This window comes from Sus scrofa, chromosome 7 (assembly GCF_000003025.6).
Source record: "Sus scrofa isolate TJ Tabasco breed Duroc chromosome 7, Sscrofa11.1, whole genome shotgun sequence".
Taxonomy (NCBI): Eukaryota; Metazoa; Chordata; class Mammalia; order Artiodactyla; family Suidae; genus Sus; species Sus scrofa.
The window spans coordinates 99,108,097-100,261,529 of record NC_010449.5 but is presented as its reverse complement, the minus strand read 5'-3'; the positions used below and the strand labels follow the sequence as shown (position 1 = coordinate 100,261,529).

Here is a 1,153,433-nt window from a genome sequence, read left to right as displayed (position 1 = left end):
GTGGGGGACTGACAGCTGTTCCTTTAGAAAGGTCCTGTGGTAAGTGGAAAGAACATGGTCTTTGGATCCAGTTGCATCTTGGTTCAAATCTGGGCTCTGCCTCTTATTAGCTATGTGATCTTGTACTAGTTACTTAACCATGCTGAGATCATGAATGTGTACCCATTTTCACATATGTAAAATGGGTACCATGATGCAAATAAAAGGAGTCCAATAATAGTACCTACATCATAGAGTTACCATGAATATAAAATGCATGTAAGGGAGTTCCTGTCGTGGCGCAGTGGTTAACGAATCCGACTAGGAACCATGAGGTTGCGGGTTCGGTTCCTGCCCTTGCTCAGTGGGTTAACGATCCGGGGTTGCTGTGAGCTGTGGTGTAGATTGCAGACGCGGCTCGGATCCCGCGTTGCTGTGGCTCTGGCGTAGGCCGGGGGCTACAGCTCTGATTCAACCCCTAGCCTGGGAACCTCCATATGCCGTGGGAGCGGCCCAAGAAATAGCAACAGCAACAACAACAACAACAACAAATAAATAAATAAATAAAAATAAAATGCATGTAAGGTACTTAGCTCAGTTTTTCACAAACAGAGTCAGCCTGGTCAATGTTAATCTCTCCCTTCCAGGAAGGACCTAGACAGACTGGAAGGGAGACCCTAGCACTGAAATTTCTGGGCATCCTTGACGGAGTGTCCTGTGAGGAGACTGGCTAGGGGGTATTCTAGCCCAGACCCAGACCTGGTGCCAGCAGCTCTCCAAGCCCCCTTGGCAAGGCGCCATTCACACAGAACCTGTGAGCCAGCCTCCCTGGATGCACATGGCCTCTGCTGGGAGCTGAGGCTGGAATGGGAGGCTGCAAGCAGGTCTTGAAAGGCTTCACACACAAGGCTCAGGAGTTTAGACTTGACTTAGTAGGCAAAGGGAGCCATGGGGAGCTTTTGAACAGCAGCCACAGGATAAAATTGTTGAGCTCACACCCAACCCATTCCAGTTCCCAGAGCTGAGACCTGACAGGCATCAAGGCTGTACAATAAAGGGAGATACAGAAGTGGGGGAGAACCTATGGGAATACAGGGTGGGCTGTTTGGTGGGACAAAGAGATGACCCAGTATGTCAACCAACTGAACATCAAGACCTAGATGAATGTCAGGCTGGTAGCAGGTGCTTGGTGAAAGAGTAAAGGTGTGGGGGAATCATTAGCTGAGACTTTGTGGCCTTGAGAAGCTTTCAAAAGAAAGGTGCTTCTGGCCTGAGGGTGCCAAGAACATTTTTTTGTGCTCTAATTCATGTGAATTGAGGTGGAAGATCTCAGAAAGATGACGAGTGCTGTTGTCTTCGTGACTGCTTTCTTAACCTCCAGCGTCGTGTCTGGGAACATAATCCAGAAGAACAACAAAGACACAAAAGGCCTCTGAGCAACCTGTCAAAATCAGATGATTTTTCTGCAGAAAAGCGCCTCGTGTCTTTAATGACAGCCTACCTACATTGACTTCATACACAATTTCAATAGATCCGATGTGGCAGAGACTGCTAAGCATCCACTTAAATGCATTCTTTCCCTCTTCCTTTTAGTAGTAGAGCTTCCATGGGGATGGAGGTGGGGGCAACTTTGGTGATGCTGAGAATAGCACCCTCAGGTTGGCCAGTAAACAAGACCTTAAGAACCTGAGTTTCAGGATGACCTGGAGGAGAAGAACCCTGGACTGTTGACACCTTGGTTTCTATGACAGCAGTTGAACCAGTAACTGAACTGAGAAAGCTAGTTTCCTGATTTTCAAGCCCAAAAGCAGATGAGCAGGAGCATGCTGGAAGGAGAAAGAGCGTATTAAAAGCTAGCATGGGAGTTCCTGTTGTGGCGCAGTGGAAACGAATCTGACTAAGAATCATGAGGTTGCGGGTTCGATCCCTGGCCTTGCTCAGTGGGTTAAGGATCTGGCATTGCTGTGGCTCTGGTGTAGGCTGTTAGCAACAGCCTCGATTAGACCCATAGCCTGGGAACCTCCATATGACATGGGTGCGGATCTAAGAAGACAAAAGACAAAAAAAAAAAAAAAGCTAGCGTGGTGAAATCAGCCAAAGCCTGAGCAAGAGGAGAGAGAACAACTGTAAAACAAACTCAGAGTTTGGATCATTTAGTTGAGGGACATGCCAGAAGGGCTTGTAGGCCCATTGTATTCCAGGATAAAGTTGGAAATGCTCAGAGTAACAATCTTGAATCATTAATCATGGAATATTCTGATGGAATATTTTATTTTTAAAAAGGAAAGCAATTATACGATATATTTAGAAATTATTTCTGATCGAAAATAGTGAACATAAAATAAAACCTGTGTACTTCAGGGTAGAAAACCAACATTCAGGCAACTTAGCCATCAGAGTGCTGCTTTCCTGATAGGGCAGACAGTAGACAGTAGAGGGTTTTTTTTTTCTTCCTTTTTTTAGGGCTGCACCTGGGGCATATGGAAGTCCCAGGCTAGGGGTCGGATTGGCGCTGCAGCCACAGCCACCGGCCACAGCCACAGCCACAACAATTCGGGATCTAAGTGGCATCTGCGACCTACACCACAGCTCACGGCAACACCGGATCGTTAACCCACTGATCAAGGTGAGGGATGGAACCCATGTTCTCATGGATACTAGTCAGGTTCGTTGCCACTGAGCAACAGTGGGAACTCCAGAAAGTAGAGGTTTTGATTGATTGATATGGACCTTCTCCCCATTAGCTTATAAATCCTTTTAAGATCAGATTGTATCTCCTTTCTGTTTTTATTCCCAGTATCTAGCACGGTGCTGACTGGAATAAGTCCTTTCTTAATGGCTGAGGGGGTGAAGTTTGTTACCTAGATGCTTGAGTTTTGTAGGGTCCCACCAGCTGATGTGGAATCTTGAGCAGGGGAATTGCCTCAGGTCCCAGAACATTCTTTGAAGAGCTGCAGGCACACAGCCCTCACAGCCAAAAGTGCTAAGAGCCCACAGTGACCCTACCCCTGTCGCCTGGAAATTATTCCATCAGAAACACTCCCCTGAGCTCACAAAGACCAACCTTCCCAGGGTCTTCATTGCAGAACTGGTTGTAATAATTCCCAAACCAGATACCACTGTACACAACCTACACACCCGTTCATGGCCTTTCTGCACTGCCCGGATGAGATGTTCAGGAAAACTCGAAATGAGAGGGGAAAGGCGGGAGGCCCAGGGAAGAGTCAGCTAGCTGTGCTCACTGCTTGTTTCACATCAGTTCTACTCCTGGGATTTTCGGCTTCGAGGCAGGAGAGTTACCCTCGTGTCCCCATCATCGCAAGGCCTGGTGCTGAGTGAGACCCCTAGGTAGGGGTACGTGGGGGCGGCCGATCTGGAGATAATGGCCCTGAGGTCTGCAGTTTCTGCTATAGGAGCCAGAAGATAAATTTATGCCACTGACAGGGAAAGTACTTTCAAGGCAGAACCACATCATTACTCACAGTTTAAGTGACAGTCTAGATGCTCGAGAGCCCAATCAAGACCCCCTCAGAAAGCTCAGGCTCTGTCACACACTCTCTTCTGCCTTTCCAAACAGAAGGGAGTTTGATTTCCTGTTCAGAGGTAAGGGAGCAATGTATTGGGATGGAAAACTATTTTTTTCAGTGTCCTCTGTCTAATCAGACATGGGGTTGCGAGTTATGAGAGACACACAGATCTGACCCCACACTGAAAGCTGGCATGCAACAAGCTGGACGGGCCAGAGTGGAAAAGTCAGGACCCTCTAACCACGTGGTCCTCAGGGCAAAGAATCTAGGTCTTCCTATCTCCTGGGACTCCCTGCCCTCCCTCATCCCTGGCCTCAGGCTGGGTCCCCACTCACCAAGGCCCTCAGGTAGATGTGCTTAGCTAGCAGTGGCCTCTTTCAGTCGTACTCCTGGACTGGTGGGAGGTCACTGTAGTCTACCACCAACTGCCACCACCACTTATCAATATTGGAAACTTCCGGTGGGCGAGGTCCCGAGCAAATGCTGATGACATCACAAAGGAAGCATCACTGCGGTTCTTGGAACCCTGCAGACACATTAGACGGAGGGTTTCCCCATCCAGAACGGAGGGAAACTGAACATTTCCAGGAAAGATCCGGAGGTCTGAAGCCTGCATAACCTCACCTCAGTTCTGACGTGAGCCTGGCTGATGCCTTGCAGGATTATGTCTTTCAAGAATATTTTGAAACTAAATTATGAGCATTCTGTAGTGTATACTGAAGTAGAAATAGAATGTATATGTGAAATACGTTAACCAATGTTATCTCAATAAAAAAAATTTTAAAAAGAATACTTGGGTCTTCATGTTGATATTTATTGAGGTTATAGACCCCTCCCCCCCAAGCAGATCCTCATGGGGTAGAAATATGGTTTTTCTATTGGGTTCCTTGGGGCTGCAAAGTGAGAATCCCATCTCCATGGTCAGGCTCTTGAAAGCAGCTCTGTTGTACTCTAGGTGTTGGTATCTGTTTCCAGTAATGAACACGCTCTTTGTTTTATAACCTTTATTAACTTTGTGAATATACTACATATACGGAAAAGTGTATGTCGAACAGCAACGAGGGCTCTAACAAATAATCAGCAAGTAAACTCTTATGTAACCACTACCCAAGACAGGAGACAGAACATGATCACCAGACATTTCCTGGTGCTCTGGCCTAATCACTCTGGCCCTTTCTCCTCCACCTGCCTGCAACCCAGAGATCGCCGTCTCTTGACCTTAGTGGTAACCTTAACTTCCTTTTCTTTATACTTTTACCACCTGATTATTCATCCCTAATCAATAGAGTTTGATTGGGTCTCTTTTTTAAATGGATGTTAATGGAGTCTTATACTTTGTGTTGAGCTTCTTTTACTCAACATTTTTTTTCCTTTTAGGGCTGCACCTGCGGCATACGGAGGTTCCCAGGCTAGGGGTCGAATCAGAGCTGCAGCTGCCAGCCTATACCCCAGCTACAGCAACATGGGATCCCAGCTACATCTGCAGCCTACACCACAGCTCACGGCAACACCAGATCCCCAACCCACTGAGCAAGGCCAGGGATCAAACCTGCATCCTCGTGGATACTAGTCAGATTCATTTCCACTGTGCCACAATGGGAATTCTCTCAACATTGTATTTTAAAGTTTCATCCAAGTTGTGGCATGCAGTTGTAGTTTACTGATTGTTATTGCTATATAGTAGTCTATTGTTTGCTCTGCCATAATTAATTTATCTTGGTTGTTGGAAAGTGCAGTTGTTAATGGTTTTTTGTTTGTTAGCTTGTTTTCCAAAACAATGCTGTGATGCCCAGTACACATGTGCTCCAGTTTCTGTAGACCAAGAGTAAAGTCTTGGGGATGACCATCCACATTGGGCATGTGTATCTTCAGCATTACTAATAAATGCTAAGATGTTTTCTAAAGTAGGGTTGTATCAATTTGTACTTCCACCAGCAGTGGGTAAGAGTTCCTCAGGCTCCACATCCTCCTCAATATTTGGCATTGATCATCTTTGTTACCATCCTGCTGGGGTTTTAGTAATTTATTTCTAGCTATAGTTTTAATATGTGTTTTTATGTATTTTCATGAATTTTTAATTAGATGAGGTATATGATCATATATTTCTTGGCCATTTGGAATTCCTTTTTTGGAGGTACCCGGTCAAGTCTTTAACACATTTTAAAAAATTGGTCTGTTTTTCTATTTGATTTGAAAGATATTTCAAATATCCTTGCAATTATCTGCTCCTGTTTTGTGGCCTGCTTTTCCAGTCTATGGCATTCTTGGATTAACAAGAGTTTTAAATTTTAATTTAGTAAAATATATCTATCTCATATTTAAGAAATATTTCCCAGCACTGAGGACTTAAAGACATTTTTCTACACTATTTTCTAAACATTTGAAATTTTTTGCATTTTACATTTAAGTTTAAAATCTGTAAGGAGGGATGTCAGTTACAATGGCAGAGGAGGTAACTCCAAAAGTCTGTCCCTCTTCAAACGCAATGAATGAAACTGCAAAAAATTATCAGAGTCAAATTTTTGGTAACTCTGGAAACTAACTGAAGGTTTGCAGCACCCAGAGAATACTTATTTGAGAAAAAAAAAAAACAAAAAATAAAAAAACAGCCAAATCTCAGTAAGAAAGCTTTATTTAAAAAACATGCTTTAGTTTTTTAGAGCAGCTTTAGGATCACAGCAAAACTGAGCAGCATTTTCCCTGCATCCACCATGTGCTCAGCCTCCCTGCTATCAAAATCCTCCAGCAGAATGGTACATTTTTTTGTAATTGATGAATCTCCACTGACTTGTCTTTATCATACAAAGTCCATAATTTATAGTCAGGTTCACTCTTGGCATTGTACATCCTATGGGTTTTGACAAATGTATATTGACGTTATCCATCATTGTAATATCATCATTATTTGTTTGAAATGAGTAGTTTCATTTTTTTAAGTTTATTCTTCTCTTTTAATATTGTACTGGTTGTTATTAATCTTTTGTCTCTTCAAAGTTTAGAATCATTTTGTCAATGTCCACAAAGTAACTTGTTAGGATTTTAATTGGGATTGAGTTGAATCTATAGATCAAGTTGTGAAGAACTGACTTTTTGACAATATTGAATCCTCTTATCCATAAACATTGAATATCTCTCCATTTCTATAGTTATTCTTTTAGCCTTTCATCAGAGTTTTGCAGTTTTCCTTATACAGATCTCCTACATGCTTTATAGTGTTTTCACTTATCCTGGTGCCAACAGCCTGAATTCCCAGTACCAGCACTGGGAGGTTAGTAGTACTGATTCCATCTTTAAGAAACACTATAGTTAGTTATTTCAACCAGTTTGGTGGCTCCCAGGAGAACTGGCTCAAAAGACTTACATTTATTTCACCTAATAAGAATTCTCCCAATCCTGAAATGGATACCTGGAGGTGTTCGTTGAAAACACTTAAAGCCAATGAATTAATCACTACTGCCTGGAGTACTGGACAACAGTTGGGGCAAAAGATAGACTAACCAAAAAGCTTGGGAGGAAAACTGGGAAATGTAAGTTCCTAAGCTCTCACCTCTGTCTGGTCTTCAGTGTCTGTGCATGTGGAAAGTGAAGGTTAAGGCAGAGTTGTGAACTACTGGCTAAGTTTTGAAAACATGTCCCAAGAGAAACATAGAGCCCACCCAAAGAGACTGTGAGATATCTTTGCTGTTGTAGTTCCAGATGTTTAAAGAAATCTCTGTCCAATCACTAGCTGACCACAAAGCTAATAGAATAGAGACTTCAGGGGCCACACATAACAAAACAAATATATTTTACAAGATCTATTCAGAAAAGATATTAAGCAAACAAATATCTACTGAAATAAAGAGTAACAATAATGTTTGGGAAGGGGGAGAATCTTATCCCCAGAGTTGCCACATTATAATATTCTAATTTATGGTTTTCAACAAAAAATTATAAAGCAAGAAAAGAAACAAGAAAGTATGGCCCATATACAAGAAAAGAAGCAATTAATAGAGGAAGCCCAAACATAGGATTTCATTAAAAGATTTTTTTTTTTTTTTTTGCCACATCCATGGCATATGGAAGTTCGTAGGCCAAGGATTGACTCTAATCCTGTGGTGTAGATCACAGCTGTGGCAATGCTAGATTTTTAACCCACTGTGCTGGTCTGGGGATCAAACACATGCCTCAGCAAATACCTGAGCCACTGCAGAGACAATGGTGGATCCTTAAACCACTCCACCACAGCAGGAACTCCATCATTGAGAAGATAAATCATTTTAAATATGCTCAAAGAGCTAAAGGAAATCAAGTGCAAAGAACTAAAGGAAACCATGAGAATGGATGCCTCACCAAATACAAATATCAATAAAGAGACAGAAACTATAAATAAAGAACCAAATAGAAACTCTGGAGTTGAAAAGTATAATAGCTGAAATAAAAAATTTACTAGAGGGGCTCAACAAATTTGTGTAAACAAAAGAAAGTATAAATAAACCTGAAGATAGGTCAATTGAGATTATCCATTCTGAGAATAAAGAAAAATGAAGACCAAGAGACCTATGGGACAACAAGCATGTTCATAAAAGGAGTGCCAGAAGCAAAAGAGGGAGAGAGAGAGAGACAGAAAAGTATTTGAAGAAATAATGGCCAAAATCTTCTCAAATTTGATGGAAAACATTAATTTATCCATCCAAGAAATTCAATAACTACAAGTAGGGCAAACTCAAAGAGATCCATAGCAATACACATTATAATTAAATTGTTGAAAGACAAAGAATCTTGAAAGAGTTAAGAGAGAAGCAACACATTATGTACAGCAATGCTTAATTAACAGCTGACTTATCATTAGAAGCCATGGAGTTCAGAAGGCAGTGAGATGACATATTCAAAGGGCTGAAAGAAAAAAACCTATCAACTAAGAATTTCATATCCAGCAAAATTATTCTCCAAAGAAAGAGAAATAAAAACATTTCCAAATAGATAAAAACTAATATAGTTCATCGCTAGAAGACCTTTATAACAAATGTTGAAGGGAGGCCTGTGGGTGGCAATGAAAAGATAATAAACAGTAATTCAGCTTCACATGAAGAAATAAAGAACACAAAGTTTCCTAGTGGCCTAGAGTTTAAGGGTCTAGCATTTTCACTTCCATGGCTCAGATCCCTGCTGTGGAACAGGTTTGATCCCTGGCCCAGGAACTTCTGTATGCCATGCATGTGGCAAAAAAAAAAAAACACAGGTAAAGGTAACTGCACAGATAAATATGAACATCAGTATTGATGTATTTTTGGTTTGTAGTTCCTCTTTTTCCTATATGATTTAAAAGACAACTGCATATAACCAAAATTACAAATCTATGTTGATAAGCACAGAATGCATAAAGGTGTATTTTGTGACAATACAACATAAAGGTGAGTATAGAGCTATAAGGAACAAAGTTTTTGCATACTATCGAAAATAAATTGATATTAATCTGTAATCTGTAACAATAGATTGTTATAATTAAGATGTTAATCATAACCCTCAGGGCAACCATTAAGAAAATAAATCAAAATACATACCAAAAAGAAATAGCATGGAAATTAAAATAGAATACTAGAAAATAAATATATACATAACACAAAAGAGTAGTTTTGGGAGTTCCTGTCATGGCTCAGTGGTTAACGAACCCAACTAGGAACCATGAGGTTGCAGGTTCGATCTCTGGCCTTCCTCAGTGGGTTAAGGATCCAGCATTGCCATGAGCTGTGGTGTAGATCACAGACATGGCTCAGATCTGGCATTGCAGTGGCTCTGGCATAGGTTGGTGGCTACAGCTCTGCTTAGACCCCTAGCCTGGGAACCTCCATATGCTGCAGGTGCGGCCCAAGAAAAGACAAAAAGACAAAAAAAAAAAAAAAAAAAAGAGTATTGCTGGATAAAATAAAGAACAAAATGGTATAAGACATAGAAAATAGGTAGCAAAATGGCAGAGGTAAGTTTTTTCTTATCAGTAATTACTTTAAATATAAATGAATTAAACTCTGAGTGAAAGGCAGAACTGGCTGAGCAGTCTGCCCTGGTGGCTGAGCAGTTAAGGATTTTGTGTTGTCACTGCTGTGGCTCAAATCATATACCTGGCCCAGGAACTTCTGCATGCTATGGGCATGGCAAAAAAAAAAAAAAAAAAAAAAAAAAGACAGAGACTAAGAAAATAATTTTTTTTTCCTTCTTTTTTTTTAGGGCCTCACCTGCAGTGTATGGAAGTTCATAGACTAGAGGTCAAATCAGAGCTGCAGCTGCAGACCTACGCCACAGCCACAACAACATGGGATCCAAGCCATGTCTGTGGCTTACACCACAGCTCATGGTAATGCCAGATCCTTAACCCACTGAGCAAGGCCAGAGATCAAACCTGCAACCTCGTGGATACCAGTCAGGTTCTTAACCTGCTGAACCACAATGAGAACTCCCAGAATAAATGTTTTAAAAAGACATGATCTGGGAGTTCCCTGGTGGTCTAGTGGTTAGGACTTGACACTCACCACTGCAGCCCAAATTCAATCCTGGTCTGGGAATTTAGATATCACATCAAGCCACTGTTTACCATGGGAAAAAAAAAAAATCCAAATATAAGCTTTCTACAAGAGATTCACTTTAGATCCAAAGATATGAATAGATTTAAAGTAGAAAGATAGATAAAGATAGTCTATGCAAAAAACAATCAAAAGGAGTTGGAATAGCTATATTATATAAGAAAAAATAAATTTTAAGACAAAAGTATTATAAGAGATAAAAATGCATGATATAATGATAAAAGCATCATTCCATCAAGAAGATATAACAAGTATAAACATACACGTATCTAGCAATAGAGGCACCAAAGTGTATGAAGCAAAAACTGACAAGATTAAAGGGAAAATGGTTTGATAATAAGAACTGGATACTTCAGTACTCCACTTTGAATAATGGATAGAACAACTAGATATATATCAGCAAAGATATAGAAGATTTAAACAATGTTATGAAACAACTAGCCTTAGCAGACATCTGTAGAACATTCCACCCAACAACAACAGTATACACATTCTTCTCAATGTGTATTGAAAACACAAACACAAACAAATGTATTGAACATTCTCCAATATAAACCACATGTTAGGACACAAAACAAAATCTCAATACATTTAAAAAGATTAAAAGTATACAAAATATCTTCTCTGACCACATGGAATAAAATTAGAAACCAGGAGTTCCCGTTGTGGCGCAGTGGTTAACGAATCCGACTAGGAACCATGAGGTTGCGGGTTTGGTCCCTGCCCTTGCTCAGTGGGTTAACGATCTGGCGTTGCCGTGAGCTGTGGTGTAGGTTGCAGACGCGGCTCAGATCCCGCGTTGCTGTGGCTCTGGCGTAGGCCGGTGGCTACAGCTCTGATTCAACCCCTAGCCTGGGAACCTCCATATGCCACAGGAGCGGCCCAAGAAATAGCAACAACAACAGCAACAACAACAACAACAAAAAAAGACAAAAAAAAGACAAAAAAAAAATTAGAAACCAATAATAAAAAGAAATCTGGGAAACTCACAAATATGTAGAAATTAAATAACACATGCTTAAATAAACAATGGGTCAAAATAGAAATCTCAGAAGAATTTAGAAAACACTTTAAGTTGAATGAAAATAAAAATACAATATACCACAACTTATGAGATGTGGTGAAAGCAATGCTCAGAGGGAATTTTATACCTGTAGATTTATTGATTAAAAAAGAACAAAGATATCTAATCAATAACTTATATTTCCAACTTATGAAAACAGAAAAAGAAGAGTTAAACTCAAAGCAAGTAGAAAGAAGGTAAAGATTAGAGCGGAGGTAAATGAAATAGAGAATAGAAAAGCAATAGAAAGAATCAACAAGACCAAAAGTTGGTGCTTAAAAAAAAATCAACAAAATTGATAAATCTTTAGCTACACTGGACAAGAAACAAAAAGACTCAAGTTACTAAAATTAAGAATAAATGTGGGAGAGATCTCCTTGCGGCTCAGTGGGTTAAGAACCTGACTAGTATCCATGAGGACATTGGTTTAATCCCTGGCCTTGCTCAGTGGGTTAAGAATCTGGTGTTGCTGTGGCTGCGGTATAGGCTGGCAGCTGAAGCTCCAATTTGACCCCTAGCCTGGGAACTTCCATATGCCACAGGTGCAGTTCTAAAGAGACAATAAAATAATAAAATAAAAATAAATATGAGGATACATCATATTAAAGAATTATACATTGTAATCAAGTGGAATTTCTGTAGTGATGCAAGTATGGTTCCGTATACAAAAATCAATCCCTGTGATCCGCTTTATTAATAGGTGGAAGAAAAAAAAATATAATCATCTCAATTGATGCAGAAAAATCACTTGACAAAATCCAACACTCTTTCATGATAAAAGCATTTAGCAGACTGGCAATGGAAAGAACATCCTCAACCTGATAAAAGGCATCTATGAAAAACCAAAGACCAATATCATACTTAATGATGAAAGACTATAAGTTTTCCCCCTAAGATTATAAACAAGCCATCAGGATATCAGCTCTCACTTCTTCTTTTTTTTGGTCTTTTTGTCTTTTAGGGCTGCACCCACAGCATATGGAGGTTCCCGGGCTAAGGGTCCAATTGGAACTGTAGCCACTAGCCTACACCACAGCCACTTGGGATCTGAGCCAAGTATGCGACCTACACCACAGCTCACGGCAAAGCTCTTGCTACTGCTATGGAACATTTTAGAAGCAGTTCTGTCCAATTAAGCAAGAAAAATTAATGAAAGACATTCAGATTGAAAAGGAAGAAGTAAAACTACCTCCATTTTGCAGATGCAATGCTCTTATGCCTAGAAATCCTAAAGAAGCAACCAAAAACTATTAAAGCTAATAAACAAGTCCAGCAACATTGCAGGATACAAGATCAACATACAAAAAGCAGTTGTATTTCTACGCAATAGCAATGAACAAGTTGAAAATGAAATTAGAAAAACAATTCCATTTGCAATAGCATTGAAAATTAAATACTTAGTAATAAATTTGACCAAGGAAGTAAAAGATTTTAAGGTTTTTAAAGGCATTTAGTCCTTTAAAAATGGTGTGTATTTTGTAGCCTGTGATCAAGAATTCCGATGCTTCAAGTCTCTGAGTCTGTTTCTGTTGGTGTTACTGCTGGTTCTTGCTCATACTGTCATGTTTCCTTGAGCGCTTGGTTATCTTTTACTGGATTGTGTGCTCTACAAATGGACATTGCATTCAGAAAGTATTTGCTGAGATACTCTGAGGCCTAGGATGATAGTACGCCCCCCAGAGGGATTTTCATTTGATTTTGCTGAATGCTTAAGGACTGCCATACTGGAAATACCTTAAGTCAAGTTAAAGTATGGAGGTTTTCTTGATCACAGATGTGACAAAATCCATGGCTAAAAACTTATGCAAGAACTGATTTATTTCCAATTCATTGTTATACTTGGAGGACTTGTCCTTTTGGATGCCAGCTTAAAGTAGCAGAGTTCTTAAACTCACCATTTTGGTTGGCTTCGCAGCCAAAAACACAGCCCAAGTTTGTATCTTTCTCTTTTAGTTTAGCAATGTCTATAGTGTTAAAGCAGCTTCCTCACCCTCTTATTAGCTCTTTGATGACTTTAATTTAGAATGTTTAGATCATTTACTTTTAAGGAAACACCTTTGGAGTTCCTGTCGTGGCACAGCAGAAGTGAATCCCGCTAGGAACCATGATGTTGTGGGTTCGATCCCTGGTCTCACTCAGTGGGTTAAAGATCCGGCATTGCCATGAGCTGTGGTGTAGGTTGCAGATTTGGTTTGGATCTGACGTTGCTGTGGCTGTGGCTGTGGCTGTGGCTGGCAGCTACAACTCTGATTAGACTCCTAGCCTGGGACCCTCCATATGTCCTGGGTGTGGCCCTAAAAAGCAAAAAAAAAAAAAAAAAAAAAAAAGGAGAAGAAGAAAACACCTTTATGGAGATATAATTCATGTGCCATAAAAAGCATCCATTTAAAGTGTACAATTTAAAGGTTTTAGTAGAATTGTGCAAATCATCACCATAACCTAAAAAGATACTCCATGCCAATTAGCTGTCACTTCCATTTCCCTATCACATTCCTCCCCAGCCTAGGAAACCACTCATCTACTTTCTATTTTTGTAGATGTCCCTATTCTGGACATTTCATAAAAAATGGAATCATCCAGTAGGTGGTCTTTTAAGACTAGCTTCTTTCAGTTAACATAATATTTTCTAGGTTCATCTCTGTAGTTCACTTATTTTTCTTTTTTGCTCCCAAGGCATGAAGAAATTCCCAGGCCAGGGATTGAACTCACACCACAGCAGTGACAGTACTGGCTCCCTAAGCTCTAGGCCAGTAGGGAACTCCGGTCCACTTACTGTTTTTTTAATGGATGCCCCCATGGCATATAGAAGTTCCCAGACCAGAGAGTGAACCTGAGCCACAGCTGCGACCTACATCACAGCTGTGGTAAAGCCGGATCCTTTAACCTACTGCATCAGGCCGGGGGAATCGAACCTGCACCTCAGCAATGACCCTAGCCACTGCAGTCAGAGTATTAACCCACTGCGCCACAGAGGGAACTCCAGTCCACTTACTTTTAATGTAATTATTTATAATTTTTATTTATTTATTTATTTGCTTTTTAGGGCCGCACCCGTGGCATATGGAGGTTCCCAGGCTAGGGGTCCAGTTGGAGCTACAGCTGCCGGCCTACACCACAGCCACAGCAATGCCAGATTCTTAACCCACTGAGCGAGGCCAGGGATCGAACCCGCAACCTCGGTTCCTAGTTGGATTCGTTTCCACTGTGCCACGATGGGAACTCCTTTTTAAATGTAATCGTTTATATGGTTGTGTTTAAAGCTACCATCTTGCTGTTTTTCCTCATTTGTCCTCATGTTCTTTGTTCTTTTTTTGCTTCCTTTCCTGCCTTCTTTGGGACTGAATATTTTTTGGGAGTTCATTTTATCTGTTGGCTTATTAGTTATTCCTTTCTCTTTTTTTAGTGGCAGCTCCAAAGTTTATAATGTGCATCTTTAATTTCCACCTTTAAATAATATTCTACCACTTCACATATTACAAAAGAAACAACACTGTAGTTCCTTTTCTTCCTCTCTTCTCCTTCGTGCCTTTTTTTCATCTATTCTACTTCTATATTTATCATAAAATCCTCAGTACATGGTTATTATTTTTGTTTGAACTCTTTTTATCTTTAACATAAACTTTACAATGAGGGGAAACATCTTCTACTTTTACCACAAAAGTGGTTTTTTTTTCTTTCTATTTATTTCTTTGTAGAGATTTGAATTTCCACCTGGTATCATTTCCCTCAAGCCTTCAACAGGTCTGCTGGTAAGGAATTCCCTCAGCTTTATCACTGGAAACAGCATATCGGGTTGACAGTTTTTTCTTTTTTCTTGTAGAAGGATGATTATTTAATTCCATAGTCTTCTCACATGTATATTTCTAAGGAGAAGTCAGAGATTATTTTCATATTTTCCCTCTTGTATGTGATGTTTCTTTTTTCCTCTGGCTCCTAAAACAATTTTTCTATCATTGGTTTTCAGCAATTTAAATATGATGTGCCTTGGTGTCATGTTCTTTTGCTTGGCATTGATTCACTTCTTGGATCTGTAGGCTTATATTTTTCATCAAATTTGGAAACTTTTCATTATTTTTTTCAAGTATGTGCCCCCCCGAGTCTAATTACATATATTTTTCCAGTTGATATTGTCACACACTATTGAGACTCTGTTCCTTTTTTCAGCCTCCCCCCCAACCCCCCAGATCTTTTGTAGCCTCTTTAGAAGTCATCCAAATCCTACTGGAGAATTTAAAACCCTTCACTGAAACTCAAATCTCTATAAAGTAACCTATCCTTTCTATCAGGTTTATTTGTGTATTTGAAAAAAAAAAATTTTAAAAGAGTGTGGCAGAGTTCCCTGGTGGCTCGGCAGGTTGAGGACCTGGTGTTGTCACTGATGTGGTTCAAGTCACAGCTGTGGTGCCAGTTTGATCCCTGGCCCTGGAACTTTTGCATGTTGTGGGTGCAACCAAAATATTTTCAAAATTAAGAGTAAACTTTAAAAAAGAGTGTAAGAATATAATCAACCTCAGGGTTCAGCATAGTGGTTACCGCTTATGAGATGTAGGAAAAGATGATGAGAAATTATGTCGGAAAATTTGACTACGCTAGCAATGTTTTATTTCTTAAGCTGGTTTTATTGTGTTTGTTTTAAATATTGCATAATTTTTAAAGAGACGCAAGGACATGAATCTGGACATGTTAGCATCTCTCAGAGTGTCATGAAAGAATTGAAACAAGACATTTGGGGCACAGAAAGCCATCAGGGTCTTAGCTTCCTGATACTGTTTCTCCCATCCTTCAAAGACGCTTCTTTGGTTCTCATCCTCTTCTCTCTGTTCTTTGTAGAAAGGGCCCCTATGATAGAGCAGGGATAGAGGCAGTGGGTACTCATGGGTCATTCACTGAGTCTGTCCCTCTAGGCTGGCACTACGTGCCTTCTGGCATATTGTTTTAGTGGTTTTTTTTAAGGGCCGCTCCCATGACATATGGAAGTTCCCAGGCTAGGGGTCAAATCAGAGCTACAATTGCTGGCCTACACAGCCATAGCAATGCCAGGTTAGAGACATGTCTGACCTATACCACAGCTCCTGGCAACGCCAGATCCTTAACCCACTGAGTGAGGCCACGGATCAAACCTGCATCGTCATGGATACTTACAGCTGAACCACGACAGGTGCTCCCTTTCCGGCATATTTTAATCCTGACTTTATTACCAGCATGTTATTAGTATGCAGGAAAATATGGCTAACAAGCAAGTTACCTTCATATTGCAGCAAGATGACTTTCCCCCAAGCATTCATTTCCCCTTTGGCTGAGCAATGCTTAATACTCTCAGCTGTGTTCTCTGCATCCTTTCAGATCCTTCTATTCCCAGCAGAAATCCTCCCTCCCTCCTGTGTCTCATAGTCTAATGAGCTGGAGAATCAGCTACCTCCCTGCCCCAGCAATTCCCACCCCATTATCCTCTCCTCTGGGTTCTAGTCATCAACTCCAGGCACATAAGAGTTAATAGCTAACATTTGTTATGCTTTTGCCATATTAACTCATTTAATCCTCATAACAACCCTACATGGTAGGTATTATTATTATAGTTGTCATTTAATTCAAAATATTTCAGATTAGGGAGACATCACGGTTAGCATCTGTCACACTTTACAGATGAGGAGTCTGAGGGTCAATAACTTGGCCAATGTCACGCAAGCAGGAAATGGCTCAGTGAACACCAGAACCTGGTTTTTCTCTTTCTAGTTTTTGGGTTTCTTGTGGATTCTCAGGACTGTCTGGTCAACCCATAGAATAATGAGAAATAATTAATCACTATTGATTTAAGCCCTGGGTTTAGAATGACTTGTAGTGCAGCAATGGGTAACTGAAACAGATGTTGAAAATTAGATTGTAGATGAATATTTTCTCCATGAAAATATATTTACAATGTGTTGTCAAGTGAAAAAAGTAGGCTATAAAACAATATATGCAGCATCAGAGTTCCCCTCATGGCTCAGCGGAAATGAATCTGACTAGTATCCATGAGGATGGGAGTTCGATCCCTGGCCTCGCTCAGTGGGTTAAAGATCCAGGGTTGCCGTGAGCTGTGGTGTATGTAGGTTGCAGATGTGGCTGGGATTTGGCATTGCTGTGGCTGTGGCATAGGCTGGTGGCTACAGCTCCAATTCGACCCTTAGCCTAGGAACCTCCATATGATATGCTGCAGGTGCAGCCTTAAAAGACCAAAAAAGAAAAGCAACATAATTTCATTGTTGTAAAAAAAAAAAAAAAAAGGTGCATAATCTGAACGTATTCAACTCCCAGTTTGGATAGTGTGTTTGATGTCAAAGGATGCTTGTATTCCTAACAGGATGCTGCTTCGTTCATATTCTCTGGCCTGGGAGTTGATGACTGGAACCCAAAGAGGAGGATAATGGGGTGGGGAGCACCCCTCACTCTTAGCAGAGGTGGAACTCACTGTGAGGGTGGTGCTTCCCAGGGCATTTGCAGCCTCCAGAACCAGCCCTGCTGCACTAACCAGCACCACCAGCCCTCCCCTCCTTTCTACAAGCAGATGAGCATGATCAGAGCAGTCAGTCCGAGGGGGGACCAGCCACATAATTTTTTTTTTTTTTTGGTCTTTTTGCCTTTTCTAGGGCCTCCCCTGAGGCACATGGAGGTTCCCAGGCTAGAGGTCCAATTGGAGCTGCAGCCACTAGCCTACGCCACAGCCACAGCAACGCAGGATCTGAGCCGCATCTGTGACCTACACCACAGCTCATGGCAACGCTGGATCCTCAACCCACTGAGCGAGGCCAGGGACTGAACCCGAAACCCCATGGTTCCTAGTTGGATTCGTTTACCACTGAACCAAAAAGGGAACTCCCAGCCACATAATTTTCAGGGCCAGTGAAAAATGAAAATGAGTGGCTTCTTGTTCAAAGGTAATGAGGAATTTCAAGAGGGCAGAGCACTAGACCAGGTGCGGGGCATTCCTGGGCATGGGGACCGCGCTGATCGACTATTCCCAGGCTAGGGCCGGAGTGCTCTGGCTTTCCCTCCGCTTTCTGGATGTGGAGAGAGGACTATTAGAGATTACTTCCAGAAGGTGGGGTGCCTGGGAAGGGAAGGATGGGCATGCCATTCCTCAGTTGAGTGCTGGCCGACTGGATGCCTATAGGAGGGGAGATGGGGAGGAGAATGGACAGAGACAGCAAGGCAGAGCCCAGGTAGTGAGGTGGGCCTCCATGCCCCCAGTTGGCCAGCCAAGGATGAAGGAGTTTCCTGTAGGTCAGGTACCTCCTAAGGAGGATGCTGAGGAGGGATTCCAATGACAGAGCTTCAGGGGTGAGTAGACAGGTGTGTTGGAAAAAGTCTAGCCAGATGACCCGTCTCCCCAGAGAACTCAACCACTCCTCCCACTTGGAAGCCTTCCTGATCCAAGGAGGCACTGGTCATCCAGCAGTGTCGGCCAAGAGAACAAGACCTGTGGCTGCTCCCCTCCCAGTTCTCACCACCCCCATTATACCCCAACCTCAAACCTGGAGGTAAAAGCATTCTGCCTGGGAGGGAGAGAAGAGAGTGCCTTGCTGGGCACTGGGGGGAGGGGAAGGATCATCCTATATTTGCATATATTTGCATATGATGTTTAATGTTCAAATTTGAACCAGACTAACCTCAACTGTTTTTTTGGGGGGGGAGGCACTCTTAGGGCATGCTGAAGTTCCTGGGACAAGGATCCAACCAGTGCCACAGCTGTAACCAGAGCCAGAGCAGTGACAACGCCAGATGCTTAACCTGCTAAGCCACCAGGGAATTCCCAAGGGTTCATTTTCTAAAAGTAAGCTACTCTCTTGCATAACCACAGTACAAATATTAAACTCAGAAATTTTTTTTGGTCTTTTTATCTTTTTTTTTTAGGGCCCCACCTGTGGCATATGGAGGTTCTCAGGCCAGGAGTCCAATCAGAGCTGTAGCCACTGGCCTACCCAAGAGTCACAACAACGCAGAATCTGAGTGTGTCTGCAACCTACACCAAAGCTCACAGCAATGCCAGTTCCCTAACCCACTGAGCAAAGCCAGGGATCAAACCTCATGAATAGCAGTGTTCGCTAACTGCTGAGCCACAACAGGAACGCCCAAATTCAGATATCTTAATATTGATACAATACAGCTCATATTCCAATTTCACCAGTTACTTCATGTCTCTAGCCAGAATGTAATCCTGTTCCTTATATCAAATCAGTTGGTAGGTATCTTTTTTTTTTTTTGGCCAGGGATCAAACCCATGCCACGGTTGCAGCCTGCACCACAGCTGCAGCAACCCCAGGTCCTTAACCCACTGTGCCACAAGGGAACTTCCCTGGAATTTTTTTCTTTTTTTTTTTTAGGGCCACACCCACAGCATATGGAAGTTCCCAGGTTAGAGGTCCAACTGGAGCTGCAGCTGCCAGCCTACACCACAGCCACAGCTACACCAGATCTGAGCCGTGTCTTCGACCTACACCACAGCTCATGGCAACACTGGATCCTGAACCCTCGGAGCGGTGCCAGGGATTGAACCTGCATCTTCATGGATACTAGTTGGGTTCATTACCACTGAGCTGCAAGAGGAGCTCCCTGAGTTTTTTTTTTTTTTTTTTTTTTTTTTTTTTTTTTTTGTCTTCTTGCTATTTCTTTGGGCCGCTCCCGCGGCATATGGAGGTTCCCAGGCTAGGGGTTGAATCGTAGCTGTAGCCACCGGCCTACGCCAGAGCCACAGCAACGCGGGATCCGAGCCGCGTCTGCAACCTACACCACAGCTCACGGCAACGCCGGATCGTTAACCCACTGAGCAAGGGCAGGGACCGAACCCGCAACCTCATGGTTCCTAGTCGGATTCGTTAACCACTGCGCCACGACGGGAACTCCCCTGAGTTTTTAATAATTAAAAAAAAAAAAAAAAACGAGCAAGTTTGATCAGAAAACTAGAATCTGCCAGGAATATTGTTCAAGGCCAGGAGAGGGGATTTGACAAAGCATGGTTAAAAGCTGTGATGAGCGAAAAAGCAAAAACACATTCTGTTGGAATCCTGTCAATTTCAGACTTTTCATAAACCGGGTCCATAGGAATGAATAGGAACATGTCTGGAAAGGTATAGAGCTGGGTGTTACATAACATCGTGCTTGGGGATTTTGTATGAAGACAAAAAGCGGTTTTTAGCGAGGGAAGACGTCCGTCTTCCATCCCGCCTGCCTTCTGAGCATCCAGCCCACTCAGACTCCCCTTCGGTCACTTACAGGCAGCCCCGCCCCACAGGGGCCCAGCTCTCAGGCAGGTGTGGGGGAGGTCACAGCCCCACCCCACAGGAACCAAGCCCCTCTGGGCACAGGGATGCACCCTCATTCATCTCTGTCTCCCACAGCCCCGGGACAAGTCTCATAAAAGCCCGTTACCTCAAAGCCCCCCCTCAGAGCCCGGAACACTTCTGTCAAATGAGAGCAGCCAGGTGGGTGTGACTCACGGGGACTGCGGGTTTTTTTTGGGGGGGGGGGCGGTGCTCAGCATGAGAGAAGATGGAGATGGGCAAGTAGAGGGAGCATCTTGTTCCTGGACCTGTCCATCATCCATCCTGGGTGTACAGGACCGCCGGTGGCCCTCGGGCAGGGTGGGGGCTGGGCGGAGCAGAGGGCTGGCAGAAAGGGGTGAGGACAGAGAGGGCCGCCGAGATGGCAGCTGAGGGATGGGGCAGTGAGAGCTGCCTTCCCTTTGTTTCCTCAGCTTCTACATCTCATGGGGAACAAAGCCTCTCTCTGCTGGGAGGGGCTCCTTTCCCTTAAGCTGGGAGAGGGCGCTGTGTGTGTGTGTGTGTGTGTGTGTGTGTGTGTGTGTGTTTGTGTGTGTGTGTGTGTGTGTGTGTGCGCGCGCGCGCAGCATGTGCAAAAGCTCTCTCTCCCTCCCTCTCCCGTCTCTCCCTCCCTCCTTCCCTCACAACAGGCCTGCCCCCCTCCTTGGAAGCTTCCATGGGAATGACTCAGCAGGAAAGCCAGGCCTGCTCCTTGCTCAGGCTCCAGTGCAGGTGCTGCCCCCCTCCACCGGCTCCCTGCCCCCTGCTTCTTCCTGTGGCACCCCCCAGGCTGGCCAGCTTGAGGCATGGATCTCTCTGACCTGATCACAAGGCTTCCCAGGCTGGAGGCCCTGTGATATTACTTGGCCTTGAGGAGGGGAGCAGGGCAGCCGCTGCCAGTCAGCACAGACCCCCACTCACCCCAGTCCCACGCTCTCCCCGCAGGGGCTAACCTTTCTGGTTCCTGTGCCAGGCACTGTGCCAGGAGCTCAGCACTCAGCGTGCATGGCTTCATTTCATCCTTTCCTAGTGAGCTCGGGGCTCTGATTGTGGTCACTTACAGATTCAGAAAATGAGGCACAAGAGGCCGAACAAGTGGGCCGAGTCACACTCCTCATACCCAGCTCTGACAGTCCGCCAGCCCGGGTGGGCGAGTGTCGGCCAGCACCGCGAAAGAACGGGAGCGAGCGGCAAATACAGCAAAGCAACAGCAGGGAACCCCCCATGCTCACCCAGCAGGGCACCCTCAATCCATCCCGTGCCTCTGCGAGATGAGCCACCAGGCCGCCATCAGAAAGGATGAGGCACTCTGTACATGCAGACGGGAGCAGATACATGGGGCCAGAAATGGTGACAGGCCAGCTCTCAGCAGCTTGGAGGGCTGCGAGAGAGATGGGCCTGACTCTGGCGAGCCCAGACACAGACTCTGCACACACCAGAAATAAAGCAGCTTGCAGAGCGGAGTCCCCGAGGGCTGCCGTGTGTGTGTGTGTGTGTGTGTGTGTGTCTCTGTATGTGTGTGTGTGTCTCTGTATGTGTGTGTGTTACACGCACACTTGGCTAGAGGCTCTAGAAGCAGAGACAAGGAAGTGGTGACAGAAGTTGCCCCCCCCCCAGGGGGAAGGAGAACAGAGACTGGCAGCAGAGGGAGGAGGAAGACCAGCACTGAGGCACCTCTGCAGGTCAGACCTCCCACAGAGCCTTCGGAAGATGAGAAACGGCTGTTTAGAAACTATCACGCGGCTGTTTAGAAACTATCACGCGTAGGTAAAAGCCAGCTCTGGGTCTGCCTAACCCAGCGCTCAGACGCTGAGCCTTAAGAGTGGACAACAGTGTATGTGTGTGTGTGTGTATTTGTGAATGTATGATTGGGTGAGTACGTGCGTGCTTGTGTGCCTGAGTGAGAGTGTGTTTGTAGGTAGGAGCAGTTGTCTGCGTGTGAACTTCCAGAGTATCCAGCTCCTGGTCCGGAAGTCCAGTTTTTAGGATGCGGGCTGAGAAGCTCTTAACCCCTAACGGCCCTCCCGGCCCTCTCCCCATCCTGCCTCCTTTGATTGCCACGGGGAGGGGAGCAGGCTGCCCAGATAGCTGCCCCCCCACCTTTTAGGGCCCTCTGGGAGGGTCCTGGCACTAGACTAATTTAGTGGCCCTGGGCTAAGATGCGGGGAGAGAGGACGACAAAGCCAGAGCCAAGGGCAGGGATGGGGAACCAAAGGCACGGGTATGAGGCCATCCTTGCTGAGTGGGAGGGTGATTTTTCTGATTGGAGACAGGCTGGTGCCCTGGAGATCAGGGGTCAGGAATGGGGGTGGGGGCGGCAGCCGCCCACAGCTCTGTGTCTCACAGCGATCACCAAACCACAGGCCAGGTATATGGCTTATTGCCAACATTACCTCTTTTCTCCCTCTGCTCCAAACCTACCCCTGAGAAGCTGGGGGTGACCAGGCAGTGCTGTGAACATTCTCTTGCCCCTGAAGTTGCCGCCACTGCCTGGTAGCCTGCTTAGAGTTTCTCCATCAGAGCCCTGCCCAGGCTGGGTAACTCATGAAGGTGCCCTGGGCTTTAGAGTCAGAGAGCTGGTTCCTGCTGCAGGGCTGCCACCTACCAGCTGGGTGGCCAGGCCAGTGCCTGGCAGCCCTCAGGCTCAGTGGCCTGATCTGTCAAGTGGGGATGAGGCTGGGGTGAGGGTGCAGAGGAAAACAACGTTAACGTCTGATCCCTCATCTGCACCCTAGGGTGCCTGGGTCCTTCTCACAGGAGCAAGCGAGGAGCAGGCGATAGGTATTTTTAAAGGAGGTGGAGGAGAGAACAAGGGGGGACTGAGGGGCCTCAGCCCTCAGAGGTGTCTTCTAAGAGGGAAGAGAAGACGTGAGGGGTCAAGAGAAAACGCTCAGCAGCATCCTAGAAACCTCTTTGCCCAACTCACCAAGGCAGCCACCGCTGTGCAGCAGCCACTGTCACCGGGCCTCCCACTCACTGTCACTTCAGCTGGACTCCATTCTAGAAAGGGAGGAGGGGACAGTGTCGGGGGCATGGGGTCGGGGAGGGGGATGGATAGGCAGGGAGAGGAGTTCAAACACTGTGTGTGTGTGTGTGTGTGTGTGTGTGTGTGTACAGTATTGAATGCTGGCAACGGTGATAATTACAACAGCACCCAAATGTCATTTATACACAGAGAGGAAATAACCTCATTGCTGTCTTTGGGTAATTCTTTTTCTGTTGTCTTACGGGTGTTGATTAATTCCCTTGTTAATTTATGCTGAGGGGCCTTCTAGGTAGAGGCATCCTCTGTAGGCAGGGAATGGTACCTGAGGCACGACGTGGTAGAGAATTCTCATGGTGCCTCAGTAACCATCCTCCTTTTCTTCCCCATAAATTGGATGCTCTTAGAATAAATATTCATTTCCTAGCCTTCTTTTCACCTAGATATGGTCATGTGACTAAGTTCTAGCCAATGCAAGATAAATAGAAGTATCACAACTTCCATGGAGGGTACTTAGGCAGAGAGGGTATGTCTTTGCTCAGGCTTCTTTTATTCTTCTTGCTGGTGGAATGTTGGCTTTGATGGCTGGAACTTGAGCAGCCATTTTAGACCAGGAGGTACATACTAAGAATGGTGGGGAAATGCTATAGAAGGAGCCTGGGTCCTGATACCATGAAGAACTTTTCCAGCCCTGAACTGCCACTTTCACCTTGAGAATGATGACAGAAGTGGAAAGTGCTTGGGTCCTCCCTGACTCTGTAGAGTGACTAGGCTGTGGACAGCCTGCCTCTAGATGTAATTTACATGGGAGATCAATGCTGTGTGTCTTTCTCATTTAAGCCAATACTACTTTGAACTTCTTGTCCCTTCACAGTCAGACCAAGTTCTAAGTGAAACCCATAGTGAGTTTGTTCTCTGCTTCCTCTACTTAGGCTCTCCCCAGAATGAGATGGGCAGGCAAGCCCCCAGCTAAGCCTCTCTTGATCTGGACTTTGGAGAATATTTAGTGATGGGGGCCAGACAGTGTCCAGTCAGTGAGTGGCCTAGGAAGCAGAAAGGGAGGGCCTGGGTAAGGCCTCTTTTTCTTCAGGATCCCAGCAGAGAGAAACCTTGATTTTAGCCCAGTAGGACAGACTTCTGACCCCCAGAACTGGGTGGTTAGTGGATGCTTACATGTGTTGGAATAGAAAACACGAGTGTATGATCCTTCCTTCATGGAAGATCCAACAGTCATGGAAGGTGAACATGTGGAAATACAGTTCTGAAATCACCTGACAGCCAGCTGAAGAGAAATAGAGCCACTGCTTCCAGAAGAACTAAGTTTCCATTTCCAGTATTGACAATTTTGAGCTGAATTTCCCTCTGCCACATTTAAACAAGACAGTTCCTCATTGAAGGAACTTTAATCGAAGAGCAATAGAAGACCTAGAAGAAAGAGTATATTTGAATATATTCTGGCATCTAATTGTTTTCTACAAAAATATAATCCCTTCCACTTAAAAACTTTATGTAACAACATTCAAAATTATTTCTAAAATGGGATCAGGTCTGGGGAGCTCCCGTCGTGGCTCAGCGGAAATGAATCCAACTAGGGACCATGAGTTTGCGGGTTTGATCCCTGGCCTTGCTCAGTGGGTTAAGGATCCAGCGTTGCCATGAGCTGTGGTGTTGGTCACAGAAGTGGCTCGAATCCAGCATTGCTGTGGCTGTGGCATAGGCTGGCAGCTGTAGCTCCAATTGGACCCCTAGCCTGGGAATCTCCTTATGCCTTGGGGATGGCCCTAAAAAGCAAAAGAAAAAGAGGATCAGATCTGAAGACTCAGAAACAAGATGGAGATTATACCAACTTTATTGCCCCCATGGGACTATGAGAAACTAAAAGGTAGAGACCAGTCCAGCACCCATGGCATGGAAGATGCTCAGCGCACATTTGTTTACTGGCAGACCGACTGTACTGTACTGAGGAGTTTGGTGCAGAGACGGAAGGGGGCCAAAGCACCTTGGGGAGAAAATGATGGTGGAGGCCAGGAGAGAGATACGGCAGGACGAGATGATGCTGGCAGTTGGGGCAGTGGTCAAACAGGTCTGTAGTACAGCCCTGCCCCAATAGTGCACTTTCCTCCTGGGGTCAGCTGGGGAAACTCTGCACGTTATTAAGGCAGGATATTCCTGAGAAGAGGTGCTTTATGGCTAACAGTGCACAGCCGCGTTTAGGGTGGCATTTATTTCTTATAGCCTCAAGGGCAGGGATTATTACTGCACTCTTTCTAGAAGGTAAAGTGGGTCCCAGAACTGCAGAATCATTTGCCCAAGACCACCCACCGGGAAACGCAGCAGCTGGAATTGGAACCCAGGGCTTCTGATCACACACACGATCTTCTTTGGAACAAAGGATGCAACTGAGGATTTCTGGCTCTAATGGTTCCCTCCCCTAAAGTCCCCAAGCCAATACTAAGGCTCTGGGGGTGGTTTGTAAAGCTCTGAAGTGAAGAGGAGGTGGGACAAGGCTGGAGATGTCAGGCAACCTCTCAGCAGATTGGAGGGCTGGTAGACAGATGCACCCAGCACAGCAGAGAACCCAAACAGTGCATTTGCACAAACAGGAAAAAAAAAAAAGAAAAAAAAAAAAAAATACCCCTAGCTCAAGATGCTTTACTGCCATCTACTGGAAAATTGTCATAATAACCATGCCAATCTATGAGGACTGAAGGATGAAAATGATGCCCCCTGGAGTTGTAAAGTGCAGAACCTGAACAACTGTACTAGGTGGCCCTAGAGACTTGCCTGCAAGAATGAAAAAAAAAAAAAAAAAAAAAGGGTCTCCACTACCATGGTAACTAAACTCCTGCCCTAGTCTTTTTCTAACTGGGAGGCTCTGTCTGAAACAGGTTCTGACAGCCTCCCATAGTTTTGCTACTCAGGCCTCTGTAGGCTGTATTCATCCTTTCTCCTACTTTGTGCACATGTCCTGAGCATCAGCTCAAGGCCAAGTTCCGTGCTGGCGCTGTGAGTACAACATGGGCAGAACCTAGTCCCTGCCCTTCATGAGCTCACACTTCAATGGGGGACAATTGAACAGGCCATGAAAATTTGGTGCAGAGAGACACCTGAGGGCTGGCCTTGGGGCCTTTGGGAAGGTTTCCCGGAGAGAAGGGCAGCTCTGTGGAGCCTGAAGGCTAGTTCAACAAGGCAGGCAGAGGGGCGGGAAGTGTGTTCCAGGCCAGGGCCACAGTACATGCGAGGGCCTGCAGGCTAGAGGAAGCACACAGCATATGAGGCTTTGGGATGGGCTCCTGGAGGGCCCCACGTGGAACCTCGGTGCTCCAGGGGTCCCAGGCGGCTGCCCAGTCCCTGCACAGGTGGGCCCTGGAGACAATGGGGCAGGGGCTGGCTTCTGGCTGAGGCAGCAGTGGGGCTGGGGCATTAGCTCTCGAAATCCTCACAACCACTGATTAAGACCTGTGACCACACCCACATTCTGTGGCCTAAGTTGAGACTCAGAGAGGTTAAGTAACTTGCTCAGAGTCACAGAGCTGGAGAGCGACGGACTCAGATTGGATCCAGATCCCTGACTCCCAAGTTCTGGCAGCGGCACCCATGGTTCTTGTATGTGTCTCTGCTGAAAGATGCCAGGGAGGAGAGGACACCACGGCCACCCTCACCTCCCTTAGGCTTTCGGGTCTCACTTCCTGAGGCCCAGACCTGGAAAAGGAGAGGAAGGGGCAGGTCCTCAGATGAGAGGACAACACCCCCTGCTGCTGCCTGCTCCGTCCAGGCAGCGCTGCTCTAGGCTGCAAGGTTGGGGTGCAGTACCCTCCCCAGGCAGCACCCCCTCGGGTGGCCCCCTCAGCTCAGGGACAATGGGCTCCTCCTCTGCAAGGCCTCAGAACAACTGCCTTCCTGTGCCTGGGGGGCTTCTGAAGACTCATTGTTTCTCTCTCAAGGCTTCGGGCTCTTACAAGGGTAATAGAAACGTCCCAGCTGTATTTTCCCATCTGGATCAGAGAAAGTGGGAGTTTCTGCCCGGGACTCTTTGGGGCCTTCACCCCTTACTGTGAATGTTTTTTTGTTTTAGCTGTGAGTTCTTGAACATTTTCCTAAAGCCTCTGGCTCCTCTCAGGTTAAGATGGGGATGGTATCTCACCTGGCAGTTTGAGATCTACGTGAGATAATGTGTGTAAAGTCCCCAAAGGGTCAACTGTCAACTGGCTATGGTGGGCGACTCAGTGGCCAGCAATCTTGACCTGCGGGCACTGCCAGAGTCTGAGCACACACACACACACACACACACACGCACACACACGCACACACACGCACACACACACACACAGAGGCTCTGGTGCAGTTGCCGTTTCCTTCAGAAACAACCAAGAAGTGATGGGCATGCATGCTCGTCAAGTGGCCTGGGTTCAGTCAGCTCTGCCCTCACCTTCCTTCCGCCTTCAAGGCCTGGCTGGAGATGGATGCAGGTAGGAAGGCTCGGGGAGCCGGTCAGCCTCCAGGGCCTGAACAGTTGGCGTAATGGGTTTGGGGTTTATAGTTTCATTTACTTGCAGGAAAATGCTTTCTGTCCGCTGCTTGGCCAGCCTCTGGCGGTTTCCATTAGGGCGGGGAGCAGGGCCACCCAACCCTTGAGCTTCAATTTCCTCATCTATCAAAATGAGGCCAGTAATATTTACTAAGACCATCGCCGTGAGGCTTAAAATGCAAGAAGTACCTAAAGGGTCTCCCACAATGCCAGAACCAAGAGAAACCCCAAAGAAAGTATAGCTATGATGGCAACGGTGGGATCCAGCAGGGTTTGGAGCTATTTGAAAGTTGCTACTCTCAACCATCCAATAGCCAAGTGCCATGGGAAGTTGAGAAGGCAGGGGCCGCAGCTGCGGAGAAGCCAGGAGATAACCTCTCCTTGCCCCACTGCTCTCATGGGAGGGAAGCTGGTACAAACTTGATGAGGGGTAGTATGGCAATAGGGTGGCTTCTGACCCAGCCACTCCACTTCCAGGAATTCGGCCAAGGAAATAATCATAGAGCCCCATAGAGTTGTTTGCAATGTTATTCTTTGCAATGTTACTAATAATAGTGAGAAATTGGAAGTATTCTAAAGTTAGAGATGCATGCAATACACACTTTGGCTGAATGCCAGATGGCCAAGCTCGGAACTGTTCAGCTGAAGTCCAGGCCAATGTCTAATATGACCTTCATGGAACAAACGTCTTTGGTAAAGAAGTGTATCCAAAATTTTATCAGAGATTATTTGTGATGATAATTTCTTTATCAATGAATGTCACTGTCAATGCATATAATGTTAACAGATTAACATATAGCACAGGAAGAAATCATTTCCCAGGGCTGGCAGTAGCCAGCTTGCTCCTGTATTTTATATATTATGCATGTTTGTGTTAATAAATGATTGCTTGCTCTCAGCTGAGGGGGGTGAAGGAGTGGGATCCTCCACTTGTCCTACGAATGTCTTCTTTTCTTCATATTCTTTGCATTCCTTCCCATTTGGGTCAACTATGATTTATCCATGGTAATGGATATTGTTACATACCATTGTAGAAGTTTGCCTCCTCATGAAATTGGGAGTTTGGGTGACATTCTGGTTTATCTTTATCATTTTGGTTTATCTTTACAAAGTGTAAATAATTTCCCTAGGGCTTTTTATTAAAGTTTCGTGCCCTAAAGAGAATAAAGTAATTACAAATGACTTTTTGGGGGGCTCTTTTTAGGGCCATGCCTGCAGCATATGGAGGTTCCCAGGCTAGGGGTCGAATCAGAGCTGCAGCTGCCAGCCTATACCACCGCCACAGCAACGCCGGATCCTTAACCACTGAGTGAGGCCAGGTGTCAAACCCATGTCCTCATGGATACTAGTTGGGTTCGTTACCACTGAACCACAATGGGAATTCAAAAAAAAAAAAAAAGACTATATTTTTAAAGGTTATTTGTCTAGTGTTACAAATGTTAGTATCATAAGCAATTCTACAAAGATTAGATCTATGATATAATCTAATCTCTATTATTCTCCTTTGTATGACTATTTTAATGTTTTATTTTTGTTGCCTCAACAAATATCTCCTAAAAGTATTTGGCTGACATGCTTTCTCAATATTTGTATTAGCTATCAATGTTTCCTTCTATATTTAAGCACTTGAAACTCTTAACAATTATTTCTGTACAAAAAAGGGACGGTATTTGCAATTATGAGTGATACAGCATTTTACTTTTGCAATAATAAATAAACATTTATTCTTTAACGGACAGGACCTCAACAAATAGAGCACAAAAGATTAGTCATTACCAGTTACATGTAGAAGGTTACCTACATTTAAAGGGATCATTAGCAGCAAAGCCAAATGACGTGCCATGTGTGTAATGGAGATTATTTTGCTTCTTGGATGCAAAAGTTATGTAACATGATCACAGGCTCATGGGTCATACACAAGCACAGGGAACCTAGAAATGATGCTAAAGTCTGAACTTGGCTATTCAGCCTTCCAAAAACCAAGGCTGAAGATGAAGCCAAAAAGCATATTTTGACCAAATTGTGATGCACTGCTGCTAAACCTTGTCCCTTCTTAAGAGACACATACAAGCTGTCCATTGAAAATCATGCTGGGGTGGGGGAGTTCTCTTGGAGCACAGTGGGTTATCACTGCAGCAGCTTGGGTTGCTGCTGTGTTCCATCCCCGGTCCAGGAGCTTCTACATGCCATGCGTGTGACAAAAAAAAAAAAAAAAAAAGAAAGAAAGAAAGAAGATAATGCTGGGCAAATGTAATTATCAACAAGGATGGATTTTATTATTTCTGAATTTTAAATGCTAGTTACAAAAGAGGACGAAGTTGTGAGCACAAATTTGTAATTAAGGGGAAGAATCTGAATTGATAAAAGACTAAATAAATAGAAGACACATACAAAATATCAATGATGATTAACATCATAATAATAAACACAATTGGTTTAGGATTAAAGGTGTTCTGCTTTGTTTTTAATTTTTTGAATTTTTTTTTTTTTTTTACTTTTTAGGGCCACACCCACGGCATATGGAAGGTCCCAGGCTATGGGTTGAATCAGAGCTATAGCTGCTGGTCTACACCAGAGACACAGCAACGCCAGATCCGAGCCCTTCTGCAACCTACAACATAGCGCACAGCAACACTGGATCCTTAACCCATTGAGCAAGGCCAGGGATCGAACCTGCAACCTCATGGTTCTTAGTTGGATTTATTTCCACTGCGCCACTATGGGAACTCCTGGTATTTTCTTATAAAACATCATACTCATATGATTTTTTAAAATAAAAATGATATAAAATGCATCTTTTCTCTCTCCTTTCTATTTCATCCAAGGCCTATTTCAAGCTTGCTGAGCTGGCCAGATGGTCTGAGACACTGACCACAGCTGCCTGCAGTGCTCACTGTCCATGTTCATTTGAGGTCAAGGCTTTGGCAGGATGGAGCCACCTTTTCTGGGCTGTTTCTGGGAGGAGTGATGCCAAGAGAAAGGCAAAGGTCAGTGGGGGTTGGGAAGGGCAGGGGTGGTAGCTCCAATTTCCAATGAGGAACTGGAAACTGAGGCTAGAAGTGCTAGGAAGATCTTGTGACTATCCTGAGATCTGGTGAATAAATAAGTTATGTGTCTAAATTTTTCCGCAGTGGAAGAAAGAACTCCAAGGTTGTCTCCTACATGAATTTTCCTTTTCCGCTTTGTCAATACAATTCAAAAATTTTAGCTGGTGACCTAGCTACCTGTGGCTAGATTTGGCCACGTGATTAAGTTCTGGGCAATGAGAGATACATGGATATGTTGTACGCAACTTCCAGGAAATGTCCTTAAAGAGAGAAACCTGTCCTTCCTCCTTTTCTCCTTCTGGCTGGTTGGAATATGGATATGATGGCTGGGGCAGGAGCAACCCTTCTGGACCATGAGGTGACATACTTGGGCTGACAGAGCAACAAGGTAGAAAGAGTCTGGGCACATGATCATGAAACCTCCATAGCCACCCCGGACTGGCTCCTTTAAATGTCATTGATGTGAGCGTGAAGTAAACTTCCATCTTAATTTTAACCAGTGTTTTCTTGGGGTTTCTGCCACACGACATAGAACCTGATCTTAATTAATTACGATGGCTATCTGTTATGTAATACTTCTATGCCAGCCATTATTCTAAGTACTTTGCAGACATTATCTTGTTTAATCTATATAATAATCCTAAGAGATGGAACTGTGATTTACATTGTTTTACAAATCAGGAACCTGAGACACAGAGAGGTTGACTGGCGTCCTCAAGGTCACACGAGTGACTGGTGGATCACCTGGCCCCAGAGTCTGTCCTCTGACCGCTCTTCTGGACCCTTTCTTTTGGCTCCTTTCTACCCTCTGGTCTTGGCTGACACTCCTGTCCCCTGCCGCAGGCCTCTTTGTGTTACCTCTAGTCCCCATTGCATTCTATTTCCGGTCTCCAGCAAAAAGCCCATTCTCTTTACATCCTGTTTCGCTGAGAAAAGATTCAGGATGGCTAATTCAGGCTAAAGTGTAAGAGATCAACATCAGCATAACAGGTTCCCTCTCCACAAGAAAAGCAGGCTCTTTATGTCTGTATCAGTGTGAGGCTTTTGGTGTGAGCAACACAAAGGGAACCACCTTGGGTGAGGTTTGGGCACTGGAACCAAGGAACCTGAACTTTATATCTGCTGCCAGCAAGCTGTGCAACCCTGGCAAATCTCATAACCACTCTGGGCCTCCATCTCCCCCTCTACAAGATAGGTAGGATCAGACTCTCAGTAGGCCGGGTGCTGAAAAGATTAAATGAAATGACTGAGGTGGAGGCACCTGCCTCCCAGCAGCTGAGCATGTAATAGGTGTCAGTAAATAACAATCTCGATTTAGTGGAATGCTGTTTATCTGTTGCTCCCTCTGGCCTATCATTATTATTAGTATTGTTATTATTAGGGCCACAGGTGCAGCATATGGAAGTTCCCAGGCTAGGGGTCAAATCAGAGCTGCGGCTACCAGTCTACACCACAGCCACAGCAATGCCAGATTTGAGCCATGTCTTCCACCTACACCACCGCTCATGGCAATCCTGGATCCTTAACCCACTGAGCAAGGCCAGGGTACTAGTCGAGTTTGTTTCTGCTGTGCCACAACGGGAACTCCCTAGCCTATTTTTAAAAGTCAGCTATTGGGGTATAATTTACATATAGTAAGGCCCACTCTCTTGAAGGGTTCAGTTCTATAAGTATGGACAAATGTGTAGTTATGTAACTACCACCACAAGGTATAGACTTTCACAACCCCCCCCCAGAGTTCCCTCAGTAGCCTTTGCCCCCCAAGACTGTTTCTTATTCTAATACTGATTGAGCACCCACTGGGTGCCAGGCCCTGTGCTGGGTCTAGGCTACAGAAACAAAGCTGACGTGGAAGTTCCTGCCCTTAAAGGTTTATAGTTTATCTGATGGAAAGAGACAATAAAGAAGCAAAGAAACATACAAACAGGTTCAGTGCAGAAGCAGTAAGTGCTTTGCAGCAGGCAGGATTGTTTGGTAGTTAGTAGCTGGAAGACTATTTCAGTAGAAAAGGCAGGTGCTATCTTTGTCATTTAAAATTCACGACAAATGCTGCAGGTTAGTTAAAAATTCCCACTTAATGGACAGGGTATTTGAGGCTCAGAGGCTTAGGAACTTGCTCCTGGTTACGCAGCATATGAATGGGAAAACAAGGGTTCCAGCCCAAGTCAGCAGACACCAAAAGCTCACACCAAAAGCTCGTGCTTTTTTCATCACACCACCCTGGGCCCTGGGCCATCTCTGCTGGAGCAGTGGGGAGATGGAGGCAGCGGGGTTCGGGAGTGTGAGGTCTGGGCTGCCTGCTGCTCTGTAGCCGTAACAACATAGCCAAGAGTCCTAGGAACAGCAAGGGCACTGCAGGGCCCTCACTCTCCTGGTCCCCCTCCCTGCTCCTCTAATTGAGATGTCAACCTTCTGCCTCCTTGCCTCCCACCCTGGACACCTGGCACGGCAGGGCTCTCCGCGGAGACAGCTCATCTCTCCCGCGCCTCCTGAGCGCCCTCCATCATGAAGACGTAAACCGGGGTTGGGTCAGACAGGTGAACGTCCACGCTCTCAGCACTCGTTCCTTTCTTCCCCCTTTTCCTCATTCTCCCCTCCGCCTTCTACTTCCTTCTTCCTTTCCCTCCCCATCCCCCTTCTTTCTCTCTCCCTCTGCCTCTCGCCCCGCATCCTTTGAGACGCGAGGACCAATTAATCTTGCTGCCACTGCCTCCGCTAAGCTTAGTGTCCAGGTCCACAGGCAGAGGCATTCCTACCAGGATTGCCCGAGCAGTCCCCGGAAACCACAGCTAATGGGTAAATGATCACGTTCGTTTTCCTACTGCCGAACACTTCAGAGGAGGCTCTGCCAGGTCAAGCCAAGCCAAGGTTTCCACCCTGATGCATCAATCACCAGGGAGACTGCTGAGCTTACCTGTCACCCAGAGGGTGACATTCAGACCTGCTGTTTCTGCCCTGACAGGCGGTCTGGGATGATAAGCATCACTGGCCCTCATCACGTCCGCACCCCAGCGCTCCAAGCAGCAGAGCGTGTGAGAGCATTTGATTAATGTGCTGACTTTATTTGTGTACTTTTACATAAATATCTTACACAAAGCAAGGTGACGCAGCTCTCTCTTACTCTGAGGGAGGGTATTAGGCAAGGGACATGGTCCAGAAAAGTTAAGTATCAATGAGGTTTTTGCATGGGAGGTCACATTTTTAAATCGAAAATTAAAATAGGCAAGGCCTGCAAATCAGCAGGGCAGAAAATCTCAGAACCTCAGTTTCCTCATAAGAAAAATGGGTTTAATACTTTTTCCCCAGCTCGCCTTACAGGACTGTTGAGAGACTTGTGGAATGAAATTTTAATTTTGTGGATGTACTTTCTAAGCTGCAAAGCACTTTATTACATCAAAGTAATGTTATTGTTGTTAAAATGAAGATGTACTTGGCCAAGTAAATTCCCACCTCCGAATAGAAATTCTGTGATAATCTAATTGTCATGTATTCGGTTGGCCAAGAGGAAGATTACAGTGGTCTGTTTGTTGAATCCAGGCAGGCAGAGATGGCGTCTCATTAAACCTTCTGAGACTTGGGGAGCACTTTGTGGTTGCCTCTGGCTATGACTTCCTATTGGCAGGAAAGAGTATCTTGTCTGAAGATGTTTATTAAAATCTTAATTTCAGAGCACCAGTTAACCTTGAGACCCCAGTCTATCTTCACCCTTATTAATATGAAATAAAAACATGAGAATGAAAGGAAAATCCACTCCCCCCCCCAAACCTCCTTAGGTGTGGCCCTTGCATCTTGGAATGTTCTCTGTTCAAAACAGAGACAGACAGACATGTGTGTTGTATGGCCAGGCGGACACATGTGGGGTTCCCCACCCAAGGGAGAAGCCGCTTGGTGCATAGAGTTCCTCTCTTTGTACACAACGTTTTGAGGCAAACCGAATGGTTGCCACTGGGGAGGGAATTCATTTTATCCGAATAACATCACCAAATAGCAAGATTTGTAGCACATTATTTCTGGGAAAGTGCTTGGCAGCCATCAGATGCCTGTCTGTGTTCCTGGCCCCTTGGGATCGCCTGCAGGTATAGTCATAGCTTAATTATGAGAATATATGATAAGGGCGATGGAGACTGTGGTGTATACATTAGTTTCTGACACCGTTTATGGAGAATGAGACTATCGTGGGGGTGGGTGGCGACGGAATGCAAGATCAATGGGAAGCATGTCCTCACCAGACATTTCAAAGATCTTGGAACACAGCTTTTCCAAAACTCTCAGACAAGACAGGTATCAACTCATCATGGATACACTTTTACTCTGTGTCTTTTCTGGGCAAATTATAGTGTTAGGAGATATGGAGGAGACCCCAAAATATTTTCAATGTAGACGGGGAGCTCTCACTTTCCTTAGAAAGACAAGATGTTCTCGTGGATAAAGATATCAGCCCAGAAGAGAGACAGGACAAAGAAGAAGCTAACGCTGTCCACTGTCCTGTCGGATCCCACGTGATCACCATCACCGCGTGGTACCATCTTCATCCCATTTTATGGGTAAGAACAACTGAGAGCAGAGAGGTTAGGTGGCTTGCTCCAGGTTCCACAGCTGGTAAGCGGCAACCAAGTGTCTGTTCTTAGTCTGCTTAATTCTCAAGGGGACAGAATTCAAGTTTTCAAATTGCCTTCCCTATTGATTTTGTCAGGGATAATCACCCAGTGAGAAAAGCAAAACAACATTTGGCTGTACTTCCACTTACCCAATTCACTTAGGGGGATTGCGGAAGAACTATTAGCTCTAGATCTGCAGCTTTAATGTTGTTTTCTAGTGATAAACTCTATTTGTAAATAAATAATTGGTCCTGTTCATTTGCCTTTCCAAGGCCATATCTCTGTCTCGTTCCTGGCTGATGCTCCCTTCCCCCACCGACATCTTCCCACGTTCGTTGTTCGTTTGTATAGCGTCTCCTCTCTCTCTTTCCCTCCCCTCACACACACACAAATTCAGACACACACCTTCCCACCACACACCCATATGCAAAATAAAATTAGAAATACTGCCCGACTCTCAAGGTATTTAGGGAATGGAGATCTTCAATCAACACAGCCAAAACCAGTGCTCCACTCTCTCCCTCCCCAGCCAGTGTTAGAGACAGGCAGAGCTTGTGAAAAGGGTCTAGACAGCCATGATCTTGACACAAAGAGGCTCTAAAGGGAAAAAAAGGCCATTTGTGCTTTCCTGTGTCTGCCCTGTGGCCACCGGAACTCACAGGGGCTACCGGATTCCCAGAGACCAGCACCTCGCAAGCTGTTCTTTTCCTTCTATGTAAGAGCCTTTCAGAACACGAAAAGGTTTCCTGGTCCCTTTTTATTTTTGATAAAATACGGAGAAAACAGTATCTGAGGATTTAAAAATATAGGCTGAGTTGATAAGCATATGGTCCTTATTTTAAGGGATTGCTCCCTTTTTAATCAATCAACTGAGAAAGCAATGCACAACTGTTTAGAATGTTTGCCATCACCCAGAGCAGTGGCATAGGGCAGGCATGTGAGCCCTGACAGCCCAGGGAACTGAGGTGGTAGGGACACCAATATTCCTGCAGTGGTTCTAAAGCTTTCTCTGCTTCCCCCAGCCTCTATGTGACACACACTGGCCAACTGTCCCCACCCTCTTGGTGCCTCTCAGTACCCACCTTGGACTAGTGGGTCAGAAAAAGAAAGGAACTAGGAACTGAGAGGTGGGGGCAGGACTCCAGGCAGAAGCTCCTGGTCCAAGCTATTCAAGCTCTGTATCGGGATAAACTGCTCAGTTGTCCTCCCTTCTCCCCAAATCAGGGCTTCCTCTGGGTCTCAGGGTGATGCAGCCTTGTGTCGAGGCTGAGAGCAGGTGCAATAGTTCAAATCCAGGCTCTGTCGCTTACCCACTCTATGTCCTTGGGCATGTGACTTAGCTTCTCTGTGGCTCAACCTCCTCATTCATACAATGGGGATCATGGAGCTTCTGCTGAAAGGATTCAGAAAGCTGCCTTATGCTAAAGGCTTAGCACAGGGCCTGGTTCACAGCAAGGGCCAAATAAATAGAGTCACAATTATAAACTAATGTTCAAATAGTGCTCACTATGGACAGGCCCGGTTCAAGGGCTTTACGTATATTTTTGTCATGTAATCCTCACACCTCTGTTTTACAGATGGGAAAACTGCAATCTGAGGATCACCCAGAAGGGAACGATGGCTATTCAGACCCAGGCAGACAGGCTCCTGAGTTGGGACTCCCAACCCCTCTGTGTACAATGACGTTGTTCTTTATGGGTGTTGCCCCTGGCAAGCTGAGCTCCTAAGCCCCCAGGTTTTCCTCCGGAGAAGGGAGAGCAGGGAGGGTTGTCAGCCACGGTGGGGAGGAAAGGAGCAGACGATGGTTAGAGCATCTACAGCAGGGTTGAATCCAGAGCCCCCGGCTGGAACCAGGGGCTCAGGTCAGGCGGGCTCCCCTGCCTGCTCCAGAGGAGCGAGGGGAGGAAGGGGGGCAAGTCCACGATGCTGAGAGGGGTGGCCAGAGCGCCGCCCCCAGGAGGAGAAGGGAGGGTTGGCAGGGCTGGGGGGTGCCCAGCTGCCATTCCCGCCGTCTCCTGGCCCCCACTCGCTGGCGCCCAAGTGGGAGGACGGCAGCTGCCCGCTCCCTCCTCCCCACACCCCCGCTACCTGCCCAGTGCCCGAAGCGAAGCGTGAGGAGGCTGCGAGCCAGAGGGGCCGAGCCCACAACTTTGCAGCCTCGGGGAGGGCGAGAGCCGGCGTCCAGGGCTCCTCTTATCCGCGACCAGAGCTTGGTGAGTTCATTTCCCCAACCTTCCGTGGCGGTGCGGCGGCGGCGGCAGCGGCAGTGGCGCGGGGGGCGGCTTCCCGGGCGTCCGGGAGGCGGTGGCCGAGAAGCCGGCGGCCGCCCGCGCTGCCTGTCTCGCTAGGGCTTCGGCTGTGCCACCCGCCGCCGCGGGCGAGGCCGGCGCCAGCGCTGAACGGACAGCTCTCGGCGCCCGCGGGCCGCCCGGGCGGTCTCTGTGGTCCCTCTTCCCGGGCCGGGGCTGCTGCTGCTCGCCGTGCGCCCCTCACTCCCCCAGCCCGTCCTTAGCCTTCCAGGCGCCGCGGCGCATCTGGAGGCTGCTCCCGCGGCCCCCCTGGCGACCGGCGTGGGGAAGACACTTGCTTCACCGGAGCCCGGGCCTCGGGCTCCCTGGGGTGGGTAGCGCCGCCGCAGCCCCCGGGAGCGCCTGGAGGGGGGCCAGTGCGGAGTCCCCAGTGACCAGCCCGGGCTGTGCCCTGAGCCGAGCCCCTGTGGCAGAGAGAGGCCCGCATTCCCCACGGAGGCCGCGGGTCCCCAGGGACACTGGCACCTGCAAAGGGGACTCCAAGGTGACCAGTCACCCAATCGCGACGGGACAGCCTGGACGGAGGCCCCGTGGCATTCGCCCATCCTAGGTGCAGCAGCCTTCCCAGAACTTTCCTCGCGCCTTGGGCTCGCCTACTCCTTAGCCCCTGGAAAAGTTCTCGCGGGCGCTCGAATTGTATTTTTCTAAGGCTTCCAAAGCTGGGCAGGACCCAGGGCTGCGGGGGTCGATCCGCTGAAAGGTTGGCAGAGCAGCCCCTCTTGGGCCCAGAGCGAGCTTGTTGGCATCGAAAGGGTTTCAGCGCCAACGGGGTTGTTTGGGTTTGTCGCTCCAGGAGGGCGGGAGGCAGGCGCGAAGGGGGGATTTTAATTTCATCGCCTCAAATGAAAACGCTTTTTGAAAGAAATTAGCCAGGGCAGCCAGCGTCGGAGAGATGGGCTGACCAGGACCGGCTGGCACAGGAATTCCTGCCTCGCCCCCCCGCCCCATCTCACCCGTTGCCTAAGCGCTTGTGTGAATGTATCTATCGATTGTTGTAATTGATTTTTCTAAAAACCCAGGTGGCAGCGGCTGCGTCTGTGTACACACAGATACACACATACACAAACACAGATAGCCAGACACACACAGATTACACATACAGAATCACACACAAGGGAAACGCCCCTCTCCACACAAACATCATGGGACTCACTGGCACACATACCCTCAAAGCCTTTGGGTTACAGTAAGGTCCCTGAGTGTTGCCCAAATGGAGGGGGGTGGGGAGGTGAAACAGGACTTCCAGTAGGTCATTTCTCTCTGTCCCCACCCCAAATCTTCTGCTTTCTCCTCCCAGGGGGTCTGAAGGAGAAAGCCCCAACCTGGGCACTCTTTCCACTGCCATAAAAGAGCAAAGGTCCAGTCCCCCTCCCCCACCCCCCACAAACTGAGAACAAGCCCCAACCCTGCTCTCCATGTGCCTGTCCCCAGGGCACTGGGGCACCACGTTCCCTCAAAAACCGAAGAGGCGGGCACCAGGAGTCAGGGCTTGGCCCTTAGAGCCGTGAAGGTCTCGAGGTCTCAGGCCTGCTTGGTCACGGGCTGGGGATGAGAGGAGGGGTGATCCAAGGGACATGGACTTGCGTGGGGCAGGACAGACCGACAGCACTGGGAGGGCTGTAGGGTGCCCTCTGACACCCAGTAAGTCTTCCTTTCACCCTGGGCCCTTTAGGAATGTAATCAAAGATGCTGGCCCTGAGGCTGCTCAACGTGGTGGCCCCTGCCTACTTCCTGTGCATCTCCCTGGTGACCTTCGTGCTGCAGCTCTTCCTCTTCCTGCCCAGCATGCGCCAGGACCCTGCTGCCGCTCGGATCTTCTCACCCGCGCTGCTCCATGGGGCTCTCTTCCTGTTCCTCTCCACCAACGCCCTGGGCAATTACGTTCTGGTCATCCAGAATTCCCCGGACGACCTGGACGCCTGCCAGGGGGCTGCGGCCAGGAGGGCCCCATGCCCCCACCCAGCACCCACTTCTGCCGAGTGTGCGCCAGAGTCACCCTGAGGCACGACCATCACTGCTTCTTCACTGGCAACTGCATCGGGAGCAGGAACATGCGCAACTTCGTCCTGTTCTGCCTCTACACCTCCCTGGCCTGCCTCTACTCCATGGTGGCTGGTGTGGCCTACATCTCCGCAGTCCTTTCCATCTCCTTCGCCCACCCTTTGGCCTTCCTCACGCTCCTGCCCACCTCCATCAGTCAGTTCTTCTCTGGTGAGTGGGCTTTGGCAGGCAGATTGGGCTCTACACAAAGACCCCCCATCCCAGCCCCAAGGTAGCACGTAATATACAGGGTGCCCAGTTAAATTGTCCTTTCAGATCCACAACGCATAACTTTTTAGGGGATCCCATGTGGCTCTGCAGTAACGAACCCGACCAGTATCCTTGTGGACGAAGGTTTGATCCCTCGCCCTGCTCAGTGGGTTAAGGATCCAGCGTTGCCGTGAGCAGTGGTGAAAGTCACAGACACAGCTCAGATCTGGTGTTGCTGTGGCTGTGGAGTTGGCCAGCAGCTGTAGCTCCAACAGGACTCCTAGCCTGGGAACCTCCATATGCTGCAGGTGTGGCCCTACAAAAAAGAAACAAACAAAAAAAAACTAACAATAAGGCATAACTTTTTAGTATAAGTATTTCCTAAATATTGCAAGGGACTTACTTATATTAAAGATTTTTACTGTTGTCTATTTGAAAGTCAAACTAATTGGACAAGCTGTATTTCATCTGGCATCCTCCCTTCTTGCCGCCAGCCATCCTCATTCATCATCTCCTCCTTGCTCGCCCCTGTCCATTTGCTCTTAGAATGATGGTGATCCAGGTACTACCCCTGCTCTGTGCCAGGCATTGCTGAGTGCTGGCCATCCCTCCACGCAGTGAGTGAGGTATGCCCGAGCTACGACCTTCCTCTGCCTGGACCCCAGTCTTGCTCACGCATTCTTCCAAGGACCTTGCCTTTCAAAGGTCTTGCCAACCAACCACAGTTGACCAGGGTGCCAGGCCAGCCCCAGCAGAATACTGACCCTTGTGCTCCTACTCACCATACATGGACACCCCCCGCCCCAAGGCTGTTCTCCCATCTGCAGATGGCTCCGAGCTGGGTCTGGTTGGAGACAACGCCATATTTAATGACTCTATCTTCCCACCACAAAGCAGGAGCCAGGCATGTGGGCCTTCATATGGGCTCCTGTGGGCATCCTGGTGAGGACTGTCCTTTGTTTAGTGTACCCCGAGGAGAGGCCCCTGATACCAGGCCTAGAGGGCCCCTCTTCCTGGTGGCAGTTCTTACCACTCAATCTGGCCTTGAAATTTGCCCCCACCTCATTTCCTTCACTCCACCAAGCCTGGCCTTTGACTGACTTGGTTCTTAAACCTGGTAGCATGCACACCTGTGTATATGATATTGTTATCTCCATTTTTATGAAGAAACTGGGGCTCAGATGGGATTAAATGGCTGGCAGGGTCTTACTACTTCCAAGCAGCTGCCTCTAGCCTGCCTCGCAGGTATTTATTTATTTATCGATCTGGCTTTTTAGGGCTGCACCCACGGTATATGGAAGTTCCCAGGCTAGGGGTCAAATCAGAGCTGCACCTGCTAGCCTATGCTAGAGCCACAGCAACACCAGATCCGAGCTGCATCTGTGACCTACACCACAGCTCATGGCAACGTGGGATCCTTCACCCACTGAGTAAGGCCAGGGATCGAACCCACATCCTCACGGATACTAGTCGGGTTCACCACCGCTGAGCCACAACAGGAACTCCCAGCCTCCCAGGTCTTTAGACAACCTGCAGCAGCACAAGGAATCCAGCATGTTTCCTCCCCCATTGACCTTTCAGGGACAAAGAAAGACAGAGCGCAGCTCCTTCCACTGAGAACCCCACATTGTCCTGATCCGCCTGGACTGGACCGCCTTAAAATTCTGCCCCACCCTGGGGGAGCCATCATTTCAGTCTTGGTTGGGGTTGTAGCCCTGTCCTTCGCAGGCATAGAACGTGGTGCCATTTGGCAGTGGGAACACAGAGACCCAGGAAGGAGCCAGCTATGGGGGCTGGCTTGAGGGCTGGTGGTTGAGCTGGGCCCAGAACTCTGAGCTCTAGGGCCTTCTGGATCCTGGCGCCGGTAGAAAAGGCTGCCGGGACGGAAATAACCAGGAAGGGGGAGGGTAGGTGGGCGGGCTAGGGGGTGGAGTGTGAGCACAGGCAGGTGGAGGGATGAGGAAAGCCTGGTTCCACTTTCTTTTCCAAGTGGTTTCATCACATAAAAATGGATGATTCCAAAGGGAGGAGCTTGAAATGGTTTGATGTGAGATAAGCCTGGGCTTGAAGCCTGTCCATCTGTGCTTGGTTTGGGAGATAGGAAAGTAAGGAAGAGGGACCTCTTGCTTTGATCTGAGGAGGGAACCAAGTCAGGCAGTTGCCCACCTTGGGGCCCAGATCCCTGTTCCAGCAGAAAAATCACCCCACTATCACTTACCTCCTCAGCATACCCACGAGGGAAAGGACGCATGATTTCTAATCCCCAGCTCTCCCGTCTCATGGTCCTCCTTTGCCAACCTGTCATCTTTCCCCTCGCCAGCCCTCCGCGCTCCTGCCCTGACACGCACCTCACCTGTCCAGCTTCTCCCTTCCTGTCCCTTCTGCCCCTGCTCTCAACCCAAACAGCTGAGGGTGCCCCCTCTCTCATCTGCTCAGGAGGCCAGGTGGACAGGAGGGCATAAAAAGGGACAAATCCTTTAACAGAGCTGTCCCCAACTGTGGTACTGGCCCTGAGGAAGATCTGCCACCAGAGCAGGGGATGGCTCTGAGTGTGGGCCCTGTGAGCTAGAAGTGTGTGTGGGGGGTCTTCTGGTGGCTGCTGCCCACACCCCCTCAGTTGATGCCAGAAAGGAGGGAGATTGGCCAGTTAGATTTTAGAAGTTGTCCTTTCTTTTGGCTTCATGGGACTAGTACAGGTTTGTGTCACCTCTCTGAGCCTTAATTCTTCCCATTCAGGAAGTGGAGATGATGCCACCTGACCTGGGTCCTGGCATTTGGATTAGTATGCCAGTGTGCTGGGTGTCAGAAAGCCCAGAAGAAGAGAAAAGCAGCTAATGTTTGTTGAGCAACTATTATGTGCTACCCACTATGTAGGAGTCAATTCACCCAGTCCTTAGGACACATCTGTGAGGTAATACTACATCCATTTTAAATGTTCAGGAACCAAAGGCTTAAGATTAAGTTGCTTCAAAATCACACAGTTAGTATGATTCCAACCCCAAATTTAGACTCAGGGCTGCTCTGCCTCCAGAGCATCCATATTCTTCCCAGCACACTGCACTGTCTCTCTAGGGCTGCCTCTCTCAAGTTGCTGCTGCTGCTTCTTTTTTTTTTTTCTGCTGTTTTTATGGTCACACCCTTGGCATATTGAAGTTCCCAAGCTAGGGGTCAAATGAGAGCTGCAGCTGGTGGCCTATGCCACAGCCATAGCAACGCCAGATCCAAGCCACATCTGCAACCTATACCACAGCTTGTGGCAATGCCGGATTCTTAACCCACTGAGTGGGGCCAGGGATCAAACCCGCATACTCATGGATACTAGTCAGGCTCATTTCTGCTGAGCCACAACGACACTCTGAAATTGCTTCTTTTTTGTGTGTGTGTTTTTTTTTTTTTTTTTTTGTCTTTTTGCCATTTCTTGGGCCACTCCCGCGGCATATGGAGGTTCCCAGGCTAGGGGTCGAATCGGAGCTGTAGCTGCCAGTCTATGCCAGAGCCACGCGGGATCCAAGCCGCGTCTGCAACCTACACCACAGCTCATGGCAACACCGGATCGTTAACCCACTGAGCAAGGGCAGGGACTGAACCCGCAACCTCATGGTTCCTAGTCGGATTCGTTATCCACTGCGCCACGACGGGAGCTCCTGAAATTGCTTCTTGATGAAAGAGCCGTTTAGGGATGGAGGGAGCCTCTTGCCCCCGATGTCTATTATATAGATGTTGGGTGATCTGCCAAAGGTGTTGTAGGTGTTAGGTGGGAAGCAGGGGCGAGGAGATTGGATGGTGTGACCATTCTGGCCCGTGAGGAAAATTCTGTGATTTTCTAAAAGAAGCATAACTATTATTAAATAGTTCAGGGGAGCTGAGGCAGCCAGGCTAGGCAGCTTCAAACACTTTTAGAGAAAGCAGGTGCCCAGAATAGCCCTTTGTAGCTGCTGCGAGGGGCCAGGGAAAGGCCACCAGGTCTTTTCCGCATGCCTTGATTTAGTGCCAAAAGGGAAAAAAAAAAAAAAAAAAGCCTGTGGAAAACAGTTTCCATCAGTCCGGGCTTGTCCCTCAGGCTGAGCTGCTTGACAGCTCTGATGTTTGCATATCCCAGCTTGAGGGCCACCTCTGCCTGGCAGCATTTCTGCCCCCCAGAGAGCAACCCTGGTCCCAGGATCCTTCATCCTGCATGTGGCTGCCTGGACCAACCTGTGCTGATGAGGAAGAAGTGGGTCAGAGGCATGGCACAGCCCCAGGTGAGCCCTGTCCCACGGGTGCCCCCCGGGCAAGCAGAGAGGCTGCTCAAAATGCCAGCTGAACCGAGCTTCTCATCCCCTGGGCAGCGGGACTTATTTGTCCCCAAGTTTGCAAAGAGAAACTGGCTATCAAAGCTCGTGAGGCTGAGGGCAAGACTGCTAATGAGCAAACCTGAATCACATCCACCTCCTTCTGGCCGCTGGGTCTACCACTGCTCAGAGTGGAAAAGTTTTTCTTTTTTTTTAAGGGCCGCACCCATGGCATACAGAGGTTCCCAGGCTAGGGGTCCAATTGGAGCTACAGCTACTGGCCTACACCACAGCCAGAGCAATGCCAGATCCAAGCTGCATCTGTGACTTACACCACAGCTCACAGCAATGCCGGATCCTTAACCCACTGAGTGAGGCCAGGGATCGAACCTGCGTCATCATGGTTATTAGTCAGATTTGTTTCTGCTGCGCCAGGACGGGAGCTCCAGACTGGAAAAGTTTTAAGAGCCCAGCCTTCAGGGGTCTGGAAACGGAAGCCTGGGGAGATGAGAAGAGGTATATGGCGGTCAGGGGAAGCTGGGGAAGGGAGGGATCTGCTGAGTTTTGCAGAGAGGTTCAATAGGCTGTAAGATGGGGTCTCTGGCAGGTACCCTCATCTCAGGAGGAGGTGGTGGTGAGCTTGCCTGCAGGAGAGAGGGGCTTAAGAGGGCTTCTGAGTTCTCTCCTGGGCACATCCACCCTGGCTGCTGGGCAGGTCAAGGCTGCCAAAGTTGCAGCCCAGCCAGGACTGCAAGCCCTGGGGAGGAGCAGGAGAAAGCTTGACGGTCTTAGGCATTAAACTCGAGCCCCCTTTGGAGGAAGTCTCCTTGTTTGTAAATGATGCTCAGTGGTGAGGGCTGCTCTGAGAGCGAACCAGAACCCCAGCCACTGCGCACACACTTCCCCTGAGTCACGCGATCCTACAGAATCGTGATTATTATGTCCGTTTTCTATTATGAGCAAACCGCAACTGGGAGAGGTTCAGAAACTTGTGCAAGGTCACAGAGCTGGGAGATTCAGACCTAGCATGGACTGTCCACACCAACTCTGAAGAAGAGCAAGGAATCAATTACTCGGCGTATGTTTAAACCACTCATGGAGAGTGCTGTAAGTTTAGAGGGGCTTAGGGGAGGTCTGGCACGAGGCAAGGGGTTAGACTGATGCCTTTGGGGGCCTCTTCCAGCCTTAGCAAGCTCTGACAGGACAGCTCTGGCTGGAAGGCCCAGTGGCCACACTGTTCTCTTTGTAACACTGATGACTGAATTCTCCTCTGCGTTGCCTTGAAGCTCGTGACTTATTCTCTTGATGACTAGGTCCCATTCTCCATCATGCTGTCACTTTCCTGAGTCCTCCCAGGGCTCGCAGCTCTAAAGAGAGAAGGCACTGCAGTCTAGACAGCTGCTCAGACATGGGCCCCCTCTTACGGTCCTCAGCTCACCCCTCTCTCCTCCTGAGAAAAACCCCCTTCCCTCGTTTCTGGCCCAAAAAGAGAAGGCAGAGAGAGACAGGCATCGCCGACCCTGAGGGATTGTTAGCGTCTAGGCGCTGCCCAGAGATGTTACCCCCCTCCTCTCCCATGTCCTCAGTTCTCCTTTCTTGCCTCAGCACGCAGAAAAAGTTAGGACAACTAGTTCCTTTCCCGGGCTGCAGGGCTGCAGCGCGGAGACTCCTACAAAATGTAGCTTCAATCTCATTAAGCGCCTGGATCATAGTTCTGTACGTGGCCTGGGTGTAAAGCGAGTCTGGTGTTTCCCCGCCCCCACCCCTGCAGGAGCTGTCCTCGGTTCTGAAATGTTCGTCATCCTCATGCTCTACCTCTGGTTTGCCATCGGCCTGGCCTGCGCTGGCTTCTGCTGCCATCAGCTGCTGTTGATCCTCCGGGGGCAGACCCGCCACCAGGTGCGGAAGGGGGTGGCCGTGAGGGCCCGGCCCTGGCGCAAGAACTTACAGGAGGTCTTCGGGAAGAGGTGGCTGCTGGGGCTGCTGATCCCCATGTTCAATGTCGGAAGTGAGAGCTCCAAGCAGCGGGACAAGTAGCAGGCACTCCCATCGTTTCTCTGTGTGTGCGTCTTGACCCCTGAGGAACGTAAGACCACAGTACTCTTGTCTCCACCCGTGTCCCATTGCAGCTTTGGATTGGTAAGGTCCTAGCATCCATCCTTGGTCTTGAACATATAGAGCACAGCATTGGCTGGTGGACCATGACAAGGAGGAGAGATGGCCACCCAGGCATTGCTAGGCTCCCCATGAGCCAGCCAGGGGGCTGCTAACTGTTCAGAAGCCTCGGCTTTTGTTTCTCCCCCTTGGGGCACCTGCTTTCCCCGTCTGTCTGGCTCATCCACTCTCTACCAAGTCTCATGTCATCATTGCTACCTGCTAGAGCTTTTCCTCTCAGCCCCGTGTTAGTAGTGGGGAGTGGATTTTTACGGCTGGTATGATGCTCCCCAGGACTTGGAGGCTGGCAAAAATGTTTAAAATTACCATGGGTGAGAGGCAGCCAAGTCAGCTCTGCCAACTGCTAGTGAGGCTGGCAAAGGAGGGGTGTGTGTCCTCATCCCCTCTGTGGAATTGTAGACGGTGGAAAGAAAAAAGAACTCAGGAGCTTACTGCCCAAGGCTCTTTCTCTGGGAGACAGCAGCCAATGGCTTGGGGTTTCCAGCTGCTGTCCCTGTCCACCTTGCCCCAGCTGGCCACCCAGCCTAATCCAAGACCTGGCTGGATGCTTCCTTTCTCTGACACTTTTCCAGCCTTTCCCATTGGTCCAGCCTCCAGGTCTTTACCAGATGCTAGGAAGGCAAGGAAGAAGGGAAAAGGAAGGGGAGATCCTGATAAATGAGAGAGAGTATGTGACATAACTGTACAGAAGGGGATGTGGTGGGGAGGGAGGGAGGAAGAGGAAGATGGAGAGAGGTATTGTTAGGAAAATAGAGAAATAATGCTTAAGGGATGGGGGAGAGAGAGGGTCACAGACGTTATTTGGGGAATGAAAATGAGAGGAGCAAGTGGGTTCATTTCTGAAGGATATTCTAGCAGCTAAAGCTGTTGGGTGTGTGACAATTTCCTGGGAGGTAGTGAGTATCTTACAAATGGAGATAGTCCAGAAGGAATAGGCAGTCACCTGGCAGGCATGCTGTGGGAAGAATTTTTGCATAGGATCAGAGAAAGGAAGATCCTTTTGCACCTCCAGATGCCAATGTTCTCTTCCTGATTATTAGGGGCAAGATGTCTCTCTATTTTATTTTTTATTTTTCATTTTTGGCCGCCCTGCAGCATAGGGAGCTCCCGGGCCAGGGATCAGATCCAAGCTGCAGTTGCAGTTGCAACCTAAGCCCCAGCTGCAGTGGATCCTTAACCCACTGTGCCAGGTTGGGGATTGAACCTGCATCCTGGTGCTCCCAAGATGCCACTGATCCCGTTGTGCCATGACGGGACCTCTGCAAGATGTCTCTTGAGAGACAGAACTACTAGGTATTAATGCTAGTTGAGGGGATTAGCATTTGAGGATGGGGAGATGGAGCATTGCCAGGGGCAGGTGGGGGCAGTGGTGGGTAGAACAGAGCTGAAAGATCACGCTCAACTCTGAGGAGTGAGATTGGGAGAGTTGAGGCTCAGGAAAAGGGAGACAGAGTATAGGGGTACCGTTGTGTGACCAGTGCTGACTGGCTCTGGATGGGGGTACTGCTATGTGTTCTGGGACCCAGAAGACCAGACTCCTGGAGCATATGAGGGAGTGAGGACAACACAAGGGCCCCCTTTGACTGGGTCCCAAGGCTAGTCTGCCATCCAGTCTGCTCTAGGCCAGCTGGTGGTCACAGCGACCCCAGCCATTGGGGCACAACACACTGAGTTCTTGAGCAGAGCTTGGGAGAACTTTATCTTGGTCCTGCCTTCATGCCCCCTAGAGAACTAATGTAGTAATGGTGCCATCGGCTCATACTTCTCCCTCCTATATTCATTCATTCATGTATCCTACATGCATTTATTGAGCACCAACTATGTGCCAAGTCTCTATCAGGCACTGGTATACAGTGATGAACAAGACGAGATCCCTGCTGCCAGGAGCATTTGTCACTGTCCCTATGCACTGACGCCCACCCTTTAAAAAATGGTCACTCTGCCATCATGCTGGTGAACAGGGCAAGGTTGCTTGGAGGAGAAGGATGTGGCAGAGAGGGTTGAAGGAGAGCCTAGGCTTCCTGGATGGGGGGGTGTCAGTGGGTGGGTGTCCTCCACCTCCGTTCCGGCCACACTTCAGCAGTGGGAGTGGAAGGGGAGCAGGGAGAGGGTCTGGGCAATCCAGGCCTTGCCTCTTTCCTGACTCCAAAGCTCAAGCTTGGAAGCCAGTCCTGTCACCCTCAGCCTCCTGGAGGCTCTGCACGGTAAGGAAGCAAAAGGATTTCCTTCCCGGCTGACTGGTCAGTGGGGGGGGACAGTGGGGAGGTCGCCAGGTGTGGCTCTGTATTTTCCATGAAGAACATCAATAAAATGTGTGGTTTTAAATTGGATTCGAAGTGATCACTTTGGCACTGTGGTCAGTAGCAGGGCTGGCAAGGCTGGAACATACTGACACAGTCGTACTAGTTGTTAAAATATTAAAGTAAGTATTAAAAATACTTCTGTTCCAGCCAGTAAAGGACTGTGTCCAGACTCCCTGGGTAAAATCTATCCCTACTGTCTCAGCTGCTCCTGCTCCTCCCCAGGGATCCCTGGATCACCTCACAATCCAGCATTGCACAGGGCGATGCCCGGCACCTGTCTGGGATCTCCAAGACCCTGCTCCAGCCCCCCGGCCAGTGTCCCTTATGAGTGGGCAGGGTGGTGATGTGTGACTGGTAGCAGGACCACGTGCTGGCATCTGTAGACCTACTACAGGTGGAATGTCTAACCTGGGAACTTTCTTCCTCTTCCCTCTTCCAGTGCTCCTCCCCCACTCCTCCCCATATCAGAGGACAGTTGCGGAGCAAATGCAGAGGGGAGTCCACCTGGTCCTCGATCTCAGCCAGGGCTGACCACCACTGAGGCTCAGCCAGGGCCCCCTGCCTTCTCAGTCCCCACAACACCTGGACGCCTTGAGCTGCGCAGCCCTGGAGAGGGCAGCTGAGAGGGTGTTGAGCCCAGTAGGGAGGGAGTAGTCCCCGAGCAGGTGAATGAGCATGACTTCCAAAGACCGTGCAAGCCTGGAGGGATGGAGGACACAATGGCAAAGTGCTAGTTCTACCTGGGCTGTTGAAGAAGCTGCAGCCTAGGCCAGTGTTGTATATGGGACTGCATTCCCTGAACACACGCCCACAGGCAACCAACAAGGCAGCCCCTAGATCTGCTGGGAGGGAGGGCAGGTGAGAAGGGAACAAAGGGAGCTGCGGCTGATCCTCAGCACCTCCTAGAGCATAAGCTGTCTATACTCCACAGGGCAGATGCACTTGCTTTGTTCACCATGGTACCCTGGATGCCAGGCAGGGGCTAAGTACACTGCAGGTGCTCAATAAACATTGACCCCATGGCTGTGCAGGCCAATGCTCTTTCACTCCCTCTGTACCTCTTCTTCCCCTGATGTGCCCAGGACTAGACTCTGCGCACAGTGGGGCTAAAAGACAGATAAGACCACTCTGTTCTCCAGGGTTTCACATCCTGGGAGAGGTTCCTGGGAGTGCTCAGAGGAAGAAGAGAGCACATCCAGATGCAAGGACCAGGGAGCTTCCACTTATACAGAGAGTCTGGAAGGACGGATGAGGTCTCAGCAGGTGGAGAGGGGCAGGGTGGGCTTTCCAGGCCTGGAGCCTTGGAGTGATCATGGAATGATAAGTGTAGGGCACCACGGAGAAGCAGAGGGAGTTAAGGCTAAGAGATGGGCCCTGGGCAGAGGGGGCCTGGAATGCTGAGCTAAGAGAGGGGTGCTGGGGAAAGGGTCTAAGGTGATCCTGAAGGTTGGGACAGGGTGACCTCAAAGGCCAGGCTGTCAGGAGCACTGAAATTAAGAAGAGAACATGATCCCGGCTGGGGTTCAGGGCCTGCTGAAGCACTCGCCACTGTCCTTGGTCCATGGGCTGGCAGTTGATGGTGTCACTCTTAACTAACCTCTCTGTAAGCTCGAGTGGAGGAAGGGGTTCAGAGCTTCCTTTACACACACGTCTCTGACTCCCAAAGCCAGGGGGAACCATCTGCCTGCGGCAATAGACGTCATAGGTCCTCTGGCCTCCACACTCAGTGGCAGATGGAGGGAAACCCTGGGCTCCCCAGTGCCTCAGTATTTCCATGCAGCCAATGGGCAGTCTGACCCATGCCCTAGTGCTGGCTTAGGTGAAACGCACTGTCGCACTCCAGGGCTCAGGAACCAAAGGAGCTTTGGGAAGAGGATGTACTGAAGAATGAAACCACATCCTCCTCCACCGTGAGGCCGGTCTGTAGGTCCTGGCAGCCATCGTTCAGTCAGTCCCCTCCCCTAAGAACATGCTTGTCCCTGTCACTCCATGCATTTGGTTCCCCAAATATCTTGGCTCCTCTGTGTACCCCGTGTCCTCCAACTGGCCTCACTGCTCCCCCTCATGCCCCTCCTGACCCGCTTCTGGACATGCTCTCAGGGATGCTAGGGAGGCAACCGCTCCTGCTGGGAAGAAAGGAGGATGGGCAGGGAGCAAGGATGCTCTGCTCCTGCCTTATCTCAGGCGCTTTAGAGAGGAAGTAAGCCTTCTGATGGGGTGGGGGGGTGTCTGGGGTAGCTCAGCTGCTCTTGGTGCTGGCCTCTGTCTCTGCCCTATTCCTCTTTTTGGGTGGTGCTGGCCCAGCTCCTCCATTCATCCTTCAAACATGTACCAATGCTGACTCAATGCCAGGCATGATGCCAAGAACCAAGAATGCCAAGATGGATGAGACCCATTACCTGACCTGGCTGAGCTCACAAGGAAGAGGACCAATCACAGACAGGCTGTGGCATGAAGCAGGGAGGGAGCAGGATAGGCTGCTACAGAAGCCTGGAGGAGAGCTAGGCTATGGTAGGCTGGAAGACTTCCAGAGGGGGTGACATCTGGGTCACACAGGATGAATAGGAGTTGGGTAAGCAGAAAAGCAGGGCTGTGGGTAGAAGCGGGGATGGGAAGGACTATGCAGAGGCAGGGAGGCCAGGAGATTTCTGAAAACTGTGTCTCCACTGAGGAAGGTTGGGAGCAAGAGCATGTGACATGCAGCTGCGGCTGGAGAAGATTTGAGTCCTGAGGGCACGCTCCCCATGGACCCCGTCCTCTCCCTCTGACAACTTCTTACAAAACCTTGGCTCCTCCAAGGTCAAGGGTGCCCCACTTGGGTGCGTGAGGCACAAACCGATGTCTAGTTTTTCTGAAGGATCAGCAGCCTCCTCCTCCAGGGTGGAGACCAAGGCAGAGGGTCATGTTCGTTGCCCAGAGTTTTAGCCCGAAGCTGCTGGAGAGCTCAACTGGGAACATCAGAGATCCCCGGACCTCTCTCTCGGGTCCAAGGAAGGGCCTCTGGGAGCTCCCCGTCACTCTTTCCTTCCCACCCAGCCCCAGAAAATGGGGTTGGAAGGAAACCGTTTCTACCAAGACAGCTTCCAGGAGCTGGAAATCCGGAAGTGTAGAGACGACCTGCGTGGCATATGATCTCCCATCTGCCTGGTAAGGCCCACGGCCTCTTCGTGGCCCCTTGCACCCCGGTGGGTACGCCCGTGCCACATGCCTCTTGCACCAGCCTAGGCCTCTCTCAGCCTCGCTACATCCCACAGGGCCTTTCCTCCACTGGTCCAGCCCTGGGGGGACCGTCCCTGGTGCTTGGCAGCTCTAATGTTCTCCCTCCCGTGTGAGTTTCATCTCCCAGCTCTGCCATAAACCTTAGAAGGCCGCAATGGAAAGGACGGAATCCCCCGTGACGAGCACAGGGCACTGACACTATTGCAGTAATTCTACTGTTGATGACAACGGCCAACATTTACTGAGCATCCTCTGCAGGGCAGGCCCTGTGGTACACACTTTACCTGCCCTACTTATCCCTCATAGCAACCCCTGAGGGAGGTTTTATTATCACCCCCTATTTTCCAGATAAAGAAACCGCGGCACAAAGAGGTTATCTAACTTGCCCAAAGCCTTGTGGCTCGTAAGTGGCAGCGCTGGGATTCACACGCAGGCTGCCCGCTGCTGAGTTTATCCTTTGAAGCCAGACGGTAGATTGTCTTCTACTGTGGACTGTTGCAGATATTTGATAAATTCCCTGCCGAAAGTAACGAGGAGCTGAGTTTTTATTCATCAATGGATGGATTGATTGATTAATTGATTCAACACATTTCTTGAGCACCTGCCACACGGCAGGCACTGGTGGGGGCAGAGAAAGGAACTAGGCTCTGCCTGGGTTCACAGAGCAGACAGTCAGCTGTGCAAGATGACTGTGGGGGTGAAAACAGGCTGATTTCAGGGCCTCTGAGGTGTACCTGGTCCCCCCCAGACCGGGGTTATGACAGGTTGCCCTGGATGAAGCAGCTTCTTCCAGAGGATGATTGTGGACATCTGAGGACAGTCCAGGCTGGGGACCCTCCCCCAGGGCTCAGGGACAGTGCCTCACCAGGGAAAAAGGCCTGAGCGATTTCTGGGCTGCTGCCCTCCCAGGCAGTGTCCGGGCGCCTGCAGGAGGGGACCAGACACTTCGGGAAGCTGAGCGCAGCCAGGCGTGCCTCACACCCGCCCCTGGAGATGGGGCAGGGGAGGCAGCAAGGACCCCAGCGTGGAGTGGACTCTGAGGGGAAAGAAACCCGTCTGCCAGAGCTCACCTACAGCATATGGGAAAAGAGAAGCCTTGGGTAGGCCCGAAGGACGGTTGATGAAGCAAGATCACACGCTCATGTCCTTTGCACTGAAGCAGCATTCGCCCAAAGCTGGGTGGGCAGGGAGCAGGCTGCTGACCTGGGACCCTGGGCTGAGAGAGCGGAGAGCCAGTGCTAGGAGGCTTCCAGACGCAGGCGGTCACGTGTGCGGATTCCTTCCCAGAGTCCCTGTCCACAAATGCCCCTTCCTGCCCTGCTTGTGATGCCTGAAATCCCCATCACCAGTATCTCCTTAAAAATAGCACTGGCCCCCCAAACTCCTTTCAAATTCCGGGATTTGCTTGAGATGCCTTTTTTTTTTTCCTGCCTGATTGTGAGCTGAGAGTTGGGCTGGAAGTGGTCTGAATGGGGGAGGAGGGGTAGGTAGAGAGGAGGGGGTGGTGGCGTCCAAGGTATGAGGTACTCTGAGGGGCAGGGGGGCCCTGCAGGAGCAGAGTGGGAGGGTGCCAGCCTGGAAAGGTCTCCCAGCATAGCCTGGAGCTAGGCCTTGGATGGGCAGAGGGTGGCAGGGTCGGGGGCTCACATATCCCCTATCCAGTAAGTGGCATCTTAGAAAAGGTCACCACACAGTGAGTCCAGAGTGCCCAGTGGTTCTGCTGCTGAGTCCCTGTCATGCTCGGACATTGGACTCACTCTTAAGACTTAATCAAGAATTGCGGGAGTTCCCGTCGTGGCGCAGTGGTTAATGAATCCGACTAGGAACCATGAGGTTTCGGGTTCGGTCCCTGCCCTTGCTCAGTGGGTTAAGGATCCGGCGTTGCCGTGAGTTGTGGTGTAGGTTGCAGACGCGGCTCGGATCCAGCATTGCTGTGGCTCTGGCATAGGCCGGTGGCTGCAGCTCTGATTCGACCCCTAGCTTGGGAACCTCCATATGCTGTGGGAGCGGCCCAAGAAATAGCAAAAAGACAAAAAAGAAAAAAAAAAGAAAAGAAAAAAAAGAATTGCACATTCTCGGACCTCAATAGGGCACATTGTCTGAATGACCCCCCCAAAGGGGCAAGTACAGTCCTTTGCCGCAGACCACTCCTCCCCACTGTCCTACCCAGAGCTACCCACACTTTTCCTCTGCCTGTTTGGGCCCTGGAGGCTTCTGAGCTTGTGACCGCTGAGAGGCTAAGTTTTAGGAGAGCTGAGTTCTACTCCCACCTATACCCTAGATATGCTGCGTGAGCTCCACAAGCCACCAGGCCCAGCCTGGCAAACCTCTGCCTAGTGTGTTGTGTGGCAGACACGCGGGAAAAGGCAGGAAGGGTGCTTGGGATGAAGAGTATGACCTCTGAGTTGGAAAGACAGGGAGGTGAAATGACATGAATTTGATTTTGAGGGATTCCAAGCCAGCAGAGGTCACCAGCAGCAGGAAAAGGGCTGCTCCTGGTTACATTTTTGTTTTTTCCTTTTAGGGGTGCACTTGTGGCATGTGGAAGTTCTGAGGCTAGAGGTCAGGTAAGAACTGCAGCTGCAGGCCTACACCACAAGCACAACAGCTCTGGATCCAAGGTGCATCGGGAAGCTGCACTGCAGCTTGCATCAAGGCTGGATTCTTAACCCACTGAGCGAGGCCAGGGACTGAACCTGAATCCTCATGGATACTACTCAGGTTCTTAACCCACTGAGCCTCAATGGGAACCCCTGTTCCTGCTTTTAATCAGACTTACAAGGACTGTCCACGTGGTCCTGTTGGAAAGAGCCCTGGGCAACACAAGCAGGTGGCCAGAGAGGGCAAACAGCAGGGCCCATGTGCCTGGCACCTGGCAGCTGGGGCGAGAACTCCGGGCAGTGCTGGGTGATTAATAAAGAGAGGAGCAGGAGAGGGGGGCAACGGCTCACTGCCAGAGAAAGAATTTCATTAGCAACTCTTTCAGAAGAGAAAATTATATTATAGGAAGCAATGGTTTGAAAAACATCAACCCCCTAAACCTATTCCTCGGACCCCCACACAGGCCAGGGCCTTGATTCCACAGCCGGGGGCCCACTCCATGGGACCAGGCCCGCGCAGGGCTGGGTCTCAGCCAGAGCTTGACTGGGTTTTCCCTTCACACTTGGCATCCCTGGAGCCTGCCAGGGCCTGCTGCCGTGACCCAGTTTCGCCGAAAGGGGGCGCCCTTGCTCCGCAAGACAAGGTAAGGTGCAGGCGAGGACCTGGGTTAACCAAGGCCAAGTCTGGAGGGGCTGCTGGGTTTCTAACTCCGCAGAGCCACAGTGGGTTTCAGAATACAAAGCGCGAGAGCTGGACTCAGATTCGTGCTGCTGATAGTGGTCTGATTCATCTGCTCTCCTGAAAAGTGGGGAGAGCAGGCCCGATCCAGAGAAACAGGGCCAGGGAGTAGGACAGGGCAGCCTGGTCTACACCCGGCCCCTCCCGCACTCACCACCTCCTGGGAGGTTCTTGGCGCTTAGAACCCACAACCCCGCTCTTAGCTCTGCCGCCCTCTCAGGCACCACCGTGGCCTGACGTCCCTCTCCCCCAGCCCACCCCCACCTCCTCTCCACAACCTGCTGGTATTATTACTTGTAACAATAGTAACCATTCTTGAGCTCATACTAGATCCAGGCCTTCTGGTGAGTACTTGGCTTAGGGAAAGTCAGTGAATCACCAGCACAGCCCAGATCAGCACAAGAGTAAAGCAGAGCTCGGAGACGCTGAGAAAGTTGCCCAGGAACACAGAGCTGTTAAGTGATGACCGAGACATCAAACCCTACGGGCTTCTGGGCGATTATCCAGCACAGAGCACTTTTTTTTTTTTTTTTTTTTTTTTTTTGTCTTTTTAGGGCTACACCCGCAGCATATGGAGGTTCCCAGGCTAGGGGTCAAATCGGAGCTATCGCTGCTGGCCTACACCACAGCCACAGCGATGCCAGATCCGAGCCGCATCTGCCAACTTCACCACAGCTCATGGCAACACGAGATCCTTAATCCACTGAGTGGGGCCAGGGATCGAACCTGTGTCCTCATGGATGCTCGTCAGATTCCGTTCCACTAGCCACAACGGGAACACCGGAAGCACTCATTTTGATCCCCAGACCCTAGCTCAGAGCTTCTTTCTCTCATAGTAGTTAGTAAGAATTTGCTGAATGAATGGCAGGTGTTTTCGTACTTGTCAGAGGGGATGCTAAGAGCTGAGCGCTCTGAGGATGGAATGAGAGGGTGTGTGTACATACCTGGCACCACACATGGACCACTGCAAGCGTCTAGTAAAAGCTGGTGCCAGTGCTGCTCAAATTTGACAGTGTGTGGAAATCACCTGCAAACCTGGTAAAAATGCAGATTCAGAATCAGCTGGGCCTATGATTCTGCATTTCTGACAAGCTCCCAGGGGTGACAGTGCTACCAATCACACTTACGGCACGGTACAGGGCTAGTCCCTTCTCCTCCTTGCCAGTCCCAAGCCCAATCCCACAATGGGGAGGCACTGCCCTCGTTCCCAGTTGTGGCTGCACATTTGCAATCCTCTGAGAACCTTTAATTACTGATGGTGGTGGGGAAGGGGTGGGGCTCCTACCTCTCAGAGAATCTGACAGAATTGGTCTGGGGTGTGGTCTGGGCATCAGGATTTTAAGAGCTTCCCATACAGCTGAGGCTAGACTTGCTGCCCTAGAGGTGCCTGTGGAGGGCAGTAACACACGCAAAAGGGTTTGGAGAAGTTCACCCAGCACAGGTGTGGGGGACAGCATTTGCAGATACTGGAGGCTGAGTCACCAGCTAGGAGGCTGGGCCAGAGATTAAAGATCCTGGCCAGGGTGGGGCCTGCAATCAATACTGAGTCCTCGATAGCTCCCCATGCCCTGGCTGGATAGCCCTAAAAAGGAGTGAGGCCTAGGATGGGCTGGGAGAGGGTGCTGGGCTTGCCAAGGACTGTGCAGGGTGTGTACTAAGGAGAGGCTCCATTTGGGTGCAGCAGGGTGTGGGGGCTGGCAGGGAGCTGGGCTGATTGCTGCTCACTGCCTCTTCGGTGCTACGTGAAAGGCTGGCCCCGGACTGAAGGCAGCTCCGCTGGCCCCATACTCATCCCTCCAATTGCAAACTGCTTCACTGGCAGTAATGATTTTAGGATTACCGCTTCCTGTGCACCCCTTAGCTGGGGCCACTGAACTAGACACGTTTCACCTTACGGCACAAGAACCTTTTAGACTCGACAGCAACCTAACAAATGAGGATCTGAAGCTCAGGGAGGTTATGTAACTTGCCAGGATCACACAGAAACCAGATCCAGATATGAAGCCATATTTCCATCTCACCATGATGCCTCTCCTCACGCTTTCCTTTGGCTGAAATGCTCTTCCCCTTCCTCTCCACCTCTCTAAACTCCAGCCGGTGCCAAGGCTGAGCTCCAATCTCACCTCGCCATGTGTTCCTTTCGAGGTCTTGGAGAGCTCCTGCAGCTCTGGTCTGTAGTTGGCTTTGGGCCACACTAGCTTGTGTTGCCACTCTCCCCATGAGTCACATCTCCGGGCTCAGCTGTGAGGGCTCCAAGGCCGGGGACCACATGTGCCTTTCTGTAGGCCCTGGGCCTCAGGAAGTGTTGGGTGCTGCTAGGGTTGGACCTAGGGTGAGGCAGGCGAGGTGCCTATGGTGCAAAACTTGAGGTTGTGCAAATGCTTCTGGCAGCAGCTACGGGGAGGCTGAGGAAAGGAGAGCAGGTGCTGTGGTGTGTGAGCCCAGAGTCTGAAAGTGTCACCAGACAGGATGGCCTGCTCCCTAGAACTCTCTGTGTGCTGGCTGATGGAGTGAACTTATCAACTAATTTATCTTTTGTCTTTTTTTTTTAAGGGTCGCACCTGCGGCATATGGAGGTTCCCAGGCTAGGGGTCGAATCGGAGCTGTAGCCGCCGGCCTACACCACAGCCACAGCAAGGCAGGATCCAAGTGGAGTGTGCGACCTACACCACAGCTCAGGGCAACGCAGGATCCTTAACCCACTAAGTGAGGCTAGGGATCGAACCTGAAACCTCATGGGTCCTAGTCGGATTCGTTAACCACCGAGCCATGATGGAAACTCCATTATCAATTAATTTATATATTGTGCCCCTATCAACACTTCTGTTCTCAACTAGCGGTTTAATGCGAAGGACTCTTGCCCTAATCAAAGGATGAGCAAGACCTAAAACCAAAGGTTATCAAAATGTTAATTCTGAAATAAAAGTAGAGGTGAGTCTGCCCTATCACCTCGCCCAGGCTGACACACCCAACTCTGGATGTACGAGAACTGGTGAGACCCAAACCATCAAAGAAGTGATTGACTAATGGATGGTGGTTGCTATCCTCCCATTAGAACAGAAGCAAGGACCATGTCTGTTTCATTCACCATTTCATGCCCTCCAACGAGGTCAGCACCTGGGACATGAGTGTGTTCATAACTTTATGTATTTGTTACTCTTAAGTAACAATGACAATGTCTCTGTCAGAAAAGCTTCAGGAAACAGTAACACTTTCAAGAGTGGAAATGATCAGGGTTTAAGAATATATAAAATTTAGGGGGGGTGTGGTGAGTGAAAATCTGAGAAGTGAGGATCACTTTTGAGAATTTTTTTTTTTTGGTCTGTTTTAGGGCCACACCCTAAAAAGAGTGAGGTTCCCATACAGAGGTTCCCAGGCCAGGGGTCGAATCAGAGCTGTAGCCGCTGGCCTACGCCACAGCCACAGCCACAGCCACAGCCATGCGGGATCCGAGCCATGTCTGTGACCTACACCCCAGCCTACGGCAATGCCCGATCCTTAACCCACTGAGCGGGGCCAGGGATCAAACCTGTGTCCTCTTGGATGCTAGTCAAATTCGTTTCCACTGAGCCATGATGGGAACACCCCCTTTTGAGAATTCTAAAGGTCCCCAAAGTGGGACCTCCTGTGGGGCTGACCTGTGCTGTCAGGTCCCTGATCACCTCTGTGGGTCCCCAAGCACTTTGCCCTTTGATTAAAAAAAAAAAAAAAAAAAAAAAAACCAATGCGACGGAGACATTTACCAGCAGGCACATGCTCTGCCACATTTCCCAATCCCCTGCAGGGAGGCCTGTCCTGTCACTGAGCCTGACCTGACTAGCACAACTGGCAACACTGGTGACTGACTAGTTAGGGGCTTTGTAGCATAACTGAGCCTCAGAAAATGCTTCAAGAATGCAAGCAGCACAAACTTGTAAATACATCTTGACTAGACAAGCATTGGCTTGAAGGCTTTAAAAGAAAAAAAAAAAAAAGGTTTCCACCCTGCAGTTATCCTGGGCCTGCTCGGCGTGCCAGGACCACCAGTGAAAGCCTACTGTCTGAACCAAGCCTGTGACGACCTTGTCAGCCGCGGGTATCCTGCACTGTTGGTTTGGCTGGTTCACTGCCCTTCCTCTGTGGGTTTTGCTTAAGTGAACTCTCATTTGCATTTCCTGAGGAGCCCAGTGACAGGCGGGAAGCCCAGAAGCCTTCTGAAGAAACAGAGGGGAGTCAGAATTAATCATTCTCGGGGCGGGGGGGGGGGGCACCTGACCTCCGGAACCAGGCTCTCCAGCCTCTGTTAAATAGCACGCAGGGCCTACCAAGGGGGCAGGTTTTTACTTGTGGGTATCTTTAAGCTTCTTCTCTTCCCCTGACTCTAGAGGGGGGCCTTAAGAATTTGTATCAGGGGTCATTCCAGCCCAGATCTCTGGAGGGGTATTATTATGGTCTTACTGTCAACTACTAGTAGCAGCTCTGAGTTTTTCGGCCGTGCTCTCAGCCCCAGGCGGAGGATGGGCTCCAGGCCAAGCACTACCATCTGCCCAGCCATCGGCCAAAGGCTTGAGGTGCCCCCGGAGAACGGAAGCCCTGACCCGCCGCTGTTAGAGACATTTACCAGAATTCCTGAGCAGTCCTCCAAGGCCACTGCAATTCCTGAGATAAAGTGAGGCTTTAGGAAAATGAAAGGCAGCTATTTTTACTCTCATGCTCCCCAGCCATCCTGAAGGCTTCGCTCATCGTTCGACCTGACCAGGGCCCTCACGCGGGCTGGCCTCGGGACCCTGCTTGCAGTTTTCCTTCCCTTTCATTTCCTTACAGCTTCTACCCACTCACTGTGTTACTCCACAGGCTTTTCTCTTTCTTTTCATCTCCTCCAGATGCTGTCATTTGAGGCAGGAACCACACAGACTGTTCTTTCAAGCAATTCTCTAATGTCTTGCATAACCATCCTTCAGAAAGAGATAGGAAAGCCACGTGTTATAGGAATGAAGGAAGAATTCTAAGAGGGAAAAAAGTCACAGTGGTCACAGGAGTCCATGGACCCACTGAGTCCCTCCTTCCAGACCAGTCAAAGGCTGGGTTGAAGTCTGCTCTCCTCCTGTCAGCTGTCAGATTTTGGTAGAAGGTAGCCTTAACTGTCCCAAGCAAATGACAACCCTTCAGGGGTGGATGCCGTCACCTGAACCCCACCGCCGGGTTTGTTGCGCAGGGAGGATGCCCTGCTCTGTGGAGCAATTTAAAACCCTTTAGAGGGGTTCCCGTCGTGGCGCAGTGGTTAACGAATCCGACTAGGAACCATAAGGTTGCGGGTTCGGTCCCTGCCCTTGCTCAGTGGGTTAACGATCTGGCGTTGCCGTGAGCTGTGGTGTAGGTTGCAGATGCGGCTCAGATCCTGTGTTGCTGTGGCTCTGGTGTAGGCCAGTGGCTACAGCTCCAATTAGACCCCTAGCCTGGGAATCTCCATATGCCGCGGGAGCGGCCCAAGAAATAGCAAGAAGACAAAATAAATAAATAAATAAAAAATAAAACCCTTTAGAAACAGCATTTTTTAGTACTTCACCTTAATCTCAGGATGTCAAGTGGACAGCAAAGATTACCCCCCTTCCCGATGATACAGGAAATGGAGATAAAGCTGCTTCCTGCTGCCTCTTCCTCCCAGTCACCCAGATGGTGCTCACCAGGCAGACCTCTGCTCCTCTCTAATCGCTCCTCCGGGGTGGGGGTGGGGGGGAGATGAAAGGTGGTACCCAGACCTTGCTGGGACCAGAGTCAGGTCCTCACAAAGCACCACCACAGCCACAGAGTGTATGACTCTCTACCGTTAAAATGATGTTAAACCAGCCTAAGGGCTCCTTACAACACACGCAGAAACATCCTCTCTGCCAAAAGGGAAGCTTCCTGGCATGGCGTGCAGGGCAGAGCTGCTGTGGCACCACTCAGATTCAGGGGAGGTAAAGGGAGTGGGGGGCCAGGAGGAAAATTTTAAAGGGTAGTGGGGAGAGAAATTTGGAATGAAATAAAAGCAAATTGACATACTCTCTCCAATATAAAAGCTGTTATGTCGTTCACTTCACATGAAAGTGCTATTTGCAGATGACTAGGAAAGGACATAATTAGATTTAACTCCACAATTCTCTCCTTTAGGGCCAATAATTCTTCATTTGAGAGTAGTCTTTAACAGTGAATCCACGTCAGCTTCAACCAGGTAATCATTAGAAAGGCAATGCAGACTGGCAAAATGCTTCTCCCAGAGTCACATATAATAAGTTTAAAACCTGACAGATTAAAATCAATTTACCAGAGCACTAGGAACCTACTTTGAAGGCAACCCAGGATTTTCTCTAAAATTAAATCCATTACAGATGGTCCCCAACTTACGATGGTTCGACATAAGGTTTCTGGATTTTACAATGGCGTGAAAGATAGGTATTCTGTAGAAACTGTGTCTTGCAATTTGAGCTCAACCGAACTCTGAATCTGGATCTTCTCCCTGGGCCAGCGATGTGTGGTACAATCATGACAACAGCAGATCCATGACCCTCTGCACCACAAGAGAACTCAGGTTACGTGCTTTTTTTTTTTTTTTTTTTTTTTTTTTTAATCTCATGCCTTTTTGACTCAGAATATGTTCAACTTATGATGATGGGCTTATCAGGATGTAACCCCAAGGTAAAGTGAGGAAGACCCATACTTTTATGGCTTAGCTGTGACACAGCTAGAGATCTCGCAAATGGTTAGTCAGGAAGCACCGCAGACAGAACCAACTCCAATTCTTTATTATTCAACCTTGAGGTTCAGTGACCTACACAGAGCCACCCAGTTAATGAGTGACAGCTACAACAGGAGCATGCAGGTCTTAAGACCCCCCCCCCCCCGCGCGCCAGGCAACAACCTGTAGCAATGCCACACAAGATGCGCCTAGACGCCTGTAGCAGGGCTCTCCCCAGCCTCGCAGCAACCACTCTGGGCTCCCGTGTCCCTGGATTCCATCTCTTATGGGAGGGTGGTTCTAGTTCAGGAGCGGCCTCTTCTAGCCATCTTTACTCAGTTTTATTTCATTTCAGTGGTCTTACAGCCATATTTTTAAAAGTTACTTAGAAAATTCTGTAGGACAAAAATAAAGCTGTAAGAATTAGACTATGGCAAACCTCCAGGCCTGTAAACGAGGATAAGCTTTTTACTTTTCCACTGACAAGAATCCCGGGAGAGGTGTCCTGACTGGCCGGGAGAGCAGGGGAGACTCTACACACGTCCCTGCTGAGACTCGGTCGCTCAACCTTGAGGAGGAGGAGCAGAGCCTTCAGAGGCAACTCGGAGAAGCATGAAGGAAGGGGCTAGAGATGTACTCACTCAGGACCACTCTGCTGTAGAAAGAACTTCACCTGGTGGCTTTTTTTTCCCCCCACTGTACAGCAAGGGGATCAAGTTATCCTTACATGCATACATTTTTTCCCCCCACCCTTCGTTCTGCTGCAATATGAGTATCTAGACATAGTTCTCAATGCTACTAAAGTGGCTTTAGTTTAGCCTGGTAGACAACTGCAGGAACTCTGTCATTGAAAAATTGTTTGATACAACTTATATCTGGAATCCAATATACAGCACAAATGAACCTTTCCACAGAAAAGAAAATCATGGACATGAGAACTTGTGGTTGCCAAGGGGGAGGAGGAGGGAGTGGGATGAATGGGGAGCTTGGGGTTAAGAGACGCAGACTATTCCCTTTGGAATGGATTAGCAATGAGACCCTGCTGTGTAGCACTCGGAAATGTCTGGTCACTTAGGATGGAGCCTGATAATGTAAGAAAAAAGAATGTATGCATGTATGTGTCACCATGCTGTACAGTAGAAAATGGACAGAACACTGTAAACCAGGTATAATGGAAAAAATAAACTGTATTAAATATATATATATATATATAAATCAAAAAAAATTAGTATGTAGAAAAATTCTGTTTGTGAAAGTGTCATTATCAGATGGAAGAAACCACTGGATTATACCCTCCTCTCTCCTCCCAACCTACCCAATACAAACCTCCACGATTCGAGGGAACGCTGGACTATCCATTTGCCTTAAGAGTGCCTGCATCTCTTTGAAATTCACACTGGTGAGAGTCTGAACAAAGAATTTCCCCAAGTTCAGTATCTAATTCCAATACCCACAAATGACATGAGTAAGACGGTGAAGCCTAAATGGGACTTTTACTCTTGACATCCCTTAGTATTCTAAGTGGTTATAAAGCCAAAAGGTCAAGCAGTCTTCAAGTAAGTGACTTTTATTATTCTCTGACATTTCACAGTTAATTTCTACAAAACTTCATACTTCCTCAAAAGACTTCACATTTGGTAAATAAATCTCTATCCTAAAGAATTCATAGCTGGAAAAACACTTCAACATACGCACGAGAGTTACTTTTCGGCAGAAGGAATCAGAGTAAGGTCAGACAACGCCATACTCAATAAAGAGCAATGAGAGTGTAATAAGTTACAAACGCCACTCAACTCCGTTCCCATAACCGATTCAATCAGCAGCTTTTTCTACATGTTTCCAAACTGCTGACACGATTTGCCAAAACTTCTCTTAAGCGTTGGGTTGAGCTGAGAATGGCTTCTCACTTTCAGAAACAGCAGCTTTGCCACAGAGCTCCACGCCAGATCAGATCACGCATCGCCACCACCATCGCTACTTACAGCCTCGTGAAAACAACGGAGATCCTTCTGGTCAACTCCGAGGTGCCTCCATTGCTGATCTGGCTTCTGGCCCCACGTGAGGCTTCTGCTAGCCTCAATGGATCTTTCCTTCCACGGCCTAGCTTCTCTACTTGGCTTCATCAGTTTATTGCTCCATCCACTAGGAAAAGAACACCCATGCTAACAGCCTTGAGAGAATTCCAGCACCGAGTTACAGGACCATAAGTGCTGGGGATGGTGCTGCTTCTCCCTGCCACACAGCAGCGAGGGTCGGTGGCTTTCAATGCCTTTTACTGTGACAGGAGGGAAATGCAAACCTTCATCTAGGAAGAAGAGTCCAAGAGGTGTGCAGCTCCACAGAGGGTTTTTCCAGTGGAATCAGTTTGGTTCTCAGCAAGTGCTCAGATTTTTGACTCGGTAAGACTCATAACTGGTGCCCAGACTGTTCTAAATGCACCTGTTTCTATAGCTTTGCTGCCAAACATATTCTGCCAAAAAGGAAGCTTCCTAGCATGGTGTGCAGGGCAGAGCTGCTGTAGCACCACACAGATTCAGGGCAGGCACAGGGAGTGGGCCAGGAGAAAAATATTAAAAGGAGCCAAGTCTGCTCACAGACACATTTGCTCTGATTTTTGAAATTCTTACAGAAAGCAAATGGCAGGTAATAATTCTGCACTGATCAGGAGAGTCTAGAGATTTTACCGAGTTATTTCTAAATTGGTCATATCTAAACCACACAGACTTGAAAACAAAATGCAAGAAATCGGAAGCCTTGTAATTCTGAAAGTATGTCAGAGTTACAACTAGCTTGTAAATTTGAAGATCAGCTTCTGGCCTTGGTAGAACTTTAAGAACATTTTCCTTGCAGAAAAGATAAAGGTGGTCATACAAAACTTCTCATGAATCTGAACAAAGATTTTCAAGAGGATGAAATTTTTACATGGGAGGATAAAAAGTTGGCAACTTTACTACTTAGAAATCTGGTCTACAATGAGGCTAAAGAGTGTGTATAATATGGAAGTTCCTATAATACTCTCCCGTTCTAGATGGACTTCACCTGACTCACTACGCATGTGGCTTTGCTGCCAAAATCCAAAGCATAAGGGAAACACGGAAGCCTCCACTCCACATCCCTGTGGCATAAGACAAATGAAAACTCTGGATGTGGAAACAACATAACAAGAATGGTTTCCAATTTTTCGGTGAACTTATATGCCATAACCTTATGATAATTTTAATTCAAAGTTTATCAAGCTTAATAATCATCTCTTTCCCCTTCTGTTTTTACAGAAGGTGGTAGCAGAGGGCTGACTTGTATTATACTACCAGGAACCATGAGGCTGTCTTTAAGATTTTCACACATAAAACAGGTTGCATTGTTTCAAAAGAAGAGAGAGACAAAAAGACAAAAAAAGCATAAATTACCAGAATCTTCCAGCTCCCAGCCAAGAGATGCTAGCCATTCCTCCTTTCTTCAGAGTCTAAGTCAAAAAAGCAATTCATCAACTGTAGCTCCAGATGGACCTAAATGCATTCCATACTTCGCAAATCTCAGTTTAAGAGGAATCTGGCTTGTCATTAAAGTGTAAAAGTTAAATGGTACTACCCTTTCCCCTTGACTTTCGAGTTAAAAAAAACCAAAGCTTTAAGTGCTTATACCCAAGGGCCAATCCATGCCCAAAGCATTTAGGTTCCTCCCAAACTGTCCCATGCCTGGGGGATGCAAAAACCCTCCTCTTATTTTTCCTCTGCAACTAAGGCCTTCAAGGGACGATCCACAGAAGGCTCCTGATGTCACCTACTCCCTGGCTTAACAGGTGTCGCTCTGTATGCTCACCCATGTCACTGCATCCTTGATCAGGGTTAGTGAGTGGGAGGGTGGGAGGTGACAGCTAGGCGGGCCCCACACAGTCATCTCTCCCGCTCTGCCCTGTGATCCATCTAAGTGCCTGCAGGCTAAAGAAGAGGGACTCAAGGACACCCCAATCTGAGGTCCTCGGTGGAACGGAGACAAAGGTAAACTGCATAGACCTCAGGGTGAGAGCAGCCAGGTACTGGCACGTGGCTTCATAAGTGAACTGCTGAACAGTTTAAGTTTAGAGGGAAAGCTCTTACGTAGGCTTTGGAAATAGAAGTGGGTAACAGTAAAAGAGTTAAAAAGAACCACTCAAGTAACAGGAAAACATGTTTTCTACGTTATATATCTGGCTGATCAGAGAACATGTCTAGGTTGCTGCCAGCATGACCTGACCTTGACATTAAAGATGCCTGCAGCTTGGCCCAAGCCTGAGGGCCCTGCTCTTGGCGGCCTCTACCAACAGCCGGGTCTGCTCCTTCAGCTGGTCTAGTTCCACCTGAGTTGCCTGGTTCTGACGAATCAACTCCTTGGTTTTCAAAGTGATCTCCAGCAAACCAGACCTGTGCAGGACCACGAGTGTATTCTGAAAGCGCCTGTGTTTGCTCTGCCGCTGCTCTGCAAAGCTATCTGGGCTGCGGCAGAGGTGCTCCGCGGCCCACAGAGGGGAGCTGTAACTGGCTGACAGGGGGGACAGCGGCGGGTGGCTCTCCACCCCATGCAGAGAACTGTCTGACGCGCAGACAGGGCTGGCGGGGGAAGCGAAGGTCAGGCTGGGGGCCTTAGCCACGTGGCTGCTGGACACCGGCTGAAGAGTCTGTGGACTTCCGCCCGCCACCAGGGAGGGCACGCCCCGTAGAGCCGAGTCCTCGGCGAGCTTGGCACTGGGGGGCACGGGGGTCGGGGGCCTGGACGGCACAGCGCCAGGCTTGGTCGGCTCACCAGAGGACAGGCTCGGCCCGAGTCTCTCCGTGCAGATCTTCTTCTGCATTCCGCCCTCTCCTCTGTCTTCCGGGCCGAGGGGAAGGCCCCTCTTGCCTGGGTGTGGGGCTATTTTGGTGTAAGAATTCAGAATGGGCAGGTAGTTCCTGGAGTCCGACTTTTTCTCACCCGCGTGACGGGGGCTGACAGGAGACGGTACGGGCGGATGGAGGAAAAGGAGCTGCGGCTGTGCCGAGATCACCTCAAAGGAGGGCTGGACGGTCCACGACTGGAGCTGCGATGAGCTGCCGCCCTGAGACAGAGGAGGAGGGCAGCGTGTTACTCATTCATCACCTGCTGCTGAGGAAGGGGCAAGGCCAGCCCTCGGGTGTCTGCAGCCAGCTCAAGGACAGAGCTTCCCTCACACACGGGACAGCCCTTCGGAACATGACTGGACATGTGGCTTAAAAAGCTACTGGGGTCTGGCCTATTTTTTTTTTTTTTCTTAAGGGAAAACTGGAAGAAATAGCTATTTTTATTCAAGTGCTATCACTCAAGAAAAAGAAACTATAAGTCGGTAAAGTAATGACAGAGTTCAAGTCACAAGAGAGGCAATGCTAGTGTGGACAGTACGATTTCCCGCATAAGTTCAAATGTGCTAGGAGTTCCCATTGAGGCTCAGGGGAAACAAATCTGACTAGCATCCATGAGGACGCAGGTTCGATCCCTGGCCTCACTCAGTGGGTTAAGGATCTGGCATTGCCGTGAGCTGTGGTGTAGGTTGCAGATGCAGCTCAGATCTGGCATTGCTTTAGCTGTGGTGTAGGCCAGCGGCTATAGCTCCAATTCGACCCCTAGCCTGGGAACCTCCATATGCCATGGGTGCGGCTCTAAAAAGACAAAAAAATAAAAAAAAATTTTTAAAAAGGTTCACATGTGCTGATCTCGACACTATAAATGTGACTTTACATCAAAGTCTATCTTCATTTAGTTACATCTGGAACCTGTTTTTAAAGCAATGACGCCCAACAACCACAACGCTCTCCAAGGCACGAAATGCCGCCATGTATGGGTGCTGACTACAGGCCGACGCTGTGTGGCACTTCACATGGGTTGTCTCATTTAATCTCCATAATGACCCCATGAGGTGGTTGTCATTTCCCTCCACAAACAGGAAACTGAGGTTTAGAAGGTTGAACTAACTTGCTTTCAGTCCCCAAGCTACTTTATGTAAGGAAGCTAGGATTCCATCCTCTGACGCTAAAACCCAGCCTGACTATTCCACTACACCGCTTTTGTTGTACTCCTCCATTATAATTTTAATGTTTAATTAACGATTCACACAGAAATCTAATAAAGAAGGGCATGGCTATCTGTCTCGAAAATTTCAAAGCCAATCCAATTCCAACCTGGGCCCAAAGACCTGAGTGCAGATGAGGCTGGGCAGAGAGAGCCTGACAGAGGTTCTTACCTTTGGAGAAGTCACGTGATTTGTCTGAGGAAAGCGAAGGACGATGCTCCCTCACAGGCACACTCATTTGCATACATTTCAGCTTCTTGGATACCTGGCTAGGATCTTTAAGCCAAGATCTACTATAGTTCATCTCCTGTGCAAAGGCTGGGATGACCTGAAGAGTGCATCCTGGAGCCCTCTTGGTGTTCAAACACACCCTGCGATGTACACAGGCAAGCAGTGCCAGGCCCGGCAACCGCACTCCCCCGTCAGAGGACACAGAGAGTCAGAGGTCAGTCCAGGAACGTCAGCCTGGTTCAGCTCAGTCAGAAGCTAAACTTCAGACTGTCCCTAGTCACTCGTGCCTTAAGAGGTGACCTACCAGGCAAATGGATCCAGAAAAGACCTAATTCATTGCTTTTCCAAAATGATTTCACTGGATTGCTCCTCTAAGGCTGCGGCTATGCCTACTCAAGACACTCAGCTTATTTATTCTCATTTTTAGCTTTTACAGTGTATCATTCTTGTTGAGATCACCTGAGGGAATACCAGACAAGACTTTAGACTTGAATAGGATCTCAGAATCATTTCACCTAAGATCTCATGCTAAAGATGAGGAAACTGAAGTCCACAGTGATTAAGTAATTGTGTGTAAGATCACATAGTGTGGTGGTAGAACTGGAATTACACCCTCAAAAGAAAAATACCTAAAACCAAGGCAGCAATAATTAAGACATGACACAAAAGTATTTAATTCTTTTAAATTTGGAATGTGCTGGAGTCTAGCCCATGTGAAAAATAACTAAGCTCCTAGATGGCTCCCTTAGGTCAGTCTGCTCCCATGTGTCCTGTCCCCTGATCAAGCCCAGTGGCCTCCCCAGTGGCTCTCTCTCCTAAAGATGACGCCTTCACTGGGGCCGCCTACACCCTCTGCATGTGGGCTGTTCCCAGGCCTCTGCAGCTGCCAGCCTTGCCCATGACAAACAAAGACGCCCAAGAAAAAGTGGCCAGGGGCCAGAGAGGAAGGCAGGGAGGAAAGAGCAGGAGACGGAAGCCCTGAGAAGCACCACGGCCCTGGTGGGGCCTGGACAATCTCATTTGGGTTCCATTTCATGTTTTTATTCTCTAGCCTCAGCGCAGTGAGGGGAGCTGTGCTTCCAGCTGAGAGGTGATTTGCCAAGCAAATACCTTTAAATTCTTCTTCCAAACTCACCAGGCTGCCTTGTCAAAAATCAGTTTGTGTTCCTCAGCAAAAAACTAAGTAATAGTTAAGACGTTAAGGTTTCTTGTCAGGCTGCAGCCATGTTCTTCTGAGGCAGGCAGGTCAACCACATAAAGCCAGATTTCAAACTTACTAGCTTCGAGCAGCCTCGAGCAAAGGGGGGTTAAGGTTACATGCTCTTTAACCAAGTTCATATATATGATTGAGATCTCTGTTTCAAACACTGGGGCTTAGCTTAGATCTTCACCTAAATCTTTTCTTTCATATCTAGGCAATAATCACATAATTTGCATAGTTATGGTGCTTTTTCTTCTTCTCTCTCTTTTTTGCAGCACTCAAGGCATGTGGAAGTTCTTGGGCCAGGGATCAAACCTGTGCCACAGCAGTGACCTGAGCCACTGTGGTGACAATGCTGAATCCTTAAGCTGCTGTGCCACATGGCAACTCCAATTTGCATAGTGATGTAATCAAGCCTGAAACAGGGTATGTTCCAACTCCACAGCAATGCCACGTGGGCTCTGCTGGTAGAGCCATACCTAAACCAAAGAGCCGCTTTCTCACTAATGACATAGCTTTGGCTGATTACTAGAAAATGCTCAGAATGCAACATGAGAAATTGTTCTACTGCTTCTATAGAGTAGAAATTGCTTCTATTTCCCAAATATTTCTAAATTCCCAGGGCAATTCAAATTAAAAGGAGATCCTCTTGTTCCTGCCCTAAATTCTGCCACATATTAGAATGCACAACAGAGGTTAGACATTTCTGCCTGGTTCCTTTAAATATGACTAAAGAATTCCAGATCACTTTGGACACACTGGGGATGTGGAAATACAATAGTCTTTCGGTCTGGAAAATGAGAACACGTGTCACGACTCTCATAATCCAAGGGCACGTCCTCCTCCCAGGACAGAAACGCAGTGGGTGCGGTCCTGGTGCCCTGCTTCTCACCTCTCTCCCTGGCAGAGGGAGAGGCTCTGGACACAGGCAGCTCAGAGACTCTAGTCTGAAGAAGTCAGGAGAGATGAGCCCTCCTCACCTGTTTGACCAGCACGTTCTTCATGACAACCATGGGGGACAGCGTCGGGAAGGCAGCGCTCACAGGCTTGGAGCTCGGCCTCGGCCGGTCCTCTGGGCTCCAGCCTAAGGCGCCCAGCACGTCCTCGGACTCCATCTGCTCTGCCGAGCTCAGGCATTCTGAGCTCCCATCTGGTGGCAGAAGAAGAGTCAGGTCACTTGGGCTCTTAACCAGTCCTGGGGAGTCATGGACCCCCTTTCAATGGACCAGAACACTTGCGATATATGTTGTCGTGAATTTTTCTGAGAAGGTCTTTAGCTTTCATTGGATTCTCAATGGATCCATAATTATCCTCCCACCCCCGAAAGGTTCCGAACCACCACCTTAGGACAGTAGACTTCCTTTCTAACTCCCCTCCAGACCCGGGTTCCTGTGAAAGTTACCATCCCGTCTGCAGCAAGGATGGGTGAAGGCTTCAAAACTAGCACAGCACCTTCAAGAATGTGTTGCTGAAAGGGGAGAGGAGTGTGTGTGTGTGACCTGGGGCAGGAGTAAGACCTTTAGAGGCTGGGAGCACCACATGATATGACAATAAAAACAAAGCCAACCCATAAAACCTCAAAACTTATCTGCATGCTAAAATTAAAACAGCTTCCTCCTAAGTTTTCTAATTGTAAAATGCTGGATAAGTCCATCAAGCTAAGATTTACAACGGGTCTCTCTGTTATTCCCCTCCACCCAGTTAACCGCCTCCTGTTAGTGTCCTACATGCATGTCGAGGGTGCCCCTGGGGATCCTGCGTGAAGGGTGATGGAAAGATTCTCTCCAGGCAAAGACAAGGAGGTTGCCCTACGTGAAATCCATACAGAAAGGACGTAATTAGCTCCCCACTGGAGTAACCAAGAGACTGCTGTCACCCTGCCAGTGAGGAGGCTGGGAACACCCTAAATGCTCATTAAAACCTCACAGTAATCTGGATGAGGCCGGACTGGAATGTGACTATGATTTAAGAGTGCAAATGTCAACACTTGCATTTAATCCGATTCTCCAGAGAAGCTTTTTAGAAATAAATTATGGGTGTTGGGGGGTCCTCTCCTCAATCTAGCAAACTGGTTTATCTGGAGGCCAGCCATGCACTTTCACAAAGCACCATAAGTCATCCAAATATGCAACTAGTTAAGAATCATTAGGCCAGAAATAAAGGACTTCAGAGACAAAGTGCATACTCTAATACAGGAATCTTAGTTTCTAAATGTCATTCTGCATAAAAAAGGAACTGGGGCTCCCTAGAGAAATGGCTGATGCCAAGTTTGTGGCAGGGAAGGGTGCAAGATGGGCCTGGACATATGGTCCCAGAAAGCAAGGAAGTGCTCAACGAATGGGGACATGTCAAAAGGACAGGTGCTGTCTAGAAGGGACCCCAGTGACCAAATGCAGGATGATTTGAGTATCAAAAAGAATGATGATAATGGACTGACAAACCAAGCTACAAAAGAATCCCATGAATCCACAGTGACACTCAAAAAAGGGGGTGGAGGAGAGAAAGTGCTTCTTTATGGAAGACTGTCGGCTAATAAAATGCACAGGGAATGACAGAATTAGATCACCATTTTCAAACCCCCAGTGCAGTCACTGATTCAGGCAAAGATCATCAATGGATACTAAAACCACTAGTCAGGAGTCAGTTGGGGAATGGGATAGTCACATAGTCTCAAAGTATCATCCCACAAATTGCTTGTGAATTACAAAGAGAACAGGGTACGTTTGCAATAAAGAGATCTGGTATACAGACACACTCCCTTAACCAAGTGATCAACCACAGCGCCACCAAGAATGAGACAAATTTAGGATCACCTTATATGTCGCAATGAGAAGAATATAGTAATATAAAAAAATGTAATATTCTATTTTTTTAAAGTTTACCTTGATTCCCCTAATGGGGAAGCTACTATAGAAACCGGGTATAAAACATTTCTATAAAACAACAAGCCTCATTTAAAGATGCTGATGTCCAAGAAAAAAAAAAAAAGAAAGAAAAGGGAGACGAGGAAGCACTTCTAGACTAAATAAGATTAAGAAGACAGGACAAAAAAATGAAATACACAGCTCTCACTTGGATTCTGGACCCTAAACAAACCAATATACAAAGAGACTAACAGCTATAAAAGACACTATCTAGACAACGGGAAAAATCTATGGGTTGTAGCTAATGATTAATAGCAAATTACATCATATCCCAAGGTAACCAGAATGGTAACTCAGGCATGACGGAATCACTGGCACCTGGCCCAGGTGTGGCTGGAGGCAGTCACTGGGGCCACTTTCTGGGGCATAATAACTTTGATTAGTTTTAATACTGCCTTATGTTTGAAGAGCACAATACTTCTTAAAGCATTTCTACAAAGAGAAGAGGAAACTTTCAGAAAAACTATCCAGACTTTGGGACATGTTGTAGAATAGCTGGCCTGACAAAGCTGCAGCTATCAGAATAAGCACGAGACTGTCCACAGTATTGGGAATAATAAACAGGGAGCAGGATTACGGACAATGTTTATTCTCTTCTTTGCATGTACCTAAACTTCTAAGCTTCTACAACAAGCAATGTGTTACCTTCGTGATATGAAAAACATACAAGAAACAAACATGATGTTAAAAGAGGGAAAAAAAGACACTTAGGCCTGCAAGGTTTCCCAAATCTGTCTGATCACACGCATCACCAGACACTTGTAAAGTATAAAACCCACACTCCAGGCCTTCCCCCAGACTCTGGGTATCACAATCTCCAGGACGGGGTCTGGTGGTCAGTACTTAACAAACGCCTGAGATGAGCCTTATGATGAGGTAACCTTGGGAAACAACGCTAAAAGCTCAAGAAGAAAAACCCAAAGGGCTGTGAGCTGGCCTCCCTTTCCTGGACTGTCCTCATTCTAATCCCTAGGACAGTGCTCTGTTCCTCGCCGAGCAGCGGTCTATTTATAATTTGGCTTCCTGGTAGCATACCTACAAGAGAAAATAAACCAATCTAAGGATGCGTGTCCTCGTTTCCCTAACAGCTGCACTTCTCACTATAAATTAATAAATCAACACAATGGATTGATAAATCTCCATCTGGATAATATAAATCTTCCTCTGGGAGAGGGGTCCACTCTCAGGATGCTGACCCAGCCAGAATCCCTTGGGCCAAAAATGTTGACACTAGAGCCGTATTTAAGGCACTACTCACAGACCTGGAAATAAAAAAGCCTCAGCACAGAATTAAAAGATTTACTGGGAATGCAGCTAGTCCTTTCAGATAAGGCTTAAGACAAACCAGTCAGAAAAACTACCCTTTCTTATCTTTAACAGATACTCAAGCTTGGAACTGGGCCAGGAGGCTCATAGTCAAAATACAAAATACATAAATACTGGGAGGAATGGGTTTGAGAGGGAGAGGTTTTTAAACAGAGCAAATTACTTTCTTAACAAAAAAAGTTACCTTAATAAATTATATACTGCCTTTGTTTAATTTGTTACATGTGATGATAACATGCAGGGTTTTTTTCCCTGCAATGTGACTATTCCTATGAAAAACGAAGACAACAGAATTATGAGTATTTAGATATTTTTTCCTAGTAACCACTTGCCACAGTTGGAAATATAACATTTAAAGTTGAGAGTCTGGAGTTCCTGTCGTGGCACAGCAGAAACAAATCCGACTAGGAACCATGAGATTTCGGGTTCAACCCCTGGCCTCGATCAGTGAGTCAAGGATCCGGTGTTGCTGAGAGCTGTGGTGTAGGTCACAGGTGCAGCTGGGATCTGATATTGCTGTGGCTGTGGTGTAGGCTGGCAGCTGTAGCTCCGATTTGACCCCCTAGCCTGGGAGCCTCCATATGCCAAGGGTGCAGCTCTAAAAAGACAAAAACAAAAACAAACAAAAAATAAAGTTGAGAGTCTGGATTTCCCTTCGTGGCTCAGCCAAAACAAATCTGACTAGCATCCATGAGGACACAGGTTCGATCCCTGGCCTTACTCAGTGTGTTAAGGATCTGGCATTGCCGTGAGCCGTGGTGTAGGTCGCAGACATGGCTCAGGTCTGGCATGGCTGTGGCTGTGGTATAGACCAGCACCCACAGCTCCAATTTGACCCCTAGCCTGGGAGCTTCCATATGCCACGGGTGTGGCCCTAAAAATAAATAAATAAATAAAATAAAATAAATTTAAGAGTCTGAGTCGAAAAAAGATGTGCAATCATTCCTTCAGAACTAAGCCCACTGTGACTCCTGACGACCCAGCCATATGGGAAGAGTCACCATTTTAAGAGATCAGAGAGCTGTTTCTCCAGTGGGTGAAATCTTCCCATCCTTACCACACAAGTGAGTTTTAGGAGGACATTTTTCAGGCAAACCATTCATTATAATGTAGAAAGGATGAGGTATTTTTAACCTGAAAATCCAGAGTCCTTATCTGACTCAGCAGCTGCCATGCCGAGTTGACGAGACACTTTTTTCATCTCTGTGCCTTTGCTTAGTTTGGCCGAGAGCCTTCTAGGGCCCTCTCTGGATGAGCTCTTCCTCTCCATGTTTTACTGGGCTGGAACTGGACGCATCAGGACTCTTTTCATCTGGACTTCCCTGTGAAAAACAACAATTACATAAGAAGTCACTGCCTGGAGCGCTGAGACAGGTGATCTACAACGGCAAGCAAAGTAAGGGCAAAGGACACTGGCCTCGCCCACTTCCTCGGCGTGCATTTTCTCAGAGGTCTCAACTGACAGAGGCTACAGGTTACACAACAGTGGAATGGTTTCCACCCCAGAGGAGGTTCACTGTCCTGGCACTGCCCTCTCAATCCATTACAAATGCAAAGCACACAACCACATTCAGTGGCAGCTTTGTAAACTGCGAACAAAGGCACATCTGACTGGGCTTTCTGGAATGTTCCCTGAGGGAGGGGAGGAGAGGTGATGCTCGCCTTGGACCAGGCCTGCTTCCCAGGATGCATTTGCAGACTCCGGACCTCCTGCCACCTCCCAGAGTGTGTAGTTTCTCAAATTAACCTTTCACTTTTTGGATGAGACGTTGAACGGAGTGAAAAACAATGCCTTATATATGCATGCTACATTTTGGCTTAAAGAGTACTTCTATGCACACATAAGACCATATATAATAGTGCTCTGATTCCACAAATGCCCACAACGTTACTGCCGATCAGGTTCTCTCACTTGAGACTCACAACATCCTTCTCAGTGGCTATTCCATTCTACAGAGGAGGAAGTTGAGGCTCAGATATGTTACATTCGGCCATTTAAAATTATTTATCAAGTCCTGCTATGAACCAGGTATCATGCTAGGAACGGAGGTACAGAGTGAATCAAAGAGACTGGGTCACCCCCTTCCTGAAGAGAAGCCTAGGTTTGATCCAGTGACACACAGCTGGTAGAGCAGACCCAGAACTAGGCTAACAGTGCAAAGCATGAGACCAGTAAGCCCTTCAAAGGGCTGGCAGAGGCTGAGGACCTTCCAGATATTTTAACAGGGCCCTCTGCATCACCAAGGAATGGCAGCTGTAAGGGTGGCATGGTAAGAACACAAGGATACCGCAGGGATAAAGAGAACAGGGACCAAGAGCAAAGATGAAGATAATAATGGGATGCATTAAGAGTTATTGTCTGAATGTTTGTGTTCCCTCAGATTCATATATTGAAATCCTAAGCCCTAAAGATGATGGCATTAGGAGGTGGGGCCTATGGGAGGTGCTTAAGTCATGAGGGCGTCGCCTCATGGGATTAGCACCTTAGAGGAGGCTCTAGAAAGGCCCTAATCCCTCCCACCGCGTTGAGACAGTGAGAAGTCTGTGACCCAGAAGAGGGCCTTCGCTGGACCATCCCAGCATCTAGAACTGTGAAGAGTACAATTCTGTTGTTTACAAGCCACCCGGTCTGTGTTTTGTCACGGCAGCTCAAATGGACTAAGACGGTTTAAGCAACACCTGGTGACGTTTTTTTCCCACCCCACCTTGGACTTCATTTGCTTGTCCTTCTGGGTCGAAGGAAACATGGGCCCCCTGGCAAACAGCATCGTATCTGAAATACCCTGGAAATGCCAAGTGTGAAAATTCCTGCTAATACAGAATCTACTGAAGAATAACGACTACTCCAGAAGCAGAGGAGGGTTTCAAAATGAAATCACAAAGAAGACAAGGATGCTTACAGGCACCCTTGAGAGAGCCTCCTGCTCATACTTTGCATACAGGAGAAGTGGACTAGAGGGAATGCGCAGTCAGTGATCAGAATGAGGCTGAATTTTAAACACTGTTCCAAGTAAAAATTATTTTGTATCATACCTGACTCATCTAAGAGGGCTGGCTTCCCCAATCAATCCATGTCAAGCTGAATACTCTTTGACGGGCCACGTTTAGGGTTACTTTGGCATTATGTGCAATGAAAGATAAACAGTGGCACTGTCACAACTTGCATGGCACTTTGCAAAAGCAACATCTCTCTACTGGATGGCTGTAAGTTTGACAGTTTAAAAAGCAGAATAAAATGTAGAACTATCTCTAATTAAATCAGCACCCTTTTGTATGAAACCCAACAAATGTACACTTCATTTTCCTGAAATAATACTGTCTGCAAGTGAATAGGGGGCTTCTTCAAAATGGAGGCAGATGACGCTGGTGGACGGGCAAACAGGTTTAACTCAGGTTGGACCCTGAATGCTGATTTAGATTAGGAAGGTAGCTCCTGTTAGATGCAATGAATTAAGAACTTGAGGGGTTCCTGTTGTGGCTCATCGGGTTAAGAACCTGCCACGGTTTCCGTGAGGACGTGGGTTTGATCCCTGGCCTCGCTCACTGGGTTAGGGATCTGGCGTTGCCACAAGCTGCAGTGTAGACTGCAGGTAGGGCTTGAATCCAGCATTGCAGCTAGGCTGGCAGCTGTAGCTCCGTTTTGACCCCTAGCCCAGGAACTTCCACACGCTACAAGTGTGGCCTTAAAACAAAACAAAACAAAAATTAGCAAAACTTCACCTTATCCTATGAAACGTGGATTATCTTACAGGCATTTTAGAGAAAGCATCCCAACTTTTCACAACCCTTGTGACGAGACAACAAACAAAGTCTTGCTACTGTTATTAAAGTGCAGTAAGTGGAGCTATAGGAATTTATCTGGATCATCTGAGAATCTGCTGGACAATACTGATTGTGGAATCAAAATCCCAAAACACTGACGTATCAGTTAAAAGGAGAGCAGATGCTAGAAGTTTAGAGCCTGGGGAACTGGTGGCACTTGGAAATAAAGAATGCATAATCTACTTTAGAATAGTAAATGGACTACTTTGAATGTTCAAGTGATAAAAAATATAAAAGCCTCTGTCCTAAGTAAAGTTCTCTTAAAGCAGCAGAAAGCCCTAGTGTTGCAAGAAGTTCAAGTGCGAAAGAGAATGGAGGGCTACATGCCATCTTGACCTGTTCTCTCTGAGAGGCACTTCCCTCCGGGAGTGGTGCTGAGGATGTCAATTAGCCAGTGAACAACAGACCCATTCATACACAGCACCAGATGAGGCCCTCGACCAGAGAGAAGCAGAATGATGGCATTCACTAGCAGTGCTCTCAAACCCAGGGCCACACCAATGGCAAGGTCTGAAAACCTCAACAGATTTTTTTTTTTCTCTTTGGTGTTATTTTATGATAAAGTCAGATGCTCATTAGATGACCATGGGTTGAAATGGGTTACCAAGCTCATACCTACTGTGCCATCTGTGCTTCCTGGCGCAGACTGGAAACCACTATGACTGCCTTACAAACATCTCAGGTCCTCATGAGCCGAACTCTGCAGCAGGACTCCAAGTTAAGCTGGGATCAAACGGGCCTCTTATTAGAGTGCACATGTAAAACACTGTCCAAGAGGTTCCCAGAGCGAACAGGACACACTAAAACTCACAATGGAAAGTGAACCAGTACATAGAGGTTTATACAAATTGTTATAAAAGTCTCGTGGGTGCTCCACAGCACTTGGTGCTTACTTCTACTTATGCACTTCTTACATTAGCGTCTAGTTATCCGTTTGTCTCTTCCACCTCAAGGGTTATCTTTTCGTCTCTATGACTCAGCCCCCAACAATTAATGTATGAGGGACTCAAAAGAATAATAAATTCCAACAAATCTTCTGTCCTGCTGAGTCTCACTGACAGTCCTAGCAGCTTAGCTGTCACCAAAATACCCGAACAGCTTGAAGGTCAGGAGTGTGCACTTTCAAACACCACGGTCACCTAAAGATCTAACGGCCAGTCTGGTCTCCTGCGGGAAACAGAGCTCATCTACCCTTTATTCTAAACTGAAACCTTGCGGGTAAATCTAGCAACCAAATTAAAGGTTGGTCAAATCCACAAACAATCTCTATGAAGATTTTGGCTGATGATGAAAAGGAGAACCAAGGTGTAGAAGGAAAGGATCTGAAATGCTGCTCGCACATCTCTCCTTTTATAGATACTTGGCAACTTGCCTGAGAGCTCAAGTTCCCTTTAAAATGTGTCACATGTATAACAAGCGTGCATGGGCAGAGGTGTGAGGTGAGAACCCAAGCAGAGGCTTAAACCCAATAAAAAGACAAGGCCATAGAAAACTAAGATCATACCACCCAGAAAGCCGTGAGTAATCTCAGCTGGAATTATAAATACAGTATTAGGGTTTCTCCGAAGTCATTTCCTCTTAGTCTGCATATTCAGAGATACCATTCTGGGGGAATGTCTGTGTATTTTAACAAAGGAGTGAAAACAAAAAACAAAACAAAAAAAACCCAGCTACCTAAATCTCTAATACTCATCTATCTTCCCCTTCACATCCATTTTCATGCTCCAACCTGGCTGCAAATTCATGTCAAAGATCCTGAACCTCAATTCCATACAACATCCTCTGTTTGGCACCAGGTACGGCTCAGTCCATTCTTCTCTCTCAAAGAGTTGATAAGATTACTTTCTCAAATCCCCTGCTTGGAGAAGGGTTCAGTGCCCACCCACCCCGCATTCACACCAGCCCACGATGCATCTGTGCCAGACAGCAGGAGCGCCCTCCAGGCATCCACAAGCCTGCCAGCTCAGCAGGGCAGAACTGGGCAGACCCCAGGACTGTGCTGTGACTGGCATACCACCAGCCTCCCAGAGCAAACTGCCAGGACTGGGCAATAATAGAGAGCCTGGCTGCGGCCTGGGCCCTGGGCCTGGATCAGAGCTCTCCCCAGCCCACCCACACTAACCACTAACTCCTTACTTGGCTCTGCCCACCTTCTCTCCACTTCCCCACCTCCTGGCACCACGCCTGGAAAGGTGGTCACCCTGAAGAAATAACCAGCAAAGTGGGTGACAGCAGGTCTCTGGGAAAGACAGCACACCTGTGCCCCGGGCTCAGAACGGAGCACTATCTCCCATCACCAAATTGGACGCCCAAGACCCTCAGAGGGTTGCCAGCCTTGGCGTCCACTCACCTGCCCGTTCCCTGCCCCTCTGCTCACAGCTCGGCTGGCCTCCAGACTGTCCCCCAACGCCCGGAAGCCCAGCAGGCTGCTGCCCCCAGGGCCAGACCTGAACCCACCGGCCCAAACGGTCTCATCCCATTTCCGCCCCACCCCCACAACCCCCTCCTCACCCGCGATTTCCTCTCCTACGCAGGCTCGACCCTCGCAGCAAAACCAACCAACTGAATGAGGGAGGGACGCACCACCCCCAGGTCCCACCGTTTGGCCCTCGGTCCCCCGAAAGTGCCCACTCTCCCTCTTGCTTACCTCGCCTCCCTTCTCTCCCCTCCTCCCACCTCCTTTCCCCGTGTTCCTCGCTCAAATCCTTTCCCTTTCCCCTCAAGCCTCCCCTTTCTCACCTAGGACCGGGGTCGCCGCTCCACGACCAGACAACTCAGGACTAAGGTGGCGCATGCGCAAGCCCGGCCCAGCAACTCCATGACAACCCCGTCGTCGTGGGATCTCAAGCTATCCCCGGGCCTCCTGCCCATTTCTCCTCCCCCAGCCTCCGCCGCGGGTTTCGCCGGCCACGTGACCCAGCTCGGAGGACCCGGCACCACCGAGACGGCTCATTGGTCTAGAAAGGCACTCGGAGGCGCACGGTGTTCCCGCCCCCTCGGCAAGAGGGCGCCGACACGCCTCTCCGGGAGGGGCAAACGCCCTTACGAGCCGGCGCTCTGTCTTTGGAAGGCGGGAGTCTCTATGGTTGGTTCCGCAGGCCTGGCCGCCATTTTGTACAGGGACCTAGAGCCCTGAGCGGCGGCGGGCGGGGGCGGTTCCGAGGCGGGGCCTGGGGAAGCCGGGCTGCGCCGGCTTCTAGCTGACAAGGCAGGCGGCGTGATTTTCCTGGGGGTGGGGGTGGGGGTTGCCTGGGGGAAATGACTCTTTCGGCTTGTAAGCCAGGACGCCTTTAGGGTTCGGGAGCGTAGCAGGCCATGCTGACTTGCACGCGAGCAAGAGCGGAAGCGGCCGGCGTGGGAGGGCAGGCGGGTAGCCTGGCCTTGTCTCCGCCCGAAGGAGGCTGGCCCGGACCGCCCAGCTCACAGCTCACGTGGTTGCCACGCCTGGCACGGCGGCTGGTTTGCGTTCCCTGCCAGCCCTCCCGGTGCTTCACGAGGCAGCGATGCAATCAGTATTTTTGTCTGCTGATTTCATGTCATTTGATGTATGACTCACTTTGTCCTGTGCAGCAAACCTTAGTGCTGGGTTTCACATGGATTCTCTTTCTCACGCCACTTCTTGAAGTATTACAAGGAGCACATGTGTATTAGCTGAAGAAAAGGTTAAGATCAGTTGAAGTTCTGATGTGCTGAATCAGTGAAGGTTACTTCTTAGACTAGGAAAAACTTCGCAGTTGAAAAAGAGGACATGGGTGAATTTAACAGTGTTAATTAGCCCAGGCAAATTCCAGAGGTACCCTGTCCAGTAGGATAGCCACTAATCATTAGGGGACAATTGAAACTAATTTTTAAACATGCAAAAATTGGGTTTCACATTCAAACTGTCCACTTTTCAAGTCCTCAGTAACCACATGTAGCTAATGGCTACTTTGGGGACAGTGCAGATTTTGTACAGCACATTGCCAGCATCACAGAAAGTTATATTGGAGGGCGCTGATCTAGATGATGAGGCAGGGGGAATCACCCTATGTTGGTAATCCAAGCCTTGCCAAGTTGCGAGCGCTAGGTCATGGGTAATCATGTTAGTCCTCCAGATACAGAGAGTGCTAACACATTACTGGGCATGAATGTATTTATTAGGATAAGGGCCACCAACGAATAGCCTACAGCATGTAAGGCTTTTGTTTGGGGCATGGAGGGAGTGAAAACCATAGTTAAAAATTAGCAAGTCATTAAGAGCCAAGCAGTTTTCACGAATTCTCTTGTGATGCCTGTACAAATTAATGAAGTTGCTGTTAACGTTTCCATTTTATAGAGGAGGGCACTGAAGTTTATGCCGATGATGACGAAACTACTAAGCCCTGGTCCTAAACCATTAAGCCATATTGCCTCATCTTGAGGCAGACTAAAACAGTTTTTGCCTTCAGTTACCTTAGAATCTGGTATGGGGAATAAAGACGTTCTGATAAACAGTATGAGCGAGAATGTGATAAATGCCAGGGGGATCTGAACAAAATCTAGTTAATAAAATCAAGGGAGTAAAGAATAACCTGCTTGTTTTGTTTGTTGTTGGCAGTGGAGAGACCAGAAGGTAAAGCTTTAAGGACAGGTAGAGGTTCCCACAGTGGCTCCAAGGTAACAACCCAACTACTGTCCATGAGGATGCAGGTTGGATCCCTGGCCTCACTCGGTGGGTTAAGTATCTGTGGTGTAGGTCACAGACGTAGTTGGCTTTGCTGTGACTGTGTAGGTCACAGACGTAGTTGGCGTTGCTGTGACTGTGGCAAGAGGCTACAGCTCTGATTCGACCCCTAGCTTGGGAACTTCTGCATGCTGCAGGTGTGGCCCTTAAAAAAATAAAAAAAGGACAGGTAAAAGGGTATACAGTAAGGAAGGAGATGAAAGCAGAATGCATACCAGCCCAAAGAGAACAGATGAAATAAGCAAAGGTGTGAGGATTATTTTAGCCCTCCAAAAATGAAAATAAGTCAGACTTCCCTGATTTTACCTATCTTCTGACCAGATGGCCATATTATATCAATAATTTAAATTTCTGAAGACAAATTTAGTAGTAGAACCAAATGAATCAGACTAATTTACTGAGAGGCCTAGTTTTTATCAAGCTACTGTATGGTTCTATATAGGTAGATACATAGAATAAGCAATTCATGAAAATGAATAATGAATATTTTTATGTAGCCAAAGCAATGTAAACATTTTTCTTTCTTTGCTGATTCACCAGGGTTTGTAAATCAGCATCTCTGTGGATAGTTTCCTGTCAAAGTACTGTGGGTTCTTTCGATCTTTGCTGTCACATTCTTGCTGAGGCTAAAGTTTCTGCAACGGAGTGTGGTTTTCCAAGCACCATTTCTTCGTGCTGTAGAATCTTGAGACAGTACCAGCTGTGGTTCAAGACTCCTTTTGCCACCAGTACTGCCAGCAGGGGGAGACCTGCTCCTTTAAACGCCACACTTATGGATGTGCAATTCGGCTTCTTTTTCTTTTCTGCTGTCAAAGGGTGTCGCAGACTGCAGGTCAGAAATGACACCTCTGGCAACCCACTGCATTAAGTTCTCACCTGCCCTGTCCATGCGAGGCTTTAAGATTTCAGTCCCGTACAGGGTACCACAGAGTTAACCTTGTGCTGAGTTTTATTTGAAGATATTTTAAAGTATACAATATCCTATGTCATTTACAGTATTCATAAATAATTCTCTAATCCTTATTTTAACATTTAAAGTTGAATTTAAAATTAAAGTTATTTGAAATAAGTTTAAAGTAATTAAAATAGGATAAAAGCAGTAGAAGTATGCAAAAGATCTAGTTTCAAATCCCAGCTCCTTATCAATCTCATTTTATAAAAGATAGGGCATTTCAACATCTTCCCCCACTTATACACAGGAAGGAAGATGGGCCATAATCTCGCAATTCAAAAATTGAATCATTTCTGCTTTAGGAAAAACTCACTGCTTTATTTTCCCAGTTTTGCAGAGGGCCAGTGAAAACGTTGCTACAAGGACTCGCAGCAGTTCCTGGATGTACACTTGACAACCATGTTTTTTGGTTTTTTTTATTTCCTGAACCTTAGTTTGGCCACCTGTAACAGTTACTCTCTAGTCTGAATCTGGCACCCAGCATGGACTGCTGCTGACCACTTCGTGGTTTTTGTTTTTATTTAAAAAAGATTTTTTTTTTTTTTGTCTTTTTAGGGCCACACCCATGGCACATGGAAATTCCCAGGCTAGAGGTCACATTGTAGCTGGAGCTGCCAGCCATAGCCACAGCCACAGCAACGCCAGATCCTTAACCCAGTGATCGGGGCCAGGGATCAAACCCGCATCCTCATGGATACTAGTTGGTTTCATTACCGCTGAGCCACAACAGGAACTCCCACTTCACGGTTTTTAAAGAGGATCTGATGGGATGGCAGGTGTGTGTGTGTCCCAGAGTCCCGGCGCCATGGTCATTGAGAGGAGAGGGGAGGAGAGGGGCTCAGCCTGTGTGTGAGAGGGACCTGCAGGTCCCGGGCTGGCAGAGGCAAAGCTGGACCATAGCAGGATGTCAGGCCACGAGGCCCCCCACCAGCCAGGTTCGTTCTTGGCTCACACTTTTAGGGCTATCTGGAAGAGCAGAGACAATAAAGGGATGTTTTGGGTTACAGTCAGGCTGTTCACATGTAGGCACAGGTTTGATTTCAGGGATGATGGAAACCCATCCCGAATAGCTCTCCATTTCTTGCCCAAACCTAGAATTCTTTAAGTAGAATTGCTCGACACGCACATACTTTAGAACCCAAGACAAATTTGCTCACGACAGCTGACACAGAGTGCTTACTCTTTCCAGACACTGTCCTACGTGATTTGCCCAGATTTACTCATTTAATCCTCCCACAGTCCTGTGACAGGGTCGTGGTATCATCAGCCTCGTTTTACAGAGGAGCAAACTAAGATAAAGAGGCCATGTCGCCTGCCAGGGTCACTGGTGGTGAGCGGTGGAGCCAGGAATTGAATTCCAGAGTCCTTGCTTTTGGCTGCTCTTGTAGGCTGTGTCGTCAGTGTTCCAGTGGAAATGGTGCTCCCACACCCCTTCCTGTTCTGCGGAGGAGGAGGCCAGCGGGGAGTGGGGCCGGAAGGTACTGGGTTGGAGCACCTGTGTGGGAAAGGATGCAGGAATGGTGACCGGGCACCGTGAAGGCGAAGCGTGCAAAAAATACCTCCACCTGATGCTCGCTTTCATGCTACACACGGCAGAGATATTTGTTGTGCGTGGGGGGCGGGGGTAAATGCTGATTTCAACCCACATATGTTTCCAAGCCACTCAGCAGCTGCCTTTTACTTATTAGAGCCCTTACAGAGAATCTTTTGAGTGGGAAGATTTTTTTGTGGTTTAATGGCTGCACCCATGGCATATGGAAGTTCCTGGACCAGGGATTGAATCCAAGCTGCAGCTGTGACCTATGCTGCAGCTGTAGCAACACCAGATCCTTAACCTGGCTCTGCCACAGCGGGAACCCCTACGTAGGATTTTTAACATGGCATCTCCCCCCACTGAATATGAGGTCTTCAATTTAAACTCACAACTTCTTTCTCTAGATGACTCAGAAAGCTGTTCAGTTTCCCTTTGTGTGGACCACTTGATTTTTCACTTCGACCTTCTCCTTGACATCCTGTCTTGCCCTGTGGACCTCCCTCCCTTCTGTAAACAGGTTTTGGATCACAGCCTAGCTCCCCAGCCTGGGCTCACCACAAGGCAGGGGACACAGGCCTCCACGGCAGAAAGCCAGACAGAGCCGGGGCTCTTCGGTGGACCCTGACATGCCAGTGACAGCAAACTGGCCCAAGATCGGGCAGCCTCCACACAGACATTAATTATTCCTGCAGCGGAACACTTTCTCTCTCTTGTGGCTTGGTGCAGACTGACTTGCATTGTCATTTCTTGCGTACCTATCTTCTCCTCCACTGGAGCCTGCAGGGCAAGGCTTTTATTGAATGTTTTTCTCCCACAAATCAACGTCTACATAGTTAAGTGTTCAAACCAACTTAACATTGCTGGGACCCCAGGTTCCTGAAAATTTACCGGCAGGCTTCCCCATCACTGACTCCATAGACGGAAGACGCCACCAATCAGGAGGGTGAGTTACTTCCTGGGCCAAATAAAGCTCTCCTTTTCTTTTGTTGGTTCCGTGACACACTCTGCTCTCACCCACCTCCAGGTCTTTTGCACGTAATTGTATGTTTCATTGGGGCATGTTGAAAACATGGATGGAAGGTAGCTAGCTGCCCATAGTTTTGCTCCACACTTGTAATTCTGGCAAAGAAATTCCAGAGCCTCTGTCCCTCCTTCTACGCATCCCCCACCCCCACCCCCAGCCCAGCCCACTCCACCCCCAGTCAATGGAGGGTCTTTTGAGCATTTGCTCAAGAATGCCCTTGGAGTTCCTGTCGTGGCTCAGTGGGTTAAGAATCCAACTAGTATCCATGAGGACGTGGATTCAATCCCTGGCGTCGATCAGTGGGTTAAGGATCTGGCGTTGCTGTGAGCTATGGTGTAGGCCAGCAGCTGCAGCTCCAATTCGACCCCTAGCCTGGGAACCGCCATATGCCAGGGGCACAATCCTAAAAAAAAAGAAGAAAAGAAAAGATTGCCCTTGAAGCCTCCTTCATATTTGATTTGGCTCATGGCTGACTCTATTTGGAACTGCATGAAGAGCCTTGTAAAAGCTGGTAGTCAGTAGAGATGACAGATGCCATGGCTCTCCTCTGCAGAGACGTGCTCAGGAACTTCTCAACCAGTGCTTCCCTTTCCAGCACTGGAGAGGCAGGGCTGGTGGTTTCGACAGCTTTCACTCTGCAGGGTTGGCCAGCTGGGCTTAAGTCAGCATCACAGCAGGTTGGACAAGCCAGGTTGGTACCGGATGTTGAGTTGAAGCCTTGCTCCGTTGTTTGTCAAAACTACCTGGTTGATTTTGTGCCCAGCTGATTGCCTGATCCCAGAGTCCAAGATCCTAAATCTCAAACAGGAGACCAAAAAGCAAGTCATTACTGAAAATAGCTTAAATATGTGATGCTCATGGGAATAGGGAGTGGGCAAATACTCTCATTTCTTTTACTCTGGGGGTTGGTCCTTTTGAAATTCATATGACAAAGATGAGTACTCTTACTTAGCCTTCCAAATTTGAAGTGGCATTTAAATTTAAGTTGAGAATGTCAGAGACACTTTCAGACATTCCTCATGCATTCTCCAAAGCTTCTTTGGGTTTTCCATCTATTTCAAAGACAATGATATCAGTACCTGCAGTGGATAAGTGGGGTCTTTACAAGGCAGCTCATTTGCCTAAAATGTCTGGAAAGTCATGTCCAAAGAAATTACTAAGAGCATTTTCTTCTGATGTAAAAGCGTAGGGTTTGTTCACCCAGAATGTGGGTTTCTTTGAGATGTTGAGTGTCCCTTTTAAGACTTAAAAGGCTGCTTTTATCTGGTAAAATTCCATCCCAGCTGGAGGCATGGGACCCGCAGATCTGGAGCCCCTGCTGAATTGAGAGCCATCCGCGTGCAGGACTTGAGGTCTTTTGGTCCCCTGCTTTATGGACAGGAATAACAGGATAACCCTCGGGATTTACCCACAGGGTAAATCCAAGAAAATTCACCTGATGTCTAATGCTAATAGTTTAACAAAATTCTCCCTCCAGCACTTTCTGACAGGGCTTGGGGGTTTTCTCCAGTGTCATCACACTTCAGGAGTGATTGTGACAACCAGGTGTAGGTGTTCTTGGCTGTCCTTTACCTGTTGTCTCCTCGAGTCCCAGATAGCCGAGAAAGCAGATGACAGGTTCATCTCTATTATATGGGGAATTACCAAGTGGTTGCCTAGCAACACACACAGCACAACCAACACAGTCCCGTGTAGTAGAATGTAGAGTGGTTGGCTTGCCTTTTAAGAATGACTGTATTTGCATATTTCTTTTGGGCTTCTGGAAAAATAGGTATGTTTTTCTGGATCTGAGGCTATTAAAATGGCCTTTTGTATTGCTTATTCCTAATATTCATTTTATAATGGCCCATTATTGTTAAAAATGACAATGATCTGATTAAAGCATTAATACAGCAATTGCTTCAGTTAAATTCAATCCAGTAAGCAACTTCTATGTGCCAGACACGATGCTAAATACTGTCAGGAGTTATAAGGATGAACAGGTATGGTCCCTGTCTCAGGGAACTTATGTGTTTAATAGATGTGTACAAATTATTTGTTTACACATGTGAAACTGACAGCTATGATGTGTGTGTCAAATAAAGGTATTTTTATTTGGAAGAGTTCTTTTGTGTTTGATCAAAGGATTTTTCACCTTTATTTAGAGTCTTTGCTTTATAGTTTACAGCAGCAATCAGTTCAAAAAGCTGCAATCAGTTCAAAAATCACTTTTAAGACAGAGCTCTTACTGGAATCTCAGTAATTAGCAGCTCTTAAACAGCTCTTTTGGAGTCTGACACTGCTGGCGTCTTGGGGTGGGGAGGTGCCACCCTGGGTCTGTATTGCAGTCCTTCTGTGGAACTGCTGCCCTGGTGTTCTCAGCCTCTCACCTCTATTTTACACGCCCCAGTTGAAAAGAACTCCCATGTTTTTGTCTAGCTTGCGGCAGTGCCATTAGCCTCCCTCCACTTAAGAAGGGACTTTGGAATGATCCAGATCTTGCATTAAGGAGTCTTTTGGTCCCTTGAGTGAAGTTCTTTCCTGCTGGGGAGCCGATGGCTGGACTGACCCTGGGGTTTGACTAGCCCCTTTCCTTTGAGTTCATTCCTCTCTCGGGGATTGGTTTGGCATCTTTTCTTCCTCAGGAAGGCACCGGGCTGTGGTGTGAAGGAGCTGTTCCTGATAGCCCTTGTGCCAGTCCTGCGCACACCCGCTGGCTGCCCCTCCTGAGTGGACTGGATCCACAGCGGAAGGAGGAAGCTCCTGGGGGTAGCTGTGCTCTGGCACCAGAACTGTCCCCCATCCCACCTCACTGCCATTTTTGTGAGCACACTTGGTTTCTCTTCTTGCTCCCCCGATCCCAGTGCAGGACCTGCATCTTGCTCATCTTCTCCGTCATCAGTTCCCTCAGGCCCTTTGCCCTTCTTGAGAAATTGTTCAGATCTCCTCTCTCTCTTCTTTTTCTTTTTAGGGCCGCACCTGCCGCACAGGAAGATTCCCAGGCTAGGGGGTTGGATTGGAGCTGCAGCTGCCAGCCTATACCACAGCCACAGCAACGCCAGATCCAGCCACATCTGCAATGTACACCATTGCTCATGGCAACGCCAGATCCTTAACCCACTGAGCGAGACCAGGGATCGAACCCGCATTTTTATGGATACTAGTTGGGTTTATAACCCACTGAGCCACAACAGGAACTCCCTTTTTTTTTTCAGATCTCTCGTGTTTGCATAGAGCCCCGACCTTTGCTTTGAGACTCAATGTCAGGCTGAAGGAAGGGGACAGAGGGAAGAAAAGCACTGTATGAGACCAGACGCGGTAGAGATATTTTCCTGATGCTTCCTCATTGAGGCCTCATAACGGCTTCTAGTAGCTTCTCACGGTCCATTCCCTGGGTGAGGCTCAAAAGTGTGAACACATATACCCTATGGAGCACTAACGTATCCTCCTGTCTCAAGGCAGCTTGTCACTTATGATCGAACCAACCAACATTTACCGTGTGTGTTGCACCTCCTAAGGGCCAAGGACACATCAAAGAATACGACACAGTCTCTACCCCTGAGAAGTTCACAGCTGAGTGTTGTTAAATGCTGAAATGAAGATGTGGGACCCAGACAGATGACCAGTGAACTTAAGGACAGGATGGGAATTCAGGAAAAGCCATGTTGAGAGCCATTTCAAGATCTGGAAGGCTGGCAAACAAGGGAGGCCTCTCTGTTTCCCTTAAAAATGGTCCCAGAGCAGAGCAGAGAATCCATTCCCTTTGATGTTGGGAAATCCTTTGCTGCTTTCATCTAAATCCTGTATGATGCTGTCGATTCCACGGATCCTCTCCTTCCAATTTCAGTTGTAGTAGCAAAAAATCTTTGCCCAGTAGCCTCATCACTCAGAAGTCTTTAGCAAATCGTGTCTGGTACTGTCCTCTAACATAGAAATAGAGGTATTTCTTTTCCTCTTAGCCCCAAACCCAACAGCTAGACTTCTCCAGCTGCTGCCCGAGGAAGTTTCTGAGAGGTTCCCCCTTGACTAGGGCCTCTGTGGAAGGGACGCCAGAGGGGCCAGGCCATCAGCTCGTGGGAGAATTGCACGGGAAGCACGTTCATGGCCTCTTCTCCAAAGGCAGGATCCGGAGGTTGAATGGCATAGAGAAAAAGAACGTGCAGGGTGTCACAACCCAGAACCACCAGACTTCAGCAGCCTGCGGTGCCAGTGGGGTCCTGCTGACATCCAGACTCAATTTCATTAGCTCGGAGCCCCTCTCGAAGGACTGTGCAAGTTTCTACTTATCCTCTGCCCTGCCACCTCTTCCTCAGATACCTCTGGAGGTTCCTGAAGTGTCTCCCATAGGACACAGGGCAGATGCACTGTGTTCTTCTACCGCAAACTCCCACCAATGGTCACTCTTCACAGCCCCTCAAAAGGGCACCCCATAAGGAGTTCCCATCATGGCTCAGCAGAAACGAACCTGACTAGCGTCCATGAGGATGCAGGTTAGATCCCTGGCCTCGATCAGTGGGTTAAGGATCTGGTGTTGGAGTTCCCGTCATGGCTCAGTGGTTAATGAATCCGACTAGGAACCATGAGGTTGCGAGTTCGATCCCTGGCCTTGCTCAGTGGGTTAGGGATTCGGCGTTGCCGTGAGCTGTGGTATAGGTCGCAGATGGCTCGGATCCCGAGTTGCTGTGGCTCTGACATAGGCCGGCGGCTGCAGCTCTGATTCGACCCCTAGCCTGGGAACCTCCATATGCCATGGATGCTGCCCTAGAAAAGGCAAAAAGACAAAAAAAAAAAAAAAAAAAAAAAAAAGATCTGGCATTGCTGTGAGCTGTGGTGTTGGTCCCAGACTTGGCTTAGATCTGACATTGCCTTGGCTGTGGTGTAGGCCTGCAGCTACAGCTTGTATTTGACCCGTAGCCTGGGAACCTCCATATGCGCAGGTGTGGCCCTAAAAAGAAAGAGAAAAAAGGGGTACACACATGTGTTCTTGTAGCAATCACTCCTGTTGCCTGGACATGGCATTGTCTCCTGGGACCACTCTGTACCACTAACTTGCTGGTATGAGGGCAGGATGGAGCAGTGGGCAACAGATGGTCTTCTCCCCGAATGGCGGCCCCTTGCTGCCTGGGTCCCAAGGCAGAACCACTTGTATCTTTAGTCGCTTCTTACATGATGACTCCTCTCTCCATTTATCATCCTAATCTGTCCCTCCCGGGGGCTGGAAATGAGTCTCCCAGGCAAGTTGGGGGTGGCAGCTCACAACCCTCCATGCCTCTCCTGAATTCCTTCAGCTCGCCCTTAGAAAATTATGCTCTCCCCACAGAATTTGGCACCCAAACAAAACAAACTGAAGAAAACTCAAAACCCTTCTGCTTCAATAAAAAATAACAAAAATGTGCCAATGGAGGCAAATAGATACTAATACTTGGGTGGGGGGGTAGTTGGTGGTGTTCTGTCAACTCCATCCCATGGTTCAGAAAACCCAAGTATACTGAGGGTTTCTTGTATAACTTGAAAATGAGGTGAAGACTACCCACCCCCTTCTTAAAAGCACCCCCTGCTTCCATAAGGGATACGATGCATGAACCAGGCTATCTCGTGGGCAATCTGTGAGAACATCATTGAGCAGAAAGTGTCTGCAATGTTTGCGGTCAAATGGGGTTCTGGCTCTACCAGAATTTTCATTGTAGACTGGAAACATCCTTAGCACAAAAACAAACCCCAAAACAAACAAACAGAAAACAACGAACACAAAACAAGCTAGATCCAGATCATGCAAAAGACCAAGATAGAAATGCGATTTCCCTGAAAGTAGACTTCATGGTATGGTGGACAGATCCCAGGATGTGGCATTAAAGATCTCAGTCAAATAAATCCAGGCTTTGTGACAACCCAGGGTCTCCTGATTAAGTCCCTTTACCTCTCAGAGCTGCTCTTTTCATTGCTAAAACGGAGTGCTGCTAACATCTGCCTTCCTTTTCAGGGTGGTGAGGATGGAACAAGTGAAAACAGGCAAAAGTGCTTTACAAACTGTCAAGGGTCAGTTATTCTCTAAGGGCAAGCTGGAGGAATTCGCAGCAGCTGTCACATCTATGTGGCTTTTACTAGCTGACTAGTAAGACTAGTGGGGTGGGGTCTTTCCAGGGATGGCTCTGCACCCACACATGGTGTGTCTTCAGCACAGCCTGCAACTGACCGAACACATGTTGATACATAACTTTGTCTGAAGGCCAGTGGAAAACAACCCAGCCTGGTGAGGCCAGTCCTCTAGGGCCAGAGACAAGGGGACTGCCTGTGCCTAGTGACTGTGTGTGCTCACTGACGTCAGGCAGCCGATCCTTCTGAACCATTTTTCATCCCACAATCATTGCTATGTTTTCCCCAACAATGTCAATCTTCATGCCAAGAGCATCAGTGATTGATGCAGCATATCTTAAAAGAGTATTTCTCTATTATCTTTGGGATTATTTTTCCAAGTGAGGGACACCCAGGTTTTGCTGCTGGCACTTTCCTGATCTTGCCAGAAGGATCCTGCAGAGGCAGGAAGTGACTAACCCTGGTACCAGGAAAAGCAGAGCCCCTGCCCCTGCCTGGAGTTCATTCAATGTTGGCACAAAGATTTATTATGATAAGAAAGGAATGCTGTATTGCATCATGTCCTTGGAAAGTCCAGCCTGTGTCACTAAATGGTCATGACTTTGGCATTAACAAAGGTTTTGAGGCATGACCGACCTCCATCAAAGATCCAACCCCAGCAGCAAAGGCTTTCTAAGTCTGGGTGTCCCCCACCTACCTTCCAAATTTTGTCTAGATTCATGAACATAAGTGAAGCTTTGGATATTGGACGATGATTGCAGTTACAGTAATAGATAGATTAGTGCTTTTTTTCTTTTTTTTCCTGAAAGATTAGCCTTAAATTTTAGTTTATTTTTTGGCCACACTGTGCAGTGGCTTGACGTGGGATCTCAGTTCCCAGACCAGAGGTTGAACCGGGCAGCAGTGAAAGCAATGCATTCTAACCACTAGACCACCAGGGAACTCCCAGACTTAAATTGATTTTGATATAAAGGTTCTGCTGACTCAAGATCTTGTCCCATTATCTGCCATTTCCCACTTGGAACTTGTCCCTTTTGCTATTTCTGTATAATGTGACCCTGCATACCTTGTGGGCTGTGGCTCACCAGTCACTGGCTCCTTTGCTGGCCCTTGGGTGGTCTTGCAGCAGCCCCCAAGGGGAAAGTTTCAATCCTGGGGAGGGGGAGGGGGAGAGGAGGGTGAGGGAGGGTCCAGTAGGCCTGCAATTTCCCCCAGCTGGCTGCACTCTAGCGCCCCTCCTCACAGCGCTGCCTCCAAGCTATTCTAAGAGCCCAGCCGCCTGGGAGCACTCTGGGTGGAGCTGAGTAAGGGCACAGCAGACAGGACCTCCCAAGTCCCAGGCACATTTGCTGGAGGGCACCACGCTGCCCTAGGACTTGGGCAGAGGCTAGCGCTCTGCTACTGGGAAAACCAGACTCTTGGGTGGTGGGACCTGCCCGAGGTCTGGAAATCAACTCACTTTACACTTTCAAGTGGTGAAAGAGACTGGCTTTTACAGTCTAAGCGTATTCTAAATTCAAAACCCCAGGATTCTGTTACCACTGTTACTTGTTTAAAAAAAATCCCTTTTTCGGAGTTCCCTAGTGGTCTACTGGTTAAGGATTCAGCCTTGCCACTGCTGTGGCTTGGGTGTGATCCCTGGCCCAGGGAACTTCCACATGCTGCGAGATGCAGCAAAGAAGAAAAAAAAAATAACTCCATCCTTCAACATTAGCTTTGGTCAGCGAAGGTGTCTGGGACCGGACACACATAGGATTGCTATCACATGAACACAAAATATCCCTTCCACGCAATGTGCAGTTTCCAGAATGGCGATGAAGCTGCAGTAAACATCTAACAGGTCAACAGTATGCGACAAAAGCCAGTGAAGTCTGAAATAGCACTTTGGCACTCTGTCCTTTAATAATATTTTGTGTCCAGTATTTCCTCAACATAACGATGTGTTGTCATTGTTTTCTCTTGGTGGGAGATGCGAAATTATGAAGAAGTAGATTTCTGGCTCTAAACAAGAGAGATGGTGCCTGGCCAGGAGGAAAGGTCTCCATGTGCACTGATGAGACAATAAGCAAATACATATGCAGCTCGTCTCTACTCATTATTCTAAATCTTCATTGATAAATCATTATGCCTCACACAGACTTATGAATTTTATAAAGTGTTGATTTTAAGTTACTTTGTTTATACAGGCAAGAGCCTCACAAAAATATTTTTCTGGGGCCTGACTTAAGGGTGGCCACTCCCTGCCCAATAGTGTCATGGATTTCAGAGATAATAGAATATGGGAAAAACTTACAACTTAAAATAGAGGAAATGCGATAATGTAATGACATAGAAAAGACAGAAATTTCTTTCTTTTCCACTTGAGGTACTCATTCCAGGCTGGAGGGAGGCTCTGCTCCACCTGGTGATTCAGGGATCCAGGTTCCTCTGCATTTTCCTCTGTCATCCCTTAAGGCATCATTCTCACTTGCATAATCACAGCTGGGTCTCAGGCAAGGTCATGTTCTGGTTCAAGAGAAGGAGAAAGAGTGTGGATGAGATGCCCCCTATCTTCTAGCATATGTCCGGTCATCTCTTCTGTTCATATAGTGTGAACTTAGTCTGATGGTCACACTTAACTGCAAAGGAGGCTTGGAGATGCTGTGCCCAGCTGGGCAGCTATAGGCTCAATCGCAAGTATGTTACCATGGAAGAAAGGGAGGAAGAATCATGGTGAAAGTCTGGTGGTCTCCCTTTCAGGAAGCCATTTAAATGAATCATGTCAGTTGCTAGATTGTCCTAGTGACAAATAAGAGAGTTTTGTTCATCACCTGGTTGCTGACTTGGGTGGTCTTAGCACAGCCTTTGCACTGCCATTCAGCAAATTCTCCTTATACTGTTAACCTCTCACCTTGATGGATGTGTGTTCCGAGCTGCTTTTTGGGATGGACTGTGGAAGCTACCTGTTGCTTTTTTGTCATCTGGAATCCTTTTGCCTGTTCTCTGGTCATTGTACCCTGAGTTTCCTCTTGGGAACTCTCACGTTTCCATCTTTGATGACGAGCAGGCAGAGCTGACTGTACTCCCAAATCCCGGGTGGGCATGTGATGACAGCTTGGCTAACGAGGCCAGCACATTCCCAGGCTTTGGTATTTTGCTTGGTAACAGACTTGACCCAATCAGAGCCAAGGAAGTGCAATGAAGCTTCTGCTGGGGTGGCAGAAAGAAAACATCTTCCCATTTTTAACTCCATGAGTCTTCAACCTAGGGAAATGCAGGACTGGAGCGCGGGCAGCCGTCTCGCCCCTCCAGTAAGACAGACTGGAGAAGAGCAAAATCCAGAATCAAGTCCTGGCAATATTGTTTGAGTCCCTGGTTCAAGCTGGGCCTGAGTCAGCACCATGCCTAAGTCCCTGGTCTGCTCTGCTACTCCTGATCCCTCTTAAGTCATTTAGGGTTGACTTTTCTGTCACATAGTGCATCCAACAGAGCACTAACTGATACAGGGGCTGTGTAGACTTGGCCTTTGCACTGCCATTCAGCAAATTCTCCTTATACTGTTAACCTCTCACCTTGATGGATGTGCTTCTGGAGCTTCATTTGGGGATGGACTCCTTTGTCCTGGAGGGAAAAGTCCCCTGGGATACGTGTGGCCCAGCTTGTCCTTGATCTCCTTAGCTGTCTAGTTGCTGAATGAGGACAGCTCTCAGCTTCTCAACCAGGAATGATTTTTGACCCTGAGGACACTTGGCGATATCTGGGAGTAGGTTTTTCCTGTTGTTTTTTTTTTTCTTTTTAGGGCCGCAAGTGCAGCATATGGAAGTTCCCAGGCTACCTGTTGAATTGGAGCTGCGGCTGCTGGCCTACAGCCACAGCCACAGCCACACCAGATCTGAGCTGCATCCATGACCTACACCACAGCTCATGACAACACCAGGTCCTTTTTAAAATTATTATTATTATTATTTGCTTTTTAGGGCCACACCCACGGCATATGGAGGGTCCCAGGCTAGGGGTCGAATAGGAGCAGCAGCTGCCAGCCTACACCACAGCAATGCGGAATCCGAGTGGCATCTGCAGCCTACACCACAGCTCATGGCAATGCCGGATCCTTAACCCACTGAGCAAGACCAGGCATAGGACGTGCGTCCTCATGGATGCTAGTCAGACTCGTTAACTGCTGGGCCACAACGGGAACTCCCAAAGCCAGATCCTTTAACCCACTGAGCTGGGCCAGGGATCACAACCATGTCCTCATGGATACTAGATGAGTTCTTAACCTGCCGAGCCACAAAGGGAACTCCCTGTCTGGGGATAGTTTTGATTGTCTCAATAAGGGAAAATGGGGAGAGGAAGCTACTGGCATCTTGGTGATGGAGGCCAGGCATGGCCCTAAACATCCCACAAGGCACAGGGCTACGCCCACAACACAGAATTATCCACCCAAAGGCCATTAGTGCTGGAGCCGAGAAGCCCCACTAACTCTACAGGGTGCTCGGCTCTCTGGAGTGACTCCCCCATGTAAACAAGCACTGAAAAGCCGAGGCTCCCGGAAGACCTGTGTTCTCCCCAGGGAAGGCCTGGTCCTGAAACTCTCCTGGGCTTGTCAGCTGCAGGCGAAGTGACAGCAATTTGTTCATGATTAAGCTCTTCGGGAAACTCATCCAAGAAGTGCTGCCATTGGCTGATGGGGGGTTTTGACTGCTTCTTGGCACCAGTGCCTGAGAGAGAGAGAGAGACATGGTGGCCTGGTGACATAAGGATTTTATTTAGGGCCTAGCATCCTTTGAAGAGTGTTGGGAGCCCTCTGTCCTAGAGTCTGTGAAAAACTAGACTTCTTTAGGCCCTGAAATACCACTGACATCATCAGCACAATAAGTGCTTTTTATGATACAGAGAACCAGAGTCTCGGCTCCCTGGAGCCTCCGGGCTGGGGAAGACAGGCTTTTCTGGAATGCCCCTCCTTTCCAGGCTCACGGCCCCACTCGCATTCCGGCCCACGCCTCTGCTCAGCTGGGTCCTTCCTGGGAGCTGCACCCTTCCTGGTGGGTGTCTGATCAGCAGGTCTGTAAGCTGAAGACCCTGGACTCTTTGGCTGCAGAACCCCAGCCCCTGCCTCGTCCTACTGCCTTCTCTTCAGGGCCCTTCCTTTCTGAGCCTGACTCTTAAAGAAGGAAAGGGCTAGTCCCGAGCTTGGTACAAGGCTAGTGAGAAAGGGAAGGTTCATAAGCAGCCTCCCACGCCCCCCAAGAATAGCAAGATCCTAAAAGGATTGATCAGATCACAGTTCCAGCATCCCTGGGGAATTTTAAGTTTTTTTTGCAGAACTCCCCCCTCCATGCTTCCTCTAGTCTTTGCTCAGACTCCTCCCCCTCCAGTGCACAAAAAGCTTTCGAAATCAGCTTTTGTTCCCGGGCCAAGCTTATCCTCCCAAGAACCTTTCCGCCAACCTCATACCTCGCCATCCTGGGGTGAAGTCAGACGGCGGCAGGGTGAAGAGTTCAGAGGGTGTGGGTGTTTTGCACGGGGACAAGGAGTCCTTTTTTTTTTTTCTTGTTTTTAGTGTCATTTCCAGGCAAATAGGAAGGAAAAATTAGTAAACATTCCTCAATTCTGGACGAAAGCGGAGGAAGAATTTTCTTCCGGAACCTCCCTGTGGGTCAAGGCTGTGCCTCTGGGGGATGACAGGGGTGGGGAGTGTCAGGCCCAATGTGAAGGCTTGAGCTCAGTGACACCAGTCCCGGAATCGGGGACGTCATCTCAATGCCGCTCGGGCTTTGCCTCTCACTGTCCCCTCGAACTAGTCAGCGGGGGAGGCCTTTCCCCTTCACCCACCTGCACGAAAGCCCTACTGACCCCAGGTCTTTTCTGTCAGCTTCAGGTGTGGTCATTCTATGTCCCCAAACTCACGACCCATTCAGGGGGTTAAAGCATCTGATCAGATAGGAAGGGACAGTTTCATCGTCCCTCAGAAATCAATCTTCCTCTTTCTGCTCCAAGGTCAGGAGTGGGGCTGCTGCCTTCAGGGACTGGGCTGTGGGAGGTTTTGTCTGTTTTCTCACCTGACTGTCTCCCCTCCCCTTGTGCTGGTTGCTTGCAGGGTCCAAGTGGGAGGGGTTTGGGGGGGGGATGAGGGAATAGAGGACTAGGGCAGTTTGTCTATGGTTGCAGAATTGCCAGCATTCTGGGCCTGGCAGATGGTGGGTGCCGTTTCCCAGGGGGAGGAGTCTCATGGGTTCCTCAGAAGTTCCCCTCTCAGAGGCTTCCCGCTGAGGTTCCAGATCTGCGCCTTGTTCCAGGTAATGGCCGTGACTTCATCTTCAGCCCCGAGAATCCAGCATCCGCCTCTACCTGCTTCCTGCCAAGATCCTTTCGCCCATTAGGAGGCGCTACAGGACTTATGATGACACCATGCGGGCTTTCTAGCCCCAGAGGCCCCTGCCCCAGCCCGGTGCAGCCCCTCCTCTTGGCACTAGTCCATTGGAGCCCAGGGCCTGAATGGCTTCCTGGAAGCCCCCATCACAGGGTTGGAGGCGGAGGTGGTAGAGCCCCGACCCTGTTGAGGGTGGAGCTCTCAGCAGAGCTTTACTCTCTCGAATAATTTCTACTTCCAGACCCTTCAGTTCCCCACACACCGCCCCCCTCCTTTTTTTGTCTTTTTAGGGCCATACCCAGGGCATATGGAGGTTCCCAGGGTAGGGGTTGAATCGGAGTTGTAGCCACCAGCCTACACCACAGCCACAGCAACGTGGGATGTGAGCCATGTCTTCGACACACGCCACAGCTCAGGGCAACGCCAGATCCTTAACCCACTGAGCGAGGCCAGGGATCAACCTTGCGTCCTCATGGATGCTAGTCGGATTCATTTCCACTGAGCCACGATGGGAACTCTGCCCCTTTTTATATTCTTGACAGTATGTGGGGCCCAAGTGCTGTGCAACCCATTTTCCATTGTTTCCTTTGTGAATAGTGCATATGGGGGGGTGGGGGCTAATGCTCAATGTGCCATCTGATGTCCTGGCAGCCAGGCTCCAAGATGGCTCCAGTTATCCTGACCTCCTGGTAGTCACCCCCTGTGGGGTCTTTTCCCATCCTGAACAGCGCTGACCCTTGAAATCACTTGCTTCTACAGAAATGATGGTGTGTGACTTCTGAGGTTAGGTCCTTGCTGTGGGCGGATCGTGTGCCCCAGAACGGTATGGTGATGTCCTAACCCCTCCCTGTACCTGTGCATGTGCCCTCTTTGGGGAGTAGGGTCTTGGCAGATGTCATCGAGGGTTATAATGGATTAGCTCTGGGCCCTAAATCCAATGACCAGTGTCTTTATAAGAGAGACACAGAACAGAGAGACACAAGGGAGAAGCCATGTGAAGATGGAGGCAGAGCCTGGAGTTATGCCACCATGAGCTAAGGAACATCAGGGCACCAGAAGCTGGACGAGGCAGGAAAGGATGCTGCCATAGATCCGTTGGCAGAAGTGTGGCCTGCTGACACCTGGGTTTCAGACTTCTGGCCTCCAAAATATTGAGAGTATATTGCGATTGTTTTAAGCCACTTCCTATTTGTGGGATTCCGCTACAGCAGCCCTAAGAAACTAACATGGTCGTAAGAGACACCACGACTTCCTCCTGGCTCTCCCTTGAACCATGCATTCTGGGGGAAGCCAGCCGCCTTGTCACAAGGCTACTTAAGCAGCGCCATTTGAGATCCGCATGGCAAGGACTTGAGGCATCCTGTCAACAGCCAGCACCTACATGTCACCTCGTGAGTGAGCCACCTCATGAGTGAGCCACCTCAGTAGCAGATCCAACAGCCCCTGTCGAACCTTCAGATGACGGCAGCCCTTGGTGACATCTGAGTGCTACTTCCTAAGAAGCCTGGAGCCAGAACAGCCAGTTAAATCTTTCTCCAGTTCTTGGCCCACAAAAACAGTAAGGTAATTGATGTGTATTATTGTTTTAAACTCTAAGTGTTTGGAGTCATCTGTTATGCAGCCACAGATAACTAATAGTGATATTTATCATGTTGGGGCCTTGGTATAACCTGAAACAGAAAATCCTCATACATCACTTGAAGTGAATCAGGGGTCTCAGTAACGTTCTCTTTGGGGGCGCTTTCAGTAGGGGTCTCTATGGTTGTCCCTCTTATTCATTTCTCCATGAGCACCTTCCATGGGCTGGACACTGGGTTAGGGGCCGGGGCTATAGATGTGAGTAGTCATGGTCATGGCCAGTGGCCACTGTGGCCATAGCTCTGCTAGCAGACAGATACAGGAAGAAGGACAGCACTCATTTGCAGCAGGAGGAGGAGGGGGCATCGGGACACTGAAAGAAGCCTTTGGCACTGTGACCTTGCAGAGGCAGAAAGAGAGTTGGGTTCAAGGGTCCACAAGAACAGTGGGAGGTAGAGGCAACAAGGATCCAGACTTCCCACTTCCAGTCTTGAATTTGTGCTTCCTGAACTACAGAGGCTGTCTTACGGCACCAGAGTCTCTACAGATACCTGGAGGCAGGGACTTGACTCCTGCCAGGACCCTGTTCTTTGTTTAGTTGTGTCCCTGTGGAAAGATGGGGCCAGAGTCACAGGATCTTGTGTCTGCCCTGCCAACTTGGTTAAGTCACTCCCTTGGGGGATCCTTTGAGCCCTGACACAGGAGCTGCTCCCTCTGAAATAGCACAAGTCCTAGGTGAGAAAGCTGGCCCTCACCTTCATCCAAGTCCTGGCCCTTCTTGGTTGGTGGTGTTTTCTGAAGAGCTCGAATCGGAATTTGCCACCTACAGAAATCTTCCAGGCTGGCTTCTCCCAAGGTCAACGTGTACACCCTGCAGATAAGAATAGCCACCATTTCTGGAGCATCTAGGCAGGACGAAATGATTTCTCTAACTATCACAGCACCCTGCAGAGCAAGGATTCCCCACACTTGACAGATCAGGAGAGTGAAATTCAAGAATAAGGCCAGGGTCACCTAGCTAATGAGGGGCAGAGCTCAGACTCCAACCCAGGCCTGTTGAACCCTAAAGCCCCCTGTTTTCACCCACTTTGCACTGTCCCAGAGGGTAACTCAGGAACGTCCAGTCTGAGGATTCAAACCAGTGCCCCAGGAATTGGGATTTTCTCCAGCCTAAAAGGATTATTGTGGTGGGTAGACACTGGGGGTGGCGGGGGGAGGGGGTGAGGTTGCATAAACAGATGGTTAAAGAGAATGGGATCTGGTGCCAGATCGCCCAAGTTTGCAACCTAACTTCCCTTTAAGCTCCAAGTCTCCAGTTCCTCCTCTGAATGTTGGGGATAAGAACACGTATGTACACGGTTTGTTGGGATAAATAAATGAGATAATGCGTGAAATTCATAGAAAGAGTAAACATTCCTTTACATTTTTCTTCTATTGCTATCTCTGTTGACATTACTCTCCCTCCATGGCTGTTAGACACTTCTATCAGGTCAATACTTGAAAAGGCACAAATTTAAATGAAACAGGTATCTAGCTGAAGGCTGATGGAAACGTGTGGCTGGAGGGTTGTTTTGTAGGCTTGGGAGGGATTCTTTTTCAGCTCTAAGACAGCTCCCTGTGTAAGGTGATGAGCATGATTAATTGCAATCAAGTCCTCTCCACATAATGAGGAAAGCTGGATGTCATCCTGTGGCTTCCGTCCAGGAGGTGCAGTTACACTTTATGTCCACAGGGTGTCGCTGTCAATCACACAGGTAGCCCACAAACGGAGATGCTCAGGACTTGGAACGCATTACCAGACCGCCATTCAGGGAAGAGAGTAGCCAGGGGCTGAGCACTCTTCAGCAACACCCTTTGAACCTTTCTTAAAACCACAACACTGTGTAAGTAGGAGGGGAGGTGTGGTGATGAGAAGTGACTTAGCCTAGGTGACCCAGATGGCTAGGTACAGGCCTGGGAATACTAGGGAGATTCTCCCACCTCCCAATTTAGCTGTGCCAGTCCCCACATCTGTCCTATGTGTGTATGAGGCTTGGCGGGGATGGGAGCCTGGTTTCTGGCTCTCTAGGGGTGGCGACCTCAAGGAGTGTGATTTGAAGATGGGGCTTCAGTGTGACACCAAAGTTCCCCCACGCACCTTTCCCTTGAACCTAGGTTCTGCTGGGTGGCAGGGCAGCTCTTGGGCTCTCTAGGCTGCTTTTCTGATGGCTGCTATTCCAATAGCCAGAACGATGCCACTAACAACCTTCGTCGTTAAATTAGCAGGCACTCAGAGAGCCAGGCCCCTTGGTCTGGTCCCAGCCTCTGCTCCAGAGCAGAGGGGTGCTTATGGCTCTTGGGGAATCTGGACAGGGGCTAACATAGGGGAGAAGATGCTGTCCACCAACACTAATTTCTCCATTCAGAGACATTTTCAGCAGCCTAATCTTTCTTTTTTTTTTTTTTTTTTTTTTTTTGTCCAAACCCGCAGTCTGCAGAAGTTCCCAGGCCAGGGATCGAACCTGTGCCACAGCTTTGGCAATGCCAGAACCTTAACCTGCTGTGCCACAAGGAAACAGCCTCAGGAGCCTATTCTGATGTGAGATGCTATGTGAAGCCTCAGAGATACACAAGCCAAGGCCCGGGTGTCCCCTGCCTCAACGGCCTCACAAGCACAAAGGGAGTGGCACGGGCGCACATGTGGCGGGCCCAGTGTCTGGATGTAGGAGCTGCTCTGGAAGCTCCTTTTCCAGCTCCTTCTTAGTGTCCTCGGATGCTCTAGGAGGGGCCAGCATAGACCTGTCCTGGAGCACTGCTCTTTCTTTGCTGACCTTCAGGAGCTTCTGAGATTTCTTTCCCTTCATGCTTCATTTTGCCATAATCACCTCCAGGCAGCGGGGCCATTTGCCCTGGGGCTCCTGTCCCTGTGAGGGGGGCGGGCCCTGCCTCTGAGCATCTGGGCCTCGGGGAAGTGGGCCCAGCCCGCAGAAGCAAACAATGCGGTAGAAAGCAGAGCATGTCCTCCTCTGCGACCGGGCAGGGGAGGGCCTCCGGCACTGTGCATCTGCGCAGAGCTGGCTGCGGGAGAAAAGGCCCCCAGGGGCCTCCTGGACCAGGCGGGAACCCTCCCACCCCCCTCTGGGATGCTGAAATGACAGAAGGGAGACGGGAAGGTCCAAGATTATGGATTTGTGATTTTTTTTTGGGGGGGGAGCTGTTGGGGGTAGGAATAAGGACAGGAAGATGGACAGACAGATTGGGTTTGGTTTATTTTTCTGCTTTTTAAAATTATGTGGGTAATCATCGTTCACTAAAAAGAAAGGAAGGAAGAAGAAAGAGAGAGAGAGAGAGAGAGGGAAAGAGAGAGAGAAAGAAAAAGAAAACACAGATAAGCCAAGAGAAAACAATCAAAATCATCTGTTAACAACTTGGCAAATATCCTTTTTTTATGCTTAGATACATAGAGAATCTTTTTTTTTTTTTAAGATTGAGATTTTATTTATTTATTTTATTGAAAAAAAATTTTTTTTGTCTTTTTAGGGCCACACCTGCAGCATATGGAAGTTCCCAGGCTAAGGGTTGAATCGGAGCTGCAGCTACCAGCCTACCCCACAGCCACAGACACGTAGGATCCGAGCTGCATCTGCAACCTACACCACGGCTCGGGGCAATGCCGATCCTTAACCCCCTGAGCAGGGCCAGGGATCGAACCCGTGACCTCATAGACACTAGACAGGTTTGTCCCCACAGCCACAACCAGAACTCCTTTTGCTTTATTAATAGAGTTTTCTTGCTACACAGCTTCTACACAGCTTTAAAACCTTTCTTCCTTTGTCTTTTTCTTTTCTTCTTTTAGCAGAATATACTGGGACATCTTTTTAGGCCAACAGGTAAGTATGCTTCATCTCCGTTGATGTCACCAGCTCCGGGTGTTAGCTGGTGCTTGGGACGTTTCCTGCTCTTTCTGCCTCCCTCTCCTCAGCAGCAAAAATGACCTGGGCACCTGCAAAAGGCTTGGGACTGGATGTGGGTCTTTGGCAGCTGGGCAGACTGGCAAGGAGGAAGGAGGGCCATGCAGGCCGCACTGGAATGGGGGCCTGCCTCCCTCTCCCCCTTCCCAGGCTACCTGCAGATGGGCCGCCCTGAAACCAGCCCCTTCTGGGCCCAGGTGGGGAGGTGCTGCCCCGAGGGAGTTCCACGGTTCTCAGGCTGAGCTGGGTCCCCCAAGCCAAAGTGTTCCCTGATCTTACTGGCCCAGAGGGGGTGTGCTTGTGAGCGAGTCAGAGAATCTGGTCCTGGGAGAGATGAGAAAGCCTTTCCTCCGCCAGGAATGCACACAAGTTCCAGGAGCCAGAAGAGGCACCGCACCCAGCCACGGGGGCAGCCCTGGGAAATGGCCCAGCTCGACCTGGTCTTTGGGACAACCCAGAAGGGGGAATGGAGGGAAGGAAGTGGGAGCCCGGGTAGCGCAGTGGTTAAGCCCACAGCCTCGGAGGCTGATGGGCACCTGGCTCCCCATCCTGGCTCTGGCACTCACCAGCTGTGGGACCTAGAGCAAGTCACTTAACCTCTCTGAGCCTCCATTTCCCCATCTGTAAATCGTAGCTGTACCTACCGTGTAGGGTTTGTAAAAATTAAGTCGGAAAATATACGGAAAGCACTTGGCACACTGCCCAATCAATATAGCTGGAGTTAGTTTAATCATCATGGGGTAAGTTGGCCTGGAGAGCCGAGAGACAGCTGCATGTAGAAAATGACTGCGTTATTTTCCCGAGTTCATTGCTACGGCTGGGTTTTCTGCGCGGGGCCAGGTGAGAGGGCGGGTGGTGGGGACAGAAGGGAAGGAATGGAGGGTGAGGGCTTATGAATCTAGCCGCTTTGAGGAAGGTCCCTTCATGGCACAGCAGAAACGAATCCGACTAGGAACCAGGAGGTTGCGGGTTCAATCCCTGACCTCGCTCAGTGGGTTAAGGATCCGGCGTTGCCATGAGCTGTGGTGTAGGTCACAGATGTGGCTCGGATCTGGTGTGGCTGTGGCGTAGGCTGGCAGCTACAGCTCCGATTCAACCCCTAGCCTGGGAACCTCCATATGCGAACCTCCATGTGCCCTGGGTGCGGCCCTAAAAAGACAAAACAAACAAAAAAACCTAGCTGCTTTGAAACCAGGTATAGGCTCCAGTCGCCCTCCAGTTTAAGGAACATGCTGGATTTGTCCACACCACACTTCCTTCCCTGATGCTGCCCTCCAGAAGCCCCCTCCTCCTGGAGGTGCAGGGCAAGGGTGTCACCTGGATGCAGCGTGAGGAAAAAAGGGATGTGTGCCCAGCTGCAGGATCCACTGACCTGGGGAATGCGTACAGAAGGGAGTCTCGGGAGGACTGCTGCCTGGCTGCCAGATGGTCTCTCTCGGGGGTGGCAGAAGGGGGTGGGTACCTTGACCTTGAGCAGCAAAGGGCCCTGGAGTCCACTGGATCCACCCGCCAGGGAAGCAGGCACCCCCTGCTGGCCCCCTGGCCTGCACAGCAGCAGCCTGGCCCTGGACCAGCCTCCCCCTTCCTGCCAATCCTGCTAATGAGGAGCGACTCCTCCAAGGACAGAGGGCTGTGCTCCCGGCAGGTGGACGGGAGGCGGATGACGGAGGGCGAGTGTCGGCCTGCGTTCTTTTAACTTCTCCAGAAAGGTCGCCAAGGGGTCGCCGTTACACGCGGTCTTCAGCCGGGTGTGATTTTCTCCTACAATTTAATCCAGTCCCTGGATGGCCCCCAGTGTGCGAGCTGCTGACAATCTTCCGTCTGTGCGATTGATTTCCTGGAAGTGCCGGCTGAGCCAGCAGCCCATGATGGATTTGTGCTGGGAGGACTGGGGTGGAGGAGGCTGTAAGCAGGGTCTGTCAAGTGTCGAACGCGTGCACGGTGCCCACTCGCTCCAGCCCGAGGTATCCACACCTATGGGACTACTTGTGTATGTGCATCCAGAGGCATGGTGAGGATGCTGGTCGCAGACCTGTTTGCACTGGGGAGAAACTGGAGAGCCTTTATCTGTTCATGGCGGGGGGAGGGGCTGCTGCATTCTGAGTGTGGATGGCCACCCCTGATTGTGCCGGGGGGCACCGGTTACCATCAACACCCTTTGACCCCTGCCCCGCAGGGTCGGGCCAGCAGCAGGGACCCTGAATGAGGGTGTGAGTGGCAAAGGAGTGGTTGAATCAACTGTGTTACAGCCACACCTGCAACACTATGCAGACATTAGGAAAAAAAAAATCAGTAGGCGGGGATGCTCTGTATATGTGGTTGTGAAAAAATATCTAAGGTATATGGGGGGGGGAGCTGTAGGACAATACAGTCAGCCTGATCGCATTTATATAAAGCAAAGAAAAACAAAGATTATGACGTCATACACATATGGGTGTGTGTGTGTGTGTGTGTGTGTGTGTGTGTGTGTAAACGCCCAGAAAAATCTGGGATGATATATAGCCAGCTGCTCACATGGGTTACTGCTGGAGAAGCAGAGGTATTGGTGAAAGATGGGGAAAAAAGGAACTTTTTCTTTGGACTATGTTCACTTGTTTTTAATGGAGTTTTTCAACTCAGGGAAAAAAGAAGTACCCCCCCGCCCTGTCCTCTGTGCTCCTTGCCTGGCTCCCTCATCCACATCCTTCTCCAAGTTCTCATTCCTTGTCGGACTTCTCGGGACAGTGAGTTTCTCCAAAGTCCTTTAGTTTCTCCTCTCAAAGGAGGAACCTTGGCTGGGAGAGCTGGACATGACCTGGATCCATATCAAAGGCCCCTGTGACATTGGGGGGCCCCTATGACGTTGGAGGGACCCAACATCCATCCTGGACTTCTGACCCGAGGCCCCACTGAGACAACTCATGGGGCTGAACCCCCTTCCAAGTGGGCCTGTGGCAGGGGACATATGTGGAAAGGAGCCCAGCAAGGCCAAGGGGGCTGCAGGGCTGGAGCTGTGTCAGCTAAAGCTCCTTTTTGTCTAGGGACCACCCCCCTGCCAGCAGATCCCTCCATCCTGGGAGGATGGTGGGAAGGGGTAGAATGGCTTTGTCTTCGCTGCAGGCGCCCCTGAGATGCTGGCGGAGCCTTCAGCCAGTGAGGCGAGACCACAGCCCCCTCCCCAGTGGCTTCTAGATCAAAGAGACTCTGCTAATCAAGGAGTCAGGACTGCCCCCATTGCTGAGCCAGGGCCCCTCAATCCCCTCCCTGGCCTGGCACTGCCTGCCTCGACCTGCCAGGCCCTCCACCCACCAGGGCTCTGCTTAAGGGCGGGGCCTTCCATCCTGGAGACCTGTGTGTCTGCCAGGCCTGCTACAGGCCCAGCCCCACTGTGTGGGAGACTTGGCTCCCCTTTTCCTTGTTCTAGGAGGAAGAACAGAGGCAGGACACATGGGTCACACACTTCTCCTGTCCCAGAGCTCACCTGGGTTCTCTTATTTAAGTTTATTATTTTATTTTATGGGTGCACCCGCGGCACGTGGATGTTCCCAGGCCAGGGATTAAATCCAAGCCACAGCTGAGGCCATGCTGGATCCTTTCACCCACTGTGCCAGACGGGGGATCGAAACTGCACCTCCACAGCCAGCTGAGATGCCACAGTCAGATTCTTAACCCACTGTGCCACAGCAGGAACTCCCTGCCTGGGTTCTTAACACTTAGCTCACGCGCATCTCTTAGCCATGCCTCCTGTAGATGAAACTCACAGACATGGGGGTGGGGGGGACCTGGCCACCCTGCAAACATGGAGCTGCGTGCCCAGGCCCCTCTGCGCCCAAGGGCCACTCACTTCCACCGTACCGGTGCAGCCGCACTGCTCGGTGGGCTTCAGGAAGGTGTGCTTGTCGTTCAGGAGGTGTGCCAGCACTTCAGGACCTAAGCTGAGCAAGGAACTCAAGGAGTAAACCTGCCTCCAGGGTCTCCTGAGGGCTCCCACCACTCCCTAACTAGCTCTCCCAGGAGGCCGCCTCCAAGGGGTCCTCCTTGCTTTCCACCCTCCCTGTGGGTGCTTCTGGCTTGTGCCAATTTCCCTTCCTGGGCTTAGACCCTGCTTGGTTGGAGGCAGGTCGGCCAGCCTCGCCCTTTACATGGGTTTGTAACCTTTCCTCTGGCATCCCTCCCCTGTCCAGATGGGCGGGATCCCTCTTCTAAACTCTCACCTCTTCCTGCCCACAGCTTTTGGCCAAGATTGGGTTTACCCAATGATGGACAGTAGGGCTCAGATCCAGCTCTGCCACCAGTAGCCATGTGACCTCAAGAATGTCTCTAAACACCTCTGCATCTCAGTGTCTCCATCTGTGAAATGGGGATGATGCTAGCGGTACCCCTAGGGCTGCCACAAGCAGCACCTTCCATGTCATCAGATCTCTGGGCCAGGGGTTGGTGCTCTGTGTCGCCACAGTGACTGCTGCCTCTCTCTCCTTCCGTGTGCCTCGCGCAGGTTGGGTCCCTCTGCAGACCCACAGCTAGAGGAAATCAGAGTGGGCTAGATGGAAACCAGTGGGCCTGATAGAACTGCCATGTGGTGCTTTTCACAGAGCTGTATGAGGATACGGGAAAGACCAAGAAGAGAAATAGGATGTGTTTTTAAATGTCCGATCGTGTTTCTCCATACCTTTCCCCAAAGCTCGTGGCCTCCAATACTTGGGTTGCAGGGCTCCACGCCAGGAGGGAAGATGGAGGTATTATTTCTGCAGGTAGATGTAGGAATTCTTGAGCATCCCGTGAAAAAGCAGCACGGAGAGATGGGCCAGCTGGGGAGGGGGTGGTGAACCCTCACCAGGCTGCCCTTAGAGATGCAGAGTGCCTGGCTCTTTGATGAGCTCAATCTCCCACCCGCTGCCTGGTCCTACAGGCATGGCTAAGAGCAACTGGGGGCTAAAGCAAATGCCAGCATCTGTAGCAGGCTGTGTTTCTCCTGGTTTCTTTTGCCCTGCGACAGACACTTGAAGAAGTGAAGTGTTTCTTTAAAAAAAAAACAATACTCAGAACCCTCACAGTTATCCTTGAAAATACCCAGTGTGTCTGCATTTATCTCTCTTCCCCACTAGGCTGCCCCTGAGGGCAAGACGCATCTGTCTGCTTACCGCTTTGTCCTATGGCACCGGGTCCTAACAAAGCGTCAGTATGTGTCTGTGGAAAGAATGATGGGAGGAGGGATCTGAAAGCCTGGAAGTTCTGAGAGTGAGCATACGTGAAAGGGCCTCCTCCAGTGTCCAGCACACGGCAAGGCCTCCGGAAATGCCACCCGACTCTGAGTCAGGGGCTTTTTGGTCATTGCCAACTCTGATCTATTTCTGGGGGACACTGCTGCAAGCAGGTATGACCATACCTGGTACATCCAGGCTCAGGTGGGGAACTTTACCTGGTCCTCCCCTTGCAATGAACCTGGCTCAGTGGGTCATAGCTTCTGGCTGCTGGTGGTGCTTTACTGGATCCAGATGCTTCTGGAGGATAAGAAGTTTCCGTCCTGAGTTCCTTTCCCAGCATTGAGGACAGAGGCACTTCCCCAGCAACTAGATTCACCATCTCACCAGTGCTTCCTGGAAGGCAAAACATGGGTGAGGTCAGGTGGCAGGGGTGCCTCTAGAAGGCATCTGATGCCGCCACTCCCTTCCCCTCGCCTTGGCCAGACTGGATGCTCAGGTGACCTGCTACTTCTGAGGGTCCCCAGGGCCTAGGAGCCCCCCTGCTGGGCTTCTCGGTGATGGGAGCCAATGCAGGGCTGTATCGTTTGGGAGGCACACAAGGCCCACTCCTTCATCTGTGAGCTCCTCTCTGGCCATTCCGTCCCTGCCCCCACACCACCGGCAGGCCTCCCTCCAGTTACACCAGCGTGCTTGCTCTTGCTTACCTTGGGGTCTTTGCATTAAGCCAGAGGTCTCAAACTGGAGCCAGCATCAGCCCGTGGGCTCCTTGAAATAGACCTCTCTGCCTCACCCTCAGGTCTCTGACTACTCAGTAGGTCTGGGCAAGGCCCAAGAATCTGCATTTTCAACAAGTTCCCAGCTGATATCATGCGGCCGGTCTAGGGACCACACTTTGAGAAGCACGGGTATGAATCATTCCCTCATCTGTCACTTCCTCGGGAAGCCTCCCTGGACTTTCTAAGAGAGATGCGTGTCCCCCACTAGATGCTTTTGTGGGACCTGGTACTCATGACATTTTGCCATTACTGTACATTTGTGAACATGTTAAATTGATGCCTGTCTCGTCTCCGCCTTACGCTTATGTCTGCTTTGGTTCTCATTGTCTCCCTGGTGCCCAGCACACTGCCTTGTACATAGTAGGTCTCAACAAATAGTTGCTGTGTGAGTGAAAGAGTGAATGAATGAATGAACACATGCGGGAGACACTCAGAGGCTGGCCATGGTTACCACCAGCTCAGGCAACTCTGAGCTCTAAGAGCACAATGAGGGCAAGTGGGGAGTGGTTTTGGAGCACAGCTGGGGGGGCTCAAACCCAGGTGGTTACTAGCTGTGTGACCTTGGGTTGGTCGCTTAACCTCTCTGTGTGTTATCTTGCTCATCTGCTGTGTGACCTTGGGTTGGTCGCTTAATTTCTCTGTGTGTTATCTTGCTTATCTGCAGTGGGGCTAGTAGTGGTACCCAGTTCTAGGCTTGTATGAGGATTAACCGAGGAATCCATCTAGAGCACTTACATGTATGCCTGTCACATGTTAAGTGGTATCTAAAGTTCAAGGTGCCCAGCAGTGAGGTCCTTCTTGCTTTTATCAGACACTGGATCAGGGATCAGCTTCTGGAGAGCTCCCTCTTGTAGACTTAGTTAAGACCTAGACCCAAGGAAGTAGCCCAGGGTCTGTGTTTGGATGAGCTTTCCCAGAATTTGCTAAGCCCACCTGCCAGGACCTCAATGATGGCTATGTGCGGTGTGTGTCTGGGTGTGCATGGAGTGGGTGGGGGAGGCTGCCACCCCTCTGGCTGTCCCCACGCCCATGGAGCGGGCATTTCTGGCCTTCCCTCACTGCCTGCCTGCCTGGCATGGAGCTGACTCACTGCCAGGAGGGGGTGGTGATTAGTATGCAGGGCAGGTACTGGGAGGAAAGCTGCCTCCACGCAACAGCCCTTGATGTGTTTCTCTGATTAATGTGGCAGAGAGAACATTGCAGCTTTTTCCTGAATGGTCGCCACGTGGAGCCGGAGTCATTAGCATCGCGTCTCCTGCTTGCCACGACCTGCTGACCACCCTAAGTAGATAAAAATGAAAATGGCCAAGACAGCTGCAAGGCTCAGAGACAAACTGCCTGGTGGCTCTGCAGCCGCAGGAGAGTCTTTTATGTGGCAGGTTTCCGGAACAGCCCTGCCTTCCCCATCCTCTGGCACCCCTATAAAGCTGCCCTTAAAATTTCCACTTCTGTCATTGCTGGTCCCCTGTGGGGGCAGGACCCCTTTTTGGGCAATGGAGCCCAGTATGAGCGTAAGCATCATTGCTTCCCCCAAAGGTGCGTGTCCAGGTGAGAGGATGGGAGGAGGGGAAAGGGGTTCCAGGTAGACGGATCAGTTCAGTGAAAAATGGGTGATGGGAGTACCTCGAGCGCTGAGGGGTCTGTGCTGGACAGAGAGGGAGGCGGGGTGAAGCAAGAAAGGAGGCTGGGGTCCCAGATGTCATCCTGAGGGCGTCACTCGGTGTATCTCTGCGGGAGAAAAACCAGGTGTTGTTAAGGTCCCTCCATCTCCAGCATGATGGATATTGGGGGCCCATGTAGAAATGGGGAGGGAGGAACAGTAGGGGGCCATTGCCATAATCCAGCTGTGTGATGCTGCTGCCGTGAATGAACACCTTCCTCAGGGTACTTCCTCCACCACCCCGAGCCCACCCGGAGCTGGGGCATCTATTTGCCACCTCTGGACAGTAAGAGCATGCATTGCTCAGGGAAACCAAGCCAAGCAGCAGTGACCTTAAAAGCCTCCGCAGGATGGGAGTGACAGGGGGAGGGGTCCTTCTATATCTTTGCTCTTTCCTTGGCTCGGTGGGATTGGGCTCATATTGCCATGTTGTTCTGAATTATTGGTTGGGGCATTTATTTTTTTTCTTCCTCATTTGCCGCTTTCCCTCTCTGGGTCTCAGTTTCCCCACCCATGCAGTGGGGGAGGGGCAGGGAGCACAGAGAATGGCCCCTGGGCTTCCTGGGAAGGACGATGATAAGACAGTTCCAGGAGGCCCCAGTTCTCAGCAAGCTCCAGCTCATGCCAGCCCCACGGCCCGGCCGTGGCACTTCTGCCATCGCCCCCCTGACCCCATGCATTTGGGTAGTGGTCCTCAAAGCCAGCCCCGCCACAGCCACTTGCCAGAAAGCGGGCCTCTGAACTCAGCACAGGCTGGAAGGGAATGAGCAATGGCGCTAATTGCAGAGTCGGCAGGAGAGGCTGGGAGGAGGCAGCCGAGAGGGGAAGAGAGAGAGAGAGAAATCATCCTGTGATGCGCCAATTACTGATCAGCTGGGACATAATTGCGGGGCTGCCATCCCGGCTGCTGGAGGTACCAGGCCTCCCTCTCGTTAATCAACGATAATCCAGAATTACGACCCTTAATGATTTGCAAAGACACTTATGCACACACGCACACATGCTCTCACACGGACACAAGTAATTGATAATCAACCATGTAATTTGAGGCAATAATTCTGTCCAGGCCAGATGACAGGCTCCACCCCGCCAGCAGAACAGAGCCCAAATCGAGGCCAACCTCCGTGATGGGTTTCAGCTTCTCTGGGCGGGGTCGGGGTCGGGGGCGGTCCTTCCCTTCTCCACGGCAGGTGCCCAGGGGCCTCCACATATCTTTAGGCAATGGAAATACAGAGACTTTTTCTGTTTCCCACTTTTACTTGTCTATATTTTCTAATTTTTGCCCATTATACTTTGTAGTATTTTTAAAATGTCATTGCCATTGTTGTCACTTATTTATGGCCTCTAACATCAGTGTACATTCAGATCCCGTGGGAGATTTAGACTCAAAAACCTGGTGTGGGACCCAGGAATCTGTATATTTTACCAGTGTTCCAAGTGATTTGGGTGTAGATGGTCCACAGATGACACTCTAAGAACAAATACCTTGGAATTTTGGGGTGGATCAGCGGGTTAAGGATCCAGTGTTGTCACTGCTGTGGCTCAGGTCACTGCTGTGACCACAGGTTCGATCCCTGGTCGGGGAACTACTGCATGCCTCAGGTGAGGCCAAAAAAAAAAAAGAAACAAATACCCTAAACCAATGACTCCCAACACTGATTATACATTAAAGTCACTAGAGATATTAGAAAATTCTGATGCCTGGGCTCCACCCCCCAGAGATCTAAGACTTAATTGATCGGGGCACACACTGGGCATCAGGATTTTTTTCCTTTTTATGGCCACACCAGCGGCATATTGAAGTTCCCAGGTTAGGTGTCCAATCGGAGTAGCAGCTTGAGCCTATGCGACAGCCACAGCAACACCAGATCCGAGCCCCATCCACCACCTACACCATAGCTTGCGGTAGCACTGGATCCTTAACCCACTGAGTGAGGCCAGGGGTCGAACCCGAGTCCTCAGAGAGACAGCATCCGTCTCCCAACCCGCTAAACCACAAAGGGAACTCCAGGATTTTTTAAGCACTGCAGGTGATTCGAACCATCAGCCAAGGATGAGGCCCATGCCTTATCATTCCAGGTGGGCTCAGCTGACATCTGTCTTCCCAGCCTGTTCTTGCTCTTTGCCTGGAGAACCTCTACCTTCAGTTGTCTTGAACTTTAACAAGCATATGGATCACGCAGGCATTTGTTAAAATGCAAGTTCCGGTTCAGGAGGTGGGGGTGGGAGGTCTACGATCCTAGATACGTTTCCAGGCAAGGGTGATGCTGCTGATCCTGGAGAAGTAAGACTCTCTTTTCCTTTGTTCAAAGCCCAGGGACATGAATTTTGGTGCCAGAAAGTCCCGTTTACAGAGCTCTCCTTCTGGGGAAAGCTTGGGGCGGGGGCAGGCTCTGCCAAGGTGACTCCAACCTGCTGTTCTCCAGGAGGCTGGTTGTGGGTAAGCCACACACTGGGCTTCTCTAGGGTTCTGAGAATAAGACATGCTCCAGCTAACTCAGGTGATGGGGCCCCAGCAAGTAGAGGAAAGGATGTCTGCCCTGGAGGAGACAAGACAAATTCTTCTGCAGCTGGACACAGAGCATGACGCAGTCTTTGAGGGGCCAGGTAAGACAGAACCTGGGCATGCGCCCTGTGGTGGGGGCCTGGCTGGCTTTAGCCAGTCCCTGGAATGAGAGCTTCCTGGTGTTAGGCATGGGAAGGAGGAAGCCTGGCCATGGGGAGGCTGGGGATGGTCACTAGCCTCCCACTAGGACCACGCGCGTCTCCCACTCCAGGCTGAGCATGCTGCTGTGTCATCTAGGGAGAAATCCTGGGCTGGCCTCCTGACTTGCTTTGACCAGTAGAAGGCGGGGCAAGTGACACTATGCCAGCGCCATGGCCAACCCTTAAGGAGCCTGACAGCTTCTGCTTTCATTCCTTCGGAAGCCTGCGCCATGTAAGAAGTCCAACCACCTGAAGCTACCATGCTGGCCACGTGGGGAGGCCACACGGAGGTGTGCTTAGATGCCTGGCCTGTGAGGAAGCCTTCTCGGCCCTTCCCTCCTCATCCAGCTGCCAGAATGATCCCAGCTAAGGCCACGTGCTGCAGAAGAACCAACAGCTGAGCCCTGCCCCAGATTCCTGACTTACAAAATCATGAGAACTAATATATTGTTGTTGAAAGTCACTAACATATCAAGTCCATTCTTTTTATTTATTTATTTATTATTTTTTCGTCTTTTAGGGCTGCACCCGCAGCATATGGAGGTTCCCAGGCCAGGGGTTGAATTGGAGCTTTATCTGCCGGCCTACACCACAGCCACAACAACACCATATCCAAGCCATGTCTGGGACCTACATCACAGTTCATGGCAACACCGGATCCTTAACCAACTGAACAAGGCCCGGGATCAAACCTGCATCCTCATGGATGCTAGTCAGAATCGTTTCTGCTGAGCCGTGACAGGAACTCCTCAAGTCCACTTTTAGGCATCAACAGATAACCAAAACACTTGGGTTCTTGTCTCAGATCTGACACTCATGGGTGAGCCCATCGCCCTTGTCAGACCTCAATTTCCTGATCTGCAAAATGAGGGTTAAATGCAATCATGCATTTGATACCTGGAGCACAGAGTCTGGCACACTGCTCTGCTCACACTGGGAATCTGTGATTGTTAGCAAGACTGTGCCAAGTTTCCCATACCTGTGCTCCACCTGGACTGAGTGGCTGTCATTCGGATCCTCCTGGCCCAGGTCCTCATATGAATGGGCATCGTTCTCCTCTGATGGGAATGGCCTGTCACCATGGTAGCACCTGGCGAAGAGCAGTGGCTTCTGAGCCAGAAAAGCATGGATGTCCCCTGCCCGTTTCTAGCTTTGAGACCTCAGGCAAGTGTTTTAATTATCACTGAGCCTTAGTTTCTTTGCCTGAAAAGAGAGGAAGTCAGCCAAATTCCTCTTCCAGGAAGCCTACCTTGATTAACCTCTCCCGCCACATTTCTCTTAGTAGAGCTTCTTCATGTCCCGCTTATAAGACAGGTGCTGATTTCTGAACTTTCAGAAGAGGTCTGAAATGACTATATGGGCTGGAAAAAGAGTATGAGGGACCCTTGACCATGCCTCATTCATAAAAATAGCTCCTCTTTATCTAGTCCCAAAGATTTGCTAAGTGCTTTGCACGTATTGACTTCACAACACACCTGTGAGGGAAGTACCACTGTCACCATTCCCCTGTGGGGTGTGAGGGTGCCACCTCAGGAGCCAGGTGGGGCCTTGCAGTAGAACCCACTGTGTCAAGTGTGTGTGTGTATGAACACCACTGCGTCTCCCTACCTTAGGGACTAATAACAAAATAGGCAAGGGAAATATTTACAGAAATCAAAATGGATGATTTCTGGAGTTCTTATCATGGCTGAGTAGTAACAAACCCAACTAATATCCATGAGGATGTGGGTTCAATCCCCGGCCTTGCTCAGCCGGTTAAGGATCCAACATTGCCGTGAGCTGTGGTGTCGTTTGCACACTCAGCTTGGATCCTGTGTTGCTGTGGCTGTGGTGTAGGCCAGCGGCTGCAGCTCCAATTCGACTCCTAGCCTGGGAACCTCCATATGCAGCAGGTGTGGCCCTAAGAAAAACCTTCAGTGGCTCCCATCTCACTCAGCATAGACATCAGTGTACTCCCAATGGCCCTCTCTGACCAGGAACGTTCCAGTGCCGTGTCCTCTGCCTGGAATCCTCTTTTACTAAATAGCTGCCTGGTCCGTGATCCTTTAGCTCTTTACTTAAATGTCATCTTTTCAATAAGGCCTTCCCTGACCACTCCATTTATAATTTCCCCCTAGTCCTGGGGTGCCCAACCCCCTCTTCTGCTTTGGTTTTCTCCATAGCACATTACCACTAAATGTTATGTCTGTGCCACTTGCTTATTTGTTTTTCTATCTTTTGCCCCCAACTCCACACACACACACACACACACACACACACGAATGTAAGCTCTGTGTGGGATTTGTGTCTCTTTTATTTACTGCTATTGCTTCCATACTTGGCAATAGCTCAATTAAACCTTGCTACATGAATGAGTGTGAAGCACACATACACGCAGACTGTGAGATGATACTATAGAATCCTCAAAAAATAAACCAGACCCAACTCGGGTAGTTTCGATAGGGGTGTTAAAACATTCCTGTGGCATCGATCAGTTTCCAACCCTCACCCTTGCTTTATGTGTGTGTGTATATGTGTGTGGGGGGGTGTGCATGTGTGTATATCCATGCACATCTACAGTAAAGGCCGTGGGGAGTGGAAATTTATTGAGGTGTTAGTGATGTTGGATGTTAATAAAAATTCATTGAGAATCTGGGGAGCCTGGCATGCCCCAGGAGGGTGACACGGTCCCTTCCGAATAAAGCAGAGCCACAGCCCAGGTTCAGAGGGATGAGGTTTCCCTTGAGAAGACACAGCTGTTGGTGGTGACTTCCAACTCCCCCCAGATGACAGAGGCCTTGGGATCCAGACCCGGGGTCTCTACCTTCTGGAATGGGGGGAAGGAGTAGAGGAGCCTGACATGTTACAGATGAGGAAACTGAAGCTCAGAGGCATTATATGGCCTATCCAAGGTCACCGCACACACTCCAAGTCCCAGATGCAAGGAACTTTGCTCACTGCTGAATCCGACACAGGCGGTTGGTTCTGGGGTGGTCTCTGAGCTTGAACTGATGCCTGGTTGACTCTAAATCTAATTGGCTCCAAAAAGCTAGCTTACCTTTCCACTCATTTTGTCTGTCGCTCACTGTCAGTCCTCCCTCCAAAAACCTGGCGCATTGCCAGGTGGGTGACACCTTATGGGTACTCTGGAATACTGGGTTCCAACCACCAGGCAGCAGCGGGTCGTGCTAACAACCACCCCCTTCATCGCCTGAGCGGGCAGGCCTGCATCTTTGCTCACGGCCAGCAGGGGGCGCACACACATTGTTTCTAGTGGGCTTCTCACCAACTTCCCCAGTCCCCCTCCTGTAGTTGAGCGTGGGTTGCACATACAGGGGCACTACTCCAACCAGCCCATTTAATGTCAGGAGCCTTTACACTGTGTAGTTTTCCCTAACAGGCAGCCCCCTCGGCAACGAATAGGATCTAATATTTACTAAGTGGTTCCTATACCAGACACCAGGCCAGGCACTTGACAAGCATGATCTCATTTCACCATCTAAGATACTGAAATGATCACTTTTACAAATAAGAGTACCAAGTGTCTACTTTTACCTCATTTAAGAAGCTGGAAGGAGTTCCCCTCGTGGCTCAGCGGAAACGAATCTGACCAGCATCCATGAGGACGTAGGTTCGATTCCTGGCCTCACTCAGTGGGTTAAGGATCTGGTGTTGCCGTGAGCTGTGGTGTAGGTCGCAGACACTGTGGTGTAGGCTGGCAGCTGCAGCTCTGATTCAAGCCCTAGCCTGAGAACCTCCATATGCCACTGGTGCGGCCCTAAAAAAAGGGGGGGGGGAGGGAATACTGAGGTTTGGGGCTAAGTGGCATATCACCCCTACCCTCCAGACCTCCCCTTTCTGCTCCCAGGTGGTGGGCATGGGAGAGGGCACTGAATGAGGCCTGGGCCTCCAGAGAGGGCTGGGTTGGAAAGGACCCTTCCCAGAAGAGGAATAGTTCCTGCCCTAGTTCTGCCTCGGCTCCTGCCTCCTCCTTGTGTTTTGTCACTGTTCCCCAAAGCTCTGGGCGGGCCCCTTGAGCAGGCCTGCCAGCTCCATGCTGCTCTGATGGGGCACCCCAGGACACTTCCTCTTGGTATCAATTCCAGCCACCTGGCACACACCAGGGAGTGTCCTAGGTGGTGACGTTGGTAGTGGTGGTGGGTAAGGGAGAGCCAACCTCTTGGGAGGAGACAAGGGGTCAGGACATGTCACAGTGGGACCAGCTAGCCCACCCCATCTGCCATTTTACATGCAAGGAAGCAAACCCAGACGGGGGAGGCCTCTGACCCAAGGTCACCTCGCTTGTAGTGGCAGAGCCAGGGTGGGCAGATCTCTGAGCTGCCAGGCTTTCTTCAGGCATTAACTGATCATGTTCTCCAGGGCCTGGAATTGCCTCTTTCCCACACATCCCCTCCATGCTCCGTGTCAAACCCTGCCCGTCCTGACCTAGGATGCATCCAGTCTCCTGACCCTCTGTGGTGAAGGCTTCTCTCCCTGCAGTGGAATCATCGCTCTTTAACTGGCCCGGAGCCCATGCACTCTGTTCCAGGTTGACTTGCCTCTTCTTCCCAGCAGATCTTTGAGACAAGTGCCAAGGGGTAGGGCAGTACAATGGAGAGGGCACTGGGCCAGGCGCGCAGACACCTGAATTTGAACTTGGCAGAACCACTAACTTGCAGGGTGTCTCAGGAAGGTCACTCTACTTCCTCGGGCCTCCGTTTCCCCTCTGGTCTTGATCAGGGCTTCTCAGACTCTGTCTGTGGAGTTGGCCTCTGGCCGGAGTGGACCAGGCCCTGCACTGAACTCAATGGTAGCAATCTCGCTTTTTTTCTTTCTTAAATACATGGGTTTTTGTGAAGGGGAGTGGGAGAAGTTTCTGAGGCTGAGAGAAGTTTGAAAACCAGAGTTCCTATTGTGGCTCAGTGGGTTACAAGACTGACTAGCATCCATGAGGATGCAGGTTTGATCCCTGGCTTGCTCAGGGGGTTAAGGATCCGGCGTTGCTGTGAGCTGTGGTGTAGGTCACAGACTCGGCTGGTATCCGGTGTTGCTGTGGCTGTGGTGTAGGCTGGCGGCTGCAGCTCCTACTCGACCCTTAGCCTGGGAACTTCTAGATGCCACAGGTGTGGTCCTAAAAAAAAAAAGTTCAAAAATCATTTTGAGGTCCTTTCTACTCTTATTTTGCTGTTCTTTGTCTCTCTTTCATCCCTCAGCCGCTAGCAGGAATATAGCATCTTGCATAGAAAAATCTAAGGAAGTATTTGGTGGGTGGAATTGAAGGTCAGGGCTGGGAAGCTGGGCTGTGCTGAACCTGGCTGGGCAGGGGAGGGGCCAAGCAGGAAGCACAGGCCAGAAGACAGGTGGAGGGAAAGGGGCCTGGAACCAGCTTCCAAGGGGAAGAGAGCCTTTGCAAAGGGGGCTGAGCTTGCGTCTGCAGCTTCTGCTCCCCGCCTCCTCCAGGCTCCCCCTGCCCCCACTTGCCCCTCAAGCGAGCTTCCACCTCCCCCACAACCCTGCTGCAGGGGCCACAGTGTCCTTGCACAAACCCTGCTCCCTGCCCCGCTGCCAGGGCCGCCCACACAGCTGGGCGCACATGAGCCTGGAAGACACTGATGTGGCTGAGCTCTCCCGGAATGAGGTTCAGAAGGGCCATGGGGCTGGCGTGGAGGAAAACTCTGGCCTGGACAGCCAGCCAGGCGGCATGCCCGGCCCCAACCCCCGGAGGCAGACCTTCTGAGCTGCAGGGGTCTGTGGGGCCTCTCTGGGCACCGGCACTCTCTGAGGGGGCGGATGTTGTGTGCTTTTGTCAGTGGCAGGCCATGTTCTCCGTGGTGTGGGTATGTCAGTTCTGCTTCCAAATCTTTGTTGCTCCTGGAGCTACAAATTACACTCCAGCCTTCATCCTGGAGCAGTGCTTCCATGCCCCAGGGTAATGAGGGACCACCCCCGCTCACAATGAGAAAAGCCTGTGTCATGCAGTGTTTAACCAGGGTAAGAAGAGGCCTGAGAAGTGCAAAGGAAAGCCATTGTTACAGCCCCAAGAAGCTCCATCAGGATGCTTACTAACATAATGTTTAAATTTCACTGTCATTGTCATCTCTGTTGTCACTCCAGTACCCACCCACCTCTGCACAGCTCTAAACCTGACTTCGTTACCGTCTGCTGTGTCTTTAGGGTCATGCATTCGCCTCAGAATGTCTGAGCAGGAATGGCTTTAATCTTTGTTAAGAACCAAACACATGCCAGATACTGTGTTAGGTACTTTATCAACTTTATTTTATTTAGTCATCCCAGCTCTATGAAACTGATCTGTTAGAATCCTTTCAGCTGCAACTAACAGCAACCTCAACAATACTGGATTGAGCCGGGGGTCCCTCACTGAGCGGTGAAGGAACTGATGATCTCAGGGAAAGGTTCAGAGATGGGCGGCTCCAGGTGCTGAATGGTTCCACCAGGACCTGGGTTCTTTCCACAGTTCCGTTCTGTCATCTTTAGTGTGTTGGCTTGGAGCTCTGAGTAATTGCCTTCATCACAACAAGAAGGCTGCTGCGGCCCCAGCCATCACTCCAGACGTAACATCCATCTGCAAAGGACAATTGTTTCCCTCATGTTTTAAGAGCAAAGGAATATTTCCTAGAATAACTCTCCAGACACTGCCCCCACCCCCCACGCCTAAGATCCCTCCCTGTATCTCATTGGCCAGACATGAGCCACAAAATGAATCACTGGCCAGGGGAATAGGATACCAAGATTTGTTGAGATGAATCAGTATTTTCCCCTTCCCCACCATGGGCATGAGGGAGAGGGGGTGGATTCCTGAAAAAAATAATTCAGGGCACTGAGGAAGAAAGCAGGAGTGATTACTGGGTGGAAGTCAACAGTGTCTGCCACACAGGTAATCATTGTCATCCCATTTTACAGATGGGAAAACAGAGGCCAAAGGAGACAAAGCAATGACTTAATGTTACAGTAAGAGGCCAAGTTAGGATCTGAAGCCACAACTGTTTGACTCCAGATGCACCAAGCACTACTTTATATCTGCTTGTGAGTAAGAGGGATTGTTATAGCCACAGCTACTGCAAATTCTTGCTAAAATGTGGGAGGGTATAAATCACATACGGATACACTCACGCATTATTTTTTGCCAATAAAATTATAAGAATTGAAATTAAAGTATGTGTTTATTAGCATTTATTTAGGGCCTTCTAGATGACTTTGGGGCAAGAAGGGTAAGCCCTGGTCTTGAACTTCACAAGTGCCCAATGGGGGAGTTGTATGAACAGATAACTACAACTCTGTGTTACAGATTCAGGGCAGACCGTCATGGAGTAAGAGCAGGGAAATGCTGGAGACCAGTTTCATAGGAAAGGTGAAAACCGAGTTGGGTTTTTTGAAAGATGCGTAGAAGTTTGCTCAAAGAAGAAGACGGGAAAGCATTCTTTCCAGGCAAAGCAAAGAGCCCTGCAAAGGCGTGGGCTTGAGAGTTCATGTCGGTTCAGAACAAAGAGGGATTTAACGTGGTCAGAAAGGAATTAAGGGCAGGCAGGAAGAGGCAGAAAGGGGGCTTGGAGGCAGTTTCCCAGGAGCCTTGTGTGCCAAGCTAAGGAGTTTGTCTAGATTCTGTTAGGTGCCTGGAAGGAGGTTTTGCAGCAGGAAATAAAGCCATCAGCTTTGAATGATTTTGAAGACTGGAACCCTCTAATGAACCCAACTGAACGTGAGTGGGCAACGTGGAAGAGAGGGATCAATGGCTCAGACATAGATGTGTGCTCCAGGTGTGTGGGTTCCGGCACAAGTTAAAAGAAGTCACAGAGAAGGTACGAGGCGTGGTTCTCCCCGCATCAGCACCACGTCCAGCTGTCCTTGGGGTCCGATGTCCCACTCAGGGCTGCGCGGGTCCTTCCAAAGGCTTGAGACCCTGAAACTTGACAAACACATGCTGAACAAACACACTGACTCAGATTACTCGTAAAAGGTAGCATCCGTGTTCACTACATTCGAGGCAGTCTGCTAAGTACTATATATACGTTATCTTATTTAACGCTCACGGCTGCCTTATAAATAAAATTTAGGCTAAATTACATGAAATTTCCAAAGTTCGATATGTTTGGTTTATGAAAACAGAAGAATCTGGAGGTTGGCACAGATCACACAATCACACAGGGCCCACTCAGGATTCAAACTCAGGTCTGTCTGATAAGGACTCTAGAATAGGGTAACCTTGAGTTCTAAATACAGCCGCCATTTACTAGCTGTGTGGCCTGGGATAGGTTGCTTAACCTCTCTGAGCTTCCTTTTCTTGACCTACACAGAGGGAATAATAACAAACCCCCCTTTGCTAGGTGCCGATTGGAAGACAGCAGGCATTAAAACTCTTAGCACAACGCCAGACACAAAAGTGCTCAATGAGAGGTGGCTGTGCCTCCATTGTTGCTGTTAATATGCCAAAATCTGGGCTGTGAAGCACCTTCCCAACCTGCTGTGGGGTGGGGGTGGGGGGTGCCTTCTGAAGTCAGTGTGTCTCCTGGGCAGAAAGGAAAGAGATTTTCCTGCAGGAACCAGGACAGTCCTACTAGTAAATAGTCCTCAGATTCACGGGGAGAGAGAGCCAGGAGCTGTGTCCTCCGGGTCCCAGCACTGCAGGCCCCCTGCTAGTTCCTCCCTCTCTTAAGGGCTCTGGGACCTCACAGCCACAGGGGACTGACCCAGGAGGAAGCAGCCTTGGCATTGGAGAGTGGCTGGGGCACCTCTGCCCTCATTCGGGGCGGCCCTCCTAGGGACCTCTTTCTGCTCCTTTTCCCATGAACCAGCCCGAATGGCGTGTATTTCCAGGAAAGCCCAGCTGCCTTTGCTACCGCTGAGGGGGCACTGCGAGTACCCATCACCCTCGGGTCTCATGTGGGCGCTCTCTGCTTTTCTGTATTGATGTTTCTGATACATGCATGCATGCAGCTGGGTTTGTGTTTCTGGGACCAAGGGGAGCACGGGCTGGGGGCTGGCACCACCCTTGGCAGCCAGCATCCCAGGGTACATTTTGCCCATTCCATTCCATGCCTGGATGGGACCCCCGCCTGCTGGGTGAGTATTGCTTGACCCCTGCAATTTTCCAGCTAAATTTCCAAGGGTTCTTTGGGCAAGAAATTACAAAGGCTGCTAACTTGAGAATGAAGTTCCAACCCTGGCCCCCAGCTGTCCTCAGCCCATCTCCTGGGGTGCTGCTTCACACACGAACTGACATCGAGGCAGCTGCAGTAATGAAAGACTGAGAGAAGAGCACAGGCGAGCCGGCTGAACCACACCTTCGTTTCAGCACTTTGGGAAACGCACAGCCCCTTCCGTGCAGTCTGCCCTTTTGCTTGGCTGGCCTCTTGCATAAGACGGGCTGCCCCCAGCTCCATCGCTCTGAAAAACATGTTTTACCCCCTCCAGAGAAACTCAAAACACAGACACTCCTTAGGCATTTTCCTGGAAGCATTCTATAGCTCCAGTCTGGGAAGGCTTCCAAAAGATTTCCGAACCAAAGATAATAATAATAATATTTTTCAAAGACGTGGGGAAAGAGAGAAGCTTGGGCAAAATGCTCCTGTGGATTAATGTTCAAGGGAACAGACTTGGATTGCAGGGAAAGGAAAAAGGAAGGGTTTTCCAGGTCAATTTAAACATTTGTGCTGTTTGCTTGAAAGGCAATTTCAAAAATAGTTGGCCTCCCCAAAGCGATTTTTTGGAATCTGCCCAGAGGGCAAAAACTTACCCTTCCTTCCCCCATCTGGAAAGCTCTGCACATCAGAGGCCCCACTCATTCCTGAGCTCTGGCTTTAGAAACAAGGACTTTCCCAACCTTCCAAGAGTCCTTGCCCTCCCTCACCCGGCTGACCCACAAAGAGTTTGTGTTTGTTCCACCCTGCGGCAGCTGCATTCCAGCTGTGGTGCTGTGAGGAAACATTTAGGAATCCTCCATCCTCCGGCTGGAAAGGTAAATGTGAAACGTGTCCTCAGATACCTGAAGGCTGGTGACACTCTGCAGAGACACCCAAGGAACAGATTCTGGCCTTTGGGTTCCGTTTACAATTCTACTGTGCCAAGCGCCAGCTGTCCGTCAAACAGGAAAAGCATTTAGTGGTCTTACCCCTAAAAGTGCTGACCAGCCTGGCCACCCCCTACTGTGAAATGCAAGAAACGAAACTCAAACATCTTTGTGAAGCATCAAAAATCATCGGTTCCCTTACGCGCGCTCATCTTTTTAATTAAAGCACAGCTTCTCGTTCCACACAAGCCTTTGGAACAACAGAGTAGAGAGAACCTCCATTTAGGAATTGAGGCTGAACTTGACTGCTGTGGGAAGGTTATGGCAGCAGCTCAGAGGCAGATGGTAGGGGAAATGTCTCCTAGGAAGTTCCTGGCTTTCAAAGATACAGCAGCTTTGCCAGAGGATGCGGGTGCAGAGGTGGGCCTCAGACAGCAACAAGGAGCCTTTAAAGGCATAGAGGCTGGCCGGACGGGGCGGGCAGAGCAAATGGCCTTGTAGGCAGCTGAAGCTCTCAGCAACTGTGAGGACAAATGCCACCAAGCCCTCCTGGTTGCCAGGAGTGCTGCAGCCTTAACCAGGGTCTTTCCCCTCAGTCTCTTTGCCATCACCGTGTGTCTTCTGGGACTGCACCATGCCCCACAGGTAAATGACAGCCTGTCTCTCTACCTGGTTTTAGAACGGCCGGCAGCAGCTGCCGAGCTACACGCTATCTCATCCGAGCTTCTTCATTTCCTGTCTCTTGAGATTCCGTACCTTTTCCCTAGCATCATCGGCCACCTAGCCAGAGAGCAACAATTAAGCGCCATGGAAATGCTTCGAGGAGCCAGTCTCCAGGGTGAGGACCCCTAGAAAGTCCTCCATTAATTCCTGGTGCTGAAAGCAGATAATGGAAACTCAGTAGGAGAGCTTGGTGGCCTGGGGAGGGGGGGCACCCAGCAATTATGAACGCTTCCTTCTCCCTGCTTCTTCCTGCTCCTGCTGTCCCCCGACAAGCACTCCCTGCCATCTGCCTTTTAACACCTCCAAGGCCACCACTGCCACTGCCCCCACCCGCCCAGCCACTCACTTCCCATCCAGGTCCTTTCAGACGACGGCCTGCATGGTTACCATGGAGAGGGCCACCCCCCCACCTTTGGGGGCTCTGAGACCCTAGAAGGAAAGCACCAGGAAACCCCAAACCGTCTCCCTCCCGAAAACAATGGCTTCCAGGGTCTGTGCCAGACACAGTCAGAGCACCCGAAATAGACTCATTGTCCTCTTGTGCAATATCCAGGAATTTGGTGAAACTCATCATTTTTCAGGTTACCGATAATGCAAGTTTGGAAACTGAAACAGGAAGGAACACAGGCTGAAAAAGCTTTTATCCAGCCCACAGCATTTCTCTCTCCAGATGCAAGACAGTTTTTTTTTTTTTTTCGGTTGTTGTTGTTTTTTTGTTTTTTTCCCAGCCGTACTTTGGTGGGGTTAAAATTAGCTGGCAGCATTCTGGTCACATGCTAGACAGCAACACAAAAGGGAGTTGTTCCCTGGCAGCCCCTGAAGCAGACCTTCCTAATCCACCGACTTCTGGGAAGCAGGCTCCTCAGGCCCCGGGACAGGGACGCCACACCACCGGCTCCCCTCTGTCGTCATCGTCATCGGGCTGAACCTGGGGAGTGTCTAGGCTGTTCGGAATCTCAGAGCGTGCCTCCCTTTGGGAAGACACTCGAGGGCCCCCACATGGCTTGTTCAAACTTCCCATTTGGGAGAGGAAGGAAGGCTGAAAAAAGGAAGAACTTTTGAAGGTAACAAAGAAGCAGACACCACAAGGACAGAGAGAGAAAGAGGGAGGGAGAGAGAGAGAGGAAGGGGGGGGGGTGTTGGGGGTGGGGATGGAAAATAGTTTCTGAAATATGAGCACGGCCTTGGGGGGCAAGGACCGCTCCGGGCTTGACTAAAACGTAAAATCACCCATCTGCGCTCTACGGAGCCAGCTCTTTGGATAGAGTCTTTCTCTCTGGACGCTGCTGAGAGGGGCTCATCATGCTCTGCTTTGTTCTTCCAGCTTTAAACCGTCACCAGAAGCCCTAGATGAAAAATAGAGCCTCTGATGCGTGCACACAGTCAGGAAACATCCCTTGCGCTCAGTACAGAAACATGTCGGTCAACCTGGGAAAGGAATCACCACCATGAAATATGCTTTGGGCTTGCCAAAGCCCAGCAGCTGCAAGAGCCAAAAACTCAGCTGCCTGGATTTTCTGGGGAAGGTGGGGGCTGAAGTTGGGGTGGGGGGAGGCTGGAGGAGAAAGAGTCACCTGATTTCTGCCTCCACCTCCTGTTTAATTCCAAGCCAAAACCCATCTCGAAATGTCTCAAGGGCCAATTGCTCCTCAAAATTGCATTCAACGCTACCCCTTCCAGTTCTGCGCCTGCTGGTGAGGTGAAGCAGATGGCTTTTATTGATTAATGTATTTATTTGGAAGAGGCCACTGGAAGTAAAGAAATTCCAGTGAAACGGAATGCCCTGGCCAGAACTGCCCTGACAATATAGCTGACAGCCAGAGAGAGGCAGGTTAAAAGACATCACAGTTAAGCCCCCAGAACCTGGGGCATTTTCTGTCTTTCTCCCGTCTGGCCTCCATGTCAGCTGTGCACGTATGAAGAAATACCTCATTTGGTTCAACCTTCTGTGGTATTCAAGGGTTTGTGTGAGCTCTAGGGCCCGCTTTGTCAAAAGGGCTTCACAAACCAAACAGGCCTCTGACTTGGATCTCATCCTGCAGCCCTCATTATACACAGACCCAACAGAAATTCCCACTGCCTTAACGCCCAGCACATAAAGTCCTCTTTAATAAACATACACCATTTTTCAGTGGAGCAGCCACAAGGTGTCAAAAGTACATAAAGGTCTGAAAGCTGAAACCCTAGATAAACAGCGCACCGAAATATATTTAGCAGAAAATATTGAAAGCCACAGGAAAAATATGTTCTCTTCCTGGGATGTTAACGAAGGTTTAGGTTCAGGAAACCTTCAGGAAATAGCGAGTTGGGTTGAGAAGGAATACTGCTCAATGTAAATAAATCACTAAACCTCTTTGGCCTCCATAGGCCTTGGCTGGAATGGAGTATTTCATTTTTCCCCCATTAAACAGGCCACCCGGAGAGTTGGCATTACAGACCTGAACATGTACCAAATCTGCGTGTATTTTGTTTCTGTACATCGACTCAGGCTGTTTCAAATAGCAGCTTGTGCAAAATGGAGGGGCCGGCCATCCAGACTGGTTCCATCCCTTCCCCTCAGCATAAATGAAAGACCTGTTTGCACTCCGATCCCAAACCCAAGGTCTTGTCTCTGACAGGAACACACCCTTGTGTTGTTGCCCAGGGTGATGTCATGCTCATTCTGAAGCCTGTCATTCTGTTCGAAGGGACCCGGTCGCCTCTGCTGCAATACGATGCCTTCAGAAAGACCCAGATTTCCTGTGGTCTCAGGGCAGGGAGAGAGAGAACCGGGAAAGGACAGGCGGCCACTCTCCCCAAGATGGATGCTTCATGATGTAAGCGGCTGGCTAAAGTATCTGGCATCCTTGCCGTTTCAAGTTGCCAGCTAAATATTATTAAAAAGATAAAATACACGCAAACTGTGCAGAATGTAGGGCTGCTGTGTTTACATCCGGGTTGTGATGACTCAAAGACTTACACTTGGGCTTGCTGAAAAGCTCTATTAAAAACACAGCTTTGTGAGAGCCCCCAGGGAGCAGGAAGCAGGGCTTGGGGTGTGTGAGACTGTTTGGGTGGTTGGGGGGGGTGGGGAAGCTGGGCATATGGTGACCCGCCCGAGGGCGGTGCTGAAGACTGCGGTCCCGTCCCGGGTGGCACTTCAGGCCGGCGAAGTGCTCAGAGGTTAACCTCCGCTTGGCTTCGGCACCAGAGCCGGGAGGGTTAACCTTTTTCCAGAACATTTATTTCACCATCTCACTGACTAGAGGGAGGAGGGGCGGGAGGCAGAGCGAGAGCCTGCCGCGCTGAGAGGCTGCGGATCACAAGGCCATTCTGATAGCCTCCTGTCCCCATGGCAACCGCAACGGCATTTATCAGTTCCTTCTGCGCACAGGCACAGCAAATCTGCATTGCACATGGCAGGCTTCCAGCATTTCAAATGAAAGAGCACTTTGAACCGCTGCCAAGTTTGGAAGGAGCAGAACTGTCAGGGCTGCTTAAAGCTGGCAGTTTATACTGGGGAGGTTTTCGCTTCCCAGAATCCTCCGGGCCTGGCGAGCTGCCAAGTACTTAGCGGAAGCTAAAAAGTAACTCGCTCCCCTCCCTCCTCCCCTCCCCCCGCTCACGCTCCCCCTCCACGCCATTCACCGCAGTGCTCTCAAAATTTTCCACATGTCCTGTGTCACCAGTGCAGACTGTACAATGAAAACCAGAACGCCGGCTACCCATGACCAGGCTTTTATTAATAGTGGGGGGAGGGAGGGCAGGCTGGGATCAGACACTGACAGCCGGGGCACCAGGCTCCGCTGTACCTGCCATAACCACTGGGCGTGAACCTATGTGGAGTGTGCGCGTGTGTGCCTTTCAGCCTTAAAAATACATTAATAAAAATACGAGCAGCTTCAGAACTGTAGACACCCTGAATAGCGGGGTCTGGGTAGGGGGTGGGTTTCCCTTGGGTGCTTTGGAGCTTCATTTAGGATGGGGAATTGAGGTCACGCAGGCAGCGTTGTTCAGATCCAGCCTTTCTAAGAGCCCTCGGGAAGAGGGCTGTTATTGAGAACAGAGCCTGTTTCTAGAGCTTTCCTTGAATCTCTCGGGTGGGGGTGTCGTGGTCAGAGCTCTGAGGCCACCGATGGGGAGGGAGCTCCGAGATGGTTTTCAATGGAAAGTTTACCAGATAACTTCTGACTGTCAGGCACCCCAGAGCACTAGGGCTTCTACTAGCAAAAACTGGAAATTGGCATTGCGTTCACTCTGCTGAATTAAAAAAAAAAATTATAATCTACACTGAGATCAAGAGCCCGGGCTTTATTTTCTAGCACAAATAGAACGAAAATTGTCTGCTGCTTAGGCGGTTGGATAGAGTTCAGGAAAACTATGTCTGGCATTAATTCCAAAGTGGAGGTTTTGGTTCAAGCGAGGCCCATTAATTTCAGTAAACTGTTTTCACTAGTCCAGACCCTGCTGTGCAAGGACTATTTATTACCTTTTGCTAACCTGATGTCTGCAGAGTTGTAAAGCAAAGGTAAAAAAAAAAAAAAAAGAAAAAAGAAAAAAAAGAAAATCCAGGGTGGAGATATCTATACATTGGATCAAATGGGTTTTGCACCTTCCCTTTGGGGGTACGTTTTATGGGGTGTTTTCTATCCCTGGTTTTTCTTTATCAGACTTTTTTTTTTTTTTTTTTTTTACTCCATCTTGCAATGAAGTTGAGAAAAAAATCCTGATGGAGAGGAATCTGGTAAGAGCAAATATCTATCTCCTGCCTCTTTCAGAAAGGTACCTCCCAGCCACGGGGATGTTTTGTGTGTCTGTTCTTCTTGGCTTCCAGGCTGCGGGTCCAGTGCAAAGTCCTGACATGATTCACCCTGCCGATCAGGTCTAAAATACACCAAAACAGTCAATTTTGGCATTTGTTCTCCCTGAGGAATTTTACTAGCTGCCTTAGAAAAGCACATAAATTGCTTCCCCTTCCCTCTTTTTTTTCCCATGTCTTCTCTCCTCATCCCCACCTCCCCCCAAGTCCATCTTGATGTCATTTCAAAGGGAAGGATGAAAAGGGGGGATTTGTCAGGCGGTCAGGTTTGTGAATGTGTCTTTCCAGCCCCCAATTCACACACACACACACACACACACACACTCTCTCTCTCTCTCTCTCTCAGCTGAGAATGTTAATCAGAATTAAAAGCCAGTCAGTACTATTAAAGCATCAAACATGAAGCCTTAAAGAAGGAGGGGGAATATGGAGGTAGAGGGGGGCGGGAATGGAATATATGGAATATAACGGAATATAATTCAGTCCTTTACGCTGACTTTCTAAAATAAATGAGGGGAATGGTAGCGCCAACTTTGGTCAGCTTGTCAAATGTCAAAATCATTGGTCTTTCCTTTTAACGACGCTCCCCCCTCGCCCCCCGCTGCCCCGCCCCAACGCAGGCAAGTTGTGCCTTTCCCAAGTGTGATTAATCTCTGGCAGAGGCCAGAAACAGGAGTAGATTTCTTGGCTGCCCGTTCTGATAAACAATCTGTTCTTGGGAAGAGTAGGTGAAGGTGGCGTAAGGGGAGGGGGGTAAACCTCCGGGCTTCGTTGGGGGGGGGGAATGGGGAAAGAGGAGAAGAGGAGTCGAGGCTGGGCTCTGGGAAAAGGCAACTGCCCCGCCTTAGGAGCGCTTGGTTTTGGGGTGGGCCAGGTTTCCTGGCCTTAAGAATGTGAGCCTCTCAAACACAGTGGATCCTTTCTTGCGGCCGTTCACAACATCCAGAAAACATCGCAGGGACACAGAGGGCTGGAGGAGAAGGGGGCAGAGGGGAGGGAAGCCCCAGCGCCGGGTGGCTGCAGCACCACTGCGGATGCTCTCACCGCGGCGTCGCAGACCTAGGGCTCATGCGCAGAGAGACTGCTCGTCGTCGGGGAAACCGAGGCAGCCGCGGGGGAAGGCTGGGTGGGGAGGTGGCACAGCCGGCCAGGGAAAAGCGGTAGACGTTCAAGACAAAAGGAGGGACTCTTTGGCGGCGTCGGAGGTCGCTGGTATGGAAACTCCGTAGGCAAGATCACTGGCTGTGGATTTTGCAGTGGGTTCATTGTGTGGGCAACCAGGCAGAAAGCCGCGATATGAAAAAATGGGGAGGGGGAGGATCTACGGTTGAAGAGAAATCAGTGAGAGAAAGCTGCTCAGGGCTGGGAAATGTCACCAAGGAGAGTGCAGTGGCACCGAATAAAAGATGAATAATCGGCTACCTTTTGGAAAAGGAGTGTAAAGATATTAATAAAGGCGAGAAACTCGCTGCTTCTCAGCCTGAACGCAAACCCTTTCTCACCTCCTGCCTCTCCTGCCCATCCCAACACACCCAACACACACACACACACACACACACACACACACACACACACACACACCCTCCTGTCTACCCTGCATCCAAGCAGCCTGGGCCAGGCTCGCTTTCCTTTGGATTTAATTACATGAAAATGCTGAACAAAAAACCTGTAATTACACCCTTAGTCCCTGCCACTCAGGCCTAGCACACTTCCTGCCTAGTTTTGTTTTTTTAAAGAAGAGGTCATTGCCTCTTTTCATTCCAAATTGACCAAAACAAAAAAAAGTAAAAGCCCTAAATAAATCCAACTGCTGAGAGCTGCAGCACCACGGGGGATCTGGGGATGGGCCTGGGAAGGCATCGTGGGTCTAGGAGAGGTGAGCAGTCGGTCCAGGAGAAGTGATTGTCTCCCTCTAGCTCTTAGGTACAGAGGCAGTCACTCCTTATTTGTTTGTCCATCAGCCCAGAGCAACAGAGATGCTGGGCTGGCCCCCCAGGAGGAAACCCTCTAAGGGCAGGATGAACAGTGTGGATCAAGTCTCCATTTTTTCCAGCTATTTTACCTAGAAAGGTTTAGCGCTGGAAGAGATTCCTGACAAAGGCTTGCCTTTCTATAGCCCTAGGTATGGGCATCCAGAATTTCGCTGTAAGGCCCCAAAGTAGGGAAAACAGGTTGACAGATGAGGAAACTGAGGTCCAGAGAGAACAAACAGATTGCTCTAAGTCAGTCCCCACGTGGCTGGTGGGAGTATTGTACAAGCGCTGTCTCTGATGACTTTGGGGCTATTGCATCAGGAAACTAGGACACCCAGGAGGAAATGGTAGTTTCTAGATTCTGGGCTGGAGCCACTCTGGCTTAGTTTATCACTAGATCCCTAGGACTGAGAAAGTCCTCTCTAAATAAACAGCTGAGCAGCTCGTTGGTGGCTCAGCAGGTTAAGGATCCAGTGTTGTCACTGCTGTGGCTCTGGCTGTGCCCGTTTGATCCCTGGCCCGGGAACTTCTGCATGCCATGGATGCAGCCGTAAAAAAAATAAATAAATAGTTGAATAACTGAATGAATGGTAAAGGACAGGCACAAGTTAAGGGGCTGGAGAATGGAAAGGCAGCAGGCCATCTGGCACCCAAGTTTCAGCTCTGAAATAAAATGTAAGTGATGAGAATAGCTTCATAGCCATAGGGACACATCAGACTTGGTTCCTCCAGGTCTGGCCAGAGAGAATTTCAGGTATCTAGATGGTGGTCTTCTAGATGAGTGGGGGTTGAGGGCTCTCTTATTCTCTTCATTTCTTGTGATACCTAGGCCAGGCTTGATTGTCAGGGTATAGACCTTTCCTAAGCTAGAAGTGTTTTCAAGGGTAGCCTGCCATGGTCATCAAGTGGTCCCCAGCCCAAGTATAGGACAGTACATATTGGGTGGGTACACACACAATCAGTGTGACCTGAATTGGGTGAGAACAAAAGGTCATTTGTGTGATACGACTTGTGGGTTTGGAAAGAGGCTACTTCCACTCTAAAATGCACCTTCTCCACTTCCTTCCCTTTCATGATACAGCCTGGGGTGCTCCGCAAGTGTGACATGTAAACAGCTCTTCTTAGGAAGAGTAACTCAGTAAATTCCTAAATATTTTAGGGTATGTTCTAGGGCCTCAGGTTCTCCTCCATCACCCCTTTCTGGGGCCAGGGTATAGACAACCTAGGAAGGTCTGGGGGAAGCCAGGAAAGCATGGCAACACAATTTTGCTCAAAGCTGAATGGTGATGGATTTTAACTCCAAAATAACTGGTGCTAATTTATGCATACTCATGTATCTACTGGGACAGTAGTGGCATTCTTCACTTGCAAGCTCCTATAGAGGAGGCATTTTATTTTCCTGCAGTTTCTTAGATACAGCTAGGATCCCCCCCCCAAAAAAAAAGACGCTAGCAACCGCAGGGACTAGAAGAAGGAAGTCAGAGGTCCTGGTTTCCAGTAATTCTGGACTAGTTCTGGACCTGCTTTCCTCACCTATACAGGAGGGTGATGAAAGTAACACCTACCTCACAGGGCTGGTGTGGGGACTGGTGAGATAATGTCTGGGAATGCACTTTCAGAGCTCTAGACAAATGCTGGTCATTGTATTGTTCACAATCTTTTACAATTTGTCAAGTACGGTATAATATTTATCTTCCATACACACCAGTGAGACAATTATTCCCATTTTACAGACTAAGAAATCGGAACGTTAAAGGGATTTGCTCAAGGTCCCACTGCTCCCTAGGGTCAGCCAAGTCCAAGTTGAACAACAAAATGTGAGCACGCACTCAAAGCTGCGCGCCCTCCCTTCCTCCTTCTTTGCTAAGTTTCCAGTTGAACCGTCCAGCTACGTAAGGCAAGTCAAAATATTTGGCGACTCTGGCCCATCCACCCTAACCAGGGACAGCGGCGATGGCTGCCCTTCCGCACCAGACTTGACCAAAGGGCAGCAGAGGGACAGCAAGGCCGCAGGGACGGCTTCCCGCTCCCAGGCCCCGCCTTCTGGCGGCCCGGGCAGGAAAGCGCCGGCGGCGTCGGGTCTCCATAGGCGGGTGGTGGAAATCCCCAGCTCTGGTGCCGGCCGGTGGGAACCTGCGGGCACTCGGGCTCCCTGCTGAGGCCAGGCGCACGCGGGGTGGAGCCGGAGGGTCCCAGGGTGTGAGCACCTGGGGCCTCGACTGCCCCCCTCCCGCCTCTCTGCCCACCCTGGGCCTCCAAGCCCCTCTTCCCGGCTACCCCCCTTCTTGGGGTGTGGGCGTGTGTCTTAACCCACCCGGGTCCCTGAGTAGCACCCTTGTCTGGCGCTTCCCTTTTTTTCCCCTCTAGGACGGGTCCCTGAGAGGCTCATTCCAGGGTTCCCTTATTTGGGGACCTGAAAAAACACACTAGCTTTTGCTGAGGACAGCGCTGGGCTCCCCCGTGCCCTGGCACGCTGGCAAGGAGAGGAAGCGGGGAGGAGGCAGGAACCAGACGCGACTCCCCCCGCCCCCCTTCTTCTCTTCCCTGCTCCCCGCCCCTTCAGGAAGAAAGCAGTCAGAGATCTGATCGCTTGCTGCGGCCGCTGTGCCAGGAGGCTGTGCTACGGCCTCCTTTCCCTTCCACCCAATTTTGCACGGAGCGCCCGGCTTCCCGCGCGCCCCGGGCTGGGCAGGTCCTGGCGGGCGGCGCAGCCTCCCCTCCCCGGGGGTTCTTAGCGAATCACACTGTTCCTAGGATTTCACGATCGAGTGGCTCTTGCGTAACCCTATGTCCTGGCCTAAGTTAATACTTTAAAAAAATTTTTTTTAATACCAGAATTAATCCTTTAGGTAAAGGCAGATACTTCCGCCACGGAACCGGCCCGGGAGTAAATGTGTAAATCACAGAGCTGACTCGGTTCCTCCAACCCTACAGCCCCCCGGGGAGCCTCCCAGGAGAAGCCAGAGGGCCCAGCCCAGACGTTTGTTTTCATCTACTTCGAGACGGCTCAAGCGGGCCAAAGAACCGGGTCCTGCTTACTGCTGGCTTGAGTGTTACCAAAAAAGGCCTTTCTCTTGCCCGAGAGCTTGGACCGCGCGTTGCAGTGGGGTGACGCGAGGTTCAGCCCGGGCCTCCTCGAAGGCTGAGCCAGCTGGCTGCAGGATGCCAGGCCAGAGTCCCCCGCCCGCCCCATCTCTACCACAAACCTGAAGGGGTCGGGGTTGGGGGGGAGGACATGAGGCGGAGTGCAGGGAGTTTCGAAGTGCGTGGGCCCGCGGCGACCTCCTCCCTCCTAACGCTGGGCTGTGGCCTCCGGAAAGGCCCAGTGGAGGGCTGACCTTTTGCTCCAGTTTAAAGCTGGGTCCTCTGAGGATGCCAGCTCAGATGGCAATTCTGGGGGCCGGCGGGGGGGGGGAACAGCAGCTGTTGGAAGGAACTTTGGGAAGACTGCGGGCATTTCGCCCTGTGCCAGATTGACCTCTAGCTCTGCCAGTCTCCCAGACCCCACAGGGAGCGTTCTGTCTGATCTGTCGGCTTCTCACCTAGTGTCTTAGGTTTAAGCTTGCCGGGCCTCCCCACACCTTGCTCAGTTACTTTCCATTGTGGACCCAGTACTGTCACATGGGATGCTCCTTCAAGGGAAATTTATCTCCAAAATATTGGTGTTCTTGCCTCTCACAATCCCTGACACATCCCCTAACAGGGCCATCTTTGACAAGCAATTAAGAGGAAATTTATCGCCATAAATGACGGTGATGCTTTGAGGGGGAAGGGTATCAAGAGAGCTATGCCTTTTAAATTAAAGGATTATGAGACTGTAATGGAAGTTTGTTTAAATGCATGTTTATTTCTAACTCCGGGTGTCTGAAGACACCCGGCATGTGTGTGTGTGTGTGTGTGTGTGTGTGTGTGTATCTCCTTTAGTAACAGCGAAGACAGAGACAGACAAGGAGATGGAGACATATGTGTGTGCATACCAAACATAACACTATGACACAGAATCCGACTTGCTTTCTCTAGCAGCCTGGCTAGAGGGTTGGGGCTAAGTTGCTATTCTTCAGTATTGGGGGTTTAATAAAGGGAAAGGCTGAATAAATATAAGTGTAAAGAAACAGGTTAACCAGTCAAGTCAAAGGTAAGGAGCCTCGAGCCTGGGGCTGGTGGGGATGTCACTCCAGTTCCTAGCCCTGTGTTTTTGACTCACTCCAGGGTGGCTGTGCTGTGGGGAGAGATGAAGTCTGGGAGGGTGAGGCAATGCTCCCAGCAGCTCTTACAGAAGAATCACTGCCGGGAGCCAGCCAGCCGGGGAAAGTTTATTATTGTTGGGGAGTGCACAGTGAGCTCACTGTTTTGCAAAAACAGAAATCTGGCTGCTTTCAGATGAAAGAGGGGCTCCCTTGGATTCTTCCATCCCCCTTTCTCCCTATTCTTAAAAGCTCCCCTTCTTTTGCACGTAGGGCCCCAGAATGAGTGGGAGATTGGGGTGCTGAGAAGGGCTGGACTGGGGGAACAGGTTCTGAAGGTCAAGTAGCAAAATAAAAATAAATACTCCTTGTTGCTTCAACTGAACTTTATTATAATTAGTAGTAATAGCAGTGACAAGAGCTGGGATCCCTACATTCTGTGCAATTTACAAAGTACTTCCACATGTTAATCTGTCATAGTACCAATATTAATATCAATACTAATAATAACCAACCCTTTCTGATGACTTCCTGTGAACCTGACTCTGTGCTACAGTCTGGGCAGTGGCAGATCCACCACTTCTGTATGTGGAAGAATTCAGTGGCACAATCTATTTGGAAGGGGAGGATGGGGGGGGTTAATTATGAAGATGTATTTGCACAGAACTTTACATGAGATTGTATGCAACAAATGGGGGGGGGGCATGATGGACATTTTGAGCACTCCCAAACCATCTCTGAGAACCTAAGCTTGTCAAAGCCACCTTTCAAAGCAGATTTTTCTGGATTCGGATCCCAGTTCTGTCTCTAATGGCTGTGTGACCTTGGGCAACTTATTTAACCTCTCTACTTTCGGAACTTGTAAAACAGAGTTAATAATAGAATCTACCTTGCAGATAATACTGAGAATGTAATGATGATGCAACTAAACCACCTAACAGTATCTGGCTTCCAACAAGTCTCAGTGAGTTGCCTCCCATCAGGACAAGAAACAAAATGAAATCTTAAAACAGTTCTAATAAGCTGGGAGCTCTGATCCCATTTTACAGATGGAAAACAGATGTTATTATCTTAGGGTAAGTAACTAACTCAAGGTCACAAAGCCAGTAAGTGATAGAGAGGAAATTCCAACCTAGTGTGCCAGGCTCCGGAACCTGAAATTCCATTATATTGTCTGCCCCCACTCCAGCCTTGTCCAGGATTGTCTCAATTTTCATGGTGGGGGGAAAGCAGACCCAATACTTAGAAAAATCAATTGAAATGCCCCAACTAGCCCTATGACCAACACATCTGGTCTGCAATCAACAATAATGATGAGAAGTGATGGGGGCCTTGCTCAGCCTTCTGGAGCACTATGGAATGAAATCACAGCACATGAGAAGGAACTTTGAAAACTGCGGCTGTTTTACAAAGAGATATCAATACTATTAAATGTTGAGCCCACCTTTTTTTTTTTTTTTTTAAATCAAACCCGGAAAAACCACTCACCTGTTTGGTCTCTCCAGCACCTCCCCCTCCCTGCCCCCAGCTGCAGCTGTGTGCAGCCAGTGGACTGTTTTCCTTAAAGGCCTCCGGGTGCTCATAGCTTCTTTAGACATTCAGCCAAAATTTTTAGAGTGCGGCTTGGGGGAGGGGTATCTCCCCCTGAATTCATTTAGCTCCGTTGTTGAAGCGCAGGTTCCTAGACCAGGGCACAAAAACAAAGCGAAAAGGCAATTTTTGGAAGACTGGAACACAGCTAATTTTACAGGTGCTTCGGCATCAGTGGTAGCAAAGATGTGACCTCCACAGGGGGGGCGGGGGGAAAGGTTTGATTGCCGATGAAATGGATAATACCTACGTGGAATTCAAGGCGAAAATCTTGAAACAGGACATTTAAATCCGCTGCCAGGGGTGGGGTGGGGAGCGGGATCGGAAACGACGCTTGTGGTTTTTAAATGCGTTTTTACTTGGGAAAGCCGGGCGGGGAAAGGAAAGGTCATCGTCTGTTTAATTTCCACCCCCAGCCCTGGACTTCCAGCCTTAGCTCGCGGGGCCTCAGCTGTTGTACACACACGGCGAGGGGGGAGGGGAGGGCGGAGGCGCGGAGGAGGGGCCGACTGGGAGGAATCTGGGCTCTCTGCCGCGCATGCGCCTTTCCCGAGCAACAAGTGGGCTCCACAGAGGAAGTGTAAAGGGGAGGGGGGGAGAACTGGTGCAGAGCATGGCGGTGACGTCAGCGCTCCGCCCGGGCGGCATCCCGCGCGGCCAAGCCCGGGACAGCGCGAGCCGCAGCGCGAGCGGGAGCGCCGAGACGCGCCTCCGGAACGTAGAGTAACAATCACAACCCCACATTCCGGGCGAGTGTGAGCGGGAAGGGATGCGACCCGGGCCGAGGCGCCGCGCGAGCGCCCTGCAGCCAACGTGAGCGCCGCCAGCCGCGGCGGCCCGGGCGCCCGCCAGGCCTGGGGGCGGCGGGAGCCTGCGTGCGTGCACTCCTCTACTCTGCTCGCGTGCATCCTGGAAGCAGTGGCCGCGGCGGCTCCCTCCGGCCGTGCAAACCCAGCCGCCGCCAGCGGAACGGCCGACGCTGCGGAGGGGAGAAGCTCCTCTCTCGGCTGCCAACCCCTCCCCCGGCCCTCCCGGGAAGCAGCGACTTCAGCAAGATTGGACCCGGGCACCGGGTGGCACTGAACCCTCTATAGCCTTCGCCCCAGGGAGCCTGGCGGGGAGAGGACGCAGGTCGTAGGGCGCCCCCCCTCCAAGAGGAGAGGAAGAGACAGCCCCTTTCGAGCTTCCACGCACCAGCCACTCCGGGGAGGGGGCCAAGAACCCACAGCGGCCAGCACCCGGCACCCTCGCCCCCTCCCCCCGGGCCCGGAGCTTCCAGTCCAGGTCCGCGACACCAGGAAGAAGGCGCCTGAGCTACCCTCCCGACGAGACAGCCGCAGTAGGAGGTGGGGGCGAGGAGCGGGCTGGACTCGTCCGCCGCCCAGGCGCTGGAGCCCCCGCGGAGAGGCGCTGCGCCGGCGGTGGAGACTCGCGCTCCCTCCAGCCCCTGGGGCAGAACTTTCTCGCCCCCCCTCCCTCCCCCGCAGCCAGACTCCCTCCCCAGCCGGCCAGCCCTCCGGGAGGAGAAGGCGCCGCGGAGACAGCCCGGGCGGGGGCCTACCTTCCCCAGGGCCGGCATCATGTCGGCGGCGCAGGTGTCCTCGTCCCGGAGACAATCTTGCTACCTGTGCGACCTGCCCCGCATGCCCTGGGCCATGATCTGGGACTTCTCGGAACCCGTATGCCGCGGTTGCGTCAACTACGAGGGCGCGGATCGCATCGAGTTTGTGATCGAGACCGCGCGCCAGCTGAAGCGGGCGCACGGCTGCTTCCAGGACGGCCGCTCCCCCGGGCCGCCGCCGCCCGTCGGGGTCAAGACGGTGGCCCTGTCGGCTAAGGAGGCGGCGGCGGCTGCGGCGGCGGCAGCGGCCGCTGCGCAGCAGCAACAACAGCAGCAGCAGCAACAGCAGCAGCAGCAACAACAGCTCAACCACGTCGATGGTTCCAGCAAGCCCGCGGTGCTGGCGGCCCCGTCAGGCCTGGAGCGCTATGGCCTGAGCGCTGCTGCCGCCGCAGCCGCCGCCGCTGCCGCGGTGGAACAGCGCAGCCGCTTCGAGTACCCGCCACCTCCAGTGAGCCTGGGAAGCAGCAGCCACGCCGCGCGGCTGCCCAACGGCCTGGGAGGCCCCAACGGCTTCCCCAAGCCCACCCCCGAGGAGGGACCCCCGGAGCTGAACCGCCAGAGCCCCAACTCGTCTTCAGCTGCGGCGTCGGTGGCGTCTCGGCGCGGGACACACGGTGGGTTAGTGACTGGGCTTCCTAACCCGGGGGGTGGCGGAGGCCCCCAGCTCACGGTGCCCCCCAACCTGCTGCCGCAGACGCTGCTTAACGGCCCGGCCAGCGCTGCTGTGCTGCCCCCACCGCCCCCTCACGGTCTGGGCAGCCGTGGGCCCCCGACGCCCGCGCCCCCAGGGGCACCCGGGGGCCCAGCTTGTCTCGGGGGCACTCCCGGCGTATCTGCCGCATCGTCCTCCGCGTCGTCCTCGACCTCGTCGTCCGTGGCCGAGGTGGGCGTGGGTGCTGGTGGCAAAAGGCCCGGCTCGGTGTCCAGCACCGACCAGGAGCGCGAGCTGAAGGAAAAGCAGCGTAACGCGGAGGCCCTGGCGGAGCTGAGCGAGAGCCTGCGCAACCGCGCCGAGGAGTGGGCCAACAAGCCCAAAATGGTCCGCGACACGCTGCTCACGCTGGCGGGCTGCACGCCCTACGAGGTGCGTTTCAAGAAGGACCACTCGCTGCTGGGCCGCGTCTTCGCCTTCGACGCCGTCTCCAAGCCTGGCATGGACTATGAGTTGAAGCTATTCATTGAGTACCCCACGGGCTCGGGCAACGTGTACTCCAGCGCATCTGGTGTGGCCAAGCAGATGTACCAGGACTGTATGAAGGACTTCGGCCGGGGACTCTCCTCCGGCTTCAAGTATCTGGAGTATGAGAAGAAGCACGGCTCCGGGGACTGGCGCCTACTTGGAGACTGCTGCCCGAGGCTGTGCGCTTCTTCAAGGAGGGCGTGCCCGGCGCAGACATGCTGCCCCAGCCCTACCTGGACGCCAGCTGTCCCATGCTGCCCACGGCTCTGGTGAGTTTAAGCCGCGCCCCCAGCGCACCCCCGGGGACCGGGGCCCTGCCGCCCGCTGCCCCCTCGGGCCGGGGCGCAGCCGCCAGCCTGCGCAAGAGGAAGGCGTCTCCCGAGCCCCCGGATTCCGCTGAGGGCGCGCTGAAGCTAGGCGAGGAGCAGCAGAGGCAGCAGTGGATGGCAAACCAGAGCGAGGCACTTAAGCTCACCATGTCGGCCGGGGGCTTTGCAACGCCTGGTCATGCGGCAGGGGGTCCGCCCCCGCCGCCCCCACCCCTGGGACCCCATTCCAACCGGACCACCCCACCTGAGTCAGCCCCTCAGAATGGTCCGTCCCCCATGGCCGCCCTCATGTCGGTGGCAGACACTCTGGGCACGGCGCACTCGCCCAAGGACGGCAGTTCCGTGCACTCCACCACTGCGTCTGCCCGGCGCAACAGCAGCAGCCCGGTGTCGCCGGCCTCCGTACCCGGGCAGCGCCGCTTGGCATCACGGAACGGGGACCTGAATTTACAAGTGGCGCCCCCGCCACCTAGCACCCACCCAGGCATGGACCAAGTACACCCCCAAAACATTCCGGATTCCCCTATGGCCAACAGCGGGCCCCTGTGCTGTACCATTTGCCACGAACGTTTGGAGGACACACATTTCGTTCAGTGCCCATCCGTTCCCAGCCACAAATTCTGCTTCCCTTGCTCTAGAGAGAGTATCAAGGCCCAGGGGGCCACTGGCGAGGTGTACTGCCCCAGCGGAGAGAAATGCCCCCTAGTTGGGTCGAATGTACCTTGGGCCTTCATGCAGGGCGAAATCGCGACGATCTTAGCTGGGGATGTTAAAGTGAAAAAGGAGAGAGACCCTTGAGCCACAAGACAGCCACTCCTTTGCCCCAGACCAGCTCCTCACCCGTCCAGAGGGCCCCTCCCCTCCCACAATCGACCCTTTCTTCCCTCGCCCCCAAGATGTAGAATTGTGAATATATCAAACTGCAAAAAGTTAGTCTTATGTATAGACATTATTTTCGTCGTATGTTTCTATATTTTGAAACAAAGGTATGTAACTTCTTCATTTGAAGGATAAGCTGGTTTGTGTTAAGCAGTATAATATTGGTTGGGTCTTTTGCATCATATTCGTTAGCATTTATTGGTGGCAGAGTGTTTGCCTAGGTACAGAATTAATAGCCCTTAGCAACGACTGCTGCTGGTGTGTATTTTTGTAAATGTTATGCACTCACTGAAAGGAAAAAAAAACATACACAAAAGAAAACGACTTCTTTTTTTTTTTTTTTTTTTTTTTTTGCCAAGGCCAGTGTTGCTGCCTAAAAAAAAAAAAAAAAAAAAAAAAAATGCTATAAAATGGTGAGAGCTTCTTTCTAAACAGCCCCAAGTGTTGAAGTCTTCACTTTATTTTGTTCTGTTCTGTTCTGTTCTGTTTTCCTGTTTTTGCAAAATGGTAAGGGGGGTGTTGGGGGGGTGTTTTCTGTTGCAAGTTTGTGAGGGAAAATGTTTTGGTTTGTTTCTACTGACCTGAATGTGTTGGATCTTCACGTGTTGTTTTGTTTTTGCTTTATTGATGCACGGATGCTTTTGAACAGTAGAGCGAAATGCTAGACATGGAGAATCTGCTCTGTTTGTCCTTTATACATTTCTGTAGTTAACAGAACACTGTAATGTGCCTTGGAGCTTAGTAACTTGTAATAAATTCAATTGATATTAATTCTGCCCCGAGTCAGCAAGTGTGTTTTTCTAGGACGAAGACCACACAGCTCCAACACGGGGGACACCTTCCCTAACCCAACAAGGAACACAAATGCTGGTGCCTTTGAAAGCCATCAGGGGTGGCATCTGTAGAAAGCCCTGTGCGAGCTGACTGCCCCTCCTCCTCAGTACCAGGCTATTTACAGTCACCTCTTGGGGCTCCCGGACAGTTGCTGACTAAGCGATTTCTGTTTACTCCTCAGCGTCTCTGTTTGAGCCTGGATGTGCACCACAGCTGCAGATGGCATTGTCGGGAATGCTTTTGGGTGCCTCACCCTGTGGTCCTGAGCATGTGCAGATAGCCAGTGCAGCTGCGACTTGGGCACTTGGGGTGGGGGGAACAGGAAAAAACTGGGGTCCTTTGCCGTCTAGGTGTGGCAGAAATTACTGTTACTGCGCATTTAAAGCAGAAATTGCCACAGAGCTGGGAGCGGGCGCTGGAGGCAGGAGGGGTGTGGGAAGTGGGAAGCAAATCCATGTCCTCAGCCAGGAGGTTTCCCGGCAGCTTCCAGCGGATGCATTGAAGAGCAGTTTCACCTCATTCATAACGTGTTTTTTCCTTTCTCCACTCTTTGATAATAATTTTTGAAGGCTGGACCCTTAGCTGGTTGCAGAGAGTGGGAGAGAGAGAGAACCCCAAACTCAGTTCCTGGGCAGAGATCGCTTTTGACACCAAATAGAACCCATTCCCGGGGTGAAGAAATGCAGTTATTCATCTAATGGACTTTTTGGCGGCATTTGAGAGGTACAGAGGGAAGGGGATGGGAGTGAACTGTCCTTCAGGGCTCTGGGCCCCTTGGTTGAGACCAGATGGGAGCCCTCCTGGAGCTCAGGGAAGGCAAACACCTGGTTTGAACCTTGTACTTTCCTGGGAGGTAAACGGAAGGAGAGTAGGACACAGGAGGGAGAAGGCACAACCCTGGATCCTAGCAGAAATCCATCCCTTGGCCACACCCCACTTGTGGTCGGGGCAAGTGGGCCAGGATGGTCCCCACAGGGCCAGAGGAATAGCAAATGAGCGGAGAGACTTGGCGACCCCCCACCCTGCTCCCATCGAAGGGGGAGCCGGGAGGGTTGGGAGGTGGGTAGGGGCGCAGCAGCATTTGGGGAAAAACAAATCACTAACCAGCCCAGCACACCGGTGTAGAGGTTGGGTTGGTGTTCAGACTTGCTTGTTAATAACACCCTTTTAGTTTCTGTTCCTGCTTTGCCACCATCACTGAAGCAGTGGAAAGCATATGACTGCGTTGTGTGTGTTTGGAGGTATAGATAAATGGCAGTTGATGGATCTGCCGCAGCTTCTTAATCCTGGTACCCGGGAGGTGCCTGTCTCACCTCTTTAAGAATCTCCCCACATATAAATAGATGTGCGTGTCAGCTTCCTGCAAATGTGTCCTTGCATTTTCATCTGCTGCCAAGTGTTGTATTGGTGCTTATGAGTCATGAAACCTATTTTCATCCTCAGGGGTAATTAACTTGGGGGTGATAATGTATAGCAGACTGTAAGAAGAGTTAATTCTAAAACCTATCCTCGCCTGGCTACCAATCACACGTTTCACTTAAAGGTCTGGGTTGGCTTTTCTCATAAGCTCATTAATAAAAACCAAGCATGTTTCGCCTGGAAGATCCTCGGAGGTGCTCCCAACCCCCACTCCCACTGCACACACTCATAAAATGGGCAAAGCTCAGCAGCCTGAGAACACAGAGATAGGGTGTCACGGGTGTAATTAAACCACCACTGAATGAAGGCGCAGTGGGTGCAGCCACAGCGTTGAGCTGTGTGTGTTAATTTCCACGTGTGACTGATCCGTCCTGGTGTGAACGCTGGGAGTACAGTCCAGTGGCTCCAAGTGGGAACTGGCCCTGTTACCTGCCTCCGTGTGCACATCCGTTCCTGCTGGCCTGCCACTGTCTCGTCATTGCTTTCAGGTATTACTTTCAGGAACTTTTAGGATTACGAGACCCTTGATTTAGTGCACGTAGGTAGGAAAGTGGCCTGTCATTAAGAGTTGAAAACTGTAGTTTTCTCTCTCTTCTTGTTGCTGGCTGCCTTCTTAGCGGGAGAGGCAGGAGCTGTAATAATGAAGCATCCAGCACAGGCTGGCCAGTTGGGTTTCACTAAGGAAAGCTGCTTTGGTGAGACCTGGGGGAGGAGAAGGGACAGGTTGGAGTGGAAGTGAATTATAATGGTGCGTTTAATTAAAGTTTACCGTCGCCGGGGGCCATTTGTTAAATGGCGGCTGCCCCTTCTCTTTTTTAGGAACCGTGTGATCTTTCTCTTTGCTCTGACCCATTCAGCTGCTAGACTGTTTGCCTTCACCAGTCTTGCCTTGATCCCTCGGTTAGATTTCCCCCTACCCTGGAGCTTCGCACATTGCGTGCCCAGGACTCATTTTCCTCTTCGGTGCAAGAGGATTCTTGTGGGTTTCAGAGATGCAGACGGAGGTCTCTGGATGAGTCTAGTCATTCTTCGTCTGCAGTCACCCTGGATCACCCCACCTCTTCCATTTCCTCCTTCTCATTCCCTTCCCCCTCTGAGCCAAAGTGGCCAACGTTTAAAAATCCATATCGTTTTAATCTATATGCATTGTGTGTGCAACTCATTTAAGCTGAGTGTTTCTTTGAGTGGGCACAGGGGTGGGGCAAGGAGGACCTAATTCAGCAGCTTTGAGAGACTGGGCTGATGGCGGTCATTTTTTGACCTTGATCTCTGAAAGCTCTAAGAGGGGAGAACTCCAGTGAGGTTAGCTCACCGTGTCAAGCCCGGCACTCACGTCTGCACCTGCCAGGCTCATGTGGGCGGGCGCGGCTATGTTGTTAAATGTGATCCGAGGACACGTTTTCATGTTCATCCATCCAGCCCAGGCTGTTAACGTGTGAGTACTGAAATTCACTTTTGTTTTTCTCTTATACTTTGTCAAATCAAGGAAATTGGGACAGGGAATGGCCCTTAAGGGCAGCTAGTGAAATGCTTTTGAAACCTTTCTGGGGTCAGAGATATCTTAGAAAAAATTGATGAAAATGATGGATCCTTCTTCAGAAAGTATAGGTGTTCTGCCCCCCCACACACACACATGGACTTGCATACATTTCTTTTTAATATAAACTATTTTTGAATAGCTCATACATTCCTTTGGTTCAAAATTTGAAAGATACAGAAGGGAATATGGTACAATGGTAAGCGGCCCCTGGGCTACCTAGTTCGCTGCTGGGATGCAGCCAGCATTACCCAATTTTTAAAGTCCATCCATGGAACTTGAGGTTGGAACCTAGGTCTAGTTCATCCATGTTTAAAAATGTAGATTCCAAGCACAGAGAGATGGAGGAACTTGCCTAAAGTCACAGTGGCAGAGCCTGGGCTAGAATTCTATTAGGGAACAACTCTAATGGACATTTTTAAAAAATTAAGTTCATTTGGCTTCACGAGAGCGCTGCATGAGAAAAGGTGATGATGAGGGCAAGAGAAGAGCGAGCATCTGGTGGAGGAAGCTTGGGGTTTTTGCTAGGTCTTGGAGGACAGTGAACAAGCATTTGTCCCTTGGTCTCTTTTGTAGCCATGCCTTTGGGGAGGGAATGTTCAGAAGATCAACTAGGTTTCTGACTGTAATTATCAGATGGGCCTTAATTAGTGGCGACCTTTCGTAACCTTTGGGCCATAGGCCCTCACACCCCGCCCCTCTTGGCTGATGGGCAACTTCTGAAGGTTTAAAGACTGTCAAGGGACCATTTGGGCAGAGGTCAGAGGTAGGGAGACCAGGACTCCTCCCACTTTCCCTTGAGCTTGGAGCTTCTCTCCTCTCTCTCTCCCTGTCACCCACATCTGCCTGGCCCTCTCCCCCTCTGCTGAAGAGGGAACTGAAGGTAACGGGTGGCATGCCAGCTGCTGTGTGATGATGCACGCTTCAGGCCAGCCTACGAGGAAAGTATGATGAGGCCCGTTAGGCAGATGTGCCAGGTGAGCTCAGAGAGGTTACATACCCAAGGCAGTCCGTGGGATTCTGCTCAAGCCCAGGACAGCCTAGAATGTGGACTCCTCTTCCCAGGCTCCTATGTAGCTCCATGCAGGGGGCCTCTGACTTTGGACCTACAGGGCTGGTCCCCCAGCCCTTTCCCCATTTCCCAGTCTCACACTGTGAGCCTGCCCCATGCCAATGAGCAAAGCTGTCCCCAGGAGGGACTGTTGGGAAGCCCCCAGAAGAGGGCACTTCCTAGGCTTGGTGTGCTGGGGACACACCGCCGAGCTGTCCAAGCCCTTGTTCCAGTCAGGGATTCTGGAGCAAGGCTGTTCTTCTGAAGTCTCCCTTAAGCTGCCTCCTGTCTCTGAAGTAGTAAAGAATGATCTGGAGTTCCCGTGGTGGCTCAGCAGTAACAACGCTGACTAGTATCCATGAGGATGCGGGTTCGATCCCTGGGCTCCCTCAGTGGGTTAAAGATCCTACACTGCAGCTGGAAAGATGCGGCTCGGGTCCTGCATTGCGGTGGCTGTGGCGTAGGCCAGCAGCTGAGGCTTGGATTCGAGCCCTAGCGTGGGAACTTTCATATGCTGCAGGTACAGCCCTGAAAAGCAAAAAAAAAAAAAAAAAAAAAAAAAGAAGAAAAAAGAAAGAAAATCCAGGAAAGCTTACCTCCCCATGGGCACCACATTGAGGACCCACAATTGATGGGTCCCCGCTTAAGGCTACACTCCAGGGACGAGTCGCAACGGGTCTCCTGGGGGCCCTGTCTCCGCCCACTCCAGGCCAGCGCTCTGTAGCCGTCAATCCTTTTACACATCTGAACATGTCATCTCCTTGCCTGGAAACCTCCCCTGGCTCCCTGTTGCCTCTGGGATAAAGTCCAAATTCCTTAGCCCAGCAAGCAGAGCCCTCCACCATTTCTCCATCCCAGGGGTAGAGTATCTTCATTTTTAAAAAAAGGAATTAAGTATACATGGAAAAAAAAAAAAAAGAAGGAAGAAAGAAAGGATGGAGGGAGGAAGGAAGGAACGGAAAGATCAAACAGCATGAAAAGATACTTGGTGAAAAGTCGACCAGCCCCCTTCCTTCCAGGCCCTCCTGGTCCCTGGCTGAGGGAGCGCTGTCCGCAGTTACTCCGTGTATACTTTGTGTTCCTAGGTGCACAAAGAAGCTTAGATTTATTCTGGATGTCCCCTGGAGGGAGATCTTAGGATGAGCCAAAGACAGGAAGGAAGGTCCAGGGCAAGAAACTGGACTGCAGTCAGAGCCCCGGTCTGGGTCTGGGTGTCCCTCACCCTCACGCTAGGGAGTAGCTATTATTCTTCATAGGCTCCTGGGCAAGGGGTGGGGTGTGCTCTGGTGACAACGTTGGGCTCCCTAAGCCAGCCCTGCTGTGGCTTGGGAAGGGTTCTCTGGAAGGAACGGGCGGGAGCAGGAAAGGATGGGCAGTGGCTGTGGAGTCCAGGTCTCCCCTGCAGTTTCCAGCACTTCGCTCACCTGTAGCCCACATTCCCCTCCCTCTCCAGGCCCCACAGCAGCTTGGTGAAGCCGGCAGAACTGCTTCCTTAGGCGACAGACCGGGAAACTGCGGCTGAGGAAACAGCAAGGGAGAAATGTTATGGAGCGTAACCTCTGCACTGGACAGTGGGCTAGGCATTGTCATATACTATTGTTCCTTTATCGTGGTAAGCCTTTGAGGCTGCTTGTTGCTATGATTCTCCTTTGACAGGCAAATAACCATAGTAGTTACTATTTTTTTTTTTTTCCTTTTTGTCTTTTTAGGGCTGCACCTATGGCATATGGAGGTTCCCAGGCTAGCGGTAGAATTGGAGCTGTAGCCACTGGCCTACGCCACAGCCATAGCAATGCCAGATCCAAGCTACGTCTATGACCTACACCACAGCTCACAGAAGCGCCAGATCCTTAACTCACTGAGCCAGGCCAGGGATCGAACCCACAACCTCATGGTTCCTAGTCGATTTGTTTCCGCTGCGCCACGACGGGAACTCCCCATAGTAGGTACTATTATTATTCCCATTTTACAGCCAAGGCAGCCAAGGCACGGAGCATGAATAACTTGCCCCTGCCTGGCCTCACTCCCTCTCCCACATCGTTCCCAGCCTCCCCAGGCCCACGCCCCAGACCTCACTCTCCACCAGAGCAAACCCTTGGTGGGAGGGCCTGGGTTTTCATTGCAAGGAGGAGCCAGCATGTGAAATTCAGAGCCATGGGCAGTGGTTCCGGAAGCACAGCTCCAGGAGACCCAGCTGCCTGTGAGAACAGGTTTGGGTCACAGGGGATGCCCAGGGCCATGCTGGCGGCCAGCACCCTGGAGAGGCAGCTCCGGAATGCTGGGCCATGTGAACACGACGGAATTAACTCTGTGGCCCTGGGTCTTCGCCCGGACAGCCATGTGACCATCTCCCACAAAACCCTCCCCCCGCCCCCAACCAGTTCCTGACTCGGGAAGTTGCCGACGTGCCCACTCTGGTGGGACAAAGAGACCCAGGGACGTGGAGAGGGAGCTTTCTGGAATTAGGCTTATTTGGGGAGAGGGGGAGAGCTTCCCAGGGCAGGACAGAAACAGGGGAGCAGGAGGGCCCAGAGGAGGAGATGCAGGGAGGTTGCTCACCTGGGGTGAAAATAGGAGGCCAAGCCATGGGCTGGAGGTGGCGCCTCAGGCTCCAGGCGGCTTCCTGCCCCAGAAGGGCCTCCATGCTGCCTCGGTGATTGAGTAACACAGCGTGGCTGGGGGAGGCAGGGCGCCTTCGCCAACTCCTACCTGTCCTCGGGCCGCCCCTCCCCCACAGGGGCAGAAGGGGTCAGCAGGTGTCTGGGGGTGGGGCAGGGAGGGCCTCAGGGAGCCTGCGCCTCCTTTTCTTAATCCTGCAGGGCCCAGGTCAAGCCCTTCTCCCTGGGAACCAGCTGAGTCAGAGCCTGCGGCCTCCTTATCCCTTCATCTCCTGTCCCACCTGCAGTGGCTTCTTCCCAGGGCTCTCTCTCTCTCTCTCTCCTCCCTGTGGAGGCTAAGCGCCTGCAGCCAGGTTCCTGGGCCCTCAGGACGGCAGCGGTTTGCTGGAGAAGCCCAGAGCCTAGGCCGTGGGGGGCCCGCAGCCAGGCTCCTGCTTCTGTCTTCTCCCCACTCCTGTGTCTTCCTCTCACCCTATGATTCCAACCTCAACATTTATTGAAGGACCACGCTCCACTGACCACTTGTGTGCGCCCAACAGACATTGACCAATAGACATTTGGGTTCAAACCCTGGCTCTGCTGTTTGGGCAAATTGCCTGATCTCTCAGGGCCTCGGTGTCCTCTGTATGGGTGGGAATATGCCCTGCCAGGTTGTTGGAAGACTTAAAACAAATAGTGCATGTCAGGGTCAGCCTGGTCCAAGCTGGTTGGCTCTCAGGGCATGTTGGCTATTGCTAGCACTCATATTCGTGCATTCGTGCCTGGCTCAGGCCCCGCCAGTCCCCACCTCCACCCCCACTCCCAGTGCTGGGAGGGGCAGGGGATGGTTAAGGGCTGTGACCACGGGCGCCCCAGGAGCACAGATCTGGGTCACCGGGGAAGACTCTTTCCAGAAGGAGGAGCCTGTCAAGGAAGGAGAGAGGGGAGAAAAGGGCTAGAAGGCAGAAGAGTAAGTTTCCGATGGAGAAGGACGAAGTGTTAGCTTGATTTGGCTGGACTGTGGGGAGAGGGGAGGCAGGACCAGCAAACAAGACCCCCGCTCAGCTGGTGTGCTGTTTGGAAAGCTCTTTCTGGCAGTGTGAGGACTAGATTCTCTGGTAGGAGAAGCGAGCATGGGGAACCAAGTAGGAGGTGACTGCAGTGATCCAGGCAAGAGGTGACGAAGCCAAAGTCAGGAGGGGCTGTGGTGTGTGGGGATCTGAGAGCCAGTAGGAAGAGAGCTGACTGGTGCCTGCGGGCGAGGCCGAGGAAGGAAGGAGATAGGCTAGTTCTCAGCTCGGATGCCCAAGGAATGCAGCAGGTACAGGAGTAGCAAAAGAGGTCTGGTCAGTTTGGGACGCTGGCCTGATGTGCCATAGGCCAGCTTGGGGGAGATGCCAGGTAAGCAGGTGGACCTGCAGGCCTGGGCTCTGCAGACAGGTCTGGGCAGGAACCGAGAGGCGCTGTGTGCCTTGTGGGTGGTAGTCAGAGGTGTGAGTTGAGGCGAGGTTCCTCAGGGAAAGCGGGCAGAAAATGAGAAGATGATGGAATGCTAGGAACCCTCCCCGTCCAGGGTTCAGGGGAGGAGCGGAGCAGCAGGAGAGAAGGGAGGACAGTCGCAGGCAGTGTGCTCTGCCTGCAGAAGCAGATGCTTGGGGTGGGGTCCTCAACAGGGTCGGGTTGGGCTGAGACGGAGGAAGAGAAGTCCCCCAAAGTGTCTGGAGAACCTGGCCAGAGAGGTGCATGCAGAATGGAGGGGACAGAGGCTAGGACACAGCTTACTGAGAGGACAGCAGAAGGCCCAGCTTGTCCCAGGGTCTTGGCTCGGAAGGGAAGGAAAGAGCCTGGCAGCCAGGGGGCAGGTGGCAGGATTCTCTCTGATGCAAGTTGAGGGAGACAGAAGCTGCCTGTTTATAGGGACAGAACTAGAAGGAGTGTTCGAATATAGCAGGGGGGGGGATGGGTATGAAGGAGTGACGGGCTTGCAGAGGGGAGGAGACAGCAGGAGAGGCAGGGTAGGGTACTGGAAAGTCACACTCATAATAGCTGCCACTGAAGTACTGCTTCCTGTGTGCAGGGCGCTGTTCTCAGCGCTTTGCATATGCTCATCCATCTAGTCCACAAGCAGCCTATGCAGTAGGTGCTGTTATTATCTGTGTTTTACAGATGAAGAACCCAGATACAGAAACGTTACATAGCTTGCCCAGCGTTACCACAGCTAACATGCGGTGCTGCCAGTGTGCCAGGATTTGAGCCCAGGCTGGGTGCCTGCAAGGGTGTGTGGTCAAGAGCATGGATTCTGGGGCCAGACCGCCTAGCTTTGAATCCGAGCTCCTCCACTCATTTGCTTTGCCCTCCTGTGCCTTAGTTTCCCCCCACCCCAGGAAAATGGGCCTGAGAATTGTACCCATGTCATAGTGCAATTGGGTGCATCAGATATAGAAATATCCATAAAGCCCTCGGAGCAGGGCTTGGTGCACAGAAAGCACAGGTAGAGGGACTCACCTGGGGTGGAACTGGGGGTCTCCTACACTGGGAGCAGAGGAGGAAGCCAGCACAGGGTGATGGAGGGATTTGTGGAGGTCCTTGGCCTTTGTGCAGTGTTTATTTATGCATCCTCTCCAGGGCCAGACACGGCTCCTCGTGGGCAGTGTAAGAGCAGCTTGTGCTGGGGTTGAAGCAGCCCTTGGACCAGACCCCAGTCCCTTTGCTCCACTCAGTTGCCATGGGACCTTCCGCACGTTAGCCTCAGAGCCTTAGTCTCTCCTGGGCCAAGGATGCCCACCTCCCGGGAAGGATGGAAGGAGATCACATGTGTGAGCAGCATGCCCAGAGTGATACCAGGCACCCAGGTGATGCTTGTTATTTTATTTTCTATATTTTTAAAAATTTCATGGCCGCCCCTGTGGCATATTGAAGTTTCTGGGCCAAGGATCAAGTCTGAGCCATAGCTGAAACCTACACTGCAGTTGTGGCAATGCCAGATTCTTTAACCCCCTGGGCTGCGGCGGGGATTGAATCTACCTCCACAGCGACCCGAGCCACTGCAGTCAGGATCCTTAAACCACTGGGTCATGGGGGAACTCCCAGCTGATATTCATGATATAGGAGCTACCTCCATCACGTCTACAAATGTCGATGGGGCAGGGGCCAGGCACTGTTCTAGAATGAAAAAAAAATTTTGGGGGGGCCATGCCCATGGCATGTGGAAGTTTCCAGGCCAGGGATCGAACCCATGCCACAGCAGAAGCCCTAGCCACAGCAGTGACAACGCTGGATCCTTACCCCTCTGAGCCACCAGGGAACTCTATAGAATGAAATTATTAATATTTTCCCTGGGGCCTCAGCAGAGTACCTAGATGGTCACTAACTGTAGGTGAGATGGGGAGAGAGGGTATCTCTAGCAAGGAGTAAGGACCAGGTGAAGGAGGAGGGGATAGGATGAATTAGTCAGAAATGGAAAGTGGGGCCTTTGCTTGGTAACCCGCTGGCTCCCCATAACTGTCTCACACCTTAGTTTCCCCAGATCCTCTCCGATCCTCTCCGGCGAAACCAGCTTCCCCCGTGCAGTAGGGCAGTGCCCTCTTCCCTCTGGGGGCCTCCCTGTCCAGGGGATATAGCTGTGGGCTGAGGTCACATGCTCCCTCCTCCTCAACACCCCGCTGTCCCCTCTCCACCCCCTTTCTGATCCTTGACTTAACCCTGAGCTGGATTAAGACCTTTAGCTGCCCTGAGAGCTGAGAGGTTAATGTGCACCTCCCCCCCCCATCCCCTCTTGGACAAACTCAAAATAAAAACCACCCTAAACCTTAAAATCAGTGGGACAAGGTCCAACAAATTTCTGATTTTTTTCCCAGGACCACGACTTCCTTGCTATTTCTGAAATACTAAGAATTAGCTCTTTAAAAAAAAAAAAAAAAAACAACCCAAACCAAAACACTTTGTTGATGCCCTTTTACTGCCAGTGTCCTGAGCACATGCTTTATCTGCCTGTAAGGTAACCTGGCCTTGCCTGCCCCCTCCCCTGTGCCAGAGCGGGATGGAGGCCTAGCCTGCAATACGGGGCATTGGGCCACTCCGCCCAGAGCCTTCCCCAGGGGAGAGGGAGGCCCTGGGCCAATCAGCCCCTCCCGGAGAGGTGATGTCAGGAAAGCCCAGAAGGTTCCACTCCACCCCTGCCATGGGTGTACCCTGTCCTCCCCACCAGAGCTGCCAGGGCTAGTCTGGGCCCCCTTCCAGTCCTCCAGCTGGCCAGGGACGGCTGGCCTGCATCAGTGCCCAGCCTGCTGCCCTTCACACCTGCGGCCAGGTCTCCCTGCCCAAGCTGCTCCTCTCCCGCGGTGGGGGAGCGAGTAAGCAAGTGCTGGAACTTCTGCAGACTGGCTTTCCCGGATCCTGCTTATGAACTCTGGTTAAAAATAAACCCCGTGGGTCTGAGCAGGAGAGGGTGGGAGGGTGAGGTACTTAGAGACGGAAAAGGCAGGGAGCCGGCCATGAACATGCAGGAAGGCACCTTCGGGGAGTGTCCCAAAGAAAGGGGCTGAGCATTCCACGTGGGAGGACTTTTCGGAGCCCTTGGTTTCACCTAGAAAACAGGCCCAGAACGAGGGCAGGTCTTTTCCCTAATGTCGGCAGCAAACAAGTGGCAGTTGGGACAGAGCCCTCTTGGCCTTGCTCTGGCTCCTCCCCTTTTCCTGAGTGAGGCTTGAGGACCGCTCTCCCCATCCTGAGCAGCCCCTGCTAAAGCCAGAAAGCACCTCTGCCTCCCTTACCCACCTGCCGCTGCCCACTCTCCTGCTCAGCTCTTTCTGTCCCCGCACCATCCAGCTTGTCCCCTTTCACCTCTTCAAGGGAAGGGACATTTATTATTGTGTCCAGTGTGGCACATCCGAAGCCATGTATTCCTCTTGATGATAAACCAAAGCCGGAGGTTAGATGTTTTCCGAAGGAAATTTCACATTCCAGGAGAGAGAAGGAAAGGAACTAGTGGATTCGGAGCTTGACATGCGCAGGGCATTTCCCCTACATGACTCGCAAGCCTTAGGGCAGCGCTGGAAAGCATCTTCCATCTGCGAGATGAGCCCTCAAGCCCAAGAGTTTTAAGGCCTTAGCTTAAGGTCTCGGAGCAGCAGGGCTCGGCTGGAACCTGTCTCCCCACCCACTGGTTTGCTCCTGCAGCATCACAGCTTAGAGCAAGCCTGCAGGGAGTGCTCTCTGGGCACTTCTCGCATCATCCTCGCACACCCACGAGAGAGCTTCTTGTCCCCTCCTTTTACAGCGGAGGAAGCTGAAGAAGGTTAAGAGACTATGACCCCGACTAGACAGAAGTGGAGAGGGAATTTGAACCCAGGGACTCTGCTCAGGCCCATCTGTTAATCGGGCACAATCCAAGCCCTTCCCTGTACTTCCCTCTTCGCCTTGGCCTTGAGGATGTGGGTTTCAGACCGGCCTCCTGAGTCTCCCTGGGGAGGACAGGGGCTGCAGGTTCTCTCTCTGCAGCTGCTCTGGCTAAAGGCTCAGGGAAGGAGGAAGCAAAGATACGGACTGAGAGTGGAGTGTGAGATTTATGTCGTGTCCTTTTTCAGAGTTTTAGCTTTGTCCCCACTGGTCTGGGAGATTAAGGTTGTATATTTCTTTCCTCAATAAGTGCTTCCACCAGAAAAGCCCAGGAAATACACATATAGGGTATTTCCTCGAGAGAGTTCAGGCAGGCTTTGGGGTTAGACAGAAGGGTTCCCTTTCTTCTGTAATTGTGATCTTGGAGAACTCACTCCGAGCCTTGAATTTCTTTTCTGCCACGTTGAAAGCATAGCGCCTCCAAAGAATTATAACGGGGGTCAATGAGACAACAGATAACTATAAACTGTGCAGTCATCTATGGTTGTCAGTAAGACCCATTGAAGCTACGATCTTCTTAAAGGAAGATATCAGTTTGAGGGGGAGTGAAGGTGGCCGGGGAGTGACAAGCCAGGCAGAGAGGCTGGTGGTACAGTGAATGTTGTCCCAGAGCCCTGAGACCTCTGAGTTACAGGGGAGAGGCTGCAGGTGGGTCAAGATTTGCTTTACCTGTGCCCTGTCCCCTGTGCCCCAGGGGATCAGGAAACTGTCTCTGCCTGGGCTGCGGAGGGAGCAGCCAGCGCCTGCATATCGCCCGTGGGTGGAATGCACCCATTGCCCTTCCAAAGTGCAGGGCCCTCAGGCTCATTGTCAGACAAGAGCAGTGACATTCTCCTAGCTGATTCCACCCCAGGGTCCCCCGAAGGGGAGGGGCTCCTGGCCAGTCTGGAAAGCTGAATGGCTATGCCTGTCAGGGGTCCTCGTTTCCAAACTGCCCAGGTGGCTGCGGGGAGATGGGGGGCTGGGAGGAGGGAGACACGAGGAAATGTCGCCTAAATGGAGCCTGGTCTGTGGCACCAGGAGGAAGGGGCTGCAACAGGCGGATGCGGTCTCCTGGTTGCCACTTACGTAACCATTTCGCTCAGCCCCCCACAGAGTACGCACAAACAATAACTTGGAATAGATACCAATCTGGTTGAGGCAGGTCATCAAAACCTGGAACAGTCCCTGCCAAACAGGAACGTCCTGCCTCTTCAGTTGAGTAGATGCCTGGGCTGGGGGGTTGCGGGGCAACGAGAGATGTAGTCGTGTCCTCAGAGTCAGGAAGTGCGGATTGTCCTTGCTTTGGTAGGTCATCTGGTCAGTTATCATTTTTCAGCATTCAGAATGTGGGCACAAATAAGCCAAAGTCCTTGTTGATATGCCCCCAGGCTCGTGGGGGAGAGTTCCAGAAATGCCCACATTAGAAAAGGAGAGGCAACAACTGCTTTAACTTGGGCAGTTTGGCTTGGATTTTGACAAGTGAATAGGAGTTCACTGAACAGAGAAGGGAAAATCCCAGGTCTTGGTTGTCCACTAGTTTAAGAAGAAAAACCACCCCTGTGCAAAATACATGAGTTCTGGAAGGTGATCTAAGGTGGAAGGAAAGTATGACTCAGGAAATGAGGCCCTTCTGGGTCTGATGGTGAATCTTCCTGATACTGTAATTTTGGTCTCTGCCCCACTGGGCAGGCCTCCAATTCTTCCCTGGACTCTGCCGGAAGAATACGTAACCAAACCAAATTTCTCTCTCTGAGTGGGCCATTCAGTGCTTGATAACTGGGAGCAGAGACCAAGAGAGGACATTTTATTGGTGCTGTGGAGAGTCAAAATACACACAGATAGGAGGCCTTTCCCATCTCTCTGCCCCCGTGCCCTCTTCTTCTCTTGCCCTGACCAAAACCACCAGGCCCCCTCATCTCTCTTAACCTGCTTTTGCTTGGTCCTGAGATAGCCTGGCTGAGTCCTTGACCTGTCATTTTCTAGATCTCTCGGCTCAGTGGTTCAGGACCCAGACTCCTACATGGCCATCCCCAGTTATTCCTTAGGTCCTGACCTTGCGCTCTCAACTTGATTGATCCTGCAGCCCCATAAGGACTCACAGGTAAGTCCTCTCGCATAGCAAAAGGCCACCAATAGCAAAATCCCAAACCAGCTGTGGGCCCGCAGGCAATCTCCCACTTGAACATGGCAGAGCCCATGTTCACCATTTCCAGGACCAGAGGGACCAGCTGTTTGTGACCTTAGCCCCTCATCGCTTAAACAGCAGGCAATGCAAAGCCATGCAGGCATTTGGTCTCAGCTGAATTTATTTGCATCTACCTTTGGATGAGTCAAAAGCATGTCTGGGATGTTCTCTTGTGGCGCAGTGGGTTAAGGATCCAGTGTTGTCACTGCAGCAGCTTGGGTCACCACTGTGGCTCAGGTTCTATCCCTGGCCCAGGGAATGTCTGCATGCCATGGGCGTGGCCAAAAAAAAAAAAGCATGTCTGATTATCATGTATTATCTCTTTTTTAAGTTAGAGTTCCCCCACATGGAAGGAAGGAATAGGGCTTTGTCACCTATTTCACCAAAGGGATGGTCAAGGCATTAAAGTGTGATTGGCTCCAAGTTCCTTTATTTAGCAGACCCCTGAAGGAGCACCTTACCACCTGCTGTGGCTGCAAGCACAGGGCACTCAGGAGGAAGCAAAACAAAGGGCCTGTCCTCAGGAATCTTGCATTCTGGTGGGGGCAGACCAACAATCATTATCCCTGCCAGGATGTCAGCCTAAGTCATGTGCTATTCAGCCGGATAACGTAGGGAGGAGGAGAGTGATTGACAGGACGGAGAGAGTGTTGTTTTATACAAACGGTTCTGGAAGGCCTTACCGACGAGGTGACGTCATCAGAGAAGAGACCTGGTGTGTAGATGAGGCTCGGGGGTTCCAAGCCGAGTGAAGATAACCACACTGCAGGCCCTCACGCCTTTATCTCTCGGCCGCTGGCTCCCTGCAGCGAAGCAGTGCCTCTTTGAAAAAAGGAATGACAACTATTCGTCTCTGGGTCTTGGGTTCTGAATGTGGTCCAAACACTCTTTGCGCGTTTCCCCTCCCCCTCCAGAAGGTCTCGCGTGAGTACGAATGTCCAGTCCAGGAACAGTGCCTGGAACAGAGGAGAGTGTTTTTGACTGTGTTGCAGATAGAAGGCATGATCAGAGGCCTGTAGCTGGAGGTGACGCGTGGGCCTGGGGATAAAATACGTCCCAGGACAGAGGCAGGAGGGGTCTCTAATTTCAGTCCCTGGGGTTGATTCAGTGGCATCATCTTTGTCTTCTACAGAAAAATAATTGCAAACATCGATATTGTGCTAGCCACTGTTCTAAACACTTTGTATACATGAATGCATCTTGTCCTCATCAAAGCCCTATGTGACAGGTGGTACTATCATCCCTATTTTACAAGTCAAAGTTCTGAAGTACAGAGAGGTTAAGTGACTTAGCTGAGGTCACACAGCTAATAACTGGCAGCGCCAGGAGGTAAACCCAAGAATTCCTGTTCTTAACCTTATGATAGTTCCATACCCTATATCCTTACCCCATAGACTGGCTCCCTAGATCTTTAACTGGGGTGTTTGTGCCCGCAAGAGTCTCTGGATGAGCCAGAGGGTTTTTGAGCCTCCCCTTCCACGAAGGTAATACTTAAGCAAAGATTTCAGAAAAAAATTGTGTTTAATTATAAGTAATTTAAGACATTTTCATACTGAGATGATGAGACAGATATAATGCCAAAAGCCAGGCAGAATTTTAAGATAAAAAAGGAGAGCTCTTTCTAGGAAATGCCACCTTGATGGTGGGTTGCAGGGTTTCTGTCCCCAGATGCCCTCTTTGGCCCCTAGAGCCGAGGGTGAACTGTGCTTGTCTGTGACTTCCCCGTTGCAGCACAAGTGCATGAGTACACACACACACACACACACACACACACACACACACACACACGGTCTGTGACTATTGGATGGAAGGGAGTCCTGGGCCATGTCGGGCTTGGCTGCAGTGGGAAGTGCCCCTTTCTGGTTATTCTTCTGTGGGCCCTGGGCCGCCGAGGCCAAGGGGACTGGGCAGGGGGAAGGCTGGATCCTGGCTGCCCGAGGGAGATCTGTGCCTCTGGGCTGGTGTAAGGCTGATCCTACCTAATGTCACCAAGACAGTCACAGGAGAGGCAGAAGGAGGCCTGGCCCCCTGTGCTGTGAAATACCCCTCGGGCCAGCATCGGATTCACAGAGCCAGTCCTTTGCCTGTTCCCTCCCGCAGAGTGAGAGGCGTGTTCAGTGGCCCATGTTTTCCATGTGTCTGTGTGTGTCAAGCCCAGGGACGAGGGTCCTCACTGCCATGTGCCACAGAATGGGTCCCCTTGGGGTGGCAATGCCCACAGGAGCTTCAAAGGCAGGAGAGGAAGGCAAGCTGACACTTCCCCCCGCTATTGACAGGGAGCTGAGGTGCCTCACAGAGGACAGGCCTCGTAATTAATGTGCCGGCGTCTTCACTGACAAAGCAGAAAAGCAAACACACAGGCGAAGGGGGGGAGTCACGGAGGGAGACGGCGGTGCTGGAGGAAAAGGGCAGGGATGTGTGGCGTGTGTCTGGGGGTGGGAGGGCTCGGCAGGGCGATCTGAGGGGGAGAGAGAGGGAGAGAGAAGGGGCTGTCTGTGCATCTGGGAGGAAACGCATGTGTGAGAGGGAGAGAAGCGGGAGAGAGAGAGGGTGTCTGAGAGCGATGCGTGTGACTGACAGGTGGAGGGCGGGAGGCCGGCAGGGCTGGCAGGCGGGCGGCGGGCCTCTCACCCTCCTTCAGCCACAGGGGCTTCTGGAAAGCCCTGCAGTTTGGAGTGAGGGACGTGCCGGAGAGGTGAGATTTCATTACCTTTCCCTTTGTGTGATATTTTCGTGTTAGAAATGTAAGACTGGAGCTATAAATAATCCAGTCACAGCTGCAGCATCCTGGAGATTTATGGCGCATGCCAATGCCAGCCGGCTTTGGGCTGGGGTGGGGGTGCTTGACAAAGCCAAGAGGAAAGCTGCCTCTCCCACACTCGGTACCCCCTAATCCCAGTCAGCCCCCACCGACCCGATCCCTCCCTCCGGACCCACAGAACCAGGGGAGAGAGAAGCTCATAAATGCTCAGACCCGCCTTGCCCTGGGCAGCCAGGAGCGTGGCGGGAGCCGAGTTCCGAGCAGGCAGCTTGGGAGCGTGGGGACAGTGTGGCGGGGGGAGCAGAGTGGGCAGGGGGTTGTGCCTGGTGGGGCCGACAGGTGGCTCAAACACAGACGGGCTCTGGCCTGATGAAGTCCCTGGGGCAAAGGCCCCCCGATCCTTGTCCTCCTCTGCGGGCGGGGTCCTTGTCTCTGCTTCCCCAGCAGACTGCCCAGCTGTGCTTGGTGCCGGCCTGAGACGGGGTTGCGGGAGAGGAGACATACCCTGTTGGCCTGGGAAGGGGCCATTCTCCAAATCATGGGGGCTGCTGGGTGGGACAGTGACACTGCGGGGCAGAGGCAGCTAGTGTGTCAGGGACAGTGAGCGGGCAGGGAGGAGGCGTCCCGATCTTCCCAGGCTACCTCCTGGGACCTGTCTCCAGCCCCGTCGTGAGGGCCGAGGGAGGTGGTGAGGGGAGCCATTCGGGAGCCCAGCCATAGGCTTGTCCTCGGGACCCACAGCACTGGAGAAAAGGAGGAAGGTCGGGGTCCTGGGGAGAGGAGCCGGTTCGAGGCGCCCCAGTGACAAGCCGGTGCCTCTGGGGACCAGAGCACTTATCCAGCTGTGGCCCTCATGAGCCCGAGCCTTTCTGAGCGGCTCTTACTGCAGCCTGGTGATTGCCTGGGCCCTGGCCCCTGTGTGCTGGGCATCAGGCCTACTGACCAGTCAGACCCTGGAGCTGACATGTGCACCTGCCCCGTGGGTCGCAGCCCCTGGAGGGTTGTGCGGAGGGAGAGGCCAGAGCCCCCCAGGTCTCTGGACTCTACCTGCTTCCCTCCGGCCTGTCCTTGAGCTGCCCTGCCCCCGGGCCTCCTGCCCTCTCTATGGCCCAGTTACTTCAGGCACCAGCCTGTCACCTTGGTGGTTTCCGCTTTGCTCTTCTAACTCCATGAGCAAATATTGAACATCCAGAGGGACGCCCGAATCCTGGGTGGGGGTGGAGGGGGCAGCACAGCTGGCTACTTTTGGGGGCAGCTCAGTCAAGATAAACACAGCTCAGCTGCAGGCCTTGGGCCCAGGGCGGCTGTGAAGGGGGAGTGGGAGGGTGCAGTGGGCAGGGTGGGCACGGGGCTCCGAGGATCCCTCCCGGAAGGGGAGTCTGTCGAAGGACAGCTGACTTCAGGGCAGCCACCTGCGGGCTGTGACAGGGTCTTTTGTTTTGGGGCCGGGGCAGTCTGTCCTTCTTCAGCTTCCAAAGGCAAACCAGGTCTGGGAGTGGGACACGCACCATAGGATTCTCACTCCAGGGGTGTCCTGGAGGCAGCTTGTGCAGCTGAAAACACAAATGACCTCAGAGCAAGCTGGCCTAATTTCACGAATGGCAGAGCCATGACGTTCAGAAAGGAAGCTGGAGCCTCTGAGGACCTCCCTGGCATTCAGCCGGGATGCGTCCTCCCCTGACGCATTCCTGGTGCACCTGTCAGGGACCACCTATCACATATGCATCATCCCTCTGTCCCGGTGCCAGTCCGGGTTCTTATTCCAAGCAACTCACATGGACCCTGACACTCTTAAGCAGAAGAAAGACTTGTTGGAAGCATTGCTGGAAGCACAGCATCAGCAGGAAGGCTGGAGACCCAGCTCGGAAGATCAGCCGGATCCAAGTGATGCTAAGTAGTCAGCATCATTGCCAAGGGCACCCCACAGGGCAGTCTGCTTAGGATGGCTTTGTTGGCACCACCTCTCTGCCATCCATAGTGTGATGATGATTAATTTTACGTGTCAACCTGACTGGGTCACAGGATGCCCAGACATGTAGTCAAACATGCTTCTGGGTATTTCTGTGAGGGTGTTTCTGGATAAGATTAGCATTTAAGTCTGTAGGCTGAGTAACGCATATTGTCCTTCCCAATGTTGGTGGACTTAATCCAATCTGTCGAGGGCCCAAATGGAACAAAAAGGTCGAGGAAGGGAGAATTTTCTCTCTCTGCCCTTGGACTTGAGTGGAGACGTTGTCTTCTCCTGCCCTTGAACCAAGACTTAAACCATCAGCCCATAGACACTCCTCAGGAAGGGAAATTTCCATCCTCAGCCCCCAAGCAGAAAGGAATATTCTAGATGGCATTCTCAGTTTGCTCATCTAGACCTCCATCCTTCTAGCCTTCCCCTCAACTCTGAAGCCGAGAAAGCTGACCTGTTCAGCACATTAGCTGAACTCTCATGCCTTCTGGCTTCTGGTTGGGTTTGGCCAATGGAAGGCACCACTGGACAAGACTGGAGGGTGGAGGAGACAGGTTGGGGTCTGTGTTCCCCTTGCCATTTCCTTTGCTGCCATGGCTCTCTCCAGCTTCCAGTCATCTTCCTGTCTGTCCCATCAGGGTCTTACCATTCTTCCTGGTATCCCTTGGCACAGCCCACCCTTGGTAAACATTCCCTTACTGAAAGACTCCTCAATTGCCCTGTTTGAGGGAAACACCTCTTTTCTTCTGAACCTCAAATGATGCAGGAAGTTTGGAGGTTGGGAGGCAAAGAAGCCCCAACAAATGCCCACCACATGGTGGTCCAGGTGCTCAGAGGAGGCAGGCAGAAATATAAAGTGGAAGACCATGGACTCTGCAGAGAGACCTACTGCAGTGTGAATTTTCACCCCAACTCTTATGACCTGTGTGAACTTGCTCAAGTTCCTCAACCAGGCTGACCCTTCTTTTTCTTCATCTGGGAAATAAACATTAATTGTTACTCCTGGATTTGTTGTGGGAACTGAATAACAGATGTATTGAGCATCAGCACTTAGGAGATGGGTGATGGCAAAAAGGGTCCACCTTAGATGGCTGCTCCAATGGATCAGTAAGGGCTCCTTGGAGCACTGTGCCAAGAAGAGTTCTGACTCCCCATCCTGACCGGGAGGTGGTGGGTGCACTCATGATTGGTAGTGGCTGTCATCGTGTGGACCCGGAAGGGGCAGTGGAAAGGGCTTGCCTTCTCTGGCGTAGACACTAAACAATAGCTCTCAGTTCTCACATGTCTCTGCTACTTGGGAAGAGAAGTAGGATTCTGCTGGGGTCAGAAAGGCTAGGATTCCTGATTGACTAGTGTCCATTCCACCAGCACTGCCCAATCCTGAGTCAGCTGTCCTGGCCCAGCACAGACTTCTCGGAGGTAAGGATGCTCCAGGCAGCCCTTTCCTTTAATCGGCAAACCACGGCAGCCCTGCTCAAATTGTTTAAGGTATTCTTCCTCCTGGGATTTTCTCTTGCTCTTTTCAATCCTCAAATGCTAAGCTATCCTCCTCGCCAACAGATACAACACACACACACACACACACACACACACACACACACAGGCTTTCACGTTCACCACCTCCTCCCCATAGTAAGTTATAGGGAATTATTTACATGAACTTGAATTTCTCCACCCCATGTCACTCTGTTATCCAAATCTCCCCCATTATCTCCTGCCCCAACATCATTCCAGCAACACATATCAGTGTTGGGCGAAGGTAGAAGAGACAGAAGAGAAATCATGGCTATGGGCATCCTCTGATAGAGCTGGAGGCTTTGTGATCACCCAGCGGCCCCTGGAGTAACAAAGAAAGAAAAGGGAACATAAAGAAAAGAAATCCTTTTCAAAAATAATTTTTTTTCTAGCTTCACTGGCACATAGGCTCAATCTTCATTTATTCATTTATTCAAGAAGTATTTCTTGAGTATCTCCTATGTTCGAGGCAGCAGTGCACAAAACAGATATGCTCTCTGCCCTGAAGGGGAGACAGACAGGTGTAATCCAGTGGGTGCTGGGCAGTGCAGGGAGCGCTGAGATGGAGGGGAACACGGAGGGACTGATGATTGGCTCGGCGCAGTGGGACAATCAGGGAAGACTTTCCTGAAAAGGTGGCTCCTCAGCCGAGTCTGGAAGCATCAGGAAGCTGTTCCAGGAGGCGGAGGGGCAGCATGTGCAGAGATCTGAAGGTGCGTGTTTGAAGAGCTGCTGGTGGCTGGCAGGGTGCTGTGGCTGAGGCTCAGGGACCGAAGGGAGATGAGTTGGAGAGGAGCTGCTGGCCGGAGAGGTGGGTCCTCCAGCGGCTTGAAATGGCCTTTCTGAGGAGTCTAGATTTTCCCAAAGGAGCCCCTGCCTCACAACCTCCCATTGCCCAGTCTGTGTTCTGCCCTCTGCCTGCCTTGTCAAGTGAGGTCCTGGAGGAAACCTCCCATTCCTCCCCCTGCCATGGGGCCTGGGAGTCATAGGACTTCCCAGATAGTTGGGAGCAGATGCCTGCCACCCGTGCCCATGCCCTCTGTGTCCCCAGAATGTAGTGGAGCTGATGGATACTGGAGTGGGTGATCCCAGGCAGTGATGCCTGAGTGAGGAAGAACTACAGAGATGGAGGTGGGGGCAACCTGCTGAATGAAAGCTTTGATGCAGTCTCCCTAATAACCGGCTGACCCAACCATCAGGTGCAATTTAGGGTAAAAATTCGTTCAGGCATTTTTTAATCCAATGACTAAGTAGGTTCACAATGACCTCCTCATAAACCCCTAAACCTTTTCCCAGCCACCTCTATTCCTCAGACCTGCTTCTCTTTGGAAAATGGGAAATGGTTCATCTATGTAGCTGTGCAGAAATATGTGTGTGCAAGAAAGTCTCTCGTACATGTGTGAGGAAGTGTGCGTATAAATGAGAGTGAGTGTTCTTGCACGTGCATGAAAGTCAGTGCTGGTGCCATGTGTGGGAGAACGTGTACACGGGACTTATACACCTCTGGACACATCAGGGGATGCAGCATGCATGTGAACATGTCTCCAGGAGTGTTTGGGTTTATGCGTGTGGAGCACAGTGATGTGTGTGTGTGTGTAGAGTGTGCACGATTCTGTGCAAATGGCCAGCATGATCGCCTTTGCAGGGGAGCAGCTGGGCTGAGACACCCCATTAACCAGAGCCTACCAGTGCCCAGCAGGTCTCCCTGCTTTCCCTCTTGCTTCCTTGTAAGCCAGCAGCCAGTGTGAGTTTTCAAACGTGCACATCAGATCATGTCCCTTCTGGGCTGAAAATCCTCCAGTGGCTACGCCCTGCCGCTGGAATAAATCCAAACTTCTGATTATGGCCTGCAGGATGTGCCCCCGTTCCAATCTTGACCGTTTGTGGCTTCTTCTCCTTCCACTCCTCAGGCAACGCCCCCTGCTTCAGTCACATAGGCAAAGAGCCTTTGCATCTGCTCTTCCCTCCTCTGGATCCCTTGGCTGCCGGCGTGACTGTCCTTGCTCTCAGTCTCAGCCCAACATGGTGATGTCATCCCAGATTTCCCCCAGTCCCTCTACGTCCTATGCCCCATCACCCCGACTTCTTTCCTCCCCAGCATTAGGTCAGTTGGGTCTGAAGCAGACGCTGACACAAAGTTAGGTATATACAGGGCTTCGTGGGGAGCAGCCCTTGGGAAGGAAGAGCGAGAACTCCAGATTGGGCTGGGCAGGGAGGGGCTGGCAGACCACAGGGTGGATCTGTAAGATTTCTGCCAGCCTCCGAGGTGGCTGGAGTAAAGACAGTCCATCAGCGGAGTCCTGAATTGGGTGGGAAATGGCTAAAGCCTATACCACATCTGGCTTAGTCAAGGTCTGGAACCATCAACTCAAAATCTGAGGTTTAAGAGAATGAGAAGACAAAACACAGATGAGAGAAAGATCTATTCGCAAAGGACAGATCTCAGAAAGGACTGGTATCCAAAATATGCAAAGTACTCTTAAACTCAGTAATCAGAAAACAAACAACTTGATTAAAAACTGGGCCAAAACCCCAAACAGATACCTCACTAAAGAAAACACACAGCTGGCAAATAAGCATATGAAAAAATACCTCACATCATATATCACGAGGGAACAGCCGATTACGACAACAATGAGATACTGCCACACACCTATTAGAAAGGCCACATCTCAGAACCCTGACTACACCAAATGCTGGTGGGGAGGTGGAGCAACAGGAACTCTCATTGGAAGACAGTTTGGCTGTTTATTATGAAACTAAACATGCTCTTCCCTCACTGTTCAGCCCCTTCACCTCTTAGTATTTACCCAAAGAAACGGAAACGTCTGTCCACACAACAACCTAGACACAGATGCTTATAGCAGCTTTATTTTATTCATAACTGCCAAAATTTGGAAGCAACCAAGATGTCTTTCAGTAGGAATCGAATGGACAAATAAACTATGGTACATCCAGATAAAGGAATATCATTCAGCGCTAAAAAGAAATGAGACTTCAAGCCATGAAAAGAAAAGGAAGAAACTTAAAGGCACATTTACTAAGTGAAAGGAGCCAAGCTGAAAAGGCTACAGGTTGATTTTAGCTCCACGACATTCTGGAAAAGGCAAAACTATGGAGATGGCCAAAAGATCAATGGTTGCCAGGGATTTGGTGGGAGAGAGAAAGGAACCCACAGATCACAGAGGATCCTCAGGGCAGGGAAACTCTTCTGTGTCATAGCGCAGTGGTGCATTTATTGTCCAAACCCATAGATGGTACATCCGTAAAAGTGAACCCTAGTAAACACTATGGACTTCGGGTGGTAATGACGAGCCGGTGCAGGTTCACGGATGTAGCAAATAGACCGTCGCCATGGGGACGTTGATGTGGGGAGGAGGCTGTGCTGGAGCAGGGGCAAGAGCAGGTGGGAACTCTGTGCCCTTTCTGCTCGATTTTGCTGCGGACCTAAAAATGCTCTTTAAAAAGTCTACCAAAAAGGAAAGGAAAAAAGAAAGAAAAAAATCCTCAGACCTTCCCCCAGGCTCCTCTCCTCTTCCCTCAGTCGCATTCTTTCCATTTGCTGTCCAAGTGTCCTCTGACTTTCTCACGGGGGGACGTGTTTGCTGGGCATGTCTACCTGCCTATCCTTTTCTCCTGTGTTTGGGCTGGAGCCTTTGTTAAAGATTTTCCTGCTCAGGAGCCAGCCTGGCTGGAGCATCTTCATCTCTGCAGTTCCTCTGCCAACTTTGCAGCCCCCCTCCCCAGCTTCCTCCCAGCCCACCCCTCTTCTAGAAAGAATTTTACCAACAAATGGCATTGATCTGCTCCGTGAGCCCTGTATAAACATGGAGCCTGCAGCCAGCTGAGGAGAAGGAGATTCAGGATTGGAGAGAGAAGAAAATCCTGGCTATGTCATTAGCAGCATCTCCTACCGAGCTTACTCTTGCTTCCTTTGGTGTCAGACTGAAGCAGGAGGAAGACAGCGTCCCTCTGTCTCCAGGGACAGACTTGGAGGGGTCCCATAGACTGTGCGTCCCATTCCCATTTCCCAGGCTGTGATGAAAACTTCCATGAGTTCTCCCGTGGTGCAGTGGGATAAGGATCTGGTGTTGTCATTGCAGCCGCTTGGGTTGCTGCTGTGGCATGTGTTCGATTTTTTGGCCTGGGAACTTCTGCATGCCACAGGCATAGCCCAAAGAAAGAAAGAAAGAAAGAAAAGAAAAAAACTTCTAAAGGCACCAGACTCTGAGATTAGGCCATCCCCCTGAGCAGTACAAAATAAATCAATACTAAACCACAGAATAAGTCTGGGGAAGTCCTTCAACATTTGGAATTTTCCCATGATGTGTTTGGAAGTTTTGGATTTTTTGAAATATAGAATATAAAATTCCTGAATGCTTTCCTTCTTTGCTGCTTCCTTAAGTGTGGGTTTGGTCTTGCCCTTATCTGCAATCAGCCTCGCTGAATTTCCTGTCCCCCACCAGCCCTGCCCAGGGCTGAGGCTGCAGAGGGTGGCTCTAGACTTGACCCTGTGGACTTCAGGGATCCTTCCATGAAAACAGGCCTGGTGTGGAGTGGGTAGGTCATGCAGTCAAGCTCAGGGTTGACAGCGAATGAAATAATTCGGGATCAAGGAGGGCAGAGTCCTGGATGGGAGTCAGATAGTTGCTGGGATCCATATTGGAGGCAAAAGTCTCGTTGGGCTGGAGTGTGAGGCCAGCAGAGGGGTCTTATCATGTCTGGGGTAGTAGCCTTGGGGGTCCCCTGACCTGAGGGTGGCCCAGATGGCAGAACGGAATGGCCAGGTGCCCACCGTGGTGCTGCCCATCAGCTAAGGTATATTCCCTCCTATAAGGATTGGAGGATCGCTCCTGCACCATAAAGGGGCAAACCAAGGCCAAGGTCACATGCGAAGTGAGGAAGAACCTGGCTCTCTGACTGGGTCAGTATTGAGATTTCGCCTCACTGTGACCCTCAGAGGCCCCAGAGTCTGGGGCTCCTCATTTGTGACTCTCTTCCCTTGTCTGGCTCTTTCTGAGGCTGGAGGGAAAGGGGAACAGCCTACAGGCCTTTATGTCCTCATGGCACATTTAGTCCTACTGTGTGCTGGGCACCCAGGTAAATGCTTCAAGTCTATTGTCTCATCTGCACAGCCCCATTGTGCAAAATGGGCCCCGTTTTGCAGATGAGCTCAGAAAGGGAAAGGGACTTGCCTGAGGTGACACAGAAAGTACGTGGTGGGGCCTTCCGGCCCATGGGTGCATCTGCAGAGCCCAGCTGGCTTGCAGCTAAAACCCAGGCTGCAGCATCTAGTGCAGTGACTAGCATGTTGTGGGCAAGCAATAATTATCTGGTAAAAAGATGAATAAAGAAATGATCAATTAATTCCTTTTGGTCCCAAATCTGTGTTCTTTCCTGGCTTCCACCTCATCTGGGGATCTGGCAGCTGAAAGCAGAAGCCCTAGGTCTTTCTGGTGGAAAGGCTTCCAAGGCATGTTGGTGAAAGTACCCTGGGTGAGAGGCTGCAGAAGGCCAGGGTCTCCTGGCCTGGCCAATTCAGGGAACCCCTGCCCTCACCCTTGCCAGGCATAGCCGTTCCTGGTGGCCACGTGCAGTCCCAGAGGGCCCTGGAAGGGGCTCACTGCAGAATAAACACAGGGGCTGTACATCCAGTGATTCAGAAGATCCTGCTGCGCTGGCCTCCCTCTCCCCCAAACCTTGCTGTTGCCATGACAACCGGCCTTGCCAAACTGAGCTCGCTGAGGGCATCCCAATTAACCCCTTCCTGGCATAGCCGGGCCCTTGGTTACACCAGGTCGCCTGTCTGTGTGGCCTGAATGCCCATGTCACTGATGCTCAAGGGCCACCAGGAGAGGTAGGGTGGCACTGTGGGCAGAAGTAGAGGCTTCAGGGGCCAGAGGGCCAGGGATTGAATTTGGGAGTCAACCGTGTGAACTAAAACATTCCGGTCCACTGTAAAGCCTTAGTTTAATGCAGGGAATGGTGTGTGCCCTCGTGGGGTGGCTGTAGGGGTGGCTGAGGACTGCACCGTAATGCCCAGCGGGATACTTGGCACAGAGTGTACTGCCGTTAACTCCAGTCCTGGGAGGAGCTGCAGAGCCCCAGGGCACATTGCGGGGGGGCAGGGGGAGGGCACACACAGTCACAGACACACAGAGCAGTGATTCATCTGGAAAAAAGGAAGCCCACAGCCACTCAAACTGTGTGAAGCCTGGAGGTTGCCCCGGGAGATCACCGTCAAACAGCCCATTCATTCCACCTTGAACTCAAACCCTCCAGGCCCCCTGGGCTCTGGAGCTCCCAGAAGGAAACTGACGGAGAAGGGGTGGGTCTGTGTTCACTGAGAGCCCGGCTGAGTGGGGCCAGGGGAGAAGGTGGGGCTGGGCCTGGATCTCTGGGAGTCAGCTCAGCAGAGGGGAGCATGGGGCTGCCTGCTGTCAACTCCAATTGAGCAAACAGGCCCCTAAGGGAAAGGACAGCGGAGAGTCGGACAGACAAGGCAGTATTAATGGCCACTGTCTATGGAGGGTCAGCCAGGGCCCAGAGTGAAAAACGCAAATAAGGCCACATCCCCCCCACCAACTGCTTAAAGCCCTTTGATGGCTTCCCCCTGCTGTTGTCTCCAAGACTCAAACCCTCGATGTGGCGTGCAAGACCCCCACGTCCTGGCCCCTGCCCACCACTCAGCTCACTCTTCCCCCAGCACACAGGCTTTCCTTGGTGTTTGCTTTTTTTTTTTTTTTTTTTTTTTGGTCTTTTTTTTTGTCTTTTCTAGGGCCGCTCCCTTGGCATAGGGAGGTTCCCAGACTAGGGGTCTAATCGGAGCTGTAGCCGCCGACCTATGCCAGAGCCAGAGCAACTCGGGATCCGAGCCGTACGGCTCACGGCAACACCACATCCTTAACCCACTGAGCAAGGCCAGGGATCAAACTCGCAACCTCATGGTTCATAGTCGGATTCGTTAACCACTGAGCCATGACGGGAACTCCTTGCTGTTTGTTTTTATTTTCAAGTGAATTGTGCTTCTCCAGCCTCAGCATGTTTGCTCAGGCAGGTGCTTCTACTTGGATGCTCATTTACTATCTTTCTGCGGTTTTATCAATTGTAGGAGATGCACTTAAAAAGACCAACTTGCAGTTCCCGTCATGGCTCAGCGGTAATGAACCCCACGAGGATCCACAAGGGTGAGGGTTCCATCTCTGGCCTCTCGCTCAGTGCGTTAAGGATCCCGCATGGCCGTGGCTGTGGGATAGACTGGCAGCTGTAGCTCTGACTTGACCCCTAGCCTGGGAACTTCCACATGCTATGGGTGCTGCCCTAAAAGGACAAAAATAAATGAACAAAAGATGATCTTTTTGGAGTTCCCGATGTGGCACACCATTGACATCTCTGCAGCACCTGGACACAGCTTTGATCCCCGGCACGGCCCGACATGGCCACGGCTGTGGTGTGGGTCACAGCTGCGGCTCAGATCTGATCCCCTAGCCGGGAATCCATATGCTGCAGGGTGGCCAAAAAAAAAAAAGCCAACTTTTTACTATAAAATAATTTTGGATTACGCAAAAGTTGTAAAAAAGTAGTGCAAATAACTCCCATACTCCCTTCCCTCAGTTTCCCCAAATGTTGGCTTTTCCACATGTTTATTTTTGCACTGGTATATTGGATGCTAGAGCCATTTGTGTGTATCTCTTCCCAACTCCCTGTGCTGTGACTTCATGTTGGTGGCTTGAAACAGGCTGTGGAGGCAGAGCATCTATATCCCAGAAATTGGTAACCAGGGCCTTTTCCCCTAGGAAAAGCTGTTAAACATTCACCACCACGCTAGCCTTTTCTTACTCTCTTTTCCTTCTCCTATGGGTTGTATACACACTTGTAGTTCTTTTTTTTCCCCTGAACTATTTGAGACTAGGTGACAGGTGCGTCCCTTTACCCCTAAATTCCTTAAAAAAGGACATTCTCATGTAATAACCACAGTACATTTATCAAAATCAGAAAACTAGTATTTCTACAACTGTACTTTCTGATTTATAGACCTTTTCCAAACATCTCCAGATGTCCTACTAGTGTCCTTTATAGCAAAAAAAGAAAAAAGAAAACAAGAAAAAAATTCCTGCTTTGTGTACTATGTAAACATCTCGTTTCCTATCCCCTGCTATTTGTAGCATTCATTTATGATTCTTGCCTAAAACAATTAGTATCATGTGATGGGCAAATGATGATTTTCCTAATTCTATTATTTCTTCTACATTTGTTCCTTAGCATTCCTTGTTAAGAAAGAACATTCTTTTCTTTCCCATTTATTTGTTTATTCATTAATTTATGTCATGATGGACTCATGGATTCTTATTTTGTTCTTTGGGTGACAATCTATAACTTTCATTATTTATTTCAGTGCTCAAATTATGCCAGATTTGCCCAGGAGAAACCCCTTCAAGTTGGCTCATTCTTATTCACATGTCCCCATTTTTTTGAAAGCACATCATCACTTTCTGGCACAACAAGCTGTTCCAGGGTCATCTTGTACTTTCCCTGAGTCAGCCCTGGAATTGGCTGTTTTCCCAAAGTGCCCTGGTTCCTGTTAGTGGAGAATGGCATTTAGAAACCAAGAACTAGGAATTGGGGTGCTTTCTGCTTCTGGGGAAGATACATCTTTTATTTTTTAATTTTTCAAATTTTTTGGCCTATGGAGTGCCTGGGCCAGGGATCAGATCCAAGCCATAGTGGCGACCTAAACCACAGCTGCAGCAACAACAGATCCTTAACCCAGGGTGCCGGGCTGGGGATCGAACCTGCATTCCAGCGTTCCGGAGATGCCACCCATCCCGTTGTGCCACAGCGGGAACACCAAGATACATCTTTTAAATCTCTGACAACAGGATGCATTTTACAGACTATAGTGTGTATGGTTCGCCAGCCCGGCATTTGGCTCTTTTCCTTCTGGCCGCTTTTCTACTCAACCTGAGGCTGAGCCCAGCAGTCAGCCCTCTGCCAGGGCCCCTTCCCCACCCTTCCTGCCCATCTCTCTGCCCAGTTCACACACCCTTTGGCCCTGTCTCCTCTTTCTGCCGAACTATAGGCTGGAAGCCTATCTGCTACCAATTCGGCCTGGAGATTTGACACAGGCAAGCTCCCAGCAGGGCAAGGTGGATTTCTCTCGGTTTTGACCTATTCCAATCTCAGCCATGACAGACCTTCTTTGTTTTAAATTGGGTGGGAGATAGGAAACTCCTCTGGGGCTGAAGGAAAGTCTAAAAGAGTTCTTTCAATAAGCACAAGACATTCTAAGGGTAAGAATGCTCTGTGTCACGGTTAATTAGTAGAGTTTTTCTTGCTGTTTCCTAAAATAACAGTGTTTTAGATTCAGTGAAATAGATCACACCTAGTTATCCTTCAGAGCGGAGCTGGAGCTCCGAGGACTTCCTCATGAAGAATTTCCTCCATAAAATTCAACACCATGGGTAACACAGATTTCGGGGGGCACGCTTGGTTGATATCTGTCTGAGGGCCCTGTTATGTGTGCCCTGTCTCTCCTGTATTCATAGCTACCTCATCGATGCCTAGCTACCTCATCGGTGCGCAATAAAAATTTGTCGAGTGAATGGCTGAATTAATTTAATCTTCTTAAGAATCCACAAAGCAGAGATGACACTCCTTACTTAACAGTCAGGGAAACTGAGGCTCTAAGAGCCAAGGTTTGTTCAATGTGGTTCTCTCAGTGAAGTGGTGGAATGGGGACTCCAATCTGGATTTGCTGGAATCCAACATCTGTGCAAAGTGTTTCAACAGAGGAAATGCTTTTAGCGGAGAATTGAATTGAGTTTTAATTCCCTTGATGAGTTTGGTCGCCAAGGAGTTTTCTAAATTCTTCAAAATTAGGGCAGCACAAAAATGTTCCAAAAGAGGGCACGCCACAGGGGCTGGCGCTGCAAAACTGGCCGAGAGGGGCTCTCTGGGTGGCCGTGGTCCCTGAGCTCATCCTTTGCCATGTTCCCACTGGGCCAGCCTGGACTGCCCTGCGCCGTCATGGAAGGTCAGGCAGAGGTACAGGCCAGGGACTTGTCCCGCCCATGAGCCCCACCCCAGCTCCCCGACTAGCCCTTGGCCCTGCCACGCTGCCGTCTAGGGCAGAACACAGGCCTCTCAAGGGCTCCACCATCCTACCTACCTTCCCCACTTTCTACATGTGCCCAGCAGCTAGGTGGAATGGAGGTTACGCCTCTGCTTCGAAGATGGGAGACAATCTCAGAGGACATAGTTGTGGGGGGGCTTTTGTGTATTTCTAGTGCTGTACCCGCGGCATGTGGAAGTTTGCAGGCCAGGTGTTGAATCGGAGCTGCAGCTGCTGGCTTACCCCACAGCCACAGCCACAGCAACACAGGATCTGAGCTGCGTCTGTGACCTACACCACAGCTCACGGCAACGCCAGATCCTTAACCCACTGAATGAGGCCAGGGATCGAACCTGCATCCTCCTGGATACTAGTCAGGGTCATTACCTCTGAGCCATGATGGGAACTCCTCTCATCATGGCTCAGAGGACATACTTACCTGAGAGTAAGGTACTGCACCTGAACAAGGGAGGGTTGGATTTGGCGGTGTCACAGGCTGCTTCAGTTCTCCCGGTAGTTGTTCGATGACCAGTGGCCTCTTCCTCCCCTTCCCCTCCCCACAACCTCAGGGCTTTCCTGCCTGCTTGTCAGGGAAAACAGCGCTTCCAAACACTTCCCTTTGAATTGGCAGAGTCCAAAACACAATCCTCATTGATGTTTCAAATCCCGATTGCCTCATCCAGGTCGGACACCGCATCCACCTGGTCTCTCAAAGTCCCTGCTGCCAGGCAGCTGGGTTGGCCTTTCACGAGAAGAGGAAAGCACCTGCGGAGATGGTTTGAGAGGCACTGAAAGATATTTCCGCTTCTAAACATTTCTCCATCCTAGAAATATCACAAAATATAATAGCCACACACACCTAGATGTGTATACATTAGGTGCCAAGGACTCATTTAATCCTTTCCCACAACCCTGTGACAGGGGTGTTATTACTTCTCCATGTTACAGATGAGGACACAAAGGCACAAGGAGGTCATTTGATTTGCCCAAGGTCAAGGTCGGGCATTTGAAATTCTTGAGTTGCAAGTTCACAACCACTGAGCTCCACTACCTGAAATCCCACTCTTGTGGACCCAGCTTCTCACTTGGAATGCAAACCCCAACACCGTGGAAGACAGCCTTGGAACACCAGCCCCTCAGTGAACAGTTAGATGGGGCCAACCGGGATGCAGCCCAACCCGGATGCTTTTAGGAGTTTCAGGCCCTGGGCAGCCTCTGGCCAGCTCCACCTCTGGCTGTCCCCTCCCTCCTCACTGCCCAAGGGCCATCAATAGACCAGACACGCACCCAGGCCTGCACCCAGATCCTCACAGGTGAGAGGGGCTGCCCGTGCCTAGAAATCACTTCCCGGTGTTCAGACAGGCCTGGAGTTCCAGGCGCATTGAAATGTCAAGGGCATGCCCCAGCCTCCTCGTCCAGAGGGACCAAGGTCCTTGCTTCAGTCATGAGCTCGGGTTCCCTGGGATGAGAGACCAATGTGTTCAGTAAAGATGGCTTTAGAAGTTCCCGTTGTGGTGCAGTGGGTTAATGATCTGGCTTTACTCTGTGGAGGCTCTGGTTTGATCCCCAGCCTGGTGCAGTGGACTAAGGATCTGGTGTTGCTGCAGCTGTGGCGTAAGTGGCAGCTATGGCTTGGATTTGATTTCTGGTCTGGGGGCTTCCATATGCTGCAGATGCGGCTAAAAACAGAAAAAAAAGATGGCTTTAAAATGAACTCCTGGCCAGTAGAGACACTGTGTGTCCTGCTTGGAACACACAAATACAGCTTAAATAGAGTTTAAATACACACTCTCCTGTCCCCTTTTGCTTCCTGTCCACACAAGTCCTGCATTCTGCAGAGGCTGTACCACTGACACCTGTGAGCACACTCAAGCCATGCTCACATCTGCATTTGTACACACACACACACACACACACGAGTTAAGCCCCCAGGCCCAGCAGGCACCCATGGGTGACAGAAAGAGCGTCCCATATTCCTGTGACATCATCTCCTATTGGGTGGAGGCACCAGCAGGAGAAACCACCTGATGCTACTCAAGTGGAAAGTGACGCTTCCCTCTTCAACACCCCTCACCCCACTCAGAAAGCCGCTCCTATAGGGGGTGTGGCATCTGGAGAGGAGAGAGGGTGTTGGGGGGCAGAGGCTGTGTGTGTGTCTTTAGCTTTTCCTTCTTTTTAAAAAATATTGCAATATAGGACTTCCTGTCTTGGCTCAGCAGAAATGAATCTGACTAGTATCCATGAGGACGCAGGTTCGATCCCTGGCCTCGCTCAGTGGGTTCAAGATCCAGCGTTGCCTTCAGCTGTGGTGTAGGTCACAGATGTGGCTCGGATCGGACATGGCTGTGGCTGTGGTGTGGGCCAGCAGCTACAGCTCCGATTCGACCCTTCGCCTGGGAACCTCTGTATGCCTTGGGCGTGGCCCTGAAAAAAAAGACCAAAAAAAACCTTTGCACTCAGGATTTCCCGCGGCGCAGATCCAGGTTAAGTATTATGAGGACTTGGGTTCGATCCCTGGCCTCAGTCTCAAGGCCAGGGATCAAACCTGCATCCTCATGGATACTAGTCAGATTCATTTCCGATGCGCCACGATAGGAACGCCTTACACCCCATCTTCTTAAACCAGTCATCTGTTAATGGACACTTGGGTTGCTTCCTATCTTGGCTATTTTAAATAAAGCTGCTATGAACATTGAAGTGCATGTATCTTTTTGAATTAGAATTTTCATTTTTTCCAGATATATACCCAGGAGTGGGATTACAGGCTCCTTTGGTAACTTTAGTTTTCTAAGGTACCTCCATACTGTTCTCCATAGTGGCTGCACCAGTTTACATTCCCTTCAGCAGTGTAGGAGAGGTCCCTTTTCTCCACAACCCCTCCAACATTTATTTGTTTCCATGATGGTCCTTCTGACCCATGTGAGGGTTTACCTCCTTGTGGTTTTGATTTGTATTTCTCTGAAAATTAGCGATGTTGAGCATCTTTTCATGCTGTTGGCCATCTATATGCTTTTCTTATTCTTTCTTTTTTTTTTTTTTTTTGTCTTTTCTCTTTTTAGTGCCTCACCTGTGGCATATGGAGGTTCCTAGGCTAGGGGATCTAATAGGAGCTGTTACTGCTGGTCTACACCACAGCTCACAGCAAGGCCAGATCCTTAACTCACTGAGCGAGGCCAGGGATCGAACCCACAACCTCATGGTTCCTAGTCGGATTTTTTTTTTTTTTTTTTTTGGTCTTTTCTAGGGCCACTCCCGTGGCATATGGAGGTTTCCAGGCTAGGGGTCTAATTGGAGCTGTAGCCGCCGGCCTGCACCACAGCCACAGCAACACGGGATCCGAGCCGCATCTGCGACCTACACCATAGCTCACGGCAATGCCAGATCATCAGCCCACTGAGCAAAGCCAGGGATCAAACCCTTAACCTCATGGTTCCTAGTTGGATTCGTTAACCACTGCGCCACGACGGGAACTCCCCTAGTCGGATTTGTTTCCGCTGGGCCACGATGGGAACACCTGTATGTTTTCTTTTGAAAAACATCTCTTTAGGTCTTTTGCTCAAGCACCGCTATTTTAGCCCCTATTCCATACCAAAAACTCGCAGACTGAGGAAACCTGGAGTCCTGACAGAGGAAAAGGGCTGGCATTTAAATTCATCCAGTCATGACATTCAGCAGCAGCTAGTGAGTGCCAGGCGCTGGGGAGCCAGCAGTGAACAGATGAGATAAAGTCTTCGCTCTCATGGAAGCACCAACCATAGACAATGGGAGGCCCTCTTGGGGGCCTTTGTGTCTTTCTGCCCCGGCTGGTGGTGAACAGTTGTCCCCAGCCCCTCTCCCCACCCTGAGAGCCTGGGGAACAGAGGCAGGATTCAGTGTTGCTCACTGCACATTTGTCTTCTGTCGAGTCCCCTCGCGGCTGGGCCTGGTCCTGCACCTGTCCTAGCGCCTCTGCACTCTTCCCCGGGCAACTGTCTCTCCTTGCCCCCTCCTGTCTTGCTTACTTCCTCTCTCCCCTACCTCTGGGCACCGGCCACGGTTCTCCATCCAGCCACTCACATCCCTGAAAGAAACTTTACAGAGCACAGGGCCTGCCTGGGATGGTCAGACTCTGCAGGGTGGTGTGGGTCCTGGATTCTGATGTTTTTAAGCTCTCCAGGTCTTTCTAAAGTAATTCCAGGTTGAGATCTTGCCTCCAAGGGCCTAAAGGGGAGGCCTAAGGGCAATTTTCCCCAGCTTTGGCTTGGGGCTTGAGTGCATGAAGGATGGACCAAGGGGATTTTGAAGGAGACTGGGCACCTCCAAGCCAGCTCAGAGGAGATAGCACGGAGCCCAGCAGGTCCAGAGGGAGCTGGTATTTATTCCAGGAGGGGAGAGGAGGGTGGGGACCCTTCTGCCTCCTTCCCAGGCCTCTTCCAGAGCTCTCCATCCCCAAGGCTGCAGAGACTCATAGGGAAGAGCCCAGTTCTCTGAAGTCAAGGAGGCAAAAGTGGAAGAGTGAACGAATGGGGGCAGTCAGTTTTCTTTCTCTCCTTTCCCTCATAAATCCTGCTCATCTTTCAAGGCATAATTCAAATTTTACTACCCGCAGGAAGCCTTTCTTTATCGCCCAGATGAAAACCAACCAATCAATTCCTCAGAGGACTTGCCCAAGGACTTCCTTTGGATTCCCTCTGTATACTTGACTCATCAGACTTAGATGTGGAAATGACCTTGAAGTTGGCCAACTCTCCCTACTTCAGGCAGGCCCATGGACATATATCTCGTATGTATGTACCCTTATCCTGAGGTCAGAGCCCCTGATACTTGGGGCCACTTGCAGGTATAGGAGCTCAGTTCCTTTGGCCACCACATTCCTATGTGGAACCAGGAACATGGCTCTCTTGGGTCCCTTTGACTCCCAGCCCCAGGCCAGGACTCCAGCTTTGAGGGCTTTTGTCTGGGGAAACCAGGTAAAGCTTTGCCCTATCCAGAGGGACTGGATGCTTCAACCCCAAACCTGCTGCATGATTTTGGGCAACCAGCTCTCTTTGTGGCTGTGTGGAGTCAGACCAGGGCACTGCCTGGAAAGGGTCACGGGGCTTCTTCACCTTACGTGTAATAAGAAAAACCCCATCCAAAAACAAGCAAAGGAGCCCAATGAAGATTCTGATTTTCCCCATGCTGACCTTTTCATCTTTCTTTCTCCCTTTCCTTTCTCCCTTTCCTTTCTTTCTTTCCGTCTTTCCTTCTTTCTTTCTTTCTTTCTTTCTTCTTCTTTCTTTCTTTCTTCTTTCTTTCTTTCTTTCTTTCTTTCTTTCTTTCTTTCTTTCTTTCTTTCTTCCTTCCTTCCTTCCTTCCTTCCTTCCTTCCTTCCTTTCTTTCCTTCTTTCTTTTTTTTTTGCTTTTTAGGGCTGCACCCATGGCTCGGGGTCAAATCGGAGCTGTAGCCGCCAGCCTATGCCAGAGCTACAGCCACAGCCACAGGCACGCAGGATCCGAGCCGCATCTGCGACCTACACCACAGCTCATGGCAACACCGGATCCTTAACCCACTGAGTGAGGCCAGGGATTGAACCCACAACCTCGTGGTTCCCAGTTGGATTCGTCAACCACTGAGCCACAAAGGGAACTCCCCACCTTTTCATTTTAAAATATCCGTTCTAAATTTTTTTTCTCTTTTGTGGATGTCTTGCTTTGCTGTCATGTGTGTTACTTCGTGTGTTGGGAAATCCAGGTTCACATGCTGTGTGTGTCTTCGTGTAGGTGTTTCCATGCCTGGGTTATATACGCATGCGGCAGGTGTACACATACTCCCATCATATTGCATGGACTAGTGATTCTCAACTGTGGCTGCATGTTGGGAAGACTTAGGGAGGAACAAAATCCCAGTGCTCAGGCTACCTCCAGTTGAAATAAATCAGAACCACACGGGGTAGGGCCCAGGTGTCAGGAGTGTGCACATCTCCCCAGGTGATGCTTCTGTGCCATCCTGGTACAGATGGCAACTTGCCTGCTGGAATTCCTTTATTGAACAGTTAACATGAGTGAGCTTTCTGACTCTAAAATTAAGGGACCCCACTTGGAAAGAAGCAGATGGCAAAGGCTTGGCCTGGATGCAGTGTTCTCACCTGCAAAGAGAGACCTTCGGCCAAGACCATCTCTAGGGTCCCACCCCATTCTTAGAAAATGCTTGGACTGCAATGGATGTGCTCGGTAGGAGAGGAGGAAATCTGCTCTTGGGGAGAAGCCGAGCCCCAGTGCTACAGGCTGACATGACCTGGAGTTCTGAGCCTCCAAAGGGCCACAGCTGCTGCTTTTTTTATGATGGCTATAAACCTAGGGACTCCTGCCCACCTCCCCCAGGAGCAGACAGCAGCCGGGTTGAGCTGCTGGGGAGCTGGGATTAGGGAGGGATTAGTGTGGTTTGGAGGGGCCCTGGAGTCTTGCAGCCAGCTCAGGAGTCTGAGGTCCAAAGATAGCAAAGAGTAGAAGGAGGCACGACTGCGTGTGGAAGGGAGGGGGAGATGAGGGAGGGGGGACAGCCGGCAAGCTGATGCTCGGGCCATGAAAAGTTCATTTATTAACCATCAATTTTTAAAACAGTTTACAGAGTTCCTGTTGGGGCTCAGTGGTAACAAACCCGACCAGTATCTAGGAGGATGCGGGTTTGATCCCTGGCCCCACTCGGTGGGTTAAGAATCCGTGTTGCTGTGAGCTGTGGTGTAAGTCACAGACGTGGCTCATATCTTGCGTTGAGGTGGCTGTGTCGCAGGCTGGCAGCTGCAGCTCTGATTCAGCCCCTAGCCTGGGAACTTCCATATGCCAAGGGCCGCAAAAAAATTTAATTACAAATCTCAAGATACTTTGTTTGTTTGCTGTTTGGTTTTGGCCACACCCATGGCTTGTGGAAATTCTAGGGCCAGGGATCAAAGCAGTGACAACACCGGCTCCTTAACCCACTGTGCCAGAAGAGAACTCCGTAAGCTAAGAATTCTTATAGCAAATGTGGACAGGATTGCAACAGACAGATAAAAAAGGAAAAGTTCATTTTCTCCTCCCATTTCCTCCTGAATTCTGCTTCCCACCCTCATTATTTCAGCATCTATGCTTTCAGACCACTTTCTATATATACATGTTTTCTATACACATTGTTTTTATCTTGCAACTTGTTTTTTAAACAGTATACCACGGACATCTTCTGTGCCTGTTCCTAAAGCAAAGTTAACTTCATTCCTTTTGACAGCTGCCTAGAATTCCCCAGCCTGTGACAATTTATGGGAATGTGGCCGTCTGCATTTTAGCTTGTTTCCATAGGATGCTTTCCTAAAAGCGGAGTGGCTGGTTCTGAGGGTCTGTGTGTTTCCAGCGGGGATGGATTTTATCCAGTTGTCCCCGCCCTTCCACCCAGAGCAGTGCAGTCCCACGGGAACACCCTCTTCCTCCTCGTAACCTCACCTACAGCGCATGTAGTCAATTCTTTCTGCCTTTCCCAGCGTAAAGGGGGCGTATAAACAGAGCCTAAACAAAACGCAGTGCCACGAGGGCTGGTCGGCCTTCGGTTTCCTGTTTGCAGGTGAGATAAGGTGGGTCGGGAGGGGTGACCCTCAGCTAAGTGCTGGGAAAGACAGGAGACCCTGGCTCTGTGAAAAAGGGGTGCCAGTGCAGGACGGGGGCCCAGCAGCCCCGCTCAGGGGGTCAGAATGGTGAGATAATGCCCTGTGTAAGGACAGGCCACCTGAAGCCAAACTGGCTCCGCTCCGCCCTCACTAGCTGCTCCTTCGAGCCTCTTTGCCCATCTATGAAGTCGAGGTGATGGGGGTGGACTTGCTCAGCCCCGGGCCTGAAGGGTAAGTGAGTGGCTGCTGTAGAACAGGGCCTGGCAATAAGCACTCACGTGCTGTGAGCTTCCAGTGGATAAGCTCTTCCCTGCTACACACACACACACACACACACACACACACACACTCCAACTCCTCTCCCTTGGGGTAACCACTACGAACAGTTTGGGGTATATCATTCCAGACTTTCAGGGACATTTAGACACATGACTTGTGTGTGCCTCCAGGTACGTGTGACAGTTATAAAATTCCCACGTGCACCCTCTCTCATTTAGGAGTCTTCTTTATAAAAATCTTTTTAAAACTACCTTTATTTTCTGAACAGGTATTCCATACACATGATATAAAACACAAAAAGCGAACGAGAGTATACAGTGAAAGAGAAGCATCCTTCTCCTCTTGGTTTCCTAGCTCTTTAGGTTCCTGTTGTTATCAATTTCTTGAGTATCCTTCAAGAGATATTGCAAGCATTTTTAGAAACATAATCATTATATATTTTTTTCTCACATAAATGGTAGCATACTTTACATAATCTCCACTTTTTTACGCTTAATGAAATATCTTGGGTATATCTTTTTATATCACCACATACAGTGATTTTAAAAAATATATCGGTTGCATAGTATTTCATGGTTAGAAATACCTCACTTCTTTAACCTGTTTTTAAACTGAACTTTTAAATAATTTGCTTATTAATAAGTTACAACAAATAGCTTTATAAGGAGTCTTCTTTTTACTTAAAAAAATTTTTTTTTCTTTTTAGAGCCATACCTGCAGCATATGAAAGTTCCCGAGCTAGGGGTCAAATCGGAGCTTCAGCTGCCGGCTTACACCACAGCCACAGCGACACCAGATCCCAGCTGCTTCTGTGAGCTATGCAGCAGTTTGCAGCAATCCTGGACACTTAACCCACTGGCCTCACTCAGTCTTCTTTTTAAAGCAAAGGAAAACCTAGCTAAAATGCGCTTAAACCAATGAACGAATGGAGTTTGAAGGCTCCGTATGTGCACACAGTCAGATCCAAGGCTGACTTTGATTCAGGCTTGACCCAGCCCCTCAGCGTCCCCGCAGGCCGGTTCTCCCTCTCTTTTTGGTCTCTCTATAGGTTCTATGCAGCATTTGCTCCCCTCTGCCTTCACCAAATCTAGGGTCTTTCCTTTTGGAACAAAGAGGCTGCTGCTGTTGTAGACCCCCAGCCTCAAACCCCACCATCCAAGGCAGAATGTGATTTCTGTAGTTTCTACAGGAGAGGGAAGAAGGTACTTGTCCCCAGAAACCTAGAAACTACAGCATCTTCTACATTGTTTTATCACTTTCGTTTTTCATTTTAATAGTCTATCAAGAACATATGTCTATTTCATTCTCTCTTTTTTTTTTTTTTTTTTTTGGCATATGAAAGTTTCTGGACCAGGGATCGAATCTGAGCCACAGCTGCAACCTATGCCAGAGCTGCAGCAACACCAGATCCTTGACCCACGGTGCCACAGCAGGAGCTCCTATTTCATTCTTTTCTCCAATGACTTCATGTACTTAATTGTATGGAGTTACCCTGGCTCCTATACGCATCCTCTCTTTGAGGGACATTTAGGCATTTCCATTAAAAGCAAACAAACAAACCGGAAGTCCACGTGTGGCTCAGTGGGTTAAGGATCCGGCATTGACATAGCTGCAGTGCAGGCTGCATCTGTGGCGTGGGTTCAATCCCTGACACAGGAACTTTCACAGGCTGTGGGTGCAGCCAAAAACAAAAGCAAAAACAAAAACAAATTTATAAACAATGTTGAATGTTTGCGTTAGGATACAGTTCAGTTGTTTTAACAGAGACTGACAATAACAGATGCTTAAATAAGACAAACGTTATAGGCATTCCCGTCATGGCACAGCAGAAACGAATCCGACTAGGAATCATGAGGTTGCGGGTTTGATCCCAGGCCTCGCTCAGCGGGTTAAGGATCCGGTGTTGCGGTGAGCTGTGGTGTAGGTGGCAGACACAGTTCGGATCTGGCGTGGCTGTGGCCGTGGTGTAGGCTGGTGGCTACAGCTCCTATTAGACCCCCTAGCCTGGGAACCTCCGTATCCCATGGGTGCGGTCCTAAAAAGACAAAAAAAAAAAAAAAAAAAAAGTTGTCTCACAGGTTTCAGTAGGTGTTTAAGCAGTTCACGTTTGACAGGGTGGCTCTGTTTATCAGGGACAGATTCCCTTTATCTGGGAGCCTTCATCTACACGGTCAAAGAAAACTCACACCGTATCTTCTGGGTCCATACTCCAGCCATGGGCAGTGGAGGAGAGGGGAAAATGGAAGACCCTTCCCTCTCAGCACGGAACCCACAAGTGGCACCTCGGTATGCTCACACCCACTGGCCACACCTGGCTGTGCATGTAATCTTTATGCTGAATAGGTTGTGCCTCACTCAGAGTTGGGGGTTCTATTACTAAAAGAAGAGGAGAAACTGTATTACGGAATAATTAGCTATCTCTGATACAACATCCTTAAACATTTATCTGTAAACAGACATTTCTATAGACTAGAATTCTTTTTGACTCCTCCCCGCCAAAGTTTCCCCTAGTACATGTTTTCCAAGACCCTGTCACCATGACTGCTGCCACCGCAACCCTGGCCACAAGCTTACCCTGGGCCATCGCTGGCTGTGCCCACAGCATGGGCCAGTGGCTCTGATTGTTCACCTCACAATCTCTAGCTCTGTGGCCTTGGCGGTTCTCGGTTTCTGTATCTATAAAATGAAGATATTGAACTCTTGGAGTTCCCGTCATGGCCCAGCAGGCTAAGAACCCAACTAGTATCTATGATGTTCGCTCAGTGGGTTAAAGGCCTGGAGTTGCTGCAGGGATCGGTGGTGTAGGTCACAGATGCGGCTTGGATCCTGTGTGGCTGTGGCCGTGGTGTAGGCTGGCAGCTGTGGCTCTGATTCAACCCCTAGGCCTGGGAACTTCCATGTGCTGCGGGTGCAGCCAGAAAAAAGAAATAAAATAAAATAAAATAAAATAAAATAAAAGACTTTGAACTTGAGTCCAGGTCTTAAAGAATCTCAGGCTCTCTCTCAGTTTTATTAGAGTTCGTTGTACAATTGAGGGCAATGCAGCCACGGGAGAGGCAGCTTGGCAGAAAATGGCATCTAGAAAGAGGGAGGTGACGTCCCACCTTGCATGCCGGCAGGACCCACCCAGGTGGGTGGAGTTCAGATCTGAGCAGGACTCTAACAGCCAACAGACTGGGCCGTGGTCAGAGGAGAGCAACCGGGTCCAAAAACCGGCTTAAGAATGACAAGGACGGGTCAGGCTCCATGTGGCCCCCCAGAAGTAGCTGGTTTGGGCACAAGATAAAAAAGAATCTCTAAGAAACATAAAGACATTGAAATGATACTTGACTGAAGGTGAAGAGGATGTTTGGGACCCATCAGGCTGCTCCTCTCTTCACCTGCTACTCCTCAGCCTCCAAACTAAGCTGCTACCTGTCACTCTCCCTCTGCCGCCCCCACGGAACCCGCTCTCACTACCCAAACATCCCTCCATCTCCCAGAAGTTTTCTGGCCTCATCTTACCCGCCCTCTGAGCAGCACGCCACACCTGGGCCACATCCCTCTCCTTCTGCGGCCTTTCTGGTCCTTTGTGGGGTCGGTCATTCTCTGCCAGCAGCTTCTGTGCTGTAGGCCTTCACATCTTCGCATCTTCTCACCAGCTGTGTGTAGGGGGCGGCCAGTCTGGAACTTTGCCCCAGGCTCCTGTTTGGGGGCACAGAGCACTATAGCTCAAGGCTTAGTGTCCAGTAGACATGTAGATTTCGACCTGTCCAGAAGGACCTTGTCACTGCCCTGTTCTTCCTCCTGTAGGGAACAGAGACGGCCACCATTTATGCAGAAACTGTGGGCCAGCCCTGCCTGCGTCCTTTCTAACCCATCCCACATCCTTAGTATCTCTTATGTCCATCCACTCCCTCCCACTGCAACTACCACCTGCTGTGACTGATTTCTCTGTGTCAACTCTTTTATTATTATTATTATTTTTTGGTCTTTTCAGGGCCACACCAGGCTAGGGGTTGAACAGGAGCCACAGCTGCCCGCCTACCCCACAGCCACAGCAACGCAGGATCCAAGCCATGTCTTCCCCCTACACCACAGCTCACAGCAATGCTGGATCCTTCACCCACTGAGCGAGGCCAGGGATCAAACTCGCGTCTTCATGGATACTAGTCCATGAAGCTGAGCCACAATGGGAACTCGTCTGTGCCCACTCTTGCCCCCTAACCCCATTCTATGCAATGACGCCACTCTGGCTTAACACCCTCCAATGGCCTCTCATCACACTCCGGACAGAATCCAAGTGGCTTAGCAGGCTTTCAAGGTTCTTCTAGATCTACCTCCTTCCTGCCTTTGGGGATCCCAGCTCCTCCCATTACCTCCTCTCTCGGTGGGCTCCAGCCAGCATCACCAAAAATGGGACCACTCATGCGCTGTTCCCTGGCCTGGAATGACTCCTCCCTTTCTTCCTCTGAGTAACAGCCAACTCCAAGTCCTTCAGGCCTCTGTGCGGACTTCTCCCCCTCCAGGGAACCCGCCCTGGCTGCCCCGGGCCGGCTCAGCTGACCTTACTAGCACCGTGGATCAAGCCGCAGCGCCTTTATGCCCTGTTTCGAATTGTTGGATTGTGTCTCTGCACTACCAGGCTTCTAGAAGCTGTGTGTGCAGGAACCTTGCCCGGCTCGCTATCACTGCTTGCTTGAAGCCTGGAACAGAATGCATTGGATAAATATTTGTTGCCTGGCGTGGCATCAAAACCTGACTAATTGGGTGCAGCTCAGGGCTTCAGCGTGGCCCCCGTCTTGAGGAAGGGCCAGGGCTCCAGGGTTAGGAAACCCAGGACGGAGAGTGAGAACGACTAGAAAGTGAAAGCAAAGCTGAGCGGGGAGGAAAGAACCACCAAGGGTACAGTCTGGGGAGGAGGGGCCAGGCCAAGAGTTCATTCAACCCCGTCTAGCGAGGGAGCCGGCGGGCAGCGTAGGGGGGAGGCGCTGTGGGCGGGAAGCGAGCGGAATGAAAAAGAGAGAAAATGTGTTTTGTAATTAGTCATCGCCCCCTGGGGTGATGCTGGGAGTTTTCACCGGAGGTGGGTAGACCAGATTTGCAAAATGACAAACAGGGGCTAACCACCAGCTGGGGCCACAGTGGGGCTTCCGGCTCGGGTGGCAGAAGTCAAGCTTTCTAGTTTTTTCTCTGTCCCGCCCCGCTACATTCAAGATTCTGCCAAGTTGTGGAAATGGGAGGGGAAGGCATCTGAGGGAAGACTGCCCCGAGGGGCCAAACCTGTCTTTCCTGACTTCCTGGGTGGCTGGTCTCTGCCTCGCTGCAGGTTCTTAGGACAAGGAAGGGGACAGGTTGGCGCTCGCCGCTGGGAAGACTCTGAAATGAGCTTGTATTCAAAGATCTTGACCGATGTGCCCAAGGGAGGTTCCTGGGAAAACCGAAAACATCCCAGAGATGGGGAACCTGGTCGAAGCCCTACCCTCCCCTCCTGCTAAGGAAAGCAGTGGGATTCAGCTCACGGAGGCGGAAAGGGGACACCCCTTCTATGCTCAAGAAAGTGGGGTCAGTTGCTCCCCACGGATACTCTTGGGGACGCTGGAGCCAAATGTCAGGACAAAGAGACCCCTGCCCCTCGTACACGCCAAGAACGTCCCATGGGTTTCTTGCCTTTGCATCCAGAGCAGCGGCTTCCAAACTTTTAAAACCAACACCCTCAGTAGGAAATGCATTTCACATCACAACCCATTTCTCAAGTGAACAACTGTTTACATGTGCGTTTCCGTTTGCATTCTGTGCAACAAGCTATACGAAATTATACTTTCCTTCTACCACATGTAACTTGCTCTTATATTTTTCCATTCTATTTCTTTTTTTAAAAAATCCTGGGGAGTTCCCGTTGTGGTACAGTGGGTTAAAGATCCGACTTGTCTCTGTGGAGGCACCAGTTCCAGCCCCAGCCCGGCGCAGTGGGTTAGGGATCCGGCATTGCTGCACCTGTAGGGTAGGTTGTAGCTCCAGCTTGGATTTGATCCCTGGCTGGGGGAACTTTCATATGCTGTGGGTGTGGCTGAAAAAACATTTTTTTGGGGGGGTGCAACCCACTAAACTGATTGCATGACCCCTGGTGGATCTCAACCCACAGTTGCTCTGGGGATGTTGATTCTTCACTCTGCAGGGTCTTCAACCCCTGACATCTGGAATTTGGGCCCAATTTTCCTGATGCGTTCCTCCCTCTATAGTCCCAAATGTCACCACCTTCACCAGGTGACCACCTCTGATACCCCCAGACCCTCAGCCCCTCCAGGATAGGCAAGGAGCCCTGTTACTGGCAAATCATCTAAGATAAGGATAACCCTCCCAGAAGGCCCATTAGGTTCATATGCGGGAGGGGGAGGGGGCTGCTCGGGGCTGCACGAATACTGCAAAAGCAACTTTAACAGGAAGGAGTTGGTTAATAAAATCACACACCAGGGAGCCCAGAGGAAGGCGGTTCCAGAGTTGGTTGAGTGACCACATGGCTTTCTGTTTACTTGGCCTGTTGGTTGTCATCTGCCAGCCTTTGGAAATGTCTTTCCCTACCTGAGACTCCATGTGACAGGAGTGCTATGTTAAGGGGCTTTTGTGGGTAGCAGGAGAAGGGAAGGGTGGGGCCTGGGTTTTAGCTGGCTGGGTGAGTGAGTGAGTCACTGGGTAGCTGGGCCCCTTCAGCCCCATGTAAGGACAGGCTGCAGCCGCCCACTGCCCGCCCCACTGTGTCTGGACAGAAATGGGCATGTCTGCTTTGCAAGGGGCCCCACCTCATGCTCGAGTAACCCTGTGAATCAGGAAGGCCAGAGATGCTTATCATCCCCTTTCTGCCCACGAGTCACAGGCCCCCAAAGTGGAGATGACGCCTGGCCTCACCTACAGATTCAGGCCCGAGCTGAGCACAGAACCCGTGTCCTGTCTCCAGCCTGGTGCTGAATTCCCTGGAGCAGGAAGGGCCAATCAGGAGTGAAAGGAGCTCTGTGGTGCGCTCCTGCGATGGGCCCCGTCTCCAGGCACCCAGACCCCCCGTGCTGGCTCCTGCCTGCGTGGCCAGTTGTCTGCTGGTTTCCCAGGGTGACTCTGAGGCAGGGCTAGGGCAGGTCGTGGTGGTGATGGAGCGTCCCCTGCTATCTAGGTCTTTGGTAACATCTGATAGTATAGACTAGTGGCCTCTGGGTCGGAGTGCGAGCTGGAAGGAGCCTGAGCGCAAACAGCCTCATTTCATAGCTGTAGACACTCAGGCCCCGAGTGTCTTGCCCAAAGCCACACAGCTAGTTAGCAGCAGAGGCATGAACTGGGGTCCCTTGCCCTCCAAGCCCCTACTCTTTCATTACTCTCATCTGCCTGGATCCCTGGTTTGCCCTTCAGTTGGCTCCACCCTGCCACCTCTGAATCCAGGACAAAGCCAAAGTGGTAGCTCTGAAGTGAGGGGCTGCCCACCCCAGGCTCCCCTGCCACCAGAGGAAGGCCCCGTGTCCCAATCCCAGGCTGGTGTGCCTCTCTCTTCCTGGACCTAGCATAGGCTGGAGAAAGAATCCACACTGCAGGCCCTGAGATAATAAATATTTGCCTTTCCAAATAAAGTCCTTCCTTTAACAAAAGGCAGCAGGAATTGGCTGGCCTGGGAGGAATTCGCTGCAGGAGCTGGAGCTACGGGGAGTGTGGTGTCAGCATGTGTGGGTGCCTGTGGGTGGGAGCTGGCATATATGTGTGTTGAGAGGGAGGAGGGCAGGTGGTGTAGACATCCAGGGAGTACTGGGCTGGGAATTGGAATGCCAGGGTTCTCTCTGCCACATCTCAGCCCTGTGACCTTGGGAATTAACTTCCCAGAGTCTCAGTTTTCCCAGCTGCGAAGTGGGAATGCTAAGAATCTCTACACAAGGTCGTAAAGAAGATTCGAACATGGAGTTCCCATCGTGGCTCAGTGGTAATGAACCTGACTAGTATCCATGAGGACTCGGGTTTGATCCCTGACCTCCCTGAGTGGGTTAAGGATCCTGCGTTGCTGTGACTGTGGTGCAGGCCAGCAGCTGCAGCTCTGTTTTGACCCCTAGGCTGGGAACTTCTGTATGCCACAGATGCGGCCCTAAAAAGAAAGAAAGAAACAAACAAACAAAAGAAGAAGATTCAAACAAATGGATGTGGGACGTGAGTGGTCTCCCAGGGACACGGCAGGAAGGCTGCTCTGGGGGTGCCTTGTGGGAGGAGTTCTGCTGCTCCCCTTGGGCCCTCACTGGAGCTGGGGTCTCAGGCAGCGCTTGGTTTGGGAAAGGTTAGGGCCGGGCAGCCCCAAGCCCCTGGCCTGCGCCTTCCTCCTTTGTTCCTCGGCTGCCCCAGGCAGCACTAAATCAGGTCACCACTTGTCTTTCCCTGCTTTAGCTGTCATGCACACAGCTCCTGCCCAGCTTCCAATCCAGGTCACCATCCCCCTGCCCCTCCCTCCCCAGCAGCCCAGGAGATGGCCTCTCAGTACTTTTGTTCTTGAGAGCTGTTCATTAGACCCTGGCCGTGTGCCTGACACTGGGCCGGTCGCTTTAGGAAGAAAGCGTACCCTTTGCAGCATGCGACACGCCAGGCTCTGTCATGAGATTATCTCTTCAGGAGATATGATCATTTCCATTTTACAAGTGAGGGAACTGAGTCTCAGAAAAGGTGAGCATCTCAATCAAGGTCACTCAGCTGGCAAGTGCAGAGCCAGGGCTGAAACCTAGATCTGATTCCAGAGCCTGTGCTTTTAATCCCCGAGGTCCTGTGTTAAGAGAACAGAAGATAGAGGTTCAGGCAGGACCGGGGCGGGGGGGGGGGGGGCGGCGGTTGGGGAGGAAGGTGGAGGTCATTCGGGAAGTCAGGGGGAGGTCTGAGGGGAGGATGCTAGGACTGAGGGAGGAGGGAAAAGTCTGCAGTGTGATGAGGAAGCACACACACTCCCCCAGACACACACACACAGCTCTACAACACCCAGGCGCACACACAGACATGCACAACGACCTATAGGACACACACACACACACACACCTCTAGAAGACACGCACAGACCCAGAAATGCACACTCATCTTGGCACACACCAGACACACACACACACCCCGCGATACTCAGACTCACAGACACAGAGGGAAGGGAGGGCAGACCAGGGCCGCCTCCTTTCCCAGCCTCCTCCTCCGAGGCGCAAGGAAAGCCTTCCCTAGAATTGCTGAGTCAGCAGCGGGTGACAAATGAGCCTGGGGCAGCGGGTTCGGGTAGGAGCACTTAGCATGCAGAGCATGTCGTGCCAGCGCCAGCCTCGGCCAGCGCGGGGGGCAGGGAGCGGCCACTGGCTGCTGCCCGCTCAGGGGGAGGCCCCGGGGAGGAAGTGACTCACTTTGACTTTGCAAATGCCACCGGACTTGCAGCCCAAGGTCAAGCAGCAGGGCTGCCAGCTGGCTTCCTGCAGAGGGGAGGCGGGGTGGGCCTGGCTGGTGGGGGGCTAGCGGGCCGGGCCTGGGAGGGGCTGGATGAGGCAGGCAGGGGCCTGGCACTCCCCACTGTGGCCAGGCTCCTCTGGGACAGACCTGGGAAGGTGGGGAGAGGTCCCTGAGCCCTGAGGCTTGTCTCAGAAATGGCTGGGTCTGGCTGGGGGAGAGGCCGATCCTTGAGGTCCTACCCCCCCCCGCCCCCTGCCGTCTAACACCCCCATGGAATCCAGTGCTAGTTCACCTCATAGCACTCCTGGGTGGCCAGGCTCTTCTGCCCTCTTGTCCCCTAATTTGCCCCAGTGAGATCCTTTCAAGACATCAATCACACTGTTTCCTCCAGTGGCTTCCCGCTGCCCTGAGAATAAATTTAACCCCTCCTGAGGCCCATCTCCCAGATGGGCCACTCTTGACAGTGACAAAAGGAACTGCTAAAAATGACACCAGAGGAGTTCCCGTCATGGCTCAGCGGAAATGAATCTGACTTGCATCCATAGGACACAGGTACAATCCCTGGCCTCGCTCAGTGGGTTAAGGATCTGGTGTTGCCGTGAGCTGTGGTGTAGATCGCAGACAAGGCTCGGATCTGGCATTGCTGTGGCTCTGGCACAGGCCGGTGGTTACAGCTCCTAATGGATCCCTAGGGAACTTCCATATGCGTTGGGTGTGGCTCTAAAAAAAGAAAAAAAAGACACCAAAATTACATGTGTGTTGGGAGGGCTGTCCTGGGCTACTATGGGTTTGTTCCCACGTCAGAGCCTCTGTCCCCACCCCCACCTTTGCCTGGCAGCTCTAATCTCAGCATAAGTGTCAGTCACCTCCTCAGAGAGGCCATACATACTGCTTGATTTCTCTCATGGCATTTACTGCCACCTGAGTTTATCTTTTTGTTGGTCTGTATACTTCTTTTTTGTTTGTCTACTTCTCCCTCCATAAAAGCTTCCCAACAGCAAAGAAAGACTTTTTGTGTTTGCTGCCGCTGTGTCGCCTGTGCCTAGAACAGCGTCTGGGACAAGTGATGCTGAGATACATGGAGGGGTAGGCCTGAAAGGGAGCACAAGACCTCAAAGGGCGGGCTTGGAGGGACTCAGGGAAAGGGACAGGGCCTGAGAAGGGCCTATGGATGCCAGCTACAGGGGTAGCCACAGTCCTGGAACCAGCGAGAAGGCTTCAGAATGACCAGATCTGGCCGAGAAATGACCCGCTCTCAGTTGCTCGCTCTCTGCCTTTAGGCCAGTTATTTACTATCTAGAAGATGAGAATGAACACAATTTCTCTCCTAGGTTTTTTTCCCTTTTCTTTTTTAGGGCTGTACCTGCAGCATATGGAGGTTCCCAGGCTAGGGGTCCAATCTGATGCAGCTGCCAGCCTACGCCACAGCCACAGCAAAGCAGGATCGGAGCTGTGCCTTTAACCTTCACCACAGATCACAGCAACATGGATCCTTAACCCACTGAGCAAAGCCAGGGATCGAACCCACATCCTCATGGATACTAGTTGGGTTCTTAACCTGCTGAGCCACCACAGGAATGCCTCTCCTAGAGTTACTGATGGCTCTGGGTCCCCTCCCAGATATCACCTCTTCTCCTGAGAGGCACTTGGCTCTGCCTGCTGATCCAGAAGTGGAGAATTCCTTTCCTTAAGGAGCATCCGAGAGGTGCCAGCCCTAGTTCCACTCTGGGTCCTGCCAGGCCACATGCCTTAGTTTCCTCCTAGGAGGACAGGGATTGAGCAGGGCTCCCTGTTCAAAGGCGGAACCTGCTTACAGCGAGAAAATCTGGCAGAATAGAATCCCTCTGAAGTGTTTGCGTCTGGGCTCTGCCTTGGTCACCAAATCGCTTTCTGCTTTTGATTTTTCACTTCTATCTTCTCCATCCCGCGCTCCCCTCCAGTGTGGATCCAGTAAGGTAATGATCACAAAGGGGGGACTTTGGAAAGTCTCTCTGCCAGAGGAGTGTCCTTAGCTGAGATCTCCTTCCAGTGGAACAGGGCACAGAAAGCTCCTGAGTCTCCTCTCTCCCCTTACCCAGAAGGGCCCCATGGGATCTTTCTGATCCCTGAGCCCCCACTCCATCTCTTTGAGCTGGTGCTGCGGCCCCAGCCTGGCCCGTGCTGCTTTGGTAGGGAAAATAGAAAGTGAAAGTGGCCTGGTGGAGGAGGCGCCCCCGGGAGCACACAGCCTGCCAGCTGCCAGCAGAGGGACCCCAGTAAGGCAGGGCAGCTCTTCGCCCCAGGCCCCCTGCCCTGGGCTGCACGCACAGCGATCAGCCTGCCTGAGCAGGGGGCTCCTTCCTGCTGCAGCCCCGGGTGAGCAGAGCCAGTGGGATGACTGCGCAGTGAGAGGGTGCCCTGAGGCCACTGTTCCCCAGTCTTGTGTCCTGACTCAACCTCTCCCTGGGTGAGCGGAGGGGAGGGAGGGCCTGGGAGCTGGGGCTGTCCCATGGGATGGGTCAGAAGCTGGGAGTGACACGCCCTCTGTGGGCCTCCAAGGGCGCCACTGGGAGGTCCAAGGTGTGAGCGCAAGCAGAGGAAAGTGAGGAGCAAGACAATAGCAGCCCCCGATTTCCAGCCAATCACTGGCCAGGCCCCTTGCCAGGCGCCTCGAAATCACAACCCGCAAAGGGACAAGTGCCACTGGCCCAACCTCATATTCATCCATTTATTTAAAAAAATGTACACACACATACACACATACAGACATATATATTTTGTCTTTTTGTCTTTTCTAGAGCTGCACCCATGGCATATGGAGGTTCCCAGGCTAGGGGTCTAATCGGAGCTGTAGCCGCTGGCACACACAACAGCAGAGCCACAGCAACATGGGATCCGAGCTGCGTCTGCGACCCACACCACAGCTCATGGCAACGCCAGATCCTTAAGCCACTGAGCGAGGCCAGGGGTTGAACCCGCAACTTCATGGTTCCTCGTCGGATTCGTTAACAACGGAGCCACAACAGGAACTCCCAAAAATATGTTTTGAGTGCCCTCTGTGCACCAGTCTTCTAGACACGGGACACAGCCACAGGAGATTTTTTTTAAAATCCCTTCCTTCATGGAGCTTACATTCTAGTGGAGGGAAGACAGCAATGACCAAAGGAAATAACCGAAAGAGTCCGTAAGATGCTGATATATGCTGGAAAGCAATAAAGCGGGGGCGAGGGAGGGGTGCCAGGGTGGGAGCAGGTTTGTAATTTTAAGTGGGGAGGGTGGGGAAGGCCTTGCTGAGAAGGTGACGCAGATTCTTTTTCCTTTTTTTTTTTTTTTTTTGGTCTATTTAGGGCTGCACCCAAGCACATGGAGGTTCCAGGCTAGGAGTTGAATTGGAGCTGTCGCCACTGGCCACCACCACAACCACGGCAACGCTAGATGCGAGCCGCGTCTTCCACCTACATCATAGCTCACGGCAACGCCGGATCCTTAATCCACCGAGTGAGGCCAGGAGGTCAAACCTTGGTCCTCATGGATACTGGTCAGGTTCGTTTCTGCTGAGCCGTGACAGGAACTCTGGTGACGCTGATTCTGATTCAGTAAGTCTTTTTAATTCACATAAAAGTCAAGGATGCAGATATGATTATTATCATCCCTATGAAGAACAAGGAAATCAAACCCAAGGACAAGTCCAAGGTCAAATGTCTGGGAAGGAGAAGAACTAAAATTTGAGCTCTGGCTCTGTCTGTGTCTGTAAAACCATCACATGCTACTGGGCAGCAGACAAAGAGAGGACAGAATGGAAGAGAAAAGGGAAATAAAGGCCGAATGGGGGCCTTGCAAGGGTGGCCATCTGTTTTCCAAACTGAAAATTAGGACACAATCTGAAAAGATTTTCCTGCTGCTCGTAATGAGAGTGGCTGTCTGGGAGATGTGGTTTGGATGCTGGCCTGAAGGGTGGGATTTCTGAGACATTCCAGTGGCTTGTGGGGCTCACGAGGCAGTCCAGGGGTAGGGCATTGCCATGGCAACCCCAGCCTGCCTCCGGGCCAAGAGCCTGGTGCAGGGCCACATGGCAGAGAAGCTGCTGGGCATGGACCCGAGCCTCTGTGGGCCAAGGGGCAGCCAATGCCAAGGAGGCAGTGGAAAAGGGAGAGAGGTAAAGCCTGCAGCCCACGTTCTGGACCAATGTGTGTGGGGGCGGGTGCTGGCAGATACCAGGAAGCCCCTGGGGCAGGAGTCTGAGAGGCCTGTGGGGCAAGAACCAGGCTTTCCAGTTAGTCAGGTCTGGGTTTGAATCTTGCAGCTCTCTGGCCCTCGTCAAGTCACACAATTCCGTCCGATGTGCTTGTGTCTCCGACTGTGAAATGGGGAAAAGCATTCGCCTCGGAGACGGTTGCAAAGATGATCCCATTTTGAGATAACACGTGAATTGCACACAGCAGACGGCAGACTTCATACATGATTCCTGCTCTTTCCCTCCGCCCAGTGCGTTGTTGGGGGCATGCCAAGGTGGTGAGCTGGTGGAACGGGAAGAATGGTGGGGCTTGGGAAACGGATGACCCAGTCAACCAGGGCAGTGGCAGGTTCCCAGCCAAGCCCTGCACGTGGGCTGGGGCTTAGTCAGCAACAAAGGAACAATGCCTTTCCCCAACAGCCCTGCCCACAGCCCAAGCCCTTCCCCCAGCTCCCCCCAGTAGGCTACTGCCCTGGTGGAACTGCATTTCCACCCCCTCCCCCTTGCGCTCGCCTGCTGGGGGCTCCAGGATCCACAGCGCCCTCTGCTGGGGTGGGCAGCAAGGTGCTCCCAAGGTGGAACAGGGGCATGCCCACTGCTCCTGCTGCGGACACTCTCCTTTCTGCCCCGCTGCCTGGCCCCACTACTTCTTCTGAAGATTGTGCCTAAAGAAGAGAAAGAACAAGAAGGAACTTCAAGGCTTTTGCATCCCCCCATTTCCAGGGGCTGAGCTGCACTCCTCTGGCCATGGCCATGGCAGCGTCAAGGACCTGCTGGAATCCAGCCCGGCTTTTACCAAAAATTTATTGTGTGACCTTGAGCCCCCTCTCTGGATCGCCTTTCTTTCATTTGTAAAGTGAGAGGTTTTAAACTAGATCATGTCTAAGGTCTAGTGACGTCTAAATGATAGCATTCATGGATTTGTCATCTGTTTGTTCATTCATTTGTAGCGCTTATCACATCCCCACATGGTATCTTTTCTGTTTGTTTGCTTCTTGTCTGTCTTGCTCCATGCCAGCTCTATGAGGGAAAGGGTTTTTGGTTGCTTTGTTCCCTGATGTATTCCTGCCACCTACAAGAAGGTATGATAGAGAGAAGGAGCTCATGTTTGACCCTGTCATGGCAGGAAACAGACAACTGCAGGGTGGAACAGCATGATGGGGGCAGCTCCACAAGAGCACAATTTCTAAGTGGTGGACAAGGTAAGAACTGAAAAGCATCCCAGGGCTCAAGACAGGGTGGTGGTGGGGGCGCCAAGAGAGTGTATCGGAGGTGAGCTGTAGGAGGGGGTAATGGGATAGGAGCTGAGGCCGTTGGTAAAGGAAAGCCACTGCCAACCCATGGTCCAGCAGAGAACTGAGGGGGAATAAAGACCCCCACCCGCTTCTAACCTCTGGCTGCAGGGTCCATTGGCTAAATCCAAGCAGAAGCCAGAGAGCAAGAGAGCTCCCTGATGGTCCTTAGCGGTCAGGCTCCGGGGCACAGAGTGGGTGGGAAAGGGTGGACTTGTATATGGGCCAGACAACAGAGGACATTCAGCGCACGCGCAATCAGCATGCACTGAGCACTTGCTCAGGGTCAGAGTTTGTATGTTAGAGACAAAAATGTGACATGAATGTCGGCAGAGCAAGGGCTCTGCCCTGCAGGCCGCACAAACTTGCCTTGACTGGGTCTGGAAGAGCCCTCTTGTCCCCACCCACCCCCGCTTCCCTCTGCCCAAGGGTCTCCCATCTCTATCTGATTTGGGGGCAGCCAGCAGATGAATCACTCTGATTTGCAAAATTACACTGACAAATGGAAATGAGGAAGAGCTGTCAGAGGGAGGCTGAGGGCTGAGAGGAGGGGTGGAGAGGAGGTGGGGGGTTGGGGGTCCGGGTGACACAAACTGGCGGCAGAGCCACGAATCAGCCCTCAGGCAGGTGACCTTGAAGTTGTGGTTCAGGCTCCAGAGTTTGAAGTGTTTAAATCCCATTCCATCAGTCACTTACTGTGTGATCTGGGGCCCCTGTTCTGTTTCATCATCTAGAAAAACAAGGGGTGGGGGGGAAATAGGGCCTCGGAACTTGGGGGAGATTCAACAAGAATCTGTGCACAGGGCCTAGCCCAGTGTCTGGGCACAGAGCGAACACTATTATTATATTAGAGACAAGGGCCACCCCCCACCCCCCACTATTTCTTTTCTCGCTGGCGAGGGATCTCCACCCCGTCTCCAGCTCCATTTAGTTCTGAATGTTTTAGGTCATTCTATGCCTGGCGTTCCGCCAAGCCTCTGACAAAGACAGGAATTTCTGCTCATTCATCCTAATGCAAGTTCCTGCGTTTATGATAATAGGGGGGAAAATGCATGAAAGGGCTCGCTGCCTGTGGAGGGGAAATCTGCTTAGAATTGAAAATCGGAGTCCTTCGTTGGCCCAGCTCTCCCCCCTCCCCGCCCCCAGCGCTTTGGCAAAGGCTGCCGAAGGGAGGGTGACTGGGAGGAAGAGGAGGGGGAGGAAGGGGTGGGGGAGGAAGAGCGGGCCGCGGCGCGGACCGACCGCCGGGCGGGGGCAGGGGCGAGGCCCTGGCTCGCCGGGGTGAATGGGTTTCAGGGTGGCTGAGGAAGCCTGCCAAAAAGGCCCCGCGAAAAGGCCAGGCCCCGCGAGGCGCTGCGCGGTTTCCATGGCGACATCCGCTGCCGCCTGGGCCTGGCGGGCTGGCTCCTTCCGCGGGGCCGCGTCTGCCTCCACATGGTTACCCAGCTCGCTGAGGGGGAAAGATCTGACCGGTCGCCATGGCCCAGCGCGTCACCAGCCAGTGCCACCATGTTCTAGGCACCGTGCTGCGCTCCCTGGGGGAGACTGCGGGTCCAGCGAGGTGCCGCGCGAACCTCTGGAAGATCGAGCTTCAGCCCGTCCAGCGTGGAGGGAGGGGCTGCCGTGGCACTAGTCCAGCGGGGGACAGGGGACGGGGATGGGGACACGCCAGGCTCTGGGAGGCCCTTCGGTGAGGAACGGTGAGGCCAGATGTGCTAGTGAAAGACGGCTGCGCCTGCGGAGGGCCTCGAGGAGGGTGGAGGAGCGGGCGGAGGTGAGGGGGATGGTGAGGGTTAGATGGATGAGAGGTTAAGGGGGGGTGCCATGCAGCAATCTGGCAGAGGAACAATGGCCTGACCTAGGGCACCAGCAGGAGGTGGGGAGGAGCTCAGAGCTCTTTAAGAAGTCGAAGCGACTCTCTGGGGCTTGGGTGGAAAGGATGATGAAGGGCAGGAGTCTAGACAGCAGGTGGGTAGGGCTGTGCTCCCAGGACGGAAAATAGGGACAGGAACCTCCCAAAGAGGTTCTCTTCTGTCTTTCATGCCTTTTTTTGTTTGGCCACACCCACAGCATTCGTAAGTTCCCGGGGCCAAGGATTGAACCCATGCCACAGCAGTGACACTGAGCCATCGAGGAACTCCCTTCGTGCCATTCTTGTCTAGATTCTCCCCCACCTCCCAGAGCCCACCAAGGACTAGGGCACAGTGGGCTTGCTTACATTTGATGAAAAGGGAAGCGATAAGAAAGTACTGGGAGTTCCTGTTGTGGCGCAGTGGTTAAGGAATCCAACTAGAAACCATGAGGTTGCAGGTTCGATCCCTGGCCTCGCTCAGTGGGTTGAGGATCCGGCATTGCCGTGACTGTGGTGTAGGTCGTAGACACGGCTTGGATCTGGCATTGCTGTGGCTGTGGTGTAGGCTGGCAGCTTCAGCTCCGATTAGACCCCCCAGCCTGGGAACCTCCATATGCCTAAGGTGTGGCCTAGAAAAGGCAAAAAGACAAAAAAAAAAAATAGTACTGGAAACAAGAAGTGGGGGGCGGGGGTGTTCCACCCAAACATACACTGTCCTCAGATGCCCATGGCCCAAGAGAGCAGGTGCCCAGACAAAGTGGTACTGGTCCTCACACACAGACGTGCGTTTGTAACCTAGATGCGCCCTTGTTTTGTTTTGTTTTGACCATCTTAGTGTCCAAATCAGGTATGCAGGTTTATTGCAGTTCTGTTGGTTTGTACTCCCTACAGAGCTTCTTTTACGAGCCCTTGTTTGCTGAGCCATGGCTACTGGGGAGGGTGTTGATTTGCAGGCCCTCCTTTAAGTAAGCAGATGAGGTGAGTAGATATTGAATGCAGAGGACCTGGCCACACTGGCCACATGCTCCATAGAAGGCATCTCTGGCACTTTCCTTTACACACAAGCCCCACAAGGCTGAGACTGTCTGGAGGTTCTAAGGGGCTCAGTGGACACAGAGCTTCCCAGGGACACAGTACCTGTGTCATTTTTATGGGGGCCCAGCTGGCCAGGGGTACACTTCATTGGCTCCCTCCCACCTCCTCTTGTCTTCCTACTCATAGCTTCTTGATATTTGGTGATAAATTTGGAGTGGGTTGGAATTCCCATGGTAGCTCATCAGTAATGAACACAACTAATATCTATGAGGATGCAAATTTGATCCCTGGCCTTGCTCAGTGGGTTAAGGATCCGGGGTTGCCATGAGCTGCAGCTGGGATCCCATGTTGCTTAGGCCAGCACCTGTAGCTCGGATTCGACCCCTAGCCAGCCTGGGAACTTCCATATGCCGTGGATACCGCCCTAAGAAGACAAAAAAAAATTTTTTAATTGGAGGGGCTAAAGGAGAGTTCATGCATATCCAGGCCTGCCTTGTGTTTATTGACCTCAGATCTCCTCTGACCACTTTCCCTAACACACTACCTCCCTCAAACACTCTTCTCAGGACCCAGTTTCAGTTTCCGTTCTACCCTTACCTCCATCTGTAATTGTTTCGGTGTTTACTTGGTTATGATCGAAGGTTTATTGTGTGAACAGGAACAGTCCTGGAGGCAGGGACTTTTGTCAGTATGGTTCACCACGGAAGTTTCAGTCCCTAGAATGGTTTCAGGCTATCGGAAGCGCTCAGTTTTTGCTGAAGGAATTTTTAAGTGAATGAGTGAACAGATAAACCCAGGAGAACTGACTGTTTTTTCTTTGATGCATCCTTCCCCTGATGGGGTTCAGGAGGCCCTTGGGTGGTTTCCATGGCCATCTCTGTTTCCAAGGAGGGCTGGATTCCAAACGCCCTTGGACACTGGGCAAGGGTAAGGGCGTTATTTATCATCCAACAGATATTCGCTGTGTGCCTGCAGGTGCCAGCTCAATGTGGGACGCAGCAGGTCCAGCAGGGGGCAAGACAGACTTCCTGTTTTCCGTGTGGTAGGCAGACAATAACATAAATGAATAAGTAAGTGGGGAGTTCCCATCAGGGCTCAGCGGTAACAAACCTGACTAGTATCCTTGAGGATGCAGGTTTGATTTTTGGCTTCGCTCAGTGGGTTAAGGTTCCAGCGTTGCTGTGAACTCTGGTGTAGGTCACAGATTCGGCTCCTATTCGATCCCTAGCCTGGAAACTTCCATATGCCGCAGGTGTGGCCCTAAAAAGAAAAAACGAGTGAATAAATATATTGATGCAGGTGAAATGAAAAAAGCCTATAGCAGAGAATCTAATTAACGTAGGGTGATCAGGGGCGGTGTCTCCAAGAAAGTAACACAGAGAGCTAAGTCCTAAAGGTTGAGGAGGAGCCAGGTCTGTGAAGAGCTAATGCGAGGATGTTCCAGGGAGAGGGACCAGCAAGTGCAAAGGCCCTGAGGCAGGAAAGACTTATTTAGCATGCTCCAGAAGGCCACTGCTCAGGGAGGTGGGGCATAACCTGGTGTTGAAAGGCTCAAGGTGGGGAGTTCCTTTCTTTTTTTAATCGAGGCCCACTGACAACCACTGTCAGGCTTACCCAGGTGAATGGCAGGCTCTGACCCAGGCTCTGGATTCTGGGTGGAGAATGAATTGGAGGTGGGGTAGAAAGCAGGATCCACAAGTGGAGAGCGTGGTGAGGAGGTGGGCGGTAAAGGCAAGCGTGCTGGCCTTAAGGATGGAGAAAAGAGGGCAGAAATGAGACCTGGCTGGGGTGGGGTCAGAGAGAACCCGTTCAGGGTGAGGGCGGAGAGGTAATGCCTGGAGTCTCTAGGATGCCCATTCTCTGGCCTGAGAAATCCAGTCCATCTGTAAAGCACGTCAGAGAAAGACCTGGCATCTACTGGACACATGAGAACCTTTCCTCCAGAGTCTGCCGGGGTTGGGCAGTAAAAGGATCCAGTCCTGCTGCATGACATGCTGCACGGGGTCGCGGGCAGAGCTGGGAAGCACTCTGATCCACAGGGCGGCGTGGTTTGGAATCATCTAATCCCCTCCCCAGTTCTGGCATTTGAAAGCCTGCCTGGATCCAGTCATTGGAGAGACAGCGCCCTACCTCTGAAAGGCCTTCCTGCTTAAGGGGAGCAGCTTCATGGCTCCAGAGGGCAGAACCAGATGATGAGGGGCCCAGGGATGGAGATTCTAGCTCAAGGCAACAAGGAAGAGCTTGCTAGTAACTAGGGCTGGACCTCCCATCACTGGGTGTATTCAAGCAGAGGCTGGCAGGGGGCTGAGGCATCCCCCCTCCCCAGGGGAAGCTAGTCAACAAAGAGGCTGGCTTCCTGCGGCTGTGAGCACCCCTTTTCCCTAGCGGCCCTGCGGCTCAAGAGGACGGCATCTGCCTCCTGTGGCCGCTACAGAGACCCCTCTGCCGGCTGGCTGAAGACCAAGCAACCAAGTCACAGTTAAGCCTGCTCTGCTTGCTCCTGGTTTAACAAGCTCTGTTTCATCCTGTGGCCAGAAGAGTAAACCCCAGTGTGGGCGGAGCTGTGGGGCTGGGCTGACGCTGTGCAGGCCTGTCCAAGGCCTCCCAGCTTTTCAGGAAAGGGCGTCCGTGTGTCTGTGGCACTATTGGAGCCAGGCGTGGCTGCCTGAAACTGCTCCACTCTCAGGCCAGACCCCCGCACGGACACTCCGAGAGTATCAGGATGTGAGGTGGGGGCTCTCCTGCCTCAGCTGTAGGGGCAGCCTGGGCCTCTTCCCAGCCATGCTCCCCAGCAGAGCCACACCTGCCCCCAGGTGGACAGAACTCTACCCCAAGAAGTCCTCGGGGCTGGGGGCCCGCACAGGCCAGGATGCAGGCTACCTGGTCCCAGCTGTGGCGGAGAGTGGGCTAACACTTCCAGAAAGCTCTGAACTCTGGCGGGCATGATGGCTTTGCTCCAGGGCTGATCTCCGCCACTGTGATGGATCCCTGTGAGCTGCTGGAAGGGAGAGAGTTGGCATCCGGGGGCCGGGGTGTGATGCTTGAGATGAGATCCTTCACCTGCAGGTGTCCTCCTTTGCTGATAGGGCTGCAAACTCCTCTTTTGTCAAAATAATGATGAGGAGATGGGGATGGCGGGGATGACGAAGATGACATGGTGGTGCTGATGATGAGAGAAGGCAGGAGGGAGGGTCAGTTGCTGTGCTGCGGCCCCACTAGAGCTGCCATGGAGGTGGAGGACCTGGCTGAGGTGGGCTCCCATCTCCCTTGCTTTTGGCCCCAAACCTGGGGCCAGTGGGTGTTCCAAGGTCTCATATGGGAGGCCCAGTTGAGAGCTGGGGGAAGGAGGAGGAGGGGGCCTGGCTGGGGGCCGCCCAGCAGGGGTGGGGTGGGGGGCTGGAGGCCTCCTAGCTTTTCCAGCCAGCTGACCTTGTTATTTTTAGCTCTGGACTGCTCCTCCCAAGCCCCCTTCAGCTCTGTTTATCTTGCTTTTGTGTGCCTGTTCCTCTCCAGGAAACTCTGCAGCAGGAGTGGGATAGATGGGGGGAGGGGGTGGGGGCGCAGAAAGGAGAGATTGGGGGGGGCCAGGCTGGAGGAAGCGCGGTAGCTGCTCCACCACTGCCCCTCCCCTGGGTCCGGAGGCTGCCTTTCTCCTTTCTGCGTTTCTTGGCTTTGGGGCCACTAGGTAGCCCCTCTTCCTTCTCCACCCCCCCCGAAAAGCCTTCCTTTGTGCTTGTCAATGTCCCCTGCCCCAACCCAGGCCTTGGGCAGCCACATCCTCTCCCCTTTCCTCCCAGGACCTCGGGTGAGGTTAGATGGAGGGTGGGGTGGGAGGAGGGTCAGCCCTCGGACCCCCGAGCCTGAGTCAGGACACGCCACGATCCCTTGAAGGAACCCCTACGTGAGAAGGCAGAGCAGGCGCAGAGGACTGGAGACAGAGCTGGTGTGAGCTGGGACCTCAGTCACATCCTCCGTAAAAGGAGAATGACAGCGGTCCCTCTCCGAGGCAACTGTTTTCAGGACTGCATGAAATGGCCGCTGTGAAGCACTGTGGACACGTGGAAGCTGCCAGCGGTTGGAGGGGGTGGTCAGTCACGTCCCATGGAGCTGCTTGCGAGGCTGACAGGCCTGCGTCTCCTGGAGGCCTTTTAGCAGCCCTTGGACAAAGCCACATCCCTCCCCACAGCCCCCCTTAGTCACCCCCTGGCTGCTGAAGCTCTGGTTACATGGGTGTGTCTGTCACTCACGCACTGGCTCCTCTCCCTTGTCCCCCAGCACAGGGGTGATGGCGGCTGGAGGGACACCTGTTGGCTCCCTGGGCCAGGGGTTGGGGGGGGGATCCAGAGGACCACCTCCTGCCGCCCCCCGTCACAGACACCAGACCTCAGGGCCAGCAGCAGAGAGGGGGCAGCGGCTGGAGGCGCTGAGGAGTGGGAGAGGCGGGGAGTGTGATGACTTCCTGACGGGGGTGGGCATGTGCCGTCCCTTCCTGTCCTTCTTTAAGCCCCTTAGAGGGAAAGCCCATTGGCCCTCATGGAGGGCCTGGCGTCATCTGGACGGCCTGGCATCACCTGGAGCTGGCACTCAGCAGAGGCCCTGGGGGTCAGCAGTGAGCCTCGGCAGTCCCGGGGCTGAGGGAGCAGCAGCAGCATTCTGGTCACTGGCTGCGATCAGTGAGTCAGTCGATCAGTGGCTATGCTCCAGGCAGAGTGGTGGCCTTGGAAAACCCTGTGGAAAGTGGGGTGGGCACGCCCAGGCTAGTCCTAGGTAAAGGCAAGAACTCTCTAGGGCGACCACTATCCCTGGGCATGGGCCTGGCACTCTTAGAGGTGGCGAAGAGGCAGCAGCTGCCCTAACCCGGAAAAGGCCTTGACCTTTAGAGAAGGAGACAGAAATAGCTGGGGGAAGACAGAACCTGTGCGGAGAGATGTCCAGGCCGGGCCGGGCAGGCCAGAACATGAAGAAGGAAGAAAGGACTGATGCTCCAGATACCATGTGGGGCGCTGCAGGGACTTTCACTTATTTCCCACCTCCAGCGTGTGGGATGTGTCTTACCATCTCCATTTCACAGATGAGAACACTGAGGCTCAGAGGGGGGCGTGGGGCCAGGCTGGTGATCAGCAGAGTGCGCATGGAGCCAAGCCCAGCCGGTCTGACAGTCTGCTCCCCTACACCGCCTGCCCCCTGCCCCCATTCCCAATTACTGCTGCCACTGTGGGGTTGGGAACATTCAGCCCAGCTGGCACTCACGCGCTGCTGGTCTGATGTGGGGGAAGAGGAAATCCTCTCAACGAGGCCCCAAAAGGTGAATCTCCACTACTGTCGCTTCTTAGGTCACCCCAGAACCCCCGCACCTTGGCAGCCTGTGACCAGCACTCCTTCGCTTCCCTCCTGACAGAAGAGGGAGGTCAGCAGTCCTGGCAGGGCCCCAGGAGACCCCTCCCCTGCAGCGGTGGCAAGGGCAGGCTGGGGGCAAGGCCCTCGCTCAAGCCAAGCTGAGGTCCGGGAAGGAAGGGGAGAAGAACAGGCTCTAAATAACGCCGCCTGGCTGGCTCCCCATTCTCCCTCCCCACCGAGAGCGTCCCAGCCTGGGCAGCTCCCAGCTGTTTCTGCTTATCTGAAGCCAGGGAGGCTGGTTGCCTGGATACCAGTGCTTCTGATTAGCAGTTGGGTCCTTCTGGGGCAGGCAGGACTGCAGGCACGGCTGCATCCCCAGCCAGCTGGGCGTGGCAGCCCCAGGCTCTGCTGAACTGGCCCTTGGAAAGGTGGCAAGGGAGGATTTGGGAGGGCATGGGGAATGCTGACAAAAGATCCCCCCCCCTGTTGCCAGGAGTTGGCTCAAAGCAGTGCTTTAGAGTCAGAGACGTGGGCTTTGCCACTTGCGGACTGGGTGACTTTGAACGCATTAACTTCTCTGAGCCTGTTCTTCATCTGTGAAGAGGGATAAATATCTCCTGATGCAAAAAGTTGTTTAAAGAGTCAGTGTGGTGGAGTTTCCTTCGTGGTGCAGCGGGAACGAATTCGACTGGAAACCATGAGGTCCCTGGCCTCAGTGTGGGTGAAGGATCCAACGCTGCTGTGAGCTGTTGTGCAGGTCACAGACAAGGCTTGGATCCTGCTCTGCTGTGGTTGTGGTGTAGGTTGGCAGCTGTAGCTCCCATTAGACCCCATATGCCGTGAATGTGGCCTTTAACAAAAATGTGATGCTATTATCTATAAAATCGATAGGTAACAGGGACCAACTGTACAGCACAGGGAAATCTACTCACTGCTGTGTGATAACCTCTATGGGAAAAGTATCCGAAAAGGAATGGATATATGTACATGTGTAATTGACTCACTTTGTTGTGCACTTGAAACTAACACAGTGTAAGTCAAGTAGATGCCAATTTAAAAAAAAAGAAAAGGAAAACGAGTAAAACAATGCTCAGATGACCTTAACCCTTTGCACTCACCTGCCACAGCTGGACCCTTCTGGACCCTGTTGTCTGTCCTTGTCCTCCAGGGAAGCCCTGTGGGGTCACCGAGGCAGGCAGCTGTGGAATCTTGGAGGAGGTGGCACAGCTCCTATTTCAGGACAAGGGCCACCACACCTGCCTGGCGTCCCCAGAGCTTAGCGGGGCTGGGGATGGGCCCTGGAATGGAGCAGGAAAGACTGGACAGGAGAAATGCCCCTGGGAGTGGGGCTAACATGGCCAGTGGTGGGAGCGGGGCTGGGGGTGGGCGCGGAGGAGAGCAAAGCCACGGAGCAGAAACTGGACCAACAACACCTGCCCTTCTGCCTCCTTAGATCCAGTGGGCCCCAGAGGACCTTCTCCACTGGAAAGTCAGAGCCCAGGGCTGTGAGCTGGATGGGAGAAATTCGAATCCACTATGCAGAAAGGATTTTCCCAAGCTCACCCCGCAGCTCTCCCGAAACCCTCCATGGAGCCAGGCCCATGGAGTGGGCAGTGGGTCTGGATGAGAAGCAGCAAATGGCTCAAGGGCCCCAGTGCCCCCTGGAGGTGTGTGTGGCCCTCACAGACCCTCTTCTTGACCCTCTCGACTTAAGAAAAAGACAGAGAAGAAAAGGGATGGCAGGAGGGGCAGGGAGGGGGCACCATTTCACCAGGACCTTTACTCTCTCACCTTCTGAATAGAGCATGAGATCAGCCTGCGCCTGTGCCCGTAGCAAAGGGAACGGAGCCCATGAATAATGCAGAGAGGAGCGTGGGCGGCTGGAGAATGGTCACCAGTCCATCAAAGTGGGGAATGGGCCTTGAATACACAGTGGAGGGGAGACTGGACTGAGAGACTCACGGCCTCTCCCCTGGGCGCAGGTCTTGGACGGGCCTCCCTGTGGCACCTGCGGCAGCCCTTGGGGCCAGCAGACCGGCCCAGGTGCTCCAGTCCTGGCCTTCCGGCTGGTTAGAACAAAAGGATGCAGTCCCTACCTGTCTGTACCTTCCAGCGAGCTAGGTGGAAGGAAGGCTTAGAGATACGCCTCCTCAGGGAAACTAAGGGCGCTTCGGGAGATGCAGGGTCACTCCCAGCAGCCTGGGAATTTGGAGAACCCTAAGGCAGAGGCGTTGCTTAAGAGTCAAAAGAAGAAAGTAAATCCCACAAGGAGGGGTCTAGGGCAGGTCTGGGTGGGAAAGGCTCCCAGCTCTCCACCCCCCAAAAGGCCATCTTGCCCCAGGAGGCCTCAAAAGTTACACCTCTGGATGGTTTTTCTGAGATCAGTGGAAACCTACAGAGGATTTGAATAGGACAGAGATAAGGTAGGATGTGCATGAGTGAATCCACCAGGGCTACTAGGTGGAGACAGCAGGATGGCCAGAAAACCTGGAGACGTGGACAGTATGACGGTGTCGTGTGTCGTCCTGAAAGATTTATCCATACGCGCCACTGCCTCCGGCCTTGATGGTCATGCTGTGATTTGGGAAAGAGGGACACAGGGGCGAGGGAAGAGTGGACTCCGCAGTGCAGGGCTAGAGGCTGCCATGGCCAGGGGCCTGGGCAGCAGCCAGGGGCAGGGTTCCCGGCGTCAAACATCCACCCTTGGTGACTAGCACCCTGGATGACTGACTCAATGTGCATGGTAGGGCGAGATCCCGGCTTGGGTCCCTGGGAGCCGGGTGGGCGGGGTTGTATCCAAGAGAGAAGCCCTGAGGCTCTGGCACTGGGAGGGGCAAGAAGATGCCGAGCTTGGGATTCTTGAGGGGTGACCAGCTGGCCTTGGAAGTTGGGTGAGGAGTTTGAGACGGGGTCTTCCTGCCACGATGGGCCCTCTGAGAAGAGACAGGCAGCCCTGCTCCTGCCTCCCCCAGCCCTCGGGAAGAAAGGGGTCAGGGGAGGCGCCATGAAAGTCCTTCCTGGTAATTCTGTCACCCTCAGCTGCCTCCCAGCCAGGAGGGGACTCCCACCCCCTGCCTCGCTCCTCCAATTTCTGAAGCCCAGGCACCTCGAGGCCTCTCTTCTCTTGCTGGCAGTCGGGCCCTGGAGCAGCCCCACGAGGCTCTTTCCCAAGGGCAAGGCCCCAGAGGAAGGCTTCCTTCTCTGGCTGCAAAGCGCCCTGAGGGGCTCGTGCGCCCTGGCAAGCACTGAACAGTGCCCTTGGGTGTTGCCCTGGGGTGGGCGGGGTGTTGAGAGCAAGCCCCACCCCAGCCCCTGGGGGGGTGAGTGTTTACTTTCTCTGTTGCCTCCTGGCCCCCCACCCCCACCCTGGGTCTCCTGGGTCTTCTGCTGGCACCCAACCCACACGACAGTGCTAGGAAAGGGTTTCCCATGAACGCGTGCAGGTACACGCAAACCAGCCAATTACAGGAGCAAAAAGAAGCCTGGAGAGAGGGGTAACCAGGAGTGGCCCAAGCCAGGGAAGAGAGGAAGCAGGTTTAGCTGAAATTGGAGGCATTGGGTCTCAAGCAGGCTGTCTGGGGAGGCCCAGAATGCGGGACGGCAGGAAGCTGGGGAGGAGGAGGCCTGGGGCTGGCGGGAGACACAGAGTCCCAGGGACCTGGTGAAGACAGGTGGGTATCAAGTTGGATGGGAAGTAGAGGAAGGCCCATCAGAGCAGGGTCTGGAGAATATGGTGTCATTTCTTCATGTGTGCTTCGTTCACATCCACACCTGCTGTGTCCCAGGGAATGTTCTGAAGGTGCAGAGAAAGTCTAGGACAGTCCTGGTCCTGGAGTAACTCAGGGCTGTGAGGGACAGAGACAGGGCAGGGCCCCCGAAGACAGAGCCCGGATGCAGGCTGGAAGGCTGTGGGTCGGGGGTCCGTGTCCTGGAGATGGTGGATCCAGCTTAATCTGCCTGGAGGGAGAAGAGGCAGACACCTGGGCAGAAGAGCAGACGTAAAGGGCCAGAGGCAGGAGAGAGGCGGGTGCTTCCCAAGACAGAGGTCACAGCAGGCTTGAGAGAGCTATGAGAGAGTGTGTGTGTGTGTGTGTGTGTGTGTGTGTTTGCACTTGTATGTGCATGTGTGTTGCACGTGAACCTACATGCATAGGACTTTGAGGGGTGAGATACGGCTGCACAAGCAGGTCAGAGCCACCTTGCCAGAGGTCCTGTGCTCTCCGCTGCAGATTTTTGGACCTTTACTGAAGGCCGTGGACCCCTTTAGATGACACGGAGCGGAGCGATGGGTGTAAGATTCGTGTTTCAAGGACCAGTTGGAACTGGGAAGCAACTGGGTAGGTAGCCGCTACAGTGATCCATGCCGGAAATGACGAAGGCCCGAAATGACACTTCACCCTTCTCCAGCCTGTCTGTGCCAGGCTTCGCTCTTCTTTTTACAAAGAGGAATTCACTGACTCATCACAGCAATCCTATAAAGCAGGTCCTATTATCCCTACTTTGCAGGCCAGGTGACTGAGGCTGGGGTGGTGAAGCAGCATTCACAGGTCCTCCCCATGGGAGCAGGGAAGCCAGTCTGGCCCCAGAGTTGGCACTGAAGGGAAAAGGCCCAGCGGTCAGGATGGTGTAGACGGGGCTGGCAGGATGTCAAGGAGGAAGAACTGGGGGAAAGGCTAACAGGAAAGCTTTCGGGGCTGTGGAAGTAAGCAGTACACTAGGCCAAACAGTCGTAGGCACCAGGCGCCTGTAAATATAGCCTTATTTAGAAATAGGGTCTTTGCAGATATGATCAAGCTAAGATGAAGTCCCACTAGAGCAGTGTGGTCCCTAAGTCCAAAGACTGTATCCTTATAAGAAGGAGGAAATCTGGATGCGGGCTCAGAGGGACCCACAGGGGGAAGCCATGCGATGATGGAGGCAGAGATAGGAGCAATCGGTCCACAAGCCACGGAACCACAAGGATTGGTCGCAAACACCAGCAGCTGGAAGACGCTAGGAAGGATTCTTCCCTAGAGCCTTCAGAGGGAGCGTGGCCCTGCTGACGCCTTGGTTTCAGACGTCGGGCCCCAGGCTGGGAGAGAATACAAGTCTGCCGTGTTAAGCCGCCCAGCTTGTGGTAATTTGTCACGGCAGCCCCATGAAACAAACATACTCTCCCACTTCAAAGAAACTGAGAGGAGGATGTTAGTGTATCCAACCTGGTTAGGTGACACTTAAAACACAGGTGGAGGAGTTCCCATTGTGGCACAGCGGAAACAATCCAACTAGGAACCATGACATTGAGGGTTCGATCCCTGGCCTCGCTCAGTGGGTTAAGGAGCCGGCGTTGCCGTGCACTGTAGTGTAGGTTGCAGACACGGCTCGGATCTGGTGTTGCTGTGGCCGTGGCGTAAGCCAGTGGCTACAGCTCTGATTAGACCCCTAACCTGGGACCCTCCACATGCTGTGGGTGTGGCCCTAAAAAGACAAAAAATAAAATAAAATAAAACCCAGGTGGAAAAGGCAGGCATGATCCTTTAGGTGAGCCTTAAAAGAAGACTGTTGAGCTGGTCTGGGAAGCCCTCAGAAATGACATTCCGACTGAGTAATCATGAAAGGTCCTGATGGAAGGAGAAGGGGAGGGGCCCGAGAGATGAAGTGCGGCATCGCAGAGCTGGCAGATGAGCTCAGACTGGAGAAGGACACATTCAAAGCTGGAGGAAGGGCACAGAACCAAGGGCAAGAATAAAGGAGCATCTGAGATGGCAAGAATAGAACCCAGCCCGCGGCACCCACGTGGGGCTGAGGCTTGCAGACAGGGCCAAGAGCAAAACAGTGTGTTAGAAGGTGGGAGGGAAGTTTTAACATTTTGCTAGAATCAGGAAAACCTGCTGGGGGTGAGGGCTAATTTAGCCTTCACGGATGACATATATACCCAGATGCTATTTGTCATTGATCTTCTCTGTAAAGATAATGGAAGGGAAAGCACAGGGTTATTATTATTATTTTTTTAATGGAAAGAATAGTACAAATATTAGAGAAACTGAAACCCGGGACTGGGGCGAGGAGATGTCTGTTAAGGAGGCGAGGTCCCCGTCACAGGAGGCATTCAAGCAGAGGGTGGAGAAACCTCTCATCAGAGGTGTGGTAGAGGCGATTTCTCTGAGACCTTAGAGTGGACACAACCCATCACTCGTTTCCAGGCCCTCTGACCCTTGGTCCCCCTGCACCATAGTGAAGGGAAGCGGGACAATACCCTAGAGGCCCTCTTGCTTGGCTTTGGTGAGGAGGCAGCAGAAACACAGCGCTGCTCCAGGGCCTTGGCTCGGACTGATTTGTACCGGGCAAATCAGAACCTTGTTACATGGTGGTTTTCTTTCTTTTTTTTTTTTTTTTTTTGTCTTTTTGCCATTTCTTGGGCCGCTCCTGTGGCATATGGAGGTTCCCAGGCTAGGGGTCTAATCGGAGCTGCAGCTGCCAGCCTATGCCAGAGCCACAGCAACGCAGGATCCGAGCCGCATCTGTGACCTACACCACAGCTCACGGCAACGCTGGATCCTAAACCCACTGAGCAAGGCCAGGGATCGAACCCGCAACCTCATGGTTCCTAGTCGGATTCATTAACCACTGCTCCACGACGGGAACTCCTGGTGATTTTCTTGCTATGAAGGTTCTGTGACCTTAAAAGTACAGAACTAACTTGTCAGTTTTGTCAGTTACCAAGCACTGAATACAACCCCCATCATGAAAAATCCGGACCCTCCCCCAGTTCATGCCCCCCTCCCTCGCTTCAGCGCCTCCCCATTCACAGTGGCCTCACAGAAGGGCACGGAGGAACAAGGTGAGGCCCTCTCCTGGTGGCGGCCGGCCGGTGGCAGGGAGACAGGGAGAGCGGGTCCCCTCCTTCTCCGGTTTTCCCTCCCTCCTCGCCTCTCCTCTTTGTTCTCCTCTCCTCCCTCTCTCTCTGGCTTGAAGGCTGGCAGGATCAGCTGCCGGCAAGAGCCAGGGCGAGCCCTCGCCTCCTCTGCCGTCTGTCTGTCCATCACATGGGGGAGAACATCTCATGGTGTCTCACCCTTGCCACCCCGGGTGCTCGGATTTCCAAGGCACCTGGATCCACTCCCAGTGTGTTGACTTGACTGCAGGTGGGGGAAGGAGCCAGAGAGGGTGCCCTTGGCTGAGGACAAGAATCTGCATGACACTTCCTTTAACCTTGAGAAGGCCTTCCGCCCACCCTGTGTGGGGGAGCTGGAACTTGCCCCCTTGGCACCGTCAGCCCCCTGCCGTTGTCACACGTGCTCTGGCACAGCAGAGCCAAATTCCTCGTCTAAGGCCTGAGAGACAGGCTGGGGACAGGCTGTGGGCAGAGGGTGTCAGTGCCCACCTTGGGCTGAAATACAGAGGGGCGAGGCCTGCCTGGGCTGCTGCTGTGTGTCCTGGGCCTCACAGCCCCACGGCTGTCACATCAATACACGCAGATGCCAGAGTCCCAGTCGCCAGCCCTTACCTGAGGTGACAGCCTTTCCCTTCTGCTCTGACTTGAGATCCCTGGCACCTGTTTCTGAGCGGCCTCACCAACCTGGGCCCCAGCATGTGACACGAGAGGCCAGGTCAGACAGCCATGCCGCCACCTGCTCCAGCCTTTAGGGAGAAGAGCCTCCGACTTGGCTGCAATCTCTGGCTTCTTTCAAGTTCTCTTCCCTTTTTTCTCCCAGATCAAACAAACTAGTTGTTTATTCTTTTTACACATTTAATGCATGTCGGCTGAAGAAAAGTAGCAAAAAGGCTATAATAAGAATCACCAGGAGTTCTCTTGTGGCTCAGCGGGCTAAGGATCCGGCGTTGTCACTGAAGCGGTTTGGGTCATTGCTGTGGCATGGGTGCGATCCCTGGCCTGGGGAGCTTCCACATGCCAAGGGTGCAGCCAAAAAAAAAAAAAAAAAAAAATTTAGCAGCACCTAATAGAACAGTCACCGTGAACATTCTGGTATATGGTATTTTTTCTCTCTCCCCTGACACTGAGGGTTCATCAGTGACAAATGAGGCAGGACTCCTACCCTTTAGGAGCTTACATGTCAGTGGGAAAAATGACCCATAACCTGTACAAATCTGCTGAATACCCCCGCGTGCTCCCTCTCTCCTCTGCCTGCATCTCTACTGCCATTGATCCCGCCCCCCCGCCCTGGAGAATCCTTCCTTTTATTTTGCACGTCTCTGCTGTGGCAGGAAGAGGCTTCCTATGTAACATGAGGTGCTCGACTAGCACCTAGGCTTTGTCCTGGGCAGGGAGAAGGCAGCCCCCATCCCATCAGTGGCAAGATTTGCCTGGCTCCTCAGGGCTGCTTGTGCCCTTTGCCTGAGATCTGAATAGCCACATCCCAGCATGTGGAAGAAGGGCCCCTGCAGATGCCACCTTCCCCTCGCCCCGGGGCCCAGTCACAGGGGTGAGCCTACATGGCGCTGGCCCAGCCAGAGGCCAAGACCCAGATGGCCCCCGTGGCACTGGGGCCCCCCGTTGCTCTTTCTTGCCTCCCAAGTGGCGTGAAGGAGAAGCAGGGGGTGATGAGGTGATGAGGAAGGCAGGGAAAGTGAGAGGGGAGGGAAGAGACAAGAACCAGCCTTGTTGCCATAGCAACCACACATGTGAGCCAGCTGCTGTTGCCATGGAAACAAGGGGAGCCTGCTCAGAGGCTGTGCTATCTCAGGGGAGACACAATTTTTGACAAAAAAATACCCTTTGATAAAAATAAAGAAAAAATAATGAAAGCCACCCTCTCTGGGATTCAGGGGCACTGCCGAATGAGGTGACAAAGAAAAAGAGGAGGCTGGGCTGTGGGGGAGGAGGTTGCAGGCCAGGCACTTCTGCCAGCTGCAGAGAGTTGCCGAGTCAGTGTTTTAGAGCCAAGGGGGCCTCGGAGATCACCCCCACTTGATGGATGAGGGAGGGAGGCCCGGGGCGGGAGGCAGGTGGCTCACTCAGGGTTCCGGGGCTTGAGGAAGCAGCTCGGGAAAAACCAGAGGGCTCTCTGGGAAAGGCAAGGGACACACTGGTTCTAAGGGGTCGCTGAGTGCAGGCTTCAGGATTCCTCCTGAGCCAGTGTGTGGAAATTGGGGAGGAAGAGAGAGACAAATGACCAAGCTGAAGCCCCTTTTGCTGGGATAGGGAGTGAGGTGGGCATTCTGACCTCTTCCTTCCTCTCCCTTTACCCCATTCCCTGCTAAGCTCGGCTTCCCAGGGTTTGGGCTTTGTCTCAGGAGACCAAGTCCAGGTGAATCCCCACGAGCAGGGCTGGCAAGAAGCTGCCAGCCAGAGACCACAAGGGAGCCTCCCAGTCTAAAAACAGGAGGGGAGAAAGGGTGGAAACGCCCAGAGAAGGCTGTGCTGTCTTCTCCAGGGAAAGCCTCATCAGTGTGATGGAGGCAGGGTAGGGTAGCACGTTCACGGGGCACTTGGTTCAAGACTAAATGCTCTTGGTAGGGGTCAAGTCCAGGAGAGATCAATCAAGACACAGTTAATGCAGGAAGTGAGGGCTTTAAAAAAAAAAAAATCAGGGCTTTAATACAAGAGTTTCTCAACTGCAGGGTCCTTGTAGTTCAGCTGGGCACTTGGCCAGACAGGGAGGCAGAGGGTGGGCCCTGCGCACCCTCCCATTTCGCCCGGAACATCTCTGCTTCTCTCTCTTTTACACGTTTCTTTTTTCACACAGCACTTTTGTAAATGTCATCTCCTGTGTCCCCCTCTGACAACACCGAGAAGAGGATGTGCCTATCCCCACTGCAAAGAGGAAGATACAGTCGCAGAGAGGTTAAGCCCCTTGCCCAAGGTCACACAGCTCACAGCCGCTGAGCAAGAATTCAAGTGCCAGCTTTAGAAAAGGAGGCCAAGCCTGTTCCCCAGGAAGGGGAGATGACACACAACCGGAGGCCCGCTCCTGTTCAGGTGTTCAGGGTCCCCCCCCCCCCGCCCCCACCTCTCCTGGAAATGAACAGAGGTGTGACCAGAGGCTGCCCCAGGGCCCATGGCGGTCCAAGGATGGCCCATGCCAGGGACACCTTTGGGGGAAGTGATCCTGCCACCTCTTTGGGAGTTCCCTCTTCCCTCTCCTTGGGGGCTTTGTGGGACCTCAGCTGGGGGCCAGAGGGAAGGTGGGGGCCTGGGAGGGTGTGACTCTGCCCTCACCTTCCAGGAGTACATCCTGCCTCCCGATAGCTGCCCTTCACAGCTCCCCCCTCCAGCCTCCAAGGCAGAGACCACGTGGGGCAGTTGCCACGGCAACTGCGGAGTTCTATTTGCAAGCAGGCTGGGTGTAATCTGAGCTGGCTGGGGGAAGGGTACTGGGCTGGGTACCGAGGTGGGGCAGCTACACCTGTTTGGCTACTGTCTTCCTGGCTCACCTTTCTCACCAGAAACTGCCTGTTGTTGTAAAGTTTCACCACCCCCTCTCTCCCTAAATTCCCTGCCTCCCCGCGGCCCCAGGACCACTGCCCTCTCTCCCCAGCCGGTTGGTAATCTCAGGCAGTAGCCCGCAGGCCCTGTCCTGATTCCCCAGAGGAGCCGATTATCCCCGTTACACAACACAGGGTGGCAAAAACCCAGGAGAGATCATTTTTGCCACGCAAGGGGCGGGACGGAACCTTGGGAATTATCAGGATTACAGGGTGTGTGCGTGCAGGAAGGAGGGGAGAGTGGGGGGGACCTGGTGCTCCAGAGAGGGGAATGGGGACCCTATCCCCTGCTCCCCACCTGGTTCAATAGCAAGGATGCTGACAGGCCAGCCACGGGGCTGTGCTCTGACTCAGGAAATGGGGAAGGCTCTGAGTCTGACCCAAGGTGGAGAAGTGGCCTCGATTAGAATTTCTCCTTAGCCACACCCAGGGCCTCACTGTCCCCTGCTCAGTGCCTGGTTTAGGAGGCTGCCCTCTGGTCTGCCGGTCTGTCCATCTTGCCAGCTGTCTGTCACTCTGCTCTGCTGCCCACTCCCACCCCAAATGACAGTAGAGGTGTGAAGAATTTTGCTTCTCCACTTTGCTGTGTGATTTGGGGCAAATTGCTTAGCCTCGCTGAGCTTCAACTTCCATCCACAGAGATTAAAAAAAAAAAAATAACTGCCTCATAGCGTTGCTGGGGATTAAACCAGACAATGCATTCAAAGTGCTTAGCATAGCGCCTGGTGTCAACAAAAATAGAAGTATGATTACTATTATTATCCATCCCTCAACACCCAGAACAAGCCCCATCTCCTCCACGAAGCCTTCTTTCTGGAAGGAGAGAAAATTGGTGCTTGGGTAGGAGCAGCCACGGAGCGCCAGGCTCTTCCTCTGAGCTCTCTCTTTGCATCCTGGGGAGGGGATGCTCTTCACTGTCCCCACTGTGCAGAGGCGGACGCTGAGGTGCAGGCAGTGTCTTGCTCAAGGTCATTGGCTGTTAAGAAGTAGGGGTCAACATTTGAGGTCCACCTGTCTGGTTCAAAGCCTCATGCTTTTTCACCACGTGCCCCTCATCCGTGGAATTACCCTCCCCCAGCCATTTCCTTCCAGTTTGAAGCGGGTTATTACTGCTACTGATGACTTTCTGGCTGCCTGGACTCCCTACACCAGGCAGAGTAAGGAGGTAAGCAGTTAACGGGGAGGGTCAGGAGTCAGACAGTCCTGGCAGGGAGCTAGGAGCCAGGCAGGGTGTTTGTAAGAAGCAGGTGGCCTGGCACAGGAACCCCCAGGTCTGGAGAGGGTTCCAAGGGCCAGAGGGGTTGTCTGGACCCGAGACAGACTCTCCCCAACACAACTCTGATTTTCTGCTCGGCTCTGACCTTGGTTTCTGGACCCCCATCTCTCCAGCTGGGGCTGGGGAGGGCTTGATGACCTTGACCTGGCTTTGTAGGTTCGGGGATTCAAAGTGTCTCCTTTAAATGAAGAAGAGAGAGAGAAGGTGGAGGATAAGGGGCGATAGAAAGGAGAAACAGGAGGAAAGGAGGAGGAGGGAGGAAGTAGAGAGCGGAGGGAAGAGAAGCTGCTAGAGGAGAGGGCGGAGGGAAGGACACAGGGGAGGGAGGGAGGGGGAGGGGAGGACTGGCTGCCAAGAGTGATGCTGAGCTTGGAGGAAGAAGAAAGGATGAGAAAGCAAGAAATCGGCTTCAAGGGAAGGATGAAAGGGGGAGGGAACTGAGAAAGGGTGAGAAAATGAGTGAGGGAGGGAGAAGGCTGGGGAAACGGAAAAGAAAGGATGAGGAGAGGCCACGGGGAAAGAGGAACAAAGAGGAGATTGAGCAGCTGCCCCGCCCGCCCTCCCCCCCTCCCGCCACGTGAAGGCCTCCGAGGGCCAAGCGAGGCTGAATGGACGGGGAACCAGCTGTACACAGGCACCAAATCCTTTCTGGCTCAGCAGTTTCCACGGGGAGGATGCCGCAGTTCCCACAGCATCCTCCACAGTCGGCTCCTTTTCTGGAGCAGCACCTTCTCTGGGGTCCCAGTGACCTCTCAGGCCTTTTTGGCTGGTGCCTGTCCTCAGAGTTCTTCCAGGTGCACTGGCCCGGACAAGCCTTCTAGAACCTTCTAAAGAGGCAGAAACCAGTTGCTGCTTGGAGGGCGGGGAGTGGGGTGGGAGGCAGGTGTACATGCAGCCTAAGGAATTCCCCCTTCTCTCACTGCTGAAACCTGATTCCTTTCTCAGGAGGCAGTGCCCAGCGACTGGCTCCACTTTCATAAAAGAACTGAAATGTACTGAGATCGTCACAGGAGCTCAGCATGTTATGTGTTTTATCTCATCCAGTGCTCACAGCCACCCTAAGAGGTCCGTACTCTTATAGTTTTCATTTTCCAGAAGGGGAAGGAGCGCTAAGGAGGTCTGGTTATTTGCCCAGCTCACATAGGGAGGCACCTGGGGGTCTAACTGGTGGGCACGGAGATTGTGGCCCTCCTGGGGTTTACGTCCAGGCAGGAGCTGAGGCTGGAGGTTGTGGGTATGGGCTGGGCAGCTCTGAGGGGCCACAGAAGAGCTAATAGTCTGTGATGGTTCAGGCAGGTCTCTGAAATCTGTTTCCCCATCTCACATCACTCTTGCTGTGGGGATGTGTTGGGGAGGAGCTGGCCAGAGAAGCTAGGGTGCAGAGTCAGTGAGACACTCTGGGAGGGTGGGTGTCCACATGCAGGGAGAAGAGCTGGCCCGTGGAAGGAAAGCTTGTCAATGGCGGCATTTCCCTCCCATCAGCGTCTCCAGGGGCGGCCAGGTGGGTGGTAACAGGGCTCTGCTCTCATGGGGCTTCCATGAAGCTTTCTCTAAAGGCTTGGATCTGTGGGCACGCACGCACATGTGCGCGTGCGCGTGCGCGCGCGCACACACACACACACACACACACACACACACACACACGCGCACGCCATTCTTATCTTCGTAGCCACCTTCCATGGCACATAAAGTATGCCTGGCTTTATTTTATGAAGCTGGAGGAAGCCAAGGTCACTCAACTGGCGGCAGGGAGAGCAGATACCTCCCGGAGGCAAGGGCAGTATGAAGTTTCTGCCCTCAGGGCACCGTGTGGACTCTCAGGGAAACAGCAGGCACTCAGCACCTGCTCTATTCCCAGGCCCCACCCCATTTCCCACCTCCACAAGGCCCAGCGGTCATTGCCAAGACCCTACCCATACCACTGCTCCCTTGGCACCGTCTGGCCGCCTCTCTCAGCCCCTCTCCAGCCTGAGTGAGGAGCTGTGCCTGCACCTTTCCTGCCCCAGGACCGCTATAGATTCCTCTGTCACCTGCAGTCAGGGTCTACATTAGAGGGTGAGTTCGGAAAAGGGCTTCCCCTCCTACCCCCCGCCACCCCCGCCCAGATGGCAGCTCTCCTTCCCCAGGGACCAGGGATGCAGCCGCTCTGGTAGCCTGGTTTCCATGGCAATGGCCCTCCCTTAGATTTCCATGGGGGCGATGAGGAAGGATGACAAGGAGGGTGTGTGTGCGCCTGGGTGTGTCCATTTTCAGCTCCAGGTGAGGGGGCCTCAGGGAGTGGGACCCCCTCCTCCTAGGGTGGGGTTGATCTTTCCTCCCAGCTCATCGCTAGCCAGCTCAGGGGCATCCTGGTGGAAGGGAAGGTTACCTGACAAATAGAGAGACACTGGAGTGAAGAAAGATGCCCCAGAAGGAAAACTGCAGTGGGGGGGTGGGTAGAATGGGCATCAGCAGAGCCATCAAAGGAGGAAGACCTGGTGGGGGTGGGGTGGAGGGAGCCAGGGCAGCAGAGAGGGCACAGTGACGGATCCAGAGCCTTCGAGGGGGAGACCCGGAAGGGGTGGGCCCCTCCTTCCTGCGATCCACACCCCCTTCGGGGGTCTCCCGCTGCGCTTCCCCAGCCGAGAGAAGGCCCCTCTGCTCCTCCAACATGATCTGTAATTTCCGGCAGACATTTGAGGTCCCTGACATCTGCATAATGTGGGCCAGTCTCTTAGCAACGGGGAACAGCTGTCTGGCATTTCCAAGATTAAACTGTAACTATACACGGTCCTTGCCAGGGGAGGGGGAGGGAGAAGGGGATAAACACTGCCTCCTGGCATTTTCAAACTCATTTAGCTTTTATTCATTTCCTGCCTCCAGTAAAGAGGCCAGGGATTCAGGCTGGGCCAGGCTGTTCCTGCCCCTGCTTCCACCGCCGCTGCTGAGGTTGCAGATGGCTTTTCACCCAGATCTGATTTGCTTGGGAGGGGAGAGGGAGCAGGGACAGCACCAGGCTTTTTTGTTTTTATTGTATTTAGTTTTTGTAGGTGCAGTGATCCTGGCACACGCAGGGTAGGTGAAGCCTGGGAAGAAAGAAAGGCTGTGTGGTCTGTCCGTTAAAGCCCCCGAGGCGGCTCCAGCCGGGTTTCATTCCATCCAGCTCCATTGCTAATAGCTGCGTGACCTTGGGCCAAATCCCTTTACCTGTCTACACCTCCATCTCCCCATCTGTAAACGGAGATAATTCTACCACTCCAAGGGCTGCTGGGTAGATAAAATGAACACGCACTCAGGCAATAGAGCCGTGATTAATCTTGGTGCTTCTCTTCCTCTGCTCACCCTCCGCCCGCCCTTCATCTGTGTTCGCAACCTCGGGCTCTGCTAGGGGCAGAGGGAGATACCGTGGAGCCACCACTTGAACTCGTGTTCCCTGGAGCCCCAGGCAATGACACTTTAGCCCCCTCAGGACTTAAGCCCAACTCAGCAGTCCCCAGTAGGGCCCTTGGCAGCCAGACAGGAGGCATCCTCAACCCCCAGCCTCCTTGGGCCCCGGCAGCTCCTGGTCCCAACCTCTCCACCGCCGGTTCCTGCCATCTGGCTGCAGTTCTTGAACTCGAGAGTGCGGTGTTTTGGTTTTGCAGCAAGAAGGAAAAATAAAAGGGCGGGTGTGGGGCGGGACAGAATGGGCGAGGAGAGGAGAGGGAGGAGGAGGGAAAAACCCTTGAGCGGCCTGTGCTGGCCAGTTCCAGGAATGTGTGCTGGGACATCGGTGCCAAAGCAGTGACCCAGGCGAGGCGGCCAGGCCGGGGGAGGGGGAGGCCGGCTCCGGGGTGAGAGCTCTCCGCCTCCCACGGCCGCCTCTGCTGACTCATCGCAGCTCCAGTTGGCAGGAGCCTTTTCTGGGGATGGCTGTTGCTAAGATTCCTCGGAGATGACTGATTGCTTCTCCTTGAGCTTGGTGAAAACATGTTTGGGGACTGCACGCAAACACATGTACCCACTCCTGTGAATACCTGCACAGGTGGGTTTTGTGCCTAAATGTGTGTCTGCACACAGAGCACCGAACACGTGTGCACTGCTCCCCTGGCCTTCGTAACCCTTCGGTACCCACACTGCACACATGTGTGGACCAGCCCCCCCCCCCCCCCCCCGCCCACACACACACCAGGAGGGCGGAGACACGCCAGGTTTTCTCGGCCAGTAACTCAGGCCGTGGGGAAACCGCCAGTGTCTGGGCCTGCTTTAATCTCAAGGAGTTTTCAGGTTGCCTTGAAACATTCTTGGCCTCTGTCCCTCCACCCCCCTCCGTTTCTCCGCTGCCTTCATTCTGCTGGAATGATCTAATCTTCCCTTCTTCCTCCGCCTGCCAGGTTTTTGATGTCTGCTGTTCCAGGCACTCAGCTGGGAGCTGGAATGCTCTAAGCTGGATTCCGGGCCTGGACCTGATGCCCCAGGGGGCTCCTGGGGTGGGGGTGGGGGCTCAGAGGTTCTATTTCCCTTGGAGAGAGGGGACCACAGTGAGGACTCATGGATGGAAAGCTCTGGGCCTTTCTCTGGGCTCCGCTGCCGACAGGAATCTGGGAAACATTTGTTCCCGCTCTGTGCCAGGCCCAGAGCCTTGGCTAGGGTGGCCCAAGGGCTCAGGGCTCAGCGTGCAGCCCTGGACGCCTGGCCTCTGGTTGTCAGCCCTGTGCGTGAGCTTGGTCACACTGGGCTCTTGCTGCCTTGGTTTCCCCACCCGCTGGGCTGAAATTGGACTCCTTGCTGAGGCTGCCAGGGTTTTACTGCTACAGGGCTTGGCAGGCGCTTGGGCACCAGGCAAGGTTGTTTGTCACGGGTTCTCGCGGGGGCGGAGGGGCAGACGGCCCTGTGCCAGCACAGAGCCCACGTGCTTCCTCTCGCCAGCCCTGCCAGGCTCTCAAGTATGGCTTCTTTACAGGGACCCACCCAGGGGGCCAGATCCCACGAGCAAGAGCTCTCTGCCATGATTCAGCGGCGGTTGCTAAGGAAGGCCGGGTACCCTGCCTCGAGGGATGAGCGGTGGCCAGCCCGGATTAGCAGGCTCGGCGAGGCGCCCACCAGCCACAAGAAAAATATTCGTCTGGGCTCAGGGTCCTTAGACCTAAAATGCAGACAAGGCCGGCTCCACGGTTCCTGATGGTTTTGACATGCAACGATGCAGGGCAGGGGTGGAAATTAAGAGAGTAGAGCAAATGACAAAAATTAAAATGAGCTGAACAAAGAGACCACTTTCTGTGCGCATGTCAACAGCTAGTGTAAGCTCCAGACTGCAGAAACCCTCTACTGAACGTGCATTTTGTACAGCGCTGCATGAGTCCGACAGAGTCAACAAGCCCAGGACAGGAGAATACACGGCCTCGGGTTCTGAGGACACCAGCCTCCCCACTCGGGGTGCATCGGTCTGTCGCCTAATGCTCCTGGCCCGCCCCTGCCCCCCGACTCCAGCCAAGGGACAAAGCTGGCACCCAGCCACCTGCCTGCTCTCCTTACTTTCACCAGGAGGTGGCTAGAGCTTCTATGTGTGTTGTCTGCGGCTCAGGTTTGGGAATTATAAGGTAAATCAGTAAAAAGGAAGCTTGTGAGCTGGGAAGCCCAGAGGTTTGAGCTCTGAGCCCCAAGCCGCAGCCTCTGGCGAGGCGGGCTTGCTGGAATCCTGCTGGCCAGCAGAGAATAATTGCAACAACGCAGCTCGATTCAGCTCTTCCTGCATGCCAGGCAGCTTTCTACATCTGTGGCATTTCTCCATCTGATTTTCACAACAGCCCAGTGAGGTAGGCAGTGTCCTTGTCCCTATTTTCCGGATGAGGAAACCAAGGTGCAAGGATGTTGAGAAGTCTCTAGTAAGTAGTAAGGCCAGGAGTCCAGCCACTGAAGTTGGTCTCCAGAGCCCAGCCCTTAACCACTTCCCTTCCTTGTCTCCGCCTGACTGTGGTCCCCAAGTTGGCACAGTGACACCGCGTGCCCCCACCATCTCCACTGTTGCCATAGGCAGAAGAGAAACAAGCATCCCACAGACCCCTTCCAACACCGCTTCTGCCTCTGACCTCTGATGAGGACACATCGCCTCACAGGAAATAAGCCTCAAGGCCAATTTCACTGCTGAGTGACCCCATGCGTATGACTCAGCCCCTCGGACTTTCCTCCTCCCCTTCCGTCTAGTGAGAGGCCTCAAGGCCCCCTGGGTTCCTCTGCTGCTCTGACACGCAACAGTTCTGAAAAACTCCTTCCAGGGCTCCTAAGCATAGAGCTGCAGATGCTACTGACGTCTGAGCCTGGTCTCACACACGCAAACACACACACACACATACGCACACATGCACACACACACGTGAGGGACAAAATCCTGAACAGAGTCATAGACACTGTGGAGATCAGGCAGGGCTTCTGGGAGTCTTGTGTGGTGGTTGTATTTTTTTATGCTAGGAAAGACCAGGGAGCAGCTATGAGCAAACATTTGATGGTTGTACAGTTATCACCCGCTTTCTCAGCCAGTGTTGCCTGCAATGCACACAAGTGTTCTTGTTTCTTAAGTCTTGTCATCCTGCCTAGACCTAGACGGTAATGCCTCTGGGAACAGCAGGCTTTCTAGTGTCTCCCCTATGTTTCGGACACAGTGTAGCCTCCAGGGGGTGATCAGTTTGTATCTGCTTTGAGGTATAAAGGAAGGAAGGACAGCGGGTGACTGATACTAACAGGATTTTTCGGTTAGATGCCTCCAGCATCCCCGTGATACCTTCAGCAGCCATCACCCAGACCAAACCTCTCAACTGCCGTCTAAGCTGACGCCTCACTCAGCCATCCCACGCCTGCCTCCCAAAACCTGCAAAAGGCACACCCTATATCCCCTGCTGTTCTAGGGCCCCTGCCTTCCTTCCCCAACCCACACAGGGGGCTTTTGAGTCACTCACTGAACTGCTGCCTCCTTGCCCAGCCCCCAACCCCTTTGATTTTTCTTTCCAGGGAAGAGCTAGGTGGAGGCCTCTGCGTGGCTGTCAGAGAGGGGACTTGGAGCTGGAAGGGCTGAGCTCCAGGCCTGCAGGGCGCCTCCATCCCTCATTTTCTCATCTCCTCCTCTGAGGCCCACCTGGGGAATCAGAAGTGCCCCGAACTGTTTATCTCAACCTCAGGGAGTGCGAAGTGAGTCCTCAGGTGGGTGGGGCCAGAGGAAATTAAAATGCTCCGATTCCTTCCACTGCAATACCCAGGGCCTCCAGTGGGTGGAGCCTCAGGGTTTAGAGACTGGAACAGGTGAGGCCAAGAACACGTGCTTCCTCCAGCCAGCCTCTCTCCGTGGTCCGAACAGGATTAGGAAGGAAGCCAGCGTTGGGACCTGCTGGTTTCTGGGTGACAAGCCGTCGGAACTCTGGTTAGGCTGGAAGTGGCCAATCTGAGCCTCCCAGCCCTGCCTTCCAGCCCCGCCTGGCTTTGAACCGGCTTTGCTTGGGGGTGAGGCTGGAGGCCTCTGCTCTCACAAGCTGAAGAGGTGCACAGTCTGCACGGCCCACAGGACTCTTTTGTGGTTGGGGCCAGGGTGGCCCCAGGCAGGCTGGAGAGGGGCGCGACGAGGATGGAGGCCATTTCCAGTCGCCGCCCGCCCGGTGGCTTGCTGGGACAGGGAGGCGTGACCTGGCTGAGTGGTCCTCTATTGCTTTCCTACCTCCCCCTTATCTCATTTCAGGCCTTGGATGACATCTGCTGTCCCCGAGCTCATGGACCAAGAAAGATGCCTTCGTGGGGGTGCTTCTGCTGGCCTTGAGATCGGGGAACAAGGCCACCGCTCTGCTCCACCTAGGCCTCCTGCCTTTGCTTTCCCAGTCTCTAGGGTGGGTGCTGGAGAAACGCCTCCGACCATCACCTTTCATCCCGCCGGCTACAGAGCGACACCTGGTGGGTCTTGGACGCCATTACAAGGAGACTTCAGCGTCCCTTCATGGGTTCCAGCATCCCACAGGGCCTCTTAGCCAGGGGGGAGGTGGATGGGGGGCCCAAGCTCCTTTTTCAGTCCATTCCTGCATGGGGCTGAAACCCATCATTTCCCCCCGGCCCTGGGGACCACTGGAGACAAGAAGTGAGTCTGGGAAGGATTCATTGCCCCGCCCATTGCCAGAAGACTTTGGGGGGCCTGGCTGGGGGGGGGTGCTGTTGTGGCACTTAGAAACTAGAATTGGATGAGGCTTCCAGAAAGGTCTCAGAGGGAATGGGCCTGGGGTAAGCTCTCAGCTCCAGCGCCTGGGGATGTGTGGGGGCAAAGCAGATTCTGCCACCCTCAAGGGTGAGTCAGAATCCGAGTGCCAGGCCCTGAGCCTGCCTTAACAGACCCCAGGGGGACCCACTGGGTGATCTGATTCTGGAAATTGCTCTGGCAACACCGCGCACACTGAGGGCCTGCGCCTGCGTGCTTTTAGGACCACGGAATGAATGAGAAGGGCTTTGAGCTGTCTCGTATTTTTTACATGATTTAGGCAAGGTCACAGGGCTACTGAATGGAGAGCTACCCTGAAGGCACCTCCCTGGAGGGCACGTGGTGGCAGGTGCCTTCCTGTGGGCTGAGTGAAGCTGGGCACCAAGTCCGCTCCTCCACTCAGCTCTGGGCGTGTGCATAGGGGCCTTCCATCCCTGCTGCTTCTGTTGGTGGTCGGTCGTGGGCAGTCTTGTCTTTCTCTCCCTGTCAGTTTCTCAGTGCTGAGGGGTGCTGCATTTAGACTGCTGGGCTGGAACCCAGTTTCACAGTGCTAGCCTATGATCCTGGTTCCCCAAGATCTTTGTGTCTCAGTTACCTCATCTGCATAATGGTTATACAAGGATCTCCCACTTTTTGAAAGTTTGTTTTTATGCCATTTTTACAAAACACCCACATTAGTACCTGTTTTCTTTCTTTTTTTGTTTGCTTTTTAGGGCCATACCCACGGCATATGGAGGCCCCCGGGCTAGGGGTCAAATCAGAGCTGCAGCTGCCAGCCTACACCACAGCCACAGCAATGTGAGATCCAAGTTGCATCTTCGACCTACCCCACAGCTCATGGCAATGCCGGATCCTTAACCTACTGAGCAAGGCCAGGGATTGAACCTGCGTCCTCATGGATGCGAGTCAGATTCCTTAACCACTGAGCCACGACGGGAACTCCAGTACCTGGTTACATTAACCGAACTCCAAAGAGGATTTTTGCTTTCGTGAAAAAAGGCATAAAGTGAAAGTAGCGGCAGCGTTGGTTTTGCAGTTAGCGTTGATAATAGAGGCAGCGGCCCCACGAGCAGTGAGAGTGGCAGTGCCAAGCTCCTTCCCAGGAACCACACTCAGCATCCAATCACCATGGCTTTGAACTGTGTCTGTGAGCATCTGTGCTTCATCTCACTTTATTTAGTGCCTCCTTTGGCAAGGTGTGTCCCAGGGTAATTCCTTCTTTGGTTTATGCCAGTTCAGCTTACTGAGGGCTTTCGGATAGCGGGGGAAACCCGTACTGTTGCCTGCTTCACACTGTTGTCCTGAGGATCTGATGCGTTGAGGTATGGAAAGCGCTTAGAATAGCTGGGCATATGCTAACTGCTGAGAACGCTTGGCTAAAAATTATTTCCCCACCCCCACAGAAGGGCGACCACGGGGCTTTCTGCCGGGGGTGGAGAGCCGCGTGTCTTGGTCAGCTCGGGCTGTCATAACGAAATACCACAGATTGGCTGGCTCAACCAGCACGCATTTCCTCTCTCGCCGATCTGGAGGCTGTAAGTCTGAGAGGAGGATTCCAGTATGGTCAGGTTCTGGTGAGCGCCCTCTTCTTGGTGAGCAGATGGCTGCCTGCTGGCTTCGAGCTCACGTGGCCTTTCCTCTGAGCCTGTGCTTGAAGAGAGATGTCTCTCTTTTCGTCTTCTTTTTTTTGGGCTGTGCCCCGCACACAGAAGTTCTGGGGTTAGGGATCGAACCCACGCCACAACAGCAACCCAAGCCACCAGAGTGACAACGCTGGATCTAGGGAAGTCCCCCCTTTTCCTCTTCTTAAAAGGACACCAAGTCTATTGATCAGGACCCTACTCTTATGGCCTCATTTAACCTTAATTTCCTCCTAATGGCCTTATCTCCAAATGCAGTCATATTGGGGATTAGGGCTTCAGCGTATGAATTTTGAGAGGACCCAATTCAGCCCTTAGCAGAGTGGAACACTGTTCCAAGAACCTGGGTGCTGTACGCATACCAGCCAGTGACACAAAGCCCAGACACTTCTTGGCCTCCTGGCGGCAGCTGGTTTTCCCAGTTGGCAATTGTGGCAGCAGGAAGGACAGTTACAACCTTCTAGGCATCAACCAGGTGTGATGGGCTGATCTAAGCCCCAGGCCCCTGCAATCCCAGTGGGGGGTGGGGGTGGGCAGCTTTCCCCTGATGGGGTGAGCATGAGTGCCCAGCCCATGCTGATGGGTACTACATGCCAAGAATCCCTGCTCCCCATCTCTCCAACCTGGGGAGAATCCACTGCTGGAAGCTGAGCATTATAGATTCCACTCACCCGTTTCCCTGGATGCTGTGTGGCTGGGAGCAACGACACCTTTTTTCAAGGCTGCTATCAAATTTGAGCTTGGGGAGTTCCCATTGCAGTGCCGCAGAAACAAATCGGACTAGTGTCCATGAGGATGCGGGTTCGATCCCTGGCTTTGTTCACTGGGTTAAGGATCCGGCATTGCCGTGAGCTGTGGTGTAGGTTGCAGACAAGGTTCGAATCCCACGTTGCTGTGGCTGTGGCATAGACCAGTGGCCATGGCTCTGATTGGACCCCCTAGCCGGGAACCTCCATATGCCATGGGTGTGGCTCTAAAAAGCAAAAAAAAAAAAAGGAGCTTGAAACATGTGCATAGTGGCAGTGGGCCATGGATTGAATTAGGAGTGCTCCCCTCCATAAGGCTGAAGCTGAGGGACTGTCAGAGCACATGGCTAGGAGATGCACAGGGTGGGGGTGGGGTACTGAGGTTTGTTGCCTCAGGCTAGAGGTATAAACTGGCAGATTCTACCTTCCATATGCTCACTACCCCCTCTCTCAGCCTTACTGTTGAGGGGCTGTATTGGTGAGGACTGTTTCAGTTGTAAGTGATAGAAACCCAAATTAAACTAGCTTAAGCAAAAAAGGGAATTAACCCACAACTGGGTATCACTTTCAGGCACAGTTTGATCCAGGCATGCAAACAATGTCATCAAGGCTTTATCTCTCTCTTGGGCTTTGAGCTTTGTTGGGCTCTGTAGACTGGTTTTTTCTGTGTCAGGAGATGACAGCTGACTCACATCTTTCCAGCCTCATAAATCCCTAGAAACATCATTTCTGTCTTCTGTATCCCAGGGAGGGTCTTCACTGGCTTGTACAGGAGCATGTCCATTAATGAACCAAACATCCTAGGGAGGGTCCCCTATTGGACACTCACTCACCCCTGCCCTCTTGGAAGGGGGTGGGGCACCATGATTGACAGCTGCCTCAGTGCCACCTGGGGAAGGAGAGCAGCTCAAGAGAGGCTTGCTGGGAAAGCAGAGGAAGGGGATAGGAAGTGAGGTTGAGTATGCAAAGCCATGGCTGCCACATTCTTCCAAGAGGGACTTGCCCAGGCTTTCATCTTCAAATCAGAATGGCAGTGCAGGAGTGTTAAAAACTTATATCGAGGCCACCCCAATTCACTAGACAAAGAAGAGCTGAGGCCACAAGTAAGTGCTTTGCTCAAAGTCATCTTCTAGTCTCCCGCAGAGGGGTGACGTCATTCCTGGCTGCGTCTCTAATTATTCCAGTCAAGAGCCAAGTGCAGTGGCCAGAGGGTTGTCTGAGAATCCCCTCTTCCCCCAGAGGGACTCAGCTGAGAGCCAAAAGATGAGGGGGATTTGCAGGGCTTCTCGCTGATCAGTCCAAGGCATGATCTCCCCTGTTCCTCGCCCTGCTCAGGGTCGCAGACCAGGAGCCCCCACCCCCACCCCCCAACATCCTGCCTGTGAGGACAAGGAGACTGCACAGGGCTCTCAGTGCTCAAGAAGGTGTGGCTGGGAGCCGGCTAAAAGTGAGGGAAGGTTACAAAACAGGGGGAGGGAGCTCCTTGTGTGGGAGTGATTCATCTGAGTGTCGGAAAGCCATGCAAAGCCTATGAAATTCTGATCAATGTGGGATTCTCAACCAATGTCATTTTCAATGCCATCTTTTTTTTTCCAGCCATGCCTGTGGCATACGCAAGTCCCCAAGCCAGGGATCAAACCCCTGCCACAGCAGCAACCTGAGCCGTAGCAGTGATGACATCAGATCCTTAACCTGCCGAGCTACCAGGGAACTCTGCTGTCTAATCAGGGATCCTCACTCAGGACAGGACGTGAAGTGGTGAAGTTGGGAAAGGAACTAGGAAGGAAGGCGGCTTCGCTTCCTTCTGGCCACAGGATCTCAACGTTTCTCTTTATCTCTGTGCACAGGGCCACCCAGATGGCTTTCACATGTCCTCCGTGTGGCCACCCACCTCCTGCCATACCCATGTCATTCCCGCCCCTCTCCCTGGAGCACTGCCCTGCTTTTCTCCAGATCTAGAAATTCTCCCACATCTGCAGACCTGACTCAGGTTGTGCCTCTTCTAGATTCTGCTGGGGTCACCCTGACCCAGTGGCTCTTGACTGCAGTTTTGCCCCCCCAGGGGACATGTGGCAATGTCTGGAGACACTTTGGTTGTTGGAAATGGGCGGGGTGTTACTGGCATCTAGTGGGTTGAAGCCAGGGATGCTAAACCCCTAATAGAGCATGGGATGGCTCCCACAACAAAGAATTAGCCAGCGCACACTCTGAACAGTGCCGAGGCTGAGAAACACTGCAGGGTTGAGTGTTTGCGGCAGCGCCCCTCAGCCGTGACCCAGTTCCCTCAGGCTGAGCCTCCAGGCCCAGGAAAGCCAGTTTGCCTGGGTTCAAATCCCAGTTGCCCTGATTCCTAGCTGTGTAACCTTTGGCAAGAAATTAACCTCTCTGGTCCTCTGTTTCTCTTCTGTAAAATGGGCCTTTATCTATATCTATACCTATATCTGTATCTATCTATCTATCTATCTATCCATCCGTACCCTGCCTTTGAGAAAGCATTCACTATATGCCAGTGATTTTGAGGTGAGGGTGTTGTTGGCTTGTACTGTAGTCTTGCCAGAGCGTCTACATATTGAAATACTTGTTTTATTATAAACTATGTTAGGGCATCAGATGGACTAAAAAACTATTATGTCTCTAGATAGGTTATATTATTACCAAATTTACTTTCAGCTTGTTAAATTATTACAAAATATTTTAATGTTAGAAGGCGTGTTGTTAGGGCTCATAAGTTTGAAAGCCCCAGCTCCAGATGACTGAGGTCATACGGTCACTCTTGTGGTTTTTGAGTGAGCCCCCAACCCCTGCAAACGGAAGGCTTGGCTCAAGGGCGCCCTTTTAAGCAACGCTCGCCAGCTCTCCCCACGCCCTCCGTGCACACCCAGGATAAACCCTCTCCCCTCTGCCCTCTCCCCTGGTGGCTGGAGCCCCCAGCTCTGCAAGTACAGGCCCAGAGGAGTGGAACTCAATCACCTGTGCACGCAGAGCGGGCAGGGGTACCCCCAGCCCCCTTCGTGCTGCCTGATGTAGAAAAAGTCCAAGCGCTCTGAGGGAGGGTGTGGCTTCCTTCGACACCCTCCAGTCCACTCAGCCCTCGGCTCCCGCATTTCAGCGTAGACTTGCACTCCAGCCACCTTCCTCCCCCCAGAAACACAACCTGGACTCTTGTCAGTTTTGTCTTCATTACTTCATGATCGTTTTAAGAAAATAATGGACAAAGTCGCAGGATGGAGATTACACCTACTCCTATTATCCAGACATAGCCTCTGCTGATGTTCTGATTTTTTCCCCTTGGAAATCCCACTTCTGTGTCTCATTTATTTATTTTTATTTTATTTATTTTTTTGGCTGCACACACAAGTATGGAGTTCCTGGGCCAGGGATCAAAGCCGAGCTTCAGCTGCAGCTGAGGCAATGCCTGATCCTTAACCCACCATGCGCAGTGGGAACTCCCTGTTTATTTATTATTTACTTATTATTTTTTTTTTTTTTTTTTTTTTCTTATATGATTAGTTAATATTTAAGATGAGGTTGCAACATTTATTTCAGGTTCTCTCTTGGGATTTTTGGTTTTTTTTTTTTTTTTTTTTTTTTTTTTTTTTTTTTTTTTTTCTTTTTTTGCCACACAGGCAGTATGTGGGAATTCCTGGGCCAGGGACTGAACCTATGCCGCACAGCAGCAACCAGAGCCACAGTGGTGAGAACGCAGGAGCCTCAACCCTCTAGGCCATCAGAGAACTCCCTCCCTGTTTATTTTTTAACAATCCATTTGCACATGCTGTTTTGTGACCTGCTTTTTTTCTCCCACCCAACTCTATATCTTAAATATCTCTCTGGGTCATTAAATATTCTTCTACCAAGACATGTCAATGGCCATCCAGTATTCTATAAATAAACCATTGCTTATTTAACCAGTCTATTGATTGGTGGACACTTTGCATCTCATTCTTGACCTTGTTTGAATGCTGGCTCTGCTACTTAATAGCTGTGTGATATTAGGAAAGTCACCTCCTCTTTCTGAGCCTCGGTTTGCTTATCTGTCCATTAAATTGTCTAATGTCCCATTGCCCTTGGGCCTGGCCTTGAAGATCCCCCCAGTTGGTGTGTGATGCAGTGCTTGGCACAGTGCCTGGGACACGTCCCCCAAAGTATGTTCTCACTGTGAATCCTCATCCCTTTTTGCCGCTTGTTCAGGAGCACCTGGTTCATCTTGGCCACCTGAAGGATTGTCCCAGGGTGACCTTCCTGTGACTGTCACTCTCAGTGTCTGGCCCCTGGCTGCAGGGACAAGAGTTTGTCATGGCTTCTGCACTGGAAACTAGCACCCACGGTGACTTTGGGTTTCAGATCATATCTCTTAGGGTAGAGCCTTTGGGAACTCCCATGCAAATTTCCCTGCTACTCCACATCTTCCAAGGTGACCGTAAAGATGTCAGGTCCCTGGGCACATGTCGGGGTGTGTGCTCCCACCATGATGTCTAGAGATGCAACCTTCCTGTCTCGTGGTCACGGTCCATGGGCCATTCTCTCCCGGGCTGCCCCTGAGGAAGGTCAACTGTTGCCTGGACCAGCTCCCAGAGCCTTGGTTCTCCAGCCCAGCTTCCCACTGTCCAGCCACTGGCGTGGCTAATCACAGCACCTGCTTCTACGACAAAAGGAGATGCCCAGGCTCAGAAAGAGGCCTCACAGCTGAGGTATCTGCTTCCAACAACTAAACGCAGGCCTTGGAGTACCTGTCATGGCTCAGCGGAAACGAATCTGGCTAGTATCCATGAAGGCACAGGTTCGATCCCTGGCCTTGCTTAGTGGGTTAAGGATCTGGTGTTGCCGTGAACTGTGGTGTAGGTCGCAGAGGAGGCTCGGATCCCACGTTGTGTGGCTGTGGTGCAGGCCAGCGGCTACAGCTCTGATTCGACCCCTAGCCTGGGAACTTCCATGTGCCCTGAGTGCAGCCCTAAAATGCAAAAAAACCCAAAAAACCACGCAGGCCTTGAAAAACCCCCAGCAGAAACCTCGCGTTCCGACCCTGTGTGCACATGCGCACACGCAACATAGTCCCACATCCTCCCATCCTCTCTCAAGCACGCCCGCAGATACACATTTTCACACACACACGTGCACACACACAACCATCGTGATCAGGTGCCAGATAGCAGTCAGTCAAACTCAGCTCAGGTTTTTGGTCGTGATATTCTGAGGAAAAAGAGGAGACTAGGGTTTGCGAGAGGCCATATGCCGACTGCAGGGCTTCTTCACAAATCAGGACTCCGAGGGTCTGCCCGCCATCCTGCACACCCCTTCAGGGGAGGGAGAGGGGGCACGCGCTGCACGAGGAGATGGGGCCTGCCCTCAACTCACCCTGTGTATCTGACCATATGCAAGGTTCTGACTATGAGGCGCTTACCTCCTCTTGTCCTACAAGGTCAGCCCCAAGGTCAAGGTGCTGGGAGAGGTGGGAAGGTCATGGGGGAGAGGACCCAGGGTCGGGAGGCAGAATTGCAGGAGGGCCTCTGTGTATTGAGAGGAACTTGTCCTCCAAAGGGTCCCAAAATAATATGGAGTCAGTATAGAAACCTTTCAAACCGAATCGAACTCATCTCAGTTTAGCTAGGGCCTGCTATGCGCCAGGCACTGTCAAAGGATGCCGAGGAGAGGCAAGGAAGTCCTATGTGCCATCTTCCCCAGGGATGTGCAGTCATCTTTTGGGGGCACATTTCCTCCACATTTTTTCTGAGGCCAGGCTTTCTGAAAGGCAATGGTTGGCGCCACTCTGCCACTGGAGTGGAATTTCCATCAGCAAGGCAGAGGGGCAGGGGAGCTGGGCAAGGGGAGCTCTGGGTCAGAGGCAAGCACGGTGTGACTCTGCCATAAACGACTCGCCCTGAAAGGCCAGGGCTGGATGTTGGGCTCTGTCCCTTTAACTAACTGGCCTGGGCTGTTGAGGGTTTGTTTTTGTTTTGTTTGTTTAGCCAGGGACTAAACTGGTGCCAGGCCACAGCAGCAACCTGAGCCACAGCAGTGACAATGCTGGATCCTTAACCCACTGTGCCACCAGGGAACTGCCTCTCATTTTCTTCCTGTAGCACAGTGCTTCTCTGCCTGAAATGATTTTTATTTCCCCAGAGACATGTGGCCATATTAGGGCCTTTTTTTGTCTTTTTTTTGGGGGGGGCTGCACACGATGTATATGGAGGTTCCCAGGCTAGGGGTCAAATTGGAGCTACAGCTGCCGGCCTATGCCACAGCCACAGCCACACCAGATCCGAGCCATGTCTGTGACCTACACCACAGCTCACAGCAACGCTAGATCCTTTAATCCACTGAGCGAGGCCAGGGATCAAACCTGCATCCTCATGGATACTCATCAGATTCATCTTTGCTGAGCCACGACAGGAAATCCACTGGGGACATTTTTGATTGATACAGTGGAAGAAGTGCTACTGGCATCCAGTGGGCAGACGGATGCTGGTAAACATGGTACAATGCACAGGACAGGTCCCGAAACAAAGAATTGTCTGGCCCCGAATGTCATTTGTGCTGAGGTAGAGGAGCCCTGCTGTTCCGGCCACTGTCTTGTGATTACTCTAGTAGCGTCTCTCCCATTTCTTTTTTTTCTTTTTTTTAATTTTTTAAAAATTAAAAAAAATTTTAATTTTAATTTTTATTTATTTATTTAGTCTTTTTGCCTTTTCTAGGGCTGCTCCCACGGCATATGGGGGTTCCCAGGCTAGGAGTCGAACCAGAGCTGTAGCTGCCAGCCTATGCCAGAGCCACAGCAACTCTGGATCCAAGCTGCATCTGTGACCTACACCACAGCTCACAGCAACACCAGATCCTTGACCCACTGAGCAAAGCCAGGGATCGAACCCGCAACCTCATGGTTCCTAGTCGGATTCATTAACCACTGTGCCACAACGGGAACTCCATCTCTCCCATTTCTAATGTGGGATTTCCAATCCATAGTGGGCTGGGAAACTGGTTAATCAAACTTGCCAGGACTGCTTCCTAAATAAGAGTAAAGAAGTGTGGAACTCAGCCCCATGGACGGAGAAATGTGGAAAGAAATGCGGACCTCAGCTCACAGGACAAGTACATGAGCTTTGTGAGTCTGACTTAAGCTTGACTGGGCCTTGGCCTTCAGTGGCGCTAGCAGACAGGGGAGGTGCCAGTGACAATGGTCCTGGGCCTTCAAGAGGTGTGTCCACTCAGAGAGAACAGAGCTGGCCCCGGACATTCATCAGGTGCCCAGAGGGCAGCTTCCTCCCACCTGCTCGGACCCTGCCCCACTTCTCTTTGGTTTCTGCCTATTCTTTTTAACCACTAGATCCTGGCCTCTGTGGCTTCTGCTCCCAGCGTTCCAATCCATGGCCATCTCCCGAGCTGCACTCCGCTCCATGATTTGGCTCCTCCTGGCCCCACCCTGCAGGGTGGCAAACAGAACAAGAGGCCCTCTTTCTTCCTTCTGGGTTTTCCAGTGTCCTTCGTGGGCAAGGGGTCATGCCGGCGACCTCTGGGTAAGTGAGACTTACCACATTTGGTTTGGGAACTCACCATATATGTGATGTACCAGCATTGTGTTCAATCTGTTCCAAATATTTGAGGACTTCTTTGGTTGCGAGGGGTGGAAATGAACTCTGGCTGAGCTAAGCAAAACAGGAAATCTGTTGGAAACCTCAGAGGTATCTCAAGAATCTCGGGGCAGCCTTGCACTAGGCCTCAAGGATGCACTGAAATCAGGGATGGGAACGAGGAAACACAGAGAGTCTTCCCCCCGCCCCACCCTCTGCTTCCTGCTTCTCCTTCCCCATTTGTGGTCCTGTTTTCTGGGGTGTACAGAATTGGGGGAGAAAATGTCCAGTGAAAATAACAGCAGCTGGGTTTACATGTCCTCCATTCAAAGGAGCAACGAGTCTGGGCTGGAAACTCTTGGTTCTGATTCAAAACTCCTGGGGATGTACTTGGATTGTAGGTATGCAAATAAAACATGGGGTATCCATGGAAATGTTTATATCGATGGCCAATACAGACACTGGATGAGAGCTTGTCAAAGATGCAGAGGGTGATGAGCTGTGAACAGCTGGGCTGGGTTGGGTTGAAATGAAAGCAGAGACACTCAATTGTGCCAGTGTGGGATGGGGAGGGCCTGGCTTAACTCTACTTGATTCAACTCACTTTTAGAAGCAATTACTATAGCTTCAATTTCCAAGGAGCTTCCCCTCTGATGAGAGAGTCAGACAGACCCACAGAAGAAAATTACATACCGAGTTGGGATGTTCAGAACAGCAGTGTAGACAGAGTGCCCTGTGCTTCCAGGGAGCAGAGAACAGCTAACTCTGCCAGGTCAAGTTAGCCAGGAAAAGACACACAGGGGAACGACCTTGAACTGAGCTTGAAGGATGGAGGAAGCCTCTGGTTGGCAGACCCAGCGAAGAAGGGCATGTCTGAGCTTGTGGAAAGCCCTGGAGTCCTGGGCAAAGGCTCCTTCCTTGGAGGACTTTTTTGCTTCCTTTTCTTACGGTTCTCTCTTTTCAGTCCCACGGTAGTTTCTTATCACTGCTGTAACAAAGTACCACCGACTTAGTGGCTTGAAACAATACACATTTGTTCTTTCACTGTCCTAGAGGCCAGAAGTCTGAAATGAGTCTTAAGGGGCTAAAATCAAGGGGGAGAATCCATGGGGTCAGAGGAGAATGGATGTCCTTGTCTTTTCCAGCTTCTAAAGACCACCTACATTCCTTGGCTTGTGGCCCCTTCCTCTGTCTTCAAAGCGCATCACTCCAGAGTTGTTACACCAGCTGCCCAGCCCTGTTGCAATATGAAGAAATGTTGATCTCAGCATTCAGTCAAGCTGCTGTAGTCTGGTTTCTGTTTCATGCAGCTGAACTCAATTCCTGTCAGTAAAATGGGACATGACAGCTCTCCTTACATGAAAGACAGTCTTTGTTTTGTTTGCTTTTCTTTTTTTTTTCTTTTTGGCCATACCTGCAGCATATGGGAGGTCCTGGGGCAAGGGGTCGAATCAGAGCTCCTCCTGGGGCCTATGCCACAGCCATGGCAACCCTGGAACCCAGCCACATCTGTGACCCACAGCTTATAGCCATGCTGGATCCTTAACCTACTGAGCCAGGCCAGGGATCAAACCCACATCCTCATAGAGACAATGCTGGGTCCTTAAATGGCTGAGCCACCGTGGGAACTCCTGTTGTTGTTTTTTTTTTCATTTTTATTGAAATATAGTTGATTTACAATGTTGTGTTGGTTTTGGTGTACAGCAAAGTGATTCATATATATATATATATATATATATATATATATATATATACACATATATACACACACACACACATTTTTCACATTCTCTTCCATTATAGGTTATTACAAGATATTGAGTATAGTTCCCTGTGCTGTACAGTAGGTCCTTATTGGTTATCTATTTTATATGGAGTAATACGTATTTCTTATCCCAAACTCCTAATTTCTCCCTCCTTCCCTCCCCTTTGGTAACCATAAGTTTGTTTTCTGTGTCTGTGAATCAGTTTCGGTTTTGTAAATAAGTTCACTTGTATCCCGTGCTTTAGAAATGCCACATACAAGCCATGTCGTATGATATCTGTGTTTGTCTGACCTACCTCACTGAGTATGATCATCTCTAGGTCCTGAAGGACTGTCTTTGGACATGGGTTTGGACTTTTTCTGTGTTGCTAGGGACTGTGGAAGGTTCAGGGAAACAGAAACTGGCTCAGCGAGATGGAAGAAGAACCTCTGAGCTGTATTCTTGGTTCTTGGCCTCAGTGGAAAAGATAACAGGGAGTCAGGGCAGCCCTCACCCCCGGAAGAGTCTGAGCAGAAGCTGAATGGCCCTAAGCAGGGCGAGCTGGAGAGATGATGTTGGAACAGATAAGGGCTGAACTTGATGAGGTCTATACCTCTGAGCAGGTGAGAGGCTCAGCTATGCTGTCACATGATCCTCCTAATTACGAGTCTTTGCAGGGTTGCACATGTAAGGGCATAAGACTTCCTTGCTAAAACAACCGCTAGCCCTGGGCTAGCCCTGGAAGAAGAATCACAGAGGTGTGTGGATTAGATGACGTGGTTATGCTGACTTCATGTTTTACTTTTTCCTTGGGGTCTCCCACTTTCATCATCATGTTGTCTCCTGAGACGTGTTATCACTCAAAAATCTCAGTGATAAGTGCATAAAATCCCAAAAGGGAATTTCTTAAGTCTTAGAGGTTGCTGTTTTCAGGCTGACCAGATCAGGTACACAGATAATGTCATCATGAGCCTCCTTCTGTCTCTTCCTGCTTATTCTGGCGCAGGCTTCATTCTCAGGCAGTTTTTGCCAGGTAGTGACCAAAGAGCTCTCAGCAAACTCAAACTTACATCAGAGCAACACCCTGCCCTCCTCCCAGTGAGATAGCACTTTTTCTCCCATCACTCAGCAAAAATGCTGAGAAGGGCTGCCATTGGCCCAGCTTAGGTCACATGCCCAGTTTTGACCAATCATGGGGGTCAAGGACTCCCAGTCCTTTCATTGATAAGGTCTGGGTTATGTGCTCCCCTTTGTAGGCCTGCAGAGCGCTTAGCCCCCTGTGGGCAGACAGAGGAGGAGGCCGTGGACCCACCAGGAAGAAGAATTAGGTGCTGGACAGGCTAAAGCAACAGACATTTCTCTACATCTGTTGCTCCCCCTTTCTCTCATTGGATGAAGGCTAGACTCTGATTTGGTGCCCATTTACATGGTTGAAACCTTCTAAATCTTTCCAAGATCTTCCTTCCTATGTCTAAGGAAGAAAAGGGGGACGATTTCAGGACCCTTTGGAAGGCAGGCCCAGGTTGGCTTACTAGGTAAAAGCTTATGACTTCAGTTCAACTGGACTGGACTACTGCTTGGAAAGATCTTTACTTGGCTTCCTTTGCTCTTATTCTTCACCTGCCGCTACCCAGAGGCCACTGATCCAAAAGGAAGGAGCTAGACCTTTTGACATTAGGATTTGTTGTGTCCTTTGTTTTTTAAATTTTTTAATCTTTTTGCTTTTTATGGCCGCGCACACAGAATATGGAAGTTCCCAGGCTAGAGGTGGAATCAGAGCAGCAGCTGCCAACCTATGCCACAGCAATGCTGGATCCAAGCTGCATCTGCTCTACATCATAGGTCCAGATCTTTAACCCACTGAGCAAGGCCAGGGATGGAACGCACATCCTCATGGATACTAGTTAGGTTCATAACCCGCTGAATCACAAGAGGAACTCCTTGGACTTGTTGTGACCTAACCAAAAGGCTTCTAATTCTGCTGCCCACTTCAACCCTGCTCTCCGGGTTCTAGAGACCATTCCCTTCAAGGAGAAGGGCAGAGTTGTCTACATATGCTGGCTAGACTTCCCTCACCAACTAGCTATTCTGTCTTTATTTGTTTACTTTTATCGTGTTGGTCAAAGTAATAGATATATGTGTTTTTTAAAAATCAAACATACTAGGGAGTTCCCATGGTGTCGCAGTGGTTAACGAATCTGACTAGGAACCATGAGTTGAGGGTTCGATCCCTGGCCTTGCTCAGTGGGTTAACGATCCAGCATTGCCGTGAGCTGTGGTGTAGGTGGAAGACGCGGCTCGGATCCTGCGCTGCTGTGGCTCTGGTGTAGGCCAGCGGCTATAGCTGTGATTCGACCCCTAGCCTGGGAACCTCCATATGCCGTGGGAGCGGCCCAAGAAATAGCAAAAAGACAAAAAAAAAAAGAAAAATCAAACTAGAAGGCTTACAGCGTAACTTCCCTACCCCAATTTCTCTTCCCCAGAGACACTGCATTTAACTTTTTTACCTGTTTACTTCCAGATTTCTAAATATTAGAAACTACCTATCTATCTACATAATTTTAGATATTATCAATTGACTTTCTATCAGTGGAATCTTAGGATACAGCTCTCTAATCACATATCCTATTCTTAATCCCAACACACTTCCTCTACACCTGTCCATTTTTGGTTAAACCATTATTTATTTATTTTTATTTATTTATTTTTTTGGTAAGTATTTTATGTTTTATTTTCACATTATTTTAATAGTTCTTGTGCTTTATTCTGCATTGTTTTGAGATGGGTAGAAAAGCAGCTAAATGTGTATTTTTAAAATACAGGGTGTTTTTAAATTTTTTTTTAATTTTTTTTTTTTTTATTTTCCCACTGTACAGCAAGGGGGTCAGGTTACATGTATACATTACAATTACATTTTTTCCCCCACCCTTTCTTCTGTTGCAACATGAGTGGTTAAACCATTATTTAGTGTTTAGATTATTATGTGTGTGTGAAACTTGTTCACAGATGAGCCCTGTAGAGCACTGTGGTTATATTTCCTCTCTTAAGCCTCTTGGAGTTACTAAGTTTCCTTCCTTGCCTCCTTCCTTCCTTCCTTCTTTCTTTTTCTTTCCTTCCTTCTTTCCTTCCTTCCTTCCTTCCTTCCTTCCTTCCTTCCTTCCTTCCTTCCTTCCTTCCTTCCCTCCTTCCCTCCTTTCTTTTTCTTTCTTTCTTTCTTTCTTTCTTTCTTTCTTTCTTTCTTTCTTTCTTTCTTTCTTTCTTTCTTTCTCTTCTTTCTCTTTCATTCTTTTCTTGCTTCCTTCCTCCTCCTTCCTTCTTTTCTTTTCCTTCCTTCCTTCTTTATTTTCCTCTCTCCTGGATCCCTGTCCCGCTTCTGCTTCAAATTGAACTTGTTGACTCAGGTGTCATTCTCGAGTGTTCCTTTCTTCCACCATCCTGGGAATTCTTTCTCTTTCTCTTTTTGGTTCCACATCTTCCTGAGAAAACATCTATTAGAAATAAGCCTTCGAGGTCTTGCTTGTCTGAAACAGTTGCATTCTCCCCTCACACTGATTGATAGTTTGGCTGGATATAGAATTCAGGTTGGACATACTTTTCTCTTGGAACTTTGAAAATATTGCTTCCTTGTCTTACAGCTTCCAGCATCACTGTTGAGAAGACTGGTGCCATTTAATTCTTTTTTTTTTTTTTCTTCGAAGGGCCTAGCAGAATGCTGGAACGTGGTGACATTCAGCAAACATCGCTGAGTGAATGAGTGTATGCATGCATGCTTGCCTCATCCTGGGTGGTTGGGAAAATTGTAGCACTTAACATACTGACTCAGAGCGTGTTGCTCTGCCATCATTATTGTCCACCTGTGGTTTCTATATTCTATGAGTTGCAGCTGCTCTCATCCTAACCTTATTTTGGAGGGAAAGATTCTAAGGATTCTCACCACTGGGCTCTAGGAAGCTATCAGCCTAGTTAGTGCTGTTTCCACCCCCCAAGCTACTGCAGAAACCTGCTAGGATCCAAACACTCATGGCAGCTGTTGGGTGCCTGCCATTCTCTTTCCATTTGCAGGTGGAGGCACTTCAAGCTGCGCCTGCATGCCAGGGGTCCTGTGTTCACAGGGGTGTGCTCCACAGGCTGTTCCTGCCAGCTGGCTCCTGACTCATCATAGTTCCCTGTGCCACATAAGCCATCCATGTAAGATGCCCCCCCATCCCTGCTCCCCCTGCCTTGGTTCAGACCTTGAAGTCTATCTCCTGGAAAACACCTGTAGCCTCCTAACTGGTCTCTGAGCCACAGGCTAACCAACCACCTAGGGCAGTTTTAAAACATGCCCACAGGAGTTCCCGTCGTGGCTCAGTGGTTAACGACCCCGACCAGTATCCATGAGGATGTGGATTGGATTGAATCCCTGGCCTCACTCAGTGGGTTCAGGATCCAGCGTTGCTGTGAGCTGTGATATAGGTTGCAGACTCGGCTCGGTGTAGGCTGGCAGCTGTAGCTCCAGTTCATCCCCTAGCTGGGGAACCTCAATATGCTATGGGTGTGGCCCTAAAAAGAAAAAAGACAAAACACACACAAAGAAAACCCCACCAAAAACCGTGTCCACAAATCTTTGAGTCTTCCTTCCAAAAAGTGGAGGCTAATTCCCCTTCCCTTGAGCGTGGGCTGGACTCACAGACTCCCTTCTCGCAAAGAGATTTATGGCAGAGTGACTTGGGTCATTAAGCCACTGTGGCTTCCTTTTCATCCGCTCTGGGGTCTCTGGCTCTGATGTTGGCAGAGCGTTGTGAGTAGCTCTAAGGAGGGGCCCACATGGGGAGGAACTGAGGCCATCAGCGCAGGAGTGAGCCATCATGACGAAGCTCTTCCAGCCCCAGTCAGGCCTTCAGACAACTTGACTGTGACCTCAGGAGAGACCCTGATCTAAGGACCACCATTAGGCTGCGCCCAGATTCCTGACCCTCAGAAACCATGTCAGATAATATATGCTCATTGTTTTAAGCTGCCAAGTTTTAGAGTAATACATTATGCAGCAGTAAATACCTTATACACCACTTCCCAAATGACCCTCCAAACCACTGTCGGAGTCATCTTTCAAAAATGAAAATCTGATCAAGTAATTTTCCTTTTAAAATCCTTCTGTGGCTGGCCACACCTTTCAAGGTAAAACCCTAACTCCTGTGCTTCGGGTGCAAGACCGTCTGTATGCCCATGATCTCGCTGCCTGGCTCCCGGGCTTCCTTTCCTCTTCACTCTCCTTTGTGTAGAACTACCGGCACTTCCTTAACCCAGCCGTGCTCCCTTTGGTCCCAGGCCATGTTCTTCTCTCTGCCTGGGCTGCCCCCAATTTTTCTTTTTCTAGCTGACTCACCAACCAGCCAACTAATTAATTAACAAGAATGGCTTAGGCACTTGTAGCTCCTGAGCCCTGCCAGCCCTTGGGGTCTGTGGCAGGACTCTAGTTGGGCCCACTGACCTTCACTTCCTGGTATTTTAGCCAAGAAAATATGGAAAAGGCAGGGGTAGGGAGTAGAGAGGGTACCTAGAAAGGAATTCCTGTGCAGACTCCCTGTATGACTTGTCCTCTGGGATAACCAAGAGATGCTGGCTGGTTTGGGCATGCTGACACATCCCTCTGTAATTTCTCTCAAGTTGGCTCACGCCCGTGCATCTTATTTTCATAATACAAGCTCCATGGTGAGACCTATTTATTTTCCCTTCTTCCTCCGCCATGCCCACTCCACCCCCTCCACCCCGAGGGTGTCTGTTGCCCATGGTGCACCCACCCAATAAACACGAGAGAGGGCTGAGTGAAGGGGAGAGGCTGGATGGTTTGCTGGCTTGGGCAGGAGGCCCCTGTGTCTGTTCCTCTACCTGTCACACACAGCCTCGCTCACCTACTATTTTAGGTCAGGTTGCCTAGAAGCAGATACTGAGGCTGGGATATTTGTGCCAGTGAGTTTTTTTTTTTTGGATTTTTGTTTATTTGTTTGTTTTTTGCTTTTTAGGGCCACACCTGCAGCATATGGAGGTTCCCAGGCTAGGGGTCTAACCGGAGCTACAGCTGCTGGCCTACACCACAGCCACAGCAACTTGGGATCCAAGCTGTGTCTGCGACCTACACCGTAGCTCATGCAACGCTGGATCCTTAACTCACTGAGCAAGGCCAGGGATGGAACCTGCAACCTCATGGTTCCTAGTCATTCGTTTCCGCTGTGCCACGATGGGAACTCCGCAAGTAAGTTTTTGAAAGAGGGCTGTAAGTTAGTGAGGGAAGCAGAAGCAGTAGAGAGGATGCTTAGCAAACAGGTGGTTTCAGCGGAGGCCTTCCCTTGGCTGGTCCCATGAGGAGCTCTGGAGTATGAATAGCATCACGGAATGTGTCCCTCCTGGAGCCCGGAGACTGGCCTTTTGAATCCCAGTATCGTTCATTTGTTGCTTCTGTCCGGAAATAGCCAGCATTTCAGGCCAGGCATCTCCAGTCGGCTGGGGCAATTCTCAGAAGTCAACAGCTCACACTCACAGCAGCTGGGGTTGGGGGGGCCTGCCTGGCACAGGGGAGCTGGGTCACTGTGCCCAGCAACTTGAATGTGCAGCTCCTGGCCTGAACCACCTCCCCACCTCCCCAGGTCCATTGGCCCCAAGGTTTAAGGCTGCCAGAAGCCTCTGAGGCTGGGGGTTAGGAGCCCAAAGCAGGCCTCCAGTCTGTCCATGGATCTCTTTATGAAGAAAGGCTTTGTCATGGGTTGAATAACCACACTCTTGCCACCCTTCATGTCCACCTGGAGCCTGAGAATGTCACCTTATTTGGAAATAGAGTCTTTGCAGTGCGATATTTTAAGGATCTCGAGGTATAATTATCGTAGATTTAGGGTGGGCTGTACATCCAATGACTACTGTCCTTGTAAGAAGAGAGGACACCTGCAGACACACGGAGCAGAAGGCCATGTGACGACGGGGGCAGAGGGTGGAGGGATGTGTCCACAAAGCAAGGAACACTGGGAGTATCCAGAAGCTGGAAGAGGAGGGGACAGACCCTCCCCAGGCCCTTCAGGAATAGCTGCCAAGCTACACCACAGCCACAGCCACATAAGATCCCAGCCTCATCTGCGACCTACACCACAGCTCACGGCAATGCTGGATCCTTAACCCACTGAGCGAGGCCAGGGATGGAAGCTGCATCCTCACGGACGCTAGTCAGATTCGTTTTCGCTGAGCCATGATGGGAACTCCTTCCACTCCCTTCGTGTGTGACTCCCTTCAGTCCTTTCCCCTCCCCGAGCCTGAGTTTGCTCACTCGTAACTAGTGAGGAGTAAGCAACCTGCCAGGGCCTGAGGCTCACCAGAGATTCCCAGACTGAGACGTTCTAAAGAAATGCCAATTCCCAGGTGCCCTCTCACTAACCCCCGGCCAGGGTGTGGCCTTGGATCTGGCCATCCCTGGAGAAGCCAGTGTCTGGGGAAATTTCCAACTCTGGATCCATGAGAAGGAAGGTCCTGAGAGGGGTCCATGAGAGCAGGGAGCTGGCTGCAGGTTTGCTGTAAAAACAGAAGCGGCAAATTACCCAAGGGGCGTGCAGTGCATTCTCATGGGAGTGAGAACGATAGGAGAGACCCACACAGAAATACCTGTAGATGCATAGCCGTCTTGAAAAGAAGGGAGGAGTGGGTGTCTCCAAAGGCGACAAGACACCGTCTTCTTAGTAAGGGACACATTTTTTTTTTTTTTGTCTTTTTTTCTAGGGCCACACTCACGGCATATGGGGTTTCCCCAGCTAGGGGTTGAATAGGAGCTGTAGCCACTGGCCTACACCACAGCCACAGCAACGCCAGATCCTGAACCTGCTGAGTGAGGCCAGGTCGAACCTCCGTCCTCATGGATACTAGTCAGATTCGTTACCACTGAGCCACAACGGGAACTCCGGCACATTTTCATACAGTATGTTAAAGTGAAGGTTACGAAGAGCAAGATGAAGAGACATGTGGAGCAGAGCTTCCCCGGTGTTCTGTGGTCGAGGGCCAATTGTTTTCTTTGTCATTTCTAATCAATGACAAGCTATCTTCTTTTGCAAAATATAACACAAAAGAACTGCTGAAGGAGTTCCCTGGTGGCCTAGTGGTGAAGGATCCAAAGCTGTTACTGTTATGGCTCAGGTCACTGCTGTGGTATAGGTTTGATCCCTGGCCTGGCAACTTCTGCATACCGTGGATTTGACCAAAAAAAAAAAAAAAAAAAAATGGCGATGAAGAACTGCTGAAAAAAGATGAAATGAACAAGAGACATACAAAATACAAGCTAATTTTTAAAATTACTATTAGATTCAGCTGCTATGAAATGATTCTGTTGAATTGCTAGGAAAGTATCATGATGCTTGCAGACATTCTCCGTACTTGTTCCATCCTGGATCTGAGCAAACGCTTTGCAGAAAGGCCCCAGGTGGCGCTTTGTGTAGCCCTGGGCCAGAGACAGCCTCAGAAGGCAGATTCAGAGAAGGTGGCCACATTGCTTCCCAGCCCCCACCCCGCCCCTACCCGCTTCCAGTTTCTCCCCTGACTTGGCATCTGACTCCACTTCTGCTGGGAGCTGCCCCTAGGGAGGCAGGAGGACCCAGATGGGAAGTGGCATCTTGACCTGTTAATAACTCAGCATGCCTTCCCGGTGTATCGCTCAAGCATTTCTTCCACATTAGTTTGAAGGAGGGCGTGCCCATTGTGGCTCAACGGGTTCAGAACCTGATTAGCATCCATGAGGATGTGGGTTCGATCCCTGGCCTCGCTCAGTAGGTTAAGGATCCGGTGTTGCTGTGAGCTGTGGTGTAGGCTGCAGACTCAGCTTGGATCCTGAGTTGCTGTGGCGGTGGTGTAGGCCGGCAGCTGTAGCTCCAATTCAACTCCTAGCCTGGGAAGCTCCATATGCCTCAGGTGAGCCCCTAAAAAGCAAAAAACCCAAACAAACAGACATGAATTTGAAGGAGAGGTGGAGCCCTGCCTGGGGGGTGTGGGGGAGAGGAGGGGGAGGCTGACAGCCACATCCCATCTTGGTCCTCCTGCCTTCCTAGGGGTCCTTCAGGGAAGGGTCACTTGGCATCTGTGATTGTGGGGCTGGACGTGGCACCAGGGAAGGTGAAGGGGGGAGACAGGGGTGCCACAGCGCTGTGGGCCAGAGAGCCAGCGGGGGCCTGGGGACCTCTTCCTAGGGCGCGTCCGGATCCAGCTTGCCAACATCCTGGGTCTGGAACCAGGCTGGAGTGGCCACGGGGCGGTGGGGATGGTCTTGGGTGGAAGTAGGCAGAGTTACGGCCGATGGAAAAGGCCAGTGTCAGCGGGGAGCACGTCTGCCGAGCCAGGCAAGGCGCTGAGCACCCAGACCCCTTTGTGAGGTCTGCCTTCAAAGTGACCCTGTTAGGGGACCACTAGCTTCCCCTTTACAGGTGACGAAGCTGCAGCAGGGAGATGTCACATGCCCAGTGTCCTGAGGCCAGTCGGGGGCAAAGCTGGGCTCTGACTCCAGAGCCCTGGTCTACTCTGTGCCGTCGGCACCCTGCCCAGCCAAGCCCTCACAGCCGGCAGCCCTGGTGGCAAAGCCCACTTAGCAAACAGTTTGGAAACAAGCAAGTTCTTCCACCGTTTTGGCCCCTTCCTACCTTCCTCCCCTGAAGAAGCAGGTCTCGCTGCCAGTTTCACTGAGTTCCCTCTGCGACCCTCTTCTCTGGGTTTGACTTAGGTCACTGGCCTCGGCTTCCCAGGAGCTGACAATGAAAGGCTGATGCTGACTGGGACGGTGGCCACTCTTGGCCTCCAGAGAAAATTTGCCTCTTAATGGAGAGGGGATTAGCAGCCTGGGATCCGGGGAGATGCTGGGGAAGGGGTCTGCGGTGGCCCAGTTCTCAGCCTGGGGACAGAACATCGGGGGCGGGGGCGTTGCTGGGGCAGGCCCTGGCCAGGACTCCTGGATCACGCCTGGTGGTCTCTGCCAGGGACTCTGCTGGGCTGGCTCTGAGAACTGGGCCAGACTCCAGGCGGGGCCTCAGGCTCATCCCCAGGCTAAGTCTCGCCTCTTTCCCCCACTGCACACGCAGCCCTGGGCCTCTTCTCCACCCACGTCTGTGAAGCCTGGGCCTGGCTGGGGACCGGGGCCAGCTCCGCTCCTGCCAGCCCATTTCCCAGCACCATCTGACCCTGGACCAGCTGCGAGCAAGGGGGGCAGCTGCAGGAGCAGCTGGCTGGCCTCTGGGAGGTGGAAACCAGGAGTCGGCCCGGCGCTGGCAGGCTGGCTCAGGCTGGGGAGACAGGCGAGCAGGCCCAGGCAGCGTTCTGGAGGAATTTCTGAATTACCAACTGGCTGCAGACCAGAGGCCGGAGCGGGCCTGGGCTGGCCCTCCTGGCTGAGGCCCCTGAAGAGTCTTCCTCCTGGATCTGAGGCCTCACCACCTCCAGCCCCTCTCTGCCCATCTGTCTCTGAACCACAGCGTCCTCCAAGGGCTAGAACTCAACCTCAAGCAGGGGGGTCAGTGCTCCTCTCCCCTGTGGTGGGCTTAAGGGGGAGGGCCGTGTCCTCCCCAGACCCCAGCCTCCTTCCTCCTGGCCTCACCTGTAACCTGTTGAGTCGGGGCTGCTCCGCATGTCTCCTCCCCTCCAGAAGCACGCAGTCCATGTGGTCCAGGTCAGGGAGGCCCGAGGTCCTTCATCCTTTGCTAGAGTTGTTGATGATGGATTGGCTGCTCCAACACCTTCCAACTCTGTCTCCAGCCCTTTGTGTATAAACATCCCCGCCCTCATACAAGACCCGCTGCAGAGTCTGTGGGGCTGTTTGCTAAAAAATTATTAAGAATTTAAGAGCGTGACAACAGAGCATGAAAGCAAGTCCAGGCCCTTCTAAGTATGGGCACTGTGTGTCAGCGCAGGCTGCACCCATAAAACCAGCCCTGGCCCCCGAAAATCCATGGCCCTCCTTGGCTCACCCTATCTCCCTTCTGGGCCTCATCTTTGAGGCCTTGGCTGGAAGGCAGGTCTGAGGAGGGACCCCACTGCCCACCCCCTGCTCTGCTCCTTCACCTCTCAGGCTATCCTCAGTGGCAGTGTCCGATGCCCCACAGGGACCCTCCTCCCAGGGACAATGAGGCAGCAGGAAGGCCTGGCGCCTCACCATCCTGTGGCACTGCCCATCCCAGACAGCTGGGGGGGCGCTGGTGGTGGCGGCGGAGTCTGGGGGTCCCCTCAGCTGCCTATGGTGTGCCAAGTCAGGGCTCTGGTCGGGGCTGGGTGGTGGGGAAGCTCCTTCTGCTCCCCATCAGTGCCTTTCCCCCGGAGGGGAGCGAGCAGGGGCGTTCAGGGCCACTCTGTCAGCTCCAGACCAGGCCTCCGTGCGCAGCCAAGCCTGGTTGCTCTGTTCTTTGTCTCGGCTGCACAGCAGCTGGCCCAGCCGCCAGCTGGCAGGGGGACTGCCCTTGGGGGCTTGTGGGGCCTGGGTCCAGGAGTGTCCTGACTTGGGAACTTGGAAATTGTGCTGCACTCTGGCAGCAGCCGCCAGTGGGGTCAGGGAGAGCAGACGCCCCCACGGGGACGGGCAACCCCTCCTCCAGCTGCAGGGAAAGGCCGGGTCGGGAGGGAAAGTGGGTCTGACAGCAGCCAGACACCAGGCGCTGCTCTGCCCTGGCTGGTCCCTCGGGCCACAGCCTGGGCGAGACATTCTGTGGTGTCATCCCCAGGCCCCCACCAGCCTCAGGGGCAAGAAAGCCCACCACCCTGGGTCCCTTCAGAGCCTGGGGAGGGGCCCAAGTGGGCCGTGTACAGGGTCCCATTTATGCTCACAAAAGCCGTAGGAGGTGGGTCCTGTTATTACAATCATAAGAGTCAGATTAACCGAAAAGCTGGTTCCGGGCCACAGGGCGGCCACGTCGTCGCTGGCGCTGCCCTTTCTGTGCAGAAGTCATCGCGGTGACATTTGCAGGGCTGTCTGTCTACTGTGCCTAAGCTCTGCTTAAGCAGAGGCGCCCTTTGAATTCACATCTGGCCCATTGTGATGCTCAGGGTTGTGACCCCGGTGCCACACACAGGGCCTGCCACATAGTAGGAGCTCCATAAGGAACAAGGGAAGGAAGGAAGGAGGGGGCTGAGTTGGGATTGCAGGATAGGGTGGCCTGACACCCAGCCTGTGCCTGTGCCCCTACCTGGCTTCATGGCCTCCCTCTCAACTGAGCGCCCTTGACAAATGGCAGCCAGGCCAGAGTAGGCCCAGAAGGGGCCCTGCATCTAGCTCAGGCTGGGCAGGGGCGGGACTGAGCTCGGCTCCCTGGAAGGAGCCACCCTCTCCACCGCCAGTCAGAGAGCCTCACCCCCGAGGCTCCAAGGGGGCCCTTCCCGGGAGATGCTGGCCCACTGGCTTCCGGCTGGGTTATTGCCTTGCAAGGCAGGGATCGTGCAGCTGGGAGAGTCGTCTCTATCTCCATGTGGTTGGGTGGCATCACCAGGGAGGCCTCTTCTGGGAGAAATGCCTGCCTTGACTGCCTGCTCTGGTCTTGCCCCATGAGCAACGCAGTCCTCAGCTTCTCGTGGGCCCCTGGAAGTCTGCTTCCGCAGAGGGGCTGGAGCCGCAGCCGCTGGGCCAGTACCCCCGCCATCTGGAGCATCTGTGGGCATTCACCCCAGCCACCTTTGCAGTGGGCACTGCCAGGCCGCTGGGCACTGTATCTGTTGGAACAGCTCTCGGAAGGGGGTGCTGAGGGCAGGGATCCCTCCACTCTCTCTCCTGCCCTTTCACTGTATCCACTCAATATCTCTGAGCCCCACCCTGTCCCAGGCCTGGTGCTAATTGTACAGGAAGCTCAGCTCAGACTTAAGGGACTTGCAGTCCAGTCTGGAGGGCCCTGCGTCACCGGTGGGGACACAGATTGATGGCCAGCACTGAGAGCCTGGGGAGGTTGGCTAGTACCTCCTAGGAGGCTTCGGGCTGCACGAGGCAGAGGGTGGGGGCCTGCTGGGAGATTGGCTATTTAGTGGCCGCTCCCCCATGCCTTTCCTCTGTCACCTTTGCCCTCAGCCCACCTGGGCTCTCCCTGTCCTGCCCACCTCTCCACATTGTTCTTGGGAAAGACTTGGGGGCGGGTCTTTTTGGCTTGGCCACTTTCTTCAACTGCCTTCCGGAACCCCACACTCTGGGGACCCCACTTCCTGGCCGGTCTCTCCCCCTCAGTCCCCTCTGCTGGTTCTTCCTCTGCCCTTTAAGGGTTTTGGGGTTCCCCAGGGCTCAGGCCTGGTCCCTTCACCCCACTCCAGAACCTCATCTAGTTTCCTGATGTTCAACCCCCAGGACTTGCAAATGCCCCCCCCCTCCAGACCCCTCCTCCAAGCCCACTCTGGGATTCCAACACCTGCTCCAGTCCCCTGGGCAGTATCTAACAGACATCCCTAAATCTGCAGTCTCCTCTCTCCACCCTGAACACCCACATCTGCTCCAGCAGCACCCCACTAGCTCAGTGATGAGACTTCTTTCCTCCGCTGCTCTGGCCAAAACTTGGGGTCATGGTGAAGCCTCTCTTTCTTGAACAGCCAGTATCCCATCTCTCGCAATAGCCTCCCTGTTGATTTTTCTCATCCCTAAAGTCTATTCTTTTTTTCTTTTCAGGGCCACACCTGCAGCACGTGGAGATTCCCAGGCTAGGGGCTGAATAGGAGCTGTCACTCCTGGCTTATGCCACAGCCACAGCCATGCCAGATCTGAGCCGTGTCTGCGACCGACACCCCAGCTCACAGCAATGCCGGATCCTTAACTCACTGAGCGAGGCAAGGGATCGAACCCACATCCTCATGGATACTAGTGGGGCTCATAACCCACTGAGCCACAGTGGGAACTCCCTAAAGTCTATTCCTAATACAGCAGCCAGAACACCCTTTTCAAAGATGTTGGTGTACATCCCTCCTCTGCCCCAGACCTGGCAAGGGTCCATCTCACTCTCACTCACACCCATGTTTCTGAGGCCTTCAAGGCCCCCCTGATGCGACCCTGCTCGCTCTGCTCTCCTTCCCTCTCTGCTCCAGCCAAGCCTTGGGCTGCCTTACGGAGCCTCAGATGCACCAGAATGGCACCTGTCGTGGAACCTGTGCTCAGCCTGAAAATCTCTCACCCCAGATCCACTCTCTGTCTCAAGGTTCTCCCTCACTGCCTTCAAGTTGTGCTCAAATAGCACTCCTCACCTGTTTAAAATTCCCCCATGCCCCCCAGAAATGACCCTCCTTTCCCAGATCTGTTTTCCCCCATAGCACCTATTATCTTCTAACACTGTGGGTGATGCACTCATTTATTATATTTGTTGATTGTGCTCAGTCTCTTCCTGCTGGAATGTGAGCTCCGTGTAAAGGATGGGTCCTGTCATTTTTATTCACTGATGTATCCCAAATACACCCACAGCAGCACTGGACACATGGTAAGCCCTTAATAAATGTTTATTGAATTTACTTGAAGTCACTTACACTTTAGTATAAATAAATGTACATGATTTCCCTCCCCATCACATTCTAAGTTTGTTTGTTTCTTTGTTTGGCCATGCCTGCGGCATGTGGAAATTCCCAGAGCCAGGGAGCAAACCCATGCCACAGCAGCCCCTTGAGCTACAGCAGTGACAATGCCTGATTCTTCAACCACTGAGCCACCAGGGAACTCTTTAAGTTTTCCCCCACTGCTTTAAGAAGGTTTTGTTTGTTTGTTTGTTTTTGGTTTTTTCTCCTGCATCACAGGGCCCTTGGGAAAAGCATTTTGGGGGCTGTGAGTTTTATAGTCTTGAAATAATGCTGAGTGGTTGGAGGACCCACAGTGGAGCCAGGACTCAAGGAAGGAGAAGCCCTGAGAACTACCTCATGCCTCCCAAAAAGCAGGGGGTGGAGGTGGCAGCCTCCTGGGTGAGACAGAGAGAAAAGGGACAGTGCCCCACACAGGCTTATGAGGTGACTGCAAGCGACTGCCTCAAAGACAGTGGTGAGGAGAGAGGCGGGAAGAACCCGACAAGGGGGAATCTTTGGGGTTCAGTCCTCCAGCCCATTTTCATGGCAGGATGGGCTCAGGAAGCAAACTGGACTTTCCATCAGGAAGGGGTCTGATCCCTGCTGACTGACATGCAGGCGGGGGCCCAGTTACAGAGAAGCTACTCAGTGGGCCCCCTTTCAAGGCGCGGGGTAGATTCAATCCTTATGCCATTGTCAGCTATTTATTTATTTATTTTCTCTTTTTGCTATTTCTTGGGCCACTCCCTCGGCATATGGACATTCCCAGGCTAGGGGTCGAATCGGAGCTGTAGCAGCCAGCTGAAGCCAGAGCCACAGCAATGCGGGATCCGAGCCGCGTCTGCAAACTACACCACAGCTCATGGCAACGCCAGATCCTTAATCCACTGAGCAAGGCCAGGGATCGAACCCGCAACCTCATGGTTCCTAGTCGGATTCATTCACCACTGCACCACGACGGGAACTCCAGCTCTTTAAAATTCTTCATTTGTTGTGACTTTTTTCCTCATCCAAAATATACATCCACTTTCTATATCTTATTTATATTTGTAAATATGTTTTTAAGAGAGGGTCCCCAATTTGTACAAACTCAGGCTCCACAGAAGCTGTATCTGCCCATGTGGGCAGATTGAGGGCTCTGGCCCAGGCTCCCTTGACGTGAGCTGTGTCCCTGAAGCCAGCTGCGTTGCTTCCCTTTTCAGCCATCTAATAAGAGTCTGATTTCCCTGAGCCAGTCTGGAGTTCTATTTTCTTTTTCTGTGCTTCCCCCAACCCTGCCTTAGAGCTGAAGCGCTGTGCAGAGTCGGAGGACTTGTGGGGTTGGAGCTCCCTCTGCTGGGAAAATAGAGGTACAGCCGGGAGAGAGGGGCTGGCTGGGAGGGGCTGTATTGAAAGCAGGCAGGTGGGGGTTAGTACCTGGGAGAGCCGTTTCTGTTGAGCATGGACACCCTTGCATACACATATCACGTCCTGTGATTCAAATGTGAGCATGATTTTTTTGTACACGTGTTCCATTTCCACTGCACCTGGGATAACACCGCCTGGGGTGAAACTGCAGTGCAATTCTGACGCTAACCTCCTGGAGTTAACATCAGATTCCACAGGTTAAAGTCTCAGCCCCCTCCCCAGGACACCTGCATTTCTGACAAGCCAGCTACAAAGCAGAGGGTTTCTATGACCCCTTAGATTTGATAATTCACTGTGTGACCTATAGAACTCTCTCAAAAAAATGATAGCAATTTCATTATAAAGGATATGACTCGTGAGCAGCCCAAGGTAAGAGATTCGCAGGGCAAGATATGAGAGGGAGGGCAGAGCTCCTATGCCCTCGCCCCTTGGAGTCGGGGGAAGTCATCTCCCGGGAAGCCTCCACTGAGCCTCAGGGTTCAGCATTTTCACTGGGGCTTCATCACTCAGGACTGATTGAACTGGGGCTAATAAGAGAACACAGACTCCACCCCCCTGTGCTCCTATTGGCTGAAAGTTCCAACATCTGCTCACGTGATTGGTCTAGCCTTCTAGGGCCCCAATCTGAGTCACCTTATTAGCATAAAGACAACACTCCTGTCACTCAAGAAATTCTGAGGGTTTCTAAAGCCTGTGCCAGGAACTGGGAAAAAGACCTGTCATGCTCTTGATTATACTGTTAACACACAGAGGCCCACACAAGAGCTAGTCTCATTCATCCTGGTCAAGCAGCAGCCCGCCAGGCAGCCTCACCCCAATTCACCCACAGACTCCCTAAGAAGTGGCAAAACAACAAAACAGCCCTCCAGGGGTCATACCACTGTCCCCCCCTTAAAAGGCAATTCTGAGCCCCAGAGAGCCGCCCCCACCCCCACACTGCCCTTTTCCTCCAGGATGTCTGCTTCCCGAAGGAGAGCTCTTCCTTTCCTCTAGATCAAGTCTACTGGTCGGCAGCCAGTGTTTAGGACACAGGCTTGCCTTGCCAATCATTGTTTTCTTTTGTTTAAAACAAAACCAAACAAAACCGATCCCAAGGCCTCACTTGACAAGGCAGGTTGGTCGCCTGAGGACACTGCAGCTGCCACCATGGCCACACACCGGAGGCTGAAGTGGGCACCGCTGACCTGAAGGCCCAGCACCCAGAACCATCCCACCAGCATCGCCACCACCACTGCTTGGGGGCTCGGCCAAGCGGCAAAGGAGTTCTCTGTACTCTTTACTTCTTTGGTTGCTGGCTCCTAACCCGAGCTGAGGGAGTCCGTGTCTGGTGTGGGCATGCGCCCACATCCCAGCTGCAAGTCCCAGCTGTCCCTTCCAGGGACACCCCCAGCCCAGGAAGGGGGTTCAGACTCCAGCAGCCACGGAAAAGTCCAGGTGTCCACTGTGTCCCCTGAATGGCCTACACAGTGCAGATGGCCCCCGCCTTCCCACCACCTCCAATTTTTAAGATTCTGGAGAAATTCTTTTGATTTCACTCAGGTCTTAAGCCTTGGATTCAGGTCTTAAGGTTTAAGCCTTGGAATGTCTCCCATGGCGTTTCAAAGACCCCGTACTTGGGTGTTTCAAAAGATGGCCACACAACAGGATCGAAGGCATCTCTGCAGAGCCAGGATGCGGGTTCAATCCCCTGTGGTGGTGCGGTGGGTTATAGGATCTGGAGTTGCCTCAGCTGCAAGGTAGGTAGAAACTACAGCTCAGATCCCTGGCTGGAGAACTCTACATACCGAGGGGAGGCCAAAAAAGGGGAAAAAACCCATGGCTGCTCAGTTTGGCCATTAATGTATCCCACTGGGCCTGCAACTCCCCACACCCCCTCCCTCTTAGGAGAGGAACTCCACTGTAACGAGGCCAGGCCTGAGCCCCAGGCCTGGGCAACTCTATGCAGAAAGGTACCATTATCACCCCTATTTATATTTATTTATTTATTTATTTATTTATTTATTTTTGTCTTTTTGCTATTTCTTTGGGCTGCTCCCGCGGCATATGGAGGTTCCCAGGCTAGGGGTCTCATCGGAGCTGTAGCCGCCAGCCTATGCCAGAGCCACAGCAACACAGGCTCTGAGTCACATCTGCAACCTACACCACAGCTCATGGCAACGCCAGATCGTTAACCCACTGAGCAAGGGCAGGGACCGAACCTGCAACCTCATGGTTCCCAGTCATATTCGTTTACCACTGCGCCACGAAGGGAACTCCATTATCACCCCTATTTACAGAAAAGGAAATTGAGATTCAGGGAGATTAGTGCCTAGCTCAAACCAGACAGAATTCAAACTGAGAACTGTCGAATGCCAGAATTCGCATGCTTAACCACTTCAAGAGATTTTCCACACTCTTCCTTCCCATCTCCCCTTGGAGAATGCAAGGGGCAGGGAGGGCACATCAACCTGAACTTGAGAATTCAGCCACAATACAGCATCATCATCTCTCCCTTTGCTTCCTCCCCACTGGCTGGTCCAGCCTGGCCTGGAGCTCATGCTTGCTTATGAATTGAAGTATGCCTCTGTTTGTTGCAGAAAGGATATAAACAGAGAAGGCACATTTAAACTTCCGCTTGTAGACACAAAGCTGCGAGGGAGCTACAGAGGGACAGAGAAGCGCAGTGGTTAAGACCTCAGGGAGTCAGAGTCATACTGCCAGGGTCCGAATCTCAGCCATGCTGCTTAGTAGCAGAAGGCTCTGAGTGAGATGCTTCTCCCTGCCTGCAATTCCCCAGCTTTGAAATGGGGATGGTAACAGACTTCACCGCAAAGGAGTCTCTGTGAAGATGCAGAGTTAGTGCACAAAGCCAGACGGAGTTGGGCGTGGAAGGCGGGCACGCCCGGGGTGCCATTCCCCTGCCCTGCGGCAAACCCCCTTCAGTGCTGGTACAGGCCAATGCCTCTGGGGCATCTTTGACCTGACAGCCTCTGCTCTCCCTCCACCTTGGTCTTCAGCTCCTGCAGGTCTCCTGCCTGCCAGCCTCCTCACATGATAAAGCAGGAGTCAGCCCATTATCAGCGGGTGTGTTCCTTGTGCAGTGTTCCTTAACACTGGTCTCGCCCAGCCCCAAGGCGGGCTGGCTGGGGGAGGGGGCTCGATGTTTCTGGAGCTTGTACTGAGCACCAGATTTTCTTCCTCAGAGCGAGGGTGCAAGGGAGCGGGTAGCGATGATTCACAATGAGGACACAGAACTTAGGACAGGTCTGCTCACGTGTCAGGCTGCTGAACGCTTTGGAGCTCAGATTTCCTGCCAGACTCCTCGGGGGCGGAAGTTTGGCAGATCAGGGAAAGCGCGAGGCGAGGACTGCAAAGCCATCTGATCAGATCCAGCACAGCTCTCAAGTGGACTTTTGGAGCTGACCTGACACCTAGTGGCCGCATGTAGGAATTACTCCACCATTGGGCAGGTTCCAGGGCTGAGCAGGTCAGGTTTTGGGGGTGCCTGCGCCATGGGGGATGGCAAGTGTCAAGGGGTGGCCTGGAAGGTCCAAAGGGGTGGGGGAGATTTTGGCTTCTCCATACCCTCACCATTCCTCCAAAACTATCCAAACGAAAACTAACATTTGATAAAAAAATGTGCTTTTTATGCAAAAGATGAATAAAAGTCTTGAGAAAACATTGCCCTTTTTATTGATTCCAAACCTATAGCCCATAACATAATTTGGTACTTCATAGTCTCATAATCTTCAGGGTTCCATACTGCATCAGGGATTATTAGATGCTCAGTATGAGCATGGGCTTGGTGGAGGATTTTATGGATTATAATCGCCTAAAGAGACATGCTCCCTGACTTCAGGGGATCTAATTTATTTGGGGAGTCAGAGCAAAGACATCTATATACCTGATGGGAAGGGCGGGTGTGAGTTTCAGCCTACAAGCTCCTTACTGCATTTCCTTCTTTTCTTTTCATCATCTAACTTTGACTCTGAGCCCGTATACCATCCATTTAATGGACATTCAACTTCAGGCTAGGACCTTGAATAAGGGGAGGGAGAGGAAAATATGCCATGGGGAGGGGGACAGAGATTATTTCAAATAATGATCTTGCCACACATGCAGAGAGGGCTCAACATCACCCCACCCTCGGTGAAAAACCAGTGAGGCATTCTCTTGCGGCACAGCGGGTTCAGTGTCTGGTGGTTGTCCTGGCAGCAGCTCGGGTCACTGCTGTGGCATGGATTGGATCCCTGGCCTGGGAACTTCCCCATACCAGAGGCATTGGGCAAAAAAAAAAAAGGGGGGGGGGACCCAAAGGCTGGTGCCTCAATTCCTAGATGCCATTCCAGCACTTTGTGGGTGCTCTGCAGTGTCCTCGGTACCCCCAAACTCTCCCAGCTTTCCACCATTTGCCCCAAACAATTACCAGGTGAATTCAATTTCACAGATAATTTTTATTGAGCACCTACTATGAGCAGGCACTGTGCAGGTGCTTCAGAGGTGTACAAGAGAGTTCCTGCCCTTGTTTATCCCACAAATGACAACATTAATCACAGCCCTTGAAGGTCCCCATTCCCCTGATCTGCTCCGTGTACGCTGAGCTTGGCTAAACCTGCTCTTCTTCTGCTAAGCTCCTCATGGCCCCCTGCCCCCATTTTCTAAGGAATTTTACAAAGAACCACAGAATGGTGGGTTCCTGGAACAGATGGGCATCCTTTTTTTCAGCTGTTCCACTTTTTCAGGCGGAAGCATGAGGCTCCAAGGTGGCCAGGGGTTGTACCAAGGCCATGGCTGGATGCCAGCGCTCTCTGTCTCCTGTCCCCGGTTCTCTCCACATGACCCCCGGTATTTGCTTCTAAAGGCCCCTGTCCCCATTTCCTGAGCGTCTGTTCCCTCTGCCATGGCCTCCAGTGTCTCGGGCACTCCCCTCAACACAGTTGAAGAGCCAGCTCTGTGCTGACTGCTCTTATGCACTGACATCCTCCCCCTGCTCCTTTCCTGCCTCCTGGCAACCCCACGTCTCCCCAGTTTGTCTTCGTGGCTCTAACGAGGCCACCAAGGACATGTCCCCTCAAACCAGAGGGGAAGGGCACGCCACCAGCAGCCCGAGGTCCCAAGCCAGACTTTATTGGCTTGCTCACAGCCCTGGCCTTGGTGTCTGTCTGTCTGCCAAGGTTTCAGCCAGCTCTCCGCCTCCTCCCAGCCACCAGCCGACGTGCCAGTTCTCTGTCGCCGAGACTGCTTTCCAGACCAGACTTGTTGCTATGACTTCGCCATTTTCAAGAAACTGGTTTGAAAGGTAAGAGGATAACACTGAGCGCCAAGGCAGCCTCACAGCTGATCCACGAGCGTGTTTAGACAGCCTTGAATCCAAGTGAGACCATTTGTGAACCCGTCTCTCATCCTGGCAGAGCACTGAACGTGGTGAGGTTCAGCGTCAGCACGGGGATGCGGACGGGTTTACGTTGCCTGCAAGGCTCTGGCAGCAGATTTAAATTCAGAATGTGCATCAGCTCATCCTGGGTCCACTCTGCCAAGCCCACATTAGAGAGTCGTATGTGTGCAAACACCACATGCAAAAGAATGCTGGTGATTATTATTTGTAGTAACAGAACATTGGAAATAACTTACACGTCCATAAAATGAGATTTAAACATGAGACTTCTTTCTGCACAATGAAATGCCATGTGGCAGCTAAAAAGACTGAACTAGATCTAAACGCACCAACACGGACAGTTCGCCAAGACATGCTGTAAAGCCAAGCAGTTCAGGGGAACGCGACAGTGTGATTCTACTTATGATAAATAAGAAACTCTGTGTGTGTGTGTGTGTGTGTGTGTAAAATAACATAGTGAAAGACATTTGTACTCTAAGCCAATCACATGCCAGGTAGTGTTCTAAATGCTTCACAAGCATTAACTCATTTAATCCTCAAAAGCTCCCAGCACTGTAGGAACTTTTATTCATCCCATAACACAGATGGGGAAACTGAGGCCCAGGGAGGCTAGGTTAATTAGCCAAGGTTCCATAGGAGCGGAGCTGGGATTGGAACTCAGGTAGCCTGGTCCCAGAGCCCATGTTTTTAACAATTATAGAACATACGCATATGCATGCACACACACACACACACACACTTGACGGCAAGTACATGGGAAAAGCTTTAAAAATGTGCACCTGCCGTTGTGCACACGTGCACTCTGGGAGCAGAGGGAACCATGGGGATAAGGTAAAGCAGGACCTTCACTTTCTCCTTACTATACATCAGTGGATTTAGAATTTTTACATCATTTGTCACAAAAAATGAAAATTAAAAATTCATGCAACAATAATGATGACAACCCTGCTTTTCGACCAGAACTAACCAAGCTGGAGTGAGGGGATCCCCTGAGGGGAATTAGGAGGTGCCCACAAGAGCTCCCCACTTGCATCTTGAGACCCCAGCTCTGCCTCTTGATGGCCATGTGCCCCTGTCTGCAAAGCTGGAGGGTCGCTGGACCTGGACCTGGTTTCCTGACCTCCGCCTTGGGCTCTTGCCTGCCAGCATCCCAGGGAACAGGAGGTAGCACTTTAGGAATGGCAGGCAGGGAGGTCCAGGGCGAGCACGTGAGCAGCACAGGGCAGGGGTCCTGGGGGTATGTGTGCAAGCCTGAGCCGCCCTGGGGGAGGGGCCTGCTGGATGATGGTGTCACTCTTGAGTGACAGCACCGTGTTATTTATGTGCTTTGTCCCCACTTGACTCTTATGAAACTCTCTTGGGTCCTGTGCTTGTTATCCCATTCTAATGACCCACAGACAGAGAGCCCTGCGCATGGCCGCGTCCTTGCGGGAGAGCAGGCTCTGCAGCTGAGTCAGTCTGAGCCATGGCTTCTCCTTGGGGAGATGCGGATGGAGGCAAGGACAGAGGTACTGGGAGACGGCTTGTGGGGCAGGACCAGATGGGGGCCTCCGACAGGCTCCTTAGGGTCACAAGGCACAACGCCACAGAGCCCCATGGACCAACCTGCAGACCAGCGGGGGTCCTATGGCCTTGATGAGGGGGTCTAGCATGGTGTGGGTTCTGGAACCACACAGACCTGGGTTCTACAGCCACGGCCGCCCCTCTCTGGCCCTTCGGGCTGTGCTTTCCTTCTAAGGCTCCGTTTCATCATTCACAGTGTGGGGGTGATGAGAGTGCCTGCAGGGCACTGTGAGAATTCAGGCACCTGTCTGGTGATAGGTGGAGTGCTTGGCATGAGGCGAGGGCTCACAGATGTGGGTACTGCTGTGAATGGTAGTTATCACGGTCCTTTCTGATCTCTTCAAGGGATTCAGCCTAAGTCACAACTTGCCTGGCTGCCTGAGCCCCCGCAGAGTCGAAGGACCTGGGGTTCTCCAGCACACCCTGTAGCCTCACACTTCGGCCTTGGCACTTGCTGTCCTCTGTCCTTTTGTCTGTCTGTGTGACACCCTCAACCCTTGATGCCTCCTTTTCAGGCCACCGTGGTGCCTGTACACCCCCCTATACCACCCCTCTCTCCACGTTAGGGCCTAACTGTTTGCTCCCTGTGTCACCTCCGATCTGTCCCAGGGTGGCCCCTGGAGCTAAGGCGCCTTGGAGAGAACTGCGGGCTGGCTCAGGGTAGAAGGCAGCCCACGCGGGGCCCGGGCTGACCTGAAGTCCACCATGCCCGTCTTCTCATCCAGCCTCTTCATCAGCTCCCTGACTTGGTACCGATTTATAGGGACCTTGTTCTGCTGAAGAGGTGGATAGAACATTCGAAGTCAACGGAGCTCTCTGCATCTCCCTGCTCTAGATACCCCCCCAACACACACACACACACCAAGCACACATACACACCACACACACACACACCACACATGCACACACACACCACACCCCAACACACATACACACACACCACATGCACACACACACACACACACGCCACACACACGCCACACATACACCACACACACACACGCCACACACACACCACACACACCACACACATACACCACACACACACACACACACACACACACCACACACACACACACACACACACACGCCACACACACCACACACATACACCACACACACACACACACACACACACACACACACACACGCCACACCCCCAACACACAAATGCACACACAGACCCCACAAACACACACCACACATACACACTCCACATAACACCTCTCTCTCGGGACCACAGCTGGCAACTGAGGGCTCAGAGGACACTGAACCCCCAGCATGCAGGGCAGGAAGCCCCCGCCCGTGGGTCATCGCCCCTCTCCGGGGAGCAGCAGGGGTGAAGGGGTGAAGGAGACGGGGTCCAGGATGAGGGGGCAGCACATCCTTATCGCCCTGCTACCGAGTCCCCTTCACCACAGGCCTGGCACTGAGGGTCCTATGCCCCCTGCCTGGGCCCCCTTGGGTCCTATTCTTGCAGGGCCCAGTCCCTCCTAGGGCTGCCCTGGTGCCCGGCCTCTTCAGGTCTGCATTTCAGTGGTCCCTCCGCACCATACTGGGGGGATTTCAGGCGAGGGGATGGGGTAAAAGTGACCTGTTGGGGCTTTGGGATGCGGCCTACTCTCCCACTCCCTTTTAAAACCTGCCCAGTGGCCACACGCAGTGGGGAGAAAGACCTAGAAGATGAAGAATGTGTCCTCAGGAGGCGGCATCTCGGGTCACCAGGGGCACCCAGCCGTGCAATACAGAGAAGGACTTCGGTTGGCGACTGAAGGAGGTCTTGGGGTCCCTCTGGGTCCAGATAAAGGAGGTGGACACCCACAGCCAATCCGGGGAGCTCTACAAAGGGCTCGAGCTGTGTCTCTGTCTCTGTCTCAAGCACACACCCCCTGCCCCCCCCGCACCCACACATGCACACACACGCACAGTGCCTCTGGCCACCAGGAATCCACGCACCTGTATCATAGCTTTCCGGAACTCGCCCACAGGCATCCTCATCTCTCCACTAGGGTTCAAGCTCCTGAAGAAGTCCAGGACTGAGATTTTCTGTTGCTCCGCGTAGCTCTTAGAGAAGCAGAAGATGCCAGGAGCAAACACGTGACCTTGTAGCATCCGTACCAACCCCTACCCCACCCCTCTTTCCACCCGCATTGTGTGTTCACCCCACCCACACTGGGCAGGCTCTCCTGTGCTCCTAAGGTGGAAGGATTGGGGCGGAGGGTTAGGCTAACGTAGCATGGAGGGGATGGCGGTGATTGTATCCACCTGTATTCCTTTTTTTTTTTTTTTTTTTTGCTATTTCTTGGGCCGCTCCTGCGGCATATGGAGGTTCCCAGGCTAGGGGTCTAATCGGAGCTGTAGCCACTGGCCTACGCCAGAGCCACAGCAACGCGGGATCCGAGCCGCGTCTGCGACCTACACCACAGCTCACGGCAACGCCGGATCCTTAACCCACTGAGCAAGGGCAGGGACCAAACCCACAACCTCATGGTTCCTAGTTGGATTCATTAACCACTGTGCCACGACGGGAACTCCCACCTGTATTCTTTAATTTTCAAGTTGCCGCTGCTAAGACTAGCGACGATGGTACCCTGTGGATGTGGTGGGATGTTGTTAGCTCAGAGACCAGAAGACTACATCACAGCCTTGTCATGTGATGGGCAGGACAGGTTCCTGGAATTCCTAGAATTCTCATCGCTTTACACAAATACTTGTATGGAGTTATACTGTGCTAGAGTATTTTAAAAATAGTATTTTGTTGTTTTCATTTCAAAGATCTTACCTACTCACATTTTAAAGTAATTTTAGATTAGCAGAAACAAAGAAAATGAAAAGTAAGCCATACATCCAATCCAATCCCACCAGCCAGAGGTAACATCTTGATGTGTATTTTTTTCTTCTTCGTCTTTTTAGGGTCACGCCCACGGCATATGGAAGTTCCCAGGCTAGGGGTCAAATCAGAGCTATAGTTGCTGGCCTACAGCACAGCCACAGCAGTGTAGGATCAGAGACCTACACCACAGCTCATGGCATCGCCAGATCTTTAACCCACTGAGCGAGGTCAGGGATCAAACCCACATCCTCATGGATGCTAGTTGGGTTCATTACCACTGAGCCATGCAGGAGCTCCCTTGATGTGTATTTTTTCATCTACCTGTCTATCTATCTATATGTCTATGCATCTATCACCTTTGTACTGTATACACCGTTTTTATGACATGCACTGTATTTTTATAATGTGAACTCCTTTTCAATGTCATTAAAATATTCTTTCAGGTCCTTTTTTTAGTATCTTTTTGCTTCTCTTCCCCTCTGACTCTCCAAAGGCCACAGGCAAGCCCAGCTGTATCGACAGATATTTCTGCAGACGCCGTGCTCACGGAGGACTTCCTCAGGGATCAGTCTCCGGTTTTGCTGCTCCCCACCCGCCTCTCTCGGGGGTGCATGGCCTACCCCACCCCCTTTCCCCTGGGCTGATCCCAAACCTCCATTTCCACTTCTGCATCCCCAGCAGCCGCTCACAAGTCCATGCTGATCTCCAGTGACACCTCAATCCAACACGTCCAAATCGAACCTCAGTCAGCTGAATTCTGCACAGTTACTGAGCGCTGTGGCAGATACCAGGGGCGGCCCTCAACACCCTCTCTGTTCCTTCTTAGCATGCCTCTACAACACAGAGGCTGGAAAACTAAAATCAGCATTCCTCAAGTTCCCTTGAAGTTACAGGTCAGAATGGAGTGGGTTTCACTGAGCACTTGAATGAGACACAATATGACCCATCTGATTTGGGGAGAGCAGGCTGCTGGCAGCTGAGGGGGTGGCTTCCTGATTCAGTAGGCCATTCCTGCTTGGGCAGCTTCCTGACCGAGGCAGAAGCAACAGCCGTCTTGGCCACCCAGTTGGGGTGTTTGAGGAGTCATTTCTTTTTTTTTTTTTTTTTTTTGTCTTTTTGCTATTTCTTGGGCCGCTCCCACGGCATATGGAGGTTCCCAGGCTAGGGGTCGAATCGAAGCTGGAGCCGCCGGCTTACGCCAGAGCCACAGCAACTCAGGATCGGAGCCGCGTCTGCAACCTACACCGCAGCTCACGGCAACGCGGGATCGTTAACCCACTGAGCAAGGCCAGGGATCAAACCCGAAACCTCATGGTTCCTAGTTGGATTCGTTAACCACTGCGCCACGACGGGAACTCCAGGAGTCATTTCTGAAATCTAAATCTAGAGCTATTTTATCAGCCCTCCTAGTGTCTCTGTGTTCTATCTTTGGTAATCTATCCCTTTTCACTTAAGCTAGCTAGAGTGGATTCTGTGGTCTGCAACGAAGAACTTTGACCGGCATCAGGGCCCCTTACTTTGGTAGGTGCCTTTGATCAGAACCAAGGTAGCCCCTGCCCTGGTGGAGTCCAGAGTCCTGCAGTGAAAGGGCGAAGCACAGGGCTGCGGAGCACCTGGCCAGGGCATTTACTCTGGACCAGGGCACCTGAGAAGGGCTGTCCAGGGACATGGCCCTGGAGACCTAGAGCGTGAGTGGGAATGAGCGAGACACAGAGGGCAGGGGGAGGGGTGCTCCAGGCATAGGGACCTGGAGTTAGTCTTAAGAGAGGACTGATGCAGAAAGGAAGCGGCAAAATCTGCTGGGGCTGAAATGTGGAGCAGAAGGGGGAGAATGGGCGGGTGGGGCCAGAGCGGAAGCAGCCAGGAGGCAGCCACTTCTCCCTGCAGGGCTTCCCCACCGCCGGCAATGTTACCAGCATTCTTTCAGTCCACTGGGCTTAAATATATGGAGTTATCTTTGGCTCTGTCCTCTTCCCACAGACCTCCCTCCTCCCAACACACACACACACACACAACCACCCATCACGTCCCAGTGGCATACACCCTGCAGAACCCACATTTTCAAGGCACCATCCCAGCTCCTGCTGCCCCTGGTGGCAAACAGTCAGCACCTAGCAGCAGACCTGTCACCTGCACATCAGGGTGAGTTCTGTAACATCCCTTCCAGCGCTGACATTGTCTGAGCTTTTATATCCACTGTTACGTCTGATTCCTGTGACTGCCAGATGCAATCTAAGACTCCAGCCAGGGGCAGGAGACCCCCTACGTATAAAAGACTTGAGTTTTCCTCTTTAGCTGAAGCTGCCAAATAGCCATCCTGCCTGCAGGTTTGGGACGTCTTGGCATCCTTACCAGCTACTGGAAAGAGCCCACATTAATTTGTGTGCTTAATGCCAGACCTTGTTTTAAGCCTGTCACATAGAGCATAGAATTTAATCTTCAGGGAAGCCCTGTTGGGTGGTTGCTATTTATTATGCCCATTTTACAGGTGAAGAGACTGAGGCCAAGAGCACTTCAGGGACTTGTGTTTGGTTGCCATGGAGGAGCCAGGGTGGCAGAAACTGTCCCATTCCAAGGCCCTCCCACTTCAGCCAGTTCTCAGCCCTTGCCTTCCTCTGGGAGCAGGAAGCCCTGCTCAGGGATCTGACAGCCTAAGTCCGAGACCTTCCTGCACAGATGCTCTGGGGAAGGAGACACTCTAGGAAGCTGAGCCAAAAGTCAGCTCTCTCCAGGGGTCCCTGGGGGCTCTTAGAGGGCAGTGGGGCTCACCTGGATCAGTTTCATGGGGTTTGTCCATGTGAAGAGGGTTTTCTTGATAGAGAGGCCTTGCACCGCCTTGTACAGCACGTCCAGTTGAGGGTGGATGGCGCACACACTGTCCAATGTTTTCACAAACTGCTCGGACACCAGCACGTTCTGAAGCGGGGAGAGAGGGAACCGTCTGGGGGAGGTCACTGCCATGGTGCCATCTCCCAGACCAGCGAGCACGCCCCCCCCCGCCCCAAGAGAAGTTAAGGTGTCGTCTTTTCTAGGTTATTCTTCAGTGCTGCTCGGAGACTAGGACGGCCTTGGGGTGTGACGTGTAAGTTTCCTGCGTGATGATCAGATGTCCGAGTTGGCTGCTGGGGCCTGTCACATACTGTCAACTCAGCTCTGCTCTCCAAAGGTGAGCACTAGTGTCTGTGTGTGGCAGCTAGGACACAACTATGGGGTTGACAGATGAGACACAGCTGTGGGGTGGCAAGTTGGGTCCCCCCAAAAGGCCCTGAAAAACCCATTTCTACATCAGTGCTGGTCTTCAGAACAGGTGCCCTGGCAGAGCCCCGCTCCCACCAACCATTCCATCAAGGCTCAAAACACACTGTGAACCCGCTGTTGTGGAAGTGCCCCCCGAGCCAGGTTGGAGCTGCAGGAGAACATGTGTTCTGAGAAATAGTATTTGATGGAGTTCCTGCTGTGGCTCAGCAAAAATGAATCTGACTAGTATCCATAAGGATGCAGGTTTGATCCCTGGCCTCAATCAGTGGGTTAAGGATCCTGCGTTGCTGTGGCTGTGGTGTAGGCTGGCAGCTGCAGCTCCAATTCATCCCTAGCCTGGGAACCTCCATATGCCATGGGTGTGGCCTCCAAAATACAAAAAAAAAAAAAAAAAAAAAAAAAGCATTTGATCAAACTTGATTTCCCCGGTGTGACTGACCTGCTTCATTCCTCAGATGTGTTTCTGAGTAGTTTGCCTTTTCAAGAATTAAATCCAGGCTTCAGGGCTGAAGACTTACACCCTACCCTTTGTAGATATTCTAAAGAAAGTTCTAGAAGCATCTACCATGAAGCAATTCTAAGACTGCTGAGAATTATGGCAGCAGAGTGGACAAAAGGGAAGGAAAAGGCCGACTCAGATCTATTGGCTCTGGTCGGTTTGTTGAATGGCGGTGTGATCCCAGCTCATGGGTTTATTTACGGTCTTGGGGCTGAAAGAGCACCATGTCTGACAGCCCCTCAGACACCCCAAGGCAAGGCCAGGCTTCATACCTTCCATCCTGCCCTCTGGGGGCGGTGGGGGGGGGGGCAATGCTAATAAGACCTGGGGCCGAGGCTCAGGGCAGGGCAGGGGGCAGGGGGGCTGAGGCAGCCTCCTGGGGTGCAGGTCAGAACTGTGGGAGGAGGGTGGAGAGGACCCAGAACACAAGAAGGAGCCCGGGGCAGGGCGGCCGCAGTGAGGGAACACAATGAGAACAAAAGCAGGCTTGTTTTTATCATGGTTGATAACCTGTGACAAATCTAAACCCCAATTTTACTTTCGCTTCAGTTCCAAGAAGCTTGGGTTTCAAATGCAAAAATATCATCCCTGATAGAATCGTAAGGCATTCAAATCTTAGCCAAACAGCATATTAGGGTGGCATTAAACAAATGGAAAAGGACTTTAACACTCTACCTGTACAGAACTCTAGAGGAGAAGGCAGGAGCCCTGGGTTTACTCCTTGCTGTGTTTCTCACTTGCTGTGTGGTCCTGGGCAAGTGACCTAACCTCTCTGTTTCAGTTTCCTTACATGTAAAATGGGGGAAATGAGGGAAAGCACTTGTTATGGATTGAATTGTGCCCCCCCCCCCCAAAGATGTTGAAGTCCTAACCCTCAGGACCTGGGAATGTGGCCTTATTGGTAAAGAGGGTCTTCGCAGATGTTCAAGTTAAAACGAGGTCATGAGGGTGGGCCCTAGTCCAATCTGACCGGTGTCCTTGTGAAAAGGGAACACCGGGACACAGAGACAGACACACAGCAGAACGCCGCCTGAGGCTGCAGGCAGAGATTAGGGTGATGTTTCTACAGCCAAGGAGCAGCAGAGATTGCCAGCCAACTACCAGAAGCCAGGAGAGGAGCAAGGACCAGAGTCTTCCTCACAGCCCTCTGCAGGAACCAAGCCCACCCACACCTTGATCTTGGACTTCCAGCTTCCAGAACTGAGACCACACCGTTCTATCATTTAAGCCACCTGGTTTTGTGTCCTTTGCTATGGCGGCCCAGGTCACAAGGGCACTCTACCCACCTCCCAGAGAAGGAGCAGAGGAGCTGGTGTCGGTAAAATGGATTTGGGGTTAAAAAAAAAGAGTGTAGGATGGTAGATGAGGGTGGGATATGGTTAGCACCGGCTCCCACCACTAGGGTGATTCGGGCAAGAGTAGCCCACAGAGCAAAGTCACCTCCTCAGGCTTCTCCTCTCCATCAGATTAGTTTACCCTCAGATACAACTCTGAGTCACGTAGGCTGAGTCATAAAATGGAAACACAGGTTTGTACGTGTTAGAATACTCAGACTTAACCCTGACACCTATGGTCAGTTAATCTTTGACAAGGGAGGCAAGAACATAAAATGGGAAAAAGAAAGTCTATTCAGCAAGCATTGCTGGGAAACCTGGACAGCTGCATGCAAAGCAATGAAACTAGAACACACCCTCACGCCATGCACCAAAATAAACTCAAAATGGCTGAAAGACTTAAATATACGACAGGACACCATCAAACTCCTAGAAGAAAACATAGGCAAAACACTCTCTGACATCAACATCATGAATATTTTCTCAGGTCAGTCTCCCAAAGCAATAGAAATTAGAGCAAAAATAAACCCATGGGACCTCATCAAACTGAAAAGCTTTTGCACAGCAAAGGAAACCAAAAAGAAAACAAAAAGACAACTTACAGAATGGGAGAAAATCGTTTCAAATGATGCAACTGACAAGGGCTTAATTTCTAGAATGTATAAACAACTTATACAACCCAACAGCAAAAAAGCCAATCAATCAATGGAAAAATGGACAAAAGACCTGAATAGACTGTTCTCCAAGGAAGATACACAGATGGCCAGCAAACACATGAAAAAATGCTCAACATCTCTGATTATAAGAGAAATGCAAATCAAAACTATCATGAGATACCACCTCACACCAGTCAGAATGGCCATCATTAATAAATCCACAAATAACAAGTGCTAGAGGGGCTGTGGAGAAAAGGGAACCCTCCTGCACTGTTGGTGGGAATGTAAACTGGTACAGCCACTATGGAGAACAGTTTGGAGATACCTTAGAAATCTGTACATAGAACTTCCATATGACCCCACGATCCCATTCTTGGGCATCTATCCGGACAAAACTCTACTTAAAAGAGACACATGCACCCGCATGTTCATTGCAGCACTATTCATAATAGCCAGGACATGGAAACAACCCAAATGTCCATCGACAGATGACTGGATTCGGAAGATATGGTATATATACACAATGGAATACTACTCAGCCATAAAAAAGAATGACATAATGCCATTTGTAGCCACATGGATGGAACTAGAGAATCTCATACTGAGTGAAATGAGCCAGAAAGACAAAGACAAATACCATATGATATCACTTATAACTGGAATCTAATGTCCAGCACAAATGAACATCTCCTCAGAAAAGAAAATCATGGACTTGGAGAAAAGACTTGTGGCTGCCTGATGGAAGGGGGAGGGAGTGGGAGGGATCGGGAGCTTGGGTTTATCAGACACAACTTAGAATAGATTTACAAGGAGATCCTGCTGAGTAGCATTGAGAACTATGTCTAGATACTCATATTGCAACAGAACAAAGGGTGGGGAAAAAAATGTAATTGTAATGTATACATGTAAGGATAACTTGATCCCCTTGCTGTACAGTGGGAAAAAAAAAAAAAAAAAAGAATACTCAGACTTGTTAAAATCCTCGGATTCTGGAAGCATTCTATGCCCCAGAGCCATCGACAAAGCTGACGGTTGACAAGTCTGTTCTGGGGTCCCTTGCCTTTGTTTCTGGTGTTCCTCCTCTCTGCCCCCAGGCCCACTCTTGGGGGTGCAGGCCCTGGGGTCCCAGGTAAATAATTTCACACCAAGAGGTTATCGACTGAGTGGCTATTGCTCTGAAAGGACCCCTGGAGGGGGCAGAGTCGTACTCCGAAGGGAGTGGCCTTTTCATGGAGCATGCGTGTGAGGGCCCTGAGGGCCAGCGCTGTGGGACCTGACAGTGGCCATGAAAACTGGCCTGCTCCCCGGGGGGAGCAACTTACAGAAATGTCGATATCTTCCATCTTGGATTTGGGGTTCCTCTTGATGGACAGGATAAGTAAAAGAGCCCCATCCATACTTATAGGGTTCAGGAAAAGCTGTGGGAGAAAGGGAGAGACAGAAGGAGGCAGAGATGGGGACCGGAGAGGCTGGCTCGGAGCAGTTTCCATTTCTTCCCATCAAATCACAATCCCTGTCAGTCTGTTTGTCCAGTCGTCCATCCACCTGTCCATCTCACTGCATCCATCCATCCATCCATCCATCCAGTAAACATCTAGCAGGGGCCTCCCATCTGCCAGGCCCTGGGTGGAGGCACAGACAGACATGACAAGATCTCTGCCCTCAGCTTGCACTCTAGAGGGGGACACAGGCAAACGAGCAAATAACATCAGAAATGCGATCATGGCAATGACAGAGGGACCCACTGGTGTGGCAGAAGCAAGGAAAGGGGCATCTCGTATGGTGGAGGGAACACTGAAGCCAAGCCTTACAGGACTAATGGGGATTAGTCGGGGAGGAAGAAGGTAGGGCAGGACCAGAGGAGGGAATAAGATGCATCAAAGAAGACAAGGGAAGGCAAGTGGAAAGGGGCTGAGGTGTTTGGGCAACGCCAAACATGTGGGAGGGAGCAGAGGGAGCGAGTGAGGCCACAGAGCTGGAATGGGCTGGATCGCATAGGACCTTGTGGGCCTAGCTAAGTGCTCAGGCCTTATCCCAACAGTGCCGGGACCCACTGACTGGGGGTTAACAGCAGGGAGCTCGGAGCCCAGGGGCTCTGCTTACCAACCTTCTGGCCTCGAGATTCCCTGCCCACTGCCTACGTATTGTCTAAAGCTGCTCTGAGGATTCAGCTTCAAGCAAAGCATTCAAATGAGTGCACAGTACAGAGTAAGCCTCCCAGGAATGTTAGATATTGTTGTCGAAAGCTTTTGGTTGGTTTCCTGATGAGGCTGAAACTTTTATTTTATTTTTTTTGCCATTTTCTTGGGCCACTCCCACGGCATATGGAGGTTCCCAGGCTAGGGGTCGAATGGGAGCTGTAGCCACCGGCCTATGCCAGAGCCACAGCAATGCAGGATCCGAGCCGAGTCTGCAACCTACACCACAGCTCGCGGCAACGCCAGAGCCTTAACCCACTGAGCAAGGCCAGGGATCGAACCCGCAACCTCATGGTTCCTAGTCGGATTCGTTAACCACTGCGCCACGACGGGAACTCCTTAAAATAATTTTAAATATTAAAGTATTAAAAATAAAATATTTTGTCATTGTAGGAAAAAAATGTTAATGTTGCCTATATCCCACTAATCAGAGAAAAAGCCCTGTGGCCATTTTGCCCAGGCAGTGTTTTCAGTCTTTTTGCACTGCAGGTTCTATGAACTTTCCTTGGCTTCATCGGTCACCCAGGCTGACTCTCTTGCAGGCTGAGTCAGCCCTTCTTCTCTGAGTTACAGTTTGTGCCCCTGCAGCCAGGCTGGACTCTCAGCTCCTCCAGTCACTAGATGGCCACCTGGTCTGGTCTGCTGTCACCACCATCACCCAGCTGGTGGGATCCTGACTCCCTCTTGTCACCTCAGCAGCTCTAACGTGGCTATTCTCTCAGATGGTGGCTCATCTCCACTGATTTCTAACTCCCATTCTTCTGTCACCAGCACTCCCACATCTGTGGTCCCTCTGAGTCACCTCCACAACTTGTTTGAGTCAGAGTTGCAGTCAAAACCAGGTAGAGCTGACTTCCCTCTGCCTCTTGCTGGCTGCATGGCCTGACAAGCCATACAACCTCAGTTTTCTCATCTGATGAGTGGGACTAAGGGAGCCGGCTCTGTACGCTTGGGCCGTGAATAAGGAGGCAAATCACTTGATAAAGAACTCGCTAATAGAAGGGGAAAGGGGAGGCTGCTAAGAGACGTGCTCATCTTTCACTTGTTCTCCAACTTCCCACGGGTTTCTTTGTCATAAATTAGCATCTTTATGCAAGGTAATTTTACAATGAAATATGAATTCATTTATTCACTTAATATTCACTGGGCATCTACTACATGCCCAGGACTGCTAGGTATAAGGGGTATAAAAATGGGCAAAACCAAACACGCCTTGTCCTCATGAAGCTTTAGCCCTAGCAGGTGACAGACAGTCAAATAGTCACTCAAATGAGAGCATAAGGAGAAATTCCAGTGCAGGATAAATGGGCTGAGGGGTCAGCAGGTCCCTGTAGAATTGCTGCTCCAGCTGTGCTCTGAGGCAGAGCAGCCACTGCAGCAGGGGACCAGGGGACGGAGCAGCATAGGCCAGGCTCTGCGGGGGGGGTGGGCGGGGAGGGGATGAAAGAAGACCTTGGAGCAGCGAGGGAGAGTGGGGGAGGCGGGTAAACAGGCTGGAGAAGCACACGGGGTGAGAGGACTGGACCTGAGCAACAGAGGCCATGGGGGTCTAAGCTGGAGGAAGTGGGGTTGGGGGTGGAAGTCAGAGTTACACTCAGAGTTACACTCAGAACCCACACTCTGGCCGTAGTGGGGAGAAACTCTGGAGCAGACCCGGACCAGAGGAAGGAAGACCAGGTAGGAGATGACATGCCAGATGAGAGCAGAGGGTGATGCTGGGTTATAGCACAGAGACAGCCATGGGTGTACGCACTTGTGAAGCACAAGGTAGATTTTCTCCCCAGCAACATCCAGTGCCATTGTCCTGCTGCCCCCACCCCAACACACACAGACACACACATGCATGCACACACGTGGACGCACAGACACATAGATGGATGCAGGGACTCACACCTGGATGCACACACGCATGGATGTAGCAGAGACACACAGATGCACAGACACACACAGATATACATGCATGGATGCCCACATATGGATGTACACACACACACACATACACACCCACACCCCCACACGGGTGCGTATACAAGACGTTCCATTCCCAGCTCAGGCAGACTTTACCTTCAGAACTTTGAGGCTTTCATTCACCTCCAGGCCTTTGCTGAGTTTGGTGATCCCTTCATTACTGATGTCGTTGCAGCTGACATCTAGGTAGGCCAGGGAGCTGTTGAGTCTGAGAACCTCCCCTAGGGCCGAAGCCCCCTCGTTCCCAAAGCTGTTCATGGAGAGATCCAGTTTCTTCAGGGCCACGTTAACCTGCAGGGACAGGGCAGAACAGCACCAGCACCAAGTTTGCATGCAGCTCATCTGGCCAAAAAGGCCCGATTTTTGGCCCCTGCTGGTGGCCAGGCTCAGTGGTCCATGGGAAAGAGGTCTGCCAGGTCTTTCCAGAGCCCTCCCAGCTGGCCTCAGAGTCTCAGGTACTCCCTTTTGTTTGTTTGTTTTGTGGTGGTTTTTTTTTAGGGCCACACCTATGGCATGTGGAAGTTCCTGGGCAAGGGGTCGAGTCTGAGCTATAGCTGCTGGGCTACACCACAGGCACAGCAACACCAGATCCTTAACCAATTGAGTGAGGCCAGGCATTAAATCGGCATCCTCATGGATACTAGTCAGGTTCACTACCACTGAGCCACAACAGGAACTTCTCAAGTAGTCTTGAGATTCATTCCCTTTGGGTTCAGGTCATTCCCTATCTTCTGGCTAAAGGGCCTTGTTGAAGTTCCCCAAAGATGCCAACTAGGCCCCAGCGGGTCAAATTTACCCAGGAGGGATTTATACCAAAGAATAACATGTGTCCAGGAGCTGTGGGAGGTAGACCGACAGTGAGACGAGCAGGTGATGAGAGCTCAGCATGCTCTCATCAACAGTGACCACAAGGGAGAGGTTCAAGACAGCAGACAGGCAGAGGCCCTGGCTGTCTGCCACCTGGACTCAACACTGCTCTCCTGGAACATCTTACCCGAAGACCATTGCACAAGGCCACTGCTCCATGGATGCAGAAGTGGTTCCAGCTCAGATCCAGTGACTGGAGCCCACTGTTGAGAGCTGGGGAAGGAGGGAATCATCTCAGCATCCCCGATGTTCCAGAGGACCCACTCTTAGAGTTGGCAGATAGTCATGGCATTGAGAATAAGGATGGTTCAATCCCCATGCAAAGCAAAACACTGAGGTAATCACTTGTCAATTATTCACTTAAGTATAAAATTATAAGATGATTCCCAGTGTTGGTAACAATATAGAAAAATACTCACCTATTGCAGGTGGCCAGTAAATGGTATCATCCATTTGGCAAATACTATTTGGTCACAGACATTTTCCTATTAAAATGCGTCTACTCTATCTCACAGCAATACCACCCCTGAGACACTTCCCATGGTGATAGTACAGGATATGGACAGAGCACACACGTGCGCATGTTCACCATAGCATCACTCATAAATTAAGGTCTGTGACTCACAGGGGAAAGGGCAAAGCATATCATAAATGTCCATCCGGTGGAAAGTTACACAACCATTAAAATCGATGGAGACAGCATAGAAAACAGGGTCATATTTACGTAAGCAGACTTTGATGGGCATGGCTTGTTGCATCACATGATGTCTTTTTCAGGGACACCTACTGAAGCAGTGGTGGCCCCAGAATTTCCATCCAGGAGAGCTTTAGCAACACAACCAGATGGACATGGGGAGGCATCCGGCTTGTCTAGAAGCTGGATTTGTACAGAAAGTGCCCATTTTTAAAACTTAAAGATGCTTTTGTTACATGCCATATAGGGTTGGGAAAACATCCTACTTAACACAGATCATCACTGTCACTTTTTTTATGGCTGCACCTATGGCATATGGAAGTTCCCAGGCCAGGGATTGAATCTGAGCCACAGCTACAGCAACGCCAGATCCTTAACCACTGTGCTGCAGTGGGAGCTCCATTTCTATTTTTTTTTTTTTTTTTTTGGACAGACCACTCTGTACTGACCATGGCTTTCTCTTTTTTGTGTCGACCACCCAGACAGACTTTCAGAAAAGTGTATAACACCTGTTATATTGAGAACAAGTTTTTCTCCAGCCTTCGTTCTCTCTCCCTTCCTGTCTCACCCATTTTCTTCCTACCCTTCTTTCTTCTTCTCTGCAAGTCCCTCACTTAAGTTATACCTTGCACCCCTGCTCTAAACTCACATAGCAAACCACCTACCTGACACCTCCGTGTAGCTGTCGAACAGGCACGGAAAGCAGGACATGAGCAAAGTGGAAACCTTGACTTCTGCCCCTGCCCCTCCATACTCTTACTTGCCGAGGTTTCCCCTCTAAGTAAATGGCACACCTTCCAACCGGTAACTGAAACAAAAGAATCACGGGCCTATCTGTCCTGTCTTGCCTGGACCACCAACTGCCTCCTGACAGGCCTCGCTCTTCCAACCCCACCCTCCTCAGTTGCAGGCTTCACACAGCAGGTCTAAACCTGCAAGTTGCACTGGGTCATCGCCCCCCGCCCCGGAAACATCTGTCAGTGAGGAGCTCCCATTGTGGCTCAGTGGTAATGAACCCAACTAGTAACCTTGAGGATGTGGGTTCGATTCCTGGCCTTGCTTACTGGGTTAAGGATCCAGTGTTGCCGTGAGCTGTGAGGTAGGTCGCAGATGCAGCTCAGTTCTGGTGTTGCCGTGGCTGTGGTGTAGGCCAGCAGATGCAGCTGTGATTTGACCCCTAGCCTGGGAACGTCTAGATGCCACAGGAGTGGCCCTAAAAAGACCAAAAAAAAAAAAAAAAAAAAGAAAAAAGAAAAAGAAAAAAAAATCCTTCAGTGGATGAAACCCAGGCCCCACATGTGTCATGGTTCACAGCCCCACGTAAGGGGCTGCAGGCCACCCAACGACGTCTTCTCCTTCTCCTCTCCTCCCCCGTCCTCTCTGCTCCAGCCATGCTGTCCTCCCAGTTTCTCAAACACGCCACGCTCCATTCTTTCTGCCTAGAACTCTGTGTGTCCAGAACCTGGCTGGTTCTTCTTTGATATTCAGGTTTCAACGAAGAGCCACCTTCGCAGTGGGGCTACCTCTCGGCACGTCTCCAGGTTAGTTCCCCATCTTCACTGCTTTCCTACTCCTTTCCCCAGGGACAGACCTTTAGGGTGTTTCTTTCTTTTTTCTTTTATTGCAATTTTGCAGTGACCCTCCTCAGACATCTCTCTCTGCGCATGTGTGAGAGCATCTCTGAGACGTGCATGGAGTCAAACGGCATTGCAGAACACGTGCACGTCCCAGGTGCTGTCCAGGGTGCCTCTGCCCAGCAGCTGCTGACTGTCCTCACTGTTCCCGTGTGTTCACTGCCCTTGCTATTCTCTGACGGGGACGTATCCCAGCTCTGGTGGATGACAAGGGAGATCGTGTTTTATTTATTTATTTTGGCTGCACCCTGAGCATACAGAAGTTCCTGGGCCAGGGATCAAAACCATGCCAGAGCAGGGACAACGCTAGATCCTTAACCCACTGAGCCACCAGGGAACTCTGTTTTTGTTGTTTTATTTTGCATGTTTCTAATTACTAAGGGCTTTGGGTACTTGGTTTCCTTCTGTCACAGTCCATCTGCCTTGGCCGGTGTGGTATTAGGACTATCGATCACTGCCTAATGTAGCCAGGGGATCCTTCGGCAGTATTCTTTTATATTATACAAATACAGCAAGCGACTATCTACCTACTCTCTATCTGTGCTTGTCTTCCATCATTGCCCCATAATGTCTTTTAGCACATGCAAGTTGTAAATATATCATCAAATGTTATGAATCGTTTTTGTTGCTGTTTCGGCCCACTGTGAGTGCTTCATAATCCTGAGCCTCCTTGAAGTCAGCAAGTTATTTCTCTATATATTTTTCTATCAATTGAAAGTCTCACTTTCCACATTCAAGTGTTTGCTTTGGTTAAAATGCATTTTGAATGTGTCTTATATGACTTTGGACAATCAGAACATTCAATAACGATAGAAAAGGGGATGCAGCTTTGACAGCAACCATCCCCCATACCCCTCTCCTTTGCTGGTCCCCTCCCTCCTTGGGGGACTCACCCAGCATCTGTCCCAGGTACTCTCCTGCCTTATCAGACAACTGGTTGTGACTGAGATCCAGGGTCCTAATTCTGTAGTTGACCTAAAGAGAGAAAGAGTGGAGAGAGGTAATTTTGTCTTCTATGTGATTTCTATGTGTCTTCTATGTGACTGCCAATACCACACTTAGTGTCATAAGGGAACCCCCATATATCCCAAATTGAGGAGCCTACTGTTCTTAGACTCGGGACAATTCTTTGAGCATCTTCTGTTGAACTGTGGAGAAGCTAGCACCATCCCAACCATCCTACCACTTGCTTTGCCTTTTTTTCTCTCTCTTTTTAGGGCTGCACCTGTAGCATATGGAAGTTCCCAGGCTAGGAGACAAATTGGAGCTGTAGCTTCTGGCCTACACCACAGCCAGAGCAACATCAGATCTGAGCCACATCTTTGAACTACACTGCAGCTCATGGCGACGCTGGATCCTTAACCCACTGAGAAAGGCCAGGGATTGAACCTGCATCCTCATGGATGCTCTTCAGGTTCACTACCTCTGAGCCACAGTGGGAACGCCCCACTTGCTGTGGCTTTTGATAGGACTGGCTGAGTCCAAACACTCACCAGCTCCCTAAAGCAGGCAAGGGGCTTCCCTTCCCTATGCTCGGAGCCACCCATCTCCCAGCGACTTCTCTCACAAGGCTGGCTGCCCCCACTCCTTGCTTCTTACCGATAGGGCTTGGCAGAACAGCTCTGCAGATTCTTCCTTGAAGTTATTTCCTGTAGTGAAGGGGGGAGTTAGCCACACTTTCCAGACTAAGGCTCCCTAACCCTCCATATCCTAACCCTGGGAGTCCCTTGCCTTTGGAACAGTCAGACATAGAAAAGGTGGCAAGCGCACAGAGCAAATGTTTGGGCACCGAAGAACACGGGGCGGGGGGCGGGGGGAGGGAAAGGCAATTCATTACCATCTCTTTACCATCCTTCCCTGCTCTCTCTGCTGAGACTGTCCAGGGAGGACCAGGAGTTGGTACACCACGGCATGTGCATCCATGGACAGCACTGACCCCTAGCCTAGTGCCTAAAGTCTGCAACATTATAAAAATGCTAATCCAACTCTACGCAGCAGGGGTGGGACTAGAGGGATGAATGAGGCACTTGCTGTGCACGGAAAATCTGAGAGCGCCCTGCTGCAAAGCTCGGTAATCAAGGCGAGTAATACCTTCATAAAATATTTTGAAATCAAAATCAGTGCAAAAGCCTCTAGGAGGAACCAATGCTAAATAAAGGCAGGGTCTGACCCTGTACTTACCTGGCCAGGCCTCGCTCTCCTCATCCTAATTTGACCCTGTGGGATCTTGCTTTAAAGTGTTGCTATTTTTTTCAACATGATTTGTTTTTGCATTCATTTTGGCTTTAAAAAATTGCATTATGATATTATTTACTTGGTTACTAAAATTTTTTTGTTGCCCCTAAGTGTTGTGGGTGAGGTGAGTGCCTCCCATCTCTTACCCTCACCCAGGCCCTGCTAAGCAATCTAAATCGCTGGTGATTTCTGGGGAAGCAGAGAGGGACAGAGAGTTTGGGGTTGGTAGATGCAAACAATTACATTTAGAATGGATAAGCAGGAGTTCCTGTCGTGGCTCAGTGGTTAACTAATCCGACTAGGAACCATGAGATTGCAGGTTCGATACCTGGCCTCACTCAGTGGGTTAAGGATCTGGTGTTGCTGTGAGCTGTGGTGTAGGTTGAAGATGTGGCTTGGATCCCAAGTTGCTGTGACTATGGTGTAGCTCCAATTAGACCCCTAGCCTGGGGACCTCCATATGCCGCAGGTACAGCCCTAGAAAAACACACACAAAAAAAGAATGGATAAGCAGTGAGGTCCTACTGTGCAGCACAGGGAACTCTGTCCAATCTCTTGGGTTAGAACATGATGGAAGATAGCATTAAAAAAAGAATGTATATACATGTATGACTGGGTCACTTTGCTGTACAGCAGAAATTGAAGGCACACTGTAAATCAACTATACTTTAATAATTTTTGTAAAAAGATAAGGTCTATGTAAAAAAAAATTGGTGATTTCTGGGGAATAAATGACACAGACTCTTATCCTCAAATTTCTCCTTTGAAACATTAATAAACTCTGTGTCTCTAGTACCTAAATAGTTCTTGGCACATAACAGGTGTTCAGTAAATCCTTACTGAATGAATGAATGACCCCACTGAAACACAAATACTTCTTTGGCTGTTTCTGTTACCAGTATAATAGAATGAGATAATAATCTAGCCAATGTATGAAATTAATCCGTTATTCAAATTGTTGTGTTTACATCTGTTTTTACCAATAGTGTATTAGTTGTAAGAGAATCATCTGGGAAGCTTAATAAAATATAGATTCTTAGAACTTTCCCCCTAAATATTCTGATTCAGCAGGCTTGGGACGGGGATGGGAAATTTGTTTATTTACAAAGAGTTTCTATATTAATGTTATTTTAAAGGTCTTAGCCAGTACAACCAGAAAGCTCTCTAGGAGTTGTAAACACTGGGAAGAAAAGAGAAAAACCTCCACTGTTTGCAGATATGATCACCTACCTAAATAATTCAAGAACATTAACAAAATATTAGAACTAGTAAGATAATTTAATATAGTGATTGTTAGTAATATCGATTTACAAAAATTAATAGCTCTGAAACACACCAGAAAGAAAAAACTAGGAAGAGAAACAGGTCAGAAAGTGGGTTTTCCCCCCCTCTTCCTTCCTCCCTCCCTCTTTCCCTCCTTTCTTTCTTTCTCTTTCTTTCTTTTTCTTTTCTTTTTTTTTTTTTTTTTTTTGTCTTTTTGCCTTTTCTAGGTCTGCTTCCCGTGGCATATGGAGGTTCCCAGGCTAGGGGTTGAATCGGAGCTGTAGCCGCCGGCCTACACCACAGCCACAGCAACGTGGGATCTGAGCCGCGTCTGCGACCTACACCACAGCTCACGGCAACACTGGATCCTTAACCCATTGAGCAAGGCCAGGGATAGAACCTGTAACCTCACGGTTCCTAGTCAGATTCATTAACCACTGCGCCACGACCGGAACCCCTCTTCCTTTCTCTTTCTCTCTTTCTTTCTTTTCTTGGCTGCACCTGTCAAATGCGCATGTTCCCTGGCCAGAGATCTGACCATCACTATAGCAGCAACCCAGGCCACTGCAGTGACAATGCCGGATCCTTAACCACTACCCCACAAGGGAACTCCTAGAGAGTGATGGTTTGTTAGGTCAGAGAAATCCCCCTAAGGAGATGACCTGTGAGTGGAGATGGGAATGAAGCTGGAGCCATGCAGGTCTCTGGGGTGGAGCCTTTCAAGCAGAGGTGGGACTGTTGGAAAATGAATCAGAAGTTGCTCACCCAGGACAGCTGGGAAGCCAGTGTGGCTGTGGGGAAGGAGCGAGGACGGCTGGAAGAATCCAGCAGAGTGTAGACGCAGTGTTCTGGTCTCTGATAGCAGCAGGACCTGGCCTGGTTCCATTAGACCCTGGACCTCTCTGCCCCGACCCTTCTCTCTGCCTCCTTCCCACTGTCCTCTCCCTCCTCCTCCATGAGCTCACCTGAAAGCCGAAGACTAAAGAGTGAAGAGGTGTTATTCTGGAGGAACTCGGAGAGGATTCTGGCCCCCTCCAGACCAAGATTATTGTTGGAAATATTCTAAAAGGCAAGAGAACACCCATGTATGTAAAAATCTCACCAAAGGGCCCTCATTAACAAATGATTGGGGTTGGGGGTGCTTACATGAGGTCCATGGGCACCAAGGGAGCAGGGGTGGGGTGGGGAGAGCGGGCTGGGGTGCAAGGATGGGAAGGATTAGGGTAGTGCCCAGGGGAGGAGGAGGAGGTGGAGAGGAGCCCGGGCGTTTCTGATGCTTCACCCTGAGCACCAGGCTGGTCTCAGTTTTCTCTGAAGTTGACCTCAATGCCCCAGTTTAGCCCTGGTATTTTAGATGAGCACACTGGGTTTTTTTTCCGCTTTGTTTGGAAAGCCAAGACAGCTTTTTTTGGAGGGCTTGGCATGAAATGACTGAAAAATAAGTTTAGGAGTTCCCGTTGTGGCGCAGCAGAAACGAATCCAACTGGTATCCATGAGGATGTGGATTTGATCCCTGGCCTTGCTCAGTGCATCGGGGATCCGGGATCTGGTGTTGCCACAAGCTGTGGTGTAGGTCTCAGATACAGCTCGGATCCGAGTTGCTGTGACTGTGGTGTAGGCTGGCGCTACAGCTCCGATTCGACCTCTAGCCTGGGAAATTCCTTATGTTGGGTTCGGCCCTAAAAAAGCAAAAAAAAAGAAAAAAGAAAAAGAAAGAAAGAAAGAAAAGAAAGCAAGCAAGCAAAAACAAAAAAAAGAAAAGAAAAATAAGTTTAGACTAAGCAATCATTGCAATTCCCTTCACTGGTTCACAAAGCATGGATCATTGTGCTCGAAAGCAGTAGGGGGCTAAACGGACATAGACCTTTCCCGCTAGTCAGAGGGACTTTATATAAACCAGCCATGATTATCTTAGTTGTCTTTTCCCTTTCCTTTCTTCAGTGTTTAAAATTGTGGTACAATGGACACAGCGCAGCATCAGCCCCCTGACCGTCTGAGGTGTGGGGCTCCGAGGCGTGAAGGACTTCACATCGTAGGTAGCACAACCATCGCCATCGTCGCTGTCCAGGCATATTGTAGTTTATGAAATTATTTCACATTTGTATTCTCTTTAAGAAAGTTCACTTTAAGGCAACTCTAAAGAAATAAGTTTGGGAGTTCCCGTCGTGGAACCTGAAATTCCCGGAAATGAACCTGACTAGCATCCATGAAGACGAAGGGTCGATCCTGCCTCACTCAGTGGGTTAAGGATTCGGTGTTGCCGTGAGCTGTGGTGTGGGTCACAGATGTGGCTCGGATCTGGCGTTGCTGTGGCATAGGCCAGAGGCTGCAGCTCTGATTCAACCCCTAGCCTGGTTTTAGCCCTTAAAAGCCAAGAAAGAAAGAGAGAGAGAGAGAGAGAGAGAGAGAGAGAAGGGAGGAAGGAAGGAAGGAAGGAAGGGAGGGAGGAAGGAAGGAAGAAAAAGAAAAAATAAGTTTGTTCATTTGAGGGCTTATGATGGTTTCTCAGGGTTTCCTACGGGGAACACTGGGTCCCTGGACAGCCTCTCTGGTGTGGCTCTCCTCTGAGAAGAGGGCTAGTCAGAGGGACTTTATATAAATCAGCCATGATTATCTGACTTCCAGAGGAGAGAAGCCCCCAGCCTGATTGCAGCAGAAAGCCTGGAGGTTGGCCTGGGCTTGGGCAGGGGCCTCTGCTTGTCCCGAATGGGTTCTGAGACCCTCAGCACGGGGGTAGGAACTGGCAGAGCAGGGCACAGTACCATCTCCTGGAGGTAGTAGTTCTCCTGTAGCATCTCCACCAGGCTCAAGATACCCTCCTCCATGATACAGTTGTCTGCCAGCTCCAGCGTGAGAACAGTCGTGTTGGACTTCAGCCGCCACAAGGAGAGGGGGAGAGACAGGGGTGGTTGGTGACTTGATCAGGTCCCTGCCCTTGCCCAGAACCCATCGCCTCTCTTGAACACCCCGGCTGCATCAGAGGATACGGAGATGCAAGCTAGCAATTCGAGAGGAGTGGGTGGGAACAGGAGCAAAGTGCAGGGGACAAGCCATCCCAGTGAGTTTTGCTAGGATGATGTGCTTACTCTGGGCACCTCCCTCCCCCCTAAAAGGTTTCCAAGAGGGATTTAGAAGAGGGACATGAAAACAAAGCAGTGAGGCGTTCCCATTGGGCCCAGAGGGTGACAAAGCAAACTAGTATCCATGAGGGTGCAGGTTCAATCCCTGGCCCCTCCCGGTGGGTTAAGGATCCAGTGTTGCCACAAGCTGCAGCATAGGTTGCAGATGTGGCTTGGATCCCGCGTTGCTGTGGCTGTAGTATAGTCCTGGAAACTTCCATATGCTGCAGGTGTGGCCCTAAAAAGCAAAAAAAAAAAAAAAAAAAAAAAAAAAAAAAAAGCCTTGGAAGGGATGAGACACAAGGATGAGCTGAATAGATTTTTTAACTATTTAGCTTCAAGGAGAAAGACCTGTGACTTATTCCAAAATTAAGAAGCATGTGATGTGTTTAATAAGGGTATTTGAGGATAAAGGATTTAGCATGCCTGCTTTCCTTCAGAGGTCTTTCTTCTGGTTCCAGCTTAAGGATTATTGGCACTCTCTGATAGTCAGGGTGTTGCCTCAAGGCTGTTTAGATGAAGCTGAATTTAAATCTTAAATAAATATCTACATCCAAGCTAGTCTGCATTCCCACAAAGAGCAAGACAAGTAGAAATGACTGGCATTGCAGCAGGAGGGACTGGGCTTAGCTCTAACCAGAACTTCTCCACCTGGTTCCTGTGCAGAAAGGCACAGAGAACAGACATGTCTTTGGATGTGAGTCTTATCAAAGCACACAAAACAGTGAGAGAAGTAGCAAGTGATAGGAACTCTTGCTCCAGGCAAAGGGAAAGTGTGACGTGCATGCAACTGCGATGCAGAATGGTCCTCCAGGGCCATTGTGAAGTATCTTCTGGCTTTGGCTCTGGGTTAAGGGAGGGCAGGGTTGGTGGCAAAATGCAGTCATGTTCAAAGGCAAGTGAGATGGCTCAGCAACAACCACCCCTCTCGGCCCCGAGTCTAGGTGTCATTTAGCAGGAACACAGGCTGAAGGACCACCTCTGAGTCGTCCCGGGGACCAGCTCAGCGTGTGATGCAGCGGGCAGCCTGATCACCAAGTCCATCCCCATTCATTTCACACGGGCGAGTATCTGTCACCCTCTGTGCTCACTGCTGAGAAAACAGGGATGAACAGAGACCATTCCTTCTCTCCAGGGGCCCACAGCCTACCAAGTCCAAAGGCATGGAGCTGGCAGAGGAGGGACAGACCCAAACAGATATGACAATCCCTCCTCTTGGGGGGCTCTTCATCTAAGCTAGGGAAGCACAACATGTAAGAAGTTAAACAGTACCAAAGATAAGTAAAAGTTCAGTCCACCAGAATGTCACAATGATTAATTGTCAAGTTGGAGATACAGAGAATCAGAGAAGAAAATCTCCTCCTAAACAGAAACTGCTGCTCCTGAGAGACAAGTGGCCCACGTCCTGAGTGGATCTCATTAGTATTCATTTTTTCCACGAAGCTCATAAGGCAACGGTGCATTCCTAACACTTCATTAATCAGTCTTTCAACACTCCATAAATTTCAAGATGGCTTTGTTCTTCCTCTGCTCCCCCCGCCACCGCCCCCCACCCGCCCCCGCCGCCCAGAGCGGCACCGTCTCCTGTCATGTAACTTCTTGATGGGCATGTGCTAAGTGCAAATGTGGTTATAGTTCCAAAATTGAGTGCTTTTTAAAAAATCAAACTTTTTCTTTACTGTCCAAAGTGAACAAACACTGTAGTGCTGACACACACTTGTTAACGTTTCTATTTTCCTGGGATGGGAGTCGGTTTTGTGTATAATCAGTTACCATTACAGAAAGCTATGCTGAATTCAAGGTCAAGTCCTCGTTCACTTATGCCAAGTCGAGAGAGCACATTATTCCTTTGGGAACCCATGATCCATTCCACAGTGTGATCTTGAAGAATTACAGATAGTATGGCCAAAGGCAGACATCAAATGGAATGGCTCAGTAAAGGTGAACTTTGAAACTGAGACCTGGCTGACATTTTGTATTGTGTTCTTTCATTAGCATTTGAGCCAAACCCAGACTAGTCACTTTTTCCAGGGCCAGCTGGCTGGTGCCTCTGCTTCCTGAATAGGGAAGAGTTTAGACTGTGAAGGCCTGGGTCTCCAGCAGCCTCCTTGCCAAGAGCTAATGGGGCAGCCATGCCCGTTGGGGAAATCAAGCAGAGCCTAGGGCAAGGTGGGCAGAGAGGATGAGTTCAGGGTCCCACCGCAGTGCGGTTCTGACTCTTGGGCCCACCACGCTGTCAAGCCCCCACCTCTGCCAGGCTTCATGTGTCCCCACTGGCATGCTCACCACCAGGGCTATAGCAATAGCTTTGGTACCGTGGGGCCCAGCCCATGGTGGTTGAGGTTCACGTAGGGCTCCTCCATGTTCCGGATGAAGTAGGACACAGGCACGACGCCCACCAGTCTGCATGCTTCCAGGTACAGCTCCTTCTGTCCAGTGGTGAACAATTTCTCAGTATCTGTGGAAGCAGAGGCGAGCAGATGAGGTGAAGTTTCTCTTCCACCTTTGCTGTATCTCCCTCCTCACCCAGACCGCATTCAATTCTGACGGTGTCCCCTCTGCCTGAGGACCTGTCCCCCGGGGTGGGTGCTCCAGCTCCCACTGAAGTCAGCACGTGGTGGGAGACCCGAACTCCAGAAAGCCCTGTGGACGCCTCCCTTTGGGTAAGAGAGAAGACCCCTGGTTTTAGGACCCAAGCAACAATGTGCCCCACCCCCACCTTCCTGGGTTGGCTGCATCCAGGGACCAGTCACACAGATGTCTGGTCACATCCTTGCCAGCCTCAGGCCAGCTTTGAAGGCCAATCGGACAAAAAGCCGGGGGTTTGTGATGGCTAAGGGAGCAGTTTTAGTTTCACTACCACTTTAAAATGTGAGCTACAAACAAAGTTTTATTAAAGATTTAGAGACAAATCAACTAGAAAAAGCCCAAGTTGGACAGAGTAGGCTTCTGAAGGCAGCAAACCAGTGAAAGATGGTGAGACCCCCAATTCTGTTCAGAAACAAACTTGCATGCAAGTGGGTTTGCTTCATTCAAAGACTTGCTGGTCATCTTTCCTCACAAAAAGGACTGCATCCCTACTTTACCACTGACTGAGCTGGCCCCAAATCACACACAGCGGATCAGCGCTTAAATCAGCACACAGAATGGGGGCTGCACTTTTCCATTCCAACATCTGGGGGGCTTTTTTTTTTCCCCTCAGGCTTTAGATGAGCCTGGCTCTTAGGTGGTGGGCAGTGGGCCTTCCTGGGTTCTGATGCCCCGAGGCCGTGTCCTCATTAAGCAAGCTCTGGAGACGCAGGCCTTCCCATGGCCAGCTGGGGTCTAAGCCTTCTTCTGTTTTTCCTTCAGACCCCAGGGCCTTTGGCCAACCCACCCCAACTGTTTCTAAGGCAGACAATGAGAGCTTTGTTGGTGAAAGGACCTCTTCTTTGCAAGGAAGTTGCTTTTGCAGGCCAGGCTACAAACAGGCCTTCTCTTCCAGGCGGCTGCAGATCAGGGCTGCTCAGCTCTGCACGCTGGACATTTGAATTGGATGATTCTCTGTTGGGAGGGGCTGTCCCTCACAGTGTAAGATCTTTAGGAGGCTTCCTGACCTCTAACTGTGAGATGCCAGTAGCATCCCCCCACCCCAGTGTGCCCAACGTCCCTGGGGTGCAAAATGGCCTGTTGCCTAGAACAGCAGCGCGTGGTGGGCGACCAGCTTCTCCCTTCACTCCCTCTTCTGAAACCTCACCACCGGTTTGCTGTTCTCGCCCGGGCTCATGTCTCAGGCCAACCCCGGAAGCCCTCCTGCCCCATTCCCAGCATCTCAGCACCAGCCACAGGGGCACCAGAGGCTGGAGGGGCTGAGCCCTCAGTCACCATACAGCCCAGAATAGCTGGCACCAAATTCAGTCTTTAGGGGTTTCTGTCCCCACCCCACCCCCCACCACACACACACACACACACACACACACACACACACACTTGGATTTCTTAGGGAAAATGTGGCACTCTGAAGCAGGGGGAACAAAAACTCTCATGTGAGCAGAGGAAGGTCTCCAGGAGGCAAGGTGGACCACAAATACTCCAGGACCCCTGGAGGATGGAATACGGAAGGCAGATGGACAAGGTGGGGAGAATGTGGGATCAGCAAGCTCGTGGTGGCCTTGGGCAACTCACCCAATCTTTCTAAAGCAGGTAATAAGGTCTAACTCCTGGGACTATTGCAAAGGTGACAAGATGCCCAATGTGGAAACCCTCGGAAAATCAGAAATGCCTGATCCAGCTTCCAACAAGCGGATGTGACCCCTCTAATCACAAGGCCGGTCACAAGCATGGGACAGCCTGGAGGAGGACATGGCATCAAATCGAGCACAGGTGCTTCTGCCACAGTCCCTCTCAGCACTTCCACCAGGCAGAGCCAGGGCCCCCTGGGGAAACCTGTTTCTCCAGCTTTTGAGGAAGGAGTGAGCCAGCACCCCCCTCCCCACCAACCCTCTAAGGCCCACACTCACCTTCAATCTCGAGGTCTGTTTCTGAGCTCTCCTGGCCCGGCTTCTCTTTTTCGACAACCGTGGGGGCTTCAGCCTCACAGTAGAGTGTTTCGTCACTGCTCTGCGATGCTGACACAGTGTCACCCTCATCTGGAAGAAAAGTTCATCCCTTGATTCTGGAAATTAAACCCACTGGCCTTTCATGTGAAGCCCACCACTGGTCTCCCCGTGCCTCTGTTCTGCTCGTTTGTGACCAGGGTCCTGGCTGCAGCCTTTGTCCCCCAGCCCCACATGGCTCAAGGCGCCAAGGGACAATAAACCGTGTTCAGCCCTGCCGGTGGTGGGGGGTAGGGCTCCACCCCACAAGCCCTCCTTTCGACACAGAGCGGCCTCCTCTTGTGCTAAAGCCCCCTCGTGTTCCCTGGAGACTCGCTCCTGTGTTGGGCCTGCTCTGGACACTGGCTACTTGCTCTCTAGTTTCCTTCTTTTCGGCTTTGGGTGGGGTTCAGGGTCTGCTTTACTCTTTCAGGGAAAGGACATACGTCGCTGCCTAGGCTTCCTCATTGGCAGGCACAGACGGTGCTGCGGAGGGCAAGGGGCAGGGAGGTAGCTTGTTCAAATATAAAACAAAACAGAACAGGAGCAGTCCTGGGGAGCAAGAGGGATAACTTGCTTCCTAAGAGGTTGGCCTAGCTTCTCTTCCTTCCAATCCAAATTCATGACCATGCAGAAGGAAGGGCTTGCAAATCTCCCTGTGGTTGAAACTAATTGCTGTGATTAAATACATGTGTCCTGGGCTTCCCTCACATCAGTCCGCTGCACTGGCTAGATGGGATTTTTTTTTCTGCCATTACGCCACTGATCTGAAACCAGCCCTGGGCTTCTGCAAGCCACACCAAAGGACCAGGGCTAGTCTTCTTATGCTGGCAGGATGCAACGGTTTGGAAAGCCAGGCTGCCCCACCAGGTAGCCTGTCAAAACTCAGCCGACCTCCTCCTTGGGTGGGCAAAGCATTCCTGGTAGGGATCCCATCTTGACCACCCAGGTTCTAAGATTGAAGTTTGTATCCTTCTCAGCCCTTGTCCGTAGACCCAAGCTCCAACATTTATTTCCCAGCCTGTAAGACAAGTTCTGTGTGATAAGGGGTGGAAGTAGCAGAGGTCTGAAAGATGACATATGGCCACTTAACCATCAAACGTAGCTATCAAAAAGTGCCAATATCTGATTTTCCTCATTAGCTAAACAGTTTTAGAATTCCATCCAACCAGTGGAATGTTGGTAAATATTTAACAGCTCTCCAGGAAAAAAAAAAAAAGAAAGAAAGAATTCTGACTTGTAGTAGTAGCCAATTCAGGTGGTGTAAATATTCCCAACACGGCTGATTTCCAAATCCTAACATGACATTGACCAGCTCGCAGAATGAAAATCAAAGTCAGCCAGAGTTGGGATGAGCTGATTCCAGCACAGCATTGCATCCATGCCCTATTTGGCAAGTCCTGAAGTGCAGTCAAAGTCACATAGCCTCCCAATTCTAGAAGGTCCCAGGAGAGGAGGGAAGGGGGCTTTAGGATCCCTAGGCATTACACTGGTCACTAGGCATTACACTGAGGCAGCCAGAAGGGCCTGAGTGGTGAGAAATAGGATGCCTTTTCACCTTTTGTCTCAGGCTCAAGAGGTTCATCATTGTCCATGGTGCCAGGGCCCTCTCGGGGGCCGCTGCCAGCTTCTTGCCACCTTTCTGCTGCTTCCCCAAGAGACCACCTGTCCATTCCACACTGTCTTAAACTTTGAATACCCTACCCTCACCTACACAGATCCCGGGGGCAGGGGGCCTGTAGTTAACCTTTCATCCCAGCAAGCTCCAGGGAGAGTGGGCCTTGGAGGGACATGTGTGGATTTGACCCCAACTCTGTCTGGGAGAGGTAGCTACTTCTCAGGATCATCAAGGAGAAAGGTACAGCTCTATTCTGAGAGCCCCGTCCAGAGGATGCCCACCCACATGTGACTTTATGACTTAGGACCCACTTTCATTTCATCTGCAACATTCCATGACCTCATGCAGTCATTGTGATCCACGTGGGCGGACCTGGCAACAGCAAGCCTCCCACCCTCTTGGTGGCTCTGGCAGTCATCTTTTCTCTTATGTCCGCTGGGGCCAAGCCCAGGTTTGACTGTGAGTGTGCAGGTGCTGTGGGGGAGCCTCTCAGTGGAGCTGTATTTCTGTCTGAGTCAGGACCAAACCCAAGCCCCTTAATTAGGTGACTGTGAAGAGCCGCCACCATGTTCTTCTCTCAAGGTGGTTGTGCTTCAGGTACGAAGTATTTCAGTGATGGGTGAGGTCGGTTTTCTTCTTCCCAGTTCTTCTTCCTTTTTTCTTTCCCCCTTGGGAGAATATCCTCAACCTTGGAGCAGAAGATCAAAAGCAAAGCACGACAAACATATGTTCCATCACTACAATTTGTTGCAGCCAAAGCATTATTCAAACTACTGGGCTGCCTAACTTGAAACCAACTCAACCATCATTCCCACGCTTGGCTGTTTTCACATGTCTTGGAGTTGAAGTTCACTTGCAGTTTACTGTCAAGAGAATCTGGAGGCGTGTTTGTTCCTTCTTGATAAGCTTACAGCACTTCAACAGGCAGGTCAGTGACTGGAGGGCTTGGGGCATGAAAATCCCTTTTTGCCACTCAGAAGAATGATGAAGATCTGGGAATTTGTGTAGGGAAAACAGTTAGAACCTCGGATTGAAAGAAATATATAAATCCGAGCCATCACACATTCCTTCAGGCATTCATTCCGAAAAGTATTTATGGAGCACCTATTGTGTACAAGGCACTGAAACAGGCACCATCGTGGGGAGGGTTGGACCTTTCGACCCATGCGTAATGCAAGATAGAAATTGACAGAGCCACCCCTGGGTTGTGGGAGTCCTGGGTAGATACTCTGGGCAGAGGTCCTATTCAAAGGAACAATTCGAGCCACCCTAAATCAGCTTGGCAACATCATTCTAGTGGTCCAATCTCATGGGGTTCCATGAAAGAAATACCCATCAGGCCAGAGGGAGTGATCTCAGATCTGGGATGACTTGATAAGCACAAACCCTGAAGAACCTTGGGATATCCGGTCAATGCCATGCAGGTGCAGAGAATAAGGAATTGTCCTTAAAGGAGAAAAATGGGGACCAGAGAGTATGTAGATCTTAGTTTAAGTTTTGGGTGCTCTGCCTGGACAATACCATGTGGTCTCTGATACCAAAGGTGAATTAGAAAATTTGGAGGAAGCACGTCCAATAGCCGCTGGGGAGAGGCGCCGCTCGCCTGGGTCTAAGGGCGGTGCTGGGAACTGATAAGGGTCTCGAGGGAGATTCTCTGGAAGTTCAAGGGAGGGTGATGTTTTTTCACGCTGGGAGCATCCAGGGGCCCTGGATAAGCAAGGGTGGGGAAAAGGCAATTCTGGGAATGCAGGCTAAAGAAAGCAGCAGAACCCAAAATAGATTTGGAGGAGTAAAAAGTGCTAGAGTAGTAGGGAAAATAGAGGCCCCGGGACCACAGCCGTTTTAGAGATATATTCCAGTGCAATTAAAATGCAATAGGGGGTGTTCCTGTCATGGCTCAGTGTAAACAAATCTGACTAGTATCCTCACCAGAGGACACAGGTTCAATCCCTGGCCTCACTCAGTGGGTTAAGGATCCAGCAGTGCCGTGAGCTGTGGTGTAGGTTGCAGACGCAGCTCAGAGCTGGCGTTGCTGTGGCTGTGGTGTAGGCTGGCTGCTGTAGCTCCGATTTGACCCCTAGCCTGGGAACCTCCATATGCCGCAGGTGTGGCCCTAAAAAGGCCCCCCCCCCCCAAGGCAATAGAGGAGTTCCTGTTGCGACTCAGCAGGTTTAGGACACAACGTTGTCTCTGTGAGGATGTGGGTTCAATCCCTGACCTCATTCAGTAGATTAAGGACCTGACATTGCCATAGGTCACAGATGTGGCTCGGATCCAGTGTTGCTGTGGCTATGGAGTAGGCTGCAGCAGCTCCAATATGACCCCTGGCCCAGGAATTCTATATACTGCAGGTGTGGTCATAAAAAGAAAAAAAAAAAAAAAAAAGGGAATAAGGAGTCTTTGAAGGTTGTTAAATAAGAATGTGACTTAATCATAGCTTTATATTGGTGGACAGCAATATATATATATATATATATATATATATATATATTTGCATAAAAGTCAATTCTAGGGAAATAAAAATGCTTAAGAACCATAATTAAAATTTTTATATCTTTTGGGAGTTCCTGTTGTGGTGCAGCAGAAATGAATCTGACTAGGAACAATGAGGTTACAGGTTCGATCCCTGGCCTCACTCATCGGGTTAAGGATCTGGCGTTGCCATGAGGTGTGGAGTAGGTCACAGACGCAGCTCAGATCTGGCATTGCTGTGGCGTGGCGTAGGCCAGCAGCCACAGCTCTGATTGGACCCCTAGCCTGGGAACCTCCATATGCCGCGGGTGTAGCCCTGAAAAGAAAAGAAAAAAAAATTATAACTTTTAAAAAATCATGAAAAGTAATAAAGGCAATTTCTTTTATATACTATTATTTTAAAAATCTATTATTTAAAAGTATCCTTTTTTATTTTATTTATTTATTTATTTATTATTATTATTTTTTTTTTTTGTCTTTTGTCTTTTGTTGTTGTTGTTGTTGCTATTTCTTGGGCCGCTCCCGTGGCATATGGAGGTTCCCAGGCTAGGGGTTGAATCGGAGCTGTAGCCACCGGCCTATGCCAGAACCACAGCAACTCGGGATCCGAGCCGCGTCTGCAACCTACACCACAGCTCATGGCAACGCCGGATCGTTAACCCACTGAGCAAGGGCAGGGACTGAACCCGCAACCTCATGGTTCCTAGTCGGATTCGTTAACCACTGCGCCACGACGGGAACTCCTCCTTTTTTATTTTTATTTATTTTAGGGCCACACCAGTGGCATATGGAAATTCCCAGCCTAGGGGTCAAATTGGAGCTACAGCTGCTGGTCTACACCACAGCCACAGCAAGGTGGGATCTGTGCTGCGTCTGCAAACTACGCCACAGCTCAAGGCAAAGCCACATCCCTGATCCACTGAGTAAGGCCAGGGATTCTCATGGACTAGTTGGATTCATTTCTGCTGCACCACAACGGGAACTCCCCAAAATATCCTTTTTTAAATTAAAGGAATAATTTTAGATGACTAAAAATGTACAAAAACAGCAGAGTTCCCATATGCTCTTCACACAGCTCCCCCTTATGTCAACATCTTACATTACCATAGAGAAATGATCAAAATTAAGAAATTAATATTGGTACTCTGCTATTAACTAAACTACAGACAGTTTTTGTATTTTACCAGTTTTTTCCATTAACGTCTCTTCTCTGTGCCAGAATCCAATCCACATTGCATCATCAGATCTGTCAATCTCTTCAAATCTCTGACATTTCTTCAGTCTTTGTCTTTCATGACCTTGACACTTTTGAAGAGTTGTAGTCAGATACTGAAGAGACTGCTCCTCAATTTAGGTTTGTCTGATGTTTTGTCATGATTACCAGGGAGGGTCCCAGGGTTGCTGTGCCCTTCTCAGTGCATATCAGGGATATATGATGTCAATATGTATTACACTGGTCACTTGGTCAAGGTGGTATCTGCCAGATTTCTGTGTTGTAGACTTCCTATTTTCTCCTTTGTAGTTAACGCTTATTTTGGAAACGATTCTATGCAAATGCCCTACTTCTGCTTAAACTCTTTGCCCACTAATTTTATAATCCATTGACGGTTCTTGCCTGCAGTCCTTTCCCCTTCATTTGTTTGCTCGCTTATCTATAATTCGAGGAACTCATAGAAGTTTATTTTATTCTTTGGGTTACCATATAATACTATTGTTTATTTTGCTGTTCAGATTCCAGCTCTGGCTGTGAGGGCTCATTCACGTTGGCTCCTGTGAACTTTCACATGCCCCCTCTTTTCAATTTTTGTCTTTGATCCCTTTCTTCTCCTCTGGCACCACAGGAATTAACCATCTTTCCAAGGAGACTGAAAACCTATATCTGGGTACTGGCACGCTCATCACCATTGGGTTGTCACTGCTTCTGGTCCCTTTCAGTGGGTAAAGCTAGGAAATACATGTATGTATGTGTAATAACCCATACACTACACATCTCTCTATATATATACATATATATATGCCCATGAATCTACACTGAAACCTCCAACTCCAATCTAGCACCATAGGTGGCATTCTTGCCTTCTTTCTTTTCATATTTGCCATTTCTTTCTCCTCAAGAAAATTGGCTCTCGGAGTTCCCGTCGTGGCGCAGTGGTTAACGAATCCGACTAGGAACCATGAGGTTGCGGGTTCGGTCCCTGCCCTTGCTCAGTGGGTTAACGATCCGGCGTTGCCGTGAGCTGTGGTGTAGGTTGCAGACACGGCTCGGATCCAGCGTTGCTGTGGCTCTGGCGTAGGCCAGTGGCTACAGCTCTGATTCGACCCCTAGCCTGGGAACCTCCATATGCCGCGGGAGCGGCCCAAAGAAATAGCAAAAAGACAAAAAAAAAAAAAAAAAAAAAGAAAATTGGCTCTCATTTTCTGAACTGTATTTACTTATTTTCTCATCTCTAGTATAGATAAAAGGTAGTTTCAAAATTACTAAACATATCCCCAGAAACATATTAACTAGAGTGTAGTCTCTGATAGTATGTAGCTTTCTTTTGTGTGTTTATCCTTAGAGTATCCAGTCAAAAAATCTTTGTGTCCCAAGCTATTTGGGTCAGCTCTTTCTTCCTACTCCCTTCAGTGTGGTTATTTGACTCCTCTGCAACACAGGTTCATTTGTCTGCATTTCATCTTTCCCCCATACCCTAGTTTATTTTGTTGAATTTACCTACAGTGATATTCATTCTTCGTGGTATAGTTCTATAGGTTTTGACAGATGCATGAAGTCATGCGTCCACCAATATGGTTTCATTCGAAACAGTTCCATCACCCTAAACTTTCCCTCATGCTGCCCCTGTGTGACTATCCCCTTCCCCTCCATGTCCCCCTCCCAGCAACCACTGTTCCATTTTCTTTTTTTCTTTTTTTTTTTTTTTTGTCTTTTTGTTGTTGTTGTTGTTGCTATTTCTTGGGCCTCTCCCTTGGCATATGGAGGTTCCCAGGCTAGGGGTCAAATCGGAGCTGTAGCCACCAGCCTACGCCAGAGCCACAGCAACTCGGGATCCGAGCCGCGTCTGCAACCTACACCACAGCTCACAGCAACGCCGGATCGTTAACCCACTGAGCAAGGACAGGGACTGAACCCGCAACCTCATGGTTCCTAGTCAGATTCGTTAACCACTGCGCCACTACGGGAACTCCTCCATTTTCCATTCTTGTAGTTTTGCCTTTTCCAGAGGCTTATAGGTGATATCACACAATGTGTATTTTTTTGCGTCTTCTTTCACTTGACAAAACCATTTAAGATTCATCCATTTTCTTGCATGAAGCAGGGGCTTCTTCCTTGTTGTTGCATAGTAATATCCCATTGAGGGACATATCACACTTTATCCACTCATCTCCTAAATCTTCATACTTTCCCTTTCTTGGTGATTACGAATAAGGCAGCTGGAAACAACCCAGGCAGGTATTGGTGTGAATATAAGTTTTCATTTCTCTTGAGTAAACGCCTAGGAGTGGGATTGTTGGATCATTCAGTAGGTATATGTTCAACCTTTTAAGAAACTGCCAAGTTATTCTTCAGAGTAGCTGTCTCATTTTGAATTCCCATTAGGAATGTATGAGAGCATCGGCTGCTCCACATTCTCACCAGAGAATGATACTACCAGTTTTGTTTTCGTTCTGCTGTTCTAATAAGTATGCAGTAGGAGTTCCCGTCGTGGCGCAGTGGTTAACGAATCCGACTAGGAACCTTGAGGTTGTGGGTTCAGTCCCTGCCCTTGCTCAGTGGGTTAACGATCCGGCATTGCCATGAGCTGTGGTGTAGGTTGCAGACGCGGCTCGGATCCCTGCATTGCTGTGGTTCTGGCGTAGGCCGGTGGCTACAGCTCCAATTCGACCCTAGCCTGGGAACCTCCATATGCCATGGGAGGGGCCCAAGAAATAGCAAAAAGACAAAAAAAAAAAAAAAAAAAAAGTATGCAGTGGTGTTTTGTTGTGGTTTTAATTGGTATTTCCCTAATGACTAATGATGTTGAACCCACTTTCATAGGTTTATTGGTATTCCCTTATCTTCTTTGTTGTTTGTTCAGCTCTTTTGCCCATTTTAAATTGGGTTGTTTATTATTGAGGGTTTTTTTTCCGTTTTTTAAATTATATTATTGAGTTTTGAGAGTTCTTGATGTGCTCTAGAATAATTCTTTCATCAGAAATGTGATTTGCAGGAGTACCCACTGTGGCATGGTGGGTTGAGGATCTGGTATTGTCTCTATGGCAGTGCGGGTTTAATCCCCTACATGGTGTGTGACTTCCATCCCTGGCCTGGGAATTTCCATATGCTGCCGGTGCAACCAAAAAAGATGATTTACAAATATTTTCTCTCAGTCTGTGATTTAGCTTCTTAATCTCTCTCTCTCTCTTTTTTTTTTTTTTTTGTCTCTTTGTCTTTTTAGGGCTGCACCCCTGGCACATGGAGGTTCCCAGACTAGGGGTTCAATCAGAGCTGTAGCTGCTGGCCTATGCCACAGCCATAGCAATGCCAGATCTGAGCTGCATCTGCAACCTACACCACAGCCCATGGCAACACCAGATCCTTAACCCACTGAGCGAGGCCAGGAACTGGACCGGCAACCTCATGGATCCTAGTCAGATTCGTTTCCACTGCACCACAATGGGAACTCCATGCTTCTTACTCTTAACAGAGTCTTTCACATAGTACAAATTTTAGTTTTGATAAAATCAAATTTTATCAAAATTATCAATTTTTTTCTTTTATGGATCATGGTTTTACTTTCACATCTACACTCTGCCTAATCCAAGGTCATGTAGATTTTCTCCTGTTTTATGCTAAAAGTTTTATAGTTTTAGTTTTTACATTTAAGTCTTTGATCCATCAATTTTTTTTTTTTTAAACAAGTGGCCGCACCTGCGGCATATGGAAGTTCTCAGGCCAGGGGTCGAGCCACAGCCACTGTAGAAGCAACGCCGAGTAGTTATGTTGTGAGCCACACGGGAAGTCCTGATCCATCAATTTTTTTATCATGAAATATACAAACATAAAATTTACCGTCTTAACCCTTTTAAGCATACAATCCAGTGGCATTAATTATATTCGCAACATTGCACAACCATTACCTTATCCATTTCCAGAACTTTTCTGTGATCTATTTCACGATAATTTTTGTATAAGGTGTGCATTACACAGTATACTTATACGTGGATATGGATGTTCAAATATTCCAGCACCGTTTGTTGAAAAGACTGTCCTTTCTCCTGGTATTTTCTTCTTACCATTGTCAAAAATCAGTTAATTGGAGTTCCCTTAGTGGCTCAGTGGTTAATGAACCCCACCAGTATTCATGAGGATGCGTGTTCGATCCCTGGCCTTGCTCAGTGGGTTAAGGATATAGCGTTGCCACGAGCTGCGGTGTAGGTTGCAGACACGGCTCAGATCTGGCGTTGCTGTGGCTGTGGTGTAGGCCGGCAGCTGCAGCAGCTCTGATTAGACCCCTAGCCTGGGAACCTCCATATGCCACGGGTGTGGCCCTAAAAAGCAAAAAAAAGAAGCAGTTAATTATATATATCCTTTTGCAGGGCTAGTATTAGAAACCATATATCCAGCATTTGAGGTACCATCTTATTAAAATGTACTTTAAACTGCTAGTTTGTGAGATAAACCCCCGTAGTAGTGCTGGGAGGTGGCCCTAAGGCAGTTGGGGCCTGGAAAGTGAACCGACTCTACAGTCAATCAACAGTGCTGTGGCAAAAGAGTCTCAGGGGATGAAGGAGCTGTGATTTTTTTTTTTTTTTTTTTTTTTTTTTTTAGGGCTGCACTCGTGGCATATGGAAGTTCCTAGGCTAGGTGTTGAAGCAGAGTTGCAGCTGCTGGCCTACACCACAGCCACAGCAACACTGGATCCTTAACTCACTGAGTGGGGCCAGGGATCAAATCCACCTCCTCATGAATACTAATCAGGTTCTTAACCCACTGAGCCACAAAAGGAACTCCAGGAGCTGTGACTTTGACTTGAAGTGGGTTAAAGAGAATGTCACCTGGGGCAAAGTATGGCCAGATAAGAAAAGAATGATTATTTCCTTCCTTATTGCCAATATTCTTGCTATAATACCTCCATTAGTGGAGATCAGAGCAGAAGGACCCTTTACTATTCTATAAGCTACCATTTATATAGCACTTACAGGGGCAGGAATTGTTCTGCGATCTTTACAAGTATTAACACATTGAAGTTGTCTAACATCTATTATGAGATACTATTTTTATTTTCATTTTATAGATGAGGAAACTAAGCACAGAGAGGTTAAGTAACTGGTTCAAGGTCACACAGCTAGAAAGTGGTAGAGCTGGGATAGAAGTGAAGTCAGTCTGGTTGCTGCCTCTCTACATTGACCCCCTTGCTAGGCCTTGAACACAGCAAGGTTGTTCCCCACTTAGGGCAACTGCTGTTCATGGTTCAGAAGGATCTGAGCTCAGGTTATGTATTTCAGGAGTTGGCAAACTACAGTCTGAGGATCAAATCTGGTCTAATACTTCTTTTTGTAAATAAGGTTTTGTTGAAACACAGCCAAGATCACTCATTTAGGCATTTCTGCGACGGCCTTTATGTTACAGTAAAGGCAAGGTTGAGTAGTTGCTACAGGGACCCATGGCCTGCAAAGCCAAAAACATTTCCTGTCTGGCCCTTTAAGAAAAAGTTTGCTGTTGTATTTGATAGCCATTAGCATAGGATAATTACTGAAGGTCCTAGGTCTTCGAGGTAAAAATGGGGACAAAAAAATTAAAGAAAGGAAGTTGGCAGAAACGATGTTGGGGGGCAACAACCAAAGAAAGAAACAGGCGTCATTATTGTTAGATGAAATAATATCCAATTTTATGCCAAGGCTTTTTTTTCTTTTTTTCTTTTTTTGGTCTTTTTGCCATTTCTTGGGCCGCTCTCACGGCATGTGGAGGTTCCCAGGCTAGGGGTCTAATCGGAGCTGTAGTCACCGGCCTACGCCAGAGCCACAGCAACGCGGGATCCGAGCCGCGTCTGCGACCTACACCAAAGCTCACGGCAATGCCGGATCTTTAACCCACTGAGCAAGGGCAGGGACCGAACCCGCAACCTCATGGTTCCTAGTCGGATTCGTTAACCACTGCGCCACCACGGGAACGCCCTTTTTTTTTTTTTTTTTTTTTTTTAAGTGATCATTGTAAATCAAGTCAGATTTCAAATACGTGGGGGTACTTTGAAAGAAAGTCACTTTCAGAATTTTTTGGGGGGGCTACTCCCGTGGCATGTGGAAGATCTCAGGCCAGGGATCAAACCCATGCCACAGCAGCAATCTAAGCCACCACAGTGACAACACTCGGTCCTTCACCTGCTAGGCCATCAGGGAACTCCCAGAATTATTTCGTAAAGCAAAAAAATCTTTGGAAAATGTACAGAACTTCCCCATTATGTGTTGACTTTTGCAAGTTTTTGTTTTAGTATGTTTGATTTCCTTATGAAACCAAAACTCTTCAGAAAAAACAATTTTTCATTCATTCACTCATTCAGTCATTCATGTTTTGAATTTCCTGTTGCTGGGCTAGGCAATGGAGATAGAGTGGTGAACCTTGTGAAGCATGCAGTTTGCTGAGAGACCCTGATGGATAAATAGACAGTGACAGGGTTGAGTCCAGAGTAAGTGAATTTGCTTCAACAGCAAATAGGAGGAGGCTTCTGGTCCAGACTAGGGGTGTGGGCAGTGGTATGTCTGTGGGTGGATGGGTGTGTGTTGGAGATCTGGGAAAGCTTGCTTGAAGAAGGAAGGTCTGGGCTGAGATTCGAAGATCTGTTAGGAAATAATCAGGTGAAGGCAGAGGGATTGGGTAGACCTGGTGGGGGAGGAGAGGTATTTGAAGCTGAGAAAAAAGCATAAAAAAGTCCCTACAGCATGTTAGAAACTCAGGCAGTTTAGCAAGGCTGGAGTGTGGTTCTCACTGCAGAGAGAGTTGTAGTGGGAAAGAAGAGCTTGGAGATGAGATGGGAGGTGAGCAGAGGGTAAGACCGAAGTGCCTTTGATGCTATGCTAAGGACTTTGACCTGTATTTTGAGGATAGTGAGGGTTTGCAAAGAGGTTCTAAGTGGCTATGGGACCTGACATAATTCACATGGTAGAAAGATTGCTCTGGCTGCAGTGTGGACAGTGGATCAAGGGTAGGAGGAGGACCAACCCCAATTAGGAGTGACTGCAGGGATGGAGTGGACTGACTACATACAAAGGAGGCCAAGCGCCCTGGGCTTGGGGATAGATGGAATACGAAGGTAAAAGAGGGGATGAAAAAGCAGGAGGCCAGGATAACTTGACAGAAGATCATGCCATTCACAAAGAAGAAGTTGGAGGAGCTGGTGCAGTGGGTTTTTTGGAGGATGCTGGAGGAAGGTAATGAGTGCAACTTTGTGCATTGAGTCTTTGGGGTGCTTCTGGGTCCATAGGCAGAAAGACTCATGAGTCTATGGCCCCCCAAAAGGGCTAAAAATACAAATATGTGTTATCTCCATAGGGATGGTATCCGAAGCCATTGGAGTGTAGAACTTGTCTCAAGTAGGACCTTTAAAGTAAGGAGGATGAAATCCTAGAAACACCATCATTGAAAGCAGGGGGAGTGGGGATGTTCCGAGGAACAGAAATTAAAGGTACTAAGACAAAATGTCCACAGAGTTGGAAGGCAACTAAGAATGCTACAGAAATCAAGCGAAGAGACTCTTATACGAAGAGGGAGTTATGCAAATATACAGAATATTCAAGACATAATGAAGCCTAAGGAGTGGCTATTGAATTTGTCAACAGGGAAGGCATTGGGAACTTTGGGGAGGAATGTCAGTGGAGTGAGGAGGGTGGAAGCTATATCTCAGTGGAATAAAGATGAATGAGATGAGAGGAAGGAAACAGCAGGAGCAGACAACTCTTTCAAGAAGCCTGGCTGTGAAGGTGAGAAGGGAGACGGAGGAATGGCTGGAGGGGGAGGTGGCTTGAGGGAGTGTCTCCTGGTATAGGAGTGATTTGAGCATGACTAAATGTTTCAGGGAAGAAAAGGAGACAGATGAGCAGAAGGAGCATGATCTCTGAGGAGGCAAGAGGTGGGGATCCTAAGTATGGTGGAGTGGTCAGCCCCTGCCCTGGGACGGAAAGAGGAAAAGGTGGTTACTTGATGCTGGCCCGTGTGTTGGTGTGGCAATGCGGAGCAGAGAATTTTCACTTGGTGGTTCTATTTTTTCTCTAATGTTGGTAGGGAGATGATCTTCAGAGCAGGAAGGGAACAACAAGTTTGAAAAGAACAGTCATTGTGGAAACAGGAAAGAGAGCTATTTAAGAACACAGGAAGGAGTTCCCATTGTGGCTCAGTGGGTTAAGAACCCAACTAGTGTCCATGAGGATGCAGGTTTGATCCCTGGCCTCACTCAGTGGCCCCACCGTTGCTGTGAGCTGTGGTGTAGGTCGCAGACATGGCTTGGATCTGGCATTGCTGCGGCTATGGTGTGGACTGGCAGCTGCAGCTCCAATTTGACCCCTAGCCTGGGAAGTTCCATATTCTGCAGGAGTGGCCCCGAAAAGGCAAAATAAGAGAACAGCCGATGGCTGGGGCAGGTTGAGGGCTGAAGTGAGGTTGGAGACCAGCACCAATAGCTCCAGTCTTTGTGGCTGGTCATTGTATTCATTGGTGCTCAGCAGCCCAAAGGTAAGAGCCAAGAAAGAGAATGACCTTACCAACCTAGGCATGTGCTGTCAAAAAACATTGGGCAAGAGAGTTGATATTAGAAAGGAAGTGATTTAAAAAACAGCTCGTGGAGATTCCACGGTGGATAGAGAAAGACATGATGATTGAAAGGAAGTTTGAGGTCAGGATAGAAAACTCAAGGGGGGAGTTCCCATTGTGGCTCAGTAGCAACGAACCTGGTTAATATCCATGAGAACGTGGGTTCGATCCCCGGCCTCGCTGTGGCTGTGGCTGAGGCTACAGCTCTGATTCGACGTCTAGCTTGGGAAACTTCCATAGGCCACAGGTACAGCCCTAAAAAAAAAAAAAGAAAAAGAAAACTCAAGGATTTGATGCAGTTAAAGAACAGATGATGCTGGAGTGAAAGAGGGAGAGGCAGAAAGCCATGAAGAAATCCATCAGACTGGGTGTGTGAATTTATGATTTCAGAGGTGGAGGTGCATCAAGGTGTCTGAAGTACAGTGGGAAGGAAATGTTATGCCACCCTGTATATTGAACGTATTCCACCAATAAATTAATAAAAGCTGCCGCCATGTCGTCCTTTCATACATATCTGTTAGTATAAGTAAAGGTTGAACCCTCAAGGACTTAAATTTACCATTACAGGAAATTTCCCTCTAAAAGAACATTTTAGGAGTTCCCTGGTGGCCTAGTGGTTAAGGACCCAGTGTTGTCACTGCTGTGGCACAGGTTTGATCCCTGGCTCAGGAACTTTTGCATGCCGTGGGTGTGGCCAAAAAAAGAAAAAGAGAGAGAGAATATTTCCAATCCCTCAGAGTATTGGAAAACCTCCCACTTTCCCCATTAGGTAGGTTCTGTACCTTTGAAATCACTCAGTGGTGGAGGCAGATGTTTATCATTGCCCGCACTGTGATCACAGTTGGGATAAATTGAAGGCTCATCTGGTCACTCTTCTTGGAATATTTCTGACATGACGAGGCTGAAGATGATGCAGATTACATTTGCAATTTTCCTTTGATTGGGGAAGCCCGAGGCTGCACTTCTCCCAAGTGAGTCTCCTTGGATCTGCAGTTATGGCTTGCTTAGCAAGGCCACATTACAGTTTGGAAGGCCCTTATTTCTGCCCAGGATTGTGGCAGATGACCCTACATCAGCAGTAGTCAGAGCTGTTTTTAGCCTAAATTCAAAAAATATAATAGCAAACACTGAGAGCTTACCCTGTATTGGGCAAGGTGAGGAAACTGAGGCTCCAAGAGGTTAGGTAATTTCTCAGGTAGGAGGTGGCAGAGCCAGGATCTGAACTCAGGTGGTCTTCGAAGCTTGTGATCCTTTTCAACATAGTTGATTATGCCTCAGAAAACAAAAAGGAACAGGTCTCACTTACTTGGCCTCAGGAAAAGGCCTCTCAGAGGACGTGGCATCAGTTGGCCCAACACATTTTGGCCACATGTACACTGAGCAGCCCAGCTGAGGGTAGGTCCTTTAGCAGAGGGCATCAGGATAACTTGGTGAGTGTTAGGGCCCCATCTCCGTTCTGTTAAATTAGAACCCTGGGATGAGGACCTAGGAAGTTGTATTTTAAAAACATTCCCAAATGTTAAGGGAATCATCATTTTATAAATCTTGGTCCCTAGATAAGTACCTTGATTTAGGATCTGATTTGAATCTTGGACTTCTGGGTAATTATTTGGATAAAATGGAAGGACCTACCTGGAAGGATTATTTAAGCCATTTCAACAGAGTCAGTCTGACTTTGGGAGCTCCTTAGGTAGAGCTAACACTTGCCTGCTAGTTTCTAAGAGGCTTCACAACCTTCAGATTGTCCCTGGGGCCTCTGCTTCATCTCTGGTCCAGGTAGGAGGGCTGCTGCAGCAAGACACACACTGCCCCTAGAACTAAGGGGAAAACCTCCGCAGGCCTCAATACTGACTGTTTCCTTCCTCCTTTCAGCCTTTCAGTGTTATGATGTACCCAGCTGGTCCTGGATCTGGTGACTCTCCAGAGGGCTTCCCTGAACAACCGAGGCTCCAGCCACAAATTGGAAATGGCGCAGCTCAGACACTGGGTACTGAGATTGGGAGTGTTAAATGATCTCCCCTTCTTTACAGTGTGGTTGGGGCAGAAGACTTGAGGGTAGGATTAAGGAAGAGAGAAAGAGGTTTGGGCAGCACAGAGTTGATGGAAGAACTGGGCTTTTTTTTTAAGGGACTTATGTTTTGTTCATTCAGTCAACAAAGGTTTGTTTGGTCCCTACTATTTGCCTGGTTCTGTCACAGACGCTGCAAAGAAACCTCAAGGAAAACCAATCAACCAATCGGACTCGGTCCCCTTGCCCTTGTGGAGGGTTCACCCCCCTCTTTTGGCTCCCTTATCAATGGGACACATTTTTTTTCCAGATTAGGGGAAAAAGGGCCCATTTGGAACAAGATGAGGAGGGAGACAAAATCTTATGTGCTGAAGCAAGCTGTGGACTCAATGTGTGACTTAGAATCTGAGGTGGGGAAGAGTTAGGGAAAGGAGGAAAATGGGGGAAGAGCTTGTTCCGGCCAATCTGGGCTGGGACTGGCAAGATCAAAGAAGTCAGAGCCGGGTGAGGCCTTAGACAAAAGTCCATCACTTCACTTTACAAAAGAGGGAACTGAGGTCACGTGACAGCCCCAAAGTGGACACCTCGTTAGGTGGAAGAGGTGGAAATGAAACTGTGGACTCTAAATAATACTATGGTGCCTCGGAGGGAGGGGTTTCACTTCAAACCCTGGGCGCTTCCGCAGCTGCAAGGAGCCAGACTGGGTCGGGTCGGTTGCCTTGGGAACCGGCTTCCCGGCCCCGCGGGCGCCGGGCATTCCTTGCGCTCCCAATAAAGTTGTTGTTGAAGTACAGCGGTGCCACGTGAGCCGGCCGGGGGCGGGGCCAGGGCGGGGCTAGTCGGGGGCGGGGCCGAACCTAGGGAGACCGGCGGGCGGAGGCGAGGAGAGTAGGCAGGTGCGGGCGGGCGCGGGCGGCCGGCCATGATCGCGTCGTGCCTGTGTTACCTGCTGCTGCCGGCCGCGCGCCTCTTCCGCGCCCTCTCAGGTACCGGCCCCGCGTCCTGACAGGCGGGTGCCAGGCCCGGGCCTGCCTCGGCCGGGCCCCGCGGGGCCTGGGTCGGCGTGCGGCGTTGCCTGCCTTACGACCACCTTCCCCTGGCAGTACCAAGCCAAGGTGTTGGGAGGCAGCCCTCGGTCCCACCGTGCTCGTCCTAGAGTCCATAAGCCCCCAGGCCTGGCCGGCGACCCTCGTGGGCGGCCCTGTCCTCACGCCTGTCATTTGGAGGCGTCGGGCCACAGTTGCCTGGGAGGGGGTTGGGGGAGGGGCAGGAGCCGCCCCCTCTATGGCCTGGGGGCACAGAGAAGCTGGCGGCGGGCGGGCGGGGGGGGGGGCCGCTGAGTCACTGCCTTGGGGGTCGGGGAGGGTTGGCCACTCGGGGACGAGGCGAATGCCCGAATTCTCTGTGGACAGGGGCCAGACGGCCCTGGGGGTCTGTGGGCTGAAGACCTGGACGACCAGTTGTCCCCTGGTCAACTTCACCCTCACCTTTCACAGCCACCTCTCAGCGGAGACTTTGGTTGAAAAAACGGATGCTCAGAATCCAGAGAGACCTTGAAACCTCAGCTTTGAAGCAATGTCCCGTGCGTTTAGCGATGTAGCGGGGTGTAGGCAATGCCCAGCGGGTACCTAGAGAAGAGTTACTGACTTTGTCGGGATCTGCCTGCTGCTCCCCATTTCTGGTCTTTGACATTTCTGCGGCTCTTATGAGAGCGTCAGTTCCCCTCAGAGATCCCGCAGAATCCCGACTTTTCTCTGGCATTTAGGGAGCAGGACAGACCAAGAAGGACTTTCTTAAAAATAAGATGTCCGTATGCTATCTGTGCTTTTCCTTTTTGGAACTTTACACAGTGCGTGTGTGTAATTTTTGTCATATATTTCATATAAAATACTTATTTAATGTATTTATGTGTATGTCTGTATCTGCCACTAGAATGCAGGCTTCAGGAGAGCTGGGCCATGTCTATTTTGCTCACTGTACCTAGTGCTAGCATACTGCCCAGAGTATAGTAGGCACTCAATTTAGAGCTGTTTTGTGTGTACATACTTCTGAGGAATGAGAAACTCCACAGAAGTCACGTTTTCAGAGAACTAGTACATATTCTAACCATGTTGCTGTCCTTTCTGGAGCTTTGCCGATGTCCATAATGGTAGCCTATGTCTAGTCTGGAGGTTTCTAGACCAGCAGTCAGAGTTTTAGGTATCTCAGAGAAGGGGCTACTTCCTCCTACCCATTTACATAATGTCCTATTAAAGCAGTCTGATTTGTTTTTGGTTTCTAGAGGAGTGTGTGTGTGTGTGTGTGTGTGTGTGTGTGTGTGTGATTTTTTTTGTTTGTTTTGGGGATTTTTTTTTTTTTTTTTTTGGCTGCACCCTTGGCATGCTGAAATTCCTGGACCAGGGATTGAATCCAAGTCACAGCAGTGACCATGCTGAATCCTTAACCACCAGGCCACCAGGGAACTCCCAGAAGATTTTCTCTTAATAAAAGAATTCTGCTGAAAAGCAAACCACACCACCACCTGAACCCTGCTAAATTTGGAAACTAGTAACCTCACACATATACATCAGAGAACTCCTGCCATCTGGTATCATAGAGAGTGTTTCAAGGGATAGAGAATTAGCAAGTCCCTGAGACTAAAGCCAGCAACCCAGCCCTTGGGTTATAAAGCAGGGTTTCCCAGTTTCAGCACTGTTGACATTTGGGTCAGGATAGTTCCTTGTGGGGCTATCTCTTGCACTATAGGATGTTCAGCCATATCTTAATCCTATAACCACTAGATGCCAGTAGCATCCCCACAGTTGTGACAACCCCAGTGTCTCCAGACAATGTGAAAATGTCCCATGAAGGCAAAATCACCCAGGTTGAAAACCACTGGTGTGAGGAACATAAATCCACATAGACCATAAGTAAGATAGTGTCTTTCAACATTTGAACCAATTTAAAAGTTTTTCTTGCCTTTAAAAAAAAAAAAAAAAAGCAGTTATAAAATGAATCTCTGGTGATAGAGCATCATCGCTGTATGTGTCACTTGTCCTGGGCTGTAAATAAATGATTTAGTGTGTACTGAGAGGGGATGTTTTGCTAGCACCAAAATACTGTGCTTAGACTTCAGGGACTCTAATATTAGAGTTTTTCCTGCATGCTTTGCCTGTCATTGTAAGTTGTTGGCGCCTTCTGATTTCCAGCCTCTAGAGTGCTGTGGAATGAGAAAACTGATAATGAGGTTTGTGAAGATTTATGAGTAGGATAGCTTTTGAGAAGAAGCCTTTGCTAAGAGGTAGAGACACTTTTTGTCTACTTTGGGCCTTTTTCTTTTGGAATACATTCATAGATTAGGGGATTTATAAAACCAGAAAAGATCTTGGGGATTGTCTGGTTCATACTTCCCTTGTCCCCATTTTACAGTCAAGAGTGGGTCCATCTCATTAGGGGCCTTGTGCAAGGTCACATAATTTTGTTGTTTCGTTTTCTTTCTTTTTTTTCTTCTTTTTTTTTTTTTTTTTTTTTTTTGTCTTTTGTCTTTTTAGGGCTGCACCTGTGGCATATGGAGGTTCCCAGGCTAGGGGTCTAATTGGAGCTTTAGGTGCAGGCCTACGCCACAGCCACAGCAACTTGGGATCCGAGCTGCATCTGCAACCTACACCAGAGCTCACGGCAACGCCGGATCCTCAACCCACCGAGTGAGGCCAGGGATCGAACCCGCAACCTCATGGTTCCCAGTCGGATTCGTTTTCGCTGCGCCATGAAGGGAGCTCCAGTTTTGTTCATTTCAACTGCAGGTCATAGCCCACAGTTGTGATTCATAGTCAAGTGCTGGTTCCAGTGTGATGTGGCTCTTAGAACCAGAGAGTTGATTTTAATAGGAGTCTTAATCGCCAGATAAAAGGAGTGTGGTTAAGTGTAACCATCTCTGTCCTTGATGGTGTAGGATAGCCATTCACATAGCAAGTCACATACTGAATATTTATCAGATCCCTACCATATGAAGTAGTCAATTCTTGTAAAGTGTTTAGGACACTGCCTGGCACGTAGAAAGCCCTTTGCTCTGATGATGATGATGGTCCAGGCACTAAAATGGGCAGGCTCATTGACAGTACAAAGATGACCAGGGTAGGTATGATTCTTGCTTATGGGACTTCTATTAGAATTTGGGGGAGTTCCCATGATGGTGCAGTGGAAACAATCTGACCAGTATCCATGAGGATGCAGGTTTGATCCCTGGCCTCTCTCGGTGGGTGGGGGATCCAGCATTGCCAAGAGCTGTGGTGTAGGTCGCCGATGTGGCTTAGATCTAGCATTGCTGTGGCTGTGGGGTAGGCTGGCAGCTGCCGCTCCGATTCAACCCCTAGCCTGGGAACTTCCATATGCTGTGGATACTGGCCTAAAAAGACAAAACAAACAAACAAAAAGTTGGGAGAAGGGTGTGGGTTGGGTGATGCTGTCATCTTATAACACAGTATTTTGGCTTTCTTCTTAGATGCTTTCTTCGCATGTCGAAAAAATGCCCTTTTGGCGAAGAGCTCGTCCTCCCAGGTAGAAGGGGACTTTGCCATGGCCCCTCGGGGCCCCGACCAGGAGGAGTGTGAGGGCCTGCTGCAGCAGTGGCGAGAAGAAGGGTCGAGCCAGGTGCTCTCAACTGTGAATGAGGGTCCCCTTGTAGATAAGGGACTAGCCCAGAGCAGCCTGGCGCTCCTGATGGATAATCCTGGAGAACAGGATGCTGCTTCAGAGGACAAGTGGTCCAACAGGCAGCTGAGTGATCTTCGGGCGGCAGAGAACCTGGACGAGCCTTTCCCCGAGGTGTTAGGAGAGGAGCCACTGCCAGAGGTCGAGGGCCCAATGTGGGCACCTGTCCCTGTGCAGACTGGCGCCCCGTATGCAGACTGCGCTGTCCTCCCAATGGGTGCCCTGGCCGCAGAGCAGTGGGAAGAGGACCCTGCAGTGGTGGCCTGGAGCATAGCACCGGAGCCTGTGCCCCAGGAAGAGGCTCCCATCTGGCCCTTTGAGGGCCTGGGGCAGTTGCAACCTCCCCCAATGGAAATCCCATATCATGGTGAGTCTGACAACCGGCTGAGTGAGCCAGGGCAGTGGGTTGTCTGGGATGTCGGCAGCGCCTCTGCTAAAGCGAAGGTCCTCTTGTGGGGCGCTCTGCTGCTGCATTCTGTTTTTCTGAGACGTGAAGGGGCAGATCCAGAGGGGCCTTAGAGACCGTCTCATCCAGCCCCGTTGTCTTTCAGAGGAAGTTACGACAGCACAGAGCGGTAGTGGGGCCTCCTAAAGTCACATAGCTAGGTAGTGGCAGAACTGAAAGCAGACCCTAGTTCTGATTCTCTGCATTACTGATTCTCTGGAGGTGACCTGGGGTCGGAGTGGAGAGCTCTCAGGACCTCCACTCTCTGCCTCAATCAGAATCATTCCATTTTTATCTGTGTTAAATATTTGGCTTCCATTAAACTTTGAAGAATGAGTTCTCTGGTTCACGCAGGTTTAGAATCTACTCTGCAGCCCCTGCTCTAGGGGACATGGGGGACATACTGTGATTTCTGGCTCTAGGTTTTTCCAGGTTGAGAGGTCAGAGAACACCCAAGACTGTTAAGCACAGTCATCTGAGTTATTCCCCAGAGACACGTGGATTTATCAAAAGTAAGAAATTGTCAGCCATATTTAGTGAATGTGTACTGGATACCAGGTACTGTACTAGGTGCTGGGGATATGGTGGCAAACAGGCCAAGATCGTCTCTGGCTCGCTGGAGCTTACCGCCTAGTCTGAGAATGTCCTTAGAGTGTCCTTCAAATTGCTGCAGAAAGTAATGGATGACAGGGAAGACGAAAAGCACAGTGGGCACAGTATCCCTGAGGCAGTAGTGATGGTGGGCCCTGTGGATAACACAGACTTAGCACGGACCTCTTCGTCCCAACCCCTTTGCAGAAATCCTGTGGCGAGAATGGGAAGATTTCTCCACTCAGCCAGATGCTCAGGGCCTGGAGGCAGGGGATGGCCCTCAGTTCCAGTTCACTCTCATGTCCTATAACATCCTGGCCCAGGACCTGATGCAGCAGAGCTCGGAGCTCTATCTGCATTGCCACCCAGACATCCTCAATTGGAACTATCGCTTTGCGAATCTCATGCAGGAATTCCAGCACTGGGACCCCGATGTGAGTGAAGACGGGGGTCTGTGCCATCTTGCATTTGCTCTGGACCCTGGCTCTTTCCCAGGGCTCTTAGAAAATGAGTTCAACCCCATAGCTGTTCATATCATTGGAGTCCTGCCTCGGGCTGGAGCTTTCCTGCCTGGTGTAAATGAGGTTTTGGCAGGTCCTGAGAAGACTCTCTGTAGGTGCACACTTTCTAGCACCTTTATGCAAGAGGGAGACTCGAGGGGTTCGAGGAGCAGGAAAATCCAGGGCATGTGTCTGGTCTCAGCTTGCCTGGGCCTGTTCTTGCTGGTGGTGGCTGTTGGGAAGAGACAGCACCCAGGGGGAAGTTTCAGTGCGACCCAGCCTGAGACCTTCAGCAGCTTCCCAATGGCCTCAGTCCCTGCTCCTGGGGTGGGAGCCATGCTCCAGCACCCTCCGTTACTCTGGAGTGATTGGTTTCCTTGTTGTTTTCCCAGATCTTGTGTCTCCAGGAAGTCCAGGAAGATCATTACTGGGAGCAGCTGGAGCCCTCTCTGAGAATGATGGGTAATGCCGCTCCCTGGCGTGTTTGCCAGTCTTTCTTCCTACAGCCCTGTCTGCTTTCTCCTGAAGGTTCCATCTCTTTCTGTCATCTCAGTAAACCCTCAGTCTCACCTGTGAGCTACTCCCTTGTGTGGGCGAGGAAAGTCTTGAAGTTCTAAAGCAATCCTGACATACAGCGCCATTTAGTCCTTGAAGCAACCAACCCTGTGAAGCTTAATGTTATTATCCCCATTCTACAGTGAGGAAACTGAGGTTCAAAAAATTCATGTGTCTAGCTCAAGGTCCCAAAGCTGTAAAGCTCATAGGATGTGGAATCTGGACTCCAGCTGGTCTGGCTGCAAGAGTCCATGGTTTTCCTCTCAAGTAATTGCTTCACACCCTTCTGTCCCCCTTTTAGCCACTCGGTTACAACCGTAAGGAAATCTCTGCAGAGCAAGGAGTTGGGAAGAGCAAGGACTCCCTTGTTGAGCAGCAGGAGTGATGCATCAGGCACACACGCCTGGGCTCCTGCCATTGGTTGGAGGGGTTTAGGCTTCAAGGACTCTGACCCAGCTCCTTGGTGGTGTGTTCTTTGCAGGCTTTACCTGTTTCTACAAGAGGAGGACCGGGTGTAAGACAGATGGCTGTGCTGTCTGCTACAAGCCCACGAGATTCCGCCTGCTCTGCGCCAGCCCCGTGGAATACTTTCGGCCTGGCTCGGAGCTCCTCAATCGGGACAACGTGGGCTTAGTGCTGCTGCTGCAGCCACTCGTCCCAGAAGGCCTGGGACAAGTCTCAGTGGCCCCTTTATGTGTGGCAAATACCCATGTCCTGTACAACCCACGCCGGGGCGATGTCAAGCTGGCCCAGATGGCCATTCTCTTGGCCGAAGTGGACAAGGTGGCCAGGTTGTCTGATGGCAGCCACTGCCCCATCATCTTGTGCGGGGACCTGAATTCTGTCCCTGATTCACCTCTTTACAACTTCATCAAGGATGGAGAACTCCAGTACCATGGGATGCCAGCCTGGAAGGTAAAAATGGGAGAGGCCACTGCAGGGGTGGGAATGCAGCTTAGGGAGAGATTTGGGTGTTGGCATCCAGTGCTGCTTCTGAGGCCGGGACCTCAGTTACACTTGTTCTGGCACCCTCCTGCCTTTTTTTTTTTTTTTTTTTTTTTTTTTGTTGATAGCTGGTACTCAAACCTGGAAGTTAGGAACTTGTGAGTGCCTTTGGTATCCTTTTAGTTTTTATCATTAGTTTACAAGTACAAAAGTACTTATGTACATATAAGTATACAAGCATCCCTATAAAGAATGCAAGCAGGAGTTCCCGTCGTGGCGCAGTGGTTAACGAATCCGACTAGGAACCTTGAGGTTGCGGGTTCGGTCCCTGCCCTTGCTCAGTGGGTTAATGATCCAGCGTTGCCGTGAGCTGTGGTGTAGGTTGCAGACGCGGCTCGGATCCCGCGTTGCTGTGGCTCTGGCGTAGGCCGGTGGCTACAGCTCTGATTCGCCCCTATCCTGGGAACCTCCATATGCCACGGGAGTGGCCCAAGAAATAGCAAAAAAAAAAAAAAAAAAAAAAAAAAAAAAAAAAAAAAATGCAAGCAGGAGTTCCTCTTGTGGCTCAGTGGAAATGAATCTGGCTAGTATTCATGAGGATGAAGGTTCTATCCCTGGCCTTGCTCAGGGGTTAAAGATCCGGTGTAGGTCACAGACACAGCTAGGATTCCACATGGCTGTGGCTGTGGTGTAGGCTAGGGGCTGCAGCTCCGATTAGAGCCCTACCTGGGAATCTCCATATGCCAGAGGTGCGGCCCTAAAAAGACAAAAAAAAAAAAAAAGAATTCAAACATTTGAAAATAAGACCAAAGCCCCCTTTATTACCTCCATTCCACAGTCTCCCCTTAGACTCAAGTAATAACTGCTCAAAGTTTGGTGCTGGTCTTCCGGATCATTTTCTATGCATTTGCGGTGGTATCGAAGCTGCCATGATAATGTAATCATAATCTGCATTTATTAAGCGCTCACTCTATGCCAGGTGCTATCTTAAGCACACATTAACTCATTAATTTTCATGGTTTCTATCACTGATTCCATTTTATAAGTGAGAAAAAGAACGCACAGAGAAGTTAGGTAATTTGCTTACACTAGCTTATGCAGGTGTTTAGGGGTGGGACCAGGTTTCTTAACCAGTTGGTCTGGCCCCAGAGCTCCTGCCCTCTGTTACGATGCTGTCATTGCTTCTAAGAGCTGATAGAAGACCTGTTCTGTGCTTTTGTACACATGGTATGTCACTGCATATTTCATTTTATAGCTTTTTTTCACTCAACAATGTACATATGGATCAATCTCATTCCTTTTAACTGCTGGATGTTTATAGATGTCTTATAGTTTTATGACAGTTTATTTAGCTCCACTGAGGGGTGTTCGGCTCGTGCTGATTTCTTTATATGTCACTTAATCTCCTTGTTTTGCTGTTTTGCCCTGCTAATCCAATTTGTTGCTTAACTTTTGGCAAGGCACAGTGGAGAAAGGACATAAAATGACTGAATCGAGCACTTTGGGCTTTTATTTTAATGAGGTCACTCAAGTGCCAGCGTTATCCTGGTTGCTATGTGCGCAGAGAAAGGCATTATCCTGCTAGGAAACTGCGCTGACCGAGGGGCTCAGGGAAAGGGAAGAAGAATTACTAAGTGTCTCCCATGTGCCAGATGCCGTTAGGCATAGTGAGTAAGAGCTCTCATCTTGAAGCCAAATAGTCCTGTGTTCAGATCCCTGCTCTGCCACATTGGGCAAGTTATTTCATTTCCATAAGCTCTTTTGGCCTCTTCTCTGCACTGGAGATATAATGGGACTTACTTCCGAGGGTTTTTTGTGGTGGATTAAATAAAATAAGGCACACACAGAGTTTTCCAGTTCCTGCTTCAAAGGAAGAAATCAATAATTGGTAGTGGTGATTGTTATCAAGATTCTTAGCAAAAAAAAGGAGTTCCTCTCGTGGCTCAGCAGTAACAAACCTGACTAGTATACATGAGGATGTGGGTCCAATCCCTGGCCTCATGCAGTGGGTTAAGGATCCGGCATTGCCGTCAGCTGTGGTGTAGGTCGCAGACACGGCTTGGAACTGGCATTGCCGTGGCTGTGGTGTAGGCTGCTTGGTCTAGTTCTGATTTGACCCCTACCCTGGGAACTTCCATATGCCATGCGTGCGGCCCTAGGAAGATAAAACAACAACAACAGTAAAAAAAGATTCTTGTTTGTGATATTATTATCTCATTCAATGGTAGAGGATACTGAACCCAAAAGAATTAACTAACTTGCCCAAAGTCACACAGCCAGTAAGTGGCCATTAAACTGCAGGTGTGTTGCGTTCCTGTTGTGGCTCAGCAGATTAAGAACCGGACTAGTACCCGTGAGGAGTGGGTTCAATACCTGGCCTCACTCAGTAGGTTAAGGATCTCGTGTTGCCGTGAGCTGTGGTGTAGGTCGCAGATGCGGCTCGGGTCCCATGTTGCCATAGCTGCGGCATAAGCTGGCAGCTGCAGCTCTGACTTGACCGCTAGCCTGGGAACTTCCATATGCCACAGGTGTGGCCCTAAAAAGCAAAAAGCAAAAAACAAAACAGCAAGTGTGTTTTACTTCTGGTGACATGTTGAAAACATATGTCCTTTAGGGGCAGTGAGATTGTGTCCCTCTCTGCTCTCTCCCCGGCACTTAGCTGGTATCTTGCATGTAGTTGACACTCAAATATTTGTTGTTGTTAAATGAAACAAAGGGGGTTTTGCTGCACACGTTGGAGATGCGTACATGACCGACGTTGCCGAATGTTTCCCTACTACGTTCTGTCTCTTATTCCCAGGCAGCTCATTGGCTTTGATCGAACATGGTGACATGGATACAGTAAAGGGCTTTGGTACATTTCCCATTTGCTTTGACCCTATGGTTTCCCAGTAATAGACTTAAGATGCTAGATTTTGATCCAGAAGAGCCAAAGATCAGGATAAAGCTTTTTCCATGGCAAATGAAAGCCCCTGAATGTTCACGTTCCCTTGGCAGAATAGTGTAGATTTTTCTAAGGTAAAATTTAGGGGACCATATGTTCATACAGTTCTATTTTCTCTCTCTCTCTCTCTCTTTTTTTTTTTTTTGTCTTTTGTCTTTTCAGGGCTGCACCTGCAGCATATGGAGGTTCCCAGGCTAGGGGTCTAATTGGGGCTATAGCCGTTGGCCTACACCAGAGCTACAGCAATGCCAGATCCGAGCCGAGTCTTCGATGTACACCACAGTTCACGGCAATGCTGGATCCTTAACCCGCTGAGCAAGGCCAGGGATTGAACCTGAAACCTCATCGTTCCTAGTCGGATTTGTTTCCACTGTGCCAAAATAGGACCTCCAGTTCTATTCTCTTTGACGCGCATACCTCACTCTCTTCCCCTTATTCCTGTCTCAAGGACATTTCAGTGTTTCTAGTGAAAAAAAAATTTTTTTAAATTAGCTCCTTATTTTTAATCTTACCCTGAGACTTAGGTATTTTGCTTATGTATTTAGTGTGTGAGTAGATGTGTGTGTGTTTGTCCACACGTCCTAAAACATGGGCCATTTCCTTTTCGCATCTTGGATTCCTCCTTCCCATCTGTTCTTTCCTTGTAGGTATCTGGACAGGAGGACTTCTCCCATCAGCTTTACCAGAGGAAGCTGCAGGCCCCACTGTGGCCCAGCTCTCTGGGCATCACTGATTGCTGTCAGTATGTCACCTCCTGTCACCCCAAGAGATCAGGTGAGCACATGCCACATTCTCTGTTGGTTAAGACTCCATGCCCATTTGGGGAGAAAGCTGGCACCTCAGTCACAAGAGAAAGTGTAATTCCCTCAATTCTATTAGCACGTTCCTTTGTTTTTCTCATTGTCCTCCTTGTGGTCACCAGTGAAATGGATGTCTTTGAATAATAGCCATTGGAAAATCTCCTTGTCTTCAGAGCCTGACTTCCTCTGTGTCCCTTCACTGGACGCTCCTTTCAGCCTGTGGCCCCTCTTCCTTTCTTTCACTGTATGGCTTTTCTTGGTTTACAGAGAGACGTAAATACAGCCGAGACTTCCTGCTACGTTTCCGCTTCTGCAACATCGCCTGTCAGCGACCTATAGGACTGGTTCTTATGGAAGGAGTGACAGATATGAAGCCAGGTAATGGGAACTAAGCTTGTTTTCTTGGTCTTCTTTCCTCTTTACCTCTGATATTTGTCGTATATGTGGTTTCTTAGTCTTTCCCAGGTATAAGTCTTCGAGATCAGCTTCTGGTAATAAGAATGCTTAGCAGGAAGGTTAGTGGAGCCCACAGCCATGTGCAATGTGTTGAAAACATGGACCAGGAATCAAGAGACCTGGGTTCTAACCAGCTCTGAGACCTTGAGCAAGCCACTTGAGCTTTTTAGGCTTAAGTTGCTAATGACTAGCATGTGTACAGCATATATAGGAGAGAAAAAATATATACGATAGGGCTTTGAAAGTCATAAGGTGACAGTACCCCTGGTTGTAATAAAAAGATACTCCTACTGAGAACTTCCAGATTGTACGTAGCAGAGTATACTTGACCTTCTCCCCTTGTTGTCTCTGAAACCGCTGCAAAGCAACGGGAGAGTGGAAAAAAGAAATGCAAATGCTGTCTTTGAGAAAGCTAGGGGACCTGAAGATATCTGAAACCATGAACCACAGCACAGGCGGGATGGCTGCAGGAAGCACTGGAGACCATGCAGGGGTGCGGAGGAGGGACTTGTCTGTGGGGCCATGTGCATCTCAGAAAGAACCAGCAGAGGGCATTTCTCCAAGGTGAGGAGTATACCTTGAGGCACAAAATGCAAGTCCCTTGTTTCATCAAGAATAGGATGTACAGGTTGTTAAAGGAGATTGTCTGAAGCTGTTTTGGCCTGAAGAAGCAAAAAGGAATCAAGCCATATTCACATGAAGCAGCCTGTTTAAGTGGCAGTGGGGAGATGAAATACTTACAGAGCTGCCTACCTCTTTTGGCTGGGAGAGGTAAAGATTAAAAGGACTCAGACACAACCCTGTGTCATAGGGGAAATGCCTGTGACTTGCAATGCATACCCAGTTCCTACCTTCTGTAGGTTTTGTACAAAAAGCTGGCACAGAAACACCTCAACTAATTCAAAGCTGGGCTGCCCAAAAGGAACCAGCCTGAGATCTGTACTAAACTACTGTAAGAAAAAAAGGTGAAAGGAACAGTACAAGTGAAAGGCAGATAAAGAAAACTTGAAGGTAAAAATGGTTGCCATAGAGCATGTGAAAATTATGATTATTTTGCTATTATTTGAATTAAAAAATTAAGCAATTGGGGGCGTTCCCATCATGGCTCAGCGGAAACGAATCCGACTAGGAACCATGAAGGTTGTGGGTTCGATCCCTGGCCTCGCTCAGTGGGTTAAGGATCTGGCGTTGCCGTGAGCTCTGGTGTAGGTCGCAGATACGGGTCACATCTGGCACTGCTGTGGCTTTGGTATAAACCTGTGGATATGGCTCGGATTAGACCCCTAGCCTGGGAACCTCCATATGCTGCGGGTACAGCCCTAAAAAGACAAAACAAAACAGAAAATTAAGCAATTGCCTTTATAAAACGAGGGTACAAAAATAAAATAATTGCCTTTATAAAATAAGTTCAAGCACATGCCAAGACATCCGAAGATGAGATTTAGCCACAGAGCTCAGGAAAGAAGTGGAATTAAAAGATTTAGAAGTCATGGAGTTCCTGTTGCAGCTCAGCAGAAACTAATCTGACTAGGAACCATGATGCAGGTTCGATCCCTGGCCTTGCTCAGTGAGTTAAGGATCCGACGTTGCTGTGGCTGTGGTGCAGGCCAGCGGCTACAGCTCTGATTTGACCCCTAGCCTGGGAACCTCCATATGCCATGGGTGCGGCCCTAAAAAAAGACAAAACAAAAATTTAGAAATCAAATAAAATGAAGAGAAAATTAGCTGGAGCCCAGGAGAGAATAGGCTCTGCTGAAAATAAAATAAGAGACAAAGACCAGGAAGGATAAAAAGGACTGGAGAGAAAATGGCTGTAGTGGAAGATACGGAGCTTCAACACTCACGTAACTGGAGTTCACAAAGAAGAAAGCCAGTACAGTGGCACAAAAGGAATAGTTAAAGGTATGGTTCAAGGAGGATTTTCCCAAAATGAAAAGATTTGAATCTTTAGATTGAGAAGGATGACCATGTCTCAGTAAAAAAATGACATAGGAAAATCAGCAGTAAGATGTCTTATTGAAGTTAACAAAAGTGAAAGATAAAAGAATCCTTTGGGCTTGTTGAACTGAAAAGATCAGGCTACTTCTAAGGGTAAAAATAATTAGGTTGGCTTCAGACTTCTTCACATTAACATTCAACTCTAAAGGGGGAGCAAGGCTTCAACAAAAGAAAGTATGGCTCAAAAATTTTATGCTCAAACCAAAGCCTTTCTTGAAGAAACTGCTAGAAGAATAACTTTAGACAACCAAGCAGTGACTGAAAAAACTATTGAAGATTGATCCGACTGGTGGTAAGCAATGAATTCATTTTTTTTCTTAAAGGAATTTAACTTGAATTGGCATTTTATACAGAGCAGCAAACATTTCAATGGCTCTCTCTTTTCATTTTTTTTAAATTGTAAAGCAAAATGTATTATTACAATTGTGATGATTGCAATAATAATAGTGACAGCCACCATGCATAGAGCAGCTGGTGTGTGCCAGGCACTGGGATAAATGCTTGTATCACTTGGGCTCCAACAGGAAGGCAGTGGCTCAGTGTTTTAAAAACACCAAACCCTAAAGTTAAACAGTAGTAGGATCCCACATAATGTAATTTCATGTTAATAATAGGTTATTTTAAAAAACATCAGTACTGTACTTGAAACATAAAAGAAACGTATCAATTTAATAACAAGATAAGAACCTTTAAAATACATACTGACAATCACTTTGTGGAATCATTATGTAGGGGGAAAATATCAGTTCGCTACCAGTGCCCAGTACTAGCCGTATTTTCAAGACTGAGATTAAATTTGGCAATGGAAAAAAATAAAAATCATTAAAAAAAAAGAGATTAAATTTGGGTAAGCACACCCATCCTGCAACATACCTTCCATTTATTCAGTACCCCCACCCAGGGCTGGACAGGCTCCTGATGAATCGCTTTTGAAGACTCTAAATCTAAAAAGCTACCACCACTTTTAGACCATGAGTAGAAAGACTTAAGTGCAAACAAGGAGATCTTAGTGTGTGATGTTTTTTCTAGAGGATGTGTTTAGATGTGCTAACAAATAGTATTTCCAGTCCAATACCAGACTGTGCACACCAAAACTTGACAACTTGACTGTGGCACTCATTTTAATGGGAATCATCTGAATTGCAAAAGGAGCTACAGTGCTAAGTAGTGATGCTCTAACTTTCCCATAAATGGATAGTGCATTGCTCTGGAGTGTTCTACATCACACAAGTTGTGTAATTTAAAAACAAACATGGGGTTCCCATTGTGGCTCAGTGGTTAACGAATCTGACTAGGAACCATGAGGTTGCAGGTTCGACCCCTGGCCTTGCTCAGTGGGTTAAGGATCCAGTGTTGCCATGAGCTGTGGTGTAGGTCGCAGACACAGCTTGGCTCTGGCGTTGCTTTGGCTGTGGCGTAGGCCAGCGGCTACAGCTCCGATTGGACCCCTAGCCTGGGAACCACCATATGCCATGGGAGCGGCCCTAGAAAAGGACAAAAGACAAAAAACAAACAAACAAAAAAACCCCAAAACCCCAAGCAAACATGATTCTCACTCTCCCCAATACCCTTTGTAAAGGAATAATTCATAAGAGGGGAATCTAAATTTTAAGTCCTTATCTTGTAAATATTTTAAATTATTAATGGTTTCTTCTTTCCAGAATGGCTCTTAAAGACACTGAAAAGGGTCGGTGTGTTTTCTTTTTCATGAGTACTTACATATTCCCATTTATATCTGGGGCTTCAGGTCTTGTAACATGTAAGAATAAACCATGTGCTCAATTAAGTGCCTACTAGGAAAAACAGTTGCAAATAGATGACTTTTGTAAACTGCTATTTACAAACTGACCAGATGGCCACAGAGCAAAGTTTCTAAAGCAGGAAAGTTCTGAATCCAGCTTCTCCACTGGCCCATCCCTGCACAACTTATCATCCTCTTCCCAAGTACTTCCAGAATTTATTTGCTTCGCTGCTACCTGTGCTGAATGGGCCAGGAAGATGTTGCAGCTCAGGTGGAGGCAGCTGTGGTCCGTGTGCTCATGTGCCCTGGAGGGAAGGCGGAAGCCTTGAGTCCTGAGTAACTGACAGAGCAGTGCTGCTTGTACGCAATATCCATGGGCAGAACTGGTGTTCAGTGAAGCAGTTTTCTTTTTTGTTTTTCTTTTCATGTACTAAAACAACAACAAAGACTTTACTTTTTATCCTCACACTTATATGAAAATTTGGTAAGTATAAAGGTCTAGTTTCAAAATTAACTTAGTCCATGTTTCCCGCAGTGCTAATGAGAAGTCTGCTGCCATTCTGTTTCTTGATCCTTTTTGTGTATGTCACCTATTTTGCCTCGCTGAGATTTTCTGGTTCTTGCCTCTAATTCCTTGATTTCTGAAATTTCATGATGGTTTACCCTCATCTGAGTATTGGTTTCTCTTGTTGTTCTGGGTATTCCTCCAGGGCCCTTTCAAATTCACATAATTTCGATGGTAATATTTCTTGAATAATTTTCCTACGTTTACGTTCTCTTTCTGGAATTTCTGTTAATTGGATATTAGAATCTACCATCTGTGAAATGTTCTTACCTTGTTCATTCCTTCTAGAGATTTTAAATTTAATTTCCAAAAGTTCTTTTTAAAAGTTGCCTCTTAACAAAAAAAAAAAAAAAAAAAAAAAAAAGAATCCAGTGCTGTCTTCTGCTACTGAGGATAATTTTTTAAATTCTGTCTATTCCTTCCAAGGTTCTTTTAAGAGTCAGTTTCTTCCCAGCTCCTACCCCATCATTTGTTCTCAAAGATTCCATCAGGTGTCCATTCACATTTAGGAATGAGACATGAAAACCTGATTAAGGCTCTGTGTAAGGATGGCTGTAGCTAAATTGTGAATTCATTATGCCGGTTCTGATTTTTTACCTTCCGTCTGTCTTCTGGAGTAATGGTACCTGTTAATTCCTGACCTCTTACATGACTTAGAGGCCATAACTGGCTTGCCTCTTACTGGAAGAGAAACTATTTTCAATATCCTGCTGATCACCTTTATTTTTTCTGACTTAAAATGAAGAGATTAGTGTTAGGAACATTTATGCTCGAAATAACATCACACAATCATTACAAAGTGAAACTGCAGTATTTAACAAGAAATAATAGTCAGAAAATAACTAATGGTAGAAGGTTTAATTCTTCTTTGTCAATTCACAACAGATCAAATAGATAAAAAGTAACTAAGAATATAGAAGACTTGAGTAAAATGTTGTATGGTAAAGCTGATTGATACATATCAAACTCTGAACATTGAAAGCAGAGCAAAGACATCTTTTGAACATCCACAGAAAGTTCTCGAGAATTTGCCATGTATTAGACCACCACCACCACCACACACACACCACCACCACACACACACACACACACACAGAGAAATCAATAAATTTCAAACAAGTAGTATAGCCAGCTTTCTATGATCACAAATCCAGTAAAAATAGAAATTAATGGCAAAAATAAGAATGCTGTCATCTGGACATTTAAAAAATTTCAAACGACATTTGGGTCAAAGATGAAATTTAAACATAAACCTCAGAATATATAGAAAATAACAGTACTGCATTGCCATATATTTGTGGGATATAGCTAAAACAGCTTTCAGTGAAAAATTTATAGAATTATATATAATGTTTGGAATCAGAATTATATTGGTAAGAAAAGATGAAAGTAAGTGAATTAAGTATCCACTCAAGTTAGAAAAGAGAACAAATAAACTGAAAGCAGAAAAAGATAAAAATGGAAATAATAGAAATGTAACAGAAAAATAGAACTAATACTAATAAATGAGTTGTTTGGGGCATGAAAAAATGGCTTTCTGATTAGCTAACCTTTTATGTAACCTATTGAAAGGGGTAGGAGAGGAGCAAGCAAAAGTATCCAGATGCAGAAGAATAATAGGATTACAAGGGTTTTTTTTCTCAGCTGAGTACAAAATAAATTGAAAAGTTAGGTAGTATATATTAATTTTAGAAAATGTAATTTACTAAACTGATTTTGAAGGAAAGTGATAATATAGACACCACAGGGTGAAAAAGTAACCAAAGTTCTCAAGAGATAGAGTCCCACAAAAACACCAGGCTCATATTGATAAGAGAACATCATCAAATCTTTGAGTAGCTTGTAATTCTATTACTTCTATTGGAAAATTATTTAAGTAGTTACAGAGCACAGCAGAAGGGGACCAAGTTATTTTTATAAAATAGTATTTTGACTTTAACACCTGACAGCAATTACACACAAAAAAGAAAACTACAGACCCTAATATTCTCCACTTATGAATATTGATGCAAAAAATGTAATTAGACAATCAGGAAACAGAATCTAGCATCACGTTAAAAGAGCAATATACAATGGCCAGCTGGAATTTGTCACAAAGATAAAGATAGTTCAGTACTGGGAAATATATTAATGTATTCATCATGCTAATAAAGATATGAAATCTATTAAGATATAGAAATGCACATCATTCTAGAGATGTCAGGGATATTTGTTAAACTTAACATCTATTCCAGATTCTTTTATTTTTATTTTATTTTTATTTATTTTTATACATTTTTTATTTTTTTTAATGATTTTTTTTTTTTTTTTTTTTTTTTTTGTATTTTCTAGGGCGGCACCCATGGCATATGGGTTATAGGTGTTTGCAACCTACATCACAGCTCATGGCAATGCTGGATCCTTAACCCACTGAGCAAGGCCAGGGATCGAACCCACAACCTCATGGTTCCTAGTTGGATTCGTTAACCGCTGCGCCACGACGGGAACTCCTAATTCCAGATTCTTTTAAAAAAATACCTTCTTAAGGAAAAAAAATAGATAAATTGAATTCCTTATACCACTAAAATACATTTATCTTGATCAGGCAGTACTGAGCACTTGGGAGCATCAGTGAGGGAGGGGCATGGAGCCACCTGGTGCCTGAAAAAAATTTATCTCAACTCCAAAAATGAGCATCTTGCTTAAAGAAGATAGTCTAATAGCATTCCTATCAAAGACAAACAAGACAAGGAGACCACTTCATTATTCAGCTGTGTGTGAGAGATACCAGTCTACAGAATTTGAAGTAGAAAATGGAAATATAGCTAAGAAAATAGAAATAAACAATGGAAAGGAGGAGGTAAACTATTACTTGCTAGTATGGTTATAGAACTTGTGATCCAAGAGAATCAACTAACAACTAACGGTTATAGAAAGTAGCTAGGTAAAATATTATGCAGAAATCAACAGCTTTCATATGTTAAAATGATGTATTTATTAAAAGATGTAATTTTAAAAAGATCCTGTTTATAAAAGCAACAAAAAGAAACTAATAGGGAAAATAAATGCAAGATGTTTAAAGGAATATTTTATTTCATCTAAATTAACAAATTTATGGTCATGAAGTTGTCTATAACATTCTCTTATCCTTTTTTAAAAAAGTCTTACTGGGAGTTCCCGTCGTGGCGCGGTGGTTAACAAATCCTACTAGGAACCATGAGGTTGCGGGTTCGGTCCCTGCCCTTGCTCAGTGGGTTAAGGATCTGGCGTTGCTGTGAGCTGTGGTGTAGGTTGCAGACGCGGCTCGGATCCCGTGTTGCTGTGGCTCTGGTGTAGACCGGTGGCTATAGCTCTGATTGGACCCCTAGCCTGGGAACCTCCATATGCCGAGGGGAGGGAGCGGCCCAAGAAATGGCAAAAAGACAAAAAAAAAAAAAAAAAAAAAGGTCTTACTGAGATGGAGTTCACATCCATAAAATTCACCTATTTTAAAGTGTACAAAGCAGTGGCTTTCAATATATTCAGAGTTGCACAGTCTTCACTATGATCTAATCTTATAACATTTTCATCACCCCCAAAAGGAATCCTAAATGAATTAGTAGTCACTTTCCATTCATCCCTTTCTTTATAAAAAATCAACTAACTGGATGTATGGGTTTCTGGACTCTCAATTCTATACCGTCCTTCTATATGTCTATCCTTTTACCATTATTACAAAGCTTGATTATTTTAGTTTTGTGTTAATTTGAAATAGAGACTATAAGTCCTATAACTTCATTGTTGTTTTTCAAGATTATTTTGGCTCTTTTGGGTCCTTAAACATTTCTTTATGGATTTTAGGGTCAACATGTCCATTTCTGCAAAAAAGTCAGTTGAGATTTTAATAGGGATTTACAAATCTGTACGTCAATTTGGGAATGTTGGCATTTTAACAATGTTATCTTATGATGGATAAACATGGAAGTCTTTCCATTTATTTAGATCTTTAATTTCTTTCCACGTTTTATAGCTTTCAGTGTATAAGTCTTACACTTCCTTTGTTAAACTTACTGTAACTATTTTAAATTCCTTCGATTTACTCTTATAAATGGAAATGTTTTCTGAATTTCATTTTTGGATTATTCATTGCTATTGTGAAGGAATACAATTTTTGTATATCAATCTTGCAAATTCATTGATTAGTTCTAATAGTTTTTTACTGGGTTTCTTAGGGTTTTCTATATCGTAGATCATGTCATCTTGCAAATAGAAAGAGTATTACTTTTTCCATTCCAATTTGGATGTGTTTTATTTCTTCCATAACTGCCCCAGCTAGAACTCTCATTACAGTGTTGAGTGGTGAGAGTTCTCGTCTTGTACTTGATCTTAGGGCTTAAGTTTTCAGTCTTTTACCGTTGAGTATGATGTTAGCCATGCATTTTGTTTGTTTGTTTTTTGTGGCTTCCCTTTGCCAGATTGAAGAAGTTTTCTTTTATTCCTAGTTTTTTAAGTGTTGTGGGGTTTTTTTTTGGGGGGGGGCTTGGTCATAAAGGAGTGTTGGATTTTGTCAAATGTTTTTTTCTATGTCTATTCAGATGATCACATGCTTTGCTTTTTGATACTCTATTAATATGTATTTTATTAATTGATTTTCAGATGTTAAAGATTGTTGATTGTTCCACCTCCAGCCTCTCTTCCCTCCCCTTACATTTCTAAGATATGGTGTACTTGGTCATAGTACACAACCATTTTTCTATTTAGCCGGCTTTAGTTTGCCCGTGTATTGTTCTTTTGGTGTTCTGAGACTCAGTTTCCAATGTGGTGGAGGCGGGGTTTCCCCCAACACCTACAAACACTTCAACTCAATTCTGACACAGTCTACCCAGAGATGGCATCAGGCTTCACAGGTTAAGGGCTCAGTCCTACAAGACCTACCGCTCCCAACACTTCAGATGCCAGTCAAAACCAAGCTGTTACCTGAGCTTCTTCTGACCAGCTGAGAAGGTTGGGCAGAGGTTCCTAGAATACCCTACGTTCCAACCCTAAATCAGAGGTTCCTGCAATACTCTCCTTCCTTGGGTCAGATTAAAGTGCTAGAGCAGGGTCACAGAACTCAGAGAAACATTTCACTGGTTTATTACAAGAGGATGTAATTCAGGAATAGCCATACGGAAGAGGTGCATAGGGCAGGGTATGTCAGAAGGGTTGCAGAGTTTTTTATGCCTTATCCAGGTGCACCATTCTCCCTCAAATTTCCACAGGTTCACCACCATGGAAGCTTTCCAGACCCCCATCCTTTTTGAGTTTTATGGAAGCTTCATTATATAGGCATATTTTTTTAAATCGTTGGTCATTGTTGATTGTTCCACCTCCAGCCTCTCTTCCCTCCCCAGAGGTGGAGGTGAGACTGAAGTTTCCTCTCATCATATGGTTGGCTTTATTGGCCACCAGCCCCCATCCTTAGGTACTTCCGAATGTGGTTCATTAAAATAACAAAAGGCGCCTTGCTCTCTCTCAACACTCTGACAATTCCAAGGGTTTAGGGAGCTTTGGGTCAGGAACTGTGGACAAGACATTATGTGTGAAGACTGACTGTATATGAGAAATATGTATTTGGTCATCTGAATGATCAAATATCTGTTTCTTATAAATCACAGTGCTAAAATTGTGGAGAATTTTGCATCTATGTTCAAGGAGATTCTAGTCTGTAGTTTTCATTCTTTGTGATGTTTCTGTCTAGTTTTGATATCAGAATAATACCTCATAGCATGAGTTGGGAAGTGTACCCTTGTTCATATTTTGTAAATGTTTGTGATGGACTCAGTAGCTCCTTTTTGAAATGTTTAGCAGAATTCACCAATAAAGCTGTCCGAACCTGGGCTTTTTTGTGTGAAAACTTTTAAATTGCTAATTGAGTCTGTAATTGTTATGGAACTGATCAGATTTTTCTTCTTTTTCTTGAGTCCGTTTATGTAGGTTGTGTCTTTTTAGGCATTTGTCCAGTTTACCTAGTCATCTAATTTGTTGGTGTACAGTTGTTTATAGTATCCTTACCATTTTTTATTTCGGTAACTTTGACAGTGATGGCTCCCTCTGGTTTTAGTAACTTGGGTCCTCTCTTTTGTTCATGGTCGTCTAGCTAAGGGTTTGTCAATTTTGTTGATCTTTGTTATCCTGTTTCCTTAGTCACTTGGGGCTGTTATAACAAAATGCCACAGACTGAGTAGTTTATAAACAACAATTTACTTCTCAGAGTTCTGGAGACTGGAGGTTCTGGGTGGGGGTGAGGACCCTCCTCTGCGTTGCTGATTGCCACCTTGTTGGTGCATCCTTGGACAGCAGAAAGAGGGTGAGAGAGCGCTCCCTGGGATCTCTTTTATAAGGGCTTTTTTTTTTTTTTTTTTTTGCTTTTTAGGGCCCGCACCCACGGCATATGGAGGTTCCCAGGCTAGGGGTCTAAGCAGAGCTATAGCTGCTAGCCTACACCACAGCCACGGCGACACCAGATCCTTAACCCACTGAGCGAGGCCAGGGATTGAACCCTCAATCCCGTGGTTCCTAGTCGGGTTCGTTTCTGCTGCGCCATGATGGGAACTCCTCTTTTATAAGGGCATTAGTCTGTTCGTGAGGGTTCCACCCATCAAGACTGAATTTCCTCCCAGAGGCCCCACCTCCTAATACGGTCATATTGGGGTTTAGGGTTTCAGCATATTTTGAGGAGACACAAACATTAACTCTGTAACACTTATTAATGTCAGTAGGATCTGTATAATATCCCCCCTTTCTTTCCTGATATTGGTAATGTGTGACTTTTTTCTTTATGTATGTGTGTGTACGTATATGTGTGTATACGTGTGCATACATACGTATATGCATACTTCCATGGATATGTGTACACCACACTGGGTGGTGTGTGATAGAGGAATATTCTAAGAATTTTGTAATATTGGTTGCCTCTGGAGAGAGGAATGGAGTGGCAAGGGCCCTGGGGTGGGAGGGAGATTTTTCACTGAAAATTTTTTCTACATTTTGACTTTTGTACCATATGATTATATTACCTATTTTAAAGAATGAATTTAAATTTTTAAAAAAGTTGCTGAGCCAAGGAAGAGATGTCTGTTAGAGGCCTCTGTCTGCTTCCTGAGGTTCTTGACTTTTGTCTGTTGCTTTCTTCCTCCCTTCGCTTTTTCTCTTTTCCCTTCTGGACAAGAGATCCAGTCAAGGATCTGAGCAGGATTTCAAGGTGCAAGATTCCGACCCTGCTTCACTGTCCGTGAGTGATAAAACCTTTTCTCTTTTTCGTAGAGCGACCTGCTGGCTGGGCCGAGTTTGTCCTCGAGGAAGGCACATCCGAGCCTGAGCCCGACTTCCCCAGGTAATCTCATTCCAGGGCCCTTCTGCTTGCATTCCAGCCCCATCTAGGTGTATTGGGGGGATTCCGGTGGGCTCTCCTGGGGCTGATTTGAGGAAAGAGTTTTTGCTGAGTTCTTTCTTCCCTTAATACTTGCTAAGTTTATGGAGGGACATACAGGGGTACAGAGGCCAGAGTTTTTGCAGGTGAAAAGCCCGTGCACTTTTCTGTCGGAGTAAAGCCTCACAGAGAGCTTGCTGACCCCTGGACAAGGGCACATTAATTTTACGTTACCAGGTAGCAAGAGGAGAGTGGGGGGTGAGGATTGTCAGCAGGACTGAGTATAACTGTCTGTTTCTGGGCTGATTAGCTAAGACGGTTAGCCTCTTATTAGCATGGGAAGAAATTTGCTGAGGTTAAGTTATTTGGGATCATCTCTTTAAAAACCTTAAAAAATCCACAGAAAAAGTGACCTCGGGAAAAGTTCAGTAATGTTTGTTGACTGACATCTTCCTCTCCAACCCGGTAGGACTGTAGGCACCATCCAGCACTGCCTCCGCCTGACCTCGGTGTATACTCATTTCCTGCCCCAGCATGGCCGCCCAGAGGTCACCACAATGCCCTTGGGTCTTGGAACGACAGTGGATTACATCTTCTTCTCAGCCGAGTCCTGCGAGAATGGGAACAGAACTGGTAAGGCTGGCGGAGCCTGGATTCCTAGAAGCCAGGTCCCTGAGAACAGCTGGTGGTAGTCAGGCATTTAATCTCGGGGCTTGAGCCGCTGGGACCTGACAGCACAGGAGCGGATCTCAGACCTACCTGCACTGCTCATCCCCATTGTCCTTCCGGGAGGCCCTTGGCCTGCCTTTTCCTTTTATCCTTATAGCGTTACAGAGATGTGGGCAGAACAGCCTTCCCTCTTTTTTAGAGATGAAAATGGAGCACCAGGAGGTGATTGGATTTGTTCAATGGTCCTGGTTAGTGAGGGCCTTGGTTAGGCTGGGAACCCTATTTCTCTTCTCACCACACACCGTAGTCACAGGGTAGCAGTCTATCAGCCCCATGCCCATTTTGTTTAAAGCATGTCTTTTAAAATGTTCAGATTTTGTTTAAAAACCAGATTTTACATAGAAAATCTGGATTTTCTGCTTCTCTTGGGAAGTCAGAAGATCTTGTCATGCGGGGCTTGGGCGTGCATTACCTGGTGTGCCCCAGTCCCTCTGAGCCCACCCAGCTTCGTTTATTGATGCATCACAGAGTCCCTGAGGAAATGAGGCCTCAGCCAGAGGCTGCAGGAGGTGAGGGAGGGTGGGGCAGTTGGGGGAGGGGGTGCAGCCTCCACAAGTTGCAGCTCCCACAGGGTCCACCCGCCCCCCGGCAGGGTGGCTGTGGCTGCTGTACCCACTGGCCTCCGCTTTGTGCTCCAGATTGCAGGCTCTATCAGGATGGGACTCTCAAGCTGCTGGGCCGTCTCTCCCTCCTCTCTGAAGAGATTCTCTGGGCTGCCAATGGCTTACCCAACCCCTTCTGCTCTTCAGACCACCTCTGCCTACTGGCCAGCTTCGGGATGGAAGTCACCGCCCCATGATGGGCTCCCAGGGGAAGAGAGCTTCTCTTCCAGAAGAGCTCACTGGATCAGAGACTGTGGAATACCCCATGCTTCTGGAAACGTAGATCCCCTCCCCTCCCCCTCCGTGTTCCCTTTTCCCTGTGGTTAGATTGTCTCCAGGCCTGTGGTCCCTGCCCCACCCCAGCCTCTTCCTAATCCCGTGCCACATACTTGGTGGCCCTGGGAGAGGCGGGGGGGGGGTTCCCCCTTCCTTCCATGTATCCAGCGCTCCCCCTTGATTTTTAATTACCAGGGTTGCGGGAGCTATTGATCTCATTGGTTATTTGTTTTCAGGCCATTTCTTGGTGGTGCCTTCTGACCCAGCCTTCTCCCTGCCTGAGGCCTCTGGCCTGGCCCTCTTGCCAGATGCACACACCTGAGAGGGGTCCTGGGGTGGGACTGCTCTGTGTGGCTGGGCCTGCCTCAGACTAGCCCACTTTCCACCGTGGGGCCATCAGCCTAGGAGTAGGCGGAGGGCATGACTGGGTAGCTGTGTGCTGCCAGGCAGCAGCAGTGGCACGGGCCCTTCTCTCTTTTATCCCCTGTGTTTCATCAGGCATTCATCCTGCCAACCAGGGCATCCTCATCATCTGGGCTCTGGGCACGGGTGGGCCCCACCACCTGGAGCAGCATTCAGGGGTGTGCTCCTGTCCCAGCAGCCTCCGTGCCTCTGGCCCAGGGCTCCCCACAGGCCTGGCCTGCCTCATCTGGGGCTCCTCCCTTTCCCCAGGCTGCCCCATGGAGCAAAGGGTTGAACCCCTGTGTGTGGGGGTCAGTGGGCAGGGATGGTGGTTAGAGCTTCAGAGGTCTTTAAGGATGAGGAGAAAGAATAGCAGGCTCTGCAGGACAGGACGAGGGCGGGAGTCCCAGCATGGACGGGGCAGGTGGGCTCTGTGGCTGCCTCAGCTGGGACTTCAGACCTCAGGGACTTGTTCCTTCCCTCCACACGCCTAAGCTCTAGCTCTCTCTTCCTCCCCGCCTGCTGCTTTGTACTTTTTGCTGCCTCCCCCATTCCCATCCTTTCCCCCTAGAAAAGCCTGGTATTTAGCTCAGGCCAAACCTTCTCAGCAGAAAGGTGGCTGTGGGCAAAACTACCCCAAGAACTGGAGGTGGTGGTGCTTGAGGATGCGCTCCTGCTGGCAAGGCCTCTGCAGCTCATTGCCTCTCCTCTCCCTCTCCTGGCACAGGGGTCCTGGCCCATTCAGGGGGCTCCCTCGCCCACATGCGTCACCTGCATGCCTTAATCTTTCATGGCCGGGTGTGGCCTGGGCTGGTTCTGGGCCAGCTCCTCCTCCCCTTTCCCGTGACTCAGAGGAGCTGCTGGCCAATGCTGCTGGCCCTGCAGATTTGACTCTTTGACTTGCTGTTGGCCCATTCAGCCTCCAGAACTGCCCTGGAGGGAATAGCTGAGAGAGGCTGGAGTTAGGGACAGTTAGCCAGAGGTTAATGTTTTCTTTCCTCTCTCTCTCTCTCTCTCTCTCTCTCTCTTTTTTTTTTTTTTTTTTTTTTTTGGAGAGCCAAAGACCCAGCTTGAATTCTGCTGCTGTGTTCATGGTTATAAGCTTTCTGTGCCTAGGTTCCGGGGAATTCGTCTATTCGTGTATATTTTTAAACATTGTTTCCTGGATACTGGGCATGTCTGTCTGAGCCCTGGGCCTCTCTGTCCACACCTCACCATCCACTCTGTTTGCCTCTCCCTGGGCATCTCCTGAGATGGTCTCGACACAGTGCCCTACTGGTTCTAGGACTAGGGCCCATCACTGTTCTCTTCTGCCAGGAAATGCAGTTTAAAAATGGCTAGAGAGAGCAGGAGCTTGATAGATGATCTTTTCCATGTTTTTTTTTAATTTGTTTCTGTTTTGGAAATTAAAGGGGGGTTTTAAACGGTCATTTGAACTCTCTTTTCCAAATAAAATTTACCTTTCCCCCCTACTGTTGGTCATTTTCTTAGGACCCTAAAGGACATGGAAGGGGGAAGGCCTGGAGAACGAGGTGGGAAGAGAGGAAGAGTCTGATCCTGGGGTGGGGCCTCAAATCCTTGGTCTAGACCAGAGAAAGGGATCCTCACCCCCTCTGGTAACCAGGCAGATGCCCATGCCTCGAGGCCTGGGAGGGACAGGGCCTGAGCGCAGCCTCCTGCCCTGACTCTCACTAGGTGCAGCTCTCTTCTCCGTCCTCACTGAGCTAGAGGAGAAGAGCTTTTCCAGCTACTTTCATTCTTATTCCATCTGCTGCACCTGTACCTCCCCCTAGCAGAGCTGAGCTGCATTTCAGGAGGATCTGTGCTAAAAAAACGGCTGAGAAGTGTTTTTCTGGCCAAAGCCCTGGCAGCGGCATGGGCATGACGCCATGGCAGATGCCCCTGGCTGCGTGTCTATTTCTGGTCATCTCCTTTGTGTTCTGGAGCCAGGGCTGAGTTGTGGGCCATCTGTTGCTGGAAAGGTTTCTCCTCCTTCCCAGGAGTCACTCCACTGGGACTTCTCTCTTCCTCCAGCCTCCTCCTGCAGCAAGTCCAGCAGCCTCTGTGCCCTGTGGGGAAAGGCCCTGAGACCAAATGTGGTTTTCTCTCTCACCTGGACAGAGTCCCAGGCCCTATACCTCGGAATCAGTGCCTGAGAATCTGGGTTATTTAAAGCTACCGGGGTACCAGTTGAACCACCTGGGCTGGGATTCAGTGGAAAGAAATGTAGCCGAGGCTTAGGAATACCACTTGTCATCTTAGCCCGGTCACTTGGTGGCCGTGGGTAAGTGAACCCCTCCCTGTGTTTTTTCATATCTTGGGGAAATGGAAATTAAAGTCATAGTCTTTTCCACTTGTGAGGAATTTTCAGCTCTGAAATCATGCTGTTTGGGCTTTGGCAAGCAAGGGATGCTAAGAATCTGAATATTATTGGCAATTACATAATTGGTAATTACTGGTAACAACTGGAATTGAGGGTGGGTAGTCCTCTCCAGCCAGCCTGGACACTGGGCCCTGGGGGCTTGGAACTCTTTTATAGCTTCCAAGCTTTGAGGTGTGTCCCCAGAGACCCCTTTCCCAGCCTGGAGGGTTTCCCCCGGTGGCCTGAGTCACACAGCCTCCTGCCTGGCACTTGAAGTTTTCAGAGTGCTTCCACATCCACAATCAGCAGATAGTAGCTCTACCAAGTGGTAGCTCTACAAAGTGGCAGCTCAGGTGTGCCTGTCTTACCTTTCCATCTGAGGAAGCAGAGATCCCAAAGAGCTAAACTGAGACTCTCCTTTGCTTTTTTTCTTGTCACCCAAGCTCCTCAGAAACAGCCTTTTCTGGGAGTAGGAGTGACTGGTTGTTCTGTAAGGCAGATACACGGGGCTGGACCTGGGAGAAGGGAACCAACCAACCAGGCTGCTGTGGGCTTATTTTTAAACTGTTTTGACTCTCCAGTTCTTGCCTTGGTGTAGCTGCTAACTAGGGGATTGGTTTTTGATGGCTTCTCTTCTTCCAGGAGCAGGAGGGGCCCCTCTTCTATTCCCCCAGAGAAAGCGCGGCTGCCCTGCCGTCCTAGCTCCCACACTCGTCCTGGCCCATACCTCCCATTGCCTCTCCCCACCAAGTGGGCAAAACAAGACTGTCTCTGGCAAGGGCCAGTCAGAGGAGAGCCTGCTGGCCTGTCCATCTGGCCTGGGTTAGGAGAATGTGACCTTCAGGTACCTGGAAGGAAACTCCGCCTTCTGCCCCATCCCTGGCCCCTGCCTGGGCCCATGGGCCAGAGGCCTCATGCAGCTGCGGAGAGACAGGGGGTCTCCACCCCTAACATTCTTGGAGGCTTTGTCTTTCCCATGTCTGAATCCTTTCTGCCTGGGGGCTGGAGGGGGTGCACACGTCCATGTGGGCGGCCACCCCCACCACCTGCCAGGCCTCAATGGGCCCCTCACCCACCTTGGCAAACACAATAAAGGGTACCGGGCAGCCTGTGTCTGGGCTTGGTCTTTGGTATGACCAGCATTTCCTGTCCCCACTGCCCTCCACAGTCGTGGACAGGATGTCACATTCTGGCAGATGTGGGTGCAGAGTTTCAACCTCTTCATGTCCAAGCCTCTGAGAAGTGCCACCTGCATCCAAAGCTTCAACCCCCATTAGTCACGTGCCTAAATCAGGCACATGCCGTAAGCTTGAAAGAAAAGGAGCAGAAGGAAAGGTGATGATGCCCCCAGTAAGTTGGGTTCTGGTCCTCTTGGGAGTCCACGATGGCACCTACCCCATGTCAATTCTAAGAAAGTGGGCGGCACTGTCCATGGTGAACCTGGTTGACTCATGACAGACTCACCCGAGCACATACTCAGCCCTCGTTTGTTCGAGAGCGGTCCCGGGGCCCAGCCCTGGATGAGCTCATCTCGCTGAAGCTTGGTACTTTAGCTGGACTTGAGTGAGTGAATTTCCTTTGTATAAAGGTGTGTATAAAGGTATCAACTCTGGTCACCTTTATTGAAAGGCTCTTTTTTGGGATTAAGTGGATGTAAATGAAGCTTAAGTAGCTTAACTGCCTCTTTTTAACAGGGTACAGTCCAAAACATTCATGGGCTCCAGTGGACCACCTCTTTTCTTCCCGGTAGCCATGCCTCACCACCACACTGTGGGAAGCTTGCTGTGCTAAACTACACTTCCAGTTGGGATTTTACGGGGACTGGCTGGGGTAAGAAATAAGAAATCATGCTCTTTCCTTTTATATCTAAATTTTACTCTCAAGCTGAATGAAAAGAGGGCAGAGAAGTGGGGAGGAAGGGTTAAAGGTGAAAAAGGCTGTGGGGTCTAGAAGATACTTCTGTGCACGTCGCTCAACTGTTTGGACTTGCCTTAAAGCACAGGAAGAGGTCCAGGGCCAGAGGAAGGAGAGGTCACAAGAGGAGCCAGGGCTGTTGGCCAAAGCTGTGGCTTTAACCACCATAGATTCTGCACTGGTGACTCTGATGAGACGGGGCCTCAGATCCCTGTTGCTGTCGTTTCCTGAAATGGCCTGTCTTCCAGGAGGACAGCCCGCCTCCAGTCTGCTCCTGATGGACTGCTGGGGACAAGGACAGGAAGAGCAGGGCCCCGCACGCAGCCTGGGCCTCTGGGGGCTGAGCTGGCTGGTGAGGGAGAAGGGCTTCATTTGCAGCCACAGGAATTCTCCCCGATGAGGATTAACAGACCCCGGGCTGCTAGACCTCAGTGGCATCAGCAGGCTGAGGGTGATGAGCTGGGACCCCGAAGTTTGATCTTGACTGTAGGGCTCAGGGTATTCTGTTGGCTCGTCTGGAGCTCCCCCACCACCCTGGTCAGCAGGTTCTTCCCGAGCTGCCGAGGCAGACACTGGTGGGTAAGGAGGGAAGGAGACAAGGTTCACAAGCTGTGGTTTCCGCGCAGCCCACACAGCCGAGCTGGGGAGACTTTATTCATTTCAAGGAAAGAGTGAGAGCAGGAATGAGACCACGTGTAAAAGTAAGAGGGAGGGGGCAATACTGATATGACAAGAGGAGGAATCAGGTCCAGGACAACAGGGCAGCTGGACACAGAGCCTAAGGGCAGGGTGTCTACCACCAGGCGCCCAGGCCAAGTGCGCCCAAATTCTTCTCACCAGACTTGAAGAAAAAGGGGAACTTGGGACTCTGGAGTACCCAGATGGGCTGGGGTGGGGGGGTCAATAGTGGCGGACTTGCAGCAAGCACCACAGCGGCCCCGCCTGGCCCCCCACCCCACGCTCCTCCAGAGGACCGCCCTACCCTCCACACTGGTTTCTTGGTTTCTCAGTGAATGGGGGAGTGGGGACTTCAACACAGCCAGCCTCCGGCACAAAGAATGCGCTCAATATCCTGGGTCCAGCTGCCACCCATGCTCTGAGACCAGCCGGTGGGCCTGAGGATGCTGCTGCAGCTGAGCCCAAGACAACCCAGACAGGAGATGCAGGCGCACAGGCCTCTGGACATGCTACTGGCCAGAATTAGACCTCGTCTCAGGGCCCAAAGTCAGGTCCAAGCTGGAAGGGCTGGTGGGAGGGTGGCGTGAGATGACAGAGAAGGCCAGAAACCAGCCATGGCCAACCTCTGGGCTCTTTCTGCTCCTCAGAACCCCAGCCTGAGGCTTCATCGTCACAGCCCAGGGGCTGGGGATGCTGCTCTCCCCGCATGGCCATGTCCAGGAAGGGTGGGGTGGCTGGTGGCATGGGCGAGGGGAATGGGACTGTGCTGAAGCCACATGAGGGAGAGGACCGGCCAGCAGGCAGGCGGGAAGGCTCGAAACGCAGTTTCCCAGTGCTCTGACCTGGCAGTCAGCACAGAGCAAGGCTTTGGGGAGCAGTCACCCCCATGCTGACCCACCTTCATCCAGCAGCTTTGTCCCCTCCCCTTTCCCCCTCCTCAGCCAGCAGCCCCTGCCCCCCCGGGGCAGAGGAGCCCACTCTGCGTGCTGGAAGGCAGTCCTGAGTCAGGAGCAGCCAGGCCCAGTCCCTCACAGGAAGTGAGATGAGGTGATACTGAGGATGGTGACTAAGGCCCCAAAGTCCCTGCCTCTGCCTCCCCGGAATCTGCAGCCAGGCCAGCCCCGGGGAGCAGAGCCTGTGTAAACATGCCCAGAAGGGGAGGAGGGCTTGCTACATATGTGAAAGAGTTAAAAATAAATTAAAAAGCACCGCTGTACCCTGTGGGTGTCCACAGGCCGGAGGTCTCAGCTAGGAAGGAGGAGTTCTAGGGAGTCATCAGCTGGAGGTGGCGGGTCCCCCCCCGGGGGACAGCGGTAGGGGTTGGGGCTCATTCTGCTTCCTTCTCCCCAGACCGCTCAGGAAAGAGCCTGTAGGTCACAGTGTCCTGCTGGGCACTGGTACCAAGAGCAGCTTCCCCACGTCTCCCCGACCCCAGCTCCCTCTCGCATCTCACCCTCAAGTCTTGTGGTCCACAGGGGCATCTGGGGTCTGCTGGTGAGGAGCCTGCACGAGGCACCCACATCCAGACCCACAAAAGGTCTCGTTTTCAGTCTCATGCCTCCCAAAGGGATCCATCTCTGCCTCAGGCGAATGTGGGGACCCACCACCCCTTTCCCTGAAAACTGGGATGGATGGGATGGTGAGTTAAGGGTCATGACGGCCCTCAGAATGGTCTGGCTGGGGTGTAGCCCAGGGGGCAGGTTAGGCATCTCCCTAGGGCCCAGTGACCTATGAGAAACCCAAGGGAATGACTAGCTGGCGTCCCTGCTAGGCCTGGCTCTGGGCCAAGAGCTGCTGGTTTGAAGAGCTGCGAGCCCTGGGGCCTCTTGACAGGGACTCGCATCGGTAAACGCATCCTGTCTCCCTTCCTTTGCTTCGCGGCACCGTGCATCTCCCTGGCCGGCTGAGAACTGCACTCTTTCTCTTCCACTCCACCCCCTCTGGTGACAGAGCAACCTCCGGGAGTGCCTGGCGGGGCTCTGGTCTGCAGGGAGAGAGGGGATGAGCTAGGGGCAGCTGCCCACTCTGGGAGCAGCGTCAGCAGTGAGGCCTCTGCCCTGGCCCAGCCTGCTCCAGGAAGCCTAGAACCTTCCACCTCCACGTGTCTCAGTGGACTTCTCCCGAGCATAAGCGCCCTTGACTTCCAAGATTACACACTGTCAATCTTTCCCATTTTCTGAATGGATTGCCAACATTTAAAGATCAGCACATTTCATGTAAAAATTCAGAGTTCTGACCTTTGAAAAGAAATCAGACAAGCTGGTAATGCAGACCCTGTACTCTGAGAACAGCTGAGCGGCAGCGGCAGTGGGTGTTTTAATGGGGTATGTCTTTAGTTTGCCACTATCCCCACCCAGCCCTGCAGCTCTCCTTTCAATCACCTGCCTGGTCCTGGAGGCATCTGAGTTTATGCCTCTGGTTCTCATCCTCCCTTTTCCAGCCCCCTCAACCCCACCCCCTCTGCATCCCTACGGACAGCTGCCCCGGCTGAATCATAGCCTCTCAGCATGAAGAAACCACAGTGGCCATCTCAAACAGCTATCCTTCCATAACCTGCATCCTCTCTATAGCTTCCTGACAAGTAGCCATCTAGTCTTCGCTTGAATACCTCCAGCAATAGGGAACTCGCCATTCCTCAAGGCAGCCTGATCTTCTAAACTCTCCCCCACATTCTCTCTCACGTACACCTCCCCAGTTCTTACGCTGTGTCTCTCCTTGGTGGCCACACTGCCCTCCTGACCTACGCTGCTTTGTGGCTTGAGCCTCCAGAACCTTCCCCCAACCCCGCCAGCCTCTCTCTACCACCTCTCACTTGCCCGCCAGGTAGGCTGTGCACCTTCGAGCTGTTCAGGTTCCTCCCTGATGAGCCACCACATGTAACAGGCCTGATCACCCGCGGGCCATCCAGCCCTGGGATGCTACACAAGGGGAGGTGGGCCTGGGACACAGGGATCCTGGTCTGGTTGTCGTTTCTCCAGCAAGGGCTAAGGCAGCAGGAAGGGGGAGCAGCAGTGCCCACCCCTGGGGACTACCTACCAGGGGGACAGTCCCACCCCATCCCCAGCCATGGTTCCTGGACCCCCTAGGTCTGTTCAACCCCCACAGTCATGCTGAGCCCAGTGTACCTCTGGGCTCTCAGCAAAGCCCAGCCCCTCTACAAGGAGGCCCTGCTTCAGCAAGAGGCAGAGCTGGGCTGAGTAGGAAGACCAGGTACAGGCCCAGGAACTCTCCCCCCTGCCTCGCCCCGGAGTGGTTGTCTCCAGGGCTGTCATACAGCCCACCCCAGCACGGGCCCTGCCACTAGGCAGTGTCAGCCCACACAGCACTGTCCGTGAGGCTGCAAGGGCAGAAGGGCCCTCCTGGGTCACGCTCTCTGGCTCTTGGGGCAGATGTGGCCTGTGCCACGTGCCTGATATGGGCCACATGGACCTTTCCCGGGATGGTTCCTACCCTGCTTTCCTTTCCCTGGGTCAAGATTCTGCCAGGACAGGCAGGACTGGAGAAACACCTCCATCCTTCCCCCCCTGTCCCGCCACAGGCCTGGCAGGGCTGGGAGGTCTCCCGTAGACAGGATGGACCCAAATCCCAGAGAGACCTCAGGGACAGGGGTACCAGCAGAGCCAGCAACCCCTCCCTACCCAGCCCTGCGGCACTCAGATCTTATAAGCACTGGCCTTCCAGCCCCTGGCAGATCCATTAGTTTTAAGTTTTTTCCAAATACCTTAAATTTCAGCTGTTGAGTTAAAAACTCAAACTTGAACCCTTAACTGCTTCTTGGTCCAAAGTTAGGGGGCTTGGCCCAGCTGCAGGGGCAGCAGCTTGGGTGGCTGAGCTGGGACGAGCTCTTCCTGCTGCCCCTCGTGCCACCCCATAGTCAGCCCCACGTTCCCCAGGGGTGAGGCTGGTTCTGGCAGGTGGATCCTGGCCCCTAGAAGTGGGTGAGGCTGGGGTGCTGCCACCTGCCTCACACCCGGATCTGGTACCCATTGAGGTCTGGCATGGCTTTGGGCTCCGAAGGCTTCTTCTCACCGGAAGGCCTGCAGGGAGGAGAGAACAGGGAGGAAAGGGGTGAGTGTCCCACTATCAGGGAGGTGGCAGCAGAGGGAGCAAGTCGTGGCTGCCCCTCCCCGCCCCCTTCCCATTCTCCAAAGTGTCCTAAATGCAACAGTATGGTCTCTGTGGAAGCGTGTTTCTGCAACCCCCGAACTGCCCTGCTGTCATGAGTGTGGCCCCTGCACTCTTACAGGCTATGGCCCTTCACTCTGCTCAGCAACTCTGGCTGCAGTTAAGTAGTTAATAGCTCATGCGCGCATCTCCGTGTGGGGAATCTGTCCTCGATGAAAGCCTCCTAGGGCAAGGTGGAGGATGCGAGATACTAGAGGTCTGCTTGTGCCCCTATTCCAGAGAGGTGCCTCCAGAACAATGATATTTAAAGCAAGAGCCAGACAGACATGTAGGAGACAAATCCAAAGAGGCAGCCTGGGATACGGATGGGATGTTTCTGCCAACCAGAGAGGCAAAACCCACAAACTCACAGGGAGTAAGTTATGTTCAGAGCCATCCACCAGCTGCCATCTGCTGCTAAACCTTTCCTGATGATATTCCTGGAAAAAACTCACCATCTTCCAGGGCCCCACCCCTCACACCCTCCCTTTGGTAGTGCCCATCCTACCACTGGCTTTCGGTCCCTGTGGGTCTCCTGCTTGGCACCAGGGCCCCGCACAGGGTAACCAGTGGGCCAGTGATGTTTCCTCTGGGGAGATGGAATTGTATTGCTGCCAGGGAAGTGTAAGACACAAGCCCAAGTCCCCTCCCTCCAGGGAAGGCGCACTAGAATGAGAAGAGTGGAGGGTAAAAGCAGAGGGATCCAGAAGATGAGAGGGAAAGAAGAGCTTTTTCTGTCCCCCCCAGGCGAGCCCCATCCCTCACCGCCTTTCGCTGCGGCTGTTCCTGCGGTGGGGGCTGGACTGGCCCCGCTGAGGGGAGGATACATCCTTCTTCCGGTCCTTGGTGGGGGAGGGAGGGCCGGCCCCTTTGCCAATCTTGGTGGGAGGAAGAAACAAGACTTACTCCAGGAAGCCTCAAGCCATGCTCTGCCCTGTCTCTGAGGCTGCCCACCGCTGCCCTCAGGGTCCTGGCGAGCAGATGAGGATGTGAAAACACCGCAGTCCTGGCTGTGGCCCCGGCTGTCCGGAGGGTCAGAGCACAGGGCTGCAGTGGCTGAGCAGTGGGGAGGGGCCCGTGGGTCCCTGGGGACCCAGGGAGAGGCCAAGATCTTGCTCACTGTCAGGCTCTGGGGGCAAATGCCTCAGCAGCCCCACCCCTTCCATGACCCAAATGATAGCAGCTAAGAGTGGGCTCAGTGGGGGTGGGAAAGAGGAAGAAGGACCGTGCCCCCCTTGCCTCCCCACAGTCTGGCCTTCTTCCTTTTTCTGGCTTCCTCCTAGTCCTTTCTGAGGCCTGGGGGTCAAGAGGCAGGATACACAGGGGTGATGGAAGCTGCTTCCCGCCAGGCACTCCCATTCCCTCCACTCAGGCCACGATTTCCCGCCAGTCTTTACTCACAGTCCCCTCCACCTGGACTGTGGCACCCCTGCCCTTCTCCACGTGTCCAAGACCTGCCTTGTGCCCACATCCAGCTCCCCCTTCCAGAGCCCCCTGGCCCGCCCACCCAAAGGGGTGTCTCCACGACGACCTCTGAGCAAAGCCCGGAAACGTCCCACCCTCACCTCCCCTGATCCTTGCACCCCCTCTGCTGGCGGGGAGGGTGGGGGAAGAGGAGGAGGAAGGGGGCTTTCCTGGAAGATTGACTCCCTAGAAAGCCGCAGCCCTTCCATCACTGCCAAGGGCCTGGCCGCTGGCGAGCAGGGCGGCACGCACGGACCTTGAGCCGCATATCGCGGGCGTGCCGCTCCAGCTCCTTGCGGAGGTCCTCGCGGCCCAGCTTCTCCACATCCAGGACCGAGTGCTTCCACTCGATCTGCTCCACGCTGTGCGGGTCGTGGGACACGCACTGGCCCAGCTTCACCTTCTTCAGCACGTGCCAGCAGCGGCTGTAGGCGGCCTCGTAGTCCAGCACGAGCTCGCTGAGCGTGCGGAAGGCCGGCGGCTTGTACATCAGGTCCTCGCGCCGGCTCATGCCCAGCGCCCCGTAGCGGCCCCCGAAGTTCACCCCCAGCACGATGTGGCGGAAGTAGTTCCCTGAGAAGTAGGTCTTGAAGCTGATGGGGAAGCGTTCCAGGGTGGGCATGCTGTTGGTGAGGTAACTGGCCACGGCCCCCAGCTAAGGAAAAGGCCGCGGAGAGGCCCAAGGGCCAGTGCGCAGGGGCGGGAGGAGGCAGCCGCCACCCAGGAGAGGCTGCGGCCGGGGCCCTGGACCCCGCTCCTGAGCGCAGGCAACAGGGCTTGCTCATCTCCACCTCCTGTCCTCTGAGTTGCATGCAGTAGGTGCTCAATAAACTCCATCTCTATGGGTCAGGGCTCTTGGTGACAGACAACTGGCTGCTGCTAGGCTGTCAAGCAGGGCCCACCAAATGATAGCAGCTAAGAGTGGGCTCAACCGGCGCTCCAAACTGCAGGGCCTTGGGCAGTCCTGGGTGGAAGGAGCGACCAGAGGCCCTGCGCCCACCTCCCATCCTCACACACAGCCCCGCTCACCCCACCTTGCCTCTCACACGTCCTCTGACGTTCTTGCCCACATGCACTTGGTCACAGAGGGACAGACAATCCTGTTCTTTCTCTCACCACCCCGCGTGCACAGATATACTGCCCATTGTTCTTCAAATAAAACCAAGCTCGCTCCCACAGCCTAGGAGGCTGACAGCCGGGCCCAGCTGCTCCCTCCAGCTTCTCAACCGGCTCAGCCCACTTGCTCAGCCTCTCGGTTCAGCTGCTTTGCACGGAGAACCTTCTGCACCAGCTCTTCCCTCTGGCTCCCCACACCCCCACCAGCTCCTCCTCAGGCCTCAGACTTAGCCGTCAGGCTGATCTCCGTTTCTAAAGCATGTTCTTTGGCTCCACTAATTTCTCCCATGGCACACTCACCCCAATCTGTAATTATTTCTCCTATTTCTTGGTTTACTTGCTTATTTTTTTGGTCTCCCCAGCAAGAACGGAAACTTCTGAGAACAGGGACCTTGTTGTCATGTTCTTTGCTGTAAGACTGGGGCCCAGCACAGAGGTGGGCACGCAGCAGGTACTCAGAAAACAAACAAACAAAAAAACCCCAAAAACCTCTTCTTGAACAGGTGAGTGGAATGAGATGAATGGGATAAAAGCTTGGCCTGGACACCCTTAGGCACTGCATCTAATCCTACGTGCACCCACTCATTCAGCTGTTCTTAGAAAACTTGTGGGATGGGATTGCCACTGTCCCCTTCTGCAGAGGAGGACTCCGAGGCACAGAGACGGAAGGAACTTTCTTGGAATCACACAGCGAGTACATAGCGGAGCTAGGATTCAGGTCCAGGATGGCCTGACCCTGACGTCTGTGGTCAGACACTGCGATGCTTACTGAGCCCGACTCTTTGCAAGCAAGTGACGGGGGACACAGATGAGCAAGACGCAGGCTTGGAGTGAAGTGAGGATGAGGCCTGGGCACGAATTCAATACAGCGCCTCCACGTGCGCAGTGACTGAGGGAACTGTGGTGGTTCTGCGGGGACAGCAGGGAGGGGACCTGCCCAGATGGGGGCTGTTCCTGTTTTCTTCCTGCCCATGAGCCAGCAGGTAACCCCTGGAAGGGTTCAGGGACCACGGGGTCCTGTTGGGCCAGCTTCTCTGTGTGCTCTGGCAGGGAATTGGGGGTAAGTGTGCAGTCTCCCTCCTACAATGGGGTGGGAACCTCAATCTTGACCTGTGTCCCCCAAAGGAGAAGTGAACATGGGGTGGGGGTGTGCAGAGGCGCTGGCAGTCCTTGGGCTGGCCGCACGCTCATCCCAGCAAAGAACCCTCTGGACAGAGGCGGTGCTTATGGGACTCTTTGTCAGCAAAGGACTGCCACAGTGGGGTTAGCTCTGGGGACCCCTCAGGGAGGGGGGCTGGGGGGGCGCCCCTGTAGTCTCTTTGTATGATTTAAGGCTGGACGTCTGGGGGTAGGGGGAGTGTCCCCCGCAGAACGCAGTCCTCCTCACCTTTTACCATAGTCTTTGCCTCCCGACTGTCCCAGGGAGCAGTGTCCTCCCTGTGCCATTGGGCCCCTGCCACCCTGCCCTGCCCTGCCCTGCACAGAGCCAGGAGCCTGCCCAGGGGTGGGAGGCACAATACTTCAAAGCCTTGGGAGGTACCACTGGAAAGGGGGAACGCAAGGAGTGGGCAGAGATGAATGGAGTCGGCCTTGAATTACTAAAACTGAGTGAGGGTCACGTGGGGTCATTATATTAATCTATGTTGGTACCAGGTTAAAGTTTTCTATGACAAAGCAAAAAAGTATAGGGCTCAGGCAGGGACCCCTCACAAGAGAGAACCAGCCATAACACCAGTCTCCCTACCTTGCTCCGACTGGGGATATTAGGGGGAAATGACCAAAGAGGCTCCAGGCTTGTCTGTCCCACCACAAGCTGCTCCACTGACCCAGCTGTATGTCCCAGTTCTGCCCTTTGAGTGGGAGTGGCTGAGAAACTCTGTTTGCCTTTTGTTGTTGTTTTTTAAAGGCAGAGTCTTGTATCAAAGATCCCATCCATCATCTCCTCAGGTCAACATGTCCTGGAAATGCCAGCATCTGGACATCCAATCTGCTTCCTAGACTCTCTGGTTCTTGGAAATAGCACAACGGTCAGAGACACTGTGCCCTGACCTGGGGTTCAGAGAACGGGGTCACTGCATCCACATGACTCAAAAAAGCTGCCCAGTAAGCCTTGGAGGTTAACAACGGAGGTGTGGGACAAACCAACCCCCCACCCCCACCCCCCAATGCTCTTCCACTTTGGGGCCAAGTTCCAGACTGCTGGGAGAGAGAGCTGGGAGGGCCCTGGAGCACATGCAGCCCACCCCTTCCAGGGGAGGAAGTGAGCCCAGAGGGGCTGAGCACGTGGTCTGCCCTCTCCCAGGCCTCTTAGAGTAAGGATACATTCCCAGGATCACAGCTTCCAGGCATTTGATTGGCAGAGCCTCTTTGGTCATTTCCTTGGCCAGGTCCATCAGCCTGGGGGAAGGAGGGCAGAGTCATCAGTCCGGCGGAGGAGTTATCAGGAGGCAACTAGAAATGCTAGATGGACAGACTCCCCTCCCTTCAGCTCAGGCCTAGCACCCCCCCACCCTCCCCTCCACATCCTTTCTGAGCCTAAGGGGGTGGGAGGGGAGACCGCTGGAGAAGGAAAGAGGCCCCGCCCCCCTTCTCTCAGGCTCCTGCTCCAAAGACCTCTGGAGAATGAATGGGGGGCATGCAGTGGTAGCAGACTTTTGACAGCCCCTGGGCTGGGGGCCTTCTGTGAAGATAACCGGGAAAGCACGCCAAGGATGCTGGGGCCTTGGCATTGATCCTGTCCCTTATGGAGTACAGTGGACACCCCTGACCCAACTATGACTTCTGCAAAGAGCTTGTAATTGATTGTAATGCTCCCCCGCAGATGGCCAGCTGCCTGGGGCCTGGACATTGGTTCGCAGGCAGTTAGCTGCCCAGTGACTCCTCTGGCCTGCTCTTGAACTTGGAATTCAGGCCATTTTAAGAGCGCCTACTCCTGAAGCCTGATTCCTCCCTCCTTACCAAATGCCTGTACCCTGGGCCTGGGAATGCAGCCATGTCTCAGGCTTTCGCAGGAGGTGCCAGACTCCTCCACCCCATGAAGCTGGAGCTGCCCTCCAACTTCTTCCCCCCCACCCAACCTGCGCACACACACACAGCAGCCACAGGACAAGGGCAGAGCTTTGGGGTTAGGGAGGCTGCATTCCACCTGGGAGATGGGCCATTAGCTAATTTAGCTAATAAACCATTGAAAGCGCTTTTCCCAAGAAAATGAACATGGACGGGTTATAGGTGGAGCAGGATGTAGAATTCACGTTAATTTAAAAAGTACAAGGTTTTAAGCCTCTAGATGGCTTTGAGCTGAGCCCCCAGACCCCGCTGTGGCATTCACTCCCCACTCGGCTCTGCCCTCAGGGCGAATCCAGCCAGGGGTCTACACTGGGGGGTAGAATGGGAAGTGAGAGATGCACTGTTCTCCCCGGTGGGGGTCCCTGTTGCTCAGACACTGGGCCTTGTATTAAATGACCACAAGAGAGTCCAGTAAAGCAACTAGGGGGACGCACAAGTCCCTGATGTGGGGAGGGGCTCAGGTGGCTCCAGGGAAAGGAGAGAAGGAGGAGGGCTCACTCCTGCTAGTTGCTCCTCTTTTAAACAGGAAAAGATGAGGCTCACACACAGACATCTACCTGGATTTGCCCTCTGTCATCACCAAGGCAAGCTGGGGGCTGTCATCACCTTCCCGGCTCAGCCTGGATGTTGGGTTTCCTCTTCCTCAATGGAGCCCCGACTGCCCATCTTGGCCAGAGTTCCCTTATCTTTTTTTTTTTTTTTTTTGGTTTGCAGTGGCAATGAGGGATCTCAGTTCCCAAACCAGAGACAGAACCAGGGCCACAGTGGTGCAAGCACTGAATCCTAACCACTAGACTGCCAGGGAACTCCTGGTCAGAGTTCCCTCTTTATGACACCCTAAAGAGGGTCCCACAGTGGTACCTGCCCTGCTGGCAGCCTCCCCTGGGAAGAGCCCCTGCCTGCCTCAGAGGCTTCCACCCACAGGCTCCCAAGGGGCTCCAACCTGGCTGGACACTGTCACCTTGGTGCAGAGGGACCGAGTGCTTCGGACACTTACCCTGTCAGAGGTCTGCTCTTCTTAATTTCAAAGAACTGTGTCCCCGTGTGATTGTACCTGTGGGTCTGGTTAAGGGCTTCCTGGCTAGATCTGGAAGATGTGTGTCCCCCTGCCCCATCTGGACCCTTGGGGTCCAGCACTCCTGGGGGAGCAGGCTGGGCAAGGACTCCCAAAGAACGCTTCCACGAGGCACTACCTGGGAGGAAGTTCAAGACCCGATGGACAGAGGGGAGAGGAGGGGGCACTTCTCCATCCCCCCCAGGACAAAGGAGGACGCTGCTTCTCCATCCCCCTCAGGGCCCCCCTCCATCCTTCTCTCTCTGCTCCAGCCCTTGGTCTCCTAGGAAGGGAGCCGTGGGGCAGGCAGCCAGGCCAACCAGGGCTGGAAAGAGGCTGAGCCGTGGACAGCTCTCTGCAACACGTTGTGTTCCAACCAGTGAGAAGCAGCGCAAACCAAAAGAAGGCTGGGCTGGGATTCCAGGGTGGTGGCATTGCTGGGTGCTGCTCCCAAGCCAACTGTCCTCCTCTCTGCACCACGACTCCCCTGCCCCCTCGCAACGGAAGGGCTAGATCTGATTTTTGGTTACTAGCCTGGCTTTTCTCCTGCTCAGGACCCATGCCTGGTCCTGCCACCTCCGACTGCAGCTCCAGCACAGAGGGTCAGGGAGAGCCCAGGTCACAGAGTACCAGGCAGGGCGCAGGGGGCGGAGGGGCCCAGCACAGGGACAGGGCAGGGGGTGGGGGGAGCATCCCAGGCTCAGGGGAGTCCCTGAGGCTCTTTCCATTTTGGGTGACTGGCCTCCTGCCAGGGAAGAGAAAGGTGAAGAACTGGGAAGACTTTCCAGGATGTAGAAGTTGTACCTCCTGGAGCATAAAATCTCTTTTTATTTCTATGTACCTGCCCCCCCCCAACACTCACCCCCTTAAACCAGTATTTTTTTTTTTGTCTTTCGGGCCGAACCTGAGGCCTGTGGAGGTTCCCAGCCTAGGGGTTGAATTGGAGCTGCAGCTGCTGGCCTATGCCACAGCCACAGAAATACTGGATCTGAGTTGCAACTGCGACCTACACCACAGCTCGCGGCAATGCCAGATCCTTAACCCACTGAGCAAGGCCAGGGATCCTGACTAGATCATGGATGCCAGTCAGATTCATTTCCGTTGAGACACAATGGAACCAATTTTTTGTTTTGTGTAAAAACAGCCCCAAGGGAGCTTCTTCTCTCTCCCTCTGCTGAGGCTGCACAGCCAGCAGAGATCTGGGCTGGTGGACCTAGAGTAGGCTTCCACCCGCAGGTGGCTCAGGAGGTGTTTACCCCATCAGAAGGAGGAAATGGGTGGCAGAGAGGCCACAGTGGATTTGGCAGCCATCAGACAAAATCCCTCTGATGCCCCGGGTGGACACGGGCTGTGCTTATCCAATCCCGGGGCGCAGAGATGCCAGGTGAATGGTGCCCCTGGGGCTGTGGAGTGAGGCTGCTCTGCGGAGCCCTCTCCAGCCCTGCCTGAAAACAAGCCCCACTTTAGACCAGACTGCCAGCCAGATGGTGGCCATGACCCCGTCCAGGAAGGATACTGCAGCTCCCTGATGTAGCGCTGCACGGCTTCCAGACGCTCGGGGACAGGCGTAGAGGGCTGGAACGTAGGCACACTCGGTATGGGAATCTGGGGAAGGAGAAGAGCTCTGGTCACAAGAGGGAGGCTCACCCTGGAGCTTCCAGCCCATCCACACCCAGACCAGCCCCCAGAGAAGCCATATCCTGTGGCGGGCCCCCCTTCCCTTCTATGCTGAGCCCCTCTCCTCGGCAACCCCTTCCAGAGGCTCTTGTCAGGCTCCCACCGCGGCTACTCCTCTCCCTCCTGGCACTTGACAGCATTGCCAATTTGGAGCTTATGTTGATGCTCCAATTTTATACTTATTTAATAATTTTAGGAAAACATGGGTTGACTCACCGACCGTTTTGAATTTTAAAGTCCATCAATGTCAAGGCTTAACAAGTTGAGTTCATTTGGGTTTGGGATTCACTTGAACTCTGGTTCAAGTGCTGGATCAAAATGGGTTTATCAGGTGGCCCTGCCCGGGGCTGGGGGAGCCGGTGTGTGGGGTGAACACACCCTGGGCAGGTGGCGTCACCCCACTCCACCCCACATCACAGCACATTGACCAGGCCTTCCAGCTTCAATCTCAACCATCCAGGAGTAAGTGTCGGGGGACATGGTTTGGGACAGGTCTTGCTGTGGGTGTACTTGCCATGGACTAGCCACTTTGGAGGGGTTTCACGGAGGCAAAGGAGCCCTGGTTCCCCTTCAACACCTCCCTGTCCTGCCAGCGCCACACCTATAACAGGTAACGAGGGAGCTGGACAGCTCTCCTCAACAGAAGAGACTTTGCAGAGCCCGGCCCAGGAAGGGGAAGTGGGGTGATGGGCAGGTGCTTCCCGAGGGCTGGGAACCGCCAGGCCTGGGCTTCCTGGATGCTGGGAGTCTGGTTAGGAGCCTTGGACCCCCAGAGCTGTCCCTCGCAACCAAGCAGTTGCCAGGAAAGAGGCCACTGCTAGATGTGTGCCCTCAGGCCACCTCTCTGGCCACGGGGAGCCCAAAGGCTGGCAGTTTGGCTATACATCACTGAAGCCTCGGAAGCCACGGGAAGCATCAGCTGGGTGCTCTCAGGATACAGAGCAGACTCCACTGGGTAGAAGAGCCAGATTTCCAGGGCCAAGGCCCATCCCTCTGGGGTTCCCCCTTGGCTCCCAGCACTGCCAGCTATGAGGTGGCCTCAGGCTTGTCACATGGGGTTGGTCCCACCCGGAGCGGGGGTGACCTGGAGGGGGGGGGTCCCACCCAGGGGAATCCCACCCTCTTCACCCCAGGCCTCTGCCCAGCCCTCCTTCTCAACTGCTGAGTGTCTCCATCTGCACAGCTAAGGAAGGGCAGGGCACGAACTTCCTCTCCCTCCATGCTGGTCCCCTCCTTCCTGGCCGGGCAGTCCCAAGCATCTCTCTCTGGAGGAAGCCACTTCCCCTTTCACCCCACCCCCCCGCTGCCCAGACTGGGGCCACCACTTACAATCAGCTGGGGGGTAAAAGCCCCGGATTAGGGGCTCTCCTTTTTCCTGTCTGACCACCCTGCCAGTCAGGCTCTAGAACTCTCTGAGGGCCAGCCACCCCATGTCAAGGCTATGGGGTAGGAGAGGAATTACTGCTCAAGGTACTACAAACAGCACAGCAGCTGACTTTTTCAGGTGGAGGGTCCCAGACAGGTCATCTAGTGACTGTGAGGGCATCTAGTGACTTCCAGAAGCTTGGGTAGAGCCTCTAAGTACGCTCTCTCTGAGACACTCCAAACAAGGAGGGGGCTACTGTCCAAGAGTCCTTCGCCCAAGCTGGCAGGAGCCAGCCCCAGCCCAGGGTCGGGGTGGTACCTGTGGGGTCATTACCCGCCATCCAGACAAGGGCCCAGGAACTGGCAGCTCTGTGAGAACTAAATGGCTCCGAAAGAGTTAAAAAAGACCTGGGATTCACACACAGGGCCTTGAAGGCCACGGCCACTGAGGCTGAGCCAGAGGGAGCTGTCCAGCCGACTCAGAGCCTCCTGTTAACCCAGGTTAACTAACCACTGCAGGCAACGCCGACACTTTGCAATGTTCACACAAGCACATGCTCCTTCACTCCACACTAACAAGCAGGATTCTGTACATCCCAGGCCCACTGGAGGACCTCGGCCTGGATTTGCCCCCACCCCCACCCCAAACCAGGAGCCAAGAAATGCTCCATCACTGCTGGGGAGGTGAGGTCAAGTGGAGTACAGGGGCCTGAGTGATATGGCCCAGATCAAGTCAGGGATAATCCCTCCTCTGCTACCAAGGCCAAGGGTTACCCTTGCTCCAGGAATCCCCTAGAGTCTTGAGTTCTAGCAAGACATTCCGCTTGGTAGACTTCATCTCAGTCTAGAACAAAAAGGAGGCTTGGGGGAGGTGGTCCAGGGGCCCCAGGCTGGGCCACGTGCAGGGGCCACACAGCTAACATAAACAGGGAAGGCAGGCTGCGAGTGAGTGGTAGGGACCTGGGGAAGGAACCCACCCCTCTGCTCCAGCTGCCATGCAGGATCAGAGACTCTCTGTTCCCATATCCTCTCAATTTCTGAAAAGATGTAAAAATCTGGATCTTGATGTGAAATCTCCCAATTTTAAATTTTGGCTCAGGTGGTCTTTGAAAACATCATGCCATCCCCAAAGTCTCGGTCCCACCACAGTGTGACCCCTGTGCCAGCTCCAAGGGCGTGGCCACTCAGGGAGGGGCCGGCCCAGCGTTGGGTCTACACTGCTGGCACTCTGGGATCCACTGATGCCTCCCGGAGTCCCTGACTCCGCCCAGATGCTGTGGCTCCTTCCTACTCTGGACCGAGGCAGAGGAGGAAGCCCACACAGACCTGTGCAGGTTCTCTCTCTGGCACGCTTTTTCTGTGGTTTGACGAGGGGAAGTTTCAACTTTCCCAACCCTCTCACAAAATTCCTTGGGGACTACCACACTCCTGCCAGTCACAACACCCCGAGACAATAGCTTCATTCTTTCAGTGGTGACTTTCCTACACAAGAAGGCTGAAGACGACAAGATGACATTACAAGACCAGTTGCTAATGACCTTATGGATTTCTTTTTTTTTTTTTTTTAGTTCCCCAAAGTAGTGATAGTTTTGCAGGGAACCATTCACACTCTCCCATAGCCCGATGTAGACACCAGCAGGATGGTCGGAGAGCCATCTGCCAATTACCGACGTGCTCACGTGGCAGAAGCATGTGGTTCTGGCTTCGCTGAAACATACATTGAGTGAGATTCAGCCTCCGCTTCAGATGGAGGAACTGAACAGAGGTGGTGAACATACAGTGACCAGAACCGGTTTGAGGCTTTAGTATATATTCTCTACTTTAATCTTCACTACAATCAACCCCACCTTACAAATGAGAAAACTGTGATTCTAACAGAGGGAAGGGGCCTGCTTGAGGTCATGTAACTAAGCGGGCAATCTGAACCAATGTTCGTATCTTTTGATGTCCTATTTCCTTTTCCAGGAAATTATCCCAAGGAAATAATCAGAGATAGACCTCAAATGTATGTTTTGGAATGTGCACCACAGTGTTCATTTTAAGAATATATTATTGAAAATAAAGTCCAACCACAGGGAATTAGCTCAATTCTAAATGAGTCTGGAAGGCGATTATGTAGCCATTCAAAGTCAAACCACATCTGATTTCCCCTAGAAAAATTAGGCAGTTGCTCAACTTTCAACTTCTGAATTCAGCTTGTCCCAGAAGACAGAATCTGGTGATTCTACCAATAACTTGGTTAAAAACAAAACAGGCTACTGTTAACCACCACTCTCCCTGGGCCCCTCCTTCTCACCTGAGCAGACAGGACTAAGCATGAGGCTCTGACCTCTGTCTGATTGGCTTTTCTTTGGGGGGATCAAGACTTTACATTTGAGAGAGTGCTTCCTTAATCTTATGCTTCAGCCATAATGTTGAAGAAAAAAGAAAAAAAAAAAAAGGCATGTTTTTCCACATAGCACCATAGTGCACAGAAAGACTCAAGTACTCTTTCATTCAGCAAACACTTACAGGGGCCTGTTCTGTGCCAGGCACACAGGAGGCCTTGGAAAGACAAAGATGAACGAGACAGCTTCAGCCTTCCCGGAGACACAAATGAGGACAGCCGTCATGGAGGAGTTCCAATCATGCACAGAAAACCTGAACTCTGCTCCTCTCCAAAGGCTCTCTTGTAATTGCCCTGAACCCAGTGTACTGCCGAGCAGAGGCCCCGGAACCCGAAGACCTGGGGGTGAGACCCAGCTCTGCCGATCACCAGTTGTGGGACCCTGAGTTCCTACTTGAGTTTTCAACTTCCTTGTCTGTAAATTGGGGCCCCAGACTGCACTTAATTCACAAGGCTGCTGGAGAATTGAGTGGCAAAACACATGAAATTATTTTCTCAACATCCGAAGCCCTGGACTCTCCTTACTCATTCATTTGCTCCCTGCCCACAGTTCTCTGGCTTAGCAAATAAGATGCCAAGCCATGTCAGCATACTTGGTAGTTAATCTGCTGCTCTGCCCACAAAACATGGGCATTTTAAGAGATGGAGGAGGGCTGCCTGGAAACAAGAACAACCTCAATGGCAACTGAGAGAAAGTTCTTGGACAGGCTCCACCTGTCTGAATTTTTAACATCTTACCACACCCTCCTAGGGAAGTGTGACTTTGTTATTGAAGCCTCAATGTTATTAAAATCTTAGATAACCCCCCAACACACACACACACACACACACACCTCACCTTGGGCAGGTCCGTGGCCCCACGGATCCGCTGAGCCACCTTCTCCCCATCAGGGTGGATCTTGGCCACATGCTTCCACATCCTTTCCCAAGTGGCCTCGTCCACAGGGAGTCCACCCCGATTGACAAAGAAGGGGATGCCTCCATCTCGCAGGTCCTCTTCCCCTTCTTCCTCTGGCTCATCATCTCTCTGGGCTGAGGCCCCTTCGCTGGTCTCCAAACGCCTGACCCCAGAGGGGGCAGCAGTGGCAGTGGGGACAGCACCACTGCTGCCCCCGATCACCTTCTTCCCTCCTGGCATTCCCAAATCCTTAACGGCGTGGGAGTGTGTATCAGGAGGCAGAAAAAAAAAAAAAAAAAAAAAAAAAAGTGGCTCACAGGAGGCCTCCCACACACCAGCTGCAGAGATAACACATGGCCAAACAGAGCGCAAGGCGCCTTTAAGAAACCAGGGCGTGGCTCCTGTACAATAAAATACTATTTGATGGGGGGATAAAAAAAATCAGTGAAGTGCGGGGCAGAAGGGGTTGGTAGTCCCGGGTCAGACTTACAGGCCTTATTCTTTTTGAAAAACGGGATATAAAGAATACACCCCAACTTGGCAGCTTTCACCACGCTCTCCCATTTGACAGCGAGAACAATAACGGACAGCAGTCTCGGCTGGCAGAGGAGAAAAGTCGGAGGGAAACTGAGGCCAGGCGGCTCAGACCAGCGGCCAAGAAAGGGTCAAGGCACGAATGCCCACGCCGACTGGGCGTCCCAGCTCCCAGTTTTGGACAGAAACAAATTCCTCTACAAAATATCGTACGCTCACACCTGTGCGCTCCAGGGTCGGGGACCGAGGCGACTCCAGGCCGCGTCAGCTCGGAGCCCGGACCCCCGGGCCGAAGGGCGGCGAGGGAGCGCGATTTCTCCAAAGGGATGAGTCGGGGAGCGTAGACTCGCAGCTGGCGGGGCGCGCGCCGACGCGCACATTCCACGCCCGCAGCCAACTCCCCGCACAAAGTGGGCTTTGTCTCAGCCCCCTGTCCCCTCGGCCCCGGGAAACAGGAGAGGAGCCCCCAGAATGGGGAAGGGCGCGGCGGGGAGGCGAAGCTGGGAGGGCTAAGGCCCCGCCGGTCCCCAACCCAGCGCGTCTCAGCGGGCGGATGGCGGGCATCCGGCGCCGCGCTGCGCCAGCCGAGCCATCGCGGGGCGCAGGTCCCGCTCTGGGGCCCGAGGCTCAGCGGGGGAGGCTCGGGCGGCGCGTAGGGGCCAGGCTGAGGTCACCGAATGGCGGGCTGCGGCCACAGGGTCGCCGCCCCGGACTGGCTGCAGCATGGGCGGTGGCGCAGCGGAGGCAGGCAAAGGATGCTCGCGCAGCTGTTCGCTCGGGCTCTCGCTTACCGCCACCCCCCACCCCGCCCCCGGCCAAGGGCTGGAAACAGGACCTCGGGGCCGGGAGAGCAAGCCCAGAGGCTCGCGCACGCACGGCTGCAGCTGGAGGCAAGGGACAAAGCCTCAGCAAGGGCAGGGTGCGCTAGTCCCCGGAAAGCAGCCCATAAAAAACTGAATCCACGCGTAGATCGCGGCTCAGCGGCTCGGTGAAGCTCCGGCCACCGCTGCCCCTGCCGCCTGGGGGCCCAGCAGCCGCCGGCTGGGTCCCCTGCCCGCCCGCCGCCCACCCGGCGCGACTCCAGCCCGCGCCGCGCATGCGCTCCGTCCCCCCCTTAAAGGGCCAGTGCGTTCCCGCCCAGCTCTTCGCCTCCCGCAGCCATTCCTCTGCCTCAAGTCGTCTCTAGGACGCGGGTGGGCTTGTGCTCCCCCTCTCACCTCTCGCAAAAGGCCTTGCGACGCCGGTGCAGAGCTGCCGGGGAAGTTTACAAAGTGCCCAACCGAGCGCAAAGTCCACGGAGATTCCGGCCGGGCTCAGAAGGCCGGCGGTCGGGACTTTCCTACGGGAACTGCCTGCCTCGCTGGACTTCTCGGGGTGTAGAAACCAGAGGATGGTTTGGAAACCCAGGGTTCCAGACCGGATTCAGCGTTTGTTTTTCTGTGGGATAACGAATAGATCGCTCCCCTCTGTGGGCCTCGGTTTCCCCCTCAGCCGAGGCCTTCACCCTGGGTGAGCACAGTCCTCTTGGCGCGCGCGTTCCTAAAGAAAGATACTTAGGGGTCAGGGTCACTACCTCTGCAAGCGAAAGGGTTAAAATCACCCTAGCAGCCCCCCCCCCCACCTCCGCCAGTGAGAGCAGGTTGCGCTGGCTTCGCCCTTAGTGGGCCTCCCTGGACCCGGCTCTGGGCGCCCTCGCGCCCACCGCAGGAAGGAGGCTGCCCTCGAGTCCCAGCACCACGAGCCACGGTGCAGGGTCAGCCGGCCCAGAAAAAGGCTAAAGGTCGGCTCGTTGTGCGTGCCCAGGACTGCGGAGGCCCACGGCACCCTCCCCCTCCCACAGAGCGGTAGGCGTGAATTGGGGGCAAAAGCGAAGAACTTTCCTAAGATGTACTAAAATGAGACAGCGGTGGATGCGTGCTTTCCGACTCCTCTCCTCTCCCCCACCAGCAGTTAGTATGAAAAACAGTGTTGAGAGTAAATGCAGATTCCTGGGCCCAGGCAGGCAGATTCAGATTCTTTAGGTCTGTGATTGCCACATGTCCCACTTCCCTTGGGCTGGGACAGAGAAGGCCTCGGGGGAATCCCGAGGTCCTCAGTGATGCCCCATCTGTTCCTTAAAGTTGTTCCTGGTATCTGAATCTTAGGTTCTCTAGCTTCAGTAGCACCCTCTTGCTGCCTCCCATATCAGAAACCAGGTCTGATCATAATGCAAAGGGTCAGTGGATTTCAAGAAAGCTAGTTAAGGGGGGATCCTTTTATGCTGACTGAGGCAGGAAGACTCCAAGCCTGTAAATGCCACCAGGAACCAGCAACTACAACATACTCATTATGCAGATGGAGAAGCCCAGTCTCAGTGAGTCACTTTTTCAAGTTAACACAGCTGATGATTAGTTGAACTTGTTAGAAGGAAGGGGCAGGAAGGAGGAGGCAGAGGCTGGAGCAGTGAGATTGCAGGCACAGTTTATTGACCACCAGAGTGGTCAAGAGCTCTGAGCAAGGAAGATGCAGGCTCCCCTGCAGGGCAGTGCTTGGTTTTTTTTTATAGACAGGGGTCATTTTGTTGAGCCATGTAGTCTGGGGCCTTGAGGCTCTCTTTGTTCTAGGGAACTCAGTCTGTTACATGGGCCTGTTCCATACGAAGGTGTCTGCAGGTCTGGATTCAGCTGGGTTATGCTGATTTTTTTGGTCCTTTTAGGCCTTGTTTCATTTCCCACCTAAGAAAACGGAATTCTTCCTTCTTCAGACACTTAGCTTTCACCATGCATTTTTCTACTTGTGCTAGCTAAGTGGTGGTAGTGGTTTTAGAATATGTTTGCAAGTTTTTTTTACCACTTCTTTCAAAAGATGGAGTCTAGTTCCCCTTCCCTTGACTGCAGACTGGACTTAGTGACTGACTTCTAATGAATACAAGGTGGTGGGAGTGATGGAGTGTAGCCCTTAAACCTAGGTCATGTAAAGGAGACATTCCTCCTGTCTCTTTCTTACCCTCTCAGGATGCCCACCCTTGGAACTTACAAAGAAGCCCAGGTCCCATGGTGGAGGTGCCATGAAGTGACGTGGCTGACATCTCCAGCTGGGCTCTCAGAAGACAGCCACCCTCAACCGCAAGATAGGTGGTTAACAGCCGATTCTGGTCCCCAGCCTTTGAGTCTTCCGGCTGAGATCCCAGATACGGACCGAGACAAGTCAACCCCACTGTCCCCTGTCTGAATTTCTCTCCCATGGAACTGGGAGAAAAGAAGTGATTGTTGTTGTTTTAAGCCGGTAAGTTTTGAGATACTTTCTCACAAAGTATTAATGAACTAATATTATGGGTTTCCTGAAATGGTAAATAATAAAATAATTTGGGGTATTCAGTCAAACAGTAAGTACTTAACGAGCACCTTCTGTGTGCCTGGCTCTGTACTGGGCACTGGGGAAAGGTGGTGAATAAAGGGGACATAGGCTTTGCCCTAATAGGGTTATGGTCCCCTAGTGGAGGAGATGGTTAAATGTGATTCCAATAAAGTGCTTTGTACAGGAAGGTCTAGGAGTTCTTACCCCAGGTAACTTTATGCTCAGGTGGGTTGCTAGGGAAAGAAGAAATCACAAGGCCAGCAGGGTCTAGGCTAGAGTTTTGGGGGGTGTGTTCATAGAAATGGGAAAGGGTAGGTAGCAGGCAAGGTGGGAGGTGCATGCAAATAGGTTAGAAAATGTCAAGGCTGGGGAGTTCCCGTCGTGGCGCAGTGGTTAACGAATCTGACTAGGAACCATGAGGTTGCGGGTTTGGTCCCTGCCCTTGCTCAGTGGGTTAACAATCCGGCGTTGCCGTGAGCTGTGGTGTAGGTTGCAGACGCGGCTCAGATCCCGCGTTGCTGTGGCTCTGGCGTAGGCTAGTGGCTACAGCTCCGATTCGACCCCTAGCCTGGGAACCTCCGTATGCCGCGGGAGCGGCCCAAAGAAATAGCAAAAAGACAAAAAAAAAAAAAAAAAAAAAAAAAAAAAAAAAAAGAAAATGTCAAGGCTGGAAAGGGAGGTGTTTAACTTTCTCACTTTAGCTCAAAGCCCAGAAAGGACAGGTGTCTTGCCTGGTGTCACACAGCTTGTGAACTGGGCCCAGATACTGGGCCCTGCATCAAACCTTCCCATGACTCTTCCACACCAATACCCAGAGAGCAACACCTCTAACAGGCTTTGGATAACTCCTTATTTGGCTCAGAGCTCTTAAGAACATTATCAGTTGGAGTTCCTGTTGTGGTGTAGTGGAAACTAATCCGACTAGGAACCATGAGGTTGCAGGTTCGATCCTTGGCATCGCTCAGCAGGTTAAGGATCCGGCGTTGCTGTGAGCTGTGGTGTAGGTCCCAGATGCAGCTTGGATCTGGTGTTGCTGTGGCTGTGGCGTAGGCCAGTGTCTACAGCTCTGCTTAGACCCCTAGCCTGGGAACCTCCATATGCCACAGGTGTGGCCCTAAAAAGGACAAAAAAGACAAAAAAAAAAAAAAGAAAAAGAACATTATCAGTCTTCACAAAAACTCTGAAAGACATTAGGATGAGTTAATTCCCATCTTACAGATGAAGAAATGAGGCACAGGGAAGCTAGGCAACTTAAATACTTAGTTCAGGAGCTGGCACCTCAGAGCTGCTAGGTACCAGTGACTTTGATGATGACAAGGATGATGATGATAATGATGCCTAGCTCACATCATATATCACTGTTGTGATCATCACACTCTGGACTAATGTTCTGGAAACTAATACACAGATGCCTAGCTCACTTCATATATCACTGTTGTGATTGTCAAGCTCTGGACTAATGTTCTGGAAATTGATACACAGTGTCTTAATACCAATACCAACATTGGCATTAATCTGCTCCAACTCGTTTTCTCTTTTTGTGACACAGAAGCTAGAGTAAAATTTCTGGAGGGGAAAGTCTGGTTGACTTAGCTTGGGTCCTGGGCTCACCTCTTGGCTAAAGAAGGGCAGGGCAGCTTCATTAACTCTCCTCAAAAGACTGCAGGAAGTGGTGGCAAGGGGCTGCTCTAAGGAAGACAGGATGCTGTTAGTAAAAGATGGTCATGGAAATACCCAGATATAGATGTGTTCCTGAAAGGTAGGCTGTATGTTATTGTACAGTGGTAGCCAGAAGTTATATGGCTATTTAAATTTAATTGACATTAAATAAAATTTAAAATTGAGTTCACTGAATTTTAGCCACATTTCACTAGCCACATTTCAGATGCTCAGTAGGAGTTCCCATCATGGCTCAGTGGTCAACGAATCTGACAAGGAACCATGAGGTTGCAGGTTCGATCCCTGGCCTCGCCCAGTGGGTTGGGGAATCTGGCTTTGCCATGAGCTGTGGTGTAGGTCACAGATGCGGCTCGGATCCCGTGTTGCTGTGTCTCTGGCTTAGGCCGGCGGCTACAGCTCTGATTAGACCCATAGCCTGAGAACCTCCATATGCCGAGAATGCGGCCCTAGAAAGACCAAAAAAAAAAAAAAAAAAAAAGTCAAATACTCAGTAGCTACATATGGTTAGTACGGAACAGCACAGATTATAGATTTCCATCACTGCTAGAATTTCTATTGGACAGTTCTGCTTTAGGACTCTTACTTGGAATTCAACTCTTTTTCTTTGCTTTTTAAATTTCATACATTGTGAATAGGGAAATAGTAAAAAAAAAAGGTGAGTCAGATTCTTCATTTATTTATTCAACAAACATGCTAAATGTCTGCTCTGAATCATACATTAATGTAGGCACCAGGATGCCTGGGAGGGATCACAGAGCTCTTTTGGTCCAGTGGATCTCCCAGGAGAATCATCCAGGGAGCTTTTTAAATAAAGTACTGATACCCCACCCTACCCAGCAGAGATTCTGGTGAAATTGCTTTGGGATGGGGCTGGCACACCCATAGGTCAGAGCAACTCCTGGGCTGATGCTAATGTGTAGTTGGGCTTGAGAACCACTGCAATCTGGTCTGACCAGTGAGGTGAGCTGCTTTAGATGACCTGAAAACCCGAATCAGCTTGGGTCTGACCTCCATTCTGGGCTTCTTAACAACAGACTCAGAGTTCTCCATGCATTTGGCATCTGTCTGAATCAAATATGTAATTCTTAGAGAAGAACAAGTCTGCTCTCCCTTTTTTGTGTGTGTCTTTTTTTTCTTTTCTTTCTTTTTTTTTTTTTTTTTAGGGCTGCACCTGCGGTATATGGAGGTTCCTCAGGCTTGGGATCGAATCAGAGCTGTAGCTGCCGGCCTACACCATAGCCACAGCAATGCCAGATCTGAGCCGCATCTGCGACCTACACCACAGCTCACAGAAAGGCGGAATCCTTAACCCACTGAGTGAGGCCAGGGATTGAACCTGCATCCTCAAGGATACTAGTCAGGTTCCTTTCCACTGAGCCACGATGGGAACTCCTGCTCTCCCTTCTTTCAGTGGGAATCCAACACACTTCCAATAAAGTGCCAAAAGAAATTCTGGTTTTAAATCACTTTTTCAGATTGTTTGAATATTTGCTGTGTTTATTCAGCCAAGTTGGTGAAACCTCTATAAAAATAGCACCCCTTTCTGAGCCTAGTGTAGGTCAGTTCATTGCATCCCCAGGACTCTCTCGCAAGGTGGGCTTTGCTGACATCAGTTTGTAGACCAGCAAACTGAGATGAAAGATGACAGGATTATAGTGTGTCCAACTTGGCACAGCTGGGGTTACAAGTCTGGGCTTGGTGTTCTTTCCCCTTTGCCACCTAGAGCCTACCCCATAGCTGGAGTGCAGGGCAGCTGGCAGACAGGTGCACTGCTCTGAGTCCACACAGGAAGGAAAGCTTTATGCCGGTGAGATGCAGTCCTCTCTGTGTTAGGGAAAGCTCCAGACTGATGTGACCCAGACACTGTGCTCAGTGAGGGTCCTAGGGGCCCGGAGGGAAGAAGATTTAGGAGTAAGACAGGAGAGAGGACTTGGAGTGGAGTTCTCCTTTTTGTTGATGGTTGTGCCTGGATTCCTTTTATTAAGGGATTTGGAGAAAGCAGCTAAGAGCAATGTTGTACCTGGAGTAGTTAGTGCTTAGACACCTAGCAATTATGGGGTGTGCTTGGTATAAGCATTATCTATTCTTGGCCTGGATTCCTGGGGGATGGCAGAATGTCTCTGTCACCATGTATCTTTGCAATCTGAGTCCCTTCCTGATACTTCCTAGGCAGCCTGGCCTGGCCTCAGGGACTGAGCAGGGGCAGAACTATTGTGTCCATTCTGAAGAACTCTAACGGGGGGAGATAGTGCTCACCTGGCATTCGCTGGGGGCCACCTAGTAGAGATTCAGGTCTTGGACAGCAGCCAAGGCTGAACTCAGACTGGATCAGGGTTTGTCTGCATGACATTCAGCAGGTCTATGGGGGAGTGAAGCCACGACTGACCATAGAAAAAGTATAGGATATCACAGCTTGAAGGACCCTTCTTGTTCAGGTTTCATTTCATAGTTGGGAAACTGAGGCTCAGAGAGGTGATAGGACTGCTTAAAATCACACAGCCTGTTATTGGCAGGGATCACACCTGCATTCAGCTCTCCTTCCTGGTCCAATACGCCTTCTCTGATGCTTTCTCTACCAGAGAAGCTGGTAGTAGGTGAGCCCTTGAAAGCTGTGCAGTGGAAAGGGATAGAGATGGTCTTACATTGTTTCACAGTGTGGCCGAGCTGTGTGTCAGTGGGTGGGTGTGGGCAGGGTATGTGCATTTAGAAAAACTTTGTTCAATTTGGAGGCCTGGGTGGTGGCCCCTCTTCTTTTCCAGGCAAATCATATTAATCCAGACCTGCATGCTTCCTTTGTTAGGAAATTGGCATTTCCTTTGACTTTTTTTTTTCCAGTGGCAGGTGTTTGGCTATCCCACTGGTCAGCTGGGAATGGCTGGACTGTGGTAGCCAAGGCTCTGACTATCCCCCAAAAAATCAAAGGCCAAGGTCAGCCTCCCTGCTCACTGGAAGGACCCAAGACTTGGCAACATGAAGAGACAGATCCTGTCCTGAGATACTGATGCATCTTGAAGACCAGATCAAAACCATTTACAAGTTGCAGGACTATAGGTCCATGTGGTGGGCTATATATTTCTAGAGTCTTGGCTTCCAGGCAAGATCTCACTTTAGTTCAACAATTTCTGAGCACCTCCTATGTGCATGGCAGAGTCTAAGATGCTGCAGGTGGTGTAAAGATATGCAAGACATTACTCTGGCCCTCTGAACCCATGGGAACTCATGTCTTCCCATATCTAGGAAGACATGACCCTATAACTCACCGAGTACTTACTATGTGCCAGGTGCTCTACACCTGCTTTTATATAATCTTTATCATAATCTTGCACATCAGGAGTCAGTTCCATTTTCAAATGAGGAAATGGTCTCAGAGAAACTAAATGACCGTTTCTGGGTCCTAGTCAAGTGTGTGGCTGGGCCAGGTTTCAGAGCCTGTGCCCTTTCTTCTGTACCAAGAGGCCACCAGCTAACCACACACCTGGAGGAGCCAGGCCAGTGCCCCAACAAGGCTCAGACAAGGTATTTGAAGAGCGTAGAGAAAGGAGAGACTCCCTCTAATCCAGGCAACGATGTTTGGCTTTAGGCACTGTTGCTGCTTGGGGACCACAAAGTTCTCTATTGTGAGGAGCTGTCCTGTGCATTGTAGGATGCTGAGGAACATCCACGGCCTCTACCTACTAAAGAGTAATAGCAAGTTCCCACTTGTGACAGTCACTCCTAGTTGGGAACCGCTGGTTTTAGGTAAGCAGTGGCCTTCCACCTGGGCCTAGGAGGATCTTGTTGACAAGACAGGGATTTTGGCAACGAAGACAGGAGGAAAAAATTTATTCAATTAGTGTTCTGCTCAATGAAGAGATTCTACTCAGATTTTCCAATTTGGTCTTCCCACTGGCCCTGTGGCTTGCTCTTGCCACACGCAAAGCAAAGGACAGCCTGATGAAATTGCCATGGGACCACAATGCAGGCTGGGAGCTTCTCATTGATGGAGCAGGTTCTCTGTAACCAGCTCCTTCCTGGCTTCTGTTAGTTCATCCTGCCCTTAATGCCCATTTTTCATCCTATGGCCCCTACTCCCCTTCTAGGGGGATTTCAGGGAATCTGTTTCATCATCGACCACCACCCCCCACCAAATACAAACACCTGCACTTATTTGCAGAGATGGCTCTGTGTTAAGGACTTTATAATCATCAACTCATTAGTCCTCATAGCCCCCCTAGAAGAAGGTGTTCTTATCATCCCCATTTTACTAGGGGAACAGAGGCTAGAAGAGGGGAAGCAACAGGTCTGAGTTCACACCTCTGCTAAGTGGCAGAACCTGAACTCAGCCCTGGCTGAGTCTCCTCCCTTAATCGTTGTTCCCTGCTGTGTCCCATGGGTGCCCTTCCCCCATTGGGCTTTGTGTACTCCTGCAGTTGTTTCCTAGGGGAGTGATGGGCAGCAGCTGGCTTGGCAGGAATGGGGTGGAGTGGGGTGAGGTGGAGGGTTTGGGGCTGTGTGGTGAAGAGTGGCTAGAATGCCCTTCCCATCCTATCAGTTGTGCAGAGGAGGGGAAGGCAGAGTTTATGGCAGATCCCCCTCCAGTGAAGGGCAGTGATGGAGCTTGTGTGGCATGTGGCTGTCAGGGAGGGCTTCCTGTGAGCAGGGTAGAGCGCCCAGTCAGGCTGCAAGACAAATGGGTGGCATATGTGCTCCAGCTCAGCACACAATGGGCTTGTTATTTTGCATCTGCCAGCAATGAAATAACACTCTATTATGGTAGGAGGCAGAGAATAAATAAACACAACATTTGGGGCTGGGTTCTGAGATGGTTTTTCCTTCATGCTCATCCCTTCTCTTTGGGGTAATGGCCCCTTTGGGACCATTAGTTTTGAAGCTTGAGGGTTTTAGTCCCACAGAGTCAGACCATCAGGTGCCAACAGGCCCTAAGTGAATCCTCCCAAAGAATCCTGACTTTCATTTCTGTCCAGCTGACAAAGGATCCTTGTTCCGTCCCTTGGTGCTGCAGGGAGACAGACAGTGAGTGATGGGACAGCTGAGGCATCCTTGGAGATGAGAGAGAAGGGTGGCCTGGCCTGTTCTCATTTGTCACAGGCAGGCTATGGTAAGGACCGCATAGACTGTCAAGTTCCAAGTTTTCAACTGAGGACTAGAGAAGCATCTTGGCAGTCTTGGATGGAGATGCTAAAGCAGTGCTTCTCAGACTCGAGAGTGCAGCAGAACTTGGGGGCTCCTCACAGCATGAATAGCTGGCACCAACCCTAAAGTTTCTGATTCAGCAGGCATGGGCGAGGTCTGGGAATCTGCATCTTGAACAATTTCCCAGGTGATGCTGCAGCTGGTCCAGGTCTTTATTTTGAGAAGCACTATGCTTAATCACCCTTTTCAAATAGGTAAAAAAGAGCTCACATACATATATATAAAATGAATGTGTGTTAAAGATTTATTTATTTAATTAATCAGAGAACTAGGAAGCTGTTAGAACCAGTTGAGGGGAAAATTTGAACAGAACTGTATAATCAGTGATACTGAAATGAATTTGCCAATGGATGTTGAACTAGTGAATATTCTATAGGGCAATAACTGGAATGGAGTCATTTTTCCCCCCTAAAAAGTAGCATATTTATATTGGAAACATTAACTTTCATTTCTGTGGCTAAAAAATATTTGATTAATCAAGTTTTCTACAACTAAACTTCTATCCTTGGAGTTCCCATTGTGGCCCAGTGGGTTAAGAACCCGACATAATTTCCAGGACGATGTTGGTTTCTCAGCGGGTTAAGGATCTGGCATTGCCACAGCAACGCTGGGTCCTTAACCCACTGAGCGAAGCCAGGGATTGAACCTGTGTCCTCATGGATCCTAGTCGGTTTTGTTACTGCTGAGCCACGATGGGAACTCCTATGGTTCCCTCTTTAAAAATCCACATCCCTTTCTTGTTATTTTCGTAGAGTTTCAGAAGGGTGTGGACATCCATTGCCTGGCCTTGTGAGCCCCACAGTGGCAGTCTGTGTCATGTTGTGGCCTCATTATCACTGTCCCTTCTCTATCTTCTCACCTATGCTTCCTGGGATCACTTCCTCAATAAGCAACCTGCTCTCGAATCCTTATCTTAGGGTCTCTTTTGGAGGGAACCCAGACTAAGACCCCACGCTTCTAAAATCCTTTTGATTTGTAGCTGATGGTCCTGTTCCCCGTCCCTCTCTACCTTACCTGGGACGCAGCCCCCTGTCCTCCCAATTGGTATAAGCTGAGAGGAGGAAGGGACTTTACTATTCTCTCCACTGCTGTTATTTTGTGTTCTTAAAATGCCATCTGGTAGATGGCACGTGTTCAAAACATATTTGTTGATTCAATGAATAATGATTATTGCTACATTGATCAAGGAGGGGGTGTCTAAGAGACTGGAATAGAATGATGTGGTGGTAAATAAGGGGAAAGCCTGTCTCATTTTGTGTTTTATAAGTACTTTTAATATCCTGAAGATTTCATTCTTGGCCATTGTCTCCTCCAGACGTGCAGAAAGAGGAAGGAGGTGAGAACCCGAGCTGTGTCTGTGGCAAGCAGTGCTTGGCAGGAGGGGGAGGGCACCCGAGAGGCTGGACTCTGAAAAGCGGGTGTGAGTCACAGCTCAGACTCAGAGGCAGCTGGAAGTGAGAGCGTCAGCATTGCCAGGGACTGTTCCCAGGAAGAAGCCGGGTCTGGCCTTAGTTCTGGGCGTGAGAATTCCTGCTGAAGTTGGGAGGCAGGCGGGGAAGCTGAAGCAGGACCTCAGCTCCCGATGCAGGCTGGTCTAGGCCAGTTTTCAGTGATAGTTGCAGGAGCTCATAGAATGAATGGGATCTTGTACAAGTGTATCAAGTCCCTGAGTTTTGAGTGAAGAAGGATCTGCTTTTTGAAATCTTTTTCCCCCTGAGGCCATCTGGTGGCTGTTGGGTAAAATTCAAATTCAGACTGAGAAGTCGACTCTTTTCTAAGAGTTTGTTCCAGGCCAGTAATTCTCTTCTTGGACTTTGATATCACTCTTTTTTTTTTTTTTTTTCTTTTTTAAAAAAGCTGTTCCTGGTTCTATAGTCTTGGCATCTTAAGCTATAGCTACTGGGAAAAATGCATTATGGGTGTGTAGACTGGCTTTCCAAAATGATGTGTTCAGTAGTGTTGGTGAAAAAAGAATACCTCAGATTTGTATAAAGCTTTACATTTTGCAAAGCACTGTCAGCAGACGTTATTTCCTTTAATTCATATTTCTAATATATTAGCCTGTTACAATCACCTAAATATCACCTCTCTAGGAATAGATCTGAACAAACATATGTAAGGCCTCTTCACGGGAAATGGCATATTATTGTTGAAAGAAATTAAAGAAAACATAAATAAATGGAGGGCTAAACTATGTTCATAGATTGGAAGACTCAGTACTGCAAAGATGTCGGTTCTCTCCAAATTCATCTTTAAAAATTTTATCGAAGTGTGGTTGATTTGCAACATGTTAACTTCTGCTGTACAGCGAAGAGACTCAGTTATACATATGTATTTTCTTTTTCATATTTTCCATCATGGTTTATTACAGGATAGTGAATATAATTCCCTGTGCTATACAATAGGACCTTGTTGTTATCCACCCTATAGAAAACAAAATCAGGAGTTCCCGTCGTGGCGCAGTGGTTAACGAATCCGACTAGGAACCATGAGGTTGCGGGTTCGATCCCTGCCCTTGCTCAGCGGGTTAATGATCTGGCGTTGCCGTGAGCTGTGGTGTAGGTTGCAGACGCAGCTTGGATCCCGCGTTGCTGTGGCTCTGGCGTAGGCCAGTGGCTACAGCTCCGATTCAACCCCTAGCCTGGGAACCTCCATATGCCGTGGGAGCGGCCCAAAGAAATAGCAAAAAGACAAAAGAAAAAAAAAAAAAAGAAAAAAAGAAAACAAAATCACCTTCAGATTCAGTGCAATCCCAATCAAAATACTAGCAGGTTTTGTTTTGTGGAAATGGCCATGCTGATTCTAAAATTCATATGGAAATTTAAAGGGACAAGAAGAAGAAGAAAAAGAAATCTGGAAGATGTATGCCAGCAGGATCAAGATACATTATAAATCTATGGTTCTTAGGACAGCATGGTATCCCAGCCTCTGCTCCTTCTTGTTTCAAGATTTTCCTTGTTTGTACAAGTCTGAAGGCTGGGATGGGGAGTATGGGAAGCATAGAGGGCCCCAGTGTGTGTCTCTGCTTGCTTTCAGTTGTCTAAACCAGGCTGGAGTAAGCCTTACCAGAGGGCTTATGCTACACAACAACCATCCCCCGTCACTCAGGGCCACCACTGGCGATTCAGGCAATCCCGTCGCCACTCAGGAGCAAAGCATCCCTTTGCTTTAATCTCCGTGTTGGTTTCCCATTGGAGTGAGGACGCAGCTCCTTAACCAGACTTAAATAGTCCTTCACATTCTGGCCCCTGCCTGCCTTTTCAGCCTGACTTTGGTCCACACGCACCAACCCTTCTGGATACTTTCATTTTCTTAGTGACTCCCAGACTCTAGGCCTAGATTCTGGCCACTAGCACTTCCTTCTTCTAGGTTCATTCTTCTTCCTCCTAATCCTCCCCCTCTCGTGTTTGCCCCACTCCTACTTACCTTCCGTGTTTAGGTGTAAGATTTCATTCCTTGGGGAGAGTGGATGCTTGACTTAGCCTGGGTCCAGTCCCCTTGTAATGCACACAAGGCACCCATTGCTTCTCCCTTTTCAAAGCACTCTGCACCCTTGCTCAATCTCTCTTTTTCCCAGAAACATGAGAACAGAGAGTGTGTCTGTCTTGTTCCTCACCATGTGTCCTGTTCCTAGAATAGTGCCTGGCGTAGAGAAAATGCTAATCAATATTTATTAAACACCATGAATAAATAAGTGAATGTATAAATTAAAAATCCATACCTGAAAGGCTGACTTTGTAAAATCAAATCTCTTAAATCTTGACAAACTTCACAGTTGGGCAAGGATCTCCAGTTTATAATGCATTGGTGCCCTGAGTGAAACCTTTGTGTATCACCAAGGCCTGCCCTCTTTGTCTAAATGCTTGTCATATTGGGCCAGAGAGTGTGGCTGGAACATGGCTTACCACCTGCCCCCCCGCCACCCCAGAGAAATAATGTGGGTTGGTGGTGTCATCTTTGTATGTGAAGGATGGGGTATGGACCCATTCTCTTTGTTAAGCAGGACAACTGCTTTGTTCTGAAAACCAGGGAGTTTTGTCTTCTTGGTTGGTTATAGCGGGAAGCCATCTGATAGACCAGCACGCTGTGGATGCCAAGCTGTGTCCAGTGGGGATGCTTTGAAGTCCCTGTTAGACTTTGACTCTAGAGGCTGCGTTTGCTTTTTTTGTGTGTTGGCATTGCATAAAATGGGCCATTTATCTATGCTTACAAATTTCTGTTTGAATAATTGTTCATTATGATGAAAGATTGTCTTCCATATGGAAAATCCCTAGGAGGCATAAAGCCTAGGATCCACAAATTTTTAATTTTAATTTCTCTGAAAATAAGGAGTTCCCATCCTGGCTCAGTGGAACAAATCTGACTAGTACCCCTGAGGATGCGGGTTTGACCCCTGGCCTTGCTCAGTGGGTTAAGGATCTGACGTTGCTGAGAGCTGTGGTGTAGGTCTAAGACGCAGCTCCGGATCTGGTGTTGCTGTGGCTGTGGTGTAGGCTTTCCGCCACAGCTCTTGATTCGATCCATAGCCTGGGAACTTCCATATGCCTCGGGTACAGCCCTAAAAAAAGACACACACACAAGAAGAATGAACATAATAATAACAGACATATAACAATGAATCTAGCCTGGATTGTACTCATTTTTATACCAATGTCATCATAAAATATAATTTACAGTATATATTCTTTTTTTTTTTTTTTTTGGTCTTTTCTAGGGCCACACCCACGGCATATGGAGGTTCCCAGGCTAGGGGTCCAAATGGAGCTGTAGCCACCAGCCTACACCAGAGCCACAGCAACGTGGGATCCTTAACCCACTGAGCAAGGCCAAGAACCGAATCCACAACCTCATGGTTCCTAGGTGGATTCGTTAACCACTGCGCCACCAAGGGAACTCCTACAATATATATATATATTTAATGTAAGAGGTCCATGAAGGCAAAAGTTCCTAAGGCCCGCAAAAGTCATAATGTGATGCTGGTAAAAATAATCTTTTAAAATAATCTCTTAATATTAGTTTATAACCTTCCAGTGCCTCTGCATCCTACTCACACAACACAGTTGTTTACACATATGTGTATTTATATAGTTTTTACAAAATTAAAAAAAAATACGCTTACTTGGATTTTATATGTATTTTTATAGTAACAATATATTTTTCATGCCTTTCCATATGATCAAATGTTCTTCTAAAGTATTTTCTTCAGTTGTTTATTTTCAATTATAAAACTAACATTTAGGACATCATCATAATACCTGCATAATATACAAATGAGTGGAACCTATTTTTGCAGTTTCTAGGGTATGCTGTTATAAATGACAGTAAGATAATCATTCTTCCAGCAAAATCATTGCCTTCATCTGTGATTATTTCCTTAGGATAAATTCCTACATGTATTACTTTGAAATGTCATATTTACATTATGTATGATTTGGCAATGGATGAGCATGTGGACAACATAGATCATTTATTATGATACCTGTAAGACATCCCATGGCTTTGTCTTTCCATTGGTGACCCTGCAGTGGCCTCTCCTTGCTTTAGGATGGACACCTCTGAGTGTGTGATCACTGGGAGACTGGGGAACCACCGTGTCCTCAGGTTCCCATCCCAGTGTATGGTGGAAACTCAGAAACTATTTGTCAAATGAGCGGATGGATGAATGCATAGTTGGTGTGAATGTTAGTCCACAAATCAGATGTTCAAGAATATTAAACATCTTTGTTTTACGTCAATGTGTGTTTATCCCACATGTTGAACTAGTGGGAAGTTAAATTTCAGCGATAATTGAGTCTCCTCCAAGGCACCCCATCTTCTCCAGGTTATACGAAGATCTTGAAACCTTAAGCACTAAAGCATCATCTGAAATACCCTGCTAATCCCAAGCCCCACTGGCCACTCTTGAGACTTCTGTGTCTCTGTTGCCTGTTCCTGAGACAGGCTGGGACCTGGGACCTGAGATCCTTTGCTGCAATGCTTGTACCTGGACAAATATCTCCTGCAGCAATAAAATACAAAGGAACTCTAAGGGACTAAAAATAACTGCGTTGCATGCACCATCAGGCCAAATTGTGGACAATAAAATACAAAAAAAAAGACTACAAAAAACTAACTACCTCTTTTGAAGAGCCAAGAGCAAAATCAGGGGACTATGCATGCCCCCTGCCCACAATACCTCCAAAGGGGTAGGCAGACCACCTAGGCCACCCTTCTGGCCTGACCTCTCGACCTGCCCCTATGCTCACCTCATTTGGGAAACCATAGTGCTGCTTCTTCAGGGAGCAAGTGAGCAAGCAAACCAAGGAACGTGCTGCTTGTTTTCACTCCCTCCTGCTGCAGCAAAGGTCCAATGAAGCTGTGCCTGAATTTCTTGTCTGGCCTCATCAATCTCTCTTGATGAAGAAGGACAAGAACCCTGGTTGGTATCATTCCCTTTAGGCCCCCTTTGTGTCTGTGCCACAGTTGGAACAAGGGACTCTTGAGAGGACTTGAAGCCTTGGTGTCTGGGGCTCAGCACTCCTGGGTGTACCAGATAGTCATCTGTCCCTTCAGATCTTGCGGGAGAGCTGCATGGCTCCCCCAGCAGGTGGCCATTATCTCTTGCTACTCTTACTCCTCTGTGAGGATACACCTCTTCACTGTATTTCCTAAAAAAAAAAAAAAAAAAAAAAAAAAAAAAAAAGGAAGCGTTGAAGCACTGACTTGAAATCTTTTGCTTTCTCTTCTGCAAAGTCCAGAAGGTAAACAATTCCAAAGGGCCTGGCTACTGGCTCAAAATTAGAGGAAGGATGAATAGAATGGAGAACAAACCCAAGTTATAATCTCCTGTAGATGGAATCATGAAGTGCTAATGTTAACAATGATGCCTTAAAAAAAAGAGACTCCTCATTGTAGTAATTGAGCTGCCTTTGGGACATGCTCAGTGATGGTGCATCTTAGCACCAGAGGAGGGAGAAGTGGGGCTCCGCAGTCATTAAATAACATCTGCATTTTTGTAACAAGTACAAATTCCACAGATGCATAGCTAGGCAAAAAAAAAAAAGGGTGTTTTTCTTTTCATGTTTTTCCCAATGCCCCCTCACCCCTATTTTGGGATTGATATTCTCCTATGCAAAGTTGATCAACACACCTAACATTCTTGTAGGTTTCTTTTGGCTTTCAGGTATGTGGGAGTGAGACAATTGGAAACAGGAATATGATTTTGAGAGGAAGCTGGTGTTGTCTGAAGCCTTTGTTTTGCATGAGCTGTGACTGCACCTGCATTTCTTGCAGTTTCTTACAAAGAAACTTCCTTTTTAGAGTCAAAATGTTTCAACTGAAGTTATTTTCAACCAGAGGGAAATGTGCGAAAGTTCAGCCTTTCTTACCTCAAAGAACACTGTTTCATCTACAGTGATTGAAATAGTAATTTCCTTTGGGAAGCTGTTGCCATTGAAAGAAACTTTGATTTTAGAAGTAAATGTTTTGGCTTTAAGGATGGCTTTCAAGCCTTACAACTTCTTCTGATGGCTCTGTACCATTCATTGTAGTGCTGTGATAGAGTCTTTGGGTTTGAACAAGGAAACCTGTGCCGGCAGCGTGGTTAATGCTGAGTTCCATCGTGAGCAGCAGACCCCTCACAGCCAGGCTGCCTGGGTTTGAAGTCTTTACTGTGCCCCTTCCAAGCTGGGATTTGGGGCAAGTCATGTAACTGTTCTGAACCTCAGTCTCTGCATCTATAGAATGGGGGTAATGATAGTATTTCCCTCCCAAGATTGCTCTAATTACCAAAGAATTAATGTAATAAAAAGTCCTTAGAGAAACCCAATAAGGGCCATAGCTTAGTAGTAAATTCATCTAAATTTCCTGGTTGTGATCATTGTATTGTGAATACATAGGATTGTATTGTCATTGAAGCAAGCTGAGCAAAGGGCACATAGGAATTCTACAATATTTCTATGTGAGTCTAAAATTATTTCAGAGTCAGAAGTAAAGAAAAAGCACCTAGAGGAACTATATTTGACTGTGTGATTTTTTGTTTGTTTGTTTGTTTTATTTTTAGGGCCACACCCATGACATATGGACATTCCCAGGCTAGGGGTTGAATCAGAGCTACAGCTGCCGGCCTACACCACAGTCACAGCAATGCCAGATCCGAGCCGCCTCTTTGACCTACACCACAGCTCATGGCAACACCGGATCCCCGACCCACTGAGTGAGGCCAGGGATCAAACCCAAATCCTCATGGATACTAGATGGGTTCATTTCCAGCTGCACCACAACGGGAACTCCTGATCATGTGATTCTTTGAATAAGATTTGACATGAGCTCTCTGAAGTTAGGGACCATGATTGTTCCCCATCCTACCCCCCAGCATCTAGCATAGAGCCTGGCACATAGTAGATCTTCAATAAATATTCGTTGACTGAATGAATAAAGAAGTTGAGATGCTGAAGGCACTGGCCAGCAGGTGCCTAAGCAACAAAAGAGGGACAAACCACTTCTTGTATTTGGGAATACAGGGAAAGAGGCAAGCGGTCCATATAATGATTTTTAGTAGAGCCTCCAAATACACACACACACACACACACACACACACACACACACACACACACACACACAGAGCAAATTGGGAAAGTTGAGTCTATGGGGGAGGGAGAAATTCCCTCCCTACCCTTCTTGAATTCTTTCAGCTGGTCAAGTAATTAAATTGACACAAAACAGATTAACAGGAGAAAAAAAATTTAATTTGTACACTTGGAGGTCTCATAGGTAGGACCCCTGAAGTGACCAGAGAAGTCTGTTTTTATATCATCTTTAGATGAGGAAACACTTCTTTGTGAAGAAGATTTAACAAAGGGTCTGTGCTTGGGATACAGACTAATGAAGTAACAAAGTTAGCTTATACAGTTCTCTTAGCCTTAAATTCCCTAACTCTGGTGATAAGGATACTTTCTATCCTCCCTTTTATAGGGGGGGTGCTTTCACATGGGAGATTTATTTCCCACTTTCAGGGGAAAGACAGGGTGTCATAGCATTTTTTATATCACTCCCCCCCACACACACTCTGGCTATTTCTTAAGTAACTTTAATTCAAAATAATCATTGTGGAATATTTGGGGGTGACTTGCTCTGAGTCCTCCCAAGTCCAATGCGTGGGTGGATGGTGTGTAGGGCAATGGCAACATGAACGGGATAGCAGGATGATTCTTAAAGTCAGGTGATAACAGCCGGAGCAGCTCAGAGCCGCAGGTGACCCCAAGAATGTGGGGTGGATCAATATACAAATCTCGGGTGGCTTGGCTTGGTAATAAATGCAGACCATGGTAAGGGAGACATAACTTTACCTCTACCTGTTCAGGGTCTCTGCTGGTCTTGAGAATTAATAAGGCAGATTAACAGGAGAAACTCACACAGATTTTTGCATATACTTAGGAGCCCTTAGAGAAAAGGAAAGACCCAAAAAGACTGGCCCAAGTGCCCATATACTAGGTTGAATAAAGAGGAGCAATTGTAGGAAATTTACTAAAATACATGGGGAGACTAAAGAGAGATTAATCTTAGCAAGATCTGTTCCTGCATATTTCTCTCTGCCTTGAGTCCTTATCTCTGGTGATGATAAGGTTTCTTTCCTCCTGAAATAGAGAGTGTTAGCAAGCCCAAGCTCATACTGCTCACTATAGGATAGGCCAGTAAATTGAGGTGTATATTGTTGGGACAAGGAACAGCGACTTTATTCAGAAAGCCAGAAGACCAAGAAGATGGTGGACTAGTGGCACAAAGAACCATCTTACCTGAGTTAGAATTCAGGCTTCTTTCATACTAAAAGGGGAGAGGGTGTGGCTGGTTGTTGAAATCTTCTTGGCGCTGGAATCCTTGGCTCTTGCAGCTGTCCACATAGGTCACAGTGCTCCCATAAACTTCCAATGAGACAAATGTTATTCTCTATTCTGCATTGTTTTCTCTCTACGTGAATGGAAAAAGTGTTATACCCTTAAAGTTCAGAGCCTTGAGCATGGGTTAGCCTGTATATTTCAGGCTATAGACAACATTCCTTTATAAAAGGTGCAGGGCCAGCGTGACTAAGCACAGGCAACAGAGCACAAGGGTTAGAGCTAAAGGAATAGATTCAATATGGAGTCTTGTCCTTCTCTGTTATAGGAGGGCTTCTTTCACATGGGACTATTCCTGCTTTCAGGGGAAAAAAGGGAGGTCACAATGACATTCTTGCATCTGCTGTTCTTTAAGTGTCTTTAGCTCAAAATAGCGCTTACTGTGGCATATGTTGGAGTGACACATTCTGCTACCCTTCACCATCTTTTTCTGTACTCAAATGTCAAATGCAATCACAGTTGTTTGAATGCTGTTCTAGTCTAAAGAATGATAGAATATTACCTTTTCTTTCCTTTCTTTCTTTCTTTCTTTCTTTCTTTCTTTCTTTCTTTCTTTCTTTCTTTCTTTCTTTCTTTCTTTCTCTCTCTTTCTTTCTTTCTCTTTCTTTCTTTTTTAGTGCTAGAATATATTGGGAAACAGGGAAAGGGAGTCAAATTTAGGAATTAAGCTATGCACTGGCAGCATCGGAGTCACACCAAGTAAGGGATAAACCTATCAGAATATCACACAGATTAAGCTGATAACACATTTGAAAGTGTTTTTAGGAACTGAGAGATCCTTTGTTATATTTATGTCTCTCTAAGAAACACAAAGAGGGAGGTCCCATTTTGGCTCAGCAGGTTAAGAACCTGACTAGTATCCATGAGGATGCCGGTTTGATCCTAAGCCTCACTCAGTGTGTTAAGGATCTGGCATTGCCATGAGCTGTGGTGTAGGTCAGCAGCTACAGCTCTGATTTAAGCCCTAGCCTGAGAACTTCCATATGCTGCGAATGGGCTCCTTAAAAGAGAGAGAGAGAGAAAGAAAGAAACAAAAGTGTTTTAGTGTGAATTGTGAATTGGGTTTCTATACTATAGACAGTGTTTTATATCAGATTTTTCAATCAATTCCTAGGCAAATCTTAAAAGGCTTGAAAGCATTTCTTAGACACTATTCACAATGCCTGAATTACATACTCTGCCTATAACATACATAATACAAAAAGTTTTATTTAGAGTTATCTCCCATAGTGCCAAGTACTTACAGTTCATTGTTTTGCTTCAATATATATCTTATCATTGGCTGAGAAGTGAGGCAAATATTTTACGGCTCAGAGGACGGGGCAGAAGCATTTTACCTGTATCTGAAACTGTCTACAATCCCCCAGGTCCCTATCGTTTGAAGTAAAAGGCTTTAGTTTCCCAGGCCTCCCTTGAGTCTCAAAAGGCTCGCTCAAGAGTTAATGATTAGGAAATGTGAAGATGTAGAAACAAAGAAGAGGTGTTTGGCTGGGAAACTGGTAACACTTTAGACTATACATCTCCCACAGAGCAGAATCACCAAACTCCCAGTTCCCTGAAAGATACAGATAAGGCTTGATAGACATTCCCATGTTGTTTTTAAAGGAAGCGGATTCCCACCTGATGGAAACTGTTTACTGCAAACACATAGACGCTAGCCTGACCAGTTGAAACCAGAAGGCTGATGATGCTTAAAACTTCACTTTGATGCCATCCAACCTGAGAATTAGGCACAAGCTGATCACCCCTTACACTTTCCCTGAAAGCCGTCGAGGAGTTCAGGTCTTTTTAGGCATGAGCTGCCCGTTTTCCTTACTTGGTGCGCTGCATTAAACGCCTTACTTTTCTTTATCACCTTCTGATGTCAGTAGACTGGCGTTACTGCATGTGGGTGAGTGGACCTAAAACTGGGTTCTTTATGCCCCAAGTAGGGACCTGGCTTTTTGAAGCCATGGACTGTGTCTGGGACTGTAGATCTGTCTTGGTATTCTCCATCGCCCTCTTTATATACCACGTTGTTGTGCAAATTGTTGGCGGATTTGGTTCTATTAGCATACATAGACTTACTAATGAGTTGCATTTCTAAACATTCTTAGTGGAACTGTTAGAAACGAAATATGTTTATTGCAACAAATGCAAAAGGAACAGAAAGGCATAAAGAAAACAAAAATCAATTGTAATTTCACCATATAACAATAATCACTGCTGACAGCTTCACTTTTAACCTAGATGCAAGATATTTTTCTCCACAAACGTGGATTTACTTAATGCACAGTTACTAAACCTCCCCACAGTTATTGTCTAGAGAACTCCTATTATTAAATGTACATCAATAGCATCATCTTTAATGACTTCATCATATGTACCTATGGGCTGTAATTTCACCCGCTGCTGTTGAACATTTAGAGTACCTCCACATTTTCTCTATTATATGTTAAAGATCAGTGAGTATCTTTGAGTGTACTTTGGGGGGAAAATTCCTGGGAGTAGAGTGACTTTGGTTTAAATCTTGATTATGGAGTTCCCGTCGTGGCGCAGTGGTTAACGAATCCGACTAGGAACCATGAGGTTGCGGGTTCGGTCCCTGCCCTTGCTCAGTGGGTTAACGATCCGGCGTTGCCGTGAGCTGTGGTGTAGGTTGCAGACGCAGCTCGGATCCCGCGTTGCTGTGGCTCTGGCATAGGCCGGTGGCTACAGCTCCGATTAGACCCCTAGCCTGGGAACCTCCATGTGCCGCGGGAGCGGCCCAAGAAATAGCAACAACAACAACAACAAAAGACAAAAAGACAAAAAAAAAAAATCTTGATTATATGCTAAATTGTTTAATTTGGAAGGACATTGAACCCATGTCCATATGTCTGGTTTCCCCACCTTGGCCATAAACTTCTAGAATAGATGTATTGGATGTCTCTGTGTCCTTTACAAGTTCTGGCACAGCCCTGAGGGTTGGCAGTGCTCTTGGCTACAAGTTACAGAACGTCAGTATAAGGTTAGCTTAAATCAAAAAGCTATGTAGTTATCTTACATAATACGAAGTCTGGGTGTAGACAGCTAGGGGTTGGTGCCACAGCTCAGCAGTGTCACCAAGGATCTGAGTTCCTTTTCTCCTCCATCTTCACACACTGTGAGGGCTTGCATCTCATGGTGGGAGGCATCTGCCTCAGTACCAGGCTGTTCCCTTCCCAGCCCCTCATCCAGAGAGGAAGATGCTTCCTAAAAGCCACCCCGGAGAATTTCACTTCTCTTATTGGCCAGAACTGGGTCATAAGGCTACTCCTTGCTCCCAAGAAGGCTGGGAAGGAGAGTCTTTGGTGTTTTTAGCTTCTGCCACAAGAAGAGGGAGTCAGGAAAAGGCTTTTGGGTGGGTCACCAACAAAGGGGGGCACAGTGCCAGGGCTCAGACCTTCCCTGAGTTGCTCTCCAGATCATCTCCCTTCTTCCCTCTTAGTTTTTCATGTGTGTAGTGAGACAATAGCTGTGGGACCCTCTGGGAGAAAGTGGCTGTGCCTGACCAAGACTCTCCTTGATCAAACTTGAGCCAGGCCCCTCAGAGCCCACTTATGACTATGCCTTGGCTGGTCCTGGCTGCGCTGCTAGCCCAGGTGCAGTAGCAAGAACCCTACTAAGTCAGTTTAGAGGGAATCGCCCCACCCTTGATAGCTGATCACCCTGGCTGCCTTGAGCAAGAATCCTGTTAAGTCGGCTTAGCAAGCATGCACACCCCCCCCCCTTGGTGCCTCCTCTTACTAATTCTCCACCCACTGATATCCCCGCAGCTCCCCTCCCTGGCTCCTTGGCTACAAATCCCACCTGTTCTTGCTGTCTCTGGAGTTAAGCCTGATCTCTCTGCTGCAATAGTCTTGACACCTATTGAAATTTCCACAAGTGTCAGAAAAACGTTTTCTTTAACAGTTATGGTACCATGACTACTTCCTTCCTGATCGTTTGGTGGGCCTTTCCTTGTTCTTTTGGATGTTGTTGTTGTGGTTTTAGGGCCGAACTAGCAGCATATGGAGGTTCCCAGGCTAGGGGTCGAGTTGGAGCTGTAGCTACTGGCCTACACCACAGCCACAGCAGCTTGGAATCGGAGCCCCGTCTTCAACCTATACCACAGCTCACGGCAACACCAGATCCCTGACCCACTGAATGAGGCCAGGGATCGAACCTGTGTCCTCATGGATGCTAGTCAGATTTGTTTCTGCTGAACTATGATGGGAAGTCCCCTTTGCTTGTTCTTGTGGGCGCCCTCCAGAGGAAACTCAGGCCCCACAGAGGCCTCGGGCTGTGGGAGGTGGCGCAGGGCCTCGCAGGGATTGAGGCAGACTTGGACCACTTCCCTGTAAATTAAAAAACAAAGAGCAGAACCCTAATGGCATTATAACATTTGCGATTTATTTAATTAAAAATTTTTATTATATTTTTTCCTTTTTTTAATAGCTGCACCTGCAGCAAATGGAAGTTCCCAGGCCAGGGGTCGAAGCGGAGCTGCAGCTGCCAGCCTGGCCTACGCCACAGCCATGGCCACGCGGGATCTGGGCAGCCTCTGTGAGGTACGTACGCCATGGCTTGTGGCAGCGCCGGCTCATTAGCCCACCAAGTGAGGCCAAGGAGCGAACTGCCTCCTCATAGAGACAATGTTGGGTCCTTAACCTGCTGAGCCACACCCGGACCTCCTCTGATTTATTTTAAACGTTTGCCTCCCATGGATTCGTCCACTGAATTGATGAACGATACTGACGGTGCACTGCATCTGGGTGGCCGGGATGGGGTCAAGCTTCAAGTCGAAGGCTGAGCATCATCTTAAAATGCTTATTTCATTTGGAGGTCTTTGCAAGTCTAAATTTGAGCTACTACCTGAACAAGAGACCCTGGAAACAGCCCTCCCAGGTGCCCCCGTGATAGGTCCCCAGGAAAGAGTTGACCAGAAGCACCTGAGGCCTCAGGTGCCCTAATGTCATTTTGTTTCCTCCCCTCTGCTTTTCCGTCTGCCCTCCCCACCCCCTCCTCTCCTAACCCGCCATTCTCTTATGATCTCTTCTTCCCCCCCTTCTTTCCTTCCTTCCTTCCCCCTTTTGAAAGTTTGGTTCTCTTGGGTATTGTAAGGACTGGAATCTGGGATCTGGCCGGAGGCTGGCAGGGCAGAGGGGAGCACCTGTGGGGTCACACTGGGGTCGCATCCGCAGCTGCCTGGGAAGAGAGGAAGTGAGGCTGTGAGCGGCCGCGGCACAGACCCCCCCACACACCCCGGCCCCTCGCATCGCAGGAACTGCTTCAAAGGGGCGAAGATCTCAAACATGTGACCTCGCTTATGAGCCCTCGTCTCGTGGCTTGGCGCCCAGGCTGCAGGAAATGGTTGTTGAAAAATGAGCGCGTGAAGGAATGAATGAAGGCGGGGTACCTGGCCTGGAACTGTGGGCTCAAGTTCACATCCCAGTCCCCTGGCTGACCTACCTCTGTGCGTCCCGGTGGCTTCATCTATAAAGAAGGGAAGGGGTTAGACCATCTCCTGGATTCCTTCCAGGCCCCCAAACTCTAGATTTAGTATCTGCATGGGGGGAAAAAATGCCATCATCTTGCTGAGCTTGAGGAGAGCAGAAACCCTCCTGAGCAATTCAGGCTCGCATATACAACTCCCCTCAATGCCATCTCCCCGAAATCAATGCCATCTCCCCGAAATCACCGCAAGCTATTGATAAGGCGAGGCTGAGTTTATTGATCATGGGGATGGGGAGACGCGCTCTGCAGGGCCTGGGGGTCTCGGCCAAGTTGTAGTATTTCCCGAGACTTTGAAGATGGGCTTCAGGCGCTCTTTCAGTGTGGCGGTCACGTGTTTGATCTGTGTTGGTAAGAGCTGTGACATAATAGTAATACATTTTCGAAACATGGTCATTTTCAAAGAAAGCCAAAAGCCATGACTCTCATACAAATAAAAATGAACACATGTTAAAGTCTTTATTTGGCTTATTATTAATGAGAACTGATGAGATGTTACATCCAGTTCACATGAGAAGTCCCCAAAGCATAAATGTATATGGATTTAAGGAATGTTGAAATACATACATTAACAAAGAGAAGGAAATTGGCTTTTCCCTGGGGCTACAGGAGGGAAGTCAACTGAAACTCCACAGGATGGGATTTATTTGTATGTCTATAAACAAGAATTATTTGCATTGCTATCACCTATCTACAAATTTACAGACTTGTAAAATAGCTTGAAGGCCATGAAAGGGTCCCACAATCAGGTAATCTGGAAGAATGTGCTGAAAATGATGCAGTTTTCCACTGAAGCACAACTTTTTCCTACAAAATATTTATAAAGCACATAATATTGGCAGGGAGTGACCCCATGCATTGGTACTGATAGTCTGCTTGAGGATTTAAGGCACAAAGGCCTGAGCTATTTCCTTTCATTGTTCTGATCTGTGACACGTTGATTATAGTTCCTTCAAGTGACATAGGATATTTACAGATTGGGTTCCATCATAAAGTTTTCCTCTGGGGAGAAACAAAAGATTCCATTGCTTTTATTTTTTTTATTTTTTGTCTTTTTGCCATTTCTTGGGCCGTTCCCGTGGCATATGGAGGTTCCCAGGCTAGGGGTCGAATTGGAGCTGTAGTTACCAGCCTACACCAGAGCCATAGCAATGTAGGATCCGAGCCGCGTCTGCAACCTACACCACAGCTCACGGCAACGCTGGATCCTTAACCCACTGAGCCAGGTCAGGGACCGAACCCGCAACCTCATGGTTCTTAGTCGGATTTGTTAACCACTGAGCCACAACGGGAACTCCTCCATTGCTTTTAAAAACGTTTGAAAACATGGACCCTTGTCCAACAGCTGCGTCTTACAGAAGAGAAAAATTAAGGCTTGACGTGGGGAGGTGACCTGCTCTAGGGCACTCAGCTTGTTAACTGATCTCTGGTTGGAAGATGGGGTTTGAGGGCCAAGAAGGTGTTCCTAAGAGCTCTCCCGAAAGGCAGGACTTAGGAAACAGGTTGTGACAGATGGTTTTCATCTTTTGTTCTCTTGGAAATCTGCTACCTTTCCTCTAATTGGATGTTGGGAGATTCAAACGAACTCACAATCTAGGCTATAGCATTGTTTAGAATCCCTGATTATACCTTGGAATTTGGCTTAAGTGCAGCTTGGAGGACGTTCATTAACAGTGTCGACAGGGACACTCAGCATTTGTAAAATCCCTTACAGTAGGTTCCAACATTGTCCGGGTTCGTTCAGGAAGCATGTGTGCTCCCAGCTGAAAGATGAGTTAAGTTCAGAGGATGGAGACTGGCTGACTGTGAGTTGTTTTTCTCCTGTCCCAGTGTGAATTCAAAGCTTTACAATCCTTGCTTTCATCAGCTCAAGGAAGCTCCTTGCTGAATTACATCCAGAGCTTAATTCACCAGAGTTGGAGTGATCTGCCCTTGGCATTTCATAGCCAATCTCCGTTTCCTATCTCTTGGCCATCGTGTTGTCAAAAACCTCATATTCTTGTTTGTGCGACCAGTTTATAGAGAAGCTTTGTCTCCACAGACAGGCCGTGGTTCCATCTGGCCCTGCCGCCGTGAGCCTTGTGATTCCAGATGGAAAAATCCCCACCATCCCCCATTTCCAAAGCGGCCCCCACCCTGATTGTTTTATCTACAGCCAGCAGCACGAATCCTGCACAAACAGTCTCTGTGGGGGGGGGGGGCGGGGGAAGAGCCATTAATGAGGGAAACAGTTCATCCCTTCTTCCATCCGTAAACCCAGTGTGGTGTGAATGGAAAAATTCACACATCTGACTGGATTGGTTGAAACGAGGGGCTTTAGGGCAAAGAAGCTGGGGGAGGGCTTGCCTTTATCAAAGAAGATGTTAGGAGAAGGCTCTACTCAGAACAGCAGTAATGCTGAGAAAATGATAACCTTCCATCGTGGCTGTAGCTATTCAACCATGTAAACTTTTTTTTCTCTTCAAAAGACATCCTTAAGGAACCCTAAGCATTGAGCTGAGATCTTCTGTTGGTGGCCAGTTTTCTCCATGTGTGTTTAGGGAAATAAAAAGAATTGAATTGGGGAATTCGCATCGTGGCTCAGTGGTTAATGAACCACTAGCATCCATGAGGATGCGGGTTCCATCCCCGGCCTCACCCAGTAGGTTAAGGATCTGTCGTTGCCTGTGATGTGGTGTAGGTTGCAGATGCGGCTGGAATCCTGCGTTGCTGTGGCTGTGGTGTAGGCTGGCAGCTACAGCTCCACATTTGACCCCTAGCCTGGGAAACTCTATATGTCATCGGTGTGGCCCTAAAAAAGATTAAAAAAAAAAAAAAAGAATTGAATTGATTTTCTTTCAATGCTGTCTTCACCCATCTGCCAACTGAGAAAGGAATGAGAGAGTTGTAGGAGAGGAGAAGGAGGACATTTCTGAATTTGAGGAGCAAAATTTCAGCTGCCCAGAGAATGCCTGGAGGGGTGTCCACTCCTCTCCTGCTTTCTTCTCTGCCCCCGGTCCCCTCCCCACCTCCCCAGGAGGTATCTGGGTCCTCACGCTCACCATTTACTTACATATATTTTTTTGCTTTTTAGGGCTGCACCCCTGGCATATGGAAGTTCCCAGGCTAGAGGTCTAATCTGAGCTGTAGCTGCTGGCCTACACCACAGCCACAGCCACAGCCAGCCAGGTCGAAGCCATGTCTGTGACCTACACCACAGCTCACAGCAACTCTCGATTCTTGACCCGCTGAGCGAGGCCCGTGTCCTCGTGGATGCTAGTCTGGTGTCCTTATGGATACTAGTCGGTTTGCTACTACTGAGCCACGATGGAAACTCCTAAATTTTTTTTAAAATTATAGTTGATTTACAGTGTTGTGTCAATTTCTGCTGTAAAGTGACTCAGTTATACATACATATACATACACACATATATATATACACACACACATATATATATTCTTTTTCTCGTATTATCTTCCATCTTTTTTTTTTTTTATCACAAGTGATTGGATATAGTTCCCTGTGCTATACAGCAGGACCTATCCATTCTAAATGTAATAGTTTGCATCTACTAACCCCAAACTCCCAGTCCATCCCACTCCCTCCCTCTCCCCACTTGGCAATCAAATGTCTACTCTCCTCCTTCTCTGCTACAAGGGAGTCTAGGTTTTCGGTGGTCTGCTGATTGTGTGGAAGTTAATCTGAGCCCTGTGCTCCCAGAGAGCTGGGGAGCTGGGACAATGGAGAGACTGCAAAGGACTACCCTGTCTTCACATATCCAGCTTATTACCGCCCACCCTTCAGATGAGATCCATCTCATCCTTCGGATGAGACCTCCCCCATTCTTCAGATGAGACCTGTTGTCCATTCTCTCCCCCAGCATCTTGCCTCTATAAAACCCCAGGCCTTCCTGCCTTTTCTCTGGAACGTTCTTCCTCTTTGATGAAGGACCTCCCTATTGCAAGTGCCTGAATAAGAGCATCTCCTTAATTATGCTGTGCGTTTCGTTCACACTGTGCTGCCTGTCCTGGGAGTCTCAATAGAAACATAAGCACATTTGGAGTTAAGAAGTGGGGGGGTCATGCTGGCTGGTCTTGGAAGAGATGTGAACAGCACCCAGTTAATGAACTAGAGGGAAGGGCTCCTTGAGACATGCATCCTCCTGGCTGGGTTTTTCACTTCAAAACCTCAGAAGCAGTTGGCTTAAGAGGGAGTTTATAAATGCGCTTAATGAAGCAAAACATAAACCCACAGTGTGTGTGGTGAGAGGTAGTGCAGGAGAGGTGGGTGCTGGAGACCCTTGTGAGGGGCAGATCCGGGGGCCACAAAGACCCCTGGTTACACGCTCACCCACTGAACGCTGGTCCACTTCTCATTCAGCACTGGTTCCCTTCAGTGTCTCGAGGGCCAGGTCGCCTGTGTGTACAGATTTGCCATTTATCAGAGGTTGTTCCCAGAGGCCTGCAAGACAGGGACATTTGTTGGGATCTGCTGAAGGAAGTTGGCTTTTCAAAATCAGGAAGCTTTTTGGCTTATTTAATGGGAAACAGGCAATGGCCTCTTTGGCCCTAGTGTGAGAGACCTGGGGAAGCCAGATCTTAAAATGCTTACTTCAAATGCTGCTTTAAAAAAATGTGCATTGAGGAGTTCCCGTCGTGGCGCAGTGGTTAACGAATCCGACTAGGAACCATGAGGTTGCGGGTTCGGTCCCTGTCCTTGCTCAGTGGGTTAATGATCCAGCGTTGCCGTGAGCTGTGGTGTAGGTTGCAGACGCGGCTCGGATCCCGCGTTGCTGTGGCTCTGGCGTAGGCCGGTGGCTACAGCTCCGATTCAACCCCTAGCCTGGGAACCTCCATATGCCGCGGGAGCGGCCCAAGAAATAGCAACAACAACAACAACAAAAGACAAAAAGACAAAAAAAAAAATGTGCATTGAAATACTAATAGCTAGTAGTTTAATTAAAGAAAAACAGCACTCATAGTCTCAACATGTAAACATAATGTAATAGGAGTTTAGTGTTTTCATTTTTATATGTTACATTCCAACCTCTTTTTTTTTTTTTTTTTGGTCTTTTTTGTCTTTTCTAGGGCCTCGCCCATGGCATATGGAGGTTCCCAGGCCAGGGGTCAAATCAGAGCTATAGCCGCCAGCCTCCACCAGGGCCACAGCAACGTGAGATCTGAGCCTTGTCTGTGACCTACACCACAGCTCACGGCAACGCCGGATCCTTACTTAACCCCCGAGCGAGGCCAGGGATCAAACCTGCAACCTCATGGTTCCTAGTCAGATTCATGAACCACTGAGCCACAATGGGATCTCCCCAACCTCATATTTTTAAAATTAGTGGCAAAATTGATTTATGTCTTTACACTCTTACCATTATGTGGTAAAATCATTTTCTTGTGATGTAATACTGTATGATATAATTCCACTGGGTTAATGAAGCATATTTTATCATGATTAAACCTTTCCTCTGATATTAGACATTCAGTTTGCCTTTTCTGTTTTCTTTTTATTTGTTAATGTTGATAATGCTTAAATTAACATTGTTGGATATATAACTTTCTGCTTCTGAAGAATGAAAGATAAATAACAGAGAGCTAATAGAGGGGTTAATTAAGCTCCTGAAACTGCAGGTCTCAAACTTTTTGGTCTCAGGACCTTTTACATTCTTAAAAGTGATTGAGAACCCCAGACAGCTTCTGTTTTTATGAGATTCTTGGTACTTAGCATGCTATATTACAAATTATAACTGAGAAGAATCTAAATACTCATCAATATATTTAAAAATAATAAAATTCCATTTCATGTTAATGTAAATTACGTTTATGAACAATAATTATATTTTTCCAAAGTAAAGAAACTTATGAAAATGTCCTTGTTTTACATTTTCGAGAATCTCTTTAATGTTTAGTTTATACATTTTCATATCTGCTTCTGCCTTCGATCTCTTGTGATATGTTGTTTTGCTGGGAGTATAGGAAGAAAACCACCCTCACACACATACGGGATTGGAAAAGGGCAGCACTTAGGGGGTCTGTGAACTAGACTTTGAAAAACATTGTCCTACAACATTTGTGGCATTTCTTTACTAGGCATTTCTCTGATGTTTTGCACTCAAAGATTAGGTACTAGTGTAATTCAACGTCCTCTTTTCTGAAATTGCAGTCCTGAGGAGTAAGTTCCTTGGCTAAAGTCACCCAGTTGGTTGCAGAGACGCCACTTTAATTTATTACCACCAACTCGGATGCCTTGTCTGTCCTTTCGTCAGTTGTTGCATGAAGCTCGTGGGAACACAGAGCTGCATAAAAGATCTCAGGCTTCAGGTTGCTCACCAGTCAAGGGCTACCCGAAGCTCACAAACAATTTCAAGACCAAATCTAGGCAAACATCCCACTCCATTGGTAGGAGAGTTATTCTCTCTCTGTCAGTATTGCATATACACAGAAGAGCACACAAATCATAACAGGGATTTATGAATTTTTCAGAAACTGAGCATACCCATTATCATATCTCTTTTTAAGCTAGTTTTGAATGGCTTTTGTCAAGAGGCAGGATGGACTGAGAATTTGTAAACCTGGCATCTAGTGACCTCTTGGACTCTCTTTCTTCTATAAATGTAAGTTTGGGCAAAAAAAAAAAAAAAAAAAAATCCCACAAAAAACACCTCACCGGATTTTTGTCCACCCTTAACATTCTCTATTTAAAAGTGGAACAGCTTTCAGAATAAAGCAGGAAGCCTGCCATCTAGTGGTGAATATATATATATTTTGCTCTTTTGCTCAGTCCTGGGCTGAGCTTTCAGAGCAAGTCCTTTTCTCCTCACCCCACCTTCCTTAATTACAAGGGTTTTAATTGTGCCACAGTTACAATATTTAACTATCTTAGCTACACTACAATGAGTGAAAGGAATACACTTGTGGTTTGGCTGATCACATAAGAAGGGAGGCCTCTTGCATTCATAGTTAATAATTGTTCCAAAACTCTGCCTGCAGGCTTTGCCAGGCTTTTGGGCAGACTAACAGGAAGGCTGAAATTATGAGTTTCCATAAGATCTTCTGCCTCCGAGTTCCCTTTGTGGCTCAGTGGTTAATGAATCTGACTAGGAACCATGAGGTTGCGGGTTTGATCCCTGGCCTCGCTCGGGGGTTAAGGCTCTGGCATTGCCGTGACCTGTGCTGTAGGTTGCAGACGTGGCTAGGATCCAGCGTTGCTGTGGCTGTGGTGTAGGCTGGTGGCTGCAGCTCCGATAAGACCCCTAGCCTGGGAACCTCCATATGCCACGGGAGCAGCCCTAGAAATGGCAGAAAGACAAAAAAAAAAAAAAAAAAAAAAATCCTCTGCCTCAAGACTTCAGCCTCTGGGGAGGGATGCCAGCTGGAGTTCTTTCTGAGAGCATATCTTTAAAAGGGGGATTGTCCCATTGATTCTTGGGAGTTCATTCATGAGATAGGCTGTAATAACAAACAAACCTCTGGGCAGAGGCCCTGGGCATGGAAGGAGTCTGAATTGAGGAGCAGCAGTGAGGGCTGGGCTTCAGTGGAGGAAAGGGCCAGGTGCTGGAGGTGAGTGTGTGGCGAATGGGGAGCTGACCTTCTGTGGGTTCCTCAGGGTTATCCCTCCTTCACGTGTCCCCACGCAGGGCCTGTTGTGGTGAGTCAGGGAGGGATGAAATCGGAAGAGATAATCCAGTCCTGGCGAATGAGGAGTACAGGAAACTGCGTGTCTAGACCAAGCTCTGGCTGGGGGTATTTAAGATTATGGTGCCCGGCCATGAGACTAGAAAGAAACCAGCCTGTAGTACTACGTGCCTAATTTTTTTGGTCTTTTTTAAGTGCTGCACCCATGGCATATGGAAGTTCCCAGGCGAGGGGTCTAAATCAGAGCGGTAGCTGACAGCCTATGCCATAGCCATTCCTGATCCAAGCCACATCTGCAACCTAGACCACAGCTCACAGCTATGCTGGATCCTTAACCCACTGAGGGAGGCCAGGGATCGAACTCACATCCTCATGAATAGTAGTTGGGTTTGTTATCACTGAGCCACCATGGGAACTCCCCAAACCTAATGTTTAAAATGAGAATGGATGAAGACACTTTTATGTCCACCTATCCCTCTTAGAGAGATAAAATGGGAATTGGCGGGTTATGAAATGTGAAAGGCTGATAACCACTGCTCTACTAATTACTAACTGAAAATAATTACTGGACATTTCCTAGGGGCGAGGCCCTCTACTGGGTGCTCAGGGTAAGGGTGGCAGAAATGCACAGTCCTTACCCTGGGAGTGGGCTCCGCTTACTCAGAGCACTTTAGCCAACTGATGGATCTGATGCACGTTTTCCTAACAGCTGGAAAGTGATGAGAAGATAATTGTTCAATATGTGTGAAAGAACACTAGCCTAAGCAAGCATGTGTATGAGCTTGAAACGAGGCCAGATGCCCTCCCTGCTGTGAACTCCAGGATGCAGAGCAGAGATGTTGGTGCTGCAGCTCCTGGGCCTGACCCTGAGCAAGGCACCGGGTGGGGGGGGGGCAGGGAGCAGGCACCTCCATGGGGTCTTCAGTGAGATAAGGGGGGGCCCTTCATATCCTGCTTGTTTCTGCAGAGCCTTGACCTCTGTCCTTTGCACTCTGACCCAGTGACCTCCTGGAAATAAGTTATTTCAAACCCATCAGATGCATTCACAGGCCTCACAGGAGGATGCAGGCAAAGTATCCTGACCTTTGATCCTTGTGACCAAGGTTCTAGACCCAGCTCTGCTGTTTTCAGGTGTGTGACTTTGAGCAATTCGTGACAGGACTTGTGGTCTCTGAATAGTAGTATGGGGCAATGCGTGCCTTCCTCAAGTCATGCAGGACCCTCAAATCAGTTGAGACCAATCTAGTGTATCAAGACCAGGACTTCTTGGGATGGTATGGAATGGAATAGCATTGAAAACTCCACGTGCCCAAAGAGGACATGCAGATGGCCCCGGGCACCGGAAAAGATGCTCAGCATTGCGGTCACCTCAGAGAAATGCCATCACCTCACACCTGTCAGAATGGCTGTCATCAAAAAGAACACACATAACAAGTGTTGGTGAGGATGTGGAGAAAGGGGAACCCTTATACACTCTTGTTGGGAATGTAAATAAGTGCAGCCACTGTTAAAAACAGTATTTAGGTTTCTCAAAAAAACTGAAAATAGAACTAGCTCATAACCTGGCAACTCCACTCCTGGGTATATATCCAGAAAAAACCAACCCCCCCCCCAAAAAAAACCAAAAATAACCCCAGAACACTAATTTGGAAAGATAAATGCACAAAGTATTGCTGTTGAAAAGTCTGATAACAGTTTGATCTTCTTTCCCTTATAAGGAACTTGGCCTTTGGGGGTAGGGAGGCAGGCATTTGACTGCAGTGCTTTGCCCTTACCCTTGTCTGAGGGAGTTGTGTGTTCCTGTACTATTAGGAAGGGGATATGGGGAAGATAGCCTTTCTAGCTTTCTGCTCAAGACCTTGCTCTTTGGTTGTTTTCTTGAAGTGATTAAAAAAAAAAAAAATAGGATTTCCCGTTGTGGCGCAGTGGTTAACGAATCCGACTAGGAACCATGAGGTTGCGTGTTCGGTCCCTGCCCTTGCTCAGTGGGTTGACGATCCAGCGTTGCCGTGAGCTGTGGTACAGGTTGCAGACGCGGCTCGGATACTGCGTTGCTGTGGCTCTGGTGTAGGCTCCGATTTGATCCCTAGCCTGGGAACCTCCATATGCCGCGGGAGCGGCCCAAGAAATAGCAAAAAGACAAAAGAAAAAAAAAATGACCTCTTTCTTTCTGAGACCACAGCTTCTTGGACTTTTATCTTCAGTGCCGTGCAATAGAAATCTCTATGATGATGGAAACACTCTGTCTGCATTTCCTATACAATAGCCGCACAATGGAAGTCACCAGCCACAGGAGGCTATAAGAATTTGGAACATGACAGAACTCTTGTACACTGTTGGTGCGAATGTAAATTGGTGAAACTGACCTGGAGGGGTCTCAAAAAAGCAAAAACCCTAAAAATAGAACTACCATATGATCCAGCAATTCCACTCCTATGTATATATCCAAAAAAACCCAAAATGCACTAATTTGAAAAAATACATGCACTCTAATATTCATAGCAGCATTTTTTACAATTGCCAAGATATGGAAACAACCTAGATGTCTGTCAACAGACAGATAAGTGAAGATGTGATATGTCAGGACACTGCATCTCCCAAGGATCCGAAAGCATCGGGAAATGCTAATATTGGCCTCGATTAATGGAATGTGATGACCCCAAAGGTCACTGGGTAGATGTTAGTCTCTGAAAGCTCAAGAAACAGTACCCTCTTCCCTATTTAGCTCTCACTGCTTTTCTTCAGTTTCTGCCATTCTGGCCCTTGTATTCTTAGAAATACTCGCATCTGAGAGGTGGGCTGATGGGAGAAGACTCAGGATCAGGCATTGGAGCTGCAGCTTCCCTTCATGTCTAAGCCCTTCTTTCTTTTTCCCCAAAGATCAAGCCCCCTTATCCTGTGAGCCCAGCAGCTGTTCCAGAGCCCTCTGGCTTGAAGGCTCCCAGTCACAACAAACAGGAAAGGAAGACAGAGGTCACACTTGGGTGCATCTCTCTTTGGCATCCCTGCCACGTTCATGGGAACTTAGGAGTAGAAGGACCCACAGGTCAGTGAGCTCGCCAGCTGCCTTGTTTCTGCATTTAGGATCCAAGGACCTTCACTTCACACAGCCAGTTGGAGCATACAAGTCAGTTTAATTCTCAAGTGTTTATGCAAAGTACTGGGCAAGGTGGTGTGGGTGGGTGGGAGCTTCAAAGATGAACAGAGTATTGTCACAAAATGCGTATGTGGAACAAGCGCCAAGCTCACAAATGACCATTATTGAAGACAGAATACAATGAAAACGAGTTGAGAATACATGTTATTCTTTGGGAGCCTTCCAAAGAGACTGGTTAAAAAAGAGATCTTTATGTACCTTGGGGGTAGTGACAGTGTGGTGAGCCCTGAATGGGACCCCCTAATCCCAGCAGATCTGAGGCCCACTCTGTGACTTTGGAAGAGTTATTTCTCCTGTCTGGGTCTAATTTGGGGGCAGGAGGAGTTGGATCTCTTAACATGTTTCACACAAAAAATATTTTATAAAATTTCAGGAAGAAGTTAAGATGTGAGGGAGTCATTCTCAGTAGCACATCAAATCCCAAAAGGAAAAAGATGAATAGTACATGATTACATAAGAATTAAAAAAAAAAAAAAAACACCATGGAGGAAGAATACCATAAACATAGGTCAAAGACCAGAGACAAACTGAGAAAATACACCTGCAAATATATGGTGGGCAAAGAGCTAATTTCCTTCTCTTGCAAAGAGCGTTAATACAAATCAACTCGGAAGGGACTCAGTTTCTGCATCTGTATTATGGGGGAATTGGACCATTATTCACTAAGACCCCTGCCTTCTCTCTCAGAGTCCTCTTGGGAGCCCCGTGTTGCTCACGCATGGCTGGGAAAAGCAGGAATCCCCTGGCCATCTCCTGGGGATTGTCTGCCAGTTGACCCCGGCCACCTGGTTATTCCCAGCCCAGAGTGGTCTCTGAGTGGAAGGTAAAGTGAGGCAGTGTGGTGTGACCACGATGAGGGATGGACCTGGGTGACTTTGACCTGCACAGTCCCCTCCTCCCGCCCTGGGCCCCGGAAGACTATTTTCCAGCCAAGGCGGAAGCTAAAGAAAATGGTTCAGGCTTGCTGATAAGTTCTGGGCACATGATGCTTTATCGAGCACCTACTCTGAGCCAGATGCTGCTGGGCACTGATGTGATACCAGGATGAGTAAGCTGCTGTCCTCAGCCCCAGGGAGCCCCAGGCCTTGAGAGGGGACGGATGGCACACCTGACCTTCCTGAGAGTGGCCGGCTGGTCCTAGTTTACCCAGGACTTTCCTGCATCCTGGAAAGCCTCTTAGTGCCAGACACATCAGGATGGTTGGTCATGCTCTTCCTAAGCGTGGCTGAGCACCTGTACCACCTGGACAGCTTTTAAAAATGACAGATGCTGGGAGTTCCCGTCATGCCTCAGTGGTTAATGAACTCACCTAGGATCCATAAGGACAAGGGTTCAATCCCTGGCCTCGCTCAGTGGGTTAAGGATCCAGCATTGCCATAAACTGTGGTGTAGGTTTCAGATGAGACTCAGATCCTGCATTGCTGTGGCTGTGGCGTAGGCTGGCGGCTGTAGCTCCAATCCAACCCCTAGCCTGGAAACTTCCATATGCCATGGGTGCGGCCCTAAAAAGACAAAAATAAAAATAAAATGACAGATCCTGGGCCCTACCTTAAGACATTCCAATTCAGTAGGCCAGGAGTAAGTAATTCTGAGAAGAGCCAGGTTTGGGACACACAGTTAAAATACAATGTGGGAAGTACTTCAAGACATATGATGTGATAATTAAGAGGTTGGGGCTGAAATGTCAGATCTGCTAGTCATTAGCCGTCCGCCCTCGGGCAGGGCCTGTAACCTCTCTGGGTCTCAGACTCCTCATCCAAGTGAGATAACAGTAGGACCTATCTCACAGAGCTATAGAGTCAATGAGCTAATACAGTAAAGCACTTAGCAGAAGTCCTGGTGTGTAATAGCTACTCAGAGACTTAACTTACTGTTTTTACCAGAATCCATGTAGGTTTATTGTGCTTTGGGAGCTTAGAGAGGGGGAGCATAAATCTCAGCGAGACTTAGCAGTTGGGGGCTGGCATCTCAGGCGGGGAAGGGCACATGTCAGAGCATGGAGGTTGGAGGGCAGGTGCATGGTGAAGGAGTGGGTCTCTGGCTCAGGAGAGAAGTTGACAAGGAAGGGAACTGGTACGTGGCCATGTCTCCAGCTTTTGCATGCACAGGAGAGGGTTGGCAAGTGGGAGCCATCAAAGGCTGTAACCAAGGAGAAATTCATCTGACTTGCGACTTAGATCATCCTGGTAGCTGGGCGTAGGACAGGTGAGAGGCTGCTGGAATGTCCCAGGTAAGAAGCAATGAAAGCAGTGTAGCCGGAAGAGGGACAAAGGATGTCTTCCTGCTGTCCAGCCCAGTGTGGGCAGGTGAGCCAGAGTCCGGCCTGCCCCTGGGCCACATCACGGGGAGTGACAGTCCCTCTGCCAGTGAGTACCCCGGGCCTCTGTACTCTGGGCTTGGCTGGCTCTCTCTCTCTCCCCCTCAAGCACTCAACCTGCATCCAACTCGAGGCTGTTCTCACCATTTCATTTCTCATCTGATGACTCCACTCCCAGTGCACCTGTGGGGCATGTATATTTCTCCAAAGTTTTCATCAGGAAGAAGGCTTGCATCACATTCCTTGTGATAAAACTCCTGAAATCTTTAAACACTTCCATTCCTTTCTCAGTTTCTTTCCAGGTGTAAGACACCTGTTTTCTCTGTGTCCCTTTCTGCTTTTATGGCCTCTGAAATCTTTCTTCTTACCCTGAGCAATTGAACCCTGGTCCTCAGTGTGGGTACCGAACTTGCTACATCAAGAACCTGACTGTTAGACGGTCCCACCACTTTAGGATGCAGTTAGGGACCGTCTTTGTGCCCTCAGACATGTGGCACATGAAATGATTTCCAAAACACGCAGAAAGCAAATGGACAACAAGAGTGACAAAACCCTCATGCTCTTCCCCTGGGGTGGGGCTAGGGAGTAGACACATGGTTGTCACACATCTATGTGTGCTCCCAGCTGGGCCTCGAACCCTAGCCTGCAAGAGCTTTCTTCCCTTGTGGGGTAGGTTTGTCAGAAGTGGGCCAATTTAGGGGAGAACTTACTGTATTTGTGGAAGTTTTTTTAAAAAAAAAAAAAAAACACCTGGTTTTCAGGAGTTCCCATCGTGGCTCAGTGGTTAACGAATCCGACTAGGAACCATGAGGTTTTGGTTCGATCCCTGGCCTTGCTCAATGGGTTAAGGATCTGGCGTTGCCATGAGCTGTGGTGTTTGCAGACATGGCTCAGATCTGGCGTTGCCGTGGCTCTGGTGTAGGCCGGCGGCTACAGCTCCAATTGGACCCCTAGCCTGGGAACCTCCATATGCCATGGGTGGGGCTCTAAAAAGACAAAAGGCAAAAAAAAAAAAAAAAAAAAAAATTTAAAAACTGGTTTTTAGACCTTGTAAATTCTGAGAATGAACCATATGTGTACAAAAAGAAAAGAAAAATCATAAAAGGAAGGCGAAGGCCAGTGCAAAGAACAATTTGCATTTTTTCCCCAAGAAGAGCATGACTGCACTTCCGTTCTGTGTTTGGTGTGGCTGAAGCAGGGCCTCAGGAGAGCAGACTCCCCACACTAAGCCCTCATCAGGCGGGGTAGTAACCCCAGGGGCAAAGCCAGAACTCTTTCAGCTAAAAAGTTCACATATGGGGGGTACCCTTTAGGGAAGGTATTCATTTCCTGTGACTATGTAACAAATTACCACAAACTTAGTGACCTCTCGTAATTCTCGATGCCAGAAGTGTGAAATTCATATCACAAACAGTAAAAAGGCGGATGGCAAAGCAGGAAAAACTTTTTGTCACAAACATGACAATTTGGTTATCAACTCATGAAAAAACTAATTATCTAATGGCAGAAATGGCAAAGGACATGATAAAATAATTCATTGAGGAAATAAAGTTGATTGCTGAGATTAAAAAAGATTCACTCTAACAGTCAGAAAAATACATCTTGAAAAAGATATCATTTTTATCTATAAACTTGACAGAAATTAATTAATTAATTTATGGCCACACCTGCGGCATGTGGAAGTTCCCAGGCCAGGGATCAAACCCTCGCCACAGCAGTAACAATGCTGGATCTATAACCCACTGAACCACCTGGGAACTTGGGCAGAAATTTAGAGTAAAAAACATAATGAAAGTCACAGTTTTGTAGGAGTGTGAACTGGTGTTCTTTCTGGAGAAAGTCCTGGTAGTATTTATGCAGAACCATTTAAAAAAGTGTTTCTAGGAGTTCTCCTTGTGGCTCAGTGGATTAAGAATCTGACATAGTGTCCATGAGGATATGGGTTCGATCCCTGGCCTCACTCAGTGGGTTAAGGATCGGGCATTGCCACAAGTTGTGGAATAGGTCCCAAGTACAGCTTGGATCCTGGGTGGCTGTGGCATAAGCCTCAGCTGCAGTTCTTTTTTTTTTTTTTTTTTTTTTTTTTTTTTTTTGTCTTTTTGCTATTTCTTGGGCCGCTCCTGCAGCATATGGAGGTTCCCAGGCTAGGGGTCGAATCGGAGCTGTAGCCACTGGCCTATGCCAGGGCCACAGCAACGTGGGATCCGAGCCGTGTCTGCAACCTACACCACAGCTCCCGGCAACGCCGGATCGTTAACCCACTGAGCAAGGCCAGGGATCGAACCCACAACCTCATGGTTCCTAGTCGGATTCGTTAACCACTGCGCCACGACGGGATCTCCTCAGCTGCAGTTCTGATTCGACCCCTAGCTTAGGAACTTCCATATGCCATAAAAAGAAGGAAAAAAAAAAAGGGTTTCCAACCTAGTAACTCCCTCCACTTCTCAGAATCTTTTCTAAGGGAGCAATTAGTCATTCAAGGGAAGATGTTCATTGTATCGTTTGTGATAGTAAAAACAATTTAAACCAGTATTAGGGAATGACTAAACATGCCATAGCACATCCAGATAAAGGAATATTTGCAATATAAAAATATTGCTTTAGGAGAATGTTTAATGACATGAGAAATGCTAATCATATAAAATCAAGCAAAGGAAGTGAGATAATGAGACTGCATATATAACAATGGAAGGCAATAAAGCATTAGCCAGTTTTCCCCAGAGCAAATTATATTTATTTGTTTACTTGTTTATTTTTCTACTGTCAGACTGTGAGGCCCCAGGGGCTAGAAATCAGGCCAGTTTTATTCCACACTGTTAACCAGCACCTTGTTCTATGTTAGACATTTGTTGACTGTTGAATGATTGGAGTGGATTTTATTTTCTTCTTTATATCTAGTATTTCCCTAATTTTAAGCAATAAATATTGTGTTCAACCCTTTCTGCAGCAGATTACAGAAATGGAATTTAAGCTGGTTTATACCTCATAATGGGCTGAATAATGGCTTCCCAGAGATATTAGGTCCTGATCCCTGGAACCTGCATATGTTATCTTATTTGGGAAAGGAGCCTTTGCAAATAGGAGTAAATTAAGGATCTTGTCATGGGGAGATTATTCTGGATTATCCAGGTGGGCTCTAAAAGCCATCCCAGGTGTCCTTGTAAGAGGAGGGTGGGGGGCGGGGGGGGGGAGATTTGATGCAGGCTGAGAAGGGGACAGTGTGAGCACAGGGGCTGAGATTGGAATGATGTTACCACCAGCCAAGGAATGCCAGCAGCCACCGGAAGCTAGAAGCAGCAAGGAACAGAGTCTCCCCTGGTGCCTCTGGAGGGAGCGCTGCCCTGTTGAGAGCTTGATTTTGGTCCAGAAATACTTATTTCAGACTTGAGGACTCTAGAACTATGTGAGAATAAATTTCTGTTGTTTCAAGCTATCAAGTTTGTAGTATCTGTTACAACAGCCATTGGAAACTGATACCCCCAAATATGTGGAATTGAGGGATTCCCATGTGAAGAGGCCATGCGCGGACCTGGTATCTAAGGTCCTTAAGCAGTGTGGTCCTACGGTGCCTGTTCTCCCTTCCTCCCACTATCTCCTACCTCTCCTTCTCTACTATCCTCGATACGCTGCCTCTATGAGGTGGAAAAGTGAAGAACTATCTATATGGGAGAGTGGTGGTGGTGGGAATGAGGGTGATGAGAGAATATTTCCAGGTTTATATCAGTCCCACACCCCCAGAAGTGAGTTCATTTTTTTTTCCCTGTAGCCACACATGAACATTTGGGGACAGATTTTGATTGGTCTTCTTGAGCCATGTGCCTAACCTTTGGGCCAATCACTGAGGCCAGGGATAGGGTCAGTACTGTGATTGGAAACACCATCAGAATCCCATGGTATGTGGAAAGGATGGTGCATCAAGGGAAAGGTAGGGAGGTGGAAGCAGGGTGCTAAACTCAGGATGCAAGGGATGTTGGGCAACTCAACAAAAATCCAGAGAATACATATGTGCTCTGTAAATAGAAAAGCATAGTCTTTCTCAGACTTTATGAGCTTTCCTAGAATCCCTCCATGAATTTTTGAATCCTAGCCAGGATCATAGACTTTGAATATGAAGCAATAGCAAAGATCATCTGGGCCCATATTAATTCACTAGGAAACTGAGGCCCAGAGCAGGGGATAAACTTTGCTGAGGTCACATAGCTAGTAGGCTGCAGAGCTGGGGCAGGACCTAGATCTGATTCCCAGTGCACTTTTGGCTTCTCTGTCTCTGCTAGCAGTTAGCACACTACCTGTACCTTCAGTACCTGCTATCCTTAATCTAGGCTGGTTCTCCTGGGGTCTTTGTCTCTCTCCCCATCTCTCCATCTCCCCACCTAGAAAGGTAGATGTGGGAAGGATGCACAGGACCAGACATTTCAGCCTCAACCATGCTACTCCTATCACATGACTTTTGGACCCAGTTTCTTTACCTATAGATTGAGGATAAGAATTCTTGCCAGAAAGCATTGTTGTGAGGATAAGGTGGAAGATGTCTGCAATCACCAGTGCTGTGAACATAATAATGATGATGATGATGATGATGATGATAATAATCTATACATTTGTTGTGTTTGCAACTGCTGATGGCAATTTCACTTAGTTTCCTAAGACTTGCATCTGCAGGACTGCAGTTCATTCAAAGGCATTTTCTTAACCTCTGACCTAGTTTTAAGCTGTCTGCAACCTTGTCCTTCCTCACTCCAAGTCCTGTGTTAACTAGACTTTTCTGCACCTTACCATTTTTTTTTTGATATGGATCAAGCTCAAACCAGATCAAAATGCTATTCAGTATATTTTCCTATCATCTGCTACTCATTTCTCTCTGTCCCCGTCTAATAAAGAAGCAACATTTTCCTTTATTCTCTTCTTTTTTTACAATATCTTTGAAGACTGTTTTTCTCTGACTTTTATGTACTCAAGTTCATAAATCACGTGTCATTTTCTGCTTTGGTTTTCTGCATTTTGTCTCCCTAAGCTATCACCCATGTAATTTTTTTCTTCTGAAAAAGTTTACACTTAAAAAAGAATCATTCTTAAGGTAACACATTGCCTACAACAATTCATCGTTCATGGAAAACAATCATTAATTGGCGATGATGACAGTTAATTTAGGGTTTGGGGTTCTCAGGAATTCACTCACTTAGCACTCAGGCTTGAGTTCACATTGAAGTTTTGTTGGTCTGATTTAGGAAAGGAATATATTCTTTTCTGAGATTTTAGTTGCAAGCTGCAGAAAGTAGCTCTTTTGGAAGGGATATTGGGGAGCCCCTTGCTGTCTGGGAAGCCGGGCAGACAGGCTGTGCTGTCACCACCGCTGTGAAACACTGGACACCCCTTTTCCTGACCTCACTTCCATACACGGGCATGGGGCTGTGGGCATGACCCTCTACCAGTCTTGGAAACTGGATATTGCCACCAAGGCAGATCTCCATGGGCCCTTACTTCTCTGCATCTTCACAGAGATTCACAGGTCCTGAGATTAGGTCATACATCCTTGTTATAGCTTCCATGATAGGAGGCCAGCTCTGCTCCTCCCCCCATAACTATCAGATCTCTACAGCAGAAACCCTATTATTCAGTGGCAAGTGATGTATTATGTGTTACCACTGTGTGTCTGTGTGTTAGGTTGGGAAACAATGGATGTGTCAGTTGGTCATCTCTCAGAAGAGCCAGTTGAAACTTTCTGCTCTGTTATTGAGGGGGTGGTTCGGTGGAAACATTATCACAAGTGTAGAAACCCTTCTTTCAAACTTTTTAGCTTCTGAAATTGGAGGGCTGACCTCTAAAATCTGCTAGCAGTCTTTCTTCTGTGGCAGGAAGGCAGCTGTCAGTTCACCCTCGGATGGACTATGGTTGTTCTGGAAAAATCTTAGACTCTCAGGATACACAAATGCAAAGCAAATAAATACCTCATTGCTCTATGGATGAAGGATAACCAAACAGTTTCACTGAACCAGGGCCTGAGGTCCAGCTGTGCAGGGCGTGAGGGCCTCTTGCCACTCCCATGTATGCTTTGTGGGGTGGAGCTTAGCAGTTGCTGCATGAGGCATGGCAAAACTGGAAAGGAAGAAGGGGATCAAGACTCAACCCTCTTTGCTTTGAGATCTTGACACATGTTGGAGTGGACTGGGGCAGGCATGATCACCGAGGTAGCAAGAAAGGCAAATGAGAAAAGATTTTTAAAAACCTTATGATAATAATTCACTGTGTCATTATCTATTGATGCATAACAAATTGCATCCAAAACTTAGTGACTGAAGACAGCAAATATTTCTTATTTTAGTTTCTGTGGATGAAGAATTTGGGAGTAGCTTGGCTGGGCGGTTTTGGCTTATGGTCTCTCATGAGGCTGTGGTCGAGGTGGCAAGTGGGGTGTGTCATTTGAAGGCTTGAGTGGGGAGGGAGGAGCTGAGTGAGATGGTTAACTCAGGGCTATTGATAGGAAGTCTTTGTTCCTTGCTGGCTCTTGGTTGGGATGTTTCAGTTCCTGGCCACGTGCGCCTCTCCTGGTGTATCTTCACAACAGGGTTGCTGATTTCTCTCAGAGTAAGTGACCTGAGAGAGAAAACAAGGAAGGAGTCCCAATGCCTTTTATGATGCCAGTTTCAGAATCACCCTGCTCACTGGTGATTGGCTTAATTACCTGTACAGCTTGTTCCTCCCTGCAATAATTTAGTCATAGCTGCATACTTTAGAATCTTTTGAGGTTTCATGAGTATATCTGATATTCATTGGAGTCTCTGGCTGAGCCTCAGTGGGGCTCATATGTAAGACAGGGATTTTAGAATGATGATCTTTTAATGAGTGGTGAATGTGTGCTTCACACCACATATCCTAATATATTATAGCTAATGTTTGTATAAGGCATTACTATTTCTAAGTATTTTCTTGAACTGATCTTGGGCCTGAGAGCTCTGTGATCTATTACTTTGCTCCTTACACTGGGAGCTGATCCTCGCTGTGTTTCCCAGTCTCCCCCAGGTGTCAGTGGGGAGAATGAGAAATCTAAACTTCCACTCCCACCTGTCAGTAATGAGGTAGCACTCCTTTTCCCCCAGAGGAGCAGCATCACAGGTCTCCAAAAACAGAGGATTTAAATAATATTTAAATAAGATGTTAAGAGTCTCTTAACATTAAAAAAATGATGCTGGAGCAATTATATATCCCTAAGCCAAAAAAGTGAAGTTCGTCATGTTTCATGCCTTCTAAAATTAATTCAAAATGGATCCTATATTTAAATATAAATTTACAAAACTTTAAAATCATGACATAAGAGAAAATCTTTAGGACTTAGGGCTTGGTCAGGGATTCTTAGATGTGACACCAAAAGCATAGTAAAAGAAATAGTCAATAAGTTAGACTTCATGAACATAAAAAATACCATTTCTGCAAAAGACCTTGTTAAGAAGATGAGAAGAACAGGCTACATGTCTCCGTCAGAGTCCCTCCTCTCTTTGTCTCCCACCTCTCTTTTTGAAGTAAACACAAGTCTGCCTTCCCTCTGAAATCTTCCATGACTGCCCCACGGTCTCTGAGGACCACTCCTTGCTCTATAACTAAGAACCCTTCTTTGTTCAGCAGTGAGCATATGCCGTGTTGCACCATTCATGCATCAACCCAAAGAACCTCCCTACAATTAAATTGTCATTTGCTGGAAAGCCATGTGTGCGTTACGTTCTTCTTTGTACTACTCATGTTTCACCCAGTTCCTTGATTAAGGGGAAGGTTTTAAATGATCCTGATAATGTTCATTCAGTGTCCAGATTTTTTAAAATTAAGGAAACATGTAACTCCATTATCGGGCCAGATGAAACTGGTTACGGGATACCCCTAGAAAAGACCTCTCTTCAACTCATGTTTTCTTTAAAAATGTCAGACAATATTTTTAAGACAGGAGCTAATGTTCTGTATTATCTTGTTAAGTGTTCACCATTAATTCATAGTCTGTTTTCTCAACTGGAAAAATATGTAATTTATTAATTTTATTTAATAATGCCAATAAAATTCAATTATTAGCTGTCTAAAAATGGACTAATCTCTGTAAATAAACTGACAAGGCAAAACAAACAAACAAAAACAGGCATATAGACTAGGAGAAACTCTTTTCTCTCTTTCTTTCTTTCTTTCTTTCTTTCTGTCTCTCTCTCTCTCTCTCTTTCACTCTCTTTTGTTCTTTCTTTCTTTTGTCTTTTAGGGCTGTACCTGTGGCATATGGAAGTTCCCAGACTAGGGGTTAAATCAGAACTAGAGTTGCTGACCTACACCGCAGCCACAGCAATGCCAGATCGAGCCTTGCCTTCGACCTACACTACAGCTCACGGCAATGCTGGATCCTTAACCCACTGAGTGAAGCCAGGGCTCAAACCTGAATCCTCAAGGATTGTAGTCAGATTCATTACCTCTGAGCCAACAGGAACTCCTAGGAGAAACTATTTTCAAACTACATATCTGACAAAGGACTAGTCCTTAGAATTAAAAAAAAAACCTCTCAAAACTCAACCATAAAAAAGCCAACAATTTAATTAGAAAATGGGTGAAAGACACAAAGATCGCACTGAAATTTATATATAGATGGAAAATAAGTACATGAAAAGACATTCAATAGCACTATCTGCAAGGAACTTTAAATCAAAACCACAATGAAAACTACTGCACATGTGATCAAAATAGCTAAAATACAATTTAGTTGACAATATCAAATGCTAGTGAGCATGCAGAGAAATGACTTTGATAAGGTGATTTCCAGGCGGAATGTGGAAAATTTTTTAGTTTCTTTTGACTGCCTATGATTAGATATGGAAAGAGAGAGATGAGCTAAAGAAAGAATTATTTGGTTTGCAAGAAGAATTAGAGTATAGAGAAGCCAGCACTTAATGGGCTGGAAAACAAAGCTACATCTTAATTCCAGTACCTCAAGCCAGTAAATTGTTTTCAAAGTATTGGCCTCAGGGTAAATATCCAGTCAAGAGTGTGGCTATAGGACCCTTAGATAAGACTTCTGAAGTTTATAGTGGCTTTATTGGACTTGCTCAGCTAGTGTTTTAATTTTCCAAAAGTAGGGAGAGCCCTATCTAAAAAGGAATTGTGAATGTGACTCTATGGGATGAAGCAAACCAGAATCGGATAAACTGGAAACCTACAATATCTTTGTGAGAGTTATATTGTCAAAGCACTGCCAGGTAGGACCAGGAGGCTGTAAGTCAGTTCAAAATACCATACATTAATAATAACTAATTAACTGTAACTACTTACATTAACAGAGATAATGACTTTTGAGCTTATCTTATGAATGCAAGATAGGTTTAGTGTTAGACAACTGAATAAGGTAATTCACCATATTAACAGATTCAAGGTCATACAACTTTTTTTTTTTTTTTTTTTTAACCAGAGGAACTTTTGGCAAAATTAAAAATTCAATCATGGTAAAAACTATCAGAAAATTGAAAATAGAAGGAATCTTCTTTAACCTAATAAAGGAAACAATAATATATTTTTAAAAAACCTAAAAGCACATAATTAATGTTGAAAGCACTCTGTATAAGATCAGGAGCTAGAGACAGAGGTTGGCTCTCATCAGTTCCATGCAACAGCGTATTAGAGGTCTTAATAATTGTAGTAAGATAATATATGAATTTGAAAGAAACAAACTTATTTTCAGATGATACAGTTGTCTGTAAAAAATACCAAACAATTTACAGGTAAAATTTTAAAATTAGTGAGAGCATTGAACAAAGTTACTGGATACAAAATCAATGTTTAAGCCAACTTAATTCCTATATACCCCTGACAACCCAGTAGTTTCTTTTGTAGCGTCCCTGTTTATAACAGAAAAAAACTGGAGACAACCAAATAGTTATGCATGGTGAAATGGATCCAAAAGTTAGGGTATGCTATGCATCAATAAAAACTAACTAGCTACATAAATGAATATAGATAATTCTTTAAACACTCCCCAAACTTGTGTCTCAGAATAATAATAATTATTTCATTTACATAAAATTCAAAACCAAGCAAACCAAAAAAGGATATAGTTTAGTGAGATATATATCTGATAAAGTGGTAAGTAAAAATCAAGGACTGATTTTACTTGTAATAAGTGAGGGGATGATGTCAGAAAGGAACACTCGGAGGGACTTCAAAGATACGGAGGCTGGCCACAGCGATATCTTCTCAGATCCACCTCCTAGAGTAATGAAAATACACACAAAAATAAACAAACGACACCTAAATTTGAAAGGTTTTGCACAGCAAAAGAAACCATAAACAAAGCCAAAAGACAACCCACAGAATGGGAGAATATATTTGCAAATGAAGCAACTGAAAGTAATTAATCTCTAAAATACACAAACATCTCCTGCAGGTCAATATCAAAAAAACAAACAACCCAATTAAAAAAAAAAACAAAATAGTCAGAAGATCTAAATAGACATTTCTCCAAAGAAGACATACAAATAGCCAAAAAACACATAAAAAGTTGCTCAATATCACTAATTATTAGAGAAATACAAATCAAAACTACTATAAGGTACCACCTTATACCAGCCAGAAAGGCCATCGTCAAAAATTCTACAAACAATAAATGCTGGAGGGGGTGTGGAGAAAAGAGGACACTTTTACACTGTTGGTGGGAATGTCAATTGGTACAACCACTATGAAAAACAGGATGGAGGTTCCTCAAGAACTAAGAATAGAATTACCATATGATCTAGCAATCCCACTCCTGGTCATCTAACCGGAGAAAACCATAATTCAAAAATGTACATGCACCCCAATGTGCACTGCAGCACTACGTATAATAGCCAAGACATGGAAGCAGCAAAAATAAAATGTCCATCAACAGAGGAAAGGATAAAGAAGATAAGGTACATGGAGTTCCCATCGTGGCTCAGCGGTTAAGGAATCTGACTAGCATCCATGAGGACATAGGTTCAATCCCTGACTTGCTCAGTGGGTTAAGGATCCTGCACTGCCGTGGCTGTGGTGTAGGCCGGCAGCTGCAGCTTTGCTTAGACCCCTAGCCTGCGAAACTCCATGTGCTGTGGGTGGGGCCCTAAAAAGACCAAAAAAAAAAAAAAAAAAAAGATGTGGCACATATATACAATGGAATATTACTCAGCCATAAAAAGAATGAAATAATGCCATTTGCAGCAACATGACTGGATCTAGAAACTATCATACTAAGTGAAGTTAGTTAGTGAAAGAAAAACATCATGTGATATGTTATATATGGAATCTTAAAAAAAAAAGGATACAAATAAACTTATTTACAGAACAGAAACAGACTCACAGACTTTGAAAAACTTATTGTTCTCAAAGGGGACAGGTTGCGGGGGTGGGAAGGGTGGACTGGGGGTTTAGCTTTAAGATTAGCACACTGAGATATATGATGATTGGCCAACGGAGGCCTGCTGTATAGCACAGAGAACTCTACCCAGTATTCTGTGATAATCTATGTGGGAAAAGAGTCTGAAAGAGAATGGATATATGTATGTATGATTGAATCACTTTGTTGTACAGCAGAAATTATCACAACCTTGTAAATTAACTATACTTTAATAAAACTTAAAAAAAAAGAAAGATACAGGAGTTCTGTGGTGCAGTGAAACGAATCTGACTAATATCCATGAGGATGCAGGTTCGATCCCTGGCCTCACTCAATAGGTTGGTGATCCGGCATTGCCGTGAGCTGTGGTGCAGGTTGCAGACGTGGTTTGGATCTGGTGTGGCTGCGGCTGTGGTGTTGGCTGGCAGCTGCAGCTCTGATTTGACCCCTTGCCTGGGAACTTCCATATGCTTTGGGTGCTGCCCCCGCCCCCCAAAAAAGATATGGAGGCTGTTGTGTTTCTTAAGCTGGGTCTTGGGTTTCCAGAGGTTCATTTATTATTTTCAAATGGAACATGTGCATCCTTTTTACTCTTTTCTCTATCATACATCATGCAGTAGAGAAAATTTTAAGAACTATTTAGTTTATGGGACACTCCCCTTATGAAACCTTCCCCAGAGCAACTTCCCCAGTGGAACAGGTGGGTACCCTTGTCATCTGTGTCCCCTTGAATTTACCTCTGTTAACATGTGTGACAATTTTTCTATCGTGGTGTGCTTGTGGGGGTTGCCACCTTAGTGGTGAGTTCCTTGAGGACAAAGATTATTATTTTCATTTGTCTTAGTTTCTCCTGCACTTAGCAGGAGATCTAGTTCATAGCATGGGCTAATTGAGATTTGTTTTTGAAGTATGAGAGTTGTAAACAATACCCATCGCATGTAGACACATACACACAATGTTTTCCCTTTCAAATTTGTCCTATGTTAAAATATGGTGGTTTTCCAAAACTTGTTTTCATCCTAACCTTTTCCTTTTCTTTCAAGTTCAGAGCTGTAGAAGCTTTGAGGTGTGTGTGTGTGGTGTGTGTGTGTGTGTGCGAGTGTGCGTGCCTGTGTCCGGGGAGAGGATATTGGAGATGACAGGGAGTGAGAAGAGGTAGGGAAGAGAAGGAGAAGGTGTAGGTATTCGAATAATCCCCTCTTTTGAGAATAAGGGCCAGACTGAGCAAAGCTGGGGTGTGGGTGGTGGTAAACAGACTCCAAGCATCCCCCCTTGGTCTTTTGGCCCTTTCCTCCTCCCTCCCCACTCTGCATCAGACTCACCCTCATCATCACACCAGCAAGCAATTCTACAATCCTTTTCAACACAAAGTCCCTTTAAAAGAGACAGTAAGGGGAGTTCCCATGTGGCCCAGTGAATTATGAACTCAACTAGTATCCATGAGGATGCAGGTTCGATCCCTGGCCTCAATCAGTGGGTTAAAGATCTGGCATTGCCGTGAGCTGTGGTGTAGGTCATAGATGCGGCTCAGATCTGGCGTTGTTGTGGGTGTGGTGTAGGCTGGCAGCTGCAGCTCCAATTCAACCCCTAGCCTGGGAATGTCCATATGCTGTGGGTGTGGCCCTAAAAACAGAGAGAGAGAGAGAGAGAGACAATAAGTGTTTCTGGCGGGGCTTAAAGCTCTCTGGAAGGACTTTCTCAGGAGAACCCTGTCCTCTCTCCTCCATGGTATGGATGCTGTAGGGCAAGGCCTCACAGCCTCAGCAGACAGATCATACACAGGAAGGAAAAGGGCCCACCTGTCCAGAGGAGTAACAGCTTCTTAGCGCCGTGAGTGGGAGCCTTATAGGAAGGTAGGCAGAGCATAAATGTAGATAACCTTAGGAGAAATCTTTCCATTTTCTACATCTTGCATCTGTCTGTTTTAGTCTCTAAAACTGCACTTTGGAGGTGCATTTTTAGGGTTCTCCCAGGGTTCTCCCCTATAGAAAAGCAAACGGTCATGAGTACCATTAGTCTCAACTAACATCCAAAAGGAGATTTATAGGTTGGCCTTTTTATTTATTTTTTTAATTTTTTTTTTTTTTTTTTTTTTTTTTTTGTCTTTTTGCTATTTCTTGGGCCACTCCCACGGCACATGGAGGTTCCCAGGCTAGGGGTTGAATCGGAGCTGTAGCCACCGGCCTACGCCAGAGCCACAGCAACGCGGGATCCGAGCCGTGTCCGCAACCCACACCACAGCTCATGGCAACGCAGCCGGATCTTTAACCCACTGAGCAAGGGCAGGGACTGAACCCGCAACCTCATGGTTCCTAGTCAGGTTCGTCAACCACTGCACCACGACGGGAACTCCTAGGTTGGCCTAGGAGTTTTATTTCACTCTAAAAGAGTGAAATAAAAGTTAAGAGGTGAAGTGGGAGCAGGTGCAAAGTGGGGGAATGAGGAGGAAAGGGCCAGAAGACAAAGGGGGGACCCTAAGAGTCTGTTTAACACCACCCACACCCCAACTTTGCTTTGAGGATGATGTGATAGCTCCATCCAAGGCCAGGCTCTAGGACGGGATCTTTAGATGCTTTATCTTGAGTCATTAGCACAACCTCCAAGACAGGTGGAATCATTACCATTTTATAGATGAGAAAACTGAAGGTCTAGGGAGTTCCTGTCGTGGCTCAGTGGTTAACGAATCAGACTAGGAACCATGAGGTTGCGGGTTCGATCCCTGGCCTTGCTCAGTGGGTTAAGGATCTAGCATTGCCGTGAGCTGTGGTGTAGGTCGCAGACTTGGCTCAGATCTGGCGTTGCTGTGGCTGTGGCATAGGCCGGTGGCTACAGCTCTGATTAGACCCCTACCTGGGAACCTCTATATGCCATGGGTGCAGCACCAGAAAAAAAAGCCAAAAAAAAAAAAAAAAAAAGAAAAGAAAAGAAAAAGAAAACTGAGGATCCAGAAGGTTAAGTACTTGCCAGGAGTCCCACACTTGAGTGGTCTCCAGGCTTTTGTGACCGCACACCCTATCAGTAAGTATGTTTTTGAACCTGCATGCACCTCCATTTCTGTCTATTTATTTATCCATAAAGCATAAATTAGTCCCACTTACAAGACTAATTAGTTAATATCTCAAGGCACAGAATATGCCCAGGGCAAAGTTTACTGTGAATAATAGTGGATGTAAATCCACATTTCAAATAGTCTTCTTGATAATTTTTCATACCTTTTTTTTTTCTTTTAGCCAATTGCTTGTCAGATGTGATTAGAGCAACATTATTTTTACCTCATAATATGGTTGACAAAGAGCTTGTACCCAGACTGGGAGAAGTTTCAGCTCTGTCATTTTTCATGTCAACTTGCAGTTTAAACTACAGTTTCTAATCATGCTTTTTGTGAGAGTAATTCAGTTAAACTTGGTTAATCTGACCTGTAAATTCGGAGAACGAGGCAAAGGTAAACTGAACAGGACAACCCCGAGGGGGCCCAATGGTTGCCGCTGCTGACCTTCCTCCCTCTTAGAATGCCCCCAACCCCGACCCTGGCCCCGAATCATGGTGGCCCAGACTCGTGGACCAAGGCAGGGTGAAGCCATGGAAACGTCATTACACATTAGCAAAGCTGAATTTCTTCTTTTCTGTTTAGAAATTTATAAATGTGTAAATCATTCTAAATCTTCCAGCGTTCCAGTGCTTTCTTCTCTTCCCTCTCCTTTGAACCCCACGGCAAAAGCTGGCTAAGCGGGGAGCTAAGACTCAAACGTGGCACTCGCTTGCTGGCTCTCACAAACCTGTGCTTCTTCCTTGGGAGACCACCTTGGTGTCATTTTTGCTTTTCATTTGATTTGGGGGGCAAAACTCTTTGGATCCAGGAGTCGAGGTTGATGTGAAGTATTGTCTTTCTTTGCTCTCTCATATTTTGTTTCCTGCCCAAACAAATATGATGGCCTTGAACTTGTGAGAAAAGCCCTCTGGTGGGATGGAGAATGCAAAGTGTTTACAACCTTTATCTACGATGTATCTGTGTCTTGCTTGACTTTATCCCAAACTATTTCCCTGATTCTGAAGGGCTCAATAAATGTTTGTTGAATAAATGAAGGGAGGAAGGAAGAAATGAATGAGCATTTGGGGTATGCTTGAGATGACTGGAGGGAAGAGGCATGTTGAGAAATGATGGGATGGCAGGACTTGCACACAGAATTGGGAGCCTCAGAAGTCCTCGGGCCCCTGCCTTTGAGAATTAAATGACATCTAACCTTGGTCAGCATTTGGAAGGACACTTTTTGTTCAAAAAAGAAAAACGTTACAGTACACTGTGATAAGACCATTTCCTTTCTCACAGCGTCTCCTTTAATGTCAGGTCTGAAATATGAAGTCATTAGGGGATATTAAAACAGTGCTGACAAACTAATTAACAAAAGACATTACGCCGGATGGGCTCAATTTATCCTTTTTAATGGTTCTTATAAATGGGTGCCGCCAATTAAAATTAATAAAGATTTACCAGCGATTGCCCGGTGTACATTGCTAAGGAGCGCTCCTGAAGGTCGGCTTAAAGTCAGCTTTGTCAGAGCTGCAAGTTCGGCTCTGGAGCGGCAGGTCCCGTGGAGCCCCCTGATTTTTTTGTTTCCCCCTGACTGTTTCTGCTCTGGCTCCTTTCTCTGGCCTTTCTACTTTCTGCTCCAAGCCATTAGTCCCTCTCGCTCTATCCCCACTCAGCTGTAGTCTCTCCAGGGCTGATGGAGACGCCCTGAATGAAAAACATAAAGGGGAGAATAATCCTCTATGCCTGGTCTTACACTGGCGGGCCCGATGTTTCACAACTTGCATTGCGGCATTTCTGCTGTCACTTCTGGAAGGCATCTTCTGGGTTTACTTAGCAGAGCTTGTCTTGAAATCCACTCAGCCCCGCTTCCCCTGAAAGCTTGTTGGTGTCTTCAGGTTCCTGGGAGCCCAGGTGTCTGAGTGCACGGATGCCATAGGTGTGGGACAAGAAACAAGACCAAGAGAACTGACCCCAGACTCGAGTTTGCTTTCCCTGGGTACAGGTCTGGAAAGAGCGGGGATGGTTGCTATTCAGACAACCCTATGGCCATTCTTCTTTTTTTCCTTTTATCAAGTGCAGTTTCCTTTTATTATGCATTGGATAGCCCTTGATTGATCTCTCTGAAAGCAAGGGATATTTGTGACCTCTAGGGGGACTGTGCCTCCGTTCTGAAGCCCTGCCCCCTCTTTCTGACCACTTCTTCAGCCCCAGGCTAAGCAGCTGCTCTGCTGGAACTATTTGACTCTCAGATCCAAGCCTCTTTTATCCTGCAAGTGGGCTGGCCTTGCTCCACTCAGCATCATCCCTCCTCAGGGATGGCCCCCTTTACAACCCGGCCTTCAAGGATTGGGGCCAGATGAGCTCCTAAAGGAGACCTTCCTGGGTGGGGAGGATGGGAGATGGGTTTGCCCCCTGGTCCCTGGGGCTGCATATAGTTGGGAGCAGCAAGGGTTTGAGGATGAGATCGGATAGAAGGGCAGTACACAGAAGAGGCAGGATCCTGGAGACCCTAGCACCTTGCACAGCTGCCCGCACTCTGTTCAGGTTCTCAGAGGAACCTGTCTTGGAGGCTGAGAGACAGTAAGGGAATCCCTTAGGGCATAAGCTGGCAGATGGGGGTCACAGGAACCTGAAGTGGGGTTCTCTGAGCTGCCGGGATGTGATGTGAAGAGTGCAGAACAGTCCTCTCCCTGTGGGCTGGTCTCCATCCCCCTGGGCTTGAAGTTCCCAGGCTGAGAGTCAGTGGGGGTTGTATGTCAGATGCTAATCTCAGCTCCAGAATGCCCCCGGCTCTCCTGCTGCTCTCCAGGAACGCAGGTAAATTTATCAGATGGACCATGTGGTACCTGGTGTCCTGGGGATCAGGACAGGTGTGTCAACAGGGTACACGTGAGGTAGGAAGGAACATGAGATTCCCACGCTCAAGAGAGCAAAGGAACTAAAACCCGACTTTCTGCTTCGCAGTTTACCCAGTACCTGCTTTTTCCTTATGTGTCCTTGATGTAGGATTCTGTGTGTGGCTCCTCCAAGATTAAGGTCAAGGACAACTGGGCAGGTACTTGGATACAGCTTCTTGAGTAAGATCTAATTTCCTGATTACAGTCTCCAGCAGGGAGACTGTATCACACTCCTATCACCAGTGATACTGTTGGACTTTCCCTTACCCAGTGGGTTACCTGAGAGAAGGCCACATTTAGGATCATCCAAGGGCAAGTGCAATGGGAGGGAAACTACCTTAGAGTCAGCCGGACTAGGGATCTGCCACATTTGGCTGTGTGCGGTTGAAGATAGCCATGTAAATGCACAGAATGTAATTCTATGCAATGCATGCTGGTCCCTTCTTGCAGCTTTTCCCTGGGTCCCTGCCACCCCTATCTTTCGACAATAAGAGGGTAATCTTGCCCCAATATCTGGGGCTGGGTGGTTGGAGGGAAGTGATATTCTTGTCAGGTCAATTGCATTCATGTTAAAAGAACCCAAGGAAGACCCAGACCCTTCAGTCTCTCCAAAATGGAAAGAACCAGGAAGACTTGGACTTAGCTTAAAACATCAGAGCAATAATAGTACAATGGGATCTATCTAGTCTGGGTCATTTGAGACATAAAAGCCAGAGCTGGACAGGCTTTTTAAAGCAAAGATTGAACCCAAGGATGTGGAAAGACAACCTCATTGAGAGGGTGAGGCGGGTCCTTTCTCACCTCACTGGATGGAGTGGGTCCTGCTACCTTCTCTGTTCCCACTGCCCCACTTTCCACCAACCCCCAATTCCACATGGAAGAGAGGAAAAAGGGCAGAGGCGCCCCACAGCAGAGCCCCTCTCAAGGCTGTATAGAAAACATCTGCGGGCAATAAATTCATGGGGAAATGTGACCTCCAGAGAGCTGGGCTCCCTGGGAGGCATCAGCCGCACTCTTAATCGTGCATTTTATTGTTTCTAACATGGCGCAGCAAGTCACTTGTGTGACAGTACATTAGAGGCAACAGAGCAAGTTAGAATAAATAGACTCTGTCCCCTCACAGGGCCTCCTCTACAGAAACCAGGACATAAGTGCCTTCTAAAGGCCAGAGGGGTAAAGAGTTCATGAAACGGACTTGAGGGTTTCAAGAGTTCCCAGGATGCCTTCAGCCCAACCCAGCTTAAACAGTAAGATGTACAGGCCCAGGAGTTGAAAATTCAAATGCTTCCAATTACAATCTAGTAACACACGTAAGGGACCAGCTTAAGATTAGCTGTGACTCCTCCTGCCCTACTCCCGAGCCATGTCAAAGGCGATTTCAGGCTTTAATGTGAGAGTGCCCTCTTCTGGAGGAGGCAGTGGGGAGTAGTTGAAAGCCCACTGGACTTAGCACCCAAAGGTGCCCTTGAGATCTGTTGCTCCTCAACTGTTGCCGGGGTGAAACCTTGGATAAGTGACTTGACTGCTGTGCATTCTGATTGCCTCAGCCATCTGTCAGTTGGGAATCATAACCTCCAAGCACCCACAAGAGGCGATACCCTGCTGCAGGACTCAGATAGGACTAGGTACCTAAGTCCTGAAGGTGGTGTGTAGGTAAGTGTGAGAGGTAATTGGTTCCCCCTTAAGGATTTCAGATCAGGTAGGAAAAGGAAGTGGGGAGAGGCAGTTGTGTCCTTATCTGCAGAAATTAGCCAGCATGTATTATACTTTAGGAGTTAACAGTCTTGTGGGTTAGACACTTGTATCCTCCTTTTAATAAATGGGAAGTCAAAGTTCAGTAAAGTGGGAATTCCATGTGGTCATATAGCCAGGGAGTACCAGCCCTTAGACTTAAACACATGTTTTCTAACGCCATAGCTCACCCTTTCTATCAGACCAAGTTGGCTTGGACTGGTGTCTCGGAATCATCTGGCCAGCATTCCAGAGCTCAGTGGTTCTTCCCAAGAACCATGCCAAGGAGACGACAGTGACAAACAAGGTTAGGGCCCCAGTTTCCTCTTATCCATCCACAGCCTTGTGGACCTATGTGGGAGAACCTGTCATTCACTTCGTCTGTCCGTCCATCCATCCATTCATCAGTCCATATGTCTGTCCCTCCTTGTAGGAGACCTCAGGTTGATAGAAAAATAAAATTTAGAGTCAGAAGGAGTGGGTTTCAGTCCCTAAGGCAGAATTTCTTTCACCTGCATCAGAAACTTCTGTTAAATGTGTGGATTCCAAGCCCTACTGAATGAAATTCTCTGGGGCTACAGCCCACTAAGCTGTATTTTTAGCAAGCTCCCTGAATGACACATAGATTTGAGAATTTCTGCTCTACAGCATTATCTTAACTTCCAGTATATTCCAAGCTGCTCAAAAAATAGGAAATCAAACATTACTCTGGTTTAGGGTGTCGGGGGCTACCTTATGGGCTGTGTCCTAGAGGTCAGGTGATCTCTGACTCCCTGTGAAGTGGGGCTCTCTGCTGTGCCCTCTTCTTTCATCTCTTTTGTCCCCAGTCACATCTTTTCCACTCAGCAAAGGAACAACTCTCCCTGATTTAAGGCACTCAGAATTGCTCCTGTCCTGGGTTCCTCTTCTTTCCCTCCTTACACTGAAAGCTGACACATTTCTGGAATCCTAGAGCAGGAAGGAGCCTTGGAGACACAAACCTGACTCTTCTGACAGCAGAGTCTCTTCTGGCTCTTCCTGCCACATAAAGCTTTCTTCCATACAGCGGGAGTTTAATAAGTGCTTGAATAATGAGTCAGTCACTGAATGTTTCTCCTAAGCTATTCTTGGCCCAAAAGATTTGCCTAGGACAACCTCCTCATGGACACTGGAAAACCAGACATTGCTAATGAGCATTATAATAATTCTTATTGGTTATAACAGTAACTACTGCTATCAGCATTTATTGAGCACCTATGTGCCAGGCGCTACATTAGGTACTTTACATACATTTTCCCCAAAATAATCTGGGACAATCTGTGTTACTCTTTTCATTGGTCAAATGAAGAAATTGAGGCTCAGAAAGTGAGCTGATTTGTTCAAGGTCATAGCTCGGAAGTGGCAGAGCCAGGATTTAAAGCCATATCTGTTAGTCTCAGAAGCTCATATTCTTTGCAATATTCCCTCTTTATGGCTTAATAAATGTTAATCTGGCAGATCTCCCAGGAATTGTGTGAACAGCTTGGCTGTCCCTCACACTGAGGCTGCCTGGTCTTAGAAAGTCCACATGGGACCATCGGAAACAGTGACAAGGACCGTGACCAAAGAGGAACAGCTAAGAGTACAGCTGCCATCATTTCACTGTGACTGTGTGGCTCTCATATCAAAAGGGGGCTAGGCTGGAGTCCATAGACCATTGGAGTTACTCGAAAATATGCATACACTGGAAAGAAGTGAAATGTTCTATTTATCTAGCACCTGATAGGTAATAGGACACGTCCATGTACATGCTCTAATCATCCTCATAAGAGATTGGAGGAGGGCATTAGAATTGTTTTTTTCCATCGTTTGGATGAGGATGCTGCTGCAGCTCAGATATAAGTAAATTTTCCAAGGTAATGCAGTTAGTGGCTGAGCCAGGATGCAAACCTCATTCTCCTGACATCAACTCCACCACTATATCTATTAGAGCAGTGTTTCTCAAAAATTTAAAGTGTAAATGGATCACCTGGACATCTTGTTAAAATGCATGTTCTGATCCAGTAGATTTGGAGTGGGGCCTGGGATTTTCCATTTTTAATGATCTTTCAGAAGATGCCCATGCTGCTGGGAATGGGGTCTCCATGGCCTCAGGATATATCCCTTCCACAGTCCCATGCCTCAGAAGAACCAGATGTGTGCATCTGTATGAGGGAGGGATTATGTGGTCTTCTCGGCAGCTGATGAAGGGCTCAGATGCACCAGGACTCCAGTTTCTGGGTGATAGGTAAGCATTTGCACCATCCTGTTCTCCACTACCCTACCAGCAAAAATACGTATGTGAAATTGCAAATTCTGAAGCGCGCTGTGTGTGTCCATTGATTATCATTTTTAGTGAGCAGCATCAACATTAATGTGGCCAATGGCTGTAGGATCCTGCTCCTGGCATGTGAGTCATCCACAGTGAGGATGGGTCTCTAGGGGATGGCTGATTCTTGGAAACTGTTGTTACTGTTTAGGACCCATTATGACTTGTTCCTTCCCCCTGCAAAAGAGCAAAGCGAGACCTGTTACTTAGTGTTGCTGGTTACCCAAGATGACAAAGTAAACTTATGGAAGACAGAGCCTATTGAAGACAGGGTACAGGTAATGTTCAAAGACTTACTATCTGGTGGTCCCAGGAATTGGCAAATTAGAAGGATACCAGAGGTAAACAACGGTACAGCCGTACTGGAGTGCACCAGCTAAATAGCTGCCCTGCCTTTGGGTTCTGAGTCTTACAAAGTTCTATGAAAATTCCTGAGACTTAACAACAACACCCAAATATTAAAGTTTAATAATGTTTTAATTAATTGTTTATAAATCATACATATGTCAATGCCTAATTGGAAATCAACTCTTAAATAGTTAGATATAAGTTTTGAGTAGGCTATGAGAGTATTTGAATATGTTTGATAAGCAATGGGATGGTGTCTCCAGAGGTGAGAGTACCTAGGATTTACAGAGACCCTAAAATCCCCATGGAGGAGGGAGGGATGAATGGAGCTAATGATTAGGTCAGATCTCTCCTTTCAAATCCTATATGGCTTCTTATGTTTTCCCCATTTTCCAAAGAGAGGTGAGACTGCTCTATCAGTGGGGTTGCAGGATGGGCACTGGCCTGTGTAGCAAGAGGTCTGCATTCCTTCCGCAGATCAATTGTTTACTCATCCATGATGCATGTATTTACTGAGCCAGGCTAGGCTAGACTCTTCAGATATTACTGAGTAGAGATCAGTGGCTAGGCAAATCACTCAACCCCTCTGAGTCTCAGCTTTTCTATCTATAAGATGAGAGGTTGAACTACATGTTGTTTCAGGGTCTTTCTAGCTGACATTGCCCAGAACTCAAAAACATCTCAGAGCTGTGGTGGAAACCATTGCATGGTTTTCTTGTATCCTTGGGCACATGAGAGCCTCACTTAAAAAATTTTTTTTTATTATAGTTGATTTACAATGTTCTGTCAATTTCTACTGTATAGCAAAGTGACCTAGTTATGCATATATGTGCATCCTTTTTCTCACATTATCCTCCATCATGTTCCATCACAAGTGATTATAGTTTCCTATGCTATGCAGCTGGATCTCATTGCTTATCCAGTCCAAATGCAGTAGTTTGCATCTACCAACCCCAAACTCACAGTCCATCCCACTCCCTCCTCATCCCCCTTGGCAACCACAAGTCTGTTCTCCAAGTTCATGAATTTGTTTCTGTTCTGTAGATTGGTTCATTTGTGCCATATATTAGATTCCAGATATAAGTGCTATCGCATGTCTTTCTCTTTCTGATTTACTCCGCTTAGTATGAGAGTCTCTAGTTCCATCCATGTTGCTGCAAATGGCATTATTTTGTTCTTTTTTATGGCTGAGTCATATTCCATTGTGCATATGTACCACATCTTCATAATCCATTCATCTGCTGATGGACCTTTAGGTTGTTTCCATGTCTTGGCTATTGTGAGAGAGCATCACTCTTTATACAGCCAGCTGGACTCTTTAGGAGCTGCAGACCTTAGAACCTGTGTTGAGGATTTTCATCTGAGGCTGGTGGGTTGGTAGGAAGTGAAAAACCTAGGTCTCGGGGCATTTCTCATGCTGAAAGGTGCCTGGTAGTTGAAATTGAGATATACTATAAGTATAAAATGTGCACTGAATTTCAAAGACATAGAATTGAAAAAATGTAAGTTATCTCATGAATAATTTTTGTATGATTACAAGTTGAAATGCTAACATGTGGATAAATTAAGTAAAATACATTATTAAAATTAATTTCACCTCTTTCACAAGCCTTGGGAGATTCTGAATTCCCAAATTACAAATACTTGCTTTAGCTCCGTCCCCTCTCTCCCCTTTCCTTTCCTCTTCTCTTTCCCCTTCTTTCTGGCTTTCTCTCTTTTTCTGTCTTTTCCCTACCTCGTTAGAATTGTTGTTTGTAAATTTGTTTCTAGATTCTCTGATGCAGTGAGGGGAAACTGAGGCAAAGAAAACATAGTCTTAACTTTTCCAGGATCCTTCATACAATAAAAGGAAGAAACAAGAAGACTTTTAGATTTAAAGTATCACTTTCCTAGGGGGCATTTCAGACTTTGTGATACATTTAATATGTTTGAAGCTACCAGAAAAGGCATCCAGAAAGATGGGCTCCGGTTTTGTGTTTCTAGAAACTAATCTGAAAAATGTGAAGGGAGGCCGTGTGGGAGTGAATACTCCATGTTAGGACTGAGACCCAGAAGGTAGAGTCCAGTTCACTGAGAAGGAGGAGTAGAGAGAGAGGACACAGTCCCCAACACTTGGGCAGTATGGATATGGCTGAATGGCCACTTGGGAGAATGTTAGAGAGGACAGACAACTTTCTGAAGAAGGGATAAACTAAATGATCTTGAAGGTCTCTTCCAACCCGGAGAACCTATGACTTGTAAGCATCCTGGAGAACAAGAATACACTTCTTAAGCTGAATGCAGTATATTTGCAACTTTATGTGCCAAACAATATAGCTTTAAAATGTAGTAAAAAGATTGACAGGGAGTTCCCGTCGTGGCACAGCGGTTAACGAATCCGACTAGGAACCATGAGGTTGGGGGTTCGGTCCCTGCCCTTGCTCAGTGGGTTAACGATCTGGCGTTGCCGTGAGCTGTGGTGTAGGTTGCAGACGCGGCTCGGATCCCGCGTTGCTGTGGCTCTGGTGTGGGCCGGTGGCTACAGCTCCGATTGGACCCCTAGCCTGGGAACCTCCATATGCCACGGGAGTGGCCCAAGAAATAGCAACAACAACAACAACAACAAAAGACAAAAAAAAAAAAAAAAAAAAAAAAAGATTGACAGAGACAGCAGCATCAGTAAGAAAGTTTACTACATCTTTCCTTCTATAAAAGTAAATATGAAAAAAGCCATAATTGAGAAAATCTTGATAAATTTCTAAAGACAGAAATAAGACAGAATGTCCACAATGTAATAAACAAAAATAAATAATATAAGAAAAAAAAGTAGTGAACACCTTATTGTGTGTCTGATCTGGTCACAACGACTCCTTTTCTCACCCAAAACTATGTCTCTTAGCTTTGGGCTTCCAACAACCATCAACAATTTATTACAATTTAACCCCACCTCACAGGCCTTGATTGATTGATTTGTGATCGGACACCTGAGCCAGATGTGCCAGAATTCCTGGGAATTAGGAATTGAGGCAAAGAGAGAGGAGTATCATCTCTCAGATGGCTGGACCTGTAATAAACATATTTAAGAACCATCCGTGATCATGATCTGTGATGTGAATTTAAGACAGAAGAAATAGGTTGGCAAAAAAGAATGTAATAGATGCAGAGGAGGGAGTAGAGATTAGTCCTGTTGACTTCCCAGTCTGTGATTTATGTCTGTTAAAGAGTTTCACCTCCACTCTTGCTCTTGAAGTACACAAAGCCTTCTATCCTTATAAACAATTCTCATCTTTTACTTAATCAACTGGAGGCTTTTCCTGGCAATAAGAGACTTCTAGCTCAAACAAAAAGAACAAAATCTCAAACCACTTGAAAAACTTCGAACTCTTGTCTACATAACTCTTAGGTCAATCATAAAGTCAAAATAGAAGTTTTAGAACATTTATAAAACTATTACAATGAAAAATGTACAAACTTCAGGTGAGGAATATAGCTAAAGCTGAACTAAGAAGAAAATTCTTTGTCCTAAAAACTTAGATTGTGGGGCTGTAAAGCCAAATGCCCTGTTGAAAATCCCTTTTCTACCACACTGTAGCTGCATGATCTTGTGCAGATTAATCATCTTGTGCCTCAATTTCCATGCCTGAAAGTGGATATAATAATACTACTTATCAGAGTTCCCGTCATGGTTCATCGGAAATGAGTCTGGCTAGGAACCATGAGTTTGTGGGTTGAGTCCCTGGCCTTGTTCAGTGGGGTAAGGATCTGGTGCTGCCGTGAGTTGTGGTGTAGGTCGAAGAGCTGACTCGGATCTGGTGTTGCTGTGGCTGTGGCGTAGGCTGACAGCTGTAGCTCTGATTTGACCCCTAGCCTGGGAAACTCCATATGCTGCAGGTGCAGCCCTAAAAAGCAACAAACAAACAAACAAACAAACAAAAAAAACCCCAAAACTACTTATCTTTTAGGGTCCTGTGAGAATTAATTAATACAAGTCATATACTTGAAACAGTGTCCAGCATATAATATTATTAATTCTAGCCACTGATTACAATAATAATAATAATATGTAATGAAGCATGAATACTAAAGCCATCTTTTAGAGATGGGCAGAATTGGGGCTCCTCAAGGGCATTTTAGGGTGCTTAGGTCACCCTGTAGAGCAAAGGCAGTACAACCTGGCCAGCTTGTCCTCTCTTCACATACAGAGATGTCCCTGGCCTGGGCCAAGGGCAGGGAAAAAACTGGGCTGCCACTGAGCACCTCAGTGAGAGTGTAGGAAAGGAAGAGGTGAAGCCACCTTGATGTGGAGACTCACTCTCCACTTGACTGAGGGATTCACAAGGTGGGAGAAGGATTTCTGAGGCTCCCAGTGGTTGGTGATGTTACAAGTCACAGAAAGGGACCACAGGGCCTGAAGATACTTTCTTGCTCCACTTACGGCTGATACCCCAGATTCCATGATCTGAGGCAGATCATTCTTTGCTGACTCCTGGGTTAACCAGGCTCCTCACCTAGAAGTGCCAGTTACCTTCTTATCTTTGCAGAAGGAAGATGGAGTGACTGTCCATGCTATGCATTCCGAAGGGCAGCCATGTGGTCTGGTGGGGTGGGGGGCCCTAGTGAGGAGTGAGGTCCCAGGCAGTGGGCATCTCCTCATGGAGAGAATCTGTTATCTGGTAAAAAAACAGGATGCAAGAAAGAGCACCTTAATCCTGCCCGAGCTTCTTGAAGTTCTGCCTGGGTTCCTGTGTTTTAATCCATCAACCTAGCATCGGAGGGGATGTGGCCCTGCTCTGTGGAGCTTCTTCCTCCGTCCAGGGCCAGACGTGCTATGTTCTGCTAAGTGTTTGAATCTAGGTGCGCTCAGCACAGGGCTGTCATATGCTTCTGGGTCTCATGGTAGCGGTCTGTTTGCCTGCCACCCTATATACTTGGTGCCGTATTTTGGTTCTAACAACTACGAATCAGTAATATGTTAATAGTAGGCACATTGTGTTTTGTTTTGGTTTGGTTTGGTTTGGTTTGGTTTTTTTTTTTTTTTTTTTTTGCACATTGTTATCTACTGATCATCTACTGAGTGCCAGGCACTGGGAATACAGCGGTGAGCAAGGCAAAGGCCCTGCCTTCACAGAGTTCACATTTGAGGCAGACAAAAAGGAGAATAAGCGTAGCTGGTGTCTCAGATATTAATCAGTCAGTGCTCTAAAAAATAGAAAGCAGGGTGGAAGGCATAGGAAGTGATAGGAAAGAAGGGGCATGTCTAGGCAGAATGACACATTTGAGCAGAGATCTGAGTGCTCTCAAGAGCTATGCAAAGATCTGGGAAGAGTCTTTGATCTGAGGGAACAGCCAATGTCAAGTCCCCTGGGCAGGAACTAACTTTGCACAATAGTAAGAAAAGTGAGCCCAAAACATGAGGAAGAGGGGCAGGAGGTGGGGTCTGACCCTCATGGAACAGTTGCCGCAGAACTTGACTTTCAATAAAGTGGGGAATGGGATATACCTCCTTGACTTAATTATTTGGTTAAGCCCAGGGATCAGTTTAACCAGATGGCTTCATGGGATGAACGGTGGACTGAGAATCAAGAGATTGAGAGTTAGTCTGGCTCAGCTCAGCTACTTGTTCACTGTGAGACCTTAGACAAGTCCCTTAACCTCTCTGTGCCTTAAACCCTCACCTGTAGAATTAGAGAAGTAGGGTCCCCTTCAGCTCCAGGTCCTTGGAGTTTGCAATCAGGCATATTTTCCAGATGCGGGCAACTAAGCCGTTATTTGGGAAAGAAGGAGAAGGGAAATGAGAAAGAGGCAGAGTCCCCTCCAGACCAAATCCCTTGCCTCTAGAGACACCCAGCAAAGTGGGAGTGTGTGAGAAGAGCTGCCGGTGCACGAAAGGAGAGATGGCACAGAAAAGAGATAAGGGCACGTTCTATTCCTGATCACGGTGCCACACAGCAGTGCCAACAAGTCGTTTGGAAAATGAATGGGGTCTGAAATTCCAGTCATCATGAGAGCATCCAGAAAGAAATGGAGGAAACAATAAAAGAGCTGACCAGGAGAAACAAACATGCCCATGGAGGATATTTTTGCCAAGTGATGAAAAAGTAGAGAGAAGTAAATATGAAGATGGACAAGGCTCCTGAGAGTGAGAGGGAAGCCACGAGTCAGGCCCAGCCAGTGAGCAGAGCCAACAGACAGGGTGGGTGGTAAGGCCTCCCTTGGGAAACCTGTCTGGAAGGTCTGGGTCAGGGTCCCTTGAGGACAGGATCCTAATTCTCCTCTTTTCTCACGAGGCTGAAAATCCATTTTCTGCTGTGGTGGGGTTACAAAAACTTTCCACTGAGGGTACGGCATAGGTAAGAGCCATTCTTTAGAATAAAAAACCCACGAGTCTGAATCTTAGCTCATCAAGATGTGTTACCTTGGGCAAGTCACTTAAACGCCTCTATTGAAAAAAAAAAAAAAAGATAATGTTACCTGTATCTATATCACCAGGTTGGTGCCGTGGGTGTGTTAAGGTTGAATAGGGAGTCTCCACCCGGGTCTGAACCAATTCCTGAATAAAGGGTCCTCATAGGAAGGACCCAAACCACCTTTATTCCTGATAAAGGTCAGGTTGCAATGTAGCTTGTATCTACAGACCAGCGGGTTTCCTGACGCTGAGTTCTGGAACTGACAGATTTATCTAATCCCCAGCATCTCTGGACCTGGACAGTCCCAGCCAAACTCAAAGGATTGGAAAGCAAAGGAACTTGCCCCCTCCACGCCGTCCCCCAGCACCCCTGCCCCCAAGGAGGCCAGTGGGAAAAGGCTCTTTGGCGCATGTCCAGTTCTTCTTCCAACCCGCCAATCAGATGAGACGCTCCTTGAAGGAGTGAGGGGGTGGGGAGAGCCTGAGTGTCTCAGTGGGTGGAGCTCACTCCCCAGAGAAGGAAACCTCAGAGGGAGGGGGTAATCTGAACAGATAAAGCTAGGAAATCTATGTGACATGCTCAGCCGAGGAACCGGTATCTTATAAGTGCTCAGTAAACAGCTGCTTTAAGGATATCTTCAGCCTGGCTTGGTTTACTTGTTATTTCATGCAGAAACTTATTGAGCACGTGCTATGAGAGCACGTTGTGCAGCTATTAGGGAAGATGCAATACAGCGCCGGAGCCCAAGCTCTTCTCTGTTCCTGCTGTTCTCCTGCTATAACTACTGTGTCCGACTCCTAGCTCACAGATAGTAATTGGATACTACATGCCAGGAACTCATGTCAGCTCCTTAAATGCATTATCTCTGTTTAATCCTCAAATTTCGGCTCTGAAGTGGTATTATAACTACTTTGCATTTGTGGAATCTGAGACAAACAGTCCAAGAGCCTTACTTATGGACACACAGAGGGAAAGCCCCCCATGGTTAAATAGCAAGATACACTGATGCAGGATGCCAGCTTTGTCTCTCAGCAACCCCCCCCCCGCCCCGCCCCCCACTGCGACCCTGCTGTGGCCCATCACACAGGCAACTAGAGCTGAGAGGTCTGAAGGGCTGGCGTGGGAATGACATGGCCTTGCCATCAGCATGAGATAAATGTGGTGAGGTGGCAAATATGTATTTCCTCGGGACATTTTCCAAACCATTTGGATGTGACTTCACTTCCCCATCGAGGGTCATCAACTCAGAAGAAATAGAATTGCCCAGGGGAGGGAATGAAAGCAAAGCAGGTGTAAATTCAAGGGTCAAAGGACCAGCTTCAAACCCAGCTCTTCCTTACGGCTGCTTGCGCTGACCCTTTGGAACTCACGAGAACTGGTGGGTTGGGATTGCATCCTTGCTTGGTGTCCCTTTAATGTGAACCTTGTCTCCTTTCTCCAGGGCAGGGTCCCTCTCTTTCCTCCGGTGTTTCCCTTCAGCCGGCCACTACCACTGCTGTGTTTAGGAGAGACCTTCTGGCCAGGGCAGTCTGTTGTGAAAGTGAGGGCAGCAGAACCCCACCCCCCCGCCCCCCACCCCCTACCCCATCCCCAGCACAGCCCTCTCCGCTGTCCCCAGCCTGCTCTTCTCGCTGGCTGGGGAGTTCTCAGTCCCAGAGCAGAAATTAGTCCCAAAGTAGTGCTCCCATTGCCTGCGAAAGAATTATTTTCAGTGTGTGGGGTTTAATGGGCCACCCTCCCCACCTGATTTTTAATAATGCTGCTAATGAGCCAGAGCGAGGAACTAACATAATTCACAAGACGCGGTTATTAGAATAGCAGGACCCACGTGAGAAGACGCTCACCCTTTTGCGATGGGGACCCTAGGCTGAGAAAAGGTGCAAACCAAAAGGGGCACCCAGGCAAGGGACTAACATTTAACTCTTTGTTGTGTGTCTTAGATTGGGGTTCCTGAGGAGCAAGCAAGAGACAAGGACTTGGGAACAAATGGTTTAGTTGGCAGGTGATCTCTGGAAGCATGGGGTGGGGTGGGGGTGAAGTGGAGAGAGGAGGAAAGGAAGCCAGGTTACCCCAGGTTACCGCTGCAGGAAACTGGAGGTTAGTCCTACTGGGGAACTCTGGAACCTGTGCAGGTAGAGCGCAAGCCTCAGATTTCTCCCTCTGAGGAGTGAGGTAGCCAGGGTGTTTAAACACCAGCTCCAGCCTGTGGTTGGTTGAGGGTGTGTGGTGCCTCAGGCTTGCCTGGTCAGGAGGGTAGAGAGCCCTTTCACTGCCAGGAAAGTCCTCCTAAAGAGACAGGGCTGCTGGCAGGTGGAGGGGAGGCCAGCCGGCTCAGAAATGGTGTATGGCCCAAGATATGGTTGGATCTCTGATGGTGTCTGTGCACTGTGGGGGCTGGTACCCAGCAGATGTCATGGACACTTAATCCTTTTGGTAACCTGATTAATGCAGGTGATATTGTCTACAGACAGAGGTGGGGGAGCTGAGCATCAGAAAATTCCAGTGTTTCTCAACCACAGTGTTGTTTTTTACAGATCGGGTGTTTAGCATTTTTGGCTTCACCCACTAAATACCAGAGGGGTTGCTCACCCTGTCATCCAAGTGAAAGCAAATTGTCTCCACTCCCCACTCCCCCGCCACAAGTGCCTGGTGTGGGAGGATTTCCTCTAAGACAGATGTTCCTTTGAAGCCACTTCCCATTCTACTGCAGGGTCATATTTATTGATTAGACTGAGAATGATCTGATCTGAGGCAACCTAATTCTTGGAACACACTTTACTAGATTTCTATAAAACGGGCATTTTTTTTTTTAATCATTTTAGGGCTGAATCTGTGGTATATGGAAGTTCCCAGACTAGTGATCGAATCAGAGCTATAGCTGCTGGTCTACACCAGCCAGCCAGATCCAAGCTGCGTCTGCAGCCTACGCCACAGCTCACAGCCTACTAAGCAAGGACAGGATCCCGAACCTGCGTCCTCATGGACACTAATCAGATTCGTTTCTGCTGAGCCAGGACGGGAAGTCCAAGTGGGCGTCCTTATACTGAGCTCACAGGAGCACTGGAGGATTGAATGAGGAACACGGACACAGTACCTGCTATAAAGTAAGTGCTCAGGAAATGGAAGCTATTATCCGTTGAGGAGCCCTATTCTTTCTTAGCAATCCTATTACCTAATTCCTATTTCATTTCTCTCTTATTTTATTCTTACCTATTCTTTACTTCTCACCCCTGCTTTTCTGTGTTTCCTGTCCAAACCCCTATCCCCTATCTTCTTCCCTGCTTTGTGAGCGCTTCATGGCAGAGGAAAAAACTGACGTTTGGGTCTCTGCTCAGAGGAGGCCAGTCAGGCCAGAGTCACCTGTAACCAGCAGCTGGAGCAAGTGAAGAAAGGGTGGATGGGATCTGGACCCCCGGTGTTAGGGAGAGTTGTGTGGGTGTGTTCAGGGAAGCAGGAAGGTCTGTGTGTGTGACACGCATTCCAGGCCATCTGCCTGCACATTCACTAAGAGTGGGTGAGTGCAGCCTTCCCAAGAATTTACACAGATTGCTTTTTTTAAAATTGTGGAGACAGGTTTTGTTTTGTTTTTTTAAATGTTTTTCTTTGTGTTTGGCCAACTTCTGTAATATTTAGGTCATGCCTCTTCCTGCTCTACTGGGCAGACTGTTGAGATGGGGAACTCAGTCTGGCTAAGCGTTTGGCTGGATCAGACCTGGGTCAAGGTTATGAGCTGGTTATGAGCCGACTGTATGGAGAGGAGCCTCAGCTTATTTTCACTCTAGTGGCGAGTCCAGAGTCGTCCCAGCTTTTGCACCACTTCCTTCGTCCTCACTGCAGATGGAGGGGGGCGCAGGGCAAGTTCAGAGTCATCTGGGCTCTGCACCGCTTCCCTCATCCTCACTGCAGATGGAGGGGGAAGCCAGGCCAGGATGAGCATGATTGCTCTGTGTGGGGGATGGCGGGGGCTCAAAGTGACATGGATCACGCTCTCTAGCAGGATCCATTCTCTGTAATTCACCTGAGGGAGGAGCCTTTATCTGTGTTATGCATCCCTTTGCATGAGAGTAATAACTAATCACAATGGTAGAGTCAAACACAGGCCCAAGAACGCACTGTTCTCTTCCTCAACCAACGCTCAGCTGGTATTAACGTTCCCATTTTGCAGATAAGGACGTGAACTCACAGAGATCAAGAATTTGACTGATAAGGTCAGAGAGCTAGTGAGAAACACAGCTGGGATCAGAACCATCTTTTGGGAGTTTCCGCTGTGGCTCAGCGGCAATGAACACTGCTGGTATCCATGAGGATGTGGTTCGATCCCTGGCCTCGATCAGTGGGTTAAGGACCCGGTGTTGCCGTGAGCTGTGGTGTAGGTTGCAGCTCTGATTCTACCCCTAGCCTGGGAACTTCCATATGCCACGGGTGTTGCCCTAAAAAGACAAAAACAAAGCAAAACAAAACAAAAAGAACCATGTTTTTGATTCTTAAATCTAGGCTGGGGTTTCTCAACCTTGGCACTGTTGATACTTGGAGGCAGATAATTCTTCATTGTGGGGCTATCCCATACGTGGTAGGATGTTCCCAGACCTCTACCCACTGGATGCCAATGACACTTTCCCCACTCCCACCAATCCAAAACCCCAGAATGTCTCCCTCCAGACATTACCCCAGTTGCGGGCCACTAACCTAGTCCTTTCCATGGGAAAATTTCCATTGTATACCTCCACAAAGAACATGCTTAGGGGTAGCCTTCAGCACCTAACTCTGGGCAACATCGGAGCCCAGCCTTCTGGTTTTCCTTTCAGTCTCTCCTTCAAACAGCTCTTCTGCTCACCAGTCCTACAGGCAGTTATGTCATTCATTCATTCACTCATTTATTCAATGACTATGTATTGAATGCCTACTCCACACTGGGAGACATGGAAATAAATGAAAACTCCTATCCTTTGGGGAAGTTATGTTCCAGGGAACAGAAAACACTAAACAGATGTTATAACCCCTGTACCTGCACAAATTATTTGCATTCTCACAGCAGCCGTTGTTATTTCACTTGTAGGTTAAATAGCTGTCTGGGGTCTCAGCCAGGAAATAGTGGAGTTGAGAGTTAAACCCAGGACAGTGGCTCCAGGCCTGTGCACCTGACAGCTGCATTCTCCTGCATTTCCAAATCTGTATCTTCGTTCTGCCTCTCCTTCAATTGCTTTGAATATTGCCACATAGTGTCCTGGAGTCTTTTCAGACTCATTGGTTAACCTAAAGTTGTCATCTTCTCCCCCAAATCAGCTGTCTGCTTTTATCTATCCCAGTAGCATTGCCGTTCTCCCTGTAAACCAAGCTCAGCATTGCATTTCCGTCATGGAGTCATGACCTTCTCCATTCCTGTAACATCTCCATTCTCAAGTCCTGTTGGCTTTGAAGACAAATCTCTTATCTTCATCCCAGTGACCCAAAAAGGCAAGCCCAATTTTTACTCCTTTTTTATAGATGAGGACAGTAAGGATCCAAGAGGTCAAGTGCCTTGCTCAAGCCCACACAGCTAAAAGAAGTTAAAACTTAACCCCTATCCTTTGATCACAGACTTTGCACTATGAACAAATTGTTTCAGGTAGAAATTTACATCTCTGAATCTGCCTCAGGAGCCCAGAGAAGGAAAGGACTACAGCTTAAGCCATGTCTGGATCTCTTACACAGAATTGGGGACTTGTGTTGACTCAAAGAACTGGAACTATGAAGTCCAAATTGTCAGGACACAACTCTGATGTGGTGTCCTAAAAATTACTGCTCTGACATTCCACCAGATGGCAGTATTTTCCCCGTGAAAGAGGACATGAGGCCATGTCACAGAGAGGCATGGTTGAAGTGACCAAAGAATTTGAATTTGAAGTGGTTTCCAACCACACACACACACACACACACACACACACACACACACACACCACACACACACTGTTTAAAATCTTGCTGAACTTAAAATGCTGATGAAATCTTGAGGACTATGCGGTGGAGCATAAATGTAATTCGACCTCTAGTCAGACCTTTGGCATTTCCTAGCTAGAAGACCCTGTGGAAATCTCTTAATGTCTCAGCTTTTATTTTCCTATCTGCAAAGTGGGTATAAGAATATCCGCTTAGTCCCCCTCACAGACAGGGCTATCGTGAAACTGAAATTGGCTATGTGTGAAACTATAGATGACTTTGTAGATATACACTCTTATAATGTTGGATGTTATGAAATTAATTTAACTGTTTGTTCAGTAATTAGTTTTGTAGAAACGCTTTCCCTAAAGCCTTGCTACTCTTAAGTGTGGTCTGCAGACCAGCAGATCTGTATCACCTGAGAGTTTGTTAGAATTACAGAATATAACTCATCTTGGACTACTGCATTTTAATGCTGTGTATTTTAACAAGATCCTGAGGTGGTTCATATGCATCATAAAGTTTGATACTGGCTAGAAAATTCTTAGGTTTAGTGAATAAAGAAAATAGCAAGAAAAACAAGTTCTGGAGTTCGTTTGGGAGTTAACACTGAGTTCGTTCAGTTCAGTGTTGCCCATAATACGAGACGTGTTCACCATGATGAGCCTGAGGCACCTTAAGCAAATTGTTTCCAAAGCTCAAAAAAGGTCTCTGTGTCCCAAGTTATGACTTAGGGAGAGTGAATGGAGGTTGAAAACATTCTGGAGTTGAAATCAGTCAGGACAGACTAGGCTATGCTGTGATGACAAACAACCTGACATTTTGGTGGCTTTAAAACCTGATAGGTATGTTGACATGACATGAACCAGGGGGCTCTGCTCAGGCACTCAGGACCCAGGCAGGTGGAGCTGCCGCCATCCCAAACAGTGCATGAAAAGAGCTCCAGAGAGTGAAGTGCACTGGTGGGAAGATGTTCCACCTGGAAATGATACATGGGGTGGGGGTGGGGAGCAGGAAGCGCAATCCTCTCCTGTGTTTGGAAGGTCAACAACTAGAAATATTCAGTGAACAGCGCTGATAACCACCACAAAGGTTATCTCTGAGCTGTTCAGAGCAGCAGCTCCCAGGACAGGAGAACTGACCAGGGACAGCTCATTAAATGTACAGATCCCAGAGCCCCACACCAGGGATCCAGCCAGAACCAGGAATCTGTTTTACCGAGAGCCCCAGGTGATTCGGATGCACTCTTTCCACAGACCAGCATCTGGAAACCACTGAGTTTGAGCCCTCCTACCCCTCAACCCCATCTTGAACGTAAAAGTCACTGCGTCCATTTCTCAGGGTTGCTGTAGCAAGTTACCCCAAACTTGGTGGCTTCAAAGAACAGAAATGCATTCTCTCCCAGTTCTAGAAGCCAGGAGGTCTAAAATTAAGCTCTTTCCAGAGGCTCTGAGACAGACTCTGTTCTCTGCCTCTCTCCTGGCCAGTGGTGGCTGCTGGCCATCCTTGGTCTTTCTTGGCTTATAACTGTATAATCCAATTTCTGCCTCCATCCTCACATGGCCATCTCTGTGTTTCTGTGTCTTCTGTTATAAGGACACTTGTCAGGAGTTCCCATCATGGCATAGTGGAAATGAATCTGACTAGGAGCCATGGGGTTGTGGGTTTGATCCCTGGCCTCGCTCACTGGGTTGGGGATCTGGCGTTGCCATGAGCTGTGGTGTGGGTGGAAGATGCGTTGCTGCAGCTGTGGTGTAGGCTGGCAGCTACAGCTCTGATTAGACCCCTAGCCTGGGAATCTCCATGTGCCGCGGGTGCAGCCCTAAAAAAAAAAATAATAATAAGGACACTTGTCATTGGATTTAGCACCCAACCCAGGTAATCCAAGATGATCTCATCTTGAAATGTCTAATCTATCTGAAAAGACCCTTTTTTCCAAGCAGGGTCACCTTGGGGGAACATATCTTTTGGGGGTCCGCTGTTCAATCCATTACAGACCCAAGTTCGCGCTGAGCCCAGTCTTCTGCCTGTCCTCTCTGGACCGTCAAGATAGGCTTTGAGAGCCACATACCACAAGGGGTCAGGCAAACCTTATTTTTCTGCGGCTGTTTCCTTTCAATGTTTGGAAATACCCTCCACTGTGAGGGTCAACCAGGACAAGCTTTGGGCTGGGATCTGGGACCCAGCAGCCGATTTTCTCCTCTCTGCCCCATGCAAAATAGAGGGGTTGCATGCCAGGAATGCGCATGGGATGAGCAGCCCTCTGTTTGCACACCTCACTCTGCCAAAGCCCTGGAGAAGGTTCCCTAATGTTTTAGTAGCCTCGGACCATTCTGGGACCCGGATGTTGACTCCTCAGCTTGAGGGCTCTGCTCTTGAAAACTTCCAAGGTTGGAGAATTCCAGGTGGGGGGCCATAAGAGATTATGAGGAAAATAGGTGTGGGCCTCAGGTCATCAGAGGAACGCTCATTTTTATACTCTCTAAAAGATGATAGTAATGACAGAACATTAAATAGAACACTTCAATGTCATTTGACACATCTCGAATTAGTAGTAATGGCTGCTCAACAATTATTTTCCATTTAAGTAATTCCTTTGCTCTCCCCCTAAGCACTGAGCACATTCAGGAGGCATGAGACAGGCATCTCGCTGCGTTTTCGAGAGCATCATTCCCTTCCTCGTGTGACTTTCTCTTTTAGGACCAACGTTTTTGGAATGGGGTGGCAGTGAGCCCCGACATCACTCTCCTGAGTCACAGTCTGGAGAGACTTGTGCGTTCTTACCTGGGTGATTGCTGAAAAGGCCTGTGGAGGTATGTCGGGGCACTAGACTTTGTCCCAAGCAGAGTCACAGCAAAAGGATAGGATTAATAGGAACTTGGAAGGTTTGACCATGGTTGTTCTGTCAGATGGGCCCCAGGACCTCAAGCTGTCAGCTCTGTGGTCACCTCCTTAGAGCCCAGCCACCCACTGTCCACCCTTCTTTTTATTGCACTTACTCTGATTTCTGTCTGTGGCTTTGGACTTGGCATCTTCCCTCCTGCTCCTCGAAGGTAGGGGCTTTGCTTGGCTTGGCCTGGCTTGGGCTGTTGCCCTGGCACCCGGCACACACCTAGCACTAAGTCGTTGATAAGTGCCCTTTGAAAGAATGAGTGTCCACTTGGTTGTGCCTGGAACTGACCTTCAGGGGGACCTGCTTGCAGGTCCTGTGGGCTTAGTCATGTGCAGAAATGTTCCTCTGCTTGTTGTGAACCATGTCTTTCTTTGTGATCCAGGAAATTTTCAGAGCCTTCAATATGCAAATCTGAATTTTAATCCCCAAGAAGGGAATTTAGTATGAAATAGTCTCCAAAATATTAACCTTCTCTCTTGACCGCCTAAAGCTGTTGTTTGAGAAACGGCCTCAGATTGACCCAGGTTTCATCCCCCTGTCTGGTTGCGCTGGGCAGCTATGGTCTCTGCTGGCTGGGGGACCCGTGTCACTGCCCTGCCAAAGAGAAGTGATATAAATTCTAGGCCTGTGCTCCTAGCTCGGTGCACCTGTGTCCAGGCTGTTCCACTGTGAGCAAGTCACTTCTGTTCTTTGGGCCTTGGCTTCCTCCCTCCCTTAGTTCATTCATTCAATCAGTGTTCAATGAGAACCTATTATGTGCCTAGTACACCACTAGGCATTGGGGATAAAATAGTGAGCAGTGAAGATGGTCCTGCCCTCCTGGACCGATTAGTAGAGTCAAGAAGAAATATTAAAAAAAAAAAAAAAGACAAAAGGAGTCCCCATTGTGGCTCAGTGGTTAACGAATCCGACTAGGAACCATGAGGTTGTGGCTTCGATCCCTGGCCTTGCTTAGTGGGTTAAGGACCTGGCATTACCATGAGCTGTGGTGTAGGTCACAGACTCGTCTTGGATCCCATGTTGCTGTGACTGTGGTGTAGGCCAGCAGCTACAGCTCCGATTAGACCCCTAGCCTGGGAGTCTCCATATGCTGCAGGTGTGGCCCTAGAAAAGACAAAAAAAAAAAAAAAAAAGAGAGAGACAAGAAGAAATATGTTACCAAAACCCATGGACCGGTATAAAATGCAACCATGGCAAGTGCCGTGGAGGGGGCGTCTTTCATGGTGTATGACATCCTACATTGGAAGGATTTGACCCAGGGAGGGTGGAGAGCCGTGTCAGAGAAAACTGCCCAGCGCTGGATGGAACCTGAGGGATGAGCAGGAAGGGCTGAGGAAGGAAGGGAGGATCTTTCCCAGCGGATGAGCATCTTCTTGGGCTCGGGCCCTGTGGTGGGAGCCACTGGGGCAAATGGGTGGAGCTGAAGGGAGACCAGTGGGGCTGGAGCAGGAAGAATCAGGACGGTGGGGAGCCAGAGGCCAGGAGGAGGCCATGCCGAGGGACCATGTTAGGGGGATTAGATGTTCTCCTGAGAGCTGAGGGATGCCATTGATGTGTCTGAAGTCTGTGTGTGCAGGTCAGCTTTTCATTTTCATATGTAATGGAAATGGACCAGAGTGCGTGATGGTGGGTCAGATGCAAGGCTAGCGTAGTCCTTCAGATGCGAGATGGTCATGGAGAATCAGTACCATAAAGATTTTCTGAGTACCCACTCTGTGCCAGGCACTTTTCAGTGAATGAAATAGGCAAAGAGCCCTATCCTCATAGAACTGACATTTTGGTGGTGGAGAGACAGACACTAAACATAATAATACATGAGCTAGTATCTTGGGGAGCATTAGGAGCAATGGAAAAAGCAAAAGTGAGATTGAGAGTGAGGGGTAGTTGATGGCAGAGATCCTTGGGAGATAAAAATGTGGTGTTTCTACGATGGAGGATCAGGTTGGGGATTAGGGGAGAGGAAGGTGTCAAGGTCAACTCCTAGGTATCTGATTCGAGCAGCTGAAGAATGGCTTTAAAAGAGTATTTAGGCCAAACATTACTCAAGTGCTCTTGATTTTGTAGCCCTGTGAGCTCTAGGACAGGATCCCTGTCCCCTATAATCTGGTCTCTGCATCCCCAGAGGTCATCCTGTCTTGGATTTGCACATAAGGGTGTGCTACATTGTTCTCTGGGTGGCAGGTCTGTGGGGTGGGAACCTGGGGCTCCTGCAGCATCTCCATCAAGCCCTCTCCCTCGGGCTGGTGGCATCTTCCCCAGTGTGTGCTTATTGATGAGGGTTCAACAAACGTGCAGTTCTGCCGACTGCTGCCCTAGGTGGGCCTGCTGCCAACATCTTCTGTGCTGGCCCTTGCTACTTCCTCCACCTGCTGTGTCCTCTGTCTCCTGAAACAACTGCTTTCACCCTCCAGGGAGTGGGATATTTGTGGGATGGACTTCTTGAGTTGTGGTCCTGAGCTTTAGGAGTTCCAGCGTCTTCTTATCCCTAGGGTACGGGGTCTCTTGACAGGGCTTTCCTGGTTGGTGATTTTCCGTGGGACTCCAGGAAACCTGACAACCCCAAGACTCTGAACAGTCCCTGCTGTTCCCTTCTTGGTGAAAGACCAAGGCTTCTTGTCCCCTTGGGTATTTGCTTGTTGTGGACAAAGGAAGATGACAGAAAAACAGCCACAAATAACAGGTAGCAAAAGCTTCCTATGTTCTGAAGAGTTTTCTGCGGATTATTTCATTTAAGCCTCCGAGCAACTCTATGAGGTAAGTGCTTTAGTGTCATCCTTCTCATTTTAGAGATGATGTAACGAGGCTCGGAGAGCTTGTACAAATTGCCCAAGGTCGCAGAGCTAGCAAGGTACAGAGCTGGATTCACACCCAGGCCAGCCCTTGCTCTGAGCCACTCTGCTCTTGGAGCTGATGGATGGGCATGAAGGTCAGCCAGCTGGGGGTCCCGTGTTGGGATTCCAGTCCTGACTTTGCACTACTGTCATTTGGCGATTTGGAGTGAGTCCATCTGTTCATTCATTGATTCATCCTCTTGATAAAATGCCTTCTTTGCTGGGGCTGGGGGGTGGGGCATGGTGAAGTGCTATCTTCTACAAAGAGCTTGTGTGTGGCTCTTGAGACACACATGCAAGCACATCATCTGGCTTGTAGGGGGACAGGTGGAGCAGGACAGAGGAGAGGGTGATAATGCTTGTGTGGTGTAGGGGCAGGGGGTCTGGGTAGATGTGGCCAGCATGTGGAGCCTTGAAAGAGAAAGCACCTGTAAGGCCCTCCAGGCAGACAAAACTGTGAGAGCAGAGGCGTGGCAATGTCTGGGGTGTCTCGGGAACTTCAGGTTGTCCCTATAGATAGAGCAAAATTTCACAAAGTGTGGACCTTGACCTACAATCAGAACGTAGACGAGAACTGCCTGGGCTGTGTGCAGTGAATGTTTGCAAGAATGCAATTTTTGGGCTCCACCCCAGACCCACTGAACCAGAATCATTAGCTGGTGGGGTCCAGAAATCTTCATTTCAACCCATGCCTCAGGGGACCCTGAGAAGCGCTGAAGTTCAGCTTAGGTGAGGAGAAGCAGGGTAGCAACCCATGCTGCCCTTAAAACAGAGGTTGGCAAACTGTTTCTGGAAAGGGCCAGGGAGTAAATATTTTAGGCTTTTTGGGCTAAGATAAAAATTGAGGTACCTGGGTAACCATTAGGAATATAAGAGCAGGTGGTAGGTGGACGGGCCCACCTTGGTCTGACCACAGTCGGCTGGCTCCTGTTTTAGAGAACAGCCCTGTGGTGCTGGACTGGAGTGAGTAGAATTATAGAGAGTGAAGCTGAGGCCACATCCAGGGGGCCAATGAGAAGGTCTGCATGAGGGCCATGGGGCTCCCAGAGGGGCTGTGAATGTTAACAGGTGCTTCAGTGGAGAAAGGATGGGACTGGCCAAGGGCTTGGACAGGAAGGGTAGGGTGGAGCAAGAAGTCAAGGATAATGGAACTCTTTGGCATGTGCTCTTGGGTGGATGGAGACGTCGTGAGCTTAGGATATGTAATATCATAGGTAAAGGGGGTCGGGGGCTGAGCGGAGGTCCTGAGGCTTGAGGACTGAAAGGGCGTCTTTGCCTTTGGCTGTTCAAAGGTAATTAATGACATTTGTGGGAATAGTTCTAGGAAAGTAGTGGGAGTCATATCAATGGATTCAAGAGAAGTAGGAAGACAGGAAATGGAACAAGTCAACCCACTGTGTCTTGAGTTCTGGCCAGCACGTCCAATGAATGCTGGTCTCAAGGGTGGGGCTTTGGAAAGTCGCAGGTTCTCCCCAGCCCAGAGTCCCTACCCCATGGGCTTCCTCGCCCCGGAAGCTTTGCTCAGTACTCCTGAGTTCCTTTCTCTGTAATCTACTATAGGAGCTCCCTAAACTCATCCTACCCCATTTCATGGCACATTTTTCTTTCATTGCTGGGGAAGTGAGGAAATACAGTGTGATGGTTTCTTTTAAAACTAACTTTTTAAAATGTAAAGACTTGATCTTTATTCAGAGGACATTGCCTCTCAACGTCTTTTTTTTTTTTTTTTTTTGTTAAAATATCCATTTTTTTGGAGTTCCCGTCGTGGCGCAGTGGTTAACGAATCCGACTAGGAACCATGAGGTTGCGGGTTTGGTCCCTGCCCTTGCTCAGTGGGTTAACGATCCGGCGTTGCCGTGAGCTGTGGTGTAGGTTGCAGACGCGGCTCGGATCCCGCGTTGCTGTGGCTCTGGCGTAGGCTGGTGGCTACAGCTCCGAAGACCCCTAGCCTGGGAACCTCCATATGCCGCGGGAGCGGCCCAAGAAATAGCAACAACAACAACAACAAAGACCAAAAAAAAAAAAAAAAAAAAAAAAATCCATTTTTTTTTTGGAAATAAAAGTGGTGGTAGATAGTAGTTTTGTCTACCAGCTTAAGAAAATAGAGGAGTTCCTGCTGTGGTGCAGTGGGTTAAGAATCTGACTGCAGTGGCTTGGATTCAATCCTTGGCCCAGGAACGTCCATATGCTATGGGTGCAGCCATAAAAAAAAGGAAAAAAAAATGATGTCTGTAACATTCATATGGGTGTCCTCCCTGATTTTTTTGATGCCTTATTGATCCATGAAATCCCAAAGTCTCGAAGCCCGAGTTTCATTTCCAAATGGGGGTAATATCAGTATGTACTTGGACAGGATTGTTATGTAGACTGAGACACTGCAGGCAGACACGTCTGAGACATACTCAGCACTCTGATAGCCATGAGCCCCACCCCACTGCCACTTTCCCACTTGCCTCTGACAGTGGGTGGACCTGCCCTTGAGAGCATGGAGGGGGACAGGCAGCCAGAATTTCACAAATAGCCCAGGGTCAGCTGAGTCCCTCACCCTCTCTCCCACTTCCTATCTGGAATCCCTCTCAGCTGTTAAAAAGAACAGGGAAATAGGGAGTTCCCATTGTGGCTCAGTGATAATGAATCCGACCAGCATCCATGAGGATGCGGGTTCGATCCCTGGCCTCACTCAGTGGGTCGGGAATCCAGTGTTGCTGTAGCTCTGTTGCAGGATGGCAGCTACAGCTCCGATTCGACCCCTAGTCTGGGAACTTCCATAAGACGAGGGGGTGTGGACCTAAAAAGACAAAAACAAACAAACAAACAAAAAACCCAGGGAAATATACACTACCATTCATGCATCCTTTCAATTCCTTCATTTCTTTGTTAATTTCGCACCCCTTTCTTTGTGTCTAACATGTCCTAGAATTGAGTATACAGACCTGAATGGATAAAAAGTTCCCATTTTGTATGGAAGACAGACATACTGAGCTAACAGAAACTGTGTGGTGTGGTCAATGTTCTAATAAAGGCAGATGCAAAAGAGTAAGATGAGATAGATTAGAAAACCTTGAATAGTACTGCACATGGGCACAGCCTTTAATCCCGAACTACCCAGCAACCATGGTAAAAAGGAAAACATGCTGCTCCTGTTGCCTCATACAGTAGTTCCCAAACTTCTTTTGTTCTTGGACAGCCATCACATTTCCCCCCTTTTTTCTGTAGTTCTACCCAAATCATTACTTGACAGTAAAAAAAAAAAAAAAAAAAATCAATGCAATTATTTGATTTAATTAAATTAAAAAGCAAACTTGACATTTTCATAAATAGAAAACCACATTCACAAACCACAAACAGGGTAAACACATATTTAAATGAATAATCCTTAAAATGAAAAATTGTCTGTTAATTTAAAATAATCTAGAAGTTTTGTCTACCACTTAGTATGCCAGCTATGCTGGCAATTAAAGACAAACTACTTTCCTGGCATAAAATTCAAGAGAATATTTATTGCAGAAGACGTGGAATTCCCTTTCAAATGAATGTTTCTTATGAACCCTATAAAAGCTAAAGGCGTAACATTACATCTCAACACTGAATATTTTCTGTGGGGAACTGAGCAAGTGTCAAGACAGGCAGGTTGTTTCTGAAGATCTAAGCAGGAGTCTGCAAACTAGGCTTTGTGGGCCACGTGGCCAGCATTGCATTTACTCTCTTCTGATTTTGTATCTTGACGCAGCCAAACTTAATTAATGGACAATGAAATTGGAATTTCATATCATTTCCACGTTGCAAAATAGTATTTTTTTCAACTATTTAAAATAAAAAAAAATTTAGATCGTAGGTGGTACAAAAAGAGGTGTGTGGGTTGAATTCGGCCTGAGGACTGTTTTTTCTGACTCCTGATCTAACTGAATCCTCAGCCAGGGCTTCGAGAATTGAGTGGAGTGAGCTGAGAGGTTCTGTCCATTGTTCTCCCCTCTCCAGCCCCAGAGCAGAAGGGCTTCACAGACCGGCAGCAGCAAGGTCTTCGAGGGAGTTAGCCGCAGAGTTAGGACAAGAATCCATGTTTTTCTGGTTAGAACTCTGGGCCCTTCCCCTTTCTAGATGCTGCCTCCCTGGGTAGAGGAAGCGCTTACTCTGTACCAGGCCAGATGTAGGTCTCTTTATCAATAGAATCTCATTTAATCTCTCAGCATACTTTGTGTGGTATTATGATCCCGTTTTGCAGGTAAAAAAGCAGAGCTTTGGAGAGATTAAGAATTAAAAAATTACTAAATCATGGAGCCAGAATTTCTATCCAGGTCTATTTGACTCTAGGGACTTTGTTAAGGAATTGGCTTGACTTTGATGAAGAATCCTTTGCTTGTCTTCTTTCTCCCCCCACCCAGGCTTATCCCCCACAAGACTACTCTTTAATTATAAGAGACTGGCTTGTGGGAGCAGAAAACATGGCCCTCACTTTTCAGTAGCCAGCAAGCTCTGTGATGGGTGGGGAGACTGACAGGGCACACTGGGGACAAAGGCTCTGTTTTGTTTTATTTTATTTTTTTCCCCTGGGTTCTTCTTTTTAAAAGCAGTTTTATTTTATTTTATTTTACTTAAAAAATTGAAGGATAGGGTGTTCCCATTGTGGCTCAGCGGTAACGAACCTGACTAGTATCCGTGAGGACACAGGTTTGATCCCTGGCCTTGTTCAGCGTGTTAAGGATCCGGCGTTTCTGGAGAGAGAGGGGATTAAGATGGCGGAATAGAAGGACTGGAGCTCAACTTCTCTCCTAAAAACAACAAAATTCACCACTAAAGGCTGAGCAGTCTCCACCCAAATGGACCGGAAACCTTAAAAAAGATGCTCTACTCCGGAAGAAAAAGAGGAGGCCACATCAAGAGGTAGGAGGGGCGATTTCGCGATATAAACAACCCCTGGGTGGGAAGCTCCACAGACTGGAAACTAACTGGTTCACAGAGACTCACCTACAGGAGTGAGCGTTCTGGGCCCCACATCAAACCCTCATGTGCGGGGATCTGGCACTGGGAGAATAGCCCCCGGAGCATCTGGCATTGAAGGCCATTGGGGCTTGTGCGCAGGAGCTCCTCGGGACTGGGGGAAACAGAGACTCCATTCTTAAAAGGCGCACACAGACTTTCACGTGCACTGGGTCCCAGGGCAAAGCAAAGTCTCCATGGGAATCTGGGTCAAACCTGACTGCAGTTCTTGGAGGACATCCTGGGAAAACAGGGTGAACATGGCTTATTGTGAGGGAAGGACATTGAAAGCAAAGCTCTCGGGAATATTCAGCAGCTGCCTTTCTCTGGAGGGGGCCATTTTGGGAAAATCTGGCCCCACCCATCAGTCAGCTGCTGAGAAGCCCCAGGGCAAACAACAACCCAGGTGGGATCACAGCCCCACCCCTCAGTAAACTGGCTACCTAAAGACCCCTCAGGCACACAGCTGCTTCTAATCCTATCTGGAGACTAAGCCCCACCCACCAGAGGGATTAGAATCGGCTCCACCTACCAGTGGGCAGGCACCAGCCCCTCCCATCAGGAAGCCTACAGCAAGCCCCCATACAGACTTCAGCCACAGGGGGGCAGACACCAGAAGTAAGAGAGGCTACAACTCCAGTATCTGTAAAAAGGTCACCACACCAAAAACCTATAAAAATGAAAAGACAGAGAACAATAACTCAGGTGAGGGAGAAAGGAAAAACCCCAGAAAATAAGGATCCAGCATTTCTGTGAGCTGTGGTGTAGGCTGCAGGCATGGTTCAGATAGACCTTTAGCCTGGGACCTTCCATATGCTGTGGGTGTGGCCCTAAAAAGACAAAATTTAAAAAAAATTGAGGGAGAGCGGATATAAAATATTATTTTAGTTTCAGGTGTACAACAAAGCGATTCAATATTTTTGTAGATTATGTTCTATTAAAAGTTACTATAAAATATTGACTATATTCTTTGTGCTGTGCAATATATCCTTGTGGCTTATTTATTTTCTATATAGCGGTTTCTACCTCTTCATCCTACCTTGCCCCTCCCCTACTTCCTTCTCCCTGCTGGTAACCATTAGTTTGTCCTCCATATGTGAGTTTGTTTATGTTTTGTTAATTTGTTTTATTTTTATTGTTGTTATTATTTTTTTTTTTCTTGTTAGGGCCACACCTGCAGCATATAGAAGTTCCTGGGCTAGGGGTCGAATCAGAGCTGCAGCTGCTGGCCTATGCCACAGCTGTAGCAACACTGGATCCTTAGCCCACTGAGAAAGGTCAGGGATCAACCCTGCATCCTCATGAACACTAGTCAGATTTTTAGCCTGCTGAGGCACAATGGGGACTCCTGTTTTATTTTTAAAATTCCACATATAAGTGACAGTAAGCCAAAGACAAATAAAAGCAATTTTATTGCGGTATGAAAAACGACACGTTTAAAGCATTTGATGTTTTGACATATTTATGTACCATGAAACCATCACCACAACCAAGATCAGGAACATATCATTGTCCCCTCCACCAAAGTTTCCTTGTACCCTCTTGTCATGCCCTCCTCCTGCCCCTCTCCTCCTCACCCCATCTCTAGGCAGCCACGGGTTTGCTTTTTGTCACTATAGTTTGCATTTTCCAGAATTCTACATAAATGGAAACATTTTTTTGTCTTACTCTTTCACTCAGCATGATTATTTTGTGAATCACTGAAATATGCATGAAAAGTCCATTCGTTTTCTTGCCAGGGAGTATTCCATTGTATGGATATACCAGAATTTGTTTATCCATTCATATATTGAAGACATCAGGGTGTTTCCATTTTTTATTTATTATAAAGCTTCTGTGAACACTCATGTACAAGACTTCGCATGAACATATGTTTTCATTTCTCTTGTGTAAATATCTAAGAGTAGAATGGCTGGATGAATGGCATATGGCTTTTTGGTTTGTTGGTTTTTATTTTAGAAACTGCCAAACTGTTTTCCAAACTAGTTGAGAGTTCATTTGTTCCATTTGCTCCACATTCTTGCCAATATTTGATACAGTCATTCCTTTAAATTTAAATTTAGGTATTCTAATAGGTGTGTGGTTTTAACTTGCATTTTCCTAAAGCCTAATGATAGTTTAGGCTTCATTAATTATCATTAGTGACTGGCTAATGGTAGTTTAGTTTTCAGCTAAAGATAGTTGAACATCTTTTCATGTGCTTATTTGCCATCTGTGTGTCTTCTTTGCTAAATTATCTGTTCAAATATTTTGCTTTTTTTTATAGCATTCTTTGTTTTCTTATAATTTGAGTTTTGAAAGGTCTTTATTCTGGATACATTTCCTTTACCAGGTATATGATTACAAATATTTTTCTCCTAGTTTATGGCTTTCCTTTTCATTCTTTTAACAGTGTCTCTCAAAAACCGGAGGTTTTCTTATTTTGATAAACTCCAACTTTATTTTTTTAATGGATCATGTTTTTGGTGTCTTATCTAAAAAAAAACTTTGCCAACCCAGATCACAAAGTGTTTTCACATATTTTCTTTTAGAAATCTTATAGATTTAGGTTTTACATTGAGGTCTGTGTCTATTTTGAGTTAATTTTTGGATATGATATGAGGTATGGATTAAAGTTAAAATTTTTTCTATATGAGTATTCAATTGTTCCAGCACCATTTGTTGAAAAGACTATACTCTGTCCACCGAATTACATTTATACTCTTTTCAAAAATCGGTTGTTCATGTGTGTGGATCTGTTTTTGGATTCTCTATTTTGTGTCATTGACCTGTTTATTTATATTGATGCCAATATCACACTGTCCTGATTACTTTATGATGAATCTTGAAGTCTGATGATGTTAGTCCTCCAACTTTGTTCTTCTGAAAGACTTTCCTTTCTTCTCATCAGAAAACAAAGTTAGAGTGGGTGTTGTGAGTTCTGGTTTTAATTCTTTGCCAGGTCAGTGATCTGAAAGGATCTTCAAAAGCAATCATCCTCCATCCTTGGCCATCTCTGCTTAGCTCCAGTGGCCACCCTGAAGACACCTGAAACCCTGTGTACCAGTCTATCTTAATCAAGGGGCCATGCCTTGTTCTCTGAGAGCAGGAATCATTGCTCAAGGGAAAGATGGTCCTTGTCATACAGTGATCGCAGGGGAGGCTAAGATAGTTAGCCTATCATATGACTGCCCCTGGACGCTCAGTGTTGGATCGTGACACACTGACCAATCAGAATCTCTCTTGGAGAGTTAAAGTGTGAAGTGTAGATAGAGTTGGGGTTAGGAAGCAATGGATGGCCACTTGTGAGAAGAAACTGGGACATCTGATTCAGCATAATTTCTATAGGGATCTTTTGAAAATGCAACTCTTAGCTGGTGACACCTCTGCCTCAAACCTTTCATTGATCCTTCTGCCTGGACCACACACCCCTCACTATTCCTCATCCTCCAGTCTCAACTTAAGGCTTTCTCTAGATCTGCTGGAACCCCTGATTTGTACTCTCCCTTTCTAAAAACCCAAAGTTTGGGTAAATAGGTCATCAATGTTGTCTTATTTTCCAGATGGGAAAGGGACCCTGTCTTGTTCAATTTTTTTAATTTCTGGAGCTGAGCATTTGGCACACAGAAGATATTTATGAATATATGAATGAATGAAGCAAATGATGTAAGGTATCAAGCATAGCAAATTATACCTAGAAGATGTTCAAGGTATGGCTAATGGAAAGAAGGAAGAAAGAAAGACTTTTGTACTCTCTGGCTTTGGAAACTCTGAGACTCAAAATAATGATATGGCCTCAGAGATGCAGCCCATTGCCTCCATAAACTCCCATCCCTATCAGCACTGAGTCTTAAACTTGGCTATGCATCCCAAACACTTAGGGAAACTTAAATAAAAATCCCCTACTTCTGATCTGCTGATAATCAGAATATCTGAGATTGGAATGACCTGGAAATTTGAATTTTAAAAAACCCCCTAGGAGTTCCCATTGTGGTGCAGCAGAAACAAATCTGACTAGTATCCATGAGGATGCAGGTTCAATCCTTGGCCTCGCTCAGTGGATTAAGGGTCTGGTGTTGCCATGAGCTAGAATGTAGGTCGCAGACATGGCTCAGATCCTGTGTTGCTGTGGCTGTGGGATAGGCCAACAGCTGTAGGTCTGATTTGATCCCTAGCCTGGAAATTTCCATATGCTGGGGGTGCAGCCCTAAAAAGCAAATAAATAAAATAAAGTAAAATAAAATAACCACCCAGGTTATTCTGAAGCAGCCCATCCATGAAGGGCTTTTGAGAACCTCACATTTATAATAACCAGAGTGTACGTATTTCTTGTGAAGCAATAACCATATGTGGCAAGAACCTTCCATATAGGACAGTGTGAATTCTACCTTTCCTCTTTCCTATAGCTGTGCTCTCCAATACAGTAGCCAACTGATACATGTTGCTATTTAAATTTAAATCTAAGTTAATTTAAATTGGAATTTCCTGGTGGCCTAGCTGTTACAGATCTGGTGTTGTCACTGCTGTGGCTCAGCTTATTGCTGTGGCACGGGTTTGATCCCCAGCCTGGGAACTTCTGCATGTTATAGATGTGGCCAATAATAACATTAATTATTTAAAATTAAATTAAAAATTCAATTTTTCAGTTATACTAGCCACATTATAAGTGCTCAGTTAGCCACATGTGATCAGTGATTGCCATACTGGACAATACAGATATGAATATTTTCATCACCACAGAAAGCTCTAGTGGACAGTGCTATCTCAGAGGGAATTACTCCTCTCCCACTCACAGTGCACATGCTATGGTAGAATTGATTCTATCCACAGCTGCATGGATGGAGGTATGACCTACAATTGACCAATTTGGAATTATATGTAACTCAAGTTATAGTCAGAACAGGTGTTGGGACTTTTTGTTTTAATGACCATCAAAAGACATTCTTTTTTCCACTGATAAGCCTGGGTATGGAGTATGAATACATGAATGGATGAAACCTTCATTTATGTTGAAACTATTGGCAGCCGCTTTGTTCTGATGTAAAACAAAGAAGAAAGCCAGCAGAGAGGGAAGCAGAGCTAGAAAATTGGGTCTTGGTACTTCTTGAATCTTTAGACAGAAGTTGTGCTTGAAGAGAGTTTTCATTTCAGTGAGCCAGGAAATTCCCATTTTTTTCCTACTTGCAGCTAAAGAACAGTGATTAAATACACAGAATGACCCTTACAAATCACTTCCTCTATAACCTTAAGTTTCCCCATCTGTAAAATGGGGAGGTGGAAATAATTAGTTCAGTTTAATTCTTTAAACATATACATGTATTGCCAGGTTTTATGCTTAGTACATAACAGTAATTTAGGTCCTGTCCTTCCTGTGAGAATTTGTGCATATTAACTCAATTATATATGCTCTTAGAATGGGTTATTATTGATATGGACAAAGTGCTCTAGGGCCATGATGTGAAGACTGGAGAAGACTTCACTGTGGTGGTGACATGAACCTGGGCCTTAAAAAATGAGGAAGGTTTTTTTCTTGCAGAAATAGTAGAAGAGGACATTTTAGTTAAAAAAAAAAAAAAGAATATGAACAAAACTCCAAATTAAGAAAGCTCATAATGTGTTTGGAAAATAGTAGTGCATTATGTCCAGAGCTTAAAATATAAGAGTGGAGGGGTTAGGCTACAGACTAGGAGAGGTTGGTGGGAACTGATTCCCATAGCCATGAATGCCATGCTGGGGATTTGGGGCTTTCTCCTGCAGGAGAAATGGAATCAGGGAACTAGGATGACTTGTTCAGAAGTGTGATCTCACTTCTGAACAAGAAAGACAGATTGCTGCTGGGGAGAGACTGAAGGCAGAGGGACCAGTTGGGAAATTATTGCAGTTGTGGAGGTGAAAAATGAGGAGAATAAACCATGCATTCAAGAGTAATTTGCAGAGTGTTATGTGCTGGATATACTGAATTGGCATATGGTAGGTGCTCAAAAAATGTTTGTGGAATAACCATTGCTGAGTGATGAGGATTATGTTGTGAGAGAGGATGGATTGATCATCTGACTGTTACGAATCAGGTGATGGGTAAAAGAGTATGAGGAAAGGAGTTGGTGGAGGTATCAAAACCTGAAGAGAAGCCAAATTAGGACACTAGCAACTTTTATAAGAGTGATTGTAGTAGAGTGGCAGGATTGGAAACTGAATTGTAGTGCATTGAGTAGTGAAGACAGCAAATGCAATGCCTTCTAAAGGAGATTAAGGGCTGAGAAAAGAGAGAAAGCAGTAGCTGGGAGTGAGGAAAGTGGAACGATGGACCTGTTGGTTGTCTTCCAAGTTTCTCTTCTCCCACTTCTTGCTTCCTGAGAGAATCTCAATTTTGTGAGGCTTTCATCTTACCCTGATGAAACTTTTTAAACGCAGAGTCCCAGGGATGGATACTGACTAATCTAAGCCAATCGCAGTAATCTCATTCCTCTTTGCCATTGATAGGCTCAAGAACATAAGCTTAGTCTGTCAGTGCAGGACATTCCCTTGGCCAGTCTTATTTATTTCCAGGGGTGGGCACTTGGGCTTGTGGTTCAATCAGACTGACCAAGGAGTGGCCATGGTTGCTACCAACAACCATAAAAGCACCACTGAGAGAAGTCAGTCTGAGGACAGAGAACTGAACCAGGATCTTCATGATACTTGGAGACTGTTCTACATCCAGACTTCTCATTAGTGTGAGATTAATGCATTTTATGATAGTTTAAATCATTTTAGCTGAGTTTTCTGTTACATGTAACTGGAAGCAGTGGATTTTATTTTAAGGATGACATATACTAAGGGTGAAGGGAGAAAGTTCAGAGGAAAAAACAAGAAATTAAAGACCCAAGATAGAGAAAGGAGGACTGATGAGTCAAATCCCAGGAGCAGTGGTGATGATTGTGCTCAGGACCATTGACGGAGGAGCTGACTTGGAAAGAAATGAGCAAGATTCTGTCTCATGGTGCAGAAGGGAAAGATGTGTGAGAATGTGACTAAATTTGGAGATAGAGGTGAGTTGACAGAAAGGTCTATAAAGACCCTTAGAAGTTTACTGCCTGCAATTGCTTTCCCTCTAGTTAAGGAGGGGAGAGGCATCAATTGATAAAATCAAACATCCCTGGTGGTATGTGCAGAGAATTACTCCCCCCTGGAGTAACCAGGGGCATCTCCATAGGGGAGGAGGACTCTGAGTTAGCATGTAAGGAGTTGAGATAGAGGGGAGAGGGATAGAGTGTTGGCATTGTATTTCTATTTCTGTTATCTCATTTAAATTCCACATCCCTGAGAAATGTATTGAAGAGACAGGGAGAAGCTAGTTTGGCTGCAACACGGAGTTCAAGATGGAATCATATCCTAGGGGGCCTTGTGTGCCAGGCTGGGATTAATAACTTTCATGGTCTTTGGTCATGGTTTCTCACACCTGAGTAAATAAGAAAATTTCTTGCTGGATTCCGGGCAAGATGGCAGAGTAGGACTCGAGCTTACGTCCTCTCATGAAAACACCAAAATTACAACTAACTGCTTAACAATCATGAACAAAATATCCCTGGAAGCTACCAAAAAAGATATCCTACGCCCAAAGACAAGGAAGAAACCACAAGATGGTAGGAGGGGTGCTTTTGTGATATAAGCAGTCCCATACCCACTAGGGGCAACCTACAAACTGGAAAATAACTATATCACAGAGGCTCTCCCACTGGAGTGAGAGTTTTGAACATAATGTCAGGTTCCCCAGCCTGAGGGTCAGGCATTGGGAGGAGCCCCTGGAGCATTTTGCCTTGAAGGCCAGTGGGGTGTGTGTGCAGGAGATCCACAGACTAGGGGAAACAGAGACTTCTCTCTTGGAGGGTGCACATGAGGTTTCATGTGCACTAGGTCCCAGAGGAAAGCAGGGACTCCATAAGAATCTGGATCAGAGCTACCTATGGGTCTTGTGGGATCTTGTGGGAAAGCAGGGGTTGGCTGTGGCTCAATGTGGAAGCAGGACATTAGTGGCAGTCATCCTAAGGAATAATCATTGGTGTGAGCTCCCTTGGAGGCTGCAATTTTAGAAAAAGCTGGCCATACCCAACAATAGCCTGTGGGCACAAGTGCTCTGAAGCCCCAGGCCAAACAGGTTGGGAACACAGCCCCACCCATCAGAAAATAGGCTGCCTAAAGTCCTCTCAGACACACAGCCACCTCTAATCATACCCAGAGACACAGCCCTACCCACTAGAGGGACAAGACCCAGCTTCACCCACAACCGGAAGCCTGCCACAAGCCCCTGTATCAACTCCATCCACAAGGGGGCAGACACCAGAAGCAAGATAGACTGTAACCCTGTTACCTGCAAAAATGAGACCACACGAAAATCTATACAAAATGGAAAGTCAGAGAAATATAAGCCAGAAGATTTGAAGGAACAGGACAACCCACCCCCCACTAAGAACAGCTTAGTGAAGTGGAGATAAGCAACCTACATAAAAAAGACTTTAGAGTAATGATAGTAAGGATGATCCAAGATCTTGGTAAAAAAAATGGAGGCAAAAGATAGAGAAATTAAAGAAATGTTTAACAAAGAAATAGAAGATTTAAAGAACAAACAAGCAGAGATGAACAACACAATAACCAAAATGAAAAATTCACTAGAAGGAATCATTAGCAGAATGTAGGAAGCAGAAGAATGAATAAACGAGGTGGAAGACAGACTGGTGGAAATCACTGACATGGATCAGAATAAAGAAAAAATAACGAAAAGAAACGAGGACAAGTCTAAGGGAACTCTGGGACAATATTAAATGCACCAACATTCACATTATAGAGGTGCCAAAAGGAGAAGAGATAGAGAAAGGGCCAGAGAAAATATTTGAAGAGATAACAGCCAAAAACTTTCCTTACACGGGAAAGAAGTCACTCACTCAAATCCAGGAAGCACAGTGAGTCCCATATAAAATAAACTCAAGGAGGAACCCCCAAGACACATATTAGTCAAACTGACCTAAATTAAAGACAAAGAGAAAATATTGAAAGCATCTAGGGAAAAGCCATAAATAACATACAAGGGAACCTTAATAAAGTTATCAGTTGATTTTCCAGCAGAAACTCCACAGGCCAGAAGGTAGTGGCATGATATACTTAAAGAGATGAAAGAGAAAAACCTCTAAGCAAGAATACTCTACCTAACAAGGCTATCTTTCAGATTTGAAGGGGAAATCAAAAGCTTTAAAGACAAGCAAAAATTAAGAATTCAGCACCACCAAACCAGCTTTACAACAAATACTGAAGTAACTTCTCTAGGTGGAAAAGAAAATGCCACAATCAGAAACAAGAAAATTGCAAATGAGAAGGCTCACCAGTAATGTCAAACATATGGTAAAGGTAGGAAATCATCCACCCACAAATATGATATCAAAACCAGCAATCATGGGAGTTCCCATTGTGGCATAGTGGAAACGACCTGGGCTAGTATCCGTGAGGATGCGGGTTTGATCCCTGGCCTTGCTCAGCGTGTTAAGGATCTGGCATTGCTGTGAGCTGTGGTGTAGGTCACGGATGCAGCTTGGATCCTGCATTGCTGTGGCTGTGGCCTAGGCTGGCAGCTGCAGCTCCAGTTCGACCCCTAGCCTGGGAACTTCTATATGCTGTGGGTGCAGCCCTGAAAACAAACAAACAAACAAAAAACAACCCAGCAATCGTGAGAAGAGGAGAGTACAAATGCAGGATACTGGAAATGCATTTTCAATTAAGAAACCAGCAACGTTAAGCAATCTTGTATATATCAAGACTCCTATGTCAAAGTCTCATGGTAACCACAAATCAAAAATCTACAATAGATGCACACACAAATGAGAAACGGCAATGCAAACACAACACAAAAGATAGTCATCAAACCACAAGAAAAGACAACAAAAGAAGGGAAGAAAAAAGGCCAAAAAACCAAATCCAAAATGGCAATAAGAACATGTATATCAATTACTAACAAAGTGGCAGAGTTCCTGTCGTGGCGCAGTGGAAACGAATCCAACTAGGAGCCATGAGGTTGCAGGTTTGATCCCTGGCCTTTCTCAGTAGGTTAAGGATCTGGTGTTGCTGTGAGCTGTGGTATAGGTTGCAGACGCCACTCATATCCCGGGTTGCTGTGGCTGTGGTGTAAGCTGGCAGTTGTAGCTCTGATTCGACCCCTAGCCTGGGAACCTCCATATGCGTGGGCGCGGCCATAAAAAGAAAAAAAAAGGCATTAAGAACATGCATATCAATAATTACCTTAAACTGGACAGCTACATGTAAAAGAATGAAATTAGAACATTCTAACACACCATACACAAAAGTAAGCTTAAAATGGATTAGAGACCTAATTATAGGGCTGAATACTATAAAAACTCTTAGAGGAAAACATAGGCAGAACACTCTCTGACATAAACCACAGCAATATTTTCTTGGGTCCACCTCCTAGTGTAAGGAAAACAAAAGCAAAAATAAACAAATGGGGCCTAATTAAACTTAAAAGTTTTTGCACAGCAAAGGAAACCATAAACAAAATGAAAAAACAACCCACTGTATAGGAGAAAGTATTTGCAAATGAAGCGACTGACAAAGGGTTAACCTTCAAAATATACAAACAACACATGTAGCTCAATGTTTAAAAAACAAACAACCCAATCAAAAAATGGCAGAAGATCTAAACAGACATTTCTCCAAAGAAGACATATGGATGGGCATAAAACACATGAGAAGATAGTCAACATTGCTAATTATTAGAGAAATGCAAATCAAAACCGCTATGAGATGTCACCTTAGACCAGCCAGAATGGCCATCATCAAAAAGTGCAAATGATAAATGCTGGAGAGAGTTCGGAGAAAAGTGAGCACTTCTACGCTGTTGGTGGGAATATAAATTGCTATAACCATTATGGGAAACAGTATGGAGGTTCCTCAAAAAACTGAAGATAGAAGTACCATATGATCCAGCAATCCCACTCCTTGGTATGTATCTGGAGAAAGCTGTAATAAGATACATGCACCCCAGTGTTCATCACAGCACTTTTTACAATAGCCAAGACATGGAAGCAACCTAAATGTCCACTGACAGAGGAATGGATAAAGAAGATGTGGCATATGTGTACAGTAGGATATTAGCCATGAAAAAATAATGAAATAATATGAAATAATGCTATTTGCAGCAACATAGATGGACCCAGACATTATCATACTAAGTGAAGTCAGACAGTGAAAGACAAATATCATATGACATCATTTATATGTGGAATCTACAAAAAATGGATACAAATGAACTTATTTGCAGAACTGAAACAGGCTCACAGACTTTGAAAACAAACTTATGGTTACCAAAGAGGACAGGGGGTTGGGAGAGAGATGAACTGGGATTTTGTGATTTGGCACACAGTGTCATGTATGGCATGACTGGCCATTGGGGACCTGCTGTACAGCACAGGGAACCCTACCCAGTATTCTGTGGTGGTCTTTGTGGGAAAATAATTGGAAAGAGAATGGATGTGTATATATGTGTAACAGAATCACTTTGTTGTACAGCAGAAATGATCACAACATGTAAATCAACTATACTTTTAAAAAATGAAAAAAGGAAGTTTCTGGGGAAAAAATTCTTGCTAACACCTAGTTATGACTTAAAAATTATAGCATCTAAATATATACAGACATAAAGCTAGGTGTAGACTCCTTATGCTTATATCTTTTATATCAACCATGTAGCTAAACCCAGTTTCCAAATTAACTATGAAAAGGCATAAAACCAGTAAAATCACACAGTAAATTAGTGGACTAGATAATGATGTGTGCCAAAACCAAATTGCTGCTCACAAGGCAAATATGACTTTGCTACTAAGAGTGATGTGCTGATAAAGTGGCTTCCAGAAGAAAAGAAAGCCTGTTTCATGGTGTTTGCTGATTTCCTTAGTGTAAATATTCTTACTATGGCTGCCATATAATTGTCATGTTTAACAACTAGCTCTCAAAATACCTGAAAATTTAACAGTTGGCTCTCGTGAGCCAGAACAGTCTGGTTCTAGCACACCATTACTCTATAGGTTCCTCTGAACTCATTGTGCCTATTTCTCTACGTGTGCTGTAAAGACAAATTGTCCCATCCCTTTCCCATCTCAATTCCTAGGAAGGCCATGTTTGTTCAGGCACAGTAAATTAACCTAATTTGATCTTTTTACTCAGACGAAAAGTAACCTAATTTGATCTTTTTACTCATTTGCATATTAAATTAGCCATTATTCTTTTTTTCTTCAAACTGAGACAAATCCTCACAATCCAATATGAATAGCTTCAAAATCCAAATAGTGAGACTTTACTCAATAAGGGAAGTTAAATTTGGTTTCTGAGTTAGAAATAACAAATATCAAGAGTTCAGAGACACGGAGTTCACCTTGTGGCACAGTGGCTAACGAATCTGACTAGGAACCATGAGGTTGCAGGTTCGATCCCTGGCCTTGCTCAGTGGGTTAAGGATCTGGCGTTGCCATGAGCCATGGTGTAGGTTGCATACGCAGCTCAGATCCCTCGTTGCTGTGGCTCTGGCGTAGGCTGGTGGCTACAGCTCCAATTTGACCCCTAGCCTGGGAACCTCCACATGCCGTGGGAGCGGTCCTAGAAAAGACAAAAAAAAAAAAAAAAAAAAAAAAAAGAGTTCAGAGACAAAGGGATATTAACCCCACTTAAAAAAAATGGATTTTATTCAATTCCTGAGTTCAAATAGCAAGTATTTGAATAGTAAAGGATAGCTGTATTACTATTTGGCACCAAAAATTATTAACATAAACATGAGTACTGAAATATCATGACACTATTTAGATATATAAGGTGGGCTTCCAGGTGATCCAGGATATGCTTACATTAATTTTTAGACAATCACTGAAGCTAAAGCACAAATCTAAGAATTTGTATTTGTTGGGAATGTTTGTAGCTACAGGTAATCGAAAACCCAGCAAAAGTGGCTTAAACCTTGGATATTTATTGCTTACTTATTAAGACGTGCTAGTGTAGACAGGATTCAGATCAGTCTGCAATCTCAAAATGACACCAATGATCCACGTTCTCTCTGTTTGCTTTTTAGCTTGATGTGTGTCGCATCGAGCTCTGTAAAATAGATGTTATGATTCCAGGCATTGTGTGGTCATTCACATCAAAAATAATCAGGAAGAGGCAGCTCAAACTCCCTCTATCTGATTAAGAAAGTAAGATTCAAGAGTTCCTGTTGTGGCGCAGTGGAAATGAATCTGACTAGGAGCCATGAGGTTGCAGGTTCGATCCCTGGCCTTGCTCAGTGGGTTAAGGATCCTGTGTTGCTGTGAGCTGTGGTGTAGGTTGAAGATATGGCTTGGATCTGGCATTGCTGTGGCTCTGGCATAGGCCAGCAGCTGTAGCTCCGATTAGACCCCTAACCTGGGAACCTCCATGTGCTGTGGGTGTGACCCTCAAAAGACGAAAGACAAAAAAAAAAAAAAAAAAAGAAAAGAAATTACGTTTCAGAGTTCCCATTTTGGTGCAGTGGAAATGAATCCAGCTAGGAACTAATGAGGTCGTGGATTTGATCTTTGGCCTCACTCAGTGGGTTAAGGATTCACATTGCTGTGGGCTGTGGTGTAGAGTGCAGACATGGCTCGGATCTGGCGTTGCTGTGGCTGTGACATAGGCTGTGAGCTGTGGCTCTGATTCAACCCCTAGCCTGGGAACCTCCATATGCCGTGGGAGCGGCCCAAGAAATAGCAACAACAACAACAACAACAACAACAACAACAAGACAAAAGACAAAAAAAAAAAGAAAGAAAGAAAGATAGTTAGTTTCTCTCCTTCTAGCAGTTCACCCATTTCAACATCTAAAACTTCACATGGCCACCTCTAGTTATCAGAGAAACTGGGAAAAATAAGGCCTGGCTTTCTAGACTCTATTGTGGCAGGGAGGAAGGGGGTTGTGGGGAGGTATGGAATGACTTTGGCCATTGATTGCCAATGAAGACAATCTCAGTGAAATTTGGAGGCCCTCTATATGTATGTCTGTGGAATACGCAGCCCCTGGGGACCCAAGCCTAGGCAGTTACTCACAGTTCTATGTACTGGTGTTTTGGAAGATTTACTGCGGACAGAATATATAGTAGATGCTCTGGGGGGTGGAAGGAGCTGGGAAGGATGGATGCACACACACACAGAGCTCTGCCTTTGAAGGACTCAGCTAAGGGTTTATTTGCACATAACTGTGTGGGGCCAAGGTTTTATGGGTGCTTGGATTCTTCATGGGAAACTTCTTTGTCTCATGTATAGTTTTCTGTCTTTGAATTGTGAAGACCGACCCCATTTGAAAGGCAGCATCCAGCATCTTCATGCATTCAGCCAGTATGTATTGAGTCTCCTTTGTGCCAGACATGGTGCTGGACACTAGGGATACAATGGTCAGCCAGAAGACAAAGAAATGCTATGGATACAAAGTAAAGGGTGTGAGGAAATGGTATAACAAAGAGACCCACACTCAGCTGTGAGAGGGAGGTTGGGAGGAGGGACGAGGAAAGCTGGAACACTTATCTGAGTGCAGAAACTCTGCAGTTGTCTTAAGGCTGTCAAAACTAAGATTGTCAGAGTTCCCATCGTGGCTCAGTCGTTAATGAATCTGACTAGGAACCATGAGGGTGTGGGTTCGATCCCTGGCCTTGCTCAGTGGGTTAGGGATCCAGCGTTGTTGCGAACTGTGGTGCAGGTTGCAGACTCGGCTCGGATCCCTGCGTTGCTGTGGCTGTGGCGTAGGCTGGTGGCTACAGCTCCGATTGGACCCCTAGCCTGGGAACCTCCATATGCCACAGGAGCGGCCCAAGAAATGGCAAAAAGACAAAAAAAAAAAAAAAAGACAAAAAGAAAACAGCTAAGGTTGTCTATGGTATCATAGACATATTTTTGTTATTGTTATTCTAAAATATATTATTGTTATTATTCTTATCCATAGATAAATGGGTATCAGAGACAGGAGACAGAAGGTGGTTCAGGGTCTCACCCATTGTATTAGTCTGCTGAGGCTGTCATGACAAAATACCACTGGTTTGGGGGTGGCTTGGACAACAGAAAGTTATTACGGTTCTGGAGGTTAGAGTCCAAGATCAAGGCACCAACAGGATTGTTTCTGGTGGGGCCTGTCTTCCTGGCTCATAGATAGCTGCCTTCTTGCCGTGCCCTTGTATGGCTCTCAGGAGGTCTCAGGCCCAGAATAAGTTTCTCAGGGCTTGTCCTAAGGGTTTTGTTCTCTGAGTGATGTGTCTATGGAGGGCTGTGGCTGTGGGCCACCTCTGCTGCTTGCATGGCCAGTGAAGGAGCCCAGAAGAGGCTCCAGGGGCCCAGGTTTATTGGAATAAGAAATACCTATGATGAGCCCAAGTCATCTGTCAGACATCAGATGCCCTGTGCTGGAGAGCCTGCTGGAGGCCATGGAGTCACAGAGCCTGTGGTGGGCTCTGCTGCAGCATGGGGGTGGCCAGGAGAAAAAGGAGCTCCTGGGGGCACTGGGTACCCTGGCTCCTAGCATTTAGAACAATGGAAATCCCATTGGCCTGAGAGTTAGGAGACCCGGTTCTAGAAGAAGTCCCAGAAGAGGCCCTTTACCTTGTTGGATTTGAGTGACCTGGTGTGGAGGCTGACACTCCAGCGGTGCTCAGGAATGCTGGCACAACCTCACCGATTTGTAGACTCATAGCTGTCCTGTTCATCGCCTAGATTTTTGGTAAAATGGTATCCATGGTCTAGAATTAAAAAGCATTATAGAATCTTAAGGTATTTTCATAACCATACGAGGGGAAGAGGGAAGGAAAGAACTTTTCCTAAGGGTCTGCTGGGCGCCTGGCACCATGCCAGGCATTTTTACATAGCCTCTCTCTGAATCCTGATAGCAGCTATCCTGGCTCAGTAATATTATTCTTGTCCCAGTAGATGGGTTCACTGGGCCTCAGAAATGTCAGATAACTCTCCGCAAGTCTCATACCGTGTGAGGGGCTGAGCTGGGCTTTTGGAAATTCTGCCTACAAGCCTGGCCTCAGGAAAGAGAGGAGAGAGGTATCAGAGAAAGTTAACACCAGGAAGGGATACCAAGAATTCAGAAGCTGGGGGTAGCTAAGAAGGAGCTGGATAAGCCCCAGAAAAAGATGAACACTGGTTATAATTATCTAAAAATGGACGCAAACACTGATATGTCTCCCAAAGCAATTTCTCCAAGCCTCCTCTCACGTCTTCCACCTTCCCCTCCCCCCAAGCCTGTGGCTGGACTGGGCTGGACTGGGCTGGACTGGACCACCACCAGCTCTCCGCCTGCCTCACCTCTGGACTTCCCACCCCCCACTCGGCTGTTCTGATGCCTCCTCTTGCTTTTACTTCTCCTGCCAAGTTCTGTCATTTAAAGCCCCCTAATTTAATAGGTTTGTCTCATTATTTTGATTAATCATATTAACTCATGTTAATTAAGAGAGAGATTTAAGCAATGACAGAGGTTAATGGAACCAGCCCGTGTTCTTCTCTGGCTTTTGTTGGGGGCACTGACAGGCATGGGGGGAAGAAGACAGAAAAATGGGAAATGGCACATCAGCAGGACGAAGCCCTGGACAAGTCAGGGAGCCTGCAAAGCGAGAGGAGAGAGAAAGGTATCGAGGAAACGATCAGTTACCAATTGGAGTTTCCTGTTAATTGAATGTCTGATTTTATTAATGATGGGATTTATAAAGGTCCTTAAGAAAAGAAAAGAATTTAGTCAGTTCAGCAGTTAACTGTGAAAATTAATGCAGAGGATATAAGTTAAAATGGCCATTTTATTTGTCTTCCTTTTTCCCCCTAGTGGTGGGGATGAAATTGGGTGCATCACCTCAGAGGTCTTTTCCATCTCTGGGTGCTTTATTCGGTGCTGAAGAAGCAGACAGGTGGGCCCAGGGCCTCAACTTGATTCTATTAGGAGCAATAGACATACCTACTTTGTTCCAGACTCCGTGCTGAGCAGCTTAAATGCATCTTTTTATTGACTTCCGTAATAACACACAGAGGTCCCCTTTTACAGAGGAGGAAGCTGAGTCAGAGATGCTGTGTCACTCAACCAAGATTAGAGTTTGAGAGTCTGGGTGAAAGTTTTGGAGTCAGGGGCCACCTCTGCCTGGTTGCAATGACTTCAGGTCTAGGGAGGAGCTGTGACATCCCATCATGGGCCCTGTTGGAAAGGACCTTAAGTGAAAAACATGGAAGAGGGTAGAGGCAGGTGCAGGGCTTTACCTCAGCTGGCAAGTACTTCCCTCTCTGCCTTCCAAGTTTTCTTGGGGACAAGAAGGGCTGCTATTATGGATTGAAGTTTCCCCCAGAAAGATATGTTAAAAGTCCCAGAACCTGTAAATGTGACTTCATTTGGAGATGGGATCTTTGCAGATGTTATCAAGTTGAGGTCGTATTGAATTAGGATGAGCTCTAATCCAGTGTGACTGGTGTCCTTATAAGAAGAGAAGAAGGGACACAGACACACAGGGAAGAAGTCTAGGTGAAGCAGAGGCTGAAACTGGAATCATGCTGCCATAGGCAAGGAATGTCTGGGGCTACGAGAAGCTGGAAGGGACAAGGAAGGAGACTCCCTGCAGGTTTCAGAGGAAGCCTGGCCCTGCTGATACCTTGATTTGGGGCTTCTAGACTGTAGAACTCTGAGAGAGGAAATTTGTGGTGTTTTGAGCCAGTTGATTTGTGGTTGTTATTTATGGCAGCTCTCAGAAACTAACACATCTGCAAAAGCTTGACTGGACTTGAACCTCTTATTTGCTGGCTGATGTTTCTTTAGCTTAAGATTTTGACACCTGTTAAAATGCGAACAATGCTCCTTAGGCCACCAATTGACCTTTGCAGGTGATCATAAGGAGGGTGATGTGTGGCACTTTGTGGCGGGGGTGGGGGTCACAGAGGGCAAAGGCAACTGATGCTGAGTGTAATTTTGGTCCAAATTTATGTGGGGCAGCCCTCACCATGACTGCTGGAACATCTGGTTCCCAACCTGAGTCTTAGCCTAGGCCCCAAATTTCAGGGTACCTAGATTGTGTGCTTTTCTCTCAGACTCTTGGGAGGTAGTTGAACTCTTCATGGCTTGTAAACTAATTCTCACTATGATGTCAGTGGCTTCCTGAGTTTCCCACTACATATGAGATACTGCAGAGTCTGGTATATGGATTTTCACCCTTTCTCCCTGCTGCACAATGACAGACATCACTAAGAGGTCACAACACACAATTCTGCTAAGCCTGAAAGTGGCCTCAGAAACTGGCAGTCTGATTGATCAGAGTTGGCAATATTCTTTTATTCATCCAGTAAAAGTTTACAGAGTGCCTATTAGGGCTAAACCTGGTTCCAGGCATTGGATATACTCTGGTGAACAATATAGATGGTTCTATACTCTGGAATAAACTTTTGTGTCTTCCCTGACCAAGTGAGAAGACCAATCACTTGGAATCAGAAATCCTACTGGTTGGATCATGCACTTGACTGGTGTCAGTTTCCTTATGTGTAAAATGAGAAGGTTGAGCTAGACTACTTAGGTGTTTCTTTCCATCTCTCTCTATATGTATATATATATATTTTTTTGTCTTTTTGCTATTTCTAGGACTGCTCTCGTGGCATATGGAGGTTCCCAGGCTAGGGGTCTAATCAGAGCTACGGCTGCTGGCCTATGCCAGAGCCACAGCAATGCGGGATCTGAGCCGAGTCTGCAACCTACACCACAGCTCACGGCAATGCTGGATCCTTAACCCACTGAGCAAGGCCAGGGATCGAACCTGCAACCTCATGGTTCCTAGTCGGATTTGTTAACCACTGAGCCACGACGGGAACCCCTCTTTCCATCTCTAAATTCAAAACTCTGTATCTGAAAATCAGACTGAAGCCCTACTGTCTCCACTAATACCCAAATCTCCAGTGGTTAGAACTGAAAGCAGATAGTCATTTGGGCAGTGGCGGTGGGGGGGAGGGGTGCCGCATCTGGGAAGGGCTGAAATCTTTGGTAAAGACCTCTGATTGCATCCAGACAAGATAGTGCCTTCACTACCTGGAAATTAGCACCCTCCCACCCCCACCCAAGTCAGCAGGCATCCCTTATCTGTGTTCAGAGACAAGGGATAGGCACATGAGGGAAGTCCATTTATGATGTGTATTTGGGCACCAATTAGTTCTTAGCTTCAAAAAATCAACTTGAGCAAGTAGAACTGGAGAGATAGTGATTTAGCAGCAGCATATGTGAAAAAGATTTAGGAAGTTGTCAGCTCAGTATGAAGCCATTGGATTCTTAACCTGTGGTAATAGAAATAGCATCCACGATAAGGGAAATGAGGGTCATTTGATCTACTGTGCCATTCTGACTATTCCTAGAATGCCATATTTACTTCTGAATCCCACATTTTAAAAGAGAAGGAATAGTCTGAGTTAACAATTAGGTATCTACTACACGTGTTTGGCACTTGACATCCATTATTTCATTTTAATCCTGACCACAACTCATTAATCTGAGGCAATTACATAATTTTACAGATGGGAAAATTAAAATTAAGTCAATTCTCAAGGTCTCTCATCCATTTAGTGGAGGAGTTGGGATTGGAACTCAGATTAATATAACTCCAAAGCCCAAGATCTTTGTATAGAAAACCTTGGGAAAGAGAGAGGTCACTTCCAGGGAGCTACTGTAGCGGAGAGGCAAGGTGAGAAGGGTTGCCAGACTTAAGCTTGGTCTTGAAGGATGAATAGGTTAGAGAAAATTATGTGGGATTAAGGTCATGCAGGAAACATGCCAGGGATAAAAGAAAGTAAGTAGAGGCTTAGAGATGAGAATCTGGGAGGTGTATCTGGTGAGTGGGAGGTAAGAAGAGTCACTTTATTTGTGTAGGGTAGATGCAGTAGGTAAGAACAGGCAGTTTTAGTTAAAATTATAGGAGTTCCCAATGTGGTGCAGCAGAAATGAATCTGACTAGGAACCATGAGTTTGTGGGTTCGATCCCTGGCCTCATGCAGTGGTTTAAGGATCTGGCATTGCTGTGAGCTGTGGTATAGTCGAAGATGCGGCTTGAATCTGGCATTGCTGTGGCTATGGCATAGGCCAGTGGCTACAGCTCTGATTAGACCCCTAGCCTGGGAACCTCCATATGCTGCAGGTTTGGCCCTGAAAAAAAAAATAAAAAATAAAAAAGGATTACAGAAGGCCTTGAATGCTAGGTTAAGCACTGTAGACTTTGTCACATTTCTAACGAGGAGGTACTAAAGACTGAATAGTTCTCGAGGTTGAAGTATCATGCTAAGGGCTGGGCTTTAGGAAGATAATATGTTGGCCACATCCATGCTAGATGGGTAGGGATAAAGAAGGGTACTACCTAGTAGACTATGGTAAGCAGAAGGTAATGTGACAAGAATAAGAGATAATTAAATTATTTGTACTTACAATCTTTCCTATTTTCTTTACTTCCCAATAATTTACAGATTATTCTTTCTGTAAGTAATCAGTTACCTTTTAAATAAATAAAACCAGATAAAACAGAGTTCTATATTTATCTTAATATTGGCCATCTCCAGTGAACTTTTTTTTCTAGGTAGTTCTGAGTTTTCAGCTTATGTCTGATATCATTTTCCTTTGGCCTGTCAAATTCCTTTGACTTTTCTTACATTATAGATCACCTTTTATTTGTATGAAAAAGTATTTTTTCCTTCATTTTTGAAGGATGTTTTTACTAGATACAGAATTCAAATTCTGGATTGGCAGCGTTTTTCTTTCATCATTTTAAATATTCACATTATTGCCTTCTGACTTTTAGATTTTTCTAACAAAAAGTCTACAGTCATTGTTATTTCTATACACTTCTGTGTAATAGATCATTCTGTCTGACTGGATTTTTTTAGTTTTTATTTTTTTTTAAGGCCGCACCTGTGGCATGTGAAAGTTTCCAGGCTAGGGGTCAAATCAGAGCTACTTTACAGCCACTTCACTGTAGACTGAAGACTCTGAAAGGTGAATTCATCTCCTTCTGTGTGGATCCACTTTAGCCTCCAAGGATGAGGCCAGGAACTCAGGAAGTGATGAGGTGAAGTGGGCAAGAGGGGAGAATAATGACACAAGCTAGGAATAAGAGACTCCAAGGCATCTCTCTAGGCAGAGTTTGCATGGGAGGAAAGGCAAGCTAAGGGAGAAAGCAAAGTCATGTTTTGCAGCATCCTCTGGGCCCCCTGTGTTTGGGGTTGGTTAAATTGGTGGTTCTTAGCCTTGACCATGCATAAAATTCACTTGCATAGCTTTTATGAAATACTGATGCCCCCACTCCCTGCCCCAGATATTCTGATCTAATATTGCAGTATCAATAGTTTATGAAGCACCCTAGGTGAATCTTAAGTGTAGCCTTTGCTAAGAACCACCGCACTAAATTGTAATACTGTCTTTTTGTCACTGTGGGTTCTGAAAATCAACCACAGCTGAACCAAGTGACAAAATGGGAGTTCATAAGTGGAGCAGAGTGACTTGCAAATCAAGAATGAGCAAAAGGAAGCCAGATTTATGGTTGGTCCTCCCTGAAGAACCTAATACTCTTGGGATTGCCTTTTTTTTTCCTTTTTTTTTTTTTAGTTTTGTGTGTGTGTGTGTGTGCGCGCGCGCGTGCACGTGCTCATGGCTAAGATTTATTACAGCAAAATAGTTAAGAATACACAGTAGGTCTTAAAGGAAAAAGGTCCAGGAAGGTTCTGAAGGTATTCATGTGCAGATGTCTTTATGCTCTTTCCTTCCATAAGGGGCCACACAAAACTCACTCTTTCCCCAACAACAGAAATGAAGCATTCTGTGTATGATCTTTCTTCCCAAGTTTTTTTTTTTTAATTTTTATTGGAGTATAATTGACTTACAAAGTTCTGTCAATTTCAGACATACAGCAAAGTAAATCAGTTATACATATACATATATCCATTCCTTTTCAGATTCTTTTCCCATATGTTATCACATAGTACTAAGTAAATTTCCCTGTGTATTTATTAGGTCTCCATTACCTTTCTATTCTCTATATAGTAGTGTGTATATCAATCCCAAACTGATAATTTATCCCTCCCCCAGTTCCCCTTTGGTAAACATAGATTTGGTTTCAAAATCTTTGAGTCTGTTTTGTAAGTTCCATTGTATCATTTCTATTATATTCCACATATTAGTGATCTCATATGATGTTTGTCTTTCTCTGTCTTACTTCACTTAGTATGATAATTTCTAGGTCCATCCATGTTGCTGCAAATGGCATTATTTCATGCTTTTTTATGGCTGAGTAATATTCCATTGTATTCTCCAAAGAAGACAGACAGATGGCCAAAAGACACATGAAAACATACCCACATACCCAAGATCATTTAATTATTAGAGAAATGCAAATCAAAACTAAGTGAGGAGGAGTTCCTTTCCTGGCTCCGCAGTTAATGATCCTGACTAGGATCCATGAGGGTGCTGGTTTGATCCCTTGCCTTGTTCAATGGGTTAAGGATCCAGTGTTACCATGAGCTGTGGTGTAGTTCGCAGACATGACTTGGATCTGGCATTGCTATGGCTATGGTATAGACTGGCAGCTGTAGCTCCAATTTGACCCCTAGCCTGGGAACCTCCATATGCTGTGAGTTTGGCCCTAAAAAGCAAAAATAATAATAAAAAAACCCCCAAACTACATTGAGGAGTTCCCACTGTGGTGCGGTGTGTAAGGGATCAGGCATTGCCGCAATTGTGATGTAGTTTGCAGAGCAGCTCATGTTCAGTTCCTGGCCCAGGAACCTCCATGTGCCTCGGGTATGGCCAAAAAAGGAAAAAAAAACAAACCAAAACTACAATGGAGTATCACCTCACACCAATCAGAATCAGAATGGCCATCATCACAAAGTCTACAAACAAATGCTGGAGAGGATGTAAAGAAAAGGGAACCCTCCTACACTGTTTGTGGAAATGTAACCACTCTAGAGAACAGTATGGAGGTTCCTTAAAAAAAACTAAAAAGGTAACTTCTATCATATGATCCAGCAATCCCACTCCTGGGCACCTATCTAGAGAAAATCATAATTTGAAAAGATACATACACCCAGTGTTCACTGCAGTGCTATTTATAATAGCCAAGACACATGGAAGCAACCAAAATGTCCAGCAACAGAAGATTGGATGAAGATGTGGTACATATATACAATGGGTTTTCATTCTTGCCAACAGCTTAACATGAGGGCTCCAGGTTTGAAGTCTCAGCTTTTTCATTTGTCAGCTAAGTAGCCTGCTCAAGTCAGTCACTTAATCTCTCTAAGCTGTACTTTTCGTGTCAAAGAGGAGCATTGCAGTTGTCTGGCCCAGTAGATGAGAGTGTGTTTGGTCCTGGAGCCAGGTTGTTTTACCACCAACAAATCACATAACTGATCACATCCCTCAACCACTGTGAGACTAGGTCTTTTGATCTGTGAAATGGGAATAATAAAACTCAAAGAGTGGTCAAGAGGATTAAGTGGATTCCTCCATGTAAAGCACTTAGAATAATAACTGGTGCATTGCAAGTGTTAACCAGTCAGTCCTAATTTCCCTGATTCCTGCTAGAATTGCCGGGGTACATCTTCCTCCCTCCATGCTCCAGGAGGCTCAGATACAGAGCAGTTCCTTTCTCTGGGCTGCAACCTTTTATTTGCCCAATTGTTCAAATAGGCAATAAATATATATTTGTAAACAAACATTTATGGTTATGGAAATATTTGCTCAGTTGGCCTTGGAAGGTCACATACACTCAGAATATTTTTGCCTCGATAATGAAGGTGGTCAATTAATAGCCTGCAAGCTGGGGCGTGGGACTGCCAATCCTGGAGGTGTTTTGCAGGTTTTCACTCCCCAACAAATGTACCTTTTCCCTTTCTTTTTCATGTATCTGAAGCTGGAGAGTGGTCCAGGGGGGAAGAAAAGCAGGAATTACTTAAAAGATACGAAGGAGATGCTCCAGGAGCTCTGATGAACTCTGCATTTATAGGATGAGGACTAGAGGGGTAGAGAAGGCCATTGGCATCAGTTGCCTTTGCCTTCCCTGCAGACGTCCTCCATTCTTCAGTATCAGCTCCCTGTTTTTCTGCTGGGAAACCATCCCTCCTCACCCCCAACTCCAGTGGAAGGTGATGAGAATGAATCACCATTGGTCACCAGCTGACTTACCAACCACAGTGACTAGCCCAGGGATGGGCATGTGGCTCAAGTTTATCCAAAAGATTCATTTTTGTTTGTTTGATTTGGTTTGTAGCCATCACTTTTTTTTTTTTTTTCTGTTGTTTTGCCTTTTTCTAGGGCCGCTCCTACGGCATATGGAGGGTCCCAGGGTTAGGGATCCAGTTGGAGCTGTAGCCACCGGCCTACGCCAGAGCCACAGCAACGTGGGATCTGAGCCGCGTCTGCAACCTACACCACAGCTCATGGCAATGCTAGATCCTTAACCCACTGAGCAAGGCCAGGGATCCAACCTGCAACCTCATGGTTCCTAGTCGGATTTGTTAACCACTGAGCCACGATGGAAACTCCTGTAGCAATCACTTTAAAAAAAAAAAAAAAAAAAGAAACTTCTTGTCTTGTGTTTTGAATGTTATCTCCACTGATTTTGTTGTGCGTGATTATCCCCATTATATAGATTGTTAGTGTGAGGTTTTTATGCCTTTCAGGGTGGCTTTTGTATGAAAGAAATAGTCATTTTGGGTTTTAAACATTACTGTGCCATAAACTAAAATTATATGTCAAAAGCCCCAATTCTTCCATAGGTTTTTTTCCCATTTTTTTATTGTGATTAAAAAAAACACATATAACACAAAATTTACCCTCTGAAACATTTTGAAGTGTGCAGTTTATTAAGTATCTTCACATTGTTGTAAAACAGACCTCCAGACTTTTTTCATCTTGCAAATCTGCAAGTTTGTGCCCATTGAACAACTCCCCTTTCCCTACTCCTCCCAGGCCCAGGTAACCACCCATTTATTTTCTGCTTCTATAAATTTGACTGTTGTAGGTACCTCATCTAAGAAGAATCACACAATTTTTGTCTTTCTGTGACGTATTTCACTTACCAAAATGTCTTCAGGTTTCATCCATCTTGTAGCATATGACAGGATTTTTTTGCTGTGGGCTTTTAAGATCAGCTTACACATTTTTTTATGCTATTTATAAGTCTGTTTACAAATCTTGTTATTCTTATTTTAGCAGTCATTTTAAGGGACCCTTGAATTTTATTTTGCCCCATTTTACAATCTAGTTCACTAAATACTTTCAAATATTTAAAACTGCATTTGTAAATGTAATACATTTTATTTTCTTCTTAAGTACTGCCATTTCCTCACTTAATAAACAAAACCTTCCCAAGTATCAAATACTTCTCAAAACTGCATGGAATTAAATTAATAAAATGAGCGTAGTCCCTCATAAATGTTCCAGTGGTTAATAATGTAAAGGGTTACATTTTTCACAATGTAAAACCCAAGTCTTACATGGATTATGTAATTACACAGTTTGAATTGGTATAGAAAGTTTTTACTCCACAGGCAAAAATCCCTTAAACTTTGCAAATATATAGGATATCAAATTTTTTAAGATTTTCTAATGCTAAAAATATTAAAATATAATTTTGATCTTCTGAAATGTTTCTCTAGTTAATTATACATTTTCCTGGAGTTGAATGAGGTGTATCCCTTGGAAAGCAACGGTGTTCTTTTAGCTGAGCTTATTGATGATTGAGATTTCCCTGGGATTCTGCCTGGGTTCTGATCCATGCCCCTTCGGGGATGCACTAAATCGTCATTATGGTGCCCATAATGTCAATGCCTCCACAACTCAAAGGGGTTGTGGTGAAGTCTGCTACCCGTGTATCCACATTACATGCATTCCCAAAAGCCAACAACTCATGATTAGGTGGTAGAGAAGTGTGTCTCCCTTTTTTTTTTTTTTTTTTCCTTTGTCTCTTAATTTTGTATATGTCTTCTAGGTAAGAACTTAATGAAATTCTGCATTCTTTTTATATCATCCTTCTCTTTCATGTATATAACAACTTGTGTGTCCTAATATAATAGGCTAGCAAATGCTGAGTATTTTGATTATCTTTTGGTTTCATCTGCTTTGCAGTTACATTATGTGATGCCATTTTACTGGCACGGATGAGGAAACAGAAACCTTAACTGACTTCTTCTGGGTCTCACTATGACCAAGATTTGGTCTCTGGACTGAGATGTCAGTGGTCTCTCTATTATTGCATTGCAAATGATGTAAGTTAGGCATTTACAAATCAGGGTAGAGAGTTTACATAATTCTTTTTTTTTTTTTTTTTTTTTTTTTTTTTTTTTTTTTTTTTTGCTTTTTAGGGCTGCACCTGCAGCGTATGGAAGTTCCCAGGCTAGGTGTCGAATTGGAGCTACAGCTGCTGGCCTACACCACAGCCACAGCAGCACAGGATCTGAGCCTCTTCTGCAACCTAAACCACAACTCATGGCAATGCTGGATCCTCGACCCACTGAGCAAGGCCAGGGATTGAACCCTCCACCTTATGGTTACTAGTCGGATTCGTTTCTGCCGTGCCACAACGGGAACTCCCATAACTCCTTTTAAAATAACTATTCCACAGGGAGTTCCTGTCATGGCACAGTGGTTAACGAATCCGACTAGGAACCACGAGGTTACAGGTTCGATCCCTGGCCTTGCTCAGTGGGTTAAGGATCCGGCATTGCCGTGAACTGTGGTGTAGCTCGCAGATGCGGCTTAGATCCCATGTTGCTGTGGCTGTTGTGTAGGCCGGCGGCTACAGCTCTGATTAGACCCCTAGCCTGGGAACTTCCATATGCCGTGGGAGTGGCCCTAGAAAAGGCAAAAAGACAAAAAATAAAATAAAATAAAATAACTACTCCATTGGTCAGTCAACAAATATTTACTGATCTTGTGCTATGAGCCAGACTCCTGCCACGGTGAAACTCATAGCCTGGAATGGCAAAGAGCTAGGGGAAGACACGTTGGGGAGACATAGGGAGGAGACTTAACCCACTTAAAGGGGCCAAGAGCACTTTTGTAAGTGGGCCTGAAGGAGAATAATGATTTACTAGGCTGAGATGTGTGGTCAAAAGCATGGCTGCAGTGGGGTTGGGTGAGGCCTCCATGACACTTTCCAAGTTTTTAGGAAATAAATTGATATGACAGTTAAGATCATGCAAAGGAAAGATTAGAAGAAAAAGTATGAAAACCCAAGACTCAGAGAGAAGCTAATCAAATGGTAAATCCTTTTTAATGTGCTTATTCCCCTGCTAAGACAGGCTACGTCCTGCTGCCTGCGGTCGACCTTTCCAGATGCTAAAATGCCACCTCCTGCCTCTGGTTGGCAGGTGGAGAGAGACTTCCCTACAGAGGAATAGGCACATGAATGTTTCTTCCTTCCTTCCTTCCTTCCTTTCTTTCTGCTTACCCTCTCTTTGGCATCACCTTTCTTGAGCTTCTGCTAAGTGCCAGGCACTGTGCTAGGGGCCGAGTTACCATAATGAGCAAAAACACAAGTGGTCCTTATCCACCGAGAGCCCATGACAAGGCCTCAAGGAGATGGTTATTAAAATCCCTCTGCAAAAGATTTCGCTACAAGGGTTTTTTGTTTGTTTTGTTTTTTATTGTGTACTCTCCAAGTGAACATAAAACTTGAACTCCTCTCCCACCTCAAATATAATTCTTTGACCTAAATACTCCTTAAGTTTCTTCTTATAAAGTTTCCATGTATCATACCTCCAGATTTTAAGGCCTCATTCGTCAGATAGATAAACACACATACGAGAGAGCCTGCATGTGTATTAAAGAGGCCACTGCATGGAAAATAGATGAAGAAGAAACGTCAAGAGAGCCTTATCAATTGGGGTATCTTAGTATCTTTGGAGAGAATCCCAACCCCTGACTGCAAACAGATAAGGGAGGAGAGAAGCAATGATAAAAGAGAAATCGTTGTAATATTTTACTCTGCATAAGGCCAGGGGGTGAGTTATGTGTCTACAGTAGTTTCTGGGCAGAATTCCTTTATTCCATTTAGATGCCCTCCCCGCCCTGACATGTGTGGACATGCGTGTACCCAGCAGTGTGCACGGTTGTCCTTGGTCCCTGGTGTGCGAGTTTCCAGGTCCATCAGCACGCAGCCCTGCTCTGGATGTGGGCAGCATCCGCTATCTCCCGAGCCCATCCATATGCATGTGTGTCTGTATCCCAGCCGTGGTCGGCATCATTCATTTCCAAAACCAGCATGCATTCATTTTCATAACTTTTTGTTCCATTACAATATTAATGGGACTATCAATGGGAAAGGACAAGAGAAGCATTTTTAATGTTTATCTGACAGTTGCAAATTTCACTTGAGGTTGTTTACTGGGATCTGATTGTTGGCAGAGAGGAGCAGGAGAGGCGGCAAGATTAATGGGATCACAGGAAGAGGAGATGTATTTATGGGCCTTCTGAACACCATCTAAGAGTAATAAAAAGTCCTGCCGCACCCTTCCCCAAGTGAGACTTAAGAAGTTTTAAGCGCTGAGAAATGAGGGATTGTTTTAATTAACTTCCATCTAATCCAGGTGGCCTGTTCAGAGTGAATCATGTTGCATTTATGTCTCAGTCTATTAAAAATTAGACGGTCCTCTCCCATCCCCCACCTCACATCTCTCTCTTTCTGCCCCCCCGCCCGCCCCCCGGCCTTGGATTGCTGTCACTCTGGCTTGCCGTATTTTTTCCCTCTTTCTTAAACTCCTATGCAATCTCAAAGGGAGAGAAGGCTTGGCAGGGCCTTTGGCCAGAAGGACAAGAGACAAGTAGAAGAGAAGGATTCTAGGGCTTTCAAGGGAAGGGAGGTGATGCACAGCCCTGAACTGGAAAGGGGGGCTTCATGCTTCCCCCTTCCCACCTCTGAGCTTTTCTCTCTGCTTTTGGCTGCTTGGGTCTGAAGCAACATGGCAATGGCCCTCAAGATACCCAGAGAACCTTGTGAAAGTAACCTGTGTGGGAGAAAGGGATTGAGATGCATAGAGGGACCCATCCTGAGCCTTCCAGGCAGAGATCTGCTGTGGGAAGAGACCTGCCCGGGAATAGGCCCCAGGGACACTGGCTTCTTCCTAGGCCTGCTGTGACTGCTTGTATGCTAAGCGCTCCTTCCTCCCAGGGTCCTCGGTGGGCTTGCCAGTTGAAATATAGGATGTCCAATTAAACGTGGATAGCAAGTAAACAAGGAATAGTTTTGTTTGTTTGTTTTTGCTTTTTTTAAAAAATTTTTTAAAAATTTGTGGCATATGGAAGTTCCCAAGCCAGGGAATGAATCCAAGCCACAGCTGTAACCAATGTTGGATCCTTTAACCCACTCTGCTGGGCCAGGGATCAAACCCATGTTTCCGAAGCAACCCAAGCTGCTGCAGTCAGTTTCTTAACCCACAGGGCCACAGTGGGAACACCATGAATAGTTTTTTTTAATATAGGTATATCCCAAATATCTCATAAGCTGTACTTAAAAACATATTTGTTGTTTATCTGAAATTCAAATTTAACTGGTATCCTGCATTTTTATTTATTAATAAGTTTGGCAATCCTATCAGGGAGAGAAACCCCACCCCCATATAGGTGTTGTGATCCCAGATTCTCTCACTGCATAGCCTACATTCAGAATTGAATTGCTAGTTACTTTGTTTCTCTGACCTCAGTTTTTGCATCTATTAAATGGGGACAGCAATCACCTTTTTCAAGGTATGCGATAAGGATTCAATTAAATTAAGTGTGCCAAGTCCTTAGAATAGGGGTAAACAGTTTTTTTCTGGGAAGGGCTAGATAGCAAATATCGTAGGCTTTGTAGCTCAGATGATCTCCAGCTCAGTTACTCGACTGTGCCAATGTAGTGGGAAAGCAGCTGTAAACAATACGTGGACACATAAGTGTGGCTGTGTTCTGGTTAAGCTTGAGGTGGGCCCCATTTGCCCAGGGGCTGAGGTTTGCCCAGCCTTGACTTTGAACAGTGCCAGGATATCGGAAGTGCTTCTCAGTGCTAACCATTGTTATGATGCATAGTTACCAGTCTCCAGGCCAAGGCTGCTAAATAGCTGAGTTGAATGTCACAAAAAGCTCTCCTTGCCTCTTACTTGCCTACTTACTGATGCATGAAATTCTGCAGTTAGAGATTTCTTCTTTTTGGTCTGAATAGCTCTGGAAGAAGTCCCTCTTTAGGTTTCACCTCTTAGCTCAAGGATTCTTTCCAGCACTAGCCAGCATTCAGAGAACACAGGCTCTGCCATCCTGGGCATGCAGGTGATACTCTCTGTCATTCACTCTCATTCAGGGAGGAAAGTGCTATTGCTGCAGGCACACCTCTCTTTATTGCTCTTCATGTTATTGCACTTCACAGATACTGTGTTTTCACAAATGGAACGTTTGTGGCAGCCCTGTGTCAAGCAAATCTATTAGCACCATTTTCCCAATAGCATTTGCTCACTTCCTGTCACTGTGTCACATTTTGGTAATTCTCACAATATTTCAAATAGTTTTATCATTATTATATTTGTTATGGTGACCTGGGATCAGTGATCTTTGATGTTATTTCCATGATCTCCTGAAGGCTCAGATGATGGTTAGCATTTTTTAGTAATAAAGTATTTCTTTTTTTCTTTCTTTTTTTTTTTTTTTGTCTTTTTAGCTATTTCTTGGGCTGCTCCCGCGGCATATGGAGGTTCCCAGGCTAGGGGTCGAATCGGAGCTGTAGCCACCAGCCTACGACAGAGCCACAGCAACGCGGGATCCGAGCCGCGTCTGCCACCTACACCACAGCTCACAGCAATGCCGGATTGTTAACCCACTGAGCAAGGGCAGGGACCGAACCCTCAACCTCATGGTTCCTAGTCGGATTCGTTAACCGCTGTGCCACGACGGGAACTCCCAATAAAGTATTTCTTAATTAAGGTACATACATTGTTTTTAGACATGATTCTATCTCACACTTAAGAGATGACAGTGTAGTGTAAACATGACTTTTATATACATGCACTGGGAAGCCAAAAAATTCATGGGACTCACTTTATTGCAATATTCACTTTATTGGGGTGGTCAAATACCAAACCCATGACATCACCGAGTTTGAGGCTTCAAGTAAATTATCCTGGGCCATGCAGCCAGTCAGGGCCAAAGTGGACATTGGATGGTTCAAGTAAGACAAACTTGAGGTTGTTTTACTCGAAGGACAGGACACCCAGTCCTGAAGGACAGGCTGAGAGGGATGAAACCAGAGGAAGAGAATGGGCTTAGAAAAATGGGAGGAAAATATCCAAGGAAGTCACTATTTTCCAAAGCAGTGCTACTTCCCCATCTCTGTTCCCCGAGTCAGGTGGCACACAGAGCAGTTTTCATCACTTACCTCCCACCCTCTAGGCACTGTCTGGAGGGATTGTAACACAGACGGTACAGTACCAGGTTTTTCTCAAGTCTACACCACTGGACTGGGTCACTTGTACCCAGACATTCTGCCTCCCTCCTACTCGCCCCTCCTCACCAAACCACACTTGTCTAAAATTAAGTACATTGGAGTTCCTGTTGTGGCTCAGTGGGTTGAGAACCTGACTAGGATCCATGAGGATGTGTGTCTGATCCCTGGCCTCACTCAGTGGGCAAGCTGTGGCATAGGTTGCAGATGTGGCTCTGATCTAGTGTGGCTGTGGCTGTGGCGTAGGCTGGCTGCTATAGCTCCAATTCGACCCATAGCCTGGGAACTTCCATATGCCACCGGTGCAGCCGTAAAAAGAAAAAACAATTAAGTGAACTATGTGAAACAAGGAAAACAAATGGATGTTGCAGGTCTACAAAAGAGGTCTGCAGGCTGACCACTCCCCCAGCGCTGCCTCCCACTGCACAGGGAGCCCTGTGCCACAGAGAATGTGGGCTACAAAGTCAGACAGAGTTGCCAGTGTCCAAAACAGCTTCAAGCCGCTCCTTGTCTCAGGCTCTTCCTTTGTGAAAAGAGTTGAGAATTCATGGTTCTGGAGCTACTCAAGGTTTTAAACAAGAGGTACAGGGCCTGACCCACCTCGAGCAAGGAGCAGGAGCTGCAGGGCTGGCTCAGTGACATCCCCTCTTTCGATATAGATGCCGTCAGGGTAGTGACCTTGTAAAAGGCATCTCCAGACCTGCTAGCCAGATGTCTGAGTCCACTCTGTGTACCCCAACCCAGCAGAATAGGAAAAGTGGAGTCAAAAATCCATGGGTGTTTCTTCCCTCTGTCACTAAGTAGCTGTGTGGTCATAACCCAGGCACTCAGCTTCACATCTATCCAACAGTAATTAGAATATAGTCTCAGAAGATTCCAACAAGTATAGAGAGGGGTGAGCCACCAGGTTCTGGAATCAGGCCAAAAGATCACAGCCGGCTCTACCTCCAGCCACACTGTGTGCTTCAGTAGCTTCCTCTGTGAAATGGTTTTATCAGAACAGCACTGAACTCTCTCTGGCCATTTCCGGGCAATGTGTGCAAAGGGCTCAGCCCAGCGTCAAAGAGTCAACTCTCAGCATACGTTGGCCGTTGTTGTGACTTCATTCCTTTAAGACCTCTTTGCTGAGTGCAGACCACCTGTGAGGCTTCAGGTCGTGTGAATGGGGTGAACATATTCAGGCTCTACCCTGGAGGGTCCTGTTTGGTGGCTCTCAGATCGGCCTCTTTCCCGCATCCCGCCATGCCAGCTGCCCCTGCCTGCCCCTGTTGCGGCTTCCATGCTTCCACCCTCCTCTTCAGCTCTATCCTCTGTACAACAGCAGGAAGCATCTTCCTCAAGACCTGCCCCCCTCTTTTGAAATACTCCTTTGGTGACTAGTGGATCATAGACCTGCTCAGGACTGTGAGAGGCCCTCAGTCAGGGAGATTCTTATTTAAAGAACACCACACCATCCCCACCTAGGCACACCTTCTTCATACTCTAATGGCAGCAAGGAGGCCACGACCCACTTTTCCTGTGGATTTCCTACATCTATGGTGCTTCACCAGTGTTTCCTGAGGGCTTCATTGCTCTATACTGCCACTCAATAATGTCTTCTGGGCCCAGGTGCTGGTGTCAAGGCCAGGGTTCTAGTCTTGGTCAGTATCCATCTCGGGGGCAAACATGAGGGCATGTTGACTCTCTCCTTACATTTCTATGTATTCAAAGTCTTGTAAATAGACATGCAATTCGCTTGAGAATCAAACTATGAGACTAGGTGTAAACAAATGATTTGGTAAATACAGATTGGGGGTATTTAGCCCCGGATATATAGGGTCTAGAGTTGGAAGGGACATTAATGGTAGCCCTGTCCACTCTGTTCACTTGACACATGAAGAAATTGAGGCCTAGAGAATAAGAATATTGTCTGTATTGTCCACAGTCATCATCCTAGGACTTAGAATTTCTGACTTCCAGACCGTCAGCACAGGTACACACCAATACCCTCCACCCCACTCCCACATAGTACAAGCAGGCACTGTGTCATTCCTTGGTGTTTACTCTAATGGCTATTTTGATCGGTCACTTGTCCTGCCTCATCGTTAGATGATGATATGCACTGGGGTGGGGGTTGGCCATTGACTCCCCTGGAGAACCTAGTCCAGAGGTTTTCGGAGGATAGGTTCTTATGGAACGTCTGACCGATGCAGAGATGGTCTAAAAAAGGCCTGCAGAGCACAGGCCACTTTCAAACCCATGCCCGTGTCTCTCAGCTGGAAATTGGCCACTATGTCCACTCCGTGTTTGATATGGGTCCATTAAACTATTTCAATAAGCTAAGGAAAGGGAATGTTTCCTGTGGAAGAAAAAGGGTCAAATTGGGCCACTTGATTAGATAAACTTTGGGATAAGGAATAACATTTATGCAGTCGAGGATCTGGGGTCCCGTGGGTGTGGAGAGCTGCCAGTCCTTCATCATTTTACATAAGGGACTTGAGCATTCTAGGGTTTGGTATCCAGAGGCTGTCCTGGAACCAGTCCCCTGTGGATACCGAGGGATAACTGTAATGTGAGTTTTTTGTGTGATTTTCCATTTGTCTTCATTACTATGGCCTATTGTTTGGTTTCACAGTTGTGTAGTTTTCCATTTTATGAATTTACTAACATGTATTTATCCATGTGCTGTAATGGACATGTGGATTGTTTCTAATTTTTGCTGTTATTATCAATGTTGCTGCAAAAAGTCTTATTCTGGGGCATCTCTGGAGCATATCTGAGAGTTTCTTTACCGTATGTACTGAGAGTAGAATGCTTGGTGGTAGAGTTCAGCCTTAGCAGATATCACTGAATGGCTTTTCCAAAGTGATTGGAATTTATGCATCTAGTACCATCGACACCCTCAAAACCTTTGCTGTCAGACTTAAGTTTTGGCCAAATTAGTGGTTGTAAAATGATATCTTGTTGTGGTGGTAATTTGAATTTTCTGTTTTTGACTGATTTTGTTCTCTTATGCTTACAGACCATTTCTTGTTTTCTTTAACATGTGTTTCCTTTTAATATCCTTTGCCTGATTTTTAAAAATTAAAGTATAGTTGATTTACAATGTTGTGTTTTTTTCTGGTATACAGCAAAGTGATTTAGTTATATATATATATATATATATATATATATGTATGTGTGTATATATATATGTGTGTGTGTATAATGTGTGTATATATGTGTGTATGTATGTATATATATTCTTTTTCATATTCTTTTCCATTATGGTTTATTACAAGATATTGAATTAGTTCTCTGTGCGATACAAAAGGATCTTTCTTTTCCTTTCTTTCTTTCTTCCCTTCCTCCCTCCCTCCCTCCTTTTTTCTTCCTTCCTTTCTTTCTTGCCACACCTTCAGTATATGGAAGTTCCCAGCTAAGGGTTGAATCGGAGCTGCAGCTGCTGGTCTACACCACAGCCATAGCAACACCAGGTCTGAGCTGCATCCAAGACCTTCGGCACAGCTTGCAGCAATGCCAGATCCTTAACCCACTGAGCAATCCCAGGGATCGAACCCACATCCTCCTGGGTACTAGTTGGGTTCTTAACCTGCTGAACCACAACGGGAATGCCAGAGGGGCCTTTCTTGTTCATCTCTTTTGTGTAAAGTAGTTTGTATCTGCCAATCTCAGACTCCTAATTTACCCCTCTTTCACCCCCTCACTCTTTGGTAACCATAAGTTTATTTTCTATGTCTGTGAGTTTGTTTCTGTTTTGTAAACAGAAAAAAAAGTTCATTTGTATCATATTTTAGTTTCCATATGTAAGTGATATCATATGATAGATGTTTGTCTTTCTGACTTATTTCACTTAATATGATAATGCCTAGGTCCATCCGTATTGCTGCAAATGGCATTATTTTATTGTTTTTATAGCTGAGTAATATTCCATTGTGTGTGTACATTGTGTATACAGTATTCCACTGTGTGTGTGTGTGTGTGTGTGTGCGCGCACACCATATCTTCTTTATTTGTCCATCTAGTCCATAGACATTTGGTTCTATGTATTGGCTAAATAGTGCTGCTGTAAACATTAGGGTGCATGCATTTTTCTTTTCTTTCTCTTCTTTCTTTTCTTCTTCTCTCTCTTTTTCTCTTTCTTTCTTTCTTACTTTTTATGGCTGCAACCATGGTATGTGGAAGTTCCAGGCCAGGCATTGAATCCAAGCTGCAGCTGCAACCCAAGCTAGGATGCTCAACCCACTGCACCACAGTGGGAAGTCCACGTATATCTTTCTGAGGTGGAGATTTCTCTGGATATATGCCCAGAAGTGGGATTGCAAATCATATGCTTTGCCTGATTGTTTATTGAGTTGTTGTTTCCTATTCCTTCTTATGCCTTCTTTATATTTCCTAGATACTAATCCTCTATTAGTTACCTGTGTCACAAATATCTTCTAGTTGGTGGCTTGTCTTTTCACTCTCATTATGATGTCTTTCAATGAACAAAGATCTTGATTTTAATGTGGGCACATATAACAGTCATTTCCTTTATGAGTTTCATTCCTGTGTCTTAAAGAATCATTCCATCCATGTGGGGGGGGGCATGAAGCTATTCTCTTACTTCCTCTATTTTCTTCCTGTAGGAAGACATCCTGAGACTCCTACCGGTGGATGCTCTCCCATCTCGTGCTGAACACACTGCCTTCGTAGCTCTTCCCCTCCTCTACTGCAGTGAGCAGTTGAATTGCATTCCCCTCGTAGGCCAGAAACAGAGAACTTCGATCACCGAGTTCCAATTTTGCAGCTCTTACAATGCCTGGCACACAGTTGTCTCTCTTCTCTATGGCATCTTCATTTCTTGCCATCTTACAACCTCTTTTGTCTTTGCCTCTGCAGCACTGGTTCTCAACCATACCCCCACACCTTGCCAAAGCCCTACCCCAGGCTTTCTGATTTAATCGTTCTGGGTGGGGACCTGGCATTAATGTTTTTAAAAATCTCTTCAGGTGCTCTTATGTGCTGTCAGGGCTGAGAACCACTGCTCTCTAGGTTAGAGGATAGGTCTGTGAAACAGACCCTCTTCTCACCCTCTTCTGGCCCCTTATCTCAGCCAGAATCCCAAACAACAAGCCAAGAGAGAATGCTGGAATACTGCACTGCAGGTCTTGAAAGTCCTCAGGAGGTGGTCTGCCAAGATCCCACCTGTATCTCTACCCATCGAGGCTGCCATATTGGTGGTTTCACTGGCTGCTGATGGGAATTGGATGAGTGGGCGGGTGTGAAGAGGTTTGGAAGGGGTGAGGGGATATATGTACCATCTGCAAGAAAGGCAGAGGGAAGGAGAGAGAAGCCAAAGAAACATATTTTGGAAAGTGCCAAAGTTTTGACAGGAATCTGCCTCCTTCCCTCCTCCCTTCCCCATCTGTTTTGGAGAAATGTAAATGTGCCCGTGTTCCCAGGTGACTGGCCGGCGGGCAGGCTCTTTGGAATTCTGTGAACTGGCCATCTGTCATCCTGTAATAAATGATAGCTATAAAAGAAAGTGATTATGGCGCCGATAGGGGGAGAGGCATTTGTTTATATTCTTATACTATGTATCAGATTGAATAGAAATTATCACTTAAAATTGACAAATGGAGAGCAGGGTTCCTTGGAGAGGGAGTCAGGGACACAGCTGCAGTGATGGGACTGTGGGCAAACTTTATTTGACCAAGTGTCAGAGACTAGCTCAGCCCCAGAGACTCCTAGAGTTACTAGGTCCCTCAGGGTAGGGACCCAAACCTTCTCTGGACATTTTAGGTATGCATTTGGTGGATGTGCCTTGGCTGGTGCATATGGCGGTCATCGGCCCACCTTCTGGGGGTGGGGAGGGGTGTGTCTTCGAGATCAGCACAAAGCTAGATCTGCCTCCTCTGTGTCTGTGGGAGCGGCTTGACCTTGTGACTCCTGTGCATGCTCCCCAACAAAGGACTCCCCCCATTTGATTTTTCCCCTTCCAGCCAAGCTTTTCCAGCCTCTGGCATGAAGCCTGCCAGCTGGGTCTCTAACCTTCTGACTTAGCCTTTCTTTTCCACCCCATCCTGCCCCCCAGCTTGCCTTGTTTCCTGTCCTTCCAGAGTAGCATGCTTCCTCGAAGGGACCTGGAGGGCTCACGTCCCGAACGTGTGGCCCCACGTTTCCGGTGCAGCCCGGTTACCTCCTGCTTCCCAGCCCCAGTGCTTATATCTTCCAGGGAAAAGTAAAGGCCTGAGTAGCCCGGCTGCACCCTCATCTCCTCCCACTCACATACCTTGGCTAAAACCTCCAGTCTCTCCAGCTCTAAAATGCAGTGGGTTTTCCCCCCAAGTTCTAGGATAGTAGAATTTGATGTTTATAGAGTGCCAGCCACTTTTTCATACCCTACAGGTTAGGCAAGGAAGGTTTTATTTCTCCTCATGTTCCACCTAGGGTAACTGAACATTAGAGAAGTTACATGGCCAGGGTGACATATTAGGGTGGGCAGAGTGACCCACTATTCCTTCTTTGCAAGGGCCTTTGACTTCTGATGAATACCTTTAAGGCAATCGGAGATCCTCTTTCAGTTTTCAAATACTCTTGACATTCTTCCCTCTTTTTGGAGAATTTGACTGTATTTATACACATGCAAATATAAAATTACATTTGTATATGAAGCATATGTTTCTATATTTTAACTGTATTTACATTTTTAATGCTCACCTCCAGCCTCAGTCAGGGTGATTCCAGTCATTCTGATTGTCTTGGTTCACTTTTCGTAGAACCCTGAGGAGGAGTTCATGGGGATTCCTTGGACGGCAGAAGTTTGTCTGCAGCCTTTATATCTGACTATCGGTTTGTATAGATAGAACATCCTTTGTTTGCTTTTACTTTCCTGGCATAGCTTTAATATATTGATCTATTTTTAAGAAAATGTTGGCACAAAATATTGCTCTTGACAAGTCCAAGGACAGTTTGGATCCCCCCCCCCATAAGTGACTTGGCTTTTTTGGGACTTTGACTGCAGTGCTTTTCCCTTGCCCTTGTCTAAGGGAGTTGTGTGTTCTTGGACTGTTAGAAAAGGGATACAGGAAAGATAGCTTTTCTAGCTTTCTGCTCAAGATATTGCTCTTTGGTTGTTTTCTTGAAGTGATTAAAAATATGACCTCTGGACTTCCCTGGTGGCCTAGCAGTTAAGGATTGAGTGACGTCACTGCTGTGGCTCAGGTTCAATCCCTGACCTGGGAACTTCTGCATGGTGTGGGCATAGCCGTAAATGAATGAATGAATGAATGAATGAATAAATGAAAAGACTCAATAATCCCCAATAGCATAATGCCAGTGTGTATATTAAGACTGTGAAATTGATATGGGGATGTGGAGAGTGGGAAGAAGCTTTAAAAAAAATGGGTCAGCGGTTAACGAATCTAACATTCATAAGGACACAGGTTGGATCCCTGGCCTCCCTCAGTGGGTTAAAGGATCTGGTGTTGCCGTGAGCTATGGTGTAGGTCGCAGATGTGGCTCGGATCCTGTGTTGCTGTGGCTGTGGCGTAGGCCAGCAGCTGCAGCTCCGATTCAACCACTAGCCTCAGAAGCTCCATATGCTGCAGGTGTGGCCCTAAAAAAAAAGCAAATAAATAAATAAATAAAATAAAATAAAGATGACCTGTTTCTGAGACCTCTGCTCCCCTGACTTTTATCTTCAGTGCCATGCAGTAGAACTCTCTGTGATGATGGAAACACTCTGTGTCTGCTTCGTCCTCTACAGTAGCCACACAAGGGAAGTCACCAGTTGCAGGTGGTTATAGGAAATGTGAAACACGATGGAACCCTTGTACACTATGGGTAGAAATGTAAACTGGTGCAACCGCTATGAAAAGCAGTATGGGTGTTTTTCAGAAAACTAAAAATAGAATTACTGTATGACCCAGCACGTCCACTTCTGGGTATATATCCAACCCCCACCCCCAACACCAATTCAAAAAATACATGCACCCCAGTGTTCATAGCAGCATTATTTATAATTGCCAAGATGTGGAAACAACCTAAGGGTTCATCAACTAATGAATAGATAAAGAAGATGTGGTAGTTATACACACACACAATGGAATACTACTTAGCCATTAAAAGAACAAAATTATGCCATTTATAGTAACATTGTTAGACTTGTAGGGTATTATGCTAAATGAAGTAAATCAGGGAGAGAAAGATAAATATTGTATCATATGACATGTATAATCTAAAAAATACACCAAATTAGTGAATATTACAAAAAAGAAGCAAACAGGAGTTCCCGTTGTGGCTCAGTGGGTTAAGAATCTGACTAGTATCCATGAGGATGTGTGTTTGATCTCTGGCCTTGCTCAGTGGGTTAAGGATCTAGAGTTGCCATGAGCTGTGGTATAGGTCGAAGACGCTGCTCGGATCTCGAGTTGCAGTGACTGTGGTGTAGGCTGGTGGCTACAGTTCTGATTCTACCCCTGGCCTGGGAACCTCCACATGATGCATGTGCAGCCCTAAAAAGACAAAAAAAAAAAAAAAAAGAAAGAAAGAAAAGAAAAGAAAAAGAAATGTTAAAATTTAACTTTAGTTAGTTTAATTCTCAAAAGCCATATAGGACTAGTGATTTCCATATTGAATGGTGCAGAATTTTAGATTTTCTCTCTCCTTTGCTCTGTCTCCTCAGTTTGAAGGCTCCAACCAGTAGTCCCTCCTCTGTGTGGAGTTCTGTCCTGAAAGGGAGCCCTCATTTGTGAGTTGCAACAGTTATCAAGTCTAGACTGCTCCTGGGCACCCTCACCTGTGACTCAGGGCCTGCCAAGACCCCTTGGGTCTCACTGCTCTTCCACACTGGCCTGTCTCTCTTTCAGGCCGGCACCTTGTTTCTGCACCTAGTGACAATGCTGGATCCTTAACCGCTAGGCCACCAGGGAACTCCAGCATCAGAAGCAACTTGGTTTTGTTTCTGCTCCCTTTGGCACAGTTGCTGACACCACAGTACTAGGGCTACTAGGGGGGCTTGTCCTCCCCACTCATATCTGGGGGTTCGTGGGATTTTTCTTCATCAGTTTGCTATCGATGTTGCCTATGGACTTTTTGTTTTTCCAAACTGGTTCCTCCATCTGTTTCCCTGGGAAGTTCACGGAAATTCAAAACTATGCTGACACTGGTGCCGTTGTTCTGTTTTTATTTCAGAAGATCTTGTCTGTGTATATATCTCAGAAATACAGCCATTCTTGTGGATTTTCTGATGCTTAAGTCTCGGCAAGAAAAGCTACATGTACAGCCATACCTCGCTTTCTTGTGCTTTATATACAGATACCGTGGGGTGTTTTTTGTTTTTTTTTTTGTTTGTTTTTTTTTTTTTTTAATTGAAGGTTTGTAACAACCCTGTGTATAGCAAGTCTTGTGGCGCCATCTTTCTAACAACATTTTCTCACTTCCTTTTTCTGTGTGATTTTGGTGATTTTCACAGTATTTCAAATTGTCTCATTATTATTGTACTTGTTATGGTGATCTGGAATCAGTGGTCGTTGATGTTATTACTGCAAAATATAAATTATGACTCACTGGAGGCTCAAATGATGGCTAGCATTTTTTTTAGCCATAAAGGGTTTTTTTGGCCATACCCATGGCACGTTGAACCTGCACCAGAATAGTGAGCCAAGCCACAGCAGTGACAATGCTGGATCCTTAACTACTAAGTCACCAGGGAACTGCAGCAATAAAGTATTTTTAAATTAAGGTATGAACATTGTTTTTTAGACATAATGCTGTTATCACATGCTTAATGGAACAAGACAATGCAAACATAACTTCTGTATGCACTATGAAACAAACAAAAAAAAAGGATCTGACTCACTTTATTGCTATGCTTGCTTTATTGCTATGTTTGCTTAATTACGGCTGCCTGGAACTGAACCCTTAGTACTTCCAAGATATGCCTGTGGTAAAATACTTGTTATGTGAGAAGCACTTTAAAAATATGTGTTAAATGAGTGAAGGCTCTCAACAACATTGGATCAACTTCAGACACTTAAGCAGATCCTAATAGCATTGCAGAAATTCTGGGTCCCTGAGCCACCATGGCAGAAATGGACCTCTAATGCAATAATTTAGGAGCCAGGATTGGATGGCATCTGTGACTGTGAAGCAAGGCAAAGCGGCTGACTCTAGTTGGCTCTGTGCTGCCCTTGAGCCTCCTGGATGCAGATCAACAAGCAGAAGAGCAAACTGGATAAGGGACCCCCAGCAAAAAGAGGGAGGCAGTGAATTTAGAATCGAGCACCAGAGGAAGTGAGAGATATGACTTAGAGTGAGATGTCTATTATGTGCACAAAACCGCAGAGGTACTGTGGACAGAATACGTGAATGGTAAACCAATGAATGAGACTCAGGGAGCCTCTCTTGATGAGGAGACAAACCTTGATGGGCTGGATATGACTCGAACCACCTAGTACTGCAGTACCCAGAATGCTCTCCTGTGCGAAAATAGCCTCACACGGGCTTTTCTGGGTATTGACACCCCCCCTGCCGCCACTCCCCAGACCCCAACCCCTCAGCAAAGATCCCACTAGGCAATCAGATGCTTTTCCCAAATCTGCAAACATGCATAATGTTAACCAAGAAATTCACTGATGAGAAAGCCCACTCATGTACAGAGACCTCTAGAACGCCACATGAAAGCCTGGGACCCACAGTCTCTGAGTACACTCACAGGGAGCCCAGAGCCTCCCTAACCCAGCTTCTGGAGGCCTTCACTGCTGCCCTCCACCCAGTGCTGGCCTCTCTTGGCCCATTGGCCTTCTCTTCCCATTCATTTCAAAGAGCTGAGATTGGAAAAGTGGTGCAGGAAGCAACCCACCTCTACTCCCCTGGGAAGTTATAGCACTTCCTTATTTCCCGCAGGAAGGGGCCACTATCCAACTCAAGAACCAGGACATGAGGAGCCAAGGACCACCCCCCCCCCCCGCAGCCACCACAATGTCACCCTGGGTGCACCAGTAACATCTGCATCTGAAGGACTGTGAGACATTAAGGCCAAGAAGCACCTGCTGGACACAGACTCAGAGGAGACTGTGGAGGTTACCGATGAGAGTCATCCCAGGGCCTTCCTTCAGCCCCATCCCAACCCTGCAGTGGCCTTTTGAGGCTTTCTGGAGGGCTGCAGTGTGTGCCATCCCCAGAAACATGAAACGAGCCATGCAGATGGGTAACGTCAGTGTCTGCCCATATGACTTCATGTCGCTAAACACTCCTGTTTCTGAGGGTCTTCTGGTGCTTCCCTCCCTTCCTGACAATGGGATGTTGATGTCTAGGAGCTTGTGCCCTGCACTGATTTCCAGAAAGCCTTTGTTCTCATTGCTTTGATGAGGACAATAAGAGAACCTCTCCCTGGCTTGGACTTACAGATATGCAAGTCCAGGTCATGGGACTTTGGAGGTTACTTGACATCTCCCAAACATGCTCCCAACCACAGCCACCTTCCACGAATCATCCATGTTGGAGCGATCCGTTTAAATTTTTCTAACTCTATGGAGTTCCTGTCGTGGCGCAGTGGTTAACGAATTCGACTAGGAACCATGAGGTTGTGGGTTCGGTCCCTGCCCTTGCTCAGTGGGTTAACGATCCGGCGTTGCCGTGAGCTGTAGTGTAGGTTGCAGACGTGGCTCGGATCCCGCATTGCTGTGGCTCTGTCGTAGGCTGGTGGCTACAGCTCCGATTCGACCCCTAGCCTGGGAACCTCCATATGCCGCGGGAGCGGCCCAAGAAACAGCAAAAAGACAAAAAAAGAAAAAGAAAAAAAAAATTTCTCTAACTCTGCTAGAATCTTGTTAAAATTTTCAATCTGTGTCAGCTAGGATTATTTGGGCAATTAACAGAAATTTGAAGCTACAGTAGTTTAAACAAGTTAGAGGTTTTTCTCTGAGGCAAAAGGCTCATGGAGAGAAGAGGTTCAGTCCCTCAATGTGGTCAGTATCCCCGGTTCCTTTAACTTTCTGTGTCACCACCCTTAGTGCATGGCTTCTAGCTCCAGGGGACCTCAAAGCTGAAGAATGGATGTTGCAGCTCAGGTCATCATACCCACCTTCCTGGCATGAAGAAAGAAGAAAAAGGTGAGCTTGCTAGAGAGTCAGCCCCTTTCAAAGAGATTTCCTGAAAGCCCCACACAATGACCTCCTCTAACATCTCATGGGGTCCCGACTGCAAGGAAAACTGGGAAATGTAGTTTTTTAGCTGGACACATTGCCAACCTCAACAGTATGAAGATTTTTGTAGGAGTTTCCTGGTGGTACAGCTGGTTTCAGATCTAGTGTTGTCGCTGCTGTGGCTCAGGTTGTTGCTATGGAGTGGATTTGATCCCTGGCCCTGAGTCTTCCACATGCCACTGGTGCGGCCAAAAAGAAATAATTAAATTACATTAAATAACATTTTATTAGTAAAAAATTACCTAACAACGCCCAACCCTTATTGAGTACTTATTCAGTGCTGCTTCTGAGCACTTCACATACATCATGTCATTGAACACCCATAACAGCTGGAAACAATTATTAGCTTTATTCTTCATAAGAGGTAACTGAGGCATAACAATTTCCACGATTTTTTCAAAGGGCAGAGCCAGGACTGGGATGCAGGCGGTCTAGCTCTAGAGCCAGAGCCCTTAAGCTGCAGGCAATGCCACACTTGAAGGAGGTAGAGGAGGCAGCCCCGTTTCACCAGGGATGGCAGTTGCTACCACTGATGGCAGGGATCCAGCTGAGGACATTGGTCAGGGCCAGTCCGAGTGCTGTGGGCCACCAAGGCTCCCTCACTCAGGTGATTTCCATCCCTTTGCCCTCAGCCGGTCAGGGCCCCCCTCTCCACCCTCTTCTCCATAATTTCTTAGTCACGGCTTGTGGCCTGGTGAAGAGCGTGGCCTTTGGGGTCAGAGAGGCCAAGTTCAAAGCTGTTCTTTGAGACCTGAGCAAGTTCCCCTACCTCTGAGGTGCAGCCCCCCTTATTCAGTGCCCAGCCTTGTTAATTCCTGGTCCCCTATCCTGTCCCTGCCTGTCCTTAGCTGTCCTCTGTCTGTTGTTCTGTCTTCCCCTCTTCTTCAGTTCTTCCTCTCCATTTTTCTCAAGCAACATCCCTTATTTCTTTCTTTAAAATAGAAGAAACAATCTTTCAACCAGGGCTTAGTTTTTATATACTCATCTTCTTGCTCCCGTCCTTCCCTCCTTCCTCCTCCCTCCTTCTCTCCCTACATCCCATTCCTCCCCCGGCCCCCTGACCTGGCGCACAGCCACCCCCCACCCCCAGCTCACCTGGGAGCTCTGCTGCCAGGGCTATGAACATGATGCAGCTGGCACGGCCCCCTCCCCAGGGCAGCTACTCACTGTCGCTAACAGGCCCGGTGTCCCCAGCTCTCTTCCTGGTGCTTGGGAGGAGAGAGTCCTGAGCGTAGAGGACTTTGATTTTCCTCTGAGGGCCTTTCCTTCCTTGTTTCTGCTGCAGTCTCTCCTACCCTGCTCTGGCCCCATGGCAGCTTGAAAGGGTTTTGGGTCTCTCTCCTTCACTCAGCAAACACTAATTAATTAACAAGAAGAGTCGATAGGACCAATAAAGAACTGCAAGGCTGGCTTGGCAGGTGGAGACAGCCTTTTAGGATGGAGGGCTGCACATTACGCTATGGGAGGGCTGGAGCCCCAGGGGTGGATCCTCTGTCTATCCCTGCCATCTCCTCCAGCCTCCAGGCTGTGATTTCTGGGTAAAAGTAACTTGCTCTGCTATCAAACAAATCTACACAGCTTATCTCATTCATCCTTGGAGCACCCCCACTGCACCCCCACTTCACTGATGAGGCAGTGCCCAAGTTCAAATAGCAGTGAGAGTCACACACACTCCTACCACAAGTCTGCCTGGATTTGTGCAGACAATCCACTTGTTTTAACAGAACCAGGGACAAGAGTAGTGGCTATCAGCCCCCCGCAGGGCCTTGCTCAGTCCCAAGTCTGCCAGGCAAAGCTGTGAGAACTAGTGTGGCAGGCATCACAGCATGGCTACCCAAAGCCATTCCAGAGCCCCCTCAGTTTCACCTGCCCCTCTGTACAGGATGCAGTCACATACTCACCTTTTCAGTGTCTTTTGCAGCTAGAGATGGTCATGTGACTCAGGTTCCACCAGAACATGCAAAAAGAAGCTTGTAGAAATCTCCAGGGGAATTTTGTTGCCTTGGATGTAAGGAGAGGGCTTTTTGCCTATTCTCTTCCTTCCTGCTTGGGATAATGGTATGAAGATATAATGTTGGGAGCTGAGGCAGCTGTTTGGTGAGCATGAGGTAGTAAGCTTGAGAACCAAAGCTAACAAGTGGAAGCCTATAAAGAGCCTGAGTCAGGGTGCACTACCCCCAAGCCCCAACTTCCACCTCCAGACATTATTAGGGGACGAAAATAAACCTCTATTTGTTTACTTTTTTTTTTTTTTTTTTTTTTACTATGGGCAGAATTAAGTCCTCCACCCCCAAAGATGTTCATATCTTAATCACCAGAACCTGTGAAAATAGGTTATACACAGGACATAAAGGCAGCAGATGGAGTTAAAATTGCTAATCGGTTGATTTCCAATTAGGAAGATTGTCCTGGATTATCTGAATTAGTCAGGATTCTTCAGAGAAACAGAATTTATATACATATAATTGGTTCATGGGGTTGTGGGGGTGGGAAAGGTTGAAATATATAGAGCAAGCCAGCAGGCTGGAAATTCAGGGAAGGGTAGATCTTGAGTCAGAAATCTGCAGGCTGGAAACCTAGGCAGGATTCCATGTTGCAGATTTGAGGCAGAATTGCTTCTTTTTCTGTCTCTGCTCTTAAGGCCTTCAGCAGATTGGATTAGGCCCATCCACATTAATTTGCTCTACTCAGAGTCTACTGATTTAAATGTTAATCACATCTAAGAACATTCTTTTCTTTTTCTTTCTTTATTTTTTCCCACTGTATAGCAAGGGGATCAAGTTATCCTTACATGTATACATTTTTTTTCCCCACCCTTTGTTCTGTTGCAATATGAGTATCTAGACATAGTTCTCAATGCTACTCAGCAGGATCTCCTTGTAAATCTATTCTAAATTGTATCTGATAAACCCAAGCTCCCGATCCCTCCCACTCCCTCCCTCTCCCATCCGGCAGCCACAAGTCTCTTCTCCAAGTCCATGATTTTCTTTTCTGTGGAGATGTTCATTTGTGCTGGATATTAGATTCCAGTTATAAGTGATATCATATGGTATTTGTCTTTGTCTTTCTGGCTCATTTCACTCAGGATGAGATTCTCTAGTTCCATCCATGTTGCTGCAAATGGCATGATGTCATTCTTTTTTATGGCTGAGTAGTATTCCATTGTGTATATATACCACATCTTCTGAATCCAATCATCTGTGGATGGACATTTGGGTTGTTTCCATGTCCTGGCTATTGTGAATAGTGCTGCAATGAACATGCGGGTGCACGTGTCTCTTTTAAGTAGAGTTTTGTCCGGATATATGCCCAAGAGTGGGATCGTGGGGTCATATGGAAGTTCTATGTATAGATTTCTAAGGTATCTCCAAACTGTTCTCCGTAGTGGCTGTACCAGTTTCCATTCCCACCAGCAGTGCAGGAGGGTTCCCTTTTCTCCACAGCCCCTCCAGCACTTGTTATTTATGGACTTATTAATGATGGCCATTCTGACTGGTGTGAGGTGATATCTCATGGTAGTTTTGATCTGCATTTCTCTTATAATCAGCGATGTTGAGCATTTTTTAATATGTAAAAACATTATTTTCAAACTTAACAATGAACAACCCAATTGAAAAATGGGCGGAAGACCTACTACATAGCCATTTCTCCGAAGAAGACGTATGAATGGCCAGTACGCCTATGAAAAGATACTCAACATTGCTAATTATTAGAGAAATACAAATCAAACTACATTGAGGTAACATGTCACACTGGTCAGAACAGCCATCAATAAATCTATAAATAGCAAATGCTGGAGAGGGTGTGGATAAAGGGAATCCTCCTATACTGTTGGTGGGAATATAAATTGGTACAACCACTATGGAAAACAGTATGGCAGTTCCTCAGAAAACTAAATGTAGAACTACCATATGACGCAGCAATCCCACTCCTAGGCATATATCTGGACAAAACTATAATTTGAAAAGATACATGCAGCTTGGCACTCACAGTAGCCAAGACGTGGAAACAACCTAAATGTCCATCAACAGATAAATAGATTAAGAAGATGTGGTACATATATACAATGGAATAGTTCTCAGCCATAAAAAAGAATTAAATAATGCCATTTGCAGCAATATAGATGCAAATAGAGATGATCATACTAAGTGAAGTTAAGTCAAAAAGAGAAAAACCCACCATATAATATCACTTATATGTGTGATCTAAAGTATGGCACAAATGAACCTATCTACCAAACAGAAACAGACAGACTCAGACATGTAGGATAGACTTGTGGTCTCCAGGAGGGAGGGGGATGGGAGTGGGATGGATTGGGAATTTGGGGTTAATAGAGGCAAACTATTAGATTTAGAAGGGATAAACAACAAGATCATAGGGAAACATATCCAATCTCCTAGGACAGACCATAATGGGAAGATAAACTTTAAATGGATAAGCAATGAGATCCTGCTGTACAGCACTGGGAACTACATCTAGTCACTTGTGATGGAGCATGATGAAGGATAATGTGAGAAAAAGAATGCACATATGTATGTGTGACTGGGTCACTTTGCTGTACAGTAGAAAATTGACAGAACACTGTAAACCAACTATAATGGAAAAAATAAAAATCATTTAAAAAAATTTTTAAAAGTATATGTGAGAGTTCCCACTGTAGCACGGTGGGTTAAGAACCTGACTAGTATCCATGAGGATGCAGGTTCAATCCCTGGCCTTGCTCAGTGGGTTAAGGATCTGGCATTGCTGCAAGCTCCAGTGTAAGTCACAGATGCAGCTCAGATCTGGCATTGCTGTGGCTGTGGCATAGGCCTGCAGCTGCAGCTGCAGCTTCCAGACCCCTAGCCTGGGAACTCCCATATGTTGCAAGTGTGCCCCTAAAAAGAAAAAAGAAGTGGATACATATGTGTGACTAAGTCACTTTTCTATACAGCAGGAATTGGCACAATATTGTAAATCAACTATAATATTTTTAAAAAACCAAAAAATAAAAATAAATGAAAGATAAAAAGTATTTTCAGGGGTTCCCATTGTGGCTTGGTTGGCTAAGGGCTTGATGTTGTCTCTCTGAGGATACTGGTTCGATCCCTGGTCTCCCTCAGTGGGTTAAGGATCTGGCATTGCCATCAGCATAGGTTGCAGATGTGGCTTGGATCTGGTGTTGCTATGGCTATGGTATAGGCTGAAGCTGCAGCTCCAATTAGATCCCTTGCCCAGGAACTTCCATATGCTATAGACAGAGCTGTAAAAAAACAAAACAGTATCTTTATAGCAACATCTACACTGGTGTCTGACCAAAGAAATGGACACTATTGGCTGGCCAAGCTGACACTTAAAATTAACCGTCGCAGTGATCATGTAGTTCCTTAAATTATGGGAGACAGAAGCAGAGAAGCGAATGTACGAGTGATTCCATGGGATAAAGACTTGACTGGTCATTGCTGGCTTTGAAGTTGGAAGGGAGCCATGAATTCTCCTAAAGAATGTGCCAAGGAGCGTGGGCAGCCTCTAGAAGCTGACAATGTCAATAAAAGGGGTTTTCCTCTAGAACATAGCCTTGTTGATATTTTGATTTTTAATCTGATAAGACCCCTTTGGGTCTTCTGACCTCCAGAACTGTAAGATGATAAATGTGTTGTTTTAAGCCACTTAGCTTGTGTAGTTTATTAGAGCAATAATAGGAAATGAGCACAGACACTATTAGTTCAGGGTTTTTTTTTTTTTTTCCGAGTTCTTGCAGCCGGACATACACATCTGACACTCACTTGGGACTGTCACTTTACCCCTTTGGATTTGCAGTCCCTCTTTGGCAAGGGTGGGAGTGGAGGGGATTTTGCAGATAGGAGGGCTCTGGGCCTGTGCCAGTCCTGCCTGTCTTGAGTTCTAAGCCTGCTCCTCTCAGGGGTGGCCTGCCATTCCCTTTCTAGGTTCCTCCTCTGTGGGATTATGCAACCAACACTCCAGGATGTTGGCCCTGTGTGCTGGCTCTTGCCTTTGAGGTTCCCCAGCCACGTGCTGAGCTCTCCAAGGAAAGGAGTCCTGTCTCTTTCCTTATATCTATCCACAGCACTCCCAGCATGATCCAGCTTTTCTAACGCCTTCCATTACCGGCCCTTTGGCCTAGGACAAGTTGCTTTACTTCTCTGAGCCTCAAGCTATTTATCTATAACAAGCAGATAATAAAAGTACCTACCTTATTGGCTTATTATGAGAATAAACGAGGTAATAATCCGTACTCATTTAGCCCAGGATCTAACGACAGAGTGCCCTCAATAAATATCGACGATTATTGGTGGTATTATTTTATTGACCAGAATAAATATATCAACCAGAGGTTACTTTCAACCATTTTGCTGTTGAGGAAACTCATGTTCAAAGATGTCAGTGAACTTGCTTGAGGATACAGAGCTTGGAGGAAATACTTAAATTTGGAACTCAAACTGGCCCAGTTAAATCAAAGGAAGTAACACATGTGAAGTGCCTGGAACAGGCCTAGAACATACCAGGTTCTCACTAAGTGATAAATGGTTATTATTTCTACTACCCTGACGTATGTCTGTTTATTCCATTCACAGTTATTGTGTGCCAACTGTGAATGTGTCAAGTCCTGTACTAAGGAGGAAGAACATAGTTTATCTGTCACACTGTACTCAAGGCCCTCTTCAACCATTTGCTGTTTCTTTACATTAATTGCAGTGGGGCAGCTGTCCACAGGGGCAGGAATGGGGTGCAGCAGGGCAGACAGCAGGGATCCCATATTCTCTTCCCTCCATTGAAACCCGTGGGGCTATTTTTCATCTCTTGAGATGGATTTTCCTTCCCTACCTCTGGGCCTTTCTTGCTGCTGTTTCCTCCCCTCTCCTCCTTCCTTCTCCCATTTCTTTTTTTTTTTTTTTTTTTTTTGTTGTTGTTGTTGTTGCTATTTCTTGGGCCGATCCAGTGGCATATGGAGGTTCCCAGGCTAGGGGTTGAATCGGAGCTGTAGCCACCGGCCTACGCCAGAGCCACAGCAACGCGGGATCCGAGCCGCGTCTGCAACCTACACCACAGCTCACGGCAACACCGGATCGTTAACCCACTGAGCGAGGGCAGGGATCGAACCCGCAACCTCATGGTTCCTAGTCGGATTCGTTAACCACTGCGCCACGACGGGAACTCCCCCTTCTCCCATTTCTGCCTTTGGCAATCCCATTTGTCCTTTAAAGCCCAAGGTGCCTCCTACCCTGACCACAAAGGCTTCCTGGATGAACCCACCCAGCTCCCCTGGAGCAACCCAGGCTGCTGAATCCACAGGTGATGATCTAAGTATTTCAGAACCAGAAGTTCCCATTGTGGCGCAGTGGAAACGAATCCAATAGTATCCATGAGGCTGTGGGTTTGATCCCTGGCCTCGATCAGTGGGTCGGGGCTCCAGCATTGCCATGAGCTGTGGTGTAGGTCACAGATGTGGCTTGGATCCAGCAGCTGCAGTTCCAATTCAACCCCTAGCCTGGGAACTTCCATATGCCATGGGGGGGGGGCGTAAAATGCAAAAACAAACAAACAAAACAAATAAATAAATATTTGAGAACCAGCAGGTCATGGGCATGGAGGGTCAGGATGTGCCCCAGCTGTAAGTGGTTTTAAGGGGGCTCCCCAGCCAAAGAGCAGGCCTTGGAAGCCACTCAACTGGCACTTGGCCTTGGCTGCCCTGAATGATAGATAACTTTACATTTTTCATCTTTTTCTCTTTATAGTGACTAAGTTGTAAGCTTCTTTGAGTTTCTCACAGCACTTGGCCTAGTGTTTTTATCCTGTGTATCTATTAGGAATACTTAGGTGCAAATAACAGCAAAAGCCACTATTGGTGTTTTCAACAAATAGAAGTGTATTTCCCCCCAAAACAAGGAGTCTGAGAGTAGACGACTCTGGGGGTGGTTCAGTGGCTCAACAGCATCAGGACCAGAATCTTTGCATGTCTGTTGGCTTTTCCCTCCTATTCAAAAAACAGCTGCCACAGCTCCAAAGGGAAGACAAGGATCAGTGATACCAGCAATAGCTGTCCTTTCCAGCTTGCTCTCCTCCTTAAGTTGTATTGGCCACATGGGGTCACATGATCATTCTTACCTGCAAAGGAGCCTGGGAATCTAAGCATTTCCCTTTTTCAGTCAGAGGTGGATGCAGGCTGGAAGGGAGGGGGCTGAGATGGATATTGTATTAGATAGTGAGCCCCCAGTGTCCACTGCACCATGCCTCAATGCATGAATGAATAAATGAAAGAATGAATCCAAGAGATGATTGTCACCTGGACAAATGTGTGCTAGAAAGGAAGGCAGGGATCTGGTTTTCAGAACCCTCTGTGATCACTACATCAAGGGTCACGCCTGTTGAGTTTGCTCCCAACTTTCCAGGCCTATCATCCCTCCCTCCTCCACTTGGCCCCCTTGCAGTCTCCCCTCGATTGTGGAACCCCAATACAGCTCTTCACGGCCAGAGGAGGCAGGCGGGGGTCCGTCCTGTCTGCTGCTCCCTGCCCCCACCCTGTCCATACAAGATTGATAATGAAACCAATACCTTTCACCAGCGTAATTTTCATATTTAATGAGCGTGACTCAAAAACTATTACATTAATTAGTCAAATCCCACAAACCGTTAATGGCGCACGCGGTAATTAATATCGTATTCAATTAAAAAATGACCTGTTTCGGGGAGCCTCTCTCAGGCTGGGGGCGTCAGGGGGCAGGGGTGTCTGCAGACAGGCTAGCAGAGCCTGTGCTCGCCATTGCTCTTTCTTTTCCTTTTTCTTTTCCCAGCGCTTCATGGAGGGAGAAGGTGCCAGGAGAACCCAGTCCATGGGCGCGGCCGCCCAGCCAGCGGCTGGCTTCCCTCTGCTTGGCTGCTCTCCCCCTCGCCCCTTTCCCCCTGCCAAGCCGACAGCCTACTCACTGTGATTTATGGGAGGGCCTGGCACAGGGCTCACAGACTGGAAAATTTCCAGTTTACACAAGAATTCCCTGAAAAATGAGCTTGGTTAATTTATTTCTTTCATTAACGAGTTTGAACTGTGAGATAATCTTTCTGAGCGTTCCCCCCCCCCCATGCCCACCCTGCATTGTTCACACATCCTGACAAGCTGCACCCTTGCCCGCCTCCTCTCCTGTCCAGGCGGGGCTGGGAGGGCCGAGGACAGGCCTAGGGGTCTCTGCCCACTGATCCATCTGCTGGGGCTCGGGGCCTGTAGCCAGTCAGGGGTCTGTGGTCTCCTACCCTGTTGATGACCAGGATTGAAGCTGAGGCTAAATCAACAAGACCCCTTGGCTTCATGTTGGTGCAGTGCATTTTGGGAGGGCATAGCACCCTGCTCAGGTCCTGGGTGCTGGTGGCCTAGAGGAGTTTAAGTCAAAGTGTGTCTCAGCCAGGAACTTAAGACCAAAGTGTGGAGCTGGGACCTACATGCAGGGTAGACCTGGAGGGCAGGGCCAGAGACCAGGCCCACCCCTCGCCTGTGAGGGCTGGAACAAGAGTGTACAGCCTGCAACATGTGGCTCTCCCATTTCTCTTCCCCTAGGACACCCCAACCCTCACTCAAGCTTTGACCCTCGGCCACACAGCTGGCTCTTGATCATCCATCAGGCCTGGGGTGAGTACACTGGAGGCTTGACCCTCCTCTCAAGGGTGAACTTAGGAAAGAGGCCCACATAGATGCTGAAAGCCATTTAGGGCCAACTGGACAGGGAATATGCAGAATATGGTCTACAAAGGGGCATGGGCTTGGCTCTGGGACTCCTTGTCCCATGGCGAGGAGCACAGCCAGAGAAGAGTGACGGTGGGGGAACAGGAACCCCATTGCCTGGGTATAAGGACAGACTCATGAGGTTATGGTGGAAATAAAATTTGAAGCCAGAGGAAGACAAGATGATGCCAAGGAGGCAGCATGGTATGCGGTGAAGGATCTGGGTTTTGGAGCAGAACTGCCTGGTTAGAATCCTGACATTGCCTCTTTCTGGCTGTGCAACTGTGGGCAAGTTATTTAACTTCTCTGGTCTCCATGTTTTGGGTTTAGGATGGGAAAGGAAATTACTTGCTAATAAGACTGTTGAGAGTTAGATAATGTGAGTAATGCACAGACTCCACTCTGATGCATAGTAGGGATTCAATTCGTGGATGTGATTATTATTGTATTAATGGCAGCATTATTAGGAGATCTAATGACAGTGATTTGGAAATATCCATCCTTGTGGTAGATATTGCAGACTCTGGAGGCATCTGCCTTTTTCACTTACCATGGGATTGTGGAGAAATCATGTAATCCTTCTGTGCCTTGGTTTCCTCTTTTGCAAAACAGATTATGAAAACCACCTCATAGGTCATTATGCAACTTAAGTGGAACGATGTGTGTTAAGGGTTTGGCATATGGTGAGCACTTTGACAAACTTAGCAGCTGTTATCTGTTAAATATTTATTACCCCATCGAGATATTTGGGATTCATTGTTATCATCCTCCTCCTCACAGTGCTATGGGGTAGGTGTGGCAATGCACACACCTTGCTCAGATGACTTTCTGACTCAGCAGATCTGAGTTGGAGTCTGAGATTCTTCATCTCTATCCTGCTTTCAGGTCATGCTGATGTGGCTGGTCCAAGTACCACACTTGGAGCAGCTTGCATTATTTTACCTTCATAATTGATGTGGAAATGTAATTTCAAGAAGGTCATACTTCTTGTGCATGACTAAGACTAAACAACAGAACTAGGATTCAAACAAAGGCACTTGGACTCTAGAGATGCTGAAAAAAAAAAAAACCTGTTTGGAATCTGAAAATTGTCAGTAAATAAAACTTGATGGTGCTTCAAGTTGCTCTGAGGTTCTAACCGTGCTTGGCCTTATTTCAGCTGTGTGTGGCACAGTGGAGGTCCCGGACCTCAGAGAGCGCCCCCTGGATACATCTCTGAGTCCTGGAAACAGTAGGCCAACATGTAATTACAACATGTAATTTACAACATGTAATGTGTAAAGCCTACACTTTACACATTATCTCCCCATACCCTGTTTGCTTATTCTCTCTTTGCCTCAGTTGCCATCTCTGTAGAATGGGTTCAATAACAGTCATTATGTCCTAAAACTGTGTGGGGATGACAGGAGTTCTTTCAAGCAAAGCACTTAGAACAGGGCTCCCTGTGAGGGACAATGTGACATAGAGTTATGTGCGGAAAGGGCTCGAGTACTCTTGCACAAAATGGCTAACATCCAGGCAGGAACAGTAATGAGGTACCCAGCAGTGCAGGGGGACACAGATGGTTGGGGAGCTATGGATGGCATTAACCCTATCAGTTCTTCAACCTCACCCCTCTCTTCTACCAAATGTTTTAGTGCCTCTTTTTCCACTCTAAAATGCAATCCAGGAGTCCCTCTTGGGGCTCAGTGGTAATGAACCTGACTACCATCCATGAGGATTCAGGTTCAATCCCTGGTCTTGCTCAGTGGGTTAAGGATCTGGTGTTGCCCTGGGCCGAAGTGTAGGTCACAGATGTGGCTTGGATCTGGTGTTGCTGTGGCTGTGGTGTAGATCAAAGATGCGGCTCGGACAGGTGCCATCCTAAAAACAAAACAAAACTAAAAAAGCAATCTACTGATAATATAACCTATCTAAATGCATAATTTAAAAACATTACTATAAACTTAAAGTGTAGTACAGGGAAGAAATCAAAGTAATTTTTAAAAATGATGTGACTTTATTAAGCATAACACATAGAAAAATAAAATATGAATAATTTCTAACAGAACTATTTGTATTTTAATCTTTAGTGATCAGGCACAAAGATACTACATGACACAAAAGAGGAGTCAGTTGGAGAAATCTGAGTAGGCTTTAGTCTAGTTAATTGCATTGTGCCAATCAATTTCCTGATTTTACTCATGAACTGTAGTTAGGTAAAATGCTTCCATTGGGGGGAAACTGAGTGACGGGTACAGGACACCTCTCTGCACTATTTTTGCAGCTTCTTCTGAGTCTATAATCATTTGAAAATACAGTGTAGACTTTTACAAGGAGTTGGAAGCTTGCACCTATTTGTAGATTCACTGTAAATTCGACAGCTCTAAGTATAGACTGATATATACCGCCAAAGGAGTGAAATACTGTGAGTGGTGTCCCCACTTTGTGATTTCATTTTCTGCAACAGTAAACAATTTATGGCAAGTCCTGAACAAAACAAAGTCCAGTTTTACCTTGATTTACAAGAGTTGAGTTGCTGGGAAGTTTGGCAGTGTTAAAACTTCATGAAGTTCCCATGGTGCTTTGGTTTGATCTGGCTTGACTCTGCGGTGTTGCCTTTCCCTGGCCTGGCACAGAGGGTCAAAGGATCTGGCATTGCTGTGATTGTAGCTTGGCTTGCAGCTGTGGCTTGGATTCAATCCCTGGCCCAGGAACTTACATATGCTGTGGGTGCGGCCATTAAAAAACAAACAAACAAACAAACAAAAAAAACAACTTCACAAAATATTGCTCTGTTTGCTGGTAAAAAGTGTTAGGTCCAGACAGATCACTCAAATCAGTTTTTCACTTACATACATATCTGGTGGAATTTCTGAAATGCATGTGGGACAGGAGACGATCTTTGTTGTGCGGTACTGTCCTGTTGTTTTTGGATGCCAGGACTAAATGGCAGGTGGGAAGCCCAATCCTTGGACTAGCTAACCCCTCCTCCTCACACACTAAGAGCCATTTTATCATGAACTGAGTTCCTCACCTCTGGGTAGGGGTTACTGTCTCAAATTTGGGACTGAAGTACCAAGCCTCCATTGTCCCTACCACTCCAAGAAATGGCTCACATCCCCTCTCCCTGTATATCTTTCCTCAACTCTGTATTCCTTTAACCTGGACTATGTCAACATCATCCTTATGAATGAGCCTCCAGAAGCCAGGTGCCAGGAGCTGAATTCCTGGATACAGCTGCTTCCTCCTAAGAGAGGAATCATCCTCTCGGCTTGGTGCCAAGGGAGAGATGAGACCTAGCTACAGTCCCAAAGACCTTCCCATCATGTAGCCCAGCCCCGTGCTTGAGCCTGGGACCTACACCACATACTGTGCTTCAGATAGCTTTCCGGAATTTGAAATCTGAGTAGGAGTTCCTGCCATTCGAATACTCAAAGAATGAATTACTCAGTCAGCCCTCACACTTTCTTACTAATAAAGGGGAAATATGGAACTGGGGAAGAAATGTGACTCTTGGCAAAACTGATTTCAAAACAGAATAAAAAATGCTGATGAGCTGTGCAAATCTGATCAAGCCACTTAACCTCTCTGAGTCATTACATCCTCATCTTATGTAAGGATCATGTGAAATAGTTTATGTGAGAGAGCTCTGTAAACTATGAAAAGTTATAACCATATGATATATTGCTATCAGTAAGCGTTAATTTGAGCCAGTCCAATGATCGATTTAAATATGCCAATGAATGAAAAAGCAGTGGGTGTGAATCCTGAATTACAGGAACATAGATTACACATACTCTTCAAATCCATCATCTAGAGCAGGGGTTGACAAATTATAGCCCATGGGAAAATCCGGCCCACAGGCTGCTTTTGTAATTAAAGTTTTATTGGAACAGAGCCACTGTAATTTGGTTATATGCTGTCTTGGCTTGTTTTGGCACTACAACAGTAGAGTTGAGGAGCTGTGACAGAGAGCAGATGGTCTGCAAAGCCTAAAATATTTATTATCTGGTCCTCTACTGAATACGTTTGCTGACCCTGGGTCTATACAGTCGACCAAAAGATCTGTCTAAAGGGCACAACCATGTCCCTACCCACCTTTTCCATGATTCCCGATGGACAGAGTACACACTTTAACTTGGAAGACAAGACCCTCTGTAACCTGGTTTCAGCCCACCAGCCAGCCTCACTCCACCAGCCAGCCTTAGCTCCAAACGGGATGCCTTACAAAATAAGTTTCTTTGTTGCATTGCCCTCACTCTGTGCTGGTTCTCACTCCATGCCTTTGCCAAGGACACAGGTTGGCTTGGGATGGTTCTGGCAGGCTGAGGTCTGGATGCCTTTCTTAGTCCCATCCCTGGAGGCTTCAGCCCCTCTGTCCTTGAAACATGTTTTCGGCTTGTTCCTCCCCACCTGGGAAGGCCCTGAGGAACTTGGCTCTGCAGTGTGTAAAGCCCCAGCTCCATGCCTGTCACCCAGGAAGTAGCATTGCAGAGCCATTCTTATGATATATCACCACCTTGGGTACTGCTAAGGCCCAGGACACTCCTACTTTCATGGAGCCATGAGAGTTCAGGGGGAGAGGACTCTGTCCCCACTGTCCACCTGCTGGTCCATCCTGTCTCCCGTCTCTGGAAGATAGCAGGGACTTTTCTAAGGCCGTCAACACTATAATTTCAAGTGCTCTGTAATGACTCTATAGGCACACAGACACTTAATAGAATTTTTTGTGAAAAAGTTTGAGTCCACAGTCATTCTAGACCTCCTCCTGACTATAGTGTAATTGCTGCCAATAGACAAAGAGCGAATTACTGTATAACCTGCCTTCTGGTTTCAAAGCAAACAATCAACATGTGATGTGCTCGTAGGGGGATCTGAAGAGTGTTACAGTTGTGCCCGAGTCTCTGCCCTGCTGGAGAAGACCAACGATAATGATTCAATATTGTCAATTGTTTGAGATAATGATTCAGTCAGTTATAGGACCACTGTCTCTGGCTGGGAAGGGACAAGGAGGTCCTATGGAGAGCAGAAAAATGGCCCCCAAAGATGTCCATGTCCTGATCGCATGAACCTGGGACTGTGTTGCATTACATGGCAAAAGGGAAGGAAGGTGGTAGATGGAATGGAGTTGCTAACCGATCTTAAAATAGGAGGATTGTCCTGGAGTATCAGGAAGGCCCAATATAATCACAAGGATCCTTAAATGTGGACGAGGGAGGCAGAACAGGAGGTCAGAGCGATGTGATGGGAGAAGGACTCGATCCACCACTGCTGGCTTCACAGGAGGAGGAAGGGGACTGCACATCAAGGAATGGTCCTTGGGGTTCCTGCCGTGGCGCAGTGGGTTAAGAATCTGACTGCAGCGGTTCAAGAATCTGACCGTAGTGGTTCCAATCACTGTGGAGGTGCAGGTTCGATCCCTGGCCCTGGCATTTCCATAGCTGTGGTGTGGGTCAGTTATGGCTCTGATTCAGTCCCTGGCCCAGGAACTTCCATATGCCATGAGTGCAGCCAATAGAGAAAATAATAATAATTAAACAAAAGGAGTTCCCGTCATGGCTCAGCAGTTAACAAAACTGACTAGCATCCATGAGGACACGGGTTCGATCCTTGGCCTCGCTCAGTGGGTTAAGGCTCTGGCATTGCCATAAGCTGTGGTGTAGATCTCAGACGTGGCTCAGATCTGGTGTTGTTGTGGCTAGCTATGGTGTAGGTTGGCGGCTACAGTGCCGATTGGACCCCTAGCCTGGGAAACTCCATATGCCATGGGTGTGGCCATAAAGAGACAAAAAGACAAAAAAAAAAAAGAAAAAAGAAAAGAAAAAAGAAAGAAATAGGCACTCTTCTCATGGGAGAACCAGGCATCCAAAATTTACACAAGTACACCATGTATTGCATGTTCCCCTGCTCAATTTTGGAGAAACACTGCCTGGGTGTAGTTTATTTGGAATCTCAATCTGGACCCCACACATATGGGCTCAAACATCAATCTTGAAGGTGACTTTTAATGAAGACTCTTATGAAGCTGCTGGAAGGACTGTTTCAGAAGATTTTAATCTATGTAAGAATAAATCATGGGGAGTTTTGTTAAAGATAAATATATACAGTTAACTAAAACCAATATTATGGAGACACCCTTTTTCTGGTTTATACTTTCATTGGAGATCTTGTCAACTTGCCATAGTCAAGCCTTTTCTCTGTCTCTGTCTCTGTCCATATCTGTCTCTCAGCTTCTCATGCAGACACCCAAGTTATGGAGAACAAAGAGGGGCCCAGTCCAGGGAACCTCTGTGCTCTCCCTGCCCCAGCCCTTCAGCTCAGAACAAGTGAAGGCCTCATTGCTCGCATGGATGATCAGAGCCCAAGTGCTCTTGGAAGCATGTCCAGGGGACAAGCACTCTGTCCTCACTGAGGATATTTGGGTGTTAGCGGTTGGGCCTTTGGAAGTTTCCTAGGTTTTTTTGCCTTTTGGTCTGGGTCCTCTCTGCCCTTTGGATAGAAGCTCAGTCCAGGTGCCAGCCATTCTATCTCTGCTCTGAAGGACAAATGGGAAGTTGCCACCAGAGGCTTGAGTGGCATCTGTGATTTGGGGCTATGTCATGATCTCCTGGGTCCTGGAGCTGAGAGTTAGCAATGCTGCCTAGGACACCCACACAGAGGGTCCTCAGAAATATTTGTTGAGTGGAGTTCCTCTTGTGGTGCAGTGGAAACGAATCTGACTAGGAACCATGAGGTTACGGGTTTGATCCCTGGCCTCACTCAATGTGTTAAGGACCTGGTGTTCCCATGAGCTGTAGTGTAGGTTGCAGATGTGGCTCAGATCCTGTGTTGCTGTGGCTGTGGTGTAGGCTGGCAGCTGAAGCTCCAATTCGAACCCTAGCCTGGGAACCTCCATATGCCGCGGGTATGGCCCTGAAAAGCAAAAAGAAAAAAAAAAGAAATATTTGTTGAGTAAATAAATGGCTGAGAATAGAGAGGGAGGAGAAACAGAAGGAAAGAGGAGAAGAGGGTAAGAATGATTGAGAGAGAGGTCTTTCTCATTGCTTCCTTCCCTACCTTTGGGGATGAGGAAGAGAGAAGGAGAGAGGAAGGGAGACTTCTCTAGAAGTCTCTTATTCCATTTTATTCCATGCAATAACCATGGTAAATGCCCACTTGGAATACAAGCATAAATACCATATTAACTGCTCTCTCAATGCCCACTTGGCTGGAATCGACAGCTACTTTAGCAAACTTCCTATCAAAATTACATTGCATGCGCGGTAACTAAGAGATGAAAACAACTCAATTGCCCATCAATGAATGATGGATAAACAAAATGTGGTATATCCACACAATGGAATATGATTTAGCCATTAAAAGGAATGAAGTACTAATACGTGTCATGTGTAGGTAAGGATAGACCTTAAGATGCTAAATGAAACAAGCCTGACACAAAGGTCACCCATTGTAAAGTTCCATTTATTTATTTATTTATTTATTTATTTTGTCTTTTTGTCTTTTCTAGGGCCGCACGAGCGGCATGTGAAGGTTTCCAGGCTAGGGGTCGAATCGGAGCAGTAGCTGCTGGCCTACGTCAGAGCCACAGTAACGAAAGATCCCAGTCTCACCTGGGACCTACACCACAGCTCATGGCAATGCCAGATCCTTAAGCCACTGAGTGAGGCCAGGGATCGAACCCACGACCTCATGGTTCCTAGTCGGATTCATTTCCGCTGTGCCACAAGGGGAACTCCTATAAAGTTCCATTTATATGAAATACTCAGAATAGGCAAATCTATGGAGAGAGAAAGCAGATCGGTCGCTGCGGGGGAAGGAGGGGGAGCAATGGTGAGCAACTTCTTTTTTCTTTTTCTTTTTGGTCTTTTTGTCTTTTTAGGGCTGCAGACACAGCATATGGGTGTTCCCAGGCTAAGGGTCCAATCAGAACTGTACCTGCTGGCCTACGCCACAGCCACAGCCACAGCAATGCAGGATCTGAGCCGTGTCTGCAACCTACACCGAAGCTCACAGCAATGCCTAACCCTAACCCACTGATCGAGGCCAGAGATCGAACACGTGTCCTCATGGATGCTAGTCGGGTTCGCTAACCACTGAACCACCACGGGAACTCCAGTGAGCAACTTATTAATGGGTGCGTCGTGTCCTTTGTGGATAATGAAAAGATTTGGATGGAGAGAGGGGGTGGTCACCCAGCACTGGAAATGCACAAATTGCAATTGCAATTGAAGTGTGTATGTTCAAACAGTTAGCTTTATGTTATGTATATATCACCTCAATTTTAAAGAATAATTATATTGTATGAGATATTCCTCTTGTCACGATGCCCTGTGAGGACTGTCACCCTCTCAAAGACTTGTACAGTTTGGGGATAACTCCACCTGCACCCTCATGTGACTTTCCCCGCCACTTCTCCCCTTAAGGTGCTAGATTTCTGCTTCCCGGGCTTTCTCTCTTAGTACTCTGTCCACCAGGCAGTCTGTAACTCCCTATTCCTTGCTGCCCACTCCTGCCCTTTCAGTGGCTAAGCTTCAGCGCCCCCCTTTCCTTCTCCTCCAGTCAGTGTCCGTCTGCTGCAGTTGAGTCTGAAGCCAGGAGGTTCAGGGTTAACCACTAATTCTGTCCAGCTAGGGTTTGGTGACATCTATAGCCAGGAGTGGCTAGAATTGTATTTGATTTCCTGGTATCTGACTGTCATCCCAGTCTGCTTCAAGTGCAGGCTTCGGCTGCAGCAGCTCACCAGGTCCTGGTTCAGTGGGTCATTTCAGGCCCTAGAGACTCATGTCTATCCTCAAAAGGCCCTCAGCCCCTGCCTTTGCAACTCCCATCATGTGTCTCTCAGGCACAGCCTCTGCCTTTGTCTCAGAACTCTGTCAACTCCTTCCCTCTCGCTCAGGCCCCTCCCCTTGCCATCGGATGCTGCAGATGTAAGCGGCAAAAGTGTGCGAGAGGCGTAGGCAGGTGGGGCTCCAGAGCATGCGCACGAGCATCTCCTCAGAGCCTTCCGGGTATGGTTTGGAGGGACTTTAGAGGATCCTGCTGCATTGGGTGGAAGAGCGTAGCTTCAAGGAGTCACCCTTCACACAGCAGCTGTCCCTAGGGCTGAGGGTAATCACAAGCCTCTCTGATTTCAAAACACATGCGTTCCCATCACTGTACATCTCTTACCGGTCGAATTGTGTTCCCTAAAGAGATGCATTTGAGTCCTAAACCCTGCACCTGTGCATGTGATCTTTCTTTTGTGATGTAATCAGTTAAGATGAGGCCATAAAGGTGGGCTGGTGTGCTTATAAAAGACGGAAGCTTGGGAGTTCCTGTCATGGCTCAGTGGCTAACGAATCCGACTAGGAACCCTGAGGTTGCAGGTTTGATCCCTGGCCTTGCTCAGTGGGTTAAGGATCCAGTCTTGCCATGAGCTGTGGTGTAGGTCGCAAATGCGGCTCGGATCCCCCGTTGCTGTGGCTCTGGCGCACCCGGCGGCTACAGCTCTGATTAGACCCCTAGCCTGGGAACCTCCATATGCCTCAGGTGCGGCCCTAGAAAATACAAAATACATGCATACATACATACATACATAATAAAAAAAAAGATGGAAGTTTGGACACAGACACGGAGAGCAAGTCATGCGAAGAGGGTGGCAGAAATGGGAGTTATGCCAGGCCAAGCCAAGGACGGTCTGGGGCTTCCAGAAGCTGGGAGAAGCGAGGAAGGATCCTCCCAAGGGCCTTCAGACGGAGCTGGGCCCTGCCAACATCTTGCTTGTAGCCGTCTGGCCTCCTGAACCGAGAGAGAAGACGTTTCCTTTGTTTTAAGCCACCTCGCTTGTGGTACTTTGTCACAGCAGCTCTGGTACACAAACGCGTCCCTGATACACCCCCGTGAAGAGAGCGATGACAGACATATTTGGCAAAGCACTCCACATATGTGAGGATTTGTAATTGCTTCACAGATTTTTCTTTTTTTTTCTGTCTGCTTCACAGAGTTGTTGAGCATCAGGAAGTTTACCTGAAAGAAAGAGGTTTGGAAAGCATGAAGCACCCATCACATAGATTATTAGGAGATAATTGTTCCACTATTGTTCTGATGGCCAGGCCCTTCTCCCCTGCACACTCACCTGAAAAATTTCTTAACCACTTATGGTCCCCTTTCTGTCAGTTCCTGTTTCCCTTCTTCCACTTTACACGCTGCAAACTTAGCAATCAGATTGTCCCTGACAGCCCAGTTAGGACCCGGGTGGGTTAACCGGGCTCAGAGGAGGCGCTGCATGCAGTTAACTTACTGCTGCAGGGGTGGGGGGGTGCTTCGAACCCCTGTGTCCCTCCTGGTTTGTGTGAGTGCACTCATGTGTGCCTCTGGAGCATAGGGAGAGAATCTAGTGATATTTCACACAAATGAGAAATGTTATTCTGCAGATTAAAGCCTCGCCGAGCCTGGTTTTGTCTTTATTTATGCTTTTCCATTTCCCTCTGTGCTGACATGGGTGCCCACGCCGGGAAGCACCGAAGGACGTAATTGGCCTGGTGAAGGATTGTCGAGCGGCCTGGTTGCTCCCTCGCAGGGCTCCCCCCCTACTCTCCCCCATCTGTCACCATCTAATGTGACAAAGTTTTTATCGGGCATTGAGGCACAGGAGATTAAAAGTAAATACTGCAATCAGGAGGCAGCTGGGGAGAAAATGCAGCGCATTTCACAGTAAGCTGCACAGCTCATCAGGGTAGCCTTGTGGCTCCAGAGGCAAGGGTGATGGGGGATGGAGAAGTCCAGGTGGGGGGTTGGGGGGAGGGACGCAGGCCCAGGCAGCTGCACTGGTACCCTTTGGTCGGTAATAATACAACGATAGCCGCCACTGTACATCAAGTGCCTACTATCTGCCAGGCATTCGGACCAGGTGATTGGGGTCCATTTCCTAATTTAATTCTCGCAATAATCACATAAAGTTAGAATAGGCTCTTCCTTTAAAAGAACCTGCAGGCCAGAGGTTAAGGAACAGAGAAGTCAAGATCGCACTGCTGGTGAGTGGCCCAGGTTTTCTCCTCCTCTCCCATCCCTTCCTCCACCCTCTTCTTTAATGAACACATAGTAGAGCCTGAGTTTGCAAGAGGAATCGTGACGGGAGAAACTTTGTTTTGTTGCATCTTCATTACTGTTTTGCATGAAACCATAAGCTTCCACCACTAATTGATTCAATTATATATTTAGAATCTAAGCTCTATGTTCTTTTTTTTTTTCTTTTCCTACTTGGTATCCCTGGCACTTAAGACATTGTCTGGTATATAGTAAGTGCTCAATAAATACTTGGCTGCTTAATGAATGAGTGAGTGAGTGGATATTGGTCCAGTATCTCCTATGTCATTGTTACTAAAGCGTGGTTCCTGGATCCCCAGCGGCATCAGCGTCTCCCGCGAGCTTGTTAGAAATGCAGAATTTCAGACACCGCAGCTGATCTGCTGAATTAGAATCTGCATTTTAACATGTTCCTCAGATGATTTATGTGCTTGCTGAAGTTTGAGAGACGTTGGCGTATACTAAGACCCTTGCCCCGAAAGCCTAGGCTTTCCTGCTTCATCATCTTGGGTGAACGGGGTTGAACTTCACACTCGCTTCTATGACAGTGCTCTATGCCCTGCGTCGGTAAATCCCACTGTTCAGTCACCCACCGTTAGATGGTCTTTCAGGGCGGTCCACATCGGCTGTGGATGGACACCTGCCAATCCCTTCTCCTGTTGTCTCCCTGCCCCTTGCGTTTAACTCCCTCTGCCCTCCCTACAGGTCCCACCCTCCAAGTTCTGGCCACTAGTGGATCCTTGACGTCTTCATGATGGGCACTGCCCTTAGCCACAGTGCTCTCTCCTGACAAGTTGTTCCCCTCTCGTGGGAAGAAACAGAGGGGGTGAAGAAGAAAGAGAACTCCATCCTGCCACACTTTGAACCAAATAAGCCTTAACTGGTGTTCCACTGGAAAAATGTGGTTCATTTCCATTTTACAGTTAGGGAATGGGTCCGGGAAGGATAAGAAGCCCAGGAAGGCTGATGACACTCAACACAGAGCATTATATGGTCCTTGATAGGAAGATGCTGCACTGGACCAGACAGTGCTGTGGAAAAAATCTCCCTTGTGGAGTGTGTGTGTTGTCCCTCCCTTTCTGCTTCAGACTTGTGGGCTCCACTGCTTTGGGGGCAAACATGCTCAGCTGTGATACAGTGTCATGCTCCAACTTCTAACATTGCCAGTCTCTAGCTTCCAGCCTTCAGATAATCTAAGATTTAGAGTCATAAAACATGAAGTCAGCTACTCAGTAGCATCCATTATCACCCTACCACAAATAATTTTATCAGGAAACATAAATTTAAATGTCTTCCACTTTGTAATATTTCCAAAATCAGAATGCAACTTACAGTAGATAAGTATATTTGATAGTTTTATTTTAAAAAACTTTTATTGAATTGATGGTGTGTGTTGCAATGGATGGCATCTTAGAATTGAGGGAATATGGTATTAAGGCTCTGATAGAATGGGACACAGCACAGGTACATTTTGATAAATGATAAGGAGCTTAAAAATGTGGAAATGAGGATAAATAGCAATTGTTGAGTAACTGTAATTAATATTACTTACTATTTTATGCCAGCTATAATTCTCTAATTCTTAAACTATCCCCCCAAAAGATAATGTAACTTTAATCATTTTATAAACATATGTATTTTATGATCTCTATCCTGTGGTCTTTTTCTTTAATAACAGCTTCATTGAGATATAATTCACATGCCACAAAATTCACCCTTTTAAAGAGAACAATTCAGGGAGTTCCCATTGTGACTCAGTGGTTAACGAATTTGACTAGCATCCATGAGGTTGTGGGTTCGATCCCTGGCCTTGCTCAGTGGGTTAAGGATCCGGGGTTGCCGTAATCTGTGGTGTAGGTCACAGATGTGGCTCGAATCCTGCATTGCTGTGGCGTAGGCTGGTAGCTGCGGCTCTGATTCAACCCCTTAGCCTGGGAGCCTCCATACGCCACAGGTGAGGCCCTAAAAAAAAGCAAATAAAAAAAGAGTACAATTCAGTGTTGGTGGTATTAGTATATTCCCAGAGTTGTGCCTATAGTCTTTTTATCCGAATTTCTTGAGGGTCTGATCTTATCATCTCTTATGTCTGCCGACCTTCAGTTGTAGTGGATTATTTCCTCATGTGCTTTATAATTTTGGAGTGTGAATTCATTTTCAGGGAGGCTTTATGTGTGGAAATCCTCTGTTGATTGGATAGAAGGTGTGTCCCTCTAGAGGGGGACCTGACCCGTGGGGTCCAGTGAGGACATTGGTGACTTCTGCCTGGCCCTCGGCATCCTCCCCAGGGGTGGGGCACCTGCTGCATTGGTTATTGAAGGAGCCCTGAAGACCAAAAAGCCTTGTTCAGCTGTCGGTGTGTTTATACTCTTGTCAGCAGCACCAATGCGATTCCCAGACTAGAGACACGCTCCCTGAAGGCAGGTGTGTATCTTACTTTGTTGTGGGTATTGTCTTGTGCTTTGTAGCATGGTTAGCAGCACCTTAGGCTTCTACCCACTAGATGCTGGTAGCAACTCCCTATTGTGAAACTGAAAATGTTTCCAGACATTGCCACATGTCCTCTGGAGACAAAATTGTCCCTGGTTGATATATATGGAAAAGCTCTCTACAAGCCTAAATGTGTAAGATATCTTTTTTTTTTTTTTTTTTTTTCTGGTAAAAGTTAACTTTTTTTTTTTAGGGCACACTTTATTTTTTTAATTGAGTATAGTTAATTTACAGTGTTAGTTTCAAGTGCACAGCAAAGTGATTCAGTTATACCTATGCCTATATATACATATATATTCTTTTTCAGATTCTTTCCCATTATTATTATAGGTTATTTCAACATATTGAATACAGCTCCCTGTGCTATATGGTAGGTCCTTGTTGTTTTTCTGTTTTATATATAGTAGCGGGTGTCTGTTAATCACAAACTCCTAATTTATTTCTCCTGTTCTTACTTTGGTAACCATAAGTTTGTTCTCTATGTGAGTCTGTTTTGTAAATAAGTTCATTTGTATCATTTTTTTTAGATCCACATATAAGTGGTATCATATGATATTTGTCTTTCTCTGTCTGACTTACTTCGCTTAATGTGATAATCTCTAGGTCTAACCATGTTGCTGCAAATGGCATTATTTCATTTTTTATGGCTAAATAGTATTCCATTGTGTATATGTACCACATAGGATATCTTCTGGTAATTATTATTATTTTATTATTTTACTGTCAATTGCTGCCAATATGCTACTTTGGAGATGTGTGTGCCCTAGGCAGATAATCTGAGACCAAGGTTAAATGGGAATTTGGAGAAAGCCTTAGCAAAGAAATGACAAAATTGCTTTTTAACAGCTGGGCAGCACGTTGTGTCCAGTAAGCAGGGTCTGCCTCACCGCCCACCTCAGCCACTACAGAAGGGCTGGAAGAGGCAAGAGAGCTAGTTCCAGTCTCAGCTGCCTCACCACCTGCTGGGTAACCCAGGCAGGTCCCTCTCCTCTTTGGGCTTCTGTTTCCTCAGTGGATTCTGAGGTGCCTCAACGTGTTGATCCGCTCTGACCATCAAAACTCCCAGGAATGGGAGAGGGAGAACCTCCAGAAGGAGCTGGGAAGATGGCCCATCTTTCTTTGGCAGTTGGGAACCGTGCAGGAATTTGAGTCAAGGTGGTAGGTCCACCTGGATAAAGAGTCACCAAAGCTAACTAAAGGTCAGTTGTGGCCTGTACACAACAGGCAGAAGATGAAGACCTAACAGGCTTGGTGATTGAAACATGTTACTTAAATCCAAAAAAGAGTACTGTCTCTGCTTCCCAAGAAGGAAAGGATAATTCAAATGAATACAGAAATACATTTCTCTACTGATATCTTCTCTCACTGACATGTATGTGAGGAAGAAAGGGAAAGGACAGACAGGTCCAAAGACCTGCCATGTTTTCTATTGCTGAAGACAAGTCCTATGGTAAATGGTCTTTGCAGATCAGGGCAGTGAGCTTTGGAGAGTCAGGTGAGCCCAGAGCAGAGGACAATGCAGAGCCTAGGTTCTTCTGCATAATAAATTGAGGAAGTTGAGTTTCTGGGAGAAGGTGGAGAAAAGACACTGGGGAAGAGGACATCCCAGTGTCTTAAGGTCACGGGTTTCTGATGTGACCAAATAAAAATCCTCTGAACTTTAATGTTTGCTATGCACACAAATGCTTTGTGTCCTGCTGGTTTTTGTCTGTTTCTTGAGAGGTGGATCTTAAGGAATGGGGTTATATGGAACAAGGTCAGCCCATGTGTGTTAGATTCCAAAGGTTACTATGACAAAATGCCATAAACCAGGGGGCTTAGAACAATGGAAATGTACTCTCTCACAGTTTGGGAGGCTAGAAGTCTGAAATCAAGGGGTCATCAGGGTCACACTCTTTCCAAAGGCTCTAGGGGAGAATCTTTCCTCACTTCTTCCTTGCTTCTGGTGGCTGTTGGCAACCCTGGGTGTTCCTTGGCTGGTAGCAGCATCACTCTGGTCTGCCTCTGCTGTCATATGGCTTTCTTTTCTGTGTGTCTGTGTGTCCCTCTCCTCTTCTCCTAAGGATACCAGTCATATTGGATATAGAATAGTCCCTAATCCAGTATGACCTCCTTTTAACTCATTGTATCTGGAAAGACCCTATTTCCAAAAAGGATCACCTTCCAGGGCTCCAGGAGGGCATGAATTTGGGGAGACATTGTTCAACATGGTACATCAAGTGAGGGGTGATATGATCCATAAACAAAATCATGGGGAAAGTGGATGGACCCAGATCTCTTCCTCTCCCATCCCAACCCCTGCATTACATGAGTGTAGGATATGGCTTTGAACCTGTATGTTGGACTCTGGAACAAGCAAGGCAGGGCCAGAGCTCTGTTCAAATGGCTGCTGCACCCATTTACAGGTAATTGACCTCCACGAACTTCCATCCAAGGGTCCTGCTGGACCTTGGTGAAGCCTCCTTTTGTTCTGGGTATGTAATAATAATGAGGATTTGTTGTTTGTGGCCACTGTCCTTGGCTTCCATTCTCCTTCTTTGAGTAAATAGTACTCAGATTCACCTTGGGGACCCAATCTCCTTTACTCTCAAGCTATCCAGGGCCCTGTTCAGAGCTTCAGACCCTGGTTAATCAGCATATTTAATACCCCTGGTCCAAAAGATTGGTTCAGGATGGGCACATGTTCCAAATTACTATAATTAGAGTGATTCCCAGAACTTGTACAGGAAGAGAGAATTCTTTCAACTGGTTTTGAACCTGCAAGGCTATGGACTGGATCTCTGGCAACCATTTTGCCCTCGTGAGGTCAGAACTTCTCCAAGAATGGAACTAATACAGGAAAAGTGGAGTCAAGGGATGAACAGAGAGAAATTAGGTTCTGATAGTATCAATAGCCCCTAGATCAAGCTATGCCTGAAGCTCTATTACTGGCCTTTTTAGTTATCTGGGCCATTACATCCACCACCACCGCCTCTTCTTTTCCTTAGGTCATGAGTTTGAGTCATAATTTCTATTACCTATAAAGAAAGGATATTAATTGCAATTCATTTACAATGGATCTACCAGACTCCTTGTCTGGTTTTATAATTTATCTAGTTGGAATATATTTCTTTCATTTATCTTTAAAGCTGTGAAGATTAAGAAGTGGATGGCATGCCCTTGGAGTGTCATTCCCTGGAAAGTAGATAGTCTCCAGAGCCTTCACAGGAGTGCAAGCCTGTCTCGGTCATGCCTCTCTCAGCAGAGAGTTTCTGAGTGCCTATCTGATATTCACTTGGAGAATGGCTTAGATTAGGGTGGTAGCAGTGGAGATGGAATATGTGGCAATGGGAGGTAAAGTCCATAGAACTTGGTGTTGATTGGCCATCAATCATGGGGGAAAGGGAGGTGCCCAGACTGGATCCTAGGCTTCCACCTTGAGAAATGGAATGATTGCCACACTCTGAGATGTGTTTAGCCACCAGGTGTCTGTGGAGGAGGGGAGATGATGAGTTTGATTTTGATCTAGTTTAGTGTCTCTGGCCTCACAACTTCCAAGTGAGGATGTCAGCTAGGGAGCTGGACACACAGCACTGGGCCTTGAGGAAAGGCCAGGCTAGAGTTAATCTGAGTGGGAGTCACTTGCCTGCAGAGACAGCTGAAGCTATGATGCAGGGGATTTGCTGAAGGAGTTGATATAGGAGTGAGAAATAGAGGCCCTAGAGTTCCTATTGTGGCTCAGGGGTAAGGAACCTGACTAGTGACCATGAGGATGCAGGTTTGATCCCTGGCCTGCCTGGTGGGTTAAGGATCCGGTATTGCTGTGAGTTGAAGTATAGGTTGCAGATGCAGCTTGGATCTGGCGTTGCTGTGGCTGTGGTGTAGGCCGGCAGCTGCAGGTCTGATTAGACCCCCAGCCTGGGAGCTTCAATATGCCGTGAGTGCAGCCCTAAAAAAAAAAATAAAAATAAAAAATAATGGCCCTGGATGGAGCCTTGAGGAACTCCTGCAGGAGAAGGACCTCACAGCCACAGCATCCTCTACCCTGTTCCACTGGACAGAGCCCAGCTTTGAGCCACTGAGTTCTAACACCTGAACTTGACTCCTTGATCTATTCATCTGAAATAAGCTTCTTTGAGAAAAGGACTGAGTCTTCCTTGTGCACCACTGAGGAGAAAGACTGCTGGTGTGGCCCACCTCCCCTCTGTACTCACCCCCTCCCTGCAGCCCCCCCCCCCGCCAACTCCTGCTGCATGCACCCCTCCTACAGGTACTCACTGCACGTGCTGAACTCTGTGCACTCTCTGGTTCCAGTCACCCAATGGTGACTTGCTCATTGTCACTCCTGAATCCCCTCCCTTCCCTTCCCAGTTTCATTACTCCCCACCCCCAGTGGGGCTTCCTGGGATGGTGACCCAACAACCCCCTTGTTCACATCCTATTTCAGGCTCTGCTTGGGGAGTGGATGGGGATCCAGGCTCAGACAACTCTGGAGTGCCCAGGGCGGTGCCTGGCCCACAGCCAAACAATGGCTTTTGAAAAGAATCCATGAATTCAAGCATCTGCGCTCCCTGCCATGAAGAGGCAGCTGGTGACTTTGGTTGGAATATTCAGTTGAACTTCCATCCCTCATCCACCCCAGCCACATGCCTGTGCACACATACTGAGTCTCTGCCATGGTCCCCACCAGTCCTCTTCTTGGTCAAAGGAAGCCAATGGAGGAGCTCAGGTCCCATGGCCCAAGGGGGCACCTTGGCCCCAGGCCCAGTGGCAGCGGTAGGTGCCATGGAGCAGGGCCCTTGTGTTCTTGGCAGTGGCTTTGGGCCCACCCCCAGTATGCCGTGTTCGCAGGGGGCTCCATCCTTACCCAGAAGATCTGCTGATAGAGGCAGCCCTGGCAGCATAATCTCTCAGTGGTCTCTGTGCTAACAAACTGGGGCTAATCAGCTCTGTATGTGCAGGGGTGTGTGTGTGCGTGTGTGTGTGTGCACCTGTGTTTTTTGCTTCCATGTGTATTTGTGTGTTCGAGATGGCTGCTGTCATTATGCTGCTAATGGAAATACTGCCACGGATCGCAACTCTCAATTAGCTCCCGGGGCGATCACTGTGACAGCCAGTTACAGAACAGCAAGGCCTAAAGGAATGAATTAATTTGTAGTACACGGCAGTTAGAATCACCATGTTAGCCACGGACTCAAAGCCAAAGACCCTGATTAGAGGAGCTGGGACCACTGGCCACCTGTGGGCCTGAGCTGGGAAGGGGATCAGAGGAACGTTGGGACCCTCACTGAGCTCAGGACCATGCAGCCTGTCAGCCACTCTAGGGCTGTACACCTGCCTCTAGGGGAGGGCCCTGGCTGGCACCCAGGTGGCAGGAGCTGTGAGAGAGAGGTAAGGTCTTGTTCTTTCTCTGCAGACAGGACCTTCTCTTGGCTCGTTTTGGCTGGAGTAGGGTCAGTCTCTTCAAGGATGGAGTCTTTGCCTGTCAGATGGGGAAGCTATAGGGCACGTGGGAAGGACAGAAACCCCCTCTCTCCAAGTATCAGGATTCTTTCTTTCTTTTCTTTTCTTTTTATTTATTTATTTTGTCTATTTTTAGGGCCACACCCACGGCATATGGAAGTTTCCAGGCTAGGGGTCTAATCAGAGCTGTTGCCCCTGGTCTATGCCACAGCCACAGCAATGCCAGATCCAAGCCACGACTGCTACCTATACCACAGCTCATGGCAATGCCGGATCCTTAACCCACTGAGCGAGGCTAGGGATCAAACCCGCAACCTCATGGTTGTTAGTCAGATTTGTTTTTGCTGCACCCCGATGGGAACTTCTCTTTCTTTATTTTAAATTGAGATGACATTCATGTAACGTACAATTGACTATTTTATTTTATTTTAATTTTATTTTATGTCTTTTTAGAGCCGCACCTGCAGCACATGGAAGTTCCCAGACTAGGGGTCGAATCGAAGCCACAGCTGCTGGCCTATGGCACAACCACAGCAATGAGGGATTCTTAACCCACTGAGCAAGGCCAGGGATTGAACCTGTGTCCTCATGGATACCAGTCGGGTTCATTAACCGCTGAGCCATGATAGGAAGTCTCACAATTGATAATTTCAAAACGTATGATCCAGTGGCGTGTTGTGCATTCACAGTGTTGTGCAACCACCACCTCAATCCAGTTACCAAATGTTTTCACCACCCCGGAAGGGCATCTCATATCCTTTAAGTAATCACTCCCCATTCTCCCTTTCCCCCAGCCCCTGGCAGCCACGGATCTACTTTCTGATTCCATGGATTTGCCTGTTCTGGATATTTCATATGAAAGGAACCACACAATACGTGGCTTTTATGTCGGGTCTTTCACTTAGAATAATGTTCTCAAGCCTCATCCAATGTGTAGCCTGTGTCAGCGTTTCATCCCTTATATAGCTGAAAAGATTCTTACAAGTAACTAGTGCTAGTTTAAACAAACAAAAAATAATGAATGAGGAGTTGATTACAAGATAGTGGGCATCTTGTGGGCCCCCAGGACACGACTGCAGCCTGAGATTAGCTGGTCTGGAACCCGGACCAGGAGCTGCTTCTTGCCTCTCCTTTCCTCTGGTGCCGCATTGCATTGGTCCCCAAGAGCCCAAGTTTGTGTGCTCTGAGTTGAGCTGTCTGCAGACTCACATGTGGGCTCCCCTCCTGCTGGTGGAGATAAGAACCTGGTGAGTTCTCTTGGGTCCAGTAAGTAGCTCTGGTCAACCACGTGTCCAGGAGTGCAGAGCCATGGCTGCCTGGAGCCCACCACAGATAGGGTGGGTAATTCTTAGGAAAAAGAGAGGTTGCTTGTGGGCTGGTCAAATACCCCAAAACTGAACTTTGAATGGCCCCATGATGGGAAAGGTCAGAAAAAAAGAAGCCATCAAGGACATGACTGCTTTTCCTCTGGGAAGATGCACCCTTTCAGCAGGCCCCTTGTTCAGAGTAAACTCATGTGCTGGAGGCTCTGGGGCTGGGCCATGGCTGGGGAAGTCATGAGGGTGGCGATGTCTCTGTCCAGGAGGCAGAGGCGCTCCGATGGAGAGCAATGAGGTGGACCAGGGGATGGTGAGAGAGGAGATGCCTCCAACAGCCTGTCTTGGGCTCATTCTTCCTTGGCTTTTTTTTTTTTTTTTTTTTTAGGGTTGCTCCCACGGCATATGAAAGTTCCCAGGCTAGGGATCTAATTGGAGCTATAGCTGCTGGCCTACACCACAGCCACAGCAAGCTGGATCTGTGTCTGCGACCTACACCACAGCTCATGGCAACACCGGATCCTTAACCCACTGAGTGAGACCAGGGATCAAACCTACATCCTCAGGGATACTAATTGGGTTCATTACCACTGAGTCATGAGAGGAACTCCTCATTTTTCCTTGGAATGCACTTGACCACTAGAGTTCCCACGTGACCTGCCTTTCCTGTGCCTCAGTTTGTTTGTCTGCACATGAGGCAAATAGAGGCTACTTTCTTCTGACTTTGCTTGGAGATCTGCAAACCAAGATAAAAGCAAGCACTGTGCCTGCTTCATCTTCCCTCCTTTCCCCTCTCATCAGAGTGGGTACCTAGAGTACAGGAGACAAGACAAGACTCCAGCAGAACCACGCCCCCTCCAGCCCTCTGCACCTTCCCTTCTTCAATGCTTTCCTCTCAACTTTCAGATTCCTTCCTACCCTCCACCTCCCCTCCCGTGCCTCACTTTTTGACATAGGGTGTTAACACCTCTGAGTTAAAGGAAATCTGCCGAGAGTTATGAGGAAAGACACACACACACACACACACACACACACTCCTGAAACACATCTTTATTGTGTGTGATGCACTCTGCCATTTTCTATTTCATTCTCTTTTATTAAAAGAAAAAAAAAGGTATGGAGTTCTCTTGTGGTGCAGCAGGTTAAGGATCTGACGTTGTCACTGAAGTGGCCTGGGTTGCTGCTGTGGCTTGGCTTTGATCCCTGGCCTGGGAACTTATACATGCCACTGGCACAGCCAAAATGAAAAAAAAGAAAAAAAAAAAAAAAGTGTGACTCAATCGCCTCCTGAATTGATTTTTATTGTCCACATGTGGGTTGTAACCCACAGTTTGGAAAGCACTGGTAAATTCAAAGCAGCACCTCAGGGATACCCAGAGCTTGTCCTAGTGGGTGGGGCACCTGCCCTCTTCAAGGACCCTATGGCCTCCAAGGTTTCTCGAGACCAACTCACTATGCATTTATCTATAAGCGAAGTTGTCTGTGTAGCCCGTCTGAGCTTAAGTTACCAAGCTTGGGATAATCTTCGCTACTTCTGTGCACAGAGAGAGGCCCATGGCCACCTGGTTTGAAGCAAATAACTTCCAGCTCCATGGGAAGCCTTGGGGTTTAGTATTTGGATTTTTTTTTTCTTTTCTTTCTGTCTCTCTTTTTTTTTTTTGGCTTGCCTGCAGCACATGGAAGTTCCTAGGCCAAGAACGGAACCCACGCCACAGCAGCAACCAAGGCCATTGCAGTGACAATACCGGATCCTTAACCCGCTGTGCCCCAAGAGAATTCCAATGATATTTTTTTTCTGATGTATCAACTTGGCTAGGCTAGAGTTCCCAGTTATTCAATCAAACATTAATCTAGGCATTGCCATGACATATTTTGTGGATGTGATTCAATGCTGTAATCAGTTGAATTTAAGAGAGATTAGCCTTGAAAATTTGGATGGGCCTGATTCGGTCAGTTGAAAAGTCATAAAAACAGAGCTGAAATTTCCCTAGAGAAGAAAAATTCTGCCTGTGGACAGCACCCTTAGCCCATGGCCACAAGTTCCCACCCATACTTCCTGATGGCCTCTCTTTTCCTTGCTTCTCTGATTGACTTTCACAGTGTTTTTTAAGAAAGCAGCCTAGTTATTTTGTAATATGTTCCTCATTTGGGTTTGTCTGATGCTTTTCCATGATTAGATTCAACTAATGCTTTCGGACAGGAATTTCACAGAAGTGATGTTGTGTTCTTTTCAGTGTGTCACAGCGGGAGTCACCTGCTGTTCATTTGCCCCCAGTATTAGTGATATTATCTTTCATCATTTGGTAAGGTGATTTCTGCCAAGTTTCTCCGTCGTAGAGTTACTACAATTTCCTCTGGAATAAATAAGTAATTTGTGGGAAGATACTTTGCGGCCATGAAAATACTGTACTCCTTATCAAACTTTCACCCACTAGTTTTAGCATCTGTTGGTGATTTCTACCTCATCATCCCTTCTATATTTATTACTAGGCATTGTATTAGTAGGAAGAATTTTCTCTTCTCCGTCATTTATGCATTTATCTGTTTATTTAAATCAGTGTGGATTTGAGGGTTCTTATGTTATTCAATGAGTTATAATTTGTTCAGTGAGTTATAATTCATTATCATTATTATTTATTTAAATCCTTAAATTGTCCCAGATTTGGCCCAAGGATTCCTTCAAGTCCATTTCTGTGTCTCTGTTATTCTTTGAGCTGACCATAACCAAATGTTTAGGTACCTCTTTTTCTTTCTTCCTTCCTTCCTTTCTTCTTCTCTCTCTCTCTCTCTCTCTCTCTCTCTCTCTTTCTTTCTTTCTTTTCTTTCTCAGCTTCATCTGTGGCTATAGAAGTTTCCTGGCTAGGGGTCAAATTGGAGCTATAGCTGCCAGCCCATGCCACAGCCACAGCAATGCAGTATCCAAGCTGCATCTGTATCCTATGCTGCAACTTTCGGCAATGCCAGATCCTTACACACTCTATCGGGTTCTTAACCCGCTGAGCCAGAACAGAAACTCCCTCAGGCTCCTCTTGCATTTCCTTGTCCCAGACCTGGAATCAGCTCCTTCTCCAGGGAGACTTTCAGGCTCAATTTGAGTTCACTTTATCTAGAGAGCAGTGGAGGGCCTCAAAAGCACAGCTGCCATGCAAATATCATTGTCATGGTGATCTAATTGGCATGTGTGGTTTTTTTGTTTGTTTGTTTTGTTTTGTTTTAGGGCTGCACCTGTGGCATGTGGAGGTTCTCAGACTAGGGGTCTAATCAGAGCTGTAGCCGCCAGCCTACGCTAGAGCCACAGCAACACCAGATCCAAGTTGCATCTGCGACCTACACCATAGCTCACAGCAACGCTGGATCCTTAACCCACTGAGCGAGTTCAACCTGCAACCTCATGGTTCCTAGTCAGATTTGTTAACCACTGAGCCACGAAGGAAACTCCAGCATGTTTTTTTTTTAATGCTCTCTCAGAGTATTTGTGATTTAATAACCTAGTAATAATAATCTTATTGATTATCCACATTAGTTTCATTTCCAACTTCTTGTATTTACTTTTTTTTCATTAAAGATTCAACAACACACATGTGCACTTATATGAATTGTAAACTACAAACCATCATACTGGAAGCATAGACATTAAAGGACGAGCAAAAGCTTTGCCCAGAGAAACAGATGAAGAGGCAATCTAGACCAGGAGTCAGCCAACTATAGCCTTATCCTGTTTTTGTAAATAAAGTTTTATTGAGATTCCGTGTGGCAGTGGTTAACGAATCCGACTAGAACATGAGTTGCGGTTCGTCCTGCCTTGCTCATGGTTAATGATCCGTTGCGTGAGCTGTGGTGTAGTCGCAGACGGTCAGATCCCGTTGCTGTGCTCTGCTAGCCGTGGCTACAGCTCCGATTCAACCTAGCTGGAACCTCATATGCCGGCAGCCCAAGAAATAGCAAAAAACAACAACAACAACAACAAAAAAGACAAAAGACAAAAATAAAGTTTAATTGAACACAGCCACACCATAGGTTTACCTGTCCTCTATGGCTGCTTTTGCCCTACTCCACAGAGTGGAGCAGTTGCAACAGATATGCTGTGGCTCACACAGCCTGAAATGTTTACCATTTGGGTTTTTACAGAGACGTTTACCAGCCTCTAGTCTAGATGAACAGATGCTGAGAACCCAAAGCGATAAATGTTGCTGAAATAAATGAGAAATTTGATGACTGTTAATTCAGACTCCCACATAGGACTGCTTATTTAGAATGGCCTTGCTTCTTACATGGGCATTGCCTGTGAAGTCAACATGTAAGGCAAAAATCACACACTGTCAAACTTATCCTGGAAAATTCCCTGAGAGGTGTCGTGTTGGAGATTGATCTACTACTTCTCACTAAGTCAGCACAGCTAGTTATCACCGTCTACAGATCCATGGGAGCTTTTCAACAACTTAGACACATAGGGTGAAAGGAACTAACGTAGGAGCACCACATCCCTGAGATCTGTAGGCTCAAATCTGCAGTGTAATCAACCGCAATTCTGAAACCAAATCACATGTGGCCTGGCAATGTTTACAGGAAATAAATGATTAAAAACTCTAGACCAGCATTCCCCAGAAGCTCTCTCATTTGGAAAATTGCAAAAGGAAATTGAAGCAAAGTGGAAAATATTTTGCCCACATGAAAGCCAGGGGAAAACCCTCTTACACGTATTTTGAAAGAGATTTTATATTTTATATTTATATCTTTGTCTATTACCTCAATTATTAGTGCAGTAAATACCATCTAACTATATGTGATTAAAAAACTGCTTTGAAAGAACATTCTAAATATCTTTGAAATGCTATGATGTGGTTAATGTAAAAATGAGACACTACTTCATACCCATTGGATTGGCAAAATATAAATTGGATTAAATCAAGCAATGAGCAGGATTTGAGGGTATGGGATAGCCCGTATTGCTGGTGGGAGTAAAGTTAATAAACCCACCTTGAAGAGTGATCTGGGAATGACAAGTAAAAGTGGGATGTGCACATTTAACCACCTAGCAGTTCGGCTTCTGTTTAGATACCCGAGAGCAGCAGTTCTCAAAGTGTGATCCCATACCTCCAGGGATCTTTGAGCTGCTTCCACAGCACCTGCAAAGTCAAAACTATTTTAGGAATAACATTAAGATCTTATTTGTCTCTTTTGCTGTGTTAACATTTGTGCAGACGATGTAAAAAGCCACAGTGGAGAAGATCGCTGGTACCTTAGCATGAACCAATGCCCCAGATGGTACCAGCCATCACTGCATTCTGCATTGCCATGTATTGTGTAGGGGGAAAACAATATTGCTAAAGAATGTTCTACCTGGAACAGTAAAATTTTTAATTTTTAAAAATTTTGACTCCAGAGTCCTTGTCTTTTTAAAACTCTGTGTAATGACATGGGAATTGCACATAAAGCCATCTGCTGAGTACCCTAGTACGACTGTCTGGAGGAAAAAGCCTATGTGCGACTTTCTTGCATTGAAAGATGAGCTAGCCAGTTTTTTCATGCAACAGTATTTTTCCTTGAGAGAACAACTTATAAACTATGGTTATTCAGGTTTGGCTGTTTGGCAGATATTTTCTCAAAAATGAAGTGAAATAAGGAAAAAACTGATAATATTTGTTGCCAAGGATAAAATTTGAACCTTCAAATTTTAGGGAACTTATTTCTGCCACCGTAAGCATGGCAGCTTTTCACACCTAAAGATTTTTTTGAAAAGATCAGAGGTGATGTTAATAAAGCAAATTTTTGCTCGTGTGTGATGAAGTATGCCAACATCTGGAAGATCTACAGGACTTGGTGAACGAGTATTTTCCAAATGATCAATGTGTGATGTTACAAAAATCACGAGTAAGATATCTATTCAAAGTATAAGAGGGACGGGAGTTCCCATCGTGGTGCAGCAGAAACAAATCCGACTAGGAACCATGAGGTTGTGGGTTCGATCTCTGGCCTCACTCAGTGGGTTAAGGATCTGGAGTTACCGTGAGCTGTGGTGTAGGTCGCAGACCCAGGCTGGATCCTGTATTGCTGTGGCTGTGTCGTAGGGCTAGCAGCTGTAGCTCCAACTGGACCCCTAGCCCGGGAACCTCCATATGCTGCAGGTGTGGCCCTAAAAAGCAATTTTCTTTATAGACTTCAACCAAAACTAAAACCATATAATACAATAGATGTTAGATTTGTGAGAAATGAAAGCTGGAGTTCTCTGTTGGCTCAGTGGATTCAGGATCCAGTGTTTTCATTGTCCTGGCTCCGGTTGCTGCTGTGGCAAGTGTTTGATCCCTGGCTTGGAAAATTCTGTGTGCCATGGGTGTGGCCAGAAAAACCCACTCAAACCAATGCTATTCATCTTACTATATTTATTTTGAAAAACATCTGCATAAAAATGTTACTTATATGTTTATTTTTAAAAGTAATTAATGAGGACACATGTTTTTTAATTCTCAGTTTTAATTTCTAAACTGGTAGCTGTGAAATTACCCCCTTAAACAAAAGTTCTGGAGTTCCTGCCGTGGTGCAGTGGGTTGAGAATCTGACTGCAGTGGCTCAGGTTGCTGTGGAGGCGCGGGTTTGATCCCCAGCCCAGTGCAGTGGGTGAAAGGATCAAGTATTGCTGCAGCTGTGGCGCAGGTTGCAGCTGTGGCTTGGATTCAGTCCCTGGCCTGGGAACTTCCATATGCTGCAGGTGCGGCCATAAAGAAAAAAAAGTTCTTAGGGTCCTCAATACATATTAAGCATATAAAGGAGTCCTGAGGTCAAAGTTTGAGAAGGGCTGCCCTAGAAATCAGACTCTCCCACAAATACACAAGGAAATCCCCTTTATAAGGAAGTTCATGTGTTACTGTTAGAAATAGCAGATAAATTGCAAAGAACCTAAATGTCTTTCAGTAAGAGGTAGAAAAACTGTGGTTTAGTGATTTAATGCTGTATTAATCAGCAGTTGAAATCAATGAAGTAATGAAATCAGTGAATCCACATATAAAAATATGGTTACGTTAAAAAAAATCACAAGATTTAAAAAGCAAGTTGTAAGAGACTCTCAAAACAGTTCGGTATTGTAATTTTTAATTTTAAGACAAAATCATTTTTGGAGGCATGCATATAGTAAAGATAATAAAGACAGGCATAGGGATGATTTATAGTTCCTTCAACATACTGATTTTTTTGAGTACAAGTAGGAAAGAAAAGGTAAGAGAGTAAAGCTTATACTATACCTGTAACATTACATTTCTTAAAAACTAAACGTTCTGAAGAAAATAAGTTAATATTAGGTACATAGGAATTTGTTTATATTGTTTTCCATAATTTTCTGTATGTTTCAAATATTTTGTAATAGAAAACAAGAGTTCCTGCTGTGGTGCATGGGTTAAGAATCCAATTGCAGTGGCTAATGTCACTGCCGAGGTGCAGGTTTGATCCCTGGCCTGGCGAAGTGGGTTAAAGGATCTGGCATTGACATAGCTGCAGCATAGGTGGCAGCTGCAACTGAGAGTCAATATCTTTGGCCTGGGAACTTCCATAGGTTTCAGTTATCGACATTAAAAAAATAATAATAGGGAGTTCCCATCGTGGCGCAGTGGTTAACGAATCCGACTAGGAACCATGAGGTTGCGGGTTCGGTCCCTGCCCTTGCTCAGTGGGTTAACGATCCGGCGTTGCCGTGAGCTGTGGTGTAGGTTGCAGACGCGGCTCCAATCCCGCGTTGCTGTGGCTCTGGCGTTGGCCGGTGGCTACAGCTCCGATTCAACCCCTAGCCTGGGAACCTCCATATGCTGCTGGAGCGGCCCAAGAAATAGCAAAAAGACAAAAAAAAAAAGACAAAAAAAAAAAATAATAATGATAAGGGAGTTCCCTTTGTGGTTCAGCAGAAACGAATCTGACTAGTACCCATGAGGACAAAGGTTCGATCTCTGGCCTTGCTCAGTGGGATAAGGATCCCATGAGCTGTGGTATAGGTCACAGATGAGGCTTGGATCTGGCATTGCTGTGGCTGTGGTATAGGCCAGAGACTACAGCTCTGATTCAACCCCAAACCTGGGAACCTCCATATGCCTAAAAAGACCAAAAAAAAAAAAAAAAAAAAAAAAAATTTAAGAAAGAAAACAAAACATTATTTTTTCACTTCAATATATAATTTATTTTGAAATAGAAATTATTATTTTTTGTTTGGTAAATATCAGTTTCTCCCCACTCCTACTCCCTCAATCGCTGTTGAACATGTACCTGAAGAATACCAGCATGTGTTACCCCTCACTTGGCCTGAGGGGCCCTCGTGCCTTTGTCTGGCCCTGTGACTGGGGGTTAGAATGGACAGGGAGAACTTTCAGTTTCTCTGTATTGTTTCGATTTTTTACTACAATAATGTTTTTATCAGGAAAAGATTAAATACGTTTCCATTGTGAAATAGCACAAAATTCTCTCCTTCTGTTTTCACTTTTAAAATAGTACTGAGACCAGGCTCCTCATCCCACTGTGTACACTGACTTTTCTCCTTTAACCTTTAATCATTTTCTGTGTCGTTAATTTTCAACATCACTCTTTTACTGGCTGCCTAATATTCCACCTTACAAAGCACCATACGTTTTGAAGAAATCATTCTTGCAGTTTTAGTCGCTCCCAGCTTTTGCCGTTATAATCAGTGCTGTGATGCATCCCTTTATATGTGGTCTTCATTTTTACTTTTGATTATGAAGGAGCTCAGAGCATGTCATCCCAAAATATGCCTCCCAGGTATAGTGACTATTTTGAGTTAAAGGCACTTGAAAAACAGCAAAAACAAGAAAAACACTCTGACTTTCCTTTTTCTTAAAAGCAGGAGATGAAATTTCCGGATGAAAGATGTTCTTTCTATACCCAAGAAAGTAGCATTCTTACCATCCAGGACAAAAAATTGAGACCGAGAGAATTCTATGCCAACAGACTCGTGTTACAAACAGTTCTCATCTTCCACTAACTTCCCCATATAGTTAAGTCACGTCTCCATGATGGCCTCTGTTCATGCAACCTAGTATAAAAGTGAGGAGATTTTGCCATTTCTTTGGGTCTTCCTTCCTTATGAAGGCTCCTTTGTCACGTAAAACGTGTATTAAATAAATTTGTATGTTTTTCTCTCTGTTGATCTGTCTTATGTCAGTTTAATTCTCAAGCTTTGAACCCTAAAACTTGGCCTCTCTATTGATTTTCTTAAATCTTAGCTGTGTCGCTTCTGTTGGGCAAAGAGTTTAGCCTTTCTGAGCGTCAGGTAGGACTGGATTGATTGCTAACCAGGGGTGATTTTTTTCCCTTGGGGGAACATGTGGCAATGTCTGGAGTCATTTTTCAGTTGTCGCATCCAGAAGAGGGAGAGGTTGCTACAGGCTCCTAGAGGGCAGAGGCCACTATTGACATCGGGCTCCAAGGATTCCGTTCTGGGGGCTGCCCTGCATCCTTGGAGCCCAATGTCAATAGTGCAGAGGTGTTGAAACCCTAGAAGGGAATGATCACCAAGATCCCTTCCTGCCCTGAAACTTACTGGGTACTTCTGGAAGGCCTCATGGACCAGTTGGGATTGGAGGACGGGCTGTCTCACTTTGGGAGCCCTTGATGAGATTGGGTCAGAGGAGAGGGGGTGGTTTCCAAACTGCCCAGACTCCTCAAATCACTGGAGGCCATCATTCAATGTTCACCCTTCGCCCAGAGAGTTCAGGGTAGAGCCCAAGAATCTGTGCCTGTTAGAAGTCTAGTTAAAGTAGTTCCCATCTGCCAGACTATCAGAATCTCCTGGGAGGGGTCGGGATGGTGCTGGGGGTGGGCTTTCTAAGCGAGGTTGAGGGTGGGGTCCAGGAATCTAGGTGGCTTCATTGTTGGTTTGTTTTAAACTCCAGACGTGATTCTAAGGAAATCCTCTTTTGAAAGTTTACATCAACAGCTTCGGGGCGATACCTGTGGGAGTTACCAGGATACACATTCATCAATTCATTCATTCATATTCAAGGATTAAAGAGACCTTAGACACCGGATCTGCCTTGACTCAAGATTAGTAGAGAAGGGCCCATTCACAACTCATTAACAATTCAAGTGCCTAAGACAAAGGTGGGAACAAAATTCTTGGAGAGCTGGAGGAGGGAGGGACCTGTTGTGCCTGAGGGCTTCATGGAGGAGGCAGACTTTTTGGCGTGGGTCTTAAAGGGTGGAAAGGGAACTGTAGAGAGGAAACCGGGCACTCTGGACTGCAACAATTAGAGGAGGCCCCTTGGCAGAGGGGAGAAGCAGCGGGGATAAAAAGAACTGCAGGAGGGAATTTGTCGCCTCTGTACTTAATGTTTGACAACACCCACTGCTGCCCAGAGCAGCTGCATAGTTTAAGCAAATCAGAAATGCGGCAATATCAAGCAGTATGAGTGAAATCTCGCTTGTCCAAAATTTGAAACCATGTAGATCCTATTTCTATGAGAAAATTGGTCTTGAATTCTGTGAGTTTGAAATTAGGAAAGGTGTTTCAGAAATGCATCTCCCTCTTAAAAACTGTCCAGCCTGGAACTGAGCACCTGCTGTGCTCAGGGTGCTGGAGAGGCAGTGGCCCTGCCCCATCCTGAGTTGCACAAGGCCAGGTGCGCGTGCCCTCCCCAGCCCCGTGGCACCTTTTGATCTGAGTCAGACTTGGAGGAAGAGACCAGGAGTCTGGCCAAAAGGCCCGCTGGGACTAAGCGGGAGGGTGGCAGATTGTTTCGCGGGACTGCATAGGCGTTTTAAAGAGGATTCCCTAGGGCAGAGAATAGGCAGAAGAGTTGGACTGGCCTGTGACTGGAGGCCACAATTATCCTCCCCTTCCCACCCAGACATAACATTGGTCTTCTCTTCTGAGCTTGACTCCTTTTTTTTTTTTTTGTCTTTTTAGGGCCACCCCCCACTTCCCAATCCGTGGCATAGGGAGCTTCCTAGGCTAGGGGTCGAATTGGAGCTACTACTGCCAGCCTGTGCCACAGCCACAGCAATGCCAGAGCCGAGCCAAGTCTGCGACCTATACCACAGCTCACGGCAACTCCGGATCTTAACCCACTGAGCGAGGCCAGGGTTCAAACCTGCGTCCTCATGGATACTAGTCAGATTCGTTTCCATTGAGCCACTATGGGAACCCCTGAGCTTGACTCTTGGTCACTAACTCTTCAGTACAGATTTACTGAGCACCTACTCTGTGTTGGGCACTAGTCTCGGCACCAAGGCCACATCAGTGGACAAAATACACCAAAATCCCTGCCCTCATGGATAAGCAAAATAAACACAATTTGCAAAGCGTGGCAGAAACTGGTTAGAGGAAAATGCAGCTCAGAAGGGGGTGATGAACGCTGGCAGGGTGAGGCTGGGCCAGAGGGGGCACACTTAAGGCGCACAAATTTTAGAAGATTGTTGGGGAAGCTTTCACTGAGGATATGAAATACGAGTTTCCGTTAAATCTCACATAACGGTCTCAAGTCCCATTTACACGTGTATGTTGGCATGAATGAGAATCTTGCCAGCAAGGTCATACTGCCGCTAAGGCCCTGAAACCACCTTGTCCACGGGGCCAAGCAAAGAGTTGGCCCCTTGTGGGTATTTGAAACGACATTCTGGATGAAGGAATGGAAAAGAAGTGAATAAAGAAATAAACATGGATGAATGGAGAGGGGAAAGAATTCTACTGTCCTGCCACCTAGAGTTTGGGCATCTGGCCCAGATGTTACAGAACCTTCACTGCCCTGGCCCAGCCGGCCAGAGACCCTCCCCCTCCCTTCTGGCAAGAAGAAAAGGCTGGGACTTAGGAAGGGGAAGGCCCAGGTTGGGTAGGGAAGGGTCCGCAGGGCAGGGGGAGGGGGGCTGGGGTGGAGGGAGGCCGAGGGGGTGGAGTGGAAGAGGAAGAGCAAGAAGAGCAGGAGGGGAGAAAACAAAAGATCAATACGGAACGGTGGGAGGTGACAGCAGGCGGCCAGGGTGTGCTCCTCCCTTGATTAGAATTCATGAACTCCCCTCTTACATTAAGTCTTTATATGACACCTGGCCTTTAATGCAAAGCTGGCTGCGAACATTAAAAATTAAAAGCTGAAGGTAGGCTACATCCATCTCTGATAGCGCAGCTCCCCTCCTATCTGAGGTCTGCACAAAGCTATTACACATTGATAAATTATTTGGGGTAATAGCCGAGATATTACATTGTTTCTGAGTGAAGGTAAAATCTCTCCCTGACACGGGCATTTATCAGGAGCTCCTTTCATCCTATTTATTATGGGCCAGGTGAGCAGGGGCTGCAGGCAGCTGGGGTGTGGGCTCCAAGCACCCTTCCCCTTCCCCCTACCTCCCCTCCACCCTCCTCCCCTTGACGGGGCATTGATGAGCTTGTGACAAGTTAATTATTAACTTAAAGATATGCAGTTCCCCTGAAAAGAGGCAGGGGCTCCTGGGGAAGAGGGAAGTTGGGTTGTTGAACAATCACAGCACAGGTCCCTGTCCCCGCCTTGGTCCCACCTCGAAAACCTGAACTTGAGACTCTAGACGCAGCCCTGCTCACAGTCACCTGAGAGGAAATCCACAGAGCTAGTGCCCCAGCCCCATCTTGCCACAGCCCCACGTTCTCCGCCCCTGTCCCCACAGCCAGCAGCTAATCAGAGTGGCTAAATGATTATTCTGCAAAGGAAGGAGGGTTTTACCCCAAAGCCCTTTCCCAATAACCACGCACACGCACACACACACGCACGCACACGGTGTATTCTGAGTCTAGGCTAGAAGCCCCTGCCTCCAGCTGCGGGAGTTCCCAAACTGGTAATATCTGTTCCTACTGCCCTTTGCTAACCTCCACACCCTCACCCTCAGCACTGTCCTCTGTGCTGGCAGTTTAGGAAAAGGACAGCCTTTGGGAGCTGGGTTTGTTGGTAAGCGAGTCATTTAAACTTTCTGAGTCTTGATTTCCTCAACTGGAGAAGGAACCAAATCATAATAAAGCCAACATCTTGGGGTCACATGGGGACTCTGGGTTTTGGTACAGAGCCTAAGAGGTGGTGTCTGTGCAGGGTGTGGATGACAGGTGAGCTGGAGTAATAGCTGCAGGTCCAGCTCATTTGGTTTGGGGCACTCAGAGGCCATCTAGTTGCAACCCGTTTGGGAAGAAGCATCCCTTCCAGAATGTTTGCCTGTTGCCTTAGCGTCCAGGCACTGGCAAATTGCTGACTCCACAATAAGGCACAAAGCAGCCCCAGCTGTTCTGCTGCTCTCCAGTGGCTCTCAGCTAATGGAATTGGCCTCCTCTCCCCAGCTGGGAGAAGCAAGTGCTCTGGATGATTTTTGTATCCAAGGGTAGGTTAGCTCACTGGCCTTCCAACCCTAGATCTGAGTCAACTTCAACTCCTATGGAGTTCTTGGCACGTAATCAGTGCTCAATAACTATTTCGGAATGAGTGAATGGAGGACAGAAGTGGCAACTGTTGCTTCTCAGGTGGATAAGTGTGAACTTGCTGAGTCTCATTGGGCCCCAGGTATATAGTCAGCCCTGCTTTCTAGCAAACAAAGAAGGTCAGCTCAGCTCGGGGGAACTACCCCTCTTTGAGCCCCAGCTGACCTCCAGCAAAAAGGGAAGTGCCCTTTGCTGCTAGATGCAAACTGAGTATTGAAGTCCCCACTGCTGCTGAAGGAGCTGGATAACTCTCTTCTTTCTGGAATTTCTTCCCAGTGACCAGACATTCCAGCAACCCACCCACCAACCAGCCTGAGGGAGAAGGGGAGGGTCACCACAGGGCAGGAACTCCCTCTGAGCTCAGCTTTCCACTCAGTCTGGGGTGGGGGTGGGGGTCCTGTGTGTAGGACAGGGGCTGGAGGAAGCCTGGGGTGAAGTATATCATTGCAGTCATGTTCTACAAGCCTAGCCAATCCCTCTCAGGCTCCATCTCACTAGCCAGCCCTCTTGAACTTTGGTGGGACCATCTGACTGCTTCTCAGTTTTGGCTTCAGCCCTGCTTGCCATCTTTCCTGTTTCCTGATTCCATTCTCTGTCAATCAGGACCACTCCCACCTTCCCTGTACCTAACTGTGCTTCCCAAAGCCTTGGAAGTATACCTGGGCACTGATGATGGATAAACTTGGGCATCTCCCAGAATGCCAGATGTGTTTGGCTACTTTGAGGATTCAGCCATCAGGCTGAACCAGCTCCTTCTTGATGGACGTTTTCTTCTTAGGGGAAGAAAGAGTATAAGATGGTGATTCTCAAGCCACTCTTCCCGGCTGTTTTCTTTTCCCTTTGAGTGCGATTCCCATATCCCTGCTGGCTGAGTTGAGAGTCATGGCTGCCTGCTGCTAAGGGTGGGTCTTATTCAACATGGGATGAAGCAGAATAAAGGCTGAGACACTGCTCTAAAAAGTTGATCGTGTCAACCAAGATGAAAGGAACAGCCTTTTAAGATTAGCTCGATGATAGAGTAATAATAAGTTGTCATCATCATCATCACTATCATCATCATCATCATCATATTAGCAGCCAATGCAAAGGGTTCAAAGGGTTCGCTGAGTGCCAGGCACAGTGATAAGCACTTTGCACTCAGTCTTTCATTTAATCCTCATAAAGCCTTTGCAAGAGGCTCAGGGAGATCAAGAGTGAGGAGTGCGTGGAAATGGGCTTTGACCCTGAATCTGACTCTAGATCACATGCTCTCCACCATTACACTGGGAAGGATCTTCATGATGAGCCACTCCATCTTTTTATTTCGACATGAGGAAACATTATTTCTTTATTCCCCAAAAGGGGAAGCCCACTGCCTAGCATCAGTGGCAGAGCTGGGACTGGATACTGTGTCTCAATTCCAGATCCGAAGCTTTTCTCTGCTGTGCCATGCTGGTCACTAGGAACACAGCTCTCCTCTCCCCTGTCGCTCCAAGGCCAAGGAAGGTCATCAGAGTAGAGAGGGAACCCAGAGCCAGGAGAGCTGGGTTCTGGATATGAGGCAGGCATAGACTTGAGCCCCAGGGAGCTCCAGGAAGCTGAATTTAAAGATGGAAGCTAGAGTCAGAAGCCAAAGAATAGCTGGAGGCAGGGAGAATGAAGGTACCTGAGGGCCCAGGTGGTTCAGAAGTCAAGAAATCAGAGAAGACCTTGGTCTTGAGGGCACTTTGGAACAGAATCCAGCAGAACCAGGGGTCTGCTGAGACAGGAAAGATCCCAACAGACCTGAACTTTGGCATCTCAAGAGCCACCAAAGGAGGGCAAGAAAGGTGCCAGCAACAGGTAAAGGCAAAGACGAAGCAGGCAGGAGGCCCACTGGCCTAGTTACTAACAGGAGAAAAAATAGAGGCAGCCAGGTTTGAGGATATGGGTCATGGTGGCAAGAAGCAAAGGCCTAGAATCAGCCTGCTTCGGCGTTGGCAGCAACCTGACCTGGAGCCACACGCTGGGGCTTGGAGGGCTTCTTGGTTTGGAGTTGATAGCTGCAGAAGGAAAAAGGTGTCAAGAGTATCTTAGAAATGTTTTCTGAGCATCAGATAAATATTTTCCCTTTGTTATTTTCACAAGCAACTGCTATAAATATTTAACTTGTATGAATCACTTTGTCAGATTAGCTTTTTTTTTTCCAAGTGGAAATTTGTGTTGAGACTTGACCACATGGGAGCCTAAATTTTTGAGGGTTGTATTTTTAATCAAGAAAAAAGTTTTTTTTTAAATAACAAAAATGTGATACTGGTATACCTATACCTGTACCTAGAACTGCTTCCTTCTGTACAGTATTAATTTTTTTTTTTCTCTTTTTAGGGCTGCACCCTTGGCATATGGGGGTTTTCAGGCCAGGGGTTGAATTGGAGCTACAGCTGCTGGCCTACACCACAACCACAGCAAAGCGGATCCAAGCCGAGTCTGCAACCTACACCACAGTTCATGGCAACGTGGAATCCTTAACCCACTGAGCAGAGCCAGGGATCAAACCCACATCCTCATGGATGCTAGTCAGATTTGTTTCTGCTAAGCCATGATGGGAAGTCCTGTACATTATCAATTTTAGACTGGGATTTTTTTTTTTTTTTTTAATGATGGTGAGGAGTACATGGTATAGGACATTGTTTGTCTTGATTTATCTCTCATAAGGCCATGTCCTTAAAAGCCTTTTTATTTCCAAAAGGAGAGCTCTGGCCAGGTAGGAACTGTGCTTTTACTTCATACCTTTAAGGACAGTAGACAGGCCAGGAGAGAGACTTCCCACATCAGATAGTAAAGGAATCGCCATCATTGAGAATGCAAAATCAGACCAGTCTTGCATCCAAAGTCTTCACAAATTCTGTACATTCCTAAGCTTCATAATATTTCAAGCATCTGGGTTTTAGACTTGACTATGTAGGGTTAATATTGCTATGGGGGTGGGGGTGCCGGTAAGGAGGCGGGGTGGCGAGTTTCTACAAACCCCATGCCTCTGCACCCAGAACCTGGTAAGGGGGCAGTGGTCAGAGGGAAACAGAGGAAGAGAAAGATATCAAGTGTAGTAATCAGAATGAAAAATGGAGCCACGGTTACTTTAAACAAGAGCTAATTCATCACAAGAACGAGTGGATAAGTAGCTGAGTTTCAGGCGTTCAGTAAGTTCCCCGTTCTGCTCCAAAAATTATTCCACCCCTGTCTGCACGCTCCCATAAATCATTCCTTCTTCACATCAGCTCCGATTACCAATTACTCCTGCCTGTAACACGCTTTCCTTGCCCAACGCCATCTGATGGGGCCTTGCCTTTTAATTTCACAAATGCCTTTTCCCCCCACTTTTCCTTTCTTCTTTCCCCTCCAGTCTCTCCTCCCCTCCCCCCTCCATTCTCTTGCTCTCTCCTCTCTTTCTCTCTGTCACCTCTTACAAGTGCAATACTCCTCCCCACACCTCAGCCCCCGCCACCCCCACCAGTCTGACCCTCTGTAGTGGTCCCTCGGGAAGGGGAGGCGGAAAAGCCACCTCGGGTAGCAGTAGCACTGGGAAAGCTTGCAGAAGGTGTGAGAAGGGTGCAGGGCTCAGCCCCCTGGAACTTGCACCTGCAGACCTCCATCCTCAGCCTGCTTCCTGATCTGCAGAGCTGGATGGAGTTTGAATCTAGGGCTCTGATGACCTGTTGGAAAGGGCTGTGGATTGTGCCTAAGAGGAGAGCTTCACAGTCCCCCTGGCACCCAGCTTGATGACAGCAGTTGCTGTAAATATTTATCATGATATGTGTGGGCTGCTGGGGGTATTTGATGCACAAGGTAGCAAGACTCTGTGGGTGCTAAAAACCCCTTGAGAAGCAGCCCTGCCTTCAAGCCTCCTTCTGCTCCTGACATAGAATCACCAGCCGTTGCGTTTCCCAAACTGTAATCACTGTTGTATCACCTTCACAATTTTTGTCATATTGCAAGTACCACGTGTGCCATCTTTTCTTAAAATCAATTTTAAATTGATTTCAAACTTAACTTTATCATCTTGAGCAAAAATTCATGTACTCGTGTGCCTGAAGTGATCGTTATATTTTCCCCAAAACTGTGAACATAAATGCTTAGCTACTATGCCAATAGATTTAACTTTATACTAAGCAGCAGACACCTCACGTATCTTACATGTTGGTTAAAGCATCACTTCCTGCTGGACACTCAGATATGTGGTGTGATGGCTGACATGGGACCAATCCACAGAAGTCAGAAAAGTCAGGACTTCCACAAACTTCCCTGCCTGTTCCAGGCCCACCTCCAGAGGCTGAATCAGGAGTTCTGGGGTATGGCCCAGGGACAGAAATCTGAATTTGGACAAGTACCCCTGGGGGTCTCTAGCCTGTGCTTCAAACCTAATCTGCTTTATGACCTTAGGAAAAACACTCATTTCCCCATCTCCTCATTGCTTAAACTGGGAGAGCCCTAACTGTTCTTCCTACCTCATGGAGGTCAGATGAGGTCTGAACTTCACAAGTTTAACTACAGGTTGGATTGAGAAAGATGCCCAGCTCCATTCAGGTGGGACTGGGAGGTTTTGATGGAGCTTCAGGGACAGGGATGCAGCCCTGCTGCCCTTGGGCTTTTGCGTGCTGGCCTTGCATAACCACTTTGCTGTCTGTTTGGATTAGATTTGAAAACTACAGATTCCTGCACGTTTGAGAACCCCAAAGTAGATTCCAAGCCAGTTTTGTGATGGTCCTTTAAATAAAATTGTGTAGGAGGGGTAGTATGGAGATATAAAAAGCCCAGGGTGGGGAACAGGGCAAGCAAAATATCTAGGGAGCAACATTTAAGGAGGCACTGACTCTCAGGGGCTGACCCTGAACTTGTACAACCCTGACAGTTGGGACCTCCTTAAATGCTGCAGGGGTCTTGCCCACCTGACCACCTGCCCTGCAAGACCTGGCTCTGCAGAAGCTGTAGTGTTGCTGCACCCACATCCTTACAAGGCAGGGTGAAGTCAAGAATAAACTGAACAGGAGTTCCCTTCATGGCTAAGCGGTTAACGAACCCAACTAGGATCCATGAGGATGAGGGCTCGATCCCTGGCCTTGCTCAGTGGGTTAAGTGTTGCTGTGAGCTGTGGTGTGAGTGGCAGACAAGGCTCAGATCCTGAGTTGCTGTGTCTGTGGCGTAAGCCAGCGGCTACAGCTCCAATTCGAACCTTCATCTGGGAACCTCCATATGCCTCCAGTGTGGCCCTACAAGAGCAAAAAAAAAGAATTAACTGGAGAGCCAAGGGAACGGCACTGTGCCAGATGAACCCACAGGTGTCATACTTTCTAGTCTCATAGGAGCCCAAGTGGAAACATTACTAATTTCATTTGACACCTGAGCACCTCAAGGCTTAGTGAGGATGAAGAATCTGCCCAATTAAAAAGAAAGAAAAGGAATTCCCGCAGTGGTGCAGTGGGTTAAGTATCCGGCTGCAGCTCAAAATCAATCCCTAGTCTGGGAACCTCATGGCCAAAAAAAAAAAAAGAAAGAAGGAAAAGAAGGAAGGAACTTGTAGATCTGGAATTTGAACTCAGGATTACTTATGTTCTTTTCTTTTCTCTTCTTTTCTTTTTTTTTTTTTACGGACCTACCTGCCGCATATGGAAGTTCCCAGGCTGGGGCTCAAATCAGAGCTGTAGCTGCCAACCTCTACCACAAGCCCAGCAATGCAGGATCCAAGTCACATCTGCAACCTATGCTGTAGCTTGTGGCAACATGGGATCCTGAACCCACTGAGTGAGGCCAGAGATAAAACCTGCATCCTCATGGATACTAGTTGGGTTCGTAACCCACTGAGCCACAGTGGGAACTCCTCTCTTCACTATTTACTTCCTGTTCTCACCTAATATTAGTAGAAATAGAATGGATTCCACCTCACAGATGAGGCCAATAAGACCCAGCTTCCTCATGTTTTCTATGCATTTAATAATTGATGGCTTTTAAATCACTCATTGCTCTCTCTGTAGGATTTTAGGTCATTTGTATTTTTTAGATCTCTCACATCCACCCACCGTCAAACATGACTGAGTGGCCATCCAGTGCAACATAGCAGGGGATTGCAGGGCTCCCTCTGGGGGGGGGGGAAGGTGGTCAGAGAAGCCAGTGGGGGGACAAAATTAGCTCATGGTAGTGAGTGAGACTGAGGTGAGTGAAGAAGAGAGAGAGACTTAGGCTAAAGATGATTGTCGAAATGTCACAGAATTGGGTCCTGAGCTTCCAGCAGCTGTTGTTAAACAATAAAGCGCCCCTACTAATCAGATGAGAGGAATGTTCCCTGCACTATACTGTAATTCATTGCTGAGATTCTTTACCTAAGGGGCCCTGACAGCAGCAAACCCAAGAATCGTAATATGGAAGTAATAACGGTAATAATGACAGCTACCACTTATTGAATAGGCACGTCCAAGTGTTACTTCATCTAATCCTCACAACTCCACCAGAAGTGAGTATTTTTATAACCCTTCATTTTCAGAGTGGGAAACTGAGTCGTCAGCAACTTGGCCACGATCCCACAGTCAGAAGTAACAGATCTGATTGAGAGCAGGTTTTTCCAAAGTGGCCTGTATCCCTCGGCTGCTCCATCCATAAGACCAAAGCTGCCCGTCACAGGATGGAAAGCACCTCTTATTCTTGAAGGGATATATTAAATAAGTGACACAGACATTCAAGTTAATTAACTCTTCTGCCCCCTGCCCTTTCATTTCATAATCATCCCTATTTATCTGAGGCTGGATATCCTCTTATCTCCTATTTTATTGATGTCCTCTCTTCCTGCATGTGTGTGGTTTGTACTGGGCTCCGGGGGGAGGGCTCTCATGCGAGAGGGGTGACATGGAAGAGAGGTGCACAGCGGTGCCCATGAGCATCTGCAGGATTGGGTGAGATGAGTGAGGCCGTCTAGAGCAGTGGTTCTCCCAGTGTGGTCCAGCAGGGCAACGCCTGGGAACTCATTAGCTGTGTAATACTTGGGCCCCACCCTAGGACTGCTGAATTGGAAACTTGGGGTGTACCCAGCAATTTGAGGCTTAGCAGCCCTCCGGGTGATTCTGATTTACCCCAAAGCTTGAGAAACACTGGTAAGAGTGACTAGTTTTTCAACTGTGGCTTTGCCTGGGAGGCATTCAGATATACCAATGCCTGGGTCCTAACCAGAGATTCTGATTGAACAAGTCTGGGATATGGCTTGGGCCTCAGGAATTTTTTTGAGTTCCCCAAGTGATTCTTTTTTTTTTTTTTTTTAATTATTTCATTTTTGCTGAGCTGCACCCACGGCATTTGGAAGTTCCTAGGCTAGGGGTCGAATAAGAGGTACAGCTGCCAGACTATGCCATAGCCACAGCAACGTGGGATCTGAGCCATGTCTGTGACCTACACTACAGCTCATGGCAATGCCAGAGCCTTGTCCCACTCACTGAGCAAGGCCAGGGATCAAACCCACGTCCTCATGGATACTAATCGGGTTCCTTTCTGCTGAGCCACAAGGGGAACTCTTCTCCAAGTGATTCTAAAGTGTAGCCAAGGTGGAGAAACCCCGGTTTAGAGGGTCAAAGGACTTGGTGCCCCTGAGCAATAGCGTGGGTGGGACTCAAGAAGTCAGAGTTGTCTCTGTGCCCTGGAATTCTCCTCAGGTGGGAACCTTAGAACTCAGGCCCCAGGAGCTGGGAGGTAGTGTGCCATCCAGACAGGAACTCTGGAGTTCCCATTGTGGCTCAGTGGGGTAAGGGCCTGTCGGGATGCAGGTTTGATCCCCCGCCTTGCTCAGTGGTTTAAGGATCTGGCATTGCTGCAAGCTGCAGCCTAGGTTGCAGATGCGGTTCAGATTTGGTGTTGCCATGGATATGGTATAGGCCAGCAGCTGCAGCTCCAATTCAGCCCCTGGCCCGGGAACTTCCATATGCCACAGGTACGGCCATAAAAAGAAAAAAAAGAAAAGCAAAAAAAAGAAAACTGGAATTGGAAACCAAGTAATGGTATTTAGCTCTGTAACCATCCCCTCTTCAACCTGGCTGAATGCTAGAAATGTGGAAGTTGCTAGAAAAGAATGAATTAGATGAGATTCCTTGGGTAGAAAAGAGCCTCTCCCAGAAGGCATAATGTTTCTAAAGCATAGTTACCATCTATTAAGCCTTACTATGTGCCAGGACCTAGTCTGCTTGCACTGTGTCACCGAGTCCCACCATGAGGTTGTGGAGTCGGTGGCACTGTCCTCCTTCGATAGATGAGGAAACTAGACACGGGGAACTCAAGTAACATCATGCAACCTAGAAGTGGTGGAGGCAGAATTTGAACCAGACCCAGTGCCTGCACCCAGGCATCTATCTGCCACTCGAGTACAAACTCCAGACCTGTCAAATCAGGGACAGAGAAATATTAGTAAGAAAAGTGATCCATTCCTGAATAACTAGGAGGTGAGTGAAATTAATCAGAGCTTTTAAGTGGCTGATAAATGAACCACCTATTAAAACCTGTCTTTAATAAGAAAAATAAAGTTAGGAAATGGGTGCAATTAGTAAGTCATAATAAAAAACAGGTAAAGGGTCACTTAGAAAAATTAAATGCTAGGGAGATACATAAATCAGGGATCCTATGGCATGCAAACTGAAAGGTCTGGCCAGAATTAGCTAATGAACTTAAGGAACTCTTGACATCTATTTTCAAAAAGTAAGGGTGAGCCACAGGAGACCGTGTGGAGGGGAAAAACATGGGACTGGACTTGAAAAACAGGAAGAAAACCGATTCCAGCAATTTCACCCCAGGGAAGCCATAAGTTCCGTTTGTAGGCAAGCCATAGAACAAATTTTATGATTAAAAATTTACGATAAATTTTATGAGGAGAAAATCCAGTAAGCAGCTGGAGGGCAACAGAGGCCTGAGCCATAAACTGAGCTAGCAGGTTTACAGAAGAGTCATGCCGGGAAACCATAATGCTTTTTTATTCTAACTAATTTGTAATATTAGTCGGAAGAGGGTCCACTGAAGATTTAGTGCTTTTTGATTTTTAGAAAAGCTTTTGATTCAGTGTCTCATGATATCTGGCAAAATTAATTTAAATTGGCATGGATAGGGACCAAGTCCGGGATGGGGCTTGGCTGAAAGGCTGTAAACAAAGGTGTGATGAATGGGAGCCCCAGAACGGAGGGGCGAGGGGGCGGGCCCAGGCTGCTGCTGGCAGAGGTGAGCTGAGTAGAAGCAGGTGCCTGATCACATTGATGGTCCTCCTGAAGGTCAGGTTAATGGGTGATCAATTAAAGCTGCATGTATAATTCAGCCAGAGTGACCCAAGCAGGAAAGGGTGGGAAACCTGAGAGGCAAGAGGACAGAATTATCCCCAGGAAACAGCATGGACTGTGCAGCAGGTACCAAGACCTGAAGATTCAAAGTCTACCTGGCAGGAGAAATCTGAGCCCAGATGAGTGTCTAGCAAGATCCTCAAGGGATGGGGACACACGCAGGTTGTCCAAGCTGGAAGGGGTGCAAGCAAGAAGAAACCTGCCTTGAATGACAGGGAAACTTATCTCACATATTGGAAGAGAGAGGCTGGGTTAGCTTCAGGCATAGAGTGATCAGGGCTCTGGCTTGGTTTTTTGTTTTGTTTTGTTTTGTTTTTGTTTTTGTTTTTTTGCTATTTGTTGGCTGTGCCCACTCCCACATGTTAGTATTGTTCTCAGGCTGGCTTTCCTCAAGATTGTGAGATTGGCTGTGGTAGAGTGAATGGCCTTTGCCCCAGAACCTGGGACTATGTCAATATGTTTGGAAAAGGGTCTATGCAGATGTAATTAAGTTAAGAATCTTGAGATGAAATCATCCTGGATTGGCCTGCTGAGTCCTGAATCCAATGACAAGTGTCTTTATATCAGACAGAATAGGACATGGGCACAGAGGAGGTCATGTAAAGACAGAGGCATAGACTGGATTTACATGACCACAGGCTGAGGGATGCCTGGAGGCAATGGAAGCTGGAAGGGGTGAGGAAGGATTCTCCTGGAGCCTTCCAGTCCTGCCAAGGCCTTGATTCTGACTTCTGGCCTCTGAAGTGTGAGAGAATACACTTCTATTCTCTTAAGGCAGCGGTTTGTGGTGATGCGTCATTGACGTCTCAGGACATGAATGGGATGCCCGCTAGGAAGCAGTGTGGCGTTGCTCTTGAGCAGACTAACTTTGTGTGGCTCTCTCACGAGATGGAAGGGCTTCTCCTGTGAGCCCTGAGCAAGCCTCTCCCTCACGTCTCCTCCAGCCTCCTCCCTGAACCAGACAGGGGCAAAGTGCTGAGACCGTGTTGCATGGCTTCCCCTCTTCACCTGGGTGGAGTGGGCAACATCCATAGGCTATCTTCTAATGGTGGCGTCTCACAGTGGGTGGTGTGGAACTGGGACTGCTGGCCTCCATGATGAACATGCCATGTGCGTGAGAAAGGACCCTTCCCCATGCACCCTGGTGTCACTGAGATATGGGGCTGTTTGTTACTGAGGCCAACCTGACTGACACAGAGGGGAAAATCATTGACTTAATCTGGAAGAACTGGCAGAATTTTGGCAGGAGGGTGTGAGAGATAGTCCAGGCTGGCAGAACTGCATGAGCAAGAGATGTAGGGAGAGAAGTTCAGGGAAAGAGGCGAGGAAACAAGCACTAGAAAGAAAGAGAAGGGCCCGGTCAGAGGTTCCCCAGTACAGTTTGGATAGGAAGACGAGGGGATATAGGTGACAAGATAAATTTAAGAAGCTGATGGCAAAATCCAGATACGTGTGTGCTGAGGTCCTGAGCCAACGAGGAGCAGTAGAGATAACGATAGCAGTGGCAGTGTTGTGGTAATAGCAGTAAGAGCTGTACCACTTATGAAAGCCTTTTTATGTCCCGGGCTATGTGCAGAGTGCTTTTTCTTCACACCTCAGAGGAAAGGAAGGTGAGGGCTGAGATAGACACAGGTTAGCCTGCACCTGTCTAAGCTCAGGGCCGGGGCTGGAGCACCTCTGCTCTGCCTCCGTAGAGCCTCCACTGCAGGACCTGCAGACAAGGTTGCTCTGAACTCTAGCACGAGAGTTCTCTGGGCTGCTGACCTTCTGGGGAGGAGACAGGTCCAAGGGGAGCAGCAAGCCCAGGGCCACAGGATCACAAATGCAGGGAGGTGGGCCCTCCCCCATCCTGATCGAGAGTCACTGTTTGGAGGTGACTGTACCTTTCTCTCCAGGGGGCTGCTGAGCCCTCATGGTTTTTGTGTACTTAGTCACCATGGAAGTGGCAGCACAAGAAACTCCAGGGTGTCCTTTGAAGAACATTGCCTTTCCTGGGGTAATGAGAGGCACAGCCTTGTACATTAAGGGCTGTATGGGCTCCTGTCCTGGGAGGATCCCTGGGGGAGCGGGGTGGGGTAGGGTCCTACCAGAAGCTGGGACCCAGGTGCTTTCAGGATATCGGGAATCATCCTTCCACCTTCACTCAGCTTTCTTGGTTTTGGTCCTACTCTTCTTGGTGGCCTGGGAGCTCCAGGCCCTCCCAGCCTTTGTGGCCAGTGAGCTGCGTGAAAAGACTACCTCTTTCCCTATGCTTTCAGTGAAAGGCCCGGGGCTGAGCCTCAGTGGCCCCACTTAGGTCAGGTGCCCACCTCAGGGCAGGGGTAGGGTCAGCTCCACCTGAAGCGCATGAACGAAGGATGATGTAAAAGTGGAGTCTTTGGCTGGGTTCCCCCAAAGACGGACCCTGAGACGAGGGTTTGAGTGCAGGTGTTTTAATTGGGAGGTGGGCCAAGAAAGCATCATTAGGGCCACAGAGGAGGGAGATAGGGAAGGGAAGAAACAATAGAAGGGTGTTAATGAGCAGGTTACATTACGGGCAACTGGGGACCGAGACCCGCTGGGAGACCTGTGAAGAAGCAGCCTGGAAGCTGTGCCACCCGAGGGCTGAGGAAGGGGGGGCACTTACCCAGCAGTGCACAATGTATCTTGGGTTGAGGATCGCTGCTGGGGACATTAGCTCCCCAACGCGTCTTACCTGCCCCGTGCGTGTGGGTTGAGCATGCTTCTGTGGACAGAGAGAGCCCCTGGCACGTGCTCACAGTGAGAAGTCAGCAGTGTGTTTGGGAAAATTGGTACTCACTATTGTAGATAGTCCCCAAGGGGAAATGAGAGGCTATTAATGAAAGTAGAGGATGAGAATGCAGGGCAGGCATAAAGAGCAGATGTCCATTGTAGCCAAGCTCCTGACAGAATGCACCCTGGACCAGACAGGGAAGCTGATTTGTGACCCCTGCCCCGACCCAAATTTGTGCATGTTTCTAAACAGAACATCTATAGATTTCATCAGACTCTCAAACAAAGTTTGGTTTTAATTCCGGAAATATTAAGAACCATTTCTCTAAGGGATAACCTGATGAAACTGAAGGTATCACCATTCCCAAAGGATTTCTACTAATAAAGGATGACGATAGAGCCAAACAAGTATATCACTAATGGTAGGATTTCAGGCTCTGCCAATTCGTTGACAGGGGAGACATTCTTGAGAAGAGGGATATCATGTAGCATTGATACCCCACAGGAAGTCATTTTCTATGGCTTATTAGAAAAAAGAAGATAGGGCCAAGGCTAATAACAATCACAACTAATCTTGTTTAGATCTTTTAATAATCTGTGAGGCATGAAGAATAAGTATTATCTCATTTTATAAAACAGAAAATTGAGGCCAGGAGTTCCCGTTGTGGCTCAGTGGTTAACGAATCTGACTAGCATTCATGAGGAAGCAGGTTCAATCCCTGGCTTTGCTCAGTGGATTAAGGATCCTGCATTGCTGTGAGCTGTGGGGTAGGCCAGCAGCTACGCCTCCTAATCGACCCCTAGCCTGGGAACCTCCACATGCTGCGTGTGTGGCCCTAGAAAGAAAAAAAAAATTGAGGTCAGAGTGGTCACACAGCAGAGCAAGCCTCTAACCTGGCTCACTTAACTCTAATTGATTCTGCCGCTGCTGTCCCACAGGTGACAAAAGGCACTAGCAGGAAAGTGCTTACTTGTTAGCCTTTCTGCCTTCAACTCAGAGCACAGTCCTTTAAAACTTTTCCCTGTGGTCCTAAGCCTTCTCCCAAATCCAGATCCCGCAGTGGGGCTGTGTCAGAATAGGAGGAAAACATAGGGCCCCCAGAAGCCAAGTGCAGAAGACTCAAAAGAACACTATGTAATAATAATGGCAACCCAGTCACTGGGAAGACAGGAGAACAAAGGTCTCACAGGGTCTCTTAAAGCATCCACTCACTGATTGATTTTGCATTCACTTGATTGAGCATTTTTGCCTTGTCTGTGCCCTCTTACATATGCACAAGACAAAGTTCCCACGTGTCCCAGAAAGCAGCATCTTTCTTGGTAACAACTGCATCCCCCATGTGCTCATGCCAGCACACTCTGCCCCGTCTTAAACCTACCACCCAAATAGCTTAAAGCAACTCTCCAGCGTTGTTATTCACAGAACAGACACACCTCAGCTAGAGAAAAGAACTTACAACACTCGTAAAGGTGTCTCATGTGACTTCATGTGTCACAACCGAGATCCAGAAGGCTTGGCTCTGAAGCCAGACTCTCTGAGTATGGATCCTGGCTCTGGGGTGTCCAAGTTCTGTGATCTTGGGCATGATTCTTAACTTCTCTTGTGCTTTTGTTCCCTCATCTGTAAAAAGCAGATAACATCAGTACATATCTCTTAGGCTGTTTTGAGGATTAATTGAATATATATTTATATATTGCTTAAAACTGGCACATAGAAAGTATTCAGTAAGTGTTAGCTGTTTGGATTATTGATAAGTGAGGGAGGCTGTGAAAGGTGCCTAGCTTGGGAAGAGAGTTGCTACTTGGCAGGAAGGGTGTCCTACGAGGGTCCCCGATGACTTTTCAGGTGTTCCTATTCCTTCACCTTCCACATTTGGTGAGCTGCCTGTAAGAAACATCACTACTGTTTTCCTGTCCAGCAGTGGCTAAGAGATGCCAGCCTATGAAACAGGTGTCTGGGATAGAGAAGTTTTAGATGTGCTTAAATTTCACTCCTAGAAGGAAAGAAAGCAAATGACCTCCCTTAGTACAACTGAAGGCATCAGCCAGGAGACAGTGGTCAACTGTCCCCAACCTCCAAGAACTTGTTGAGGGGAAACTGCTCTGGGCTGGGGATAAGCGTGGGTTGGCTATTGGATCAGGTGTATTTTGGTCTTCCTCCTGAGAGTCTTGAAGAGGAGCATGGAGGCTGCCTATCTGCCCTGGGGCAGAAGTTTTATTACTGGAATCACTACCCTTCCTAACTCTACTCTTTCCCCCGAATCTAGCTTAACCAATTTTTTTTTTTTCCCCCCAGGGCAGAGGAATCTCACTATTTTATTTGATCTCCATAGTACTTCTCATGAAATAGGTACTATTGTATCTCTATTTTCTCTTCTTCTTCTTATGGTAGCACCCACAGCATATGGAAGTTCCTGGGCTAGGAGTTGAATTGGAGCTGCTGCTGCAGGCCTACACTATAGCTTGGGGCAATGCTGGATCCTTAAAACACTGTGTGAGGCCAAGAGTGGAACATCCATCATTGCAGAGACTATGTTGGGTCCTTAAACCACTGAGCCACAATGGGAACTCCTGTATCTCTATTCTAAAGAAACAGAAGCACAGAGAAGTTAAGTAACTTGTCTAAGGTCACACAGCTATTACATAGAAAAATCAGGTTTCAAACCCAGGTCCATGAATCCTTTTCCAGAACTCATGCTTTGAACTACTGCTAAGAGTAGCCAGGAGAATGTCCATAATTTCCTTCAGTGGGGGCTTCAGAGATCTGCTCTGAGCGGTTAGGACATGAGCTGCCTCATTTAGATCCCTAGCTCTTGGCTGCTCTGGTTCTGCCCTTGTGTGACTTACTATGATGTACAGCATCCCCAGCAGAGAGGGAGCTCCAGGGTTCCTGTGTTTTGTTATTGGGAGAAGAGATCAAAGAGGTTCCCCAAGACATTTCCAGTTGGATGACCCAGAGATGGTGGTGATGCCACAGAGCTCAGAATCAAATGCAGAAAGGGGAAGCCAGAGGCAAGAAAAGCAAACTTCCCACCAATTTGCAGTTTGCCGAAGACTGGCCCTGCCTGGCCCCTTCCTTCCTAGACACCTCTCCCGGCCTCCCCAGCCCCCAGGCCCTGATCAGGATGCAGCATCACAATGGACTGTTTTTAATCCTTGCTAGATCTCTTTTATTTTTCCCCCCTTTGCTGGGCTTCCTGGGTTGTAATTTTTCCCTCTGTGTCATCCATCACAGACACAACATCGCTTGTGCAAATTAAAATGCACCTCAGAATAATAAAAAAGGGGCCTTCTTTCCCCCCTCCTTTTCCTTCCCAGCAGCAACTCCTCAACACAAAACATTATGTCGCTGGGCAAAAGCCTACGCATTAACCCTGCATGTGCCACAACCAGGCCCATATAGTCCCAGCAGCCTCGTGCAACCAGTGATCAGGGCGGGGGCAGCTGGAGAACAGCAGAGAAATGAGGCTGGTTCTCTCTACTTCCCTGTGTGCTGATTATATGCTAGGCACTGTTCATACTTTGCCGCTTTAGTCGTCATGATAACCCGATAGGGCAGGAGCTATTACTGTCTTCATTTTACAAAAGCAGAAACTGAGGAGGGGTTAAGTGACTTGTATAGTTCGTTGGTCCCAGACCTGGTATTTGAACACTGTCTGACTCCAAAGTCCATACTGTACTCTTGCTACTCAAAGTGTGGTCCACGGACTGGTAGCACCATGGGCATCACTTGGGAGCTTGTTAGGGATGTAGGATCTTGGGTCCTACCCCAGACCTGCTGAATCAGAATCTGCATTTTAATAAGATCTCTTAGTGATTTATGTGTGCATTAAAATGTGAGAAGTGCTGCTCTAAACTATTTTATTATAGCCACTTTCATATATTCCCCTACAGTTTTTTGTTTTGTTTTGTTTTGGTTTTGGGGTTTTTTGTTTTTTGTCTTTTTGCCTTTTCTAGGGCCGCTCCCAAGGTATATGGAGGTTCTCAGGCTAGGGGTCTAATCAGAGCTGTAGCCGCCGTCCTATGCCAGAGCCACAGCAACGCCAGATCCGAGCTGCGTCTGTGACCTCCACCACAGCTCACGGCAACGTTGAATCCTTAACCCACTGAGCAAGGCCAGGGATCGAAACTGCAACCTCATGGTTCCTAGTCAGACTCGTTGACCACTGAGCCACAACAGGAACTCCTCCCCTACAGTTTTAATGTCCCCACCTTGAAGTGCCAAGAAAGGACCCTTTCTAGGGATGGGCCAGGAGCTCCACTCAGCTCAAGCCCAGGAGGATTTAACCAGATCTCTTTGCCTGGGCCTAGTTCCTCACTGCAAGTGTAACAGGTATTGTACTCATTTACCTACATGCTTGCTTTACCATTTCATGGTCAGTTCCTTGAAGCTGGAAAGAACTTGTGCCTTATTTTTTTCTGTCCCTGTGGTGCCAGTACAGGGCCTGGCACCTAATCAAAAGGCTGACAGTGAGCCTTTATATTGCCCGTATCTCAGTGCTCTCAAATATATGCTTGCATGCACACACACACATGCCCATATACACGCATTGTTTTTTGTTTTCTAATTTTAAAAATCATATAATAGGACTTCTGCTTCTGGGAAGATGAAATAGACATACTTACCCCTATTGCTTCCACTAAGTAAAACTCTAAACTTTGAACAACAGACAGAAAACAATCATCAAGGACTCTGAAAGGTGTCGAGAAGATAGCAGACCAGCTAGGGGTTCATGGCCCAAGGAAGAACAGGATGGTGAGTTCTCTGTTTTCCTTTTCTTTCATATCCCCCAGAACTGCATCTGAGGAAGCTGACAATCTGGAAACACCAATAAGCACAGATTTTTAAAAGCCCAAACAAAAGCCGGCTCTTCATTCAAAGATCAGGATAGGAGAGTGCCCATCTTTGCACAGCAGAAACGAATCCAACTAGGAACCATGAGGTTGCAGGTCTGATCCCTGGCCTCGCTTAGTGGGTTAAGGATCCGGCGTTGCTGTCGACTGTGGTGTAGGTCGCAGACAAGGCTTGGATCTGATGTTGCTGTGGCTATGGTGTAGGCAGGCAGCTGTAGCTCCAATTAGACCCCTAGCCTGGGAACCTCCATATGCCGTGGGTGCAGCCCTAAAAAAAACAAAACACAGATCAGGATAGGGAAGCCTAGCAAAATAGAAAACTTTTATTAGATGATAACCAGCCAAATACCACAGAAAAAATTGAAGCCTTACCCCCTCTCCCAGCGGCAACAGCCAAGTGTGAAGCCTAGACTTCCAATCTTGCCAGGTTACAATCGGGCACCCTAACCCTTCCACCAGGGTAGTGTCAGAGAAGCCATGTAGGGAGCTGGGAATATTATCCCTACCAGTCAGTAATGAGGCCTCTCACTCTGGTGTCTATGGAGGCCACATGCGGAGTGGTAATGAGGCACTCACTCCTATTCCTCCCAGCCAGGGAGGTGTCAGTGGATGCCTAATGGGAAGCAAGAGCTCCCATACCCTCCCAGGAGTGATAAGAATGTTTGTCTTCTACCCTGACCTGGCAGTGCAAGACTGCAATCCTTCATCCCCTGCCCAACTGGTGTCAGGGAAAAAAAAAAAAGTAAAAGAGAAGGCTTAAATAAGATCCAGAGTTTCATAATATAATACTACATTTCAATGAAAAATTATCATACCAAGAGTCAGGAAGACCTCAAATCTCAAACAGAAAAAGGCAATCAATAGATGCCAACATCAAGATGACAAATACGGGGTTAAGGATCCAGTGTGCCACAATTGTGACTTGGGTGGGAACTGTGGCTTGGATCTGATCCCTGGCCTGGGAACTCCATATGGAGCGGGGTAGCCAAAGAAGAAAAAGGAAAGAAAATATATGACATATATGTTAGAATTAGCTGACAAAGTTTTTAAAGCAGCTATCATTAAAATGCTTCAGTAAGCAATAATAGGCTTGGAAGAAATGAAAGGGAAAAAAGTCTCAGCCAGGTAATAGAAGATATAAAAAGGGGGGCGGGGGTTAGAACTGAAAAGTACAATAACAAAAATTTTTTTAAAATCTCAATGGAGTTCCCTGGATAATGTTAAAGACCCATTATCACTGCTGTGGCTTGGATCACTGGGGTTTGATCCCTGGTCCCAGAACTTCCACATGCCATGAGCATAACCAAAAAAAAAAAAACACCCCAAAAAAACCCTAAAAAACCAAACCTCAATGGATGGACTCAATAGCAGAAAAGAGGGGAAAGGAAAGAATCTGTTAACTTGCAAATAGGACGATAAACTAAATAGGAACCAGTCTCAAGAATCTTTGGACTATAACAGAAGAGCTAACATTTGATGGGCAGAAGACCTGAACGGACATTTCTCTAAAGAAGATATATAGACGGCCAACAGGCACATGAAAAAATGCTCAACATCACTAATTATTAGAGAAATCCAAATCAAAACTACAATGATGTACCACCTCACACCAGCTATAATGGCCATCATTAACAAATCAACAAATAACAAATGCTGGAAAGGGTATTCTCTTTCACTGTTGGTGGGAATGTAAATTGGTGCAACCACTGTAGGAAACAGTGGCAGTACCTCAGAAAACTAAATATAGAACTATCATATGACCCAGCAATCCCACTCCTGGGCATATATCCAGACAAAACTTTCATTGAAAAAGATGCATATTCCCCTATGTTCATTGCAGCACTATTCACAACAGCCAAGACATGGAAACAACCTAAATGTCCACCTACAGATGAATGGATTAAGAAGATGTATATATACACTACGGAATACTACTCTGCCATAAAAAAAGAACAAAGTAATGCCATTTATAGCAACATGGATGGAACTAGAGACTCTCATAGTAAGTGAAATAAGTCAAAAAGAGAAAGACAAATACCATATAATATCACTTATATCTGGAATCTGATAAATGGCACAGATAAACCTATCTACAGAAAAGAAACAAATTCATGAACTTAGAGAACAGACTTGTATTTGCCAAAGGGGAGGAAGAGGGATGGACTGGGAGTAGATGCAAACTATTGCATTTGATGTGTATAAGTAATATATCTATACACACCCACCCACATATACTTTGCTATACAGCAGAAATTGACAGAACATTGTAAATCAACTATAATAGAAAAAATAAAAATATTACCAAAAAAAGCTAAAATTCATATCATCAGATTTCTAGAAGGAAAGAGGATGTGGTTTAAAAGTACCCAAAGAAATGATGCTGAAAAATTCCCAAATTTGCCAAAAGACATAAACCTACAGATCCAAAAGTTAAGTAAATCACAAACAGGATGAACATAAAGGAATTCACATCAGTATAGAAGATGTCAAATTTTTGAAAACTAAAGGCAAAGGGAAATATATCTTGAAAGTAACAAGAGAAATGACACATTACTTATAGGGAAAAATAATTTAAATAGTAGCAGGTTTCTCATTAGAAACTATGGAGCCATAATGAGGTAGCACAACAGTTTTCAAGTGCTCAAAGAAAAGCACCATCAACCAAGAATCTCTTATCCATCAAAAATATCCTTCAAGAATAAGGGAGGAAATCAAGACATTCCAGCATGAAGGAGAACTGAGATAAGCTATAGCCATTAGACCTAACCTTTTTTAAAAGACTGGTGAAGGGAGTTCTTTAAACAGGAAAAATAAAAGAGGAGTTCCCCTTGTGGCACAGGGAAATGAATCTGACTAGGAACCATGAGGTCACTGGTTTAATCCCTGGCCTTGCTTAGTGGGTTAAGGATCCAGAGTTGCCATGAGCTGTGGTGTGGGTTGCAGACATGACTCGTATCTGGTGTTGCCGTGGTTGTGGTGTAGGCTGGAAGCTACAGCTCCAATTCAACCCCTGGCCTGGGAACCTCCATATGCCACAGGTGCGGCCCTGGGAAGACAAAAATAAATAAATAAATAATAAATAGAGGAGAGTATAGGAGTACAAAGGGAATAAAATTTCTCTACTTCATTTGAACTGATAAAATGATGATACCAGTAGAGTAATATTTGTACATATAATGTAACACCTAGAGCAACCATTAACAAAACTATACAGAGATACACTCAAAAAAGAGGTGAATAAAAATGAAATTCTAGAGGAGTTCCCGTCATGGCTCAGTGGTTAACAAATCTGACTAGGAACCATGAGGTTGTGGGTTCGATCCCTAGCCTTGCTCAGTGGGTTGGGGATCTGGCATTGCCACGAGCTGTGGTGTAGGTCGAAGACACAGCTCAGATCCCACGTTGCTGTGGCTCTGGCGTAGGCCGGCAACTATAGCTCCGATTCGACCCCTAACCTGGGAACGTCCATATGCCATGGGAGTGGCCCAAGAAATGGCAAAAAAAAAAAAAAAAAAAAAAAAAATTAAACTCTAGGAGTTCCTGTCATGGCACAGTGGTTAATGAATCTGACTAGGAACCATGAGGTTGTGGGTTCGATCCCTGGCCTTGCTCAGTGGGTTAACTATCCAGCATTGCTGTGAGCTGTGGTGTCGGTTGCAGACATGGCTTGGCTCCCGAGTTGCTGTGGCTCTGGCGTAGGCCAGCAACTACAGCTCCAATTCCACCCCTAACCTAGGAACCTCCATATGCCGCGAAAGCGGCCCAAGAAAATGGCAAAAAGACAAAAAAAAAAAAAAAAAAAAAATCCAAAAAATGTTCAAAAAATCCAGAGGAAGTCAGGAAAAAGAAAATAGAGAAAGAAAACACAGAGAGAACGCACAGAAAACAAAACTCTAGCATAGCTATAAAATGTAAATGGCTCAAAGATACTACTTAAAAGAGAGTGGATAAAAATAACATGACTCAACTGTCTTAGCTATCTCAGGCTACTAAAACAAAATACCGTAAACTTGGTAAACCACAGAAATTTATTTCTCATGGTTTTGGAGGATGGAAGTCCAAGATCAAGGTGTCATCATGATTGGGTTGTGATGAGAACCCTCTTTTAGGTTGCAGACAGCTGACTTCTTTTATGCTCACAAGGCTGAGAGTGAGCTAGCTCTCTGGCCTCTTCTTACAGGTGCCCTAATATTATTCGTGACCTAATTACTTCCCCAAAGCCCCACCTCCAGATACCATATTGGGGTGGTGTTCTAATACATAAATTTGGAGGTGGGGGTGGGGGGAGGCACACATCTTCAGTCCATGACACCAACTATATGCCATCTACAAGAAATTTACTTTATATGTAACAGTATATGTAGGCTGAAAATAAAAGATGGAAAAAAATATGTCTTGCAAATACAAATTCTGTTTTCTGGGAAAAAAGCAGAAGTGTCTATATTAATATCAGATTAGTAAATTTCAGAGAAAAGAAAATTACAGGAGACAAAAAAACACGTTACATAATGATAAAAGAGTTATTCCACCAAGAAAACCTAGCAATCCTAAACATGTATGCACCGAACAACAAAGTTGAAAAATATTGATAAAAATGCAAAAGTTGATAAAACTGAAAAGAGAAATAGAGAAATTCATAATTATGGTTAGAGACTTCAGTATCCCCCTCTCAACAACCAATGGGACTAAACAGAAAACGAGTAGGGGTATGGACGGACTTAACAATACCGTAAACCAGAATCTAATCAACATTTACAGAACACCCCACTCCACAAAACAGAATACACATTCTTTTCAAGTGGCCATGGAACATATACCAAGACAGATCACATCCCAGACTACAAAATAAATCTCAACAAATTGAAAAGAGTTGGAATCATTCAAAACATTTTGTCTGACCAAAATGGAATCAAGCTAGAAATCAATAACAGAAATATAATGGAAAAGTCTCCAACTATTTAGAAACAAAGCATTACATTTTCATATAATCTAAGGTCAAAGATGAAAGTCTCAATGGAAATACAAAAGAAATCAAACTGAATGAAATTGAAAATACAGCATATTAAAATTTATGGTTTGGTAGCTAAAGCCATGCTTAGAGGGAAATTTATAGCATTGAGTGCTTATATCAAAAAAGAAAAAAAGTCATAAGTCAATAAGCTCCCATCTCAGGACCTTAGAAAAATAAGATCAAAATAAATGCAAAGCAAGCAGAAGAAAGGAAATAAGAAAGATAATCCAAGAAATTAGAAACAGGAAAAGTAAATCGTTGGGGAAAAGAGCTGGGTCTTTGAAAAATCAATAAAATTGACAAACTTCTCAAGACTGACCAAGAAGAAAAAGAGAAAATGCAAATTACCAATATCAGAAATGAAGTAAGATATATCACTATAGATGCTGCAGATATTTCTTAAAAATAAGAGTGTACTGGTGTTCCCGTCCTGGTGCAGCAGAAACGAATCTGACTAGGAACCATGAGGTTGTGGGTTCTATCTCTGGCCTCACTCAGTGGGTTAAGGATCCAGCACTGCCGTGAGCTGTGGTGTCAGTCACAGATGCGGCTCAGATCTGGTGTTGCTGTGGCTGTGGTGTAGGCAGACAGCTGTAGCTCCAATATGACCCCTAGCCTGGGAACTTCCACATGTCTCTTGTGTGGCCTTAAAAAGCAAAGGAAAAGGGGATACTGGAGTTCCCATCATGGCTCAGTGGTTAACCAGCCTGAATACTATCCTTGAGGTTGTGAGTTTTATTCCTGGCCTCAATCAATGGGTTAAGGATCCTGTGTTGTCGTGAGCTTTGGTGTACATCACAGACATGGCTTGGATCCCATGTTGCTGTGGCTATGTTGTTGGCTGGCAGCTACAGCTCCGATTCGACCCCTAGCCTGGGAATCTCCCTATGCCACAAGTGTGGCCCTAAAAAAATCAACAACAAAAAAAAGGATACTACAAACAACTCCACCCACTTAAATTTGACAACTTAGATGACATGAACTTGTTCTTCAAAGACTATCAACTAATTCAACTCAATATAAAATACATAAATTGAATAACCCTATACTTTTGAAGAAATTAAATTTGTAATTTAAAAACTCCCAGTTTATAGGAGTTCCTGCTGTGGCACAACTGGATGGGTGGCGTCTCTGCAGTGCCAGGATATAGGTTCCATCCCCAGCCTATCACAGTGGGTTAAAGGATTCAGCATTGCTGCAGCTGCACTCAGATCTGAAGGTTGAAACTGCAGCTCAGATCTGATCTCTGGCCCAGGAACTCCATATGCTGTAGGGTGGCCAAAACAAAAAAACAAAAATTTTTTTTTAAAAACCTCCCAAATTATAAATCTCCCGGCCCAGGTAGCTTCACTGGAGAAGTCTAGATAAGCACCAATTCATTAACTAAATCTGTGTGGAGCTGGCAGATGGATAGGAGCATAGACCAATAGAGCAGAATTAAAAAAAAAAAAAAGAAAGAAATAGACCTCCCACAAACTTGCCTAACTTTAATTCTCTTTTGTTATAAAACCTAACATATTGCAGGCCCCAGGAATTAGGACATGGACATCTTTGGGATGCCGTTACTCTGCTTCCTACAAATATATATAAAAAATAAAAGAGTTTTAAATAAGAGCAAGGAATATGAAAGTGTAAAGAACAACTTAAGTAGATGGAAATAAGCGAAAAGGAACTTATAGAAGTGGGAAACAATAATTAAGCTTAGCATCTCAGTGGAAGGATTAAATAGAAGATTCGACAAAACTGAAGAGAAAATTACTAATAATATAAAAGATAAATTCAAACATTTTCCAGAATTTAACTTGAAGAGACAAAGATATGTAAAATATGAAAGAGATGTTAAGGAGGCATGAAAGATAGAGGGAGAAAACATCTAAGATACGCCTGTTTGGAGTCCCAGGTGGGAATGGGGGAAGAGTCAATGCTTAAAGAGATAAGGTCTGAGGATGTCCCAGAGTTGCTGAAAGACATCAATCCTCATATCCTAGATGTACAACAAACTCTAAGCATATTAAATTAAAAGACATGAATTCCAAATATATCACAGTAAAATTGCAAATATCAAAGAAAAGGAAACTTTAAAAGCAGCTAGAGAGAAAAGACAGATCACTTAGAAAGGAATAGCAATTGGGTGATGGCTCAATAAGGAAAACTGTGGAGTTCCTGCTGTGGCTCAGTGCATTGTGAACCCTACTAGTATCCATGAGGATGCAGGTTCAATGCTTGGCTTCGCTCAGTGGGTTAAGGATCCAGCGTTGCTGTGAGCTGTGGTGTAGGTCTCAGATGTGGCTCGGAGCCCACATTGCTGTGGCTGTGGCGTAGGCCAGCAGCTGCAGCTCTGATTTGACCCCTAGCCTGGAACATGCATATGCTGCAGGTGTGACCCTAAAAAGCAAAAAAAAAAAAATTTATTTTAAAAATTAAAAAAACGGAAACATGGAAACTAGAAGACAGTGATGATATTATCTTCAATATGTCAATCTAAGATCTATACTCAGCAAAACTCTTAACATTTAAAGTAATGCATTTTCATATGAATAAAGACTCAATTTAACTCCAATTAATATTTTATTAAGTGTTTTTTATGGGCTAGGCGCTCTATATGAACCATCGGTTTTGATGAGGGCAGCATGATAATACCCATTTTATATATAGGAAAAGTGAGACTCAGAGAGCCTAAGAGGTTTATCCAGATCCAGATCCTTCTGATTCCAGAGTCTATGTTCTTTACCCTAGGCCAAAGAGATGCATCTTAGATTGACAGTGGGCTTTCCAGAATCCTATTTCAGGGCTGGATTTAGGAGGGACATTTTGAAGACAGGATACTATCTGTTTGAGAAGATGGAGCTTCAAACTCCCAGATTGCAAGAGTTTACATTTCCACCTAGCAAATCTGGATAAGTCTGTGCAAACAAGTGATCAGGGCTTAGGAGGAAGAACTTTCTACACATGGTGATGTTGTGTGTGTGTGTGTGTGTGTGTGTGTGTGTGTGTGTGTGTGAGTGATACTTTGGGGGAGGGTTCTGGGAAGAGCAGTCCATGCAGGTCCAGTGTTCCCTAGTTTGGACAGTACTTTCGTAATAACTGTAATATCATTTACCCTGTGTGGTTGCCCTGAAAACTAAGTGTGCAAGTGTCCAGGGGAGCACCCCCAAGGTGTACACCCTATCAAGGTTACTCTGCCCTCTCCACATCCCCTTCAGCAACATTTGAGGCCAGTTCTATGCCTGGCACTGAAAAAATAAAGTAAAATAAAATAAAGAAGCAAACATGTGGCTTTTATTTTATTTTATTTTATTTTTAAGGGCTGCACTTGCAGCATATGAATGTTCTCAGGCTAGGGACTGAATCAGAGCTGCAGCTGCCAGTCTATACCACAGCCATAGCAACATGGGATCTAAGCCTTGTCTACTACCTATACCACAACTCACGGTAATGCCAGATCCTTAACCCACTGAGTGAGGCCAGGGATGGAAACCTGCATCCTTATGGATACTAGTTGGGTTTGCAACCCACTGAGCCACAATGGAACTCCACAGGTAGCTTTTCTGTGGTGGTGAGATGGGAAGAAAAGTGGAAAGCACCATTATTCTTAATCATTACGTGGCATATTAAAATAATATGATTATTCATTGGCATTCTAATTAGGCTTAACGAAGAATAATGGGTATGAAAGAAGGCCTAGAACACATATAGTTTTATATGGTGTATGTACCCCTTTGCCAGGAAAGCATGAGCCCCCAGGACTCAGAGGCTAGAACGAGATGCAACCTGGCCTGGTTGGTGCCCAACCTTGACTCCTGATGTGCATGATTGACGGGCTTCATATCTTGGAAAACATGCTGACTCAGTATCTTAAAGAACAGACAGCCCTTGGCAGATGAGGGGTGAGGACTAGCAGAGGACCATTTTGTGAGTTGTCAGTGGTATGGACTCTGGCTGTGGAAGGCAAGCTGGTAGGTGGCATGGGTGTGATATTGTGTGAATTGTGAGCTCTTGCCCCCTCCGGGCATGTATACCTACCTATAAAAGTTATCTCAGGGTAAATATGAGTTGGGAATGAGCCAAGACTCAGATTTAGAGGGCAAATGCCCTTGGAGTTTTAAGGAGCCCTAAATAACTGAATGAGAGGAACACTGTCCAGCTCTCCCTTTGCTGTCTGAGGGTGGTCTAGTCTGAATTCATGGTGGTGCACTTAACAGTGGACTTCACAATTCTTGAGGTCGTGTCTTCCATGTGGCCATTCAGCTGGGTTCCTGGTTAATGGTGTGATGGCTTTCCACCTTCCTCCCTCCCTTCCTTTCTTCCTTCCTTCTTTCCTTCCTTCTTTATCTGAGTGAGAGGGAGTTGGTTAGACTGGGGTCAGCATGGGCAGTGGACAGGACCAGAATGAGGATAGGAGGATAGAATATAGTCTAGATTAAGTCCTTGGAGCCCTATGGGCCACATGGGTGTGTTAGTTGTGACCGGCTATGCTGGCTAAAAAGAAATCAGAAACTTATTGTGATAAAGGCTTATTCTCACTTACCCTAAATGTTAATCACAGGTCAGCAGGAGTCTCTCTGCTCAGTGTTGTTGGCACTTGAGAATTCTGATTGATAGAGAAGCCACCATCTGGATCATAGCAGGTTTTCAAAGCAAAGGGAAAGAGAGTTCTGGCATTAAATGTGTCAGCTTAAAAGTGACACTCGGTAATTCTGCTTATAATTCATTGACCAGAATATTCACATGGTCCCCACCCAACTACAAGGGAGCCAGGGAGTGCAGTCCTACTGTGTGCTTAGCAGGAGGAAAGTCAGAACTACATGATGAATGGCACTAATGAGTTTAAAAGGCTCCATGGTTCCAAGCCTATTTTTTTCGCCTATAGCCATTAGCTACTCAGTTGTCAAATATTTGCTGAGGGCCTAATCTCAGATCATCATTGGAATGGATTCTAGGATTATAAAGGGGAGTAACCCATGGACTTGCCTTCAAAGACCTTGAGGACTTATGAGGACAAGTAAACAATTGGGACTCATTATTGTAAGTACTGTGATAAGTAAATGAAGGTGCTGTGGAAACACGAAACCCAGACTGAGAAGTCTGGGCTGGCTTGAAGGAAGTGAAGCTTCAGTGGATCCTGAGGATCAGGAGGAGTGAGGCAGAAGAAGAAAGGGAAGGACATTTCAAGCAGAGGGAGTGGCATGTGCAAAGGCCCAAACACAAAATGCTTTCAGGAAAAAATAAAACATGACTAGTGAGTAGGCTGGGGAATGCAATTGGTAAGAGATGATGTTGGAGAGGGGTAGGCGGAAGACAGGTCACCAAAGGCCTTGTCTATCATTCATCCGTGACTTCATCCATGACCAGCAGAAAGCCATCAGGCGCTGAAGCTGCATTTTGGAAACAACCCATTGACTGTTGGGTTGGTTTCTCAGAAGGCACAAGAATGGAGACAGGAACAGCAGTTAGGAGATAGCAGCCAACAGTATTTCAGTTGAGAAATGAAATGAAATGGGGAGGGATGACAGTAGACAGAGGTGGGTAAGCTGTCTATTGAGCGTTTGGGATTGGTTGACCAGTTGGACAGGGTAAGTGTGTTGTGAAAGAAGGGCTAGAATTTGTGTCATGCTTTGTTTCTGTGTAAGGCTACCTGTGTTGTCTGCTTTAATTATTTTCTAGAACAAGGCAGGACATAAAACTATCAGTCAACCTGTCAGTACTTCTTATTTGCTGGCTGTGCACTAGACACAGAGGATTCAACATGCACAAAGCCTAGCCGAGCCTGGAGGAACTCATAGACTCAAGATAGATTCCTCACCCAGCCATGCAGAGGAAAGACTGTATTGGCTGGAGGGGGAGCAGGGGGTGGGGCAGGAAGAGGGAGAGAGGAGGCGCAGAGCTTCTCTTGTGCAAATGCTGCCCAATTTCATTTATTCCAGCTCTACCTTTCCAAAGGTCACCAAATCCATATCCCACTTATATTGTACTGTACTTAATATCTTCATTCAAATCAACTCAATTTTTTAGCCTTATGTACCCAGTTTAGCCTCTTCCTAAGCAAAATATCTGTAGATCATATTTGCATATGTTAGTAATATTTTTTCTAATACACATTAAAATAAAATAAACAAAACAAAACTTAGGAGTTCCTGCTGTGGTGCAGTGGATCCAACTGTACCAGCTTGGGTTGCTGCAGTTCAATCCCTGGCCCATGCAGTGGATTTAAGATCTGTGGCATAGGTTGCAACTGCGGCTTTGATTTGATCCCTGGCCCAGGTACTTCCATATGCTGCAGGTGCGGCCGAAAAAGGAATAAAAAAGAACATTAAAAATAAATTTTTTACTGAAAAGAATGGATATGTGTATAACTGAATCACTTTGTTGTACAACAGAAATTAATACAACATTGTAAATCAACTATACTTCAATAGAACTTTAAAAAATAAAATTTAAATGTCCACCTGCCACTAGAAAATGTTTCATAATCACACTTTGAGAACCACTGTCCTACAAGGAAGGGACTAGATTAATTCAAAATTGTGTTCCTTTTAAGATCTGCTCTCAGGGGACCAGGTGACCTCCCTTCATCATTTTTACACTCAGATCCTTTTAGCAAAAATGAAGCCCCTGACCTCCACTCTGGCTCAAGTTCTTTTCTTTCCAGCTACTCAAGGTTTCATACATTCAATAACATACTTGGTAAGGGCTTCTTGTGACAAAGCCAGCTCTGTAAGCCCATGGAGGGGAATCCATGGCTCCTTCCTTCTTGACTTGTTAAATGCTGTTGGGCAGTGTTAGGTCAAGGGCAGCTGCTGAGGTTATGTGAACTGCCCACTTACCTGGCCCCACCTGCTGAGCTTGGGGCATCCTTCAGGTCATAGGTACACTCATGTCCGGGCTCAGACACAGAGAAATTCCCTTGGTATGAACTGCCAGGAATCATTGGCATGGATGACATCCTCTCAGGGGAGCCTCAAAGTTTTCTCAGGATTTTCCAAGGGCTCTCCTGTTGCTGCTCCCAGGAGCAGGCAGCAAAGCTTAGCAAGATCATTCCCTGTTTCTCTCTTAAAAGTCTCCCCAGCTGAGAGGCAGCTTTATTGATAATTTGATCTGTGTCACCTACAGTCACTTTCTGACCCTGGATTCGGGATTCTAACAATTTATCATTGAGGTCACTGATTGTAAGCACTAGACATTGACTATGGAGAAAAGGGGATTTTATTAGAGCAACCCTGGAGAGTTTGCAGAATTGAGGAGATGGACAATCTGACCTCAGGAAGGGCAGGAACCTGGGCAGCTGGGTAGCTGGACCCACAGCAGGTCCCTTGGAGGGCTACCATCATGTGACTCTGCCCCAATCCTGGCCCCAGCCCTTGTTGGGAAGGGTAGTATGGTTGACAGCCTCCCCAGGATCATGTGCAAAGAGAATGGTGAGGTGGGGTTCTGTTGTCATAGAAAAAAGTATTGAAAAACCCACAGATGCCCACTGCTGAGTTGCATAAGGAATAACAGAATAAGAAAATCAAAAAGTAACGTAGAATTTATTTGCTCAATGCAACAAGTTGGGGCTTAGGAAATCAAGACCTGGAGAGGTTAAATAACTTTTTCATGGAAAAACCAGGCCTCAAATCCAGCCAGGTTCCCTGACTCTTAGAGCAGGGCTTCTTCCACTTCATACTCTACTGTGACAAAGGAAGAAAATACAGGAAAATACAATTAAGCCTTTGGAATCTTCTCATCACCACTGGCAGCTGTGTTTCAATTTGCTTCTTCTTGGAGCATCTTTAATATTTCAGTGTTCAGAGTTCCCGTCGTGGCGCAGTGGTTAACGAATCCGACTAGGAACCATGAGGTTGCAGGTTCGGTCCCTGCCCTTGCTCAGTGGGTTAAGGATCCAGCGTTGCCGTGAGCTGTGGTGTAGGTTGCAGATGTGGCTCGAATCCCGCGTTGCTGTGGCTCTGGCGTAGGCCTGTGGCTACAGCTCCAATTAGACCCCTAGCCTGGGAGCCTCCATATGCCGCGGAAGCGGCCCAAAGAAATAGCAAAAAAAAAAAGACAAAAAAAAATAAAATTTAGTGTTCTATAACAGAGGGTGGGACAAATGCACCCCAACATGCATGGACGCCCCAGAGCCATCTTGTTGACCCCAGGCATGGAAGGCACCAGTAGGGTCACATGAGACCACTACTTCCCTGGAAGGGGACAGCTGGTTCAGATGGACTTCCCTCTCTCTCACCAGCCCCAGGCTACCCATTTCCCCCTGGTTTCAGGAGACACCCCAAGGAAGATGAATTGGGCTGTTGACTTTGAACAGAAGGGGACTGTGCCTCTTCCGAAAGCAAGGCACTGCCGGTGCCCGCGTCTTGAAACACACTGGCTTCATTGCTCTGACAGCATGAAAGATGTTTGGTTTTGTTCCCAGAGCTGTTATCGTTTATCATCCTCTTGTAAAAGCTGGCACCCTCCACCTGTTCCCCCTTCCTTCTCACTATCTCCCCACCCCCATCCCGAATCCATCCTCCTCATTCTGCCACTGAGGGGAGCCCCCTCGCATTTACCCCAAAGGGCACTCTCTCACATTGGTTCCCGGAAGCCTAAGAGACACCCCAATGGAATTCAACTCATAAATAAGTACTGAGTGATGCCTCTGGGCAAAGGAATGTGCTTCGGGCTTTGGGTAGTAAAACATAAGTAAGACAATCCCTGAGTTCAAGGACCTTGCATTCAAGCAAGGGAATAACTATGAAGTCCCAGGCAGCAGAAGCAGGCATGGGCAGAGTGAGGGAGAAGAACCACATGCATGGAAAGTCTGGGAAAGGGAGCATCTTCTTGGGTGGAAGATGGCAGAAGACAGCAGGCATGGGTGGAGAGAGAATGAGGAGGGAAATGATGAAGACATCAATATTTTCAGAACAAAATGGCTGAGAACACAAAGAAAGAGGAGAAAGTCACAGCTGGAAGAGCAGCTAGCAAGTGTGAGCCAGTCTGAAGGTGAAAGAGGAGGAGCCAGTGGAATGGGTAAGGTTGAAGGTACAAGGGAGGGGACGTTATTGATGAAGCAAAGTCCCCAAAGGGGCTGGTGAGGTGGGCTTGAGACAGGGGGAAGGGCTTGCTCTCAAGGAAAGTCGGAACTTGTTTTATTTCAAGAACAAAGGAAAAGAAGGAATTGGTGTGTGACCGAGGTAGGAAACTTAGTGATACAAGGAAGCTGGGTTGGCACCATCTTCTTAGTGAATCAGGAGGTGAGGGCACCTGCTGAAGGATGAGATAGGCTTGGGACTTTAAGAATGCTGGAGGTTGGAATATCCACTGAGGATAAAATGAAAATAAAAATTGAAACACTGAATAAAAATTGAAACACTGAATAATAATTCATATCAGTGGAAGAGCTATCTAACATTAAACCCCCTGCTGAGATTCAGTCTCACCCCAGAGCCTTTGCACATGCTGTTTTCCCTCTTTAGAACATACTGCCACTCGCTCTGCATGGTTAATATATTCTTACCTTTCTGAATTTGCCTCACATGTCATCCCTTCAGAATGACCCTCCCCCATAATCTCACCTCAAGTAACTTTCCTCCCCATCCCATAATTCTCCAACTCAGTTCCTTTGTTCCTTTCTCACATCTATAATCACTTTATTAGCTGCTGCTGCTGTTTTTTTAAAAAATCTAACCCAACTAATATGGATGCCCAGCGAAGCAGGAACCACACCTGTCTTATTTACTAGTGTATCTTCAATGTCTACACATGTGTCACACACACAGCAGGAACTCAACAAATACTTGCTGAGTAGAGGAATGAATATTGAAGAATGTGTGTTTGGAATAGAGCTCACAGCCAAGCTCTCCCGGGGGTGAGGACTGTAGGCAGAGGCTAAGATGAAGGAGGTTCATTGGGGGTGGGAGGTGGGGCAACCTGTAAAAGATAAAGGGAAGGGAGCAAAGTTGTTGCATGCGGCCCAGAAGGCAGAACCTGGATGGGCATGGGATGGGTGGAAATGAAAAGAAGACAGAGGTGGGCTCAACCTATGACTTAGTAATTAGATGTGTGCAAAAAGCAATGGAGGAGTTCCTGTCGTGGTGCAGTGGTTAACGAATCCGACTAGGAACCATGGGGTTTCGGGTTCCGTCCCTGCCCTTGCTCAGTGGGTTGAGGATCCAGCGTTGCTGTGAGCTGTGGTGTAGGTTGCAGACATGGCTCGGATCCCGCATTGCTGTGGCTCTGGCGTAGGATGGTGGCTACAGCTCCGATTGGACCCCTGGCCTGGGAACCTCCATATGCCGCAGGAGCGGCCCTAGAAAAGGCAAAAAGACAAAAAAAAAAAAAAAAAAAAAAAAAGCAATGGTTTGTCCAGTGTGTAGGGTTGCCAGATTTAGCACATAAAAAAACCCAGGACATCCAGGAGTTCCCATCGTGGCTCAGTGGTTAACAAATCTGACTAGGAACCATGAGTTTGCAGGTTCTATCCCTGGCCTCACTCAGTGGGTTAAGGATTCAGCATTGCCATGAGCTGGGTGTAGGATGCAGACGTGACTTGGATTCTGAGTTGCTGTGGCTCTGGCATAGGCCAGCATCTGTAGCTCCGATTGGACCCCTAGCCTGGGAACCTCCATATGCCACAGGCGTGGCCCTAAAAAAAGCAAAAAAAAAAAAAAAAAAACCAAAGCAACAGGACATCCAGTTAAATTTGAATTTCAGATAAACAGCTGAAATCTCATGCAATATTTGAGACATGCTTATACTAAAAACTTATCCCTTATCCCTTATTTATCTGAAATTTGAATTTAACTGAGCATCTTGGATTTTATCTGGTAATCCTAGCAGGATAAGTTTTTTGTCACTGAGGTTATATAAACCCAATCTGGAGCACTACATGGAAGATGTGGTATGGTGATTGGTTGCAATACAGAGGGTGGACTTGAGTTTAAGAGCCGTATCCCCCCTCCAACCAGGCATTTAATTTCCCCAGTTTTCCTGGGGCAGAGTGTGCAGGCAAAGGGCATCCTCCCTGCTCCCCCAGAAGGATTTAATTCATTGTCCCTGAGCCTGGCAGCTCCTTGTTTAGAGCTCTGTCCTTCAATCGCCTGCAGCAGCATCTCATACCCCGCACTCCCATCCAAGAGCAGCTAGCCTGAGGGGGGCAGGGCAGTGTGCAGGTGGCGAAGCTCATCCCTACCGCTGGGCACAGATGTGGAGCGACTGACCGCCCCTCCCCCAGAGTTGGGCTCCCTCCTCACCTCCCCTTATCAAGCCCCTCTCCTGGGTGGTGAGCTGTCACCCACCCCTGTGCTGTTCCCTCGCCCTGCCATCACCACACACACACTCGATTAGGGAATCTGAGTGACTTACAGGGGCTCCTCTTCCCCAGGGTCGGTATTTGCATAGGGTGATGGATGCTGAGATGTCATCTAAACACATCTGCACTTTGCATTTTAAACAAAGCAATTTCCAGAGGAAGCTGAGGGAGCTTTGTCTCCTTCCAGGAACGTTTCCTCCAAGTCAAATTCTCTCTCTCTCCCTCTTTTGGCAGAGAATTTTCACATCTCTCCCAGGTCCCTCTCCTCTACTGGTCTCCGGTTCACTCTCCATCCCCCCACCCCCACCGGGATAGTGACCCTAATGTGGAGCAGGGGGTTGCATGAAGAGGATGTAGGACCCAGCAGGGGTCACTTAGCCCCCTCCTCTCTGCCAGACACTGGCATCCCCTCCTTGTGTCCACTCTGCAGGAGTGACTAGGAATGTGACCTTAGGCAGAACCTATGGGACATGGTTTGGGGGACACAAAATACCTGCCCCAAGGCATCTCTGTCCACCTCCACGTCCCAGGGTACCCCACGATCCTCCATGTTTTCTTTGGGGACACAGAGCTCTGACTTCTGATAGCATACAACTGAGTCTAAGGCTTCCATCCAGGGGCTTTTAGGATGATGATAAAAGTATTACCATGATTTTGGCCCATGAGGCTAGGCTGAATTTTTTTCAAAGACAAATGAGAAGGAATAAAGTATGGAGCTCCTGGAATCTTGTCCCCAGTCATGTGGTCTGAAGGCCAGTGGCGTCACCCCAGCTCAGTTAAAAACAAGGGGCATGACTTCGGGAAAGGTCACTTAACCACCAGTACACAACAAGACCCCCTCCAGAGGCCCTACTGTGATTGTGCATGTGAGCTGCATGGCACGAAAGAAGCCCACCCGTCTAGCCAGAAATATTAGTGGCCTGACCTGAATGTGCAGCAAGCTGGGGTGGGAGCAGACATCTGTTTTGGGGTGGCTCCCATGAGGCCATGTGGCTCCCTGCTGTGGGAGGAGAATGGGGAAAGGAATGGACCCTTGTTGAGAACCTGCTGTGTGCCTGGCCCTTAAAGAATTAGTCTGATCAAATATGGCGTGGTGGTTACGAGAAGAGATTTTCATTGAACTCCTACAGATCTGGATTCAAATCTGAGCTCTGACTTTCTGCAAGTTGGTTAACCTTTCTGAGTTTTAGTCACCCATAAAATGAAGAAAGAACCATATATGCTGAAGAGAGCAGCATTTATGTCAGACACCCATCATGATGAATGAATGGGATACTATGTGCACAGCACCTGGCATGTGGATAGGGCCCCACGAACATGTAATGTGTTAGCATCTTTATAAAGCATGGTAGGTTCTATTGTGCAAGTGGAAAGGGAGGTGCCTAGCTGTGGCCACACGCTAGTGTGGGCGGAGCAGGGGCTTCTGAGCCTAGGCCAGTCTGAATTCAAAGCTTGTGCTTAACCCCCATGGCGAGTCCATGGAGGACAGAAAGCTTAGTCTCCTATCTCTAGGAGGGGGAGGCGAATCTGACCATGTCCCTCCCCTGCTTTAAACTCTGCCAGGGGAGTTCTCTTAGGGCATTAAGGATCTGGCATTTGTTGTTGTTGTTGTTGTTGTTTGTTTGTTTGCTTGCTTTTTGGGGCTACACTCTCAGCTCATGGAGGTTCCCACCAGGGGTTGCTGGAGCTACAGCTGCCAGCCTACACTACAGCCACAGCAACACCAGATCCTTAACCCACTGAGCAGGGCCAGGGATCAAACCCGAAACGTCATGGTTCCTAGTCGGAGTTGTTTCCGCTGCACCACAACGGGAACTCCGGATCTGGTGTTTTCACTCTACCTGCTTGGGGTTGCTGCTGTGGTGGAGGTTTGATCCCTGGCCTGGGAATTTTCACAGGCTGTGGGTGCAGCCAAAATGCACGCGTGCGTGTGTGCACGCACACACACACACACACTCTGCCAAAGTTTCCCATTTTTTCTGGGATAGAGAGCAGTGTCCTCCACAAGGCTGACCTTGCCCTGTGTAGCCTGGAGCCTCTGATCTCCTGTCTTCTCTTCTCTGCCCCTTTGCCACCAACCAACTAATCAAATGATCTTCTTCCAGTTTCTGGAGCAAAGCTGTGTGTACGTGTGTGTGTGTGTTTCTTTCTCCCTTCCTCAAGGCTTTTTCTCTTCCAGAGATGCTCTCCCCTAAACTTGCCTGGTTTCCTCCTTTCCTACAGATCTCAGCCTCCACCTACTTCCACAGGGCGGTTACTTGCACAAACCCTGCTCCCCAAACAGCAGGTTGATTCCCTGTTACACATGCCCATTTGTTGCTGAAAGTCTCCTGGATAAGAGGCTCACATAAACTGCTAGTGTGATGTCTATCTTCTCTGTTGAACCAGAAGCCACTGCTATCCCCCCATATCTAGCCCTGAGCCAGGTGATAAATGAATGAGAAAAGAGAGTGGGCCCAAGAAGCTAGAGTCAGTCAGGAAAAAGGAGGGCTAACTGAGAAGAGACAGCACATCCTGGATTAGAAAAGATTTCCCTAAAACAGCCCCCACACTTTGAGCCTCAAGGTGGGTCCCTGGAAGGGCACAACCTGCTTCTGTGGAACCACAGTGTGAACGGCAAAGTCATGGGCCGGTAAGGGGCAGCTCTCTGGGATTCCAGGCAGCATCCAGTATTTGGGGGTGAGGTCAATTTGCATTGGAGGCAAAATAAAATATGTGGGAGCTCCCTTTGTGGCTCAGTGGATTAAGAATCCGACAGAGTGTCTGTGAGGAGGCAGGTTCAATCCCTGGCCTCGATCAGTTCAGTGTATTAAGGATCCAGCATTGCTATGAGCTTCAGTGTAGGTTGTGAACACGGCTTGGATCTAGTGTTGCTGGGGCTGTGGTGTTGGTTGGCAGCTGCTGCTCTGATTTGACCCCTAGCCTGGGAACTTATGTATGCTGCAAGTTTAAAATGAAATAAAATATACAATAGAATAAAATAAAATAGGTGGTGAGGTTTTCAGTCTTCCTCTACTTCCCTCCACCCCATGCCTCCACTTAAGAAGAGATTTTTGCTTCCTGGATCAGCTTCTAGTGCCTCTTTAGCTTGTACAGAAAGTGGAAAGAAGCTGGAGAGGCTGAGCTGATCTAGGTAAGAAAGAGCTGAATCAGGGAGGGGAGGGCTAAGAAGAGGCACCCAGAGGCTGAGTTAGGCGGAGCTGGGACAGTGTGGAGAAGCACAAGGGAGATTTCTGGGAGCAGCTGCTGCCTGGGAGAGAGAGATGAAGGAAGAGGTTTCTGATGAAGTTTTGCTGTGCACCGATACGTTAACACCCCATTGGTGTGTTGAGGGTATGCTAAGGGTAAAACTACAGTCACTTATTTTGTGGTTGCTGGACTGTTGTTTCTTTGGAAGCAATGGGCTGGGCATTGAACATAGCATTGGGGCTTTACCTGGAACATGAATTTAATGAAGGGCTTTGAGAATGGGGACAAGTGCAGTCCGTGTGGCCCATAGGCTGCTCTGGAGTCTTCTCTCCTTTATACCAGCCCCTGTCCTAGCCTTGTGCCAAGCTTGACTACAGGGGCTTGTTGTGTGTGTCTGTGGGAGGAGGTGATGGGAGGCCCTGACGGTCCCTCTGCTCTACAGGGAAATGGGGAGAGTCCCCTCAGTAGGTCAGTGAGAGCCCCAGTGCCCTGGCTTTGGCTTGTGACAGCTGCCAATGGAATCTCTGCACCAATGAGCTGGGCATTTGGGCTGAGGAATGGGGGGATGTCTGTAGAAGTGAGACCAACTTCCAGGAAAAAGTAAGTTGGATAAAGGCCTCTGAAGACTCCTATCCCTTCCTCCTGCCGAGAAGAAGGCTTGACTTCAGATTATCAGGCATGAGACTTTGAATGGCTAAGCCCCAGGTTTCCCTGTCCATCCCAAGCCAGGAAAAGAGATGATAAGAGAAACGCACAGATGGAGCTGAACATACAGGGGCAGTCGTGGGGAGGGCCACTTGAGGTCAGGAGGAAGAGGGGGCTGTGGAAGCACCTTCATTCTTAGCACCCTTAAACAGGGAGCATGTGGTCTGCCAGAAGGCCTCCCCACTTCTTCTAGACATGAAGCCTCAGGTGCCATCTTGCTTCCTCAAACCAAAAGTTTACATGTCAGAGGAAACCAGATCAGCCTGGCTGCAGAGGCTTCAGGACTGGAGCCCTCTCTCCTCCAACTTCCAGGTCAGGTCCAAATAGGAACCATTCACGTAGAGTGTGGGACATTTGCCCCAGACAGATGTGTTGGGGTTCAAGCAAGGCTGAGTGAGGTTGAGGTGGCATCTAGTGGTGAGAAGAGTTTGGTGATGTGAGCTGACACCCCCAGATTCTGTTCCCTGGAGCCCTAAGATTTTATCCTTGATAATGCCCAGAATATGTGTAGATCAGAGTTTCTCCATCTCAGTGCTGTTGACATTTGGGGTCAGATGACTCTTTGCTGTGGGGTCTGTGCACAGTACCCTGTCTAGTAGCATCCCTGGCCTCCATCCACTAGATGCCAGTAGTGCCTCCAGTGTGACAAGAAAAGATGTCTCCAGATGTTGTCAAGTATGCTCTTGGGGGCAAAGTCTTCCCCATTTAAGATCTTCTAGTCTAAATCGTGTCCAGCAGTTGTGCACGCCCAGTCCAGCACCCGACATTGTTTTTGAGAATCAAGGGAGAGGGTATAGTTTAGGCTCATCCCTCACAACAATCAAATAAGGATATAAAATGCTCCAATATCTGTGTTTCTAGGGTGAATTCTACTCTACGGCCTTTGAGGGTAGGAAGCGAGCAAGGGAGGCTGTGGGCTGGGTGTGAGCAGGAACTCACAGCTGGTGAAATGGCCTGCACTCACCTCTGCTCTCTAGGGAAGTTCATTGCCTGTTCCCTGTTTAGCCAGCCCCCTGGCCTGCTGCCTTCTTGGTATCTCCCCTGGACTTTGGACAGCCTCTCAAACATCATTGATGCATCCACTCAGGCCCCAGAGTTGCCCTCGCTGAGTCTTCCCACCTCAGTGGATGAAAACCCTATTCTTCTAGTTTTGGGAGCCAAAATCTTTGCAATCGCCTATGACTCCTCTCTTTCCCTCATTTTCCACATCCAATCTATCAGCAAATCCTAGTGGTTTCAAAACTAATACAGGATCCAAGTGCTGCTGCTGCTGCATCTTTTTTTTTTTTTTTTTTTTAAATCATTTATTGGCCACCCAAGCCAAGGATCAGGTCCAAACCACTGCAGCTGTGACCTACGCCGAAGTTGTGGTAACGCAGGATCCTTTAACCCACTGTGCCGGGCAGGGGATTGAACCTGTGTCTTGACACTGCAGAGACGTCACAGCAGGAACACCCCCAAGTGCTTCTGAACCCCTCCTCTCTTCTTCCCAGTCCAGGCCACAGTCACCTCACCTGTGGTCTTCTAAGTGGTCTTCCTGCTTCCATCTCTGTCCTCCTAAGGCCTGTTGTCAAGACATCAGCCAAAGGCTCCTATTGACGTGTGTGATCACAGCAATTCTTTATTCAAAAATCTTCCACTTAAGAGTGAAAGGGACACTTACCATGTCCTGGAGCCCCTTATATGTGATTTTCCCCACGCCCTCTTGCCTCACCCATTTTACTTCAGCTGCACTTGCTTCCTTGATGTTCACAGAATATACCAGGCATACTCCTGCCTCAGGACCTTTGCACAGGCTGGTCCTTCTACTTGAAGAGCTTTTCCTCCAGTTGTCCACATGACTTTCACCTTTTCAATTTATTATTCAATGAAACAGTCTCATTGAGGTTGCTCTGACCACTCCTTTTAAAAGTATATCCAAATCCCCCATACCCTGTTTTTCCCCCTCATGGAATATTATCACCTTCTATCGAACTATATAATCTGGTTATTTATTGTGCTCATTGTCTCTTTTCCTCCCACTAGACTGTGTGCTCCATGAAGATAGAGGTTGTGTCTGTTCTCTTTACTGATATAGTCTCTGTGCCCAGAACAGTGCCTGGCACAGAACAGACCCTCAGTTAATATTTGTTGAATGAATGAATGACCCTCAGTTGTATTTTTTTCCCTTTCAATGAAGCTTTTGTTCTTTTGCTAACACAAAGGGGAGAATATTTGGAGAATGAATGGAGAGTTAAAGATATGGGTGAGAGTTGTCTTTTAAAAAAAATGAGCTTGAGTTGCTGTAGCACAGGCTTAATCCCCAGCCCAGCACAGTGGGTTAAGGAATCCAGCATTGGAGTTCCCATTGTGGCACAGTGGTTAATGAATCCGACTAGGAACCATGAGGTTGTGGGTTCGATCCTTGGCCTTGCTCAGTGGGTTAAGGATCCGGCATTGCTGTGAGCTGTGGTGTAGGTTGCAGATGTGGCTCAGATCCCGCATTGCTGTGGCTCTGGCATAGGCCGGTGGCCACAGCTCTAATTCAACCCCTAGCCTGGAAACCTCCATATGCCGTGGGAGCTGCTCTAGAAATGGCAAAAAGACAAAAAAAAAAAAAAAAAAAAAAAAAGGATCCAGCATTGGAGTTCCTGTCATGGCTCAGCGAAAATGAATCTGAATAGCATCCATGAGGACTCAGGTTTGGTCCCTGAACTTGCTTCAGTGGGCTAAGGATCTGGCGTTGCCATGAGCTATGGTGTAGGTTGCAGACACGGCTCAGATCCCGTGTTGCTGTGGCTCTGGAATAGGCCGCAGCTGTAGCTCTGATTAGACTCCCAGCCTGGGAACTTCCATGTGCTGCGGGTGCGGTCCTAAAAAAAAAAAAAAAAAAAAAAGATTCAGTGTTGCCACAGCTGTAGTGTAGGTTGCAGCCAAGGCTTGGATTCAGTCCCTGCTCTGGACACTTCCAACTTTAATGGCCATGGGTGCAGCCATTAAAAAAAGAGAGAGAGAGAGCTATTAGCTAGTCGGATCATAATTTTCTAGAACAATCAAAGAAGTAGCACAGAAAATTCTAAAATACAGATAGTCAGTAAAAATTTATATTTTGGTTGCCTTGTATGATGTTATAGTTGACTCTCTCCTAACTATTTTTTCTTAAGGGGGTAGCATGAATACCAGGTGTGTGTGTGTGTGTGTGTGTGTGTGTGTGTGTGTGTGTGTACACAAGTACACATGTACCAGATGTAGGTGAACTGGGAATTTACCTAAAATAATCCCTAAACTGGATACTTTCATTCCCACAAATACATAATACAGTCAGGCAGAAGACTTGCTAGGTATTGAGTTCAAAGACTGCACTGTGGATCCTCTCTTCTAAGAGCTTCAGAAAACTTACAATCAGCTAATTGAAAGTTGACCAGACCTTGAGCTGTCTAGCCATGTGGGTTCTGTGGGCATCTTGTTTGGTTGGTTGCCTTTTAGACTTCCAACCTGACACTTTTGGTGCAACAGCTAGACTGATGAGTGGGACTCGTTCAACTCTAAGGTGGTCGCAGTGATCCATCAAAGGAAAGGCACAGGAGATCCCGTCGTGGTTCAGTGGAAACGAACCCTATTGGTATCCATGTGCTTGCGGGTTTGATCCCTGGCCTGGCTCAGTGGGTTAAGGATCCAGCTTTGCTATGAGCTGTGGTATAGGTTGCAGACGTGGCTCGGATTCCGAGTTGCTGTGGCGTTGGCGTAGGACAGCAGCTACAGCTCCGATTTGACCCCTAGCCTGGGAAACTCCATGTGCGGCCCTAAAAAAAAAAAAAAAAAAAAAAAGGAAGAAAAGAAAAAAAAATAAAGGATAGGCACAAAAGCCATTGGGATTCAGAATAAAGCTCAGACATTTTCCATGGTTGTAGGAAGCGATTTTTTCTCTCTTCCCACAATGTGAAAAAAACTGGCAGCCTTCTTGCTACCATGAAGAAGGCTAGTTTGAGGACAAAGCATACAAATAAGAAGAGGGAAGAACTGAGAGAATCAGAGAAACAGAGGAGGAGCCCTATTGACTTTGTGAACCTCTAGATCAAACCCTGCCTGAGGCCTGCTCCACATTTAGATTTCACCTGTGTCCAAGGTAATAAGTTCAATAAGCTAGGGTGTCTTTTTCTTTTCTTTTTTTTTTTTTTTTTTTTGGTCTTTTTAGGGCTGCGCTCACATCATATGGAGGTTCCCAGGCTAGGGGTCAAATTGGAGCTGTAGCTGCCGGCCTACACCACTGCCACAGCAACGCCAGATCCAAGCTGCATCTGCAAACTACACCACAGCTGATGGCAATGCTGGATCCTTAACCCACTGAGCACGGTCAGGGATAGAACCCAAGTCCTCATGGATACTAGTCAGGTTCATTAACCACTGAGCCACGAGGGGAACTCCCAGGGTGTCTTTTAACTGCAGCAAAGGCATCCGGATATGGTCCTCTTTGATTTCTTTCAGGCCCTCCTTTCTGCATCTCACAGGTCCTGAGTGCCTCCTGGTATAATTCATGCTCTGTCTGTGTTGTGTGCATACATATACAGGTGCATTTCAAAATCCTAAGGCAATACGTTGTCTTTGGTTCAAATATACCTGAGGTTCCATTTCTCTGGCATTAATGAAAATAACAAATTATTTTAATATGAAACGTCTGAAAAGAGGTAGAAGGGGTTCTCACACCTGTTTCACACCGCTCAAGTTGCATTCCTGAGTTTCACTGCTGCACACACACTTTAATGCCTACTTGAATCCCCAGAGAACATAGGCTGAGCTGGTCCTCCTGACGGCCTCTCCTGGCATCAGCCTGAGACCCGAGGGCAGTGCTGTCCAGGGGACAGCCAGCTGGGAAAGATAATGTGTGAAGAAACTCTCCAATAGGCTGTTCCTTATTTATTAGATTCCAGATACATGGGACCAGGACGGAAGAATTCTAGGGCGTTTGGGAGAACACATACAGAGGTGGAAGTACGTACAGGTGGGTGATGCAATGTGGGACCGCCGTTTTAAAAAATATATACATCTTAAGAAGCCATTCCAGCCATATTATCATTATTAGAAAATAAAACAATCTCCACATAGTGCTTTTCTTTGGTGCTCTTCTGTCTTCTTGTCACAACTTTGTCACTACTGCCCCTCAGCAAAACCCCTCCACCTTCTCCCATCTGTGCAGTGGGAGGGGAGTGTCTGGATGGGTGGCCCCCAGGGCAGGGGTGGGTGCAGATTTGGGCTCCTCCAGGGCCCTGCCATGGCCTCCTACCCAACATCCTGCTCGGGTTTTGAGAGCTTCTTATTCGATTCTTAATTTGTGTCCTGGGACATCACTGACGTGTCCTGTATGCCACAACTGGGAGCCACTGTCAAGGTTCACATGTGGCCAAACCAGTCTAGAATCCTTAAAAAGGGTGGGGACATGGGGACCAAACAAAACCCAGCCAATACCACCTTCTCCATGGTTGGATTTTTTTTTTTTTCATTTTATTTCTTGGTTCATTTCAATGACCTGTATCATGAGGGTACAGCTGAGAAGGGCTATTGCCTCTTTACAGACTTTCCAGGAACAGCAGATTTGGGGGTAAACTTCAGTTTTGTGTTTGGGGGGGAAGGGATGTCCTAAACTCCTCGCTCTACCGTCCTCTACTATCAGGGCCACCTTCCCAGGGAGGTCCCAAAGCCGGCTAGGCTTCCCACTAAGAAGCTGGCCCCTGAAGTCTGAGCACCAACGGATCCATCAAGTACACATGGGGGCCTTTCCCACTGCACAGAATTCTCATCATTACTGATACATTTCCTGTTGCCATTGGAGAATTTTTAAAGTGTAAAAGCAGCAGCAGCATCCATCTCATACATACCAAGCCATCAGGGCCACCGCTCCCTCTGCTCTGCAGGGACCCTAATGCCAGGACACTTGCATTAAGTACTGGATCCAGTGAGGCAAAGCTGCCCTGTGTATAAACACCCACCCACTGCAAACCACTGTTGGCCCGAGATGCTCTGCCTAGAAAACACGGACTGCAAAGGCCAGCTGTGCACAGGCCCCTGCCAGAGCCCACAGCTAGGATCCTCATGCTTGAGCAGGAATTGACACTGCAGAGAATGGGGCCATGAGATGTGACCCTCTGCCACACCTCCTGGAGCACACAGCTGTGAGAGGCTAAGGTAGCCTCCCCCAGAACAGGCCCCATGTTCTCACCGTGCCATCTCCCCAGTCCAGATTTCATGGCATGGCCCCTGATGGCTAAGTTAGGCCTGGGTTTTTATCCCTGGTCCCTTGGAGGCACCTGTGCATCTGTCCACCCAAATTGGAGACTGCACAGCAAGCCGGGACTGAAGCATCCTGATGCCGACCGACAAGTGACTGTGGCCTTGAAGTCCCAACAGGCAAAGGAGAGGGAGGCACACTTCACTGGCCTGTGAAGTTTCCTGGAACTCCCGGCATTTACTATGTGAAGATGTCTGAGAGCAGCTGCCAGGATTTAGGCAACCCTCTTGCGTAGGGCGACCTCGGCACATCCTGGCATGAAAGTCCTGGAGGAGCAGTGTCTGGGCGTGGAGAGGTGGAACCAGCAAGAGCTGTTTTCCTTGGGAAGCTGTGAGGCTCTGGAGGGTACCTGGCTTCCTGGACCTAGTGATGGGTGAGTGGGACCTGCCTCCTCCTAGGTGACAGAATGCGGGTGGACTCCCTAGGAGTGTGCCCCGGGTGGGGCTGCTCTGATCCTTTTACGTTAGAAGGCAGCTGATTGGAAGAAGAACTTTCCATCATGCCTGATACCCCTTCATCCCCAGGAGATCAGATCGTCTAAGCTGCCCTGTGAGCACCGGATGTCATGTTCAAGGCTGCCCCGAGTGGGTTATAATGAACTTTCGTAGCCACTCATAGAAATGGGTGATGAACCTTCCCTATTCGGCCAGGACTGAGGGGTTTTCCTGGGAGATAGACTTTCAGTGCTAAGATTCGTCCTGGGCAAATCAGGATGGTTGTCACCTTACACAGCAGTCTGGAGGGCTAGTGGGGTGGGGGACGGGTAGAGGGGAAAGCAGAGAGTTGTCCCGACAGAAAGCTGGCCTTCTAAGTGCCCCCAGGGGGCCACCCATACTGCCTTAGACCAAGGGTGGCAGGAGCAAGCCCTCCTGTGGCTCTGATACAGGAGGAGGGGGCGTCCTGGTGTCCACTGCCACCAGAAGCCAGGAAAGATCAGGCAGGCTCCTCTGAGCCTCTGTCTTCAGGGCTGCCCTGTGGCTCATCTCTGCTTCTGGGGCTTTCTGTGCTCAGCAAAGATGGGTTTGGGCCTCTCCCTACTCTGCCCCCTCCTCCCAGGGATGCCAACCTGGAATAACAATGCCCAGGGCACCCTGGATAGGGTCAGGCCTCTGCACATCCACCACTACCCACCGGGCCACCTGCTCTGCACCTGCTCTGGGGGAGGGGGAGATGCACGCAGAAGGGGGAGCACTGGGGAATATTGTGACACTGCCCTTCTCTGAGCCAGCACCGCCCCCAGCTATGGGCCCTGAAGTCATCTTGGCTGGTGAACCACGGTGGGACTGAGCTCTGAGGTACAGCAGGAAGTAGCAGTGGGACTCCTTGGGGTGGGGTGGGGGAGGGAGACAGGCAGGCCCTGGGGCAGCGGTGATGGGCAGGTGGGATGGGGGGCACTGAGGGGTGGGCTGACCAGGGCAATGCATGAGCTCCAACAGCTAGTCTCCGACAGCGAGCCTGGGCCGGGAGCCTAGAGGGAGGATGGTGGAAGGTGCAGGGCCTCCTGAGGGACCCGTGGAACCCCCGAGTAGGCAGGGCTGCTGGAAGAAAGTGCCTGCCTTCTGGGAAAGGACAACTTCCAGAAGGTACCCCACCTGGTATGCCAGAGTCCTGGGCGCTGAGCACTGCCCACCCAGGCCATGGGTGGAGGAACAGGGGTGGGGTTAGGAAATATATGTGCTGCATCTTGGTGGCTGGGTGGGGGTGGGGGTGCTTCCTCGGTGGCCTCCAGCTTCAGGGGAGGCAGCTCTGGCCCAGGGCTCAGCACTGCCCATGGCAGACAAAAAACATACCAAAGAAAATGCCAGTTACAGATGAGCCCTGTGCCCTGCCCCCCATCCCCGTTCCCCCGCCCCACAGCACCCAGGACTGCACACAGCCGGGAGGCGAGGAGCCCCTTCCTCTGGGCCTGCTCATGGCCATGATACAGGACTTGAATGTTGAGGCTGGTGGCTGTGGAGGTCTCCGCGTCGGTCCATCCATTTGTCTGTCCTCAGGTGGGAGTCAGGCCGTATGCCAGGCCATCAGACCTTGGCCTCCAGCATCTCCAGGAAGAGTTTGTGCATGGGCACCTTGCCTTGCAGTTTGATGCTGTAGAAGTGCTGCACGGCCTTGGCGGCCGTCTGCCGAAGCAGGGGCAGCGTCAGCAGCAACTTGCCCGTCCTCCGAGGCTCCTCGTGGCGCTGGCTCAGCTCGTAGTCCTGCAGTGCCTCATGCAGCAGGTCCTGCAGCTTCTGGACAGCCTCCAGATCCTCGATGTACATGGAATCTGGGGGCACAAAGGGAACATCAGCAGGTGTGGCTGGGGAGCACTGCCCTAAGTGTGGGGACCACCCCGGGGCCCTTGATCTCTGCTTTGGAGCCTTCCAAATCCTCATTTTACAAAGAGGGAAGCGCACACTCAGGGAAGTTAAGCTGCCAGCCTGAACTCACAGAAGCCAATGACAGAGCTGGGGTTCCCACCCAAGGAGAGATCTGTATTTATGGAGGACTCTTCTTGAGAAACCACCAAGAGGTGGCAGCGGAAACCCAGAAAGACCTGAACATGCGCAGACCTGCCATTCCCCTGGAGATACCTACCAGAGGGACTCTGGAACCAAACTGGTGGAACTATAATCCTGTGCCCCTCACCTGCGAGCTCGGTGACCTTAGGCAAGTTATTTAATTTCCCTGCACCTCATTTTCCTCATTTGTGAAATGGGATAACAACCATACCTCTTTCAAGACATTAAATGAGTTCATGCAGATCAAGGGCTTAAAACAGCACCTGTCACAAAGCGCCCAGCTCGTAGTAACATCACCATCATCGCCACCACCCTCCTATCACCACCCCAGCATCATCGTTACCATCACTGTCATCAGCCACCACCAGCACCATCAGCACCACCATCACCTTCATCATCATGACCACCCCCCCAGCATGATCCCCATCATCCCTATCAGGATCATCCCCATCAATCATTGTCATTGCCCCACCAGCATCCCCATCACCACCGTCATCATCATCATCATCATTAGCACCACTGTCATGATCAAGTCTTCAGTGCACTCACTGACCTTACAGAACAGCGGTTACACTGTATAGACACAGATAAAGGGGCGGAGCTCTGTGTCTGGGTGCCCTGTGGTGGAGGATATGAGGGGACCGAGACAGCAAGGCTGGTGATGGACGATGCCACTGTGAGTTCTCTAAGATCCTGGGGAGGGCTTTGGACTCAAGCCATGAATTGCTAATGAAATTTACCTAAATGCCAGGAGGGCAGGGAGGCGCCCACTGCCAGTTGCGTTACAGTTGGGTCTAAGCCAAAGTAAAGCAGAACCCACGTCTTGGCCTTGGGGAAAATAGCCAGCCTTCTTTTGACATTCCTTAAAGACACTGAGCCACCAGCACCCAATGCCTGCCAAAGGTGGGAGGGTAAGCCTGCATGTAATCAAGTGAACCTGAAGCTCTGGGTGGGTTGCCAAGGAAGCCTGGGCAAGTTTCCTGAATTCCTCAAAAAAGCAGGGCAGGTCTTGCACATGTTGGTTTAGATACCAGACTGCCAAGGGCCGCTGGACCAACTGGCTGACCCCAATAATTGCCTCTGACCTTCTGGATCCACATTCAGCCCATGCCTGAAGGGTCCTGCCTCTTTCTCTTGGGAGAGTAGCAGTAGAATGAGGTGGATAAGACTCGGGAGTCTTAGATGCTGTGTGACTTTGGCCAAGTTACTTGGGCTCTCTGAGATCATCTGTGAAACAGAGCAAATGAGAGCTCATACCTAACAGGGTGGTGGTGCGGGTTAAGCGAACTCGCTCGTCATCAGGCACTTAATGGCACCTAATGAACGTTGTTATCGTTACTGTGAGAACTCTGGCTGCAGGAGAGTGCCCTGGCAGGGCTGGCCCCATACCCAAGACTCCTCCACATTTTTCTGCTTTTTGTGACCAAGGCGGTGAGGACCCCACCTCTGCCAGTTGGGGGTGAAGTATGGCTCTGTTCCTATGCTCTAGGCTGTTTCCAGAGCATGCACTCGAGGTGCACGGGTCCCTGTGAGGCTGGGACCTGGCCATGCAGACTCCCTGCCTCCTGCCAGCTTCCTCTCCCCCCCACCTCACCCTCCCCGAGGAGGTCAAAATTGGCAGCTGCCTTCGACCAAAAATAAAATAAAATAACATTGCCAGATTAATTTCTTTACAATCCATCAGCAAGTCTGTATCGATGGCATTGATAAACTGTTAATTACAAAATCAATGGCTATGAATTTTTTCTGCTGTCAGGGAGCCTTGGGGAGGCGAGGAGGTGGGCTGAAAGACAGCCAGCAGGCTCCCGGGGGGCGGGGGGGGGGAGCTGTGGCTTGGGGCCATAGCCTCTGACGTGCTCCCGCCCACTCAACTCAGCAGTGGTACCCACGGTGGCCTTTGGGGGCCCAGAATGATTCCAGTGATCTCCTGGCCCCTCTCTCTCCTCCATCTAACACACTGTCTGCCTGGTAACACACTGTCACACCGTACTGCTGGGGACAGTTTACTCCCCCACAACCTTTCATGGCTCCCTATCCTGACCCAATTACACCCACTCCCTTCACAGGCCTGGAGCTTCTGTCTGACCCCAACAGCTCTTCTAGCCCAAGCTCCAAACAGCCCTGTTCTTTCTGTTTCCTGCCTGAAGCTGATCTGTCATGACACAGCCGAGGCCTTTGGTATCACAAATTCCCCTTTCTCCACTTGGAGCTCTTTCACCTGCACAGGGCGGCAGGATGACAGGTAAACACCACTGGGCAAGAAGTCCAGGTTCCCGGAAATTTGTCTCTCAAGACAAAGCATGTACTCAGGCAAAGCTTGATGCTAGGTGAAGTTCCTGACAGGCTCCGTTGGTCATCAGGTGGCGTGTGTGAATGTGTGTGTGTGTGTGTGTGTGTGCGCGCACACGCATGTGCACGTGGGCATATGTATGTGCATGTCTGTATGTGTTGAGATCAAGGCAAGAGCAGCTGGCAGAGCTAAAGAGTCCTCTGAAAGCCCTTGCAACTTGGCAGTGTGAGGTGGGTGGAGGTGACAGTTGAGTGGCTCCCACTTCTCCCCGCTCCTCTCCTGGCACGGGCAAGCGTGAGCTCTAGGTCTCGTTAAAAGTAGTCAGGAGAGTCCAAAATCAAGCACGTGGCCTCAGGGCCTAGGCAGCCCTGTGGCATCTCCCTGTGCCTGCTGTGTCCTCCGCTTTCACTGGGTCCCTCTCCTCCGCCAGCCCCCCACAACCGCTGATGACAACACTTTCCTTTGAATGGGAGAGAACAGGGGGCGCACCCATTCTGCACGATATGGAATGATGGAGAGTTGCCATTGTGCATGTGTCAAAACTGCTAGACCCATACAACACAAATTCTGATGGCAACTGTGGCCTTACTTTCTTTCTTTCTTTTTTTTTTTTTTTTTTTTTTTTTTTTTTGTCTTTTTAGGGCGACACCCACAGCACATGGAGGTTCCCAGGCAAGGCGTCAAATCGGAGCTGTAGCGGCCAGTCTATACTACAGCCACAGCCATGCCAGATCCAAGCCGTGTCTGCGACCTACACCACAGTTTATGACAATGCTGGATCCTTAACCCTCTGAGCGAGGCCAGGGATTGAACCCGAGTCCTTATGGATGCTAGTCAGATTCATTTCCACTGAGCCATGATGGGAAATCCTAGACTTTCATTAATAATAATGTATCAATTATTAGCTCATTAATTATAACAAATTAATAGGGGACATTGTGTACAGGGGCAGGGGGACCCAGGTGGGATGGTATATGGAAGGAACTCTCTTTCTCTCTGCTCAGTTGCTTTGTTAACCTGAAACTGTACGAAATAAACCCAACAGCATGAGCGTTCTCTAACAAAGACTACATTACAATTTGGGGATCTTAAGGTGTATGTAAATGGTCTCTATAGAAGCATGTAAAATGTTTAATTCTTATTTTGCATTAGTGTTTTTTTATAAAACAGATTTGAACTTAAAAAAAAAAAAAAAAAAAAAAAAGGTTTCCTCTGTATATTAGGCCAGGTTCCCTAGAATCAGAGCCTGGGACAGGGGTCAGATGCTTGACTTGTGAAGAATGGACTTTCAGGAGAAGGAAGGCAGGGAGGCAGCATAGGGCAAAGGTGGGAACAAGTAAAGTAAGGATACCGCCTTGGCCTGGGCCTGATCCCATGCCAGGAGTCCCCCGTGTGGGTCCGTCACTGGCTGAACGTGAAAAGAGAGGGCAGCGAGGTACCCAACTGTCCAGGAAAAACAAGTGAGGGCAGGTCTCTGTTCAAAGGGCAGCTGTGAGCTATGAGCATCAAAATTCAGCAGCTGGAGCAAGGGTGCACTAACCCAGTAGAGGGGGTCTGAATGGGGCATCAACAGCTTCTCTTGCATTCTCTATGAAGCCATTTGTTAGGGGACCACCTGTCCCGGTTTTTAGGGACTGAGGTTTCCCAGGACATGGAACTTCCGGAAAAACCATGAGAGCATCAAGCAAACCGCTGGTCACCCTGTTTGTACTGTCACCATGTGGAACCAGTTCTCCCTCTTCTATATACTGATAACATTGTTTCCTCTAATATTAATAGCAATGATAATGAATATTTATTGAACCTCTAGGCCAGGCACAGGGCTAAGCGCTTTATCTTCAGTTGATCATTTAAAACAAAAGTGCTTGGAAGAGTGACAGAGCTGTCCCCACTTTACACACAGGACAAAGCTACAGAGAGCTGCCAACCTGCTCAAGGTCACACTGCTACTAAGTGTCAGAGCTAGAATTTGAACTTGGGTCCAATCTGAACTTGACTCATCTTGAGCAACTAACTACTGCATGAGCCTGGCAGCAGAATTCTGCATCCGCATGCCTGACACTCTGTCTTTAGGATGGGGACCCTGCCTTTCTCCTTCTGAAATCCCCACCACCACCCTTGGCCCTGGCCTGGTACCTGCAGAGAGTGATCACCCTCCAAGTGTGGACACAGGTTACATTCAAGCTCACTCACCTGCATGACCAACGCCCAGCCCCTTTCCTCAGGGCGTCTAGCCAAAAGTTGGTGGGGGCAAAAGAAATGGAATGAGGCCTCCTTTTTAATGCCAGGAAGGATTGCTATTTTGGGCCTGAGGATTTGAGTGGGCGATGGAAGGAGTGGGCATAAGCTTGGAGTCGATTTGGGAATCAGAGGACCTTGGTTCAAGTTCTAGCCCTGACACTCTTAACTGTGTGATGCTGGGCAATTTGCTTCACATTTCCAAGCCTCAGTTTCCATATCTGTAAACCAGGGTTAAAATAATAAGAACTTTGCTCATAGGGTTGATTGTAAGATGAAATCAGTTCATGGATAATTGACTTAATAGGTTGAGTACATATTATGTGCCAGGCATCACATAAGCATAATTATATGTAAATAAATCCCTTCCATAGTCTTGTAGGGTAGAGACTATTGCGCCCCCCTCCCCCACTTTTTTGTCTTTTTAGAGCCACACCTAAGGCATATGGAAATTTCCAGGCTAGGGATCAAATTGGAGCTACAACTGCTGGCCTATACCACAACCACAGCAACGCAGGATCGGAGTCGTGTCTTCGACCTATACCACAGCTCACAGCAGCAGCGGATCCTTAACCCATTGAGCAAGGCCAGGGATCAAACCCACATCCTCACGGATACTAGTCAGGCTTGTTACTTCTGAGGTACGACGGGAATTCCTATTGTGCCCATTTTACTGATAAAGAAACTGAGGTGCAGGAGCTCCCACTGTGGCCTGGTGGGTTAAGAATCCGACTGCAGTGGCTCAGATCACTGGGGAGGTGCAGCTTTGATCCCTAGCCCTGTACAGTGACTCAAGGATTGGTGTTGCTGTAGCCATGGCATAGGTTGCAACTGCAGCTCAGATTCCATCCTTGGGCAGGAGCTGCCATGTGCCCTGGCGGGGGTGGCCAATTTAAAAAAAAAGAAGGAAAGAAGCTGAGTTCAGTGAAGTGACTTGCCCAAGTGGCAGAAGCAAGATTTGACTCTTAGTAACCCAGCTCTAGAATCTGTGTGCCCTGTTAACCCCAGAGCTCATCTGGATGGCAGGGGCCCAGCAAAACGCCCTGCAAATCAAGGGCTTAGGAAATACTCCACCAATGCCAGCCTTCATCACCCTCTTTTCAATTCTGGGCCACCCCTTGCACAATCTTTGGTGACAAGAAGCCCTAGCATCGTGTCACCATTCCTGCCCAATCACAGGCCCCAGAGCCGTCATGCTCCCCAGGCCCGGAAGACCTCTCGGAGCTCCCCCTGCAGGCCCCACCCCGCCGTACCTGAGTTGGCCAGGGCCAGGGCCTTGAGCGTCACAAACTCCTCCTTCTCCACCTTGAGCTTCTTGTACCTGCGGACCAGCTGCAGGATGGCCCGGTAGAGCTCCAGCAGCCCCGCGAGGCGGGAGTGCTCCTCATCCATGATGTAGTCCTCGGCGTACACCAGCTTGTCGTCGTAGGGCAGCGAGCGGTACACGATGCCCAGAATGAGGATCTCCATCCAGGCGCTCTGCAGCAGGCTCATCTGGTCCCCCAGAGAGAGGTTGGAGAAGCCTGCATTAGAGGGGAGAACAGGGCGGTTAGGGGGTGGGCCAGGGGTCTCCCTGGGGCTGGCTGGAGGCTGGATCAGTCCCCAGGTACCTCCGGATCCTGCCCCTCCCACTTTACCCGCTGGCCTCATTGTCCTTCCCTTGGTGAATGAGTCAGACTTGGAATTCGTGGAAAAGACTTACATAATAAGAGCTCGGTCAATGTTGACAGTTGTTGTTATCATTATTATTGCTACTTCTATGGTATTTTTCAAATGTGTGGAGAGGCTTTTTGGTCAATTAAATGCATTTGTCATTTAAGGAGTTATCGAATTCATAGCGGAATCAGGAGGTGGCAGTACAGGGTCCTCCACTCTGAGGATCACCCCTCTCTGCTCAAACAGGGGAGGCTTTGGTTAAAGTGACACCTGACCCTCATACAGTCTCAGCTGTGCTGGGACCCTGGAAGGAGGCAGCTGCTCCAGGCCAGTGACCCCCAGTGGCCACAGCCTGGGATGGCTAAGAGCTCAAGAGCCCCCAGGGTCAGGGGGCACTTTTCTCACAGGCAGCCTGTCCTCTCAAGGGTCAGAACCCTGCTGGCTGGGCCATCACTCTCCACCTAACCCTGACCCAAGCTGTGAGCTTGGATCGTGGGTGTTTCCTCCTCCTCAGCAAGGAGGCTGAGACCAGAGCGAGAAAAGGCTGGGGCTGGGGATGGCCCCGTAATGTGACACTGAGATGGCCTGGGCTTGAATCCAGACTCCTCATTTACTACCTATAGGCTGACCTTGTAAGAGCTGTGCTACTTCCCCAAACCTCAGCTTCCTCATCTGTGAAATGGGTATGAGTGGTGCCTGCTTCAGAGAGCTGCTGTGAGCTCTACTGAGACAATGATTACATACATTTACTGTGCTTTTACTATTATTATTATTATTAACGACACGATGAAAGTCTTCATCTGCAAAATGAGAACACTGTACCAGAACTGCATTATACATGCACTTGACTTAGGTAAAGTCAATTCACATCTGCATTTAAGAGAAAAAAGGGGGGGAAAGGAAGGAAGGGAGAGAGGGAGGGAGCAGGTAGGGGAGCAGGGAGAGAGAAAGTTGATTTTTCAAATATTTTGTTCACTAAACACAAGGCAATAACTTCAACCAGAAACTTGGTGATGTGTTCCAACACTGACCATGTCAGTGGTGCCGAAAAAGAAAGGTATCCACAAAGCCATCTGCACCATGCATTCGCCCTGGAAAACTGAAAATAAAGGATCTCCGGGGTTAATTTTGCAGGACTCTTCATGCTGACTTAGAACCTAACCCTGATGTGGTGCGGTGAGGACCAAAAGAAATGGTGCATAGGAAGCACTTAGCACACCGCCCGCCCCCTCCCCACAGTCAGTGCTCAGCACACCTGAACAACTTCCTTGTTGTGGTGATGGCTGTAGGTGTTACCATTACTGCTGTTGTTGTTGGCAGCATGCTATTGGCATGACTCTCTTCTCCCCCATGGACTAGAGGCCCAGGGCGGTCCCCAGCCTCTGAACTGGTCCACCACCTGGTTCCCGTGGACTCCATCCTGCCTTCATCTGCCGCCCTCTGTCTCTAAAAGCCACAGTCCCTCCCTGTTTTCCAGCCAGTGCAATCAGTGTTCAACTTCAGGAGGCACCCCGGGGATGGAGCCCCTTTGCTCGGCAGGTCCCCCTTTCCCAGTGAGCACCCTCTTCATCTGACTGTCGTGGTTTGGGGGCAGGTCTGTACCGGCTGGACCTAGGATCACCACCTGGCCAAGGACATCCCTAGGTGATCACCCACAGAGCTGTAGCGATGACACTGATGACACCGGGCTTGACTGATACGCCTTCTGTGGGGGCGGGCGCGGGGGAGAGGCTGTGGCACAGAGCGCTCAGGTGTGTGCGTGTTACGTCCGGATCCCAGCATGGGAGAGGGAGTGGGGCTGGCTGTGGTGGCGGGGAGGGCCGGGAGTAATGAAAGATAGATAGAAATGGACATCCAATTTCCCTTATCAGGCCTCGGAGCGGGAGAGGCCTGGGGCGATGTTAATTAACAGATACCAATCAGGCGGCACAGGAGGGCGTGTGTACACAGGGATGGCACTGGGGCGGGGGTCTGAAGGCAGACGGTCTGGGAGGGAAGATGTCGGAGGTGGACGGGGCGAAATTAACAGACAATTGAAGGGGAAGGGGGCAGAGAGGGAGGGCGAGGTAGGAGCCAGTTTTCTGGAAACGGAGAAGAAAGGACTCCTGAGACGCTCGTGACTAGAGGAATGTGAGCAGTGTGCTCTGCCCCCTCGTTCACCCTGCAGATTCTTATTGAGCACCTACTAAGTGCTAGGGCCCATGCTAGGCACCAGGGACAGAACAACCCGCTCCAACGGGAGCCGGTCTCTGCCTTCAAGAGCTCCGGCAAGGAGTTCTCTAGTGGCACAGTGGGTTAGGGACCCGGCATTGTCACTGCTATGACTCGGGCTGCTGCTGTAGCGCAGGCTGAAAACATCCGCATGCTGCACGTGTGGCCAAAAAGAAATAGATCAGTCAAGAGGGAAGGACGTAGCTCAAGTTATCACATGTCCCCAAGAGGCTGTAAACAGAGCTAGTGAGTCGAAAGGTTCTCAATGCACAATGGGGGGGTTGGCCCAAATAAGTCCGGGGAGCCTTACAGAAGAGGAGACCTTGGGGCTGAGCTCTGAGAGGGAGGTAGGGCTCTGGGGCTCTCAAGGGGGCATGGATCGCTGTCACCCATGTGCTGGGCTCCCAGGAGCACAGTTGCCAAGAGACTCTCCTTCCCACCCTCAGCGTGGGCACCTGGCCTGTTGCAGAGGTGCCCCCTGAAACATTCCAGCACAGAACGGAGAATGGATACCACTGGGCCTCGACTCCTAGGTGACAAGACAGTGGGCCAAAAGCACGTGGTTGAGACCAGAGTCCAGATTTAGCTGCCTTTGCTTTTTGCATCTGAATCAGAGACAGGCCTGCAGGGCAGGTGGGAGGGTGTGGGTGGGGCCCCTTGGAGACTGTGAGACCACCACTGAAGGATGCCCTGAGGCCTGTGTGTACACCCCCCTGCTGGGCTGTTTTGAGGACGAACTTGGCCCCTGACTCCTCTCTTCCTCTTTGAGCTTCTTCAGAAGGAGCTGGAAATAGCTTTGAAAACCCAGGTGCACACTCCAAAGGGCTGCAGAGACAATACAGGCTGCTTCGTTTTGTGCAAGGTCAAGGGGAAATATTTGACATTTTCTAATATTTGATATAGTGCAAACATTCTCTAATGTTTGACAAAAGAAACACTAGAAGAAAAATGAGAAATAAAAATTATCTCTAGAAGAAAGGAGGGGGAGGGAATGAGGATGGAGGTGAGAATTCTGCATACATTTTTTTTTTTTTTTTGGTCTTTTTAGGGCGGCACCCATGGCACATGGACGTTCCCAGGCTAGAGGTCAAATCCGAACTGTAGCTACTGGCCTACACCACAGCTACAGCAACACAGGATCTGAGCCGCATCTGCGATCTACATCACAGCTCACAGCAACACCAGATCCTTAACCCACTGAGTGAGGCCAGGGATTGAACTCCATCCACATGGATCCTAGTCAGATTCGTCTCTGTTGAGCCACTAAAGGTACCCCTCTGCATACACCTTTTTGGTCTAGTTTTGGCTTTGAACCTGTCCACGTTGAAGATGTCCCAGAGTGAAATTAAATCAAGCATAACATAAAAGGCACGTTCCCTTCAACCTAGCGATCCCACTGCTAGAAATTTTCTCCCAGAAAGAAAAGTATGAATAAACACCCAAAGATAAATGTGAAAGAGATATTTGTTAGAGCCATCTGTAATGACCTAAAGCAGGAAAAAAAACCTAAATGTAATGAATTTAATACATGGACTTATTATGGAAATGTAATAAATATAATTATTAGCTGCGTGAATGGCACATTAGGAACCACTAGAAGGAATAAGAACCATTGGTGTGGATGTGGAAAGATACCCATTGCCCAAAAAGGATGTAACTCTTAAGGGCACAGATGCCACAGGCAGCCTGTCTGTTGGGATCTTAGCCCTGCAGACCACTGTCTGTGACCCTGGGCACGGTTTCTGTGCCTCCATTTCCTCATCTGTAAAATGGGAATAATAATAATACTAACCTCAGGGGATTGTTTGGATTAAATAAGCTAGCACATGGAACGCTTAGAGCACAGCTTAGCACATAGTAAATGCCCATATTATAAAGCAGTGTTTTATGTACTATGAGCTATGATGGGGGGAACACACACACACACACACACACACACACACACACACACACACACACAGAGTTACTACACATGTACAGGAAATCCCAGAATGATGCTTAAGAAAGAAGGGGAATTTATAACGCCTAACTTCCGTCCTTCTGCCGCATCCTTACTAGAAGCACACATTCTTTCTTTTTGTGAAACCCAAACAAAGGGGCTGAAGCACCGCTCGCTGCTGCCCTTCAGCAATGCACCCTTCACTTCTGGTTTCCGTGCTGGGCTGGGTCTCCTCCTTCATCAAGGGATCAGCAATTCTGGGGCAGCAGGGGTGCTGGGAGAGGCTGCCTATGGCCCATGCCCCTAGCGCTGCCCCAACTGGCTGCCCATGGCCCCTCTTTCCACCTCTCTCAGTTGCTTTATCTGATCTCATAACATTCAGGCTCTCCCCAAGCCCCCATCCCCCAGTGATCTGACAGCATGAGCTCCAAGAATTTAAAAAAAAAAAAAAAAGAGCACATAATTTGTGGCAAGTGGAGTTCATAATCTGTTAATTTATTATCGTTTCTGTCGACCTGGAGGGCCATTAGCAGAGGTAATAAAGGGAGATGTAATTATAGGATCTGAGGCCACTCCAGACACAGCTGCTGTCACTCGGCAGCCCATATTTCATCGGCCGCTGGCGCTCCTCTCTCCCCAGTGTGAGCCAGACGGTGGCTACCTGGGAGCAAGGCCCCTGAAGGACCCTCTGCGAGGAGGCCTCTGGGGGGTCCCCTGCAAAGGCCGTGCACATATCAGCCGGGGCCGGCAGGAGGCGGCTGTCCTGGCCCAGGGGGCTCTCGGGGCTGCCTGGGGTGGGGGGCCAACAGCTAACAGCATCCGCAGCCTGCAGTTCATCCAGTGATACCCGCCGCCTGTGAAAGGTTGCTGCCTCTTGTTCTAATCTCTCACTTGCCGGGAAAATGAGGTGGATACTCTAGAGCTTGTCCTCTGGTCAACTCAGCACTTGGAAAATTCAACTCGAGGGAAAAGCCTGGGAGTTCACGTTGTGGCTTAGTGGTAACGAACCTGACTAGTATCCATCCATGAGGACGCGGGTTTGATCCCCAGCCTCGCTCAGTGGATTAACGATCTGGCATTGCCATGAGATGTGGTGTAGGTCATGGTAACGGCATCTGGCATTGCTGTGGCTGTGGTGCAGACCACCAGCTGTAGCCCTGATACAACCCCTAGCCTGGGAACTTTTATACGCCTTGGGCGCAGCCCTAGAAAAACAAAAAAACAAAAAAACAAAAAAAAAAAGGAAAAAGCCTGAGCTGGGCGTGAGCAACTTCAGATTGGCTCAGACAAAAGAATGGCTGCCATTCTCAGGGAATCACAATCAACCCAGCTTCCCCACAGACCTCGCTCTGGCACGTATCCTGTGTGTTCAAAATATGGGGAAAAGGGATGGGCGTGCTCAAATGATCCTTCCTTCTGGATAAGCTGGTCAGTGCCTGCATGAATACGTCTGCTTCTATGCACAGCACCTAATGCCCTTCTGGACTTTTCCTCCATGGCCACCTGCCATCAATCCTAATGGCCTAACTCATGTTCCACTCTCTCCCCCGAAGCCCCATGGCATCCCTCTTGCCTCGGTGCTCTGTCTGTCCTGTGAGTCTTCCTGCTACATTCTAAGTACTACCTTCTTGGGAGTGAGTGAGAAACAGGAGGTGAAAACAAGTGGGCAGAAGGGAAATGAGATTGGCTGAGGGGGGGATAACTGAAGCAGAGGGTAACAGAGCTTCATGATACTATTTATTTGGCCTATCTTTGAAATTTTTCTTTGAAATTTTTCCTGGAAAAGCTTTCTTTTCTTTCTTTTCCTTCTTCTTCTTCTTTTTAAAACTATCTTATTCCCAAATGAGACGCTTAGGGCAGAAATTAATCTAATCCTTTGGATCAGCCACACCTCCTAGGAAGAGAGCTTACGTACGATTAATGCTGAAAACAGGCCCGATTAATGCTGAAAACATGCAGGTAAAAGCAAGTATGAAGCACCCTCTGTGTGCCAGGCTCTGGACTAGACGATACTGAGGCATGAGCTGAGGCTTCCTATGCTTAATTCAGGGCGGTGGCTTGCGCTCTGCTCCAGAGCCCTAACCTGAGCTGTCTTGAGAAGCTGGTCCTTCATCTCTCCAGGAACCAAGATGGACAGTTGCTGACACAAGTCCCAGGCTGGGACCGAGGCTGGCATCCTCCCTGCTCAAGCTGCCCTCTTCTATCTTTCTAAGGTTTAGTGAGCAGGTCTTCAGATGAGTTTTCCATCTAATCTGAGATGGGATTAAGTCGATTAGTTTAACTATATCAGGCACTTGATTATGTCGTCACCTTTCATATGAGGTTTACATACAGTGGCAGGAGACCCTATTAATTAATTTTACCTTAAACACTAGAAGGTCAGGCCCAAATAATTCCCCATGCAAATGTATGCAAAATAGGCAAATTAGCATCTGAGACAGACAAATGAGCCCCTATGTTTATTTTATTTTTTAATCAAAAAGAATTCAGCTTTGGACAAGGAGAAATGACGATGCGCAAGGAGGCTTTTAATACTATTAGCAACGACAATGACCACTGGGTCACAGTCTCCGCCATTTATCAGCCATTTATCAGGCACCCACTATGTGTAGGGGCTGGGCTAAGCAGCCACATCCTCCCAGCAACCCAGTGAGGGGGCTGTTACAATTCCCATTTCACAAGTGGGGACCCTGCAGCACAGAAAAATGAAACATCTGGCCCAAAGCCAGAAAGGACAGAGCTGGGATGAGAACCCAGGCCGGCCTGAATCCAACGTCTATATCCTCAGCAACCATTCTGCTCTGCCCACTGCCCTCTTGGCTGGGCACAGATGGGAGGAGGGAAGGGAAATGGGTGCCAGGGCAGTACCTCCTTGTTCCACTCCACCCCCCAGGAGGCACTGCGGGTGTGGGGTGGTAGAAGGAGGCAGTGACCAGGAGGCCCGCCAGGAGCCACTCCTGAGCCATTGCTACGATGCGTATCGCTCAGCCTGGAAGAAGAGTGTGCGATGGGAAGGGGGCTGTGCCGGGGGAGCTGTGCCCGATTTGGCCCTGGGTTAGTGGAGCAATCCAGGCTGAGGTGTCTTAAGTAGTGGCCTGACCCTGCATTGGTGCTGCATCAGCACGGGGCAGATTCAAAAACTCCTGAGTGTGTAATCCCAAGAGGCTGAGCTCCTTAGTAAGGGCGCTCCAGCCCAGCTCTCCAGGGAGCCCACCTCTGAGTCAGGGAGCCCCTGTGGAAGGAATTCTAGGCTCCCTGCCAGCTAAGTGACACTGGCGCCACCTCTGAGCCATTGTCCGTGGAAGGCTCCTTCCTCTAAGTGCTGCACATGACATCTTATATAAGGACTTTCTGACTCGCCCCAGTCAACTGTGGGCCTTGGCATCTGAAGTCTAGGACACCTCTGCTACATAACCATGCATCTCTCAGAGCCGGCGGCAAACACAAAAAGCATCTGTAGACAGGAAGATAAAACGCCCCATTTCACGTAGCTAGGAAGAATCCCGAGTCCCCAGAGGTCATTGCCAGGGGAGAACAGGATGCCACAATCACACTGGTGAGCCAGGCTGTTAGGAATGTAAAGGAATAAACTGCACAGACTTTAGCAAGCTCCCCAACAGGGGTGCAGTGCAAAACATGTGGGTGTCTACAAAAACAAATTTACAAAGTCAGCTCCCTCCCTTTATTCATAATGAAAAAAGCTGAGAGAGGGGTATGAGGCCACACGCAATGAAGAGAAGTCTGTATCACCAGAAACATGTTCATTACACATAATTTTCATGCCAGAAATGATCTTAAAATCATCAAATCCAAACTAAGAGACAGGCCTCCCTCAGGATCAAGCAAGTGGCAGTAGCGAGCATGCCACTGGTGTCAGCCCAAAGCATCATACATGCCCACCCACGTCAATGCCTATGAAGGAGGTACTGCTGTTCTTCCCTGTTGGTGGAGCGGTCGGGCGACCCGCTCCGGGTTACACAGCTAGCAAGTTGCAGACCCAGAACTTGAATCCCAATCAGATTCCCAGGCCCATGTTCTTTAACCACACCAGTCCACTTGCCCCTAACAGGAAGCCAGAGACTCAGTCCCTCTTCTGTGCTGTTTTCCAGCATATTTCCCATAAGGTTGGTGAGGAAGCCCTACTCTTGGGCCTTTAAGGATCCAAAGAACTTGCTTTGATTATTACCTATTGCAGAAGCCGTCACAGCCCCACTAGAACGGCAGCCAGTTCTGAGGAGCTCTCAGCACTTCAGGAACATTACTAGACCTTCCAAACACTGTTCACCTCCAATCCCACAAAGAAAGGGACTCGGGGACAACAGACTGGCCAAGATTCCGCAGGGCTCCTGGGTCCCAAGCTCCCCTGCATCAGAACCAGAGCAGGTGGAACAGTGGCTGTGAATCTCTGACTACAAGCTCCCCGGTCCTATGGGACTCACCTGGGATGTGCTTGGCCCAACCAATGATGACCACGAGCTCCCTGTCGGCCAGGTCACAGAGAGTGGTCAGAGCCTTGATGTCGCCCTCTGGCATGCCCGGGGGAGGCATGGCGTAGAGTTTGTCCGGCTCAGCCACCAGCAGGTAGGAGACAATTTTAGTCACTGCAACGACCAAAGGGAGAGTGTCAATGCGGGGGGAAAGGAGAAGGGGGCCAAGGTGGAGCCTGAGATGGTTCAGGAAGAAAAGCCAGGTTCCCAGGAGTCCCAGGAAGGTCCAACGTGGCTCTGATCCCCCCTCCCTTTCTGACTCCACAAAGCAGCTAGAGGTGATGCTTTGGGCTGATGAGAAATATCCCTCCCAGGGAAGTGGCCTGGTTAATTCTCTTGAGAGGACCCTGTTTCAGGTGGGAGGCGGTGGGGCATGTTCTGGGTGCCAGGCCCACACCTTCTTAGGATTATGCTTCCTTTGGGGCTACATGGTTTAAATCCCATAGGCAAGGGCTTCTAAATGAAGCCCAGCGTGCCTGACATCAATGACACTGATGCTCCTGAGGGACCCCTGGTGTCCTATAATCCAGCAGTGCGAAGATGGCATTCCCCCAAGGAATGCCAGAAGTTCCAGGTACAGATGCCCACCAAAGGGGACACAGAGGGCCCCGCACTCACATGGCTTCTTCGCAGGAGGAGAAATCTGTAAGCTCAGGTACGGGCTGCTCTCTGAGTCCAGCCGTCGCTTGTATTTTTGGCGGCCTCCGCGCACTCGGTCCAGGCGCACCCCTGTCGGGAGGAGAGGGAGAAGGTCTTGGGGTTGTTCAGCATCACCATGGGGGCTTGTGCTGACTTGGCAATTTCAACAATGGCTAAAATTTTCAACTGACACCTCAATGGCTCTTTATAGCTGCCCCACGGCCAGCCTCGGGCCGGGTGGTTGGACAACCCTAAGATAATTGTCTTTACAGTAATGGCCCATCCTGGTTGCCCTAGGCCTGGTCCTGCCTCTCTAGATTCAGCATCCTCTTGAAATCCATCCCAAGCAACCTTCACCTCTTGAGTCTGTTGCTAAAAGGCAAAGCGCCACCAAGGCACGCCTCCAAGTGCTGGGGGAAGAAGACATATCATTTTAGATCGGCGGTGAATCCAGGAGGGACTGAGTTAGCTTTGCTGAGAGAGGAAAAGAATCCCTGCCATGGGCAGCACCTCCAGAAAGCTGACATAAAAGTTTCAAGCTTTTCACAGAAGAAGAATCTAGATGGACCCTCATTACAAATGTCCACTCATGGATCCCACCGTCAAAGAGTCTAGGATTCAGTGCTGAAGTCTCTCTTCTACACCAAGTTCCCATAGGACGGGGAGGTGAGGGATCCTGGTCACACCTGGAAAATCAGTGCCTGAAAGTATCCTAGCTTGTGCAGAAGCAGCCGTGGCCACTCCACACTGACACCCATTTCCAGGAGTGGAGGCCCCGTCTAGGGAGACCCCTCGTTGTCACCGGCTCACCCCTAGCTGCTGCTGTTTGAACAGACTTGTTGGTACCATTGGACACCCCCGTCAGCAGCAGGGAGGACCGGACCTCCCGTGGGATCCCCACCCACGGGGACACAAGCCTATGTGTGGTCACTAACCCGTGTGGCCTGATGTGAAAAGATGGGTGGGGCCCATCGACTTCTAGCCGAGGGAGAACTAACACAGAAAGCAGCGCGGCTCTCCTTTCCTTGCCAGGTAAACCCTTAAGACCAAAACACCTAAGAAGTCAGAGACAGAGCCAGAGTGCCCAGAGGGAGCAAGCTCGGTGGCCTCAGCCTCTATGATGACCAGCCTCCTTCAATTCCTCCTCCCTTCCCCGAAGGTCGAGAGAATCACCTGCACGGAGGTCCAGGCAGTTGATCTTCAGGGCCCCGCCTCCCCCACCCCCGCACTTCCTCCTACCCGTCCTCCCTTCTTCCATCTTCCTCACCCATGGAGTAGGGGCTGGGGGTGGGAGGATGCGCGGGGGTTGGGGGTGAGGGTGAGGAGGATGCTGCAAGCACATCCAGCCAGGCTGCCCGAGGGGGTGGTCTTTGGGGGCCAGTCACCGCTCAGCATTTCATCACTAGCATCCTTTTGACCCCACAATCTGGCACCTTTGTATTTGATGCTCAACTTGGCTATAGTAGACTTTTTTTTTTTTTCAGGGAAAGGGGCTACTCAGCATCCCACACCTGCTTCCTATTTTTAGGCACTTGCCCTGTTGTGTGTCATCTCACTGAGGAGGGCAGCAGAGGAGGGGGCAGCCCTGGACCAGACTCTCCTGGTTACGGCATCTCCTGTGCCTGGGCTCTCGGAGGCTTCCCTTGGTCCCCGTCTGGTTGAGTGGGGTCCTTGAGCCTTCTGATAGGCCTCCAATGAATTCCTCTTCTGCTTTGAGAGTCAGAATGGGTTGCAACTGACCCCATCCATTGTGGCTTCTCCGGGAGCAGGCACGGATATAAGGACAAGAATGCAGGCGGTTTATTTGGGAGATGCTCTCAGGAACAAAGTCAGTAGCCAGTGTATTCCTACGTAGCCTCCTCCTGGGGGCAACCCACGGCTCAGCCTCACTGTGGGATGCCACACTGGGAGACAGCATGGAATGGGCCTTAGCTATGTGGGTGGGCCTTGGGGCATGTAGCCACCTCTCCCATGGTCTCTGGCACTTCACAGGTCCAGGATAGCAGGCTTTGTGGCCAGAGAAAGCCCTGGGCGGAGTTGCAGTCACAAGGTAGCAGGTCGGCGTGCACAGGGAATGCTGAGTAGATGTGGGCAGGGTACAGCTGCTGCCTCCTTCTCAAACTGTGGTCCATGGCCAGCACCATCAGCAGCATCTGGGAGTTTCTTAGAAGGCAAAAAACCTCAGGCCTGGCCCATGTAGAGTCAAGTCAGCATTGCAGCAAGGTGACTCGCGTGTACAGGAGAGTGTGAAAAGCGCTGCACCGCTGCTTCCTAGCGGATGCGGCTGAGTAACAACTTCCATCGGTACCTCGGGCCTTGAAGGGGCCACTGCATCCCATGCAATGCAAGACCTAAACTCACGTGCTGGTGGGACTCACACGTGCTGGTTCACATTTTCCCTCTTCACCCCTCCCAGCCCCTCCTGTGAGGGCAGAAGGAGCAGGCATGCAATGGCAGGAAGGATCATTCCTCCCTTCGGGGAAAAGGTCCCCCATTTGAAAGGGTTTTCCTGACCCCATCCCGTAACACAGCAGCTACGCAGCTCCACCCTGCTACTGCGCCAGAGGTGTGTCAACCCTCCACCAAACTGCTGCCCGCCGCCCCCAGTGAAAGCTGGTGAGACCAAGAGTGAAAACACGGAGCATCAGGCCTAAAGGGCTGTGAGGACCCCTGTTTCCGAGCACCTACTATGTGCCAGGGTCTGACTCAGTGTCCAGGATGACTCCTTTCCCGCTTCACTGACTTCCTCTGCTAGAGGCTGGTCTCATGAGCTCCCCCCTCCCACCCAGGCTGCCTGATGGCAGACAGCCGTCTGCAGGAGAGGGACCTTCTCAACAAAAATAAAAGAGGGGGCCAGCCCTTAGCAAGGCCAGGAGACAGGCAGATGCCACCTCTGTTGCTGCCTCCATGTGGAATATGCTGTCTTGAATGGATGTGCCTCCATGCCCCCAACCCCCACCCATGCTGGGTGCTTCTTCCTGAGCCCCAGTAATACACTGGGCTTCCCCTAATGACTGAGTACCCCTTACTACGGGGGCTGCTCACCATCCTACTCCAGGCCTGCCTTGGCACCGATGCATCATGTCAGAGCTCTTAGGATTATCATCACTGTCATCATCACTATTGCCCTTCCCTCCCGGGTAAATCACACCCCAACTGACAAAGAACTTTCTGTATGTGTTGCCCTATTTAAGCCACAGCGCAGAAAGCACATGCTATTACCCCCATTTTACAAACAAGAAAAACTGAGGCTCAGAGAGATATAGTAATTTGACCAACACATGAGCTGGCACCCAAGCTCTTTGCCATTCTGGGATGTGACCTCCCAGGGCACAGCAGGTGTAAACTTGAAATTTTCTCCTCCAGATCTGTACAACACAGTGGTCAATAGCTCCCATCAATAAACGTGTCGATTATCAGGTTTTTCTGGAGGTTGTTTTTTGAAGTAGCCTGTTGCATTTGATTATGGATAAATTGCTATCTAGTGAGATGTGTTTGCTCTCGTTGCTTCCTGTCTGCTTTTCCAAGTCTCACCCTCTACACAAACACAAATCACTCCAGCCCTCGGGGTCTAGTGAGCAAGGTCCCAGGCCCGTCTCTGCCCCTTGCAGGTTATGTGACCTTAGCCAAGTTGTCTCTCGTGGCCTTGGGCTCAGACAGAGGGGAGGAGGCAATGGTAACACCAACTCTGCTCCTGCACATGGCTTTTGTGACAAGTGACCTAAGAGTGGGAAAATGGTGGATTGAAAGTGAATTTGGGAGTTCCCGTCATGGCGCAGTGGTTAACGAATCCGACTAGTGAACCATGAGGTTGCGGGTTCCATCCCTGGCCTTGCTCAGTGGGTTAACGATCTGGTGTTGCCTTGAGCTGTGGTGTAGGTTGCAAACGTGGCTCAGATCCCGAGTTGCTGTGGCTCTGGCGTAGGCCAGTGGCTACAGCTCCAATTAGACCTCTAGCCTGGGGACCTCCATATGCCGCAGTAGTGGCCCTAGAAATGGCAAAAAGACCAAAAAAAAAAAAAAAAAGAAATAAAGAAAAAAAAGAAAGTGGATTTGGTAGCTGGATGAGGCCATCAATGCCGTGGCTCCAGGCTCAGGCATCCACCTGGCACTTCCCAGGCCACCTCCAGTTCAACAGGATCTTAGAGGACAGGGCCGAGCTCGGCCCCATTTTCTGAGCTCTCACTTCCCCCACACACTGTCCCACAGTCGGGGTTGGTTAATGATCATTTAGAGTAGAGCAGTCCTGGGGCATAGACCTGTGCTCCCCAACCCAGGGACTGGGGTTAGACAGATGGGTTCCCACCTAGGTGAATGTCCCACCCTACTCCCAAAGGGAGTTCACAGCTTGGATGCGCCTCTGCAGGCCCAGTTCAAATACTGTCTCTACTGGAGCCTTCCCAGACTCCCCCTGGTGGAGCTGGCTCCACCCTTCTTGGGCCCCCTTTGCTCTTTCTCTATTACAGCAACTATGGTCAAAACAGCTCTTCACCACCACACACCAGGAATCCATCTCCCTGGTGGACTGTGGGCAACTCGTGGGCAAGGACTTTGAACCCTGCACCCCAAGCTCGGCGCCCAACCCATGGTCAGCAATCAAGTGTCTGAGTAAAATGATGTACTCGGTTAAAAGGAAGCTCTCAGACTTAGGAAACAAAAGAATCTCAGAGTCTGATCCTTTCCCCAGCTCCCATTTTTTCATTCCAACCCCTAGAAATTCACTGAGCCCATTTTCATGAAAATTTCCCTTTGTATTGAGATCAATTCTGTTTCCAGATCACTCCCTACCCTCCATTCCCATCCAACAAGACTATCCCCCCCTGCCCTCCACAAGCCAACCCTTCATCATCAACCCAAGATGATAAACTTGAGCATCCTCAGGCATCCCCCTTCCCCGGCCAAGCACCTTTTATTTCTTACATTTGTACAGTATTTTCAGGCCAGTCACCTCCTTGCTTTCTATGCATGTGTCTTTATTGATGTGATCTGCTTTGCACTGAGAAAGGTCAGCCCCTCAAGGGTGCAGACAGCAGACAGAGGTCTGAATTCCTCTGCATCCTGCTAAACAGACATCCTCAACTGTGTTTATGCTTACTATCCACCAGTTTCTTTTTTTCACCTTGACTATGCTGCACATGTTTTAGTAAACAAGAAGCAGCCCGTCTCCAAGAGGTAACAGAGCAAGATGTTGTATCATGCATCCTTTAGAAGTAGATCACTGAATTCTAACCGTTGGGTCTGACAGACATTATTAGTTATCTGTCCAATTTTCTTTTTTCATTTTAGGGCCACAGCTGCAGCATATGGAAGTTCCCATGCTAGGGGTGGAATTGGAGCTGCAGCTGCCAGCCTACACCACAGCCATGGCAACACTGGATCTGAGTTACATCTATGACCCATGCTACAACCTGCGGCAATGCTGGATCCTTAACCCACTGAGTGAGGCCAAGGATCAAACCTGTGTCTTCATGGATACTAGTCAGGTTCTTAACCCGCTAAGCCACAATGGGAACTCCCTACCCAGTTTTCATTCCATTTGCTGCCCTCTTCCATGCTAACAGAATCTGGATTTTCTTCACAGAGACAACCAGCCCTAGTCAGTCCCAGCAATCCTGTTCCCTACTTTCCTAGTTTCCCTGGTAAACAAGGCTGGTCCTAGGACCAATGGGTTTTAAGGGAAGTCCATGGTGGGGGCTTCTAGGAATGGTTTTGGTTTTCTGATAAGAGACAGACATGATTGGTGCAGCTCTTTTTGCCTTTCTCCTGCCCTGACCTGGAAGGTGAAGCCTAGAGCTGTGGCAACCACCATGCAACCATGAGGCAGCCACATAAGGGCACCAAAGAACACCAGAGAAGAAAGGCAGAGTCTGAGCCCTTCATACTGTGGCCGAGAAGCCTGTGCAATGCCAGCAATCACCCACCTCCGGACTTGTTGTTAGGTGGGGAAATCAATCTCATTTATCGATGCTTAAGCCACTAGCGGTCAAGTTCCCTGTAACCTGCAGCAGAAAGCAATTTTTGCTGATACAATGGCCAATTACTTTTTATTTTTATTTATTTATTTATTTATTTTTTGTCTTTTTGCAATTTCTTTGGGCTGCTTCCGCAGCATATGGAGGTTCCCAGGCTAGGGGTCGAATCGGAGCTGTAGCGAATCGGAGCTGTAGCCACCGGCCTACACCAGAGCCACAGCAACGCGGGATCCGAGCCTCGTCTGCAACCTACACCACAGCTCAGGGCAATGCTGGATCCTTAACCCACTGAGCAAGGGCAGGGACTGAACCCGCAACCTCATGGTTCCTAGTCGGATTCGTTAACCACTGTGCCACGACGGGAACTCCCCAATTACTTTTTAAATTAGGATGCTTACGTCTTACAAACAGCAAATGGAAAAAAAGTAAAGGAGGGAACTTGAACCTGAAATGAAAGGTGCCTTATTGTTTGCATTCTTATATCAGCAAAATAGCTAAAAACAGGCTCAAGGAGCATGTTACAACACTAATTAACTTACAATTACCATCCAGGATTATTAGATTGTATCTATCATCTTACTGATGCTTTTTCACTTTAAAAAAAGCATTGATGACATTCTCATGTAAAGTATACCAAGTCTCCAAATACTCTAATACTTATCCTTTGTTTTAATTGCTGTTCAACACTGTATTAATCCCTTAATGTATGCAGGCCAAAATTAAGGATTCATAAGCATGTTGTGAATACAAAAAAGATTGATAATCACTGGAATACATGTACCTGTGCAGACTGAGTCCTTCAGCTGAGCCCAGGCCTGGATAAGGTCCTGTCCCCTTCTTGGCCAACATGGTAATCCCCTTAAATCTAATAGGCACGAGTATATGGAGTTCAACTCTGCTGACCAGTGGTTACCTGGTGCTGCCCTTGCACTAAGCACCGTGTGTATGTTATTTCACACAGGGATTGCAACAACCCTGTGAGGGAGCTTCTACTATTATCCCATTTTACAGATGGAGGAAAGTGAGACCAAGAAGGTTGAGTAACTCTCCAAAGCCACTTAGGAAGGAAAGCATTCTGACTGTGGAGCCCAGGCTCTCAACCACTCTAGCGTCCTGCACCTCTCAAAGGGCTCAGGGTCTCTGTGGTAGAAGAAAGGCAGCAGAGAGACTCTGGGTGGGGGCCATGTTGCACACCTGTGTGCACCATTCACCTAGTTTGGTCTGGGTGCCCCTGGACTTGTGCCTCAAAACAGTTGAAATCAGGACCTTGAACAGATACCCATAAGCAAACTGATGGCAGCATAATCCACAATAGCCAAGAGGTGGGAGCAACCCAAGTATCCAGTGACACACAATGTGGTATTACATATACGTGGAATATTATGCAGTCATTAAAAAGAGAATGAGGTTCTGATACATGCTGTGACATGGATGAACCTGGGAAACATTATGCTAAGTGAAATGAGCCAGTCACAAAAGAGAAATGTTGTATGATTTAACTTATAAGAAAAAGCTAGAATAGACAGAAAGTAGATTGGAGGTTCCCAGAGCCAGGGTGCAGGGGGTGGGCTGAGGGGAGGGGGTGGAGGAGGGAAGTTACTGTACAGTTTCTGTTTGGGATGATGAAAAATTGTTAGAAACAGATAGTGTGATGGTTCCAAAAGACTGTGAACATGCTTAATACCACTGAATTGTATACTTAAAAATGGCTTTTAGGAGTTTCTGCTATGGTGCAACAGGGATTGGCAGCATCTCTGCAGCGCCAGGACTCAGGTTTGATCCCTGGCCTGGCACAGTAGGTTAAAGGATCTCTTGTTGCTGTAGCTGCAGCATAGGTCACAACTGCAGCTTAAATCTGATCATTGGCCCGAGAACTCCATATGCCACTGGGTAGCCAGTATTTATTTATTTATTTATCTTTTTAGGGCCACACTCATGGCATATGGAAGTTCCCAGGCTAGGGGTCAAATCAGAGCTACAGTTGCCGGCCTACACCACAGCCACAGCAACACGGGATTCAAGCCGTGACTGCGACCTACACCACAAGGATTGAACCTGTATCCTCGTGGATACAGTCAGATTCATTTCTGCTGCACCACGATGGGAACTCCTGAATTATACACTTTAAATGGGTGAATTATATCTCAATAAAGCTATTAAAAGATTTTTTAAATACTTCCCCTTTCTCTGGCAAGTAGAATTAAGTAACATAAAACGTGTGAAACATAGCAATGTGCTTAGTGCCCAAGAGGCACTCAGTAGCAGTCTCTGCCCTTTCTGCCTGTGAAAGTGGTGGTATCTCCCTTGAACCGCCAGCTTTCTTCACGGGAAGAGAGAAACACACCTGCTTCGTGATAACTACCATAGGTCAGATGTGTTCAAAAAAACTCTCCAGAAACTAAGGTTCAGAGAGGTTGTCCTTGGGGGCACACAGCGCCAACACAGTTACTCTCTTGAATTTGTCCACAGGGTAGAGGGGCTGCCTCTGTCCAACCCCAGGACAGAGACTCTGCCCTTGGCTGTAGCCGGATGACCCCCAGCCCCCAGCAGTCTCATCCTTGGGCCAATGTCCCTGGATCCGCTTCCCAGCCCAGGGCACAGGACGCTACTGGGCTGCTCTGGGAAAGAAACTGCCTGGGAGGAGGGGTAGGGGGCTCCTAAGCCCATATCCCACTTGCTGACCTCTTGAACCCACGACGGGCACCTCAGAGCAGCCAGAGCCCGTGGCTGCTGCATCCTTGATCAGATGTCCACTTGCTGACTTGATAAGATCAGCCTTCTGACTTTTTTCTTAATGGAAGTAAAATAATTCCCGTTTCCCTCCACCTCCCCCCTTTCTTCTTGGTTGCCCTCCCTAAGCTGGATGAGAGCCCAGCCTTTGGGAAGTAAAAATAGCAGAGTGTACGGAGTGGCAGCAGCAAGGGGCAGTTTAAGTTTCTTTCTTTTATCCCAGGCACCAAAAATAACCACTTAGAAAGCTTGGAGAAGCGCGGCTCTGCACCTGGCCCACAGCCTGTCCCCCGCGCTGCCTCTGTCACATCTCTCTTCCCACAGGAAAGCCTCAGACATGGCAGAGAGGGAAAGGCTCTGAGCCTGTGTCCTTCTCCTGCCCCCTCTGCAGAGCTGCTGTCCTGACACTGCAGAGGTGTCATGGTCAAGACCCTTACCTAGAAATCTCCGCCCCCACCCGACCCCCGCACACACTCATGTCCTTGGTTTATTAACGATGTGTGCAGTGTTTCACGGTTCACAAAGCCATTTCCATCTCTCATTTGACCCGTGCATCAAAACTGAGCGAGGCAGAATACGTGATTATTATTATTCCCATGTGAAAACGGAGGCTCAGAAAGGTCAGGTGATTTGCTCAGGGTCACACAGCCAGGAAAGATCAGAGGGAAGAGCTCAACCTTCACCTCAGAGTTCTAGCTCCTTTGCCCTGAGCTTGAGACCACCCATCCTGTAGGATCAGCAGATGCCCTGAAAGCCTTTGAACTACACAGACCTCGGGGACTTACCTCCCTAGAGGTTCTGAATTAATAGGTCTGGGGTGGTGTTTAGGAGTGGATAATTTCGCAGAGCTCCTCCAGAGATTCTGATTACCTGCCAGGTCTGGGGAGCACAGCACAAAATCTATTTTTACACAATACTTCTGTCTAACCAGCGTCCCATCCAGGAGACAGGGGTTGACTCTCTGCCTGTAAGTTCTACCAAACTATAGCTGACCCATCTCCAAAAAGAGGAGAAAACCACCCAAAAGGTGATACGAGTACTCTGGGCTCCTGAGGGCCCAGGGGCCGTGGGTCACGTGGGCATGATTCCCCAGCCTGGCAGAATGCCCTAAACATGCATTCGTGACCCTGCATGACCTGGGCTCCCTCAGCCACCTGTCCTGCAGGGATTTCTGGGTGACAAGTGAGCTCACCTTGCTGCCTCGGACAGGACAGCTATTTTGGGCTGCCCCTTACCCTGGTGCCAGGTCATCATGGAGAAGAGTGCCTCACACCTGACTCACTCAATGCCAAGAGAGAGCCCTGTGGGCAGATAAACATACATGCCACCTAATACTCCAGAGCATGTGCCAACTGCTCCAGAGGGGATGAGATGGTGCTGACTGGCAAGGCCCTTGCCTTCTGCCTAGGAAAGAAGTGTCCACTCTCATACTGCTCTCTCCTCCAGACCCTTCTCACTCAGGGCACTGTGTCCGCAAGGACATTTCTGCAAGGCTGTGCTCTCCCTGCGTTCCCAGCTGCCAAGACGTCTCTAGAACCAAACACCCAACAGGGAAAAGCTATTTTAGCCCAGTTCCCCTTCCATTCCTTCCTTTCTCCTCTTTGAGGAAGGCCTTAGGCTTTGCTATCAGCCAAGGCATCTACAATGAGTCAAAATGGGTTTCTTGGATGGAATTCTTGCATAACCAAGGAGACTAGATCCCACCCTACTGTTATTTACTAGCTGTGTGTCCTTTGGCAAATCTACTTAAACTCAGTTTCACTAGATCAGTCATGGCAAGAAGCTGTCAGCTGTGCCACTGGCCCCATTTCCTAGCCTGTGGCAGACACTACCAATCAATCATAGCACTCTTGCCTTCCAATCCCAGGCACTACCTAAGAAGCCCTTCAATCATAGTTTCCAAGCAGCCTCTCCCCACCCTAGAGCTGACAGTCCAACCAAAAGCAATTTGCCCTCCTGGAGCCTCAGGTCCTTTCTACCTCTGAAAGTCCAATTCTACAACCGCAGGTCTCCATCTGGCTCCAGGAACCCACATGGTTGGGTTTCAGGGATTCTGTGACACTCCTAAAATTGTCTGCAAAATTTTATGTGTAGGTACTTGTGCATGTTGGCGGCAGAGTTTTCACCAGGTTTTCAAAAGAATTGGTGAGTCCCTAAATCAAGCACAATTTGTGTTAAGTTTGTCACAGTGAACAAGTATACAAACCAATGAATAAGAGATAAGATCACTCACACCAGCGAGTTCCCGTTGTGGCTCACGGAAATGAATCTGACCCGTAACCTTGGGGTTGCCGGTTTGATCCCTGGCCTCGCTCAGTGAGTTAAGGATCTGGTGTTGCTGTGAGCTATGGTGTAGGTCGCAGATGCAACTCGGATCTCATGTTGCTGTGGCTGTGGTGTAGGCTGGTGGCTACAGCTCTGATTCGACCCCCTAGCCTGGCAACCTCCATATGCTGCGGGTGTGGCCCTAAAAGGATAAAAGATGAAAAAAAAAAAAAATCACTCACACGGGGAGAAATCCAAAGAGGAGGTAAACGAGGGATATGATAGCAAGTAATCATGTGAGAAGGAAGAGAGGCCTTTCTGAGATGACATTTAAGTTGAGGCCAAAAGGATGAGGAGCCATGGGGAAAGCAGGCCAGGCAGAGGGAACAGCCTGAAAAATCCCAAGGTGGGGAAAGGTCATGCATGAGAATCAAAAGTCGAGTTCCTGCTGTGGCTCAGTGATAAAGAACCCAACCAGGATCCATGAAGTTGCGGGTTCGGTCCCTGGCCCTGCTCAGTGGGTTAAGAATCCGGTGTTGCCAAGAGCTGTGGTGTAGGTTGCAGGTGCAGCTCGGATCCCACGTTGCTGTGGCTGTGGCGTAGGCTGGCAGCTGTAGCTCCAAATAGACCCCTAGCCTGAGAACTTCCATATGCTGCAGGTGTGGCCCTAAAAAGACAAAAAACTAACTAAATATATAAAAATACAATGAGGTCTAAGATTGAGAGTCGTCTGTGTCCAATCTGGGATCTGGAAGAGATCACCTGCAGGGCGCAGGTGCAGAGGGCCGGGTTCCAAGGTCTGTATGACACCAAAGTGTGAAGACCAGGAAGAGGGGGAGTCTGCAAAGAAGTGTGGTCAGAGTGGAAAGGAGAAAGGTACACAGGGTGTCAGGGAAGCCGAGAGAAAAGGGGAGCATGGAGGGCTGGCCAGCTGTTGGAAACACTGCTGAGAGGCTGGGTGAGAGGACCAGGTTTGACAGCTCGGAGCTGTAGGGGCAGGTCTGGGGCTGTGGTCGGGAGTCAGTCATTAGGGCAGACTGGGGGTGACCAACTTCGAAAGTCAAGTCCAACAGGATCAAAGACCTACATGGGTAAGGCAGATTAGGAAAGCATCTTTACAGTAGCAGGTTAGGAAAAGGTTTTTTTTTTTTGGTCTTTTTAGGGCCGCACCCACGGCATATGGAGGTTCCCAAGCTAGGGGTCGAATCGGAACTGCAGATGCCAGCCTACCCCACAGCCACAGCAACGCCACATCCCAGCCCCGTCTGCTACTTGCACTCGCGGCTCATGGCAACGCCAGATCCTTAACCTACTAAGTGAGACCAGGGGTTGAATCTGAGTCCTCATGGATACTAGTCTGGTTCCTTACCACTGAGCCACAATGGGGATGCCAAAGATTTTTTTGGTAACCATAAGGGAAAAGATTGATACATTCGGTTTATTAAGGACTCCATAGAGAGAAAAAAGCTACTGATGAATTTTTTACATACCGGCAACAGCAAAAATGGATAATAAAATAACCAGAATATATAAAGATTTCTAAATAAAGTAGAAAAATCAGGAAATGTCTCAAACAAGCACCTCACGGAACACAGTCCTGTTTATTCATTTACATATTGTTTGTGGCTGCTTTCCCATCACCACAGCAGAGTTAAACCGTTAAGACAGGAGCCTTTAGACCCGCAAAGCCTAAAATATTTGCTATCTGGCTGACTCCTATGACAGAGAAATGAAATAAATGAATTGTAGTAGCATGCAACAAGAAGCATTCATCTTGGGAGTTCCCAGTTTGGGCACAGTGGTATAGGTGGCAGATTTGGCTCGGATCCTGAGTTGCTATGGCTGTGGTGCTGTGGTGTAGGCCGGCAGCTATAGCTCTGATCGGACCCCTAGCCTGTGAACTTCCATGTGACGTGGGCACAGCCCTTAAAAAAAAAAAAAGAAGAAGAAGAAGAAGCATTCATTTCAGAAATACTGACTAAAATCATGAGGCAGAAGAATATGTATAATTTCACTTAAAACTGAAAAACATGATCTGGATAGAGATACTGATATAAGATGAACTATACAGAAAGGAAGGGAAAACAATATGAAACAACATGAAATCCGGATAACAGTCACCCCCGAGCATAACTGATATAGGGACAGGAACAAAGGGAAAACAAGGGTACATTTTCTTTTTCTTCCACTGAGTGGAAAGTATCAGTATTCTTCCTACCTTATCTATTTTTGGCAAAAAACAATGCCTGTCCTCTAAAATATGTTATTCTCTTTTTTCCATACCCTCATAGTATTAGCTGGACACATGGTGTCCCAGTGAAAGACTACAGTTCCCAGACACCTTTGCGGAGACCATGTGGCTTGTGGCCATGCAACTAGATTCCACCAATGGGCTGTGAATGGAAGGAACCTGTACCATTTGGGGTCCTGCCCTTTGAATGGTCTGAGGTAGGCTTTTCTTCCTTCTGGCTATCTGGGAGATGGAGATAATTGGGTCCACAGCAACTCAGGATCCGAGCCAAATCTGCCACCTACACCACAGCTCATGGCAACACCGGATCCCCAACCTGCTGAGCAAGACCAGGGATTGAACCCGAATCCTCATGGATGCTAGTTGGGTTTGTTTACGCTGCGCCCAAACTGCGAACTCCCACTTGCTAAGGAAGCCAAAGCTGCCAACCAGTCCTGGATCGCCTTTGACCTTTTGGATTGTTATGTGAGAGATGAGAGAATTAAAATTCTATCTTGCTGAAGTTTCTGAGGTTTTTGTTTTGTTTTGTTTTGTTTTGAGGGAGGAAGGGTGTCTTTGTATAGAAGCTTAGACTTACTGTAACTAATACAACATACTATAAATATGTTTCTGGATCAACTCAATGCTTACTTGTAAAGGAAGGTTTTTGTTTGTTTTTGCTTTAAAGTGGCTAGTGCTAAGAAGTGGATGTAGTAAGCGCTGTCAACTCTTCAGTGAAGTTTTGTTGAGAAAGGAGGCACGGTAAGGTAGCAAGGAGCTGAATGGAGATAAAAGATCAACATACAGTTGTGGGTGTTTTTTAATTAAGTTTTGTTTGAGTGGTGATGAAAATGACCAAGCAGTGAAGGAGACTTTGAAGAGGCTGGAAACAGAAATGATACTCTAGGAGCAAAGTCCCTGATAAAGAGGAAACACGATTCAGAGCACAGGTGGGGAGACTTTTGCTAGGAACACAAACACCTCTAACAGGAGTGAAGACAGAAAACCACCAAGTAGGTTTGTGGAGTCAATAGCAGGCAGTTTAGAAATCCCTCCCTGGACTGTTCCTATTTTCTCAGGGAATGTGAAGCAAGACCATCAGCCCAGGAGCAGAGAGAGAGGCCATGGGAGATTCAAAACTGCCTCTTGGGGAGTTCCCGTCGTGGCTCAGTGGTTAACGAATCCGACTAAGAACAATGAGGTTGCGGGTTCCATCCCTGGCCTTGCTCAGTGGGTTAAGGATCCGGCGTTGCCGGGAGCTGTGGTGTAGGTCGCAGACGCGGCTCAGATCCCTCATTGCTGTGGCTCTGGCGTAGGCCGGCAACTACAGCTCTGATTCGACCTCTTAGCCTGGGAACCTCCATATGCCATGGGAGCGGCCCTAGAAATGGCAAAAAGACAAAAACAAACAAACAAAAAACTGCGTTTTGGAAGACGGAGGAAAACCAGTGACAGAACACGATGCAGAGTGTCTCAAAGCAATGACCAACATCTTACTTTGTGGTACAACTCTAGGGGCTTCCCCCGACAAATCAGGAGCAAGATGAAACAGCCACTATTATCATTCCCATTCTAGAGAGCAGCAAAGAGAGGCTTAAAGAAGTTTAAGTTGCCCACGGAGTTGATAAATGGTGCCCCTGGGGTTTCCCCAGGTCTGTATGACGCCTGAACCTGTTATCCAATGTCTGACATGCCCAGAGCCGTGAATGAACAGTACTAAGCGCTCAGCACAGACAAGACCATCTCCCATGACTTCACTCCATCAACACTTCCCCAACCAGAGGTCATCAAGTCCTCGAATCCGAGTGGCCCAAGGCGTGAGGCCACATGGAAGATCTTGTGAGCCGTCAGACGTGTGTGTGTGTGTGTGTGTGTGTGTGTGTGTGGTGTGTGTGTGTGTGTGTGCACACATGTAGGGAGGAAAGCGGTTCAGGATGTTACAAACATCCATCAGGGTTCTTGGGCTGGAGTTCAAAACTATTCTCTGAAGTGCTCAAGAGTTGTTTGGTTCCAGAACACTAATGTATTTTGGAAAAGAAAAAGAATTTTCAAAGGCAAGTCATCTCTCATCCTCTTTCTTCATGCACGGGGCCAGAAAAGTGGTATTTCTGGCATGGGCTAGAGGCGGGAGACACTATAAATACAAAGCCATTAAATCCCATGCAGCAGGAACCTGATCGGGGCCTCCTTTTAATTTCCTGACATGAGCTGGCCACTAACCCAATTACCCAGAATCCCCGGAGGAGCCCTCCGCCTTCCCAACAAGCACAAAGAGAGCGAGAGCGTATTGCATGGATGGCGGCCCAGCTTTCACTGAAATCAAATATCTTTTAGAAAACTCTTGGGGAAACGAAGGCCAGGGGCTGAGGGGAGGAGGAAACGGAGTGGGACCGGGAGGCTGGTGGCCTCAGGGAGGTGAAGTGAGGTGAGGAGAAGAAGTTTGCAGGGGCTGTCTGTGCAGGGAGAGGAGCTGAAATCTCAAGCATGGGGGCCCCTGTGAAATGCAGCAAATGTTTTTCCAGGTCCTCCCGGCTTAGAAGCTGTAAGGCCACACTCTTGCCTGTCGAGAGAGCTTCTCCACTGTCCTTTCAAGGGACGCTCTCATCTTCATTTTAGACCCCAAGGCGGAAGTCGCCCCTAAGATTCCCGCCAGCAAATCCAGGTGGAGAATCAGGGCAGCTGGACACAGTATGCCCCTCCTAACATGTGGCCAGGCTGCTGCGAGTTGAGAGCAAATAGGCTCTCTTTGAATCTATGCTATCTTAACGTGCCCAGAAGTGACATTTTTTTTTTTTTTTTGTCTTTTTAGGGCCTCCCCTGTAGCATACGGAGCTTCCCAGGCTAGGGGTCTAATCTGCGCTACAGCTGCCGACCTACATTACAGCCACAGCAGCACCAGATCTGAGCCGTGTCTTTGACCTACACCACAGCTCACGGCAACGCAGGATCCTTAACCCACCGAGGGAGGGAATTGAACCTGCAACCTCATGGTTCCTAGTCAAAATCATTTCTGCTGCACCACGACGGGAACTCCTGGGAAGCTGACATCTTAAAGCAATCCCACAGTTACCAAGGAATTGTAGTCCTGTCTGGTCTTCACCTTGACCTGGTGATGGAAAGCAGGTTCCAATACCCCCGCTCTACAGGTGAAGAAATAGAGGCCCAGGGGCAGAGTGAGAAATACTATACACAGCAAGGATGCCTCAGAGCAGGAGGGGGACACGGCACCAACTCATAGTCCATAGCAGGAGACCCCCCTCAAAATACAGATTGTCATACACTGGACTTGCTTGAAGCGATATAGACCAACCCGTGGACATCACCAGTGTTCCACCGCCAATGATTCCAGAGCTGACAGCAGATTCAAGGCAGAGGCTGAGCCAACAAAAACCCTGCTTCTGACCTCTTCCCTGGCAATTGCTGGGCCCCCACATCAGCTGGCAGTCTCTCAGGTTATTTTACATAGGAAAGAAAAGATAGGAGTTCCAGGTGTGGCTCAGCAGTAACAAACCTGACTAGTATCCCCGAGGATGCGGGTTCGATCCCTGGCCTCACTCAGTGGTTAAGGAGCCAGCATTGCCGTGAGCTGTGGTGTAGGTTGCAGATGTGGCTCAAATCCTGAGTTACTGCGGCTGTGGTGTAGGCTGGAAGCTGTAGCTCCAATTTGACTCTTGCCTAGGAACCTTCATATGCCAAGGGTGCAGCCCTGGGAAAAAAAAAAAAAAGGAAAGATGGTAAAAAGGTATCCAGACTGCTGAAGAGAAGAAACAGGTTCTGAGGTGTAGATGAGGGAGGGGTGGGGCACCAGCCTTCCATTCTCTCCTTACACCCCCCTCCCCGCAGAAGACCCAGGCCCCCAGCCCCTGACTCCCTGATGCCCAAGACCCACCAAGAAACCTTCAAGATTGGGAGCAGCCCCGGGAAGGCTGGAGTCTGCACTTCAGAGTCAGGTCAGAGTCTAGGGAAACGGGGAGGCAGGGAGCCTGCATCTCCTGCGCAAGGTGAGGGGGCCATGGACGACACCCAAACAAAAGCAGGAGCCAGGGCAGCTGCCAAGAGCCCCTGCCTGGCAGGCACCCAGGCTGCTCAATGAGCTACACTCTCCTAAGGGGATGGTCCCTGTGGAGCTTCCCCGGATCTCGTCAAGGCTCTGAACTAAACGGAGGTGCTTGGAGCCTTTGTGTCATCTTCCCCGGCTCTGGATTTGGAATCACTAGTGATGGGGGCAGGGCCAGCTGAAGAGGGGAGTGTTTGGGACAGTTTATTTATTTATTTATTTATTTTTGGCCTTTTTTTTTTTTTTTTTTTTTTTGTCTTTTTAGGGCCACACCCAAGGCACAAGGAGGTTCCCAGGCTGTTGGGGTCGAATCAGAGTTACGGCTGCCTGCCTACACCACGGCCACAGCAACGCCAGATCCGAGCCACGTCTATGACCTGCACCACAGCTCACAGCAACGCTGGATCCTTAACCCACTGAGCAAGGCCAGGGATCAAACCCACAACCTCATGGTTCCTAGTCACGGATTCATTTCCCCTGCACCATGAGGGTAACTCCAAGAAGTACAGTTTAAAGGCCAAAGTGCTATGATGTAGGGGTAGTTGAGGAGCTGCTTCAAGGGCTTCTGTTTTACAGGTGCAGACACTGGGCTGAGCTGAGATGGAGGCATTGCTGGGATGGAAAACAGGGAGTGACGGAGTTCCCCTCGTGGCTTGGTGGTTAACAAATCCGACTAGGAACCATGAGATTGCGGGTTCGATCCCTGGCCTTGCTCAGTGGATTAAGGATCCGGTGGCAGACATGGCTCAGATCCTGTGTTGCTGTGGCTGTTGTGTAGGCCGGCGGCTACAGCTCCGATTGGACCCCTAGCCTGGGAACCTCCATATGTCTCGGGTGCAGCCATAGAAAAGACAAAAAGACACACACACACAAAAAGAATACGGGGCGGGTGGGTGGGGGGGGGGGTTCCGATTTGACTTCCACATCCAAACAATGTCCTACTGACAAAGCACCTTGAATTCAGGCCCTTCGCCCCAGGCAGGCGCCTGCTGAGGAGGAGGGGAGGAGTGCCCAGGGCTCCAGAAGCCCCTCCCGGTGAGGGCCTGCATTCCAGTCCAGCCGCTGCCTCTTCTCTCCCAGCCCCTCTGGATCAGATCATCTGATCATCAGCACACACATCTCTTCCTGCCTCCTCCCTTTCTGGAGGGATCCCAGGGCCCAGAATCATAAAAACTGATCTAGAAGAACTGCCACCGGCTTCTATGAAAAGGTGGGGGAGGGGAGAAACACACACACACACACACACACACACACACACGAACACAAACACACTACCCATCTCCCAAAGTCAGACTGCGCGAGGTCATCAACCCGAGTAGATCAACAGGGAAAGTGATGGGGGAGACGAGAGCCCGGCTGTCCTACTAATGCGAGTCAAGGTCACTTTAACTTATCTAGCAACCACCTTAAAGCAGGAAAAAAGAAGCTGGCGGTATCAATGTCATGATACGTTTTGTTTGACCCAACATAACCCCGAACATTGCCATCTCAACACGTAATCATTTTCTAAAATTATTACCACAGTGTTTTACAAGCCTTTTGATCATCCTAGTACATCTTCAAAATCTGCTGTGTATTTTACACTTCAGGCGTGGCTCGTGCTGCCATGCTGGGTGGCACAGCTCTAGGGGAGAAAGCGAGGCAAAAGGCAGAGAAAGGGAAAAAAAGGAAAAAGAAAGATATCGGAGTTCCTGTCGTGGTGCAGCGGAAACGAATCCGCCTAGGAACCATGAGGTTGCGGGTTCCATCCCTGGCCTTGCTCAGTGGGTTAGGATCCGGCGTGGCCGTGAGCTGTGGTGTAGGTCGCAGACGCGCCTTGGATCCTGAGTTGCTGTGGCAGTGACTGTGGCGTAGGCTGGCAGCTATAGCTCCTATTTGACCCCTAGCCTGGGAACCTCTATATGCCGCAGGTGTGGCCCTAAAAAGCAAACAACAAAACAACAACAACAAAAGGCAGAGAAAGGAAAGGGAAGAAAGAGGATGGGGGCAGGGGGCAGGAGAGGAGGAAAACCTTCGCCAACCTTGTCCTGTGCAGAAGTTGACCTTGGCAGGTGAAAAGTATGGGACATGCCATTTAGGGCCTTGATGGCTCTGCTCTCTGCACCCGCTCACTCCACGGGCTGCTGAGAGCTAATAAAGCACGGCAAGCCTTCCTTCCCAGGCTGCGCAGGGGTCTTGCCCCCGTGGAGGGCCTTTCCTGGGGTGCCAGGCCAGCTTTCTAAGGCCTGACTGGAGTTGCCGTTCCCCAAAGCATCCTTAGAGGAGAACTTCCAACTTCTGCCTCCTGAACTCCCTCCTGAAGGCGTGGAGAGCTATGCCTGGGTGGAGGCTGCCCATCTGCTCACAAGTGTGTCAGATGGGCACCCTGGGGTGGGAGGTGAGGATGGAACCCTCACCTGAGCTGCAGGGAGAGACTTGGTAGGGTCTGCAGATTCCGCAGACCCCAGTCATGTGTGCTGCTCGGGAAGAAGGTCCAGAGCTTGCCAGCCTCTCCTGGGGGTCTGAGACTCCCCATGGGAAGAAGAGCTGGCCCAAGACCCAGGCCTCGGTTCCGCTTCTTACCTTCCTTCAGCATCCCCACTTTGAGGCATTTCATGAAGCGGCAGGCCTGGCAGGACTTGCGCCTCCGTTTGGTGATCTCACACTCGTTGGTGGCAGGGCAGCTGTACTCGATGTTCCCTGTAACCAGACACAGAAGGGTTGCCAGGTGCCGTCCATCACCCCCACCCTCCGGCCACAGGCTGGATGGGGATTCACTACCGGACTGCTACTGCCCCAGCCCTGAGGTCCCCATAGGGCAGTGGTTCTCACAGTATGAGGTGCTCCGAGGTACGTGTCAGGGTGTTTCCCTACTCTCTTAAATTCAGAGATCCCAGTTCCAGGGGCCAGGAGGGCCAGGCAGCCACAGCTTTGAAGCCACTGCTGAACTGGGCCATCAAAACTCACTGAGCTGGCGTTTTATCCCGGGCAGAGAAATTTTACTCCAGTGCTGACCAGAACATCCATCAGGGTGGAGCTGACCAGCCCTCTGCCCTCCAGCCCAGGCCCAGGAAACAGGAAAAGCCTCTTGGCAGCTCCAAGCCCCCAGGGACCAGGGCCTGCATCCTACATCCCATGGCAGAAGCCCAGGCCACCCAGCTTTGCTGACCTTGAAAAAATCACTTTCCTCTCACCAAGTTACAGTTTCCTCATCTGCAAAACAGTGTGCAGGCTACTAAATGAACGATCAAGCAAGATCATGTATATAAAATTGCTTAAAAATTGCAAAGCACGATTCAACATGAGCTGGTGATGATACAAGCAGTTTGTTGCTGCAGAGGGAATTTGTGATTAATTTCCCACGTCGCCCCTGACATGGTGATAATAATGGCTTCCGTGAACCTGACCCCTGCTCCCAGCGGGCTGTGAGCGCCACAAAAGCAAGTGTGTGAGGTGTTCACCCATGTAATCGCCACTGCCTGAGGTCGGTCCCAGCCACACAGAAGGCACAAGAGACAAACCCGCTGAACAAATGATCTCTCAAATCCTCATAGCAAGTCCATGAAGTAGGTCCTGATACCAGCTGCATTTTACAGCCGAGAGACCTGAGGTTTGCAGAGTGCTTCTGAGCAATGTCACCAGATGGGTCTGATTTAGGATGAGCTGATCTTCAAATGCTCTGGGGAGGCCACTGTCCCTTTTTCAGTGCCCTCTTCCCCAGAGGGCTGACAGTATGGTCAGAGAGGCTGCAGCTGCCTAACGTAGGGCACAGCATTTGTCCCAAGCAGGCTCTCCTGCCTACACTCATTACACAAATGTGTACTGTGCAGCTGCAAGCCTGGCGGCCCAAGAAAAGACAGTGGGAGGGGAACTGGGCTGGGGGGAAGGCAGGGAAAAAGGCCACAGAAAGACAACACACAGGACATCGGACCAAAGTGATGGGTGTTTTTTTAATCTTCTTAGGGCTGCCCCTGCGGCATAGGGAGGTTCCCAGGCTAAGGGTCAAATCGGAGCTATAGCTGCCAGCCTACACCACAGCCATAGCAACTCCGGATCTGAGCCTCATCTGCGACCTACACTACAGCTCACAGAAACGCCAGATCCTTAACCCAATGAGCAAGTCCAGGGATTGAACATGCACCCTCACGGATGTCAGGTTCTTAACCTGCTGAGCCACAACAGGAACTGTTATTATTTTGTCTCCTCACCCCCGTCCCAGTTAGTGTGGCTTGCCTGAGTGGTTTTCAGAGGACAGACTGTGAACCAGTGCAAATCCTCCATACCCTGCCCCATCTAGGTGCCACCTCCTCAGGGAGCAGGGAGAAGTGATGTCCAGGACACTGCCTGCCTGGATTCCCCTCAGGGGGGCCCAGCTCGCCCAGCAATGACACTGCCTGGCACAGACCAGCCTCCGGAAGGCCACCCCCAGCCCAGGGCAGGGCTCAAAAGGCTGTCCCCAAATCCCCCACACATAACCCATCCACGTCAGCAGCAATCACAGCCACTTTTATGGGGCACCTACTATATGCATGATCTGCCTCGGCTCATCAGTCCTCACAGCGGCCCTCTGGGGCACACCAGTGCCCCATTTCACAGACCGAGAAACTGAGACTTGGGAGCCACACACACAGAGCTCCTCTGCCACCCTTGCACCGCCTGAGGAGCCTGGGGCCTCAGACAGGTCCCTGGACTAACCCAGCAGCTGAGGTCTGGAGGAACGGGGGGAGGGGCTGTCCTCAGGTGTCCCTGTGCCTCGGCCTCCCCTGGTGGCATGTGGAAACCACTTACTATGGAATTTTCTGAGAACAAGCATGAACCAGGTTCTGCCACTGACAAAGTGCTTTGAAGGGACGAAATTACTGAGCCCCAGTTACAAGGTACCTCATTATACCGAGTACCCACAACAGTGCAGCAGGTATTCTGGTCCTCATTTTGGACCTGGGAGAAAACTGAGGCTCACAGAAGTCCATTTGCCGACCTTACAGGTCTCTCTCTCTCCCCTCTCCTCAAGTCAAGCCAGCACCATCTTTCTGCAGGGAGCAGACTGGGCGTTATCTTCTGTGCTGGAGGACGGGGGAGGTGAGAGGAAGGGAAGGGGGATAAATATTCTGTCTGCCTCTCCCTTCTACTAGCTGACCCGAATCAGCCCTTTGGTCACTCTCGCTTGTGTGACCTTGGGAAATAATGTCAATATTCATATAAGTATGGTGAAATTAAAAAGGGAAAGGGGAGGGATACCTTAGGAGCTTGGGATGAACAAATATACACTATGATATATAAAATAGATAAATAAGGACCTACTGTAAAGTACAGGGAACTATAGTCAATATTTTATAATAACTTATAGTAGAAAAGAATCTTTATATATGTAACTATATATATATATATATATATATATATATATATATATATATATAAAACTTTATATACATAACAGAATCACTTCACTGTACACCGGAAACTAATACAACGTTGTAAATCAACTATACTTCAATTTTAAAAAGGGAGAGGAGCAGAGGAGGCACTCCCATACACAAACTAATTCATCCAGCACTATCCTGGCTCAGAAGGCTCTGTAGAATGTGGCTCCTGCCTCCAACCCACGCACGCCTCTCTCCAGCCGCAACATCCCCACTGCTCTACATAATTATCCGTTCTTGAGACTCAGTGCCCTCCTAGGCCCCCAGGCCTGGGCTGCTGAGAGCAAGCCCACGCTGCTCCCCCCACCTCCTCACCTGGCCACCCCCACCTCCAGGTCCCCCTTGAGAAGGTGGCCCTTCTCCTCTTCATCACCTGTGTCACCACAGTCTGTCTCTTCCTCCCAGACCAGCTCCTCTCTGTAGTCCCAGTCCCCGGCACACAGTAGGTGCTCAACACACACTGGCAGCTAACACTGATGAAGGCTTGTTAGGAAGCAGCTGCAATTCTGCTTTTTGTACACTGAATCTCGCATTTTCCGACAGCACTGGAGGTAAACATCTCCTCTCTAGCTTACAGATGAGAAAGGTGAGTGGAGGGAGTTCCCGTTGTAGCTTGGGGGTAATGAGCCTGACTAGTATCCATGAGGGTGCGGGTTCAACCCCAGCCTTGCTCAGTGGGTTAAGGATCCGGCGTTACTGTGAGCTGTGGGGTAGGTCGCAGACACAGCTAGGATCCAGTGTTGCTGTGGCTGTGGTGTGGGCCAGCAGCTGTAGCTCCCAAGCTAGGGAACTTCGACCCCTAGCTTGGGAACTTCCATATGCCACAGGTGCAGCCCTAAAAAGCAGAAAAAAAATTAAAAAATAAAAAAAGTGATTAGAGTTCAGGAGGAGGCAGAGCAAGGACCTGAACCCAGGTGGCTTGGCTCTGCTCTGCTCCGCACACTGGGGCCATGAGCTCACACAGGGCCCAGGTGGCACGGAAACTCAGTCCGCCTTGGGATGCCTCTGGCAGGCAGCGGATGCTTCTCATCCACTGATTTCAGCCCCTTGGCCAGCCTATCAGTCCCTTGAAAGACAGATCTTAGGTTTCCAGAGGTTACTGCTCCAGCAAGAGGTAACGAAGTGTCTGTGGCCTTGGCACTGGTGCTCTCCCAGGACAAGAGACTGAGCGTTAACAAGAACCTAGCCATGTTCTTGACCCTGTGTGTGTGTGTGTGTGTGTGTGTGTGTGTGTGTGTGTGTGTGTGTGTGTGTGTATGTGTGTGTGTGTGTGAGAGAGAGAGAGAGAGAGAGAGAAGAGAGCTAAATTTATTTATTTATTTTTGTTCCTTTCAATTTGTTTTATGGCCCTAGAGGCTGGCTGCCAGCAAAGCCAGGCTGGAGGCTTGGCCTTGTAATTTCTCTAAGTGCCTCCTCGATAAAGTGATGAGATTAATTCATCAGAATTCCTGTGGTCTCTGGAGGGCCGTCTGGGAGGGGCAGGCATACGCATGCGCGCACGCACGCACACTCACCACCGGCGACGGTGCAGCAGGGTGGGGGTGGGCTCTCACAGGACAAGAATACAGCCAACATCTAGCATAAATTCAGAGTTCTAAACTGGGAGTGTGCCCTGTGTAGACATAGGCAGACTCCACCGCAGGCAAGTTACCCAACTTCTCTGGACCCTCATCTGTGACGTGGGCACAGGATGCTCCCATCTCTAAAGCCCTGTGGGGTCAGTGACAGCCCATAAAGCGCTTGGTGAAGTGCAGGCCCTGGGTGGCAAGCAACCAAGGTGAACGTGCTTCTTCTCGCACCAGTCAGGGCTGCCAGTGAACATACAGCCCGAAGGCACTGGGCCAGGTCCTCTCTAGGTGTCAGACCTGAGGCTGGCTATCCAGTCTGACAGTTAAGAATATTAGGACCTGACCTCCCATGGACAGACTTGGGAGCAGATGCTGTGGGTGCCTGAGCCAGGAATGACCGGGGTTGCAGTGTGACCTCAAGGCGGAGGGGAAATCCCCACCAGCAACCCTCTTTCTTTGATCCTGAGCCCCGGGAGGAGGAAAGCCTGGGGCACCCCCAGCAGCTGTCCTTAAACAGCTGCGGGGAAGTCCTCTCCCTGCAGCTCAGGGATGGGGGCTGCCGAGCTCAGATAAATGGCCGTGAGAGGAATTTATGGGCTCAGAGGCTGCTGGCTAACGTCAGAGCCTGAATGGCCACCATTTTTGCTCTGGACTGATAGGGTTGGGCTTAGTCACTTGGCTCCCCTCCCTTAGTTTATCTCCCTCCTGGAGGACAGAAATTACCCCTTTCATCTCCGCATGGTCCACTGTCCTCAGCTCCCCACCCTTCCCTCCTCCTTACCCTGTGGCTGATGATCTCATTTATGCCACTGACTCCAGCTTGCGTAATTGTCAAGGATGGACCACAAGATGCAGCATCTACGCTTTAAACCCTCATATCCATGTGCCTGCTGAATAGTTCCCCCTGCAATTCCCTTGGGTTCCTTACACTTCCTCCACCTGAACCCAACCTCTCCCAGACCTTCCCCTACTGTGCAAAGCCATCACTGAGCCACCCAACGCCTAGGTTAGAAACTGCGGTGGCATCGTGGATTGTTCCCACTTCTTTACCTCTAAGGTCCTCTGCACCCTACTTCCTGATGCTTCCTGACACCTTCTGCTTCTGCCACAGCTAGTTCTATGGCCACCACCTCTAGTGCACCTGCCTCCCCTGGTCTCCGTGGCCCTCTCCAGGCACTCTGGCCCACCCCTCTGCTGCTCCTGGAGAGACGTGAATCATTTTCTGATGCCAAATGTCTCGATGGTTCCTCCTGCATGCTGAACACTTAGGTCTGCATGCCTTCTGAGAGTAGCCACAGAGGAATGAGGAAGTCGAGAACAAAGTAGCCAGAGGGGATAAGTAGCCAGAGGGGATAAGAACAAAGTAGCCAGAGGGGATAAGAAATACCAGATAAGAAATACTGCAGAACCCCGAGTTCCCGTCGTGGCTCAGTGGTTAACGAATCCAACTAGGAACCATGAGGTTGCGGGTTCAATCCCTGGCCTCACTCAGTGGGTTAAGGATCTGGCGTTGCCATGAGCTGTGGTGTAGGTTGCAGACGTGGCTCGCTTGGGTCCCGTGTTGCTGTGGTTCTGGCGTAGGCTGGTGGCTACAGCTCCGATTAGACCCTTAGCCTGGGAACCTCCACATGCCGAGTGCGGCCCTAGAAAAGGCAAAAAGACCAAAAAAAAAAAAAAAAAAAAAAAGAAATACTGGAGAACCACGAAAAGTCTCAGGTGTTGGAGACAGCAGAAGATGGAGTGAGATATGGGATTGAACATGGGAATTTGCTAGGTCTATATTTAAGGAGTACTCAGCGGCCACTCCATAGGACCAGCCAGGATCTCCCCTCTGCCTGCACAAGAGAAATCAACTTCAACTCTGGACAGAATAAGCAAGGGAATTGGGACTCAGGGACCCCAGGCTCAGCTGAGAGCAGAAGGGAAGCTGAAAAGACGGTGACTGAATACCACACTTGGAACAGTGAGACCACCCAGCCCAGTCCCCAAGGCCACTCCCAGAATTCTAGCAGCTAAATGTACCCTCCGCCCCTCACTCCCACCCTCCCCTCCCCCAGCCTGAAGATGGGAACTTATAGCCACTTACTCTGGAGGAACAAAAGGCATCAGAGGAAAGACTAGTAGATAAAAATAAGCCAAAGGAAGGCTCCTTCTAAGCTTTTTATCCCTGTTTGCATTTAAGACAGCCAAGGATGATCACTACAGCGGCGAAAAGCTTTCAGTATCAAAACTAACCAAAATAAACAGGAAGAAGTATGTGGAAAGAAACCAGGACAAAGCAAGAAGGAGAAATAAGCATCCACATGCAGTATTCGGTATACTGTTGACATGAGGAGATTAAAAAAAACCCTGCATTCATAAAACAAGAATAGCATGCAATAAACAGAAAGTACAGGAGTTCCTGTCACGGTGCAGCAGAAACAAATCCAACTAGGAACGATGAGGTTGTGGGTTCGATCCCTGGCCTCACTCAGTGGGTTAAGGATCTGGCATTGCTGTGAGCTGCGGTGTAGGCCGGCAGCTGCAGCTCTGATTCGACCCCTAGCCTGGAAACTTTCATATGCTGCTGGTATGGCCCTAAAAAAAATTAAAATAAAAAAGTATAAGAAAGTATAAAATGGAGCTCATAAAAATTAAAAATACAAAAAACTCCAAAGAATCACCAAGCAGTGGAGTTCACCTGTGGCACAGCTGCATTGTCACTGCAATGGCTCGGGTTCAGTTCCTGGCCCGGGAACTTCCACACGCTGCAGGTGTGGCCAAAAAGGAAAAAGAAAAAAGAAAAAAAAAAAAAAAAAAAGAATCGCCTATGCAGTTGCTCTAAAATAGAACAAAAATCAAAGAGATGGATAATAAGCTAGAAAAGATATAAGAATTAGAAGATCAATCCTGAGAGCTCAATATCCAACTCAGGAGTTTTTGAAAGAGACAACAGTGGGGAGGAATTGATTACAAAGGGAGAGAGACGGAGAGAAGGAGGGGAGAGACAAAAGGGTCTAACACCTGAAGAAGATGAGTTTTCCAGATCAAAAGACTTGCTGAAAGTCCACAAGAATGAATGAAGAAAAGGCCTTGACAAAATGATAAAGGCGAAGAACCCATGAGTGGCTGCCAGGGTCAGCGAGGGGAGAGAGAGGGAGGCGGTGTGGCTGTAGCAGGGTAGCACCAGGAATCCTGCGTGATGGGAACCATTCTGTATCTTGACTGCAGTGGGGATCACAGGAATTGGCAGTGATAAAACCGCCCAGAACTTAACACACACACACAAATGAGGGTGTACAACTGGTGAAATCTGAATAAGGTTGATGGCTATCAATGCCAATTTCCTGGTTGTAATATCTTGCTATATATAGTTGTATTATATGGCTTGTATATGTATGCCATATAGACACATATGGCAGCATATGCTACATACATAGATGTCACCACTGGATGAAGCATGTGAAAGGTTTGGGATCTATGTTCATGCCCTTGGCATATGGAGGTTCCCAGGCTAGGGGTTAATCAGAGCTATAGCTTGCCAGCCTGTATCCCAGCCACAGCAACGCAGGATCTGAGCTGCATCTGAGACCTACACCACAGCTCACAGCAACACCAGATCTTTAACCCACTGAACGAGGCCAGGGATCGAACCTTCATCCTCATGGATTCTAGTCAGATTCTTTTCTGCTGAGACACGATAGGAACTCCCCTCTGTATCACTTCTTACAACTGCACAGGAATCGACAATTACCTCAAAACAAAAATATAATAATAACAATAATAATAAAGACCTACACACCACACACAACATAAACTTTTTATCATGGAAGATTATTTTAAAAAGGTCCCAGAGTTCCCTGGTGGCTCAGCAGGTTAAGGATCCAGCATTGTCACTGCTGTGGTGCAGGTTTGAGCCCTGACCTGGGAACTTCCACATGCCATGGGCATGGCCAAAAAAAATAAAAAATAAAAAAATCCTAAAAACGTTCAGAAAGAGAGTTAAAAACAAGTCAAATACAAAGGATCAAGAATAAAATTGACTGGAGTTCCTGTCATGGTGCAGCGGAAACAAATCCGACTAGGAACCATGAGGTTCGATCCCCGGCGTTGCCATGAGCTGTGGTGTAGGTCGCAGACGTGGCTTGGATTTGGCAGCTGTAGCTCCAATTAGACCACTAGTCTGGGAACCTCCACATGCTGCAGGTTCGGCCCTAAAAAGCAAAAAAAAAAAAAAAAAAAAAAAAAAAAGAGGAAAACTGACCATGTCTCAAACTATAAGGGGAAAAAACCCTCTCTGTGCTCACACAAATGCACAAAACTCATACACACGCTCACCCCTGTTTTTTTCTACTTAGCATTCATCACTTGACTTTGTTTATTTAGCTTGTTCACTGCTGCTTTGTTCACTGCTGTTTCCCCACACCTGGAGCCGTGTCTGGAAAAAGAGTGAGGCCTCTTTATATATTTTCTAAGTGAATAAATCAAACTTCTTAACAGCAGTGCTAGAAGCTAGAAGATAAGGCAGCAATAAAGCCCAAATTCTGGGGGGAAATTATTTTCAAGCAGAAACTAACGTATGGGTTGAAAGATGGAGTAAAGACATTCCACACATCCAAGATGTCCACAATTTCACTTCTCCTACACTTTTCTAGCATGAGACCCCCCCCAAAAAGGGAAGGACCAGAAAGAGGAAGAGGTAGGATCCAGAGAAGAGGATCCAACCGGGAGAAAAGTCAACCGGAGGAACAGGCAGCAAGCACATAGATTTAACCAAAAATTGTGATATAGCCATATTCAGACAATGAGGAGATAGGAAAGGTATGTATTGGAATGGTTTGTATAATGGGAACTAACCTTTTATCTTCCAAAACAGAAAGTCCAGAAATAATGTAAAATTGCTAAGTTAGTAAGTGTAACTATAAAACATTAGGAATTAGAAGACAAGCTATGAGAAAAAAGATTTTCCTAAATGGCTATGGCTAGCTTCAGATCACAGGGGAAGGGAAAAGAATGGGTAGGGCCAGGGACTGTTATTTTTCATTATAGGCGTTAGATGTCATTGGGAGTTCCCTTGGGGCACAGTGGGTTAAGGATCTGGCATTGTCCCTGCAGAGGCTCAGGTAGCTGCTATGGCGCAGGTTCAATTCCTGGCCCATAAACTTCCACATGCTGCAGGTGCAGCCGAAAAAAAGTCACACTTGGAGTTTTTTTAAACTATGTGCTTTTGATAAAAATTTAAAGTTAATTTAAAACTAATTTACTTATTGCATAAAAATGAAATCTAACCTCCAGGGAAAAGCACACCAGGCCTTTTATGATCTGGCCAACTCTGACCAGTCCTCTCTTATCTCCCTCCACTTAGGCCACCAATTTGTAGGCTTCAGGAAACCACCTGGAACCTCTGAGCCTTCTCGTGTCTCCTTCTTGCTGAAACTCCTCTGGCAAACCCTTTTACATGCTTGGAGCCTCAGTGCTCACCTGGCCTTCTCAGCGACAGCCCCTGCCCTTCTGTCCCTACGTTTACACACCCCTTCCTGGTTGCTCCCATAGGCCTCATCCATCACGCCACACACCCACCCACACACTGAAAACAACTAGCTTAGTGTTTCATAATCAGGATTTTACACGCTGTCCTCCCTTCTCAACGCTGTGCTCACTGGGGATAGAGATTGTTAGGTCTTTGATTTCTGCATCTTAGGTACAGTGCCTGCCACCTGAAATACCCGTGGATCAAAGCAAACGAACTGAAAGCAAGAGTCCCCACCCGAAGAAACCTAGAATTCAAGGAACCTCTCAGCTGTCAAATGCCGTCCCCTCCCCTGGGCCTTTCCCATCCTGGTCCTTCCTGAAGCAGCAAATGCCCATCACACCTTTTAAAACCCACTCCTCGGTTAGATTTCATCTGTCTTCTCTGCAGGGACTCTAGCCACATCTCTGACCTCTTCTATATTTATTGCATAGAATCCAAGATGCCTTCAATGATATGACTGTACCATTATTTTATGTACCACTAAGAACGGGAAAAAAATCTGTTAATCAAAGTATGGCTGTGCTTCTTTGCCACTGGCATTTTCTTTTTCTTTTTTTTTTTCCTTATTAAAAGAGCTCTTTGAAATTTAGTTAGATACAGATTTGATCACATAGCATTCTTATGCATATATAAAAGGGAAAATATAAGAAAAATAAATTGAAGATATTGTAAAACTTCTGTGAGACACTCCTATATATATATATTTATACACACACATATATACATATATATATATATATATTTTTTTTTTTTTTTGGCCGCATCCATGGCATGAGGGAAATTCCCGGGCCAGGGATCAAACCCCTACCACAGCTGTGCCTAGAGCCATAGCAGTGACAATGCCAGATCCTTAATCCACTGAGCCTCGAGGGAATTACCTCTGGAATTTCTTTTCTTCTTCTTTTTTTTTTTTCTTTTTTTGGTTTTTAGGGCCGCATTCACAGCATATGCAAGTTTCTAGGCTCTGGGTCGAATCAGAGCAGTAGCTGCCAGCCTACGCCACAGCCACAGCAATACCAGATCCAAGCCACATCTGCGACCTACACCACAGCTCACGGCAACGCCAGATCCTTAACCAACTGAGCGAGGCCAGGGGTTGAACCCGCATCCTCATGGATAGTCAGATTTATTTCCACTGGGCCGCTGTGGGAACTCCTCACCATCCCCTAGCCTTAATTAGAATCTCAGAGCCAGTCTCACAATCCAGAATTCGGTTTTCTTTTCATACTGAATCCACTTTTCAAAATCCTAACCTCTCCTTTTAATCTTTTGGCCACTGTCCTGGCTTGGATGCTTTAGATCTCTTCACCGGACTGTTAAAATCACCTCTTAACTGGTCTGCCTGCCTCTAGACTCTCCCATTTCCAAACCGTCTTCCCTATCATTGCTACAGTCATCTTGCTAAGGGGACATCTGATTAATTCCCTGCTCAAAAATCTTCACTGGCTTCCTGTTGCCAACCATAAATAACAAATATTGTTTATTTAATGGTTATCATATATCAGGCCCTATGCTAAGTAATTTACACACATGTCTCATGTAATTGCTGCAAGAACATTCTAGGAGCAGGAACTTTATTAGCCCCATTGGTCCCATTTTATTGACAAGCAAATTAAGGCCAGAGAAGCTAAGCCACTTGCTCAAGTTGACACAACTGAGAAATTATCAAATTGGGATTCCAAGTCAGCTGGAAACACCCAAGCAGAAATAAGACTCCATGCTCTTCCTTAACCCGGCCCGTGAAGCCCTCTGACATCCAGCCCCATGCTCGGTTGGACCCGAGCACCGGCCCTCACTTCCTGAGCAGAGCACACTCAGTTCCCAAGGGCCTGATCCTCTGTCCTCCCTGCCAAGTGCGTTGTTCCCTTTCCACTCCTGCTTCCATGTCCCTTCCTCCAGGAAGCCCTCCTGGCCTTATCTGGCTGTATCTCACCTGACCTGCACCCTGGCTGTGCTTCTGAAAAGAGCAACTGTGGATTGTTCTTCCTCTCATTCCCCCAGCGCCCTGCTGACAGCAGAGTTTTGTGGGTTGAACTGACTCTTTTGTACTTTTGTACAGATGAGGAAACTGAAGCCAGAGGACCCCAGGCCCTGCTCAAGGTCAGCTGGCTGGCAAGTGGCAGTGCTGGAATGGCACCCCACCCCCGGCCCTACGCCTGGCTTTGTCTCTGCACCTGTCATAGTCTGTCCCCTGGGCCAGCCAGCCTCATTCTCTCCAGCACAAAAGGCCTGGCAGCGGTCCAAGGCAGGATAACCCATCAGTCACCCCCTCCCCCCCCTCCGGGAGCTTCCTTCCAAGCCTGCATCTGGGCCCCAAGTGAACAGAGGGAGCTCGGTGCCAGGGCTTCTTTCTTGCTTGTTCCTCCTCATCTGCAGGAGCTACTCAAGGGACCTACAAAGTTGGCCGCCTGCCCCAGGAACGGAAGGAGTTTGGGGTGTTTTTACCCTGCATGCAGCCCCCCGTGGCCATGCAGCCTATGTGGTCAATGGCTTCTATTCCACGTAGAAGAAAATCCAAGGGCAGCACCCACCCGGCCCTAGACTTCATCAGTCTCTCGCCCCATCTCCTTCCATCTGGCTGTCTCTCACAGCAGCCACACTGGCCCTCCTTCTGGTCCAGGAGTCTCTCCTGTGCTGGCCCTAACCTCGAAAGCTGCTTTCTTACCCAATCCTCAGACTGAATTAAACCCCCTCTCTCGGCCACCTTAGGTCTCATCACTGGCTCTTCCCTTTTGCAGCTCTTGTCTGGGTCTGCCTTCTGCTTCTTTATTTGTTATCAAGTCTGCCTTACCCCTGAGAGTACAAGCCCACAGATGAGGGCCCATTGCTCTGCTTTCAGCTCCCAACCCGATGGCTGGGATTCAATAAAGTTTCACTCAAGAGCTGAACCACCGCTCTGTGAGCTCAGATGTAAGGCAGGAGTTTCCCCCAAACATCGTCCTTTAGAAAAGAGGAAGTTGCTGGAATTATCTTCGTGGCTCAGCAGAAACGAATCTGACTAGTATCCATGAGGACACAGATTTGATCCCTGGCCTCGCTCAGTGGGTTAAGGATCCGGCGCTGCCATGAGCTGAGGTATAGGTCAGACACGGCTTGGATCTAGTGTTGCTATGGCTGTGGTGTAGGCCAGTGGCCACAGCTTGGGTTTGACCCCTAGCCTGGGAACCTCCATATGCCATGGGTGTGGCCCTAAAAAGACAAAAAAAAAAAAAAAAAAAAAAAAAAAAAAAAAAAAAAAAAGGAGGACATTGCTTAATAGCTGTGTCTTTGTGGGGTCTCATATCTGAGGTGCTGTGTCACTTCATACTGAACAACTGCCATTAGGGAAGACCCCAATCCAGGCTAATCATTGGCTGAATCAGTAACAACGGGGAGAGAAGCTGAACATGCATTTAGTTATTCCCGGGAACACAAGTCACAGTAGCAAAAGTGGGGAGTTAAAAGCAGCATGTATAGGAGTTCCTGTCGTGGTGCAGTGGTTAACGAATCTGACTAGGAACCATGAGGTTGCAGATTCAACCCCTGGCCTTGCTCAGTGGGTTAAGGATCCAGCATTGCCGTGAGCTATGGTGTAGGTTGTAGATGCGGCTCGGATCTGGCATTGCTGTGGCTGTGGTGTAGGCTGGCAGCTTCAGCTCCGATTAGACCCCCAGCCTGGGAACCTCCATATGCCGCGGGTGCAGCCCTAGAAAAGGCAGAAAAAAAAAAAAAAAAGCAGTATATATAGTGCCTGATATGTGTGGAAACCATGATTATAAATTGACACAACTGTATAAAATAGGTAAACAGCAAGCACAGGGAACTGTATTCAGTATCTTGTAATAACCAATAATGGAAAAGAATCTGAAAAAGAACACATGTATATATATGTATAACTGAATCACTCTGCTGCATACTTGAAGCAAACACAAGATTGTAGATTAACTATGAAAAACATTGACACAAACTGAAAAAAACTATCCTAGAGTTCCTGCTGTGGTGCAACAGGATTGGCCACATCTCTGCAGCACTGAGCTGCAGGTTCGATCCCCGACCTGGCCCATTGGTTAAGGATCCAGCATTGTTGCAGCTGCAGTATAGGTCGTAACTGCAGTTCGGAGTCAGTCCCTGGTCAGGGAAATCCACACGCCGCAGGGCAGCCAAAAAGCAAACCGACCAAAAAAAGAGCTGTCCTAATGGTCTAGGAGATGCACTTAGGGCTCGAAATAGAAATCTGAGGGGCAGCGGCACCCATATGCTCATAAAATCACCTGCAACTGAAATGAAGATGGTTATCTCTGAAATTCGGTGCCAAATGACTCCAAAAGTGGCCCCAGAGAAGGCAAAAACCCTTTCATGAGCATCATGTGAAATATCTGATAAACCTTGCCGCCCAAAATGTGAGAAAAGGTTTTTCAAGAAATAACATATGGTCTTACACAATATAACTGAAAATATGCAAGTATAGCAAACTGGTGTATTTTTTGGCCATGCCCATGGCATGCCTAAGTTCCTAGGCCAGGGACCTAACCCAAGTCACAACAGTCACGAACCACAGCAGTGATAAGGCCTGATCCTTAACCCACTGAGCCACCAGGGAACTCTCGCATATGGCTATAAGAAGAACTGTAGCACATTTGACGATTTTATCTAGATCCCTAAGGATTGGCTTATATAAATTAGCCAAACTCCTTTAGTTTGTCTTCACTCGGCAAAGGAGAGATCATTTTTGAGATCGCCTTCTATTCAGATACATTGTGAACTCCCTACACGCCAGGTCCTGTGGGAGGCGGTGGGGCTCAGTGAAGAGTCAAGATATATGAAATGCTCTTCCTCAAGGGCTCACAAGCATCTTGGGGGAGCAGACAAGCAATGGCAGTGACCACGCAGTGTGGCAAGTGTTAGCAGTGTTGTGAGAAGCTTCTTCACAGGAGCAGTCAGAAGGGGGAATTGAGGGCAGAAGTTAGAGAAGGCTTCGCTGAGGAAATGCCCGCTAACCTGGGTCCGAATAGACAGCAGTAGCACCAGAAGGCTGGGGGAGGGGAGCAAAGAGGAGATGCTGCAAGTCCAGAAATTGGAAGTGTAGGACAAGTTCTGGAAATGAGAGCAGTCAGGCTGACCTGAAGCCTGCCAGGGAGAGGGAAATGACAGGAGGCCGCCAGGTCAATGTGCCACAATCCCAGGGACATCCTCTGTCACAGCGGAGCTTCAGTTTTACCCACTAGCAAGATACCAGTGTGCCATGCTCAGATGTGTGTTCTAAAAGGTCTCTTTGGTGTCCCGTTGCGGCTCAGCAGAAATGAGACCGACTAGGATCCAAGAGGATGTGGGTTTGATCCCTGGCCTCATGCAGTGGCTTAAGGATCCTGTGTTGCTGTGAGCTGTGGTGAAGGTCACAGACACGGCTCGGATCCCAAGGAGCTGTGACTAGGGTGTAGGCTGGCAGCTGCAGCTCTGATTCGACCCATAGCCTGGGAACCTCCATATGCCGCGGGTACAGTCCTCAAAAGCAGAAAATAAAAATAAAAAAAAATAAAAATAAAGCTAGGAGTTCCTGTCGTGGCGCAGTGGTTAACGAATCCGACTAGGAACCATGAGGTTGAGGGTTCGGTCCCTGCCCTTGCTCAGTGGGTTAACAATCCGGCGTTGCCGTGAGCTGTGGTGTAGGTTGCAGACGCGGCTCGGATCCCGCGTTGCTGTGGCTCTGGCGTAGGCCGGCGGCTGCAGCTCCGATTAGACCCCTAGCCTGGGAACCTCCATATGCCGCGGGAGTGGCCCAAGAAATAGCAAAAAGACAAAAAAATAAAAATAAAATAAAAAATAAAGCTAAAAGGTCTCTCTGGCGGCACTGAAGAACACAGACTGGGAAGGGGTGAGCCTGGCCCCACTGGGAGGCCAGATCTGGAAGCTGCTCTAATCAGTGCTCAGTGGTGGCCTGGACTGAATGAAGCAGGGGGCTGGAGAGGAGCTGTAGGGTCAGGAGATTGGAGGAGGGAGGGAGAAGGAACACGGTGTGGCTGCTGGGATGCTGGTTTGGAAGGTGGGCGGTGGGCGCTGGGGGGCAGGAAGCAGAGAAAAGCAAGGGACCCAGGCTTCCGGCTTGAAAACGGAGGTGCTGAAGTGGGACCACAAGGAGAAGCATCTGTTGACGGAGATATGGCTTCTGTTTAAGACTCATTGCATCTGGAGTTCCCGTCGTGGCTCAGCGGAAATGAATCTGACTAGCATCCATGAGGACACAGATTCAATCCCTGGTCTTGCTCAGTGGGTTAAGGATCCGGCGTCGCCATGCGCTGTGGTGGGTGTAGGTCGCAGAGGTGGCTTGGAGTTGCTGTGGCTGTGGCGTAGGCTGGCGGCTCCAGCTCCAAAAGGACCCCTAGCCTGCGAAGCTCCATATGCCACAGGTGCAGCCCTAAAAAGACCAAAAGAAAAAAAAAAAAAAAAGATATTGTCAACTGAAAAAAATTAAAATTAAAATTAATAAAAAGGACTTGTTGCCTCTGGGTGTCTCTAGGACACCCGGGGAAGAGGTTCATTAGGTGCGGCAGGCCCTGGAGCTCAGAGGGGAGGCTGAGGGCTGGAGAATTGGGATTCATCCTGATGGCAGAGGTGGGAGGAGACACTGGGCGATTGAGGTGGGTCAGGACAGAAGGAGGAAGAGAAGAGGGGCCCTGGAAGCTGGAGATGGAAGGGACTTTCTTCTTTCTTTTCTTTCTTTTTTTTTTTTTTGTCTTTTTAGGGCTGCACCCTCAGCATATGGAGGTTCCCAGGCTAGGGGTCGAATTGGAGCTGTAGCTGCCAGCCTACACCACAGCCACAGCAAGAGCAACGCCAGATCTGAGCCTCCTCTGCGACCTATACCACTGCTCATGGCACGCTGGATCCCCAACCCACTGAGCAAGGCCAGGGATGGAACCTGTGTCCTCATGGATACTAGTCGGGTTGGGTTCAACCACTGAGCCAGGACAGGAGCTCCGGACATTCTTTTTAAGATGGAGATACCAGAGGTATTTAAATGCTGATGGAAAGGAGCCAGTAGAGAGAGGATACAAGAGGAGAGATAATGGGTAGGAGGGGCTCTGGGAAGTGGGGAGGAGATGAATTTCAGCCTGGGAAGAGCTGAGGCTGGGTGGGAGCCACCCCTTTCAGTTCAAGCGGGTAGCAACAAACATCCATGCCATCAACAATTGAGACACTGCCCATGTGAGAGAGGGGGCGTGATTTGGTGATAACAAGCTGAGGGAGCTCCCATCGAGGGCCTCCAGTTTCTCAATGAAATAGGAATGAGGCAGGGTCCTTGTTGAGTGAGAAGGCCAGGGTTTGGGGGTACAGCTTGGCAAAGACCCTCGGGTGGCTCCCCACATGGCCCCCCCATCACTGCAGTGACCAAGGTTTTCATTACCGTGGGTCAGTATCACCGGGCAGAAGCTGGCCCTCAGCCCTGTGATCCAGAAGCCACAGAAAGGAGCTCCATCTATCAGGGGCTGACTCACATTGCCCCGATTCAGGAACCTGATGTATAAGCCCAGGGAGGCCAGCACACTCAAGCAGGAGGAGAAATTGATCTGCCTGGCCAGCCTTGTGCCTAACCAGCAGGTGCCCTCCAAGAAGAGGACCTACGGGGGACCCAGGTCAGGATCAGAAAGAGGGTCATCAGCTCCATTGACTGTTTAATCACATCAAGGGTCCCAGGCCGACGCCCTTCTCCTGGGGTGGGGCCTTTGCCAAAGTCTGCCTTCTTTTTCTCTGCCTCCAGGGGCTGACCCATCCTCTAGGGATGGGATTTTTTTTTTTCTTTAGATACACAATTCCATCAGGTTGAGAGCTCCTTTGCCATGGAAACGTACAGTCCCTAGAGGACTGTGCCTTTTTGTCTACCTCCAAGCTCCTCTTCTCTGGGTGAAGTTCACACCCCCAGCACTGACACAGTCTAGACCTAGCAAAGTTGTAATGAACACTTAACATGCACTACTAGGCATTGATTACAAACCCCCTGGGGGTGGGGGGAGCTGCATCTACCTTGTCCAATGCTGAAGTGCAGGAGAGTACAAGTCTTTTTCCAGAAAAGTGTGACAATGTCATGTGTTGTGGCCAGAAGCTCTCTGACTAGTCCACTGTGCACAGCAGAGACCATATGCAAACAGAGAGGTGTGGCCCCATTCAACGACCACTTGATTTACAAAAACAGAAAGATGCCTCAGACTGTACTTTGCCCGCATCTCCCATCCCCTTCCCCCACCCCCTTCCCCCACCCCCACAGCCGGAGCCCCAGCGCAGCCGAGCACAGAGGGAGGCCTCAGTAAACATTTGTAGGGAAGGCATGGCGGTCCGAGGGCTTTGCTTTCTCCCTAAGTCAGTCGTGTAAAAGTTATCCCGTACTGGTGTGAGCAGTGAATTGAGCAAACAGAAGGATCTAAAGAAGGAAGGGGGGTGGTGAGCTAGCATGATTTTCGGAGCTGTCCAGGCATTTACCCTGTGACTAAAGGCCTTTTCAAAACTGGCTGAATATCCTCCTTAATTGAGAAGATGCCCCGGTTGGGAGCCTAAGGCTAAGCCTGCAGGCGCTTGTGCTCTAAGCCTTAAGATTCCAGCTTCTTGAAGGCAGGTACTCTGCCTCTTTCTCTCCCCGAAGCACTCTGCTCAGGGCAGGGACTCCTTAACTCGCCTAGATTCTAAGCTCTCAAGAGTCTAAGCTCATCTCTGGGGTTGTCCAATGGTAGGTCCTTTGTTTCCTCTTTATATGTTTCCCATTTTCCCAAATTTTCTACAACTTGGTACGCTCAGAAACAACAAAATCAAAATCTTTGTTAGAACAAGACCAAAGAGTGGATAAAGGAAGCTGAGTACTCCACCGGCCTTAGAGTTCCCTCTGCCCGGCTCTAGATGGAAAGAAACCTCTTTCGGACTGTAAATAAGTAACTCTTCTTGTGACAGGAGCACTTTGGCTCGGATTGCAGCAAATGCTGCTGTTTGTCTTTTGACTTCTAGGAAGAGATTGTTATCCTATTCATGGGAGCAAATAATTAAGACTATTTACACATCCTTTCTGTGGGCTCTGGACATGCTGATGAGTTCCTAGCACCCAGGCGTCCGTGGAGGGTAGGGTTCCTGAGGCTACACCAGCCTTTGCTTTCAGAAAGTTAGATCCAGAACTTTCCAGCACATTTAAGAGCATGGAGAAAAGAAAATGTAACTGTCTCCTAAAAAGAGACATTGATTTACCATATTGTGTCAATTTCAGCAAAGTGACCCAACCATATGTGTGTATATATATAATTCTTTTTCTCCTATCATTCCCCCATCATCTTCTATCCCAAGAGATTGAACGCAGTTCTCTGGGCTGTACAGCAAGATCAAATGTATTATTGTTGTGGAAGAAGGTCGACCAAATATTTTGGCTGCATTCTGACCTTCTCTCACCATCGGACCAGCAATTTGCAAAGGGCTAGGGTGCCTCCTCGGAGTTTGAAAAACTCGCCTCCAAGAGTCTAAAACAGTGGCAATCTTAGCAAGATTACTTCCCAAGATTACTGGGGAAGAAAAACATTGCTATTTCGGTAATGTAAATTGGCTTAAACATCTCATGTTTATTGGTCAAATAGCCAATGATATTGATTGGATATCAGACTGGAGGTTTTCGGCCCTGGCTGAGCTGAGACAGAATTACAGGCAGTGCTTTTCCAGTCTTGAGATTCCGGGGCCTCCTTTCCCAGACTCGGGGATACGGAGCGGGCAGGGACCAGCCTGCGTTCATTCACTGCACCAAAGGCCAGCCCAGTCCCTGATACAAAAGTGCTCAGTCGATATTTGCTGAGAGAGGTTTTTGCCCTCACGACTTTTTCTGGGAAAGATACAAGGGCCTGGGGTTTCAGGAAACTTACTTTTAACTCACTATATTCTTTGGCACTATTTGACTTTTACACCACGTTTATATGTTTCATGATATGTTATTTAATTTACATTTATATTTAAACATATTTGATTTAACCCATTTAATAAACCATCAGGGCTCTTGCCCTAATTCATCCAAGCAAGTACCCATTAAAGAGGCAGCCACCCCACGGCCATTGAAATATGACTCAACCCATAATGCAGACACACTGTACCCTAGAAGACAGAATGAGTGGTCTGGGGGCATTTTCCCTTGCTTTCTGGCCCTGACTCTTTCACAGTAAAGATGATTCATGTTTTGATAAAAATGAAATGAAGGACTCATTATGGTCTAGAACTGCGGGGGGAAATAGGCTCTTCTCCCCAAAATCAGCTTTTCAGGGTCACACATGCGACAGGGTCCCCCATCCTACCAGAGGCGCACCTGACCTAAGGCACTTGGGCCGGTTTTCTCGGGGTTTTCTGGGGTGCCCTATGTGTGCCTGCCGTTTCAACCCCAACCAGGGAGACAGAGCCCGCGGCCAGAATGCCGGGAGACGCAAGAGGCCTCCGGAAGCCGGGCTCCGGCGGGGCCCTGACCGAGCGGGCAGCTCTGGGGGTGGGAGGGCGCCCGCTTCCCTGTCGCACCCGCACCCCGCCCGGGCCCCGCCCGCTGGTCCTGCCGTCACGCACCTTGGATGGTCCTCTTGAAGAAGGCCTTGCAGGCCTCGCAGGAGGCCACGCCGTAGTGGTAGCCGGAGGCGATGTCCCCGCACACGAGGCACAGGCGCTTGGGGATGGCGTTGAGCATGTACTCGCACTTGATGGCCGAGTCCTCCATGAGGCCGCTGGCACAGTCCTCGTAGCCCTTGCGGCAGGGGGTGCCTCCCAGCCCCGCGCCCGCGAACATGGGCGGCGAGTCCAGACCGTTGGCGTGGGCGCCCAGGGCCAGGCCGAAGCCGCCGCTGGCGTCGGACGAGCCGCTGGGGCTGTGGTGGCTGAGGGCATCGATGCCCGAGGACGGGCTGGACGGCTCGGTCTTGATGAAGGAGCCGCAGCTGGAGCCCAGGTGCCGGTCGTCTGCGGACATTCTGTTCAGCAGCCTGGGGACACGGAGCGCAGGGAAGTCAGCTCAGAGGAGGGTGCGGTGGGTGTGACACCCTCCCGAGGAATTAGCTCTGGGCTCCGGGCACCAAGTGGGCGGGGTGACGGGGAGGGGCCTTATGCTAAGGCCTGGGTGAGATAAAATGCTGGCCCAGAAGGTCAATTGGCCTGAAGAATGGCAGGCGGCCTGAGCAAGTTTCTGGCATCATCCCCCCAGAACCTTCTGAGTCCTCAAAGAAAACACTAGGTTCAATCGATAAACTTCCGGCGAGGCACCCTAGCCCTCTGCAAATTGCTGCTCTGATGGTGGCAGAAGGTCAGAAGGCAGCCAAAATATTTGGTCAACCTTCTCGCACAGCAATAATACATTTGATCTTGCTGTACAGCACAGGGACCTGTGTTCAGTCTCTTGGGATGGAAGATGATGGGGGAATGACAGGAGAAAAAGAATTATATAGGAGTTCCCGTCGTGGCTCAGTGGTTAATGAAGCTGACTAGTATCCATCAGGATGCAGATTTGATCCTTGGCCTCACTCAGTGGGTTCAGGATCCGGCGTTGCCTTGAGCTGTGGTGTAGGTAGTAGACGTGGCTCGGATCCCAAGTTGGTGTGGCTATGGTGTGGGCAGCTACAGCTCCAATTTGACCCCTAGCCTGGGAACCTCCCTATGCTGTGGGTGTGGCCCTAAAAAGACAAAAGATAAATTAAAAAAAAAAAGTTATATATATATAGTATATGTATGGTTGGGTGACTTTGCTGTACAGCAGAAATTGACGCATTGTAAATCAACTATAATTTAAAAAATAATAGTAATACATTAGAAAGTCCAGGGTGCCAGCCCCTGAACCAGATGCCTCACTACAATGACCTGATGACCCACTTCACCTGGCCCCCGGAGGCAGCAGGTAAGCCCAAGCCTGGAGCTTCCCCAGAATGCCACCAACACTGAGATGAGGACCAGAGGTGCCGAGCCACCCGACCGGGGCAGGAGTCAAAGCTTGCAGCCAGGGCATCCGCCAAATTGGCTGTCCTCTGGGTTTTGCCTCTGGCCCAGGGTGCATCTTGGGGTGGCTCCCAGGCCTCTTCTTTCATCCTGCTGGCCTCCCTCTCAAGAGGGATGCCTCTGTCAGGCACACGAAGGAGCCTTCCAGCCCCAACTGCGAGCTGTTTCTTAACCTAAGTTTCAACCTTTAAGCACCCCTGCCTCACGCATAGAGCCAAGGGAGCATCAGCAGCAAGGCAGGAACACCATGAAGAGTCATAGAATATTTCCCATACTGAAAACTGCTCCTCCCAGAACCTTGCAGGGTGGGTGAGAAGGCGGGGGTGACCCTCCCACATCCCACCTCCCGGGATGAAGGGAGGGGCTTCTCCCAGGTGAGCCAGAAGAGTGGAGTTCAGGGGAATGCATTCAGGGAAGCCCAGCTCTAGTCCACCCTCAAGTGCTCTGGCCCAGGCAGGACCTGGAGTCGGGAGGCTGGGTCGGGGCCCACCTGTCCCTGTCCTGGCCTGGCTGGGTGGAAATCAAGAGGAGGCCAAGGTGGATGCCTGAGTAGCAGGGGAAAGTTAATAGGGAAGAGTCCTGGAGAATGAAAAGGGCTGGGGAGGGTGGCAGCATCGCCCCATTCCCAGAAAGACGACCCTGGGTTGGGAGGGAGGGAAGGAGGGTCCCGGTGCTGGAGGACCCATTGGGGAGCAGCCGAGGTCCTGCCTCCAAAGATGCTCAGAGGTAGCCCCTGTTTTCTGAGCCGCTTGCTGAGGAAAGCGTTGGTCACCACGTGCAGAAGGAGCAGTCTCCCACCCACAAAGCCCATCCTCACAACACAACCTCACAAACTTCAGATGGGGGGGGTGGCTTCCACTGTCCCTGGTCCCACCAATGACTTCATAGTCAATACCCGCCACCGCCCCCGACCCCTCCCCCGGAGGTCGTCCCATCCGTCTACACTTGACCATGTCGAGAGGCAGGGAACTCACTGCCCTGCAGACTGTTCTAATCAGAAGCAAGGAACTGCTTCTGATAAAAAGATAAAAGATACCTATAAGGCTCCCACTGTCGAGAAGTTTATTATCTACCGGAATGTACTGTTTGAAGATAGAGCCTTGTGGGTCTCTTCTGTTCCAAACGAATGTTCCTGAGTCTTCTGAGACATCTCCCCTCCTGGTCCCAAGTTTCCCCTCATCAGCAGAGGGTACCCTACTGACAGTCTCCCCTGGGTTTTGTTGTTTTTTTTAACATCTCTGGCTGATGTCCTGTCAGGTCCCCAGACTCCACAGGGTCACCTGCCCCTGCTCCATCCACCAGCAGGTCCCTGGTGTGTCCTCAGGAAAGGCCGCTGGCCCCAGCAGGCGTTCACTCTTCCCAGTGCACTTGCATGGGGTCTACTCTTAGATTTGTAAATCCCCTCCTGCTGCTGCTTCAGCCTCTGCAGTTCACGGGACCGCCCAGGCCCCCTGTGACAAACACTGCAGGGCAAGACAGCTCCCAGACCCCAGCCCTCCAGCCCACCCCTCCCCGTGGCTGGTGAGTACTCCAGAGATTTCTGGAGATAGACTCGATATAAACAGTCATTACAGCAACTGCTATATAGTGAGCATGAGTTCTATGCGGACCGCTTCAGCTCTCTCCCTTGTATGGGCAAGAAGCGTGTGCCCCGAGGAAAGCAGCTGAGGGCCCCGCAACCGTGCCCAGCAGACGGGCAGCAGGCCCCGGTTTTCCTCGAAGTCCTCCCCAGGCTCGTCGCTCAACCTTGAAGGACACCCAGGGCAGACAGGGGCTTCATCCCCGAAGCTTGGTGGCCCCTCCTGCTCCTCTCCTTCTTGGTTCAGAAGAGCACAGAGCATTCTTTAGGGGGCTGTGCTGCCAGGACGCACCCTGTCCAGGCCGCTGCCCTCAAGCCCTGCCCAGTCTCTAGAACTGAGAAGGAAGCAAATGTGACCCTGGCCTCAGAGTTGGCATGGAAATCCAGCTACTAATTTAGCGCCTGAGCCCCCGTTGAGGGGGGTCTAATGAGCTTATTCCTGCAGGCTGCCCGTTTCCGTGACCATTATTTTGGCCCCTCTAAGGGTCTTTTCCAGGGAGACTCAACGTGTACTTTGGGCACCTACTATGTGCCAAGTGCTGGCAGATAGCGGACAAGACCAGCACAGCCCAGACATCAAGAAGCTCATCCGCTCCCAGGAGGGACAGAGGCTAAACAGAGCACCAGAAAGGCAGGGAGCAGGGACGCCACGCTGACAGTGGCTCCCCTGCCAAGCCTCTGGTCTGGCTTCACTCATTCACTCATATTCATATTTGTCCTCCAGGAAACCTGCCCTCTCCCTCCATCCATCCTTGACTTCCAGGACACCATTCTTTTTTTTTTTTTTGGTCTTTTTAGGGTCACACCCAGGGCATATGGAGGTTCCCAGGATAGGAGTCGAATAAGAGCTGTAGCTGCCAGCCTACATCACAGCCACAGCAAGGCAGGATCTGAGTCGAGTCTGTGACCTACACCACAGCTCAGGGCAACGCCGGATCCTTAACCCACTGAGCGAGGCCAGGGATTGAACCTGTGTCAGATTCGTTTTCACTGAACCACGATGGGGACTCCAGGACATCTTCCCTTTATTCAAAAGCAAAAAGTAAAGGAAGGACAGAGGGAAAGACGTCCAAAAAGAGGGCAGAAGGAGTGGTCAGAGGAGCTGGAGGGGAAGAGGGAGAGGGCGAGTGGTGGATGGGCAGTAAGGGGAGACTTCGAGGTGTGCCCTTTGTGGTTCAGCGGTTGCGAACCTGCTGCTAAATAAATAAATAAATAAATAAATAAATAAATAAAAGAGAGCCTTCAAGAAGGGGTTGGTGGCAGGTCCCATGTAGCCACAACATCAGGGGGAGTCAGGGCGCAAGGGTCCCCTGCAGTGAGCACTCGGGGGGGGGGGGGGGGTGGCTTCCCCAGAACAGTGACATGGCATGGGGGGGGTATGGGCGTGGGAATGGGAGCCCCAGGGCCAGGGCTGCCAAAGGTATGGGACATAGACAATCCTTTCAGGAAGTTTGGCTGAATGGGCAGAAGGGGGGTGGGGGTCCTTCTTGGCCACCTTCAGGCAGCACCGTCCACTGGAACTTGGGGGCGGTGGGGGGAGAGAAGGAATGTTTTTGTTGTTATTGTCCGTAATTTATCGGTTGCTTTGATGAGGAGGGGGTGTGTTGAGAATGTAAGGAATTTAAGAAATTTAAAAATTACTTTCCAATGTGCTCTGGGCGATCCTGATCCCACCTTCTGACCCAGTATAATTGCCCGTCGCTCCCCACCTCTCCCCGGAGTAGGCCGTGGATTCTACGGCCACTCCGGGTTACACGCGGATGGTAAAGAGTAAATCAAGATGGAGAGATTGAAATTCCAAAGATGAAAGTCAGCTTTTCTCCAATTCTAGTCCAGCCCTCCTCAGAGTCAGCTGAGGCGCTTATGGATCAGGTAGCTCCCTGGATCTGACCCCACTCCAGACAGCTCTCCAATAGTCGCCTCTTCAGGGGGGGCCCAGAAATCTGCATTTGGGGTTTTGTGGGTTGGTTTGTTTTTAGCACTCCAGCTGTGACCTTAAGGGACTCAAGTTTGAATCCTATGGGAATAACAAGCGTAGTCAGGGGACCTGGTGGCAGTTTGCAAGGAATCTGGCTCCCTGGGAAGAGAAATGAGCTGAAGCAGTAAGAGGGGGAGGGGAGGTTGCTGTGCAGAGGGCAGGTGTGGAGGTGGCCTCTCTGGCCCCCATGCAGCCTCTCTTCACTCTGTGAAGTGGGAGATGAGGCCAGGAGGTCCAGCGAAAGGAAGAAAGTTTGCAACAGCAGCTCTGGGAAGAGGAGTGAACAGAAATCAGGTTAAGGATCCGGTGTTGTCACTGCTGTGGCTCTGGTTGCTTCTTTGGGTGGGTTTAATCCCTGGCCCTGGGAACTTACATGTGCCAAGGGCATGACCAAATAAAAGAAAAGAAAAAGAAATTGGGGGCATAGGAGTTCCCATCATGGCTCAGTGGTTAATGAATCCGACTAAGAACCATGAGGTTGTGGGTTCGATCCCTGGCATTGCTCAGTGGGTTAAGGATCTGGCATTGCCATCAGCTGTGGTGTAGGTTGCAGACGTGGCTTGGATCCTGCATTGCTGTGGCTCTGGCATAGGCTTGGCAGCTACAGCTCCAATTAGACCCTTAGCCTGGGAACCTCCATACGCCGAGGGAGCAGCCCTAGAAAAGGCAAAAAGACGAAAGAAAGAAAGAAAGAGAGAAAGAGAGAAAGAGAGAGAGAGAGAGAGAGAGAGAGAGGGAAAGAGAGAAAGAGAGAAAGAAGAAAGAGAGAGAGAGAGAGAGAGAGAGAGAGAGAGAAGAGAGAAAGAGAGAAAGAGAGAAAGAAAGAAATTGGGGGCATAAAGTTTTACCAGTTCTCTAATCAAGAAAAAAAAAAAATCATGGATCATAGACCTAAATGTAAAAGCTAAAAATATAAAACTTTCTTTTTCTTCTTACGGCTGCACTTACAGCATACGGAAGTTCCCAGGCTAGGGGGTCAAATTGGAGCTGCAGCTGCAGCAACACCAGTTCTGCAACCTACACCTCTAGGTCTATGGCCAGAGCTTTAACCTACTGAGCAAGGCCTGGAATTGAACCTGCATCCTCATGGATGCTAGTTAGGTTCTTCACCTGCTGAGCCACAACAGGAACGCCTGTGGGGGAGCTTAGATCTGGGTTTTTCAACCAGGTCACTCCTGACATTCAGGCCGGGAATTCTTCACGGTGGGGCTGTGCTGTGCATGGCAGACATTTGGCGGCATCCCTGCCCTCTACCCACTAGAAGCCAACAGGACCCCCACCCCCAGATATGACAATCCAGACCCTCTCCAGACACTGCCAGATGTCCTCCCGGGAGGCAAAACCACCCCCAGTTAGAACCACTGACCGGGATGTCGAGGGAAGAGGCGGGACAAGGGGTCCAGGAGCTGAGGGCTGGGCACGCAGTGTAGTTTGGGGATAGAGGGGAGTGATGCCAGAAATAGCAGAATTAGGAGAAAACGGGGGGGCCCAGGAGCAGGGGGGTTTCCAGGGGGTGGAAGCTGAGGTTTAGGAAGAAGGAGCAGGACCGCTGGAAGGATGGGAGATGGGGTCAGGGGAGATCTCAGAGGTGGAGCCTCGATGCCAAGGCCCAGGAGGATGTGGCCACAGGGCAGGTGGCCAGGGAAGGGTGCAGGAAGGGTGCAGCCTCCAGATGAGGGGGAGGCAACTGGTGCTCGAGCTCTGGGAAGAGAGGGTCATGCTGAGTCCATCTGTGTTTGTCTGGGACCCAGTTCCCAACTGGTCGATGGCTATTGACTTTATGGGAGGGGACCGCTGCCCCATCTGAGCTGCCTTTGAAAGAGCAGTAGTCAGTGGTCGAAGCCCCTCGAGGCAGCATGTTCCCTCTGATCCATCTCATAACAGGAGCGGCAGCCAGAGCCACCGTGGCCTCAATGTCACCACCATCTGATTAACATGGCCTCCCCTGTCCCTGCTCGTCCCCACCCAGCCTGCTCTTCTCAGCATCCAGTGTGTTCAGACCTCCAGGGATGCCTGAGCTTCCTGGGGGGCTCTCTGCCTCTGCCGGACATCACTTGGCTGAACGATGAGGTGGGTTGAAGATTTTCCCTAATACAGAGACCAACAGAATCTCCTAAGTTCCAAAGGAAATCCAAACTGCTCAGCTATTTTGCCACAGATGTCTAGAGGAAGAGAAATTCCAGTATATCAGCAAAAGACAATCATAAATTTCAAGCTGGAATCCCAGGGATCTGCCCCCCTCAAGGCCACCTGGTGGTGGAAAAGTGGGAGAGAAACTTCTGGAGGAACAGAAGCTCCTGGAGGGAAGAGGGATGGGCCAGCCTGATTAACCTTGAGCTTGGCTTCCTTTCCTCTCAGGCAGAGGGGCTGCCCTCAGAGCTGTCCACCGTCTCGGTGCTGAAGACACCCTGGTAGGAATTCCCGCTGTGGTGCAAGGGGATCAGGGATTAGCAGCATCTTTGTAGCGCCAGGATGCAGGTTTGAACCTGGATCTGGCACAGTGTGTTAAAGGATCTGGCGTTGCCGCAGTTGCAGCGTAGGTCGCCACTGTGGCTTGGATCTGATCTCTGGCCTGGGAATTCCATATGCCCAAGGAGGCTGAAAAAGAAGAAGAAGAAGGAGGAGGGGGAGGAGGAGGAGGAGATTCTGCCAAGTAAGGGCAGAAACAAGCCCCTGAATCACTTAATGGTTAGGAGCCAACCCTCTGTCGTCAGATGAGCCATTTCATAGTAGCTGTTGACTTTGAGTAAATAGCTCACCCTCTCTGGGCCTCAGGGTCCTCATCTGTAAAATGGGCTCAATGACGGCACCTCCTTCATAGGTTTGTTCTGGGTGAGCAGAGGCGAATGCAGGCAAAACATTCAGGATGCTCTAAGCAGCAAGTTCTTAGTGGACAGCGGCTGCCATTGTGATTCTCCCAGGAACCCCCTTCCAGAAAATCCAGCAGCTAGTGGCAGCCTTATGGTTAAATCCAGCAAAGTTCCTTCCTCAACCAAGTTCCCTGGATCTAGAACTGAGGATAATTCCACAAGGAACTTGCCATTTTCCAGAAGAGAAAGTGGTAGGTTAGGCAAATTAAAAGGCTAAATAAGCCTGAAATGGGACTCCGCGCTACAGAAGAAAAATGGTTTCTGAACACTTGAGGGACTCTTATGTACATTTTCTTAATTAATTTTCTAACCAGGGGCCCCTGGTTTAATGAATAGCTTTCATTAAGGCAGACCCTCAGACCCTCCAGCAAGGCTTTATTTGCTAGCAATCAGCCCCTCGGGCGCCTGAAAGTGACACAGCTCAAGTTCCTTTAAAAATAGCATTAGCGGATGCAGTACGAGCCTTCAATGGAGGGCTAGGATGGGGAGGACCACGTGGCTAAACATGAGTGACCGTCCAGCTCCCCCCATTCCTGCTGGGACATGGATTCTTGGGTGCTTATGACGCGGGAAAGGGGGAGGAGAGGAGGGAAGGAGGAAGGGAGGGGGGCGAAGGGGAGAAAGGAAGGGGAAGCCAGTAATGGAAAGTATTCTGGACAGGGATTATAATTAATCCAATTTCATGCATCCGAGTCCATTAGTTATACATATATTTTTCCCCAAACTCAGATATTTCTTTAATTCAAATTGACCCCCCCCCCCCACCGCAGAATAGTTTGGAAGTTTGGATCGCCTATTTCAATAAATAGCAGGTTTTATCACTCCTTGTGAAATCTTGCAATGCGTCTCTTTCAACAGTGGACCCATTTTTCTGGATGCCGCTACAGCAGGAGTCAGTGACTCATAAGCGCTCAGAGATTCTCCTGCCTGGCCTGGTGACAGTCAGACTAGAGCTGAAGCCCCTAGAAGTTGTGACTGACTCACTCAAAGACACTAACTAAAGAGTCAGGCTGGCTGGGGGCTGGCTGAGGGTGTATAGACACGGGGGGGAGGTGAGCTGCACCGGGGAACAGCCGACACCTGCCACCCTCCATCGCTCCATCACTCCTGCAGCGCTGGTCCTGTGCTGGTTCATTTTCTCTGCTCTCCTTGGGGACACTTTCCTCATTCTCTTTCTCCCTCAGGGGTCCCTCTGGGATCCAGGACTACGAAATGACCCAACAGCAAACTGGCTTTGGGAAGAGTCTGCCTCCTCCTGTATGCTGGAGCTCAGGCAAAAAAAAAAAAAAAAAAAAAAAATCTGTAATTAAGCATCTTGTCGTTCGAAAGATTAGTCAAAACCAAGCTGATCCCCGACAACTGATTGAAATCTCGTTCCACACAAATTACGGCTCGGAAAATAATGATGGGTAATTAGTGCCTTTCAATCGGGCCTTTTTATCCATGAAGTTCCAGGCTGCATCCATCACCACGGGAAGAGAGAGGCTTCACCAAAACAGGAGGAGAGACTGCTGGACGCGGAATGGCCACCCTGGGACACTGGGAGGGCCCGGTCCACACACAAAGCTCTGGCCCACAGTGGACAGACGCTGCTGGTGTGCACGGTGGCTGTGTGCAGATTAGAAAGGGGCTCCCCCTGAGGAGACCAACTCAGAACTTCAGCCCTCACCTCGGTCCTCTCAGGGGAGTGTCCTCATGCAGGACCCAAACGAACCCGGAGGCTCTTACTTTATTTATTTATTTTTTATTTTTATTTTTTTGTCTTTTTGCCATTTCTTGGGCCGCTCCCGTGGCATATGGAGGTTCCCAGGCTAGGGGTCCAATTGGAGCTGTAGCTGCCAGCCTACGCCAGAGCCACAGCAATGCGGGATCCAAGCCCGCGTCTGCAACCTACATCACAACTCATGGCAACGCTGGATCCTTAACCCACTGAGCAAGGCCAGGGATCAAACCCGCAACCTCATGGTTCCTAGTCGGATTCGTTAACCACTGCGCCATGACGGGAACTCCTGGAGGCTCTTACTTTAGCCTATTTGGCCAGCTCTGGCCTCTGACACCACAAAGGGGTGTGTCTGGAGGAAGGACAGCTCACAGTTTCAGAAGATGCCCTCAGACGACAATCTTCCTTTCTTATTTTTTAAAAAATTTTTTTGTCTTTTTGCCATTTCTTGGGCAGCTCCCGTGGCATATGGAGGTTCCCAGGCTAGGGGTTCAATCAGAGCTGTAGCTGCCAGCCTACGCCAGAGCCACAGCAACGCAGGATCCGAGCCGCGTCAGCATCCTACATCACAGCTCACGGCCACACCGGATCCTGAACACACACTGAGCAAGGGCAGGGATCGAATCCACAACCTCGTGGTTCCTAGTTGGATTCGTTAACCACTGTGCCACGACGGAAACTCCTAATCTTCCTTTCAATAGCTATTGGAGATCTGACATCTGGGAATTTATCTTTTTTTTTTTTTTTTTTTTTTTTTTGCCTTTTAGGGTTGCACCTGCAGCATATGGAAATTCCCAGGCTAGGGGTCAAATTGGACCTGCAGCTCCCAGCCTACACCCCAGCCACAGCAACACCAGATTCGAGCCATGTCTGTGACCTATACCACAGCTCACAGCAACGCCGGATCCTTAACCCACTGATCGAGGTCAGGGATTGAACCCGAAGCCTCATGAATACTAGTCAGGTTCATTACCACTGAGCCACAACAGGAACTCCTTATCTTAACTCTTCTGGAATCTGTTGAATCATGCCCCCCAACCACACCTGCCGCCTGTGGAAGTTCCTGGTTCAGGGATCAAACTTGCACCACAGTGGTGACCCAAGCCACAGCAGTAACAATGCCAGATTCTCAACCTACCGAGCCACACAGGAACTCCTCTTTTTTGCTTTTTTAGGGCCACACCCACGGCACATGGAAGTTCCCAGGCTAGGGGTCAAATCAGAGCCACAGCTGCCAGCCACAGCCACAGTCACAGCCACGTCACCATCACAGCAACGCCACAGCCACAGCAACACCAGATCCAAGCCTTGTCTGCAACCTATACCATAGCTCACGGCAACGCCGGATCCCCAATCCACTGAGTGAGGCCAGGGATCGAACCTGTGTCCTCATGGATACTAGCCAGATTTGTTTCCGCTGAGCCGAAATGAAAACTCCCAGAAACTCCTTCATGAATCTGTTTTTATTTTCACCCTGTATCAAGCAGTGATATGGCAAAAACATCCCACCTACTGTCACTGAACAGATTTGGCAGTTTCCAGATGGCATTTAATTCTGGAGGAGCCATGGTCCTGGGCCATACAGATTTGTGGTCAGAACTGGCCTGTCTGAATTTGAATTCCAGTTCTGTCTCTTTATAAGTTATTTAAACTTTCTGGGCCTTGGTGTCCTCGTCTGTAAAACAGGGGTGGTGATAACTATAGGATTCATCTCATAGGGTGACATCGAAGAGTAATAAGTTAACACAGAAAAGAGCTTTAAGCAGTGCCTGGCATGCAGCAAATGTTCAGTGACGACATCTGCAGCTGTTACCAGCACCCCTTTTTGGTAATGAGGAGATGGCTTCCTTTAGGCCTCGATAAAGTTCAGTTCCACAGCCAGCAAAACTGTCTTGTTCCCTCTCCTTACATCAATCATTCATCCATGCAGCCACCTATCCACCTCCACTTTTTTTTTTTTTTTTTTTTGCTTTTTAGGGCCGCACCTGCGGCATATGCAGGTTGCCAGGCTAGGGGTCCAATCAGACATGTCTGCGACCTACACCACAGCCACAGCAATGCCAGATCCAACCTGTGTCTTTGACCTACACCACAGCTCATGCCAATGCTGGATCCTTAATCTGCTGAGCGGGGTTAGAGATAGACCCTCGTCCTCATGGAGACTAGTCTGGTTCATTACCGCTGAGCTACAAAGGGAACTCCCTATCCACCCTTTTAATCATGCATTTGTGTATGTCTCTGCCTTCGGAGCTTCCAGCAGGAAATTCTCTTTTGAGACAGAGGAACTCCTTATTACTAAAACCAACTATGAGAACTAGCTAGCCTCTTTCCTGGGAGCTGACAGCCAGCTCCAACACTCTCTCTATCTTACTTCCATGTGCACATTAAGCTGCCACAGGGGAGTTCCCGTCGTGGCGCAGTGGTTAACGAATCCGACTAGGAACCATGAGGTTGCGGGTTTGGTCCCTGCCCTTGCTCAGTGGGTTGGCGATCCGGCGTTGCCGAGAGCTGTGGTGTAGGTTGCAGACGCGGCTCGGATCCCGCGTTGCTGTGGCTCTGGCGTAGGCCAGTGGCTACAGCTCCGATTCAACCCCTAGCCTGGGAATCTCCATATGCCGAGGGAGTGGCCCAAGAAATAGCAACAACAGCAACAACAACAACAAAAGACAAAAAGACAAAAAAAAAAAAAAAAAAAAAAAGCTGCCACAGGAATTGTCCCGTTTGCACAGATGGCTCGGCAGAGGGACCCAGGGCTGGGCACCTGACCCGAGCTGGACAGTGAGTCTCTCCCATGAGACCTTGGTGTCAAAGCTGCCTCTCCAGGGACAGAGGCCAGAAGATGGGCAGCTCAAGTGTAAGTGAGGTCATGCTTCGAACCAATGTGCAATGAGGGAGAAAACCGAAGCAGAGAAGGCAGCAGAGAAGGGTCATGGCCAGGGGCAGAGACCAGGGTGTCTTAGCTGGCAGGTGCTAGAGAACATGGCAGCACTTCTCTTCAGGTGAGCGACGAGACCTGATTCCCTGGTGTGGCAGCTCGCGCAAGGGGGTTCTGACCCCTAACCAACTCACACACCATCTCATTCATCCATCCACCTGCTCCCGCCTCCCTCATTCATTCCATCACTGTTCCTTGAGTAGCCACACTCTGCCAGGCATTGTTCTAGTCCTGGGGATGGACTGATGCCCAAGGTGGACAGGTTTCTGTCCTCAAGGAGTGACAACACCTCGTTCCATTGACTCTAAGCTACACCCTTTTTTCACATTTTAACATCTTGGCAATCAGAATGCATCAATGGCATGCCATAGTTTATTTTAATTAGTGGTTCCCAAAATAATGGTGTCTTTAACAATACATGAGAGCATGGATTCAATGACATACGATACGCAAGTATAGCTGAGACTGCCCCGAGTTCACCAAAAGCAATTTCATGTTCTTCGCAGACACAGGAAAACCACCTTTCCCAGTCTCCCTCCCGGGTCCTGGCCAATGGAAAGCAGGCAAAGGGAGGTAAGCCACTCCCCGAACTGGCCCATAAAAATCTCCCATGGCACTCCCTGCCCCCACCCCTCCCTCTCTGTGTCCTCAACCATGAGCAGGCCCCACAGGATGCAGGTTGAGGCTCCAGGTGGGGGTGGGGGGTCCCAGGCTTTCGGGGCTGGCAGAGCCACAAGTTGGAAGGAGCCCGGGCCCCTGAAAAACCTCCTGAAATGCTATCAGCCAAGCATCACCAAAATGTGATGTGGGCACGATGCAACCTGTCAGGCAAAGCCACGAAACAGCGGCGGGGTGGTGGGGGGTGGGGTGGGGGGGATGTAACCAAAGCGAGTGTTCCCCACCCGGACTAACACAGTAGGTAAACAACCAAAGAGGAGACATTCTTGCGATGAGCGCTAGGAAGAAAGAGCCAGGCCAGGGAGTAGAGGACAGGCTGGAGCAATGCCCAGACGGAGTGGCTCGAGAAGGCTCCTCTGCAGAGAGGACATTTAAGCAGAGGCCTGAGGAAAGACGGGAGGGAGGCGTTCAGGGAGAGCTTGGTGTTGGAGGAATGGCAGGGAGAGGCAGGCAGGCAGGCAGGCAGGCAGGCAGGGCCCTCTCCCAGCCAGGGGCAATCAGACCAGGCCAGGGTCTCAAAGGGCCCTGGTCTGTCCCGTGGACTCCTTTGCTAAAGAACCCCCATGATAAGCAGCTCACTGGTTCAGGTAACAGCTATTCCCATTTTTAGACAACTCAGATTGGTTTTTGTTTTTGTTTTTTCTTTTTCTTTTTTTTTTAAGGTTCTTTGTCAAGAGCCAAAATATTTCTTCTCTCTGGAGCTTTCGGTTATAGTGTATACACCTCTCTCCCTCGGGGCCTACAGAACACATCTAACCCGCTTTCCCGGTGACAGGCCTCTAGATGGCTGAAGGCAGCTTTCTGCTCCCTGGTGAGTCCTGCCTCACCAGGAACACATCTCCCGGACCTAGAATCGCTCCTGCTCACAGGCTGTCCTCCTTTGAGAATAATCCATCTGCTCTGTTTACTCATAAAAAAGGAGCATCAGGATTGAACACAGCCTTCCAGGGGGTTCTGACCTGTGCGAAACACTTCTGACACCTCCCGCTTCCTAGACACTATACTTCTGTTGATGCGCCCCTAGATGGACTCAGCCTTTATGGCACTTGACGTCCACTCTGCTCCTCGTACGATCACACATCTGGGTCTTGTGTGTGTGCTGCTCCGGGGCCTGACTGCCCCCTTTCTAGGTGTGTGCCCGCAGGGCAGCGTGCCGACCCAGTAAGAGGGACCACACTTCCATCTGGGCACAGTACTGGCCCTTTCCGTGTGGCCATGTGCACAGCCGGGATGACACAGGAATCTCGGGGCTCCCAGCACCCATTTCTCTTCCTGACTCAATTTTTTAGTCTTTGTGCTAATGGACAGCCTGGGCAGATGACAAAGGGGCATCTTAACTCAGGTGTGGAGGTTGGGACCTGGCACTGCCGCCCCCTGGGAGCCTGCTCCTGAGCTCTGTGAAGATGATGGTTCTGGGTATGGACTTGGAGGCATGAGGGCATTGATTCCTTTCAATAACTTGCCATTCCCCCATTTTGCAGGTGAAGTAACTGAGGCCAGAGGGGCTAAATATCTTAGCAGGGGGTCACACTGCCAGAAAGTGCTGGACTGAGTTACAGAGCAAAGGGAGCTAAGTCACAGCACTCTGCTGCTGGCAACAGCTGGGACTTCCCATCACAGTCCCAAGGAAGCAGAAGTCCTTCCCACAGCTGCCCACCCACCCTGGGGGTCGCTCTATGCCAGCTGTGCTGGCCTCCTGGCTGCTGCCTGGGGACTACCCCACACGCTCCCACTTGTACATGAAGGCAGGGGCTGATCGGCTCTCTTCTCTGCTCTTCTCCACTGTCTAGGACGCTTCCAGGCCCACAATAGGTGCTCAGAAAATGTTTGTCGAGTGAACAAATGAATACGGAGTCTGAGAGTTGGGTGGGATATGAGTCCTCAAGGCTTGTCCCCCTCAGGCTGTGACAGTCGTAGGCCTGAGCCACAAGACAGCGCCAGAGTCAGGGCAAGGGACTCAGAGGGCACCTCAGGAGCAGGGATCCAGCCAACAGTCCCACTGAAAGGACCTAAAGCGCTCCATCAGTGCTCATCAAATTTCACGAACCCTGCTGTAAAGTCTTTGCAAATTGTGTAAGTTGTTTTCTTACTTGGGTGGTTTTTTTTTTTTTTTTTTTTGTCTTTTTTAGGGCGTTGCTTGATTATATGTAAATTCCCGGGCTAGGGGTTGAATTGGAGCTACAGCTGCTGGCCTATGCCACAACCACAGCGATGCAGGAACTGTGGGATCGGAGCTGCATTACAATTCGTGGCAATGCCCAGATCCTTAACCCACTGAAAGAGGCCAGGGAACAAACCTGCATCCTAATGGATACCAGCTGGGTTCTTAACCTGCTGAGCCACAACAGGAACTCCTTACTTTCAATTTTTTTTCTAAGCACCCAAAACCATGTAACATGGTTGGCAGCAACTTAGAGAAGCTAGTGTCTCAGACCCACTTATCAAGAAATCTAGTTTGGGAGTTCCCTTGTGGCTCAGCAGGTTAAGAACCCTACTTAGTGTCCAGAAGGATCTGGTGTTGTCACTGCTGTGGTGCAGTTTCAGTCCCTGGCCCAGGAACTTCCACATGCCACAGACGTGGTGAAAAAAAAAAAAAGAAAAAGAAATCTACTTTGAAAATGTTAAAGAAAATATTTTAACACAGAAATCACTGTACTTTATGAAAACCGTGAGAAGTGGGGTTGGAAAAAGCTTGTCTTGACTTTGGAGCCAGGCCCTGATTCTGTATAAGCTGGGGAAAAAAAACTACTGATGCTCCCTGCCCTCCAGAGGGGACAGAGGCTCAGGCACAAGGGTTCTAGGCCCAGATCACCTATGTTTGAACCCTGGCTTTGCCACTCACTGTTGTGCAAACTAGTTGCTTCCTCTCTCCATGCCTCAGTTTCTTCATCTGCAGAATGGGTGAAGATACCATCTCAGGGAATTGTTCTGAGGATTACATGACACAACAAACAGAAGGCACTGCCGGCAGTGCCTGCAGGTCATTAGTGCTCAATAAACTTGAACTGCTGCTATGATCCCTTGGGTCTCTGGGTGCAGGTCCTTCCGGCCACAGCAGGGATGGTCTGATTATTTGGGTCTCAGGGAGTCATCTCCTCTATAAACCGGATGTAAGAAGAAAATGAGGAAAAAGGGGAGCAGCGGTGGGTCCTCCCAGGCTCCTTGGTCCTCCCTTACTCTGGGCCTTTGGGAGTGAGGGGCCAGGTTCAGCAGGCCTGCCCTTGGAAATGCTGTCACTTATCACGCTGACTCCTCCAGATGGGGCATTTTGACTATTGATCTGATAAATAAACAGCCTGCTGGCTCGATCAAAATGTTATTTTGCATTTCAATTACTGCTCACTAATGCAACCTTCATCTCGCCAAGATGCTGCTGGCAATGACACCAGCCCTGCCAGTGGCTTGAGAGGTGGAGCCACCCCCTGCCAGTCCCAAACAGGATTAGGGCCCTGCTCCCTGGGATGTCAGAGCAGGGGTGGGAAGACAGCTGCTCCAGGAAGGGGAGGCGGCGGGGTGAGAGGAACCGTCCTAGTCCTTCCTTCGAGAGTGGAGCACTCAAGAGACAGGGCCTGCTGTCACGTCCGCCGGGAGAGGCCCTCGGGCTGTCAGTGTGTCAGATGGGGATGCCCCAGGGGACCTCAGGGTCAGGCCTCAGCGTCCCCACTGCTTTGTTCGGTGGCCTTGGACAAGTCACTGCACTCCCTGCATCTCAGTTGCTGCACTTGTAAACTGAGTCCAAGAAAAACTACTGTCCTGGGTGGTTGTAAAGACTCAGTAAGAAAATCGACGTGGAAGCCTTTTGGAGAAAGAAAAACATTAATGCTGCTGTATTATTTTAATGCAGTAATAATCCTAAGTTTCCTTTCTTGTTAAGCTGCCATTTACTATGGGCAAAGTGCTTTGCACATACAAACATATTTATTCCTCACAATAACTCTGGATTTTTCGTCCTATTTTGCAGATGGGAAAATCTCTGAAGGCACAGATGGTGAACCTCCCAGGCCCAGACAGTTTCTATGGTACCATGAAGGGTCACGCCTCAATCTCTAATCCATCCTGTCACCCACACCAGGAGTGGGGGGTTTAGCTACTCTGCCCAGCTGCTCACCCCCAAAGACTAAAGCTCATTTCTGGAAAAGTATGATGACTCCCAACTCTTACTTCTTCCCTTTCTTGGCGAGACTGGCCTTTGAATGTGGCAGAACAGAAACTCTTTCCTCCTTGTGGTTGAGGAAATGTTAAAGCCTCTGTCTCTCTTCCTCCAGGAAGAGAGACAGAGGCTACTGAGAGCCAGAAAGAAAATGGCAGGTGGCACCACGCACTGTGTATGTCCTCCCCCTGGATTCACACATGGAAACCTAACCCCAATGTGATGCTATTAGGAGTGGCTTATGGGAGGCGATAGGTTCACAAGGGTGGAGCCCTCAGAAATGGGATTAGTGCCCTAATAAGAGACCCAGAGAGCTCCCTCTGCCCTCCACCATGTGAGGACACAGCGAGAGGACAGCCATCTATGAACCAGGATGTGGGCCCTCAGCAGACACCCAATGTGCCAGTGCCTTGATCTTGGACTTGGCAGCCTCCAGAACCAGAAGTAAATTTCTGTTTGTCTAAGCCACCCAGGGGTGGTATTTTGCTATGGCTGCCTAAGCGGACTAAGACAGCAGGCCTGAGCAGCAACTTCTCTGGACCACCCATCAAGACAGAAAGGATGCAGACCCTCAGCCTGCTCAGTGAGATGCTAGCCTTTTAGATCAGAAACCTGGGCAAACCTAGGTGATCAGGACACACAGAGGAGATGTTACCTAGAACTGGAAAAATTGCCAAGGCCATGTCATCCCTGTGTAGAGACATGGGGGGTAACGGGGGGCGCCCTGTGAGCCGTGAATATAGAAAGTCCAAAGTGGATGGACTAGGAACCCCAAATACCAAGAGATTGGCAGCTACAGGCTTAGAGGCCCTTTTGGAAAGGACTGCCCCCCGCCCCCACCCCATGTGCCTTGGAATTGAGGGTAAATCGGGGGTGTTTGGGCTAAATCCCAAAATTGCTTTGTTCTCTGTCCTCATAGTATATGTGCGCGCGCACACACACACACACACACACACACACACACACCCTCCCAGCTCCCCTTTCAAGGGCAGAATTGCAATTTCATAGTTTATATTTTAGGTTTAAAAAAAAAACAATAAACAGTGCAAGGGTCTTCTAAGTTCTTATTATACCAGGCAGAAAGAGCCCAGGGACTAACTGGTAAGGCTTCTGCCCCAGCTCCTAGGCTATGTGTCCTGGAGACAGTCACTTGTCCTGTCTGGTCACTCCATCTCCCATCTTCCCACTGGAGACAGCCTTGCCGTCTGCAGGAGAGGCCTAAAGACGCATGACTAGGGGCTAGCCCAGAGGAAGGAAGCTGGAGCACTGCTTCCGAGATTTTTCCCTGGGAAACCGACCCGCAGCCGTGAGTTTTTTGCTCATCCTAGTTTCATGAGTAACTCAAGGGTTAAAAATGAAATCACCTAAAGAAAAAAAAAAAAGCAAAAACCCACATTACAAAAGGAAACACTCCCTGTACCATAATGCCTGGGGTCAATATAACTGGTACAGATTGGGAATCCATAACTCTCCAGCCTCCGGCCCTGTCGTGTCCACGTCATGTTGTAACCAAACCCCAGTCCACCTGCCCCGCACAATAGACCTCCTCCAGCCAGGAACAGGGGAGCAAGGCTTTTGCACCCACATCAACCCCAAGCTGCCTGCCCCACCTATCTGCCAGCTCAGGGAGGAGGACCAAATCCAGGCTCCCCCAGTTCAAGTTCAAGTCTCAGCTCTGCCCTTCTTTCCTCCATGACCTTTGGGAGATTCCTGACGGTCTCTGTGCCTCAGTTTCTTCATCTCTCTCTCTCTCTTTTTCTTTTCTTTTTAGGGCCGCACCTGTGGCATCCGGAAGTTCCCAGGCTAGAGGTCGAATCAGAGCTGCAGCTGCTGGCCGACACCACACCACCTCGGCTCAGATCCGAGCTGAGTCTGCAACCCATGCCGCAGCTTGCAGCAACACTGGATCCTTAACCTACTGAGCGAGTCCAGGAATTGAACCCGCATATCCTCATGGATACTACTTGGGTTCTTAACCTGCTGAGCCACAATGGGAACTCAGTTTCTTCATCTCTAAAACAGGGCTAACGCATCTTGCTACCCCATGGAGTTACTGTGGGGATCCAATTAAGACCTTATTTTTGAAAGCTTTGCAAAGTGTCAGCTTCCGGCCAGGTTATCACAGCCTCCGCGCCATCCTCCCGCTGGTGTTTCACAACCCTGGCTCCTGGAGAGGACGAGAACAATGTCTTCAGAGCAGTCAGTCCCACCAGCTCACCACCGAAATGGACCCTGCATTTCTGTGCACTTATGCATCTATCCAGGGACCCCTCAGCCTCACCCCCACTGTAAGGGGGCAGGAACGGAGGATGCGGGGTTCCTTGGTCAATGCTGCGTCATGGGATGAGGGTATAGCCAGGATCTGAACCCAATCCTGTCTGCCTCCTGCATCCCAAGCTCAACCTCAACACTTGACAGCCTCTCAACATCGCAGGTTCAGACGGAAATACAAAGTTTAACATCGCAAAAGTAAAACACCTGGCCAGCCAGCTTCAATGCCGTCAAAGTCTGAAAACTAAGAAGCGTCTGAGAAGCTGTCACAGACCAGACAGAGGAGATTTAAGGAGACGTGACAACTGAATGCAGGGGGCAGTGGTGGATGGGGTCCTGGACGAGGAAATGGGGGGACTTCCGTGGGAAATGAATGAAATCTGAACAAAGTTCAGTGTTTAGTCAATAGTAACGTCCCCATGTCATTTTCATCCCTGTGACAAATGTATCATAGTAACGGACGAAGTTGGTGAGAAAGCTGGATGGGGTACACAGAACCGTCTGCACTAGCTTTGCAGTTTTTCTGTAAATGCAAAACTGTTCTAATAAAAAGCTTTTTAAAAACTGGAAAAGAAAAGAAAAAGAAAAAGAGTTCCTGACTCAGGAACAGCAAGTTAAGAACGCAACATTGTCTCTGTGAGGAGGCGGGTTCAATCCCCGGCCTCACGTGGTGGGTTGAGGATCCGGCTATGCCGTGCGCTGTGGTTTAGGTCACAGACACTGCAGCTCTGATTTGACCCCGGGAACTTCCATACGTAGCAGGTGCAGCCACAAAACAAAACAAAAACTGGAAAAAACGTAAAAGCTCCAACTTTGCCTCTTGAAGAGCAGGTAAAGAGCCATGTGTGCTGACCTGTCCTTAGCGGGCAGCTCCCTTCTGAGCGCCCGCTCCTCCCTCTGGGCCAGAGGGCTCCTGACAAGCCCTACTCTGCCTTGGCTCCGCTGCTTTGCACCTGCAGACCTGCTGGCTGGAATGCTGTCTCTCTCCACCACACGTAGCAGCATAAGCCTTACTGGTCTAGTCACAGAAATGATCAAACACTGATCCAGTTACCTCAGTTCCTACTGACTTACACTAAGAAAGGTCGCCAGAAGCCAAATGCCACATGCTTGAAATGTGACCTGCAGTATTCACTTCTAACACACACATGCACACACACACACAGGGAACAACCTCAATGCTGTGTTGAATTTTGGACACTTAAAGCAACAAGAATTAGGAGTTCCTGTCATGGCTCAGCGGTTAAAGAACCCAACTAGTATTGATGAGGACACAGGTTCGATTCCTGGCCTTACTCAGTGGGTCAAGGATCTGTAGTGTAGGCCTAAGATGAGGCTCGGATCTGACGTCGCTATGGCTGTGGTGTAGGCCGGCAGCTGCAGCTCTGATCCACTCACGTCTGGATCCCACAGCACCTGGTTGAGTGCTGGACACAGGCTCTTAGTGACGCTGAATGAACGAACGATTCACAGACCAAGGCAGAGGCGGGGTTGGCGGTACTTAGAGGCAGGGTTTTCTGGGAATTTGGGAGCAGGAAGGGATCAGAAGGCTCATTGACTTCAATCCTCTCTTTACAGAAGAAACTCAGGTTCAGAGAGGGTAAGGAATTCGCCCCAGGTCACTCAGCCAGGCAGGGCCAGGCGCCTGGCTCCCAGCTCACCAAGCCAGGCCACGGCATCTCTGGGCAGGCGCCCTGGACCCCCGGCAATCAGGCCAGGTCCTCTCTCAGGGGAGGGATGGGGGAGGGGGGGAGGAGAGGGTTACAGAGTATCACCCTCCAATCGGGGATCGTGCTAATCGATCAGCTCAATTAAATCTAGAATGCTGAAAAAAGTAATAAACAAAAAGAGCAGCAGAAAGGAATGACGAATAATCAAGTGAAATTGGATTACTTCCGTGCTGACTGGTTGGGGTGGGGAAGAAAGTGAGAAAGTTCACGGGCGTGAGGGAGAAACAGCTAGCTCAGCAGCACGGGGACGCCGGAGACCTGGGGAGGACCGGCAGGGGCAGAACTGCAGGGCCCCCGTGAAGAACTCCGCCACCCAGCAGGGAAGGCTGTCCAGGCCCTGTTGGAGCGCAGCACTTCATCTTAGCAGCAACGCTAAGAGGTCAGAACGCTGACTATCCCATTTTAAAGATGAGGAAACTGAGGGGCAAAGTAATAAGGGCACACGGCTGTTGTAAAGCCAGGATTACTTTGGACTCCAGTGGTCTAACACCAGGGTTTAGCTTTTAAGGACAGGCTGATGCTCAGGTTGGGGGGGCTCTATATGCCTGGGGACATAAAAAGTAGTTACTACTGGGGAGCCCATTGTACTCAGTGGGTGAAGAACCTGACTAGTATCCATGAGGATGCACGGTTGATCCCTGGCCTCGCTCAGCAGGTTGGGGAACCGGCATTACCATCAGCTGTGGTGTAGGTAGCAGATGTGGCTTAGATACCACATTGCTATGGCTGTGGTATAGACCGGCAGCTGCAGCTCTGCTTCGACCCCTAGCCTGGGGACTGCCATGTGCCACAGGTATAGTTGTAAAAAGAAAAAAGAAAAAAAAAAGTGGTTACTACTGGCTTATTTAATTTCACTTATCACACATTTACTAAGTCAAACAAAACAGGGGCTCTGCCCCTAAGCACCACACCTCACAGCAGATATAAACAAGTGAACACTGGCAATAAAGCATCCATTAGTGTTCTGACAGTCACATGTACATATGCATGGATTCTTGAAGCCGAGAAGACGGGTGTCTAACAGGGAAGGCTTCCAGGAGGAGGCGTCCTCTACACTGTCCTCAAGTAAGGAGGTAGCCAGGCCAATAAGAAAAATGGGTGTGGCATGGCCGCTAGGCAACGGGACCACCATGCACAGACAGTCACAGGTGGGAAAGAGCAGCACCCCGCTGGGGTGAGGGGGAATGAGAATCAGAGGTCTGGGACAGGGCAAACAAGGGCATGACAGAGATCTGGATGGAGACATGGGCAGGTGCTCTTTCCAGAAAGTCCCTGGGGGCTACATTGGGGTGTTTGGACACTGGACGTTTGCAGGGGTGGCTGTGGGAATTCCAGTGCATCTGCTGGGCTGGTGCATCACGACTACACTGTGGGAGGCAGTCTAACCTGCCTGATGCGGTTAGAGATGCCTTAGCTGCACGGCACAGCCTTTACCAGTTCACTGTCCTCCTGCCTGCGTGGCAGAGGCCGGGCAGGGTGGCCACTTCTCAAGGAAGCTGGGGCTTCTCCAGGTAAGTGACCATCACGCCCCAGGGTTAGAACAGAGACTTCCTGCTACACAGTTTTAACCCTTTTTTTCTCCCCGCCCCCCTTTCTTTGCTGCGCAAATGCATTAGCAAAGCCAGCTATTTAAAGGAACCCCGTAGCTAATCCTTGTGTAAACGGAAAATCTTTAAGCAAAGCTAATAATCGCCCTGTAATCCAGCTGTTACATAATTCTGGGTTTAACACTGCAGCGTCAGGGCTGAGGTCTTCTGGTCTCTACAAAACTTTCCAGGTCGGGAGAGGAAACCTAGACCTTCCCCCACCCACTCCCCAGTCCTCCCCAACAGCTTGGACTGTGATCCACTGCCCTGTTCTGTCTCCCCTATTTGATTGTTGGCCCCCTGTGGGCAGGGTCCACTGACTATGTTTGTCTTTGTGACTCCAGCACAGAGCAGAGTGCCAAGTAAACAGTAGGTGCTCAATAAAGATGTTGAGTTAAAAACTAAAATTGGTTTACTTTATAGAAATTAGATTCAGACTGGAGATAATAGAGAACCAAGATCTTAATTTAAAGCTGGTAAAGGTGTTCCCATCCTGGAGCGGCAGAAACGAATCCGACTAGGAACCTTGAGGTTGTAGGTTCCATCCCTGGCCTCACTCAGTGGGTTAAGGATCCGGTGTTGCCGTGAGCTGTGGTGTAGGTCGCAGACGCAGCGTGGATCCTGCATTGCTATGGCTGTGGTGTAGGCCGGCAGTTGTAGCTCTGATTAGACCCCTAACCTGGGAACCTCTATAGGCTGAGGGGGCAGCCCTAAAAAGCAAAAGAATAAAAATAAAGCTGGTAAAGGGAAGGGAACAAAAATGAAATATCGCATTTATCGTTGTGTCTCTTGTAGGCCTATCATTACACTAATTCCATTTTTAAAAAATCTTATTATATAAATGGAATTCTATTTTAAATAATACGAGCTATTAAATAATAGCAAATACTTGTATAAAAATGCAAGAACAATATTGCTTTTATATTCTGGCTGAGGGAACTTGTACAAGCAGATGAGTAATATACAAAGGTTATCTAGCTAGTATTACTATAATTGCTGAGATTTATTGAGAGCCCATCAGGGGCCAGGGGCTATGCCATCATATCAGTCAGACCTCCCAAGAACCTTATGAGGTTGGTACCATTACCATCTGTAATGAGCTGGGTGCTGACCCTAGATTCTCTCTTTTTTTTCCTTTGTAAGGCCACACCTGCAACATATGGAAATCTCCAGGCCAGGGGTCGAATCTGAGCTGCAGGTGCCAGCCTATGTCACAGCCCCAGCAAGGCCAGATCAACCTAAGCTGCAACTTTCGGAAATGCCAAATCCTTAAACACACTGAGCGAGGCCAGGGATCAAACCCACAACCTCACAGTCACTATGTCGGGTTCTAAACCCTGCTGAGCCACTCCACTCACACACATACCCTCACCCCGCCCCACAAGTGCCTGGTAGGGAAGTGGACAGAAAGCCGCCTATAAGATCCTGATAAAGCAGAAAGGATTCACTCAACGCCCTCTGCTAAAGGGGTGTCTAATCGAGAGTCTCTAAGCACCATGCCTTTGCATGTTTTCATCCTGTTTTGAGGATGCCTGGATAGAGGTGGACAGAATGACAGCACGGAGGTCTCCTAGAAAAGAACTGGAGAAATAAAAATCCAAGGGTAAGCTTTGAGCAGTGCCCTCTTTTCAGGACGGGCATTTGATTCTGCAGAAAGACCACAGGATGTAGTGCCAGATCATTGACAACTTAGATTTCAATGCCCCCACTCATCAACTGGCACTTTACCAAGCTGAGCCTCAATTTCTCCGTCTGTAAAATGGGACACCCAGGCTTCCCTTGCGGGTTTCTTGGTGGGATTAAGAAAGCTGTGCATGCACCTGGGAAGATCTGGGAAAAGATACAAGATTCACAGAAAACTTGGTAGCAGTGCTTATTTTGGGGAGGCTGTCTGTGGGTCCAAGGACTAGGGGAAAAAGAATAACTTATCAGTCTCAAACTGTTTGACTTTTTTGGTTATACATGTGAATGTTGCTTTTTGTAAAAAAAAAAAAAAAAAGAAAAATTGAAAAATGAAAAAAATGTATATAAAGGGACTCAATAAATTCCTTTAAAAGTTTGCTTCATTCTCTGCAACTGGCTGAAACCATCATAAGTGCATCCCCTTGGCAATGTTGGGTACAGCTACACCCAGGGCCTGGGGAAAGCACCCCTTCTTCACTTCCTCAGCCTTCCCACTTTCTCCCTGCCCCATCCCCCCCCCCAAATCCTCTCCCCCAAGGAGCCCCCTCAGCTTGTTTGGCTAATGTATTCGAAAACCAAATTAGGGGCCCTGGCTTCCAGGGAGGTCCCCAAGCCAGTTGCTAGACTCAGAGAATTAGATGCCATCTCGTGCTCAAATCCAATTAGACCCCACCCCCGCCCCCGCCCCACATGCAAAAGCCCACTTTCTAATCAATTTTACAAAGGGCCCTCTGCAGATACACACTAATGGTATTGAGCTGAGATCTTTGAACCAAGTCTGCAAGAAGACTGCAGAGATCAAATGTACATACTCGATGAAGGAGGAGGCCTGTCGCCAAAATGTCCTTCTCTTCAAAGGGGTGGTGGTTCTGGGGGAATGTCCACTACAGACAAATGCCACCCCTGCTCCAGGGATACCATGAGCATCAGCTTCTCTTTCACCTTTCAAACCGAACCCTTGCCCCAATGTCCCGATTCCTGCCCCTGAAGTTTCTGCGTCATTTAACCTTGACATATTAGAGGCCCAAAAAGTGATTCAGTGACTGCTATGCTTTTCTCTCTCTCCTAATTTTTTTTTTTTTTTTTTTTTTTTTTTGTCTTTTTGCCATTTCTTGGGCTGCTCCCGCGGCATATGGAGGTTCCCAGGCTAGGGGTTGAATCGGAGCTGCAGCTGCCAGCCTACGCCAGAGCCACAGCAACACGGGATCCAAGCCGAGTCTGCAACCTACACCACAGCTCATGGCAATTCCAGATCCTTAGCCCACTGAACGAGGCCAGGGATCGAACCCGCAACCTCATGGTTCCTAGTCGGATTCGTTAACCACTGAGCCACGACGGGAACTCCTCTCCTAATTTTTTTTTTTATTTTATTATAGTTGATTTACAGTGTTAAGTCCATTGCTGCTGAACAGCAAAGTGACCCAGTCGTACATCTATATACTATATACGTTGTTTTTCTCATACTATCTTCTACCATGTTCTATCACAAGTGATTGGATATAGTTCTCTGTGCTATACAGCAGGACCTCAGTGTTTATCCATTCTAAATAGAATACTAAACCCATCTCTCTCCTAATTCTTGATCCCCTAGACAGCCGCCACACAGCAAACACTGCTACCAAGTTTTTTGTGAATCTTGTATCTTTTCACAGATTTTCCCATATGCATTCACAGCTTTCTTTTTTCTCTTTTCCTTCCTTTCTTTCTTTCTTGCTTTTTTTTTTTTTTTTTTTTTTTTTTTTGCATTTTAGGGTTGCACCCAAGGCATATGGAAATTCCCAGGCTAGGGGGCAAACTGCAGCTGCAGCTCCCTGCCTATGCCACAGTCACAGCAACTCGAGATCCAAGCCTTGTCTGTGACCTACACCACAGCTCACAGCAACGTCAGATCCTTAACCCACAGAGTGAAGCCAGGGATGGAACCCACAACCTCAAGGTTCCTGGTCAGATTCGTTTCCATTGCACTACAACAGGAACTCCAGGCATGGTTTTCTTGATCCCTCCAAGAAACCTGCAAGGGAAGCCTGGGTGTCCTGTTTTGCAGATGGAGGAATCGAGGCTCAGAATGAATAAGTACCTACTGGTAAATGGTTTAAGGCTTGGCCCTACCACTTAACACCTGCATGGCCTGGAGCATTAATTTAACCTCTCTGGGCCTTGGGCTACACAAGTGGAGAATGGGAGAGATAGTAATCTCCGATCTCCAAGCAAGAGTTCCAGAGAGAGATGCTGGCACTCCCATTCTCCATTTGCATAGCCTGAGGGTTAGGAACGGGTGGAAGTGCTCAGAACACTGTCTGGTTGGGACTCAGCATTTAATACCTTAGCTCTCACGTCTCGCCTCTACCCTGCCACTCACCCCAAACTTCCTGGCACTCCCCAAGTATTTTATGACTCTAACATCTTTGTCTGGAATGCCTTTTCCCTCTTCCTCGTGAAGAAACCTCCCTGGCACCTTTCTCACTCCTTCCTCAATGTCCCCCCTCCCCTCCCCCCTTGCTCGCCAACAGAAATTTACTTGGTGCCTACTGTGTGCAGCACTGTGATTGGGGCTGTCTCCTGCTTTACAAATGTTTGTGCCTTGGGGCATCATTTAAGCGTTGGGTTCTTTGAGGACAGGGACTGTTTTATTCATCTTTGTGTCCTCCTAGAGGGGGCCTAATACATTTTTATGGAATGAACAAGAGCGAATCAGTGAAGCCAAGGCTACTGCTACCTGGTTTTCTGCACTCTTTTGGGGCCAAGGCCTGATGGCCCCTCTAACCTGTCTCATGATTCAGGGATCCCAAGTCTGCTCTCGGACATGAGCAACTGCAGCCAGATACCCTGTCCTCACGGATTGTCAGTGCACATGGGACCTGCATCCCATATGCTACTTGATGTCTGTCGCAGGGCTAGGCAGCCAGGACCAATAGTCTGGCATCCATAGTCATCTGGCTGCACCAGAGGAGTTCACGGGCCCTTTGCACAAGCAGATCAGGCTGGGAGGATCTATCCAGCTTTGGAGAAGCAGTGAACTGACTGCTCCATCCACACTGGGCTCTCTAGCCTATGGTGGCTCGACTTTCAATGCCAGCACCCTTGTGCCCTGTGGGAAGGTAACCCCTTATCCCTGCCCTCCTGGGGGCAGCCAGACCTGCTCCTCCAAGACTGCACAGCCCCCATCATTGTCCAGCAAGAGGGCTTCAGGCTGAGTATGAACCAAGCCACATGGCCTGGCTGGCCCTGCAGGACCTGGTGTGTGTGCCCTAAGCAGCCTGTGTGGCTGGCAGCTCCCAAATCCTCTGGTCTAAAAAAAAAAAAAAAGGAAAACTAGAACTCTGGGTGCCAAGGGATGCCAAAACAAGAGTCACAGTACTCAATGCACACTCCTGGGTCCTTGAGAGGAGCAGCCCCTTATCCCCACCTGCTACCACCTTTGGAACCATGGGCTCTGAGATCACACTACTTTCCAGGTTAGGGCAGCCCTGAGGCTCTAGGTTCTGTCTCAATCTGCAAAATGAAGCAAAAGTTATAGCCAGTTCTGCGTGAGGGCTGCTCCCAGGGCACTCTGGTGACCAGCAGCATCAGTATCAGCCAGAGGGTTTGTTCAATTCAGATGCCTGGGCTCTTGCCCAGACCCAGGGAATCGCATCTCTGGGGGTGAGGTTTCCACCCGCACTTTCCTATGCTCTCCACAGGACTGCTGTAACCAAGATGGAAGCTGGAAAACTGCTGGTCTCTGAGCTCGCAGTGAGCACCCGGAAACCCTCTGCAAACAAAAAATGTGTTCTGACTCCTGGAGCCACTGGCACATGAGTTTATCATTTGAAGAGTGCATCTCTTCTCGCCTGATTCTCCCAACAGCCACTGGAGGCAGGCGGACAAAGACCATTCATTTTCTCATTTATGGAGCCAACCATTATTTACCATGAGGCGTTATTAACTGCCAGGTACTGTCCAAGGTGCTGGAGATGTTCGCCTCTGGGAACAAAAAACAAGCCCACTCCGGAAAGAGGGTCCAGACAGAGCACATGCAAGTAAATAAATTAATGCATGCCAGAGGACACTCCCTTGAAATGATTTATTTGTCCTCGTAGTATTAACGGCTCCTTAGCATTGCATCATATATTGGTGAAGGATGAAGTGCCATTTTAACTAAGTTGTAACATCAACTAGAGTCTTGAATGAAGAGAGAGAGGGAGTAAAATGAGCATCTGGAGGGTTAGACGAGAGGCACCGCAGGCAACAGAACAAGGATTCAAAGCCCTTTTACAGTTGAAACCAACTAAACATCAGAGAAGAGTCCAGAATCCAGCCCTGACTCCTCGCCCCAGCTCGGGGCTCTCAGAGACCCCCGAGTTCTCCAGCCATGATTTCCTCTTTGGTCCCCCTCCCCCTCCTGCCCCTTCCCTACGCTGTTACTCCCAAGGGCAGACCAAGGTTGGTTTGTCCACTCAGTTGTATATACACAGAGCTTCCAGTCTGTGATGGTTTTTAAAGATCTTCACATGTTTGAAATCAGCACAATGTTATTAATCCCCAAGCATGAAAAGGAAAAAATGCAAAATCAAAAAAGTTTCAGTGTTTAAATGTTCACAAAGCATAACATGTGTCAACTTGCCTCGTTAATGGTGTCTACATAAATATTTCAGCACACTGAAAATCATCAGGAGGTTAGATTTTTCTTAATAAGAATTTCTCAGTTGGCTCTGAGTTCCAAGATATCAGAGCTTATTGTAAATTCAAAGAGTTATTTGCATCCCTCAAATTCCAAATGGTTTTTAGGCTTTCCAAATAATTTTTACAATAAAAATATTAATGAATCATTTAATATGGCTGCTTTGATATGGATTTGGGAAGCTCTTAAAACAGCCTTGACTAGGAGTGTGCAATTCTGTGCTAAGCCACGAGAGCAGCAGCAGGGGCAAGAGCTCCAGATCAGAGCTCCTGGAGCTTGGGCAGGAAGTGGCAGTGAAGCCCAAGCCCAGCACTGTGGACAGAAGGAGGACTCTGTCCAGCAAGCGGTAGTCTGTGACAGTCAGGGCCACCATTCTGCCCCACCCCACCCTCACCCAGGGTAGCAGGGTCAGCCCCTGCCTCTGCAGGGGTCTATCAATCACTGGGGAAGGGCCTGGCCCCCTGGGTAGCTGCAGGTAGTGAACACAGGGCAGAATAAGATTTGAGCACAGGAGAGAGGAAATCCCTGGCAAGTGGCGTGGCAGGGGCAAAAGGAAGGCCTGGCAGAGAGAAGAGCTAAATTAACCTTGGTTTACCAAACTGACCACAGCAGGCCCTTGGAGATTCCATTTCCCTCTGGCCTCATGGGTCTGTCTGCTGAAGTTCATGGATGCCACACCCCCAGGTTCACTTGTAAAAACTGCCAGACACCCCACCCTCTTCTGATTTTGCCCATTAACTCAGCATCCAAGCTCCCGAACCACCTCACAAGGAAACTGAGAAGGTGGTTCCTTCCACTCTCTGGGCACCCAGCCTTCTTCTCAAAGTATTAATACTCAAAAAAGATGAGTCTGGTTACTGCATTTCATTTATCATCTCTGGGTTAGTGACCAACTTGGCCAAGAAAGCAGCTCTTTGTGGTTCCAAATGACTTTTGCCTCTTAGAAAAAAAGGTAAAAATCATCATTACGAATATTCAGGAGGCTGAGCTGGGGCCAGAGATGACTCTGAGCACCAGGGGGTCTCTCCAGACACTGCTGAGCCAGAGGGAGCAGGGAGAAGAGAGGAGGGGGAGGAGGAGGAAGGGAAGGGGAGGGGCGAACAGAGGGGAAGGAGGGTTAGAGGGGGCAGAGGGTAGGGAGGGGGGAGGGGTGGGGAGGGGAGGAGAGGGGGAAGGGCGGAAGAGAGAGGGGAAAGGTAAGGGGAGGGGGGAAGAAGGGAGAAAAGATGGAGAAGGAGGGAGGGAGAGCTGGAGTAGGGGGATGGGAGGAGGAGGGAGGGGAAAGGAAGGGGAGAGGGAGAGGAAGGGGAGGAGGAGAGGGAGGGGAGGGGGAGAGGGAGGGGAGAGGGAGGGGGAAGGAGGGAGAGGAGGAGTGGGGGAGGAAGCAGAGGAGGGGAGGAGGGGAAGGGGAGGGGAGGGGAAAAGGAGGGAGGGAGAGTGGGAGGGGGAGGGGAGAAGAAGGAAGAACTGGAGGGGGAAGGAGGGGAAATGGGGGAAGGGGAGGGAGGGAGGGGAAAAGGGAAAGGCGGGGAATAAAGGGAGCACAGGGAGGGGAAGGAGGGAGAGGAGGAGTGGGGGGAGGGGAGATAAGGGAGGGAGGGGAGGAGAGAGGGGGAGGGGAGAAGACAAGGGGGAGGGGAGGGGAGGGGGAGGGGAGGTAAGGGGGGAGGGGAGGGGAGGGGGACTCCCGTGGGCACCTCGTGGCAGGGACAAGCCCTGATGCACACTGGCTGCCGAAGACAGATGAGGTCGCAAGCCCCCAAGCACGCACAGGGATCCTCCTCTGTGAAACACCCGCGCGCAAAGGAAGACGGAGCCACCTTGCTGCTGGGCAGAGAGGCAGACAGAAGGCCAGAGAGCTGGGAACACCCGGCTTGCCCACGCCTCGCCAATTACGGGAGCAGAAGCGCTGCCCGCTCCCGGTTAGCCGGGTCTTGCTGCCTCCTGTGACCACCTCCGCCTGCCCGGGACTCCCAGGGATCCCCTCCGAGGGCTCCGGGCCATTTGGGCCCCAAAGGAAACAGCGGAGCAGGGTCTGCCTGTCACCAGCCAGGGGGACCAGGACCAGGACATTCTAAGCCGATGAGCTGCCCTTCCCTCGGGAACCTGAGCACACTCTGCAAGCACATCGCGTTTCTCTCTCCGAACCAGCGGTCATAATCTCCTCCCGTTCCCCAGTTTCTCCAATTGCCCCTTGGCCGTCACTAGACCGACTTCACACCACAGGCCTGCTGAGGCCTCTGCTTCCTTTCTTCCTAAAGGTCTCCCAGCCACGCGATGCAAAGCAGGGCAGCCTGGTGGCAGAGGACATGGTTCTGGAGGACATGGGCCTGGGCTCAAGTCCTGATGTCCCACATGTTAGAAAGTCACAGGAATGCTTTGTGCCTATTTCTTTTTTCTCCATACACACCCCCCCCCTTAATTTTTTGCTTTTTAGGGCCACACCCGAGGCATATGGAGGTTCCCAGGCTAGGGGTCAAATCAGAGCTTAGCTGCCGGCCTACACCACAGCCACAGCAATGCCAGACCCAAGCCGGGTCTGCGACCTTCACCACAGCTCACGGCAATACTGGATCCCCAACCCACTGAGCGAGGCCAGGGATCGAACCTGGAACCTCATGGACACCAGTCAGGTTCGTTTCTGCTGTGCCATAATGGGAACTCCTCCATGGGATTTTAACAGGTATCTTTCCTGCTCCCCACACGCTTCCACACACATACAAAAAAAATTATTGTCACATAAATAAGTAAAACACTTGGGTGAACAAATCAAATGGATTTCTTTACTGCAGAACTTCTCCGAACCTTTAATACCCTAACAGGTACGGGAAGGTCTAAGACACGGCTATGGTAGAGAGTGTCCCAAATTCCTCTGACCACAATAATGATTAATTTTATGTGTTAACTTGACTGGGCCACAGGGTGCCCAGATATTTGGTCAAATATTGTTCCGGCTGTTCCTGTTAGGGTGATGAGATTAACATTTAAATTGGTAGACTAAATAAAGCAGATTGTCCTCTCTAATGTGGGTGGGCCTCACCCAATCAGTTGAAGGTCAGCATAGCCCAGAAAGGCTGACCTCCTCCCCAGTAAGAGGGAACTTCTCCTGCCTGCCTGACTGCCTTTAACTCGGGACATGGGCTTTTTCCTGCCTTTGGACTCAAACCAAAGGGGCTCTCCTGATTGTCAGGCCTTTGCACTTGCTGGCTCACCCTCAGATCCTGGGACTTGTGGGCATCTGTAATTGCATGAGCTAATCCATTAAAATCTCTGTGTGTGTGTGTGACACATATAGATTTATATACACACACCCTCTTCATTCCGATCCTCTGGAGAACTCTGACTAACATAACCACAGAAACATTTTTTCCCCAGAAGGGCATCTTGCATCCTTAAGTTCCACGAATGCTTCAAGGAACGCTGCCGTCGAGGGTCAGAATCGAAGAGGACCGGAGGCCTCTGCTCCCACCCACTGCCTGCAAAGTGGGGCTACCCCCCACCTAAACCCTGGGGCACTGTCTGCAGTAATGTGTCACTGAGGTCCTCCTTCATCCTGGTCCTTTCATCCGAAGGTTTCCAGGCTAAAAAGACCCGAGTGGGGATTCAGAAGGCAAACTCTTTCATGAATGACAGTTCCCAGTCTGTTTCAGATTCCCTTTTTGCTCCCTTCTCCTTTGACACGAGGAACTGAGAGCTTTTCTCCTCTCGATCCTCCCACGTGAATATCTGGGGCTGTGCCGGCGGCGGCCTCAACAGTGGCCTGGCCCTGAACTGCTGTCTCCACAAAGGGTCACAGGAGCCTTTCTTCTCGGACACGCACCTGCTGACGCCTTGCAGGAGGCCAGACCTCAGGGCACAATCCGGGGAGGGTGAGGACACGCTCTCTGCAGGGGAGCTTCACCAAAGCAGCGGAGAAACCTCTTATCTTGGCAACTTCGAATCAGCTGCCCTCTGAAGAGCACAGAAAGCAGAGCTCCACGCTGGGTGGGGTGGGGGAGTCCTGGGGGGATGGAACCCCGTCTCTTAGGAGCCTCTTCCTTGAAAATCATCAGGTGGGAACACTAGTTTCCTGTGTCTGCACTTGCTGTTCTCAGGTTCCCTACAGAGCCTGTGGTCTGCTTGGGGACACCAGGGGTCTGGGTTCTGGGTTCTGGGTTTTAGGCCAGGCCTTCCCTATCTTTCAGTCTCACAGAATGAACCCCACTCCACCCCACCAAATTTGGGAGCCAATACAAGGCTGACTGTTTTGTCAAGTAAGAGCATTAATGAAAAAAAAGAACCTAATATGACCATCATTTCTTAAAAGAAGAGCCATGTAAAAAGAAAGAAAGAAGGAAGGAAGGAGAAAGAAAGAAAGAGAGAGAAGGAGTTCCCATGTAGCATAGTGGGTTGAGGATCTGGCATTGTCATTGCAGCAGCCCGGGTTGCTGCTATGGCATGGGTTCGATCCCTGGCCTGGGAACTTCCAAATGCTGCAGGAGTGGCCAAAAATTAAATTAAATTTAAAAATTTAAAAAGAAAGAAAGAAAAGCCATTTTAGTATCCCACATGAGGAAGGCCATAATCTCAGAATAAAGGACAGTCTTGCACTAGAAGCGAATGCTTCTAGAAGGCTCGCAGTGCTGTTCTTACTTTCCTCATTTTGTTCTCATCTCTAACAGTCTTCAGACCAGCATTTGAGGTCCATCTGCTGCTCCGCAGGGTTCTCCACCCCATGCTTTGCTTTTTTCCCCAATTTATGCTCTTGACTTGGCTATTATCTCATTCAAAACTTCTAAATCTCTACCTTTCCCAGAACAGGTTCTCTGGAAGTTTTCCTGGAAGCAAAATGCCAGGGGATGGCAGGACAAGAAAAGGGGAATTAAGTGCCCACTTTTCGAGCTCCTACTGCTAGGCTAATTCTCAAGAGCAAATAATGTACCAGCTAGACCCTCCAAAGCGCCGGCTCTGCTCACAGGGCCCTCCTGGCCAAAGCAGCGTGCATTCTGCCGAGTAATTTGCAGGTTTGGCTGGTTAGACGAGAAAGCTATCGGCATCTTGCTGGGACATTACTTATTCTGCACCGAGCAGGGACTGAGCCTGACCCGTGGCTGTCACAATTACCTAAGATCCCCCTGGATGCCTGCACTACCCCGCCAAGTCGGCTCCGCCAAGCTGTGGCAGCTGATCAGGAGCAGCAGGCTGTGACTGTGAAGTCAGGAGACCCATGGTGACCAATTGAGGCTTATACACCGGGGAAAGGCTGTCCCTTCCAAGTGGTCTCCTTGGGCACCTCTTCCCAGTTCCCAGTGATACTGTCTTTGGTCAGAGCATTTTTATTTTTTCATTTTTTTGCTTTTTAGGGCCGCACCTGAGGCATATGGAAGCTCCCAGGGGTCGAATCGGAGCTGCAGCCCCTGCCTACGCCATAGCCACAGTCACGCGGGATCCAAGCTGTGTCTGCGACCCACACCACAGCTCACAGCCACCCTGGATCCTTAACCCACGGAGCGAGGCCAGGGATCAAACCCGAGTCCTCATGGATACTAGTCTGGTTCGTGACCGCTGAGCCACGATGGGAACTCCAAGGTCAGAGCATTTTTAAAGCTGCTCTTGGGAGCTGCCTTTAGAGCCGGAGGATCTGAGAGCATCACCTCCTCATTTTTCTTTGTAATCAAAAATCACTTTGTCACCCAGCGAATTCCCTCCACGTGCCTCCAAATGACCTTGGCTCTGTTAAAAATGAAATCCACCCCCAGAGGAAGAAGACTCGTCACCAGTGAGCACATTTGGAGAAGATGACGCAGGTGCCGCGGGTCCACCGAGGAGGAGCAAGCAACAGAGGCACTGCTAGGCTGTGCCTCCCAGGGAGTCCAGGCTCACCATTGCTGGAGGCTTGATTTCACCCAACCCTCACATGTACCCAACGAGCTGGGGTGCTATTCCCCCATTATACCGATGAGAAAATGGAGGCGTAGAGGCCAAGTGACTAGTTAAAATGACAGATCTACCAAAGGGGCTTAGAGAGGGCCTTGGACTCCAGGGCGCTTCCTGCTGGATGGGTCAAAGCACTGCACCTGTTTAAATCAAGAGGTCTGCACTGATTTAAAACCACAACAACCAGCCAACCAGCCAACAAATTACCCAGTCTCCTCCCCTTGCACACAGCCATTTCCTCCCAAATGATCAACATTTGCTGTTTGGACCCGTCTGCAAAAAGGGCAGACTGGAGCAGGGACACAGTGGGGCCTGGTGCTGACTCTGGTCCTTTTTACTTGTGTGTGTTTGTGTGTGTGTGTGTGTCTGCACCTGCAACATAGGGAAGTTCCCAGGCCAGGACTGAACCTTCGCCACAGCAGTAACCAGAACCACAGCAGTGACAATGCCAGATCCTTAACCCACTGAGCCACCAGGGAACTCTGGTCCTCTGTTGATGAGTGACTTCAACAGGACACTCTGGGGCCTCAAGGTCTCCATGTGGAAAATGAGGATGATAATCCCTCACTCATCTATGCAACTGCATTCCTTCTGTTCTCCCTTCATCCTCCCAATAACATAGCAGGAAGTTCCCATCATGGCTCAGCAGTTAATGAACCTGACCAATATCCATAAGGATGTGGGTTCGATCCCTGGCCTCACTCAGTGGGTTAAGGATCTGGTGTTGCTGAGAGCTGAGATGTAGGTCACAGATGCAGCTCAAATCCAGTGTTGCTGTGGCTGTGGTGTAGGCCGGCAGCTACAGCTCTGATTTGACTCCTAGCTTGGGAACTTCCATATGCCTCAGGTGCGGCCCCAAAAAGACAAAAAAAAAAAAAAAAAAAAAAAAAAAGCAGAGGCTAGGAGTTTCTTGGTGCATCAGAGGGTTAAGGATCTGGTGTTGTTACTGCTGTGGCGCAGGTTTGATCCCTGGCCCAGGAATTTCCACATGTGGTGGTTGCAGCCAAAAAAACCAACCAACCAAACACAGCAGAGGCTAAACTGTATAAAATGCAGGACAGCGGTGGAGAGGCGGAGTTAGGAATCAGGTAGATCCTGATCTGAATCCGACTCCACTGTCCACTAGCTGATGACCCACACAGCCTCTCCAGGCTTCAGCATCAGCGTTTGCACATTGAGGCACGAAAGTACTTCTGCCCCAGTGGGTTGTTGCAAGGATTCAATGAGTATTTGTATCTGGCACCCAGAAAGGCTGACTCTGAATGAGATGCCCGACATTAAGCACCCCCTCCCCTAGGTGGGTGCTCCCTTATTGCCAAGGGTGGTGCCCTGAGAGCCCTCTTCTCGGACACCCTCCCCTGCCGCCCTGCCGGCCTCCCATCCACTAGGCAGTAAGTGGCAAAGCAGAGACCACCCAGTTTCATGACTGCCTTTAAACTCTGATGGCATATGAGAGTTCCCATCGTGGCTCAGCGGAAATAATCTGACTAGCATCTATGAGGACGTAGGTTCGTTCCCTGGCCTCACTCAGTGGGTTAAGGATCCAGCGTTGCCATGAGCTGTGGTGTAGGTACAGACATGGCTTGAATCTGGCGTTGCTGTGGCTGTCGTGTAGGCTGGCGGCTACAGCTCCAATTGGACCCCTAGCCTGGGAACTTCCATATGCCGCGGGTGCGGCCCTAAAAAGATGAAAAAAATAAAAATAAATAAAAATAAACTCTGATGGCATCAACAGGGACAAATAGGAGAACAAAGCAGTTTCTGACAGAGAGAAAAGAATACGGGGGTGGCGGGAGGGGGGAACCATCTGTCATCCACAAGTATGTCCAGCAGGGTGGACTTGAAGGCAGACCTGGTTCAAATCCTGGCTTTGCCTTTTATGAGCTCTGTGGCTTTGGGGATACTACTCAACCTCTCTGAGCCCTGGTCTTCTCATCTGTCAAATGGGAAAAATATACGTGCCTACCTTTGCAAGTACTGTTGAGATTCAAAGACAAAACAAAACAAAAAAATAAGTAAAAGCATGCAGTGCTGTTTCTGGCACATAGTAAATACAGAGATATGTGTTAGCTTTCAGGGTTATTGAACCAACGTTCCAATGAGGGCAGCTGGCTCAGGAGGCTTGGAAAAATCAGAAGTAAAAAAGTACGATGATGTCCAGGGTGGTTCCATGCATGTTCACCATCTGCTCCCCACTGACATGAAATGAAGGAGTTTATTCTAAAGGGCAAAGCATACAACAGCAAGCTCAGTCCAAACAGGTCCCCTTCCCACTTACATACCCTTAGCGATGGAGAACTCAGTGCTCAGAAGGTAGTCCACTTCCTAGTGCTAAATATTCAGGTTATTTAAAGACTCTCTCCTTTGTTTTTCTTGTTGTTTGGTTTTGATTTTGTTGTTGTTGTTGTTGTTGTTGTTTTTTAAATGGCCTCACCCCTGGCACATGAAAGTTCCCAGGCCAGGGACTGAATCCCAGCCAGAGCTGCAAGCTATGTAGCTGTGGCAACACTGGATCCTTTAGCCCACTGCACCCGGCCTGGGATCAAACCCACACTTCCAGAGCGACCCGGGGCCACTGCAGTTGGATCCTTAACCCACTGTGCCACAGTGGGAACTCCAAAGACCCTCTCTTTTGCACCAAATTACTTTACCCCAAATAATTCTATTTCGGAATTACTCGAAAGCCAGCAACCTCTTCCTTAAAGAAAATACGGATCTGAGACTAAAGCTGAGATTCCTAGGGTCAAGATCAAGTTCTATACATTTGCTGACACCCCAGATTGGGTACTTGGCACTTAGGCTATTTTGTGTGGGAAGAGTCAGACTGCAGGAAAGGAACCTACAGAGCTGGGAGCACCAGGAAGCTCTGGTGCTCAGCCTGGTCCTGTGGGACGGATCTGCCAGGTGCAGCGAATAGGGTCTTGCCCTCTCTGTGGCCCTGGGTCTCCCTGTGCAAACTCCATCCCAAGGCATCCCCAGGATGGGAGGCCCCAGGCCCATAGGCCGCCTCCGGAGGCTGTGTCTACCTGTGACCTTGAATCCGAAGGCCCTGCCAAAGGAATAACAATGAGAAATGTCAGCAGACACAGCTCTCTTTGATGTGTCCCGACCTGGGGAATTGGTGTCAGAAGACACACAGAAAAGCCAGATGGTATGTTCCAGGGTCACGGTCCACCATGGAGGGAAGCCCAGGGCCCCTTCCTCTCCTTTCCCGAGTCTGTCCACGCCAGGGTGGCGGGGGTGGGAGGTTGAGAGGCGGAGGAGACACAAGATTAATGGCTTCCGAGGCAGGGGGCAGCTGCCCACGCGTCCTCTCAAGATCCTCCAGCAACTGAAGCGGAGAAAGACATTGGTGGGGAGGCCAACCCTTGCCAACCCAGCAGAGCCTGGCTGCCTGGTCCACTGTCAGCACCACCCCTGGAGCCCAGCCTTGGGGGGGCACTCGCACCCTGGTTTGTTCCTGCAGCTGCTACGCAGAGGTACCCGGCGTGGTGAGCCGTGCACTGCGGGGGCTAAGGGGACCACAAGGGGGCAGGGAGCCGGACAGGGACAGAACCCCATTTCTGGAGTTTGTAGAAGGACACGTTTTAATTTTAATGTTTTTCTTAGGAGCGTTTGTTACGTTGCTTGCTTCTGTCAGTTTCCTTAGGTTTAAAATTTGAGTTGTGTTCATACAGAACACACATACGCACCACCAAAAGGCTAAGGTCAAAAGAAAAATTGTTCCCAACTGCAGGACTCCCAAGCAGATTCCCTAGAGGTGGCTCAAATGACAGGGTTTTTTTTTTTTTTTTTTTTTTTTTTGTCTCCTTCCAGAAGTTCCCAAAGCAGATGCCCAGCGTTTGAAATTTAAAAAACCATCGATGTGATTTTGCCATATATTCTGTTCAGCCATCCATCGATGTGATTTTGCCATATATTCTGTTCAGCCATCTGCTCTTTTCCACTTAACTCTATGTTGTCTCTATTTCCAGGTCAGTCCATATAGACCTAGGAGGGCCTCTTTTTTTTTTTTTTTTTTTTTTTTTTAGGGCCACACCCGTGGCATAGGGAAGTTCCCAGGCTAGGGATCCAATCGGAGCTACAGCCGCCAGCCTACACCATAGCCACAGCAACACGGGATCCCTGACCCACTGAGCGAGGCCAGGGATCGAACCTGCATCCTCATGGATACCAATTGGATTCGTTTCCACAGTGCCACAAGAGGAATTCCAGAGGGCTTCTTTTAATACCAAAGCATTTCTTGACTCCCCCAGATCATAATCTTGGTATCTTTATTTTTCATTCATTGGAAGAATACATAATACATGTACAATTCGGTCATACTTTAAAATGAATCTGCATGTTTCTTTCTTTCTTTCTTTCTTTCTTTTTTTTTTTTTTGTCTTTTGTCTTTTTAGGGCCGCACTCACGGCATATGGAGGTCCCCAGTCTAGGGGTCAAATCAGAGCTCTAGCTGCTGGCCTACGTCACAGCTCACAGCAATGCTGGATCCTTAACCCACTGAGTGAGGGCAGGGATCGAACCTGAGTCCTCATGGATGTAGTCAGATTCATTTCCACTGAGCCACGACGGGAACTCCTTCACGCTTCCTTTCAATAACCACAAAATGTTTACAGAGAATGCCTGGGGCATGAGGGACTTTGTGAGGTCCTGACACATCCCTCTGTGAGCATTTTAAAAGCATTACTGCATGAAATCTCCCCACAACCCTGTAAGTGAAGGATTATTATTTCCATTTTTCAGATGAGACCAGCAAGGTGCAGGGAGGTTAGGTCTCTCCCTCTAGGCTGTACAGCGGGGGTGGGGGGTGGCGGTGGGCAGATTGCCAAGTGAATTCAGACCTGTTGGACATGGAGGGTTCAGCCCTGCTCCACCACCTCACACAGAGATGGTCTATTCCTGCATGTTCACTGGAGTGAGTCTCAAGTCAGGAAAGGACTCCCTCTTCCTCCTCCAAGGAGCCCTTCTCTAGCCTCACCAGCCCCACCAGGTGCATTTCTATGCACAGGAATATCGCAGACCCTGACGCCGACCTCAGATCAGGGATGGCCCATTAGCTGCTGACCTTGGTCATGGGCTAGGATGCTGCCTGAAATTGCCCCACAGGATTGGCAGCAGGGCAATGCATTCTTCTGTGGTGCCAGCCATGGGGTGAGGCCCCAGGAGGCCGATATGAGTTGGGCAGAATACGTGGTCTTTACTGTCCTGTGGTTCAAATCCCCCACCTTCTCCTCCGCACACGCACTGAGAGAGGAGTTCTTGCTGCGTCTCTATCTTGGTCACCAAGAGCAGAGTACAGCCTAAGAAACGCCTGGGAGGGAAGCGTGAAGAGGCCCACAGGCCTGTGTCCCCAGAAGCGTGGATGGCAGAGGAACCATGCAGAGAACGAAGCCATCAGCTCATCTCTCATCCTACCAGTTTCTACCTATTGAAATGCTCTCAATTCTTTTTTTTTTCTTTTTTGGCTGCCCTTCAGCATATGGAGTTTCCAGGCTAGGGATCAGAGCTGAGCTGCAATTGCAACCTAAGCTACAACTGCAGCAACACTGGATCCTTAACCCACTGCAAGGGGCTGGGGATCGAATCTGTATTCCAGTGCTCCCAATATGCTGGCCATCCCATTGCATCACAGTGGGAACTCCTCTCAGTTCTTTGATTTAAAAAAAAAAAAATTTGGAAATATTCATGTCAATCTATCCAGCCCCCTCTGGTTCTCTGTCTGGCTCCCTCTGTCTTGTCGCCACCTAACCCGGCCTGGCTGGGGTGGGTGCACAGTGTGACAGTGGAATGTGGAGACGGTGACATGTACTGCTCAGACCTGAGGCTCATTCATGTCCTCACGACCACAAGACCTGGAGGCCCTCATTGAAGCTGAGGACAAAGAGGACATATATCCAGAAAGACAGGTAGCGCATGACCAAGTGCTGGGTGGGTCTGGGCTGGGTTCTGCACACGAGCTGCAGGACTATAGACGACACCCTCATCCACTCTGGGCCTCAGTTTCCCCATCTGTAAAATGAGGGCTTAGACGCCAAAGACCCTCCTGGGTCTCACCCGGCCCTTTCTCTCCGCCTTCTCCACCCCCCCCACCCCCTGCCGCCCCCGGAAGAGGGGAGTCCCGCACACCAGCCATGCCAGGCGCTCAGGTGCTCCCAGGAGCGAGTCTTCAGAACAGAAGCCCCAGACAGAGAGGAGGGAAAAGATGTGAGCAGCCACAGGAAGGGCTTTGCAAATTCCAGCGCAAGGAGGCTGTGGCTTTCAGGATGATGCTGTCCAGGGCGGCTGACCTGGGGAGCAGCAAGGCAGGGGTACCTCACTCCCCCTCTCTCCTTTCTGGCAAGAGGAGGCACTCTGCCCAGCCCAGTACAGACAGGCCCTGACATCCACACGTCCCGATGCCCTGACCCCCTGCTCAGCTGTCCCCGGGGAGGACCTGGTGGCAGCCTCAGGAGCCAGGGACAGTGCTCCCCCTTCCTGAGCTCGGGGGCAGATGAGAGATTCCGCTTGGGACCCTGTTTACACACCAGGGAAAATGTCAGGAGGCCTGTGCTATTCCAGGCAGACTTGGATCTGCATCCTGGCTCTTTAAGTCACCTTGGGCAAGTTCATCATTGCCTCTGGACCTCAGGGTCCTCTTCCATAAAGGGAACGAGGATTCCCTACTGTACTGAGGTGTTCCTGTGCAGATAAAGAGACCGTGCCTTCGAACGCGCCATGCAGTGCTAACATAGCACGTCACTTTCCCCATAAGTTGCTGAGTCCCAGTGCTCCCTGGAAATCTACTCACAGAGGCCTTAAAGCCTGGGGACCTCCCTCCACTGTGCCCTGCCAGCCAGGGCACCTGGTCTGCCCATACCCCACACCCACACGTTTCCTGGGCCCTTGAGTCTGGGAACACGGAGCCCAGCATCTCTCTGCTCCCATGGGCACCCTGATGCAGCAGCAGCAAGAGCAAAGCCTGGGTGCCCCTTCCTGGTCATGCCTGCCGAGAGCTGAGGGACCCAGAACTGCAGATAAACAGAACAGAGCACCTTCTGAAGACTTATCAGGCTCTAAATTCAGGCTGCAGGGATGGTGCTAGGCAAACAGAAACAGCAGACGTTAGAGAACCAGGGCACATATTAGTGTCAGGGACCTGGGACTCCTCAGCCCCTTCAGGCCCTGAACTCCTTGAATATTCTCTCACCTCTTCTCCCTGCTATGTGTGCCCTGGTGTGAATTAGAAAAACTAGGTTCGGACCTCACCCACTCCCTTAACCAGGCCCTTTTGGTCAGTGAACAACCTATGCAACTGTATAGGTGGCCCATCCAGAGCTCAACTCAATGCACACATTTTCTCAAAATGTATCCAAGCTGTCACCTCATATTTACTGAAGGCTCCTCCATGACTGGCCCTGTGCTGCAGAGTCACATATAAATCAGACCCAGGTCCTTAAAGGGCTCAGGGTGATGGGAAGGTGGGAAGGAGGGTGTCATTCTCAAAGCTGCCTCCTCCTTGGCAAGGCCATTTCCAAGAGCATTTCTCTATAGACCAGGGATTCAGAGAATGAAGTGGGCCCCCCATGGTGAGATGCACCCCCCTCCCGGTCCCAGAAAGCTGTGCAGGCCTCACCATTGCTCCTGCAGGTTGCAGTCCCCTTACCACTGAAAGCAGGCTGGGCTGGCCTGGGGGCTGAATGTGACTGAGTCACTGAGCTGGGCCTCCTGATGCCAAAGATCAGAGCCTGAAAGCAATTTCCAAGAAACCTCTAGTGCAGAGACCTCCTCCAGGGCTAGAGATGGCTGGGCACAGGGAACGGGCTAAGGAGGAGTCCGGAGCGTCTACGGACCAGACGCTCTCAACTTCCCGCATTCCTGCAACTTTTCCAGCAACCACAGCACTGCCAATGCAACCTTGGCTCAAACTGATGATAGCACATGCACTAACTTGGGGATGGCCTGGCAATTCCAGGGAGAGAAGCTGTCTGTTCACGTGATCTAAGGGACCCACAGCAGCCACCACAGAGGCTCCCCTCACCCTGGAGTTTGGCTGTTCTTAGCACCACTCTTTGTCTCTCCTGACTTCACCTGCGCCTGCCTCACCGGTTCAGCCCTGTTGGTGGCTGCTGTGGTTCCAGTCCCTCTCCTGGTTCGGAAGCTTGAGTGTACCTCTCCACCGGGGCCATTCCCCTGGAAGTGTTTCCTGCTTCCTGCTTTTCGCTACTATTGGGAAACCCCAGGGGCGAGGGTCCGGCAGGGAAAAGCAATAACCTTACCCTCTTAGCAGAAAGCTCATATTCTGCTATCGGGGAAGGGTGTGCATTTTGATAGAATTTGGATAGGGGAATTCCTGCTGTAGCAAAATGGGATTGGCGGTGTCTCTAGAGCACTGGGACGCAGGTTCAATCCCTGACTTGGTAATCGGAATGAATAAGCAATGATATCCTGCTGTGGGGCACTGGGTTAAGGATCTGGCACTTCCACAGTTGGGGCTCAGATCTGATCCCTGGCCTGGGAGCTACATATGCCCTGGGGTGGCCGAAAAAGAAAGAAAGAAAAAAAAAAAAGAATTTGAATAGGGATATGCTGGAGTCGTGAGGAAGAAATACTAAAAAAGGGAAAATTTCATGAGCATTTACTGTGTACCCGTCTCTGTTTTAAGTACTTTATATTGATCAAATTTTAATCTTTACAGCAGGGAAGGGGTCACTGACATTGAGGAATCTGAGGCACAGAGAGATTAAGTAATCCAGAGTCACAGAGCTGGGATGTCACACAGTTAAGCAGCGGTGTGATAGTAAAGTTTAACAACCACTGGGAGAGGGGGACCCATCTGTCTATTTCCATGGTGTAAATATTCCCATTATGGCCAGTTTGCAGCTACCAGTATGACATCACTGATGTGAAGAGATGAGCAATAATAATCAATCCTATAGTATCCCCACCATATAGACATATTACATGCAAATTTGTCTTTTTTTTCTTTTTTTTTTTTTAAGGGCCGCACCTGCAGCATATGGAAGGTACCAGGCCATAGCTGCTGGCCTGCACCACAGCCACAGCAATGCCAAATCCAGGCCGCATTCATGACCTTCGCCATAGCTTGCGGCAGCACCAGCTCTTTTAACCCACCGAGTGAGGTCAAGGATTGAACCTACATCCTCCTGGATACGAGTTGGGTTCTTAACCCACCGAGCCACAGTGGGAATTCCTACGATGCAAATTTAGTTCAAGAACATACAGGTAGTAGAATATTAAAGTAATGAGTTTTAGGTATGATCTTTGTTTTTAAGACAATGTATTTAATTGTAACGGTATATGATTTCATTTTTAATAATGGTTGTGTTTAATAATCAGCTACAAAAATCCTGAAAATGTAATGGCTGGCTCTCCCAAGCCAGTGTGAGCTGGTTCCAACATATCCCGGGGGCCAAGATTTAGACTCAGTCAGTCTGGACCCAGAGGTTGTCCTCTGAACTATTACACTGTACTGTCCCCAAGAAAGGCACCGCCCACCTAGCCAGCCAGATCTGCCCTCACTGATCAACAAAGCAATAGATGCTGCAGAGCCAGGGCCCTCCTGGCCTCTGTTTCCATGGCCTTCTACTTCCCTCTCATGCCCCAGAACCCCCTTTACTCATATCTAATCTCCCTAGGTGAGCCTCACTGACGTGCAGAAAGCACCTGCGCCATGCCAGCTGCTGTTCTGGGCAGTGGGGACAGAGATGAGCCTACACTCTGGGGGCTCATGAAGTAGTGGGAAAAGATAATCATATATTCAAATCCAACAGATGACAACCCGTTCAGGGGCGTGAACCAGATGGTAGCTGCAAAGGGAGCGAGAGATTCATTCCCCCTGGGAGGGGTCAGGAATGGCTTCACCCAGAGGGGATGATATGAGCAGGGTTCGGAAGGATACATAGAAGTTTGCCAGACAAACTGGGGGTAGGGGTGGGGGTAAGCAATGGTACAGACAGGAAATAATAGATCTGAGATGTATACTTATTTTTTTTTAGTTTCCTTAAAATTTTAAACATTTATTATATTTTATTTTTGGGGGGCTGCACCTTCGGCATATGGAGGTTCCTGAATTGGAGCTGCAGCTCCCAGCCTACACCACAGCCACACAACACCCGATCTGAGCCACCTCTGCGACCTACACCACAGCTCAAGGCAATGCTGGATCCTTAAACCACTGAGAGGAGCCAGAGATTGAACCTGCATCCTCATGGATACTAATCGGGGTTGTTTCCACTGTGCCATGACGTGAACTCCCTGAAATGTTTAGATAGAAGTGGTCCAGACTGGAGAAGGGATTGGCCAAGGAAGGGGAGATGGGGAAGAACTGAAGACAGGCTCCACACTCCAGCTGAGGGTCCCTGCATCGAGAGACAGACAGATGAGGAAGACATGGGGAGAAGCAGTTTGGTGCGCGAGGTGGCAATTCTCTTTTGCAGATGCTGGTGTGAGGTACCCCCAGGAGCCTAAGGTGGACACCAGAGTCAGAACCTGAGCTTCAGATGTAGGAGTTGTTAAGCAGGTGATGGAAGAACAAGGGGAGGACACGGGATGGGAGAAAATACAGTTTCGATGTCTGTTCATGACAGACTCAGAGGGAGGCCCGGAGGGGGTACCTCTGGAGGCTGGCCACGGGCCCTCGGAGGATGACATCATGAAAGTCGAAGCTTCCTTTCTTGGAATGGACAAGCAAAGAGATCCTGCTGTCCAGCACTGGGAATTATATCTAGCCACTTATGACGGAGCCTGATGGAGGATAACGTGAGAAAAAGAATGTACGTGCGTATGTGTGACTGGGTCACAACGCTGTACAGTTGAAAACTGAAAACACCGTAAACCAACTATAATGGAAAAAATAAAAATCATTTAAAAAAAAAAGAGAGAGGGGGAAAAAAAGAGAGAGAGGGGGGAAAAAAAAGAAAGTTCCATTGTCCACCCTTGCCCTCTGCCAATGACACAGGCTGATGGAGGGAACAGGACCTAACTCACTGTGGCCATTCTTCCCTCTGCCTTTTTATTTTATTTTATTTTATTTTTGTCTTTTTGCCTTTTCTAGGGCTGCTCCCGTGGCATATGGAGATTCCCAGGCTAGGAGTCCAATCAGAGCCATAGCCACCGGCCTACGCCACAGCCACAACAACGCAGGATCCGAGCCAAGCCTGCAACCTACACCACAGCTCACGGCAACGCCAGATCCTTAACCCACTGAGCAAGGCCAGGGATCAAACCCGCAACTTCATGGTTCCTAGTCAGATTCGTTAACCACTGCGCCACGACAGGAACTCCTCCTCTGCCTTTTTAGGAACGAGACCCTGGGCCCAATTTTTCCCTTTCATATCCACCCTAAACTTTGCCTGTGTGTCTGACCCATGCAGACCAGAAGAGGTGTTCTGAAAGCTGGACTTAGAGAGCTGAAAGTCTGGATGCAGTGAGTGACATATAAGACATGAAACACTGGTTGCTGTGCAGGTACGCAGCCAGAGAGCCCCTGAGAAAACCTCAGCTCTGCCGGCTGTGTGACCCTGGGCAAGTGACCTAGCTTCTCTGTACCGAGCATCCTTACCTGTGGAATGGAGATGGTAATAGGACCCACTTCCTATTATCCTCTTAACCCCATAGGATTATTGTGAAGAAGCAGTGAGTTAATACATGAAACTTTTTCGAGCAAAGCCTGGCACCCAGTCAGTGCTCGATAAATGTCAGGGCCTGTTACTAGTGCTATTCCTACATCGCCCACCACTGACCCAATGGTTTATCTGAAGTTCTCTTGTCTCCCCCCAAACTTTACTTCCAGATAACTGTACAATGATCCCCAGGGAATTAGGTGTCTTGGAGAAGAGACTCTGAAGACACAAGTCAATCGGGCTCTGAAAACAGCATTGGCTGTGGTGCTTCTGCCCACCCAGCAGCTGGAGGATGTTCCCCAGACTGAGTGAGGCCTGAGCCCTGGCCAGCCTGTCTGGAGGTCAGGGCAAGCCATGGAGACGGGGAGATCCAGCCTGTGTATGTGTACATGGGGGAGGGGGTGTGCATACCACACCAGTAGGCAACTGCAATGCTAAAACGCTTTGGAGCAAGGCTCTGAAAGTTAGTTCCAAAACCAGAGCTGCTTTCTGAAGCCTTAGCTGTGGGCTCACTCTTCCAGGATCTGGTGTTTTTGCAGGCTCCCTCCCACCCTTAGAAGGCCCTGTAGTAGGATGTCACCCATGAGCTGCAGTGCCAATGAGGGCCTGCAGGGGGCTCTAGAGCTCTTCCATTTCCCATATTCTGGGCTCTGAGGGTACCAGGCTTAAAACAATGGTTGCATTTACCGGGGCTGAGCGACTATGTGGCTCTGGGAGGTGAGTGAAGAGAAGCTGGGGTTCACTGGTTTCCCATCGGTGTGCCCCTGATCACCCATGCTCCCAAATAACTGTATCAGGTTCAGCATCTTGTCCTTCCTACTCTACCACCTAACACAGATTTGGGCTGTTTCCTCCAAAGCCTCCTGGGGGATGCCTCCAAAGGGTCAGCCTCTTGTCTCTTTGTGGAAAGGCAGGGAGAGGCCTCTGCTTTGCCCTCCAAGATGCAGCATGGGTAGCTTCCAATTGCCGGGGTGTCAGGTTCTAGTAATGTAGCCCCTTAACCTGCTTGAGACAGGTTCCCCAAAAGACTCGGCCCGCTGTGTTCCTCCCTAAGGCAAAATTCAGTAGCTCTGGGTGCTATGCTAGGAAACCTCATTCAGTAGATTTGTCTACCTAACTGCAACCCTATCAATATATCTGGATGATGGAAATCACTTGTACCCACTAACTTCTCTCTCTTTCTCTCTCTCTCTTTTTTTTTTTTTTTTTTTTGGTCTTTTTGAAGCCACACCCTCAGCATATGGAAGTTCCCAGGCTAGGGGTCAAATTGGAGTTATAGCTGCCAGCCTGTGCCACAGCCACAGCAACACGGGATCCAAGCTGTGTCTGTGACCTACACCACAGCTCACACGGCAACTGGATCTTTTAACCCACTGAGCGAGGCCAGGGATTGAACCCTCGTCCTCATGGATACTAGTCGGGTTCGTTACCGCTGAGCCATAACTGGAACTCCTCTACTCACTCACTTCTAAGGACACAGCCAGCCTAAGAAGTTAATATTGGCAAAAAGTTAAAGGTAGTCATTTAAAAAGCAATTTGAAAAAACTATATGTAATCATTCTTTTGGGCTTTGTCAAAAGTAGAAAAAACAGGAGTTTTCTTGTGGCCCAGCGGGTTAAGGATCCATCATTGTTATGGCTATGGCATGGGTTCAGTTCCTGGCCCAGGAACTTCTGCATGCCGTGGATATGTTTTAAAAAAAAAAAAGAGGAAAAAATAAGGGAAATATGGGAGGCTTTTGGGGGGGGGGGTTGCCACACCCACAGCATGTGGAACTTCTTGGGCCAGGGATCAAACCTTTGCCCCAGCAGCAACCCAAGCCTCTGCAGTCACAATGCTTATCCTTAACTTGCTGCGCCACAATTGAACTCCAGAAACGTGTTTTATAATCAGACCAATTTAAGAAAACACCCACAGGTAGTGTTGCCAGATTTGGCAAATATCACGTGGGACGTATATATATTTATACATAAAATTATTTGTTGTTTATCTAAAATCCTAATATAATCAGGTGTCCTGTATTTTACTGGGAAACTTTATCTGTGATCCCAGGATATAGGGATTCATTCAGAGGAAATTTCTTATTCATCATCTCAGCCCAAATCATGACTCTCTCTGTAATCGCCTTGTGTTACATAGGGAAACCCAAGCCACACTGATCTCGTTAAACAAAGTAATCAGTTCAAGTGCCCCAATCTCACTGCAGAGTAGGAAGGACTCTCACTATGAGGTTGTATCAAAGGAATGAAAAGTAACTTCCAATTGATAATATCAAAAAATTAATAAGAACACCAAACATTGAATGTCTACCCACTATGTGCCCGGCACTTGTGAATAACCCCTGTTTAATCTTCACAACAACCCTGGGAGGTAGATACTATTCTGGAAACTAGAAAGAGGATCTGCAAGTCTAATTTCTGTACTTCTTGCAAAGGCATGTAAATGTCTGGTCAATTACTTCCCAGGGAGAGAGAGGGGAGGGAAACCAAGAGACAGACTGGATCCCATCAGCCAACCGGCTCCTTCACAATGCAGGGCTGGGTCTGCTGCTCTTTGGTTCTGTCCCACATACACAGGAAACAGTCTTAATTTCAAGAATCATCACTGCTTTTCGGTACAGGATTCTGGGAGAGAAGTGGGCGGGAAACCTGCAGAAGTTTTCAGTAAGTTGGCCTTACAACGGAGGAGGACGGACAGACGGACGTGTTACACCTCGGGATGAGAAACAGCTCATTTGCTGTGAATAAAAGGCACGCGCAAGCCACCCTGAACACTCGGTGACAATGACACGCAGATTCCAAATGTTCTCTGTAAGAAAAAACACCCTTTCTCCTAATCCTTCTTAAATGCAACAAGACTGATTGGTTTTTATTATTCATGAATTAATTTTTTACTCAGGGTCCAACAAGGGAATTGAAGCTATAACGTTTCTCACCGATGGAGGGGGGTGGGTTGGAAAGCCGATCTCGGCCTGAGCAGCACAGCCAGTTTCTTGCTGGGATTCCTTGTGGGGTGGGATGTTTTGTTTGTTAAATAAGATAATAATTAATTAATAACCCAAAGCTTTGGACTGTTGGGGGGTTTGGGGGGGGGAAATATTGAATAAGAACATGAATGAGAATATTGGGGTAGAAAAAAATACAGACCGTCGTGGGACTCTGATATATTAGATGCCTCCTATGATGTCAGGCTGGTATATGAGGTTGCTGTATTAGGCTGCTTCCTATTTTTCAGGGTGCATATACAAAAGGGGGGGAGATGAGAAAGGAAACAACAAAGTGCCAATTTCCAAAGCACTGCACAGTGTGCAGGTGAGCAGATCCGGGGCTGGGAATTGGAACGAAAAGTCACGAGAGGAGTCTTGGGGATCCAGAGGGGTTGGCTCCCTGATGCCCTCCCCCTAAGTTCTGCCTTCAGAGGGCAGGTTGGGGTACCCAGGGACAGGGACAACAGCCTGGTAGAAGCGGAAAGGCCAGGAAGATGATCAAGGGGGGTCGAGGTGACTTTGCCTCCTTCTTCCCCCAGGTCTCTCCCCGGCTACGCACACGTGCCACATCATAACCCGCCTTGTCCTCTGTGTGCCTTTGGTCTGCAAACTTCTCCTGAGATGGCAGCCAGAGGACCCAGGGAATGTGGTGGCATGGGGAGGCCGGGCAGGGTGTGACCCTCAGATGCTTGTGGTGGTGTGTGTGAGTGTGTGTGTGTGTGTGTGTGTGTGTGTGTGTGTCAGACCGGATACAGCACCCTTTGCAAGAAACAGCTCTCCCTCCCCACTTCAAAGGCAACACACCCAGCGTTTCTCAGAGGGGCCACAGGGCTGACACCATATTCTTCTCCACCCGTCTGTTCATATTTCAAAGCATTTTCTTCGCTCCTGGATGGATTGAGACATGCCCCCCCCCACCAAACATGCATACTTTGTATGTTTATGTTTGCAGAAAAACATGCATGGTCAGAGGCAAGACACAGCAGCCCTCATCCGGTTACTGTGAGAAAACTGGTTATGACAATTGCTTTACACTTTGGGGGAAGAAAAAGCTACAAGCCGTTACTACAGTTATAATTATTACAACCATTGCATTATTGCTATTATTTCTGTGAAAGCCGTGTTCTTTCTGCCAAAGCTTGTTAGCCCGACTGCTTAGGTAGACAATGTCAACACACCCAAGGGACAAATGACAAAGAGGGAGGCTAAAAGGAAAAGGATAAATACTGTACTCGGCCTGCGTGCAGAAGAGATGTCTCACCATCAAAAGGCAATGTTTTCTGCCGATCGATTAGGAAGGCAAAAACAAAAGTGTCTATCAGCCCCTTCCCTCAGCATCGCCAAGATCCCAAACTAGAGCTCAAAGTGCTAGGAAGTGAGATGAGAGAGGGGAGAGGTGGAAACATTGGTGTCGAATAAAGTTTGGCGCTTCCTGACCACCTTTCACCCATACCTCCTCGGGTGACAGACAACTAACCTGGAAATGTGCTTAACGCGGAAGGGTTTTACTCTCCTGGCCGTCCCCGCCAAAACGCCAGCGGGCCACTGACGGCGGATCAAGGTCTCGATGGCTGAATCGGAACCAAGTGGCCAAGAACAGCTATTTTGCTTTGGGACTGCTGACGCATCGTGTTCAGCCACCTCCAAATGGCTCCAACACACCTGCACACATGCACACATGCACACACACACATGCACACATACACACACAGGTGCCCACACGCTCCGATGGACACACACCCAGACCCACACGCCCTATGCCCTTTCCTCCAAAACATATAAAATCAAAGAGGGATGAAAGGACAAAGGCACACTAGAGCAAGTTGGAAGGAAAATAGAGGGAAAACGGTAAGTGAAATAAGGAAAATATGAAATCGTAAGCCGCGAGAGAATCTCATCTAAAACAGCAACCTCCACATCCTCCGCCCTCCCCTCGAGCATTTCTTACAACTGTATTTCCTTGTTCTTTGCCCTTCGGAAACCAAGAACACACGAAAAGACAAGCGATGCTCAAAACCCTTTGGCCAGGTATATAGAAAATACAAGCCAGGTGAAAAGATACCAAAAATATAAACCTAAGTAAATATTAAGAATTATATAACAACAAGGAAAAAATGAATGTATGCATTGGGTTAATTCAAGCAATTAAAAAAAAAAAAAGCAAGTCAAAACAATCGTCAGCATTTGGGATTTTGAAACTCGTAACTTCCTAGATAGAAAAGCTTGACTCTAATTGGGCACTTCGCGTTCGGGCAATTTTAATTCCGTGTTTCAGTAAATCCCAATGTTCAGGCATGAGGCTGACGGCTGCTGTAATTGGCAGGAGAGGATTCTGATATAGTTTTAAATGAAAATTGATCACATTTGAAACCAGATGATAAAAACAAAACCTTGTTGGAGTTTGTTTAACTGCCTTTTGACCTCTGGATGAAATGACATTGAGAAAGAAAATAACATTATCCAGAAAACCTTTCCCAGAAAAGGCTCAATCTCGGAGACACCGAATGACAATATCGAATAGAATATTTTAAAGTCCTAAGGACCAGAAAAGAAAAATAGAGAAAAGAGAGAGGAAGGGAGGGAGCAAGTGGGAGGGAGAGAGAGAGGAAGAGAAGGGAAAAAAAAAAGCAAAAAACTTATTTGGGACTGAAATGTGCATAGGTCAAAAAGCACGACAAAATGAAAATGAAAAAGATTAGGTGTCTAACCCCCAGGAAAACTTTTGATTGGGGCTTATTTTAACCCAAGCTCACCCAGCTCTGAAAGAAGACATTTAGCCAATAGATTTTTTTTTTTTCACTTTGTTGAATTCCATACTGAAAGTCCCATGTGCAGATTAAAACCAGTATGATTTTCCTTAAGCACACATTTGACCCTTTCCGCAGTGGTGTCTCAGTGGCCCCATCCAGGGAGAGAAGGGTTATTAGCAGGGACCCGCAGACTCCCGGTGCTCCTTCCAGCGTGGCCATCTGTTATCCCGGACTCCGGGTCTGCCAGCCCTCCTCAGGCCCGGGAACCAAAGAGAGAGCACCTCTGAAGCAAGATTAAACTGCTCGGGCTGCAGGGCCAGCCAGCCCTCAGCCCCTCTGTGCTCCCTCCCACACCGTGGAAAAACCCCAAGGCTCCCCCGGCAGCCCCGCTGGAATGTGGCCACCGCCTGACCTCAGCCCAGAAGAGGGGCGAAAGGCAGGGCGGCTGGGGCTGTGTTTAAACAGCAGAGCCCCTCGCCCCTGTGACTCCCATCTTAAAGGGGAATGCCACCGCGTTGTCACACACGTGCACACACAGAGCCTCCAATGTGGAAAGTCTCCTAGGAATGGATGCGGCTTTTGATGTTTCGGGGTTCAGAGATAGCCTCTATTTCTTGGGCCTTAAGGGCAACCAGAAAGGGCTTGACACTCCCTTAAGCCAATGCTTATAAATAAAGGTGCTATTAAGATCCTTTGTTTTCTAATCCATCTAGGAGATGGGGCGGGGGTGGGGGCGTGGGGGGAGGCATTGCAGCTCAGGTTGCTCCACTTGTCTGGATGGTGGTGTCTTCTGTTGGTTGTGGGGGGTGTCTCTGCTCCCGAAGACAAGTTGAGTCCATGCTCCCTTCTCCGTGTGGGACCACAGAGCTGTCCAGTTCTGCGGAGCACCCCCCGCAGAACCTGGGAGCTAGCAGGCAGTCTCCTCCCTCTGTCTGCTGAGCCCCAGGGGCACTCACTCCAAGTCATAAGATGTCCCCTCAATAGCCCTGCTCTCCCCAACAAGGCCCCCAGAGCCACAAAGCAGCATGTACCCAATCTTCCAGTGACCTCCTTCAAGTGTGGCCCAGGGAATGGCGTGAGGACATGCCTCAGGGCTGTCTTGTGGTGGGATCACATCCTGGTTGCCCCATCAGCAGCCTGCCACCCAGGGTCACACAGTCACAAATGGTAAGGGTCACTTGCCCGGGGGCCTTTGGAAAAAATAATCCCCCTCCCACACATACTACTGACATCTTCCAGGCACCTCTCCGAGGAAGGGGTCTGGCCCTGCCACCCATGACCCAGGACAACCATGCCATTATCAGAGAAAGGTCAGTGGCCTCCCCAGAGGCCTGGGGCGGGCTGGCCCAGGGAGGGTTAATCTGCCCGGCCAGCCGTCACAGGGGTCACTGCGATGGGCAGAGAAGTTGAGCATCGCAGTCCCCCAGAGCTGCGCTGCTAATTACATTTGCAATTATAAACACTGCAACCTCCCTGCACAGTGACCAGGCCACACCAGCCGACGGGGCAACCAGGATGTGATCCCACCACGGGCCACCCCAGCTACACCAGGGGACCCTGGGGCCAGCGGAAGCCAATGGGCCCCTCCTCCAAGAAATGACCATGCATATGACAGTGCCCCAGAGGTCTGAGGCTGCTGGGGCTGAAAAGGGGACATTCACCAGAGACAAAACCCAGTCAGGACTCACCAACACTTACAGTGCTAAAAAGACCTTTGATTTAGCCCTAAAAATCAGCAAATGGCCTCAAGAGCAAAGAGACAGGAGGTGGGCTCGGATTTGCCTGGTTCCAGCACATCCTGGCAAGGTCTATGGACCCTGTCCTTGAAAACCCTTCCCGAGCCCCTGCACACTCCAAACCACAGCCACTGCAGAGAACATCAGAGGCTCAGCATTCAAGTCATGCCAGGGTCCCCCATGGGACCGGCCAGCCAAAAGCCATCCGATCCGAGGCAGAAGCTCCCAGCAGAGCTGTGAGGAGTCCTGACTCATTCTGGGCAGACCTCCTGGTCAAGCTGGAAGAGCACTGGGAGGGCCTCACTTGCAGAATGCCATGGACAGGGACGATGATGGCCGGTAGGTTCGAGAAGGCACCTGGCGGGGCGTCCAGGGTGTGGGCTGGGCTTTCCTTTGAAAGAAAGGATTATAGTCTAAATAATATCTGCTGTTCCTTCCCCTTAAATTAGAACCACAAATCATCTTAATCGTAATGAGGAAGGCACTTAAAGCATCTGAGAAGATAAGTTCTAAAGAAGGGCATTGCCGAACAGCGTCAAAAGCATCCTGTCTCTGGGTCTCTGGTCTGTTTGAGCATCTTTGGAACGGAATTTGCTTTCTTTTGCAGCGCACACAGCCAGCTCCGCGCTCCGCCCCGCCCCAAGCATCCACCTTCACAGTGTCTTTCTCACACGCCCCGCATCCCCTGGGGCCTGCTTCCTTTGGGCTGCAGACTTGCACAGAGCTGCCCAGTCCCAAGTGCTCAAAAGAAACAAGGCAGAGGACTGAGGAAGGAGACAAACTTTTGCAATGCGTTTAGATTGTCTTAAAAACAAACCATTTGGCTAAAAAGGGCCATTATCAGGAACACAAATCAAGCATGGAGGACAAAGTCACACGTGCCCCCTGGGCTAGGGCTGGGGCGCTCTGAGAAGGCAGGATGGTGACATGAAATCTCTATCACGGCCACTTCCCTCCCAGAGCTTTCCCCGAAAGTCCCCTCTGTCCCTCCTCTCCCGGGCTAAATGGAATATGTATTGATTACCCCAAATCAATAGGATGAAAAGATTCTTGTTTGGTGGGTCAATTGGGTTCTTCATAGAGATATATTTTTAAGAAACAGCTTTTCCGTATGTCCCAATAATTGGTAAAATAGAGACTTGTTTCTAGAATGAAAGGAGTGGGGGAAATAAGCTCCAAGAGGAAATTTCCAGTTGATGTCAAGATCTCACTGAGCTGGAAAGGGCCTTCCCTGGGACCAGGGCCCTGCGCGTTGACCTACTGCTTCCTGCTAGTTTGTCGCCCTCAGGCCTGAAAGACTCCAGCCTCCTACCACCCCATCCTCTTCCACGGAGCCCACACCTCCAGAAGGGCGTCGGGCACACAAAGCTTTATTTTTTTAGAGCCCCTCCCTCGGCACACCAAGACTCATGTCCTCACTCGGATTTATTTTTAAATGTACCATTAAAAATTAATTTCCCCCTTTGTTTTTCTCTGGGTCACTGATCCTGAATTACCATGTGGCATTTTTCCTACGTGTGAACCCACATATTTTACCTTCAGGACAGTTTGTTCTTTGTTTCTTTAACAACAGCAAAGTGATCCTCGGACAGCGAGCGAGGCAGTGCCCCCTCCCCATCCCTGGGTTTTACACCCGAGGGTCTCCAGTGGGTCTGGTCCCCGACACATTGGTCCACACAAGCCAGCACACTCACTCCCACTCTGGCTGATTATATATGTACATAAAATATTGATTAGAAATGGTAATGGAGTCACCTACAAGACTGGCTACAGAAAATGAAAATGAAGGCAAGAGTAGGAAGGTATGGATATATCTGTGTGTGTGCATGTGTTAATTTCTCACCTGGAAAGTAAGAATAACACTAAAACATTAAAAAAAAAAATGCTCTCTGTATGTTAGCAGGTGAGAAGGAAGGCTGGAGAGTTCTTTCTCCCTGGACTGTGGTCCCTGTGCCCTTGGGTTTTTTCAAGTCTGGGAATGTCAACTCAGCCAAATAGGTAGAAACTGTGTGTACAGAGCATGAAAACCCGCTCAGGCATGTGTTCCCCAAGAAACATCGGCACCATAATGGATAGATTCATTCTAAGGTTCTTCCAACAAACCAAAGAATGCAATCCTCTGTCTTGTTACTTTGCTACCAGTGGCTCTAAAGCTACCTGTCATGAAGCACCGGGATTGACAGCAGCCTCCCACCCCCACCAGCTAGTCCTTGGAAGTTTTGTAAGCACAGCAGAGGTAAACCCTCACCTCACGGGGAGGCATGCACCTGTATATGGGGCTGGCTCACTAATACTTGAGCCGCTACCCAGCAGGTCCTGGGCATTAAGAAATGGCATCTCATAGGGATGCTTAGTTCCTCCGAGGAAAGAGCAGCATGCTTCTGGCTTTTCCTTGCCCCTTGGAGTGAGAAGCTAGTTCTCTGCAAAGAAACCAGGAAGGGTAGGGAATCCAAACCACTGTTGGGCTTATTTTATAACTCATCTCCACTTCCAACCCTTCCCAGACGCTCAGGCTCTCAGCTCCCTCACTCCCCTTTGCCGCTTCCCTGACATTCCTTCTTTGCTTTTATTTCTCCTCAAACTCAAGCCAGGGTTGCCGTCAACTCGTCAACTCTATGAATTATCCAGCTGCTAAATCCCCCATTTCTCCTTGCTTTCCTGGTCAACATAATCAAAGGGTGTACTTCCCCATGTGAAACTTCATATTTATTAGCTTTGACTTGAGCCAGGGACAAACAGATATTTTGAGGTCAACTAAAGAAGTCACCTCTGGAGAGAGGGAGCCTAAACAATTTAAATAGCCAATATTTGTCAGACTTGGTAACTTCACGTGAAGAAATGTCTCCCAAGCATCAGAGATTGTTCACAGCCTCACTTACCCATCCCGAGGTTGCCTTGGCCACTGGCACTCCCTTCTGGAGGGAGCGTCGCCCCACCCCCACCAGCCATACAAACTGAGATCAGTGTAACCTTTACAGAGAAAGAAAAGCCACTTTTCAAGCTGATGGAAATCTGAATCCATTATAATTAAGGATTCCCCTCATCTCCCAACCCAATCCCTACTTCTGACACTCTGTCTAAATTCTGGTGGCATCTAAAGGACCCCTCTATCCAGGGAAATCCCCAAACTAGAGCCAAAAAGGTCAGCACGGAGGCTGGGACAGTCCGGTCACCCAGAGGAGACACCGCTGTGACGTTGCCTCCTCTCTCACGCGTGGTCCACCTGGGGTGGAGGTAGTCGGTGCGGCGAGGATGGTGTAATCATACTTGCTGGAACCCCACGTTATCCAGAGTATTTGTTTTAGGGATGTCGTGGTTCTTAGGGGGAGGGGTGGTACTAAAATGAAAGGATGGTGGAACAAGAACTGACTTCAGGAGTTCAGTTTGCTTCAGAAAAAAAGAAGAGGAAGAAAAGCAAGAGGTTAAGCAGGTCCGAGAGGACCTAGAGTTTTCATTTCATTGTTGTTTGAAGCCTTCCGAGGGATCGCTCTGCGCGCGCCCACACCCAGATGTCCAAACCCAAGCCCCAGACCAGAGCGCGGCGGCACGCGGAGCGCGGGAGGGGAGATCCCGGCAGGTACCCGGGCAGGTGGAACGGAAGGAGAGCTCTGCGAGGGAAACCGCGGATGGGATGGCCGGAGCAGGACCCAGGAGAGCCCAAGCTGGTCTCGCGGGGCAGCCCCCTCAAGGTTCAAGGCATCAGTTCTCCGCTTTCCCACTCTGCGCGCTCCGCTCGCTGCCCAGGCCCGCAGCCTCCGCCGCCACCCACGCGCACGCCGAGCGGACAACCACAGGTTCCCCCGAGGGGAGCTCAAAGCCGCCCTAGGCACGGAAATCACGCCCGTCTGTCTGTTCCGCAGGGCGCAGTCTCCCCTCTAGCCGCGAGCCAACTTTGCCTCCGCCGCAGCGCCCCGCCGGCTGTCCCCACTGCTGGCGGGATGCGGGCTCCCCTCGCAGGACGTGCGGGGCACAGTTTACCCCGGCAACGTTGCCCGCACTCTTGGGGCTCCCTGGGTCCACCGCGCCGCGTGCGTGCCCTCGGGGCGCCCCTTTGGGACTGCGGGGCAAGGCAGCGCTTGCCGCCCACAGTTTCCAAAACCGCGCGCCACGTTCAATTTCGGAAATAAATATTGAAGTCAAAGGGCCCGCGAGGAGGTTTTCCCCGATGGGACAGGACATACTTGCAACATTCCCGCACCTGTTCCGGGCTTGCTTCCTCCCCATTTCACAGAAACTCAAATATTTGCTCCCCGCGGGAAAGATCCGAGAGGAAGAAAGAGTGAATGAGAAAGCGCTACTCTTAGGTAAAAGTGAGGGTTTGTAAAAGGGGGTGCGGGAAAAGTTTACCCCCGAGAAGGAAATCCAGGAAGTGAGAGGCTTTCCCCTTCCGACGTCCCCCAAGTGTCCCCGGGGTCCCCGTCACTTCAAGAATGCCTAGAAGAAGAGCCGCAACACCCAGGACAGGGACAGCCGGACAGGCGGAAAGGACAGACAGATGAGAAGCAGAGCACCTACTGGTTGTGGTAGCCGAGAGGGTCCGGGATGCAGAGTTCTGATACGTCCATCAGTCCTGTTTTAGCATTCCCAGTTGGTAGAGAAAGGCGGCGGGGAAATCAGGCGGAAGAGCGAGTGAAGGGCACAGGCGAGGTGCGAGTCCGGGCAGGGGCACAGTAAGCGGGAGGAAGCGCCCTGGCGGGGTGAGAGGGAGGCAGAGAGCCGTGCGCGCACAGCCCAGCGCTCCCACTCATGCACACACTCCGAGCGGGCAGAGGGGATGGGAAGCCGTGGAGGAGGCTTGGGCACCAGAGACTTGGAGCCCACTAACCCTACTGTAGCTTTAAGGCTGGGAGACTGATGTATGGTTTGGCTCCTATTGGCTATCTCTCAGGGGCTGGACTTAAAGTGACAGAATCGAGCTGGGGTGGGGGAAGGGGGGTGAGCCTGAGAGACTTCAATGGAATCAGACGCTCCAGCGAGGTCCCCACCTCCTGAGGAGTAGGAGGACTGTGCCTTAGAGCCACAAGGCCTGTTCTCTTGCCATTAAAAAAAAAAAAAAAAAAAAAAAAAAAAAAAAAAAAAAAAGTCCAGCTGGCTAGTGGGACTCAGGGGTGGAAAGACTCTTGCACCCACCTCCATTCCTGAATTATAACTAACAGGTCCAGCAAATTCACCTTTTGGAAGGGGTCTCTTTTACAAATTAAAAATGACTCACATTTCTCCTCTCTCCTATCAGGGAGAAGAGGCCAGTGCCTTTAAAATTCACAGCCTCGGAGTTCCCCTCCTGGTGCAGCAGAAAGGAATCCGACTAGGATCCACGAGGACACCGGTTTGATCTCTGGCCTCACTCAGTGGATTAAGGATCCCTGAGCTGTGGTGTAGGTCACAGACGCAGCTCCGATCTGGAGTTGCTGTGGCTGTGGCTGGCAGCTACAGCTCCAATTAGACCCCTAGCCTGGGAATCTCCATATGCCTCCGGTGTGGCCCTCAAAAGACAAAAAAAAAAATTCACAGCCTCAAACCTGGTGTTTGGTGCACAAAAGTGAAAAGGTTCAGGCCAGCAGGTGAGGCCCAGCAAGGGCCTCCAGGGGAGGAGCAGCAGGTTCCCTTCCCAGCTCTCATCGCCTGGACCAGTGGGTTCTGAATGGTTCTCATGTGGCTAGACGCAGGGTGTGCTGCCATAAAACACTCTCTAGGGAGTTCCCCGTTGTGGTGCAGCAGAAACAAACCCCACTAGTATCCATGAGGACGTGGGTTTGATCCCTGGGCTCCCTCAGTGGGTCAAGGATCCAGCATTGCTGTGAGCTGTGGCGCAGGCTGACTATAGCTCTGATTTGATCACTAGCCTAGGAACTTCCATAGGCTGCGGGTGTGGCCCTAGAAAGCAAAATAAAAAATAAAAAATAAATGCTCTCTAGATGTATAAAATGATGCTCTCTTCATTCAGAAACGTGCCCAGGACACAGACACAAACGAATAAATTGCTGTCTGCTTCGGAAAACACAATTGTGGTTACAACAAGGAACTTACCTGCCACATCCACTTAAAGGTACAAGTAGACACGTCAACATATACACATGAATCCCCAATTATAAACACACGTGCAACCCTGTCTGCTGCTTATTCCATGAACCCCAACATTATGAGCTGCCCCTGTACCAAAACCAGCTGTAAGTGGGGACCCCCAAACCTTCTTCTGAGGCTTGTCATATTTTGAGATGTGCCAGCCACAGGGTAATAATCAGTTTGATGATTCAAATGAATGTGGGGAGGGGATAGGTATAGGATTGTTTAAAGGGCGGGGGTAGCCCTTGGGAGAGACCACCACCTAATTCTCCTATATTCTACAAAAGACAATGAGCTATAGGGGGAAAAACATCATTTTATCATCAAAACCATGTCTAAATGGAGTGTAACTGCAGGCAGTGTTCAAGCACTTCAGGAATAAAAGCAGGGAGGAAATCCCAGGAGAAACCGGCCGCTCAGGAGGGGCTGGGAACGGGCAGCAGGAAGGCAGAGGACACTTGACTTGGATGAATGTAAGCTCTTGCAGGCTGGGAAACAGAGCATGTGGGGTTTTTCATGTGCTGAAGTGGAGGAATGCGTGAGTTTCTCCAGGTGCCGAGCGCTGGCAGGTATCTCACAGAGAGATGGATGAAGATGTTGGCCTGTCAGCAGAACCCCAGCAGCCCTGGATTCTTTTAAATCACATAGGTGCTTGCTTACATTGGAGACAGAAAGGGGTGCAGAGACACAACCACCATCTCTTGCCAAGACCTCAGTGACTGGTTTCCCTGCATCCTTTCTGGCTCCAGAAATCCACTTTCCAAGCACAGAGCAGCCAGGAAGCACTGTGTAACATGCACAGCCAAGGTCCCCTTTGCGATTTGTTGCAATTAGGAAACAGGCTCCAGTCCTACCCCTTGGCTTACAGGGCAGGCCTCAGATAGCAGATAGCAGGCCTGCACACCCCTCCTCTATCCATACCGTGTTCCCTCCATCTTTGCACCTGCCACCTAGAATGCCCTACCTTCTAGGTCACACCAGAACCTTCTGCTTTTTGCCTTGCTTCAGGTAATTTATTAGTTTGCAATTATACATGTATGGGTATGAATAATACCTCTGTACCCCCCCCTCACTAGGTTGTAAGCTCCATAAAGGCAGGGACCTTACCTGTTTTTGTTCACTGGAGGATTCCCAGTACTTACTGGTGCCTGGCACATAGCAGGTGCCTGCTGAAGACTTTGTTGAATGAAATGTCAGCCCACAGCAGTTGGGGGGTAGGGGCATGTGCAGAGGGGCAGGCCAGCTGCTCCAGAGGGGGTCATAAGATCCTCTGTTGCCCCCTCGCTTTGGGTGGGTGCAGATTTTTTAACTGGAGCACACCTTGTGGATCATGAAAGGAAAGACAACTTCATAGCCTTGAGCAGTGGATGCAAAGCTACTGGGGGCAAAAGAGGAAAACCAGAAAGTCGGTGTTGGTTCAGAAACTAGGCTGACGCCTGCGCAGCTGCTCTCTGCATCTAAGGCACAGGGATGCAGGTAACTGATGGCCTTGCCCCTGGGCACTATTTGATTGTCATCCGGGGTGGGAAGGAGGCCCCTGAGGTCCAGTCCTCTTCTGACTGTCCACCTCCAAGGGGCCTGCCCAGCCTGCTTGCACACAGCCCTGGGCCAGATTTCTTCCTCCTTCCCTCCTGGCAGAGTGACTGCACTGCAGGGGAGAAGAGGGCCTGCCGGCAGGGACACCATGAGCACCTGATCCAGCCTGGCAGGTGCAGGCTTTTCCCGTGGTTTTCCAGGTGAACGTGGCTGGGTCCCACCCTGTTCTTGGGACCAGCCGTTCTCCTTCTCCATCCTCAGCCAGCTCACGGGGCATGGGATTCCTTCCCAAAGCTAGGTTGGTTCCATGCCTCTAGCTGGCGAGGTGGCAGTGTAGGAGGAAGCAAAGGGCTAGGGATCTGGTCCTGACTCCTGCACGTGGCCTGACCAGTGTCCTCTCTCCTCCAGAAAACAAAGGCGGTGCTGGGGGCAGAATGGGGTGGGCAGGGCTCTTGGGCTCCGTCAAGCTTGAAATTCATTTAGCTTATCATCACTTCATGCCTCCTCTGCTCTCCTTCCTAGGGCAGGTGCTATTTGTAATGCACCCCAGCAAAAATCTCTCAGCCACCCTTCACTCTCCTGTGTTCCAACACTGGCTCCCCTGGGTGGGCAGGTCCGCGGAAAGGGAATGGAACGGAAGGCTTCAGACACAGTAGTTGGGGGCTAAAGCAGATGGCAGCTTACTTTGTTCTTGTGACAAACGCCTTTAAATAGACATTTATTACATTTGCAAGAACTTCCATTTGGGGGAGAGGTGTCTCGAGGAATCATTTAAGAACATTTATCAGACTTAATAAATAAGGAAATTTGAAATGTCATGGTGAAATGACCTACCCAAGGTCACACAGTGAATAACTGGCACAGCATAGATTTCTATTATTCAACTCCTCTTTGTACCCAAGTCTCTTCCCTTTCCCTCCTCCCTCCTTCCCTGAATTCCAGCTCTTTCCCAAGGAATATGAAGCCAAACCAGAACCCTGGGCAGCACGCCCACACACATATTGCCCGGGAGACTCGGGCTTCTGTGTCCACACTTTTCCCTAAATGGTTTCCTTCGGGGGTTCCCAGAGGCAGGTAAGTAGGAAAACCTACCCAGACACAGCTCAGCCTGCCCTGTTCCCCCAACCTATGTTCCTCTGAGTACAAAAAGCACCAAGTGTGCTGAACCCAGGCCCACACTCCCCACCCACTCTTTCCCACCCCAGTCTGGCTAAGTCCTCAGAATGGGCGATTCTAATGCCTGCCCCTGGTTCTCAAGGGTCCCTGGAGCTGTCTGAGCCCAGCACCGCACCCCTCGCCGCAAGTGTGCTGACGATCGCCGTCCTTACACTGGTCTTGGTGGGTATTGTCCCCGTCTGGAGGTGACCCCGCCCACCCTGCCCCAAAACCTATCACTTCTGCACACGTAAGGCAGCTGCAAGCCGTGTCTCTCGGGTTCTTGAATCCTCTCCCCGGACGTGCCATCCCCAACAGTGAGTAGGCTTTTCTCATGTTTCAAGCCAGGCAACTTAATAGGAGGACTTGACCACTTCATTGCTAAAAGACAAGACCCGGGAGTTCCCGTCGTGGCTCAGTGGTTAACAAATCCGACTAGGAACCATGAGGTTGCGTGTTCGATCCCTGGCTTCGCTCAGTGGGTTAAGGATCTGGCATTGCCGTAAGCTGCGGTGTAGGTTGCAGACGCGGCTCAGATCCCATGTTGCTGTGGCTCTGGCGTAGGCTGGCGGCTACAGCTCCGATTAGACTTCTAGCCTGGGAACCTCCATATGCCATGGGAGGGGCCCTAGAAAAGGCAAAAAGACAAAAAGACAAAAAAAAAAAACCAAAAAACAAAAAACAAGACCCAACAGGAGTTTTTGGCAATTCCACCACATGCTCCCTTAGTGCTGTGAATGTGGGACACTGATCGTTTGGTGACACCACCCCTGTCCCTCAACCTTACCCACGTTCCCCAAAGCGAGTTTCCAGGTAAGAATGATGCCTTGAGAAACACAAGTGTGTAGTCGCTTCTTACCACCAGCCCAGCAAGGAGAGGATGCTTCTGTGGAAGTGCCTGATCACTGTCCAAGCCTGCTTCTGCTCCACCCCAGGGTAGGCGCTGGGGGAGGTGAGTCGGGGAAGCACATCCACTGATGGTCCATGATGACTAGGGTGGGCCTGGTCTGGACAGGGAGCCTAACCGAGGCATCTCTGGGGACCTGCTGATCAGGCCAAGGCTCCATGGACTCCTGGCCAGGGAAAAGATCCCTGCCCACACACCCCTGTGGACCCACTCTCTTCTCTGTGCTTGAATTGGGGGTGTGGAGTTATATCCATGGGTGCTGGTCAGCAGACTGGCAGCCCACTGGCTGGCACATGTCCCAAGGACCGTAATTAACTGATAACGCTAATACAATGTGAGTTTGTGCTTCCATAATAGTCTCCTGCTGACAGATAAATGCTGCGGAAACATGATGGCTTTTCCTGAAGCTGTAATGGGCCATTATGGGGGCAAGGAGGCTCGTGTCCTATTAGCACTGCCGCCGCCACAACACCAAAGATAAACTTTGAAAGGGACGATGTCTTGAGTGGATAAATGCCTGGGTTCCCTCCCACCACCACTGTCATCCATTATCTGAAATTCCTACCAGGGGTCTTGGAATGACTTCCAAATATTTCCAAGCTCTGTTGTTTGGTGTGGTGGTGGTTGTTTCTGAGCTTCGAGATCCCGTTCTCACCCACAGAGCTGAAGGCATATTCAGGTTCCCTGTTTGCCCAAAAGACGCTTTGCCCTGTGCAAGATGGCAACTGCAGTGAGTGGGCCGACTGTGGGGTCAGGAAGGTGAGATATGTCTCTCCAGAGAAACAGAGATCTTTTCCCCTCCTACTTGCCAGGAAAAGAGGAACACATGACGACTGTAATAGCTTTGTCACCAGCCCAAATTTCCGGTGGGGGCAGGGAGAAAGAGGAGCGGGAGGAGTAGAGAGAGAAGGAGGAGGCTGGGGCGGGGGACGGACGAAGACTATGCCTCCTCCACAGGCCCTGGTACTGAAGAGGCATTAAACAACTAGCTATTGACCGAATGAATGATCTAATTAAGTATTTTCCATTACAGTGGATTGTGGGTTTTTTCATAACTTGTAAGAAAGAGATTTGACTATTTTCATCTGCGTCACCTATTCATTTGTCATCCAATGTCTAATGGCCTGTGCCTCATTTAAGCCTCAAACATGTTGGTTTCAAATACCCGTCCCATTCATTTCGAGGGTCTCGTCAAAGGCAAAAGGAAACCTTGTTTTCCTTTGATGACAGTTTAACTGCAAAAATGTCACAGTCAACACTAGCCATAGAAAGAACGAAGTTTGCTTTGCAAATACACAAATTACACCGCCCAGGACATTCCTATTGTCAGGGATAGCTAATGATCTTAAAGAAACCATTATCATGCATGAAACTTTTGAGAAATTAATTCTCAACGACCACACCCACGTGAGGTGTCGTTATTAAGTGAGAAACAAGACATGCATTGGCGGAAGCCCTCTCCCTGGCGTTGATGACATAAAAGGCAACACTGGGAGCATCCGAATGTGTTTTCATTTCCTAACGGCTCAATTAAAGTAGAACTTCTTATTTCATTATTTTTCAGAATAAAATGCATTTTATTTTTGCTCTAATAAAATGTTTTATAGAGAGCGAAAAACAGCAAACGCTTTTAGGCTTTAGGAAAAATCAAATGTAAGTGTTGTGTGAAAACTCTAAAGTGCAATAGTTACATAAAATGTGATTAAGGTGATAGCTCTTGACTGCGGGGTCTTGGGTTTTTTTTTTTTTTTTTTGCTTTTTAGGGCTACACTCATGGCATATGGAGGTTCCCAGGCTAGGGGTCGAATCAGAGCTGTAGCCACCGGCCTACACCACAGCCACAGCAACTCGGGATCCGAGCCATGTCTGCGACCTCCACCACAGCTCGTGGCAACACCAGATCCTTAACCCACTGAGCAAGGCCAGGCATCGAACCTGCAGCCTCATGGTTCCTAGTTGGATTTGTTTCCACTGTGCCAGACGGGAGCTCCAGCTGTGTTTTTACATGAGGAAAGTGCTGGCCATCAGCTATCTTTCCAAATGTATGTTGTCTTGAAAGCAGTTCCATTGGTGAAGTCCACGCTGCTCTGACTCGCGCCTCATAGGAGGGCCATCTCTGACAGCTTTATTCTTCATAAACAATGAGGAACAAGCTTCCGTAGAACTCCTGACTTAGAAAGGTTTGCCTTTCCAGGAAGGACAAGGCGAGGCAGGAAGGGAGACAGAGGGAGGACCAAAGAGAGTTGAGAGAAATGGGGAAAGGGCAGTCAACGATACAAGATTTAATATGGATAAACACCGGTAATACACTTGTCAGCAATGACCCCAGAATGAGCCGGACTGTAGGAGAGCCGGTGGCAGGGCAGCGATGCAGAGAGACATCTGGGGTCAGGACAGATAGCACATTAAACGTGGGCCTCCAGCTCAATGGCATGATAAACACTGCTTTGGGGTAATTCTACAAAACCCAGCCGAGCAAGGAGCAGCAATAATTCCTCTTTACTCTCCCTTACTGAAGGCACAGATGGAATTTTATGCTCAGTCCTGAGGGACTTGCTTCCAAAGCAGACTGGAGGGTGATGAGGAGAGGGCGTCAAGAGCAGTGGAGAAGGTGGCCAAGGCCTCCCAAAGGGGGTCTGAGCCCCACAGGAGAGGGACAAACATGGGACAAGGTGGGATGGGTTGTCTCTGAGCACAGAAGAACAAACACCTGCGTCCAAAGCCCAAGCCTCATGTGCACGCACTCTGATGGTGTCACGGCAGGATCCCTGGCTGCCTCCTTTTTCTCTGGCTGTCTCACCTCCACCTCCGGGGCATGGGATCTGGTTTACTGAGGGGCCAGATGACTCACCCCAGAAGTTCAAAAGGGTAGCTCCCCCACATCCCTCCTTTCTTTCTGCTCTCTGTGCCCTGTTTCATGGTGCGATTTCTCTTTATACATCTTCCAGAACAGACATGCACCCCAAGGAACCTGCTAGGTCTCTTTGAGGCCAGATGGGACATGGTGACCAGCACAGTACATGTCATAGGGCATTGATGGCATCTGTCCCCTTCCCACCTCCCCTTTTCATCACCCTCATTTCCCTCACCTTACACTTCTCAAATGATGAGTCAGCTGTTGTTGTTGTTGTTGTTGTTGTTTATAGGCCACACCCACAGCATGTGGAAGTTTCCAGCTTAGGGGTTGAATCAGAGCTGCAGCTGCTGGTCTACACCGTAGCTATACCAGATCTAGCTCACCACATGGCTGAATCCTTTAACTCACTGAGCCAGGCCAGGGATTGAACCCATGTCCTCACAGATACTAGTCAGATTCTTAGTCTGCTGAGCCACAATGGAAACTCTGATGTGTCAGCATTCTAAAGCGTGCCTCAGGCTCTGTTTTCTAGGGGACCGGGTCTAGGATGGAGACTGAATCAGCAAGTGGCTTAAGGCCACTGACTTTCTCTCCATTCAAACTATTTTATCATTTCCTGCACCTTTCTTGGCTGGGGAGGGGGAGCATAAGGAGGGCAATGATTGGCAGATTATTGTGGGTGGTCACTGCATAAGATTCAGCCTCACCTGGCTTCCAAAAGCCCACCCACTCACCCATCCCCTCAGACACCCTGGCTCTGGTTCAATTGCCAAGACATCCAGGCCAGTCAGTGGTGTCCTCTGAAGCCAGCCCTCAGGACCCCCTGGCCCAGTGTCCATTCTCCATGCTCCTTCTTCTCCTCCACACCCAGGAACCCATTCCATACTCTGCTCTCTCTTCTCCCTGTTTTCTCCATACTGAGCTGAGCTACTTTCTTGAGTGACTTTCCCCACATGCTCATCCATCCAACAATAACTCTATGTTGGTTTTGTCTTCAAGCACCAGGAGAATTCAGTGGCTTTGGGGAAATTGGAGTCTCCGGCCGCACATGGCAAAGACTCTGGGGCACGTGGTTTCATTTTTTTTGGTGGACCATCTTAGCATACTGACCATCGCGTTGACCTTGCTCCCCCACGGGTGAAGGATGCTTCTTGTGGTCTAGGCACCCCTTCCTCACCCAGTGTGTCCTAATTCAGAAGGGGGAGGATGCACGTGTGTGTTCATGTTGGGAGACTTGTCACCCCTTATGTCTCTAGTTGGTTTGCATTGTTTGTTTGTTTGTTTGGATTTGACTTGTGTCAGGAAGAAAATCTTTCCCAGGAGGTCCCCATCCCCACTCCAGCAGACTTAGCCTCACATCTTCTTGGCCAGAATCCAGAACCACACTCATCCCAAACCAATCTCCTGTCAGAGGAGAAATGGATAGCTGTGATGAGTTTAAAATACGTTTAGTCCCTGAAGCTGGGGGAGAGGCTCACTTTTTACATTAACGTGTGGTGACAAACAGATCCATTCTGTTAGAGGAGAAAGAGGGAATAGCTGTTGCATGAGAAATCAGCGTTTGCCACACCTGCGGGTGTACCATCGGCAGGGCAGTGGTGACAGGCCACCAGTGGGTGCAAGCAAGAGGCTCATCATCTGGAGGGTGTAAAACAATCATAAAACCGACTCTTAAGTCATGCTACATTTTTTTTGGCCGCCCCATGGCATATGGAGTCCCTGGGTCAGGGACCTAAGCCACCTGCCCAGCCAGGGATTGAACGTACGTCCTGGTGCTGCAGAGATGCCTCCAATTCCATTGTGTCAGAGCAGAAATTCTAAGTTGGGCTACTCTTTGTTATCACCTTGCTTCAGCAAGTCAAAACAATGTCCGTGATAAAATACTCCTCCCCCAGAAAACCTCTTGTTGGTCTAAGTTCTAAACAATTCTCACAGCTGCTATTGAATTTTAACCACATATGTAAGCTTCAAATGAGCGTGTTCTTGTTACCTATTCTTTAATATAAATTGCATCACACATGGAGGTTATAAAGTCAGCCACTCACACACGAACTTAGCTACCTTGGCTACATCAGTGCTTCAAGAGTCAATTCGTGGAGTTCCCATCATGGCGCAGTGGAAACAAATCTGACTAGGAACCATGAGGTTGCAGGTTCGATCTCTGGCCTTGCTCAGTTGGTTAAGGATCTGGCATTGCCGTGAGTGAGCTGTGGTTTAGGTTGCAAATGCGCTTCAGATCCCACGTTGCTGTGGCTGTGGCATAGGCTGGCAGCTGTAGCTCCAATTAGACCCCTAGCCCGGGAACCTCCATATGCCGAGAATGTGTCCCTCAAAAGAAAAAAAAAGAGTCAATTCTTAAAGAATTGAAGTCAATTGTTCAAGCTCACTTAAGGCCCATTTGTGCCTTGGCCCCTGTGGTACTTATTAAACATATCCCTGTGTTCAAATGGTAGATTGAAAATGAACAATGATAGCATAGTGATTCTAGAGACGGAGAAAGAACTCACCTCACATCAATCTTACTATTCTATGTGATTTTTTTTTTTTTTTTGTCACTCCCAGGGCATGTGGAAGTTCCAGGGCTAGAGATTGAATCAGCACCACAACAGTCACCTGAGCCATAGCAGTGACAGTGCCAGATCTTTAACCCACTGTGCCACCAGGAAGCTCCTCTATGCAAAATTTTTATTTGCATATAAAATTCAAAGCAGCGAAACAGCAGAACTGCAATTGTGATACCTGTTCAAATACTGGTTTCTACATGACACATTTTACTGAGTTTGAATAATATCTTTAACGTTGAACGTTGCTCATGGCTTTGAAATGTCTATTTTTAAGCTAATCAATAATCAGGAAAATAATGATTATTATTAATGATAACATGATTATTTCTCAGTATTAGTTTGTTGTAGAGGAGGGCAGATTCAGACAGCAAATATTCAGTCCACCATTCCTCCTCTTACCCATTCTTCTTTTTTCTTTTTTCCCCTAGGGCCACTCCCGAGGCATATGGAGATTCCCAGGCTAGGAGTCGAATCGGAGCTGTAGCCGATGGCCTACGCCACAGCCACAGCAACGTGGGATCTGTGCCATGACTGTGACCCACACCACAGCTCACAGCAATGCCAGATCCTTAACCCACTGAGCGAGGCCAGGGATTGAACCCGCAACCTCATGGTTCCTAGTCGGATTCATTAACCACTGAGCCATGATGGGAACTCCCTCTTACCCACTCTTTGTCTCTTCCAACCCCTTGCTGGACTGGTGGTCCTGAGAAATGGAGGAAGGTGACTCTAATAGTTCCCTAGGATTTTTTTTTTCTCCCTTTTTTGGCTACACCCTTGGCACATAGAAGTTCCTAAGCCAGGGACTGAACCCATGCCACAGCAGCAACCTGAGATACAGCAGTGATGATGCCAGATCCTTAACCCTCTGAACCACCAGGAAACTCCCCAGGATATTTTTAAGGGAATTTAGCTCCAAACAGAGCAGCAGTAACCATCCCTGAGCCCAGAAAGTGTCCAGACATCACCTCAGTGCCTCCGTCTTGTCTCAGTCTACTCCATCTTCCCCCACTTGAGTCATTCTGCCTGTTATCTAATACCAGCAATAGAGACAGAACCTCTATTTCTTATTCATGATATGATCCATTCCCTGTTCGGGTCCATCATTAATGTTGTAGCATTTTCATTTTCTCCCTGCTTTTTATTGTTCGTTGAAGCCTGCGAGCTCTAGTGTGAGTCTTCAGACTCAGTGATGCGGGGGGAGGTGTGGAGGGGAAGTACCATTTCTTGAGCATCTGCACTGTGCTGGGCACCCGGCATCCTGGCAGTTAGCCCTAACCCAGGGTACCTTAGCCCACTTTGCATCTGAGGTGGGCATCATCATTCTCATTTTATCTTTTGAGGAGGAGAGTGAAGCTCTTTGGGGAAGTGGCTTGAAGCCTGAAGATGATCTGAGATTTGAACCCAATTCTTGCTCATCCCGACACCTGCGCTCTCTGTCCATTCTTCCATGTCACCTTGAGTGTCCACATAACTCTGTACCTTACGAGTAAGGAAGAGGATTTTATGGGCAGGCTCGGGAACCCAGGCCCAACGGATAGATGGGAAAAGATATGCTTAGGTCCAATCAACCAATTTGCAAGAGTACTGGGAAGTCAGTGCGGATCAGACCTAGCTCCACGGTACATTTAGGGAGACATCTTCATTCCAAATAGAGGAGTCCTTTCAAATCCAAAGGAGTTGTGCTCTTAGCACTGAAGGGAGAAAATGAGAGAAGGAATATCACATTGGGGAAGAAATCAACTGGTTTTCTGGAATGATGCCAAAGGGTGGATTTTAACTTTCTACAACTTGGAGAAGGTGAAGGGCAGCTGGAGGATGATGGGGGGCTGGTGAAAAGGAAGACTCTTTACTGCCAAGCAAAATTTCCCCATTAGGGCCAATTTGCTTGGTTGGAGCAGGTTCAAACGGGCAGCAGTTCCAAAACCACCTGGGTGCACTTGAATGGTTTATGCACACACCCAAGGGATTAGGAGCCCCCTCTGGAGGTAGAATAAATTCCCAAATAAAACCAGGAGGGCTCCTTACCTCATATTCCCTTCCTGTCCCGTCTGAAAGGCCACCATAAGGCTGAACAGGTGGTCTTATTTTCCTGTTTCTTCCAACATTAATCAATGTACATTTCTTTTGTTCCTTGGATCCTAACTAACCTAGCCATTCCACCCAGGAGATGCACTTCTTGCCCCATTACCAAAGGACAGGCTAGAGGATGGGTCTTTACAGAGATGTAGTTCCTTAATAACTCTTTGTGTATGTGTGCTTTTTAGACACATATGGAGGCAGGGGGTCCAATCGGAGCTACAGCTGCTGGCCTACAGCACACCACAGCAACATGGGATCCGAGCCACATCTGCGACCTACACCACAGCTCTTGGCAACGCCGGATCCTTAACCCACTGAACCAGGCCAGGGATCAAACCCGCAACCTCATGGCTCCTAGTCGGATTCATTTCCACTGCCCCATGATGGGAACTCCCACGACTCTTTCTTTTTTTTAGGGCTGTACCCGAGGCATATGAAAGTTTCTAGGGTAGGGGTCAAATTGGAGATACAGCTGCCACCCTATACCACAGCCACAGCAATGCCAGCTCCAAGCCACATCTGCAACCTACACCACAGCTCGAGGCAATGCCAGATCCTTAACCCACTGAGCAGAGCCGGGGATTGAACTTGCATCCTCATGAAGACTAGTTGGGTTCATTTCCACTGAGCTGCTACAGGAACTCCTTAACAGCTCTTCAGAAACAGCCAGCATGCTGGTTCACAAGAAAGAGGCTTGCCCATAAGCAATTATTTTGCCTCTGGGATCACAAAAGCATCATTTTAAAGCAGTGGTTTATAATAATAATTTAAAAAGAGACTTTCTTGAGATGGAACTGTGCATAGAACTCTGTTGTATAAAGTAGCAAAAAAGCAGCTCTTCTGTTTGGTAAGGGGGTCTAACTCTCATCGTTCACCAACAATTCCAGGAAGTTCATGAACCACGTTTAGGGATCCTCCAACCCTCTCTGGAGCATGCTTTGAAAATCAAACCAGTATATCTAAAATCAGTGTTCTCTGAAGCGCATTGAACCCATTAGTCAACCAATAAATAAATAAATAAAATAAGAAGCATCACTACCACAAATCAGCCCCATGCCTAGAACAGCATCCCCTTGGAGGCCCCGGGGCCATGTTAGAAGAGGCCCTCGTTGAAAGGTAGCCACCTACCTATACACCCTTGCTTTTTGGACCAACACCCTTTCCCACTCAGGGTGAGACCAACCCCACTTACGTAGCCGGCCTATGTGAGTGAGGACTGAACGGATCATGGGGGGTCGTACAGCTTGGTGGTTCTCAAACAGCATCATGACATCCAGATGGATTTCAAATCACGTCTGGTATGAAGTCAGTTACTAGGAATGTTAATACCGGTAAATATCCAAATTTGCAAGCACAATAGTCTTTCTCATTTAGTACTTAGTGCTGTTAAGTAGTACTTAATATTTTCACTTTCATTCACTTGTGTGGGATGTGTTTTTATGAGTGGGAGCAGAAGGGGTGAATCAAGATCTAGCTAGTGCTTTGTGAATCACATAGAAGACTCTGATATGATGGGAGACAGTCTCCCGCCGTCTGTGTCTGGGGGAGGCCATTAAAAAGCACCTGCAAAGAGGAGAACTGCCTCTGGCCTCTGGCCAACCTGTGCTCAAACCCTCACGCTGCCCTTCATTAGCTCTGGGATCCTGAGACAATATGTAACCTCCTTGTCCATCTTTCCTCAGGGGTTAAAATAGTTTGTTGCACGGGAGTGTGTGTAAAGCTCTTTGCACGGTAGCTGGCACATCATGCGTGATTGGCAGACACTGGCTCCACCCTGTCCTTTCCTGAACAGAGGTCCTGACCTCAGCACTGTGCAGGGGGAAGCCTGCCCCTCAAGGTGACTTTCTCCCTACAACACATCCATTGTCACATTATATGTATTCGTCCCTCCGGAGAAGTGCGCAGCTGAGGCTATGCACGGAGAGAGCCCACATGAGTCCGGTTCTCAGCTTTCCTCTCTGCTCTATTGCTGCTCCAGATCCTTTGGGGTCTGGGAGTGGGGGGATCTGGAGCAGCATCTTCCCAGCTGTGATGGGAGCACAGCTCCTCCTGGCCTAGCCACCCTCTGCCCACGTCCCCGTGAGCTTCCCAACCACAACCCAAGTGCTGAATGCCTGGCCCATTATAATGGGCCTCAGACTTTCATGCAACATCAAGATCAAGCCTTCTTGACTTGGACCATCCATTAGAGATGCTCTTGGGTCTGTTTTGAGTCTTCGTGCCACTCAAACTTGGAATTTCATGCCAACCTAACACTCCACTGGGATCTGAGTCTTTAGTGGAGGGTAAAAGGAATTTCCATTCCTGCAGCCTCTGAAGCTTACTCCATCCTTGGAAATCCTCCTTTATCCTATATGCCTGTTAATAGAGTCAGATGGTGCCCAGGCAACCCTCAAAAATATGTTACTCCCATCTCTTAATCTTGAAGGAAGAGTCATCAATATGTTAACATCCAAATATTGGCCATTTCTTCTCCAAAGGATCTTTCGAAGGTAATGAAAGGCCAAGGCTCATTAAATCTCCCACAGCTGGACTCTCCTCTCCTCACTGTGTGGCAGACAGGGAGCTCACTACCCTGATGTCCCCCTCACACCCCAACCTCCCATCTCAAGGGACCTGTCAATGCAGCTACCTTGAATGGTCTCAGACAACAGCCTAGGCAGAGAGGTGTGAGAGCCCCTGACTCCACCCGTCTGCCCCCTGGGTAGCCAAGTCACCTGGGATGTTGGGACCACCTCCAGTGTAGGATGGTCTCAGAGTAATGAAAACACAGGGATGCCTTCTCAAATGTGTCCTTTCACAGCATCATGACCAGCAATGTGAGAGAGCCTCCTTCCACTGTTTGCAGGAGGATGGGGTAGTGTGTGTGTGTGTGTGTGTGTGAGAGAGAGCGAGAGAGAGAGAGCGAGAGAGAGAGAGCGAGAGAGAGAGAGCGAGAGAGAGAGAGCGAGAGAGAGCGAGAGAGAGAGAGCGAGAGAGAGAGAGCGAGAGAGAGAGAGAGAGAGAGCGAGAGAGAGAGCGAGAGAGAGAGCGAGAGAGAGAGAGAGAGAGAGAGAGAGAGAGAGAGAGAGAGGCCTTGCCATCCAAAGCCCTGGTGGCTCTAGTTAGCTCATGATCAGAGGCAGAACAGTACCTTCCATCTGGCGAGGGGGAAATAAATAAAGCCAATCCACCCTCTGTGTGACACTCCTGGGTCCCTTCCCAGTGGGGGGGCCTGTGTGTGGAATGAACAGATACTAAAGATTAATAGCATGTCCTTGCAGTTCAGGATGGAATAACCCAGAAAGGCAGGCAGATGCTAAAAGATCTGAGATCAGGGGGATAGAGCAATAGCAAATCTTTATCATCTGTTAAGTCTTGTTATACACGATGCCAGTTAATGCAACCAAGTGTCCTAATAAAGCAGTGTGTGAAGCAGTGGACTTGGTGAGGTGCTCCAACTAATAGAAGAGTGAATGCTAAAGAGAAAGGGCGACCTTCAGCTCCCCTCCCCACATCGCCACCTCTACCCATAGCAAAGAAGGAAGAAGTTGTTAGTCTGATTGCTGCTCTGGCCACGTTCTACTGCAGGCAGGATCTGTAGTAGGTAAAGGTTTGCACACCTGTCCAGGGCTCTGTCTTACCCACTGATCTTCAGGCTTCCAGCCTCCTGCAGGCAAAGCCAGCTTGGGCCAGCTCTCCCTCTCTCTTTCTCCAGTTCCTCCATGTACAAGTGAGCAGGTTGCGGGGTGGGAGGGTCTGCTACAGAGACCCAGGGGTCTTGGGTCCACAGGGAGGGAGCAGGGATGAAGAGCAAGCACCTAGAGGGGGAAATCTGAGGGTACCAACAGGAGCCCTACAGCATCACACAACCATCGGGAGGGGCTACAGGGGCAGAATTGCCACCCTCACACTCCAGGGTGCAGAGCAGAGCAACACCACAGTGTGATAGGCATAGCAGCAGGGCACTCAGCCTGCCATGCTCAACCAGAGGAGGGGGAAATAGCAGCCTCTGACTCAGGCTTCCCCCTGCTTTGGCACTACACTCAAGCTACTAAAATCTAGATTGCTGGCCACATGGCCTTGGCAAATCTCCCCTGCCTCCCAACCTTTTTCTATACTGTCCCTTGTAGAAAAGTCAGAAAATAGAAGGGGTGGAGTCTTGATGGTCCTGGATCCAGCCATACCTGAGGACAGGTTCTACATGTAAGAGATCCTTTCAGGCTCCGGCTTCTGAGTCGCATTCCTTTCATTTCCAAGTCCCAGCAAATCCAGCCCATGGTATTGTGCTTCCTGGATCCTTCCTCACACAGTGTATCCCCCTCTTCTCTTCTCAGGCCTGCCTTCCCCAGAGCCTACCTCCTCCACCACCCTTCCTACCCAACCTATCCTTTCCCTGGTCTTCTGTTGGCCTCCTTCATCCCTGGCCACTGCTGCTGGTGGTTCCAAGAGGGACTGACTGGGTGTCCATTGGCTCTGCCTGTGCAGGGCCACACACTCTGCACCTGGGCCTCCTGCTATAAGCCATGGGGCTTTGGGCAGGCCATCAGGATACTGATCATCTTGATCTCAGAGGTGATTCTGAGGACGAACAGAGACAAGGCACATAAAACTCCCAGCATAGTGCCTGGCCTGGGGTAATTGCTCAATAAATGTTTACTGTTTTTTCACCCCTAAAAAAGGTGCTCACTTGAGTTTAAAGATACAATGCGAAGGGTTCTAATTTGCACATTCCCCATCCTCGAATGATTTTGCCTCTATGTCTCTTTCACAACTGGCAACACCAATACCAGCTTTGGCTAGAGTTTTTGGAAGGCATTGGTAGGGCCAGTCAAAATCAATTTCTTCTGCACAGAGCAGAAGGCCAGATGATCGTAGGCACTGCCATCTTTTGGGGTGGCAGAATTATTATCATCAAGACCTAACACCGGCTTTGGTTTTGCAGAAGGAAGACTCTGCCTTGAACTTCATGGCCCTCCCTACCATTATGTTTAGGATTCCAGAGGCTTATTTTAGGGCAGCGATTCTCAAGGTGGATTCCAGGGACCAGCATCAGCATGATCACTGAGGAACTTGCTAAAAATGCAAATCCTTGGTCCTCCTACCAGACCCAGGTTGGACCCAGCTTATGTGTTTTAACAAGGAATCAAGTCATCTAGAAGATTTGAATGCATAGTCCAGGTTGGACACCACTAATCTGAGGCTTCACAGATACCAGGTACTCGAAGTTCTTAAACCTATCTTCTTGCTGTCCAGGACTTCAAATTCAAACAATTCCAGAGAAAAGGACTTTTAAAAACAATCCTTGGGAGATCTCGTCATGGCTCGTTGGAAAAAAATCTGACTAGCATCCATGAGGACACAGGTTTAATCCCTGGTCTCACTTAGTAGATCCCGTGTTGCAGTGAGCTGTGGTGTAGGTCACAGACATGGCTTGGATCTGGCGTTGCTGTGGCTGTGGCACGGGCCAGCAGCTACAGCTCCAATTTGACCCTCCTGGGAACCTCCATATGCCACGGGTGTGGCCCAAAAAAGACCAAAAATTTTAAAAAATTAAAAAAAAAACAATTATTATATTTTTTCATTTCTCCAAAGAAGAAGACATACAGATAGCTAATAGGCATATGAAAGATGCTCAACATCACTAATTATTAGAGAAACACAAATCAAGACTACACTGAGGTACCACCTCACACAAGTCAGAATGGGCACCATTAACAAGTCTACAAATAGCAAATGCTAAGGAAGCTGTGGAGAAAAGGGAAACCTCCTACACTGCAGGTGGGAATGTAAATTGGTGTACCCTCTATGGAAAAGAAAGTATGGAGGTTCTTCAGAAGACTAAAAATAGAGTGACTGTATGATCCAGCAATCCCACTCCTGGGCATATGTCTGGGAAAAAAAATAATTCAAAAAGATACATGCACTTCTATGTTCATCACAGCACTATTTACAATAGCCACCTAAATGTCTATCGACAGATGAATGGAAAAGGAAGATGCAGTATACATACATAAAAAGAATGAAAGGATGCCATTTGCGGCAACATGGATGGACCTAGAGATTATCATACTAAGTGAAGTAAGCCAGAGAGAGAAAAATAGCATATATCTATCTGTGGAATCTAAAAAATGATACAAATGAACTTATCTATGAAATAGAAACAAACTCAGAGACAGAGAGAACAGACTCGTGGTCGCCAAGTTTGGGGGGAGGTGGAGGAGGGATGGAGTGGGAGGTTGGGATTAACAGATGCAAATTATTATATATAGAATGGATAAACAACAAGGTCCTACTATATAGCACAGGGAAATATATTCAATATCTTGTGATAAACCATAATGGAAAAGAATATGGAAAAGAATATATATATTAATATGAATATGAAAAAGATACATATATATAACTGAATCACTCTGTTGTACAGCAGAAATTAACATTGTAAACCAACTATACTTCGATAAAATGAAACACAATAATTACTAATTTTAAATAAGAGGACAGTTTAGGGGAAAAAGAAAACCCTTACTGACTATGAAGGCTAGAGTTCAGGGCGTGTCCAATTAAATATCAGGTGGTTATTCTTTCTGTTTTTAAAATCTCTTTTTTTCTTTTCTTTTTTCTTTTATGTCCTTCGAATCTGCTCTCAGAAGTGAAATTACTGAGTTAAGGCCCTGAGTGTTTTATTAGGGCTCCTCATGATGGTTTTTAAAATACAAATCCCATTTCACTGGGGTGATACTTTTGCACTTTCTAAACTCCTCCCAGCATCTTACATTTCTGGATAGCCGATTTTTCTCTCCCATCCTCTCCTGAATTCAGAAAAAGCCTTTCGGTAGCCTTGGGGTAGGGGGAGTGGTAACTAGTGAATCCCTATCCCCACCCCCACCCCAGTAGATGCTCTGCTGCTGGGCAGGAACACAGGCAGGAGCTGGGACTACCCTCCCCGGTGCAGGTGGGGAGGAGAAGGGTTTCAAGGACAGGGGATCTCTCCCTTGGGGATCCTGCAAAAAGCCACCAGAGGTCTTACAAAGCCCTTCCCTCTTCTCGGGAGAGACAGAAATCATGGTGGAGGCGGCACAGTGAAGCCGCACGAAGTCAGACAAGAGAATAAGACGAAGGTAAACCCACAGAGGGGTCCAGCCACCCAGAGCGCAGGGCTGTGTAAGGACTGGGCGGGACAGGAGTGTTGTTTATTTGTGTGCTGTTTGCTTTCATTCCCCGAGGGCTCCCTCTTCTCCTTGAAATCTGGGCGGTGCCAAGAGGGAGCTCAGAGCTGGGAGGTCAGAGCAGAGGGCGCTCACCCGGAGAGACGGAGAGACGGGCAGGCCCGTAAAGGTGGGCTGGCACTGGAGGAAATCGGGCTGCAGGGTTTAAATTCAAATGTCCGTTCCGTCATCCTGGAGACAGTATAGCAGTGGCAGAGAGCCCAGTCTCCAGAGCTAGATTCTGTTTCTGTATCTGTACCACGTGGGAAGCACAGAACCCAGCTCCAGGGCTATGGTGAGGGTTAAATGAGTTACTCTGAGGAGACACTTAGGCACATCCAGTAAACCTTCCCCGTACACGCCCTGGGATGATGCTGTGGTTTGAAGACACAGCCACGGGAGATGGGTAAGAAGTGCCTGCCGTGCCCTTCACACCATCACCCATGAGCCCAGTGAGACATTCTGGCCCCTCCCCAGCTCCTCCACCCACTCATTCATTAGTCCATTTCTGGTGGAGGCGGGAAGGGGTTCTGGAGCAGGACAAATCAATGACAATCACCCTGGCAACGTCTACCTCAGGTGCCTCAGGGCTCCAGCTGGATGCTGGGGGATGACCAAGACCCAACCTATGCTTTGCTGGGGCCCCCTGCTTTCCAGGCCCCTGTGGTTACAAAAGAGACTGCAAAGGAGAGGGCATCTGAACCTCTGAACACATCACCTGAGCCTGAGGTGGTAGGTACTACTCACCTCTGATCAGAACAGGCAACCTGTTGACAGAGATGGGAAACCAGCATTGAATGATTACCTCCTGTGTGCTGGACCCCCTGCTAGGCACTCTGATGCACAAAGCCTCACACACGTGGATATATTATCCCATTTTACAAACGGGGAAACTGAGGCTCAGATAAGTGAAACAATTGCCTTCTCTTGAGCATCTACCAGTGCCCAGCAATGCGCTGGCCACTCAAGAGAAGGCAAACAGAAGATCTGATTTTTCTTTTTCAGAGGCGTCCACTAGCGCAGGAGAAACAGAACTGGCTCAGAAATCCTGACCCTGATCCACACAGACAGAAACTCAGTGCTGGGCAGGGTGACTCAGTGGAGTGTGGTGGGGGTGGAGCAGAGGAGACACGTGAGGCCTGGACTGGGGGGCGGGGGGAGAAGCAAGGGAGAGAAGGGGAGAGGAAGGGGGAGTGAGGCAAGCACTGCAGTCATTAAAGAGGGAGCGGGGATGAGACACACCAGGGCCAGCAGCACACACTCTGCACCTGGGCCCCCAGCTGCTCTGGGTTCTCAACTCCTCCAGCCTCTACTTGGTCCTTAGTGTCTTGTCACATGGCCTCTGCTTCAGGCTGCATAGAAGCCTACCTGGAAAGCAGACACACAGGGAGGAGGATGGGCCCAAAGGATGAGATCATTCAAGGACCCTGAAGAATAAAACAAGTGCTTATTTTATTTTATTTTATTTTATTTTATTGCTGTACCTGTGGCACATGGAAGTTCCTGGGCTAGGGTTCAAATTGGAGTTGCAGCTGCCAGCCCATGCCACAGCCACAGCAACGCAGGATCTGAGCCACATCTGCAACCTACACCACAGCTCAAGGCAATGCTGGATCATTAACCCACTGAGCAAGGCCAGGGATCAAACCTGGATACTAGGCAGGTTCTTAACCCACTAAGCCACAACGGGAACGCCCAAGTGCTGACTTTAAATTCGCTCCTCCCTGGCTTAGGCAGATAAAGCCCAGGAACATACACACCCCTCTCCCGAAACACACACACACACACACACCTCCCCCCAAACACACACCCCCCTCCACTCTCCATCCCTGGAGCCCACCCCACATGTTCTAGGCATCAGGCCCTGACTTTAGCCTGTCTCTTGCTAGTCCCTCGCCTGAGAAGCTGAGCCCGGAACAAGGGGCTGTGTAAGAGCATCTCCGGTTTGGTTTACTCGGTGGAGTTGCCTGAATCCCTTATCCCTGCGCATTTCCATCTCTAAAATGAGGAGTTCCCATCGTGGCTGTGGCGCAGGCCGGCAGCTACAGCTCTGATTCGACCCCTAGCCTGGGAACCGCCATATGCTATGGGTGCAGCCCTAGAAAGACAATAAACAAACAAATAAATAAAAATGGGTCTAGTGTACATTTCCTCCCCACCTGAGAGGCAATGGTGGGACATGTCCCTGGGAGAAGGCTGCTGCTATTGGGGCCTGGCTGCATCCAGGGAGCACCTGTTGTGTGCCTGGAGCCGACAGAGCAAAGTCAAAGAGCAAAGAGTCCCAGCTGTCAGACTCCGCAGCCCAGGAGCAGAGGCAAATAGGTAACACAGGTGACAGGTGCCTGGAGAGCTGGGGCTGAGGGCGAGGGTCCTGGCGGTCACAGAGAGACAGGAAAGAATTCACAGGAGAGTTTTGCCAAGTGGATGTCCTGGGGTGAGAGAGGCATTCTAGATGGAGAGGTGAGAGCAGACATACACAAGGGCAGGGCTGCAGCACAGCAGAATTTATCGGGGGCGGGGGCAGCGGGACCGTGCGACATCAGCTTAGAACCAGACCGCCAGGATCCAAATCCTCTTCCTGTGTGATCTTCCACAAGTACCAACCTCTCTGAGCCTCAGTTTCTCCTAGGTGCCACAGTCCCTCTAGATCTGACTTTTTTCATGATAAAATGAGTTATGCGTATAAAGTACTTCAAACCCTGCCTGACACAGGCTTTGACCCCCAAATAATGTCAGAGATGATGATGAAATCCTGAGGCTGGAATGCCAAGATAGGTCCCCATGCTAGACAGGGTGGGAACTCTAGTCTTAGGGGCTGGAGATGGCTGGTGAGTCCAAGATATATAGGGCGAACCTCAAAATGGGCAAAGTTGCAGATATCAGGCCCTTTTAGCAGTCCAGTCAGTTTCGACGTCATGCTAAGAAAAAAGTGGAGGGATGGGAGAGTATAGAAGAGCCACCCCTCAGCTCTGCTCCCTCTTTCTGGCTGAACAGGGGGCGGGGAGCAGTCCCTGACACCACCTGGATGAAGAGGGTGCCCTCTGCCCACCCTCTCCCTCCCTCTCCTGCCCTCTCCAGGCTGGTTAAGCTCCTGGACTCTCCAGGACAGCTGCACGCCAGCCAGCGACGCTGCAAAGAAAGACAGCTTTTCCTACAGACCCCCAGCAAGGAAAGAAAAGTCAGGGTCAAATGCACCTCCCGAACGTCAGAGCCAAGCAGGGACGTGCCCACCTAGTACTCACAGCAGGGCTGGCCCATCCTAAGCTGAGAGCCACCAGAGGGCGCCCTGGATCTCAGAGTGCATCGAGCTGCCGGGTGCGGGTGGGTGCGGGTGGGTGCGGGTGCAGGTAGAAATGTGCAGCCGTGCGAGGCTCTAGGGGCGAGGAAGAGAGCCTGCCAATGCCAGAGTTAGGTCTTCCAAGGATCTAGCCCCAAGCCATCAGGGTGGAGGCCTTATAAAAATGATACTACTGCTAATAAATGTGCATATTTCTCACTACGTGCTACACGCTTCAACCCAATCCTCGCTAGAACCCCAGGAGATAGATGCTATTACTGCCCTACTTTAGACTTGGAGAAATTGAGCCTCAGCACAGCCGGCAAGGATCAAAGCTGGGATTTGAACCCCCAGGGATAGTTGAAGACAGAGCCTGTGCCCTTATGGGTCACTCTCTAATATTATCTCTCTAGCAATCCATTCTTCTCCTTCCACCTGAGGGTTAATCACTTTCTAACTAGCAGGTCACTGGTGAAAGCCGCTCAACCCTTCCCTGCAGAGAAGATGTGTGTAGCTACATTTCTACTCAGCAGGTTGGCCTCCCTCCAGTTGTAAAATTCAAAGACCACACCACAGCCTCCAACAGATTCTGATTTAATTAACATTTATTGAACACTTACTATGTGCCAGGAACTGAGTTAATGCATTTACATAGGTTCCCTGCCACTCCCAATAATGGGTAAACTGTGTGTGTCCTCATTCTTATTTCCTTATTTTGCAGGTGAGTTGGGGATGGAGGTAACTTTCCTGGGGTCACCCAGTTAAAACCCGAGAGGCTCTGGGACTCCCATCACCTATTCATTCATTCAGCAAACCTTTATTGAGCACCAACTCTGTGCCAGGCACTGTTTAGGTGCTGGGGATTCAGCAGTCAACATGACAGATGAAAAGCTCCTGCTTTCTTGGGGCTTCCATGCTTCATCAGCTAAAGGAATCCCCAATGACATGAACTCAGTTCTTGTTTTTAGATCCTTTCTGAGAAGAGGCCGCATGGACTGAAGAGAAAGGAAACCAAGTTTTTGCATAGGGTGCCATATAAGAGATAATATTTTGAACTTCACCTGGAAGGAAGGGCATGGATGGTTATTACGGGTGAAATTGTGTCCCCTAAAATGATATATGAAAATCTAACGCCCAGTATCATGAATGTGACATCATTTGGGGACATGGCCTTTGCAGATGCAATCAAGTTAGGATGAGGTCATACTGGAGCAGGATGGGCCCTCCTCCAAGATGACTTGTAACCTCATGAGAAGGAGAGACAGTCGGACACACACATTCACACCCGTGACGGGGAGGTGCCGTGTGACCTTGGGGGCAGAGGCCGAGGTGCTGCAGCTGTAAGACAGGGAACTCCAGGGACTGCAGGCCATTGCCAGAAATGAGTTAGAGGCAAGAAGCTTCTCCCCTTGTAGGTTTTAGAGAGCGCAGGGTCCTGCTGAGACCTTGATGGCAGACCTCTAGGCTCCAGAACTGTGGGACCATAAATTTCTGCTGTTTTAAGCCACCTAGAGTGGGGTGCTTTGTTACAGCTGCCTTAGGAAACGACTATAACGGTATTTACTTTTTTCCCCATTAATGACGATAAACCTGGCTTACCTGCCCACTGTTTTCCTGACCCCACCCCCTCCACGGTCAGGGTCAGGGTCAGGGTATTACGGTGGCCGTGTCCTGGTACAGAGCTCTCTGGCCATAATGGCATCAATCCCAAGCCTGTGGTCCCAGCATGACCGTCCTCTACCTGTCTGAACTAGCCCATGGTTCCCAGCAGGATGACAAAGGTACCTCTAGTTGGCAGAGGCAGGGCAGACAGCAGGCAGGTGCGCCCAGCTCCTCCCCCTCCCCCAGCACCTCACCTGCCAACCCTGGCTCTGCCAGCCCCACTCAGCATCGCCAAAGCCCCATGTTGCTGCTGTACTGCTCACTGATTCCTGGAGTGTGGGGGGGCAAAGGGAGAGGCGGCAGCATGCTAGTTGGTCCAGCTGGGCCCAGGTGGCCCATGACAGTGGCAGATAGAGGGCTTGAGCCTCATGAGGAGTCATACACAGCCCAGCTCCTCTCATTCAACAGTCACTCCACAAAATGCCTTCACACAGCTGTCACTGTGCCTGGTTCACCTGAGCGCTCCCGGTTCTTAGGAGCGGAATACTGACTTGCGTGGTTTAGAATATTCTGGTTTGGAAATGCACAAAATGCCCTGATCTGAAAACTTTGGAGAGACCTGGTCCCTCCTTGTGAAGTGGTGGAGACATATGGCCCTAGTGGCTTCTGCCATCCTGGGAGGTTGGGGCCCCTGCAGCACTGACATTGAATCTCCTGGGCAGCCCTGCCAGCCTCCTGCCAGCCCCTTCAGCTCCCCGAAACTCTGCTGGGCAGACATCTCTCTAGGAGACAGCTAACTGCAGGGGGGGAAGAGGAATGGGGGAAGCTGGCCGAGCACAGCACCTGCCTTCCTCAGTCAAAGGAAGCTGGGCATGGGCCCCCTGCCTGCAGCTGCAGCTGGCTGGAGGGAGGACAGGCTTGAGGGAGAAGGAGAGGTTCCTTCTGGATTGTCCAGGCCAGCTTAGGGAGGGGGAAGGGGGGCGGAGATTGCACTCAAATGTCCCATTTGGGTCTGGGGCCAGCTCTTGGCTACAACCTCCCCTGGGGTGGATGTTTCAGAAATCAGAGAGAGTTGCTGGGTGAAGGCAAGAGGAAGGAGGAAGAAAAGAAACTCCACGTCATTTGCTAAGAGACCATTTGCCTTCCCCATGAACAGGTACCCAAGGATGGGGCGAGGAAGAAAGGATGCTGTCGGGAGTAATACTGCTCTCACCAAGCTTGCCTGCTTCTCCTTAGACCCATCGGCTGCATGGATGGAGTCCTTTCCTCCTTCCTGCTCTTCCTTCCTTCCCTCCTTCCCTAGTCACTCGCTCAACAAAACTTTACTATGAGTGCACTTCCCTGAAGCCGGGATTGTTCTAGGCACTAGGGATCCAGCAGTGAGAAAACAGACAAAACGTCCTGCCTGCGCAGAATTTACATTCCAGTGGACACACGCTCTCTATTTTCCTCGTAACGTCTCATTTCTTTCGCTCTTCTCTTACTCTCCACCCAGCCATTGGCAGTCAAGATAAACTCCAGTGGGAGAGTCTAAACCTCATTCATTCATTCAAAGTTGTGAATTACGTCTGGTGCCAGGCACCATCCTAGGCCCTGGACATCTTGGGGTCTGTTATGAGGCCACACCTCCCCAGGCGAATAGCAGAAAATTACCCCTCCTTCCAGACCAGTGCATCTCATGGGGTACAGAGCACTCACAGGGGGCTTTTTTTTAGGGCCACACTTATGGCATAGGGAGGTTCCAAGGCTAGGGGTCAAATCGGAGCTACAGCTGCCGGCCTACACCACAGCCACAGCAATTCAGGATCTGAGCCACATCTGCGACCTACCCCACAGCCACAGCAATGCCAGATCATTAACCCACTGACTGAGGCCAGGGAGTGAACCTGCAACCTCATGGTTCCTAGTCGGATTTGTTTCTGCTGCGCCACAACAGGAACTCCAGGGAACTCTTGATTATTTGAATTTTGCATACAGAATCCAAAGGAAAGTGGAAAGTCAATATTAAGCCAATGTGTTGAGCTAGTTTGGAGAGCCTCTACCTCCCACCTAGATTCACCTCCCTGCTCAGACCCAGACCGCTGGCTCCGTGACCGTCCCCCCGTTGTACCCTTTGGAGCCCAGCAGACCACAGTGGAAGCCCTGGCCCACACCGGGAGTCATCTTGCTGCTGCAGCGGCCCTCCTGGTTTAATTAACTCCGCCCGGATGCGCTGACTCACTCATGGGCTCCGTGACCTGCCTGGTGGCAGAGGACACCTCCTCAGACACAATTACATTTGAGATTGAAGCATTTCCTCTGGGCACAGAACAAGCCCGAGAAAGCTTCTATTGGAGAGCAGGGAGGGGGCCGGCTTGGAGATGACTCACGGAGCAGACTCCAGGTTAGGGCGCGTCTCATTTAAACATTATCTGCTTGGTGGGCCTTATTACTCCACAGAGGTCTCTCTTCCTGGGGGAAGGAAGAAACGTGTTTACCTTTCCAGACAAAAGGGGCCTAAGGCATGCACGCAAAAGCACCTCTGCTTAGAAATTTCTTTTCTTTCTTGCTTACTTGCTTGCTTTTTAGGGTCGCACTTGCTGCCTATGGAAGTTCCCAGGCTACGGGTTGAATTGGAGCTGCAGCTGCAGGCCTACGCCACAGCCACAGCAATGCCAGATCATCCAAGCTGCATCTGCAACCTACACCACAGCTCATAGCAATGCTGAATCCTTAACCCACTGAGCGAGGCCAAGGATCAAACCCGCATCCTCATGGATACTAGTCGGGTCATTACCACTGAGCCACAATGGGAATTCCCCTGCTTAGAAATTTCTGAAGTTCCAGTGGCAATCAACAGCTCTGTGCTAAAATCAGCCCTATTTATTTAATACACTCTCTGTGCCTGGGAAGACCCAGAACAAATGGAATATGATCCTTCACCCCAGACTTGGACTCCAAGCTCCATAACATCCCTGAGAGGCAGAGATTCTTAGACCCATTTTATGGCTCAGGAATCAAGGCTCAGAGAGACCAAGTGACCTGCTTTCTCAGGAACCACACTGCCTTAAGAATGAAATTAACCCAAAACGTTTCCAAGGTCTAGTCCAGAAAAAAATGGAAGCCTCAGTCCCTCTTTCCTGGTGTATTTTGAAGATACAAGAAGAGAAAAGAAAGAAAGCAGCCTGCAGGGCTGCAATAGGACAGAATTCTGGTGGGAGGAGTCCTGTTGTCTTTGAGGTCCAGCCCCTTGGGAGCCTCTGGGGGCCAGCAAGCCAGACCCCATCAGAGGCTGAGCCCAGCCCGGCACCCTATAGGCGGTGGGGTGAGGAGGGAGTCCCTGGTATTTCCTTTGCTGAGAGCCAGCATCTGTTTAAATTGTAGCAGAGGAATATGCATTTTAATGATGATTTTCCCAGGTTTGCGCCACCTTGAAATGGCTGAGGATACCGGACAAGAGCGAGCCAACGGGAAACGCGGCACGTGTCTAGTTTAAAATGCAGATACGTTTCTTATGAAGCTGGTAGGGACATACACACCCATCCATGCAAACATCCAGGTAGTTCCTGCCCAGTTAGCAGGTGTCGGGAGAAGAGTGAACTAGACACTCACGGTGCACACCCGCCGAAGCTCCCAGTCCGATGTGCGTGCTATAAGTGATAACAGTCCTCAATACAGAAAGGCAAGAATCTATAAACTCCACTCCTGACCCCCCCCCGCCCCCGCCAACTAGCCCTGAGCAGCAAAATCAGGGTTTAAGCGCCAAAGGAGGAGAAACATCCATCAGAATAGCTCCTGCATGAGTAAGAGAGATGAAGGAAGGAGCCACTGCTTTGGCAATCAACTGGGTGTTGGCTCAGTGGGACAAAGAGGCTCCTTCTAAACTGTTTGCTTGGAGTCCTTGACCTCAAAGTGGGCCTACAGGAGATGCCCTGGACCTTAGAGCCAGCAGAAGCCGGCTTCGAGTCCTGGCTGCATCACTTAATAGCTGTGCAACTCTGGACAAATTACTTAACCCCTCTGGGCCTTGAGTTTTTTGGTTTTTTTTTTTGTCTTTTTAGGGCCACACCCATGCCATATGGAGGTTCCCAGGTTAGGAGTTGAATCGGAGCTTTAGCCGCCGGCATATGCCACAGCCACAGCCATGTAGGGTCTGAGCCGTACCTGCGGCCCCCACAGCTCACGGCAACGTTGGATCCCCAACCCAGTGCGCAAGGGCAGGGATCAAACTCGCATCCTCATGAATGCTAGTTGAACTCCGCCTTGAATTCTCTATATGCAAAATGGAGCCATACCCACTTAGAATTGTTGCTGGGCAGATTAGTGAGCTGGCTTAGTGTCTGTGATATGCCCTCAGTGGCATCAAGTATCCATAAGAACAGCTCATATCATGTAGGCTGCCCCTGTGCTAAAGGCTTCAGGCAAGTTCATATTTAATCATCCCTCTCTATCCCAGGCCCGCTCTACTTCCTTTCCTTTCCCTCTCTCTCCCTCTCTTTCTCCCTCTCTCCCTCCCTCTCTCTCCCCCCCCCTCTCTCACACACACACCCACACACACACTCATGAATGCTATTAGTCCTTCTTTTTACAGATGCGGAAACTAGGACTCGGGGAACACGTAATCAGCCCAGGGTTGCCCAGATTTTGAGAGACCTCGCTGGGATCTAAGCCACGTCTCTCTGGCCCCAGGCCCCGTCACAATATTAAGCTTTTCTCACCGCTTGCACGCACTGGCGTAGATGGACAGCAGGCTAGTCTAGAGGCCGGACTCCTTAAGCCCACAGAGAGTAAGCCACATGGGATAAGAAAATATAAAGTCTGAATGAAGCCATCTCTCTATAGAGTGAGGCTGCACCCAGACGTCTAGCTAATTCCAAGGGGCCGGGCGGGATGGAGGCAGGATGGACGGGAAGGCTCCTGGCCAGCAGCAGCATTAGGAGACCCCGCTGGCCGGCTCTGCGGGCGGTGTCTGCTCGAGCATCTGCCTGTGAGTGTGCGTGTGCGTGTGCGTGTGCGTGTGCGTGTGTGTGTGTGTGTGTGTGTTGGGGGGCGATGTTATTCACAGCCGCTGGCCAACAGTAAATAAGACAGTGGGGCTTGATTCATGAGGACTGACAGGAAATCTATAGCACGTGGTGTCTATAATCCACACGCTACGACGTGGCAAAATGAAAGAACAACAGTCCAATTACGGAATCCTGGTTGATCCCATGCACACTCCTCAGACCAGGCAGGGCCTGGCTCAGGCTGGCGGGGGACAGCCTGTCAGAGCGGCCGGGGCAGGGCAGACGCCCCCCGGGCCTGGTCACGTGGCTCCCAGGCTCCAGAAGCAGCACAGCCAGCTGCCTGGGACACGGGAAGGGGTGGTCTGGTGGCCTGCATTCCCAGCCAGCTCACCGAGAATCTGGCCCCTGGCATCTTGAGGCCCAGCCTCGGAGGAGTCTCTCGGGCAGACAAAAAGCTCCCATGCGCTCCGTCCCTTGGTTTAGAACCGGGAGACACATTGTGTCGCCCTGGCTGGGTGCTGTCTTTTCAGGGTCCAGCCTTTGAGGCACCAAGAGAAGGTGGGACTCTAGAGCCCAGGGTGTAGTTTGCCTCCCCCCAGGCCACAGAGCAGTTCCCCAGCAGGTGTAACGGGAATCCCTGCAGAGGTTTCCCCACTTTTAGGGCAGGACCTGCTGCTGTTCCATCCTTTCAGCCCCCAAACAGCCCCGAGAGTGCCCAGGATTGAATACTGTCCCACTAAATACATGTCCACCTGTGAATGTGACGTACTTGGAAATAGGGTCTCTGCACATGTAATCAGGGGAAGGGAGGTCATCCTAGCTGAGGGGGGCGGGCAATGTCCTTCTCAGAAGAGGGAGGTTTGGACACTGAAACACAGACAGACAGAGGCAGAGACCAGATGCACCTATAGGGCCAGGAATGCCAAGGATTTCTGGCCACCACCAGAAGCCGGGGAGAGGCAGGGAACACATCCTTCCCTAGAGCCGTTGGAGGGAGCTTGGCCCTGCAGACAGCTTGATCTTGGACTTCCAGCCTCCAGAACCCTGAGAGAATGTCTGTTGTTTCCAGCCACCCAGTTTGTGGTACTTTGTTACAGTAGCTCTAGGAAAAGGAGCACAAACAGGATCCTGCACACGGGAAGGAGCCAATCAGGCAAATGTGTGCAGAGCACCGGAACGGTCTAAATTCAAGTCTTGAGGTCCCCCTGATCCTACTCAAATGCCCTGCCATGCCTTTCCTTCATGGCAGCCGGAACACGTGCTCAGAAGCTCGCATGGTAACAGAGCAGGTTTGGAGCACCTGTGTGCCAGGCACTGTGCCAGGCACTGTCCCAGTCCCTTGCAAGCAGGAGTTACCTTGATTTTATCCTCATAACAACCCTCTGAGGTAGGTACGGTCACAAATCCCATTTCACAGATGAGGAAACTGAGACCAGAGAAGTTATGAAACATACCCCCAATTACACAGCTAATTAGTATCGGCATTGAAATCCAGGCAGCCCAATTCCAGAATCTGAGCTGTGTGCCATTGCCCTATTTAAAATCACCCAGTGACTTCACGTTGCATTTAGAATAAAGTAGAAACTCCTTACCTTGACGGACAAGCTTTTGCCTGATGGATCTCTCACCTAACCTACCTCTCCAAACTCCCTAGTATGTGGTTACAAATTCTAAGGCCAGATCAGAAGCAGCCAGTCCCCTTGGATATTCACTCTAGGAACCCAAGCACCAGGCTGTGAGGAAGCCCAAGCAGCAGAAGCCCATGTAAGAGGACCTGAGACCCCTGGCTGGGAGTCTGGCCAATGGCCAATGCCCCCTGCTAGACATGTGGGTGAGCCATCAACTCCAGCCCCACTGCAGTTGGATGTTCGCAGAGCAGCCACAAACCATTCTCCCCAAGCCTTGCTCACATTTCAGATTTATGAGCAAAATTCATGCTTTTTATTGTTTTAAAACACTAAGTTGAGGGGTGGTTACATGGGACTCGAATCCAGACAGCCTGGCTTCAGGTTTCATGCTCTCAAGCACTGCATCACATTTTCTCTCCCCTCCTTAAAACCCCTCCAGGCATTCACACTGTGCGTAGAATAAACCACCAGCTCCTCACTGTGACTTTCAAAGCCCTGCGGGTCTGTCTGTCCAACTTCTTGGTCCACTCTTCCCCTCACTGCGTTCCACCCACTTCTGCTCCACGAACATTCTAAGGACCCCAGGTCTTTGCATGGCTGCTCTTGGCACGACTTGGTCATTCTCACATTTCCTGCTGACATCAAAAAGTCCCAAGGCACCTTCCTTGAACACTCCGTCTCCAAGATCCTTCTGTCTCCCCAGCCACTGTCTCGCCAGCGCCCTGTTTAATTCTCTCCTCACCATGTATTTCACTTTGCAGGGCTCTCACCCTGTTTACTCAGTCACCACCGCCCATCTCCCCACTAAGTGCCTCAAGAGTAGGAACTTGGCTGTCAAGTACGCTGCTGTGATCCTAGGACTTGGCACCGTGCCTGGCATGAAGTAGGTGCTTGATGAGTTATTTCCTTGATGAATGAATGAATGAATGAAGAATCCAGGCAGTTACTATTTATCCAGTTCTTACTCTGAGCCAGAAAATATGCCACATAACGGCCACCCAACAGCTCTGTGCATTCAATGTTACTCTTTCCGTTTTACAGATGAGAAAACCGAAGCTCAGGTGGACCGAACCCAAACCAGAGCTCTTTGGCCCCACTGCCCATGCTCCTAAGCACCTGTTTCCTCATCTGGGTTAAAGGGGATGATCCCATCACCAATCTCTCAGGAAAGAGTGCAGGTGGAGGTATCTGTAACATGCTATGTCAGGTCAAGGGGTGCCTTTGCTGTGATGGGCAGGATTCCCCTGGTCTTGGAAAGGCCTGGAGCTCACAGGCTTCACCTGCAGGCCTGCTTAGGGCTCTCACCAACCCGACCTCCGACCTTGGCCCCCAATGTTCCTTCTTACTTGGTAGGATGCCACCTCTGCTGAAAGGTGTGTGATCTGGAGAGGCAGAGGCAGGGGGTAACTCACACCTGGGCAGGCCTCCTGGGCACTCTGGTCCCCAGGCCTGGTCCCTGCTGTGACCTCCCATTACACCCAGGATCCCGCCACCATCCTCTGGCGTGGTCCTTAGCCCCTTGTCGCCACGTACATCCCCACGTCTCTGAGGGGAGGCCGGGCATCATCCTTGGGTGCACGGCCGTGGCCACAGCTACCGCCTGCCATTCTGAAACTCTACCCTGGGGTCCCCACCAGCCCACGCCCAGGGTCAACCAGGCTGGTGGCCTCACAAGGTGCTCTCAGGGACCATGAACTCCACCTCCCGACTGCCACCTGCTACACCATTCTCCCGCAGATTGGAGGCTATCCGTTTGGAGAAAGGGGAGACTGGGTTTGTCAAAAGCATCTCACAAGAATCCTCCTGTAGGGACCTTCTGAGATTAACCTGTCGTGCTCGGTCTCATTCAGTTTTGAATATTCTTACTTCCCTATCTGAGTAGTTTAAAGAAGATAAACTTCACCACCAGAACTAGGTTCAAATTCTGACTCTGAGAGACTGTGGGTGAGTTCTTTTTACTTCTCTGAGCAGGGACTGAGGTCTCTGTCTAGGAAGATTGTTTTTTCTTTGCTGTTGGTGTTGTTTTCCACTTTTTAGGGCTGTACCTGAGGCATATGGAGGTTCCCAAGCAAGGGGTCAAATAGGAGCTGCAGCTGCCGGTCTATACCACAGTCACAGCAACTCAGGATCCTTAACCCACTGAGAGAGGCCAGGGATCGAACCCGCATCCTCATGGATACTATATCAGGTTCTTAACCCACTAAGCCACCATAGGAACACCCTAGGAAAGCTGTTTTGACCAATTAAATGCTTCATAGAGAGCTAGCACTTGTGAATTTCAGACTATAGAATAAGGAAAATTATCATGGATAGAGAGAGGCATTACATAAGGATAAGGGGGTCACCTCTTTAAGAAGGCATAACAATCCTTACTGTATATGTGCCTGATAAGAGCAAGTCAAAACACATAAGGCAAAAGCTGCCTCGAGAAATAGACGACGCCACTATTACAGTTGGAGACAGCAACCCCCTTCCTTCCATCAGTAGTTAGGAGACCCAGCAGGCAGAAAATCAGCAAGGACATAGTTGGACTGAACAGGGTCATTAATCAGCTGGACCGAATGGACATGTACAAAATATAGACTACCTGACTTTACATCAAATTGAAAATATGAAAAACAGACTTAGGAAACCGGGGTTTAGGTGTGATAATTCAATTACAAAAAAAAAAAAAAAGAGCTAGCACTGAGCCTCTGCTCCCCATCCTACTCTGGGAGCCCCAGGGCCCATTCCTTCCTGGGACTTGGCTTTAGAGACCAGGAGCATTGCACACTTTTAAGCTGAGTCTCGAGAGAGACATGCCAGCTGCCAGGGCCTGGGAACAAGGTTCTAATGGTGTCGGGAGAGCTGGGAGGCCTTGGGGGCAGGAGGCCACCGGGAATGATCACAGGAACTGGTTATCGGAGGCCTGGCCAAAGGGGTGTGAATTTCAGGTACCTCTGAAAGAGGTCAGAATGTGGTGTGGGGGCAGGGGCAGCAGGTCGCGAGGCCCCCAGCCAAAGAGCTGGGACAGTGTCCAGAGAGGGCGAGCATCATGCTCTTCTGAGAAACGCCTGGTCTCCGGCCCCAAGAGGGTGCAGCTCAGAGCTGGAGACCCAGTCCCTGCAAGAGAGAAGAGGAGGGAGTGCCTCACGTCAGGGATGCTGGCACACGTGGATGAAAGGGGGCCTGGGCAACCTGGATTAATCTCAATGAACCCACCAAGCAGCTACCACCAAGCAGCTACCCGGCTGCGGACGGGTCTTCGGGGGCCACCGCTCCAGCCCTGAGAGGACGGGGAGATTACCCCCATTCTCGTGAGGAAACTGAAGCTCAGAGAGAAGAAATGATTGAACACCCTCCAAAGGGCACCAGCATTTCAACTCGGACCCAGCTCCACCTTGCATGCTACTTCTGTCACCCCTAAGCCAGCAGACCTCACCCAAGGCAGTTTGGCAGCCCTGCTGCTTGGCACCTCATTTGCCACCCCCTAGAGTCCCCTGAGGATATTCAACACTGCTGAGCGGAAAACTCACCTCGGAAAGCCGGAAAGCCGGGAGGCTTCGTCTTTAGCCTTTGATGATGTCAGCTGTCCCCAGGCCCTAAATAAGGCCACTCACCAGATGGTGGGAAGGAAGGAACAGCAGGCAGGAGGGGAACACAGCTACCTGCACACACATCTCAGTTCATGGTCATGGCTAACCCTCAGGTTCACAGGCAACAGAGCCCAGAGAGGTTAAGCTGCTCCGTCTAAGGTCACAGAAACTGACGTGCAGCCAAGGACCAGGCCATAGGAGTCCAACCCAGAACTTCCTTGCATTTTCGATGATGTCATTAAAAACACTGAGCAAAAAATGAAATTCAGAGCTAAAGAAACGAAAGAAGCATGGGTCAGGAGCACAGGGCCTGGAGACAGGGATTCTTGCACCTGTCCACCTCCAGGCCCTCCCCTCCCCCTGCCCCCCCCCCCCCGTCCCCTGTCCCCGCAGTCCCTCTGAGGGCTGTTATCTGAGGCCACATCCCCTGCCCCTGGATGTCAGAGCCGGAGCGATTTCTTCTGTGTTGTTTGGGAAGGACGCGCTCCCTGGGTGAACGGCCACTCGCCAGCCCCCGCTGTCCTTTCCCTGCCTCCAGGGCCCCCCACCCTGGCCCCCCATTGTTATCTGTCAGGACACAGTAATTAGAGATGTGGCATGCTTGATAAAGATTGCCGCCTGCCCCAAGATGGAACTGCCCTCTTGGACGTGTCTAATTAAAGTCCTGATTGATAAGATGAAGAAATCCCGCCCCAATGGATGTGTGCTGGCCTCTCCCCGCCTCAGCCTCTTCATTATGGTGGCGGGAGAGAGATATAAAGGACCCCAGGAAACGCTCCTACAAACAATCAATATGTCCTTTTGTGCGACGTGAGGGGCACGCGGTGCAGTCTTTTGAACGGTTCCCGGGGCTGTGGAGGCAGCCGTGCAGCTGGAAGAGCCCCCGTTGCCTCCGGCTGGCCAGGCTGGGGGCTGCTCCTCTGCTCCAGCCTGGGTCTGCCCAGGGGATGCCCGGCCAAGGTGCCAGGCTGGCCCAATTCTCCCACCCAGACTGTCTCCTCCACACGGCGCATCGCAGCACGGCAGGACCCCTGGCAAAGCACAGGACGTCACACAGCTGGACACCACACATCCTCTAGCAGCCTCAAGCTGGATGGGCACCAACACGTACATTGAAGGTGGAGCCTGGAAGCCACTTGGGCTCCCGCTACGGGGCGCTGGTGGAAGGGGGAGAGGAGGTGATGCCCGTCACCTTCGAATGCTCACCATGTGCTGGACATGTCGCTGAGTGAGTTCGTTATCTCATTTCGTCCTCACAACCAACAAACCCTATCAGGTAGCTATTATTACCCCCATTATAGAGGCTGGGAAACTGAGGCATAGGGAAGGGAGGTTACTCGCTAAAAGTCACCCAGCTGCAGCCCCGCTTTGATGCCAGAGTTCGTGCTGACATCCACGATGCTACAGAGTGGAAACGAACAACGGTACCCAGATCATACCCTCCTTGGACACACAAATGTTATTTTAAAGAATTTTTAAGAGCCCAGAGAGGGAGTGCCCATCGTGGCACAATGGAAAAGAATCCGACTAGGAACCATGAAGTCGTGGGTTCGATCCCTGGCTTCCCTCAGTAGCTTAAGGATCTGGCGTTGCCGCGAGCTGTGGCGTAGGTGGCAGACATGGCTCAGATCCTGCGTTGCTGTGGCTGTGGAGTAGGCTGGCAGCGGTAGTTCTGATTTGACCCCTTGACTCCTAGCCTGGGGACCTCCATATGCCATGGGTGCAGCCCTAAAAAGCAAAAAAAAAAAAAAAAAAAAAAAAAAAGCCTAGAGAGGAACCTACTACACTCGTGATACTTGTCACTGGGGAGGGAGGGGAATAATGGAACTGGGAAATGGGCAGAAAAAGAGTCACTAACTTACCTGAATTGTGACTTCTGCTATCAAACTTGAAACATATATAACCACATATTCTCAATCATCAATTTGAGATGGTAGATACATACTATTTTCTTTTCTTTCTTTTCTTTTTTTTTAACAAACAAACCTATTCTCTAGAGGAAGATGAAATAGTCTATACTCTTCTCTCCCCAAGTAGGAGAGAGTATGGCTCCGGCGTTCTTGTAAATACGCTGCAGTTTCCTCGCTGGCTCTGCCGAGGACAGGCAGCGTGGGGCTGAGGGGCGCCCTCTGGCTATGAGAACACGCAGGTTCCTGCAAGGGGCCATCACCCCGGAGCCATAGGTGACTCTGGTCAGGTGTACCAAAGGCTCATCCCAGCTCCCCTGGAAGGCAGGGCTGGTGCCAAGGTGGTAGCTGGGGGCCGAGTGGCTGGGCACCCAGCACTGCCTTCCTCCAGCAGCCAGGCCGGAGCCAGGACCAGGGTCTGATGGAATGACATAGTGCCAGACCAGCTAATAAATAGAAGTAATTTGATTAGCCTTCTCTAACTGGTGATAAGATCCTGACAAACCCTTTTTTAATGCGTTTCTGGAGCAGGATGAAATTGTTTCATTCGGAGAGTAGGGCCCCCCGGGAGTCGCCTTGAAGCTCCTTTAGTGAGAGGTAAAAATATGCCAATCATTAATGAGGGGAGAATTACGGAGACTTTAATACAATCAGAAGAGGAGCCCTCAGGCAGCTCGGGAATAAAACATGCCCTTAAATCCGAGAGAGAGGCGGCTGGAGGCAGGAAGGAGGAGGAGGCTACAGAAGCACAAATAGCCTTAGCCCTGTGGCCCGTGTCCTCAGGAGACCCCGTGCCACACACATTAGGGATTCCTACCTGCTGGTGAGCGGGAGACACAAGACAGAGTAATAATGAGGCTGTGTTCATTGAGGGTCCCCCGGGTACGGTCTCCTCAGAACAACGACCAGGATCTCATAAGTTCCTAGAAACGCCAGTGATTGACGGAGGCCTGCTTCCTAGTGCAGCTGTGGGAACAAGAGCTTTGAAAAGCCCTTTTCTGGAGGGACGAGAAAGTCATTGGCATTGTGGAGAACTGCAGGTGATGGAGCGTCAGCCAAATGAAAAATCAAGCACCTGCCCCCCAGTCCAACACTCTCCCCATCACCTGCTTCCTAGAAAGTTCTATGGATTCTGCCCACAGTACCATGGAAAGTGAGAAGATGACAAGGGAGGTAAGCGGACCAGTCTTTTTCTGGAACGCCCTCAGTCAAGAGGCAGGGGCTGGAAAGAACAGAAACACTACCTCTGGGTACACTTTCCACCTGCCAGTGGTTTTCACAAAGCTGACCAGGGCAGCGGGGGGAGACTGGTTCCATGGTGGAATCCTCCACCTCCACCCACTGGACAGCTGACCTCGGCCCCATGCACTGGACAGATGGCCTCGGGGCCACTGCAAGTGGTTTCTGTCTCTCACTGACACCCTCAGTGAGTGGCATAAGGGAGTGGCCGTCCATCCTCGGAGGTTGACGGTCCCGTGGCATCTCTTTCGATACTTCTCACTGCTCCACACCAGCTACCGGCCTCCTTGCTGTGCCTTGAACACACCGAGCCCATCTCTACCTCAGGACCTTTGCACTTGCTGTGTGTTCCCTATGCCTGACCTGCTCTCCTATAGATGTTTGCAGGGCTCCCTCCCTCACCTCCTCGAGGTCTCTACTCAATTCCAGTAAGCGCCCTTGACGCCCTTGCTTTCCTATTTCTCCATGCACTTACCTACTTAATGTACTACACGCATTTATTTTCTTAGATTTGGTTCTGTCTTGCTTTTATCTGCCCCCCAAGCCGCTAACACACATGAATGTAAGATCCACGAGGGTGAGGACTTGTGTGTCTCTTGTTCGCTGCTGGATCGCCACCCCCAGAAGAGGCTGGCACACGTGCCGGAATCCCTGAAGAGGGAGAAGGGTCCTTGGGGAAGTCTCCCTACTCCCACTCCTGCCCTGGCCACATGGGGAGAAGCATGGCCTGCTGCTGTCTGGCACCCCAGGGGGAGGACCAGGGAAGGGAAGAGAGGTGCCGGCAATGAAGTGCGGGCACAGGGTGAGGAGGGCAGAGAGCAGTGGGCTGGAGAACCCAGGAATCAGGACCTACGGAGTTCAAGGACAGCTGGGAGGCAGGTGCAGACTCAAGGGGTCATGGGCTGCCCATGGGCCTTTCTGTTCTCTCCACCTGAGACCAGCTCTCTGCCACCCAATTTCTACTACCCCACGTAAAACAACACTCAGAAGTCAGCCAGAGGCTGTGGAGAGCCTGGGCCAGGACTGCTGCTCAGTTAAGACTGGGTCTTAAGCCCTTGGACTAGGCCCTTCCCATCTCTGGTCTTTGGTTCCCTTGGCTGAAACACAAGAGCAGAGCAGGAGAGCCCCAGCACTGCCATCCCGTGATGGCTGGAGCGTGTGGCGTGCAGCCTAGATGTAGCCAGTCATGGCGCCCTGTCAACTAAAAGGCAGCAAGTTTCTGCGAACAGGGTGAAAATAGGTTTTTCTAACCTGTTTTACATAGGAGAGGAGGCAGCTTCAGAGTGACACATGTGGTTTAGAGCACAGATTCTGGGGTCAGACTGCCAGGGTTTATATCCCAGGTCTTCCTGTTATTTGCTGTGCAACCTCAGACAAGTGACTTAACCTCTCTGTGCCTGCTTTGTCCTCTGGTAAAATGAATTGAATAATAGTACCTATTCCATGAGGTTGTTGCAAAGATTAAATATGACTGTATTACCTGTATTGGCAAAGTGCTTAGCACCTGACACTTAACAAGCATGTGATAAATGTTGGTGGTTGCTCTTATTAATTCATCACACCTGAGATCAGAGCTAGCCTAATCCAGACAGGGGCTTCCTGGCGGGAAGTAGGTAAAAGCTCAACCTAGAAACCAGCCTCACAAACATAAAGCAAGGGGGAAGAAAATGGCCCAGTCCAAGAATTATGCAACAGAGAGCCAACCAGCCAGGAAGCATTTATTGAGCACCTGCTGCCTATAAGACACAGGGCACATATCAAAAGAAGCCTGGGACACCTGTTGGTTTGTTTAATCTTCTCCACCAAACTGAAAACTCTGTCCCTTCGCCACTGTCACTACAGCACCCAGCACAGTGCCTGGCACATAGCAGAGCCTTCATAAACGTCGGGGGAATAAATAGCACGTACACATTAGAGCGTACTGGCCCCCCTGCCCCTACAGCTTCTTTTACGCCTCCTACTACAGCACTTCCCATAGAGTGCAAAGGTTTATGGGCTGACCATTTGCCCTCCCCACTGGGTGGAGCAAGCAGGCACAGCACCTGGTACATACTGGGCGCTCAGAGGTAGGGAGGATCGATCGAGGGATGGTTAGAGGGCAGCAGGAGTGCCAAGGGAGTGGTGCAGACTTTGGTGAGGTGGGTGGAAAGCAGAGAGGGAGTTGCCTGATGGAGATTGCTGTCGTGGTTGCGTGCTCAGGGGAGGCTCATGAAGGGGATGGGATGCAAGCCGGATGGAAGGGTGAAGGAGAGCATTCCAGACTGACTCAGTGCTAAGTTAAACAGGGTGGGCTGGGACCGGCAGCCCGCAGAAGGTGATCCAATAGGGAACCAAGGTGCCGCTCTTTCAGAGAAGAGCCAGCCAATCACAGGTGCCACCAGGATGCGGTCAACCCAGAAAGCCAGCTCCATGTGCCCAACCCCAAGGCTGATAGAGGCTCAGAGAAAGAAGAATGTCTCCAGGCCTTGGAGGATGAGCAGGTAGAATCCTCTACAGCCTCCATACTCACGTGGCCCCTTACCCCCGTCCCCCCAACCCGTGGTTCCTTGTCCCTGCTGTGAATCAGCCGGAACCCTTAAGGAGACAGTCAAGTCTCTGCTACCCCCCACTTCTATCTGCCCTAGCCGATGGTCACACAAATGTTTCTGGTTCCCCCAACCCACTTTCTTTTTTTTGTTGTTGTTGTTTGTTTTTTGTATTTTAGGGCCACAGAGGTTGGCATGTGGAGGTTCCCGCTAGGGGTCTAATCGGAGCTACAGCTGCCAGATCCACAGCAATGGATCTACAGAGCCACAGCAATGCCAGATCTGAGCTGCGTCTGCAACCTACACCACAGCTCAAGGCAACACTGATCGAGGCCGGGGATCGAACCTGCAACATGGTCCCTAGTCAGATTTGCACTGAGCCACGACGGGGGAACTCCCCACTTGCCCTCTTTTGGAAGAGAGTCACCGTCCAGAGAGAATGACTTGCAGGGCATGGCATGGCCAGAGGCTGGGCCCACAGCTGGACCCTGTCTGCAGTTGGGGAGCAGCCTTGGCACCAGAATGGGGAATGTCTTGTGGGCTGGGAAGCCAGCCCCCCCTCCTGGCAAGCAGACCCTTCAGGGGGGCCAGCCAGCAGGGGCTGCCTTGCTGCAAATGACTCCCTTTGTCATTCTGTTTTGTTATGATTAAAAATGCATGTCGCAGGCGAGGCCCTGGAGTGGAACCCAGTTGAAAATTGAATCATTAATATTCCCCCTCCAGCTGATGTCCCAGCGCTTCCCAGACGGCTGTGAGTGGGAGGCATGCAACAGTTTCAGAGTCAGAGCAAGATGGGGAAGACTGAGGGCGGCGCCAGGCCCCCCACCAGGGCTCACACCCCAGCCCTCCAGATGGAAACAGGTGTCAGGCAAAGTCTCAGCCTCTAGAATTTTCTCTCCAGTTTCTCAGGCTCTGTTCATGTAGCTGAAAAGGAATCCAAGCTCTCCAAGACTGGGCGTGATGGTGGCCACCGGGCCGGCCTCCTCTGCTGCCCCTCACCCCTGGCTACCAGCCTTCCCACTCTTCCTTCTGCTCTTTGTTTTCTGCCTTGCCTGCTCTTCCTTCAGAGTTTTGTTATCCTCAGTTCTCTAATTCTTCTCTTTAATAGCTAACATCTGATAGGACTTTCTGCCTGCCAGGCACTATTTTAGATCTTTATGTTTATGAGCTTAATTCTCATAACAACTCCAAGGGATAGGGTCTCTCACGACCCCATTTTGCAGATAAAGATACCAAAGCACAGAGAGGTTTAGCAACTTGCCCAAGGTCACACAGCTAGCAAGTGGCTCCAGACCTTGTACTCTTAATCTCTGAACTTGTGCTGTCAAATGCAGCTATCTGTGGCTATTGAGCCCTTGAAACGCCATTAGTCTGAATTGAAAAGTGCTGTGAGTGTAAAATAGACACCAGAATTCAAAGATTATTACAAGAAAAAGAATGCAAAATTGGAGTTCCTGTCGTGGTACAGCGGAAACAACCCCGACTAGAAACCATGGTGTTGCAGGTTCGATCCCTGTCCTCACTCAGTGGGTTAAGGATCTGGCGTTGCCGTGAGCTGTGGTGTAGGTAGCAGACACGGCTCAGATCTGGCGTTGCTGTGGCTATAATGTAGGCCAGTGGCTACAGCTCCGATTTGACCCCTAGCCTGGGAACCTCCATATACCGCGGGTACGGCCCTGAGAAGACCAAAAAAAAAAAAAAAAAAGAATGTAAAATATCTCAGTAATAATTGTTACACTGATTACATGTTGAAATGATATGATTTTTGATATATTGGGTTCAATAAAATCTATAGTTTTAACTTGTTGATTTTGACTTTTTAAAAATATGGCTATTAGAAAACTTTAAATTAGCTGAGTGGCTTCCATTTGTGGCTTGCATTAGATGTCCACCGGATAGCACTGCTCTAGCCCACACAGATCCTAATTTAGCTCTCTCCCAGTTACTCAAGCTGAAGCTTAAATGCCACCTCCTCAGAGTGGCCTTGTCCATCCTCAGAGAGAGGCTGCCCCAAGCATCCTCTTACCCACTTGAGTAGCATTGGATCCCCCCCAGGCACATGATAGATGCTTCATAAATATTCGTTGTAAGAGTGATCTAGAAATTGGTAAGGAGGAGTGTTGGGATGGAGGCAAGGCTGGCTTTTTGATTTTCCTGACTCTGAATCTAGGGTGAGAGGCAGGGACCAAAGCTGCAGTGCCCCGAAACAATGACCACTGAGTTGCCTGGGGGGCTGGCTACCCAGCCTCCTACTCTCTGTTCTAGGAGCCAGATCAAGTCCAGGACCAGGCAGGCTCCCAGCCAGCACGGCCAGGATGCACCCCCTCATCCCTTGCCCCTGACCAGGGTCTAGGAGCCAGCCGTCGGGCCCCCCCAACAGAACCATACATAGTGGAGCAGGGCTGAGTGGGAACAAGGCTGGCCTCTGCCTGCTGGTCCACGTGGAGACCTCCAAGTCAGCCCCTGGAGAAGAGGACAGGATGCTGCATTGCCCAACCCCCTGGCGCCTCCCCCTCCCCATACCTCATAACCCCTTCCTGTCGTCCTTCAACTTGAGAACCTTGGAAGGTCCAAGATCAGCCTCCCCCAGCCCACTTCACAAATGAGGGAAAAAACAGGTGGAAGAAGGAGCAAGAAGATCTGAACCCCACCCCACAGCCCCTCACATGCCCCCCCATCCCTGTGTCTTCTTTTCATTGAGCTCTCATTGATTTACAATATTGGTAAATTTCAGGTAGACAATAATTTCTAAAGATTAATACTCCATTTATAGTCATTACAAAGTATTGACTATATTCCCTGTGCTATGATATATCCTTGTAGCTCACTTATTTTATACACTGTCATTTGTACCTCCTAATCCCACCCCCAGGTCTTTAAGAGCAGGCACTAGACAGCTGGAGGCCTCATACAGCCAGCACTGCTCTGCGCCACCTCTGAGCTAACTCACATGGGTAGGGGCCTTCATCCCCCGGTTATAGAAGAGGAAACTGAGGCACACAAAGCTGATGGAGCCACAAGGCGAACTCAGGTCTTCTGATCCTGCAGCTGACAATGCTAACAACTGGGTGGTCACCACTGAGCACTGAGGCCACAGGAAAGGTTCAGCTGAGGCAGGCTGTGAGGGGTCAGGCAAGGGCTGGTTCTTCCTATTTTTTTCCTTTTTAGGGCCACACCTGTGGCTTATGGAAATTCCTGGGCTAAGGAGTGAATCAGAGCTGCAGCTGCCAGCCTGTGCCACAGCCACAGCAACATGGGATCTGAGCCACATCTGCGACCTACACCACAGCTCGCGGCAATGCCGGATCCTTAACCCACTGAGCGAGGCCAGGGATTGAACCCGCATCCTCACAGAGATGACATCAAGTTCTTAACCTGCTGAGCCACAGTGGGAACTCCAAGGGCTGGTCCATTCCTAATGACCCCTGGCAAGTTCCACCTGGCCGGATTGGAGGCTGCAGCTGCAGCGGTGAGGGAGGAGTCTGGGAAAGCCTAGCCCTCTCCCTTTGAGCCCCTGGAGGTCCCTGTTCTGGTCCAGGCCATTTCCCTTGCGTTCCAGTCCGGCGAGCCCTGCCGACATGGCAAGCAGAGGGTTTACTCTAACCCCTACCCTTTAGGGCAGGGCAAGGCCACCCAGAGGCTCTCGGGCAGGGCTGCTGTCAGTGTTGATTTGAGGGCGCAAAGAATGAAGACGAAGCCTCAGCTGCCAGTCCTGCCCGCTATGGGCTGCCCTCCCCCTCCATTCCCAGAATCTCCCATGAGCCCTCAGCCAGCCTCCACATCCATCCCCCATCCCACAATCCTGTCTCCTTTCGGCCCCAGTCCCAGGATTCACCCCGTGCCTTTGCTCATGCTGTTTCCCCCACTGGGGACACCCTCCCTTCCTGCCTCTACGCCTGTACTTCGTTTCAGATGGAGGCTCAGCTGGAATTCCGAACCCTTCACAGAGCTGCCTGATGACCCGCCCACCGCTGCCAGGAAGGGCTGCCAAACTTGTACTCTGGGGGCCCTGCTCAGCGTGGGAGAAACGGGTCAGAGGGAGTGTGCCAGACAGAGCAGGGGGCAATCTTGGCTTGGGGCCACCTCAACCTCATTTTGGGGACACCCTCAGCCACCTGTGTAGCTGCTGCCGTCTGGGAGGAGTCTTTGAGTGGTCACCCATATTGTTCCGCCAAAAAAAAAAAAAAAGCACAGGGCAGCTCTTTGGGGAATTCTAACTGGCAACCCTCTGCCACTGTCTCCAGGCTGATGAGAGTCCAAGTCCAGGAGCTCGGCCCTTGGGAAGACAGAGGCCTGTCTCTGGGGGCCGCACTGCATGGCCCTGACCCTAAGACTTCTGGGCCTCGGCCCCTCAGGCTCTGAAGGGTAACAGAGCATTTGCTTCCCAGAACCCAGGGCTTCTTCAGAACTCAGGGCCCCTCCCTGCACCATGAAAAGTCTGGACGCCTTGCCACTTGGTGACCGCAGCCGAGGGGCTGGCAAGCCTCATCACTCACCCATCCTGGGACGTGGGTGCTGAGCCAGTCGGGAGACGGGAGTGAGCAGGTGCCTCGTCCATTCGCTCCTCTGTTCCCCACCCCTTGGCCCCGGACCCTCACCCCGCCCCGCCCTCGGCCCCACTCAGTCCCCTCCCCCTTCCCCTCCCTCCCTCCCCCGCCCCCATCTCCCCAAGGACAAGCAAAGTTATTACAATAATGAATTAGCCCGCCCGCTTACTGCCGCCACTGGCGAAGACAATTATCCCCCCGCACATCCCTAGCCGCTGCCGGCTCCCTCATAAAGACAGGCTTTGGGGGCCGCTTTGTGCTTTGATTGGAAATGAAGAGATTGCTAATTAGGGAACACCTGCTGGGACCCGGGCCGGCTGAACAATGGCAGGACCGACCGTGCGGCCACTGAAGGCTGGGCCGTGTGTGTGCCCGGGAGCCGCCGGGCTCCGGTGCCCACGGGGCGGGGGCAGAGCAGGCGAGAAGGAGAGCCCGCGCCCCTCGGGCACCCAGTGATTGAATCCAGCTCCCCATCACCCCCACCTCGAAGCCGTAAACAAAACCCAGACATTTTATGGAGCTTTTCACCTTTTAAAGGATGCTAATTTGTTTAGGGGCGGCTGTAATTCTGCCCGTGTTTGCATAGGTCGGTGCCTGGCTTGGGCTGTGCCGGGTTTGCGCTGTGCACAGCTGTTTCCAGCTGCGCAGCCAGTGTGGAGGAGCTCCTGGCCTCCAGCTCCCTGCAGAGGGACGGGGCTGGGGAACTGGCACCCCCAGGTGACCCGCCAGGAGTGCCTGGTGTCAGTGAGAGTCAGGGACAAGAGGTCAAAGGGGAGTTAAACCTGAGATTGACTTGATTACTTTTTCTTCAGCTGGGAACCGCCTCCTTCTCCTCACGCCTCCCTGGGCCCTGGGAAAACAAGTTCACTGGTGGCCCCTTTCCCAGAATGAAAATCCCATTTTACACTAGAGTTAGTGAGGCATGGTGGCCAAACAGATACCCAATTACTTTTTTCATAAATACCGTAAAATACTGGCTGGCGAGCTCCCAGCTCACTCTGCCACCCTTGGCCCGTGCTGAGCAGTCAGTTCCCTCTCCAACCTGACTTTTTAGTCCTTGCTCCCTCTCTGAACTGGAAAGTGTACTAAGCAACTATTGTGTGCACAGAGGATCACACACACACACACACACACACACACACACACACACACACACAATTTCTTTAGGACATTTTTTTTTTTTAATATTTGCAACACATTTCCTGGCTCAAGAGATCTCAGTTCCAGCAGGAAGACCCATAACTGTAACTCTGGTGAAGCTGCAGGAGGGGCCACAGGGTGCATAGTGGACCAGGGCTGGAGAGGTGACTTCTGCAGAGGGAGTAGCCCCTTCTTCTCTGAGAAGGAGATAAATAGTCATAAATGTGTCTGCGCAAGCTGGGACACAGGAGTGCAACCCAGCCTGGCCCGTGTTCAGGAAAACAGGGTTTCAGCAGAGCTGGAGCCTGGGACTCAAGGGCAGTGAAGGGCAGGAGGGAGGTGGAGGTGAGGGCGGAGCCTGGGAGGTGTGCTGGTGGGGAGGGCTATGTGGGGCCCTGGCCATGGAGAAATATTCTAACTGGACATACCCACACTCATGCTCTTTGAAGCACACTGATGCTCTCATGTGTGGATTGGGGGTGTCATCCAGAGTCATGCAAAAGATGGGGGGAGGGGGCAGTTAAGTGGCCTCCTATCCACACACCTCTCTGCTGGTCCAACTCTAGATGCTTCCTCACTCACCTCTATCTTCTGCACTTCTGGTGCCTAAAACACGAGAATGCATTTGCCCACAGGATGGAACATTTGCTAAAATGCACGAAAATATCCTAGCAACCCCTCAGTTCACCCCAGGTGGCAACGGCCCTCACAGAGTTCTGTTTTCACCTGAGCCCTGGACTGAGAGTGATCTGAACACTCGCCTCAGTTTTTCCACCTACAGAATGGGGGAGTACTCATTACTCATTTGGGGCCTCCTACAGCATTGATATTCCATAATTCCACTAAGCACTGCACAGTGTTGAGATGCAATGCTTAAAAGTACAGGTGTTATCGGAAATAAACCCTTGCAAATATGGTCACATGATTTTTTTTTTTTTTTTGTCTTTTTGCTATTTCTTTGGGCCGCTCCCATGGCATATGGAGGTTCCCAGGCTAGGGGTCGAATCGGAACTGTAGCCACCGGCCTACGCCAGAGCCACAGCAACGCAGGATCCGAGCCGCGTCTGCGACCTACACCACAGCTCACGGCAACGCCGGACCCTTAACCCACTGAGCAAGGGCAGGGACCGAACCCGCAACCTCATGGTTCCTAGTCGGATTCGTTAACCACTGCGCCACGACGGGAACTCCTGGTCACATGATTTTTGATGAGGATGTCAAAACAACTCATTCAATAGAGAAACAGTCTTTTCAACACTCGGTGTTGGGAAAAGTGGATATCCACATGCAAAAGAATGAAGTTGGACCCTTACCTAACACCATACACGAATGTTTTCTCAAAGACCCCAATGTAAGACCTAAACCTATAAAACTCTTAGAAGAAAACATAGAGCAAAGCTCATGACACTAGATATGGCAACAATTTCTCAGAGATGACACCAAGGCACAGTCGATAAGAGGAAAAAAGAGAGACACACTGGAATTCATAAAAATGAAAAACTTCCATATATCTAAAGATACCATCACCCTACGGAATGGGAGAAAATGTTTGCAAATCATACCTCTGACAAGAGATTAATGTCCAGAATACTTAGAGAGCTCCTTAAACCCAACAACAAAAAGCCCCAAACAACTCAGTTTAAAAAAAGGCGAAGGTCTTGAATAGATATTTCTCCAAAGAAGATTTACAAATGCCCAAGAAGCATGTGAAAAGACACACACCAACTGTAATCACTGAGGAAATGCAAATCAAAACCACAAGGGGATATTACCTCCCATTTATTAGGATGGCCACTGTCAAAAAAAAAAAAAAAAAAAAAAAAGCAATGAAAAATCTAGGGCCAATAAGGGTGTGGAGATACTAAAATGATTGTGCACTGTCAGTGGGAATGTAATATACCACAGCCACTGTGGAAAACAGCATGGCAATTCCTTGAAACCTGAAGAATAGATTTACCATATGATCCAGCAATTCAGCTTCTGGGTATATACCCCAAACAACTGAAAGCAGGGTCTCGAAGAGTTTTTTGTACATCCTTGTTCATAGCGGCATTATTTACAATAGCTAAAATGTAGAAGCAACCTGAGTGTCCATTGGCAGAGTGGTATATACACACCATGGAATACTATTCAGCCTTTAAAAAGAAGGAAATTCTAATATATTCTACGACCTGGATGAACCTTGAGGACACTATGCTATGTGAAATCAGCCAGTCGCAAAAAGACAGATACTGTATGATTCCACGAATATGAGGTAATTAAAGCAGGCAAGGTCATGGAGACAGAAAAGGGAACCGGGATTGCCAGGAGCTGGGGGGAAAGGGGGGCAGGGATTTATTGTTTAATGGCTACAGAGTTTCACTTTTATAAGATGAGAAGAGAACTCGAGATGGATGTTGTGACAGTTGCACGGCAATGTGAATGAATTTAACATCACCTAAAAATGGGTAAGATGCTAAATTTTATGTTATATGTATTTTACATTTGAAAAAGGTGGCCCAAAAAAAAAAAAAAACAAAACAAAGCAAGACAACTACAACATAAAGTGTCAACCACTTAATTTTTTAAAAAATGTTAAGTTTTTGGATATGTTATAAACACTATGGTTCAAATATTTAAAAGCATGCTTTTTTAAAAAAAGCAAACACGTTAGAGAGAGACGAGGCTCAAATCTCCGCGCTGCACTCAGCAGCTGTGTGGCCTGGGACAAATGGTTTAACTCTTCTGGGCCTCATCTTTCTCACCTATAAAATGGGGGGAATCATAGTATGAAAAGGAAGAACACCAAGCAAGATGTGTGTCCGCTCAGTAATGGGACTTCCCCCTCCCCTTTTCCTCCCCCATCATCATCACAAGCTGTACAATTTTCCATGGAATAAAAAAAAAAAAAAAAAAAAAAAAAAAAAAAACACACACCTAGCTTAGTGTCAATATCCTTCAGCACAATTTAACAAGTATCTTTGTTTTCGGAGCCACCTGTATGACTTTCCCCTCTGGCTCATGTGAGAATGGATATTTTTCCAGGCCTGTCAGAGAGACATGGAAAAGCTGGCAAAGCCCCACCCCAACTTGGGGTCCAGGCCCCTAGTGGGACCCACAGGCAGCCACAGATATGAGAGACACAGGGCCCCTTGGCTGAGGATCCTTTGCCAACTGCTGGCACAGGCCGGGCAACGAAAGCCTCTGATGCTGAAGGACAGTGGGCCCTCTGCCCGGCAGCCGGATGGACCCCTGAGAGACACAGAAACACAAGCCCCTAACAGGTTGAAGGCACAGCTGCGAGGTCACCCAGCCCAGGCAACTGCCAAAAGCCAGGGCTGGGGTGCTGGAGATTGGGCCGATGCATGGTGGCTCCGGCAGATGGTGGCCGGGGCACCCCAGAGCCCGTCTTCTACCTCGAGAAGCAAACAGGCTCTGGACAAAGCTGCTGGCAGGAAGGTCCTGTCTTCCCCGACTCCATGTGTGTGGGGGCAGGGGTGGGCACAGCCAGAGAAGAAAGCTGTGTGGCTTTTTAAAAGTGTCATGGAGTCCCGACGGTCAAGGAGGAATGAGGAATTGTGCAGACACATCTCCTACCCTCCTCCCTCCTCCTGTGTCTATGAGGGAATTCTTGAGTCAGCAGGGTCGTAGCTTTGACTAATATTACCATCGGAACTCCCCCCACCCCGCTGCCCTGGCGAGTTTGCATCCATGTAAACCCTATGGTATTTATTGTCCGTGAACTTTAGCCACCAAGCCACGAGGAGGGCAGAGCTCCTGAGCCCAGCCCAGTCTGTGCTTCCTTCTGCCTCATCTCACTTAATCCTCATGACAACCCCAGGAGATAGGCTTTGACCATCCTCTTTGCGCATGTGAGAAAACTGAATGCAAAGAGACACATGAACTTGCCTGAGACCATGAACTGAAGACACAGCAGAGCCAGAATTGGAACCTGAGTTTGCCCTCATTCAAAGCCGGGGCTTTTGCCATCCCCTACGCTTGGGGTCCCTGCATGCATGCATGGGGACATCATCGTGTCTTGAAGTTCCCTTTCCATTTGGAGAGTGCAGAGCACAGGGCAGTGTTGAGAACAGATCTGCAGGAGCCACTCTGACTGAGTGTGTAAGGGAAGGCTGAGCGGCTGTCACACAGAACAAACGCCTGCATCCGTGAGCAGGATGTGAACATCTCTGTGTTCTGGGTGCGTGGATACCTTGTGGAAATCGGTGATGGATGCTAGACATGCAGAATGGGGGTACTTTTCTGCTGGGCTTCAAAGGACTAGGGCAGCTCCAAGGAAGGAGGCATCAAAATATCATAGAGTAGATGTGGTTGGCATAGGGCTGGGGTGAGGGGGGCATGACATCGCATGACAGTGGTGGATGGGAGGAAGGGATTGAAGATGGCAGAGGAGCTCTTGCAAGTGGAAGTATCAAGCTCTCAGAGACTGGGCTGAGCTGGGCAACCTGGGCTCACTGGGCCAGCACATCCTCAGGGACCCCAGTGTTTCCAAAATCAGATACATAAGTCCTACTGGTTTAGCGATGCAATAACATGGAGGACTAAGAAGTTATCCAGCCTTGACCTGAAATCCATCTTTTCTATTCGTAGGTCTGCAATGCTCTCACGCAGGCTAATGTGGGAGCCTCTGTTCCTTCAGTGTGAATTGCAGATACCAAGCCCTTGGGGGTTTGCAGTGGCCATCAGATGCAATAACACCCAAAAACCCCAGCCCCATACTCTAAGCACGGTCCCTTAGCATACACGGTTCCCTCCTCTGGTACTTGCTTCCCTGACACACATCCCCTGGCCTTTCTCTTGAGGAGCCAGATGCGCTACAACCAAGCACCAGCATGCAGGTGACCCAGCTCCCCTCAGCTAATTTCAAACAAACAAACAAACAAACAAAAAAAACAAACCAAGCCCTAAGAACTGATCTTCCTGTATGTTCTCCACACAGAGCCAAGCATATGGCCATTTGTTTTTTGTTTTTGTTTTTGTCTTTTTATGGCCACTCTTGCGGCATATGGAGGTTCCCAGGCTAGGGGTCAAATTGGAGCTGTAGCCGCTGGCCTATACCACAGCCACAGCCACACAGGATTCGAGCCACATCTGCAAACTACACCACAGCTCACGGCGATGCTAGATCCTTAACCCACTGAGCAGGGCCAGGGATCGAATCTGCATCCTCATGGATGCTAGTCAGATTCGTTTCTGCTGAGCCACCACGGGAACTCCTACATGGCCATTTGTAATGAGCGCTGCCTGATAAGAGGTAATGCCTACTTAGCCAATCCTGGCCTTTGGCTGAAGACAAATCAAAGGCTAAAAGTGTCTCCTGGAGGGAGCCTTAATTCCGTCAAAGGGACCTAGAGGGAAGCCATCCTTGTGGAAGAGGAAGAGGCTGCTTCTTGCTCTGCTTCCAGCTCCCACAGTGTGGAAGCATGAAGTGGCGAGTGATCATCTCTTCCTCTGCCTTTGGTGAGAGAGCATATAACTTAGATCCTGGCATCGGCATCATCAGAGCCCCAGTCTTTGTAACCTGCCGCCTTCAACTCCCAGGTGCTTTATAATGGCTCTTTCCTGGGCTCATCCTGGAGGGTGACAGAAACTCATTGTCTAATTCCAAAGTGACCCACTGGAGGTGGAGAGACAGACCCACTCTAGGGCCCTGCCGCACATAATCTCTCTGTAGCAGATGCTGTTGGGGCTCTGCTCAGGTGCCCTTGCCCCCCAGTGTCCCCATCCCTAGCTACTAAGGGCTACAGCCTTCTCCTGAGAATTGCCCTTGGCCAGTGGGAGCCCCCTTGGTCCAGAAGGGTCTAGGGGGTTACTCCTTCACCTTGGGGCAGTTCTCAATCAATGACCAATTGGCATGGGTGTATAACTGGCCAGCATGCTTGTCTCAAGATGAGACAACTCTGGTGTAGTTCATGCTCCAGAGCTGCCCATGGATCAGGCTGAAGCTAGACCCCAGCTGAATCCATACCCTCACTTAGTTTCTCCGGATATACTCCTTCAATACGTCTTTTGTCCAGAATGTGCATTTCTGGTTTGCTTTGAGGGACACTGACCAAAGATGCTCTCCTCCCCTGCCTCTCAGGAGTCTTCTCCAAACAGCCAGGTGACAGTGGAAACGCACAAACAGGAGAAATGCCGAAACATCTAGCAGAGACACTTGCAGAGCCATCAGATGACGAGGCAACAACTAAGGAAGAGATTCACCCAGTCTGGGGAAGATGCTGGCTTCTGATCTACAAAGGCCCCGGAAATAGGGGAGAACACTATTAGCCTCCCCTGGGTCACTCTTACCTGGAGAACCAGGGCCTGGGTCAAAGCCACAACTCAGGAAATCAATAGTTCACCCTAATAGTCTGTCTCATACAGCTGGAAACCCAGTGACCTCCCCCAAGAGCAACCATAGTCACGTCAAAAAATACCATCCCTCCAACACACCCAGAAGAACTTTCATATTCTCCCTTCAAAAAGAGATGGAGAATAAGAGACATTTAGAATCTCAGACAAGGCAGGAAACAAAGTCCCCAAGGAAAGCAAGAACTTCAGAGATGGAAAAGGTCTCCATTCAGCTGTCTAAGCAACTTCAAGGGTCGCATGGACATTCTCAATGTAACATGGTGGCTTAGGAACAAGCGGGAAGCATGAAACGTCTGGAATTATATCAGTTGACTATCAAATACCCATTAGCAATTCATCGCAAAGGCCAGGCAAGTGACCCCCACCCCTCAGTCACCCCCACCTACTGTATTCATGACACAGATTGCAGACTACGAACGTCCTTTAAGAGAAAGGGAAGCCAGAGGAAAGGCAGAAACTTGATGGAGCTGTCCCCATGGAAGGACAGGGAGATGATAAACATTTTGTCCCAAATGGTGACCACATGCTGGACTCCATCCAAGGTGGGGAGATATTATAACTCTGCTCCAGAATGCGATTAGCATTCCAAGAGCCAAGGTGGGCAGACAAAGAGGAGATAAAGTCACAGGAGGCTGGCAAGAAGTCTAACCATCCAAGGCTGTGGCATTGACATTGGTAAGAGGCCCCTCCTGCCTTCCCCACTCCCTCAATTAAAAAAGGAGTGGGATGGATTATGGCCGGTGTGGCCCCTACAAGAGGGAAGGACACACAACATCCCACAAGACATCAGGATGATCTTGATGGTAGGACAGGGGTGCAGCACCAGAGTCAAGTTTACAAAGCAGATGTAGCTCTTAGAAGACAAAGTCAGGACAGATGACACTAAAGGGAGTAAGGTGAGGGAAAAGACAAAACGGGAAACATCAGGGGAATAAAAACATTACCTGTGGGCTGATGGGAGGGAGGATAGAAAGTCAAAAATGGAAAAGGCCATGGAGAAGCAGATAAGGAACAGTCAGACTAAAGCAGGAGAAACAGGAATGTGCTTTCTGAAAGAGGACCCTGAATCACAGGAGTTTTGTTTTGTTCTTTTTAGGCCTGCATCCATGGCGTATGGAAGTTCCTAAGCTAGGGGTTGAATTGGAACTGTAGCTGCTGCCCTATACTACAGCCACAGCAACACTGGATCCACGTTGCATCGAAGAATTACACCACAGATTGTGGCAATGCCAGATCCTTAACCTACTGAATGAGGCCAGGAATCGAACCAGCATCCTCATGGATACTCGTTGGGTTCTTAACCCACTGAGCCACAGTGGGAACTCCCACAGGAGGTTTTTTTTTTTTTTTTTTTTTGGCCACACCCATGTCATGTGGAAGTTCCTAGGCCAGAGATTGAAACTGCACCACACCAACCCAAGCTGCTATAGTGACAATGCTGGATCCTTAACTCACTGTGCCACAAGGGAACTCCCATGGAAGCTTTTAAAGTCTACCCATTTTAGCCACAGATAAAGTCCACATGTTGCCAATACAGTTACCAGCTCCTCTGGAAAGGTTTAAAATACTGATTCAGGGGAAAGACTGTAAGTAGTGGCAAAGGAGAGCTAAAGATGATTAACAAGAGAACTCAGCTGCTGGAAGCATCTGTGTTGTAATATTTATAAGGGTGCAGGGACTTGGGGAAGAAAAGCTAGGATTGTAGGATCTCTTGATGGGTCTGGTAAGGGGCCATCTGACACTATTCAAGAAAATAGAAACACTGAAACTTTGAAAATGTTAGGCCAAGTTCAGTGTTTATGTAAATGATACCAAAAAGGTACTTGTGTGGTTTTCATTGGTTGCCAGGTTGCACTTGGCACTGCAGTATATTGTGGAGGGTGACGCCACACCATACAACTTACTACCTGGGTGACCTTAAGCAAGACCCTCAGTGCCTCTATCTCCCCTTCTGTAAAATGGGAATGATAATACCACTTACATCTCTCAGTCCTTTTAGGGGCCAAGTAAGACATACTATGTAAAGTTTCCAGCAGATAATGGATGCTCGATAAATGCCTCTTTCCTTCTCCCGCACTCCGAGAGTAGCTACAGAGGTGGAACATGTGAAATAGCCAAGAAATGAGGCAAGCCGTAAACAATAGTGTAAAGAAGCTCTAAAGAACTGTCTCAAGGCAATGGCACGCTCCAGTACCAAGCAATGGTGCTGTTAACATGTGGTCAGATTATTGTCGGGAAGAAAAATGGAATCGTTCCCAATACAGCATAAAAGAGTGATGCTGAGAATTGTTTTAAGGCTTTAAATTCATAACGTGGTTCATCTGCAATGAGAAAACTGCTGGTTAAAGAAAAAAAAAAATGAGGTTTTAGGGGCTAGAGAACAAAGCATGCCCCCAGGCTCAATATGGAAATGACAACGACCCAAGACCACCTGAACTGTGAACGTCCAATTGTCAGAGCCGTCCTTCTGGGAGATTTTGGTGGAGGACTAGGAAAGGCTCGAGATCAAGGGTCCAGCATATAAAGGAATCACTTTATAAGTTTTATGAAATGGCAAAGACAGAAGTGAAGGGGGCACGAGGGATCAATAGAAGTGGAGTTAGGGACTTATGGGAGAATATTTTAGAAATAAGTTAGAGTAAAAGAATTGTCACATAGAGATTAATGATAAAATCAAGGCCATTTAGTTAAAAAATAGGAAAAAAATCTTCATAAGGAAGCACGTAGGGACCCAGAAAATGGAAAAGGAATACTGTGTGCTCTGAGGTCTCTTTATTTAGCAAGTCTTCAAGGGTAATATTTTTAAATTAATAGAGTATGATGGAGAGAGGGGGGAAAAAAGAACAGAGACAGCAGAATGGCCATACAAAGAAGCAGGGATGGTAGTCAGGTCATTCCTAAAAGGGGTTTTCAGTGGATTGGTTTTAGGCAGCTCAATTTATGTATTGCTAAAAGATTTTCCAGTTCACACCATGCCCCGTGAAGAACACAGAGGGAGGAAATTCAAGGCATGAAGAATAGGAGTTCCCTGGTGTTTCCGTGGGTTAAGGATCCAGCGTTGTCACTTATGTGGCTTGGGTTGCTGCTATGGCACACACTTGATCCCTGGCCTGGGAACTTCTACAAGCCACAGGTGCAGCCAAAAAAAAAAAAAAAATCATCAGCCAAGCCTTTCTGGAAACAACCAAGCCCATACTGGGTTGGGGGTTGGCATTTACTGGTATCATTTCTTTCATGACAAGTTCAAAGGCAAGCTGGGTACGAGTCATGTCCAGGCATTGTGCTAGATAATGGGACCACCAGTCCTGCCCATGGAGCCTTAATTCTGGAGGGGAACCACATACAAACCGTTGTGATACAAGATGGGTTGAGTGCAAGGGAAGTCCAGAGCTGGACCAGAAGAGCGCCTGGCAGTTATGTAGTCCACTCATTCCTCTTACAGGTAAAAAACAGAGGCAGAGAGAAATCAAGTGATTTCTACAAAGTCATCAGATGATGGAAGTGCTGGGAGTAGGATGAGGGCTTCTGAAACAAATCTAAAGCCTTGCTCAATACACTGCTGTGCAAATCAGTTTTACTTCCATAAACTATTTGTAGCCTCCACAACAGTATCCAGCTACATTAGTAGAGTGTCATATTTCAAGGTAATATATCAGATATTTTTGGCAAATAGATTCCACAGATTTCATCATAAGGTATCCAACTGCCTTCTGTCTGCCCCCATCACCCACCTTCATTGATCAGGCAAATTCATCCCCCAAATAAATGGTGATGCATAGCATCTTGATGAGTTTTAAAACCTTAGATAGATGCTATAATCCTGTCTCTAGAATTTTCCCTTTTTTTTTTTTGTGCTTTTTAGGGCTGTATCCACAACATATGGAGGTTCCCAGGCTAGGGGTCAAATCCAAGCCACATCTGCGACCTACACCACAGCTCATGGCAACGCCAGATCCTTAACCCACTGAGCGAGGCCAGGGATCAAACATGTGACTTCATGGTTCCTGGTTGGATTCGATTCCGCTGTGCCACAACAGGAACTCCCTAGAATTTTTCTGAATGCCTTTCCTTTATCAGTGATGCCTGCTCTCCAAATCCACCATGACTGCTCATTAGATTGACTCTGCTTCAAAGTTCTGTCACTCAGGGCAGAGATCCGGTTAAAGATTCTGCACAAGAAAGATGCCACCACCTTACATCCTTTGCCCAAGAGTAAAGCCTGAACTTGCAGGGACTAATATCCCTCTCACAATCTTTTCCCCTGGGCATAACGTGCTGCTTGTTTCCCACTCGTTTCCAAAGGAGCAACAGCAGATGGGCATCTGAAGGCAGAATGAACTCAAGAGTCATTACAAGAGGGTGTTCTCAACTGAGCGCCCTAGAGTAAATAGTAATTACATGTGCCTTCAAGATTGCTCTCATCCTGAGACGAGGAAAGAGTCATGGATGGCTGACCACAATAGCCTTAATGCGAACACGTGCGCACAAACACGCAGGCTGGTCACAAGTCTGGATTTGGAATTTTCCCCTGAGAACTTGGTGTCGGTTCTACAGGTCCCTTGAAATATACAAATTGGGCCCCCCTGGAGATACCAGAAATTGCTCTTACCTCGTCCCATTCTTCTTTCCTTGCTAAGCACTTGCTAAATATGCACCAGCACATATTTAGTGTGGAGAAGAAGAAATCCTCCCTCGGTTACGTTGTACAAGGAAGAGGAGTTGGTCCTGTGCAGACAGCCTTCCTGTGACTCTATCACACTTACGGGCACATGAGACAACCCATTGAAACCATTTCCAACCTCACCCCTGGACCTCAGCAGCCATCCATGCTAGGTCACAGAGAACAGATTCCATGAGGGGTGACAGGCTCGGCTAGATCACCCCAAACCCCAAACAGGCACAGGGAACATAATACCCTGGTTAAGGGATATGGAAATGCAGGGCCCTGTGGATGACCAGACGTATATATATATATACACATTTAAATTAAAGCATAGTTGATTTACAATGTTGTGCCAATTTCTGCCATACAGCAAAGTGACCCAGTCACACTATATGTACAGTCTTTGACCAGGTATATCTTTTTTTTTTTTTTTAGGGCCACCTCCGCAGCATATAGAAATTCCCAGGCTAGGGATCCATCTGAGCTGTGTCTGCGACCTACACCACAGCTCACGGCGACGCCTGATCTCCAACCCACCAACTTACTGAGCAAGGCCATGGATTGAACCCACATCCTCAAGGATACTAGTCAGATTCGTTTCCACTGTGCCACAACGAGAACTCCCAGCCAGGTATATCTTTTTTTTTTTTTTTTTTGTCTTTTTGCCATTTCTTGGGCCGCTCTCTCGGCATATGGAGGTTCTCAGGCTAAGGGTCGAATCGGAGCTATAGCTGACGACCTACGCCACAGCCACAGCAACACGGGATCCGAGCCGCGTCTGCAACCTACACCACAGCTCACGGCAACGCCAGATCCTTAACCCACTGAGCGAGGGCAGGGATTGAACCCGCAACCTCATGGTTCCTAGTCGGATTCATTAACCACTGCGCCATGACGGGAACTCCCAACCAACCAGGTATATCTTGAAACCATTTCTAGAGCTGCACATTCCACTGCATTTGTAAACTGCCCAGGGGGGTTTGGGAGGAATGTGGGAGGACTTTGAAAATTTCCTCCCTCTTGGCCTTTTTGGCATGTGAGCCTAGAAAATGACAACAGCCAAAATGTTTTATTACGGTTAACAATAGCTTTTGGAATTTGGAATCTAGCAGGCACTATTCAAAGGCCTTTACATGGGTCACCTTTCATCTTTGCAGAAACTCCCTGAGGGAGGTGCTCTTACCGTGCCCATTATACAGATGGGGAAACTGAGTGTGGAGTGGAGGGGGTGGGAAACTCACAGCTAGTGCAAAGTGGACATGGGTCCAGGGCATGGCTCTAAGGCCCATTTTGTCACCCCCTAAACCACTGCATGGAAGTCGCCCTGCAGGAGAATTAAAGTAGCCCCAAATAGGGGCTTAATTATGGTAGCCTCAAACAGGCAAGTGCTTCCCTTTCTATGGGGATATTTGCCCTCTGATTCTTTTTTTTTTTTTTTTTTTTTTTTTTTTTTTGCTTTTTAGGGCCACACCCGAGGCATATGGAGGTTCCCAGGCTAGGGGTCCAATCAGAGCTACAGCTGCCAGCCTACACCACAGCTCACAGCAATGCCAGATCCTTAACCCACTGAAGGAGGCAGGGGATTGAACCCGAAACCTCATAGTTCCTAGTTAGATTCATTTCCTCTGTGCCACGACGGGAACTCCTGCCCTCTGATTCTTTTTTTAGCTTCTTGCCAACGTTGTGAGGCACTCAGAACAGGTTCAGCACCTTTCCCTGGTGAAGAAATGAAGGTAGATAGAGATGAAGGACTTTTGGAGGCCACTCTGTTTGGCAGCTCTTCCCAAATCCCATCTGTGCTCCCACCAAAGGATTTAAGCAAACTCCACCTGGCAGGTGCCCAGCCACTGAGGGGACACCTAGAGGCCTAGATGCAACTTCCAGGGTGGAGGATTGTGAGGGAGGTGTATTAGGACTGCAGAGATACAAAACCATGGTCTCAACAAGCTAAAAACAAAACTAAAAATGAAGAGTTTACATATTTGTTTTTGAACAAGAAGGCCTGACCAGTTTTCTACACACTGTGCAGGTGTTCTTACAGATGAGAGAGGTGAAGAGAGAGAACAAGCTGTGGAGATGCTAGTTAATAGGGACTAGTTGAGTTGGGGAAAGCATGAAGTCCCCCAAAACCACATCTGGGCTCAAGACCTTGCAGGAAAGGAACAGAGGTGGGCTGGGCTGTGGTTATTGGTTATGTTAGGAGCCATCAGGAACAGCAGTTCTAAACTGGAAAATTTTTTTTTTCTTTGTCTTTTTGCCTTTTCTAGGGCCACTCCTGCAGCATATGGAGGTTCCCAGGCTAGGGGTCTAATCAGAGCTGTAGCCACCGGCCTACGCCAGAGCCACAGCAACGTGGGATCTGAGCCGCGTCTGCAACATACACCACAGCTCACAGCAACACCGGATCCTTAACCCACTGAACAAGGCCAGGGATCGAACCTGCAACCTCATGGTTCCTAGTCGGATTCGTTAACCACTGTGTCACGAAGGGAACTCCCTAAACTGGAAATTTTAGAGCTGCAGGGCCTAAGAGAGCTCCAGTCCCTCATGCTTCGAAGCAGGGAACAGAGGCACCTTCATAACCACTGATCTAACCCTAACTGGGTACCCAGCTCCCCCTCCATCCACCAGAACCACAGACAGAAGCATCCCTCCCTCCAGCTGACTTCAGTTTTTAACTTTTTTTTTAAGATAATTTTAGCTTCACAGCGAGGCAAGAAGAAAATACATGGGGAGGTTCTGTGCACATTTCAGCCCACCCCTCCCGCTGACTCACCTGCGCACAGAGTACACACCACAGGTACATGTGGGGAGGTAAGTCTCTTCCTGGGACTGATTTAGGAGCAAACAATCCATAACATCTCTTGCTCAGATCTTATCCTACCCTCCTCACTGCCATGAACCCCCCCTCCTCACACACACAGCCCAATCAGCAATAATTTCACTCCTGAATATTGCTAGGAAACTCACTAGGCCAAGCTAATCAATTGTCTCAGCCAGCGACCCGTCCCCAAGAGATGCTTAGACTTTTCATTGCTGTCATTTAACCCTCAGCAGCCTGAGTTCTTCCTGTCCTCCCAAAGAGAGCAGGAATACTGTTCTGGGAAGAATCCAGTACCTTAGGTAAGGGTCCAAGTTGTCACCTTTTGAAAGCCTTGTCTGGGCTAACAAAAGCTGACCCTCTGGGCCACTTTGGAAGGCAGGTCTCTCGTGTGCACCATCTGGGACCAGTGTGGTTAAAACAAAGGAGGCACATAAGGGCCCCACAGAGTGTGAACAGCCAGAGGAAGCAGCTCCAGCTCCAGATGAGGGCAGTAGTCATGGGACAGATACCAGTTTAGCAATCAAATGTGGCATCAACTTAGATGACACATCTTTACTGGACAGAATAAAATTCCAAGGAAGGTTTGTCCACATGTGAATAAAAGACACACCTTGGAGTTCCCATTGCGGTGCAGCAGAAACAAATCTGACTAGGAACCATGAGGTCGTGGGTTCGATCCCTGGCCTTGCTCAGTGGGTTAAGGATCTGGTGGTCGTGAGCTGTGGTGTAGGTCGCAGATGTGGTTCGCATCCTGCTTTGCTGTGGCTGTGGTGTAGGCCAGAAGCTGTAGCTCTGATTGGACCCCCTAGCCTGGGAACCTCCGTATGCCATGGATGTGGCCCTAAAAAGCAAAAAAAAAAAAAAAAAAGCACCTTATTATTATTTCTTTTTTCCTGGATAGACGAACATGAAGACAGGAGGGACGGAGAGGGGAGAAAGGTGGGGGCAGAGACCATGGTCCGTGGGTCAGGAGCTGATGTAGTTAAGGAGCTGGACATTCATATCTTCAAACCACTCCCCACCCCACCCCCAATGATGAAGGGATGGGAAGTGCCCCTTTGAGAGGAGAGAGACTCGTTCACTTCGCACACGTTTATTGAACACATACTCTGTGCCAGGCTCTGCGCTAGGCACTGGGACATTCAGAGCTGAATGGCAAGGAGACAAAAGGGAGGCTGTGACCATTCAAGTGTTTAGTAGCAGCGCCCCCACCTCTAGGAGGGAGAGCAGAGAGCAGGCAGGGAGACGCTTGGGAAGTTTGGGTAGCACTGCATTCACATTCGGATCCCCTGAGCCGTGGGGGAAGAAAAGGAGGGGGGCTCACAAAGAGCGCCAAGGACATGGCACTGGGGACAGTGCAGCAGAGGGCATCTCTGGTGAGACTGGCTTAGCTCTTGGATTCATTGATCAAGGGACTCTCTTGTAGAGCGAGGACAGAGCAGGTACTTGCTGTCTTGAAAACACAGCCCGTGGGCTTCAAACCAGGATTGGCCTCGCCTGCCCTGTGTAAAGCCCAAACTGCCTGCTGCCCAAGAATGGGGGGTGGAGAGGGGTGCACGCGTGGCGCGGGGGCCCAAGAACAAAACTGCTCATCGGAATGTGAGCGGGGCCTGGAGAGTTGACCAAACTCTGTTTCTATAGAGCAGGAAAGAGGCAAGCCTTCTTCCCCTGACTTAGGGCTGCTGTCCGAAGCCTGGCTCCTATTCTCTGCTCTCCCACAGTGGTTTAAAGCCCCAGGTTCCCTTCTGGTTGCTGGGATGGGGAGGGGGGCGGGTTTCCCAGTATGCCTTGAACTCTGATTTCCAGTTAGAATAGCCTATTGGAGGGTGAAGCTGGAAGTGCTGCTGACACAGGACTCTGCTCACCAAAATTCAGGGCAAATAGCCTGACTGAACCTCTGTGCCTCCACCCAAATCCATGGGTTGCAGCCCTAGTCCCCAGTATGATGGTATTCGGAGGTGGGGCCTTTGGGAAGTGAGGAGCTTTAGATGTGGTTGTAAGGGTGGAGCCCCGTAATGGGTTTAGTTCCTTTAAGAAGAGGAGGAAAGCTGAGCTCTCACTCTTCTCCCCATGAGGTTCCTCCCCAGAGCCGACCATGCTGGCACCAGTCTGTGTGGCACTTCGCCACAGCAGTCCAAGCTAAGACATAGCCCTTTAGTGGGAGGCGTGGGGACCTGTTTTTCGTGGTGTGACATGATGTGTGCACAGGTGTCTGCTCTGTGCTGAGCCAACAAAGGAGCTGGCACTTCACATGCACTTCATCTCCCCAACAACCCTGAGAGTAGGTTCTATAAGCACCCCCATTTAACAGACGAGAAAATCGAGACCTTCAGAGATTAAGTCGCATAGCTGAGAAAAGGTGATGCTGGAACGTGAACTCTGGCTGCTTGACTCAGTGTGTGCTCTTAACCTCCGTTCTGTGCCGACCACGGGAGGTGAGAGGGCAAGGATGATCAACAGCTGGGCTTATCAAGGGGAATGACGCTTGGCCCCTATTGTTGGGGATCTCCTGTGCAGTGAGGGAGCCCCTGGGTGCAATGCCACCACAGGGGTGAGTATTGTAATGGAGGGTCAGTCGGGGCTCTAAGATGAGGAAGATGCCAACCATGTAAGGAAGGCTTTACCGAAGAGCTGGTGTAGACATTGTTCCAAATGCCACCTTGACTCGAGAAAGGGCTACTGCAGGAGGACTCACGTGCTGCTGAGCATGAAGCACTAAGAAAGAACAGTGCTCAGGTCGGAGGGCAACAAAAGGCCAGGGGACTCTGTGGATAGGAAGGTGGCTTCAGGAGCCTCTACTGGCTTCGTGGAGCAGGAGAAAGGCCAAGTGAAAGGACTCAAACTGCTCACTTGGCTTGTGGAGGATAAAAAGGCCAAGTGCCCACAGAGAATTCAGAATCCTCTTGTCTTGGGGATTCTGCTCTTGTTGTCCCGAAACTGGAAGAAGAAACTGCACTCCAGGGGAGCCAGGGCAGCCAGATGGCTCCAACGTTCCCCTCTCCTCTACGGTACCCCAGAGAACGCGGGGAGGGAGAGGGCAGCGCGCTTGTTCGGAACTCAGACTCCTGAACTCAGCTCTGCCTTGCCTCTGCCTGACCTTGGCCAGGGTGCTCCTGGCCTTCTCTGGCCGGTATGGGAGTTCTCAGCCTGCTTTCTCCTGGGCACATCGAACCGGATGGGCTTTGAGGTCCTGCTGTGCAGAGACAGCAGGGCTAAGGGACCAAGGGCCCCAGATGCATCACAGAGCTGGGGGAAAGGAGTGTGTGGGGGTGTGAATTTGCTCTCCAGGAGGAAGCCACCCCCCCACCCCTGAATTTCAGAGGCTGGACAGAAGTGGGAGAGACTCCACTCCCACCAGCTCCACTGGGCAGCCGGGCAGCCAGGAGCCCTCCAGCTGCTGGTAAATTGAGCCATTCTCCTCTCTCCACGTGCTCACCTCTGGACTGGAGGAGAATTGATTTGGAGAGTTGAAGGCACATGGCCCCTCCAGGCCCTCGGTGAGCCCAGGATCCAGGTCCGCTACAGGGGACCCTTTTCTGAACACATCAGCGCTTCTGATGTGTCCCATCTTCGCTTTATGAGATGAATCCCCTCTCTCCCCTCCACCTTCCACTTCGTCCAAGTCGTACAGCAGCCTGAAAATGCTGATGGCTTCACTGGTTCAATTTTTTTTTTTTTTTTCCCCAGCAGCCCTGAGGGGTTTTAACTCTTTCCTCCTGCAGAAACCCTGCTTTTGGAGTTGAATGTTTAAACTCTCACTGGGAGACTCATAAATATTCGGAGTCACTCTCTCCCTCTCTGTTTGATTAGGAAATGAGCCTTTAACTCAATGTAATCCCCAAGCCATTAACAAAAAAGCCCTCAACAGCTCCACTATTAGAATTTCACTCTTAACCCACAGAGGATTGAATTAGATTAACATAACTACCCACAATCTGAGTTTATTTTCTGTGCCAGATAGAAATGTGTTTTTCAGGGAAGGCGAGAAGGGGGAGGAGCAGGAGGAGGGAGAGCGAGAGCACAGGAGGATAATGAAATGTAAAAATAGAGATAAGAAAAAGATGGACAGATACCCTGTAGAGGTGAAGTGATGGGGAGAAAGACTGCACATGGTCCCGGGTTGACTGATCCTGCCAGCTGCCATTTTTGATTTGTGGGCTCGTTGGCGAGACCTCAGCTCTGGACAATTGTTTGAATGAGGGGAGCGCTTTCCAGGTATTTGTGATTCCACCCACCTGGAGATTTGACGTCCTGCACCTGAGCTCTCTGTATTCCAAAGCACCTGCTTACCGGCCCCACTGTCCCCAGTTTGGGAGGAAATTGGGGCTGGGTTTCCACAAGCTCGCGGAAGGGGGGACCCATACAACAACAGCATGTACACAGGCAACTGTGAATTTACATCAAAAAAAAAAAAAAATCAACAACGAGGAGGATGGCAAGGGTTCAATTTTACAGACTTGAAGTCACACACACAACTCCGTGACCAATTGCATTTAAGAAATCAGTTTGGGAAAAAAATGAGTTTGACGGGAGCTTGGTCCACATAAAATTAATCGTTATTGAAGCAGAAACTAAATAATCAGAGGCTGCCTTATGCAAATACATTGACGGTTTCCCCAACTCCATCTCTCTAAATAAGCCCAAAGGGAGAAACCACATCGTGAACTGGAGGATGAAAGCCAGCCTTACGTCACACGGCCAAACAAGCCCCCATCCACCTAAAAGCATCCACAGGTGGCCAAAGGAAGGAGCAGAACTTGTCTAAATGTTCCAACAAATATTCTTCCCTCACAACTGTTAACGCTAATGAGAACATAGGATTTGTTCAGAAGTGCAGGACTCTCTCCCCCTGCATTTAATCATGGGCCAGCAGGCTCCCTTGTGCCTGCTGAGGAGGGGAGGGAGCCGTTTGCTTTTGTATGACAAGGTTAAAAAAATGTCACACTTTTCCTAAAAAGCCATTGAGATCAGAAAGTCCTAGAAGTTCAATTTTGCAAACAGCTGACTGCTGAGATTTCTGAATGCAACGTCTCAATCACTGGATTCACTTGAGCTTTAATTAACAATCACCCACCAAATCCCATTTCAGCGTTATTGTGGGAAACCTTAGCAGGATATGTTTATCAAAGTAGATTCCTTGGAATAGAGAAAATAATAATGCTACATATATAGTATGCTTAATTCCTATTTTTTCCCTTGATTTGTGGGACTCGACTTTCCCCATTAGGTTTTAAATAGTGACATTTCCCTCCGTTTTACCCCAAATTCTTCATTCTGCATTTCTCCACCAACGAATGTGGTGAACATGTGACGTTTACGTTCTAATTTCTTATTCCTTCCCGATCCCCATTCTGTCCCCCAAAATAATAAAGGAATGGATTAAAGATCTTACAAACCTTAAATAAAGACAGATTAAAAATAAAGAACCAAGAGGAGGAAAGCGACGGTTTCATAAAGGTCAAAATAAAAATGAGATCAAATTCCCTAAGTACATATGTGTGTCCGTATTATTTAACTTGCCTCAGGTTAGATTTGCCACGATAACAATATTGTTTTTAATCCAAAATAATCCAGACATATCTGTTTGGTTTAATGTTTTAAAATTGTTGGGAAGATAGATTTGTTAGGATATTGTTTCCCAAGTAAACCAAGAAGTATTCCTTAGCGAGAGAGTATATGGTAAGCAGTGCATTAGTAAATAGAAACCCAGGTATTATTAGACTCATAGAAAGAAAGCAATGTCTTTCAAAAATTTGTAAATAATATACATTCTGCATCATATCTTATTCTCAAAATTTAAGGCTACTCTTTCTTTGTACATAATATATAGCAACTCTCCCCAAGAGCAGCATTTTTAGTTAACGCTATGCATTCTCCAGAAACTCAAGTCCCATGTTGGTCTATAGGAAGCTGATGGCATGGTAGCTGTGTGGACCCACGGACAATGCCTGGGGGCTGCCCTCCCTGGGGACCACCAGCATGCTGACAGAGCCTGGGCTCTGATTGTCTGAAACAAGCACGGCTTTGACGAGGACCGTGATATTAAGTTTCTTCCTTCTGGAAGGCAAGCTACAGAGCGATGGCTCAAAGACACTCACTCCACACCTGGCTTCTGTCCTTTCAGACACTTGTCCTCCCCCAGCACTCCGCCTCAAGTTCCCCTTTCAGGATGAGGAAAACACACCCAAAGAGGGAGCCAACAAAAGTCTGGAAGGCAAGACAAATTGTCAGCTCTCATCCCGACTTCTCATGATTCCCTCTGAATCTGGAAGCTCCCGGCTGAGCCCAGAGCTGCCAGGAACCCTCCATCATCACCTGTCCTGCGTGAACCGGGTCTTCCCTCTGTAACCTTCCCAGCTCACACAGGGCTGCAGCTGCCAGCACATAAAAGTTTTCATGCTGGGAGACAAAACCACCCTGCTGGGTCGCGTGTAAACTTTCCCTTGCCCTTTTGATTTAGTGACTTTTTCGCAGCGAAAACAAATAAAGATAGAAGGAAACCTACAGATTCCAGATGAATTTGTGTAACCATCCCACCCAGCTCTGCCTGGTCCCTCTGACCTTCCCGTGACAGTCTGCGAGAGGTAACATTTTCCTCTGGGCCATCCAGAGATGCTCGACTGTGCCGAGATCCGGGATGAAAGAGCAGGCATGGGGAGATATTTTTATCCATTAAAAGAGAGAGAGAGAGAGAGAGAGGGAAAGAGAGAAGGGGGGTGGTATGGGGGGAAAAGGACAGGAAGGTACAGGGCAAGAGTCTGGGGCGGAGAGAAGGGAGAAGTCCAGTACTTACATGCTTGGGGCTGGGCAGAGGACAGGGCTGGCGGGGAAGGGTCTCCCCCTCAGTTGTTTCCAGTTGCTGATGGCTCGTCGCTCAGCTCCTCCGGCACCAGCTGACAGTCCCCTGTCTGTGTCTCTTTGTGACTAAGGACACAGTACTCCCAACCTATAAATAGATCCCGACTCCGTGATTGATATAACAGGCAGCTGACAAAAAAAAAAAAAAAAAAAAAAAAAAAAAAAAAAAAATCCCACAACCATAACCAGGTCTTAAACAAAATAGCAAAAAGCTCTGGACTTTCAACTCCACCAAGCCCCATGCAGACGACACAGGCGGGTATGGGAAAGAAGGGAAGAGAAATATACAATCGAGGGCAGGAGGAAAGGGAGGGAGGACCAAAAAAGAGGGAAAGTGGGGAAGACAGTTACTTCTCTAGCGGTGGAGCGGTCACGTGGGGTCACCAGAGAGCCCAGGAGTGATAGTCCGCAGGGAGAGCAAGGCGGGGACGGGCAGGAGGTCCTGACCCGGAGAAGGAGAGGCCCCCCGATCCCGAGCCCCTGGCCTGGTCAGGGCTGGAGTCAAAGTCCTGACTTGGGAGCATTCGTCAGCGCAAGTGCTTTCCACGAAAGTTTCCATGCCTCCTGCCAGATCAGAGGAAGGGAGGGAGCAGATCGAGCTTTCCTAGCCCAGGGGCCAGGCAGGCTTCTTGGGGGACCTGCAGGAGGCTCCTGGCAGGTGGCAGAGGATGTGCAGGTGAGGGCTTGGGAAGGGAGTCACCTGTGCTTGGTGAGGCAGGGCCCAGCAGACCCTGTCGCAGCACGTCATGGGTTTTTACAAGGACAGGGGATGACATTCCAGACAGAAGAATTGCCCAAGGTTGAAAGGCCATGGGGGAGTCCTTCCAGAAAGATTTCCTAGGAGACTGAGTTGTCTGAAAAAGTTTCTCCTTGGGGAAACGAGCCTCAGCCTTTGGGATACGGAGGGATCACAAAACACTGGCTGCCCCAGTTTCTGCAAAGGTGGGGCCGCCTCCTCAGGGTGGTTCAGCCCAACTCTGAAAGCTGAGCCTCAGAGCAAAGTTTCCGGAAGACAAGAGAGTTGTGGAGAAACAACAGAAGTGCAGACTGTCCAACAACTAGCCAGGTGAGCTCCTGGTCACCTGGAGACTGCCACTTTCTAGTCTCACACTGCCACCTGTTTGATCACACAAGGGTCCTCTGCCTTGATGGTCTTTCTTGTACACACTGGTCTACGTGGGATTTCCGGTGCAGCTCCCCCTTCAAGGAGGGTCATGGATGGGCCCAGCCCCTTGCTAGTGTGGTCAGGACTTGGTACTTTATTATCCTTAAAACTTCCCGATGACTAGATTTTAAAAAATGAAGTGGAATTTCCTTTTCGTGTTGGATCTAATTCTTTACTCTCCAGGTTAACAGAAACTCTGAGGTTGGGAGTACCCAGGCTGTTGAAGTTTAGTATGCAGAATGTGGAATTCCCTGGGGCCCTAGTGATGAAGGATTCCGTATTGTCCCTGCTGTTGCTCCGGTTCGATCCCCGGACTTCCAAATGCCACGGGTACAGCCAAAAAAAATTTGCAAGACTTTGAACATTTCCACAAATAGCCTGCCATTGGAATACAAGCTCCCAGAGGGCAAAGACGTGTTTGTCATGTTCACCATTGCATCTGCAATGCTACCATAACACCTGACACCTAGGAAGACTTTCCTGAGTATGGATGAACGACTCACTGATTGAAGGAATGAATGAGTGGAAGAATGAGTAATGCCTAAGATACGCACCGTTTGAGTCATTCCTTTAGAGCAAGACATTCTAGAAATGTCTGCCTTGTGAGAGCAGCCCTAGGAAGGGAGAGAATTAGAAGTGGTGCTTTTTAGGCAGAAATAGTCTGACGCACCATGATCCGTGGTTTCATCTCAGAACGTCTGTGCTCTGGGTACCAGGCCAGTGAGTGTGGCCACCAGGCACTTCCCAGGCTCTTCCCCTGCTCAGGGAGGGCACAGGGCTCCAGACCAATTCCCAGGCTGATGCCTGGGGATGCAGCCACATGGGCACACATTCTCGGCCAGGCTCCTGCCCAGGTGCAAACCTTTGTTTTCTGATGCAGACCCGAGACTCACCTGCTTTCTCTTCAAATTCTCCAGCTGTGCCTGTTGGGACTCTCACTGACCGTTCCCGACTTCAGGCAGAAATCACGCGAGAGTCTTTCTCTGTGGCTGCAGCCTCTCCTAGAACCTCCCGGCCTTCAGCACCTGGCCTTGTCTGTGGTAAGCGCTCAGTGAATGGGTTGAACGAAGCCAATGCTCCTAGGAGGAGGATATACTTTTTCTTAATATTTAAAATTCACCTGACACAAAATTCACCATTTTACTCATTTTCCGGGGTAGAGTTGAGTGGCATTTCCTACATTCACTGTGTTGTGCAACCTTCCCCACTATCTAGACCCAGAATATTTTCTTCCCGCCCAAAGGAGACCCTGTTCCCATTAGCAACCACTTCCTATCCCCGCCCCCGCCCCGGCCACCATGAATCTGCTTTCTGTCGGAATGGATTTACCTATTCTGGACATTTCCTATAAATGGACTCAGGCAACAGGTGATCTCCTAACCTCCTGCCCCCACATGTCTGTCCTGTAGAAACAAGGAGCCGACCCTTTGGCAGTACTTCTTGTTGTACATGGCCCACCAGCTTCCATCTGCTTGCCTCTGCCCTGGCCCGGCCCCCTGTGTCTTAGGGTGAGCCTCCAGGACTAAAGATGTGACAGCTCTCTGTGAGCACCCATGATGTGCCAGATGCCTCCTTGGGGGCTCCCGAGATCTCCTCATGCAAACCCATGGGGAGAATTCTTACTCCCCTGTATGAATTTGCTAGGGCTGCCATAATAAATCCCCGAAACTGAGTGGTCCGCTACAGAAAATTATTGTCCCACATTCCTGGAAGCTAGAAGTCCAAGATCAAGATAGTTCCTCCCGAGGGAAGGAGGGGGACTCTGTCTCAGGCCTCTCTCCTAGTTTCCGGTCACTGGCTGAGAAACTTTGGCATCCCCTTGGCTCACCTCTATCTCTGCTTTCATGTTCCTGCAGTGTTCGTCCTGTGTGTGTGTCTGCTTTGGGTCCAAATTTCCCCTTTTTTGGGCCACACCCATAGCATGCAGAAATTCCCGGGCCTAACGGATGGAAACCATGCCACAGCAGTAACCCAAACCACAGCAGAGAAAATGCCAGGTCCTTAATCCGCTGAGCCGCCAGAGAATTCCAAATGCCCCCTCTTTATAAGGACACAGTCCTCACGAGTTGGGTTAGGACCCTCCCTAGTGATCTCACCTGAACTTGATCATCTGCAAAGACCCTATTTCCAAATAAGGTCATGTTCACAGGTGTTGAGGGTTAGGACTTCAACATGATTGGGGGGAAACAATTCAAACCAGAACATCACTTTTTACAGAGGAAGCAGCTAAAAATCCGGGAGGTCTTGCATTCCTTGCTATGGGACAGAGCTACGGGAGTGTCACCATGGAAAAGACACAGGCAGAGGGGAGCTGAGGTCTTTTTTTTTTGCTTTTTAGGGTCACCCCGTGACATATGGAGGTTCCCAGGCTAGGGGTCAGAATCAGAGCTGCAGCTGCCAGCCTACACCACAGCCACTGCAATGCAGATCCAAGCTGAGTCTGCGACCTATACCACAGCTCACAGCAATGCCAGATCCTTAACCCGCTGAGTGAGGTCAGGGATCGAACCTGCATCCCCATGGATAATAGTTGGATTCGTTTCCATTGAGCCACAAAGGGAACACCCGGGAGATGAGGTCTTGACAGCCCCTCTCTATGCCGTAGGCATGTGGGCTCCTATCCTGGCTCAGTGCCAGCAGACTCCCCCTTGGCTTGATCCAGTGTCATTAGTCCTGGCACATCAAGGTGACTTTACACTGTTTACAAGGGCCACTGAAGGAGCAGTCAACCATGCCCCCACTGGCTTATCAAGTCACTTGCCTTTCAGAGTCCCTAACAGACTGCAGTCAGGAGGGGTGGGCTGGGACCTGCAGTCATTAATCATCTCCTGCTGGGACACAGTAGACCAGGGAGCAGCCCTCATGGGCACCTGCATTACACACAAGGGACAGGTAGAGCCGGGGATACTGCTGGCTCTTTCCTCTGGGGGCGGGGGGGGGGCATCTTGCACAGGAGGCGCAGTCAACCTCTTCCTAAACGGTCAGGCATGAGAGGAGGTGCTTCCTCTGAAATAAATTATCACCCCCTTCAGTGGACACAGAACACCTCATGACCAGGAGTCCCACTTGCCTGGGAACTGCCAGGCCCATCATCTTGAAAACTGCCTGCAATCTTCTGGGGGGGGGGGGGTCCTACACTCTTAGAGGACAGCTTGGTACTAGAACAGGAACAGAGGAAAAAAAATAGGAGAACTAATATGGGGCCAAGTCAACAAATCAAAGACCCCCAGGCCCAGCACCCCCTCTCCCAATTTCTTCCCTTCCTGTGCCCTGAGACCCCTTGCTGTTGCCTACCCAGCCTGCCGGGCATTCCATCAACAAGCCATCCCTGTCAGATGCATTCCTGGCTCCATTGCCTTCCCTCTCTCTTCCCTAATTTCTCTTTACTCTTCAAGGTCAAACTCAAGTGTGCTGTCTACATGTCCACCCCCTGCCCACCAGGGTCCCACCTACAGATCTCCTACCACCAGTGGTACATCTCTTCCAGCCATCCACCACATCCCACTTTGCCTTGAGTTGCATGCTCTCTTCTCTTATGTATTTGCCTCGGGCACAACAAAGTGGTGATAATGGAGATAAGGCACCATGCTCTGAGCGCCTACTGTGTGCCAGGGTCAGTAAAACACCTGATCTATGTCGTACTTTTTTTTTTATTGTATTGTATTGTATTGCTTTTTTAGGGCCGCACCTGAGGCATATGGAGTTTCCCAGGCTAGGGCTTGAATCGGGGCTACAGCCGCTGGCCTACACCACAGCCACAACCACAGCAACACAGGATCTGAGCCCATCTGTAACCTACACCACAGCTCACAGCAATGCCGGATCCTAAACCCACTGAGCAAGGCCAGGGATGGAACATACAACCTTATGCTTTCTAGTCGGATTTGTTTCCCCTGTTCCATGGCAGGAACTCCTAAATGGCCACATTTAATCCTTACAACTACCTAGCAGGCAGGGAGACTTTCCCCTAATTCATCATCCAGGAAAATTCATCCTCCAGAGAATGGAGTGACATTACACAGTGGGAGTCAGGATTTGAACCCACATCTGCCTAACTGGAAAGGCTGAGATCCTGGCCACTGTTGAACCATCTCTGCCATGGCTATGCACTGGCATGGCTCTCTATGTTCCAGGGGATAAAATCCACATCCTTTGCCTGCCTCTAACCTATACTGAATAATTCTGCTCTGGCCTATACTCCTGATCACATCTCTCACTGCATCCTGCCACGTGGGCCTTTTTCCTCTAGGACATTGCATTCTCTTCCATCCCTCTACCTGGAACATACCACTCAACCTTCAAAACCCAACTCCAATGTCACCTCCTTGGGAAGCCCTTCCCAACTTCGGCCACTCCTTCCTCTGTACTCCTACAGGACTGTGTGGCACACCCAGCTACAGCACTTATCACAAGGTATTATAAATATTTGTTCACATATCGATCTCCATTCCTGGGATATAGCTGCTAGAGGATGAGGACTTGCTTTTTGCATGTTTATTTCATCCACCAACAAATCCCTCTCCCAGGTCCTGGCATTTACTAAGTAACCAAGCATGTTTATCAACTGACTGAATGAAAACTAATGAATTAGGAAATAGAGAGTAAGAAGGGAAAGGGTGAGGTAAGAGATCAATGTAGGATGAGTGAGAAATGGTCCACAGCACTGCTGGTTGAGTAGGTGATGCGCTGCATGACGCCAGAAAGCACCAGTCCTGGGATCACGCAGATCACCACTGTCGCAGGTATATATAGCAAGCCCATAAATGGAACAGACTTAGGAAGGCATAGACCCTCTTCCAGGAAAAAAAGAACCATCCCAGTTAATGTGGGTTGGAAGAGACTTTGGGCAAAGGAAACACCGATGAGAATTCTAGAAGAGGGGCCTGAGCAAGTTTGCAGCCATGATTGGCTGGCTACTCTGCAGTCATCTCCACAGCGTTTCCTGGCTGGTGGGGCCCCTCCCATACTGTAGAGCCTGAAAATGCCACTTTTTTTTCTCAGCCTCCCTTCTGGTTAGAGGTTGCCCTGTGTCCCAGTTAGACAATGAGACTTAAGGGGGAGTCTGTATGGGGAGAAGGGAGAGAGAAAAACATGAGCAATGCTGCAGAAGCCGTCTTACAACCGTGAAGAAAGAAGCTTGGAGAAGAAAAAGCGATATGCAGAGGATGGCAGAGCACAAGAGGGGAAAAGGCATGCGTCCTTGGTGGCATCAGTGGCCTGCTGAACCAAATCAACCCTGGAACCATATACTCTTGTTATAGGAGATGATGCCTGTTTTAATTGCTTAAATCACTATCAGTTATTTTTACACGACTTACATCCCAAAGCATTCTAAGTGATGTATGGGCGCGGGGGGCAGGTATCATGCTAAATATGGCAATGCAAGCTGGGAGCCAGCCAATTAATGCAAAGTGGATGTAAATGAGCAGAAGTCTCCTGAAACCTCACAGGTTAAGAATCCCTAAATACAGACAGTAGTCAATGTCCATGGTGTGAATTTGATTTCATAGTTTTGGTTATTCCGTTTCTCTCTGACTTAAGTATGTTAGATTGGTACTGTCTCTTCTTAACTGTAATCTAAGCCTCCTGCCTCCACTTCCTTCAAAATGGTTAGTCTTTGGGCCAGAAGAACAAATGCTGCATGTTTTTATGGCATTTTTCAAAACGATATTCATTTTGTTAAGTCACAACAGCCCCTAGGCAGATGGGATAGGGTGAGGAAACAGCCAAGGGACAAGTGGCACGAATGATGGTCACCTTTTTCTCTAAATCACTTGGGCTTCGTCAAGGAGTTTCTTGAAGTGTTCCTTTTGCACCCGATCACTTATCATGTGCCCTCTTCTAGGTACTTTACATGCATGACATCTGATCCTCACAGCTACCCTCTGAAGAGGAGACACCATTCTCATCCCCATTTTTCAGGTGAGGAAACTGAGGCAGTGGGAGGTCCTGCAACATTCCCACCTTGAAAGAGGTAGAGCTGCGATATGAACCAAGTCAGTCCCACTCCAAACGAATACTTCCCCTCCAACCTGCTCAATGGTGGAGGCAACTCCTTCCTGGAAAGAAAAGAAAGCTGTTCTGTGTTTATGAATCCATGATCCTCCAGGAAGAACCCTAGAGTTTGGGGAGGAGCTAAGCACCTCTCTGTCTGGGTTGGTCTATATGTAAGGGTTCTGCCAGCCTCCTGCTGTCTGAAGTCCTTCAGAATTTTCTGCTTGGGTTTCCCTCCTAGTGCTGACACCCAAGGGGTAGGTATGAGGGGTGGGTTTATCATTGCTACCACAGAATTACTTAATAAATAACCTGGAACTCCATAATCTTCCCCTGTAGATTGCTTGGTATTTGCCTTCAGTAAGTTCAAATGTAATTAAATTATTATGCAACCAGCCTGCAAGTCTCAGGAAAAGACCTGAACTAAAGTAAAGCTTTACTAATTCAGACAAATGGAAGGAGAGAGGGGGAAAAAAACCAGAAGGAACTATGGGTTTCCTTTTCAAAGAAACACATTTTTTACATTTCTGGTACTTAAAGTAAATCACACTAAACATTAACAGCAGCTAAATGGGTTCTTGCTGAGTTTGTGGGAAAGAATAAATAAAACTAATTTTAATTAGCATATTCCTTGTATGCAAATATCTTCTATTAATACTCTTTTGAGAGCTTGTTGCTTGAAGGTTAAACATTCATTCATTCATCTGAGAGGCATCATGGAGAATCATTACTGAGATTCTACAATGTGCTACTACGTGTTTTGTGCTCTAAGCCAAGGATAAAGAGTTAAATGAGATTCAGAGGATGCCTTGGAAGAATCTATATATGCAAACAAATACACTATGATACAACATGCTACGATTTCTTGGAAATACATAAGCAATGTACTGAGCAACCATAATCCATGGGACATCCGACTCTCCTCAAGAGGAGGTAAATGAAGGCTTCACTGAGAAGGTGGTGTTTGAGCTGAGTTTTGAAGCATGCATAAGAATCTGCCAGAAAGAGAAAAGGAGAAAGGCATGGGTGGCCACACGACAAGGGTCAGAAAACTATTCAGGAGCCCAGCAATGGTGCTCCAAGACAGTTATTTGTCATTCAGATAAGCTATGGCTCACATGTCACAAATTGTGAATTGTTGGAGTTGAACTTATCAATGAGATGATTTAATACAGAAAACTTCTTTTTAATACAGAAAAGTGCAAAGGGTAATAAATACCCATGTGCTTGTCATCAAAAGGAAGAAATGTCAACCTTATGTCATTAGCTACAGATTTTTTTTTTTTTTTTAGGAAACAAAATTTTACATCATTAAGACATTGACACTGCTCGTCAAATGTTCTATCCTCTCCTCCAGCAGCCCCTTCCCTGACTGCCCTCTACAGAGCAGACCCTTCTCCAGTCCTCTCCATTGTGAGCCTCTGCTTACTCCCCTTAGAGCATCTCTTAAAGTCTGAGGTCACCTCCTTGATTCTTTGACTCACCCCCGACTCTGAGGTCATATCCATGAAAGAGCTAGCTGGGCTGCCTTATCTCTCACGGGCCTTCTGTGCCTAACCTATATTAGGTGCTCAATTAGTATCTGTAGATGAAAGACAGGAAAGGGGGAAGGAAAGGAGGGTGAGCTTCTAGGTTATCATAAACCCTTTTAAGAGGCAGAAACCGTCTTCAAATGAAGGACACGTAGCATAAGAAGGAACAGCAATTTGGTCTAATTCTGCTGATACTCTGTGACCACCTCCAAGGTACAGGCTGGGAGGCACAGGACAGGCCCTTCTTCTAAGGCTCTTGCCCTCAAGGCTCCTAGGATCTGGCCTCTGGTGGTGGGTGGGAATGATGGGGAGGGGGTGAAGGGGTTTGGGGTGTGTCTGGAAGATTTGAGAAGTCTAGCCCTGGTCAGGCTTCTGGGGCTACAGACAAGGTGTCAAAGCCCCTGCCAATCAACATGGAGCAGAAGTGGCCAGGCTTTTGGCGAATCTGCCGTGGGACTGGAACTGCACATTGTAACCAAGGAGACAAAGCAAGGTGAATGTGTTACAGGCAAATAGAAGAAATTGACATTCAGGAAAGGTGACCAGTTACACATTAAACCATGGAATGGGAGAGGGCCAAACCTCCCCCACAGTGTATCCCCAAAGACCTGCCTTTGTGCTCGGTACACAGAAGTCTTTCCCTTTCAGACAGTTTTTTTTTTTTTTTTTTTTTTTTTTTTGGTCACACCTGCAGTATGCGGAAGTTCTGGGGCCAGGGATTGAACCTCCACCACAGCAATGACAATGCCAGATCCTTAACTTGCTGAGTCACCAAAGAACTCCAGACATTTTAAACATTTCCCTTCTTGCTACTACTGGGGAGGAGGTGCTGGGCTTGGGGGGTGGTGGTAGTGGTGTGAGAACTTGGTAGCCATGACTTAGGAAGAGGAGCCAGCCCTGGCTCATTATCCTGACTACCTGCCCTTCCCTACCCAGCCCACTGATACCATTTGTGAAGCAAATGTTGACTGAACACCTACTATGAGCCAGACATTGGACTAAGGACTAGAGAACCAAAAATGAGCAAGGCTTCCTAAGAAGACAAACACACAAAGTCGAAATATAACACCACATAGTAAATACTAAGGCAGAGTGTCCTGGATGCTCAGAGGACTCCAATGAAGTTGTTGAAAGAAAGTTTATGAAGAAGTGGAATATTTGAGCTGGGCTTTGAAGCCCAAAGAGGAACCCGCAGGCACATAGGCAGGTGAGAATTGTTTTCCAGGGAGACAAAGACAAAGGAAAAGCAGAAAGGGCCCTGGCATGCCTGGGAAGGAGTGGCAGGAGCTGGTCCCTGTGTCTAAAACATCCAACCTTGCCTGGCAAGCTCCTTCTTGTCATTCAGATCTCAGCTTTATGGTCACCTCTGAGGCACCTCCCCTGACCACTCACCTATCAGAGTGTCTGTAACTTACCCTAAAAGACCCCAGCATGTAAGTGTGATATTATGTGTGTGCAACTTAGGTTAAGGTATAACCTAGGGACTGCTAGCGTTTCAATCAAGAATGCAAGTGCAGAGTGAGGGTTGGCCATTTGCCGGGAGGCCCATGGTCAGAGCCTCTGGCATTTGTGTCTAGATCAACGAGTAACACTTGGCTAAAGCTGCACAGTCAGAAATGGAATGTAATTAGTAAATTAGAAATGAATTCCCCTGTGAAAGTTTCAAGATCTCTCCCACCTAGGTTCACCTGCATCTGAGGTGAACAGTTGGCAGCACTCCCAGCTCAAGCACATGTGTCTCCTCTCTTTTCTGCCTCTTTCCTCAGCTGACACTAGAGCTTGCTCTGCTAAAAGCCGGTCCACCCAGGAGGATTGGTGCCCCCGGGGCGGTGGGGGGGGGGGGAATCTTCAACTGATAGGAGATGGGAGTCACTGGATAAATACCCATCTCCCAGCCCTTTGGTGGAAAGATTCTGAAGTTTGCTCTACGTGGCGTCCCAGAGGGTCCTCAATGAATTAAGGTCCAACCGCTCACAGCAATAACTCTGTCCTTAGTCAAACCTTTGCTATCTTTTCTCTTCCCTGTTCTGCTTTCCCTACTCCCTCACATGTGCTTCCTGAAATCACCTGCAAAATAGCATAGCTGTACCACATCTACGGTACAGCTCATCTCAGGTCCACCTCTGGAGAACCCAACGTAAAACAACAGCTGGGCTAAAATGCTCTGTTAAATATTGAGGAGTGACAGCAGGTACAACTGAAGTCAACGGGGACCTTGTACTCTAAGAAGGGAGAGTACACATCACCCTTCGAGCCTACCCTTCGTAGGCTGTCGAGGTCATGGACACCTCTGTGAATCTGAACAAAGCTATGAACCCCTCTCTTCCCCAGAAAAAAAAAAAAAAAAAAAAAGTACACATAATGATACACATTAAACTGAACCTGAGATTTCAGGGACTCTATGGGCTCCAAGATCAAAATTCTTGCTTCCCGCCATGAGCAGGCCAGGAAAGCTTTTAAACAGATGTGTGACAAATCCAGCTTTTTTTTGGTTAGGGCCACAGGTGCGGCATATGGAAGTTCCCAGGGTAGGGGTTGAATTGGAGCTGTAGCTGCCGACCTGCACCACAGCCGCAGCAATGCCAGGTATGAGCTGCATCTGCAACCTACACCGCAGGTCATGGCAATGCTGAATCCTTAACCCATTGAGCTAGGCCAGGGATTGAACGCTCATCCTCATGAATACTAGTTGGGTTCGTTTCCGCAGAGCCACAATGGGAATTCCCAACTTTGTTTTTTAAGAGGATAGCTCTAGTGGTCCTATAATGATGGGGAGCAGAGAGCAGGAGGCAGGGGGACCAGTAGAAGGCTTTGAGATAGAACAAGAGGAAGCTGGTGGGTGGAGATTTAGGCAGCAACGAGGGAACAAAGAATGGGGATTTGGAGTAAACGTCTAGAAATAGAATTGATTAGACTTGATCACTGACTGGTTGGCTGGGGCGACAGAGGGAGAAGAGGCAAGGTAGCTGTGAGAGTTCTGGCCTGAGGCCCTGCTGGATGATGACACCCTGAGCTACGGCAGAGATGGGCCATTCCCCCGCTGCAGTATGTATGTGTATGGGGGGTGGGTGATGGCTGGACCCTCAGGGCTGAGTCATAACTGCAGACTTTTGTCTCCCCTCAGGCTGCCCTGCAGTTCCTAGGAAATAGCCTGAACCAAAGGGCCTGGGCAGGGGAGAAAGAACCCACTTCTCTTTCTGAAGGTGCCACTTTCCCTTGGCACTAGCTTTTCCCTCTTTTGCTGAGTCTTTGTTGGAGAAGCCAACTATTTAGTATGGAAACGCAAGTAAAATATGGCAGCCAGGGGACAAACAGGTCGGAAACCTTATTCTTCTTGATATCTGTGGCCGAAAGCAGCCTTTGGCTCACACCACACAGCTATTGCTGAACTGTCTGCGTTCCCAGCTGAGGCTCCATGGCCATGTAAACGCATGCGCAGCCCCTCCCACCTGCTCGAGAACGTGGCTCCCGCAATTCTCCCCTCTTTCTCCTGCATCATTAATTTCTCTTCCACTAGCCCATCCCAGCCATCAGAGAAAACAAGCCATTGTTTCCCCATTTGAAAAAACTCTCTCTGACCTCTCGTCCCACTGCAGCTTCTGCCCGTCTTCTTTGTCCCACGTCACGGCAAAGTTCTTTAAAAGAGGCGTTCATACTTCCTGTCTACAAGTTCTCCTCTGCTGATCTCCCTTGAACCCGTATACAAGAGCTTTCCTTCCTACCACGACACCGAAAGGCCTTTATCAGACACACCGATTGCCTCCGCATCATTAAATCCAGCAGTCAGTCGCCCATTGTTTTTTCTTTTTTTTTTTTTTTTGCTATTCTTTTTTTTAAATAAATTTTATTGGAGTGTAGTTGACTTAGTTATTAGTTTTAGGTGTATAGCAAAGTAAGTCAGTTATGCATATGCCTATATCTGTACTTTTTCAGATTCTTTTCTTATATAAGTTATACACAGTATTGAGTAGATTATCCTGTGGTGGGGATTGACATATACACACGACTATATAAAATGACAGGAAACAAGCTGATCGTTTTCTAATTGGGCCTCAGGGCGACACACTTAGCATAGTTGGTCACTCCCCCCTGGGCATGTTTCTCCTAATACATCTTCTCATTTTCTAATATGTCTCTAGATGTTCCTTCCTAGTCTCCTTTGCTGGTTTTTCCTCATCTCCTGTACCTCTGTTAGAGGAGCCTGGAGATTAGGCCTGGTCCTTACTTCTTTTCCACCTACATGTCTCTTGGAAACATCCTCAGGTCTCATTGCTTTAAATACTAGCTGTATGCTGATGCCTCCTAAATTTACGTTTCCACCCCAACCCTCTCCCTTGAATTTCACGATTTTGTATCCAGTAATTTGATTCCACTTGAATATCTAATAGTCATTTTCATTTATCAAAGTTGAGCTTCGACAATTCCCCTTCCTGCTTCTACAAACCTGCTCTTCTCAGCTTAGCAAATAGTTTTTCCATTCTTCCAATTGCTCATGACAAAATCCTTGGATACCCTTCCTCCTCCTCTTTCTCACCCCATATCTGGTCCTGTGGACTCCATCTTTGCACTTCCTCTTTTTATATCTTGACCCAAAACCCTTCCTACCTAGATTATTGCCTACCAACAAATCTTCTTGCTTCCTCCATCACCCTTTATCTGTTCACTACATAGTAACCAGAGCAAACCTGTTAAATTGTAGGTTGGTCATGTCACTCTTATACTTAAAACTCTCCTATGGCTTCTCATCTCATTTAGAGTAAAAGCCAAACTCCTTACAATGACCTCAAAGGTTCTTCATAAGTTGCTCCATTTCCTCCCTGACATCACCTTCTACTACTCTCCCATTGCTCATTGCTCCAGCTACACTGGCCTCCTTGCTCTCCCTTAAACATACTAGGTATCTCTGCTTCATGACTTTGCATTTACTGTTCCATCTGCCTGGAATGCTTATCCCTCAGATATCTGCACGACTTGCTCTCTCACCTCCTGCAAGTCTTCATGTCTGTGTCACCTTCCCAGGGAGACTTTAGCTGATTAATCTTGTATAAAATTACAGCTCACTCCCCTAAGTATTTTCTGTTCCTCTTTTTTCACATATTTACCCTAATGATTTTCATTATTTAACACACTATATATTTTACTTCATCATTTTGCCAATTTTCAATCTTTCCCATTAAAATACAAGCACCACATGGACAGGTATACCTCATTTTATGGTGCTTCACTTTATCACATTTTGCAGATATTTTGTTTTTTTGCAAATGGAGGGTTGTGGCAACTGGGCATTGAGCAAGTCTATCAGTTTCGTTTTTCCAACAGTGTTTGCTCATTTTGGGTCTCTCTGTCACATTTTAGTAACTTTTGCACTACTTCAAACCTTTTCACTATTATTACATTTGTTATAATGATCTGGGATCTTTAATGTTACTGTCGTAATTATTTGAGGGCACCAGGAACCCCACCAATATGAGACAGTGAACTTGATACATACCCTGGGGTGGACTGCACCACAGACAGGCCATTCCCCCTCACTTCCCTCCCCTCAGGCTTCCCTAATTGCTGAGAGACAATATAGAAATTAGGCCAATTATTAAGCCTAGAATGGCCTCTAAGTATTCAAGCCAAAGAAAGAGTCACATGCCTCTTACTTTGAATCAAAAGTCAGAAATGCTTAAGCTTAGTAAGGAAGGCATGTTGAAAGCTGAGACAGGCCAAAACTAAGCCTCTTGCACCCAACAGTTAGACAAGTTATGAGTACAAAGGAGAAGTTCTTGAGGAAGCCAAAAGTGCTAGTGAACACACAAATGATAAGAAAGAGAAACAGCTTTATTGCTGATATGGAGAAAGTTTGAGTGGTCTGGATAGATCAGTCCAGCCACAACAGTCCCTCAGACCAAAGCCTAAAAGCCAGAGCACATCCTTGACTGCCTTTAATTCTCTGAAGGCTGAGAGAGATGAGGAAGCTGCAGAAGAAGAGCTCCAAGCTAGCAGAGGTTGGTTCATGAAGTTTAAGGAAAGAGGCCATCTTTATAACATAAAAATGCAAGCTGAAAGAGCAAGTACTGTTGTAGAAGCAGCAGCAACATTTCAAGATCCAGTGAGGATAATGAATGAATGGGGCTACGCCAAACAGCAGAATTTCATTGTAGACCAAACAGACTTACAGTGGAAGATGCCATCTAGGGCTTTCATAGATAGAGAAGCCAATGCCTGGTTCCAAAGCTTCAAACTGTCTGACTCTCTTGTTAGGGACTAATGTAGCTACTGACTTTAAGTTGAAGGCAATGCTCACTTACTATGCCGCAAATCCTGGGGCCCTTAAGAATTATGTGAAATACAATATACAGCTGCCTGTGCACTATAAATGGAACAACGAAACCTGGATGAGAGCACATCTCTTTACAAGATGGTTTATTGAATTTTTTTTTTTTTTTTTTGCTTTTTAGGGCCATACTCACGGCACATGGAGGTTCCCTGGCTAGGGGTTGAACTGGAGCTGCAGCTGCCAGCCTACACCACAGTCACAGCAACTCAAGATCCAAGATGAGTCTGTGACCTACACCACAGCGCACAGCAACACTGGATCCTTAACCCACTGAGTGAGGCCAAGGATCGAACCCGCAACCTCATGGTTCCTAGTCAGATTCGTTAACCACTGCACCACAAAGGGAACTCCGACTTTTAAGTCTTATTATTTAAGGATAACTTTAATAAGGCTATAGCTGCCATGGATAGTGATTCTTCTGATGGATCTGGGTTAAGTAAGTAGAAAACCTTGTAGAAAAGTCTCACCATTCTAGATGCTAATTAGGACATTTGTGATTCATGGGGAAAGGTCAAAATATCATCATTAACAGGAGTTTGGAAGAAGTTGATACCAGCCCTCATGGGTAACTTTGAGAGGTCCAAGACTTTGGTGGAGAAAGAAACTGCAGATGTGGTAGAAAAAGGAAGGGGAAGTTCCCATTTTGGCTCAGTAGTAATGAACCTGACTGGTATCCATAAGGACTGTGGGTTCGATCCCTGGCCTCACACAGTGGGTTAAGGATCCAGCATTGCTATGAGCTGTGGTGTAGTTACAGGCACAGCTCAGATCCCTTGTTTCTGTGGCTATGGCTGTGGCTATGGCCAGCAGCTGTAGCTCCAATTTGACCCCTAGCCAGGGAACTTCCATATGCTGCAGGTGTAACCCTAAAAAGAAAAAAAAAAAAAAAAAAAAAAAGGAAGAGCAAGGGAACTAGAATTAGAAGTGAAGTCTGAAGATGTAACTGAAATCATTTCAATTTCAACAAAATTTTGACAGATGGGGAGTTACTTCTTATGGATGAGCAAAGAAAGCAGTTTCTTGATATGGAAACTTCTCTTGGTGAAGATGCTGTGAAGATTGTTTAAATGACAGCAAAGGATTTGGAATATGACATAAACTTAGTTGATAAAGCAGTGGCAGGGTTTGAGAGAACTGACTCCAATTTTAAAGTTTGAATGTGGAGAAAATGCGATCTAGCAGCATTGCAGGCTACAGAGAAATCATTTGCGAAAGCGTCAGTGAAGCAAACTTCATTGTTGTCTTGTTTTAAGAAATTGCCACAGCTGCCCCATCTTTAGCAAGCCCTCAAGTTAACAGACATCAAGATCAAAGAAAGACCCTCTGCCAGCAAAAAGATTATGACTTGCTGAAGACTCAGATAATGGTTAGCATTTTTTAGCAATGAAGTATTTGTTTATTTATTTATTTATTACTTTTCTCTTTCTTTCTTTTTCTTTTTATGACTGCACCTGTGGCATATGGAATTTCCTGGGCTAGGGGTCAAATCAGAGCTGCAGCTGTCAGCCTACACCACAGCCACAGCAACACTAGATCCAAGCCAAAGCTTGCGGCCGTGGCGGATCCTTAACCCACTGATCAAGGCCAGGGATTGAACCTACATCTTCGTGGACACTGTATCAGGTTCTTCATCTACTGCATCACAGTGGGAACTCCAACAATGAAGTATTTTTAAATTAAGGTATGTACATTGGTTTTTTTAAAAACGTAATGCTAGTGCACACTTAATAGACTACAATATAGTGTAAGCATGAATTTTATATGCACTGGAAAACCAAAAAAAATGCATGTTACTTGCTTTTTTGTAATATTAGCTGTGTTGTGGAGGTCTGGAACTGAACCCATGGTATCTCTGAGGTGTGTCTGTACAGTGATTGTTTGCTGTTTATTTACTACTGTATCTTTAGCACCAAAACCATGCCTGTGGAGTTCTCGCTGTGACACAGCGGGATTGGTGGCATCTCTGCAGCCCCAGTTCATTCCCTGGCCTGGCACAGTGGGTTAATGATATTCTGCATCTTTTTGCCTACTTATTGTATATCTTCTTTTGTCTGTTTTAATCTTTTGTCAAGTTTTAAATTGGGTTGTCTTATTATTATTGACTTCTTTATTTTTATTTTTATTTTTTTGCTTTTTAGGGCAGCCCTTGCAGCATATGGAAGTTCCCAGGCTAGGGGTGCAATCAGAGCTACAGCTGCCGGCCTACGCCAGAGCCACAGTAATGAAGGATCCAAGCCGCATCTTCGACCTACACCACAGCTCATGGCAGTACCAGATCCTTAACCCAGTGAGCGAGGCCAGGGATCAAACCCGCATCCTCATGGATACTAGTTGGATCTGTTTCAGCTGCGCCACGACAGGAACTCCCTTTTCATGTATTCTTAGTACAAGTCCTATGTCTGTGTCTGTGTGTATTCTTAACAGGGTCTGTATTCATTTCCTATTGTGCTGTAACTAGTTATCACAAACTTAGTGGCTAAAAACAACACAAATATATTGTTTTATAGTTCTGGAAGTCGGTCAATTTCACAGGGCTAAAATCAAAGTGTTGGCAGGGCAGCACCCTCCTGGAGGTTGGAGAGACGAATCGATTCCCTTGCCTTTTCTAGTTTCTAGCGGCTGCATACACTTGAGGGCTGGTGGCCCTGCCTCGTTCCATCTTCTGCATCACATCTCCTCTCTGACCCTGACCCTCCCGCCTCCCTTTTAAAAGGTCCTTTGTGATTATATTAGGCCCAGGAAAATATCACTGTCCCAAGATCCTTGACTCAATCACATCTGCAAAGTCTCTATTACTATGTAAGGTAACACATTCACGGGTTCCAAGATTAGGACATGGACCTTTGCGGAAGACCAATATTCAGTCTACTGCTATGTCTTTCAATGAACAAAATTCTAGTCTGAATTAGTCTGGATTCTTCAGAGAAAGAACACCAGTAGGGGAATATCAATATCTTTAAGGAAAGAGGTATATTGTGAGGAACTGGCTCCTGTGATTATGGAAGCTGCCAAGTCCCAAGATCTGCAGAGCGAGCTGGCAACCTGGAGACTCAGAAGAGCTGATGGTGTGGTTCTCATCTGAAAGCTGCTAGGCTTGAGACCCAGGAAAAGCTGATGTTTCAGCTTAAGTCTGAAGGCAAGAAAAAACCCAATGTCCCAGCTCAAAAGCAAGCCAGCAGGAGGAATCCTTTCTTATTCAAGGGAGCACCAGCCTTTTTGTTCTAATTAGGCTTCGAATGATAGGATGAGACCCTCCCACCCTCCACTGACATTAAGGAGGGTTATCTACTTTATTCAGTCTATTTATTTAAAGGTTGATCTCACTCATAAAACACCCTCATAGTTTCGGGTTCCATCCCTGGCCTTGGTCAGTGGGTCAGGGATCCAGCGTGGCCGTGAGCTGTGGTGTAGGTCGCAGACGAGGTTCAGATCCCGCATTGCTATGGCTGTGGTGTAGGCTGGCAGCTGCAGCTCTGATTCGACCCCTAACCTGGGAACTTCCAGGTGTCAAGGGTGTGGCCCTAAAAAGACAAATACATGGATAAATAAATAAATATGCCAGTACTTTACTGCTGTAGCTTTTAAGTCTTGAAATGTGGTAGGACAACCTTTCCAACTTTGGTCTTTTAAAAAACATTTTGGTTTATTATGAAGCCTTTGCATTTCCATTGATATTTTAGAGAACGTTTGTCAACTTCTATTTTAAAAAAGCTTATTGGTGTTTTCATTGGAATTTAAAATCTGTTGATCAATCTGGGGAAAATTGACATCTTTGATTTGAGTTCTTCTCTAAAGTGATATCCTGTTAATAACCTGAGGATCCTCACTGATGCTATTTATAACAAATGATAATAAAAAGAAAAATAGCTCCAATTTTTTGACCTCAGCCTTGTATAGGTACTTTCCATATATAATTTCATGTAATAATCCCAGCAATCCTATTGGATAGGTATTATTATCCCCCCTCTTTAAAAAATGTATAGGAGCTCCCGTTCTGGCTCAGTGGTTAATGAACCCCACTAGCATCCACGAGGTCATGAGTTCAATCCCCGGCCTCGCTCAGTGGGTTAAGGATCCGGCGTTGCTGTGAGCTGTGGTATAGGTCACAGATGTGGCTCAGATCCAGTGTGGCTTTGGCTGTGGCATAGGCCGGCAGCTGTAGCTTGGGTTTGACCCTAAAAAGACAGAAGACAAAAATAAAAAATAAAAAAAGTAAAAAATGTATAGATGAGGACTAAGATTCTGAAAGGTGAAGTAACTTGCCTGAGGTTACAATGTTAGCAAACAGCAGAGTTAGGATTTGAACCTCTGGCTTCCTGACTCCAAAATCCATCTCTTTTCTTCAGAAATCCTACGGCTGTTTCTCATTGTTTCTCGTCCCCTGCCTCCTCTTGCCCTGATTTCAATTCCCACTTAATTGACTCCCTTGTTAACATTTATTAAACACCTACTATGTGTGCTTGGGGCTGGGCAAGCGGCCTGAGTCGCAGCATCTCCTTGACTCCCTCAGAGAGACACACACGCGTACAGATCCACGGGCACTTGAGTAGTGACATGTGCCTTTTCCACAGAAGTCCCCTGCGACTGGAGGAGGTCCCACCCATCATCTCCTCTGCCAAAAAAGCAGGAACCAGCTGAGGGCAGCTCCCAGGCCTGTCTGCCCACCCCCAGCACGTCCCAGGCCTCCTGGGTTTTGCAAGCCTCTCAGCCCCTCGGCCTGGTTGCTCATTGCGGAGGTGTTGGGTGAATGATTTGCTCCTTTTCTCTGACTCTCAATAAATAAGCAAACTTGCACAAACCAGCCCAGACGAATCGCAGAGGACCCATCTCGAAACGTGGGAAACCAGCGCTGCTATTTTTAGGTAACCCACTTGTTCTGCTCCCTCACCCCTCTGTGCGTGGCTTCCTTCTGCTCACACAGGGCTTGCTCCAAGGAAGCAGGTTTTCTGGACACTCTTTCCTTCCCGGCTTCTCTGATGCATCTCCCCACCCCATCTGTCGGCCTCCCGTTGCCCAGGCCCTCAGGTCTGGAGCTGCCTTTCCAAGGCCCGAAAGGACCGGCAGCAGCGCCTGAGCCCCATTTACTGCCTGGAGCAGCAGCGACATCTCTGTACAAAGTCCCCACTCTTTCAATATTAAGAAGGAACCTGGAGGCACCCAGGGGGAAAGGGCATCTTGGGAGCACTGTCATCTTGCCACCAGACTTAGCAGAGAATATTTAGACTCCAGGACTGCAGTGGGGGTACAATATGCAAAATTAGGGAAATCTTTAGAGGCAGGCTGGATGTGAGCCACATAAAGCTGTTCAGGCATTTACTCCCTGATTCAGCGTCCACGCATGCAACACGCATCGCAAAGTCCCCGGTACAATATTAAGTTCAGGGAACTCAAAGGTGAACATGACATAGTCTCGGCCTCGAGAAACTTGCAATCTAGTGCACAGGCTACAAAAAGCTCCTTCCATAGCAGGAGGAGCTTTGAGGGAAGAAAGAGAGAAACAACAGGGTAGAACAGGACTCTTTGGGTGGGAAGCTCACCCCAGAGAGCAGTGGGGTATCCTGTGCTCCAACTCTGTTCACAGGAAAAGGGTGGAGAATGGAGGATGGACCAGCCCAGGAGAAGGCACAGCCATCAGCCACTTCACCCAGTAGCTGAGCCACTCACGGCCCCGTCTGCGATGAAGACAGAAGGTAAGGAAATAAGCAAACTCCACAGTGCACAATGTAGATGGCTTGATGGTGCTGCTTGTGGATTGGGTCGTCCAACTCTCTCTATTTAGTTCCCTAAAATAAGGAGCTAGATAATGGCCTCAGACCTCAGGAAATAGGGTGGTGCCCCTCCTGCAATATAGTTAAAGTTCCTGCATGTGACACATTGAAAAATATGCCTTGAGAATTTTAGGGCAGAGTTAGGGAACTCAGGCAAAGGAAGACAATGCATTTGCTGAATGTGCAGTATCCATTGAGAGGGGATTAAGGGCAGACAGGGCTGGAGGTAGGACTGCCTTGTGTTCAGTTTCACTACTTATTGCTGTGTGACTGTGGGTGAATTATTTAACCTCTCTGAGCTCCACCTTATGTATAGAAAGGGTCTAAAATACTCCTTAGTTATAAGAAACAAGGAGGTAACTAATGTTAATCTCCCACCCTCTGCCACCCCCATCTCATACTTGCTAACTGAATGAGGTGCTCCTGACAGGGAGCAAACACTCAAAAATCACCCACTGTCATTATTATCATCATTCAAATTTCCACCCAGGGCTTCCCAGTGACTGGCCATACAATGCACATTTCCAGCACATTTGTAGCAAGTCACGCAACGCAAGTGCAGGTCTCGGCCAAAGGCTGTCCACTAATCAGAGCATTGCTTCTCTCTGTCATCTCTCCTTTGGCCTTTGGACCCAGGTCTCCTTCCTAATCCCAGCCAGCAATTTTCTGCAGTGAGCAGAGACGATCCTGGCCTGTACCTCTATCTCTGTCTCCGTTCTTCTCTCCCCTCCCCCCTTTTATTTTGGCCCAGGAACATGTCCCCAGCATGTCAACAGCAGTGGGAAGTAACCTAATTAGTAGTTATTTGATAGACTGCCCACCCTCCTGTCCCACTGGCAATCCAGCAGTCTTTTTCTGCAGACAGGAAAATATTTCCTTGCTAATTAATCTGAGCACAGGGATTTGAGTTTGGACCAAGGCAGGGAAATCCATCTCCACGAGTCTTGTTCAATTGCATCTGTTTCTCCGGCAATCATTTCCTTCGCTCCAACTCCCCCTGCTCCAACCCACCCCTCTCGCATTTCATCTTCTACCTTTATTAAGGCTGGTTACCCTGATGACTTTCCCGCATGCCCCCGGTGGCCCCTCTCGTGAAGAAGCTGCTTGCTCTCCGAGGACTTGCTTGGGGTTGATTTTTCCTCCAGCACCAGGTGCTGCTCGAGGATGGGAGAGTTCATGCTCCTCAGCTTGGGGCGGATGAGATACCAGTGGCCCCCATTTGTTCTGCTCCCAGGCCCCATCAGAGAAGCTACGCACCTCACCGAGGTGCCCCCTGCCCCCGCGATCCACACTGCCAAACAAATACAGACATCTACTGTCGTTTTTAAATAAGGCTCAGCTTCTGTCCCTGGGCCCTGCCCTGGTCCTCTGCAGAATCATCTACTTGCATCCGAAGCAGTTCCTACGAAGGGGTAACGTACATGTTATTTGCATGTGCTTCCTCTCTGGTCTCTTCTGCCTGGTCCCATTATGGCTCCAGGACACACACTGGACATGGGCAGGGGGAGGGGGACTTGGGTGAGGATGGGAGTCTGTGAAGGGAGGGAGGGCTGTCCATGACACGATGGTGATGAGCTCCTGTCTGTCGGGTGAGCCTGGGCTCCAATGCAAGTGAGGTAAAAGCCAGATCACTTTCCCATGGTAGACAAGCCCTGCCAGCCCTTGAACCCTTGCTTTCACCGCAGGAGGCTTGGACGAATTCTTGAGGACACTATCAAAAATTCTTCTCACCCAGACTGAGCTCCTCTAGACATAAATGACATGTATTTCTCCTCTTTCTGTTGGACAGGCTGAAATTAATCCTAAGGGAGAAGAACATTGTCCAGAGGGTATTTGCAAGTCACCTCTCAGCAGGACATTGCTTTTGGCTAGTCTGAATCTGTGCCTAAGGTGACAGTGAGAGAAGCCATCTGAGCTCACTTTCCCCTCTTAGGATGGAAGAACTGAGTGGCTGAGCCTCAGCAGGTGCCTCAGGTGCCAGGGAGCAAAGAGGTCAAGAGCACAGGCTCCAGAGTCCAGCTGCCTAGGTCCAAATCCTGGCTAGGCTATTACATGTTGTATGGCACAGCTATTGCTGTGTAACAAATTCCCCCTGAACTCAGCAGCTTAAACACTTCTTCTCTGATTGGTTTTGTGAGTCTGGGACTTGCCTGGCCAGATCCTCTGAATCAGCATCTCTCACAAGGTGACAATCAAGGTGTGCCCAACAAGGTGGTGTGGTCACCTCAGGGCCCCACTGGAGAATAATTTGCCTCCAAACTCACTCCCAGGAGTGTTGGCAGGTTGCAGTTCCTCAGGGGCTGTTGACCAGAGGCCGCCCTCAATTCCCTAAAGTTTCTCCACAGGGCACCTCACAACCCAGCAGCTTGCTTCCCCAGAGCCAGGAAGAGAGAGACTGAGCAAGACAGTTGTCACTGTCTTCTGGGACCTCATCTCTGAAGTGTTTTCCCATCACATTTGTCAGACTGTGTTCATGAGAAGCAAGCCACTAGGTCCAGCCCACACGCAAGGCCAGAGAAGGACATACAGGTGTGAACACTAGAGGTAGAGACCAGTGAGGGCATCTTAGAGGCTGCCTGTCACATTGGCCACGCGGCTTTGGCAAGTGATCTAATCTCCTAGGGCCTCAGGTTCCTCATCTGTAAAATGGGGATGTCACTACTTCATAGCATATAGTCCATGGGGATATTACATGGATTATATGTAGGTAAGGAACTTAGAACAGTGCCCAGAAAGTGTATGTTCAATACACATTAGCAGTTATAAGGATCAGAGGACAGCAGAAACACCAGAAAGTGGTTCTGAGATCCTAGTCTGCACCCATCAAACCAAGCACCTGCCTCTTTTCTGCAGTCACAGATGACAATCTAGTGCTATGGTTGGGGGGGTGCGGAGGCTGTAGGTTGACAAGTCAGCGAGATGAAGATGCCAATGGTGGGAAAGGAACCTGGCAAGCAGGGTTCTTCCTGGAACCCACGTCTTTGTCTCCTAAAGGGGCCCAGGGTTCAGGTCTAGCTCATCTATGGCATCTACATATATCAGGCCTTTCTTATATACAAGGAATTGTGCAAAGCACCCTGCATGCCTTATCTCATTTAATCTTTGTAATATCTGTGTGAAGAAGGTACTATGACTACCCTCAGTTTATAGACTGTGCACAGTCTTAGGGGGAGAATTGTAAATCAGGGATTTAGGGATTGAAAATTGTTCAGTCTCTTGGGATAGAACATGATGGGGGATGATATTGAAAAAAAGAATATATATATATATGAGACTGGGTCACTTTGCTGTAAAGCGGAAATTGGCACAACATTGTAAATCAACTGTACTTTAATTTTAAAAAAGAAAAAAAAAAAACAAAAACAAAGAAAATGGAAGCTTCAGAGAGGTTAAGAAACATGCCTGGGATCACACAGCTTGGAAATGGCAATGAGGAGTCAAATGGAGGTCTGTCTGATTCAGTATCCGCTGGGCTAACAGGCAGGGGCCTGCAGAGAACAAAGAACACACTCACAGCGGCACCACCCTCTCAAGCTTTGAATCCCACTTCCTGGCCTCCCCAGACCTGCCCAAGCTGCCATGCGGCCTCTCCTCCCTCCCCGCTGCAACCCAGGGGGGTCCTTAATAGGGTCCAGCTCCAGACCACCTGACTCGGCGGCTCCTCGGCCCCTACTCCTTCTTACCAACAATCTCCCCGTCGTTCTGCTCCCGTAGATGCCCCACAGAGGGCACAACCTGACTCCACGTGCTTCCCAAAGTCACCTTTCTTCTCCACTCTCATATTAACCTTTCTTCAGATTGTATTCATCTGTCTTGAGCTCACAAGCCACCTTTGCTGACCCCTGATTCTTCCGATATCACTGAGCCGCTGCCTCACACCAACCGCTGCCGTCCGCCCTCTTCATCCCACCCCCGCCCCCACCGCTGCTGCTGCCCCCGCCAGGGTGATGCCCACCGCCCTGACAGGAGGCCCTCCTGGAAGAGATGAGAATTTTCCCTGCCGTCACCAAGACGGAAGAGAAGGCCAAAGCCCCAGAGGAGGGACGAGAGAATGATGGAGCCCGAGGTGTAGATGCGAGGGGAGACAGCGCGCTCCGGGGGGACTATAAATTCCCTTCTAATTCCAAATAATTCCGATTACACGGATGAGTAGTTTTCAATCAGGAAGATAATCTCAGAGATAGATGGTAGGATAATTGTTCGTAGCGCCGACGTAAATATTGTGTCGTTTCTATTAATCTCCGCGAATCGGCTGTCAGAGGTGTCACTCATTCATCACAACAAATTAAAAATAAAATTTTAAGAGAGAAAATCACGCCTGGGGGGTGGGGTGGAAGAGACTGGGGTTGCTGCGGGAACTGTGAATAAGAGGGGGAGGTGGTAGCCTGCAAGCTGTTGCCGGAAATAAATTTGACTTACCTATTTAACATATTTATTTATGAAAGCAAATGGTAACGAGGGCTGTAGATCTCTATTAACCTCCCTGTAGGGTGTGCACACATGTGAGGCTGTGCAGGCGGGCACACTCGTGCGGGGGCTGCCTTGCTCACATTGTCCGGAGGTGAGCCGGATCCTCAGCCCCTCTGGACCAGAGCACGGACCTCCCAGAGGCAGGTCACCTGTGCTCTGCACACCCCCATCCCACTTAGTCAACAAGGGGTGGTGAGCCAGGACTATCTGGGCAGTGAGACTCCCCAGCTGATCTCAACAAAGATCAGCCAGTGAGAAGGAGTAAACGGACCCAAGTTGGTGTTTCTGAAACTGGCAGGCGATTTTCTGCAACACTGTGGTCTGGCAGGGTTGTTCAGGCACCTAAGGGCATAAATTCAGAGTAAAGACTCTTTTGAGAGATACCCGAGAGGTTAAGAATAGGAGCTCATTCCCTTACTTAAATTCCTCAAGGTATGGGGTCCCTCCAGGAGAAGGCACACGTTTTCCAGAACCTTCCCTGCTACACTGTGCCCCCTCTGTGCCTAACCATCCGTGGCAGCAGATGTACCAAGGCACCGCTGGGGTTTAGCGCCTGCAGTGAGGCATATTCTCCAGCATCACAGAGGGATAATCAGCTTTACTCCTTGTATGTGTATTCATTTATATCAACCATAAGATGGCTACACCTGCATATACTTCCTAAATGCACACAGTGCTAGCCTGTATGGTCTTTGGGAGCAAGTCCATGGGCCCCAACACTGAGCCAACTGCTAGCACACCAAGTGCATTCCCTCCACCCATGTTTGCTGAACGAGTGAATAAGTGAGTGGATCAGTGGATGGAAATCAGGGTGGCATCATAAAGACAGGAATAAATTCAGTGCCCAGAAATTTATACCAGAATATTCCACACAACTTCTTGAGCAGGGCAGAACATTTGGGATGACATCTCCTGAAGACAATGCAAAGAAAGATGGTCCCTACGTAACAAGAGTCACAAGGTTCCTAAGCTGGTCTGTTCCTTGGCTGTTCAACAGAAGGAACTAAGGTCTGAGGGAGGGCGCCTTGCTTTATGATAAAGGAAAGATCAAGCTCCTGGGGGTCTTTCCTCTTGGTTTCATGGGTTTCCTCACTTCCACTCTCCAGCTTGAGTTCATGATAAATCTGACTGCTGGAGTTCTGGGAGCCCAGTGGGGAGGGGTGAGAGGCGATGGCCTCTCTGTGCAGACTTGCACTTACTGCTCCTGTTGTCCACATGGGGTGCCCGCCCTCAGGGGTGTCCGGAGGCACCAGTGCTGAGCCTTCCTGGCTCAGTTTCCCCAGAAAATAAACCTCTCTTCTTTTGCTGGGGTGGGTTAGAGAAATCTGTTGTCCATGCGTAGGGGAGGGTAAGGAAAGAATGGTCTAAAGTTTCCTTTTCCAAATTGAAGTCAGTCCTTCCGTTTTTAGTACCATCTATCTGCTCATTTTCCAAATGCTACCTGGTGCCTCTAACCCCTAAGCCTTTTTGAGATTCTGCTTAACCCACCTCCACCCCTACTCCTGACTGAGGCTTCAGCTTTCCCAGAAGTGGTCAGTACCCACTTGTTCATTCATCTTCCAACATCCAAAATTTAATTGCTACCATCTCCTTCTCCTTCTCTTTATCCTTATGGGTTCATGCCTTTTGAAAATCCCTCTACCATCCTTTTCACTGGGGTTGGGGAAGGAATGTTAGTAAAGGCATGTTTCCCACTGCTATACTTAATCCCATGTCTCAACAGCCTTCTTATAATGAATAGGCTTGTGTTTTTCCTACAACCAATGTGGCAGAGACCATGCCGTGGGTTCACCAGCCTGTCTTCTCTTTGGGGCACTCAGGGAAATGATATTTCCCAGACCCCCTTTTGGTTTGAGATCATGTCGCTGAATTTTTGGGAAAGAAAATGTAAATGTCAATAAATTCGGCTCACTGGTTTCCTTCCCCCTAATGCATCCATCCTCAAGAATGAAAGTAGGATTCAGAGACGGCCGAGGAGTCAGGTGGAAGCACTCTAGATTCTGGACTCTCTTTGGGAGGAGAACAACCTGACCCACATCAGACGCAAGGTGAACACAAAGTCAACCTTTATTGCGTTAAACCCCTGAGGATTCAGGGTTTATTTGTTGTTGCATCATGGCCTGGAATATCCTGACTAATACAACTGCTTTTTATAGCACACTTCAGGAAAAACCAAGGGCATTGTCCCAAGAGATGGTTCTATGGCGGGGTTGGGAGGGGGTTGGAATACCCATATGATTCTTGGATAGTTCTGGTTTGACCCAGGGTTGCAGTCTGGAATATCTGGAGAAATGACCCCACTGTTAATGCTCCGGGCAATCTCCTTGAGAATTACATTTTGAAGTCAAAATTTTTATGAATTGACCAGTTTAAATCTTTGGGGTTATATTTCTTATCAAGAATTTATAACACAGATAGTGTATTTCCAGTTAAGTGCTGAAACCTATACTTTGAAAATGAGCCAGATGGAAGGTGGGATTAACATTCTCTTATGAGAGTTTCCTTCATGGCTCAGTGGAAACGAATCGACTAGCATCCATGAGGATGCAGGTTCGATCTCTGGCCTCGCTCAGTGGGTTAAGGATCGAGCATTGCCATGAGCTGTGGTGTAGGCTACAATGCTAGCTCTGATTCAAGCCCTAGCCTGGAACCTCCATATGCCATGGGTGCGGCCCCCCAAAAAAACCCAAACAAACAAAACATTCTCTTATGAAAATGATGTTGCTAACCAGCACTCAGGCTTGAATAGAAGGACAGCTTTGGGGCCTCTGGAAAACAGAAGTCTAAGGGATCCAGCAAACAGGGCCAAGGCATTCCCTGAATAACTATTCTAAAATTCCTCCAAGACCTGCACAAGGAGGTAGAAGCCTGAGATGAATGGTCAGAGCAGCCATCTGTTTTATCTGCCTGTTATTATCTCTTTCTCTGGTAAGAATCTCTTAATTTCCCTTTGGGAGACCTCCCCTCCTTCCCTTTCCATCAGTGTGTGTTAGGTGAGGCTGACCTCACCTACACACGGACATGTGACCCTGGTCTGGCCCATCAGCACGCTGTGTTCTCCAGGCCAAAGTGACTGGTTCAGGATGAGCTTCAGATCTAGGTACACTGAAGGGGAGTAAATCCTAGGGATGTTGCTGAAATTCTTGGGAAAGGATTGTTGTTTTCCTGGGGTTGTTAAGCTGATTGAACATGACCCTGGGGTTGTTGACAACCCTGTTGTCATCCATGAGGGGTGTGAGTTTCCTGGGAATAAAACTAACCAAGAGGAAAGCCAAGCTGAGAGATAGAGGGACCAGAATCAATCTCCTTTGAGACCACAGATGCAGACAAATTAAAATCCCATTCTTTCTCTAGATCTGGGGGTTATATTTCCTTCTTTGTCTTGGCCAGTCCGTGTTGTGTTTTTGCACTTGCCTCGAGAAGGGTTTGGACTCACAGAAAGATCTTTCGGTCCACCTGTGGCTCACAGTAAATTCCAAAGACATACCCAGATTCATAAATAAGAATGAAGAACTGGAATAGGAAGGTACACTAGTCACCATCTGGACCCCAAGGATTTTCTTTACTTTTTCTTCAGCATAATTCATCTCCCTTGCTGTAAATATTGATATTAGACCCACATCTTCATTATGCTTTTGGCTGGTGTGAATTGATTTTTTTTTAAACCAGCCCCTCTGGCATTCAGAGAAACATCCAGGAATGCTTATGGAGACAGAACATTCCAAACAAACAAACAAACAACAACAACAAAAAAATCTCCCTAGTACAGTGAGAGGAGGTAACATCTCAAAAGCCCTCAAACTCTGTAATTTCACTGCTACCCATGATTCTTGGTATCTTTCTCTATTTTTATAAATCAAATCACTTTTAAAAATTGGAGTAGCAAGAACAGCTGTCATTTATTGAATCAGGACCCCTAACTTTCACAATGAGCCTATGGGGTAGCTATCATTATCCCCATTGTAAAGACAGAGACACTTGGCAGTTAAGCAATTTGTTCAAGGTCTATCAGCTAGTGAATGGCATAATTAGGATTTTTAAAACTGCTTTATTGAAGTATAATTTATATGCCATAAAATTTACCCACTTTAAGTGTACCATCTGATGATTTCTGGTAAGTTTACTAGAAACTTAGAAGTTGTGCAACCTTCACTATCAAATTTTAGAAGATTTCCACCTCCTTAGAAAGGTCACCTCCGTGCCCATTTGCAGTGACTCCCTGTCCACATCCCCCATCCCGTACCCAGCCCCAAGCAAGCCCTCATCTACTTTCTGGATCTAGAATCTGCCTTTTCTGCACCTTTGGTATAAATGAAATCATACAACATGGGAGCTTTCTTTCTTTCTTTTTTTTTTCAGCATCTCTATCTTTATTATCATTCAGCAAGGGATTGAACCTGCACCATAGCAGTGACAATGCCAGATCCTTAACTGCTAGGCCACCAAGGAGCTCCCAACATGGGAGTGTTTGCATCTGGCTTCTTTTGCTTAGCTAATGCTTTCAGATTCATCCGTGTTGAAGCACGGCTGAGCAGTCTGCTCCTGTGTGTCACTGGATTCTAGTCCACTATATAGAAACATCAGGTGTTATTTATCCATTCATCAGTTGATGGACGTTTGGATTGTTTCCATTTTTTGGCTATTATGAATAATGCTGCCGTGAACATTCGCATACATGTCTTCGTGTGGACAGATGTTTTCACTTCTCTTGGGTAGACAGCTAGGAGTGGAATTGCTGGATCATATTTGGGATTTGAGTTCCAGGTCTGACTGACAGCAGGCTTTAACTCACTACCCTATGCTGACTCTGTCTTCTCTTAAAATCACTCTCTGGCAGCTCAAACCCTGAACAAGGACATGCCCTTCCTTCCCTCAGCCTACCCTGCAGCAGGAGATTTGGGTTCCACTGGGTGAGACCCTGAGAAGGCGTACTCTGATGGTGGGTCCACGGAGGAAAACCGCCCTCTTCAAAGGCACAGGCAGAGAAGTGCTGCAGCTGAGGACCTGTGACCCCTGCTCCCTTAATTCTCAAGGGCTGGGGGGGCCTCCATCAGGCTCCTGGGGGTGTTTTGGCACAGCTGCATTTGGCCTCTGGCCACATCTGGCCTCTGGTCATATCTGGCCTCTGGTCAGCAGGCAGAGTGATGTGTGGTTCCTCTCTCCACCTCGAGCCCTCCGTGCCTTCCAAAGTGAAGTCACATTTGGAGGCTGTGCGTGCCTTTTGGGGGGAGGGTGTGAAGGGCAGGGTGGAGGGCTGACAGATACCTGCTGTCAGGGGCTGTCAAAACAATGCTGACAATAAGCCGTGCTCCCTGGGTCCGTCTCTGCACTAACACTGCGGCTTCTGCACATAGTGACCAGCTCTCGGTAGAGTCTTTGTTGAGCAGCCCAGCATTTGACTTCGTGGTGCCTGTCTCTTGAGGAGGACCCAGAGGCTGTAAGCTCCAGAGGTGTATAGGAGCTGAAAGTACATACAATTTGGGGAGCAGGGAGCTATAGAAGAGAATGGTTTGCCTTCCCCATCAGACTGTAAGCTTCTCCAGAAACAGGACTGCTGGCCAAACCCAGAGGGACTGAATAGTACCTGGACATAGCAGGTGTAAGTAAATATTTGTGGGATGATGGAGTGGGGAAGGGAATGAGTGATTATTTGATAGCTTGCAAGGACAGTGCTAGGAAATTCAGCAGAGAAGGTGGTCACTAGCCAAATAATTGTGGCCACACTCCAGTTAGTAGGAGATGTCCGAGCCTTAGGACAGGGTATCTCTTAAGAACACACAAAACACGGGGAGCTCCCGTTATGGTTCAGCAGGTTAAGGACCCAATGTGGTCTCTCTTAGGATGTGGGTTCAATCCCTGTTTCTCGCTCAGTGGGTTAAGGATCCAGCGTTGCCACATGCTGTGGTGTATGTCACAGATATGGCTCAGATCTGGCATTGCTGTGGCTGTGGCATAGGCTGGCAGCTGCAGTTCTGATTCTACCCCTTGCCCAGGAACTTCCGTATGCCACAGGTGCAGCTGTAAAAAGGAAAACAAAAAACCATAGGAAGCATGGGGTGGAGGGATCAGCCACTTTTCTGTTCAGACACCCCAAGGTGAAGAAGGCTGGACCACCACTGAAATCCAGGCCTCTCTGCAGTTCTGCCAGGGCTGATGCTTAGAGAAAGGCGGCTCAGTGGCTTGAGTACCTCCAGCACTCGCCCATCCTCCCTCCTCCCCCTTCTCTTCTCCTTGACAAGCAGCAGCTGGACCATCTGCATAGGAACAGCCATCAGTGCGGTGGGGAGAAGGCTCCATGCCCTCCCCTCCATCAGGAAAGATCTGCCTTGAGAACCTGAGAGCTGAGGGCAGCCAGGAGCTGTAAATGATCATGAAGAGTCATCAAAACATAGAGATATTGGAGTTCCCTGGTGGCTCAGTGAGTTAAGGATCCAGCATTGTCACTGCTGGTACGGGTTCGAACCCTGGCCCCAGAACTTCCACATGCCTGCCAAAAAAAAAAAAGCAGTGGTGCCAAGAGTCTCATCTTTTGGCTGGTGTGACAGTTTTGAATATCCTTTCCTCCTACAGATTCCAGATCTAAAATGTGTGGAATGTCCTACAACTTCCTTCAGAACTTCTAGTCCCATAGCACTCCATCTAAATAAGACCTCACAGCAACTTCGATGGCCTCCCTGAGCTCAGTTTCTTCATAAGTAAATGGGAATAATACCTACTACACCCAGCTGTGAGGGTTAAACGAGTTGACATAGATAAGTGCCAAGCATGAGGCCTGTCTAATATTTGCACCTTCCCTTCTTGGCCCCCAGGGCTGACCTTCTTTCTTTAGGAACTGGGAACTCAATGCTCACCCTATGCTTATCCCCCAACCCTACCACATGTCTCCCCACCATAGGGTCTACAGTGCATTCTTCTTGGCATCTGTGCCCCTCCCAAAACTTAGGCTTGTATTCTTCTGCCCCCATGGTTCCAATCAGATGCCAGTGAGGTTTGCAATGGTGATGCTTGTGATGCTGAAGCTGTAAGTCAAAACTTCAGCTCTTCCCCAGAGCATCCTCCAATCAGCCTTGCTCACCGCCGTGATCGTTACCATTTCCCCAGTTTCGCAGGCACATTTCACTCTCCTGTGCTTAGCAGTCATTAATGTGAGGGAGAAATCTTTTATTTTTTTTTTATTTTTTATTTTTTTATTTTTTTGCCATTTCTTGGGCCGCTCCCGCGGCATATGGAGGTTCCCAGGCTAGGGGCTGAATTGGAGCCATAGCCACCGGCCTACGCCAGAGCCACAGCAACGCGGGATCCGAGCCGCGTCTGCAACCTACACCACAGCTCACGGCAACGCCGGATCGTTAACCCACTGAGCAAGGGCAGGGACCGAACCCGCAACCTCATGGTTCCTAGTCGGATTCGTTAACCACTGCACCACGACGGGAACTCCGAGAAATCTTTTAGAACTTGGCGGGCAGCTCTCCCAGAACTCAAATGGCATCTCTTATGGTGATCGTGCATTTTTAAAATCACAATGAATGGGTATTTTTTCCGAATGTCAAAGCGGGAAAGGCCTATGGAATACCTTTCGTCCGCTTGTGGCATGACCGCAGCTCCCTCTGTATAAATTGCAAGACGCCCCCTCTAGGTGGGAGAACTTGAAAAAAATTTCCCCCTCTGGCAGACAGATGATGCCCCTTCCTCCTTGCAGACAGGGCCCTACCTGGAGACACGGGGCTCTGCAGTAGAGTGTGCATGCATCCCCTTGGACTTGAGGCACATGCATGGTCATACCTGGCAGCCTTGGTGTAATTCCTGCAACTACTACTCAAGAGAGTTGTTTTCAACAGTTTCCAGGAAACCAAGGCTCAGAGACATGAAGTAATTGCTCATTTCACTAGTTACTAAGTGGCAGAGCCAGGAGACAGACCAAACCTGCCTGACTCCAAAGCTTACCAATTACACAACACCCACTTCCTGCAGCAAAAGGAGCGGACATACGGAGATGGATCTACCCACTGGAGTTAGAGAACGAAGAGGCGACAGGAAATGAAGCCAAGGAAAGACGATTTTAGGGTGGGAGGCAGCAGTGGCACCCTGCTGAGCACTGTCCACAAGCATTTGTTCAGGTCTATCTGATCAGCACCGGAGTCAGCGCTGGACGTCAATACGCAGCACTCCCTGAAGTTCATCAGAAAAGACATAAAAGCCATGAGCAGGGAAGATTCCATCTCCCCACTGCTTCTCTTCCCAACAGAAGCCATACTGAAGGTACATAGGGTACATTTTTCCTAGGACCTGGCACGTCCACTCGTGGCTATTTACCCTAAAGAAATGAAAACGCATCTCTATAAAAAGATTTTGACACAATCACAGAGGTGTGTTCCTTAACAACCCCAGATCAGAAACAACCCAAATGTCCACCAATGAAAACCAGATAAACAAATGATTGTCCAGCCGTACAATGGAATTCTGTTTGGCAATAAAGAGGAAGAAACGGCTGATACAGGCAACAAAGTGGATGCATCTCATAAACGTTAGGTGAGTGATAGAAGCCAGACAGGAAAGACTCCACAGTGCGTGACTCCATGTAACTGGATCCAAGAACAGACACAACTAGCCTATGGTGATGAAAGTCAGAACACCGGTTGTCTGTGGTGGAGTGAAGGCATGGGGATGAGAGAACTTTCTGGAGTGATGGAAGTGTTCTATGTTTGGGGTCACAAATTCATAGGTGTACACATTGTCATAATCTGCGGAGTTGAGCTTGAGATCTGCTCATCGTATCCTATATAAATTATACTTGACTTGTTTTTTTCCAATGGAGATTAAAAAGGAAAAAAGAATAAAGGCCAAAGCTGCTCTGCTCTGGGGCTTAAAATGCCACGTGTCTCCCTTCCCCTACAGGTGTGGCCCTCCTACTGGTGACACCTGGCCCCCTCCCGCCTGCTCTCTGTACTCAGGCACGTCCACTCATCCTCAGCCTCCAATCGTATCAGTCCTTCCCCTAGCTGGTGATGGAGTTATCTTCACAGGCCCCTGGCTGGGGAGAAAGGCACTCAAGAAAGCTCTCAGCATCCAATGGAACTCCCCGGCTTTGGTTGCGATTGCCCCATTCAAGCTGCCATCTGTCAGAGCCACCTCACAGGCAGACACAGCCCAGAGGCAGAAGGGATAGCTCAAGCCTTCTGGTCCAGGGCATTCCTCAGGGGAAAAGGAGGACCCCTTGTCTCAACCCAAACTGAAGAAAGCAGGTGAAATTCCAACTGCCCACTGAGAAGCCGTGGTTGAAGTGTTGGGAATTTGAGGGAGAAGGCTTCTCTTTTCTGAGAGGCTTTGGAGTATGAGAGGAAGGCCACGTACTCTGAGGCAGACACGTGGGTTCAAATCCCAGCTGTGCCACTTATGGGGAGTGTGACCAGGAGCAGGTGACAGCCTCTCTGGACTGGGAATCCTACACACTTAGAATCCTACCTGTAAAGGCCCTCTCCCTCCGCCCCAAGCTAATCACGTGATACGCTGAGGCTCCTTGCAACCTTCCTGCTGTGTTTTCACAGACATAGAATAACAGGTGTGTGTGGAGGCCGCCTGTGTGTGCGTGAGCAGGCAGAGTGCTCTCATTCCTTCAGATCTCAGGATAAATGGCAGCTCCTCAGAGAGGCCTTCTCAGACCTCTTGCCAACCCAGTTAAACGCTCCTCCCACATTCACTCTCAAGCACACCTATCCCAAAATGCTATGATTATTTTTATTTTATTAGTTTTTATTTATATTGGAGTAGAGTTGATTTACAATGTTGTGTTAGGTTCAGGTGTACAGCAAAGTGGTTCAATTATATATATATATACATACACATATTTATTCTTTTCCTTTATAGGTTATTATAGAATATTGAGTAGAGTTCCCTGTGCTATACAGTGGGTCCTTGTTGATGATCTATTTTATAGAGAATAGTGTGTATATGTTAATCCCAAACCCCTAATTTATTCCTCCCCCACTACCCCCTTGGTAACCATAAGTTTGTTTCCTGAGCCAAATTATTATTACTATATATTCATTTGGGCTCATCTCCCTCCCCACCCCCAGGCTACTATTTTCATGAAGAGAGAGAATCTGCTCTCTTTACCCACGATTTTCAGTAAACACATGACAGTGCAGGGCACACAATGAGGCTTCAATACACATTTGTGAATGAATAAATTCAGATCCACAAAAAGGATGGTTTGAAATTTATTCTCCCCAGAATCCGGAATGTGAGAAAACCTGGTAGGTTACTGCACATTGCTAGAAATATGAGACGTTCCTGCAAAAAGACATGTGTTCGTAGAGATTATCATTAAAGTAAAACCCACAAAACTTTATCCTGGGTTGGGATCCAGCCATAAACTAGCATCTGGCAAAAGCATCATTTTTCACTCAAACAACCTGCATCTACGTGACATGTGCCCGTAATATGGCGTAGGCTTTTTCGCTTTTAAAAGCTCAGTAAATCATTTGTGATATCTTTAATGCAGATGAAATTAAATTAAAACTATCAGCTTTTATTTTTTATGCAGTTCACATTTTCACCATTTATTTTAGAATAGTACAAGATGGGTAAAAACCCAATGCTTTGAAATGGTCTGAGGTTTTCAGGTTAATTTCCATGTTAATTTAAACTACTAGTATGATTAGAAAGTAAATCTACTGCCAAAAGTATATATAAATGCATTTTGAAATCAAAGGTGCATTTGGGATTATCAGTGGATATAAATTTCCAAGGAGCCTTCAATTCATATGGGGGAGGATATAAAATGGCTCCTTTTCTACTAGTTAAGTTTTTATAGAGATCAGCTTCTTGAAATATCATTCCACCCTATTAATCAACAACTTCCCTTTCTTAAATCATTCCCTATGACTCACTTCTTCTGAGAAGCCTATTCCAAGCCCTCTTTAAGGGAAGCAAACTCAGATGTAACCCTGACCGCCTTCCCATGAGTGTTCCCCCAAAGGAGACAACAACTCTGAGTTTCCAGGAACATTCTGAACAAGGAGTCAGCTCACCTTTGCTTACCAGGGTCTTTGTGCTCAGCCTGAGTCAGTTACCTGATGTGTTTATTTCTGAGTATATACACTGTGTGAGATACTGTTCTGAAACATTTTGGTAGGTTATCTCAGCTCTATAAGGTTGACCTTTTTCTCTCCCCATTTTATACATGAAGAAACTGAAGCCCAGAGAGGTTAAATAAGTTGCCCAAGGTCATAGCAACGAAGTGGCAGAGCCAAGCAGACCACTGGGTCTCTTAATCACTCCACTCTCCTGCTGTGAGCTGAGCAAGCTCAAATGTAATGTTCCAGTGTTTGGAATGCTGGAAGGGCATCTACCAAGAAAAAGAACAAAGGGAAGGATCAGAAAGAGCCTGGCGGACCGCCCTGACTTACTCAAAGAGCGAATCTCAAGTCTTAGAGGGGAGAAATGGGAGACAGCAGGTGGGGCTCCAGAAGAGCCTTACCCCCTCTCCCCCGCACCCCACCGCTACCCCTGTGTGCCTGGCAAAGCCCTGGGAAATGAATCGCACTGCTCTATACACCCAACTGCTCCTGGGCGTCCCTCCCCTTCTCCCCTCCCCCACCCCAGAATTCCCTGCTGCTCACACACCCTCAGCTCCCAGCCTGGAGCCATACCTGCCCTTCCCTGCCCCAGGGCTGAACACACCTTGCAGCAAGTCCAAGAAACTATCATCACCCTCTGGTGTCGACAGTCTCTTGAGCTTCTGAGATCTCTTACAACTGGGCCAGTTGGTGAGGAATCTAGAAGCTAAACCCCTGTCCAGAAGACGTTGAGGGAGATGGTATAATAAAGGATGTGGGTTTTGGAGTCAGATAAATCAGCACTGAAATCTAACCCTCAATTTACCAGCTTCTGGACATGACTTACCCTCCCTGAGCTTCCATTACTTGCTTGTGAACATGAGAAAAGCAAAACCTCTCTCTTGGGGTGAATGTGTGGCTCAACATAAGAAGACTAGGAAAGCTGCTGGGGTGGATATTTCTTCTTGTCTAAACTGCATCCTGTCACCCTTCTATGACAAAGTCTTGGCTTTTCTACTGGAACCACTGCCCCCCTCAGTCTGCATGGTTTCATCAGGCGGACTGCCTTTTGTGTGTGTGAGCTGTGGGTGGGGAGGGGGATGCCAGGATCAGGCTGTTTGGAATCTCAGTGACTGGTGAAGAGATGGGCACGTGACTAGTCAGGGCCAATGAGAACTGGCCCCGGAACTTTTCCAGGTACCACTGGAATGGAAGCTTCCTTTTTTCTAGAGCTGTGGAGAAAACAAGGCGAGAGTTGAGGCAGTGATCTCGCCTCAATGAAAAGGAAGGCTTCATGAGGGAGGGAGGGCAAAATGTTCCAGACAATGTGGGGTACCTGGATCCAGCTGTAACAATGTGATCACAGCTTTTCAGATGCCGGAGGTGACAAATTCTTTGGCTTTTTCCACTGTGAATTGGCTACTGTCATGGGCTGAAATGTGTCCTTCCCAAATTCATATGTTGAAGCCCTAACCCCCAGTACCGCTGAATGGGACGGGACTTAAAGATCAGGACTTTTAGAGAGAGGTAATAAGTTCAAAAATGCTGCTGGTAGGGTGGGCCCTGACCCAAGGCGGACCCTTGTAAGAAGAGGAAATTGGACAAGAATAGAGACACCACCAGCATGTGCAAACAAAGGAAAGGCCACCGTGGGAAGACACGGCATGAAAATGGGCATCTGCGGGAGTTCCCATTGTGGCTCAGTGGGTTAAGAACCTGACTGGTATCCATGAGGATGCGGGTTTTAAAGTCCAAACTGAGGAGTTTGGAATGTATGTTGTAAGTGACAAGAGTCTGCTGATGGTCTTGGGGTAGAGGGGTGACCATTTGAAGGTGGTGTTTGAGGAAGCTGAGCTGCCTATAGGGATAGGGAGAGACCAGAGTCAGGGAAGCCATCTCTGAAATATGGAGCTCTTCCAGAATTCCACCAGGAAATGGAGAGAGGAGGCAGCAACTCATCAATTTGCTTGAGATAAGGCCCAGTTCCAGGCAAAGGAGTCTCTGTGGGTGGCAGGGAAGTTGATGGAAAGCTTGGGATTAGATGGGGTGAAATCTTCAGTCTGCCAATGCTCCCTACACTTCCCACATATTATTACTCTCTGCCTCCCCCCAGGGGCACAGCCAGATGCCATTGTCACTGCCAAGGGCACCCAGCTAACTCACCCCACCATTTCTGCCCCACCCCTACCGCCAATCACTTGGGGCTTCCCAGCTCCACTAACCCCCATGGTGTATTGAATATGCCTCATGTAGACAGTGAGGTCTTGCTACCCCAACAACACACCCATAGGTCCAAAGCACCTTCCAAATCCAGCCTCTGTCCTGGAAGAGGAGTGAAACCATCCTCTTCCTAGAGCTGTCCACAGTGGCAACTCCACAGAAACCAGCACCAGAGGCCTTTTCATTCAGTAAATATTTATTGAAAATCTGGAATGTGCCAAGCACTGTGATAGGCACTGGAGATAGAAACATAGAATTTAGGTAAGATCTAGGTGGGAGTCCATCTGCTGAGTTTGAGACATTACAAATTTATAGCAAAGAAGATTGTACTAAATTGACACATGAACAGGCAAATGGACTGATGGCATCAAATAAAGTCCAGAAACGGACCCGTACTTATGGGGTCACTTTACAACTAAAATAACACTGCAGAGCAGTGGGGGGGGTCACTTTACAACAAAAATAACACTGCAGAGCAGTGGGGGAAAGGATGGTCTTTGGAATAAGCGGTGCTGGGACAATTCGATATCAATAAGGCAAATAAAAAGAAAGACAGCTCTTATACAAAAATCAACTCCAAGTGGGCTATAGCTCTATCACAAAAACAGAACAGTGAAGCTCCTAGAGGTTAGTAAGACAAAAAGCACTGCCAATAGAGGAAGAGATTGATATATTTAATTTCATTAAAATATAAGAACTCCGGTTCATTAAAGACCCCATCAAGACAGTGAAAAGTGAGATTCCCTTGTGGTGCAGTGGATTAAGGAACTGGCATTGTCATTGCAGCAACTCAGGTTACTACTGTGGCGTGGGTTCAATCCCTGACCCAGGAACATCCACATTCCTCAGAAGCCAAAAAAAAAAAAAAAAAAAAAAAACGGTGAAAAGCAAGCAACAGATAATTATATTTGCCAAACATACAACCAGCGTAAGACTTATATTCAAATGCATAACTCCCCCCAAATCATTTTTTTTTTCTTTTTAGGGCCATACCTCTCATCTTATGGAAGTTCCCGGGCTAGGGGTCGAATTGGAGCTGCAGCTGACAGCCTATGCTACAGCCACAGCAACGTGGGATCTGAGCCATGTCTGTGACCTATACCACAGCTCTCGACAAAGCCAAATCTCTGATCCACTGAGTGAGGCCAAGGATCGAACCCGCATCCTGATGGATACTAGTCAGATTTCATTTCCACTGTGCCACAATGGAAACTCCCAAATCTTTTTTTTTTTTTTTTTTTAAGGCGAACACAAAAAAGAAAAATGGGTAAGAGGCTTAAGCAGGCAACTCAAAAAGAGGATTTCAAAGAACCAGAAAATGTGAAAACGTTGACCTCATTCCAAATCAGGAAGATGCACATCCAGAATGAGTAGTGACCATCTACTTTAAAAACCTACATACCTGTGCAAGTGACGTGTGAAGGAACAGAGACTCTCACGTGCTCCTGGGGGTGGGGGGGAACTTGTAAAAACAAAGTGAACACTTTGACCCAGAAAGTCCAGTCTTAGATCTACACCCCAGAAAGAAAAAAGCTTGTACAGGAACACCAAAACCCATGGACAGTCATAGTTTACAGGAAGACTTTTCAGAATCCTCAAAAGCTAGAGACTGCCCAAATGTCCATCAACAAGCGTCTGGATAAACAAATGGTGACAAATTCTTCCAGTGGGGTGCTGTACCAAAATGAAAATACACAAATCATAGCTGCATGAAACAACGTCAAGTTGGACAAGAGAGGTCAGACACAGAAGAGAATTTACATCATGATCCCAAGTAGCTCTAGTTCAGACCAAACTCACTGTGGTGCTAGAGGTCAAGGGAGTTGTTACTTGGGGGGGGGGGTGGGGGGGTGGGGGCGGTAAGGATTGGGGGGGAAATGTTCTGGGGTGCTAGCAATGTCTGGGCAGTGGATACACAGAAGTTCATTCTACAGTAATTGATTGCACTTCACACTTTATGTTCTGTGCAATTTTCTGTATACATGCTCTACCCTACAATATAAATTGTTTTCTAAGTTAATTTTTAAACCACCAACAAATTCATGATCAAGTTGGGAAAGCAGAAACGTAAACAGGCACTTATACCACAGTGAGATAAATGTGATGAAAAGCCAGAAGGCCTGGCTTCCCCTCCCAGCTCTGCTATAGCCTAGTTGTGATGACAAGTGAATTAGACTCTGTTGGCCTTTTCCTCGTGTATGAATGGGAATGATAATCATACCTGCCTCACTGGTTTGTTGTGAGATTAAGTGAGTAAATATAGGTACTAAGTCACTGATCGATATTTTCATTAGCCACTATTCTCATCATTGCCAGGTCCACCTCCGCTAGTACCGCAGAAGCTCAAAGAGGAACACATAACTCATACAAGGTGCAGTAGAATTTCCTCCATTTATACTGTCTTCTCTTTTTTTTTTTTTTTTTGGTCCCAGCTACAGCATGTGAAAGTTCCTGGATCAGAGATCAAACTGGCACTATAGCAATAACCTGAGCCACACAGTGTCAATGCCAAATCCTTAACCTCTAGGCCACCAGGGAGCTCCTATTGTGTCTGCTCTTAAGCAGTCTCCAGCCAGCTACTGTACTCAGGAAGGTGGAAAAGGAAGGCACTGTGTCACTCTGGCTCCAGGGTCCTGGAATCAGTCATAGCAATCAATTCCCAAACCTTGCTTTGCTCAGAATCAGGCAAAGGAACCCCAGAGCCACTACTAATGCCTGAGACATCATGCCAGTGCCCTGAACACAGTAGGTGCTCAACAGACGTTAATGAAATGACTGTAGAATAAGGGGATGAGGATAAATGAGAAAGTGGGCAAGTGGGTGAGTGAGCCAAGCAAACGGAAAAGCAGGTGAGAAACCCACAAGCACCAACAACTGTGAATGGAAACTCAGTGGTTTTTGGCTGCCCCCTTTTCCTTCCTTGTGGCCAGAATCTTTGTTCTTCCCTGTTTCTCATCCAGCTCAGACCTGCTGCTCACCCAGACTAGAGGTCACATCTTGATCCGCTGAGCCACCTACTGCTCAGATGACCATGTGAGGGAGTCGCTATTTATCTTTGTTACTGCTGCAAGTGTCCGAGAAAAAACAGCTTCAAAGATCACGTCTGTTGGGATAACCTATTGATTTGTGTCACATTTCTCCCAATCCCCATTTTATTGTTGTTCAAGACAGGGTCAGGGTAGGTCAAAAATAACTCTTTCCAATGGAGGCAACAGACTGGGGGATTCTGAATTCTCTAAAAGGCGTGGGCTGGGGGAGTAAATGGAAGACCGAAGTAGCCCAACCCCAAATTGGAGAATGTGGGGAGGGAGGGTCAGATGAGGCCTGTGACACTCAAGCTTGGAGAGAAAAGAAAAAATTAACCAGGAAGACAGGATGGATTGTAATTTAAGATCGACACTCAGTCAGACTTTTTAGCTTTTTAAAAATTAGTTCTTCACACCAGTTTGCTGAATATAGTCTAAGTATTAGCAAACTATTCTATGATCAAGGAAAGAGAAGGCGTTTCATATTTATGAATATCAGATCATCTGTCAAGTACTTCATCTATAGCAGCAGTCAGCAAAATACGACCAAATCCAGCCACTAGCTGTTTTTGTAAAGTTTTATTGGACCACAGCCATGTCCATTTATTTATATATTATCTGTGGCTGGAGTTTTTTTTTAGGGCCACACCTGCGGTGTATGGAGGTTTCCCAGGCTAGGGGTCAAATCAGAGCTATAGCTGCTGGCCTATGCTGCAGCCACAGCAATGCAGGACCTGAGCTGCATCTCTGACCAGCACCACAGTTCATGGCAACGTCAGATCCTTAACCCACCAAGTAAGGCCAGGTAACCTGCGTCCTCTCAGATGCCAGTCAGATTCGTTTCTGCTGAGCCACGACTGCAACTCCTATCTATGGCTGTTTTGCTGTAGTAGAGTTATGTACTGGCCTCAGAAACCATATGGCCTGCAAAGCCTTAAATATTTGTCATCTGGCCTATTGCAAAAAAAGTCTGTAGGACCTTAGTTAATTGCCACATCTCCATTTTACACAAGGAAACTTTAACTCATAAGGGTTAAATAACTTGTTTAAGATCAGATTTAAGGATGGTACTGGGATTTGAATACGAGTCGGCTTGATGCAAAAAATTTCCCCTAGTTGTGTGCCACTTTCCAAGGGAGAAGATGCTATGTTCACTCTTAACAACACCATCTATGGAAGTCAAATATCTGTACATATCATATCTATACAAGTCCAATTTGGTCCAATGACTGCTCGGACCCCACTGTTTCACTAAAATGTCATTCGGCTGAGTCGTTTTTGAAATTAAAGAAGCAAACGTCTTAGGTTTAGAAAGCTTTTGATTAGGCTGAGATTCCAGGGTAAGGGCATTTGTCATTGAGTTAACTTCTGGTCCATTTCATCTTAATAGCTCCAGTGTCCTCCTTGGTCTTGACAAATCCCAGTCAGTTGGATGGGAGAACAAATGCAAGCCCCCTCTTGCAGGAGGCTCAGTAGAGGCATGAAAAAGCGGTAACAAGGCATAATTAGTAGTGATTTAGGGATAATTCAAGTCTTCTATGTGTTTGTCTTTCATCTTCTCTCCCTTCCCTGGCAGTCAGGTCATTCTCTCGGACCCACAGCACGGCTATCACGATATTCAGCATGAGGAAGGTGGAAAACTGTGAAACTATTCAGAATGTAATGCTTTCCAAAACTCTCTGATTCTCTCAGATGACTGATAGGAACCTATAGAATAACTTATAGGAATAGATAACTGATAACTCAGGACAAAGACTTCATTGGGGTCACAATGGCATGAGGAAATATGCTACTGTTTGCAAGAAATAATTAACTGAGGGGAAAAAGGAAACAGAGGGATTCACAAAGGATGTGACATAACATCAGCATCTTTTTCTTCTTCTTCTTCTTCTTCTTTTTTTTTTTTTTTTTTTTTTAATGGCTACAACTGTGGCATATGGAAGTTCCCAGGCTAGGGGTCAAATCAGAGCTGCAAGTGAGGCCTACATCACAGCCACAGCAACATCAGATCCAAGCTGCATCCTTGACCCACTGATCGGACCCGCATCCTCACAGAGACAACATCGGGTGTTTAAACTGTTGAGCCACAAGTGGAATTCCCACATCAGCATTTTGAGAGAGATTGTTGAGGGATAACCAAGATGAACTAGCTCATAGAATGTGATGTTTTAATAGTTCCAAAGGATTCCAACGTCAACCCCTGGTCCCATGTACTCTTTAGCTTTGTTATTTTGGAGATTTTTTTACCAATGCTGTGGGTAGCATGGTCTTGGAGATAGGGAAAAAAAAAAGGGGGGGGTTCTGTTGTAGTTCAGTGGTAATGAAACTGACTAGTATCCATGAAGATTCGGGTTCAATCTCTGGCCTTGATCAGTGGGTTAAGAATCCGGTGTTGGGAGTTCCTGTCGTGGCGCAGTGGTTAACGAATCCGACTAGGAACCATGAGGTTGCGGGTTCGATCCCTGGCCTTGTTCAGTGGGTTAACAATCCGGCATTGCCGTGAGCTGTGGCGTAGGTCGCAGACGTGGCTCGGATCCCGCGTTGCTGTGGCTCTGGCGTAGGCTGGCAGCTACAGCTCCAATTCAACCCCTAACCTGGGAACCTCCCATATGCCGCAGGAGCAGCCCAAGAAATGGCAAAAAGACAAAAAAAAAAAAAAAAAGAATCCAGTGTTGCTCTGAGCTGTGGTATAGGTCAAAGATGTGGCTTGGAGCTCATGTTGCTGTGGCTGTGGCATAGGCCAGCACCTGCAGCTCTGATTCAACTCTTAGCCTGGGAGTGTGGCCCTAAAGAAAGAAAGAAAGAAAGAAAAGAAAAAAAAATGATGCCTGAGAACTGCAGAAGAATCTCAGACGTAAAGAAAGAACGAGAACCACTGTGGGGGTATCTCACTGGATGATGTGGAGTAAAATTCATCAGTGCAAATGATGACAATTCCCCATCGCTGCCCACCCTAATTCTGAAGCAAAATACCTTTAGGAATGTGACTCTATTCAGAGTCATCCTGGGGACCCCTAAGAGACCCTAACCTTACCTATATTTGGGATAGGGATGCTTCAGGTTAAGCCTGCCCTCTTCCAGCTGTCCCTGACACCTCGGCTCTCTTCCCCAAATCTGATCCCTCCCTCACGTGATCCTGGATGAGGTTTCTCTTCCCACCTCCTCTCTAGCTTGAGGGCATGGACTGTCTGATGGGGTGCACTCCCCGTTCCTGCCATACAGCTGCCCTTTACAGGATCGCTTGCTGGATAACTGCCTTGGCATCTCTGCCCTATTGGCACCCCCAGAGAAAGTTTAGTTACAGCCATGGGAAAACCAGGAAGGCCCAGGCATGAGCAATGCCTATGAAACTGACAAGCCCGAAAGGAAAGACACAGGGATGGGAACACAGAAAGCCCCACTGAAGAATCTCAACTTACTTTGTTTCTTCAAACTTCCCCACCTATGTCCTAAAAGGGAAATGAGGTGGGGGGGAAAAAAAGAGACACTCTAAAGATGGAAAATGATACACCCCTTTAATATCAAATCTAACTCTGTTTTCTCTCTCTGTCCTGACCACCTTTTCCAAGGAAGACACTCAACCCCATCCTGTCTTTGAATGCTGCTGGGGGTGTGCAACCTCAGGCCGGAACCACTCCGGTCCCAGGCAGAGGCACCTCAGGAGTTAACCAGGGGTATTTATTTACAGGTTAAAGAGGCCGGCTCCAGAGCGAGCGCTGTGCGAGGAGATGCTCTCTCTCTAGCGGCATTCTGGGCGATTACTCCCGAGCACCCAGCCATACCAAAATCAATAAACAATTTCAGCGCAGCCCAGGGAACTTTGCCACACTTAATAAAAGTCTCCAGCTGCAGTTATGGCTTCATTTCACCTTAACGTCTTCTTTAACTGTCCCTTCTTTTCAAGATCAATTAGAGGTACATGCAAAGAGAATAAAGAAATCCGCACGTGCGGGCGCACACACGCTAACATAGATACCGCAAGCAAACAAGGTCTAAACTAGTTCCGTGTGTGGGTGGGCTCTCCCCTCCCACTCGAAATTTCCACTTTAGGGTGACCAACAGTGGAGACGTTTAGGGATGGGGTTGGGAGCATGGAATTCGGTTGAGGGGGGGTGAAGGAGACGGAGGGAGTGGGGGGATTGGCCCCCCGTATTTCTTAAGTACCTATAACTAATCCAGTTATGGAAGACACTCCTCCTCTGTTTATAGATTTCCAAGGAGCTCTTTCTCTTTGAATAATCACTCATGGTATTTTACCTTTGACTGTTTCCTGACTCCTCAGAACACGCATTTAAGAATAGACAGAAAAAGAGAGAGGAAATGAGGCCAAAATGGGTTGATGTTATTGTTGATGCCTTGAATTAGGGTTGGGAGACATTGCCTGGGGTAGGGAAGCTGGAGGAAGAAGAAGAGAAAAGCTTGTCTGTTGGCTAAAATGATGTGTGTTGTTGGGCTGTTTGCTTGTCTCTGCACATGTTAGGAGCCCACCATCCACACTGGCCCTGGAAATGGGACTGGTGCTTGTTTCAATGACCAGTCTCATTAGCCATTTTCCAGGCTTGACTGGATATGTGACGAAACTAAATGAGAATCTGTTTAATTTTTTAACAATGGTCCCAGTGTGTGTTACAGTCTGTACATTTGAAAGTTCATTATATATGCACATCTCTGTGCACAAACCCTTTCCTCTCGCTTTAGAAAATTACTGGACTCTCTGAGATGAACTGCTCACCCTTTTAGGAAGTCAATAATACTAATTAATTCATCATCTTTCTTGGATTCTTTGCCACTAAAGTGTGGTTAGAAACAAGTAGAAAGCTCTATCTGCAAGAAGCATGAAAATAAAGATCTTCTATGAAACAGACTCACTTACAGAAACAAAAGGAGTCACTCAACTGATGGAAACAGAGAGAATTCAGACCTTCAGAGTAGATATAGAAATGGTGACACCCGCCCTCCTCATTTGCCTTTCTCCAACTGCAACCAACTTTGAGCGGTGAACCCAAGAAAACCCCAAGCCGGCCATCTTCCTTCAGGTAGAGAAGTCCTTGTGGAAGAGGAGACAGTGACTCTAAGTGTTTAATTGATGCTCTCTCTTTTCCCTAGACCGAAAAGGCATTCTTGCCATTGGGTACATGAAAAGTGGACATGCACAGTTAAGGGGAAGGCTTTTACCAAGGGCTCTTCATCCCAGAGTCCTCTCTGCCTCAAGGTGTGCCAGTACATCGGTTCTCTGAGCTATGGGCTTTCTCCAATTTTCTGAAGACTCAACTCTATCATTAGAGCTGCATATGCTACTCAGTCCTCTGCCTTCTTCCTCCAACTCCAAGTGTTCTCTCTCTCACCTGCCATTCCCAGTAGACTCTCACACCTCACCAGATATTTTCCAATCAAGCATGGGGAGACACCAAGCATTCTGGAGGGTATAAGACATCAGAGTCCCAATTACAGCTAAGTTCACACTTCCCTCTGCTAGTATAGAAAGTGGGTCTGTGTAAAAGTTCCAATCCTAGAAGGCAGAAAGAAAACTTCTAATGATGTTACAATGGGTTGGAATGCTAAAATTTAGAGTTTGGGAGAATATTCTTTAGCACTTCAGAGTAAAGAATAAAGACCTACCAACCACAGAAATAAAGCAGACTTTCTAAATTTGTCTATTTTTTTCCCCAAGACCAAACTAGATATGTGGACAAGTCAACCATAGAACTGTCCATGCATTAGGCACTTCCATTGCTTACTAGCGTGACATGTTCCTGACACCTAGTTAACACATTAGGCAGGAAATCCTAAGCCTACTGGTAGCTACCATAGAATAAACCACAGGTACACCTACCTTTCTAAAACTCAGTCAATAAACACATTTGTAAAAATATTCCACAAAACGAGGACTGATCTGCAGGTTCCAGTGGAAAAACCTGACTACAAAGCTATGTGTTCTTGTGCCTTCCTCATGCCTCCATCCTATTTAATATTTTCATGGTGAGCACAGAGGGGAAGCCTCATGTCTAATTCTGTCTTTTGATGTCCTGCAGGAGCTCAGGATGTGCAACTATCTTTATAAGCAACCTCCACAAGCACACTCATTTAAAAAATAATCAACTGAGAATCTGGTTAGCGTAACGCTTAGCTGTTGAGGACTAAGAAAGGCCAAGTGGAGATGAATACAAAACATATGAGATAGCTTAAAAGGAAAGCAGTTGGACCCCTGGGTATCTGAAGACCTCTTTTACTTTGAGAAATACATAAGACTTGTAGGAAAACACCTTCAAGTAGTGATGCAAATGGTATACTATATCAAATTTGCAAATGACAAGATCTGATCTGTGTGTGTTTTCTGATCTCTCTCTGGTTCCATATATCATGCAGAGCTTTGAAATATATATTTGGAACCAAACAACATAGAAACTGACTTCAGCTATGAATCAATTCCTGGCTTACTGATAACTTTTTAAGGAAAGTATTTGACAATTAAGCAAATATATAAGCCATGAGAGGTGATTGAAAATCTTTCTGTAGTGAAAGAGGAGACTAGAAGTAATCAGGCAATGTGCTGACCTGGCCTCTCCCAACCAGGCTACCTCCTATACCCACCTCATCATAACATGCATGGTGATTGATTGCCTCACACCCAAGTCTCAACTAAATTCACTCAGTAGCTAACACTGGGATTCTGAGTAGCCATCGCTAGCTCTGTACTCCATGCTCCTTTGTGGCATGCCTCTTAACTCATCCCATTTCCTCCAAGTCCTTCAGGAAGAAGTAAATATCCACACAAAGGATTGGGGTCTCTACTCTTTTTTTTTTTTTTTTTTTTTTTTGTCTTTTTGCTCTTTCTTTGGGCCACTCCCACGGCATATGGAGGTTCCCAGGCTAGGGGTCGAATCGGAGCTGTAGCCCCCAGCCTATGCCAGAGCCACAGCAACGCAGGATCCGAGCCGCGTCTTCACCTACACCTACACCACAGCTCACGGCAACACCGGATCGTCAACCCACCGAGCAAGGGCAGGGACCGAACCCGCAACCTCATGGTTCCTAGTCGGATTCATTAACCACTGCGCCACAACGGGAACTCCCTCTCCACTCTTATTTACCAGAGTAGTATAGGACTCTGGTTCTCAGCCCGTCTACATTCCTCTGGTGGGTTGTGCAGGGTCCCCTGGGCACCAAGGATTAGCATGAACCCTTTCTTCTTCTCAGGGCAAATGATGACCAGTTTCAAAGATTTTCTTTTTTCTTTTTCTTCTTCTTTTTTTTTTTTTTTTTTTTTTGATATGACTAAGGGTTTTTTTGTTTGTTTTTGTTTTTTGCTTTTTAGGGCATATGGAGGTTCCCAGGCTAGGGGTTGAATCGGACCTGTAGCCACCAGCCTACGCCACAGCCACAACGATGTCAGATCTGAGCTGAATCTGCCACCTACACCACAGCTCATGGCAATGCTGGATCCTTAACCCACTGAACAAGGCCAAGGATGGAACCTGCCTCCTCATGGATGCTAGTCAGATTTGTTTCCACTGAGGCACAACAGGAACTCCTGGTTAAGGTGTTCTTACTAGGGACTTCCTAAGAAGGTTATTAAGGATTACTGAAATTTCGTATTTACAGGCTTACATTAGCACATTCCCAGGGTTCACCAGGGTCTTCAAGTCCTGGGTCTTCTATGCCATCCAGCATCCACACAGTCCTTGACCACGCTGTGGGGCAACTCCTGATATGTAGGCATAGACTCAAGGTTCCCATTGCTTTGGAAAAGGAAAATTTATTATCAGTATGCCATTAGTTATCAGTGTTATCCTGAGTTGGTTGGGGATTTTAACACATCATTATTTTCTTTAATTATTAATTACTCCCATTTTGGCTTCAAAAATATCAACTTAGTTTACCATGGAATTTGTAGTATTTTCTGATACATACGTGCAAATCTACTTGGAACCTGCAGGTCTTGCAATTGCGTGGCTTAGAGACCTATGATTTTGCTATTCAAATGTGAATCCACCCATACCCTTTACGATAAAAGATTGGTGAATCTCCACCACACACATAATTTCACTGAAAGAGAAATTGCAATCACTGAGTTGTTTTTTTTTCCTTTTTTTCCATTGGAAAATGAAAACAGGTAGGTAGTTAGACAAAGTCACAGATTCTGGAATTTCCTTGAGCACATGGGGTTCCTGGATGTTAATATAGAAATTTAACACTGTGAGATATTACGTTTCTTAGTGACATTAAATTTGCACATGAGGAGTTCCTGTCATGGCTCAGTGGTTAGCGAACCCCACTAGCATTCATGAGGACAAGGGTTTGATCCCTGGCATCACTCAGTGGGTTAGGTAGCCTGCATTGCCATTCACTGTGGTATAGGTTGCAGATGAGGCTTGGATCCAGTGTTGCTGTGGCTGTGGCATAGGCTGGGGGCCACAGTTCTGATTGGACCCCTAGCCTGGGAACCTCCATATGCCAAGGGTGCGGTCCTAAAGAGACAAAAAGACAAAAAATAAAATAAAATAAAATAATAAAATGAAATAAAATAAAATGAATTTACGTATGAGACCAATCAAATTTTAAGCAAATCCCAGAACAAATTTTAGAGTTCCCCTGTGATCTAGAAAAAAAAAAAAAATCAACACTGTAATATTTACGTTTATACAAATTCCAAAAGTTGTTCCTAGTTTTGAGAGATGGTTCACAGAAGAGCTGTGCTAATACCACTATGCAAACCAAGCCTTTTCTAAAGATTGAATGAGAAAAAAAATTCAAGAAAGGGTAGTTCGTTGGAATGAAAATGATTCTAAGAAAATCAATAGTACATCTAAGAGACTTGGCCTGAGATTTTACTGGACTGTTCCCACACCAAAAATCTCATTCCTCTTATCTAAGCATCCTATCATGGTTTCATCCTTCCCCATCCAATACTATGGAAGAAAGATATTCTTTTTCTTCATTAATACCCCTTCCTTACAAAGGCTTGCTTCCATTTTATCAACTGCCACAAGAAAGAAGTTGTAGCAACTTCCAGAATTCAGACAAAAGGCAACTGCAATACACCAATGGATGAATCCTTGACTGACCCAAATTTCAGATGAGAATAGGTGCAACCCAGCTGACCTCATACCCTTTGTGACCCCAGCATAGCATGGTATGTTTGACTGTTGGCTTACTAGGGTTGTTAGTACATTTAGTTCTATTATATACAGCGTGGAGAGACATAGATATAAGCATAGACATAGATATAGAGGTAGACACACACATATCATATATATTGCATATATATATGTGCAATATATATAAAATTATGTAATGATTCTTTGCTATGTAGAAAGTAGGTTCTTTGAAAGGAAAAAAGACAGGAGGGTAGGGAATGTGAGTAGATGACTAAGAAGACAACATCTGAAAAAAATGTTTGCAGTACGTATATCAAAACTGAATGCACATCTACTCTATGACCCATCAATCCAGCCCCTAGATATGTGTACATATAGTCACCAAAAGAATGTACAAGAATGTTCATAGCAATGCTATTCATAACAGCCTCAAAGCAGAAACAACCTAGATGTCCATCAACAGTCACGTGAATACATAGATTGTGGTATATTTATACAATGAAATACTATCACAATGAGAATGAACAGACTATTGATATATAAAACAAATTGACATAATAACAAGCAAAAGAAGCCAGATCAAAAAAAGCAGAGTGCATGCTCCCTTGTGTATGAAATTTAAAAACAGGCAAACCTGATCTAGGTCCTTAGAAGCGGTGGTTTCCCTTGAAAGGGGCTATAATTTAAAGAGGGTAGAGAAAAGTAAAAACTTTACTTTTTAAAAATAAAAATATATTTAAGATGTATAACATGATGCTTTGATATATATGTACATAGTGATATGATTACTACAGCCAAGCTAGTTAACATATTCATCTCTTCCTATTTTTTTTAATATGGTGGAAATGCCTGAAATCTATTCTCTTAGCAAATTTCCAGTATAATACAGGGTTAACTATAGTCATCGTGCTGTACATTAGATCTCTAGACTTCTTCATCTTATATAATTACAACTTCGTATCCTTTGACCAGCATCTTTCAGTTTCCCCTGGAAACCACTGTTCTAATCTCTGCTTCTTTGTATTCAACTTTTTTAGATTCCATGTATAAGTGAAATCACGCAGTATTTTTCTTTCTGTGTCTGGCTTATTGCACTTAGCAGTAATGTCTTCTGGTTTCACCCACGAACTAGCAAATGGATATATACACATATACATACATACATATATACACACACATACACACATATATATGTATATATATATATTGCATTTATTTATCCACTCATCTGTTGATGGACACTTAAGTTGTTTCCATATCTTGGATACTGTGACTAATGTTGTAATGAACATGAGAGTGCAGATACCTCTTTAAGGTACTGATTTCATTTCCTTTTGGTATGTACCCAGAAGAGGGACTGCTGCATCCTCTGGTAGCTCTGTTTTTAATTTTTTGAGGAAACTCCATACCGTTTTCTATAGTGATTGTACCAATTTATACTCTATCAACAGTGTGCAAGTGTCCACTTTTCTTCACATTCTCATCAACACTTCTCTTTTATCTTTTAGAGAATAGCCATCCTAACAGGTGTGAGGTGACAGTTCATTGTGGTTTTGATTTGCATTTTCCTGATGATTATTGATGTTAACCACCTTTTCCTGTATCTGTTGCCCATTTGTAAGTCTTCTTTGGAAAATGGTCTATTAAGGTCATGTATGGTCAGGCCACTCAAGTTGGCTGCTTCCTTACTCTTTGTACGTCTGTTTGACCAGTCCCTGCTTCCCCTCCACCTACTCAGTGAATGTGCTTGCCCCCTGCCCCAGCTAGTGATTATTCTAATTCTTAGGCCAGAATGGCCCCACCTGCTCGTTTGTTAAAGAGAAATATCTGATCTCATGATGGTCTGTAACCTGAGGGGCTGTTAAAGGCCTGCCCCATGCTGGTTCCCCTGGTAACTAATGAGCCAACCTTACGTCATTCCCCCTATTAATTGTACCTCCCCCCCCCCCCCCCGCCCCCAGTAGGGAAGTTAGCTGTTGTGCTTTGCCGGCTGGCTGCTCGCAGTGGGATGTTGCGCCAGGACCATTTGCTGCAGACATGTAAGATCCCCTGTCCAACAAACCATTGATGTCTCTGTCGATGCCTCTGGGCTCTTTCTTCGGTCTTGAGGCTGAGCAACTACAAGGCTTACAAGCCTGCAGGGTGCATCTCAACAATTGAAGAGCCAGCCGAGAGGCCAAGGAAATTCCCATGAGCACCAAGATATTGGAAGGTAGGATGGGGAATGGAAATTTGTAAGAATGATCCCAAGGTGGTATCTACTACCACCATGTTGGGCCTTGTGGCAGCTGACTGCCATGAGAGATGTTTTTCTCTTCCATTGTATTGATGATATCCTGTTAAATCACAGAATGAGTCTCTTTCTACTTTAAAAATAGTAGCCCAATGCTCATGGTTCTTCATTTGACTGCTCTGGGATCCCTGGCAAATATAGGCAAACACTCAACGGCCTGGGAAGCATACCCCAGACCCACAACCCCTGAACAATTACAGACACAGGCTCTAGGGATGATAACTCAGGGACAGATTGGGAATTGGATGTGGCCAGTTACCCTGAAGGATTTGGTTGGGGCTTGAGGCAAAAGCAAAATAATGAGTGCCCTTGGGCTTCTGGTCCCAGCTGTGGAAGTGGGCAGAGCAACCACATAGTGTGATGGAACAACAGCTATGTGTAGTTGACGAAACATTACAACAGGTGAAAGACATTACATAAGGGTATACAGGACCCCCATGGACATCGGGTCACAACCGGGGAGTCCACCCTACCAGCCATGAAGTTCAGGAATGGACCCATACAAATGACAAACGCTGGCATTTCTACCTGCCCTGTACCCCAACTGCTGCCTGCCTAGCTGATTGAAAGGATGCGTGGACTGCTTAAACTTTTAACAGCCAAGATTGGAGACCTGCTCTCTCGACTTGTGGAACAGGAGGCCAACTCAAGCCCTACATTCTATACCTGAATTTCCCAGGAGCAGTCATCCCAGCATCTAAGCCATGTTAACCCAGAGGCAACTAATCAACATCATCAGAGTTTAACTATTAGTCCCTGAAGGACCACTGACAACTATCGGTCAGGACAGTAACTTGCTTTTGCCCTTGCCACAGGATCTATCCCCGGGGAGCATGTTATAAAATGGCCCTGGGATTGGTAGGTGAGTCCCTGATAGTTTGGGTTTGCTGCCTGTGGGGAATAGGCTTATAGATGTCACCTGCTTTCTATTTGCCCCACTTAAGACTACTAAGGTAATTAATCCAGGCCCCTCCTGGAGAAGGCACCATTATATTAACCCTGCTGTCCATTGTTATACCACCTGACCAGTATTCAGCACTGGTTGTGGCACTGAGAGTAGACAGGCTGTATGGACTCCAGGCCAGTCCAGAAACCACAAGCGGGGGTGGGGGGAATTATCTCAGAATGCTGCTGCCGCTTGTATTTACTTAATAGTTATGATTTTCCCTGTATTATGCCTGTTAAACACTTTCCATTTCATCCCTAGTCTGAGCAGAGGGAATCTGTTTGTAGACTGGGCAATGTGGTCTCACTACAAAGTGAGTCTATGCCTAGATGCTCTTGTCATCCTCCTCTGGACTTTCATGGAAAAGTCACCTGATAAGCACCTGGCTTACTCTTTAGCTGCTGTTGTCTGTATTGCATTTGTGTTGTTTGGCTGCAGTGAACCTCTAAATGACGTCAAGGACATTGCAAAAAGGAGGTGGACCAAGATTGTAAGGGTTGTGCAGGGAGTGGGGGGGTGGAATGTATGGTCAGGTTGCCCAAGATGGCTTTTGTCTTTCTTTTTTGGCCATGCCCACATTATTGGAAGTTCCCAGGTCAGGGCTTGAGCCTGTGCCTCCGCAGTGACCCAAGCAGCTTCAGTGACAAGGCTGGATCCTTAACCTGCTGCACCACAAAGGAACTCCTAGGTGGGTGTTTTCTTGTTTTTCATACATCCCCTGCTCCAGCAGTCCCTGCTTCACCTACACCTACTCAAGGAATGTGCTTGCCCCTTCCCCAGCTAGTGATTGTTTTAGTCCTTTGGCCAGAATGGCTCTACCTGCTCCTTTACTTGAGGGAAACACCTGATCCCTATGATAGTTGTTAACCTGAGGGGCTGTGAGGGGCGTGCCCCATGCTCGTTTCCCTAGTAACCAATGAGCCAACCTGACCATCAGTTCCCCCTATAAATGGTAGCCTCTTTCCCTACCAAGTAGTTAAGTTGGCTGCCATGTCTGCCTGCAGGCTGCTGTACACAGTGAGGTATTGCTCCAAGAACATTTGCTGAGGACATGTAAGATTCCCCTGTCCAATTAACCACTGATGTCACTGTCACTGTCCCTGGGCTCTTTGGTTTCAAGGCTGGGCAACCACAAGGCTTGCTGGCCTGCAGGGTGCAGGCTAGCAGGTCCTTTGCCCATTTTTTAAATTGAGTTTGGTTTTTTTGTTATTGAGTTGTATGAGTTCCTCACTTTGAGGGGTATTAACTCCTTATTACACAGTGTTTGCAAATATTTTCTCCCAATCCATTGTGTTTTTTCCTTTGCTCTGCAGATGTTTTTAGTTTGATGAAGTCTCATTTGTTTATATTAGCTTTTGTTGCCTGTACTTTTGATGTCGTATCCAAAAAATCATTGCCAAGGCCCATGTTAAGAAGTTTTCCCCTAGGAGTTTTCTGGTTTCAAGTCTTAGGTTTTCCGTTGTTTTTTAAAAATTTGTTTAAATTGTAGTTAACTTACAATGTTCTGTCCATTTCTGCTGTACAGCAAAGTGACCCAGTTACACGTATATATACATTCTTTTTCTCATTATCTTCCATCATGTTCCATCACAAGTGTTTGGATATAGCTCCCTGTGCTATACAGCAGGTCACGTCTTAAGTTTTTAATCCATTTTAAGTTGATCTTTATTTACGAGGTAAGAGTCAGATTTCATTCTTCCTGTGAACATCCAATTTTCCCAGCACCACTTAGTGAAGACATTATCCTTTCACCATTGTGTATTCCTGGTGCCCTTGTTGAAAATTAGTTTAATGTATATGCGTGGTTTTATTTCTGGACTCTTCTGTTTCATTGATCTATATGTATTTCATTTTATGCAGCACTGTACTGTTTTGGGGGGGTGGTACAGTGATGGGTATGTGTTTATTTCAAATCAGTATCTTTCATCAATACAAAGAAGACTACATAGAAAGATATAAAGGGAGGGGAAACATTAACAATAGCAACAGAATTCGTAAAATACTTAGGAATAAGATTACAACAAACATTTTGCACGATCCTATGAAAGATGTAAAACACTAGAAAGACACAATGACTTGAACTGGAAGGACATACCATTGTTGGAGAGGAAGAAATCCTCTCGGTTCTTCTGGCTGGTCTAAAAGAATTAAATTGACATGAGACAGATTAACAAGAGAAAAATATCAAACTTGCAATAATAACATGTATATTTGAGAGAGGCCCAGAAAAACCAAGTAACTCACCAAAAGGGCTGAAATTCTCACCCTTAAATATCCTTTTCCTGCTAAAAACAAGAGGCTGTAGGGGGTGGTGATTTGGGACTTCAAAGGGGAGGAAGGCAATTCACCTGGAGATGAAAAAGTGAATGTTAAACCTTTGCTGGGCCAGGTGGAGACAATGGAGCAAAGTGAAGCCTTGTCTAAGTTTCCCAACCACACCTAGCCCATATTCATTGCAAATATCTCTGGTGATTCTTCTGTTCCTATAATAAGCCCTCTATCTCATTTCTTTAGGCAGTCAGGGGGAAGGTAAGTTTCTTCTAAGGCTCTTTTTTTTCTTTAGCTCAAAATAATCCACATGCCAAAGACATTTGGGCGGGGGGAGGAGCAAATTTTTTTTCCCTTACACTCTAGCTTCTGGACTGTGAAACTGGAAGTTTCAGAGGCAGAGTTGGTAGACTGTTCCATCTCATAAAACCAGTCTCAGTGCTGACAATAGGTCAGTTCTGTTAAATTCATTTCAAGAGCCAGCACCATATTGTTTTGATTACTGTATCTGTGTAATATAACTTGAAATCAAGAAGTATGACGCTCACCTTAGTTCTTAAGATTACTTTGGCTATTTGGGGGTCACTGAGGTTCCATACAAATTTTAGAATTTCTTCTATTTCCATGAAAAAATGCCGTTGGAATTTTGATAGGGATTGCATTGAACGTGTATGTCAATTTGGGTAGTATGGACATTTTAACAAAATTCTTCCAATCCCTGAAGCTGGGGTATCATAACTGACTTGTTTGTATCTTTGACTTCTTTCATTGTTTTCTAATTGTCAGTATGCAGATCTTCTACCTTCATTTTATTCTTAAACATACTTTGATGCAAATGGGATTGTTTCTTTTTTTTTTTTTTTTTCTTTTGGGATAGATCATTGTTGGTGTAAAGAAACACAACTGATTTCTATATGTTGATTTTCATACATCATGTAATTTTACTGACTGATTTAACAGTTGAATGTGGTCCTTAGTGTTTTCTATGTAATGGATCATGTCATCTGCAAACAGATAATTTTACTTCCTTCTAATTAGATTTCCTTTTATTTTTTTAGTCTGATTGCTCTTACTATTACTTCTAGTCTTATGTTGAATAGAAGTGGCAGGAGTGGGCATCTTTGCCTAATACCAAACTTTAGAAGAAAAGCTTTAGTCTTTCATCATTGATTTTGAGTTTAGCTGTGGGCTTTTCGTGAATGGCCTCATTGTGTCAAGGGAATTTCCTTTTATACCTATTTGGTTGACAGTCTTTATCATGAATGAATGATCAATTTCATTAAATGCTTCCTTTGCATATATTGAGATGTAGTTTTTAAAAATTATTTTTTATTGGAGAATTGTTGATTTACAGTGTTTCAGGAACACAGCAAAATGATTCAGTTATAGACATACATATATCCATTCTTTTTCACGTGCTTTTCCCGCTTTTTTATTTATTTTTTTAGGGCTGCATCCATGGCATATGTAAATTCCCAGGCTTGGGGTTGAATCAGAGCTGTAGCTGCCCGCCTATACCACAGTCACAGCAACACCAGATCCGAGCTGCATCTGTGATCTACACCATAACTCACAGCAACACCATCTCCTTAATTCACTGAGTGAGACCAGGGATGGAACTGCATTCTCATGGATAGTAGTTGGGTTTGTTTCTGCTAAGCCACAGCAGGAAGTCTCCACATAGGTTTTAACAGACTGAGTGGAGTTTCCTGTGCTATACAGTAGGTCCTTTTTGATTATGTATTATACATATATAGTAGTTTATATATGTTAATACCAAACTTCTAATTTATCCTTCTCTCCCCCCCATCTTTCGTAACTGAAATTTGGTTTTTGAAGTCTATGAATCTATTTGTTCTGTAATAAGTTTATTTGTATCTCTCTCTTTTATTTTTTAGGGCCGCACTCATGGCATATGGAGGTTCTCAGGCTAGAGATCTAATCAGAGCTATAGCTGCTGGTCTACACCACAGCCACAGCAACCCCAGATCTGAGCAACATCTGCGACCTACACCACAGCTCATGGCAACGCCAGATCCTTAACCCACTGAGTGAGGCCAGGGATCAAACCCACAACCTCATGGTTCCTAGTCAGATTCATTTCCGCTGTGCCACAACGGGAACTCCTGTATCTCTATTTGATTTCACATATAAGTGATATCATATAATTGTCTTTATCTGATTTAGTTCATTTGCTATAATAATCTCCAGGTTCATCCATGTTGCTACAAATAGCATTATTTCTTTCTTTTTTATGGCTAAGTTATATGCTATTGTACATAGCTACCACATCTTCTTTATCCCATTCCCTCTGTTGATGGACATTTAAGTTGCTTCTATGTCTTGACTATTGTAAATAGTGCTACAATGAACGTTGGTGCATGTATCTTCTCAAATTACGGTTTTCTTCAGATAGATGCCCAGGGGTGGGATTGCCTGATCATATGATGGTAGTTCTTTTAGGGTTTTTTTGTTTGTTTGTTTTTGTCTTTTTAGGGCCACACCCATGGCATATGGAGGTTCCCAGGCTAGGGATCGAATTGGAGCTCTAGCAACTGGCCTGTACCACAGCCACAGCAACACAGGATCCCAGCCATGTCTGTGATCTATACCACAGCTCCCATCAATGCTGGATCCTTAACCCACTGAGCGAGGCCAGGAATTGAACCTGTGTCCTCATGTATGCTAGTCAGATTGTTTCCACTGAGCCACAATGGTAACTCCATATATATTTTTTTTAATTACTCAAATGAATTTATCACATTGTATAATGATCATAACAATCCAATTTCACAGGATTTCCATCTCACAACCCAAGCACATCCCCCCCACCCCCTGAAACTGTCTCCTCTGGAGACCATAAATTTTTCAATGTCTGAGAGTTATCATCTGTTCTGCAAAGAAGTTCAGTCTGTCCTTTTTTCAGATTCCACATGTCAGTGAAAGCATTTGATGTTGGTGTCTCATTGTATGGCTGACTCCACGTAGCATGATAATTTCTAGGTCCATCCATGTTGCTAAAAATGCCAGCATTTCGTTTCTTTTAATGGCTGAGTAATATTCCATTGTGTATGTGTACCATATCTTCTTGATCCACTCCTCTGTTAATGGATGTTTAGGTTGTTTCCATGTCTTGGCTATTGAAAATAGTGCTGCAATGAACATAGGAGTACATGTGTCTTTGCAAGTCATGGTTTTCTCTGGATAGATGTCCAGGAGTGGGATTGCTGGATCAAATGGTAGTTCTATTTTTAGTTTTCTGAGGAATCTCCATACTGTTTTCCACAGTGATTGCACCAATTTATAATCACACCAACAGTGTACTAGGGTTCCTTTTTCTCCATACCCTCTCCAGCACTTCTTGTTTGTAGACTTTTTAATGCCTGGCTTGTGTAAGGTGGTACCTCATCGTGGTTTTGATTTGCATTTCTCTAATAATGAGTGATGTTGAACATCTTTTCATGTATTTTTCAGCCATCTGTAGGTCTTTTGAGAACTGTCTGTTTAGATCTTCTGCCCATTTTTTGATGGGGCTGTTTGTTTTTTTGGTATGGAGCTGTAGAAGGTGTTTATAAATTTTGGAGATTAATCCCTTGTCAGTTGAATCACTTGCAAAATTTTCTCCCATTCTGTGGGTTGTCTTTTCATTTTGTTTAGGGTTTTCTTTGCTGTGAAGAAACTTAAGTTTGATTAGGTCCCATTTGTTTATTTTTGTTTTTATTGTCATTACTCTGAGAGGTGGATCTGAGAAGATGTTTCTGTCAGAGAGCGTTTGGCCTGTTTTCCTCTAAGAGTTTTAAAGTATCTGGTCTTATATCTAGATCTTTAATCTATTTGGAGTTTATTTTTGTGTATGGTGTTAGGAAGGGTTCTAATTTCATTCTTTTCCATGTGGCTGTCCAGTTTTCCCAGCACCACTTATTGAATAAGCTGTCCTTTCTCCATTGTATATTCTTGCCTACTTTGTCATAGATTAGTTGGCTGTAGGTGAGTGGGGGTAACTCCATATTTTTGATTTTTTGAAGAACCTTCGCAATGTTTTCCATGGTGGTTGTATCAATTTATATTCCCACCAACAGTGTAAGAGAGTTCCCCTTTCTCCATGTCCTCTCCAGCATTTACTGCATGTAGACTTTTTGATGATGGCAATTCTGACTGGTGCGAGGTGGCACCTCATCCCTAATACTTAGCTGTGTTGAGCAACTTTTTATGTGCTTTTTGGTCATGTCTGTCTTCATTGGAGAAATGTCTGTTTAGATCTCCTGCCCAGTCTGTTTTTTTTTTTTTTTTTCCCCCTGATGAGCTGCATAAGCTGTTTGTATATTTTGGAGATTAATCATCTTCATTTCCAGATACTTTCCCCCATTCTGTGAACTGTCTTGTCATTTTGTTTATGGTTTCTTTTGTTCAAAGTTTTTAAGTTTAATTAGGTCCCATATGTTTGTTTTTATTTTCATTACTCTAGGAGGTGGATCCAAAAGATATTGCTGCAGTTTGTTTCAGTGTTCTGCCAAGGTTTTTCTCTAAGAGTTTTACAGTATCCAGGCTTACATTTAGGTCTTTAATCCAATTTGAGTTTATTTTTAGGTATGGTGTTAGAGAGTGTTCCAATTTCTTTTCTCTGTTCTTTCTTTATCTCGCTCTCTTTTTTTTTTTTTTTTTTTTTTTTTTTTGGTCTTTTTAGGGCCACACCCATGGCATATGAAAGGTCCCAGGCTTGGGGTCAAATTGGAGCTGCAGCTGCCAGCCAGAGCCGCAGCAACACCAGATCTGAGCTGCATCTGCAACCTACACTGCAGCTTACAGCGAAACCAGATCTTTAATCCACTGAGTGAGGCCAGGGACTGAACCCGCATCCTCATAGATATTAGTCAGGTTCATTACCATTGAACCACAATGGGAACTCCTATTTTATTTATTACTTTTGATGCAATGATAAATGACATCATTTCCTTAATTTCTCCTTCGGACATTTCATTGTTAGTGTATAGAAATGCAGGAGATTTCTATATATTTTGTGTCCAACTACTTTTACTGAGTTCAATGATGAGCTCTAGTAGTTTTCTGATAGTGTCTTTGAGATTTTCTATGTATAGTACCATGTGATCTGCAAATAGTTGACTGTTTTACTTCTTTTCCAGTTTGGATTCATTTTATTTCTTTTTCTTAATGCCATGGTTAGGGCTTCCAAAACAATGTTGAATAACTGGCAAGAGTGGATACCCTTGTCTTGTTCTTGATCTTAGAGGAAACGTTTTCAGCTTTTTGCTGTTGAAGATGATGTTGGCTGTGGGTGGTCACATATGTCCTTTATTATGTTGAGGATAGATTCCCTCTATGCTCACTTTCTTGAGAGTTGTATCATAATGGATGTTGAATTTTGTCAAAATCTGCTTCTGTACCTTTTGAGATGATCATACGGTTTTTATTCTTCAATTTGTTAATGTGTAGCACACTGATTGACTTACAGATATTGGAAAATTCTTGCATCCTTGGTGTATGATTCTTTTAATGTACTGTTGGATTTGTTATGCTAGTATTAAGGATTTTTGCATCTATGTTCATCAATGTTCATTAACCTGTAATTGTATTTTTTTTGTGGTATATTTGTCTGGTTTTGGTATCAGCATGAGGCTGGCCTCATAGAATGAGTTTGGGAGTGTTCTTCCTCTGTGACTTTTTTTTTTTGAAGAGTTTCAGAAGGATAGGTGTTAACTCAACTAAATGTTTATAGAATTTGCCTGTGTAGCCATCTGGTCCTGGACTTAGGTTGGGAGTTTTTAAATCACAGTTTCATAGTATCTGTGATGGGTCTATTCATATTTTCTATTTCTTCCTGGTTTAGTCTTGGACAATTGTGCCTTTCTAAGAATTTGTCCATTTCCTCTCGGTTGTTCATATATTTGCTTGTAGTAGTCACTTGCGATCCTTTTTATTTCTGCAGTGTCAGTTGTAACTTATAATTTTTCATGCCTAATTTTATTGAGACTTCTCCCTTTCTTTCTTGATGAGTCTGCTAAGGGTTTATCAACTTTGTTGATCTTTTCAAAGAACCAGATTTTAGTTTCATTGATCTTTTCTATTGTTTTCTTCATCTGTATTTCATTTATTTCTACTCTGATTTTCACGATGTCTTTCCTTCTAACTTTGGATTTATCTATTCTTGCTTCTCTAGTTGCATTAGGTGCAAAGTTAGGTTGTTTATTTGAGATTTTTGTTTCCTGAGGTAAAAGTGTATTACAGTAAACTTCTCTCTTAGAACTGCTTTTGCTGTGTCCCATAAGTTTCATCATCATTTCATTTTCATTTGTCTCTAGGAATTTTTAAATTTGCTCTTTGATATCTTCAGTGATCCATTGGTTTTTTTAGTAACATTGTTTTTAGCCTTTACACTTTTTTTTTAATGGTTTCTTGTAGTTGACTTCTAACCTCATTATAGTTCCCCCCCCAAGAAAAGATGTTTGATATTATTTGTTTCCTTAAATTTACCAAGGCTTGATTTGTGGCCCACCATGTGATCTATCCTGAAGAATATTCCTTGTGCACTTAAAAAGAAAGGGTATTCTGCTGCTTTTGGATGGAATGTTCTATAAATATCAGTTAAGTCCATCTGGCCTAACATGTCATTTAAGGCCTGTGTTTCCTTATTGATATTCTGTCCGGATGACCTATCCATTGAATTAAGTGGTTTGGTAATGTCCCCCACTGTAACTGTTATTGTCAATTTCACCTTTTATGGCTGTTGTTATTTGCCTTATATATTGCAGTGCTCCTATGTTGGGTGCATACATATTTAAAATTGTTATATCTTCTTTTTGCATTGATACCTTGGTCATTATGTAGTATCATTCTTTGTCACTGTAGCAGTCTTTAAAGTCTACTTTGCGTGATGAGTATTTCCAGCTTTCTTTTGATTTCCATTTGCATGGAAGACTTTTTCCATCACTTTCAATCTGTATGTGTCCCTAGATCGGAAGTGAATCTCTTGTAGGCAGCATATATGCAGATCTTGTCTTTGTATCCATGGATCCATTTGTATTCATGTCTTTTGGTTAAAGCATTTAACCATTTACATTTAAGGTACTTATCAATATGCATGCTTTTATTGCCATTTGTTAATTGGTTTGGATTTGTTTTTGTAGGTCTTCTTTCTTCCCTCCCTTTTTTTCTTTTCTTGTGATTTGATGACTATCTTTATTTATTTATTTTATTTTTTGTATTTTTGCTATTTTCTTGGGCCATTCCTGCAGCATATGGAGGTTACCAGGCTAGGGGTTGAATCGGAGCTGTAGCCGCTGGCCTACACCACAGCCACAGCAATGTGGGATCCGAACCACGTCTGCAACCTATACCGCAGCTCATGGCAATGCCGGATCCTTAACCCACTGAGCAAGGGCAGGGATCAAACCTGCAACCTCATGGTTCCTAATCAGATTTGTTAACCACTGAGCCACAATGGGAACTCCTGATGACTATCTTTAACCTTGTGTTTGGATTCCTTTTTCTTTTTGTGTATGTGCATATCTACTGTAGATTTTGGTTTGCAGTTACCATGGGGTTTTGATAGACAGTATATTTATAATACATATTCAAGATTATTTTAAGTTGCTGGTCCTTTTTTTTTTTTTTTTTTAAATGCATTTCCAATATATTGCATTTATACTCTCCTCAAGATTTCTAGGTTTGGTATATTTTTGTATGGATGATTTCCTATTTTTATATATGTTTGCCTTCAGTAGTAAGCTTTTCCATGCATAATTTTCCCTTGTGTCTAGTTGTGACCTTTTCTTTTCTGCCTAGAGACACCCTTTAGCATTTGTTGTAAAGCTGGTTTCGTGCAGCTGAATTCTCTTAGATTTTCCTTGTCTGTAAAGCTTTTGTGTTCTCTGTCAAATCTGAATGAGAACCTTCCTGGGTAGAACATTCTTCATTGTAGGTTTTTCCCTTTCATCACTTTAAATATATCATGCCACTCCCATCAGGCCTGTGGAGTTCTGCTGAAAAAAATTAGCTGATAATTTTATGGAGATTCCCTTATATGTCATTTGTTGCTTTTTCCTTGTTGCTTTTAATATTTTTTCTTTGTCTTTAACTTTTTTCAATTTGATTAATATGTGTTTTGGCATGTTCCTCCTTGGGTTCATCCTGTATGGGACTCTTCTGCACTCCCTGCAATAGAGTGTTCCTTTCCCATGTTAGGGAAATTTTAGCTATTTAGCTCTCCAAATATTTTCCCAGGACCTTTTTCTCTTCTCCTTTTGGAACTCCTATAATGCAGATGTTTTAATGTTGTCCCAGAGGTCTTTTAGACTGTCCTCATTTCTTTTCATTTTTTTTTTCTGTTCTGCAGTAGTGATTTCCCCCATTCTGCCTTCCAGCTCACGTATTCATTTTTCTGCCTCAGTTATTCTGCTATTGATCCTTCTAGTGTATTTATTTCAGTTATTGTATGGTTCATCTGTTTGTCCTTTAAACCTTCTAGCTCTTTGTTAAACATTCCTTATATCTTACTCTATGCCTCCTTTCTTCTTCCAAGATCTTGGATCATCTTTATCATTACTCTGAATTTTTTTTCAGATAGATTTTCTAGCCCCACTTCACTTAGTTTGTTTTTCTGGGCTTTTGTCTTGTCCCTTCATCTGGAACATATTTCTCTGCCATTTCATTTTGTCTAAATTTCTATTTGTGTTCTCCATTCCACAGGCCGAAGGATTGTGGTACCCCTTGCTTCTGGTGCTTGCCCTCTTGTTGAGGCTGATCCAGGGGCTTGTTCAGGCTTCCTGGTGGGATGGACTGGTGCCTGCCCACTGATGGGTGGAGCTGGGTCTTGTCTCCCAGGTGGGCAGAGCTATGCCATGTGTGTTTAGAGGCAGCTGTCGTCTCAGGATGACTTTAGGCAGCCTGTCTGCTGATGTATGGAGCTGTGTTCTCACACCCTGTTGGTTGTTTGGCCTGAAGCATTGCAGCATGGGAACCTGCAGGCTTTTTGGAAGGGGCAGGTTTCAGTGTTAAAATGACAACCTCAAGGAGACCTCCTGCCAATGAATATTCCCTGGGGCTCTGCCACCAGTGTCCTTTCCCCTACAGTAAGCCATAGCTGCCCTCTACCTCCACAGGCAACCCTCCAAGACCCACTTGTAGGTATAGCCCAGCATCCTATGGAGTCATTGCTTTGGCCTGTGTCCTGGTGCACATGAATCCTTGTGTGCCCCCTCCAAGAGTGGAGCCTATTTTCCCTCAGTCTTGTGGAGCTCCTGAACTCAAGCACCACTGACCTTCAGAGCCAGTGTTTTGGGGACTTCTCCAAATGAGGGCAGATTCACAGGCTGGGAAGACTTGACATGGGGCTTAGAACTCACTCCTGTGGAAAAATGTTTGTGATATAATTATTTTCCAGTTTGTGGGTTGCCCACTTGGTGGCTATAGAATTTGATTATATCCTACCCTCTTGTTGTAGCTTCTTTATCTTTTGTTGTAGAATATATATATATATATATATATATATATATATATATATATATATTTTTTTTTTTTTTTTGGTAGGTTCCAGTCTCTTTTGTCAAAGGTTGTTCAGCAGTTAGTTGTGATTTTGCAAGGGGGGTGAGCTTGAGTCCTTCTCCATCATCATCTCTCCTTGACCATGTTTTTATCTTTCATTCTGTTTACATAGTCTATCACGTTGTTTGATTTACATATATTAAACCAACCTTGCATCTCAGGGATAAATCCCACTTTGTCATGGTGTATAATCTTTTTGATGTGTTGAATTTAGTTTGCTAGTATTGAGGATTTTTGCATCCATGTTCTTCAAATATTGGTCTGCAGTTCTTGAGTCTGTTTAGCTTTGGTATCAGGGTGATGTGGCTTCAAAAAATGTGTTTGGAAATATTCCTCTATTTCTTAGAATTTAAGAGGGGTTGGTAGTAATTCTTTGAATGTATGTTAGAATTCAGCTATGAAGCTATCTTGTCCTGAGCTTGCTTTGTTGGGAAGTTTTTGATAACTACAATCTCCTACTTTGTTATTGGTCTGTTCAAGTTTTCTATTTCTTCTTGATTCAGTTTTGGTATATTTACGCTTTTTATTTCTTCTTGATTTTGTGTTGGTAGATTAGGTTTCCAGTTTTATCCATTTCTTCTAGGTTATCCAATTTGTTGGCATATAATTTTTTTTAATAGCCCCTTGTGTTCCTTTTCACTTCTGAGGCATCCATTGTAATGTCTCCACTTTATAGATTGTGTCTTTTTCTTTATTAGCATAAAGTCTTGTCAATTTTGTTTTCAAAAACCCTTTAGTTCTATTTTTCTATTCTCTATTTGATTTCTGCTGATCCTTATTCCCTCCCTTATTTTTGTTCTTTTTCTAGTTCCTTGAGACATAAAGTTTGATTGTTAGATATATTTTTTTAATATAGGTGTTTATAGCTGTAAATTTCCCTAGTGCTTCTGCTGCATCCCATATATTTTGGTAAGTTGTGTTCATTTTCATTCATCTTGAGATTTTTTTTTTATTCCCTTTTGATTTCCTCTTTGACTCAGTAGTTGTTTGAGAATATGTAATTTAGTTTACACATATTTATGAATCTTTCCATTTTTCTTGCTGTATTTTATTGAAATTTAGTTGATGTACAATGTTGTGTTAATTTCTGCTACACAGCAAAATGATTCAAAATATGTATATATGTATATATACAATATTTTCATATTCTTTTCCATTATGGTTTATCTCAGGATATTGAATATAGTTCCCTGTGCCGTACAGTAGTATTTTATCCAATTTACATGTAATAGTTTGAATCTACTAACTCAACTCCCTGTCCACCCCTGCCTCACCTTCCTCCCTCTTGACAACCACAACTCTATTCTGAGTCTGTTTCTATTTCATAGATACGTTCATTTGTGTCACATTTTAATTTCCACATACAATTGATATTATATGTTATTTGTCTTTTTCTGACTTACTATGATAATCTTTAGTTGCATTCATGTTGCTCCAAATGGCATAATTTCATTATTTTTAAGGCTGAGAGGTATCCCATTGTAAATATATACCATATCTTCCTTATCCATTCTTCTGTTGATGGACATGTTTCCACATCTAGTTGATTGTGAATAGTGCTGCTATCAATGTAGGGGTGCATGTATCTTTTTGAATTATTATTTTGTCCAAATAATATGCCCAGAAAAGGAATTGCTGTGTTATATGATAATTTTGTATTTTTAATTTTTTTTGAGGAACCTCCATCTTGTTTTCAAGAGTGTCTTCACCAACTTCCATTCCCACCAGCATTTGTAGAAGTGTTCCCTTTTTTCCACACCCTCTCCAGCGTTTGTTATTTGTAAACTTTTAAAAGATGGCCACTCTGACCAGTATGAGGTGGTACCTCATTGTAATTTTGCTTCGCATTTCCCTAATAATTAGTAATGTTGAGCATCTGTTCATGTCTATTGGCCACCTGTATCTCTTCTTTGGAGATATGTCTGTTTAAGCCTTCTGCTCATTTTTCAATTGGGTGGTTTGGATTTTTTTTGTTATTCTGGTTGAATTGTATAAACCTTTTGTATATTTTGGAAATTAATCCCTTGTTGGTCACATCATTTGCAAATATTTTCTCCCATTCTGTAGGTTGTTGTTTCATTTTGTTTTCCTTTGCTGTGCAAATGCTTATGAATTTGAATTGGTGCAATTTGTTTTTTTTTTTTAATGATTTTTATTTTTTCCATTATAGTGGGCAATTTGTTTATTTTTGCTTTTATTTCTATTGCTCTGGGAGACTGACCCAAGAATACACTGGTATGATTTATGCCAAAGAAGAATATTTTACCTGTGATCTCTTCTAGGAGTTTATTGTGTCATGTCAAAAGACTTTAAGCCATTTTGAGTTTACTTTTGTGCACAGTGTGAGGGTATGTTGTGAAGGTGTGTTCTAACTTCGTTGGTTTACATGCAGCTGTCCAACCCCTCCCAGCACCACTTGCTGAAAAGACTGTCCTTTTCCCATTGTGTTTTTTTGTGGTTTTTTTTTTGTTTGTTTGTTTTTGTTTTTGGTCTTTTTGTCATTTCTTAGGCTGCACTTGTGGCATATGGAGATTCCCAGGCTAGGGGTTGAATCGGAGCTGTAGCCACCAGCCTACACCAGAGCCACAGCAACACAGGATTCGAGCCACGTCTGCAACCTACACCACAGCTCATGGCAATGCCGGATCCTTAACCCACTGAGCAAGGCCAGGGATTAAACCCACAACCTCATGGTTCCTAGTTGGATTTGTTAACCGCTGTGCCACGATGGGAGCTCCATCCCATTGTATGTTCTTTTAAAAAATTTTTTACTATAGCTGATCTACAATATTCTGTCAATTTCTGCTCTACAGTAAAGAGACCCAGTTATACATATATACACTTTCTTTTTTCCACATTATCCTCCATTGTGTTCCATCACAAATGATTAGATATAGTTCCCTGTGCAATACAGCAAGATCTCATTGTTTATCCACTCAAAATTCAATAGTTTGCATCTACTAACCTCAAACTCCCAATCCATCCACTCCCTTCCCCCTTGGCAACCACAAACCTGTTCTCCATGTCCATGAGTTTGTCTCTTTTCTGTAGATTTGTTTCTTTTGTGCCTTATATCAGATTCCAAATATAAGTGATATCATATGGTATTTGTCTTTCTCTTTCTGACTTCACTTAATATGAGAGTCTCTAGTTCTATCCATGTTGCTGTAAATGGCATTATTTTGTTATTTTTATGGCTGAGTAGTATTCCATTCTGTATATGTACCACATCTTCTTAATCCATTCATCTGTTGATGGACATTTATGTTGTTTCCATGTCTTGGCTATTGTAAATAGTGCTTCCATGAATGGGGTGCATGTATATTTTTCAATGAATGTTTTGTCTGGATAGATGTCCAGGAATAGGATTTCTGGATCATATGGTAGTTCTATATTTAGTTTTCTGAGTTACTTCCATATTGTTCTCCATAACAGTTGTACAAATTCACATTCCAACCAACAGTGTAGGAGGGTTTCCTTTTCTCCACACTCTCTCCATAATTTCTTACTTGGAGACTTACTAATGATGGACATTCTGACTGATGTAAAGTGGTAACTCATAGTAGTTTTGATTAGCATTTCTCTAATAATTAGTGATGTTGAGCATTTTTTCATGTGCTTGTTAGCCATCTGTATATCTTCTTTGGAGAAATGTCTATTCAATTCTTTTGCCCATTTTTCAATTGGGTTTTTTTGGGTTTTTTAGTTGTTTTGTTTTGTTTCGGCTGTTGAGTTGTATGAGTTGTTTGTATATTTTGGAGATTAGGCCCTTGTCAGTTGCATTGTTTGAAACTATTTTCTCCCATTCTGTAGGTTGTCTTTTTATACTTTCCTTTGCTGTGCTAAAGATTTTAAGTTTATTTAGGTCCCATTGGTTTATTTTTGTTTTTATTTCTATTGCTTTGGGAGACTGACCTAAGAAAACATTTGTACAGTTGATGTCAGAGAATGTTTTGCCTATGTTCTCTTCTAGAAGTTTGATGATGTCCTGTCTTATGCCTAATTCTTTAAGGCTTTTTGAGTTTGTTTTTGGGTATAGTGTGAGGATGTGTTCTAGTTTCACCGATTTACCCACAGCTGTCAAGTTTTCCCAGCCACTTGCTGAAAAGACTGCCTTTTTCCCATTTTATATTATTAACCTCCTTTGTGAAGATTAACTGACCATAGGTGACTGGGTTTACTCCTGGGTTCTCTATTCTGTCCCATTGGTCTGTATGTCTGTTTTGGTACCAGTACCACACTGTCTTGGTTACTGTAGCTTTGTAATATTGTCTGAAGTCTGGGAGATTTATGCCTCCTGCTTGATTTGTGTTCTTCATGATTGCTTTGGCAATTCTGTGTCTTTGTGGTTCTATATAAATTTTTGGATTATTTGTTCTAGTTCTGTGAAAAATGTCATGGGTAATTTGGTAGGGATTGCATCTTTGTGTTCATTCATGAATCCAAATCACTTTGGGTAGTATGGCCATTTTAACAGTATTATTCTAGTCTAGGAGCATGGAATAGCTTTCCATTTCTTTGAATCATCTTTTATTTCCTTGCTTATGTTTTATAGTTCTCAGGATATAGTTCTCAGGATATAGTTCTAAGGCTTTCACCTCCTTGGTCAGATTTATTCCTAGATATTTAATTTTGGGGTGTGTGATTTTAAAAGGCATTGTATTTTTATATTCCTTTTCTAATATTTCATTGTTAGTATACAGAAATGCAACCAATTTATGAATGTTAATCATGTATCCTGCTACTTTGCTGAATTCATTGGTCAGTTTGAGTAGCTTTTGTGTGGAGTCCTTAGGGTTTTCTATATATAGTATCATGGCATCTGCATGGAGTTACAGTTTTACCTCTTCTCTTCCAATTTGGATACCTTTAATTTCTTTTGTTTTTCTGATTGCTGGGGCTAGGACTTTCAATAACTGTTGAATAAAAGTGGTGAGAGTGGGGATCTTTGTCTTGTTCCAGATTTTAGTAGGAAGACTTGGCTTTTCTCCATTGAGTTATATTAGCTGTGGCTTTGTCATAAATAACTTTTATTATGTTAGTTATGTTCCCTCTATACCCACTTTGGTAAGAGTTTTTATCATGAACGGATGTTGAATTTTGTCAAATGCTTTTTCTGCATCTATTGAGATGATCATGTGGTTTTTGACTTTTATTAGTGTGGTGTATGATGATTTCTTTATGTATGTTGAACCATCCTTGTGAACTCAGGGTAAATCCCACTTGGTGGTGGTGTATGATCTTTTTTATATGTTGCTGGATTCAGTTGTCTAAACTTTTGTTGAGAATTTTTGCATCTAAATTCATGGAAGATACTGGCCTATAGTTTTCTTTTTTGGTAGTATCTGTTTGGTTTTTGTATTAGGGTGATGGTGGCTTCATAGAATGTCTTTGGGGAGTGTTCCTTCTTCTTTAATCTTTTGGAAAAATTTAAGAAGGATGGGTATAAGTTCTTCTTTGCATGTTTGGTAGAATTCACCTGTGCAGACATCTGGTCCTGGACTTTTGTTTGTAGGGAGTGTTTTTATTACATATTTCATTTCTAGTGATCAACCTTTTCAATTGATCTATTTATCTCTTTTTTTTTTTTTTTTTTTTTGCTTTTTTTCCACCACTTTTTAGGGCTGTACCTGCAGCAAATGGAAGTTCCCAGGCTAGGGATCAAATCAGAGCTACAGCTGCCAGCCTTCACCACAGCCACAGCAACATGGGATCCAAGCCGTGTCTGCAACCTACACCATAGCTCACGGCAATGCCAGATCTTTAACCACTGAATGAGGCCAGGGATTGAACTGTGTCCTCATGAGTACTGGTCAGGTTTGTTTCCACTGCACCACAGCAGGAACTCCTTGATCTATTTCTTCTTGATTCAGTTTTGGCAGGCTGTGTATCTCTAGAAAGTTTTCATTTCTTCTAGGTTGTCAAATTTGTTGGCATATAATTGTTTATAGTATTCTCTTATGATTTTTTGTATTTCTGCAGTATCTGTTGAGATTTTTCATTTCTTTTTATTATTATTATTATTTGAGTTCTTTATCTCTTCTTGATGGTCTGGCCAGAGGTTTGTCAATTTTCTTTACCCTTTCAAAAAATCAGCTCTTGGTTTTATTGATTTTCTTTCTATTGTTTTTTAATCTCTATTTTATTTCCTTTCTGATCTTTGATTTCCTTTCTTCTGCTGACATTTAGGTTTTGTTCTTTTTCTAATTCTTTTGGGTAATAGGTTAAGTTGTTGATTTTGAGATTTTTCTTCTTTTCTGAGGAAGGTATCACTATGAACTTTCCTCTAAGAACTGCTTTTTCAGCATCCTACATATTTTGGGGGGATTTTATTTTTATTTTTTATTCTAATTTTTCCCCCATTATAGCTGGTTTACAGTGTTCCATCAATTTTCTACTGTATAGCAAGGTGACCCAGTCACACATACATATATACATTCTTTTTTTCTCACATTATCATACTCCATAATAAGTGACTAGATATTGTTCCAAGTTCTATAGCAGGATGTCATTGCCTATCCATTCCAAAGGTAATAGTTTGCATCTATTAACCCCAAATTTCCAGTCCATCCCATTTCCCCCCCCCCCCCGGCAACCACAAGTCGGTTCTCCATGTCCATGATGCTATTTTCTGTGGAAAGGTTCATTTGTGCCTTATATCAGATTCCAAATATAAGTGATATCATATGGTATTTGTCTTTCTCTTTCTGACCTCACTTAGTATGAGAGTCTCTGGTTCCATCCATATTGCTGCAAATGGTGTTTATATTTTGTCCTTTTTATGACCGAGTAGTATTCCATTCTGTATATATACCACATCTTCTTGATCCATTCATCTGTTGATGGGCATTTAGGTTGTTTCCATGTCCTGACTATTGTGAAGAGTACTGCAATGAACATATGGGTGCATGTATCCTTTTCAAGGAAAGTTTTGTCCAGATAGCTGCCCAAGAGTGGGATTGTTGGGTCATATGGTAGTTCTATGTATAGTTTTCTAAGGTACCACCATACTGTTTTCCATAGCGGTTGTGCCAATTTACATTCCCACCAAAAGTGTAGGAAAGTTCCCTTTTCTCCACACCCTCTCCAGCATTTGTTATTTGTGGACTTGTTAATGATGGCCATTCTGACTGGTGGGAGATGGTACCTCATAGTAGTTTTGATGTGCATTTCTCTAATAATCAGGGATGTTGAGCATTTTTTCATGTGCTTGTTGGCCATCTGTATATCATCTTTGGAGAAATGTCTGTCCCCTATATTTTGAGTGGTTGTATTTTCATTATCATTTGTCTCAAGGTATTTACTTCCCTTTTGAAGTTCCCAGGCTAGGGGTCTAATCAGAGCTGTGGTCACTGGCCTACACCACAGCAGCACAGGATCTGAGCCATGTCTACAACCTACATAACAGCTCACGGCAATGCTGGATCCTTAACCCACTGAACAAGGCCAGGGGATGAACCCACAACCTCATGGTTCCCGGTTGGATTTGTTAACCACTGAGCCACTGTTGGATTCGTTAACCACTGAACCACAACAGGAACTCCCCCACTGGGTTTTTAGTAGCATGTTTTTCAGTCTCCATGTAGTCATTTTTTTCTCATTGCTTTTCCTGTGGTTGATTTCTAGTTTTATGCCATTGTGGTTAGAAAAGATACTTGAGGAGTTCCGTCGTGGCGTGGTTAAGAATCGACTAGGAACATGAGGTTGCGGTTCGTCCTGCCTTGCTCAGTGGGTTAACGATCGCGTTGCCGTGAGCTGTGTGTAGGTGCAGACGGCTCGGATCCTCGTGCTGTGGCTTGCGTAGCAGAGCTACACTCGATTCGACCCTAGCTGGAACCTCCATATCCGAGAGGCAAAAAATGCAAAAGACCAAAAAAAAAAAAAAAAAAAAAAAAAAAAAAAAAAAAAAAAAAAAAAAAAATAAAGCAAAAGCTACTTAAAAAAAAAAAAAAAAAAAAAAAAAAAAAAAGATACTTGAATAATTTCTATACTCCTAAATTATTTTATCTATCTATTTATTTATTTGTTTTATTTATTTATTTTTTTTTTTGTCTTTTTGCTATTTCTTTGGGCCGCTCCCGTGGCATATGGAGGTTCCCAGGCTAGAAGTTGAATCAGAGCTGTAGCTGCCAGCCTACACCAGAGCCACAGCAACACAGGATCCGAGCTGCGTCTGCAACCTACACCACAGCTCATAGCAACGCCGGATCCTTAACCCACTGAGCAAGGCCAGGGGTTGAACCTGCAATCTCATGATTTCTAGTTGGATTTGCTAACCACTGAGCCACGGTGGGAACTCCTTAAATTATTTTTGTGCCCCAGAATATGGTCAATCCTTTAGAATGTTCCATGTGCACTTAAAAAAATGTATAAGCTGATTTATTTGGATGTAATGTCCTAAAAATATCAATTAAGGCTAACATTTCTACTGTGTCATTTAGGATCTCTGTTGCCTTAATGATTTTTCTGTCTAGAGGTTCTGTTCATTGATGTGAACATGGTGTTAAAGTCTGCTACTATTATTGTATTCCCATAAATTTCTCCTTTTATGTCTGTCAGTATCTGTTGTCTGTCAGTATCTGTTGTATGTATTTGGGTGCTCCTATATTAGGGGCATGCATATTGACCAGTGTAATATCCTCTTGAATGAATCTTTTTTATCATTAAATAGTGTCCTTCTTTGTCTTTACCTATGGCTTTCATTTTAAAGACTATTTTGTCTGATGTGACTATTGCTTTCTTGTCTTTTCCATTCACATGAAATATCTTTTTCCATCCCCTCACTTTCAATTTATATGTGGCCTCTGTCCTAAGGTGAGTCTCTTGTAGGCAGCATATTTTAGGCTCCTGTTTTTTGTGTTTTTGTTTTTTTTTTTTTAATCCAGTCTGCTACTCTTTTGGATCATTCAGTCCATTGACATTTAAGGTAATTATTGATAAATATGTATTTATTGCCATTTTAAATCTTGTTTTCCAGTTAATTTTATGTTTCTTTTTTGTACCTTTTTTTGGTTGGATGATTTCCTTTTATGTTTGTTTTTTTAGTTTCTGTGAATGTATTGTTTGGTTTTGATTTGTGGTTGCCCTGTTTTTCAAGTATGTTAATCCCTTCCTATATCTGTTTGCTTTAGCCTGATAGTCATGTTGGCTCAAACATTCTTTTAAAAAAAAGTCTAGATTTTTCTTACTTTTCTTTCCCACATTTTATGATTTTGATGTCCTTTTTTAACATCTCATGTTTATCCTTTTTTGCTGTTCCTTGTCTTTATCGTCACTGTTGTAATATGCTTTTTTCCTTTTAGATCTGCATACTGGCTTAAGTGATTACTTTTCAATTGTGATTTTCTCCATCCTATTTCTTCTTCTTTTTTATTTAGTGGATCCCCGAGGAGCCCTTTTCAGTATTTCTTTTACAAATGAGTTTAGTATTGCCGTACTTTTAGTTTTTGATGTTCTTGTTTCTCCTTCTATTTTAAATGATATTCTTGCTGGGTAGAGTATTCTAGCCTGCAAGTTTTTTTTCTTTTAGAACTTAAAATATATCTTGCCATTCTCTTTGGACATGTAGTGTTTTTGTAGAGAAACAGGCAGGTGTAGAGCATTCAGCAGTGGCAATGGCAGGGGGTGTGCATTCCCAGGGGAATGAGAGCAACAATAGGCGGTGCTTGGGTGCAGTGCCATCCTCCATGTTGACCTCTGAGGTGACTGGAATCTTAGGTGGTGCCTGTTCATGTACCCCTAGTGATGGCAGGCCATGCCCACCCTGGGAGTCAGAGATGACTGAGTTTGACCCCATCACCTTGTAGACCACTCAAGAGGTGCCCTGTTGGGCTTAGTCCATTCAGGAAGCACCACTACTCAGCCCACAAAAAAGGTGCCTCACTGTCTTTGGCCCTGCCCTCTGAGAGTCCACATGCACACATAAAGATATTCCTATGGTGCTCTGTCCTCCTACTCTTCTCCTCCCCAACAATTGTGCCCTCTCCTGAGGGCCCAGACCTCTTCTTGGGTTCCCTTGACTGTGGTGCTCCATTCCCCAGCCCTTTGTGCATGGCTGCTTAGCCCCCCAGGCTGTCTCCACAAAGCCAACTCTACTTCTCTACCTGGAACTGAACTCTGGAGCCTGTGTCTCAGCCCCCAGCCCCCACCTGAGAACCTCAGGCTGTGGCATCCTGGGAGGTGCTACTGATGGTCTGTGCGACTCTGCTTTACCTTCTTCTGTCCAGCTGCTGTGCTTTTCTCTAAGGTTTTGAGGTTCTGAGGTTCCTCCATCTCAGCTGATCTTCCCATCAGGAGGCCTCCCAGGTGCTGGTTCCTTTCCTCTTTCACAGCTCCCTCTCAGGAGTGCTAGTCCTGTCCTGATTTCTCTTTCTCTCTCTTTTTCTTTTGTTCTTCCCAGTTATGTGAAGGGTTTCTTGCTCTTTTGGGATGTTTAAGGTCTTCTGCCAGTATTCAATAAATGTTCTAGTGAACTGTTGTTCATGTAGATGGGTTTTTTTGTGTGTGTATTTGTTGAAGAAGGTGAATGTCACATCTTACTCCTCTGCATCTTGATCCAGATATCCCAGTGTATATTCTTGCCTCTATAAAAGATTAATTGACCATAGATATGTGTTTATTTCTGGGCTCTCTATTCTATTCCATTGATCCATATGTCTATTTTTTGCGTGTGCCACTTCCACACTGTTTTGATTACTGTAGCTTTGTAGTATTGTCTGAAGTCTGGGGGATTGTGCTATCTGTTCTGTTGTTTTTCCTCAAGATTGCTTTGGAAATTCTGGGTCTTTTATTATTGTTCATAAACTTTAGGATTATTTGTTACCACTTCTGTGAAAAGTGTCATTTCGGGTAATTAATAGGGATTGCACTAAATCTATAGATGGCTTTGGGTAGTATGGCCATTTTAACAATATTAATTCCTCCAAACCAAGAGCATGGGATATCTTCCTGTTTCTTAGAGTCATATTTAATTTCCTTTATTGACGTTTTTTAGTTCTCAGCATTTTGGAGTTCCCATTGTTGGTCAGTGGTAATGAACACAAGTAGTATCCATGAGGATGCAGGTTTGATTCCTGGCCTTGCTCAGTGGGTTAAGGATCCAGCATTGCCCTGAGCTGTGGTATAGGTTGTAGATGTGGCTTGGATTTGACATTGCTGTGGCTGTAGTATAGGCAGCCAACTGCAGTTCCAATTCAACCCCTATCCTGGGAACTTACATATGCCATGGTGCAGCCCTAAAAAAGAAAAAAAGTTCTCAGCATATTAATTCTTATAACTCTTTAGGTTTATTAAGTATTTTTGGTGCAATTTTTTCATTTTTAAAGTTTTATTTAAGTATAATTGATTTATCATGTGATAATTTCTGCTGTACAATAAAATGATTCAGTTATACATGTACACACATCCATTCTCTTTCAGATTCTTTTCTCACATAGTTTACCACACAATATTGGGTAGATTTCTCTTTGCTGTACAGCAGGTCCCTTTTGGCCAATCATCCCATATACCTCAGTGTTCTAGGCTAATCCCAAATCTCTAGTCCATTCCTTCCCCTGACTGGTCCCCTTTGGTAGCCATAAGTTTTTCAAAGTCTACATGTCTGTTTCTGTTCTGCAAATAAGTTCATTTGTATCCTTTTTTTTTTTCAGATTCCACATATAAATCATATCATATGTTTGTCTTTCACTGTCTAACTGCACTTAGTATGATTATGTCTGTCCATGTTGCTACAAATGTCATTATTTTATTCTCTTTTATGGATAAGTAATAATTGCATTGTATATATGTTGCACATCTTCTTTACCCATTCCTCTGTTGATGCACAGGTTGCTTCCATGGCTTGGCTATTGTAAATAGTACTACAATGAACATTGGGGTGCAGGTTATATTTTCAAATTATGGTTTTCACCAGATAGATGCCAGAGAGTGGGATTGTTGTATCATATCTATTTTTAGTTTTCTAAGGAACCACCATGCTGTTTTCCATAGTGGTTGCACCAGTTTACATTTCCACCAATAATGTAAGAGAGTTCCCTTTTCTTCACACCCTCTCAGTATTTGTAGACATTTAGATGATGGCCATTCTTTATTGATTAGTTCTAACAGTTTTCTGGTACTATCCTTTTAACTGCAAAGAAATTTTTTTTTTTGTCTTTTTGCCATTTCTTGGGCAGCTCCCACAGCATATGGAGGTTCCCAGGCTAGGGGTCCAATCGGAGCTGCGGCCACCAGCCTACACCAGAGCCACAGCAACGCCGGATTCGAGCCGTGTCTGTGACCTGCACCACAGCTCACAGCAACGCTGGGTCCTTAACCCACTGAGCAAGGGCAGGGATCGAACCCGCAACCTCATGGTTCCTAGTCGGATTCGTTAACCACTGCGCCACAACAGGAACTCCCAGAAATTTTTTTTATATACCACTAGCCATGAATGTCATTAGTTATTAAATAAATGCTGCCTAGTCATTAACCAAATGCATGGCCATTGTATCCCCATGGTTCACTTTCATATTTACAAACAGAATTTTCATGATTTATAGAAGTATATCTCTCAGGGAAGGTTTAATGCTGAGATACAATCTAGTATCCATAATATCTGGTGTTCTTCAGACAGCAATGTAGGAGAGAATTACTTTAATCCCCTTCCATTTGAGTGACCTTATGTAAAAGATAAATCAATAATTTAGAAGTTCTAAATCTCCAAAGGAGATTTTCAAATGCAATTATAGAAATGGTTACCGACAGTTTAAGAGCTTTAAGAAAAATATTTTTTTGTGTCTGCATCCTGCTATAGTTGCTGTACATTTTTTGTCTCCCAGCTGCTTTGCTTTGCCTGCAAGAGGGGCCCAGATAAGATGGATGTTTTGCTAGACTTCTTTAATATTCTGAACTTTCAGTCATTTTTCTTCAACCTGTTCATTATAAATTTAGCTTGGTGTTTCTGTTTGATTTCTTCAACTCTCTTCATTTCATCAATAGTTTTATTCCATAGTTCTCACTGGTATTTGACAGGTTCATTTCTACACTTTCAAATTCAGATGAATTACCCACTGTGAGCTCATTACCAGCTGTTTGCTGAAACACTTTAGTCCATCTTACCTTGCAAGGGTTGCACTTCTTCTTGAGGTTTTTATGGCATTTGGATTTGCAGAATCTGAATGCTTTGCAATCATTATGGATGAACATCATGCCATGGCCTGGGTAGATAGGCCCTAAACAGAAAAACACTTTTCAATCCTCATGATGAATGTGTATGGGGACCTGCCAGCCAAACATCAGCTTGGAGGCTTTGGTAGAATCTTTAGGTTTTTCTGTATATAGTATCTTGTCATCTGCAAATGGTGATAGTTTTACTGCTTCCTTTCCAATTTGGATTCCTTTTGTTTCTTTTTCTTCTGTGATTGCTACGGCTAGGACTTCCAAAATAATGTTGAAGAGTAGTGGCAAGAGTGGACATCCTTGTCTTGTTCCTGATTTTAGTGGGAATTATTCTAGCTTTTCACTGTTGAGAATTATGTTTGCTGTGGTGTTGTCATATATGGCATTTTTTATGTTGATGTAGGTTCCCTCTATGCCCACTTTCTGGAGGTGTCTTTTTTTTTTTTTTTTTAATTGGAAATGGGTGTTGGATTTTGTTGGTTTTTTGTTTTTTGGTTTTTGGGGTTTTTTTTTCCTGCTGAGAAGATCATATGGTTTTTATTCTTCAGTTTGTTGATGTGATGTATCACACTGATTTTGGAAAATCCTTGCCTCCCTGGGATAAATCCCACCTGATCACAGTGTATGATCCTTTTAATGTATTGTTGAAGTTGGTTTGCTAGTATTTTGTTGAGGATTTTTGCATCTGTATTCATCAGTGTTATGGGCCTGTAATTTTCTTTTTTTGTGGTAAATTTGGTTTTGGTATCTGGGTGATGGTTGCCTCATAGAATGGGTTTGGGAGTGCTCCTTCTGCTACAATTTTTTGGAAAAGTTATAGAAAGATAGGTGTTACTTCTTCTCTAAATATTTGATAGAATTACCTGTGAAGCTATCAGGTAAGCTATCTTGTCCTGGATTTTCGTTTGTTGGAAGTTTTTAAATCAGTGTCAATTTCAGTACTTGTGAGCAGTACATTCATCTTTTCTATGTCTTCCTTGTTTAGTCTTAGAAGATTGTACTTTTCTAAGAATTTGTCCATTTCTTCTAGTTTGTCCATTTCATTGGCATATAGTTGCTTTTAGTAATCTCTTATGATCTTTGTATTTTTGTGATGCCCATTGTAACATCTCCTTTTTCACTTCTAATTTTATTGATTTGAGTCCCTTTTTTCTTGATGAGTCTGGCTAAGGGTTTATCAATTTCGTTGCTCTTTTCAAAGAACTAGCTTGTAATTTCATTGATCTTTTCTGCTGTTCTCTTCATTTCTGTTTCATTGATTTCTGCTCTGATCTTTATGATTTCTTTTCTCCCACTAACTTTGGGTTTTGTCTGTACTTCTTTCTCTAGTTGCTTTAGGTGTAAAGTCAGGTTGTTTGAGATTTTTCTTGTTTCCTGAGGTAGGCTTGTATTGCTATAAAATTCCCTCTTAGAACTACTTTTGCTGCATCCCATAGATTTTGGACCATTTATGTTTTCATTGTCATTTGTATCTAGGTATCTTTTTATTTCCTCATTGATTTATTTAGTGATCAATTGGTTGTTTAGTAGGATATTGCTTATTGTAAGTTGGGTTTTTTTTTCTTGTATTTTATTTCCAGTCTTACAGCATTATGGTCTGAAAAGATGCTTGATATGATTTCAACTTTCTTAAATTTACCAAGGCTTGATTTGTGGCCCAGAATGTAATCTATCCTAGAGAATTTTCCATGTGTGCTTGAGAAGAATGTGTATTGTGCTGTTTTTAGATGGACTATTCTATAAATATCTATTAAGTCCATCTGGTCTAATGCATCATTTAAGGCCTATACTTGTAGTTTTTATATCATGTTTGTATATGGATGATTTCCTACCCTTTCCATATGTTTGTCTTTACTGGTGAGCTTCTCATTTGTAATTTTCTTGTTCCTATTTGTGACCTTTTCTTTTTCACCTAGAGAAGTTCCTTCGGTATTTATTGTAAAGCTAGTTTGGTGGTGCTGAATTCTTTTAGATTTTGCTTGCCTATAAAGTCTTTGACTTTCCCCTTCAAATATGAATGAGAGCTTTGCTGGGTAGAGTATTCTTGTTTGGAGGTTTTTTCCCTTTCATCACTTTAAGCACATGCCACTTCCTTCTGGCCTGCAGAGTTTCTGCTGAAAAATCAGCTGATCACCTTATTGATGTTCTCTTGTATGTTATTTGTTGCTTTTCCCTAGCTTCTTTCAGTATTCTCTCATTGTCTTTAAAATTTTGGTCGGTATGATTAATATGTGTCTTGGGTTTATTCTATATGGTATTAGTTGTGCTCCCTGGATTTGAGTGAATAATTCCTTTCCCATGTTAGGGAAATTTTATTAATCTCTTCAAATATTTCCTATGGCCTCACCCCCACTTCTGGCACCCCTATAATATAAATGTTGATGTGTTTAAAGTTGTCCCAGAATTCTTTTATACTTTCCTTTTTTTTTTCTTTGTTCTGACTTAGTGATTTCCACCAGTCTGTCTTCCACTTCACTTATTCATTCTTCTCCCTCCTATATTCTGCTATTGGTTCCTTCCAGTGAAATTTTTGTTCATCTCTGCTTGTTTAAATCTTTAAGTCTTCTATTTCTTTTTCTTTTTAGGGACACAACTGTGGCACATGATAGTTCCCAGGCTAGGGGTCAAACTGGAGTTGCACCTGCCAGCCTATACCACAGCCACAGTAAGGCAGGATCTGAGCTGCCTTTGTGACCTACACCAGAGCTCATGGCAATACCAAATCCTTAACCCACTGAGAGAGGCCAGGGATCAAATCTGAATCCTCATGGATACTAGTTGGGTTTATTTCCACTGAGCCACAATGTGAACTCCTATGTCTTCTTTTTGTTCATCATTCTTGTAATTTATGATCTTTCCCTCCAGTTTTTTTTTTTTTCCTGAGATCTTGGATCATCTTTACTACCATTACTCTAAAGTCTTTTCCATGGAGGTTTCTAATCTCAGCTCACTTAGCTGTTTTCCTTTATTTAGCTCATGTTTCTGTCTTTTCATTTTGTATGGCTTTTTCTGTGGTCTCCTTCTTGCAAGCTACAGGATTTTAGCCTCTCTTGCTTCTGGTGTGTACCCCCTTGTGGGTTACATTGTTACAGGAGCTTGTGGCAGGCTTCCTGATTGTGGAGACTGATGACTGCTCACTGGTGGAGCTACAAATTCCCTCTGGTGAGTGGAGCTTTGTCTCTGCATGTGATTAGAGGTAGCTGTGTGCCTAAGAGGACTTTAGGCAGCCTGTTTCCTGTTGTGTAGCACTGTGTTCCCACCCTGTTTGTTGTTTTGCCTGGGACTTCTCACCCCTGATGGGTGGGGCAAGATTTTCTTTTTTTTTCCAAAAAGGCCCCCTTTGGGGGAGCTTAATGATAATGATGTCATTTATTTCAAGATTTTTTTTTAACATTTTTATTTTCTCATTGACCCATTGGTCTTTTAGTAGCATGTTGTTTAGTCTCCATGTAATCTTTTTTTTCCTCATTTTCTTTTTCCATGATTGATTTCTAGTTTGATGTTGGTTGTGGTCAGAAAAGATGCTTGAAATAATTTCTATACTATTTATTGAGTTTTGTTTTACACCCTAATATGTTGTCAATCCTAGAGAATGTTCCATGTAGACTTTAAAAATGTGTATTCTGTTTGTTTGTTTAATGTCCTTAAAAAAAAAAAAAAAACCCTGTACTAAAAAAAACCCCTGTACTATCATATCATTTAGGTTCTCTGTTGCCTTACTGATTTTCTGTCTATAAGATCTGTCTATTGATGTGAGTGGGGTGTTCAATTCTCCTATTAATTCCTATCAGTTTCAGCCTTTATGTCTATTAGTGTTTGTTTCATGTATTTGGGTGTTCCTATAATTAGGAGCATATATGGTTAACATGTATAACAGCTTCTTTCTATATTGATCCTTTTATCATTATATAGTGTCCTTATCATTCTTCATTGCCTTAGTTTTAAAGACTATTTTGTCTGATGTGCGTATTGCAACCTCTGCTTTCTTGTCACTTCTGTTTGCATGAAATATCTTTTTCCATCCGCTCACTTTCAATCTGTGTGTCCTTTGCCCTAAAGCAAGTCTCTTGTAGGCAGCATATTGTAGGTTCTTGTCTTTATTCAGTCTGCCACTCTGTCTTTTGATTGGTGCATTTAATCTACTAACATTTAAAGTATTTATTGATATATATGTATTTATTGCCATTTTAAACCTTGTTTTCCAGTTGATTCTGTGTTTCTTCTTTGTTCCTTTTCTTTGTGTTTCTTTTTGTGGCTTCATTTCCTTATTTTATGCTTGTGTTCTTTTTGGTTTTTTTGTGAATCTATTATAAGTTTCTGATTTGTGGTTACCCTGTTTTTAAAGTATGTTAACTCCTTATATGTTTGCTTTAGACTGATAGTCATATAGGCTCAAATACATTCTAAAAAAAACCCCTACATTTTCTTATTCTACTTTCCCACATTTTATTTTAATATTCTCTTTTACATGTTTATCCTTTTGCTATTTCTTGTGTTTATCATTGTTTTAAGAAATAGATTTTTTAATTTTTAAAAAATTTTGATCTGGCTTATTTAAATGATTTACTTTCCAACTTTTATTTCTTCTTTCCTATATCTTATTTGTAGATCTTTTAATATTTCTTTTAGGATAGGTCTGGTATTGCTGTATTCTTTTAGTTTTTGCTTATCTGAGAAATTCTTTATTTCTCCTTCTATTCTAAATTATAATCTTACTGGGTAAAGTGTTCTAAGGTGTAAATTTTTCCCTTTCAAGGCTTACTATATGTTTTGCCACTACCTTTTGGCCAGCCATGTTTCTGTGGAGAAATCAACTGATAGCCTTATGAGGGTTCCCTTGTAATTAATTTTATTTTTCCCTTGCTGCCTTTAGAATCCTCTTTAACTTTTGACATTTTGATTGTAGTATATCTTGATATAGGTCTGTTAGGATTTATCTTGTTTGGAACCCACTGTGCTTCCTGTACATGGATATCTGTTTCCTTCTTTAGCTTTGGGAAATCTTTAATCTTAATTTCCTCAAATACATTTTTGATCCCTTTTTCTCCTTTGGGAATCCCAGTTATGAATAGATTGGCATGCTTTATATTATCCCATAAATCTCATGTTGCTTTTTGTTTTTTCAATTTGGCTTTCTGTCTGCTGTTCTTATAGGGTGACATCCATTATTCTATCTTCCAGATCACTTATTCATTCTTCTGCCTTATTCATTCTGCTATTTATTGTCTTTAATTTCATTTGTCATTTCAGCTTTAATCTCAGCAAATAAATTTTCTAATTTTTCTTGGCTCTTCCTTATAGTTTCTAGTTCCTTTTTACAGTAATCTTCATTTCTGTCAATAACCATTCTCAATTCTTTCAGTATTTTTATTGTTTTGAACTCAGTGTCTTATTATACTGAAGAGGTCTGCTTCATTGTTCTTTCAGGAGAATTCTCTTGATCTTTTAACTGGGAGAGGTTCCTCTGTTTCATTTTACTTATATTTTCTTGCTGTTATTGATTTTTAAGTTTTATTCCAGTGGGGTCAGAAAAGACACTTGGTATGATTTCAATCTTAAATTTGTTCAGATTTATTTTGTGTCAACATGATCTACCCTGGAGAATGTTCCAGGTGCTCTTAAGAATATATTCTTTTATGGTTGAGTGTAAAGTTCTATAAATGCCTTTTAGGTTCATTTGGTCTATAGTGTCCAGGTCTACTCTTTCTTTCTTGATTTTTCTGACAGGATATTTTACCCATCATTGAAAACTAAGCTTTTGAAGTCTCTTACAATTACTGTATTGCTATCAATTTCTCCTTTCAGAACTCTCAGTATTTGTTTTATGTACTTAGGTGTTCTGATGTTGGTTGCACATATATTTAAAATTCTTACATATCCTTATGCAATTATTTTAACACTATATAATGAATTTCTTTGTCTCTAGAGACAGTTTGATTTAGTCTGCTTTGGTAGTATAAGTATATTCACTCTATTTTCTTTTGGCTACCATTTGTATGGAATCTTTCTATCCCTTCACTTTCAGCCTATGTGTGTCTTTGAATCTAAAGTGACTTTCCTACAGATATTATGCAGTTGGATCTTGAGTTTTTTCAATCCATTCATTCACTGTGTACCTTTTTATTGGTGCATTTAATCCATTTGCACTTAAAGTAATTATTGATAGAGAAGGATTTACTATTACCATTTAAAAAAAAACAATTTTGTTTTATAGTTCCTTTTCTTTCTTTCTCCTGCTGTCTTCCTTCTAAAAACAAGAACATTTTCTATATTGATATACTTTGATTCCTTTTCTCTTTGTGTAACTTCTACAGGTATCTTTCTTTGTGGTTACCAAAGGGTTTTTTATGTATTTTTCTCAGTATGTATGTCTTCCTTCAATAAAGATATTATTCCTGCTTTCCAGATTATAACAGGATATAAGAACAATGAGTACATGGATAATTTTAACATAAGTCTTTAATGTATCACCAGATTTTTGTGCTAAGTAGGATATCTTCACCTGCAAATAACGAAACTAACTTAATTGGATTAATCTAGAATATCTAAAGGACCTCACATACCATAAAGTCCAGAAGTAGTAAAATAATGAGATTATCATTGATAAAGACTGTGCTTCTTCCCATCTTGCTTTCCTATCCTGAAGCTAGCTTACCTTGTGTTTGTAAATGGCTACCATGATTCTAGAAATTATACCCATGAAAATGATGTTTAACAGGACTCCTCTTCCCATAATTTTTAAGTTTTTCAAAATTAAAAAAAAATTGAGGCCATCCCAGAATATTGATGTTTCCTCATTATTCATTGATCAGAACTATATCACATGACCACTCCTGTACCAATCACTGCCAAGGGGATTGGAACCACTATGAATGATTGTAACTAATGAGCATTTGCCCTTAACTCAAAATGAGAAATGACCTTCCAAAATAAACCAGAGCTCTGCCAGCATGAGCAAAGAGAAAGGCCACTGGGCAGGCAGCAACAGGAGCACAAAGCAAAGTGAGGACTTGGATGAAGACTGGAACATCTGAGTGAGAAACTCTATAGAGTCATGAAGAACACAGGTTTGGTAATAGGACCTGGAGGATACGAGTATTTTTAAAAGTAGAGATGAGATCTAGAGAATATTTTTGAAAGTCTGAGGTGTATTTGGGGCACAGCAAGTGGTTCAATTAACTCTGTTTAGGGAAGTTATGGGAGATGATATAGGAAGCTCTTGCAGTGATCTGAGCAGTAGGCATCTAGTTTGAAGTAATGAGTCCCTGAAAGCTTCTCAGAAGAAATGTGGCAGGATCAGAGTTTCAGCAGCAGTGGTATAAAGGTTGGTCTTATTGTAATGTATTAGTTTACTACTACTACTACTACTACAACAACTACAACATAACAAATTATCCCAAAACTTAGTGCCTTAAAACAATAGTCTTTTGTCTCAGTTTTTGCAGGGGAAGAATCTGGGGAAGCTTCCCCAGATGGTTGTGTCTCAGGTCTCATTAGGTTGCAGTCCTTTGAAGGTTTGACAGGGCTGGAGGGTCCACTTCTGAATTGGTTCACTCATAGGCCATTGGCAGGTGGCTTTAGTTCCTTGCCACATGGACTTCTCCACAGGGCTGCTTGAGTGTCCTCATAACATGGTAGCTGGCTTCCCCAGACCAAGTGATCCCAGAAGGTGGGGCTGGAAAGAAGAAGCTGCAATGACCTACCTTCAGAAGTTATCAAGTTTCAGGTAGAATATGACATCATTATAAGAGTCACTAAGTAGATCCTGCACCCAAGGGGTGAGAAATTAAACACCACCTCTTAAAGGAAGGTATATCAAATAATTTTTGGACCTATTAAAACCACCATACGTAGGTACTGATTCCCCAATCTCAATTTAACTGGCACCAGTAGCAGAACTACAGAAGACATACCAGCAAATGTGGCCAACTGGTCCTAGGAATGCATGGTCTCATGTAGCTAAGAAATCTGGCCCCTACTTTTTCCTTGTCCTCCCTAATCCCTCTTTGGTTGGTGAAAAGTGTCCAGGCTCTGGCCAGAATGAATGCTGATTAGGAATTGCTCTTATTGTCAGATGATAGCATTGGGAAAGAAGTCTGAATTTTCCCCCAGCAAATTAGCTCTTTTAGCCTGCCACCTATATTGACATGTCATCCACACATGTAGGTAGTGTTTCTCATTTTCAGAACATTCTCAAGCATCTGAGCAACACCACATAGAGTTTTGTCCAAATGAAAACTGTGGAAAAATTCAATACTAGTCAGTAGAGTGTACATGCTCACGGAGTCTAAATTTGCTTCCTTGTGACTCCAGTGGGAGCTACTCTTAATCTTGTCCAGCTGGAGTCCTAGTTTGGGTTAAGAATAAAGCCAAAAGACAGAGGCTATTTTGGGCAGTTTTCACTTTCTCATTCTGAAGGTGAAAAAATGAGATGGGAACTCCCAGATGGATAACCAGTTGTCCAACCTAGGATGGTTTAGGGGAAAGGAAAAGTTTTAGAAGAGTGGTTATTAAAGCACAATCCCTAGACAGACAACAAAAACACCACCTGTTAGAAACCAGGTAGCAATGCAAATTCTCAGACCCACCCATATCATCTGAGTCAAGCTCTAGAGTTGGGACCCAGCAATATGTGTTCCAACAAGACTTTTAAGGAGAATCTGATACATGCTGAAGATTTAGAAAAGGAAAAATCCTACCCCCAACTCACTACATATAATTTAATAACTTGGTAAGTAGTTGGCCTGGATACATTCATTTATTCTTGTTTGTACAAAAACACAATTGCTGAAACCCACAGGCATCAGGACTCATTGTACAGTGATAGAGATAACCACTTAGGGTTATTTCAGAGTCCAGGGTTACCTGAGTCCAGAAAGTAGAAAATGTCTAGTCTTTCAAGAAGAATGAGGAGGTATGGGGAAGTGAGGGGAAGAAAAAAGAAAAGGCAAGGGAGGAGGAAAGAAATCGTGTATTTCAAACTTGATTCCATAAGACATCAATTCTTAAGACAATCACAGAATTCAAACACCAGTGATCTTCAGACAGCCTTAACGTTAAACGTTTTCAATAATTTTATGCCCCATGACACTTGGCATTGTTGAGGCCGTTGTTCACATCTTTAAAAGAACAAACATCCCACCAGAGATATGTCTGGTACTTCAGAACTTTCTCCCAAACAACTAATTTGCTTTTATCTCATAGACACTGAGAAGGGAAGCGTTGATTGTGTTTCCTTCTCAAAAACTCAAAATCAAATTAGCAAGTGCACATCAATCAGCCTTTGGTATAAGAGCCTCGTGTGGCTGTCTTATTCTTCCTGCCTTTATTTCCCCTGCTTGATGTTCTTCCTTACTATCTACCTTGCTGTACTGTTCATATTTTTGTCAGACATTTCAAACCCTTTTAAGAACAAGACTAGCAATAAGAAAATAAATTCAAAAGGCAGAAGGATTATTTTCACAAGCAAACTGAACTCTTGGGAGGAAGAGCAGGGTGACAGTCATTGGTCCAGTGGGACCTTCCTGATCCACTTCATCAGTGGCTGCCAATGGCAGTGCAATCAGGTAGCCTTTGAAAATGCAGGAGAGAACAGAGGGGAAGAACAGCTCTGAGTGGCAGAAAAGCTTTGTGCAAGTTTTCTGGGGTTAAAAGGAGATGAGGAGAGGAAACCGAGGTCTGGCTTTTGCCTTTGGAGATGGACATATTTGTCCTCCTTAGTCTTAAAACTAAGCACCCACACAAGATTGGCACAACTGAGGCTCCCCACATACCAAGCACTTCTCCCTTTGGGTATAATGAGCCAGCAACAGACACAAACCACCCTGATTCCACTCTGCTCAGAGTTGCCAGGGAGACAGAGACAGGCCAGCAGCAGGACAGGCAAGTATAGACAACTAAGGGCAACTAGTTCTGGCTTATTGCAAAACTGAATTAATATTGTTTTGATTTCCTCTTTAGTTTGGAACAGGTCAAGGGTATTTCCTTGGGTAGCTACCTTGGAGAAACTCATTTTAGCTTCCAGGTAGGCTGACTGGCAAGGAATCGGGAGTCAGCCACAGAACAAGGCAGTGGGGGTTGTCTGGAGCTCCCAGTCCACCAGCCAGCAGTGCCTCCCAGGAAATTTTCCATCAAAGCTCTATCAGAACTGCAATGTCAACCTTGACCAGTCACTTCTGAGCCCAGTAGCATCCATAATGACACCTCTCCACCTTCCCCTTCCCCCAGGAGTGTGACGGATGAGAGATTTCATGGAACAAGAGATTTCATGGAACAATTCCCCGAGCTGTGATGGGAATCTGTCTCGCTCCACTGCAGGAAATATATATATCCCTGAACAGCTGGGAGGGATTCTTTCATTATTCATCTGCGGTCTTACTGCTAGTCCTCACTTTGTCTTTTTACAAGAAAAATGAAAACAGATTGACTATCATATTCTGACAACACTTGTTTTTAAACACCAGGCTGGATAGAATGTGAGAGAATGTGGTAGAGAGTACTAAGAACAGAGGTGCTGTGAAGCCTTGGGCTGGGGCAAGAGTAGAGCTGCCCCTGCCAAGTGGAAGGTGAAGAAGTTTCCCAGGGTGGCCTGTCTGCATGGTGAGCTCAGGGCTTCATGCTTATATCTCACTCAAATCCTTTTGTTGGGAGCAATTAACCACCATCCAGCAATCAGACTGGGGAAGCTGTGAGAAGAAAGGCAAATGATATCAAAGGCAGAAATATTCACAGTGAAGAAAGTGCAGGGCAGACATCCAGAGACCATATGCTTTGCTCAGTGTTCTCTCCACATTGTAAGAAACTACCAGGCATATTGAGAAGGTAAAAACGCTTGGAGGGTTCTCATGAGGGGCTTACCCTCTAGAAACTCATCCTAAGTTCAGGGTAAGCAGGCTGAGAGGAGATCATGAGGGAAGGGTGGGGCGGGGGGTCGTGTGAGGCATGTTGTTGGAGTACATCAGAGTCAGCGTTGCTGGATAGAAGGCTTGGCCAACTCAATCAGTGCTGATATGGGTCACAAACCACCTCAAAGGCAATGGTAGTGGTGGGGATGTTCAACCATCTGGTCAATTGCGAGAAGACTCATTCAGCTAAAACAAGATATTTGACCAGTGCTTAACTAGCCGTCTTATGTATTCAATTAAACATAAGTTTAGCAAACACCCAATGTATGTATTTTTTTTTACATTCTTTTTTTAGGGTTTTAAATTTATTTTTTAACTCAATTTTATTATAGTTGTCCAACCATCATCACAACCCAGTTTGACAACATTTCCATCCCCAAACCCCAGCCCATCCCTTCCCCTCTAACCTGTCTTCCTTTGGTAATCATAAATTTTTCAAAGTCTGTAAGTCAGTTTCTGTTCTGCAAAGAAGTTCATTGCATCCTTTTTTTAGATTCCACATATAAGCGATAGCATATGACTTTTGTGTCTCACTGTCTAACTTAGCATGATAATTTCTAGGTCCATCTATGTTGCTGTAAATGCCACTATTTCTTTCCTTTTTATGGTTGAGTAATATTCCATTGTGTACCACATCTTCTTTATCTACTCCTTTGTCGATGTACATTTAGGTTGCTTACATGTCTTGGCTACTGCATATAGTGCTGTACTAAACACTGGGTTACATGTGTCTTTTTGTCTTTTGTCTTTTTTGTTGTTGTTGTTGTTGTTGCTATTTCTTGGGCCGCTCCCGCGGCATATGGAGGTTCCCAGGCTAGGGGTCGAATCAGAGATGTAGCCACCGGCCTACGCCAGAGCCACAGCAACGCAGGATCTGAGCCGCGTCTGCAACCTACACCACAGCTCACGACAACGCCGGATCGTTAACCCACTGAGCAAGGGCAGGGACCGAACCCGCAACCTCATGGTTCCTAGTCAGATTCGTTAACCACTGCGCCACGACGGGAACTCCACATGTGTCTTTTTGAGTCATGGTTTTCTCTGTATAGATGTGCAGGAGTGGGATTGCTAGATCATATGGTGATTATATATTTTTGTTTTTTGAAGAAACTTCATGCTGATTCCCATAGTGATTGTGCCAATTTACATTCCCACCAAAAGTGTAAGAGGGTTCCCTTTTCTCCACACCCTCTCCAGCATATATTGTTTGTACACTTTTTGATGATGGCCATTCTGGCTGGCGTAATGTGGTACCTTATAGTAGTTTTAATTTGAATATCTCTGATAATTAGTGATGTCAAACATCTTTTCATGTGTTTTTTGGCTATCTGTATGTCTTCTTTGGAGAATTGTTTCTTTAGATCTTCCCATTTTTTGATGGGGTTGAGCTGCAGGAGGTGTTTGTATGAAGATTAATTCCTTGAAGGTTGCTTCATTTGCAAATATTTTGTCCCATTCTGTGAGTTGTCTTTTCATTTTGTTTAGGGTTTCCTTTGCTGTGCAAAAATTTTTAAGTTTAATTAGGTCCCATTTGTTTATTTTTTTATCGTCATTACTCTAGGAGGTGGATTCCAGAAGATATTGCTGTAGTTTATGTCAGAGAGTGTTCAGCTTCTGTTTTCCTCTTAGAGTTTTAGAGTATCCACTCTTATATTATATGTCTTTAATCTATTTGAATTTATTTTTGTGTGTGGTGTTAGGGAGCATTCTAATTTTATTCTTTTACATGTAGCTGTCCAGTTGTCCAAGCACCACTGATTGAAGGGAATATCTTTTCTCCATTGTATTTACTTGCCTCTTTTATCATAGATTAGTTGGCCATAGGTGTGTAGGTTTAATTCTAGGTTCCTATCTTTATCCACTGATCTATATTTCTGTTTTTGTGCCAGTACCATACTGTTTTGATGACTGTAGCTTTGTAGTACAGTCTGAGGTAAGGGAGCATGATTGCTCCAGCTCCACTTTTCTTTCTTCAGATTGCTTTGATTATTCTGGGTCTATTGTGCTTCCAAACAAGTTTTAAATTTTCTAGTTCTATGAAAAATGCCATTGGTAATTTTTTTTCTTTTTTCTTTTCTTTTCTTTTCTTTTTTTTTGGCTTTTTGCCTTTTCTAGGACTGCTCCCATGGCATATGGAGGTTCCAAAGCTAGGGGTTGAATCAGAGCTGTAGCCACCAGCCTATTCCAGAGCCATAGCAACATGGGATCCGAGCCACGTCTGCAACCTACACCACAGCTCATGGCAACGCCAGATCCTTAACCCACTGAGCAAGGCCAGGGATCAAACCTGCAACCTCATGGTTCCTAGTTAGGTTCATTAACTACTGAGCCACGACGGGAACTCCGCCATTGGTAATTTGATAAGGATTGCATTGAACCTGTAGATTGCCTTGGGTAGTGTAATCATTTCGACAATATTAATTCTTCCAATCCAAGATCATTGTATATCTTTCCATCTGTTTGCGTCATCTTTATTTTTCATCAGCGTCTTATAGTTTTCAGAATACAGGTCTTTTGTCTCTCTAGGTAGGTCTACTCCTAGGTATTTTATTCTTTTCAATGCAATGGTACATGGGATTGTTTTCCTAATGTCTCTTTCTGATCTTTCATTGTTAGTCTATAGAAATACAGTCAATTTCTGTGTATTAATTTTGTATCCTGCAACTTTTACCAAATTCATTAATGAGCTCTAACAGTTTTCTGGTAGCATCTTTAGGATTTTCTAGGTATAACACTGTGTCATCACAAAGAATGATAGTTTTATTTCTTCCTTTCCAATTTGAATTCCTTTTTTTTCTTTTTCTTTGATTGCCATGGCTAGGACTTCCAAAACTATGTTGAATAGCAGTGGCAAGAGTGGACATCCTTGTCTTGTTTCTGATCTTAGCAGGGATTCTTTCAGCTTTTCACTGTTGAAAATGTTGTTAGATGTGAGTTTGTCACATAGGCCTATATTATGTTGAGGTAGGTTCCCTCTATGCCCACTTTCTGGAGGTTTTTTGGTTTTGTTTTTTGTTTTTAATCAGGAATGAGTTTTGGATTTTGTCAAAGGATCTTTCTGCATCTATTGAGAGGATCATATGGTTTTTATTCTTCAGTTTGTTAATGTGATGTGTCACACTGATTGATTTGAGGATATTGAAAAATCCTTGCATCCCTGGGATAAATCCCACTTGATCTTGGTATACGGTCTTTTTACTGTATTGTGGAATTCAGTGTGCTAGTGTTTTGTTGAGGATTTTTGCATTTATGTTCCTCAATGATATGGGCCTGTAGTTTTCTTTTTTTTATGGTATCTTTGTTTTGGTATCAGGGTGATGGTGGCGTCATAGAATGAGTTTGGGAGTGTCCCTTCCTCTGCAATTTTTTGGAAGAGTTTCAGAGGATAGGTGTTAACTCTTCTCTAAATTTTTAATAGATTTCACCCCTGTGAAGCCATCTGGTCCTGGACTTCTGTTGGTTGAAAGTCTTTTTTTGTCTTTTGTCTTTTTAGGGCCACATCTGCGGCATAGGAAGTTCCCAGGCTAGAGGTCTAATTGGAGCTGTTACTGCTGGCCTATGCCAGAGCCACAGCAAGGCCAGATCCAAGCTGCATCTGCCACCTACACCACAGCTCATGGCAACGCTGGATCCTTAACTCACTGAGCGAGGCGAGGGATTGAACCCACAACCTCATGCTTCCTAGTTGAATTCATTTTTGCTGTGCCAAGACGGGAACTCCTGTTGGAAGTTTTTTAATCAGTTTCAGTTTCAGTATTTGTGATTGGTCCATTCATCTTTTCTATTGCATCTTGGTTTAGTCTTGCAAGATTGCACTTTTCTAAGAATTTGTCCATTTCTTCTAAGTTGTCTATTTTATGGGCATATAGTTGCTTGTAGTAGTCTCTTAGGATCCTTTGTATTCCTGTGATGTCCATTGTAACTTCTCCTCTTTCATTTATAATTTTACTGATGTGAGTATGCTCTCTTTTGATCAGTCTGGCTAAGGGTTTATCAATTTTGTTGATCTTTTCAAAGAACTAGCTTTTCAAAGAATCAGTTTCATTGATCTTGTTTGTGGTTTTCTTCATTTCTATTTCATTGATTTCTGCTCTGATCTCTATGATTTCTTTCATTCTGCTAACTTTGGGTTTTGTCTGTACTTCTTTCTCTAGTTGCTTTAGGTGTAAACTTCAGTTGTTTATTTGAGATTTTTCTTGTTTCCTGAGGCAGGCTTGTATTGCTATAAACCTCCCTCTTAGAACTGCTTTTGCTGCATCCCATAGGTTTTGGAGTGTTGTATCTTTGTTTTTATTTGCTTCTAGGTATTTTTTACTTTCCTCTTTGATTTCTTTGGTGATCCATGAAGGATATTGTTTAGTCTCCATATGTTTGCATTTTTTGCAGGTTTTTTCCTTGTTTTTGATTTCTAGTCTCATAGCATTGTGGTCAGAAAAGATGCTTGATATGATTTCAATTTTCTTGAATTTAGTGAGGCTTGATTTGTGGCTCAGAATGTGATCTATCCTAGAGAATGTTCCATGTGCACTTGAGAAGAATGTGTATTCTGCTGCGTTTGGATGGAATATTCTATAAATATCTATTAACTCCATCTGGTCTAATGCATCGTTTAAGGCCTGTGTTTCCTTTTTGATTTTCTGTCTTGAGATCTGTCCATTGATATAAGTGGGTGTTAAATTCCCCCGCTATTGTTGTGTTATTGTCAATATATTCTTTTAAGTTTGTTAGCAGTTGTCTTAGATATTGAAGTGATCCTATGTTGGGGGCATATATACTTATAATTATTACATCTTTTTCTTGGATTGATCCTTTGATCATTATGTAATGTCCTTCTTTGTCTCTTATAATCTTATTCATTTTAAGGTCTATTTTTTTCTGATATGAGAATTGCTACTCCTGCTTTCTTTTGATTTCCATTTGCCTGGAATATTTTCTCCCATTCTCTCACTTTCTATTTGTTTGTGTCCCTGTAACTGAAATGGGTCTCATGTAGACAGCATATATGTCAGTCTCATTTTTATATCCATTCTGCAAGGCTATGTCTTTTGGTTGGGGCATTTAGTCCATTTACATTTAAGGTAATTATTGATATGTATGTTCTTACTGCCATTATATTAATTGTTTTGCATTTGTTTTTGTTGGTCTTTTTTCTTCCCTTTTTCTCTTGTTCTCTTGTGGTTTGATGACTGTCTTCACTGTTGCGTTTGCATTGCTTTTTCTTTGTGTATGTATCTATTACAGATTTTTGGTTTGCATTTACCATAAAGTTTTGATATAGGAGTCTATATATATACAAGATTGTTTCAAGCTCTTGGTCTCTTAATTGCAAGTGTATCTCCAGTATCCTACATTTGTACCTTCCTCTTCACACAATTTCCAGTTTGGGTAGCATATTTCTGTGTAGGTGATTTCCTACCTTTACTATATCTATTACTTTGTAGTGAGCCTTGTCATTTGTAACATTTTCGTTTCTAGTTGTGGCCTTTTCTTTTCCACCTAGAGACGTTCCTTTAGTATTTGTTGTAAAGCTGGTTTAGTGGTCCTGAATTCTCTTAGCTTTTGCTTATCTGTAAAGCTTTTGATTTCTCCTTAAAATCTGAATGAGAGCCTTGTTGGGTAGAGTAATCTTGGTTGAGGTTTTTTCCTTTCTTCACTTTAAGTGTATCATGCCACTCCCTTCTGACCCACAGAGTTTCTGCTGAAAAATCTGCTGATAAACTTATCAGGGTTCCCTTTTATGTTATTTGTTTCTTTTTCCTAGCTGCTTTCAGTATTTTGTCTTTGTCTTTGGTCAGTTTGATTAATATACTGTCTTGGGGAGTTCCTGTCATGATGCAGTGGAAATTAATCTGACCAAGAACCATAAGGTTGTGGGTTCGATCCTTGGCCTTGCTCATTGGGTTAAGGATCCAGTGTTGCCATGAGCTGTGTAGGTTGCAGATGCAGCTTGGATCTGTCATTGCTGTGGCTCTGACGTAGGCAGGCAGCAACAGCTCCAATTAGACCCCTAGCCTGGGAAACTCCACATGCCATGAGTGTAGCCCTAAAAAAAACGAACAATAAAATATGTCTTGGGGTGTTCCTCCCTGGGTTTATTTTATATGATACTCACTGTGCTTCCTGGATTTGAGTGAGTGAGTCATTTCCCATGTTAGGGAAGTTTTTGGCTATAATCTCTTCAAATATTTTCTCTGGCCCTTTCTCTCTCTCTTCTCCTTCTGGCACCCCTATAATATGGATGTTGGTGCCTTTAACATTGTCCCAGAATTCTCTTAGACTAACTTCATTTCTTTTCAATCTTTTTTCTCTTTTCTATTCCCCATAAATGATTTCCATAGTCTGTCTTCCACCTCGCTTATTTGTTCTTCTCCCTTCTGTAATCTGCTCTTGGTTCCTTCTAGTGATTTTTCATTTCAATTATTGTATTTTGCATCTCTGCTTGATCCTTAAAAATTCTATTTCTTTGCTCAGTGTTTCTTGTAATTTATCAATCTTTGCTTCCAGTTTATTTCCAAGATCTTGAATTATCTTTACTCTCATTAGTCCAAAGTCTTTCATGGAGGTTGGTAATCTCCAGATTACTTAGCTGTTTTTCTGTTTGTTTGTTTTTTTCTTGTTCCCTTATCTGAGTCAAAATTCTCTGCCTTTTCATTTTGTATAGATTGTTGGTGTGGTCTCCTTTTTGCAGACAATTCAGTTGTAGCCTATCTTGCTTCTATTGTCCACCCTCCTTGTGACTGAGTTTGGTGCAGGGGTTTGCTACAGGCTTCCTGATGGGAGGGACTGGTACCTGCCCATGGGGAAGGTTGAGGTGATTCCTAGCCCTCTGGTGGGTGGGTTTGTCTCTGGGTGTGATTAGAGTCATCTGTATGCCTGTGGAGTCTTTAGGCAGCCTGTTTGCTGGTGTGTGGGGCTGTGTTCCCAATCAGTTTTTTGTTTGGCCTGGGGTTTCTCAGCCCTGATTTTCTCCACAATGGCCACTTTTAGAGTAGTTCATGCTCATGACTATTCCCAAGACCTTTGCCTCCAATGTCTTTCTCCTACAATGAGCCACAGTCACCCCCCGTTTTCCCAGGAGATCCTCCAAGGACTACAGGCAGTTCTGACCTGGATTCCTATGGAGTCTTTGCTTTGCCCTGGGACCCAGTGCACATGAAATTTATATGCACCTTTCAAGAGTGGAGTCTTCATTTCCCCCAGTCCTGCAGAGCTCCTGTGCACAAGCCCCACTGGCCCTCAATGCCTAGTGCTCCAGGGGACTCCTCCTCCCAATGCCATATACCCAGGTGTGGGAACCTGATGTGGGGTTCAGAACTCTCACTCCTGTGGGTGAGCCTCTGCAATATAGTTACTTTCCAGTCTGTGGGCCACCTACGCAGCAGGTATGGGGTTGCTTATATAATTGCCCCTCCTGCCATCTCAATGTGGCTGCCTCTCTGTCTTCTGGAGTGGAATATCTTTTTTGGTAGTTTTCAGCCTATTTTGTTGAAGATTGTTCAGCAGTTGGTTATAATTTTGTTGCTTTTATTAGAGGAAGTGAGCTCCAGTCCTTCTACTCCATAATCTTAATACTGTCTCTTAACATTCTTTTTTTAAAATATTCTTTTCCATTCTGGTTTACCATGGGATATTGAATATAGTTCCCTGTGCTATACAGGAGGACCCTGTTGTTTATCCATTCTATATATACTTGCTTACTTCTGCTAACCCCATCCTACTCCCTCCATTCCCCAACCCCCTCCTTGGCAACAAGTTTGTTCTCTATGTCCATGAATCTGTTTCAGTTTTGTAGTCATGTTTTAAATTCCACATATAAGTGATATCATATGGTGTTTGTCTTTCTGACTTACTTTACCTAGTATGATCTCTAGTTGCATCCATGTTGCTGCAAAGGGCATTACTTCACCTATTTTATGGCAGAGTAGTATCCCATTGCATATATGTACCACATCTTCTGGGTGTGGAGAAAATAGAACCCTCCTACATTGTTGGCGGGAATGTAGTTGGTGCAGCCACTATGGAAAACAGTATGGATGTTCCTCAGAAAACAAAAAATGGAATTACCGTATGACCTAGCAATCTCACTCCTAGGAATATATCCAGACTAAACTATAATTCAAAAAGATAATGCACCCATAATGTTTATAGCAGCACTATTCACACTAGCCAAGACATTAAAACAACCTAAATTTCCATTGACACTGTATTTTCTATGCCACTTAACGAATTATCACAAACTTAGCATCTTTAAACACATTTATGGTCAAGAGTAGGTCAGAAGTATGGACATAGCTTGGCTGGGTTCTCTGTTGAAGGGCCTCCCCAGGCTTCAGTCTAGGTGTTGGCTGGGGCTGTGGTCTCAGCAGAGGCTCAGCTGAGAGATCTGCTTCCAAGCCCCCTCATACCCCTAGCAAATTTCACTTTCCTGTAAATTTTGAGTGAGGGTTTTGGTTTCTTGCTAGAATCTACCCTCAGCTCCTAGAGACAGCCCACAGTCCCCTGCCCCATGAGGTGATTTAATTCATGCATCTTGCTTCTCTAAAGCCAATAATAGGAAAGGGATGGGGGATAGGGAGCTAGAGGGAGAGAGACTGCTAGCAAGACAGGCTTACATGACATAATCATGGGTGTGACATCCCATTGTCTTTGCCATTTTCTATTGGTTAGAAGGAAATGACAGTCAAGAGGAGGGGGACAGAGATTTAGACACCAGGAAGCAGGGATCATGGAGATATCCTAGAGCCCACCCATACACTGGCTATGAGTCAGATGCTGTTTAGGCACCAGCAGTATAGCAGAGAACAACAGGTCATGTCTTAGAGGCAGTGAAGGAGAAGGAGGGTGAGAGAGGGGTATCCATAAATTAAAGAACATGTCAGATTAAAAGTTATATCTACAAATCTCAATACCTGGACTCATTTGGGTCATGATTTTTTTGATGTTTAAAAAAAAAATCCTGGAGTTCCTGTCGTGCTTCAGCAGTTAGCGAATCTGATGAGCATCCATGAGGATGCGGGCTTGATCCCTGGTCTTGCTCAACGTGTTAAGGATCTGCCATTGCTGTGAGGTGAGGTGTAGCTAGCAGCTACACTCTGATTCAACCCTTAGCCTGGGAACCTCCATATGCTGCAAGTGTGGCCCTAAAAAGCAAAAAAAAATAAATAAAAAATCCTGAAATTTATGAAACTGGAAATTTGAATATCAATTGAGTATTTGAGGACATTAAGATATCATTGTTGGAGTTCCCACTGTGGCTCAGCAAGTTAACAACCTGACACTGTCTCTGTGAGGATGTGGGTTAGATACTTGGCCTCACTCAGTGGGTTAGGGATCCAGAGTTGCCACAATCTGTGATGTAGTTGCAGATGTGGCTCAAATCTGGTGTGGCTATGACATAGGCCTCAGCTGCAGCTCCAGTTCAACCCCTAGCCCAGAAACTTCCATGTGCCATAGGTGCAGCCATAAAAGAAAAAAATCATTGTTTATTTTTGAAGCATGATAATTATATTTAAAGACTTTTTTTTCCTGCACCCATGCCATATGAAAGTCCCCAGGCCAGGGATCGAAACTACACCACAGCAGTGACTCAAGTTGCTGCAGTGACAATGCTAGATCCTTAACCCACAGCACCACAAGAGAACTACCATATTTGTAGACTTGTAGTTGAGTCCTTAGCTTTTAGAAATTCATACTGAAATATAAAAGATAAAATGATACTTAGAGATTTTCTTCAAAAAACTATGGGAGTGAGAAGAAGGTAAAGCTATGAGATAGAATCCACAGAGGGTGATGGGTTGTGGGGCTAGAATGATGGGCATATTGGGAGTTCATTAAGCTATTCTGTCAACTTTTGTGGGTGCTCAAACTCCTGTATAATAAAAGCTTCAAATAAACATGAGTATATGCCCTTATTAGTAATCACAGACAAATGAAAACCATGTGATACTACCCTGGGTCTATCAAATTGTCAGAAAATTTTGTTAATGATAATGTCCATTACAAGTGAGGGGGTGATAAAACGCATACTCTGGTACACTGCTGGGTGGGGCTGGAGTGGGCTAGAGTAGAAATTGGTATACTCTTTGGAAATCATTTTTCTAATATGTATCAAGTCATGAAAATGTTCATATCCTTTGGAGTTCCCTGGTGGCTCAGCAGGTTAAGGATCCAGCATTGTCACTGCTGTGGCATGGGTTTGATCCCTGGCTCGGGAACTTTTTTTTGGGGGGGTGGGGGGAGGCCTTGGGAACTTCTGTATGCCATGGGTGTGGCCAAAAAAAAAGGGGGAGGAAATGTTCATATCCTTTGATCTAATAATTCCCTTTTTAGGAATTTACCCCAAAGAAATAGCTCTCATAATAGACAAAACTTGCCAAGATACTCATTATAGGATGCATAGTAGAGAATTCACTTTACAAAGAAGAGCAGTCCAGCCTTTGTACTCAGCTGTTGAGGGTGATCTCTAAGCCCTTGGAATGTCCCACCTGATATAAGGGTGTCATTTTTTTTACCTGAGGGACTTGGGCCACTGAACAGAACCTAACATCGTGATTTATGATGGGGACTTTGGGCCAAGTGGTATCCACTCTGTCTCTGGAGAGCCTGCAGATTAGAGGGGCAATCAACCATGGAGCCCTTGGATATGGTATATCGTAATCTCTGGATATTAAGGGTCAGTTGAGCTTTCCTGGTTGGCAATACTTGGGCATATGGTCACACACTGTTGCCAGAAAAGATAGCACTGTCTGGGACTCCATGGGAAGAGGAACGCCGGAAGCTCTTCCCTTGGCTGATTTTCAGCTGTACCCCTGAGCTGTGCTAAACCACAGCCATGAGAGTAATGGCCACCAGTGAGTGCTGTGTGTCCTTCTAGTGAATTATAGAAACTCAAGTTGGTCTTGGGAACCCTTAAATTTATAATGGGTGTCACAAGTGAGGCCAGGCATGTGAACTGTTACCTAACTTTGCAGTTGGTGTCAGAAATTAGAGCACTATTGTAGATTATGCTCCCCCGCCCCTGCTGTCTAACCTCATAGGGAGATATTTATAAAAGAAAAAAATTCCTGGGAACAACTTCATGGTTCAATAATAGAATCATTGTGTTTCATGCATAACATATTATGCAGGCATTAAATATAGCACTTATAAAGAATTTACATTAAGAGGGAAGCTACGTAACATGTCCAAAGCAAAATGTTTGATGTATACTATTACTCTACACATGTAGATTTCAAAATACATGTAGAATAATGTCAACATGACATACTAAAATGCAATGAATAGCTATTTTGAGGTAATAAGATTATGCGATTTTGTTTTTCCTTCTTCTCTAAACTTTTCAAATGGTCTATAGCATGCCAATATGTGTAACTTATTTTGATAATCAAAAAATGTGTGTTCAGTTTCTAAATTTAACCATAATTTCAATGATTCCATAGCATAAGGAGGTAGCTCATTATGAGATTGGGAAACTCTCAAAACCTCAATCCTGACTACATAACTAAAAATGTCACCAAAAGGAAAGAATGGGGCATGGACTGTAAGGAAATCTAAGTAGCTGAGGAGGAGCTTGGACAAGCACAAATATAAAGGGTAGAAAGATGAACCATGAAACCAGGGACCTATGTAACTAAGAACAGTGACAGGCAATGCTATAGAAAGGAAGTTTGTGATGACAGGGTGGTGTGAGTCTGACACAGGGGCTATGATCTGGTGAACCTTTAGGATCACTTTAGATTAATACTAAAGCAGAGGCTGCTGTACTTCAGTGAGGTAACAGGGTCTTGAACTGATACGGTGCTCAAGATACTTTCTTAAATAATGCCTCTCTTCTCATAGGCTTCTGTTCTTCAAAATCTTGGCAGAGCAGAATGCAAACAAAAAGAAATTTAATAAACAAAATGGGTTTTGGTTAAAAAGTGTCAGAAGACTGAAGCCAGAATGAGAGGAGACTTGCAAAATGAGCCAAGGGCATCAAAAAATGTTTTTGCTTTTTAAAGTTAAGTTTAGGGCAAGTCAAAGAGAAAGACACAGGCACTGTTCAGGAGTGGTGGTGATTTTTATCAGAAAGAAGGCAGAACTCGTATACTCCCTAATTTGCTTCCATCTTTTCTCTCAAATAAAATCTTTTACCATGAAATGGGTAACACAAATGTTGATAAGAGAAAATTAAAGCTGAGTGAAGAGATTATAAAAAGTGCACCTGTTTTCTAGCTACTCTAATGAATTAAAATCGCTTACCTCAATGAATTACTTTGCTGGATGCTGATAACCCTTGCAAATGGGATTGCTAAGTTATTGTCAAGGATCTTGGATGCAACCGGGAGAAGAGAAGATTCTAGAAGATGAAGGTTGGAGCTTTTATAACACAGCGCAGGTTAAATATAATGCATTACATTTCACTTAAGTATTTTCACACAAATTCTTGTTTGTTTTTTGCAACATACGAGTATAATTGGATCAAATGAGAGAATAAATGCTTACTGGTAAAGCTGCGTATGGAGACTTAAAATCATAAATGGGATGGAAAGAATTATTCCATCCATCTTACAGATGAGGATGCTGAGGTTCAAACAGACTTGCTGGAGTTCCCATTTCTGGTTTATTTTGCAAATAAAGGGGCTTGTTATACTCAAATGAGTCTCAAATTCTGAATAACCCCCAAGCACTTAGAATACAAAAAGAGTGAACCAGTGGATGCTGTGTGAATTCATTTATAAGCACATGCACATAACACCAGATTGACATCATTTCTATCTTTGCCATGATTATTAGGTTCTTGGATATTGTATTTCTGTAATTCAACAAAGGATTTCCTGACCCCCTCCCATCAGGCACAAGGCTGGGCTGTCCCTAATAGATGTGGAAGTATGTTAGAATAAGCATCGTCCAGGAAACCTAGAAAGTTGTGATAATGAGGCCAAAAGCTGAGTCAGGGAAAATTGGGACAGAGCCTGGTAACTATCAGAACCTGCACTTTAGGAGTTCCCATCATGGCCTAGTGGTAATGAACCCGACTAGTTTCCATGAAGACAGGGTTTGATCCCTGGCCTCCCTCAGTGGGTTAAGGATCCAGTGTTGCCGTGAGGTGTGGTGTAGCTCGCAGACGCGTCTCAGATCCAGCATTACTGTGGCTGTGATGTAGGCCAGTGGCTGTAGCTCCAATTCGACCCCTAGCCTGTGAACTTACATATGCTGTGGGTGCAGCCAAAAAAAAACCAAAAAAACAAAAAACCCTACACTTTATTTTTCATTCAGTTATACTGCTATAAGAAATAGACTCTCATACATTTAAGGGGAACAGTGGGCTTTCTTGGGAAAATACTCAAGAACTCACAAAAATTGGTAGGAAGGTGAAGAGGCAAGGCAAGGAGGGGCAGGACTCAACTGGCTAGACCTATCTTGTTGGGCACTCCCACTGGGATGCATGGATCTGGTGTTGTCTCTTGGGGATGGGAGGCTATCCTTGTATGTCACTCTACTCAAGATTGGCAGTTTGCTATAGCGAGTTCCACAGCTAACCTTTGGTGACAGGCCCATACCTTGAGCTTGGAGAAGGAGAGGAGAGATTTCATCTAAACATCATGAAGTGAGAGTGGAAGAGAACAGATCCCCAAAAGGGGATCAGAGCTATTGCTGGAAATAAGATGAATGAACTATATTTGGACCCCGGGCTAATCTGTTTCCAGGACACGTATTAACATATGGAGGTACTGCAGTGAGAAAACACCCCTCCATTTATAAGACAGTTGAGGTAGGAATTGAATGAGACAGTGCACAGCAAAGTGCTTCGTAAAGGGAAAGGCACCATAGATGCTTATTATTAACAGGGCAGAAACTTCTCTAGTGCATTTTGAGAAAGAGCAGAGTGTATCCACCAGCCCCCCTTCTGGGCTCTCTTGAAGTCTGCCCACCCACTGGGAGTCACCACTCTCTGTTATGTAGTAACTTGGTGGGATGGGGACACCCACATTCCATTCAGTTATAAAGCTGACATCTTGGTCTCCATCTCTTTGGTAACTGGGTCTCTCAGTTGGTTCTTGACTTTGGAAGGAAAATGGATCTTTTCTATCCACTTCCACCCCATCAAACCCAATCTCAGGGAAGTCAGAGGAACTACTAAGCAATCAATAGTGAGGGGGCTGGTGGAAGGCAAGCTGGAAGGCGTCCCCAAGGTGGGACACCCATGCTCATGGTGGCTTTATCCAGTCCTCACATAAACATGCAGCTGGTGAAAGTTCCAGAATGCACAGGCACATGACAAGGAATTTCATACTGCAGTAGATGAGATATAAGAGTTTTTAACAGCAAGAACCCAGAACACTTGGGTTTAAAACTTGGCTCTGCTCTGTGGTCTCAGGAAAGTTAATTAAACTTTTTGTGCCTCATCTATTTTTTCCTTTTCGGCCACCCCCACAGCATATGGAAGTTCCCAGGGCTGGGACTGAATACAAGCCACAGCTGCAACTTATGCCCACAGCTGCAGCAATGCCAAATCCTTTAACCTGCTGCACCAAGCTGGGGATTGAACCGGGACCTCCACAAAGAGAAGCCAGATCAATAACCCACTGGGCCACAGCAGGAACTCCCGTGCCTTGTCTGTTTAATGGGAGTAATAACAGTACCAACCCCACTGGATTATTATGCAGATTAAACGAGACAAGTCTGGCACACAGTAGGCTCAGTAAGTAATTGTCATCATTAAGAATACAGCAAAGGAAGTTCCCTGGTGGCTCAGTAGGTTGAGGATCCAATGTTGTCACTGCTGTGGTGTGGGTTCAAACCCTGGCCTGGGAAATTCTCATGTTGTGGGCTTGGCCAATAAAATAGAACACAAGAGTTCCCATTGTGGCTCAGTAGCAACAAATCCATCTAGTGTCCATGAGGTTGCGGGTTCCATCCCTGGCATTGCTCAGAGGGTTTAGGATCTGGCATTTCCATGAGGTGTGGTATAGGTCACAGACATGGCTCAGATCCTGCATTGCTGTGGTGTAGGTTGGCAGCTGTAGCTTTGATTTGACCCCTAGCCTGGGAACCTCCATAGGCCACATTTACAGCCCTAAAAAGTTAAAAAAAAGAAAAAAAAAGAAAACACAGCATAGATGCTAAGTTTAATTAGGGGAATCAGTAACTACCATACCCAGTGAGATTGCCTGAGAAATATTAACTAAAAAGAGGTTTCTAGAGGTTCTTCAAGGACACTGTCCTGGACCCCATCCTCTCATTTTCATCAGTGATATAACCAGATAATAAGGGTTAAATCTAAAGGAACTTAACAGGATTATGAATGAAAAGGAATCAGAAGAGGCTGGGAACCAAGTGGGAACTGGATGTAAGTGAAAGTGGGGGTAGTGAAGGGGCCTTTGGAGAAGAAACTAGGAGTGATGACCATGAGCACCATAAAACATATTTTTTGTTTAAGAAAATATTTTCTAAGAGTTGAGCTTTCTGATATGGATGAGCAATACTGAGAGGCAGTAGTATTCAGGTAACCATTGGGTTTATCAGGAAATTTATGGCAAATTCACACATTAGATGGAGGAATAGGGCCGCACCACAGGTGCAAGTTTTAGTCAATTCTGAATTTCTGTGATTCTATTATGAAACAGTGAATACACAGCCTTGTTTTGACTGCAAGCACAGCATCTATCATATTAGGGGACATCAATCTGTTATGTAACCCAGAAATTAAAGTTTAGTAAAGCCACTCCTAAGCTGCCATGTTTGATAGTTAGCCAAGCTCCTGACATACAGAATTCAAAGAAATTGAAGTCATGCTTTTCTTGATGCCCGTAGAGAGTTTACAATCACCTGGCTGCAGGCTGCAGCCCTCTGGATGGAAAGCATGTCTGAGTCAGTGCCTGTGTCAGGAGACAGATGGAAGCTGGCCACATGACCCCTGGTTCCACATCCATTCCACCAAATGGAGAGACATGACAAGCCTTTTATTTTCAGGACAGAGAGTCATTGATTATTCCCTGTTAATGCTTCCCTGTCGATGGCAGGCTGGGACTAGAGGGAAATGGAAGGATGTGATATCCGGGCCCCCCAAAGGGAAAATCAATGTGATATGGTTTGTATTTCATCCTAGGATAACCTCTTTCTCTGAGTCCCAACCCACAGGCCACTGTTTCTCTCCACCAACTCCTCCAGACACTGTCATGTCCTTTCACACTCACCAAAGGACAGGGGGGAAGGGGAGAAGAGATAAGGAATGGGCCCTAGGAATTGCTAAACTGCTTTCATTTTCTTTTAGGAATTACAGCCACTAAACAGGCTACAGGATACATGGAAACTTCCTCAAGCAGGTTCAGATCAGGGGGGAAGAGCCAACTAAGTCAGCTGAAGAAAACCCTTGTCTGACTTATTACAGATGCATCCAGCAGTCAGCTAGTCTCAAAGGATGACCTTGGAAAACTGACAACCTAGAAACTGCATGCCCCCTGGCACAATGCTGAAAGTTACTAGTTCAGAGAAAGAGGCAGAGACTTGTAATGCGGGGAAGCGAGAGGGAAGAAGCAACCTTTCTTTGTGTACACACACACACACAAATCAAACACCAAAAGTGTTTATGTTCCTCTCTCTCCAAAAGGAACTCAACATTTGAAAAAAAAAAAATGCTTGAGAATCTTGGATCTAACAGAGGTGAATTTTTGTTCCCTGTATGGTCCTAGAGGAAGAGAAAGCAACATTACTTTATTGCCTTTTTAAGTGGGGACGCAAACGAGTAATATCCTGATACCTAGAGTTTATACTCACCTTCTGGTTCCAGACAGGGCTTTTTATTAGTGTTCAACCTCCTCAGTGTGGCAGCCACATAGACCCATAAAGTAGTGTTGCTTCTGGATAGCTCCAGGATTATCTACTGCGGTTTTCCCCTTTTGTGTAGGAATCTCCCCAAGAGAAATGAACGGATGTTTTTTACACCACTTACCTTACTTCCTGGGGCCAGGGATCATGAACCCAGCCCTCTGGCTGGGGAAGGCTGGACCAGATAAACTTTCTTACTCTTGGACTCTGAGTAGAATCTCTGCAGTGATGACCAGAGAGGCCACGACTAGGAAGCTGTTTTCTGCCTGTAGGTATAATTGAGCAACTCGTGTTTTACATACCTACACAATGTGGATACTGATTCCAGTAGTTACAAGCAGCGCTTTTTCCAGTTTGCATTTCTAGATGTAGAGGTTTGTACCTGTGTTATAAACATGAGCTACTTTCTAATATCTTAGAATAAAAGCATGTGTCCTAGCAGGGATATGATTCGTATTATGTTAATTCAAAAATGACCTGCAAGCAATGCCACCAGAGAGGCTGCAGATGATGAACATCCTAGAACGGTCTTAAGGCAGTGGATACACAAGTCCTTGCATTTATTTCCCCATGAGGGATCAAGTTCATGCCTTGGGTTCTATCCCCATCAACTGGTCGAAGTGACTTCTGACAAAGTCCTTCTTCCCCAGGCCCTGGGGCTCCATCAATCTCACTTCCCTGTGGTCTGGGCTCTTAGCTCCACACTGACCACAGGTACTCAGGCTCTTGGAAGTTGTGGAAAAAGGGGGCTAAAGACATCTGTGGGCGGCAAATGGCTCTCTCATTTTTTTATGGCTAATATTCACTGTGTATAGATACCACGTCTTCTTTATCCATCTTTTGATGGGCATTTATTTTGCTTCCATGTCTTGGCTAATGTAAATAGTGCTGCTATGAATATTTGGGTGTTTCTTTTAGAATTCTCATCTTTTCTGAATATATGACAAGAAGCGGAATTGCTGTATCATACGGTAGCTCTACTTTCAGTTTTTTTTCAGGAACCTCTATACTGTTCTCCACAGTGGCTGTACCAGTTTACATTCCCTACAATGGTGGAGGAGGATTTCCTTTTCTCCACACCCTGTCTAGCACTTATTATTTATAGGCTTTTTAATATGGCCATCCTGACTGGTGTGAGGTGATACGTTATTGTAGTTTTGATTTGCATTTCTTCAATACTTAGTGGTATTGAACATGAACATCTTTTCATGTGCTTTTTGGCAATCTGTCAGTCTTCTTTGGAGAAACGTCTATTTAGATCTTCTGCCTGTTTTTATTTGATTGGGTTGTTGTTATTTTCTTAATTGAGCTGCATGAGCAGTTTGTTTATGTTGGTAATTAATGCCTTGTCTGTCACTTCATTTACAAATACTGTCTCCCATTTGGTGGATTGTATTTTTTCTTGTTTCCTTTGCTGTGCAAAAGTTTTCAAGTTGCATTAGGTTCTATTTGTTTCCTTTTTTATTTTCATTACTATAGGAAATGGATCTGAGAAGCTATTGCTCTGATTTATGTCAGAGTGTTCTCCGCATGTCCTCCTAAGAGTTTTAGAGTATACAGGCTTACATTTAGGCCTTTAATCCATTATGAGTTTATTTTTGTGTATGGTGTTAGAGAATGTTCAAATTGATTCTTTTACATGTAGCTGTCCAGTTTTTCAAACAGTAGTTACTGAAGAGGCTCTTTGCCCCATTGTATATTCTTGCCTCCTTTGTCAAAAATTGACCGTAGCATCTTGTTGAGAATGATGTTACCTGAGGGCTTGTCACATATGGCCTTTATTATGTAATGGTAGGTTCCCTCTACATCCACTTTCTAGAGGGTTTTTAACAGAAATGCGTGTTGTGTTTTTTCAAAAGCTTTTTCTGCATCTATGAGATCTAGTATGGTTTTAATTCTTCAGTTTATTGATGTGGTATATCACACTGTTTGATCTGCAGATACTGGAAAATCCTTGCATACCTGGAATAAATCCCTCCTGATTATGGTATATGATCTTTTTAATGTACTGTTGGAGTCAGTTTGCTGGTATTTTGTTGAGAATTTTTGCATCTATGCTCATTGGTGATATTGGCCTATAATTTTCTTTGCGTGTGTTTTTGTGGTATCTTTGTCTGGTTTAGGTTTCGTGGAATGAGTTTGGGAGTGTTCCTTTGCAATTTTTGGAAGAGTTTCAGAAAGCATAGGTGTTAACTCTTCTGTAAATGTTTGATGGAATTCACCTGTGAAGCCATCTGGTCCTAGATATTTATTTGTTGGGAGTTTTTGAATAACACTTTCAAATTTCAGTACTTATGACTGATCTGTTCATGTTTTCTATTTCTTCCTGGTTCAGTCTTGGGAGATTGTACCTTTCTAAGAATTTGTCCATTTCTTCTTGGTTGTCCGTTTTATTGATGTAGTTGCTTGTAGTAATCTTTTATGATCCTTTGTATTTCTGTAGTATCAGTTTTAACTTCTAAAAAGTTAAAACTAATTTATTGATTTGAGTCATCTCCCTTTTTTTCTTGATGAGTCTAGCTAAAGGTTTATAGTTTTATTAGCCTTTTCAAAGAACCAGCTTTTAGTTTAATTGATCTTTCCTGTTGTTTTCTTCATCTGTGTTTCAATTATTTCCGCTCTGATCTTCGTGATTTCTTTCCTTCTACTTCCTCTAGATTTATTTGTTCTTTTCTCTAGTTGTTTTAGGTATAAGGTTAGGTTGTTAGTTGCAAATGTTCTTGTTTCCTGATGTAAAATTGTATTACAGTAAACGTCCTTCTTAGAACTGCTTTAGCTGTATTTCATACGTTTTGGATTATTGTGTTTTTATTTTCATTTGTCCCTAGGAATTTTATTTCCTCTTTGCTTTATTCAGTGATCCATTTGTTGTTTAGTAACATATTTAGCCTTCACATGTTCATGTTTTTTAGGGTTGTTGTTTTTTTTTTTCTTGTAGTTGACTTCTAATCACATAGGATTGTGATCAGAAATAATGCTTGGTATGACTGCAATGTTCTTAAAATTACCAAGGCTTGATTTGTGGTCCAGCATATGATCTATCCTGGAGAATGTTCCATGTGCACTCAAAAACAATGTGTATTCTGCTTTCAGATGAAATGTTCTTTAAATTAAGTCCATCTGGTCTAATGTATCATTTAAGGCCTGCATTTCCTTATTAATATTCTGTCTGGATGCTCTATCTATTGATATGAGGTGTTAAATTTTCCCACCATTATTGTGTTACTGTTGATTTCTCTCTTTGTGGCTGTTAGTATTTGCTTTATATATTGAGGTGTTTTTATTTTTCATGCATATATATTTATAATTGTTATATCTTCTTGGATTGATCCCTTGATCATTATATAACTTTTTCACTGTAACTGTCTTTATTTTAAAGCCTATTTTGTCTGATATGAGCATCACTACTCCAGCTTTCTTTTGATTTCCATTTGCATGGAAGACCTTTTTCCATCCCCTCACTTTCAGTCTGTATGTGTCCCTAGATCTGAAGTATAATGGTATCTTGTAGACAGTATATATTCAGGTCGTGGTTTTTTATCCTTTCATCCAGTCTATATCATTTGGTTGAGCATTTAACCTGTTTATATTTAAGATAATTATCAATATGAATGTTCTTACTGTCATTTTGTTAATTGGTTTACATTTGTTGTTTAAAGTATTTTTTTCTTCCCTTCCTCTTTTGTTCTCTTTTCTTGTGATTTGATGACTACCTTTAGTGTTGTGGTTGGTTTCCTTTTTCTTTTTTGTGTGTATATCTATTGTACATTTTTGGTTTGTGGTTACCCCAAGGTTTTGACATAGCATTCTATATACATACAAGATTGTTTTAAATTGCTAGTCCTTTTTTTCAAATGCATTTCCAATATCTTGCACTTATATTCTCCCCTTTTCATGATTGCTAGTTTTGATGAGTCTTATATTTACTGTATGCTTGCCTCTACCAGTGAGCTTTCCCATTCATAATTTTCTTGTTTCTAGTTGTGGCTTTTTCTTTCTTGCCTATAGAAGTTCCTTTAGCATTTGTTGTAAAGCTGGTTTGGTGCTGCTAAATTGTCTTAGATTTACCTTGTCTGTAACGCTTTTGATTTTACTGTCAAATGTGAATGAGGGCCTTAACTGGGTAGAGTATTCTTGGTTGTAGCTTTTTTCTTTTCATCACTTTAAATATATTATACTACTTTTTTCTGCCCTGTGGATTTTCTGCTGAAAAATCAACTGATAACTCTATGCAGATTCCCTTGTATACCATTTGTTATTTCCCCTGGTTGCTTTTAATATTTCCTCTTCATCTTTAATTTTTGTCAATTTGATTAATGTGTCTTGGCAAGTCCTCCTTGACTTTATCCTATATGGGACTCTGTGCTTCCTGTACTTGAGTAATTTTTTCCATGGGAAAAACGGGAAATGTTAGGGAATGTTTGGGATATTGTCTCTTCAAGTATTTTCTCAAGGCCTTTCTCTCTTCTTCTCTAGAACCCCTATAATGTGAATGTTGGTGAATTTTAATGTTTTCCCAGAGGCCTCTTAAACTCCCCTCATTGCTTTTCATTCTTTTTTCTTTATTCTGTTCTGTGGAAGTAATTTCCCCCATTCCATCATCCAGCTCACTTATTCGTTCCTCCGCTTCATTTGTTCTGCTATTTATTTCTCCTAGTGTATTTTTCATTTCAATTATTTTATTATTCAACTCTGTGCTTTATAACTTCTAGCTTTGTTAAACATTCCTATTATTGCTTAATTGGTACCTCCATTCTATTTCTGAGATCTTAGATTATCTTCACTATCATTACTCTGAATTATTTTTTTGTGTAGATTGCCTATCTCCACTTAGTTGTTCTTCTGGTGTTTTATCTTGTTTATTCATCTGGAATATATTCCTCTGCCATCTCATTTTTCTAACATCCTGTGTTTGCATTCTCTGTTCTGCAGACTGCAGGATTATAGTTCCTTTTGTTTCTGATGTCTGCCCCCTGGTGGATGAGGATAGTCAAGAAGTTTGTGAAGACTTATGGCTAGAATGGACTGGTGCCTTCCCACTGGTTGATAGAACTGAGTTTTGTCCTTCTGGTGGGCAGGGCCATGTCAAGGAGTTTGTTTAGAGGTGACTGTGGGCTCAGAAAACTTTAGACTGTTCATCTGCTAATGGGGCTATGTTCCTGTCCTGTTGCTTTGGCCTGGTGCTTCCCAGCACTGGAGCCTACAGGCTATTGGGTGGAGTGAGGTCTTGGTGCCAAAATGGCAACCTCCAGGAGAGCTCATACCAATGAGTATTCCCCAGTACCTCTCCCATCAGTGTCCTTGTCCCCACTATGAGCTAAAGCTGACCCCCACATCAGGAGACTATCAAAGACCAATAGGTGTGTCTGGCCAATGCTCCTATAAAGTCACTACTTTTTTCCTGAGTCCCAATGTGCAGGGGACCTTGTGTGTACCCTCCAAGAATGGAGTCTCTCTTTCTCCTCTTTCCTGTGACCAAGCCCCACTGGGCTTCAAAGCCAAAAGCTCTGGGGGTTCTTCCTCCCTATACCAACTCCCAGGCTGGGGAGCCAGAGGTGGAGGTGGGACAAAAGATTCTCACTCCTGTGGGAGAACCTTTGTGATATCTACCTGGTGAGTATGGGATTTGATGGTATCATACATGCACCCCCACCCACCATCTCATTGTGGCTTCTTCTTTGTCTTTGGATATAAGATGCCTTTTTTTGTAGGTTGTAGTCGCTTTTATTGATAATTGCTTAGCAGTTAGTTTTGGGTTTTTTAATGGTTTTTATTTTTTTCCATTATAGTTGGTTTACAGTGTTCTGTCAATTTTCTACTGTATAGCAAAATGACCCAGTTGTGCATGCACATGCACACACTCTCTCACACACACACCACACACACATATATATACATTCTTTTTCTCACATTATTCTCCATCATGCTCCATCACAATTGATATAGTTCCGAGTGCTATACAGCAGGATCTCATTGCTTATCCATCCCAAATGCAGTAGTTTGCATCTATTAACCCCAGATTCCCAGTCTATCCCATTCCCTCCCTCTCCCCTTTGGCAACCACAAGTCTGTTCTCCAAGGCCATGAGTGTCTTTGCTGTGTAAAATTTCATTTGTGCCATATATTCGATTCTAGATATAAGTGATATCCTATGGTATTTGTCTTTCTCTTTCTGACCTACTTCACTTAGTATGAGAGTCTCTAGTTCCATCCTATTGCTGAAATGGCATTATATTGTTCTTTTTATGGCTGAATAGTATTCCATTGTGTATATATACCACGTCTTCTTAATCCATTCATCTGTTGAAGGACATTTAGGTTATTTCCATGCCCTGGCCGTTGTGAATAGAGCTGCAATGAACATATGGGTGCATGTGTTTTTTTCAAGGAAAGTTTTTTGCTTTTGTTCCTTTTTTTGGTTGGATGATTTCCATTTACTTTATGCTTGTGTACTTTCCTTTTTAGTTTTTGTGAATGTAATGTTTGGTTTTGATTTGTGGTTGCCCTGTTTTTTTGTTTGTTTGTTTGTTTGTTTGTTTTTTTAAGTATGTTAACCCCTTCCTATATTTGCTTGCTTTAGCCTGATAGTCATATAGGCTCAAATACATTATTTTTTTTTAAGTCTAGATTTTCTTACTTTCCTTCCCCACATTCTATTATTTGAAGTCTATTTTAACATTTTCATGTTTGTCCTTTTGCTGTTTCTTGTGTTTATTGTCACTTTTATAGTAGGTTCTTTTTTTTTTTCCTTTTAGGTCTGTTTACTGGCTTAAGTAATTGTTTTCCCATTGTGAATTCCTCCATCCTATTTCTTCTTATTTTTTATTTAGAGAAACCGTTTCAGTATTTCTTTTAAAATGGATTTAGTATTGCTTTGCTCTTTTAGCATTTATTTGTTGGAGAAATTCTTTATTTCTTCTTCTATTTTAAATGATCCTCTTGCTGGGTAAGAGTATTCTAGGCTGCAAACTTTTCCCTTTTAGAATTTTATATCTTGCCACTCTCTTCTGGCCTGTAGTATTTCTGCAGAGAATCAGCTGATAGTCTTATGGGGGTTCCCTTGTAATTAATGCTTAGTGTTTCTCTGGCTGCCTTTAGAATCCTCTCTTTAACTTTTGCCATTTTTATTCAAATATGTCATGGTGTGGGCCTATTTGGGTTCAACTTGTTTTTGGCCCTCTCTGCTTCCCTGTATTGTGATAATCTGTTTTCTTTAGATTTGGAAAGTTTTCAGACATAATTTCTTCAAATATATTTTCAATCCCCTTTTATTTTTCTTCTCCTTCTGGAATCCCTATTGTGTGTAGATTGGCCCACTGTATATTATCCCATAGATCTCTTATCTTGCTTTCATGTTTTTTCATTTGGTTTTCTGTCTGCTGTCCTGATTTTGTGATTTCCATTATTCTATCTTCCAAGTCACTAATTCATTCCTCTGCATTATTCACTCTGCTCTTTTTTGCCTTTAGCTCAATTTGCATCTCCGCAAATGAATTTTCTAATTTTTCTTGGTTCCTCCTTATATTTTCTAGTCCCTTTCTAAGTAATCTGCATTACTGTTTATATCCACTCTTAATTCCTTCATATTCACCCTTAATGCCTTCAGTATTTCCTATCTCCCTTTCTGAACTCAGTGTCTATTAGACTGCAGAGGTCTGTTTCATTGTTTGCTGTTTTAGGTGAATTCTCCTGTTCTTTTAACTGGGAATGTTTCCTGAGTTTCTTCATTTTGCTTATATTTTTCTTTTTCTTTGAGTTTAGGGAAACCAAACTGTAGTATTAGAGGGCTATTTCTATGTAAGAGCACCCCTTTGTATTTTATGGGGGGGTTACTATTTATTTTTGGTGTGGGAGTTTGGATATTTGCTGTCTTTTTCTTTGGCATGAGCAGGTTGTTCTCCCCAGGGTGCTGAGTGTGTTTCCAGGGAAAAGGAGGCAAAGGGTAGGGCTGGTAGTCAGTGCCTGGTTGCTGGGCTCTTGACAGTAGCAAGGATCTGCAGGAAGGTGGCACAGGCTACTCCTAGCTGCAGGGCCCTGGGAATTGGTAATGAGCCTCAGGCAGATTAAGGCAGTGCCTAGAGCATGTGGCAGTAGCAGGGTGTGTGAATTCCCAGGGGAGTGAGAGTAACAGCAGGTGGTGTTGAATCACAGTGCCATCCTCTGTGGTGCCCTCTGAGGTGTTTGGGGCTGTAAGTAGTTCCTGTTCATGGAACTCTAGCGGTGGCGGGCCATGCCCACCTCTGAAGTCAGAGATAACTGTGGTGGTTTGCCCCCAACACCTGTAGACCACACAAGAAACACCCTGTCCTGCTCAGCCCATGCAGGAAGTGCTGCACAGGCTGCTCCCAGCTGCAGGGTCCTGGGAAGTGACAGTGATCAAACATGTGTAGGTGCTGCCTAGAGCATTTGGCAGTGGCAGGAGCAGGGCAGGCGTGTTCCCAGGGGAGTGAGAGCAACCATGTGTGGTGCTCGGTTCTGATGCCCTCTTTTTTGCCAACTTCTGTGATGACTGGGGCCACAGGTGGAGCTTATTCTCAGACCCACTAGTGGTGGCAGTCCACACCTCCCTCTGGTTTCTGAGATGACTGCTGTGGTTTGTCCCCACCACCTCCAGAGTCTGAGTCTCAGTGTCCAGCTCCTGCCTAAGTATCTCAGGCTGTGCTTTCCAGGGTGGTATTGCAGATGATCTGTGTGGCTCTCACTGTGCTTTGCCCTCCTCAGTCCAGCTGCACTTTTCTTAGCACTTTGAGGTCCTTCCATCTCCCTGTCGGTTAGGTGGCCTCCCAGGGTGTGGGTTCCTTTTATCTCACAGCTCCCTTTCAGGAACTCTAGTCCTGTCCTGATTCCTTTTCTCTCTCTCTCTTTTTTCTTTTGTTCTACACAGTTATGTGGAGGGTTTCTTGCCCTTTTTGGAGGTTTAAATTCTTCTGCCAGCGTTCAGTAGGTGTTCTGTGTGAATCAGTCTACATGTAGATGTGGGTTTTTTGGATGTGTTTGTGGGAGAAGGTGTGTGTGACATCTTACTCCTCTGCCATCTTAATTGACCTCAACAGTTAGTTTTGATTTTTCTAGTTTCATGAGAGAAGAGATCAAGTGCTTCCACTCTACCATCTTGTCTCCAACTTCCCTCTTTTAATTTTCTTGATAGTATCTTATGGAGAACAACAATTTGAGCTTTCTTGTGTGTGGGGAGGGGGGGATTTTTTAAATTTTTTATTATTTTTTTAATTCAATGAATGCTATTACATCGTACAACCATCATCACAACCTAATTTTGTAACATGTCCATCCCAAACCCCATCCCCCCAACCCTTCTCCTTTGGTAACTAAGTTTTTCAAATTCTGTGAGTCAGGAAAAAAAATAAAAAATAAAAAATAAAAAGGAGTTCCCGTTGTGGTGCAGTGGTTAACGAATCCGACTAGGAACCATGAGGTTGCGGGTTTGGTCCCTGCCCTTGCTCAGTGGGTTAATGATCTGGCGTTGCCGTGAGCTGTGGTGTAGGTTGCAGATGCGGCTCAGATCCTGCGTTGCTGTGGCTCTGGCGTAGGCCGGTGGCTACAGCTCCGATTGGACCCCTAGCCTGGGAACCTCCATATGCTGTGGGGGCGGCCCAAGAAATAGCAAAAAAGACAAAAAAAAAAAAAAATTCTGAGTCAGTTTCTGTTCTGCAAAGAAATTCAATGTATCCTTTTTTCAGATTCCACATATAAGTGATAGGATATGATGTTTGTGTCTCACTAACTTAGCATGATAATTTCTAGGTCCATCCATGTTGCTGCAAATGCCATTATTTCATTCCTTTTTATAGTTGAGTAATATTCCATTGTGTATAGGTATCACATCTTTATCCACTCCTCTGTCAATGGACATTTAGGTTGCTTCCATGTCTTGGCTGCAGCATATACTGCTGCAATGAATAATGGGGTACATGTATATTTTCAAGTCATTGTTTTCTCTGGATAGATGCTCAGGGCTGGGATTGCTAGATCATATGATAATTCTGTCCTCAGTTTTTTGAGGAATTGCCATACTGTTTCCCAGTAGTGGTTGCATCAATTTATATTCTCACCAAAATTGTAAGAGGGGGTTCCCTTTTCCCCACACCCTTTCCAGCACTTATTGTTTGTAGACTTTTTGATGATGGCCATTCTAGCTGGTGTAAAGTGGTACCTCATAATAGTTTTTAATTTGCATTTCTCTCATAATTACTGATGTTGAACATCTTTTCACGTGGAGTTTTTTGGTTTTTTTGTTTTTGTTTTTTGCCATCTATATGTCTCTGGAGAATTATGTGTTTAGATCTTCTTCTGCCTGTTTTTTGATGGAGTTTTTTTTGTTTTGTTTTGTTTTGGTATTGAGCTGTAGGAGGTGTTTATATATGTTGGAGATTAATCCCTAGTCACTTCGTTTGCAAATATTTTCTGCCATTCTGTGGATTGTCTTTTCATTTTGTTTAGGGTTTCTTTGCTGTGCAAAAACTGTTTAATTAGGTCCCATTTGTTTTTTTGTTTTTATCATCATTACTTTAGGAGGTAGATCTGAGAAGATATTGCTGTGGTTTATGTCAGAGTGTTCCGCCTATGTTTTCCTCTTAGAGTTTTAGAGTATTGAGTCCTTTAGGTCTTTAATTTTGAGTTTATTTTTGTATATGGTGTTAGGGGGAGTTCTAATTTCATTCTTTTGCATGTAGCTGTCCAGTTCTCCCAGCACCACTTATTAAAAGGACTGTCCTATCTCTATTGTATTTTCTTGCCTCCTTTATCATAGATTAGTTAATTGTAGGTGCATGGGGTTAATTCTGGGCTTTCTATCCTATTCCACGGATCTATGTTTTTGTTTTTGTGCCAGTACCATACTGTTTTGATGACTGTAGCCTTGTAGTACAGTCTGAAGTAAGGGAGCATAATTGCTCCAGCTTTGTTTTTCTTTTTTTGAGAATGCTTTGGCCATTCTTGATCTTTTGTGTTTCCAAACAAACTTTAAAATACTTTGTTCTAGTTCTATGAAAAATGTCCTTGGTAATTTAATAGGGATTGCATTGAATCAGTAGATTGCCTTGGGTAGTATAGTCATTTTGACAATATTGATTCTTCAAATCCAAGATCATGGTATATCTTTCAATCTGTTTGTGTCATCTTTGATTTCTTTCATCAGCATCGTATAGTTTTCACAATATAGGTCTTTTTTTCTCTCTAGGTAGGTTTATTCCTAGCTATTTTATTATTTTTGATGCTTTGGTAAATGGGACTGTTTCCTAATTTCTCTTTCTGATCTTTCATTTTTAGTATACAGAAATACAGTTGATTTCTGGTATTAATTTTGTATGCTGCAACTTTTACCAAATTCATTAATGAGCTCTAACAGTTTTCTGGTAATGTCTTTAGTATTTTCTAGGTATAGTATCATGACATCCACAAACATCCTTTCCAATTTGAATTCCTTTTGTTTCTTTTTCTTCTTTGATTGCTGTGGCTAGGACTTCCAAAACTATGTTGAATAGTAGTGGTGATAGTCTTATTCCTGATCTCAGAGTGAGATTCTTTCAGCTTTTCACCATTGAAAATGATGGTACCTGTGGATTTTTCGTATGTGGCTTTTACTATGTTGAGGTAGGTTCCCTCTATGCCCACTTTCTGGAGGGTTTTTATCAGAAATGGGTGTTGGAATTTGTTAAAGGCTTTTTCTGCATCTATTGAGATGAAAGTATGGCTTTAATATTTCAGTTTGTTAATGTGATGTATCACACTGATTGATTTGAGGATATTGAAAAATCCTTACATCCCTGGGATAAATCCCACCTGATCATGGAGTCTGATCCTTTTTACTCTATTGCTGGATTTAGTGTGCTAGTATTTTGTTGAGGATTTTTGCATCTATGTTCATCAGTGATATTTGCCTATAATTTTCTTTTTTGTGCTATCTTTTTCTGGCTTTGGAATCAGGGTGATGGTGGCTTCATAGAATGAGTTTGAGAGTGTTCCTCTCTCTGCAATTTTTTGGAAGAGTTTCAGAAGGATAGGTGTTAACTCTTCTCTAAATTTTTTATAGAATTTACTCTTGAAGCCATCTGGTCCTGGAGTTTTGTTTGTTGGAAGTTATTTAATCACAGTTTTAATTTCAATAGTTATGATTGGTCCATTCATATTTTCTATTTCATCTTGGTTTAGTTTTGGAAGATTGTACTTTTCTTAGAATTTGTCCATTTCTTCTACATTGTCCATTTTATGGGCATATAGTTGGTTGTAGTAGTCTCTTATGACCATTTGTATTTCTGTGATGTCCATTGTAACTTCTCCTTTTTCATTTATAATTTTGTTGATGTGCATCCTCTTTTTTTCCCTGATGAGTCTGGCTAAGGTTTATCAATTTTGTTGATCTTTTCAAAGAACTAGCTTGTAGTTTCATTGATCTTGTCTATGGTTTTCTTCATTTCTATTTCATTGATTTCTGCTCTGATCTCTATGATTCCTTTCTTTCTACTAACTTTGGGTTTTGTCTTTTTTCTCTAGTTGCTTTAGGTGTAAACAATTAGGTTGTTTGAGATTTTTCTTGTTTTTGAGGTAGGCTTATATTGCTATAAACTTCCCTCATAGAACTGCTTTTGCTGCATCCCATAGGTTTTGGATTGTTGTGTCTTTGTTGTCATTTGCTTCTAGGTATTTTTTAATTTCCTCTTTGATTTCTTCAGTGATACATGAAGCATGTTGCTAATAGTTTCCACGTGTTTGTGGTTTTTTTGCAGCTTTTTCTTGTTGATTTCTAGTCTCATAGCATTGTGGTCAGAAATGTGATTTTGATTTTCTTGAATTTACTGAGGCTTGATTAGTGGCCCAGAATGTGGTTTATCCTAGAGAAATATTCCATATGCACTTGAGAAGAATGTATTCTGCTGCTTTTGGATAGAATATTCTATTAATATCAATTAATTCTATCTGGTCTAATGCATCATTTAAGGCCTGTGTTTCTTTGTTGATTTTCTGTCTGGATGCTCTATCCATTGATGTAAGTGGGGTGTTAAATCCCCCCCATTACTGTGTTATTGTCAATTTCTCCTTTTCAGGTTGTTAGCAGTTGCCTTATATATTGAGGCGATCCTATGTTGGATGTATATATGTATTTACAATTGTTATATCTTCTTAGATTGATCCTTTGATCATTATGTAATGTCCTTCTTTGTCTCTTATTTAAGGTCTTTTTTTTTTTTTTCTGATATGAGTATTGCTACCCCAGTTTTCTTTAGATTTCTGTTTACATGGAATTTTTTCTCCTAAACTCTCACTTTCAATTTTTATGTGTCCCTAGAATGAAGTGGGTCTCTTGTAGACAGCATATATATGGGTCTTGTTTTTATATCCATTGAGCCAGTCTATGTCTTTTGATTCGGGCATTTTGTCCATTTACATTCAAGGTAGTTATTGGTATGTATGTTCTTACTGCCATTATGTTAATTGTTTTGGATTTGTTTTGTTGGTCTTTCTTCTTCCCTTTTTCTCTTGTTCTCTTCTATTGAGGTTTGATGACTATCTTTGGTTTTGTGTTTGCGTTGCTTTTTCTTATTTGTGTGTGTGTGTATACACACACACAAAATTGTTTTAGAGTTGATGGTCTCTTAGTTGAAAATGCATCTCCAGTATCCTGCATTTGTACCCGCCTCTTCTCACTAGTTTCTGGTTTTGATAGCATATTTGCATGTGGATGATTTCCTACTGTAGATGTATGTTTCTGTTCATGAGCCTTGTCATTTTTAATATTTTTGTTTCTAGTTGTGACCTTTTCTTTTCCACCTAGAGGTGTTCCTTTAGTAAAGCTGGTTTTGGTGGGGTTTTTTTGGAGTTGTTCTTGTTGTTGTTGTTGTTGTCTTTTTGCCTTTTTCTTGAGCGACTCCCGTGGCATATGGATGTTCCTAGGCTAGGGGTTTAATCGGAGCTGTACCACTGGCCTAAGCCAGAGCACTCCCGAGGCATATGGAGGTTCTCAGGCTAGGGGTCTAATCGGAGCTGTACCACTGGCCTAAGCCAGAGTCACAGCAACACGGGATCCGAGCTGCGTCTGCAACCCACACCATAGCTCACGGGAACACTGGATCTTTAACCCACTGAGCAAGACCAGGGATCGAACCCATAACCTCATGGTTCCTAGTCGGATTCATTAACCACTGCACCATGACAGGAACTCTGAGTAAAGCTGGTTTAGTGGTCCTGAATTCTCTTAACTTTTGCTTATCTGTAAAGTTTTGTTTTCTCCTTCAAATTTGAATGAGAGACTTGGTGGATAGAGTAATCTTAGTTGGAAATTTTTTCCTTTCATCACTTTAAGTATATCATACTACTCCCTTCTTGCCTGCAGAATTTCTGCTAAAAAATCAGCTGATAACCATATTGGAGTTCACTTATGTGTTTTTTTTTTTTCCTAGCTGCTTTCAATATTTTCCTCTTTAAATTGTGGTTAGTTTGATTAATATGTGTCTTGGGTTGTTCCTCTTTGGTTTATTTTATATGCAACTCCCTGTACTTCCTGGATTTGAATGAGTTATTCCTTCCCCATGTTATGGATATTTTTGGCTACTATCTCTTCAAATATTCTCTGGTCCTTTCTCTCCCTCTTCTCCTTCTGTCACCCCTATAATGTGAATGTTGGTGCATTTAATATTGTCCCAGAATTCTCTTGGAGTGTATTCATTTCTTTTCAATCTTTTTTCTCTTTTCTGTTCCATGTCAGTGATTTCCACTAGTCTGTCTTCCATCTCACTCTTTTGTTGTTCCTCCTGTAATCTGCTGTTAGTTCCTTCTAGTGAATTTTTCATTTCAATTATTGTATTTTGCATCTCTGCTTGATTAATCCTTAAATCTTCTTTGTTCAGTGTTTCTTGTAATTTACCTAACTTTGCCTCCAATGTATTTGCAAGATCTTGAATCATCTTTACTCTCATTAGTCTAAAGTCTTTTTCATGGAGGTTGGTAATCTCCGGATCACTTAGCTGTTTTTCTGGTGTTTTTTCTTGTTCCTTTAACTGAGTCATAATTCTTTGTCTTTTCATTTTGTATATGTTTTTGGTGCAGTCTCCTCTTTCTGCAGACAATAGGGTTGTAGCTTCTCTTGCTTCTAATGTCTGGCCCCCTTGTGGCTGAATTTTGATGAAGTCCAGTTTATCTATTTTTTCTTTGGTTGCTTGTTCTTATAGTGTCATATCTAAGAGACTGTTGCCTAATCAATATCATGAAGATTTACATGTATTTTCTTCTAAGATTTTAATATTTTAGCTCTTACTTTTATATTTTTGATCCATTTTGAGTTAATTTTTGCACATGGTATGAAATGATCCAACTTTTTTTTACATGTGAATATCCATTTGTCCCAGCATCATATGTTAAAAACACTTCTTGATTTTGTAATGCTGATTCAAATTTTCATTCCTCAAATAAATCATATGTTAGACTCTATTTGCTAATATTTTGTTTAGGATATTTGTAAATATGTTTATGAGAAATATTGGTCTATAATTTCCTTTCTTGTAACATACCCTTCACTCTTTGGAATTAAAGTTACAGTAACCTCTCAAAATAAGTTGGAAATTGTCTATTCTTTTTCTATTATTTGGAAGAGTTTGTGTAAGATTATTTTCATTTCTTTAAACATTTTAGAAGAAATTGCTAGTGAAGTAATCTGGACCCAGAGATTTCTTTGTGTGAAGGTTTTAGTTCTATATCTACTTTTAAATATGAATTGGATTTTAACAAGAATTTAAAGATAATTCATATTGTCTTTTTCCTCTTTAGTTGGTAATTGTGTTTCCCTGTCAATTTCATTTCATGTGGATTTCCTGATTTTTTGGCATAAAGTTCTTTGCAGTATCTATTTATGACATTGATAATTTACACTTTTTATATATTTTCTTGATCTAGCAATTTTTTTCCTCACTTATATTATTAGTCTTCTTAACAAAGACTAATTAGTCTTCTTAATGAAGCAACCTCTAGATTTGTTGATTTTGTTTTATACATTTTTCTATTTCATTAATTCCTGCTACTACTTTCATTATTTTCTCTACTCTTCCATCTCTGGATTTAATTTATTTTTCTTTTTCTCTTTTTGAGTTGGATACTTAGATTGATTTTTAGTTTTCATTATCTTTTATATGAAGATTTAAAGAAATTCCCCTTTAAGTACAGTTTCAGCTTTCTTCTTAAAGTTTTGATGATATGCCACATTTTTATTGTCATTTAGTTCAAAATATTGTCTAATGTACACTGTAATTTCTTTTGTTATTTAGAAATATATTTTTTTGGGCATTCCCATCATGGCTCAGCAGAAATGAATCTGACTAGTATCCACGAGGATGCAGGTTCGATCCCTTTGATTCCTGGCCTCACTAAGTGGGTTGGGGATCTGGCATTGCCATGAACTGTGTGAGCTGTGGTATAGGTCACAGATGCAGCTTGGATCCTGCGTGTATGGCTGTGGCACAGGCTGGCAGCCAAGGTCAGATTTCAACCCCTAGCTTGGGAATTTGCATATGCCATGAGTGTTTCCCCCTGAAAGAAAGAAGAAATATATTTCTTAATTTCCAAATATATGAAGGTTTTCTAGTTATCTTTTATTATTGATACTACCTTAATTCCATTTTGGTCAAAGAACATATTTTGGATGGTTTCACTTTTTGGAACTTGTTGAAACTTACCATTATATGGTAAATTTTGGTAAATGTTCCACAAATACTTAGAAAGAATACATAGTCTGACAATGTTGGTTGCATGTCTGTTATGTATATCAATCAGATTAAATTTATTACTCATGCTGTTGAGATCTCCATATTCCTTTTTTCACTCTTTGTATCATCAGTTCCTTATAGTTCTGTTTTTGTAGTTTCTATATTTTGAAAATTAAGTGCAACAAAATTATTTTTAAAATTCATTTATTGAAGTGTAGTTGACGTACAATGTTAATTTCTTCTATACAGCAAAGTGATTCAGATAATATACATGCACACATATATAATATATATTTATATATACACATATCCACCCATTCTTTTTCATATTCTTTCTTATTATAATTTATCACAGTGTATTGAATATAGTTTCCTATGCTACACAGGAAACTGTAGGGCCTTGGTGTTTATCCATTCTATGTATAACAGTTTGTATCTGCCAATCCCAACCTCTCAATCCATCCCTCTCTCACCACCCCTTTCCCTTGGCAAACACAATGCTGTTCTCTATGTCTGTGAGTCTGTTTAAAAAATACAAAATTACAGAGTTCCCGTCATGGCTCAGTGGTTAATGAATCCAACTAGGAACCATGAGGTTGTGGGTTCGATCCCTGGCCCCGCTCAGTGGGTTAAGGATCCGGTGTTGCCCTGAGCTGTGGTGTAGGTCACACACGCGGCTCGGATCCCAAGTTGCTGTGGCTCTGGTGCAGCCAGTGGCTACAGCTCCGATTAGACCCCTAGCCTGGGAACCTCCACATGTGGTGGGTGCAGCACTAGAAAAGACAGAAAGACAAAAAAAAAAAAAAAAAACCAAAAAACACAATTACTATATCTTCCTGATAGACTTGTCCTTTTTTAATGAACTATCTTCAGTAATGCTTCTTGACTTACATTTACTTTGATTGAAGTTTGATCAACCTCCTTTAGGTTAGTCTTTGCTTGGTGTATTTTTTCATTTTTTACTTTCAATCTTTGTCTTTACACTTAAAAGTGTGCCTCTCAAAAGCAATATATAGTTAGGTTTTTAAAATATTTTTCAGTGTGGTAAATAGCTTCTTTGAGGTGATCCCAAGAGTTACCTGGTAGCCTAACATAAGGATATGGTGTTTTCACTGCTGTAACCCAGGAACTTCCACATGCCAAATGTGCAGCCAAAAAAACCCCAAAAAAACAAACAAAAAAAACCTGATGATCCTAAATTATCCCCACCTTCTAGTATTCAATCTCTTGTATAATCTCTTGCCCCTTGCATATGCACTGAACCTGACACATCTCTAGTGAATTCTAATGATCAGCCACACTCATAATTAATTTGTTTCACACATACAATTTTTCACAGATACAATTGTATCTGTAAGAAAAATTCCTGGGATTGTTAGGTTAAAAAAAATGTAATGTACTTTTGTAATTTTTTTTTTTTTTTTTTTGCCTTCTTTTAGGGTCACATGTGCAGTATATGGAAGTTCTCAGACCAGGGGTTGAATTGGAGCTGCAGCCACTGGCCTATGCCACAGACATAGCAACAGTAGGATCTGAGCCACATCTACAACCTACACCACAGCTCATAGCAATGCTGGATACATAATCCCTAAGCGAGGCCAGGGATCAAAGCCACATCCTCATGGATACTACTCAGGTTCATCACCACTGAGCCATGACAGGAACTCCTATACTTTTGTAATTTTGATAGATATTGCCAAACTCCACAGTTAGTATTAACTTTTACAGTGTGTGAAAGTGCCAATTTAACTACGTTTGCTATTATAGTTTTTTCCCCTCAAACTTTTTTTTTTTTTTTTTTTGTCTTTTTGCCTTTATCTAGAGCCGCACCCGCGGCATATGGAGGTTCCCAGGCTAGGGGTCCAATCGGAGCTGTAGTCACTGACCTACGCCACAGCCACAGCAATGCGGGATCCGAGCCGCGTCTGCCACTTACACCACAGCTCACGGCAATGCCGGATCCTTAACCCACTGAGCAAGGCCAGGGATCAAACCCGCAACCTCATGGTTCCTAGTCAGATTCGTTAACCACTGCGCCACGATGGGAACTCCAGTTTTTTTTTTTTTTTTTTTCTTCAAACTTCACTATTTTTGATAGGTAAAAACCTTATTACAAGTGAGGTTTGGCATATTCTCATATTCACTGAGGGCCATTTGTATTTTCTGTGAAATGTCTGTTAATTCCCCTTGCCTATTTTTATGTCAAATTGCTGATCTATTTTTTATTCGAGAGGCTCTTTTTATGTTAGATAAATTAGTCCTCATTTTGGTGGAGTTACAAATACCTTGCATAAGTTCTCATTTGTTGATGGTGGTATTGTCATGAAGAAATTTTTTTTCTCTCTACGAAGTCTAATCAGGCAATCTTTCTTTATGTTTCCTGGGGTGTGTGACATACTTAGAAAAGGCCTTCCCCACTCTTAAGTTATAAAAGAATTTTCTTTTATCTTTTCTAGTATGTTTAGAGTTTCATTTTTTACATTTAAATCTTTGAACTGTCTGCAGTTTGTCCTGATGTAAGGAGTGAAATATGGATTCATCATAATTTTTTTCCAGAACACTACTCAATGATCCCACTTTCTGAATAATCTTTTTCCCACTGATTGAAAAGCTACCTTTATCATATACTCATTTCATATGTATTTAGGTTCATTTCTGAATCATTCTGTTGTTCTAATCTGTCTGATTTGTTCACAAATTATTACCACACTGCTTTAATTGCAGTGGATTTACAAATTTTAAAATATCTACCAAGCTAATCTCCCTTTGTTACTAACTCTTTCTTTCCTGGATATTCTTTCTCATTTATTTTTCCATATGAACTTTAGAAGCAGCTTGTATAATTTTAAAAAAATCCAATGGGTATTTTCTTGGATATCTCATTAAATGTAAGGATTAAGGAGAGATGACATCTTTATGACATCAATTATTCTATACAAGAACATGGTATGTCTTTCCATTTGTTCAGGCCTTGTTTTGTGTCCCTCATTACCAATTTAAAGTTTTCTACAAATATTTCTTAATGTATTCCTAAGTATTTTATATTTTGTTTTCTTCTATTATAAAATGGACAGTTCTTTCCTTAGAGCATGTAATTGGACGTTGCGTATACAAAGGCTATTGTTTCCTGAAATTAATTTTGTACTGGTCTAATTTATTAAATTCTTATTTGTAAATTGGTTAGTTGTCTTTAGTTTCTAGGTAAACAATCCAGTCATATTTATAAATCATAACTTTATGGTCTCTTCTAATTTCTATATCTTTAATTTCTTTCTCTTGTCTAAATGTTTTGTCTAAACAATTTTAAATAACGGTGATGATTACTGGATATCTTTGTTTCTGACTTTAATGAAATTGCTTCTCTAATTCTCAGTTAAGCATGATGCTGGCTGTGAATTGAGATAAAAATATTTTATCATTTTAAGGAAATACCTAGCTAATCTTAATACTAAATGATCCTAGTGTTCCTGAAATAAGCCTCACTTAGTAATGGTACATAGTCTTTGAGCTAGAGCCAGTTGGACTGGGTTCAAAGCGTAGCACCATTGCTCATTAGTTGAGTTCAGGCAGGACACTTTATCTCTTTTTGACTCAGTTTCCTTGTCTGCAAAATAAGAATGACACAAATATTCACCTAAGTTGTTGTGAGAAGCAAATAACTATAGAAAGTTGTGTCTTTTCATGTTTAAAAGACATTTGCTTTTTTTTTTTTTTTTTTTGTGAACAGTCTTCATCTCCTTTCCCTAGTTTCCCATAGGACCTTCTCTATTTTTAGAAGCTGTTAATTTGTGAAATAAATTGAAAGTACGTTTTCCCAGTTATCTGTTGTATTTTACTTTGGTATATTTGGGATGCAAAAGGTGTCTTTTTGTTTGTTGGTGGGTTGGTTGGTTTGTTTGTTTTTGGCATAGTCAACGATCTCTCTGTTGTATCTGGAGTTTCAAGTCATACTTAGTCTGGAGAATTACTTTACTGGCCTTAAATCTTCACCCTTCTCTGTATTCCCATCCTTTGCCATGTTAATTTATAATCTCTTTCACCAAAGGGGTGGAAAATAGTTTCCTACTGGTCCAAGAGAACTGAAAGACACGTGGAGCAGAGCTGCCTCAGTGGCGTTTTCATGCAATAACTAACCAGTACCGTTAGGAAGTTTTCCTCACTCCCAAGTCACATAGTAGGGGCTGACAACCGTTAAAAATAAAAATATTTCAGCAAATATTTTAGGGTTTACAACCAATTTTGTTCATGTCCTTTTCCTCCTCCTAGTTTATTAAATCCTTCAAAAGTGAAAAAAATTCTTATCTCCCACAGCCTAAAAGTAGACTCACAGGTTTGGACAAGCTGGTCTACTGAGGAATTCATCTTACTTTTTTCCAGTCATTGTATGGTTTAATATTGTACATCTAAATCTCTACTCAATTTGAAAATTATCTTGGCACATATTGTTAGGAACAGATCTTTTTTTCATTTTCTGTATGGGTATCCAGTGATACCAATACCATTCATTTTTATAGTCCATCTTTTCCCCCGACTGACTTAAGGCACCACCTTTTTTTTTTTTTTTTTCCTTGAGGTATTGTTGATTTACAATATTATATTTCAGGTATACAGCACAGCAATTCAATACTTGTATAGATTATACTCCATTTAAAGTTATAACAAAATAGGAGTTCCCATCGTGGCGCAGTGGTTAATGAATCTGACGAGGAACCATGAGGTTGCAGTTTTGTTTTGTTTTTTATCTTTTCGCTATTTCTTTGGGCCGCTCCCGCGCCATATGGAGGTTCCCAGGCTAGGGGTCGAATGGGAGCTGCTATGCCAGAGCCACAGCAATGCGGGATCCGAGCCGTGTCTGCATCCTACACCGCAGCTCACAGCAACGCCGGATCGTTAGAGGTTGCAGTTTTGATCCCTGGCCTTGCTCCGTGGGTGAAGGATCCGTCGTTGCTGTGGCTCTGGCATAGGTGGGTGGCTACAGCTCTGACTCGACCCCCTAGCCTGGGAACCTCCATATGCTATGGCTGCGGCCCTAGAAAAGGCAAAAAAGACAAAAAAAAAAAAAAAAAGTTATAACAACATAATGGCTATACATTCCCTGTGCTATGCAATATATTCTTATTGCTTATCTATTTTATATGTAATAATTTGTATCTCATAATTCCCCCTTCTCTCTCTCCATTGGTATCTACCAGTTTCTTTTCTATATCTGTGGTTGTTTCATTATGTACATTCATGTATTTTTTAGATTCTACATATAAGTGATAACATAATTTTGTCTCCCTCTGACTTATTTCACTAAGCGTAATACTCTCTAGGCCCATCCACTTGTTGCAAATGGCAGAATTTCATTTCTTTTTTATGGCTGAGTGATACTCCAGTGTGGATATATAGAGAGGTCCTTCATCTGTTGATGGACACTCAAGTTGCTTCCACATCTTGGCTATTGTAAATAATGTTGCTATGAACATTTCATGCGTCTTTTCAAATTAGTGTTTTTGGGTTTTTTGGATATATACTCAGGAATGGAATTCTTGTGTCATATGGTAGTTCTATTTTTAGTTCTTTGAGGGGGTTTTTGGGGGGTTTTTTGTTTGTTTGAGGTTTAGCTGATAAACAATATTATATAAATTTTGGGTGGACAATATATTCACAATTTCTTTTTTAAAAAATTCTAAAGTATAGTTGATTTACAATGTTCTGCCAATTTCTGCTGTATAGCAAAGTGACCTAATCATTCATATATATATTCTTTTTCTCATATTATCTTCCATCATGGTCTCACCATTTCTAAAGTTTATGTTCTATTTATAGTTATTACAAACTACAGGCTATGTTCTCTGTGCTGCAAAATATATCCTTGTAGCTTATTTATTTTATACACTTTATGTCTCTTAATCTCCTACCCCCTCCACTGGTAACCACTAATCAGTTCTCTATATCTGTGAGTCTGGTTTTGTGTGTTTATTTACTAGTTTGTTGTGTTTTTTAAGTTCCACATCATACGGTATTTGTCTTTCTCTCTCTGACTTATTTCACTTAGCATAATCCCAAGTCCATCCATGTTGCTGCAAATGACAAAATTTCTTTCTTTTTATGGCTGAGTAGAATTTCATTGTGTGTGTGTACCACATCTTAATCCATTCATCTGTTGGTGAACATTAAGGTTGCTGCCATTATCTTGGCAACTGTGAATAATGTTCCTTTGAACATTGGGGGTGCATGAATCTTTTTGAATTAGTGGTTTCACTTTTTTTCAGATATTTGCCTGGGAGTGGAAGGTGCCAGGTCCCATGCTAGTTCCATTTTTACTTTTTTTGAGAAACCTCCATACTGCTTTCCACAGTGGCTGCACTAATTTTCATTCCTACCATCAGTTTAGGAAGATTCCCTTTTCTCCAATCCTTGCCCAAAATTTGTTATTTGTGTCCTTTTTGATGATAGCCATTCTGATATGTGTGAGGTGATGGCTAATTGTGTTTTTAATTTGCATTTTTCTGATGATGAATGATGTTGGACATCTTTTCATGTACCTGTTGGCCACCTATATGTCCTCCGCCCATTTCTTAATTGGATTGTTTGTTTTTTGATGTTGAGTTGTATAAGCTGTCTTATATATTTTGGATATTACCCCTTTATCAATCACATCATTTACAAACATTTTCTCCCATTCAGTAGGTTGTCTTTTCCTTTTGCCGAAGGTTTCCTTTGCTGTGCAAAAGCTTTTAGGCTTAATTAGGTCCTATTTGTTTATTTCTGCTTTTATTTCTTTTGGAGACAGACCCAAAAAAATTCTCTTCTAGTTTTATGGTTTCAGGTCGTAGATCCATTTTGAGTTTATTTTTGTGTGTGGTGTGAGGAAATATTCTAATCTCATTGTTTTACAGGGAATAGCCCAGTTTTCCCAGCACTGCTTATTGAAGGGACTGTCTTCTCTTCATTGTATATCCTTGCCTGCTTTGTTGTAGGTTAAATGACCACAGGCATGTGGGTTTATTTCTGGGCTTTCTATTTATGTTCTGCTGACTTAGGTGTGTGTTTTTGAAGTCGCAATCTTTATTGTATCTTGAATTTTCATATGCAGTTGGGTCTATTTCTGAATTTTCTATTGTGTCCCATTGGCCCATTCATGTGCCTAAACCACATTTTCATTTTAGAGGCTTTATGTTTTAATACCCTCCCTTTCCCAAGTGCTCTCTTTTTTTGGGTTTTCTTGAGCTAGTCTTGATCATTTATTCTTCCAAATGAACTTTAAACCATCAACATGCCGGGATCCAGAAGGAGCTAGACATTTCCAGCATTTTCAACGGATCACACAAAATCTTTCTACAAAGAATATGCAGTCTTGGATTTTAAACTATTTACTAGACTTGTTTAATGTTACAGGACTAATCATATCTTTCTAGATATGTGTCCATTTTGTCTAAACTTTCAGATTTATTGGCCAAAGTTGTTCATAGTTATTACTTTATTAACTTTCAAATCTCTGAATCTATAATTACATACCCTTTGATTCCTAATATTTTTGTGCCTTCCCTATTTTTTCTTGTTTAATAATGTTAGATTTGCCTATTTGTCTTAATTTCTAGCTTTGTTGATCTCTCAATTATATGTTCATTTTCTGTATCATTAAATCCTGATCTCATCACTATTATTTTATTACTTTTTTGCCTTTCCTTCTCTGGAAGAATAATGTTGTTCTTTTATGCTTACCTCATAAAATTTCAGTCTTTTCTTCTTCTTGAACTCAAAACATTTCAGACCATAAATTTTCCTCTAACTATCCCTTTAGCTGTATCCCAAGAGTATTAATGCATAGGATTTTTATGTAATTCAGTTCTAAGTATTTTCTAATATCCATTAGGATTTTTTCATTGATTCTTTGGTTTATATACGTTAATAAATTTCCAAATGCATTAGAAAAAATTTTCTTGACTTTTTAATTAACTTTCATTATGATTGGCAAGTGTGTGATCTAGCTGATTCTAATCTTTGGAATTTACTAAGGTTTGCTTTATGGCCTAAGAGTCAATTTTCAATCTGTGCTTGAAAATAATGTGTAATTGTTCATATTCTTGGGTGTAATGTTCTATTTATGTCATTGTGCCAAGCTTATTTATTTTGCCATATAAATATTCTTTATTGACCACCATTTCTGTCCATTTGTCATGTCAGTTACTGACATTTTAAACTTAGTTCTGCTTATGTATCTTGAGGCTATATTATTAAGCTTAGTTGAGAATTAGTAAATCACCCTAACAAATTGAACTGTTTATTAGTAATTGAACCATTTATTATTTTGTAGAGATATCCTTACTTTCTCTGATATCTGCCTCTTATATATTTTTTTCCTTTTCAATCTTTCTTTAAAGATTTAGATATGTCATTTAAAACTAGCATATAGCTGCATTTTTAAAATCCAGTATTACAGGCTTTATCTTTCAACTGGAGAGTTTAATTCATTTATGCATTACTATTTTTCTCAGCTTTCTAGTTTATCATTCCATTTTCCTCATATTAGCTTAAATGCCATACTCTCTATATTTATTCTTTTAACAGTTGTTCCAAACATTGTAACATGTCTACTTACCTAAAGTCCTACATTAATAAGACTCTTTACTCTCCTCTTGAATAATTAAAGGATGCCAGGACACATTAACTCTCATCAACCACTTTCAAAAGTATATGCTTTTGTTGCTTGGTATTTTGAAGTCCCTCTTTTATTTCTTGAAATATATTTGAAACATGTAGTTTATATTCCGTGTGTAAACATCTAAAGTGTTTGATAGTCTGATTCTCCTGTATGTCTTTTCTGATAACTTGCACTCATGGTATCTTTATTTCCTTCTTTGGTTTGTGGTTTTTAATTATGAGTTATCCATATTCTTTATAACATCTAAAGTGTTTGATAGTCTGATTCTCCTGTATGTCTTTTCTGATGACTTGCATTCATGGTATCTTTATTTCCTTCTTTGGTTTGTGGTTTTTAATTATGAGTTATCCATATTCTTTATAACTTTATCAGTGGGAGTTTTTTGATACCTAGACTGAAGTTTCATTCCTCCAGAGAGAATTCATGTTTGCTTCTGCCGGTTATCTGGGGGTTACCACCTACTGGGATCCACTGTAAATTTAATTCCCACTTGCCGTATTTTGGATCACACAAGTAGTATAAATTTGGGCCGTAAACCTTTATAAGGGACAACTCATTAAACACTTCTAGGGTTTAAAAAAAAAAAAAAAAAAAGAAAGAAAGCTTTTCCTCTATCCAGGGCCAAGGTCAAAAAGGCATGTTCCCTTGCTGTTATTTCTGCTTGGTAGATTTATTTAGTATTTACACTGTAAGTGTAGCCTTTTGAGCATTTGAGAGTCCTCGCTCTGTGGGAGGTCTCAGATTAAACTCCCTGCTTTGAGCAAACCCCACTTTACTTCCTGTTCTCATCACAGTCATAACGACAGAGGCTCAAGAAGATCAGCAGATACCTTCATGGTGAAAGATGGCTTTCATCTTACTTGCCTCCCAAGGTTCAAGCTTTCATATCCCTTTTGACCTCTATAGATTCTTTCATTTCTTGCCACTGCTTTGTGCATTTAGAAAGATATTTTTTGACCTTCAATGATAAAACCCCAAAAGTTAAGGAATTCAATAAGGTAGCAGAATTAAAAAATTAGCATGTAAAAATCAAGAGTCTTCACATATAAGAACAATAACCAAGTAGAAGACATAATGGCAGAGAAAACTGCTTTTACTAAGTAACAAAGATTAAATTCTTAGAAACTTGACGAGAAACACCAAAAACCTTATGAAGAAAATGTTTATAAACAGTCCTGAAGAGGCACAAAAATATACTTGAACAAGTAGAAATACATCCCCTATTCTTGGATAGGTTGACTCAACATTATAAAGATGTCAGTTTTCCCTAAGTTAGTAAATGTAATACAATCTCAATAAAAATATCAACACATTTTTTTATGGAGTTAGGTTTATACTAAAGTTTATAGAGAGAAACAAGTAAGAATAGCCAGGAAAACACTAAAAAAGAAAAATTACAAGAGGGGACTAGCTCTTCTGGGCATTAAAACGTACTATAACGTTATAGTACATCTACTGTGCACAAGTAGATGAAAGTCCACTATTAGACAAACAGCTCACTATTTGTCTACTTGTGAGATAGAATAGGAAGCCCAGAAAGAGACACAAGAGCATATGCATCCTGGATTGAATTTTTACCTAGAGAAAGGATATTGCTGGGAAAACTGGTGAAATTCAAACGAAATATGCAGTGTCATTAATAGGATTGTCTCAATGTTCATTTCCTGGTTTTGATACTTGTACCATGGCCATGTAAATTTGTTAACATAAGAAGTTGGAAGAAGGGCATATGATAACTCTCAGTTGTGTTCTTGCAACCGTACTATAAGTCCAAAATTATTTCAAAATAAAACATGTATTTTTTAAGGTTTTGAATAAAGGCCCCCAAAGAATTTAGAGAGGAGACTCTAAGTCATACTAATGACTCATCCTAGAAAAAAGGGCCCAAAATCACCACTGCTAAGAATAATTGGCTTTGTTTTACACAGTTTCAAAGAGTTCTAGCTCACTGTATTTATTTAAAGCAAGGTATGGATGATATGAAAATCATGGGATCAGAGCTTGGTGGGGGCCAGCTGCATTGGTTCTTTTTTTTTTTTGCCTTTTTGCCTTTTTGCCATTTCTTTGGGCCGTTCCCGCGGCATATGGAGGTTCCCAGGCTAGGGGTCAAATCGGAGCTGTAGCCGCCAGCCTACGCCAGAGCCACAGCACCACAGGATCCGAGCCGCATCTGCAACCTACACCACAGCTCACGGCAACACCAGATCCTTAACCCACTGAGCAAGGCCAGGGATCGATCCCACAACCTCATGGTTCCTAGTTGGATTCATTAACCACTGCGCCACGACAGGAACTCCCTGGTTTTATCTTAATGAACATTTTCTTTGGCCCTGAAATTGCAAAGATTGCAAAGATCCCTCATCTAAAAGATGTGGAATGAATCAACACAAGTTTATTGTCACTACTGAGAAACAAAACCCCACATGCATTACTGGTGGTTGACAGTAACAATTTTGTTACTGAAAAACAGTACTAGGAATGAAGACATTCACATAGTGTATTAAATTTTACCAAGATAGCTCAAGGGGAATAACTTCAGACTGGGATCACAATAGACCATATAAGGGAACTGGTCAGCCATGATATAAACTGCTATTTCCAATTCAGTTTAACATACTTCTAAGGATGTCAGTAGCTCCTACAAATAGGTGGACCTGGTTGTATTTTCTAGAAAGGTGACCAAGAAGATGCAAACCAGTTTACATTACAGTTCCAGTGCTTTGTTCACACAATAGGCCAGTTGCAACAGGGTTTCCATGATTGCACACAAAATACTACCCCAGCTCTCCAAATCAAAAAGCAAGCCAGTGTATACAGGGCCCTTTACTTTTGTCTCCACCCACTTCTCCCTGTTCCTCTCTGCTGTCTATGGCAGCCAGGCCAAAATACTTGCAATGTCCTGAGGAGACTATGCTCTTTACCCTTGGTTGGCCTCATCCTCTCTTTTAAATTCCTGCTCAGCTTTCAAGACTTGGCGCAGTATTTTTTGAAACCACTCTCTGTTCATTTTGAGTGACTTCTTCCTTGCTGCTAAAATACCTTGATATTCTTATCTCGCAATCAATTCACATTGTAATATTTGCTTTTCTTGTCCCTTCCTCAGAAGATCAAAAACTTCATGATAGCAGGAATGCCTTTCCTCTTTGTAGTTTCAGCTCCTAGCAGAATGGTCGGCATGAAATATGTTCTATGCACATCTGTTGATTGGAGGGGACATTAATAAAGGCCAAGACTGTTAAGACGGCTATTTTATAGCAGTTTTACATGATGTTTAGCAAGATGTTTGGAAGAGTCCATCACTACCCATAACAACTCAAAGCCATGTCCTCCTGGTTTCGGGATCAGTTTTGCTTTGTCACACAAAGGACAATACCTTTTTATTACGATCAGTTCATTAGATTTTATTGATTTTTTGCTCTAGTCACTTTCAAAAACAAAGTAGGTCATTCTAACAGGATGCCACAGAGATTGGCTATCTTCTTTCAGGGAAATGGGCACAGAGATTAGCCCATTCACAGTTGCTTTGATAGAGAAACTGCCCACCAAAAGCAACAGGTACATGAAGAGTCTCAGCAGACACCCAGCCCTGGGCCCAGTGGCATGAAGTTTATTTCAGATATATATGCCCACCAACAGTTCATTAATATTGTAAAAAGGGGCAGCAGGGGATACTGCTTGGGAACAGAAACTCTAGTATCATACAGACTTATATTTGAATCCTGGCTGACAATTACTAGCTAAGTGACTTCAAGTAAGTTAATTTATCACTGTTAAGTGTATTTCATTGCTTTAGAACAGAGATAAAAGTACCTACCTTAGTGTTGTTGAGGATTAAGTGAGATGCTCTTTACAAATAGTACATAATACTCAGTAACAGTCACCACTATTAGCAGGAGAACAAGCTCTAGAGAGGGTTCTAGTGGTTTCAAGGAAAGTATATCTAAGGACCTCATGAATATTCTGCTTTGGGGAAGCCACCCTTTTCCCCAAGAGGTTGCTGAGGAAGCCTGCCAGTGAGGGCTGAGTATCTGTTGAATCAGTGAACAGGGCAAGGGCTATTGTCATTCCTATCAGCTATTTGGCATCTAAACTGCTCTCCTGTGTTTTGAGGAATTCATACATCCCCAATGGAAGTTAAACATTCTCACTTCCTGCAGTTAGGACTTAGGCACCTGACTGGTAATCACATCTACCTATCCCAGATTTTAAATCAGAAATTACTGACATAAAGAAGCCAGGAACACAGAGAATCCCTTCTGGTGAGGGTGGAACCCCTAGATACAGTTCCAGAGGCAGCACGCAGTGATGGTGAAGTGGAAAATCAAGTTCCACTTTATTATTAGGAATAGTGCCTGAGATCCCAATAAAATGTTCTCTGATAAAGTAAGCTCCAGCATGGTACCCGAGGTCAAAAAGGAAAGGTGAGGAAATGGGTCTGTCTCATCCCCTAAACCCAAACTAAAATCTCACCAACAGCAGCAAGTGAAAAAACTGAAGGGGAGAGCACGAGATGTGGTGAGCCTCCTCACCAGTCTAAGACTGTGGAAAGCAGAACGCAGAAAAGGAGCCACAGTTCAGCCTGACTTTTCATGAAAAGCGACTAGTAAATAAATAGGGGTGATCAATGGTAGAATCTGACTAATGTGGTTAGCAATTCTTCCTAATTCGGAGGGCTTGAAGAGGGAACAAAAGTCAGGAAATGAACAGGCACATGGAGTTAGCCTTTCTAGTTTACAGTAACTATTAATGAATGTAAGTGCTTCACGCCAGTCTGGGCTTTGAGCCAGTGCATTAAGGTGGTACAGCCAAGGATCTGAAAGGCACAGGAGTATTAATGAAGTAATGGAGGTGAGGGCACAGTCAGACGTCCCGTCTGTGTTGGGCTGAACTACTGACCAATCTGCCTACCTGTGAAGACTAAGAAAGCATAGAAGTAGAAGAGTATCAGAACAGGATCAGAAAAAGGAAAAATTCCATAAAGAAGTGGTTATATGGTATCGAGACATAAAGATCAATTTAAGGACTAAATTTTGGTAATTAGAAGTCACTGGTGAACCCAGTGAGGACAATTTTAATGGTGGTGAGGGTAGTGGCCAGATTAGGCATGTTGGCTCCCAGCCCGTTCTGGTGTAACTGGCCTGTGGTTCAGGCAGAGGAATCAGGGTTTTTAAAAATCTCCTCTGATGATCCCCATGAGCAGCCAGGGTTAAAGAGTTAAAAACTACTGCTTCAGTAGATTGAGAATTAATGGATAGAAGGTTCAAGAAAGAACAGTACTTTGGTGCTCAGAGGGTAGAGGAAAGGAATTTTTGTTTGAAAAGGGAGTCTTTGAACATGTTTAAATGTAAGGCCCTACGTGTCAGGAGTGAGAAGCTATACTGAGCAAGGTAACTGATCAAGAGAGAGCACAGGAGAAGAGATGGTTAGGGGCAGGCAGGCATTTCCAAGACGAAGAGATGAGAAAGGGCGTGCGTGGGGCTTTCCCGTCTAAGGCTCTATTACCTGCTAGGGTAGGGGGAGATAGCTGCTGGCACGGAGAAGTGGAGATTCAAAGGCCAGTTTGCAATAGCTGCTGACGACAGGTGGAGGTTAAGTGAGATAAATATTTAGAGCAATTCAAATTGTCACCATGATTTTGGGGTGGCAGATGTCTCTTGGAGAAATACATGGCCCACTGGGAGGAGCAAGAATCTATACATGAGACAAGTTACCAAGGCTGTTTGTAAGTTCCCTATTATCTTCTTCCCTTTTTCAATTAAAAACATTTGAATGGGGGAGTCTGCAAAAGTCAGAATTCACTTCTAGGGAAAGAAAACATTAATTTTCATAACTCACACAGTAAAGTTTTTATACTCCCACACCTTGATAATCGCTAGTAACACTGACCTTCTTAGCCAGAGGTACTTTGAACTTTTTTTTTTTTTAATACAGAAAAGAAAAATTATATGGTGTTTTAGAAGATTACAGAAATAGAAGAGCTAAACAGCCTATAAATGTGCATTAATCATGTTTTTTTATTTTCTAATATTACGTTCTGACATCTTAAAAAACCTTCCTGGCTGGGGAGATTGTCCTTCCCAGGGCTGGCCAGTTCTTTGAGACAACAAAGGAATCAGCCCACAGCATGCTTTTGATGAGCAAACTAACCAGGTCTGATGGAGCCATACCTCCTTCAACTGGCTTGCACACCCCAGGAAGCAATCATCCCAGGCAACTCAAGCCCACAGTGTAGCTCTAAGGCCCTGGAGTTATTCACTAGCCATTCCTAAACTGTCCTCCCTGCCCTGCTTTTGCCTTTTTGGAGAAAACCCAATCAAGGCTTTCGCCTAACCCTAACCCTATCGCTTGCTCCCGTTTTCTGCCTCCCGACCCTATTTGTCCTGTGGCCTTGCATGGCAAGCCACGCCTCCTGTTTCAAAGGGACCTGTAACATTAGACTTCCCTTTCAATGTGTCATCACTCAGTCACCTTTATAAACAAAAATCTAAGCACAAAACATGAACATCTGAGGAAATGACACTAGAGAACACCTCTGTAGCCACACATATTCCTACAAAGAGAATTTTGGTTTGTAGGCTTTAGTAATAAAGTAAGCCCCAGTCAAATTCATACAGATAAACTCAAAAGAAAAGATGCCATGGTTTCATTTCAAAACTTTAAGATTAGAATACTATCTTCTGAAACACTGAATCCATAAGACAACAAAAAAATAAAACTTGCTGTTATTACCCCAACCCCTGAAGAATCACTAGCTGAAATGTAAAACAAAGACAATAGGGTGTGATTAAGAGGGATCACTGAAAATTGATTTTTACATGCTGTGAAGTACTGATATTAATTCCCAGCAAACGATTACCAATAACTCAACAGGTATTTATTACACAATAGCTATGTACTCAGAGTGGTTTTTTTCTTCCAATTTTTTTTTTTTTTTCATTTTTGTGAGCCACACTTTAAAGGCTTCATCATTATGATGCTGGAAAATACATGACATTTCCCATGAAACTAAGATGTGATGAACAAGGATCATAAAACCATGGATGGCAGTGTCTTACACAAATGTTTTCCTGTCAATTGCAAAAAATGACTGATCGCTCACAGACTAAAAACCCATTATTATATTTTAATCCACTTTTAAAAGGTTGTTTCCATTCATCTAAAAATGGTCTTGACGGCATTTTTCTCTAGATCATCTTTTCTCAATGTCTCCAGGAGGTCTTTCAGGAGCTTGAGGGAAAACGTATGAGCAGTAACAACAGTTTCTGCAAAGAACCATACACAAAACATCTCTATACTTATGGAGGAAAGCATAAGAGCACCTCAGAGCTTAGGGGGATACCAGTATGTTAAAACATTTAACTGTGGCAACGCCTGTAGTTCTCAGAGTCCCCTGGAGTGCTTGTAAGACTGCTGGGCCTCACTCTGAGTTTCTGAGTCAGCAGATCCAGTGAGGGAGAGAATGTGTTGCTGTCGGTCTCGGGGCCCTTGCACCCCTGCATCTCTCCTTCTCTTCCTCTTGCCTTTCCAAAACTGCTTTTCTTGGTGAACAGCATCAGGAACTCGCCCATTTTTCAATACTGTGCTTGAAAAACTTTTTATTCCCCACATTTGGCAGTTTACTCTAGTGCAGTGAAATGGCAGGACAATTTCTTCTAACCATGAGTTTGTTTTGGCGGGCTTGTTAAAAACCTTGTAATTTTCACTCTCCAGCAAGGCCACTCAACTTCCTTATTTCTGATATTGCTATTTCCAGACATTTGATATTCATCTGTTTCATGATTTTTATGTAGGTGAGAGCATCTCCGGGCCACTTGCATTTAGCGCTAATAGCAGAATGCACCAAATTCCTCGCCTTTTCTCTCTGTACCAGCTTTCTAATGGGGTAAAACCCAACCTGATTGCTGGTCACTATCAGTAACTCCACTAACTGTCATGACCAGAACAGGAGATAAGGAAATACTGACAAGTAAAACAGGCAGCTCAAACATTAACAAAGGAAGCTGAAAGGAAGAGCAAACTGCTTCTACCACCCCTCCCACCACCCCATGAACCATGATACAGCCTGTATCATGCCACCAACTGTATCTATAGCTGCTAGAGAAAGCCACTCTGTTCTCATCCCAGCTAAGGTTCAACAAACACAGAAGGGTGAATACAGCTTCTGACACTGAGATTTTTACACAGCCTCCTCCCCAGGAAACAAAATGCTTGTGGCTCAGAACCATGGTAGTGAAGCCAAAATAAAGGAAAGACTTGAAATGAGCCATGCATCACCAGGAGCCTTTGCCTGGGGCCAAAATGGAGAACTCATCACATCAGCAATGACAGTGCCAGCATAGCTTCTTTCTCACTACACTCAGTGACTTGTTCAGCTCTAAATGACTTCTGTGATAATTCTGTTCCTATATTTTGCAGCATCAGAACTTGCTATGCTGTGGTCTAGATTGCATTTCAGATTCTAAAATGCAAAGTATATCAGATTCATCTATTTGGGATTCAGAAATAGTTTAATTACCTGTCCTAGGTGTTGAGCTTTACTTAGCAAAGGAGATACCATAAGATCACAGATTAAGAAGCTTTATTTCAGCTTTTGGTCATTTTGTTGCCAAAATGGCCTTGTTTGTAGTCTATTTCCATAGCCTGTCAAAACAATATCATATGAAATTTCCAATTGCATTTGATTTCTAAAGAATTCAAAGCTAAATGAGGCCTGTTTATCAAGAACATACCACTCAGTAAAGATCACTCTGCTCCTCCAAATTTGGCACATGTGAACAGCTACTAATTTCTTCTTCTAAACAGTTCCTGCCAAAAAGCAACACAAGAGTACTGATGCAAATGAAGCTGCTCCTTTAAAATATTGCACTGAAAAATAATCTCAAATTCCCTTAAACTTGTAAGCCAAACTATCTTTTAGAAATGATACTCATGTAAGAAGCTAATGTCTTAGTAAGAAGCTAACTGCCCACTGTGGAAAATACCCAAGATTAGGATTTAGATATGCAGACTGTATAGCCAGCTGGGCAAATCAGAACCCTGAAATAAGAACTGTGGGACTCTGCTTCAGTTATTACTTTTCACTAGATCAAACACATGTGTGTTCAATGGCTATCCTCAAACGAAGACAAGCTATCAGGTTTTTTTTTTTTTCAACAAATTATAAAACCTGATTTGAAATTATATCTTTTGATTTGAAATTATATCTTTTGTTGAAAGATAAATTTTTCTTAATTTATGACATTATACACTTTGCCATATAAAAAGGAAATTTAAAATTTAAGATTCAAAATACATGTGATTCTAAGGTTATTCCTCTGGAATGGACTCATACAAAAAAGAAGTAGTAGTCAGTTCTGTAAGCATGCTCATGCAGCAGTTTAAAATAAGCACAATTTACAACCCTGTATTAGAAAAGCATTTGTGTGCTTAATGGCTATTCTTAGGCAATTAATTTTCTTTCCTACTTATTATAGGTAGATATGGCATTCTGGGGTGCTCCCTGCTGAAAATATTCAAAATATGTAGGAAAGCTCACCCAAGAAAGATAATAAGTATTCATAGCATACCGTTTCAAAAGTATGGGTCTCCGAGTGACTCAGATCTATCAGTAAAAAAACAGAAGATTCTATCCCAGGGCAGAGAACATCTAGGATTTGTATTGGCTTCATTATGGGACCTGGGGCAAGTTACTAAGCTCTGTGACTGTTCTTGACTATAAACTGATAGCAGTCATCTACCTTTACATAGCAGAGATGTTTAAAACGTAAATAAAATTGTATATATAAATTACTTTTAACCACAGGTAGTAAAGGAGAACTACTAGGCTACATGTCATGAAGAAAAGACACTATCTGAACTGCAAGAGGTCTTAATAGGCCATGATCACGGGACTAATCTCTGCATGAGCCATGGAGCTTAGTGCAAAGAAAAAATTGTTTATGGAGTTCTCCCTTGAATCCAACAAAATACATCAGAAATGTGTGCCTCACAATACTATAGGGATGAAGTAAGAATGCACGAATGACAACAAAAATCTACCTTTATCACTAAAACAAGCGAGTATGGCCACTTACGCTTATCAGACGCCATGTCTTCTACACCCCTATGGGTGCAGCCCAGAAGGACGTGCACTCGCTACTACATGAAGGCCTGGGTGGCTCCCAGGGATGCAGGCTGGCTTCGGCACTGCTCCTCACTGCGTCGTCTCCATCCTATTCCGTTATGGACAATCACCATGTTCTCAGTCTTACATAAAGTGCTGTGTAAACTTAGCTTCAAGGTCCCCTTTCCCCCTAGGTTCAAACCCACCCCACTGACAAGGACACTGATTAGGACCATACTCTTTAAAGGAACACAACAGCACAGTGCACCATCACATTCTGTGTGAGAAAGAGGCACAACTGCACTTCAGGGAAAGGAGGCTGTGCTCCGCTCAGGACACGGCCAGGTGCAGGAGTTGGGAGTTCCTCTAGAATATGACCAAGCAGGGGGCATTGGGAAACGGCTTCTGTGTATTTCAGAATAAAAGCACTGAATTTGTACAAAAAAAGAGCCCTTCTGTCAACCAGGATCCTGAAAGACAGCCATCCTTGAAAATACTGTTTTAGAAAGGGTGGCTTTTCTCCAGCAGCTCTAGGCAGTCACTTATTCCTCATTTTGACAAAGTAGCATCCAACTTCAGGCATGGCGGTATTTATAACTCTACATGCAGCTGAGCCTTCATAAACACGCCAAGTATAAAAGCATGTCAAAAAGACATTTTCCTCCCCAAAAGTATGCCCCTAAGAAGCCATTATTATAATAGAGTATGAATTTCTGCTACAGGTTATTGACCTATAAGACTAACATAAAAGTCTCATTTAGTACATAAAGGCTTACACCGTGACATGAAGTATTAGACACAATTCACCGACGATTTTAAATCTGCCGCACACCTAAACCATCTTCTTCATTATACCAGTCTGTACATATATATATATATAGGTCCTCTTTTGGTGGAACACAAACTTCGGAGATGAGGCAGAGTACAATGCAGCTGCTGGCAATCCCATTAGGCCATCTAGAGAAATGGAATAAGTTTCCAAGGCCCATGCTGCTGGTGTCTCTTCTGAGCCTCCAAACTGAGGACTTGGTGGATTCATCCTATTGGCACTTGGCTTGGATCAAGCCTTATCTCCTACAAACAATTCCACACAGTAGGCCTTAACTCTGTTTAAATTTGCCTGGAACTGGCTGTACATTTGGAACTTCCTCAAATGGTATTAAATGCTCTACACAAATATGCAAAAGCAGTTACTCATTTTTCAAGAAAAAAGACATCTGCAAAAAAGCAATAGCTCTGTAAACAGAGCTGTAAGTAACTGTTGGGACAGCAATAGCAATGTAGCAAATACAGCACAGGATGACCTTTTAAAAAAAAAAAAAAAAATGTTGCCCCAATACTTTACAATTAAAAAAAAAAAATTCCACAACATGATTTTCTAAGAGAAAGAGTCCACTTCTTTGCTGGAAGAAGAGTCAGTCCTGGCGGTTGAAAGGACTAGGAATGTCAATTAAGATATGCAAGACAATAGAATACAAAGTCTGATACTTGTTTCAACAATATCTCTTAGACGGTGAAATACTACTGTCTAGCTGTATCCAGGGCTCTTTTCTTGTGGCATTTTAAAAAACGCAGCTGCAGTTGAGTCAGTGGCTTTCTCTGCGGCAGAGGTCCTGACCAACCACTCAGAGTTTGGAGATTTGGGGGCCTGTGACGCTGGTGTGGTTGGCTCCACTGCATCCATGTGAACTGATAAGAGCATTACCATGAAAGTGGGGAAAAAAATCAAGGGGAGACAAATTAGAATGAGAGACATGTCAACACAAAATTTTCTTAGTCCTTATACTTTATATCCTCTTAAACCAAGTGGCCACATAAGGGTTCTCTTTTTTTTTTCCCCATCAAAAAATAAAGGCTATATTTAAGTATGATAATATTTCTCCATCTCAGAAAATGAGTTTAACTCAACCAGTAAATAAATTCAGCAGTACAAATTCATAATGTAGTAATAATTAAGCATTTGTGTTAGGCACTGTAGTATCGAAACACTGCACATGTATGATATTTCTTTTTATTTTTTTTATGGCTGTACTCTCTGCATGTGGAAGTTCCAGGACCAGGGACTAAACCCGTGCCGTGGCAGTGACAACGCTGGATCCTTAACCTGCTGAGCCATCAGGGAACTCCTGTAATCTTAATGTAAGCTCTTAGAAGGAGATACTGTCATCTCCATTTACTGATTGAGAAAACTGAGGCACAGAGAAAGTGGATAATTTATTCAGGGACACAGCAGAGCTGCTTATGTAGCAAGACTTAAACTCATGTTCTGCACTCCAAACCCTCCACCTTTTTCTACGACTTCCTATGCTTCCAATATGTCCAATAAATACTGAACAGTAAGGCAAATGTAGAAGAATCATACAACCAAGCCCAACATTTTTCGACAAGGACATTAAGACATTCTGAACAGGATAATCATTTCTTGTGCAGGGCTGTCCTAGTTTATTTTAGGGCACTTACCATTCTGGACACTACCCACTGAGTGCCAAAAGCATTCCCCAGTCATTGTGACAACCAAACACTGTCCTCACATATCTAAATGCCCCCTGAGCAGAACAGTACCCCACTCTGTTGAAAACAAATACTAAAATAGAACAACATCTAGCAAAGTTTTATCTTTACTCTGTCACAATGATTCCATTCCCAGGAAGGAATGTAACCCAGAAAAGTTATTTTCAAATTATGGGTCAGGAGTTCCCCTCGTGGCACAGTGGAAACGAATCTGACTAGGAACCATGAGGTTGCAGGTTCTATCCCTAGCCTCGCTCAGTGGCTTAAGGATCCGGCATTGCCGTGAGCACTATGGTGTAGGTCACAGACATGGCTTGGATCTGGCTGTGGTGTAGACCCCTAGCCTGGGAACCTCCATATGCTGCGGGTGCGGCCCTCAAAAAGATGAAAAGACAAAAAAAAAAAAAAAAAAAGGGTCACAAAATCAATGTAATGGGTCATTACTGTAGTGGGACCAATACTTTTTTTTTTCCCTTAATGAAAAGGAATAGAAAATATCAGAGTGCACCCAAGGGTTTCAGATTTACATGTACACCCAATACGTATTCAAACACGAATTTCTCACTGTGAGTTATCAGGAAAAAAAAAAAACTTAGAAGAGTGTTCTAGAGGGCAGTGGCTTTCAAACATTCTGAAACTCTACCAGAGCAGCAAGAAATACATCTGACATTACAACCAAAATCTCTCCCACTTTCTCACAAACACGTGTGCATATTCATTCATTTCTATTTAAGTGAAAATAAATTTCATAAAACTATATCTACCATTTACTACATGATCTTCAACAACAGTGGAAAAAAAACTATCCTAGGAAAACATTTTTGCTACATATTTTTATTATAGTAAAATATACATACCGTAAAATTTACCATTTTAATAATTTTAACTGTATTGTTCAGTAGCATTCACACGTTGTTGCAAAACCATCACCACCATCCAGAACTTTCATCATCCCAAGTGGAAACTCTATGGCTATTAAACAGTAACTCCCCATTCTCTTCCTCACCCAGCCCCTGGCAATTACCATTCGACTTTGTTTCTAGGTATTTCATTATGTGTCTGGCTTATTTCACTTAACATGTTGCCTTCATCCATGTTGTAATGTGCCATAATTTCAGGCTAAATAATAATTTATTGTATGTATATTCTTCCCACATTTTGTTCACCCATTCATCCAGAGATAAACATCTGGGTTGTTTCTTTTTGGCTATCGTGAATAATGCTGCTGTGAACATGGGTGTGCAAGTATGTTTGAATCCTTGCTTTCAATTCTTTTGAGTATATATCCAGAAGCAGAATTGCTGGATCGTATGGTAATTTTACGTTTAAATTTTTGAGGAACCACCGTAACATTTTCCACAGTGGCTGCACTATTTTACATTCTTATCAGCAATGCACAGAGTTTTCAATTTCTCCACATCTTTCCCAACATGTGTTGTTCCTGGGTTTTTTGGGTTTTTTTTTGTTTTTTTTTTTTAAGCCATCCTAAGGACTATAAAATAGCCAAGAAAAACTTTTGCATATATTCCTTGATAGAGTAGTGCAATATTTTTCACAATAGCATGAGAAGCACAAGAATACAACCAAAATGTCCATCAAGAATGGTTAACTGATATATAAGCAACTTATACAACCCAACAGCAAAAAAGCCAATCAATCAATGGAAAAATGGGCAAAAGACCTGAATAGACTGTTCTCCAAGAAAGATATACAGATGGCCAGCAAACACAGGAGAAAATGCTCAAAATCGCTAATCATAAGAGAAATGCAAATCAAAACTACCATGAGATAACCACCTCACACCAGTCAGAATGGCCATCATTAATAAGTCCACAAATAACAAATGTTGGAGGGGTTGTGGAGAAAAGGGAACCCTCCTGCACTGTTGGTGGGAATGTACAGCCACTATGGGGAACAGTTTGGAGATACCTTAGAAATCTATACATAGAACTTCCATATGACCCCACACTCCCATTCTTGGGCATATATCCGGACAAAACTCTACTTAATAAAGAGACACATGCACCTGCATGTTCATTGCAGCACTATTCACAATAGCCAGGACATGGAAACAACCCAAATGTCCATCAATAGATGATTGGATTCAGAAGATGTGGTATATATACACAATGGAATACTACTCGGCCATAAAAAAGAATGATGAATAATGCTATTTGCAGCAACATGGATGGAACTAGAGAATCTCATACTGAGTGAAATGAGCCAGAAAGACAAAGGCAAATACCATATGATATCACTTATAACTGGAATCTAATATCCAGCACAAATGAACATCTCCACAGAAAAGAAAATCATGGCCTTGGAAAACAGACTTGCGGCTGCCTGATGGGAGAGGGAGGGAGTGGGAGGGATTGGGAGCTTGGGCTCATCAGACACAACTTAGAATAGATTTACAAGGAGATCCTGCTGAGTAACATTGAGAACTATGTCTAGATACTCATGTTGCAACAGAACAAAGGGTGGGGAAAAAAAATGTAATGTATACATGTAAGGATAACTTGATCCCCTTGCTGTACAGTGGGAAAATAAAAGTTAACTGTAGTATATTCACCCTACATATACAATAGAATATCACATTTAGCCATAAAATATGAATGGATTTTGGTAGGATAAGATATGAATGAATGTCAAGAACATAACTGGGTGTAACTTAACATGACAAATTTAACTTCAAAGATATGCAAAACTATACAATATATTGCTTAGAGATATATATGTCTGTCAAAACTATTTGAAAAAAGTGACAAATGATTAACCAAAAATATATATCAGGATAATGGTTACCTCTGAGGAGAATGGGAGGAAAAATTTAAAGGTGATGTTCTTTTTCTTAAAGTGGACAGTGGGTACATGGATATTTTGTATTGTTTTTCTTTCTTCCTCATACATCTTCTACAAATGTTCTTTTGTAGCCGTTCAGTATTTATTGAAAAAAAAATGATTTTAAAAAACATTTAAACTTAATTAAAAGGCATAGCAGGCACTAAAAATCTGCCCTATGACTCCAAGACAAGAGCCAACCTAAAATGAAACTACTGAATCCAATCACAGGGTTAGAATAATATTGAGAGTAACTCTTTTTCAACTTTAAGATTCTATTCACTTATTCATATAATAAATATCTAGTGAGACTGTTCTATGTGTGGACTATTATTTTTAGATGCTGGGGGTACAGCAGTGAGCAAAACAGGTAAAAATTCCTGCCTTTGTGAATGCATCTCTAGCATCACTGGCCTGATAACTAGTTATAAGGTTAAACATTAGGTACCCTTCTGACTGATGCTCTAAGGATACATATCCTCTCCCAGGATGAAAGAGGTCAAAAAAGGCTCTTGGCATAGCCAACACAGGGTGCTTAACATCTTATCATCCCAATTCTCCATTATCTAAAGCCATGTATTCACTTTTTGAAGGAATGGGAATTCCACACCCAAAGCTCTGTTCTGCTATTCTATTGAAGAAAATCATCTCAAAGAAATGAAGTCTTGTTTTCATCTGACTTCCTTATGCTTCTTATAACTACTTAGTCTCAATTTTTGGATAAAATCTTTTCCAGTCACATTCTAAAAGAACATACATAGCTGGCTCATTTCAGCATGAGGCAGACACTTGCTGGGCATTCCTTGTTCTTGTGTATCGAATTTAAAAGCAAGTTTACAGCTACTAAGATCCAGGGATGGATCTGTACACTAGACACCTGCATGTTACAAGCCGTAAAAGGGAGAGGAAAGGATATGAGAAAAATAGAGGTGCTATGCTTTCAAGAAGGACCTACCTAAGACCCTAAGAAAAGGTCCTTTTCCCTGGCCTTCATTAATATTAGTATAAAAAGACAGGAAGGCATGTTATTCCTTTTTGCTCTTCACCTTTCTAGCCTTATTAATATCTTTAAATCCAGTCAGTTTCAACTCAAAACTTTCCACTAGTGGGGGAGGGGGAAAGGGAAAAGATTTGTGGCTGCATGTTTAAGAAAGAAGCTGAATTCATCACAGTGACAGGGGGAGAGTGTTGGCAGAGATCTGAGCTATTTATTCTTTTAGGAAAATCCTATAAAGAATGACACAAGGAAGCCTCTATCTGCAGTCTTGTTCATCACACTGGTGAAGAGTCCGATAACAGATGTATGCAGGAGCGTGATTTAGTGCCAGGAGCTGGCCCCTGATGTGTATTAATACAGCGGCAAAGCGGAACACACCTCTCTTCATCACTCATTTCTATAAAAGAGGTGGAATCCGAGATGGCCCGATGTTAGGTAGAGCAAGCCCATTTGTTCTGCTGACTGATGGCGCAGGCTCGGGCTATGTCCTTCACCTCCATGGGGCACTCAGGTTGTGGATAGGAAAAAAAAAACTGTTCAGTAAAGCAGGCCTTAGTCAACAAGTGAGGGGAGGAGTCGGGCTCAGGAGGGGAATGTTTAATGCTCAAGTCCTATTTAATACCTCCCAGGACATTTTCTGATTTGAATATGGAATAAGGACTGTAAACTCTTCTCAACAGTTCTAAGCAATTAAAAGCTAGAAACAGAAGCCAGATATTAGGGGCGGGGGGACAAAAAGATAAAAGAGGGCAGATTGTGTCTTAATCCTTCCAATAACCACAGACTGGATGAGAATCTGGGTTTTGATGTGGAGTCATGGTTTGGAACCAATCTTGTCACATATAAGACCAAACACCTGCAGTGTTTAAGAGGGCAGCTATAGAGTCACAGGGAAATTGGTCTGATCTTGACTGCAAACCTTATCAACTATATAACCTCAGTGGGTGATTTAACCTCTCTAAGCCTCAATTTTCCCATGCATAAATTGGGACTAAAAAGATCATCTACCTTATAAAAATGCTGCAAAGATTAAATGAAATAATTCACACAAAATGTTAAGCTCAGGGCATGTCCAGGTAGAAATCACTAAAACAAACTTACTACCATCACCAGACCTGTGATTAAGACTAATGAAATACTATCAAGCAGTCATTCCAAACAGAAGCTCAAACAGGTCAGTTTCAAAGAGAGATCAGAGTTCCTACCTGTCTGAAGTCTACTCTTTATGTGGCTATCAACTGCTCTGATCTACATAATATGCAGTATTTTCTGAGGAAAATAATTTACGATACACTCAATTCTTTCAGAGTGAACTATCATCAAGAAAATAAGCACAGGTATTTCTGATACGTCCTACAAGCAGATCTGCTCTTTTTTTTTTTTTTTTTTTTTTTTTTTTTTTTTTTTTGTCTTTTTGTCTTTTTTGTCTTTTGTTGTTGTTGTTGCTGTTTCTTGGGCCGCTCCCACGGCATATGGAGATTCCCAGGCTAGGGGTTGAATCGGAGCTGTAGCCACCGGCCTACGCCAGAGCCACAGCAACGCGGGATCCGAGCCGCGTCTGCAACCTACACCACAGCTCACGGCAACGCCGGATCATCAACCCACCGAGCAAGGGCAGGGACCGAACCCACAACCTCATGGTTCCTAGTCGGATTCGTTAACCACTGCGCCACGACGGGAACTCCAGATCTGCTCTTTTTAACCAGAATAATTCACCAAAAATGTAGTGAAATACTCGAAGTATGTCTATGATTACTAATTACATTTAACTATCAACTCCAAAGAAAAATATCTACAGATATCCAATATCTGGGTGATACAAATACCGCCCTTTTTTCATCTAAGGATAATATATATACATATGGACTACGTAAATCATAAATGCGCGGCTCAGAGAGTCGCTACAGGTGTACATGCTCAGTAATCCCCACCTAGTTCATGACAGAAAGCATTTCCGGCATCCCGGAAGGCTTCCTCACGTCCTCCTGTCCTCCTCCGGTCACCACCACCCAATGAAGATAACCACTATTTTGGTTTCTATGAACTAATTCTGCCCAGAAAACTAAAGGGTTTTAATTTGAAAACTTATTTTTTAATTAGAAATTTCATGAATGGTAAAACATAAGCACTCTATTCCACATTAAAACAGTGATAATGTACTGTATACCAAATATGAAAGTAAGTAAATCCATGTGGCTGCTTCACTACTGACCAAACTGCCACCCTACCAGGATTTCCATTACCAGACCCCATATCCTGTCTGAGCTAGAGCAAAAGTGCTGACGACTAAAGACTGTTGATAGTGGAGTACAAGGACTCAAGAAAGCCATGAGATGGTGAAAATGCACAGACTTCAGGGTCAGAGAGAACTAGGTTTGAATTCTGAAAATATCTGTGACCTTAAATTATGTAATTCTCACATTCTCAGTTTTCCCATGTAAAACGGAAATAAAATGACCTACCTTATCATAAAGGTGAGATGAAAGAGTATATAAAACATATAATTTAGTGTCTGACACATAGCAGGTGGTCAATAAAGGATAACTATGTATATAATTACCGGCACTTGGGCTGGACAGAGATGCTGTGGCCACAGGTTTCCGTTTCCTCTTGATGTCACGTGAACACGGGGGTCCCAGGTGTATGTTCGCCTGTCTGCAAGTATGAGAAAGAAAAAAATACTGTTTTAACTTTGTAATTCTTATTGTAAGAGAGATCCAGATGAAACCTTTGACACACTATAGACATACACTAACAAAATGGGTACCAGCATTTGCCTCGAGTGTTGGTACAAAATTACTCAGAATTAATCATAACTCTTTCATTCTATACCCATTCTAAACTTCTTACCTGAATTCAGAATAGCAAAGATTAATTTCAATAAATATGTTTCATTACATGCTGACTCTTGTACAATTATTTTTCATAAAACCTATAACCACAATTGTTCGAAACTCACCAATGAAATACCTACTCCCAAGGGGTAATACAGTGAAAAGTTTAATGCTGCATAATACAGATATTTGCATAGAACTTTAATAGGAATTTAAATTCTATCATTAAAAACCTGGACTTCTTTTTTTTTTTTTTCTTGAGCCACTCCTGTAGCATATGGAGGTTCCCAGGCTAGGGGTCGAATCAGAGCTATAGCCACTGGCCTACACCAGAGCCACAGCGATGCGGGATCCGAGCCGCGTCTGTGACCCACACCATAGCTCACGGCAACGCCAGATCCTTAACCCACTGAGCGAGGCCAGGGATCGAACCCGCAACTTCATGATTCCTAGTTGGATTCGTTAACCATTGCACCACGATGGAAACTCCTTTTTTTTTTTTTTTTCTTTTTCTTTTTTTCTTTTTTTGACCACAGCATACAGCAGCTTGATGTGGGATCCAGTTCCCAGACTAGGGACTGAACCTGGGCCACAGTGGTGAAAGCACCAAGTCCTATCCACTAGACCACCAGGGAACTCCCCTATAAATCTGTATCACAAAATAAATGTTTCATTTCTGTGACTTTTCAAAATATTAATTATATGCTAATAATATGTTCCCTCATCTGAACATTCAGCTTATCTTAGAAACAAGAGAGAGCTTCAAAGCTAGAAAAGTAAAAGATTCTCTGAAAGGTGATGGATTTAACACTAAAAGATCTGGTATGCTATTTCTACTTCCTCCTTCTCAACCTAGACAGATCCTACCTCTGATTAAGAAACAAGCTGAGTCTCACATTTACATAAAGCTGTCCTTGAACTTCAAGGCCTTATTTACCATGAATCATTATTTAAATGGTGTATAAGTTATCTTGTTTCCCTAATGACGCTAATTTCCTTGGGAACAGGGGCCATATTTATACTTCTTACATAATTTTCCAATTTTAGCCCAGGGTGCATAGCTGATCCCTACTCAGTATCTACTGACTAAAACTGATAGGAATAAAAGTTCTAAAAACCAATTATTTGATTGTATACTTATAGGTGGTTAAAAAGATAAATTTCATGTTATATTTTACAATTTTTAAAACACACCCAGAGTATAAAACAGATAAAAAAGACTCTAATAAAATCATACCAGATGAACTTCTAATTGGTAGGCCCAGCTGGGGAATTGAGTCTCATGTCTTAAGAGTCTAAGGCCGAAAGCTCAGTCAAATCTAAGCGAGCCTAGTTAGCAAGGCAACAAGACTACTGTTCAAAGGGCAAATTCAGAGGTCCCCAATCTGGCAATTTCCAGTTTAAAGGCATATGGGCATGTGCTCTCACTCTCTCACTCATGCACTCTCTCTCTCACACACACACACTGAACGGCAAAAGCTTAAGAGTCAATTCAATTAATAAATATGAAAAGATATTGAAATTGTAAGGAATTTTTTAGACTGTCAAGAATACTCAATAGGCAGAGATCTACAAAAGAAAGCTTGTGGTTTGGAAAATTCCACCCAAGTCACCTTACAGTGTTCATCACCTATATGGCAAAAGAGTTAGGTACTCCATGAGTAAATTCTGAAACCCCAAAATGAAATATAAATATGAACGTGAAAAACGGGGGAAACAATCCATTTTTTCTACCTTACAGAGTTCTGGGGATAAGTCTAGATCAACATGCTGATTTAATGATAAGAAAAACATGACAGAATGTCAAAGGTAAGCAGGTCTGAATGCAGAGGTAGTAATTCCCTCTGAAGCCAAAGAAACAGGCAGAAAAGAAAATGATGCTACAAATTTTGCTTTTCCTCAAAACAGAAAAGGTGGAAATAGAGCTTCCACCTTTTCTACAAACAAGGTACTTAAATATCTTTGCTCTAGTTCAATCATGCTTCTCCTGAAGACTTTCAAAAGAGAAACACGTAGAGCAAAGGGCAACAGTTTATAGTCATGCTTTCTTCTCTACCTTAGGCTCACTAAAGGACCCTCCAAAATGTTTGATCCAATGTTAATACCATTCTGCAAACTAAACTATGGTAATTAGGTATCAATACAGTGGTTACCTTGAGCTGTGGGTAGTGGGAGAAGAGAGACAGTGACTAGAAAAGGCATAAGGAACTCTGGATTCTTTCTGGTAAAGTTCTGTTTAGATGCTGGTTACTTGGATATGGCTTGAAAATTCGTCAGGTGTTTATTTCTCTGTACACTTCTCTGGATGCTATCTTTCAATAAAAACTTTAATTGCTTCTTCAAGGTTACTGTAAAATGCTGAGTTTTGACAGAAGCAAAATAAAAAGCATAAGAAAAGCACTCAGAAGGATTTTAAGATAGTAATTCTCAAAGTACCACTTGAGTTAAACAAAATAAATATTGCCTTTACACCATCCATCATTTCACAGCTCTGCATATTTGATATATGTCAGTAAGATGGTTGAGGGCACATATCATCACTCCTTTATGGACCTAGTCATTTCTTTCATATTTTCAAGGTTTGACCCATTTTGGAGTAAAAAAATGAAAGCTTTTATGTACCAAAATGCTTACATTTTTAACCACTTTAAATGGAAATCTGGTGGCTTTAAATGTTTTAGTAAAATGAAAAGAATATTACTTACCTACTATTCTGAACATAATTATTCACTGCACTATACCCTTCACTGTCCTCAGGAAGCTGCTGTGGATGTGAAGGCTCAGGTGGTCCCTACACCACCCTGCCTCTGGGCCATGTTTCTTGGATCCCCACACGTCCACTGCTCCATGATATTAAGGGAATCAGGGTTAACTGTCCCCTACATTAAATGACCCCTGATTGTCACTTCTCTGCAGTAAATGATATTCTACCACCTCATTCTCATTCCTGTCACTCTGAACATTCTAAATCCTTTAAATTTTAATTCCTCTGGTTATAACTTAGGAAGGAACTATAAGCTTTCTGAAACCAGGTAATGCAATTTATTAATAATCTTTTTTTTTAGTGTTATAAAAGAATATTTTTCTATGTGGACTATTTCCCTTCTATCAGCAGGGGGTTTGCTTCTTTCATTGTTCGCTGAGTTATTACCAAGCACTGGGGTATGGTGGTGCACAAAACAGAGAGTCTTGTCCTTCATGGGCTTGTAGCCTAGTCCCATTCTAGCTGCACTGCTTTCCCAGTTACAGAATCTCCCTAAAAGAGAAGCTGAGGTAGGGATAAAAAAAAAAAAAGTCATGCTCATTCCTAAAATTCAACTTGGTACTCCTTCGCTCTTAAAAACACTTAAGACCATTTCCAGGTTGGAGAGCTACTTCATAAGAAGCAGAATAACTTCACACCTTAGGGCTAGGTACAAAAGGGCTATTTTTCTCTATATCCCTTCCTAGCAAAAACGTGGGGAGGGAGGAAGAATCAAATCGTCAAGTGAGCCCAAGGAATGGCAGAGTTTACCGCTTGAGAAAAACCTTAGAGGACACAGAAGGAAGAGAACTCAGAAGGAGCCTGGGAAAAGCCCAGAGCGTGGAGCAGGAGACGGGGGATCTGCTGTGCTGAGCGGCGCGTTCAGAGCTCTGGGAGAGGCCTGGCCAGGAGTGAAGAACAATCTGTGGGGCTGGAAGGGCCCCTGTGTCCTTCGGGAATCTGAGCGCAGAGGCAGGCAACTGCTGCATCTCAGCTTCCTATTCAAAAGGCAGTTCCAATTTTGTGTTTACCCCCAAATAATTCCAAATCAATTATCTGTAGACATAAAGAATTAAGGAAGGGAAGGAAAAATAGACTGAACTACCCCCACCCCCAATTTCATTTACGAGTATTTAACCACTTGGCTCCCTTTCTGTTTAATGTGTTATTTCTTTAATTTGTGATGTTTTACTCTGACAGTGGCATTGTCTACTCTCATAAGACAGAAACTGAAAAGAGACAACACACAGGCGAGGCATCTCAAAGGACAGAGGAAGAGTCTGAACCTCCCCTTCTCAACAACACACAGATTCCCATCCTTACAGGTGAAAGGGTAGAAGATTTAACTAGATTTTTTAAAACTCTTTTTCAAGAGCAGTACACAACTGTCCTTGTGTGGTGAACCATGCACGTATTGTGTGAGGAGGAAAGGGACCTTTCAATTATGCAAGGGACAATAAAGGCTGAGTATACGTTAATTAAAATCTCTACTAAGTTAAAACTTCCTTCTCAATTGGAGTGGCAAGTGGTTATCAGAATCACATAAGGAACTTTTACAAAATACACATCTCCCACCATGCTGGGATGGGAGAAGAATCTCTAATATGTTTATTTTGAAATTCTTCCTCAGGTAATTCTGATAAGCTTCTACCTACTGTGAAAATTACTGAGCGAAAAAAAAAAAAAAAAAAAAAAAAATCAACCAAATTCCCAAAGCCAAGCTAGACCATAAAGAAGATCTAAATAAATATTTAAAGAATAACAGAATGAATAAATGAATAAAAACTTAGATAAAAACATTGTTCCCCAGTATGTAAGCAATTAACCTGAGGAAAGATAGACTGCACTGGTTCTATTTCATCTGATCTGGGCCTCACTCAGTATTCTTTGGGCACAACCTCTTTCACAGCATGAAAGTGCCAGGTCAGTACTTCCCCTAAGAGCATCGTGTTCAGCAGCTTTTGCCAAAAAGTACTGAGGGAGGTGGGGTGGAAGGAATCATTTAAGTAATAAATACACCCTTTAAAAATTCTTTAGGAAAAATCACTAAATTCACATCATAAATGTAAAGGTGAATACAGAAAATTAACCATGAACTGAAAGCATATTCTGCATATCCACACATAAACACATCTATTTTATTTTTTACTGTAGGTAACTGAAAAGATCAGGTGAGTTGTTTAAACTGCAATGTTATTTGGGAAACTGGGCAGATCACTATGTCCCTGGGGCAGGAATGTACTTTTAGGGGGAAAAAATTACTTTGAGAAATACATGCATGTTTAATAGAACCAATGTTGGCAAAAATAAATAACTCAAGTGACTGCTTTAGATTTAGAACAAAAATGTTTAGAGTCACGCTAAAGGAAAGAGAACACTCTTTATTTGCCAATGGCAGGCTAATTGAAGGAAGAGTTCACCTTCAAAAATCACTCATTTTAAAGACTCATTGAAAAGTTTATTTTCCTGTATGAAATAAAAATAATATTTATTATGAAAAGCTATTTACTTGCTGTGCTTTTTCTTCAACCTACACAAATAAGTAACATCGGGAAAAAATTAATGATATTTCTAAGGACCAAAGGTCTTATATATCATACATTCCAATTATTCTCCTTAATTACCAATCTACTCACCCCAATTATTTTTTAACAAAAATTTATGGAGGCCTACGCTATGCTGGATGTAGAGGGGTTACATACTAGATGACTGAGCCAAGGGCCCATTCGCCAGGAGCTCACAACGCCGTGAAGAAGACCGACGCATACAGAACTAACAGACACACGACACTGAGCTGCCATCAAGGAGCAAGCAAAGTACGAGTGCAAAATGAGGAAAGGGGACTCAATCTAAGGAAGCAGAAACCCCCTTCCTCACATGCAGTCTTCCCTTCAGGGTTAACTGACATTTATTAAACACCCAGTAGGGGGAATATTTTCGCAGACTTGCACATATAAGAGGACCCAGGCCTGTGACATTAGAAGCAGCCAGGGAGAGAAAACAATTTCACAATTAGGGGACATGAAGGAGGTTTACCTAATAGGAAGGAATCGTCACAATTCCGCCAGTGTTTTCACTCAAACCTAACCCTCAGTGGTCTGTGAAAAAGTGCTCACTAGCACCTGAAAACTTTCCGTAATCCACTTCCCTTGGCTGGGCTAAGGGTGGCATATCATGAAGCTGTTTCATGCCACCCACAGGAGCAAAACAGTTTCACATCCATTGGAAGGATGAGGATATTACAACAGCAAAACAGAGAGAGAGAAAATGCTTTCATCATTCTGCTCAGGGAGTAAGATGCCAGCTGACTGAGAGCTGATTTAAGACTATCCAACAGAGGACAAAAGATTCCAGAACTGTATGTACCATTTAATGGCAAGTTCCAGCAGGATTGTCAGCCTTATGGACAATACTATAGCAGAAATATTTCCTAAGACACTAAAGAGGTGAGTGAGAGCTGCTGTGCATCACAGCATCCCCATCAGATATAGGACTAATAAAAGGTTCTTTCCCCCAAGCCCTGAGGTAAAACCTGAGGCTGTTTACTATGGCTCCAAAGGTCAAAATTAATAGCATGAATTGAGTCTTCTTTTTGCTCTTTGAAACTCCTTGTCAAGTGGCACAGCCAGCTGGGCACACAACTCTGATATGCAGATCATAACGTTCGTGAACAGATAAAATGAATTACAATGAGTGCAGCCCATCGTATTTCAACCCTCTAATGGGCAGGAAAGGTCTCTCTTTTTCACCCAAGCACTGTTCAAATGCCTTCTCTTAGAGTCCACTTGAGGTCATTTAAGAACCTCAAGAATCTGTACTACATCTCATTAGTAAATGACTCTGGAAGCCAATTCAAGGTTTGTAAAACTGCAGTTATTCTAATATCCTAGATCAGGGTAGGGTAGTGACTATAAACAAAAATAATTTTAGCTACCACCATACTAAATATTCAAATACACCATTTCAGTTTGATACCCACTAGTCTAAAAAATATTGATATCCTCATTTTCAAGGTGAGGAAACTGAGGTACAGGGAGGTTAAGTCTTTCACCAAGGTAATGATAAGATTCTTACCTGAGTCTGCCTCACACTAATATGAGATGAAGAACTTAAAGGAGGAATAAATGGAAATGGTGATACACTACCAAGTCACCACCCAAAATCGAAGAAAGGTCAGGAAAGTTAGAGAAAACTCAAAACTGCCTCAAGACACTCAAAAACTACAACTGGTGACTTGTGCATCATACAAAGAGATGTGGCAATTAATAAGTTCCAGGTATGGTTTTCTCAGACAATAACAGTTATAAAAAAAAAAGCTACCCTTCACAATCAATAAATCTCTCATTTTGGGAAAAGCTGCCTACAGCACTAGCTCCTTATTACCATTCCACACCTGTGTCCTTGACAGCAATACCACTGCCTCTACCAGAACACCAATCACACCATCTGCTGTCTGAGCAGCTGCAATTCTTAACACCAGTACCAATCTTACTACTTTAATAGCAATGTCCACTACTAACAACCAAAACAACCAAAACAGCTGGTCTACAAATTTCATTTGTGCACCCCACCCACTATCCAACTGTCCACCCACCAACTCTGCCCATCTGTTAATCACTATGTGCCAGGCACTGTGCTAGCCCCTAACACTCTCTTCTTCACCTGCAGCAGCAGTTCTCCAAAGGGAAGAGCAGCCCAGGGTTCCACCTCCCATACAGAACTGTGCATACAACACCAAAACACAGAGCTCGTGCCAATTATGAAGTGGGATTTCCTGTTAAGCAAATTACGAAGCCCTAGTCATAAACCATATGCGTTCAGGGCAACAGTTCCCAACCCTGGCTATATATTGGAAACACCTGGGAGCTTCAAAATACTGCTAATGCCTGAGCCTCATCCCAGGCCAGTTAAATCAGAATCCTGGGAAGTGGGGGTCCAGCATGGATATATTTTTTAAGGTTTCTCAGGTGATTCAAAAGTATGGCCAGGGTTAAAAACCACCAAACTTAAGTATTTCTAGAGTGGAATTTCTGAAATCCTCTTAGCCCACAAATCGAAAGACCACAAAGACTCACTCTCACGCACATGCCATCTGGGCTGTATTAAAATGACACATCGAATGGTCTCTTAAAATTACAGTGCCATTATTTCTTTGTTTATAGCAAAGAAATGCTAAGCAAGAGTGTACCGTGAGGTCACTCATCGCCCCCCAGCGGCCCCCAGGCCTCACACAGAGAACCAGAGCCAAATACAGCTCCAGCAGTGCGGAGGTGGCTGAGGAGCCCTCACTCTCATGCAGCTGAGGGTGTGGGAGTGGAACTGGCCACATCCAGGCAGGAAGCAGCCTCAGCTCAGTAACCGACAGAAGGAAACCTTCACAGTTCAGGCATGATTATCAAACTCTTTGTGCTCTTACAGGAGAGTAATTATAGGCATGTGAAAAAAGGGAAGCACTCCCTGAGGAACTCTTCCTCACATGCTTCCCAAGAGGCAGTAGAGCCATTAAAAATTCCATGATGAAGAGGAAAAACAGCCTGGGAACAGCCAGGAGGCAATACAGCAAATTAATACACCAGCCCTCCTCGGGGAAAGCTGTGATAAAACAGGAAACACTTCTCTCTTCGCAAAATAAAATTATACCACTAATGATAACATAGTCACCACACACACACACAAATCGTTCTAATGATGGGTGTGAAATTCCCAATGCTGCCCAGATGCTTTGAAAAGAAATCATTTCGTACTACAAATAAAATGGAACAAGATACAATTTCCATTCGAAACAGTTTTTAATATAGTCATTCACCTGCCTCTTCCCTCACCACCACTCTTCAACATTTCTTCCTAGGTGCCAGGTTTTGTTAAATGGTCTACTCTCTACAAAGCCCACCATCCACTTCCGAATCCAATCTCATCAGTGAGCCACAGTGAAGCTAGACTGCCCTTGCTGGGCAGGAACCCCCCACCATTTCAAAGGAAAAAGGGGGGTCCCCGAGGGTTAAGTGTTCTATCATCTACATTTTCTAAAACCTGCAGAGAGGTCATTTGTGCTGACCATTTCCCACACATCAGTGATTATCTATCTTTATTGATTATGCACCTTCATCAGTAAGAAAATTGAGCAAACACTGAGCAAACACTCTTTATATATGTAATACATATAAAACAAAACATGTGCTGCTAGACTAATACATGTATAACAAGGAATTCCCTTGTGGTATGGCGAGTTAAGGATCCAGCATTGTCCTCCAGCTGCTCAGGTTGCTGCTGTGGTATGACTTCAATCCCTGCCTTGGGAATTTATGCATGCCACGGGCACAGCAAAAAAAAAAAAAAAAGAATAATAAATAAATGCAAGTTTAAACAAATTTTCCCGCTACCCCAAAGAAACTTCCTGTTTGCAATCCACTTTGTATCCACTGCCCTGGGAGTGATGTCTAAAAGGCCAATGAGCTCTAATTGTCCATATACTCTTGTCTTGCTTTCAGCAACAGTCTGATGCAATAAGCAGTATTTCCCTAGAGCTGAGCACACCAGAAACACAGCCTAGGCTTGCTTATGTTTCCAAGCCCAGCCACAAGCACTGCAAATAGAGAACAAAGATAATGATGTGGATAATGGGATACACAAACAATAAGTTCACACCCACTCCAAGCCAAGGTGAGGCCTTACAGGTAGCAGAAAATATGATAAAAGCATGAATACCAATCTCAGCACAGCACAGCTCTATGTAGCAGAAGTAAAGGAAGGAGGGCAAATGATCCACTTTCAGCATCTAACATGACATGGTGCTACTCATACAGTTTTCCCAAAGAGCGTACACGGCCCTTGTTTAATTTGGTATTAAGACAAAAAGCTGGAGGACTGTTCTATGGACTGAAATCTTGTGTCTGGTTCCAAGACAGCTTGGGCACTACCACCTCTAAGAAAAGCTACCTGAGCCTGAGTTAGGCACCGCTCCTCTGTGCTCCATGTCACTCTGGTGCACACCTTTAGGCACACATCACTCCAAATTGTAGCTGTCCATTTCCACACCTGACTCTGCCAGGAGGATAAAAACTCCTCCTTAAGGGTAGTGCCAAACAAAGCGCCAGGCACATAAAAGGGAATCAGCAAATGATGAAAGAATGAATGATGCATGTGACTAAAGAAAACGACGGTGTTTAATATTCCACAATTTCCCAAGTTCTTAGTTAACACCACATGTGGTAGTCTCTCTTTGCAAAAGACCTTTCCTACTGAAGCACTACTTTTCCAGTAGAAGGCTGGGCAGCAGGTTATAGTGCAGAGTTTATTATTATAGCCTATAGTGGAATTTCTAACTGTATCCATGAAAGAATATTTTGTACACTCTACACCCCAAATCTACGAACACATCCACTTAAGAACATGTTAAGAAGAAAAAAAAATCATCATGGAATTCCCGTTGTGGCTCAGCAGGTTATGAACCCTACTAGCATCCATGAGGATGCACGTTTAATCCCTGACCTCCCTCAGTGGGTTAAGGATCCGGCATTGCCATGAGCTCCAGTGTAGGTCACAGATGCAGCTTGGATCTGGCACTGCTGTGGCTGTGGTGAAGTCCGGCAGCTGCAGCTCCGATTCGACCCCTATCCTAGGAACTTCCATATAACTCAGGTGCAACCCTAAAAAGCAAAAAAACAAAAACAGAACCTTGGAAAGAAATTCTTTGTGCTTCTAGAAATAACAGAAGTTCTATGGTTTGGCCTATGTGCACAGTAACTCGCTGGGGCAGGCTTCCAGTGAAACCATATTTGCTCTGTGAGTCACCCAACATAGAGAATTTATATTCAGAGGCACTGGTTTCATTCTACTACAGAAGTGCAGGATTCATTCTGACGAAGGTATGCTGAATGCCCAGTAAGTGCCAGAAACTGTGTTAGGTGCTGGGGACACATCAGGGAACAAGATAAGGTCCCGGCACTTCTAAGCTTATATTTTAGTGAGAGACGGGGGAAGGTAGGAAAAGAAACCAATAAACAGTCATTACAGACTGTGATTAAAGCTCTAAAGTAAAGAAATAGATAATGAGTGGTGAGCGGTACAGGTGGCCCCTTTAGACAGGATGGTCTTGAAGGCCCCCCGAGGAGGGGCCAGAGCTGAAAAGAAAATCATGGAAGAAGAGCTCCAAGATGGTGGGTCAAAGCAAAGGGAACACATGTGAAGGTCCAGCGGCAGAAGAGGATTGTGATTTTTTGAAGAACAAATGGGAGCTCCCTGGCACAGGTGGATCTCCTCCCCAGTGGGGAGGAAGAAGTCTATGAAAGGAGGTTAGACATGAAGCCAGGAGTCCGATCATGCAGGGTTTTGCAGGTCATGGCAACAGCCATTAATAATGTTTTTTTGAAGATGGGACATTTAGCAGAAGAAAGATAGAACAGGAGCCAGAGCTCAGGTCAAAGCTGAGATTTAAATCACATACTAGGGAGTTCCCACTGCGGCTCAGTGGTCAACAAAACCAACTAGTATCCTTGAGGACACAGGTTTGATTCCTGGCCTCACTCAGTGGGTTAATAAGTATCAGGCATGGCTGTGAGCTGTGGTGTAGGTCACAGACACGCTTCAGATCCTGCATTGCTGTGGCTGCGGTGTAGACCAGCAGCTGCAGCTCCAATTTGACGCCTAGCCTGGGAACTTCCATATGCCTGCAGTGAAGCCCTAAAATCAGTCAGTCCATCAATCAATCACATACTAGCCATGTGATCACAGAAAAGATACTTCAATACTCTGCCTCAGTTTCTACATCAGTAAAACAACTACTGACTTCAAAAGGTTGTTGTATAGATTGAATTAGATAGTATACACAAACATACTTTAATTTGAAGTGTTAAAAAAAGAAAAACAGTATCATCTGGAAAAAAACAGACCCTAGAAGAAATTACCTGGCAGAGCAGTGTGCTGGTGAACATCTCCGGTGAGAAGCATCAGCGAGAACATCCAGGGAGTAAAGGGGAGAAAGAGGATTAAACTGCAGGAACAAATGAGATTATTTTAGTAAGGTTTATGAAACAAGACTGATCCTAAAGGGCTGCTACCTGCTACTCCATTACTTTTCCCCCTTTGTTCACCTTGGTAAAGTTGAGCCCATTCAATAGTGGCCCCATGAATGTAGCAGGGTTAATCTAGCAACCTCAAAAACAGGTTATTCCTTGGTAAACAACAACTTTTCAAAAACTTCTGATACACAATAACTACTTACGTGGCAGGAGGTAGTACTTTCTAAATGACAAAAAGGGAACTTATGCCTATTGATTATCAGCCCTGTTCCCAAGGATACTAGCATGAAATTACCTTTTCATTTCCTTATCCTGGCAGATGTTTCCAGTGAATAACTGGTTAGCACATACCAGCAGCAGTGTAGTGGAAACAGAACTAGATTAAGAATTAGAATACCCAGCGTTTAGTTCCAGTCTACCACTGAGTTGCCATATATTAAAAACTACAAAATCTATCTGTAAAATGGATGTATCACTAGCCATCTTACCTATTTTATGGGGTGACTGTGAAGACTAAAGAAAATATTGCCTTCAGTTTATAAAGTAATTTCAATTTCTCATCTATAAAACATCCATTCACCTAAAAAGGGGGTTGTAAGGATCAACTGGGATACTATACATAAAAGTACCTCACTTTATGTTCACTAGCTTTCTTTGGATTTTTTTTCCACAATAAATAATCCTCCCTCCAAATTTCAGAACTAAATATGTATCAATCCTGGAAGACCTCTAATTTCAAAAGAACTTAAAAAGTATACAAACTACGCAATTGTTCTGTCATAGAAGTTCCAGTCCCGGAGTTCCCATCGTGGCACAGTGGTTAACGAATCCGACTAGGAACCATGAGGTTGCGGGTTCGGTCCCTGCCCTTGCTCAGTGGGTTAACGATCCGGCGTTGCCATGAGCTGTGGTGTAGGTTTCAGACGCGGCTCGGATCCCGCGTTGCTGTGGCTCTGGTGTAGGCTGGTGGCTACAGCTCCACTTCGACTCCTAGCCTGGGAACCTCCATATGCCGCGGGAGCGGCCCAAGAAATAGCAAAAAGACAAAAAGACAAAAAAAAAAAAAACAAAAAAAAAAGAAGAAGGTCCAGTCCCAATGCTGCTAGCTATATAACTGTGAATGAATAGTTTCAATCTCATTTGTAAATAACAGACCTGGACTAGGTAATCAACACAGGTCTCTCTGTCTTTAGATCCTCTGGTGCAAACACAGTACTATAGCTTAGCATTCCCTAAACTTCAGTCTTTCACATCCCACTTTAATGACTTTTTCCTTATCTGCCCACCACCTGCTCTACTACTTACTATTTTTCTTCATATCATTATTTTTACTCAGCCTTGTCCTTACTATATTTCCATGAAATGACAAGTTTGATATAATGATCACATTTGTCTACTATAAACTATTGTGACTTAAATTAAAAACCATGTATCTATATGCTATCTAAGTCAGAGAAAGACAAATGTCATATGATGTCACATATGTGGAATCTAAAAAAGATACAGGAGTTCCTGTCATGGCTCAGCTGTGGTGTAGGTCGCAGATGAGACTTGGATCCCACCCACACTGCTGTGGCCCTGGAGTAGACTGGCAGCTACAGCTCCAATTCGACCCCTAGCCTGGGAACCTCCATATGCTGCAGAAGAGGCCCTAAAAAGACAAAAAAAAAAAAAAAAAAAAAAAAAGATAAAGCAAGCCCTCACCCAACAAAAATCAAAAGCTTCAAACATTAAAGGAACATATTGAGAACCACTGTTAGCAATTTTAAAATTATGACCCCTATAAAGGCCTTGATATTAGAAATGCCAAGGCCCCCTCAGGGGTAGCTAGGGAGAAGAGTAAGAGGCTTTAAGGCCTCAACTGCCCTTCACCCGAAGCAGCTCTACCTTCTATTTCACGTTTAGGATTCAACATTGTACTTAGCACTCTATGCTGATGCTGAACTAAACCATAAGCAGATAAGGTTCCTTTTGATTTCTTACTGCAAAATTCAAAATTAGAATAAAAACTGGATTCCTATGGAATGTGTTACAAGTAATAAACTGAAAGTCGCCATTGAACCTAAAAAGGGGAATTAGCTACAGTTCTTATCCATGTATATAAGATATTCTTGGAAAACAGTCCTCCAAGAAAATCAGAATAATTTAAGGAAAGGGAACCTTACCTCATGTGCACAAGCAGAAATGTGAGGAAAATCAGAAGTCAACGCTTTATTCTTTCTAAAGAAAAGGAAATCAAATGATAAAATAAAGATGACAAACAGAAAAGCAATCTTACCTGATTTCGCTCTCTTTTCCCAGTTGATGGTAACCAGAAACTAAAGAGAGGGAGAGAATAAAGGGAAAGAAAACAATAAAAGACATGGTAGGAAAATTATAGAGAGGAAAAGATAAAAAGTGAAGACAAAGAATGAGAAAAAAATGGAGAGGAGAAAAGGTGATGTTAAATGTATATGAACTTTTTTCCTCCAGAGAATAACTCTTCAAAGGAAAAAGAATGGAATGCAGCAGACTGGACACTAAAAATAAACTCAAGATTATGGTCTATCACCAATGCACTCTCAGCTAGCTGTGCAGTGAAGACAGGCTTCCCAATTCAACAAGGGCATAAACAACATTCACGTCTTGCCTATTTTATAATTTAAAACTTCAAGAGTTCCCTCTGGCTCAGCGGTTAACAAACCTGACTAGGATCCATGAGGATGCGGGTTCAATCCCTGGCCTCCCTCCGTGGGTTAAGGATCTGGCGTTGCCACGAGCTTTCATATAGGTCGCAGACACGGCTCAGATTCCCACATTGCTGTGGCTGTGGTGTAGGCCAGCAGCTGTAGCTCCGATGAGACCCCTAGCCTGGGAACTTCCATATGCCTCTCAGGTGTGGCCCTAAAAAGCAACAACAATAACAAAAAAGCTTAAAAAAAAAATAAACTTCAACCAGGCTGGATGGGTGTAGGATCATAATTGGACACTGACCATGACATGTACAGGAGACATCAAAAGAAAGCCAATTATGTTAGGGGACAAGGCTGTCACAAGAAAGGGTGGCATGATTTTCCTATCACTACACATACGCTTTCCAATTGCACTTAGCACAGAAGTTAGAACGAAATGGTATTTCTCTGTCTAGAGGTCTAAAAATGGGAAAGGCATATAGGAGAATATAGAGGCAATCACCCATTTTGAACAAAAAATTTTTTTAAAGATAGAAAAATTAGTTTAAGAAATAACATCCTATTGGAAGCTACTTTTATAATGTATCACCTATAGACATAAAAAGCAAAGAAATAAAAACTAGCCTGGAAAGAAAAAACATCTCTCATGAGTTCAGGGTGTTAGCCATGTTGGGTGTTAGCCATGTTAAGTGTCTTAAAGTATCAATCTTTAAGAGGTTCTCTTTCAGCTCTAAAAGAAAATTTCCAGGTTCTAAAATAAAACTTCCCTCTGCTGCCTCCTCCAAGGACAAGCTCTGATAGCCGGTAAATACATAAGCACTTACTCTTTCTGCCGAGGATCACTAATGAGGTGGCTTATCCTCTCAGTACCCAAATTACTTATGCTGGTCTCCTGAAGAGGCAAGGAAGACAAGAGTGTCATCTAACCACAGAAACAAATATGTAAGTATGACCTGTTGTCAAGCTCACACTTTCCCATAATTATACCAACAACCCCAAAGGCACATGTCAAATCTCAATCCTAAAACCCAACAGCAAACTATGTATCTTTTTGTAGGACCCTGCTGTAAAACTACTGCATGTTATTCTAGATTTATTTTTTTTTAGTGTTCAAAAAAAAGTCACTATAAACATGTTTTTACTATATATAATATTTTAATATAGTGAGTAATACTTCCTGGAGTATTTAAGGTATATCAAAATAGAAACACTTGAAAAAAAATTCAACAGCAGCCAATTTTTAATTTTTAACAGGCCACCACACCAAGCTCCCTAGTCATATGGTTACAGCTTCAAGAGCCTTCATAATGGGACATCTACTGAGTACTCACTGGTAACACTGAAGTATCCACTGACTAAATGTATACATATCAAAGAACTTTTGTTACTTACAAAAATCGTCACCCTTTATTTTGTCTGTTAAACATCATCTCTTAAAGTAAAAATAGGTGTTTGTATAGACTGGTTCTTAAATCTGCAGTTCTCAAGACTGTAATAGGAAGTTATGCCCACAAGACCACAAATAGTTCAGAAACTAATCATCTCCAAAAAACTGGAAAATGGCATAAGGCACTCACCCTTCATTTAACTTGAGTACATTTACAATGCCTACCTATCACAGAACCTAGGGAAGCATACCAACAGTACATGAGCAAGCGTTACGCACGTCTGCGTGTTAAGATGAGAGCATAAGTCACGGGCATAAATGTCAAAAATGGCAAGCCTGTTACTCAAAGACATTTGTTTCTGGGCAAATGTTGTTATCTGTATTCATCTATGTGTATGGATTAGCCTAAATATTAGGATACACATTTTAGCAGAACTAGCTATAGAAAAATTAAGTTGAGGTCAGACTTTGTAAATGAAATGGTTTCACACACTGTATTCTTCATACTCTTCATCCCGAACACCTAGGCCTCTGGCTCAGACATGACCATGGGAGTCGGGCCAAGGGAAAAGATGGGTGAAAAATGAGCTATTTGTTACAGCAGAAAAATTATTAACTTAAAGTGCCGTAATGTTTAAATTTACAGTTTATTACTGTGTAAATTACAAGCAGTACTTTGCGTAATTAGCAGCTCGCTGGCAGGGAGCTGTGAATGAAACTCATTATTTATGATTATAATTTAGAAAAAGAGAAGAGAGATGGGGGAGGGAGAGGAAGAGGGAGGCAGAACAGTGACCTCTGGTAGAAATGACAAATATCCCTTTAAGGTGATGAAGATGAATTAAACAAGTAAATATTATCCTATTCATTTGAAATCATTAAAGAAACATCCAATAGGCCCTACTTTCCTTCCAGGCAAGCTACAGGGAGACTTCAGGATGAAATGATTTACTTCCATGGAAGTAGAAGGCTCTTATTTTATAGGAGCTGAGACAAAGTTAGGTAGGTGGTAGAAAGAACATCATCTGTCAAGCCGAACCAATAAAGAGAAAAAATCAAACTGTCACTCTGTTTCCCACTCCCAGCCTCCTGCCTCCCTCCACCACACATACTCCTACCCTGCTAGCTGTCCTGTTAAGAATAAGCCCCCAGAAGAGCAAGTGCAGCATTTTATTGCCTATAAAATGAGTAATCCAAAAGAAGAGGTATCATTCTTCCAATAATCAAATGTCTTCCTAATTAGAGATTTGAAATTGAATTTAAAGATAAAAATAATATGAATTCATCTGAAAAATAAAGAGCCTCATGTTTTTTACAAAAAAGTTTCCTGATTAATCTACAAAACAGTAGCTCCCTGAGGGCAGCCAGAGTGTGGCTCTGACTACTACACATCTGGCTGGACACAGAGCCTGTCGCGCGTAGCCACTAAGGATGCTTACTGAGTGAACAGATACACTAATGCTCCAAAATGCCTCTCCTGTCCTTATTCTTTGTCCACCACAATCTTCTCTGACTGGGTATGAGCCTCAATCTTAACCTATTTTCAATCTCAATGTCAGAGTAAAAAATAAATTAATTAAATTAAAATTTTTAAATATAAAAGAGGGAGTTTCCTTGCGGCACTATGAGTTAAGGATCCAGCGTTGACACAGCAGTGGCTCAATTCTTTCTACTCTGCCACTTCTATCTGGGCAACATCAGACATTCCTTAACATCTCTGAACCCATTTTCCTCATCTGTTAAAGGGAGTATCACCTTTTTTATAAGATTTTGGGGAGGATTAAATGAACTGCATGCCTAGCATGGTCCCTGGCAAAGGCAGAACTGAGTCAATGGTAGATATTCCTCCCTCATGGCCAAGGAGAGCTCTTCAAATTTGTTAACAGCCCCCCCCCACCGCAGTTTTTTTCTTTTTTAATGAATTCTAGAGTAAAAGACCAAAGTTAGAATAGAAGAAGCATTCATGAATTCAAGAGGAGTCATAAAGAAGCCAAGAGTATTTCAACTTATATAATAAGATCAAAAGAAAAGAGGAGACAGATCAGGTCTGTAGATTTCTTTACAAACAGAAGGCACTGTCACAACAGTGTTTGCAGTCAAAATTTCTGTATGAATCAAGCTTCATCTTTTATTGTGTGTATTCAGTCATGTCCTATATAATGTTCACTCTTGTGAACTTGGAAAATACCTTTGGCTTAATTAACCCCAGGGAGTTCTGCAGCACCTCTGATTATCCACAGAATATACAAATTCCACAAGGAATATTACTTTCCCAACTAGCCTAGCAAACAGGGAGAGCCATCACCTTCCCAACAAGCCTTCTTCGCCCCTTTCTGAGGCATCGAGCTGCAGCTCCAGGCAGACGATTAAAGCGAGCATGGTACCCTTTAAAAAAAAAAAAAAAACAAAAAAAAAACGACCTCAGTACTGAATACAGAAGATTTATTAGCAATGATAGGCTTCTAGTACACCAAAGGCCTTACTAAACTGACCTTAAATTAGTATCACCAGGCTATTTGCCAAGGATTTATTATCCCCACGTCTTTGTCACCAGTAGTATGATCTTAGGCATGTCATTTACCTCCAACTTAGGCATCCTCATTTATAAAAGAGGAATAATCACTTGCTCAGTCCTATTTTACAGGATTGTTTTAAAGACTCAATGAAATAGCGCATGGAAAGTACTTCATAAACTGAAAACACTACATAAATATAAGGTATTATCAACAAATTCTAATTACAAATTAACTGTTAGCTATTATCTCAAAAACAATCTAACTCATGAAATAGGTAAAAAATAACATGTATGTATAATCCCTTTCTTTTTCCCTAAGAGCTGTATATGTTCTCCATATAGAAGGACAACTGAGAGTTTCCATCATGGCTCAGCGAATCTGAGGACACAGGTTCAATCCTGGCCTCGCTCAGTGGGTTAAGAATCCAGTGTTGCCGTTAGCTATGGTATAGGTCGCAGACGTGGCTCGGATCTGGCATTACTGTGGCTGTGGAGTAGGCCAGTGGCTACGGCTCCAATTTGACTCTTAACCTAGGAACCTCCATATGCCACGGGTGTGGCCCTAAAAAGACTAACTAACTTATTAATTAAAAAAAGAAAAGACAACTGGAAGAATCCACACAAAATGTTATCAATGACTCTGAGTATGAGTTACAGGCCTTTAGAAGCTTCTTCTTATTCTTGCTCATGTGTACTTTAAGTGGTCCATAAAGAACTTTTAGGAGTTTCCATCATGGCTCAGTGGTTAACAAACCTGACTAGCATCCATGAGGACACGAGTTCGATCCCTGGCCTTGCTCAGTAGGTTAAGGATCTGGCGTTGCCATGAGCTGTGGTGTAGGTCGCAGACGCGGCTTGGATCCTGCATTGCTGTGATTGTGGTACAGGCCAGCGGCTACAGCTCTGATTCAACTCCTAGCCTGGGAACCTCCATATGTTACAGGAGTGGCCTAAAAGAAAAAAAAGACAAAAAGACAAAAAAAAAAAAAAAAAAAAAAGAACTTTTAGAAGTAGTTACTGAAACGTTTATGAAAGTTAATAAGGTAGCAAACAATGTGCCTCAGCCAGGCATGAGTCTTTACCAAGAACCAACTGCTCTGAGAAGGCCTTTCAATCACCCAAATTCATTATAATGAAATGCTATAGAATAGGAATTTATGGCTCTTAGTGTAATTCTGATCGCCAACAGATGCTCAACAAATACCTGATAACTGATTAACTGGCTGATAATTGATTACCAGGAATCTTTGCATCATAAATTTAATGAACCAAAAAAAGAAACCTCTGAAACAGTTTTGTTCAATGTCATGATATCTTAAGCGATGACCCTGATGTTCCAAGGAAATGAAGTAACTGTCACAGTCACAGAGCAGGGGAGACAGTACTGGAGAATATTACCACCACACTTCCTTCCCCTGTCCTAGGTGCATTCCACTCTACCTTGCTACATCATAACCGACGGAAAACAAAGGGAAAGGACATACGTTTGTGTTACAGTCCACAATAATGGAGTTACTAAAATAAAAATTTTTAAATATTTTTAAATCATCCATTTAAAAAATGTCATTATACCTTGTATGTGAACGCTGTTACTGAAATCTGCTCTCTTCCAAGATCTACTATTTCAGGCTTCCACTGAGCACTCAGAAGCCCATCAGTTTTCACAGCAGGACAAGCAGCAGTGACACACTGCTAGGCTTCTTAAATCTGGCACGAATGGCAATGGCAAGCTGAAGGAATGCCCTGCTAATGTATATATATTCCAAGAGTCTCCATGGACTGATTTAGGTAAGAGAACCTCAAGCTTTGAGACTCACCCTTGAATTTTTTGAGAAAAATCCCTGAGCTAGTTCTAAAATTCAGGTAGTTAGCACATGCTTACAGGTGTAAGTATGCTTCCCCAAAGAGAGCCATAAAAGTGTGAGGTATATTTTGGGCTCCTCAGAACTCACCTCTCTGAGCTGGCCGAGAAGGTAAAAGGAATGTGGAATCTGAAAGTTTATCCAGTCCGGAATCCATTCTCTCTACTTCCGAGCAATGGTCAGGAGCCCACTTGGGCAGAAGGTTAGGAACAGTGAATCCTGGGACACATTCTCCTTCATAGAACCAATCACTCTGCTCATCATCCCCTAAAGTAAAGAGATCCTCCCATAAGCTAGAATTTTAACATGCTCTATGAAAAACCAAATGGAAAGATGATTTCTCAGCGCTACAGATTTAAGAACACTTTAAAAACAAAGTACAAAAAAATTGTTTTGATACTTCTTGATCCATACTACAATGAAAACAGGGACATTAAACTAGTTTCACATAAACGTCATACTGTGGTACACTCAACTGATTTTGATGGTAAAAACTAATAGAGTTACCACTTACTAAGCCTTAGAATCCATGCTAAAAATCTGTAACTTTGTTACCTCTTTCAAACCTTATGCTAACTCTAACTTATAAATTAGGCAACTAAAGCACAGAGAAGTCAAGGTCAAGATAGTAAATGAAGCTACTGTTTGAACCCAAAGCCTAACTCCAAAACCTGTAACACAAAAATAAACTGCCTTCCATGTACCATTCTAAGTGTTATAAATGAATTTGAGGGTTCAAAGCCCACGAACGTTTCTCAATTCAAAACTAGGTATTCCCAAGGGATTTCTTGCTATATTTGTGTTTCTCATAATAGGTGAATAAACAATGTATATCCATAACTTGTTTCACCCTTGACAATTCATTAATGGGACAGAAAATCATCCTGATGGCAATCCAAGCTACCAGGAAAAAAACTAGCCATAAGAAAATCCCCCAAGGCTTGTCAAGAAGTTATGCAATATGCTCAAGGCAATACTCTTCATTAATGACAAAGTCAAGACTAAACCCATACAGCCAGAGTCCTGGTTCAAACTTCTTTCTACCGGATATAAATATAGCATCTCAATTTCCAAATTGAGCTTATTCCTGCCCATTAAGTGTAAGATGGATAACTTCATGTCTGCCACCCACATCTCTTTCAAGACAGCAAGGATGAAGGAAATTATTAAAGAGTTCATACTGCATTCATGCTCTAATGTGTTCTGGATCCCAGGGAAACTGCTCAGGTCATGCTCATCACATGAAGATTCATGGACCACTAACAGGATAATAACTCAATGCAGAAATCTTTAAAAGGGGAAAATGAAGCCACTAAAGATGTTACTTGAAGTGTTGGCTTATAAAAACATACTGCCAACAGCTATATTTCTAAAACAATGGTTCTCAACCTTTAGTGTGCATCAGAAGGACCAGGAAAGGTTACTAGAACATAGACTGATAGACCCTAACCCAAAGTTTCTGATTTTGGTACAGAACAAAATATCTGCAGTTCTAACAAATTCCCTAGTGACTGATGCTAAACTGGTCCGGGGACCACATTTTGAGAACCACTGCCCTAAAAGCATCTCACCAAACCATGTATAAGGATGAATTAAAGACAGGCATCAGAATTATCAATGATTAATTTTACTACAAGTCAATGTATTAATTCTTTCATATCCTTAAGTATTCCTTAGGCCATTTAGAGTATATTTAGCTAGATCATATTTTCTGATGACAAACAGCAGGCCACAATGGAGTTTTTTTTGGTTCTTAAGCTTTCACTCAAGATTTTTTGATAATATAAAAAGGGACTCACTGGACTGGAAGGAACCCTGTGAGATCATCTAGACCAGCAGTCTTCAACCTGGGTTCGCTAGGATGCCTGATGCAGGAGCTCCTCAAAAGAGTGCTGCCAGGGAATAAGGGAAAGACTCAGTGGATCAGGCTCTGGACGGCCTGCTCCTCTAGGATCTTGCTTTAACCAAAATAGGTTTGGTTGTTTTATAACTTAAGGTTCTATGTATAATCCTGTTTGAGGGAGAAAAGGGAGCATTTTCTCCTTATCTGGGTTCCCAAATAACTACTTATTAAGAGCTTATATATGTGCCAGGCAATGTGTTACCTACTGAGGTACCGAATAATAAAAAAGTCATGCCTCTGAAAAGCTTCAATAGCACCAATGCTATAAACAATAACGTAATAATATGGTGATAAGAAAGCAGTAAGGACAGGAAAAGAAAAGAGTTAAGGGTTCTAGATGACCCCTACACGGAGCAAATTAGAAATCCTTTAGGAAACATGCACACATTTAAATGGGGTATTTGAGATTTCAGTGAAGTGATCATTTACAAAGGTTTAGTCAGTATTAGGAGAAGCCAAAAGGATGCAGAAGCATCCTAGAGCCAGCACAGCAGGGAGTTTCTGCCATTCCTAGAGGTAGAGAGAACTGTGGTTACAGGAGAAGCAGCAGCCTTCCTATACACAGAAGAACATAATCATGACTAACCTGCAGTCCAACGGAAAGGGAGTTGGGGAGAACTGTAACCCGATGTGGTACACTGCATGATTGTTTCCAACTCTTCACTACCTCCCTATAATAGAATGATACACCCCTGCCCTTGGCCCTTTCCCCTTGAGACAGAGCACACTTCCTCATCTAAAAATACTGGGTTTATGGTCATATGACTTGCTTTAGATAGGAGAACATTAGTGGATGAGATTCAAGCCAAAGCTTTAAATATTCATATATGGTCTGGTTTGGTCATTTGCCATGCATATCTGCCACCAGGAGAAGTCCATGTCACAGAGAGCTCATTGTTCCATTAGTCTAGGTCACAGAATAAGAAAAAATGAGAAGCTACAAACCTAACTTGAAGCCTGGAGACCAGCTGAGCCCAAAAAAGATCAATTGAACCACAGCCAACCTCAAGTCCCACAGCAAGAAATTGATGTAGTAAACCACTGAAATCTGAGGTCTGCTAAAGAGTATTATCATAATAAAAACCTGACTAATACACCCAGTCTTATTTACCTCCTTCTCAACAAACCTCTGCTGTTGCCTCCTACTGGCCAAACCCAATGAGAAATTGAGGCCAAGAAAACCTACACATGGAGTCCATAAATATGCCCCAGAAGAGCAAAAGGAGAACTTTGTCTTGGAAGATGACCATTCAAGGAAGAGTAAGAATGAGATTTCAGGCAGAAAGACCAACGTAAACAAAGACATAGAAGCAGTAAATAACGAGACTTTGTGCTGAGAACTCTAAGCATATAAATATTACCAAAATGTGTGAAGTTGAGGCAGAAACAAAGAGGAAAGCTAAAACTATAAAATATTCTACAAACATCCATAATACACCAAGGATTCCTTAACAGTGGAAAGGCTTCCCAAAGGTCCCAAACTTAACCTGTTGTAATAGGTCCACATTTTCATATACCTCTATATACATATTCTATAGCCTTTAAGAGGTGCCTTATGATTCTATATAGAAGCAAAGAAAAAGAAAATGAGTATTCTGAAAGTATGCTCCAGTCTTTCCTAAGAAATCTAGACCCTAATTAGAGCCCACACAGCTTCTAATGACACTAGCTCCCTCAGAATCAGAAAATGATAGAAATGAACTCACAACCTCCATTATGGCAGGAAGCTCAACAACTCTATCTATGTCCCCAACTCTGGTATGGGTGAGATACCTTCTCATGATCTCTCTCCAAAATCAGGACCTGGAACCTAAGTCTCACAGACACAGGATCCCTTCAGTTACTAAGGAGCCTATCCGTATCAATCCAGACATGTAGCCACCATGCTTCTGTCCTTCAGTTAGTTACTTAACCCTTGGAGAAAAATCACTGGATTTCATTAGGGACTTCAGAGATTTTCCAAATCCCTTATTTAGATTAAGAAAACTAGAAGCCAAAGGAGCTCTTAGAAATTCTTTTTTGGTACACAATTAGTATGACACTAAGCAAGTGTACAGGACAAGACCAAATTACTGTTTAAGTAGTAAAAATAAAGAATAATTAACATATACCTTATTCACAGTGCTCACCAAACTTCAGAAAGATGTTTTCTATAATATATTAGCCCAGAACACTACAGTGTTCTGTAGAAATAAGACTATAAAATAATTTCTCTGTGAAAATAGGAATGTCTTAACATCCAGTAATAATGAGGTTATTTTGGAGTTCCCGCCGTGACGCAGTGGTTAACGAATCCGACTAAGAATCATGAGGTTGCGGGTTCAATCCCTGGCCTTGCTCAGTGGGTTAACGATCCGGCGTTGCCGTGAGCTGTGGTGTAGGTTGCAGACGCGGCTTGGATCCTGCATTGCTGTGGCTCTGGCGTAGGCCGGTGGCTGTAGCTCCGATTCGACCCCTAGCCTGGGAACCTCCATATGCCGCAGGAGTGGCCCAAGAAATGGCAAAAAAAAAGACAAAAAATAATAATAATGAGGTTATTTTTTGGTTTATAGAAGCAACTTCCCAAAGTCCCATCCTTGACACTATAACCCCCTGGGATCAATAATTCTCAAAGTCTTAACTACCTGCAAAAAAAATCACCACAGGTGCTTGCGAAAAAATGCAGATGCCAGGGGCCAACTCTAGACCTATTTAATTTCTAGAAGCTCATGAACCTATAGTTTTAACACTTTGACAGGTGGCTCTTATGCCCTGTCAAAGTGTGAGAACCACTATCAGACAGCCATCGTATTCTCAGGAAGTTACTCCCAGAACCATGAGAATCTTCCCAGAAACACTGAGCCAATGTCCCAAGGCTGGGATCAAGATTACCTTGCCGTCCTTCATCATTGGTAAAGAGCCCTGTGTCACTGCTGCTACACACACTGCTGGTTTCACTGAAAAAAAAGAGTAAGACACAAGAGAATGCATCAGCTCCAGTCACAAACAAAGCATGTCTATTCATCTTCTGGTTTTCAGTAAATGCTACATAAATGGAATGAACTCCTTCAAATCAGCTCTGTTGCCTCCCCTTGTACGGCCTCTGTGTCATGTCACTGCACCTCTCTAATCCTGTTTCCATGCACATAAAATGTGGATGGACTGCACCGAGGATGGGATGCTATGAGGCATGTGAACCCACTTTGTGAGGCTGTAGGGCTATTATGTGAAGGCAAAGGATAAAAGAGTAAAAAGCTACTTCTAGGGCAAAATTCTTACATGTTCCCAAATATTATTATTTCTGAGGCTAAACTAATAGTAATTTCCTCACTTGCATTCTTATTAAAATAGTAATCTAAATTCTAAGGGACTCAAATCTATTTTCACTTTAAAAGGAAAACTAATATGTGGCCTATGAAATCTAGTATTTTTCCTGCACTGAGTTCACCCGAGAGGGAGACACTGCTCTCAGCAGATATCTAAATGAGTATCTCAAGAACAGGTTTGGTAATTGAATTATTAGGAAAACTATTAACATAGACGGCTACTATTAATATCAGTAATACCATTTTTTGGATCTACTACAGGCCAAAGTACTAAGTGCTTTATAGTCATTACTTCATTTCTTCTACCACAAAACCTTATAAAGTAACTATGGCAACCTCACTTTACAGATGAAGGTATGAGGCTTAGAGAGGTTTAGCAACTTGCCCAGTATTACACAGCAAATAAGCAACAGGGCCAGGGTGGCTTATCTCCATGTGCTCGTTGAATGGCCACCAAAACATAGGTGGTACAGACAGATTCACTTCATTAACTAAAAGTAAATTCCATGTTTCTCTATTCATAAGATACTTAAGAATTTCAGCACTTCTCATTTCTCATTCTCCTGAAAATGTAAACAGATTAACTGAACTAGGGAAAAAGTATTCCTTTGCTTTGTGCTACTTAAAACATTCACACACAGCTGAAGCTCTCGCTGTACTTTGACTACTATTGCTTATTAGCTAAATATGCATCATACATGCTGAGCACCAAGAAAACTAATCACTAACTCACTTCAGAGAGAAGCTCTCCTCCTTAATGCCATATCTGAAATTTTAAAAATAAATATTCAGGGAGTTGCCGTCATGGCTCAGTGGTAACAAACCCAACTAGCATCCATGAGGATGCAGGTTTGATCCCTGGCTCCATTCAGTGAGTTAAGGATTCGGCGTTGCCATGAGCTGCAGTGTAGGTCACAAACATGGCTTGGAACTTGCCTTGCTGTGGCTGTCGCGTAGGACGGCAGCTATATCTCCAATTCAACCCCTCGCCTGGGAACCTCCATATGCTGCAGGTGTGGCCCTAAAAAGCAAAAAAAAAAATCAGAAATTCCCTTGTGGGCACAGTGGGTGAAGGATCCCACACTGTCACTGCAGCAGCTCAGGTCACTGCTATGGCCTGGGTTCGATCTCTAGCCTGGAAACTTCTGCGTGCTGCAGATGTGGCCAAAATAAACAAATATTCATCTTCAGTATACCTACTTAAAATACAACAATATACATTCTGAGGCTCTATACTTTGTTTGCTTTTATAGTTCTTGAGTGTCCCTCCTTTGAAATCAAAGTAAAAACATTCTTTTAGTAAGTTTTGGGAAAATATTAGTCCGAGAATACTATTCCTGAATTTAGCTTCACACTAAGTTAGGAACAAGTTTCAGAAGACCAGCAGCCACCTGTGGTAACCAGGCTCCCAGAGATTGCCAATGATCCCAGCCTCCTGGTATTTCACACCCTGGTTGGCCTATGTAACCATCAGCAGAGGCAGGTGGAAAGGTATGTCACTTCTAAGACTAGGTTATAACTGACAATGGTTTCCGCCTTGGGCACTCGAGTGAGAGTTCCCTCTTGCTCCTCTCTCAGACAGTTCACTCTAGGGGAAGACAATTACCTTGTCTCGAGGATGCTAAACAGCCCTGTAAAGGGGGCCACATGGAAAGAGACCGAGGCTCTCCAAGAGGAGAAGGAAACGAGGAAATGAGATCTGCCAAAAGCCCTGTGTGTGAGCATGGAAGTGGCTTCCTTAGCCCCAGCTGAGCCTAAGACAACTGTAGCCTTGACCAACAGTTTGACTGCAACAGTGTGAGACTCTGAACCAGAGTCAGCCAGCTAAGCTGCTCCCAGATTCCTGACTTAAGGAAATCTGAGACTATAAATGTTTTATAAAGTTACTAAGTTTTAGGGCAATTTTCTCTGCAGCAACAGATAATAACAGAATTTTTATGAATTCTTTCATGAAAATAATTCCCCTCTTCCTAGCTCTAGTGCGACACTTCTAACTTCAATAAGACATACCTCTCTGAATTCCCACAATGGAAAGGAAAAAACACAGCTTGTCCACTGACCTAAAATCTTGCTAATTCTTTCATTTCTAACCATGGAAAACTAAAAACTTAGAACTGAATGAGAGTAATTTATACCTTTCACAATTACAGTTAAGGAGATACAGAATTAGTTTATCTTCTATAATCAAAAGTTGGTATCAGTAAGTTACCACTTGCGATTCTCATTCAAGATTAGCCAAGTAGCTTAAATAAGAGGTGTCTTTTACATCCAATTTTGAAAGAAAGAAGCAGGACAGAGTTATGGCTTACATCATCATGCTAAGAAGTAAGGGGTTCTCATTTTAATGTTTTATTAAATAAAAATACATTTAACAAAAAAATATTGACTTAGAATTCAGAAAAGAAGAAAGGTCCCTCCTACACCTATCATCCAAAACATCTCTGCTCAACTTTTTTTCCTCCTTCTTCCTGGATTGAGGTGGTACATTTGTAACCATATGTAATTAGACTACTGAGTCCAGAAGTAAACATGACTGAGGGATAGGTTTTTCAGAGAAGTACCTCACACCAACCACAAGATTATTCCTGTAGCAGGTTATGAGAATGTAACAAGGGAGTTTGTTTTTCAGTTTCGTTCAGATGGTACCACAAAAGGTGGCAGCAACCTCTCTACTCTCACACATTCATTTACGCAGCTACTGTAACCAGGTACACTCTGTGGAGATGATAATTTTTGTCAGGACTCTACTATTGACCTATGGGATAGGCCTTAGAGAAGTCCCCCTATCCTGAGACTTACCTTTTCTTAGAGCTAACAGAGATTCATCCTCAGTTACATGAAATGTCTTTTCAGAGTAAACTTTTAAAGAGCATACACTCTGAGACCTGAATATCTGAGAATTAATTTCTGGTGCCTTTCCACCTGAAATCTATCTTAGCAATACATAAAATTCAGAGAAGGGGCGGGGGAAGACAGCAACATTCCCCTCCTCAAAATTCTACAGGCAGGTCTAGCCCCTCACATTCAGTGCCGTGGGGATGAAAGCCAACCTTATTTTCATCCCTTTTGAGACTTTTCCTAATAATTGCTCCACTCTCACCACCAATGCAGAATGCAAAAATACTGCCAAATATGTCTAAGGAGAGGTCTCTTTAGTTTTCCCTTCTAATCTCTATACTCAATTTTTTTTCAACCCAGGAACACGTTTTCTCTTCAGCTATACAAATTATTCTTCCACATCAAAGCTTTGGTTTCTTCTTTGGGAATATTTACATACTTGCCGATCGGGCCTCTATTCTCTGTCCTCCAGATCTATCATCTTCTCTCTCACTTTTATCTCCTCTCTGTACATTTTGGGAGAGTTTCCAAAGTTTTCCACATCACCAACTCAGTTTTCTGCAGAATGAATTGTCCTTCATTTTAACATTACAATTACATTTTGAATTTCCCTTCACTTTTTCCTCCCATACTAATGGGTTTGATATAGTTGTCTTACTGTCCTTATGACTCATTGCTCCTGTTTCAAAGTGACTATACCTCGTTGTATCCTAACGAAGATTTTCTAGAAAGTTCTTCTGGTTTCCACTGGCAATCATTTTCAAAGATGTGCTCTTCCTGTGAACATTCAGGATGATGATCTCTCTCCCTTATTCTGCAGAATTTGTTCAATGGCCTCCTGTTGAGAAGTGCTTTACCTAGAATTTGGTATACACCAACAGAAAGGGTATGTAATTACCCTGGTCCCATTCTCTACTCCCTTGGATATGGGTAACGTGCTCTTCTCCCATCTACAGCTGGCCAAGAGGATGATGTACAGAGTCCCTAGCCTAATTCCCAGTGTCACTGGTAGCATTTCATCTCATCCAGCTATGCTGGACTGAGACGGGATCTTCTTCTAACCCTCACTGATTCTGAGCCCACTCCAGGAGTTTGCAATAAATGAAGGTATATAAAACATTACAGTTTCCAGAATGCACTACTATTAAGAGTGCTTCTTCTTTCTCTCTCCATGCCAACAGTAAACTACTCTTGGAGACTGCATTTCCCAGGACGCAACACGCTATGACTACCTCCTCCTGCCAAACACAAAATGCACACACTATGATTCCCTATCTGAGAATATCCTGGGAGTTACACCCTCCAAATAGAAACTGAAAGATACTGATTGGGAAGTAAAGGATGAAACAACACTCTGGCTCAAAACTGAAGCTACCCAATTTTATGACTGAACCAAACCCTTCCTTTCTGAACCAAGGGCTGACTACCTACCGTCAGGGCAGGCTCAGCACTGCTTATGTGGACTTCCAGCTGCACCCTCCAGTGCAGCTCTATTAGCACTGGTGTCGGAGAAAACCTGGCCAATAAGTTAACTTTAAGTCCTGGTCTCTGGCAATGTATGTCTGCAATGTTTTATGTTTTCATAAGTATTTGGGGGAGCAGCTGAGGCTGCTTACCAGATGCTTTTTAAAATATGAAGTTACAGTGATGAGAAGGAGGTTGTGACCGAGAAGAATTACAAAATCAGTGTTGCAAAGGGCCTCAGAGGTCATTCAGTTCAACCTCTCCAACTCTACAATAACTCAGTAAGTGGTCGCCAAGCCCAGGGTTGAATCCCTCCAGTGATCTAGAACTCACTACCTGGTAAAACAACTCACTTCATTTTTATAAAGTTCTAATTTTCAGAATGTCGTGTTTTATACTGAGGCAACACTTGACTCTGTACTTTCTACCTATGAGTCCAAGTTCCATCCTCTGGAGTCACAGAATAATCTTAACATTTCTTTCAAGAAGACAGATCTTCAAACACTAAAGTATCAACTCCACCTTCTAAGTTGTCTTTTTCAATTGTTCCTAAGGAAATAGTAGCAGAGCTTTAAATAAATCTATATAAGCACACTATGCTAGCTATTCAATACTCTCAAATGCAATGGAACAATTTGCAACAAAGGTAAATATCCTCTTGGTCAGAACAGAAAACAGAACATCCTCAATCTACCATATATATTCTTTCCCACAGTTCCAGTAACCCCTGATTAATGACCTCCACTTGCAAAGGAGGCTACTTACCTTAACCATGAAATAATGAATGCTATTGATCCAACAAGCTACTGCTATAGAGTGTTATTGATCACCCAATCTTTGGTTAAAATGGTCCTCATTTAGCAATTTCACTGTCGCAAATACCTGGAGCAAAGCACGCTCATAATTAAAGAGTTTGAGGGAGTTAAAGTGAGAGGTGATGGACAGAGATCTCAGCTTTCTCTCATTTATTCTTGCTTCTGAGCTATTGTTTGTGTCAGAAGGGATATTGATTTTCTATAAAAATAAGAAAACAAGAGGCACCAAGGGGCCGCAGAAGGTCAGCTTGGGCTAGAGAAGGAGGGGGAAGGTTTAGCACTCTATCTCTGTCACTTGGCTTCCAAGAGAAGGGAATATTTTCTTTCCTGTGAGATCAGCTTCTAATACATCACCTTAGGAAAGCTCCTGACTGCAACTTCAGGCCATCACCAAACCAATTCACTTACGAAAGAAGAAAACTATACTTAAGGGAAATAAATTCATGATCTGTTAGTGAAGAATAAAGCAAAATTAGGCTATGACTCACCTAATTAATAGCTGTTATATAGACAATAGGAATAAAGATCAGTAGAAAATAATTTTACAAAAGAGTTGTTCCATTTTAGAATGGAAAACACATGCAGAGAAAAATAATAAAATAATAACTGCTTTTTTCAGGCATTAAAAAACTACTACATCATAACCACTTTCAGTTCCTCAGAACTCTTGAGGGATTGGTTGGGTACAGAATTGAAGGAAGAAGGGAAAGAGAAAAGCAAAAATTATCGGTTAAGCTGAGAATTACTCGATGTTTAGTTAGCAGGGTGAATTTAAGGAAAGTAGAAATAAAGTTCTTTGACTGAAACATACATTTTCAAACCTAAAACACCTAACACACACTTTTTAAAAGAACTCTATCCTTTGACTAGGCAAGTAATACTTAATGACAACTTCCTCCTAATAATTTTGCAAGCTGGATCATTTACTGACAACTCTCCATACCACTAACAAAGAGTAAGCTTCACACTTTGATTTGTATGCAAATAAAATGGCTCATCCAAGGAGATTTAAATAACCAAGAGGACTCTTGAAAGTATTACCTTTAATGCAGAAAAGAGGGAAAATTCTGACAGAACCAACTCACTAAAACAGTAAAATATCTAAATCATAAACTATTTCCTACTTAAACATACTCAAATGATGGTTCTTTTTTTTTTCGTCTTTTTGCCATTTCTTGGGCCGCTCCCACAGCATGTGGAGGTTCCCAGGCTAGGGGTCGAATCAGAGTCATAGCCACCGGCCTACACCAGAGCCACAGCAACTCGGGATCGGACTCGAGATACACCACAGCTCAGGGCAACGCCGGATCCTTAACCCACTGAGCAAGGGTAGGGATCGAACCTGCAACCTCATGGTTCCTAGTCGGATTCGTTAACCGCTGCGCCACGACGGGAACTCCCGCTGGTCCTATTTTATGAGGTGTGCCTAATAATTCCTCACTGCTGACAGACTGAACATAATATGAAGTCAAAGAATAAGTAAGAATCACCTTCTTTCCCCAGAGGGAAAAAAACACAAAGCACTTCTGTTTGTAACTACAGATGAATTAGCATAAGCAAAGGTGAACTTAAATAATTAGATTTTAAAGAAGAATTTTTCTCATTCTTTGTCTGCAACTATTCCACCCATTATGCCCTCATAGCTACACGGATTTTGGTGTCCACCAAAGAACTCTGGGTTCTTCGAAAAAACTCTTAAATCATGGGCCAGGGAAATAGCCCAAATAGGGGAACAAGGTCTCCTCAACTTGAAAAGAATAAGTATTTCATAAGAATTGCTGCCTATCTCAGTTTATCCAGGCTTTCAGATAACTAGAATATATATTATCACAACTTGACTAGAATGTGCAGCAGACATGTCTGGGGTAAGAAGAATCTAGAAAGACCGAAGTGCCTCACTGCAACGTTACAGGCTCTGTATCTGGAACCACACTTGGGCTGTGATCTCAGAGTAGACAGAGTTAACAGTCGCTCACACAATGATGTCATGATTTAACAAGAAATTCTGGGGAAGAAAGATACACACCCAAAAATATCATCCCCAGAAGAGATTTTTTTTAATTACCATTCTTAACAGCAAGATGATGACTATTTGGTATGTAAGCTTGATATTAAAACAAACTTGAATGCCTCAATTGAGGGTTTCAATATTGTGAAGTCAACAAGTTGACTAAGCATTTCTTGTTTGATTACAAGTAGCACGATGAGGGGAATAAAAATCTTTATATTCCAAAATTACACATACAAATTGGGTAAACAGGTCTTAGAATACACATTAGAGGAAAATCATGAAAGCCAAATTATAAGCCTACCTAGGTGCACAGACTGGCAAATATAAAGTTAGTAAGAAAAAATTTTAAAGCCGGATTAAAAACCACCTATGAAATGTACAGGCACACAGACCTGAACAGCTTTTCCTATTACTGACAAAGCATCACCTCCAAGTTCCTAAGATTTATGCCTTTGTTTTTCAGACAAACGTCAGAAGCAAAGTCCTCAGAAAGGTCATCCGTTATACACAGTCATAAAAGTTAAGAAGAGAGAGAAAAAGAGCCATGAAAAGGCAAGCTCAGAGAACACCACAACATCATGGTTAACTATGAGCTGCGTAATCAAGTCTGAGGTCCAGTTTTGCTACGGGGTGACCTCGGGCACATCACCTACAAACTCATTACCTCCACTTCCTCTTCTACAAAATACAAATAGCGGTACCTACCAGACAACGGAGTTGTGAACATTAAATAAGAATACATGTTCCACACAATAATACAGTGGCTGGCACACAGTTAGTGTTAATAAACGCTAACTAATATTAAAAATAATAGAATACAGTGGTTCTCAACTGAGACTTACTCAACCCACCTGGGGAGCACCCACAGAGCCATTTGTTTTGATACTATGAAAGGAGGGGACAACAGAGGGATGCCATACATGCTGTAAGACACGAGACACCACAAAGAACTGCCGCATCCAAAATACCAACGGCATCCTCACTGAGAAAAAGATATCACACATTAATATTCATAATAATATTAAAGTATCAAGCCAGGGAGTATATCAATAGTCCTAGGACTATCTACTTGAGATGTAAAAAAGTTAAAAGCCCCCAAAATTACACTGACATTTTAAATGTGCACTCATTAGAGACATATTTTTCCGGCCTGATGACATCTGCTGTAAGACTAATGAGATTCAGTACTGTTATTTTCATAGCCTACCATGTGTTCAGACAACTTGCATGTCAGCCATAAAAATAAACTCAATAGTCAAACTGTAGGTAGCATAGAACAAAATTAAAGCCTATAAATATCTAAAACCATGATTCTTAATGGGTAAAGACAGTTACCAGGAACATTTACAAACTCCGTATGCCTGACACCTGCATACTTCCCCCCAATCCACACATACACACCCCCCAGCCTCTGCTGAGGCCCTGGTTCTAAAAAACAGAAAGTATCTATATATGAAGTACATGGCATAAAGAGCAGCAAAATGTTTTAAAAATAAAACTCTTGGTTATACATTTGAGGTACATGTTTTAAACAATTTTTAGAAACAAGTGTGTTTCTATAAAATAAGCCTTTCTGGAGTTCCCGTCGTGGCGCAGTGGTTAACGAATCCGACTAGGAACCATGAGGTTGTGGGTTCGATCCCTGGCCTCACTCAGTGGGTTAAGGATCCGGCGTTGCCCTGAGCTGTGGTGTAGGTCGCAGGCGTGGCTCGGATCCCGCATTGCTGTGGCTCTGGTGTAGGCTGGCAGCTATAGTGCCAATTAGACCCCTAGCCTGGGAACCTCCATATGCCACGGGAGCGGCCCCAGAAAGGCAAAAAGACAAAAAATAAAATAAAATAAAATAAGCCTTCCTGATGTAGGCAAACAGGACCATGAATTTACTTTAAGAAGCTAAACACTACCTGATTAGTTAAAGGAGCTACAAAGTCAGCATTACAGTGGCAGGGGTGAAAGAAAGTTGAACTCATCAAGACTGGGGATTTGTGCTTTGGGTAAAATTAACCAGGAAAATCTTTGACTTAGTAAGGGAGATCTCACCATTCTGACATGTTCTCATCAGAACCCTGTTTTTGCTCATCTGCTTCACACTCCATCCTTTCCTTTCTTCCTGTTTTGCTTAGGAAAGTCCTCGTTTCTCCTGATTCACACAACCCATGACCTGAGGAGGTCCAAGGAGTATTCTCTTTCCAGCGGGACAGACGCTGCTTCTTAGCAGACTTGAACCTGCAGCCTCTCTCGTAGCTCCAATCTGACACCTTGAGTTTCTGCTGAAGGCTGGCAGCCACCTCTGATGTCACTCGCTTCACCTTGCGACGGCGTCTGAGCGGTCGACAAGGTGCATTTTCAGTAAAGGAGTCAGACTCATGCCAAGAATGTTGCTTACTCTTAACAATGGCGTTGAGAGCTGGATGCCTTTTGGCTACCATCGTGTCATCAGAGTCACTAAAATTGGTGACTGGGGCCATTTCTCGACAGTCCTTAATGGCTTCATCCAGACTTGACTCAGAGGCCTCACTGTAGCAGCAGGTATGCTCTGCCAGGTGAGTGAAGTCTGAACGGCGCTTCCGGCCTCTCCGTTTGCGAAGCTGCCGCCTCTGCTGCCGAGGGCTCAGGGCCATCTCCTCCCACAGCTCGCCGAGCTTATTCTGCTCAGATGTCTGCTCCAAGGCTGAGGCTAAGTCATGTACCAGCTCATCCATGAGGCCACATCTGCCAAATGGAAATTCGCCAAAAAAAAAAAAAAAGAAAGAAAGAAGAAAAAGAAAGACTCAGGATCTGTTGTTTTTGAATAATTTTAAAAAATTGATCATGGAACTGCAGAGTGCACCCTATCTATAGCAAATAAAGTCACTTTTTACCTGGCTACACTTAGACTCTATTCCTACCATCCATACTCCCTTAAACCACTAAACATAGGTGTCTGGCACTTGTTAAATTCCTGAGGTCAACATATTCTTAAGCACCAGATGACAACTGGGTTGTTAGTAACAACAAGCAAACTCAGTGAAATAAACCCTTCCCATTTTCCCCCAATTAAACTTGCTAAAGTAAATTACCTGATGATGAGATCTAAAAAGATGAGAAAATGTCTCATGAGATAGGAGCGGAAAAACACTCAACTTCAAAACCAGGATGAAAGACTGTTCTATGGTCTGGGGTCACTAATAAGAGTGCTTGTGGCAGGAACAGAAAGACAACTTAGTGACATACTTTCTGGAAGACTGCTTGCAGTTTTAGTGATCCAAGAATTTATAGTGACCCAGGCTTGTTCTCTGCATGGAAAAAAAAAAAAATCGGCACCCATTCTGGTCCCAACTACCACCCAGAAGCTACCAAGTAAAGAGCCTTATAGAGTACATGAATAATTAGAATCTTTTAAGTTCTCCTCATCCTTCAGAAAAATAAATTGAATGATCAACCAAATTCTGTGCTTAGGGCCAGATAATCACAGGATATAACTGAGGCTGAAATGACAAGTATGAGTGGAGTCTACAATGTCCAGCTAACAGCTTTCCAAAACTTCCTATTTTTCAACTTATTCTTGTCAAACCATCATACTTCAGGGATCACTTCACAGGCAAACCTTCCAGATCCTGAGAGGAGGAGGAGTGATTTTCAATATGCCCTCTTAAAAGGAAATGTCTAATATATTTCATACATCTAATTAAATACATTTTAAATTAGCTCTTTTTCCTTAGCCCTTAAGTCCAATGTATTTCAAGATCATAATTTGAGTTTAAAACTCTGTGGCACCACTCTCAGACCGTATTTACCTTTCAACGGTTTACATTTTGCAAAGGACTTCCTAAAAATCTATTTTCATGCCAACCAATTCAAAGGCAGAAGGAGCAATAAGGGCACCTAGCTCCAAAACCACCAACCAAACGAAACTTCTCAGTGTAAAAAGCCACACTCATAAAATGACCAAGTCTCTTTAAGCAATAAGTAGTTTAAATCTCCATGACTGGGGTTTGGCGAACAACTGTCCCTAAAACCAAGCTATATAAGTGGGGGCGCACTTATCTAAATCTATTTCCCTGAAAAGAACTACTGCTTTAAAAACCACAGGCAGAAGTGTACAAACTTCAACTTGGAACTAAGTTACCGAACAACTTGCCAATCAAATGCCTGTGCAGGAGAATGCTTGCCTCAAAGGCTGCAATTAGAGCAGTAACAGAAGAACCCTGGAACTCCCAGCCCTCCCTGGATGCACAGTCCGATAAGACCCCCGAGACAGGCAAGCAGAAAAGGCTGTTTTCTCCGCCGCAAAGGAAGGATCTCGAAACTAGTAGAAGTAAAATGAGAGGCCGGGCCAGGGTCGGAGAGGGAGACGGGATTGGGGGAGGGAGCGTAGGAGGCAACTTCTCTTTTGGACTGACCCGGGTCAGGGGGTCAGCCCTTCTAGGGCAGAAACTGACAAAATGCAAATCCTGACGACTAGGGTCCCTCGGGGCTCAGGGGTCGCAACATGGCCACGTACGTGAGAAAAAGCGTGTTTCGAAGGACTACCCCCCACGCCCTGGCCCGCTCCCAAGGACGAGGGGGACTGCAGCTCGGGGCAACAAACCCTTTCGCTGTCGCCAGCCCCAAAGGGCCAGAAAGCAAAGAAGAGAGAAGGTGACTGTCGCCCCGGAGATGGCCCGACCTTCATCTCCCGAGATGGGCCCTGAAAAACAAGGCTCCGTCACCCTCGCCCCTCCCGCCGGCCTCCGCGGCTCCGCGGCGCCTCTGGACACTCAGCAGCGGCCCTGAGCCGGGATCCTCGCTGGCCCCGGCCTCCTGGGCCCCGACCCCCACACCTCCCCTCCCCCTCACCGGTTGCCGCAGCCACCTCCAACGGCCGCCGCTTTTGGGGCCGAGTCTCCCCGCCGGGGCTTCCCTCTCTGACCTCATTTCCGGTCTGGGCCGGAGGGGTGGGACGGGGGTAGAATGGGAGGGGCTGTCTGCGCGAGAGGGCCCGCCCCTGTCGAGCGTTTCCTGCCCGCGGCCGCGCCCACTTCCGCCCCACGAGGGTGGGGGTGGGGCAAGGAACCCGGAAGAAAGGCAAGGCGCAAGGAGGGGAGGCGGTCAGGGGGCAGGCAATTCATGGGGTGCCTATGGGGTGGAGGTGACGGTCTTGGGGAAGGGCCTACCCTGGCAGGCTTCATCTACCTTGAGGGCGTCAGGAAATTGGACGCTGGAGAGAGGTATCGGCCTCGCCCTTGCTCGCCTATCTACTTTATAAAAGGTGCCTGAAGTTAGGGAACCCTTCGGGTTGTATCCCCTTTGGCGGGGTAGCGTTATAGTGAGTTACTCAGACTACTAAAAACACACTTGCCTTGAGTAACAAAGCGAGTAAAATAGTCTTGGATTATAACTTGAAATATAAAAGTAATATCCATAGGCCAAACTGATATGTCAATTATTGATACAAATAAATTTATAAATGGGTAAGAAGAGATAAATATCTGGTGCAGAATTCCGAGAAATTTATATAGATACTCCTCCAGGCATGCATAATTCACGATTCTAAATGTGGACTCTGCAATGACTTCCTTCCGATGAGTACAATATGGAAAGGGGAGAGGGGAGTAACTTTATAGTGGAGAAACTAGATAAGCACTACTTCAGCTGGGTGATCAAGGTTCACATAAACAGTGATAAAACATGTCGATAGTATGTGGACTAGATCCCATATGAAGGAGAATGGCATTTTATCTCTACCGTACTTTCCTTCCACAGGTCACAACCCCAATCAAATCATAAAGGGAGAAATGGACAACTCCCAAGTAAGGGACCGTCTACAAAATGTCTAACCAGCATTTCTCATAATTGTCAAAATTTTCAAAGATAAGGAAAGTCTCAGAAACTGTCACAGCCAAGAGGAGTCTAAAGAGACATGACAACTAAATGTAATGAGATATCCTGATGGGATAACTGGAATAGAAAAAGGACATTAATAAAAATAAAGAAATCTGGACTTTTGTTAATGTTATCTCAACATTGGATCATTGGAACTGTGACAAATGTGCTATACTAATGTGAGATGTTAATAATAGAGGAAACAGTGTGGAGTATACAGGAACTGCCTATAGTGCCTTCAAAATATTTCTGTAAACCAAAAATTATTCTGAAATAAAAAGTTTTATTTTTAAATATGCACATGCCATTTGACCCACAAATTCTACCTCTACAAATTTTATTCTTTTAAAAAAATGGAAATGAACACAAAAATGTTAAATACAGCTAAATTCATCTTTGTAGCATTCTGGAGGGAGGAGCAAGAATACTAGAATAAAGCCAGGAATCCTACCACGCGGGTTAGATACCTAAATTACAGTATAATTATGGGATGGAATACCTTGCAGCCTTTTAAAATTGATTGTGGAAGACTAATTACATGAAAAGGCGTTAGTTTCTGCTTGTGTAGATCTCTGTATGATGGCTGTACTTTAATAAGATTTAAAAATGTAGAGTATGACTCTACTCATACATAAAGGAAATTAAGTCTATACTTGCATGGGAATATGACCAGAATCATCCAAAATAGTTCCATTATAAGTGATTGTATCTCCCACCTGTCATTTTTATGAATTTTCAGAATTTTCTATAGGTGAAACTTACTGTGTAAAGAATTAAGGGAAGAGACAAAGATGACTGAGGTCTCAAGCCAGAGTGACTAACAGTCATTAGTGCCATTTGCACAGTTAGAGAAGTCTAGGAGAGAAAAAGGTTTGGTGGGAAGATGATTAATTCGACTTTGGACATGCTGAATTTATGACTCCCGCAGGACAAAAAGATGGAAATGTTCAAGTGTCTATAGCCATCAGCCCTTTTTTCTGCTTAAGTGAAGTTCTCTCCCACAAATCATATCAGCTCTCATGGTGTCAGTTGCCTCCATCAGCCCTGAAAGCTCCCAAATTTCTGGAAATCCAGCTTTTGATTTCAGCTTTCTGGTAGATATTTCCACTTGTTTTCTCCACCATCTCTCAGATTGAAGATGTCAAAACAAATCTTAGTTTATTCCAAAGCCCCTATCATATTTGCCCCTTCTCTGCTGTTCCCAGCTTGGGAAATATAACCACCATCATGCAGTTACCCAACGAGTTTGCCATTAGAACCTACTTTTTCCTTATATCTTCTACTAGCTAAATGCCAAGCCTCAAGGATTCTACTTCGGTAATTTTCTTTCTTTCTTTCTTTTTTTTTTTTTTTTTTTGTCTTTTTGCTATTTCTTTGGGCCGCTCCCGCGGCATATGGAGGTTCCCAGGCTAGGGGTCGAATCGGAGCTACAGCCACCGGCCTACACCAGAGCCACAGCAACGCAGGATCCAAGCCGCGTCTGCAACCTACACCACAGCTCACGGCAACGCCGGATCGTTAACCCACTGAGCAAGGGCAGGGACCGAACCTGCAACCTCATGGTTCCTAGTCGGATTCATTAACCACTGCGCCACGACGGGAACTCCTACTTCGGTAATTTTCTTGCATCCATCCTCCCTCTTTCACTTTCTGTCTGCCATTGGCCTCATCTTGGTTGGCCACCACTCTTCTGGATGGTGCAGCAGCCTCCTTACTGTTCTTACCACTTCCAGTCTCTCCTTAATAAGTCATTCTCTACACTGGTAGCAGAGTGAGATTTCTGAAACGCTGCTTCACATCATCCATCTTCCACTACCTCCTGCATCACGCTTGGTACACCAGACCACTTGCTATTTCTCCTGGGATTTGGGGTGATTTAAAGGCTTAATGCCAATGTCACCTTCATGAAGACTTCCCCTTGCTTATCTACTCTGTTGGGCTCTCTCAGCACTTGCCAGCATCTTAATTATAGCATTTTCTTCTTCAGCCTTGAATCTGAGCCAATTATGTGCAAGTTTGCATCCCCACCTAAAGGACTCGTATAACAAATATTTACTGAGTACCTATGACACGTGTGGCCCTATGCTAAGCTCTGGAGATAGAGCTGTGTGAACAAAAATGAAGCCTACTCCATTGCCCCAGAGACCCTATCCTAGCTGTTGTAGTCCCACCAATTCCTAGAACAGTGCTTTGCACATGAGAGGTGCTCAGTAAATACTGTCAGTTCAAAAAAAAAAAAAAAAAAAGCAAATACTTGTTTACTATGCGGGAACAGGAAATTAGAAGTGTATGTCTCAATATTAAGAGAAAATTTGAATGAAAGCTAGTGACAATGGGAGCCCTGGGCAGGACCACTCAAGGAAAAGAGGGTGCAGGAGAAGCTTGTAAGGGACAAAGCAGCCAGTTCAAAGAACAGAGAGCATTGGAAGAGAACAAGGATATAGAAGCCAGAGAAGGGGGACATTCAAGAAAGAGAGGACTGAACGGAAAATTGGAGAGGGACAATTCTCAGCAAAGGCCATCAGACTTGATAGTGAAGCAGGTACTGAGGATAAGGAGTTGTGAGCAGACTGGGAGCAGGCACACTGGAGGCGGGAGAGAAGCCAAGGGTGAGCCATACAGGATTAACTGTGTCCAAATGTGAAAGCATTTCCCCTAGAGCCTGACACAATTTAAGCACTCCAAAAAATATTAGTAATTATTGAGAAGAGGAAGAGTCTAATCAACAAGTTTTCTTCAACTGATGATTAGGCTAGAACTGTAAGTTGAATGGGCAAATACCACCTGAAAAGGATCTGCACGCAGGAAGAAATACTAGGTTTCTCCTCCTTTATCCTAAAACAAGCAAAAGCAAACAAAAAAACCTCTGCTGATTCATTAGATTCCCTGCAGTTACAATAAACTGAAAGTCCTCATCAAGGCCTGCAGTCCTTGATCTAGCCCCTGTCCCCTGCTCCCAGCATGAGCCCACTAAGCTCTCCCTTCCTGCCTCCCTGCCCCCACCCACAGTGCCTTGGCATATGCTTTCCTACAACCAAGAATATCTGTCTATAGAGTTTTGCCAGTGAGGGTCGAGAAATCTCCTCATCTTTAAAGTTTGGCTAGAGTTCCTGTCATGGTACAGCGGAAACGAATCCGACTAAGAACCATGAGGTTGCGGGTTTGATCCCTGGCCTGGCTCAGTGGGTTATTAAGGATCTGATGTTGCCATGAGCTGTGGTGTAGGTTGCAGATGGGCTCGGGTCTGGTGTTGCTGTGGCTCTGGTGAAGGCCGGCAGCAACAGCTCTGATTAGACCTCTAGCCTGGGAAACTCCACATGCCGCACAAGTGTGGCCCTAAAAAAAAAAAACAAAAAAACAAAAAACAAAGTTTTGGCTAAAATGTCATTTCCACAGAGGGTTTTTCTAATACCATCTGAAGAAATCCTACGCCCCTGGCCATCTTCTCTCTCATCATCTTTATTTTTCTTATGGTCTGTATCATAATCCAATATCAGCTGTTTATTTGCTGTCCATTTGTTTATATTCTGTCATCTTCTATTAGAATGTAAGTATCATAAGAACAGGGACATTGTCTTTCTTTTTGCCTCGGTGACACTCCACAATTCTTTTCCTTGCTCAGCTCTTCTCCAAACTGATCCAAGACATTCTGGAATCTTTCTGGAAATATTTTCCAATAGCCATAGGAGCGATGTTACTAATAGAAGCAGTGTCCACCAAGGAGGGCAGGAAGTGTTTGCATTACCCGAAAAATGAATGACTCCCCAAAACTTGCTCTCCTCCTTGGTCCCAGCACTCTTGAAGACTTCTCTTTTGCACGTGACAGATGGCAGAGGTTTGCCCAAACGCCATCTATGCCACACATACCCTCTCGCATACCCTTCTCAACCATATAGAATTGGGGGGATGGGGGTTGTTGAAGTTACATTTATTGAAGGTTTACTATGGGCTGGGCATCATGCTGAGACTTTAATTCATGATTTCGTCTTCTCAATAAATGTTCTTTTTGACATGGATGTTTGTATTAGCTCCTCTGGCTGCTATAACAAATTATCATACATTTAGTGGCTTAAAAATAACACAAATTTATTCTCTTACAGTTCTCTAGGTCACAAGTTCCACATGGATCTCACTAGGGTGAAATCAAGGTACCAGCAGGGCTGTCTTCCTTTCTAAGCCTCTGGCAGAGAATCCATTTCTTTGCTTTTCTAGCTTTGAGAACTGCCTCCCAGTCCCTGCCCCACCACATTCCCCAGTCTGTGGTACCTTCCTCCACCTTCAAAGCCAGCAACATCGAATCTTTCTGATCCTCCTTCTGCTACCGAATCTCTCTGACCACAGCTGGGAAAAGTTCTCTGTTTCTAAGAAGCCATGTGCATCCATATGGATAATCCAAGATAATCATCCAATCTCAAGGTCCTTAATTTGAATCATGTCTTCAGAGTCCTTCTTGCTGGGCAAGGTAACATATTCAGATTCCCGGGGGGGAGGCATTATTCTGCCTATCACAGTTTATATTATCCGCATTCTATAGATGAGGAAACTGAAGCTCTGAGAGGCTCATAAACTTGCCTAAATTCACAGATCTAGTAAATGATAGCATCTACTCCCAAACTGACCTCTGCCTGACTCCAAAGCTTGCACACACTTTCTCTAAGCTGTGTTCATCTAATCTTAGTCTTTCCTTTCCTTTCAATACTACTGTAGTGAATACTACTGGCTGCCTACCAGGCAATCCTCCTCATTATTTTTAACAGAGCTGTCCCTCATATATTAGTCTGCTAAGGCTATCATAATCATACCACAGACTGAGTGACTTAAACAACAGGAATTTATTTTCTCACAGTTCTGGAGGCTAGAAGTCCAAGATCAAGGTGCCAGGAGTATTGGTTTCTCCTCTCTAGCCTTGGCTTGCAGGTGGCAACCCTCTTGCCACTTCTTCATGTGGTCTGTTCTCTGTGTGCACCCCTAATGTCTCTCTGTGTCCCAATTTCTTCTTTTTATAAGGACACCAGTCAGATTAGATTGGGGATCTACCCTAACAGCCTTATTCACTTCTAAATGCCCTGTCTCCAAATACAGTCACATTCTGAGGCACTGGGTTAGAGTTTCAACTTCTAAACTTGAGGGGCAGAAGGATAATTTAGTCCACAGCACTCCCACTAATCCATGTGCTTGTAGAATGTTGACCTCATCTCCATCTCAAGGGGTGATGAATCCCATTCCCCATGCAGATTGTTTCAGGAGTCAGCACATCACCCAATTATGAGCAATGAGACATGAGGGGAGAATTAATGGGGATGCCTTCTGAGACAAGTTTCTACTCTTAGACGCAAGCATAGGGAGATACCAAGTCTCTTCTTTTTCTGGAAACTGTCATGTCTAAATATGACATCTGAAATTGTCACAAACTTCTTGCTAACATACCAAGGCTGAAGTCAAAACTGAGGATAAAAGGACAGAGAGAGGAAAAGAACCTGGACCTAGGATAACACTGTTGAGCCCTGAATCAACCAACCTTGAAAAATCTATTCTAGAACTTATGTGGACTATGTGACATCTATTTCAGGACTTATAGCAGACTATGTGACATACCAGATGTCCTTTTGTTTAAGCAACTTTGGGTTGCCTGCAGCGAAGAGCATCCTAGCTTTTATACCTGCCCACCATCAGGCCACCTTTCATATCCACCACCATCTTGTTGCCTATTGTCAGGACCAAAAGATGCTCTGCCACTTAAGGCTGGCAAAACCTGTAGCTCCTCTATCCATGTCCCTCTTGCCTTCCCTTCACAGAAATGACAATGCACTGTGTACCCAGCCTTCTGCCCTTACATGCATAAAGATTGTTCAGCCATTGAAAGCTCAGACAATACAAATTCCTGGAGTTCTGTTTGAAACGGGCTCACACAAGATGCAGGGTCCATCTGGGCAGGTAATGAGGGGCTGATATAACTAAGCACAACTTTCTCATACTCCATGCTTGCCTGAGCTTGCTTTTACATGGAAGGCATGTTTCTATGTCTCTTTTCTTCTTGTCAACGATTGGATTAGGGACCCATATGACTCTGTCTTTAACTTGATTATATCTGCAAAGATTCTATTTTCAAATAAGTTAACTGGAGGTTAGGACTTGGACATTTTTGGAGGACACATGAAAAATTAGAGTTATTAATGACATCATCCCACCACAGTCCTTCCTCGGGTCACAGTTATACATGTTCCACACACACGCAAAATATTCATACCCCATCCCAGGACACCCAAAATTTTCATCCAACTACAGCATCAGGATAGGAGTCTCAGATGCTATGATCTACATCAGGACCAAATCAACTCCTTAAATGTGGCTCCTCTTGATGCAGAGATTTATTGATTAAAAAGGACAATTTCGGAGTTCCCGTTGTGGCGCAATGGTTAAAGAATCTGACTAGGAACCATGAGGTTGTGGGTTCGATCCCTGGCCTTGCTCAGTGGGTTAAGGATCCGTGAGCTGTGGTGTAGGTCGCAGACATGGCTCGAATCCTGCATTGCTGTGGCTGTGGCGTAGGCCGGTGGCTACAGCTCCAATTAGACCCCTAGCCTGGGAACCTCCATATGCCTCGGGAGCAGCCCTAGAAAAGGCAAAAAGACAAAAAAATAAAAAGGACAGTTTTGTCTGGCTGGGCTGGTGTGGTATGGTGGAGACCAGAGTTATTTATAATATTTATATTTTAATATGATTGTTGATATGGTTAGTATATTAGTTTTCTAGGTCTGTCATAATGCAAGTACTGGAAACTGGGTGGCTTAAACAAGAGAAAGGTATTTTCTTACAATTATAGAGACTGAAAGTCTAAGATTAAGGTGTCAGTAGGTTTGGTTTCTTCTGAGTCCTCTCTCCTTGGCTTGTAGAAGATTGTATTCCTTCTATATCCTCACACTGTCTTCCCTATATGTGCGTCTGTGGCCAGCTTACACTTCTTATAAGGATACCAGTCATATTGGATTATGGCTCATACTGACAATCTCATTTTAACTTAATTACCTCTTTACAAGATCCTATTACCAAATACAGTCACATTCAGAAGTACTGGGAGCTAATCCATCAACATACAATTTAAGGGGATACAACTCAGTCCGTGTAACAGTTAGGTTTAATTCTATCATCGTGCTATATATTTTCTATTTGTCCTACCTGCTCTTTGTTTTTTCCCCTCTTTTTCTTCCTTCTTTTTGGATGGAATGTTTTTATTATTTAATTTTATCTCTGTTGCTAGCTTATGAGTTATACTTCTGCTTTATATTTTTAGTGGTGACTTTAGGGTTTATAGTATATATCTTTAACTTATCTTAGTCTGCTTTCAAGTACTGTTGTAACATTTTATGCCTAGTATAAGAATTTACAACAATATACCTTCACTTCCTCTCTCCCAGACTTTGTGCTAGTACTACCACACATTTTATTTCTAAACGTGGCAGAAATCCCAGAATACATTTTTATTTGTTTTCTTTAAACAGTCAATAATCATCATTTAAAGTGATTTTTTTAATAAGAAAAAAGTTATAGTTTCACAAATATGATTTCTGGTGCTTTTCATTCTTTTGTGTAGACCCAGATTTTTAGGTGATGTAATTTTCCTCCTGCCTAAAGTGTTTTCCTTAATATTTCTTGTATTTCTGGCATGTTGATGATTCCTTCAGGTTTGTCTGGAGAAATCTTTATATTGTCTTCATTTTTTGAAAACTATTTTGCTTGGTATAGAATCTTGGGTTGATGGTGTTTTTCTTTCAGTACTGCAAAGATATTGCTCCATTGTCTTCTGGCTCACATTACTTCTGAGATGAAGTCTGCTGTCATTCTTACCTTTCTTCCTTTATACAGGAAATGCCTTTATACTGTTGCTGCTGTTAAAATTGCTTTCTTTATCACTAGTTTTAAGCAATTGATTATGTATCTTAGTGTCATTTTCATCATGGTTACTGTCCCCGGAATTCACTGAGTTTTTTGGATCTGTGGATTTATAATGTTGAGTTTAGAAAGTTATTGGCTATTAGTTCTTCAAATATTTTTCTCTTCTCATTTCCTCTCTACTTCTGGGACTCCACATATTTTAAATTGCTTTAAGTTATTCTTTTGTTCTTTCTTTTTTGTTGCTTTCTTCTGTTTGTTTGTTTTTTTTTTCCTCTGTGTGTTTTATTTTGGATAGTTTATATTGCTATGTCCTCAGGGTCAGAAGCCTTTCTTCTGTATTAATTTGTTGTGAACTCCACCCATTATATATTTTTTCAATTTTAGACATTGTATATTCATAGAAGTTAGATTTGGGGCCTTAAAAAAGCTTCCATGTCTGTCTTTAATATGCTCATGCTTTTCTCTACCTTGTTACATATGAAATATAACTATAAAACCTATGTGATGTCCTCATCTAATAGTGCTGTCATCTGTGTAATTCTGAGTCTGTTTTCATTGATTGATTTTTCTCCACATTATGATTGTGTTTTCCTGCTTCTTTGTGCCTTGTTATACAAAATTTATTGTTTTCCAGACATTACTAACTTTACCTTGCTGGAAAATCTTGTATTCCTTTAATTATTTAAGGTGGAGGAGTAAATACAGTTCTTATTACTGCATTAATGCCAAAAACAGAAGTCCCAGGCCTTGTATTACATCAAAATATTTTACTGGCTTGGGATGCTAGAGATTATTTTTCAATCCAGAAAGTTATGGGCCCTTTATATTCTCTCTAAATTCTGCTGACAAACTAGCTGTTTTCTTTTTTTAGTCCACCATTTTCTCGTAGTACCTTATCACATTCAGTTAATAAGAGCGAGCTGATCCTTTCCACAGTCTTATCTAAAAATCTCATTAGTCAAATCCATTAAGTTCATTAAGTACTTTTCACCATCCAAATCACCTCAGACAACAGTTTTATTGATTGTTTAATCATACATAATATGGGCCACCTTTTTTTCCAATCTACTATAGCAATATCTTTATCATTTTTCTAGCCTCTACTTACTACTTGCTTTCCAATCCCAAAGTCAATGTTTGTATCTTAGGCTTGTGTTTTGATTTATTTTTGGTTTTGGCAGCATCAAACGTCTCAGTACCAATTTGTGTATCAATTATCTACTTCAGAATAATGCTGTATAACAAGCCACCCCAACATTTAATCACTTAAAAAACCATCCACTTACTATTTCTCACAAGTCCATAGGTTGGCTGAATAGTACTGCCCACCTGGCCTAGGACTAGCAGATCTTGGCTGGGCTCGCTCATGTACCTGCAGTCAGCAACTGCCTACTCTAGAATATCTTTGGGACAATTTGGCTGTCTTCCACATGTTTCCCACATACCTCCAGCAGACTGGCACAGTCATACTCTCATGTCAGAGGCTAGCCCTGGAATAGTCTGATGACTGTGGTAGCACTCTAAGAGAGGTACACACAGAGGTACACATTTTAAGATAGAAACATATCAATGACTCAACTTGAATCAAGCTTGTAATGGAATCAGCCAAAGCTAGTGATGTGGCCAAGCCCAGAATGAGTATGGAAAGTCTCTGACAAAGGGTGTAGACACAGGGAGACATGAAAGACCAGGACAGTAATGCAATCAGTCTGTCCTATCATATGAAGTAGATATTAGTATTATCATCATTGTCCCCATTGTATGATAGGGATCTGAGGCACAGAGAAGTTAAATAACTTGCCCATGGTCTCAGCTCATATGAGGTTTGCACTCAGGTAATTTGGTGGTGGAGTCCCTGAGCACAATGTGGTACTGCCCTCTGGGAAAGGCCTAGGGCATTATAGGAGCCTCTATCCTCCCCCTACCCTATCTGGATAATGGGTCATCCAGCCTCCTCTTGGAGCCTTGCAGGAACAGATGGCCAGCTCATCCCTCCCTAGTTGAGCCACCGCCCCCAGAGAGCAGCCAGAAGCCACAGCTCTCCAAGGTCTGGCTACCAGTGGTCAATGCGGGCAGTGCCTACCAGTCCTTATTTCCTGGCCTCCAGTGCCTGTGGTCCCACGGTGAAGACTTTCAGGGGTTAAAGGCAAGGAAGTGAGAAACAAAAGAAGGAATAAAGTCAAGAAATATGCCATGAAGCTTCTTGCAGCTCAGAGCAGAGAAAGTCATTTCCAACTTCTTTCATCTCCTAGATGAAGCCACTAAATAAAGGGGCAAAGCGGCGAACACAAGGGCTTTTAATCTGTCTCATCTCCTTCATAATAACTGCAAATTTCCCTGGGCCCCTGGGAGTGAGCCTCTTCCCTCTGCTCGGCCTTATCTCCCCCTCCACATTTCGCCGGCGCCGCGCAGCTCCCCGCGCGCGCTGCCCGGGCAGTCCCGGCGAGGCCTGGGGGAGCCGGCGCTTCCCGCCTCATTGTTCCGGAGGCCCGGGGCTCGGAGGAGGGATGAAGGCCAGTCAAAGGGAAGCGGGCTCGCCGAGGCTTCATTAACTGCCGTCTTTCAGTAGCGCGCATATCAGAGCGAGGCCTTTTCAGAGGCGCTAATTAGCAATTTGGATCCTTCCCCCCTCTGGAGAGGCGCCTTCAATCTAACAAGTGGGAAGAGCGCTGCGCTCCCTTTTTTCTTGTACTTAATATTTATTGTTTTCCACGTCTCCTCTCCTTCTCTCCCTCTCAACCCGCCCCGCGGTCCAGCTCAACGCCACCTGATAAGGCCTGTGGGGTGGGGGGAGGGGTGCATCATTAATCACTCTTTTAAGTCTCCCCTAATGATAACTTTCTCTCTCGCACTGAGAGAAGTTAATCTTTCTTGGATGTTGAGAGAAAGGGGAGAGTTGCGACAGGGTGGGGCTGGGATGAGTGAATGCTGATGGCTGGAGATGACAGAAGGGGCTCCTCTAATCCCCTCTCCCTCACCTGTTCCCCAACCTTCCCACCTGACCTGTTGGCCTTCCAACTAGATACCTTCATTCTTCGCGCCCCCTCTGTTGAGCAGCAATCTTTCCCAACCTAAAGAAATTCAGCTTACTCTTCAAAGTTCAGTTCGGATGCCACCTCCTCTGTGACACCAATCCTGATTGCCCTGTCCTGCTTGAATTTCCCTCTCTCCTCCTGAAATCTGGTAGCACTTCACACACAGCTCTTATGGTGAATTCTGCCCACACATCACCAATTCTTGAATATGTTTGTATCCTCCATAGAATCAGTATGAGTAAGGGTTGAATGAATAGATCAGCAAATTCCTGACTTCCACCTGAGTATAGGTTTTTAGTTGTGTGTGTGTTGGGTGGGCGCGGGGGGGGGGGGGTGGTGTTTGTTTTACTTCTTTACAAAACATATACCAAAGAGCACATGCTACTTCCCAGGCACTATTCTAAGTACTTACTAACATTCAGTTATTTAGTCCTTGTCCAATCCTACAAGGTAAGTATTATTCCCATTTTACAGATGAGGAAACCAAGGCAGAGAGAGGTTAAGTAACTTTCCTGCGATCACAGAGCTGGTAAGCAGCAGAGCTGGGATCCAAACCACTAGGTTGTCTGGCTCCAGAGTCTGTGTTCTTAAAACCACTTTGCTAGGATAGGATCTTGGCTTCCACAAAGCCTCTGCCTCTCTACCTGGATGCAGAAATGGGCCCAAGCCAAAAGTCCAGGCAGGCACAGAAGGTGGCAAATTAGCAAGGCCTTCACCTGGAAAGCCCACACAACAGCCAGATCTGACACCTGGTGTTTGGCCTCTGGCCACTAAATCATCACTATCGGCAGAGGTCTGGGCCCTGGGCCCCTGGACCATGACCGTGTCCCCCAGCTAACCTGACCTCCCTTCTCACCCCAGGCCCACTCCACTCACTGAGGCAACAGGAGCAAAATTCCCAACAAACTCTGGGTTCTGCTATTCTGAAGTGAGTGGAGTGCCCCCGAGAAGGAGGGAGGGCAGGAGAGCCCCTGAAAATCCCCTCCGAATTATAAACATATCCTCTTTAAGTACATTTCTAAGGATAACATTTGTATTACTCTGTCCTGTGCCTGCAGATAGGGCCGTGTATATCTCCTCCATCTCCCCTCCTTTCTCTCCACTCTGCTGGGAGCGGTCCCTATCTGAAGCCACGCTGGCAATCCGCTTCCCTGCAATTGTTTCGATCGAGGGGAAAAATTAATTTCTGCCTATCGTTAATTGAGAGAATTGTGTGGAGGGCGAGGGAAGGGGAGGGGGGTGGAGAGGAAAGAAGAAGGCGGAGGGGAGCAATCGTGTTATTAACCGTGTCCCTTTCATAAGCAAATATTCTGATTGCCATCAGTGAGATGAGAGGCTCATTAATGCAGGAAGCAGAGAGGTGATTAGAGAACTTTCAAGAGCTATTGAGCTAAACTGGAGGGAGGGTTGCTGGGATCTGGAGGCCAAGGGAATTTGGGAAGGACTGGGCTGGGGGGAAAGCCACTGGCCTTTGCGATGGGCTCTCCTGCTTTTCTGCTCCCCTCTGGCCCTTTCCCCAGTACTGACTTCCAAACAGTCCCAAGAGCTATTAGCTAGAGTTGGGAAGAATGCAGAAAAGTGGGTGAAAACTTTGCAAAAGTCACACCTTCTCCAGAGACTTGATCCATCCTAATGTTAAACTGGTGGTCTACAGGTCACATCTACTAGCCCCTTGACAGGTTTGTCTCCTAGGACATGTTTTAAAAATGTTGTCATTGTCTTTGCAAGACAGTCTCTACTCTCTGACTTGTTAGTCCCCACGAGTGCCTACTTATCAACACCATCCTGCCTCACTTGTGTATGTCCCTGCCTGGTCTGTGACAGCATTTGCGTAGGCAGCCCAGGTCAGACTGAGGCTGCAGAGCTCAGAACTGCTGGAGGCTCTGGGGGTTGGGGGTTGAGAGAGGGGTTGTTGAAAGGAAGTGGGCTTTGGGTTGGTGGCAGAGGTAAATCCTATTGCTGCCACCTCACATCCCACAGGCCCAGCTCTGATTTCAGCCATAGCTGTGCTGGTCAGGTCCCTGTGAACTCATCCCAACCAAACCCATCTGGAGCAGAAGCCTCACATTTCTCTGCAGTTTTCTGTCCTAGGGATTTCTCCAAGAAGAAGGCACTCGGCAGTAGCCCTCGCCCACACACAATCATGGTGGAGAAATATGGGAGACTTTATATGCCTGGGGGGCAACCCTTAGCCAATGGGGGACACGAGCCTGTGGACAAATACTCCAAGCTTTCCGGAAACACAATTTGGGGAGATATTTTTTACCCAGCCCAGAGGGCCTGCTGGAGCTGAGCCCTGCTGCCTGTAACAGCCCTGTCAGGCACTCACGCTTGTATCATGCTTGCCTCTTTATCACTCTCACTTTCTCCACCCTTCACTCCTGCTTCTCGTTGTCATCTTTCAAACTCTCAATAACCAAGTCTGCCCAGGCTCTGCATTTTGGGGAACACAAATGAAGACAGGAGCCATGTATGGTCTCCAAATGAAGGACAGCGGATGGTCACCAGGAAAAAGTGGCATGTTCTGCATCAGTGACGGCTCCATGTGGCTCAGGGCAGCAGTGGTGGTAGAGACAAGGGCAAGTGTGAGGCTGGAAGAGCCAAGACCAGGAGTCAGGGAGGACAGGGAAGCTAGAGGTTGAGCTCAGGTCCTAAGACAAAGCCACACGGGGGCAGGGCAGAGGTGAGAACAGCCAGAAACTGACTGTCTGCCTGGGTCAGGGAGAGAGCTACGTATACAACCCAGTGGCAGCACAGCCTGAGGGTCAACTTCCAAGACGGTGGCCAACCAATGCACCAGGGCTCAGCGTGCCTCAGACACTCTACGGACATCTCTAGATGCTTCCACCCCCCTCCCAACCTTCTCTCCCAAATGTGGACAGGGTAAGCTCCCCTTAACAAATAGGAAGCTGGTTATGCACAGTCCTTCTGCACACCCAGCTCCTTTACCTCCCAGCATTAATCCATCTGCTGTTTTCAAAGTAGGATGCTCTCAGCTGGAGGTCCAAAGGGAGGCAGAGGCCACCTCTGGCAAAGGAATCTCAGGGAGAGATAAGGGATACAGGGCTCAAGGGACAGGCAGCCGTGGTTTTTCTGTCCCCCAACCCCCACATCCAAAGAACATTTGGATTCTCTTCCAGGAACCAAATGCTCCCTCCCATCATATCTGACTCTAAAAGTAGGTGAGCGACCAGCAAAGAGACCAAGACCAGGAAAGATGCCAAGGAAAAAACTAGGAAGAGGGAAACAAGAAAAGAATACTGGTGAAAAGGGAGAGAAAAGAGAGGGCGAGGCACTTGGAGATTTTCAGAACAATCTCCATTCTCTACGGTGCTTTCTGTTTAAAAAAAAATGAAAAAGGAATGATGGAGAAGGGGAGAGAGTCAGACAAGTTTAATGATGTGTGTTCAAAGCTCAGATTGGAAAAATGACAGAGAAAAGCAGCCTGTTTCGGCACTAATAAATTGTTCTCTGCCGTAAGAGGCGCCTGTCGCGGCATTAATACAGGCCCCTAATACACGGGTCAGGGTTAAGTAATTCTCTCCGGCAACTTAAGCGAATAATGAAGCTGGCAGCGGCTGGTGGTGCGGTGGGAGAGATGGTCTATGCCGCCGGCACTTTGTCTTCATTTATTATGCCAGCGGCGGCACGGACGGGAAGCCTCCGCCGAGGAGATATCGCTTCATTTCGGCAAGGTAATGAAAGCCGGGTTGGGGGGAGGATAAACCAATTTGCCGGCTGACACTGGAAGGAGTGATTTGCGGACTCGAGAAGGGGAGAGGAGGGCCCGTGCACAAGGAGGCACAAGGCTAAACCAAAGTGGGCCAAGGCCCTTCTGCTGCGCAGAGCCCAGGTCGGAGCACTGAGCAGGACCAGGGCGCTGAGCTGGTGGAAGGAGGGGGCAGATCCCAGGGCCCAGGCAAGAGGGAAGGTGGCTGGAAGGACCCACTGGGAGTGAGCGGAAGGAACAGAGAACAGGCCAAGAAAAAGAAAGATCGCAGGCATGTTGGGCTGAGGCTTGGGAATGAGGTACTGTGGGAAGGAAACAGACAAAAGCTGGAGGACAAGGGAAGGTCAAGGCTAGTCTGGCAGAGAAAGCTGGATGGGGATTGCAGGGAAAGCGTATATTCACTGATAACAAACTTGAACTGTCTGGAGGTAAACTGTCTTTGAACGGAGAGTCTGAGGTTTCCCCCAAACACTCTGATGTTTGATGATTGCTTCCTCTGTGGGCAGGGTGGGCAAGTTGAGCCAATAGACTCACCTTTGGCAGCTTCTGTCCTCCAGGGAAATCCACAGGCAGTAATCTGAATTTAGGGCCAGAGGGTCTGAGGTTGTCATTAAGGGAGTATTTTGGAGGTGTGCTCTAAAACCCAGAGCATCTCTTCAGTCTGGACTGGTCCAAATCACAGCAGGTGCACCCTCCCCACCCACCACCCCCGCCCCCCGTCTTAAAAGGACAGCCTGTGCCAGGTGTTCAAGTGAGTCTCCCTTGCAGTTGAGCACCCACCTCTAGCAGTCTGACCCAATTACAAGTTGCCGTTCTTCTCTGCCATATGGTAGATAGGTAAGAAAGCGAGGCCAAATTGGTTCAGGGACCCAGTCCTGCCAGTCTGCACAGAATGTTGGTAACTGTCTTGTATGTGCTTCAAGATCAAATCTGAGCCAGCTGAAACACCCGTGGGTGCAGACATAACCCCAGGGATCTAGATGGGGTTATGTAACATTACCTTATTATCTTCCCAGACACTATCAACTCACTTTTCTTCCCTTCAGCACCAAGACTTTTGGACAGCTCCAGCCAGAGGACTGGCTTATTAAATAAGCTTTCGACTCCTATTACCAGGGTTTCAGATTCCCTGAGATCTGTTCCTCCTCTCTTGCCCCGAGATTAGGGTGAACAAATCTTCAGCAGTCAATAAAAGGAGAAAAGTCTCAACCTCCCCATCCTCCTCTTGCCAACATGCACTTCTCTCCCTCTTGCCCTACACCCAATCCCCCTCCCCATCCTCCCACTCACACGCTCCCAAGTAATGCTGCCACTTTTCTCCCCTGATGTGGGTTAAGGATTTCCAATAAGGACCAAGTATTTGAAGCTTAACACTGCAGTCTCTGGAGGAGCCAGGCCAATTTCACACTAATCTAACCCATGAAGGGAGAGAGCATCGGAAGCAAAAATTACATCAAAGAGAAGTTAATGCTGAGAAGCAGGCGACATAAAAAGGAGCTGCTTTCAGTTTCAAATGACTACACCAATCTGGATTAAGAGATCAGCCTGCCGAATGCCTGTATCACCATTTCTGTGCCCAGGCACCAGGCAGAATGAAGCCTTGTTCTCAGGTGCCTCTTTGAAAGGGGGGGTCAGAGGAGAAAATAAAACTTCCAACCTAACTCCACAGTCAGTGACATGACCTGGGCTAGGTGCTTTTGGGGAAAAAAAGTTAAAGAGATACAAGAAAAAAGACTAGAGGGAAGCATATCAAAATGCTAGCTTTATCTCTAGGTGATTTTTCCCCCCTCTATGGCTCCACATGTTCTGTAATGATCTTATATTATTTTCATAGTGACAGAAATAAAATAGATATTTAAACACCAATGGAAACTTAATGTTTTTCTCTCCATGCGTTTTCCTTGGCACAGTACTTGGCATAGTTATGTTTACATGTAAAAAAAACACTTTATAAATTATTGCGTGGATTATGATGGTGTGGTCAGTGATGGAAGGGCTATAGGTTCATTCATGAAGACAGAAATGGCAACCTGAGGAATTCCTAACACTTTAATTTTCTCCTTTCTCTCAGGATGTGGGGGCTTTGTGCTATTGAATTCTCAGCACTTCATAGAGTCTGACTGAATACTGTTTATCAAATGAGTAGAGGAGTGATGAAAGGAAAAATAAACATCTTTTCCATTTCATTTGACCCCAGATGGAATTGCTCCAAAGCAGTCAATTTAAATCTAACTCTTCTTCCCCACAAGACCCCACTACTCCCTCCCAAACACACAACTAGTGGCCAGGACAGGATTCTTTGTGTCCTCACATGCGCCCAGAGTGACAGATTTGCTTGGGCAGCCAGTGCACGCAGCATTGAGATAGCCCATCTGCCTTAGTCTTCCCACTGCTGGGCTTCTTCTGGCTCCTTGAGCCTGAAGCCCACTGACCCTGGGGAATGACCCACAGGATGACATGGAGGGGCAGCAAGAGCAAGTGGATCCAGGTTGCCAAGCTCCCAGGAGGGGAGAAGCTGCCAAAGCCGCCAGTCATCCCCTTTTAAGTAAGTGGAGCTGAAGTGAGACCAGCCTGCTGCCCACCCTCCTCCTGCCCACCCCCAGGCGGCAGCATGACAAGTGTAAATCCCAGAATGAATGAAGGCGCCCGGCCTGGAGAAGCCGGTGTCTCCGCGCATCTCCGCGCTGATTGACTTGTCGCCTCTGTGAGGCTGACTCTATCAGCTCCTCGGCGCCTCCAATTCCAGGTGTGATTTAGTTTGGAGATGAGAGGTGACAGTTAACATTGGTACTCGTCACTGTAGATCAGACGCAGTCACGCTGTCTTCCCCCTCCCCTCCTCCCCAGTCCGCCCGGCCCTCTTCTGGGAGACTCCGCGGTCAGCACGCGGGCTCCTGCCGCGCCCATACACCGCCAGGCCGGCCGGCGAGGTCCGCGGGTCCCGCCCAACTCCTTTCACCCTTGGCGGTCCGTGCCTTCCTTGGGCCTGACCCGAGTGTCCCCTTGGAAGCCCGAGAGGCTTTCTCTTCTGCCACCACCTCGTCTTCTCCGTTTCCTGGTTATCCCAGCCTCTGAGTGTTCTCTGTTCCGCTGGCCCCTGGCTCAGGATCCTCTGCCTCAAGACCCCTGCAGCATCTTGGGCTAGTGCCTTCCTCAACAGAGAGAGGGTTTGGGTTTTGTTTCTTTTACTTTTTCACTGCGGTATAACTCATAAAATGCACAGTTCTTAGATGTGGGGCACAGTGGCCTTTTACAGAACCACTCCTGTGGCCATCACCCAGATGAAGCTATCAAAATTTCCAGCACCTGAATCACTTCCCTCATGTTCCTGCTTCCTCCCACCCGTGCTCCTCCCCTCCCCCCTAGTCAAGGAGAGATTTGAATAGTAAACTCTTGCTGAAAGGATTACCTGAGAGTGAAATCCCTCGGGTCTGGAGGACCCAGAAGAGTCTAGAAGGTTGTTGTCTCCGGACCCAGAAGAGTCTAGAAGGCTGTTTTCAGGAGGGTAGTGTCTCTGCCAAGTTCCAGGAAGCACACAGCCTGGGGCAGCCAGTGTGGCAGAGGACTTCTGCTCATATTCACAGCCATCTCCTCTGCTTTAAATAGTGGGGGCTCTAAGAGTACAAAAGATCTCCCCCACCCCCACCCCCATCCAAGCAGGGTCATGTCCCAAACCACTCTGGCCTTTCCGGTTTCTGAAGGGTCACCCTTGTTTCAGCAAGTTGTGACTTTGTCAGTGGGAGAGCTTATTCTTCCTCCAAGCCTAGGAGCTTTCTTCTTATTTTTTTAAAAATTTTTTTCTGAATGTTTAATATTTGTGGGGGTTGTCCATTTTTTTTTTAATTTTCTTTTTATGCCATACCTGTGGCATATATGGAAGTTCCCAGGCTAGAGGTTGAATCAGAGCTGCAGCTGCCAGCTTACACCACAGCCATAGCAATGCCTGATCTAAGCCATGTCTTCATCCTATGCCACAGCTCACGGCAATGCCAGATCCTTAACCCACTGAGCAAGGCCAAGGGTTGAACCCACATCCTCATGGATACTGGTTGGGTTCTTAACCCACTGAGCCACAGTGAAAACTCCCTAGTCTCTCTTCTCTTGAAGCCCGTTTCATTCAACCTGCCTCTGTTAAGGGCCTGGTGGGTATAAACCCCACAGTCTTATCCATGCAAAGATAAGGAAGACATAGTCTCTATTAACCTCTAGTGTTGCAGGGCAAACAGGCATGACCCTTTGGTCTCTCTATCTCTCTGTAGAGAAATAGGCAAAGATCCAGAGAAGAAAAAAGAAGTTAATTCTATTGCTGGGGGGGTAGAAGAGAACTGAAAAAGGCAAATATTCCAAATGAGACAGAGCAGTGGGGATAAGCAGTTATGCCAACCTTGCAGCTCTAGTCTGCTGAGGTGCCAAAGGTAGGCACTCCCATGGATGCCTCAGCACTCAGCAGTATAAACCAAGGCAGGTCATGAATAGGCGCACCCTTGGAGTAACCCAATCTGCATTAATATCCTGGAATTTTTTTTCATGCAATCACAAATTATTGGGTGGTGACTAAGGCAGATAAAGTCCTTATCCTCACAGCACTTAGGGGTAGAAGACAATCAGTAAGATCATTTTAGATGACAATTATAGAACTAGGAGTCTGGAGACCCCAGATATTTTTACTGAGGTATAACACATATGCAGCGAAATGCACAAATTTTTGGTGTACAGCTAGCTCATTGTGTTCTTATATATGTATACATCCAGTGACATGCTGGCAAATGTTTAACTGGTTCTTCGTGGGAAAAAAGCCCTGATTGTAACTTTATCCATTACCGTGGTGTAAATACTCACACCACGGCTAATTTCAAGTCGCTAACATGACATCACTGAATGCAAAATTCGGAAGACATGCTGGTGTGAGCCAGTTTGAATTGGATCCAGCACCATCTATATATATAGATAAAATATATAATTTTAAAATTTATATTTTTTAATAAAAATTGTATATATATAAGGTGTACAACATGATTTTACACACACACACAGTGAAATACTTACCACAGTCAAGCTAATTAAAATATCTTCTCCTTACATAGTCACCTGTGTGTGTGTGATGACTGTACCTAAAACCCATTCTCCCACCATATTTCCAGTGTTCAACACAGTATCATTTGGTACATTAACCATGCCTGTAACTTATCTCTCTAGACTTATTCATCCTACATAACTGCAACTTATTTTACCCTTTAATCAACATCCCCCAAAGGGGAAGTTTGGACACAATCTTTTTTGGAAGAAGAGCTGCATGATATTTGAGCAAAGTCCTCAGGCCATGCAGGACCCAGAATAATCCAGAATGTTGATAAGAGGGAATTCCTTGGGTGAGCAGCTGTGCCTTTCTAGGCTTCCAGAAAGTGAAATGTTGAGTGAGATGAGGGATTTTTAAACTTGCCACCCGCAGAGTGCTGAGGGATCCCCAGAGATGCTTCAGGGACTGATGAAGGGCTACAGATACAGGAGTGGGTACGCCTCCAGACCCCAAACTCCTCTTATCCAGCTTCAGTTTTACCTGTATAATCCACTGGGTTTCTGTGTTGGATTTCATTTGCAGAAAAAGTTCTAAAGCTAAAAATAGCCTACACTTACTTTGCTGCTTCAAACAGTCTCTGTAGAGCTAGCGTGCATTGATTCCCTGACCACTGTCTGTCCCTGCAGAACCTTTGTTCTCTCCCACCTTCCCTGAACCCCACTGGGCTGGGGAAAGGGTTCCCATCTTCTCAACAGAGAATGTTCCTTACCTCTCCCCACTACCCACTCCCATTCTAACCTCAGCCCTATTTGCCTTGGCAGCTGCTGAGAATACAAATTCGTGAACTTTGGGTATTACCGTGGGGATTGTTTAGGGGGCGAACTTCAGAGTTCTCCTGGGCAAACGTGGAAGAACAAGAAAGAAAGGGAAGCTTGGCTAATGTCATCCTCTTCCTCTAACTCGAGCAAGAATTTTTTAAAAATTCCTTTCTTTTCATATCTCGGACCCTACACATATTTTGGGTAACCTCAAAGTTGTTCACATATGAAAGGAGGAAAGCAGCCTCTGACATCAGAGAACTGGCCTGGCACACACAACTAGATCTAAGGGCTTTCCTGGTGATTGTAAACAATTTCACAGAACACTAGCATCAGGCAAAGCCAGTCCATGACCATGATGAATCGGGGTGAAAACAAGACTACTTTAAGATCACACCTGAAAACAGACAAAAATGAGACCAGTATCCAAAGCACAACATGGCCAACCATCCCCGTATCCTGGCCAGCAGGATGACTGCTGCTTCTTTACCAATTACAGCTTTAGCCTAGATCTAGTCTTATCTTCTTCTGGATAAGATTTACAAAGATAACCAATTATAGAACTAGTCCATCTTCATCAGCATCAAACCCAGAGCAAAGCCCCACTTCCTTGAACCCTCCCCCACATCACCTACTATGAGTACAAATATAATAATTTTTTATTTTTAATACCCCTTTATCCAGACATCCCACAGTGCCCCCATGGAGTGCATTCCGCCTTACAGCAACAAGTCAATAAAGCCCAAATTTGCTCAACTATAAGTACATTTCTGATGGCTTTGGCTGGATAATATTGGAATAGACGTTGTGTTCCCCCATTCACAAACCTTAATGCAGAGGCTCAAGGACAGGAAGTGGTGTGCATCACTGGTGGAAGCTGGCATGAGTGTGTGTGTGCTGGGTCCAGAAGGGAAGCAGGGAGCAGGGTTCAAGTCACCAGGAAAATGGGACTCGCATTTATAGGTCTCGCATTTCTCATATGAGTGTTTCAAAGCTCCCTACATTCCAGAGAAAGGGTATGAGCCCCGTGTTTACAGCTAAGTAGAAAGAATAATAATTTGCCAAAGCTACACAGTAAATGAATGGGATTCTAACACAGGTGTAGAATGAAAGTTTGTGTCCCTCCAAAATTTGTATGTTGAAGTTGTAACCCCCAGTGTAATGGTATTTGAAGGTGAGGTCTTTGGGTGATAATTAGGTTTAGATGAGGTCATGAGGGTGGGGCCTCCATGATGGGATGAGTGCCCTTTTAAGAAAAGGAAGAGGAACCAGTGCTCTCTTCCTCTCTCTGCCTTGAAAACACACAGTAAATGGAGGTGGCTCCATACAAGCCAGAAAGTCTGTCCTCTCCAGGAACTGAATCAGTTGATGCTTTGATCTCAAACTTAGATTCCAGAACAATGAGAAAGAAATGCCTGTTGTTTAAGCCACCCAGTCTATGGTATTTTGTTATTGGAGCCTGAGCAAACTAAGATATCAAGTTTGTCTAATTTCAAGGTCTACACCATAGAAAGCCATACTCCCTAATAGATTTTCCCCCATTTTAGTATTAAAATTTAATTATAAAATACAAAAGTAAATTGTCATTATAAAAAATATATGATTGATAATGTTTGGCCAAACTTAAATCTGGGTCTCTTCTTAATTTCCCAGAGGTCATTGCCATTAGAAATTTAGTGGGTAAACTTTCAGTTCTTTTTCTATGTACTTACATACATATATACGAATACCCACAGAAAAGACGTGTCAGTGTTCTGTGGTGTGGCTTTATTTTTACAGAAATGGCTTTCTATGTGCTTTCTGCAACTCACTTTTCTCACTCAGCAGAGATTAGAAGCCCCACAAGCTCAGAGATTTTTGCCTGTCCTATTCACAGCTGTGCCCCCAGGACCTAGAAGAGTGCCTGGCACATAGTAGGTACTCAGTAAACATTTTTTGGTTAGATGAATGAGTGAACAAACACGAAATTTTAGAAAGCCTTTCATGTGAGTGCCTACAGCACTACCGCATTCTTTTTACCACTGCCTGGCGCTCCATAGTGGGTGGGGCAGGATGTGGCTCTGTTCTTTGTCTAGCCTGTCCTTATTGATGGACACTGAGGTTGTCCCTGGACTGTCACTACCATGGTGCAGCAGGGAACATGGTGCCCATGTCACCTTGTGCACATGTTTCTCTAGAATGAACACCAAGATGTGGCATTGTGGATCAAAAGGAATCATGGTTTTAATTGTCTCTTCCAAACAATCCTTTCAAGGAGGCTTTACAACTTACTGTCCCACAAGAAGTATGTAAAAGTACCCACTTCCTTGACACTCTTGATAAATTTGATATTACTACACTTTTTTATGGCCACACCCACGGCATATGGAAGTTCCTGGGTTAGAGATTGAATTCGAACCACAGCCATGACCTCCAACACTGGATCCTTAACCCACTGTGCTGGGCTGGGATCGAATCTCATGCCTCAGCAGTGACCCAAGCCACCAGAGAGACAAGGCCAGATCCTTAACCTGCTATACCATGGCAGGAACTCTTACACTTTTAAGTATTTATCTATTTGAAGGGTGGGAAATGGTATCTGCTTTAATTTTTCTTTTTATTCTCATGTAATTACTTATACCAAAAGATCCCTCATATGATTTTCTGTGGAAGAAAAGTTGAGAGAGAGAGACAGAGGAACCCCTAGTGTATATTCAGGGAAACTGAGTAAAATGCTAATTGCTGAAATTTACTAAGCACAGCCCTGGCTGGATGTCAAATCCACAGGGAGGTAGACATATCTGGACTTGAGTCCTGGCCCTGCCACTCGCTAGCTGTGTAACCCCAAGTGAGTCTCTTGGCCTTTCTGTGTCTTGGGTCCCCTGTCTGTTAAGTGGGGAAAATGATGGCACCCACCTTACAGGGTCGTTGGAAGAATTAAATGAGTTAATATTTGTCAAGTTCTTAATGTGTCTGTCAACAATGCTCTATTAGTGTTCGTTAGATAATTAAAAATACATACCAAAGTCTACAGTCTTTATATAAAGAATGACTCATTTGGGTCTCACCTAAGTTTTAATGAGGCAAACACATCCTGTTGCAGTGCAGTGGAAACGACTCCTTCTAGTCACCATGAGGTCATGGGTTCAATCTCTGGCCTTGCTCAGTGGGTTAAGGATCTGGCATTGCCGTGAGCTGTGGTGTAAGTCAGCGGCTGTAGCTCTGATCTGACCCCTAGACTGGGAACCTCCATGTGCCATGGGTGTGGCCCTAAAAAGCAAAAACAAAAAACCCGAAACTCTAATAAGGCAAACACAACTGTTCATCCCATTTTAAAGGCAAAGAGAGGCTGAAAAAGTTGTCTGACGTCACATAGCTCTGCTGTTATGGGCCGAGCTAGGATTTGAATCCCAGCGCCACGTGACCACTGTCTATATGTCCATGTTGTAAAAGGGAGGAGACAGAATTGCTTTTGGGGGAGCTGTGAAAAGTGGAGGAGAACTCTCCAAGGCGTTCAGGAAGAGGCCACCATAGCCTCTGTCAGCACGTACCCCTGCCTTGTCCAGGGTATCCCAGCCTCCAGGGCTGGGGACCACTCTTCCCTCCATCCTGAACAGTTCTGGAATCCAGCATCCAAAAGCCTTGTGTCCACACTGCAGCCCCACCACTTCCTTGCTCTGTGAGCTCAGGCGAACCTCCCACCCTGGAGAGCCCCCTCTTCCTCAGGGTCCCCCGAGGATTAAAAGCAGTAACAGCAGCCAAAGCCCTGCGTATCACAGAGACCCAAGAAAACCTTATTGTCCTCTCTCCTTGGGGCCTTAGGGCTATTTCCAGAGTCAACCTCTTCGCAATTCTCTTTCCCAAAGCGCACATCATCTCGAGGATGGACCAGTGGTGCTCAGGGTGGGGCCATGAACAGAGTCTGCTCCCAGTACCGCAATGAGGCGCTGCATTGTCTTAAAACTAATATTGATCGAAAGTTGGCCTCCTTTTTAGTATTATTATTATTATTATTTGTCTTTTTGCCTTTTCTAGGGCCGCTCCCGCAGCATATGGAGGTTCCCAGGCTAGGGGTCAAATCAGAGCTGTAGCTGCCAGCCTATGCCAGAGCCACAGCAACTCGGGACCCGAGCCGCGTCTGCAACCTACACCACAGCTCACAACAACGCCAGATCGTTAACCCACTGAGCAAGGGCAGGGACTGAACCCGCAACCTCATGGTTCCTAGTCGGATTCGCTAACCACTGTGCCACAATGGGAACTCCTCCTTTTTATTATTAAACATGCTCCGGCCATTCAAAACTATGCCAGTGATAAATATTCCTCCTCAACAAACGAAAACAAACAAACAACCAACCAAAAAAAACCCCACTTTTATTTGTCTTAAGTTCTAAATGCCAGGAGTTCCTGTGGTGGCTCAGCAGGTTAAGAACTCAACATACTCTCTGTGAGGAATGAGGGTTCAATCCCCAGCCCTGCTCACTGTCTGGTGGTGCTGTGGCTGTGGCATAGACTTGTAGCTGCAGCTCTGACTCGGCCCCCAGGAATTTCCATATGCTGCAGGTGCAGCCATAAAAAGGAAAAAAAAGTACGTTCTAAGTGCCTGCACTCAGGGTGGACCAGCCTCCCGCCTTCCCCTTGGTTCGCCACCGGATAGGAATTCTACTTGGTGCAAGGTCATTGCAGGGTCATCTGCTCCAATAAGGGGTCCTTGCTTTGGCTTCTTGGCAGGAGGGTAGCAAGAAACAAGGAGCAGAGGGAGGATGGCTCTAGGGATTACAGCATAACAAAGCATCCCAAAATAACATGGCCGAAAACAAGTACCATCTATTTTATTTTTTTCTCTCTCTCTCTTTAGGGCTGCACCCAAGGCATACGGAAGGGCCCAGGCTAGGGGTCAAATCGGAGCTACACCCCAGCCACAGCAACGCCAGATCACAGTGTAGGTCTGTGATCTACACTGCAGCTCACAGCAATGCGGGATCCTTAACCCACTGAGTGGCATCCAACACACATCCTCATGGATACTAGTCAGGTTCATTGCCGCTGAGCCACGACGGGAACTCCCACAAGCACCATCTTATTGCTTATGATATTGTGGGTTTGCTGGCCACAGCTCCGCTGGGATGGCTCATCTCTGTACCATGTGGTTTGCCTGGGCTTGATCTGTGGCTGCAATTTGGGCGGAAAGATACTAACTGGCCTCCTTCTCATGCCTGGCTCCTCAGCGGGGATGGCTGGAAACCCTGTGACTTCTCTTTTCTCCTGGCCTTCCATCCTCTAGGCTTTTCTCTGCACGTGATTTTTCTAACAGGATGACCCAGACTGCTTCACACGGTGACTCAAGAGCTCCAGGAGAGTGAAGGCGGAAACCACAGGCCTCCTTGGACCTGGGCCTAGAACTTGCACGCCCTCCCTTTTGTCACAAGCCATAGGCCAGTCTAGGTTCAGGATGAGGGGGAACCATACGAGACTGGGAATCAGAGAGGCACAGTGCCCCACCCTGCAGGGCAGGAAGCTGTGACTCACCTCCATTTAGGAAGTGGCCAAGCCTGGGGGACACGGCCATGCAGCAACGGGTTCTCTCCGAAGCCTTTCGCAGCCTCACCCCAATACACGGTCTCTGGGTAGGGCCTGGTCTCCTCAGGACCCTCCCAAACCCACCCTGCAGGATAAGCCTTTCCAACTCCCATTAAAATGTACCCTCAGGACTGGCTGGCGTCACTGACCTGTGCTAACGTGTCAGGCAGTGTGTGAATAAGTCCTGGCCAGTTCCGGGCCTGGCCCTCCCACCCCCAGGCGGCCGCAGTGGTCTTCTGGATCAGCTCCCTTAGTGACACTTCCAGGCATTGCTGCAAGAGGGGCGAGGGAGGGGGTTCCTGAGCAGGTAGGGGCTTGGCATCTCCTGGTCATCTGTGTCACTTCATGTCCCTGACTGACCATCTGCCAGTGGAAAGGGCCAAGCTGTCCAGAAAAGGAGAGACACCTTGGTCCAGGCCATTCGGGGGAGTTTTCTTTTCAGTTATCGTCTTGGCTTTGCTCTGTCTGCACCTCTCCCTTCCTTCGAAGCCAAGAGCCATCGCAATCTCAATGGCAAGCACTCTTCCCGGCTTTGCACTGCTGACGGGGACTCGCCTCACTGCGTGGAGGGTGCTGCTGTTGGGGAAGCGGGAGGAGTAGCGCAGAGATGCTCCCGCCATCCCTTGTGCTCTCAGCTCACCTGTGAGGCCCGTCGCACACGGCCCCTGCCAGCAGATCCCCTTCAGGGACCCTCGGTGCATCACACCCTCCCCCTCTCCCTGAGCTGCACCCAAGTGTGCATGTCTATTACAAAAGGGGGAGAACAACCCAGCAGTATGTCACGGGAGTGATAATTACATCCCAAACTCCCATCATGCCGTCTGCTGCTGACCTCTCACCCTTCCTCTCTTTTAATCACCCCCCAGCATCACTCACTCTGACAGAGCAGCAGCACAGGCCCTGTGACCTGTCAGCCCGGGGACATGACTTATAGGGCCTCGCAGGTGGACAAAGGGAAGGGAGATAGGCCACATAAATCTCCCGGGTGAATAAAAGAGAGTAATGGAGTGCGCTCCCAGGCCCGCGCTAGCAGATTCCGGGGGTCTTGCTATTTGGCGCAGTTACGGTGATGAGGAGGTGGCCCAGGCTGACATGTGGGTCCCAATCAACCTTGCCAAAGCCAGCCGCCTCCACAAGAGTCCCAATGTCACATCCATCCCCCGCGTTCCTGGAGAGGGCGGGACCGGCAAGGACAGCTGACTCCTAGGCTGGTTTGTCACATCCCCGAGGGGAGGGGAGGAAGGAGAACCAGCCTCAAGCCAAGCAACCCCTGGCCTGGCCCCTCCTCGAGTGGAGCTCTCCGAGCAGCTTGTCAGGAGCAAGGGACAGGGCAGGCCTGGAGCTTTCCCTAGTGTCTAGAGAAAGCCTGGAGTGGTACCTTCTACCTGGTAAGAGGTGCCCTGGACAGAGGGCTCCAGGGGACGTCTTCATGGGTTGTGTGCAGGAATCATCAGGGCCTTTCCAAGTTTCACTGATTAGCATAAGGGGACCTGTCCCCATTAAGGCATCTGAGAAGGAATGGGCATCTGATGGCTTGGACACCTGAGCTGGGCAGACAGGCCCCCTTTCCACGGGGGGACCCTCGAGTGAGGATGAGTCGATAATTCTCAACGACACTCATTCATAAGACACCAGTGCTTCCCGGGTCCTCTTTACCTTTCATTTAGCTTTAGGACTGCAGACTGGGGCCCATAAGCCAAACAGGGTCCATGGGTGTCTTTTCTTTGTTCTGTAGTTGATGGATCAAATTAGAATTTGCAATTCTTCAGACAGAGCAGGCTCATTCCAGTCCACACTCCACAGACACCTGCCATTGCACGCGATCCCGGTTCCAGTCATTTATGTCCCCTGCCTCTTCTCCATAGGAAGCACAACCCCAAGGAAGTGCGTGGGGGCACTGGCTCCTAGGTGGTCCCACTCGGACCCTCCATCCTGCCTGAGGCCCTTTTCCACCTCACCTCCTACCTCTCTTTGGACACTGCATTAACTCCCTCAAACCCTTGCCAGCTTTTGCTGTGTCTGAGCCTCATAATCCCCATGTGGACAGACAGACACTATGAGGGGGAGGGGGTTACCTGGCTTGCTCTGGGCCATATAACTGGCCAATGAAAGACAGAGGAGGACCCAGAGATTCTGATTCCATATGTCTTTTCCCTCCAGACCGTAATTCTGCTGAATTGTTGCCCCCCCCACCACATCCATCTACACATTTATAGTGGAATCGTCATATCTCAGAGTTCAAGGGCTATTTGGTCCAAAGCTCTGCCCTATGCACAAGCAGCCTTCATGAGAACCCCAACATAGATGGTCCCACAGCCCCTGCTGGCGCCTTCCAGGGCCAAGGAACTCGCCACCTCAGAGGGATGATCTAGTCCATCCTCTGGCAGCACTTGCCCTTAGAAAATTCTTTCTCATCTTCCAGGACCCCAAAGCCGTGAGATTACTACCACCATTGGCTCTTCAGCTGCTCTCAGGATCCACATGGAAAAGGCTTATTCACTTTAAGAATCTAAAAACCCTGGAGTTCCTGCCATTGCGCAGTGAGTTGTAAGAATCTGACTGCAGCAGCTATAACAGAGGTCACAGCTACAGTGCGGATTTAATCCCTGGTCTGAGAACTTCCATATGCCTTGGGTGTGGCCATTAAAAAATAAAAATAAAAATAAAATAAAATCTGAAAATCCTTTGCCTTTTTCCACAGGCTCAGTTGCTGTGTCAGTAAGAATCACAAAGGATAAAATCTTGACCTAAAGGGAATTTATTGATTCATGAAACTGGCAAGATCCAGGGTTAGATACTATGGGACACAGGGGTTCCAATAATGTCCTGAGCAACCAGTCCCCATATGCTGGCTCTGTCTTCCTCTGCATTGACATCATCCCCAGGCAGGCACTCCTGATGCGGTAGCTCTTGGCAGACTCAGCAAATGCAACAGAAAAAGAGTTCTTCTTCCCCAATAAGTCCAGAAAAAAACATGGGTAGGACCGTCTTTGGCTGAGCTTGTGTCACATGTCCACCCCTGAACCAGTCCCTGTGTCCAGGAAGGGGCAAATCGTTGAATGGTCAGGCCTGGGTCACACACCCTCCTCTGGGGGTTGGCCCACCCATGTGACATGGCCAGTGAGATGGAGTGTTTTCCAGAACAAGGGAGGATGGAGATTGGGGCAAAACAACCACTGCCCACTGTAGTAGTGATGTTTTCAAGGCCCATCCCAGCCTGGTCACTTTCTCTCTGTGCATTCTCTGGTGTGTTTCTATTTCTTTGTGGGGTATAGTTTAGAGAGTAGAACCTAATATCCCATGTGAAGTGTCAACTGTGAAAGGTGGATCCCATCCTACCTGACTCCTGGACATTCCACTTGCCTCTTACACAAAAGGTCCCATTTGCTATTATGTGACCACACCACAGTTCTGGCCCCCTGAGCCTGCAGGCAGCTAACATGCCCAGGTCTTCCAACGCATGTACTGCCATTTAGCTACCAGTCTCCACCTCTAGTACAATAGGGTTTTCTTTAAACAAAGTTGCATAGCTTTATATGTAATCATTGTCAATCAAGCTTCACAGTTTCAGCCCCATCATTGCAGCCCATTAGAATCATCTAATGTACGTGAGCTCTGGCAGTCCAAAAGTGTGGCCGTGTGTTTCCTAAGTCCTTCATTCCAAAAAAGGCATAGCAGGACAGGATTAAGAGAAGAACCCCATGCCCAGCCACTAGAGACTCCATCCAGGCCAACATCATTTCAATGGTCAGACCTCTTTAGTGAGAATAATAAGAGTACCCATCTCATAAGATTGTCATGATGATCAAATCAGTTAATATTTGTAAGGCTCTTAGAACAGGGCCTAGCACATGGTAAGTGATATGAAAGTGTTGGCTTAAAAAACAGCTGGGACTTGGTTGATCAAGAAAGATGAACAAGCACCGTGCTATTACTCAATCCTCATTTCTGGATCAGGGCCCAAGTCTCTTGTGATAGGTTTTATCAAACGCTTTGACATACAAGAATGTGATATCAATCTTACATAACACACAAAGTGAGGTTTGGCTGGTATGAAAAATGTTGGCCCCTTGTGACCCACATACCTCTCTTTGAGCTCCAAATCCATCTACTTAATAAGCACCCTATTCTAAAACCAGGGAGTATCAATTTTCCACAATTTAGGAATGCATGGTGCCACCTATTGGAAATTTGGGACAACATGGTATTAGCATTTCTTCTTTGAGTCAAAGTTATACTCAATCAAGAAGAGTAAATTCAGTTTCCTTGAGGCCCAAAACAACAATCCCCAAAGTCTAGACCCTTCCTTTCATCACTTACCAAGCTAAGCAATAAAGGAAGCCGTTTGTATCAGTTAAAAATGCTGTGACCTGCAAGTAACAGAACATACAGCCTTAACCATAACGATTGGTACAGCCTGCATACAATGAAGTCCAGAGGTAGTAGGTCTTAGGGTTGGCTTCCAAGCTTAAACATGTCCTAAGAACCCAGAATATGTTTGTTTCTGTTAGGCCATCCTTAACTGTTGGTTAATGCCTCATAGTCGCAAGATTGCTGTTGCAGCTCCAGACATCATGGCAGTCTTAGGGGCACAAAGAAAGTAGAAAGGTCAGCACCAGTGAATTCTCTTCTCTAACCTTTTGCTATGGGGTAACAAAATACATTTGTTAGGAGTCCCAAGTGCATCTCCCCTCTTCACATCATTAGCCAGAAGGTCACATGGCTATAGGTGAGGCTAGGAACAAGAGCATCTATATTGTACAGTGAATGGTGGCAAAGGATAAGTGGGTTGGGAATGGCTGCTGGGTAGCTAACAAACATGACCTACCACAAGGTCCTTGGAAAGATCATAGTTCTATATATCCACAGCCTGCCGCAGCCCAGATGTTAGCACTGGAAGTAACCTTCAATTCATCTTGTCCAACTCCCTCATTTGGCTATGATAAAACAGAGACCCAAAGAGAAAAAAGACTTGCCCAAGGCCACATAGCTAGTTAGTAACTAGTTAATAGCTGAACAGTGTCTTTATCCATATATGAGGATAATGATATGTTTTCGTCTCCCTGTCAGAGAGAGAGAAATTGATTTTAAGACACATGGAATTTATGAGAACTGGTAGGCCTGAAATCTATAGGACAGGCGAGCAGCCTGGAAATTCAAGTAAGAGTTGATGTTGCAGTCTGGATTCCAAATTTTAAGGACAGTACGCTGGAAACTCAGGATTTCTATGTTTCAGTCTTAAAAATTTCTTCTTCAGGAAACCTCAGCTTAAGGCCTTCAACTGATCAGGTGTGGCCCACCCACATTATAGAGGGCAATCTGCTTTACTCAAAGTCTATTGATTTAAATGGTCTTTTTTTAAAAAATCTTTTCCTTTCCTTTCTTTTTTTTTTTTTTTGGCTTTTTAGGGCTGCATTTGCAGCATATGGAAGTTCCCAGACGAGGGGTCGAATTGGAGCTACAGCTGCTGGCCTGTGCCACAGCTACAGCCATGTAGGATCCAAGCCTCATTTGCGACCTACACCACAGCTCACAGCAACACCAGATTCTTAACCACTGAGCGAGGCTAGGGATCAAACCTGCATCCTCATGGATACTAGTCAAATTTGTTTCTGCTGCACCACAACGGGAACTCCAACTGATTTAAATGGAGATTGCATATAAAAAATACCTTCACTGCAACATCTAGACTGGTGCTTAGCCAAACAACTGGGTACTACAGTTGACACATAAAATGAATCAGCACACAACAGTATCTATCCCAAAAGGTTATGATGATTAAAGGAGTTAACACTTTTAAAGCTCTTAGAATAGGGCCTGGTACAAAGTCAGTACTGTGAAAGTTTTTGCTCAGTAGATTGCTATGTATACAAGCAAATTGGGACTTGGACCCAGGTCTTCTACCACCCTGGTTTCCAAACTGTGGACCAAGGTGTTCCTGGACCCTGAAGCACACGGGGCATTGTAAGATGTCTTGAACTTTCCAAGTAAACAGTCAACATCTGCCAATGTCGAGGAAATGCTTGACATCTGTCAGACACCATGTGAATTAGTAGCTCATAACTTCAACATTAGATTACGCTACCTTCTTTGTAATGGTGACGTATCTTTGAAAAGCTGCATTTTCAGTGGTTGCTGTGATAAAAATCAAAGCTGAACCAGATGAGGCTGGTGGTGGTTGATCTTATTCCAAAGTCTGAGAAGACGTGCAGTGCCCAACAGGCGCACACATCTCATTGGTCTGTAACTGGGGTTAACAATGAAATACAATCTTTTCAATTTAAATTTATGTGCACCACTTTTCCAAATAGCTCATCAGTTTTGAAAACACAAATATTTAAGTTGTTTAGATCTGACTGCTTAAGAAACAAAACTTTCAGCTATTTTGTTGAGCCAAGGGCTACCATGAAAAAAATGATCAAGAAACTGAGAGCACCATCAACTAAGAAATTTTAGGAACCTCTGTTCCTTCTACTTCATCACATGTCTCACTACTGCATCCAACACTTGTCGATACCCAAACATCCTAAAAAATGACTGGAAGGGTAAGGAGATTGGCAAGGCTTCATCTACTCAGTTATTGTAAAATGCCCTGGGTGGGGGTGTTCCAGACAAAACCAGGAGTCTGGCAGGTGGGCCAGTGTGTCACCCAGCCTAGCCCTAGAGACAGACCCAAACCCCAGGTCCCTTTTCCTCTCTGGGGCAGCGTCTAGAGTGAGTAGCATTCCCCCCATCCTCCTTCTGCCAGCCCCAACCCCCAGCCTAAGCAGAGTCAGGCTCAGCTGAACGCCCCATCCTTGCTAGGAAGGGGGCTGCCATGCAGTCCTGGGGTAAGTGAGGAGGGAGACACCCTCCCTTTGTAGCCTCACCAGCTGGGCTGGTGCCTCGGAAGAGCTGCAGTGCACAGCCCCCCTACCCTCCCCCCATCTGCCGTTTAACGATGATGGAAGCTGCTGTCAGTGCGTGGCGACAGTAATAAACACTCTTCTTAATAACACAGGGTGTACCTCTTATTAAAATGAATGGACTCCCACAGCGCAGCCTGGGGCCGCACGGCTGGCAGCCAGCCGGGGACAGCAGCCCTCAACTGGAGCAGTTTATCTGCTGTAATTACTGGCAGGACAACGCAGTGGGGGCTTCTGGGGACGGGCTGAGGATGGGTTTGGGCCCAGACCCAGCTCAGAGTTGCATTCACACACTCAGAGATACCTCACACCTAAAGAGCTTGGTCTCCCCCAGACCCAAGAATTCTTCCCACAGCTGAGAGGCACTATACACACCTCTCCAGGGTCACAGCACACATCTGAAGTTGACCCAGGACCCCTCTGAAGGATTCCAGGTATCCATGTATACCTGATATGCAAAAAGCAGCAAGAACTGTCATGCTCTCAGGTACGACCCAATACCACGGGTATGGGGAAGAAATAGGGTTATGCACAGAAAGCTCAGAAAGCACCCACAGAGCTGCAAGGGACGCTGGGAACCAGGTGGGAAACTACTTGGCAGTGTTTGAGATCAGGGAGATCTGTGGAGACCTCAGGGCTTATGATACCACAAAGTCATGGGCCTGGGCTCTCGTGGCACCATGGCATTTAACAGAATTGTAATTCATCATTTTAAGATTCATTAACTAGTTTGTTAAAGGAACGTACGACTGGATGAGTGAGTGAGTTAGTGAATTCATCAGAAGGGGAACATGATGGGCACGAAGACCTTTCTAAGCATTCATGCACGCATGCATCAATGCATTCGTGAACACACACTCAGGCACAGACACACACATGCACACACACAAACACATGTGTGTATAGATGGACGGGCATACATGGACACACATAAACACTCACATGTAGATGGATATACACACACAGGCACACACAGGCACACATGTACACACATGCACAGACACACCCACAGACACTGACTACTCACAGCTGACACACCCCTCTCCCCGGCTCAGCCAGTGTTGGAAATACCAGCTGCTACTAAAAACCAATACACTGTCACCTCATGCAGGTAACTTGAGACCCACAATTAGAGACTTTGCTTTTTAAATTACATTTCCTTTGAAAATTGAGGAAAACCTGTTCTGTGACAACCCAAGAGAAGGAGAGACGAAGAGACTGAGGGGGGCCCCCGGCATTCCTTCCCTGTGGCCCCAATTCAGCCTATGGCAGCCCAGCCTGCCCATGACTAGGTTGAGGCCCCATCAGGCATAGCCCAGTGGTTCCCTGTTCACAGGGACTTAGAGATCCCTCCAGCACTCTCCCCAAGGAGGGGCCTTCCCATAAGGTAGAAGTTTCCAACTCCACCCCTCTGTTGGAGGAGGCAGGGAGGAAGCTGAGGAATGAGAGGGAGGGAGAAAGAGAGGGTGCGAGAGAGAGAGAAAGAGAGAGCAAGAGAGAGAGAGAGAGAGAGAGGAGAGAATATGTGTGTAAGTGGGGATGCACTGGCAGCACAAGAAGGGCCAGAATTTCTCTGCCCCCGTTGGAGCCACTCTCCTTTTCCATCCTAGTACTGGGGCTACACAAAAGAATTTGCCCAAAGGGCTCTACTCTTTACAAATACACGAAAATTGAAAACCACCAAACTAGCCTGGGAACAACTACATCTTCCTCAACTTAGTGCAAGCTGGAAAACATCAGAAGCTGTGGAGGTGAGGTTTTAACCTATAAAATGCTGATAAAATCAATCATTCAAGCTTCCACCAAGCATTTCCTCTGTGCCGGGTGTGGTTATGCACTTTAGAGAGGTCATTTTGTCAAATCCCCACATCAACCGTGTCATCATCTCTAGTTACAAAGGAGCAAATAGATAGTAAGTAATAGTATAAAGATTCACACCCAGGATGCTGACCTGAGAACTCATGTTCCCATCAGTGTACAACACTGTCCTTGGAGGGAGCAAATACATGAACTTGAACTCATGAGCCCACACTGCAGTCATCTGAGTTCATTAGCCTGATGTTCTTGGAGGCTCCTCCTTACAAACGAGGTGCTGTGTGGGTATCTTTCAAGCGAGCCTCCGACAGATGATGGTGGCTGAAGTGGGGGCCTGGCCCCATGCCTCACATGGCCATGGGGTTGTACTTTTCCTTCTGGTTTTGGACAATTAACTGGTATCTGGCCAACCAGGCTTCCAAGAAGAACTAGTAACGCTGGACTTTAAAATACAAAGTATACAACAAAGACGAACCTTGGGAAGGTTAAGCTAAGTGAAATAAACCAATCATGGAAAGACAAATACTGCATGATTTTACTCATATGATGCACTAGCATAGTCAAATTTATAGAACTGCAGTTCAGGGACATTAAAAGGGTTCTGGAGATTGGTTGTACAATATGAATACACTAGCACTAGTAAATCACACACTTAAAATGGTTATATTTTATATTATGTTTATATATTTATATTTAGGAGTACCCAAATGTATAAAATGAAGAGTAATAGACCCAAAGGGAAGAATAGATAGCAATACAAAAATAATAAGGAAATTCAATATCCATTTACATCAATGGATAGATGATCTAGACAGAAAATCAATAAGGAAACATTGGCCTTAAATGACACAATGGATCAGATAGACTTAACAGATAAATACAGAGTATTTCATCCAAAAGCAACAGAATACATGTTCTTCCCAAGTGCACATGGAACATCCTCCAGGATAGTTCATAATAGGCCATAAAAAAGTCTTAACAAATTTAAGAAGATTGACATCATATTAACCATCTTTTCTGACCACAACAGTATGAAACTAGAAATCAATTACAAGAAGAAAATTGGAAAATTTACAAATATGTGGAGATAAATGATATGCTATTGAACAAATAATGGGCCAATGAAGAAACCAAACGAGATATCAAAAAATACCTCAAGGCAAGTGAAAATAGAAATACAACATAGCAAAAATTATGGGATACAGCAAAAGCAGTTCTAAGAAGGGAGTTCATAGAAATATATGCCTACCTCGAGAAACAAGGAAAATCTCAAATAAGCAATCTAACTTTATGCCTCAAGAAACTAGAAAAAGAAGAACAAATGAAGCCCCAAATTAGTAGAAGGAAGAATATAAGAAAGATCAGAGCATAAATAAATAAAAAGAAGACTAAAGAGATAAAATAAAAAATCAATGGGGAGTTCCTTTCATGGCTCAGTGGTTAATGAACCCAACTAGGATCCATGAGAATACAGATTCGATCCCTGGCTCACTCAGTGGGTTAAGGATCTGTCGTTGCCATGAGCTGTGATGTAGGTCACAGACATGGCTCAGATCCTGCATTTTTGTGGCTGTGGCATAGGCCAGTGGCTATAGCTCCTATTCGACCCCTAGCCTGGGAACTTCCATATGCTACAAGTGTGGCCCTAAAAAGCAAAAGCAAAAAAAAAAAAAAAAAGATCAATGAACCCAAAAGCTGTTTCTTTGAAAAGCTAAACAAAATTGACGAAACTTTAACTTGACCAAGAAAAATAGAGAGAGAACTCAAATAAAATCAGAAATGAAAGGGAAGACATCATAACTGTTACCACAGAAATAGAGGACCATAAGAGACTAATGAGACTACTACAAACAATTATATGTCAACAAATTGGACAACTTGGAAGAAATGGATACATTCTTAGATATATACAACCTTCCAAGACTGAATCAAAAAATAGGAAATCTGGAGTTCCTGTTGTGGCTCAGTGGTAATGAATCCAACCAGTATCCCTGAGGATGTGGGTTCGATCCCTGGCCTCACTTAGTGGGTGAAGGATCCAGCATTGCCATGAGTTGTGGTGTAGTTTGAAGACATGGCTTGGATCTGGCACTGCTGTGACTGTGGCATAGGCCAGCAGCTGCCGCTCCAATTTGACCCCCAGCCTGGTAACTTCCATATGCTGCAGGTATCTCAATAAAAAGAAAAAAAAAAAAAAAAAAAAAAAAGGAAATCTGAGCAAACCAACTACAAATCAGGAGATTGACTCAGTAATCAAAACCTCCCAACAACAACAACAAAAAAACCTCCAGGATCAGGCAGCTTCACTGGGGGGAAATACTTCCAAACTCATTTTATGAGGCCAACATTACCCTTACACTGAAACCAGAAAAGAACACCACAAGGAAACAATATTACAGGCCAATATCCTCGATGAATAAAGATGCAAAAATTCTCAGTAAAATATTAGCAAACCAAATTCAGCAATATATTAAAAGGATCACAGATGACAATCAAGCGGGATTTATTCCAGGGATACAAGGATGGTTTGGCATCTTCAAATCAATCAATATTATACACCACATTAGCAAAATGAAGGATAATAATCATGCTCATCTCAGGAGGTGCAGAAAAACATTTGACAAAATTCAACATCAAGTTGTGATAAAAACTCTCAACAAAGTGGGCCTAGAGGGAACATACCTCATCATGAAAAAGGTCATATAATATACACAGCATACTCAATTCAATGGTGAAAAAAATTGAAAGCTTTTCCTCTAAGATCAAGAACAAGACAAAGATGTCTATTATTTCCACTTGTATTCAACTTAGTACTGGAAGTCCTAGCCAGAGCAATTAGGCAAGAAAAATAAATAAAAGGCATCCAAATTGGAAAGGAGGAAGTGAAACCTTCACTATTTGCAGAGTACATAGTATACATAGAAAGCCCTCCAAAAAACTATTAGAACTAATAAATGAATTCAGAGAAGTTGTAGATACAAAATCAATATACAAAAATCAATTGTGTTGTTATGTACTAATTAAGAACTATAAGAAAAATAAAGAACACAATCCCATTTAGTATTTCATCAAAAAGAATAAAATACCCAGGAATAAATATAACTTAGGAGGTGAAAGATCTATACACTGAAAACTGTTAGACACAATGAATGAAATGGAAGAAAATACAAGTAAATGGAAAGGTATTTTGTGCTCATGGATTAAAAGAATTAACATTAAGATGTCCATGCTACCCAATATAATCTATAGATTCAGTACAACCCCTATCAAAATTCCAGCAGCATTTTTCACAGAAATAGAACAAATGATCCTAAAATTTGTATGGAACCATAAAAATTCCAAATAGCCAAAGCAATCTTGAGAAAGAAGAACAAAGTAGAGGCATCAGTTTCCCTGATTTGAAACTATATTACAAAGTATAGCAATCAAAACAGTGTGGTACTGGCATAAAAACACGTAGGTCAACGGAACAGATAGGTCAACGGAACAGATAGAGACCCCAGAAATAAACCCAGACATATACATCAATTAATTTATGAAAAAGGAAGCAAGAATATACAATGCAGAAAGGACAGTATCTTCAGTAAAATGTGTTGAGAAAATTGAATGGCCAAGTGCAAAAGAATGAAACTAGACCACTTAACACTGAAACAAAAATTAATACAAAATGGATTAAAGATATGAATGAAAGTACAGAAACAAAAAACTCCTAAGTGGAAACAGAGGCAGTACTCTCCTTGTCATTGGTCTTGGCCATGACTTTTTTTTGTTGTTTTGGATTTGATACCAAAAACAAAGGCAACAAAAACAAAAACAAGTGAGACTATATCAAACTAATAACTTCTGCATAGCAAAGGAAACCATCAACAAAACAAAGAGGCAACCTACCAAATTGGAGAAAATATTTGCAAACCAGATATCTGATAAGGAGTTAATATCCAAAATACATGAAGGACATATACAACTCTGCAAAACAACTGTTTTTTATTTTTTAGTTTTTTTTTTTTTTTGTCTTTTGTCTTTTTGTCTTTTGTTATTGTTGTTGTTGCTATTTCTTGGGCCGCTCCCATGGCATATGGAGGTTCCCAGGCTAGGGGTCGAATCGGAGCTGTAGCCGCCGCCTACGCCAGAGCCACAGCAACACGGGATCCAAGCCGCGTCTGCAACCTACACCACAGCTCACGGCAACGCTGGATCGTTAACCCACTGAGCAAGGGCAGGGACCAAACCCGCAACCTCATGGTTCCTAGTCGGATTCGTTAACCACTGCGCCACGACGGGAACTCCAAAACAACTGTTTTTTAAAATGAGCAGAGCATCTATATAAACGTTTTTCCAAAGAAGACATACAAATGGCCAAGAGGTACTTGAAAGGGTGTTCAACATCACTAATCATCAGGAGGAAAATTATTATTTATAATGTCAAGATATAAGGACAACTTAAGTGTCCGTAAATAGATGAATGGATAAAGTAAATATTTTATGTATATATACACACACAATTATATACATACACGATGGAATATTATTCAGTCATAAAAAGAATGAAATCTTGTCATTTGCAACAAGGATGGACCTTGAAGGCATTATGCTAGGTAAAATAACTCAGACAGAGAAAAACAAATACCATATGATTTCACTTATACGCAGAATCCAAAAGAAAAAAAAAAAGTTCATAGAAATACAGAGAATGGATTGGTGGCTGCCAGGGGTAGAGAGAGGCATGAAAAGGATGAAAGGAGACAAAAAGTACCAACTTCCAGTCATACAATAAATGAGCCCTGGAGATGTAATTAGTACCACAGAGCAACTATCGTTAATAACACTGTATCACATATGTGAAAGTTGCAAAGAGAGTAAATCTTAAAAGTTCTCACCACAAGAAAAAAAAATCTGTACCTATGTCTGATAGGGATGTTAACTAGACTTGATTGTCGTCATCAATTTCACAAAGAGTAAATTGTGAATAGTAAATCATCACGTGGTACATTTGAAACTGACAGGATGTCGTATGTCCATTATACACATAAGAACAAATGGAAGGAAGGATTTGGCACAGCGAGGCCAGCAGGAAGGCCACCCAGATCCCCTGCAGCCCTCAGCACCTGTCTCCAGCCCTCCAGCCACCACCACACGCCCTGCAGCCTCGCCCACGACACATCCCGATCCTCCTGACTCCCCCAGGGGATCATCAGGTCAGCCTTCAGCTGAGGGGGGCTCTGCAGCCACCTCTCCAAAATTAACCCCCTCATCGCCCTTCTCCTCCTCCTCTCTTCCTCCCCTCCCTACAGCCTGCCCGCCTCACCTGAACCACAGCTGATTCCTCTGCTTTCGTTTCCCCGATGCTTCACTTGGCTCCAAACCAGGAGCAACACCAAGTTAGAGCAGAGCCAGTTCAAAACCACAGTTCCTGGTTTGGCCCAGGTTTGTTCCAGGTGGTTCCGGGGCCAGCTTTTGGTGGCAGGTGATGAGGAGGCAGGATCCAGAATTATGGAGCCACTAATGTTCATAAAATGGCACGCCTTTGGTGCACACCTCATGAAAAGGTCTTCCATCCATTGTCTCATTTCACGCTCACAGCAAAGCTATGGTGGGAGCGTGAGCCCATTTCACAGATGAGGAAACGGAGACTCTGAATGATTACACAAGTTGCCCAAGGTCCTGAGCTTTGAACCACTGAGCCACGCTGCTTCTCCTGCTCCCTGAGGAAGCCAGACACCCTAGGGTTCCTTCCCACGAGAATAAAGGAGAGCAAGTATCTTCTTTGGGGATGCCGAATAGGGATGGTGGTGACTCCAGTGGCCCTGGAGCTGAGGCTTGCAATAAACTCCACTCTGGAGCCTCCAAAATTTGTGTCCAGGTGTCCTCAGCGGAAACCCTGAATGGATCCGGAAGTTGTGAAGGAGGATGTGGGCTGCGGCAGGGAAAGGGAGAGCGTCACCTGTGTTTCTTTGGCGGTGAGGACAACAACCAAATGTATCATGGTTTGAGTATCCACTACGAACGAGGCCCCTGCTCTGATGCTCCACATCCCTGCTATTAAAATTGTGATCCATCAGGCTCTTGGGCCCCACCTCAGCCTTGCTAAGGGAGAATCTACGTTTTCATAAGATCCTCAGGCAATTTGCAGGCACTGCTTTATACCTTGTCTTATTTAGTCCTTAGTACAACGTTCCCAGGAAGTGGAACTTTCTTTCCATTCAGATTTTACAGATGAGGATCCTGAGGCCCATGGAGGTGGATTTCGTTGTCCAGGATCATGGGTACGAAATGGTAGGTAGTGGTGCAATTTGAGCCGAGGGCAGTGTGGCTTCAAACTCAAGGAAGAAGTGATGGGAGGTTTTTTGAGCTGATTCTCTGATGCTGAGCTTTTGAGTCTTGCTTTTTAACCAGGTTGCCCCCCAGAAGGACACCTGAAGCTGCTTTGGGGCAGGGGAGTTCCTTGAGTTGCTGCTCTGGGCTCTCAGGCTCACCCCCTCCTCCCTCACCCCAAGTGGGGCTTCCGAACTTGGGAGGCAGCTGGGAGGGCACTGCTCAGGGTGCAACAAAGAAGCCCTCTTGCCCGCCCCCTCCTGCAGCTGGGGCGTGGTCCCCCTGACACTCACAAGCCACAGGGGCAGCTCAGAGAGCCAAAGACATTCTCCCACCTGCGGGGGGGCTGGGGCAGGAGTGTGGCCCCCACTCCCTCCTTCGGAAAGCCACGAGGCTGTGCTGCTCTCCACCAGCAGCATCTTAGCCCATGGGGCTGTGGCCCACGACGTGTCTCATTCCAAACTCCTCAATCTTCCCCATTAGCTGAGATTGCAGGTTCAGAGCACAAACATTGCCGCCTGTCACTGCCGCCGCCCGCCAGCCATCAGCCAGGAATGGTCTCGTCTCCTTCAATCCATCACGAAGGGTTTCTATCCTCTCACTCGGAGAGATGACTCCGAGCCCTCCCGCCAGCGCTGGGCCCAGGGGATTCGCTGCACTGCCAGGTGTGGGGAGAGAGGAGGCAGGAAGCTGAGGGCAGCGGCCTCTCAGGAGCCAAGCCCAGCAGCACCTGCAGAACCCAGCCCCCACCACGGAGCAGACCCGCTTCAGATCCAGAGGAAGCAGGAGAGGAGGTGGAGGAGGCAGACCCCTCCCCCACCCCCACACTCCCGAGGCCTCAGACCTCTACTTGCCGCCTTTGAACTTGAAGTCCACTGTGGTTAGAACGCCAGATCCCCTGGGCCTTTTGACTCGGTGCCTCTGGGGTGGCAACTGAGAATCTGCATTTTAACAGGACTGCTCCATGTGATTCTGTGGCCATAAGTTCCTGAACCCAAAGCTGAGAAACTTTGAGGACAGAGCACTGTACCGGGTTAGGCACGATGGCCCTGTCGGAACCAACAGCCCTCCAACCCTCCCCAGCTTAATACAGCAATTCATTTCATGCTTAAACTGCATGCCCAGGGCACACTGGTGAGGGCTCATCCTGTTTACCGTGGTTACTCGGAGAATTAACGGACTGAACCCCATCTGCACCAGATTTCCACGATTGCCAGGCCAGTGATGAGCAGAGCTGGCGCATCTCCCATCAGATAAATGCTCCAGCCTCAAAGCAACGTGCAGCACTTCTGCCCACAACTCGCCGGCCAGAACTGATTATAAGACCCTGCCCAAGAGTTCCCGTCGTGGCTCAGCGGTTTGCGAACCTGACCAGCATCCATGAGGAGGCGGGTTCCATCCCAGGCCTTGCTCAGTGGGTTAAGGATCCGGCGTTGCCGTGAGCTGTGGTGTAGGTCACAGACACAGCTCGGATCCCTCGTTGCTGTGGCTGTGATGTAGGTTGGCGGCTTCAGCTCTGATTGGACCCCTAGCCTGGGAACCTCCATATGCCCCGGGAGCAGCCCTAGAAAGACAAGAAGAAAAAAAGACCCTGCCCAAATTTGAGGGGCAGAGAAAGGTAATCCTCCCCAGCGCCAGGGGAGAGAGGACGGGATAAGGAGGTGCAGCAGCAAGAGATGAACACCAGGAGGCGGAGGCCCGGGCCCGGCCACTGCCACAGCGCTTCACCATCTCCTAGTTTAGTCGCATGGGTTATCACATTAATGATTAATGCTGCAGAATCATTAATGCGATATTTATAAATGTATATCATACATATTACTTCACTTCGCTCTCAGAGCAGCCAAGGGCATAGCCCAAGGTCACCGTTAGTTAAAGGGAAGGACTGAGGTTAGCGCACAGGAATTCGGGCTCCTAGTCTGAGGCCCATCCAATCAGGCTCAGGCCAAGGCGGAGCCAGGACAGGTGGGTGCCACAAACTTCATGCTTATTGGTTTGGGTTGCGCTTCCACTGGGCTCAGTCCTGTGCCCTTGGAAGCCTCATGTTAAGTCTGTGTGGGTCCAGCTAGGCTCTCCACCCCTGTGATGCTACTGGCAGCCCTAGAGCTATCACCTTTCTCTTCCATCAGCCGCCAACCCCTAGCTGTCTGTTCATTAGCACTGGGGCCCCCACCTCCCTAAGTCTGGTGGGCAGACCACATGTCAGGATTCGATGTCAAGGGTAGTAGGGAACACAGATGGAGCAGATGAGCGGTGTGTCTGAGATGAAGAAGGGTTGCTGTGGGATGTTAGGGCAGGTGACTGGTCCAACCTTGGAAAATAAGGGGATGAATGGCCTTAGCGGAACCCTTACTTTTACCATTTAGCTGTGAAATCCTGGCTAGAAGGGGCCAGTGAAAACACGACAGTCTGGTTACACAGTTCACATTCTCGAGGGTTCCTTGGGCCCCGGGAAATTGCAGAAGCCCACAGAGGCCCTGAGGCCTGTCCTCAGGCTGGGCTGAGCTGGCCACCTGCTCCAGGTGTGGGGTGTAGGGGGCTGCTTTAGGCATGAGCCAGCGGGGGGCGCTCACCACAGCCAGCACAGCCAAGCACCGTCTGGGAAGCCAGCCCTTGAAATGTGGTCACTTCTGGGCTGTTCATCTTAAAAGAGGTTTGTGCCCCTCGCATGTGCTTTTTATTTTCTACTGAAAAAAAAAGTAATATGTGGCTCAGGGGTCCCCAAAACCACTGAGAGAAGCATGTGCTGCTACGGAGCCATGCTGTGGCCTTCAACCCAAGACCTCATTTTCCCACTTCTGTCTTTACTGTGCACCCCACTCCCACCCAGATGGTCAAGGGTGGGGTGGAGAGGGGTGAGCTTGGGCCTGCTGACCCTCCGCCAGGGTACACTCATGGGCAGCTAGCCTCAGGTCTTTTTTTTTTTTTTTTTTTTTTTTGTCTTTTTGCTATTTCTTTGGGCCGTTCGCACGGCACATGGAGGTTCCCAGGCTAGGGGTCCAATCAGAGCTGTAGCCACTGGCCTACGCTAGAGCCACAGCAACGCAGGATCCGAGCCGCGTCTGCAACCTACACCACAGCTCACGGCAACGCCGGATCGTTAACCCACTGAGCAAGGGCAGGGACCGAACCCGCAACCTCATGGTTCCTAGTCGGATTCGTTAACCACTGTGCCACGACGGGAACTCCGAGCCTCAGGTCTTGAAACTTCACGGAGGCAGGTGGGGGTAGGGGGTGGATGGAGGGAGAGAGATTTGTCAAGTTCAAAGACCTGGGATGGAGTTCCTGGCTCAGTGATTTCCTACCTATGTGGTCTTGATAAATCTCTTACTCTAACTTCCTTATCTATAAAATAGGACAGGAATTACCGTCTGCTTTCTAAGACTTCAGTTCATTCCTCCCCACAAATATTTATCAAGTAGGAATTCCTGTTGTGGCTCAGCAGGTGAAGAACCTGACTAGTATCCATGGGGATGCGGGTTTGATCCCTGGCCTCGATCAGTGGGTTAAGAATCTGGTGTTGCCATCAGCTGTGGTGTAGGCAGGCAGGCGCAGCTCTCATTTGACCCCTAACCTGGGAACTTCCACATGCCTCAGGTGCAAAACTAAAAAAAAAGAACACTAGGGGAGTTCCCGTCGTGGCGCAGTGGTTAAGGAATCCGACTAGGAACCATGAGGTTGCGGGTTCGGTCCCTGCCCTTGCTCAGTGGGTTAACGATCCGGCGTTGCCGTGAGCTGTGGTGTAGGTTGCAGACGCGGCTCGGATCCCGCGTTGCTGTGGCTCTGGCGTAGGCCGGAGTCTACAGCTCCGATTAGACCCCTAGCCTGGGAACCTCCATATGCCATGGGAGCGGCCCAAGAAATAGCAACAACAACAAAAGACAAAAAGACAAAAGACCAAAAAAAAAAAAAAAAAAAAAAAAAAAAAAAAAGAACATTATTAAGCAGGTGCAATAGTCAGCAGGGTGAGGGGGAGCATACAATAACCAAGCACACTAGGGAGGTCATTACAGTTGTAGTTAAGTGGGTTAAGTGGCATGAAGGAGGTAAGCAGGATGGTGAGTCAAAGGGTAACTGGGTGAAGCTGGAAGGCAGCTAATTTAGACTAAAAGGTCCGAAAAAAATCTCCCCCTGAGGAGGTGATGATTGATCTCCGACTAAAGAGCATGTGAAGATCTGGGGAGTGCATTCAGGCCAAGGGATGTGCAAAGGCCCTGTGCCAGCAAAGGGCTTGGCAGGCACAGGCGTGGCCAGTGTTTCTGGAGACGAGATAGGGGGTCCACCCCTGGGAGAGGTGTGCTCAGATGCCACAGCAAGCAAGGCTTGGGGGCTAGAAGGTAGAAACCCGGGCTTCCTGCTATGTGACTTCTCCCCTCACCCTGTCCCCCCATCAGCTGCCTCAGGGGGAACCAGGAGGGGTAAGCAGAACTCTAGGCTGGCCAGGCAGCCCTGGGACCACACGAGCCCTCCCACCGCCCCTGGGCAGCTCAGGCATGGCTGGCCTGGCTTGTTGGAGGGGAGCAGCGCCCACCCTCTCAGGCCCAGGCGTTGCAAGGGGTGGTGCTCTGACTCCTGGCCAGGTGGGCCGGGACAAAGCCTCACGGGAAGAGACACCCAGGGTCCCGGTGCCCACTCAGCAGCCTTGTTTCTGGCCTCCAGGCTACACACACAGATGAAGAGTGACCTCTAGTGATGGATGCCCGGCAGAGAGCTCGGCTGCCCAGCCAGCTGCCACCCGACCCTGCTTCAGGGCTCAGAGTGGGGACGGCCACACGGGAACTGAGGGGCCACGAGACAGCCTGTGGACCCAAAGCACTGGCTGTTCTCCGATGTGTGGGAAACAGCCTAGAGCGCTGGCAAGGGTGCTCGGCTGGGCTCAGGAGTCCTGAGCGGAGTCCAGGGCTGGGCGACCTGGGTGGCTGAACATGCTCTGGTCTCAGTTTCCCCTTCTAGGCTTTGTGAGAACCCCCTGAGACTCACAGCAAGACTCTAAGGTAGGTGTTGGTCTCACCATCTCAGAAATGAAGACATGGAAACACATACTGGGCTAGAAAGTACCAGAGCTGAGATTCAAGTCAAGATCCACCGGATCTAAAGTCCGCCCCTTCTCATTGTGCCTCATGCTTCCTCTGCCTGGACCTCTCCGGGGGACCCGCACTTCTCAGGACACTGGTGAGCTCTGGGGCCTGATCAGCCCTCAGGGGTCCAGTCTGGGGCCACATGATATAGGACGTGGGGCCAGCAGGAAGCCCATGGGTACAAGATCCGTGTATGTGCAGGATCCATGTGTCCAGCTCAGAGCAGGGAATCCAGTCCCCAGCCAATCCCAGGTTCCATCACCCTATTCCCAACAAGTGGTTTGAAAATGGACACCTGCCCCAGTCAGAGCCAATGGGACACAAGGAGTCTGTTTCTGGGCATCTGAAAATATGCTCTTCCCAGTGGATCTGAGGACCTGGTGCTGCTGCAGCCATCTTGTGACAATGAAGTAGACACGCTGTCGTATATTAACCACCACCAAAATGAACATGTTAGTTTGTTTGCAGAAGGATTCTGCTGTCCTGCCTCTGTGCATTTTGGTTTATATAGTTTAGGAGATGGTCTCTGCTTCCCCCACCTGGCCCATCTTCCCTCACAGTCACCCACCTGGCTCTCCGATGCTCTCAGACTTGGCATGCTTTCCTGGGCCACTGCCTTCTGTCTCACCCTTCTCTGAGGACACTTCCTCCCCTAGGTGTGCTCAGGAACACCAGACCCCTTCGGTGTCCAAAACCAGAGCTTCCAGATCAAAAGGCAGCACCTGCACCTGACCAGCCTGGATGCTCTAAGGGCTCAGTCAGTGGAATTGGGCATTTGCAACCCAGGCTTTGTCTACAAAGGGAGCTGGGTCTTGACTGAACCCAAAAACCCTGTGCACGGTCCTGGCTCCTAGGTGGGGAGAACCACCCTGCGCCTTCAAGGGCCAGCTGCCACAGGCCCAAAGGTAGCCTCCTGGTGCCACCATTGTCCATTTATTGCGCTTAGCCCTGGAGGCAAGCAAAGGATGCAAGAGACAAGATAGGGCGAAGTCTGAGGTGAGGAGCCCTGAGGCCTTGAGGAAGCAGTTTATGGAAACCCTCCCACCCCCATTCCTGGGACGTGGTGGCCCAAGGGACCCAGGCACTGCCCTCTGCACACCTGCCCCTCCCCTCTGAGTTCCATAGCCCTGAATATCCTCTACAAGGTTGCCCTTGACCTCTGCCTTGCCCTAGCCCAGTCTCTGCTCTGTAGGGTCTTCTAGAGTGGGGACCAAATCGCATGTTGTGTCTAGATCTCTCTGGGGCCTCACAGCGCTGAGCACGCTAGGAACGGCTGTCTGACCCCAAGGGAGAGATAGAAAGCATTTTCTCAGGCTGGGGGAAGACAGAGGGGGAGTGTGGCTGCTGTGATAGTGTTTGGGGAGGGGGTCGGGGACAATATGAGGTCGCCATCATTTCTGGGGCTTGGAGACACAGGGAGTGTCTTCTCAGCAATGTCTCAGTTGGAAACACCTTCTTCCCCAGCTGCCAATTGTGAGGATTTAAGTTTATGAGGCCCCTGTCAGGCTAGAAGCTTAAGCCACCATCCATTGTACTCCTGTAACAAGTCAATGGGGTACCTGCTGTGTGCCCCATCTAGGACCTGGGGAGCTACAAAAGAGACACAATCGCCATTATTTTGAGGACTCCGTTCCCATGAGGGAGTTAAGCAATGACTAAAATGACCAAGAAAATAGCCAATAATGATAAGTGTTATGTAGACATTTGAAATGGGGTGAGGTGACAGGGACTGATGAGGGGACTACTTTAGCTTGTGGTTGGGGAATATGAATTTAGAAGGAGTCAGCCTCAGGAAAATCAAAGGAAGAACATTCTGGATAGAGAGCTGGGCTGGTGCAAAGGCCTTGGTGTGCTGGAGGAACAGATGTCAAGTAACACGATCTTGGCTTTACTGAAGGGCGATTATGTGCAGGCAATGTTCTCAGCCCTCTAATATTTCATTTAACTCTCACAACCACCCTCTGGGGCTTTATCATTCCCATTTCACGGACGGCAAGACGGAGGCATAGAAACGTTGCCCAAGCTCTCATAAGTAACAAGCAGCAAAGTTGAGATCCAAATCCAGGCAGTCTGACTCCAGAATCTGTGCTCCTTTTTTTCTTTTTTTTTTTTTGGCTGCACCCACAGCATGCAGAAGTTCCCAGGCTAGGGATGGAACCTGTGCTGTAGGTGCAGCCTGTGCGACAGCAGCAGAATCACTGGATCCTTAACCTGCTGTGCCACAAGGGAACTTCCCAGAGTCTGTGCTCTTGGCCACAGTGAAGGCAGCCTGCGGCAAGGGCAATGCTGTAGAAAGAGATGCGAAGCCTTGAACATGAATGATATTACAAGTGCCAGGGCTGGACTAGGAGGCTCAGGCTGAAGCCTAGAGAGAGAAAAGAAAGCGAAGAGGGCTGGGGTCTGAGCGAGGAGCACTCCAACATTCGGAGGTGGGGCAGAGCTTGCAAAAGAACAAGAAGGAGCAGCCACGGAGATGGGAGGGAGATGGAAGCCTGTGTTGTCATGGCAACCACGGAGGAGGCGGCCTCGGGAAGCAGGCTGAGGACAGTGGTCACCCACGTCAAGTGCTGCAGAGAGGCCAAGTGAAGTGAACACAGAGAAGTGACCATGATTTAGCTTCAAGGGGGGTCACTGTTGAGAAGAACAGGGTCAGTGAGGTGGAGGGGTCAGACTCCCCACTAGAGGGGGTTGAGAGAAGACTGTAAGGTGAGCAAGTGGAGATGGCAAATTTAAGCAGCTCTGAAGTACAGTGAAAAGAACACTAGACCAGGAGTCCAAAGACTCCCCCCCCACCACTAACCCTGTGACCTTGAACCAGGGGTCTAACTTTTCTGAGTCTCAGTTTCCTCATCTGTAAAATGGGGGTGATGGTTAATACCTACTTTGCAGGATTGCAATGAGAAATCCAACAAAAGACGTGCAAATGCTTCAAAACCCACAAAGCCCTGTGAATATACAAGACATTTCAGGGCTCTCGAATGGCTTCCTTGGTGTAGGAATTGGGATTTGCTCTCTCCCTCTTTCTTTGCTTTAACCATCTGTCTCTCCAATCTGAAATCTGTTCTGCCTGACCCCTAGCTGACCAGAGCCTTCCCTCTCCCTCTGTCCTGCCACAGCCTCTTCTGCACCATCCCGGCTTGGCTCTGGGGGGCTCGGCTGAATATGCAAATGTCTCCCCAGCCAGCTGGTGTCTGCTTCCCAGAAACACATGTTCCAAAGCCCCTCTACCTCACCAGGGAGGGGGGCCAGAGACTCTGCCGGCCCCACAGCCCAGAGAGGACACATGGCCAGGCAAGGAATGACACAGCCAGCAGATGGGGAAGAGCTGCTGGGCACAGGCGAAGAAGCCAGGAGAGGGGCCGGGGATGTGTGCAGGCGAGGGGACCGATGGCCATGGACGAAGGGAACGGAGTGGGGCTTCTTGGTAAATTTTACAGCCTCCAAAATTCTATTGGGTTTTGCAAAATTAGCCTTGCTTACTTTAAAAAATATATATATATACACATACATATAAATGTCATATATAATTACATATGATATATACAATATTTAAATATATAATTAATATGATATATACATATGCATTATATATAATACATACTATATATAAATAATATTATAAAGTACTTAAGACCTACAAAAACATATTAAGAATAACATGAGAGACTCTCATACTCCAGCTTAAGAAATCACACATTTTCTCCCCCAAATTTAAGTGAAGGTCCTGGGGGGGGGAGGGCCCTCTCCACATGCACGCCCCTCCCCGCTATCCCGAAGGCGGCGTTTCTCATCCCTCTGCATTTCCTTAGACTTGCACCGTGTATGAATGTGGCCCTAACGACAATGGTACCTCCTAGGCACTCCTGTTTTGCATACCTCACATTTCCGTAGGAATGGCCAGGGCAGAGTTCATCTCCTCTTGCAACGTGCTCTTTTGGCTCTCTGTTCTGTGGCTGGGGTTCCAACATGGTGATGACTCCCTTGCCTTCCTGCTGTCTTGCCCGTATGTTTCACTGCACCTCTGAGAGGACTAGAGAGCACGCATCTACGGCCTTGACCCTCCAAGGTTCCTCATCGCCCTGAGCCCAGACACAGACTCTGGGGAAACCTGGCAGAAAATCTCAAGCTAAGACCTGTGGTTTTGGAGTTGACGGGCCTGCGGAGGCCCTGAGGAAGGAGGCCCCTGCAGGGGACAGACCCAGTAGCAATCTTGGCTTCTGCCCAGTAGGGGTAGATACCGAGCCGCTAGCACAGGGCCGATAATCACCACTGTCACCACCACACCATCATCATTGTCATCATTCCAAGCACTTCACGTGCATGGACTCATGCCACCCTCACCCAGCCCCATGGGGTACATCTATTCTTTCCCCCATTTTCCAGGTGAGGAAACCGAGGCTCAGAACGTTTAGGTAACTCACCCAAGGTCACCAGTTACAGAGCCAGGACTTGAACCTGCATGAACGACAACATAACTGCCCCAGAACTTGAACCTGCGTGAACCATAACATGACTGCCCCAGGTGCACCCCAGGTTTCACCATGTGTGCCCCTCCCCATCGCAGGTCATCTCTGGGCCTGATTGGTGCCTCCAGCCGTCTGCGAGCTCCATGGTGCCAAAGGAGCCCCATGAAAGCGTGAGGCACAGACAACAACGGAGCAAAGAGTCCTTCTTTCCAGCCCTGGTAGGCGGCTGTGAGCCCAGCTTCCTGAGAGCAGGGGTGGTTCTGCCCGCACGCAGCCTCGGAACACAGCTGTTTGGATGCAGTGGGTGTCGGGCTGCTTATTTGGAAAACGGGGGGACAGAGTAAGAGACAGTCAAGGTTGTTGGCCTATATAGTTTCTAAAACCTCTTCCATCTCCCAAGCAAAATGACGCTAGCAGAAGCTGGCAAACATGTCTGTCAAGGCTCAGAAAGTAAATATTTGAGGCTTTGAGGACCATACAGTCCATGTCGTAACCAAGCCACTTTGTCGGTGCAGGGTGAAAGCAGCAGACAACATGTAAACAGATGGGTGTGATGGTCTTTCAATAAAACTATGTTTATAGACACTGAAAGTTGAATTTCATATCATTTTCACGTCATGCAATATTGCTTTTTCTTTTGATTTTTTTCCCCTCAACCACTTAAAAATGTAAAAATCTTTCTTAGCTCACAGGCCATGTGAAAATGGCAGGCAGATGGCAGTTTGCCAACCCCTGCTCTAGAAGGAAAAGCCTGGCTCAGGAGACCAGAAGTCCTGGATTCAAATTACACATCTGCCATTTTTAGCTGTGCAATCATGAGCGAGTACATAACTTCTCTGAACCGATACCTCCTAGGTACAATGGAGAACCACCACCTCCCTATCACCCCCACCAGGACAACTAAAACGAGAAGATTCAAGAGCACAGGATCTTGGCCGCAGAGGCAGCCCTAGGGAATGTTCGCAGGTCCGATTCTTCCCCGCAAACCTTTTCCAAGCTGAAAAAGCCAGGACACTGTATGTCCCTTTCCATCCTTGGCCGCCGCCTCCTTCCTCCTTCCTCCAGCCCTGGGCCACCTCTGCTCCCCAGAAGGTCCAAGGCAGGCACCATAGAGAACCCAGGATGAGAGCGGGCGCCACCTTGTGGCTACAGGCCTTGCCCAGAGATGTGTATCTATTGCATCAAAGCCCTTGGGAAAAATTCACACTGCTCACACCAGACATTCAGACCGTGAAAAGCCCTTCATTCATGCCTCCTTTCTTACAGCTTTTTGTTCAGGAATCTTACTGACTGGGTGGTTCCAAATGTACCAGGAGTCTGGCTTCTGCAAAGACCGAGAGTCCTCTTGTGTCACAAACATGGGATACATTTTCTGACCAATGGCAAAAAGGGAAGAGCCTTAAGAGCCGAAGGGGGTGGGGAGGGTGTGGAAGTCGGGCCTCACAGAGCTATGAGTGTCCCATCCCCAGGGCCTGGTGGTGGGCAGCGGTGAGCCTCGGAGGAAGCACCTGTGCAAAGGCTAGTGTGTTCCCTTCCTTGAGCCACGTGCCATCTGGATTCTGGCCCCAGCAGGAAAGGGAAGCAGCTCGAGCTCTTGTCTTTGGTACTCACAGGCACACATCATGCATGTCTGGGCCAGGGAGGGAGGGGACCCAAGGCAAGGAGCATCAAGGCAAGGTCCCCCTGCAAATCACCACTTGTGTTAGTTTGCCAGGGCTGCCAAACCAAAGTACCACTGACTGGCCGGCATAAGCAACACAAGTTTATTTTCTCACAGTGCTGGAGTGTGGAAGTCCAAGATCAAGGTGTTGGCGGGGTTGGTTTATCTTAACGCCCCCTCCCTGGCTTGCAGATGGCCACTGTCCAGTGTCATCATGCGGCCGTTCCTCCGTGTGCAGGCACCCCTGGTATCTTTCTCCCTTATTATAAGGACACCAGTCACATTGGATTAGGATCCACCCATATGACCTCGTTTTACCTTCACGACCACTTCGAAGGCCTTTTCTCCAAATTCAATCACAGGCTGGGGTACTGGCGGCTAGGACTCCAACATACGGATTTTGGGAGGCCACAGCTCACAGCTCATAGCACCATCGCCCCACCTCCAAGCCTGAGCTCTTCAAGCCTCCTCCTGTGATGATGTGGGCCCCAGGAGAGCCCTTGAGGTGCTGAGCCCACAGGTCCTTGCAGACGGGAAAGGGCAGCTTCACAGGGTGGGGGATGGGCATGTTTTTGGAGATGGGGGGTTGGGGGTGACTCTGTGTGAATAGTGAGGTTGGTAAGAGAAGGCTGTATCAGTACATGCGTGGCGCATTCCTTGAGGACCAAACATGAATATCTGAGATTCTAGGAAATAACAGGTTGGAGGGCCCCAGAGGACACTCGGATCCCCGCAGAACCACAGCTTGGAGGCTGCACCTGCCCTCTGCTGGGCAGCACCTTCTGTCCCAGCTCTGCATGTGGCTGGCAAAACTGAGCAGTGGCACAGTCTCCAAAGAAAGCCCCAGTGCAGTCTGTTCGAAATTGCTCCATCAGGAGGTTCACATCGTGGCGCAGTGGAAACAAATCCGACTAGGAACCATGAGGTTGCGGGTTCGATCCCTGACTTTGCTCAGTGGGTTAAGGATCGAGCATTGCCGTGAGCTGTGGTGTAGGTCGCAGACAAGGCTCAGATCTGCTGTGGCTGTGGTGCAGGCCGGCAGCTATAGCTCTGATTCGACTCCTAGACTGGGAATCTCCATATGCCGTGAGTGCAGCCCTAAAAAGACAAAAAAAAAAAAAAAAAAAAAAAGAAAGAAAGAAAGAAAGAAAGAAAAATCACTCCATCAGTTTCCCAGGTTCCGGCTATTTCACTGTCACCCTCCCCTCCAAGAGGGCTGGGCATGGGGGTGAGTGGAGGGTGTGCAGAGAGAGCAGGAGGTGAGGGCACGCCGTATGCTGACAGAGCCAGCCTTCATCTCCCCTCTCAGGCCTGCCCCAAGCCGTGCCCTCTCTCCTGCCACTGCCCCACGGAGTGGCATGAACTTTCTCCAACGTGTGCGCTTCCTTCCTGAGCTCCACCCTCCCCCCCACCTCTGCAAGAGACCAGGGGAGGGGCGGCCGAAGAGCTGGGAGCTGGCTCACGTGCCACCTCTCCTCTGTGCGCGCACCTCCTGGTACAATTATTAAACGCAAATTACAAAAGACGTGACCCAAACGATCTTTATTTCTTCTTTCAACAAGTGCTGCCTGCAGGGCCCTGATTCCAAATTCCGTTTCAATTATCTCGGCCATTTTAGACACAAAGCGCCAGGTGTTTACGATCGCCAGCGAGGAAGGAGGCAGAGAGAGGGGAGGTCCAGCGGCTCAAACTCAGGATGCCTGCCTCTCCCGTCTGTACCTGAATTTGCAACGATTAAAGGCACCCAAAGCAAAAGACAGATGTGCTGGAACACATCACATCACCATATTACCTGCCGCCCAGGGGATGAGGTTACAAATCCACAAGCCCCAGAGACTCCCCTGGCGGGCAGCAGAATGGGCTAGAGCAGCCCTCCTGGCCTCCCCGCAGTGCTACAGCTCCCCTCTGTGTCTCACGGCTCCGGCTCCCGGATGGACAAGAGCAGGAGCACAGGTCTACCCACTACTGATCACTCGGTCTGGGCAGAAGATCCCTGCACACAGGGCGTGGTGTCGGCAGGAGGATTCTCACGAAGCAGAGAAGGAAACTGTTGTGAATTTTGGAATCTTCCTCCAGGACCCCCAGCCCCTCAGCAGGAAATCATAAACCCTGGAGGATGGAGATTACAGCTTGCTTCCCAGTGTGCCCAGCTCGGTGTGAGGCACACAGGACCTGGTGATGAAAAGCCCTGATTTTATTTATTTACTTATTTTTGGCTGCACCTGCAGTATGCGGAAGTTCCCGGGCCAGGGATCGAACCCATGCCAGAGCAGTAACCCGAGCCACGGCAGTGACAATGCCAGATCCTTAACCCACTGCACCACAAGGAACTCCTGAAAAGCCCTGATTTTAGAGTCAGGGAGGTCTGTCTTTGTCCTGGCTTGCCATTGACCAGCCAGATGACCTTGGCTGAGTTCTGTGACCTTGCTAGACCTCCATCAGAGTCTTCATCTGTCAAACAGGGACAGTCATGGTAACTACACCTCATGGAGTTTTTGCAAGGATTAAAGACAGTTTCATGGCAAGCCTTAGCATGGTGCCTGGCAGGTGTAAGCATGTGGTGAGTGCCAGCGGCTGGAGTTCTGGCTCAATAAAAGCCAAAGTCCAAGCTGCCCAGCCAAAGCCACAGGTAGGGGTACCTTCTCCCCACCTGCCACCCGGCTCCCTCCTGGATGCTTATGATCCCAGGAAGGCCTTGAGGGGGCTGGCCAAATGCCAGTCCACTAGCTGCCTGTCCCCACCAACCGGCTACTCGGACCGGGCCGCCCGGCCATGGGAGGGGCGATTTACAGCTGCACTTAGAGGGCTGGTGTGCCATTTGTCACGCGGGCCCGGGCACCTTGTTCCACCTGTGTTGAGTGTGTTTTATTGGTGTTGAGCAGAGTGAGGCCAGAGTCGAGTCGGGGATGGGAAACCCACTCAAGTGAAAAATGAGGAAAGCCAAATGGGATTGAGAGCGCGAAAGGGGGGAGCTGGCGGGAAGGAGGTGAAGGGGCGGATTGTAAAACACAAGACAAATGTGTGCCAGGGCTTGGGGGTTACTGGAGAGGGGCTGGGGCCTTCCGGCCCTTCCTGCTATCTCGGGACCCTATCAGGACCCAGGGAGGTGTGAGCAGCTGCGATGGCAGGTGGGTCAAGACCATGAAGAGACCAGAGACACAGGGACACGCTGACAGCAGTAGGGGCCGTCGGCTCTGGACTGGAGGAACCTAGGAGCCTGCAGACTGCGGGGCCCGAAGCAAAAGGGTTTTACAAAGAAAAGCAAACCCATCCCGAGGCTTCGGCCCCCCACTCCTCTCCCCGCAGCAGCGCTCTCCCAGCCTATACTGGGAAAACGAGGCCGGGCTGATCCTCTTAGAATTTCACCCCCTTCCCTCGGCGTCCCTCAGCACAGAAGTTTCAAGTCCAAAATCATGAAACAGCGATCTCCCTGTTAGGAATAAGAAAGGAAGGAGCAAAGGGGCGAAAGAGGCAGAGGAAGAGAGAGAGAGGAAGAGAGGGGGAGAGAGAGGGAGATAGAGAGATAGACGCTCAGCTTTGTGCCTGCAACAAGCCACTAAAGGTGCATTTTTAATTAAATTTATACAAAATGTGTCAGTTTTATCTCTAGGTTTCAAACCTGACTCTTTTCTATCAAAGAGAAGTATTGATCTCCATTGCCCCGGAGCTACCTGACTGAATTAAACAGAATAAATAGAAGGAGAAGGACTGAAAGGGCTCAGAAACAACTGCAGAGAGGCAAAAATCTAATGGCTCCACAGTCATTTGCTGCAATTAAAAAACAAAACCATTTAGAGGGCCTGTTAACACCTTGAAGTCAGAAAACTCTCACTTCAAAAAAATTTTTAAAAAAAGGCTCCAAACAGCTCCCAGGCAAAACATTTTAATTGCTCTAAATCCTTCCATCTTTGGCGGGCACTTGGGTATCTGTGCTTTTTCCTGCGACACCCAGGCTCGGGCGCGGCTCCGTTCCCCCCGCGGCCCCCACCCTCCCCCCGCGTCAGCCCCCCAGCTCTCTGGTTGTTTGCACTGAGTGACTCCCAGCCCCCGAGGCACACGCAGGCTTAAGGAGCTGCCTCCCTCGCTCACCAGGCAGGTGACTGTGCTTCTCTCCTCCTCACTACCTTCATCTATAAAAGAGCGACAATGACACACACTTCACGGGGTGGTTGCAAGGACCAAGAAAAGTAATATATTAAAGGACTTTGTGCAATGCCTGGAAAGGGTAGGTAAATGCACAATAAATGGTAACTTAAAAAACTAAAGGTCCATCCACAGACAATGTCAAGTTCTCCTGAAGGTGGTGACTTCACATAAATACTGGCCATGGCCCCCTTCCCAGCAACTTCTTTGAGACATTAACCCATTGTGTTTTCCTAGTTGGGCCTTTTCCCTCCTAAGACTCTAAATTGTGACTCTTAGGCCCTATGACCTCTCATTTACTCTCTGTGGCATCAGAGGTGGACGTTCTAAGCACCTGAGAAAACTGCAGAGTGACCAGCAGGCCACCAAAGGGATGGTCACTCTGTTTGGCATGAAGCTACTGGCAGAATCGCGGCCAGGCCGGCTCTGTGGCATATGGTTCATGTAGCTGCGCAGAGCTCTGCTCTTTAGAAAGGGCTCACAGAGTTCCCGTCGTGGCGCAGTGGTTGACGAATCCGACTAGGAACCATGAGGTATTGGGTTCGATCCCTGGCCTTGCTCAGTGGGTTAATGATCCGGCGTTGCCATGCACTGTGGTGTAGGTTGCAGACATGGCTCTGATCCAGCGTTGCTGGGTTCTGGCGTAGGCCGGCAGCTGCAGCTCCGATTCAACCCCTCGCCTGGGAACCTCCATATGCCGCGGGAGTAGCCCTAGAAAAGGCAAAAAAAAAAGACAAAAAAAAAAAAGTAGAAAGGCCTCACACTCAGCCTAAGGCTCTGTTGTCCCCGTCTTGAAATTCATAATGATTTTTGAACAATGGGGCTTGCATTTTCATTTTTCACTAGGCCCTGCAAGCTCTGTGCCTTGTCTTGACCTCGGCATATTCCTAGGCTACCCCCACGTGTGCCCTTGGTACTGCCTTCTGTCAAGCGCTGTACTGCCCGTGACCCCAAACCACAGAGGCGCCTTTACTTCTTCCCTTGCATTGCCCCTACGGTCATGGAGAGCCTGCTGCCTCTCTGGACCAGATGCTGAATCCATATCCATCCCTCCCCTTTCAGTCCAACCTCCCCTTGGCTCAGCCCCTCACCACCTCACAGCTGGGAAGTGCGATCATTCCCCTCTGCTCAAGTCTCTTCCTCTTCCACCCCTTCCCATCAAGGCACACTTGGCCACTGTCTGTCACTAGGCTGAGGTCAGCCCGCTGGTGCGGGGCCACTCAAAGTGTGGGCCTTATACCAACAGCATCAGCACCACCGGGAGCTCCTTAGGAATTCAGAGTCACGGCCAGCTGCCAAATCGGAATCCCTGACGGGGCCCTCCCGGTCATTCTGAGGCTGCCTGAGAAGCATGGCTTCTCAGCGGGGACTGGTCATCAACCGCCCCTGCCTCCCTGGCCTTCCAGCTCCAGGAGGGCCCTCACTGGGCCTCATGCCCTTGTCCTCAGGCCCCTCTGGGGAGGTGGAATGTCCAGGCCACAGAGTCCATCACTCCTCTGCCTATCAGAGAACCCATCACTCCCATCTTCACGTGGGCACTGGTGGGCTGACCAGCCCGGCTTAATTAAATGGGGGGAAGGATCAGGTTAATGCCAGATAAGCAGGCAGGATTAAAACAGACAGAAAGAATGGACAAGGGGGGAGCTGTCAGCACCCTGGCCTGTCTAGAATGATTATTAATAATGATAAGCAGGAGAACGAGAATAATAAAGGAATAATGAACTGGTTCTGAAAGTGACAGGAGATGGAATCTGATAGAGGGCCGAGCCCCGGGGGCCTGCTGAGGAGCAGGGCTGGGGAGCAGGGCTTGTTTGTGATGGAGGCTCAGGGCTGTGGAAAAGCCTCTCTTCCTTCCAGGAGGCCCAAGAAGCCGATCTGAGCCAGGGCCCGGTTAAGGCTGCATTCACTCTCCTCCCTCTGGATGACTACAGGTCTTAAGCCTTAAGGTACAGCAGAATCACCTGGGGCGCCGCATCCAAGATGCTGGTTCCCAGGCCCCACCCCAGAGATTCCAATTCCCCAGGCGTGGGGTGGAGGCCAGGCACCTGCATCCGGTAAGCCTTCCCCGGAGGAGCTGATGCAGGTGGTCCGTGAACTATGCCATAGACACACTGCTCTCATACCAGGGATAGTCCTAACCTGGAGTGGGGGCACGTGGATGTTTGGATGGTCCTGAAAACACACCTGGCAGTCGCTGCCAAAGGACAGAGAGCAGAGGGGCGGGCAGAGGTAAGCCGCTGCCCTCCACATACGCTCTGCAGAGCAAGGCAAAGGCGGGACTCCATACAGGAGGAAGGAGACTGTGCCAGAATGGGCCTTGCCTGTCAAGCCCTGGTACCTGGCATTGATGCTGATAGATATAGGCAGTGCCATCTCTGCTGGCCGGTGGTCACAAATTCAAAATGTCCATGGAAGCCAGAGGGGAGAGGCAGGGCCTGGGGCACTGGAGGGGAGTGGGAGCAGTGGCAAGCCCTGTCCCAGGCCCTCCAGGCAGCGCAGTGAGGGAAAGCAGGCTCAGGGCTGCTGGATCTTTCCAAAGAAGCAGAAGTCTGTTTGTTTCTCCTATGATATTCCTGATTTTTAAATACCGACCTCTAATAGGAAAATGTGGAGTTCCTTTCATGGCGCAGCAGAAACGAATCCGACTAGGAACCATGAGGTTGCAGGTTCGATCCCTAGCCTCGCTCAGTGAGTCTAGATCCAGCGTGGCTATGAGCTGCGGTATAGGTCGCAGACGTGGCTCGGATCTGGCGTTGCTGAGGCTGTGGCGTAGGCCAGCAGCTCTAGTTCCAATTAGACCCCTAGCCTGGGAACCTCCTTATGCCATGGGTGCGGCCCTAAAAAGACAAAAAAAAAAAAAAAAAAAGGGATAATGTTAAGAAAACTGTTCTATGAGTGCAGACTTTAGCCTATGGGTCAGTGGTTTGCAAAGTTCTCAAATGGGGTCTGGGGTTTGGGAAGGTGCTTATTTAAAATGCATGTTCTCAGGTGTCTTCTGCCCAGACTCTAATCCAGCGGGTTGGGGGCTCAGGAACCGGGACGCTGATAAGCTCTGTGGATGCCTCTGCTGCAGGGGCTCCATGCCAGGCAGCCACCTTGGAGAAACCCTGACTTGCAAGTGTTGTCATTTTGCCTCTAGACTCTAGGATAACACCTTAAACAGTCAGAAGGACAAACCTGATGTCCTTGTCACCCTATGCCCAGTGTTCCCCTCATGCTGAGCTGATGGGCAGAGCCATGGCACATCTACTGTCCCTCACTGAGGAGACTCCATGGGGGGGACGGAAACGTGCCACGGCCCCGGTCAGGAAGAGGAACCAACAGAACAGCAAACAGATACAAAACAAAAATGAACACGGCCCACCGCAGCTAGCGCTGCATGAGGATAAAACGAGAAAGGCCTGGGTGCAGCCTCACTTTCTCTTACCTCTAAAATGGGCATGACTGCGGTACCCACATGGTGGAGCTGAGAAGATGGAGGGAGGTAAGAAGCTGAGTAAGGGCTGCATCCACGTTAGTTATTACTCTTCTTGGACGTGACCGGGGACACAGCGGGGACTCAGCCTCAGTCCTAACCAGGGACAAAGCTGCCTCGGTGAACAGCACGGGACACGGTGCCTGGCCACAGAACACTCAGCAGTGTGTGAAAGACAAATGATGAGCAGGCCTCCAGGGCACCCCGACTCTGACTTTCCCTCTGGGGCGGGAGATGACATGCCCACCTCCTGCATCACACACAGACCAATCCCTCTGGGGCCAGAGATGACATGCCCACCTCCTGCATCCCACACAGACTGGTCCAGCTTTGCAAGCCACCACAGCACCAATGTCTTCTCGCTGTGGCCTCACGCTTGCTCTCCTCAGCCCCCACCCTCTTTGCCCTGGAATAACCACCCAGAGGACTGGGGTTCCCCCTGCCATTTCTTACTCAGCGGTGGTTTGGAATGAGTAGAGAGCTACCTGTCTTCTCAGGGGCTTGCTGGCAGGCTGGCAGGCTGGCAGGAGGAATTTGGAGGCGAGCTGGTCCTGGGGGGGGCAGCAGGCTACCTCAGAGCAGGCAGGATGGAAGTGGACTCAGTTTGAACGACCATCACGTGGAAGGGCTGATAAGGGGATGGAACCGTGGGGTAGCACCTCTAAGGAGGAATGCCTACCGTTTAGAAGAAGGAGGAAGGAGTTCCCATTGTGGGGCAGCAGAAACAAATCCAACCAGTATCCATGAGGACATGGGTTCGATCCCTGGCCTTGCTCAGTGGGTTAAGAATCTGGTGTTGCCGTGAGCTGTGGTGTAGGTCACAAACACGGCTTGGCTCCTGTGTTGCTGTGGCTGTAATGTAGGCTGGCAGCTGTAGCTCTGGCTTGACCTGTAGCCTGGGAACCTCCATACGCTGTGGGTGCAGCCCTAAAAAAAGCAAATACAATAAAATAAATAAATAAATATATAAATAAATAAGTAAAAGAATGACGAAGATAGCATTATAGAGAGGAAAGTTCTGCAAGAACTCTAAATGGAAAAAGCCAAATGCAGGCCACGCTGGCAGAATGGGCCCCACAGCAAAGGTACAACTAAGCTCTGGGTCTCTGTACGTCCATGAGTATACAATGTGTAGAAACCTCTGAAAGGACACCACGGTCACCTCCGGGGAGGGCTGTGGAATGGGCGGGGGCAGGGCAGAGTAGAAAGAGATATTCACTATATTCAGATAGTTTTTAATTGAGTGATTACGTATACGTGCAATTTAGTGAATATGGACATATACAGATAATAATTTTAAAATAGGATTTGTAAGATTTTAAAGAAAGAAAAAAAAATTTTTTTTTAAAGCTCTGGCATCAGAAGAAGTTTCTGTATTCCTGCTCATCCCTTGGGTCAAAAGATTTATGGCAATGAAAAGATGGCACAGCCTGCTCTCTCTGGGGTCACATCTTTTTTAAATAGTCTTGGGTCTTCAAGATTCCCTGTGTCCTTCCTTACTCTGGACTCAATGGACCTGCGTTCCCATTAGAAAGTCAAAAATGATCCCCAAATGCCTGCGTTTTACTTCAGATTGGACTCCCTGTGGCAGTCAAACTTGCTGGATTTTTCTTTCATGGAAAATGAAACTGCAGATGAAATTTAAAAGCTGGCTTTGAAGTCTGGGCAGACCCCTAGCCTGAGCAGGGGCTGAGGTGCCCTCTCAGGGCATCTCTGCTTCCTGACCCTGTTCTCAGGGACGGCCAGGCTGCCAGCCACCATGGCACAGGGGATGCTGCCAGAACTGGTCAGATGCCATGGGACAAGGGGAAACTCGGCCAGCTCAGCTGCCTGAGATGGTAAGCGGTGACAGGGAGAGTCTTTTTAAAGTCATGTTTATTGAGGTACGATTTACATACACTAAAAATCACTTTTTTTTTTTCCTTTTTATATGGAGGTTCCCAGGCTAGGGGTGGAATCGGAGCTACAGCTGCTGGCCTATGTCACAGCCACAGCAATGCCAGATCCGAGCCATGTCCGCGACCTACACCACAGCTCATGTCAACGCCGGATCCTTAACCCACGGAGTGAGGTCAGGGATTGAACACACATCCTCATGGATACTGGTCGGGTTTGTTACCACTGAGCCACAACGTAAACTCCTAAAATCGCCCTTTTTAAGTGGACAGTTTGCTGAGCTTTATGAAGAGACACATGACAATCTCTACAATCAAATCATGGAATATTCCCATCGCCTTCAAAAGTTCCTAGCATCCCCACCCTGCCCTGCCTCAGCCAGGGTTTGGGTTTATTTTCGTTTCTTTCTGTTCTCTAGTGAAAAAGCTAAACTGACTTCTTTTCCCTTGCTTAGCAGCCCCTACGAAGCACTATCTTCTCCAACTACACCCTGAGAAGCGGCTTTCCTGTTCAGTCTTGGCTCCAGGGCCTCTGTCCTTAAAACAGCAAGAGCACCTCAGAGGACCTTGTGCCTTGGGCAAGGTGTGGTGCTGCCCTCTGGACGGCCTGGCCCTTCACAAAGCCCCAAGTGGCCTCCCCTCTGTCTCAGAGGGCTCACCACCCCACACGGCTGTGAGGCATGGGTGGCTTGGCTCTGGGGTGGGCCCTGCCCCCTGCCAAGAGGTCTGGGGTACAGTTCCTAAATGCCATCTCTCCTCCCACCTTCGGCAGTGATGCCCCCAGACCCTGATGGGCGACATGTGGCCCTCTGGAGGCACCCCCATTTCTTGGCAGCCTGGTATCCATGACACCCCCTGTCCTCTGGCCGTAAAGCCACCAACACAGGCTCTTCATGCCCAACCCCAGCCAAAAAAAAGGAGCTGTTCTCTCTTCCTGATGAGATGACAGCACATTCCTTCGCCAAGTGCCTGTTATGAGATTTCAGTTCCTGCTTTCCCGGCCTCCTCAGTTGGATTAGGTTCTAAGTCAGCATTTACATGGGCAAGAGAAGGATCTAGCTCTGGCCAACCTCTTTCTATTCCTCTCCAGGAGTCCCCCTCCAAACCCAACCAGGCCACTGGGGTCTGGGAGGTATGTGGATTTAGGGGGAGAAGGCACTGCCCATACCCCTGACCAGCTGCCTCCTCGCAGCCCTGCCCGGGAATCCTGGCTCACCGAGTTCAGCTGGACCACCCTGGGCCCACTGTTGGTTCTGTGGGAAGCAGACACCAGGACAGGAAGATAAAGGGGAGAGGAGGCAGGAGTAACAGGCAAAGGCTGCAGGCCAAGGTCTGATAGCTGTGAAGAGGAGGGGTGGGGGGAGCAGGATTGAAGAGCTCGGGTCCCAGGGCCGTGGTGCAGCTGAGACAGCTCTGGCCAGCCCCAGAGGCTCTGGTGCAAAGACTGCCATACAGGAGTCCCGTGCTGGCCGGGATCAGTGAGCCCTGTCCACTACCAGGCTTAGCAACTGGCCGGCTGCTGCCCGGAAAGCTCAGGGCCTCAGCCTGGAGGCAGAACCTGAAGGCACCTGCGCTGGAGGTGGCCGACTAACTCCTTGTGCAAATTCTCATGAAGGCTGAGCTGAGTGGTGCATCCGGGACCACCCCTCCTCTCCTTGCCAGCTCAGCACGGGGACCCTGCTGGCCGGTGGGTGGGGTGTGCTCTTCTGCCCCGGAGGCCTGAAAGCCAGGCCTGTTCCCTTTAGCTCCATCACAGCTCAGCAGCAGGCCTGAGGCTCAGATGGCGAAAGCCAGGCCCGTTCCCCGCAGTCTCAGCTGCCCCTGGCTCCATCACACCTCGCAGCATGACCAAGTATGGGTGGCGGCGGCTATACAAACCTCCCGACTTTCTTCTGACTGCTAAGCTGGACCCTCCTCCTGAGCAGATGCCATCAGCTCGAGGGCAGAGTTTAAACAATCCAGCGGAGGCCAATGGCTAAGGGTCCGGTTACTGGCCCTGCAAATATCCCAAGACTCTGCGCAAACTCTTGTCAGACCCATGCTGCGCACAGGGTTAGGATTCCTGATCAGAGGAGGAGACCCCCAGGGGAGGTAAACTGGATCTTCTCCAGAGCTTCTGTGGTTTGGGGTCATCCATCAGGCCGGGAGGCCTGGTTACTGACAAAGGACACTGGCCTGCAAGTCAGGACTCGGTAGCCATGACCTTGGGTAAGAGCCCTGGGGGGAACAGGATCCTCAGAGGGAAAACGAAGAGGTGGGGCAGGGGTCTCCAAGTCAGTGCCTGCAGGGTCCAGGCGGAAGTTGAAGAGTGGGGGGGGCGGGGCGGGCTGGCCTGCCCCTGACTCAAAGGAGCTGTGGCTTCTCTGCTCCTCTCAGTCCCTGCCCTCGGGGGACTGTGGCCTCAGAGTGGACAGATCTCCAAGTTTCCTAAGAGAAGCTGGAAATCTGAGTTTAATGTGAAACCTTTCCATTTTAAATGCTGATAATTAACCAAACAGTTAAAAAAAAAATCATGTGTCAACGAAATCAAACACATCCTGTGGGTCCACGTCAGCCTCTGAGCTTCCAGCTCATGACCTTGGGACAGATGCCCCTGTGGGTCCTGTCAGTGCCGAATGCCCAAGACTGGCCATCGGGGGGAACACTGCCTGTCCGCCCAGTGTGATCGGAACTAATCTTCCTTGAGTGCTTGCTTTATGCTGGACGCTTGAGACATAGTATGTGGTTTAATCATCACGATAACACCTTGATGAAGACAGGACGTGTTTTCTACCTCACTCTATAAATGAGAAAACGGAGGCACAAGGAAGTATAGGAACCTGCCTGAGGTCCTGCAGCTGCGATGTGCCAGTGCAGGGACTTGCACCTGGCATCATCCGCATTTTTAGCCTCCCTGCCCTCCTCCCTCTGAGTTGACCTCTGACTCCAGAGGGACACTTTAATACCGAGCAGCCCAAATAGTAACCACGGAGATTCTGGGACTGGTACTTTGGAGGGCGCCCCACCCCTGAGTGTTTTTTCCATCGAGGACTGTGGCTCCCTTGGCCCTCCCCCTCCCAGTGCCATCCCGTGGTGTGTCGCCTCCGGTCTGTGTGGCTGGCGGGTCGAATCTACTGCAGCTGGAGATCTGGAAGAGATGGGACCCACTCTGGTCTTTGCCCAGCCCCTTCACAGCAGGGGCTTTCTTGTGGAAAGCACTCCCTCTCCCCAGGCAGTGGTTTGCTGCAGCTGCAGCAGATGCTACAGGGCGAGCTGGCCAGCCATCGTTCTGTGGGAGCTAAGAGCCTCGGCAGCCCGGGAATTCTGGGCTAATGCTCAGCCCTGGCATGGTCCCCTCTCTCGCTGACCCCTCTGGTCCAGGTCACCGTGACAGATGCTGGGAACATATGCCGGGAATTAATTCGCTCCGCCTCAGCCACAAGAGGGGCAGCCTCTTCCTCCGGCTGCTTCTGACACCCTTACTTTCTGATTGCTGCCTCACCAAAGGGAAAGTCGGGCTTTTCCCCTCCCCTGCTCCTAACCCCCCTTCACTGGGCTTTCTCACCATTATGCTAAGCCCGCTGCCAAAGGTATTTGATTCCTAGAGACCCTTCTCCTCCCGTATCTCAAGCAGGACCTGAGGTCAAGGAGCCCACTTGACCTTCCCAGCTTTTTATCTCCGGAGAGATTCTGTCCCAACTCTGCTAGAACAGATGAGTGGATTTTTGTTTCTTTCCTTTTCTTAAGCGAGGTCTGTCTCTCTCTTCCAGGAGCCAGACTCTCCCAACCCTTCCGGTCTGTCTTTACACGGAACTCAAGTCACTCCTCCTGCAGCTGCATTTCTGGATCAACGAGCAGCTGGACTTTGGGCGCCTGCGGGTATGATTTTCTCACTTTCATTCTTTTGTCTAAGGATGGACGGGCAGACTTTTTCTGTAAAGGGCCAGAGAGCAAATAAAATTCAGGCTTTGCAGACCATATGCCACATGGTCTCTGCCACAGCTCAGTTCTGCTACTGTAGCCCCAAAGCAGTCACAGACGATATGCAAATTCAGGAGCATGGCCATGTTCCAGTAAAACAAGAACGGGTGGCTGGCTGCACTTGGTCCACAGGCTGCAGTAGGCTGATCCCTGCTCTATGCAAACCAGCCCAGCTCTGAATTTCTTGTGGGCAAACGAAGCTCCCTCGCTCTCTCCCTTCATCTGTACTTTGGGTCCCCCCACTCATCCAGAAAGACTCTGTGTTTCTCAGAATCAATGCTTTGAGAACACAGAGGAATCCTGTCTATTTCTCTACTAGCTTAGGAGCTCCTCGGGGTCAGGACTATGTCTTATTTGACTTTGAACTCCTGGAATAAGCAAGAGCCTTGCTGGAAACTCAAACAACACCCAGTCTTATCCTGAAGAAGCTTTCAGGCTGGTGGGGAGAGCAGACAGCTGAGCTCTGTGTTCTCAACAGAGATAAGCTCAATGACAGGAAGAAGGCAAGAGGGAGGAATCAGGAGAAGGTGCCTCTGATAAATTTAACAGTGACCTTTGAAAAATATACAGAAAGGAGACAGGAAAAAAAAAATCTTAATTTTTACTGAATTAATCCAGATACCCTAAAGCACTGAAAAAACAAACACACAAATAAATAAAACGGATGCCCTGGAAAACAGTTGGGCAGTTTCTTAAAAGTTAAACAGAAATATACCATCTGACCCAGCAATTTCACTCCTAGGAATCCACCTTAGAGAAATGAAAACGTCTGTCTGCACAAAGACATAGACATAAATGTCCACAGGGACTTTATTCATAACGGCCGGAACTGGAAACAACTCAAATGTCCATCAACTGATGAATAGTTAAAATGTGGCCTGTGTCCACACAACAGAAAAATAGTCAGCAACCCAAAAAGAACGAACCACTGGCCCACGCTACGGCATGGGTAGACCTGAAAAAGATGCTGAGTGAAAGCAGCCAGGTTCCAAAGACCACATGTTATATGAGTCCATCTACATGAAATGTTCAGAAAGGACCAATTGAGAGTCAGCAAGCAGATCAGTCAGTGGTTGCCTGGGGCTGGGAACAGGCGTGGGGGTTAAGTGTAACTGGACACAAGGGAACCTTGTAGGATGATGAAAATGTTCTGGAAACAGAATTATGGCGCTGGCTGCCTAACTCCCTAAATTTACTAACATCACCGAATTGCATACTTTCAGGGGGTAAATTTTAAGGCATGCAAATTATGCTTCAATAAAGTTGTTATCCAAACAAAACCAAAAAACCCTTATGCCAAACCATTCTTTATCCACGGCGGAGAGATGACGCGGAAGGGGAAACAGAGGTGGGAGCCCCTCGTGAGACGCAGGTGTTTGTCGTTGCAATAAAATATCCAATGTGACTTTCCCCAGGTTCCCTCTTCCATCCTGTCCTGTTCCAACATCTAAAAGCAGTCCGCTTTTACTGGGCATCAGAGTACTGCTCGGATCCCCATTTTATAGATGAGAAAACAGGGTCAGAAGAGGAAAGGCGCTTGCTCAAGGGGACGGTGTGGCAGAGCTGGGACTGGACCCAGGCCTGCCTGATTCCAGAATCGGTGTTATTTGCTGTTGCTCTCTCCCCACTCCGCCCACGCCACCCCCTCCCCCCGACTCTTTGGCCCTGGGGAGAAAAGCGCAGCACTGCTTGGCCAAGCAGAGCAAGTAGCAAATACTACTTTTCCTTCAGGCCTCCAGCACCAGTGCTCCCAGGAGCCTCACCACCAAGGTCTTGATTTATGTGGGTAGCGCATGGTGGTCCAGCAAGGCTGGACGGGGGCATCGGTTTCTGTCTGGGGTATGTGGCTTCAAAAGCCTGTCTGGGGGTGGCCTGGAGTTCAGCAAAGATGAGCCAATGGGCAGAGATGACCTCGGGTTCAGCCACAAGCCTGTCCCGGTGAATTTCTCGCTCGAGCTTCTCATCAGAGCCACAAGTTTCCAGGGAGCGTTCCATGCAAAGGCCACTCGGGGCCACCATCTGCCCTGCGCTCCCTGCAGCAGAAGAGCTCATGGCTCGGCACACTCTCAAGGTGAGGCATGAAAGGGCCGTGGGGCCATGTGAGCAAAGTTTTCCAAAGGCTGCCTGGCGGGTCCACAGAGCCTGAGGGTGCTCATGTCCCTGGAGGGCCCGAACCCCAGCCACACAGAGGCCTTTTCTGCGGTCAGCCCAGGCCTGGGCCCAGCAAGACAGATCGGCCCTTCTCCCCATTCCCGCCCCGCTCCCAACTTCCAGACCGGCTGCTGCTACTCACAGAAGTCAGGCCTGCCCCCTCCTGGCTTTTGCAAATACTGTTCTCCCTCCTTCCTTCACCTTCTTCGGGTCTTTGCTCAAATGTCACCTTCTCAGTGAGGCCTCCCCTCACCACGCCATTTAACTCTGCAACCTGTGACCCCAATGCTCCCTTCGCCGTTCCTGCTGAATCCTTCTCTGTAAGACCCACCACCATCTGACAACCTATTTGACTTACTGGTCCCCCTCCCCCACTGGAAAGGAAGCACTTGGAGGGAAGGGAGTTGGGGTTGTCCAGCACCCTCTCTGCCGTGTCTGGAACAGCGCCTGGCACACACTAAGTGGCACTCGGTATCTCAGGAAAAGACATGCTTCCCCACCAGGGCCCGGCCTACAAAAGGCAGCTCTGCAGCTACCACCCCACGCCAAAGACACTGTGGGAGATTTTGTCAGAGATTGGCTGGGTCTTAGCCCGCTCCGAGGTGACGTGAGCTCAGAGACAATCCACCACATGCACGAGGCCCACGCCACGCCTCCCCCCCGACGTCTGCAGAAAACTATACTGTGGTACCTGCAGTGCTTGTCCATTCGGTCATCACTCTTGGGCCATCTTCTTGGGAGACCCCTGAAGTCGTGGGTGGGTGACACACTGGTTGGAATACAGAGGGTGTCTGAGAAGTCAAGGGAGGAAGGGAGTCAACCCCTGGCCCCGGCTCGGGCTGGCTGAAGCCCCCCACGTTTATCAAGCCCTAAGCACGTGAACTTGCCAGTGACTAACTGACTGCAAATACTGCCTTTCCTCCCTGGGGGTTTCTGAATGATTCAGGCTTAAGCAAAACCAGCCGAGACGGAAACTTCTCAGTGACCATGGGAATTATTCCAAAGAAGGGCTGTCTGGGCTAAAAGTGTGACTCTGGAAAAGGAGGAAAGGGGACCCCAAAGCCACTAAATCCCTGAGTTTATAATTAACAGAGAAGCATTCTCTGTGCCTGCTCTGGAGCCCAGTGCCTCACCAGGGAAGGGCACTGTGGTCACGAAAAAATAGCCCCCCAGTGGGTTTTGAAGTGTTGAGCCTCTTTGTTTTCCTGAATTTTAATGAAGGGCTTTCCAGGCAGGATGAGAGCAGCGCTCAGCACTCCCCATGGCCAGGAGTGGGGCTTGGTTAGCTGCTGCCAGCCTGCACCGGCCTGATCCAAAGTGGCGTCTAGGAGGGGCAGCAGGGAGACGTCCTGTCCTCAGATGAGATGTCTTGGGGAGAAAGAGAGAAAAACAAAAACAAAAGATGTCTCTGTTTAGAAAAAGGGTTGGGCTCTGCTCCAGATCTCGGCGCTCTTTGGAAACAGGCAGCGATGCAGGCACTTGGGGGAGCAGCAGCTTCGCTTCTGAAAGCTGGGGGAGGGGCGGTCGCGGGCTCCCTGGGAGAGGGTTTGTGTAGAGGGCTCAGGGCTGCCGAGCTGGCTCCTGCTAACGAGGGCCAGAAACGATGCCCTGGGAACCTGTGGCAGACGGGAAGCGCGTGCTCTGGGAGCCCCAGGCATAGGCTGTGGGGAAAAGGGGGTCGGGGCGTGCTGTCAGAAAAGCCACCGAACCTTGACGCAGGGGATGGGTCACCCCATCACACCCACTGCTTGCTGTCTCCTCAGCTGAGTGGCCTGAAAGCATGAAGAAGACAGTGCAACCTCACCAAGGTAACCGACCCTCCACAAAGAGAAAGGCTCTCCCCAGGGCCCGCAGGGGGCCACTCTCCACCTCGGGTTATCAGGGGTTATCCCTCTATCCAGGCGCTCACAGGAGCTGCTGCGGCCTCTGTGAACTGAGCGACTTCCGGAAGCACCTGCTGCTTCTCCCCCTGACTCTAGCTTTCCCTCCCGCCCTTCTGTGATGGGGAGAGGTCCCGTCAGTGGCTTGAAAGCTGCCCTCCTTCACCCTTCTGCCAGCCTGCCACACAGCCACAGCAACGCAGGATCCTTAACCCGCTGAGCGAGGCCAGGGATCGAACCCACATCCTCAGGGATATTAGTCGGGTTCGTTAAGCCCTGAGCCACGATGGGAACTGCCCTCCTTCCCTCCTGACCCATCTTTCCAAGGGGGTCCTGGAAAGACGTGAAAGAGAGAGCTCCAGAAACCAGCAATTGCTCCCAACGGAATGATCCAATGTGGCCCACTGAAAATAGTTATTTTTATTACAAAATGGTCCGTATAAAAATTCTAAGCTGCTGGCAAGCTTCCTTCGTTTTAGGTTTATGGCAGAGGTGACCGCCTGCAGGAGAGCGTCTGCTGACCCCCGGAGCTCAGGTGTGTGTGGACGGTCCCCCGGGGTCCTCCTTGTCCGCGTGCAGCAGGTCCCACTCACTGAGGAGCTCTGAGGACACCTCTGCGTACAGACGGTCCCGGTCCCAGCTGACATCGTCCTGCCGAGAGAGGCATCGCGGGGGACCATGGGGGATGCATCCCCTCAGTCACAGCCAGCCTCCCGCCCTGGGCAGCCGAGGGGCAGGCATTGCCGCAGCCACGTACCTCTCGCACCTCGTGCTCCGGCGCCAGGACTTTGGTGAGGAGCTTCAGGTCGATCTCTCCATCCTGTGAATGTGACAACAACAACAAAGGCGTGCTAGGTGCCTTGGGGGGGCGGGTGGCGGCAACCTTCGGCCAATGAGCTCTGGCAAAGTGGGGTAGAACTTTGCAAAACCACACCTGCAGGAATTCCTGTGAAAGAGCCAAACTGCGGGTGGCCCTGGGGGCTGCTGAGAACTGGGGGACTGTCACAATGTCCTACTGGCTGGGGACTCTCTGGGAAAGTTCAACACTGGGAGGGCAGGCGTGACAGCTGCAAATCTAGCGATGTCACGTGGGCAGCCAGGAAGCAGCAGGGAGAGACTGGCCCTGGAGACCCTGGAACATGTCAGGTCCAGGGATGCTCTGATAGCCAAGGATGATGCCTCTGGCTCATGGACCATTGCCCGGCAGCCTCAGAGGCCCGTGGAGGAGAGGCTGCATGGCTCTGGAGGAACCGAGACATTGCCAGGGACGCTGCCTGGAGCCCACCCCTCTATGCAGAAGCTGGCCCACTCACCAAGGTCTGGAAGGCTGCATACTTCATGAGGTCATTGTCCAGGTCACGGTAAGTCATCACCCGGTTTACCTGGATGCTACAGGAAAGAGAAAGTGAGCAGGGCCCACGGGGCCAGGAGTGCTGCCAGGCCACTGTCCCCAGAGCTTCCTAGGCAGCTGGGAAGGACCAAAATGGGAAGAAAATGTCTAATACAGTGGGAAGCCTGGCCCATCACCAGAGACACGTGGATCCACCCTGGAGGGCAGCACCACTGGAGACGGCGTCTGGAGCGTATTAATCCACATGTTTGCCACTCCCAACAACGTCATACTAACTGAACGTACCTGGGAGGGGCTGCCACCTGCAAAACGAAGTCTTCCTCCTGTACCTCTTCTAGGTCTGGAATAACAGGAATATCTGCAATGAGAGGAGGAGGCAAAACGGTCAGCAGCATGGATGGGGATCCTGCCTGCTTCTCCACTGATTACTCACACCCGCCCCATGCCGGCCATGGGGAGGGCTACAGGCCCTGGGCAGCATGGACACTCAGCTGCTCTCCTGCCTCTAGGAGCCCCTGGTCTAGGGCTGTGGAATTCAACCAGAAACATGCATGACAATCGGAGGCAGAATTCCAGCAATTTCTGAATCTCAGGCTTTGGCCCAGAACTTGCTGGCCTGGAATCTCCTGGTGGGGCTTCGGCATCTGTATTTGTCCCTAAGATTTCTTTCTTAGGTGATCTGATGCTGGCTCCAGGTTAGGAGTCATGGGAGAGGCTCTCCAAGGAGAAATGGAAAGAAATGGGAAGAAAGTCCTGGACAGCACTTGGGACATGCTTACATGACAGGAGAGGGAGGATGAAAAGGAGCCGAATGAGCCTGGCACGGTCAGAGACAGAGGAACTGGAAAGTGTAGTGTCACAAGGTGGCTGTCACCATGAGTGCACCTGCTCATGACCAAGTCCGCCATACATGAGCTCATCCTAGTCTGTGCAGCAGGCACAGTCCTCACAGCCCCAAGCCTGCATCTGAAGGTCACCTTACACCTAATGATGTGACCTGGCTCCCCGACAGTGTGTCTGGGCTCAGCGTCTCCCTCTGCCAGGTCTAAGATGATAAACAATGCTGACTCCAAGGATGCCACTTCCCTCGCTGTTTGGTGGAGATTCTCCTTCTCTGCATTCTCCATGTGAGACAGACATACAGACGGAGGAGGCTATTTCTTCCGTCAGTCTAATAAAGTCACGCAGATGGAAAAACAGAGAAACACTAAACTAGCAACTTGCTTAAGGCAGGAAAATCGTCCATCTCCTCACGGGGACACCCTAACACTGTGAAGAATTAAAGAATTACTGCCTTTGCCCGGTGAGCCTCACCTATGGGTAGAGGGGCTTTCTTTGTTTTAACCAGTCTGCATAGAGGAAAAAAACAAGATGGGATGGGGGAAAAAAAAAAAAGCGCCAAGCTGGACAAGGCAGTCCTGGAAATCCCAGATCAAGTACAAATACTAAAAGGAAGGAAAATTCCAGAAAGAAGAGAGTAATGAAGACATCCTTCATTTTTGCTTCCATAGACTGGATTGGCTTCTTTTAAAAAGAGACAGAGAATCATTCCAAGAACAGCTGGCAAGCCCCTTGTCACTTTCGGGCTATGCATTATTTAGGCTTTGCGATGGTTCTAGTCAAGCTAGGCCCGAGTATATAAATGTCAGTTCCCAGCCTGGCGTCTTTATTATTGCTTCTGACGAAGTTACACATGCTGTACCTGGAAAGAGAGAAAGCATGCAAGGGAGAGACGGAGGCACAGAAAAGAAGACAGAGAGAAAGAGACAGGCAGAGAAAGAGGGTGATTAAAAGGATGAAAAGGGATGGAAATAAAAAAAAATGCTGATAGGGGAATAAAGAAGACACATACCCTCCCCCCGCCTCCCCCCCACCCCCGACCCTGGAAATAATGAATCACATTCAGCAAGTCTTCTAGAAAGAAGCTGTTCGGAGCCTAGATTATATCTCTCTATCCTGCTAGATGGAATTCTCTAATTTTCTATTTCTTATGCTAATAGAAATTCAGCTTGCTTGTTCCCTCTTGCTCTAAGTGATGAAGAGAGTCTATGTGAGGGCTGCTGACAGCACTGTTGTCCCCGAGCCCAGGCAGAGTGGGGCTCCAGGCTGGCGGAGCTGCCAGGGCCCTGCGGTGGGGCGGGGGAGGGGGGGAGAAGCTGGCCATGCCATGTGCCATCAGCAGTGTGACAGTTCCGGAGTGAGACAGTTAGCGGCTCCTGGCTCTCCTCGGGTGCACAGAGCCCAGCCTGAGATGAATATTCAGAAGTTGGTAAGGAAATGCCCCCTGCTGGGCTTAGGGCTCAGGACAGGGGTCTTCCCCAAGTCCCCTCTCCCTCCACGATGTCAGCATTTGGGTCCTGTCAACTCTGCCCAGCCTCTCCCAGCTCTGAAGAGCTGCACTTCTGCCCAATGTCCACTCTGACTCCCTGTGGGCTTCCTTCTTCGTGCCCACCCCCTCCCAAATGTGCACAAAGGAACGTGAGCCTGGCCCATCTGTGACAGAGCAGAGGTCAGCTCAGGCCTTGGCAAAAGGGCCGCTCAGAGTGGCACTGGTGGGGCTGGCCACACAGTGGGATTTCTCTCTAATTGGAAGCCTGGTGCCCAGCAGAACCCGGTGAACGCCTGAGTGGGACCGAGCCAGCGATGACAGCCAGACCAAGGCAAGCTGGAACATTCCGGCGCAGTGACAGCTTGAGTCACTGCCGCAGAGCCAGGCCATCCAACTCCCGGCCCCAGTGGAACAGGTGGCCGCAGAGCAGGTTTTGGGCAAACTTCAAAGAACTTCCTAATTTTACCATTTCTGATTTACAATCACAGACCCGTGCTTGCTTATGGGTACAGAACATGTTCCCAGGAGTTTCCGTCCTCTTTTCCTCCTCTCCTCCTTCCCTCCCTATTTCTCACACACACCTAGAAAACAAAAACAGGCTGGAGAAATCCGCTTCTTCATTAAATGACCTGCATGGACGGATCCAGCCCTACCTGCAATGACGGCAGCTCCTTTGACCCGCGAGCCTGGCTCAGTGACCTAGTCTGATTCAGGGCGGTCAAGTTTCACATTTAAAAGCACATGATTTGGGAGTTCCCGTCGTGGCGCAGTGGTTAACAAATCCAACTAGGAACCATGAGGTTGCAGGTTTGATCCCTGGCCTTGCTCAGTGGGTTAAGGATCTGGCGTTACCGTGAACTGTGGTGTAGGTCGCAGACGCGGTTGGATCCCGTGTTGCTGTGGCTCTGGTGTAGGCCAGAGGCTACAGCTCCAATTCGACCCCTAGCCTGGGAACCTCCATATGCCACAGGAGTGGCCCAAGAAATGGCAAAAAAAAGACCAAAAAAAAAAGCACAGGATTTGAACAGAGACAACAGGAGGAATAAAGGAGCCCGCTCTAGCCCTGCTGAAAGACTAGCGCTATTTTAAACATTTTAATAATGATGCCAACTCTAGTTTCGTTTTTTTCAGCGCTGGTAATAGTAAGAACATTAACGGAAACAATGGGTTAGTTAAATGGCTGAGAGTGCAGGCACTGGATGCAGGCTGGCCGGCTTCAAATCCTGGCTCCCCCATGGCCTAGTTGTGTGACTTCATCTTGTCTGTGCCTCAGTTTCTTCAGCTGTACAAAGGGAATCATAATTACACCCTTCCCATCTGGTTGTCCTAAGTATTACGTGTAATGATCTCTGTAAAATATCAAGCACTATGCTCAGTCTATAATAAGTATTCTATCTTATTCATTTAGCGGGCATATTATTGAGCATGGAGAGAAACAATATGGCTTTCCCCTCATTTTCTCACTGAATCCTGCCCAGTCATCACCATTTTCCAGAGGACAATACTGAGGCTCAGCACGATGAAGCAGCTTGCAAGATATGAGATCATTAGTGAGGGATAGGGCCAGGCTTCCAGCTCAGGTTCGACTGCAAACCCTGGACCGTTACACACACACACACACACACACACACACACACACACACACACACACACACACACACACACACACAATTTTTGCAGATGTACTGTGCTTGCAAAGACGCCTCCCCCCAGGGGAGGCATAAGACAACTGCCTACAGCCGGGCAGCTTTGCTTTTCCTAAGACTCGGTGTCCTCTGTTCTTGGGTGCTTCTCTGTATCCCAAGAACCATAAATAAATGAAGTCTCTCCCTCACCATATGCCCAACTGGTTAATTCCCCACAATGAGGCCAAATGGAGCAGAAAGAAAGGTGGGCCAACACGGGAGAGCTCAGAGGCGCTCTCCCCACTGCCTGTGTCTCTCTAAACCAGCCCCTAGGAGAAGAAGGTGGCTGGACATCTCCAACGGCCCCAGGAAAGGGGACCTGGAGGTAAGAGGGCTGTGATGCCAGTGCCACAGGAGCAGGCACCCTCATCCTCCACCTTGGTTCCCTGGGGGTGGCGCCTCCGCTCCCAGACCCCCTGCCGCTGACTCCCAGCTCCGACTGCATAACAAAACGGGCCTCTCTGGCTCTTCGAATTTGCTCCCAGCCTCTTAGGTCAGCACAAGTTGTTCGCCTGTTTCTGGCCCCACGTGATGCCCAGTTAGCTATGCTGTGGGGAAACTGCACTTGTTCATTCATTCATTCACCCAAGGATGAATGAAAGAATGAAGCACCCACTCTGTCCTAGACGTGCCAGTAACAACAGCAAATAAAACGTCATGGGCCACGTCTTCATGGAGCACCAGTGCCGTGGGGGGATTGTAAACACAAATAAATGTAGTTTACTGCCTGCAAATTATAATGCACATGGTGAAGGAAACTAATTGGACTCTATGACCAAAAATAACAGGGAGAGCTCTGGTCTTATTTTTCAATGGTTAAAGTAATATCATATGTGATAATAAATTCAAATGCTATAGAAAAGTTTAAGATGAAAATGTCAGCAGTTCGTGTCGTGGCTCAGCGGTTAACAAACCCAACTAGTAGCCATGAGGATGAAGGTTCAATCCCTGGCCTTGCTCAGTGGGTTAAGGATCCAGCGTTGCCATGAGCTGTGGTGTAGGTCACAGACACGGCTTGGATCCTGTGTTGCCATGGCTGTGGTGTAGGCTGGCAGCTATAGCTCCGATTCAACTCTGACCCTGAGAACTTCGATATGCCACGGGTGGGGCCCTAAAAGGCAAAAAAAAAAAAAAAAAAAAAAAAAAGATGACAATGTCTTTTCTTATATGAACCCCAGCCATCTCCCTACAGGTAACTGCTATTAACCATTTTTCATATATATTTACTGAAAACAATTTCTGCACACACAGCAACATGTTCTTTTTTAAATGTGTGCGAATGGCATCATGTGACATATCCATTGTTCCAGGACTGACTTGTATCTTTCCTTTTCAATGTACAGATACATATTATTCTTTAAAATGTCCAGCTAGTATTCCAGTGAATGGATGCTGCACAACGCACTTCATTCAGTCCAGAGAGGATCTAATTTAGGATTTCTGGCGGTAGAGTAGGGAGCTGGGGAAGGTCTCTGAACTAGGACAGGGCAGCCGAAGGATCAACAAGACCAAGCCGGGCAGGGGACAGCGTGTGCAAAGGCACGATGAGGCGAGGGGGGACTCGCTAAGGAAGGCCGCTGTGGCTGGCGGGCAGGGCCTGGGGCGGAGTGCACAGGGTGAGGCAGGAGAGAAGGAGTCTGCTTCCAGGTGAGGAAGGACCTGCATCGATTGGCCAGGAAACACGGTCCTCTACGCAGCAGCCCTCCTGAGACACATGAGGAGCAAAGCAAGATGGATGAAGCATGGCAAAGCTGCAAAGGGAGGGTCTAGACATTTAAAAATTGAGGCTAAATGAGCAGATTAAGGACAAGGCACATTGTTTCCTTTGTGAATCATCCTGGAACCCAACAGGCAGAATTCCGAGCTTCCTACTCTGTCTTTCCACCACACTTTATTCAAGGCCACAGGATGGACCTCACCAGTTCGCGGTGGGCAGGGAAAGTGGAGTGTGCCTTCAGCCTACCTCCTAGACAGTAAACTCATGGTGGAGGGTGAGGTCCACGTCCCAGTCACGTCTGCAAACTAAAAGACAACGGTACAGAACTGAACCAATCAATGCTCTCAAATCTCAATGGCCACGTCCATCTTCTCTGTATCATTCCAGTTATAGCCTAAGTGGTACTGAGTCCCCAGGTTGCCTAAGCAGGATTACTTTCATAAGAACAACCAGAAGCAATCCCTAGCTATACTCCCTGAATTTGATGCCATCGGATGCTCACTCGGGAGCTGCAAAGTCTGCTGGGAAGAGCCTGTGCACATACAAGAAACAGTGGATGAGCGGGGACAAAGTTATAGAGGAAGAGTCATTCAAATGTGACCCCTGGGCATCCATCCCGAGGCTGGGTCACACTGCGCTTCACCAACCCTCCCTCCTGACCTCCAGCTTGCCCCACTGTACCACTCCACTTTCTGGAGCCCCCAGGAAACACTTGTTCGTGTACAGCAACAGCAGAAATAAGAGCGTATTTCAAAGAGAGAGAAGCGGCCAAATGGCAAAGTCGTTATGATACCAGCACTGGTATCATGCTAGTCTGCCAACAGATCTAACAACAAACCAACCACCAGATGTAATCACGGAAATAAACGAGGGGTGCCTGAATGAACAAGAGAAATAAATAACAGAAACACGTGGGAACACCAGTAGGATCAATTACAACTGGTTTTGAAGATGTGAGAAGCTGCCATTTGCCCTGAAATACATTCATTGCGGATAATACCGTCACGCCTGCATGCTAAAATGCTATGTACCCAGGGAGGTTCCAGAGGGATCCTTGCCGGCCCCTGTGGCTTGACAGGATGAAGCCTGCCTGTCCCAGACCTCTGCGATGCATGTTGTGAAAGCCTGCCATCACAACTGGCTGTTGTTTGCTCGTTTTGGTACCCCAAGAACAGAAAGTGATTTCTCGGACTGGGCTCAGCGCAGAATGAGTATACTCAGAGCATCACTAGGCTCCGTGGCTGGCATGTAAGTCTTCCTGAAGAGGAAGGAGAGAATGAGGGAGGTACCCCAATCTGGCCCCGGGTTCCACCCAGGCAAAGACGGGAGCCCTTCCTCTCTGTGTTCCTTTAGGTTCCACTCTTTGCTGATGCTCCTGGTTGGGGGCTTCTGAATGGAATCTCCTGGTCATGTCCAGAAGGGTTTCTAGACATACAGGAAGTCTCTTCTAAACTCCAGCACTCTCTGACCGTGACACCTGACTCCACGATACACGGGGGCATGCTGGCCTCCCTGCCAGCTTCCTCTGGGTGCTGACTGATGACATCTGCCCTCCTCACTTCACCCACCCACCTCACCCCTGACCGCAGATGTCCTGCATGGTCCCAGACCTGCTCCCCTGCCCAGGGGCCCGGCCACTGCAGAGCACTCTCGGGCTGCCAAGGGCTCGTGTCCACCTTTCCGAAGGCACAGCCATGTTCAACAACCAAGCCACCTGAAAAGGCCCTGGATCGATGCTTAGGGACACCCCAAGAAAAGCAGTCCAGACAACCCCCAATGTTATGCCCAAAGTCAACAGACCCTGAGCAGAGCTCAGAAGCAAGAGGAAAGAAGGTCCACATTTCTAGGAGATGGTAACTTTACACCCCAGATCATTATAATTTTTCTCTGCAGCTGCAAAACTTTGTTTTACTGAATGCTGTTACCTTCTGCATCACGTATGGGGAATTTTAAACAGGCAAATGGAAGAAGGTCTGATTGAAGATGAAGTTAAGTGAAAGAAATTGGTCTCATTTAGCACATGACAGGATTCATCTGTGTTCCCAAGTCCACTGAGGTGGCATCATGGGCGTTTCATATTCATGAGCTGCTGCGACACTGTGTCCCCTCATTTACAAAGAGCCGTGTTCAGCAAATTCTCTCCCTGTGGACACTCCATGCATTTCATGGTCTTGTCAGAGAGACATCAAACGCTCCAGTAACCAAATACCAGAAAATGGCTTTAATTAGTGGATCTCAATCGTATAAATAATTTTTTTTTCTAAGTGAAAAAATGGAGAATTTTTTTTAAAGGGAGAAGAAAAGGGGAAAGCGATAGGCAACAGGCTTCAATCACCCAAAGGAACAAGGGAAAAAGACGGTCCCAGAGGAGCTCCCGGGCTCCTGCATGCCCAGGATGGATCAGGGTTCCAAGGCAGAAATGCACCTGAAGGTCCCCGGTGGGTCTGCTTTATGAGGCCTGATGCCCGGCGATTTTACCCGTTCCGGCTGGGTCCAGCCGACAGCGTTCCTGGGAGGGGAGGAGAGAGGCAACGTGATGATGTTGGCTAGAGGGCCTGCTGCAGAGGCTGGACCACAGGACTGACCATGAGCAAAGGCGCCCAAGCAGGTCCCAGAGGAAGGGGGTGACAAGGAAGAAATGATGCCCATTCTGAGGTGCTGGCTTGGGGCGGGGGCTTGCCTGTGTGTCCTCTGTTGAGATGTCTCTGTAATCCTGCCAAGCCGCCTCCCTCACGCTGTTGGGGAAAGACATCAATGACCTCAAGGAGGACATCTGAACAGCTGACTGCTCCCCACTGCCCCCCGAGCTGCGGCAACTCTCCTGGCTGATGACAGGTCAGAGAGGAGGGCTTGGACCGAGCCCGGTTCTGAGACAAGCCAGGCCGCAGCGTGGCGGGGCACTGGCTGGACCGTGAGCAGAGGGGAAGCTATGCGGACAGCAGCGACAGAGCTCGTGGTCTTCTTTGCATGCAGAGACCCGGCCCCAGGACCTCACGGCAGAGGGATGGCAGCATGTTCTGGAAGAAACCAGAATGCAACAGCCCAGAACAAGCTCTTCCCCACCACCCGACCCAGTCCACCAGGTGCTGGGGAAGAGTCGGCATCCACCACGCAGAGGGGCGTCGACCAGGACGGACCCTTCGGAGCAATTCGTAGGCCCTGCTCCTGGGAGATAAGCTCAGCCCAGCAAGGGTTCTCTGTAGGGAGGAGCCTGACATGGTGGGAGGACGGCAGTGTCACCTGCTGGGGTGACCTCTAGGGAGCATCGCACACTGGCTACCCACGGTGGGAGGAAATGAAGAACAATGAACAAGGCTGCTCCCTGCCGCCCCCCCGCCCCAGCTCCCTGGAAGCTCCATGGCGACTCCAGCTTTGATCTGTGATGTGTTAAGGACAAAGGGGGGTAAAGGAGGACTTTAAAGGTGATGAGGAATGAGGCGGCTGGAAGGAACCGAAACTGAGGACTCGCCACCCTCTTCAGTGAGGCCCAAGACGAGCGACACAGTATTAACGTGACAGGGAGCGCCTTCTCAGAGCCGCCGGTGCCAGTGTGTTAGAAACCAGGCATATCCGATTCTATTTCATCCTCTTCGCGTTACGCTGAAAAAAACAAGACAAACTACACTGCTTTTATTCTAAATCCTTCGGTTTTTGTATTTTTCCTTATATATATTTATTAAAAAAATGCTCCTTTGATCGGTGCCACCCGTGACACCCCCACATAAGGCAGGCTTCTGAGCGGCTCCCTCCACGCAAGGCCACTGCTGGTGACAGCCAGCTGGTTTTGATCACAGCCATTCCGGATCGGATTTTCATAAGATAGATGAGGAGTCTTAGTGCTGCTCTTTCTCTTATCAGATGAGAAACAGAGGGGGAGGGGGAGGACGGGTCCTGAGGGAACCGCGCAACAATCAAGGGCTGCCTGGTTCTTTCTCTGTCCCTCCGCTGCTGCAATTTTCAAAGGCATTTGCCTCGGGCACTTTTAAATGATGGTGTCTCAATTCTGTAATCATCTTTCAAGAGCTTTCTCTTCAAGGGTCTTTTAGGTAAACCCAGTCCGTCAACCACACTTATGGACTCAGGAATCACAGTCCCAGTATGTGTCCTCGTGTGTGTGAGTGAGTGTGTGTGTGTGAGTGAGTGTGTGTGTGTGTGTCTGTGCGTGCAGGCAAGTACACATCTACACACACTGAACATCTGGGCATTTTTACGGAGCTTGGGAGGACCTGAAGCTGGAAGGGAAGAGCTAGCACTTGGCCACATCAAGTTCCTCTCCTGCTAGAGAAAGAGGGTCCCCTATCACCTCTCCCTTGGATTTCTGCTATCCTAGGCTTCATTATCTCAGGTCCTCCTTTGGAAACTAATCGCCACCTGTGGTAAGGGAGGAATTCTCGCCCTAAGGTCAAGGGATGTGCTGAGGCCAGCCTCAAACGCAGTCATGCCTGTTCCTTGCCATCTCACCAAAGCGATGACACCTGGCGGTCAGACTTCAGGATGAGTCAGACACCATGGCCACCTGCTTGGAGAACATGGTCCCCAGGCCACCACCTGCTATGGTTTGCTTACAAAGACTGTTTGGGGCACACTACAAATCCACCTGTCTTTTTTTGTTGCAGAGAACACCGTACCTCTTCTTTCTACAGGCCCCACCCCTTGAAACAGACATCCTAGGGCACCGAGCCTCTATTTCGTTCTAGCAAATAAAAATCTAAGGACTCCATGATGTCCCCAGGCAGTGGTTCTCATCAATATGGTCTCACCTCCTCTCAGCCCTCATCCGCCCACTCCCTTCACAGCAGTGAGGAGAAGTGCCGATGCCTCTCCGGGGAGCTGGACCATGGCCTGCAGTCACAGCTGGGACAGTCTCACAAAACTAAATGGGATTAGCTTTGTCCTACTCTGATCCTGTCTTCTGTATTCAACCGGGACAGAATCCAAGGAGTTCCAGAATAAATACCCTGATCTCTAACGCGTTCAGGGAGAGTTAGCGCTCTTTTACTTTTGTCTGTGCTTAATGTCGGGTGATTTATTATTAATCACATTCTTCCAAACAGACTCTGGCGTGCCAGAATGCTGACGGAGCCATCTCCGTGTTCCTGGATGAAGGTGACCACAACCCGCTGCCTTTACAAGGTGTGTGCACGCGTGCTCAGTGCAAGGCTTCTGTCTCATGTTCCCCATCCTACCCCTTCTGGTGGAGACTTGACAGTAAGCTGCTCACATGAACAAAGCAAATGGAGTCCCAGGGAGGTCACGGTCAACTATGTCCCGGGCAAAGATGTCTGGGACGGAAAGTCTAGAGAGCCCGGTGCGACCCAAAGATCACAGGGGGCACTAGGGACCTAGAGCATTCTGCTCCCACTGCGCCAGGGGAGCAGGAGGTCTGGGCTGTGGTCTGGGCTGTGCTCCGCAGCTGGACCAGGGGGAGGTGGGGAAAGACGGAGGGGACGAAGCAGAACAGCTGAAATCTGCTCTGAGCTTAATTCTGTTTTCAAAACTTCCCCAACAATCTGCAATCTGCCTCTTCAAGAGGCAAGGAGAACACAGCCAAACCAGTCTCTACTACTGGGTTTGCTGAATCAAGTAGTCCCATCACATCAACTCCTAGACACCTGCTCTATGAGGGTGCGTGCTTTTCCCAGGGTAGGCTCACGGGACCCTGAATCGCCTCCTGCGAAAAAGAAAACCAAGTCAAAACAACTTCCTTTGCTGCATTAAGGAAACTTCTGGCACGTAGCCTTAACGTCTCTGGCATCTCACTTGCTCTGGGACCATTCCTGGCCAAATCCACACTGGGGAGTCGAGAAGTCCGCCCTGGGGCCTCAAGAGTCTACACCCATTAGAGTTCATTTTTCTTTTGCTGCCAGGAATGTGTCTTAACTGTCTATCGAGGAAGACCCAGATCCCGATTCCTAGTCCACGGAGTTGACCTCAGCCCGTACCTGTTGAGGAGCCAGGACACCTGGGTCCCGGATCTGCCCCTTATTTGCTGACCAAAATAAGGTCAGTTATTGTCAACTCTGGTTCTAAGTTTCCTTATCACCACAACGATCCTTTTCACCTTCTACCTCTAAAACATCCTTATTTCTGGGATGTCCAATAGAATATACCTTGTGATATATTAAAAAACAAAACAAAACAAAACACCTCTCTGTCACATCTGCCTATGGACGCATCTTTCCCAGTGTTCTAGCCACAGCCCGGGTCTGCAGGGAAAGTGGCTGAGTCTTTGTTTAGAGAATCACTGCATAGAAAAGCTCCTTTTCTATAATGTGATGAACGTGCATAGGTGCCACCTGTGGCCCATGGTGACCTTAGCTCTGTATCACACCATGACCCAACAGCCCTGGAGGGGCCTCTCTGATGGCCCAGGCAATCTTTTGAGTGTCCCCTGTCTCTGAGATATCAGTCTGTCTCCTCAGCTGTGTCTCAAAAGATGGGGCTGGTAGGAGGGCCCCACCCAGAGGCCTCCATGGCCCAGGTGGCTCCCTGTGGGGTCTCTGTTCTGAACTCTCCAAAGTCCCCAGTATTCACGCTGCCACCCACACAAGCCCAGTGACATGCCTTCCTCTCACCCAGCACAGGCACAAGAATTCATCCTTGAGAAGCCATCTCAGCAGATTGGAGCAACAAGGAAGTCTAAGATGAAGGAAAGGAACGGTTCAACCTGGAGACTCTGCTTGAAGTCACAGGGCTCTAAAGACCTGGTCTCTTTGGCTTTTCTCTACTCAAGTTGGGGTGTTGTTGACAGGATGTCACAGGGAGAGGTCCAGCAGAGCTGAGGACTGGGGCCAGCAGGTAACTCTGAGAAGCAGGAACAGAGACTAAATCTGCAACAGGGCACTGGCAAATGAGTGGAGGCAAGCTCCCCTGGTTAGCAGGGTTGAAAAAAGGAAACTAACACTTTGACAGCAAAGAGGAAGGTGGTGACAGCAGGTGTTCAGAGTCACGAAGGCCACGTCCCAACTCCAGCTCCACCACTTCCCAGCGGTGACGTGCTGCAGCAGCTGCTGCTGGCTCGTCAGAACCCAGGGCTACGCTTTTAGGAACATCGCATGCAGGTTGTTAAACAGAAACATTGTTAAAGATGAAATTATACATCTTATAATTAAATAAATTGTATTACAAAGGTACCTATGCTCTTGAAAAATGGACCTCTATCATGGAAATACGATACATGGCTGTGTGACTGTCCATCTCATCCCAGTTCTGTGGTCAGCGATGTCCAACTGGGAAACTGAAGCCAGTTGTTGTCAAAGTGTTAGTTTCCTTTTCTCAAGTCCGATGTGGAGTATTTACACCACAGAAATCGGCAAACACTACCATTGGGGACTTCTTCCCTTGGAGAGCTGGCTGTTAAATATTTACCAACACATCTCTGCTTATTAGCTTTGTGAGCTCGTGAGTTTTAACTACACAAGGCTTCAGTTTCTTCCGCTGGAAAAGGGTGATGATCATAGTGTCTCCTCAAAGACACATGGTGAGGATGAACTCAAGTACTGCAGGGGAAGCAGCACAGTGCCTAGCTCTTGGTAAACACAAACATTAATTGTCAACCCCATTTTCTGTATGAAGGACTTCTTCAAATTTCACACCCAATACCTGATCAATAGAACAAAGCTTAACAAAGCACAGAGACAGCGAATCCTTGGACCACTGAGTCCCGCCCCACCCCAGCCCTGCCACCTTCTGCTCTGGATATTTAGCTAAAAGGAGTTCCCGTGTGGGCATGTGTCAGGGAGGGGTGGGGAGGCAAAACCTGAGTGTCTAGTCCTGGTGTCTTTGAGTTTAGAAGAGGGAATTGATTTTAAGGAGCATTATTTAATAAAAAAAAAAAATCAGTGTTGGTTAGGGTAGTTTTTAAAAAATTAGGGCAGCAAAGAGACTAGGTTTGGATACCATTTAAGAAGTCCCATGTGCTGTATTAAGCTTAAGGAGGTGACTGTCAACATAATGAAACATTCTTACTAAGCAAGGGAAAAGAACTGAGACATCAGGGTCCGAGTCATCTGCACTTAAAGAATTCTTTCCACTTTCTCTTTCTCTGCATTAAAACTGCTGGGGCTAAGAGCGACTGCTGTGGGCAGGAGAACAGATGAAGGCTACGGTGGAAGGATTAAGCAAGGGGTGAGAAAGAGCCCAGAAGAGTTAGAAAGCCTGGAGACAGAGATGAACGGGGAGAGCGGTGATCGCCCACCACAGATAGTATTTTTCTAATTTCACTGACAGTCTAGCATCTCACATCTCATCCAGCCTCATTGCTTGGCTGTGTTCAGCCACTTTTACCTATTTTCCCTGTTGACATGGATAGAAAATTGAGCAATTACCCTTAAACTCGGAGCTCTCAGATCATCCAGATTGCTACACTTGCAGAATTAAGTCCCCAATTGCCCCTGGCTAGAAGTGGCTCAACTCAGCCTGTCCTTTAGGAATTACACACTTTCAGGTTGGCCATAGGATTGATTATTCTTTAGGTTTTGAGGCATTCAATTCTGTCAAAACTGGACCCTAGGATGCAAAGAGCACAGCCCTCTCCAGTGGGGAGGAGGCGCACACCAGAGGCATTGGGAGCTACCGGGAAGAGGGAGTTAAAATTCCGCCCACAGTCCTGAGTCACACCAAGATGCGATGGTTACACGCAAGAAAGATGTAATTCTTTTTTTTTTTTTTTTTTTTTTTTGTCTTTTTGCCTTTTCCAGGGCCACTCCCGCGGCATATGAACATTCCCAGGCTAGGGGTGGAATCAGAGCTGTAGCCACCAGCCTACGCCAGAGCCACAGCAACTCGGGATCCAAGCCGCATCTGCGACCTACACCACAGCTCACGGCAACGTTGCATCCTTAACCCACTGAGCAAGGCCAGAGAATGGACCCACAACCTCATGGTTCCTAGTCGGATTTGTTAACCACTCAGCCACAATGGGGACTCCTGTAATTCTTTTTTTAAGCTCCTGTTTTCAGAGTCTTTCCACCTTTTAAAGCCATGTTTTGGAGGCTCACAAGATCTTTCCTAATTTGAATTTAGCTCCAGGACAAACTTTTTGAAAGTTGAGTCCATATCTAACTGTGTTTTCAGAAATTATCTCAATCTGAATACTGCTCATCTTTTTTAAAGACAAAGGATTTCTTTTTTTTCCATTTGTGGGCCTCGCAATGTTCCTCTTTCAAGTTTCACTATCTAGGCAGAGGTCACCTTCTGAGAGTTGGATTTTAGAGCTGGAAGAGACCAAACACAGGCCTGGAAACATTTCTGGGGTCAGAGAAGTGACAGGACTTTGCACCTACTATCTCCTCTACCGGGTCCCCCCCAGCCCCAACTTCCACCCCTCCTTTGCTGGCATCTTCTACTCTTCCTTCGAACTGACGTTTAAAATTTGCTGCTTCAGAAGGGCCCTCCCGATCACCCAACCCAACTCAGGTCTCCACATTACTCTCATGCACCCTCTATTCTTCCTTCAGACGAATCAACTGCAATTTGTCCTATTTATCTGTGTGACTACTTGTTTAGTCCCCATTTCCCCAACTAGACTGTAAGCTGGATGAGGACAAGGACTAAGAAGGTTTTGGACACTGTCGTACCCAAACATCCCACACAGCAGGTGTACAACAAATAGTGGCTAAAGGACTGAATGAATGATCTGCCCAAAGTCACTTGTAAAGACTGGGTTCAGTCCTATTCCAGAGCTGGTGTTCTTTCTCCAACATCATACAACCTTCCACGATAGAAGAAGTCTAAAGGCCTTAGGGCAAACCAGAAGCTTGATTCCAAGAATAGGAAGGGATAATGAAGCCACTAAAGGAAAGACCCATTTTGCTATTCTACAATTTGGGGACCCTGAGGTCCTTTGGGGGCTATTCTCCCTCCTGTGAATCTCAATTTCCCTGAAGCATTGTACCAGCTCTGTAAGTCTATCTAGAATCAGCAAATCAGATGATTGGCACTCTTCAAACTTCACTAAAGGCAGGTTAGATGGAGAGGCTGAGTATCTGTGGTTGCGAATGGACCAGAATGAGGGCTTAGCTCTGCAGAACCAGCTTCTCGCCTGGTTACCGTCAACTCCTCCATGTGGAGTCGCTTACCTTGGAAGGCTGTGCCCACGTCCCTCTGCTCAACCTAACCCCCAGCCTTCAGGACCCAGGCAAGTTCTTCCTTCTTCCTGAAGGGCTCTCAGCCCATGGGGATTACTTGCTCTTCTAACCTCACAGCCAGTAATAACGTCAATCACCAATACAGCAACAGCCGTTCGCCATCTCTGCCACTCACTACACTGCTCTCTTAGCCATGTCACTCTTGTAATGCTTTCTGTCTTTCACATTTTGTCCCACAAAGTTCTATGCTCCTTTTTAAATTTTATTTTATTTTGTTTTTATCTTTTTAGGGCTGCACCTCCAGCATTTGGAAATTCACAGACTAGGGGTCGAATCGGAGCTGCAGCGGCTGGCCTACTCCACAGCTCATGGCAACACTGGATCCTTAACCCACTGAGCGAGGCCAGGGATCAAACCCACATCCTCGTGGATACTAGTCGGGTTCATTACCACTGAGCCAGGACAGGAACTCCCTCTGTACTCCTTTAGAGCAGAGTCCTCCAAGGTCTTACGAAGGACCTGCACTTCACTTCCTACAGTGTAGATGCGTTTTGTTCTGTTCATAAAGTGATGTTTAAAAATTCTGTCATTTTTTTTTTTTTTTGGTCTTTTTTGTCTTTTTGTTGTTGTTGTTGTTGTTGCTATTTCTTGGGCCGCTCCCGCGGCATATGGAGGTTCCCAGGCTAGGGGTTGAATTGGAGCCGTAGCCACCAGCCTACGCCAGAGCCACAGCAATGCGGGATCCGAGCCGTGTCTGTGACCTACACCACAGCTCACGGCAACGCCGGATCGTTAACCCACTGAGCAAGGGCAGGGACCGAACCCGCAACCTCATGGTTCCTAGTCGGATTCGTTAACCACTGCGCCACGACGGGAACTCCAAATTCTGTCATTTTTGAAATATGAATTTGAAAACCTTCAGGTCATGACATCTCTCCTCCAAGCTCACCATAGGCCCCACCATGCTTTACAGTCAAACACTTCTGCTGCTTCAAGTGTTTATATTACCTGCCTGGCCCGGAAAAACATCTGAGCTTGGTCTTGCAAATGGTCCCACTGCGGTACACTCCAGTTAACCCACAGATCCCCAACCGACCCCTCCACAGCGCTCACTCTCCACACCTCACTCTAAAAACACACCTTCTTCTTAATGGCTCCTTCTTCCTCCTGTTTTTCTGTTCTCTTCCCTCGAGCTTAAGGCGTCAATGGACGCAAGGAAGTGCTTCTCCTCTCCCTCGCTTCCCCCAGGAGCACCGTGGGTCATGAGGAGGCTGAATGCGGAGAAATACACCTCGAGAGACTTGGCTCCTCAAAGTCTTCCACAAAAGCAGGGGAGGAAAGAAGACAGGGCGTTTCTCACTAGATCAGAGGCTCCTGGAGGGTAAGGGCAGTCTGACTTGGCACCATCTCCAGCAACCGGAGCAGCAGGGCCGTAGAATGCACTGTATGGAGAGCCTCGGCTCTGCTCAAGACAGCTCACCTCCAAGGTGGTGGGAGGAGGCCCTGGACCCTGGCTCCTCCTTTCTGTTCCCCGAGATTCATCTTTTCCTTTGAGACTGCTTGCTAATCACCCACCCCTACCAAGGACTAGAAGATGACATGCTGCCCCTTCCAGGTGATAATCCTCCTCATCAGTGACCTCAAAGAGTTCAGACGTGATTCTATGATGGGAACCAGGTGCCCAGAGACCTGCTTAACATCCTTGCCGCAGGAGCATCCATGGATGGTTCAGGGCCATCACTCATGGAGTCTCCCCATCCACTGGTTATTCCAAGTTCAAAGGAATAGCCTTCACCAGCCAACCAAGTAATTCCCTGAGTGAAGATAATTCTCAAAGCTAGTTATACGTAACATATGATTCCTATGGCATAATGGATTCTAAACATTCACATACAGTGAGATGGACTAAGTCAAGTGTGAAGTATAACATATGAACTGATTCTCCATTAAAGGACTTCGGCATAACTGCATGGAACACAGATTTCTGCCAGGTAAGAGGCGCCTCTTCTAGAAGTAACACCAAGTGCACTCCGACAAGAGAGGGTTTCTTGCGTCGAACCTCCAGAGCCAAAATAAAGGGAAAAGAGTACTAGAGGTAGTCTCTGAAAATAGGTATCTTTCTTCTCTCCTTCCTTCATGAAAACATATTCAGCTTCCTATCAACCATGCTCACACTCTATCTTACACACCTGGGAGCGGACATGAACACAAGCTCTCTGTGCAAGGAGGTGCCAATGGAGTGGAGGGTCGTACCATTTATTACAGCCCAGAGGCCAAGAGTGAGGCCTCTGAGGCCAAGATCTGCATTCAAATCCCAGTGCTGGGCTGTGCTGCGTTGGTCATATAGGGTGAGCACAGCTGCCTTCCAAATCCTGGGGCTGTCACTTACTAGTTGGGTGCCTTTTGGCAGGGTTACCTCTCTTTGCCTTAGTCTGCTCATCTTTAAAATGTGGATAACGAACAACTGAAATGACCCTCAGTGGGAAAACAGATAACCAGAATGTGGTATGTCCATACAGTGGAGGATTATCAATAAAAATGAACAGGCTAAGGATACATGCAACAGCCTGGACGAATCTGAAAATCATTCCTAGAAGCAAAAAAAGCCAGACACGCATATGTACACATGACTCAATGCACATGAAATTCTAGAAAATGCAAACCACTCTATCAAGACCGAAAAACAGATCATGGGTGCCTGGAGACAAAGTCGTAGGAAGGATGGACTGGAGGGTGGCATGAGAGACTGAAATGTTTTACATGTGGATGGTGGCGGTGGTTTAACTGGGGATATACATCTGTAAAAATTCAAATGGGCACTTTCATACTTTCCTGTGTGAAAGTCAGACCTCAATAAAACTGATTTAAAACGACTTTCCCAAAAATTTGTTTTGAAAATTAAATGAGAAAGAGATGGCTGTTCCCACTGTGGCTTAGTGGTAACGAACCCAACTAGTATCCATGAGAACATGGGTTTGATCCCTGGCCTCGATCAGTGGGTTAAGGATCCAGAGTTGCCATGAGCTGAAGTTGAGGTTGCAGATGGGGCTCGGATCTGGTGTTGCTGTGGCTGTGGCTGGCAGCTGCAACTCCGATTCCACCCTAGCCTGGGAACCTCTATATGCTCCAGGTGCTGCCATAAGAAGAAAAAGAAAAAAGAAAAGAAAGAAAAGAAAGATGTAAAACACTAGGCTTAGTGGTTGGCACACAGCAAATGTCTGGGAACGATGGTACTGGAGTGATGCGGAGGGGCCCATAGTATGTGAGTAGAGTGTTCCCTTGGGGGGTTAGAAGACCAGCATTCTCCTTTGAGTCCTGCTGTTTTGTATAATAATCTTGAAGCCTCAGTCTCTTAACATGTCAAATGGCAGGTCTGGACAAGATGGCCTATAGAGTGGCTTAAAGCTGTAACAGTTTGATTCCAATGTGATGACACCACAATGGCACCCAGTACATTCTAATATACTATTAATAATTAGTACATAGTTCTAATAATGCATCTATGATGCGTATAAACTTTAGTGTTCAGAGGGGTTTGCTGTAATATTTAACAGTTATTCCTGGAAATGTAGCATTTTCACACACTGAAAACAATGGAGAAGGTAGGATTTGAGAAGTCCTTTGAAGGATTTGGAAAGAAGTCCAAGGTAGGGTGGGGAGAGGTATGAAGAAGAGTCCCGGTTGAATAAGCACCCATAGACCATGAATTTAATAAGCACCTCAGAGTCACTGGCATCACAACTTCCAAGCACACTGTGCCTTAACCACCTAGCAATCTGTTCATGTCTGGCAGGGACCTTGCCTCCTTGAGTCCGTTGGCACATCCTCCTGGGGGTTACCCTGCTGCCCTATGCAACCAATGGCTGAGGCAAGAGTGTGTGAGCACAGGCTGACCCAAAGTGTGGCAGGAGCCACCAATCGCCGAGCATCACAGCTGCCAGGGTAGCAGTGCAGAGGACAACCTGGCAACATGTCTGGGAAAAAAGACTCTAGGAACAGAAGTGCAGGAGACCTCACTGAATAGGGTCACTGGGAATTATTATAGGTGAGGAAGTTTGGCAGCTAAGGGGATTTTAGTGAGTAGAGCTAAGGAGGAATATCTAGCAAAAAGAAATGAGCTTGTCAATAATAAGAGAAAGTGGAAAAGCAAAGAAAAGTGCTAAAGAATGATGGGTGCCTGCTCATTAGCACCTACTAACTCCTAGGGTGTGGACTGAACTCCTGATGATTCACTTTGCTATATACCTGAAACAAATACAACACTGTAAGTTAACTACACGCCAATAAAATTTAAAAAAACAAGAAGTAGTATTCTTTTCACACAACTCCCTCTCCAGTTCTCAATCCTGGCTTTGAGGCATCAGAGCAGGGCTATCAAACTTCACTGTGCAAATTATTTATCCAGGCAGTGCACTTAAATTAATGCAGATTCCCTGGGCCCAAACTCCAGCCTCTGCTTTGCGGTGGCCTGGCAATCTGTATTTTAACCATCATCCCAGAATATTTCACAAATGTCGTATATGACCCTCACCTTAATTCTGTGAAGTAGCTAAAGCACAGAGAACTGTGTAGTTGCACAGAAGGTTAGTTAAGAGAAAGCTTTGGGGGGGGGCAGGGAAGAGGGATGGATTGGGAGTTTGGGATTAGCAGATGCAAACTATTACATATAGAAGGGAGATGGGATTAGGATGGTGGAATAGAAGGACTGGAGCTCACCTTCTTTCATAAAAACAACAAAATTACAACCAAATGCTGAACAACTTCATCCAAATGGACTGGAAACTTTCAAAAAGATATCCTACTCCAGAAGACAAAGAGGAGGCCACATCAAGTGGTAGGAGGGGCGATTATGTGATATAAGCAGCCCTATATCTGCCGGGTGGGAAGCCCCACAGACTGGAAAGTAACTGTATCACAGAGACTCACCTACCGGAGTGAGAGTTTTGAGCCCCCAAAAGCATCTGGCATTGAAGGCCAATAGGGCTTGTGTGCAGGAAATCCACAGGACTGGGGGAAACGGAGACCCCATTCTTGAAAGGTGCACATAGACTTTCACATGCACTGGGTCCAGGGCAAAGCAGATGCTCCATAGGAATCTGGGTCAGACCTGACTGCAGTTCTCGGAGGACCTTCTGGGAAAACAGGGGGTGACTGTGGCTTGTTGTGGGGGAAGGACATTGGAGGCAAAGGTCTTGGGAATATTCATCAGTGTGTGTTCCTCTAGAGGTGGCCAGTTTGGGAAAATCTGGACCTACCCATCAGTGCTGAGAAGCCCCAAGCCAAAAAATAATCCAAGTGGGAATCACAGCCCCACCCGTCAGTAAACAGGCTTCCTAAAGACCCTCCTGGCACACAGCCTCCTCTAATCTCACCCAGAGATAAAGCCCCACCCACCAGAGAGATAGGAATTAGCCCCACCTACAAGTGTGCAGGGACCAGTCCCTCCCATCAAGAAGCCTACAGCAAGCCTCCTTACCAACTTCAGCCACAAGGGCCGCAGACATCAGAAGTAAGAGAGGCTACAACTCTACTGTCTGCAAAAAGGAGACAACACCAAAAACATAAAAATGAAAAGGCAGAGAACTATAACTCAGATAAGGGAGCAAGAAAAAACTCCAGGAAAACAGCTAAGTGATCTGGAGATTCTCAGCCTCCAGGAAAAAGACCTAAGACTGATGATGCTGAAGATGATGCAAGACATTGGAAATAAACTAGAGGCAAAGATTGATAGTTTACAGCAAACACTAAGCAAACAAATACAAGTTTTAAAACTTAAGTAAGCAAAGATGCAAAATACAATAAATGAAATAAGAAATTCATTAGAAGGAACTAACAGCAGAGTCAGGACGAATAAACAAGGTAGAAGACAGACTAATGGAAATCACTGGTGTGGAACAGAAAAGAGAAAAAAGATTGAAAAGAAATGAAGACAGCTTCAGAGAACTCTGTGAAAATGTTAAACATACCAACATCCGTATTATAGAGGTGCCAGAAGGAGAAGAGAGAAAGGGACAGAAAAAATATTCGAAGAGCTAATAGCTGAAAACTCCCCTAACATGGGAAATGAACCACTCACTCAAATTCAGGAAGCATAACAAGTACCATATAAAATAAACCCAAGGAGGAATAAACCCAGAGGCACATATTAATCTAACTGACCTAGATTAAAGACAAAGGGGAAATACTGAAAGCGGCTAGGGAAAAGAAACAAATACATACAAGGGAACCCCAATAAGGTTATCTGCAGAATTTTCAGCAGAAACTCTGCAGGCCAGAAGGGAGTGGCACGATATACTTAACATGATGAAGGGGAAAAACCTCCAACCAAGACTGCTTTATCTAGCAAGGTTCTCATTCAGATTTGAAGGGAAAAGTCAAAAGATTTACAAATAAGCAAAAGCTAAAAGAATTCAGCAACACTAAACCAGCTTTACAACAAATACTAAAGGAACTTCTCTAGGCAAAAAAGAAAAGGCCACAACTAGAAACAAAAATACCACAAATGACAAGGCTCATCAGTAAAGGCATATATACAGCAAAGATAGGAAATCATCCACACAGACAAATATGCTACCAAAATCACAAATCATGAGAGGAGGAGGGTACAAATGCAGGACACTGGAGATGCACTTGCAATTAAGAGACCAGCACCTTAAAACAATCTTGTATACATATAGACTCCTATATCAAAACTTCAGGGTAACTGCCAAAAATCTACAATAGATACACACACAAATAAGAAAAAATCACTCAAATATAATACTAAAAATAGTCATTAAACCACAAGAGAGAGACCAAAAGAAGAAAGGAAGAAAGGAGAGCAACAAAAACAAATCCAAAACAGTTAATAAAATGGCAATAAGAACATACATATAAATAATTACCTTAAATGTAAATGGACTAAATGTCCCAACCAAAAGACACAGAGTGGCTGAATGTATACAACAACAAGATCCATATATATGCTGTCTTCAAGAGACCCACTTCGCTTCTAGGGACACACACAAATTGAAAGTGAGAGGATGGAAGGAAATATTCCATGAAAACGGGAATCAAAAGAAAGCTGGAGTAGCAACTCTCATATCAGAAAAAACAGACCTTAAAATAAATAAGATTATAAGAGACAAAGAAGAACATTACATAATGATCAAAGAATCAATCCAAGAAGAAGATATAACCATTGCACCCAACATAGGATCACCTCAATATATAAGGCAATTGCTAACAACCTTAAAAGGAGAAACTGAAAACAAGACAATAATACAGGGGGACTTTAACACCCTACTTACAGCAATGGACAGATCATCCAGACAGAAAATCAACAAGGAAACATGGGCCCTAAATGAAGCATTAGACCAGATGGACTTAATAGATATTTATAGAACATTCCATCCAAAAGTAGCAGAATACACATTCTTCTCAAGAGCACACAGAACATTCTCGAGGATTGATCACATTCTGGGTCACAAATCAAGCCTTGGTAACTTTAAGAAAATTGAAATCATATCAAGCATCTTTTCCAACCACAATTCTACACAAATGGAAATCAACAACAACAAAAAAATTGCAAAAAGCACAAACATGTGGAGACTCAACAACATGCTACTAAACAGCCAATGGATCACTGAAGAATCAAAGAGGAAATTAAAAGATACCTAGAAGCAAATGTCAACAAAGATACAACACTCCAAAACCTATGGGATGCAGCAAGAGCAGTTCTAAGAGGGAAGTTTATAGTAATACAAGCCTACCTCAGAAAACAAGAATAAGCTTCAATAAACAACCCAACTTTACATCTAAAAGCTAGAGAGAGAGAACAGACAAGACCTAAAGTTAGCAGAAGGAAAGAAATCATAAAGATCAGAGCAGAAACCGATGAAATAGAAACAAAGAAAACCATAGAAAAGATCAATGAAACTAAGAGCTGGTTCTTTAAAAGACTGACAAAATCGATAAACCCTTACCAGACTTATCAAGAAAAAAAGAGAGAGGACTCAAATCAATAAAATTAGAAATAAAAAAGGAGAAGTTACAACAGACATCACAGAAATACAAAGGATCCTAAGAGACTACTATATGCAACTATATGCCAAGAAAATGGAAAACATAGAAGAAATGGACAAATTCTTAGAAAAGTACAGTCTCCAAAGATTAAACCAAGATGAAATAGAAAAGATGAATGGACCAATCACAAGTAATGAAATTGAAATTGTGATTAAAAACTTCCAACCAACAAAAGTCCAGGACCAGATGACTTCACAGGAGAATTCTATCAAACATTTAGAGAAAAGCTGACACCTATCCTTCTGAAACTATTCCAAAAAATTGCAGAAGGAACCCCATTCTATGAGGCCACCAACACACTGATACCAAAACCAGACAAAGATACCACAAAAAAAGAAAACTACAGGCCAATTTCACTGATGAACATTGATGCAAAAATCCTCAACAAAATACTAACAAACCACATCCAACAATACATTAAAAGGATTGTACGTCATGATCAAGTGGGATTTATCTCAGGGATGCAAGGGTTGTTCAATATCCACAAATCAATCAGTGTGATACACCACATTAACAAACTGAAGAATAAAAACCCATATGATCCTCTCAATAGATGCAGAAAAAGCCTTTGACAAAATTCAACACCCATTTCTGAAGAAACCCTTCAGAAAGTGGGCATAGCGGGACCTACCTCAACATAATTAAGGCCATATATGACAAACCCAGAGCTAACATCATTCTCAATGGTGAAAAGCTGAAAGAATTCCCAATGAGACCAGGAATAAGACAAGGATGTCCGCTCTTGCCACTATTCTCCGACATAGTTCTGGAAGTCCTAGCTGCAGCAATCAGATAAGAAAAAGAAATAAAAGGAATCCAAACTGGAAAGGAAGAATTAAAACTATCACTATTTGCAGATGACATGATACTATACCTAGAAAATCCTAAAGACGCTACCAGAAAACTGTTATAGCTCATCAAAGAATTTGGCAGAGTTGCAGGATACAAAATTAATACACAGAAATCGACAGCATTTCTATACACCTAACAACAAAAGATCAGAAAGAGAAATTAGGAAACCAATCCCATTTACCATTGCATCAAAAAGAATAAAATACTTAATAAACCTACAGAAGGAGACAAAAGACCTGTACTCTGAAAACTATAAGATGCTGAGGAAAGAAATCAAAGATGACACAAACAAATGGAAAGACATACCCTGCTTTGCTTTGGGCTGGAAGAATCAATATTATCAAAACGACTATACTACCCAAGGCAATCTACAGATTCAATGCAATCTCTATCAAATTAGCAAGGACATTTTTCACAGAACTAGAACAAAACATTTCAAAGTTTGTTCAGAAGAACAAAAGACAGAATAGCCAAAACCAGCCTGAGAAAGAAAAATGGAGCTGGAGGAATCAGGCTTTCTGACTCCGGACTATACTACAAAGCTACAGTCATCAAAACCATATGGTATTGGCACAAAGACATAAAGATAGATAAGTGGAACAGGAAAGAAAGCCCAGAATTAAACCCACGCACCTACAGTCAAATAATCTATGACAAAGGAGGCAGGAAAATACAATGGAGAAAAGACAGCCCCTTCAATAAGTGGTGCTGGGAAAACTGGACAGCCACGTGGAAAAGAACGAAATTAGAACATTCCTATCACCATACACAAAAATAAACTCAAAATAGATTAAAGACCTAAATATAAGGTAAACTTTTAGAGGAAAACAAAGGCCAAACACTCTCTGACATAAACCACAACAACACCTTCTCAGATCCACCTCCTAGAGTAATGACAATAAAAACAAAAATAAACAAATGGAACTTAATTAAACTTAAAAGTTCCTGCACAGCAAAGGAAACCCTAAATGAAACGAAAGATAACCCACAGAATGGGAGAAAATATTTGCAAATGAAGCCACTGACAAGGGATTAATTTCTGAAATTTATAAACACCTTCTGCAGCTCAATACAAAAAAAAAAAAAAACCATCAACAAATGGGCAGAAGATCTAAACAAACAATTCTCCAAAGAAGACATACATACGGCCAAAAAATGCACAAAAAGATGTTCAACATCATTAATTATTAGAGAAATGCAAACCAAAACCACTATGAGGTACCACCTTACACCAGCCAGAATGGCCATCATCAAAAGGTCTACAAACTGGAGCTCCCATTGTGGCTCAGTGGTTAACAAATCCGACTAGGAACCACGAGGTTGCAGGTTCAATCCCTGGCCTTGCTCAGTGGGTTAGGGATCTGGCATTGCTGTGAGCTGTGGTGTAGGTCACAGACATGGCTCAGATCCCTCATTGCTGTGGCTCTGGTGTAGGCTGGTGGCTACAGCTCCGATTAGACCCCTAGCCTGGAACCTCCATATGCCCCGGGTGTGGCCCCAGAAAAGATTAAAAAAAAAAAAATCTACAAACAATAAATCCTGGAGAGAATATGGAGAAATGAGAACCCTGTTACACTGTTGGTGGGAATGTAATCTGGTGCAATCACTATGGAAAACAGTATGGAGATTCCTCAAAAAACTAGATATAGAATTACCATTTGATCCAGCAATCCCACTCCTGGGCATCTATCCAGGGAAAACCTTGACTCGAAAAGATACATGCACTCCAATGTTCATTGCAGCACTATATACAATAGCCAAGACCTGGAACAACGTAAGTGTCCATCGACAGAGGAGTGGATAAAGAAGATGTGGTGGTACATATACACAATAGAATATTACTCAGCCATTAAAAGGAAAGAAAGAATGGCATTTGCAGCAACATGAATGGACCTCGAAATTATCACACTAAGTGAAGTTGGCCAGACAGTGAGATACCAACATCATATGCTATCACTTACATGTGGAATCTAAAAAAAGAACACAATGAACTTTGCAGAACAGACACTGACTCACCAACTTTGAAAAACTTATGGTTTCCAAATAGACAGGTCGGGGGGTAGGAGGATGCACCTGGGGTTTGGGATGGCAATGCTGTAAAATTGGGTTGTGATGATTGTTGTACAACTATAAATGTAATAAAAATCACTGAGTAATTTTTTAAAAAGCCAGAAAAAACAAGAAAAAAAAAAAAAGAATGGACACATAAGGTCCTACTGTATAGCACAGGGAACAATATTCAATAGCCTGTAATAAACCATAACGGAAAAGAATATGAAAAAGAGTATGTATATATGTATATATATGTGTGTGTGTGTGTGTGTGTGTATAGATATATAATGAAATCATTTTGCTATAGTATGGCAGAAATTAACATAACATTATAAATCAGCTATACTTCAACAAAATTTTAAAAAATATATAAGGCTTTAGAACTCTACTGTAGCCATGAGAAAGAAACTGGTCCCAGACTTGCCTTCTTGCTTTAAACATTAGAAAATCAGAAAAAAAAATAAGATACAACTGTTTTCACACAGTGGACAAGAGGTAGCACAGAACTGTGATCCCCATGGGAAAGGAAAAAATGAAGCAGGCCCTGCAGTCACCCTGGCTCTGCTGAAGGTGCTTCCTGGACACTGATGCAGGGGTAGGGAGCCCAGATGGAACATGGGGAGGTCTGGCTGAGTTGAGAAGGCAAAGGTTTAGGGGGCTAAGGTGGCTGGTATGAGGAGCAACCTACGTGTTCATCAAAGATGAATGGACAAAGAAGATACTGTGTGTGTGTGTGTATAATGATATATATTATACATATACAGTAGAATATTATTCAGCCATAAAAATGAAATCTTGCCATTTGTCACAACATGGATGGACCTAGAGGGAATTATACTAAGTGAAATAAGTCAAAGGAAGACAAATACCATATAGTCTCACTTACGTGTCGAATCTAGTAAAAACACAACAAAAACAGACTCATAGACACACAGAACAAACAAGTGGCTGCCACAGCATGGGGGCTGGGGTGAAATAAATGAAGATTAAAAGGTACAAACCTCCAGTTATAAAATAAATAAGCCATGGGGAAGTAATATACAGCATTAGGAATATGGTCAATAAAACTGTAATGACTTGTATGGGGACAGATGGTCACTAGACTTATCATGGTGATCCTTCTATTAATGTATGCAAATTCCAAAATCAACAGGTAGTATACCCATACCAACATAATATTGTACATCACCTATATTTCAATTTTTAAAAAGGAAAGAGATAATGGCTACAATTCCCTGAATCTAATGAAAACCATAAATCCACAGACTCAAGAAGTTCTAGTAGGATAAACACAAAGTAAACCACACCAAGGCAGATCATAACCAAGGTGCTGAAAATAATGGATAAGGGAAAATCAACCTTAAAAGCAGGAGAAAAAAACATTCTGCATACAGGGCAACAAAGATAAGGATGACCACTGACTTCTCATCAGACACAATGCAAGCCAGAGGACAATGAAATAAATACCTAAAGTGCTAAAAGGAAAAAATGGAGTTGTCAGCCCAGAATTCTGTATCTGGTGAAAAATAAAGACATTCTCAGACAAACAAGTAAGAGAATTTGTTGCCAGAGGAGCTGCTCTACCAAAAAAAAAAAAAAAAAAGTTAAATGAAGTCTTTAGGCACAAGGAAAATGATACCAGATGGAAACTGAGTTCTACACAAAGGAATAGAGTGTGGAAATGGTAAATCTGTGGGTTAAAAAAAAAAGGCTTTGATCGTTTGGACCCTAAATATAATCTCTCCTCTAGTAGGTTTCTTGTAAAAAGTATACACAAACTTTTCTCTTCTCTTGAGTTTTGAACCCAGGCTTCAGCCGTGACAAGGCTACTAGTGTTTAGAGCTGTTTCTCCCTCATTTACAATGTCAGCCTTTAACTGACTACGACACATCACGCACCAGAAACGCAAAGATAGATAAGACATGGTGTCCACCATCATTAGAGCCTGGCAGGAAGAACGATCAAGCCAACCAAGAGTTAAGGTGTGATAGTCCCTTAGCTCTGGGGCCATGGGTAAACTGACTTAACCTCTCAACTACAAAATAGGGATAGTAAGAGCACTATATTGTAGGGTTGTTGTGAAGATTAAATCCTTTAACATCTATAAGCTGGCAGAAAAGTGCCTGAGGTATAATAAACACCTAATAAATATTAGCTACTATTGATGGGGTGGTGGTAGTTCCATGAAGGTTTGCCCAGGAGATTGCGGGCACACAGAGAGTGCGGGGGTGGGATGGGAAGGGAAGACATTTCAGAGGAGGCAATGCTTTGGTGAGTTTGGAAGGACAAGGAGGGTTAAGGATAAAGTGCTCCAGGCAGAGGCAGCAGCATGAGGGAGGCACAGAGATGCAAAACAACGGAGAGGATGAGGCCATGGGAGAGGTTCCCAGTAAGGCTGCAGCAAATGGGCCCTTAGCTGTAGCTCAGGAAACTCTCCCGGATGTCTCTGGAAGCCCTTTTGACTTCCTCCAAGGGAATCTTACCTCCTCCATCATCTGATCCATCCAGGCTCTGCTGTCTGAGGCGGTGACTGTCACCCAGGAAGAAAGGAAAGCAGAAAATGAATTTCACACACAGAAACAACCCCATGACCCCCGTTTTTATGGCTTCCATTCTTTCTTCTAGATGAAAATGTCTCTGGACCCACTTTCCTCCACCAACCTGGGCAGACTTGATCAGGCAGCTGGGTCTGCCGTGCACGGATGCACCATCCCAACAGACAGCATGGCACAGACCCTGCTATGACGTGCTGTCCACCCCCACACGGGAGACTCAGGGGCCCTGCCTTTATGCTCCATCTTTACCTAGCAACCTTCCTTCTTTCTTTTTGATGTGAGTCTTAGGAAAAAGCTAGGTTTCAAAGGCTGGCATTGGTGCCAATCTGCATCAATAAAGCAGAACCCACGGGTCAGTACTCTTGATATCTGAACATACAATTTTAAAAACCATGGTTGGGAGACATAACATGGGCATCAAGGCCAGAGCCCTGCCCTTCTATTGAGGAAGGAGCATCCCCCAAACCCCTGACTCCACGTTCCCAACTCCAGCCCCAGACCACAGCTGGACTGGTACTGGTTTTGAACGCTGTGTTCAACAAAGGCTGAACAGAGAGGTATGGTCACCAGACTGCACTGCTCACTAAGGTCACCACACACGCTGGAAGAATAATGCAAACATACTCTTCTATTTCTTCAGAAGCCTTCCTTCCCAACCTGGAAAACACAAAAAGAGACAAGGTTTAGAGAACCAGCTAGTTCTCTGCACTGGCGTGGCATGTTGGAGAGGGGGTTTCAAAAGTGGGGGCAGGAGCTCCCATTGTGGCTCAGTGGGCTGAAAACCCGACTAGTATCCTTGAGGACAAAGGTTCAATCCCTGGCCTCGCTCAGTGGGTTAAGGATCCAGCGTAGCCACAAGTTGCAGCACAGGTCGCAGACGCGGCTCTGGTGTTGCCGAGGTATGGTGTAGGCCTGCGGCTGCAGCTCTAATTCAACCCTTAGCCTGGGAGCTTCCATATACCACTGATGGGGCCATAAAAAGAAAAAGAAGAAAAAAAAAGTGGGGGTAAATGAGCCTATCCCAAGTGCTTTATTTGTCTGGATTCCTCTCTATAGACCACAACCAATGTTAGAAAATTACAAAAAACAATTTTTTTTAAATTATAGTAATCCTTCCTTATGGTCTCATTTTCAGCATGACTCCAAATTAAATTGTTGAGCTTGAATGCAAGTTGAGAGAGAAGCTCAAAACTAAAAAGGCTATAGACGATACAGTGCCTTCCCTTCTTTCAACAATCAAATGACCAATTTACAAAGGGCTTTCTTAGCACTGAGGCCACAGGTCTTCTTCGGAGCTGATGTGTTACCACGTGCAGCCTCCTAAGAGCAGAAGGGGAGTGAACCGGCCGTGCCATTTAGGCCGCAGGTTTGGGGCCTGACTTTCTGTTTGCTTCACACGATGGACTTGATGATCCTGTGAGTGACAGTCGGACAGCAGTGCCCTGAGATATTCCATGAGAACAGGAAGTCTGTCCACACGCACAGGTTCTCGGAGGCCCTGGTTCTCCAACCTGAATGCACCTAAGAATCAGCTGGGAAGCCTGTCGGATGTGCACATCGCTGGACTCGGCAGTGAGACATTTCCGAGTCAGCTGGTCTGGGGGAGCGGGAGCCCCAGATGCGCATCTTAAACAAATCCCCAGTAATTCTAATCCAAGTGGGTCCCTACTGATGCTCTGAGAAACACTCGTCTTATGAATGAGTGGCTAAATGTTGACAATTATTAAAGTGGGGTGCGGGGAGGTGGGGATTGTTTTCCATTGTCTGAAAGTTTCCTCAGTGACAGTTTTTTTTTTTTTTCTTTTTTAATGAATTATTTTAAGTCAGAAATCAATCGTGACTGAACAGGGGCACAGGGCAGTGGCAACATCATAATGGCCAGGAGGCAGGATGCCCGAGAAGGACCTCGGCAATGCTGGGCCCACAAGCCTCCCCAGGAGGAGCTACGCTGGAACCAGCCAGCAATTCCTGCAAAGTGCAGACAGTTCCCCCAAGAGGAGAATCACAAATGAAGCCCAAGTTTAAGTAGTTTACCTCGCACGAAATTCCAGTCAAAACTGCACTGTAGAAAGAAAGACAGAGAGAGAGAGAAGGAGGGAGGGGAGGAGGAAGAATGGGTGAATCTCGGCAGAAATTGGGGAGGGAGAAGTGAACAGGTAGGTAAAGTTGGAAGAACAGGATGGAACAATTCCGAGGGGACCTCCTAGGCTGCAGTTTTTGATTCTTAAGGGCCAAGAAAAGAGATGGAGCAACTTGGGGTAGGAGGGTGAGTGGGGCTTCCAGGGCAGCAGGGGGCACGAAGGTAAAGTGCATCAGGTGCCCTGGGCATCGCCACCACGGTGCTGTCTGATGACGCGGGCTTCTGACATTGCTCTAAATCAAAGGAATCCTAAATACAGCTCCCCCCACCCCGGCCAGCTGCTGACACAGTGCCTCCCTGTGTGGGAGGGGGCAGCTCTGCGCCTGACTTGCGCTCCCAGGACCACCGCCTCTAACTGTCCTGGTGAAGTCGAACTCCCTGAACCCACGGTCGAATGACCCCATCATATGTCACCAACGGGAGAAGGGCTTGGATGGAAATGCACATCAGAGCAGAATAATGGGACTCAAGAGGAAGCCGGGGAGCCCAGGCCGGCACCTTCACGCTGGACAAAAGGGCCAGATCTGCCTCTGATCACCCTCAGGAGTGCTGACAGAGTCCCTCCTTCCTGAGCCATGTTGTGCTGGGCAGGGCAAAAGGAGCAGTGATTTGTGTCTGAAGGAAACAATGATGAGAACGCTATTCTTGGGGGAAGGCGGATTAATCCCTGTTTATCGACGCATTGTCCAAAAAGGGACTGAGTTCCCTGTTCTGTGTAACGGCCGCTGAGCCCGCCTCCGGCTCCCTCTCCCTCTGCGGGGAGCCCAGCATCCTCCCGCATCTCCTGTCCACCCAAGGGGAGGAGCGAGGCCGGAGCTCGCCCTCAAGGATGGCATTTTGTCTGTCTGTCTGGTTCTCTATCTCTCTGCCAGAAACAGCAGGTTCTGGCGGTGGAAAGCCTAGTGGGGACATAGGTGGGGCCCGGGAGAAACAGCCTGAGAGAGTGGCCACTTCCGAGCCTTAGCTGACTTGCAGGTAAGTTTGGGCTGCGCCACACTGCTGCTGCTTTTGGTTTGGCTTAATTGCGTTCTCTTTTAGTGACCGTTGTTGTCCAGATTGGAGGTTTTATACAAAAATCTTGATTTCTGAATTCTCCAAACACAAGCCCTGGACCTGCAATCCCTCATGGAAAATTCAAGGACGCTGGGCTGTGGCTGTCCCCACCCCATCCCCAGGCAGCACTAGCTCTTTATCACTGAATCTGGCTTTCTTACAGAGGTTAAGAGGCCAATGAAGCATTTCCAGCAGCTACGCAGCAACCAAAAGTGAGAAGCAAAGGCTAGACGGAGTGGGAAGCATGCTTTAGGACAACAGGCAGAGGGCACGTTTCTGGTTTTGTTTTTGTTTTTTTAATTTATTTTATTGAAGTATAGTTGATTTACAATGCTGTGTTAGTTTCTGTGTATAACACTGATTCAGTTTTACCCCCCCCACACACACACATTTTTTCCACGTTTTTTCCTGGTTGATCACAGGATGGTAAATATAGTTCCCTGTGCCACACAGTAGGACCTTGTTGTTTATCCATTCTACATACAATAGCTTGCATTTGCTAACCCCAAACTCCCAATCCATCCCTTCCCCACCCTTGGTAACCACAAATCTCTTTGTCTCTGTGTGAACCTGTTTCTGTTCCCGTCAATGAGTCCATTTGTGTCATGCTTTAGATTTCACATACAAGTGCTATCACATGGTATTTGTCTTTCTCTTTCTGGAGCGTACATTTCCTCACAGAACTGTGAGTATACAAATAATGTGTACATGTACCCCAGTGATATAACTGAAGGTGCCATATCTGAAATAAAACACAGACTGCTTTACCTGCCCAGTCACCAAAGGCACCTCAGGCCATGCAGTGACACGGAATCTAGCCCAAGGATTTTCAAACCACAGGTCATGATGACCCATTGGTGACTCATGAAATCAATTTAAAGGATCACCAGCAGCCTTTCTTTTTTGTCTTTTTTTCCCAATAGCAAAGAACAATGAAGAGTGTACTGCAAATAGTAAGGATAAATATTAAACACGTTTTTTCAGTTTTCATTACAGCTATACCCAGGCTGCCACAGACTGTGGGTGGGTGGAAGCTCCAGGGAGGGACCATGGGTTCTGGGCCCTCTCTTCCTCATGGACACACTTCCAAGAAAACAGTGTGAGCTGGTCCAGCCCCGTGGCAGGAGGACTGCGAAGGTGCAGTCAGCTCCAGCCTGAGCTTCTGGCCCCTTAACGCAACCCCCCCACCCACCGGGCCACAGGCCTCCTTCCCCAGAAGTGACGGCTGGAGGGTCTGGGTGCCTGATAATTACAATACGTGAGACCGCCGTCAGAGATGCAGCACATTTCAGGGTCTTTCAAAGACTTTCTATCAACATTAGGTCTGAAAAAGAGACAAAGCAGGTTTCAGGAGCAAAGCATCCTTCTATGTAAGACTGGGACATGGGCTGCTGGCTGTGTGCCTTGTCCATATCACAGAGCAGGTCAGTGATGAGGCTGAAGCAAGAATCCCCATCATGCGCCAACCACCCAAGATTCCAAGCCCTTTCACAAGCAGGTACCCGCTGATTTTGAGATGTCCCCTGGGCCCCCGACGTCTGTTTGGATTTCCTGCACTCATAGTCATTCCTGCTTTCCCGTGATCAGGGAAGGCAACAGAAGCGACCTGAAAGCTGGAGAGTCCTTTACCCCAGTGGGTCTTAACCAGTGGCGCACAACAGAAGCACACCTGGGAAACTGCGGCAGTGTCCATGTGCTAGGCCCCCTGAGGCAGTAATTTCTAGAAACGGAACCCAGGCACATATGTGAGAATCACTGCCCTAAACCTTATTTCAGACAGCAGGCTGCACGCTCTGGTTGCTAAGCAGCAAAACGTCAACCGTCCCGCCTCGTCCTTCTGAGTTGCCTACTCCTCTCCGGAGGACTTGTGACTTGACCCACAGGCTGAAGGGAGGAAGGAAACGGCCTCGCAGACTGAAGGCTCCTTTCCTGAGTGAGCCCGAGCTGGCTCTCCCGAAACAGAACAGGGATCCCTTGGTGTTCGCAGGTACTTCCCACCCGGGGAGGCCCAGAAGCAATTCAGATCGGATTAAAGATGCTTGTTCAGTATTCAAAATGTAAAACACAGAGGTTGCTGAACCAGCACTTTGAAAAGTTAATTAAATGCCAGGTTTCTTTTTAAGAGCTACTCCATCACCTGCTGACTGCTTTGGCCATTTTGCAGAATGAAGCTTTAACTCCGGACAATGAGAGTAAATGTTCGTCCTCACCTCCCACCCTTGCTCAGACAGGGGGACAGGAGTAAGGGCGCCCTGGCCTCTGGCTTTCTGACCAGGGACGCGCCGCACCTGGTCAATGACTCGGCAAGAGGGGAAGCCACGGCTCTCTCTGTGTGGTGTCTCCCAAATGGCGGAGAACCTCAGCCTTGCGGGGAGCCACCTGTTCTCCAAACATCGGGCTCTTAGGTGGCGATGCCAAGGTTAAGGGGCTGCCTCGTTATCCCTACCTTCATCGAAAGCCTAGTCCTTCAGCTCCACACTCAACCCATCCCCTCCTGGCGTTGACCCCACTCCTCTACCATCCACATTAGGTTTCTCCTCCTCGGCACCTCACAGCCGCCCTTGGTTCTCAGGGGAAAGCTCATTCCCAGGCTCTGGGCCCCACAAGCCTATCACAAGAAGGCTGATGACTGACGATAACAGCAGTTAACACTTAGGAAGCTTGTTGGCTACCAGGCAATCATTATCTTATTTACATACTGCTATTATACTGCATATATAATATATACTGCATATATATATATACTGCATATATAATATATACTGCATATATTATATATACTGCATATATTATATATACTGCATATATTATATATACTGCATATATTATATATACTGCATATATAATATATACTGCATATATTATATATACTGCATATATTATATATACTGCATATATTATATATGCATATATAATAGCAGTATATAAATAAGATAATGATATACTGCATATAGGAAGCTTGTTGGCTACCAGGCAATCATTATCTTATTTACATACTGCTATTATACTGCATATATAATACATACTGCAGTATATTTTATATACTGCATCTTATTTAATTATCTCATTATCTGATTTAACTTGTTCTCTTTACCGATGAGACAGGGCTCGGAGAAGTAAAGTAACTCACTAAGAGCACCCAGAATACAAGGCCCAGTTTTTTTGCTTTTTTTGGTCATACCACGGAGGCAGTATCAGTGAAATTGCTGAGTCCTAACCACCAGACCACCAGGGAACTCCCAAAGCCCAGGTCTTCACCCTTACATGATACAGGCGCAGAGGCACGACCTGGGAGGAGTGCTGATTCTAGACTCTGCTTCAGATCCAACTAATATTTTCCATGATGAGATGAGGACGTACTTTCGATTTACAGTAGTAGCTTTGTCAGGCCCGACACTGTGGTAGTTAATATTGGCTTCACTGTTCTTTATGATTTACTGTGTATTTTTATTTACAACATGACAACTTGTGTCTTGGCAGAAAGGCAATCTCATCTAGCCAGGTCACCCTTCCCTACATGTATTCGCTGTTTCCAACTTCTTTTTTTTTTTTTTTTTCCTTTTTGGCCACCCCACAGGATATGGAGTTCCCGGGGGGGTGGGGGGTCAGATCTGAGCTACTCTGAGGACTTGTGACCTAGTCCACAGCTATGGCAATGCTGGATCTTTAACTTGCCAGCTTGGCCAGGGATTAAACCTGCATCCTGGCACTGCAGAGACACCACCAATCCCATGGTGCCAGTGGGAACTCCTAACTTCTCTTGCTCAGATGAAATTCCTTTCTTTCATTTAGAGACCCCGCTGACATGCACCAGGCATGATTTGGTTGGCTGAGGACAAGCTTGATGGCGCTGGTACATCTGGTGTCTGCAGCCACACAGGACCACAGCCCAATCTCAGATCCGTGGTTTCACTCGGGGACTCAGTGGGAGAGAAGGGCTGTCAGGTGAGAACCCTCCCCGCCCACGGAGCCCGTCTCCACTGCCCACCACGCTGCAGCAGCAGAGGGCCTCAGAGGCTGCCTACACAGGTCACGTGCTGAAGGGTGAAAGGCGGCCCTAATGTAGACATCATCTCAGTTAAAGTGTTGCTCTCGAGTTTAATGGAACACTGCAGAGATCTAAATGGAGATAAAGTACCACGGCTCAGAGAACAGCCAGGATGCTATCTTTATGCAGCATGACAATGTTCAGTGGTTAATTAGACACCGTTAACCTATTTTAGCAGGGGACATAACTGGGATAAATGGGGGGAAGTGTCCTTGAAGTCTCTTAATATCCACAGCACATATTGGACCCTAGACTCACCTCCCTGCTGCAAGACAGCATGGGCTTAAAATAGAGCCAAGCGCCGGGCACCAGGAGGCACCGGGAGGTCCAGAGTCCCAGCGGCAGGCCCTCTGCAGGGCCTACCCGCCTGGGCCGCAGCTTCTGACCGGAGAGGGATGTGACAGGTTTAGATAAAGGGTAACGAGTGCAACTTGGTGTTCAAGAGAGGAAAGCTAAAGCCACAGTAAGGAGCTCCCGGAGCTTCCGTGATAAAAAGAAGACACTCTGCAGCTGGGGGCCAAATTCGTAAAGAAGCACATGGTGAGGGAAGGGCAGGAACAAGGACCAGCTAAACTGAAGCCAAAGCCACTTTACATTTTCAAAACATATCGCTCCCCTGGAGGAAAAGCGGCCCAGACCCCCCTTTTTTGGGGGGATGACCAGGTTTTCTACTCTCATAATCCTTAGATGTCTGATAAACATCTCGCAAGTACCTCCAAACCTCACTGAGGGCAGTTTTATGAAGGCTTGAGAGAGAGAACGCCATCTGTCCCAGGTCATATGACACATGACCAGCACAGTCAACACTAAGGCTCCACTTTACAAACTGTGTGACCCACCAACTGGGCCTTCCCAGTGAAAACCCAAATCTGAGCAAAGCAGAAACCTGCCATTGTAATCTTGGCTACCGGGTCCATTCAGCATCAGGCAGCAGCGGCTTACCTGGGGTTCCTCTGCTCTGAGACATCCCACATCTGTAATGATTAAAAATCAGATAGTTCTCATGAACCGAAGTTGTCTTAGGCCAACAGATTTCTCCAGGTTGAAATCTCTCCTGAAAGTTGAAGCCCCTACTCTTTTCCTCCTTGGCTCCTAATGCTTGCTGTTCATATGTTTAGTGTCCAGAATGTACTTGCAGGTATTGTACCTTCTCCCTTCTTTTAAAGACAAACAACTCCCAAGCACCCAAATTCTGGCCCTTTGGGGTTCTAGGTCCTATTAGAGTCTATTTCGCTCCTGTTGGGATTATCAATAAGGTGTCCACCTGAAAGATGAAAACCAACCTCCAAATCCTATCTGCAGAATGCCAAGCCCTGAGAAGTCAAAAGTATAGCAAATCGACTACAAGGCAATTCCTGAGTGAAGTTTGCCCCCTGCTGGTTAGATTCAAAATAACATCTTTATTCTGATTGAAACTCTGAAGGCTCATTATCGGGAGGAAAAAGGGTTGAAATACATAGAAACAGTTTCAGTAGCTAATTATGGGAACATATAATAATGCATGCATATACCTGGTAGAAATAAATCAAAAGGTAGAACTTAGATCTCTAAAGCTTAGGTTATCTTAAATGAACATTATTTTATTCAGAAAACTTACTGGGTAACTAATTCTCTATTAGGCAGATAAATGAGAGGTTTTGGGATTTGGGGATCTTTGGCTCAATCTGCTGGAGAAAAGAACATCATAAGTAAGAGCTCCAGAAGACTCACTCACACACTGGAGGGCCTGAAGAACACTGCCTCCATCCCCCCTTGTAAATGGATGGAGACCAGAGGTGGTTAAAGTGACCGCACTACAGCCCCAAAGTGAGCTGGACACAGAGCTGGAACTAGCGACCAAGGTTCACAGTCCTTCATCTACTGCTGGTTCTAGTGTGCCCCAAACTTAGCAGGACAAGTGGGGTGAGGGCAAAATATCACGGTAGCACTAAAGCATGAACTGACCACCCCAGTTGGGGGAATCTGGGAAGACTTCCTAGAAGTCGTGTCAACTGAAAGATAAGGGTGGGGGGGGGGGGAGTGAAAAGTAGCAGGAAAGGCTTTTCCGGCTGAGGAAACAACCTGAATAAAGACAGGAGGCATGAAAGGGCCAGTATGCTCAGAAAACAGCAGGGGAGCTGGTGTGGCTGAAGTACAGCAGGGGAGCTGGAGCGGCATGAGAAGGGCCTCAGAGCTGGCTGGGGGCACAGCCAGACTGGAACAAGATGCCATCACCTGCTGGAATCCACAAGCATACACACTGACGTTGGTCAGGCATCAGGAGGGAACTGTGGGCTAGAAATTTTCACTGAGCTCCTTTTTTCCCCTTCCCAAGTCACTAAGACAATTCAGAGAGTCTGCAATGAACCGCAGGCAACTGGTCGCCTATCCTGCGCATTAAAAGCAGCATGTAGAGGTCAAGAGGAAGAAATTCTCATTCCCATCTGGGGACCTGCTGGGAAGAGGTGCTATCGGACGGTGTTGCCCAAACGTCTACATTTTCAAATGCCACCTTCACAAATGTTGCTGTAACTGTGTACTTTCTGCACCTATTTTATCTATGAAGTACATTCCTTACTTTTACTTTAATAAATTTATTCAAATGAAAACTTTATATTCTGGATGGAAATCTGGCATCACCAGCCATATAGAAGGTAATTATTAAAGACAATAGAGTTTAAATAAAACACAAAAGTTATTTTATTAGAGCTCCATATTGCTCTGTGCCCAAGTCTGAGCCTATGGCTTAGTCTTTGTTAAAAAGGCAGATTAGCAAGGTTAGAAAGGTGTTAAAGAAACACTAGGTACAAACGGAGACCTTCCCATTGACATGATCGCAGGGTTCACTGGAAGTGCTGGGAAATTCTAGAGAAATTTTGTGACTGAGCATCAGTCTTGGATAAATATAGCCATAAGGACTGAGAGTGAAATGATGCAGGATGTGGTGAGCAAAACAAGTGGAAATCACGGCTCCGCAAGTTGGGAGCAAACTTTTATCGGTGTTTCTGAAAACCTTTTTTTTTTTTTTTTTTTGTCTTTTTGCCTTTCTTGGGCCGCTCCCGAGGCATATGGAGGTTCCCAGGCTAGGGGTCGAATCAGAGCTGTAGCCACCGGCCTACGCCAGAGCCACAGCAACTCGGGATCCGAGCCGTGTCTGCAACCTACACCACAGTTCACGGCAACGCTGGATCCTTAACCCACTGAGCAAGGCAAGGGATCGAACCCACAACCTCATGGTTCCTATTGGATTTGTTAACCACTGAGCCATGATGGGAACTCCATCCTGAAAACCTTTATTTTAGCTCCTTTTAGATCACTGAATGGCTTGAGTCTTTGACTTCTCCTGGAAAGAACTTTTCTGTAATAAAGAAACCTATAAAGATGTCCTTCTAGTCACTCACTAATTATTTTCTCTGCCCTTCTTTTACATCCTGTGGTGCCCCTGAAGCCCACACATACAGTGAGACTCACCCAAGTGACAAGCTACTCAAAGAGCAGGTGCCGCAGGTTGTTAGTGGCGGGCCCCCTCCTGGGGCGGGCAAGGGCTCATGTGGGGCAGCCTCCTGGAAGGTTTAGGACCCACCCTGGTGACTCCCTAATGTAGATGAACCAAGAACACCGTGGCACTTCTTCTTATGCAAGGACCACTGTGAAACCAGGACAAAATGGCACTGTCCCCAGTAACCAGCTGTAGTGCAGGGAGATGGGACAAAGAATAAACCATGGCAGACCCACTAGACCAAAAAAAACCGGGATTATATGGGGGGTGGAGGTGGGGGGCTCTATTTCTTGTGCATATTTATGTCTGCCCGGGCTTGTGGCTTCTACATGAAAACTGCTTCCGCTTCCTTCTCAATAAAGGACTAAAGAGAAAAGGGAAGAGGTAGGTGTGATGTTCACAGACGCATTTTATTTTTGAGAGACTGAATCCATCAAAGGGAGAACAAGGAGAGCATCCATGTCGGGAGAATTTTAACCAATGGCTGGCTTCCCCTGTCACTCCCTGCTGGCTTTTAGCTGCTCACTCGGCAAAGTGGCGAGTCCCCCTTAGCAGACTGGCTGGCTCAGGGGACACAACTTTCTTCCTTGAAAGTTTTTTTTGTTGTTGTTCAATAAGATTGCTTCATATGATCAACATCTCATTTCTGCGAGGGTCCCAGAGGACTGCAGTAAAGACGGTTTTATTCTCACAGACTCGCTGTTGCACAAACAGTGTAGTGCATGGCCTTTTCATGAACTTGAAATAAAGGCGTGCAGCGCTCAAGGTTTGAGGATGGCATGGCTGCAGAACGAGAGGCACATTCTATTACACTAATTAGCTGTCTGACCTTGGGCAGCGGGGCAAGGTGACATCTGAGGGCTTTTCTAACTCTTAGGCTTCTATACCTGAGCCATTTAACTGCCCCATGCCTCATTTTCTCCATTTTGAAACCAAAGGGGCCACCCTCCATGACCTCTCGGGTCCCTCCCTGGCTCTGGGAGTGACACGGACCCTGCCTCTCCATGGCCCCCACCCCATATGCTCCCATTAAGATAATTTCCTATTCTGATACCTCCAAGCAGCCCCTTCCCCACAACTGGTTGATCCAGCCCTAAAATTTCAATCACTAATGTACTGGTTTGGCGATCCCAAAGTCAAGTGGTCGGTGAACAAACCACCACGCTGGGGAGTGGGAGGGGGGCAGGAGAAGAAGAAAGGGGGAAGGAGGGAGGGAGGAAGAAAATCAACCCTTTGCCCCGTATTCAATCTTTTTTTTTTTTTTTTTCTTTTTCGGCTGCCCTGTGGCATATGGAAGTTCTCAGGCCAGGGATCTAATCTGCACCACAGCTGCATCCTTAACCCACTGCATGGGGCTGGGGATTGAACCTCGCCTCCACAGAGATAAGCCAGATCGTAAACCCACTGCATCACAGTGGGAACACCTCAGTTAGTTAGTTAGTTATTGCCTTTTTGCCTTTTCTAGTGCTGCACCCGTGGCATATGGAGGTTCCCAGGCTAGGGGTCTAATTGGAGCTGTAGCCGCCGGCCTACGATGCCACAACCACAGCAATTCGGGATCCAAGCCACATCTTCGACCTACACCACAGCTCACGGCAACACCAGATCCTTTACCCAGTGAGCAAGGGCAGGGATCGAACCCGCAACCTCATGGTTCCTAGTCGGATTCATTAACCACTGCGCCATGACGGGAACTCCATTTTTTTAGAGTGAAAGTTAACAGAGACTCTCTTCTCACTTAAGAATTTAAGACACCATGCTGTACAAACAGAAGAAAGGGTGGGGGAAAAACTGTAATTGTAATGTATACATGTAAGGATAACCTGACCCCCTTGCTGTACAGTGGGAAAAAAAAAAAAAAAAAAAAAAGACACCATGCACAGTAGGAAAAAAAAAATGTATTGGGGAAATAACGATTGATTACAATTAAAAAATAAAATAAAATAAAGTAAAAAAGAATTTAGGACCTTTTCATCCTTGGTCCGCCCTTGTCTCCTTTTCGGTGCTGTCAGAACCTGCCGCCGCTTTCCCAGTTTCACCGAGGACCCTTCCTTCCCTCCCTCCGCCTCTCCCAGACGCTGCCCCCGCTCTTAACAGCCCCAGTTGCTTTCCTCCTCCTTCAGGGCCCTGTCTACCTCCCTTCGCTCTAAGCAGTCAGAAAGGGGCATCTGTTCACACCTGCCAGCCCCCCACACCTCCCAACAGGGCATCTCCGAAAGCAGCCCTCTGTCCTCCAGGTCTGGGAGGACCGGGCCTTGGGCTCCGCTGGCTCTGAGGATGGGCCCTGGAGGCAGAGGGTTCAAATCAGCATCCTTGGTGTGCTCTTGGGCAGGTCCCTTAAAGTCCGCAAAACTGATAATGACACACGCTTCGATTCACAGGGTTGTAAGAATCAAATAAGTTAACTCACACAAAGCGATTCGCACAGGACGCGGCACACAGGATGTGACAGGGAGCAGCAGCCGCTGCTGTTATCATCATGATTATTTTCACTCCACAGGACGTGCTCAGCGAACAGTCACCACTGCTGCCATCATCAGCCTTATCATTATACTTAGTATTTTCACTCCAGTCTCTGGTCCCTGTGCTGCTAATCCTCGCTCCAAGATGCTGTCTCTCTCCTCCTCGGTCCTAGAACTGAACCCTCGCCCAGAGATGGGTGCTGGCCAGGTGTGCCCGGCTGTGGCTTCTTGCTTTTTGCTTCTAGACCCAGTGATCCTCTGCTTTCCACCATCCTGCCACCTCTGGCCGAACTGCCTGGACCCCTCAGCCGACACGGAGACACACCGGCACCCCCTGGCCCCACAATGACACCTTTTGCCCAGCTCCCCGTCTTGGCACCAGCCGCCCTCTGCTTTCCACAACAGCAGGTGGCCTCCAGGCTCCCCGCAGCATTCTCGGTGTGCACCCTCTCATGTTGTCCATCTCCTGCTTTTACTTTTTCTGCCTCTTGGTTCCCTTCTTCATTGCATTTCAGCCTCTTTTACTTACCCTTGACTAAAAAGCAACATTTTTCTGAAAAAATTCTTTCTTGAAAGTTCTTTCCAAAGGATTCCCCCTTCTGAGAAGCTTCCAGAATTAGGTGCAACTTTTTCATGCCCCTAAGCACACCTGACCCTCCACATTGCACGACACGGTCTCGGCGGGCCAGTCTCATCCAATGATGTCTGCAGTCAGCCTGACGGATTCAACCACAGAAAGTCATGTCCCCTTACTCTTGATTCAAACCCTAATTTTGCTTAGGATGTCTATAAGTCCAACTAAAAATATGCCTTTCCCCAGCCTCTTTCATGCCAAGGGTGAGCACATACCACATTTCTGATCAACGAGAAAGATGCAGCTGACCCTGGAAAGCGACCCTCACCTCCAAAAGATAAATTCTTGCTAAGAAGGAGCCTGTCACTTTCACTTCCATGTCATCCTCTGTTCTTCCTGCCTGGAAGAGAGAGGTGAGGCCTGGAGATACAGCAGCCATCGTATAATGATGAGGCATGAACGTGACAGCAAAGGTCCACGTGCTGAGGATGGCGGGCAGGAAGAGGCAAAGAGTTCCGTCCCTGCTGCCACTCACCAGCCCTGGGTGGCAGAGCCCTGGACCTCCTGTTTCCGGAGACAAACCTCTTTCCCTTCAGGTCTCTGTCAATGGGCTTCTCTGCTGCTTCTGGATGAAGGTATTCTCACTAATACAGCACAACTGATGGCAGGTGAGAAGTCATTCTAGTCGAGAAGGAACACGTATCCTATGGGAAAACCCAGCTCATCATGTAATCATAATTATGCTCCCTTCACACACGGTCTCAGAAGAGAAAGCAATGATGTGCCATGGATACAAGAGGAGTGGAAGTTGCAGGAAACAAAATCTGCTGGGAAAAAAGGTATCAGACTCGGGGGAGAAGTGGAGCCGGGCCTCTCCACCGCTCCATCCGGCGTAGAGAGAGAGGAGCCTGTTCGCTATTCAGAAGGGAGCTGAGACACCCCTTAAGAGGAAGACTCTACCTTGGGAGAAATGGAAGTCTTTTTACATCTGTAAACACCCCAAGGTCACGCCACAGCAGAAAGACTTTCCGAAGAGGTGTGAGAATGCAGCCTACACCGCTGTCTCACACCTGGCAACACTTCAGCGGCTCGCTGGTCCCCACCTTGTAAGACACACGCCTGCAGTTCCAGGCCGGCAGGTGGGGCCTGCCCTGCCGGACCACTACTTCCTTTGCTTCTCCAGACAAACCCTGGGCCTCAGTCACCTGCTCTGTGCATCCAAACACCCTGGGACACATCTGCGCCTCCTACACCGGCCCCTGTGCCTGGGAGGCCTGCCTCGCCTCGGGGTCTGTCCACCGTTTCATTTCAAGGCCGTGATTCATGGACCGAAATGGCTTGTTGCAAGCCTCCATCTAGAAAGCATGTTTCAGAAGGGCACACACTCTTTCTGAGTTGAGCTCACTCAGTTTTAACGCTGAAGAGCCAGGGTGCTGAGCTGGCGGCACCAGGCGACCGTGGGCCTCCTCTCTCTCCCAGTCAGCGCTCAGGGGAAAGGAATCCTGGGTGCACGGGGCTCGGGGAGCCGGGAGTTCCCAGAACCGTGACATCCTCCAGCTGAAGGGGAACTGAGGTCATCTCGTCCAAACCCTTTGGGAACCTCAATCCAAAGAGTCCCCATGACCTGGCCCAAGGTCACAGGGTGAGTAAGCGGCAGAAGGGACTAGAACACAGGCTGATGTTCTGACTCCCAGGACAGACATGGGGCAGGGGTGGCCCTAAGGAAGGAGGGGACAGGAAATGGGCTCGGGAAACGCCCTCCAAGGCAGACGCTGGACGGCTTGGAGGGCCTCACTCTGGGCTGGGAGCCTCCTGGGTGCCTCTGCCCTCAGTCTCGGAAGGAGTCACAGCCCGAAACCGGGGGCAGGGCTGCTGGGGCCCCAGTAACTACAACTGGCTCCCAAGCGGGCTGCCTGGGAATGGATCCAGTTCTTGGAGGGCACGGCAGGGCTGGAAGGAACGATCATTTCCAATGCCTAATTGAACTTAATGACGAGCCTAATTAGGCCTTTTAATGGCAGGACTGGCATGGCCTTGGCTCGTGCCCCCAAGTGCAGGCTGCGTCCTTCACGATGTGACCTTCTTCTCGGGTCAGGAGGCACCAGAGCCAGCGCTGCGGGCAGGTGGGCCGGAGGCGGAGAGGCCCTGCATTCACCTGCCTCTGCTCTTCCTACAGGGGATTGAGTCGGGGGCATGGGCTGAGCTCTATGCAGGGCAAAGGTACTATGCCAGGGTCAAGGGCACAAAACGGAAGGTGGTGAGGCACAGTGAACCAGAGCATGATCCTAAGGTTAGACTCACCTGGGCTGAGGTCCTGCTGGCTACTTACTAGCTGGGTAACTGTGAGCAAGTTAACTTTTCTGAACTTGTTTCCGCATCTGTTAGTGGGGATAATAAGAGCACCTACCTCGTGGGGCTGTTTTGAGGATAAAGTAAGACAGCTATGCTTGGGACACACAGTACCAGCACAAAAGCCACAATAAATGGTGTGTGTGTGTGTGTGTGTGTGTGTCTTTTGCCAGCCATACAAGAGGGCTGGACAAGACACATGTCCACCGTTGGTTCTATAGCACAGCTCCAGAAGATGGAATCTGGACCAGAGGATGGAGTTGCAAAAAATGAGCTACTTAAAAAACAGCTTGGGGGTTGTGTGTATGTATGTGCGCGCACGTGCGCATGTGTGTGTGTGTGTGTGTGTACACTCACGTTTATACACACACACACACATACAGTCCTCCTTCCATATCCACAAGCCTTTTTTTTTTTTTGGCTGCCCCAGAGCATATGGAGTTCCCATGCCAGGGAATGGATCCAAGCTGGAGTTGCAACCTATGCCACAGCTGCAGCAATGCTGGATCCTTAATCCACTGTGCAGGGCCAGGGATCGAACCTGTGTCCCTGCTGCTGCAAAGACACCATCCATCCTGTTGCACCACAGCTGGAACTCCCCTATCCACAGGTTCTGCATTTTCATATCTCCAATAGCCACAGATATAAAAATATTCAGGGGGAAAAAATCTCAAAAAGCAAAACTTTAATTTGTCGCACTCAGGCAACTCATGTATATCACTTACACTGTATTTACAACTATTTACCTAGTATTTACATTGTATCAAGTATCACAAGTAATCTAGTGATGATTTAAAGTACACAGGAGGGTGCATGTAGGTTTTTTGCAAATACTACACCATTTTATATAAGCGACTTGAGCATGGACGGCTTTGTATCTACGGGCATCCTGGAACCAATCCCCCTCAGAAACCAAGGGACAACTGTATATATACTTTTCTCAAAGTATATCTATTGTGTAAAAATATATAACATATCTATTGTTGGTAAAAGATACCAATGAACTGTTACAAGTAGCTACTTCTAGAAAGACCACTAGTGTTGGAGGAGACGATAGTCTCGAGAAAATTTTGCTTTGTGTCTTGTTTGAATTTTTATATCATTAAAGTGTCCGTGGTTTGCTTGTACAACTAAAAAAGATTTTATAAAAATATAAATGCTTCCACTGCATTCCCCAGCAATGGAGGGGTTCAAGCAGGCCCCAGACCTGCACTTGCAGAGACACTGGAATTTGACAGGAGAGTGGACAGAACCTTCTAGTCTTAAGACATCTGCACTATGTGATAATCCAGAGAGACGAAGGAATATTCCAGAGGACACCGAGCTCTTTGGCTGGTATTACTTAAGGAATATTTCCGTGGGCCTGTCAGTTCTTTGCTGACCCGCAGAGACCCTCTCCCTTACAAGCCTCCCCTTGGTTCCCAGAAAGGACCAGCTCTGGTCGCAGGAGAATCCGCACCTCTGCAAAACCAGAAACTGCAAAGGATCAGAAGTCGAAGCCTTCACAGGACATGCTAAGAACCCATTCTAGAACCATGCCTGGTTTTCAACAAAAATAAAACTCAAGGGTAGCTGAACCAGTTAAGAAAAGCTGAAGGCCTGCTGGGAGCAGGCTCCGGGCGAGGTGGGGACCAAGGCCTGTACTTTGCAGTCTTTGGCAGACCTTCCAACAGGCCTCTCCGCAGGCAACTGGGAAGCAGTACCGCTGACTTCAGCCCTAGAAACCCAGCTCCTGTATGCCGTGCAGTCTTGGGGCTCAGCTGTCCCTCCCTGGTGCACAAGCGCAGGCAACGAGTTCATCTCGGGTCGCCGCAGGTGCCCCTCCACTCCTCTCTCCTCATCAGGAGTTCACCTCTGCTCCAGGGACGGGCTGACTAGGGCCACTGGTCAGGGAGACGGCTCCACTTCTCAGAGTGGGCAGGGAAGTATCCAAATGCTACTCCATGGGAGCAGACTACCATCACCTTCAGCTGGGAGGCACTTGACCGAACTGCAAGATTCCAATTATTTCATATTTAGTCATTTGCATAAGTAAATTGGTTCTGTGACACTCAACTAGTCATCCAAGGCCCTAAACTGCAATGACATCACGTAGAATACTGCTTTTATCAATCCAAATGGACCTGTGTGAAAATGTCCCTCCCCCAATCCTCAATGAAGAAAAGGCTCCATCTCTTCCGGAGCCTATGAAATCTCTATGTACCACATTTGAAGCCTTTCTGATACTTTCCAAAGAGTCGCATTATGGCCATTACATGGAAAACACTGCAAGTCTGCTTTCACAGCCTGGGAAAATATCACACCTATTGTCTGCTCATGATTATTTATATTGAGCTGGGAACTTCTGGAGTACTACACAGCCCTTAAAAATGAGGCAGTCCTACTCTACTGAGATTTAGAAAGATCACCAAGAAATACTGTTATATGATCAAAGAAAGGTGCAGAAAAGATATATTACCATTTATGAGGGGGGCATAAAAGTATGTATTCAACTACTTTTTCTGCAAATGGGAGGAAACTGAAAAACGAACTGGTGGACAGTGGTTGTCTCCAGGATAAGACTCTGGGCATCTGGGGGCGAAGGAAAGGCAGAGAGAAACCTCCATTTCATATCCCATCCTTCTTAATTTTTTTGAAATTTATACTATGATTTGTTTAAAGATAAATAAAATTAAAAATCCGCTGAGAGTTCTAATATCTCAAAAGATGACATGAGGTTATACAACGTCTAAAATATAGGATTTGTACTGTCTCTACGTCCTACTCTGTCTCTCTCTCACGCAGTCCTCTTCGGGAAATGATTCACCTTTCTCAACTCACATTTGCGCTTTAAGGGCTAACAGAGCTTACTCCATAATAAGGCAGAATATGGTGGGGGGGGGGAGATTTTGTCTCCTGAAGTTAGACTGGGGGCATGTGCTGGGCGAGGGGCAGCGCCCTGGTCCCGTGTCTGCAGAAAGAACAAATGCTCACCTTCACCTCTGCCCTGTGCCTGACCACCTCCAGTAAGTAGCCCACGGCTGTGCACACTTCGGGCTCGCGGGGAACAACTGCTCAGCTAAGCCCTGCCATCGACATCGCCACCGTCCAACCCTCATCCTCACTCCTCCCGCCCAACAGCTACCAAAACAACACAACTGTCTGAAGACAGAAAGGACAAGGACAGAATGAGCTCGACATTCCCAACCTTCCCCACCTCACTACTTGTTTCAATGGACAGAGTTTGATGTAATTTACTTCAATGAACGTAAATGATTTGCAGTGATGAGCAATACAATTAAATTCCAATTAAAAAAAAAACGGTGAATTCTCTTAAGGTCATTAAAGTAAAAACTTCTCTAGTTCCTCCTCTGCCATCTTTCCGTCAGAGCAAGAAATTCCTCTGTGGGGAGCCCACACAGAACAAACCAATGTAAGAGGTACAGTAAAGAGATAAGTCGTTGCTTGGCCCCGAAGCCCCCCTTTCGAAATCTGCCACATGGAGGAAAAGCACACGTGCAGGCAGAAGCAGTGATGATAAAGCAAGATGGAGGCTTGAGTCTCGAGGGCACCTCCAAAAGCCACAGAAACAGGGACGTGGTGCCCGAGCCCTGGGCGCAGCTGCTGGAAATGGATGCATAATAAACTACCTGAGATGGTCTCTTCTCAACGGACTCTCACCTCTGATGCCTGACCAACCTCACTGAGAACTAAATAACTGCTCACCCATGAGGCCCAGGACCCTTGCCGTGTCATGTCAATTCTAGGTTCTCTGTGGCTCTAGTGAAAAGTAAATTTTGTAGCACGTGAAAAATAAATTCTCAATGCTTCTAATGAAAATTATATTTATTGATGAAAATCTGAATGTCAAGAACTCAGGGATACCTGGTCCCTTTTAAATTCCTGGAGCACTGTAATAAATGCCCAGTAGTCACTCAGTGATCAAAAACGTACTGAGAACCTATATGTGCCAAACACTACAGACCCAGAAGCAAACAATACAAACAAACCAAAAAACCCCAAAAAACAAAACAAAACTCTTGTAAAGTAACTATTTACTAGTTAAATAATGCGAATGCAAAGGTAGCTGTGCCTTTCAGACCGTTCAGTACAAAATAAAAACAAAAAACCAGAGAATAAGAAAAGTGCCACATGCAGTGAAACATTATAACAGGGTATCGGTTGCACCATTCTCACAACTTTTCTATAGCTTTGAAGTTTTTCAAAATAAAAAGACTGGAGGGGGGAAAAAACAGGATTACAGGTATCGTAATCATATTTCAAGCAACCAAACAGTTGATGACAGAAAGTTCTTCTCTCTCTCATTTTTTTTTTTTTTTTTTTTTTTTTTTTGGCTGTGCCCATTGCATGTGGAAATCCCTGGGCCAGGGATCAAACCCGTGCCATAGCAGTGACAATGCCAGATCCTTAACTGCTAGGCCACCAAAGAACTCCAGGTAAAAGTACTTTATGGAAGAATTTTCTGTTAATAAGTGAAAATTAGAAAATCTTCTGACACCCTCTAAGGCAGCAATCATCAACAGTTGCTTTGATCACTGGCTGGGAGTTTGGAGGGAATGTAACACGGAGGCTACAGCCTTGACCCCAAAGATTAATCACAGCCTCACCTAAAGTGGAACCCTGGACAGCTGTGCCTATGGATGCCAAGTAGAAGGACCACCTGTGAAGGACTCCCGCCCAAACAGGGAGTCTGCGTCTAACCACCACTTTAGCCCGATCTGACTCCCAGCTTCACAGGGAACATGGGGCCAGAGGAAGCAGGTAAACACCATGACTAGGAAGCAATAGGCCAAATCCAGAATGTGGGACACTGTACAGGACCAGTTTCTTAAAAACCACAGAAAGAAAGAAAGTCAGTGGCATGGGAGAAAAAAGAGGTGGGGGCGGGGTGAGGGGTAGTGTGGAATCCAAGAGACCAGAGACATCCAATGGCTACATACAGGTGAGGACCTTGATCTGCCCTTTTCACAATCAACTATAAAAAGACATCTTTGAGACAATGGAAGGATATCCGATGACATTAAGGAAGCATTATTCGTTTTGATAGGCATGGTAACAGAATGATGGTTAATAAACAAAAACAGTCCCTATCAGTTAACAAAAATTATCTTCAGCAGGAAAAGAAGGAGGGAGGAGGGCAATGATATTTTTACATATTATCAAGCTCCTCTACTCATCCTTGGCCTCATAAAGGATAAAGCATTTTTCACATCTATAAGTACATTTTCTTAAGAAGAAATAACTATATACTATATATACATAAAACTACATACTATATATAACTATATACTATATATACATGAATATATATTCTCTTTTAGAGTGTGTGCGTGCACATGTGTGTGTGTGTATAAAACCCAGAATTTCCCCATCTTTTTCAGGACTTGGGGCACTTGGAAACAGCTGAATGGAAAACTGAGAAGGACGGATGAGACTGCCTGCAGCTACAGATGACACCCCAGGGGCCATGGCAGCTCTAAGCCGGGCCCGGCAGGTCCAAGGACAGAGCACCCCACAGCTGGGCACATCTGCACACCAGCGGGCAAGCTCCAGCGAACCTACCCTCTGTGACACCTTCCTACAAAACTCACTTCTATGGGATGGACATCCTGGAACAGAACTGGTTTAAGAGGACAAAGCATATGTCTGTGGCTGTGCTTACAGATCTAGAAGCCTGGCAGCCCTGTGAGTTTTTGCCTTTCACACTTTTGTAGCCTAATAAGAATTAACTACTTGCTGCTAACAAGAAGGTAAAGACGCTCTGGTATGGCAATGACACAGAGGGAGAGGACAGAAGCCCTTTAGTATTCTTGGAACATCTATGCCATTAAAAAAAAAAAAAAAAAAAAAAAAAGGCAGGAGGAAAAGAGGGAAGGAGGAGGGAAAGGGGCAACCTCAGGACCGGCACGCGGCTGTTCCGGGCCATCTTGATGTCCTTGACGCGTGCGGATGGTGTGGAAGGGGCTGGCACCAGAACAGCCCATGAGAAGGAATGAGCGGCCAATGGAGATTTATGTGAGGAGAGTGAGATGGACAAGGTAAAATTGTCAGGAGGAGTTGTTAGAAAGTAAAATATATTGTGACAATTCCACTCCTGCCGTTCATCAATAAACTGACAGATCATTTAGTGTCAATTAGGAGTGATAGATGGACAAGTCCCCATGATCCTGGGCCAAAATTAATGGCTGGGAGGGAGAGGGTGATTGAAAATGACGGCTGACATTGAGAGCAAAGTCCTCAAAGTCCCCGAGGGGCCATTACTTGCCTCATTCCCTTGCAGATCAATGCAGGGACAAACCCCAAAACAGACACTTTGAGACAAAACTTAATCAGACTACCTTTCCTCCCTCTCCTCCCCAGGTCTGGTTGGCTCATTCAGCTCTAGTCCCCACAGCCAAGTCAGTGACCCACCGACTCCAAAGGCCCCACGTCGGACAACTTTGGAGCCAAGGACAGCCTGGCTCTAAGAAGGAATCTTTGGTGCAGCTATGACTGTGGTGCCAGGAGAAGGGACAGGTAGTGGTCCCAGGTCCCAGGCAATTCCTGAATACAGCCCTATCGTGTGGCTCGGGGCTGAGTATTTGAGTTCTTGCAGCCAACATCTCTAGCCAGTGTGTGGGTGACACGTTCTGCTCTCTGTCTTGGGCAGTGTTATGCAAACAAAACAAAGGGATTCCAGACCCTCATGTCCACTGGCTGGGGGCTCCTCAGTTAGATCTGTAGGCAGCCCTCCCACTTCCCACTGGCCACAACATAGCTGTAGACCCCCGGAAGCCTCACTTTCCTCCTCCTCCCCTGGTAGAGGGGTATCTAACTTAGAAACTAGAACCTACCCAATCAGGTTAGCATAAAGCACATATAAGGTGCAGCTACAGACTGAATGCCTGTGGCCCCTTAGATTAACACACTGAGACCCTAATCCCCAGTGTGATGGTGTTTGGAGGTGGGGCCTCTGGGAACGAATTAGGGTGAGATGAGGTCATGAGGGTAGAGCCCAGGATGGGATTAGTGCCCTTATAAAATGAGGACGAGGAGTTCCCGTTGTGGCGCAGTGGTTAACGAATCCGACTAAGAACCATGAGGTTGCGGGTTCGGTCCCTGCCCTTGCTCAGTGGGTTAAGGGTCCGGCGTTGCCGTGAGCTGTGGTGTAGGTCGCAGACGCGGCTCGGATCCGAGCTGCTGTGGCTCTGGGTAGCTGGGCTACAGCTCCGATTCGACCCTAGCCTGGAACTCCATATGCCGCGGAGCGACCAAGAAATAGCAACAACAACAACAACAACAAAAAGACAAAAAAAAAAATGAACAGACAGAACCAACGGATCAGTAACCAGCTGTAGCGCCAATCTCAGAACTAGCTCAGAATGCAAAAAAAAAATATTTGTTGTTTAAACCACCCTATCTATGACACTGGTGTAGCAGCCTGAACCCACTGAGACAGGTGCTCAGCGCAGCACCACTATCATCATCCCCAAAGAATTGAAGGTGAGGAGTTCCAGTCATGGCACAGTGGTTAACGAATCTGACAGGAACCATGAGTTATGGTCGATCCCTGGCCTGCTCAGTGGGTAGGACTGGCGTTGCGTGAGCTGTGGTGTAGTCACAGACGCGGCTCGGATCCCGCGTTGCTGTGGCTCTGGCGTAGGCCAGTGGACCCCTAGTCTGGGGACCTCCATATGCCGCGGGAAGTGGCCCTAGAAAAGGCAAAAAGACAAAAAAAAAAAAAAAAAAAAAAAGAATTGAAGGTGAGTACACTACTTTTCAGTGTGAACTCTCTGCTCTAACCAGACTGACAGTATGGTTACTGCTCCCCACATCCGACACTGACACCCACACAGTCCTTGAACCAAAATCTCCCCTCACAATCCTCTTTGCCCATCGGAGCTCCGGTCTCCTCTGCAAGGGCGCCCTGACCACCGTGACGACGCCCTCCTCTGACGTCACACCACCAGCGCCGGCCACCCCGTGAGTTTCTCACTGACCATGTGCTCCTTCGGCCAATGCTAATGTTTGTGAATGAAAATGCCTCATCTCCCCAACTGCAGTCCCAGTTCTTGGACAGCAGTAGCACAATGGCACTTTGGACTCCCTGGGGCGCCCTGCAGAGCGGGAGCTCTCATTTTCCAGCCTTCGGGGGCTGCCCCCCTCAGTGTGGCCCAGTGATTGCCTCTCACCTGTTGGTCGCCCCCTTTCCTCTGTCGAATCTCTTCTACTTGCCTCCAGAGGCCAGCTCTCCCTTGCTCCACTGAGCTCAACAGTCAGTCTGCCTTCCTACTTTGAAAAAAAAGAAGAAAGAAGCCAATTCGAAATGAAATCCCCCCAATCCCCTCCTCTCCTCAGCCTTGGCCTTTCCAAGCTCCCTCATGTCCTGGAGGATAAACATCCCTGCATCTTCCTGTCAAGCTCAACTAGTCTCTCCTGGAAGGTCTTATCCGACCCCTCCCGATCCGACTCCTTCCCATTCCATTTCCTCTGCAGCGACTCTTTCCCCAGGTGTCACACACACGAGTCTCAACAAAGACTCCCTTCAATACCGCCCCATATCTTTCCTTTCTTTCTCTGTATCACTGCCCCACGTCCATCTTCCCCTTCGACCCACTGTAATCTGGCTTCTTCCCCTAATGTAAACCACTGTAACCACTTTCTCAGAGGCGCCTGATACCCTGCCCACAGTCAAATCCAAGGCTCTGTCCTCTACTTGGATAGAGACTCCACTGCACCTTTTTGACCTCTCTGCTCGACTCCCACCCTGCTGAGCTTATCTATTGACCTGGACCTCCATCAGCCCCCAAGGCAGGTCTCTCCTCCTGCCCCCCCCGCATCGGATGGCACCACTACCCACCCAGTCCCCAAAGCCAGGTACCTGCAGTGACCTTCAACGCCTCCCTCTGCCCTGCAGCCAACCAATGGCGCGTCTATTACCTCTACCTCCAAAACGGCTCCCGACTCCTCTCCTGTTTGCAGTCACAGGGCTGTCCTGGCTCAGGCTCTTATCACCCTTCGTGCAGAGTATCACCTCCCCACAGGCCATCCAGCCTTCCAGAGTTCCACTTCCTACACCCATACGAGGAGTGACCAACCAGAAACACGATCTGATCATTCAAGTGCTCAATAAATCGTCGCTGAGCGCTTCCTATGGCCTGGGACTGTCTGAGGCACCCGAGTATGTTAACAAGAGTGTCTCTCCTCTCGTGGAGCTTATATGACAGCAGGGAGATGAGGACAAGACACACATGTGCGAACACACACACGTGTATGAATACATGGCAGGTAGTGACACCTCCGGCAGGAGATGGGGAACACAGAGCAACAGAGGCTGCTGCTTCATATAAAGCGAGGTCAGGTAGAGCCTGTTAAGCCGTGGTAAAGACTGCAGGGTGTTGCGAGACATGTTTTTATATTTCCTTAGCCTCTTTGCTGAAAACTCCATCTTGTCCTTCTTTACTTTATCCCACCTTCCTGCTTGAAATACAGTCACAGTGCTGGTAAATGACTTAAGCTTAAGAACAAAGACCTAAGGGCATGGGTTATGTGCGGGGTCAGCTGAATGAGGACATAATACAATGGTCTAGGCATGCCGGACCTGTGCAGATTGGCACGCCATTTGCACAAGCATGATATGTCCTCTAAAGAATAAGAGAAAGAGGAACCTCATGACCAAGTGGTTTAAGAGTGGTCGTTAACAGAATATGCATTAGAAAAGAGAACCAAGGTACAAACCTAGGCACACAGGGTTGCCACAAATAGGCATGCAGAAGCACAGTAAGGATTCTCTGAAATGCTATGCATAGACAGCTAACTCAAATGCTAAGGATTCTTAAATGCCTATAGTTTAGAGTAAAAAGTTGAACCATTTACCAGCTAAGTGACTTTTAAAATAATAATAATAATAATAATAATAAAAAACCCTATGTCCTGCACCTACAACCCCTTTTCTCTTGAAGAGCACAATAAAAGCAGTGTGGTTTCTTGAGCAGGGCTCTTGGTCCCTGAGACCTTGAGTCCCCTGTTCCCACCTTTATTAAGATAAACGTCCCTGTGTCTTCTTTTATGTTAACTTTTTTTTCCTTAAGCTCCATAGCACCCATTCTTCAGCCCTATCCTGCTAGCTGGTCTCGGCAGCAAGGTTTACTCCGTGGGAGGCAAAATGCCCCTGGAGGGTTCTGAACAGACAACTGAAATGATCTCACCTATATTTTAAAAAGGTCACTCTGGGAGTTCCCACTGTGGCACAGTGGAATGATCTGGCTTGTCTCTGGCATTGAACTGGTGCAGTGACTTGAGGATCCGGTGTGGCCACAGCTGTGGCACAGGTGGCAGATGCAGCTTAGATTAGATCCCTGGCCTGGAAACTACCATATGCCATGGGTGTGGCTGAAAATGGGGGAAAAAAAATTTTTTTTTAAATAAAAATAAAATAAAAAGGCCACTCTGGCTCTGTGCAGTAGGACTGAGGCAGGCGAGGGTGAATGGGTGTCCCGCCGGAGGGCCTCGCTCCATCAATGCTGGGAATGACGGTGGCTGCCCGCTGGCAGTGCAGATGATGACAGGTGTGTTTCAACTGCAGACTGAACACGGCGTGCTGATGGACTGAACCTGAGTGCAGACAGACGAGTCCAGGATGATCCCAAAGTTCAGAGTCGGAGGGACCAGGAAGATGGAGCCATCTGTGAGACTTGAGGCGGCTCCGGAGGCATAGGTTAGGGGATGGCGTGGAAAGAAGAGAACTGATTTGAACATGTTAGGACCGAGTTGTGTATTCAGGTTAGATGCTCAGGGGAAGGGCTGGGCTGGAGAGACAGACTCTGGAGCCATCAGTGTGCAGGGAACAGTAAAACACCCGAGACTGGATGGAGGTCCCAGCAAGAGTGAGCGAGGACAGAGGAGAGGAGGCTGAGGATAAGGCCCAGGCATGCCAACACCAAGGGCTCGGGACTAGGCCAAAGAGGAGGCGCCAAGCAAGGAAACCCATTGAAAAGTAATATAGGACACAGAAAAGCACCTTCTGCCAGCTGCTTTTGATCTGATCCCAGGGGAAATTGATCTGATCTGGAAAAATCTTTAATATGCTCACTGAGAAATGCACACTTGAGAGTCTTTTTTTTTTTCCTCTAAGAAGCAGATATGAATTTGTCTCATTTCCATATTTCAAAATAAATTTCAAATAATTACATACACTAGAATCCCCTAACAATTTAGAAAAACAGGACTCTTCTATAAGACTCTCACTAGCATATTTCAAAGTCACCTTCTTTTTTTTCTTTTTAGGGCTGCTCCTGTGGCATATAGAAGTTCCCGGGCTAGGAGTGAGACTGGAGCTGCAGCTGCCAGCCTATCCTATAGCCATAGCAACGCCAGATTCAAGCTGCATCTGTGACCTACACTGCAAGCTTGCAACAACGTCAGATCCTTAATCCACTGAGCAACGCCAGGGATTGAACCCGCATCTTCACAGACTATACCAAGTTCTTAACGGGAACTCCTCAAGTCAGCTTCTTGTTCTTGGTTAAGAGGAAAAAGCAGTGATATGTTCAGTGAAGGAATGGTGTGGTACTTAATAGCACATGAATAAACAGAAAGACCACTAGAACAGAATAACAAGTCCAAAAGCAGACCCGCGTACATACACAGATATAGACTGTGGGGAAGGTGGCTTCTAAGTTCACTGGGAAAAGATGCAGTTTCAAATGAAATGGTGCTGGGACAACTGTCATTCCGAAAAAAGATAAAACTGGATCTGTACTTCATACCATACACGAATTAGTACCACATGGATCAGAGATCTACATTTTAAAATGTAGATTTAGAGAGTGGTAGTGCTCAAAAAAAAACCATGATCTATAAAAACAGGGGGATACACACTTATGATCAACGAATCTACAACGAAGGAGGCAAGAATTTACAGTGGAGAAAGACAGGCTCTTCAATAAGTGGTGCTGGGAAAACTGGGCATCTACATGTAAAAGAATGAAATCAGAAGATTCTCTTAACACCATACACAAAAATAAACTCAAAATGGATTAAAGACTTAAATGTAAGACCGGATACTATAAAATTCCTAGACAAAAACACAGGCAGAACACTCTTTGACATAAATCACAGCAATATTTTTTTTGGATCCATCTCTGAAGTACAGGAAATAAAAACAAAAATAAACAAATGAGACCTAATTAAACTTAAAAGCTTTTGCACAGCAAAGGAAACCATTGATAAAACAAAAAGACAAGCCACTGAATGGGAGAAAATATTTGCAAATGATATGACCATAAGGGGTTGATATTTAACTTACATAAACAGCTCATACAACTCAACATCAAAAAACAACCTGATTTAAAAATGGGCAGAAGAACTGAATAGACATTTTTCCAAAGAAGAGATGCAGACGGCCGACGGCACAAGAAAAGACGCTCAATATCACTAATCATCAGAGAGACGCAATCAGAGCCACAATGAGATTTCACCTCATATTTGTCAGAAGGGCTATCATCAAAAAGAACACAGGAGTTCCCGTCGTGGCGCAGTGGTTGACGAATCCGACTAGGAACCATGAGGATTCGGGTTCGGTCCCTGCCCTTGCTCAGTGGGTTGACGATCCGGCGTTGCCGTGAGCTGTGGTGTAGGTTGCAGACACAGCTCAGATCCCGCGTTGCTGTGGCTCTGGGGTAGGCTGGTGGCTGCAGCTCCGATTGAGCCCCTAGCCTGGGAACCTCCATATGCCGCAGGAGCGGCTCAGAAATAGCAAAAAAGAAAAAAAAAAAAAAAAAAGAACACAAATAACAAATGTTGGCAAGGATGTGGAGCAAAGAGAACCCTTATACACTGTTGGTGGGAATGTAAATTGGTGCAGCCACTGTGGAAAACAGTATGGATACGGAGGTTTCTCAGAAAACTAAAAATAGAACTAACATATGACCCAGCAATTCCACTCCTGGGTATATATCCAAAAAACCCCCAAAAACCAAAAAACTAATTTGAAAAGATATAAGCACCCATGTTCACAGCAGCATTACTTACACCTGCCAAGATAAGGAAGCACCCTAAATGTCTACCAACAGATGAATGGATTAAGAAGATGTGGTAATATATACACAAAGGGATACTACGCGGCCATAAAAAAGAAAGAAATTTTGCCATTTGCAGCAACATGGATGGACTTTGAGGGCATTATGCTAATTGAAATAAATCAGAGAAAGACAAATACTGTATGATATCCCTTACATGTGGAATCTAAAAAATACGAACAAAGTAGTGAATATAACAAAAAAAGCAGCTGACTCACAGATCTAAGATCAAACTAGTGATTATCAGTGGGGAAGGGGAGGGGCAGTATAGGGTGCAGGAGCAGGAGGAACAAACTACTGAGGGTAAGACAGGCTCAAGGATATATTACACAGCCAGTATTTCGTCACAACTGTAAATAGAAAGTAACCTTCACAAATGTACAAAAGCCAGTGGCTACCCTGTGGGCCACAGTTTGCTGACTCTTAACATACAGAAACAAAGAAGGATACATTTAAGCATGATAAACCAGAAACTAATACAGAGGTTACCCACCGGAGATGGATGGCATGAGGTGGAAGGAATAAGGATGTGAGTGACAGAGCTCTGAGCACATCTTTCTACACCATTTTGATACAATAAAAAGTACACAATATCATAGCAACTGTCTCTCTCTTTTTTTTTTTTTTTTTTTTTTGTCCTTTTTGTCCTTTTTAGGGCTGCACCAGTGGCATATGGAGGTTCCCAGGCTAGGGGTCGAATCAGAGCTACAGCTGCTGGCCTATGCCAGAGCCACAGCAATGCCAGATCCAAGCTGCGTCTGCGACCTACACCACAGCTCACGGCAACACCGGATCCTTAACCCACTGAGCAGGGCCAGGGATCGAACCCACAACCTCATGGTTCCTAGTCGGATTTGTTTCCACTGCACCACGACTGGAACTCCTCATATCATCTGTTCTTGCCAAAAATCTTTTCTTTTTTTCCCAAAAATCTTTAACTTGAATCTAATTGTGAGGAATCAGAAAATCCAGAGTGTGAGACATTCTATAAGAAAGCGGCCTGGATTCCTCAAAAAACTCAATGTATTGAGTGAAGGTGTCGGGGGGTGGGGGGGAACAGGAGCTGAAATTATTATAGAGACTAAAAAGAGACAGAACTACCAACGCAATGTGTAAACTCTGGTTGGATCCCGGAACTACAAAAGACATTCTGGGGATGACTGGGGGAAATTATACAGAGACTCTATCTTAAATATTACTAAATCACTATGAAATATCTCAGATGTGAAAATTATCCTGAGATTATTTGGAGAATGTCCTTCATCTTTAGAGACGCAGGCTGCACTATTTAGAGGTAATATATCATGATGACTACATCTTGTTTTCAAATGATTCAGCAAAGAAAAAAAAAGTGTGTGTATGTGTGTTTAAGAGCTGGGGAGAGGCAGGGAGGATGAAGGGGGGAAAATCAGAAAAAAATTTTTGATAATAATTTTGAAGGCAACAATTTGCTGAAGGAAATTCTGAACAGAAATAATGTCTATTCTTTGAGAAAAAGAAATTCTTTTCCTGAGTTTACCTTTAGTTAAACTCAATCGATCACTGGCCATCCCACTGATGTGGTAAATACACACACACATACATGTGTATACTGGCTTACCTTTCATCTAAGATTTAGTGCTAGGGATTAAAGACCAAAATGATTTGTAATCCAGTCTTTGCTAATAGGCAATTCCATTCTGTTCAGAAAGTAACTTACCAACACAGAATGTCATAACACGGATGAACTTTGAAAACGTTACACCACGTGAAAGAAGCCAATCATAAAGGACCACCTCATAGGTGATTCCACCTGTATGACATGCCCGAAGAGGCAAGTCACCGGGTCAGGAAACAGACTGGTGGGTGGTGGGTGCCTAGGGCTGGGGAGGCTGGGGGACATGGGCAGTGACTGCTAACGGGTATGGGGTTTCTTGGGGGGAGGTGATAAAAATGTTCTACAAGTGACTGTGGTGATGATGGCGCAACTCTGAACACACTAAGAAAGACCGAATTGTACATTTCAAACGGGTGAACTGCAATGTACATGAACCACATCTCAGTAAAGCTGCGATGAAAAGTCAGAGAACACAGGAGCCGAGGGCCCCCAGCACCTCCCCCAGCCGTGGCACTCACTTGAAAGCCTTCATGGAGTAGTCGGCCCAGCCTCCTTGCCGGCGGGGAGGCTTGGGAGGGGGAGTCTGCAAAAGAAGAGAAACCAGAAGAACCATCACTCGACATCCGTGTTCAAGCAAACGGGCTGAGGTTAAGGTCACTTAAACCAACTGTCTAACCAACTATCAAAACCTTTCAAATAAAAATACAATAGTATGAAAATCTGGGTGCTTTCATGCTCTTCTGGAGAGCAATCCGGCAATGTCTACTGAAAGTCCTAGAAATGCTCACACGTTTTGAGCCAGCACATCTAATCCCAGGCATTTACCCGCCAGGAAACAACGAGAGAGAAACATAATGTCACTTTTGAATGGTGAACTGGAAGCAACCAAAATGGACAGCAAGAGGAATTAGCTAAGACACAGAATACCCATGTGAAAACACTATGCAGTAAAGAAAACTGTGTTAAAAAAGAATACCTAATGATAAGAAAAAGTTCAAAATGTGTTAACTTTTTAAAACAGGTCTCAAAACAGTAGGTACATGCTTCTGATTTTGTGAAAAGATTACTAATACACAACATCTAGTATTAATTAGCTTCAAGTACATGAATGAAAGGAGATCCAGTGATAGAATTACAGCAATTTCTTTTCCCTTTTTTATGCTGTTGTGCATTTTCCAATTCTTTTTAATGACAACTTACATTACTTTGTTTCCTGCCCCACCCCTTTGGAGGGCCATGTCCATGGCATGCAGAAGTTCCCAGGCCAAGGATCGAATCTGTGCCACAGCAGTGACTCCAGCCACTTAACCCACTGAGCCACCAGGGAATTTCTTATATTACTTCTATAAACAGAAAAATAATAAAGTGAAGGTATAAGAGAAAGCTTGCTTAAAAGACATGAACCAAACTGGTGGCTTAAAAGTCTACTCAAGTTATCTGGGCAGGGAGCATTCACCTGCAGTGGGTACATCCAGACACCCAAGTGGATGAAAGAGCAAGAACCTGCCCTATATTCAATCACCTAGGACTGCAGAGATACTAACTTTCTTCTTCCAGGAACTTCACATAATCATAACTGTTGTTCTCGGTCTGAGGAGACACTTAGATGAAAGGACTAAAATGATGGCTGGCAAACGTCTAGCATAAAGGGCTAGGTGGTAAATATTTTGGATTTTACAGGCCACACAGTTTCTGCTGCAACTGCTCAACTCTGATGCTGCAGGGCCATCAACAGCCACAGACAAGAGGTAAACACCTGGGTGTGGAGAGTTCCAATAAAACTTCACAAAAACAAACAGCGGGCCCAACTTGGCAGGAAGTATGTGGTCTGCAGACGCCTGGGCTAAAATCACTGCAATGTCCTTACGATCTGTTGCTTAAAACCCAACTTGCAGCTTTTAAAGAAAATATCCCCTCAACATGCCCAAATACCTTTTAACTTTTGATATTTTTATTTTACACCAAGATACACTTCCTTTCCTGCTTCTCTGGTACCAGCCCAGCCTGCCAGGGACGTGCTCCGTCCAGAGACTGGGCTTTTCTGTGGGGAGAGGCAGAACCGGTTGGAAAGGCCTGATGGAGAAGAAGCCAAGTCCTGGAAAGCCTGCATCCAACTTAGCTCCTGGGAAACCTAAGCAGCACTTGAGAGGAAACGAACTTGAGTTTTCTGCACTAGAGGCAGGGAATGCAGCTGTGTGGGGGCTGGGTACTCTCAGGAATGACCAGCAGGCAGAAGCAGAAAATGAGCTCTGGCTTCTGTCTCAGGGTCCTAAGAGATCCCCACCCTCGCTTCCTAGTCCACACACCCTCTTCTGGGTCCCTGTCACCCACCCCCAGCCGTCCCTGAGCTGGATGGAGAAACTCCATCCCGTGACCCCTCTTCCCTGAAACATGGTGGACCGAACCAGGGGTGCACCAGTCTGCCCCAGTCAGAGCTGACCAAGTTCTCTGTCCCAAGAATCTGGAATTGGAGTTCAGAGGTCAGGCTGCTCAGACAGCACTGAGTGTTGGAACTCCGAGCACCAGCAGGCATCAGAATAAGCCCCAACGACCACAGGCCAGAGTTGTGGATAAGCCGAGACCAAGGACCTTGTCTTGCTGACCTCTTGCAGTACGTAAGGCACTGCAAGTGCAAGAGAACCAAACTGAACCATATCAGGCCCTTCCAGGAGGTTCCAGATCAGTGTGGCCCGCGGCTATCATCATCCTTAGGCTTTTGCAGGGAACATCCCACTTTTCCTCCCCTCCCTCACTCCTTCCTTCCTTCTTTCTTTCTCTTTCTTTCTTCTTTTCTTCCTTCCTTCCTTTTTCTCCTTTTTTGGCTGTGCCCATGGCACATGGAAGTTCCCAGGCCAGGGAGTCAAAGCTGCGCCTCAGCAGCAACCTGTGCTGCTGCAGTCAGACTCTCAACCCACCCATCCCAGTGGTTACTCCCAACATTGCACTTTTCTTTTCCCAAGGGTAAGACCACCTTGTGACCATGTGCATCTCTGAATGTGGACACAAACTAGGACTGGCATGTTTGGTCTGGCAGACAGTGGGTTTTGTCTGTTTTAAAATTTAAACTACCTTTTAAAAAATTGTAAGATTTCTGCACAACACATCAGTTTCCTGGGAGTTCCCTGGTGGCACAGTGGGTTAAGGATTTGGCATTATCACTGCTGTAGCTCAGGTCGCTGCTGTGGCAGGGTTTGATCCCTGGCCCAGTAACCACATGTGGCGGGTGCAGCCAAAAAAACCCATCCGTTTCTGGCTTCTCTCAGAAAACTGGAAACTCCAGTAACACTGAGGCTAAGCAGCAGCTGCCCTCTGTAGACTGGGCTCTTCCAACCCAAAATTCTCTCTCGGCTCCTACATCTACTGGAAGAGGGAAAACGAAAGCAGTGTCAGGTATTCTGAGAAACGTGCGAACAAGCATATTTCTTGGTTGGAGGCACAATCTTTTCTTACAGCATCAGTGCGCAGACTGAGGGTGGCCCTGGGTCTAACCCCCAGGCCCCTTCCACTCACCGGCTCCCTACCCAGCCCTGTGGGCATCTGGCAGCCCTGAACTAGACTCTCAGAGCTGGGATTCTCTGCTTTCTTCCCTTTCTTCGGGACGGGGAAGGACAGAGGAACCCAAGTAAAATCGATGGGGCCACAACGCCAGGAGGCCCAGGTCTATTCGGCACTTTCCTCACTCGGGGTTCACAAGAAGGAGCGAAGGGACCTGGTGGCCTTGGCACCTGTTTCCTGCCACGGGGTGTGGGTGACAATGGGGACAGGAGGAGCAGACACTGAACTGGGAAGGGACTGTGAGAGATTGGGAGGCAGGCGAATGTAAGTGGCATACATTTCTGTCAAAATGCGCTCCTTTGAATAGCAGCTGAACTGCTAAGGGATTAAACCACGACTACCTGGTGGGAGCTCAGAGCGGTGCCTGGCATCTCATAACGGCTCTATCTTTTCCGCTCTCATCATCATCGCCGTCACCAATGCCAACATACAAAGGTTACGCCACGTGCAATAAAATATACTATACCATTTGGAAGAAAGGGCAAAGAAGACTCCTCTGAGCCTGGCCTGAGCTGCCACTTAGCCTACTAAAGCAACGTATGGTTGACCAAGTTCCCGAAGATTCTAAAACCCAAAGTGATCTGCTTTACTTCGTTAGCCGCAAACGCCAGGAAGTCACGGCTCTCGGAGGATGAGTGAGAATCCTTCCTGCCCAGAGATGACACAAAGACACGTTTTTCTCCTATCTTCTTTCCATTGCAAAACGGTGCCAGCTGCTAAATGAGGACAGCAACTTCCAAAGAGAGAGACCACCACACGAGTGAGTCACTTCTCTGAAGCCAGAATTTAACAACGAGTCCCCACATCAAAGGGGCTTTGGCCCTAATAAGTGAAGGTTCAGGAGGTGACAGCATGTTGTAAAAACGACATACGCTACTGGGCCTTGAGATGGCCTGGGAGAGGAAGGGTAACAAAGAATGTCTCTGCTCAAAACAAGGCCGGGTTGTGCTTGCCTTCCTGCGCCCCCCGAGAGTCATGGCCAAGTTCAGGGGGAGTCGCTGGGGGGCAGGCAGAACTCAGCCCTCTGTAAGGTAGGGCTGGGCCATTTAGCGGGAGGTATCTGTCTTGACGGGGAATCCTTCAGCTCATGCTGCGGGACCCTGAGTCCAAGGAGAAGAAGGTTTTTTTTTGGTAAATGAGTCTTGTTATGGCTGCACACAAACACCCTGTCTGCCTGAGCCAGACGTAATTAAGCACTGTCACCAAGTTACAAAGGCTCCTCCCCAGACGTCATCCTTGTTCCGATGGGGGAGCTGGGCACCCTGCTATACACGCCGGGTGAGTTAGAAAAAGCAGAGACGTCATCCTCCAACGAGACCCCCGTCCGGGGAGGCGGGAGGCAGGGTGTGGGCATGGACCTCTGGGACTGGGCGTCAGGCTTAATCTGAAGCTGAAGAGGCCACACTGGAGCTGGGAGGCAGGCGTGGGGAAGGCTGTGCTGGGAGTCCTTCGAGGGAGAGGCTGCGTCCAGGGTCCTGGGTGAGGCTGAGGAGGAACACCCGCCCTGGGAGTGCCCCTCCACCTTGCAGTTCTCTCGTCACCGCTGGTGATCCTTCCTGGGCCACGCTCCCCTGGGACATCACTCAGACCGCGCTCTGACAGGCATATGTGAGCTTGTGAGACGTGACGGAAGGCTACACGGAACTGCACCATCGCGGGAGGTACTGAGGACAGGGAGACTGACGGGAGCTCTGTGGAGTAAGTGGGGCCTGCCCTGGGTCGGGAAGAGCAGCAGAAACACAAAGGAAAAGCATCCCAGAAGCAAAAGCAGATAGAAGGTGCAGGGACACCAGGGTGGCACACTACACGCAGGCTGTGGCAATGCCACTCACTGACTGTTGTATTGGCAGGGGGCCCGAGGTCCTCAGCACCTGACACTGTCCAGTGCAGGCTGCCAGGGAAAGCTGATGCAACTTGAGCATAATGGAGTAGTTTAAAATTAGGTGCAAATGGTCTGTTTGACATCTAAGTGGATGAATGGCTTTTAGCAATACAATTTAAAAGGTCTGATGGGTTCTTCTGCATGGACTGTCCGGCCCCTGAATGTCTGGCTGCGGCCCAGAGAGCCATGATGCCATCATCTAGATGCCTAGTTAGCACTGTTTCAAAAGAGCCCTCCGGCTCTCCAGCCCTCCCCCCAGGTCGATCAGAAACACAAGACACACGCTAGACCAAGATGCTACTGTTGCTCCTTTGGGGACTGTCACCACTGTGCTCTCCCTGCCCTTGATGACAGATCAGATGCTGGGGGTCTCTGGGAGCCTGTCAGAGCCACGTCCTCCCAGGAGTGGTGAGGAGGTGTCACCCCTCCATTCCGGCCAAGAGCCCTTCCCTCTCCTGCCCACCAGGTCTGCGGAGGACAAGAGGAGACGTGAATGTGAGATGTATTATTTCTCAAACCCTGTGTCTGAGTTCTCTGGGTAATGACCTGGGCATTTAAAGGAGAAGAAATGGACTCTTGTTCATCCTTGAAACTAGAAACTTAATCTAAGACAGTTGTGGCGCTTTTATCACAGAGCCCACCAGCTCCAGAATCCTCTTGACTCAGCACTTGGGAAGACACTGCCAATCTGTGTGAGCTACGACTTGGGAGGAAATCAGTTTCCTTCCCCTGTGTTGGCGGGCTGGAGGGGGTGAGGGTGGAATCCTGGATGGGTGGGAGACAGCTGAGCTCAAGTGACCTTAAAAGCCACAAAGAAGAGAGGACCTAAACCTAGAATTCAAAAGGCCCGGTTTATTCTTTAAATTGCTGTGCTTCTGAAATTCAGAGGCATGGCCCCAAGACATCTGCTGGGAAAACCATTTCCAATTTTGGCAGATGTACCGCAAGGTAACATGACCCAAACTTGTTTTAGAAGAAGAGAGAGTCTTAAAACGTGCCACACCAGGAGGGACAGAAATAGGAACGGGTGACGGTAGCCCGTAGGCAGTGACTCCCTCGTGTTCTCTCTTAAAAGCCGGAGTCACGTCTCTGAGTGTGGGAAACCAGCACAGCCTGCCGGGACTGCCGCCTGATGGACGCAGGGGGCAGGACCCTGCATAGCTCCTGCAGAGAAACAAAAATGTGCTCTCTCCGAAAATAAACAGCGGCAGGAATGGCAGCGAGTAAAGAGTCGAAAGCACGTGACTGGCGGTTGCGGGCCTGAAATACCAGCTTTCTACAAAAAGGAGCCGATGAGAAGGCAGGGAGCAGGAAATTCAGGAAACAGCCGCTTTATATGGTCTCATCCGAATGGGCCGGGATTCAACTAACTGGAATTACCAAGTCAGAGGGAGCCTTACGGGCTAGACTTGTCACTGGTCTTTATTTGGTTCCCCCAGATGCTTAAGATGCCAAAATAGAAAAGATACTGCAGTGCCAAAAAAGGAGCCTTTTGAGTTTAGGAACTTCTCACATACGCTCGAAAGTCCTGGAGAAACCCCACAATGTGAATCAGTCCAAATCCAAACGGCAGCCTGTTTCAAAAAGTCGGTCCAAACAAGCGTGTGAGTTCCCAACAGGAAAGACATGCAGTTGAGCAAGATCCGCAGCACACCTACCCCCTTCCAGCTTCTAGGGTCAACACACCTCCTGGGTCCAACCCTGGATTACTGGCTAAAAACAAACGTCCTTTCCTTTCTCCAGCAGCCTGAAAGAAGATCTAGGAAAGCTGCTCTTACATGCCCGATGAGAGAGAAGCCTTAACACTTCTCAACACGGTCGTACACGGGCAGGGCTGGCGTTCGTTCCTTAAATCTGTCCACCATGCACAGTCCCATCTCTGTTAATCTCTTCCTCCAGCCTCAACTCCTCGTTTTCCTCATGGATTTCAGGTCAAGGCAGATAATGGACCATCCAAGCTTATAACTGAAGCCCTGTGAGAAATACAGCCCTTCCAAGCCGAAATGGACAGAACAGAATGCAAAAATCTTTTTTTAAGTGTAAGAAAGAAACCTGATCATCAATAGATGCTAAAGCCATTGGGTGAAAGCTTGATGGCAGCGAATCAGACATTCTCCTGGTGCCAAAGACCCAGCCCACACACAACATGCCAGGTACGAGGCAGGCACTGCTCTTGAACAACAGAGGTACCTCTCGCCACCCTCTCTTGGTGAGTAGACTCAGTACAGGGACAGCAGGGCCGTGATGTGCTGACCCTTGAAGCACAGCCACCCAGGAAGTTAAACTGCCACGAGCATTCCGTGGTAGGGAGTCAGACTTCTAATCTGATTTCTGGCTCACGGCAGGTCAGGTGAGAGAGGAACATCAGTGACACCAGAAAGAAAGAATCAGAAAAATCCAGGATGAGGGAAACTCTAAGAATATCTGGCCCAGATTCTTCAAAACATTAAAACCATTAAAAAGGTGGGGTGGGAGGGTTGGCGACTATTCCAAATTAAAAGAGGCTCGAGAGAGAAACCTGGTGGAGTGCTCCTGATTGGATCCTGGTTTTTTTAAAAAATAGCTATAAAAGACATTTCAGAGACGACTGGGGGAAATGAATATGGCCTGGGTCATAGGTGACGTTAGGAAATTGCTGATAGTGTCGGGTACAGAGCCGTGGCTTTCTAGGGAAACCACTAGTTCTTAGAGATACATACTCAAGTATTTAAGGGTCATGCCATGATGTTCGCCTCGAAATAATTCAGCAAAAAGTTACATCTAAAACGTGTCAATACAGATTTTAAGACAGTTTATTAAACAAGTGATCACTTAAGCAAATGTGGGAAATGCTGAAAACAGGTGAATCCAGGCGGTGGGGTTGTTTGTTGTACTGTTGTTTCTACTTTTCTGGAGGTTTCCAATTTTGTTTTATTTATTCATTATTTAAGGCTGCAATGATTTTTTTCCCCATTATAGATGGTTTACAGTGTTCTGTCAACTTCCTACCATATAGCAAGGTGACCCAGTCATACATACATATATACATTCTTGGATGTTTCCAATTTTAATGAAAAGCTAAAACTGGAAAAGTAGATGCATGAAGTTTAGGTTCACAAGAGAAAAAAGACAGGGGTGTTGAGGAGGAGGGCACCAGTAGGAGGGTTGTTTACGGAAATATCTGCTCTAGGACGACCTGTGCTCAACAGGAACAGAGAAGTTTTTCCATGTCATGGCTGGGAATTCCTAACACCAGCACCCTGAGGACCAGAGACCAACTCTACACCCCAAAAGTTAGGATGCCAGAGCTAGACATGATGGGAGAATGAATTTCTAAATAAAAGGGCCTCCCACCCCCACAATCTGCTGTGGACTGTTTTTTTTTGTTTTGTTTTGTTTTTCTTTTTGCCTTTTCTTGGGCCGCTCCCGTGGCATATGGAGGCTCCCAGGCTAGGGGTCTAATTGGAGCTGTAGCCACCAGCCTATGCCAGAGCCACAGCAACACGGGATCTGCGCGGCATCTGCAACCTACACCACAGCTCAGGGCAACGCCAGATCCTTAACCCACTGAGCGAGGCCAGGGATCGAACCCACACCTCAAGGTTCCTAGTCGGATTCGTTAACCACTGAGCCACAACGGGAACTCCATGGACTGTATTTTAATTGTGTATACATGGATATGTGGGACTTCAGTAAGAAAAGACATGGTAGAAAGAACACATGTCAGACTGCTTCTCTGCTGGGTTCGAGCCCTGACTCTGCCATTGATTAGTTCACAGCAGAGGTGACTCCTCCCAGTTCTATAATGTTGTGATTCTTCGAGTCTATGAACTGTCTTTTCAATTCAGGGGGAGGGAATGTAGCCCTAAAAGATGTATATGATGACAGGAAACAGTTATCACCCATTTGAACTTGTATGAAGGGGATGGGGACAAAAAATAGAGAAGACAAGGTTACCGAGAATATGTAAGCAAAGCACAAAGACTTGATTAGTGGTGAATAAGCCAACCCAGGCGATGCGAAAGAATACTTTAACTAACATCCAGCTAATCATCACCATAAGAGCCGACATCTATTGAGGGTTTACTATATGCCAAAGTCTTAGGGTTTTAGGAGGATTTTTTTTTAATGGCCACACGCACGGCGCATGGAAGTTCCAGGCCAGAGATTGAATCCGAGCTGCAGCTTCGACTTATGCCACAGCGGCGGTAACGCCAGTTCCTTTAACCCACTGCACCAGGCCAGGGATGGAACCTGCACCTCCACAGGGACTCAAACCACTGCAGTCAGATTCTTAACCCACTGTGCCACAGCGGGAACTCCAAGCAGGATTACTTTGCAGAATCCCCAGTGCAACACAATCCATGGTTGGCTGAATCCATGGATGAGGAACCATGGACACAGAGGGCCAACAACGGGACTTGACATCTGTGCATTTTGGCGTCCACGGGGGTATTGGAACCAATCCCCTGCAGATACCAGGGGACAACTGTAATCTCTATCCACTGATAATATAAATATGTTCAGTAAGACAGGAGGACCAGCAAGAGGCTTGGTCTAACCCTCACCTCTTTCGTGAGGCAAGCTGAGGGAAGAGTTATGGGTAAAGTCAGGATTAGAAAGGGATGCCAAAAATAAACTCTAACAGCCTATGCACTGGGCCAGACTCTGTTAGGCTGGATTCAATACAAATCTCGGTACTTAGAAAGTAGCTGAGTCTTCACTGCACGCCAAGATACTCTCCACACACCAACAGCACGGAAGCTCTGAAGCATGAGGAACCAAAGAGGAAGAAAGGGACGCTTCCAGAAAGAGATAAAGGGGAAAAGCTATAGTTTAAAGGGGAGGGAAGGGAGGAGAGGGAAAGGAGGAACAGTCTGGGTTCAACGTCTGCAATCATCACTTTCAAGCTAAGTGGACGGACGAGTCACACTTGCACGAGGCCTCTTTTCCTTGTGCACAACATGAAAATAGTCATGAGTCTCGTAAACACGGGAGACCGACAATGGCACTTAGAGCAGACACTTCGTAAGTGGTAGTAACAGTGGCTACTATATTATTTATCAGAATTAATAATGGTCATGACATGCAGCCTTTGGGGGAAAATAATCGTGGATGCCCAGGGTTGAGACAATGAGAAGTTATGGGGAGGTAAACACTGCAACGCCTTTCTCTTGGGACGGCCTCGCACAAGTTTCATTCCAGGGATCCAACGGCCACCTGATCCGGCTTCCACTGCGAGAGAGAGAGAGAGAGAGAGAGAGAGAGAGAGAGAGAGAGAGAGAGAGAGAGATCGAGAGATCGAGAGATCGAGAGAGAGATCTGAGTTGCCTGAACCAAGAGGAGGAAACCACAGTTCCTGGGGTCCGAGGAGTGAGTGAGATGTTCAAGACAACCACAGTGTCCGGTGATCACACTCCCCCAGCATTCCCACACCCCCTGGAATAAAAAGACCCATATCCCATATCTCAATACATGGTCATCAGACTGCCCACTTCAAATGACTCATGGACAGGGCTGCCAGCAATGTGTTGCAGAGGCTGACCCAAAGAGCAGATTTCAGACCCCAAATCGTCCTGGATTTTCCTACCTCGGGTGGCATCCTCTTAACCTCAACTATGTCCCTTTGGGTCATCCCAAATCAGCTCTCTCGGGGCTACACCTTCCAGACACTTACGAAGAAATGCCTTGTTCCCATGCTTTCTGCAGTTCAGCCAAAATAAACATTCCTTTCAACTTGCATCATAAATCAAAACCTCTATGTTTATCTCATTCTCTTAATACCTTTCAGTTGGTTAGAACCCATCTGGCAGGTGTGTAACGGGAAGCACCCACGGTGTTGAGAGTGTAAGTTCCCAGTGCTCCAGGAAGCGACCCCTCCCGGCACCTGTGACTTTGGATAAGCACAGTCTAGACTTGCTACCTCAACCGAATCCAGAAGGCGATAACCTGCAGCAAGTGGGCAGCACAGGGGCAAGCTGTACCCTTGCTGCTTTAAAACCTGATCTCTGGCAGTTCCCGTTGTGGCTCCATGGTAACTAACCTGACTAGTATCCAAAGAGGATGCGGGTTCAACCCCTGACCCCACTCAGTGATTAAGGATCCGGCATTGCCATGAGCTGTGGTGTAGGTTGCAGATGAGGCTCAGATCCATTGTTGCTGTGGCTGTGGTGCAGGCTGGCAGCTGCAGCTCCTATTCTACCCCTAGCCTGGGAACTTCAATATGCCACAGGTGTGGCCCTAAAGAGACAAAAGAATAAAAATAAAAAAATAAAATAAAATAACACCTGATCTCTCATGAAACGCCTCAAGGGCAATGATGAAAAGGAAGCGGAGGGTGCCTGGAAGAATTAACCCAAGGCATTTGTACTGGGCGCTTTGAGGACTGTCTACAGAGATGTGGGACTTGGGTGCCTTTATTACAGGGTATGTGGGAATATTGGGGGACACTCCTGGTCCTGTGAGGGAAAGAGAGGAGTGTCTGGCCCCATCCCCACTCTGTTCACCGCAGTGAGACCACAGGCATCACAGGTGGTTTCTCAGCCTGCTGTGGTCGTGGAGGTGAGAAGAGGAGAGGCTCCGGGCATAGAGCAAGGTCATGACTGGCAAACCTACCCCCTCACAACACTGCAACGGACCTAAGTAACCCTAAAACTTTTTTTTTAATAATCCAGAACTGTGTTTCCTAAACTTGTAGATTTCATAGACAGCCAGTTATTTCAAAAAACAAATTTTGTTTGTGGAGAGGTGGGGTGGGACATGGAATTAATGGATCTTTAAAAAGGGAGTTCCCTTCATGGCTTAGCAGTTAACGAACCCAACTAGGATCTGCGAGGATGCAGGTTCAATCCCTGGCCTTGCTCAGTGGGTTAAGGATCCGGTATTGCCATGAGCTGTGAGGCAGGTTACGGACACAGCTCGGATCTGGTGTGGCTGTGGCTGTGGTGGTCATCGGCTGTAGCTCCGATTCGACCTCTAGCCTGGGAACCTCCATGTGCCACCGGTGCAGCCCTAAAAAACAAAAAACAAACTTAAAAAAAGAAACCACCACTATTTCCTCTTTCCACCATTTCATGAAAGAAGGGATCTTTTCAACCTCCCCAAATTAGGAAGGACAAAACCAGAATAAAGAATGGTCCTTTAAGTTGAATAAATTAGGTGATGAAGAACATACTGCATTGTTCTTGGTTTTCTCATTTTGGTAAAAATGTCCTGCAGACTAGTGTTAAAAATGTGCTATGCACTATCTCTTTTTCAGCTATCAGTCCAAGCTTAGAGTTGATTTCTCGGGCTCTCTTTCACAGAAGAGAGGCTGAAGGCCATCACTCTATTGCTCCAGGTGACAAGAGCCTGATGCAAAAGGCATGACCTGGGAACATTCTTAAGCAATTTTCCTACTCAGTTTGATGCTATACAGGAGGACCTCCTGCCCTGGACGCAGAACCCTGCCAACCTCTCCAAGCCTAGCGGCCTTTTTTTTCCTTCCAGTTTTTTTTTTTTTTTTTTTCTTTTTATGGCCACACCAGGAGCCTATGGAAGTGGTGTAACTTCCAGGTCAGGGGTGTAACTGGAGCTGCAGCCACACCCACAGCAACACGGGATCTGAGCCACATCTGTGACCTCACTGCACCTTGCAGCAACGCTGGATCCTTAACCAATGAGCGAGGTCAGGGATCAAAGCTGCATCCTCACGGACACTATGTTAGGTTCTTAACCTGCTGAGCCCCAATGGGAACTCCTTCTTCCAGTTTTACTGAGATTTAACTGATACACCACACTATGTAAGTTGAAGGCATACAGCACAACAATTTAATTTACACATATCATGAAGTGATTATCACAATAAGTTAGTGATTATCACCTTACATACAAAATTAAAGAACTAGAAAAATATTTTTTTTTCCTTGTGACGAGAACGCTTAAGATTTACTCCCTTAACAACTTTGACATAAAACACAGAGCAGTGTTCATTATATTTATCATGTTGTAGGTTATATCCCTAGTACTTATTCATCTTGTAAGTGGAAGTTTATGCCTTTCGACTGCCTTCGTCCAACTCCGCCTCTCCTCACCCCTACCACTCCCACTCCCTCCTCTGGTCATCACAAATCTGATCTCTTTTTCTATGTGTTTGTTTTTCTGTTTTCGAAGTATAATTGATCTACGCTAGTTCCTGTGACACAGCACAGTGATTGGAACTTCCATACATTTCAAAACGATCACCACAGTGAGTCCAGTTACCCCTTGTCACCAGACAAAGACATCACACAGCTATTGACGATATGTGCATTTCACCCCTGTGACTCATTCATCTTGCAACTGGAAACTGGCTGGTACCTCTTCATCTCCCTCACCTGTTTCTTTCCTCCCCCTCCCCCCATCTGGCAACCATCTGTTTATTCTCTGTGTCTATGACCCTAGAGCCCTTTCTAGACTAACTTCTCATCAAAGTGCTTAGCAAGGATGAGCCCTTACATCCTGGTGACCGAACCCCAGGTCTCTGAGCTTCTTTCATACCCATGCTTCTGATCATTACTCCTAAACCACCACTGGTGTCAGGACACTTCCTGTCTCAACAGCTCATGTAGCCCAATGCCCCTCTCGATTATCCTAATGGAAAATGAATACCACCTCTTCCTGCAACAACCCCTCTCATTCTCTTCTTACCAACAGTACCACCAGAAAAAAACCAAAAACAAAAACAAAACCCGCAGTGGGGAGTTCCCTTCGTGGCTCAGCGGTTAACAAGCCCGACTAGGATCCATGAGGATGTGGGTTAAGGATCTGGTGTTGCCACGAGCTGTGGTGTAGGTCGCAGACACATCTTGGATCCTGTGTTGCTGTGGGTGTGGTGTAGGTCAGCAGCTGCAGCTCTGATTTGACCCCTAGCCTGGGAACTTCCATATGCTGCAGGTTCAGCCCTAGAAAAGCAAACAAACAAACAAACAAACAAACAAACAAAACCCACAGTGTATTCTGAAACAACCCAAAAGCAATGGGCAGGCTGTGGATCCAGTAATGAGGGAGCAGGTTGTATTTAACTAACCTTCACACAGATACCAAGTATAAACTTTGGCCAAAATATATAAAACAATTGTTTGGAGGCCCTGTAGGGCAAACAAAAGCAGTAGGGGAAACTGGAGGGGATCTGACCATTGGAAGAGAAGAACTGCACTGGGTAAAAATCCATATTTAAGTGGATTTGCCCTCTGATTGAACTCTCCAGTCTGGGTAGCAACGGAGCAGCTAGAATTCAAGCAGAAATCTGTAGTTTCATTGGTTTGAGAACAAATGTGGGGCTGTTTGAGACCCTAAAAATATACAGGGAGAAATCCTGCAAAGGAGGGAGCCCGAGAACTGCATATAAACTCCCCTAAAATCCCGTAGTCAATACCTTAATTGCACATACATAGAGAAGACTCCAAGAAACTCAGTGAAAAGCAATTGCTGAAGGGCTAAAACAAAACAAAATAAAACCTGAGTGGAGATAAGATTTCAGTTGCTGCCCACTGCAGGGATGACAGGAATTGGAATGTGAGTGCCACCAAGTTAGAGGTACTTGGTACACGCCTTGGGTTTTCCATTGAAATCCCAGAAAAGAACACACCTTAGGAGTACAGACCGCATCCCGGGTTTACTGAATTTGCTCTAAGACTAAAGGCAAAACCAAAACAGACCTGACCTAGCAAAGTCTAAAACCAAGTCTTCATAAATTCAAGATGACCTGCAAATAATTAAGCTGCCTACTAAAACAAAAATCAACACTTTTCAAAGGAAAGTAATACAATCCAGAGTTTCTACAATGTTTTATTAACAATGTCCTGCGTATTAACAAAAATTACTCAACATGTGAAGAAACATGAAAATATGACTCACAGTCAAAAGTTAAAACAAGAGTTCCCCAGTGGCTCAGTGGGTTAAGGATCTGGCAATGTCACAGCTGTGGCTTGGGTCACTGCTATGGCACAGGTTTGATCCCTGGCCCAGGAACTTCTGTTTGCTTTGGTCATGGCCAAAAAAAAAAAAAAAAAAAAAGTAAAAGCAACAAAAACAGACCCCAAGGAGTTCCTGCTACGGTGCAATGGGATCAGCGGTGCTCTGGAGCACTGGGACTCAGGTTTGATCCCTGGCCCAGCTGGGTTAAGGACCTGGCATTGCTGAAGCTGCAACACAGGTCACAACTGTGGCTCAGATCTGATCTCTGGCCCATGGGGTGGCCAAAAAAGAAAACAAAAGAAAAAAAGACACCAAGATGACCCAGATATTGGAATTAACAGACAAAGGAGTTCAAGCAGCAATTATAAATATGTTCAACGACTCAAAAGAAAAAATGGCCATAATGAATGAACAAATGAGGAGTCTAATTTTTAAGTTATGTAAACAATTGGAAATTTAGAATTTAAAAGTTCAATATCTGAGAAGTTCAGTTCGTAGACAGAAGAAGAAATAATCAGTGAACTTGAAGACAGATCAATAGAAAATATGCAATTTGAGGAACAAAAAGATAAAGGAAAATGGAAAATTAACAAAGTTTCAGGGACAAAAAACACAGGACAAACCTATAGGACAATACCAAGCCGTTTAACATATAGGCAATTGGAATCCCAAGAACAAGGAGAGAGAAAATGGGGAGGAAAGATAAGAAGTAATAATGGCCTACAATTCCCCAATCTGGTGAGATACATTGACTTACTGGTCTAAGAACCTCAGCAAGTCCCAAGCAGAACAAAGACAGAGCAAACCACCAAGGCACATCACAGTCAAACTGCTGAAACCGAAGATAAAAAGGACATCTTTAAAGCAATCAGAGGGAAGAGAAGACGTACATAGGCAAACAATCACGAGAAACCATGGAGGCCAGAAGACAGAGGAATGACAGTCTTTAAAGTGCCGAAAGGAAAAAAAGGCTCGATCCAGAATTCTATGTTGACACAAAAGAGCCTTCAAAAACACGGGTAAGATAAAAATATTGTCAGATAGCACAGAGAAGTTGTTCTTAGTACGACAAGAAATGCGAAGGCGAGTTCTACAGGCTACAAAGAAACAACATTAGACAGAAACTGTATCTACAGGAGGAAAGGGAGAACAATTACATGGTAAGCACGGGGGTGACTAGAAAAGACCATCCGTTCTTCTTAACTTCTCTGACAACTATTTAAAGTGAAATGACAATTGTATGGTAGCATTTATAAAGTACATAGGCTTGGGGATTTTTTTTTTTTTTTTTTTTTTTTTTTTTTTTTTGTCAGCTGCACATGGAAGTTCCCAGGCCAGGGATCGAATCCAAGCCACAGCTATATCACAGCTGCCGCAATGCCAGATCCTTAACCCACTGTGCCACAGCAGGAACCCCTAAAGTATGTACTTTTAAAATATACGACATCATGAGCACAAAGGATAAAAGGGGACAAATGGATTTACACCGTCACAAGAGTCTCAGGTTTTATGTGAAGTGGAATCATATTAACACCAGCCAGTGATAAGTTAAAGATGACTATTTGAATCCCTAGAGCAGCCACTAAAAAAAATTAGATAAAAAGCTCTACCTAAAAAGCCAACGGAGGAATTAAAACGGAATATAAAAGCAATCGGCCAAACACAGTGACATAATTCTCCATTATGCTGGGTAAAGGCATGTGACCAGAAATGTTTCAGTCTGTCACCAATGACATTCAACATGAGTCAGTGCCCTCTTTCTGTAAAGTGTCATTGTGAAAAGAAAGTTTTACTATCATTCTCCTCCTTCTCAGTAATTATTGACATGCTACATAATAAGAAGAAATCCAGCCTAGCCAGTGATTCCAATGAGGCCTTCTGGTCACAATCCCATGGTTCCCAAGCAGATGAGATATTCTCTATTCACGGCCCACTCTTTCCCCCTCCTTGCTTCTCTGAAATTCTGACTTTCCCCCGTGGACTTCGTTTCTCTTGCAGCTCTTTCAAATAGAGCCTGCTCGGTCTTTAAAATCCCGCAAACCAGGGTCCCAAGATAACCCTCCTGCCTCACTCCCCAAAGTTCCCCTAGACCATTACTTTTTCAAATTACTGTGGAACATTTCTTCTGAAAGTCATCGTGTTCAGCGACATCACCTCTCTTGGCTCCTTCATCCCTGTCACTAATAATTGCCTGAGCACACATTGATCAAAACTGTGGACATTCCTGCTCCACAACTAATTCCATCATTCTATGGAAAGTCAATGTTCACATGAACAGTTCATCTAATGCTTAGCCTCACAGGTCCCTGACCCTGCAAAGGCCAATGACCTTTGCAAGCACTTTCCAAGCACTTTATAATCTGGAACTGCTCCAGTCTCAACTACCTAGTTCCCTCCTCCCCTCCTGATCTAAGAACTTCCTTCTAGGTTTCTCTTCCTTCCCGATCAACCCAGCTCTCTTCCGTGGTCCTGATGGTATTCGTTCCCTACACTTCCCCTAGGAACCCCCCCTCCCCCGCCAAACGGGATCAAGCCAACCCTATGCCTTCACTGTGTCCATACGTAGCCCACTGAGCAGTGTTGGAGGAAACTGCACAATCATTCAAACGAAGGCTTCACTGTTTGTCGCAGCTGAGTCCTACCTCGGCTCCCTGTTTCCCATCTCCGATCGTCTACTCCACACCTGCACAGGGATGCAGGAGGTACAGAGAGTTCCGGACACAGAGAAGGAGTGAGCTCTCAATCAGGAGGCATAGCGATGCAAGCATTCTTGATACACTGCCTAACAAGGACCCCCAGAAAGGAATTTGGATATAACCAAGGCCTAGTAACTTGGCTGCGATTTCTCTTTCCGTTACAAATAAAGATTTACTTTCACACCTCATGTTGAATTCCTAATTTTGAATTCTTTTTCTTCAAGAAGGTTGTGTAAGTTTCACAGCATCTGGATCCATCTCAACCAATTACTGCCCAAGCCTTCATCCTACAACGCAAGTCTGACTGCATCTCTTCTCTGCTTAAAACCCTCACACTTTGTACCTGGAAATCATAAAGAAGGTGTGCTCCACAAAGGAATCAGAAGCTCTTCCTAGAAGTTCTTCTTAGAGACCCCAGAATATATGACATAAGCTGGTAATTCCCACTTCCCAACTTTCTCTTGAGCTCCAGACCAAATTTTCAACTATTTACTTGACCGACTGCTTTGAAAATCTTGAAGGCAATTCACATTCAACATGCCCCAAACTGAAACCATTATCTCTTCATGCTCCCCCGACTGCTTAGACTCCTAAATTCTCAGTCTCGGAAATATCATTAGCTGTTAGGTCTTTGCAGCTGCACATGCAGTCAGCTCCACACTCTCCTTCCTTCCCACCTCCAGCAGCCAATCTGCTACCACCTCTTCTCCATCCTCCATGAAAAATGCCTCTGGGCACTGCCCTCTCCCCTTCCCCACTCTGCCAGGCTTCAGTTTACCGTTTCCCAACGTAAAGTACATGTGCCGCTGGCATAAACGACACGATTAGAGGTGGGACACGGAAGTGCCTCTTCGAAGCAGCCATGTGTGTATACGAACGTGTCCTGGAAAAAATATAACTATGACAAACTGTAGTCTCTTTTCAAAAATAAATGTATTTAAGTTTAAACAGGGAGCTGATTTAAAGAAGAATGTTCACACTAATGCAAGTGGTATGTGGATGCCCAAAACTGTGAAAACAGCCTGGGAATGCCTGACGTTTGGGAACACTGCCTGGTTCCTGCCTCTCCATCTCTCAGGAGGAGAGGCTCTAACCGCCTTTCTCTGTCTCCCTAACAGCCAGCTCTCCCGGCCAGACTCCCCTCCACAGAGCGGCCAGACTTAGCTTCCTAGAAAACGAAGTCAGGGGCATCACCCCCTGCTGTAAAAGTCTCTGCGAAGTCTCTACAACACATAAAAGAAATCCAGATGCCTCCATCTGGAACCAAGGCCTGAGATGCTGAGTTGCTCTCGATGTCCCAGAGATGCCAGGCCCTGGAAGGTCGCACACGCCAGAAGAGGCTTTTTCTGCTGCCCGTCCCTCTCCCTGGCCAACCCCTCCTCATTCATTTCAACCCACCTCAAGGGTCACCTCCTTCCCTCAGGCCCAGGCAGGGCGGTTGCTCCTTCTGTGCTCCTACCCTCTGAAGCCACTTAAATATTACCACTTTGCTGTCTAGGTGTGTGGCTCTATATGACCAGAAGATGAAGTTATCTGATTTGTTCTGGCATTGGGAAAATCCAAAGTCCATGGAGTAAATAAGTAGAAGAACAAAACTTTTATATATGTCAATAAAAATATACACGAATGGAGGGGCCAACAGTGGTGTGGCGCATGGAGTTCTCTGCCATCCCTGGTGAGGAATACAAAACAGAAGAGATCCAGACAAAAGGGAACGAGGAGGGGAAAAGGAGAAACGGAGGCTCAGGAACAGAGGAAAAGGCCCCAAAAAGGTCTGTGAAGGAGATGAGGAGGCCCTTTAAGGTTGGTGGTGAGCACGTGAGGGTCACAATCTGCTCCCTGAATTCTTGCAACAAGTATTTACTGAGCGGCTACTGGGTGTGGTACCGTGCAAGGGTCCCAAGGGCCCCTCTCCCTCCCTTAAAGTACAGGCACCCCACCCCCCATTGCTAAATCAAATAGACCCGCTCTCGCCTGCCTCGACCCTGTTGGTGGCATCAAACACTCTTGACCCCCAAGTCCTTGACGCACTCTCTCATCTCGGCCCTGGACACCGCAGGGGCTCCCCTCAGGCCACTCCTCCTCGGCCTCCTCTGATGAGCCGTTCTTTGGCCGCGTGTTCCTTAAACACGGGTGTTGCTTGGGGTCTGTCTAAGGATCTCTTCTCTTCACCTGCTACAAACTCTCCTTTACCTCCTCAAGACGAACAACTCCCACATCTTTGGTTGCAGCTCAGAGCCCAGTCCAAACATGAGTCCCACACGTCAAAGCCTCCTGAGCTTCTCCAGCTAGTGGTCTCACAGGCCCCCAATTCATCCGCCCCTGAACCAAAGACGTCATCCCCCCACACCTGGTCCTCATTCACTGGATGACTAGGTACTGGGGACCTGCAAAGTGCCAGGCTCAGGGGAGCAGAACAGGTGCTTCTGGACCTTGCAGTTAGTGAGGGAGAGGGACCTAGCGAATGACACAGACAGACAGTTACCATCTGTGCCTGGGATGACAGAGGAAACAAAACAAAATGCCAACAACAACAAAAAAAGCTACAAGGGAGTATAATACGGGAAGTGAACTTAAATGAGAAGGTATTATTCTCATTTAAATAGAGGAAGGGCTATTCAAGCTGAACCCAAAGAAGTAGGGAGTAGTGAAGTAAAGAGTATAGGTAAGTAATATTTGGTTTCGGGATTTATTTCCATTCCTCTATCAAGCATTAAATGAGTGATAGCTGTTTCTTCAAAAAAAAAAAAAAGCATAGGTTAGTATTCCAGGGACCTGACCTGTTCTGTTCTAGTCTATCCTTCTATCCTACCCCATCCCATGCTATCCTATCCTATCCTATTCCATGGAATTACAGTATTCTAAGGAACTAGAATAAATGGGGACTTGTACAAGCAAAGACAAGACTCCCTGTGACTGCAACAAGGTAGCAGGTGTAAATTAGGCTGGAGAGGTTACGAGGGCCCAAATGATAAAGGAGCAAAGTAAGCAACGGGGATTTTTGTTATCCTAAGGGCAATGGATGTCCTTGAAAGGGTTTTAAGTGTAAAATGAGTGACACACACTTTCATAAGGCCACTCCGGCTGAGCTGCATGAGGGGTACAATATAAAAGGAGAGACCAGTTATGAGGCCGCTGCCTCAGTCCAGATGAGTTTAGAGTAGCTTAAACCGTTTCTCTAATCCTCGATCTATTTTTCTTCCTAACCAGAATGCTATTTGCAGCCAAAGATTCTGAGAAGTTTTTGCTCTAGGAATCTTGCCTGAAAATAAGTCAATTCTCATTACAACAAAAATATCGTTACCATGAAAATTTTCACATACAAAAAAAAAAAAAAAAAAAATTTCCTGAACATAAGCCAGTAGCCCACTTTCTCCAAACAGGAGTCAAACCAAATTCCAATTCTTACGATAGAATCTGACCCATTCCATTTGGAATGGTCGTAAACAGATATGACCTATGGTTGTTAATCATGTGGATGAGACTGGGGACACTGAAGACTAAGATGGGGGTTCTTATCCCTCTGGAGGCAACGCAACAGTAGGTCACAGGCACTTATTGGGCTTATGTCACTGATTCCTTTACACATACTTTTATTAAGCATCTAGCATACACTTGTAATTAGTAGAATCTGGGTGACTTAGTCTCTTATTTTGTGAAATCAAAAGACATTTTCTAAATCCCACTGGATCATGACTAATTCAATGTTACTTCCATAATGGGCACATTCCTCTCCTAGAGTTACTAGAATCTAACACACACACACATACTATCTATCCTCAGAGGAAGCTAGGAATTTTTAGGACATAAATTAAGTATGGACACTGTAAATTACTGGTCTTCTGAGCCCTTCCTTATAAAGGATGAGCCAGAAGTGTTCCAAGCATCAATACTGTGCTCAAGCACATCTCAGAGGTTTTTCTTGACCAGAAAACACAAACGCATAGGGAAGGGTCATGGCGGCACTGACGACGCAGCAGTGAAAGACAAGGCTAGAAAAACAAGGAAAGGTCACAGTCTCACCTTCAAAATATTACCAGTTATTTCAGTGTATATACGAAATGGTGGCCTCATATGGTTCATTTGTCAAAAAAAAGGCAAGGGGGCTGGTTTTCAAATAAAAGTCACTGAGGACCACGACCCATGACCTGTATAGTCAATGGCTCCACTAACAAATCCCATGTGCCAGGCTCTCTCCTTCGCCTCTAAAACTTGGCACATGCTCGTCTCTCAACTTGGAATATGCTCCCTGCTTGGCCTACCCAGCCCTTCCCCTTGGCTAACTTCTACTCACCCTTTAGGTTTCAACTCAACAGGATTTTTTCCTAGGCCACCTTTCCAGATGTCCTCGGAGGACGAGGGCTTGGTGACGGCACTTCCATGTTGTTCTGTGTTCACCCCCAACGGGAACTTAATTCTCTGCAGCCCCCACATCAAGGATCTAGCAGGACAGGAAGCACGTCTGGTTTATCACTATTGCCAGCTTTGAACACAATGACTGGTACATGGAACGCTCTCCATCGAGGAGTTCCCATTGTGGCTCTGTGGGTTAAGAACCCAACTGGTGTCCAGGAGGAGACGGGTCTGACCCCTGACCTCACTCAGTGGGTTAAGGATCTGGCGCTGCCACAAGCTGCTGCATAGGCCACAGATGCGGCTGGGAACCAGTGTGGCTGTGGCTGTGGCTCTGGTGTGGGCCAGCAGCTGCAGCTCCGATTCAATCCCTGGCCTGGGAACTTCCATACGGCGTGGGTGTGGCCTTAAAAAGAAAAAAAAAAAAAAAAAAAAAAGCTCTCCACCAAGTTCCACAAGTGAATGCATAAATGAATGAATGGCACCTTCTATTCCAAGGACCCTGAGGTCACCAAAGTCACTCCTGCCTTCCTCATTTTCTACCCTTATGCCCCATTACAACAAAATGATGTAAAGTTGGCAATTAAGGATTATTCTTTCTTTGGAAAGACTGCCAACCTCTAGACAGAGGGTTGGGTTTTAAAAGGCATTACCAAATAACTGGTCAAGGAAATAAATAAAATGAGTCATAAGTGGTACAAAGAATTCTCACCAAAGGACTCCTCATCCAAATGTTCCCTGCCCTAAAAGCTACTTAGGGCTATGAAGTAAAAATATCTGGAGTTCCCGTCGTGGCTCAGGGGAAACGAATCTGACTAGCATCCATGAGGACGCAAGTTCCATCCCTGGCCTCACTCAATGGGTTAAGGATCCTCTGGAGTTGCCGTGAGCTGTGCTGTAGGTTGCAGACTTGGCTGGGATCTGCCATTGCTGCGGCTGTGGTGTAGGCCAGCAGCTCTGGCTTTGATTCGACCCCTAGCTTGGGAACCTCCATATGCCACGGGTGTGGCCCTAAAAAGACAAAAGAAAAAAAAAATCACTCTATCCTGAAAAGAACGGCAATTGAAGATAAACTGGCAATGCTTTCTAATTCTCATGTGACACCGATAACGACAATGATGGTTAGCCCGTGGCAGGCGCTGTCCTGAGGGTTTTACATATTCTCTTACTTAATCCTCCAACAGGCCGAGGAGGTAGCTACTGCATAACCTCTGTTCAACACGGAGGAACAGGCTTAGGGGAGTTAAGTAACGTGCCCAGGATACACACCGAGTAATAGGCAGAGCTGGGAGGAAAGACCAAATGCTCCTGGTTTCTGTTGCCCAGGTTGTGTGGATAATGACAACAAGAGCTAACTTGACGGAGCACTGAGCTCAATAAACTCTCCCCGATGCTTCTGACTTGCCCTTCCCCAGAGCGGAGGGGGAGAAGAGTCAGTGCTCTTCGAGCACCACCTTTTTCCCCGGGGACTGGTACGAAGCCAGCTGTCCACGTGGCAGAAGGAGACACGAGCTGTCCCCGTGCACCGGGCTGGGCACTGAAGGGGCCCAAGCAAGTGCCGGAGGAGAATCCTGAGAGGCGACTTCCAATCCCGTGAGGAGGGCCGAGCCCGGGATGACCCTCCGGCCCACCCAAGGGAGCGCTCGAAAGGGAGGCGGGCCGAGCGTGCCCTCAAGGCAAAACGTGGGAAAACACCTTGGCTGTGAACAGGTCCGCATCAGATTCCCGGCATCCCTCTCCGACGACGTTATCAGAAGCATCGTTCCATCCAGCCCATTGGAGAGGGACTACGAAAAAGGCTGAAAAATGTGACTCATCTAGGAAAGCTATTTTTGTGAGAAAGAAGAAAAATGTCACCAAAAAGGGTCAGCAGATAACCCTAGCTGGGCTGAAAATAACTGCCCGCTGGCAGACCAGGCAGGAACAGGCGGAGGGCAAGAGACGTAAGGCAGCGTGCCGGGGGCTCCAGCTGAGGGAAGCTGCTGGGGGATGAGGAAACTGGCCTAATTTGGGAACATGAGCCCAGCAGCATTTCTCAGATTCCTGCGAGAGAATCTGGCTGGGTTTCAGTTCTGCGTCCAAAGAGGAACACCGAAGGGACGGGGGCGGCGGAGGAGGAGGAGGAGGAGAACAGCTGGGTCTCCAACACTTTTCCAGACAAGTGGACGAATAAGGATGATCAAGTGAGTTCTCCTTCTCCGAAAGGATTCCAAGAGCAAAACCCCAAAGTCTCTCTTAGCTCCCTCCAAAGGCCTTTCTCTACTGGGAGGTCTGTGCATCCGACCACCTAGCCCACAGGAGAGGTTAGGCAGTGGTTAAGCACCTGGCTGGAGCTGGAGTCAAGTCAGCTCTTGGCTGAACGACTGTGGGGAAGACACACAGGTCTCAGTGTCTTTGTAGCTAAAATGAGATAATCAGTACAGTACCTGCTTCAAGAGTTACCATGAGGCTTAAAGAATGCAGGTAACTGACAAGTAGCAACTGTTCCGATGTCAGCTATAACTATTAGTATTAAAAGGACAATCTGCTACATGTATAACTGAATCCCTTTGTCGCAGAGCAGAAATCATCACAATCTGGGGAATCAACGGGACTTCAATAAAACGTTTTTTAAATAAGGACAATCTGCAAAATGAAAGCGAGGCTACCAGGAGGTCTAGTCCAAGTGAGAAGCGCTCATCCAAAAGATGGGCCAGCGCTGAGAGTTGCTTCCCCCCAGCCTCAGTGGGTAGCAGAGGGTCACATCATGGTAGAAAGTGTCTGGGTGTTTTCTTGAGGTCGTGTGAGAGCAGCAGCATTTGAATCGCGACAGAAGGTGAAAGGTCAGGCACAGAAATCCAGTTGCTCAGAGCTGCTCTGCCCAGAGAAAGTTATTCACTGCAGACGTACAGACACGCATCGTGGCATCAGTTAAATTCTCCAGAATTGCAATGCCAACCTGAACTGCTAACTGAACTATGCATCTAGTGATCCAAGCCTGATTGGTGAGAGGTGGGAAGAAAAAACAAAAACAAAAACACAATCACCAAATTTCTTAGTACTTACCACTTCCTGCGAGGGGCCTGGGTGCTGGATACTGCGCTAAGCCTTTATGTGTGTTACCTAATTGGGCCTTCACAGCAACGTGACAGAAGCAGGCACGACTCTATAATCAACTCCAAGCTAATAAAACTACCTGAAGAGCTCATCATTCTGGTTAATCAGGAGGATTAGGGAGGTAAGTTCTTGGCAATTATTTGAAAACTTACAGATTGACCAAGCCAAAAAAGGAGATCCATGCTCTTCTTTTAGAGAGGGAGGAAGAATCTAATTACCTGGGCTGAGCCACAGGTGTCCTCCAGGCAGGAAGCCCCCGAGCAGAGACAGAGAAACCAGGAAGAAGGAAAAGACTGAAGCTGAATCTGCCACAGGCAACAACTGCATCAGGTGTCCTGCAACTGCAGGGCAGCCCATGTTCCCTGAACACTACACAATCGCAAATCAGAAAACTGGAGAGGAATGGGGATTTTTTTTTATGCTATTAAAAATAATTTTTTCCTTTCATACCCAAGCCTACCAATAAAAACTTGGTATAAATTCAATTTTTTAAAAAAAATGACCTGTGAGGCACAAACTGCATACTCAACAGCCATTCTTCCTCTTCCTAACCCCTAATGGATGTGGCAACATGCCCAGTTGAAAACTTTCTTGAAATTTAAGGTTGTTTTTTCTTTCTCTCTTTTTTTTTAAAGGTCTGTACCAAGGCATATGGAAGTTCCCAAACTAGGGGTCAAATCGGAGTTGCTGCTGCTGGCCTATACCACAGCCATGGCAATGCGGGATCCGAGCTGCATCAGCGACCTATACTGCAGCTTGTGGCAGCACTGGATCCTTAACCCACTGAGCGAGGCCAAGGATCGAACCCACATCCTCACAGGGACAATGTTGGGTCCTTAACCCAATGAGCAACAACGGGAACTCCTAAGGTGGTTTTAAGACCCAGTTCTGGCCAATGAAATGTAACCAGATGTCTCCTTGGTGAGGCTACCATTTTCCCAATGAGCAGGGACATCCTGCCTTGGCCTGAACCATGAACTCTTCTTCAATTCCCTCTCTGACCTAGAACACAGACTGGATCCCCGGGGAACAATCAGCCATCATGTCAGCTACCATGAAAACAAGTCACAAGCTCCAGATGGCAGAGCCGGTGTCCAGAAGGGGTGGGAGCAATATGGGACCTTCTCCAGTGACCACACCTGCCCTGCTCTGCCTGCCACTGGACCTTCCTGCTGTGAGAAAAATCACTCCTGTTTGCTCCAGCCACTGGGGGTGAGTTTTTGATGCCTGCACCCAAATTCAATACCAATAGATACACAAGGAAACCTGAAAATTAGTCCATCCTAGAAGAGCAGGAGTTTCAAACTCTAAAGGAAATAGGAGCCAGGCAGATCAAATGTGAGTAAATCTGCGAGTTCACATTGTGGCACAGCGGAAATGAACTAGGAACCATGAGTTGCAGGTTCGATCCCTGGCCTCGTTCAGCGGGGTTAAGGATCTGGTGTTGCCATGAGCTGTGGTGTAGGTCGCAGACGCGGCTTGGATCCTTTGTTGCTGTGGCTGTGGCCTGGGCTGGCAGCTGTAGCTGCGATTCAACCCCCTAGCCTGGGAACCCCCATATGCTGCAGGTGCGGCCCCAAAAAGCAAAAAAAAAAAAAAATGTGAGTAAATCTGACCAGGTATACTCAAGTCAGAAGTGGTGAGGAAAGGGGGAGAAAGTGGGAAGGAAGGGGAGTTTGGGGCTGGTAGATGCCAACTATTCCATTTAGAATGAAGAAGCAATGAGCTCCTACTGTGCAGCACAGGGAACTAGGTCCAGTCTCCTGAGATAGACCACAATGGAAGATAATACAAGGAAAAAAAGTGTATATGACTGGATCATTTTGCTATACAGCAGAAATTGGCACAGCCTTGTAAATCAACTAGTTTTCATTTTAACAAATTGAAAAGAAAGGAAAAGAAAAGAAAAGGTGAGCTAGAGAGGACGGGCCGCACGTAAGCAAGCACGGCTGTCAGCTCCAGCTGTCTGCTGCCACGGAGGTGCCAGCCCAGCGTCCCCACTGTGTCCAGAACCTCAGGTTTCAAAGAGGAGCCCCAAACCTGGGTTTTCACAGCATGTGTATCAATGGTAACATCCAAGTTTTAAAAATGTTTAATTCTGTACAGATCGAAGAAGACATGACCGCAGGCTAAATTCAGCCTAAAGGCCACCAGCGTTCAACCTTAGCTCAGAGGGTTAAGGCGCAATATCGAAACCCCCAAGTTCTGGAGAATTAGTAATGGAGAGCAGTAATATATTGGGCACTTATGTGTCAGACTGTGTTAAAGGCTTTTTTTTTTTTTTTTTTTTTTTTGACATCTGTTATCTTGGTTTTTTCCTTTCTGGCCACCCCATCAAGTATGTAATACTATTAACCCAGCTTTACCAATAAGGAAACTGAGGCTTAACGAGGATAGCAGCTTGCTGAGTCAGAGCCCGGATTTCAGCCCAGGGCTGCCCGCTCCCAAGGCCTGTGCTCTAATCCACTCCTCCAGAGGAAAGCCGCTGCGCCCGGAAAGCACAGACCTGCTTGGGACCACTGCTTGTCAACCTGGGGATAAATGAGTAGTACCCCTGGAGAGACTTCCAAAGCAGTTTGTTTGTGTTTTTTTTTTTTTTTTTTTTTTTTTGCTTTTTAGGGCTGCACCCACGGCATATGGGGGTTTCCAGGCTAGGGGTCCAATCAGAGCTGCAGCTGCCGGCCTGGGCCACAGCCACAGCACCAAGGGGTCGAAGCCACGTCTGCAACCTACACCGGATCCTTAACCTCCTGAGCGAGGCCAGGAATGGAACCTGCGTCCTCTTGAATGCTAGTCAGATTTGTTTCCGCAGAGCCACGACAGGAACTGCCCAAATCAGTTCTAAAAGAAACCCAGGCCTACACCTTCCTTTTCTGCAGCCCTTGAATCAAAACAGCAGGGTTCAGTCCAACCAGTCTCTTACTCACTACTTACTGGATGAATGAACATCTGTACAGTGCCCTGCAGCTTCCCAAGGTGCTTTTAAATGCACATCTCACTTAACCTTCACATCAACCTGCTGGTACTGTTACTGCTGTTTGACAGATAATGACCTGGTGGATTAGAGAGATGAGTGGGTTTGTTCACCATCCAGGCAATTAGCAGAGCCGAGGTTCAACCCTGGTTTTCTGAGGCCAGGCCTGTGTTCCCTCTAGTCCAGCAGACCGCTGCTCTGCTTCCTCCACAGAGCTCCCCACCTGCCACCCCCACCCCCTGGCTGTGAAATCCGCAGTTTGAACTAACTGCTACATAACTTGAAAGTAACGCTAGTGTGTCTGACAGCCACCAGGTACCATGTTGATGTTTTACGAATAGCTTCATCCTCGAATATAGTCAGTGAGAGGACAAAAATAAATCTATCAAGTAATACATTCAGAATTGGAATGCAAATGGGCACACACACAAGTCTTGGGATCTAATTTTAGAAAGAAATAGCCAAAAAGTCCCACACAGTGCAGTGAGCATCTGGCCCCGGGGGAGGCTGCCCACACTGCTTTAAGCTTCAATTAACTCAGGGAGAGCAGGGATCCTGGAATTCTGACTGGTATTTTGCTGTCAGAGGCACCAGCTGGGTGAAGAACAGAATGATTTTTCATCTTGTTCTCCCAGAAAAACACTAAGGCCCAGAGTGAGGGGAGGAAAAGGAAAAAAAAAAAAAAAAAAAAAAAGAGAGACGAGAAAGGAAATGCCTCTGCAGAAACAGGCAGGTATTCCAGAAAGGCCGAAACCCTGACAGGTTCATCACAGCCTGGGACTTTGGAGTTGGGGGCTCACAGTGGACTCTCGCCTAGGAACCAAGGGAGGGCTGATGGGCAGGTGAGCCAGGCCTACCGACCCCAGCCCGGCTGGAGGCTACACAGGGCTTCAAGGCCAGCAGGGCATTCCGGCCCATCTCGGGTCACTCACGTTACCACTAGAGGTGGCTAGAACCTCTTTCACCGCCGAGCAGGCTTGTAAGTAGCCTTTGTGGCTGCCCCTGACCATGAAAATATAAGTTCCATTACCAGAGGGGATTTGTCCCTTGTTTACTGAAATATGCCAACCCCCTAAAATGGTGCCTGGCGCACAGTCAGTGTGAATAAACACTTGTTAAATAAATAAATAAATGACCTGACGTTGGGATGGATCCTCCTAGACCCACAGTCTGAAGCGGCCAAAGGCCAAGAGCGGGCTTCCCTTAACCCAATCACCAGCTGGCCCAACTTGCCTTTAGAGATCTCCACCCCTGCAAGTCAAGTTCCTTGAAATCCAAGGTCGGGCCTGGTACGTCTTCCTTCACTATCTCCGTACGCTCTATCACCAACCCCTTAACGGTGCCTCCCAAGGGCCACTATCTGCCACCCCGACCTGTGACGCCCTTATTCAGCTTCTAAGAGTCCTCATCACACACCACATACCTCACCGCTCACCCTGTGCAGAGTCAAGGGCATGCCTGCTCGATGCCAGGCGCTGCCATAAACGAGGGAATACAGGTGAGACACAACCCCCGCCTTCCAGAAATCCCCATCTTCTACGGAGCCAGGCACATGAACAATTAGAATACAATGTAATAAGCACTGTAATGGGGGTGCAGCAGTCAAAGTCACACACTGACGACCCTCGGGCCTAATCTAGCCCACATGGTGATGTACTATTTATACTCCGTCGCTCGCCTCTAAAAATCTGTTGCTTTCCCATCAAATTCTAGACTGCCAGAGTCTCTTGGAAAATCAGAAGAGCTGGCGATGCTGGGCCTGAATTCCCCAGGCCGGCGGTGGCTAGGTAGCGGTTGCCCCTTTAGAGGGTACACGTGGCCTCTGCTGCCACCATTCCGCCGCCCATCCTCTGCCTGCAGGTGTCAGGACAGGAGGCCAAGGGTCGGCCGCCAGCTTTGCTGTGTCGCGGGGCTGTCATCTGAGAGGAGAGATGGTTCTCTGCACCCGCATCTGCGCAGGACGTGAGAAAATCAAAGAGCACAGCAATGGGCACGTGAGGCACTTAAGAGCCCTGGCGGGGAACGTCCTTCCTACAAGAGCCGAGGCTCTTCCTCCCTACCTGGTATGTATGTCAAGCGTGTCTGTGCTGTGTCCCCAGCACGCTGAGCTGAGACACCTGCCTGGCCCATTCGGACTCCCAGCACAGATGCCCTCATCTGTTATAGACCTACCACGGGCCAAAGAGCTGGGTCACCTGTGGGCCAGCAACTCACGGTTTTGTGGGCCAGACACATAAAATGAGTGCATAATGTGAGCTAGTCTAACAGGGACTTGGGGAACTGAGCAAGGGGAGCCCGAAGTCGGCCTGGAGAAGCCAGGAAGAGCCGACAGAGGACCGCCTTGAAGCCAGTGCTTGAAAAGGGCAGAGTGTTTTCAACGGGCAGCAGAGGGTGAGAAGATGTTCTGAGTCAACGGCCGAAAACAGTGCCCTGGCATTAAACGCACGGCTCACCCAGATCACCCACCCTCTGGAAAGGAGCTGGATAAATTCCCACGATTCCAGGCCACTTGGAAAAGTTTCCAGGAAAGCAAGGCCAGGGCAGCTCCCCTTCCTGCCTAAAAACTGTAGAAAGCGCGGGTCACCACAAACGTCCAGTTGTGTAATCCAGCTTTTACGTCAGCGGCATGCCTCCCTGGCATTTGGCTGGCAGGAATAAAAACCCGGATTTTGAATCTTCCCAGTCCCTCGCTTCAGCTAACGTACAAAACGTCTTCCCTGAGACTATAAAGCGATACACAGCCACGACTCTGGCATCAAAAGAAAAAAGTTCCTCTTCCGTTTCTTGCTAACAGGCCCAATGCCGGGCAAGTGAATTCCCCAATCAAGACAGGAGGGAGGCTGACAGTAAAGAGAAGAAAGAGAAAAAAAAACACATGAGAGACCAAATCCTTGCTCATTGAGTAACCGCTAACAATTAGAGTGCATTTCTTCAGAGCTTTTTAACACTCACCTCTGCAGTCAGAGGGGAAGAGGCCGTCTTGCCACTGAGATGGTTCTCGGCTTGAGCGGACTCCTGTTGAGCTCGGCGCCCCATCCTGGGCCCCTGTAAGGAGAGATGAGGGGCACTGCTGACCCAGATGTCTCTGAGCCACTATGAGGAGGACAATTCTGCAAAGGTAAGCAAGCATGGGCTTCACGGTGACATGGGGAGGAAGGGATTTGAGCAACTTGACTGAAAACTCAGAAAATGCCCCAATCCTTACAGCAAAGCACCCGAGGTCCGTTCTAGATGGTAAAACAGGAAATCCATGGGGGACCACCGTGTTTTCTGTTGACAGCCACAGACCTTTCCTGCCCATGAAAAGCAGCTAGAAACTCCCCTAGAAGGGGCACCGACCTCATGCCACAGCTCGGGAAGAGTACGGTCAAGGCCCCCATCTTCCTATGCGGGAGTTGAGGAAGGCTTACCCTCAAAGCTGCAGCTCGGCATGAAAATTGTTATCAAAAAGGCTTTGGGGAGGGGGCAGCAATTCTCTGGGAACTGAAACCGGAGAAATACAGATAGCAGTTGCTTTGACGTGTGCACTAATTGGATTTGCACTTACAGACATTAAAGAAAAAGTACTGACAAGAATTTTGAGACATCAGCTTTGGAAATCAGAACATGCCAAATTCTGAGTCATGAAATGAACCCTTTGCAGGTGTTTCCCAAAGCTCTCCTGGGGTGCAGGCTTTGTCTCAAAGGCCTCCAAGCGTATACACAAAACTGTATTGAGGCAGACTAGTGGGTGTTGAAATGTTTATATTTCTCATTTTTTGCTTTAAAAAAAAAACAGCATTAATGTAAGCACTTTTGGATCTCATTGGACTTCACAATAAGAGAGACTGAGACTGAGGCCTTTTACAAATGAGGAAACTGAGATCCAGGAAAGCAACTAAGTAACAGATAAATCCAAGAGCAGAATCATCTGCCTTCTAACCCTGAGTTCTTTCCTCTACACCCTGCTGGAATTTCAGTTTTAAGATGTTCTAAGAACTGACTGCACCAATACATTGAGAGCTGCATAAACACCCTTATGTAATGTTTACATGTCAAATTCTAAGTAATCATTTTGGTTTCAGGGATGATAGAAACAGCCTTTCTGACAATAAGCAGCTCATTTTCTTCCCAAGGTAGACAATCCCACTTTGTCTGTGGGGTTGTCTATGGCTGCCCTTTTCCATTTACCATAACATTGGGTATGTGATCCTGGCATACAACATGCAGTGACTGTGCTCCAACAAAAAGTCAAGGATCTTGCCTCTCAATGCTGTTTATAGATGGTTTCTCCAATAACTGTCACACAGTCTAAGGTTTTTAAAAATTCCAAAGACCCTGTATAAATCCACTGGAATGACTGAGAAAAACTACTCTCTGGTTTTATATATTTCAAAGTAGAGTCTGTTTACTGCCTGTCCTCTCACTGGAACATGAGCCCCATAAGGGCAGGGACTTAAGTTTTGTCACTCTTGTATCTTCAGCACCTAAAGACAATCAATGCTGGATACACAGATGGGGCTCAATAACTATCTGTTGAAAGAATGAATGAATGAGAACATTTATAACCCCCAGGTACTAAAAAAGTGCACGGATCCGAAAGGTCTGATGACCTAATATTCTCCTTGATCAGTCAAGCAATCCGCTTCGCCCTAGAGCAATTTGCTCCTGTTCCTCATCTCTCTCCTCTAGTAACTTAGAGGACATCAGATGGGGCCCTTCAGAACTCATAGAGACTCCACAGCAAAACTAAAGACCTGCCCGTGAGCCAATCTTTTTTTTTTTTTTTTTTTTCCCGTTACTTGGGCCACTCCCGCGGCATATGGAGGTTCCCAGGCTTGGGGTCGAATCGGAGCTGTAGCTGCCGGCCTACGCCAGAGCCACTGCAACCCCGGATCCCCAACCCGAAACTTCATGGTTCCTAGTCGGATTCATTAACCACTGAGCCACGACGGGAACTCCCCGTGGGCCAATCTGTTAGTGACTGCGATCTTCAATAATTTTAAAGGTAAAAAGGCTTGATGGGGCTGTGACGAGTTAAAACACACATACACATACACACACACTGAACTTGGGTCTTGAATATAGCTGTTATGTACATATAACCTTGAGTAAATCAATAGCAGCTAACCTCTTCTAATATCTCAGCACATGCCAGCCACTGTATTAAATGCTTTCCACACACATCTCATTTCATCTTTCCCGCAACTCCTTAAAGTCGGTATCAGCATCTCCATTCTAGAGATAAGGAAATTGAGGTTCCAGGAGGTTAACTTCTTTTAACCCAAGCAACAGCTTTATACTCCCTCTGACCTCTGGGCTCCACCCCCACCCCCAGCACCTAGACTTTCCCCCACGTTATAAATCTGCTTCTTGATTTCCTTAACTATAAAAACTGAGGTAATGCCCCCCTACCGCCCCAAGGGAATTAGTGGCAAGAAAGGCCCTCCCTGTCTACCTGCCTTCTGTCTACCTGCCTTCTTTCCTTCCCTGAATAAAATCGTACGGTTTTCACAAAAACCTCTGGCATGACAAGTCTAAAGGGTAAAGCTCGAGGAGGAATGCAAGTGCGACCCTGACCAGGGCCCCTCCAGTCCGTCACCCTCAGATCTCCCCATTCTATGGGAGTTGGCGTCTGGACCTCCAGGGAGCGGAGAGAACCTGGGAAATGTCCCACCGGTCCCAGAGGCCGGCAGAGGCGGAATCTGTTTTCCACTTTTTGAAGATTTTAAAGAAAGCAAATCCTAGCCCAGCAGCGGAGGAGCTGCTGCCCCAGGGGCGGGACGAGGGAGGCCACCTCCTCCCCGGCCTCACCCACCCCACCGCCGCAAGACTCAGGGCCCGCCAGCTCCCGCCTCCCGGGACAGGCTGGGCCGAGGCACCTCAGGGAAGCCGGGGCCGGCGGGGTCATTCCTGCCCACCCGCCAATTGCTGGCCCCAAGCCCCCGAGTCGGTCCTCACGGAGAAGGCCGAGCCGCGACGCCGCTCCTCGCCAAGGTCCAGCACGTCCTCCATCTCCACGGCCGCTTGGCGTCACTTCCTGGAAACCCAGCGGCCTACTCGCGTCCCTGACGACGGCTCCGCCCTTCCATCCCCCTACTTAAAGGGCCCGCCGCATTGTTCTTGGATATGCTAACCTCCAGTTTAAACCAAATCTTTCTAAACCTTTTTTGTTTGACTTCTGGAAGAAATCTCCAGATCTTAAATTCTGCTAAGGGTGCTCCTGTGGTACAGTGAAAACTTTTAGTCCTTAGAAACTGCCTACATCTGTTCCAAATACATAAGTTAAGGGCCAAGCACTACTACTAGCAGTAGAGATTACCCCAATTCCTTCCATTTGTGCAGCTCTTTGCAATGTACAGAGGATCGTCACAGTTGCTAACTCATGTGAAGGGCATAACACCTTTGTGTGGGAAGCAAGATAAGGTGTATTGTCTCCACTGGGTAGATGAGAAAACAGGCACACAGAGGGTCAGGTGCTAATAAATGGTTTATAATGAAAAGTGCGATATATGTAATCTCTGCCTGAAGTTTACAGAGAGGCTGAACCAACACACCCAATACCTGAGTATTCATAATTTTCAAAACTACAAATAATCCCTCCAGCACCCTTTGAGGTGATCAAGGGCAGTATCTCTATTCAACAAGTAAAAATATTCAGGTGCAGGGCGGCGCCTTGAGGAAAATCACCTGAGTGTTAAACAGTAGAGCCAAGTGCCTTTCTTCCACCAGATTTTACTAAAGAACTTTCCTCTAGCACGTGTTCCTGGGTGCCACCCATTCTCCCAGGCCAGCAGAGGAAGATGGCCCTCAAACTCCCAGCCTAATGAGAAAAGTCAGTTGAGCCTTCATTAGCTCACCCTGTAAGACCCCCAGGTCAATATTACTGACCAGGCCTTGGTATTGGGGAACCCCAGCTTGGACCCCCAGATGGGCTTATCGCCCTGAAATTTGCAACCTACCCCACAGCTTCAGCAATGCTGGATCCTTAACCCACCATGCCGGCCAGGGATGGAACCGAGCCTCAGGAGTGACCTGGGCCGTGCGGAGACAGCAATGGATCCTTAACCTGCTGTGCCACCATGGGAACTCCTGAATTTTTCCATTTCTTGTGAGCTCTATTAAACAATAATCAGTATCAGGGCTGCAAAGAACAAAGAGCTTTATTGGAGGGCTATCTTAAGAATTGTTGGGAGACAGATTCTGGTAAAATCAAGAGTGTTCCAGGGAAAAGAAAGAGTCAGGGGCTTACAAAAGGCAAAAGTCATGAGGCTGTTCTCTGCTACTACGAGAAAGGAAATGTTTGTCCTTAAGGAATCACGAGTTACTTCCGAGTAAGGGTCTGATAAGTAGATAGGCTGTCACGAGTTATTGTAAGGTAGGGGTCTGATAAGTATCTTGAGTTTCTGGCAGATCTTCTGGATGCCTTCATTAGGACAATAAGTGGTCAAAAGGTCAGATTTTATCCAGGCTGAGACTTACATAATTCACACTCCCCCAGTGACCTTTTAGTTCCATTGTAGAGAGCTTTCTTAGCAAGAGCGACTCTATTTCTTTCTTTCTTTCTTTTCTTTACTTTTTTTTTTTCTTTTTATTTGCATTTTAGGACTGCACCTGAAGCATATGGAATTTCCCAGGCTAGGGGTTGAATTTGAGCTGTAGCTGCCAGCCTACACCACAGCCACAGCAACACGGGACCCAGGCTGCATCTGCAACCTACACCACAGCTCAGGGCAATGCCAGATCCCCGACCCACAGAACCAGGCCAGGATCGAACCTGCATCCTCATGGATACTAGTTGGATTCATTTTTACTGCACCCCAACGGGAACGCCTGAGACTCCATTTCTATCTTCTTCCACAGCTGCACCATCACCACCTTGGGGCCACTTTCCAAGCCTTCACTCCTACTTCTTCCCTGACTTCCTGAAAGCAAGAGGTGCTCACTGTGTGCAGAAAGAGGCCCTGGAGTAGTGTCTTCCAAACCTTGCACTGACTCACCTGCAAAGTTTGCTAAAAACAGATGTGAACTCTGATTTGCTAGAAGTGGAGCCCAGGCGGGTATAACTTCAACAATTTTCCCTCCTGTTTTGCAAGTATTTATTTAAAGGCCTCCACAAGGCCTTCTCAGATTTTAAACTGCAACATTTCCCCAACCTAGGCACTTCCTCTCCTCCTTCCCTGCTTTATTCTCCACCATGGCATGGACCTTTTACCATTATTACACTGCTTACACATTTATTTCATTTATTGCCTTCCCATTGCCCCACCTCCACCTCGAGAATATAAAGTCCATAAGGGAATGGCTTTGTTTCATTCACTGCTGCATCCACCGAGCCAGGAACAGGGCCTGGCATATAGTAGATATCAAAATATTTCTCAAATGAGAGCTGAATTCCAGAGGCAGTATAGCATAGAGTAGTTAAGTGCATAGATTAACTGGCCACAGATTTCCTGGGTCCACATCTCAGTGTTGACGCTCACTAACTATATGACCTAAAGTCATTCAAAATAATTTACTCTAGAAAAAAAAGTTGTTTTAATTTTTTAAAGTTTTATTGAAGTACAGTTGATTTACAATGCGATCATTTCTGCTGTAAAAAGCAAGTTACTTTAAGCTTTCTGCATCTAGGAATATTTCCCAAACCTGAAAGCCCTTGTTAAATATTACCACCACCACTCACCAGCGGTGTACGCTCGAAAATCGGTCCGTGCCTCCGTTTCCTCAGCTTAAATTGATCAGCCACTGCCCTGGGGAGGCTGAGAGCATCCCTTCAGTTAGCGGCCTAGGAACCAGGAGCAGAACAGGCCCTCGCAGGAAGGGTCAGGAAGGCTGGGGCGAGGCGGGATGGGGTGGCGGCGGGCAGCAGCACTGATTCCCAGGAAAGTGATCAATTCAGAGACATTCCTGAGTTGGCGGGGCGGGGGCAGGCGTTGTGGCTTGCCCTCCCTACGTTTTTGATGGGAAAAGACCTAGAAGCTTAGGCTGAGAAAAGGAACGAAAGTGGAGAGAAAACCTCCCCTCACCCATCTGGGAAATGGGCTCGGGCCAACTGCTGACTTTGCGCTCGCTGGCGCAGCTCCCCGCGGAACCCTCGGCGGGGAGGGAGGCCAGCAACATCTGGAGGACATTTCTGCGAGAGCCGCTGCAGAAGGGGCTCCGGGAAGGGAGAGGTGCACTTGTACGCACCTCGGGCCGGGAGGGAGCCTGTTCCCCAGGGCACCTGATCTTGTTTTCTGCACCCTCCTTCGCGGCCCCATCTCCCCAGGCCCCCAGCCTTACCCCCAAACCCTCCCGACCCCGGGGGAGCCCCCGTCACTGGCGGCCTCGCCTCGCCAGAGGGCACCCTCGATCTGCCGGAAAACGCCACCATTTTTCAATGCCCCTGGAGCGTCGCCAAGCTTCCGCGAGCCACCCGACTCCAATCTTGTCAATGAAGAATCGGGGCCAGCATCGCCGCGGAGCTGAACCCAACTCCAACCCCGCTCCCAGGCCGGGCGTCACCCCCACCGAGGGTGGGCACGGCCGCCCCTCCCACGCCCCGCGCCCCTCTCCCCCCGCCCCGTCCCTGCCTACGTCCCGCCAGGCCGGGGGGCGGCCGGGGACGCGGGGCCTGGGAGGGATCGAGAGACCGGCCGAGGAGGGGACGGACTGACAGCTGGCGAGAGGGCGAAGGAGTCGGGGGGGAGAAGGAGGGAGGGGATTCATCGGAGTAACTTTCCAGAAAAACAGTCAACGTGTAGCAGGAGTGACTCCAAGAGGGGAAAAAAAGTTCAGTTACCACGTCGATCGAGAGGACTCGCAAAGTATTTTTCAAACGGGCTCGGCTTTTCCTGTGCCTGTTTAAAACATTAAAATCGTGCAGCAAAAGAGGCTGCGTGAACTGGTCCCTCCCCCCCAATCCCCCACCTCCTTTGCCCCCCCCCCCGCCCCCGGGCCAGAAACGTCATGGGAGGGAGGTATAAAATTTCAGCAGAGAGAAATAGAGAAAGCAGTGTGTGTGCATGTGAGTGTGTGAGAGAGAGGGAGAGGGAGAGGGAAGCTAGAGGGAGAGAAAGGGAGGGAACCAGAAAGCCAAGTCCAAGGGAATGAGCAAGAGAGGAGGCGAGAGATAGGGGAAGAAGCATGAGAAAGAAGGAGTAACAGCTTTCCGGAGGAGGCATGCAGTGAACCAACCGGCTTCTGTTTTATTCTTCTTTTCCTTTTTATTTTTATTTTTTAAGAAGCAGGGACCAGAAGCAATGGCCGAGGGAGAAGACAAGCCGAGGTGCTGGTGACCTGGGCGTCCAAGTGGATTATTGGGGCTACTCTCCAGGGGCTGTCCCCTTGCATTCCAATTGCACATAAGCCCGCATCCCAGCCAATGAAGATGAGAGGCAGCATGAACAAAGTCATTTAGAAAGCCCCCGAGGAAGTGTAAACAAAAGAGAAAGCATGAATGGTGTGCCCGAGAGACAAGTGTGTCCTGCGCTGCCCCCACCTTTAGCTGGGCCAGCAGCAGCCTAGCCCTGCCTCTCCCCACCTACTCACTGGGATCCGACTTTTTAAAAAAAAAATTTTTTTTCTTTGCTTTTCCATCCTCTTTTCTTATTCTCCTTCAGGGCAACGCAAAGATTTTGATTTTTGGGACCCAGCCATGGTCCTTCTGCTCCCTCTTTAAAATACCCACTTTCTCCCCATCGCCAAGCGGCGTTTGGCAATATCAGATATCCGCTCTATTTATTTTTACCTAAGGAAAAACTCCAGCTCCCTTCCCACTCCCAGCTGCCTTGCCACCCCTCCCAGCCCTCTGCTTGCCCTCCACCTGGCCTGCTGGGAGTCAGAGCCCAGCAGAACCTGTTTAGACACATGGAGAAGAAACCCAGAGCTTCAAGGCACACAGTCGGCTTCTTCGTGCTCAGGGTTGCCAGCGCTTCCTGGAAGTCCTGAAGCTCTCGCAGTGCAGTGAGTTCATGCACCTTCTTGCCAAGCCTCAGTCTTCGGGATCTAGGGAGGCCGCCTGGTTTTCCTCCCTCCTTCTGCACGTCGGCTGGGGTCTCCTCCTCACCAGGCCTCGCAGCCCCCGGGCCTCTCTCCCCGGCTCACGCATGAAGATGCACTTGCAAAGGGCTCTGGTGGTCCTGGCCCTGCTGAACTTTGCCACGGTCAGCCTCTCCATGTCCACTTGCACCACCTTGGACTTCGACCACATCAAGAGGAAGAGGGTGGAAGCCATTAGGGGACAGATCTTGAGCAAACTCAGGCTCACCAGTCCCCCCGATCCATCGATGTTGGCCAACATCCCCACCCAGGTCCTGGACCTTTACAACAGCACCCGGGAGCTGCTGGAGGAGGTGCACGGGGAGAGGGGAGACGACTGCACTCAGGAAAACACCGAGTCGGAGTACTATGCCAAGGAAATCTATAAATTCGACATGATCCAGGGGCTGGAGGAGCACAGTGAGTCCAAATTCCCGCTGGGGTGTCTGCTCTGGAGGGTCTGACCGGGAGTAGGGCGCTCCACAGAGGGGGGCCTGGCGGTGGCCACACAGCGGGGTGCCCAGGGTTCGAGGCCCCAGGGCTCCGGAGGTATGATGCGCAGCCAGAGGGCTGGGGAGGTGGGTGGGAAGAGGCAGAGGGACCTTCCTGGTAAGAGCTGGGTGCTGCTGGGAGGCCGGGAGCCCTGCAGTTGAGCGGCCTGCTAAACTCCCATCCCATCATTGACCGATTTTAATTCGGAGGGATGTGGTGCTGTCGCGTTAACACATGCGCTGTGGCATATGGGTCAGATAGGTATCTGTGAGCCTGTGGATGCCGCAGAGGGACCGGGCTGCTCTCTCCTAAGAGAGCCCTTGCAGTTCTATGAGGCTGGGGACCTCGGTCTGCCCCCTGCTTTTCACACCTCATTGTGACACGTCTCACGCTCGGTTTGTCCACAGCTGGGGACAAAGAGTATACTTGCCCCAAATTAATGCCTGTCCAGTTTTTTGAAGCCCAGGCAAGAGACAGCTTCTAGCTGTCTAGGCCTTTCAGTCCACGCGACACATGTGACCCACGTGAGCTGTGTGGGGGAAGGGGATGCACCTCTGTTCACGTGTACATGTGCTTTCAAGCGATGTGGAGCTCTGGCTTTGCACAGAAGACTGATTCATGTGTGCAGTATGGGCGTCTTCCAGGCCTGTGGACATGGAGAAAGCAGGGATGTGGCTCTGGATGTGTAGACGACGCTGGCAGCCCTTTTGTGTCTGCGTGTCAGGGAAGAGTGGGTGGGAAGTGTGGCTGTGGGTGCAGAGGGGACGTGTGTCTGGGAGTGTGTCTTCCCAGGAGGCTCCCGTCTGTGCTGCGAAGCTGGGCGGCTTCTGGGTGAGACGTCTGTGTGTGTTTGTACACGTGTGGAAGTCATGTGTGTTTACTGAACGGGGATTTAAAAAACCTCAATACAAGAAAGAGAGATTTGGCAGATGCTGAGAAACTGACAGCCCAGGAAGGAGGAATGTGAGCCACTCACGGGCCAGGGACTCTGGGAACAGCTCTGTTTGCTTTTCCTACCAGCAGGTGTCCTTGATGCCCAGGCTACCTCAGCCTTGGCTCACCTGGGAGGTGGGCAGTGCCTGGAATAGGGGTGGGAGAGTTGGACGGAGCAGGCAAGGTGCGTGTGGTCGGCAGGGGAAGTGCAGGGTCAAAAGGAACCTGCCTGGAGAGGAGGAGGAGTGGGCAGCCGGGGGGTGGACCAGCCCTGGCAGAAGGTGCCAGAGGCCTCACTGGGAGCGCCGGGCCCAGGAGCGTGTAGTTACCGGCGAGGGGCTCCTGATCCGATTTCCTATGGCTGCCTTCGATGTAGCTCCTGTGTGGGGTGGAGGCCGGAGAATGAGGCACAGCTCGTGTGCTCCCTTCCCGGGTCCTCTAGGCGGGGCTGGCTGGGGGTCTGACGGGGGTGGGGGTGGGGGTGGCTTATGGTTAGCAATTGAAGAGCTGAACCCGCAAACCCTTGGGAACACAAAAGCGGGAGATAGTGGCCTAAGGTTGGAGGAGGGTTGAAAGCTGACGCCTTCGGGAGAGGTATGAGGAGGGTCCAGGGCCAGAGGGAAGGACCTTAATGATCCGGGTCAGGAGGCGGAGTCCTGGGGAGGAGGGGTTCTGAGTCACCAGGGCCCATACAGCCTGGCATCTCAAGCTGAGACAGATGCAAGGGCACACAGGTGCCAGTGGACGTTTGTATAAAGACTCAGAGTACAGTTAGAGGACAGCCTTGTGGAAACCAGGGAAGGGCTGCACCGATGCTGGGCAGCACCATGGCTGCAGCACCAGGACCTTCCTTGAAACTGTAGTAGGTGGGGGCAGCCCAGAGCCGCCATCGGGCCAGAAGGAAACTTGGCACAGTGGGCAGGATGCTACTGGGATGTCATGGCGGGTCCAAGGCCCCACGGACCACGGGGGGTGCCAGTGAGGCTTGCAGGTGCAAACAGGAAGCAGGCCCAGACGCTGCAGCTGCTGGAGGTGACACAGAGTCTGAGCAGACGCAGGCCGGGCCCGCCCTGCAGCTGGCCAGGTGCTGAGCCAGCCCCAGAGAGGCGGACGCACAAGGCGCAGTAATTATAAAGAAGGCCTGGTGCAAACGTCCCACAGATGCTGAGCGGGAGCAGACAGCCATCATCCAAGGCCTGGGCGCGGGGGCCTGTCTGGAACACACGAGGGCGGGCTGGGGTCTGTGGTGGGGCACGGGCAGGGTCTGAGTGCCAGAGCTGCCGCTGCCGCCCAGGTGATGAGGTCACATTCTCTTCTTCATCTCATCATTCCCAGCCCCCTCTGGTGCCAAGTAGACAGGCTCTCACAAGGAAGTGACAGCAAGGGCCAGGGCAAGGAGACGGGGTTCCTGGACAGCCCAGTGCTAGAAGGAATAACTTCTGGTGGCACAGGAGAAAGAGCACCCAGGTGAGAGCAAAGAGGACGAGACCCATTCTCTGGCTCTGTCCTGTCCAGACAGGTAACCTCATCTCCCCATTTTACAGATGAGGAGCCTGCAGCGTGCATCAGTTAAATAATTTGCCCCAAAGAACCGGGACTGTAACCTAGACATTCTGTCTACAGCATGCATGCTGTTAAGGTGAGATGTGGGACTTCTCCTGTGGCTCACGGCCTAACTACTCAGCATTGTCTTTGCAACCGCCCTGCTTCGATCCCTGGCCCAGGAACATCTGTATGCCGCCATGCAGCCACATGTTTTTTTAAAAAAGATGCAGATGTATGAAACACACATTTTAAATCCCACCTTTAATCTTTAGGCTCCAAGAGCACTTTGGTTTACAATGGGAATGACTCCACAGGTTGGGCCAAGCAGGTGGGCCTAGGAGCTGCTACGTTGGTAACCTGGTGGCAGATTGCATAGGGATCCCTGGGGGTGTTCTTTCTTTGCTCTTTCTATTTTTATGTAGCCGGGAGATTGTGGCATTTTATGCCACAAAAATGTTCTCCTAAATTCGACAGAAGGGTTTTCTGGGTTTTCTTCATCTGCTGAAGAATTTCAAGCAGGTTAAGCAACTACACCATGTGGAATTGAGCAAGTCCTCTCTCTGTCCCTCAGTTTCCTTATCTGTAAAGTTAGAGATAATCTCTAAACTCGTTTTCAGCCTAAACAATTCTATGTATATCTCTGGGGCGATTCAACAGGTCTCTGCTGGGGAGTGAAGGCAAGCCTCATATTTACCTTACTCTCCCGTGTAAGTCTCCAGGATTTTGCTCTGGGAAGTTGGTAGAGGCTTTCTCCGACCCACGTGGTGGGGCAGGACACAGCTATTTCAGTTCTTTTGTCATCCTTGTTATTACCATATCACTAGTGTAGGTGTTGTTTTAACTTGTGGCTTGTAATTATCCATGTCTGGTGGCAGACTCTTGTTTTCATCCAAGGTTTGGTGCTGAGATAATGAGCAAAACCAGAGTTCATGAGCAAAGAGAAAACTTGATATTTTAGCATTCTTTGCTGGATGCTACCTTTACCTCTTGTTCATTCTGAAAATTAAAAGAGGTTTCATATTGAAAGAACTCACCTGTTCTAAGTGCTAACGCCCTCTGCGAACTAGGCCAGGGCTAAGGATATGTGAAAAATGTGGATTCCCAGGCCCCAGCCCACCCTTACAAAATCAGAATCTCTGGGAGGTGTTGTCTTGGGAAATCTGAATTTTTAACAAGCTCCCTATTGATTTTTAAGTTCACTTAAGATGCTTAAGACTCAGTGAAGAGAGCAAAGCTTGAACTTAGAGGGCTCACAACACAAGTGCTCACAAAGGCCAGGTGGCTGAAGCAAATGATCTAGAGAGAAACCTGCAACACAGGGACTGTGACAAACTGCATAGGACACTTGGCCTTGGGGTCCTGGAGGGAATAAGGTGTGTAGGGGAGTCGGCAAGGGTGGGGTGGGGAGTGGGGGGTGGGGGAACTGGAACCAGGCAGGTCCCATTAGAAGAGGCCATCCATTGCTCAGCTCCTGCCAATTTTTGTGTTTGGGAATGTGGGTTCAGCTTGACTAGATTTCAACTGCTTCCCAGAAGGGCAGAAAATCTGAATCTTTCTGTGAAAACTTCCAACTTTTAACCTAGGCTCAAAATGTGGGCTTCTGATTCAAAATTTTACAAAACGATGCATTGGCCAAACAGTATTTTAGTGGGCTAACATTTAAAGGTTAACCCATTTAAAGAGTAAATCCTTAAACCTGTGGTTTATCAAACTTCCACAACATCTGGACGCCATGGTACCCTTTGCAGAGCACTGTAAACTGTGGTTCTCAAGGCTGGCTCCATATTAGAATCATCTGGAGAGCTTAAAAAAAAAAAAAAAAAAAAAAAAGGCCCTGGACCCGCCCATACTCCAGTGATGTAGTGGGAATTTCTGGGGAGCAGGTCCAGGCATCATCTGTTTTTAAGCTCGCCAGGTGACTCTAAGGAGGAGCTATGATAAAGGGGGGGATCACTACTGCACTGTTATAGCTTGTCCCATCCTTGGAACCAGCAGTCATTTTTACCAGCAGAAATAATGGTACATAAGCAAAGGTACATCAAGGAGCTCAGGTGACTGAAAGCATTAAAAAAAAGCACAGTCTAAACATGGTCCGCTGTTTCTAGGTTTTTCCATGAATACTCTGCAGGAATACTCTTTGCTTATTTTTCTCTCCCTATAGCAAAAATGAGAAAGTGTATATCCTTTGTGTGCAATGGAAAAAGTTGGTCATAATTTAATTTGTAAAAGTGGACCCCCCCAGGCCAGCTCTCAATCATACTAGTGTTCTGTAGAAGCAGGGCTTAACCTTGCACGCAACTGACTGGGCAGGGGCTTTTGTCTGTGGCGTAAGGTGGTACCCTGGGCCCATTTCATGCAATCCTGCTGCATTTTGTTGGCGAAACCATCCCTCTCCTAGCTGATCTCTGAGGTCCACTCCAACTTCCAGTCTCTGCTTCAGTAAATGAGGTCAGGAGACCTGGGCTCAAATCCCGTCTCTGCCACCTACTAGCTGAGTGATCTCAGAGATGGGATTTAACTTTTCTGATGCTCCTTATTCTCATCTGTAAAGCAGTAAATTTTACTTCTCCTCATTCTCCTCAAGGGTCGTTAGAGGGTCAGATGGGTTAATAGAAGCTCTATGAAATGTAAACTAGTGTTATTACCTTTTGTTGGGTTACACTCTGGCACGGGCCACATGTGGTGATGATGATGATGATTTTGCTTTTTTAGGGCCGCACCCACAGCATATGGAGGGTCGTAGGCTAAGGGTCTAATCAGAGATACCGCTGCCGGCCTATGCTACAGCTACGGCAGCGCCAGATCTGAGCCGTGTCTGCGACCTACACCACAGCTCACAGCAACACGGGATCCTTAACCCACTGAGCGAGGCCAGGGATCGAACCCGAAACCTCATGGTTCCTAGTCGGATTTGTTTCTGCTGCACCATGACGGGAACTCCTCATTCCATAGATTATTTAAAGCATTGCTCGTGTTCAGTGGATTTAATTGTCAAGATTATATTTACATTTTGTTTTCTCTTCTGTGCAGTTCTTTTAAAATCACTAAGGATTGTGTCTGAGCTTTGCTTGCTAGTGTCAGTTTGCTTGTGTCAGCTGATCCATGTGTGAATTCTTGGCCAAGACCCCTCTGGGCATGAATTTCTTCCTCTGAAGCGGGTTGCACTAGAGGCCCCCTAACTTCCCTTCTGAGTCTTCTGGAAGTCTTAGGTCCCAGGGGTAAAACATGACCCTTCCCACCTCCTCGAAATCTCCTTGAAATTCCCACCAAGAGGAGTCTATCTTGGGGAGGCGCTGTCTGATTGATGGGCTGGAAGAAACAAAGGGGGGTGGGGACAAGGGTGTCCTGAAGAGCCTCCAGGCTAGTTTCCCCCACCCGCAGGCTCTCCACGTGGACGCAGGCCATCTTCTGTTTCCTTTTGCCTTTGCATAGCAAGCAAGACCCATGCTACGCCGACGTATCTTTTAATCCCTCTTTCAACAGTTTCTGGAGGTGCTGTCCTCACTGAAGCCATATGGGTGACAGCTCCTCCGAGAACAGAGTCTATCAGTACTGGAGAATGTTTCCCGTCCCGGAGCCTCCCCACGTCCAGAGGGTTACAAAACGTGCAAACTCAAAAATGAAACTGCCATCACGAGTCCTCCTTCTGATTCTATCTGAAATGGTTTAGGAAATAGTTGGCGGTATTCGTTCTTTCAAAGCCAGTTATTAATCAGGGTTTCATTAACTGGCATTCACACATTTGTTTTCCCAACATCTGTTCCATGACTTTTCTAAGAACCAGTGGCAGACCCACCAGATGGCAATTTCCAGAAACACTGGCTCATCCTTTCCTAAAGATCAGTAGTGCATTTGCTTGGGTCCAGGCCTCTGATCCTCCCGCCTTGTCCATGACTTCCTCACCCTCCCTGTGGTGATTATGGGCTTGTTCCAGCCATGTTCATTATGCGTGGAATCTGGGTCTCTGAGCTTGAATTTCAAGTTCTGGCTATTGTTACCATTTCTGTAGAAAGTTTTTCTCTGGGTGTTAATGCTGCCCAGACCTTGAGGTTGCGAAGAAAAGACAGGATCTTTCTCCTTTATCTGGCTCTGAGCAGGTGGGGGAAGAGCACGTGCTACCTTCTGTCTCGTGGATGGAGGTGAAGAGGCCATTGGGGTGACAGAGGCGGGCATAGCATGTGCTGTCAAGGAAAGAGGAGCCAAGGGTAAGGGCCCTGCTGGGTTTAAAGAAACATCTGGGGGTCTGCTGGGTTCCAGATGTGGGCTCTTTGTCACATCGATGCCGTCTCATGAGATCTAAAGCACTGTGTCACTTTCCATGGCTGCCTACTGTTAAGGAGATAAAATCTAACCCCTCAGTCTGTGTCTCTGCCTCTCGCAGTGGGCCCGATCTGTCTTGACCTTGTCTCCTGGGCTCCAGGCTGGTTGTTTTGGGTCCCTCCCCTCTTACTCGCTTGCATTCCCTACCCTTCCTGCCTTTGCTTCCAGCAGTCTTTCCATGTAAGACTGCATCCTTAGAGCCTTTCCTTCTACAGACCCACAGCAAATAGGCACCACTTCCATGAGGTGCTCTCGGCTGTCTCCCTCCTCTGGCCTCTTTGCAGCAATGCCTGGGTTTCTCTAAAGGCCTTGAACACTTTCCCTCTGGTCCTGTTGTTTGGTCCATGTACGAACAGCCTCCCTTGGATATTAGTCTCCTTGAAGGCAGGGGCCCTGTCTGTCCATTTTTGCTTCCCAGTGTTAGCCTACACTTGACACATGGTTTTGGCTCAATGCACATCCCATAAATGAAAGAATGCCTGAAGGAACAAACATGTGAATGAATCCGCTGGCGATGCCATGATTAAACTACTAGGGAGGAATTGCTGATATCTTTGGAGAATCTGTATTTTCCAAAAGAGTAGGAAAGCAGGTTGGAGAGCCCGCTAGAACGCAGATGGAGTGGCCGGGGAGGAGGGGCCAGTTGTTAGCACCAAGTCCGTGGGCTCCAGGGTCCCTCTGGTTCTGGGTCAGACCTGTGTGTGATTCCAGGGCCACCCAGGATCTTCCTCCCATTTACACCTTTACTCTTGAGCGTCAAGACTCTAGTGAGGTCACAGGTGGGACCCTAGCCCCTTGGTGAGTGTCCGCTGGCAGCATGCTGTCCCCATGGGTCTCGCTCATGCCATGCCTCTCCCTGCTGCTGTGTCCCCTAGATGATCTGGCCGTTTGCCCCAAAGGAATCACCTCCAAGATTTTCCGCTTCAACGTGTCGTCAGTGGAGAAAAACGAAACCAACCTGTTCCGGGCAGAATTCCGGGTCTTGCGGATGCCCAACCCCAGCTCCAAGCGCAGCGAGCAGAGGATTGAGCTCTTCCAGGTGAGCCCCCTCCCAGGACAGACCCCACTTGGGTGGGAAAGCTGCTTCCTTTGCCAGACTGGGCTCTGCTCAGAGTTCAGCAGACCTGGGTGTGAATCCTGCCTCCTCTGAGTCTTCGTTTCTGTATCTGTCTTCGTCATCAAGAGGATTAGACTTAACTGAGGAGCTCGAAGGAGCATTTAGCAAGTCCTCATTTGCTCCTGCTGACCTCGCCGTCCTGCCCCAAGACACATGGTGGGTGGGACCCTGTCCCTGCCTCCAGACTTACTCCTTCCTCTGCCCTGTAGATCCTCCAGCCCGATGAGCACATAGCCAAGCAGCGCTACATCGACGGCAAGAACCTGCCCACGCGGGGTGCCGCCGAGTGGCTGTCCTTCGACGTCACAGACACTGTGCGTGAATGGCTCTTGAGAAGAGGTAGGTTGACTCTTAGGCTGAGTATTTTGGAAGCAACCTCAGGTACCTGGGTCCTTCATGACACAGAAGGAAGAGGCCAGAACTAGGGGAGACAGAGATCTGGGTTCAAAACTTAGCTTCGCCATTGACCGGCTGTGTGTCCTTTGTTCACTCAGCTGATATTGACTAAATGCTTGCTCTGAGCCAGGTCCTGGGGACTCAACAGTGGACCAGACAAGTGAGGTCCCAGACTGCATGGGGCTTTTGGTCTGGGGGAGAGACACACAGTAAACAAGTGACTGTACAGATGAATAGGACTTTCTGATGGTGATAAACAGAAGAGGGTGAAGTGACAATGACTAGCTGGAGTCCAACACAGATGCTCAGGGAGAGTCTCTATGAAGACGAAATTTGTGCGCTGAGATCTGAGTGAGGAGAAGGAGCCAGTCTGTGAAGGTCAGGACAAAAGATGCAGCAAGCAATAAAAATCCTAGCTTAATTTGTTCGAGCGGCTGCAGGCCGATGGGTGTGGCTGGAGCACAGGGAGCTGGGGGGTCAGAGAGGTAGCTGGAGCCAAATGATGTAGGACCTGTAAGGCCACAGTCAGGGGTTAGGACCTCTTCCGGGGGAATGAGACATCCTGGGAGGGTTATAAGAGGGGCTGGGGATGTGGGGTGTGGTGATTCGGTTGGCATAAGGTCAAGGGAAGCAGTTAGGGGCCATTGACGCAGCTTGGATGAGAGCAACATGGGCTTCCGCCAGGGGAGTAGCCGTGGGTATGGAGAGGGTCTGGATTTGTTCTGCATTTTGGAGGCACTGGCTGACTGATTAGGTGTGGGGTGAGAGGTCACAAGAAGAGTCTAAGTGACTCTGAAGATTTTGGTCTGAACACCGAGCTGGTGACACCCGCTGTACTTGCAAGGCCTGGGAGAAGAGCAGGTTTGCAGACAGCTTCTATTTCAGCCGGTGAAGTTTGAAAGGTCTGGGAGTTATCCAAGCAGAGCTGCCCAATAGGCCTATCAGACTTAACAGATATCTTACGTACTCGCTCTGCTTCCTCACTTGAAAAATAAGGTTCCTTCCCAGCCTGCCCGATGCTTGGTGCAGCGAGAATACCTACGTGGTCCTTTCTGTTCCTTGCATCCCTCTTGTGAGGAATTTCCTACTCTCATGAGCTGCTGTAGATGCACAGTCCATCTGCGCGCGAACTGACATCCACAGTCCCGGGCAGGCAGGCAGGCCCTTCCTCGTCCTCAGTGTTTTAGGCAATTAGAGGTTAAAGCTCTAAGGCAGAGATCACAGATTAGTGGTCTCCACATTGTTTCAAATTTGGTGGTCAACAGGTTTTGTTTTTGTTTTAAGGCCAGATTTCTCATAAAACCTGGACTTCTGGCTTTTCTTGAAAAAAAAAAAAAAAAAATCATCGGATCTGGTAACCAGCCATCAGCGATGAGCAGGGCCTTCGCTGTGTGAGGTGGCACATGCGCTCTTCAAGTCACCACAGGCCCCGCCACTCCCCAGTGGTCCCCGAGAGAGGCCGGCAGCCTGAATCCAGCATGATACACTGGCCCACTTTGCTCCCTTACATAACCTGCTAGGCTCTGTAGGCGTCCGAGGCTGCAAGCCCCACTGTGAGGGGCGTTAAGTTGGTAGCCAAGCTGGCAGGTAGGGGGCTGGAAGTCCTGCCTCAGCCCCAAGGGTACTGGGAATTCCAGCCTATCTCCCTACTAAGCACGAAGGCAGAAACCTCAGAGAGCCCACGCGCATCAGCTGACGGCGGCGCGATGGGAATTCTGACTCAGACGGCACTCTGCCTAGAGCCCAACGTGGCTGCAGAAAGGAGAGGCTGGGGAAATTACTCTCTTAGCTTCCCTGTCTGATTTTGATCAGCTCCACCTGGATTTCTTTGAAGCCCTGGGCACTTGAAGGAGTTCTTATTTTCACAGCTGCAGAACTCAATGAGAAGTTTGCATCGAGAATGATTTCCATCCTCCTTGAGACATCAAAAAGATAATTTCGTAATAAAACCTATGGGTTCCCCACCCACCATTCCCACTGCTGCCAATTCTGAGGTTAGTTCTTCACTGGAGCCTTCAGCTCCCACTCGGGCAGATGCTGCCCACCCCTCGCACACAGACTTGACTTCCTGACCCTCTTGAGGGCTCCTGCCCCCGCAGACAGGGCAGCAAGTGGGCTCCAAATGTGAGGACACTGACTCACACCTGTGGTCTTGTATTAGTTCAACAAACATCCAAGAACCTACTGTGCACCGTTCCCAGGCTGCCTTCTGGGTCCAGAGCCCCCCGGAATCCTCTCCAGGGTTGGGGGCTCAGGTGCCCACAGGGTCTGTGGCTTCTCTCTGTGCAGGGCCAGGCCTCCTCCCCTAGCAGGCTGGGTGGTGGCTCAGGACAGGGGGCACACTGGGAAAACACGACCATTTTCTATCTCTGTGAATGGTGGGCATCTTCCTTGGTGGTCTCTGCTAGGCCCCCTTTGTCCCTAACAGTTAGGGGTGTGGCTCTGATATGAGGCTTCTTGTGTTTGAGTCTTGGTTCTACCACTTATTGGTTGGATACTGGGCACAGGGCATTCAGTTTCCTAAGCCTCAGTGTCCTCATCTGTATAATGGTGGGTAGGGGTGGGGCAATAATTGTTCCTGCTCTGTAGGATTAGCATGGAGATTACATCAATGAGTCAGTGCACATAGAGTCTTAGAGCAGTAGCAACACTCAACAAATGCTAGACAAATGCTAGACAGAGCCTGTTAGCCAAGCAGGCCACCATCTCACACTCACCCCTGCACCTACCCCGAACTCCCTCCAACACATGTGTCTGTGGCTTTTTTTTTTTTTTTTTTTTTTTTTTTCAGGGCCATACCTGCAACATATGGAAGTTCCCAGGCTGGGGCTGAATCTGAGCTGTAGCTGCTGGCCTACACCATAGCCATAGCAATGTAGGATCCGAGCCGCATCTGCGACCCGCACCATAGCTTGCAGCAATGTTGGATTCTGTCTGAACCCACTGAGCAAGGCCAGGGATCGCATCCTCGTGAATACTAGTTGGGTTCTTAACCCCTGAGCCACAATGTGTCTGTATCTTGACTTTTTAACTCACAGGCATGGAACATGTACACTCCAGGTCTCTCCCAGCATACGTAAACCCTTCAGGAACAGGGCTTCCCTTCCCTGTGAAGGTGTTTTATGCACCTATTTCAGCTGCCAGGAAGGTGACACTCCTTAGGGCTCCCTCTCTGTTCACGTCTTGTTCTCCGTCTGGGGTTCAGCTTCCTTGGCCCCTCCCCTCCCCACTACAGCTAACCTTTGGGAACAGACCTCTTCATGCTCAGCAGGTGTCAGTGTATCCCAGAAGCTGCCCTGACTTGGTATAGAGTTTATGGAAGAAGGGACTGAGCTGGTTTTTAACCAGTAGAACTGGGACATCCAGGCCTGCCTAACAGTGACTGGTATCTCTGGGCTTGAGCCATTCTGGCCACCAGAAGGATACACAACTGGCCTGGACCCTTCAGGGTTTTTCCCTGATGACACCATATTTCAGGAAAAGCCCAGGCTGGCCCCAAAGATGGATGCTCACACAGAACGGGGTGACCTCAGAGAACAATGAATCACCTAGCTCCTGGAAATGCTGACCCTGAACTCAATACCTGACCACAGCTGGCTGCTGCCCTGCATCAATAGGGCTCCCTTGATTGAGTCTTACCCACCAGAATTGACATGATAGCAGATTTTGCCTGGTTTCTTTGGACAACACTACCGGGTTCAGTTCAGTTTTTCATTTCTTTTCTTCCCTTTCTCTTTCCACTTCATTCCCCCCCTTTTATTAATTTCCTTGTTTTCCCAATTTTAGTTCCCCAAATACCTGGTCCCACAACCAAAAGGAGCAAGGGGCAGAACTCGCCTTTTTGGCTGCAGAATGTCAGTCACCAAACGCTGGCCCCTCCAAGCTTCCTCACACTTGTCCTTCCTGAGGTCACGCCACCTGGACCCTTGGCCGTGGCCCTCCGCCACCTCCTCCCACCTGCTCTCATTTCGCAACTGTCTTCCTGAGCTGGTGGTTTTCCCTCCGCGAGCCACCCACACCCATCTTTCCAGCTCCCCTGTTAAGGTGAAGAAGGATTCCCAAAGAAGAAACTCCAAAGGAACCTCATCACATCCCTGTTCCGTACGGAAAATGCAGCCAGTTGTAACTGCAATTTGCCTTTCCCTCCTCTGGAACCTTCCACTCCCTCTGCCTGCAGTCACAGCCCTGGTGGCCGGCGTCTCACCTTGACTGATGCTGCTGCCTGCCTGCAGGAGAACTTGCTCCAGCCTTGCTTCCTGATTTTGAATCCTAGAGCTCAGACTGTGCCACCTTCCTTCCAGCGTGTGACCCTCTGAGTTCGTGGCCTTTTGAATCAAGGCCTCTCTGCTCCGACATTCTTCCATCTCCCCTTTCCCCTGGTCTCTCTCTGTCCCTCAGCCTCTCCCCTGCATCATTTCTCACCGGCTTGCCTCAAATATCTCCTCGCCCAACCAACACAAAGCGGGTGTGACTGGTCATTTCCTTCTTTCCTGTCTCCTCATTCTTTTGTTCCCTCGTGGGTTGGTGACAATATTTTCCTAATACCATCCTTCGAAAAGAGATGACGATGAAAATTCTCCTTCACAATGGCGGCTGGTTTACGCCTCCATCTGGTTGTTGGTGAGGGAACAGGAGTATGCGGAATGTGGCAGCAGGCGTGTGAAGCGCTGCCACAGCCTTGACGCACTTTGTCTCCCGTGACCCTCAGTCAAGGCCCTGGCCCTCCCGGGTGTGGCCGGTGGGTACACCTCCGCCTCACACAAAGCTGCGTTTCTCACTGACTCTGTGTCTTATTTTGCAGAATCCAACTTGGGTCTGGAAATCAGCATTCATTGTCCGTGTCACACCTTTCAGCCCAACGGGGATATCTTGGAAAACATTCAAGAGGTGATGGAAATCAAATTCAAAGGTAACAGAAAAGATGTGTATGGGAGGGTGGGGGGGCAGTTGATGAGCCAGAATAGACCCCCTGCCAGACCCCAAGGAGAGGAACCGAGCTCCCTCACAGAGCTAGCCAACTATTTTGTACTTGAGGGGTTCTGCCTTGCCTCTCATGCAAGGAGTGTGCCTTTCAGTTCATGGCAATTGAGGCCACATTAGCATCTGGAGGGCAGTGTCATGGTGATGAGAGGCCTGACAGGATGCGGGCAAGCTGGTCCACTTCTCTGAGCTCAGTCGGTAAAATGGAAGTGAGAGACCCTCTTTCACGGGGTTGTCACAAAATTAAATAACAAATGTGAAATAGTGACGGATGCTCATGAAATAACACTTGTCTTCCCTTTCCCTAAAAGAAATGAACGTTGGTGGCTGTGAAGTCGAGTGCTCTGACTGCTGGACTTGCCACATGTCGCAGGGCCCACCCGATCAGTCATCTGGGTGTGAAACGATGGCTTCGGGCCTCAGGGGTTTGGGCTGAGATGGCAAAATAGTTGAGAGTCATTTCTGGTTTTGCCAGACAGTCTCTGGATTTCAGGGAAGTTCCATTTTCCTTTCAGAGCCCCGCTTCGGGTAACTGAGGCACACCTGAGGCCAGGTGGTTTGTCAAGGTCAAAGCAACCAAGTTAAAGCCTGAGATCAGAGGCAGGTCTGGAAAAAGGGGCAGGCCTCTCTTGGATTTCCAGCCCTGGGCAGTTCTTTCACCCATCACGGGCTTTGTTTCAGAGCCTTTTTTTCTTTTTTTTAAATTTTCAAAAGCAGAGCATTTGACATCCTAATCACAGAACCACAGAACCTAAGAGCTCCAAAGAACTGTGGCGTTCTTACCTACAGGCCAGGTTAGGGTGAAACCCTCTCACTTTGGTAAACAGTCATCTTGTTCATCAATATTTTCAAAAAAGGAAATCTGAGATCCAGTTTCCCGTTTATCTTGCAGTCCCAGGGCCCCTGCACGAGGTCCCAGTCCCTCCTGTCACCATGCAAACTCAGCTCCTCATGTTCCTGTCCCTAGTGGAGATGGACAACAGCTGGCAGCTGTCACAAAAGAAATCTTCTTTTAGTTCAGACTCTTTCTAATGCAGTTTTTAGTCTTTGCAGATGAAATAGCAGGTTTTCCTTCCAGAGTTTGTCTGCTAAGCTGTTTATCATACACTTCCTGATCTCATCTGAGTTTTACAGAAGAAACACTTTTGAAACTCTAAGTGCAGTTTGAATGTTAACGATCATTCATTCTGGTTCCTCTGGTTCCCGTCCGAACGATTTTAACTTGTGACACTTTAAATCATAGGTGAAACTTCTGCGCCATCTTGACCAGTTCAGATTATAAGAGAAACTCATACCCTAGGTCTCAGAATCTAAACTGACAGCCCAAAGGAATGTCTTAGCACTGCCCAGTGACAGGGAGGCTTCATGGTCCCTGAAGGTCCCCCAGGAGGCATCTTGAGAAGGGCCCTCTGCCCTCTGGAAGATGTATGCACAGCAGTCATGGGGGATTCAATCAGGGGCATCGTACGGGTTCCCTGGATATAGGCTCCTCCGCCTCCACCGGGTTCCTTCTGGCAGCCGGATGTTAGCATGATGCTGCATCCTACCCTCGGCTCCCTCGAAGACTGCTCCATCCCTCCTCCTGAGCAGGGACGAGAAAGCAGCCTCCCCCACCCGCCCTCCTTAAACAGGGGACCGTCACCTTCCACCCTTCTGCAGGTGTGGACAGTGAGGATGATCCGGGCCGTGGAGACCTGGGGCGACTTAAGAAGAAGAAGGAACACAGCCCTCATCTAATCCTCATGATGATTCCTCCAGACCGGCTAGACAACCCAGGCCTGGGGGCTCAGAGGAAGAAGCGGGCCCTGGACACCAACTACTGCTTCCGGTAAGCCTGGGCCCACCTGGCCCCCGTGACCTCCTACACAATGCTGACTGTGTGCCTCCTGGGGGTCAGGCCCCGGGCTAGGCTGTGCCCAGCTGAGGGTCCCTGATGCGTTTCGCAGAAATCCCAATGCCGATTTAGCATCTCTTACAAGTCTCTTTCTGTTGTTCTGGGAGCACCGCTGTTTTTCCGCAGCTCAACTCTGGAAGGGTCTAGACAAAGCAGAGGAGGAGGAGGAGGATGCTGCTAAAGTGCTTTGGATTGGAGAGGCTTGGCCTCTCCATGGTTTTCATGGTTGAAAGTGACTTGTAGGGTATGTTTGTGTGGCGGGGAGATTCAGGCAGAGATTTCCATTAAAGAAGGGCTCAGTTCCCCACGAAGGGGCCAAGGATACTACGGGATGAGGGAAAATCGGATGTCTCCATGTGCAGCAGAGAATTTGAGCTCAAGAAATTATAACCTGAATCGGAAGGAGTGGGGTGGCACTGTAAAGAGATGAAAAAAGAGCATCCTCTCTTATTTCGGGGTAGTTTGGTTTCTCACTTATAAGGGAGGGGGAATAAAAAAAGCACATGTACCAATTACTGAAAGGTAGAAAATGACCACATCCACGGGAAGGTCTCAAGTTCTTTACGAAATGGAACAGGAGCTCCTCTATGGATGCAGGAAAGGTGTCAAAGGGTGTGGAATTGGAGCTGAGTCTTCAGGGATGAGTGAGGCTTGGGTACATAGGGATGTGAGAGGAGGAAGCACTTCCAGTAAAGGAAGGAACATGAATGGGCCGGTTTGGCTGGAGAGGAGGATGCCCGGAGCTGGGGAGAATGAACTGGGAAATCTTTAGAGTTGGAACCATGACTTCTGGATGAGCTGAGGATGTCGAGCTTGGGGAACAGGACATGAAGGAGAGGCAGTGTGGTTGCCTCCAGCTGTCTGAAGGTGGCATGTCGATTTGTTCTGTGTGGCTCTTAGTCAATTAGGAACGGATGCTCTTGGCTGCAAGTGACAGTGGCTTAAACCACAGAGGATTTCCTGTTACCAAGAAGCGTGTAGCAGCAGGTCCAGGGTTGGTCTGGCTGCTTACTTATACCCTTGAGGACACAGGCTTTCTTTCTCTCCAGGCTGCCAGGCTCAGTATGTTGGATTTTCATCTTCTTGCTTATGGTCACAGTGACTGCCAGAGCTTCAGGCATCTTGTCCATGTTTGAGACAAGAAGAGGAGGGAAAGAGCAGAACCAGCAGCTTTCCTCTTCCATCTGTGACTGAAAGAATCGAATATCTTTGCCAGAATTTGCCCTCACCCACTGCATATTTCTTCTTAGATATGACTGGTCATTGCTAGGTTACATGTCCATCCCTACCTGCAAGGGAGGCCAAGAAAACAAGTATCTGGGGTTCCAGGTTGTGACAGGAGGTGGCAAGGGAGGAGGGGGACTGGAATGGCTTGAGTAGATAAACAAAAGCATCTGCTATGGTTCACTTTTGGAACCCACAAAAGCCAGCTTTTGGCCAATAGTTGCCTTGGGTAGAGGCAAATTCTAGGTCTCAGTAGATATAGATGTACAGGCCAGATGCCCACTTGGCAAGAGGTCTTGCCAAATGGATTTCCGTAGGCAACAGAATTAAAGCGGCCTGATGATCACATGTGGGGTAATCCAGGAATCATGAGTCTCCCAGAAGGATGCCTTGTTTTGATTCAGTAGCTTCTAGATTTAGACAAAGCAGTCATCTTCTAGAGAATACAAGCTGTGTACATTAGATAGAAGGTAAAAATAAAGCCAACCTCAACAAAACTGAGCTGGCTAATAGCATTCAGTGCTGGATTTTATGTAAGGCACTTCAAGTCTTGGTTTTAATTTGCAATGTAAAAGGGGGAGGGCAACTTTTGCCTCTTTTCTCTTCTTCATACATTATCACTGTATGTAGGTATCTGTGCCTATGTTCTTGGGATCCTGGTCTTCAAAAAGGAAAATGCCATTGCAGCTAATATTCTACTGATTAGAACCACCTCTTACGATGACCAGTAAAGACGCCAAGTGCAAATAAGGAAGCCATTTATGAAGTTTTTCATATTGGTGATTTCGTTTCAGGTTGATTTTCTATAAATTTGTTGTTGTTATTGCAGCAATTTGGAGGAGAACTGCTGTGTGCGCCCTCTCTACATTGACTTCCGACAGGATCTGGGCTGGAAGTGGGTCCATGAACCTAAGGGCTACTATGCCAACTTCTGCTCAGGCCCTTGCCCGTACCTCCGCAGTGCAGACACAACCCACAGCTCGGTATGGAGCAGGGGCAGGCCGTGTGGGGCGCCGGGGGCTATTAAAAGCATGCATGAAGCGCTGTGTGCTAAATGAGCAGATGTCAACCTGGCGGTCTGTGTACAATCCCTTTGGTGAGGGTTCTGAAACTGGCACATTGGCCCAACTCTAGTGGGTCACAATTTACCCTTTAAAATTTCATCCATAGTTTTAACCAGACTTTTAATTTGCTTTTTGTACTATGGAACTTGATTGGCTCTCACAAAGCTACCCTCTATGTCAGAGATGCTGGGGTTGAAAGAGATGCTGGGGTTGAAAGGCTTCTACTAGCAGATAAAGAACTCTCTCCTTTTGAACGTAGAAAAGTTATTTTGAAAGACAATAGGAAGCGCCTAGAAGAAGGAAACAAAGGCCTAGAAGAAAGAAACAAAGGGAAGCGAGGGAGAGAGGGAAGACTCTGAAACTAGCTTGTTTTTCCCTCAAGGGGAATCCAAGAGAGGGCAGTATTTGGGAAACGTTTGGGAAGCATATTTCCTTAGAGCTCCTTCCTACCGTGTCCCGTCTGGGGCCCCATCCTCTGGCCCTTACTGAACGGCCCAAGGCCGTGTTTAGTGAGAACGTGTCTTACCAAAGTGACCAGTTACAACTAGGAAGCACCAATATAGGGCTGTTTGTTCACAGCCAAGAGAATTTCATGATCCATTCAAAGCCCCCTAGTAACTGGGTTTTGCTCATGCCATGTGCAGCATCCCGTGTGGGTGAACGGCAACCACTGATTTACCCAAACCATGTTCTGCCAATTCCTCTGAGGCGGCATTGGTGCCCGGTTTGCCACTTGTTCAGTCTCTGGAGCAGCCCCCAGACCCCACGGGATCCCTGGGCCCCAGGCCCCAGGCCTGGCTCTCCAGGCCCTAAGTGACGCATCCCTCTGCAGGTGCTGGGGCTGTACAACACCCTGAACCCCGAAGCCTCGGCCTCTCCGTGCTGCGTGCCCCAGGACCTGGAGCCCCTGACCATCCTGTACTACGTCGGGAGGACCGCCAAGGTGGAGCAGCTCTCTAACATGGTGGTGAAGTCCTGCAAGTGCAGCTGAGCCCCGCCTGCCACCCAGAGAGGGAGGAGAATTGCCACTGCCTGCCTGCCTGCTCCTCGGGAAACACAAAAGCAACAGACCTCACCTCGAGGCCTGGAGCCCACAACCTTCAGCTCCACGCAAGTGGCCGAGACGGAGGTTCCCTTTCGGAACATTTCTCTTTCTTGCTGGCTCTGAGAATCACTGTAGTAAAGAAAGTGTGGGTTTGATTAGGGGAAGGTTGAACTCTTCAGAACACACGGATTTTCTGTGACGTAGACAGAGGTGGTGGGGACAGAGGAAGAGGGATGGCAAGCGGATGCCGCGTGGGGCCATGGGATTTGGGATACCCAAGGGAGGAGGAAGGGCAGAGAATGGCCAGGACAGGGCCAGACTGGAAGATGCTTGGAGCTGAGGTCAGATGGCTCATCGCCGCCCCAAGTCTGCTCTAGGGAATCTGGATTACGTCATACAAGGCAAGTGTTTTTCTTCAGACAGGTTCCCAAGACAAAGTCCCAGAACTGTACCTTATACTTACCTGGGGTTAAGGACAAATCTGTTAGTTTTGCAAATTGTCCCATGGACATCAGTCAGCATCAAGGGTCACTACAGGGAGAAAATCCAGGTAAGGTAGTTCCCGGGCCGTCCACTATATTGGGCCCTATGGATATGCTGAACTCAGAAGCAGAGGGTGGGAAATTAACCCTCTCTGTTCTGCCCCCTGGGTTCCTCCTCTCGCCTTCTTCCTTGATTGTATTTCTCCTTGGACATTTGGCTAGACACCTTCCAGGTCAGGGCGCACATTTCTGGAGTGTGGGTCTGTGCAGCCCTGGGGCATTATGGGTTTCCTCTCCTGACCCCTCTAAGACCTTGTGCTCATCTGGTGTTCCTGGAAGCAGGTGCTACAACGTGTGAGGCGTGCGGGGAAATTGCACACGTGCCACACAATGACTTGGCCCCAGATGCATAGACTGAGGTATAAAGACAAATACAAATATTACTCTCAAAAATCTTTGTATAAATAAATATTTTTTGGGGAATCTTGGATCATTTCATCTTCTGGAAGATTGTTTCTAAACAATAAAGGCCTTATTCTAAGGTGTAAGTCTGACTTGCTAAGTATCCTTAATTACCCTCTTCTTAATGCCATGTTCGCATCTACTAATCAGAGGTGACTGGAATCTCATGCACTGAATACACTGCTGGCTTTGCAAACCCCAGATGGTGGCACACCGTGCTGCCTCCGCCGCTGGAGAGGACTGCACTGCTGTCTGTGTCCCCTTCCCTCTTGCAGGGCATGTTTTTCTCAGACACACAGAGGCCGCGCGCGGCTCAGATTAGCAGGAAGTATATGCATCTGACCTCCATTTAACAGCAGGCAATATCACTTGGTGTGCATCCTCGCATATGGAAATATGCTGGTTTGCAAATTCACTATAAATGACCAACATCGCCAGTTTTGAAAATATCATCTCACCCTCAAAATCAGGTGAGAATTAGAGAAACTGTCTGTGGCACATGGCCTAAGAATATGAGGCTGATTCTGTTCTCAAGCTGAGGCCAGGGGAGCTCACCAGGGACGCCTATTCAGAGGAGGGGCCTCTTGCCAGGGATCTGGAGATGGGAGAGGCAAGGAAAGCACAATCCCGTAGTTCTCTTTAGAGGTCACTGATATCTGAGCAACACAGAATTGTTTTGTGGTTTCATATCCACCTGAAGCAACTATTTGCAGGGAGTGAGGAACCATGTGCCAGTTCCTGAAAAGCATGTTTCTCCATTGAAATCACTTTACCACTGGTTAAAAAAAAAAAAAAAAAAAAAATCCATCCGAAGCTAGAATTTACAAGGTGAAGGATGTGCACAATACGTTTGCACGTGTGTGTGTGTGTGTGTGTGTGGTGTGTGTGTGTAGGTACGTGTATACCTTGCTCCTTCTGGAGTTGTCCCAAATTGAACTCAAGAATTTGGTCAGCAAGACTTTTTTCCTGCTTTGTCTATGCCCAACCAATTCTAAGAGCTCCTCACTTAGCCTCTATCCCATGTGGCTCCCATTTACTTCTGCATTTTGGGGGCAATACCCCCGCCCTGAAATCCTGGCTGGTGGATTGCGTTCCATCTGACCCATGGGAGCCACTGGGTCTGGAGAGGGGAGGCAGCATGCCTAGCTCTTCAGCCACAGCCAGAGCTACCCCAAATCGCAGAGTCTCTTCATGGATGGCAGTTATGCTCAATTTTTGGTGGGCATGAGAACCACACGGTGCTTATTTAAAATAGACAGTTTCAGGCTGCAGCTTTAGAGATGTCTTTAGGACTCAGCTTACCTAAAACTATATTTTGAGAAGCAGGGCCTTATACCTGACATCGTTGGTCCTTGAGGCTTAAATAAGGAAGAGAGAAATAATCTTTCTGGCCCTAGAAGAAATCTTCCTTTTTATCTAGCCTCAGAGGACATGCCCAGAATGCTGGCCTGTGGTTCATCCTAACAAATCAAGGCAATGAGCAGTGTTTCCCGAAGCGTCCCAAAGAAAATAGAACGGTCATTCCAAAGCTGCCTTTTATGTTAGAGCTCTATTCTTATCTTACTCAGATGATGCAAACATGGGCAGGGGTCTGAGGCCCAGCCTCCCCATTCCTCACGCCACTTATAGGCACCATAGAGACTTGAACCACCGTCTGTCCACCTTTAAAGATACACGCTTGTTTTGGGGAAGGTAAGGAGGGAGGATCATGTGATTTGCCTGTTTTATTACCCAGTCAAGTTCCAGGAGTAATGACATTAAGGCACTTGGGTACATGAAGGGAGAGAGCTGAAGTCTGATCTTATGCCTGATCAGCACGTGACGCCCCCAGTGAGAAATTTGCTTGAGGATGCAATTCTGGTGGTTTCCTAGGGCAATTCCAAACACTCTAGCTGCTTGGCTCATACCCTCTTACTGGGCTCATACCCTCTTACGCTTTTGCAAAAGACCCATGTGGTGAGGCTCCCCAAACACCTTATTTCCCAATTCTACACATCACAGGGGACTAGGAGAGAATTCTAATCTGTCTCCCCACCAGTTCATAACCAAGACAGTCCTCACACTGTTAACCAGAAGTCCCAGGAACATCTGGAACACATTCTCTCTGCTCTCCTGCAGCTGAGAGACCTTATCCCTCACAAGCAGACGGAGTGTGCCAGTGCGCTCAGACCTGTTGGACTCACTAAGAAAGCAATCGAGTCCCTCTTTCTCTGCCTTTTCGGGTGTCCTTTTTCTTTTAGTTTCAATGTTTAATCTATAGCATCTCATGGAAACCCCAGATGCTGGATTCTCACCCGACGACTCCCTGCGGCAGCTAGGTCAGCCTTCAGTGGGCTCTGCAGCCCACCTTTCAGCCTTTTCTTCAGTGGAAGCCAGAGAGAGGACCTGGGACAGAGGAGGAAGCAAGAGAGCAGAGGTCAAGCAGAAAGCAACGGGGCTGTGGGGCAGTGTTCGGACGCACTGTTAAGGTGAACACTGTACAACTGGCCACAGCCCCATGTGCCACTGGAGGGCCTGTCTGCCTTGGTCTGATAATAGAGGCACCCGCCAGTACCAGCTTTCCTGTGCGGGAGCTGCCCTGGGGAACAGACTGGACCCACCATCTGCTGAGACCAAATATAAGAATGAAATATCTCTTTAGAGCTCAGATTTCATTTTCTTTTTTTCTTTTTTCTTTTTGTCTTTTTGCCTCCTGTGACATATGGAGGTTCCCAGGCTAGGGGTCGAATCGGAGCTGTAGGCACCGGCCTACACCACAGCCACAGCAACTTGGGATCCGAGCTGCGTCTGAGACCTACACCACAGCTCATGGCAACGCTGGATCCTTAACCCACTGAGCAAGGCCAGGATTGAACCCACAGCCGCATGGTTCCTAGTCAGATTTGTTAACCACTGCACCATGACGGGAACTCCTAGAGCTCAGACTTCTTAACTGAAGTTTGAAAAACTGCCTGACAAAGAAATGAAATAAGTTGGTCCCCTTTCAGTCTTGTCTGTGAATACTGACTGTTGGGAAATTAGTAAATGGAAAAAAAGAAAATAAAAATAGACTTACTTTATTAATTTTAGAAATCAATAATTCCAAAGGGTACCTTTACTATGGCTCAGGTGGTCAGCAGCACACCGATTTTTCTCTTCTCTCTGGGAACCTCATGATGTAAGTGCCCCCTTCCCCTAAACCCTCTGGAAAGGGAAGAACAACTTTGGTAGATAATGTTGTTGGGATTTTAGGCTTGTAGGAGGTAAAGTTTAATACTGCAGTCTGGAAAAGAAGAGGAAGCAAAATACAAATAGCCAAAGAGCCTCTTTTATATCATCTCTGTGTGGTAGCAGGAGAGGGGCAGAGAAGACCTAAGCGGGGGCGGGGGGGGTGTGGTGAAAGGGGAAAAAGATACACGTGTGCTCTGATGGGGTATATCACGCATCAGCTGAATGTCCCCAAGCCAAGTTCCATCGAAAGCCAGCTGAGAGGTTTTCCTGTCGTCTCAGGAAAAGTCTGGATTGGTGATAGGCAACCATCTGCCGCCACTTCTGCTGGAAGGCATTGGGGACTGAGGCAGCAGAAAATACTCTGGACCCCTTGCAGCGCTGGTGGATGCTTCACTGGCAGTCACACACCAGGAGGATGGCATAGTGAGCAAGTTTTTCCTCCACGTCTTTGTGGTTCATCTTTTGGTGTGAGTAGGATCTGCAAGAGACAGTCACCACTAAGTGTCTGAAATGATGGGGGGGACGGGTTTATTAATCGATAGCAAGGCTTGGATTAGTTGGCATTACTGAAGAATAAAGTAGCTGTGGCCCCAACAGATGAAGGTCACCTTGAAATAGAAAACTATTCATTTTAACTATTTTTGTTGGAAACCACTCGAAAACACTCCCATTCTTTTTGTGTGTGCGTAGTTTTCTTAGTTTCTCCCTGAACCCCCCATGAGAACATTTTCTCCCTCTTGCTTCGTAAATAGAAGATGCCAAATAAGTCAGCCTTTTCTAGAAACTCAGAGTCAGCATTATTAGCATTCGATATTGAACTGCATGGAAAAAGTGCTCAATGTACACTTTCAGACTGTCTAAATCTTCCCTACATGTCAGGTTGTCAGCTAACACTCTGCCTTGTACAACTGCCTTGTACCCCTGCCCCCATCCCCCCAATACACGCCTACACCCACCTCCCAGTTTAAGAAAGGAACATTTCCGTGACCCCAAATCTCCTATGAGACCCTCCCAATTCTTTCCCATTCCCCTGCTATTCTAAATTTTGTGTATATCTTTCTCTTGTTTGCTTTTTAAAGTCAGGTTTATTTACTACATACACTTACATCACTAAATCCTATACTGTTGAGTTTACGTGGTTTTGAATTGTATGGTGCTATTTTATTACGTGACTATTCTTATATGTGATCTCAGCACACAACTGGAAGAATTTCTTTAGATAGATACTTAGGAGTGGAACTGCCGGGTCAGAAATACTTGCATCTTCAACCCTCTAAAAATAATGCCAGATTATTTCCATAGTGGTTTATACCAACTTAGACCCCTCTGCCAGTGGATGAGCTTACTCCCATCCCACCTCCTCAATGAAGAAGTGGCACTGCCTGACTTAAAAACTTTTGTGAATCAAGTGAGGATACGATGGTGCCCTACTGTGGTTTTAATTAGCACCTGCTGGCTTAGGAATGAGGCCGAGGATCTTTTCAAGTATCTAGTATTGCACATACATGGTTTTTCTCTTGTGAAATGCTTGGACGTACCTTTTTCTTATTTCCCTATTGAGTTGTTGCTTCTTGAGGTTTATAAGCAGCTTTATTGAGATGTGATTCCATACCATACAATTTACCCATTTAACATGTACAATACAGTGGCTTTTAGTATATTCAGAGTTGTGCACCCCTCATCACAATCAGGTCTAGAACATTTTCACTGAAAGGAAATGAAAGCCCTTATCTCTTAGCCATCATCCCCACACATTTCATCCCCTAGCCCTAGGCCTCCATTAATCTACTGTCCCTATAGATCTGCCTATTCTGGACGTTTCATATAAGTGGAGTCATACATGTGGTCTTAGGTGTCCATCTGCTCTCCCTTACCATAGTGTTTTCAAGGGTCATCCACCTGCAGCATAAATCGGTACTCTATTCCTGTCTATGGCTGAGTAATATTCCATGTTGCGTATACTACATTTTATTTATCCACTCATTAGTTGATGCGAGTTTGAACTGTTTCCACTTCCTAGTTATTATTAATGATGCTGCTATAGACATTCATGTACGAGTTTTTGTGTAGACATACATTTTTATTTCTGTTGGGTTACATATGTTAGAATGGAATTGCTGTGTTACATGGGAACTCTGTTTTATGGTATGAGGATCTGCCACACTGATTTCCAAAGCAATTGCACCATTTTACATCATTCCCGTTGGCAGTATGTAAAGCTTCCAATTTTTCACATCCTCACCAACACTTGTTCGTTTTTTCTTTTGATTATCGCCATCCTGGTGGATGTGAAGTGATATTCTGGTGTGTGTTTTTCCCTAGGCAGCACCCACAACATGTAGATATTCCCAGGTCAGGGATTGAAACCGAGCCTACAGTCACAGTAGTGACAATGCTGAGTCCTTAACCATTAGGCCACCTGGACACTCCATTGACTTATGTCTCCCCAGTGACTAATGTTGAGAATATTTTCATAAGCCGATAGGCACTGTATACCTTTTTTGGAGAAATGTCTCTTCAGTTTTTTTGCCCATTCAAAAAACTGAGTTGTGGGGTTCCCTTGTGCCATAGTGGGTTAAGGAACTGGTGTTATCACTGTAGTGGCTCAGGTTGCTGCTGTGGCACAGGTTCAATCCCCAGCCTGGGAACTTCCATGAGCTGCAAGTGCAGCAAACAAGCAGACAGGCAAACAAACAAACAATTTTAAAAATTGAGTTGCCTTTTAAATTACTGAGTTGTAAGACTTCTCTATATATTCTAGATACAAGTCCCATACCACATACATGATTTGCAAATATTTTCTCCCATTCTGTAGGTTTTCATTTCAATTTGATGGTATGCTTTGAAGCACAAAATTTGAACATTTTGATGATGTCCAGTTTGCCTATTTTTTTCTTTTGTTACTTATGCTTTTGATGTCATATCTAAGAAACCACTTACTGATTTTGTAAAGTTCTTTGCTTAATACCTGGATCCTAATTTTTTGAGGTGGTGTTATAAACACCTTCACCTAGTTTGTGACTTCTTCACTCTCTTTAGGGTATCTTTTTTTTTTTAAAGATATTCTTTCATGATTTATTAATTTAGAAGGAAAGTCCTACTCAGAGATAAAAATTAGATTGCATTTAGATATATATTATTAACAAGAGACTTTTTCAAAAAGTGATTTTGTTTTAAATGTTAAAACTTTAGAAAATCCAGGGCAGTCTCCATCAAAATTGTTTCATTTAAAGCCTTTTGAAAATGAAAAATTTCAAACGTCCACAAAAACTAGAAGAGTATAAGACACATCCCTGTTCCAATCTTCTCTCCACCTTTTTTTTTTCCCCAGAATACTTCAAAGCAAACCCAAGAAAACAAATCATTTCACCCATAAATACTTCAGCATGTATCTCTAACAGAAAAGAACTTAAGGATAAAAGGAAAACAAAACAAAACAAAAAAACCCACAATATCTTTTTGGTGTCTTAGAATAGAAATTCTTAATTTGAACAAAGTCAAACAATCAATGTTCACCTTTTTGGTATGTACTTTCCTTACATTATCGTCACAATGTATTGTCCTATAATGTCTTATAACAGGCACTTTTGTCTTTTGTATTTAAGTCTCTAATCCAACCTAAAATGAAGCACACATCTACTTTCACTTTTCCCCACAAAATAACTGTCCTGGCATTATTTATTGATAAAGCCATCCTTTCCTCTAACCCATCCTTTAACTGCAGTATCTCTAACATAAACTATTTCTGAATAGAAGACCAGTTTTCCATGCCAACACCACACTCTCTTAATTACTGCAGCTTGATAATAATCTTGAGAATAATTCTTGGTTTCTGGTAAGACAAGTCACGCATGGCCCTCTCTCTCTTTCATTCCCATCCTTTAGGATTAAGGCTGATGCTTGGCCCTTTTTTCTCCCATGTAAATTTTAGAATCAGCTTGTCAAATTAAAAAAAAAAAATGAATGACTAATACCCCCTTCAAACTAAAGATCAATTCTGGGGAGAGCTGACATCTTATCAACTAACTTCATTTATGAATATCTCTCTCTCTCCATTAATGTGCTTTTTCTAAGTGACTCTTCATAGGGTTTTATAACTTTTAAAATAATAAGTTACATATCTTTTTTATATTTCCCCTTAGGTACATGATATGTTTTGATGCTTACAACTTTGATACAAAAGGTATTTTTTCTAAAATCACATGTTCTACCTGTTTGTTGCTCATCTAAGAAATGTAATTGATTTTGGAAAACTCTTATAAAGCCAATGATTTATTTGAACATTTGTTTTGGGTTTCCAATCAGACAAATACATTGTGTGAGAATAATGACAGCTTGCTTCTTCCTTTCTGATTCTAGGTCATTTCCCCACCCCACCCCCTTGATTCTACCTTCCTGACCAAGACTTTCAGTACAATGTTCAACACAAGAGCTGGGCTCTCTTGCCTTGCTCTGCATCTTAGAGGGAAAGTTTTTGGTTTCTCAACTAATAGAATGATGGTTGCTATTGGTTTTCTGTAGAGATACTCTATGATTAGGTTCCCTTCTATTCTTAGTGAGCTAGGAATCTTTTTTTAAGTCATGAGGACACTGAATCTTATCAAAATGCTCATTCTCTATCTACTGAGAGGAGCATATGATTTTTTTTACCCTTTAATCTGTAATTGTAGAAAATCAAATTAGTCAATTTTTAAATATCAAACAATCCTTGAATCTCTGATATGGACTCAACTTGATCATAACACATTGTCTTTTTTTAAAATTTATTTTTTATTTTTTTTCTCTATAGAGCTGCACCCCCAGCATATGGAAGTTCCCAGCCTAAGGGTCAAATCGGACCTGCAGCTGCTGGCCTACACCACAGTCACAGCAATGCAGGATCCGAGCCACGTCTGTCACCTACACCATGGCAAGACTGGATCCTTAAACCATTGAGTGAGGCCAGGGATCTAACCCACATCCTCATGGATACTAGTTGGGCTCGTTAACCGCCAAGCCACAGGATGAACTTCCCACATTGCCTATTTGAATACTGCTGGACTCGGTTTGCAGATGTTCTATTCAGAATTTTTGCATTTATATCCACAATTAAGAAGACCTTTTAATTTTAGAACTTGTGGGGGGGCTGTCCTTATAAGGTTTTGATATTAAGATAATACCAGGAGTTAGAAGATGTGCCTTCTTTCCCTCTACTCTGGAACAGTTTGTAGACGATTGGTGTATCTGATCCTCAGATGTCCAGCAAAACAATAAAAGCTTAGTGTTGAATTTGTGCCAAGATTCTTGTTCGATTCAATTTCCTAATTAAAAGAATATGTGGACTTTACATTTCTCTTGAATAAATTTTTCTAAGTTAAATATGAAAACTGTATCCATCTCACCAAGTTTTAAAAGTGTATCAGAAAAAGGTTGTTCACTATCTTCCTACAGTCTGTTTAATCTCTGCAGGATGTATATAATAATGTCTCTAATTATTCCTCATGACTGTATGTTTATTTTCTATTTTATTGATTTCTTCTTTCATCCTTATTATTATTGAATTTACTTTTTTCTTTTTTGAACAACCTAAGTTAGATATTTAGCAATTGATTTTCAGCTTCTCCCCTTTCCCTAGCATAACATTTCCTTTAATATTGCTTCTTAATATCCCTCAGGTTAGTGCACTTGCTGCACATGGAAGTTCCCAGGCCAGGTATGGAATCAGAGCTGCAGCTGCTGGCCTATGCCACAGCCACAGCGATGTGGGATCCGAGCCGCATCTGTGACCAACACCACAGCTCACGGCAATGCCAGATCCTTAGCCCACTGAGTGAGGCCAGGGATCAAACCTGTGTCCTGATGGATACTAGTCAGATTTGTTTCCCCTGAGCCACGATGGGAACTCCCCAAACAGTATTTTCTAATTATGATTTTTTCGATGTTAACTCTTAGTTTCCAAACATATGTGGATTTTCCAGTTGTCTTCCTGCTCCCCCCAACCCCAAACGTCCACAGCATGTAGAAGTTCCCTGGCCAGGGACTGAACCTGTGCCATAGCAGTGACCCAAGTTACTGCAGTGACAATGGCAGATCCTTAACCTTCTGGGCCACAGGAGAACTCCTCCAGTTGTCTTTGTTTTGACACTGTGATCAAGGAATAAGGTCTTTGAAATGTGATTTAAGGCCTCATACATAGTTTCTGCAAATACTCCATGGACACTTGCAAAGAATGTCTATTAGGCACTCAGTTCGATGTTCTATACATACCTATTATATTGAGCCTGTTAATTTTGTGGTTCAAATTTCCGAAAACATAATTGATTTTCAGACTGCTTGATCATGTAATTACTGAGTTACATGAAAACATTCCATTATGAAGATGGGGTTGTCTATTTCTCTGTGGTTCTGTTAAGTTTTTGCCCAATATATTTTCCATAAATATGCATTTTATTTAATTTTAAAAATCAGTAAATATACTAGTTAAAATAAGTCAACAAGAAAAGGTTAACTACTTTCCTGGTAAATCTGTAGATCTTTTAGCCATAATGTAGCAATCCTCTTTATTTCTCAATATGCTTTTTGCCTTAAAATCTATTTTGTCTGCTGACTATAGCTACATCCTCTTTGTATTTTTCCAACCTTTGTCCTTCATTCTCTCATCCTTTTTATATACTTAGGTTTTAGATGTGTCTCCTTCAAAGAGCCTAAAGTTGGATTCTTAAAAATCTAGGCTGACAATATACCCTGTTTTGGTCGACCATTTCTCCTAATTGTTACATTAGAAATCAGGCTCCCCAACCGCCCCCCTCGCCCGCCCCTGATGGCCTGCACTTCCCTCAACGTGCAAGTCCTGTCCTTGGCCCCCAAGTCCTTCATGATCTGGCTCCTCATCATCTCTGGAGGCCCCTCTATGCCCTTTCTGCCCCTTGCTCCCTCCACTGCGGCCCTACTGGGCTGCTTGTCTTTCCGGAACGCAGGAGCCAGTGTGCTCTTTGAGGCATGTGCTTGTGCTGTTCCCCGCCTGGAGTTCCCTTCCCCTCGCTTCCTTCGGGTCCTCAAACGCCACTCTGCCCGACGACTCTGTTTAGAATAGTGACCTCTTGTTCTCTACCTCCTTTCACGGCTTTCCCTTTCCTCTAGGACTCCCACGACTACCTAATGCACTATTTGTGTTACTGATGTGGTCTGTTGTCTACCTCTCCTGTCAGGGACTTTTGGTTGTTTTGTGCACTGCTCTGTGCCAGGTACCCAGTGCCAAGGGCAGTATGTAGCACGCAGCAGATGCTCGGTAAATACTTTCCAATGAATCAGTCTTTGACTCTCACTGGAACATTTAGTGTACTCACATTTTTGTAATTACTAATATTTTTATTTATTTCTATGATTTCCCCCCCTTTTTTTTTGGTCTTTTTAAGGCTGCACCCATGGCATATGGAGGTTCCCAGGCTAGAGGATGAATTGGAGCTGTGGCTGCCGGTCTACAGCACAGCCACAGCAACTCAGGATCTGAGCCACATCTACTACGGCTCACGGCAACGCCGGATCCTTAACCTGCAACGCCGGATCCTTAACCTGCTGAGCAAGGCCAGGTATGGAAACTGCGTCCTCATGGATGTTAATCAGATTCGTTTCCACTGAGCCATGACGGGAACTCCTATTTCTACGATCTTAAGTTGTGCTTTGTATGTGCTCCACCTTTGCTGTGTTTTCTTTTTCTCCTTATGAATCTATTATTTTTCTCATTCCATTTTCTTTTTACTGCTTTGGAAATTTTACATTTCTAATCTTTTAGAAGTTACTCTATTCATTTTCACATTTGTATCTATGAACTACGTAAGGCTGAAGTTAATCAGTATCTTCACCTTTTCATTGCACCGTGTCAGGGGAGACTACTTCAACTTTGATCGTACCCTCTCTCTTGATTTATATGATATCGATGTTGGATATTTTCATCCTCATCACCTTTTAACCTCACAAGAATATTATCACTTCACTGGTTATTATGTTTATATTTGTCAATATTTTTATCCATTCTTGGCTCGTAATTCCTTCTTGAACCTTAGACTTCTTTGGGTATCACTTTTCTCTGTTGAACTATTCTTCAGATTCCTTCTTTTTGTGGAGGTTTGCTAGGGACTAATTCTTTGGAGTTTTATGTGTTGAAAAATGTCTTTATTTCACCCTTATCCTTGAAAGATATTTTTGCTTAAAATACATATCTGGCTTGGGATTTTTTTTTCTTTGGTCATCAGTGGTAAGATTACACTGTATTTTTGTTTTTACTATTGCTGTTGAGAAATACGCTATCCATCAAACTGGTATTCCTTTGGTAAAGCTTCTTTTCCCTCTAGCTACTTTTAATATCTTCTTTGTCTTTGGTATCCTAAAATTTTAGTATGGTGTGTTTAGGGGTGGATTTCTTGTGATTCACTGCAATCTGAGTACCTTTTAATTAGTTTTAGACAATTTTTAGCCATTTCTCTTCAAATATTGTCTCTGTCCCATTTTTCTTTCCAGAACTCTGATTAGATGTCTATTAGGGATTCTCACCTGGTTTTCCAACACTTTTTCTTTCTGTACTACATTACAGATAATTTCTTTAAATATATCTTCAGCTCATTAAATCTCTCCTCAACTGGGTCTAATCTGTATTTGAGATTTTTAAACTTTAATTATTTTTTTAAACTATTTTTGTTTTTTCCATTATAGTTGGTTTACAGTGTTCTGTTAATTTTCTACTGTACAGCAAAGTGACCCAGTCATACACATATATACATTCTTTCTCTCACATTATCTTTATTTTTTCAATCTGAAACTGCCCCTTAGTTCTTTTTCAAATCTGCTTGGTTATAATTTTAATCTCCTGGTTTTACTCATACTTTTATTCCCTCCTTTAATTTCCCTAAACATATGATAAAGTTTTTTTTTTTTAATTGTATGCATGGTAATTTCAGTATCTTAGTCTTTGCAAGTCTGATATTGATATGTTATTTTTGCTGGCTTTTATGGTTCTGTGTTTCCTTATTTGTTTTATAATTTTAAACTGTTATCTCACAGTTCTTAGAATGTTACCTGTGGGAATTATTCAAGATATAAGCCGAAGGAGGATTTCGCCAGAAAAAAAATATTTTTTTTAATTCTACTGAGTGCCTGGGGCCACCAGTAGCTTAGGATCACCTTAAACTAAAGTCTCAGTGAGAAGTTTTTTGGAGCACCTAGGGAACATGATTCCTTGCCCAAGCTGACATGAGGGCCAGCTTGTGATCAGGAATGGTCAGAGGAGAGTCCCTACTCCAGCCCCTTCTGTGCTGAGGTTCAAGACAGGCAGTTTTTTTCTAGGGCCTGAGTGGGTGGAGGGGCGGTGGGAGGAGAGGTTTCTATCTGGTTAACCTTCGCATGGGGAACACAGCCCTTAGGGGGTCCCATCTTTAGGTGGAGGTCTCCAGTTAGACTTTCACCTGGTGATCTGCCTGTTGGCCCTTACGCCTGCCACAATTCTGGTGTACAGCTGCTTCAATCCCTACTCCTGCCTGGTGACCCAGAGCTGGGGTCATTAGGGAAGGAAGGGTACACAGAATAATAATGTTACTGTATTTCCCCCCTCACTGCCTCTGTGGCCATGATTACAGCCCAGCTCTTTTTTTTAGAACCTCAAAAAGCCAGCCATTGTGCCATATGTTATATTCTAGATATAAGGAACTCTGTCTAGTCACTTATGATGGAACACATAATGTGAGAAAAAAGAATGTATACATGTAAGTGTAACTGGGTCGCCATGCTGTACAGTGGATATAAGCCAGCCATTGAAATTAACCCATTCTCTTTTTTGCTTTGCTGTCCTAATGTGGAAATTGTTTGTTGGTCAAATGTCTAAGGATCATACTGTCTATTTACACACTCACTTGGCATTTCTCAAAGTTCCATCTTACTAGGTGAAACAATAAGCAACATAAACATAAATTATCATCATAATAGCTTTAAAAAAAATCTCAAGGCACCTATAAAATACATTATTCTGGGAGTTCCCATCGTGACTCAGTGGTTAATGAATCCGAATAGGAACCATGAGGTTGCGGGTTCAGTCCTTGGCCTTGCTCAGTGGGTTAAGGATCCGGCGTTGCCATGAGCTGTGGTGTAGGTGGCAGACGCGGCTCAGATCCTGCGTTGCTGTGGCTCTGGCGTAGGCTGGTGGCTACAGCTCCAATTAGACCCCTAGCTTGGGAACCTCCATATGCCGCAGGAGTGGCTCAAGAAAAAAGACAAAAACAACAACAACAAAAAACATTATTCTGGTTTGACAACTATCAGAGTCCAACAAACCCAATTTTTTCTTCCAGCTATCACCAGATTATAGTAACTGCCTTGTGTTTCTTCCTTTTTTTGGGGGGGGGTGGCTCTACCTGCAGCATGTAGAACTTCCTGGGCCAGGGATCAAATCTGCACCAGAGCAGTGACTTTAGCCACTGCAGTGATGCCACATCCTTAACCTGCAGTGCCACAAGGGAACTCCCTGCCTTGTGTTACTTTAACATAGCAAATAAAAGAATTTTAAACATTTACCAAGGTGAAATATACCATGACAGGCATCTAGGGACGGCGAGGGCACAGCAGATTCACATTCTACTCTCACTTTAAGGCATACATTCCCCAAGCAGAACAGTGGACAGACTTTCCCAAGTTATCTAAATCATTGTTTCTTAAACTGTTTTGGGGGTGGTGGTGGTTAGGGTGAGGGGAGGGGACTGTGTCTGCATGTGTCCCTCATTTCCCCTGCTATACCCTTTTAAGCACAGATACTATGTCTTTCAAACCTTCATGTGACCCAAGCTCCCAGTGTTTCTGCCCTGTGAATATTTACACGGGGCTGCTTGATAAATATTTGACTGACTGATGTGGAAAATGACCAATGCATAGCAGTGTTCCTGATGGGAATTAAGAGACTTTCAACTACCAATACAAACTCTGCATCTGCAAATGGCCAAAGGCCTGGTGGTGCTAAGCAGCACCCCAATCCACGCTCCAGACCAGAGCTCCTACTACCAGCTGTCTGAAGGGGACGCAGATTTCCAATGAGATCATCTGACCACGGCTTTTCTAGTTTCATCACGACTTCCATTCCAATAAGGGAGGCCCAGACATCGAACAACATGAACATATAACTGGGATTATTCTTTTCCCTCCAAGTTCTGAAGTGATTCAGAGAAATAAAAATAAAAACTTATTTTTAAAAATAATCTAAATGTAAAGACTTTTAAAATTGTGCCTCTTAGATTTGTCCCCCAGGCCTTTCCAACTGATCTGAGTGGCCCTGGTAGTAATCTCTGGCAGCATACTGGTTTGGTAAGAGAGGGTGAATGAATCGCTTTATTTATATCCTGAGTGACATTAGAAGAAAGGGACAGCTGGGGAGTGAGGGCCAACCTGCTGGCCCCTCACCTTCCTGGGCACAGTGCTTGTATGCAGGAATGAACAACACAGGCACAAGAGCATCAGATCCATTTCATGAAACCCTGCCTGGGTGACACAAAGGCAGCGGGCACAGCTGCAGGGGGTTTGTTGAAAGCAACGGCAGCCCCCGCGGGACTGTGAAATGCAGTCACATGGGAAAAGGAGCTGACTGCCCACGGCAGCACGAGCCTCCTAGGAGTCCTTCTGCATGTCTAATGAGAAACCAGCATGGGCTCAGGTGTACATCCATGGGGGCGATTACCTCCTACTTGCAAATGAGTGCTGAATAGCTGTAATAAAATGCTATTTTAAGGAATTTTACTGTAAAGAACTGAAGTCATGTAAATGGTACACACCTTACTCTTTTAAGAAAGCTATACTCACCTAATTTCCAAAAGTGTATTTAATTCTTACTAACCTGTAAAAACTATGTTACCCTTATGCTGGTTCATTTTCTTATTACGACAAACTCTAAAATGAGCGGGGTAAAGTTACATCGTGGAAGAGGATGATATAAATCTATCTGAATGACTTTCAGATGTCACTCAGTGAAAAGTGTTTCTTTTTTTTAAACTACATTCAGATACTGAGTATCTGAAGGGCAGACCATTTAACATATTTGCTCAGAACTTCTTTTTGCATAAGGGTACTTGATAACTTTCCTTTCGTTAAAATTTAAAAATTCCAAGACTGATCTAAATCAAAGTCCTTGGGATCTAATTCTATGATTCATCTACATTCATCTAGTTTTAAAGCATAATCCACTTAAGCATATCTGATATATATATATATTCACATATGTTTTATATATTTTTACGTAATGTCTACATATAAAATGTTTATATACAATGGACATGTAAATAAAATCTGAGCTTATAAAATAAGTCACTAAATCATTACAAGGGAAATTATTTCACAAAAGGTTTCTTTTCTTTCTTTAGATTTAATTTCTTCATAGAGAGTTCCAGAAATGAAGAGCGGTAGAGCAATAAATGCCATGGACCTTGATCTGATTTCTTCTATTCATTAGCCTTCTAATCTTTGTAATTTAATAATGATTATTGTTTTCTAAATATAGGATAAATTCATGCTCACTATAGAAAATCTTTGGTAAGGTTTAAAAATGATTTTTTTTTTTTTTTTTTTTTTTGCTTCTTAGGGCTGCACTAGAGCCCTAAAAAGAGGCTCCCAGGCTAGGGGTCTAATCGGAGCTACAGCTGCCAGACCATGCCAGAGCCACAGCAACGCAGGATCCAAGCCACATCTGTGACCTACACCACAGCTCACGGCAATGCCAGATCCTTAACCCACTGAGCGAGGCTAGGGATCGGAACCCACAACCTCATGGTTCTTACTTGGATTAGTTTCCACTTCGCCACAAATTGCAACTCCTAAAAATGAATTTTTATATAGCTTTGAATTCAAAAGAACTGATGTACAGCGGGATCTTGCCTATTCTAGAACAATTATTTCCAGCCTGATAAAAATTCAATCTCACTCCTCCTACAGTAGATGCAATATTAATTCAAAAAGGGCACTGGATACCAGTTCTTTGCCTAAGGATCAGGAGAACAGCAGACTTTCAATTATCTGAGGAAAGTAAATAAAGCGACCCTAAACAAGTGACTTTCTTCTTTTTCTTTTTCTTTTTCAGGTTGCACCTGTGGCATATGGAAGTTCCCAGGCTAGGGGTCAAATTGGAGCTGCAGCTGGAGCCCACACCACAGCCACAGCAACGGAGGATCTGAGCTGCATCTGCGACCTATGCTGCAGCTGGTGGCAACATTGGATCCTTAACCCACTGAATGAGGCCAGGGATCGAACCCACAACCTCACAGCAGACACTGTCGGGTTTTTAACCCTTTGGGCCAGGATGGGAACTCCCCAGTGGCTTTAAAACTTTTTTTTTTTTTTTTTTTTTTTTTTTTTTACTGTCATGCATAGTAAAAAATACATTTCGTATGAACACAAATATAAATATCTTTAAGACATAAAGTCTCACAAAACAACTATTACTTTTATTATAGATGGATCCTGGTACTTTTCTTTCTATTCCATTCTGTTCCATTGTGGGGGGAGGGAGGAAGAAGTTACAAGCAGTGGTATGCTAGTAAATGTTTAACAACTGGCTCTCTGTGGTACAGTAAGCAAACAAAAGCCCTGGCTTTGTGTCATTGGCTGATTTCAACCAGAGCTGAGTTCAAGTAAGTGATGTGAAATTACTGGAGGAAGGGTTGAGAAGAAGCATGCACGCTAGCTCTGGTGAGCCTGCTAATGACCCACTTAATTGATCTGATGACCCACTTCTAGGTCACCACCTACAGTTTAAAAACTGCTGCTCTATAGTCTAGACAATCAAATTCCTTAGTAGGTTTGTGGGAAGCTGAGAGGAGCCAGTGGACACTGTTTCCAGGAAGTACTGAATGAGGATACATGTGCTGGGATGACAAGCTGCCTAGGACCAGAGAGGAACACCTCATGCCCTCTCTGCCTTGGGCATCTCTGATCTACTCTGCCATCAACTTCTTCAAGACTGATCATCTTGGGAAAGTGAGAGGTACCAGCAGTCACCCTAGGAAAATCACAATCTCTCTGAGCTTCTGTTTAACAATACCTTGGGTATCTCACTGCATTGTTGTAAGATAATCCACAGGTTGTAAGATAATTCTGATAATTGTCAAGGAATCTATAGGACAGTATTCATGTAAAAATGACTGAATTCAATGAAATCTTATTCACAGGCAATTAAATATCATCCATCTTTGCATCTGAGCTCATCAAGCATTCCCACCTCTTGATCTCTCCTCTGCAGTTCTCTGAGAACCTGAAACAGCCCCGTGCCTCTCTCAAGGCTGGTTTCTTGGACTCCTCCGCTGGCTCCTTTTCCTCCTTTGCACCCTGTTGCTCTTTCTTACATCCCTGCCCTCAGAGAATTTGTCCACTGACAGTTTTAACAGTTAGGTCTACAAGGACGACTGCTAAACTCTACATCCAGCTCTGACTTCTCCCTGGCTTTTGAGAAGACTTTCCTGAGTTTAATGTTCAGCCATCATTCCAAATTTGACTTTTAAAACATATCCAGGAAGCACTGAGAGTCTCAAAGAGGATCAACCCAAAGAAGACCACACCAAGACCATACCACTGTAATTAAAATGGCAAAAGCTAAAGATAGAGAATATTGAAAACAGCAAGGGAAAGACAACAAGTTGCATACAAAGAAATTCCTATAACACTATCAGCTGACTTTTCAGCAGAAATTCTACAAGCCAGAAGGGAGTGGCATGGTATATTTTAAGTGCGGAAAGAGGAGAATCTACAACCAAGAATACTCTACCCGACAAGGCTTTCATTTAGATATGATGGAGAGAGAAAAAGTTTTACAGACAAGCAAAAGCTAAAAGAGTTCAGCACTACCAAACCAGCTTCACAAGAAATGTTAAAGGGACTTCTTTAAATGAAAAAGGCCACAATTAGGAACATAAAAATTACGAAAGGTAAAACCTCATTGGTAAAGGCAAACATACAGTAAAGGTAGTAAATCAGCTATGGATAAAGCTAGCTGGAAGGTTAAAAGATAAAAGTAGTAAAATCATCTATATCCACAGTAAGATGGTAAGGGTAAGATATATGCAAAACAAAAAGATGTAAATATGAGGTTAAACCAGTAAACATTGTGGGGGGAGGGAGTTAAAATGCAGAGTTGTAAAAATGTTTCTGAACTTAAGAGATCTGCAACTTAAACATGTATATCTATAGTGCCGTGTACGGTGTGGGGGTACAGTAAATAACAATGAAACGTCTTTGTATGGTGACGTATTATAACTAGACTGACCACAGTGATCATTTTGAAACGTATAGAAATACCAAATCACTATGTTGTGTAACAGGAACTAACAGAGGTCAGACATATTTCAAAAACAAACAAACTCATAGAAAAAAAGGTAAGATTTGCGGTTACCAGAGGCAGGGGGTGAAGGGAGGTGGACTTAGACGAAGGTGGTCAAAGGTACGTGATAAATATGATTACTGCTGCTGTATGTTACATATGAAAGTTGTTAAGAGACTAAACCTTTAGAGCTCTCATCACAAGAACATACGTGTTTTCTATTTCTTTAATTTTGTATCTATATGAGACGATGAATATTCCCTAAATTTATAGTAATAATCATTTTGTGATATATATAAATAAAATCGTTATTCTGTATACCTTAAACTTATACAGTGCTGCATGTTAATTATATCTCAATAAAAGCAAAAGAAAAAAAACGAAATATGTGCTCATAAAATAAAATAAAATACTGACAGTGTCATCTGTCCCACTCATCCACAATCACTCATCCACAATCCTGGGAGCACTCATCCTGTCAGTGGCACTTGTATTATCTCAGTTACCCAGGGTGAATTTAAAAGAGCTTACAACCATCTCACACTTATTGGGAAGGCTACTATAAAGAAAAAAAAAAAAGAAAAAGAAAAAGAAAATAACAAGTGTTGGGGAGAATGTGGAGAGAAGGAGCCCTTGAGCACTGTTGGTCGGAATGTAAAGTGGTGCAGCAAACACCTAAAAACAGAATTATCATACAATCCAGATATTCCACTTCTGCGTATATACCCACAAGAACCAAAAGCAGGGTACTGAACAGATATTTGCACACTCATGTTCACTGCAGCACTATTCACACAGCCAAAATGTGAATGCAACCCAAGCATCCACCCATGGATGACAGGAAGGAATTCTGACATGTGCTACAACACAAAGGATCCTTGAGGACACTCTGCTGAGTTAAACATGCCAGTCACAAAATGACTGATACTATATGATTCCACTGACGTGCAGTATCTAGGGTACACAAATTCACAGAGACAGAAAGTAGAATGGTGGTTGCCAGGGAGTGGAGGAGGGGAAATGAGAGTTAGTGTTTAAAGGGTACAAAGTTTCAATTGTGCAAGACAGGTGGATGGTGGTGATGGTTGGACAAAGTGTAGATATACTTAATCTGTACAGTTAATACACTGAACTGTACACTTAAAAATGGTTAAAATGGTAAATTTTGGTTGCGTATTTTGCTACAATTAAAAAGAACATATTCAAAGAATAGTATACACTGATCTATCACTTATTCTGCTCCAGGCACCCTATGACGTACTTACTGCATATATTGTCTTATGGTCTTACGTAGTCCTATATTTGTACAGATGCTAAGGGTGGAAAGTGGGGGGAAATCTATTGTTTTTTTCTGCTTAGCATCCCTTCCTATCTGCTTACGGTTCCAGCTCCTTCCACCTCCTCTGGGAAATTGCTCTTTACCTCTTCTCTTCCAATCAGGTGATAACGGCCAGACTGCAGATGTTAGTCCTATACCTTTTTTGTTCCTTTTTGTATGTTTTAGGGCAACACCTGTGGTTTATGGAAGTTCCCAGGCTAGGGGATGAACTGGAGCTATAGCCATACACCACAGCCACAGCAAAGTGGGATTTGAGCTGCATCTGCGACCTATACCACAGCTCACAGCAACACTGGATCCTTAACTCACTGAGCGAGGCCAGGGATTGAACCTGCATCCTCACGGATACCAGTTGGGTTTGTAACCGCTGAGCTACAACAGAAATTTCCACTCCTATACCTTGTGATCACAAAAGTCGGCAAATGATCCGGACTTGGCCAAAGTCACCATCCCTTTCTCAGTGGCAATTGCCTTACGAGGTGGCCATGTCATCCAACCAAAGCCAGTTGCAGCCTTTCCTTAGGATGTATATGCACTCACATAGAAAGAGAAGAGTTCTCTTTACTCTGTGGTCATTAAACTGGAAAGAATTAGGCTGGAGCAGCTGCTTAAATTACACCCCTCCACCTGACCTTGCTATGTAGAAGAAACCATGGAAAGAAGAAAGAGGGAGGTTAGTGAAACTGTGAAGAGACATGAAGACAGACAAAGAATGATGGAGAGAAAGATGATGAGGCAGAGAGTGGTGGGAATAAACAAAGTTCTAACCACACTTAATTCTTGGGTCCATCCCAATCCTCTCTAGTAATGTGAGTTAAAAAACCCCCTTCTTCTTAGCTCTGTAAGTTGTGGTTTGTTATTGCAACCAAATGTGTTCTCGATACCACCACTGGAGACCCAGATGTCAGAATCACTAGAATGAAGTTGAGAGCTCGAGTTCTGAAAATAAATAAAATAACAAGCCCAGAGAAAGAACACAGAGGAGAAAAACCGAAGGGTACAAGTGACCTAACGTACCCCTCAGAAGGACCACCCTGATCTTTGCTGGAGCAAAGGGCTGGCCAGGCATTTGGAAGAAAATTAATCTTAGAACTATGTCTGTTTTCTAAAGAGAATCAGAGGAAGGAAGAATCATACAAGTCTCAACTGAAAAGTGAGGCAGGAAGGACATGCCTCATAGTTGTGTTAAGTGAAAAAAGAAAAAAAATCCATGTAAAACTACAGCACCTGGGATATGGCAGGTGCTCAACAGACCAGACCGCTACTACGGGTGTCAGGAGTTTTCAAACTGTAGTGACAAAAAGAAGAGACAAATGGAAGACTAAAATTACCATGTGAAGAAATAGAGAATGAGCTTGAAGGCTGTATATAGTAACTTAAATTTCACTTCTTCAAGGTCTCTCTACTTTCAAAACTGTTTCTGTTTGTTTTTGAAAAGGAATCTGTGTACACATTTTAAAAAATTCAAACAACACAAAAGGATAATGAGTTTAAAGTGTCTCTTCCACCCTAGACTCCTTGTTACTGGTAGGTATGACTGTATCCTTCTCAGAATAGTCTATATACACATATAAACAAATATATGATAAACATATATTCCTTCTCCCCTCTTTACACAAATGGGAGCATAACTTAGAGTGGCATTTCTTTTTTTAAATCTTTCACTTAGCGATATATCTCAGCAATTGTTCCACACCCACATAAGCATCTCCTTCAGGAGAACTCTTTAGGTAATCCACAGAAATACTATTTGAATTCCCAGACACTGTTTGAGTGTGGGTCATCTTGTGAAATCCTCCTACCAGCTCACTCTCTAGTTCCACAGCTTTTTGTAAGGAAAACCGAAACGAACCCTAGAACCAGTCTGTCATCTTGTTATCGTGCAACCAGGAGATAACAGGAAACAGCCTCTTCCTCTCTTACAGCAAAGGGCCACCCAAGGGGGAGTTCCAGCAAAGCAGGAGCCAAATATTGGAGCTTAGTGTTTGGAGATGTTCCTACAAGTGATGGCTCTTAAGAGTGCTCAGAAAGTAAAGGGAGTTTCACCTCAGGTTAGCATCACTTTAGAGACAAAAAAGACAGCTGTAGGTGAAGAGAAGTTTCACCTTGGGCAGGAATGGTGACAGCTTTGCCACACAGACTCTGATGGTTAGACAAACATTAGACAATCAAGCTGACAATGCTACTAAATTTAGAGGCTAAAGCTACTGGAAACTCAGTGTACTTACTGAGGAATCAGATGTCAACTCGCTATTATCACAAAGCAGGTGTCCTCTGGATCCTTTGAACTAAAGCTTGAGTTCAACTCACATCCATCCCTCTGTTGTAAAGATCTTCCTATTAGTTCTCAAAAGGCTTCTGGATATGTCTGTTACTTTATATTTATCTTCCAAACTAATCCATACAGCCCACTCATCATTTTTATTACTTTTCATTGGATTTTCTGTAACGCACCATCTCTCTGGGCATTATGTTCACTGCATGCCCATTTCTAAGCTCCTATCTTGTAACCCTTTTTTTGGCCTATTAACAATAAAAGGATGATTAGAGCAGTTTCTTGACCTTTTATGACCTATGCTCCATCAGTCAAGATTTTGTCCCATTTTACTTTCCGCAGTTTGTTTTATGAAATCTATGAATTTCTTATCACTTTCCATATATAAAATTATATTATAGTTTGACTATGGTTTTTTCAAACTTATGATCTCTTCCCTCCACCTTTCCCCCAGGGATATACCTCTGGTTGAGAATTACTGCATTAGATACAGACTTAAGAATGAATTGTACAGTTTCTCTTCAATCTAGTCCACAAATGCTCTTCTTCATTCCCAGACAAACTTGTCCTTAGTGTCAAAATTTTCTGTCTGCCAGATCAGAACAATCTTAGCTTGACAGAAAGGTAGAATGGCCAACAGACTGTATCAGAGCACCCATGTATTTGATGAAGGTGAATCTACGTTACCATGTGAAAATTGCCAATTTGTCCATCTCTTAACTTTTTATTTTTCCTTTATTAAAAACAAAACACAACTGGTGCGGTAGGCAGCCTTTAAGATGGCCTCCTGTGACGCCTGCCTCCTGGTACTCACGTGGTTATGTAATTCCCCTGGGTTTGGACCAGACTTATTGACTTACTGCTTACAAAGAGAATACAGCAAAAGTTAGGACATGTCACTTCCGAGGTTAAGATACATAAAAAAAAGACTGTGGCTTCTGCCTTGGGTGCTCTCTCATTCTCTCACATATTGCTTATCCCGGGGAGACCAGCTGCCACGTTGTGAGTCAGTTGTATTAGTTTACTCAGGCGGCCATAAGCTAATACCACATAATGGCTGGCTTAAAAACAACATAAGTTTATTTTCTCACAGTTCAAGAGGCTGCAAGTCCAAGATTAAAGTGCAGGCAGGCTTGGTCCTTCCGTGGCCTCTCTCCTTGGCATGCAGATGGCTCCCTTCTCCTTGTGTCCTCGAGGGCCTCTCCTCTGTCTATCCCTGCCATCTCTCTCCAGGTCCAAAGTTCCTCTTCTTGTAAGGACACCAGTCAGACTGGATTAGGCTCCACCCATATGACCTCCTTTTATTTACTACCTCCTGAAAGGCCCCTTCTTCAAATACAGTCACATTGTGAAGAACTGGGGGTTAAAATTTCACATTTGAACTGGTGTGAGGGGGCACATCTTGCTTCATACGGCAGCCCTTTGGAGAGGACTGAGCAGAAAGAAGCCTGCCAATAACCATGTGAGCGGCCTTGGAAACAGGCCCCCCAGTTGAGCCTTCAGATGTGATCACAGCTCCCAGGTGACAACGTGACGACACCCTCATGAGAGACCCTAAAGCCAGAGGTCCCCAGCGAAGCTAGAATGCCTGACTCACAGAAACTGTGAGATAATAAATGTATGTTGTTTTAAGCCATAATTTTGGGACAAAATTTGTTATACAGTCATAGATAACTAACACAACCAATAACCTCACGTACCAACAAAGAAAGTTTGTCTCAGGTGGGATGCTTGGGCAAAAAATACTGTGGCTACATGAACTTCTTTGTTAATTGGGATTAAGGCTTAGTTTTGCCTCACTTCAAACCTTGCTGAAAATGAATCAACATACTTTTCTGTCAAAATTTTTGTCTTTGATGACTGAAGAGTGAGACTGTTCTAGGTGTTACTTAATAATAAAAAGAAAAAATCAACAAAATTTTCACAGCACTACCTCATCTAGTTTTCACAGCCACCCAAGAAGACACAGTAGCTATTTTAATTCAGGTGCCAAGCAAAGCACTTGACACAGAGCGGGCATTCAAAAAATACTTCTAAATTGGGGTTCCCATCGTGGCTCAGCAGTATGAACCTGACTAGTACCCATGACATGGGTTCGACTGCTGGCCTCGCTCAGTGGGTTAAGAATCCAGCTTTGCTGTGAGCTGCAGTGTAGGTCGCAGATGTGGCTCAGATCTGGCGTTGCTGTGGCTGTGGTGTAGGCTGGCAGCTGCAGCTCTGATTCAGCCCCTAGCCTCGGAACCTCCATATGCCTCGGGTGCAGCCCTAAAAAGAAAGCAAACAAAAAACAACCTTCTAAATGAATGTATTTCCATTTTACAGAAGAATAAATTGAGCCTGAAGACATTCACTAACTTGTCGAAGATCACACAGTTACTAAGTGGCAATTATGATAATATCAACCAAGTCTAGGATTTTTTTTCCTACTGTACCATGTTACCCAATATATTTGCTACTAGCGCCTTTCTTCCTTGAAGTTATGGGTAAAAACATTTAAAAATAATAATAAAAATTTCAGTTAACTGACGTATTTATTTTACATATTCCCCCCTTTGGGGCTGTGTTGGGAATGAATGCAAAATAGACATAAGAAAACAGCTATATGCTGAAAAAGGTTGATTCATAAGATATGGGCACATACACCCTAGTAGGTTGCTCCTGAGACAATTCAGCAAGATTTGTATTTAAACCACCTTATCTTTTTAAAGTCAACAAGTAGTGGATTTAACACGTTTAGCTCAGTAAAGATAGGTACTCTACTATATGCCTATTCTTTCCCCCACATGGGTTCCTAGGTGAATGGGGGAACAGAGATCTTGAACATCAGGAAAAATTAACTACAAAAATGGCATGGAGTTTTTGTTTCCTCTCAGAAGTCCTGGAGACAGATAGAAGTATAGAAACAGTTATTGAAAGACCCATGTGAATACTGCACAGTTGATCTAACGCTGCCCACAGATTTATTTGGTGAATGTTAAATCTTATCAGCAATAGAAACTGATCTTTTATCTCACATTCACTTACTGAATATCTACTAAATGCCCAACATTATGAAAAGCCTTTTGGTGATATAGAGGTGAATGATGTAATTCCTGATCCTTCTGGAAATTTACAATCTACTGGGAGAGGTCAACAAATAAAATACCATACCTTTTAGAAAATTCAATCACAGAGGAAGGTGAAAGATGTTATGGGAGTTGAGTTGATGGTAAGAAGGGGAAGTGGGTACAGAGGTCAGTGAAGGACTCTGGAAGACCTGACAAGATCTAGAGTTAGTGCAGGGGAGATGGGATTTCTACAAAGAGGAAACATCTTGTGCAGTGGCACAGAAGTTCGAGATAATGTTTAGAATGACTGGAATTTAAAGGTAGGTTTTGGGGAGGGGTGGAAAATAAGGGCAGAGAAGAGAGCAGACCATGAAGGGCTTTGATTATCCACTTAAGGATTTTGCACTTAAAGCTTTTGAAAACTTTTTAGTGGGAAGTATCAAAATTATAATTGTTTCAAAATGACCACCAATAGCAATGTTGAGGATAAAAGCAGAATGCGGCTGGGGGCAAAGAGATCTGGTCTTTTTTTTTTTTTTTTTTTCGCCTTTTCTAGGGCCATACCTGCAGCACATGGAGGTTCCCAGGCTAGGTGTCCAATCGGAGCTGTAGCTGCCGGCCTAAGCCAGAGCCACAGCAACGCCAGATCTGAGCCGTGTCTATGACCTACACCACAAC

General features: G+C 47.4%; 10 protein-coding genes, 5 long non-coding RNA genes and 1 other non-coding gene across 36 annotated transcripts; 8 read left to right on the top strand and 8 right to left on the bottom strand.

Moving 5' to 3' along the window:
* On the top strand, positions 35,990-48,584 carry ZDHHC22 (zinc finger DHHC-type containing 22). Its single transcript, XM_001928417.6, is given in 4 exon segments — positions 35,990-37,791; positions 39,560-39,841; positions 39,844-40,098; positions 46,180-48,584. Coding segments are annotated over 3 exon segments (789 nt in total). The 5' UTR covers positions 35,990-37,791; positions 39,560-39,573; the 3' UTR covers positions 46,446-48,584.
* CIPC (CLOCK interacting pacemaker) lies at positions 62,001-81,141 on the bottom strand. Of its 5 annotated transcripts, XM_013978334.2 has the most exons (6): positions 80,440-80,663; positions 78,316-78,423; positions 76,912-76,991; positions 75,013-75,200; positions 70,609-70,778; positions 62,001-67,209 (listed from the first exon to the last, which is right to left on the bottom strand). In XM_013978334.2, the coding sequence occupies exons 4-6, from the start codon at positions 75,146-75,148 to the stop codon at positions 66,379-66,381; spliced, it is 1,137 nt and encodes a 378-aa protein (XP_013833788.2). In that variant the 5' UTR covers positions 75,149-75,200; positions 76,912-76,991; positions 78,316-78,423; positions 80,440-80,663; the 3' UTR covers positions 62,001-66,378. The 5 variants fall into 5 exon arrangements, with proteins under 5 accessions (XP_013833788.2, XP_013833789.2, XP_013833791.2 ...); XM_013978335.2 differs by lacking the exon at positions 76,912-76,991; XM_013978337.2 differs by lacking the exon at positions 78,316-78,423.
* On the bottom strand, positions 84,048-98,066 carry LOC106504515. Its single transcript, XR_001298064.2, has 4 exons — positions 97,421-98,066; positions 96,522-96,684; positions 93,051-93,136; positions 84,048-84,849 (listed from the first exon to the last, which is right to left on the bottom strand). It is a non-coding gene; the product is annotated as an uncharacterized LOC106504515 (long non-coding RNA).
* LOC102167901 lies at positions 122,099-129,440 on the top strand. Its single transcript, XR_304632.3, has 2 exons — positions 122,099-125,979; positions 126,240-129,440. It is a non-coding gene; the product is annotated as an uncharacterized LOC102167901 (long non-coding RNA).
* Positions 134,751-134,831, top strand: MIR9860 (microRNA 9860). Its single transcript, NR_128556.1, has one exon. It is a non-coding gene; the product is annotated as a microRNA 9860 (primary transcript).
* Positions 137,710-142,248, top strand: IRF2BPL (interferon regulatory factor 2 binding protein like). The gene is given in 2 exon segments (XM_001928316.6): positions 137,710-140,427; positions 140,430-142,248. Coding segments are annotated over 2 exon segments (2,349 nt in total). The 5' UTR covers positions 137,710-139,040; the 3' UTR covers positions 141,392-142,248.
* Positions 183,594-185,704, bottom strand: LOC102167686. The gene is made up of 3 exons (XR_304631.3): positions 185,054-185,704; positions 184,200-184,481; positions 183,594-183,961 (listed from the first exon to the last, which is right to left on the bottom strand). It is a non-coding gene; the product is annotated as an uncharacterized LOC102167686 (long non-coding RNA).
* LRRC74A (leucine rich repeat containing 74A) lies at positions 258,875-286,978 on the bottom strand. Its single transcript, XM_021100079.1, is given in 14 exon segments — positions 258,875-259,027; positions 260,208-260,315; positions 263,854-264,000; positions 268,154-268,249; positions 271,094-271,288; positions 271,992-272,077; positions 275,086-275,167; positions 275,792-275,841; positions 278,656-278,752; positions 280,453-280,560; positions 283,096-283,127; positions 283,130-283,267; positions 285,309-285,437; positions 286,942-286,978. Coding segments are annotated over 14 exon segments (1,458 nt in total).
* ANGEL1 (angel homolog 1) lies at positions 302,089-332,129 on the top strand. Of its 2 annotated transcripts, none has more exons than XM_021099540.1 (10): positions 302,089-302,248; positions 305,743-306,318; positions 307,195-307,421; positions 307,880-307,949; positions 308,524-308,957; positions 312,579-312,705; positions 312,999-313,109; positions 324,755-324,824; positions 325,330-325,493; positions 326,228-332,129. In XM_021099540.1, exons 1-10 carry the CDS (start codon positions 302,185-302,187, stop codon positions 326,386-326,388), a joined length of 2,004 nt encoding a protein of 667 aa, XP_020955199.1. In that variant the 5' UTR covers positions 302,089-302,184; the 3' UTR covers positions 326,389-332,129. The 2 variants fall into 2 exon arrangements, with proteins under 2 accessions (XP_020955199.1, XP_020955200.1); XM_021099541.1 differs by having other exon boundaries at positions 302,125-302,158; positions 326,228-328,341.
* On the bottom strand, positions 327,897-350,886 carry VASH1 (vasohibin 1). The gene is made up of 8 exons (XM_003128659.5): positions 350,765-350,886; positions 348,954-349,262; positions 344,204-344,292; positions 342,631-342,687; positions 340,890-340,964; positions 337,708-338,089; positions 336,753-336,865; positions 327,897-335,860 (listed from the first exon to the last, which is right to left on the bottom strand). Exons 2-8 carry the CDS (start codon positions 349,251-349,253, stop codon positions 335,788-335,790), a joined length of 1,089 nt encoding a protein of 362 aa, XP_003128707.2. The 5' UTR covers positions 349,254-349,262; positions 350,765-350,886; the 3' UTR covers positions 327,897-335,787.
* LOC106504512 lies at positions 349,457-595,689 on the top strand. Of its 2 annotated transcripts, XR_001298050.2 has the most exons (4): positions 351,073-351,900; positions 352,541-352,811; positions 486,094-486,165; positions 594,538-595,689. It is a non-coding gene; the product is annotated as an uncharacterized LOC106504512 (long non-coding RNA). The 2 variants fall into 2 exon arrangements; XR_002346019.1 differs by lacking the exons at positions 351,073-351,900; positions 594,538-595,689 and adding an exon at positions 349,457-351,056 and having other exon boundaries at positions 486,094-491,754.
* On the bottom strand, positions 562,052-750,395 carry ESRRB (estrogen related receptor beta). Of its 4 annotated transcripts, XM_021099544.1 has the most exons (9): positions 750,288-750,395; positions 749,353-749,538; positions 747,230-747,382; positions 621,555-621,964; positions 601,096-601,212; positions 581,259-581,369; positions 580,593-580,754; positions 571,601-571,870; positions 562,052-565,584 (listed from the first exon to the last, which is right to left on the bottom strand). In XM_021099544.1, coding segments are annotated over exons 3-9 (1,317 nt in total). In that variant the 5' UTR covers positions 747,232-747,382; positions 749,353-749,538; positions 750,288-750,395; the 3' UTR covers positions 562,052-565,339. The 4 variants fall into 4 exon arrangements, with proteins under 4 accessions (XP_020955203.1, XP_001928086.2, XP_020955201.1 ...); XM_001928051.7 differs by lacking the exons at positions 749,353-749,538; positions 750,288-750,395 and adding an exon at positions 747,646-747,947; XM_021099542.1 differs by lacking the exons at positions 747,230-747,382; positions 749,353-749,538; positions 750,288-750,395 and adding an exon at positions 725,405-725,470.
* Positions 766,796-792,702, top strand: LOC110261635. The gene is made up of 4 exons (XR_002346018.1): positions 766,796-767,172; positions 767,892-768,000; positions 788,142-788,196; positions 792,540-792,702. It is a non-coding gene; the product is annotated as an uncharacterized LOC110261635 (long non-coding RNA).
* GPATCH2L (G-patch domain containing 2 like) lies at positions 885,239-935,994 on the bottom strand. 4 transcript variants are annotated; one of them, XM_021097999.1, is made up of 11 exons: positions 935,880-935,946; positions 934,275-934,336; positions 933,102-933,773; positions 923,500-923,564; positions 918,816-918,992; positions 916,654-916,733; positions 913,786-913,853; positions 912,455-912,509; positions 910,176-910,261; positions 898,256-898,350; positions 885,239-891,035 (listed from the first exon to the last, which is right to left on the bottom strand). In XM_021097999.1, exons 3-11 carry the CDS (start codon positions 933,761-933,763, stop codon positions 890,875-890,877), a joined length of 1,449 nt encoding a protein of 482 aa, XP_020953658.1. In that variant the 5' UTR covers positions 933,764-933,773; positions 934,275-934,336; positions 935,880-935,946; the 3' UTR covers positions 885,239-890,874. The 4 variants fall into 4 exon arrangements, 3 of the variants coding, with proteins under 3 accessions (XP_020953658.1, XP_005666410.1, NP_001230333.1); XR_002345562.1 differs by lacking the exon at positions 934,275-934,336 and adding an exon at positions 910,585-910,665 and having other exon boundaries at positions 886,118-891,035; positions 912,455-912,607; positions 935,880-935,994; XM_005666353.3 differs by lacking the exon at positions 934,275-934,336 and having other exon boundaries at positions 886,118-891,035; positions 935,880-935,993.
* Positions 1,007,094-1,105,641, bottom strand: IFT43 (intraflagellar transport 43). Of its 7 annotated transcripts, none has more exons than XM_005666356.2 (10): positions 1,102,560-1,102,631; positions 1,101,730-1,101,836; positions 1,099,572-1,099,664; positions 1,068,667-1,068,731; positions 1,038,014-1,038,046; positions 1,037,318-1,037,364; positions 1,008,333-1,008,405; positions 1,008,010-1,008,085; positions 1,007,454-1,007,516; positions 1,007,094-1,007,347 (listed from the first exon to the last, which is right to left on the bottom strand). In XM_005666356.2, the coding sequence occupies exons 3-10, from the start codon at positions 1,099,653-1,099,655 to the stop codon at positions 1,007,228-1,007,230; spliced, it is 561 nt and encodes a 186-aa protein (XP_005666413.1). In that variant the 5' UTR covers positions 1,099,656-1,099,664; positions 1,101,730-1,101,836; positions 1,102,560-1,102,631; the 3' UTR covers positions 1,007,094-1,007,227. The 7 variants fall into 7 exon arrangements, with proteins under 7 accessions (XP_005666413.1, XP_003128720.1, XP_005666414.1 ...); XM_003128672.4 differs by having other exon boundaries at positions 1,102,481-1,102,590; XM_005666357.3 differs by lacking the exon at positions 1,102,560-1,102,631 and adding an exon at positions 1,102,520-1,102,559.
* TGFB3 (transforming growth factor beta 3) lies at positions 1,099,291-1,127,657 on the top strand. 3 transcript variants are annotated; one of them, XM_005666355.3, is made up of 8 exons: positions 1,099,291-1,099,737; positions 1,106,822-1,108,037; positions 1,115,783-1,115,946; positions 1,116,234-1,116,363; positions 1,121,222-1,121,329; positions 1,123,060-1,123,228; positions 1,125,348-1,125,501; positions 1,126,415-1,127,657. In XM_005666355.3, the coding sequence occupies exons 2-8, from the start codon at positions 1,107,551-1,107,553 to the stop codon at positions 1,126,571-1,126,573; spliced, it is 1,371 nt and encodes a 456-aa protein (XP_005666412.1). In that variant the 5' UTR covers positions 1,099,291-1,099,737; positions 1,106,822-1,107,550; the 3' UTR covers positions 1,126,574-1,127,657.

Excerpts from the sequence above, each read along its gene's own strand:
- CIPC (XM_013978333.2), bottom strand. The coding sequence starts at position 75,148 with ATGGAGAGGAAGAGCTCATCCAGAGAGGGCCCTAGAAGGCTCTCGGCC. Across the intron at positions 70,779-75,012 it reads TAAGGACTCTGGATTTTCAG|ATGGGAGCTCAGAATGCCTG; the intron begins GTTAAAAATACC and ends TTCTGCCACCAG. Across the intron at positions 67,210-70,608 it reads AGAACGTGCTGGTCAAACAG|GGCGGCAGCTCATCGCAGCT; the intron begins GTGAGGAGGGCT and ends CCTCTGTCTCAG.
- ANGEL1 (XM_021099540.1), top strand. The coding sequence starts at position 302,185 with ATGATCGCGTCGTGCCTGTGTTACCTGCTGCTGCCGGCCGCGCGCCTC. Across the intron at positions 324,825-325,329 it reads CCTGAGCCCGACTTCCCCAG|GACTGTAGGCACCATCCAGC; the intron begins GTAATCTCATTC and ends CCAACCCGGTAG. Across the intron at positions 325,494-326,227 it reads CGAGAATGGGAACAGAACTG|ATTGCAGGCTCTATCAGGAT; the intron begins GTAAGGCTGGCG and ends TTTGTGCTCCAG.
- VASH1 (XM_003128659.5), bottom strand. The coding sequence starts at position 349,253 with ATGCCAGGAGGGAAGAAGGTGATCGGGGGCAGCAGTGGTGCTGTCCCC. Across the intron at positions 344,293-348,953 it reads GGGCCACGGACCTGCCCAAG|ATTCCCATACCGAGTGTGCC; the intron begins GTGAGGTGTGTG and ends CTCCTTCCCCAG. Across the intron at positions 335,861-336,752 it reads AACAGCCGCAGCGAAAGGCG|GCCTTCCGGTGAGAAGAAGC; the intron begins GTGAGGGATGGG and ends TCCTCCCTGCAG.
- ESRRB (XM_021099542.1), bottom strand. The coding sequence starts at position 725,466 with ATGGACGAGGCACCTGCTCACTCCCGTCTCCCGACTGGCTCAGCACCC. Across the intron at positions 601,213-621,554 it reads CTTCAAGAGGACCATCCAAG|GGAACATCGAGTACAGCTGC; the intron begins GTGCGTGACGGC and ends GTCTGGTTACAG. Across the intron at positions 571,871-580,592 it reads TTGGGCCAAGCACATCCCAG|GCTTCTCCAACCTCTCTCTG; the intron begins GTGAGTCCCATA and ends CCTCTAATGCAG.
- GPATCH2L (XM_005666353.3), bottom strand. The coding sequence starts at position 933,763 with ATGGATGAGCTGGTACATGACTTAGCCTCAGCCTTGGAGCAGACATCT. Across the intron at positions 916,734-918,815 it reads TTCTCGGCCAGCTCAGAGAG|GGTACCATGCTCGCTTTAAT; the intron begins GTGAGTTCTGAG and ends TTTTTTTTAAAG. Across the intron at positions 912,510-913,785 it reads AGTGATCCTCGGCAGAAAGA|AAAGAATAAAGCGTTGACTT; the intron begins GTAAGTGCTTAT and ends CCTTTTCTTTAG.
- IFT43 (XM_003128670.4), bottom strand. The coding sequence starts at position 1,102,613 with ATGGAGGACGTGCTGGACCTTGGCGAGGAGCGGCGTCGCGGCTCGGCC. Across the intron at positions 1,008,406-1,037,317 it reads TGGATCAGATGATGGAGGAG|ATATTCCTGTTATTCCAGAC; the intron begins GTAAGATTCCCT and ends CTCTCATTGCAG. Across the intron at positions 1,008,086-1,008,332 it reads CAGGTGGCAGCCCCTCCCAG|CATCCAGGTAAACCGGGTGA; the intron begins GTACGTTCAGTT and ends TCTTTCCTGTAG.
- TGFB3 (XM_005666355.3), top strand. The coding sequence starts at position 1,107,551 with ATGCACCTTCTTGCCAAGCCTCAGTCTTCGGGATCTAGGGAGGCCGCC. Across the intron at positions 1,116,364-1,121,221 it reads TGAATGGCTCTTGAGAAGAG|AATCCAACTTGGGTCTGGAA; the intron begins GTAGGTTGACTC and ends CTTATTTTGCAG. Across the intron at positions 1,121,330-1,123,059 it reads GATGGAAATCAAATTCAAAG|GTGTGGACAGTGAGGATGAT; the intron begins GTAACAGAAAAG and ends ACCCTTCTGCAG.